The sequence below is a fragment of the Camelus bactrianus genome, chromosome 4 (assembly GCF_048773025.1).
Source record: "Camelus bactrianus isolate YW-2024 breed Bactrian camel chromosome 4, ASM4877302v1, whole genome shotgun sequence".
Taxonomy (NCBI): domain Eukaryota; kingdom Metazoa; phylum Chordata; class Mammalia; order Artiodactyla; family Camelidae; genus Camelus; species Camelus bactrianus.
The window spans coordinates 102,846,584-104,000,016 of NC_133542.1; the positions used below are offsets into that span (position 1 = coordinate 102,846,584).

General features: G+C 36.2%; 3 long non-coding RNA genes, 1 other non-coding gene and 1 pseudogene across 5 annotated transcripts; 2 read left to right on the forward strand and 3 right to left on the reverse strand.

The window, feature by feature from the left end:
• Window positions 1–129,411: 129,411 nt before the first annotated feature.
• LOC141577569 (uncharacterized) lies at window positions 129,412–682,201 on the forward strand. Of its 2 annotated transcripts, XR_012506834.1 has the most exons (5): window positions 129,412–129,546; window positions 236,547–236,636; window positions 483,780–483,905; window positions 659,033–659,067; window positions 674,254–682,201. It is a non-coding gene; the product is annotated as an uncharacterized LOC141577569 (long non-coding RNA). The 2 variants fall into 2 exon arrangements; XR_012506835.1 differs by lacking the exon at window positions 659,033–659,067.
• Window positions 308,484–308,555, reverse strand: TRNAV-CAC (transfer RNA valine (anticodon CAC)). Its single transcript has one exon. It is a non-coding gene; the product is annotated as a tRNA-Val (tRNA).
• On the reverse strand, window positions 659,649–668,908 carry LOC141577568 (uncharacterized). Its single transcript, XR_012506833.1, has 3 exons — window positions 668,438–668,908; window positions 667,889–667,981; window positions 659,649–666,115 (listed from the first exon to the last, which is right to left on the reverse strand). It is a non-coding gene; the product is annotated as an uncharacterized LOC141577568 (long non-coding RNA).
• A 185,629-nt stretch (window positions 682,202–867,830) lies between the features above and the next one.
• Window positions 867,831–900,385, reverse strand: LOC141577570 (uncharacterized). The gene is made up of 2 exons (XR_012506836.1): window positions 895,627–900,385; window positions 867,831–871,526 (listed from the first exon to the last, which is right to left on the reverse strand). It is a non-coding gene; the product is annotated as an uncharacterized LOC141577570 (long non-coding RNA).
• A 153,095-nt stretch (window positions 900,386–1,053,480) lies between these two features.
• Window positions 1,053,481–1,053,828, forward strand: LOC141577404 (eukaryotic translation initiation factor 1 pseudogene; annotated as a pseudogene).
• The last annotated feature ends 99,605 nt before the right edge of the window (window positions 1,053,829–1,153,433 follow it).

Genomic DNA, 1,153,433 nt, shown 5'->3' on the forward strand with positions numbered 1-1,153,433 from the left:
AATACATTTTTTTGTTATTTCATCCAAAGTTTTGACAAATAGCTCCTAATCGATGTTGACAAGTGTCTTTGCATGGTGTTACAGACTTTACTTCCCATATGACCCAGCTTCGTGGGATTTTTGCATATTTCATCCCCAGAAATCACTGGAAAAGTCAATGACCTGAAACTAATCAGAGCCAGTAGAGATATTTAATGAGTGTTCATGGACCAAAAGTGGACAGAGGAGACACAAATTTATAAGACTAGTGGCCTTATTGTTACTTTTAAATTAATAATGAAATATTATTTACTATGTTTACTTTTAGTAACTTAGCAGATCCAGCTTAGCAAATCTGAGTTAGCTCATGAGGAGTAAAGTTGATAACTATCACTGGATTCTGAAGTCTGATTTATTTTAACAAGCCCTGTTTCCAGAATAAGAAGCTTCCATTGCTGTATAGATATTCTGTGGTAGAATGATGTTAATGACCCCAATGTTTCACTCCTCCCTATATAGATGCCCTTTGCTAGATGACCTTAGAGAGTCCTGCTTCTCTAACACTGTATGCAGTCATGGGGCTCTCTGCTCTAAGGGACAATTGTACATATGATACTGTTAGAAGCTACAAGAAGAAGGTTTTTCACATGTCCACTTGCTGTTCTTGATATTTTCCATCTCTAATAGAAGATGATGTCATGTCCAAACTACCTCAATAGAAAAAGAGAATCGTACGGCCCCATTAGCTCTCTTTTCCCAGATGAGAGCAAAGCAAGCACTAGGACGTGAATGATTCCAAACGTGGCCACAAAATTTACCCAACCAAACCTAGGGAAGTTGTCTCCCTACAGCTTAATGGGCTAAACAAAACTGTATTGTTTCATGATTAACAGTTTCTTAGGCAACATTGTTTGCAGAGTGTAATCTGTGTGGGTTACCTTTCAATCACAAATTTGACCATTGTGTGAGTAGGCTGTCTACATCTAAACTGTGAGGCATTAAGAACTTGGGTACTGTAGTGCTTTATAGGACTCCTCTGATTTTAGGCTTTCCCTAGAAAGCTTCATTTATATCTCACTTCTATGTCATACGTTTCTGCTTGAGGTATATTCATACTCCGCAATTTGACAGCATTTTGATTATATGTGTGTGTGTGAGAGAGAGATAGAGAATATGTGTAATTAATGAAGCTTATAAACAATTAGGATAACATAAAAAAATTCTAGGGACAATAAACCCATAGTTTCATCTGTAGCCTCACTACCCAAAGAAACTTTACTGTTACTCTGTTGTTTTATCTTTTCTTATTTTATGAACACATGAAGCTAGATAAATTAATGGGAGGTTTTCTTTTATTAATCTTTGTTTAAAATGTTTAGTAATTCAAGAAATATGTGTTGAGTAGCTACCACATATTAGGCATTGTTGGAGATATGCAATTCAAATGAAATTCTATATATGTATAGTTTTATAACCAGGGTTGTTTTGTTTAACATGATTTCATAAACAATTTTCAAATACAAAAAAATTTTATGCACTTATTATTTTTAAGTCTGCATCATTCATTTATACATGGATATACAGCATGCTTTATTTAACCAAGTATTACCTGAAGGTATTTATTTATATAGTAACTAATTTATATTACATATAATATATATAAATTAATGTATATAATATATAATATGTTTATATATTATATTTAATTCATGTAAATTAAAAGCAAAAACATGCCTATATAGTAGGCTATTATTTACCATGATTTTGTGGATCAGAAATATCTTGTTCCTGGTGCACCTGACCAGGTTGGTCACTGTCATTGTCACTGCTGGACCTGCATTGACACTGGAGCATGAGTTAATTCAGTGGGTTTACTCAAAGCAACCAAGATTGGCTTGAAGCTGAAACAACTGGGAAGCATTCAGTGTAGTAGAGTCAAGAATGGTCTTCATGTCCAAAGGACTTCAAAGACAAAGTCTGAACATTAGAACACAAAGGGAGTAATGCTGGGGTTAAAATGAACAGCATCCTACTAAAGGTCCCATCCGGATATTTAGTGTCCTTCTCTATCTCTGTATTTATCAGAATCTTGTCTCAAATATGTATATGCTCACCAAGGGAACACCCATCCATGTGCTAAAGTTCTCCCTTCTCCCTATGAAATCTGCACAAAATTCAACTAGGCCATTTCTCATTTCTGTCTTGATGAGTGTCCAGTTGATTAGAGTTAATCTAAAGTTGTGATGACCGATTATAGCATTGGCAATCAAATAGGGACTCCTGGATATATTACTTGAAGTAAAAGAATTGATGTTTATTTTGGGGGTTTCCTGGCTAAGGAAAGCAGGTACAAGAAAAATCAACCCTGAAAAAGCTACTGGCACTTAAGACTAGTTTTCCTACTTGGATGCAGAATATTTTGATTGACATAACAGTCAATTCAATCACAAAATAGCTGTCAGCTGTTTTATGTTCCTGTCCGTTCATGTAACTATTTCCCTGTGGCATTTATAGCAAATAGAGTTCTTGAGCATTAGGTTCTTATAATCACTGAGAAGATGGCAATTGGATTTTAGGAATCATTGGTTAACAAAAACTATTACAAACCATTTAGATATACTTTGCTCTTTCTTTGTGTTAAAACTTCTTTTCCTCTGTACTTTATTTAAAAGGGATTGAAGGCAAACCTAATGGCATATTTATGATAGTTTACCTCTATTGGCATTACAAATCCTGCTGTCAGTCTGACAGTAATTCTCCTTAGCCTGAATGATTCAAGGAATTGCTTGGAACTATAATAAATTGCAGTAAGAATATAAACTATAACACTAGCCTGAAATCTTTGTTTTTCTATATGAGTAAGGGCATTTTAAAAGATGGAAATTAATGTGCTGAAGTCTGAGGCAAAATATAAGGGGTAAGGATAGCCCATTACATTTTGAGAAAGGACAAGGTCAGCTTTGTGAATTAACCAGATAGAGATTTATGATGAAACATTAAACTTGGCAGGCAAATAGACTACCTGGAATCTGTGATGGTCAAAAGCAGCACTACTGGGGACTGATTCAAGACTAAAGGTCTTAGTAACTGAATTATTGAATCTAAATCAATTCTGAAAATACCAAAGCATCATATTGTGAAATTACTTTTCTAAGGTTATTGGAGGCAAGTTTCTGTCTGCTCTGTTAAAATTTAAACATAGCTTTCAGAAAAAGAAAATGAAGAATATATCCCAAGCTTAACCTCTTACCTAAGACATGTCTGGAGATCATAATTCTAAATAGTTCAGGATTCTTGAAACTGAACACAAATAATTTTACATTATAATACTACAAAATATTACAGAGTAGTAAAAGACTAATACACTGTACTTGATTGTATTGAGGTGAAAATATTTGTGAATTAGGCAACCACAAAATTATTACAACTATGAATAGTGGAGTATTCAATATTCAAATAGTAACTTAGAGGGTAGGAACATAAAGTGATTCATATGTGTGTTTCAAGTATGAAGACATAGAAAGTGAGCTGTCACTCTCAACTTCTGTACCAACTCCCTCCATGTGTAATGGGAGAGGAGGCAGGTAGTGAACTTCAAGCACCTTGGATCAGCAAGATGCCACAAATGCTACAATTTCACTCAAGTTAAATTTGTGACCTTGAGATTAATTTCCAAATGATAACAATTTAGTAATCTCAGAATTCACCTGACACCCTATTTATTATATCACTGCGATAGGTAATTTTAAATGTCAACTTGGCTGGGCTGAGGCATGCCCCAATAGCTGTTAGGACATTATTTCTGTGTATCTGTGAGGGTGTTTCTGGAAGAGATTAGGATCTGAATCTGTAGACTGAGTGAAAAAGATCATCCTCATGTATGTTGGCGAGTATCACTCAATTCACTGAGAGCCTGAATACAATAGGTGGGGGAAGAGTGAATTCACTCTCACTGGTTGAGCAGGACCATCCATCTCCTCCTGCCCCCAGACATCAGCACTCCTGGTGTTCAGGCCTTTGGACTTGGATTGGGGTTTACACTGTTGGTTTCCCTGGTTCTCTGCTTTCAGAATTAGACTGGAACTACACCAACAGCTTCCTGGGCTCTGCTTTGCAGACAGCAGATCACTGAACTTATTCTCCATAACTGTGTGAGCAGATCCCTTGTGATAAGTCTCTCTCGGTGTTTCTATATGTATGTATGGATATATATCTATATCTATATCTATATATCTATCTCCAATTGTTTCTGTTCTCTGGAGAACCCTGACTAATATAATCACCATCATTTATGCATACTCTGATGCACAGTCATCTCTCTGAGTGATCATTTCTTCAGCCTCCTGTCTTCTCCTTCCATCATAGCCTCATACATGAAAACTTGACATTATCAGTAGCCCCCACCATTACCTAAACCCAACCAGTTATATGAACTTAGGATTTGCTGTCATTGGGCAAACATAATGAAATATTTAATTTGTTTATAATTACATTTTATTGACTACAAAGCACTCATGTGTTCAATATTTTTGGCTTCACTGTTGCTTCACTAATATTAAAAGCTACCTTTCAAAGAGAGTACTACTTCTCTCAGCTCTCTTATATACTTAAGAACAATATTTATCAATTGTTTATCTTATGAGGCCCAGAGAAGCCTCCAGTTAACACTTGGATCCAAACTAATCTTACTTGCTAACCCTTTATAGTATTTCTATTGGGAATTTTTTTTGAGCTGTTAGAACACTTGTTTCATTTATTAAAAACACATGATCTATCACACTAAATTGATGTGGACAGTTTGAATAAGTTGGATTTTACTTTAAATATAATGTGTAAATTTATTTGGATTTGAAGATTTATAAAAGATAAAGGTGCAAAGATATTTTACCTAGTTTTATGTTGGTGTATGTACAAATAACATTGTTTCATTTAGATAACGACTACATCGCTTTTTTAAAATTGAAGTACAGCTGATTTTCAATGTTGTGTTAATTTCTGATGTGTTGCCTGGTGATTCATGTATATATAAATATATTCCTTTTTATATTCTTTTTTATTATAGGCCATTGTGAGATATTGAATATAGTTCCCTGTGCTATAACAGTAGGGCCTTGTTATTTATCTATTTTCTATGAGATTTTTACAGTTATTTCACTGAATTTTGTTAACTAAATATCAAAGATATTAACACATTTTTCATCCTTCATTGGTAAAATTTTTCAAATTTTGTTGAATTTTTTTGCTTAAAATAATTTTGCCTGACTTAAAATTATTAACATATCATTTTAAGTGTTTAGGTCATTACATCTATTTATTTATAATTTTCCATTAATTTTAAGGCCTAACAGCCTTCCCTATACAAAAGTTAATTCTCTTTTCTATTTTTAACTCCTTGTATGCAGTGGTGACTATCACCAATGAATTGTGTGCCTCCTTTTACATCATTTAAGAACTTCCTACATCAAGTAAACTACTTTAAACACAGTTTGCTTAATAAAATTGCTCTTATGTTAAATTTGACTGATCCTGGTATTCTTTCACTATACAGGTTAAATATAACACTAAAAATTAAATAAACATAATGTTAAAAATCCTTTCCAATTCAATGAAAGTGTTAACAGTAAGCATACTTCTGTATAAGAATCTTATATTTCTTACATTTTCTAATAGAAGTGACTAAATAGAATATTTCCACACAGAAAAATAAAAAGTAAAAAAGAATGACTTACTGTTAGAAAAATATGAAAGACTGGGACATTGTGCTGTACACCAGAGATTGACATGTTGCAATTGACTGTACTTCAATTTAAAAAAAAAGAAAATTATATAATTCATAGCAAATTAACAAATTATTAAGGACATTGGTTTCTTAACAAATTATTAAGGTCACTGGTTTCAACTGGGATGTGTTTTACCTATGGATGAATACATATTTATGAAATATTACCTAAAACATGTAGTAAAACAGTGGAGAAAATCATTTGATTTCATTCTCTTAGTTAAAAATGATAAACTACATATTATGAACATAGAATAAAGAAACAGAAAATATCCAAAATTCAAATACCAGGTTAAGAATGGTCTATAAATCCTAATATTTGCAAAATTGTCTTATTTTGGTATATTTCTCTTTATAGCATGTCCTTGGTTTCCTATACATTCTATTTTTATTTAAATAATAAATTTATGAGATTACAAAAAGCCATTTATTGAAGTTGAATGCTCTTATATGATGAAATAATAACATTCTGTCAAACAGCGTTACATATTTATAGCCGCACTGAAGAGACATTACCTGACTCTCATGAGTAATAGCTGGTTATTTTCTGTGAGCAGAAAAGAAAGAATTGCCTATTCAACGTGCTTAACTAAAAAGACTATTTCCTACGTGTTTGTTTTGTAGGCTATGTTTCAATAAATTGATCAAAGTAGTATGCAATTGAAAGCCTCAACTAGATCAGCAAATGAAAAAATGAGATTTCACATACATCATTTTTATTTAATTTTCTCTAGAAATCAGCTCCTGTGTATTCAGGGATCACCATATAAATGATCCACTCCACTCTCCTCCTTCTCAGAAGGTGGTGTTATTCGCTCTTTTAGCAGTAAAGAAAACATAATCAGAAGGGAACTTGACCAGGTTTCCTCTACTACATCCACCTACTGCCTTCACCTGTGTCTTACCTACTGCCTTCTCTTTGGCTGTTATGGGTGAATACTCAGAGCCTCTAGCTAGGGACAGTCCCTAATCTTATTCAATAGAGTTCATGTTCCCTGACAACTCAAAAATATTGCTATAGCATTTCTCCTCTGTGTATTTCATATACCACTGATTTTTCCTTCTCCAATAAAATATTCTTCATAGTATATAATTCCATCTCTTTAAAAAAAAAAAAGGAAAACCCTATCTTGATCCCTCATCTCGATAAAGCCACCACCACTTTTATCTTCTCAGCAAAACTCCTTAAAAGAAGTTATATTTGTTACGCACTGTCAAATACCTCTCCTTCTGCTCTCTCTCACACTCATTTTAGACTTTTGCCTTTACTGTTCTACTCAGAGTGCTCCTGCCAACTTAAAAATGACTTCAGATTGAGAAATTCAGTGAGTTTTTCTTAACCCTCATATCATTTGACCTATAAATAGCATTTTCAGGGCCAACCACTCTTTTCTCCCTTGACATACATGCTAAACCTATGTTTCTAGGTCGAGATTTTGTTCAATTTTTAACTAACGCTGTATCTTGCTTACTTTTCACTTCTGGAATGTCCCAGATTCTGTCTTTGGAGCTGTTCCTTATTTACAGCTGTGATTACGATGATGAATCTCGAACTTATTTATCCACTTAAATCTATCTAGACCCCTGATTCCAACTGTCCAGTCAACATTTTCCTTGCATAATTAACAGAAAGGTGAACTTTTAACTAGTTAAGAAATAAACTCTAGATGTTTTCCTCCAGACCCGCCTCTCTTACATGCTCCATCATTATGAAGTTACATAAGTTTTCTAGTTGTTCAAGCCAAAAACCTCGAGTCAACCTTGACATCTCCCTTTTAAAAAAATTATTTATTTATTTATTTTAGGGGGCAGGTAATTAGGTTTATTTGTTTATTTTAAATGGAGGTACTGAGGATGGAACCCAGGACCTCATGCATGCTAAGCATGCACTCTACCACTGACCCTCCCCCCAAAATCTCCTTTTTAACATATCTCATATTGATCCCTCAGTGAACCTTGTTTTTTGTTACCTTCAAATTATATGCAAAATACAGCAGACTACTACCAAACTGAACCAAGCCATCTTTAATTGTTGATTGTCATAGATTATGTCCTGGACCTACCTGCTTCTGTTTTACTTCTCTGTTAATGTAGACTTAAAACTACACCCCAAGAGATGGGGTACATTTTCACCATTCACATATAATTATTAAAGAAAATGTAAATTGTATAATTCAGAGTCCAGCTAGGAGACAGAAACCACACAGTAAATTAAACAGAATAATTTAATACAAAGAATTTTTAACTATGTCAGAAAGACTAATGAAGTAGTGGTAAATAAGTAGTCCTGATAATTCTGTACAGGAATGACAGGTAGGAAAGATGTGCCACTATTTCTAGGTCTGAGATCAGTCACCCAGCGAAGATTGACCTCCCTGAAATGCAAACCTTGTTGGACGGGCCATGGCTCATTGGATAGTGGAGAATTGTTGAGGTTGGAATGCAAGTGAGGGAAGGATAAAATATCAGTGTAAACTCAAATTCCTCAACATTTCCCTTGAAGATGGTCATTAAGTGTGCAGATCTCTGTTGTGATATATTCTGTCTTATACCAGCTAGTGATGAAATAACTGTTCAGCATTGTTTGATGATGTCAACTTGGTTCTTTGTTTAACTGTGTTAATTGACTTGACCATTATTTTATTATTATTTTATGAATTATTTTATTATCATTTATTTATATTTATATTATTTATTTTTATTATTTATTACTATTTTATTATTTTATAATTATTCTATGAATTAGCTCAGTTGACTAAGTATATAAATTATCAGTGTATTGTTTTGCAGACTCTGACTAAACTTTACCTGTTATTTCTATTGGTTTTCAAAAAGTTGGTGATAATTTGTTTATTCCCAGGGGAAAGAAATCAACAGGCAAATTATTTAATTGGTAAAAATCTAAGCAGAAGAAAAAGAGCCATAAATTGATACAAATAAATATATGTGTATGATTCCCTGGAGTGTATATGCACTTGCATATACATGTGCATAGACATATATAAATATATATAGAAGATGAATGTATGTATAGAAATACATTTATGTAGAAGAAGCCTCCTTTTATAATACTGATACTTTAAGACAGAATTTTTTAAAAATTGGTAATCAAACATGAAAAGAACAATTTAGAAATTTACATGTTAAATTTTACACTCAGTTCCTAACAACAAAAATACTATGTACAAATGTATAATACAAATAAGGAAACAAGTGTACAAAATAATACAGCATCTGAGTGTAGTGACAGACCAGAGTAGTATGGGGGAAGGATTCATTTTATTTGTGTGGTTGGGAAAGAAAGAAAGATGTTTTTTGTAGTGCTATCGGCAAAAATAATTGTAATAAACATGTGTTCAATTTTAAGTGCCAAATTCACTTTATAAATTGTGAAGGAACACATTTATGAATAAGATACTACTGAAATTATCAACCATGAAAATAAGCCCTCCTAAAATAATCACTTTTGTGTATCTTTAAGGTGATTGTCAACATGCTACCTAATCCTTGAAACAAAAAGAAATCAGAAAAATGTATACCTATATATATAACTTTCTATTGTGTAGAATATACTAATACATATTTTAGACAATGTTTTATCAAATAATATGTATCTATGCATATTTTATAATGTGGATTTAAAATTCTAATACATTTTTACAAATATTTAAGTTTTCAAAATTTTAAAGATTATTATTAGCATATTGAGAGCACAACCTGAAATCTAGTTCAAAAACAGCTCAGTTATAAAAGATTATTAAATTTAATAAATAGACATAAAAACCAAAGAGTGCTACTCCAAAAATGTAACAGATAAACAATAAGTTTTTAAAATATTTTAAGATGGAATTCTAAAAGTATCATGAAGAACAAAAAAAAGATATTCTAAGGTCTTGCTTATTATGGCTTTGTAGGCCCCCCAAATTCTTGCTGAGTGATTGCATTTTCCTCCAATTTTGCTTGTAACTTAATTGAGTTGCCTCAAATTCTTACCCAATTTTGTCCCAACAAATGCTGTTCAATGTTATCTTTCAAAGAAGAGGCGAAGGTGGCACATTTCAAATCCCAGATCCTTGGTTTTCTAGCTCTTGCTTGAGGGAAGTGCCTTCATATTACTGGAAACTCATTTGTCTCCGCTCATAAAAAGAGTATAGATAATAATGTACCCTTTGTAGAGCTTTATCAACGTAATATGTGTAGAGCACTTGTTTCATGGCAGGCACTCAATTTGCCTACCATTAATTTTAAAGTTATTTTTGATATGTTACATTTACACACATGTGTATCACATTATATTTCAGATATCAAATTCAACACGGCATTTATTCCTGTTCAGAATTCTGAGCTAATGAAAGGTGCTCCTTGTTGGAAGCTACCTTGCTATAAAACAAAATGAAAAAGAGTTGAATTATGATGGTAAATACATTTCCCAGTGCTTCATCCATCAACAAAGTAATTAATAAATCCAAAATAGTATTTTAGTGCTTATTAAAAACAACCACTAAACCTTATCTAGGTTAGTGATGCTGTGGCAATAGAATATGGTGAGTTCTAGCCAGGAGTTACTGCTATTCTGGACAACATATTTCATATATTTCAAATTTACGGCAATGCTTTTGTGACATAAAATTTGTTTATATCAGTATGACAACATTAGCCAGATAAAATAATAAAGTTTAAATATTTCATACTTTTATCTCCTAGTAACGTACAAATCAAAACATATATGCAGTAGTCAGTTGCTGATAATTAGAGAATGCTTAACAAGTACCAGGTCTTGCTCTAAATTCTTCACCTAGAATATCCTTTTGATGCAATGCACTCTATTCTCATGCCAATTTTATAGCTGATGGAGTAAAGTCAAAGAGAATTTACGAGGCCAAAGTTCACACAGCTAGGAAGCAGCACGTACGGTCTCACACCAGAGTCAACTCATAACCACCCACATCTTTGCCTTTCACACAAGCAAAATGCTAACTCCTCCAAGGCTCACACAGTAGTTCTCATCCTCCTTCTCTTCCTTCTCCTTTTAATTTATTTTTGAATCCCTCAGGCTTTCAATTAAAGTAATGTCTACTTGGCTGGCATTCAAATATTCTTATTCAATTTAATTTGAACTGTGAAAGGGCGGACATAGCTGTGGAATTAGGTAGTATCACTAATGAGTCTATTTGAGAAGCAATTTAACAACCCTTTTCTTTATCTAGTAATATTTATGATAATGTGCCTCATTCTCTATATATTTAGGAGAGAGCACAGCCTAATAAACAGGAAAATGGAATGAGGGTCTTACAGACAACACTCCAGTACAATTTTACGACAAATCTGAGCAAATCATTTTGACTTCCCATTTCTCCAAACACTACATCCGAAAACCCCTTTATATTAATATATTGTTCCATATATATATATATATATATATTTGGTGTAATTTAAATTATGTATCATATGTTTTATCATGTTTAAATTGGAGAAGACTTTCTGTAGTGTATAGTGTGTGGTCCTAATGTCATGAGTACTGGAATAAAATGTTGACTCTGCCAATTATTAGCTGTGTGATCTCGGGCGAGTCTCAGTCCCTCTCAGCCTCAGTTTCTGAGCTGTGAAATTCAGAAATTTTTGTTAAATTTCACAGAATTATTGCATATAATGCATAGGAAATTGCTTTGTAAGTGCATTAGACTATGTTAATATTTGTTACCGTGTTATCATTATTACATGCCCTGAAGCCCAGAGCTGAGGACCATCTAAGGAGTGAAAGTAATCTCATGAGTGCTATCTTATGTATGAAGTCACCTTGAATTACAAGTTATAGATCCCTGTCTTTTAGTGTATTCTTTTATACACACTAGAAAGATTGTATTTTTATTGCAATAGTAAGAAAGAACGTGTGTCAAAGTACAACGTTAATAACTGCTAGTTGCAAAAACTATTCAAGAAATTGCGTTTCTTTTTTTTTTAAGTGATCTTCAGATTGTGTCCCAAAAGACTTATTTTTTTGAAATTGGGAGGAGCTCATGGGGATAGTTGTAAAATACATACTCTACCCACCCAAATATAAATATACAACTTACTAACTTCTGAGTGAAAATTAATAAACATATGAAATCAACAATTTATCATAAAATCAAAATACTGTATTTTTTGTGTATATGTACAAGTAGACTCTAACCATGAAACATAATATATTCTTGTTATGTTTATTAGAAATATACATGTTGAAAGTCAAACATCAGCTTAAATATAAATTATCTATTTATTTGCTTTGGGAAACTTCCCATAGACTACAATTTTGCGATTCAGTATTTCTCCTCTGATTGTAGTTAAGTGCTAATGATAGGCTTCTGTTGGAAAACAAGTATTAGGTAGGAACCACAGCCCTGGAGAAAATGAGAGAACATTTCTGTGCAGTAGTGATAGAAATCTGTTTGGTAGAGATGCTCATTTGACAAGTCTGCAGAAGAAATTATTGCTTCAATATTTATATCTCTATTTTGCTGTGTCTAATTTAATGACTCATTTAACATGCTTGTAATTCCTTAGATAATATTAGAAATCTGATTCATAATTATGCCTCAGTTCTTAGATGGTATTTAAATTCTAGGCCATTTTATATTACTGATCTACTGAGGTTATAGTTTTGAAACTTAACTCCTCATTGACTAAAATGATCTAATGCTGAATGTATATTTATCATATTATAATAAGATATATTTTTTCATTTGGTCAGAGTATAGGATTGCCAGCAGATAATCTCTGTGTAATAAAAACAAAATGGTGATAACAAATACCAACAAATTTTAGAAACAGAGAATTGCCCCTGAAAGCAAGCTCTTGTCTGGAACACACCTTACTAGAAAACTCCATTTCAGAATTCTCTTCGGATGCATGTGTACTTTATTTGATCTAAGGTACCTAAAGTAACATTATCTCCTTGACCCAGAAAGCCAATTAAAAGACAGTGTTAGTTATAATTTCATATTTGCCCTTTGGAATAAGGAGCCAAAGCCTCCCAATTACTCTAAGTACCAGTTTGGCCAGCAGTGTTACACCAAAGGGGGAAAAAATACAATAATATAGTATTTCATGTACTTCAGTATTGCTGCAAAATATTTAAAATATTCTAAATGTGTTATTTACAAGCTACTTTAAAAATTTATGGTTGTCCTCAATTTATGTTCAAATCATTTTTCAGAAGATTAACTTCATAGTATCCTCCAGGTGCTCCATTACCACTTTAAAAATACTTACTCCAGAAGGGCTGCTTAAAACGATCCTCAAATTCCAGGCTCCAGTAGTAAATGAGTTTACCTCAACCCACATTGAACCTTTTCACACAGCCTACTTTCTTATATTTACACACATTTCTGCTTCATCAGAAAAAAAAAAAAAAAACCCTGCATTTAATTAAGCTGTAATGAATGCCAAGGTGTTATAGTACAGAAAGCCACAAAAGAGGCCCTGATTCCTTTGGGAGAAAAGAGTCAGAAGGAGATTGCCTTCAGTTGACCAAGGTATCTGTTAATAGTCTCGTAAAATAAAGTCTGCAGCATTTTTGTTTTTCTCAAGATTAGGGTCTTTTCGGTTTACATTTTGTAGGTGCTCAAGCTTCCTCAAATATCATTCGTGTTTTAAATTGTATTATTTCTAATTAGGAAAATATATTCTGGATGTAGAGATAAGGAGACACAAAGTACCATGGGGTCTTTTCCATCTTGAATTACCATATTTGCTCTTTTTTCCCTTATTCTTTGTTTGCCTCCTTTCCTCCCTCTTTTCTTTCTTTTTTTTCTTTCTTTCCTTCCTTCCTTCCTTCTTACCTTCCTTCCTTCATCTATGCATTATAATTTCATTTATTCTAAAATCAGTTCACCTATTCCATGTAACCTCAGTGATGTAGTCAACCTAAAGTTTTCTTTGGAAATCAGTTTGAAAGTTGCTTTGCAATCTTACAGCGTTAGTGTTCCAAAGGGGGGAAAATATAATTTTTTTATGTGCAACAGAGACAGTTTAAGGACGAAATAACACTGGGCATTGCTGGAGAGGGAACCGTGCAAGGACCTTAAGAATATCTCTATTCAATCATTTCAAGTAAAAGTCCATTTTTGCTCCTAAATGTATTGTTTACACAGGGTTTCATAGTTGCTCATCTAGTCTCAGGGTCATCTCTGTGAAGATGGAACAGGATGAGATCCAGTTCAGAGTTGGTATTTGGTGGGAAAATTTCACAACACATAAGGTGGGTTTACTTTCCGAAACATTGAGACCATGTGGAAAGAGCATACAGTGCAAGGATGGGGAGGTGAAAATTTACTGAACAGTTAATGCTTTACTTGAGTTATAAGTAGTCAAAGGTATAGAAGGATTGGCCATGTTCCTATAAAATAGAAAACATAAAGAAACAATGTGAAGAAAAGCAGAAAAGCAAAACTTCCGAGATTATGAGGTGGTTTTGAGGAATTCCGTGATGGTGACATACAGACATACACAGATATGAAAATGGTGAGAAACGTGACTTAGGGAAAGGTCCTATTTAAGAGTTTATTTTAAAATTGTTTTGTTATTGCTATTATTCATTTTTGTAATGGCATTAGTAACCCCAGGAGGATTTTAAGCTGGGAGTGGGGAATGAATTTGAACTCTCACACTTATTCATAAATGATCAAGTATTGAAATGAAAGATTAAATGAATAAATGGCATTTTAATGCTCTTGAAATTATGTGTCTGTAATTCATACACCTGGAAAATGTGGTTATTTGGCTGCTTAATCATCTAAGAGTGATTAAATCAGGGAAAACTGATGGAAACAAAAAGTATTCATCATTTCAGTACGTTTATAGTTTTAGGAAGGATGCAAGACAATCTCTCTTGATTGAAAATTTGATTTGTTTAGTGAAATATATATATATATATATATATACACATTCACATAATTTCTTGAGAATTATTTTTACTATATTCTATGTTCAAGATTGTTAATTTTTCCAGTTTGCATGTATTTTTAATATAATAATGGAGTAAAACATGCATATAAAATGCAAAGAAAATAATTCTAAGTCCTAATGGATTTTCACACAATGAACACATACAGAAAGGAGAAGAATATTGCAACTAACCCAGAAGCCCGTTTTTGCCTCCTTCTAATCATTAACCCGCAAGAAAGGGTAACCTCTATCTGGATTTCTGATAGCATAGATCTATTTGCCTGATTTGAAACTTAATTACTTAAAGCACACATAGACTCTTTTGTGACAGATTTCCAGTGTTTATGTCTGTGTCATTCATTCATGTTGTCATGAGTGACAACAGTTCATCTCATTTGTATTGTTAATACTATTCCACTGTGTGAATTATAGCTTGCTCATCTAGAATAATTTAAATGGATAATTTCATTCTCTCATTTGGGATTAATATTCATATATTGGTGTATGTCCATTCTCTTCCTATATTAATGAACAAATAAAAGGTCATTTGAACCTCACTGGAAATGGAGAGAATTGTCTTTGGGGATACATATTGTAACAAGCTTATTTCCATCTATGATGGATTGTTTTCGTGACATTTTCAAGACCAGAATTGCATTAGTAACACAGTATTTTACCAAGTATAAGAATATTATCCAGATTTCTTCTTAGCACAATATTTAAAGTACTTCTTTTCATGATGAGGATTTTAGAACTTCCCACAGTCTGACGTGTTTATTAGTATGAGGCCGAACAACATTTTTTACTGTTGTCTAACATTATCTCTTGGTGCATTTAAATGTATTTTGAAAGAAATATGATGGCCAGCATCATTCTGATCTGGACCTTTGCTCCAAGTGTCTTAAATATGACTCATTTAAGTATAACATCTTTCTTGTATTGATAAAAACTACCCCAGGGTTTTGACACAGCTCTCTGTGCTTTTACAGAAATTAGTATATTGACAGTTATTTAGAAAGATCAATATTTCTTTGAGAGCCTCCAGCTGTGTCCATCACATAATGTATTTAATAACACATGATATAATATTTAGCCTCAAGTATATTCTTTTACAAATTCCTTCATAAACACATGAGCAAACTAGATAGATATCAAAGTGAATAATGATTTCATTCCTCAGGCAGTCATCACTTACATACCAATGTTTCATGTGTTTGGATTATATGCTCAGAAATACCTTTAGAGATTTAAGGAAGAAATAAATTATGACAATCTTCCCAGGGGTCCCTTGATTCCCACTCTAATGTATTTTCTGTTGGGGCTCTCACTGATTGGTTGAATAAATCATTCATTTGTTATTTTACATTTATTCAAAAAATAATTTGTGATGTCATATTATGTGTTAGTGCTCTTTGTAGACACTAAAGTTACAAAGATCCTCAAAAGGAAGTATCCATTACTGTAATTAATATTCATTGGAAGTTTAAAATAGTGTTAGGTTATGTGTGATGGTTAAACCAGAACACTAAAGACCTATAAATAATCAGAGATTTATTATGGGGGTTTAACTTTACCCAGTAGTGGAATCTGGTTAGAAAGGCTACATCAGGCTATGGTCCCAAGTTACCAAGAACAGAATTTGGATGCAAACAGGAGAAGCAAGCACAAACTGGAAACTGCAAAACCGCTCTGGAAAGCATAAGGACACACTGGAAACTTTGATGTAATGTCCCCTCTCCCAGGCCTCCCACTTTGTTGCCTACGGTGTTCTGCAGGAGAGGGTGATACGTTGCTGACACTTGGCCCAGAAGTCAGAGAAGCTTACGCTGAAGACATTGTAGGAGTTCGAGGAACTGTGGACCCAGATGCTTTCCTGTGCCAACAAGCAGAGGGGGCCTATATGTTCACAATGGCCTGCGATAGTGCCTTTTACTCTGCATTTTCCTTCCCTCTGTAAAAAGGTGGCTGCAGCTACACTCACTCATTCTTCCAAATCTTCAGAATGAATCCTGTAGGCTGTCAGCACATAAGAAGGGGCATCCTGGTCGGTTAGTTCCAGCTTAGCTGGGTTGACGGAACGAAATACACTAGACGTGTGTTGTATTATGAGCTGTTATTATGAGGATAAGTCATCTATGGCACCTGCTGTCATGGAATTCCATATTATTGGACACCTTTTTCAAAGAAGGAAACCCTTAACTGTCTTCAAGTAGGCAATAATCTAAGAAGATGGCACTGATCTAACTGGTCTCTCCTATAACTAATGTCTTTAATGACAGACTGGCCATACCTCTCTCTCTCCAGGTCTCAGCTCCTTGAATCTTCTGGATAAATTCTAAAGGAATATAGTTCATAGATCTTATTTTTCCATCTATTGGATTATGGTTCCTTTATTTTGTTGATTTTCTTATTTGAATTGGCCTCCACTTGTATAATTCATTCATAAACTTTCTTATTTTCTGAAGGACTCTTTTTAAGTTTTTACCATTGCTTTAAATGCTGTAAACAAAAGTATCTTTACTTTCTATGCCAGCACGATGTGAGAAATGAGAGATAAATATATATTTCAAGTCAGCCAAAGAAATATGATAAATCTTCAATATGTTGGTGTTGTTTATAAATATATTTCCCTCCAATAAAAGGTTAATCTCCAGTTGTTAAAATGGCAGATTGCTAGTTTTTCCAACAGTGTGGTTTTCAGGGATGAAAGCAGAATAAACACAGAGCTATAGGATAACACGTAAATGTCTATGTATGTTTATATACATATGTATGTCATATATTTTGTGAGTGGTGTAAGATGGGGGTCTAGTTTTATTCTTTTAGTATGACTTTCCATTTTTCAGCACTGTTTATTTAAAAGGCAGTCTTTTTTTCCTACATTGAGTATTCTTATCGCCCTTATCAAATACTGCTTGACTGTATACGCATGAGTTTGTTTTTGGACTCTTGATTCTGTTTCATTAGTCTACATGTCCCTTTTTATGCCAGTGCCATATTGTTTTGATTACTATTGCTTTGTAATATAGTTTGAAGTTGGAAAATATGAGCCTCCTACTTTGCTTTTCTTTCTTAGAATTGCTTTGGTTACTAAGGGTCTTTTTTTTTTATTTCAAATGAATTCTAGAATTGTTTTTCAATTAAAAAATGCCTTTGGATATCTTAATAAGGAGTACATTGAATCTATAGAAGGTTTTGGGTAGTATGAACATTTTAACAATATTAAATCTTCTAATCTATAAACATCGGATATGTTTGTCTTCTTCAAGTTCTTCCATTGATGTCTTATAGTTTTCAGTAGAGAGATCTCTTACCTCATTGATTAAATTTATTCCTAAGTAAATTATTGTTTTTGATGCTGTTCTAAATGGATTAGTTTTTGTTTTAAATTATTTTTCAGATACTTTGCTGTTAGTGGATAAAAATGCTACTGATTTTTGTTGATTGTGAATTCTGCAACTGTACCAATTTTTTTTATTACATATCATAGGCTTTTGGTATAATCTTTAGGGTTTTTTATGTATACAATTATGTCAGTTGCAAATAGGGAAAAAATTTATTTCCTTGTTTTCTGATTCTGATGCCTTTTATATATTTTTCTTGCTTAATTGTTCTGGCTAGGCTTCCAGCAATACATTGAAAAAGAGTGGTGGGAGTGAACACCTTTGTCTTGTTCCTCATTTTAAGGCAAAAACTTTCAAACTTTCACCACTGAGTAGGATGTTATTTATGGGCTTGTCATATATGACCTGTGTTATATTGAGGTGCATTCCTTCTATACCCAATTTGTTGAAGTATTTTATTATCAAAGGATGTCAGTTTTTTTCAGATGCTTTTTCTGTGTCTATCCAAAGGGTCATATAAATTTTATCTCTTATTCTATTAATGTGACATATTAAATTTATCAGGTGGCTTATGTTAAGCCATTCTTGCATCCCAGGGACAAATCCAACTTGATCATAATGTAAGATCCTTTTTAATGTGCCATTGAATTCAGTTTGCTAGTATTTTGTTGAGAATTTTTGCATCTTGTTTCTTTCTTCTTTTTGGTAGTGTCTGACTTCATAAAATGAGTTTGGGAGTATTCCCTCCCCTTCATTTTTTTTTTTTTTTTTTTTTTGGAAGAGTTTGAGAAACATTGATGTGAAGCTTGTAGAATTGTTTAATTAAATTCACCATTGAAACCATCTTATTTGGCAAGGAGGCCTTTGATTACTGATTCAGTCTCCTTGATCCTTACTATTGATGTGTTCAAATTTTCTATTCATTATTCAGTCTTGGAGGTTTTATGTTTCTAAGAATTTATCCATTTTTCTGAATTGTCCAATGGTTGGCATGTAGTTGTTCATATTTGTCTCTCTGATGCTTTGTAATTATTTCTGTAATGTCCTTTATAATACCTCCTCTTCCATTTCTAATTTTTTTTTTAAATTTGGATCCTCTCTCTTTGCTTCTTTGGTAAGTCTAGCTAAAAGTCTGTCAGTTTTGTTTATCTTTCCAAAGAACCGTGTCTTAATTTTGTTAACCTTTTCTGTTGTTTTCCTGTTATTTATTTTATAATATTTCTCCTCTCATCTTTATTATTTCCTTTCTTTTATGTTTGGGCTTAGTTTGTTCTTTTTCTAGTTCCATGCGGTGATAGAAAGAATGTTAGGGGTTTTTTTCTTTGATATATGCATTCATTGCTATAAACTTTTTGTTTAGAATTGCTTTCTCAGCATCCTGTAAGTTTTGGTATGTTCTGTTTTCACTTTTGTCTGTCTCAATATTATTTTTTTAATTTATTTTTTGCTATATTGATTGTTCAGGATTATGTTGTTTAATTTCCATGTATCTGTGAATTTTCCAGATTTCCACCTATTATTGACTACTGGTTTCTTATCGTAACTCAAAAAAATGCTTGGTATGATTTCAGTCTTCTTAAATTTGATAGTACTTGTCTTAAAGGCTTAGCATATGATCTGTCCTGGAAAATGTTCTGTCTGTGTTTGAAAATAATATGTATTCTGCTATTGTCAAATGGAATGTTCAGCGTTTGTCTGTTAGGTCAATTTGATCTACAGTGTCATTCAAATCCACTGTTCCTTTATTCTTTGGATGACCTGCTTATTGTTGACAGTGGGATATTAACATCCCTAACTATTATTGTATTGCTGTTTTTCATTTTAGTCCCGTTACTAGTTGCTTTATATACTTAGGTGCTCCAGTGTAGGGTCCATAAATACTTTTAATTGCTCTGTCTTCTTGCTGGACTTACCTCTTTCTCAATATATAATGACCTTTGCTTTTGTTTTTGACCGTGTTGAGCTTAACGTTCTTTTTGTCAGATGTAAGCATAACTACCCCTGCTTTGTTTTGTTTTTCTTTTGTTTGAAATACCCTTTTCCATCCTTTCACTCTCAGTATATGTCGGTCATTAAAGCTAAAGTGAGTCTCTTGTTGGCAGGATATTGTTGAATATTGTTTTTTTCAATCCATTCAGCCATTCTGTCTTTTAATTAGAGAACTCAGTCAATTTATGTTTAATTATTGATTTGTGAGTACTTTGTATTAACATTTTGTTACTTGTGTTCTATTTAGTAGATCCTTTGTTACTTGCTTTTTATCTTGCTGTCTTTTTTGTGATCTGATGATTTTTATAGAGTTAGGCTTTAACTTCATCATCATAATTTTTTTGTTTACCTATTATGAGCTTATCCTTTGTTTTCACCACAAGGCTTACACTAATATCTTACATCTATAGCATTTTGTTTTAAGCTAGTAACATTTTCATATCAATTGAATTAATATTCTCAGTGAGTGTGTCTTAGTAGTATATGATTTAGATAGTCTTCTCCTTTACTCAGGTAAGGGAACGGAGACTCAGAAGGTTAATTTTGTTCATATGCATACATATTGATTAAATCTAAACTTAGTTTCATAACTATCAGTATAGACATCAGGGGCCCTTACTCTGGGCCCTTTGCTTCAGGCAGTGCCAGGTTTTTGAGTGGCTTCTAATTTTCTGAGTGCCCTTTCATGCCTGGAACTGGTACTTAGCTCTAGTAGCAGGATTGCCTTCCACAGTTTTTTCTCAGAGCACTCCTTTGCTTTCTGGGACCAAACTGGAGATGGCAGTAAAAATAGTCAAAGCTGGAAAAGTTTGAGTAACAAGATAATTCAGTGTTGAATTATAAGCCGAAGTATAAAATAATACATGCAACTAGATAATCCTGTCTCTTTGAAGTAGAGCTTCATCTCCCCTCTACACTTTAGGGTGTGTTGGACTTAGAGATTCACCTACAAATAACAGAATACAGGAAGGAAAAACTAGTAATTTTATAGTGGAAAACCTGGAAGACACTAACTTAACTATATGATTAAGGGTAACATAACTAGTGACAAATCATGTTGTTAGTTTGCTCCCCCTGATATGATAGGAAGAGGAAGAAACTTCATTTATGTGATTTTTTTTTCAAACACCTACCACTTTCCTCTAAACATGAGGGGAAAATGTAAGAAACTCAAGTCTAGGGACATGGTTTAAATACCTAACCAGTATTAATCAAAACTGTTAAAGTTATGGAAAACAAAGACAGAAATTTTCATAAACTGGAGAAGACTAGAGGAGACATGAAAACTAACTGCAAAATGGTCTCTTCTATGAGATCCTTTAAGATGAAAAAAGACATTAGTGTAAAACCTGGTAAAATCTGAGTAAAGTCTCGAGTTTAATTAATAATAATGCACTATTTCTTAGTTTTGACTAAGTTACCATAATAATGTAAAATGCTTAACACTAGAGGTTAATGCAAGTATTCTGTAAACCTAAATTTATTCCAAAATAAAAGTGCACTAACAATGCATTTAAAAGGCAACTGCTAAAAAAAAAGTCCTGTAACAGAAAAAAGAAAATAGGCAAAAACTAAAATAAATGAGGCATGCACTTCAGTTAATAATAATGAATTAATATTATAACATAAATTGTAGCTAATGTATCATACTCATATAAGATGTTTATGACAGAGGAACTTGATTGTGATGTATAAAAGACCTTTCTGTATTCCCTTTGAAATTTTTCCCGAGATCTGTTACTGTTCTAAAAGATAGTCTTTATTCAAAAAATACATAAAATCAAGATTATTAATAAAATTAAAATCTTTTCTGGCTTAAAGTGCATATAAATAAACTTTCAGTGCCTGCTTCAGTGAACTTCAACTTGAAAGTGGATGTCTTCTTTTTAATTTGAAATTTTACTAAGTCAAGTAAATAAAATAATTAGGAAATTTAATTACTTCAAGATAATCCTTTGAATTTCTTTTACTTATTTAAAATAAAATGTTTCCTTTTTCAACATTCAAATATGTCTGAAATACTAAAATAAGGTATAACTGACCTGTGTCTTGAATTCTGAATAAGTATATTAGGAGTCGACTGTCACTGGGATTCTTTATTCGGCAAATGTTATTGGGTATGACTAGGTGGAAGCCACCTAAGGAGGTTCTGGAGATACAGTGTGAGTGAGACAAAGTCCCTGACTTCTTGTTGTTACATTCTTATATACTAATTTCCAATCTAAATCAGAAACATGAAACACTGAAACAAAAGACTATTTGAAGGTGACTATTAGTGAATTTACTGGATTATACAATATAATTCTCAGTTGTCAGTTTAAAATATGTTTACTTATATATATATATATTTTTCTTATTAGCTAAAATATAAGGCAGGGAGAAATGAATAACAGGTTAATGCAATAATTTAGAGTTCTTTTGTTGTTGTTGTTGTCATTTGTTTGTTTTTATAAGGGAGGTATAATCGTCTGCACTATTTAACCCGTAGGCATAGTGGTACAGCAGTCACTGATTTTGAATCCATCTTTGAGTTTGCTTCTGTACTAGCAATAGATTCGTTTTGTCAGCTGAGGATTCTTTTATTTTTTTACCTCACTATCCTGGATGTGTTGAAAAAGCATCACATAAAATATATTCTTATTTGGAGAATTACAGTTTCAAAACTTCCCTCAAAGAAATATATTGCAGTTCACTCTCTGGTTAATTAAATGTTGGGTGTGAAAAGTAGGTGCTTCTCATATTAAAGAGCTTGAATCTTGTCTGTTCCTTTTACACACCATGCAGACAAAGCATCCTAAATCTAAGTATGTCCAGCCTTAAAAGAGGCACAACAGTAGTATGTTCCTTGCAGTTAAATAGGATGGAATAACTGAGGGAATGCACACAGGATTCTTACTGCAATGTCTGGAGTGCTATAAATTTCCACTTAAGGCATTTTGAGCCTTGACTTTTACCTCAGTTCATTAATAGTAGCCATTCTTTGGTTGTTCATTCTTTGTACTGACTTATGAATGGAACATCTTTTTTCCCATGAGGAACTAGCTGGAAGGTAATAAGAATCTAACTGTTACTGTCAGAAGCCTGATTTGTAATATTGAATAGTCCCAGCAAAGTTCTGTTAATGGGATAAAAGAGGATGTCTTATTTAATTCATGAGTTTTACATGTCAGATCTTGGAGCACATGGGGAATGTCAATTGGATTTGCTAATATATATGTAAATTGTATCTAGGCACAAAACCTCTTGGGTTTTTAGTTGTTGTTGCTGGTGATGATGTGGGTGATTAATATAACACAATTTATTTTATTTAAAAAAACATATTTCCTTCTAGAAGATAAATCAACTTTAGGGAAACTATTGAATTTTCTATAAGAATGCAGTGCCGTTATTATTCCTAAATATCCTGTATCAAGACTGTACGTCTCCTCCAAAGTTATATTAATCTTTTCAGCCCTGTGAAGCACATATGTTGAAATAAGACCTATTTTGAATTAAATTTAAATCAGCTAGTTCATTTCTGAAGAGTTAGGAGAAGGTCGTAAAATCACTCTACCCTTGAAAACATTAGCCCAGCATTTTCTTATCAAAGAAAAAATTAAGCACTAAAAGAGTTTGTCACCTCCTCCTGCACTATCTTTCTGTGAGAAATCTTTCTCTTTACTAATTTACTGTGATTCAAAAACAACAAGAACAAACAAAAATACCATTTTAAGGATTCCTTATTGAATCTGCAATTTAACTTGCAAATTAACCCTTGCCATTTAACCTGAAAATTAAAAAATAGGCCTAAAATTATGTAAAGATAAAATAAGATAGAGACAGACCTTTCATAAAGTAGCAAACTCCTTTTCAAAACATTTATGACAACTTTTAAAATAAGGCACAAATTATAAAAAATAAATCACAAAGTACTAATGCTAATGACAGAAAAGTGTTTGCTATCATCCTTTTCCACTTTTCTGCATAAAAGGGCTCACATGATACTTGAATTTTCAGGATATACTTCTTAGCTCACTGCAGAATCAGGAAATTTATACAACTGTTTTTGTTGATCTTACTTGAAATGAAGAAGAGACAAAGACAGTAGAAATTAAGAAGGACTATTCCACTAACTGAAAAAAATGTTTAATTCAAGAAACTATAAACACTTGACTCCTATTAAACAAGAGATGCTCCTTGAGGGCTGGTAATAGATTCAGCAGTATATGAAATGCTCTTGGAAATGGTGGTATTATAGTCAATGCACACATCTATGCATTGAGCTAATCCCTGATGGGAGCACAGCATTAGGATATCCCCCTAAGTATTTACATAGACAGAACTACAGTTCTGTAAAAATTAAGTAGTTACTGATTTATAAAACCCATAATTTACATGTATATTAAGTTCTGCTATGCTTATTGCCTCCCAAAATAGTGTTCTCAAGACTTTCTTTCTCACTTAAAAATATGCTGTGGATTAGCTTTGAAATAAAATTGAAACACATTCTAATTGCATGATTGCCCATTGCACTGATAATGGTTAAATTGACTTACTTTTTTTCAATCACATGTAATAGAAGAAATATGTTCTTTATAAAATGGCATCCACTTATTTCAAGTATAACTTTGAGGAGTGAAATCAGAATCTAGATAGGCAATTGTTAATTTTATTCATTATATCCTTAGGGTCATGTATACACAAGGCAGAACAGAAATAATTATGTCAAAGAAAGGCTTTTCCCAATGGACCTGACACAGTGATGGAACATCTGATTTCTTTCCAAAATATCTAGTCCAAGAGGTTTAGTAGGAACTGTTTTGTTAGAAGATTTGAAGGAATGACAGTGTTTAAGACAGGGAGGACAAGTAACTTGGAACTAAATCTTGTATATTTTCATTTGAAGTCCACTTTCCCTGATAAGGTATAGAAATCTGATAAGATGCAAAAGTCCTGCTATTTACAGGCAGGAAAAAACTGAAGAAACTGTAACAGAACATGAAACAAGGTGCATAATTAAAAGTGAAGAGGGGAAAAAAGCACAATGCTTTAAAGAAAAAGTGAATTTACCTTGTAACATGTAGAATAAATAAAGAGAATATAGACTCCTTCACTATAAAGCCAATTAATCTCAATATATCCAATTACAATGTCAGTTTCCGATCTTGAAGCAATAAAGTTGCACATGCACTTGATACAAAATCTAGAATCAAGCTCTAGTGTCCAAAATTAAAATATATGTAGTTTTGAGAACTACATTTTTGCCTCAATTTCTCATGTACAAAATGAGAAGAAAAATATTATCTACTTACACATTGTTGTGACTGAGGTAAAATACTGAATGAAATGTATTATAATATAACATAATAGTTTCTTGCACATAAGTTCAATGAATGCTGTTACCATGTGTAATTATTACCTTTGTGTAATTAAGTGCCAGTATATTTCATTAAATGCTACTAAATCAATGCTTTTTAAATGAGCATAAATAGATTTCCCCATTGGTATTACTCTCTTTTACATTTTTTTCCATTAAAATTGACATATATTAGAAATATTACTTGGCAGAAAACTGTATAGATAGGGAAATAATATACTTATGATGTGTATTTTTATGTGTATACTTTTTTGTGCTCCTCAATCAATGACCTAATTAAAGTTTTCATATTTATATTTACTAGATGGTTAATTTAATTTGTTGATTTATTTTAAAACTTCCTGTCTCCTGTAACAGTATATATGTGCCAAAATATTATGACTCCATGTCACCAAATGATGATTAACAGCTGAACTTCTCCATTAAGTATAAGTCAAACATGAAAACTACATTTATGGATGAAAGATTAATTTCACACAATATCAAGAATAACTCCTCAAATTCTGTGTACACCTATGAGCCACAGAAGAAAATATGAAATCACAGAAGAAAGCACTAGCAGAAAGCAAAGAAGCAAGATGTTATGAACACTTCATTTTACTTGTATCTACTTCAGCACGCATATTGCCAATACAGACACAATGCTTAGTGTTAAAATAGGATCCTAATAATAAGTTGACTCAAATATATTTTGCAAGTGGGGGGAGCTTCATTAAATAAATATAATAAACTATGTTGACAGCAGGGGCTTCTCCATTTCTTAAAATGATCAGCTTAAAGAAAAAGAGAGAGAGAGAGAAATCACCTGATATTCTCTATTGCCTGAGGCTGAATGGAGTTGTGCAGCCTGTTTCAAGGTATATACCCATTTCTGACAAACCCAGTTTTTAATTTTTCTACGTAGGAAAATGCAAAAAAAAATGCAATATATCTTCAATATTGCATACTTGGTATTGCATTGAAATCAAAGATGTGTAACCCCAAACTTGAAACTTAAATAGAAATTAAATTTACAATAAAAATACAAGGCTTAATCATTACACTTCTAGAACTATGACTCAAGTTCAATTCAATGAACATATGCTAAGAAATATTGCATGTGGTATTTTAGAAGCTAGAAATAAAAGTATGAATAAAGTTTATCATCTATTCTCAAGAATCTAGTGGAAGAGACTGGCATTGACATAAAGAAAGTGCATGGTCCACACTCTGGACAGAGCAGTACTGAGAAGGAGCTTGTCATCCTGATCAAAGATGTCATCATGGAAGAGGTGAAGATTACATGGAGTCTGAATGTATGAGAAAGGTCAGAGTGGTCCTGATGATACACATTTGTAAGTCAAAACTCATCACATATATTTGTTATCAGCTCTATCGTTGAACTTTTGTACAGACATGCCTCATTGTATTGCACTTGGCTTTACTGCACTTTGCAGGCACTGTGTTTTACAGAAATTGAATGTTCTTGGCAACCTTACTTCATGCAAGTCTTATCAGCACCATTTTTTTCAACAGCATTTGCTCACTTTAGGTCTCCATGTCATATTTGGATAATTCTTTCAATATTTCAAACATTTTCTTTATCATTGTATTTACTCTGGTGATCTGTGGTCTCTGGTGTTACTACTGTAACTGTGCTGGGGCACCACGACCCATGCTCACAAAAGATGGTGAGCTTCTTACATGCTGTGTGCATTCTGACTACTTCACCAATGCAGTTCTTGTTCCTCCATCTCTCTCCCTCTCCTTGGGGCTCCCTATTTCTTGAGACACAGCAATATTAAATGTAGGCCAGTTGGTAACCCTAAAATTGCCTCTGAGTTTTCAAGTGAAAGGGAGGGTCGCACATCTCTTACTTTAAATCAAAGCTAGAAATGATTAAGCCTAGTGAGGGACAGGCAGAGATAGGCAGAAGCTAGGCCTCTTGTGCCCAAAAGCTAGCCAAGGCGTGCATGCAAAGGAAAAGTTCTAGAGCAAAATTAACAGTGCTCCTCCAGTGAACACAGGAATGATAAGAAAGTACAACAGTCTTATTGGTGATATGGAGAGAGTTTGAGTGGTCTCATTAGAAGATCAAAACAGCCACAACATTCCTGAAGCCAGCGCCTAATCGAGAGCAAGGCCCTTAACTCTCTTCAGTTCTATGAGGGCTGAGAGAGGTGAGGAAGCTGCAGAGGAAAAGTTTGAAGCTAGCAGAGGTTTGTTCATGAGGTTTAAGGGAAGAAGCTGTCTCCAGAACAGCAGGGTGCAAGGTGAACCAGAAATGCTGATGTAGAAGATGCAACAAATTACCCAGAAAACCTAGCTGAGATCATTAATGAATGTGGCTACACTAAACAGATTTTTCAATGTGCTCAAAATAGCCTTATATTGGAAGGAGATGCCATCTAAGACTTTCATGGCTAAAGAGAAGTCGGTGCCTAGCTTCAAAGCTTCAAATTGATAGACTGACTTTCTTGTTAGTAGAAACTGCATCTGGTGACTTTCAGTTGAAACCAGTGCTCATTTACCATTCTAAAAACCTAGGACCCTTAAGAATTATGCTAAATCTACTCTGCTTGTGCTCTATAAATGGAACAACAAAACCTAGATGACAGCATATCTATTTACAGCATGGTTTACTGAATATTTTAAGCCCACTATTGAGACCTACTGTTCAGAAACAAAGATTCCTTTCAAAATCTTACTGCTCATTGACAATGTACCTGGTCGCCTAAGAGCTCTGATGGAGACGCACATAGAAATTAATGTTGTTTTCATGACTGCTAGCATTGCATCCCTTCTGCAGCCCATGGATCAAGGAGTCATGTTGTCTTTCAAGTCTTATTATTTAAGATACATATTTCATAAGGCTACAGCTGCCATTGATAGTGATTCCTTGATGTGTCTGAGCAAAGTCAATTGAAAACATTCTGGAAAGGTTTACCATCCAAATGCTATTAAGAACTTTCATGACTCAAGGAAACAGATCAAAATATCAACATTAACAGGAATTTGGATGAAGTTTATTCCAACCATCATGGGTGACTTTGAGGGGTTCAAGGCTTCAGTGGAGGGAGTGACCCTAAGGTGGAAGAAGTAGCAAGAGAACTAGAATTAGAAGTGGGGTCTGAAGATGTGGCTGAATTGTAGCAATCTCACAATAAAAACTTAGGGAATAAGAAGTTGCTTCTTATGTGTGAGCAGAGAAGGTAGTTTCTTGAGATGGAATCTGTTCCTGGTAAAGATGCTGTGAAGACTGCTGAAATGCCAACAAAGGGTTTAGAATATTGCATGAACTTAGTTGATGAAGCAGCAGCAGGGTTTGAGAAGATTGACTCCAGTTTTGAAAGTAGTTCTACTGTGGTTAAAATGCTATCAAACAGCATTGCAGGCTACAGAGACATTGAGGAAGGAACAGCTAGCTGATGTGACAAACTTCATTGTTGTCGTATTTTAAGAAAGTTCCATAGCCACCTCAACTTTCAGCAGGCACCATCCTCATCAGTTAGCAGCCATAACCGGGGCAAGAAGCTCCACCTGCAAAAAGATTATGATTTTATGATGGCTCAGATGATGGATAGCATTTTTTAGCAATAAAGTATATTAAGTTTTGTTCATTTTTAGACATAATGCTATTATGCAGTTAATAGACTACATTGTAAATAAACTTTATTATGCACTAGATTAAAAAAATTGTAACTCACTTTATTGCTGTATTTGCCTGCAGTGGTGTAGAACCAAACCTGCAGTATCTCCAAGTTATGCCTGTATATAAAGTTCTAATTTCATTGCACATTAATCCATTTTTTGAAAGATACCCATTTTCATTTTTTTTATGTGCTATCTATGGCCATATCACTCTACAACAGCATAGCTGATTAGTTGTTACAGACAGGAAAGGCCTTCAAAGCTCTACAGAAAGTCAGCTAACCTTGCTTTAAAGTCTGTGATTATGAATTTTGACAACTACACTTTCTGTTTCATGTGCTAGAATATTTTTTCTTGTTTTGATTCATTTATGTTTCTTAATTATGGTCTTTATTTACCACAACATTGATCTCTACCAAATGCTGTGTGTGTATTGCAACTGCAAAACAAATTACTTTCTGTTGAAATTAAGCACTTAACTGAATTTGAAATAGCCATTAAAGTAATGTCAGACTTGTCTTTGACTGAAAGGAAAAAGAAAACCCTCCAAACCCTCTACTTACATCCATGTTTTGAATTTAAAAAAATAATGAAATTAACTGATACTCTTTGTGAGTTTCTAAGTACGACAATATAAAATTAGAAGTCATTGAATTTTTTGTGAAGTCCTGTTTTTAATGAAACCAGATTAAAGACGGGCAGAACTTCTTAGTATGTTTATGTTAAATCATGAAATACAGAAAGGGTATAATCAGGTTAAAACTGTCATTTTTGGGATAAGCCCTGTCTGAGAGAGTGATATAGTAATACATCATTGGATGTATGTATGTTTGTCATCAGTACAGCTATTTTTTCAAACATAAACAAACCCAGATAAGGTGAGAATTCATACAGAAAACTAGTGAACAGGATGAGTGCTGCTATCTCAGGAACTGTAAGTGTCTTAGAATCAAACTGAAAAATTCTTATTTTTTAAAGAAAAAAAATAAGGAAGGGGAAGTTGACCAAATGAGAGTGAGTCAGCCAAATGAATAATCAGCATGGTTGACAGGAAATGTGTGTCACCATGGTCAGCTGATTTGGGGATAAGCTCATGAGAGGACACGTTGCTTAGGTCAGTGTTTGCTCAGGCTTGGGGGTTTGAGGGGTGACCTGAAGTTCAGAGACCTGTGGCTGTGAGGGAAACCTGACTTAACTTTGGTCAGTTGTGGACCCCTGGTCAATATTAAAATTGACTAACTGCTTTTTAAATAAGTACTAACAGTTGGTGATCAGATTGTGATTTAGGCTTTTCATCATGATGGGATACACTACCCAGTGGTTGATGATAAATTTTGACAGACATTTTGGAAATAGTACGTATTCATCATCAATTTTCTTTTGAAATAGATATTAATAAATGTTGGAGAGGAAAAAAATTAAAAATGTTCATACTCAGCATAGGCATGTAGGAAAGGCTAAAGTATTCTACTGACACACTATGTACTAAGCTTTTCTATTTTATAAAGAAATCTCAAAAACTAGCCTTTAGCTAAAGACCAATCCTGGCTATTAAGGCACTAGACCAGTGATAAAAAATGAAAATATAAGACAAGTACTTACATAATTTTAAATGTCATATTTCCTTATTAACTGTAGAACTCAATATTGCAAATGTATTAATTCTCTCTCATATTTGAGCTATTGATTCAGGCATTCCCAATCAAAAACTGTAAGTTATTTTTATAGATATTGACAAACTAATTCAAAATTATATGGAAAAGCAAAATACCAACTAGAAGAAGCAAGAAGTCCTGAATATAAAGAATAAAGTTGGAGATTCATAGAAATTGATTTCAGTGTTATCTGAATGTTATATTAATCAAGATTATCATTTTGGCAAAAGAATGAAAAATTAATGGAACAGAATGGAAAGCTCAAAAGTAGATCAACACAAATATTGTCAACTAATTTTTGACAAAGGTTAAGATCAAGAAAGGACTGTCTTTTCAATAAAGTTTTTTGGAATAACTAGATTCCATATGCAAAAGTTATCAACCACAACATACACCTCATAACTTATGATTTGTGTATGTATTTATTTTCATTATGATATATAAATCCAAGATTTAGAATTTTTTGCAAGTGTATTTTTTGTGATCATCCTGGCCTTGAGATTTAAAACAAGTTTTATAAGTCAAGAAATAGAAAACAAAAGATAAAAGAACATACAAATAAAAAATTAAATATACTAACAACAGAATTACCTCTATTTTAAAGTGGCCCTTTTGAAAAATAGTGCAATAAGTGTATGGGAATATTGTTAACACAATCCTAAGTATTAGAATGGCTTTCTTGTGTTCCTTTTCTAAGCAGCATGCTTGTGTATCAATAAAAAAGATTTGGACTTTATATTTGCATTAATATCAAATGTTTCCGTATTGTATCTCAGACATTTTGGTTTTAGTATATTAGAGAAATTTTGGGAAGGTGAAACACATTAGATACATTAATTACTGGACTCATTTAGACACATTTCTGTAGAAAAATATGTGATGTTGTTGTGTACCATTTTCTAAGAGCAGTCACACCTGTTGTGTTTCAGAGCAGCTTCAACTACACAACTCCATTTACTTTTAACCACAATTTAAAAGAAGCCAGTAGGTACTGTGGCCCTACGTACCTCCCTCCTTTCAATGGAGGGAGTCTACTAGCAGCTGGAGAAAAAGCAAGTTAACACAGAAATGCAAGGCCGAGAGGTAGAGTGGGAAAACGTTGAGTCCTTAACTTTCTCTTCTTCTCTGTTGTTCAAGCAATTAAATGCTTTGTCTTCAACTCTCCAGTGCTGAATGCCAATCACTTTCCATAGACTGTAAATAATACTAATTTACAAATTCTAAATAATTACTAATTTTAAAGTTAGCCTCGTAGAAATTCAAGTCTTTCATTTATTCAAATTATGGAAGAATAAATAGTACACATAATAGTATGGGATCCCCAGTCCCACACCCCAATTATTTAGCAACCTAACATAATTTAGGGTGAGAAAAAGCCAGTGGAAGAGCACATAACACTAACCATTGGATTCCATTTTTCCTAGATCCATGTGAATGTTGCAAAAGATTACTGACAGAATATCAGACGAACTAGAGTGGAAGAGGTCAGGGTGTGTGTGTGTAGGGGAGGTCCCTGATTTTCAGTTTTGGTTGTTACTATTCAGGTTAGGTTATACTGGAACAATAATATACATAAATCCTTGGTAGTTTCATCCCTCAGAGCATCACAGTGTTTGCTTATTTCTTATACAGGTCAGCATGTCCTAAGACTGGGACTGCTCCCCCATCTCTGATGTACACTGGCTGTAGCTGAACCTCATAAAACATGTAGTTGCAGGTCACCAGAGCGGGGGAAGAGAAAGCCAAAGGGTCTTAAATATATTGCCTCAAAGGTGCCAAATTCCACTTCTGTTTGCTGACCATTGACTAGAAATAATCATACGGCTCTACTTAACTGCAAGCGAGTTAGGAAATTTGAAGGAATGGATGGATAGTCATGGACCATCATTACATGTATGTATAATCAGTCCTTCCTATCAGAGGGTCCTGCAGTCATGGAGTCAACCAATCACAAGACAAAAATCTTTGAAGAAAAAACAATTTGCAGAAAGTTTCAAAAGGCAGAACTTGAATTTGTTGTGTGAAGGCAACTATTTACATAACATTTATATTGTATTAGGTATTCTGAGTAATCTAGAGATGGTTTAAAGTATTTGAGAAGACATGTGTAGGTTATCCACAAACACTGCCCCATTTTACATAAAAGACTTGCACATCCTTGGACTTTGGCCTCCCCTGGGGTCCTAGAACCCAACCCCCATGGATACCAAGGGACAGCTCTACCCAAAATCTAAACACATATTTTCAGAGTTATAAATGAAGTATCTTTTGTATAATTTAGGGCTCAACTGATATTCTAGTAGCTAAAAAATATGAGTGCCTTGAGAATAAACTTTTTTTTATGTATTTCAAAGGTATTATGCAATTATGTAATTAGAATAATGAACTTAATTATATAATCAGTACACTAATTATATAATTAGCACAATATGAGAATTATGAATTAGCTTAGTATATCAGTGTTCGTACTGTCCATACAAAAAAATTCTTATGCATGTTTCCCTTTCCCTGGAGTGTAAAATATTTCCAATTTTTTCCATGAGCATATAGAGTTACTCCTCCCTGACTCTCATAGATGTCATGTGAGTTTATCATTCCTTTTGAAATATCAAAGGGGAAATCAGAGAAATTCATTATGACAAGAACCTGAGTAGTTAGAAGTTATTTGCAGTCATTGTATGCAGTAATTCTTGGTTATTAAATATAGACATCATGTTAAGTATTCTGATAAATAGTTTATCCATTTCATATGCTCATTCATGATATAAAATTAATTTGAAAATATAAATACTTCAGGATTTGAAACTTAAATATTAAGTATAACATTACTTTTAGAAAGTCAAAAAACTGAAAAGATCAATGGTTCCTGAACATCCCGTCTTAAAAATCGCAGGAAGAAATATAAGTCAATTTTACAGAAATCTGATGACATTGCATCATGGTTAATAATACCAACACAACAAATAATTACTTCCAAATAAAATGACAGTGTGGGCTAATAGTAAGACTGTAAAATATAAGTCTGGCTAACTCATTACCTTTAGCTCTCATAATATGTCACTTATTTTGATGGGAAGTAACCATGTTAGAAGTAATTACTAATTAATAAAAAGGGTTAATCCATTAAATTTATTAGCCATTAATTAACTAAAATTTTGTCTTTTTTATTCTTTTTTCCTTTTCTGCAGAATGGATAAAATAAAATGACTTGTTATCTATGGAATAATGTACAATGACTAAATATAAAAAAAAACAGATTCTTGAGAAGACTAAAACAATGTTAGAGGCAATTGAGAGATTTGGGATTAGAGCACTGCTATTCTCGGTTTATAGGCTCTACAGAAGTTTTTCGAACCTATTATTTTAACATTTATTTTAAATGTCACAATTATTTTAACACAGGAGGATGCAAAGAACTGTAGAGATGTGCTGTATAATATCATTTAAGGGGAACATGCAAATAATATGGCAGAAATAAGTGGTACTCCTCTTACTCTTGGACAGTGATGCTCATAAAAATATAGTGCTATTGTCTGCATTTTAAAATATTACAAAACAACCCTCACTTCCATTCCTACCTTTCTAAGTGAAACAGAATTATTGCTAGGCAGCTTCAAATTCAATCAGCCATCTTAATTTCCATGAAAGCTAATTTCACCATGGCAGTGTTATTTACTGGGACTGCCTACAGAAAGAAAAATTCACTGCATTCATCTGGGGGGAAAAAGCACAGTTGGTATTCAAAAATTATTAGCCATGCAGAAGTAAATGATTTTTATATATAGAAAATGATATAGTGGATTAAATTTTAGTACCTGGTATCATTTTTGAATGAAGTACTAGCAAAAGACAAGCAATAAGATAAAACACTAAAGGTCTGAAGAAATACAGATATATACAAAACCCATTACCAACGACTTCAGGTTTTCAGCAATCTATACAAACATTTAATGGAATGTAAATTAGTGTGTTAAAGTGACTAATATTTATAATAATGTGATTCATTTCAACTTGAGAAAAGCAGAGTTATTCTCTAGAGCTAATTCTGAACATACTCTAGGCCAGAAAACAGTTCTTATTAAATTAAATATATACTTTTGAATATTCTTTTAAAATAATTTTTAAATGCTCTAATGGATTGTTTTTTCTGAATATCATTCCTTCCTTTTTTCCCTCCTTCCTGCTTCCTTTCCTCCCCCCCTCCTTCCCTTCTGTCCAGTCCTTCCCTCCTTCCCTCTTTCCCCCCTTCCTCCCTTCCTTACCTTCTTTCCCTTCCCTCTCTTTCTTCCCTTCCTTCCTTTCCTCTTTTATCCAGTTGTGAATTCACTCTTCAGAAATATATTGTGCATCCATTATGTACCAAGGACTGCGTGAGGTCTTAGGAAGACTTAGATGAAAATATTAGCATCTCTAAGGAACTTACAAGGTAGTTGACTTCATGAATTGCCTTGTAAATCAATTTGATGAATTTTTCAAAGCAGATACATCCATGAAGCAGCACCCAGATCAAGAGACAGTACCAAAGACCCAGAAACTCCTTTCTCTTTCTCATCAATATTCCAGTAGCTTCCAATTTAAGGCTGTTGGGAATAGCACTACTATGGGTTCACTGGTGCATTTTTTTTGCACACATGTAGGCATTTCTGTTGATTATATACCTACCCAGAAATTACCGGTTCATAGGGACGTTTGTGCTCAATGTTCATAGGTGCTATCAAATAACAGAACCAAGCAGGTACACCGTTTTACATTCCCACTAGCTGTGTATTAGTGATTCAGTTCAACACCTTGGCAATACATGGTGATTTCATTTTATTTATTTTTACTCCACTTTTAGTCAGGCTTCTGGAAGTATAATCACCATATGTAACATTCACTGAGTTTTGACAAATATATAAAGTCATATAATCACCACCATAGTATAGATTTTATCCATCACGCCAACACGCTCCTTCAAGTCCCTGGAAGTTAATTCCATCTGCCTCTCCCAGCACTTTATAACTCATCTCCTTTCCATCCCTATTGTCTCCTTTTTCCAGAAAGTCAGATATATTCAATTCTACAGTATACAGCCTTTTGAGTGGAGTTCTATGCACATAGCACAGTGCTTCTGGGATTCATCCGGAACGTGTCAGTAGTACATTCCTATGTGTAATAACATATGCTGTTCCATTTTATGGATATACCATGATATGGTTATCCATTCTCCAAGTAAAGCAGATTTGGGCTGTTTATAGATTAGGGGCAATTATAAATTAAGCTCTATAAATATTCATATGCAGATTTGTGTGAATATATATTTTTTGTTCCCTTGGGTAACTATCTAGGAGTTGGATTGCCGAATCATAAAGCAGTGCATGGTTAACTTTATGAAAAAACTGTTTTCCAAAAAAGCTACTTTTTTTTAATTCACACCAGTGATAATTGACAGTTCATTGATCTGCATTTTTGCTAAAATATGACATTGCTAGTAATTTTAATATTATGTATTCTGATTAATACGTAGTTATGTCTTGTTTTAATTGGATTTCTCTAAAGACAGCATTTTGTGCAACTTTTAATATGTTTATTTGCATCTATATATATTCTTTGGTGAAGTGTCTCTTCAGATCGTTTGTCCCATTTTTATTAGCTTATACACTTTGTTCCACTTTTTAATAATATTCTAGATACAAATCAATTGTCAGATATGTGATTTACAAATACTTTTTTTTACCAGCTTCTGGCTTATCTTTTATTTTATTTAAAATTTTAAAGATGCCCAATTCATCTTCACAAAACCTAAGGTCACATATATTTTCTTTCAAGTGTTCTTCAAAATGTTTTATAATTTTGTATTTTACATGCAGGTTTCTGATTCATTTTGAGTTTGCTTCTGTGTGAAGTGTGAGGTATATGTTGTGGGTCATTATTTTGGCCTGTAGAAATGCAATTATTCCAGCACTGTCTGTTGAGAAGACAACTATTTCTTCAGTGCATTGTCTTTGCAATGTTATGGAAAGTCAACTGACATTTTTGTGTGGGCTTATTTCTTGTCTCTCCATTCTGCTCCATTGATGTAATTGTCTCCACTTTTGTGAATACCATACTTCCTTGATTATTGTAGTTTTATAAGCAAGTCTTGAAATTGAGTAGTGTGAGCCCTCAGACACTGTATTTTCTTCCTCAGAATTGTCTTGGCTATTCTATGTTTCTTTGCTTCTTCATGTAAGTTTTAAAATCAGATGATCAATTACAGAAAAAAACATTTGCTGTTATATTGATTCCATTTACGTTAAATCTGTAAATCAAAGAGCAGAATATTGACATCTTAATATTTAATCCATGAACATGGTTTACCTTTACATGTATTTATATCTTCTTTGACTTCTTTTATTAGTGTTTGTATTTTTCAACATATAATTACTGCATATTTTTTCATTTATACAAAACATTTCATTTTAGGAGTGCTATTGTAAATGATAATTTTCTTTTTTGAATTTTGAAATCCCACTTTTCATAGCTTTTTGTTAAAGTGTGTGATACTTGTAGTTTCTGGTCAATGCTTAGGGTGTCCCAGTATCTCCTCCCTCTTTTTCTGGGCTGCTTAAAGTGGTTTGTTGTTGTTGTTGTTGTTGTTGTTGTTGTTGTTGTTGTTGTTGTTGTTTTTTATGGATTGAGTATAGAACATCCTTTATTTTAAGGCTCATTTTGCCCATCACTTAAGATGTGACTTTTCTGTGGTTTCTATTTAATTCCCAGGTATTCTCAAGTTCTGTCCAGTCTGGATGGTCAGAACTTGGTCTGCTCTTATCCTTGAGTGAACTGTTAAGTACTAGTTTAAACATCTCCATGATATTTCATTACCTGTTAGGCATTCTTTGCCTAGTTTTGTAATACACATATAATACAAATGTACACATGATCTCCTTACTAAACTCTGGTTTCTGTCTCTTTACAATAGGAATGTTGTGGTCTGTGTGGGTGAGGGCCCCACCTTGCACCTTGATCCTGAAAGTTCCTCCAAACAGAGAACCCACCCTTGTTTCTTTCTCATCTCTCAGTCCTGCACTTCCTGCTGTCCAATATCTAAAAACAGATGGATTTGATTTTTTCACATAGTTTGTCCAGTTCTCTAGTTGTTTATGGAAGTAAGATAAGTCTGATTCTATATTTTGATAGATCCTGGGGTAAGAATGCTGTATCTTCTTGATAATTATTTTTACAGTATCTTAAATATACATGCTGAGAGTTATATTGTATGAAATTAATGATAGTTTTCTTCCTTTCAAATAATTTTATTTCCTTACAAGCCTTCTAGTTATCATTTTCACCTCTTATCCCTTCTAAGAAATCCAACATATAATATTAATAACCCACCGTAACATCAATTATTTTTTCACATACTCACTTGCTATTACTTTTTCTGATTATCTTACCTGTGTGTTTACTTTCTCCAACCTAAAAACAGGTTCCCTTTTTTTTGAGTCAGAGACGTGCCAGGTCAAGCCATCTCTCAATGTTTCAAAGCATCAGTATCACTATCTTACTTCTACTGTGATATACATTCCATTTTAGAAGGCATTATAACAAAAATTTAAAAATGTATGTTGTATGTCAGCACCAATGAATTCTTCACAATTCTTTTGAGCACTGTATTAGAAAAAAAAAGATTTTGGAGGCAATGGAAACCAAGACAAAATGCCATGATGCTTTAGCATTATCTGTCATGACTGTGTCAGTAAGGGTGGTTATATATTTGCTGGTCCTACATTTCCAGTGGGTCTATCTCTAGAAAAGGATATACACTTTGGATAACTCATACATCTCTTGATATCATGTTATTTCTTAGAACTTTTCAGCATAGTAGCCACCAGCCACATGTGGCTACTTCAGTTTAAATTTAAATGATTTAATATTAAATAAAAATTTCACCTGCTGAGTTTCACCAACCACATTTCAAATCTTAATAGCCACATGTAACTAGTAGCTTCCTGATTGGTCAAAATAGATATGTAGGCTGTTTCTGTCCTGACAAAGAGTTTTATCACCAAGTAAAGCCTTAAAGAATTAATCTACATCTCAGTTTTATTGATCTGTAATTGGACCCTTAGTTAAAAATACAGTGTTGAGCCAGAAACTTCTTGAGGGTATGTAGTACATATCTGGTTCCCTGTTTACAAAGGTGTTTATTTCATTCTTCCTACCAAGTGACAGGATTTTTGATAGACTCCTCTACCTTCATGCATATTGACTAAATATGAGAAAATTCATCAGATGTTCCTGAAAAGGAAATTGCTAGCAGTTTTCATGTTAAAGTGATAATAATACTCTCATTAGCTTAAATACTGTGCCCTGTGCCATCATCTACAGAAGAAGCTGCCTTTGTGTGTGGGTTTAGCTCTTCAAACAACATGATTGGGAAGTCCTTCCATTATACATGAATATCACTCTGGACAATGAACTTCATTAAAGAGCTTCAGAGTATAATAAAAACCAATCTGACAAAGAAAGTTTTAAAAGTGCTTTATGAATTTATAATATAGTCAATGAAATAATATACAGTATCACAGAAAGGCAATTGGTTTAAGTTGAATTTTATCTGCATACGTTATTTAGAAAAATAACGTTAAATATTTAAATCTTAATGTATTCCTTTTTGACTTGATAAGTATTTCACGATTCCTTATTCTGGCTGCTGGAAAGTCTTTTGTGATGAGCCGGAAAATAGTATTGCATTTAAGTTCTCATATTTCTCTCTTTAGGTTGCTTCATCCTGATAGTATGTGAAAAATTCATTTTTAGCTTGCCAAGATTCAATTTAAATGAATTATCTTGAGGATTTTCAGTATCACTTTTTTACACTTTATGGATGGAAAAAAAAAGAGTAAGAGGGAAGGAAGAAAATCCTGTGCCAGTAACACGTACTTTCCCAGTTAAGGATTCTTGTTCTGTTTGCCTGACTTAATCACTCTAGAGCTTGTAATCAAATCAAATCATTTACTTCAAAATATGTATTGAGCATTTGTTCTGCCAACTTTGTAATAACAGTTATCACATTGTCATATATTAATTTATTTTTTAAAAATTTGTCAAAATGCGTTGATGAAGTAGACACAGTATAATCCTTGCCTTCTCAACATGCCCTTTCATTTCAATCGAATAATGTATGTGTTGCATTGTAATATATAAAAATGGATAGGAGACATTGTTCATACATCTTTAAGAAAAAGTTAAAGTGTCTTAATTGAACAGAATCAGGTCATAAGTGAATTCTGTTTTCAAAATAGGAATAGTTTGAGAATAAGCTTCCAGTAAAAAAAATGTGATACAACAGTTTAGTGCTTTCCACACCCACAGGTTGCTGCCTCCCAACAGAATCAGCTGGGTGGTAAATTACTACATGAAGGAGTAGGAATCACTTGGACCTTAAAACACATCAGAATGGACTTCATTCATTGTTTCAGTCAATTCACAGACATTTTTTTGATATCTGGAAATGGCCAATCATTCTTTCCCCCCCCAAAACAGGCATGTATCATGCTACACACCTGAACTTCTCCTGCTCTGCTTTCTGTCACACATAACATTCGCCTCCGGTCCCCAGTGATCCCTGGTGGCTGGATACGTCTGGCCAATAGCAGGCATTTGTGGAAGATTAAATGGCCAGAGGGGAGAAAAAAGCCAAGTTCCTCTATTACCTGTCTCCACTCACTGTGACATAACAGGCCATGGCCTCAGTCCTCATCTTGTGGCTCTGTTTTGTGTTCTAGCAGTTTCTGCTGTTCCTCCAGCATCTTCAAAGATGATAGGAGCTTCCTGCTGTTGCCAACCTCTGGGTTCCTTTTTAATTCCTTCTAGCACAGAAAACCTGTCATTTGTATTAAATGCCCCGATAATGAAATACTTAGCATGGTTTCTGCCTTCTTTCCTGAATCATTTGTGATATATTTATACATATATATGAATATCTGTTAATATACAATTAATTTGAATATAGTTAATGAGATTTGTTTCTGTCAGCATTCACACAGCATTTGTACAATAACGCTACCCAAATAAAGTTATTTTAATATCATTTAAGTCATATGTGAATATATAAAAGTCTCTGATCCCTTTATTCCTGTGTGATTAAATATAATATACTCCCTGAATATTCATGTTTTGGGGAGTATAATAGATATACAAATGAGTATATGTAATGTATGAATCAAAATTATATATTCTTTTTAACTTGAATCATGAATTTTTGCAAATAGTTCATAATATTTTTATTATGATATCATAATTGTCTGTTGTTTAATTTTATTTTTTATTGAAGTGTAGTTGATTTACAATGTTAGTTTCAGGCACACAGCAAAGTGATTCAGTTACACATATACATAATATTTTCTTTTCAAGTTCTTTCCCATTATATGTCATTACAAGAAATTGAATATAGTTCCCTGTGCTCTCCAGTAGGTCCTTGTTGTTTAAAGGGTACTAAAATATCTCATCTAATTTGCATTGTTAGGTTATTTTATTTTGATGTGAAACTAGACTAAGAAGAAGAAAGAGTAGTGATAAAAATCCAGGTTTACAAATTGAAAAATAGTGATAGATGTGTTGCAATGGATGGATTTGATATCTAATTATAAACATGTTAAACATTATGCATTATATCTTGATTTAAAGAAATTTCTGAGAAAAAGGTGTGTTGTCTTTCATGAGAAATGTACGCGTTATAGGTATTATGTTCATTTAAGTAAGGTCATACTTTTGGCTGTCAGGTTTTCTCGTGCAATGATCTCTCTTTGCTGACCTTATAAAACCTGTGGAATATTAACAAGGCAGAGTGATTTTATTATGACTGGATAAAGACTTTGCATGCTTCTATTTGGGAAAATGAGTTGCCTGCTACACTGTTTATTTTCCCTCTGAAACTGAAACGTCTGAGTGTCTTATTTCAGAGGTCTAGTTTAAATAGGGGGAGGGTATAGCTCAAGTGGTAGAGCGCATGCTTAGCATGCGCAAGGTCCTGGGTTCAATCCCCAGCACCTCCTCTGAAAATAAGTAAGTAAACCAAATTACCTCCCCCATAAAAAAAAATAATAAATAAAAAATAATAAAAACAGGAGCCACATCTCAGGGGTGGTGGCTTTAAAAAAAAGACAAACAAAAAAATAGTCTAGTCAATATTCTGAAACACGTAAATATTGGGATGTTTTTGAGGGTACTATGTATAAGTTTGCTTATAAAGAGTGTGTTGTGTAGATGTATATGTCAGATATTTGGAGCAACTTTTAAGATAAGCAAAGCCAGTTTCTTTAAAAGAAGTGCTTTCTTGAAACGCACGGCCCTCTGTATTATATTTGATCTAGTATTACAGTGTCAGGCTCAAGGGCACCGCTAAGAATTTTTCAGGCAAAGGCACATTTCTGTGCAATGACGCCACATACGTAAATGCTCTTAGTAACGGTCAGGTAGATTTGGGAAGATTGCGTAACTATGTCATAGTCTTAGGGATTGACAATGAGTTAGTAAAAAAGTAGTATTTTCTACCTCAAACTGCATATCAGTAAAACGTACATGCGGTTTTTATGTAAGCCATCTGTTAACTTAGGAAGAGACAACAGAAATCCCTGTTTGTGCCAGAAGCTTCTCATTCTTTTTGGTAGTGGCCAGTATGTAGTTTGGGCCTTTCCCATACATTCACTTTCCTTTGGGTCATTGGGATGATCTATCCATCTGGAAAATCAACCTAAGTCCTCTTCTCAGAACATCCTTTTTCTGTAAAATTAGATGTCTACTGCAGTTTGTAAAATTAGAGCGCTGGAAACAAGCCTAAGTAGTCTTGATTTCTCCAGACCATGGTGATTGCTTCATAGATAGGCAGCCAAGAAGAAAAAATGAGACTTTTCTCCAAATTCGGTGTAAAGACCAATTCGTTTAGCTTTTTCCCATTGAAGAAATGGAGGGATAGAGAAACTGCTGATATTTTAACACAGACAAAAAACCTGAACCTAAACTGGTGCAGCTTTAGTGAGAGACCAGAAATGGAACAAAGGGACGCACGCACGCGCACACACACACACACACACACAAACACATACAGGGCTCTGATGCAATTATTTGGGTCATGAGTCATGGAAACCTAATGCCAGCACAACCTTGAATTTGTCAAGTTCAAAGAGCCAAGAAATATTGTTTCATTCAAGGTCATATAGATTAGGTTGTTTTTACCTTCTTTAAAGCAATGAAAGATTTTAACTGGTAAAATTTCCTTATAATTTTGCATTTTCTTTCCGCCTCCAAATATGAATTTTTATTCTAAGTCCATTTCTTTTAGTTATAGTGTACATTTTATAGAAGACCTTCATAAAAATAAATGTTTTTCAAATTATATATTCATTGTTTTCTACGATATGTTAAGGAAGTAACTTATTTTTATACATTGATTATAATTTGTCTTCTGAATTATAGATATCAATCAAAATGAGATATTTACTTTATATTTCATTAGTTCTCTGCAGGGATGATGATCACTTAAAATGGTTGTAACTAGATTGAAAGCCCAACGACATAATCATTAAGAGATGAATCTTTGCCCTTGGAATTAAGCTCTGGTGTGTATACAGGACATTGACAAAATATACTTCACAACTAAAAATCTGTAAAAACTAAAGGTAATAAAGACAATGTTTTTATATCAAGAGCAGTTTGAGCCTGGGTGTATGGTGCAGGTTTTCAATACGTATTATTTTAAAAGTTGTGTTTAAAATGTAAATTGAAACCCAGAATCAAAGAAAAGTCAGGTTGACTGTAGAAGTCTTTCATTAGAAAAATTAAAATTCTGACAACAAAAATTAACAATTCTTGGGATAATTTATAATTGAAATAATGAGACCAAAAAATACTCAGATAACTTCTTCTAGAATCAAAAATGAGTCTGTAGCTGCTCCTATATACAAAGATGTAAATGCCTGAATGTAACTTCAAAATAATAGAAAAGGAGACAAGGTGAGAAAGGGGGTGTAGGTAAAATATAGCAAATGGGTATTATTCTAATAGTGAGAGGCACAAAGTTAAATAATTAGAGATACGAGAGTTCGGCATTCTCATTTGGTGAAGAATCTTCCATTTACAAGTTACAGACACCTCAAATCTGTGGAATGAGTAAGGTCAGGGAGAGGGTTCTCTGTACACCAAAGTGATTTTGATTAAAGTTTCAATAGTAAGGAGCTCAAATGATTCCACTGAGGCTCTTTCTCTTTCATTTGATGTTTCTGGACTGCTTTATTTTTGACTGTTTTATTCTCTCTTGTTCCTACTTGAGCATTTCCCCCCCCAAATTCAGGTAACATTGTAAGCAAATGTCCAACTTGATACAACGCCAGCCAGCATTTACAGCTGGGGGTGTAGGGAGAGAAGAGCTTCTCTTTCAAGAAATATATACTAATTCCAGTGAAAAATCAGAAGATTGTGTCAGGTCCTGAGTCACGTGGCTCCCCCAGGACCAGTCGTTATATCAGACGTAGCTGGTAATATAAAGAGCATGGCTGGAGTCAAGATTTGCTGATTCTCTGGTGGAGTGGGGTAGGGAGAGGGGGACCTGTGCTTAGTGGAAAAGGCAGAATCAATGGGAAAAGGGAAGACATTTTTCCCAAGAAAAAGCAAAGTGCTAGAAATAGTAAGAGGGGAGGCATACAGAGCAGAGAGGGAAAAAAATGTTCACAATTGGGCTCATGTTGGCCAAGATACTCTTAAGCTAGGACAGGGTTTAGAAGAGAGAAAATGAGAACATGTGGAAATAAACCTTGAAAGAGTTCAACAAGGTGAAACTGTGAGGCTCAGCTGGGCTGTGCTGTGAAGTTTGCAAACACCCGAAGGAGCATTCTGCTGGAGAATTAGCCTTCCAGGGCAGGTGTGGCCTTCATCCCCCTCAACGTCTGTTCTCACACTCTGATGGAGGGGGGGAAGAAAAGGGTTTCAAGTTCACAAAATCCTAAAATGCCAGAAACAAAAACCTAGAAAGATTAAATAGAAACCAGAGATCTCTTTTGTAAAATGTCATTCTGTTTGAACTGAATTCACTGCTATTTCTAGAGGTAATATTTCTTCGAGAAAGAGATGACATTTGAGTTAAAATTAAATATTTATGAGCAAGTTAATACTAAAGAAGCTGTAAGATTAAAAAATTATTTTGGTAAATATGTGCACCTTGCACATCTAATGGCTTTCGAAGAACAGAGGAGGAAAGAAGGAGCACTATGATGTGCAGGTGTGAACATGACTGGTTTCTCAATGAATTATAAAAGTAAGACAATTGGAAAACAGAAATTAAGATCAGAGAAGATGCCTGGTGAATTTTATTTTTCATTATATTTATTTTTTCCTAGGCTAAAACTCATCATATGCCAAGAACTGTTGTGTTTCCAGAATTTATTTCTGTTTTAATTCTACCCCCAAATTTTATGAACCTCTGGAAGTCTTCATAAGCAATTCAAGATATTTATGATTGAAGGGCATAAAACTTAGAAGAAGAAAAGCAGTTGTTAAAAATCTATTTAATATTACTTCTGTATACTAATCAAACTATAGTATGCCATTCAGGCTAGGAAACTTTCTGAGAGATGGCAGTTTTAATTTAAAAAGTCAGAAATATTTTTCTTTGTTAATGATATTAATTTACTACCATTGACACCGTGAGCCAGATATTGATTCTAAGACTCACCAAGTAAGCGTCCTGGGTCAGATCCCATGTTTGCCATTTTCATAATGAAGCCTAAGGGAAATTTGGGCACAATTTTATAAATACAGTACCTTCCCCCTCTTTCCAACAGTAGGAAGAACAGAGATCGCATGGAACATTGGGAAATGAATTTGTGATCTGATGTTCAGAATTCAAAATATCAGAATCAGGAAACTACACAAAACCATTAATGTGGTACTTTTTAATATAATAGAGCTTATCTGAATTTCTATATTTCTTCATTTCCTACTCAACAGTCCATATGTTCAGATCTCTCTTTTGTACTCATAAATCAACTGAAGTTAGCCACACAAAATCACCATTGATCTACATGTCAGTAATGACAACACTCTGTACTTCTTGTGATCAGAGTCTCAGGACTTGCAGGTGAGACAGAGCTCTCTGTCCTTGAAATTCTCTCATCTCTTGCCTTCTGTATCTCCATTCTCTCCTAGCTTCCTCCCTTGTCTTTCCCATTTTTGCCAGCTTATCCTCATGGGCCCTCTCCTTTGGTATCTGTGTTCCTGAGGACTTTGTCCTAACCCCCTCAGCTTTACACACTCTGTATTTTTCTCTGAACAGCCTTACCCATTCTCAGCTTTGTGCCTTCCCTTCCTGAATCAATGGTACCTCAAATGCTAATTTCCTAAAATGGGAAGCTACATCTTCTATGCAAAGCTAACTTTTTTTTTCATGGTTTTTTACTTTAGTAAATAAAATTACTGTTTACCAGTCTTTGATCTAAAATGGAAAAAAATTTAAAAAGTTAGAATTCATCCATGGGTTTCTCATCCCAGGCACTCATCCCATCCCCAGGTAATTTCAAGGTCCTGCTGTCATGAAACCACGTCAACAAAAACTGAGAATGGACAAGGACCCTGTGAATTCAGGAGAGGGCACCTTGTCCCCTATTTCTAAGGTTTGATGTTTAAAAATATTGCGGTTTATTATAAATGCCTGTATGTAATGTAGTAACACTACATATTTTGCATCTGTGTGCCAATTACATTTGTTATTTTAATCTTAATTTTTAGCTCATAATACATCAAGCTGTCTATAATAGTGTAACACATGGTGCTTAGGAACCCAGGGTCTCAAGTCAGACCACCTGAACTCAAAATCTTGTTTTCCTGACTCCTTAGTAGCCTGTGATAATTACACACTTCATCTTTCTGAGAATATTTCCTTATCTACAACATTGGATGCAGTCATAGTACTTATGGTTTATGTTGAAGAGCATACGAATTGCTACTTTAAAAGTTCGCACATTTGGTGAATATTACTTACATTATTCATTGTGTTGGTTATCATTACATTGTGCTGATAGACTTCTCATGTCATAAATTCAGTGATATAGAAAAAGAGTTTTTATCTTTTTTAAAGATAAATGCCTATATTTTGTCCAAAAATAGAACACTGTACTTTGACATATAATATATTCAATAACATCAGGGTTTTCTTAGTTTAAAATTTTCTTACTCATTAAACTTAGTCTGTTTAGAATTTATATTCCCTCTTTTTTCATCTTTAGGAGGTCTCTAAATTCCAGCTGCTGGGGTAGCATTATGGTATTACAGGCAAAGGACAGGAGGAGCTCATCCTCATATCTGACCATCCCTACAGGCTGGTCTTTGCACTTCTAACTGGTCTTTTAATTTATAGACTGTCATACCCCCTTGTATGTGCTTTCATTAAGATATTTTTTTATTTTTATAGAAGTAGAGTTGATGTATAAGTTACAGATATGCAATAGCAAGTAATTCACAATTTTTAAAGATTATATTCTTTTTATAGTTATTAGAAAATATTTGCTGTATCCCCCGTGTTGTACATTATATCCTTGTAGCTTATTTTATACCTAATAGTTTATACCTCTCAATCCCCTACCCCTGTATTGCCCTCCCATCTCCCTTTTCCCTACTGGCAGCCACTAGTTTGTTCTCCACATCACTGAGTTTGCTATGTTATTGTTGTTATAATCACTAGTTTGTTGTATTTTTGAGTTTCCACATATAAGTGGTATCATACAAGGTTTGTCTTTCTCTGACTTACTTCACTTAGCATAATGCCCTCCAAGTCCATCCATGTTGCTGCATGTGGCATAATAGCATTCTTTTTCACAGCTGAATAGTATTCCACTGTATCTGTGTCTATACACTTGTAATATAATATATATGTATATACCACATCTTCTTTATCCATTCCTATGAGGATATTTTCTAATTCTCACTTTTTCATTTTATAAATTTACACCCTGGGAATATATAATGTTAGATCTAACCCTTTGGCCAATCTGGGGCTGTAGGAAAAATGATGGTGTTGTCTTTGGCCCTCTTTGCCTCTGACACTATCATTTTATCATTCTTTGTTCTGCGAACTGAAACCGCAGTGGCTCCAACAATTCCAGTAAGACTCCATCTCCCGTGTATCCATGTGGGGTTGAGATGTAGGTCTACTTGTGGATGCCACTTTTTTGAGAGTCTTACCACTATTCCCACAGAAGCTAATTCCCAGGGGGAGAGAAAATTCAACCCTCTCCTCAAAAATTCTGATACCATGAAATCTGCTAGTTCTCTGCTTTTGTTTTTTATCTTCCCAATGGCCCAAAGAAATATATGTGCTGTTCCTTAGCTGGAAGGAAGGCAATCAGGACAAATTACTTAACAATTTTCTCTTTAACATATTTACCTTATGTTGAGGGAATTATTTTTTAAAGTCTGATATTTGATGGTTATTTTTTATTCTGATTCTCCTCTGACTACTGACTTTTGGGACAAAAGCTTCATTCCAAGTGGCCCAGAGAGAAAAAAAATCACCAGATTAAAGGAGTGTAATGAGAGAAAAAAATGTATATATTGTTTATTATTTCATAATGCCATCACATTACACTCTTGCCACGTCAAATTATATCCTGTGTTACGTACTTTTTATCAATTTAGAATTTATTATTGTTTTTAAGGCCATTATCTGGTTACTACTCTTCTATAAAAAAAAAACTAGTAAGCTATTTTAGACAACCCTTATTTTAAGGATAAATTTAATTTTTTTTGATTGAGATATAATTGACATATGACATCATATTAGTTTTAGGTGTACAATATGATGATTCAATATTTGTGTAGAGGGCTATATTCTTTTTTATTGAAATATAGTTCATTTACAATACTCTGTTAATTTCTAATGTGCAGCATAGTTATTCAGTTATATGTATTTCATATTCTTTTCCTTTATAGTTTATTCCAGGGTGTTGAATGTAGTCCCCTGTGCTATATATTAGGGACTTATTGTTTTCTATTTTATATATAGTAGTTAGTATCTGCAAATGCCAAACTTCCAATTTATCCTTCTCTATCCTCTTACCCATCTGGTAACCATAGTTTGTTTTCCATGTCTGCGTGTCTATCTCTGTTTTATAAATAAGTTCATTGGTGTCCTTTTTTTTTTTTCTTTTAAGATTCCACACATAAGTGGTAGCATATGGTATTTTTTTTTTCTCTTTCTGTCTTACTTCCCTTAGAATGACAATCTCCAGGTCCATCCCATGTTGCTGCAAATGGCATTATTTCATTCTTTTTTATGGCTGAGTAGTATTCCATCGTAGGTATACGTTACATTTTCTTTATCCAGTTATCTCTCAGTGGACACTAGGTTGCTTTCATGTCTTGGCTGTTATAAATAGTGCTGCTGTGAACATTGGGGTGCATGTATCTTTTTGAATTAGAATTTCCTCTAGATATATAGAGGGCTATGTTTTTAATTCAGGGTAAATCATATTGTAGCTGAAATCTATTTTCTTAAGGAATGGGGATAAATATATACAGCTGGTTTAAATTAAAATTCCATCTTATTCAAATTCTCTTTTTTAAAGTATTTTTTCCTTTTCCCCTAATATGCTTATTTATTAAACGAGACTTTGAACCTATATTTTTTTAAAAAGTTTAGAGATTGGAGGAATTTTGTTAGACTATTTGTCAACATTAAATTTGTACAGTCCCTCCCACCCCCGATAAACACATTTCTTCTTTCTAGCTAAGGTTTGACTTTTTGTTTGTCTTCACACAATAGTGATATTTTCCCATCCTTTTCTTTTGTTATTCAACACATATAAACTCAATAGGTCTATATTGGAAACTGTATTTTCTTTCTACAGCTAGGGCAGCATAAAAGAAAGAAAATATTCAAAACATTCAAATAGAGTAAGTCCCATTTGCTCCCAATTGTAGTGTTTTTGACATTCTCCACAAACTGCTTTTCTTTCATAAGTGTCTCGGTGAGAATTTACTTCTGACTTAATATCTGAGTTGATTCTGCATATTCGCCCATGCTTTCTGTGTGATTAGTGATGTGCTACCATGGAGAGACTCCTGGGGTTTTGAAGGGAAAAAGCCTTTGGATAATGTGAAAATGACAAGGGACTTGGTTTGGAAGTTGGAGAAAGACTGCCATGGTCCATTACACCTCCCAGGATGTTCAGACTTGAGACTTCTTCCATTTCCCTGTCCTCAGATGCCATCTCACAATGTGAGGGCAACCTGTCTTCCCACTTTCAACTGGATTTGCTCTGAAATAAGTGGTGAGGACTAAGTACAGAGGTCAGTATGGTCTTGAATAAATGTCATTGTCATACAGGCATTTTAAGAGTCAGTGGATGTTGAATATTTATTTCAAGAGCTGCCAAAAAATATATAGGACTTATTTCCACAGTTCTGCTAGATCTTCTCAGGGACACTAAACTGAGGATGTAGAGGGATAACTCGGCATACTTGCTAATATTCCAGCAGCCAGGGCTTCTTCCCAAAAAGCAGCCAAGATTTTTCCTGAGAAGCTTCAAGTTGCCTCTAATGCTGTCTCTACTCCTGACTTCCTTGTTGAACTATTTTTAAGGTCAAAATGTTGCATTTCTGAATTGCCAATGCCTGGAGAATGTTGTCACATAAAGAACAAAACCCTTACACTCATTAAAGGGAAAGCAGCTTGTCAGCTCAAACAGTAGGACCTAGGACAGAAAAACCTTTCCTTCCTATAAAAACTAAGTACATTCTCCTAGTTGGTTCTTTGGGTTGAACTCACAAATGCCCAAATGTTCAGTGACTGGAAGGTGTAATGTAGTCAAATAGGTCCTCCCAAGTCTGATTTTAATGATAAATCCCAGCTGAGAGTTGTCAAGTCCACTGTATGCCTATTCATGGAACCTTTCAGTTTGATCTAAACATAATGAAACACCTTCCTCCTCTCTGATGTACAGGAGATACAGATGTAGACTACGGTAGGGGAGCAAAACATCCTTCCCTCAGAATGTGTCTTGGGTGTGCAGATTATTTTGAGCTGAAAGCAATGAATGTCCAAAAGATTCTGAAGAAACTTCTACTTTTCCCATAATTGCCTAAAAAAAGTTCAGCTAGAGGGCCTGTTTCTGGAACAGAGCTATCACCAGAGAGACTTGCAAAAAATACGAGCTACATGTTCTGGGGGAGCGGCGTAGAGATCAGAGTCCACTCTGCGCCCCACTGTCTGCAGGGCCCAGCACACCTTTGTTTACCAAACACTTGCTCTTCCACCTCCTTACCAGTTGCCTTCCTCCCCTCTGAAGATGCAAACCGCTATCCCCAACATCCATCGTCTTTTGTCTTTAGCTGAAGATGGTATTTAAGATGAGAGTTTCAGCCATTTGGGCACATTTCTCAGTTTTCCTGGGTCTCTCACATATGCACACACTGTTACCATTTTGTTTGCTTTTTTCTCCTCTTTCTGTCTCATATCATTTTAATTCTTAGACCAGCCAGAAGAGCCTGGAAAGGTACAAGAAATTTTCTTTCTCCCTGACACTAACTTCACTCATCCTCCTTAATCTACAGAATTAACCAGAATGGAAGTGCTTTTTTCCAAAGTAGCATCTCTTTTATTTATACATATATATACATATACACACACACACATATATATAAATTCAAGCTTAATATGCATAATTGTGATTTACTTATAGATTTTATATTTAATAAATATTACTTGTATTGAAAGAGAGTTGTGATGATACATATATATCTTTTTGGCTGTGTTTTCTGATTATCTGATAACAGTTATTTTACATTTTTATCCATATTGTTTTAACATATTTAAAATCAAGTTTTTTTAAGTGCTAGCCTCTTAAGTTATGGTGAAGTTTTTCAGTCCCAGGAAGAACAAGTTCATATTACCATACTTTGTCAGAATTTTATCAGAGTAGGGAAAGCTACACTCAGTGGTGACTGCCGTCGACCACAGCCATAACTCCATCAAAGCAGACTTTCCCTGGCTTGCCCACCTCAGCCATTTTTGTTTTCACATTTTAAAGGTAGTGGGAGGAACCAGGCAAAATGCTGAGTTCAATAGTGACAGCAGTGGAGAGGGGCATGAAAAAGATGATGCAGAAACAAAACAGGAGTTATTTTCTGAATGTCTTAAAATGACATAGGTTTTTGGAAGACTGAGACTAGGTCCAAAGCTTAAAGGCATAACTTTGGCACTGTCTACTGACACTGAGGTCAACCTGATTAAACTCAGGGTCATGTAGGAAATGTTACTCTAAAACGCACACATCAGAATCACTCAGTTGTTGTGAAGAGGCTTACTGACAACATGGAGAATCAATTACCCAGCTTTTAAAGCCAGGTATACAAATTGGACTTCAATGTATATGGCTTGTTAAGGCTTCTTCAAAGGACTGGTGATGTTTCTCAGCGGTTAACTCTACTCAGTGCAGCTTGAGAGTGTTAATTTCTTGAAGAGGAAATTAGGCACTATGATTAATTAAATAATCTCTTTTAAAGAGTAAATAGTTTATCTCAATTTATTTGGCAGGTAGACTTTAAAATAGGTTGGTGATATTTTAAAGGTTACTTTTAAAGAAGTAATAGATTTTATTTAAAAATGTAGCTGAAAACAATTCAATTCTCTATCACAGCTAATTTTAGAGAGAGAAATCCTGTCTCAATACTTAGAGACAATAGCAACAATAGCCGTTAGTTCTTATGTAAAATGGTTTCTGTTAGTGCATTTACTCAATGTTAAGTAGCGTTTTAAAAATTTGATTTCCAAACAGAGCTAATTATGCAGAATAGATTTCACAATAGTTAAAGGTAATGAAAAGAAATAAGTGCCATTATGTCTTATTACTCCAATTTTCTAATTTCACGATGCCTCTCTCTTTCACAAAGTCGTAATTGACTTAAGATGTCCTGCTAGTGTAGTATCAAGGTTAATTATGGCTACTTGCAAATATGACAATATTCTATATAATTACTATTAACACAGTGTATAATTATTTGATTCAGAAAGCAGGTATACCAAGTTCATGAGCATGTCTTTGACTATCATTTGTTGTCTCATTCTCTTTCTGTCCCTTCCTCGCGCCCATCCCCACCCCATCCTCAGACGACTACTGATCCAGCTTTAGTCACTGTATAAGGGTCTGCATTTCCATATAAATGGAATCATGGCATGTGCATGCTCTTTTTATTTATTTATTTATTTTTTTTACTGGTTTTGATCATTCGGCATAATTATTTTGATAGTCAGCTACATTGCTTCATGTATCACTAGCTCTGTCCTTAGTGCCGGGCGCTTGTCCATCACACGCACACACCACGGCGTGTTCACAAACAGCGCTTTCACCTGTCGACGGACATGTGGATTGATTCCAGTTTTTGGCTGTTACAAATAAAACTGCTGTGCACATTCACGTGTAAGCCTTTGAATGGACATTTGCTTATATGCCTTCATTTCCCCTGGAAGTGGAATGGATTCATATATGGTAAGGACATGCTTAATGAAAAATAATTAACTAACTCTTTTCCAAAGTCTTTGCACATTTTACATTCACAGCAGCAGCGTCGAATTCCCTGTTGTTCTACAGGCTCACTGACATTTGATATGGTCAATTTTTTGTTTGTTTTGTTTTTCGGAGTAGGTATACTGATATTTCATTGTGGTTTTAATTTGTATCCCTCTAATGACTAATAATATTAAGCATCTTGCCCTGTACTTACTTGTCATCCATATGTCTTTGCCTATTTTATTAAACTGTTATTATATTTGAGAGTTCTTTATATACCCTTGATATACAAGTATTTTGTCATGTGCCTGATTTGCAAATGTTTATCCAGTCTGTGGCTTGACTTTTTAATTCTCCTACATTTTCTTTAAAAGAACAGAAGCTGTTAACTTTGATGAGCTTCAGTTTATCAATTGTGTTTTGATGTCAAATCTAAGAAATCTTTGCCTTAAATCCAAGTTCACAAAATTGTATCCTATGTTCCTTACAAACATTTTATGTTTTAGATTTTATATTTAGGTGTGTTATCTACTTTGAGTCATTTTGTGTGTATGATGTGATGTCTGGATTGAAGTTTATTTACTTATTTATTTATTTTTGCAACATTCGATTGTTCCAGTAGCATTTGTTGAAAAGGCTACCATCTTGCTACATAAATTTTGAAGATTTGTTATTGGACGCATAAAATGCTTTGGGTCAGTTTGTCTATTTGCTGAATGGACGCCCTAAGCATTATGAGATGACTCTCATCCCTGGTAATATTCTTTGATCTGAAATTTACTTTGATATTAATACAGCTGCTTAGCACTCTTGTGACTACTGTTGACATGGTATCTTTCCCATATTTTACATGTGACCTAATTTTGTTTTTCTACTTAAAGTGGCTCTTTTCTAGGCAGTATATAGTCAATTCTCAATTTTAAATCTAATCTGACAATCTCTGCCTTTTAATTGGGACACTTAAATCATTTACTTTTAATGTAGCTTTTGATATGGTTAGGTTTAATTCTATCAGTTTACCCTTTACATGCTATCTTTCCAGTAAGTTCTTTGTACCTTTATTCCTTTAGTTCTGATTTTTTTTTTTGTTGAGTATTTTTGTGACTCGATTTTACCAGCTTTGTTGGCTTATAAGCTAATAAGCTTTTATTAAAATTTTGATAGTCTCTTTAGGGTTTACAGTATAAACTTTAACTTAGTGCCGCCTTAAGTGATAGTAAACCATTCAACATATAAAAACATGATAACGGTATATGTTTTTTTTTCTCCTCATATTTTTGTGTTGTTGTCACCATACATGTCACTTCTACATATATAGTTTTTATTCTTCTTGAAATAATTATAGTTTAAATATATTTAAATAATAAAAAATGCAATTACATATTTACCTATATAGGTACTGTCTCGTGCTATTTGTTTTCTTATTCAGAGCCGTACATTCATCTGGTATCATTTTTCTACGATATAAGGACTTTTTCAATATTTCTTGAAGTGGTAATGAATTCTTTCAATTTTTCTACACCTGAAATGGTCTTCATTTGGGCTTTATTCAAAAAATAAATTTTTATTATGTATAAAATACTAAATTGACAGTGTTCTTCTTGAACCACTTTAAAGACGTTGCCACATTTTCTTTACACTTCTATTGTTTCTAAGAAACCTACTCTCATCTTTATCTTTGTTCTTCTGTACATTCTGTGCATTTTTCTCTGGCTGACTTTCAGATTGTCTCTTCATCATTGGTTTCGAGCAATTTGATTTTGATGTCTCTTGGTGTAGTATCATTCATGTGTCTTATGGTTAGAGTTTTTTTCTCTCCCTCATATATACTTTCTCAGAGACTCCAGTCACTTGTATATTTTGCAGCTTAAAGTTTGACTACAGTTAACTGAACCTTTCTTCTTTTTATTACCATGAGGGAAGAACCTTATTTTTTGTATTTCTTTTATTTTTGATAATTTTTCTTGCTAGGCACTCAAGATCCCTAATATTTTCCTCTGCAGTGTCTAATCTACTATTTCCTATCATTGTATTTTTCATCATAGACATTGCAGTTTTCATCTGTAGAACTTTGGTTTATGCCATATATATGAATGATATATATATATATTTCCTCTACTTAATGTGTTTGATCTTTCTTCCTTCTAGTTTTTTGAAAAACTGGAATAAAGTTGTAGATTTGTTCTAATGACATCACAGTCCTGGTTTGATATTTCTAAAACCTGTGCTACAGCTGAGTTGATTTTGATGGATTGATTTTTCTCCTTGTTATGAGCTACACTTTTTATTTATTGCAAATCTGGTAATGTTTTATTGGATTTCAGACACTTTAAATTTTACCATTTTGAGTGTTAGAGATTTTTTTATACCCATACATATTCTTGAGCTCTATTCTATAAGGCAGTTAAGTTACTTAGAAAAAGTTTAATCTTTTCAGTTCTTGTTTTTAAAATGTGTTAGTTATGAAAAAGGTTGTGCTTTTTCTAGAGCTAATAATTTCCCATTATTAAAACAAGACCATTTTGAGTCTTGTGGATTATGAATCTTGTGGACTATGGCCTCTAATCCTTGGTGGGTATTTGGTTTCCCAGTCACTGCTGGGTACCACACATGTATGTGTTGATCACCATTCTGTTGAATACTTGAGGGGTTTCTGCCACAGATTTTTCAAGTTATTACTCTGTGCACCTCTCTATTCTCCATTACTCTGCAATTTGATCTCTACTCAAATGTCTCACCAGATTATCAGTTACTTCTCTTTAACTCAGGGAGAACATCAGGCTCCATCAATCCCTGTGCCCCAAAAACACTTCACCACAGCATGAAAACTCTCCAGGCAGTAAGCCAGGGAAGTTGTTCAGCTCAACTTGTTCATTGCTCATGTCTCTGGGGTCACTGGGCTTTGTTGCTTGATGTTCATTGCTTTACAAACCATTGTTTCATATATTCTGCTGGTCATTTTAGTTGTTTCAGGTGTGATGATAAATCTGGTCTCTGTTATTCCATCCTCATTAGAAGCAGACGTCTGACATCAATGAATTCCCATAATCTTTAAAAGTAAGACCTATGATCAAAATACAATTTATAGAGTGAACTAATATAAAGTTCTAGCCAGAACTTTATTTTTATATTCGTGTACACATCTCTGATGATCAGTTTCATATGTCAACCTGACTGGGCTAAGGAATGCTCAGGTAACTAGTAAGCATTATTTCTGGTTATCTCTGTGTAGGTTTTCCTAGAAGGGTTTGAATCAGCCTGAGTAAAGAAGATTACCCACATTAATGAGGGTGGGCACCATCAAATCCCTTGATAATCTGAACAGAACAAAAAGGCAGAAGGGGGCAGTTGTTCTCTGCTTGAGTTCTTCTCTTGCTCTCAGACATCTGTATTCTTAGTTCTTAGGGCTTTTGGACTCAGATTGGAACTTTCACCATCAGCTCCCCTGACTCTCAACCTTCAACTCAGACTGCATTAAATCACCAGTTTTCCTGGTTCTCCAGCTTACAGACAGCAGATCAGGGGACTCCCTGGCTCCCATAGTCACAGGAACTAATTTCTATAATAAATCACCTCATGTATGTCTTTATGTGTGGATATCCTGCTGGTTCTCTTACTCTGGAGAACCCACAGTAATACAACATCTTGATCACACCTTGCTTTTTAAAGAATCAGAATTCAGGAGGAATCTTTAAAGGATGAAAGAATGGATCATGCTGAGGGATTCAGTGTGATAAAAATTACAGGTAAGTTATTGACCAGGAAGCTAAGGAGTGAAGAAACTGGGTGTGATATGAACTAAAATTAAAATACACTGGTGAAAAATCGAACATAAGACACACACACAGAAACTCAGAAAATTATTTCAGATTTTTGAATCTACTAAATCTATTGTCTTTGTTACAAATATTCATGAATACTCTGAAGGAAAGAGAGAGAAAGATACAAAGTCTTTTTCTAAATCTATGGAATTCTTTAGAGGAAAAAAATAGAGTCACTTTTGAAGATTGTATCAGTGTTTAATGGCACATAGTCTCAAGAATGATTGAGTTTGAGAGCTCTTCTGGGAGTGCCCTTTTTAGTGGACACTCTTGTATGTGACATTTTGTGGCCTCAGGTCTCCATAATGTACAAGACTGATGTTAACTAAAATGACCTAAGGAAATAACAGAAAACTTTAATACAATCCATACTAAATTTAAATGATTACTTCTAATGTATAGTCCTGATGTTGGGATGGGATTTTAAAATAATTATTTGAATATTTATTGTTAAAACATTATTTATGTTGAAAGAAATTAATTTGTCAATGCCATGAATTCTCAAAGTATTCATATTTAAGAAATCAACATATGGTATATATAAAAGCAAACAACTACTTTAAAAAATAAAAACTCAATGTTTTATAGAAAAAAATTATGTAAACCATTTAAATTTATTTGTGTGTTTCTCCAGGGATTTCAATATATATTTTAACTTACTGCAGTGACCCAAAATTCATATTGCAACTCATATATAGCGTAAAAGCCTTTCAGGTATACTTTCTATTTCTTCTCTCTCATATTCTTTACTATTTTTATCACACATTATACTGTCAAGTATTATAATCTCCCCAGTACAGAGTCACCATTTTTACTGAGGTAGTCACTTATCTTTAGAATAATGAAAAGGCATGTATTTTTTAATCCTTATTTTCGTCTTTCTTGCACTCGTTTATTTCCTCATGTAGTTTGAATTTCCATTTGTTTCTCTATTCCTTTTGCTGTAAGAATTCCTTTAACACTTATTTTAGTGCAAACCTGTTCACAGTGAACTCTTTCAGTATTTATTTCTCTGAAATGTCTTCATTGTATGGTTATTTTTGAGCTCTGTATTCAGTGGGTATAGAATTCCGGGGTGACTTGTTTCTTTCAGTCCTTTTAAGACTTTATATCACTGGCTCTGACTTGTACATTTGCTGACAGACAGGCCATTGTGACCTTTGTTTTCGCTTCCCTCTAGATAATGTTGCTTTTCTCCTGTGGCTGAATTCAAGATACTTTTTTTAATCTTTGGTTTTCAGCAACTTAACTATCATTATACTTGGTATGTTTAATTATCATAGTAATCCTTCTTGTGGCTCTCTGAGTTTACTGGACACATAGTTTATTTTCTTTCAATAATGTTCAAAATTCTCAGTCATCTCTTCAAATATTTTTTTTTTCTATTCTATTCTCTGTTTTCTCCTTCTGGATTTGAACAAAATCTATTTTATTCTTTTTTATATTATCACCACTTCTTAAAATCTCTGGGCTTGCTTTTTTGTTTGCTTTGTGTTATTTTACTTTTATTCCCTTTATGCTTAGTTTCAGTAAAATGTGTTGACCTATTACAGAATTACTGATTTTTCCCTCAGCTCTGACTAGTTGCTCTGTCTTTGCTGTCACACTTCTATTTATTTCTAGTGTTTGCTTTAGATCTAGTCTTTGTTGTCATCTCTGCAGAAATTCCCTGTTGTTCCATGCATGGTGCCTAATTTTTTACTAGATCCTTTAAGATTTTAATCATTATTATTTTAAAGTAGTGTCATGAGATTTTTAACATCTGGGTTATCCCTGAGCCTAATTCTGTTGATTTCTTTATCTCTGGACAATTTTGTTTTATTTTCACTTGTCTATATAGGAGTCTTATAATTTCTAAAGGAATGCAGAGCGTCAGCTGTAAAAAAAAAAATAGTAGAGATAATTGATAATTATTTATGCCCAGTTCTCACTTTCATCATTATTATTGTTATGTTGTTGTTATCGTTGTCATGCTGCAAGTGTTGAGTGACATCATGTAATCATCCCATCACATTCTTTTTTGTTTGTTTGTTTTTACTGAAGAATCATCAGTTTATGATGTTGTGTCAGTTTCTGGTGTACAGCATCATATTTCAGTCGTGCATATACATACATACATTACTGTTCATATTCTTTTTCATTATAGGTTACTTGGAGATATTAAATACAGTTCCCTGTGCTCTACAGAAGAAACTTGTTTTTCTAGTTTGTATGTAGTAAGTAGTATCTGCAAATCTCCAACTCCCAATTTATCCCTTCCTACCTCCTTCCGCCACAGGTAACCATGTCTGTGAGCCTGTTTCTGTTTTGTAAATAAGTTCATTAGTGTCTTTTTTCCCTTTTTTTTTTAAGATTCCAAATGCAAGTGATAACATATGGTATTTTTTTTTTTTCTCTTTCTGGCTTACTTCACTAAGAATGACGATCTCCAGGTCCATTCTTGCTACTCCTGTAGCCATGGAACACCATTGCTTGTGAACTAGACATAAAATTCACACTGGATACAGAAGGATTACTCCTGGCACTTGTGAGCCAGCCTCAGAGTCAAACTCAGATGCAGGGTATCCTCAGACCTTTCTAAGTCTCACTCCCATGGGAGCCAGACTCTACATTTTATTTACATTAGGTTATGCAAGAAATAATTTCTTGCCCCTGCCCCCTCCTCAGTGGTAACAGGTCTGTGCTCTGGAGCATGGCTGGTGTCCTGTCCCTCATGTGGGGCAGATGATTTTGCCTTTTTCTTTAGGAGCCATATACCTTTGCCTGAGACCTCTGGTTGGAGATTTCCCCACTCTCCACAGCAGTAGTCATCTCTTCATTCATTAGTTCAGGATCACTGGCCCCCAAATATCCCATCCCTCTGATGACACAGATGTATTTTTCTTCCTCACCTCCTCCCAGTAGCAGCAGTCTGCCTGGACTTGGGTTTCTGTAAATGCTGACATGTTTCTACTCCTGTGAAACAGTGGGCTTTTGCCTGAGTTCATGGTACCAGATACTTTTCTGTCCCTCCCTCAGCAACTTACAATTTCCGATTCCTGAGACAGGAGCCAATGTTCATGTGATTGCATAATTTGCTTCTTCATTTTCCTTATTTCAATAATGATGAGTTGAATTGGATCATTATTTTCAATTTAAGCCTCTTGCAACTATGACATTAAGTTATTTTTCTTATTCAGCTTAGCATTTTGGCACTTAAATCAAGTGTACATAGTCATATGTGAACAAAGTGTTTTGATTAAGAATAAAAATGCAGGTGTATTAAAGATATTAACCTTCTTAGCGCCACATGGTGCTGATACAAAATGTAAAATCCTGTCTAGACTTTACAAAAATGGTTCTTCAAACTGTTGTCCCCATTCAACAGCACATCATTTTCAAAGCTTATTACCTCATGCCCAGTTTATTATAATAATTATATCCCTGATCTACCTTATTTCACATTCTCTTCCTTCAAAAACATGTCCTTAAAAATGACTTTGACTGGCTGGTCTCTTTTGAACAATGGTGGACTGTATTTTCCTCACAAACTCATCAGGGTCAATCCTGCCTTTGGATTCTTTCCAACCCTTTCAGATCCCAGTTGAGCTGAAAATTTTCTAATAAATTTGTCTTTTGCTATGGCAAGATCATCTATCATTTTCCTGTCCTTTTTGCTCCAGCTCATTTATGAATTCTGATATTAAAACACTCATGTATAATTTTTTTCAAACTGAGTATAAAATATATCCATCTGAGAATAGTACCCTGTCTTGGAAGCATGTTCTTCTTGGGGGAAAGAGGCTGGGAAGGGATTTACTGGGAGTTTGAGATTTGCAGATACTAACTACTATATATAAAATAAAGAACAAGTTTTTACTGTGTAGCACGGGGAGCTATACTCAGTATCTTGGAACAACCTATAATGAAAAAGAAAATGAGAAGGAATATGTATATGTATATGTGTGACTGAAACACTACGCTGTACACCGGAAACTGACACAGCATTGTAAACTGGCTATACTTCAATAAAAAAAGAAAAAGAAAGAAATACACTCTTCTAGAGATGCTTAAATGTTTTACATAGCTTCTGTGTTCACTTCCAACCTAGCTTGAGGAGAATAACCTGTCATCAATATTATAAGCCAATTTTCCTGCTTGCACTGACAGTGGTAAATATTCACAAGAAATGACTGTATGCCAGTCACTGAGTCATGTGATACACATCACACTGTAAGAACTTAATAACCAGGTACTATTATTATTCCTATTTTACACAGATGATTATTGAGTCTTAGAGATGCAAAGTCATTTGTCCAAGTAGCATGGGGACAATTGGAATTCTGAAAGCCTCACCACGCTGGACATACGATGATAGGAAAACAATTTCTTGCCACACGTACTTAACAAGCCATCAAAGGTGTTAGAAGGCCTCTGAGGTGCTGGGCTCAACTTGAGTGCAACTCTGAGCTTGTGCTTAATGTGGGATAAAGTTTTCTGTATTATGTGCTTCACCTTATATGTTTTAATTAAAATGATATATTGAGATTTCACATCAACCCAAACACTTTAGCAAATTGAATTTCTTTTCCATGAATCTAAGTTAGTGTTGAAGATTTAAGTGTTATGCAGTAGCTCCAATGTTAGATTAACAAAAATAATTCTGTTAGTTATAACAAAAGGGGCCAAATATTTTCTTCTCCCTCTCTCCCTCCACACTCTTCCTCTCTTTCCCTTTCTCTCTCTTTTTTTATGATTATACATTCCTCAGAATCCTATAAGTATGGAATATTTTTGGAGCTCAGAAAATGTATCAGTCCTGAGAATTAAACCAAATAACCAGAGAGACTGCCTTTCTTAGGACAAAATATTGTATTATTGCAGTCTGGGTTTAAAATAGCTAATTACAAGTTATACTTACATGTGGGCACTTGAAGAAGAAAGGGTTCCACTGAGAACCTCTGCTGTGCAGTCAGGAAGCTCAGCCACCTGGACCCACGGGAGCCCTGGGGCCACACCCACAGCCATCTGAAGAGACACTGTGAATGTGCTAGCTTTGTGAAAAATGCCTCGGGCCCTTCAGTGTTTTCCTATTTTCCCCAGATATCTCCCCTCAAAAGGGAATTCTTTGTCATAAAATTTCACTTGAGGAAAACAAATATCAAGATCTTCTTGTTAGTGTTTAAGAGCAAAGCTTTATTCCATGTTTAACTTATTTAGCTAATACTGTAGCTAACATTCCATACCCAACACATGTTGTGTGTGTGTGTGTTATCTTCTGAAGGTAAATCATATGATTTATGGAGAACCAGCTGCCTCCTGGATAGTTTACAAAGAACTTGGAAAGAAATGTCCCTGCAATAAGCCTCTTGATCTTGCAAAATTCTGTCCTTAAATCAAGTTCCCGTAGCATCTCACTAAATGCAAATATAAACAGAGGTTAGATGATTTCTTTGAAGTACTTACTATGAGGTTAAAAAAAAACCTGCTATCGGACAAGGAAGCATTATTTGAATTACATCCTATTTATTTTTGTTTTCATTTCTTTAATGCTTGTGTGGACTCTAGGGTTGATGTTCTAAATGGTGCTTTTGCATGTTTCCATTAGTAGAAATAAGAATACTGGAATCATGATTAACTAAATTGGCTAGTTTTATCATTTATTCTATCAAATCTGCTTGAAAATAGGAACTGTTTGCAGCTTGCTTTCACTCTGTACTCGGAAGCCTGGGATGACCTTACCTGAAATCAGTGCTCTTGAAATTCCAAGTATATGCAAGCATGTAAAATACTATCACCGAACTGTATAAAATATATTCTATTTCTATGCTGGATTTGCATATTTTAAATTCTGGTAAAATGTATGTAATACAAAATTTACTTTTTTAACCATTTTTTAGTGTATAGTTCTGCGGCATTAAGTATATTCACATTATTGTACAACCATCACCACCATCCATCTTCAAAACATTCTTTATTCTCCAAATAAAACTCAGTTGCATATTAAACACTAACTCCACATTTTCCCTCGCCCCCACCTTCTGGTAACCACCATTTTGCTTTCTGTCTCTATGAATTTGACTACACTGAGTAACTCATGTCAGTTACTATCATGTCATATTTGTCCCATGACTGGCTTATTTCACTTAGCATGATGTCTTCAAGTTCCATTCAGGCTTTAGCAGGTGACACAATTTTTTTCTTTTTAAGACTGGATAATATTCCATTGGATGTATAGACCACATTTTCTTTATTTATCTGGCAGTAGACATTTGAGTCACTGCTACCCTTTGACAAGGAACATGAGTACATAAAGATCTGTTGCACAAAAACCCCACATGTGGGCCACGCTATGGTTAGAATGGTCAGAAGGAATCTATTCCCCAGTTTCCTCAGTTGCATGGTGGACACAGAGTTTATCACTCTCTCTTTCCATGATTTAGGTCACAGCTTTCATTTCTTGTGGTGACATGTGTGCCTTTTAAATACAAAGTGAATTATACAATGTTTTAAAAGTACATTAAAATAAAAAGAGCACAGTGTTAGTAAAATATTAGAAAGTAGATTATAGAGGAAAAAAGGAGGATTGAAACAAAAGTCAGTAATCAGTATAAGATAATTTCAAAGGGAGGCAAGAAAGAATAATATTCAGATAGAATTAAAAAGCAGTTAGAGCAACATAGAGATAACGTCCATATGTAGTCATCTATCTGCCTATGAGCTGGTATTTACAGTCTATTATTATTCCAGTTTTCTGCAGCTTGAACATTTTGTAATGCTATGAAATAAACTGAAACATGACTTTGACTTGGTCATATTGTCCTTGAGAGCAAGCTGAGTGGTACTGAGCACAACTGTAACTTAACATGTGACAGCAGAGTCAGTCTACTAAACAGAGAAGAAAAATATGCATAAACTTATTTTTGAGGCTTAATTACATCATCCATTTAAATTATCACATAAAACTGGCAATGCAGAAAAAGCGAAAAAAAATTAAAACAATAACATTTACAATAGTATCAAAATGTGTAGTGCTTAGAGATAAATCTGAAAGAGAGGAAAAACATCCATAGAGTAAAAACCACAAAATATTGCTGAGAGAAACGAAAATGACTTATGTACATGGAGTTCACAGGTCATAAAACTCAATATTAAGATATATCCTCTTCCCAAATCAATTTACAACAATCCTAATCAAAATCCTAGCTGCTTTTTGGTAGGGTTTCTATTTTTTTAAGAAATTGACAAGGTGATTCAAAAATTCACATGAGTATCCAAAGGACCTAGAATATGAAATCACTTTGAAAGAGATCATATTTAAAGAACTAACACTACCTGGTTTCAAGACTTATTATGGAGTTCCAGCCATCAAGATAGTGCAGTACTAGTGTATAGACAGGAAACTGAGGAAAGAAGCAGAGTGGAGAATCCAGAAATAAATACAAGGACACTGACTTTCAGCAAAGTTTCTAAGGCAATTCATGCACAAGGATATTTTGAACAAATGATGCTGAAACAATTAGATATCCATATGCAATTGAATGTGAGAGGATTGAAAAGGGGAACTAAGAAGACATTGGTGTGATGGATATGCCCATCATCTCATTCACGGAGTGATTATTTAATGGGTTTATGCATATATTTCAATTTTTATCCTGTACACTTTATATATTGCAGTGTGTTAGTGTTATATGTTAATTATATATAAATAAATCTATAAAATGTCCTCAAGATATACACTTAATATACATTTTAGTGCATATAAATGAAAAAGTACATAAAACACAATAAAGATATAATTTATAAAGTAAAAAACGTATAAATATAAGCGAAAGATGTTACTAGGATGTTTTTTCAGTGCGAGCTGGACTTATCTTACTATTGAGGGGCATTTGTATGTGTAGAAACAGTGAAAAAGATGAAGATTTTTGTCTGGTAGAGAAGAAATTATTTCTATCCAATAGAATAGATAACTTCCAAAGATGACAGCTTCTGGTACTGTTGAACACTAACCACATTTGTAACTAACCCCAAAATCTTGTATTAACATTGGCTATAAACAGCTTCTTAAATGTTCACTGGGATGTTTTTTAACATGTTCCTGGAACACTCATCACTTAGTGAGTTTAATATTTTTCATATGTGCTTATTTTCATTAAAGTCATAATTTAACCTTTTAGGAAATAATACTTTAACCAATAGAATAACTACATAATACCTGCAATTTGGTCATTTTTAATGTTTCAACTGAAGCGTGACTCCTCACATACATTTAAATTCAGATTTTATGAAGGATACCTAGCATACAATGAATTACATTAATAATAAAGAAAACAATACTCTGGAAAAGTGTTAAAAACTGGACTGGATTTAGGACCTCATGCTGTATTCTTTTTGTGTAAATTATCTAAGCTTTCTTTGAACGTTATTTGAATCTGTAGCATACCAGATAGAATTTTATACTTTAGAAAAAAGTACATCATTAAAACGCACTGTAATAAAAAATATATATGGATTTATTTTTTGTCTCAATTTTGATCAGTATGAGGAATGATAATATTTTTATATTATTCTGTTTTACTCTCAAATCGCAATGCAGTAACATTTACTTTACACTTTTGGAAAACCTATTTCAAATGCCCAGCTTCCAGCAGGCTTTTTGTTACGAGTTCAACCGTAACATCTTGCCAAAAGCCACAGTCCTAACAGTTTATAAAGCATATTTTCTTTTCTTTAGGCAGATTATTTAAAGTGCAAGTAAACTCCACTTTCTCATGTTTTAAACAAGGAACTTTAGCTTTATACATTTACTGCTAAAAGGCAGATGTTAAATTGAATTAAACTATTCTCACATAACACACGATAAAAAAAAACTGTTTACTCCTTTATCCTAGCACTTAGAATTTTTATTCAAGGAGTTTATTTATTCAGGCTAGTGTAGTCTATTGGTTAAGAGTATAAACTATGAAATAAAACTGCATCTGTCAAATATACAACTATTACTACAAAAAAGTCTACAGTTTCCTCAATCTCTAATTTGTATAGTTTATAATAATGGTATCTACCAGATAAATGATGAAAATTAAAATGAATTGATGTAATATGTCTAGTTAGATAACTTGAAAACTATCACAATAAGTGTAAGCAAAATACTGGATTTTATATACTACATTATATGTTTATGTATGTGTATGCTATTTATATTTATAGATATATAAATATATATAGCACATGCACATATGTATGCATGTAGAATACTGTTTGTGTATGTATTGTAACTCGTGATGAAGGTGGTATCAAATTAAAGTGCCTATAGGACCCCCAGTACAAAGTTACAGAAACCCCTGGGGGTAAGCAAGCCTTCTAAGAAATTTTGAGATCTTGGGCTTTTGCTTTCCTGGTTGTTCACAGAACTGAGAACAGGATATTTATAAGATTTTCTCCAAATAAAGGGTTGAATACACACAAAGCTCACACCTTCAATGGAATACCTTTTCACAGGCAAGGGAAAGGAGAAATTGACCTAAATCATGGAAAGAAAGAGCAAGAAACTATGTCTCTGCCATGGAACTGAGGAAACAGGGGGAGAAATTACTCCTGGCCATTCTGGCCATAGGATGGCTCACATGCGGAATTTTTGTGCAATTTCATGCTACATGATCTGGAAAAACCCAAGCAATAAAATATACAGTTTAAGGTGTCTGAGTTTGGTAGTGCTTCCAGAAGAATATTAGAAGCCAATCTTAAGTTCTCTGTGAAGTTCAACTTCTACCCAGAACTAAAAGAATTTCTATGAATAAAGTTTTAAAGACAGTAACAGTTCACAGGTAAAACAACACCACCAGCAATTCAAGATTCACAGGACTGATGGGAGGGTATAGCTAAAATGGTAGAGTGCGTGCTTGGCATGCACAAGGTCCTGGGTTCAATCACCAATATTTACCAGTATCTCCATTAAAAAATAATAATAAAGAAATAAATAGACCTAATGATCTCCCCCCAAAAATTAAAAAGAGAATCATAGGACAAACATTAACAAGAGATATCAGGAAGAGATTTAAAAAAGACTTCAAAAGGACAGATTTCCCAGACACTAAATAAGAAAAAAAAGTGTTTTACGTTCAAGAAATAAAAGAGAAACTTAAAAATATAAGCAGATTCAAGAGTCCATAAAGAATGACCAAGAAGATTTGAAAGTAAGAACTGATTAGAGATTCTTGGAATGAAAAATATAATTATTGTAATTAAAAGTACAATGTAGAATTCTACTTCCAAGTAGGATACAGTATATTGTAGCATTCCAACTGGAACAACTGAAAAAGTGAGCTAAATTTACAAAACTCATATAGTCCTTGGGGAGCTATGACAGCAAGAAATAAATTATTTTTAAATATCAGAGAAGAAAATCTCTTCTAAAATGATCTACAATTTCCATGTATTCCCCACCCCAGCCCCCCTTAGACATTTGCTAATTTCAGGCATCATCTGGATTTCATCTTGATTTAGGAAGAACCCTGGTGGGGTTAAGAGAAACTAGCAAATCTTCTGTTGCTTTCAAGGGACCAGAATATAAATTGTAAAAATATGGCAATTAAGGAATAACTGACTTCCTCACTGGCCACTGGCTGAGTGAGAACTTTCATGGGAGTCGGGAAAGCTGTGTCAAATGTATAGAAAAGGCAGAATGAATCCTGAAGCTTAGATAAGCCAACAGCCACCCAGGGGAGGAGACCTGCTTCAAGCACATAGGTGGTTTTTCACTCCAGAAATCTGTCAGATTTTCAAACTGAGTGGTCAGGAGTCTGGAGAGTTGGACTGAACAATTGAATGGCAAAATGGTATTTCTCACATTTTTAGGGCTGAGGAGAGAGAAATCTGTAAATTTTTAATTAGGACCTAGGAAAATCACACACTAAAAAAGGGGTGAAGCATAAGTTCATTAGTTTTCCCAAAAGTGCCAACAAAGAGCACATCTCAATACTTGACTGTTTTGAGACTCCTCACTCTCTCCAAGCCCCCTTGCTGGTTGATCAGGGATCGTCTATACACAGAGTCCAACATACAGCCTAGCGTGTCTCAACATAAAAAGGCAAGAACCTATTGCTGATAAGTCAGGTAAAATGCAAATAGCTGAAGCAGACCCACAGGTGACTCAGGTTATATGTAGCAGACAAGGATTTTAAAATAATTATAATCAATATGTTCATCAAAATATGTAAAAATGGACAAAAAATGAATACACTGATCAGTTCAAAAGAGAATTTAATTATACAAAAATAATCAAATAGATAATCTTGAAAAGAAGAGGTAAAGAGCAGTGTCTGACAAGGATGAATTAACTAGTATTAAGCTTGACCTCCTTCTCTAAACAACTAGAAAATTGGCGGAAACATGTATTTTCAAACACTGGGCAGATGGAAAGCCAAAGATCCCCTAACTTCTGCCTGGAGGCGGTTTTCAGAATTCAGCTCAAGGAGGGAGAAACTGAGCAGAACAAGGCAATTTCACTGAGTTGAGGAAACAGAGTTTGCAGTTTGGAAAGCCTGAGCTAGCTGGATTTTCAGGAAAGAACACTGAAAGAAGAGAGGGGCATACAGAAAAAAAAATGTTCAGACGTATACATAGGTTCCCCTTGAGAAGCCTACTGAATACAAAGGCATAATGCCTCGGGAGAAACATCACGTAGCTCCTCAAAGGGTGCCTGGGGACCGGTAAACTGAACAATTTGGGAATTGTTTTCAGAGCTGAAAAACTTTTGAGTACTAATTAACACTTAAAATATGCTGGAACTAAGAACTACAAAATCCAAGAGCATTTATTACATAGGACAATTGTGCACATGCTTAATGAGCTGTAGATAATAAAATGGGTAAGGAAGTTTTAAAAAGGTACTTTAAAACAAAGTCCAGTTAAGCTCCCCATTAGAATATGTGGGCCCTATAAACAGGGACTTTGTCTTATTTTCTTGCTGAATCATCAAAAACTTCAATATTGCTTTGTACAAAGTAATCACTTAGAAATTATTTGTTAACGAAGCACAAATAATCGTGCTGTGTTATTTGATTCAGTATATGTATTCAGTGATGTTCGGTAACATGATGGATTTTCCTGGTCTCCATTATCAAATTCCTTAAGAGATTTTCAACTTTATTTTCAGAAAAATTAAGTGATTTACTCAGGTCACACAGATAGTAATTAAAAACCAAGTTTCAAATTCATGCCTCCTGAAATTTTACCCAGAAATGTTTCACCACATTACACTTTCATACAAGATTACAATCTATGTACATTTATCAATCAGCCCAATGCAAACAACTGGTTCACCTAGCAGACACACCCAGACCAAAATGGTATTTTTCAGCCTGTCAGTATATTAATTAAGGAACCCATGAAAACCTGTTCAAAATTAGGCATATGATTGCACGTGATGATGATTGGCTAACACTCTTGCATTTTCCATATATCCTATAGAAATAAACATTAATTTTCTTTTCAACTTGCTTGTATAAATGTGTGTTCCACTATTGAGTTAGCAAAATGTGCTTATGTTTTACTTGATAGGCAGTTACGCATTTTTATGTAGTAAATTATTGTTGACAGTTTCCTCTAATTAGGACATTAGCTGAATTTGTCCATTTGTTATTCATTAAAAAAGCACATGTGATAAACTTAATTTTAAAAATTGAAAAATATGTTCTTTTTTTTCAGCAAATTATTACTGATTATTATTATTATTAATTTATAGTCTGGTGTACCTTGATAAATGGAATTGTCATTTTTCATAGCAAAATTAATTCAAATATTTAAAAATTTATATACCACTTATCAGAAAAAAAAAGCCAAATTACACTTTGATTAACTGCATTTAAACGAATCATATAATCAAAGTTGAGAACCACCATACATATTGCTGCCAAATGACTTTAAGAAAGACACACACATAAGTAAACTAGGGAAAATGGCTCAATGCAGTTGACTTACCAGCTGTCTCTGACCATTGTGGATGGCTCTGTGTCCAAAGAGGCACTGTGTTCTCTTTCCACAATGATACCTTCTCCAGATAACTGCCCTAATGTATCTCAAGACATTCTTTTCTCTCTACTCTTTTTTTTCCCTATTTCTAAAAATATTGTACATATTTAAGATTTCTGTATTGCTCACATGGTTTATTGCAATGAACAGCAACATTATTTGTTTTGCCTTTAATGTTTGATTTAATAATTTACTATCTGTACAACTACTCGAGTTAACTTCTTAACGTTTATACTGTTGTTCCACTGTACACATATTTCAACAGTCTTCCATTTCCTGTAGATGGGAAGTCCAGACTTCTGGGTCACGCAAATCAGATGCGTCAAATGTCACTTCTTGCCTCCTCTCTCTGCTCTGTCTATTCTCCGTTACATTTACTCTACTCTTCCACTACAGTTTTCCTGGATTTCTTAGAATAGATTATTTAATCCTGCAAGATGTAATTTTAGCTAAGCATGAAAACTAGTGACCTGAGGTGCTTGTCTGTATTTCTCTCTACTACCCTAAGAGTTATTCAGGGTTAATGAGATACGTTGTTTATTTATGCCCAGAAATGCGTTTAATGAGCAGTCTACAGGAAGCACTCAGTGAAAGGCTTTTTTCGATTAAGTAATGTGTGAATATATATGCAATAAGTTGAGTATATGTGCATAACAGACGTGATCTAAACTTATTTTCATATAATTTTTAAAATAAAAAAAGCATACAGAGCAAAGTTTAAGCTGAATAAAATCACCAAAGTAAATCCTCTTATTTTAATCACTGTTTTAATGAATTACTTTATAAGACATTGAACTGAAACAATATTAATTTTTCAAATCATCTTACCAATTTACAAGGTCACTAAGTATAGAAAGGTCTTGCAAATCATATTCTTAGGCAATACTGATTTTTCAAAATTTTCACCAAAACAGTGCAGTATTAAATTCTTCACTCTACTGGCATCCTCAACATAGAACACTTTCCTCAGAGCATCATATATTCAGAACCAGTAAACATGCCACCAATTACGCACATAATATGGATGCAAAAAAGCTCATTTTCTTGCATCTTAACAAGTGATTCAGCAAAGGATTGATTATTCCAAGCAATTTCAAGGCTATAGCCAGCCCTAATATCCTTAAAATGAAGTAACTGGAAATTCAGCAACATTTAATTTGGTGATAAGACGATTTAACTTTGAATTCCCTGACTTCCGTGTCTTTAAAATTTCAAGTTTCAATAATGAATTAACAGCATTTGTTTTCTAATAGAGGATAATATTTTTTTAAAAAAGGGAAAAGAAATATCGATACCAATTCAACAGGAGAGAATTTCGATCATGAGTTTCTCGATTCACACAAGTCCTCCGAAATGGAAATTCCCTGTCTTCCTACTTACAAAAGTATTACAAATGCTTAATTTAAATAACATACGTTTACATAGTTGCCCTTTAGAAATGTTCCACCTCATGTCAAATCTTGTCCAGGATTATATAAATGTATACATTTTAAATATAGATACTTCTGGGATCCTCCTCTATAACTCTGCCCTATAGATTTTTAATATTTAATACATATTTTATTTTAGAAAAGTTTTACATTTGCAGGAAATTTACAGGGCTGGTTCAGCCAGTTCTCTTACCCAGACCGAGTCCGAGAACACACTGAGGAGGGCGATGACGGCCTCACCAAGCCTGGTGCTGGTTCTGCTCTTCAGAGTAGGGCTGTGGGTAGGAGAGGGAGTCGGAAGGCTGGGCTTGGTAATAGCAACGGGGGTGACAGATCCCCAAAGTAACAGAGGCTTAACTGCCAGGAGTCGTGGTCCCACATTTATCATCACAAACACAAGGTCACAGGGGCTGCCATGGGGCTGCCCCTGCCGAGAGTTCTGGAGATGGTTGAGAGAACATGGTATTCTGTGTCCAGGGCAAAACACATGAAGCAAATGAAGATGCTGCTTAACATCTGCAAGGAGAAGGAAGCACAAATCTAGGAGCAAACACTTTAGAGCAGTGGCCCTAATAATAAGTCCCAATCCTGTTTTCACTCCCTTAGCTTGGGCCAATATGCAGATTTGGAGTTCATTGACTATGAAGTTAGCCAGCTACCAAGTGGAACAGCATCACCGCACTGCAGCAAGTGTATCTTATAAATACTACGCTGGCTCTGCCCCAAAGAAAGCTACAGTCATTTATTTGGCTGAATTTATTGTGAAGACAGGGAAACACCAGGACGTTAAGAGGCTGTTGCACAAGGGGTCTGAGCTGTTATTGACAAGCAGAGACCTGAAGCATCTGCCTCTTAGAGGAGGAATATCTAGGGGCCAAATAATAAATGGAGCCCCAGATAAAGTCCACTGGTTCGATGACCTACCCACTTGGAAGTTCCCTGGGCCCCAAATATATAATCCTCACGTTGGGTCCTTGGCATGTTGTCTAAGAGCTGTCCTAGTGAGGAAGGCCAAGCAGACGCCTTTGAATCTATTTCTCCCACCAGCCAAGATAGTAAATAAAAACAACATTGCATCCCAGAGTGGAAGGAAATGAAGATGGTGGGCATTAGGTACCACCTTTAAAGATCTGAATGGTGTGAAGATGGTTGTCCTTATCATATTTGCATTTATTGAATGAGTCTGGCTTCTGTAGAAACCAGAAGGATCCAGGAGGATGGCTTCTCAACCAACTGGCCATCCAAATCACAGCTACCCTACTTGGCACAGTACTGTTGCTCACACAGATTAATAGCACCTCTGGTATATGATATGTGCCATCGATATGATAAATGTACTGCTTTCTAATTAGGAGAGAGAATCAGACACAGTTTCCATTGTGTTGAATGGACAAAGATATTGACCCACAGTTTTGAAACGAGGGTTATGCTAAATCTCTTACCCTCTGTCATGCATAATATACTCACAAATGATCTAAACCACTTACATATCCTAAGAAACATTAGAACATAACATTAAAGTAACATACCAATAACATCACGCTTATTGGCTGGGATTAAGCCAGAGGCACCTTAGTGCGCTGGATGCCGAGATGCCAGATGAGGGTATGAACCCTACAAAGTTTCAGGGACTTGCCACATCAGCAAAAATCTTTAGGGGGCAGGTGGTTAGAGGCATAACAGAACAACCCCTCCAAAGTGGAAAAATAAACAACTGCATCCCTAAGTTTCTAAATGTTGAATGACACTTGATACATATTTTTTCACTAAAGACTTAGAAAAAAAATCCTTGCCCTTACAGTTATACCAAAGGCAGAATAAATCTAAATCTGATCTAAAAATGAATATATATGGAATCCACTAGTTCATTTACTTGCTCAATGAGATGTCCTGATTTCGATACCCAAATAAATAGATACTATAATTAACTCGTATAAAATGAACTTGATTTGATTAGGGACATTATTTTCCTGATTTTAAGTTTTATTCCAAAATTAAATTGACCTACTCTGAAGTTTGTTGGCCTGATTGTCATAGAAACTCGTTTTGCAATTTATTTGAATCGCATCGTGTTTGGATATCATCATTTACTGCTTTTCAAATTAATTTAACCAGTGGAACTGGTTTTCCAAGGGAAACATGTTCCGATCATTACAGAAAATTGATGAAAGCAGGTTTGCTCTTATTAAAGTAAGGGTAGAAATTAGTTTTCCCCTGGAGACTTGGGCATCCCTGGGCAATCCTAAAGCTCCTCAGGCACTGGTCAGGTTCAGTGACCCCATTTTTGTTTAAATGAAGAAACCTTCTTCATGAGAGCAACATAATGGATACTGGCATGACTAGGCATGGAGGCTGGATTCTTGCCTTTTAATTCTAGTATTTACATTTTATTAGACTTGTCAGGTACTAAAGACTTCAAGGTGATGAAAGTTTGAGGGGAAAAAAGTCAGTATTTCCAATAAATATTTCAAAATAATTCACTTAAAGTGTATTTATGGCTATAAGTGTCATCCCACACCTGTGATTCTGGTCCCTATAAATACTTTCTAATATAGCAGTCAACCCCATAAAAGTTGTTTCCATTAGTATTTATTTTACTGTGCTGCACTTAACCCTCTACTTTTCCATCATCATCTGTAGTATAAACTTAAACAACATGAAAACTATTACTTCATATTTTACCTAGCATAGAAATTGGGACTTACTTAGAGCACAAATAAGTATTTGTTTAATCCATTAATTAATTGTATAATTTGTCATTTCTTTTTATCTGGTATAAATTGAAGGGATATTGACAAGGAAAGCAATCATTATTTTTTAGTTTTTTGTTTAATTCAATATTTGAAAAATTTGAAAGAATTTTTATTTTATAGAGTCTCAATTTCATAGGGCAGTTAATCTGTCCCTCTATTCCAGCCATATCATGAGCCAAACTCTATATTCAAACATAGTTTACGAGTACAAAGCCTTCCATGTAAAATGCATTTTCTGAATAAATCTGAGCAGCAATGAGGCATAATTATTTTGTATTCACAATGGCTATTGGAAGCTGAACACAAAAGCAGTACATAAAAATATAGTGAATAAGCAGGTTCGATTAAATTTGTTGGCCTAAAGAAAAGATGTAATCTCATTACTGGTTATACACTAAGATGTGGGCATGTGTTTTGTATTTGAGTATGTGTAAATATTAGTTAATGTGTATGAGTAAGACTAGATTAAAATAGTGTTCAGGAGAATATTGAAACAGAAGTAAGAGGGATAAGTAAACTTCCATGTTGGTCAGCATTGATTATCACAGAAAGATGTGGCCAATATTGTCCTAATCATGTCTGGAATCAGAGTACACTCTTCTACAAGGTAGTTCTGTCTCTTGTTCTCCCACAACTTTCTTTGTTCACGATCAGTGAATGTGTGAATTACCTTTGTAATTATATAAATACATTCAAAACTGAGTTCTTTAGTTAGTAGTTCTTGCCAATAAGTCAATTCTGTTTTTATTTACAGCTTTGTTTTTGGTTCTTTTTGGAAAAAAACCCTTTCACTGAAAATTCAAATGCATGAATAATTATAGCATGGATAAAAAATAGTTTTGTATACAATCATGACCTAACCTGTTTCTTGCATTTAGAACAATGGAGTCCCATGGTCTTAAAATGAATATTAGTTTGAGCTAAATAGCACTGTTTCTTTTTTCAAAATACCAGCATTCTTCCAATAAATTTCAATATGCATAGTGAAGTTAACCGTAATAAAGAACCACAGACTGAAGGATTTAAAGAAGATTATTTTCAAACAATTCTAGGCTATAAATCTGAGATCAAAGTGTAAGCAGGGTTGCTTTCTTGAATCTTCTGTCTTTGGTTTATCAGTGGCTGTCTTCTTTGTGTCTCCCCATGGTCTTTCCCCATTGAGCATGTCTGTGTCCTAATATATTTTCTAAGTTGAAGTATAGTTGATTTACAGTATTGTGCTAGTTTCTAGTGTACAGCATAGTAATTAATTTATACATTAATGTATATATTCCTTTCATATTCTTTTTCATTAAAGATCACTACAAGGTGTTGAATATCATTCCCTGTACTATAAAGTAGGACCTTGTTGTTTATCTATTTTATATATAGTAGTTGTGGTATACACACACATACAATGGAATACTACTCAGTCATAAAAAAGAATAAAATGATGCCATTTGCAGCAACAAAGATGGGCCCGAGGATTGTCATACTAAGTGAAGTCAAAAAGAGGAAGAAAAATACCATATAATATTACTTATATGTGAAATCTAAAAAAAAAAAAAAAGACACAAATGAACTTACAAAACAGAAACAGACTATCACAGGCATAGAAAACAAATATGGTTACCCTGAGGAGAAAATGGTTGGGGAGGGATAAATCGGGAGTCCAAGATTTGTACATACCAATTTCTTCTTATAAGGACTCGACTCATATTGAATAAGGGTCTACTCTAAGAACTTCATTTTACCTTTTTAAAGACCTATCTCCAAACACAGACACATTCTAAGGTAGTGAAGGTTAGGAATTGAACATCTGAATTTCCAAGTTGGTTGGGGGCAGGGGAAGAGGGACAATTTCAGTTTATAACAAGAGATCAAATATCTTCAACACCCTGTCAAAGTCAGAAGATGGCAGAGCCACATTGAGCCACAAATCTTTGCAACAGTGCCTCTTGGTGATCACTAAAATATAGGTAGAGGCATTCAAATGAAGAGAAAAATAAGCTATCATTTATTTCCAAGCACATGCACTGGGGATATTTCTTCCAATTAATTAGTAACAGTTTGTGCCTTAGCGTATGCAGTTTCTATTTTTCCACACAGGGAAAAAAAATGCTAAAACAGAAGAAATTTTCTATGCATTCCAAAATAGGCCAGTGCTCCAGAAGACTTGCTCTATTGAATTCTGGCTCTGATGTAGTAATTCAGGTAATTATGCAAATCTCAGTTTGTTGTTCTGCTAAAGCACTTTTTAAAAAATTTTACTATGACAAGTCCATTTGTTTGTTGGTTTTCTTTTTTTTTTACTAAATTTTAAAACTTCATATCTAGATTGAAAATTGTAGCAGGATTTGTACACATTATAATCACATATGTATTTTTGTTTTGGTTTGTTTTTTTTTTCCAAATCTGTTGTCATATTGGGTGTTTTTCATTTTTGTTTTTGTTTTTACCCAGTTGTCTAATTTACCATCACCTGAAAACCACTGAGTATTTCAGGGATTTATATTTGAGTATTTTCAAGAACTGCAAAGAGTGTGAGTTTTTACTTTACTTGTAAGATAACATGTTCACTTATTTCATGAATTGCTGACAAGAGACATGAGATTCCCGGGTGAGAGATAAAGAAAATTACTGCTCACTACACAGCAAGCAGCATTCACCTTGCGTTCACGTGGCTCTCCATGTATCCTTAGTCCCATGGCAGACTCAAGTGGACATATGTGGGAACTGTGCACACAGTGGATTTGTGTCACAACTGAAGAACCTAGTGCAGCTTATGGACTTTGATAACAGGCTTTGATAAATCTGCCTGATCTTTCCCCTGGAGGGAAATACAAGAGAAAACTCAGATCTGCCCTTTGGTCTGGAAAATAACACTATTTCTATCACTCAGGTTTTCACTATTCAATCGTTTCAAAAAATATATAATTTTTTAATATTTTTTTAATTTTTATTTTTTATTGAAGTGCAGTCAGTTACAATGTGTCAATTTCTGGTGTACAGCACAATGTCCCAGTCATGCATGTACATACATATATTCATTTTCATATTCTTTTTCATTAAAGTTTATTACTAGATACTGAACATAGTTCCCTGTGCTATACAAAAGTAACTTTTTTAAATCTATTTTTATATATAGTGTTTAATATTTGTAAATCTCATACTCTCAAATTTATCCCTTCGCACCCTCTTTTCCTGGTATCCATAAGATTATTCACTATGTCTGCGAGTCTGTTTCTGTTTTGTAGATGAGTTCATAGTGCCCTTTTTTTTTTTTAGATTCCACATATGAGTGATATCATATAGTATTCATCTTTCTCTTTCTGGCTTACTTCACTTAGAATGATGATGTCTAGCTCCACCCATGTTGCTGCAAATGGCATTATTTTGTTCTTTTTTATAGCAGAGTAGTTCTTGAAAAGATAGTGTGGAAGGAAAGTGGTCAGTGCCTCTGCTTGCAAGATGTACATCAATGCAAGGAAACCATAGAGAACTGCGGCCCGATATGGAGAAGCTTAAATTAATAAAAGCTATCTTGTAACTGCTCACCAACAGTCATGCATTGGTATTTGTCCATTCTGAGTAAATTTGGTTCATAAATTAAATAACTTGTCCTTCATTTAATGCTTCATTTAGTCCAGTTCAGAATGATTTGAAAACAAGGTCATTTCTGAAGTATTCAGCCAAAGAAGTAATATGTTACAACTCCAGTAATTGTTATAAAAAGGATATTTTATTCATGTACACTCCTATATACAAAGCAAGCAGGAGTTTCTCCATATTTCATTACTTGTGTGTGCAGTTGATGCATCATGTAATTCAACTCTTCATCTGAAAGGCAGTATTTGGATAAGGTCATATGTGAACCATTTCTGCCCAAATGGAGTTTTTACAATTAGTTAGAACACGCTATCAAATCTCCATTTATTGATGATGTGCATCCTTATTTTGCCTATTTAGCAATTGGTTGTCATTTGTAACTAACCAAATATTTGGGAAAGAAAACTACTGTTTTCCCTCTTCTGTATACACATACTCTACTTTCATGTTGATTTCATAATGGGGTGCCTGTATGCCATGCAGTTAGATGCTTTCAACAGACTGGGTTTTTACTTAAAGCTTGTGAGGTCAGCAATGTAATTGCTGTAATTTCGTTGACCAAAGGATCCAACTAATTGAACAACGATGAATGGTGCAATATCCCATTATTGGATGGAATTACTTGAGGCTGGAAAAGTATAGTTTTGGTTTCTGGTTTTCATTTGTTTGTTTGTTTTGGGAGGCCTTATAAAATTCTTGTATAACGATGGGAGAAAATTTGTTAGTATTCACTGCTGGTCTGTAGTAACGTGTGATTTTTTTCAAGTTCTGAAAAAAAAAATCTAGCTGGTTGTAATTAATAGGTCTCAATTCTTTATCTGCCTCCAACTCAACCAGAAGTTAATATTATATGTTGACTGAGCCATATGTCAATGTGCTGCATGGGCAACTCTGTTTTTTTTTTTTTTTTTAATATAAAAGTAGCTGAATCTGCATGAAACTTTGTTCTGTAGGTAACTCAACAGTACTTCCAAATATTTCCTCCCATCCTTCTTACTTTATACAGCAATTTACAGATTGTGGAAGTTTTTTTATTATTACAAACCTATCCTCCTAAATATATTACACATTTGTATTATAGGTCACTTGGCTTTCATAAATTTAAATCCCATAGAGAAGAAAATAAGTAGTTTTAAATTTCCCAATTTCTCTGAAAGTTCAGTTTATATTTTAAATTATTGTGACTCAACCCAATGCTATAACTTTGAGCTCAAATCTGCTGGGTTACCCAGAAGCAGAAATGTTACAATCTTTATGTGTTTTATCACATAGATTTTTATCACTTTAATATGATAATGGGCCATTCTCCACTCAACTGCTGCCAAAGCGTGACATTTTTACAGTCCCCATTACCTCTGCAGTACACTTAAATTTGATTTATAGGTACTGTTTTATGGCATGTTTGTCCTTAGGAGGCACTGAGCAATGAGATAAAGAATATTAATGTGATTGGCTTTCAGAATTAGTAAATATCTTGGTTGTCGTAGTCTGGAGATGCAACACTGACAGCAACAGCCAAAATATCAAGTTGCAAAGCGAGAGAAAACCATCATTTTGCTTATTCAGAAATGTAAAAAATAGAGGCTAACACAGAAACAGCTGGGGAAAAATGAATGAATTATAAGCAACATTTTTAAGGGAAAAAGGAAGAATGTAAAGTGTAATTATATAAATGACAGAATTCATGTATTTGTAATAAATATGATATATATGTGTATGGGAAAAATCAAGAAATGAAAACCATATATGATTTGAAACTATGTAGGGTTTAGAATAATTTGGAGCGACAGTTGCCAGAGAAATGGAAGATGAGATGAGTCCACCGAGGGGGAAAAAGCCACTTTTTTAAGTCAGTGTTTTAGCCCTCGCACCCTCCTTCTTTCATATTCCCCTGCTTTGTATTCATTTCCATGTCTGGTTGCTTATTGGGTTTTATCTTTACATTGCATGTTGGCAGACTTAAGGGTGAGCTGTGTATTACTGTCTGACACTTGAATGAAATGCTTGTGGTTTAGACTTTCATTTTTTCCACATGGATTCTGTACGTAAGCTGCATGTTTCCTGTAGTGAATTGTTAAAGGTTGTTTTTCATTCATTCAACTTGACTGATAATCATTGGTTTCATCTTCCTAGTGAGTATGTTTAGGCATCTAATAGATACTTCTTATTTGTACTATGTCCATTTATTAAATTGTCCACTGTCCTTTAAAGGTGAATAACAATCCAATTATATTTATCAATTCACTGTAACAAGTAAATAGTGTTAAACACAATATTTTATAGAACTCAGTTCCTTCTATTCACAATTGTCAGTTCTTCCCAGAATTTATTTATTTTTATGTATTTCTTATTGAGCTGTATTTAGTTTACAATGGTATCTTAATTTCTGGTGTACAGCATAATGATTCAGTTGTACATATATATGTGTATATATATATATATATATTCATTTTCATATTCTTTTTCATTATAGGCTACTACAAAGTATTGAATATAATTCCCTGTGCTATACAATAGGACTTTGTCATTTATCTATTTTGTATGTAGTAGTTAGTATCTGCAAATCCCAAACTCCCAATTTAACCCACACCCCCACTTCCCCTCTGATAACCATAAATTTGTTTTCTGTGTATGTGAGTCTGTCTCTGTTTTATAAGTAAGTTCATTTGTGTCATTTTTTTAAGATTCCACATATAAGTAATACCACGTGGTATTTTTTTCTTTCTCTTTCTGGCTTACTTCACTCAGTATGACAACCTCCAAGTCCATCTATGTTGCTGCAAATGGCATCATTTTAGTCTTTTTTTGGTGGCTGAGTAGTATCCTTTATGTGTATGTGTGTGTATAAATATATACATACACCACAACTTCTTTATCCAACAGTTACTGGTGAACAATATTTAGAACTCCTGGGAGAATTGAGTCTTTGCATTCAGAGTGTGCATCTTGTTACATTCACCAAGGGTGAGTGACAAAGAAAAGTGAAAGCATAACATGGGTTACAGTAAACTCATGAGCAGTTGATAATTGTTTTCCATTTTAGCAGTGATTTCAACATCAGTTTTTATATTGCTCTTAATCTATAATGAGAAGACATCACATATATCTGAATATCTTTTTGCTAATTTAAAGTATAATTTATAGAGAAGAGCCCCGTCCCTTAAAAAATACAGCATCTATTTAACAAGATGATAGATATAGATATATGTAAATATATATCTATATTACTATATATAAATATATGTACACAGTACTACAGGTCTGTGGCAACATGCTAATATTTCTATATATATAGATACAGACAGACAGATCTGTATCTTTATCTGTAGCTATCTGTATCTATATATAAAAAGAGAGGGTCAAACAGATAGAAAAAGAGAGACAGACATCAATATATAGAGATAGGTAGATTTTGATACATATGGAAATATTTATGTTTTAATTTTAATTATATTTTATCTCTGTGATGGCATAATTAGTTTTCCCAAATAAGACTAACACCATAAATATAAAAACATATCTAATTTGCTTACTACTACATTTAAGTGCTTAGCACATTGCCTCGAATTTATGGACTGTCAACGAACGCCTGATACCTGAGTAAGTGAATGAATGAATGCACATATGTATGATCACTAGTATATGAAATAGCTTTAGAAAAAACAAATCAAAGACAGAGACAGAGAACATGGTTTACTACATCTTTCGGTGCCTCTAAATGGAAAGTCTCATTTAAAAAAATCTGTTTAAGAAATTAGAAATCCATCTATGTAAAGTTTTGTTTCTGGTAAACAGTGTGCATGGATGTGAATAACTGTATGTGTGTGTGTGTGTGTGTGTGTGTGTATTTGTGTGTGTATGTGTGTGTACCCATTGTGTAGCCCTGAAGAATAAATGTCTATTTAAACACAAGATATACATTATAGGTACACAATGTATGTGTGTGTGTGTGTGTGTGTGTGTGTGTGTGTGTGTATTCATTTAACTTTTTGGCTTAATTTCTGCACAACAAAACCAACCATGTCTTGCTCAAAGCAAATTTGAGATTCAAATAGAAAATTTCCACCAGCTTATCTTCTCTATCTGTGTGACCTCCCCTCCTCCGGCCCCAATTCAGGCTCCTTTTCTACCTTTACATCTAGATGCTTACATTTTCTATTTTTCTGTTTATATATGAGGTTATTGTCAGTGGCTTCAAGTCATTTTTTGAAATTGCATCTGGCATACATAAAAAGGGTTAAATATTCAAGCACAACAAATAAAAACTCTCTTGTTGCAGTTACATTTTACCTGCAGTATTATTGGAAATTACCAAGTGAAATATTATGAAATATACACTGTTAGATTGCTAGACCTTTCCTTCTACTCTGAATCTGTTTAACTCCTATTGCCAATAATTCATAACATAAAATAACTGGAAGTACTTTCATACCAACAATTTATATTGTTTTAATTTTAAAGTTTCCTGGAGTTCCTGTCTTTGATTAAAACATAACCTACCCCTCCCCTCTTTGAGTACCACTGAAATGCACTGTCTAGAAACTGTGAGGAGTAAGAGAACCCTTCATACTTAGTGTTTGCACAAGAGACTCTTGAGTTGTGCCTGTTTTCTTGTGATCTTATAAGTAAGTACTTTCTTTCATTGTCAAACGGGATTTGCATTGTCTAATAAATTATATGGTCACGTTATTTATAACAAGTACTAATTATTTCTATCCCAATCTATTCCCCTTGCATTTTCTTGCTGTTACACTCACAGTTTACTTAATTCTTTGTTTTGGGGGGGAGGTGTTTCTAGTCTTGATACACTGGTAAATCTTGGATAGTCAAGATTTATCAAATTGGGAGTGTATCCTTATAAAATAAAAATTCTCACATGGTTTAAACTCCCAGCATCGTGACACCTAGTACGCTAAACACTAATTAGCAAAACACAACAAAATTCTTCTTTCAAGACTATTTTTTTTCTTAAGGACAAATAAGAACATTCATACTTGATTATGCAAGTAAACTTTTTCCTGGAACCATGGATCTATGTCTGCCTCAGGGACTCTGAGGTTAGATTGTAGCCATTGATAGCTCTGCCCTTTCCCAGGTCAGGGAAATGAATTTTTCTTATTATTAAAAAATAATGTTATAATTTGAACTAAAATGATTTAAAAGAAATTACAGTTCCAATAAACTTTGGATTATAAAGAACTCAGAGGGGAATAAGGAGATATTTTATCTATAGTCACATGTTCTTGGTATCCCAACCAATTATCCCAGGTCCAGTGGTCAGTTTAATGCCATGAGCCATAACAGTAAGTGGTAGATATTACGCATTGTCTGTGGAAACATCAAGGGAATATAATACAGTGAGTAGTAGCTGTCACCTCCAGTAACACTTTCTTCTCAGTTCCCTGCCTTATTTACCGTTATACTGTAACATCCTGAATTAACATGTATGTTCTTTGAGGGAAACACTAAGTCCAGTATTCTTTCTATACTCTTTGTCTTGTACAAAGTAGATAATTAATGTGTTTAATTCATTGAACCCAGATTTCTTATATTCCACCCCCAGAGCCCATTGTTCTCTTGTAAGGAGGGAAAACCAGTTACCCAAGTAATACCCAAGTGAGAATGTAGAGGGGTAGTGGAAAATGTATTAATAATTATTAAGAACAAATCGTAGCTATATCTTATAAGTGCTGTATTGTTTTATTGAATAAATGATAATAAAATAAATGAGATTTAGAGTCTGATGACATGGAAATAATTCTAGTCAAATCATTTTAAATTTTTCTCTAATTTTCTCATTGTAAAATTAGGGGCAGTAACAATACTCCCCCTGTGTAAATCTTTAAGTTATTATGAGAAATTGTTCTGTAATAATATTCTTGTTAAGTTGGATTAGACTTACTGTCTGCCTAACAATGTTATTTTCTCCTGGAACATTTGCGTTTTAAAAAGAAGTTACCTGTAGCAGGCATTGCTTAATTGAAAACCACAAATCACTAGACACTTAGTGAAAGACATACACCTTTGTATGTATTTCCATACAGCCAGTATTGTAGCAATGATACCACATCATTTGTCTTGTCACACTCCTGCTTAAAAGCTGCTTAAAAAATAATTATACTTTTCCCTAGATGTAAGCCCTGTTATAACCTTAAAGTGCTCTAAGGCAGTGGGCCTCAAGCCATCAGTTTACTGAGCCACCAAGAGAGAATGTTAAAACTCAAACTGCTGCCCTCATTCACCCTGCAGGGTCTGATTCCATAGCTCTGAATAAGGCCCAGCTATTCTATCTCATTTCCAGCAGTTCTCAGGAGGCGCTGATACTCCTGGTCTGGGAATTACACTTTGAGAATCACTGATCTCAGGTAAATATAATCACCTTGATAAATTAATGAAAGACAAGTATTAATTGCCAGTATTAACATTTTAATACAGTATTTTAAGAATTTTTAGTATATTACATCAGTGAACCTTCATAACATGTTTATGAAATATGCATGTAATGTTCCTACACTTAACTAACTGTCCTAATTTTACCTAGCTAGTAAATGCCAATGCTAATATTGGAACCTGGCCACTCTGGCTCCAGAATCTATTCAGAGCACAAGAACCCATGTGCTTTCTCACAACATTAAGCTGCTTTGCATGCTTCAGAAGGGTCTCTGTGAGTAAACTTCCCACTGAAGCTTTCAGCCATGTGCTATTTCTCTTCTCTCCAATATCTCTAGCTCAGCTTTGCCCCTGGTTTTCAAATTATCCCTAAGAATTGATCTCTTCTCATTCTTTGATTGACTCCACTACCTGCCTAGGGCAGTGGATTTTAAGTCACATATTAAACATGACAGTGATCAGAAAATGATTAATTCCCAAGCATGCCTCTGGTCTTCATTTCTGTCACATTTTATTTCAGTGATTCCCAGTAATACTTCTGACCTCATATTCTGTTGTTCAACTCGATGTCCTTTTTGCTTGTGATTTCAGGACTTCTTCTCCAAAGCACCATGCTGCTTGATGGTCTGTGCTTCCACTTAATCTAACTGATGAACTGCTGCTTTGCTCTATGCTGTAAATCCTGTGTCCTCCCCTCCATAAAGCCTGAGCCTTCTCTCTCAGGCAGTTATTTGCTGCTTCTCTATTCACGTTGCAGATTCTAGAAGCCAAGGACTAATGTCAGAGCAGTGTAGCAGAGAAGTTTCATAGAAGGGACTTGGTATCAAACTGGAAAGTATAAAAACAGACATGATAAAGGGTCTCCAGATTCCATGGCCTTCAACATTTGCTATGTTTCCTTTTATTAAAAATTCTCTTCTCCACTTGCTTTACTTTTGAAACTCCCCCTCACTGCATCCGAACTTTGATAAACCACAAATCTTGCCAAAATTAAATCAATAATTTTTTTCAAGTTCCTGAAGGGACTATTCTGTCACTTATCAGGATGGCATCAGGTGTCAGAGACACCAAGAAGGACGCATAAAATACTGGAATATAGGCCAAACGTCCAAACATTTCAACCACAAGTTTTCCAGCAGTGAAAAATGAAAACTGCCAACTGAGCTGTAAAATCGGAACAGGTACCCCTCCCTTCTCCTCATCCTATAAAAGTCCAACCTTGCTTCCTCTCAGCATTACTTTCTGAGGACATGTATGAGTTACTGGACACTCCTCTCTGTCCCCTTACATAAACACTCAGCACATACACACATAATCATTTAACTTTTAAAAAATGGTGAAGCTACTAATTAGATCATTTTCTTCAAATAAACTCATGCAACTTGTTTCTTGGGAAGAATTGAACATGTCTCAGTTAGCTTTCATCTCTTCCTTTCTGTCTCTTTTAGCAAAGAAACACTTTCCCATAACCAGCACTGATCCTTCCTGTCTTGCCCAGACATGCACAGATTCTTCATTGTCATTGGTTGGAAATTTATCACATGCTAATTTCTAAACCCATCACTGCACAGGCAAACACAAGGAGACGCAGAGGAGCACAGGGTTGTCCAAATAAAACTCGGAAGGAGGCAGCTTTAACAAGCAGGAGGAGGAATCAGACTTGCTGCAACAACACTCATCTGCACTTCCCAGTTCCCCCCAGGACAATCCCATCTCTCCCTGTCTTCAGTGACTGTGAATATCTACGCATTTGAATAATTTCAGAATCTACTTGTGAGGTGGTCATGATCCTCCTGAATTACACATTTCAGTTTCCAATTTGAACACATTATTTTATTGAAGTATAATTGATTTACAGTGCTGTTAGTTTCAGGTATACTGCAAAATGATTATACATATTATATTATTTTCCATTATAGGTTATTACAAGATATTGAATATAGTTCCCTGTGCTATACAGTAGGTCCTTATTGTTTATTGCTTTATGTATAGTAGTGTGTATCTGCTCATCTCAAACTCCTAATTTATCCCTTCCCCACCCTTCCCTGTTGGTAACCATAAGTTTGTCTTCTATGTCTGTGAGTCTGCTTCCAATTTGTAAGTATGTTTATTTGTATCATTTTTTAAGTTCCACATGTAAATGATATTGTATGATGTGTGTCTTTCTCTGTTTGACTTACTTCACTTAAAATGATGACCACCAGGTCCATCCATGTTGTTGCAAATGGTGTTATTTCATTCTTTTTTGTGATTGAGTGGTATTCCATTGTGTACATGTACCAAATCTTTTTTATCCATTCATTTGTCAAGGGACATTTAGTTTGGTTCCATGTCTTGGCTGTTTTCTTTAACGGTTCTGAATCTGTGATTTATTAGATAGCATGGAAATAACAGGTTTAGGTTATTTTACAAAAAGAGCTCAAGCCGCTCTTACACAGCAACTGGGCTTTCTAGGGGCAGAAATTCTTCAGACCACTGCACCAGGACACAAAGGATCTCAGCTACACAAAGTCAGTAAGGAAGGGCCCACAGACCAGTTTTTTGTAAGACAGAAAACAGAGAAATCTGCATACTCAGTAATGTGTCCACAATGACTATAACGCACCCCTTAGGGGATAAGAATGTATTTATAGGAAGCAAACCAAAGCCATTAACATTCAGGTGTGTGTACCTTTTGGAATTAGTTTGCTCCTGATAGATGCGCAGGAGTAGGTTTGCTGGATCGTATTGTAACTCTTCATAGGAACCCGTTCTTCATTGACAGTGCAGCCAAGGGCAGTGAATCAGGAAATATCAAACTTATCATCTCCAAAACTGAACTTAAACATTTCTCTTTCAAGAGTGTTCTTCCTTACAACTTATACTTGTTAAGGGGGTTATTCTAGGGGTCCAGCTAAACCTTGGGTGTCATCATAATTCCCTCTTCACTGTCCCTCAGCCATCAATCCGCCATACTATCTGCATAGACAGTGGGTCCTTCACACATCTCCACTATCATGCTTCAGCCCTTGATCATTTCTGACCTGGCGTCTTACAGGAATCCTTTCATCAGTTTACCTGCTTACATATAAATATAACTTTACCTTTACCCTACTTCTCATTTACTGTAGTGAACGTCCACTCCCCCTCCCTTGGTCCCCTTTGGACATAGCCTGCATTCCGGCCATATTTGTCTCTTTAGGATTCCCTGAGTGTCTTGTGCCCTTTGACAAATTATGCCCATTATGCAGCGTTCCCACTGCTTGGCCTGCTTTACAGTCACATTCTTTGCTGGCAAGATACTAATTACCCTTCAGGACTCGGCGTTAATGTCATCTTTCTCTGAAATCTTTCCTAGTACCCTTGGCAAGATGAGCGTTTTCTTTCCCTGTGTTCTGAGAGTGATCTGTACATACATCTACCATGGAACCTATCAGAACACATCACACTGGCTTGTTTAGGCACCCTCTCCCTGTTTGACTGCTCTGCTATTCTCTGAGGTCCTGCCATGCATAAACTATACACTGTTTGACTTTTTCTCCTCAGGAATAAGCAGATAGCTTCAGATATAGTAAGCTCTAAATTAACGTCTAACATCTTTTCTCAATGCATGAACACAAACATACTTTCTTGTTCCAAATATATTCCAGTGTAGCCAAACAGTGAAACTCTAGAAAATCTGCACACATTTTTTAAACTAAGAAAGTTTTCATATGCTATGCTAAGGTCCAATATTATTTCTCTGAAGGAATATTCCTCTTTATATGTATAATAAATGATCATCTTTCAGATGGAATTATATCAATCTACATTTGTCTACAATGACTTTTCACTTTTCAGACCTCTATATTAATCCATTTTCTGTAATAATATCCCAGATACAGTTTAGAACCTTTTTGTCATACTAAAAGTTTCCATATTAAGTTGTGTTATTAAGGTTACATGGTAAGAAATAAAATTCCACTGGAGAAAAATTAGTTCTTAGAGTTTGATGCATAAAATTATAGAGCTATTTGCCGAGTTAGACTCCATCCCACTGGCAGCCAAAAATAGTTCAAAGGGCACACAGGAGGCAACTTCTATCCTACCACAAATGAAACTCTTTATGTACTTAGATGAGACCAGCTCTGCTGGCTGCAGCTTTCAACATCTACTGTGGACAATTTCTGCTGCTCCTGGATGGGCTGTTTTTTGATAGGCAGGACTACCTCCTATGGTCCTTCACCCTGCAGGTAGATAACATGACATCCACTAAGTATCATTCACCTCAGCCAGGAAGGTTCACCTTTACAGATGTTAAGGGGAAGACTTCTAATTGCCTTGCAGGGCACTGGTTTACCAGACTAGGTACCCTGCATTCCTAGGCACCATCACAAAGGTCAGCTGCCAATGCTGTCTTCCTTTAATGCACCAAGACTCCTGCTGAGGACCAAGAGGTCTACCAGGAACACCTGTGCGTGGGTCCCACTGCACCGTCCTGGGTATCCAAGTGTTCAGTGGGCACAGACACCAGTCTGTTGTAGGCTGCCAGCTTTCACTAGGCATTCCACTGCTGTGCAGGAGTTTTCTAGGTGCTAAGGAGATAATGTTCTCTGGAGTCTTCATTGTCCTGAAGTGGACCTGTGTTCCATAGCGAAGCAGTAAAAACCTAGCAGTGTTTATAGCCTCCTTTATGCCCCAGTGTCACACGGTTCTGTGAATAGTTGAGTAACTTCTGCTCTTTGCTCACTGCTCCATCTTCCTGTTATCTGCACTCAGGCACACGTTCTTACAGGACTCAGTCAACAGACACATTTAATTCTTAAACTTCACGCCATAAAAAGAATCACTCCATCCTCTATTGATCAGGACAGCCGTTCCTGTTCGCTGCGCTGTGACATATTCCTGACCAGATAAATGAGTTGGAATATGGCCTTCTATAGCCTCATCAAGGACTTTTATTTTAATACACACACACACACACACACACACACACACATGCTTTTAGAAACCCTTGTGAAAAGCTGTAGGGGGGATCAGAATGTCTGTTTCATCCATTGCATTGCATACTTTGTTCTCACAGAATGCTGTGTGTGTGTGTGTGTGTGTGTGTGTGTGTGTGTGTGTGTGTGTGTGTGTGTGTGTAGACCTAAGTGTATTGATAGAGTCAGTGTCTGTGGAAACACTAGACTAGGGCTTTTCTTTGGGGCCTTGCTTTCTGGACAATTTGCTCTGCTAAGATCAGTCCCTCATAGGACCACAGTCGATCTGTCCTGGAGAAAGACTTCTGAGACTTCCATCCCACAAAGCTCTTCACCAGTTATTGCCTGAACATGGTTAAAACTTAAGAGCTTAAACACTGAGATTTTCTGTATGAAATTGTATGAATGTATATTCTCTCTATATACGCACACACGTACATGTACATGTATAAATGTATTTGTGTGCATATGTGTATTTATGTGTCCATATATATGTCCCTATGCATATCTTTATTTATATACACATACACATATGCCTATACGTACACACATGCAGTGTATGTAAATATAAGCAAACGATATTTGCTCTTTGGGGAGCCACACAAAACAACAAAAGTGATTTCTTTTTTCCTGTAGTTCACCATTGCTTTAATCCTGCTGAGATGAAGGAAAGGGGGGAAAAATCAAGATTCTAATAGGATTATTTTCCTGTTCAACTCATAGGATTAAGAGATGGCAACTTCAGTCCATTTAAGATCTCCGCCTTTGCTTTATTCTGCCTTTCCTCTGCCAAGTGGCTAATGCATCTTTGGTTAGGCTGTGCTTCCCATCATGGAGGAAGAAGGATGGTAGCTTTGGTTCCATGCCAGCCTGGGAGGCCCAGAGTGCAGCCATTCCACAGATGTCCATTTATAAAGTACATCTGTCCCCACATCTCCACCTGCCAGCTGGCCTTGAGGATGCTCGCTGGCAGCATGCACAGCCTCTGGCTGCTGGCCAGCGGGCTGCAGCCCTAGTGCCCTGGTGTCTCAGCTTTATGGCTCATATCCCTGAGGGACCCAGAAGAACTTGGGAATGTCACAGAAATTTTGGCTCCAGGGAAGTCACTTCCCATCACAGGAATATCAAGAAATATTGCAAGAGTGACATGAATGTTGCCACCGGCACCGGGGACAATTTTACAAAGAGTAATCCAGGCCAGTTGTTGTTAGAAGGTCATTGTGCATGTATCACACTTTATCACAGACAGCATCCTGCCATGACTTTGAGGAAAACATCGAATGCAGATGCTAAACAAGGGAGGCAGACCTGCAACAAGCTTCTGGTGCCTGTCTGACATGGACAGGTGGTGGTTCTCCAGCAAGATTTCGGGATGAGCACCACAGAATGGTTGGCTCAGCGTTCTTAAGTGTGAGCCCTGCTTCATCTTCTGTTTTGCTGAAGAGCCAGAAACTGCTGAACTGGAATAAAGTCCAAGGTTACCTTGACCATCGCATTGACGGAGGCATTCTATTAACCACCTCAGGCAGATGAATATTTATGTCACTACCCAGGTGGATTATATCCTCTTCCTTTACCCTCTCATTTACCAAGGTTACCTAGAGATGGTGTTTAAGAAACCTCACCTGTCTCTCGATCTCCTTGTCACAGGCAGGTTGGTGATTCAGTGAAGCCTGGTTGAATTTTATTCCCTCATTTGTTCGGGATATAGAATGAGCTAACTGCTGCATGACAGCTGGTGGTGGAAGGAGCTGAATGCAAGAAGCTAAATATCAGATCTCAAGATATGAGTCCAATTCACCCTCTACATTTTCTGACCCATTATCAAATATCACAGGAGCCTAATCTTGGTTTAGTATTAGCAACTATGCTTTTTCACTTGAAGTGTTAATTAGCATGATATGCAAATAACAAACATTTTAAGCGGAATCACGTTTTGGCAAGCAATATCTCTTCCTGACACAGACACAGATGTCCTCTAATCCTCTGTCTCCTTTCATTTGGCTCACATACGCCTTTCTTTTCTCAGACTTCCCTAGGGCCACAAGGTGGCTTCCTGTTTTTTTGTTTTTTTTTTCCCTCCCAGTTAGCAGGGACCCTTTATCTCAATGGACAAATATATATTGCTATGTATTCCATTGCAGTTTAGTTTTCCCTTGCCACTGAGATGAGGAAAGACAGATGGACCTACTATTATCAGACAATGGCAATAACTAAGCGTGTCTTTGGGCAAGCTGCGGAGAGAGTCCTGGGAACATTTGAAGGTTTAGACTATGGAAAATTGCATCAGAAAGAATTTAAAATAGTGCCTTAACTTTGAAAGAAAAGTTTTCTGCGTTTCTTTAAAGGGCGGGCACTTGGATTCATGCATCCATCTCTCTGGGCTTCTATGAAGATGACATGTGGAAATTCTTTATAGAGCATTTTTTTTGTTCAGCAAAATCTGATGTATAAAACTGAGAGCTATCTTTTATTTTACATAAGAGGCCTCCAGAAGGAAACTGCCTAATCATATATTTAGTGTTTTCAGTGTAATGGGAAAGAGTATCTTCTAGTCCTAAACCTTTCTTGTTATTCTAATATATATATATGTACACACATAGATAATATATATTCTCTCTCATTAAACATCAGTCTGTACAAGATTGTGTTCCAGCTGCTTCTCCTACTCCTCTCACTCCTCCCTGAGAAGCACAATATAAATCCTAGAAATAATGCAAGAGTGAACCAAAGAAGAAAAGTGGTAAGAATTATGAAAACTGATTTTGGACACCAGGACTGGAGAAGTAACAGAGCAGCAGGGTGCCTTATAAACCCCTACCCAAAAGAAGACAGATACCCTGATCTGGTGTTTCCTGACTGCCAATATAGGAACAAAGGTCAACTCAGATTGGCTTATTTTTCCCCTTTTAGGAACAGGAGTCTCTCTGCCTATATTTATTTAGGCGAGCTGACACCACCTGAAAAGCGGATCAATAGGGAGACCTGCCTGAAAGAAATAATGAAGGAAGCTCTCCTTTCCTCACCAGGCTGGAGGATTCCCTTTTCTACTGCGAGACAAGGAGGCTGGCAGATGGAGAAAGCAAGAAGTACTCAGCCACAGTGGCAGTTGGGTTGGCCTGGATAACCTCTTTGTCGCCATGAGCCTGAGGCTTGTCTCTCATACATGGAGACAGCAGGAGTAAGAAGAACCAGCAAGATGGACTCACCAAAACGAGCATCCAAGCCTGGGCTGTCTCTTAGTCCCTGAGGTTATCATAAGATTACCTAATGCTACCAAGAAACACCTGGTGGCCCAGCCTGTGGGAACCCCGTCTACCCCTGTAGGCAGCACCTGTAGAGATCAGTGGGAGCCCCAGCAGCATCAGGTACCAGGGACACCAAAATAATACCTCAAAGACTGAAAATTAATCTCTAAGTGGAAGCACCACACACACATGTATGCCTGTCTGATAAACTTAATAAGGGTGGCCTTCCTCAAAGTGAAAGATTTAAACAGGAACTAGAGTCTTCTCTAACATAGTAGGGGAAAAAAAGTCTAGTATGCATAGATAATTACTCATTTTGCCAAGAACCAAGAACATCACAACTGGCATGAACTAAGACACTCATGCAAGTGCTGAGATGAATCATATAATGGAATTATCTGACAAGAATTTTAAAGAATCCCTCATAGAAATTTTTGAGTCATTGATTACAAATTGTCTTGAAACACATGAGAAAAAAATAGAACATCTGGACAAAGAAATACACAAAAAAAGCACATGGAAATTATGGAACTAAAAAAAATACACTAACACAAATTTAAAAAACAAACAAACAAAAAACAGATCTTCAGGGACCTGTGGATCAACAAAAGATCTGACATTTATATTATTAAAGTCCCAGAGGAGAGAAGAAAGAGAATGAGGCTAAAAGAATATTGGAAGAAATAATGGCTTAAAACTTCTCAGATTTGTCAAAAGACAAAAGTCTACAGATTTAAGCTGCTGAATGAATCCTAAAGAGGATAAACCCAAAGAAATCCATGACAAGACACATCATAATTACAATTCTGAATACTAAAGACAAGGACAAATTCTTGAAAGCAGATAAAGAGAAACAATGTGTCACTTATAGGCTGACACCAGTTCAGATCACTGTGGATTTCTCATCTGAAACCATGGAGCCCAAAAGGACGTTAGACAGTGTTCTTCAAGCTCTACAAGAAAGTGGATCCTGTATCAACTAAAGCCATGTTTGAAAAATGAAGAAGTAAAGACATTCTTAGCCAAAGGAAAGTAAAAAGATCTATCACTAGCAGAACTATCCTTAAACATTGGCTGAAGAGAGTTCTTCAAGCAAACAGGAAATGATGAGAGAAAGGATCTTGTAACATCGGGCAGAAAGAATAAACATTGGAAGAGAGATATTTGCAGATACAGTTGATGATTCTTTTTCCTCATATATTTTAATAGATTTTATTTCATGAATAAACAATAGCAGAAATATCATTTGATACTCAAAACAACAGTATTTAAAAGTGGGGAAGATACAGGGATCTAAATGGAAGTGTCATTTGCACACTTCCCTTGAAATGGTAAATTGTTGACATCAGTAGACTGCATATAGTATATATGATGAGGTACCCTGGGAAAGTATACAAAACCATACACAGAGATACACTCAAAATTTCTATAAATAAATCATGATCACATACATGGCAGAGGAGAGTGTTAAAGTTAAAGAACAGGGAAAAGGTAACCAAGGAATGAAACAGAAGAAAAATAATGAAAGGGTGGACTTAAGCCCTAACATATTAATAATTGCCTTAAATGCAAATCGTATAATGCATCAATAAAAAGACAGAGATTGGCAGAATGAATGAACACACATGAGCTCTAACTTAGTAGACTTAGCAAAATTTAGAACTGAGCCTTTTATGCAGATCTGTTATTTCAGTCTTTAGCTTTTTCTGCCTTGTATCTACCATAGAAGCCCCCTAAACACTCCTCAAAGACTCATTCTACTGTCCTAGACCCTATAGTTATTGTGAATAAAAGAAACAATGAGTTATCTATATAAAATATCACATGATCTGCAAACAGGGACAGTTTTACCACTTCTCTTCCAATTTGGATAACTTTTATTTATTTTTTGATTGTGCCTGGTTTAGTTGGTTTGGTTTTTTTCCTACTATGGTCATGCCTAGGACCTCCAATACTATGTTGAAGGAAAGTGGTAAGAGTGGGAATTCTTGCCTCTGTCCTGAATTTAGCAGGGAGCCTTTCGGCTTTTCATCATGAGTATTATGTTGGCTGTGGGTTTATTGTAAATGGCTTTTATTATGTTGAGATATGTTCCCTCTGTGCCCACTTTGGTGAGAGTTTTTTTTTTTTTTTTTTTTTTTCATAAATGGAAGTTGAATTTTATCACATTCTTTTTCTGTGTCTATTGATAAGATGGTATTGTGGTTTTTGTCTTTCCTTTGCTGACGTGGTGTATCACATTGATTAATTTGCATATGTTGAACCATCCTTCCAACTCTAGAATGAAATCTGACTTATTCATGGTATGTGATCCTTTTTACATATCATTGGCTTCGATCAGCTAATATTTTGTTGAGGAATTTTTTCATCTATATTTATCAAAGATATTGGCCTTAATTTTTTTTTTGTAGTGTCTTTCTCTGGTTTTGACATCAGGGTAATGGTGGCTTCACAGAATGAATTTGGGAGTGTTCCATCCTCTTCAGTCTTTTGGAAGAATTTGAGAAGAATAGATGTAAGCATAGGAAACTATGTTCAATATCTTGTAATAACCTGTAATAAAAATAATCTTATGTGCACATATACATATATCTGCAAAAAATTCTAGAGAGGAAATAGGAAGCCTGAGTTTGGGGTTGTAATCTACTAGATAAATGTCATTTCAACAGCATTGGTATCTAGACATAATGATTTCCCATAGCTAGGATGTTTGCCCCTGAAAAATAAATTCCCGTAATGTCTTTAAGGAATGAATATCAAGATATTAAAGTGCCGCTTCCCTTTTAGAATTTGGCACAGTAGTGAAATAAACAGATCTCAACAGAGTATTTCTTATTGTTATGCATCTGAAGTAGAATCCAGGTCTATCGAAGACAAGCATAGCTTTCCACTTGTCCCTAAGGGAAATATGCTGAGTGGCAGAAATGGAAATGTGTTTATCCTGCTCTACTACAGGCTGCATCAGGCACATATGTTTGCATAAGTGGTAAATCAGTCCCTGCTTCTGCAGATTCAATGCACAACAGTGTCCACTGTGTTTAACATACAAAGAGATAAGGTTTAGAAGACAAAAATAAGGTGAGGAGAGAGACTAAAGGAAACTAATGGGCTTCCACAATTTTTCATACAAGTGATTTCACAATTTGAAATTTTGCATTCAGAAATACAATAATAATAAAATAAAATAGCATGACCTTATTTGGAATTCCATATCCAAAAGCAAAATGGATGAGTATTTTTTTAAATTTATTATTAATCCAACTCAGCTTACTTGCCTAAAATGACACATCTTTACTTTTAAGTGTTTATTAAATTCTTTCTTCGTCCATTTTTAACCATTAAATTGAAAGGACACGTTGGAAACAAAATATTCTGTTGCACAGAGAAGTTGCTTATCATTTTTCATTAAGTTTCAATTGTTTTATTATCCTGCCATCACTTTTACCACTGGATGGAACAATATATTGAAAGCTCTTTTGGGGCAAAGGAAGCACGACTACTCAAATTGGATTTTAAGATGAGATAGTTTCAATTTACCCCAGATTTCCACTGAAAAGTGAATTGAGTTGCGTAAATGTGAACTTTTAAAGAAAATTTTCAAAGTGGACAGTTATCACTTTTTCTGCCAGAGGCACATGGATTAGCAAGCTGTGGCCATAGTTCACACCACATTCGGTCAAGGACCCAACTATATCTTAAATAACACACGTAACGAGCCCTCATATTGATTCCACAGGAACGGTGTGGTTGCAGTTCTAATTCTTTGCTCTGAATGTGACATCCACCCTCCTTTTCACAGCATGCGTGAAGGTTGCTAATGTTTGAATAAAATAAAAATGAGGGAAAATCACTGCATTCACATATAATGATCCATCTCCACCTGTAATTCTAGATTCACTTCCTGTGCTTTCAGCCTCGCTTTATTTTGTTAGCAGATCGGTCAAGCCTAAGAAAAACTGAGCCATTTTCTTGAGTGAGGCTAAAGTTGTTACTGTTTTGTTTATGAACAAAAAATAATTTAAAAAAATCGTAAACAAAAGAGTAAAATACTAACTTTGGGCAGTAGGATCAACATTCCTGTTTCCACATAGGACAGTCCAAGAATACTGGATTATACCAGCTTCTTGTCCATGTAGGACATGTCACAGTGTCACATTTCCTTAAATGTTTAAAGGAGAGGTGAATATAATCAACTTCTAGTTAAGATTTGTTGAGATCAGTATGGACTCTTGCTTCTCTTCTGCAAAATTTCTTAAGGAAACGTCATTGTCAGCCACAGAAACCAGAAATAAACACTTTCACCACCCGATTAATCTTCCCTCTGTTAACAGTATACATAGTGACAGAACTGTTGCTGACGTATTTGAACAGACAACTAAAGGACTGTGGAAATGCAGGTATTACTTGGAAGACAATTAAATATTTCTCTTCTTTCAAGAAAGCAACAGCAGATTCCTTTCAAAAAGTAGTGTTTTTTGAACCTAGCATGAGTACTGAAACAATGGGTAAAAGAGAACGAATGTCGTGTTTCTGTTAATAGAATAAAGACCTCATTAAGATTTGAGAAGGAACAGTCAGGCCACGGAGGTTCTGGAGTCCTTGCCACTCTGAAGTCCTGAATAATTTATGTGTAGGATGAAGATGTTTGTGTAATATAAGTGGCTTGAACATCTGTGGAATAAACTCCTTACATGTACTTAAATTGTCTTTCATAATGTTAATTCTGTATCCAATCTGAAGCAACATATAAATCAGAGCTGAAGTTAGGGGAAGACAGAGAGAGGACAAGTTTATTCTATGCATTACTGGTTTTAAATACACGACAAAATTGCTGACATTAAATGGCCTGTTGATTTGATTTCTATAGAAGAAATTCTTGTGCTTTCATTGATTAAGTTTTATGTATTGATTTGGATGTTGGGTAATAGTATTCCTGTTCATTAAAGAAGGTTTCATTTAATTACTCCAGGAAAGCCTAAATTCTGTTCTCCAGGTTTATTACCATTCTCAATTACACGCTCTGCACAGCTGCCAGAGTGACCTTTATATAGCACAGAACTAATCATGTCACTCCCTAGCTAAAAATCCTTCCAGAGCTTCCCATAGCCTTCCAAATAAAGTGCAAATTCCATAGCTTGGCCACAAGATAGTTCACGATCTAACGCTTGATGGATGCTCTTTATTGGCTTCATGACCCCTAGGGGTGTGTTGGGAAATCTGCATGCTAGCTCTGTCATTTGCACGCAGCATTCCTCAGTCTTTCCTGGACTGTTCCTATCCTCACACCATCTTCGTTTCTGCTCTGAAGTCTTGCCTTCACTCCCAGGCTCGTTCTGGTTCTGCTTTGGAATATTTGGAGCTTTCAGTGTCCTCTCCTGCATCTTGCACTGTTCTCTCTTTTGCTGTATATTTCCCTCTTGGCTTTTTTCATTGCTGGCTACACCTGTATACCTCTTCTGCCAGCTTCTTGCCTTCAGACCCCACCCCTGATATTCACATAAAGGAGCATTTTGATGCTGTCACTTCAGCCTTATCTTTCTGCCTTCACTCCAAGTTTCAAACATGCAGTAGAGCTCGGTGCTCCTTGAATTTTGAATAGATCTCTTCACTTGTATTTTTCAACATGTGTTAATGCCAGTGTTTTGAAGACTTTTCCTCCCATCTTTGTGCAGCCTGTTTAATATCTACAATAACTTTCTTAAGCAGACACCCATTTTATCATTATTTCAAGAAATATTTATGAAGCATTTGTATGCCATACTCTTTGTTCGGGATACTGCAGCATAGACTATCTTCACTTCTCTGTGTCAGGACATGTAATACAATTGGGATAGAGATTTGGAATGAAGCTAAGTATGTGTAGACTTCATGAAAAGTCTTTCCTGGTGATAGAACCCAAGGTAGTAAAAACCTTGAAATGCTAGGTCATAATTTGCAAGCATGAATGGAAAAAAAAAGCTATTTATTCATGTAAAAACTTGTAAATTGTGCTTATAAAAAGAAGGTTTTGTGACACATTTTAAAAATCAGAGGTTTCACACAAAAAATTGATACCCTGAGTTCATCCCTTTAAGGTGTAGTCTTCCATCATATTAGACATGATAATGGAAGGGACATTATGCAAACAAGACAAAACAAAGCAAAATATATAATTTTCCTTCTATGTACCCTGTTTTCAGAAACCAAGTAGTTCATGTACGTCTGAAATTTTCCTTCAAACTCAATTTATTTCAGTTGAAGTATTTTTCTATGAAGAAATACATAGTTTTTGATAGTAACTGTGTTGCCTTAACTTACTGACAAATTAATGTGAATATATTTACAAACTGTTTTTCAGCATGAAAGCCATAAGGGAACAAGCCCATTTAAAATAATTGAGGCATGAAAAGATCGTTAGAGAGCTTCACTCTCCTGCATCATTCAGCAGGTGCAATCTCTCTGAGATTTCAGCTCAGATAGACGTTACACAGCAAAAGCCTGAGAGCACGGATGGTGTGCCAATATACAATCCTCAAGCAAAGACGGCGTCAAGGGCATAGCAATACCCAAGGAGGACTGAGTCAGCCAGACCTACGTTCAGACCTATTGCATACTTCTTACAACATCTGAGCATATTTGGTTAATTTGTTGCATTTCCAAACATAGATTAATGTAGCAAATAGTAACAACACTTAGCATTGTCAAGATCTATCTAACTGAAGCTCATAGTCTGGCAGGAAAAAAAATATGATTTAAATGACGGAGTATAGTTGTGATGACTATTATGGCAGAGGAATGTAGAATATTCCGATTGAGGATATGACAGGAACTAACAGAGGCAGTGCCCTGACTGTAAAATGTGTTTAATAGATGTATACACCCACTTCCCAGTGTCATATAAGGATTAAATGAAGTAATGTATGTAATGCACAGTATTTCAGCACCTTTCACTTGGTAGACACTTGACAAATTTCCAAATATAGAACAGATACATTATCAGGGATGTGAGAATCAGATTTAGGTAGCAAACTTGAAATCATCAGTTAATGACCAACACTTATGATATGAGGGTGGTTATCTCAATTTGGTAGAGATTTCTGCTGTTCAGTGAAGACTTCCGGTGCCATCACCACTTGCAGAGTTCCAACAGCCTTAACAAGGGAGACTTCTCATTACATGCCTTCATTGAGGCACTTGTCAAAGTTAGTATTCATAGAAAAATCACTTAAATGATTAATAGGAGAATGTAGGATCAATGAGGGAAAAGTTGAGAGGACAGAATATAAAGAATGACTGTAGTTTACAGTAGCTTAGATTTTGTTGTAATATATAAACAACTTCAAAATCTCAGTGACTTAAAATAAGAAAGATTTCATTAAGCTACATATCTATTAAGATTTGGCCATGGCTCTACTCCGTATCTTCAACCTGAGGCCTAAACCGAAGGGAGAAAACATAAGCTGTTGAGAGTTAGACCCAGAGATGAGACATAGCCTCTCCCTTCATATTTCATACCTAAGGCAATTCATATGGTCAATCTTTTGTCCTTTCACATAGAATATAAGATTCTCTCCAAGGGAGAGGAAAAGAATAAGTATAAATGAGAATATTCTCTACCGTGAAATGATGAAATAGAATTTTCAGGAAACAAACTAACCAAATCCAAATTTTTTTCATGAAGTTCAGAATGTGCCTTAATATTATTTCTTCATAATTTTGTTGGTTAGTATTTCTTTATGATTTTAAAGGCGTTCAGAAAAAAAAATAAAACAAATCTCATGCTGTTCTGGATCCACAGAGTGCAAACATTGCATATGGCACCAGAATTGTTGCTTAATGTTTGGTGTATTGGGGAGATTACTAATTGTCACTGGGCATAATGGATACACATGACCTTGAGAAAATATTGTGAGTTTTTTTGCAGAAGGTATAAGAAATATTTTCACATTGATTTCCTATTATTATCTCTTCAAATCAGTAAGGATAAATTATAATCTTATAAATAAACTGAGATTTAAGAACTAGTATATAACACTGTCATATTGAATTCATTTGAGACTATCTACTATAAGACTGTGGGATAAATATATTTAACTGAAATTTAAATTATTTAAAAAAGATAATATAAAGAGACATAATAAAGATACAATAAAAGTATTAACTAGAAAAGGTGTATTTCAAGAGATGTCAAACAAAGTAACATTCCATATTAAATAAAATAAAACTTTCAATACATTTAGTATGCTATGTTTTCAAAGGATCAGGAAGCTTAAGCTAATTAATAAAACCTAATAATAAATTATTTCTAATTCTGCTGTATATGTAATTACTCACTTACTGAAATAGGAATTTCTGCACATTCCTTGACTTCCTCATTTTCATCATTTCCCATGTCTGTTTTTTCTCTCCTGGCTGAGTCCACCTCAGGAGGATGTGTCAGGTGTTCAGAGAGCCAAGGGATGAACATTATTCAGTACTCTAGGATACGTATTTTGTCTGAACTTAATTTTGTCTAAGATGATTCTGTGTTTGAAAATTTACTCAGCCATGTGTATCTGAGTTCTGTATCTCAATCCCAATTCTGTACTTGAATGAATCTCTAAAAATCCCTGAGCCTCAATTTGCTAGTTTAAAAAATGATTAAGATAATTAAAGCTAGGACAAATGTTAACAGGATGTTTTGAGAGTTACTCTAGAATTATTATTCAGTAAGTGCCTGGCAAGTGATAGATAGGTCTTTGTGAAGGAAAAGGTTATCAGAAGACCTTCAATCCATTCTCTTCTTTGAGAGAGTCTTTCTAGGAAGGACAGGGATGTTCTATAAATATGCTGATGACAGATCCCTGGCAAACCCTTCTCATCTATGGAATGCCTTAGCAGCAGTTACCTAGTTTGCCTAGATTGCTTGGAGTAAATAAACCTGAATCTATGGCTTTGTGGCACATGACTCCCTGCAAAATGTTAAGTAAGTTACAGAACTCCATATGAAATAATACTCTTTTGATAAGCTATAACAACATATTTTTACTGAACATAGGCTCCCTGCTCCCCTTTCTTTAAATCAATAAGGGAAGAGGCAATGTTGATCGAAAGGAAAGTTGCTTTTAATTAGAATGCCAGCAATCTGGGGAGATGGTGGACTCAGTGTCTCCCAAAAACCATCTCTAAGATTTTGCTCAGCCCCAAAAGTTTAAAAGGAAAATGGGGAGTAATTTCAGTTAATCATTTAGATGGTGAGTGGTAGGGGTCAGGGTGATCACCATCCCCTACTGAAGGCAAGCTTGTCAATTCCTTGTGAGTTTTTCCTTAGATGCTGTCCTACTCAAACAGTTCCTGAGGTTAACAAGGGGGAAGCTAGGGAAGAGATGTGGTCATCTATTAATTACTTATTCTCCATTTCTTCTTCTTTGATCTAGGAAAGAACCAACATGTTAGACAAGGTATCAAAAGAAAGGCATGAGGGTGACTGGTTTAAGATTAGTGGCAAGAAGAAGTAGCCTCCTGCAGAGAGATCTTTCCTGCCAAAAAACTGCTTACACTATGTCAGCTAGAAATTTCATATTTTAGTCTGAGCCAGAGTACACTGTAATCTGCAAGGAAGCTATAGGGAGACATATTGGGGATCCTAGACTATGTTGTGTTTTGTATGCACCTATAAAATACTTGTCTTTAACTGTTTTAACAAAGCTTGATCTTAGTTTTATATCTGATTCTTGTGAGGCTTATTTCACAATCTGTTTCTCTGTGTTATATCAATATTTACAAAATACTAATTATTCTACTCCACAACTGCTGTGGCCATTAAGTAAAAAAGTGTTGAATTTTGTGCTCTAAAATATAGGAGTTATGTGAATTGTTCTAATTTCTTTCTCAATTCAATTTTCTACATAATTTTAGGACAGAAAAATAAATGTTGGAAAAGCCATTCAGGGGACAATGAGCCAGCAATATATAGCAGAAAGTCTTTATCTTCAGTCAATAAATAAGGAAAAACAAAGAGCAGAAATGTTCAGATTTTTACATCGGGCAAAAGATATATTGAGACAGGAAAGAAGGGGACAGGGAACAGCCATTCAAAAAGTGCCACAGCAGTTAACACAGGTGGTGGAAAATTCAACTCCCAACAGGCCTTGAGGCCCAAGGTGGTGGGAGATATGATTTCCAGTAGACCCTGAGCTTCCTTATTTGCTCATTGTAATATATTAACATGGTAAATGGCTCTCCCACAGGCACCAGGACAGTTCTGAGACTAACAATAAGAGGTCAAAAAGTTGGTGGTGGCCCAGTTACTGGGAATCCCTGCCTCTCCCCCAAAGTACTTGGAGTAATCCTCCCAGTGGTTAGCCTATGAAGTTACACGGTCCATGAACACTAACCGCCCCCGCCTCTCATGGCTGCTTTTCCTTCTTAGCGAGACGGCCCGCACTCTGTCCACGGAGTGTGCATCTACTTTCACTTTAAACTGAGCACCTTACCCCCACATCTCATGGCCTTTCTCTTGCCTTCTGAAACAGCCTGCGCTCTGTCTATGTCGTCTGTATCTCTCTGAATAAATCTACTTTTACTCACTATGTCTCACTCTTGTATTCCTTCCTGCGTGAAGCCAAGGACCCACACTTGGTGGGGTATGTCCCAGGGGTTCAGCTGAGACCTGGGACACAGCCATCCTCTCGCCCCACATACTTTTCTCCTGTATCAATATCACATAAGATTTTGTCATTTCATTTGTTTCTGTTCCTTTAAATATGTTTATAAATTAAAAGAGGGGAGAAAATGTTCTAAATTAAAATTAACCGCTTTATGAATAATGGATGTTTTTGCAGAATCATAGTTATAAAAATAAACATCTTTATTCATATTTACTGACAGGGTTTCTATAAGATACTCATAAAGCATATGCTGTTGATATACAAAATATTACATGAGAAGAACAATATTTAAATTTCTACTTTGCCAATAGAACAAATTATTAACTATTCAAACTGTTTATTTCAGGGAGCTTACTACTATTATTAAAAATCTGACTCCTATCATTTCTTGGACTTTTGGCTAAGATCAAGTGTAAAAATCACACTCCTGTTAATGTTAATATTTTTGATTTATCCAAAACATATGTTAGCTGAACTATGAATGAAAAGATACTTAAGCAATTGCACATTCAGTAAAATAAGTAGTAAAATTGGTTGTTTTTATATCAAGCTAAGATCCAATCAACCAAAAAACCAGCTTAGCCTGCCATTCTATAATAGTATAAAACAATACACAATATGTCTTATTATATGATTAAGTTTTGTAATAACTTGAGAAGTTGCATATGTTACATTTTAAGGATACAAACTTGTACCTAGAAATACTACAAACTAGATGCATGGAAAAATAATGAAATACAAGAAAATGTTTAAAATGCTTCTTTAGTTTATTCATTATTTTCTGTAATTAAAAAAAAGTATGACTTAAAAAGATTAAATCCATCGCGGGTCAGGGGAATACCTCTGTGGTAGAAGGCATGCTTAGCACACACAAGGTCCTGGGTTCAATCCCCAGTCACTCCATTAAAAAAATTAAAAAGAAATAAAAAATAAATTTTAAAAGATTAAAACCATCTACATTGAATACGTGCTAGCACATACAAAGAGTTAACAAGCATATGCTAATACGTAACAGGTGAAGTATGCAAGGTCGTTATGCCAGCAGTTTTAGAATATCCAGGGTTTGTTATCTGGCATGTTATTTGCTGATCCCTGACATCTTCTGCTGCTCATTTCTTGCCCATATTATAAAAAAATTTCTGAGGGGCATATATTTAAATGGAGGAAGCACTGACTTTTGCCTTCAAAGTAGGATCAAGGAGTTAATGGTAAAGAAAGCTGGACAGGCTCACAAAACATCTTAGATTAATAGCAGTTTTCATTTAACCCAAGTATGGTTTTCCTGCAAACCCAAATCTTGACCTAAGGCAATTTGATGTGCCAACCACCTGTTAAACATAAACTGAGACATATTAAAAATTTTAAAAAATGAGAAAAAATTGATTGGAAGAGGGCACTGCCAGTAGAAGTGGTTAGAAGGTCGGTATGTTTAGGAGTCCAGGAGACACTTTTACAGAGAAAAGACTGAAGCAAAGGAATGTATTGATTGGCAAAGTTCCAAGCCTACTTGTCTGCTGTTGGTTGACGTTAGGTTTTGATTTGGTTCCCTTGAAGCATTTACACGCTTAGATGTTGGTTTGTTTGCCTAGGCTGCCAGGGCATTAGACCCATCTCAGTCTAATGGCCTCCTTGTTTAATGAATTTAACACACTTCATGCCAGATTCTTGTTCCAAACGCCCTAAGTGTTCTCATGAAGACAGCTTTCTTCCTAAGGTGGCAAATGCTTTGCGAAGTACAGAGGGAAAAATTTAAAAGTATCTTTTGTATTGTTCTCTGTTTCATTCCTTAGAACTGGAGCTGCTCTTGTAACATGTTTGTCTCCCCAGACTTCTCTCAGATGCTTTCTCCTCCCTCATGTCTACAATCTCTCACCCTTTATACATGCAGAGTAGTAACCTCCTCTCTCCCTCCTTGTCTTTCTGAAAAAAGGTTTGGTTTACTGTTCTGCCCAGAAGACTTTCTTACCATGCAGACAGGAGTGGAATAAGTTACATAGAACAAGGGTGAACTAGGGGTTAGCATCCTTATAATTTAATTACAAATATGAAATGTATAATAATTTGTTTTGTGCTAAGGGAAAAAAATCACAGAAATCATTCCCAAACCTAACTCAGTATGATTTTATCTTGACTTTTGTAATTGATCCTGCCTATTCACTTTGGTTTAGTAGAAACCTGAATTTAAGACTACTTTAATAAGGTAATAAGACATTTATTATTTCTCTTATTAAAACTCTTATTTTGTCACTGCTTTGAATTCATTATATTCAGTTTTATCTTTTATAAACTTTCAAAACTAGTTTACATGAAGTTGGAATAAAGATAAAGCAAATTAATAAAAGCACAAAGGAAAAAAGATAATAAATTAAGGAGTTTTTAAATATATGGAATAAATAATATCTGACATTAAAGTATGTACAATACACTCCAAATGATTCAAAATTCAAATATCAATCACAAAATACTTAGAAGAGCAGCCCTTTGTGTTAGAACCACAGACCTCTAAAGAATCTCTTGAAAGCTCTAATATTCTCCTTAGAAAAAGCATAATGAAATTTACACATCATTCTTAAAAAACCCCCACAAATATCCAGCTATAGCTTCAATTTTGGCTCATAGATTAGCAATTAAGATCCTCAGAAGTGAATGAAGATGTAGGTAAATATCTGATATTGGGGTGGCAAGGGACAATAATATTGAAATGTGTCTCATTAAAAAGCACAGAGCTGGCTACATCTAGCTCTGTGTATCATTTACATGCATCCATATGCACAGTAAGATTAGAAGAGCTGCAAGATTCAGTGTAGTGAACAAAACAATAAATAAATAAATCAGGGGCAATTTGGCCCTCTCCAATACAAACACTGAATTTACCAGGCACAGGGGTTGTGTCACCTTCTTTTTACTATTTCAGAAATTCCAGCTTGTTCTTTTTACTACTTACATCAAGTAGCCTTTAAGGGACACTTGTCATTAAATAATATCTAATATTAAGAAAAAGCAAACGTCTTTGGTTGGCAGTACGCAGTAGTCATAAAATCTGTATAATATGTTGTTTGAAATTTCCACTCGATTTTCCAAGGAATAAAGCATTGATATTACATATATTCTCTATGTGACAAAACAAGGAGAAACTGTTTCATTTCCCATTTATCAAATAAGGAGAATAAATAATGTCGCTATGTTGAATCTTAATCCTCTCCCCCACATCATTCTTTACAGTAGAAGGGGTATCATAATGTTTCTACTCTCCCATGAAACTAATACATTGAAAATAAAGTATTACATTTCATCCAGAGCTACCATTTTTCAGTCAGTGTACTTAATAGAGTCTAGTATATTTGTATAAAAAAGCATAATGTATAAAAAATAACCAAGCTTTCTCTTCTATTTACTTTATTGCTTGAATTCAATGATATCGTATGGCTTCATCTACTTTAGAGAATACACTTAGCAAATACAGGGCCAATTTAGCATTTTCCCACTTCACATCTAGTGCAATATTTAAGAAGATTTCATCTAATTGAACACATGTTGGAACGAATTTCATAAAAGTGTTTTTTGAATGCTTCGATGGCTAGATGGGAGATGAGCTAGACAGGCAGTGAAGTGAGTGTCATTCTGGTTGGGCTCTCCAGGCGGAGAAGTCATTTGCAAGATGTTTTGACTGCTGAGGATGTCGGCCATAATCTGTCTTAGCGATCGAAGGAGGCTGCAAATGGCTGAGGTAATGTTCAAACTCACTGAAAGATGACTAGTCATAATAGGAAGTAATGGGTCTCCCTGCTTGCCTGGAGAGAATTTGGAGACTATTTAGGTCACCAATGGCAAATTTCTACTTTATTTGAGGACTGAGGTCACTGTAGTTATGAAATGCAGTCATCACCCTCCAGATCTGTGTCTCTCTACCTTACACACCTTAGCTTTGGGGAAGAACACATATTCTGTAGAAGCCCACTAAATACAAACTGTCTTGATTCTTAGTAAAAATACAAAAATGATAGGCCTATGTATGCACGCTTTCCCATATATCTTTTAACATCAAAGTTGTGTTACTCCTTTAGTGCTTTATTCAGATTTCTTGTTTAATCAGATAATTCCCTGGAAGCAATAAAAAGCAGTATGTCCACCTTTGAAGGTGTAACAGGGAAAAAACAATGGAGTCTGTCTGCTTCATTAGTATGGAAATGGCAAAGGCCATTCAGAATATAAATAAGTAAGTGAAACACTTAATTTTATTAAGTTCAAGCATTTAAACCCCTACATCTGGACTTGAGTGAAAATGTTTCATAGAAGAGACAGCAATGATTTTAGAATATTACAAAGTTTTGTGTGTGTGTTTTGTAGAGAAGTGATTCTTAAAAATTTCAGTGTGTTCTCTCAAACATTTTAAACTTTTTGTCTGCAAACATTTTAAGTCAACTTACAGAGAAAGATGTAACGTTCAGAATTAATTCAGTAAGTGCACCTTGCGTGAGTACTTGGTGTAAGATACTGTACTGAGAATTGCGGATACAAGGTAATATCTGATCCTGGACAAGAAGCAGGTCAGAGCATGGCCATGGAGTGATTCTCAGCTCTCAGCTGCAGTTTGAGGAGTGATGAATACATATTAATAATCTTATACTATAGAAAACTTTTGGGGTTAGGCACCAGAACCCTCTAGGTAGTTTGCATTCACTTACGCACTTAGGAAATTACTTGAGACAGACAGGTTGGGATATGGAGGTGGGTGGCAGGTGGAGGGGAAAGCGCTAAGTGGTTCCTTATTTTTTCCTCTGCTTCTTTTTCCTCTGAACTGTCTCAATAATCACAGACTCAAGTCATTCTATCTACTGTACCCTTGTCTATAAAAGGACAGAGGGAGCTTTTCTAAAGGAAAGATAACGCAGAAGCACACATTAATAAAAGCTCTTCCAAGAATGACGGGGATCTTCATCAATCTATCTTGGCCTGAGAGATCATATGTTAATGAAACTCAGTAGTAAACATTTTAGTTTGAAAAATTCAGTGTCATTGTTTCCATTTTGTAGTGTCAAAGCCAGTTCAATAATAGTATGTATAAGTCTTACAAGTAAAACTTGCCTAAGGTTCTACTCTCTACAAACTGGAAGGTTATGGGTTCTCTACAAACTGAGTTCTCTACAAACTGAGAAGGAATTCTAGTGACTTGTCATGGCTGTTCAGCAGTAGAGAAAATGTGCTGAACAGCCATGACAAGTCACTAGAATTCCTTCTCACATGAGAATGACTTAACAATGATCTCCTTTAATTTGATGCTATTAAATGTAGACATTCCTCAAAATTTGTGACACTCAGTTTCCTAAATGAATGCAAGATATTTTTTCTCTATACATTTATAATTCTTTGGGCATTTCAGATATTTTTTTTTCTGTTGGAGGATGTGGCAGAGATTGAATTGAGGAAAGAGGACTTCTTTTCTTTGTCTTACTGTATTTATATTTTGGGAGAAGGAGAGGGGGACACTGTGTCTCCAACTGTATGTTATATAGAAATTACAAGCTGTGAAACTTGATGTAATTCAGCTGAAAGCTCTAGCCAAGCAATCTCATCTGTAAAATGGGCTAGAAAACCAAAACTCACAGAGTTAATTGATAACAGTGATTGTGAAAGAACTTTGCAAACTACAGTGTTACTCAAAATGAGACTTTTCTTTCCTCCCTACTGGCTTTATTGATTTCGGAGAAAAAAAGTAGTTAAGAACTGTGAGCCTGTTGTCTAATCAGGTACATGCCTTTGAACAATAAATGCAGGAAAGAGTTGGTAGTGCAGCAATATATGCCAGAAGGAACTGAATTCTGATGTCCTGGAGACCTGATTTCAAATTGTCTTTTGACTGTTGACTAGTTATGTGTCTCTGACAATTAATCTCATACACTTGAACTCTAATAACTCTAAAAGTTCATTCACTTGTAAAACTAGGATAATAATAAACTCCACTAAGTTTCTGAGATGTTTAGGTAATGAATAGAGTACCCCATTGTATATACTCAGCTGTTTGGGTTCGCAGTATGAGCCCAATATTTTGATATTTTAAACAATGAGTATGAAAGTGTGGTCAGATGAAGAATTTAAATCTAGTACAATGGTTTGACAACTAATTTTGCTTTTTTAATCTTGCCTTCAAATTAATCAAACAAAAAATGGCATCAGCCACTTTAAACAGCAGGCCTATTACAGGAAATGCTTATTAATGGAATTCGAATTTCTCAGAAAAAATCTATATGTGTATTTCAAAAGAAATCATACTCCTTCAAGTTTATACTTTAACTTTCCTTTTTTTCCATTTGAAGGTTCAGCAACATATCAATTCAAGTTGAATATGAATGTTGACAACTGCATTTTTACAAATACAATATTTCTACCCAAGAAGAAAGGAGAGAGGAATCAGTTTTAGAATTTAATTATTGCTGTGGGACACAGAAAGACATTTCTGTGGCTGTGGGATTCCATAATGAGTCATTGCAGGAGCTGGTTGAAAAATAATACGTGAACATCCTAAGCAGGAGGAGTGGTTTCAGGGAAGAAAATATCAAAGAATGACCTAAATATTTCACTTCAGGGCTTCTTTTTTACCACTTCTAAGATCTGAGCACACAAAAAGTAAAGAAATTCATGATAAAAAAAATCAAAGCAAAGAGTTCTTTTTTAATGTTAACACTTTATGCAGTATTTACTAGAAAAAATGAACATTTCTATAAAAATCAATTAATCTTTAAGATCAGTTATTTTGGTGTGAGCTCTCTGCTATTACAATTAAACAAAAGCTGTATTTCTTTCCTCTTTCCTCTTTCCTCAGACAATAAAGTAAATGCACAGTTTGGGCAATATTAACATTGCTTATGGAAAATTACACATGATTAACTAGTAAAATGGGTTTGTAAAAAGGACCATGTGGAAAATCAAATTATTTGCATTTTCCAAGGGAATGTTTACTCATTTCTAATTTTAAAAAAGATTTCTTGAAGCTCTATTCTGAGAAACTCTGTTCTCTTTCTTACTCACTCTGTACTCTGTGCCCATGTTGAAAATACAGCTTTCTTGATATTCTGGTCTACTTTCCATCCATAATTCTACACCTTTCTTCTTCTTCTCCTGTATCTGTAATTATGTGTCATGGTCTCTTTCTCTAGTAGATCGTTGACTACTGTATTTCTGAAGTATAAATATATCCAATGATTATACCATCATTCTCTTCTCATCTGTCTTAATTATAGAAGAACTATGTTTCTCAATTATACAAATTATTATAATTTTACACTTGTACTTTCAATTCAGAAAAATTTCAAGAATTTTACAGGAATATATCCATTACTTTGCCTTATATTTAGCAAAACCATTATTTCTATAAAGTCAGTATTTTGGTAATCTTGGTGGTTTAGTAATTTTGTAGTCGATTTTTCAGGAAAAGAGCTACATTTTTAAAAGTTTGAGTTATCTTGTTCCTTAGTCATTCAGTTCATTATTTTGTTTTCTTATCATGAAATCCTTCCTTCTATTCTCTTCTACTGTCTGACTTCTAATATAAATTACATGCTTAGATTATTAATTTTCAGGCTTTTTAAACCTACATATAATTCTGTAAATGCCCTAAATACTATGTCTCCCAAGTTTTGGTATAAACATACCAAGTGTTACCTTGATCTTCTGGTTTAATATAATTTAATGTGATTGTCCTGCAGGCAGATCTGTAGGGTGGACATGGGGAATCCATGTGCTTCAACAGCCACTAAGCTATTATGACGGATAGTGAAGATTAAGAAATAATGCTAAAAACTATTGCCAAATACTTTTAGTTAGTGCTTATACTAATTTATACTCCCTCAAGCAGCACATAAAAGTTACGGTTGCCTCATTTATGATTTTCTATCTTTTTATTACTCTCAAGAGCATGCACTAGTATCAGGTTGTGGTTTTAATTTGCACGTCTCTAAAGATGAATGAAATTGACAATGTTTCATATGTTTATTGGACATTTGGAAATCTTTTATGAAGCATCTGTTCAAGTATTTCATTTTTTTTCCTGTTGGATTATCTCTTTGTTTTTGTTGATTTGTACTTCTTGATATAGTCTGGATGAGCCCCTTGAAGGATATTTGTATTATGAATATTTTCAGAAGATGGCTTTCCTGTGCTCTTATGGTATCTTTTCTTAGATGTGAGTTAATTAACTTTAATAAAGTTTATTTTAAATTAAGAAAAATAAATAATGCTAGATATTAGCAAACATTAGCTAAAAGTTTACCATTTGTCAGTAATTAACATTGTGACCATTCCCTAAGTGATTTTAACATTGCTGAGATTTAGTGTCTTCACCTGCAAAACGAGGTCTTTGGGTTGGGAGTCTCAGTCTTATCAAGTCTAGAGTGTAAGCGTCTGTCCCAACATAAGACAGAAAATTCAATATGGGATAACTCAAGGAAGGGTCATTTTTGAAAGCTATGTAGGAAGGTGTAAGTGTAGGGGAATGATAAATTGGTACTAGTTGATCTGTTGCCTCATCTGGGCTTAAAGGGGGCAAATAATCAGCCACTCTGAACAGAGCAATGCTATTTGGTAACGTTAGGGCTATTTTGCTGCCAAGAAGGTAAAAATAATAAGAAATCTAGAGATCATCTCCTGTGATATAAACCAAATAGAAAACTTCTGGGGCAAAAAGAGTACTGAAGAATGGAGAGTGCATCTGAGGGACACACCATGGTTGTGCTGTGGGGCTGATCTGTGTACTAATATTTTATTTACATATTTTCCATGCAAATATTGAAAACTCTGTGTCTATAGTTCTGTCTTTTTTAATTCTGTCTTTAACTTGGCATTAATTTCACAATATCTTATAGGGATTTCTAAAGGTTTCTGCCATGCAGATGGTACATTTTCAGAAATGACATTGATCTTTCTGTCCATAGTAATTGTTCGGTGTAACTGCTCTCCTTTTCTGAAATATGATCTTTATAGAAATGGCAAATTAGTCAATAAAAATATTGTTATTAATAAACAGTAGGATTTACATTCAGGTAAAGGATGAGTTAAAATTGTGAACCTAGTTCTCCAATTGAAACAATTATAGTATTCCAGAGAAACAGTTAAACATATTTTAGGTCAGGGTTTGTCATTATATTCACTGCTATTTTTAAACCATTGGAAGTTCCAGGAGCTTAAATATTCATTATGCTTTGTAGTTTGCTCAGTTCATTGGTGTCAAGGTACTAAAAAGAAAACCTTTATTAATAGTTAAAATTCTCTAAGGTTCTATTTTTGTGTCTGAAAATTGGGAAATGGGAATCCAGGAACAAAACTAATTGATTTGAGAGACTACAGTCAGGGTAACAATCTATAGGAGAAAGCTCTCAAGAATTGACTTATCACCTGTTGGCTACCACATAAAATCTTAAGTATTTTATATTTGAAAAGAAGATCCCTAATAGGAATACACGGTATTTTCTGAAAGCCCATCTTGAATATTCTGACTCTAATGTATAACGTTTAGGAAGCTGAAAGAAAGGAGTGGAGTCGGCTTTTTCCAGACAACCATAAGTTATCAGAAAGCGGGGTGCTTTGCAGGGAAAACAGAAAAAGAAAGTATAGAGTCTTTTTGGGTGGTAAATTATCGCTTTATATAAAAATTACTAAATGTGGAACTTTCCTTCAGAAATATTTTCTCCTTTAAAATGTAAATTTTTTCTAAGTCATGAACTTTTTGTTTCTTAATCCTTACTTCATATCTGAGATTAGTAGTATGACTGAACATAATTCACCTTTATATTTTTTGTAAATCAGGCAAAGCTTATTTGATATGCAGTATTTAAATTTTGATAAATTTTATGTATAGATATTTTACTTATACTGTCCAATAATGTTATCATATCTAAAAAATCATATGTAATTCTGTGCTCCCGTAACCAATCCTTATTTGGCAAAACATATATACATACATATACACACACACACACACATATATATAATGAACATATGTTTTATGTGTGTATAAAACATACATAAACAAGTGGCAGGTAGAAACTAATAACGCAGTAAGTATCATTAGGCTGTTTGCTAACCCTGATAACATACAGCAATCCCAGAAAATCTAAGAGAATTAGAAATTAAGATTTTTCTACAATAAAGTTGGAATGTGGGACCTTTATTTGGTTACATTTTTAATGATCCCCAAATGCTACACAATGATAAATGTGTACTTGGGAAAAAAAGCTCTGTCCCAAATAATTTTGTGATACAGTATACGGAGATACTGGGAGTCATGTTTAAAAGATTATACAAAGACAAATAATTGAATCACACCTACAACTTAAGGAAAGAGCAGTAAGAACTCTAAGAGTGATGTTCCTCCACTATACACTTATGCATTTGCTTATAATTTTAAGATTGTACTTTCATTACTGCATTGAGGGTGATTAGTTAACATGCCTTTTCTAGTAGGTTGAATATAAATCTATAAATCTATGCTCAAGGTCTTTCCATTTTATTTTATTTTTGTATTTTTTGCTAAAAAATTTCACTTATTAAATGTTAATATATGTGACACGTACATAATTTTGGTAAGCTCATTTTTACTTTTCTTCATTTTTTAAGTGTTCAAACCTAATAGGACACTCCAATATTATCTAACTCTGCTTACTCATATAAGTATTTAACACTTTTTATTATTGCTGCAATTTCAATCTTGAATTTTCAATTATGAATTCTCAAATCCTCATAATTCCACATGCAAATCAAGCAACTGGAGTCAAATATAATAATTATTCTCTAATATTGGCTATTAACTTGAGATGCATTAGCTAAACTGAAGTTTATAAAGATGCACATGTCATTTATTATCAAGTAAAGTTTAATTATTTAACTATTAACTCTTTCACAAAATTACTTTGTCTGTTTTGCATATCCTCAACAGTTACATTTTGCTTGCACACTGTTGAAAAGCAATTCTTAATGGAGTGCTATACCCTTGTACCAACTTTTCTTCAGGACTTTCTTTTCAAAGACGTGTGTGTGTGGGTTTGTGTGTGTGTGTGTGTGGTGCACGCCTGCTGTATTGATCTCCTGCAATTATATTGGTTTGAAAGATAAAGGGTATTTTCTATTAGAGGTGAAGATGCATCTATTAATCTTAAAGTTATCCTATCTCTGCACATCCTTTTCATTAAAACATTAACCCTTAAGAGAAAAGATGATAAAATATTAGGTACATATTCAATGTGAAATGGTTAGGATCATCTTCTGCCTGACCTGCCTGAGTGAGTATCTTCTGCCTGTCTCCTTTATACCTGGCTTTGTAATATCTCCCCTAGTAGGAGTGAAAAGAGATATGGTATTTTCAGGTATGCAGGTTATGAACAGGTAAGAAAATTTTGCTTTGCATCTTCTGTTTGCTAGAACATAAGAATAAAGTTTCTGTAGAATCTTGGATGTAAGAAATGTGTGCCCTTGGAACCAATGAGTGAGGAAAGAAAAGGCAGACCTAATGAATATTCCTAATTGGTTTTCATTGTCACTCCCCCCAACATGCAGAATAATAGCTTATGGAGGTAAGGTCTGAGTGCCAAGGATGTTTTAGTTTAAATGGTCACACTGATGCAAGATGAGGAGGTATGCAAAGAAATAATGTTACCCTCTAGAACAAGTACACCTATATGTGCACCTGCTTTGAATCTGTAATAAGACACCCCAAGGAGGTGAGAGTCTCAGTCTGTGTAAAAGTCAGTGACCAGGAGCGGGCAGAGGGGAAGGGTGCTTCCGGGTTCACAGAAGCACTTAAGATTGCACATCAGTTCAAGTCAAGATTAAAATAGGAAAAAGGAAGTTTTTTAAACCCTGTGTTATTTCCCATCTCTGCTTCCTTGGGCTCCTCTGCTTGCTGTCACTAGACCCAGGGAGACTGCTGCACCTTCAGCCTGTGATTTGACCAAAGGTTCATAACCAGGTTTCTGTTATTGAAGAAGAATATCAAACAAATAATCTGAAGTTGTTTTCATTTTTAGAAAAAAAAAAAAAACTTTCTACATATTTTAAAATTATGGTTTCTGTTTGCTATTCTCTTTCCCAAACAAGTAGTGAGCTTTGTCCCAGAGAGAGCTGTTAAACACATGTTTTTATTTGCAGCTGATACAGAGGCCAGTTTGCTGTATCTCACACTTGCCAGGAACACCATCTGACCTCAGCCTTTGCACCTGCTGCTCACTGTCTCTGGAATGATCTTTCTCAAGATATTTGCTTCGTTCATTGCCTTATATAAAACCCTCCAAGTTTTGTATTCAGCAAAGTCTAAATGTGTTGTTTTATTTATTTCTGTCTCCCTTTAACAGATTATAAATTTCAGGAAATCGAGATTTTTTGTATTTTTATGTTCAAGACTTTGTCCAGAACAAGTTTTGACACATATTGGTAGATAATAATTAAACAATGGTTAATAAATAAATAATGAATGAATAATTTGCATTAAAATTCAATATCCCAATGTTTGATTATAGCAATATGTCTTGTCATCCTTTTTCTCTTTCCATTCTCATTGCTCTTTGATTTTATAGAGATTTCAGACTCCCAACAACAAATTTTCACTAGGGCTCAAATATGCCTTGCTATCGTTAAAACTATCTGCTTGACCATTTAGACCATTTTTTTCCCATCATATCCTCATTTCCTTCCTATCTATGCCCATTTTCTGTGCCAACTCTGCAAATTCCAACCCTATAAATGAGCTTAGAATTAGATGGGTAAGTGCCCTTGGACCAAAACCCACATTATACATGTAGACAAATCATGATCAAGGAACAGGAATAAGAAAGAAAGGGGAAGGCTGACTATTGGAAGGAACACTACCCTGCCCCCCCCCACATACCCATGTAGAATTCTCTTTAGAAAGGTGAGAGTGGGGTGTGGAAATGCTGTTTGCTAGGAACATGGTAGAATGTCTAAGGTGCATGAAATTATCTGTATCCCCACCCTATCCATTCTAATGTGCTCTTGGGGATGGGTACAGAGTGATCTATTTAGTCCCTCACCATTAACTGTCCAGGGCTCTGTTCCTGATTTTCTCCTGAGTAGCTGATTAAAACAAGCATTGGCATTTGAGGCTTAATAAGAGCTTGGTAATGGTTAAATTTTCCTCACGCCGAAGAGATTTCAGAGCACTACCTGAGGGAGGGTCAACAGAAAAAATGAGGCACCTTCCCGGCTGTGAACAACTTGCACCCTTCTAGTTAAAAGAAATTGTAGGGGAAAAAATGACAGTTTTACAGACCACTACCCCCCCAAAAATCCTAAATTATACATTTCTATCTAAAAGTACATGGACTATATAAATGTAAAAGACTTTCTTGCTATTCTCCCCCCACCCCCCACATTCCTTCTCATCCTGTGGAACTCAGTCACAAATAATTGAATTAATTAGAATTCTTGGTGAATGACATTTTCATATCATTTATCTTATTTTATTTAAATAATAATGCAATTCTATTTGAGATGTATTCCTTCAATGTTTATGATGTATGAGGCACAATTCTAAGTGTTTCACAAATACTGTATCATTAAGTCTTTAAAATAATACAGAAGGAAGATACTCCTATACTTACATTTTTAGAAAGGAATCCACTTTAGCGAGATGAATGAACTGCAGGAGGATGTCTAGCTAATTAGCATAAGCACCAGGGCTTGAACCCATAGAATGAGGCTCCTGAGCATAATTTTTAAAGTACATTGCTTCTGAAGGATGGTATTTTAAATGGCCATATTATCTAAAAACTAAACTTATGCATGCCTTTATTTTTACTCCATCATCTTCTCTCTTCTCAACAGTAACCATTATGCAGAATTTCATTTTTTATTATTAACCCCTTTTTAAAACAGATGCATATTCACACTTGGATCTCGGATTTCCAGGCTCTGAAAGTTACATCTGACATAATCTTTTCATTGTCTAAGCTACTTAATTTGCAGTACTTTGCTAAGGAAGCCTAGTAAATGAATACTGAGATATGGCAATAGTGAATACTGTTGCTTTTGTTTCTATGTCTTTATCTACTTATCGCTATCTATCTATGTATATTTCTATCTACCCATCTGTCATTTATCTATCCTATTTATTTGACAAATTATAATGCCCTGGTTACTCTGTTGTTAATTTTATAATGCCAAGTGAATCTAATGAACCATTGTGTTCTACTGTCAATGTCACAGATTTTTTAAATTATAGCCTATTAATTGTTTATCTTAAACAAATTATTTGTTTTGGAATTAAACTGAACATATGCTTTAGAAAGTTATATAATTCTACTGTTGGTAATATTTATTCTTTATAAATAAGCTCAATTTTTTTTCCCTCTTCTCATAAATCAAAGCTGTTCTGTTGTTTGGAAGCATTTTCCTTCATATGATCAGTGATTTTAAAAAGCAATTTCTGTCATTTGAACTGGAGGATACGTAGTAAACTGTCCTTTAGTAATTATAGTATTTACAAATTAAGCAGAAGCTTTTGTCGTTTAGGAATGGTGAAGATGACTCTGTAACTGGCATGATGATGTTTGACTATTACTGATATTTGAGAGAGGGAAAGGCAGGAAAAAGGAAGGTCCATCCAGGACGATTGATACTAACTCCTCCAGTTAACTTTTTCTTCTCCAAAGCCTGTCCACCGTGTTTGCATTCTTTTAGTCAATCAGGAAGTATGGTTTGTTATACAGAAGCAAAAAAGGGGTGTGAACATAATGGATAGGGCCCTAATTTCTGGATCAAAGGGGCTAGTATCAAGTCCTGGTTCCAGTACTCACTTCTTTTGAGGCCTAGAGCAAGTTATTAACATTTCTACACCTCATTTTCTTCAAATGTAGGATGTAGGGTGATGATTAAACTACCGCTTACTTCATACATTGATTGTGGCAAATCTACATCTTAGTGTTTAGCACTTAGAAAAGTGCCTGAAACTAAGTATGTACCATATAAATACTATGGAGTTTCAGAAATATTCTGGAGTCTGGAACATAGAATTGGTTCCTGACTCTTTATAACTCCACTGTCTATTCCCCCAAATCACCTTCAGGACTCTAGCACATCTATGGGAAGCCCAGCCTCAGTGCTGAGGATTTTGGAGCATCCTTCATTTCTGGAACCGTAGATTTGGACTAAATCTGTCACTGGTGGTTTCCTGGCATGCTTATTAAAATAGTTACCTACATTCACTGCCTCTATGTATTTATCAATATGGACTAAAATGTATTTTCCATGCCCATTCTTCCTCTATATTAATGTCATCAACGTATCAAAGTTTTCTCTTCATGCTTGACATTGTTGGTCATCCACCCTCAGTACACATTCTGCCAGTGGCTTCTATAATGCTGTTTTACCATGGGTGGTGGTCTTACCTGGATGCTAATGTGTATTTTGTCAACCACAACTTAAATATTGGTATGTCTATGGATTCTATCTCAGTCCAAGTTTCATATTAATCCATATACTTCCTTTGGGTTATTTAATGGCCTTAGCTGTTTATGATTTCTATCTGCTTCCTAATTCATATCTCTCTCATGAGCACTAACCTAGAATCTAGTTGCTAAATAGATGTAGTTATGATCCACAGACTCCTTAAATTGAACTGTTCAGAGCAGAACTCATAGAATTTCCCCACAGACCTAAACTTTTTCATGTCATTCTATTTCAGAAAACTGTAAAAAATACCAATCTAGTTGAAAAGGGTAGACTCCAAGAAATGAAACTTGATTCTTCACATCATACTCATTTCTGCTACACACTTAATTTTTCATATGGCAAGGAAATAATTTTGAGTTCTATTTATAAACTAAATTCCTTATAAATATTATTTTATTTTTCCATGTACAAGCAATAATGAGGAAGTCAAAATCCTATGTATTTCCCTAACTGCTTAGATTTATAGCTAAATTTAAAGACCTACACAAACAATAACAACAACAAATGTGAAAGAAAATGTAGTTGCCTCTAACTTTTTGTGTAACTCAGTTTAATGTAATTAATCAGCTTTACTTCTGGATACTAGGCCATAATAATTCAGATTTTTGTCATCATGTCTGTAATGAAATTATAAAGGTAATCTACACTTGAAGACTAAAAGGAGGAAAGTAAGTACTTCAAAACAAAAATTTGCTGCTAAAAATATTAATTTCTTGTTAATTTAAAAAGAGCTTTAAAGAAACTATTAATACACTTTTTAAGAACTACGTGTTGTAGCACACAACTACACATGTGGCTGCCAGTGTTTAAAATGCTTCTTAGTGTTATAGATTATATTAAATCTCCTTTAATATTTGGATTATATCATTATGTCTTAAGGGATTTTCAGTGACCATATCTCACTAATTTACTCTTTAAATATCCAAACTAAATGAATTTCTAGGCATATTTTTTATTATTCATGAAAGTAGTAGATGGAGTCTAAATATCTGCATAAACAAGTTAAAAGTTTATTGTCTTTTAGGAAAAAAATCCATTGTTATTCTTCTCTGGATGTTACAACTATAGGGCTTGTATTGTATTTTACATACTTCTTGAAAGAGCAATATTTAAAAATTTACATACAGAGTAACAGTATTTTTGGTTTGTAATTCTAGGCATTATTTTTTTAGACTTATCCATGTTTATTGCTGGTCATGGAAAAAAAAGTCATGAACCATAAATAGAACAGCATTTAGACTCTGAAATTTGTTCTTTAGTTCTACCAAGTCAAAGGCTTGCCTGATGACATTTTATCTGTTTTTCCCTCTACCTTGTGCATTTCAGTCTGCTCCAAATTGGTATTGTTACTCCGTTATCTGATGTATAGGATATGCATTTACCGTAATCTTGGGGTCATATATACAGCTTCTCTCCTGTGTTGGATTTGGGTTTCTGTGTCTCATACTTGTCAATCTTGGTTTGCTTTCTTGTTTTGATGGAGACTAATTTCCAGTTACTTCTTAAGAGAGGCTATATGTGGGCAGTTTTTCAGAACTTGAATATTTGATGATGTCTTTAACTTATCCTGAAACTTGTTTGGATGTTTGGTATAAAATTCTAGGTTATAAAATATGCTTCTGCAGAACTTTCAAGCCATTGTTCCAATGATTCCTTGCTTCCAGTGTTATTACTAACAATTCCAAAGTTAAAATAATTTACAACTCCTTATACATACACTCTTTTTTTTTCCCAATATCTGTCTTTTAATTTGTGAATTTTTTTATCATTTATATTTAATTTAATTATTGATATATTACTACTTAAGTCTGCCATTTTACTTTTTATATTCTTTTTTCTTTTTACTTTGTGGTTTATCTCTTTACATCTATTTTCCCTGAGGAAGATCTACAAATTCTCTAATCTTCTCTTTCTTTCTTTTTTTTTTTTCCCCTCTAGTGTTCTGGATTGACAAGAGGGTCTATTTAATCAGTGTTCTAGGCACAGGGCATGAGGTGGGTCCTTTCTTTCTGGTACCTTTTTACTTTTAATATTGGAAAATTGTCTTGAATAATTTCATTGAAAATTTTCTTTATTCTTTTTTCATTTCTGGAATTACTGAGGTTTGGGGAAAATAATTTCTGGAAATAGGATTTATTTGATTTATTCTCTATTCCTCCTATGCTGCCTTTTTTTTTTTTTTTTTTTTTTTTGCTAAACTGGGTGTTTAAATCAGTTAAAACAGATCAGTTAAATAGATCCATTCCACTTTTCAGTTTTCAAAAGAATACTGTTGTCCTGTTTTTCTCCTTTTCTTGTAGTGCTCTCATTTCAGAAAGCTTTGTGTCTTTTTCTTTTGGTAGACACATCATTACTTTTCTTGTCAAGTATATCTCTATGTATATTCACTTCAGCAGTTTATCAAATAAGAAATATATTTTAAAACTTTAAAAAATAGAACTGCTGGACTTGTTTTTTAGATACTTCTTCACATTATATTTTTTGGTTTGATATTTGGCACTTAATTGTATTTACCACACCGGAAACCATTTATGTTAAAGAAAAGATTATTCTTAATATGAATTTCCAGTATTTCATGAAACACTACCCATTTTCCAATATTTCATGACTACACATTCAGCCAATAATTAAAGTGATGAAGTACAAGTTAGTTTTCCTTTATAGTTCTTAATGATACATTATTTTTCCATTTAGATTATTTTTCTAAAACTTATGTCATCAAAAGTGTAGCAACCATATGATGTAGTTATTTTGGGGAACAATATCTTTTATCCGGATGGAAAAGCTATCGAATAAAAGAATAAGATGAACAAGAATATCTTCACTGTAAGTTTTCAAGACAGGAAGGCAGAGAGTTGATCACATGGGGGAAAAAAGATCTAGAGAGGTAATATGACTTGTCAGAACTCACTTAGCTCGGTGGTTGCAAGCTCCTGTAATAAAACCCATGTAACCCTAGTGCCACATCATCATAGTTATGTTATTTTTTTTTTCTGAGCTTTATACCCCTTACATTCAAGAAGAATTAGATCTGTAGTACATTCTGTGGTCTTATTAGAGGTGCTTTTATTTTAGCTTGGTAATTTTTAGCCCATTGTAGCTTACTAATCAAAAAACAAAAAAAGAGAAAATAGATAATAGGATTAAAGTCAATGTTATTGATTTTCAGTAATTCTGCATCATGGCTTAATATAAATGCAACTAACATAACACAACTTGAAGGAGGGGCAAAGTAATGTTTCCATGAAACAAAAATATCATAATTGGTATTTTTTAATTGAAATCAAAGGTTATGTGATAGATAAAGAAAACATGTTCAAATGATTAAGGATTATTTTTTAATGAAAAGATCCAGTATTCCTCAGGTATAGCATGAATTGTGAATCAAAGGATCATATCTAGTTAAACAACCACATTAGGGCTATTTATGTTGAAAATGGAAAAAAATCTCATTTTCACATTTTTAATTACTTTGAAAACATATTTTAAAATCCTTTTTCTCATACAGACAAAATTAATCTGTAAGTAAAGTACAGTAGTGTAATTATCCCTGTTGACAGTGGGTAGGGATCTAAGATTTAGGAAAGTGAAGTAATTTGACCATTAACATAACTCTAATCACCAGGGCCTGGACTAAATAATAAATAATATGATTTAAGTTTCCTGCTTTTTATAACAATCCCTTTTGAGTAATATTTGTATAAATTATATAAAAAATAAAAATAGCGTGTGCATGTGATGGATAAAAATGTTATTTTTAACTATAAGTGAGGATGCTCTTCCCTCCTTATATCCTAAACCAAATTTTATATGGGATTAACAGGACTAGACACTGTCCACTTTAAAAAGCAATGTCTTGTTAAAAAGGTTATATTTTTCTGGTTTCAGTAGGTCATATTCCAAACATGACAATTGAATCAATCCACTCTCATGATTCTCCTGTCTTTTGTTTAACGCGTATTTGTGAAAAGTTCTCCTGCTGTTGACTAATGAAACTGAATCTAACGTGAGGCCATGGTATCTTTTGTGTATTCCAGGCCTCAGATGAAAATCTTCTAGACTTGCAATATATTGTTTCTAAAAATAAACTTGAGAATATAATTTTTATTTAAAAAATACAATGTAAAGATGCAAGTATATGAAATGTCCTTGCTGAAAAATTTGCTTTATTGAATCATAATAAATAGGCAAGCCTTTTACATTTCTAAAGTCTGTTTTACGAAGGCACCATTTATTGGTGACTTAGAGAGCTGTAATTAGATGATAACTATGTCTCCCTGTGGACCTGAATGATTGTTGACTGTTAAGAGTCTAAACTTGCCGTCCGCAGGGACTTCCTATTTTATCTCTAACTGAGGGAGAGGTAGGCAAGAGACTGTGTACATTTCAAAGTTGTTCTTAGCTGCCTGGATGATAACTCGTCTTGATTTTGACTTACAGAAAACTGCTTCTTTTTCCAAGCATTCTTCCATTTTGTGTATTTATGAAAAAGTAGAAAATATGAAAACATAAATTCAAAACCTGGCTTTTCTCCTGACCTATCTGAACCATCAGTTGCTTTGCCTGTACATGAAGGTCATATTCTTTACTTATAATACATTTTTGAAATCATCATCAGGTCCAAATATTTAATACAAGCATGCTTTGCAAGCCTTAAAATACTCTGAAACACAAAACAATAATAGTCATAATAATGTAGTTTTAAAAATGTGCCAATGATTTTCTTCAGGACTTAAAAAAATCCCACAGACCTAAGGAAAACCAGTCTTCAAAATAAGTATAATAGTAGACTTTCAGGCATAACAGAAACAGAAGCCCCAGAATTTGGCCTAAAGTAAACGACTGCTGATTATAGAGTACTGGGAAATGCATCTTCATGAAATCCCAACCAATGTGCAACTTGTTACTAAATCTCCTTATGTAAGCTGCCTTCATGATTGTTTCATAACCTTGTTCTCTTAAGATTGTGTTGTTCGAAGTTTGGAGATATATTTAACACTATGCTTTGGTTCCTAGAGAGACAAATTATGAGAAAAATGAAAGAAAAGTCACAAAAATACACCAAAAATGCCAGTTGACAAAGGTTATCTACTGTGGCTTCTCACTGTAGCTTATGAAAACTCCTCTGAGCCTCTTCTGCAATAACCAACTTATGTCCACTACAGTGACTGATCATTAGGGAATGGCAGAGATGCTGTCACACGGTGCAAGCTAGGAATAATATGTTTGGTGCCAAGGTGATCCATGATGGTGGGTTTTGTTACCTACCTATCCAATTGTACACTAGATGGACAAGTGCAGCAGTTACAAACATAGAAGGGCAAGGTGACATTTCCGAGGATCTTTGTCTGCATCTGAATCATGGCAAAAGTAAAGCCATCCAGTCTTCCATGGTCTAGCGTAGGTACTGACACAGAGTGAAAGGAATTTATAATGATGACAATATAGAATAATGGAGGGAGAGAGTCTGGTATCAACTGAGACACCAAGACCAGATACAGGGGTAGGGACCCTGATTTATCCACATATTCTTTCTTTTCTAAGTTTACCCAGAAAAAGAGAGCAATGTGGATCCTGGAAGAGTTGTTCCCAGATGGATGACTTTATTATATGCAGCAAGTGGACCCTAAATCAGCCATTGGTAGAATACTGTTCAAGCTGAATTTGTTACTGAGTCCAAGCTCATACTGCTTGGGCAGGACTGGCCAATAAATTGAGAGATGAGTAGTTGGGGTAATAAATAGTGACTTTATCTGGAAAGTCAGTAGCCTGAGAAGATGGTGGGCTAGTGTCCCAAAGAAGCATCTTACCCAAGTTAGAATTTGGGCTTCCTTCATATCAAAAGGGGAGACAGTGTGGCTGTTTGTTGCAAACTTCTTGGTGTCAGAATCCTTTGTTCTTTCCGCTGTCCATGCGGGTCAGATCATGATGTTCCTATAAACCTCCAATAAGACAAATATTATTCTCTGATCTGCAACTTTTTATCTCTGTATGAATAGAAAAGTGCTGTATCTTTAAGGTGAGAACCTTGAGAATGGGCTATCCTGTATATTTCAGACAATGGGCAACATTCCTAACCTGTAGCAGAAACAACAGAATTTAAAGATTAAAATAAAAGAAACAGACCCAATATGGAATCAGATTTGTTCTTCCCTGTTCCATATTTTTCCACACAGATCCCACCTAAGGACAGAAGCGTTTCTCCCAGCTGTCCAAAAGTTACGTTTTATGTTTCACAACTGGGTCCTTATGCTAAAATTGCCCTGCACAGCCTCACTTAAAATAAATCCTCTCCCCAGAAACAGCCCACACTCAACAACCAGTTGTCTGTTTTACTCCCTCATAGGTCCTATTGCCCAGAGCATTCTAAGTAAATTTCCTTTAGGCAAATCACTGTCTCAGAGACCGTTTCCCAGGAGTACAAACTATGGCAAACTGCTTTCCAAAAAAATGCTTGTGGAGCATATTTGGCATGAATACATCTCAAAGTTAGAAATAAATCTCTCTTTCCCCTGCACACATACCAAAAATGATATTCACCATCCTTAGAATTAGACTCCAAAAATCTCTAAACAGTGAAAGTCTCCCTGAATAGTTATAACCTCATTCTATAACTAAGGGCTTGGTTAGGCCTTACCGTTTGCTATATCTGCATCCTTATATGTACTTTTATCTGTCTTCTTGTTTAGTCAATTTATACTTGTCTATTAAGTATCAGCTACACTTTCATCTCTTTAAAGTCTATAATGTTTATTGACTTAGATATCTTGTGTGTACTGAAAAATATTCTGAATACTTCTGTAAAAGCATGTTAAACATCATGGTGCTAACAGATACAGTTGCTACCCTAGTGTGATGTACATTCCTTAAGGCCAGGCACCAAATCAGAGAGAGAGAGAAATAATTATATGGTTGTGGGCTCTGGAATTTAAATGTCTTTCGCTGTTGTGAGGAATAAGAGATTTATTGGCATAAATCTAAATTCATGTGAAATAAATCTATACCTCCAAGACCTAGCTCAGTGCTTCCCAAACAAGTGATTATTTGTTGAACAAATAAATAAGTGAATGACTAAGTGAATGGTTGACTGACTGAAGAAAGGGCAGACTAAATTCAAATAAAACAATAAAGAAATAATAGTTTCCCTTATGGTTATATTTCCGTAAGACTAATGTGTTTATAAAACTATTGTATTTAATGTTTACATTAGATTTTTTTGGTTAGTAATTATTGCCATTTACTAGCTGAGAAAAATGTGTTTATTGGATTTGAGTAATTTTCCACAGTTACAACTCTTAAATGGTACTTAAGACCATAATAAAATTATCTGTCAATTCTAGTTATTTTATAGATAGACAGACATACAGAAAGATAGGTAAATGTGTGTGCATTTTTTTTAAAGAATAGTGAGTTTGAAGTGCAAAACAAGGTATGAATGTTGATTGTTGCAGAGGAAATAGAAAGAATGACATGAATCCAAGTCATATTTTGAAGGAAAACTCAGTCAGCTAGATGTATTGGCTAGTTAGCTATTGGGAGAAAAAAGCTATGGATTAATCAATGCCAATAACAGGTTTTTAGCCTGGGTGAATTGGAGAATGGTGGTTCAATTAACAGAACTATGAGAATCAAAGTTTGGAGTTAGTCAGAGGGGAAATTAAAAATTACTTGTAGAATGCCGACTTTAAGGTCATTTCAGGGCTTCCCAATGGAAATTCAAGAAAGGAGTTCTGGGGAGATAACATGAGGAATCACATTGATGCTATTAATATATTTACATTAGAAGTTTAAAAATGTGTGTTTTGGAAGCTTTATTGACCATAAAATGTGTGAGGCTTTATGTTCGCTTCAAATCAAAGACAGTCAATGTGATGAAAAGAAAGCAGGCTGGAGCCCAGATTGTGACTGTGGGCTCTTTCATTTTAAATTATAATAGATAATACACATGCGGTACATCTATACTGACTTCAAAAACTCATAACAAACAGCCAGCTTCTTCTGTATAGCACAGGGAACTATATTCAATATCTTGTAGTAACATATAATGAAAAAGAATATGAAAACAAATATATATGTATGTATATGTATGACTGAAACATTATGCAGTACACCAGAAATTGACACAACATTGTAAACTGATTATACTACAATTTTTAACAACTACAAAAAACCTCATAATGTAGTGAATTTGGGTGTAAATTTTTTGTAATTTAACAAAAGAGTAAAATAAGTTGTTTTGTCATCTATTACCTTCCGGCATTTTCTAGAATCATGCTTCATGTGACCTGGATCAAAATCATTATTGCGTTGGAATTGCAACAAATAAAGCATAACCAACTTTTCAAAGAAGAAAAATATACTGTGTACAAAATAAATAAGGAAAACTTGCATTTTCCTTATCCCTTTTGGCTTCCTCATAAATCTGGAATTTTATGTTCCATTTTAATAGTATTTTAATAGTAATAAGACATAGAATCAGGATATTCTGCTTTCCTTTTTGAAAAGATTCCCTTGATAAATTTATATCAGCCTTGGGGTTTACTGTAATAGTATATGGTGCAGTGCTCTTTTTATAATTCATTTCATTCACATGACACATATACCCTCGACACATAGAATGTACATAGGCATAGGATAAAACATATCAGTTCTTCAGTGTTTATAACCACATGATGGGTTTTCAGAAAGAGAAAAAATAACCTTCTTTCCTACAAAAATGATGACTTAAAAAAAGTTGGGAGAGCTATTTTTTCAGTAACAGCAGGTTCCAGGGGTGAGCAACAGCAGAATCCAGTGATGACAGTGAGCTGATGGTAGTCATACCCGTGGCCACCATAGGGCAACCCTCCACTCTGACTGAGCTTTACCAGTCAAGCTATGGTGCCTTATACAAATCACACCTAACTCTTTTGATTACATTTTAATTGGCTACATTTTTAGTCAATACATCACTTTCTCTCTATGTTCCTCCAGACAGGCAGATTTATAGTTTGAGATGGTATTGTTTAACGATGAAGAACACAGTTGTTGGTTCCAACCAGATCTGGGTCTTCCACTTACCAGCTTCAAAACCTTGGACTTCTATTACCTTTATCAACCAGAATTTTCAATTAATAAAATAGTAACTATAAATTAGCTGCCTTACAGAGTTGTGGTGATTAAAAGTCACTGCTCCTATAAGCATCTAATTCATGGCTGGGCCCATAGCAGGGGACCAACAAATGTTAATTATTTTTTACTAATGCAATTATAATTACTATTAGAAAGGGTATTTTATTCAAGCAAAAATTATATTGAAAACTTCTGGTGGAATACAAATGGTAATCCAAAAGTTTTCAAAAATGTAGGCTTTCCTGATCTCTGAAAAATTAAGACATTTAATAGACCTAAAATGATGTATATTGCCAGTTTGAAAAAAGTTATATGGCTAACAGAGTACATTAAAATAATAAAAATATAATTTCTAAGGAATACAAATCATAGTTAAACACTAAAAAATAATACATTTCTTTAAGATTAAAAACAAATCTAACTTTATTTACAGTGGCTCATAGCTTTGCATTGTTCATTATAATTTACTGTAGAAATGAATATTAATTGAAAATTCCTATTGAAAATATTAAACATGTCTCTGGAATAATCACTTATTACAGTAAATTTTATTTATATAGCTTTGAATTATTTTTACATTTATTTTGTTGACATAAAATATAATTATCTTATTTAGATAGCACTTTGGGACTTTTTAAAAATCTGAACATCAAATATTCTTTGAAAACATTTTTTTTCCTAAATAAAAAAAATGCCTCTAAAATTTGTATGTGACATAGGATTCTAAAAAGCAAACATAATTTTGAGAGTTATTTCTGGCATAAAATCATACAAATATCTTCTTATTTTTATTTCTTAACCATCTTAGAGAAAAACAGAGTACTTGTAAAGATGTTACAGGTATTGACCATAACAGAAGTAGTAGATTGTACATTTAAGGAAGAACAAGACATACTAAGATTTTGCTAAGGGGAATTCTAGCACATCTGCCCAATTCTAAGCTGCAAATACTAAGCCCTAGATTTTGTGACCTCACATTTGAAAACATATAAAAGTTACCCAATTTTCAGGGACTTCACTTCCACAGATGTCCTTTCATCTTCTACAAGGAGTACCGTGTCAGGAGGATAGTTCTTTTACTCTGTGGTATGTGGTGGTGGTTTTCATTTTTTGTTTCCCCTTATGTCATGATACTTTGTCAGGTGCCAGAAGTTGCACATTGATTTCCACCAGTCATATTTCCCGTGGTTCCTTCTCCCTTTGCCAAAAGTTTTCAATTGCTAGTTCTGAACATTGTCAGTGTGGCTTTGGGGGCATCAGTTGTTTCAGGCAGTCTTAGAACCTTCAGATACACACCTAGACTCATTAACAGCAAATCTTTGATTTTTTTCTATTTCCCTTAGTTACGGCATCTAATTGTTCAACAACGTTGGCAGGGTATTTATCTTGTCTCCGAAGCTCCTCCTGCTTGGCCAAATACTCGAATTCCAGTAATTGGTCCTGATCAATTGTGCACATCTGCTAAGGAGAACATTCTTACACAGGGTAGCAAGCTGGAGCTCTTGCTAGAATCCTGGAGGTCGTACAGTGGACTTCTCCTCCATCTCCAACTCCTCCTCCAGGTTCTCTGCCTCTTGTAGCAGGTTGTTCTCTGAAGAGTCATCTTAGCTGTTGCCTTAAATGAGCTCGCTCCTTGCAGAGTAGCTGCACCTGGGCAGGGCCTGGCCCCGCCCCCACCAAGCCCCTACCCCGCCCCTCCCCTAACTGCCCGAGGCGTTTCCCAGCTCTCCCTGCGCCGCCCCGCCTCCAGGCTGTTAGCTCCGCTCCGAGCGCCTCAGGAGGCCGCTGGGCTTGGCGTCCCGCTTTGGCTAGTCCGGTTCAAAGAGACCACAGACAAGCTATTTGGTTCCAAGAATCCAATTAAAAATAAGTGTTTTGTTTTATTTTGTTTTGTTTATCCTTGCCATGTTTGGGAAGAAATACCCTTGACCTGAATTGTAAGAGCGGAATGAGGTACTGGGAGCCCTGAGGCCTGGATGCTGGGTCACGAGCTCAGGTAAGACTCCCCGTAATGAAACAGAAGTTCCTTACGTGATCAGACTGAGGACGCCAACCATCTATTTTTTTTTTTTTATTATTATTGGTTCATATGACTGAGTATTTTTCTACATCAAATGTTTAAAGTTTATATATAGATAAAAGTTTATATGTATACATATATATTTTTTATACATGTGTATGTTTGTACATTTTATGTTTTAAAAATACCTTGTTCACCTTGGGCAAAATCATGGGTTTCTGAAAACACTGCTATATTGTAGAGTACAACAAACGGCAATTCCTGTGTTAAATTAAAATCGGTTGCTTTTCATGGCTTGTGATGGTAATGTGGATTCCAGTGTGAAAAAGTCTGAAGACATCACATATCCAAAAAGATAATGCTGAGTGGCAGTTCGGTTAGTCTTTCTCATGCAGGAAAAGAAGAAAAGGTGTATTGTTTTAGGCAGAAGTAATTAAGCCTCACTTAGCTTTTCTGTTCAATGTCTGAAAGCGCATGAGTGATATTAGAGGAACAAAAAAAGACTGGTGCTAGGTAGAGACTAAGGCACCTCCAATTTTGTGATTGTTGTAGATGGAAAAATATGTAGCTTGAGCCTCAAATACTGTTTATATATGTGTGTGTATATATATATGTGTGTGTGTGTATATGTGTGTGTGTGTATATATATGTGTGTGTGTATATATATATGTATTGAACTTACTATTGGAATGAAAGACACCTCAGTGACTCAAGTCTGGGAAGATTTCATACCAAACACTTTGATGCTGGGATAGGTTTAAGTCTTGTCCACAGCCAAACACCAATTTTCTTATTCTGCATATTTTCAAAATCAGCTCACTTTCTTTCCCTCCCTTTTCTCTCTCTCTGTCTGTTGTGCTTTATTAGTATATGTCTGTTTTCATATTAGATGATGGGTTATAGACGATAGCTGCCATCTGGCAGATGATAAATTCCTTTGAGGAATGTTATAGTTAAATTTTTAAGGTTTTTAATGTAAAATTCTATTTAAATGATTATAGACCATTATGTTAAGGATAGTACATCTTGAGAATAAAGTGTTTTTTCCTAGTTAACACCAAGTAAGATCCAAAAAAAAAAAAATCAATAACATGGAATGTATTAAGTACTTAAGAAAGTTTTTCTATTAAAAAGAAAGCAACCTTAAGTTGTAATCTATACTGGGATTCAGGTTCATGTTGTGCAGTTCTACATTTATTGGTTTTTCATTGCTGGGTGACAAATTACTCCAAGCTTAGTGGCTTAAAACAACACACATTTATTGTATCATATTTCTGTGTGTCATGAATCTTAAGCACAGGATAGTTAAGGGACCAGTTTCTTAAAACACCGCAGCCAACATCGCAGGTGCAGGTCCTCTTCCAAGCTCATTAGCATCATTTAAATATAAACCAGACTTAAAGAACTATTCAAAGAGAGTATTGTAGTGGGCAGAATACACCAATCTCAGGATCTAACATTGTCTCAGAATAAAACGGGAGAAGGCTTTTTTATAGAGATGGGAGGACAGAGCTGGCAGGAGCTGTGTGGGAGAAAGGAATAGGTGGTGGTGTTAGCCTGGGGCTTTAACAGATGGCGTTGCTTTCGGTGGTTGGCTCATTCCTGAGATGAACTGCTAAGGGGCACAGGCAGTGTTCTGCACCTTAGTGCTTGCCTAGTCTTGGGGGCAAGACAATCTCAGGATTGCTGGAAAGTGTGGACAGACTAAAAGATGGCAAATAAGAACTAAAGAAGGTAGAAAACGGGTAAGACTATTTGTAATGAAAGTGGGATGTGGAAGCTAATAATATTTCATGAGCTTTTTAGAAGTTCCTGCGAAATAGTGATGTGAACTAAGGAAATTATTTAGGGATTTGGGGCCAAACCTAAACATGTAGGTACGAAAAATATACGCTCATGAATAAAGTGCTGTGACTGACATAATTTCACCAGAGGATGGAAATTGGAGATATTAAGAAAACATGAAAAGCTTTGAGGGTTCAGACATTAACTAACGCTGAATTCTAGAATTTGTCATTTTAGCTTTACAACACACCAATCATTATAATGATTTGAACTCTGAAGTATCTTCTCTAAGAATGCAATGATTCATTTGAAATTGTTCTCTTTAAAATTTGTACACTGATAAGCTGTTCACTGACTACGTAAATTCTCTATGGTATAATCTAACTTTCTTCATCTCTTTCCCCCAAATACCTGGATATGGGCTGATTTTAGGAAAGAATTATGAAGCAGTACAATATTGTCTTCGAATCACTCACTAGCTGATTGTCTTTCTTGCTTTTTCAGCAAAACTTGGTAAAAGGTCATTGATTTTAAAAAAACTTAAGGTGGCATGTTATCTATAGTCTCAGTACACACATAAATGGTACCATCTTCTTATTTTACAATATGGCATTTAATGAACATGCACAATCTAATTTTTTCACACATTTAAGTTGACAGCACATCCTGCATACATTGTGTTAGATGATGTTAGTACACTGTTTATTCAAGACAGTGGAGCAAAAATAACTCTTATCTTTATGTTGTAAGCCAAAATGGAAAATTATGGTTTCCAGAATTTAAGAGGCATTTCTCAGTGGAAAAGAAAATTAGGTTTTTTTTTTTTTTTGGTATTGTCAGTTTTTTCAGATAAAAGAATTCATTGAAATTGTCGGCAATCATCTGAGTCATGTATTTTCATAAGCATGTGAACATTAAAGTTTTAATGTACATCTGGAAACTGGAGGGATTGTCTTGGTAAGTGGTGTGATCTGGAGGGATTTACTTCTGAATGAAATGGTGGCAGTTTGGGAAGGAGACAGTCCTATTCCAATTTGCTTCACGTCATCATTTTCCTTAGGCTAGCATGTTGAATTCTGAAAAGAAAAGAAGCATTTCTCAGCACGCATAAACACAGAAGATATTGTACGAGTTCCTTTGGAATACTAATTCAAATGGCAGTCTTTTAGAATGAAGAAAATGGATATAACTTTCTGTTGAGAAAACAAGAAACATAATCTTTAGAGTTCATCACAAACAGGATGAATACATTCTTCCTTGCTGTCCAAGCATATGGAATTCTAATTTTGTTCAAAACTAATGTAGCAATCTCTGGGAAAGATAGCTTTTTTCTTAACACTCCTGAAGGTTGGGGATCATTATTTAACCTACCTATGGCCAATGAAACATACAGGGAAATCCAGTGGGAAAGTTCAGGGATAGCCTTTGGCAAATTCTAACAGAGACAGATGCTAGAGAATTCTTTACTGGCCCCATTCCTTTTCCTTTCTTTCCACCTTGTAACTGATCAATTGTCAGAATTAAAACAGCTATCTTGTGATCCTGAGTTGAAAATCTTATTAATTAAAAAAATCAACAGCTATTATGGTCCAGATGGAAACTGGAAAATGCTTAGTTTCTTGGTAATATTAATAAGTGATTAACCCTCAACCTTCAGACCCCTTAGTAAATATCATCCGTACCGATAATAGCTCTTTTCAGTTGGCTGCTGTTGCTTCCAGCTGAATGTGTGTCACTGATGCAGCAGTTCGAGGGGAACTGGGAAGGAATCCTAACCAACTGGCTGACACAGAGATAAAAGGGCTTTAGCCCATGGACAGGTCAGTAATGAAAAGCAATTAGATGTTGAGAATGAAGGCAGAAGCCTGTGTCCACAAAGGAATGAGTCAAAATGAGAAGTGTGTTCAGGAGATTTTGTGTATCAGGTACAGGAGTTCCAACCTTGAGTAAAATGGAAGTTTATAAGAAACTATCCAATTCTTCAAACATTATTGTTGTCTTTACAGTAGCTGAGAAATTATTTAAAAAAACACATAAATTTCACGTGTGAGCATATATAATCCTGATTTCCTATAAATGAAACTAACTTGGCTGGTGGAATAATTTTGGTAATTCATGGTAAACTCAGGCACATCTCGCTTATACTCACTCTCTCTTGGGTCCCTGGTAAAGGAATCAGCATTCGCATGTTTCAGGGTGACATGTGAGTTGCCAGAAGGCCTGCAGCGCAGCGTGGTGTGAGGGCTGATCTGCGTGCCCGTCTGCGGCTCTGTTCTTCCCTTGCTAGACTTGCTCAGATCTAAGTCATCCTGAAATGCATGGGCAGGTCTTCCTCTGTCCCTGTGGCATTAGCTGCTTATAACCCTCATTTCTGGGCAACATCTAGTGGTTCAGAAACCTGTAAATTATCCTCTTGTGAATGCTGAAGGGTCTTTTTTTCAGTTTTTTTTTCCATCTCTTTATATACCCCTTTTAGTGTTCACAGTTTTCCCTACATTTCTTAAGCAAATGGTTCTAACAGTTGAAATGTAGCTTTTAAGATCTTGTTCCAGCAATTTTCAGGAAGTTTATTGTAGGGTTCAAAAATAAATAATTTATTTTTTTTTTATTTTCCTTGCCTTAAACCTAGTGCTTATATAATTACTGCTTTTTAAATTTTGTTGACAGAGAGGGATAACCTACATTGAAAAAAACACATAGCTTAATATTTACCAGGCACTTCACTCTTCACGGACTACCTCATTGCCCAAATGAGGAACGAAGTTCTTAAACTTGGGCAAAGGGAAGAAAATAAAAATGGCTTTAGTATATATCAAAATAAAAATGTGTAATCATATTCATAAAAATAATCCACTTTACTGAATCTGTCAGCTTAAGGACATATGTCCCCAAACCTTCTGCCTGTGCTTTTATCAATATAGTATGGGCTGAATTCTGTTCCCCCCACAATCATACATGGAAATCCTAACCCTCAGTGTTGCAGTATTTAGAGATGGGGCTTTGGGGAGGCAGTTTAGTTGAGATGAGATCATGAGAGTGGGGCTCTTATGGTGGAATTAGTGCTCTTAGAGGAGACACCAGAGACCAGCTATCCTTCTTCCCTCCCTCTCTCACCCTTCTTCCCTCTCTAAACCTCGCTTTTTCACTCTCTCTGTCATATAAGGGCACAGGAAGGCGGTGGGTATCTGCAAGCTAGAAATCTCCCCAGAAACCAACCTTGCGGCATCCTGATCTCAGGCTTGCAGTGACCGGAGATTTGAGAATGTGAGTGTCCATTTTTGCAGCTGCACGGCCTGTGGTGTTGTGTCCTGGCAGCCCAGGCTCAGTGAGACAGAAGACACCCCCCGCCCCGTGAATGGCGCCCCCTTGTGCCCAGTCAGGCCCTCAGTCACAGGAGCAGGCCTCGCTCTTTTGCACACCAGTTTCACCTCTGCTGGATCATTCTAATCAGAATACAGATTTAAAAGAGCATTCATTTATATCAAACCACTCTTTGGCTTCTGCCCGATTTCTTGAGTCTTATTTGCTATATTTGAAAGCCAAGCTCACTGGAAGACATCTGTATTTGCTCATTCTACCTTCCATTTTCTCCCCAGCCCACTCTAGTCAAGAGTTTGTCTCTACCACTGTTCTGAACAGCTCATAGCAAGTCTGTGGTAACCCACAGATGGCAAGGTCTGATGTTGCTCCACTCCTTAGCAGTGTCTGGAGACAACTGAACACTCCCTGTGTTAAAACAAAGAGACAATTAAAAAAAAATGTTTCTTACCTCAGTTACCAGGATGTCATATGCTCATGTTTTTTCCTCAACTTTTGACCATTCCTCCTCAGTCTCTTTTGCTGGATTCTGTTTTTGTTCTTTCCTTCAAAATGGTGCAGTGCCCCAGACTTCTGCAAATGAAGTATTTTCTCCTCTTAAGTCCAGATCTTCACTGGGTGATCCCTCATAGCTCCACCACTTTAAATATTTCTCCCCTGAGCTAATCATTCATATATCAAGCCATTTATTGCACATCATGACTTGGATCTATAATAAGCAGTCAAAAATTACCATGCATAAAATTCAACTCTTGTTTCTCCCTACAAAGCCCTCTTAGTAAGTGGAGCCACAAGTTTTTCTAGAAAAAATTGCATGATGCTATTTTAAACTCCTTTCTTACTCTCTCTCATAAACTATATCCAATCTGTCATCATATCAGGTCTGCAGTACATTTACAACATATCTGAAACCAACCACGTCTTACATCTTCTTTCAGTACCATCCCATCCTAAACCAACATGTTTGCTTTCCTAGAATGAATCAATAACCTTTTAATTGATCTTCTTGTCTCCACTTTTAGCTTTCTTTGATCTTTTCTCTACAGGCTGTAGAGATCCACTTAAAATCAGTCTGATGCAGAGTCGACCAAAATGTTTTTGTCATGCTAGAAACAATATCCTTATCAAGACCTATGAGTCCCAACATGACCCAATCCATGGGTAATGTGTCTCATTTCATCTTCCATAATTATTTCTTGCTTTATGGTATCCATAACACTGCACTCCCTATTCATTATTGAATGAGTTAAGCTCCTATCCCTGTAACATTCTGTTCCCATCAAACTAGAAACTAACTCATTCCTGACTTCGTTTGTATCACTGCTTGAAAGTCTCCTCAAAAAGGACTTTTCTCTCATCATTTTATCTCAAGCAGCACTTCCTAGACTTTTCAATTCTCTTATCTTTTAAACTCTTCATGTAACTATATGTGGTAGAGTTATATAAAGAATATACATATAATATGTATATAAAATATTCTCTTTGTCCCCTACTTCTCCATTTTTAAGTAAGATACATGAGGACATGAATGTCACCAGTTATTTTACTGGAAAACAATGGCTACACACATTGTACATCTTGATTAATATTGCCAACTTCCTCTATGTATAGGTTGGAACCATTTTATTTGCACTATAAATGCAAGACTGAGCTTTGCAGCCTCCCCTCCTTGATGTTATGGATCACTCTTTGCTAAACTGATAAATGAAAAAAGATCTCTCCTGTGAGTTACATTAAACATTTTCATAGGTTTAAATGTGTTTCTATTTCCTTTCTTTGTCCAAGTTTCAATTTTATTATTGGCCTTTTCCTGTTTGAATGAAAGCCTTTAACTTTTTTAAAAAGCTGTAAATATTTTATTCTTGATGCTTAAAAATTAAATTTTTGGATCAACTACTTAAAGGTGTAATGTATAAAATAAAATTAAATATTGAATGTGTGTAGGTTAGTGAGTTTTAATGAAAGTATACATCTGAGTAACCAAGTCTGTAATCAAAGTATGAAACATTTTTACTACCTCAAAATATAGTTGCTTTAGACAGGTCAGTGTGCTGTAACAAAAATACCATCAACTGGGTAGGTTCAAAAATAAATATCAAGTTCTCACAGTTCTGGAGGCTGGGAAATCTGAGATCAAGATGGGCAGTGTGACTGGGGTCTGGTGAGGACCCTCTTCCTGGTTGCAGACAGCTGTCCTCTCACCGTGTTTCATACATTAAAGAGAGGGCACCTGTCCCCTCCTCTTCTTTTAAGGGCATTAATCCCATAACGGACCCCAGGCTCATGACCTCATGGAAACCAAACCACCTCCCAAAGGCCCACCTCCAAACAACATCATGATTGGGGTTCATGTTTCAAAATAGGAATTTTTTTGGGGACACAAACACTCAGTCCATAACAGTACACTTATGCTACAATCCCAAGAGTGGTCACAGAAGCTTTATTTGTAATATCTAAAAACTAGGGTAAAATACAACTCAAATGTTTAGTATACAAATTGTCAACGAATCCATATATTGATTTTTCCCTTAGCTGTTCATCTCATTTTCCTGCTTACTTGCAAGTTTCTTAATTTTCATTGTGTATGGACCTTGGGTCAAAAATAGTAGATATTGAAACAGTTGATCAGAGTTTATGGTCCAACATTTTGAGCAAATCAGTGTTTAACATTTTCTGATGGATATGTGTGTGGACTGGGGAGTCTGCTATGATTTAAGGCAGTTTTTAGGTCCTAGATGACTAGGGTTGTGTGGATAGTTAGATCTTTCTCTGGTCTCCCTTCTTTGTAGATGCAGAAGGTGCCATAGATATGTGGAGGGTTTATCACACTGAGACAGGACTTTTTTTTTTATATATAAGCCTGTGTCCTCCATTGTCTCATTTTTCTTGCTGGTGGCTTGAATAGATAAAGCATGGGGTTCTCAGCATAAAGTTCCATGACTCACCACGTGGAGAAGAGCCAGTCAGTAGCAGGAGCCAGTAGATGACTGAGAGAAAACTCCTCATCTATTTACTCTCCTCTATTTTTGGCTTCACTTGTTCCATGTCCTAGCCTTTTCTAATACACTTGAAACATATGATGTTGGCAGTTGTTTTAATGTTTCTAATATGAAAGGAGAACAAAGAGAACATGTTTCTCTATTTGCAAATTGATATAGCATGCTTTAGTGTTAGGTATTTATGTTATATGTGGAGACTTTTACATAGAAATTTTTAACTTTATGAAACACTTTACTAGAAAAAAATTGAAACTAACAATATTCTGATAAAAGTAGCATATTGTGTAGTCTCCATGTGTTCATGCTTTTCACATCTTTCTGTAATTGATTCATTGTTTCATACTGTTCTGGTTGAAAAAACTGCTTGCTATGATTTCTGTTCTCTTAAATATGTTGAGACGTTTTTTGTGATCTTACATATGATACCTTCCTGGAGAACATTCCATGTGGACTTGAAAAGAACATGTTTTCTGCTGTTTTTCAGTAGAAAGTCTCATTGATACCCACTAAGTCCAATTGCTTTACTGCATCATTTGAGGTCACTTTAATCACAAAAGTAAAACCGGCTGGGGGGAGATGGAAGAGCAGTCCAGAGGAAGTTGTTGCCTCTGAGATGCGCAGCTAAGTGTCTTGTGACAAGCAGGAGGACACTTTTGCAGGAGGCTCAGCTGTCTGCCAGAAGATCTGTGCACACAGTGGTGGAGATCAAAGATGAGCTTTCATCCGTTAGGCGTTTCTGCATCTGTTAACAGATATAACAAGATCAGCATTCAGAGAGTACTATCTCTTGCTTTTTGTCTGCCTTCCCAATCGGAAACTAGTTATTTTGACCAGTTATAGTTACTTGGGATAGGACAGGGAAGGGAGTTCTGGGAAATGTAGCTCTCATTCAGTTGATAGTAGAATAATTCAGTCTAGAGATTGCTTGTTGTTACATAACACATCATTCAGAATCAGTTTTCTTATTAAACTATGTGCAGATGAATCCTTGTATCAATACTTAATAAATCAAATAAAATCAGCATCTCCAAAGACATCATAGCTGCTAAACTATCCATTAAAATAAAAAGAAATGATAAGAGGGAAGACAGACCTTTTGGAAAGTAAAAATATATTAGCCAAATTACATATAGCAATAATTGCAGTGCTGAAAAATAAAATGAAAGAAATCTTCCTGAAAGCAACACCCAAAACCAGAAGATCAACAATTAGATGAAAGGGTTCAAATAATTTGAGAATAAATTCTGTGTTAATCATAATTTCAACAAGAAAGAAAAAATCAGATAGTAGGAAAGAAAGAAATGAATAATAGGAAACATTATCTAGAATATGAGAAGTTCTTAAGAAGTTTTGATTTCTGTCTCAGTAAAAGAGTAACATAGTAATGAGATTTTTCATGAATGTTAGGAATACAGGAAAAATATTCTAAAATTTTGCATAGAGTTAAAATAAATTGTATACAGTGGAAGAGAATTAACATTCACATCTGTCCTCTAAATAACAATGTTTGTGGATTGTGCCTTTTAAATTCTAAGGGAAAATGAATTTTACTCTAGAAATCCTATTCCAAGCCCCCAATTTTATGACATTTCAAGGTAAAATAGGGATAGTTTCCAACACCTGAGCTCAAAAAGTACCTCCACTTGACTGTTTCTTAGTAGCTGATGTGAGATTTGATTAAGCAAAGTGAGGAGAAAGATAAGAAAGTGCATAGCTATAAGTTCCATGTAAAACTAGACCCAACATGGGAGAAAGGTGGAGGAAGTCCTAAACTTACTGCTTTCCAGACTACAATGACAAAGGTTGCCAAGAGAGAAATATCCAGATTTAGAAGAAAAATAAGTGCTATATATTAAATGTGTTTGGTCTTGGGAGGTATATATGTGAATCTGTTAATATTATTTAATAAATAAATAAGCAGACATTATCCCCCTTGACTGAGCAGTAAAGGATTTAAGTAGGCAGATTAAGCATGACAATGATTAGATTGGAAGTCACTTGTAACATTGTCCACCCCACGTTTCTTTCCAGTAACTGCAGCCTTCTCTCACCCACTGAAAGTTCCATACCATCAGCATTTTCAAATGACATTTCACCCATGTTAAAAAAATATCTTATTTAATCCTATGTTAATACCCTACTCATGCCCTTAAGCTTTCTCTGTATTTTCTCTGTCTTTCTCTGTCTCTGTCTCTTTGTCCCTGTATCTCTTCTCACTTTCAGGATTATGTATTGAAATCAGAATGTCTTCCTTCATGTAATTAATGTGCTACTTGGATGTGACTTGAAATCACCCAGCTTTGTTATGTCACCGGTGACTCCCTTGTTGCCACTTACAATAGAAATATTTCAATCTTGATCTTTCTGTAACATTATAAACTCTTGACTACTCCTTTCCTCAAATGATTCTTTTCCTTGATTTCCATAACAACAACAACAACAAAAAGCCCTGATTTTCCTGGATGTTCAGATTACCAGGGTAGGCCGTGTAGTAAATACTTGGGAGAGGAGGCTCTGAGGCCAAACCAGGTTGGGTCCTGTCTCCATCATTTGCAGCCTGGTGCTGTGTGACTTTAGGGAATTCACTTAATTTCTTTGTTCTTCAATTGCCTCAACAATGTAATGGAGATAATAGTTGTTCCAACCTGGTAGAGAAAGGTTCAACTGATTAATACATGCAAGCTATTTGATCATTTGCACTCAAATAAATGTTAAGGCTTCATTCCTCTGTGTGTGTGGCCTCTGGAGTCTCTGGTTAGTGCCAGCTAGAACAGGTACTTTTCAGCTTGTGGAATGTTAAGTCTAGGAAAGAAAGAATATAGCACCTTACAGTTATCAACTTTTGGATGATTTATTCTCTGATATTCTAAATAGGCCTGATATGATCTGACTCCAGTTCACTGTATCCCAAACATCAAATGTCCTTAGTTTCATATGATTAGGTAAGTATGTAGGTAGACAGATCACATTGTTTTTCCCATTCTTAATGTGAAACACTTCTTCAGAGTAGGGCTGTAAATGCCTACATATTTATAATCACATTTGCTTAATATTTAGATCATTTTTCTGGGATAGAATGAACTGAGGAAGCCATTATACAGAGTCAGGTAATTGAAATTCATATAGCTTTAATTAAAAATTTCTGAGTCAATTTCTAATTCTATTTTGATGTTAGAACTTTGACTGGTTATAGGTGTTCAACCTCAGTAGTCTTATTAGTCTGACTGTAGCTTCCTGATGATGTCTCTGAGATTTCCTTTCTTTCAAACCTGCTCATATCTTTAATAGCAGTTTCCTTTTTCCCTGTGGTGTCTTTTCTCTTGTCAGTCCATTCACTCTGTTAGTTACCATGTTCTCTTCTAAAGGAACTTCAGTTATTAGCTGGCGCTTGGACTGCTGATGGCCTTCCCAATTTGCTGCCCAGTTAAAGACTCAGTTCTTCAAACTCATTACAGTATTTCCATGTCCTACAGTTAGTTTCACAAATTGGATAAGCAGAAGATGAGTATGTGGATTTCAAGGTGCAGCCTTAAAAGAAGTGCCGTGTTCTGATTTCTCCCTCCTGCAATCTGGGACTTGGTGTGATGTATCTCTAGTGCTCTCTTGAAGCACGAGAAAGCCATGATTTACTGAGATGATCATGTGACTTTTATCCTAGTTATATAGCATGTTAGATTAGTTGATATTTGATATGGAGTCAACATTTCACTTCTCTGATAAGTGCCACTTTCTTGTATGTATGTGTGTGTGTATATATATCCATATCCTGTTTTATATGTCATTGGATTTGGTTTGGTGACATTTTATTGAGGTTTTTTTGTGTCTGTATTAATAACAGAATTTAGTCTGTAGTTTTCTTGTGATGTGTTTTTCTGGTTTTAGTACCAGAGTAATACTAGACTCACAGAATGAGTTGGAAAATGATATTTCCTCTTCCTTTATTTATTTATTTATTTTTTTTTTTTGGTAAGAGTGTGTGAAGAACTACTGTTTTGTTTGTTTGTTTTCCTTTAAATGCTTGATAGAATTTACCATTGAAGCCATCTGGACCTGGGCTTTTCTGTGGGAAATATTTTTACTACTAATTCAATCTCTATGTTTGTTATAAGTCTATTCAGATTTTCTATTTCTTCTTGAATCAATTTTGGTAGAGTGTATTTTTCTAGGAACTTATCTATTTCATCAAAGCTATGTAATTTTTTGGCCTACAGTTATTCAAAGTAGTAGTATGTAATCATTTTTGTTTCTCTAAGGTCGAAAATAATGTCTGCTGTTACCAACTTCTGGATTCCTTGAGATGTTTCTTTTTTCTTAATATAAACATTTTGAGCTACAAATTACTGCCTTACTTGCACCCAGTAAGATTGTATCTACTATGTTTTCATTTTTGTTCTCCTGAATGTATTTTTCATTTCCTTTGTGATTTTGTTTTAACCCGTTGTTTATTTAGAAGTGTGTGTTGTTTCATTCCCACCTCATTGTGTATTCCAAAATTTCTTCATTGATTTCTGATTTCACTTAATAATGTTCAGAAGACAAACTTGCAGGATCATATAACTTTCACATTAATTGAAGATTGTCCTGTGGCCTACTAGATGGTCTGTTATATAGAATGTTCCCTGTGAGGGGGATATGTAGTCTGCTGTTGTGAGGTAGAGGCTCTGTGGATGCTTGTTAGTTCTGGCTGTTCTGTGATGTTTTTAAAGTCTTCTGTTTTCTATTTGATCCTTTGACTGATGGTTCTATCCATTATTTAAAGAGGAGTGTTGAAGTCTCTGACTTTATGATTGAATTGAATTATTTCTCCCTTGAGTGCTGTCAGTTTTTGCTTTGTGCCTTCTGAGGCTCTGTTGTTGGGAAACCATGTGTTTATTGAGTTGTATCTTTCTTGGAGATTGACTGTTTTATCATTTGAAAACACTCTCTAACCTGTAATAGAATTTTTAGTTTTAAAGTCTGTTTTATCCGATACGAGTATATCCCCTTGAGCTTTCATATGTTTGCTGTTTGTATGCTATCTCCTTTCCCATTCTTTTACTTTCAACCAATTTGTGACATTGCATTTAAAGTGTGTCTCCAATAAGACACATGGAGATAAGTCTTGTCTTTAATCCTCTCTGACAAATTCTACATTTTGTTTGCATTGTTCAAGCCATTCGCATTTAATAATCCTATTGATGTTAGATTTATGGCTGCCATGTTAATTTTGCTTTCCACATGTCTCATGTTTATCCCATCTCTGATCTTTCTTTACTCATTTCTTTTCCATTATATGAATGTTTTCTAATGTAGCATTTAACTTTGTGAAGGATTTTTTCACTATATTTTTTAAGCTTTTTTCTTTGTGGTTCCTCTATGGCTTACCATATATATCTTATTGTTTAGTGTATGTCAAATTTATACTAACTTAATTCCAGTGTGGTGTAGAAAAGTTATTCTTACACAACTCTTTTACCTCTTCATCCTTTTTATTCTAATATATTATTATACCTATATCTGCTACAAATGCAAATATACGTTTTCATAATATCACTTTATATAATATTATCTTTTTAAAAAGTTGAGAAAATCAAGGAGAGCAAGTGCATAACTTTATTTGCTAAATACATAATTTTCTTTATTCTTGTTGATTCATGCCATCTTGTGTCATCTTCTTACTCCAAGATGACTTTGCCTCCACTGTATTATTTGTGATATATTTTTTCATCAAATATATTACATTTTTGTATATGTTATAGGTTCAACAATACAATTATCCCTTTCTATTTATTTTATTTTATACAGTTACTTTTTAAATCACTCCAGAGAGGAAATAAGAAAAAGTATGCATTTCTATTTCCTTTTATAATGACATAATTACTGTTTCTGGTTATCTTTTTTTAACTATTGTTGCAAATTATTGCCTAAGGTCATGTGTTTTTACCCTAAAGAATATCTTTTAATATTTTTAACAGGTGGGTGTGCTGGCAACAAATTGTATCAGTTTTTGTTTATGTGGGATTGTTTTTACTTCATCCTCATTTTTGAAAGGTAGTTTAACTGATTATGTTTTATAAATAACAAGCTTAAAAAATAGAACTTTTAATATGTTGCCTCATTCTCTTCTCACTTGCATTGTTTCTGAGGGGAAGTCAGCTGTTACTCTTACTGAGGTTTTCTTGTGCAAGGAGAACTGTTTTCCTCTTGCTGCTTTCATGATTTTCACTTTTGCTTTGATTTTCAGCATTTTTACTATAGTGTGGCTAGATATGGATCTCTTTACATTTGTTCTACTTGTGGTTAGTTGAATATCTTTGATACATAGATTAACATTTTTCATCAAATTTTTGAAGTTTTCATTCATTTTTTCTACAAGCATTTCTTCTGCTCCTTTCTCTCCTCTCATTTTGGTATTTCCATTACGCATACTTTGGTGTATTTAATGATGTCACATTTTTCTGGGGCACTGTTCATTTTTTCTTTTTTTGTGTGTGTCTGTTTTCTTTGGAATGTGTCCATTCATCTGTCTTCAAGTTTGTTGATTTCTTGGGGGGGAGGGGCAGGGTAAATCTACTGTTAATCTCCTCTAGTAGACTTTTCATCTCATTTAGTATATTTTTCTAGTTTAATTTTCATTTTTAAATGATATTTGACTTTTTATTGATATTCTCTATTTTATGAGATGGTCATCATACTTTATTTACTTAAGCATGGTTTTCTGTAGTTCTTTGAACATATTTATAATTGATTATTTAAAGTATTTGTCTATTAATTATAACATCAGGGCCTTTTCATAGGCAGCTTCTACTCCTGTTTTTTTTCTCCTGTATATGGATTATAATTTCCTGTTCCTTTGCACATTCTGTTTTTTTTTTTTTTTTGCTGAAAATTAAACATTTAAGATAATATATTGTAGCAATTTTGGATACTGAAACACACACCCCAGTGTTTTTATTGTTTGGTTGGTTGGTTGGTTACTTTAGTGACTTGGCTGGACATTTTTAAGTGAGTTCTGTTTCCTCTGCATTTTGAAGCCTTTGTTGTCTCTCTTCAGAGGATATAGCCATGGCTTGCACACAGTCACCCAAGGATTGCATTGACCTTATCAGGGCTCACATTACTGTCTTTTTTTCCTCAATCTCTATTAAACACTTTGCTGCTGTTGACATTGTACTAAGCTGTTTGTCTCCACTGACTTTCAGCTCATCACTGTGTTTTTCTTTAGTAATCTTGTCCAATTAAATCCAAAATCTTTGCAGGGGCTAGTTTTTGAGTCCATCCTTTGTGGTTTGTTATAATTTTCAGAATGGCTCTTCTTTCTCTTTTTCTCCCAATTTTATTGAGATATTATTTACATATAACTTATGTAAGCTTAAGAGGTATAAACATAATAATATTATATACATATTTATAGTACTGTGAAATGATTACCTTAATAAGATTGGTTAACATCCTTCACCTCACATAATTGCCTTTTTTGTGGTAAACATTTAAAATCTACTCTCTTAACAATGTTTAGATATATAATACTGTACTATTTATTATAGTCATAATGCTGTGCATTCGATATCCAGAATGTATTCATCTTACAGTTGGAAGAATACATTTGTATCTTTCAACCAACATCTCCCCATTTCTCCTACCCCCAGCATCTAGGAACAACCATTCTACTCTGTTTCTGTGAGTTCAGATTTTTCAGATTCCAGAAGAAATGATAACAATAGTATTTGTCTTTCTTTGTCTGATTAATTTCACTTAGCTTAGTGCCCTCAGTGCCCACCCATGTTGCCGCAGAAGACAGGATTTCTTTCTTTTTTATGGCTGAATAATTTGTGTGTGTGTGTGTGTGTGTGTGTGTGTGTGTGTCTGTCTGTCTGTCTGTGTGTGTATTACCATTCCTGAGTACCTTTCTTGAATTATTTTCTCCTGAATGTTTTTGTCTGGTTATTCTCTGGTAAACTGCCTTAATTTAGCCCTTTGCTCTTGTTTGACTAACAGCATCCTCTTGATTACTTGTTACCAACATCTCCATTATTTTGGAGAGCACTCTTAGGTTTCAACTTCCTCTCACTCTTTTCTCCATAAAGTCATTTCCTTTGTGGACAGCACTGGATCTCTCTGTTTTGGTTTTGGTGCAGGTTCTGTTTTGCTGTGTTTTTTTGCTTTGTTCCCTTTGTGTCTGAGCCAAATGCTTGAGTCCCTGCTCTGAAGTTGAGTATGGCATTGGAGGCTTACTTCTGTCAGATGGACACCTCTACTTGATGAGCAGGGTGCTAGTGGGGATAGTAGCCTCTGGTCTTCTTAGACTGTTTTCTCTAAGTGTGAGATCTCTGCCCTATGAGTGAATAGAGCTCATCAATCAAGGCCCCAGACGTCTTGCTGTGCCTGAGGTAAAGCTTCAAACTATGAATGAGTGGCAGGTAGAAGGTGGGAGTTCTAGCATCTCAGTTATAATTACCTGGAATAGAGCTTCTGCAACTCAAGATGAAGAATAATGAGATATGGTAGTAGTTTGTTTCTCCCAAAAAGATACCATAATCCTTGACTGGACCTGAGGAGACTCTAAGCACATCTTCTTGCCAACATGTGCTTTGAATGGAGCTTCTGTTCCACTGGTTGGTGGGGGAAGGGGAGTGGGACCAGCTCATAGCTCAAGTGCCACCGATGCTCACTACTCTCACCGAGACTTCCTAGGCTGTCTTGAATAAATGTGTATTCATTTACTCTATGCCTTTAGGATGCTTTCCAGATCCTTTTAATTTTTTTTCAAATAATGTTCACAGGTTATATCTATTTCACTGGGATTTGGATTTATGGACTTCCTCATTCTGAATTGGTATTTCCATAGATTAATATCTCTACTTTCTGGTATTGTATTTGGTTGCTTCCTAATGATATTTTCATTTCCATAATAGGTTATGCATTTTTGAGGAAATAGCCAGTCTCAAATGACATGAAATATCTCATATAAAAGCTTTATATAATAAATATCTTTGGAGAGAATGAATTCTAAGCAAGTTGCTGATTTCTTTGGAAATTAATACAGAATAAAATGCTAGATGATGTGAATATTTATGTGCATAAAACAAAGAGAAATTAGTATTACTTCAGCCATGTCACAGATCAGCTTTGTGTATGCAAGTACTGGACACTCTAGTATCTCATGGGTACAGTCACTTGTTCTCCAAGTAAGAGGAAATGTGTTCAAGGAATGTTAATTTTCTTCTTATTTTTAGATTGCCTCAGATTCATGAATCAAAACTAGGATATTAAAAAAATAGTATATTGGTATTCATTTCTGTCTCTCAAAAATAATTTCAATTTCATCTAGGATTTTCTCTTATTTAATTTGTAAATCTAGAGCTTCACCATTATTGTAAGTTTAGTCTAGTGATAAGAAATGAGTTACTGGCTATGATCTACTATGCGTATTCTGTTTTGAACCAAATATCTCACTTTTTATAACAACCACATTTGAAATTATTACTAATTTTTGGAAAAGTTATGGGCCTGAGAAATTGACATTATTAAAGATAGCTGGAAATTCTGAAAAAACAAAAAGAAATTAGAATAAAACCATGAAAACACTGTACTTAAACTGAAGTGGCAAGGAATACCAATGAAAATTTTTCAGTGCACCTAGATGTTCAACAATGATAAAATTAATAAATTGTGGTATAAGTGTACAATAGAACACTATGAGTAATTAGAATGAACAAAATAACAGCAACATGCAATAACCTTGGATGACTCTCACAGAAATTTGAGAAAAGGAGTCAAAAGTAAAAATTAATACAGTATGATGTTATTGATGAAACATTCAACAGAAGGCAAAACTAAGCCACGTGATCTAGAAAAACATTCAGAAGCCATTTAAGTAAAAAGAAAACTAAGGGGAAGGTTATGAAATAAAGTGGAATAATGCTCAGTCTACAGAGTATTAGAGGACTATTTTATTACTAAATTTTTACTTTCAGTGTTTTAAATTCTTCTTTGGCTGTATACAGTCTTTCTCTAGATACCACTTTTTCCTGAATATATAAAACATCTGGAAAGCAGGGGAGACATCCCTGACCTTGAAATCTTCTGCAAGAATGCATCCCTGTGAAATTGATGTCTAATGACATTTTGACGCATTAACAGACATTTTTGGAAGCAAACAACGAGAGTGCGAAATCACACTGCTCTCCTACTTGATCTGCACTGTGTGAAATCCTCATTTTATGGCCCCTCATGTATTTGAAAGTGCAATTTTGTTTTTGTGAGTACAGTATTGTCACCATAGTTTTACACCTTTAAGTTAGAAGGTCTGTCCTCAAATGTGTTTTGTTTCCTCAGCAAGGCATCTGTTTTTATGAAATAGTACCACATTAGTAAAGCATACGTAAAATGAGGGCTTAATTAGGCTGTTTAATTTGTGACCATGTTCCTAAAGTGTTCTTGAGAGGATAGAGCAACCTATTAAAAATCTAAGCTTTAAAAACAAAGCAGAGCTATTAGGCATCACGCTTTCTTCATTAAGTCAGGAATTGTGATTTTTCGTTCTGTGTGTGTGTGTGTTTAAATTTAATAGCACAGTGCCTTGATAACTGCAGAGACTTAAGACATGCTGTTTGAATTTAAAATTAAGTATGTATCTTTAGAGACAAAGTGAACAAAAATGCAGAGGGACATTGATGAAGACATCTTAACCTTCCATTCACAATAGTTTTTTTATCTTCTCAACATAGAGATAAGACATTTTGTTGTAGGCCACCATTGCCTAGATCAGTGCTGCCCAATACAAATATAACCTATGCTTATAATTTTAAAAGTTTTAGTAGCTACATTAGAAATGTTAAAAATAGAGGCTCAATTAATTTTAGTAATAGATTTTATTTAGCCAAATATATTAAAATATTTTCACTTTTAATCAATAAAAAAGCTATTAATGAGTGATTTTACGATTATATTCTATACTAAATCTTTCTTATTAATGTGTGCTCTATACTTATATCCCATCTTAATTTGAACACGAAACATTGAACAGAAATACTATTTATATTTTATAAAATTTACATTTGATAAAATAGATTCAGATACTCGTTTCAGACATATATTTTTCAATAACTACATTAAGTAAATAAAATCATTCATCTTTGACATTTGTTACATTTTATAAAAAAGTAGTTTATCATTTTTAGAAAAATAGATTGATCCTTGAAGCAAAATCATACCAGTTACAAAACTATATGTGGATTGTCAATTCCCTGTTATTTTAACTCAATATTGTATTATTGAATAAAAAAGAGTATCGTATGAGTTGAAAAAATTAAATTTATTAATGTAGAATGTATAAAGCATTCTTCATTATTTTTACACTTATAGACAATTTTTATAATTATTTATTACAGTGAACGTTTTTGCAGTTTGGTTTTCTGAATATTGTATAAGATCTTTTGTTGATAATATGGAGTTTTAACGTGAACATAAATCTCTGTATTTTTCTAGCTTGATCACAAACAACATTTCCTTGGAGATTCAAATTTAGGTTGTTCATAAGCAGCGTGATGATAGTGAGAAATATAAACTGCCTTACCATTAGCTTATTTTCTTTCATTTTTAAACATTTCACAAGCATACTTTTGATTTTAAGAAAATTTTAAATTGGATTAACACAGTACAAGAAACTTTTATAAAATTCTTCCACAGCTTATTTTAAAATTGAATATTTTAAAATATTTTAAAGAGAAAGAGAACAAACATTAATGATGTAAAATCTCAAGAGAAAAGTTTTATATATATATATAGGCTGTAACTATGTAGAAAGCAGTCAGATTTAAGCACATCTATTTCAGTGGGATGGTGTTGAGTTTGAGGTGTGTTGAGGAGTGAAGGATGAGAAATAATGGAAGTAGCAGTAGGTAATGTCTAATTGATTTTAAGGGAAGATTGAACAAACGAGTTTGATAAAGAAAACTGGTGCACAGAAAGTTGTATTTTTCTTTTCTTTAAAATTTTTTGTTGTTATGAAATTTTGGTTTCTTGTTAAAAAATAAATTTGCACTGATATTATTTCTCAAAGCCTTTTTTTGAAACTTTTTATAGCAATAAATAAAGGAAGAAATAAAAATGGAAGGAAGGATGGAGTGGAATAATTTTTATCTTTTCATAAACAGGAAAGGAGCTGTCATCCAAAATCATAATATAATTTGTATGTGCCATGTACTGGAGTAGATGTATTAAAATAAAGGAGATACTGAGATGGGACACATAACTCCTCAGATATCAAACAGTAAAGTCAATCATTATACAATAAATGTCAATAAAAAGAAATGTATATATATATATATCCAAAAATTATTGATTAAAACACATCAAGGTGCATGGACTAGACCCAATGCAGAGACTTAGTTCTATGTGAACACATGATAGGGAAGGGGAGATAATACCACGTTTAATGGTCTCTGACTCCGACTTCCAGACTTTCTCAAAGTGAAGAAAGGAGAGAGAGGGCAGCAATGACCATATGACAAAATCAAGTGTTTGTGGGTATGAGAAGCTTTGCCAGAGACACAGTGAATATTTGAATACTAAAAATTGAGTAAAGATGTGCTCCTAGGGCTAAAGGAAATAATATCTGGTGAGAAGTTTTGGGGTACAACAAATGTGAATTGAAACTGTGATTTATCCTCCCTCTCTTCATCGTAATACTTTTGAGGAAAATTGCTCTCATTCAAAAAATGATTAATAATGACAAAAGAACTTTCATGAAATGTATACAATGATGTTAAAGGGAAAAAAAAGGCAAGAACAAACAATTGCAAATGGAAGATGAAAATCATTTTTCACATTATGATTTTCAGTGAAGTAGGAGCAGAGTTCAGAGACAGCGTCTCTAAAATTTTGAAGAAATTCTAGGCTTAATTTTTTTTTTCAAAGAAGGGTAACATGACCTCAAAATGAGATTCTGAGAAAACAGAAGAAGTAGAGGTGTAAATATAAATGTATAGAAAATTTAAATGTTAAGAAGAGTTAAATGGTAAATTAGAAGCAATAAAGCAAATATGACTGTAAATATAGTCAGGAGTATTACAGAAAAGACAGGAAATTTTAAGACTTTAAATGTGGGAGGAGCATTCTGTACAATAATTGTGAGGTAGAAAATAAATGTAGAAAACTACAAATATAAAATTAATACAAAACTGATATTCTGAAGAAGAAAGAAAAAACTGAAAATACGTATATTTAAAGATAAAGAAGAAGGAAATTACTGGGAATGATGGAGTAAGGACCACTAAAACTTCTTAATAAACAAAAAGCAATAAAAATACTGGTAAAAATTGTCATAATCAACTTTTTCAAAACTTGGAAAGTTAACCAAAATGTGCAACAATCCTGGGTACATTTATTCAAAAAAAAAAAAAAAAAAGGTTAAATTTAGGTAGGAATAGTTAGCTTGGTAACTTTGTAACTTTTGTGATAGTGACATTGTAACTCTTCCATTTTAATCCCTGTCTCCTCAGCTCTGGGATAGATTTGAAAACCAACAGCCTGAAATCGTTATGAAAACCTGCAGTTTAGAAACCACTGTGGGGAACAAACAGAACTGGAGCTCCTCCAGAGCCCAGTATACAGAACCTGGTCATTATTGGGCCTGTGTAACAGTTTCCTGGAAAACCCTATCACCAGGCCTTTCCTTATATGACCTTACTTAGAGACGTTCCAGAGCTAACAAATTTAGCCTTTTCTCTGGGTGTATTTTTCAAAAACAATCATCAGTAACTGGTTGACAAGTGATAACAGTTGAGGAAAATATAAGGCTGCTGGTTTCTTAGGAGAAACATACAAATGCACACACACACACACACACACACACACACACACACACACACACAAACAAAAACTATGGAAGACTATATCCAAAGGAGACTTTGAAAAGTTTCAACATACTCCTAGGAATTTAGAAGACCACGTGCATGTGTAGAAGTGTGCATTTCCAGAGATACGTGTATGCTGAGCAAAGAACTGAGTAGACCCTTAGCTCTCTTTTCTGGCTGACCTTGAGTCTCTGTGCAAGCAGAAAGTAAAATCTAGCCAGAGCCATAAACTGCCTGTCTGAGCACTGAAGGTATGTCCTAAAACTCACAAAGTCCCCTGGAAAATGAGAGAAGGCTGATTTGTTTGACCCATTTAGGTAATCTGAGTCCAGTCATTAGCTGACCACTAAGCTAACTCAGCTAAAACTTCAGTAGCTACAGCTGACAAAGAATATGGACTTTACAGAATCAATTCAGAAAAGCATCCAAATAAGTAAACAACAGTGACAGCAAACCCTAGGTAGAGGGGAGAGTCTTAGTTTCAGAGCTGTCACATGTTATTTAAAATTTTAATATTTCAACAAAAGAAAAACATACATTACATGTAAAGAAACAAACTGTGACATATATAACAGGAATAAACAAGTCAATCCGAACTGTCCTGGAGGCAGGCCAGATATTGGACTTAATAAACAAAAATTTAATTCAGCTATTTTAAATACACTCAACTAAAGGAAACAACTTAAGAAGAATGGGAAAATATATGGATAATATCTCAATAATTAAAGTTATCAATAGATATACAGAAATTATAAAGTAGAGCCAAGTAGAAATTATGGAGTTTGAAGGTAAAAAACTAACATTAAAAATTCACTGGGGACTCAACAGCAAATTCTAGCCAATGGAAGGAAGACTAGCTGACCTTGAAGATGGGTCAGTTGATAATACCCAGTCTCAGGACCTGAAAGATAAATGATGGAAAAAAATGGACAGCGCTTCAGACACCTGTGGGACCATAGTGAATATACATACATATGCACAATGGAGCCTCAGAAGGAGAAGAGAGTGAGAAAGGGGCAGAAAGAATTTTTGAAGAAATAAAGCTAAAAAATGCTAAATTTGATTGAAGGTAAAAAGGTAGGAAAATACAAAACATGCAAACATTTTAGAAAAGAGCTGGAGTAATAATACTAGTATTTAGTCAAAAGAGATTTTAAGGCAAATTTGATACTGCATGCTTGGAGGACATTTTTAAATGATAAAAGTGTCAGTCAAGAATATATAACATTTACAATCTATGTAAATCATAGTACCACAATATGTGAAGCAGAATTACAGAACTGGAGAAATAAATAGAAAATTTAAGAGAATTCAGTACTCCACGTTTGATAACAAATAGAATAAATAGGCAGATTAATGGCAAACTAGAAGACTTGAACAACACACCACTATAATATAGTAATACCTAATATATGTATATAGAACATTCCGCACAATGTCAGCAGGGTACACATTCTTGTCAAATGTGCATGCATGGGACTTCCTTCAGGATAGACTATATGTTAGGTCCTAAAACATGTCACAAATATAAAAAGATGGAAATCATTCAGGGTATGTGCTCATATTGCAGTATAAGGAAGTAAGAAAATAACAGAAGGAAATTTGAGAAATACACAATTATGTGGACATTAAATACAACAATCATAAAAACATGGGTCAAAAAAAATCACAAAAAAATTAGAAAATACTTTGAGGTGAATGAAAAAAATAACCCAAAACATATCAAACCGTATTGAATGCACCTAACACAGCACTAGTAAGGAAATTTATGTGTAACAGGCTATATTAAAGAAAATAAATATATCAATAATCTAAAGTCCATGTTAAGAAACTAGAAAAATAAAGGCAAAATGCAACCAAACTAAATAGAAGAAAGGAAATAATAAAGATCAAAACAAAAGAAGTAATAAAATAGAGAGTAGAAATACAATAAAGATAGCAAAAAGCCAAATTTATGTCAAAAATTAAAGTTAACTGATTAATAAACACTTCTGTGTTTAAATAAATGGGATAGTTTGCAGATGTAAGTACAAATATATTTGGTGGTTGAGGGAGTTTGTATCTCACAACTCCAGACATCTGTATATAATACATTGTTAAGTAATGCAGTGCCAGTAAGAGAGACACAGAGATGGGGATCCGGATGAGACACGGAGATTTGGAGAGAATGGCTAAGCGTAACGGCCACTGCATTTTGTAATTCAGGGACCACACAAATGTGGGAGAATTTATGGGCAGGTAGTTTAACGATCATGAATATTTAGCTTCCACTCTTCTGTTCTGTTGTGGGATTGCATCCATCAGTACAAAACAGCCCTAGTATGAGCACGGAAAAATAAGGTATTTGTTGGGTTTTTTTCCCCTTAAATTTCATTTCCTTTAAAAATTTACTTATTTACTAATTTTTGGTCAGACGAAATGACACGAAAGGAATGGTATAGTGTTGAGAAACTGAGACTCAAGGATGTTACGTTGTAGGAGGATATAGCAAGTAAGTGGTAGGTCTGTAATGTGAACGTAGAGCTAGTCTGGCAAAAAGGAAAGCTGTATAATTGCCTCATCACTACCTCTCCTACAGGAAAGCTAACCTGGGTTAACCTGGCAGCTGCTGCTCAGACTTCCTCATCATGTTTCCTTCTCTGTTTCAGAACATAGGCAGCTAGTTGTTTTGACAGGATCTCTCACCCTGTCTGTAGAAACGGTGCCACTGCAGTGATTCACCTATGCTTGTCCAAGGCCACTTGAGAGCCACGATGTAGAACTATAATGCATAAAAGTAATTTTTTGAGCAGCAAAGCAAGGACATATGAATCAATACACCGCATAGGAGTGTCAAAAGGTCAGGGGTAGCGGATGTGCACAACAGACTTACATTAAAACTAACTTTGGAGTTCTCAAGTGTAATGTAGCAGACACAGTGTGTGTCATTTTAAATGAACAACACAAGGAAAACAAACCCTACACCAAAACAGATACATCTTCCAATACAGCAGTTATAAATAACTTTGTATTTTTCATTATTTTCTGTAATAATATTACAGCATTAAAATAATAAGCAATATTAGAAGCTTTGATTCTTGAACAGTCATTTTTATAATGCATATATGAAATACTTAGCTTTTTCAGTTTTATATTTAAATAATCAGCTAGTAATGGAGATTCTCAGTACACTGTCTTCACATAGTGATAGGTACAATGTAAGTATTAAATCAGCTCTTCAAAGCTTTGCTGAACAAAAAAAAAAAGACTAAAAAGTACAGCTTGGCTGTGCAGTTATTTTTGGGTGGTTTGTTTATGTTCCAGCAGAAGAAAATAACAAATCTTTTAGCAGATGTCTGGACCAATTACTATTTTTATCCTCCTGTTTGAACCACAGCCTAGGGCATCTTTTGATTCTAATATTTTGGTACTATTTTTTAAAAACCTGACATGAATATTCACTTTAGATAATTAGAAGTAGACATGGTGAGTTTGGTGCAAAATTTCCTGTGCTCTGTATATATGATCACTTCATATGCTATCTTTCATTTTTCCCAAGATTCAAATTAAATATAGGATAATAGGACTGTGGCAAACTGGAATGGATGAGTAGAATCTAAACAAAAAATAGAGTAAAGGCAATAAAGCATTAGATGCAGGGTGCGTACTCCAAATATTCTAGTGACCTCAGTATGGTAATATGCAAATTTTATATTATAAATACTGTCAAATCTCAGTGTATCATATTTGGAGGGATGGTGCTGTGACGAAATTTTCTCTAATCATCAGCTGTTATTGGTATCATTAAAATAGCAATGTAGCGCTAATACTTTTCCAGGTTTGTTGAGATATAATCACATATAATATTTGTAAGTTTGTTATGTACAACATGTTGATTTGATATTGTGAAATGATTACCAGAGTAGCATTAGCTAACTTTCCCATCACCTCGTATAGTTAACCATTTCTTTTTTCTTGGTGATAACATTTAAGGTCTCTTTTAGAAACTCTCAAATATATAATATAGTATTGTAAATTATAATCACTAATATGCATGTTAGATCCCCAGACTTATTTGTCTTATAATTTGCAGTTTGTACCACTTGATGAACATCTCATTTCTCTTACCTCCCAAACCGTGGTGACCTCCATTCTACTTTCTGATTCTATCGAGTTTGGTTTTTTTTTTTAAAGTTCTATGTTGAAGAACATACAGTATTTGTCCTTCTCTGTCTGACTTACAGTATAATGTGCATATTGTCACAAATGGTGAGATTTCCTTATTTTCATGGCTAATACTCCATTGTGTGTGTGTGTGTGTGTATATATATATATATGTACATATATATATATATATATATCTGACATCATTTTACTCACTCATTTGTAGATGAACATATAAATTATTTCCATATCTTGGCTGTTATAAATAATGTTGCAGTGAACATGGGAATGCAATGTCTCTTTGAGACAGTGATTTTATTTCCTTTTGATAAATACCGAGAAGAAGGACTGCTGAATTATATTGTAGTTCTATTTTTTTAATTTATTTTTTATGTTTTTGAGTATCTCTCAATACTCTTTTCCATAGGAGTTGAAACAATTTCACATTCCCACCAACAGTGCACAAGGGCTTCCTTATCACCACATTATTACCAACACTTGTCTATTTTTTTTTTTTTGATAGGCATTTTAACTGGGGTAAGGTAGTATCTCATTGTGTTTTTTATTGGCATTTCCCTGATGATTAGTGATGTTGAGTATCTCTTTACGTGAATATCAGCCATTTGTATACCTTTAGGAAAATGTCTATTCAGTTTCTCTACCCATTTTTAAAAATGATTGTTTATTTGCTATTGATTTGTATGAGTTCCTTATGTATTTTGGATATTAACCCTTTGTCAGATAGGTGATTTGCCGATATTATCTTCTTTTCTGTAGGTTGCCTTTTCATTTTGTGGATTGCTTTCAATGCTTGTACTTTTGTTGGTTTATCCAAAAAACTGCTGCTAAGATCAATGTCAAGGAGCTTTTGCCGTGTTTTTTAATGGGGGTTTTACAGTTTCAGTTCTTGTGTTGAAGTCTTTAATCCATTTCAAATTAATTTTTGTGAGTGACATGACATGGAGTCTAATTTCATTTTACTGCTATCATTATCCAGTTTTCCTAACACTGGTTATTGAAGATATTATCATTTCCCCATCGAGAATGCTTGACTCCCTTTTCTATTGCTTGTTGACTATGTATGCAGGAGTTTCATTCTGGGCTCTTTCCTGCTCCGTTGGTCAGTGTGTGTACTTCTATGCCAGTGCCATACAGCTTTCATTACTGTAGCTTTGCCAAATGATTTGAAATCAGGAAGTAAGCTGCCTACAGCTTTATTCTTCTTTCTCAGGATTACTTTGGCTATCCAGGGTTTTGTTTTATTTTTCCATACACATTTTAGATTTTGTTTTCAATTCCTATGAACAATGCCATAGGAATTTTGATAGGAGTCACTTTGAATCTGTAGATGGCTTTGGGTAATTTGAACATTTTAATAATGTTAATTATTCTAATCTATGTGTTGGAACTATCTTTCCATTTATTTGTGTCTTCTTCAATTTCTTCCATCTGTCTTAAAGTTTTCACCCCCTTAGTCAAATTTATCAGTATTTTATTTTTTATGCTATTGTGAATGGGATTTTTTTCTTTCTTTTTCAAATACTTATTTGTTGTACAGTGAACTGTTACTGCTCTCCATGTGTTCATTTTATATGCTGCAACTATACTGAATTCATTGGTTAGTTGCAACAGTTTTTTGGTGGATCTCTAGGATTATATGTGTATATATATATATGACCATATCATCTGCAAACAAAAAGAGTTTTACTTATTTTCTTCTGATTTGGGTGGCTTTCATTTTCTTTTCCTTGTCTGATTTCTCTGACTAGGACTTGCAGTACTGTGTTGAATACTAGTGGTAATAATCAGCATCCTTGCCTTATTCCTGATCTTAGGGAAAACTTTCAACTTTTCACCCTCACATATGATGTTAGCTATGGGCTTGTCATATATGGCCTTTATTATATTGAGGTACATTTCTTCTACATTCAATTTGTTGAGAGTTTTTAGTCATGAAAAGATGCTGAATTTTCTCGTGTGTTTTCTTAATTAAGAGGATGACATACAATTTTTATCTTTCATTCTCTTATTATGGTGTATCACATTTATCAGTTTGCTTATGTTGAGCCATCCTTGTATCCCAGGGGTAAATTCCTCTTCATCTTGATGTATGATCTTTTTAATGTGTTGTTAACTTTGTTTTGCCAATAATTTTGATGACTTTTGCATCTATATTCATCTGTAATACTGGCCTGTAGTTTCTTTTCTCATAGAGTCCTTATCTGGCTTTCGTACCAGGATAATACTGGTATTGTAAAACTGGTTTAGGGATTTTCATTTCTCGTCATTTCTCTGAAAGACTTTGAGAACGGTTGATATTAATTCCTTAAGTGTTTGGTTGTATTCACCAGGGAAATGATCTGGTCCTTGGCTTTTCTTTGTTGGGAGATTTTGGATGACTGATTCAGTCACCTTAGTCATTGTTGGTCTGTTCAGATTTTTTATTTCTTCCTCATTCAGTTTTTGTAGATTGTATGTTTCCAGCTATGTAACCATTTATTCTAGGTTATCTAATTTGTTGGACTATAATTATTCATAATAATCTCTTTGATTGTATTTTGTGGTATCAGTTGTAATGTTTCCTCTTCATTTCTCATTTTATTTGAATTTTCTATTTTTTCTTAGTCTAGCTAAAAGTTTATCAATTTTGTTTTTCAAAAGCAACCTTTAGTTTTATTGATCTTTTACATACATTTATTTGATCTCTACTGCATTTACTTCTGCTCTTACTTTTTTTGTCATTTCCTTCTTTTTGCTAGATTTGGGGTTAGTTTATTCTTTTTCTGGTTCATTGAGATGCAATGCTAGGTAGTTTGAGATCTTTTTTGTTTCTTAATGTAGTCAGTTAGTGCTATAATTTTTCCACTTAAAACTGATCTTACTTTATCCCACAGGATTTGTTATGTTGTGTTAACATTTTCATTTGTTTCAACATATTTTTTGATTTCTTTTTTGACATATTGATTGTGAGAAGTGCTTTCTTTAATTTTCACATATTTGGGATTTTTCAGCTTTTCTCTTGTTATTAATATTTAGTTTCACACCATTGTGATTAGAAGAGATATTTGGTATTATTTCAATTTTCTTGAGTTTGCTATTTTTTTTTATTAATGATCTATCTTAGAGAAGATCGTATATATTTAAGAAGAATGTCCTGTTGCTATTGGATAGACTGTTCTGTTTACACGTGGTAGATCTATTATGGTCTAAAATGCAGTTCAAGTTCAACATTTCTTTACTGATTATCTGTCTAGATGATCTATCACTTAATCATGCACTATTGCAGTCCCCTACTATTATTGTATTGTTGTTTATTTCTCCTTTCAGATCTGTTAGTATTTTCTTAGTGTATTTGAGTACTACATGTTATATAGATATATATTTATGATTATTATATCTTCTTGGTGAATTGGCTACTTTGTCCTTATAAAGTAATCTTCTTGGTCTCTTGTTATCATTTTTGACTTAAAGACTTTTTTTGATATAGGTTTATCTACTACTGTTCTGTCTTGGTTTCCACTTGCATAGAGTATCTGTTTCCACTTTGAGCCTATTATGTGTCCTTAAATCTGATGTGAGTTTCTTTTTAGGCAGCATATAGTTGTGTCTTGTTTTGTTGTAATCCATCTATCCACTCTGTGCCTTTTGATTGGAGAATCAAATCTGTTTCCATTTAGAGTAACCTTTGATAGATATGGGTTTACTAATGCCTATATAATTAATTGTTTTCTGGCTATTTTCAATTTCCCTTGTTTATGTCTTCCTTTTTGCTGCCTTTCTGTGTGAATTAATAGTTTTTCACAGTGGTATGCTTTGATTCCTTTCTCTTTATCTTTTGTGAATCTAGTATAAGTTTTTGCTTTGTGGTTATTGTGGCTCTTACATAAAATATTCTATGGTTATAACAGTCTATTTTATGTTGATAAAAACTTAACTTTGACCGCATGCAAAAATTCTATCCCTTTGCTCCCTCTTTTATGTTTTTGATGTCACAATTTACCTATTTTTTATTGTGTGTTCATTAATAAATTATTGTTAGCTATAGTTATTTTCAATATGCCTGTCCCTTATCCTGAACACTAGAGCTTATACTAGAGTTAAGTCATCAACACAGCACACTATATCACAGTATTAGTGTATTCTTAATTTGACTACATGCTTACCTTTACCAGCATGGTATATATTTTCATATTTCATGTTACTAATTAGTGTTCTCTCATTATTGTAAATTGGGTCTAGTAGTGATGAAGTCCATCAGCAATTGTTAGCGGAAGCCTATCTCAACTTCATTTCTGAAGGATACCTTTGCATGTTGTAGTATTCTTTATTGGAAGTTTTCCTCTTTAAGTACCTTGAATATAATGACCTACTCTCTTCCGGCCTGCCTGGTTTGTATTGAGAAATCTATTGATAGCCTATGATGGTTCCTTTGTAAGTTCTAAACTTCTTTCTTTTACTGCTTCTAAGATTTGTGTTTGTTTTAAACAGTTTTATTATAATGTGACTTGGAGAACATCTATTTAAATAAGACCTATGAGCTTCTTGATCTTAGATATTCAAATATCTCCCATATTTGAGAAATTCTCAGCCATTATTTGTTTTTTCCCATTTTTCATTGAAGTATATTCAATTTACAACATTGTGTCAACTTCTGGTATACAGCTTAATGTTTCAGTCAGACACATACATATATTCTTTTTCATACTCTTTTTTATTATAAGTTATTGATTACCAGATACTGAATATAGCTCCCTCTGCTGTACAGTATAAACTTGTTGCTTATCTATCAGCCATTATTTCTTTAAATAAACTTTCTGCCACCTTCTCCTTGTATTCTCCTCCTGAAACTCCAGTCATTCAAAAGTGTTTTGTTTGTTTGGGGGATGGTATTCCATAGATCACATAGACTCTCTTTATTCTCTTTTATTCTGTTTTCTTTGTTCTTTGGATAATTTCAAGGTGCCTGTCTTCTAAGTCATACATTCTTTCTTCTTTTTCATTGATTCTGTTGCTTAATTGCATTTTTCATTTCATTCATTGTGTTGTTAAGCTCTAGAATTTCTGGGTTTTTAACTATTATTCCTGTATCATTGTTAAACTTCTCAATTTGTTGTATATTGTTTTTCTGATTTCACTGAATAGGTTTTCTTGTTGAATTTTTTTGTCTTGTAGCTAATTGAGTTTCCTTAAAACAACTTTTGTGAATTCCTTATCAGGTAAATTACAGATCTTCATGTCTTTGGATTTGGTTGCCAGAAATTATTACTTTGAGGGTGTAATGTGACCTTGATTTTCCATGTTACTTTAAGGTTTGCATTGCGCTCTGTGCATTGAAAGTAGCAGCCACCTCCTCCAGAGTGCAGTAACTGCCCTGGGGAGAGAAGATGCCTTCCATCAGCCCTGCTGTAGATCCTGAGGCTGTCACCTATGGTGCGTCTGCTCCACACTCTTATTCCCGCTTGTGCCAGAGACCTTAAGTGTGTCAGCTTTCTCAAAACCCACTTTCACTGCTGCTGCTTGGAAAGAACCCAGAGACTTCTTGATAGAATCTGCAGTGCATCCCTTTAATGCCTTCTGAGACTTTTCTCTGTCACTCTCCCAGCCTCTTTCTGCTCCCCTTGTGTAGGTAATGTTTCAGTATTTTGGATGGTATGAGAAAGACATGAGCCTATTTGGCAGCATTCCACACAGATGGGAAAGTCTGGTGATCACTCACATTCTCACTTTTCTTCAAAGGAGAAATCACAGGCCAAGGAAATCTCTCTAGGCCCCAAGCTTTGGCATTGTGGGTTAAGGGTGATGCAGATAAAATCACATCTCTCTTACCTTCTCTAATAAACTTTTTTTTTTTTTTGCTATGTTGGAAATTCTTTGCTAGAAATTGGGACTTGTATAAAGGCTCTCTCATTTATGGGTGATTGTCTAAGACAGTTTTTGCCAGGGACTCTCAGACTAAAGCTGAGAGGAACTGGAGTCAATTCCTGGTGCCTGCAGAGTCCACTACCAGGACTGAAGTTTATGTGCCTATTACCCATTACACAGATGGGCAGGACTCCTCCCAGGTACCTTGGCATATTGGTGCTGGATCCCACAGCTCTCACACAGGTTTTGACAATGGATGGATGCCAAGTTTTTGTAGATGAGGTGAGGGACGTGAACAAGGTACATCCTATTCAGTCATGATGCTGATGTCACACTTCACCATTAAGTTTTTTTAAGTAGTAATTATCATGCACTGAATGTTTGTTCCCCCCAAATTCACATGTTGAAACCCTTAATCCCATAGTGATAGTATTAGAAGTGGGACTTTTGAGAGATAATTAGGTTTAGATGAGGTCATACTGCTGGGGCCTTCATGATGGAATTAGTTTTCTACTAGAAGAGGAAGACAGACCAGAGATCTCTCTTTCTGCCGTGTGAGGACACACTGAGAAGGTATCCACCTACAAGCCAGAATGAGGGTCCTCACAAGGAACCTCAACTGCTGAAGCCTTAACCTTGTATTTCCCAAGCTCCAGAGCTATGAAAAGCAAAGTTCTCTTGCTTCAGTTATTCAGTCTATGATACTTTCTTATAGCAGCCTGAGCAAACTAAGATGATAGTTGTTTTTTATAAATAAGCTCTAAAGTATTATAGCTTTAGTCCTCTCTTGTAAGTCAGTAAATCTGAGGATGTTCCAGTTTGTACAAGAACAGGAAGCTACAGTTAACTGAAAATGTGCTGCTAGCATCTCTGGCCCTTGGGAATATTAGGCAATACCCCAACATACTGGGTGAGATTCAGAATTTAAAAGGAAGAATTCTTTTAAAATTTTCACTAAAAGGTACGTACTTTCCTATTCACTGAAGAGGGAAGAAGAAGTTTTCCTACATAACAGATGATAGATCACTATAGGGGAACAACAGAATGATTCTGATTCTGTTTCATATTCATGTATCTCCATAAATCACATGTGCATTTACTGTTTTTTGTATTCAGGTTTTGTATTTAATATTTATTCCTATTAACTTTTTAAATTATTTTATTTTTGAAAGAACACAACATGGGATCTATCTGCTTAAAATTTTTAATGTAAAATATATTATTTTTGACTTATAGGAACAATGTACTACAGCATATCTGTGGAGTTATTCATCTTGCACAACTGAAACTTTGTTCCCAGTGATTAGTAACTTATCGTTGCATAACCTCTTCAGCCCCTTGCAGCCATCATTCCACTCTTTGAGTCTATGAACTTGACTGTTTCAGATCCTTTATATAAGTGGAATCATGTAGTATTTGTCTTTCTGTGACTGTCTTTGTCTTTCTGTCACTAGCTTACTTCACTGGCGTAATGTCCTCATGATTCATGCATGCTGTGATGTATTACAGAATGTTCTTTTTTTTTTTAAAGCTGAATAATATTTCATTATGTGCATATACCACATTTTCTTTATTCATTCATCTGTCAGTGGACTTTTAGGTTGCTTCCACATCTTGACTATTGTGAATAGTGCTGCAGAGAACATTGGCATGCTGATAACTCTTCAAGATCATGATTTAAATTCTTTTAGGTTAATACACAGAAGTGGGATTGCTGGATCATGTGGTAGTTCTGTCTTTAATTTTTCGAGGACCTCCCATACTATTTTCCATGGAGGATGCACCATTTTGTATTCCCATCAATAGTATGTAACGGTTCCAGTTTCTCGATATTCTTGCCAACGCTTGTTATCTTTTGATATTTAAAAAATAGCCATATTGGTAGATAGGAGATGATATCTTATTGTGGCTTTGATTCACATTCCTCTGATAATTAGTGCCATCAACCATTTTTTTCATATGTCTCAGCCATGTGTATGTCTTCTTTGAAGATATGTCCTTTGGCCCATTTTTAATTGTGCTATTGAGTTTTTTGCATTTGTTAGTTTTGTATTTACTAAATAGACATACCTTTTGTATTTCAGAGACAAACCTGTTATCAGATACATGGTTTACAAGCAAATATTTTTTCCCTATGTTGTCTTTTCACTCTGTTAGTAGTTTCCTTTGCTGTGCAGGAGCTTATTTCATTTTGCTAAACTTGAGAATTTTTTTCTGTTTTAGAAACCCAGTTCTGTTTTACAGTTCATCTTTTTATTTTTCATTTGTGACTCACAAATATTTTTAGAATGAATTTTCTGCTGAATTAGTTGTTCCAGTGTTGAAAAGAGTAAGATGAAGAATGTATTTTTATTTAAAATTTCTTTAAAATTATTCTTCCCTGCAAGAAAGCAGATGTTTCTCACAGTGTTTGTTCCCGCCTCCCATTCTGTTCACTGGGCTATTACCAGGGTCAAGTTCTAGCATAACCTAGCTGTGGATATGGTGGAACTGTTAACAGAGGAAGGGAACTCTACTCCAGAGAAGCTGCCGTATGTTGGCAGCATGTACTTTAAAGAACAGCGAGGTACATGCAGGACAGGATTCTGAAGTTGCTTAATCAAAGGAGCCCAAACAGTTTGGGGAGATAATTCTCTGAATACAGGATTTAACAGTCTAGCAGTACTTATGATACGAACTTGCTACTTGGGTAGCTCCTAGAAGATGGAAAAAGTGAGAGCACATTCTGAGTCAGGTTGAAAGACCAAGTTTACTGTGGCAGATGGTAGAGGAAGGAGTGAAAAATGTTGGAGAAGTGGCCATTCTGGAGCATACCAACTGCGTAAGGCTAGAAGACACACTAGATTGCATAGAGGATTCTTCATTCACAAAGGAGACAAAGTGGGTGTTGGTATAAAATTTAATGGTGGCTTTCTTCTCTGTGGCAAGACTTTGGGTAGATGAGGCCATTACAAAATAAGGCTCACTGAGAGCAATGGCAATAATAAAACATAAAATCTTAAAATCATAGATGCCTTGCTATTAACCCAAGAAGTCACATGGATGCAATTTTCATAAATGTTACAGAGTGACAGACAAGGGATCAAGAACTGCAGATTGTTAAGGACATGGTTAAACAAATTCTGCAAATCCCTAGAACCAAAAATGCAGTCATCTCCAAAGGGAACAACTCAACTTTTTCATCAGAATAAATCAAGAATGTATAACCAGGAGGCTTAGAGAAGTCACACCAATAAGAAATGGTGATCCGTAGCCTAGGATCTAGTCCTGAACTTGTCTTCAATCCTAGAACCTCTTTGATCCAGAGGAAGCTGAGTCCTAGGTGGAAGGACTTTATGACATCACAGCAAGTAGACACTGTAATTATACCTCAGTCCATCTCCAAGAGATCTGAAGCTGTGTACTTGTACATGGGTGATACAAAGTTCTCAAACTTGTTGACATTGTGAAACATGGGATCTGAGTTGACACCTGTATTCATTGCCCCTATCAAAGTTGGTGTAAATTAGAGCCAGGTAATATGTGGAGTCCTAGACAAAGTGTGATTTACAGTGGTCTGTTGGGTGTTGAGTTCCTCTGAGTGATTATTTACCCATTTCTGAAAGTATAATTGTGATGTCTGTGCTCAGTTGTTGTCAGCCCATCCACTGGGTCCTTGGCCTGCAGGGAAAGGCTTATTATAGAGGAGAGAACATGTGAAAGCCCCTGAAACTGCCCTCTCTGGTCACTACAGTGAATGAAAAGTAGTATTATCACTTCAGGGGTGGGTGTGAGACTCACTTTTAGAGATCTCAGTGATGCTTGGTGGTTGCCCTCATCATGGCTTCATTTTATTAACTGCTTTGGTCCCTTCAAAATCAGATGAATGCTGGACTATGACAGCAGTTACTCCAAACTCAGCCAGATAACCCCCTCACACACACCTCCCCTGCAGTGGAAGTCACTCTGGTAGATGCATATCTTCATTAGAATAGACTTAAAATGCCTCAGGAGACATGATTTGTGGCCATTAATTTGGCAAATGCATTCTTTTCCATTCAGATCAGAAAAAGGATGAGGAACTTGGCAATCACATTGAGTGGACAAAATAGGCCTTTGCAGTTTGGCCCCAGAGGTGTGTTAGGCATCCAGCTATGATGCTGTAAGGGAACTGGACTGTCTGATCACTGCATGGAACTTGATTTTGACCAACTGCCTTGGCAATGTTGTGCTTATTAGGTTAGACGAACAAGAAGTGGCTAGTACTCTGGAGGACTGGGTAAGACATATATATTTCAGAAACGGAAGATAAAACTCAACAAAGATTCAGTAAGCTGCACATGAGTAAAATTTTTAAGGGTCCTATGCTCAGAGATATGCTAGGACATCCCTTCTGAAGTGTAAGTTAATTTATTGCAACTTGAATTTCCTGTCATGCAGGGAGAAGCAAAATACCAAGTAAGGCTTTTCGGATTGTGGAGGCAACACATCCCGCACACTGAAGTCTACTTTAACTCATACTGGGCATCATGAAAGAGAACCACCCGAGTGGGGCTCACAGCATGAAGAGCTCTACAGCACATCCAGGGTGACGCTGTAGATGCCACTGCTGCTTGGCCCGTGCAACGAGCTATCCGTGGCTAGATAAAAAGTGACCCTTGTGGCAAGTCACAGCCACAGAACCACAGTACCGTCCCCTGAGATTCCATTACAAAACTATGCTTTTGGTAGCCAAAAGATATTCATTTTAAAAAGTATCCATGGTTTGCTACTGAGCCCTAATAGAAACCCTAGGGCACCAAATAACCATGCAGCCAAGTCTGCCTAAATGAGCCAGTTCTGTCAGAAATATCAAATCAGTGTTAAGGTGGAGTCAGGGGCAATTCATTGGACTGTTAACTTTTTAACGGTGGTACTGGGGATTGAACCCAGGACCTTATGCGTGCTAAGCGTGTGCTCTACCACTGAGCTATACTCGCCCCCCACAATTCACTTTAAGGTAGAAGTGGTACATCCAAGATTGAGCATAAGTCTGACTGCGGTTTTCCTTCACGTAAGCTCTGTGAGCAAGTAATCCAAGTTCCTGTGTTATACATACACTTTGAACCTTAATTCATTCCACTAACCACATGGTGGATTCCTTTGGATCAGCTAATAGAGATGAATAAATCCTAAAATTGGTGGATGAATGGATTTGGTCGCTCATTTCACACATCACACCACCCAAACCACCAGCCTGATGGCCTGTACCTGGAATGGCCTGTGAAAGTACCGATGAAATTCTAGCCCAGAAGTGGCATGCTACAAGGATGGCACACCATCCTCTGGGATTCGATGTGAGTGTTGAATCCCGGGCCCTCAATAGAAAGATGTGTGACCTCGGGAGCCAAAGGGAAGGAGCAGTGGAAGAAGTCACCACTTGCTTTCCCATCATTCCCAGTGACCTGCTCAGGTATTTTGTGTTTCCCATGCCCATGAATCTGCCTTCTGAAGGGCTGGATTTTCTGGTCCACCATAGCAGGCACACTTTCTGCAGGGAAACAAAAAGAGTCCCATTGAACTATTAAATACGGCTGCTTCCTGAGTCCTTCAGCCTCCTTGCATCCAGGGTACCGCAGGGAAGCAGAGAATTAAGTATCCCCGCCGGCAGCACTGACCCAGATGGTCAGGATGCGGTGGGGCTGCTATTACACAGTGGGAGCAGGGGGAGGACGTGTGGCATCCAGGTGACCTGCTTAGTATTTCACTGCCTCATTTTCAGTGTGAAGAGACAAGTGCAGCATCCCTGGCCTTTAAAAGGCACGATGACCAGAAGCGCAGGCTCCTCATTCTGGAGAGTCTAAGCTGTGCCACTTTTGGGGCTACAAATACCAGCAAAAGTATTAGCTCCTGACAAGAAGAATCTAGAATGGATAATAGAATAATAAAAGGAAGTTGACCCTGAAGACTAGTTTCAACAATGGGAGCTGTGGCTTTTCTGACCAACCTCTTCTAAGTTTCCCCCAGGAAGCAAGGCTCTAGGCCCTGTGCTCTGAAAGCATGAAAAAATAAATGTGATCAAGGGAAATGGAGGTGGCCTTCCTAGAACTCCTCAGGGGTTTGGCTTAGGGCTTGTCAGGCCTGCATCCCATGTTGGCTACACTTTCCACCCAACCCCACTTCCCTCCTCTCCTTCCAAGGCGTTAATCCCCAGTGAGCACTGTGCATGCCAAGCTTCTCAGTGTCTACTCACAGAGAACTAACTTGTAACACAGTCATGTAAGTGTTCGTCTGGAATAAGGGCTGTTCCCATCACACCTGGAATACTGTGCTTGATTTTAGGCCACCTGTAGCTCATTTAAATGTAGTTATTCAATTAAGTAAAATTAAAGAAAAAGCAAGTTCCCCAGTCACATGTGCCACATCTGAATTGTTCACCAATCGCATAGGACTAGTAACTCTCACAACAGAAAGAGCGTGTGTAGAACGTTTCCATCATCACAGACGTGGAATCTGTTGTGTCGGACGGTGCTGCTATAGTTGGTATAACACTCAGACCCCAACTGAGGCAGGTATCAGCCCACAACAAGATGTCTAAAAGAGCAGATTGTATTCAACCAGAAGAAGATAAGCTTTGGGAGAGGTGGTAACAAAGTACTGTAGGAGGTGAGTTTTCAAGGCATTAATTATTATCATAGATTTTCTTACTGAATTCCTGTGTGTATGTCCATTGTTAAAAATGGTGACTATCCTCCATCCTTCTGAATGCAGGTTCAGGTTAAAGGAGACATGACTCCTATGAGTTGTAACTTACATAGCTTTGGGTATTTCTAATATGAAACTGACAATACTGTAGATAGTTAATAATTTGGAGAAGTATAATATCCTGCCAAAATACATACCATGCATTATCTTCTATGTTTCATTAAATAAGAAATGTGATTTTTGAGGGATTCAGTAAACTGCCAATTACTGATAATCCTATGGACCAAAAATACAGAAGGAATTAGCCAATGAATTATGTCAAAATTACTTATGTAGTTATGAATTTTTATAAAATACAAACCCTTATAATTTACTGAAGTGTACATCAAAGTGAATTTCCATTTTGTGTGCCTAACTGGAAATTTCATAGGGGTGGCCTCTTTAAAATAGGCTATAAATATCGGAAGAAATTTCTTTGATATTTTATTGCTACAAATATGTAGAATAGTCTATTTTTCACAGGTGGGGAACTTAAATGGGGAAAGCCAGGTGAAACAAACACATGTAAGCATGTTACAACTGTATTTTTTTTTCTAAGAATTATCACTACAAAGGGATGTTGGGTTTTGAATAACACATTTCTCACCTACAAAAGGGTAAAATTTACTTAAACAAAAACCAAACAAATCCATCAAATGAAAAGTCAAATTAATAGGCATGGCACTGTTAAATATTGCTTTATAGTTCCACAGAGTATTGAAATCTATTGATTATATTTCACAGTATTTACAGCACAGTAAAGTTTTCAGAGCTTTTCATAGTACTGTATACAAATAAGCTCTATGCCGTTGATCACTTTTCATAAGCAAATTATCTTCTAATGAACAATTAGGGCTCAAACTGACTTACTAAATAGTCCAAGTATTTCAAGATACCGTTAATATCTAAAATATAACAAGAATCTGCAAGCGTATTACTATCTCCTGCTGAAGCCTGATAAACGATGACCTAATTAGGGTCAGGAATATTTTGGAAGCAGTTGTACATTTACAGAATGCAAAACAATAGCATTTGGTGTTTCAAAATTACTGCAAGAAGTGCTTTGCAAATTGGTTTACCCTCTGAAATAATTGTGGGTCAATAAGAAACAGAAAAGCAAAATCTGCATAAATTAATTGAAGGTAAGTAATAATGCTCTTGAAATTTGCAAAGTACTTTTTACTTCTACATGAAAATATAAATAAATCATCAAAGGGTAACACCATTATCTTAATATTAAAGCAGTAAATGACTAAAGCCCTGAGGAACTTACAGCCATGTCAGAATTTCAATTCATGTCAATTTTGATTTTATGTCATATGATACAGTGATACATACTCCATATTTAGTTGTTTTGGGAGATAAAATAATTAAAAAGAATTCCATCTGATATTATAATCTAATAGGAAAAATAAGCATTTTTTTCCCCTCTCTATGCTTTGCCAGAAGCTATAGAAAGACATGTAAGGACAAAAATCATTTTGACTGTGTATAGTGACATTTGAGGAAGTCTTCAACACATATTTTAAACTGTTATGTAGAACATAAGTACACATGGTCCTCTGAGGGGGGAACAAACAACAAATAATTGATCTGTGAAAGAGGAGTTTGAGAAAGGGCTGAAAGGTTGTAAAGATATAAAAATACACGTATAATTTAATAGGAATTCATTATTTGACTTAAGAAAAAGCTTTTAACTTAAAATAATGCTGTACTCATGGTATTTTATTTCCACTTTAAAAGTGATGGACTGTCACACAGAAAGTGTCAGAGCTAGCCAATCCTACCATAGCGTGTATCATTTGTGTTAAGGAACATGCCTTTATGTTAGATTACATATTAGCTTAATATACTTAATAGATTATGTATTTTAGCCCCTTGAAAAATAATTCAGCAGGGTAGTGATGACAATTACATTAGAAGATTAATAATAAAACTACTATTTCATGATGGTGGCAGTTAAGATACAGCCCTAATCTCTGTGAGGAACCCACTTCTATCTCTAAGGTAGAAATATATTTTTGCAGTGGAGCATGTTAAAAGATTAAGTAGGTGAATGCCAAAACTATTTAAAAATGACTTGCATTGATTTGGCTTCTCAGATAGAAGAGTAATCCTCTTTTAACAGAGTTTTAACATTAATATACCCTAACTCGCACCAAGAATTACAGTGCCTTAAAAATTAAATCTACTTTAAATACAATAGATGCATTTCATTCTAGCAGTGAATAGCCCAGTGGTTCTGAGGGATTCAAGGTTTGCCCTTCCCTTATCATAAATGGGCGTAGTGGAGAGATTACCTGTGAATGAAATAGGAGGGAAAGGGGGAAAAAGGCAATTGCTGTTCTCCAGTATTGGAACAGACAGTTGCAATTACCTTTCTAATGAGTCTGGAGAGAGCCTGGGAGGAGATAAGGAGCTGTGCACTATGTATGTGGGTACAGCGTTCTCACAGACAGTTATGCTTAGCCCGAGTTCATTGCTGCTTTCATTATCAAGAGGACTTTCTCTTTCCATTTGCATCAAAATGCTCCCTCCACTCCAGTCACCTGTCCTTGTTCAGCTCGGATTTAATTTTAATGCTTATTTGCCATGGTGTCAAGGAGCTGTGCACATGAAGCTGTGTTATTTTCCTTGCTTCCCAATAATTTAACATCAGAAGTAATTTTAAAGTGGGAAGAAAAGTGCATTTTTAGTACGATTACATTTTCACATGATGCGCTTAGTTACTCAGGACTCTCTTATTCACATTTTCCACGTGTATAAAGGAATAGATGTACTGAATTTGCCGTAGAGGAGACAAACCTCTGAGATAAATTTTGTTCCATATTCTTCTATGAAAAGTACTTGTGGAAATGCAGTAATAGGTTATCTGTGTTATAAGATGTTTTTCAATTAGCACAGACATAGAATTTTGCTTACTGGTTTTATCATCTGCCAGGTTTGGATTTAAGAAAATTTGAGCCAACTTAATCTCTCTAAGAAGAAATCACAAAAAGAGGATACTTTTCATGTCTTTACGTACTGGGGAGATATCAGCTGAAGATTTACAGTATTACAGTTTCCTTCTATTGGAAATAGTTTCTAAACTCCAAAAAGAGGCAGTAGAACAGAAATTTTAAAAAAGTCAAACAAACCAATCCACTAACATTATATGTATCTCATAGTGCTATAGTATGTCCTAGTCTTATATGTTTAATGTGGTTTTTGGTGCTTCTTATTGTATGTTGTGCTTTTAGAATCATTCATGATATTTACATTAAGCTTTAAGGAAATAAAAATGAATAGATTTTATTATAATGGGCAGGGGATAGCTTAAGTTGTTGACTGCATGCTTAGCATGCCTGAGGTCCTGGGTTCAATCCCCAGTGCCTCCTCTAAAAATAAGAAAGAAATAAACCTAATTACCTATCCCCCAACAAAGAAACAAAAAAATAATAAAAAAAAAAACTTGATACTTATTCCCATATGCATCCAGTCCTGAGTATCAAAGTATGACTCTGCAAAACATACTACATACTTCCTTTAATCCCTAATTAATAATATATGGAGCATCAGCAAAACACTTTTATTAATATTTGGACTCAGATTTAATTATGTAAATTTTAAAACATCATAAAAACACATGTTTAGTCAAGGAATTTACTTGACCTCTATAATGAAAACGTTGAATCTGTTAATCGCAAAGGTAGATACCAGCCTTAAATCAGAGTCACATAAAGGATTATCTCAGAAATCTCAGCACAGATTAATGCAAAGGTCATTGATAGGCAGATAATTTCTAAATACAGAAATAATTTTAAAGTGCATATCTGATCAAAGAGGTCAGTTAATTAAACTGTGATTCAGGCACATAATAGATCATAATGCAGATATTAAAATACTAATGACAGAATTTTAAAATACTTTAGTTTTTAAAAATTAATTTAATATTTATATTTTTATGTAAACTTTTAAATAGGGACTTGATAAGGAGGCATAATTTTGAGCAGGCTACAGAAACCTTATATTCCAGGTGATGCACAGTTTACCAACACTTTTTTTTGTGAATAAACACACACAAATACACACCCCCCCACAACTATGCACAAGTAAACATTTGAAATGAAATGCATTGTTTTTTAAGTATTAGAATGAATATCTCTATGTTGTAGGAGTAATTTTTTAAAATTGATTCTTTACTTTTTTCTCTATCTTGTGCCTTTTACCAATGAATATATATTCATTTTGTTTTAAAGAGTAGAAAAAATGAGTTAGTGTATCTCTGAGTTATTTTTTTTTAATAAAAATATTTTGCTTCCATGATAAGCACTTAGAGTCTTACCTTACAAATTAATTTTTAATGAGGGCATTCTTCTGTGCTATTTTAACCATTCCCAGTGCTGATATGATGATAGAAAATAGAGCAGTGGCCCTCATTTCCTATATCTGATTAAATTGTATGCCACACTTAGGCTCAATGTCATGTGTACTTATATCCTTAGGTTATTTCTGATTGCATAAGATTGATACTAATTTAATGTGTATGTGGATCATGATGCCAATAAAATAAAAACTGAAGTGCTATCATATGACTTTTAATAGAATCAACTTTGGAAAGTTACTATTTTATAAACATTACACCCTGTTTTACTTAGAGTGAACGTGTATTGTGAGTAAATATTTATTGAACTATACACCAGGCTGGGTCCTCAGAGCTAGGTACTTAAACATGAATGAGATGTACAACCTCCTAGCAGAGCTAGTTACATCAAGGAGAATCTGATAGATCAGCACATGAATTCCACTTGATAGGACATTATTATATTAATGCACAATTATAGAGGGTATGTGAGATGCAGTAACAAATAGAAAAATAGATGATTTATTCTGAGGAAGGGGATGGTAGCAGCTAAATCTGTAAGGAAATGTCATCAAAATTTCAGTTATCAAAGGTCATTTGGGCAGGTAGGGTAAACCAACATACAATGTAATAAATCATTTAAGAAATGTAAGGATATCAATGTAAAATATTAGGTATATTCCCTATCACTAAACAATTTATGCGTCTATGTTTACATGTATGTGTTCATAAATGTGTGTGTGTGCATCTGTGTTTGAAATTCTATTTATGGACTGTCTCTGCACCCGGAACTGTCAAAAGAAACACTTTATTCACATATAACAGAACTTTTCTTGCATAAATTTATCCATATAATTTGGTCTAAATTGTTATAAGTGATTATAACTTGCAAAGTGAACCCATTCCTGCATTTTTACAATTTCCTTTTCATTGGAAAGAAATGATGTAATTATCCTGCAAATGTGTAAAATTATGACAAGTAAGAGAAAGCAATTTTCATAGGTAAAATTATACTCTCAATTATATGTTAGTGGTTATGCAAAGAACCCTTTGTTAATAACATTCATTTCACAAGAGAGAGTCTCTGGGTTTGTATTATCCATGTTTGGTGCCAAAGTGAACGTGTTAAAATTAGTAACGCTGATGCGTTTGTCATTGAAATAACAGAAGCACAGGACTGCAACTAGAATTTTGTTTTATTTTTTCATTTACTGATAAGACAATGAAACAGACAATGAAAACTGAAATTAGATTATTTCTAAAAAGAAAGTAACTAGGTGCAAACTGATGCATTCTAGTACTAATTTAAAGAAGATAAAAACAATAAAATACAATGATACTTTAAAAAGCCCTATGTTTTTTAAGTAACTCCTCATTTTACCCTTTCCCTGGGCTCTGACAACCACCATTCCTCTCTAGGATGTATGATTTTGACTGTTTTAGATACCTCGTGAAAATGGAGCCATGCAGGATGTGTCTTTCTGTCACTGGCATGTTTCATTTAGCCTGGTTTCTCAGATGTCATTCACATTGTGTCATATTGTAGAATTCCTTCCTTCTTTTTTTAAGTCTGAGAGGTACTGCATTGTGTGTGTGTGTGTGTGTGTGTGTGTGTGTGTGTGTCACATTTTCTTTATCCATTCATCTGTTGATGGACATTTAGGCTGCTTCCACATCCTTGGCTATTGTGAATAGTGCTATAATGAACATGGCAATGCTGACATCTCTTTGAGACCCCTGTCTCAATTCTTTGGGATAAATAACCATAAGTGAGAATGCTGGATCATATGATAGTCCTATTTTTTAATTATTTTAGGAACCTCAGTACTGTTTTCATAGCAGCTGCAACATTTTGCTTAAGATGAATAAGCCCTAGGGCTCTGCTGTGCAGCATTAAACCTGTAGCCAACGGTCATGCATTGTGCACTTTAAACTTTGTCAGGAGAGTTGATCTTTGGTGAAAGGGTAAATATTCAAACCAAAAAAAAAAAAATTATGAAAAACTATAAGTGAGCGATTTGAGAAAAGAAAAGCTACCTGCCATAATCTCAGTAGCCATTAGTTTGAAGGATTAAATTATTATGGTAAAAATCAGAATTGTAATTACTCTTAATGAGCTAATTTACTAATACTTATTTCCTGCATAAGAACATTTGTTCTCTTTCTGTATCTAAGCAGAGTTAATGAGAACAGTTTCAAAAAAAGTCAACATCTAATAATTTGTTGTATTTTTTAATGGAATAAAGGGACTCTTTTTGTTACATTTTTATTAAAGTGTGCTTACAGTGTCCCCAAATAAGTCTGTAAGTTACCCAGGACAATGATGACTTTTGCAAAGTAAATATATGCATATAACCCAGTACCAGCAGCATTCTAGAACATGCATTTATATCCCACCCCCTGCTTCTCCCCACCTCCACCCCACCATAACCACTATCTTAAGTGCCAACAGCTTGAACTCATTTTGTCTATTTAAAAAGAAATATAATTTTAGAAATAGAAAAGTTGGACAAGAATACACTTGGTAGAATTAAGAGATACAGAATCAATTTAGCATTCATCAAGTGCTGTACATTTGGTAAATGTAAAATTATATCTATTACACTTTTGTGTAGATTCTACTCCAAGAAGATAATTCCTTAATTCCCCTATGACAATTCTGCTTCAATTTAAAATGCATAAAACACGTAACACAAACCCCATAGGCAGAGGACAGAAATTGGTTCCCATTCATGCATTAATTTATTCATTAATCAAAACTTAGCTGGAGGCTAATTATATACAAGGGTGTGTGAATTATGAAAACACGACTAACATTCATTTCCTGCCCTCAAGAGGCTCAGAGAGGAGAGGTCCAGAATGACAGGTAAATAAATGTTTGTAATTTAAGGAACTGAATGCCATAATAGTCTAGGGTTATGCAACGGATGCCAGAGCAAAAGAGATAGGTTAGCAGCAAAAGGGAACAATGAAAACCTTTATTATTTTTAAAGATATAATCATTAGGCTAACTTTTAAAATGAAATTATATTATAAGGGATATTATGTATTAAAGTATGTTGTAGATTATTAACTTACATGAGTTTTGAGCTTTAATTTTAAATAAATGCCATATACTTGCATATTATAAAAAATCATAATGTGCAAAATCTCCTTTGTCTTTACCAATTTATATTTTGATATTTAATATTGATGGTATTTGAAAGCCCCTTATTTTTTTTTTCAGCTACACAAAACGGAACTGTAAAATTTAGGGTCAGATAGATTAGTTGGTCCACAGAGGGAAGAAAATAAAGGAATATTTTCCCATACACATTATTTTGATATTAACTACTAAGGAAGAATGAAAAGCATTTTACAGTGGGTGTTCCCAGTTGAGTAACCCTGCTAGATAATTAAATGAAGCAAAACATGTAAGATACTCTTTATGAATTTAAAAAGCATTGTATTTTATTCCTTTAATCTTTTAATTATTAGTAGTTATTCTGTAAATATAAGATTACCTAAAAAACAAAAGAAATAGCTGGGGACAAACCCAAGATTATGTCTTGTATGTTAAAGATAGCTGCATGCCCATGTTTATTGCAGCATTATTTACAGTAACCGACAAGTGAAAGCAACCTAAATGTTCAGCAGTGGAGGAATGGGTATAGTAACTGTGAAATATATGTATACGTGTGTGTGTGTGTGTGTGTGTGTGTGTGTGTGTGTATATAATTCAGCCATAAAAAGAAGGAAATCTTGCCATTTGTGACATGAATAGACTTTGAGGGCATTACTCTTAGTAAAATAAATCAGATAGAGACAGGAAATTATCGTATAATTTTCTTTATGTGTGGAATCTTAAAAAAAATCTTAAAAAAAAAAAAGCAAACCCATAGATAAGCTGAACAGCTTGGTGGTTCCTAGACATAGGGGTAGCGGGTAGGCACAATGGGTGAAGACAGTCAAAACTTACAAACTTCCAGTTATAAAGTAACTAAGTTCCATGTATGTAATTTACAGCTTGGCAATTATAGTTGATAATACTCTGTTGTATATTTGAAAGTTACTGAAAAAATAGGTCTTTAAAGTTCTCATCATGAGAAAAAAATTGTTAGTAGTACATGTGCTGATGGATATTAACTGGAATTATTGTGATCATTTTGCAGTATATATAAATATCAAATCATTATGTTGTACACCTAAAACTAATATAATGGTGTATGTCAATTATGTCCCAATTTTTAAAATATCACATCCTAAAGAGTTTTTGAAAAGTAAATGAAAATTGAATGAAAAGGATAATGAGTTTTTCTGAGTCTAAAGCCACATAGCTCTAGCTGAAAAAGGACAAAAACATATATTAAGATGGAGTTCTATATGGAAAGATTAAATTATTCTTCCCTGAAATAAGAAAAGAAAAGAAAAACAAACCAAAATGATGGAATTCAAAATGGATGGAATCTGTGACATCAGCCGGAAAGGCTCTTACCATGAAATAGGGAGAAGACAACTGATGAATGATGTTTCTGTGTTATTTGTGAACTAACATAAGTCACCTTCTATGTTAGTTTCAGTTAAATGTAAATTTTAATAGAACCTAGTGCAGGGCTCAGCACACACAATAGTTTCTAGATAAATATGATTATCTGAGGGACCTTGGGATAATATGACAACAATTCATCTTAGGAGCATAAGCACAAAAGTGTAGTAAGATTTTCAGCTGACAGTTGTGTGGGCTGCCATCCACTACTATATACCAATGGAGTGGGATGGAAAGAATCAAATAATCAGATAGTAAAATCCTAAAGAAGCAGAAAGCAGGGAATGTTACAAAATGAAGAGTACCAGGGGATGTACACAGATACTGATTTTCATGTAATACTTAATCCCTTATATCCACGGGATGAATGTCCTTATTAAATTTTTTATGTTTCAGTAAACATGGAAATCACTGGGAAGAATGTTTCAATAGTTCATATATTGACATTTTAAAAAATGTATGTTAAGAAAAAAGTCATGCCATGTGTTTTTACTAATTAATAATCTATATTCTTGAATCAAAAATCAAGTACCCCTAATGTGATAACACAGGTACAAAGTGAGACCTGAAAATCAGACAATAAAGTACTATTGTGTGACAAAAACTCGATTCAAGCTTTGGTTTTTTAGAAGATACACATCATCAATGCACATGAATAAAAAGAAGTAATGGCCTTAGAACTATCAATAATTTTATTTACTAGTAATTATCATCTTTATTAATAGTTAATTATTAGTAAAATACTTGTCTACTTTTCTCTGTATTTACCTGTCTACCCATGTCTTCTGCTATAAATCTGTTTATTTTCAGTGAATACCTTGCTGATCTCCTTTTTAGGCAGGCTCAACCCTACTTTCCTTATTAGGTCAGGTCAGTGGGTGGTAGGTTGAGGGAATCATCCATTATGAATTAAAGAGTAATTATTTCCCTATTTCTCTTATCATTGAGAGTTGTTAATATTTCACTAATAGCCTCTGTAGGATATTCTATTGCAAATATATTGATCATATTGAGGCTTGTTTTCTGTGTCTTCATGGCATCTTCTGATGAAAAATTCTGAGCTGAGCAGAGTCTTATTTTTCCCGTTATGGTATCAAACAATAATCATTAATGAGGCTGCAAAGAGCTTTATTTGGAGGTCTTCAGAATTACCATTTGGAGACACAGTTTAAGGTAAAACTGGAAGAGAAAGAGTCAGGAGCTTATAAATGGAAAAGCCACAAGGTCATAGACTGACAAAAAGTAAATATTTGTTCTTAAGGGATAAGCTGTCATGAAAATAAAGGGCCAAAAGTTACAGTTCCATCCAGGCTGAGATGCATGAGTGCATGAGTCAAACTTCCTCAGTGGCCTCCCAGCTCCATTCTGGAGACTTCTCTTAGCCATACCAACTCCATTTTTATTTTCCTTCCACAATGGTACTGCCTTATTTCACCTGTATGAGAAAATTAAGAGCATGATGCTGGTCTTCTAAAGTTTTCTTTTAGAAACTTTACTGATTATGTTATGAATATGGAATCATGGTGCATGGAATAAAATAGAGGTCAAAATTTATGTTTTCCATTTAGAAAATAAGTTTATCACTGGTACTGCAGTGCCATTATTTTTGTCTTGAATGCAGTGAATTTTCTATGTTCTTCGTTTGGTCTGTTGTTTAGTTTTACAAAAATATCACATTGCCTTAATTATGGTAATTTTATGAAAAATCTTGACATATGGTAACCTAAATTTTTTGGATTCTACATTTTCAATATTGCTTTAGCTGTTTTTGTACCATTTTGTTTCCATATGAATTTTAGAATCAGCTTCACAGTTTCTACAAGATACCCACTGATACTTCGACTAAGATTGCATTAAATCTGTAGATTGATTTGGGGAAGACTGTTTAATTAAACTTTTAGTATTTTGTTACTTGTGGCCGTATACACAGTATTTTTTTTAAATGAAGTAAATTAATAGACTAATATTGGTGATAATAATGATTTTGGGAGAGTAAAATGTAAATCAGAAGCTCTCAGTACTGAGTAAGAGGTATAAATTTGAAAAGAAGTAAGTAAAACTACAAACAGCAATTAAAAAAATGGAAATCTGGATTGCTTCTGAATTTGCCATACTCAAGGGAGCTAACACTTTCTGTGTGCAAACATACCGTGTGTTTAAAATACTAACACACACACATACACACACACACACATCCCTTTGCTTTTCTTGTCCAGTTCTTTTCCATCTGGCATTTCCATTCTAATGTATTACTTACTAAAGATTATTATAATATAAAAAGAAGTACTTTACATAATTAAGAATTATTTGGTACTATGAGGCATTAATTCAAATATTCATATTTCTGTTCTACATATAATATGTATTATATATATGTATTTATAACAAGCTATACTTTTTGAAGTGTTATAAATCTGAATGGTCCAGGAGGCTCATTTTCTTTCTTGGAATGGCTTACAGAAAGCTAATTGAGGTGGGTTAAACCAGTCTACTGAGAGGCAGCAAAGCTTTAGAATGATATCCATATTCCTGAGTTGCAAGGTGGATTCCTGGATCCCCCATATGTAAATCTTGGCTCTCAGTATGTAGACTTCCTGTTCAGTTCCTGGTACTGAAAGCCCTTGATAAGTTTGCTGATTCCTGTAGAACCTTGGTGCTGCTTAGCTCCCTCACAGGCTGACCTCTACATTTGTAATACGGTGTTTGGGGGAGGTTTGTTGTCCTTGGCTGTTTTTCAGTCTTGTGTCAAGCATGCCACAGTGGGAGGGCCCTGCCTCCTACAACCTGGGCTGTATGTAGGGAAGATCCATCAATATTTACATTTGCAATGCAAACATGCATTTATGTATATCTTTTTCAGGTGACATTTTAAAACTAAGGCTATTTTTTAAAACTTGTACGAAAATTGAGAGTTAAAAGTTAAGGTATCAGGGGCAGATTATCAACTGGTCATCCCTTCTCTCTGTTGTCTCAAGTATCTGCAACCAATGTAATCACACCAGGCTCAGTCAGTACTCTAAAAGACAAGCATGATCACGTGCTTTATTTCACATACAGAAATATTTCAGTAACAACAGATTCTTTAGAGAAAATGGACACCATGCAATAAAGCAGAATAAGCAGGGACTTTGTAATCAGACCTAACGTCTCAAACTGATTGGAAGGTTAGAACCTGTTTAGAAGCCAAGTGTCCTAGATCAAGTCAGGTAGCCGTAGAGAGTATCAGATTCTTCATCTGTAAATCGAGAAAATAATGCACATCACATAAATTAGAGTAAGAAATATAAAATGCCAGGCATAGCTGTTTGGAATACATAAAGCAGTCATCAGTAAATTATATTCCTTACTTTTTCTGAATAAATATAGGTCCCCCCAGAGAAGTATCAATGTAAAAAATATAAAAATGTCCACCTAGAGTATCTTTGATATACTAATGGATTACATTCTGACCATTTTCAGCTTAATTTACTTAGATAACATCTTTCAATACTCACATTCTAAGAAAATAACAAAACTACACAAAATGATTTACAGGCCCTTTGTTCTTTAATCTTCTTGGAAACTCATCTTTTTATTGCTTATTGATACACAATAGGAAAGCAGTAATTTTTAAAGAAATCCCAACATAAATAGAGAAGAGAGCACATATGGAAGATAGAAATATGACTCTATTTACTTACAAATTTATTTGTAAAATATTTATATTATTCTGCTCTTCCACAGGAAATGGCATCAGTCAGACACCAAAAATAGCTTGGGCTATTGAGTGAGCAGTGTATCCTTATTCGATTTTTTAACGAGGTGGTCCACTGTTTCTTTAGAACACAGAGATCAGCTACTCCAGTCCTTCCTCCAGCAGATTAAATGACCAAGTCTTAGCTCTACCCATGTCAGCTACTGTGGTTGGCAGGATAACAGCCCTACCAAAGATGCGCATCTCCTGTTCTGTGAAGCCTGCAAATAGAGTATATTACATTTTTTTAAAAGGTGAATTAACATTGTGGATGAAATTTAAGTTGCTAGTAAGCTAATCTTGAAATTGGAAGGTTATCCTGAATTACCCAGGTGAGCCCAGTCTAATCATATGAGTCCTTAAAAATGGGAGAAAAGGTAGAAGTGTAGGTCAGAGACATGTGACCAGAGAACTCAACCCTGACTCTGAGGGTTGCTTTTGTTGAAGATGGAGGACAGGAGCCCAAGTCAAGGGATGTGAGTGGGTCTATAAACTGAGAATGGCCCTCAGGTGACAGCCAGTAAGGAAGTGGACATCTTAGTCCTAAAGTGTCAAGGGACTGAATGCAGCTAACAGCCCAAATATGTAAAGAAACAAATTCTGAAACAGGAAACAGGACTGTAAGAAAACAGCCTGGCAAATCCTCACCTATACTAATCACAACACATTAGGAGTCCTAACCTGCAGAAGAGTCTGCACAGGGAAGTTTGGACCTACTTGGAGACTGGTCATCAAACAAAGTAGTACCTTTCATCCAGAGGACTCTAGAATAAGGCCCTGGTTGTTTATTAAAACAATGGTAGCTGGGATTAATCTGCCCTCTACCAACATTTCCCTGTCAAGTTGCCCAACTCTTTAGATCGTGTCTTGATCCCTTGATTACCTTGCATTTGTCCCCAGCCCCTTGAATAGCTATAAATAGGTAGTACAGAGACCGTGGTCGTAACAGGTTAGTTTAGTTCATAATATATAGTCTTCTAAGGGACCAAGGACACATGAAAAGGGTTTCTAGTAGCCAGAAAAACAAACAGAAATCAATTTTTCTTCGGTCTTTCAAAGTCCTCCTTTACTCCTTTAGATGATGTTAATAGCTCTGCTCGCCGGGACAGGATATTTTTGCTCCTTTTCTGTTTGCTTAGTATTTTCTATCTATTTAGCCAGTTCTCTAGGGACTAAATTGACTTCTTTCAAATCCCAGTGGTAAAACATCCTGGGGACAAATTCTGGTCTTTCTCCTTATCTTCCCTTCTCTTGCCTGCGAATGCATTATCTGTTATGACTCATGGGCCTTAAAGAAAATAAGACAATGTTGTCACCAATCTGCATTTACTTGAAAGTGTTTGACTGTCAATTCCACATCATGGGATCTTATACCTAACCCCCAAATAAACTTCACTAATGATTCAAAAGCTACAAGCAGGAAACAGACAGCAGGAAGCATCCCTTTCTGGAGATGTCAAATCTGAAGACACAGCTCCCTAATTGCCCCTTTATCCTGCACTGGGGCTTTTAGTTTAGGTCTAACTGTGGAAAGAACATTTTACTGTGCTTGCAGAACAATTTTCTTAAAGCAAGTTTTGTTTGTTTTGTTTTATAACTGGAGCAGCTTCTTAGTTACATAATAGTTGCCATGGAGGTGGGAAAGTTTTTTTATGAATAATTTCCATTCTCCGTTCAGCTATGCCACGTAAATCCATAAATTCCAAGTTCGTTGTCAAAAGTCACTCACGATAAACCAGCATAGTCTATTCCATTTTTCCCTAAAGACTGCTCATATCTTTCAGAGAGTGAATCCCATTGGCATGTTTTTGAGGAAGTAAGTTTCCGAGAAAGTCTGGTGGAGCGCAAACATTTCCTCCTGCAGCTCCACTGGAAAAGCGGGGGTCCCAGGTCAGCTGTCAGCTTGTTTCTTCCCAGTGTGACAGAGAGGTTAAATGGCTTACCCAATGTCTTATAAATAATAAATGCAGGATGACCTGGGTAATCTTAATTTAGTGCCGGTTCTCTTAACTACTATTTTATGTAGCTTCTGCTCACATTCTACAGCCAGTTTCTTAAGGGAAAATCAAGAATGCCAGGATGTTAAAGGCAGAGGATAGGAGGTGGGGGAAGTCATGTGAAGCAAAGCTGCATGACAAACTATGGCGAACTCACCTGGTTATTGCCTGAACACAGAAGATTTTAGGAAAGAGGCAAACTGTACAATGAGTTTGAATACATAGGGGAGGGCAAGATAATGAGAGACCATGTGTGATGTGCTAATACATTTGGACTTCATTCGGCAAGCAACTTGGAGCTGTGGGGACTAAGGAGTTAAATCTTTGAATCTGCATTTAGAACAATAACGCTGATGGCACTATAAAATATTAATGGAGAGAAAGGAAAAAACAGACAGGGAAATCAAGGAAGAGGGTATTTAAAGAAATATAAAAAAAAAGGAATCTGATGCCATCAGTAAGGGCTAGTGATTTCAGCTTGTCGTTAGGAAATAATAGAATCAATAGAGCATGTGTGAGGAATGCATGTTGAGTTTGAAGGCACTGTGGAGCAGACAAAGATGCTCGATAGTTCCTAGGGTGTGTAAGTATGATACACAGAGAATGGGTTTGAGCGATGGAGATGTTTAACATACCTGAAGGAACAAGTGTTAGTTGAGGTCATGGAAGTGGAAAATAAATTTGTGAAATTATTAGAAAATAAGAGAAAGCCCAAGGCCAGAATGATGAAAGAAACATTCATTTAAGTGTCAGGCAATAGAACAGGAACCATGAAAAAAAGTCAGAAGAGAAGAAGTAATATAAAACATGTCCAGAAATGTCAAAAAAAACTTAAAATTGTCCTTAAGCATCACTAGGGTAGAAATACTGGAAGAACAGTGACATGCTTTACCCTGGAAATAGAATGAATGAATAAACAGAGGTGGGTTATAAACATAGAGCAAGTTGTTATGACTTTGTTCACATTTGTTAAGGAGCACACACTGCTTGATGGTGAGTCAGGATTCAATGACTGGACATAAGAGAAACTGAAATAGAGAAGTTGATTACACTCAGGTCCTGGAGGAAGTACAGAACCTGCCTCAGGGCACCACATGGAGCAGTTAAGACAAAGCGGGAAGAGAGAGAGACAGAGACAGGACCTGGGGCACAGGCCTTTGTTTGTGTCCATGGCTGGAGTACATCGGGGTTCCTGGGCTAAGACTGGATTGGTCAATTCAGACCCAAAACAGTAGGGTTTTGTTAAGTTCCGCAGGGGTCTTTTCAAAGTGGCACACAAGGGGAAGGCACTGGGAAGTAGGGGGACTGTTGATAACAAGGGCTGTTGGGGGAGTCACATCAGGAACTTCCATTTGCTTGTGACTACGGGCTGTTATCTAGAGAATATGCTTGCATAAGGGGACTAGTGTCAGTGTCAGGTTCTTGTGGGCCACTGGGCCAAACAAAATGAATGCCAAGGCAGCAGTACCATGGATGGCTTAGTTAAACTCTGAGCACAAGTCGTAGATAAATTTCAGGGCTGGCTATGCAATTTGTAGAACTCAGTCCAAAATAAAAGTATGGAGCCCCTTTTATTTTAAAATCCAAAAAAAAAAATATATTGTTAGTGGTACTAAAAATAAAGCTTTTTTTCCTTTCTTCCATGGCCTCTCTCTTTGGAACTGTCATGATGCTTTTTACTTGTTATTTAAAGCCATTCTAAGTCATAAGAAATAGCATTTTAAATGATTAGTGTGATTTTACTGTTCATCTTTGTATTGTGCAATTCTAGTTTTAAATGCAAATATAAGAGCATTTCACTTTAGTGTGGAATAGCCAAATTACAGGATTTCTGTTTGTTGTTCATACATGCACATGTACTTTTTTTTTTTCCTCGTTGGAACCATAGAAATGTTCCACAAAGCTTACTCAACAGTTTCTACTTTACTTCTGGACTCTGGTGCATGCTGCCATCACTCTATATTCAGTATGCTGGTGAGTAAGAAAGGATGCAAAGGAAAAGGACCCACCAGTCACTTTTCTGTAGCTGACACCCATTCTGCAGGCATCTCCTCTGCTCATGCTTTTGCTTCAGTGTCCCAGCAGACTTCGTTTACGAAGCATAGTTCAGAGACTAGATGGTTAGGAATTTAAAGGTGGTGAAAGTTGAGCATTGAGTCAAATATGGGACCTTGTGAGTGCAGGCTTGTGCCACTGACTAGGTACATATTTGCGAAACTGTCCCTGATAAGGTTGGAGGGACCACGGAAAGCTGGATGATAGGACTTTTCTGAAATTAAACTGGGCAGGTTACTTTTTCATTTGCTCAAAGATGTTTATATGCAACCATAGTAGATTCTGTATCTTCAGTACATTTTTTTGATTATTCCTGATCTTTGTTCAGCTTCATCTAGATCTCTAAAGTATGTTTTGATTCCAAATTGTCTTTTTTTCCCCCCAATTTGGGCCACTGATTACAGACAGTATATAAATACAATATGAATGATATATTCCTGCTTTTAGATTAATTTGAATTTCCAAATGCTTTCAATCTGGGTGAAGCAAAGAGAGCAAATGTTGATTCTAAGCTAAGTATACCATCTGGATGTTTAAAAGAATCAGCTTTTACTAGTAAATGAATAGATAGTTAACTATGATCTTACTTTCTGAACAAACCTAGTGATGGAGATTCTGTGAGGTAGGTTTTATAATCAATTTCTTGATTGTAGCAGTACTTTTGAACTTCGGTGCCTATTTTACTAAATAGACAGTTGTTTGAAAGCTATGCAACTAATGTAAGATTCATGAACTTACGCTGAAATTTGCAAGATCATATTTATCTATTTTTTATATTTATAGGAAACCTTTATATGTGCTGAGTATAGAAAAAAGGTGGAAAATGAGGCTTGTCCATTTCAAATGGTTGCATTTTACTTATTTCTCTTGTAGTTAGACTAAATTATGATCTAGAAACTTTGGTTGAACTGACTCATATATTTACAACAAAAAGTAACGTTAATGGAAATTCTTCATAGTGAGACACAATGCAAAAGACATTTTTCTTTATTTCTTCCTTTATCTCACTTAGATGTGTTTGGAAACTCAGATGTGTATGTTAGAGTGAGGAATTTATCCTGTAATTTTCTCCTAAATTGTTTATGGTACTCAAAATATTTATAAGATTTCTAAGAACTGAACATTTTTAAGATCTCAAACAATAATTGTGGAAACCAAGGTACTAGGCTTTTTCAACTTAGGGGTTGCTCTTTATCTGATATCAATGAAGAACACAAATCCTTTTGTCCTAGAAAACAGATATGTCCTTACCCATTATATTGTGTTTAGTTTGTTGATTAATAGTGCTTACTAATAATATTCTCCTTTAATCTATATACTTTCTATAATTAAAAAAAGTAGAATTAGAATTAGTATTTTCAAGGAAAGTGTATCCCGGTTTGAATATTTATTTATATATTCTACCTTGCTAATGAAAATATTGTTATTCTATAATGTTATATAAAACCAAAGGGATTATTCTTTTATTGAATATTTTGCTGATGAAGCTTATGATAAGCACTTTACATATATTATCCTGAAAAATATTCTTTATAGGCACAACGTAAGAAGTAAAGGCAATGGAAGAGTTAGGACTTGGTTTCTTTCTGTTATGTAATGTATTGCATTTCTTTCTGATATATGATTTACTAGCATGAAAACATATTAACTCATAATTTTACTGTTTTGTGAACTCATCAAAGTTGGTATACACTTTATACTGTTTATGAAAATATTTTAGCTATCCAAGTCAGAAAGCATGCTGTTTGTGTCTTATTTTTCTGTTTTACACTTTACTTACTCCCAGTTTGTGATCACTTATCTTCTGATGCATGTATTTTAACTGTAACTTCTATATCTACATTATGTGAAACAAATTGAAAATCATTTCCACAAGCTTGTCACTTACAAATTCTTACTCATTTTGAAGCAATTGGAAGTGTTCAGTCTTGGTAATGCTTTTAACAGTTAAGATCTGACTTCTTATTAACATCATGAGAGATTATTTTTTCTTTTCCTCCTATTTCTGCATAGCATTCCCCACCTAGCAGCATTACAAGCACCATTTTGTTCTGTAGATGCAAGAGCACAGCCAGCAGTAGGAGCGTATTCATGACAAGGATATCAAGCAACTTCTTACATGAATCTGACTTTTAATCTATTCTGAATTCCACCATTGATTTAAGCTATACACCATTACTCCCAGTTGAGTTGATATTATTAAAAGAGGCACTTTCAAGTCTACAAGGATGTGTTGTTACATCATTTCTAGAATTTAAGAAGACTGTAAATATGAAGTGAAGGTGGGGGCTGGATTTCAGGATGACTCAAATAAATCCATCACAGTGTGGCTTTATTGTGAATAAATATATCTCCATGTGTATGGACCTCCATTTCTGCAGTATGCCCATGAGCCATCAGCACATGCATCTCAGTGCTCTTCAAGCAGTCCATTTGCTGAGTTTTGGAAAACAGCCAATGTATTTTTCCCCTGTAAGTTAATGAGACAATCATAAAATCATAGAATCATAAAGAACTTTAAAAATGAGCTTAAACACCTAGTTTTACAGAATAGGACACCAAGGTAATGGAATGGATTTTTTAAGTAAAATTTATATGTATATATACACATACAAAACAAGTGTTTTTCTTAAACTGAGTTTGTAAACCTTATTTTAGTCACACCCACAGTGATATTTGAACTTTCAAAAAATAGAATTCTTGTTTTCAGCCACAGAAGAAGAGATAGCATTGACGCACAATTCTGTACAATTTTCTTTAATTTTATAACATGATATAATCACATATGCACATAGATGGAGGGAGTATTGGTGCATAAAACAATCCAGTATGGTTTAGAGCTCTTTACAGTCATTGTGTAAAGACATGGAAATCCACATCAGTGGGAAAACCTAGCCTTTCAGTTAAATGTGAAATAACATACAAAGTTTCATGAAAGTCATCTCAGTACGGCTTTTTTTCTATACAATCCCCAGTGAGACTTTAAGTTTAGCTGGCAACATCTACTATTTTATTTTACTTCTGGTTTGGTCAGATCATAGAATTGCCAGATTCGAATCAAGTGGCAAACTCTGTAACTAAGAAATGCTCATTAATTTTGCATGAACATAAAAATGGTTCATAGCTTTAATGTTGTCTTTGATCTAAGCAATTTTTTTAATGTTGTAATAAAAACCCATAAAAAAGAATGAGCTTGGAAATGGTGTGCTGAAAGGAATATGCATAACATATATGATTGCATTTATAAAATATTAAGTTGTATGAAACTCTTATGTGTCTTTTTATTTTGCATCATATAAGGTGAAATAAGCAAAATATGTATTCTGACTTTAGTAAAAGTATTTTTAGACATAAGAGAAATAGCAACCATTCTAGATTACAAAGTGGCATTTATATAAAATGAAGATAAAATATATGTGGAAACATTAGTTTAACAAAAACCAATATTACAGTACATTACGAATCTGGTGTTAAAAGATTTTTGAGCAACCAGTGATTAAATTATCACTTCACTAGATTTGGAGTGAAAAAAGTACTATTCTGATTTAAGAAGCCACTTCTAAATAAACTATGATGTATATAAATTAAATAAATTACTGCTTAGAGATAAGCCTGAGATTCTGTAGAGCATTTTATAGCTGAAATGATTGGTTAAGTATTTTGTACTTTATGTACTAGCAAACTATCGAATTAGAAGAAGTAAAATAGGCTATCATTTTCAATTTTTTTCATATTTATGTAATATAATGTGACTTGGCTTTGTGATTTAAAAATACATTAAATCTGGATGTCTAATGCATCTGTTAGGAGTTAAAAGACAAATAGTTGAGGGTAGGAGAGTCTGAGTTCCTGTGAATCCCATCACATACAGAAGGAGAGATTTTTAATGGAAGCATCAGCCTTTCAAAATAAGATAGATTTTTAACTGAAACAGGAACATAAACAAAAGGATATGTAAATATAGTAAATTATATTTTTAAGAGAGTGGAATTATGTATTGTCTGTATTATTATGTCTCGCTAGCTAGGAAAATAGAATGAAGAGCATGATATATGAAGCAGAAACACCTAGAGTGAAAGCTTTATGGCCACCAAAGCTCATACATGAGGCGTAACCCTGTGGCCTAAAGAGACAATAGAAAATGTAATGGGGATGTTGGTTCTCATTTGCAGTAGGAAGGCATTATGGATGAGGAATGATACTTGAGGTGGCCCTGAGAGGAGGAGCAGAAGCAAGGAATAGAAGTGCATTTTGTGTGTTGAAGATAATACTAAACAATGGAATGCAATGGGGTGGAAATGTGTCCATGTAGTACTGTTATCAAGGAGAAAAGGGGCATTGTATATACAGTTGAGGGGACTGACAGGAGAGTAGGAGCATTTTAAGATTAGTGTGCTGCTTGTAAAAGTATTGTAGGGTGTAGAGTGTAGACAGAAATGAGAGAGAATAATTAGTATTTTTGTTTTTCCCATCCAAACATAAAGCAATAAAGCTAAAGATGGCGATCTTGATGGAGGAATGAATTGAGATAAAGAGGAAGCTTCAATGAATAGATCTAGTTGAGAAAACATTTAAGGGAAGGAGTGACAAATAAAGATTAGGTGATGAAGCAAAGGAAAACTTAGATCATCTTACTTGCCTAGATGAGGAGATTGGACATCTGACTACAATGGCAGAGACTGGCTTTCTGCTCAAAGCTCTTATTTGATGTCTCTCCAGCTGTAGATACAGTGCACTTAAAAGGTTTTTGCTAAACTGTATAATACAAAATTTTCAGAAAGACTTACTTTTCTTTCCAAATTATTTTAGTAGGGAGAATTCTAAATTGTTCTAGAAGGAGTTATATTTGTTCTATCATTTCAAAACATAATTTGAGTTCAAAGATCAGACCATAGCAATACTTTTGAAACATTCAAAAGAGTGATTTGTCATAGAGTCAACTGAAATGAAATGAATAAACAGTTTAGCAAATAACCATAAGCTGCATATTTGATTCTGTCTCTGGAAAAAGATGTAAAACTTTTGTTTATTTTTCTAATTCTTAATATTACATAAAATATGTGTCTATATGAAATATTGCATGTCATGGATACAGATTATATACATCATCTCTTTCTTCCTTCTGATTGTTTTGGGTTTATTTTTTTTTAAGGTTTTTAAAAACATACATTGTTGATTTGAGATATTTCCTCATTTATGATCTAAGTATTTAATGCTGTATATTTCTCTATCATGACCACTTCAGCTGCATGCGACAAATGTGATATGTTATGTCTTCATTTACATTCAATTCTGTGGATTTTTAAAATTACCTTCAAAAATTCTTTTTTTTTTTTTATCCATTGATTGTTTAGAGGTGTGTTGCTTAATTTGCAAGTGTTTGAAAAATTTCCTGTTGTCTCTCTGATTGATTTCACTTTGGTTGAATTACATGACTTAAGATTTTGATTTTTAAAAATTTGTCAAGATTTATGAACCAGAATATGGTCTATTTTGGTGAGTGACCCATAGCTCCTTAAAAAAAAAAGTATGTATAATTGTTAGCCAGAATATTACAGAAATGTTATTTAAAGTCAGTTGCTTGATGATGTGGTTCTACATAATTGCTAATTTTTTTATGTGCCTAGTAGTTCTGTCAATTATTGTGAGTATATTATTTAATACACTCTTCCAATCTCTGTCTTTTAGTTGGTGTATTTAAAACATTCACATTTAAGTAATTATTGATAGGCTTATGTCCCATATTATATTTTCTGTTTTGCCTGTTTCTTATTTTTCATTCTTTTCTTTCCCTTTTCTTGCTTTCATGGTGGTGGCTCTAGGGATATAATACACATACCTAACATCCCAGCCTACTTTTCTTGACATTTGCCAACTTTTAGTAAGTTTAAGAATCTTATTTCCACTTTATCCTCTTAATTTCTAATTTTTCTTTCTTTATCCCTGTTTCTTAAGTACAGTTGTCTCAGTATATCCTCTGAATCCATTGAACATCACAGTATATATCATTATAATTTGCTTCAACCATCAAGTATGATTTGAAAAGCTCATGAAGAGAATATTATGTTCACCATTGTATTTACCTTTTCTTTTGTTCTTATTTCTTTGCTTTCATCCCAAGCCGCCTTCTCTTATCATTACCTTTCTGACTGGACAGTTACTTTTAGCCATTCTTTAAAGGTAGGTCTGCTAGTGACACATTATTTTAGTTTTTGTTCTTCTGAGATTGAATTTGTCTTTTATTCCTAAAGGACATTTTCACCAAATACATAATTTCTAGATGGCTGTCCTTTTTTGTTTGGCTGTTGAAACTATTGTCCCACCTCCTACAAGCCACCATGGTTTGAGATTAGAAATCTGTTATCCAAATTGATGTGTTCCTGTAGGTAATACGTTCTTTCTTTCTGACAGCTTTTAACATTATTTTCTCTGACTTTAGCCAGAAATTTAATTATGATGTGTATTGGCATGAATTATCTTTGGCTTTATCATATTTGAGATTCTCTCAACTTCCTAAGTTTATGGCTTTTCGTGTTCATCAAATTTGAAGTTTTCAGAAATTATTTCTTCAAATATTTTCTTAGTCTCACATTCTTTCCTCCTGGGACCCCAAGCATAAACGTTAGTCATTACATTCTGCAAGACCCTGAGGTCCTGTTGATTTTTTCAGTCTTTATCTTTCTGTTGTTCAAATTAAGTAATTGATGTTAATTTTGTGATTATCTGTCATAAAGTTCACTGAATTTTCTATCATCTCCACTCTACAACTGAACCTATCTAACTATTTTTATTTTGATGGTTGTATTATTCTGTCCTTTTTTGATTCTATAATACCCATTTGATTCAGTATTTAAACATTTTTTTTTTGTTGAGTCTATTTATTTTTATTTGTTTTGGAAGAATTTACAATTGATTGCTGAAACAATCTTGTAATAGTCCCTTTAAAGTCCTAGACAATTCCAATATCAGGGTCATCTTAGTTCTAGCATTAGTTGATTGTATTTTCTTATTCATGTGGTGATTTTCCTGATTCTTGATATTATGATTGATTTTCAGGTATCCTAGACATTTTGTCTATTATGTTAAGAGATTCTTGGTTCTATTTAAATCTTTTATGTTAGTAGACAATTGGCTTCTTTAAGGTTAACATGTCAGTTTTAACCTAGTTTGGGGGTTGTAGTTCCAGTGACAGTTTAGTTTACTGAATCCCTGTAAGACTCTTAGCACTGGTTTCACTTGAGCTCATGTAAGATTTCTGCTGGTGCACCTTGTGAGAAAGAAGGCACTTTCCTGATCCACGGTGTCCTGAGGTTGAGTGGGGGAGGGGCTATAGGTGCAAGAACTATGTGACAGAGAGTGTCTCCCCTTAGCTTTGCTCTGGGCACCCAGTACCAGTGGTCTCCCCGTTCTGTCTTTACCAGTAGGACTGATACTGTGTAGAGGGAAAAAAAAAACAAGGGTTGGGTGAAACTCTGTTACTGGATGGGATAAAGGAGATGCTGGGAAGAGTTACCTTCTGCCATTGAACAGGTAGTACCTGGCCTGCATCATTATTTTCTCCTGAATAGAGGGCTGGAATTACTGTGTCTGGGTGGCCATTACTCTTGTGTAGAGGATTCGAAGACACTGGTTTGAGTTGCCTTCTGCCACTGGGTGGAAGGCCAGAAGATACTTGCCATCTCTAGTGCTGTAAGAAGAACTTATCTTCTGCCTATGAATATAAGATATGGGTTGGTTAACAGCCCAGTTCCATTCTTGCTGCTGTTGCAAGCACATCTTGGGGCATGGATTGGACCTTGCTCTTCAGACAGAATCAGGACACTGCTGGCACTAGATATAGGTCTTCCCATTAGACATTCTTCAATTCCTCTTTTGTGTTCTTTTGGCCAGAGAGAACAGGCTTTCCCTCTTACTTCCTCTGATCCTTTGTTTCTATGTTCCTTCATTCCTTTATTCTTCCTTTCCTCTGTTCCTCCCTTCCTTTCTTTCTTCTTTCATCCTCCTTGTTCCTTTCTTCTATCCCTTTCTTTTCCACATGTCTGTCACCTATTTTTTTTTTTTTTGGCCTATGTCTATTGACTCTATATAGTTGCACATCTCTGGCACTCAGGTTGAGTTATATATGAGATAAAAAACAAAAAAGCAAACACACAAACAAAAACCCCACAGAACTCATCATAGTGTCATTCTTCAAGTCCTAAAATTTCCTGGATAGTCCGATGTCTTCCTTCCACCTTTCACATTATTTCCACCTTTCCACGTCCTATGATTTCTGAATTGTTCCCAGAGTATTAACTTGTATTAACAGTGGAAGAACAAGGGGAAGTGAGTCTACACCATCTTGTCTCAGAACTGAAAGTGCATCTTATCTTTTATATTTAAAGAAATCAGTATGTATTCTTGATTGTAAAGTTACAAACAATTCTGCATCCACCCCAAATAAATGCTATCAATGTATTACAATTGATCCAGTTATTAATTATCAAAAAATAAAACACTAGTGATAAATGTTAAGTCCTTTATATTACCTTTATCTTCACAGATAAAGATAGAGATATCTTCATTCCTTTTACCTCCCTAGAGGCAATCGCTGTGATGAGTTAGGTACAGAGTTAGCGATTTCATACTTCTATTACAAAAACATGGATGCACATGCATTGTTATTGTTTGAAGTTTTAAAAAGATGAATCAATGGTATCCTACTGTGTGTAATATCAGCCTTACATCTTCTCTCTCTCTCTTCCAAGATACTACCCATGGAATCACAAGAACTCCTAAGGAAATCTGTATCCTCTCAAATAGTGTTAGAGCCTAAAATGGGGCAGGTTGTAATAGCCCTAGACCAAAGCTATCTGAGGGGTGCTTGATTTCTGCTTTACTGGCAGGTGCTGTGCTTGTTAGTCTTCCATTTTCATAAATCTTTAGGCAAATACTAGTCTTCATGCTCAGATGTGTCTCCAGCTCCATTTATGTCCCCAGACTCCAAGAGACAAGACACTCTGTTCCCCACACTATTTCACTTTACTCTGATCTCTCCTCTGAATACAAAATGTTAGCCCTGTAGATTCCACCAAGAAAATATGTTCAACGTGAATCCTCCCACCTTGACCCTCTTTGAATCTTCCACCTCTCCACAGTTTTCTTTTATGGATTGTAATGGAGTGAGTTGCTAATAGCTGGTGGTAATTAGAGTTGGTTCCATTTTAGTAAAAGGAGAGAGAAAAACCCTACCTTAATATTTGGAATCTATCTGTGTAATGTAAATGCACATGTGTAAGGGTAACTTTTGTAGTTCCAGTTTACAGCTTTAAAGATTTGCATTAAAAAAAATCTCTCTGCAGGCACTTCTCTGGTTTAATAGAGTGGTAAGAAGCACAAAGTTCAAATTTTGAAATTCTGAGGTTCTAATGAAGACTTTAACTTTAAAATGACTTGCATTAAAATTAGAGCCATCATGTCTTAGAATTCCACTGGGAGATCTTATCTCATTTTGAATGTCATGATGACTAAAATTCCTCACCTACCTCATGATCCCCACCCTCCACAAAGGTTTTAAAATGAAATTTCCTGTGAATTCTTCAGCTCTTCTGACTTGTAATAGGGGAGATATATTTAGTCATCACCTTATAATTCGAGTGAAATAGCAAACTCATTCCAGGTGAAGAATACATCCTTTGTTCTTTCAGGAAAATGTCCCTTGGCAGCTGTCTGTTGGCACTAAAAAGGTCAACAGGCTTAGAGTCTTGATTGCCAAGAAAAAGGAGTTCCCTAGCAAGATATAGTGTCTCTATACAGAAATCAGTGCCTTTTTCCTACAGTTAGTTCTTTAGGTTCTACATATTTAGAAGTTTAAACAGCTTTCTTAGCCAGAGTGCTCTTACTATTTGAGGTTATTTCTGGTATAAACTCCAAAAGGCTGTGCTCGTGGAAGGGGTGATGTTTTAAAATGAGTTGCTCTGACTTCCTTTTATAGGCTTTGTCTTATATTTTGAAGATTTGTGTTCATGCTCTTCCTAGTTAACTGTAAAATGTGTCATAAAATTGTCCCCACTCTGCCACTGGAAAGGGGTATTTATGCAGCACATTTGTGCACAATTTACAGCACTGTGCACTTCTAAGTCTGGCAAGTACATCAAAGGAAATACCAGTGTTAATGTGACATTTTGACTTTGTGAGTTAGAAGGTCACTTGGGTAATTAGTGCTAGATAAACCCAGAGGACATGCTGTGACAGTGTGATCATTCTAGCAATATTCACTGTGACTAACAAGCACAAAGCTGAAGAAACTTAGTTCTTTTTAAAAATTTTTTGAAACTTATTCCTAAATTATGAAAGTGTTAGCTATTTTAAAATACCTTCAGCTTCCTTAAACTTCAGCAGTCTTTAAGAGAAGGGGCTTTACCTACTTTGATAAATAATACAGTTTACAGAGGATTATGTGCACTGAGACATGATTTGAAGGTAGTTTCAAATATTAATGGTGTGGTTGACACTTAAACCCTCCAAAATAGAGATTTCAATAATGATTTTTAGTTTAAAATAATTTTTCCTCAGCAGTTCTGGGTTTTTTGGTTTGGTTTTGGTTTTTGCCTTGTTTTTAATTCTTTTGGCTTTATGAAAAGTCCAAGAAGAATTAGTGAGCTTTGCAGAAGTAGAACAATTGATCCTAATATTCATATGAAATTACAAGGGACACTGGATAGCTAAAACAATCTTGAACAACAAACAAAATTGGAGGACTCACACTTCTTGATTTGAAAATCATGACAAACATATAGGAATCAAAATAATACATTACTGGCACAAGAATAGACATACAGACCAAAGAACTGTAATTGACAGTCAGAAATTGGGGGAAAATAGTCCCTTCAATAAGTGGTACTGGGGAGACTGGATATCCACGTGTAAGAGAATGAAGTTGAATTGCTATCTCACACCAAATATGAAAATTAATCCAAAATATGTCAAAGATCTAAGTATTAAAGCTAAAACACTAAAATGCTTTTTTAAAAAATCAGTAAATTGTCATGACCTTGAATTTGATAGTGGATCATTGATAGACCCCCAAAGTGCACAGAACAAAAGAAAAAAATAGACAAATTGGACTTCATCAAATTTTAAAACCTTTGTGTTTCAAAGGACATTGTTAAAAAGTAAAAATGCGACCTCAGAATAAGAGAGAATATTTGTGAAATGTATAAAAGTCTAGACTATATAAAGAACTGTTACAACTTGAAAACAACAACAAAACTAAAGAATTAAGTGGGCGAGGGGCTTACATAGATGTTTCTCCAAAGGGGGGAAATATATATGACCAGCAAGCATATGAAAAAATTCTCAATGCCATTAGTCATGAGTGAATTGCAAATCAACACCACAATGAGATAATACTTTATACCCACTAGGATGGCTGTAATCAAAAACAGTAAAAATAACAGGCATTGATGAGTATGTGCAAAAATTATAACCCTTATATTTTGTTGGGAGGCATATAAAATGGTGCAGTTGCTGTAGGAAAGTGTCAACTTCTCAAAGAGATAAACGTAGAATTATCACATTTTCCTGCATTTGAACTCCTAGGTATATACCTCCAAAAAATTTAAAACATGTTAAAACAAAACCTTGAACACAGATATTCGTGGCAGCTCTATTCACAGTAGCTAACAGGAGAACAAGGTAAATGCCCATCAGCTGAGGAACTGATAAACAAAAGTGGTAATATTGGTATAGTGGAATATTATTCAGTGGTTAAAAAGAATGAAGTACTGGTACATGTTTAAACATGCATGAACATTAAAGACATTGTGCTAAGTGAAAGGAGCCAGACACAAAAGAGCACTTATTGTCTGATCCAAATTATATGAAATATCAAGAATAGACAAATACGTAGAGGTAGAAAGCAGATTAGTGCTTCCCATGGGATGGAGAGAGGAGAGAACAAGGAGTGACTTCTTAATGGGTCTGGGTTACTTTTAATGTGATGAAATACTCTAGAACTAGAGAGTGGTGATAATTGCACCGCATTGTGATGTACAAAAAACTACTGGATTGTAGAACTTTCAAATGATTAAAATGGTGAATTTTAAGTTAATTGAATTTTACCTCACCTAACAGGATGTGTGTGTGTGTGTGTGTGTGTGTGTGTGTGTGTGTGTGTGTGTGATGATCTAAGCTAAGTTTTATCTTGTGATTATTTTACCTTTTGTTAAACTTACTCTTGATCACTTAGAGAACCCTGTCCACAAACTGTGCTGATCCAGTCTTTCTCCACAGTGGGGCTCATGAGGAAACAAACAGCACCGCCCCAGCAGAGTGAAGCATGGCAATTAAGGAACGTGAATCCACACCGCTTCTGCCTTCAGCTCCCTGCCTGTGCTGGGAGTGCTGCTCCAACCATGACCTAGTTGCTCAATGTTAGGCTAGATAGGGATCTCTGATTGCCTTAGATACCTGAACCATTCAATGAGTCTGTATTTTGTAAGATTGTGGTAAGGTATTCAATTTACTGATACAAACAAAATCTTAGAATTATTCTTGGCCTATAGTAAGTCTATAGAATTAACTCTTGGTTTTAGTGTCTTGAAGACAGCCCATCATAATTTAACTAGTACTGCATTAGAAACAGATAAAATTTATATGAATGCCTAGTGAGCTGTTCTAAAGTCCCTTAGGTTTACACAGTAAATTTCTTCAGTGCTGCTCTAATTAATGCTCCTTTAATTCTATTAGTAATTATTACACTTTTTATTTTTTGCTTTCACACTAAAAGCATCAAGTGATGTGAATATATCTATGTTCAAGCAATCATGGCCCAAGATGCTGAAGCATGTTTGTTTCTCCTTACCCCTTTTCCTCTTAAATCAGCCTGTGCACACACAGCCTGTGCATGTAGGGAAGCCTACATGCATGTACAGAATTACATGCACACACTCCAGCAGGCAGAGCCCTCCCTCCCTGATTGTACTTTTTGGGGCAGGGCATCGGTTGGGCTTTTTTTATTCTTGTTCTCAGTCCAGGCCATGAGATTTCTGTGTTCATTCATCTTTACTTATTCTATAATGCAATCTTTTAAAATTTGGGAGATGTGCCATTTTCTCTTCCACTGTCTATAGCTTTAAAATATAAGTACATGTGATTCTGAAAGAAGAGACCATTGGGAAGACAGATTCACTGGAAGACATGAGGCCCAGTGTCACCCTCTCTTGAGGAATGTGACAAGACTATTATTAGTAGCTATTCATAGATATCCCTAATTCTCCTTTAGTCGAGGTTCTCTGTTTTGTCCTTTCTGCTAGACTGTGTTAAGCAGGCCACACTGTTGCTGTCATCCAGTGGTTCTCCTGGTTATCTGATCCTATGATTATTTTATTCTGTGATCTTTGCCTTTATAGAACACTAAGGGTACACGTGCTTACAGAATTTTAGGCTGAGTATACATACGCACAGTGGCCAACATCATATCATCATCTAGGCTTTTTCATCTACTAAAATGAAACGTCTACTTCTGTTACCAGGTCCAGGCTTGTGCTGCTCACTGCAAGACAGACCCGCCATCGAGAGACCAGTTATTGAGGGAAGGCATAGAGAGTCTATTCAGAAAGCCAGCAGGCTAAGAAAATGGTGGACTAGTGTCCGAAAGAGCCATCTTCCACAGGTTAGAATTCAGGCCTTTTTAATCCTAAGAAGTGGTTCCAGCCAGACTCCAGAGGGAATGTGTTGATGTCTTTCTGCAGCCTCTCACAGGTGGGGTAGTCAGGATGTTTCCTGTGAGCTAAACTGAAGTGTTTTAGCTTAACACTCATTACCTGCGAGGCAGGGTTCCAAGAGATAGATCACTATGTATAATTTAAACTTATAGACAACATCCCTTTAATGATTAACTAGTAATAAAATACAAATTTTCTTCCCTATTACACTTCTGGCTTTATCTACCAATATTTTACCTGAATTAAGAACACGTCAAAAATGATACTCTTTTTTCATAATGTTTTCCCCCCAAATCATCCCTATCAAAATATCCTCTGCAACTTCTGTATTATGAAAATATGTGACAGTCTATGGAACTCACCAGCCATCTCTATTACAGGTGTCTGTATGTCCTTATCTCAACATACCTGACAGTCAGGTAATACTTGGCAGGTAGTCTGCCTAGAAATGTGAACAGTTCTGCTAAATATTTAAGTTTGTTTATTATCCAAATGAATTGATATTTATTTGAATTTCAAGCAAAAGGGGAAATCCTTTCCAATAGTTCAGAATATAAACAACCACATATTATAAGATAATTCCAGTTATTGTGACTTGAATAGAGAATGTGTGATTTATTTCCCACCATAAATATTTACCAGTGAAATAAGAAAAATAAGTATACTGAGCCTACATCAAAATTTTCTTTAAAAAAAAGTGGTAAAGGATTGATAATGTGCTTTATATACTTCAGTCCCCAGCACCAGTGAAATTATTCTCTTAGACAACTTTCTTGCCAATTCACAGACAGTCACTCTGAGCCAATTCTGAAAATTAGAGGATCTTATTCTTCATACTTAGGAAGAGAAAAGCAGTTAAGCTCTTACTTTGGTGCTTAAATTTCTTTTTTCCTCTACTTTTATGTTTCTAATTTTATGAAATATAGTTTAATTAGAGGAGTAATATATGAATGGATTTTTACATATATAATATGCATATGTGTCTGTATAATGCATATCTGCATGTGTAGATATGAATATGTATGTATGTATTCATATGTGCGTATACACACTCACGTTAGAGCTAAACCATGGGTTCTTTTTGTCACTATAGTTTCTCCATGGCATAGAACATTACAAAAAAAAATGTTTTTCAATAAAGAAACTACCACAGCAGGGATCATGGTATTAATTACTATGAAAGCATTTAGGACAAAGTGTACTGTCAAATTAGCAGGGGTATATTGCACTCTGCGATTTGTAAGCTCTATATCAATTGCACATTTCTTTTTGAAAAATTGTGTTTAAGGATGATGAAATTGGTTTCCAGGTGCTATCAACATGAGTTTGTTTCTGTTGACAATAAATCAATAACTCCATCTGACATGACTCTTATAATAGGAAGAATCCTCACAGTAATGCACTTTCTCAGTGACAGATAGTTGTGTCTTGAATTCTTTGAAAGTAATACTCAGATTAGATGTTGTTCTGGTGAGCATTATTTCCAATGGCCACTCATGTGATGAAGAAAAGCAGTTGTCATTTGGGAAGGGACAAAACAAAGAAGTAAGGACCCTGAAATGCACGCCAAGGTGGAGCAGGAAGAGAACCTGATAGATTTCATTGTAATCAGAGGAGAAAATTCAAATGAGAGCTCAGAACATGGATGATTTTATTACCAGATGAGAATTAGCAACTAAGAAAGGACATCACATGCATGGTCTCTTAGGTCTCTTAACCCTTTTGAGTTGGATTATATTTTGAATACCTACTCTATGAAGTAGATATTATTACCTCAGATTATAAGTGAAGAAACAAGATAAATTAAGATCTCACACCCTGAAAAATGGCAGAATGAGCAATTAAATTTTATGTCTGACAACAAAACCTTTGGCTTTCTAATATGCTGGCAACTTCCATAGTTAAGATAAATTGCTTGCTAATATAGTATAAAAAAAAGTGATTTATTCTGCGCAATTAATAATTTGGTATCCACATGGAAACATTCTGGAAGATATGCTTTTTTACATGTTTGAAGTTTAAGTTATTAACACTTTAGCAGAAATAATTTTATTCATCTTTGTAGGGCATGAGACTTTATTTAATTATTTGACTCTCAAATTTCACAGAATAAAGTAGATTCTTGTTTACTCCACTTTGTGTCAGGGGCTGCTCTGAACAATGTGAATATTCTCTAATAAATTCTGTTTACATGACTTCATTTCATTTATTTTCTTTCTTAGCTTCTGACATTTCAACTCTAATATATCTACAGTATATTTCTGGAAATTTTGTGTAGCTAAAGAATAGAGTCTCTTACGGAAATGTCTAGGGGAGCATATCTGGGGACCAGGAGTCATAGATGTGATTTTAGTTTATTTGTCATCTTTAGAGCTTAATTTCTTGGTAAATATCCTAAATAGGTTTGACTATTTGTGCCTTCCAAGCTTTCGTCCTAGTGTAAAGTCTTTAGAGGAATTCAGTAGTGGCAAAGTCTGGGCTCATTTGGAAAATCTATTTTATTGACTTTGACCACACAGATAGCATGGCTGTTTGCAACTAGTCAACCCAAGGACAGTTCTTACTATTAGCCATAAACATCCATAAAAATGTGTGTAATCTAAGCACTGCCCACATTAAAATCTCCTCTATCTTAGTATCTTTTATCAAACAGCATTTTATAATCTTTTATCAAACCTACATTCTATAATGATCAGAGCTAGCAATTAAAATGGCTCTTGTGTGATGTTACATGTGCTTAAACATTCCGTATTATTTTACAGTAAGGATGAATTTCCTCGGGTGCTGGAGTCTGCACATTAATTGTGTATCTGTCATCATTATGCTAACTTATCATTGGGTATAAAATCCTAACCCTGTTGTTAATGTTAATATCATTCTTCTGCTGGCTTTCTGAATAATCCAGATGCCTTCTGATTTAGAAATGGACATCTCTTTTTTATTTCTCATTGTGCATCCTAGTAAACTCTAACCACTAATGTCAAGTAAAAGCAGACAAGATGCTTGGCAAAAATCATCTTTGCTCTAGTATTCTACACTCAAGCAGTAAAAGCTGTTCCCTGAGTATGAGTGGGACCTGCGAACAGTGCTCACTGTGGGTCCCCAAAGAGAGAGTGGTGACAGGAGTGAACACACAAGGGAAGTTTAACAAATAGTATGTTCAAGTGGGGGCTATGGAAACAGACATTCAAGGTACATGTTTTATAATACTGCTTCTCAGACTTCAGTGTACATACAACTTGCCCTAGACTCTTTTTTAAATGGGAGTTCTGATTCTGTAGATCTGGGGTGGGACTTTTGGATGGCACATTTCTAACAATTTTCCAGGTGATACTGATGCTGCTTGTCCAAGGACCACAATAGACTGAAATGTCCTTCCCATGAGAATGAGGAAATCACACTAAAATTTTCCTTATTGCTTTTTCAATCATATTAGAGAGAAATTTACTTTTGTTACATAACGTGTCTGTCATTTTAAATCTCAGTCCTGTTTTTTTTTTTTTCTGCCTATGTAACTTCCTGTCTCCTTGATCATTTTCAAATCACGCAGAGTTCATGCAGATTTCTGTAGGCTTCCCATGGACTTGAAAATATTTGAGGACAGTGAGTTTGCCCTTAATCTTAGTCTTCTCATATCTTGTTATAATGCCTGAGAGTTGCTCCAGAAATTTTGGTTGAATAAAGGTGAATAAAGCAATAGGTGAAAAGTAAAATGTATATATATGTATGTATACATATATATATATATATAGTCTCTTGTTCTGATATCATTTAATACTGGTTCTTAAAATTAGTACATTTTAAAAATAGCTTTGTAAAGAAGTGGGGACATTCATTATAGAACAAGAAGATAGTATCGTGTAATAAGAAAGGCAGTGTGGCCGTTAATTGAGAGCACAGATTCTGGAGTCAGATTATCTTTGTTTCAATCTTGAGTCCTATCGTTACTGGCAGCATGACCTTAAGTTAGAAATATATAATCAGCTGATATCTCAATTTCTTCATGTATACTGTTAGGATAAAAAAAGCCACTCACACAATTAAACAATTCACACAAAATTCTTGGGAGTGGTCAATAGCACACAATACATAGGTAATTTTTTTTATAGCTAGAATATGAATGCTTACTGTTTTCAAAGATTTGAATTATGTTCAAAGATAAGGAAGTTCAGATTATTAGGTAACTTAAAAACCAATTAATAATTTGTCACCAATCCTACAGAATAATTATTTCTGTTTATAAAATTAAGATTATTTTGAGAGGCATTTCCATTGGCAAAATTATGCTAGGACTTTATTATATAAAATAATAAGGGGGCAAACCACAAAATGGGCATCAGAATTTAGCACAAGTTAAAGACAGATATTTTTAGAAAGCATTCCAAATTGCAGTTACATATCTTAAACCTTAACTTTTGCATGCACATTTAATTGATTCAGTTAAGACACCTAGGTGCATTTGAATTTACATTAGACTATGAATATGACCTTCCTTTATAAACTAATTGCCCAGCATCACTACGATATATTTTTAAGACAGTTCCCTGGTGCTGTAATATAGACTTTCTCTTTCTTGTTGAGCCATTATTATAATTCCACATTAAAGAAGTTTTCCAGTTGATAACTTATTCTCAGTTTAATTTTAGCAAAAGTGTTCTTATGTGTGAGTTATGAAAGAATTATCTAACACTTGCACACTTTTAAAGAAACTAGTCTGGCTTGCAGCTCCTTTTAAAAAGTGATGAGGAAAGGCAATGCCATATATAGATAAGTCTGAAGTAGAAATATGTTTTTTGCATAAATGAAAATTCTCAGAAGTAAGAGAGTGAAGCAAATGGTCATGATGATTAAAGGGCCTAACTGTTATGAAGATCATCTAATTCTGAGCATTGATCATGCTAGCTTTGTATCTTTGGGCAATTTTTATAATCTCTCTGCACCATTTATTTCTTTGTTTGTTTAATTAACATGGTAATGAATTAATTATTCTAGGAGTGCTCTCAGGTCTTTTCCTGAAATAATGTTCACAAGTTAACTTCACCCTATACCTACTCTTCCCAATGAATTCTGTCAGAGAAATATCTGGTTCTCTCTCTAAAAAAAATTCCCAGCCTGAGAGGGGTGGGTATAGCTCAGTGCTTAGAGTGTGTGCTTAGCATGCATGAGGTTCTGGGTTCAATCCCCAGTACCTCCACTAAAAATAAAAATTAAAAAAAATAAGTAAACCTAATTACTCTCCCCCCACCCAAAATCTCAGTCTGACTCCTTTTCTTTTTCACTGTTAAGACTATAGTTCATTTTCACCTTAAGTTATTGCAGTGAGACTCCCAGTCTTCCTCCACCTACCCTTACCCCAGAACAATTATTACCCCACAAAATAGAACCATTTTTATAAAGGTGAAGGATATTCTGTCACTGCCCTGCATAAAACATCCAGTAACTTACCAACACATTTAGAAGATAATCTTATTTCTTATCGTGACTCAGTGTAATATCTCTTCTTGTCCACTTCTGAATTATTTCCTTTTTTTGTCTAACATTCCACTACTCAGCATTTAGTCCCAGCCACCATGGACTTGACCTTGCTAAACCTTTCCTTCTCAGAGGCCTTGGTATGATGTTTGTTTGCATTGAGTACTGTTTCCTGGATCGTTACAAGGTTAGAAGTGCCTTGTCACTAAAGGTCTCATATAAAATGGCACCTGCTTAATGAGGCCTTTCTTAATGATCAAAAGTAAATTAGTGAGAGTTTCAGCCTCAGTTCCAAAGTGTAGAATTTGAAAGTTCTCTTTCCCATCCTTACAGCAATAAAAAGGAGACTTTTGGGGGCCCATCAAGGAACTGAATTTGCAGGGCAAAATATGTGCTACAAAATGTGGAGAAACAAGTAAATCCAGAGAGTCAGAGCTGAGACCTGCTTACCCAGAGCAGAAACTGCTGGAAAAATAAAGTGGTTGGAAAACTTAAATAATAGGTTTAAGCTGAACGTGGACCATTGAGTGAGAAACTCCTGGGGTCTCTAATTATAATTGTTCCACTTAGAGAAGAGATCAAAGGGATTCATAAGCTGCTCCATTAAAATGAGAAGGCAGCAAAACTCTCAGAATGAGTAAAAAATATTTACAAATATGATCGTTGTTAATACAACTGTATTATTAATTTTAATGTAAAGTGTCTAAATATGCCAATTAAAAGATGGACATTATGAGAATGAATCTGTTTGAAAAAGCAGCCAGATCCAATTAGATATTATCTAACCAGAAACTCATTATAAATACAAAGATTCTGAGAAATCACAAATAAAAGTGGGGGGAGTTACACCATGCTAAAACTTTCTAAACAAAACTAAAAGAGCTATCATAATTTCAGACAATTCAGTCTTCAGTAACAGGGAAAATGATCAGAGATATATAAGAGAGTGACATTGTGATAAAGGGGTCAATTCTCCACAAAGACATCACAATCTTAAATACATATATGCTTAAAAATAGAGCATGTAAAAAGCTGAAGCAAAAACTGTTGTAAAGAAATAGACAAATCTGCAATTGTAGTTGAAGAGTGCAGATCCATCCCTGACATCTGTAACTGGTAGGTCAAGCAGGCAGAAAAAATCAGTCAGTGTATAGTTGACCTAAACAGCAGTATCAATCAATGAGATCTATTTGACATTTATAAAATGCTATGTTATAGAGAAGAATACACATTCTTCTCAAGCTCTATTTGGAACATTCATTCATCAAGATAGACCATATATTGGGTCATAAAATACACCTTAATAAATTTAAAATGATGGAAATCAGAGAGCATATGTTCAGACAACAATGGGATTAACCTAAGAATCAATAAAAGAACTATCACTGGAAAAACCCCAAACTTTTGGAAATTATACAGCACACTTATAAAAGACACATAGGTCAATGTAGTCTCAAGTGAAGTTAAAAAAACATTTCAAACTAAATGGAAATAGAACTTAAATTTTGTGAGATGCAGTGAAAACAGTTCTGAGGTAGGAATTTATAACATTAAACACATGTATTGGAAAATAAAGAAGAATTTGAAATCATTAATCTAAGCCAGTTGCCTAATTCCCTCTGTCTTCCCAGAGCCCAGAAAATAGTCTGTCACACTAGCTTGCTCCTGAAGTCATCACACTGGCAGCAAGATACTGTTTTAATTCCCTGTAATAACCCTTAGGAGGACAACACTGTGTCTCGAAGAAAACATACTTTCTAGGGAAGCATTATTGGTTTGCCTCAAAGTGTAAATGAAGGGCATTATACTTGCATATCTGAGAGTGAAGCCATCTACTGAAAGGTATGATTTTATTCGACCGTTTTCCGTATTCACTCTTTGAATAATGCTGAGTCAGGACTGTATTGTAAACTACACAATTGGGTCTGTTTGACATTATTTTAATTACTTAGTATTTATTTATAAATAACTTTCTTCCTTACTTTCACTGGAGCTTTATTATTATTATTATTTCTATTTTCTCCCTGTCCCAGTCTCAATTTGCATTTAGAATGCTTGTTGCATAAATACACAGACAGATTGAAATTTTGCAAGACACATTAAGCGCTGCAGTAGGTTGAAGAAATGAGGCCTTTAGGGAAAAAAGCAGAAGCTCCTCCCTAAAAAAAGCTCTCACTATGATCCTATTGTGAAATCCATCTATTGTATGTGAGGGGCACAAAAAGTTGCTAACTGATCAACAACGTTATTTTGAATGTTCTCCCAGATTTTCAATTTTGGCGCACGACGTAGTGATTTTTAGGATTGACGTATCTCAAGATACAGGCTCCCACCTTTGGCTGAGTAGGCATTAATTTTAAAGAGACAAAGTGAAAAAATGATGTGTACTACCCTAGGTTTTTTTTTTCTTTTTTTCTTTTTTTTCATATTCCATAACCTTCCTCAAATAAGTTCTATAGCTCAAAGAAAGAAATGCAATTCTTTATAGTGTTGTCATAAAAACGTTATTCTAAGTTTCAAGCTGTCACGACTTCTGATCCACAGTATTAGTTTAGAAGAAACTAAAAAAAGGACTCCACCAATAGCTACACGAGAGAAGTTGACAGTATCTGTCTCTTTTTCGGAAATTTTGTTTATAATTTCAAGGGTGATGCATGCTTGCTTAAAAGAGTTCAGCTGTGTAAATTAAAAAGTTAAATTTCTCCTCGCTCAGCTCTGTGCAGTTTTACCTCCCCCTTCAAAGACATCCTAACACCCACCAGTTTGGTTTGTATAATTGATGATTTTTTACTATGCCTCCTTATTTATGTATGTATAGTAAATATATGTGATTTCATGCATTCTATGTTTATTCAATTATTTTAAATAGCTGTAAGTTATTCAATGCAAAAGAAGTAATATAATGTATTTCACTGTTGCTATAAGCCACTGTAATAAATGTATAAGCTTACACACACACACAAGTACATACATGTAATGGTAATGTAATTGCTGTACCAAATTGTGTATGAGTTTATTTATATTAATAGTGACCGAAATTGCTTTAAATGTATACATTGAGGAAAAAACTAATGTCTTTAAAATCATATTGTCTCAACCAGATAATGTTTGTTTCTTTATATTCTTTCATGTCCTGCAGAAATTTTTGTTCCTTTTCTTATAAATATCTTGCATATGTATTTTTAGCTTAATACAAAACATTTTAAAATTATATTGCTATAGGTAGTTTTTCATGGTATGTTCAATTTTGCTGTGAATATTTCACTTTATCACAAATGCAGTTAATAGCTGGTATACCTTAAATATTGCCCATCTTATTTTAGCCAGAAGGATATTTTTCTTTCTAGTTTTTTTAACGTATCTTTTGATAATGTTAATTAGTGTTAGTATATCATTTTCCAGCCATCTACCACTAACCTATACATCTCTTCATTATAAAAGTTAGTACCTTGGGGACACCATAGATATAGGACTTAACTTTTACCCAGAGTTATTTGAATACATATCTTTTTAAAATCTGTCTATTTACAGCAGGACTCAGCAATTATACCTAATGATAAGTTAGCATAATGATGACAGATGCACAATTAATATGAATATGCAAACTTCTCCACCACAGGAAATTGATCCCTCTCTCCAAAGTAACATAGAATGATTGAGCATGGAAGTCATGCAGTGAGATGTTTTAATTGTTAGAGCTGATCATTATAGAATGTAGGTGGATATGTGATGAAATGTACTGATAAGATGGAGGGAATTTTCGTGTTGGCAGTGCATGGAATACACAAAGTCCTCCATGAGCACAGGCCCATTGTCACACTGCATTTGCTGTGAAGTGAGTTCCTTGATCAGAACCAGTGCTGTGTGGAGTAACATAATGCTGGATAAGTTATTTTGTAAGTTCAGTAGATTTGACAGATGTGGTCTGTTCAGGGAAGGCAAATCTGTGTCCAGAGTAAGTACATATTCTGGTAAGAACAAAGCACAATATTGCCCTACTGTGATGGAAGTGTCCAGTATTATCAATCTGCCACCAGGTAGTGGGCTGATTACCCTGGGGAATGGTGCCATATTGGGGACTCATGGTAGGATTCTGCTGCTGGCAGATGGGACAACAAGCAGTGGTCTTAGCTATGTAGATCTTGGTGACTGGAATCCCATGTTGCTGAGTCCATCCATTGATTGCATCCATACCTGCCATCATGATTTCTTTTATTCATGAGCACATTAGGCATGCAGAGGTGACTGGGTAAAGAGGCTGACTGAGATCCACAGAATGGGTCATCTTGTCTACTTGATTATTAAAATCCATATACTTCTTCCCTAAATTTCCATACTGCTGAATTCCAATCATGTTCCTTCCAAGTCTCTAACCATCCAGCCAAATCTTTGGCCACAGCCCATTAATTGGCATATTAATTGCATGTCTGGTCATTTCTTCTTCCAAGCAAAATGAACAACCAGGTGTACTGATGGACGCTCTCTTTACTGGAAGGATTTCTTCTACCACTGTTCTTCAGGGATGTCCTGGAAAGTGACGGGGGTGTTGCAGCTGTCCCCTTTCAAGTGGTGGCTGATTATCATACAGAACCATCTTTAAACCATGTATATACTACTTCCATTTGCTGATGAAATGCTGCTGTGCACACCTAACTTTATGGCTTGTTAGGGTGAATAATGGCCAGTTTATGATGGGAAGCTCAGATTGCCTGGTAAGTAGGTGATCCATGGTTAAGTGTCAGTCTCTACTGAGGCCAGTAGCAGCCAAGAATTGTTCCTCAAAGAGCTCTGGGTCTGTACACTGGCTCAGATCTGACAGGTGATTAGGGTGCTGTCCCTCTCTTGTTTGTTATGATTCAAGTTAGACTTTTGCTCACTGTCCATAGGACCTTTATGCTTATATGTATCAAGTAAGAACTGAATATGCTTCCTCTGTTTCAGTTGTAGGAACAGCATGATCAATTAGCCACCACCATAGGTCTATGTGAGTCAGATGATGCTAATTGCTACTTTGGCTCTGTAGTCCATTATGGTAAACACACCCACCTCGCCTTTGGTGACTGGGTCCTGCCACTTGGCCCCTGTCACCCCAGAATCCAATTACTCCTGTTGCATTTGGGTTTCTCAGTGCACTGGCTGCTATTCCCATTCTAAGGTCTGGCCTACAGAGAAAAGCAATTATAGAACTCTTCACAGATTATGTGGCTCCCCTCACAAGTATATTTGTTTTGGTATTGATGAGATATGTCTTCTGATCCTCCTAGTGAGAGTGAACAAGTCTTAAATGACAAATACCCTCTAACATTCCAGTCTCCTTAAGCCTTTATATCCCTTCCTATACATTGAACCAAAACAGGTCTGACATTTTTCAGTCACTTTTGGTCTATGTTTTAACCAACCAAACACATTGTTAGAGCCCTAACTCCCAGAGTTACAACATTAAATGCAGAATCTCTGCCTAGTGAGTCCAGATCTGTCTACCTATGTCCATCATCTGTCTGTATTATATAAGGAGTATATGTAAGGAATTGGCTCATGTATTGTAGACTTTGAGAAGTTGCACAATGTGACATCTAAAAGCTCGAGGCCCAAGAAAGCTAGTCATGAACTTCAAGTTCAAGCCTAAAGGCCCAAGAACCTGGGGAGCTTAATGTATAAATCTCAGTCCAAATGCAGGAGAAGACCAATGCCCAGCTCATCCAGTGAGACAGAGTGAATTCTTCTTTCCTCTGCCTTTTTATTCAGTTCAGTCCTCAACAGACTGGATGGTGTCCACCCACAACAGGCAATCTTCTTTATTAAGTCTGCAAACTCAAATGCCAGTTGTAATCAGAAACCTGCAGGCACACCCAGAAATAATGTTTAGTCCAATACCTAACTGGGAACTCAGTGGCCTGGTCAAGTGGACAAATAAAATTAGCCATCATATCCTTCAAAGAATTCAAACTAATTTTTTAGCCCAATAACTTCAGCTCTCTGATGGTCTCAAAAAAAACCTGTGGATTTGTAGTTCATCTTTTTTGTTGTTGTTATTTCAGGAGCAGTGCACGTTCTAGATTTTTACAGAATAGGTAGATGAAGAAATCCTGGATTTGTGTTTTTAAAATGTGTATGATAACATGACATGCCCTTGTTTACAATCATCTAATGAATCCTTGTTGTGCTTAATACAAAGTTCAAATTATTACCATGATCTTGAATAATTTTTTAACCTGCCTTCTCCTAGGTCTTTTTTTTTTTTACCATTTTTTTTCACTCTTACTCAGCTCTAACACACTGTACTATCTGCAGTCTACCATCAGTTTTCTAAATATGCTAATACGTGTGTCACCTGGTGGCTTTTGTCTATATGGTTCTCTCTCAAATTCTTCCTCTCAGATTTTAAAATGTTTATTAATTTCCAATACTTCAGGTGAGTTCCTGGTTTAAATATCATCCTAAAAGATGTAAGAGACTTGGTGTCCATGCCATTTTGTTTCCTTTGGAGGACAGTTTCTAACACCAAACTTACAAAGAAGAACTCATACCAGTCCTTCTCAAACTCTTCCAGAAGATTGAAAGGAGGGAATACTCCCAAACTCATTCTATGAAGCCACCATCACCCTGATAGCAAAACCAGGCAAAGACACCACCAAAAAAGAGAATTACAGACCGATATCACTGATGAACATAGATGCAAAAATCCTTAACAAAATATTAGCAAATAGAATCCAACAGCACATAAAAAGATGATACATCATGATCAAGTGGGGTTCATCCCATGGACACAAAGGTGGCTCAGCATATGCAAATCAATCAGTGTAATAATACTTGTATTTCTTTTGATTGTGGATACTTCAAGTCTTTGTTTTCGCAAGGGGAGCATCTTGGGAATTGATATCAGATCCATTTTCCTCTACACTAAGATTTCAAGTTCCTGAAGAGTTTTCCGTGCATAAAAGGACATTTACAAATACTTATTTTTCACTTTGGTTAGCAGGGACCTTGTTGTTTTAGCAGTTCTAATTGTATACTCATGAGTTTCATCGGAGTCAAGCCTGGTCTTGAAGAAAATAACTTTGCTACAGGGTGATTCAGCATAAAGATTAACTTAAAATACCAAACAACATGGGGTGTAGCTTTTGTTTTCTTTTACCCTGCACGTAGTATTTTGTTTCCCACGTACTTAGAGCTGTTAATTATCCCATGTCTTACTTCACTGTGTCTGCTGTGTGTGTTTATACTGCATGGATTCTCTCAGGAAAACACGAACAGGCCAGGTGTGAATGTTAATATAATACGTACACCATACGAGAAATGGTTAGGTATACTACAATGTAGATTACATGGAAAGTTACTTCTATGCTAATATCATATATTCATCAAATTCATCTTTTAAGACAAGCCCGATGAATTAATTTTACATTTATTTAAGCCACATTCTCCAGTGGTGTATTGATTTTAATGACATTTAAATGAGGCAGAATTTCTGTAACAGTGTTATCTGTTGTATTGTTTGATATTGGTTACTTTGCATTAGGTGATTCCTAAGGATTCAGGAGGAATGTAGATTGAGGCAGGATTTTTAAAACCCTTTGCTCTTATTTAAACTGCTTTATCATCATCTAAAACATTTCCAACCAGCGGTTAAAAGAGTGCATATCTTTTATACAGACCGTATCCAAAGTTTTGTTTCAAGTCCTGATACTGATCGTAAATTCCACATCCTGCAGTTTGACCCAAAAAGACTTGAAGACTTTGACTGAAACCTTATTTTCCTTTCTAAATACTTTTTTTCTTGTTACTCATTTCATATAATACTACTTTATTTTCCCAGCCTTCTCCACTCTCCAAAAAGCAAGAATTTGTGTATTTATTCAGATTTATTTCTCCCTTTTGAATCACCCTTCATTTTTATATTGAATCCTAGTGGTTCTGATCCTGTATCAACATTACTGATAAGCACCTGTATCTCTCCAGCTCCACTACTGGAGAATATAAGGTGCTCGTCTAGACTTATATTAGTCTCCTCAATGGCTTCACTTCCTCAAAGTTATTTTACTTTCAGTATATTTAAAAATTCTCCCTGATAAGTCTGAACTGTTTGAAAATGTCCCTCAAGTTTTCCTTTAGTCTGCGAAGTAAATATAAACATCCTCAGCTTTGCTTTCAGTGCCCATATCTATCATAATGTACATTAAGAGATTTATCTCACTGGTATGTTTTATGCTTCTTCTCTTAAAAACTCTTAAAATTCAACCATCTTGATCATAAAGGGGGAGATTATGAATCAAAAATGTAGTCTAGTATTAGTGAATTGCAACTCAGTCCTTTGAAAAGTCCCAGTTTGGATAACTAGTGTCTACTTAATTTTTCTTATAAAATGATAACTGAACTGTTAGATGCTTTCCACACTGTAATGATGTGTGAGGTTACACTGACAATTAAGATTCATGGAGCCCATGGTGCACAAACTCTATTCTAATGTGCGAAGTACTTTCCATCACTATATCATTCAATTCTAACAGGAATTCTGTAGAGTTAGGGACTATTACTTTTTCCACTTTACAGATGAAACCACAGTTTGCAGAGTTTATTTCAACTCTTATTTAGCTAATATGAAGCTTTAAATTCAGGTCTTCCTTACCCTAAATCAAATAAAATAATGGTAGTGAATACTTGCTATGTACTAGGGAACTTGCTCAGAAGTCTTCAGAATGTCGTTTTAGCTAAACTTGACAATGAGACTGTGCAAGTTGGGAGATGTAAAGGACTTGCTGAAGGTTATACAGGAATAAGGTGTCAGAGGTGAAACTCAAGCACGGGTCTTGGGAGTCCCAAGACCATAGACTATATCCACTCCACTCTATAGTAATGGCTATATTCAGACAGGTCTAGGCCTTTTCTTCTCTACCTTTTCCCACTAGCTTGGAAGAATTCACAAGTATACAACTTCTTTTAGTGGTACACTGAAGGTAGCTCAAAAGGCTCTAATGATGAAAAGCTGGGAAAAAATTATGTGGGAGAAAAGCGTTGACTTCCTTTTCTCCTAACTATTGCACCTGAAGTTTGTTTATAAACCTCAGTTTTTCCTGAATTTCAAAATTTTACTGTCTGATATAATTCACTTGAAATCTTTGCCTATTCTCTCAGTGACACTTATATTTTCATAAGAAAGTGACAATTCCACAACAGGGAAATATTTGAAGAACCCTCAGGGAGAAGCCGTTATCAGATTTGGGGAAGAATTGTATTTAAACTAGGGTTCTTACACCGAGCCTCCCAAGATGAATTAAGTTGATTTCTCGGTTGGCACATGCGTGCATTTAACCAATGTTGGATTTTCAAGAGCAGATGCCAATTGGTTGACATCCTATGAGCACCTTAAAGAAGGGCGTGGAGATGATTAAAGTAGTTCTGAGAAGAATTCATCCTTAAGGCTGTAGAAGAATGGACTTTAAATGGTGAATTCTCAGATAAATAGCTTACTTTTTAATACATGACCCAGGTACATTTTGAGGTTAGCCTTTAACTCAAAATAATTCTTTTGATGTTCATCTAAGTTGTATCTGTCAATCATTTCTTTATTTTTATTGCTGAGTGGTGTTACCTGGTAAGGATGTAGCACAGTTTGTAACCTTTCACCCACTGGAGGATTTCAGGGTTATTTCTGGTTTGAGGCTATTACAACATATGAACATTTGTGTACAGCCTTTCTCTTGTGCACAGGTTTTCATTTCTGTCTCATAAATGCTCGAGTGTGTTTCATTGTGTGTAGTTCCTATTGATTTTTTCCAGGCTTACTAATCTTTTCTCCTACAGTATGCAATCATCTGTTAATCCCATCCAGTGTATTTTTCATTTTAGACATATTTTTTCCATCTCTAAATGATTGATTTGGGTCTTTTACAAATATCTTTCCTGTTCCTGCTTAATATTCTCAATATTTTCCCTACCCTTCCTCTGTAAGATGCACAATAATAATAATTATTTTAATATCTTTATCAGAAAATTCTGTCATCTCTTTTTTCTTGCTCTGTTTCTGTTGATTGATTTGTTCTGCATCATACATCTGGTAATTTTTTCTTTTCATTGAGTGACAAAATTGTGAATTTGATCTTGCTGGGTGCTAGATATTTTTATATTCCTGTAAATATACTTGAGGTTTGTTCTCTGGTGCAGTTAAACATCTTGGTGACAGCTTGAAAAGTAGGAGAACAGGTAAGTTGAAAGACAGATCTAGACATAGGAAATGAAGGAACTGGCTTATTCAATCATGGGGGCTGGTTAAGGGGTTTGTACAAGGCCATTTATGTATCTAACATGGGAGATCAACGTCCACAGGTAGGCAGTCTGATGAGGGGCTTAGGAGCAGCCTGAAACCCCATGAACTGGAACCTCACAAGGACTAATTAAAATTCTTGTCCTTTTTTCTTGCCTCTTAGTTGAGAAAGATATCCTGCATAGGTCAGGGCCCTCCATGCAACTCAACACCCCTGGCCCAGGAGTCAGAGAAACTGAATGAAGGTCCAGAGAGAAGAGTGGGCAACCACAGGCCCAGAGCTGCTCTGGGTCAAGGAAGTGAGTCAGCAGATCGACAGCAAAACATGTGTCTGTGACAGAATGGCTGCTCCCTCCTTGATCCTGCCATCTCTCACAGGAGAATTGCCCTGGGAGCTTACCCCAACAGGAAACATACTAGAAAGGACACCCTGAGAAATTCTGTTAGAATTTCCAGAACATCCCTGAGTCAAGTCTCATTTTGTTTCACTCCTGAAGCAATTTCTCTCTGAGTACTCTTCCCAATGTTCCATGAATTCCAAGGTTTTTGACTCTTGGTGGGAGGAGCACAAATTATTCTTAAACCTGTAGAGCCCCAGGGGTAGGTCCCTGTCTTCCTTTCTGATGATGTTGGGTAGTTGCCTCACACAAGTACCACTTACTACTCTACTGATGACTCGAGGGCACCCTCTGCAGATATCTGGGGCTTCTCTCCCTACCCTCTCTTTTCCTCCACAATTCTATCCTCTCTAGTAGCCTGCCTGGACAATTTTAGCTCCTTGGGCTCTCTGAAATCGTAACTCAAGTCTTAGCAACTCAGCCAGATTCCACCTGGCTTTCCCATTCCCGTGTATATTCCTAGAAAGTCTCTGCTCAGTGAGTGGTGGTGACTGTAGGCTCACCTCATTTGCTTCCCATCTGTCAGGAGTGTTGACCTGGTTGGCTGATATCCAAACATGTTTGTTTCATGTATTTTGTCAACTTGTGTTAGTTGTTTTTGAGAAGAGGGAATCAGGTTCTTATTACTCCAGCTGGGCTGGAAGGAGTATTCTCTCTTAGATTTTAATATTATTCTGATTCAGTCTTTCTGGAGGGCATAATCTTCTGGAGACTTTTTTAGGCAAGAGACTATTTTATGCATGCTGTCCTCTCCTATTGATGGATCCTGAACTCTAAACTTTGTTTCCAGAGCCCAGTAAAATTTCAGATAATACCACTGTACTTTTCAGAGGTTTTTTTGTCATTGTTGTTGTGTTTTTTTTTCCCTCTCACCTTGCACTGCTATAGAATTGATCTTTCCTGAGGAGAATTATGATGAAGTTTGTTGCTGAAATCTCCAGTGTTATCTCTTCTCTGTGAAGTCATCAGAGTCACAGCTGGTTTCCCATCCAATTACAGTCACCCTCTTTCTTTGCAGAACATTTCAGCTTCTTGTCTTTTCCCTTCATCTGCACATGGCCCGGGAGAAGAAGGACCTGTTAATCATAAATCACCTCTCTGAAGTGTTATCTCTATATAGTTATAGTCCTTTTGTCTTTGTTGGCCCATCAGTTTTTGAAAAAATTTAAAATATTTTAAATACAAACTGAAGTGTTCTTAATAGTAGCTCTTTTCTACCACAACTACTCCATTTACCCAAAAGTAGAAGCCAACTGTTATTTTTTAAATTATATTTTTATAAATGTGTATGTGTGAACATTTTTGGTTATACTTATGTTTTGATAGTTATTCTGTTACAACATAGTTTTAACCAACATAAAAAATTGCTGCTACTGGGTCATCTATGCATATCTTGTAGTGCCTTCATAATAAAAATTCTTAAATAAACTTTTAAACTTTATATCTAATCAGTTTATAGCATATTTTTAAAAAATAGTGTTATTCTCCTTTCTTAGTATATGGTAATTAAGACACTTACTAAGAAACTACCAAGTTCTAGAAGCTTAACTTTTGGCCATGTTATGGAACATAAAGCATAACTTTGGGCTGTATTATAGAACAAATTAGTCAATGATATCTCTCACTCTGATATGAAATGGACATTATTTTCAAATTTGAAAGGAACTGGAAAAATACTCTTCTGATCCTGAACTGTATAGACCATATGCAAAAAGATATGAGATGGTTTAGGCTGAAAACATACATTTTGATACCCCAATTTAGATGAGTATTGCAAATTCAGTATAGAAGGAATTTACTCTTTAAGAGGTAAAGTTGGATAATAGATGAACAAATGCACCAGAAGCATGAGGAGGTAGGAAAATTGGATTTGTCTCTAGTATTCATTATTGTGTGGTAGGGAGGTCTGTTAGCTTCTTTGAGCATTTGTAATAACCATAAGATGATTCTGCTCCAAGCCTTGTCTGACTCACAAGCTGTTGTGACAAGTAAATGGGATAGAGTATATGAAATCAATATATAAACATGAAAATCTGAAAATATATGTGATTATACTTATTCAGGAAACTGAGTTTTCCAGACTTACTCTTCATTTTGTTACAGAAATGACAGGCCAGCCAAGAAACAAGCACCACTCAGAGGGTTGGAGTGCTCAGATTTATTACGCTGGTGGGCTCAGAGGGCTTCTGCTCCGAAGATCTGAGCATCTCCAAGATGTGTGTATGAGGTTTTATAGGGTTAATTACAAGTTTGGGGTATTCAGCCAATAGGCATGGAACAGCTTTAGCAGCATCATTAATACAAAAGTAGAGGCAGGGAGGCAGCAAAGCAACATTTCAAGGCCAGATATGTCTCTGAATATCCAGCTGGCTAGCAATAAAAAAACATGAACAGGGAATCAGCAAACCGACACTAATTAACTTAGATTTATGAGTTAGCCCAGCAGAACTCAGATCAGTAATCTGACACTTGTTACACTTAGATTTGTGAGTTACCCTGTTAGCCCAGCCCAGCTTTTCCTTCACAATTTAAGTATAGTGCTTTCTAAAGTTTCCATTAAGATAAGAGTTCTGGGAGTAGACTGCTCTGTTGCTTAATATATTTGTTGGGGAAAGGACTGATAGAAATCAGCTTTTTTCCAGACTGAGTAGTTGAGAAAAATTAAGTATTCATATTTCTACATGAAAATTAGCAAGTTTCTTTGTTCATGTTAAACCTCCAATTGTGCTAATACCACAGTTCTTGAAGTGTGCATGTAACCAGCTTTGCTTTAGAGCCATTCAGAGTGAGACTGACCATGAGGAAGGCCTGGGCACACATCTGTATTTTGAGTAGTCATCAGGAGGGAAAAGTGTACATTGGTGCTTTTCTCCAAGACAAAGATTTCAGTTGGCTAATGATGGATAGGAGAAAACCCCCAAACCCTCAAAACTCTATTTCCTTAGTTTGTTATGGATTTGTGTGTCATATAGCCTGAAAGATCCTGATATAGCATGAATGTACTTTTTCCCTGCTGGATACTATGACTTGAAGCTCATAAGGTAGGAATAATAACATGATTGCTTCTCAATACCCTTGATCCCATTTGATAAAAGACAAATCTTGAGGTTCCCATATTTCTAATAATGGAGCTGACTCTGCACCAGAGATTCAGAAATCCCAAATCTCAGACAAGGAGGGAAAAGCTCTCTGGCAGACTCACCTGGTAGATCAGGGCTCAGAGGAAAGGGATGTATGAAAGCAACAGAGCTTACCCAGTTTACTTCAGTTCAAAAACTTAGATAAATATTGTAACATGAAAGAACTAAAACTCTCGCTGAGACCACATTTTTAAAAGATACTGATTTTCTCCTTTAGCATCCTGTTTTCCTGCTCTGTCTACCTACATTGTGGACCAGCTGTATCTATGGATAGTATATAAAGCTGATTAAGAGTTGAAGTTCTTGTGCCAACAAATGTGGCCCATAACTAGGCTCCACCAACTATTAGGGTAGATATCTTAAACTAAGTTAAACTGGCTCAGTTTCTGTATGTGCTAAAGGGTGGAAAATAATGATGTCTCCCTCACAGAGTTAGTTATCATTGAGACTGTTTCTAAAGTGCTTTACTTGGTGCGTGGCCTGAGGCACCTCACTGATGGATGTTGTTAATGATTATATGTCTTATATGTGATAATATTAATCGTTAAAAAGACACACGATCTATTATTGGCTCACCATTGAGTGACACTAACAAATACATTTAGCTTATTTGAAGGTTGATGAGGGATTATAATGAATTGGACAGGATGTGCAGGGCAAAAGCTTTTTACCATTTTGAGTCTCATTCAGAGAGACTCCAGATATTCTGTTGAAAAGAAGGCCCCATTGCACGAGGAATCTCCCAAATTGTCATGGTGATGCACACAGTCACCAAAATGTGAGGAAAATTAACCGATGATCTCAGCATTTGAAAAGCTAAGGTACTAGCTTCAAATGAAAGGTTTTGAGTTAAAATGCCTTAAGTGGACGATGCTCATTGTTCAGATCCGTCTTGCTTTTTACCTCTCTGTTAAATTTCCCCAAATAACACGTAGTATTCTCAGAGCAAACTAAATAGACCTCTGTATAATTGAACCCCATACTCAGGTTAAACTCTAAGGGGGAAAAAACAGTCATACCCTAATACTAATATTTTTATTCTCTGCCTCTTGGTTGAAAAATGAAATGACAGCCCAAGAAATTTATAAGAAGTTTCCTTTGTATAAACGTGAGATGGCCCTTACTCAAATCCATTCTTTAAGAATGGCAAAGAAAAACTTCATTTGTCAAGGTTACTGACTGGAAGGAAAATACAGATTGTAGAATGAAGATGAGTTTAAATTCTACATCTGTTAAGTACTAGCTAAATGATCACAGTGTTAAATATTTACCAAATTATACATGTGCCCAGTTTCCTTTTCTCAAAAGATAAAAGATACCTTTATCTTATAGGTGTGTTGAATGGAATAACTAAAATAGCATTAATGGTCATTAAAATGCAAGTTGTATAAACAGACCTCTTGGATTGTTTATTATGTTCCTGGCACTATGCTTATTCATTGAATCTGTTACTTTATTTATCTATGAATGACTTAAACGGTGCCTGGAAATAAGGACTCTAGTAAATTTGTGTTACTCTCTGTGTAAAGTCATAAATTATTTCATATATACATGGCTCTATGACAGGGAACTGTAATGCAGTATGATTATCTGCTTTTTCTTTTCTCCACTCTTAGACGATGAGCACTCAAAGTAGGAAAGAGGTTGTTTGATTTTTGAATTTTCAAGGGACATTTTGGCAGAATTATATTATGTCCTCAATAATGTTTGTTTAATGAATGAATACAAATCAGCAAACTGTGTATTGATAAATTCCAGGCAGTAGGTTTAGTAAAAAAAAAAAAAAAAATAGGTGTGTTAAAATTCAAGGAGCACTGTAAGGAAACAGTCACATTGATTTAAACAGTCACATTAAATGCCACACAATTGGCGGAGGAAAATTATGAATTCACAGAAGGAAAGCATGATCATGAGTCACAATGAGATCTGAGAAAAGCTCTCCAAGTAGGACTTGGAGATATGAAATAGAGAAGAAGTCTATTGCAAGACAGGAGAAGGCATGGGTCAAGGCACAAAGAACTGACTGACTGTGACATCTTCACAGCATCGGAACAGACAGCTGTGTGTTCCTAAATATCCGTGTAGATGAGAATGGGGAGACGGGGTTGAATGGAAACATTGATCTGGTTTCACCTTATTAATAGGCATATGTTGAGGTTTAAGCAAGAGTTTTCTACAAAAATTGCATTCACGTAACTCTTCAGTTACGTGTAAAACAGAGAGGGAAGTAATACAGGAACCTATGACTCTACAATCCCATTACAATTCTGTATTTATGACAAAAAACATCTAGGCTTAGGTGATAATATTGAGAACACAAAGGAAAGCACAGCTGTAGGAGGTAATGAAATGAGGACACAGGAAGAGGTATTAAGCTCAAAAAGCTACAAATACACTTCTAACTAGAATCCACTAGTAAATCCTCTAATAATTTTGATGATTTATTTGATTGCCTAAAGTTTCCCAAGTGTTTCTGTCAAATACAATTATAGACAGATAATAATAGTTGTTCTATGAACAAAAGACACATATATGGTCAATTAGTTTAAAAAGCTGAAAGTTTGAAAAATAAAACTAATTTCTTAAACCCAGTGATCACTATAATGTGTAAGATATTAATATAGCAATTGGAATTCTGTAACACAGTGTTAACAATTTAGTCACCAAAGGAAAATGAATCACTGGTACTGATACCCGCTTCTCCATATCAATAGATGAATAACTTCTAGCTGTTATACCTTTAAAAATCTTTAATATGTTCCATCTCTGTTACCCTTGCTTGTACTATTCCAATCACTCTTTGTGAATAATTGTCATACTTCACATTGCAACTTGTTTTGCAGTTGTGCTTTATTATTCCTGCTAATATTATCCATAGATATCCCCCTTTATTACTTTCTACATGCATAACTATATGTTTTCCATCATTCATTTGAAAATATTAATTGGCTTTATCATGATTGTATGCCTGACAATATTGTGAAAATAAATTCACTATGTTTATTGAATGTATATTTTGGGGGGAGCACCAAGAACAGCTGTTCACTTACAAGTAAGATGGTTTCAGACAGTGATAGTGATACTGGCAAACGCTATGGTGAAATTAAACCTGGGTGATGGGATAAAGATTTTGGTAAATGTGATGAATACAAGGCTTTGTCACAAGAAGGTCAAAGAAGGCTTCCACAAGAAGGTGATTTTTGACCTGAAACCCACATAATGAAGGAGAATTTTTCAAAGGTGTTGGTGAAGAATGTTCTAGTAGAAAAATAGATATTAGAAAGGCCCCGAGACAGAATGAAGTTGGCATATTTGAAGAGCAGAGAGAGAAGTGAGGGGTCCAGAGGACGGTGGGAGGTGTGGAGATTGAGGACGTCAGGCAGTGGCAGAGCCTGCATGCTTCCATTCTTTAAAGACCAAGTATGTAGTTCACATCTTGTTATAAATGTAGCAGTAAGTAAGCCTTTGCATTGTGTATTTCTAAGCTATGGTAATATATGTTTGACTTATGCTTTATAAGAATTACCTAGGTGTATGGGAAAAGAACCAAATGGGATTTGGAGAACACATAGGAAGGATGTGGTATAAATAAATTGACGTGATTCTTTAAGATTTTATAGTCATTTCCTAAATTAACTCAGCAAGCATTTAGAGAACTTTTACCATTAATAGAGAGATGAAAGGTTGGCACTCCTACCCTCAGGACAGTCAGACACTGATGGCGGAGCGCGCCCTTGAGACCTGCATAGACCTCCATGTGACAGCAGTCAGGCAGTGAAGCATCGCTTTTCAGAGGACAAAGTGTTTGAGCTCAGTTGTGAAGTTTTGCATAAGTAGAACTACAGTAAAGACTTATCAGGAAGGGCATTTGAAAAATCATATGGATGTGAAAAAGAAAAGTACATTCAAAGAACCACACATCCATGTATTTACAGTGATGTACAGCTAAGGGCCCCAGAGGTCAATTACCCACGGTCCAGTTCTGCGTCCTCCAGTTCCTTGCTGTGTAGACTCTGGTCACGTACTAAACTGATACACTTTGGCTTTGTCTGTGAAATTAAGGTACTGTATTCACTAAGTGATAAACTCCTTTTGAGGGTGATATGTTGGTAAAATCCTTAGTACACTCTCTGACAAAAAGGAGGCAATCAGTAAGTGGTAGGTATTTATTATTATGGCTGGTGCAGTGAGGTGTGTCTCTGGCAGAAGATGGTTTGAAGAAGTTGAGGGGGTCAAACTGATGCCAGGAAGTTTGGCAGGTGATGGCTATGTTTATTTGTACATAGTGATGGCATTATAATATGCATATGTCTGAATACGTCAAATTGTATACATTAAACATGTACAATATTTTGGATATCAATTATGCACCAGTAAAGCTACATAAAGCTTGAAGTATAATAAATAAGGTTGATAATATAAGTATATAGCAAACTGTAAGCCGTAATAATGAAAAATTAAATCTTTAAGAGATGAAAGGAAAAACCAGGGAGCGTCAAAGTAGGAATGGTTGTATTTGCTATGTTAGTAAGTATCGACTTCATCATGAAAACAACTGGCTGTTAGATGCAATTTCTGTGCAAGACTTATATAATCAGACCGATGTCTCAGAAAAATCATGTGAATCACTTTGTGGGGAATGAGTTGCAGGGCAGGTCAACGCTGATCAAGCTGCCTGGTTGGAAATCTGCTCTATCTCAGGTGTGAAAGGCTGAGAGTCTCCACCAAGTCACGGACTATGGGGGCAAGAAGGGGATTTGCAGAGAAATATTTAGGAGGCATACTTTACAGTCCTTGGAGTTTGACTGAATTGCTGGAGTTTGTAAGAAACTAGGAAAAATAGGTATTTTTCAGTATAATAATTTCTATCATTTTCTTCTTCAGAAATGACTGTGTGGCAGCTTGTTTTCATGCCCAGCAGCCAGGTCTCTTGATTATTTTCTCAGGCAAGTTTTATCACCATGTTATGCTTGAGAGCATAGAGGCTAAGTACGGTTAATAACTGTACGTGAACACAGAATTGGAAACTGCTAGAACCTGAGTTTGATGCAGGATTTCTCAGATTTCAGAGCTCATCCTGTTTCCACTAAATGAGTCTGTCTAAGTGGGGGCTAATGAAACGGGTGAACAGAGGTACATTTCATCAGGTTTGGAAAGCATCAAGGAGGTGCACATTTTGGCAGGAAATATGGTAGGTTAAATTTTGGCCGTATTCATTGCAGTTGCTATTGGGACATGAAAATGAAGAACTGGAATATGTGTTCTAAGTATGAGATGACTGAAATTCCACGTGGTTAAATAGCAGGTAAAAATTCAGAAAAATAGATGAGCAAGGATTTCATTTTGATCTGACTCTAGGTCCAAGTTCATTGCCTGGTTCTTTTCCCCACCCGTCAGCTTGGCCCCGAATCTCCCTGGGGGGCAGTGCTTGTCTTCACCCCTTGATTCAGCCAGATAATTACTTTTTCTATTATCTCAGCAATTTGTACAAGCTGCCACTAAAGCTTTTATCTCATTATGTTTCAACTATTTGTTTAGGTTTTTTTCCCCTAAATAGTTTGTAAATGTCTAGAAGTTAGGGGCAATCATATTTATTTTAAGAAACACGCTGCAGTCTCCCTGTATCACTTTATGCAATAAATTGACTGATGAAAGAGTTAAAAATAGCATGATGAGTAACCAGGAAATTTTATATTTTATAAAATCCTTTCTAAAATGGCCCCATTATGTCTTCCCCTTCTAAGGACATGTTGACGTATCTGAATTCACAGCTCTGCCCTCATGTATGTAAGCTTTGCCCTGTAGAAGGAAAGTATCTGATGCCTTTAGAAGGCTGTGAAGTTCAGCCTCTGCCATTCAGCATCACAGCAGGAATATCATAGCCCATCAGTTCTAAAAGTTAATGTACCATCCTTCACAAGATCCTCTCTAGACTAATATTGCCAAAGGTTAAATGACATTAATACAGAAGTTCATGGCTGCATAATGTAGTTTGTAATCCTGAGGACATACTTTAACAGCAATAACCATTCTTCTCATATTTTCATTGTCTTCTAGGTATAAAAATTGCTCTTGTGGAAAATTGTCATTTCCCAGAGATACAGTTGTTGGTGATGGGGCTACATGGGGCACAGAACAGCTGAAACCTGTGTAAGGAACAAAACAATAGACAAAGAAAGCAGCTGCAATTGAAGAACAGCTAAATGTTAACAGTTGGCTTTCTTATGCCCTGTTTCCTCTGCAAATAGAGAATGCAGAGATCTATGTATTATTTTCTGTGTGTTCCTATGAGTGCATCCTGTGTTTGAGTGTGCTTACGTTTGTGTATGATGTCTTGTTGTTTGTCTGGTTATTATCTTCCATTTTAGTGATGTTAGCAGATATTAAGTATCTCCTAAAGGATGTCAAGTGACTCTATGACTTTGTTGATACTTAACATTTTAGAGAGAGATATATGAGGTGCCCAATACTCGGCATTTCATGACTGGGACATTTGTTTAAGTTCCCATGTACTTGCCTACCATAAGGAGTGAGACTAGACATCTGATGTCTTCAAGCAGACTCTATAGCACTGCTTGTAAATCCCAGACTGCAGTCAGGATTAAGGGATTCTTTGGGATCCATTCCTCTGGGTGTCACTTGGTCTTGTAGTAGGGAGGGTATTTTATTGCTAAATACCCATTTTACCAATCAAACAGTAGATGAGAAAACAGAACCTTTTTGCTTAAAAACAAATAATTTCACTCTTCCTCACAACAGCATTAGATTTCAGAATAGTGGCCCTAGTTAGGGTCCTTAATAACACCATTTCACACTTTAAAAGATGAACAGCATATGCCAAGTTGCACTTAGAACATGTCTCTCCCAAATCTCTCTGTTTATGTCCATTTGTATAATTCAGGAATCATGACTGCCAATTCACATCATCTTCAGTGGTTATAAATGATTAGAAACAATTGAAAAACAAATATAATTCAAGGAAGTTTTTTAAAAAATAAAGTATCAAGCTGCTTAAATATTTTAGAAACATTCTAACTATTTTCTCATGACAAACTTTCCTCATGTATTTATTCAAATGAAATCACATAGAATTCTATTATGTCAAGAGGACTTAAAGGGAATTCTTAGAATCATGTTACTTTAGAGTTACCAGGTCAAATGACTTTTAGAAACTCTTCATTAAATAAAGTTATAGAGATAACCTTTGATGGTTTAACAGCATGTTCATGATCCTTTGCTGTCCTTCCCTTTAAGGGGTAGGGCTTAAAGCCCATCAGTATGGGCTGGACTTAGTGACTGGCTTCTAATGAAGAGGATATAGAAAGAATGTGCAAATTCCTAGACTAGGTTGTAAAAGGCATCGTGGCTTCCTTCTTGCTTCCCTCTCTCAGACTGCATGCTTTGGGGGAATCCAACTACCATGTCATGAGGACACTTAAGCATCTCTGTGGAGAGGTCCATATGACTGGTCCCTGAGTTCTGCTGTCTGTAATCTGCACTGATTTGTTGGGGAAGTGAGCAAGCCACCTTGAATCGGATCCTACAGCTTCGGTCAAGCCTTCAGTCAACATGCTGCCTACAACCTCACAACACTCTGAGCCAGAACCAGCCAGTTACACTGCTCCCAGCTTCCTGATCCAGAGAACCTGTGGGAGATCTTACATGTTTACTGTTTTTTTGATGCTACACTTTGAGGGCATTTGCTATGCAGCAATAGATAACAAATGCAGATTCATTTACTCCAGGACTTCTCAGAGCTTTAATAGGTTGATATGATTTAATTCTAAAGAAAAGACCTATGATACATCATGTAGTACAAATATATTTAATCATAGTACTGATTTTGCAAGTGCATTTCTTGGATTATACTTTTGCAGAACAAGCATATACATAGAAAAGTATATGTAAAAAAACAAACAAACAAACAAAAGTAGTGATTTTGGCAGCTAAAGTGTACCAGTAATTTTCTACATGTAATGTTATTTAATTCCCATCGAAATGTTATAATGTATTATTTATACCATTTAGCATTTAATAGTGATAAAGATAAAAGAGAAAATAATTTTCTCCTTGATAAACCATTGTTATTTTTCATGCATTAGGGTATAAACCAGAAGTTTAGCTAATTTAATGACACAGGGAACAGAAGAGGTGGATTTTTAAGTGATTAACTTTGGACATCGATTTTTAAAGTTAAATAGAGGTGGCTGGAATTGTTGATAGGAACCCTCTTTCTAAGCACCTAATTTCTATAATAGCACTATATGAACTGAAAATCAGAAAGACTACTTTCAATGAACATTTCATTTCAATAGACATAAATATTAAATTTTTAAATAATTTCAGATTTTGCAATGGCAAGAGCTCACTAATTTGAATCACAAGTCATAGTTTTAAATTACTATTTTTATTTAAATTACTAATTTTAAATTACTAAATGACCATCCAACATTTACTAGCTACATCAGATGTTTCCATTGGCAGGTAAAAGGAATCCTGGTGACATATTAAGAATGCCTATTTAAAAAGAAATCTGGAGGTAAGCTGTTACAAGGAAAGTTGATACGGTAACTCAGTAATACAAGGATTTTATCAATTTCTGTGTAATTCTCTTGACCTGTCTTTTATTTGCTACTTGGGTACAGTTACTCCCAGCATCATGTCCTAATGTAAACACGTACAAAGCCTGGAAGGTTGTCTTTAACTTTGTTGTTTATAAGGGCAGGATAAACATTCCCGAGAGTCTCACTTCTATCTTATTAGTTTAGCTTATGTCGTCTCAGTGCTGCCTGATCAGAGGAACAGAATTATCAAGATTGTTCTAGAGTAATGAACATTTAAACCCTTAGTCTCTGGAGGGATCCACGAAAGATTTATCTTCCAATAACTGGACAAAGTTAGAGTTGTATATTTTAAGCAAGAACTTTGGCAACAGGAACTTACAGGATAGGCAACCAATGTCTGCTGAAACAGTGATGCAACATTGATCATTGCACAATTTAAATATTCTCCTTTCTTCAATCCCCTTACATGGTAAATGAGAATAATGCCTGCATTAAAAGACTATTATTATTATTACATAGGTTAATTTTTTTTAATATGGGTAATATATTTTTTAATATGCCTCCAAAGGACTTATAAGTGTAGAAAGAACTGACATATATGTAGGCATGAATAAATAAATTTGGATTTTTTTATTAATAGGGTCTGGCTTTCCCTTCAGTCATCCTAAATTGGTAAAAAATGGGCTCTATTGGAGATATTAGGGCATTACAAGCTATACAGTAATTTTCTGACTGTATTTCTTCAATTTGCATTTTCTTCAATTTGCGTAATATCCTCCAGGTCCTCAAAATATACCTGAAATCAGGGACATTTATCTACTTGCCAAATCCTACCCATGTCCTTTACTTCCATTTGTAACAACTGTGATGTGGAAGCACAGGTTGCTGCCTTGCTGCAGAAGTTCGCTGAAGCACAGTTTGATTATTCTCTATGAGGACAAGTGGTTGGAAAGTACTCTGGCGCTGCTGTACACTCAGGAGGACCCTCAGTGAATGCTCCCTCGTGTACACAAACTGCACAAAGATCAGTGCCAACATCAGAAAGTGGCTGCTGTTGCTATTAGAAACATAATTGCAAATTCCTGCCTGGAATAATAGAATTGCTGTTGTAAATCTAGTACATTTTATGAGAAGTCATACATTGAATGTATTTCATTTAGGGAAGAAAAAAAAAAAGTCCATGACCTTGATAGTATCAGATCTTAAGGGATTTTGTGAAGGATTTCTGGAGTCACAGGGAGAGATCATTAGAATGTCATTCTGTCATGTATTTGATTTGTTGTCTTCCCAATTGAGAAAGCGAGATTGCTTTCAATCTCATTGGTTCTGTTTTGCTTTCAATACTCTTACTTAGTAATACCTAGAGGTATTATTTAAATTCAGGAATTTAAGGACATAAGTATAATTGGTTTAGGGGAATTAAACTGGTATGAGCTAAATATGACTTGGGAAGCCAATTTAAGAGCATATAAGTATGTAGCCAATTAAACATAATTGGAAACCACTGAGTATTTAAGCTGGTTTACTCTACCCGTCCTTCTTTTAATACCATTTTCTTCAAATCCAGAGGCATGAGTGACTATAAGATTATAGGTTCGAAGTGTGTAGGACTTTTAATTCTACAAATGTTTTGTGACGTGAAAAGGTCTCTGTCATTAAGGACATTTGGCCAGAACTGCGTACTGTAAACTCCAGGGAAATGCACAACACTCGTTCATTAGAAGGTCTGTTTAAGCTTATTCAAAATTGACATGTTCAATATTAACAGTATTGCTCAAACTTGCCTGACAAATTAATACTTTTCATTCATATCACCTTTAACTCCCTGAAAGAGCCATTTATATGCCCACTCTCTGTAACGAAGCCATCAGATCTGTTTTTTTAAAATTACCGATGACCTTCAAGTTATTAGACCTAATGGGTAGTTCCACAATATAATCTTAAATGACATCTAAGCCATATTTGATACACTCATCACTCCTTCCTCTATGGGAGGGGAGGGTGCTTCTCGTGGCCTCTGGGACCCACTCTTCTGATTTTCTTCTGACCTAGTTGGTAGCTCCTTCTCAGTCTCCTTTGCAGGTTCTAGATTTCCCAGACCTCATAAAGTTGAAGTGCCCCAGGGCTCAGTAAATATTCCTTTTCTCTTATTTAGTTATGATCATTAAAAGTTCCATCTATATATTGATTGTTCATAGGTTTTTATATTATCTCCAGCCTAAAATCAAGCCAGGTTTGTTGAACCATAGTCTCCCCTTGTTTGTCTGTTTAGTGTCTCTAATGTAGCACGTCTAGATGAACCCCAAATATTGTCCCCATAAAGCTGCTCCACCTAAGAATTCCTTCCTTAGTTGTTGGCAACTTCGTCAAACCCTTAACATCTCTCTGTCTCCCCGACCCCTTCACCCAACTCCTAAGCAAGCCCTATTTGCTGTCTTGGTCCAAGCTACTGTTACCTCTTACTTCTTGGCTAGTTTAGTACCTTGCTAATGGTTCTCAGCATATCAGCTCACTCTAGGTCAGATCCTTGCTTCCTGCAATAGTTCCCCTTTTTACTCAGGTTGCAGGCCTGCATATAGGACTGGCTGTATATGGTCTGGCCTCTTCCCACCTTTATGAATTCACACCTTACATTTCTCCCTTTTATGTGCTCTACCCAGCCACACTGGCTTCCTGACTGTTCTCTGAACAATACATGCACACTCTACATTACGGCCTTTGCACTGGCCAAGTTTTCTGCCTACGAAAGTTCTTCCATCTTTTAATTTCTTCCTCTCAAGACTTTGCTAAAATTTCACTTTCTCATTGTACTCTGCCTTCACCACTCTATTTTAAATTATAATCTGTATCTTTACAAACAGTGCTTTCACTTCCAAAATGCTGCTTTGTTTTTCCTTGTTTCTATAACACATCCTTTCATAATATGCTGTGTATTTTATTCATTTTTTCTTCTGAGCCCCATCAGAATCTAAGTTTCACGAAGGCAGAAAACTTGGGTTCACTGATACTGTTTCATATGCTTATAAACATTTCCCAGTGTGCGAGAGGTAGTCAATACATTTTTGCTGAATAAAATAATCAAAATTTATTCATTTATTTAATCACTTAATGAAACTTTCTGAGAAAAATAAACATTCTTTTTACAAAATAATGATAATATATATAACATAGTCTATGATAACACTTCTCATACCATAAATGAAATTGATTAAACTTCCATTGTTATTAACACTGTGATTTTTTCCCAATAGAGTAAGACACAGCAGAGAAATGTTATATATAATTATTATAAACTTTAATCTTAGATAAATATGAATGAAGACTTTAAAATTTACAAGATGTTTATTAAAATATGTGAGTAAATAGAGGAACTCAGTAAATATTCTAGAATATTATTACATTTTTCCAGCTTTATTGATACATAATTGACATGTAACATTGTATAAGTTTAAAGTGTACAGCATAATGATATATGTATATATGTGGGTGAAATGATGACCACAGTAAGATTAAGATTAACATCTGTCACCTCACATCGTTAGAAATTTTTTTCTTGTGATAAGAACATTTAAGATTCATTCTCTTACCAACTTGCAAATATATAATACAGATTGTTAACTATAGTCACCATGATGTAAATTACATCCCCAGAATTCATCTTGTAACTGGAAGTTTATACTTTTTAACCACCTCCACTCATTTGCATCAGCCCACACCCCCTGCCTCTGGAAACCACCAATCTGTTCCCTGTTACTTTGAGTTCATTTTTTAATATTCCATGTATATATGAGGTCATAACAATATTTATTTTTCTCTGACTTAGCATAATACTCCCAAGGTGTATTCATGGTGTCACAGGTGGCAGGATTTCCTGAAAAAATGGCTGGAAAATGTGCATTATATATGTGTGTATTAATATACATGTTCATCCATCAGTGGACACTTAGGTTGTCTTTATGTCTTGGCTATTGTAAATGATGCTGCAGTGAACATGGGGGTGCAGATACCTCTTTGAGATAGAGATGTTATTTATTTCAGATAGCTGCCCAGAAGTGAAATTGCTGGATCATATGGTAGTTTTATTTTTAATTTTTGGAGGAAACTCCATACTGTTTTCCATAGTGGCTGTAAAAGTTAACATTCTCACCAATAGTGAACAAGGGTTCCCTTTACTCAGCATCTTTGCTGACAGTTGTTACTTATGATCTTTTTGATGATAGCCATTCTGACAGGTGTGATACAATATTTCATTGTGATTTTGATTCACATTTCCCCAGTGATTAGTGATCTTGAGCACCTTTTCATGTACCTGTTGGCCATTTGTATGTCTTCTTTGGAAAAATACCTTTTCTGATCTCTTGCACATTTTTAATTGTATTAGTTGGGTTTCTTTGCTGTTGAGTTGTATGAGTTGTTTATTTTGGATATTAACTACCTATCAGATATGTGGCTTGCAAGTGTTTACTCCAGTTCCATAGGCTGCTTTTTCATTTTGTTGATTGTTTCTTTTGCTGTGCTGAAGCTTATTTGTTTGCTGTAGTGCCGCTTATTTATTTTTTATTTTGTTGCTTATGCTTTAGGTACCATAACCTAAAAGTCATTACCAAGGTCACCATTAAGCAACTTTTCTTCTAGGAGTTTTATGGTTTCAGGTCTTATATTTAAATCTGTAACCCATTTACGGGTAATTTTTGTGAGTGCTATAAGGTAGAGGTCTAGTTTCATTCTTTTTCATGTGAATATCCAATTTTCTCACCCCTATTTATGAAAGAAACTATCATTTCTTCATAGTGTGTTCTTGGCTCCCTTGTTATATGTTAGTTGACCATGTATGCATGGGTGTATTTCTCTATCCTTTATTCTATTCCATTGATCTATATGTCTATTTTTATGCCAGTACCATACTTTTTTGATTACTGTAACTTTGTACTGTAATGCTTAATGATAACATTAATGCAAAATATAACTAACTTCATATACATTAATGAATCCATGTGAAAGAAAACAGTAACTTATTTTTACATGCATTTTTTAACTTTTTTTATTGAGTTAAAATCATTTTACAATGTTGTGTCAAATTCCAGTGTAGAGCACAATTTTTCATTTACACATGAGCATATATATATTCATTGTCACATTTTATTCTCTGTGAAAACAGTAATATATTTTAGAAGAAGACCATCAGCAAAAGAATTGCCTCACAAGGAAATCATAAAAGAAAAAGTTTTTTGTTTGTGTGTAATCTGGTTCTGAGGAAGTCCTTGGGGCCTCACTTTCCTCATCTTTAATGGGAGAATAGAAACACATCAGTGGTTTAAATGCTATCTAGCAAAGTCTTACTGATGACTTAGAAGCACCTTAGAGCCCCAAGAGCAGTGAAGTGAACAGTAGCACAAATAGGAGAGGGCTGGCTTCCTCTTCCATAACTTCACCCAGAGATGTTCTGCTTCTTTTTTGGTTACAAGTTAGATTCAGTGTGAAATTTTGTTTTAAGGAGGCTTCTACTGCTAAATTCTAAGGTTTGGACACCACTGGATTTTTAAAACCTAAAATACCTTGTGACTCAGATATTTTTCAGTAATTTAATTTACTGAGAGTCCTCAGTGAACAGTAAATTAGGCTCAATGAAGTAGAAAGAAATAAAGACATAGGAGTGGATTTCTTCAAAGAACTTATAACCTTTTCATGACATTAAAAGTAGAGGGTATTTACTTATATTTTCATTGAAGGGTATAGAGAGAAGCAATCATAATTTATTGCCTGAAAGAAAAGCTGTATTGTGTTAGCAATCAGTCTTTTCCTAAGAAGAGAGGAAAAGCAAAGAGCTAATCTTATACAGAGTTTAAAGAAGCGGGACTCTGAAGGATTGGCCGACTTTGAGAAGTGGTAATGTTTAGGGATTGGTTGAACTTCAGCCATGCAAGCGTGTTATTAAGTGATCTTTCTGATTGGCTGACTTTTACAAGTCTAGAGGGTGGGAAAAGGCTGTTGCTGCTTGACTGGTTCTATGAAGTTTGCTGCTGAAGGAAGTTGTCATGGATCAAATATGATGGCCTTAAAACTGACTCAGATGGCCAAAAGTGATCAGTCTTTTCTTACTGCTTATGCTATGCTTACTTACTGCTATGGCCAAAAGTGATCAGTCTTTTCCTAGGAAGACAAGAACTTATTATTCTCAAGAGAAATAGAAAACATGTATTTCCCTCTCCATTCAGCAGTGTACCCAAGTCATGTTTCCTCACACTTTCTCTTTTTATTAAAACCCAAGACTAAAAAGCTAGTAGAATTCTAGACAAAAGAGAAGTACATTTAATGTATGAATTGAGAAAAGGAGTTAGTATGGTGCTGGTTAGCAGATTATTTTGCTTTCTCAGATATGGGGGCTATGAATGGAGCAGTCCAAGGAAAAAAGAGGTCATGCCAATAAGAATGATCACATTTTTCTAAAAATAATCAATTTGAAAACATGATATAGCTTTGGTGCTTGTCATAATATAAAGCTTTGGTTGTGAGTGTCAGAAATGTTCAAAGAAAGAAAAATAACATGGAAAGGATAATAAAACTGAGATTTTATTCTGGATATTATAGCAGTTTTAACAATGGCCCAACTATGTTGGGGAAATAAATTAAGAATTACATTGCCTCACCATAACCTCAGAATGGCTTTAGGGCATAGATAAAAATGTAAACGTGCATAGCATTCATTAGTAATTCATTAGGGAGTGGAGATATCTTTAGAGAAATTAATGATACTGAATTTCATCATGTGGGTCTAGTTAACCAAATGTTACTGATGTCACTTTTGATTCCTTCACAGAGGATTCCAGAGTCTTGATTTATTGACTAACACATTCCTATTACAATTTGTTTGTCTAGCAATGTAGATAATTCCCTTCAAGACCAGTTCACAAGAAATAACTTTTAGACTATGTTTGTTTTGTGTTAGTGTTTTTGAAACCATTCCTTGCTATTTGTATGATATAGGACTCTTTATTATTTTGGTAAATCAAAAGGTCTGCCAGAATGCACACACACACACATATACACATACATACAAATATATATGTGTCTCTCTCTATATATATATGCACACATATATGTTTTCTATATATATATATGTGAGAAAAATTTGCTTAGAAAAGATAGGTTTTCTGGAGTTATGTATTTATTTTACAGGTTTTACCAGTTTGGGACACATCAAATATTACACCAAACCTATCTATATATGTTCTTCTAGTTTTCTAATAAATTTTAACTTTTTTTATTACATGATATTATGCACCTTTCTTATATAAAAGGTTCTATAATAATTATTTTATTGTCTCCATTATAATTATAAAATAAGATTAGACTTGTTTTCTTATTATAAAAATATGATAATTATAAATCAATAAAGTGAGCAAATACATATTTATATTAAAGGGAACCACTGAAGCAAGGTACTTAATCATATGAGCTCTGCAGTCAGGCTACTTGGCTTAAAATCTCAGCTTCACACTCATTTGCTGTAATGTATTGAACAAGTCACTTTGTATTTCTAAACGTTTGTTTCCTCAATTATACAATAAAGATGATGCATGTTAAATGGGAAGATTAATGTAAAACTCTTACAAACCAGTTGAACATAGCAAGCAATCGATAAATCATGTCTGGTTTAAAAAAAAAACTATAAAGATACAATTGATTTTACTCACAATTTAATTAAACAAAAATTAAACTAATAATGAATTGTAGTTTTCCACCTATCCACTGGGCAGCAACCTAGAAGACTGAGAAGTGTGCTGGGAGGAAACCATCGTACATTGTTGGTGAGAGTATGAGGGGGTGGGTATAGCTCAAGCGGCTCAAGTGGTAGAGCGCCTGCTTGGCATGCACGAGGTCCTGGGTTCAATCCCCAAAACCTCCTCCAAGGATAAATAAATAAACAAAGCTAATTACCTACTCCCACCAAAAAAAAAAAAAAAGAAAGAAAAAAGTATAAATTGGTTGAATGCAATATAATTCATTCTGCACAAACAGCAGAAAATAATTTATTGAGAGTTTACTGGATATCTCACTAAATTGCTGAAAATGTTGAGAGTAGTTTAAAGGCAACTCAAAATCAGAACCATGAGCAGAACATGCCATGGATTTACCCTAACAAGGACATCACTGCTCAGATCTCTGAGCACTGGATTCAGCTGTCTCCACATTAGGGACACTAGACATTTCATCTCTGTTCGAATTGTGACAGCACTGCAAACCAAACTGGATGGGCATAATGTTGTCCTGTAGCCTGCCTGTTGCTATGACTCCCATTTTTTCAGTATTCTCTGCCTTTTTGCTTTCCTCATTCCTACTTCAAAGCCCACGATAGATCACAAAGCCTCATTCTAGTCTCATGGGAAGCTCAAAAGTGAACATTGATTTCCTTGAATGGGAGTTTCATTAAGTTGCACCAAACATTGACTATCATCCTCGTCACCTCAGCAAATTTGCTTATCTTTAAGCAACAGAGAGCAGACAGGCCAAGAAAAAGGAGAAGCCTAGGGCTTAATGGTATCATAGGGTTAGAACACAACCTTGAAGTTCAGGGCTTCAGAGAAAAGCTAAAGCTGAGGGGTCCAGGTTCGGAAGAAGAGAAAAGAGAACAACAAAGAAGGTAGCTCAATATTCTATACCTCTTATCTCTCAAGGTATTTTCTTTTTCTTTTCTTTTTTTTTTTTTCTCTTTTTATTTGCAGGGACCAAGAGACAGGAAGGCAAACATAAACATGAAGCTAAGAGTCCTGAAAACTAAGCAGAATCTTTTTTGTCTTACAGTATTTGAGTTTTAAAAGATAGAGTACAGGGCATGCCTAGATGGGTAACTAGTAAATATTCCAGGTTTGTTATTGAGTTCCCTAAAAAGCTATGTAATTCAAAAACAATAAAACAAAGAACAAAACATTCAGACCTATAAAGTCTAAATCCCAGACTCGAGTACACATATTACAATTGTCAGATGAAAATGAAGTCCTTTCTAGAGGAAGATAAAAGCTACATGTCTAACTTTTTTTTCTTATACAGTGACTACCATTACATCTAAAACTACCAGACACATCTAAATACAGTACTAAATTATTTAAAACCAACACAAAAAATTCAACATACCATCCACATATGATTAAGACTTTGGAGTTAAAAACGTTAAGACAACTGTAACTAATTATACCTAACAAGATGAAACTTTCGTAGGAGAATTCAAGCAGAGGAAATAATAATTTGTATAATCAAAAAATAAGAAAATAAAATAGAGTAATTACTAACTCAGTAAGTGGTTTTAACAGCAGAGTGAATGAGCGAAAAGAATCAGTAAATTATAATAAAAGGTCAGTACAATCTGAAGGGAAAATGAATGGATTGAAAAAAGAGCATAAGAAACATTTGAGACCCAAATGAAAGTGTCAGTTATCCTAACTGAATTGTTGGGAGAGAAGACAGAGTGGAGTGAGTCAGGGCAAAGGGAAGAAAGTTATCCAGGATTCACTAGTACCTACAACCCCAAATAGGATGAATACCAAGAAAACCATGCCTAGGAAAATCATTTTAAATTACTAAAAAAATCAGAAGATAACATCTGGAAAGCAGCCAGAGAAAAAATAACTTAAACTTCAAATGGACAATAAGTTTAACAGATATATTTTCACAAGAAACACCTGAAGTTATTATATCCTTGTTATATTTCATTTAGAATCAGCTTATTAGGTATGAATTACCATATTCCTTAAGGTTTATTTATTTAAGGCAATACCATATGTATTTAAGGTAACATTTCTTTTAGCAGTGCCTTGGTCTTGAGGTGCAATCCATTAATCCCTCTTCAGAAATAAATATGTTGTTAGCCCAGCTGATGCAGCTACTGCCTGCATCCAGCACTCAGCTGTCCTCCCTTATGATCACAAAGGTGATGACCCCATCCCTGATTGGTCTTCAACCAGTGATTGCTCAGCGCATGAGTGGAAATACCCTGCTTTCTCATCCCATCTTGGCGCAGCTCTGCTGGGTCATCTCCTCTCAGTACTGCCTGCAGAGATGGCAGAGTGGTTCTGCTGAAATTGCCTTGAAGCTTGACTTCTTCCTCTGACTGATTCACCCCTCTTTTTCCTCATCCACAGCCACTGACCCCAGGAGACCTTCTTAACAAACTTCCTCCTCTCTGCTTTCTGCTTCAGAGTCTACTGCTCAAAGAAACCATCCTGGGACAGGTAAGTTCCATGTTTTTTTTCTTTCCTCTAATTGGGGCAGAACTTTATTCGGTTCATTTGAAATAAAGTTTGCATTAAGTTTCCTCTCTCCAGCTATTTATGATATTTGTGTAGAAACTGGAATAACATTTCTATAGCAAGGTGATAATGTTAAGTCAAAAAGGAATAAAAGAAAGTATTAGAGGAACAAAGATAAAAGCTGCAAATTGGAATCTGCTCACCTGTCTCAGCCTGGTGCAGGTGCACGTCATTTGGTGAAAGAGGAAAGCCTGGTGCAGGTGCACGTCATTTGATGTTAGAGTATCTGCATGAACGCTTTCAGGAGCTTTGACTGTCACTGAGGAATGCTGTATTTGAACTTTTGAAAGTTCAGAAATAACAGGAGTAAAACCAGTGAATCACCAAGAAGTAGCAATTAATAAGGTCTATTGTGCAAAAAGATGGTTTGTGAAGCAGGCGTGCTCGAAACAACATGCAGTGAGGCTCAGAGGTATATGATTATAAAGCAGCTTATGAGGAGGCATGACTGTTCTTTCACAGTGATTGGTTATAATATTAGGACTTTCTTAAATGATATGAAATTGGTTAGTAGTTACATCACTTCTAGAAAACAGTTTTAAGTTTTGCTTATGATTTCTAGATGCACAAACAGAAAGTGACCCAGGTCAAGTTAATCTTGCAAAAGAAGCTAAATTAAGCTTTGCTTCTATGACTAAAGTGGTTTTATCTGCTCCAGGAATTTTTTTTAAGACTGGTCTCCATTTGTTTTTGATTTTAACATGCTACTGATGTCACAGGCATTGAGCAAGTTAAGAAACACCTCTAAGTATTTTAGAATGTATTTACCTTTAATAGTGGTGCTGGCATGATTTTTTCTTCTTTAGTTAGCATTTGAGAAATACGATGTTGAATATTTTTTTCAATGAATTATGTATTACTTGACTTTTAAATCTTTTTTTGAGATATAATCCACATACCGTACAATTCACACATTTGAAGCTTGCAATTCAATTTTTTTTAGTATATTCATAGGTATGTGCAACTACCTACATACAGTCAATTAGAAAACATTTTCATCTCCTCAAAAAGAAATGCCGTACCTTGTGACTAGCCTTTTATCCCTTCAACTTCTACACCCATCCCTAAACAATTACCTGTCTTTCACTATCTATATATTTTTCTGTTTTAGTCATTTTATGTGAATGCAATCATATAAAAGGTGGTATTTTTTGACTTAACTACTTTAACTTACCAAATGTTCTCAAGATACTTCTTGAATGTATCAGTACTTCACTGCTTTAATGTCTGAATATTCTGTTGTATGGGCATGCCATAAGTTGTTGATTCATTCTGCCATTGATGGGTATATGAACTGTTTCCACCTTTTTGGTTATATGTAGAATACTGTTATTAATATTCATGTACAAGTTTTTGTGTGGACAAAAGTATTCATTTCTCTTGGGTATATACATAGAAGTAGAATTAGTGGGTCTTATGGAAACTCCAACTTTAATCATTAAAAAAACTACTAGAGAGTTTTTCAAAGTGGCTGGAATATTGTACATTCCCACCAGCAGCAAATCAATATTCCAGTTTCTCTGTTTTCTCACCAGCGCTTATTGTTATTTTCCTGTAAGACTCTAACCGTCCTAATTTGTAGAAAGTAGTATCTCATTGTGTTCTGGGTTTGTACTTCCATGATGACTGAGGATGTCAAACATCTTTTCATGTGCTTACTGGCCATTTGTATTCTTCATGGAAGAAATATCTACTCATATCTTTTGCTCTTCTTTCAATTGGGTTGTTTGTGTTTTTATTATTGATTTGTAAAAGTTCTTTATATATTCTAAATACAAGTCCCTTATCAGATGTATGACTTGCAAATATGTTTCCTATTCTGTTTTTACTTTTCACTTTCTTGATTGTATCTTTGAAGCAGTTACTTTTTAATATTGATCCAATTTTTTGTTGTTACTGTCCATGTTTTTGTGTCATTTCTAAGAATCCTTTGCCAAATCTAAGGTAAAAGATATTTGCCATTATGTTTTCTTTTAAGGGTTTTATAGCTTTAGCTTCTACGTTTAAGTCTGTGGTCAATTTTGACTTAATTTTCACCCCAGGTGTAAGGTAAGGGAATGATTTGATTTTTTGCAAGCAGCTATTTATCTGTCCCAACATCATTTGTTGAAAAGAATCTTCTTTTCTCTTTGGATGGTCTTGGCATGTTGTAGAAAATTATTTGGCCATATGTTTGTTAGTGTTTTGGATTTTCAGTTCTATTTCATTGATTTTTATCTATGTTTCTATGACAGCACACTTTTTTGATTACCATTGCTTTGTAGTAAGCTTTGAAATGAGGAAGTGTGAAGTCTTACACTGTGTTTTGTTTTTCAAGATTGTTTTGGATATTCTGGGTCCCTTATAATTTGACATGAATTTTAGAATCAGCTCATCCACTTCTATGATAAAGTCAGCTGACATTGTAATGAGGAATGTGTTAAACCTGTAGCTAAGTTTGGGAAGTATTGCCATTTTAACAAGGTTAAGTGTTTCAATCATGAGCACAGATTGGTTTCCCAGTTATTTATATGTGGCTTAATTTCTGTCAATATTTTGGACTTTTTCAAATTATAAAAGTTTTTACTTCCTTTGTTAAATGTATACCTAGTGGGGTTTTTTTTATGTTACTGTGAAAGGGATGTTTTTCTTAATTCCATTTAAGAATATTCACTGCAAGTCTGTAGAAAGATTATACAAATGTATAGAAAAATTATGCGAGATGATTATTTTTGCCTGATTAAATATTTTGTATGAGGCAGACAGACAAAGTCATCAGTATTTTGGGTAATGTATACCTTTTCTTGAGAAAAAGAATGAAACCAGAGTGGACAAAATAAGACTTTAAAGCTGGATGAGATACTGGTTAAAAATATCTTTACAGAGAAATATGAATTTAATGATTAGAAGATGCTTTGTGAAATGCATTAAGTATATTTTCTACTTATTTCTTTGCTCATTCACTCAAAGTATTTAAATATTGACTAGATGGCATAATTGTAATGGTCACCAGGAATACAGTTGTGAGCCAGTTTCCTGCCCTCATGTCCACACGTGTTTAATTTTCTTTATCATTTACTAGATTATAAACTGTGTGAGGTCAGTGATTGTCTTGTTCACTCTTGGATAATAAGCACAACTAAGAATGAATGCTAATGCATAGGAGCAGCATGTAACTGTGATAAGGATCTTTGGGGAAGAATTTACCTTGAATCTGAAAACTTAATAAGTGTGGTAGGCAAGATAATGGGTCCATAAAGATGTCTCACCCTAATCCTGGGACTCTATGTTCGTGTCATCTTACATGGAAAAGGGAGTTTTCAGATACGATTAAGCAATTTGAAACTGAAAGATTAGCCTGGTCTATTTGGGTGGGCCTAGCTCATTACAAAGGCTCTAAGAAGTAAAAGAGGGAAACAGGTGATTCAGTGTCAGAATGAAGTGATGTGAAAAAGGCTGGAGCAGCCATTTCTGCTTTGATGATAGTGTGACAAGCTCAGGACTGCAGGCAGTCCCAGGAAGCTCCAAGGAGGCAGGGAAATGGATTCTGTCCCGCAGCCTTCAACAGCGGTGTAGCCCTGCCGACAGCATGAGTGTAACCCTACTAGACCCTTTTCAATCTTCTGCCATGCAGAGCCGTAAATCAAAAATTTTGTATCATTTAAACCACTAGGTTATAGACAATTATTTTTTTGCAGTAGAAATAGAAAAGCAATACAATAAATAAGGGACAAGAAGGTCTTGCACTGGTAGGGAAGTTGTCATATGTCAAAGAATACAGAGAAAGAACATGCCATATTCCAGTTGTAAAAGTAGTGAAAGACAGTTGGAGCATGTAATTTAAGTCAGGACAAGAAGTAAATTGAATGCAGAAACTAGATTACAAAGAATATTGCAAATCTTGTAAGGAACTAAACATTTATTAACGACAAGGAGAGCTTTTGAAAGCATTTAAAACAGGAGATAACTTGATCTGATTTTTGTTTGAGGAAGGTCATTCTGAATCCATTGTGGCTTCATAGTAGGCAGACTTAACATTGAGCTGTTATCATTCAGTCCACAAGTGTTAATGACCAAAACTAGGATAGTTGCTCTTGTCATAAAGAGGATGAGAAAGATTAATGCAATAAGTGGGAGTTAGAATTAGCTAAATGGTGATAGACAGAGAAGTCAATGTTGATATCATGATTTCCTCCTTGGGTAAATGGGTGGGCAGTAGAATTGTTGAATGGTGTATTAATGCTGAATGAGTAGGTTTAGGAGAACAGAAGTTCAATGATGGAAATATCAATTAATAGATTATTCCCAGTTGAAAAATCAGTTGGCTTTATGGTTCTGAATAACAGATGAAGATTCAGGGTTGAATACATATAAGGTAATTGAAGTGGTGAAGAAAATGTTTGTATACTTTTCCCAAAAGACAGCAAAAAAGAGATGGATCTAGGACATTACCCTGGGAATGCTAACATTTAAGAGTTTATTTATTTTTTTAAACATGAAACTTTAACCTGATTGTGTTACTTTTGCTCTGCTGCATTGCAGGCTGCGGAGTTGGAGAATGGAATATAAACCAGGCTTCCACATTAATAGGTCAAATTGTTTACATACTTTGAAACTGTTTCCCTATTTTCCATTGGGTATAATAGTTTCAAATTTGAAGCTTGTGTAAGGAAAAAATAGGATATAGTATTGTAATGCCTAGCAAAATGACCGAGTTATAAAATGAATGAGAGATATAGTGACCATTTTGTTATGGTCACTAAACAGTGGCTGTTATTTGATCACTTATTAATAATTTCTAATATGATTTAATATATTTCATTGATACATTAAATGCAGTTTTCTTGTTCTTAGATAATGAAATGGCAAAATCCTATGTAAAAAAAAGTTTGACTCAGTGGTTCCACAACACCTAATCTACAAACTATGGAAAAAGTATTCCATAAAAATAGAAACATGAGCAATAAATAACTCAACATCTATCCATTGTTAGAATAAATTAATATTTTATATTGGTTTTGGCTCAGGACATGTTCAAATGAATGCAATATTTGAGATTAATAAAGCATTTTGAAATTTGTTATTAAAAACACTGTAATTGATGCAGGAGCTAAAGAAAGCAAGCCTAACACGGCAGGATTCTTCCTCTGCTCCTTGTGTTGGTGTGTGCTTGTTAAACGTGTAATTATCACACCTTCTCTAAAGGGTATTGGAGGTTACAAAGTGTAAATATATTAGCGTTTCTTCTCCCCAAATATCAAAGTTTCAAAACTCTCGTATAACCATTTACCAATGATTGTAGTCCAGGAGTCTGGTAACTCCCCGTTCCTAGTTACTGTTAAAATTTTTGTTAGACTGCAGTTCATAATTGAACTACTACGTATCCTTGTTTGTTTTCAGCTAAATTGTAAGACCTTTGGCTGTATCAGTTATGCTTTATAATTGTGTTATCTTTTAGAGTAGTAAGAACAATGCTAGGTACATAATTGATAGGTTTTGATTGATGAAGAAGTAAGCATAATCTCAGTTATTTTATTTGAACACTTATATAGATATATTGACTTATTTTTTCCTTTTCTCATTTGATATATTCAGTTTTGCAATAGTTGTATGAAGCAGAGATTATAACAGCATTTAAAATCACCAGGAGTGTTTCACAAGAAAAGTAGCAAAAAAAAAACCAAAACAAACAAACAAAAAAAACCCTGTAAAAAACAGCATTGGAATAAATGCATTAATAACCAAGCAAATTAAAGTCTATAAGAACTGATGAGTTGTATGGAACTAAAATTTATAGTGAATATACATATGCACACACACACATACACACACACACATCCTTCCACGCATGCTCTTAAACCTTCACACACACTTGAACACACATACATGTATTTTTTTTTATCCTACATGGCATCCAATTGGAGACAAAGAATTGAAACCTTGATCAGCATTTATACATATATATATGTATATATATACATTTTTTCTTAAATTGGTTGCTATACAAGTTGGCAATTAAAATTTGTTCTCATAGACTCTTTCAAACTATAGAATATCTTCAGATCTAGAATTGTTAGTTAAGAAATAATTTTTATGAGGCCCAGAAAAATATTCCTTGCAGTAAATTCAGGAGTATAAATAGTGCTTTCTATTACTGTAATTTTTTTTTATTAAAAATGCATACTGTATTCATCAGCCCAGGCTGCTATAACAAAATACTGCAGACCAGCTGTAAAATATGTCCAAAAGAAAAGGAAATACCAACACCTGGATGCAAAAACAGTCTACAAATATGCAAAGTAAATGAGCAATTCATAAAATAAATTGACAGAATAATATGTTGGGTAATAAAATACCAGTACTTCTTGAGAACCAAAATATTTGTCAGGAAAATTTAAAAAGAAAACGAAATCCTTAATTTTTCCCCCTAATGTGTGGAAATTAACAGTTTAGCATGCTTTTAGCCCAGTGTGTCTCTGTTAGTAGTCAATTTTTCACTGAACATTTAAAAAAAAATCAAAGGAATTTCCAAGAGCTATTATGACTTCCGCTTAAAGATTAAAGTTGCTGTTTTCTATAAGGCTGGTTGTTGTCTGTATCTTCGTCATCTCGTATTGAAATGAAGACATTTTAGTTCTTGTCTTCATGTTTGCAATGTGGTGTGTAAGGCATTAGAGCATACTATTATTAAATTGTAGTTTTCCCATCCACACTATTCTTGTCTCTTCTCTTTTGCTGTCATTTCTTACCTTCCATCTTGGATTTATATGTATTTGTATTTTTCTCAAGATGAAAGGAAGTTTTCCTCAGCAGGTGTGCAGTATTATTTTTGTCATGTCACCAGTGTATTATAAAAATTGCTCGTTTAATGAGGATTGACAGCACATACAGAGAATGTGTTCTAGAAAATCAATTTCAAGGATCACTTTTCATTTATTATCTGATTGTAAAACAGTATAATGGTATTACGCATCCTGTCAGAATTATGGTAAGCAATTCAAATAGCTCAGGACAACTTTAAGCCTGTTCTTTACTCCTTAGTATGATGTTAAAAACTAAAAGTCGGCTGCTGTGAAAAGTGTCCAGTGTTCAAGCTTAAAGGTGAACTAGCATATTGCCACGTGTATGGTATTCTTATGCCAGAAGTACCTGAAAGTATGTGCATTTCCAATACTATCACCTTTTAAAACCCCACACTTGGATAGATTTAAATTAACCACACTCTTGAATTGGGGCGCTGAATGAAAGGTGTGTCTCTGAATGAAAATACTTAGGTTTAAAACTAATCTTAACCTGGGCCAATGATGGGCAGTTTTCTGACTGCCTTCTCTCTGACTTGAGAGAAAAAGAGAAAAACTAGGACAATGGAATCCCCTGGTGGTGAAGCTTTCTCACGTTAGTTTTTACATTTTGTGGGACGTAGTTGTCTATAAACCTTTCTTATCCTTCAGTCTGTTCACACTAATAGCGTTTTTAAACTATATCTTTTAAAGACCACTCACATTTGTGGTTTTTAAAATTCTGCACTCTTTGCAAGAAGTGCCAGTATTTCAGGGTGTCGGATTAAAGAGCGATGTTCTGTTGAAGGGGCTTCGAAAAATGTTATCATTAAATGATGTTAAACAGTTTGAATCAAACTTCATAACCAAAATCTGAATTATACTACTAGATGGAGTTTTGGGTTTTGGGTTGGAGTGTTTGATACATGCTATAGAATTTCAGAGAAAATTACTTTATATGCTTACTGTAAATACCTGCAGGTGTTCACCTGCATACTTCAGTGGCTTTCTCTGAGTTATTATTAGGATCTGTAATAAAATTTAATTTTAACTTGTACTTAAAAAAGTGTCCTATACTAGGGATTAGAATAACACTTGCAAATCAGAGCATTACATTAATCTCAGAAAGGTAACATTAAACAAGATTTGTGAAACAGTGCAGGAACCTGTCGAGTTTACAGACAGGCAAGCTAAAGCTTATACTCTGGGATGACACTTGCCTTTAATTCATGGTTGTTTGAGTGACCACTGAACTCAGGATTGAAAAAGCAGTTTCATCTGGTCAGTCACAGTTATCAGCAGCTAACACATGGGCCGTATATGTGCTGGTTTTTTTTTTAACTTTTTTTGATTTATAATAATTTTACTATGTTGTGTCAAATTCCAGTGTAGAGCACAATTTTTCAGTTATACATGAACATATATGTTATGTCATATTTTTTTCTTTGTGAGCTACTATAAGAACTTGTATATATTTCCCTGTGCTATACAGTATAATCTTGTTTATCTATTCTACATTTTGAAATCCCTGTCTATCCCTTCCCACCTCTTGCCCCCTTTGCCAACCACAAATTTGTATTCTATGTCTATGAGTCTGTTTCTGTTTTGTTGTTTGTTTGATTTAGAGTCTACAAATGAGTGATCTCATATGGTATTTTTCTTTCTCTCTCTGTCTTAGTTCACTTAGAATGACATTCTCCAGGAGCATCCATGTTGCTGCAAATGGCGTTATGTTGTTGGTTTTTATGGCTGAATAGTATTCCATTGTATAAACATACCACTTCTTCTTTATCCAGTCATCTGTTGATGGATGTTTAGGCTGTTTCCATGTCTTGTCTATTGTAAATAGTGCTGCTATGAACATTGGGGTGCAGGTGACATTTTGAAGTAGGGTTCCTTCTGGATATTTGCCCAGGAGTGGAATTCCTGGGTCATAGGGTAAGTCTATTCCTAGTCTTTTGAGGAATCTCCATACTGTTTTCCACAGTGGCTGCACCAAACTGCATTCCCACCAGCAGTGTAGGAGGGTTCCCCTTTCTTCACAGCCTCTCCAGCATTTGTCATTTGTGGATTCTTGAATGATGGCCATTCTGACCGGTATGAGGTGATACCTCATTGTAGTTTTGGGTTTTTGTTTTTTTATAATTATTTTATTTATTTATTTTTAACATTTTTAATTGATTTATAATCATTTTACAATGTTGTGTCAAATTCCAGTGTAGAGCACAATTTTTCAGTTATACAACTCATTGTAGTTTTGATTTGCATTTCTCTGATAATTAGTGATACTGAGCATTTTTTCATGTGCCTATTGATCATTTGTATGTCTTCCTTGGAGAATTGCTTGTTTAGGTCTTTTGCCCATTTTTGGATTGGGTTGCTTGTTTTTTTCTTATTAAGTCATATGAACTGCTTATATATTCTGGAGATCAAGCCTTTGTCGGTTTCATTTGCAAAAATTTTCTCCCATTCTGTAGGCTGTCTTTTTGTTTTACTTATGGTTTCCTTTGCTGTGCAGAAGCTTGTAAGTTTCATCAGGTCCCATTTGTTTATTCTTGCTTTTATTTCTATTGCTTGAGTAGACTGTTCTAGGAGAACATTTTTGAGATGTATGTCAGATAATGTTTTGCCTATATTTTCTTCTAGGGGGTTTATTGTTCTTGTCTTATGTTTAAGTCTTTGACCCATTTTGAGTTTATTTTTGTGTGTGGTGTAAGGGAGTGTTCTTATGTGTGCTATTGACAGGAACCAGTAACTCATACTAGTTCCCTTTTCCCCTAGAAATTGATTAAACCACACTCTATAGCATAGAACTTCAGGAAAGTAGATGTTAGTAGAACTCTTAACATATCTAGGATTCTTACTGGATGGTCATATATCTGTGTGATTATGCAAAAAAAAAGTCAATACTGGCTAAGATGACAGGCAAGAATACCTCCATGTATTAACAAACTCTCCTTAAATTGCAGAACATAAACAGGAAAGTGTAAGTGGAATTTAAGGTTAAAAGATGCTTTTTATAAGTCAGTCTAGTACTGAAAATTTCATAGACCTATAAATTTTCAAAATTTTTGTGTTGAACTTAATCGCTAATTTAAGGAGGCTTCTTAAATAATTGACTAAGGTAGGTGGAAACAGTCCCTTCCCCAAAGAGTGAATAGGCGATAGGATCCATTGAAATGGAAACTTACTTGGAAATCAACATCCTAGTGAAATGAGAAACAAATTCATACATGTTCTCCATTTTAATAAAACCCTTATTTTTATACTTATTTCATACATTTAATGCTTAAGTAGTAATTCTAGGATTGTTTGTGGGGCAGGTTAACAATTCAGGTGTCTCTTGTGTTTTCTTCACAGTTAGAAAACAGAGTCTGGAAAGAAAGTTAAAAGCTAGCTAATCTGTTTCCTATCAAGAGAGGGCAAAAGGGATTATAACCACCTGTGGCAAGTGCCTACCAGTTCATCTCTGCTTGAAATGACCTATCTTATGAATTTGCTGAGTTCCTCTCTCTCAGAGAGAAGGTTACTGATAACTTGAAGAATGTCGAGATTGTACCATGCCTAGAGTAGACTGAAGTAACATATCAGTTGATACATTGTAATGCAAATGAAAGACACATGAATTCTGGGCCAACATTTATCTGGGCATTCCTCCTCTAGTCAGTTCTTAATTGTTCTGTGTTCTATACTCTGAGGTACAGATTCAGTTCAATCTATTATCTTTGGCCAAGAATTTGTCAAAAAGCCAAAATGTCACATTAAATATCACTCAACCTTTAAAAGAACAAAATGAAAAATTGTAAGTATGTATTTTAAAACCATGGAAATCTTCCTGTACTTGTCTTAGTCTACTTTTCTATCTTGTTTTGGGATAGATATTCCAAAATATTGATTTAGCAAAATAAAAAAAAAATACTTATTTATTGATGCATAATTAGTATCTTCAGGAAAATAATATAGTGGATCATGTAACTTGGGACATTTATATTCAAACCATGAATTTCTGGGCATTTCTCATGTATAGTTTCAAGAAGAACATCAATTCCTGAAATTTATTTCCTTCCTGTAAATTGCCTCCTTAGGATGAAAGCAAATGAAAACGCTGCTTCGTTTTGAAGACAGTGACTTTAAAATGCTCTAGGTAGGATGCAAATAAGGATTTATTTAGAATGAATATCAAGAATATACATATTAAAAGTACATAATTTTTTACAACTTTGACTTCAAATACCTCATGAAAAAATAGACATCAGAGCTGAAACTTTAGATGAAAATAATTACTGTTGAAGCATCTCAATTTCAATGTATGTATGAATAGCATGGTTAAAAGATTTGAAGTTATGACTAAAGTATACAAAAGCAACCAATGCCAATATGATTGTAAGCATCATATTTTAATAACAGAATGAATAAATATCCATTTCAAAACTGGTTTAAAGTTCTCTGGAGGACAGCCCTTAAAAAAGCATTTCTCAAAATTTCAACCAAAATTCTTTTGAAAACAAAAGAAAACATATCAGGAGTGAATGTCAAATTATTGCTCGAATTAGATAGAAATTTTCATTAATTAGATGATGTGGTGTCTACATAGTGTCTACCAAGTTATTCCACTTACAAAAATGCACATCTGAAATAAGTAGAAAGAAATAAGCTTCTAGTTTATAGTCAATTATTTGGTCAATTCTATGCAAAATTTTTGAGAAGCTAGATTAATGGACAATTTTATAAGAAATTAATTATATGAAATGATTTCATGGTGATGAGGGATAATTAGATAAATAATTTTCAAAAAACTAAAAATGCAGCAAAGGCAACCCAACTAATACCATTAAATCCATTAAATTTTTAGAGCAGCATTAATAAATCTCCATTTCAGACTTTGGTTCAAAATGCTCTGGATAACAGCTCAACATTCCCCAGATTTGTATAGTTTTGAACAGGAGAGATTATATTAAAACTTCTAAGAAGCATTGAATTCTAGTATTTTGGAAAGTTTTGTAGGTAAACATTGTAATTAAATTTTTCTAAATTCTTTTTTGAAATCAGAAAACAATAGTGCTTTCATAAGCTTAACACAATGAGAGAATACTAACACCAATTTCATATTAATACTTATGTAAAAATTATTGCTAAAAATTCAGATTTAATATAAGAATGTAAACATGATTCAATATTAGTAAATATATTAATACAGTACTTCATACTAATAGGTCAGCAAAAATTTCATATGATTTCCTTGAAAATTTATTTGATTAAGTTCAAAAATCATTTAAAAGCCTTTAATTAAATAAAAAATAATGGATCTATAAACATAATGTTAATTCACAATCCAGAATCATGCATAGTACAGTAACATAGGAATTACCATTAAACTCAGGAAGACTAATGAGGGTGTGTGTTACTAATAGTCCTTGAGTATTCTACATAGAAGTCCAATCAATTCAATTAGAGGAAAGAAAGAATATAGAGATTTATCAATTGATACACAAAAATTAACTTTAAATATACTGACAATGAGTTAGAATAAAGAAATGAAAGAATAGACTCTTTGTAGCAGAAGATAAAAATGGAAGCACTTTTAAAATGTTTACAGTGGGCATGTATGACCCAAGTTTAAAGTTAAACACTTTTTATAAAAAAAAATACAGTAGGTAAAGGGAATTAAGAGGCACAAACTTATAGTGATAAAACAAGTAAGTTGTGGGGATGTAATACAAAGAATAGAGAATATAGTCAGTAATAGTGTAATAACTTCAAAAGCTGACAGGTAGTAACTTGACTTATCATGATCACATCAGCGTACATAGACATTGAATCACTGTTGTACACCAGAAACTAATAAAAATATATGTCAATTATCCATCAGTAATTTTAAAAAGACAATAGCTTTGGAAGTGAAAAACGTATGATTGATGGTGACAAAATTTAAATACACATTAAATATTTCAGCAAGAAATCTGAAATCGATAGTTAACAATTTGTAAATCTATAGAAACTTTATTAAGAAAGCATAAAAATGGACTTCCCTAAATAAATGGAATGGCATAACAAGTGTCTGGGAAAAAGCACTCCTTATGGTAAAGATACTCATTCTCTCTAAATCAATCTGTAAACAAAATAAAAATTCTAAAATCTTAAAAAAAATAAAAAAAGTGAAACCTGGAAACCTGACTGTAAAATTTATCCTCTCTATCAAATACACACACATGATATAAAAGTAAGTCACTAAATAGAAAATTATTCATCTAGTAACTGACAACTAGAACAACAGGGAAAAAAACTTTCTATAAAGAGAATTGATGAAGAGGGCTCATTATGTAATTCAATTTTACTACTAAACTAGTACAAATCTATTTAAAGTATAAACTCAAGGTTAAGTTTGCACCTAAGAGGATGTGGCACACTTCTGATTCGTGTACCTACTTTTATGTCATGTTGGGATGCCCTTGAGTTTACCTGTGTCTGCCAGCCTTGTCCAGGCTTCCTGCATCCAGGTTCTGAAGGGGTCCAGTTGTGGGGTGAGCAGGGAAACACCTGTCGGGAGAATGGATGGGTGTCTGAATGGCCCTTACCTGACTCCAGAATCTCTAGGAACTGTTTGGATCTCTGGGTCCTTTACAGGAATAGTGAAGCCATAGCCATTTGAGCCTGGGTCAGGCAAGAGCTGCCAAGGCACCTGACAATGACTGGGGCAGCCAACTTTGCATCTTTCAGAGCCAGTGCACAGACCTGGAACCACGGACAGATCCAACTTAGTTGTGGCCACTCTGAAAGAATCACTTGGATCCAGCAGATACAAAAGGCTGTCCCCACAGAGGGGTATAAAATTCTATCCACCTATCCCCCTAAAGCATGCTTTTATTCCTATTTCCATGCAGGTCCTTAATGGACCCTGGATGCAAAGCCCAGACACCCTGAGCCGGTCTGGCTTAGAAAACCAATATGGGAACTTCCTTGAATCCAGACAACCAGGCAGACTAACCCAGTTGAGCCTGGGGATGGATGGGAGTTCCAAGTCCATCAGTCCAAGCTCTGGCTGGTTGCTGCCACTACTCCTAAATGGTTCCTTGCTAGGGTTCCTCCAGGGGTTTCCAGCTTGGTCTGCTTTGAAATGAGATGTTTCTGAAGGAATTCCTAGATCCAAAAGGCACTGAGGAAGACCCCACAGACCCTAGGTACAGACCCGTTATTCTAAACTACCAGGACCATCCCAGGCACTCTTCATGCCTGTTGACTTCTAGGGCTGGGTATAGTCAGTCTTGACTCTGGAAATGACACTAGTGTGGATCTTCATCTCTGGCTCTGGGATTTAAGACCTTTTCATTGCTGATATGGGTGGAAATCGACAACAGAGAGTTGCTGTTGGTGGTCAAGCAGGTAGTTAACTAGGTGGCAGTGGCATTGGAATTGGTGTCAGAGATAGGTTCTGCCTCTGGGAGTCTATACTCAACATGATGAATAAAATATATATTCCACTGTAATTACTGGTGAAAAAGAGTGATATGCTAAAGTTCAAAGTATTAATTCTAAGGCTTGAAATTTAGTTAATGGAGACAGAATCATCATAAGACATTATTGAATCTAATTCATTTAAGATATTATATCTATTCAGATAAATAATGGTGAAATTAAATTTGCTATTAAAATGTAGCTTGTTTTTAATATCAAATATAAAAGGTAATACAGGCTTATTATAGAGAAACTACAATACAAGGTTATGGTAGTGAGAGCAATTACCTTTCCTAATCCTTGGAGAGAAATTCATTTTTTGAGATTGTTTCTTATCTTAGTGTCTATGATTTATTTTGGATGATTTGGTATATATAAAATTGTTTCATTAGCCTGCAGCTTTTTAAAAATATCTATTTTAAAATAATATTAATTTTAAAAATACATGTTAATTTAAAAATTAAAAAATAGAACATTAATAAAAAATAAAATCATGCACATATAAATTACTTAGGGATTTTTTTTCCACATAAATTTTTAGATAGATAAGATGATTCTATGTGTAGTAACTTTTAAGCACACTGAACACAAATATATTTTCAGGTACTAGTAAGAAGGAAATAGGGAGATATTTCTAACAGTGTTAAATATGTGTCTGGTGATTTACAAGTCTGTTAATTGTGTCAAAAACATACATAATTTAAGACTAGGTCATCAGAAATCCAGACCAATGAAAACGACTTTGTTGAAGTTTTATTTTGTTCTCTGCAGCAATGATGTTTTTGTAAAGGAGTGCAAGTTACAGTGGTTTAGCCCCTAAACAGGGGATTCTAGAAGAAAGACACCCATTACCATGTGAAGCAGTCACAAAGTACGTTAGAGATTTCATTTACACCACACAACAAAGATATGTGTATTGGATCACACTTCTTGGGAAGAGCAAAGAAACAGAAGCAGATGAGAAAGAACAGACAGGGTCAAACATTCTTCTGGAAAAGCCTCTTGTGTTACCAAGAACATCACCGCACATATTAGATCTAACCTTTACTCACAGGGATGTGACAATTTCTCCTACTTTCAGAAACACTTCTTGTGTAATTGGCATCCCTTTGCATGCATTTTATAATTAAACAGAACACACTTGACTCTAGACCATTTTAGTGTCTTCCTTTCTGGTTCCATAGGACACTTAGTTCTAGCTCTGCAAGAAACATGAAATTGGCGTTATTCCTCCAACAGTGAGTGAGCGTTTTACCAATAAAAATCCTGACTGTTCTGTTTCCAGATGTTATATATAATGTGATATTTATGGAAAACTATATCCAAACTATATTATATATATGTATATAAAATCATACAGTATATAGTTTGATCATATATATATCACATATATAGTTTGATCATATTTATATCATATATATTGTTTTATTAAACAACTGGGGAAGGCATGTGTACACTATTTTAGAATTCTGCATCTCAGACATACAGTACACACACATACCCCCTACACACTTGCGTATCACTTCTATTTTTGTTGTATTTGTAATTTTCTAACATATATTTTATTCTCTGATTTATTATCTCTTAGAATTTATGGTCCATGAGGCAGAAATGTTCTGTTTGGTTGCTTCCTGCTGTATCCTCTGTTGCTTGGTTATGGCTGGCTCATAGGATGTATACAGTGAATATTGATTGAGTTAACAAATGAGGGCCATATAATTCCCAGTTTATGGTTGAGGAAACTGAAGCTATTTAGTAACTTTTTCAGTGTCACAGAAATAAGAGTAGAGCTAGACATTGAATCCAAGTCAATCTGAAGTTTCTGATTTACCCTTTAAACCAAGATTAGTGCCTGCAAATGTGAAATTTCCCTGGATTTCAACTCCCCATGGGCCTGTATTGAGTCTACAAATAGGAAGTGGGTATATGCGCAAGCCACATCCAACAAAACATGAGTATTTCCTGCTGGTTCTACAGTGTTGTTAATTGGTAATACAGTTTACTATTCAGTGTTTCAGAGGACCACTGCTCCTAAATTCCTCCAAAATCTTCTTTATATTTATCCATTTGAGATCATTAACAAGTCCTGTTTCTTATATCTATATCCATTAACAGGAAATGAAATATACATTGATACTAACTAACTGTGCCATCTTGTCAAAACTCTTTCATTGCTGTTATTTTTTATTGTACAATTATCATATACTTAAGATGTTGAAGAGACACAGAACAGATTTAATGTGGTGTCTCCCTCTACAGAATCTTAACCAGCACACGGGATTTTCTTTGGAAAAGGAGATACAAGATTGCAACCATTAAGAAGCCATGAAAAAAAAAGGAAAAAGAATTTAACAAACATTAAGATTCCTCCACAAAGCATTTCATCTTTGTCAGAATTTAATTTAAGACATTTCTGACATTCAATTACTCACTGTAGACAGACTCTGAATCAGATCATCTGCTGCCAAAGCTAAATTATCAAATAGAGAGATATAAACCTGAGTGTTTTCTGCATAATGACAGCCCATAATGATAAAAAATTCTTCCTAAAGACATCATGTACTGTAGATATTAAGAAAGAATCTAAGAAGGAAATGGAGACTTACACAAATATGTTCTCATACTCCTGAACATAGAAATACCTTGAGAAATACCACTGAAACTCTTAGATTTTAATTGGATCTAAGCTTGATTTAGTAAATTTTACATCGTTATTTTGCCGGTGTCATACGTTTATTAACACCCTTGCAGATTGTCTTCTTATTTATTTGCATTTTATCTTGTTGACATGTTTTAATGAATATTCAAATTGATGGATTAAAATAGATGAATAACTGAATATAACAGTGCTGCCACATACTTAAGGCAGCATTACCAGGCATCGAAGTGGAATGTCTGTTAACCGCATGTGGCTTATACATATCACAGAGGACTCAAAAGTCACACAGAAGTGTTTCCTGAATCACAATCAGATATTTTACTCATCCAGAGCCTTCCCTTTATATGTGTTTCATTCCCATGGTCTAGCTGCCTGTAACATTTAGGTACAAGATGGCACAGTCCTAATCTCTCAATGTTTGAAATCCTTTGGGCACTTGATTTCATTTTGAATATCTTGGTTAGAGTTAGCCATCTGCAGATAAAATGCTAATTGGGGTGAGTTATGCAACTTGTTACATCCAGGGGAACCCTCGTAAAACTGTCAGCAGATTTTTTCATGAAAACTTTGCTGGCCAGAAAGGAGTGCTTCTGTAACCAATTGCCACAAATGTGTGTCATAAGCAACACCGATGGAGTCTTACGGCTCCATGTTTCAGTGGCCCTCACTCTCTAAAATCAGGGATTAGCTGCTTTAGAGTGTATCCATTTCCTTGCTCATTCAGGGTAGTGGCAGAATTTTGTTCCTTTTGGTCATATAACAGAAAACAGAATAGAAACCACTGAGTCTTACAGTTTAAAAGAGTGTACAATATTACGTGTGATTTATCCTTCAATAGATGTATCAAAAGAAAGTTGCTCGGCTACTTACTTACATGCTCATAGTAATCCATTTTGGCAGGTACTTATGTTCCAAGGATCCTTTGGTGATGGAGTTACTACTCACGGCGTTTGCTCCCTATATTAGCATCGTTGTCTAACCGCTCATGTAATCACTCAAAAGTGACATAATTTTCACCTGCAACTACAGCACTGCTCAGCGTAGTATATGACAGTGGTCATATGAGAATGACTGGCCACAGGAGCTCAAAAGACTGTGCTGCTTCCTGATCAGATGGTTAATGAAAGCCACTTAAAAGGATGTAATGGCCTCTCACCAGAGGAAATGCTAAAACTCCTAGAGGATACACAGAACACTTTTTGACATAAATCATAGCAATGTTTTTTGACCTGTTTCCTAAAGCGGAGGAAATAAAAGCCAAAATAAATAAATGGGACCTAATTAAACTTATAAACTTTGCACAACAAAGGAAACGATGGATAAAATAAAACCTACTGAATGGGAGAAAATATTTTTAAATGATATGACCTATAAGGGGATAATATCCAAAATGTATAAACAGCTCATACAACTCAACATCAAAAAAGCAAACAATCTGATTAAAATATGGGCAGAAAACCTGAATAGACATTTTTTCCAAAGAAGAGATTTGCATGTCCAACAGGCACATGAAAAGATGCTCAGAAGCATTAATCATTAGGGAAATGAAAATCAAAATACTGTGAGAAACCACCTCATACCTGTCAAAATGGCTATCATCAAAAAGAACACAAAAAACAAATGTTGGCGAAGATGCGGGGAAAAGGGAACCCTTGTACACTGTTGATGAGAATGTAAATGGGTGTAGGCACTATGGAAAACAGTATAGAGGTTTCTTAAAAAAACTAAAAACAAACCTACCATATGACCCAGCAGTTCTACTTTTGGATATATATCTGAATAAAACAAAACAAAAAAAATTAATTTAAAAAGTTAATGCACCCCAATGTTCACAGCACTACTGTTTACAGTAGTCAAGACATGGAAGCAACCTAAGTGTCCATCAACAGGTGAATTGATAAAGTAGATGTTTAATGGCCAAAAACATGAATGAATTTTTGCCATTTGCAACAATATGGATGGACTTAGAAATTAAGTGAAATTAAGTCAGAGAAAGACAAATAGTATATGATATCACTTATGTGAAATCTAAAAAATAAAATTAGGGAATATAACAAAAAGAAGCTCAAAGATACAGAAAACAAACTAGTGGTTATCAGTGGGGAGAGGGAAGAGGGGAGGAACAAGATAGATGTAGGGGATTAAGAGGTACCAACTGTTATGTATAAAATAAATAAAATATGAGGTTATATTGTACAACACAGGGAATGTAGCCAATGTTTTATAACTGTAAACTTTTAGAAATCATGAATCACTATGTTGTACACCTGTAACTCATATTTTACAGCAACCATAGGTTTATTAAAAATGTGGAGGAAAAAAGCCTTGTTGTGATACTTTGCAAACTGAAGAGCTATAATTTATGTAAGGTATTGTGATGGTTAGAATGACAACAGTGGTAATAATGAAAATAGTAAAATAGTATCTTAGAAGTAGGATGAACTGGAAACATCACCCTTGGGCTTCTATGTATGAAGGTAAAAAGAATGTAATTAGGCTGGCAGCTTAAAAATGCAAAAATGAGTCATGCCTTATAGGGACATCATGAAGATATTATTGGCAGCTTGATCTCTCAAAAATCAATTTCTCTTCCTCCATTAAAGATTCAAGGAATAAATTGTACTATTGGCATAAAATCCTGCATTGTGTCCGATAAATTAGACCCTATGAATGTATGCACTGTTATAAATCACACAAGAAAAAAAAAAAGCTTGATCATTCGAATGTTATGACCTAGTTATGTGACTTAAATTTTTCTTCGAGCAAAATACGAGTTTTAAAATACTACATGACTTTCAGAAGGCCAAAGGGAAAAAGGCCACGGTCTGAGAAAGCAGTTACACTTGTTTTTCCTTAGTTGTGCATAACTGATCCTCTCTGCACCCTTCATGTTATAATATGCAGCATTCTACCTTGTAACCCACAAACCATTTGCAAAGCTTAGAATGTATTTCCTGGCTCAGAGTATAGGCACAGAACTCTGACATGTCACCTGCAGGGCGCCTGAAACAAAGAGGGACTGGATTTAAAAGGACTGAATAAAAGGGTATGAAGAGATATTGGTATGCACTAAAAAATTATATACTGAAAATATATGTTCCAGGAAAATTACTGTTGACTTGAGCATGAGTGGCAGGGATTTTTTTTTAAGATGAATGTTTTAGGTTGAAACTCATATTTGAAATGGTATTTAAAATGGAAGAGACGTTGAATACTTTTGACTAGGCAGTTCCTGGTGGCCAAGAACAGTCAGAACGGGTCAGTTTGACAGCTAGACTTTCCAAGGATCAGTGAAAGAAACAGATGAAAATGTAACTGGTGATAATTGAGCCTGCATAGCAATTGACTATAACCAGGAGTTCTGAAGTATATAAAAGGAATGTCTGTGGAATGGTCTAAAAATGTCAAAATTTATCAAAAAGGAGTGATGTCCTTTGGAACCTCTCCAATTCATACTATATTCTTGCTTTTCCCAAATTTTTGTTTTCCCACTAAAAGTATCATAATTGTTTTGCTTTATTCTTCCTTTTTTAAAGCAACACTTTGAACAAAGGGACATGCTTAGCATGTTATCCTGTAACCTCTGTGCAGCTAGTGTTTCTCTGTTTTTAAATTTATTTTTAGTGTAATTTCGGAAATGTCCATCTCAAGACACTCTGACTTTAAGTTTCATTTGTGCCATCGTCCTAAAGCTTGATTTGGCTCATTACCCCAATCTTAAATTTAAACAAATCATTTAACTTCCATGAACCTCAGTTCCCCCAGTGAGAGATTATATTTAATATGATTATAAATGTAATTCATATTATCCCATGATTGAAACATATATTACCTACTTCATGGCAAGTCCCATCTAGATTCCTTGTCATTGTCATAATGTCTTGGTACAAAACCTCTTACAAGTGTACAGTGCAGTCCATATTTGGACAGCCCTGACTTTAGCAAACCTTTTACACTGATGAATATAATACATTAATATTTGACCATAACTGATAAATAATGCATTGATCTATTAATTGGAAATTGATGATTTATACTGATAGAGGATAACGTAAAAGTATTCAAGTTTAATTTCTGTTCTAAAGAAAAGATGTTTATGTAATATATATAAAGTAAATACTATTGAAATGCAATGTATTATATTTAAGTTCACTTATGCCAAAATTACGTTAAAATGTCAGACTGACTTCAGACTGTATACCTTATTAGCCAGTCCGCACATTTAAAACCACATCAGTTTTCTTAAGGTATAACTTTTAAGAATTTGCTAAGCCTTTTCTTTCTTTTTTTTTTTTTTCCTGACTCACTAACTCCCAGGACCAGAATATTCCATGTGATTCCCTCTGTTTATCTAAGTTCTATTCCTCTGTCAATGACTATATCATTACATGCCTCTCTGCTTATTTTTTTGCTTAAATCTGAAGAAATATCTTTTATCTTAAAATAATCACCAGTTTACTACCAAACTATAAATACTCTGCTTAGGATACTAATTGACATTTGTACAACCTAGCATGGACTTCCTTTTAAAGAAGTCAGAGTGAAGGTATTCTTGCTTCATTCTCCCTGATAACATTTGGATAAAAGGGAAAAAATAAATGCACCTTTGGAAAAAATCAGAAAACATTCAGATGTTAAAAAGCAATACGAAAAGAAGGGCTGTTGAAATCTAGAAAAATTAAACTTTGCTAAGGGAAGGTGGATGCCTTTGTAGATCATCGGAAGCATGAAGATTTCTCTTAAAAAGTAAAAGAAATCATCTTTGGAGAGTCACCTTGATGACGCAGTATCTGGATATCTCTGCCCGCATGTCAGAGTAGGCTGCCAAAACAGACAAGATTCCTTACTGAAAACAGAGGAGGGAAGACAGCAGAGCTAGCGGAGGGCGGTTCACATGCTTTCTTTTGTGTACATAGTCAGGTTTGGAAAGGCAAGGGAGAAAATGTAGCAATAACTAGTACATCTGGATCTTTGTCATAGGATACAAAACAAGTGCTGAATCACTATGTGAAGGATTCTTGACACACACGAGTGAACAGTTTGTAAGAAAGTGCCTTAGATGTCTTATTGAAATCTAAATTGTTAACTTCTCTCTCCTTTCCACCACACTCTGATTCAACATACAGTTCTCCCCCAAGTGATGCTCTCATTTAAAAATAATGCTCCTATTTACAACATGCTCTTAAGGGAAGAAACATGAGACACAAAGAAAAATTTGAGGTGGGATGCTATTTTCAGACAAATATTTTGCCATGAAAAAGGAAACTGAAATAAAGCCTCTTAAAAACATACCTAAAAAGGGGTGAGGGGGGAAGAATCCAACAAGAGAGGTTGAGACAGAAAGCAGAGAGAAAAACTAAACTGTAGAGCTGAAGAAAATGTGAAGGAGGATAAATACAAAAATAAACACAAGACTAAGGCCTCAAAATGGAGAAAAGGGAGTCATGAGACATAAAAATCACACAGTGCAGGCTCCAGGAAAGCCCAATTAAATGAAAAGGAAAAGGTTTTAGGATTACAAAAAATAAAGAAGGTAGGTAAGAATCCATGTATATGTAATTGGTATACCCAGAGAATAGAAAGAATTGAAGTCAAATATCAAAGCAAAACAGAAAAAAAAAAATTTTCCCTTGAATAAAAGATCTGAATCTACAGATTTAAAGTATATAGCATTAATGAAATTTTGTGGAAAAGCATGAATGTTACAAACCATTCACATACTTAGTTTATGAATTTGGAAGTTAGTGTATTACTAAAAGAGTCATCAGAGTCAGGGAAGAAATAACATAATTTCAGGAAGGATACATTTTGGGTTTTTCTCAAGCCCCACCTCTTGGGTTTTTTCCCCCCTACATAGAAAAGTTATTGCTTATAAGCAAGTTCCAGAAAGTTATCAAAGAAGACAAATGAGAGAAAATAAATTTTGATTCAGGCTTTTTAGCTGGCTGAGCTGCCAATCTGTCAATCAGACCACACAAATTATATTTCTTAATCTGCACAGTCAGGAGGACTTGATTACAGGTACACGTCTCAGGAAAAATGCTCTTGAAGGTGAACTTCAGTCCACTAAGTTATGAAAGAAGTTTTTCCTGGAAAAAAGGTATCATTGTTAAAATATAGATCAAAAGTTAACTCTATGTATTTCATCACTGAACAAAATATAAGTAAAATTATTAATATGTATTATAGTAGAAATAATGGATTGGTGATTAGATAACTATTAGTATTGCATGGCTATTTAAAATTTTCTCCTTTCTCTTACAAAAGATTGAGTTTGTTACCTTGTCTTCCATGAGGCCATGTCTAGCTGATCTTCATAGTTAGCAATGATGAATTTCAAAAGTAAAAGAGGAAAAAAGAAAAAAGACAAACAAAAACCCAAGAGACGTGGAAATTTATGGAGAAGTAAAAAACAGGCACATATATGTGGCCTTGGAGAGAAATTGTGTTTTAGAAAGAAAAACAACAACAAAAAAAAATGCCAAAAGTAATTGTGGACAAAAGAGGAGAGGATCAGGGAGTTTTGCAGAATGAGGTGCTAAAATAGATGTGGAGTGTGATAAAAGTTCATGGTGGATGAAGGGAAATTCAGAGACCTGCCACTATAGCCAATGAAATTATATTTAGTTTAAGCTGTTTGAAAAATGCAAATAAAAAAGAATTTCTGGAAAATTCTTTTCCACATCCTGAGCCACGCTGTTCTCCTTGTTGTTTTAAATGTGGAAGAAGCACGAATAGACTAGACAACTTGAATCGTGGCTTTAATTCAACAGCATAATTAAAACTAACATAAGAATGTAATTAAATGTGGCAGGACATTGCTGGAGTAACATACAAGACCTGAATTTTCTCATCTCCTGTTTCTAGAGGGTCAATCAGTTAAATTAAAATTCATAAATTAAGTAATAGAACTTTAGGTACATTGTTTAAAGGTGAAGCTGTAATCACTAGGACTATCAAAATAATTACAGAAAGAATCAAATTAGGTTTTAGATTGAGAAGGCTTAATTAGAATTATACAATTCATTTGCAGCAGTGTGGTTGTGTTAGTTGTTCATTGATGTTAATGTGACTTACTAATCTTATGGCTCTTGCCAGTCCAGCTACCCTGGCAGCTCCCACTTCCCCACGTACATCCATGATCTGAATTGGAAGGACAGCCTGCTGCATGGTTGCAGAACACATCCTTCGTCCTCACTGCTCAGTGCCTGGGCCATGACAGTTGTAAAGGTTTTAAATAGTACGGCTGAGCTTAACTTAAAAATACTGATTTCCTCATTTTCAGAAAAGAAAATCTATAAATATTTTCTAAAGTTGATCAGTTAAAAATAGAGGTTTAGGAAGTAAACACACTGTGAGTCACCTACATTATTATGATGAAAACAGGCTGTTATAATTTGCAGAGCATTTTCACATGTATTGTCTTACGTAATTCTCAGCACAAACTTTTGGAAACAGTCAAAATGCATTAATAGAGCTGAGATTAGAGTCCAGATCTACTGTCCATTAAATCTGTAACATACTTAATCTGTAGAATACTGCTTTATTTATAAAAGGGTTTAAGATGGTTTCAATTAAAGAAAGGGGAAAGCTGAAGATGAGATGTAAAGAACACTTAATATGGGTGGAAAATATTTCCTGGTGTCTTTTATCTTTTAATGCAACAATCCTAGTGCTTGAGATTAGGTACCACGTGTCTTACTCTTTGATATTCTCAACAGTAAGTAACTCAGTAGATATTCAAATGTGTGTTGATCATTTAAAATTCTGCTTCATTTCTAGAATGATAGCTTATTTTAGCTATCATTTAAGAGAAAGCCAGCAGTAAAATCAGTGGCTTCTTGTAGACACACACAGACACAGACCTGTTTGCCTGTTAATTGATTTAAAGCCCCCTGTAAAATATGTTGGCTGTTTGCATTAACTTGATTAACTTTTGATGTTAAAATGTATTCATCATGTGTTTTTCTGTGCTAAAACTCCAAACATATAAAAAAAAAACTTTGATGTAGTCTTTCTTAGAACATTTTGTTGAAATTAAGAATATAGGAGAATACTTCTAAATTTAAGTTATTAAAGCCACAGTAATTTTCTAGTCATTTTGGGGGGAAATTTTTTTCTGCTTTTAGTAACATAAATCTGCTTTGAAGTTCTGTAGGCATTTATTATATCATTTTTATTTATATTTGATGTCCATTGTTGATGGTAGTTGTCTTTGTGTAGTAGACTGATAACAGCTTTCAACTGTTAACAAAATTAAACTTTAAAAAATAAACTTGATGGAACAGATGGTATGGATTTAGTGAATTTGGCTAAATGTTATTACAGGGCATCAGAATTAACAGTAATAGCATACCAGTGATGAAGGTGGGACCCCTGACCTCAAAGAATGTATAACCCAGGAACAGAAAGGATAGAAATAAAAGAAGAATGCAGGCAACTAAACAATATAACAGAATGCAGGCAGCCCCTGTAATCTGGGAGATACTTTAACTAAAGGAATCTTTATGCTATTAGGGAATGAGGGATAAGAGCATAATTTAACAAAGGAGACAACATGCCCTGGAGCTATGTGGGGGCTGTCTAAGACCAGGAAGACTAGGACACCATGGATGGCAGTGAGAGTGGTGCTAGATTTCACTTCACATGCTGCTTCTGACATGCTGGTGTTTTTGACCTTGTGGGCATACTCTACTGACAGGAGTCAGTGAAGTAGTGCTGCTATTGGTTATTTCACTGACGTCTAGGAATGAGTGATGGTTATTTTCTTGCTATTCCATAATAGGACACATATTGGGTCCCCAGTTGACCCATTTAACTAAAGAGATAAGACTCTGAGTAATTAAACTGGGAAGGCTGGGCAGTGTTCACAAGAAAGCAGAATTACTGATAATTTCAAAGATAATTTGCTCTTCCAGCTCTGTGGCTCTGCTCCCAGAGGCATCTCCCGTGTGTTCTGTCTCTGAATTCCCAGTGACTGACCGGGTCTGACTTGCTGAATTGCTTCTGTTTGGACAGCACCCCCTCCTTTCCAAGTCTTCCCTATAAGATTATGCCAAGTAGACTTCCATTCAAAGTATGTATGCAGCAGCAATTCAAAACTGTAAAACATTGTGAAGGGACTATATTGATAACACAGTTACCTCACCAGTTAGCTATTCGCTTTATGACTATTACGAGACTACAAATGTGCAGAGAATAGGTGTCAATCACTTTATAGGTCCATTGCCTTTACAAAATGAGTCATACAGAGTCTCGGACACATTGTGGATTTCCATAAATGCTGAAAGAACATAAAACACACCTTGAGTATTCAGTGAGAACTCAACATTATTGCAAAATTCATCTAAATTATCCATTTAACAGTGAGATCAGAATCATCACTGTCAAAAGAAAGGATCCCTTTGGGATACAAGCCTCTTCACCTCCATTTCCCACATCCTTGGGTGTCTCTTCAAAGCAAAAACTCGGTGCACCATATTGGGAAATGGAAAACGGAGACCTCTTAGAAGTAATAGCAAAATAGCATGGTACTTTCTTTTAAGTAAGGTATTTCAAACACTCACTTCACTTAAAGTGGTAAGATACACCTTGATCTAATTATGGGTTTTTGTAAGCACGTTGTTATGTCAAAAGAAGAGAGGAAAATTAAAAGCAAATATATCCTAGAAGCATTAGAAACTTTTAAAGCATATTGTAGACATCTAAGTCAAAGATCTGCAATTAAGAAAAATGAGAGTCCCTGTTTGGGCCACCTGCCTTTTATGGGGAATCAGCAGACATTCTGAGCCTCTGATGGAGATGCTCGTGATTATAAAGTGGGATTTGAGTATGTGGAGGTACCATATGAAATGACGTGCATTGATTCTTCACAACCTCAGAGACTCTGCTTTCCTGCCTTCACCTTATAATGGGGTTATTAAAGCCATAGTTTTTTTTTAAAGGAAATACATAGCTAGCTGAACAGTTCCTGTTTATAGCAAATTTATTTTAAAATAACAGGGATAGAATGTTCTTCAAAATGGTTTTTCGTGTCAACTCAGTATTCCAAAGAAAGCTTAAATTATTTGAGATAAAAAAAACTTTTAATGTGACTATTAGTAAGCTGGCTTAGCTTTAATTAAGGTAGTTATTAACTCCATTGTAATTACTGTCTCACTATCATAACACATTAACTATTGCTAAAGCCAGATAGCCAACCAAGTGAGGAGGAGGCTGATGACAGCTAGAATCTCTATTAAATCCCCCATTGTACACTGTTGTTCCTTTAATATTTCATAGGCCTATATGTAGCTGTTAAATTATTCAAGCCACCTCCTCTTCTTGAACATCATATCTTTTTTTATGTGGGTTTTGTCAAAGGGCCTGAAATGTGGCTGTCTACAGGAAACCTGATGCTGCATTAGGATGCACGAGCTGATCTCAGGAAGAACTGACGGCCTTTTTCAGAGCATTAAACTGGCATTCTCTTTGCATACCTTTGCTAAGAAAGAGGAAACCAGCATGGGGAAAGAGATCATGTCCGATGAAGTATTGCTTTTCTCACAGTAAATTAGTAAAGCCTTTGCTGATAAAATCCATACAGATATTTGTGTCTTCAGTATTTCCTCCAAAATCTTTCATTTATTTTAGTCTAAATTATTAAATAGAAAGATATGTCTCCTGTGGCTGTGTATGTGTCTCCAGCAGTTTTGGAGGGTTACTCAGGGCTCATAAACAAATAACATTGAACTATGTTGCCTGCTGTAATTCTATATATTTAACTAGAACTTAACTAAAATCAACTGGAAATTTGAATCCTGAGGGTAATCAAAGAAAGTGTATTAAAGAAGATGTGATCTGAACTCAAATTGAGTAAGTTCTTAATAAGAGTGTGCTGCACACTCAAATAGATATTATGGTGATTTATTTGTCAAAACTGTATTAAGAAAGAGGGCTGTATAAAATAGTGACTTTATAGATGAAGAAACTGAGTAAATCCTTGTTTAACAGGCACACACCATTATATATTAAATAATCACATATACCTAATTTATCTGTCCCCGCTTCTTTTCCCTTTGGTAACCGTAAGTTTCTTTTTTATGTCTGTGAGTTTCTGTTTTAAAATAAGTTCATCTGTATTATTTTTTAGATTCTGCATATAAGTGATACCACATGATATTTGTCTTTCTCTGTCTGACTTACTTAATATGGTAATCTCTGTGTTCGTCCATGTTGCTGCAAATGGCAATATTTCATTCTTTTTGTACCAGACTAATATTCCATTATATACATACAATGTACATTATACATATAATGCACATGTATATATGTATAAACCTCATCTTTATCCATTCATCTGTTGATGAGCACTTAGGTTGCTTCCATGTCTTGGCTGTTGTAAATAGTGCTGCTATGAACATTGGGGTGCATGCATTTTCAAATTAGAGTTTTTGTATTTTCTGGATATAGGCTCTGGAGTGGGTTACTGGATCATGTGGTAATTCTATTTTTAGTTTTTTAAGGAACATCCATCTTTTTCTCCACAGTGGCTGCACCAGTTTACATTCCCACCAACAGTGTAAAAGGTTTTCCTTTTCTCTACATTCTCTCCAGAATTTGTTATTTGTAGAATTTTGAATGACTAGTGTGAGGTGATACCTTACTGTAATTTGGGTTTGCATTTGTCTAATAATTAGTGATGTTGAGCATCTTTTCATGTGCCTTTTGGCCACTGAATGTCTTCTTTGGAGAAATGTCTGTTTGGGTCTTCTGTCCATTTTTTTGATTGGGGTGTTTGTTTGATACTGAGTTATAAAAGCTGTATTTATATTTTGGAAACTAAGCCCTTGTCAGTTGCATCATTTGCAAATATTTTCACCCAGTCTTTAGACTATCTTTTCATTTTATTTATGGTTTCCTTTGCTGTGCAAAAGCTTTTAAGTTTAATTAGGTGTCATTTGTTTATTTTTGCTTTTATTTCTTCTGTCTTAGGAGACTGAATTAAGAAAATATTGCTAAAATTTTTGTTAGAGAGTATTTTGCCTATGTTCTCTTCTAGGAGTTTTACAGTGTCATGTTTTAAACTGTTTTGAGTTTATTTTTGCTGATGGTATAAGAGAGTGTTCTAACTTTATTGATTTACATAAAGCTGCCCAACTTTGTCAACACTACTTGCTGAAAAGAGTGTCTTTTCTCCATTGTATATTCTTGCCTCCTTTGACAAAGATTAATTGACTGTAAGTGTATGGGTTTATTTCTGGCCTCTGTATTCTCTTTCTTTGATCTATACGTCTTTTTATGCCAATACCATGCTATTTTGATTATGGTAGCTCTGTAGTATTGTCAGAAGTCTGGGAGGTTTATGCCTCCTGCTTTGTTCCTTTTCCTTGAAATTGATTTGGCAATTCTGGGTCTTCTGTGGTTCCATATAAATTTTAGGACTATTTGTTTTACTTCTGTGGAAAATGTCATGGGTAATTTGATTGGGATCACATTAAATCTATAAATTACTTTGGGCATGGCCATTTCAACAATATTGATTCTTCTAATTTAAGAGTGCAGGGTATCTTTGCAGTTCTTTGCAACATGTATAATGTCTTTACCAATGTTTCATATTCTTAGTGTGTAGGGCTTTCACCTCCTTGTTTAGATTTATTCCAAGATATTTTATTTTTGACATGATTTTAAATGGAATTATTTCTTTTTGCTTTCCCTTTCTGATACTGTATTGTTAGTGTAAAGAAATGCCACTGATTTATGTTAATTCATTTATTAGTTTTAATAATTTTTGTGTGGAGTCTTTGTAATTTTCTCTATGCAGTATCATGTCATCTGTATATAATAACAAATTTACCTACTCCCATCCAATTTAGATACGTATTATTTCTTTATTGTCTGACTGCTGTAGCTAGAACTTCTAATACAATGTTGAAGTCATGAGAGTGGGCGTCCTTCTCCTGTTCCAGACTTCAGTGGGTGAGGCTTTCAGCCTTTCACCATTAAATATTCTGTTGACTCTGTGTTTGTCATAAATGGTTTATGTTCCCTCTATACCCACTTTTGTGAGAGTTTTTATTGTGGATGGATGTTGAATTTTATCAAATGTTTTTTTCTGTGGCTATTGAGATGATCACATGGCTTTTGTTGCTGTAGTGTATCACATTGATTGGTTTGCATATATTGAACCATTCTTAAATCCAACTTGATGATGATATATAATTCTTTTTATGGGTTGCTGGATTTGGCTTGCTAATATTTTGTGGAGGATTTTTGCATCTATATTCACTATCAACTTGAATTTTTTTTTTTCTATAGTGACTTTGGTTTTGTTTTCACAATGATGCTGGCTTCATAGAATGTCTGTGGGAGTTTTTTCTCTCCTTCAGTCTTTTGGAAGATTTTGGGAAGGACTGTTATAAGTTGTTCTCTGTATGTTTGGTGGAATTCCCTGGGGAAGCCATCCAGACCTTGACTACTGCTTGCAAGGAGTTTGTTTTGTTGTTGTTTTTGTTTTTATTACAGATTCTATTTCATTTCTAGTGATCAGTCAGTTCAAATGCTCTTTCTTCTGGACTCAGTCTTTGCAGGCTATATCTAAAACTTTGGCCATTTCTTCTAGTTTTTGCAATTTGTTGCCATATAACTGTTGATAGCATTTTCTTATGATATTTTGCATTTCTGCAGTATCAGTTGTTACTTCTCTTTAATTTCTTGTTTATTCAAATCCCCTCTCTATTCTTTTTGGTGAGCCTGGCCAGAGGTATGTAGATTTTATCTCTTTAAAAAAAAAAAAAAAAAGCTCTTGAATTTATTGATTTTTTTCTGTTGTTTTTTTAATCTCTATTTCTTACCTGATCATTATTATTTCCTTCCTTCTGCTAGCCTTCAGTTTTGTTTGTTCTTCTTTTTCAAATTCTTTCATGCAGTAGGTAAGGATGTTTGAGATTTTTCTTGTTTTTTGAGGCAGGCCTGTATTGTATGAGCTTCCATATTAAGACTGCTCTTGCCGCATCTCATGGATTTTCTGTGGCTGTGTTTTCATTGTCATATATCTCAGATTATTTTCTGATTTCTTTTTGATTACATAATTGTAACAAATACATCATTTTAGAGAGAAATATTGATAATGTGGAAGGATATACATGCCTGGGGCTAAGAGGTATATGAGAAACCTGTACTTTCTTCTCAATTTTTCTGTAAATCTAAAACTGCTCTAAAAAATAGTCAATAATTTTTTCAGTTAAAAAATAAGTGTTTTCTATTTATCTTTGAAGAAATAACTATGGACTTGAGGTCAGAACTCTTTGACTTATGTTCTGACATTGTACATTATAAAAGTTACTTTCTTAGTTATTCTAATACAAGTGTTCTGAGAATTCATGCACTCAGCCAGTTACTTATCCATATATTCATTCATTGACAGTGACTTTCACTTATTAACAGCTATGATGCTATGATGCTATTTTCTGGGAATACAAAAATCAATTAGACATCACAGTTTAAGAAGAACAGATTCATATGCCAACATGCTTCTTGTTGTCATCACCAGTGTGGGACAGTAAGTCCCATTGTAGGGATCAGGTGAGACAATAATTAGGAAATCACTTTCTAAACTATAAAGAGCCTTTGCATTTAATGTGTATGAATTATGAAATGATGCATTTATACAATTTGAGTTCCATCAACCTTGCTTTGAATAAAAATGCAAGTAAAAATAACAAGTTCCAAGCACAGAGAAACTATGTTTAAGGTATATAATCAATGAAAGTTTGATTGTATAACTTAAACATAGTTTATATAATATTTACAACTAGTAATATGAATAAAAGCCTTAATAAAGAAACATAAATAAAAGATATATGCCTATGTATATATGATAAGATTTAGAGATAAATAAGGAACAGATAAGAAACAAAACTTATATATATATGTATATATATACACACACACATATAGAATTAAAGCACCAATTCTTAAAAAATATAAATACTTCTAAGGCAATTTTATAAAAAATAAACAACTTACATTTTAAAATACTATTCACAATTTTATTTTCATTGTTTTCATTCATTCAGCATATATTTTGAGGGTCAATTATGAGCCACCTTTTAGGCTTTGGACATAGACATTTGAACAAAAATTGGCAAGACATCTGTTGTCATGAAAATTGCATTATGTCCATTGTGTTGGTGGTAAATAGGCAGTAATCAAATGGCAAGTCAATAAGGAGACCTTCAGATTGTAATATGTGCTATTGGGTGAAATGAACCTGTATGCTGTTGGGAAGGGGATTACTGGAGGCGCGTACACGGGAAAATTATCTCACATAATGTGATCAGGAGAAGCTTCACTGATTGCTTTGTAGGCATAACTGAAGGGACTGAAGGAGCATATTATGTGGCCACCTGGGCAAGTACTGTTCCAGACCGAGGAACCAATAAATGCAAAAGCCCTGCTGCTGGAGCCTACTTTCCTGAGCAAGGCAGTAGGAACAGTGTAACTGAAGCTGATAAGGGAAGTGGAGACCTTGTTAAACTCGGCAAGTTTCCATTTGGAATTTATAAACATGGAATGCCCCTTATTCACAGGAGACTTTAGAGCAGTGAAGTGCTAATTATTATTTAGTAAACAGTTCCCTGGGAGGGGGAGAAGGGGAGGGGTTCTGACTGATACCATCTGCCAGTTCCTACATTGTAAATATGATTACTATGGTGATTTTAAGCTGTCAGTATGATAGCACTGACTGTCGAGTTGGGAAGAGACATACCTAGTCAGCTCTAAAAAGCCAGTATGAGCCAGCTCCAACACACCATTACTTTTATGTCCCTGTATCTATAATAAACATCTATAAATGCAGAGGAATATATTGCCCAATTCTGTGTACAAAATTAAGTAATTATTGACATTTTGAATAAATGAACTGTTGGATAAATCCTGTAATTGTTAGTGACAAACGGCTGAGATTGTAAATACTTATTAAGTGTAGGGCACTGAATCAGGAAGAAAGATGCGGTATTCAGGATGCATCTTTAGTCTTGTCACTTTTGTGGGAACTGACAAGGAAAGATATTAGGACTCTAAAGTTATTATCTTCACTGAATGACATCAAGTATACTTCACTTTAATGGTCACAATATGACATGGATCAACTTTAATGAGTAAATTTTATAGCAAAAACTGGCTGAAGATGTGAATAGTAATTCTGTTGATGAATAGATGTAAATGATTGTGACAGCAGTGGTGATTTTTCTAGCCTCAATCACTCATTTTGCTTGAACTCATCAAATGTGTCTAGTTGTAAAGAAAAGTAACAAAAATATGACAAAACATAAGAAATGCTTCATGGCCAAAAATACCTAAAGAGGCAAAATATTTTGAAGGAAGAGAAGGGACTTTATGTTTCCATTTAGCTTGAGAATCTGCTTCAGGAAGGGAATATTCTAAAATAATGTCAGTGGAATAGGGTATTTTAAAATATTTTCAGGTTTGGAAATTTTAAAACAGAATTGCCAGATGCTCTTTATCCTCATATTTACATATATATACATATATATATTCATGATCAAATATATATGTGTATTATATATGTATTATGTTATCTATAAATACACTGATACATACTTAGACATGGATATGTGATTCTATGTGTATACATAAACACATCTATATAAATTTCTGCCTATATATCTATTTATATTAAACAAATAAGTTCACAATTATACTTCCAATTCCAATTGAACATGATAAGGCTTATTCTAACCTTCTGCCTTTCCATGTGTATAATTCCCTTCTCCAATGGTGAGAATCCTTGCTCTCATTATCCAAAATATACTTAGTTCTGGAATACAGAGTATTTCTGAACTGTTCCATAGGACTGAATATATAGTTGAAACGATATGTTTAAAATTTACCTAGATAATTTCTCCCTTTCTACAGTTAGTTGCATTTCTTTTTTTCATTTGTATTCAATTTTGTTGGATCCATACTGTCCTTATTAATTGTTCTTCTCTTTTGGTTAAATAGGAGATTACCATGATTCTAAAAGTCAGAAGTATACAAAAAGTTACATTCCAGGCATAATCCTTCCATTCCATTCCTCCCCCCAGCCCACCCATCCTTTCAATGCCATGTCTTTTCACTTCTTACATGTACCAACTTCATTATGTTTTTATTCACTGTTTCTGTGTTTCTGGCACAAATGAACAAATACTATTTATTTTTTTAAATTTGCTTTTGTACTTTGGGAAAAATAGCAAATCATATATATACTTTAATTTTTATGTACTAAGACCACATAGTTACTATTGTCAGTATCCAAATATGAATTATATGTTAGCAACAGTATTGTTTCAGTGTTAATTGTTTCTTATGGAACTTTGTGGTTATATAAAAGAAAATACTCATTTTTAATTGGAAATATATACTCGATGGTCAGGTAGTAAATGGGCATATGCCTATAGTTTACTTCATTCAGAAAATAACATATCAATATAATTTATACATTTGGACAAAAATAGAAAGAAACTACAAAAACAGTAATTGAGGGAGTTTGATAATTGCAGATACTACTATATATATAATAGATAAACAACTAATTTACTCTATATAGCACAGGGAACTATATTCAATATTTTGTAGTAACCTATAATAAAAAATATGAAAATGGATATATGTTATTTCCGTCTCCATCTTAACAGTATGTGTGTTCAGGTATGACTGAAGCACTATGCTATAAACTAGAAATTGACTGAACATTGTCAACTGACTGTACTTCAAAAAAAAAAAAAGAAAAAAACTCAGCCACCATTCTCCCTCCTAATCTATAACTATAATGTATGATATAAAAAAGCTAAATAAAATGGATCACATGATTATTTCAATAGATTCAAACATATGTTTGATAATTTTACCCTTTTAATAAATATATTAAAATAAATATTAAATAGCTCATGGTGAAAAAGAATATGAAAATGAATATATATATATATTCATGTATGAAACATTATGGTGTACACCAGAAATTGACACAACATTGTAAACTGATTGTACTATAATAAAAAATATTAAAAAAAATTTTTAAAAAATAATTATTGAAAATGACAAGCATGACTCACAAACAGAGGAATTTATAACAGAAGTTTACTGTGCGCAATTCTAGCCAGAAAGCACATTTAAAAAAAAAAAAAAAGATTAAACTCTCCAAGCTTTACCTCTGTAGAGACAGAGAAATCTAACATGGCCAAATCCCATGCTAAAAAGAGACACTACTAAGTAGATTTACAAAATCTAAATAAAAATAATACTGTTGTAGAAATCAGGGTTTTTTTTTTTTTTTTTTAATTGTACTCAAGAGAAAGCACCAAGCTCAGATAATTTTGCAGGAGAATTTTTAAAGATAAGATCATCATAATGCTACTTAAACTATTTCAGAGCATAGAAATGGAATGAAAATTTTCACATTTGTTTTATGAAGTTAGTGCATATTGATCCTAAAATATGAAAAGATTATGCCATAAAAGGAAAATACAAGCCCAAACTCACATGAATATTGATGCAAAATCTCATGAAAATATTTAAAAACAGACCAAGAAGATACTAAAAAGTTTGCATACCATGACTAAGTGAGATTAATTCCAGGAAAGCAAGTTTGCCTCAATATAAGAAAGTATTCTTATAATCCATTCCACTATTAAAGATAAGGAAAAATATCAAAAATATCTTCAGTTACCTTTCAGGTGTTTAACGTCCAATGTCCAGAAATGTTGGAAGAAACTTTGAAGAAATAAGAAATTGATAGAATTTTTTAACATATGCATAATACTTACATGCAGGCATACACTCATAGCAGCTTATGGGCCAGCATGTTTCTTAACTAGGAGCCACTAGAGGTTTTCCACTCAAGTCAGACACAAACCAGGATTTCAACTGTCCCCAATTCTGCATAGCATTGTGTTGTGGAAATTGACCAGTATTATTAGATAACAGAACACATCCCATCCAGTATCTCCAAACCTTCACTATCTCCCTAACGCTTAAAAATGCATTGTCACTGTGCTTCTGGCAATTTCCATGGTCTGCTTTTGATCTGCTTGGATTTCCAGCCAAATTTTAAATTACTTTCTTTCACCTTCCCCAAACAGTGAGTGATATGTTAACATCTTGAACATTTTGACCATATCTCTACATTGGTTCATACTGTTTTCTGTATGAAAATACTTCTTCAGTTTTAGTGTTTATTTGATGAAACCCTTCCAGTATGGCAAGGTCCAATTTTCTACATCAGAGAGGAGGGGCTTTTTTAAAATACCCTAGTTTCTGTCTTTATTCTTTATATGCTTGTTTTCTGTAGTACTGTTCATTTCATGTTTCTGTTTTCTTTTACTCACTAGATTTAAAGTTCTTCTCTGGGAGAGTGACACCAATCGATTACTCTGAGCAGACATCTTTGACTTTATATGTATAGTAATTGGGAGTTTCACAGTAGTAGGTAAACCTCACTAAATGTTGGGTAATTCCAAGTAACTTGTATTACTCTTGTGTGTTGAGACAACATCATTTTTCACTGGAACCACTGCCCACTGATTACATTATGTCTTCAGCAACAGTAGAGAGCACACTGAATCATTGCTTTCATTCTTGGGAAAACTGGTTTCTCAATAATCACCAGTCATATTTTGAGTATAGAAATATATTAATAAATATGGTATTTATTAAAATATTTTAGTATAGTATTAAACATAGTTATTCATTTAAAACAGACTTTTAACCTCAGAAATATTAATCTGAGAAAAGAAGGCAGCCACAAAAGAGTACATATTACATGATAAAATTTTTTTGAAATTCTAGAGGAGACATTAATTTATCATAGCATAAACCAGATCAGTGGTAGGCTAGAGTTGATTGATTACAAAGGGGCTAAGGAGATAGTCTAAAGAGAGTTTGGAGTTGTAGTAAACAGATGAATACATTTGTTATAACTTACTGCCTTGAGTATGTAAAATGGGTACACTTTATTATATGTAAGTTATACTTGAAAAAAGTTTGTTTAAAAATATATCAAAGCAAATTACCTTGTTTTCATTCTTGAAGACAAGGAGTTGCTATGATGAAATAATTAGTAAGTAATAGTTACCTTTAAAGTAGGTCTTTTAAAGGAAACATTCTATATCTAACCTCAAATTACATGAAAAATGTGTAAAATAGTTTATGTCTTAATTCAGAAAGAGACAGATATTTAAATATAGTAAATTAACATGAGAAATGTATGAAATTGGTATAAAAATAAACTTTATTTCAAAAATATCTTAGAAATACAGTTATAAAATTAACATTGTTGTGTTATTCTTGGATATATTTAATTTAATACCATATCATCTGTGGGATATTTATAGCCTATGTTAATATTGCTTCAGAATGTCATCCTATACATTACTTTGTTGGCAGGCAATAGAAGCTGGGTGTCCTTAGAACAGTGCAATTATCAGTTCTAACTTCACAGATTTATAGTCTATAAAATATTTAAGAGATGCATCAAATTATTCAATAATAAAACCCAGTAGGTAGTAAACTTTTATGTGATTATATCAGATACTGGCTGGAATCTTAACGTGGGATAATCTTACCTATCTGGAAACATAAAAATAACCCTTCCATCGTACTTTCTAGAATGCATTAGATTTCTAAGAATGGGATATTTCACATAAGAAAAAAAATTTGCAAGTGAGTCAAATGAGACTGATATTATATTTACTAGATATCAAGTTAAGGTGTTATTAGCAAATCTACAGCCATCTAAACTATTTTATGATTTGGTAAAATAACTAACAGGTGGTTCTACTGCTGTGCAAATCAGGGATATGAAAAAAGATGAATAAACTGAACACAAATCCTTTTTATTATCACAAAAAACATTTAGCTAAATTGGGATAGATCCAATTTTAGCATTAGTTGAAGAGCATCAGAACCAAAACAAAACAACAGCAAAATTCATATTGTATCCAATATGGCAACTGGTATTAAGAGCCTAACTTAAAAGATAATTTATGAAGATGAGAAAGAAAAACTACCAGTCCATCATACCTGCAGTGAAAGCAGGGGAAGTATTATTTATACATGAATATGTTACATGTGAACATCTTTAATGTGAGATACATCTGAATAGAAGATCTGAAATATTAAAAAATGGGTATTTCAGATATATACAGAGAAAAAAAATTGAGGACCTCTCTTCCTGGCCATGGTGAACTAGGTTTTATCAAATTAATTGTTTTACAAGTATAAATAGAAAAGATGGACATATGGTTAAGAAATAAAAATGTTTCATGATACACCAAATTTTAAGGGAGAAGGAGGTGCCTGAAGGTAACATAGATGACTTTAGCATTTGACACCACATCTTCCCTATAAAACAATGTCCACTTTTACAGTCCTGTTATGAGACCTTGAACAGGTGATTCTGCACTTCTGTACAGGTGAGGAAACAAATGCTGAAGTACATAATGTGTCAAATAGCTGTTAAATTATGGTGCATTTTTTGCAAGGGCCTGGAAGAGGAATGTTGTAAAAGTAACTGTGAAATAGACCATTTCTTAGAATAATTGAAACCCAGCTTAGAATCATTTCAATCCTTGATTGATTTAAGGTGATTTTCACCTAGTCTAATTTCATAAGTATATTTTTCATAAATATAAAAGAGTATCCTTCCATGACCTAAAATGCTGTAAAAAATCTTCATATACTATATTCAACAAGCAGTCAAAAAATCATGAGACCCCCAAGAGGACTTAAATAGAAATCAAGAAAATTATAGTAATTAGAGACTCAAAGGAAATAAAGCTAATGGAGTTGGGGGATGCATGTTTTAAAATAATGTGATCAAGGAAATAAAATCGATGGAGTATTTCAGGAGTGAAATGGAAAGTATAAAGATAAATCAAATGGAAACTTGAGACCTAAAAAGTAACTTTATGTAAAATGTATTTAATAGATTTTTGGCACAGCTAGAGAGACAATTATCCTTCTGAAAAATATGTTGGAGGAAAATATTAATGTTCAAGCAAATAGAGACAAAAATATGGAAATACAGACAATAATGTAAGAGGGAAAAGTTAATGTGTTTCATTCTTTTCCTTCAAATCTTCTAGAGAAGTTAAGAAAAGCCAGCCAAATCTGTAATCCTGACAATTACTTTTGGCCTTAAATCTGTAAATGCCAGAACTTCTACATCACATATATTTGCTGTTCCACTTGGCATTCATCACTGCACCCCAAGGTGAATGTCTTAATGATAGTCTTGTGACAGGATGCCAGGTGGTGTTGTCACCCTGACTTCAACCAGCAAGGTGGCTTTTGTTACCACTTGATTATCACAACTCCAGAATCAAATATCCAGGTCCTTTTTCAAAGGCAAATTCCAGAGCTGGCTGCTCCAGTCTTGATTCCTTCCAAACCAGACACACAGACAGTGACTTGCATGAGGTAGATTACTGATGACACACAAAGGTGAAAATGTGAGAGGGAAGAAAGCAAAATGAATAGAATTTAGAACTTCTGAGTATATGTGTCACAGCTCAGAACAGTCCTTCAGGAAGACAAGAAAACTGGGGCATTTACCTGATAGCTTCTGTTCCCCATGGGCTGAAATTTGCCCCAGCAGCGTGAATTGCCGTCCTTCTGGGGTTATGTCTGCACATAGCTGTGCAGGGTCCCTCAGTGGCACAGAAAGCCCTCTGGTAGAGAAGAAATGCAGATTTTAGATGCTCAAGCTAAGGAGCCTTTTGCAAGGCAGAGACTCTTCACAGACACAGGCAAACTCAGCTGGCCTGAGAGGAAATAGGGTAGGCATATACTGTTCAACAGCTTAAATGTCCATCAATAAAAAAGTGAGAAATAAATTATGAAACATTTGTATAGTGGAAAACTCTACAGAAGTGAAAATTATCTATGCTACCTGCAAAAAATATCGATGAATCTCACAAATGTATTATTAAGCAATAGAAGCTAAACGTCAAATAGTATACATGCTTCTTTTTAATTTATATGAAGTTCAGAAATGGGCAAAACAAATCCTGGCATTGAAAGTCCAGAGAGTGGTTAAATTTTGAGGGGAAAAAAAAAAGACTGGTAATGATAAGGCGTGGATACAAGAGGAGCTCTCTGTTTTTACTGGTGACATTATAATTCTTTAACTGGGTAATTGATTTATGTATGTGTTCACTTTCGGGTAACTTACTAAGCTGCACACTTAGAACTTTTGTAGTGTTCTGTATGTAGGTTATGCTTCAACAAAAATTTTCATACATATATGTGTCCAGCTTTTAAATTTGTCCTTAATCTCTTTCAGCCTAATATCTAGCTTGTCAGAATAGAGATGTCACCCTTTTTGAAGTTCACGAACAGCCTAAAAATTGCTAAATTCAGTATAGATTCCTCCATATCTCTCCCACTGAATTATCAAATGCATTTTGTTGCTTATAATTTCTCCTCTCCTGATGTCTATCATGTTTTACTGATTTACTTCTGATCACATCTTTATTACTGATAAAATGTCTATTTTTAAAACCTTCTACAAAAAAAAAAGAATATATGCAAGCCTTCCACAGAACCCTTCCTCCATTTCTCCACAGAGAGTATTCCTTATTCTCTCCTGTTATTGTAAGATTAGTTATTTGGATACTTTCTGAGTAATGAAAAATAATAGGTTAATTCTTAATGGAATGAAGCTGCATGTATCTAGTATATAAGCTGCATGCATAATTACATAAATACATAAATACATACTTAAACTCGACCCTTGAACAATATGGGTTTTAACTGGCTGGGTTGACTTACAAATGGTTTATTTGTTTGTTTTTCAATAGTAAATAATATAGCACTACACAATCAGCAGTTGGTTGAATCCTTGGGTATATAACTGGATACGAAGTAACCTCGAATGTGGAGGGTCCAGTATAATTTATACACAAATTTTAAGCTGTGCTTAGGGTTGGAGCATCTAACCCCTGCATTGTTGAAGGGTCAACTGTATGATGACTGTTCTATAAGGCGATACTGACTATTTCCCAATCTCTGATCAGATATTGCCAAGAAGAGTTGTTCAAGTTCAAATACCTCCTTAGATGTTAATGAAAGACTTTATTTCATTAGGCAATCATATAAGGCAGTACTCATGAAATTACTGAATTATCAAATAAAACTTTCATTTTTAAATATATTTTTATTGAAGTATAGTCAATTTACAATGTTGTGTCAATTTCTGGTGTACAGTACTTCAGTCATATGGGAACATACATATATTCGTTTTCATATTCTTTTTCACCATAGGTTACTACTAGTTACTGAATATAGTTCCCTGCGCTATACAGTATAAACTTGTTTATCTATTTCATGTGGATTAGTTTCTGCAAAACTTTCATTTTGAAGTGAATGGTCTGTATATAGTCAATAATTCCTACACTGTTACATATTACTACTTTATTATGTTGCAATGAAAATTCTGCATTTTTTTATACTTCGAACTAGTACCTTAGTTTAGATCTAGATAATTATATTTATGGAGACAAACTTTGTATAGTTTTAAGAGTGTTAAGTGAAATTTAACAGAAATATAAGAGAAATGGATGAAGGGAGTCAAAAGGTAAAGAGAAAAAATGTTGATATATTTTACACATTTACATAATCATCAGCTTTAATAATAACATTTATAATATATAATTATATTTGCAACATATATAAATCTTATTAAATTACTCAATGCAATACAGATTTAAAAAGAGAAACATGATGTAGATGTAACATAGCCAGTTATATGTAAAGATATCTGTAGGTACATATAGAAAAAGTAATGTCAGTGTTCCACACCTGCTAGTCAGCTAAAAAGCAGAGCAAAACTATTACAATGAATTATTAATTTTCACCTTTCTCTGTGAAAATATTGATAATACCTGAAGTTGTCATCAGTGTGGAAGTGGTGCCCTTTCTTGTGCTATTAGTAGGCGTATAGGAGGTTTAAGCTGTTCTATGGATATTTTTCAATCTATCTGATTGTAAGTGCATTTTCTTTTCTTACTAAGCTGAGTGGCTTCTAGGTGTCCATTACTAGTTTCCAGAGCTCATACTTAGCAGATGTCATGCATGTGAAAAAGAGAAATATCCATAATCCTCTTCTGGCTTAACAAAGAAAATTTGCAACTAAGGATAAGTTCAGTAAACAGAGATGCCAATTTAAATATTATTACCATGGCAACACATTAGTGGGAATTACAGACTTTTGGAGATTAAAGGTTATTTTGATAGAACATAATCATTTCTTCAGGCTGATGTCTTATAATACTCCCTGTTCATCATTTTTTTTTCTAAGAACAATTTTATTCTGAAGAACAGTATCTACTTTTCAGCACTATCATGAAATAGAGAATTTTTTCAACTTCTTTTCTTGCTAATACTTCTCAACCATATAGTAGAAGGCCTTGCAATTTTAAGACTAAGTATTGAAAAAGGATCACTTAGAGAAAGAACTAGACTTACGAAGCCCTGAATTTCTATACAGAAAGTAAAGTGCAAAAAGAACATTTGAACAAATAGAATGTGGATCATGTACACTGTCCTGCTGTGATGTGCACATAAGTACAGACATTGATAGAGATTCAGGCTTAGGGATAGATGCTGACATAGACACATGTCTATCACACACACACACACACACACACACACACACATACACATTAGTTCATTGTAACATGTGAATTTAGATGAGCCACATCTAAATGTCCATCAATAGAGGGTTGCTTACATAAATTATGGTTTGTCACTGTGCAGTCAAAACAACAAAGCCTTTTTCATATGCATGATGCATTTTGGAAAAAATGAAAATACATTGCAGAACACCAAGAACATTTTGTTTCATTCAACCTATTACACCTCTAACAATACCGATCATCTTATCTCTGTATTGTCAACCTAACATTTCAGTCATATCTCAACACACTTGTTTCCTCCAGTACAAAAATTCTCACATCTGCTAGAATTCTGGCTTACAGACATACTTCAACAATTCTTAACTGTTTGGTCTTCTTGCTTTCAAATTTGCTAGCTATCAGCATCATGACATAGTATGTATGATTTAGGACATGAGAAGAGAAAGCCTGTAAGACTGTACGCTATATATTTATCTCATAATCTTCTTGCTTTGACTAAGGAAAAGATTGTTATACTACATACACTATCTATCTATCTATCAAAATTTAAACCTGAAAGAAAAGAAAAAAATGGGGAACTGGATCCCTTAAATAAAATAAGAAGCACTATTGTAGATGGAAAGACAATTATCTTTCCAGAACAGGCAAAACTGGTGTGCTAGTTAGAAACCATTGGTTGAAAAGACTTTAAAGTGTAGGTCTATAGTGTTATAATATATGTCTGTTCATGTATAACTGAAAAATTGCAGTTTACACTGGAATTTGACACAACATTGTAAAATGACTATAACTCAATAAAAATGTTTAAAAAATATAGTGTTATAATAGATACATTTCATATACAGCTTTTCTTTTCAAACTACTTATGATACATATATATATACACACACAGTACCAACTTATATGTGATAGTTTATCTCTGTTACTGCACATGTATTTTATGTGTGTAATATAAATATTTAGTATCAAATTTAAAAGAATCCAAAAGTATTTGAACTCTGCTTAGTGAATTAAACATTCCAACATTTTCTAAAGTTTTAATTTTCTTCATGAGGCAAATAGTTTTAAATTATGCATTATTTTGAATAAGTGATAATGGCATTATTCAATGTTCTACTTAGGCATTTAATTACAAAAAAATTTGCAAACACTCCTGCCTGGCTCATTAAGGATCCTGGCTCTTCCACTTCAGCTATTTACTCACCAGCTCAAATTGATTCCCATGAGATTTGGCTGAGCTGCCCTTGGGAAATATGCACATTCCTAGTTGACTTAGCTGTCATGGCAGATTCATATCAAACAAAAAAATGACCATTAGCTATAAATATTGGAGGCTGGGCAGGTTGAAGTTGAGCTTAGCGATGATAAACCACTTACATAGTTCTACTGCCTTAGATTTATCTATATTCTTAATAGTCATATTGTCAACTGGATTTTCAAGAGAAGAATGAATGAAATATTCTTTTGACTATGTTTTCCATTATTATTCATGAAACAGAAGATGTAATGAAAGGTGAAGAGAAATGCTTTATGTCTCAAGTGTTAAATCTTACTGGAGTTTATAAAACAGTGTAGTATATCCAATTGAGATTTCATGTTTGCATTTGTAAGGACACAATTTTTACAACATTTTCCAAAGACATGTTGTAGGAATTAAGGGAACAAAGCAAGCCAACATTGTCTTTTTAAATGAGGAATGTATACAAGTAGATTAACATTAAATATTGTTAAGTTCAGAATGGACCAGAAGAGGTATTCGGTTAATGTCAGTTGATTGATTAAAAGGTTATAGTCTACTGTTGTAATTCTCACCTGATACAGTATAAAATATGTTACCAGGAAAACTGTTAAAATAGAAAACAAGCTGGAAATTTTTTGAACAGCTAATAACTTTAGCCATTTTGAAAGCTGATGGTTAAAAAAAGTATGCACCAGTTACTATGTGAATTTTTTAAAAACGATGTTGATGTTAATCAGATGGTTTCTGTTTCTAATAAAGTGAACAAAATGTAAACTACATTGAAATTTTGTGGAGCACTAGTGTATAATCTTAACAAGAATACCTTGAATCCAGTATGTACACATGATAAGGAAAGTAAGAGGCTAGAGCAGAATTGTTTTCTAAAACCAGAAGGTCAAAAATGTGACTGCTTATGGTGTGGGTTGGCAAAAGGTAGTGTGAATTTGAAAGAATCAGTATTTGAAAATGTTGAAAGCAAGAGTTTTGGCTGAGAAAAAATACTGAAAGGTGGAATTTATTCTGTTTCATTGGGTCTTAATTTTATCCCACATCTGAGCATTCGCAATGACTTTGAAGTCTTCTAAATCTCTTCACACAGGACTGGGTCCTGTCCTCTGTATTTAGCTTTTGCTGGGAGAAGGGCATGGTGTGTGGCTGAAGGTGGGGAGGAAGACATCAAGCTAAGATATACATGATGACTTGGTTCAAATTTGGAACAAAGAGGAGTGTAAGAGTGCACAGTGTTGGTGTTGGTGAAGCATGGGGTGAAATGAAAAACTAGCAACCAATATGATAGCTGTTGCCAGAAGATCAGCCCCCATCCCTGATGAGCCAAATAACCCAGAGACAAGGTCTTGGAGCTTAGAAGAAAAGAGGCGGCTTTATTGCTTTGCCGGGAAAAGGGGACTCGAAGAAGGCTAGTGCCTTCAAAACTTTGGGCCCAACTTGGGGATGGGGTGGGGTGGTTATATAGCCAGAGCTCAAACAATAAAGCATGGATAACAATCAATAGAAGTATTTTCTCATCAGAAGACTCAGCGTGGCGTCATGGTGTCTCCAGGTGACCAAGTTTGTAGAGGCTAGTTGATGTCCCTCTTTCGATCTCTTTATCTTTTAAGTGCCCAGTTGTGGTCATCTTGGTAATTTAGGCTATTTTGTAAGGTTACAGTCCCGTGACCTTCTCCGCAGAGAACGACTCAGAGACTGAGCATGATTGTTACTTTTGATTACTGGAATAAAGCAGAAACAGTAAAATCAATAGCTTTAGATTTAACGATGGGCGGGGAGCTGTGAGTGGTAACCGGTTGGTCAGGTTTGTTGACCGTTCTAAGGGCAAGCATAAGAATAAGCAATCTGTAAGCCTAAGGGAGGCCATTTTATTAATTCTCCTTCATAGCCATGCTGAAAAAGATTAAATGGGGGAAAACTAACAAATGTTTATTTGGGGAGTAAAGAAATTTTCATCTTCAAATTTCAATTTACATAAGCAAGGCTTATGGAAATACTAACTTTATAGTTTGAGAATTGAATGACTTTCATTAAATTAAAAGCATAAATCTAAAATAACATGACATATCCAAATGTGGTTTTCAGAGATTGAAAAGTTAAATCAAATGCCAATCAGAATTGTTTAAACTTATTTTATTATTGAAGTATAGTCAGTTTACAATGTTGTGTTAATTTCTGGTGCACAGCATGATGTTCCACTCATACGTATACATACATATGTTCCTTTTCATATTTTTCTTCATTATAGGTTACTACAAGGTATTGAATACAGTTCCCTGTGCTATACAGAAGAAACTTGTTGTTTATCTATTTCATATATAGCAGTATCTGCAAATCTTTACTCCCAATTTACTCCTTCCCTCTTCTTTCCATTCCTCCATAATCATGTTTATTTTCTGTGTCTTTGAGTCTGTTTCTGTTTTGTAAATAAGTTCATCTGTGCTGTTTTGTTTTGTTTTGTTTTTTGTTTTTTTTTGGAGATTCCACATGTGAGTTGATACCATATGGTATTTTTTTCTTCTCTTTCTGACTTACTTCACTTAGAATGGTGAACCCAGGTCCTTGCATGTTGCTGCAAATGGCATTATTTTATTCTTTTTTATGGCAGAGTATTATTCCATTGTATCTTTATCCAATCAACTGCCAGTGGACATTAGGCTGTTTCCATGTCTTGACTACTATAAATAGTACTGCTGTGAACATTGGGGTACATGTATCTTTTCGAATTAGAGTTCCCTCTGGATATATGCCCAGAAGTGGGATTGCTGGATCATATGGTAGGTTTATTTTTAGTTTTCTGAGAAATCTCCATACTGTTTTCCATGGTGGCTGCATTAAGTTGCATTCCCACCAACAGTGTAGGAGAGTTCCCTTTTGTCCACACCCTCTCCAGCATTTATCATTTCCAGTCAGAATTTGAACCAGGCCTTTCATACTCCTTGGAATACTATATATTTCACTAATTTGTCAATAAAAATGAATTCCATATCACCCAATGACTAGAAGCCATCACTGTAAACTCAAATTTCCTCTTAATGATACTGTATGGATTTTGTTTTTTAACATTATAGTTTACTTTCCTTTGATGAGAAAAATGAAAAATTGAAAAAAAAAAAAGCATTAACATGTCCAAAATTGATTCCCTGCACACTAGCCTCCAAAGGGGAAGGAGAGTATTTGAAGAGCAAGATCATTTGAGAACTAAACATTGGCTTCATGGAAATGGGCTAGAGATGAGTGCTTGAAAGAATAATCTTTGGTGAATGCTGAACTGGTGAATCAGAGATGATCATCACTAGTTTGACAAGTCGTAGGGCTAGTATTGGAAAGCTTGGACCCCAGCCCAAGCTAGGAGAGAGACTGATGTTCCACTAAATATTAATGCTGAAGAGGAGATGCAAGGGTGTAGGACAAGACTGGGACCACCTTACAGCAGAACTGTAGAAGTAGTCTTGGAAGCCAGCTTGCAATCACACTGGGGAAAGGAATGATGTTTCCCAAATCATTTATCTTGTTAACCCCACAGCCCAGGGTTAAGGGCTCAACTCACAGCATCTGACATTTAGTTCTACTCAGTATTAACATCATGCTACCCCTTCCACAAAGTGTAATGGCAATAATTCACCACCTCCTGTTCCCACCTCTGCAAAGTTCTCTTAATAAACAATGTTTTCAATCTTTTACTTCTTACTTTTCAGGGTTTTCTAACACTTAAGTCTTCAAATTCCTAGACTCTATGAACGTATTTTCATAGTAGCTTTGAAACTAGTCATTCTTCTCCTGAGCTCATCTATTTATTTTACAACCCTGTCAAAAGGCTAAAAATCACCCATGCACATTAAAACTTCATCCTGACTACTTTGCCAGAAGATGCCAAATCTACAGTCTTGAGGCTTACTTCCTAAGTTGTCACAGGCAATGATTTTTCCAAATATTTGCAACTCAAAGACATGTATCATCAACATTATAGCCTCTAAACTCAAGTTTCTTGTTGCCCAATAGTCCCAAATCCCTACACTTGATTTTTTGTTACACCAGAATTCCAATTACTTTACCAATTTCTATATTATTTAAGGTATATAATGTTAGCTGCTGCAACAAACACTCAAATTGCAGTGGCAAAACCCAACAAAGCATCATTCTTTAGTCCTTTTACTGACCATCCAAAATGGGACAGCATATATGTTGTAGGTGTTAAGGGCATCTCCTGCAAACATTAATTCAGGGCCCCATGTTCTCTCAAACTTCGACCTGCAATTTCAAGTTTAACCGAGAATTATACAGTCAGTAAATAAGCCATGAGACAATGGAAAAGATGTCTGTCTTTGGTCATTTTAACCTGGAAATGATACTTCATTTCTATTCTTACTGCATGGCAACATTTTGTCACATAGATCAATACAGAAGCAAAGAAGCTGGGAGAAATGGTCTAGCTAGTGATCAAGATGAAAAGGAAGCAGGGCTGAAAATATCTTTCCTTCCTGAGTTTACTAAAGTAGTTGGGTTGCTAGCAATTAGATGCCATAAAGCATTGCAAACTAGACTTCAGAGAGTTGTCAGCTTCTGCTTACTGGCAGTCTCCCTTTGGAGATACCTGATTGGCCATGTATGGAGTTTTACTGTGTGACAGGGATGATCGTAGGCAGACACCGCATATAACATCATTCAGAGATAGAGGCCCTTCACCTACTTGGAGGGAGACCAAGAGAGACTGAGGCACAGACACTGAAGCTTCCTTTACCAGCTTCCCAGTGACTCAAGCCCCAGAAGCCATCTGACTACAACCAGTTAAGAGACCTCAAACAAAATAGCCAACTTAGCTAAGTCCAGTCGATATACAAAACCATAAGGATAATAAAAGATTTGTTGTTTCAATACACAGCTTTGGTGGTGGTTTGCAGCAGTAAATAACCAAAACAGTAAGATGTAAAATTAAAATGTTACTATATAAAATAAGAAGTCTTACTATTTTGAGGCTAATGGAATCACCAAGCTTACTCTAGCTGCAAAACTAGCTGGCCAGAAATTCAGGAATCTGGATGCCAATCACAAATAGAATTGTACATGAGTATTCACTGTCACAAAATCTTACTCTTCTTAATATAGAAACAAATGAAAGCAGCAGGGAATATTGAAATAGGTGATGTGCAGTCTCTCAAAGCAGCATGGAAGCTGTTTTGCTATAGTCACACATCCCAAGACTAGGACATTATCTTCCAACTCAGAGTCCAGTCATTGTCTATTATATCTTACTAATGTTTGAACTCCCAACATTTCTTAGCACATTGCTTTATTTACTTCAAATGAAGAGTGATAAATTTTGATCCTTAAGGAATAATAACTTAATTAAAGTCACCCACATTGATTAATGTTGTTTGAATATATATTTCCAATGGGATCAGATTTGGGAATGGAGATTAATTTCACTTGGACTAAGCAAGAACCTTCTCAGTGTAGTTTCTCATTACTGTTTTCTGATACATATTTATTTAAATTGCTGGTAACTAATGGATCTGTGACAAAAGCAAAATTAAGCCACATCCTATATCCTCATTAAAAAACATAAAGAATATAAAAAACAACCAGCTTAGTCTTGATTACTGCATGCTCTCTACCCATCCCAGAATTCTTTGATTCTGTGATTTATAGTATAGTTGTTAGATCTTTGGAGTTCATCCAGCTAAGTGTGAGGCATTTGTTTTGAACTGAAGCACCTCTGGTTCTTCAAAACCTGATCTTTTCTTTTCATACCTATTAGTGCAGAAAGCTAGTCTCTAACAATTATTAGATGCAATTATCCCTTCCCCAGCAAAAAAGGGTGCTGTTCTGAGACAAACATCAAAAGGATAAGGCCAAGGTGTCCATCTATTCAACTTCATGCTTTATTATTGACATAATTTGCTTTATACTGCTGACCTCTAAGGTCCTCCACTTTGTTTAAAGATCAGATTAAATTAATTTGCACTTGATTTCTTATTTTCTCTTTGTACAAATTATGTTAGTAGGCATTCTTCTGACATTAAACCAGGGAACTAACACAACTGATGCTTCACCAACATCTATGAAGGATTTTACCCACTCAGAACATACCAACCCCTGTACTACTGTCACTTAACCATTCCTATGAAAGTTGTATCGATGGCTTATTTTGTGGTAGACATCAGAAAGATAGACTTTTCCTTTAGTGCCCACATCTAACACATCGTCACAAAAGCAAGATGTAGTTGCAAATTTTGAAACTTTCTGACTTCCATCTTAAAAAGTTTCACTAGACCATAGAATTAATCAATTTTAATTTGTTAGTATCTTTTAAGTTACTGCACACCATCTATTTGAGAACTGTTTAATAGCTGGATTTAAATTGATGTTTATTCCTTCTGATTAATTTTTCCAGGGTATATATGTGGAAATTTTCTAAAAAGATAAATCTATAAATATTATTTCATATTTAAATACTAATCTTATATAACAGAAACTTTGTGAAATGACAGAACAGATGGTTTTTAAAATTATATTTTATGTTCTTGTGTGTTGAAATGAACCCCTCTCCTGTTCAACAGCTCTAGATTATCTAATCACTTTTATTTTTTCAGTAAGAACAAATATATTTCCAAATAATGAAATATGATATTCTTTCATATATTGCCAGTATCATGTGTACTTTATCAGCTCTCCTGTTAAATTATTACTTCTTGTGTTTTTCTTTAAGATATATGGGAGAATTTACCAGATATTTTAGTCAATTTTAGTGATCACTTTTTTTTCATTTTCCAGTGATTTTTTTTTATAATTTACCATTTTTAAGTTTTTATCTTTTATTTTTATATACCTTTAGATGCACTTTTTGTACAAAAGTATCTCTTCCTTTCTTATTAAGAGAACATAGATGTCAATACATTTTCCTTTCAATGACGCTTTTGGTCATTTGGATTTAAGGATTTGGATTGTACTGTATTCTCTGATTACTGGGGAGCTGGCTCTTATGTAGTAGACCATTTTCAAATTCCTTTCTGCACTAATTGGTATGTTACTGCATTTAATTCAGAAATAAAACCTTCTGATGCTACGGAACAAGAGAGTGATGGTGAGCAGTTTGGGATATGGAGTTGGTTACACCAGGTTCTCTGTTTCTGCCTCTAGCTAGCTCGAAGGCTTACTCAAGTTACTATAAAAAATGGAAAAGTGATATGTATTTTGTCACTTGCTGTAACAATTTAAGGACATATGTAAAATATACCTGTGTGCCTGGCAAAGAATTAATATCAAGTAATGGGAGTTCTCATTCTTTTTGAAATCACTGGTAAGGCTACAAAGATGATATACATGGAGAGCAATGTTATTAAGAAGAGTATTCTCCGTTACCTTAATTTATCCAACTTCACAAACTGTTAAGCTTCTCATAAATGGAATAATTTAAGTAAATATTATATTTTTACTTTCTGTGATTGATATAAACTGATAATAGGACTAATTACCTTTGTATCTAATAACATGTGTACCTAATTTGGGTTTTGTGGGAGATTTTGTTGACTTCATTTTTTTAAAGCAGTTTTAGATTCACAGCAAAATAGAGGTGAAGGTCCCGGGATTTCCCGTTCCGCACTTCCACTGTCTTCCCCACTGTTAACATCCCCCACCAGAGTGGTACATTTGCTACAGTCGATGAACCAACATTGTCAAATCCTAGTCACCCAAAGCATATAGCTTACATTAGCATTCATTATTGATGTTGTACATTGTCTAAGTTTGGGAAAATGTATAATGACATGTATCCATCATTCTAATACCTTACAGGGACTATTTGCACTCTGTGACTACTTCTAGTAGTCTCACTGCTCTAGAAAGCTTGTGTGATCTGCCTGTTCACCCTCCTCTTGTCCGTCTAGCCACTGATGACCACTGATCTTTTCACTGTCACCATAGTGACATGACCTTTCCCAGAATGTATACCCGTCCTACCTGGAATCACACGGTAGCAGCCTTTTCAGATTGGCTTCTTCACTTGGTATTATTCATTGAAGATGTCCCTGTTCTTTTCATGGGTTGATGGTTCTTTGTATTTTTAGAGATGAATAATATTTCATTCTCTGGATGTACCAGTTTATTTATTCATTGATCTACTGAAGGACATCTTGGTTGCTTTCATGTTTTGACAGTTATAAATAAAGTTACTGTAAAGACCCATGTGTAGGTTTTTTGTGTGTAAGTTTTTGATTCCTTTGGATAAATAGGTGTACAATTGCTGGATTGTTTGTTAAGAGTATGTTCAGGGTTTTTTTTTTTTTGAGTTTTCTTTTTTAGCTTTTAATTTTTTATTGAAGTACAGTCAGTTATCATGTGTCAATTTCTGGCACAATGTCCCAGTCATAAATATGCATACATATATTCATTTTTATATTCTTTTTCATTAAAGGTTATAACAAGATATTGAACATAGTTCCCTGTGCTATACAGAAGAAAATTTTAAAAATCAATTTTTATATATAGTGGCTAATATTTGCAAATCTCAAACTCCCAAATTTATCCCTTCCCACCCCATTTCCACGTTAACCATAAGATTATTTACTATGGCTGTGAGTCTCTTTCTGTTTTTCTGTTTTGTAGATGAGTTCATTAGTGTCTTTTTTTTTTTTTTAGATTCAACATATGAGTGATATGTGGCTTATTTCACTTAGAATGATGATCTCTAGGTCCATCCATGTTGCTGCAAAAGGCATTATTTTATTCTTTTTTATGGCAGAGTATTATTCCATTTGTGTGTGTGCGTGTGCATGTGTGTGTATACCACAATTTCTTTATCCAGTCATCAGCTGATGGATATTTAGTTTGCTTCCATGTCTTGGCTATTGTTATATAGTGTTTCTATGAACATTGGGTTGCATGTATCTTTTTGAATTAGAGTTCCCTCTGGATATATGCACAGAAGTGGGATTGCTGGATCATATTGTAACTCTATTTTTAGTTTTTTTGAGGAATCTCCATACTGTTTTCCATAGTGGCTGCATCAAACTATATTCCTACCAGCAGTGTAGGAGGATTCCCTTTTGTCCACATCCTCTCCAGCAATTATTATTTGTGGATTTTTGAATGATTGGCATTCTGCATGGTGTGAGGTGCTACCTCATTGCAGTTTTGATTTGCATTTCTCTGATAATTAGCGATATTTTGCTTGTTTTCATGTGCCTATTGGCCATTTGTATGTCTTCATTAGAGAATTGCTTGTTTAGATCTTTTGCCCATTTTTTGATAGGGTTATTTGTTTTTTGTTATTACGTTATATGAACTGTTTAATATTCTAGAAATTAAGCCCTTGTCAGTCATGTCAGTTGCAAATATTTTCTCCCATTCCGTAGGTTGTCATTTTGTTTTACTTATGGTTTCTTTTGCTGTGCAAAAGCTTATAAGTTTAATTAGGTCCCATTTGTTTATTTTTGCTTTTATTTCTATTGCCTGAGTAGATTGCCCTAGGAGAACATTGTTAAGATTTTTGTCAGAAAATGTTTTGCCTATGTTTTCTTCTAGGAGGTTTATTGTGTTTTCTCTTATATTTAAGTCATTAAGCCATTTTGAGTTTATTTTTGTGTATGGTGTAAGGGAGTGTTCTAACTTCAGAGATTTACATGGTGCAAACCAGTTTTCCCAGCACCATTTGCTGAAGAGACAGACTTAAGAGTATGTTCAGTTTTTAAGAACCTGTCAGACTCTTTCAGAGAGGCTGTACCATTTTGAATTCCCATTGGCAACTTATAAGAGTTCATGCTGCTCCAAATCCTCCCCAGAATTTGGTATGTCGGTGTTCCAGATTTTTGCCATTTTAATAGATATATGTGTCATATTTCATTGATTTAATTTGCATTTCCTGATAATATATGCTTAGGCATATTCTTTAATATACATATTTGCCAACTTGCATTTATCTTCTTAGTAAGGTGTCTGGTAAGGTATTTGGCATATTTTTATTCAAGTTGTTTGTTTATTTAGTTGAGAGATATAGAGTGATGATTTGATATGCATATATATTGTGAAATAATTATAACAGTAATGTTAAGGTTAGTTAACCCATTCATCACCTCCCATAACTACATTTTTTTGGTATGATGAGAACGTTTTAATCCATTCTCTTAGTTACTTTACAGGTGATAATACTCATTACTACAGTTTACCATGCTGAATACCTCCAGAACTTATCTTAAAACTGGATGTTCATACCTGAATGAAATCATTTCCTTAATTTTCGAGGGCATTTTGTCTTTTATACCTTGTTATGTTTCCTAAATTAGTATTTTTGTGAATTAAATAAAAAAAAAAGAAATGAGGGAAAATGGCTGCTTTAATTCCCTGAGAAATTCCCTTGTAAGCATGATCTCTTTTTTCTCTTAGGTATTTCCAAAAAAAAAAAAAAAAAAAAAAAAAACAGAGAGAAAATATATTCTAGTCTCCTAGTGTGATAAATTACATATTATTTCTAGTATATTTAAATCTTGAGCATATTTAGTTTTTTATTTTGACATCTACATTTTATTCTTATGCATAAAAGGAGTTTTCTGTTTAGTATCCACTCTTAATTTCTTGATTGATTGTCTATTAATTAAATCTTTCTATTATCTATAGGTTAATTTTCCTAAGTCATAATGTTTTGTATTATTGCAGTTTTTCCCTTTCTTCTAATTTTTACCTTTGATAAAACTGTAAGCCAGATATTTACATATCAGTGATATCTATATTTTGTGCATTATTAATAATTCATTATTACCTTTATGGTTAGTTGTACTAAACTTTTTATACTGATACTCATCTAATTTCATTGAATTTTATTTTCCCCATAGTTTCATCTGAGATCGTTCTGGGTGTTCTATTAATTGTGCATAATATTTCCTGTCCTCTTACTCTGCTCCCAGGCAGAAGTGGTTGAATATTTGTTTCTGACGCTGCTGGGGAGGATGTAGTTGAGGTTAGATGTTTCACAAATATGTTTTCTGAATTCTTTAAGCACTTTTTAAATATGCAAAGCCTACATATTTATTCTTGTTGCTCCCCTTTTAGATGAATTCATTTTAGAATTTAGTTTATTATTTTAAATTTTTCTGAATATTTCATAGGTTTTCAGTGTTTCACTTAAGGGGTTTAGGCATATTTTCAGAAACCTTCACAACTGTCTGATTCATCGAGAGTCCTCAGTTTCATTGTGACAGTGCTCTTATTGCTTTTAGCAAAAGCAATGGAAAAGAGCTGAAATGCCTCCTGACCATTCTCTAAACTGATTTATCTAAAAGCCACACCAATGAACACCTTTCCTAGAGAAATCAAGTTTCTTATAAGAGACATCTGGCACTGACGTATTATTCAATAAAACTAAGTACTTCCCAAGGCAACCTGTCCAGAGCATTCCTCAAAAGGAGTATGTTACAACTGCTGAGAGAGCCCTTCTCAAAGTGAGCAAATCCACAAAACAGAATAGCAGTGGGATCGTGTCTCTTGGCAACTTGTTTTCATGTTAAGATTAAATGTAAAACATTATTTTCAAAAATTACAAGTATATATTTATGTGTTTGAGTGCATATGGTATTATAAATTAGTTCCAGTTACCTGTGACTAATTTAGGAATGTAAACATCTTCCTTGTATTTATTTTTTTAACATTTTTCCCTAATACAATATATTTGTTTCATATGCTCATCCATTTTTCTGTCAAAAATTAAGAATGTAATTTACAGTAAGTAAATAGCTTTCTAGTAAATGTTTAAAATTATTATGTTTTGGAAGAATGAAAGCTGGTTTTCTTCTTACCATGTTTTAAAAATAATACAGTGTCCAGTATTTGTAGTCCACTTTACAAATTAAGAAGAAAATGCCACCCTAAATACAAAACAGTGCTTTGAATTTAATTAAGGATATGAATATGCACATATATAATATAGACAGAGAATGGAGACAGAAAGGAAGAAAAAATTGCTTAACCGAAACCTGATGCATGGTATTTGATTGCTAATTTTTTTTGTAATTGAGTTGCAAGTGTACTAAACTATGAAATTATTTCTCAATACTATGATTGATAAAGTGAAATATTTCCTAGAATATTAATGACAAACTGTGTTTTCTCCCAAGAATCTATAATTACATACTACAGGAATTTGAATGTTTAATAGAAATTAAAGTGCTTCTCATCTTTAACATGCAATTAGTAGCATTTGATTTTTGTGAATGCCTGCTTCTTATATAAAATATAATATATTGAGAACTCAAGAACCCATACAGTTCGTTCGTTCGTTCTTTCTTTCTTTCTTTCTTTCACTTTTTTCTTTCACTTTCTTTTTTTCTTTCTTTCTTTTTCTTTCTTTCTCTTTCTTTCTTTCTTTCTTTCTTTCTTTCTTTCTTTCTTTCCTTCCTTCCTTCCTTCCTTCCTTCCTTCCTTCCTTCCTTCCTTCTTTCCTTCCTTCTTTCTTTCCTTCTTTCTTTCCTTCCTTCTTTCTTTCCTTCTTTCCTTCCTTCCTTCCTTTCTCCCTCCTTCCTTTCTTTTCTTTCTTTTGTTTTCTTTCTTTTCTTTCTTTTCCTACCTGGTTACATGGAGATTCCTCTTGTAGCTTCACTTGTATAAGATCTTCTGCCAGATTGCAGTAGGTGTTGTGTTACAATTGTTCCACATGTAGATGCATTTTTAATATATTTGTGGAAGAGGTTGAGCTCTGATTCCTTCTGTGTAGATTAAAGAACTGAGGTGAGAGAAAGCTGTAAAGAATCAGCTTTTGGGGGATTGCTGAGGAAGCATTTCGAATGGCTGTGTAACAAAAGCCATTGCTCCAACAGTGTCTTCTGTCTCCCAGACCAACAAGACCCTTGTCTGTACAACCAGAGGAAGGAGAAGGAACCTTTAGTATCATAAGTTATCAATATAATGGAAAGACAAAGAACTGAATTTCTCTTGTCTCTCCACTTGCTGTAAGTTAGGAGAATGTCTTTCTTTCTCTCCAAACCATCTGAAATGGACCTATTCCAAGGAAAATTTTGGTGCAGCTGGGGGAGGGGTAACCTCAGGAGAGGAAAGGCTGACCTCTGCTCAGGCAGTGGGGGTGAGCAGGCTGGAGCCAGGACAGGCATATAAAGGTCTTGATATTTCTTCCCTATTGTCTTTCAAGTTAACCTGTTCTTTCTTCCTAACTCCATCCACATTGGCATTTACATTGGGATCGTCACTTCTGACTTAACAGAAACCATGTGAATAGGACCCGGATTAAAGCACTGGAGGAAACGTACTTGTGTATTACAGCTGAAGTGCACCAGACCATCTCATTGTGTAAAACAGATACAAATTAACAGCGCTGCTGAAGTTGAGACTTCTTCTCTCTGCTCATCTACTTGTTTCATTTTCTGTCTTCAGAAACATATTGTCTGGAACACATACATCTAGAGTCAATGCTCAGTATTATTTGAACAGAAATATCAAGTGAGAATTTCACTACCGAGAGGATTTGTCACCCAGTCGATTTGGGATTCTCACTAATCTAGGACCTTAACTGTGACCAACTATGATATTTCCTAGTAAAACACTGCTAAGAAGCATATTTTGAAACAATAATGTCCTAGCTTTCAGACCCTTTGACATTAAAGGGAGAAAAAAGGTATCTTTTTTATCCTATTTTTCTATTCCATTTTTTTTTCCTGAGTGCACACTGTATAGTCTTTCTCACTTCTAAGGTATTGAATGAATGGAAAAAATGTTTTCCTCTAATGATGAGTTGAAATAAATTAATTTTGCACTTTTAATATGTCAATCTTGATCTTTTACTTTTGAGAGTCCTTTTCTTTCCCTCTCAATTTCAGGAACATATATCTTGATATCTGTAGTCATTGGTAAATATGCACAACAGAAGAAATAGTTTCCTTTGAATTCTGTCTCACACATCTTGGCTACAGTGAGAGAGCTTAGCTCTTCCCAGCAGTTTGACTTTTCCATTGTCCCTGTTGCAATCAATATGAGAAATGGCATGATTCTTGCAGTGTTTGCCCTTATTTTTGTGGTGTTTTTCAATAATATTTTATGTAATGAAACCTGAGGGAAAACTCTGCATTTTTTCTGTTTTATGTAACACTGAGTGTGCTTTAAAACCTCAGTAGATAATTTTTATTAACTCCTGTAAGATGGAGTCCCTCATGTGGAAATAAGCAGCTAATCAGGGTTGTACATGGTGTATGTTACCACCAAAGTTGTGAAGTTGCATCTGTTTTAAATTAACGATTATGATGCATTAGACTTCTAAGTTTAAAAATGGACTTAAACCAAAAAATAGATTGAGAGATAGAAAGTAATGGAGAAACAGAAAGAGCTGTAACCTAGAGTGTCTAATAAGTTGTGTTTATATTTCAGAAGGAACATTCAGGTTAAGACCTAGATACAAACACACCTTTCATGAGACTATCTTTCCTCCAACTTTACACAATAACAGGATCGCTGGATGGGAATCTCCTCAGCTCTGTCCTCCATCTGTAACCGTGTCTGCACTTCTACTTACTATTTTCTCTCTCCCCTCATTTATGGTGGAGTGGAGGTTCTCACACCTGCCCAAAGCGGCTTCGTCCACGTGTGTTGTCTGCTCAACCTCTAGGCGAGATTCTTCTCTGGAGCCTCAGCTTCCCTCCTGTGTAGTACTCATCTTTCTCTCTCTAAAATAAATCTCTCATGTGGTCATTTAAACATACTCAGCCCTCTCTCAACCTTGAAGGACTTCTTTAAACACCCTCCTGTTCACAGCTGCTGCACTGGCTAGCACCTCTTCCTCACAGCCAGCATGCTTTCATACTGACGGTATTTGCTGTTGCTAAGTCTTCACCTCTCACTTTCCTCTGCAGCTGTTAGAAGTGGATCGGTGGTACTTAACTCAAATTGCTCTAAGACCGTCAGTGCCCTCTTGACTAGTACATCCAAGAAACTTTTCTCACTAGTTCTCTGATCTGATCTGTCTAGCTTCAAATACCGATTACCATTTCTTCATCAAAAATGTCCTTCTCACTGGTAGAACTGATCCTGTAATTCTGGCTGTCAGTTTGTGGTTTTGGTTTCTTCTCTTTCAGTGAACTTTTACAGACTCCATTTCCCAAATATCTGTGTTAAGTGTCCATCTTCAGTGTCCTTTGCAAGGTTTAGTTTCATCTTACGTGATCTGGGTGCAGTCAGTCCTTGTCATGGTGGCTGCAGTAATTATCTGTACTCTGATGACTTCAGATCAGACTGTAAGCATCAGCTAGATGTTCAGACACACAACTTTAGCAGCTCGCTGCCAGGTGCAGGTGTGGGTTATACAAACTGTGAATCATGATTACAAAAATGAAGTTTCCCTTTGCAAAGGTGCTCCTATCATTAAGTACCATCTTTCTGTCACTTCCATTCACACCAGGTTTTTCCCTCACCACTCATACCAGCAAGTCACAAAGCCCCACTTTCTCATCTCCCATATATTTTTTTCTGAAAACATAGGATACTCATTTAGGTCCCTGCATTAATTCAACAACATTCTAAATAATCCCACCATCTCTGGTTTTTCTTCCCTCTAATGCACACTTCACACTGAGATCAGAATCATCTTTGTAAATGCAAATGTAACCATGTCACTCTGCTCCAGGAGACTTTTGAAATGACTCCCCACTGTGCTAAGGTAAAAAGCACAAATTCTGATGATCGTTTGTAAGGTTTTCTGTACACATATCTTTTCAGTTTACCTCTCATCACTATCTCCTTTACAAATGGAATCATACTAAATGTTCTTTAGATCTCTAAATGCATCCCACTTTCTTTCAAGTCTGTCCCATTACTTGTAAGTTACTCTTGTTGAAAAAGCTATGTCCCTTCCTTTTACAGGGTCTACCCGCCATGCGTTATCCTAGTTCTCTGTTGACCCTCCACCTCAGCGTGCAGTGCACCATAATGTGATTACTGCTTCATCTGTTAACTCTAAAATATTCTATTAACTTCATGATTTCAGGGCCATGATTTTCTTGTTGTTTATTTCTTCCCCCCAAACTATTGTGGTGTCTGGCAACAGTAACTGCTAAGTAAATACTTTTTGAATAAGAGAAAGAAAAATACTTGATCTTTGCAGCAGAGGTTGGGTAATTGAAAGTTACATTTGTTTTTCTCTTTTAGATTGTTCAGGGTGTGATGGAATGAGTTCTGTGTGTTGGGAAATGAGTCTGTATGGCATCTGCTCTTTGGAGTACCACCACATTCTGTTGTTATCTCTCCTGGGAACCAAATAAGACCGCTTGATTGTCGCTCTTCTTTTTAGGTCAAGTGTGGTGTGGTCTCTGAGCTCTAGCTAAAAGGTTTCCCTCTTTCCTGTGGGTAGTATGAATGGTCAATATCTCAGTCTGAAATGAAGAGTATTTTTGTGTAACTGTTGTCAGGTCAAAAAAAGCTCTTTGTTCAAAGTTTCTCCTAGAAAATTTTACTAACTTTCTTTTTGATGGTAAATTAAGGAAAAACCTGCAGATAAACACCTGAAAAATATAAATAAATGTGTGTGTGTGTGTGTGTGTGTGTGTGTGTGTGTCTTTAATTAAATGCCTTTAATTTCCAACCTGAGGGGAGAATAAAACATGTTAGCAATCAGCCCCTGAGCTAGCCTCCAGCCCTGGTCCCTAACAATAATATCTGATGTCACCTTGTTCCAAATAACAGCTGAGATATTTTCTGTGCCCTCATCATTGAGTAAACTGTGCCAAATCCAAAATGTTCAGAGGTTCCCACCTCAACCAAAAGAAAGAGTGAGATGGAATAAGGAAGAGTGTAAACTTGATTAATCTCATTCTCTTGCTATATCACTGTTTGTTTTCTTCAGTAGAAGTTTTTTTAAAAAATCAAAATTTATTCTGACCCAGAAACAAGAGAGAGACCCAGTTTCATCATACTCCAAAGTGGGAGTGCAAATCTCTTCTTTTGCCAGAAAGTCTTTTAGATATGTTATTTTTATTCCATGATAATTTTCACAGATATTTTATTAAAGAATGAGGGTAAGAGACATTCCTCATTTTTTGCTCTCACTCCCAAAAAATAGAATATCTGTCCTCCCACCCAGTTTTAACCATGGAAAGCCCAGAATATGGCAAATGCAGTAATTTAATAATGCAAAAGGTTAGCTCTTTGATAATACTAAATTCCAGTCACAGTGTTGGATCTTTGTGTTACTGATATAAACAGACTCTTCTGTTTGCCATTATGGGGTTTCTAGCACAGAGGGAGATTTTAGTGGAAGAAAGCAAATTGCAGAATTACAGCTTTAAAAATGTCAAGAAATACTATAGTAATGATTATAGGTGACTTGTTGAACTCTAATGAGGCATATTATTGGGGAGGTAAAAAGCTGTGCTATCAGCTTTCAGTTTCAAATTGTGGCAAGAAGTTGATGTTTTATAAAAGTACTAAATATTTGGTTGCATTATCACTTTGAATTCACAGCCAGAGAAATATGCTTAAAGAGGATAAGTGGTGTGTTCAGTATCTTGCAGAATGGCAAAGCAGAATTCTAGCCTAGGAAGACTTAACATAGATCATCTATTCATCTAAACCACTTTAAATACTTAATCATCTTAAATTACTCAATTAATGTTCATCAGATAGCTTTTTTGGTAACAGTTTGGAAGAATTTTACCTCAAGTTCTGAACTTTCTTTACTCTTTCATCATTAAATGTCTTTAACATAGCAAAAACATGACTGTATTGTATTTGTCTGCTAACAGAGATGACTTCATCTAAATTGTGAGTTACCAGACAGAATTACATGTAATTTATTTTGACAAGGCAACCTCACATGGCATCCGATATAAAAAGGCTTCTCAATAAATGCCTGGTGGAGTGGATCAGAGACTCATTCCCCATTCCCTTGCTTGACACCCTGCAATAAAATCCTAACCTTCCTGCAGAAGGAAAAAAAAAAAAAAGAACTCTAATGATTGCTCAAAATGCAGTTTGTGCTTCTTAATCAGCCCTAGACATATAAGAGCCAGGACCTCCTTGTGAGGATGGGTGGTGTCAAAGGGGAATGGGAGGAATGAGATGAAGATAACATCATGAAACAGTTTCATTCCTTTACTTCCTTTGAGCCCATAATGTGTTTTTAAGCTTCTTACACAGTTTACATGTCACATCCTTTTTCTTCTGTTGTCCCCAAGTTAGACAAAAGCATGACCCACAGAGGGACCACAGTAGTCTTCCTGGTAAAACATGAAATAGTCTATTTTTAAGCTGTTTATTATTACTTAATAATAGGAGTGCTGTATTTAATAACTTACCTAACAGGATGTCAGTTAACCAAGCAGAAATGTTTTCCTAGTCCAGCCACAATGACCAAAGTATAAGAAGGTGGTTTGGAACTAAGCAAATAGCTCATCAACTCAATTGTATGTAATTTTTAAACAAAATATTCTGTTATTTTCCTCACCATTACGTTAGCCTGTACATTTCTGGAGACAGAACAGTATTAGTGTGATCTCATTAAATATCTGGAGCAATTCATCATGTTGTCTTTGGAAAATTTGGAGCTTTACTCTATCCATGGCACCCTAGAAACATTATGAATATATTCTCTTTTTACACATCTCCTGTCATAAGCCATTTTTTATTGATCAACCAGGTTATGGTTTTAAATTAATATAAACATTAAAAAGTTGATTGATTTTAAATACAAATATTAAAAATGCATCACATTTCTTATTTCTCCCTTCATAATATAAATCAGATCTTTGTAGGACAGAATATTGAGTTGCCAGTGTTAATTTTATTATACCGTTTACCCCCATTTGGCATTATTTTCTCTTTATAATTATTTTAGAAGTTTCATTTTGTGAATATCTACATTTTGGCACATAACCTTCACATCTGGTATAAAATCCATTCAATATTTTAATAGGTAAGAAAACCCAAAGTGTTTGTGATTAAAGAATTATATTCTGGTCTGTTGGTGATTCCCAGTACATCATTCATGCTTAACCTTTGTTTGGAAGAGAACAGTATTTGTTTATTAATGAATCAATTAATTTAAGATGATTATTTTCAAATTCAATCATGTTCTTGTTGTAGGGAATCAATGGTACATCGGGGACTGGGGATTCCTTTTGTATCTATGCAGAACCTGCATTTCCTCCAAATGTGCACTTGTGAGAATTTTCGACTGATGCAAATACTGGGGTTTAGCAATGAGTAGAGCTGGTTCAATTACTCAATTAACTATGCTTCTGAAGGTTTCTAATGCACTGTTCTGGAGATTTGAGACCATCAGTCTGAAAAAGAACCACCTGTTTTAACTAGAACTCAGCAGAGAATCCATACTATTACAAATTAAAGAAACAACCATAAAGAGCGAGAGAATGACATATAGTTGACATTGTAAAAGACACATAACTGAAGAGTTATAGAAAATGAAACATAAATATGTATGGTGCTAATTTGACCTGCCATCACAGGAAAGAAATTGAAGCACGTATGAAGTAGTCACTAACAATGACTTTAGCGAAGCATCCTTACTAAGATGGGAATACCCATTAACATAGTAAGTAAAAGGAAACACAGAAAGAAACATCGTGTGGGATAAAAGACTAATGAAAACTGAGAAATGCATTAATGGCTGTCAAGTAACTCAGTAGTTGAAAGACACATATTCCAAATTTAATCCTAGAGCCATAATTCAAAATGTTGCTAAGTAAACATATAAATCATTTTTAAGGAAAATAGGATTAAATATATGACTGAAAGTTTTAATTTCAGTTTTAATTGCAAAAGTAATTGAAAGCCCAAAGTAATATGTACAATTTCCAGTTAAAATAGTCAAATAACAACAGTATTGTTTTACAGTAATGCAATTAAATGCATACAAATAATTAAAAACCCAGCAAAATCTTCAACAACCAAAGATGATAGAGGCACAATCTTAAATAATAATTTTCTAAAACTAGAAGAAAAGGAAATCTGCTGCTTGAGTCAGCTTCTAATCCTGTCCCCAACATCCTCCATGTGTCCCCTGAAATGGATATATTCCTTAAGTGGCAAAATCCTGAAAATTAATGGGTATATATTTCTATTTGTAGAGAAACAGAATGAGAGATAAGAAAGTAGCACAGTATGAAAATAATAAATATCCAAAGAGTAGCTTCTCTCATCTAGTTTAGAATCTATTCATGTTAATGCCATTTGGACCAATTAAAAGTGCAAGGAAAACTGACAAGAAATTCACACTATTCATAGCAATAAAGAAAACCTAGGCAGTATGACCCAATGGGAGAAAATGGGAGAATGTCTTAAAGGAAGTAGGAATTTAGGGGAAAAAAAGGACATCGAAATCTCCCTCCTCCTTCAATGATAAACAAAGTCAGAAACTCAAAACTCCAGTTATTAATTTCATATTCTTGTTTTGAGTTTGAGTGAGAATGACTGCTGATGTACAAAAGTTATTTAAAGTTCAGGAAACAGTTGCTGAAGCTGACATGTTCCCGGTCTTCAAAGTATATGGGCTTCCCTAGAAGAATAAAAAGTACTTCTTTTAGGGTGAGTAAACCCTAGATTCCCATTTAATAAAATCTGAGCTTAAAGAATACATAGCAAGTCTACCAACCAAGATTGATCATTGCTTTAGCTGAGTTTGCCTTTCCTTCAGACGACCTAGCAATAAATACGGTATATACTCTTCAACGTTTAAGCAGCAGTTCTGTGAAGATAACTAGCTCTCACAGTAGCGGGAAAGTCACCCAAAGTCAAAGAAAGTCACCCCAAATGAGGTAATACTTGACAGAATTCCCTTCTTGAGCAAAATGGAGGCAGAAAAATAAAAAAGAAATACAGCAACATTGAAAGATATATTCTGTGTAATAAAGGAAAGAATATAAGAAAGGGAAACCTACGTAGCAACAGTGAAAATTAACTGTTGAATTAAATTATCACAATAGGAAATGTACATATGGCTACCCCCAGGCTGTTGCTGAAAATAATAAGAACGTGAATGTATTGAGCATGTGTGTATAATCAGTGTGTAGCAATCAGTGTTTACTACCAATCATACATACACTCTAGGACACATATTCAGTGGCTAAAAACAGTAATCTTGTATTTCTTATCTGTTTTTAGATCATGTGCAGTGTCTGCTGATATAAACTGACATTGGTTAGATCATTCTAGGTTAAGTTCAGATCCGCTCCCCAATGTCTTTTCTACTTCCTGACCTAGCAGGTGAGCCAGGGCCTGCTTGTTTCATGGCAGTGGCAGGAACAAAAGAGAGCAAGCCCAAATGTGCAAGCAGATCTCTAACCCTTCCCTGGCATCACACCTATTAAGAGACCATTTGAAGAATCAAGTCACATGATCAAAAATATCAAGATGTTTGGAGGTGTGTGTCTATGAGATACACAGCAAAGTCATATAAGACAAAGGGCTTGGGTGGAAGGAAGGAATTGTGGATAATAATGTATCAAAGTAACAAAGATGTTAAATCAAGATTATGAGAGCTCAGGTAATTGACATAGGCAAAAACAAATCATTACACAACTAAAATATCCTTCTGGAATAGCATGAAATCAAATGGAAGACTGAAAACTAAATTGTACATGCAAACATATTTTAAGATACAGTGGAATCCAAGTAAAAGGACAGTTGAAATCATTGGGCAAGATTCTATGGAGAATGAAGATTATCCATTAGCTATAAACAGTGTTGATAAAGAGGTAAATTAATATATAGTATTGAGAATGTAAGCAAAATTTATAATGGAAGGAAAAAAATCCATTTAATTAGTTAGTAAGAGAATAACAAATCCTGCAGATTTTAAAGCACCATTGTACAGAAGAAATTGATAATGAATAATAATTAATGATGAATAACAAGTTATCATTTAGTTATGAAACTTCAAAGGTAAAGAGATACTTGTGTAGAGGATTTTTTTTTTAAATCTTTACATTGGTAACAAAGAAAGAGGGTTGCTTCAGATAGCTCAATAATGACATGAAATTCCAGAACTTAAAGAAATAACACTTGTAATTGATGTCTCATTTTAGTGTTTATACTTTCTCACTGTGTAGTTGTATATTTTCTATTAAAATTAAACAGGATTGTTTTTAGATGATAATGAAAGAGCATTTTTATTCTAATTTTTTTCTAAATTATAGTACAAAATGTGACAATGAATGTATATATGTTCATGTATAACTGAAAAATTGTGCTCTACACTGGAATTTGACACAACATTGTAAAATGACTATTACTCAATAAAAGAAAGTTTAAAAAAATTATAGTACATTCCCAGAATATATACTTGTTTGTTTGTTTTTAATTTTTTATTGAAGTGTAGTTGATTTACAATGTTAGTTTCAGGTGTACAGCAAAGTGATTCAGTTATACATATACATACATATATAGATTTTTTTCTTTTCAGATTATTTTCCATTATATGTTATTATAACAAATTGAATAGAGCTCTCTATGTTATGATCTATGTCCTAAACAAGGACTTTTATTTCTGATTATGGTAAGATGATTGGTATCAGATCAACCACTTTGATGAAGTCAAAATTACAGTCTGTGGTTTCCAATTCTGAGTAGGTTGTAGAAAGACACAAGGGACCTTCACTCCTAAACTAACAACAAGCACAAACTGGATAAGCCACAAAACAGTAATTTTAAAACCTGTACCCATCCGAGAGCTGAAATCACAAAGAAACCTAAGTCAGCAAAATCCTTGAGGTACGAAGCCAGGAAATGACGAGGAAAACCAGTAACAAAGAAATAGATCAGGTCACTGAAACTCTATGATACATAGTATTTTCATCTGTTAAATGAAAGATTGAACTTTATTAGGGCTCTAAAACCTCAAAAATATATTTCAAAATTGTTTTCATAGTTAGCAAATGGACAATGTTTTCCTCATTTATCAAGTCATATAGGCATGCACTCTAATGTGTTTTTCTTTATGTGCTGAAATACACAAACTCTTATGAAAGAAAGAGTTCACATAACTTCATATTTTGACAGATGTGTGTGTTATATTTCATTGCTGTCATCTTAAAAGTGTAATTTTTCAGAACAGGAAATGATTGAATAAAGACTTTGCAGAAACGACCACGTTAAGATGTAAAAATTTCACTTCAATAATCTAAACATACAGAAACTTAGGAGGCTAACTAAAATTTAATAAAGTGTATTTCTGGTTGAAGCATCATCAGTCTTGTCAAGTGAAATGGAATTAATTAAGTGAATCCAGTCTTCCACTTCTGTAACTTAAAGTGAATTACTACATTAAAGTTGCTTAAGTTAATAATTTGCTTCATGTTTTGCTCAGAATAGAATATAACTTATCTCATATGGTTCTACCATATCTCATGAAATTAGGGAAACATTAGGTGCTTAATGAAATACCTACCTTTGTCAAGTTTAACGATCATTAACTTTTGGGTGAAACTACAATTTTAATGGCATAGACATTAGCTCATCTGTCATACACTTGACATTTGAACATGTTCATTACACTGAAATATCATTACGCATAAAACAGCAGGGTTTTTTTTAAAGGCTTGTTCACCAAGTTTCAGTTAAAATGCTATTTTTTTTGTTTTAGATAGCTTTGATATGTATATAACTAGATCTATATCTATATCTATATATATCTATATATATGTAAAACTTGCTTATTTCCCATCCAATGATTGTGTTCCAAGCATCTTAACAATAAATATTTATTTTTCTTTATGTGAACTAATTGAGATTTATAGAATCAGGTTCACCAGTTAGTTCCTTCATCAAGTATTGTTATTGAAAGCTTACGGAATGATCTCAGAAACCTTGTTATAAAAGAATATGAATTAATGAAGGCCAATTTAATTATTTCTGCCCCACATGTTTTAAAATGACATTATGGAGTCAACCATGAATAGTTTAATTTTCTGACTGATAAAATGTATTTTATACTATTTTTTCTCTTTGTTACTTTAAGTCATAGGCAATTACCATTGTTATAATTCAAAACTGCTGAATATCAACATTTTTTTATGGTTCAGCCTGATATCTTTTACTATGTCAATTCTTATACTGTAAAACATAAACAGTGTATATGATATGCATAAAAATGGGAAGGTAATAGTATGAGCATTAGCAATGACTGTATCATATCGTAAAATGAAGGCTAACTTAAAAAATTCCTTTCTGTAATACCCATGTTTCTAAAATGAATGCATATTACTTTTGTAATCAGAATATCTTCACTTTTTACTTATAAAACATACTCCTCAATATGAAGCAAATAATGAAAAATATCATGTATAGATGCTCCTTTTATCCAGTGCATCATTGAACTCATAATCATTCCAGAACTTAATGTGAGTTTGAACATACATTATTTAGCATTTTGTGTGTATAAAAGTTCCACATCATGTTCCCAAACCACACTTAGCAGTCTGTGAGCTGTTTACCTTTACCATTGTGGTGAAGGCTGCTGTTCATCACAAAACCATATTTCTTCTTCCTGACCGTGGGCAGAGACTACAGTTCCTAGTCTCAGAATCAGATGATTATAAATCTGTGAAGGATGATAAAGCCATATGAAGAAAGAAGCCTCGGTAAATACATTACTATATAGAGAAGGGCCACCTGCCAATGAGAAACACCTAACTTAGTTAAATAATCGAAAAAACAAACTGTCATTGTTATTACAGCCTAGCCTACCCTTTCTAATACAATCGTTTATCTAATGTGTACCGAGGAAGGAAAAGATCTCTTCAGGAAAAAAATATCAGTTATGAAGTGATAAAAAATGCAAGATGTTTTTTTAAATATTGGAAAAGTTAATATAACAAATTATAAAACCGTAAGTGAAATGTCTTTTGAGTTAGTAACTGTGCTAATTATGGACACAATATTATCCTGTTGTTACCACTATGATACCTCACGTGACATCAGGATGCTTTCCTTTAGCATTTTTAGCAGTAGTGAAGCTCTAATGTTAAAAAAAAAAAAGACTTCTTTTTCTTTTGAAATTTCTAAGATGCCTTGCATAGTTTCTGAAGATAACTGGACTGTCATTCTTTATTCCTATATACACATTCTTTATTCCTATATACACAATGTGACTTTTTTTTTCCTGGCTAGTTTTCAGAATTTGTTAATTTTTTTTTTTTAATAATTTCTATTTAGGTTGTGCCTTGGTGCAGTTTTCTTTATTCTGCTTAGTTTTGTTGAGCTTCTTGGACATACAGATTACTATTTTAATGAATGTCAATTATTTTTTATAATTTTTTTTAACATATTGTATCCTTGGACATTTGAAATTCTCTGTTGATGTGGGTCTGGAATTTTTTCTCTCCCTCTACGCAGTACTTGAAGGGCAGTTTAGATACTGCATTCTTTAAAAGCTTTTTATACTTTGTAAGGATGGGTTCATAGTAGTTTGACTCTTAGAGCTCCTTTATCCCTACAACCAGGGCTTGACTTTGCTTGGTTCTCTGTTGGATGCCTCAACTGTGCAACAAGGTCGCTTGACTCTGCTGATTGGAACCCAACATCTGTCTGGTTTGCATGAGCTTTAGAAAATATTTAGATATACAAATCTCAAGAAACTTTTTTTTTGGCCTGGTCAAGTGGAGTTAAATCCTATCTGTGTGCCCCTTAAGATGTATCCAAATACTTGAGGGACCCCTGTGCATATTTCTGGAGTGTTAGTTACATAGATTTTTTTCCATTACTTTGCTCCTAAAATTCCATCTAGTTTGATCTCTCCAAACTTCAGTATCTGTCTCCTCAGTTCAGCAAGGCTGCTATGTTGTTCTGCTTGGGTATCTACTGCCTGTGTCATAATCAAACAAGGCAGCTTTTTTTTTGGTGGGGGAGGGTATAGCTCAGTAGTCGAATGTGTGCTTAGCATGCATGAGGTCCTGGGTTCAGTCCCCAGTATCTCCATTAAATAAATAAATAAATAAACTTAAATACCTCCCCCAAAAAAACAAAATTTGTTTTAAAATTAATAAATAAATAAATATATGAAATTTAAAAGGCAGGTCTTACATTTTTAGGCAGAAAACCAGAGAATTGTAGTCTCATCTTTATTATTTCCTCTCTCTCAAAGATCATAATACTGCCATGCCTGTCGTCAAATATCTGAAAAACAGTTCTTACATATTTTGTCACATTACTAACTGTTCATGTTAGGAGGACAAGTCAGGTACCTGATACTCTGTCATGTTTTAAGTTTTCTGTAACTGTTAGCGGATAGAGCGACCCCTAATTGGAAAGCGCGCCAAATGTGTGGGCAAGATCCTCTCCTTAAATGTGTGGGTCCTTGCCCCCTAGCTGAGAAAGAATTCTCAGTGGAGGCAGAGAGACAAAGTGAAAAAAGGAGCTGCTTTACTGCTCAGAGAGAGGAAGTTTTAAAAAAAGCTAAAAGAAAACACTCAAGAGGGAAGTGTTCAGCCAGGGAGCAGATTAGGACGGCTCCAGCCCCTGTCAGGCTGGGGTGTCCCTTAATTGGACGCCTCTGCCATCCTTACCTTCATTCCAGTGGTGCCAGTCTTCTGTTACTGGCTCTTTCCTCCCATGAAATTCAGCCCTGAAACAGAAACTTTGGCTGGAGAAAGGGAACAAAGAAAGAGATACTGGGGCGTGTTCGTGGGAATCAGTGCTGCACATGTGGGACACAAAATGTCTCGTATGGCTGTGTCCTTGGAACCAAGGAGCCAGCTGAGGGATGAGAGAGACAATCTGTTTTTTAGCAGCCTGGCATTTCCCTTCCCTCATTAACCAGCCAGGGTCAGTAAGCCTTCCTCATCACTCCTCTCACAATAAGGTTTTTTTTTTTTTTTTTTTTTTTTTTTTTTTCCCAACGTGAAGTCCATTAGCCTCAAGATGCATTTATAAATTTGGATGAAATAATGGGTACATTTAAACTTGCATTTTTCTAGGAAGAAAGTCTGTAGCTTTCATCTTTCTCAGAGATCCCAGCCTGTATGAGTGTGCAGTAGTGGTTTTGCGATCTCTGCCCTATTCTGGGTTGGTGAATATACAAAATGCTAAAAAGGGGGATTAATTGAGTGAAAGTACTGTTGAGTGATAGTGAATAGATGCTCCAGTGGCACTTAGCAGGTGAATTGCAAACCTTTACAGCATAAGCCTATAAGCTAATGGAATGTAGTGGTGTGTGTAAGTGGGGTGTATAATAGAATAACTTGTTCATAGTTCTGAAAAGAAAGTAAATGTTCGGTAAGTACAAAACAAACATATATTGAACTTTGTACAGAAGATGCTGGTGGAAGTAGTGGGAACAAACACAAATGTTGAAAATTGGTGGCACTTCCTCTCCAGTGATCACAGACCACATTTGATTGATGTTGTTTGCCCTGTTTTAATTACCTTTGGCTATATGTAGAAATATCAGTATGACATATAATTTGCTCTTCTTTCATATGTTCTACTTTATGTATATAGCCCACAGATCCTAGAAACATTTATCGTAAATACAATTGTTAGAGTTTTGATGAAAATAATTTTAGTTGAGTCACATTAGGGACACCTCTTTCCTAAGATAAGCTTAAAGATGATGGTAACTTAAGATTTTACCATTTATTTGTGTATTTACTGATAAATGAATGAATAGAGAATATGATTAGTATTAGCAAAAAATATTTAAAATCAGATTTTATAGATATTTAGCAATATAAATACTTCTTTTTAAGTCTCAAATTTTAAAGAGTAGCTTTTTTATCTCAGCTTTGTTAGAGATAAATATTTAGAGAATAGAGTTTATGCTTGTATGATTTAAATATTTATTAGTTTGAGGATTGATAAACCTACGGATATTATCTGCTCTTATATTGTGTTGTTGTTTATTCTGACATCACCAATCTTTAAGCCATGTCCATTGGGAATGTAAATTAACAGTATTTTGAAGTCAGTAGGCAAAAATGATAAACATGAGAATTTGGGGGGGTGTAGGTAATTAGGTTTCTTCATTAATTTATTTTTTAATGCAGGTACTGGGGATTGAACCCAGGACCTCATGCATGTGAGGCATGCACTTCACCACTGAGCTATACCCTCCCCCTAACAGACAAAAATGAAATCTGACTCTTCAAACTCATCTGTTTAAGATCTAGATTTTTTAATTTATATTTTATAGAAATCGGAGGACAGTTGTTCCTAGTGAATTTAAGGAAATGGCTCCACTTACTGCAAAATTTTGCTGTGTTCAGAATGAAGAAATTTAGGAGAAAGTTTTAAACTCCCAATTTTTAAATATAAAAGGTTATAATTTCAATTTCCAGTGTTCTTAAATAAAATGTTAGCATACTTTAGCTTACACCTACCTCCTCCACCTTATGTTCATTCTACCAATATGAATACTTAACTTCTTGATATTTTAATTGAGTTGCTTATGAGGCATTTGGCTTTGCAGATATGTAGATCAATTACAGCATCTTACTAGCTTTAGGGGGCCCAGCACCATAGAAATCCCATTCATTTAAAGAAATATAACATTAGCAATAAAAGTTATATATGAAGGATATTGAAATCACAAATTTCATAGCTCTCTACAATAAGGGCTGACTCTACTCATTCCCATATCTGTAAGCTCTGCTGAAACAGCAAAACAGCAGGATTTTGGAACTGGCTGTGAAATTAGATTTTTTCCAACATGAGCAATGAGAACTGTTGTAAGTCTGATCTGTAAAGGAAAAGAAAATCCAAAACTGTGTTATCATGGTATATTTCTATCTCCCCTGAATATTTTCTCTGATCATAATATGCAAACAGTTGTGTACAGACTGAAGTTGAAATTTTGGGAATTTAGATGTTTTTAGTAAGATTTGAGTTCTAAAATTCCTTTCCTCTGACAACACTTTATGAAATATATGCCTAATAAAAAATGTGTAGATGAGTCTTAGATAAAAACTAAAAACTTCCCCTGTGTTCTCAAAACACTTTACATTTCCCCCAAAGAATTACTATTTTGTTATTGATAGAATTAACTATTATGGAGCTTTCTAGACTGTGCATTTTCTGATTAGCCACAATAATTTAAAAGCATTCTCCTCACTGTGTGTCTTTTGTTGTATCAGTGTTCAATATTAGTACAAGCTCATCACTTACATATGTAAATTAGAGTTGAGCTCTTGACGTTAGACAAAAATTGAGTTCAAAATTTGACTTTGTGTCACATATTTTGTTACTGGGCAGGTTATATAAAGTCCAAAATCACTGCATTTGCTTCTTTAAAACAGAGATAATTATACTTCCTTGCTGTTAGGATTGTTATGAAGATTAAATAAAATGGTTTAGGTGTGCTCGTTAGAAGAGTACTAGGTATGGGCTTTGTAGTTACTCATTGTTTCTGCATTTCTTTTTATCCCTTTTGGTGGACTAACCAGGACTCCTGGGCTCTGGCTGCTCAGAGGACGAGAGCAGATATTCTTAGGCACATCTGGACCTGGTTCACACTAAATAAACAATCCTGGAGTGTCTGAAGAGTGACATCAACCTCACAATAGAACTTGTATCTTAGAAATAATCCAAAGAACCAAATGGGTAAGAGCTCCTAGGACAGGTTTTTTAATTATATTTGTCTCAAAACAATTGGCATAGACTTTCTCAACTTGTCACTAAAATAATTATAGAGCCATATGTAAGAGTGTGAAATCAGAGAAAAATAGAGGAATGCTAACAGAAATCCCAGAATCTGGATAAAACATTCTCTAGCTATAAAACTGATAGAATGTCTTTACAAAGAGCAACCGTTATACAGGCATTACCAAAACAGAGTGGGACAGTCAACAGAGAAGGACAAGAAAGTTGCTTGGCTCCCACCCCAAAGTCCTCTTTCTTTGTTTCAGAAATGCAGTGAGTAGCAGGTGCTCTTACCATGGGGCTGCTTTATTTGGTGGAGGAGCAAACTGCTGCCCATCACTTCTCATCCTATTATTTCCTTTCCTTCTAGATCTATTCTGTTACTGAGACCACCAGAAATGAACCAAGGGAAACCATTTAGTGTGCAGATTTAACATGCAGAATATAGTCAAGGAAAAAAAATCAAAAGTGATCCACATCTTGTTAGAGTCTAGACTCTAGAGATATATTTTCAAGTTAGAGTATAAGAAAGTTTCCCTGCCACCAGACAGAGAGGGGAAAAGAGAGAGAAGTTGAGTGAGAGGGGTTAACAGTAGGGAGAGAAAAAGAAGGCCTCTCCTAGGCATCCTTGCAATACTAAATACTGGACGAAATAGAGAAAGTTATATTTAGTTTTGAGGATAATAACGATAATTTGGCAATGAGATCAGCTGTCTTACATGTTTGAAACAATGGAAATATTTTCTACTTTAAATTGGAAAAAATTAACTTTACTATAATAAAGCTTTCAGGGGACTGTATTTTGTGAATTTACGCAAAATATCAAATCACAGTTGCTATATAAATTTGGTTTACTCTCTGTTTTGTCGTGTTAATGTATTTCTTACCGATTTTCAGGCGACAGACTCTGTAATATGATTACTTATCCTGATTTTACAGTGATATTGGCAATATTAACTCCTGATTATAAATCTGAAGAGAGCAAGGGTTCACAGGTCACACAAGTATGAATCCACCTTTAACCACTATGCCTGGGTGTTCATTCCTTGTGCTGACATCTGATAGCATTTATTGTCTGTGTGATGGGATTAGTGGTTAGAGGTGTTAGCTCTGAAGTCAGATTACTTGGATTCAGATTCAATATTCATATTCACCAGTTGCAGGGTATCATAAAAGTTGTATATTTTTTCTGGACTTTGCTTCCCTTTTCTGAAAGAGAAAAATATGGCTGACATCATTGAAATAATAGAGTAAAGTGCTAGGAATACTGTCCAGAACATAGTGAGGATTCAGTTAACTAGATATTGTATATGTGTTTATAAATGTAGTATCTTTGTATGTAATTAACTATTAACATAATGGTCAGGAGAGAGTAAATGTTCAGAGAATGATAGTATTTATCATTACTGCCTCCTTTGATACCAAAGAAGGCTATATTTCTTCATATTTTTGTGTGTATATGACAAAATTGCAGTCACATGATAAAAGACTTGAAAGCAAGGATCTTTTTTTTTTGTCCTCAACACTTAAATTGTAGGTAATTATTAAATCATGTGATGTGCTAGATTCATCTTGTGCCATTATCATGGGTGACTGAGCACATCTCTTCTCATCCTCAGCTTCTTGTTCAGTGACATCATCCTGTTGGCTTGAAATTAGCCATGGCAGGGCTAGTTACATCATAGAAATTGACAGAATCCCACAAATTAGGGTCTCCTCCTATGCCTGAGAGGAGTTTGTGAACCATTTATTAGCACATCTCTGATTAATATCCATATTGATGTGAAACCAAGGCTCCATACCCATCTTGGTGACTCTTGGCCAAGTTCACGTATGAGGGTTATCTGTATTTTTTTAATCTTGTTTTGTTTTGTAGCGAGTACCTCAGCCAGTTTTGTATCATTGTGGAGCCATGGTTGGTACTGACCTAATTCAGAAAAACTCCAACTGATTCCCACAGGAGATGCTGTAATTATGCATTAAACACTATGTTGCATCAATCTAGGGCACTGAGATTAAGCACATCAATAATACTTTTCACATGGATATATCTATATTTATATTTTAAGACATTTTTTATTGAGTTATACTCATTTTACAATGTATCAAGTTCCAGTGTAGAGCAAAATTTTTCAGTTATACATGAACACACATATATTCATTGTCACATTTTTTTCTCTGTGAGCTACCACAAGATCTTGTATATATTTCCCTGTGCTATACAGTATAATCTTGTTTATATTTATATTTTTTATCTATCTCCACACATAATAAAATGTATGAGGTTATTGATTTCTACTTGCACACTTATGAAACTCCCGCTAATCAATACTGGGTTGAGATCACCGACTCTTACTGTGAGCGTACGAGCATGTTCTTAATCGTTTTGGAGCTGAAAACTGAAATACCTACAACAGCATTTCCCCCACTACTTTGTTTACAAAGAGTCATGTAGGATGCCTGTAACAGTTCAGAGTCCGCTTTTATTCTAGATCTGTTGAGTGAGCATCTCTCAAGGGTGAGCTGGGATCTACATTTTCAGTCAAGAGTCTCGATGGTTTTTCTGACCTGGCAATTTTGGGAACCCATAGCTGATAGAGACTAAGTAGGTGGCTTAAGTGGGTGAAGCAGGGTGAGGGAGGCATGTGAGGGTCTGAGAGGACGCCTTGGCTGCATGGTGTCATGCCAGCTACCTTCACATTTTCAAGATAAGCTAGAAATATGTAGTTACATAAAATACTCTGATTTTTAAATATTGACAAATTACTCATTGTCTTTGTACTGTTACCATCCAGGCCGACTTAAACCTTTTAACATACTAGTGGTTTAAAAAACATATTTACCATCCCTCAAAATACTGAGAAAAGGTAGCAGTGCCTGAGAAAAGTCAACTGTGGTCCCACCTCCTCTCTGTCTTTTTTCATCCTCTGCCAATCCCCTCCACACTGCTCTCCACTGTTTCCTGTTCATAGTAAAGGAACATTCTGCAGTACCAGGAAAGGACACTTGTATCTTTCTCCTATCCCTGGCACACAGTAGGTGCTCAAGTGATAGTTGCTGAATTCTCCTGAAAGTTTTAAAGAAATATTTAGGCATTCTCTATAGAGAAATGATTTTCTTATATAAGTTTTTAAATAGTGATTCTACTATTTGGGTATAAAAAGTGACGGGTATAAATAGGATCATTTCGTGTAAAAGGGTGGAGTCAATGGGAAGCAGTTAAGACATTGACTTCTTGGTGATAGAAGAAAGAGTCTTAATATCTACCTACCTTTTTATCTATTGCTTCTTCTTTTTTTCCTTACATTCCTCCCCAAAGATGCAGTGTAATAATCAGATGCAGAAATTACCTGTAGTTTATAAGCTCCAAGAGACAGAGAACATGTCAGTCTTTGTTTTCATCGTACCCCTAGTGTCTAACATAGTGCAAAGAATGTAAGATTCCCTCCATAAACACGTGTGAAGTGGGAGAAGGAATAAATGAACCAAGTGGTGAAGCCCTTCTCACACTTGCTCCTGTTAATCAGGCTGTTGTCATATCAGTTTCATTAAGCACATATAGACAGACTTCTCTGATAGGCTCTGCTGTGCTTTATAGAGTTACTACAGACTGGCCTTATGCCCGAGTTATTACAGACCATGTGCAAATTCATATGATGGTTCTTGGAAAAAACACATGTACACATGATTACTGAAATGGAACTCATCCTTTGCATCATGGTTAGTGTGGCTTGTCTGACAGTCAGGGAAGCTACTTGGCTCATAGGGGACTACTACTCTGTTGGGAGTTTAAAAAAAATTATCAACTCTTTCTTTGTATAATCCCTGGAAAGAGAGATAGAGTGAGTATTGGGGAATTTAAGGAATATATATTATATGAGGAAAGAGTAGAAAGTGTCCTGTTTAGATAGGTTCAAGGATGCCTTCTGGGTGCAAACCCCAGTCCTGCTTCTTGGTAAGAGACTGAAACTGGCATGTTAAAGTGGCCATATATTTGTATTGCTTTTACTCAGCAATCTGATTTTACTAAAAAACATATCTATTTTTGTATGTAAAATTAAAATATATAATATATTTTTAAAATTTTCTGGTCCAGTTCCCAGATTGAGTCATACATTTTTGTAATAAACTATTATTTTTAAGGTGTAGAGTTGTTTCCATTTTCCCTTTATAGCTGTGTAAACTCACTATTATTAGAGTTTTCTATGGTTCTGAAGTATTTCAAAAGCCATCGTATACGATAAATGACTCGTTTCATCCAGCAAGATATGGGATAGAAAATATTAGCCTTGCCATAATGGAGATTAGTTTAATATTTTAGGCTATTTCCACATGATCTCATTTCAGTGATATTATGTATAGAAAATTACTTTTCAAGTATTCTGATATTTTCATTGGTTCCTATTGTATCACTATAATAATGACAACACTGTCTAAATCATAGATATTAAATGTCTTGAGAGTGTTTACTCTCAAGAAAGTAACAGAAGGCCTTGCCTTTGAACTGCAAAATTGTGGAACACCATATAAAGTGAATGTATTAGATTTGCTAAGGGAAGCATTAAAAGGCAATGGATATAATTTGAAAAACATGACTATTTCACTCTACTGAAACCAACACATAAATTGATATGTTTTTCAAATAAAACTATAAATGACATTGTAATAGAACTTACAAAGGAGCCATCAAACATATGCACGTATCAAAATGAGCTTAAGCAGCAGCATTGATATGGGAAAGAAAGGGAAGCAGAGGCAAAGGGAACAGTTTGTGAAATACAGCTGGTTAAGGACTGCAGCAGAACATTCAGGTTATCATGCTATCTGGGTTGTATCTGTCTTTTGCTCCCTCTTTGTATCATTCTTTCACATTCTAAATCCATATGATTCGTAGGAACAATTGAGCCCATTGGGAGTTTCCCTAGCTTAGTAGAATGCTATGTTGGTGCCTCTAAAAATATTGCTTGAATGTCTTATTATCTTCAACTGAAATTGTAAAAATATCTAAGTTACAACAAATAGTAAAAATAGCAAAACAGCAAAGCTGCTTTTCTTAAAAGTGGGAAATGTGATTTTGCTTTGTTTTTGTAACTGTGTAGTAACTAAAACTTGAAGACATATCCTGATAGGTTTCTCCATCTTCGTTCTTTATGGTTTGGCTTTTCTTCTCACTGCTACTCAGTGTTGCAGCAGTTGACAGTGGGCTTGAGTACTGCCTGGTTTTCATATCCTGCCACTTACCAGTCATGTGACTTTGGCTTAGTCACTTAACTTTTTTGAGGCTCTATTTTCTCAGATATTAAAGGAACTTAATAGTGTATCCCTAATAGGACTGGTATAAAAAGTAAAGAAGTTTTTTGAAATGGATCAAATACTTAAATAGTAAGACTTGAAACCATAGAACTCCTAGAAGAAAACATAGGGAAAAGTTCCTTAACATTGGTCTTGGCAGTCAGTGTTTGTGGATATGATACCACAAGCACAGGCAATAAAAACAAAAACTAATAAATGTGAGTCCAAACTAAACATCTTCTGTACGGCCAAAGAAGCAATCAACAAAATGAAACAGTAACTTAAGGAGTGGGAGAAAACCCTTGCAAATCAATGGGTGCAGTGAATGTTGATAAAATTTAACACCCATTCATCATAAAAATTCTTACCAAAGTGAGTATAGAGGGAACGCATCAACATAAAGTTATTTATGAAAAACCCACAGCCAACATCACACTCAACAGTGAAAAGCTGACAGCCTGCCTGCTAAAACCTGGAACAAGACAAGGATGCCCACTCTCACTGCTTCTATTCAAGTGGTGGAAGTCCCAGCCACAGCAATCAGAGAAGAAAAAGGAATAAAATGCATCCAAATTGGGAGGAAAGAGGTAAAACCATCACTATCTATAGATGACATGATACTATATATAGAAAACCCTGGAGATTCCACACAAAAACTACTAGAAGTGATAAATGAATACAGAAAGGTAGCAGAATACAAAATTAACCTACAGGGATCTGTTATATGTCCTTACACTGACAATGAGATATCAGAAAAGGAAAGCAAAAAAAAAAAAAAATTCCTTTAAAAACTCATCAAAAAAAAAAATAAAATACTTAGGAATAAACCTGACCAAGGCAGTGAAGGACCTATGTGCTGAGAATTGTAAAACACTGATAATGGAAATTAAAGATGATTCAGAGAAATAGATATCTTCTGCTCTTGGAATGAAAGAATTAACATTTCTCAAATGGCCATACTGCCCAAGGCAATATACAGATTTAATTCAATCCCTTTCAAATTACCCAGTACATTTTTCACAGAACTAAAATAAATAATCCTAAAGTATATATGGAAGCACAAAAAAAAAAAAACCAAAAAACAGAATTGCCAAAGTAGACCTGAGGAAAAAGAGCAAAACTGGAGGCTTAACCCTGTCTGACTTCATATAATACTACAAAGCTACAATAATCAAAACAGCATGGTATTGGCACAAAAACAGACATGTAGATCAATGGAACAAAAAAGGGAGCCCAGTTATTTATTTATTTATTTATTTACACACGTACACACATACACACACACACACACATACACATATATTTACATCACTTTACTGTATACCAGAAACCAGTATAACTTTGTAAATCAACTATACTTCAATAAAAAAAGAAAATGTGGATATTCTAGCTACTGTTACTATGATGAGTGGTAAACTGTCCTTTATCTCTGACTCAGGATTTTTGTGCCATCTGCCAACACCAATAAAATTGTAGCAGGCTATCATTGTACCTTGAAAATGAGGTAAAATCTCAAATATTTACTTAACAACTGTTAGTAAATGTATTTATCCATTATAAGTTATATGTGTTATTGCCCTTTCATATTTTCTGTGTAGGGAACACATTAAGTTCAATTTTATTCAAATTTATAACATTTACTATGTTTGGGGGACTACTGGGCAGGCATCAAAACTCAATGCATTTGTTCAAGGAATGGGTTAATCATTTAATAACAATGTGACTATAAGTCTGAAAGCAAACATTCAGTTCTCAAAGATGTATGGCTATAGGTGCTTTTGGTGACCTATATGGTGGAAAGGAACATGTTAGTAATAACTTTTAACTATAAGGAACTCTTTTAGATTAATTTAATAAACATGGACATTTCTTGTCTACATAGTTTGCTCACAGTGCCCCTGCTACTTCAGCTGCCTTCCCTACCTTTACAATTTCCATCCATCTTTCTTGGTCTATCCTCTGTAAATGATTCCCAGATTATTCAATCACATGAAATCTCACATCCCTTTGTTTAAGTTGCTCTTGTCTGTAGCTCAATTACATCACTTACTAACACTGGCCTTGCTTTACATGCTTTTCTTGTCTCAGTAGATTGAGTTCTGGACAATACAGTTATGTCTGATTGATCTTTGGATCACCCACTGTGCCAGGCACTGTGTGTGTAATTGGAGGTCAATAAATATCAATGTAATTAAATGGAATGAGGCGTTATACTGTACTGCTAACTGATTCTCATTTCTTTTGCCACTTTCTTCCTGATCTCTTCCCCTTTACTTGTTTTCAATTCCATTGGTCCTGAAGTGTGTTAAAGCCAGCAAATTCTTTCCAGAAATTATTTCTTACAGGCATCTAGACATCTGGGGGTGCCACATTTGTTGTATTTGAGAAAAACAAAAAAGGGGAAATACAACTTAGTAGCATTTTAATATCTGTGAGAACAATGACGTCCAACAGCTTTTCAACCAGTTTGAACGTGCACATGGTAAAAAGAGTGAAAGCCAGATCTTCTCAGTGCCCACAGATGGAAACACTAGCTGTTGAGAACTGCTGGGAGTTGACAGTTACATCTCTTTAGGAAAGTGGGAAAGAAAAATGAAAATAGAAAACCTTATCAATTGAAATTGCTTCAGATCAGCATTCAGTGTGAAGATTTATTATAAAATGTGATTATTTGAGTGACAATAATTGATTTTTTTTAGTGCCACCAAAGCTATGCCAGATAAGACTTTATTAAAAATGAAATATTTTGATGTAGGAATTCCACTTGTGTCCATTTCTGTTCAATACATATGTTGATTAACCTGAACTTGCCTGTTTACTTATAACTGAGAGGCTGAAATTTCAATATTTGGACTGATTAGAATGGCAGCTGTCACATCAAGTGTAATTTTAGATTACAAATTTAGAAAGCAGTTACTGAAGATTGTTGAGGATAGAGTACACATGATTTATAAATTAGGTTAGTAACCATCATTTCTTTCATTTCTATTTATAGAATCAACCAAACATCCCTAATACAAATTTAAGAAAACTTTGTGCTCTTTTGACATCCATTAGATGAGGAAGAGTTGGCAAAAACAAAATCAAACAGCTAGAGATGACTGTTTCCAGGGAAAGAGATGTACCCATACCTAGTCCTCTGGGCCTGCCATCAAGGAAAGCTGCCTTAGTTCACATTCTTAGTAAATCTACTTGTGCTGTAACTGAGCAGCATTTCAGGTAATTCTGTTACATTGTGCACTTTTAGATGTGCTGAGTGCCACTGTCTTATATAAGGAAAGTTGTAGCGGAGAACAGCTTTCTCTAATTTGTGAAATCTCAAATGAGAAGAGGCAACATCAAAGTTTTGGATAATTTTTAATAAAATGCTATGAAATACCTTTTAAAATCTAAGAAAAATATAAGCTAATGAAATAGCCATTAGTTGTATAGTGATCATTAATATTAAATTAAATGGATTTATCTCATTTTAGAACATCTTAAAGACACTGATTTCGTGGGTTGTTTGTACAGAAGATACTTTGCATTCTTTTCTAGCATTTAAATTAATGGACTTTCTCTTTTAGAGTAGTTTTAGGTTTACAGAAAAGTAAGTGGAAATAACAGAGACTTCCCATATACCTCCCCAGCCCAACCTCAGTCAGTTTCCACTCTTATGAACATCTTGATTCATTTCAGCCTGTCTCATTTGTTACAAGATAGGATGAGCTTTGATTTTTAACTAGTAGAATTTGGGGAGGTCCTAACACTATATCCAGTGGTAGACATGATTGTAAAATACTGCAACTAAGTAGGGTGGTTATTAACATTATGTAGAAAATAATTTCTAGTAACCACATTTTTCTGCTTCTTCCATTTGTTTTGTTTTTAATCATAAAAGAGGATCTTTTACTCCTTTGAATTCCATTTTAATTTCTCTTATAGGCTTTAGATGACATTATGAGCCTCTGTCTCCATTCCCCATGCCCTCGTACCTCACTGAGGAAGAACGTTGGTAGCAAAACACAGGGGAAAAAATTAGAAAACAACAATTATGAAAAGATCTAAGGCTAAATACTGACCAAGCCAAACTGTCACTGGCAGTGAGAAGCAGGAAATTGGTATAAAAATAAGGCCTGCTTAGAAATACTACCCACATTTTATGTTATGTATATTTTGAACAAGTGCATATTGAAAAAGAGTTTCTGCAAATTAGTTATAAAAGCCTTCATAGAAGAAACATAGTTCACATCGTACAGATGAGGAAATGAGTGTAAGACAAATCCTAATCTGACCAGAAAGGATGCAATTCCTTATTCACTCCTAGCTGGAGGCCGTACTATTTCTAGAACAGAAGAACTGGAAGCTTATAAAATAAGTTTTACCGCCTATTATCTGTAGATTTATATGTAAAATTGTGCATGCCGACTATTTAGTAAGCACATATAGCTACTATTCTATCATGTTTATTTGAACTTTCTCAATAAATCGTTTGAATTATCATCATAAATTTCTAAAATAAAGAATTACCATGGGTAGGTATAGTCATAAGTGGATATCGATGCAGGTAGAATCCTGTTGAACCTTGCAGATTCGATTCTGTCTCCCTGGGAGGCACACTATGTTAAATTCTGCTTCAAAATATTATCCTTATTTGGGTATAATAGAAATTACATGTGTACCACAAGATCACATTTCCCTTCTTTGAATTTTTTAGTCTGATAATTGAAGAGCACTGTAATGTTCTAAACAACAATAATTTCTCAACAAACAGCTAATTCTTATGACTCCCAATATCCTAATGTTGCTGTAAGCTGAGGTCTTCATTTATTTGTAAATGTTACTAATGCCCATTAGAAGTTTTGAATTAAGATTGTCTCAGAGACTGTAATGACTTTTTTTCATTGAACTCAATTTATATTGACTTTACCCTTCTAAAAGTCCCCTTTCCGAGTTCATACAGTACAATTGGTTGCAAATAATGAACTAACGGCATTATTCAGCATGTAAATATGGTTAGTAATTGGATCTTTTTATTGTATTGTGTTCCAAGAATTGCAATTACCCTGTACTCATACAGGATTTTTTATTCCTTGTTTAATTTCCTAACAATATCTATTAGACCTAAAATTGAATTTAAAATTCCAATTAATTTGGAGACTGGATGGCAGTCATTTTTGACGGCAAAATTTACTTTGTAAGTCTTCCTCGCTCCATTTCCTTTACTTATTCTTATATTGATGTACATCTTTAAGAACACATGAATTTCACTTATGCCATTTCCCTCACTCACCTTTATTTGTGCCTATGGTAAACTGCTGGGAAGACCTTTCCCAATTCTGTGCAAGTTCGGATTCCTGAAATACGTTACATAAAACAATTATAAAAAAAATCTTTTATGAGTATTTTTCAGCAAGCTGTAGACTAACAGTATCAGTGAAGAGGACTCAAGTCTCAGGAAGTCCATGGCTAACTAACTAGCAATGATTACTTCTTACACGAAAGAAAAGAACATTGTTAAATCAGATCCCAAGCCAATAAACTAGTTAGTGAACTTTCGACTCTGGTTACTAATAAATGAGTAATATGTTAATTCTAAATGAGACAGGTAGAATCTAGGTAACACATTACCATTTGCATTGCAATGCTTGTACTGCTTGTTACACGTGCGATCATATACCTCTGTCCATTTATGCCCTCATCCATTTTTTATAAAAAGACAGAAAAGAAAACAACAATAACTCCCCTGTGTGAGTCATAGGAAGAAAAATAAGATTCTCTTGAGAAACCTAAAACACTATAGAGCATAAGATGATCATTGACTTTTCAATCAATTGATCAGATTGCTCACAAATGAGTGTGATTGACAAAAATGAGGTATCTGTGACGTTAAACTGACTGTCAGATGACTACCTGTTACTTAGGCGTAAGTCATCAGGGCTTATGTTAATCCTTCTACAGACACCAATTTTTCAAAGTTCTAATCACTGACGGAGCCTACTAGAGAACTACTAAGTCTAGCATTCTCGCAGTATGAAAACAGAGAAACCACATTCTTCTTATATGCTGACAGTAATTTCCTTCATGCTCTTCCTGTTCGGCATAGGACATAGTTTACTCTAGGCAACCAGGATGGACATCTGTGGGTACAGGGAACAATTCCTTTAGCTAATGAGCACTGGTGCCTTCGTGACAAACAGATGATGTCTGCTGATGGTTTGTCCCCTCCAACTGCCTTGGCTGTTCAATTCTCCCAGATTTCTGTACAAATATACTCCATTTTAACACACTTCATCACAAATTTCTCATATTTTCAGAAATGCCTCACCTAAAACTGCTTTTCCCCATTACTTCAAAAAGCCTTTGGCATTTAAATATTTCTTTTGACAGAGGTGTAATTAGGATGGAGGGGGTGTGTGATTGTGTGGTGTTTGCTACATAGACTGATATAGTTAATACATTCAGCCCCACTTTCCCTCTAAGATTACATTAAATATTGCTATCCTTTTGGCTTATTTTGGTGTAAATATAACCAAAAAATGAAAATGACAATCATTTGTACCTTTCACAAGAACCTTCTGGATTCTCAAGAATAGTTCACATATACATGCTGAAGAATAATGAATCAGAGGTTATTAAAAAGGGGGAAAACCTTTTTCTGGATTTCAAATGTTTTCTTTGAAACCTGTTATGGAATACCCATCCATTGTATACTGGCAAATGCTAATTTACTGAACTGTCTTAGAAACCAGGCCCTTTCTGCTTCTTTCTTACATTAAAAAAGAGTAAATAATAGCCAGTAAGCTGACATTTTTCATGGTTACTAGAAAACATGACATTCTCTTTGTTTTAACTTTTAAGTTGCTTCAAAGTACAATATTTGCTTCCTGTCAAGCTGAATATGTCTAATACATTTGCTGTATCACTGCTGCTGATGCACAGTACCTTGAATCTCCCTGAAACAAAAGGTTATGTTCATGTCAATCACTCATTTTTCCTGTCTGACACAAGATAAAATCAGATTTACTAATAACAGATGCACAACTCCTTGGCAAGCTGTCATGGAACCAGAAAAAAAAATGGAAGGCAAAAATATGTCAGTGAAATCAAGTGGAGGTTAAATGAGTTGCCCCGTGCAGTGTCTGGTACCCCAATTACTGACGTGAGCCCTATAATGATTCCTGATATTATGAGAGATGTTGCAGTTGGCCAATGTTCTACTGTGGCCAGCTTTGTTGACCAGAAGAATCATTCAGTTTTGAAGTTCTATATACACATTGAAAATTAACCTTAGACATTTTCAGGGAAAAAAACAATATGAGGTCTACATTTTTTTCTTAGAAAATTTTATTTTTTGGTAAAAGATGTTAACTTTTATCTTTGTTAAGCTTCATTATACTTTCAGCATACGGGTTTGCTTATTTTTGGCATAGGCTAGTGCATTCTACTGTTTGTCACTGAATATATAAACTTTCAGTTTCCCTGCCATATTTATTATTGCCTCTAATAGATGGGGTGAATCTAGCCTTCCAAATGTCTGTAGTTTTTGCAGTGCTTCCAACTCATGATGCAGAAGCCTCAGTTCAAAAAGACGGATGGATGGATGGATAGATAGACAGATGACTAAACTAGAGTCATCTTCTCTATTTCCATATTTTCCCTATCTTAGACTTGCTGTTGTATTTTTCTTCACTCATGAAAATTTCTTCAAGAGTTTATTTTCCCTTTCACTTCAGTACAGTAGTCTCATTCTAAAATCTAAATTGAGCTGAAAATTCTGCTGCAGATCTAAGCAAATAATCCTCCTTTCTTTAGTGCATAGAATTTATTGCCAAATCTAAACAACTAAACTTTCCTTCATCTTGAGCTTCTAGCTTATGGTAAACTGTATTCATGTGGTAATAATCAGAAGAACTTACTATATTCCAACTGAAAATTAATTTTAAATAAGAAAAGGGAACAAAAACATTCTGATGGACTCCAGTGGCTGCTCCAACTTAATCTTATTAGAGTAAAAAATTTAACCCATTTCAATTATGGTAGATAAGCTATCAAAACAATGTGAGATATCTATTTAAAGCTCAGATAAAGTATTATGTGGGTATTTGGATATGCATTTCTGGCATTTAGGGGAGAAAACTGGGCTGAAAATGTAAATTGAGTAGTTTCCATCTTCTGTGAGGTAATTTAAAAACTGGCAATTGGAGGATGTAGTGAAAGAGTGAGTATAGACTGAAAGGGTGTCTAAGACATGATCTTCAGAAATCCTCACGAATCAGCATTTATTATGGCTTTTTCAGTAGATGAGTAATTGGTCAATTGCCTAATCACTTTGTATCAAAAATTAAATACTAAAAGAATATGTTTTAGACTAGCTAATTTACTCAGTAATCTTTTTTTTTTTTTTTTTTTACCAGTTGGCAAATGGTTCAGAAGGGACTACAAAGGTAATTACAGGTATGAGAAAAAAACTTGTGGAAGAGATAAATGGACTTCGTTCAAGTGACTCCTTTTATCAGGTCCACCAATCATCATTAACTTTGCATTTACCATTTCATACAACTGATTAGTCCCTCTTCCTCAATGTATTCTCTTTATTTGATGTCCAAGATACCAAAATCTTATGGTTATACTGCTACCAAGCTGGCCCCTTTCCATTCCTTTTCTTACTCTTCTCTTTCCTCCATTCTCCTAAACTTGTAGAATCCAAAACTCAATCTTTGGATCTCTGAGTATACTCAGTCAACTCCATTGGTCATCTCTGCTAGTCTCTTGACTGTAAATACCTCAGATAAGCTTAAAAATACAGAAATTATATCTTAAGCCCAGGTTTCTCTTTTAGATAAACAATAGACTTGGATATCTAAATGCTCACTCACATCTTTACTTGAATTCAAATAGATGTCTCAAACTTAACATCTAGACCTTCCTCGAACACTTGATCCAAGGGAAAACTTTTTCCCTTTCTCAGTTAATGGTAACTTTATTCTTCTGCTTGTTCAAAACAAATATATTTTAATCATGCTTGATGCTTTATTTTTCTCTCATATTCCACATTTTTCTGTAAGAAAATTCCCTGGGTTCTCCCCCATCTGAATAAAGCCTGACTCATCACCTTCACTGCTACAAGCCTGCTACAGGTCCAACTGCAAACATTTCCAACATAGTTTTAGCACTGCTTTCCTAACTAGACTCACAGATGACAAACTTCAAACTCTCTCTCCCTTCCCACTCTCTCTAAGAAAACCTTGTGTATCCTCAACCCAGCAGCTAGAGAAATCCTTTCAAAATATAACTTACTTCTCTACACAAATGTTACTTCTTAAATGAGAATAAGCATTTATAAGGAAATTCAAAGAATTCCCCCCAACATTTTTTACTATTCTTACCCCAATGTAGTTTTTCTCTAGTGCTTATGTTCTAGTATAATATATAATATACCTATATGTTGTTAGTACTATTTAGTTGTGTCTCTACTCAATAGAACTTAAGCTCCAGATAGACAGATGTTATAATAATTTATTCATTGTTGTATAATAAATGCATACTTATTCAATCTTTGTTGAATGAATAGATGAGTCAATCACTCAGTCCATGTCTTGAAGGATGTGCAGTGTCTTTTTGGGAGCCATTCACCTGCTAATGGTTAGTCTGACATTTTGCCAACTTGATCTGCAATGACCATCTTCATGAAAGCACAGTCTCTATCAATTAGGCAAAAATGTTAGGTGACAACATGAAAGTGATGGTCCAACTAGTTCTCAGGAAATTAGAGCAGGGGTTCAGGAAATGCCAACTTTGGTAACAATCGGTTGCAAGGAATGTTGAGAAAAGCCTCTGGTTGAAATTAGATCAATATATAAAGTTTCAAAGTTTTGTCAAGTGAACGTTTCTCCAAATGGCTGAACGGCTACCTTGAATGAGCTAGGCATTTACAGTAGTTATGCTGCATGCCTCCTGGTAGCGACATAATAGGGCAAACTTCGCAATTCTCTGATGATTCTATGCAATAATATAATCAATCAAAAGTGTCTGTTCCTACATTCCTTGTAATATGTACATAGTTTAGCATTGTTATTCAGTAACTAGGATAAATGAACTTGTGTAGAAGCATGAATTCATTCAGTTTAAGAAACTTTCAGGGTTTTATACATGTAAAATGGTTATCTAGTGCACTTCACAAAAGCATTAAAGTTTTATAAAATATAAATTATTTGAAGTTTTATAATATAGCATAGAGCTTTATCATTTAAAATTCCAATTAGATATATAATATATTTTTGTTAATCACAAGGTTTCATTATGAAACAGTTCTTTAAAAGTGACTAATTAATATTGCTGCTTTGTGTTTATACCATCCTTTTCTGGTAACAGTAAAAGGCTATTCCGTCAAAGACTGAAAAATTATACATGGATTCATTTTTATTTAACTACATTTAGTATGGCAAGTAAAATGAAATTTTATTTTAATACATAAAACTTAGATATTTCTTCTCTGTATAAATTTTATGAATGTTTTTAGAACCCACCCAGATAATCCAGGATAATCTTCCCATAACAAATTCCTTAAATTAATCACATCTGCAAACTTCCTTTTCCCATACAAGGTAACGTTAACAGGCTCCAGGATCTAGCCATCTTTGGGACAAACATCCCAAAAGAAAAACTTGATAACCTCAACAAAACAAACTTGTAATTATGTTCTTATTTAACCTTGCCTATAGCAGAGATGATGATTACTTTAATTTGATAGAATATTTTTAATCTTGTGTTATTTGTGAAAATACCTCAACTAAAATTTATAAGTTTATTACTGACTTTGCCTCAAATGGAACATAAAACTCTTCAAGATTAATTTAAATATATATTTCATTTCAAAAAGTATGATTTATTATGTTGTATAAAATACTCAAAAATAGCTGGGCATAAATCAATACACAATGTCTCATACTAATATAAGTTGCTATGAGATTTAATTTGGCCACAATCTCCAGAACTCTCAATAATAAATTTCTTTTTTTTTTTCTGCTTAGTACAAAGATTGGATATTACATGCACACATATTTTTAGCCCATATCTATATCTTTTAGAAAGTCTGGTTTGCTCTGGGAGAAAAAAATATCCAATTTTAAAACCATCTGGTATTTTGATTTTTGTTGTAAATTTAAGATTTTAATTCCTTACCTCTGCCTGCAGTTAAACAAATAAAAGAAAGCACAGGTTTTCAATTGAGCTTCAGCCTTTGTATTGTTCTTTTCAATCAAAAAAACAAAAGAAAGACAGAAAGAAAAAGAAAAGGAAACCATCTGCCTTTGCCAGCTGCTGGGATGCAGAGAAGATAATGGGATTCCTACATATGATATCTTTTTGTTTTTCTGGTTGAAGTTGTGACATTTTCAACTGCTTCAGGATACATCTGCTTCTCTAAGAGAACTGAAGCCCATAGATGGTAAAAGGGTTGTCAACCTTGTATTAACACACACCTTTGAAAGCCTTCCATGGACATGCATAGCTGTATTTAAAAGTCTTTACACTATTTTATACTTTACATTTTAAATGCTATAGAAAAGAAATAGAAAATTACATAAAAGTGATTCATTTTATTTTAATGTCGCTGCCATAAGCCGTGCTCATTTAGTAAGCAAACATTTGTAAATACATTTACAGAACAATTTTCTTCATACCATAATTTTAGGGGGAGGATCTCAGAACCCTCAGAAGTTGTCTCCAAAACATGTTGACGTTTTCTGCATTTTTAAAATTTCTTTTTCATTTTTTATGGATGGAGAAAATTGTTATTCTGAAATTGTTCAAAACCATAAAATAAAGTTTTGTTTGAAGGTGTGGCACTCTGATTACATAATTTTGAAACCTGATTGTTAAAATGGTACCACCCATAAATCAAATTTGTATATATTTTTTCATCTTTAGCATAGAAGTTGCCTATTATTTCACAATAGAGTCATGAAAAAAATTACCTTGATGCAGAACTTCCTTGTTCTTTTAAAGTTGCTCCTGGAGAGTTTTTCTCATTGTTCTGTGTACTGCTAATAGTTTCAAAATATCTTACTTCCTTTTGGATGGCAACTTTTTGTTACAAGGAAGAAAAGGAAATGGAAGTTCTTGGTCCTGATGGTTCTGGGTCCTTCTAGAGATGGATTACTCTTAGAAATGTCTTTGAACATGAGAAGTGATGGCTAATTCTGTGGCATCAAGGATATTAGGACATAAAACCCTCTGAACCCAACCAAACACTGAGGGCATCCACTTGAATAATGCTGCTGAATGACTGTCTTCCTCATTCCATAATTGTAATCTGAGTAAGAGACTGGGCCATCACCATTAAGCACTGGAACAAAATTTAGGGAAAAATTTCCTTTGTATAAGTGACTCCCAGGTTTCCTTCCATTGCAGAAATTAGAATATACAGGAAGAGCACAGCAGTGCTTTGCCCCAGAGTCGTCAGGTATAAGAAACAGAACATCAGCATGGAGGAACTTTCTCTGAAATGAAGAAAGAGTTAAAAATCAGCAAAGCTCTCAAACATTACAGGTAAATAGAAACACCACCACCAAAGAATAAGGGGAAATCATTACCTTTTCAGAAACATATGCATTGTGAAAAAACAGAAAGAAAGAAAAAAAATTTCTATTTAGAATTACAGATTCAAATGTTCAATTTAATCAAGAGTACATTAGACTTACAGAAGTAGAGACATGATGGCAAATATCAAGATAATTTGTATGAAGAGAAAAATACTACTGAACTCAAGATTCTCCCGGAGGCAATAAAAACATTCCAGATACTTAGTGAAGAGGAAGCCTGATTTGGGAACTAGACATAGGAGCAAAAGGATAAAACAATCCCCATCAAAGTGTGCAAAGAGAAAAGATAGACATATATAGTAAGAGGATAAAGATATATGGTCAGAACGTATATAAAGAAAGATTTAATTAACATAATTTAAAAAAATAATATTCAGGTCTTCCTGGTAGCTCTTGTTATTTCCTTCAAAAACTACAGAACAATCAAACAAGTAAATTTGAATTAACTCAGTATAACTTAATGTCATATGAGGCTCAAATATAAAAATACTTGAAAGTAAATAAAATAACACCAAATCCTAGCAGTCCAAGCCTCTGTGGTAAGCAGAGGCACACTGAGAAACACTGCAAGGAACAGAGAATTGGAGATCTAGCAATAGATTGTAAGATTAGAAGAAAAAATGCACTCCTGTGTGTTTCTCCTTTATTCACACATTCATAATACTTCAGATGCCAAAATGTGTGGGTATTTTCCAAACAGTTTTGTGCAAGACCAGCAAGGTATCCTACTCTCAACTCAATTCTGACAATATCTACCTGGAAATAATGTCAGCTACTGCAGGTTAAGTGCTCAGTATCACGAGAATGCCTACCTCCCATACACACACACAACTCAGAGGTCAATCATAAATCCAGTTACCTCCTAAATTGCTGGCTTACCAGCTATACATGGGGTTCTCATGACCCTTCCTTGGTTTCTTATTTGCCAGATAGGCTCCTAGAACTCAGGGAAACACTTAAGTTTACCAGTTTATTATGAAAGAGTATATTTGAAGGTATGAACTGGACACACAGATGGAAGAGGTGCATAGGTGTGAGGATGTCAGGTGTGAAGGAAGGGGTGCAGAGCCTCTGTGCCTTCACCAGATATAACACCGTTTCAGTACCACCATGTGTTCAGCCCAGAAGCCTTCTGAAGTCTGCACTTCTGCAATTTTATGGAAGCATCATCATGTAGGTGTAATTGATCATCAACTCAGTCTTCCGTCTCTCTCCCCTTTCCAGAGGTGGTGGGATGGGTAGAAAGTCCCACACTACTAAGAATGGCTGGTCTTTCTGGTGACCAGCCCCCATCATGAGGCTATATTGGAGTGCTCACCCATATAGAAAGCTCACCTCATTAGATCAGAAGACACACCCAGGAAATCCCAATGGATGTAGAAGCTCTGTGCCAAGAACTGGGGGCACAGACCAATACTTATATCTGTTATTTCACAGAACCTCACTGAAGGGATTGTGGGGGTGGGGAGTGTTAACCTAAGTATCTTTGAAATAAATGAAAACTGTAAATCTAAATAAGCTGTACCAGTGCCCTTTCCTGTACTTTGTAAAGCTTTTTCTCATGAAGGTATGAGCTAAAAATTCTGAAATTATTGTATATGTATAGTGGGATGGAACTATTACAAAAATTGCTCGCAGATGGCAGAAGCCAGGTTTCTCACCATTGGATCAGGAAGTAATAGTTAAACAAGATGGAAAGCCTAGAATAAACCAAATCACATTGGAAGATGTAGATATAGTATGAACTCATGTTTAGTGTAATACAGTAATTTCATTGTTATAGTAAATTATGTAATGTAATTTTATATGGTGAAATTTAAAAATAATATGCAACTTTAAAACCAGAAGATATAATCTCCTACTTCCTATAACTTTTATTCTAGTCAGAGGAGACCACAAATCATTGGATTAGATTTTTCCTTAAATGAGCCTTCAGGTAGATAAGATTATTGTTACGCTCATGTAACCAGTGACACAAAGCATACCTTGATACATTCAATGATTTCTCTAGATCCTTACAAGTGTATCTTTTCTCTTCACACAAGAGAGTGATTTAAAATAAAGAAATCTTTAGCAGCAATCTAGTTAAACTTACCCAGATGAACAAATGAAAGTCCAAAGGAACTACAAGTATGACTTGTCCTTGGATAAACTGATCAGTGTGCTAAGTCATCCAGACTTTATTTCCTCATCTGTAAACTGGGAATAATATTAACCCTTAGCATTTATGGAAGCTGTGAGGATTACTTAAGTGGCATAATTAAAGTGTCAAGAACATTACCTGCTACAAGTTAATGCCAAATAATCTGTTTATTGTCTTTCTTCTTCCATTCCCAAAGCCCTTAATGTAACAGGCTAAAAATAATACTTCTTCAATGACCAATATAGTGTATCTTCACAGAGAGATTACAACCACTGAATCTCCAATGAAAAAATTTTAAAAGAAAATAACAAAAAAGATTGTATTTCATTATCATTGCAATAATGTTTGCAAAAATAATACTATGGTTATATAATACATGGAATGTAATAATGAACACAATGTCTTTTATCCATGGCAGTAAAGATGATTATTTTCTTCCTGAATGTGAGCACTAAGTCTGGTTCCTAGACTCGAGCTCACCCATCATGTTTTATCTTAGCAATTGATACTTGGATATTTTTAGACTGTTTTGAAAAGTACTAGAAGACAGTATGCAGTAGAATCAAGATTAGAAGTTGTCTGTCAGTATAAGTAGATGTCAGTTCAGTGGATAAAATGGAACATAGTCCCCTAAACTTGAGAGCAATAATTCAGAATTATGTGGAGTCTGGAGAGATTTACCCAGACCATTATGCCTTTAAATACTCTAAGAGCAGAAGATTGCCATTTTATTTTTTGATCTTTCAGTTGTCATGACTTTCTTTGCTGTTAGCTTTTACTGGGGCTTATAAGAGGGTGAGTATTAACTGCTGACTGGGTTGCTGCTTTCTATTGATTGTTTCAATCTGTGACTCTTCCCTGTGTTGAACCAACAAGGAATGCAGCATTAGGATTCCATGTTTACCAAAATTGTTTCTCAGCAGTTTAAGACCCTGGTTTGAAAAAGTCTGGTAAGAAAACTGACCTTCTTAAGTCTGGCACTGTCCAAAGACTATCACAGGCAGCTCTTTAACAGGGAAGAGGAATAAGATTGATTCTTCTATTAAAGAAAAAGGATCTCTGGTATCTTAAATCCAATATATTGTACATTGATGATATAGCAGATTTCATTTCTACTAATTTTAACTTCATCGAAAAAGAAGAAAGCTAAATTCTTTCCAAAGTAAATGAAACTGAGTCCTCTTTAAAAGTATCATAGAAAAGTTTAGGTTGTTTTAATATAGCACAATGGAACATCAGATTCAGTAGTCCTGACGCAGGGAAAAAGTGTAAAAGAACTACTTATTGAATTAAAATGCTTTTGGTCCATGGCCTCACAGAACTCAGGAATTAGCTTGGACTTGTATGACATTTTATGGTATATAAAAGAATAGTCGGAATATGTACATTTGATTTTCATATTTGCAATCGAGATTTTTTTTGTTACTTTTTTTCAAGTTTTAGTTCCTTCATCTGTAAAATTGAGATAGCAACATCTACTTCATCATTTTGACTTAGAGACTGAATGTGACACTGAATATTTGAGTAAACTAGTTTACAGAAAGCACTATATATTTGTGGAATCTGAATCTGAAAACGGTGAACTTTTCATGGCTCTTTGTGGATATCTAATATTAAGCAGATTCATAAGTCCATATGCTATGATCCTTTTATTTCATGTTCAGTAAAACTGTTGATTCCTTGCACATTGATAATTGCATGCAGTGAATGTGGTATGTTGACAACTTGCTCTCCAAGCATAGTCTCTCCTCTCACATACAGTATTTATGAACTTATGAGATTGCTGATTAGATATCTTATCAATAGTTATATAAAATACTCTTTAATTAAATTAGAACTCTGCAGTTTAGGAAAATGTATATTATTCTAGAATCCAAGAATCCATATTTGTATTTTAGGTAATACCTTATACAAATCATGAACCTCTCTAAGGTTCAGTATCCTCACCAATCAATTGGAAATAACATCTAACTTAGTACCTTCACAGGTCTGTTGATAGGATACAATGTTATGTTGTATATCAAAGGAAATGGTGAATTATAAAAGAATACACAAATACTTGGGTTATTATCATGATATAAAATTTAAAACTCTGTCTCAATGTAGATTTTTTTTTAAACTTTGTAAGATGGTAATTTGGGGCATGGATTTATGTATAGAATTCCTAGTGAAGGCTTCCAACAGTGTGTCTTGACAAAATTAAAAATTGACATTTAAAATGGTCCAAGAAAAGTGCTAGCCATTTAATCAGCACCAGAACACATTAGGGAAATAAAAATTTCAACTTCTATGAGAATGGTATTTATAAGACAGAGCAGCTCACACTTGCCAACAGGATCAGTGATGTTGAGGAATTACTGTGTTCCTGCTGCAGAAGAGTATTGCAGATCCGCTACCATGTAAGGTGATGTTGGCGGTTCAGGGAAGTAAAAGATTAAAATTTGCACTGGATTATAAAGCAGCCAAGGAGTGGCCCCCAAATTAGCCTGGGGCAAGAAAAAGGCAAATAGGGTCATTGATGGGAAAGAAGAAAGAGAATGGTAGTTAAAAGGAGTTGTTGAATCCAGTAAGAATCATTATTAAAGTTGCCCCTTGAACACTGAGTTTGAACTGGTGGGTTCACTTACACATGGATATTTTTTTCAGTAGTAAATGCTACAGTAATACAAGGGCTGTGGTCAGTTGAATCTGTGGATAAAGAGATCACACCTCAGATTTGGAGGGTGGACTATAAGTTATATGTGGATTAACCCCTGACGTTTTTCAAGGGTCAACTGTGTTATCATCATTATAATCATTACTTTAATAAGGAAGAGATTGAGCATGTGCCTGGATAGAAGGGAGAAAAGGTAGAGATAAGGATACCCATGAGGAATCAGGAGGCCAGTTACAAAAATAATCAAAAAAGGCAAATGCTGGGTTTCCAGAACTTGACCACCTGGAAGTGGCGATGTAGAAACAGAAACCTTGAGAGTCACACACCCAGTACAAAATCTGATTGCTGAGAAAGGAGGTGGGATGGAAAGTATCACTGATCCTTGTGGGCCACAGGGAAATAATAGCCCCATGGGAAAGCCTGGTTCCTGTTCTGTCAGGAAGGAGCATCATGCATCATCTGGTGGGTCAGAAGAGGTGGGCACATCCCTAGACAGTGAACTTGGATTTCCAGAGGACACAGTTCAGAAATACAAGAAGAGAATGGGTTAGCTAGCAGAGTGGGACCAAGATATAACTGCACGTTTCTGTTTGGATGATGCCACAGAAGCGCACAGAAGGAAGAGCATGTGAAGATCTCAGGAGAAGACAGCCCAATATGGTGGTCATCTGCTTGTTCCTCTGTTTTCTAATCTTAGGAATCCTTTTTAGATATAAATTACTTTTGATTTATTTATATATCTATATCTTTATATTGTGCTAGAAACTAGATGCATTTTATAGTAGTGTCTTGTCATTTGAGTTTAATCTAGCATTTGTCCTCTATGAATTCTCTTTTATATATTTAATGTTAGATATGTCTATTTAGTTCGTTTTCCTCCTTCATTTGTTCTTTGTTAATATCTGACAGTTATATTTGTAACTTATTTTTGCTTTCTTGATGATATTATTTTTTATCACTGATAATGTTTTTTTAATCATATTTTAGAATCTTTGAAGTTTGCCCACTTATTTTCCTTTCCTCATGGGCAAATCATTATTGAATGAGTTGTGTGTTTGTTATGATGTTTTGTTTCCTTGTTTTAGAAAATTCTAGCTACTACCTGTCACTCATTACAGAAAGACATGGGCCATCAAAAAGTCCACATGAAGGAATAAGAATAAATATAATGAAATCACAATAGAAACAGAACAGTAAAAGTACATGATATCAGTGTGTTTGTTTTGTATTGCTTTGTAACAAATTACCATAAAATTAGCAGCTTGAAACAGCACACATTTGTTGGCTTGCATTTCTCTAAGTCATAAATCCACTTGAAGTGGCTGAGTTCTCTGGTCAGGGGACCACAGGTCCAAAGTCAAGATGGTAGCTGGGTGGAATTCTTATCTGGAGGCTCTGTGGAAAAGTTTGTTTCCAAGCTCTTTATTGGCAGATTTGTGCTCTTTGGGGCTGTAGGGCCAAGATCTGTTTCCTGGATGACTGTCAGCCAAGCGCTGCTCGTAGACTCCAAAGACTACCTGAATTCTTTGCTGTATGTTCTCTCTATCTTCAAGTCAACAAAGGCACATTTCAATGGTTTGTGGCATTGAGTATGGCACACCTAGATAATTTTCCTATTTTAAGGTCAACTGAATTGCAGCCTTAATTACATCTGTAAAAATGACTTTATATCAATACCTAGGTTTGTATTTGATTGAATAACTGGTAGAATTTGTGTTAGCAATTTTGGGGACCATCCTATCTGCCATAATTAAATAAAAAGATAAAAATCTTCAACTGTACTTGTGATACATACCCACTTCTGTTCCCCCACCAAAACCACACAGCCAGCCTGCAAGCAATGACAACTTGGCTGCAGGAAACTTCTCAGGAAACTATCAACCCAAATTCTATAGTGAGTTTAATTATTACTTAAATTTCAGGGCATATAAAGATATTTCCAATCCTATAATAATTAATGGAAGGCTTAGACTTAAGATAAAACTGAATTTCCTGTGGAAACTTTGCATTCCCTAATTAACCTCAAATGTATGCATCCACATTATGGATACATAGCAAAATTAAATACAGTGTTCTTATGTTTAAAAAGAAGAAACAAGATAAAAATGCAAAATGGAACACACATTCACTTTTTTTGCATCCTGAAACTCCAACATGATAATGGGGTGGCATTTTTTTTAATGCATTACACCACTAAGACTTTGAGAACAAGAAAATTGATGACAGTGGCATTATGGAAACTACAAAGCAGATGGACTAAGAGGATTCATAAACAAAATCTGTATCTGGCAGAGGGGAAAACAAAGAAGGAGCTTAATTTGTATCTCAGAATGCTTGTAAATAGTAAGAACCTGGCATCTGAGGTTGAGGATAGGAAGTAAAGAGCTAGAAAACAGAAAGGGTGTTTAATTCTTGTTCAGAATAGGTTAAACCTATAACAGGTCAGGCTCCCTAGTAAATAAAAATTGACAATAATGTGTCTGAGTTGGTTCATCAGTTGTACCAAATATGGCACACTGATGAGGGATGTTGAGGATAGGGGAGTATATATGTGGGGGTGGGGAGGGCTATGTGGGAACTCTGTATTTTCTGCTCAATTCTACTGTGAACCTGAAACTGCTCTAAAAGAATAAAGTCTACTAATGAAAAAAAAGAACCTGAGATAAAAATTTAGGTGCTGTTGATCTGTTGAGGGATTACAGCAGAATAGCAAAAGGAAAAGACTAGGACAAAATTGTGTTCTCAGGTAAAGTTTAACACAGACTGCTTCAGAGTTATTCTCCATTGAGGCAAGGGTGCCCACCTTTCATGCCTCTAAACAGTACCTGACACAGATCCATAGTTAATCAAATAGAGACTTCACTCTTAACGAAATTCAAATCATTATTGGGCAGACAAGAGCAGAGGAGTGTTCCAGAAAGAAACAACAACATGTGCAAAAGAGCAAAGGTTAAAACGCCTGTAGTGAATTTGGGAGAGTGTAGAAATTGCCTCAAAGATGTTACAAAGCAATATGAGATACAAATTATATTTCTAGTTGCATAACATTCACTTTTAATTGCTTTGAGAATTGCTATGTACTTAAATAATATTTAAATGTAAAACAATCCAGAAATTTATTTAACACTTCCACTTGGCAAATATTTTTCTTTAAAGTCTTATTTTCAAAGAAGTTATAGAAGTCTCATGAATGAAAAACATACTTTTTTGTCTATGCTGCAGTGTTTAACAATGCTTAACTTGAAAAGAGCAGAAAAAATATACTTAAAAATATAGATATCTAAAGGTTAGCTAAAGGCCATGCTGACATATAGAATGTTCTTATTCTGCCATTTTGACTCCACACTTTGGATTATACTATCTTGGGGAGATACTTCTCTCTTTCATTGCTGATTTTTGTAGAAATCAAGTGAACTTTAGCAACATCACTGTATACCAGTTCCTGAACCCATTTCTGTTTTAACATTTATTATTGATTTATAATCATTTTACAATGTTGTGTCAAAGTCCAGTGTAGAGCACAATTTTCCAGTTATACATGAATGTACATATATTCATTGTCACATTTTTTTCTCTGTGAGCTACCATAAGATCTTGTATATATTTCCCTGTGCTGTACAGTATAATCTTGTTTATCTATTCTACAATTTTGAAATCCCAGTCTATCTCTTCCCATCTCCTGCCCCCTTGGCAACCACAAGTTTGTATTCTAGTCTGTGAGTCTATTTCTGTTTTGTATTTATGCTTTGGTTATTTTTTTGTTTTTTTTTTAGATTCCACATATGAGCGATCTCATATGGTATTTTTCTTTCTCTTTCTGGCTTACTTCTGTAACTTAGAATGACATTCTCCAGGAGCATCCATGTTGCTGCAAATGGCATTTTGTTTTTGGTTTTTATGGCTGAGTAGTATTCCATTGTATAAATATACCACATCTTCTTTATCCAGTCATCCATTGATGGACATTTAGGCTGTTTCCATGTCTTGGCTATTGTAAATAATGCTGCTATGAACATTGGGGTGCAGGCGTCATCTTGAAGCCGGGTTCCCTGAACCCATTTTTAACTCATCTGATTATCACATTAATGGTTTTAGTTGCCAAATAGTGTTTTCCCAAAATTTCTTCAGTGTAAGTACACGTGTATGTCTTTGTGCTAACTTTGAACAAAATATAAAAAGAGCTTCCCATGTTCAATAAACTCAGAAAATTTTACTGTGTGATTAACATCAAATTACAAAACTGAACTCTAGATCAGCAAGTTAAAATAAAAGCATGTTTAAGGAATTTCCTTTCCCTTTGCATTCTATACTTTTATCTTTCTTGGATACATTTAGAAATTTATGAGCCTGTTTTCAGGAAGTCCAAGCATTTATAATAATGGAGAATTGAGTTCAGTTTAAATCATAAACACTGTTGAGTATCTTGTTCATAATTACATGCATAGTAGTGACCATATTGGTGTGTATGGAGTATTTGATTTATTGATCAACACATAGCAATTTATTAATATTTTGTATATGCTGGTACAATCATTCCAATTAAAATGAGAATATGAATTAAAAATTCCTTATAATTTATGTAGTGAGTATCAAATTGTTTTCTGTAGAACTTTGGCATATTTTAGAGGTATAGCAAATATCTGAAGGCTGATAATGAAAAAGCACTCAAAATATTACTTAAAGAAAGTGACTTCATGAGGTATAATGGAAGAGCTGCAGAAGTCTATCAAGCCCTGTGCCACAAATTCTGTACTAACCATCTCTAGGGAGTGAACTGTGTGTCCCCCTCCTGCCCAAATTCATACATTGAAGCCCTAATTTTCAATATGATGACACTTGCAAAAGGGGTCTTTGAAGATAATTAGGTTTAGATGAGATGATAGGATGGCATCCTCATGGTGGAATTAGTGCCCTTTTAAAGATATCAGATATCAGAGCATTTGCCATCTTTTTCTCTTTCCTCATAACATGAGGACACCGTGAAAAGGCAGCAACCTACAAACCCAGGAAGAAAACCCTCACCAGAAGCCAACCGTGGTGGCATCTCGATCCTGGGCTTCTGGCTTATTGAACTGTGAGAAAAATGCATTTATGCTATTTAAGCTGCTGAGTCAAAGCTCCTTTGATAGGGCAGCCTGAGCAGACAAAGACAACCATGTTTAATGAGGTTCCTGAAGTTAGAGCCTGAGCTGACATATTATCCATCCAATGGTGAGTTGGTTCAAATATCAAGATAACGTATCTTTTCTGTTCAACTATGTGAATCTTGAGGTTCTCTACTTCATATTTTTCATAAGGCAGTTGCAAATATGGAACATAAAATTGTTTTCTTAATAAAACACTTGCTACATAAACAGGAAACAAAAGAGATGTGTTTAGTCCATTAAAAAAAGTACACTACCCTACAGATTGACAAAGTAGAATGTGTTCCTGACAGTATTAATGTAAAGTAAGAAAAAAAATGTGTAAAGGTGTTGTATAAATGAATTCAAATAATCAGAGATATAATCTTTATATGTTCAGGATTCAGTTATTTGAAATACTACACCTAGAGAATATAGAATTTTACTTTTGACAGCAAATGGTCCTGAGCTGATACAAATACATCTGTTAAAGAAACTCCACTTGTTAAATATCTCTCCAATATAATTTAATTTGGCAAATTTCTTGAAATTGCTTATGTCTTTAACAAGCCAGCAATGCAAGCTGACACTGTTACTATATCACAACTTTAGATAAAATTCAGATTTAGTTTTATGCCTGAGTTAGAGCATGAAAAATAACTTGTATTGAATTATTAAAAACTCTGATTTTTAAAATGACATGTTCAAACATTTCTTAATATTATACGTTGATTGATCCTGTTCTGCCATGTGCTTGCAGACAGTCCACAGTGTTTACATAGCTCTTAAAGCCTCAGTTTCCTCACTTATAAAACAGGACACTAATGTGGGCTTTAATTTTCAAGTTTGTGGGTGAGTGTAAGTTTGTGTGTGTGTGTGAACACCTCCTAGATCAAGACATAAAATGATCCCAACAACTGCAAGGACTTTTATGTGCCTTTTCCCTCCACCCAGAAGTACTCACTACTTTATCTCCTATCAGTATCCATTACTTTTTGCCCTTTTTTGAACCTCATATAGACAGAATTATATTTGCATTCCTTCATTTATCATTACACATATAAGATCATCTGTGTTGTATAAAACCATGGTTTTCCTTTTTTATAGTTGAGTAATATTTCATTGTACAGATATACATCAGTTTTTTTTTTCTATTTTCATATTGACAGAATTTTAAATTTTTTCTGTTTTGGCAATTCTCAATGAAACTCTTAGGAACCCTCTCATACATGTGTGTTGGTGGACATTGTCATTCATTCCTCTTGGGTATATGTTTAGGAGGGCATTTGCTACACCTTGTGTAGGTGTATGTTTTATTTGAGTGGTTGAATGGTTGAATCAATTTGTATTTCCACATCATGCAACAAATCGCATCTCAGGCTAAGTCTGACCCAGAGTGAGATTTTCACATATATTGAATTAGTGTCAATTTTTTTAAAATCTCATGTTCTCCAATGAATTAGAAAATTCAACCCATTCATCTAGGTAGAAGGAGGGACTAGACATGTAAATAAAGAATTTTTGTTCTGGATAACTACCCTATAGGTTCTACCTTCACACATTGATATGTGGGGTCTCTGATTTAATATTGTCCTTTCAGATTATCATGGGATGCTAGATCATGCCTTTAAAAATCTAAACTTTAGGTTTTATGAAGAAAATATCAGAAAACACATATTACTCAGTTTTCCCAGCAATAGTCCTATTTACAAAGGACTTCTACTTTGTTCAGACTCTAAAGAATATTTTGTTTTAACTGAGGTCAAATCTGTTATGTTGACAAATGATGATGTTAATTTCATCCTGCCTTCCAGTGATCCTTTGTCATGAGTGGGAGGGGAAGCCACATATACATACGCTCCCTTTTATCTGAGCTTGTTAGTTCTATTCTGGAATTAACATCCATAAGTGAGACTAGTCAGTGCAGGGTGTTCAGTTCAAGAAATGCTGAAGGTCATCTAATTCACAGTCTCACCACTCACCGGGTTTCTCGAAGGAAGAACAACATTTTTCTATTGTAGATTTCTGTCTCAGAATATAGTAAAATAGTGACTTTTTCTTATGCCGTAGAATGCTGTCTGCTATTTTGTTCGGTGTAAAAATTAGCCAGAAAAACAAATGCTTCATCATTATGTTGTTCCAAAACTTTTTAAAATCTGTTTCTTCAAAGTTTGTATTACTTGAGTTTTCAAAGTTATTATAATATTTATCGTATTAAAAATAATACGTAGTCATTACGTACCCCTGGACACAGTAATTTTATGCTCTTCTACCTATGTAAATATGGTAATTTTTCACTGCACTAGAAATTCATCTAGAGGCTTAAGCACACAGTTTACAGTAAAAGGTAGGTGTACTTAAAAAAAAAAATCAGTTCTAAGTAGATTCACAAGACAAGACTTCCAACATCGGGAATCAACAATATGCTTGGAAATAGAACTTGATGATAAAGGATTAACGTCATCACAAGACACATTTTTAAGCAAGCCCTTTAAGGATAGTTTGAAGTCTTCAAGTTTGGAATGTTTCTTAGAAGAGCAAAGGTGAATACCTATGGAGACTTAAAGAAAAGCAGTTTTCTTGATAAGTGATAGTGTTAAATACATCATGTTATGATATATACAGGATTAAGATGTATCATGATGGGCAGTATCTAAACAGATGTAACAAGTGCTTTGTAAACCCAGTGTTTCCATCTCTTTGACACTTAATACATGGGTAAGATTGAGTGAAAACCCAGTGGCAGAAGGGCAGATGGACCCATTCATTTCTGCCCCAAGTTTCTTCATTGGCTTCTGCCTGCCTGTTCTGGATGCATTTTCCTGTTCTGTTTTTGAGGAGATTCCTTTTCCTCTGAGATAAATAAAAACATGGAAAACAACCCACAGTCTTAATTTATAATACAAGCAAAAAAAGAGAAAACTTTCAAAACACACACACAAGGATTTTGTTTGAGTAACAGAATTTGCTTAAAGCTTTTACTTAAAGCAAAGCTTATAAGAGGAATTTTTGGTTATATTAAAACCTTACAAGAAATCTATTAATATTATTAGATACTCATGCTTTTAGATTTTCTTTGGGAATTCTGCTGTGTTGTTTAGCTACCCTCTCTCTCTTCTTTCTCCCTTGAGAAATGAAATTTGATGGCCTTGCTTTTTCATCTCCTTCATTTTTTATCCCCATGTAACCCTAAATTCTTATTAATATAAGTAAATACATATACACACATATCTGTATATGTATTTCTCTAGCAACTCATAATTCATGCCATCATCACAGCATCATTTATTCCAAGAAATGTTCTTTTTGTTTTTCTAAAAATTTTTTTCTGTGAGATTGTCTACCAGATATTGAAATACTTTTTCTTATGCTGCTAGAATCGTATTTCTTATTAGATAGTAAAACTTAAAATTAAGATAATGTTTGAGTTCAGAAAAATTTTAAAAGATTAAAATGAAGAGAAAACATACATGACTGAGAATTTCCATGCCAATTGCCAATTATTTATAGGAAAAATGGAATGACCTACATCTCCAATCAGATAGATGTGGATTATCCTGTTTTTCCAATAAAGTAGTGGCACAGAAGCCTCGGTCATGTGTTCAGTTTTAACTCTCTTCACCATTTCTTTGTATTTGCTATGTCGTGTCAGCAATGCATGTATGTTCTTACCTGTGGACAAATGGCAAAATGAAGAGGATATCATTTTGTAGTTTCTGTTGCAATATGGCGTTTTCTATTCTTAAGACTCCCCACAAGCTATTTGCGAGAAGGCAGCAGTGTGAACAGACAATTCTCAAACCATCAGTTAGTCTGCACTAAAAGGTACATGTGAAACGAGTTCAGCTATTAACTTTGTCACAACATGACACAGACAAGTTTTAAATGGATCAGGAAAACATGTCTGGAATATTTTAAATGCTATTCAGGCACTCTGCCTAACTCTCCTGGCACATGTCTTCCAGGAGATAATAAATGTTAGTGAGTTACGGTGATCAGTGGACTTTTAGAAATGTAGAGCATGCTTACAGTTAACCATACACTCTGTGAGTTAGTTTCTGTTTTTAGGATGGCCTCTTCATTTTAGTTTCATACTGACATCATGAGCAATGACCCTTTTAAGAAGTGAATTAAAAGAGCATTAAAGGTAGGAAGCTGTTTAACTTGGAATTTCTATCTAAGCAAATAATGATTTGCCTGGTGAAATGGTTTCAAGTCATGGTAGCAGCAAAGCTAACAGGAGCTTCAGGGACCTCTAACAATCTGAATTTTTGTCTGTAGGTATACGAAACCATGAGACAGTCACATTTAAGTAGTCTTGTCTCCTTAGGCTAATCTAGGCTTTGACAGATTCTTGAACTCGACTTGATTTTGGCGACCTTGATGGTTTTGAGTAGTGCACTGGTCAGATATTTTGCAGAATGTCCTTTCACAGGGACATATTTAATGCTTTTCTGATGATTATTATTTAGAAATTGTCTGGTTCCAAACAGAGGATTTATCTTTCCTCTATTATTCGTCTGTTTATGCAATCATTTATTACCAAAGTAGAAATAATGAAAATTTATTTTATATTTTGGGTTCTAGTTAGATAAAGCTATATTTTATCACTACAGTTGTTTTAGTTTGGGCCATTGAGTGTTCTTTCAATTTGTTCCCAAGTTCCTTTGCTATACCTCAATCATTGGGGACATTTTTTCATTGTTGATTTTTAATCTTTATTAATTTACTATTTTATTGATAATGACTTACTTTATATGTAGCAACATCATGTTATCTTGTGCTTAAAGCTCCCTAAATCATGTTTCAAATAAGGCAACCTACTTTGATCTATGTATTAGAAACCCTAGTTAGTTTTTGTAAAAATTCATTCTAATAAGAAGACAACATGATACCAAATTTTCAAATATATAATATGGTATTATTAACAATAGGGACAATGTTGCACAGTAGATATGTAGAATGTATTCACTTTGCATAATTAAGACTTCATGCCCATTAGTTAGAAACTCACCATTTCCTCCAGCCTCAGCCCCTGGCAAACACCACTACTTCTGATTTTATGATTTCGGCTATTTCAGATACCTCATGTAAGTAGAATCATGCATTGTTTATCCTACCTTGACTGGCTTATTTCACTGAGCATAATATATTCAAGATCCATCCATGTTGTTGCATATTGCAGGATTCCTTCTTTTTTGAGGTTGAATAATACTCAGTTGCATGTCTATAAAATATTTTCTTTAATATTTGTCTGCCAATAAGACTTAGATTGTTTTCATATCTTGGTTATCGTGAAAAGTGTTGCAGTGAACTTTGGAGTACTGATATCTCTTCAAGATTCGGATTTCAAGCCTTTTGCATCAGTAACCAGAAGTGAGATTCTTTTGTATTTGGATGTCCATTTTCTTCAGCATCATTTATTGAGGAGACTATTCTCTATGCATTGTTTGTTACTGACAGCCTCATCAAAGATCAGTTATCCAGAAATGGGTAGATTTATTTCCGGGTGGCTGTCTACTGGTAGATCTGTCTGCCTTTATGTCAGTATCATTTGTTTTAATTACTGTAGCTTTGTAACATATTTTGAATTTAGGCAGTAAGATACTTCCTGCTTTTATCCTCTTCTTGAAGTTTGTTTTAGCTGTTTATGGTTTTTTGTAGTTCCGTATGATTTTTTGTATTTTTTTTAATTCTGTATAAGGCTGAGGTTGTTCATTATTGGAAAATTTTTTTGTTTTTGTTTTTGTTTTAAGAATTTCCTTATTTTCTGGCAGTTCAAAATGTTTCAGGCCTATTTGTATAATTCCTGTCCCCCATTAGAACTGGCCATTGCTCCATGAAATAATGGTTTATTTTGTAGGATTATGATACTAGAAACCGAGATCTCCATGCTGGATGTGCTAACTTCTCCTGGGATGATTTTGCCTCCAGGTCTTCTCAATGACAGAGCATGGAAATATATTTGAGTATACTAACCTGTATATATACTTACATTTGTATTTATTTCTGTGTGTTAATTTTAAGCTAAACATGAGCTCACACTGATTTCTTCAACTCTGATCGATTACCACATGAATCATTCTATCTTCTCCTTGTTCTTCTGTAATCTTCCATGCCACTGGTTTAGACATTTAGCTTTGATCATTCATTTCTTTGGTTCTTTGATTTTTCATTTCCAGAGTGTATTTGAATTTTTATTCTGTATCCACAGGTGGGAAAAAAGCATACTAGAGTATAATGCTTATGTACTGTTATATTTCTTTTAGTTTTATACATTCCACTCATTTAAAAAGTTACTTATGTCAGTACCTTTTCCCCTACTTTCTACAGTGACGTTCTGTCATAGATTCATAATATAGATTGTCTTGTCACATTATACATTCCATTTTAGGGTTTTTCCAGGTTTAATTTGCATACATTAAGGTTCCCTTTCTGTTCTTGTGCTGTATTCTTAAGGTTTAGACAAACCTGTTGTGACATACATCCATCTTTACAATGTCATACAGTTTTTTCACTGCCGTAAAAATCCTCTGTGCTCCACCTGTTCAGCCCTCTCACATCCCCAACCTCTGGCAACCACTGTTTTTGGGTTTGTTTTTTTTTTTATTTTCTTAGTTTTGGTTTTTCTAGGATGTTATATAGTTGGAGTCACATAGTATGTACCCTTTTCATATTGGCTTCTTTCGCTTAGGAATATGCATTTAAAGTTCCTCCGTGCCTTTCTATGGATTGATAGCTCATTTCTTTTCAACACTGAGTAATATACCATTGTCTGGATATACTATAGTTTATGTATCCAGTCTCCTACTGGAGGACAGCTTGGATGCTTCCAAGTTTTGATAATTATGAATAAAGCTGCTATCAACATCTTTGTGCAGGTTTCATGTGGGCATAACTTTCAGTTCCTTTGGGTAAATACCAGAGTGTGATTCCTACATTGCATGATAAGAGATGTTGAGTTTTTAAGAAACTTCCAACTGCCTCCCAAAGTGACTGTATGTTTTTCATTCCCACCAGCAATGAATGAGAGTTCCTCTTGCTCCACATCCATGATGGCACTTGGCGTTAGTAGTGTTCTAGGATTTGGCCAGTGCAGTATGTATGTAGCAATATCTCATTGATGTTTAATATTCATTTCCTTGATGATGGATAATATGGATTTTCTTTTTGTATGTTTGTTTGCCACCTGGAAGTCTTTGATGAGGTATATATTAGGATCCATGGCATATTTTTTAATCAGTTCATTTCCTTGCTGAGTTTAACAGTTCTTTGTATATCTTGATAACTGTCTTTTATCAGATGTGTCTTGAAAATATTCTTCCTAGTCTTTGGCTTATCCTCTTATTCCCTTGACATTGTATTTTTTCTAATCTGTGCATTCAGTGCTATAAATTTCTTTCTAAACAGTTTTCTCTGTATCCCATACATTTTCATAAGTTGTATTTCCATTTCTATTTCGTTCAAAATATTTTTAAATTTATCTTGGGATTTCTACTTTGACCCATCTGTTATTTACAAGTGTGTTATTTAATCTCCACATTTTGGAGGTATTTTCCAGTCATCTTTCTGTGACTGATTTCTGTTTCATTCCATTGTGGTATAAGCACAGGTTTTGCATGATTTCTCTAATTTTAAATGTGTTAACTTGTGTGTTATGACCCAGACTCTGGTCTGTCTTGGTGAATGTGCCACGTGAGCTTGAGAAATACATGGCTTCTGCTTTGTTGGGTGAAGTAGTCTATAGGTATTAATTATAAACAGTTGACTGATGGTGTTAAGTTCCACTGTGTCCTTACTGATTTTCTGCCTGTTGGGCCTGACCTTTTCTGATAGAAAGGTGATGCACTATTGACAGTGGGTTAATCTATTGCTCTTTGCAATTCTATTAGTTTTTGCATCACATAGTTTTATACTCTGTTATTAAATACATTCACATTAAAATTGTTATTTTGTCTTGAAAATTGGCCCCTTTATCAGATTGTAATGCTCTTATTTAACACTGTTAACTTTTCTTGCTTTAAAGTTGGCTCTGAGTAAAATGAACATAGCTCTTTCCACTTTCTTTTGAATGATATTATCACCATATATTTTTCTTGATCCATTTACTTTTAATCTATGTGTGGCTTCATATTTAAAGTGGGTTTTTGTAAACAACATAATGTTGGGTCTTTTTCTTTATTGAATCCAATATTCTCTTTTAATTGGTAATTTTAAACTACTTATATTCAAAAATTATTGATATTGTTGGTTTAATAGCTGTAATTTTTTTTACTGTTTTCTATCTTTTGCCTGTCTCCTTTGTTCCTATGTTTGTCTTCCATGCTTTGCTTTTTGTGGTTTTAATTGAACATTTTATGTGATTCTATTTTCTCTCTTTTTTAAAGTATATTAGTTCTCTTACTTTAGGGAAAAAAAAACTAGGGGGTAGGATATAGCTCAGTGGTGGAGTGCATGCCTAGCATTCTCAAGGTCCTGGGTTCAACCCCTAATACCTCTATTAAGAAAATAAGTAAACATAAGACAAGATACAATAAACCTCCTAGAAGAAAATAAAAGCAAAACATTATCTCATATACATCTCAAAAATGTTCTCCTAGAACAGTCTACCCAAGCAATAGAAATAAAAGCAAGAATAAACAAATGGGACATAATTAAACTTACAAGCTTCTGCATAGCAAAGGAAACCATATGCAAAACAAAACAACAACCTACAGAATGGGAGAAAATTTTTGCAGATGAACCGGCAAAGGCTTTATCTCCAAAATAGATAATCATCTCACATGACTTAATAAGAAATAGACAAACAACCCAATCCAAAAATGGGCAGAAGACCTAAACAAGCAATTCTCCAAGGAAGAAATACAAATGGCCAATAGGCACATGAAAAAATGCTCAATATCACTAATCATCAGAGAAATGCAAATCAAAACTACAATGAGGTATCCCCTCACACCAGTCGGAGTGGCCATCATTCAAAAGTCCACAAATGACAAATGCTGGAGAGACTGGAGAAAGGGGAACCCTCCTATACTGCTGGTGGGAATGCAGTTTGGTGCAGCCACTGTGGAAAACAGTATGGAAATTCCTCAAAAGACTAGGAATAGACTTACCGTATGACCCAGGAATCCCACTCCTGGGCATATATCCAGAAGGAACCCTACTTAAAAATGACACCTGCACCCCAATGTTCATAGCAGCACTATTTACAATATCCAAGTCATGGAAACAGCCTAAATGTCCATCAACAGATGACTGGATAGAGAAAAGATGGTATATTTATACAACAGAATACTATTCAGCCATAAAAAGTGACAACATAACACCATTTTCAGCAACATGAATGTCCCTGTAGAATCATTCTAAGTGAAGTAAGCCAGAAAGAGAAAGAAAAATACCACATAAGATTGCTCATATGTGAAATCTAAAAAGAAGAACATAAACAGAAAACAGAAACAGACTCATAGACATAGGATATAAACTTGTGTTTGCCAAAGATGGTGGGACAGGAAGGGACAGACTGGGAGTTAGACATTTGTACGTACTGACAGGCATAGGTAGAATAGATAAACAAGATTATACTGTATAGCACAGGGAAATATATACAAGATCTTGTGGTAGCTCACAGTGAAAAAAATGTGACAATGAATATATGTATGTTCATGTATAACTGGAAAATTGTGCTCTACACTGGAAATTGACACAACATTATAAAATGAATATAACTCAATAAAAAATGTTAAAAAAAAGGAAAAGATGTAAATAAATAAACCTAATTTCCTCCCAACAGAAAAAAAAAAAAAGAAAAAAGAACTTTTCTTAGTAGTTGCCCTAGACTTTTCAATATACATTTAGTTAATCCAGGTCCACTTTCAGATAACAGTGTACCATTTCACAGGTAGCTGAGAACCTTTAAAGAACAAAATAATCCCAATTCCTCCCTCCCACCTTTTGTATTATCACTGGCATTTGTTTTACTTAAAATATCCATACATAGACATATGTATGTATGTGTTTACAACTATATACACATATATTTTATGTATATATGTTATATATACATTATATAGGCATACACATTCAGATAAATCATTGGTATTAATAGATTGAATAAACTGTTGTCTATTAGATCAATTATGAATGAGAAAAATGAAAGTTTTGGTTTAATCTTCACTTATTTCTTCTTCAGTGCTCTTCCTTTCTTTATGTACGTCTACTGGCAGTAAATTCTCTTGTTTCTTATTTTCCTTTACTTCTCCTTCACTTTTGAAGGATAATTTTCCAGGCTAAAGAATTCTGTTTTTTACTTTTTTCTCTCAACTCTTTAAAAATGTTAATTCACTCTTTTCTTACTTGCACACTTTCCTATGAGAAGTCAGGTGTATTTCTTATCATTGTTTTTCTGCAGGTAAGATGTGTTTTCCCCTCTGGCTTCTTTCAAGGTACTTTCCTATGAGTGATTTTTCTATTATTTGAAAATGGTACTCCTAGGAATAGTTTTTTTTTTTTTTTTTTGATATTTTTCCTACTTGGTGTTCCCTGTGCTTCCTGATCTGATATTAATTGGGGAAATTCTCAATCATTATTGCTTCCAATATTTCTTCTGTTTCTTTCTGTTTTCTTCTCCTGATATTTCCATTACATGTATATTGTATCTCTCGTAGTTGCCCCACAGTCCTTGGTTACTGTTCTGTTCTGTGTTGTTTTTTTTTCAGTCTTTGTACTCTTTGTTTTTCAGATTTGGAGATGTATATTAATATATTCTCTACCTACGGGGTCCTTTCCTCAGCCATGTCCAGTCTACTAATAAGCTTACCAAAGGCACTATTCATTTACATTTCAGTGATTTTTATCTTGAGTGTTTCTTTCTTAGCATTTATATCTCTTTGCTTACAGTAATTCTCTGTTCTTGAATGCTGTTGACTTTATCCATTGCAGTTCTTAGAATATTAATCATAGTTATTTTAAATTCCCAGTCTGATGATTCCAGCATTTCTAGCATATCTGGTTCTGATGCTTGCTTGTTCCCTTCATGTTATGCTTTTGCCTTTCTGCATGCCTTGGGATTGTGTTGTTGTTGTTGGTAATGGGCATGATGTACAGGGTAAAAGGAAAAGCTGTGAATAGGACTTTATTAACATAATGGTCAGGAATGTGGGCACAGGAAGTGCTATATAATCCTATGATTAGGTCTCAGTCTTGCAGTGAGCTTATGTTTCTGGACTCTGAACTTCACAAGAGTTTATCAGCATTTTTCTCCTCGCTTAGGTGGGACAGGATGGCTAGAGTGGGCTGGGGGTTCTGTTTGCCTTCTCCCAGATCAGTTAGATTCTGATAATACCTCAGCAGGTCAGGCTTTGGCAGACTTGTTAAGAACAGAGTAGGCTTCGTATTTCAACATGGTTCATTTTCCCTTTTCCCTGCTGGAAGCACAAGGGACTTCTCTAATATTTATTGTGAGAACTTGGTAGAGTTCCTGGAGATAAATCTCACAAAATTATGGGAGGCCACCTGTGGCTGGGTCCCCCTGCAGTTCTTAACTCTCAGAGGTTTTCACATTGAGCTCCCAGAAATTCATCAACCATGGTTCAGATTTCCTGACTCCAGCGCTGGATTCTGTGGCAGTTTCTGCTTCTGAGTCTCTTTCTGGGGTAAACAGTGCCTCCTTGAATTTGCCTGTGTGTCTGTCCTATCTTGGGGGCAGTGGTGTGCCCTGTGCCCTTGCTCTTTTGGGATCCAAAAAGAGGTGTTGATTTTTCAGTTTTATCAGCTTTATACTTGCTTAAAGTACATAGTGGCAAATTCGAAGCTCCCTACATACAGAACCGGAAACTGGAAGTCTATTTTTCTTTGATTGCAGAACAATATTCCATTGTAAGTAGGCACACTAGTTTGCTTATGTATTCATCTGTTGAAGGATATCTTGGTTATTTCTAGTTTTTGGTGGTGATGAATCAAGCTTCTATTAATATTACATGCAGGTTTCAGCACATACATACATTTTTAAATCAGTTGCACACCTACATAGGCGTGTAATTGTTGGGTTACATGGTAAGACTATTAAGAAACATGGTAAAACCGTGTTCAGTTTTGTAAGAAGCTTCCAAACCATCTTCCGAAGAACTATACCATCGTGCATGCCAGCAGCATAAATGAGAGTTCTTTGTGTTCTATATCCACTCTGGGAATGGCTTATTATCAGTTTTTTTAATTTAGTCATTCTAATAGGTATGTAGTGGTACTTCATTGTCTATGCTTTCATAATCACCTTTTAATGCATTAAAATATAAAACAAATTTACTTCCTGAAATGATTCTGGATGTTTTCCCTTTGTACTCCAATGACAAATTTTGGAGCAAAGTGATTGGAACAAAAACGAATATAATTACTTGTCCTTATTTTAGACTGTCTCAGGACTGGACGTACATTTCTGTTTCTGTGCTCAGTAACCCTGAGAAAGCATATTAGGTCTTTTTCCAGGACATACTTATTCCCAAAGATTAGACTATGAATTAACTATACTAGCTATTTTTTGAAAATGAACTTATTACTCATCAAAACTCACTACTAGACCCTCACCTTTTTGTTCCCTTCGGTACAAGGTGTTATGTGATCAATTCTGCACAATCTCAACCTAATCTCCTTCCTACAGCACCCATCATAAACTGAATCAGCTCAGCTCCTAAAAATCCTATAAACAACCTCTCCTGTCTTCCCCCTTCTTAGACACTATGAAAACTCTATCAAGATGTGTTATTTCTGACAGTGGTAGCAAAAATGGCACTGTCTTTGATATTTCAGCATGTTTTTCTGGTGATCTTTTGGAGAGTCATTAGTGATCAGTGATATGCTCCACTGGGGATGAAACATTTCTGGCCTTTCAGGATCCAAACGATCATATCAAGTCTACCCCTTTGTTGGCTGGTATTAAAGTATGAGGGCTACTTTTTTTAAGAGTCTCAAATGACTTTATTACAAAAAGTAAGCCACTTACTGATTATTCACTTTCTCAAAAAACACAAATGTGAGAATGCAACAAACGCACCGAGGATTCATTAGCCCTTGCAAGATAGGAAGAAACCCTGGACAGAGAACATGCAATTTTTTTTCCCTTTACCTAAACTTACATTTCCTCATGTATTCCAGGCTCCCATGTTTTGACACCCTTTACAGGGTAAAGGAAACTGAAGCTACAAGAGTCCTTTATAGGAGGGTCACAAGCATCTTAAAGCTACTTGATGCTAATGGCGTGTACCCTCTAGTTTGCAACTTTGAGAAATAATATTAAATAACCATTGCCAAATATTTACTTCTGGCCAAACTTTATTGTCATTCTTTGACATTGCATCTTTGGTACTGATTCTATTTTTTCATTGTGGCTTTTGCTCATCCCCAAGCACAAACCCTAAAATCCATATGCAGTCTCCATGTTCAAGTATAAAGGTTTTAGGACACCCCCAAGTTGATGTAGTGTTTCTTAATGTATCTGTAGTGTCTACCGGGTGTCATCCCCTTGGGCAGGCTAGCCAGTTCGCAGCACATTGTGGGTGCAGGGCACATGGTCAACTTTCCTACTGCCACAATTGCTCCCTGTTCTATCTGGACACCCCCCCACACACACACACAGAATCAAGGTTGAGTCTTGAAATCAGTGATGACCGTGGACCGTCTTCATTCTGAAACTGTGTTCTTATGTAACCAGCGTTAGTTCAGTGAGCTTCCAAAATGTCAGGCACAGTCTTAGGAAGCATTATTGGATGGAGCAGAAGGGTCCTGGCTTTTGGACTCTGATGGGGCACTGGCACAGCTTCTTTTTTCTGGGCCACCAGGAACTCATGGATTGCTCATTCTATCTGTGACCTGAAGATGTGGTTTAGTTTGGGTTCCACCTGAAAAATAATTCTGTCCACTTCAGTTTCCAACATCCCTGACTGAACCACACTCTGCCTCACACCATTTCACAGTTTGGCTTTTGTTCATCGTGGGATTCCCTTCCTGCTTGTCCAGATGTGTTGACACAAATTTATCCACTTTCTACCTCAAGTTTTGGTAAGCTGGTTTGGTGTCCACATCGGCCAGGTGGTCTCAGGGGAAGCTGTCAAACAGGCCTCAGTTCTTGAGATGCTCTGGATGAAAGCAATGAGCTGTGGGCTGCCAGAAGGCAGCGAGGCCAGATTCATGGAGCCCCTGCTCCCTCTGGCCTTATCACACCCACCACCCCTGACATTGTCTGCCATGGCTGTACCCCTGGTGCACAAAGGAGACTGAATAGGGCTTCCTCTCAGGGTCAGCATGCCTGGGTTAGATGGAGGCAGAGGAGGAGGAGGAAGAAGGGACAGCAGCAGAGGCATTTTCCTAGGCAGCAGTGGAGGTGGTGGTCATGAGGGTCACTTTTGAGTTAATTCCTTTCCAACTTTTGATCTCACTGGAATTTAATATCTATTAAATATCTAGGGAAGATATATACATATATATATATGGGGGGTGTATATACACATATATATGTACACATTTGTAGAGATTTTCTAAGACTGTTCTAACCATTCCTCTGAGTGCTGAAAATTTACCTGTAATAAACTTATAGCAACTCTTGGTTTGAATCTATTATTGTCCTTTTAGTAAGTTGATCTGTTCTACTGTGAATTGTTTTTTGGTGTCAGCTTATTGCCTGAGACGTGAGTTTCTTATAAATTATGGCCCTCTGAAACTCATCACTATATGTACGCAATGCTGTTTACCACATTACAATATATTCTCTATGAGGATAAGTGTATGAAATAGCTCTCTGCCTTATTTCCAGAATAAATCTCAGTTCTCAGGAGTGATTGCTTTTACTTTTAGTGTATGGATGCAGAATTGGAAGTTGAAAGCTTTTTTCTTTTTTATGCTAGTAGGCTAATTAATATGTCTTCCACCAATAGTCAGTAAAAAGGATTTCACACCCTGAATTTTTTGCTATAATCATACTCTTGATTTTGCCTTACTTTTTGGCCTGTTTTATATTCTGTCTTGTAATCTATGGGTTATTTGACAATATTGCATGTATCTGTTGCACTTAGCTGCCTCGTAGTTCTCCAAGATATGACTCTATGCACCCCCAGTAATGGCTGACTGTTTGCCTCCTTCTTCCTGCTGCCATGAAAAATACTGTACCATGAATGGGTTTATGCATTCTTGCTTCTGGAACAATGAAAAACTTATTTGTGCTGTGTACCCAAGTGTGGGATTGTTGGTTTGTAGCACATTAATATACTTCAGTTGATTAACTAAGTGGTGTTGGCTTCTTTTCCAGAGTAGCTGCCACCCACAGGGTGTGTGGGTGTCTATCCATCACCATCAGTGGTTGCTGCTGTGTATCTTCTAAGTTGTAATGATCTAGTGGGTGTTGCCTGACGGTTAATTTTTCTTTCAGTTTCCATTTCTCTCATTAATAAAGAATTTTGATCATCTCTTTTTTAAGTTTTTGGGATTCCTTCTTCATAAGCTAATTATTCATCTCTCTTTTGAGGCTGCTATCTTATTGGTGATTTGTGTAAGTTGCTTGCACACTGTAGATAGTAATGAGTCCCTTGGTGGCTTTATACCCTGTAAATACTTTCTCCATTTCTGTAATCTCCTTAATTTTACCCATGGTGTTCCTCACTATAGATGTGGCCAAAGTTATTTCTCATTCTTGGTTATTGCTATAAGTTCCTATATTGCTTACTATTAAACTTTTTAATTTTACTTTTCACTTACAGTTCATGTTATTATAGTCCACGTTTGCATATGAGATCCTGTTTCATACTATTTTCCTATAATGATTCAATATCCCATTATTATCTACTAAAGAACCCATCATTTTCCTGTTAATTTATAATGTCAAGTTCATTTTTTTATTAAATTTTCATGCACATGTAAATCTGCTTCTAAAGCTTTTACCCTGTTCCATATGTCTGTTTTCCTGTGCTTGTCCAATTTCAGCATTATTTCTGTTCCTACGGCTTTACATCGTATCTTGATACCTGTGAGCAAGCCAACTACTATCCTACTACCTACTTTCATTTTATATTCTATTTTTAAGGTTGACTTAGTTATTTGTCTTCCTTTCTGTCTTGATAAAAACATGCTAGCTATATTTTGCTAATGCTAAGGTTTATTTTAATTACTAATATGAGTATCTATCTTAGTATATTTTTTCAATATTGCCATGATTTATGCTTGTCAGTGTGAATATATAAATATGTATTTATATACACACCTATCTAGTTCTACATATTTTATATGTATATATGTATACATATATACATATACATATATCCGTTGCTAATTTATAACATTACAGAAAAGATGCCATCACTCTGTAATGGGAAACAGTGACGTATTGAATGTCCCAATGTACCTTTGTTTTCAGTCCTTATTTTTAATACTTTACCTTAGCCTGTCTTTTGCTCATCCTTTGTATGCTGATATCAGCACTGCATACAAAGGTGGTCCTGGTGGTCAACTACTGTGAGAAAGGTGATGATTGTCTCAGGGCCCTGAATAGAAGGCAATAATAAGATCTAAAAAGTGTTTTTCAAAGGCTCACTGCTTCCCTTTGGCTACTGTCTTCCCCAGGCTAAAGCTACTAACTCACCTCATGGACTGTAAGCCTGTATAGCTCACAAAGAAGCTTCTCACAGCTTGCCCCCCATTTTATTGAGATATGATTGACATATAGCAGCATGTCAGTTTAAATTACAAACCATGTTAATTCAATACACATGTAGTGCAGTATGATTACTACTGTGGCATTACCTAACACGCCCGTCACATAACATAATTAACATTTCTTTTTTTGTGTGAAGAACATTTAAGATCTACTCTCTTAGTAGTTTCCAAGTATACAGTACCATTCTTTAATTATGGCCATAGTGCCATGAATGAGGTCTCCAGAACTGTCTCAACTTCTAACTGGAAGTTTGTTCCTCCTGACCAACGTCTCCCCAGTGCCTTAACCTCCAAGCTCCTAGCAATCACCACTCCAAACACCGTAAGTTCAGCTCATTTATGATTTATTTGTTCTTTTCTATATGAGTTTCACTTAGCTTGATGACCTCAAAGTCCATCTGTGTAGTCACCAATGGCAGAATTTCCTTCCTTCTCAATGGCTGAATAATACTCCATCGTATGCGTATCCCACCTCCTCTTTACCCATTTATCTGTTGGACACTTAGGTGTTTCCATATCCTGACTGATGCAGCAGTCTCACTTCTACTTATATGTCAAGAAAGGCACAATCACAGTATCAAAAAGATGTCTGAACTCCCATGTTTATTGTAGTATTACTTACAGTACTTAAATCTTTTGTTAAATGTTTGTTTATGTTTGTGGTTTGTCTTTTTGTTTTGGTTTGCTTCATTCATTGTTGTGGCTTGGTTAGTTCCTAGAATCGTTGTATAAGTCTTAATTCTATAATTTTCCCATGAATGGATTATTAAGGGCACCCTCCCTTGCTCATAGTGTCTTGCCAGGCTCCCCCTTTATCTAAGAAAAATCAATTCAGTTCTGTGATATTGAGCATAAGCCATTTCATCAAGCTTCAGATCATTTATCTGAACAATTTATTTTTTTATTCTCTGCCTTCATAGGTGGGCCATTCATATTTTCTCCCAAATGACTTCTTTATGCTTCCTGTTTCTTAAAGAGAAGCACGTGATTTTTAACTGTTTATTTTGCTCAAATGTCCCATGCTCAAATCCCATCTCCTTGTCTCATGTAGTCAAACTTCCAAGTTGCCAGAGAAATTTCAGTGGTGACAAAAAGATGATAATGGAGCCTAAATAGTAAAACTATGGCTTCCAAGAGGTAAATCGATTTTAATTTTCTTCCATCTATAAAGCAACATATTTCATGTCAGGAAAAGCTGTAAGAAGTCAGAGGATCACTTGTGTTTGTATTGTGCCCAGTGATAGCAGTGAAACCACAAACCTAGATGGATTGCTCATTGTCTTCTCATTTTTCTCATCCAAGATTGAAGGCTAAAAAGATGTCTTTAATTCTGAACAGATAAAATTTCCCAGAGACACTTGCATTATCAGGAAAAGAACAGAAAAATTTACTGAAACATAGATCGTCTTTTCTTTGCATGAATGTCTATTTAGCTGACATTCTGACAGATACTTAATTTTCATCTGCAGATGGCAAATGAGTATGTTTCTCAGAGGTTTTCAGAAGGAAGTTAAAATAATGTGAACTCCATGTGATGGGCATGTGAAAGGACTGCTTTCTATCCCATCATAAAATCAGACAACTTTGTATGTACAATCACATAGGTTTACAGATCTTTATTTCCAAGTGGTTTTTTCTTATACAAATTAAATGAGCTCTCACCTAGACAACCTAGAATTTTTTAGTTAAATATTAAAAACTGAAAATAAATATTAATTCATTCTAGTAAAAATATGAGTTATCTGGATCTAAAGGCTAGAAATATCCCAAGAATTATAACTGATCCCACATAATATACATATATTCTATCTTACATCTATGCCAAAATGGGCTAAATAATTTATGAAACAGGTAAATATTTGTTGATGTTTTGTGGTTTTAAAATATCATATAGCATTTATCTTTAAACACTTATTGTACATTTATTCTTTCCCTGTATATTTCCCATGAATTCTAGATATTGGTATTTTATCGATTTAATTTCTTTATGTCAAAGTGATTTATTTAGTATCATTTGAGATTTGTTGTTAAGGTAAGGCTGTCAACTTCTCTGTGCAGGAGAATCCACTGTGACTCACCTGTGATGAGTCGGTCAGTCAGACACTGTTAACAGCAAGAGCATAGCTTAGGCAGAGGTTCAGATAGTGGCAGCTCCAAAGACTGAATGAGAGTCCCCACTGGGACTTGAATGGAGATGCTCGAGTGTACACTAGACCTCAGCCTGGAGTGAGGGCTGCGGGACTGTGGGGCCAGCGGACCTCATGTCTAACTCTCAATTTAAAGCTGGCTTCTACAGATTAATAGGGCAAAGGGAATACTTAAGTTAGCTGAGACATATAGAAATATTAGTCTATAAATCAGTACATGGTAAAAGTTATATAGGTAGCCTGGAAAAAATCATAATGGGGGTTTTATCAGTGCTTGACATAAAAAAGTTCAATAGAAGACGTGCATTTTGAAGGATTGGTAGGATTTTGGCAGGTGGGGCTGGACAGGAGATAATGTGGTGGCTGTTTTTATGCCTCCCTCTCATCCATTCAGTACCGGATGATTAGTCTATTGTCTTCAATCTCCCTTGTTAATAAATGGATTGGAAAAGAGAGTTAGTCTCAGTTATGGCCAGATTCAAGGAAAGGGAAATCTACTGATGGGGTGGAGTCGAGCTGTTTTTGAGTATGATTACTTCCTTCTAATAAAAAATGATAGGAGGAGCTGTTTCATCCCATTACTTTGAACAACTCCATGTCTGGGTGTGTTGCCCAGAACTACTGAAGCGCTCTCTCTACCATCCTAAAGACAAGGCCATTGCCAAGGTATGCTGAGTGAAGGTGTAGACTTCACTGCATAACCAATTTAAATGATTCTGGAGCTCAGGCCATCTTTGGAATTATTATACATGTAACTTTATAAAGAAAAATGTGATATGAATTGTTAAATTCAGGTTATCAGTAGAATATCAATTCTGGCATAAGGTAGAAATATCTGTTACTTGGAGATGCTGAAATGCAGAACGTAAGCCAGGGTTAATACCAGAAATTTGAGTTCTGTAGTCTTACAGGTAAGTCTAGGGATCAAAATATCTTTAAGGTAGTATTTAAAGTGAACATGCAATTAAAAAAAAGAAGCAATAGATAATGCCTATATTTATTTAACAAGAAGCAAAAAAGCATTTCCACAAAAAGGAATTTACAAGTGGTCAGAAGAGACCTAGAACTTTCCAGTGTTGCAAAAAACAAGGAAGTAAAGTATTAATAGAGGTATATGACTGCCAGAAATATCCAAAGAGTGAGATGGACAAAATAGTGATAAATATGTTTTTCCAAGGGCTATTAGGGACCTTTAAAATAACTTCAAATTTCTCATCCATTATATCCTCATAGAGCAATGCAAGAAGGGAAACATACTAGGAGACACATAAAGAACATATGATTACCTAGGAATTTTTTCTCAGTCTTCGAGGGAAATCATGGCCACTTGAATTCTAAATCAGTAAGAACTTTTCTCAGTGTCGTGTCTTAAATAGTACCATCACCTGTTATACGTTTCTTCTCAGGCTGGGAGACTATAGAAATCATGGTTGACCCGTTTGAAGGACGTTTCACCATTTCCCACTCAAAATTACTTTCTGAATTTAGGTTTCCCTTCTGTTGTAACAGACATTAGGTAAGGACTTGCACTGCTGCGAGCAGCAGTGTGTGTTTTACCTTAACAGATGGTTGCTGTTGAGGCAGATTGAAATCAGCAATGTGCACTTGCTTTAGCATGTTATTTTCATTTTAATTGTACACCAGAAACCTGATAAACAAAAATCCCCTCAGGCTAAACCTCTATGTGTGTGTATGTGTGTGTGTGTGTGTGTGTGTGTGTGTGCACGCCTTAAGATTTTCTGGTGCCACAAACTCTGGAGACCAATACCAAATATGAATGATGATAATGTAACGGTATGAACTCTACACAAGGTGTGTCTGACACCAAGAATAACTTTTGATTAAGAGGAAATGCAAAGCAGGAAAGAAGTGCAGGGAAGACACAAGACATAGCTTTCATAAGAGTCCTCCAGCTTATTTTGTACGTGGGAAAATCAGACACACACATGCATGGGTGAAATAGATAGAAGAAGGAGATGAAGAAGAAATGATGGTGTTAGGTCTCTAGCTGTTGAGGACTTCCTTTGTTGCCTAGCCCCCCATGCATTTATGTGAATGTTTAGACTGTTAGTAGCATAGAGTCCTTCAGCTAAATGAGATGATAGAGACAATCTGAGTTAAAGCTCTGTCTACTGCCCCAGTCCTTTGCTCAGTAAAGTGTAGAACAGGGCCAGGAACCCAAAGGGGAATGTGTAAGAAACACGTGTCCTTTCTAGTACAATCCATGATCTACTCTTCTAAGTCTATATTTGAAAATATGAATAAATCAACTTGCTAAGAATGGGAAAGGATATAAGGAATCTTCCTAATACTTATCTGAGATATTATTTAAATAGGAATCAGTGTTACAGAACTGGAAAAACTCAAGAGATGTTTTTCCTAATTTTATGACTGGGCAAACAAGAATGGGAAGTTCATGGACTGGATTTCTAGTCTGACCTTGGTTTAGTCCCAGCTCTATTACATGTGTACTTGGGAAAATTAGTTAAATCCTTCACATTTTTGTTTCTTCAGCTGTAAATTTGTAGTGAAAATAACATGCCTTGCAGGGTTATTGGAATCAGAACAAAGCAAAACATGCAAAGAACCTAGTTTAGCACTGACCATTGAATAGTTCCTCTATAAATATTAGTTCTTTTTTCTTTCTTAACTATCTGCAAATATTTAGTAGTTAACTTGATTCCATATTCTTGTCTATAAATTTTCAGATTGCTTTTAAATAAAAATAACATGTACCAGTGTCTTGATGTCAGAGGCCCTTCTAATTCAGGAATAATAATCATAGAGTTACCATACTTGGTTAATAAATGTTTTCATACAAAAATAGATGAAAACCGAATTTCTTTTGTATAGCACAGGGAACTATATTCATCTTGCAAGAACCTTCAATGAAAAAGAATATATGTATGTGTATATATATATATATATATATACGACTGGGACATTGTGCTGTACACCAAAAACTGACACATTGTAACTGACTATATGCCAATATAAATGAATGAATGATTGAATGAATGAATGAGTAAATGACAATAAAAACAAATGAAATCAAGAGACCCCATTCAAATAGGTCACACTTCCCTATTCCTTTATCTCTGCTACAGAGGCAGGCATTACCAGCATTATACTGTGCCCTCTTCTGATCTCTGAGATGGTTTTTAAAAGATGCCTTCATCCATGGAGAACACAAAAAGTAGACAGCTTCCAACTTAATACCAGTCCTCTCCAAGCATGCCCTAGTGACTGGGAGAGGGGATAAAAGGAAGTCTGAGCAATTCCTCACCCTCCTTTTTTTTTCTTTCAGTTTTTCTTGGCTTACAAATTGAAGATCCCTTGATATCCAATTTGAACATATTTCAATATAATTTGTGGCTTGACAAATAAAGTTCTTCCTAATCAAGTGGTCTCAATTTCGCCATTTACCTTTTCTCTTTTTCTCTTTAGATGGATAGATGGATGGATTGAATGGATAGATTGATAGATAGACATATAGATGGCAAACAAGCTAGTTGCCAGACAGACATAGCTGTAGATTTTTTTGGGGAAAAAAGATAATCCTAGATTGTTTATTCTGTCCACTCTATATTAAAGGGAAGAATTATTACATGGTCTTTTCAAGGGAGTCTCTGACTCTGTGTCTATTTTAGATTGCTTTGTAAATATAAAAGATCTCAAAGCATACATTTCAGTAAGTTCTTTGAGGACCAAGACATATTTATATCCTATTTTGCATTTTCTGTTCCTAGTATAGAGACTGACACATAATTAAAATTCAATCATAAGTAACAGGTTTGTGTAAATCATTATACTGTGGCCTCATTGGAAGTAACTTGAAATATACTTTTAAAAGATAAATTTTACTTTTATTGTAGCCCCAAATAAAGGCATGCCTCTGCTTAAGAAATTTGAGGAAATAAATCCCTTTTCTGGGTCATGCAGCAAACCAGCTGTATTTTGTACTGATAGTATTAGAGACAAGTCTTACAGGTTTAATTTTTTAAAAGAGCAATACAGTTTCAATTTTGTTCCTGAGACATTTATCAAATAATAACGACTCAGCTACTTCAAGTGTCCCCAAAACTATTTTTCATTAATTTTATAGAGACCTTTAAGCGGGGGTCACAAATGCAAATACTTCCAGATGCCAAGCACATAATAAAAGGAATGAAATAATTGGATTTAAGGCAATTGGGAGCAGGTAGAGCTTTGAGGGGCTGGAGTCCATATGCTTATTATAGACATTTTAAAAATTTATAACACTATACACATAAAAAGGTCAGTAGAAGAAATTTTTCAGGCAATCTGCTTGCCAGTTTTCAAACTCTCTTAAGAAATTGTGTTCCACATGGCAGACATTTATCTCATATTCAGTAATCCCATCCTCTTTACTTTAGTTTGTGTTTCTTCAGTTACATTAAAATTAATTTAATATTTTATAAAGTTAATCTTAAGAGTTTTGTTTCATTTTCCTAACTGCTTTCTATCTAAATGGATTTTTTAACAATTGTTTTTATACATAGGTATCTAAAAAAGATACTTTCTAAAGGTTAGTTATGAAAATTTTCCCAGTGAGAGATTTAAGACAACTCTTTTCTACTTATTTCTCCATAGTTTTCTGTATTGATTAAATTTTACAGTATATGCTTTTATTTATTTACATGACACATGCTTATTATTTACTATTTGTTAATGTGATGATCACTATGGATAGAGTAGTGAACATAGCATGAAAAAATTTCTGTATCTATGAAGCTTGTAAGCTGGTAGTAGGAGACATAAGAAAAAGTATGAAGGAGAAAATACACTGTCATCTAGTGTTTTGAAGAAAAATGTATTAGGACAGATAAAGGGAGTATGAGAATTTGAGGGAACAAACTTTTAATTAGGTTGTATATTAGCCAAAGTCTGGTCAAGAGACATAATGATATCAGTTATTATAATACAGAGATAATTAACTATAAAGAATTGTTAATGGGCTGTTAAAGATCTTTAAAGGTAAAAATTATACACTAAGGCATTACAACAGTAACAAGTGCAGAAATTAGCTATTCCCTTAGGACTGCAGGGACAAAGAGAAGAGATGGGAATTATTAAAATTTAGAATGTTTTTAGAAGGGGAACCAGAAAACTGGAACTTGGTCCTAAGAGAAGGAGAAGCTGCCCCCTTCGTACTGATGTCTTTGAGATTGGAGGAGGCTCCCAGGGGCCTGGCAGTGTGTGTTGGTCCAGTTCTGTGAATCCTGGAAAAATTGCAAGTGGACAAATGTTCACATTGGACACCAGGAAGCTTTGCTGCAGTGACTCTGATGGAACAGGAATCATAAGGAGAAACTGGGAGCTAAAACATAAAAGGCAGCAAACAGGAAAAGTCTGTCCCACGACCCCTACCCCCAACGTCACTATTCCTCTCCTGCCCCCTACTGGTAGAGGCTATAAAACGTTAGCTGGCCATGAAGCGTGTTTTTGCAGAGTTGTCTTCTCTACGCACAGAGCACAATGAAAAAAATGTGGGTTTGAACTTAAGAAATGATAGACTGGGATTTCAAAATTGTAGAAGAGACTACACTGCATAGCACAGGGAAATATACACAAAATGTTATGATAACTCACAGAGAAAAAAATGTGACAATGAGTGTGTATATGTCCATGAATAACTGAAAAATTGTGCTGAACACTGGAATTTGACACAACATTGTAAAATGATTATAAATCAATAAAAAACGTTAAAAAAAGAAACAATACCTTGATTCTCCCCCATTGTTAAAATTTTAGTTTTTTAAGTTTTTATGGATTAGTTCATGTAGGTTCCCTTATAATCTATTAATACGCAGTTTGAGAGGAAAGGGAAGGTGGACTCAAGGGGGTCAGTCTGTAGATTCTGCCACATCCTTCTCTGAATACAATACACTGATATATTAAATATATTATATTCATATATATGATATTATATTAACAACATCCTTCTTATATCAGTTTGCTGTACCCTGGGCAGTTGCAGGGAAGATATTCAAAGAATATATAATGATATATTGATATGCTTAACTTTTTTGATTTTCCATTATAAAGGGTCTTCTTGAAACTCTCTTTTAGTTAGGAGGCCTCATGACAGACAGCATATAATGTCATTCCAAACTGGTGAATTAAGTCTCTGAAATGCTGTGTCCTGACTTTCCAGTGGTCTGGCATCATGGCATCATGGCATGATTCAGGCATCATGGCAACAGTCAGAGTACCATTGGATTTGCCTTTTGAAATAAATCAGTTGATGTGTAGAAAACCCCAACATTACTTAGAATCTGAAGTGGTTCGGTCAGTTTACCTCACTCCTTTCTGTTTAGGCTTTACAGTATTTGGCAACTGTACTTCATAGATTTTTGCATTTGTCTAGTATCAGTAAAAATTATGTATTTTTCCTTCTAATTTTGGGTGTGTGTGTATGTTCAGGGAGTTCAATAAAATAATTTATTCAACCAATTTTTAGCTGACTTTTTCTTTCTAAGTTATACAAGGAAAAATGTTTCCCTCAGTTAAAGCATTCCAACTTTAAAAGATGTGATTCTTCCCAGTGTGGAAACAGTGTTTAGAGAAATAATATCCTTTTTATGCCTGACACTTCCAATATAAATCTTAACCCCCCAAATCTTGGATATTTAGACAGTGTGATAGTCATTGGAAAGAAGGAAAGATGGGAGTGAAGGAAATGAGAAAAGCAAAGAGGGAAAGAAGGAAAGAGAAAGAAAAGGATAGAGGGAGGGAGGTAGAGAGGACAGAAGGAGAGTATAGTCCTCTTAGGATGGTGTAGAAATGGTTTTATTAATCTTGAAATCACTAGAACATACCAGCTGTGATGCTTAAGATATCTAAAGTATGTAAAATGAGACAATATGCTCTTTTTTTAAATTAATAGTCAGTTACAATGTGTGAATTTCTGGTGTAGAGCATATCGTCCGTGTCATGCATATGTATACATATTTGTTTTCATATTATTTTTCATTAAAGGTTCTTACGAGATATTGAACACAGTTCCCTGTGCTATATAGAAGAAATTTGTTTTGTATCTATGTTTATATATAGTGGTTTTCATTTGCAAATCTCAAACTCCCAAATTTATCCCTTCCCACCCCCTTTCCCAGGATAACCATAAAATTGTTTACTATGTCTGTGAGTCAGCTTCTGTTTTGTAAATGAGTTCATTAGTGTACTTTTTTCTTTTTTTTTTCGGATTCCATATATGAGTGGTATCATATTGTATTTTTCTTCCTTTTTCTGGCTTCACTTAAAATGGCAATCTCCTGGTCCATCCATATTGCTACAAATTATTCTTCTTTATGGCTGAGTAGTATTCCATTGTATAAATATAACATAACTTGTTTATCCAGTCACCTGTTGATGGATATTTAAGTCATTTCCATGTCTTGGCTATCATAAATATTGCTGCTGTGAACACTGGGGTGCATGTATCTTTTCAAATTAGAGTTTCCTCTGGGTATACACCCAGGAGTGGGATTGCTAGATCATATAGTAAGTCTATTTTTAGTTTTTTTGAGGAATCTCCACACTGTTTTCCATAATGGCTGCACCAAACTACATTCCCACCAGCAGTGTAGGAGGGTTCCCTTTCCTCCACACCCTTTCCAGCATTTATCATCTGTGAACTTTTCGATGATAGCCATTCTGACTGATGTGAAGTGATACCTCATTTTAATATGCTCTGTAATTTATTTTTTCTTTCTTGAAGTAGCCATGAAATACTCGATTTTACTTCATCTATTTAAATAAATATATAACTTTAAGCATAGCATAAATACAACTAATTATATTTAATTTAGTTTATCTGTCCTTCCTGTTTCACTTCTCACTTCACTTGGTTCAGAGGGAAGATTGGTCATCTTTATCTCATGCCTACCTAAGTATGTTCTTAGTCATAGACTATGAATATGAAGATTTCGGTTGAAAAAATTTCACAATTAGAAACCTGAGGTTTTAAAAAAAAATTTTGTACCTCCATAATGCTACTCTTATCAAAATAAAATAAATAAAATATATAATTTAAATTCTAAAATAAATGTTATAGCAAATAGATATGTAACTTAAGTCTGTTAGCGCTATTTTTTTTTTTTAATGTCTAAGGAGGGCGTTTTTCCACAGTAAGAAATAGTTTCTATTACTTTTGTTTTAATTAATATGCCAATTATTGTAGTTAAAATTTTTAAATTAGTTTTTGAAACTCTAAGATTTTTTAAATTTGATAATTATCTATAAATAAAATTAGTCATTTACTTGGTTTCAGTTTATATTCAGCTAACTCATACATTTGCAAGGTTAAAAATCTGTTTAAACATTTACCTCTATTTACATACTTAATTAAATAGATTCCCTTAGACATTAAGCTACAGTCAAAAATTTATCTGATTATCTTAATCACTTTGAACATCTAAAAAGGCAAATATATGAATTTTATGAGCAAAATATTCCTGGGAACTTAGGCAATGCTTTTAAGTGTAAATGCTCCTAAGTGTAATAAGCCAGTATTATAAATTTCATAACAGATTAATTTAACCATTCAAGTAAAATTTAAACAAGTATATGTACACAGTGCAATGACTCCAAAAATCCATTACTATACTTATTTTACTAGCATAAAGTAAATAAAATTTCCAGTAATACACTCATGTCTTCTTCCCAGGGTCACAAATGCATTACCTTAATGAAAGGAAACCTAGTGGCCATTTCGTATTTGCTGTGACAGCTTTGGTCGTGTGCTGCAGCTAACAGCCTTGGGTTATCTTCTGGATTTCAGTGTAGCTTCCGAGAAGATTCACCTAGACTTGATTTTATTATTTCTCACATAGTGCAACTTTCCAAGGAGTGAGTTTTCTTTCAGACTGTATAATCTCATATTTCCTTATTGTATCTTAAATTTTCCCCTTGTCTCTTGCTAAATGTGTGTGTGTTTGTGTGTGTGTGTGTGTATGTGAAAGAGAGATAGAAGTTCACTGTGTGTGTCTATAGAGTGGGTACTTGAACCAACATTTATCTAGTCTAATTCAGAATTATACAAGTGGAAAAAAGTTCATCAAGTAAAATTTAAACCTTAAAGATGTCAGTTTTCTAATGTGGAACCAGTAATTGGAGAAACGTATTTCCATGGGTTTAACAAATTCAGTGTAAATCTTTACACATCCTCAATATTTTTGTTGACTGATTTCACCTACCTAGACTTCTGCTACCCCATCTAGATGTGAGAACTAATCACTTACTGTCGAGTAAGTATGTTGAGTTAACTTGCTGACTACAATGACATAAGCACATATCTTGGATATGCTCATATTCAGCAATGTCTGTAAACACTTGAAATGCATTTTTATATGCCTACTCTTTCATGTATTTTTGAATATCATCATAGATTCATGGTTTTTCAAAGAACTATTATTTTCTTATTTAATTCTTAGCTTGTTTAGGGAAGCTCCTTTATGCTGACTCCTTTTCACCCCTGAAAATGGTCTTAACTGTCTGGAAACAACTCAGTTTTCTTGTCCTCTCTATTTTCCCTGGCTCAAGACACACACAGCTCCTAAGAACCCTGTCTTGCTTTAGTGAGAATAAGGTTAGCACTGGGGCATTGTAGATGAATACAAGATTGCAGCAGTGGGTAACTCTACTTATTGGGACACTTTAGTGTGAGAACTAGAAAATATTATTTATAAAGTAAAGAGTTTTCATTGATTATTTCAAATCTATTTCTTACAGACAGTGTTTACTTGAATGTGAAATGTTTTCAACTTCCTGTCTTTCTTTTCCTACCTTCCTTCTTCTCTATTATATAGCCCCTCATCAAATTTATTATGTGAAATATGTGTGTAAATTATAGTATTGTATACTTGCTTCATGTAGGATATATACCTACTTAAGTCTCAGAATGAACGTCAGGGATTTGATTGCCCTCTTCTGCTTTTCTGTGATGTTAGCATATTTCATTGTCCATCATTCTGTGGTCACTCATTGACACTTCCTGAGCTCTGTAGGAAAGACACATAGTGTAAATTTCAACTCGCCACATGTAGTTTCCATCATGTAATAACCAATGCATTCTAATTAATTTCTTAGCTTATGATTGTTGTTTTAGAGGTTTGAGGGGATTCAATACTCAGTTCTCATTAAGCCTTTTAATTTGTCATCATTATTCATCAGTTGTGGTGCCATTTGCCATGTAGTGTGTTTCTTCATCTGGGTTTCTGCTGGGATAGGTTGATTGGCTGCAACATGTTATTTTTTGGCTGCTAGAAATTGATTTTCTGAATGAATATTCATGGATACAAAGAATTATAAAGACTTTTCACCAAACTGTGTTGAAATCATGTAGTTCTGTGGACAGATTGCCTAGTATATTTATCACAGAGAATATATTTAGGTGAATAAAATAGGCTGTTTACCTAAAATTCTTCAATTATTTCAGTTGCCTTAATCCAATCTTCCTTTTTTTTATCCAATTAACAACAAATTAATAACAAAAAATACAGATAGTAAAGTCTCAAAATACAATTAAAACATTTATAGATCTGAGGTCCTAGAAAATCAGAAGAGCAAGGCATGCAAAAATATGATTAATAGAGCATTGGCATTACCAAAATAGAAGAAAAAATCGAGGAAGACCTTTCATTGGTTACAAAATATGAAATATAAGGAAACGTTTTTATCTCTTAGATTGAGACCTGAGACTGTATGCTCAGGGCTACCAGTCAGTCACCTCTAATTATTCTCAAGTGAACGGGAATGATGGCAGACTTCCTTTGTTCCCCTTCTTAACATTGTGTAGGCTGGAAAGCAGTGGCCAAATAAACATAATCACAGTGATCATACAAGATTAAAATAAAATTACAAGAAAATATAGAACACAAACTTTTTTTTTTTTTTGGCTTGCCTAATTTTATGTTTTTTAAAACAAAAATACTATAGTAGTATTTTCAACTAATTTTAAGTGATATTTTTCAAGGCTTAAGAAGGTGAGACATCTGAAGGATCACATTTACTTATCTCAAGTCAACCTAGAAAAGAAATGAATGTAATATATAGTATGACCAGTTTCTCCTTTTTCTTGTATTCATTATAAATAGAACTAATTTTTGTTAGAGGAAGAGTTTAAGAGCAAATATTTACTACAGCTGTAGAAATGTCAACTTGAGAAATTTGACAGTGATGAAAAATAAGTAGAGGGAATTGAAAAAGATATAAGACATATTATGTAAAAATAATGAGAAAGGGGGAGGGTATAGCTCAGTGGTAGAGTGGGTGCCTAGCAAGCACAAGGTCCTGGGCTCAAACCTCAGTACCTGTATTAAAATAAGTCAATAAATAAACCTAATTACCTCCCCCTAAACAATAGTAATTAGAAGAAGTAGAAAAAGGAGGAAGAGGAGGAGGAGGAAGAAGAGGAAGAAGAAGAAAGTATCAGAAAAAAGTTATGGAAAAAATAAGTATTTTCTGTTAAAATTTGAAAGAGAATATTCCGAGGTGTAACTCAGAATATCTGCATTTGCAAATAAAGAGTACATTAAAATCATCATTATAATCAACATCTATTTAACACGTACTAAGTGTCAGAAACGTCTCTGTCCTTTACACTGTCTCCTTTAGTCTCCAGGTAATCCCATGAGTTTTTTTGATGAGGACATTTTTTCCTATGATTGCAGATAAAGAAGCTAAACTTTAGAAAGGTTGACTACTAACATTAGAGTCTATGAAAAAATTGAAATTTAAAATCATATCTGTTTAGGTTGAAGACTGAGTAGGGGTGGGAGAATCAACCAAAATGGCAACAGATGAGGCTCCGGAATGTCGCTCCTCCCGGGAGAGCGCCACAAGTACAGCTGCACTTGGAGCAGTTCCCTCAGGGAAATCCAGAGACTAGGTGGCCAACTGCTGCATACTGGGTAAATTAAAAAAAAAACACATTAAAATGGTAGGAAAGGCTGAGATACTCTCACCTTAAACCCCACCCCACAGCAGTGCCCTACAATAAAAAGAGAACCCCCAGTTTCCCACTTTTTCCCTGAAGAGCAAGGGGTTTAGACTCCAATCCGGTGCTCCAGCTATTAAGACTCCCAACCAAGTGATGACCCGCCAAAAGATACAGCTCTGAAAGCCTCCAGCTGTACAAACAAGTAATTCCTGATGGCCCAAGAGCATGCACCATGGCTGTTCCCCACAAGAGCTCACCGCAGAGGGAACAGGCAAAAATGCCCATCTCCCATTCTCTCCTTGCAAGTGTCCTAGCTGCGTATCCTCAAAGCTGCTGCTGGAAGGTCCAGCTTCTAATTTTAGCACATAGCTAGGAGCTGCCTGTGATACTTCCCAGAGACCAAGAAAGCTGGTGGGTACTCCCACTGCCTTCTCCTTCGGATCCATTCTAGCAAGTCACCAGTATCTCCCTGGAGAGAGCATTTCATCTGTCTTGCACCCCAGCTTTTGCCTTGGCCCATGAGGGCCAGTATGGAAAACAGTGTGGAGGTCCCTCAAGAAATAAAATAATTAATAATAATAATAATAATAATAATAATAATAATAATAATAATAATAATAATAATAATAAAAACATCCGTATGATCCAACAATCCCTCTTCTGGGTACACATCCAAAGGAAACAAAGTCATTCCCTTGAAGAGATATATGTTTTCCCATGTTAACTGCTGCATTATTCACTACGGCTGAGATACGGAAACAACCTAAGTATCTGTCAGTGGATGAATGGATAAACAAAATGAGATACACACACACACACACACACACACACACACACACACACACACACACACACACACACACACAATGGACTACTATTCAGCCTTGAGAAAGAGGGAAATCCTACCACTTGAGACAACACAGTTGAACCTGGAGGACATTATGCCAAATAAAATAAGCCAGTCAAAGACAAACACTTCGTGTTATCGCTTATATGTGGAATCATTTTTTACAAGTCAGACTCTTGGAAACAAAGAGTGGAAAAGCTGTTTCCAGGGACTGGGAAGTGGGGAAGTAGCGACAGAGTGGTAAAAGGGTACAAACTGTCTGTTAGAAGATGAGTAAGGTCCTAGGATCCAACATATAACCTGAAGACTATAGTTCATAACAGCTGAAATTTGCTAAGAAAGTAGAACTTCTGTGTTTTCACCAAAGGGGGAAAAAAGGTAGATATGTGATGTGATTAATGTGTCACTTAATTAACTGGGTGGAACCTTTTCACAGAGTATGTGTATATCAAGTTATCATGTTGTATGCCTATAATATCTTACCGTTTTATTAATTAAACTGAATCAAGCTGAAAAAAATCATGTCTTCTTAATCCTGGGGGCTTTAGCCTTCACTGTACCAATTTCCACGACTAATTTTTATGCAGTTCTTATCATTGTTCTGGCATAATTTTTACATATAGTTTTTATGGGAAAATTCTATAAAATTGTAAGGGAGAAAAGTGTCCTTCCATGAAATGTGGTCCTTCACCTAATATCTGACTTGTTCTTAGTCAAGCCACACATTATCCTATCATACATATTCTTAATTCTTCTTGAAATTTCCAGTTCTAAGACTCTTGTACTTTCCCAGCTTGCTTTATTGATGAATAAATACTAAGTTTATGTAAGAATACTATGACTGTGTTTGAGCACTTGAAAAATATATTGACTTGAAGCTTTGATATTAACAAAGTAATATGATCATATTTCTCCCAGTCAATGGGAAATGTGATTGAGGAAACATGCAAGAGATAGAGGAAAAATCATGACTTCTAACATTCGGCACAAGGACCTACCTCTGCACTAACCTTGGCTCAGGGGGCCAATACCCAGGACTCTGCCTTTCAAATCCAGAAATTTTGGACCAGATTCTATAATTCTGATCCTACTACTCATTCTCCAGATGTCTCATTTCTAGCTCTGTGCACATCGATGTTGTGCTTCATTGGTAACCATGTAATCACCAGTCTCTTTACTTCCTTCCTTCCTTGGAATGTTTTATATGTTATATTTTCCTGATTATCTTCAACTTGTGACTCAAGGCAGGTATCAACACCTGTGATCCCAAGACTTAGTAAAAACCCTTTTTGTCTGTGCACACACAATTTATCAATACCAATCGGCATCTTATTTTATTGGAATTGTTAGTTTAATTTTGATTTGACTCTCCTGTCAGAATGAACTCTTTGAAAGCATATGGCCTCTTAAAATCACTTCTGTTGTTTTTCTGCCTTGTTTGGGTCTCGGGTCTAAATAAGTCTCCCATAAATATGAATTGAATTGTTACTGAGCAACAATATTTGATAAATCATAATTTTAGAAATGTTCCTTGAGTAAGTATATAGTAATTATATTCAAGCCACCATTGTAGATGTGGAATCCTTAGTTTCAATCTGTAAGCAGTCTTTAAGGAACTCAAAACCCATTCTCTATCCTGAAGGAATTTATGGCACAAGAAGAAAAGGTATAAATTCAAATAATTCTAAGGGGAAAAAAAAAGAGAGAGAGAGAAGATGCCAGTGTTTAAATATGAGCCAGCCTATAAAAGACATCCAGAATTTGAAGGTGGAACTTGGGATAAGGTGGCTATAAAAGCAAAATAGGGATTGACAAGGGCAGATGTATGGAGGTATAAATAGGTAAAGGTCAAAAGCAAAACAATGTGACTGACAGTTTTGCCAAAGTTGGTCTACAACTAGGAGAGTTACGGAAGTTTTATCATGACAGGGAACTAAAAGTCTCCCTGCTGCAGGCAGGTAGATTTTGAAAGCAGAAGTGATGAAATTAAAGAGGTGTTATAAAACAAGTAATGTTCAGAACCAGTTGAAAGAAAAAGAGGCAGGCAGCTAGAATAATTTAGTTGCAAAGTGTGAACAAATAAATTCTTTGCAAGGGATGCAGCAGTGGAAATGGAACCACAGGGATAAAGCAAACCATTATCAGTTCCTTCTTAGATGTGGTAATTCACAGCGAACCTATAGAAATTCTCAGTTTTAACTGGGTTGAACTAAAATAAAAGCAATTCATCTCCCTTCTGAAGGAAACATATTTCCAAGTCAGATGTTATATTTATTTTAAAACATTTTTATTGACTTTATTTCTTTTTTTTTGGAGCTGTTTAAAGTTCACAGAAAAATTGAGGGGAAATAGAGGTTTCCCATATAACCCCAGCCCCCACACATTCAGAACTTCCTCAGTTATCAAGATCCCCTACCAGAGTGGAACATTTGTTGCAACTGATAACCCTTCATGGACACATCTTAATCACCCAAAGTCCATCATGTACATTATGGTTCACTCTTGAGGTTGTACATTTTACAAGTTTTAACAGATGTATGATGACATCAGTTGGTATCATACCAAGTATTTTTATCACTCTAAAACTTATGTGCTCTATTCATCTTTTGCCCCATCCCTCTGCCTGGAAACCACAGACCTTTTTACTATTTCTATCATTTTTCCTTTTCTAGAATGACATGTAATTGGAGTCACAGTGTGTAGCATTTTCAAACAGCCTCCTTTCACTTAGTAATATGCTTTTAATTTTACTCCATGTCTTTTCATGGCTTGATAGCTCCATTATTTTTAGCCCTGAATACTTTTTCATTGTCTGAATGGACCACAGTTTATTTATCCATTCACCTACTGGAGGACATCTTGGTTGTTTCCAACTCTTGGTAATTATAAAAGAGCCACTGTAAACATCCGTGCATAGGTTTTGGTGTGGATGTAAGTTTTCAACTACTTGGGTAAATACTACAGAGTCTGATTGCTGGATCCTGTGGTATGAGGATGCAGATTTGCAAGAAACCACCAAACTGCCCCTCAAATGACTGCATCACTTTGAATTTCCATAGCAATGAGTGCTTGCAGCAATTGGCGGTGTCACTGTTCTGGATGTTGGCCATAGGTGGGTAATTGCACCTCACTGATGTTTCACTTTGCAATTCCCTAATGATATATGATGTGGGTCATCGTTTCATATGCTTATTTGCCATCGGTTGATCTTCTTTAGTGAGGTGTCTCTTAAGGTCTTTGGCCCATTGTTTCCTTGTTGTTGAGTTTTAAGAATTCTGTATTTTGGATAACTGTCCTTTATTATATGTTTCTTTTGCAATTATTTTATCCCAGTCTATGGCTTATTTACTCTCTTTTTGCTGTTTTACATAGGGCAGAGTTTTTAATTTTAACATTCAGCTTATCAATTATTTCTCTTGTGGACTGTGCTTTTTTTATTGAAGTATAGTTGATGTACATTGTTCCATTAGTTTCTGGTGTACAGCAAAGTGATTCAGTTATATACATACATTTATACATATATATATACACACACACATATATCTATATATGTTTTTTCAGATTCTCTTCCATGATAATTTATTACAAGATATGAAATGTCATTCCCTGTGCTCTACAGTAGGACCTTGTTGTTTATGTTTTATATATAGTAATTTGTATCTGCTAATCCCCAACTCTTGATTATCTCTCCCTTCCCCCCCTTAGTAATCATAAGTTTGTTTTCTGTGTCTGTCTGTTTCTGTTTTGTAAATAGGTTAATTTGTAGCATTTCTTTTAGAATCCACATACAATTGATATCATATGATATTTGTCTCTCTCTGCTGACTTACTTCACTTAGTATGATAATCTCTAGGTCCAACCATGTTGCTACAAATGGCATTATTTCATTATTTTTATGACTGAGTAGTATTGCATCCCACATGTATACCACATGTCCTTTATTCATTCCTCTGTTGATGGACACTTAGGTTGCTTCCATGTCTTGGCTATTGTAAATAGTGCTGCTGTGAGCATTTGAGTGCATGTATCTTTTCTAATTAAAGTTTTCTCCAGATATATGCCCAGGAGTGAAATTACTGGTTCATATGGTAACTTATTTCAGTTTTTTAAGGAACTATGTTCTCGATAGTGTCTGCACCAATGTACATTCCCACCAGCAGTGTAGGAGGGTTCCTTTTTCTTCACGTCCTCTCCAGCATTTATTGTTGGTAGACATTTTGATGATGGCCATTCTGACCAGTGTGAGGTGATACCTTATTGTAGTTTTGATTTACATTTCTCTAATAATTAGTGATGTTGAGCATCTTTTCATGTGCAAATTGGCCTTCTGGATGTCCTCTTTGGAGAAATGTCTACTTTGGTCTTCTGCTCATTTTTTTTTTTATTGGGTGTTTTCTTTTTTTTTTTCTTTTTTTTGATATTGAGCTGTATGATCTGCTTGTATATTTTGGAAATTAATATTTGTGCAAACATTTTAACCATATGCAAACATTTTCTTCCATTCTGCAAGTTTCCTTTTTTGTTTTGTTTATGTTTCCCTTTACTGTACAAAAGCTTTTAAGTTTGATTAGGTTCCATTTGTTTATTTTTGCTTTTATTTCTGTTGCCTTGGGAGAATGCCCTAAGAAAACATTGCTATAATTTATATCAAAGGATACTTGCCTGTGTTTTCTTCTAGTTTTATGGTGTCATGTCATATATTTAAGTCTTTAAGTGATTTTATTTTTGTGTATGGTGTGGGGCAATGCTCTTACTTTATTGATTTATATGCGGCTATCCGTGATTTCCCAACACCACTTGCCGAAAAGACTGTCTTTTCTCCATTGTATATTCTAGCATCCTTTGCCAAAGATTAATTGACCGTAGGTATATGAGTCTATTTCTGGGCTCTAATCAGTTCCATTGATCCATTTCTGTTTTTGTGCCAATATGTGGATTATGCTTTTGATGCTATATCTAAAAACGTTGCCACACCCAAGGTTGTCTTGGTTTTCTTCTATATAACCTTATAAAAAGTTTATGCTTTTAATTTCTCAGTTATATCTGTGATCCATTTATATTTATTTCTGTGAAGGTGTTAAGGTCTGTGTCCAGATAATTTTTCTTTGCAAGTTGATGTCCAACTGAGTAACAGGTGTATTCTTACCTAAACTTCAGTAGGCTAATTATATAGCAGTTTTTACTCTTGCATAATCTCAACTAGTTTTCTCAAGGAAAGTATCTTTATAATGCCAAAATCTCAGTTTTAATGAATAAACATTCATAGAAGATCAGTCATTCCTAAACATCCCTAGATGGGCAAATGGATAAAGAACATGTATCTACATATAATGGAATATTATTCAGCCTTAGCAAAGGATGAAACCCTGCCATATCTGACAAACTAGATGAACCTGGACAATGTTATGGTAAGTAAAATAAACCACAGAAAGACAAATGTGCATGATCCCATTTAAAAAGATATCTAAAATAACCAAACTCATAGAAAGACAGTAGAGTGGTAGTTGCTAGTGGCCACAGGGAAAGGGAAATGGAGAGCTTGGAGTTCAACAGGTATATGATTTGTTATGCAAATGAGTAAGCTCTAGAGATCTTCTGTACAGTATTGTGCCTGTGGTTAATACTGTGATGTGTATATAAATATTTAATAGAGTAAGTCTCCCATTCAGTGTTCATATCAAACATACAGAAATCATCTAAAAGACAGCCATGATTATAAATGTTTCAAAAGAGTATGATAAAATTACATGTTTATTTTAAAGAATGTACTTTTGTAAATTTGATCATGAGTAAGAACATACAAGTAAGTGTTCCTTTAGAAGGTTGGCATGCTATTTTAGCAATCCAAGTAAAAGATGAAGGAATGAAATCAAAATTATACCTTACTCTGAAATAATAACCAAAATTTGGGTGACAGATATCATGGTATTCATTGAATGCTAGTATTATTGTCCTTAACAGTAAACTTTTAAATTATAAAATATTAGCCATAGTTACAGTTTGAATTTTTAATTATTTTAAATTAAAATATTTTAGTTTGAGCAGTACAGTAAACATTAAAATGATTTACTAGAATTTATAAAGTAAGACATTAGGATCTGACTATTTCTCTGCTACACAAATTAATTGGCATGCAGGGAAACTGGAAAGTATTCAGAAAAGAGCTCAGTGGTAATTAATGGACTGAAAATGAACATATATTGGGGAAAGCTGAAGGATGTAAAACTGTCTTAACTAAAGTAGAAAATTAGACAATGACTAAATAGTAATCAATAAGAATGTAAAAATGCAAAATGATGATTAGGAAAATTAAATCTCTAACAAGAAAGTTATTTATACATTTGCTTTGGGTTTTTAAGAAAGAATTTTTCCTTAAGAGAACTTTGAAATATTGAATAAGCTTGTTTAAAGTAGGAAGTTACTGCAGTGCTTTTTTAGAGAATTATATTAAAAAAATGGAATACATTCTTATTTTTCTGGGGGCAGTTTATAGATGCAGGGGACAGAATGAGTGCCATCTCCAGGGCTCTTTCCATTCCTGAATTTCTGTGGTGTTCAATTTATTCAACTATGGTGAGGCTGGAAAGTTCATTTCACTTCTGTATCATCAACTGGGGAAATAACTGTATTAACTGATAGATTTTTGTTGTGGTTGTTTCCCAAGTGATTCTCCAATTTCATCCAATATTGCTCTCTGAACCACTGCAAGAAACTGGCAGATATATGGCCAATTGATTACTTTATATGTTGACTTTAATATGCCCAAGAAATACTTAATTTTAGGAAGAAAAGTCAAAGTACACTTCAGCCTGCTTCTTTTAATAATCTTATTAATGTATGTTTTAACATAACATTATTATAATTGCTTATTTTAATGAAAATTTTTGTATTTGAAATTTTACATATTTGCACTATAAAAACTTCTAAATATCATTTGACTGTTAAATAATATTTGTTTTATGAAGCATAGCATGTTTTAAGCCAATTCCCTTATATAGAATATTCAAAAATTTTTACATGAACCCTTTTACAATGCATTTTTTATACATTAACCATTTTTCTGCCTTGTTCCACTATTTTGAATTATGTTCCTATACAGAATCTATAAGAGATTTTTTGGGGTCAAAACTTCTTAATTCTTTCCAATTCTTAGGGAATATTCACAAAATGTTTTCTAGAAATTTGGGTCAATTGCCTAACAATATAATTACATTTCCAATGTGTATAATTTCCTTCAAATGTATAGAGTATCTCATTAAAATATTATGGCTTTTTTCTTTATGAACAAAAATTGCTAATTTGAAAAGAAAATTATTATATTGTTACATTTTAGGACACTAGTGAAAGACAACTTGTTGACAATTAACTATTTTTTAAAGAGTACTATCACCATTGCGGAACACCATAATTTCAAAACTAATTGGTAAATTAAGTATTTGACCATATATTAGTGCAAGATGGTATCTGGAAGTAACCAAGTGAGTTTCCAAAAGCTGTAAGAAGGGCTTCCTCTAAACAGTTGTCTTAGATATATATCAAGATTGTAATGTAATGTTATAATGTAATGACATGAAGTAATGTGACAGTTACCGTAGGCATATTGAAAAGAAAAGCACTTCAATGCAAAAGGAAGGAAAGACCTAAATAAAACACAACAAAGCAAAGATGGTCTTTGAAATATAAGAGAATGGACCATCCATTGGAGACTGCCATTCTTCCATACTTTTCAGATACATGTGAACATCTCCGCATGTTCACAGGTTTTCTTTCAAGCGTTTAATTTCCACTAGTTGTCCTTCTTTCCTAGCTTCCTTTACCTTTTAAGAAAAATTTCAGAATGGAAGTTATTCTCAAAATTCTGATATGAAAATGTAGAAGCGTGTTAACCTTCAAATCGAGAGGCAGAACTCCCATTTGAACTAGATCGAGTGAAAACAGAGAATGTTCTGAAGCAAATAGCCAAATGACAGAAGAGATAAGAGTGGAGATAGGCTTTGTGATAAATCAGCCTTTGAGAGTTACAGCATTAAAATCTCTTTTCTCTCTTACAGATACATATTTCCAGGTGTTTTTTTCCTTTTCTTTTTTTTCTTTTTTTTCTGGTTATTCTTAACATCTTGTTTTATTGGTTCTGAGCATTAAATGATAACTCATGTTTCCTTGAAAAGCTAGCTCTTTTTCTTAACTCTTATATTAAGAATATAACCATTATTATATTTTAATAACACCAAAATTATTTATTTAAATATGTCCCCTTGGTCACTTCAAGACTTTTGTATTTTCATCAATAGATCTTTAATAACTGGAACAGTGTGATACATAGTAGGTGCTTAATAAATATTTTCAAATGATTGAACAAATTTAAAAACCACTTCTCCAAATGATGCAATCTTAAAAAAAAAAAAAATCAGACATCTTTAGATTTTCCTTCACTCCTGATAGAAAACTCAAATCTAACAGATCATATAGCATCCAAATCGTTCAGGTTTCTTTCATCTATTCCTTTTCTTCTCCGCTTCTTCTCATTAATTCATACAAATGGTGATTTATGTGGAGTTGTGCAAAATGCTTCACTTTTCTCTCTGCAGACTCTGTAGTACTCTAGGCTGTCCTGTATGTCACCGTGAGAGCAAACTGTGAGAAGTCAGTCTAGTCAGATCGCTCCTCTTGGTGGCCTTCCGATTGCTTACCAAATTTAAGGCAGTGTCTCCCCTCCCATAACATGCCCTCAATTACCTTCTTAGCCTAATATCTCATACAGGGAGACATACCCCAGGTGCTCCAGGCAAACAGGAATGTACAGAATTTCTCACAGAGCAGCCACATCTCCCTGCCTCTGTGGAGCCTCCCAAGCTGTTCTCTCTGCTTGGAATACTTCTTCCATGGAAAATGTGTATGAATGTAAGTGACACCAACCCAAAGAAGCCTTTTTAATAATCCCAATGAAATGTGCTTTTATTCCTTTCCTGTATTTTCCAGAAAACCTTCCATCTTCATTAAGGTACTATTGTTTAATGATTGAGGTAGCTGAATCTGAAACCAGCTGCCTGGGTTTCATTCATGGCACCTTTAATTAGTAGCTATGACACGTTGGGCAAGTTATTAAGAAGTTTATTTTTCATTATGTTCATTAGTAAGTGATTGATATGAATAGTATCTACCTCATTACATTGTTGCAAAAAACAGATGAGTTAATACAAGCAAAATACTTAGACTAACACATTGCATATTTGTAATACATAATGTTTTAAAATATTTTTATGTTATCCTTTCATAAACCTCAAAACTTTTCTTACATCATTTGCATTATCAGCCACCCAATTTCTCCTGTGTTCCATAATACACACATATGCCTGCACACAATACATATGCCTGCAAACACAATTAAATAAGTGAATTAAAACGTGGATATAGTCTTTTTTCTGTTGGTCCTTAATACTTAAAGAGACTTGCTTTTATACATAATATTTGATTAGTATATTTGAAGAATTATCTTGCATATGCAATGCCTCTTTAAGGAATTTTTAAAAGTTCCTTGAGACAAATGACAAAACACAACCATACCAAATTTATGGGTTGTAGCAAAATCAATTTTTAGACAGAAGTTCATAGCAATACAAGCCTTCCTCAAAAAAGAAAAACTCTAAAAATCTTTTTCACTAAAATAAGAAAAAAGAAAAATGTTTCTTTCCGGTATCATTTAACATAAAAAGGGTCTTCAAACAAGTTAAGTCTGAAACCTTCTTCATTCACTTAACAAACATCTAAGGACTCATTCTATGCCAGAATTTCTTTCTAAGCCTGGGGAATACATTACATGAAAAGTGTGTTACGTCAAATAGTGGACGCCAAAAATATCCATTCTCTAATGTCTGGAATTTGTGAGTATGTTACTTTATATGGTTTGCATATGTGATTAAATTAAAGATCTTATGGTGAGGCGAATGTTCTGAATTATCTGGATGGACACAATGTGATTAAAAGGATGCTCATAAGAGCAGAAGGAGGGTGAAAGTCAGAAGGCAAGACGTGATGCTAGGAGTAGAGGCTGGAGTGATGGAAGGAGTTGTAAGCCAGTGACTGCAGGCAGCCCCTAGAAGCTGCAAGAGGCAAAGACACAGTCTTCCCTGGGAATGGATTCTTCCTCCAGAAGGAATGCAGGCCTCTGACCCGTTGATTGGAGCCCTCTAAAACTCATTTTGGATGTCTAGAGATGTATAATTTTTGTGTTGTTTTAAACCCACTAAGTTTGTGATAAGTTATTGCACAATAGGAAACTAATAAAATAGTTACAGTAATGCTAACATTAAATTCTGTATGCGTGAATCCATGCCCTTTCATAATGCCCTTCCACAAAGTTAATAGGCTTGACTACGGAGTTTAGTTTGGTCAGTGATACATTAACAAACATATTAGAACCAGAAACTTGTATATGATATATTGAGACTTGTACCCCTTGCTGCTGGATAACTTTCTGCCACCCTGTGGAAAGTGCCAAGCTAGCCCCCTTAAGGATAAAAGGATACAAACGGAGAGAGGTGTCAGCTATCCCAGATGTCCCAGGCCTGCCAGCCATAACAGTGATGCCCCAAATTCATGAAAAAGCTCAGAAATCCCAAAAGCCTTGAGATGGGATCTTCTGCAGTTTGAACTATTTGGATGGAACTGAATAAGGAAAGAACAAGAAGCAGCAAATGAGATCACATGAATAGCATGGCCAGAGAAGTCATGGTGTGTACATGGATTATGCTTTAAAAGATAAAATAACCCCCCCAAAATGGACAGAAGATCTAAACAAGCAATTATCTGATGAAGACATACAAATGGTCAAAAGGCACATGAAAAAATGCTCAACATCTCTAATTATCAGAAAAATGCAAATCAAAAGTACAATGAGGTTATCACCTCACACCAGTCAGAATGGCCATCATTTAAAAGTCCACAAATGATAAATGCTGGAGAGGCTGTGGAGAAAAGTGAACCCTCCTGCACCCTTGGTGGGAATGTAGTTTGATGCAGCCATTATGGAAAACAGTATGGAGATTCCTTAAAAAACTGACAATAGACTTACCCTATGATCCAGCAATCCCACTCCTGGGCGTGTATCTGGAAGGAACTCTAACTTGAAAAGATACATGCACCCCAGTGTTCATTAGCAGCACTATTTGCAATAGCCAAGACATGGAAGGAAACTAAATGTCCATCAACAGATGACTGGATAAAGATGTGGTGTGTGTATGTTTGTGTGTGTGTTCATCATGGAATAGTGCTCACCTATAAGAAAAGAATGAAATAATGCCACTTGCTACAGCATGGGTGGACTTGGGGATTGTCATTCTAAGAGAAGTAAGCCAGAAAAAAAAACATACCATATGATATTACTTATATATGGAATTTAAAAGCGAGACAAATGAACTTATTTACAAAACTGAAACAGACTCACAGAGAAAACAAATTTATGTATACCAGGGGGAAGGAGGTGGGAAGGGATAAATTGGGAGCTTGGGGTTTGTGGATACTAACTACTATGTATAAAATACATAAACAAAGAGGCCCTACTCTGTAGCACAGGGAACTATATTCAGTATCTCGTAATAGCCTATGATGAAAAAGAATATGAAAAGGAACATATGCATGTATGTATAACTGAAACACTATGCTGCTCACCAGAAATTAACACACTGTAAACTGACTATACTTCACTTAAAAGTTTTTTTAATATAATGGAAGCCACTAAGGGGGATCATCTGAATTACATTTTAAGATAATTACTCTTGTGCTAAAGAGAGAATAGACTGTAGCTGGACAAGGATAAAAATAAGAAGTTGAATTAGGAAACACTGCCCTGATTCAGGTGAAAGATAATGGCTGTTTGAACCATGATGAAAACAGTAAAGTCTGTGCACATGTGTGAGGTTCAAGGATGTTTTGAAAGTTGAAGTGGCAGGATTTGTTAATGGATTGCACATGAGTTGAAGAGAATATGGTTTGGCTTATTTGCTGATGTACAGTAATTTGGGGAAACAGCAGATGGTTTGGGGAGCAGGTAAATTGGATCTCAGTTTTGAATATGTGATGTCAGTAATGCTCATCAGACATTTCAGAGGAGCTGCCGCTGTTTTATCAGCAAAGCCAGAGTTCAAGGAAGAGACATGTCTAGGTTGGAAATGAGCTTTTCTACGAAGGAAGTGAAGAAAAGAAAGAGGAAAACCCTGCAGCTGAATCCTGGGGCTTCCCAAAGCCCAGACCAGGGGAGGAGGAGAAGGAACTAGTGCTTTTGGAAGAGGCTGTAACCAGATTTTATCTACCACTATGTTCTATGTGATTTCCACAAAAGAAATCTCATTCAATTTCCTATTTTACAAATGGGAATAACCAAGGTGTGGGGAAGTTAAACAACTTGCCCAGCATCCTAAGTGGGGTAAATAGGATGAATTCCCACATTTGTTAAATTCCTAAGTCTCAAGTTTTAAACACATATCCAGTGATATGTAAAGAATTGAGGCATGTAGCTGTCATTTCCTGTTCTTCTTGTATAGAATTAGTCACCGCAAATTACTGAAGTTTCAGCTGTCATACGCAGTATTATTTGAGATTAGAAATCTCTGGTTTCTCCCTATTTTACTAACCACCAATCCGCTCACAGCTGGGATATGACCCATTGTTACTTATTCACTGCTATATAAGATAGTTTATCCAGAGCATTAAAAGAAGTGAATAAGGCTGTTGGAAGAGAACAGGTGCATTCCTGCAATTCAGCTGGGTTATTGCCACATCACTTCTCCCCTGTTGGTTATAGCCTCTCAATTGTCGAGCATTAGCGTACACTTTAAACGTCCTTTATATTTGGAGGGACTGGAGAACATTTCATTAAAATTATCATAAAACCAACAACTAATGTTAGCTATAAATAATTTCACTGTGTAAGCCAGTAGGATATAAATATCTCCTACTCTAATATAAAAAGGTGAATAGGATGCATGGGGAGTCTTATTGAATCCAGAAGCTCAGTTTTATTCTGTCTTCTTTTTTTTTTTTTCCCAATTCAGCAGTTAGAGAGTGAGAGAGAGTGCAGACACAGAGAGGTGTTGCTTCTAAAGCAGCCTTTATTACCTTTGGTTTACCTTAATTTAAGCTCCATGGCAAGCAGAATTTATGATGAAGGGAATGCTTATATTGTCAGAAAATTTTGAAAACATTTAAAAGTCATCAGTGTACCAACATCATCTAAAGTCAGGGGCCCAAAGTGGCTCAGTGTGGGGCTACTTCTACGGCTGATGTCTGGGGCTTCTATCAGATAATACCAGTATCCACAGTTGTGTTCCATTAGCATTTTGTGTGTCTGTCCATCTTATTTCTTATTAACTTCCTACTCAGAACACAGATCACAAAGTAGAAGCATCATAACCTGAGGGCTTGTTAGAAATGAGAATCTCAGTCCCCACCCCAAAGTTACTGAATCAGAATTGATTATTAGCAAGATCCCAAGTTGATGCTTATGCACATTAAAGTTTGAGAAATATTTCTTTTCACATTTCACAGTAGCTTTTTTTTTTTTTTTAAGTTCTGTCTGTCTCTCTTTTGGTAAAAAAACAAAGAATGTCTCCTGAACTGAGACTGAGTCTTAGAGGACATTATTTCCTCAGCTTTTAGCACAAAGTCAAGTACATAAGTATCACTATAAATGCCTTAAACTAGAAATACACTTATAAAAGCATTCTTGCTACTACGAAGAAAGCAGAAATAAAACGTAAACATATAAAGAAAAGAGAATAAAAAGATTAACACAAAACAGGAATAAAGAATTATGTGGAAAAATATGATAGAAACAAATCCATTAAGAGGCTTCATTTTCAGATGGAATCAATTTCAAACGATTCATTTCCTTTTGTATTGTAGAAACCTCGTACCAGCAATACTTAGTATTGCGTGGATAACATAAAATTCTGTAGCCTGTTACACCACAAATTTCAGTGTCAAAAAGGTGTCCTACTCTATTACAAATAGCACAAACCATTACCATGGAAACATTAGTCATCTGTTTACAGAAGTGATTTTAAAACAACTTCGTGCAAGTCACTTAAAAATCCTGAATGTGAGTTCAGCTGCCTTGAAAATCCTGAGTGAGGCGTCCTGGGATGCGGCTGGGTGTCTGCATAGATATCTTACTCAGAAGATTCTGATTCATGTGAACTCATGAAATAGCACTTGGCTGAACATGTAGTTGTTATTTGTTATGGGTTGTATTCTGTTTCCCGCACCCCCAAAATATGTTTAATTCCCAGGACCTGAGAATGTGACTTCAATTAGAAGTAGGGCAGTTATGGATGTAATTAGTTAAAATGAGGTAATATTGGAGTAGGGTGAGCCCTTAAACCAGTACACCTGATTCTTGTAAGAGGCACGGGAGGGACCTGGGGAGAATGCCAGGTGAAGGCAAGAGGCAGAGATTGAAGTGCTGTGCTCAGAAGCCAACAAACGCCACGGCTTGCTGGCTTCCTCCAGAAACTCGGAGAGAGGCTTGCAGCAGGTTGTCCCTCAGAGCCCTCAAAAGGAACTACGCCGGGAGTTTGGATTTCAAAACTCCAGAACGGTGAGAAGGTACGTTTTCTGTACTTTTTTCCCTGGGTTTGTAGTATTTTTTAACCCCAGCCCTAAAAACCGTACAGTATACATTTATGTCTTGAATCGGCTGGAGTGCCACCCTTGTTTTCGCTCTCCCAGAGAACAGGAGTTCTCAAACGTCAGGGAGTGCACCATGATCTCGTGGACTTGTTTGAGTTTCCTGAAGCCTGTATCAACAGAATCTCTTAGGGCTTGTTGCGGGGCGTCGGCTCCCTTCCTTTACAGCTCACTTGCAGATGGCTTTTGAAGGCTGGAGTTTGTTACACTTAGTATATTTCAATGATGTTTAATGGGTGATTCAATCCATAGTGTACTATTAAATTGCATCTCTAATTTTAAACATCACAGAAATGAAGGAAACGAGAAAAGGTTTTGTATCCAGATTTTCCTAATTTCAGAGTCTGTACTTTCTTCACTGTGGCAGAACTTTATGTTGAAGGCTATTTGGCAGAGAAGCTGTGCAGAGTGGGGGAAGGGGGTGGTCATCCGGGGAAGTGTTAGTTTCCCAGGTTTGTAAATGGGGAATCTGAATTATGTAGACACTTTTCTTGTGGAGAGAATGTATGTTTGTTGTTAAAGTTTTGGAAAGTGGCTGCAAGAGACGGTGAGCAGAGGAGAACAGGTGAAGTAAATGGCATCTTTTGTGAAGCATTGCTGCGTTTGGCGGGTACATGCAGCAGGGGAAGGGGACAAGGCTTTTCTCTCCTGTGCACAGATTCCAGCAGCACCGTGTCAAGCTGTACAGTGTGGTGGTATTTGAAAGTGTCTGGAGGCGGCATCCTCAGCAATACTATCAAGGGCCTAAAAGAAATGAACACCAGCCCAATTTTCATCATTAAGATCTGAGCTCAATTATGCCTTCATCAGAGAGGCCTTTATTGTTTGCTCTTTTGGATCTTGCAACCCTTGCCCAGTTAGTCTGGCAGAGTATTCCAATTAAATTTCTTCACAGCTCTTATCTCTCTCTGAAATTAAAATCTGTGTTCATTTGTTGGCTTTAATTGTAGAGTTTTCTTTTACTTAGGTAGAAGTTCTTTGAGGACTGGATTGATCACAGCTGAATCTTCAGTCTAGAAAGATAATCGGAGTATTCAAGGGCTCATAAGTATTTGTGGAATAATTGAAGAAATAATTGGGAGCTGGATCGAAAGAGGATAAATGGGGCGGTAGTGTCAAATAAATCAGTGGGTAGACTGGCTTGGGAATTTTTGTAGGACCCCCATTTTGAAGCTATTAGAAATCATTAAGAGTATTTGGGGTTGACAGAATGTTTTGTGTCCCGGTAATCATGCTGATAATGTCTCATACATAAAATTGAATTCGAATGTATGTCACAAAAGTATGTACTTAAATGTCTAAATCTATATTATTTGAATTTCTCTCTCATAGACACACATATGCACAATTTAAGTTAATGAAAGCTAAGAAAAAATAAGGAATATTGATCCCCGAAGTAATTGATATCATATGTGGAAAAGCACTTCAAACTACTAGAACCAGCACTAATTTATTTTTTCCCTAATTTCCCTACACTTTATTTTTTTTTTTATTGAAGTATAGTCAGTTTACAATGTTGTGTCAATTTCTGGTGTACAGCACAGTGCTTCAGTCATATAGGAGCATACATATATTTGTTTTCATATTCTTTTTCACCATAGGTTACTATAAGATATTGAATATAGTTCCCTTGGCTATATAATACAAACTTCTTGTTTATCCACTTTATGTATATTAGTTAGTATCTATAAAGCTAGAACTCCCAATTTATCCTTTCCCACTCCCTTCCCCCCAGTAACTATAAGATTTTCTGTCTGTGAGTCTGTTTCTGTTTTGTTAAATAAGTTCATTTGTCCTTTTTTTTTTTTTTTTTAAGAGTCTCATGCTCTACCAACTGAGCTAGCTGGGCTGCATATGTCTTTTTTTTTAGATTCCACATATAACTGATATATGGTATTTATTTTTCCCTTTTTGTGACTTACTTCACTTAGAATGACATACTCCTGGTTCATCCATGTCACTGCAAATAGCATTATTGTATTAATTGTTTATGGCTAAGTAGTATTCCATTGTATAAATATACCACAACTTTATCCAGTCATCTGTTGATGGACATTTAGATTGTTTCCATGTCTTGGCTATTGTTAATACTGCTGCTATGAACATTGGGGTGCAGGTGTCTTTTTGAATTAAGGTTCCCTCTGGATATATGCCCAGGAGCAGGATTTATTTTAAGAAACTTTAGTATTCAACCCATTACACATTGAGGATACACTAATATATGAGATAAACAGTCACTGCTTTCATGAGATCCTGTTTGGAAATTCAAACTTGGAAAAAGTCTGCGAAATGCAATAGTTCAGTGCTATGATGGAGGAAATAGAATACGCTGTAGAAAGTGCACAGATATGTAACTAAACGTGATACAGAAGGAATGGGAGGAACAAAACCTTCCAAAAATGGTGATTTTTTTATACTGTGACACAAGATGGGTAAAAACTGTATAAGTGAAGGGTGTGTGAGTTTGCATGAGTGCATTTTATGGTTACATCAAGGGTGGGGATCAAGGGTGGGGATGGGGCAGAGCTGGAGCTAATAATATGAGATGTTCCATCTCATTCATGATTAGTAAAAAAATAAAGATTATGGTAAAAATAGTATTTTTCATCCATTTAGTTGGGCAAAGATTCAAGAGTTTGACAATATCAAGTATGGCAGGAAATGTGAATCAAGAGTATTTGTTTATAGATTGCTGGTAGGGATGTAAATTGTGCAGCCATTACAGAAGATGGAAATTACTTTGTAATTTAACATACTCAGACACTGTAACCCAGTAATTCTAATTTTAGTTACATACACTCCACTAAAAATACAAAAATTCTTGTATATATGCCCTGGTAGACAAATACATATATTTTTATAGCAGTAATTTTCATATGTAAAAAACAATAAGAGTGTGCCTTAAAAAAGAGGATTATTATTCATGTAATTGTGTAGAACTGAGTCCAGTGAAAGAGGAAGTTATGCAGGGACTTGTAATCATGATAAGTAGATTGTGTTAGCTGCGCTGATCTTCTTGACTGAAACAGAAGCAGAAGGAGTGGAGCTGAGGGGAAAGCCAGGGGGTGTAGTTAACAGGTACCACTGATAGGATTTGTTGACCAGTTGTCCAAAGTGAGAAGGGACGATTCTGAAGGCTTTAACGGGCCAACTCAGTTCATGGTAGTGCCAATTATTAAGATATTAAATATAGGAAAGGACACCAATTAAGGGGAAGAAAGATACTGATTAAAACCTTAAAGTTAGCTACTCTGAAGTATTGCACAGTCATTTGCAGAGGACTGGGTATTAAGTTCCTTCTTTGGATATCTTGTAGTTACATATATTGGAAAAAAATATACTGGAATGTTTGGGTGTTTTGTTTCTACATTCTGCTTAAAAACATGAGACATAGACATTTATCATGTTATCTCTTGCATCACCACTCAATATTTTTTAAGCATAAACATAGATTGTCTATCCATTTATTTCAAAATAAGAATAGGAGGTTTTCTGTTGTTTGTGCCATCGTATATCCATAGATCATTTTTAAAGCTCTCTTATCATTCCTGACACTTCAAAGAGGATATTATCCCAGGCTGGCACTTAGTTTCATCTGCATGTGGTTTGTTTTTCTCTTGTTGATCCTTGAAGACTTTCATTTGTCTCTCCCATATGGCAAAAATGGGTACATATTTTGTGAGCATCTGTACCACAACATTTAATACCCTCACATTCTGAAGAAATTATGTTCAGGCTGACACATGTTTTCACAAGGAGTGCAGTTAAAATGTGTAATGTCACACTGCCTGAACAGAATGAGCATCTATTGTCGGTTTTGCTGAACATAAAGAATGTTATCTGATACTCTGTTACTTTGAACAAAACTGAATATCAGTTAATTGATTTAACCATTCAAAGTGTATCTTTTTTTGATTGCTATGTTTTTTTTCTATTTGATTCAAATGTTCATCAGTAAAAAATAGAACCAAGATGAAAGTTAATATACAAAGTGATAGAATATTGCAGATGACAGCATGGACTCCATGTTTACATGCCTTGTTCATTCTAGATGTGACTAAATTCTTGGATGTTGCAACTTAGAGATTTTTTAATCTTAGAAACAGAAATTCAATCCCTTGATGCTTCTTTTGTGTAAAACCTTTTTAACACTCCTTTTGTAGTTGTCTTCAGAGTCAGATTATAGGCCACATAAGGAAATAACTATCATTGCTTCAAATTTTTAAACCACAACTATATTGCTGATTGTCAGACTCATTATGCAGACACTTTACCTCTGAAAAAGACTTGAGCTGCTTCCAAAATTTAAATCCACCATTAAAGGGCAAATGTCTTCTCACCACTGAGAAGATATAAATAGGCATGCCACAAGAGACAGCACTCAGTTAGATGCATAACTTCCTCAATACTTTTTACAAAATCTGTTGCATCACTTTAAATTTGTATTTTCTATACCAAGCTGAGTATGATACACATGAAGTTTCCCCCAGGAAGTTTTCTAAATAGTGCAGAGATTCCTAAACACTGCTGCTAAATTCTCTGTTTTATCCTCTAAGGGTCAGCACACTTTTTCTGTAAAGGGCCAGAAAGTAAATATTTAGATTCTTCAGGCCATATTGTTTCTATAGCAACTGCTGAACTCTCCGTGGTACCCAGAAAGCACGTCTAGACAATGAGTAAACAAACAGTATGACTATGTCCCAATAAAACTTTATTTACAAAAACAGGCAGCATGGTCCCTGGACCATAGTTTGCCAACCTACACTCTAATCAATCTAATTTTTCTGATAAGTAGACAACACAAGGTTTTGTTTAAGAAATAATCAATAGGTGATAGAAAGAAATGCAATGAGCATGTGTGGTATGTGTGAAAAGCAGACTGTCAGTGATGGAGTTATGAAAACATCCTCTGTGTATTGAAAACATCTATTTGTTCATCTCACCAATACTCACTAAGTGAATTACATAAATCAACCTTTTTGTTAGGACGGGAGAAACAGTGATGTAAAAATAGATATCGTCTCATCCTAAGGAAATCTGCATTGGATGCTTTGCAGAACATACCTGTGTGTTTTGGAATTGCAGCCCCTGCTGCAAGAGGTAAAAGAGCTGAATAAAAATCGCTTAGATTTTTTTAATTTCTTTTTTTTCCACCTCAGATCTCCAAGTCTTTCCATGTCCTAAGTAGCAGACTTCGCTATCTATGGCAGGAATAAATAAGATAGAGATGAGAGAACAAAATACCGCTGTATGCATAATGGAGTTGCAGCATGGAGAGCTTATAGAAGTTGATCAAAGTCGTGTCTCAAGGGATGATGGAAATGGTGCAAATTCACATTATAGCATCATTTCCCAATCTATTTCAATACATTTTTTCTAGAAGAAGTTAGAAATAATATGAGTGAAATTAATAATTTGGGAGCATCTATTATTTACTAAAGGCACCCTAAGGTGCTCCATATAGGTTATCACCTCAATCCTATATACCAACAACCTTAGGAGTTTAAAATTATTATCCACATTTGCCACATACTAAAACTAAAATGTTAAAAAAAAAATGCTGAAGCCAAATGAAATCAAATTAGAATTCAGTTCTTTCTACCTCAAAAAAAAAAAAAAAAAAGAAAGAAAAATACTATGCTGCTTACTATACAACTCAATTGTGCACAAGAAAGAAATAAGCACATTGAAATTATTATAAGTACTATTATAAATAGCAAACTTTCTCACTTAGTAAAATCTTGAGTTATGATAAACAGTGAACATCATGCTTCTTTTCTCAGGTTTTGAATTTGTTTTCAAGAAAGTGACTCTATAGGTGTGACTTATCATTCTTTGCAAAGAGTTTTAATAACTGCTCAATCACAACAGTAGAATATATAGTTAATATAAGATGTTATCCATACAAAGTAGTGTTTACAATCTGTTTTTCACATCAAATAAGTCAGATACTTTCGCTGACACTCCAGAGATGACAGTCTGCCTACTACCAGAGCAAAACCCAGCTGTAAGGATTTGTGGAGAAATTTTGTATTAATCTCTGACACAGCACCTCTAATGCATTTTGTAGAGAAATTTGACTTTATGGAATTTTCACCTAGTTGCAAACTAATCAGTGTGGAAAAAATAATTCCATTCTACCCATGATGCCCGCCTCATAGAATACTGATTAGAATTCGGAGGGAAAATGTTTGTACCATACTCACAACAGTACCAAATATTTAATGTCCTCAAATACTAGGTTCAGCTGAGGAAAACATTGTAAGCTACTGCTAAGTTAAGTGCATGCTGTTGCTATTTGCAAGAAAATTAGAAGGAACTAATAGTCTTCATGTATCCTTCACCTTAAAAATGTAATCGTTTGATAATTCTTTGTAGTGAAAATTCTATTGTACCTACATAACCTGCCATGTTTAATGCTTCTTATCGCTTTCAGCTCTAGCCCCAAAGTCATATAGCACAAGATTATTTTGATCAAATGACATCACTTTTTATATTTTAGTTAGCTAAGACATTATTATTATTTAGATAGTTGTCTTATTAAAATATTATTTGCCTAGAGCAAATGTGTTATTTAAATTATTTTAGTATAAATTACATAAACAGAAGTCTCCTTGAATTATGCTCTTCACAGCTCTGATATGTACAAGATGTTCATGTTTTAAAAGTACCTTTATTTGGAGTCAAGAATGATACATCAGAGGGAATGTATAGCTCAAGTGGTAGAGTGCATTATTCTTAGCAAACGTAAGGTCCTGAGTTCAATCCCCAGTACCTCTTCTAAAAATAAATAAGTAAACCCAATTACCTTCCCTGCCAAAAAAAAAAAAAATTAAAAATTAAAAACAAATAGTACGTTATTCTGATATCCTTATCTTCTTAATGCTTAGGATAACTTATTATACACACACACACACACACACACACACACACACTTTTCATCTGTTTTAATGTGTGACCCACTTAGAAACTAAATTCTTTTTGTTGAGTTTTCCAACACAAGCATGAGCCTCAGGTTTGCATGAGAATATTATAACTGAACTAGTATTTCAAGATCCTTTTCCAAGAATAATGACTATCTTTCTTTCTTTTTTGGTGAATAATGAAGCATAATTTTTTTTCAAATTCTTTTCCATTTTATGTTACAAGAAATTGAATACACTTCACTGTGCTATACAGTAGGCCCTTGTTGTTTACTTTATGTATAATAATGTGTGTCTAGTAATCCTCAACCCCTAATAATGACCATTTTTCCATTCCAAAGTATTTTGCAATATATAACCCAGAGGAAAGAGTTTATCTTCAGTGCTTCTATCAGTTTTAACTGTGACTATGAATGACAGTGATATATTTTCAAGGTTTGGCAAACACCACAATCTGCCTTTATGTAAGAGATCTGTTACTTAGCTCTTCTCTTTGACTGTTTGGTTCCCAGGGAACTGGTTCAAAAAGAATGTTTAACCATCTATATATGTATAAAGGTGATAATGTAACCAAAGATTTATTCCCCTTATAGGAAGATTTCCACTGTAGAAACATCTCATCGTCTTTTAGGCTAGATAATCTAAGGATGACTGAAGGTCTGATTGGTCATGGCTTGGTAAAGGGTAATTATAGACCATTTAATAAGATCATCCTGCAATGGTGCATTTGATAACAGAATATTTTTATTTCTTTTTTGAAAGATGGAAGAGATTACCGTATCTTTATTTTAGAGAAGTAGATTTTTAATCCCCTTTGTTGAAGAGTTCATTCATTTTCTTACTTGCTCTATTTTTCTTTCCTTCCCTAATTCATATAACATAAGAAAACCTCAGACTTGCATTGCAAATAGGAGAGATATGATTTGCCAAGGTAAGTCAGGATCAACCTGCCTTCTATCTTTCTGTTCTGTGGCTCCCCTCAAAGTGGAAAGTAACCTTTAAAATTACCAGGTACCTACATTACTCCCAAATGGCTCTTATTTTATTCTTACAAGGCCCCAAAATTATGGGTTTATAACACTACCCTCTGCTCCCCCAAAATCCCCAGTTGTTTCCTGAGCTGCATATTTTCCCTGAAAAAAGTATAGATTACCATCTGCTACACATTAATCTGTGTATTTCTGTATTTGTAAGTAATATACTCCATCCAAAGTATGGCACGAGGTGTCCATCTGTCATACACTCCCCTTTTCAAAGCAAGTCTGAGGCATTTCCTTATTGTCTAAACTAGTTATCTAGAAAATTGCTATTATTTCAGAAAAGTGCCATTTTTTCAAATTACATATGGATTATGTGCTCTTAAGTGTACTTTGAAAATGACTGGTTTTCCAAAGAGAGTCTTAAAAGCATTTATGGGAGGATAAAAAAAAAAAAAAAAGTAATTTCAGTAAGAGGGGAAAACACTTTGATTCTGTTAAATAGATCACCGAAATCATTCTCTTGAGAAGTCTTATTTTTGGATTTTATTTTTTTTTTCATTTCCATTCCCTTAATTGTCCTTCCTAAGATTATTATATAAAATGTAATTTTGATTACATTAGTGAACTAGTCTATGGGAAAGAAAAGTAATTTAAAGAAAGGAGACCAACTGGAAAACTACCTATTAGCAGGTTTGCGAGTAGCAGGCTAGCTCTAGAATTTGCATTTATGATTAAATCATCGTTGCAGTTTACTCACTAGAAGCATCTGGAAGATGAAGGCATAGCCTCAAAGCTGACTGTTGGTCTTCACAAAATATATTCTGCAATTTATGGAAATACTAACACATTTTGTTTAGCCTTCTGTTAAAATCCTGGGGATGTGAAAATAGGCTATCAGATCCACAATTTCATTTTTTCATAAATAATCAGTGGAATTCAGAAGTCCTTGGAGTCACTATGAGAGTTTTGTCTATGAGAGACCACTTTGGTTTCAATCCTTTAGTCTGTATATTTTTTGAACAAAGCATATAAAATATCTTTGGAACATGATCGCAATGTAGTGTCACTTACATGGAGATTAAAACAGAAGTTTTAACATAACAGTAAATGCCCCGTGTGTATTAATTTTCTAGCTATGATGTTCTTCCAGCCTTTCTTACCTACAGGACACAGTCATAGTTCAACTGTCATCTTTTCTATAAAACTTCTCTTCATTGGCAGCTTTCTTTAAGCCCCCTTGATACCCAATGTGGCAACTGAAATATTCACTTTTGGACATTTCTCTTATTCTGGTATCTGCAACCTACAAAAGTATTTTGTGTGATTCTCAGAAGAAGGAACTATACTTGACTTGTCTTCTTATATCCAGTGTAGATAATATGTTATTTTTTAAGTTGAGGTACAGGTGGTGTAAAATATTGTTCAAGTTATAGGTTTACAAACAGTGATTCAAAATCTTTGACAGTTATGCTCCATTTATAATTATTATAGAATAGTGACTGTATTCCCTTGAACAATATCTTTGTAGCTAATTTTATACACAGTAATTTGTATTCAACTCTTAATCCATTACCCCATATTGCTCCCCACTTCCATCTCCCCTGTAACCACAAGTTTGTTCTCTATTATCTGTGAATCTGTTTCTTTTTTGTTATATTCACTAGTTTATTTTATTTTTGACATTCCAAATCTAAGTGATATCATGCAGTATTTGTTTCTCTGTCTGACTTATTTCACTTACTATAATATACTCCATGTCCATCCATGTTGTAGCAAATGTCAGAGTTTTATTCTTTATGACTGAGTAGTATTCCATTGTGTGTGTGTATGTGTGTATATAAATACACACCATATTTTCTCTATCAGTTCATCTGTTGATGGAAACTTAGTTTGCTTCCATATCTTGGCAACTGTAAATAATGCAGCTGTGAACATTGGAGTGCACGTAGCTTTCTGAATTAGTGACTTCATTACTTCTGGATATATACCCAGGAGTGGAATTGCTGCCATGTGGTAGCTCTGTTTAATTCTTTGAGAAAACTCCATACTGTTTTCTATAGCGGCTGCACCCACTTTCATTACCACCAACAATGTATGAGAGTTCCTTTTTCTTCACACATTCACCAACATTTGTTATTTCTGTTCTTCTTGACGATGGCCATCCTTACAGGTGTGAGATAGTGTCTCACTGTGGTCTTGATTTACATTTCCCTGATGATTAGCAGTGTTGAACATCTCTTCATGTGCCTGTTGGCCATCTGTATGACTTCTTCGGAAAAATGTCTTTTCAGGGGTTCTGCCCATTTTTTAATCAGTTTGTTTGCTTTTGAGGTTGTTTTATGTGTTTTTTATGTATTTTGGATTTTAACCCCTTATTTGTCATATAATTTGCAAGTATTTTCTTCTGTTCTGTAAGTTGTCTTTTCATCTTGTTGATGGTTACTTTTATCCTGCAGGTGGTTTTAAGTTTAATTACGTCTGATTTGTTGATTTTTGCTTTTATTTCATTTGCTTTAGGAAACAGATTTTTAAAAATACTGCTACAATTTATGTCAAAGGTTGTTCTGCCTGTTTTTCTTGAGGAGTTTTATGGTTTCTGTTCTTAAATTTAGGTCCTTATTCCATTTTTAGTTGATTTTTGTATATGATGTTAGTGAATGTTCTAATTTCATTCTTTCACATGTAGGTATCCGGTTTTCCCAGCACCACTTGTTCAAGAGACTTTCTTTTCTCCGTTATGTATTCTGCCTCCTTTATCATAGACTAATTGACCTTAAGAGTGTAGGTTTATTTCTGGGCTCTCTCTTCTGCTCCATTGATCTGTTTGTTTGTTTGTTTGTTTGTACCATGTTGTTTTGACTGCTATAGCTTTGTCATATCTTCTGAAGTCAGGAAGCATGAGTCTTACAGTTCTGTTCTTCTTTCTCAAGATTGTTTTGGCTATTTGGGATCTTTTTTGTTTATATAAAACTTTTAAAAATCATTTGTTAGAGTTACTTGAGAAATGCTGCTGGTATTTTAATAGAGATTGCTTAGACTCTGTAAATTGCCTTGGTACTATGGCCATTTTAACAATATTGATTCCTCTAATCCAAGATCATATATCCTTTCATCTATTTGTGCCTTCCACTGCTTTGTCTTCCAGCTCACTGATCTGTTCATTCTTCTGTATCATTTAGTCTACTATTGGTTCCTTCTAGTGTATTTTTCATTTCAATTATTTCATTCTTCATCTCTGGTGGTTCTTTATATTTTCTAACTCTGTTAAAATCATCCAACTTCTCTTTCTGTGCATCCATTCCTCTCCTGAGTTCTTTGATCATCTTTACGATCACCATGCTGAACTCTTTCTCAGGCAGATTGCTTATCAATCTCAGTCTTCCTACTCTGCCATCTGGACTGAGCTCCAGTAGATTCTCCCCTGTTTCCTTCCCTGTTTCCTTCCTCCCTTCAAGCCTCCTTCCTTGCCTCCCTTCCTCCCTATTTAAGTATAGGAAATTGACAATGTTCTGTTAATTTTTTGTGCGTAGCACAATGTTTGAGCTATAAAAACATATATATATATACACATTCCTTTTCATATTCTTTTTCATTGTATGTTACTGCAAGATATTGAATGTAGTTACCAGTATTATACAGTAGGACCTTGTTTATCTATTTTGTATATAGTAGTCAGTATCTGCAAATCCTGAATTCCCAATGTTTCCCTCTCCACCCCCTTTCTCCACTGGTAACCATACATTTATTTTCTATGTCTGTGAATCTGCCTTTGCTTTTTAAATGTTTATTTGTGTCTTTTTTTTTTTCTTTTAGACTCCACATATAACTGATAACATGGTATTCTTCTTTCTCTTTCTGGCTTACTTTACTTTGTATGACAATCTTTGGGACCATCTATGTTGGTACAAATTGCATTGTTTTATTCTTTTTTGTGGCTGAGTAGTATTCCATTTTATAAATATACCACAGCTTCTTTATCCACTCATCTGTTGATGAACATACGTTGTTTCCATGTCTTGGTTATTGTAAATAATGTTGCTGTGAACATTGTCTCCCATGTACTTTAAATCATCTCTAGATTACTTATAATATGTAATATTATAATACTATAATGTCAACAATATAATGTTATGTAAATAGATGCCAGCTTATAGGAAATTCAAGTTCTGCATTTTGGAACTTTCTGGAAATTTTTCCTGCATATTTTTGATCTGGTTGGTTGAATCTGTGAATGCAGAACCTGTGGGTGTGGAGCCCATGGATATGCAGGCCCACTGTGCTGGATATTATTTGATTATTTGATTTTTTTCTCAGTGCATAGCTTTTTTCCCCTTCCTTTTTTAATGTAACCCACATGGTACAATTCTGTATAGAGACTTGTATATATTTGTATTTGTACATATACGAGTGTATGAGAATAACAGATGTGTGCTTATGAAAATTAGAAAGGTAATTTATTTTCATTCATGATTAAGGAAAATGTTGGAAAAGAAACACCTGTTAGGTAGTGGCCCAGTAGAGTTAAAATATCAGAGGCTAACTAAATGTTTGTGATATATAAATTTATATAGCTGAATTTTGCCTGCTTTGCCTCAGGATCAATTTAATAGTTGTGGCCTAAATTGGTATTTTCCATTTAAGTTAGAACAGTAAAGTCTTGCAGATATCTGTGTGCACTGAGAATGCAAATACAGATTAGTCGTTATATGCTAATGCCTCAGAAAATCCTATACAACATACATGTGTTCTGGACAATGATAAAAAAGGCTAAAAAATCTTAAAGAAGTGTGAAACAAATATGAAAAAAAAAAACTAAGAAAATACCAAACACAAAATAAGACATGGTTTATATATAAGGGGATGGAGAAATAAAATACTATGATACAGGGATAAGAAGGCCTGTTTCACTTCCTTGCAAATCCTGCCATTTATGGCTTCACTGTGGAAGACTTGTAGGATCCAGTATAGTCAAATAGTCATGGTGGTGTGAAGAGAGCCTGTCTTACATCCAGAATCTCTGTGTTAAATCCTAATTTTGTGCATCTTTGTGTGGGAACGTTACCTGTTGGATTGAGCAGAGCAGTGAGAGGAAGAGACAGAAGGTGCATTTCTGATCTTCTGTGACCTTTGAATCCCCAAAAGGCCTCTTTGCTGTTCTAGCCTGGCTTTCAAGGGTACTTAATATATCGGTGCTGCCCAGGTTTTGGGAGAAGCTAGGATCAAGAACTCCAGGGTTTCTCTTGTGCTTCTCAGTGAGGATAAGGGACTGTCAGAATGAGCAACATTTAAAGAGCACAGGTGTGTTCAGCCGAAGAGCAAGGATCACGTATATTTCACTTGCATTGCTACTGAGAAACTATGACCCTATGAACTGCACCATTCTTTGCATTCCTCGCATCTGTATTTAACAAATGGATATGATAATACTGTTTATTCTCAAAAATTCCATTTCTGAATAAATAAATCTGTATAAGTATACACATTTATAAATAATGAGTATGTATATGTCATACATGCAGTAACCAATTTTAAAATCAATTTAATGGAATTTGTTTTTGATAAAGCATGTACACATTCTAACTGAAGCATATTGTTGCTTTTTTGTTATGTTAGAATAACTTTAAAAAGTTAATAGACTATATATCTTTGAAAACAATTTTCATGTTTAAGATTTTAAATAACTCTTTAGTTTAATTCACAGAGGCTCTTATCAAGAGAATACCCCTTGTAGATTGATCTCCTGATAGTTTAAAAGTAAATTTTTCTGTTATGCTTTGCAGTGTCTGCTTAGCTAAAAAAGATTCTGAAAATTTTTTTTTTAACTTTTCCAAAAATTTAGATATGGGTGCAAATGGATTACTTGAATAATCTGTCATCTGTGCCAGCTTTAAGAAAAGAAATTATTTTTAAAGAAGAAAACCTTGTAGGCTTAATTTTTAACATAAGAACTGAGAAGACTAGCATGAAGCAAAGATTCATAAAGAAGACAATTTTTCATTTTGCACACTGTAATCAAATTTCCAATTTTTACTGTATTTTATGTATAATACTTATTGTTGCCTTATTTTTTCCTCGCTGAACTGAATCAATAAATTATTAGGATAGTGTACTATATCAAAATATTAATACTTTATAGTTAGTGAAGTTAAATTTCTTGGACAATCTACCAGTGAATCCTTTTAGGAAGTGATGAAACCCCATGGTGTAGAATAGCTTTGGAGAAGGAAATAGCTGGGTTTCTCTCTTGGCTCAGCCATTCTAAATGAATATTAGATGAGTTAAAGTTGGCCTTTTAGTCAAGGCTAGGAGAATACTTAAGTAACCATCTTTCCTTTCCCTTCAAGGTCCACACCCAAATCCCTATCCTCAGCACATTGCACCTTAGATGCTAGGAGAGGCAAAGCGAAAAAAAAAATAGTTGAAAAACAAAGAAATAACATTTCCTCTAAATATTTAGAGAAAAACACTGTTAAATGCCATTCATATTTGTGTAAGATGGTAAACCTCTCAAAATAACCAAGCAGAGACTGCCAGTGTTCAAAATATAATCCACTGTAACCAACACATTTATTAATGTGTACTGATAGTAGTGAATATTGTTTGAAAATTCTCATGTTCATTAACAACTAACAATTATTGTTTAATGTTTTAAATATAGCTATTAAAATCCATGAGTAAACAACTGTATGTTTGGATTTCCACAAATAATAATTTCATACTTCTTATGTTTACATGAGGAAATCTGTGTGTACCAACACAATGTCTGGTGTTTTATTTAAAATAGCAGTAACACTTTCCATTATATAGGGCTTAATAGAAGCCTTAAAGGTACATTTTCTCCTTTCAAAATACTGCAACAGGCAGATGCTGTCCTTATAATAAAAAAGAAAGTGTTATAGTGGTTAAGTGACTTGAAAAATATTACATAATTAATGTGGAAATTGGACTTGGAAAATGAGAGGGGTTTTGAGTCCAATCTGATCCTTTTTTAGGACAGTTATTCACAATATTTTAAATTTTTCTCTGTATTTTAAAATTTTGACTGTATTATATAAACATAGTAAATTAGTCACTGAAGTAATTTCAGACTGTTGCTATTAAGTGTAAAGCTATTGATTCATACACTTGTTTAATTCAGAGACTTAATTCTTGCCGCCTTTCAACTACCTTCATATTAAGCATAATTACATTCATACACAGTGAAGAGATAAAAATTAAAATCGAATTAAATATGAAACAGTGATATAAGTTATCAGATTGGCTAATATTTTGCTAAAGCCACTGCCTTTCTTTAATTAATACCCAAGTTCTGTACTTATTACTAAATAGTTAAATCACCTCTCCAAGCCTAAAAGAAGGTCTTCATCCTACTTCTTTGGCTGATGATATTCCTAGAAACTTTCAGATTTCTACAACTTATAAGTTAATGACAAAGTATATTTCCCATCTTTCATAGTGCTAGAAAGTTCTGAGGGAGGTATACTGGTCAGCAGTAGGTAACATAGGCCTTAGCGTTGGCACAAGTACTAAAAAGGTGAGTTAAAAAACCCTCAAAGCCTCAGTTTCTTCATGTAAAAAGAAAGCTGTAATGCATCACGCATAATGGTGGCTGTGAGGATTAAGTGAGATTGACACAGTAAAAATCACGGCATGTGTTAGAGAAGTTTCGCTGAACTTCCCCATTTCACACACTGAAAACTGGGATTTTCCAATAGTCAGAAATAAAAATATTTTTATTCCTCTGCTCTACTTAAGCCAAAAATTACTCATCTGAAAAACCAGAGATCAAGTTACATGAACTTTAGATAAAGTGCTGCTCAGGCTGAACACTAAACCTTGATCTGTGATCTTCAGGATTAATCTCGAGAGGTTCCTTTGCCCTGTCAAAGTAGAAAAGACTCAGACTCATTTTCAAAAATAATAATAATAATAATGGTCTTTAAAATGTACATATACATTTCAAAAGCATAGTCCCTTGGCTTTCATCCAAAACCTGGATTTTTCAAAAGGTCTCTTTGAAAGCATTGATAATGGTGATTCTGTCCTATTAATAAAAGCATTGTAATGCTGTTAGGAGCCAGGGTAGCTTAGTCATTTGACGTACTTCTTTGGACGTGGTCGCCAAATTCAGGGACACCCAAACAGTGAGGCACAAGTCGGTCTCTTGGAACTTAATGAAAAAGGGTTACTTAGTGGTAGTTGTGTTTTTAAAAAGGCTAATCCTCGCTGGAACTGGCACAGCATATGTACCCCTGTTTCTGAGTTCTAGGGAAAAGCGATTTCTCTTTGTTAATAGTAAAATCAACTGTGATGGTAATTTACAAATCTAAAGGAGTGATGCGTATTTTTTCTCTAAGAGATTGTGAATTACTGTGAATGGGTGGAGAGAGGGCTATCTGAAATTGGATGGAGGTGTGTAACATCAAATGTGCATAGGTGTCACACATAACAGGTAAAGTTAATTTTAAAAGTGGACAGATATCCTAAATGAGTAGAGTTTGTGTATTCCCACCCAGCTTGGGTCAGTTGAGCACAGGACACTGTGTCCCTTTTGGGTTTCTTGGGATAAAATTGAACATAAACAGACTTGAAATTTGACTTGTACTCAAAATGTTTCCTAATATATCAGAAGAAATCAAGATTTTTCTTGTCCTGCAAGTTCTATTCCAACAAAAAGAAAGGAAAATGCATTCATGATGGAATTTATTAAAACACTGAAAATTTTTATCCATCTGGAGTTTGTGGAGAAAAAATGCTTGCATTTTGAGGTTGTGGATTAAAAAAAAAAGTATAAGAAGAATTCTTTAAAGAACGTAAACCTGGAATTACAAGTCTGTGTGATTGTGTAACTCTTCTATTAAATCAGTGGCTATTACACAATAATGGTCCTCGTGAGGATTTGGTTAATGAAATATTAAACGTAGGGCATTAATGCTCAGCTTGGTCCAGCCAGTTATGTGAAATGATGCATAAGACTATTAAGGCACAGCAAAGGTTTACGTTTCTAATGGCTTTGCTTTCTAAGGTGGGTAGAATGGATTACAGAGTCATCCTAAAAGTTTCATATTCTTTGATAGGCTGAGAAGCTATCTGTTGTCAGAGATAGGAGCTTCTGTGTTTTTAATTCAAAACTGTCCCAAACTTAATCAGAATTATTGACCGTCTATGTCAATTTGAGTTAAGAACAATCTTCCCTCTTTTTTCTGAGAAGTTAATTTTTATGAACTCGTGACTTTCTGCATTGTGGTTTATTTGTGAAGGTTACTAAGACTCCAGACCAAAACGTTGTTGCATATCACATCCTACAAAACAGACCGTATTTTCATTTGGCTGCAGAAAGATTCTGCAGATTGTTTTGTCTGTGTATGTCTACCGTGCAGTTGTTAAAATACACATTTGCTTTTAACCCACCACTTAAGATAAAGAACTGGAGCTGCAGAATCCCTGAGAGTGCATAATTTTAAACAAGAAAGCCTTTATTCCTTCCTGAAGCAAAATAGCCAATTACAATTATCTTTTTATAATGGTGACTGTAAGTATTAAGGATGGCGTATTGGAGACACTGTTGGAGATTTATCTGTGTTTGCTTCTTCTCTGGGACTAGCTGAATCATACGGACAGTTTTACCATCAAAGAGGGAAAACGGGCAGGTAAAGTGGAAGATAGTTGTGCATGATGTTGAGATCAAAGAATTCTGTTTTCTCCACATTAGCTGGCTTCTGTGATGTCTGTGGGAATGAGCGTGAACGTGTGATGAAAATATTGGGCTTTAGGTGCTGGAAGGGACATGCCTATCTGTGTCTGGCTTGCCTGGCATCTCATCACCTCACATTACTTAAATCTGAGGTCATGGCTTTTTATATTTCTCTCTTGTATGTAGTGGGAAAGCCTCATATACAAATGAGCTCAGTCAAGATTTGAAGTGAAGCTTCGTGTGTCAGTTAACAAGGCACTGAAAGTTGAGTTAATCCTCTAGTTCAGCCCACTGTCTGACCACACATTCTTTGTTAGTGTTCCCTACGTTACAATTCTGCATCTGCGCTAAGATCTCTAATCTCCCCACCAAGGGAATGGCTTGTGTCATACAGAGAAAGGCAACCTCAAACTTCACGGATTTTTCTGCAAGTTGGATAAGATTCTTTCATCATGTGAGTGTGGAGTATCTTCTAAGGAAACATGGTGTCTTGTTTCAAGGAAGGATTAATAAATTGATGAAATATTCCAAATGTGAGGAGGTTCTTTATGTAATAGGATAATAGATACTGTTAAGCACTTATTTAAATCTCAGATGAAAGTTCTGAAGTTCTGGAGAATTCTAACAGGGGGGAGAATTTAAACTGCAATGCTTGAGTTCAAAACCATGAATTTAGATAACAATACCCAATTGTTAGATGAAAAAAACAAACTAATGCAAATGACTATTAGTCCAACCATCATAAAATTGCCAGAGAAATTTCTGAAACATGTTGAATATTGGGCATATAAATACAGAGATTTAAGAATCTAGTGTTTATGTAGTAGTCCTGGTAAAGGTAAGTTTTGAACACATTAAAATTGCTTGATAGCTTAAAAATAGCTACATATTTTCTCTCTGATCTTTTCATTGTGTGAAATATAATGGAAGTGTAACATTCAGTTTTATATAAGATCATGAAAATGCAAACATATTTTAACCAATGTGACTTTGTAAAAGATTTACCACTTGTAAATCTGAGGCAATGCTGCATGTAGACGAAGTTATTCTATATAAACTATCTCAAAATGTTTATGGCATCTCACAGGTAAGTTTTACTGTGATTATAATGCCCTGTAATTATAAGTCCCAAATGATTTTAGAACTTTAGGCTAAAACTGCGTAGAGACAGTAAGTGAGTCATTTTAGTTGCCTGAAGTCTTCAGTTACCTATACAATTTCTATAGAGATTATAATTAGGAAGAAAATTTAAAAATAACCAAATCTAATTTCATAGGTACATATTTATGTAATGAACAGTATCTTTTCACAACTTACTACCCTTATTACATTTAGGCTCCACATTCAATAATAAAACTGTTGAGATGGCTTTTATGTGAAAACCATGTTTAGTGTTTCCCAGACGGCCACAAAATAGCTCCAAGGATTATTCACTCCCTTATAAAAGGAGAATCAGTAGAAATAAGCATGTGTGGGTGTTCTTCAGATATTAATTAACTAATGCTTTTGTAAAAATTACCCTGTTTACCAAATTCACAAAAGCTGCCAGTTTTAAAAAAAGAAGCCAAAACTCTCCAAGCTGAGTTGTGTACAAATGAAATGTTATTGATGTTAGTAGGTTTCAGAAGAATGCTTCTGTCTACGTGTTTCATTAGAGACAGAAGCAGACTCATGGTATTGTGTAATTTACTAATTTTCAATAAGTCAGTATTTAAAAAGTTGTATTCCTAGATTAGGATATCCTTGTCATTTTGGGCAGTTAACACATACTTCGCTGTGTAAATGAAAGAGCCTAGAGTTTTGTCAGTGTCTATTCACTGTCCATAATGGGTTATTGCCTAAGGATAATCTTTACTTAATCCTTGTGAAATAGTTACATGTCATATATCAAAAAGAGGATTCCCTTTTCCTCCATCCTGACACTGACTGCTGCAATAAATTATTTAGAGCCACCCAGTCTTATCAAAAAGGGGCTTCTCTTTTTCCCCTGGCTAGTCGGAAGCTCTCTTCTAAAAGCTACAGGATAGAGGAAAGAAGAAGTAAAAGAACAGTAATTTCAGTGAAGGATTTTACTTCTTCCTGACCATTGTTAATGCAAGAAATAGAATTCATGAGTGGATCATTCCCAGTGAAAGCCAATCTCAGTGTCAGAAACAGACTCCTTCAGAATATTTAACTGAACTGAGTCAGGATTTTCAGGACCTTTTTAGTCCATAGCTGATGGCACAGTGAAAAGATCAAAGATTATTGAAATGAGTGTAATTATGTAGAATTAAAAGAAACTTGCAAAGACAATACTATTGTGGCTGTTTAAATATTTTTGATAATATATTTGACATTTTAATTTAAGACATGAGCAAAAAAAAACTTTATTTCTGAAATATGGACCAAATTATTTGGGCTAAAATCTACATGCTACAGCTTAAAGCTGACCAAAAGGCAGCTGTAAAAAATTAGAACTGATTTTAATTTTCATCTTAACCTAATTCCTCAGTCTGACATGGAACATGTCACATATCACATATGGCCCTAAATAGATAAATGTTTATGAAGATTCATATTTAAAAAGTGATAGTTCTGTAATGCATGCCTTATTTTAAAACTGTCTACCTTGTAAAAAAAAAAACTCTTTGGCCACTTTTTAAAAAAAATCAGGTCCTTCATATATGTGTTCTCAAATGTTATCTAACTATAATTTAATTTGAACTGAACACTGTCATATATAATGTGAATGATTCACGCTGCCTTATTTTTTCATTTTTTTTATAGTTACGACATGAATAAACCAGACTATGCATCATGCCCTGTCAGGGAACATAAAAAAAGTACAAAGTCCAGAAGTGTCTATGGATTTTTCTCTAAGCACATACTGTTCCATTCAGTTTTCTATACAATTTCACCTTTGCATAGGTCAGTCCCCTGGAACTCAATCATGAATCATACCCTCTGTATCTCACTAAACAAAATTACCTAACTTACATAAATTTTCTGATTTTTATCTCTTCACCCCCCAAAAAAGGGAGAATAATAATACACACCTCCTAGGAAATTTTGAGTTTTAAACCAAACATCACAGATGTGAATGTTAGCACATTTATAAGGTTTGGAGGAAATGCTTGAAGTCTAGCTGCCGGGGTTTAATTGGCATTGAATTACATATGACTTGGACTTGATTACATGCTTTCCCTGCTTTAATTTTATCATCTCTAAAATGATGATACGATGATACCTACCCGTGAAGTGTTCAGAGGATTAATGGAGATGGTGCTTGAAATCACTTAGACGATCATAGAACGCAGAGCTGAGACCTGAGATTCAGGCAGCACCTTCCCTTCCAGGCATTTTGGTTGTTTATTGCCAGTATCTTTTCTGATTGGTTGATGGCCAAATGTTTATGTGTGTGTTGGAAAAAAAAAAATCTTAATGTAAGAGCTGACAGAATTTCCTTTAAAAAGAGGTGATTTTTACAGAAGTTTTGTGTCACTGTTGTCATGACATTTAGAGCATGGAAAATATAAGAAATGAAGAAAATGTAAATTTCCCAACAGAATAAAAAAATCTTTTTGCCGATTAAAAGTTCATGGAGAAAAACTGACACAACCAGAAACACTGACCCAATAATCCAGATAAAGTGGCAAGAATAGACATAGGTTTTAGAGAAAATGGCCTAAGGAATGTGGTGGGTACTGACCCTCAAAGGAAAAATGACCACTGGGAATTTCTGAGAGCAAGATATGGCCTTGGTCATCTCAACATGTGTCTAATATTCAAATTATATTTTAGATTGTTCTGTATGTTATTCTACATACTATAAAACTGGCATATGTTATTCTACAATCATGTATCAGTGCCTTCACAAAAAAATGTGACTACATACAGAATTGGTACATGTGGTCTTTTTCTTAGAAAAAAATTACAGAAAAGGGGCTCTTGCTCCATACCTAAAAAGCCCAGGATAGAGAGAAAAAGATGAGAGAGTAATCACTCAAGAAAAAATAAGTACGTAGCTGAGGTGAGTAGGGGAAGTGTATAAGCCCCAAGAATTTCCAGTAAGTGGGAGGAAGTCTGAGTGTTAACAATACCTGGCATCTGGGTTCAAGCCATTTTTAAATAGTATGGGTGAGGGAACTCCAGAAGGCTGGAGGATCTGTGGAACTGGCAGCTAAAATTTTGGTCGTGTAAATACTATTCAATGTCTTTATATTTTTTAACTAACAAACATTTATATATATATACATATATAATTCAAATATGTATATATATATTTGAAAATGCACAGGCTTTAACATCATGTATTTTTTTTAACTAATACTATAGGAAGAGTTAAGAAACTTATGGTATCTGTCACACAGTTATTAACAGTTACATTTTTAAAGACTAAGTTCAAGGCTAATTCTTATGATATAATTTTATGCTGCTACATTAATGTCAAAAGCACTGTATATTCAAAGTGCCAAACATAGTTAGAAGCACCTCTCTGTGCTTGAATCAGGGACATGGGCCACAAAGAAGTTTGACCCTGGAGCTGAGACATGAAGGATGCATTTATTTTTTCCGAGTTCATAAGACAAGGGTGAATACATTCATAAACAGTGGAACAGTGCACGCAAAACATAGAAAAATGGAAGATCATGATATAACCATGCATTATTACCTATTGATATTGTAGTGTGAATGAATTCACTTTCCCCCTCCCAGCTCATTTTTCTTCGGGCAGCATTACGACACTAATCTGTAAAATAAAGAAAACATAAAAGGAAGCAAAGGGACATGTTTCTCCCTTTTCCACCTGTGATTTGGGCTATCCTTGCTTGCAAAGTAGAAAGATGCTCTTTAGATATGATTGGCACATAATGGTACCACAGACACTTAAGTCTTAGCTTTCAGAAATGCATCTTACTTTTAAATTTCTGAGGTATTTTCTTGTGAACTGAATGGATAAGAAAAAATAAGAAGAGTTTCAACAGCTGTTAGAACACTTCAGCAACATATCCACAATCAACTGACTTTTCTTCCCTACTCTAAGTAGAGGCAATGCTACCTTCCTATTTCATATAATTGAACCTAGGTGCCTCTTAAATTTGTAAAGGCGATAAGAGAAAAGATATAGACAACTCATTAACAGCATATAAGGCTTTTGGATCAGGGTGGCTCTTGGTAATTCCATTTTCTGCTGAAGGCATCGCATGGCAGACTAACTGTTGGCTAGAAAGGTTGTGCTCGTGCTCGGTATGCTCCACTTAGCAACCCCTGGGGAACAATGCCATTTTGCCAGCCACCACGCAGCCTTATACTGATTTGAAAAAAAAAAAAAGTACAATTGATTTGTACAAGTTCTGTAGTGTCTTTCCTTTTTATACTCTCCACCTCTCTAGACTCTCAATGTGTGTTTTATGCCTTATTCTTGAATTAAGTCACTATCCTGTGGACTCCCGGATAAGCTCAGTCTCACTGCGTGATGCCTAGTTGTCTGAAGGCGGTCTCAGCAATGGAGAGGAGAGAACAGGTTGTATTTAACTGTAGTCACTTGCTTCCAGGGGAAAGACATCTGAACTCTTAGGGCCAAAACATTAATCTGGACCTTCCTCCTACAGAGGTAGTGTTGGACCGTTAAAAAAAAAAAAAAAACAGGATGAGCTACATAAGCCGTTATCCCTTGAGAGGGGAGAAAGCTGAATCAATTCATTGTTGAATGAAGAGAGTGTGCCCTCGGTTTTCATGTTATCTGAGAAAACCCTCTGAGAGTTGACCGTGTGTCAAGTATAGCAAATATTAATTACAATGACACATAGCAACATTCATTTTGTTACACAATCCATACTTACTAAAGAATATCAATTCTGTATAATTTCTAGCATTGGGATAGCAATGTAGCACTTTTCATCTTCATATTTTTAAGTCAGAGGAGAGAGTTTAGAAATTTAATATATAGAGATTTCTGAGAGACAATAATGCAAGCTCTCTTCCTCAGAGAAAAGCACGTAGCACCGACTCTCAGAAGAGAAAATGATCATTCTGTCCTTTCCTAGACAGTGATAAAAACCTGGGTACATGGTGAGTCATTGATCAGGAAGCTGGTTTTCCTCACAGCCTGCAGCTAGACAGCTTCCTGTTCTGCTCTGACACGTAGTTTACAAAGCCACACTTCCAGAACGTTCCATCACCACTTGCCAGAAATAATGAGCTGGGAAAATTCAGTGTTGTCAATCATTCTTCAGTTCATTGAACAAATATATATGGTGCTCAGTTCCTAGAGTGAAGAAATAAAAGTATCCTGCCTTGGAGAATCTCAGCCTCCTTTGGAATAAAACAGATACAAAATAAATCCCTTACATTGATACATGTCATATGAAGCATGGATGCGATGAAGGAGACAGGGCTTACAGGAGGGGTCTGCTAATCAGGGGTCTAGGCAGGAGACAGGTACAACTCCAGTTATTTTAACAAGGTATTTTAGTAAGAACAGTTGTTAACATTGTGAGAGAACTTTTAGGACAAACAGAGCAACATTAAAGCATTATGGTGGTAGTGAGTATAATTAACACCCCTTAGGCTGAACTAACAGGGAAGATGTTGAAATTAAGATAAAAGTTTAAAAGCCCAGTTGGGGAAAGGGCTTTACGGAGCTGAAACTCTGACTTGGCAGGCGGGGTTCTGCACACATGATAAAGACATCCCAGGACCTCAGAGGAAGGACTGTGTGGAGCAGGGACTCAGACCTTGGAGGCTGCCAGGGGATGGTTTTGATATTTCTAAGGGGTCACAATGAGGGTGGTTTTGGGAGTGTTGAAAAACCTAGACACTGAGATCAATTGCTATTGTCAAGAGAATTGCTGCCGCCCAGAGCAAATGCACTGCCATGGTGATGCTGACAGGAACCGAAAACAAGCCTGAAGCTGGAAGCACAACAAAAAGATCGAAAACCTTTCTCCCTCCTCTGACTTTCTGTCTCCTTCCCATGCCTCCAGTGGCAGAAGCGGACAGGGATCCGGCTAGCAGTGCTGACACGTGGTTGACAGAGTCCTTGCAGAGCATAGGAGAGTGGGTGTAACCCAAGAAACAATAGTCTGTCCACTGGTGCAGCAGGAAGATGCAGGAAAGTGAAGGGCAGGAAGATAAGCCAACACTTGATGAGAGAGGGAACCCAGAGCTGACGATGAGACAGCAGTTTCCGAGGGTCAGGTGCAAAATCTGGCGTGAGCCAGGATAGCGAATCAGGAAGAACAGCCTGAGTCAGCCGGCCCTGCCCAGGGATGGGAAGGACCCAGGCACCTGGGGGAAAGCCCTGAATGGACCAAACAGTAATCCAGGGAGAGAACAGGCAGAAAATGGCAGAACGCTTCAGAGGTACTAGAAGGTGCATATCAAGGGAAAGCAGACTCCACGAAGGGCTGTCCCCTCAGCTCCTTTTTGGAAACACTCAGGGGAGATGTGCAATCCAATGGTCCATTTTTCATGACTGCTCAGTAGGCTTCTACAGATGTTAGAGGTCAGATTTGGGGAAAGGAGGGTAACTTATTGAAGTACAGTTGATTTACAATGTCGTATTATTTTCAGGTATGCAGCAAAGTAATTCAGATATACATGTGTATATATGTACACACATATTTTCTCAGAAGAAGGTACAAGTGAAGGAGGATACCATTGCTGAAGTCAACATGTGAGACAGGACTTGGGGAAAGGAGATGCAGCAGAAGAAATCAGAGGCCACAGTAGGGGTCCTGGGGGTTTCATTTGTTCCCAAAGGGAACAGAATGTCTACAGGCATTTTTAGTTGAGGAAACTGGATGTGGGTGGATGAGGAGGGGCAGTGTGCTCCTGGTACCAGCTGAAAGGCCAGAGGTGCTGCCAGTAGGTCTACACTGCAAGAGACAGCCCCTCACCGCAGAGAGCTTCCCAGTGCAGGATGCCCAAAGTTGAGAGTCCTTGCCTTTCAGCCATGAGGAGCCTGAAGGCTCTAAGCAGGGCAGTGAAATGGTTAGAGGTGTGCTCTTAGGGCCTCTGACTATTTTGGAGAAGTTAGAAAGCTGTTTTTTTGTGGGGTTTTTTTTTCCACTGGGAATATGGTTGAGAGCTAGCAGCTGGAGTCCGGGAGCTCAAGGCCTGGGCTGGTGACAGTTGTCCCCGGAGGGAGCGTGGAGCTGTGGGAAATTCTGAACCAGGTGTCAGAGATCCTGGCTTACCCTTAGCTCCCCCATCCATAAGTTGGGTGACCTTGGGCAGGCATGAGAACTCCCTGAGCCTCTCTTTTCTCGTCTATAAAATGGGGCACAAGAACTTGACTTATTCCTGTCTTGCTGTGTTGATCAAATGCAGCACTGTTTATGAAGGAGTTCTGTAAAGTGAAAAGAGATGTAGATGAAATGCATTGTACTATAAAGACATACTTTGTTATACTACAGATTCCAGTGTATAAAGGGCATCTTTTTAATAATTACGCAGTTGTTTCTTGCTCATTATACTCAAGTAGAAAGTATAGTTGAGCCAAAAGATGAAAATAAATTTCATAAATAAATCACCGATCATTTTACTATTCAGAAATAACACTATTAATATTGAGGTGTATATCTTCAGCTTTCCACACCTGCATGTGTATGTGTGTGTGTGTGTGTGTGTGTGTGTGTCATTTTTTCAGCAAAAAAATGGATTCATGCTTTTTTTTTTAAATGGGTTCATGCTTTACCCACCAATATTACAAAAAGCATCTCATAGCAATAAAATATTTCTGTGATACTATTTTTTAAATAATGACCTGCAGATATTGTGCAGATTCAAATCTAAACAACATTTTCCTACTCTTAACATTAGACACCATCACAACGTGACGTGTCTGGCTGTGATGATGACATGACTCAGGTGAATTCCGCCCCCATGCTAACACCCACGGGCACTGTGAAGCGTGCATGGGCTAGGATGCTCTATGCTGCTGCTTACATTGATAAACTTTGAGAGCTCATTCATTTCCAGTTAGTCTCTTAAAAGGAATCAGTGAGGTTCTCCTTAAATAACTGGCAAGTAACAAGAATGTGCGTGGCAATCAAGAGCCTCATGACTGCACTGTTCTTTCAGCTCTTGACCTACCTGATCAAACAAAATACGATCTCTCTCCAGGACGTGCGTGTCATTAACCACCAACTGCAATGCTGTTGAAAATGACCATGAAGCATAGTACCCCTACGCTAATAGGATCTGAAAGTTTTATTTCATTACATGCCTTCTGTCAAACTGAATTAACATCCTATCACAATTAGCTGTTGTTTACCCTAATAAGAAAGAGTATGTTGGAATTAGATCTCTGTCTTGTATTTATAAAAAACAGATATAATTTGAAATAGATTAACTACTGTAAAATGACAAAATGACTACAGCAGAAGGTTCTCAGGGTAATTTCTTCTAATCACATTTTTTTCTCTTTGTGTGTGTATGTGTGTGTGTAATATATATACCTCCTTATTTTTTTATATCATGTCCTTATCAGATGTGAGATAAATAGATACAGCATTTCTCTATCTTGATCTATGCATATACGCATACAAACATGCATTTATACACGTCCTTACTGCATCTGAATAGAGGTATGTGTGTCCACACACATACGAACATATATATATAATTTATACCTTTCATGATTCAAGAAAGAATTAAGCCATATTGGAGGCTTCATAAAATATACATATGGCATAGCCAAACTTCAAATTAGATATTTTAAGTTTTTCTTTTTGTCTTCAAGAATTCATATTTTAAAACTGATGTACCATATTCATAAAGTGTACTTGAGACATAGCTTTGTCATCTTTGAAAACCATTCCAGGTGTGAGTTTTCCTTGTGATTTAATTGACTACCCAGTCTTGGGAAGCACAACTTGATTATTATATTTTTATGATATTTTTAAATATTTTTATTGATTTATAATCATTTTACAGTGTGTCAAATTCCAGTGTAGAGCACAATTTTTCAGTTATACATGAACATATATATATTCATTGTCAAATTTTTTCTCTGTGAGCTACCATAAGATCTTGTGTATATTTCCCTGTGCTATACAGTATAATCTTGTTTATCTATTCTACAATTTTGAAATCCCAGTCTATCCCTTCCTATCCTCCGCCCCCTTGGCAACCACAAGTTTGTATTCTACGTCCATGAGTCTATTTCTGTTTTGTATTTATGCTTTGTTTGTTTGTTTAGATTCCATATATGAGTGATCTCATATGGTATTTTTCTTTCTCTTTCTGGCTTACTTCACTTAGAATGACACTCTCCAGGAGCGTCCATGTTGCTGCAAATGGCATTATGTTGTCAGTTTTTATGGCTGAGCAGTATTCCATTGTATAAATATACCACAACTTCTTTACCCAGTAATCTGTTTATGGACATTTAGGCTGTTTCCATGTCTTGGCTATTGTAAATAATGCTGCTATGAACATTGGGGTGCAGGTGTCATCTTGAAGTAGGGTGCCTTCTGGATTATGTTTTTATGATTTTTATATTTTACTTCTTTGAAGTTTTGAGCTTGTGTATTGTTTAATTATGTTGTGTTCTATTCATTCTGATGATCAGAGAGATACTTATTGCATGTGATAGTATGTATAATTAACTGAAAAACCTACATGTTTGGTAGGCTATATTTTATAACATATTTTTTCACATATGTTACATTGTATCTTTGTCACATCTCTTACCAGAAACTTGTTTTTTGCTTGTTAAAGCCCTACCACTGGACTGAGCTATGGTACAAGCTAAGCACAGAGAAAAAATAAATGTAGTGATTGGATAGAGAATGGGGAGAGTGTTGAAGGTGGTAATGACTGATCATTGCATCTCTTTCTGTCTAAGATGAACAGCCTTCAGGAAGTGTATTGCATCAGTGAATCAAAAAAGACATAGGTGATAGCCAGCACATACTAATTTGCTACTCACTGACTAGGACATGTCCACATTCACATGGTATTCAACTGTTCTGTGATTCATGAGATGCTGGCCATTATTTTATTTATGTCATCTGTTACCCGAGCAATACGACAGAATTCATACCTTTAAATAGACTTGATGTTTCTAAACTGTCTTGGGTTCCATCTTGGTTCCTCCTGCTGCAATTGCAACTGTATCTTTAACCTGGTTTTTTACCTACTTCTGATATTGAGACAGGATATGTCTCCACTAATCCTTTAATTCCCTGGAAAAAAAGATGCTAATTTTTCAAGATTGCCTGTAGATAGAAGTTCCATCTCATTTTGGATAAATAAAAGATTATGTATAGGTTATTTATTATACCAATTATCCCGGTATGTATAGCTCATGATTATACTACAGTGAATGGAAAATTAATCTATAGCAATGGACCCAAATAGACAAGAGGCTGCAATATGAAGCATTGCCTCCTAAAAAAGGAAAAAAGAAAAACATGCAATGGCAGCTGTAAGGAACACTAAGAGAAAGTGGTATTCCGAATGAAAAGAGAATTATGCCCCACCTTCCCTGCTTGCTTGCTTGTTTTGTTCTTTACTGACAATTGGAATACTCAAGGAATATGTTTCACAAAAAATAAGGCTTGCAGTATTAAGGAACTTCTTTTTCTCTTCTATCCAAAAACCTATTTTTCCCCATTATTTTTTCCAGTGATGAATACTCAGTATTCTATGGAACTCTTTTATGCATAAAGTATTGTACTAAGTTTTTCTGCCTTCTGTGGGTATCGTATAAATACAATAATTTTAACTACCTCCCATATACTTTCTGTTAAATATTTGTCTATATAAAAATAGATCACTTTATTTATACACTATTGTTATAAGGATTATTATATATGGTTACATATAGTTATATTTCATACAATTGTACTTAGAAAGTGAGTATACATACAAAATCATAGTTCATTAAATCCTTATAATAATCAATATATCTTTGTCTCATTTAAAGATAAGAAAATTGAAGTTCAGAGAAAGTGCCTTGCCCAAGATAACACAACACGTAAGACATGAAGATGAGATTCAAACACAAACCTCCACAGTTTCACTTTCCATGTTTTTAACTGTCATTCATGTTGGACTCTTTAAAGTGACCTTTAAAGTGAATAGTTTTTTTTTTCTCCAGCCTAATTCTGAATACACTGAGATACAAAACAAGGAATAGATGATGATGGTTAGCTTATTACCTTTACCAGAGAAAAAGGCAAGGTTGGAAGATGCAGTGTATTGTAATAATCACTGTACCCGCTAAGTGAAGCCCAACATGAGGTTAACTGAAATGCCCAGCCTGGGCAGTGCAGGACCAAGGCAGCGCCTTCCCACACTCCACTGGGAAAGTAGAGTGCCCCCTGGAGGAGCAGCAGAGACACCAGTCCATGCTAAGCTGATTAAGGGTTTCTCTGAGATAAGCTCCTTCTCAGGAGCAGAGCATGTCGGAAAAAGCCCTGAGGGTGCATAGAAAAAACCTCTCTTGATTGAAATCAGTCTTGAGGAAAAGGTGGCCTATCTAACACTCTACAAAGGTAATTTGTCATGGAAGAAATCTACTTCTTATCAAGGAAATATTTGTTCCTAAAACTCTGTAAGAGGATATCTTCTATGAAAGGAATATAAACTCTACAGAGTTAAGCCTTCTTAAATGATGGTCCCCATGCACATTGATGGGAAAAAAAATATATTTTTTTATTCACAGAAACTATTCAAAATAAGAGCAATAAAAAGAAAATGAACCAAATTACTTGCTTAGAGAACTGTGACATTTTTATCAGCCAGGTATTACATTTTTATATTTGTTTAGATAAAATGAAATTACTTTCCTTTTAAAAGTCATAAAAACCTTAAAACTAATGAACCTCTGCCACCTTTCTCAGAGGCAGTGTAAATTTCTGACTTACTATAGTCTTAAAAGTTATATCAACATAAATGTATATAAATATTAAGAAATACAAATGAATCTATAATGAAGTTTATTGGTTTCACCACTGCTATTAATATTATTTTCCTTCATTCAACCCCAACAATTTGACTATTTCCAAATAATGATTTGGATATTTGTTATTATGTTTAACATGTTCTTGTAAACTTTTTTTTAAGTTTCTCTTTGATAAGATCTTCAACTTTGGTTCTACTTTTCAACAAAAATTTAAAAATAAAGGATCAAATATAAAATCAAAAAGATTATAGGACACAGCATCATAACCCAAAAATTATACTTAGGGCTCTTCAAAATAATCCTTGGGTGCCATCAAAACTTAAAATACTTTTTTTCTGGAAAGCAATTTGCATTCTTTCATTCATTTCTATATATTTAGAAGGAAATAAGTTTTTTCTGTAAGTTATGTAGTATTGAATATATATCAATAATTTTAAATTAATGTAATCTTTGCTACAGGCTTTTCTTCATATTCTTACTCATCAGGTAAATTACCTGGAGATTCACCCAGACACAAATGATTTTCACGAGAGGTGGAGTTGAAGGTCCATCACACAGGTCAATAAGATACAACTCATGAAGGGATGGGGGCCAGGACCGAGCTCTGCTTCCTACTATCTGCTGCTGGGGCTTCCCCACCACACAGGAACACCTGCAGAAAGACAATGACATCATTTTGCCCCCTTTTCCTAGATACTCAGAGTTATCATGCTAATAGTCACTAGATTTGTATTCTAACTTATTTGTATTGCAGGTTAATTCAACTCATCCCAAGGTCCCCGCTTGTATAATTAGCATTGTCCTTCCCACAGAGATAATGAAACACTTCTGAACAAAAAGGTGAAGTCAGTTGCCCCATGAACACGCAATCATTCTCTTGTGACTAATTTGATGAACATCAGTTGACTTTATTTAGCCAGTATGTGCATCATACTTTAATTGGAACAAGAAATCTTTATTTCACTTATATTTAATAGTGTGTTAAATAATAGTTTTACTCGACTTCTTTATAGCTACCATCCTCAGTGCCAAAACTCAGTGAAGACTCAGCAAGGTATGAAATATTATACTTTCATTAGATTTGACAATAGGCTCTTTATTTCTGACAAGTCACTAGTTCCGAGTACAGAGAAGAGCACTGACATGGCTTATTTCTTTCTTCCCACCTACTGGCAATGATTCTAGTACATAGTAAGCAAAAGCAATTAATTATTTATTAATAAACAATTAGAAATTTTGACTTCATAAATGTCATCTTCAAAGTGGAGGGCTTCCATGTTTAGTACCAAAATGGCCATTTGATTTCAATTAAAATGATACAATATCAAAGTTTGTGAGAGACAGACACAGATTCTTGGTGGATAATTGGAGGAAGAGTCATTAAGTCAGTTAGTTTAGTGAAGAATGAAAGTTAAGTGTTCTTAGAAATTTAAGGAACATTTAATATAGCTAATATTAATTAACACATTTTAACTACCTTTTTCATGTAAACAGTTTCATCTCATCAGCAAATGTAAGAACTATGCTGAATGGATGTCCCAAATTGATACAGTATGGAACAACCTTATAAATGTAAATAATATGAATTCTCCTATAAATTATGACATTCTTTATATTTACTTATCTATATCTGTCTTTATTTATAATAGTCTTAAATAAAATGTTATTAACATTTTTAACATTAAGCCACAATTTTTGAAACTTATTTAAATGAGAGGGTAAAGAATGTATAAAAAAACAGAACATGTAAGCCTTCCCTGGATTCATGTCTCTTTTCCCTTAGTAGCAGTTTTTTCCATGTATATTTACCACCTATTTATGTGCCTGTAAACATTAAATGGATGTTGTTTTCTGGTGATTAAAATTTAGATAAATTGCATTATATAATAATTGAAAATTTTAATATTTAAGTACACATAAAGGATGTCTACCATTTCTTAATTTTCATTCTTTATGTGTACTTAAATAATAAATTTTATCTCTTATACAAAAAAATAGTAGAAAGCATTTAAACTACTTACAGTCACTTTAATACTAACATATTTGAGATAGGAGTGCATGTAGCTCAACGGAAGAGTATGTGCTTAGCGTGCACAAGGTCCTGGGTTCTAATCCCCAGTACCTCCATTAAAAATATACTGAGTTCAAGTTTAACATGTTATTGTGTGCTTTATACATATTTTTTCTGTTTTATATTTTTCCTCATGTCTCTTCTTTATAGTCTATTTTTCATCAACCAATATTTGTCTTGACCAACTCAACATATCCAGTCTATTATTACTATTTTTGCAATACTTACCTTCCAAATTACAACATGCATCTTTAAGTTAGCTAAAATTAGTAAATATCAGAAAACAATAAAAGAACCTAGAACACATTGATTTCATTTTCATCTTCTCAAATTGTATGATACTAGTAATATATTGGTATACAGATAAATACATGTGACTATATCTGTCTGTATATTTGAGACCACAAAACATTATATGTATACAGTTAATTTTTAAAGAAATACACACACACACATACCCCACAAATTCCTTCATCCCCTCTGTAATTTTCCATTGGAGAATTTTTCTTTTTGACTGAAGTACATTCTTAGATTTTCTTTATTGTGCATCAGTTGATGGTATCTGATTGATTTTTGTTCATCTGATTCTTAATTCTTCATAAGATACACTTTTTGCTGAGTTTCGACTTACTAGACTTTTTTTTTTTTTTGTCTCGGTTTACTAAAGTTTTTGGTATAGGGGACCACATTTCATTGTCTGGTTTTGTGTAGTCAATATAATTCAGAGTCACCACTTTACATGAAGCGCCTGTACTACCATTTACCCTGGAGAAGCTGAACTCCTGCCTGCATAACTTCTTTGCATCTCGAGCTCAGTAAGCCTGCAGCTGCACCCTGGCTCGTTTTTGCATGTTTTTACTCTATTTCTGGCACAGAGAGATTTTTTTTTTTTTAATTTGGTATCTGAGTCCGGCAGTGCCTGTTAAGTTTTCTTCTTTAATATTTTATCATGCATTAGTACATGTTTAGAACAGAGGGGGTGATCAAAGCATGAATTCCATGCTCCAACTTGACCTGAATGCCAGTGGCATTCATTTTTACAAACCTGTGGCCCTGCCCCACAGACTGTTGGACCTACCAGTCCTTCAAGCAGATCATATTGACCACAACCATGAAGGCACAATTATGAACTATACAGCTTGCAGAGAAGATAGTAGAAACATAATGCCTCTATCAATGAAAATATTTTTATGTGGTATTGAGTTTGACTTTCCCAAGGTATTCAGCTTAATTGCCAGATGCAACTCAGCTTTGCTATTTTACCTATAGACTTAGCTGCTGCTTTTATTTTTCATAAATTCACATCTGTGCTGATGTTTCAAAGTGTCCCTCTCTGACTTCTCCCACTGCTACAACAGTTTTTCACATTACCATTTTTTTTTAAGTAAAAACTTCTCAGATTATTTATTTAATTTTTATTCTGGACACACTGCGTCTATTTAATAATTGAAAGCAAGGAGCAAAGCCTTAGATCTATCAAAATAGTTAGTTTTTTCTTTTTTTACTGTTTTTGTTAGATTTTGAATTTTTTCTTTATGTATTATATTTTTTCCTTGCAGTATTTATCAGATTCATATTGATGAACATTGATTAAAGCAGAGCCACTTTTAGATTACACAGAGTAATACAATTTCAGTATTGGCTTTTTCCTTTAAGATAATTTTGGTCAATGACCCCTAAGTTTGGGGGAAATGAGTATTTTAACTCCTTACAATTTATACTGGGTTATCTTTGAATAAACTTCCCCGTACCAATAGCTGCACTAGACAATGTGTGTATATTTTTTGTATAAATGCATTAACTGAGTGCTATTATTTTGTAATGTCATCATGATGCTGAATTGTCCATTTAATAAGGCTTGGAATTTAATGTACTCTTGAACACTGTTTATCACAGCCTGGTTTTGGTCCCCAGGAGAATTACTTAAATATACATTTTGGCTGCATTTTAAAGCTATGACTAAAGAGGTAAGGTACCAGAAATCAAAGTATTAAGCCCTAAGGGAAAGTTAAACTGCAGGAGATTTCATATCAAGCTGATCAAATAGACTTGAAGAATCTCCTCCAATGTTAAACCTGTTTTTGTAAGAGATCAGTGAAATAGGATAATAAATTTTATAAGTTTTATGATAAAATGTATTTGGCCAGACCCTGTCCATTGGAATTTTTTAAATGCCGTTCCCTTAATCTAGTAAACTGTGAAATTCAGAGTTAAACTTGGGGGATAGAGGACAGTTTATTTGAGCAGCTTTCCCAAATGTGAACCAGAAATAAATAATGAATAATAAAATCAGATTAAAGAAAATGTAAGACTACATAACAAATCAACTAGTAAAAAATTCAGGATAAGTTTTTTTTTTTCTACATATAAATACATGCCTTATCCTAGTCATGTGATAGAAGTGGGTACAAAATTGTGAGCATCACTAAGATAAAACATGTTATCTGTTACTTTATTTACAGAGTCTCCAGGTTTAAAAAAAAAGTATTCAGGTGAGGTAAATACAGGTCTCCATTCTGCTGATTCCTGAGAAAGATTTTTCCATAAATACTCTTAATGATGAAATGCTTTCATCACTTTGAGATGAAGTGATAGCAAATTTTTTAAAAAATTGTCCCTTACCAAATTATTTTCTGTAAATGATCAAAATAAATATTTACATTTTCTTCTGGTTGTTAGTAAATAACCTAAGACTATCAGAATAAATGATTACAAACTTTTATTTCCAATGAAATATACTGAAGCATTGCTTTTTGATGAATAAGATAGCAGAGGAAATAATTATGGAATATCTGAGGTTGTATTGATTCTGCTCTTCCCTTTAGTGAGTTTTTTTTTTTTTTCTCAAAGTGAAGGATTAATTTCCTAGAGATCCACCATAAGTCTTCTTGGAAAGGGGTTGAGGAATTATCTGTAAACATGGCCAAAATTCGCTTTATGAATGTAATCTAGGTATGTTCTAATAAATATAATTTTACAAGGACATAAATACTATGATGCAAATAATTTTAGCCTAAATAATTTTTGATTTTGATGATACTAACCAACTGAAAGTTACATTGTAAGCTGATGGTAAATTTTCTAAGTTCATTAATTTTCCTTACGTAATAGAATGATTTTACCAGATGTATTCATTTTCTATTGCTTTTATAGTATTCTGTCAACAAACACATTACCTTTAAAAAAAATACCCATTTTTTTCATCTTGGATTTAACAAGTGTTGTTTTTCTTTTGTGTGTGTGTGTGTGTGTGAAGTATAGTCAGTTTATAATGTTGTGTCAATTTCTAGTGTACAGCATAATGTTTCAGTCATAATTTACATACACATATTCCTCTTCATATTCTTTTTCATTATCATCTTACAATTCTGTGTTATCACAAGTTCAGGCGGAGAGTGACTCAGCTTCTGCTCAAGACCTCAGTAGGCTGGAATCAAGGTGATGACTGGACTTGATTCTTATTTTATTCTTAGCATTGTTTTATATCATGTTCATTGATGAGCTCTAGCAGTTTCCTGGTACTGTCTTTAGGATTTTCTGTGTGCAGTATCATGTTGTCTACAGTGACCATTTTACTTCTTTTCCAGTTTGGATCCCTTTTATATCTTTTTCTTCCCTGATGGCTGTGAACAGAACTTCCAGAGCTATGTTGAATGAAAGTGAGAGTGTGCATCCCTTTCTTGTTCCTAATTTGAGAGGAAATGGTTTCTGCTTGTCACTGTCAAGTACAATGTTAGATGTCAGTTTGCTTTTATGGACTTTATTATGTTGAGGTATGTTCCTTCTATGCCCACTTTCTGGAGAATTTTTATCATAAATGGATGTTGAATTTTATCAGAAGCTTTTTCTGCATCTTTTGGGATGATCATGTGTTTTTTATTCTTCATTGTGTTAAGGTGGTATATCACATTCATTGATTTATGGATAGTGAAATATCCTGACATTCCTGGGGTAAATCCCACTTGATCATGGTGTATGATCCTTTTAAAGTACTTCTGGAGTCATTTTTGCTGGTATTTTGTTGAGGATTTTTGCATCTATGTTAGGTAGTGCCGTTGGCCTGCAGCTGTCTTTTTGTGTGATACCTTTGTCTGGTTCTACTATTAGGGTGATGATGGCTTCATAGAATGCATTTGAAAGTGTTTCTCCCTCTGCAAGTTTTTGGACCACTTTTGAGTAAGGGCTGTGTCTCTTTTGTGTAAGCTCAACAACATAGAGCTGTGCTTGTGACTAAATATAAAGACAAATGTACACTGAAGGCAAAATGCCAAGGAGAAAATGATAAAGTTTAAATTAAAGTGAAATAAATACATTTGAAATAAAAGTAAAATGAGAGGAAAGTGCAGCTTTATCATAATATGATTTAGTGAAAATCTTGAATGAACAGTCTATGTGGCTCTCATCTCTGCTATTTTCCACATTGAATTATCAGTGCCATCTTGGTTTTGTCCTTGAAACAATAAAAAGACAGGACTACAGCTTTTCAAAAGTAGCCTCAGGAAACTCAATTATAGAAGCAAGCATTTTTTGATATTTTTATTGCAGTACCCTTTAACATCCTTGAAACTTAGCATCTTACTCATCTTCCATTTGTGATTATTCATATAGCTTGCTGTTATATCAACATTGCCTTATTTCTGTTAGGGTAATTTTTATGAAGATTTGACTAGTAAAATTCAAGAACAGAAGCTATAAAGAAGAGCACTTAAATAACCTTCTAGTTTATGTTGGGTTCAAAATAGTTTTGTCTTTTCATGGCTTGAATATATTGAAATTCTTTTTTTTAATAATAGTAAATTCAAGTTACTGTCTTTTCAGCCATGATGCTATTTACACTACATTTTTGTAGATTTTAGAATTTTAACTCTTTTCTAATACAATATTTAGATATGTCTTCTATATATAAATTGTTATTTTAAACATTTCAGCTTTATAAAGAATTAGTTTGCTGTGATCACTTTGACCTTCAATAGAGGGCTCAAGACATACCACCATTTACACTATCACCAAGAAAAAAATAAATTCTTAGATGTGAAGACAACAAAATATGGACAGGATCTATATGAGGAAAGCTATAAAACTCTGATGAAAGAAATCAAAGAAAATCAAAATAAATGGAAAGGAATCCATGGTCATGGACATTAGGGTTCAATATTGTTAAGATGTCAGTTCTTCCCAACTTTATCTAGGTCACACTCAATTCCACACAAAATCCTGATGGTTCACTTTTTGGAGAGGAACAAACTTTTCTAAAGGTAAAGCTATAGAAACATTCAAAAATACCAGTGGTTGCCAGGATTTTGTTTTGGGGAGCTGAACAGGTGGAGCTCAGGGCATGTTAGGATTGTGAAACGGTTCTATATTATAATGTAGTGGTGGGATATGGCATTACACTGTTGAAAACCATTGAACTATACCATATGAGGAGTGAACCCTGATGGGAACTAGACTTCAGTTAATAATAATGCATCAGAATCAGTTCATCAATTATAATCCATGTAACATTAATAGTAGGGAAAATGTGTGTGTGGGAATGTGGCTATATGGAAACTCTTTCTGAGCAATTTTTCTGATTCAAAAAGCTCTAGGAATCTGTTGAAGAATACCTCTTTAGTGAAATGAATACACAAGCAATGAATGGGAGAAAATATTCATAATATATGTGACTAGTTCTATGTGTATTATATACACAACTCTTAAAAAGGGATATTAATGAGACAAATTACACAAAGGTGGGCAAAATGATTGAATAGACATTTCACACAGGAGAATACACAAATAGCTAATAATTTCATGAATACTTATTATCATCACTCATCAAGGAAATTAAAACTAAAATTATAATGAGATACTAATACACACCTAATAGAGTGGTTAAAATAAAAAAGAGTGATGATACCAAGTATTGACAAAGACACAGAAATCTAAATACTGTATCAGGAATTTGTTTGACAATTTCAGTAGGAATTCAGAATACACCTATCCTGTGAACCAGCCATTTTATTTTTTAATATTGCCCAAGAGATATGAACATGTATGTATATAAAAAGACATACATGAACACTCATAGATGCTTTATTCATAATAACCACTTACTGGAAACAACTGAAAGGTCTGTCAACCACAATATGGATTAAAATACTGTAATTTATTCATACAGTAGACTATTATTCAGTAATAAAAATCATCCTATAGGTACAAACAACATGGATGATCCTCTAAAACATAGTTTTAAGCAAGAGAAACTAGACAAAAATAGTACACATTTTTTATGTCATTTAAATCAGGCTCCTGAACAGGAAAAATTATCTACAGGGAAAGATAAAATAACAGTGGTTGACTCACAGACTTGGCAGTGGAGGATAGGAAGGAAGGGTCTGGGGCGTGTCATAAGGAATATTTCTTGGTTGATGGAAATACTCTGTCTTGACAGAAGTGTGGGTTTATTTTGTGTGTGTGTTTTAGACTTGCAGGCAGTATCTGTACACTTCACTACATGTACTTTATCCATCAGTGGAGAATAATTTTTAAAAGTGCAAGGGAGGAATTAAAATGTGTAAGAGTGGCAATAATGAGTAATTTTCTATACTAATCAGAGCTGAGGATTATAGAGCTTGGCTCCCCATAGAGTTCTGGTTACTCAGAAATTATATAAACAGGATCCAACTCCGAGCCCACACCTAGGAATATAGATCCAGGCAGGACGCATTCTCAGCAGTTTGCCTCTTACTAATTGTGGGATCTTGGGAAATAACGTAATGCATCTAATCACCAATTTCCATGTTTATAAAATAGAAATAATGCCAGGAATTTGAGCATTTATTGAGATTATATAGCTAGTGTGCTTAGCTCGGATTTGTACATAGTTAATGCTCAGGAGAGGCGTCAAGCGCTGTTACTACTGCCGTGCAGGCGGGGTATCGAGGTTCCCTAGTTACAAAGGTGATGTTAGCGTGCCTCTCATGCACTCATTTGCAACTACAATTGTCATATACAGTATGAATGCAATAAAAATTGTAGACTATTTTGTCCTGTAAGTATTCCTATTATGTGACAGCATCATTAAAATTGAAAAGAGAGGGGGAAAAGTTGTTTTCCTGTACAACTATTCAAAAACCTGCTGTCACAACAATGATAAAGTAGAACTTATTAAAAAGCCTCCGTTACTGAGACAACGTGAGGAAAACAAAGTGAAGATATTCATTATTGGAGTCATAAAATTGCAAAATTAAGAATGTATTTGTAACTTTGGCAAATGAGGTGTTTACAAGTTTGTCATTAGAAATGACGCTTTAATGAATGGGTAAAATTGCTGGCAATTATCACATTAGCCTTTTGACTAAATGATTATATGAGATTTCCTGTAAGATGATTTAAACATAGCCTCACTGACCCTATGTTTCTGTTCTAATTTTGGTGTTTCCTTAGAATTCATCTTTAAAATTTGTTTAAGGGTTAACTTCAGTTTTTCTTAGACTTTACTCAAAGTATATAAATAGACAGAAAAAGTTTTCTGCTAAGTGTCAGGTGTGCAAATGCTCACATTCAGCCTAAAAGAGGTTTAACTCTAACACGGTTCCAAATTTCATAATCAGGAGAGAGTGGTGATGTTTCTTGTCTTCAGATTTTTTTTTTATGGCTGAAGAAAGTTTAAGAGGTCAGTTATGATTTCTTTGTGAAGTAGACACACACACACACACACACACACACACACATTCTGATGGCAATTCCATTTCCCAGATATGGCAGATATTTGAAAGAAAGGTTTGTTTAGAAATCACAATCCAGGTATCACCCCCACAAACACTGTCTCATTCTACCAAAAACTTTGTTGCATGTGTGCTCCAGTGATGCTCTCCACTTTACCTAAATTAAGTTTTCTTTCCATGCCATCCAATCCATTCTTCAGCTAACTTAAATTCTCCTTCCATGAATTCTTATGTTCTCTCATCCTTCACCAAAAAAAAAAAAAATGTGTATATATATATATATATATATATATATATATATATATATATATTTCTTATCTCTGTCTTCCCATTTTCAGTTACTTCGTGTCTTTCCTGTTTCACTTGTTTTATACCTCATGTGTCACTTTTCAAGTACGACCTTACACTATGACTGTTTCTGTATATATTTTCATTTGTTTTTTGTTGTTGTTTAGGGTTTTTATCTATTTTTATATATAGTGGCTAACATTTGAAAATCTCAAACTCCCAAATTTATCCCTTTCCATCCCCTTTCCCTGGTAACCATAAGATTGTTTAGTATGTCTGCAAGTCTGTTTCATTTGTAGGTAAGTTCATTAATGTCCTCCTTTTTCCTTTTTCTTTTTTTTTTTTTTAAGATTCCACATATGAGTGATATATGGTAATTTTCTTTCTCTTTCTGACTTACTTCACTTAGAATGACAATCTCCAGGTCCATCTGTATTGCTGCAAATGGCACTTTTTATTATTTTTTATGGCTGAGTAGTATTCCATTGTATAAATATAACACATCTTCTTTATCCAGGCATCTGTCTGTGGACATATAGGTTGCTTCCATGTCTTGGCTATTGTAAATAGTGGTGTATGAACATGTATCATTTTGAATTAGAATTCACTCTGCATATGTGCCCAGGAGTGGGATTGCTGGATCATATGATAGGTTTCCTATGTTTTTAAGAGGTATGTTCTCAGTACATCTCTATTGGTTAAATTGTAGACTCATACACATAAAACTGCAGCTATTTCTACTTCAATATAAAGTACCACTCTGCTTCATCACTTGAAACCCATTTTAATTCATCCTTCATATATTTCTTTTATGTTCCCTACTTAAGCCATTTTTAAACTAAATGATATTAAAACAAAATACCATGTATATTTTATTCACAGAAAGTCCATTTATTATATAAGTGGAAATAACTACAGAAAGAAAACAAAATTTGAAATGTCAAAAGTTTAATGTTCTTTTTTCCTTGACCTAGAGGTCTCAACCCTGTTCTCCAAGTGGGAAAGCATTTTACAAAGTTAATTTGTACCAAGAACTAGAGGTCATTTTCAAGGAACCCCAGAGAATTAGTACTAAATAAGTTATATGGATTTCTGTGATTGCCAACAAGAAAAGTCAATTTCCAGTGCTAATATCTCAGAATTTAATTTGATCACTCTTGTTAGTATAATTAGAAGTAATATTCCTTGGAGGCAAACAGCTTAATCTGTGAAGAATGAAGAGAAATTTAAATCCACATAAATGTGCTTAACAATATTCTACAAGAATGCCATACCTTGTATTTTTTCCTGAGGTTACAGATAATCATGAAAACATGAATCAGATATCCATGCCTCCAAACTCAAGAAATAATAAAGAGAAGGGGTGGGGAGTTAGGGTCTTGCTGGGTGATCCAACATTATAGGAGTGCTTGAATTGGTTCATATACTCAGATGATAGACATATGATGTAAGAGAAGGAATAAATCAATTGGAGGAAGAAAAAAGAAATTTACCTATGAACAGGTGATGTGTAGCAAATTGTTCATCCCCTCTAAGTCTTGATTTCCTTATCTGTAAAATGGGAGCATCCATGGTTTTACTCACTGTAGATGTAGGGGATGATTTAGCCACTGCCTTCTGCCTCAAAAACTGGAAATGAGTCAGAAGAATGTCTAACTTTGGGTAAATATCTAACTTCTGACTAGCTTTATTCAAATTTTCAGAGATCAAAGTGATGGGAGACTGAAATGTGTATCAGACTCCATTGCTCTTAACTGTCAATGTCATGTATCAAGTAATTATTGCTTGAGCTCACCTGCTATTTGCTCCTTGATAAATAATTCCCAGCTCAGTCCATCATGCAGGGAAGAGAAAGTTAGGTATCTGTATGAGGAGAACAGATTGCTGGGGTTTGAGTCATTTCTCTACCGGTGACTGTCTAGCGATCATGAGACTTTTCTCTGTTTCAGTAGCTAATGCTGTATATTTAAAGCATGTAGAATAGGACCTGATAAGTAGCCATTAATATACTTAATATAAAAATAGTCACCAGTATATTGGTTCACTGGGAAGCCCTTCTGTTCTGAGCTGGCCTGGCTGATCAGCACAGTCAGCTGGTGAGCGGTGGGGGCTCGGTTGTCGAGGATGTCCTCAGTTACACTGAGTCTGGTTGGTCCCTGGGGCCCAAGGTGGTGAGGCTTGTTTCCGTTCCGTGTGTTCTCATCCTCCAGCAGGCTAGCTCAGGCTTCTTCATAGGATGGTAGAAAGATTCCCAGTACAAGAAGGAATCTTAGCGTGAAAGTGCTTCAAGATTCTGCTTGCATCGTGCTTGTTACTTTCGCTGTTGGCCTAAGTGAATCTTAATAGCCCTGATCCAAGTGAGTGGCAAAAGAGTCTACTTGAAAGAAGGTGAAGCATTGTGTCTGATTTTACAACCTACCACACTCTATATGCACTCATACATCCATGCACACATATAGATCTCATATATACATATATCACACTCACTCAGCATATTTAAATTAATGAATATATGTGTTAATTCATTCCTTCATTCATTCATATATATGCATATATAATGTACATATTTACTTATTCATAAATATGCATGAGTTATAAGTAAAATATAAACAGGTGCCCTTCCAGGACAATAGAAAAAGCAGTTGATATTTATAGACATATCAGAAATTAAATATATGTGTGTATAAATGGAGAAAAATAAATCAAGGTATGGTGTGCTACTGCATAACTTATATTAACAAGTCACATTGCTGTTTGCCATTGGTGAGATTTAAGAACTCCATGATATGGTAGTGTTTTTTATTCAGTTGTGTAATAAATTGTCACCAATGTAATGTGTAGCCAGACTGCTCTGTGTATACAGAGTCCTACTCTTGGCATTGAAGATTGAAAATAACAAAAAAAAATTTAAGGTTAAGTAATTTAAAAATCTAGCTGACGTAAACCTGCAGATACATATTTGAAATTAGCCTAAGCAAATTCTAAATAAGTTGGTGCAATTATTGGCATTGATCTTGAGTGGAAATAAATGAGTAAAATTAGCTGGAGGGACTCAGGGAGGAAGCTATCTGGGGGACCTGTGTGATAAGTTTCTATGTCAAGAAGAGTGCATAGCTGAGTGGAAGAACTGAGTGGGGGAATAGTGAGAGGTAAGTTTGGTGAAGAAAACAGGAAGCACATAGAAAAAGAGCACCTGCGACATTGAGTAAGGGAGTTTTCATTTAATGTCATAAGCAAAGGCGAGTTACTGAGTATTCTTAGGAAAGACAGAGTCCAGTATGATGTTCACACTGTGCGGGTGACTTCTCTAATTAGCAAGCCTCTTAAACAGTTCAGGAATATAAACTTGAACATTTAATTCACCTTATTTTAGTATGTTTAAATGAACCTAATTTAATAATTTTAAACTGGTACAAACATATCACCAGATATTTAAATATAAATGTCTAGTTTCCTTTCTCAGTAATACATGCTCTAAGTAACTTAAGAAATAATTTAGACATGATTGCTAAAAAAAAAAAAGTACTTCACCAAAGATAAAATAGATAAAAATTATCATTGAAGTAATAAAATTGGACACTGATCTTACTTTTCTTTAGTTTTTCCATAACCTCTTTAGACGTGTAGAATTAGAATTAAGTTTCAGTGCCTCTTTAAGAATTGTTTCTTAGTAACACAAGGTCAAGTGTAAGTTTTCCTATTGTGTTGGAGTTCCTGTGCCTTGGGGCTGGCGGTGAGCAAGAAGACCAGCTAGGTGCGAGATCATAAACAGAACATGGTAAGATTCTGCAAAACTAGTTATTTGTCCAACTCTTACCTAAATGAAGGAAGAAGAGAGTGATAGTAAAAAGAACTACAGATTGGGAATTTATTTGGGGAGATAATTGCTCATTCTCCTTCCTGCCAGCAAGACATGTGAAGGGATGATCAGAGACCCACTTTAAGATGTTAGGGCTTTTTCACTTTTGTTTGTTTGTTTTTATTTTTAAGGATATGAGAAGCATTTTCTGATTTCAAGCCAAAAAAAAAGACTAAGTTTTGTTGTGGGCACAAAAGCAGCAGGCTGGTAATGTGGGTTGGTAGAAAAATTTCCAGAGACCTAGGAGAGTTGAGGGAAGTTTAACAGGGACACTGCTGTAGGCAACAGCTGGCCACACAGGCAAGAGGGTGCAGAGGCCAAGAGCGGGGTCTTTTTTGGGGGGAGGAGCTGTGCACATGAGGAGGAGGAGGCTGCGTGATCAGTTCTTGAACAGGGACGTGATTGGTTGTAAGAAGGCAGGGACTTCTCTGAACTATAGGATTTATGACATTGATAAAGGCAGGATGTGAGGCCTGTCTGCCTGGGGTATTGAGACTGGTTATCTCCTGGGGTAATGGGTTTTGTTAGGGTAAACACACATCAAGAGATTTTTTTTTAAATTCTGCAGAAATGCAGGTAAGTGGAGTGGTGCTGCCTTGGGGAGTCGGGGTTAAGATGTCAGTGTCTCCAGGCACACAGAGAACCCAAGAGTGGGGGTTTCATGACTCCAGAAAGTGCCACCTGGCTCTACGGGTTTGAATGGCCTGTGGCAGCAGAGGGAAGCAAACTGCTTGGACACTGGACAGACCTTAAATGCCATAAAGCAGTTTGCTATGGGCCAGAATTGGGCCTTGTGGAAGGGAGTGTGGGCCAAGAGAGAGGGCTGTGTGGAGAGACAGCTGGAAGTTAGATGCTGACAGAGCAAGTCTTAAAAGCCTAATTGAAAGAAACCTCATCTTCATCAGGGAAATACCAGAAAAGTGGTCTCTAATGATGGTTATGTGGAAAGAAACCTGAAACTACCCTTTGGTAAACACAACTACTATGATTTCGGCATTCGACACACACGTTGTCCAGATGTTAAACTGCAGTTATCCTGGCCGCAGAACATGTGTATTTTCTAGAACCTGTTACCCTTCCTCTAAGTCTGGGAATAGATTCAAACATCAAGTAGCTTATAGAAGAAAGAGGTAAAGCCAGCAGGAGAGAGAAGCAGAACTTGAATTACATGAAGGCTTATTTGCTAGTTCAGGTCAAAGCTGCCTAGAAGGGGAATAGCTGTGATTCAAATGAGAGAATAAAGTTTTGTCATTAGACCATACAGGATTTGTAAATACTACAATGTGATTATAAAAGCTTTGGGATTTACTCAATGTTTTATACAAGGATGGGGAAGAACAACATAGCAGTTTGAAGGTGTAAGATGACAGCGTGTGAAATTGCTTTTTGTGTGAACTCACTAAGTCTGGCTCCTTTAACAAACCACACCCTAGTTCATTTAATAGTAGGTGTGTAAATTTTAATCTTCTCAAGATACAGAAACTATGTTGATGGCCTGGGGTGAAATATGTTGATAGGATATAATGACCTAAGCCATTAAAAAAAAACTGACAAATAGTAAAATGTAGTGATATCAGAGCTGAAATATCATTTCAATGAGGGGGGGATCCGTTAGGCTTTGAATTCTGCCGAGAAGTAGATTAAGACAACTGTGAGATTTATTATTTTAAATGCAAGCTGTCTTTTTTTTTGTCAAGGAAGATTGTCTTTAGATATGATCCCAACATGTTTAGAAATACGAACTCTAGCAAAGGTCAGCCAAGTCATACTTAATGGACAATTACTATTATCAGGAAAGCCAGCCCCCTGTGCCAAATATAGCTTAAAACTTGGAACACGTTTTTTTGAAACACTGGGAAAGGTATTCCTGTTCTAAACATAGATCAGAAGTCAACAGTTCTAACGATGTTTTAAAATGTTTAAATTTGTAGGAAGAAAGTTCTTTGCCTCCTTTGATATTCAGACTCAGGCAGAACCTGAACTTCATTGCGACAAGTTGCAGAACATGTGAAGTTTAACTAAAAATGTGTGGTAATAGACAGGTGTACATGCACTCATTTCCTTCCTTATCTTTCTAAACAAAGGCTAATAGCCAGCCTAGAGGTCAACGTTATCAAAGCACTTACACCACCACTTTATTTACTTTAAGTTTCCCTCTAGGTTTTTTTCATTAACCAAAGATTGACATCTTTGGCTTTAAGTTACAGCCATGATTTTTAATCAAGTCCAAATTAAATCTACCCAGGATACACAATTTTATTTCACAAATGATCTGTTTTTCTGCAGCAATATTAAACCAGTCAGCGGCTGACACAGAGTTGGAAGATAGTTGTTTTTTCACCATAATCAAGGTATTCTCAGGCTAGTGTAACAGGAGGGGGGAAATCATGAAGACTAAGGGAGTGTAAAGGCACTGATATAATGAAGACCTGTTGAATAGTAGCTGTGCGGGTAAGAAATGAGCACTGTGGTGGATGACAGTAGATGGATTAGAGCTACAGCCATTTTAAGAAATGTTTTAACAGGAGTGTTATGGTAGATGAATTGGAAGATGAGTGGTTACATGACTGGGTTCTGGTCACATGGTGTTCTGAACAACTTAGGGCTCTTTGGATCCCACAGATGTCTTGGTCAAATGGGTGTTCTGGCCACGTTAGGGAAGTGAACATATGTTGGGGCTGGTTATATGAAAGTATGCTTTGCACAATGAGACTTGTAGACTGAAATAAAATGCACAGCCTAGATGTGGAGAGTTACATTTTATTCAGCGGACATTTCAGAAGATTTGAACCCCTTTGAGACAGCCTTCCAGATTGCTCTGAGGGACTGCTCTGAAGAGGTAGAGGAGGAGCCAGGATATATAGAAGTTTTACAAGAAAGCCAGGTAGTTGGAACATTAAAGATTACCGTTAAAGAAAACCAGACATCTCAAGTTAAAGAATTTAGTGCTTTTCTATGTATAGGAAGGTGTGCAGAAGTCTGGGCTCACTGAAATAATTCCTTTGACAAGCACCTGGCTATGTAAAGCCAGTATATCCTGTCCTTTCTTATTCTGAGTCCCCTCAGAGTACACTAATGTGGGTGCTGCACAGGCCGGGTTACGGGCTTGTCTGCACCCTGAGTTGACTGTGGGGAGTGGTGGCAGCGGCTGATGACTTGGTGGCTTCAGCATTCTTTGTTTATTGATGTGGCTTGCAGTATTTTTCATTCACAGACTGAATGTTCCCTATGACCCAAATCAAGATAATAGTTGTTTCCCTCAGTCTTATCTTCACCTTTCATAATTTATCCTGGTTACCTTATGTAGTAGCACAAAGTTTGGAGGTACCATCACCTGTGGTAACATGGAAAATGAAATCTGTATCTAAGAAATGAGTTGAATTTGCTAAGTTTTGTTCTCCCATTTGAGGCTTCAGACATCATGGAGCAGAGAGGAACCACCTCAATTATAGCCGATCTGAATTTCCCACTCACAGAATTCATAAACTTAATGAAGTCAGTGTTGTAGGATGGAGGTTGAACTGTTAGTAGCATAGCAACTGATAACGAAAGCACTGGGAGGTTACCATTGATTTTTTTCAACATTTTTAATGACTCAACCACAAAGGAAGTTGGACTTGACAGAAATACAGTTGAACCCCAGGAATACACAGATGAAGAGCAGAGAGGGGCAGTGCGAGCTGACTTCCAGTGTGTGCAGGGCTGTCGCGTGGAGGACAGCTTACACTTGTACTAGGGAACGCTAGCGAGCAGGACTAACACCTCACACTGCTAGGTCAAGGAAGCAGATTCGACACCTAGTAAGAGGAAGTATATTTCTATAATCAGAGCAATAAAACTGTGGACTGGTTTTTGAGGTAGAGAACTTCTGTACTTTTCTTGGAGGAAAGCCTGGATATGTCCGTGGTGGTAATTTTCTAGGGAAGATTCTTGTTTTAGGTAGAACAGTGATTGAAGTAGTTCTAAGATATTCCAACCATAAGGTTGTATAGCAGTGTATAATATACCCCATATCTTAATACTAGTCTATTTCAAAATTTAGGTTTGTGGGAATGAAGACAAAGGAAATTGTTATATACAGGTTTTCAGTGATTTGCAGTTTTGAGCCTGACAAATACCTAGTACTACTCAATCTTCAATAACAAATATTAAAAAAAGTATTGAATTGATTAATGAAACATCTGCTTTACCTATGTGTGAAGGCATAGTTGCTACATAGGGTAATAGGAAGTGATCAAAAGAAAAATTGTATGATAATTATCATCATCATCGTCACATCATTATTTCTATTATTATCTTTGAAGTAGTGATTATCTACTGATTATTTATTCTTTTTGCTTTTTAATTAAAGTGTAGTCAGTTACAATCTGTCAATTTCAGGTGTACAGCATAATGTCCCAGTCATGCATATATACACATATATTTGTTTTCATACTCTTTTTCATTAAGGGTTATTCCAAGATACTGAGTATAGTACCCTGTGCTATACAGAAGAAATTTGGTTTTTATCTATTTTTATATATAGTGGCTAACATTTACAAATTTCAAACTCCCAGATTTATCCCTCCCCACCCCCATTCCCCTGATAACCATAAGATTGTTTACTATATCTGTTTCTTTTGTAGATAAGTTCATTAGTGTCCTCTTTTTTTCTTTTTTCTTTTTTTTTTTTTTAGATTCTACATATGAGTGATATCATATGGTATTTTTCTCTTTCTTACTTCACTTAGAATGACAATATCCAGGTCCATCCATGTTGCTGAAAATGGCATTATTTTATTCTTTTTTGTGGCTAAGTAGTATTCCATTGTATAAATATACCACAACTTCCTTATCCAGTCATCTGTCAGTGGACATTTGGTTGCTTTCATGTCTTGACTATTGTAGATAGTGCTGCTATGAACATTGAGGTGCATGTACATTTTCAAATTAGAGTTCCCTCCAGTTTGGTCATTTATTCTTGCATCACAATTCTAAGCATATAGTCTCCTGTATCTCATTGTATCTTCCACTGATTTTACAAAGAAGAAAACTAAGGTCTAGAGAAAAATATGACATACTTAAGGCTACCCAGTTAAATGGATTAATTGGGAATTGAACCTAGCTTTTCTATAGTGAGTGAGGTCAGGTTATTACATTATACAGTCTCATGATGTAGATTATATCTGTACTTTTCATAGTGGAGGATTTAGTCATAAAAAGGAGATGGATGTTTTATCTAATAGAAGGTCTCCAAATAGCTTCCCTACTCCAGTTCACATTTTCTGAAATCCCAGTTAGGTACTTCCATTTAGTTCTTGATTCAATAAAGTATGCAAGTATTCTTCACTTCACAAATGACATTGAGAGGGATTAACTATGTTCTGCTAATAGATTAAATGTAAACCTGACAGAATTTAGGGAGCAGGGAATGGGTGGGTACTGTGGAGTTGTCAAAAAGGATAAGAAGTCATGAAATTGGAGGAAGGAGAGGCTGCCAAGGACAGACGTCACTCATTTAATATAATATTCCACATAAAGGACATGCAGTATATCTTTCAGGGAGGAGAGGAATGTAGTATTGGACATTTTCATTTTGAAAACATTCATCTTTGGGACTAGCAAGTTGTCAACACATGTTGTACACAGTAGGTAGGTCAGTTTGCATCCCAGTGGAAGCTGGATACTGTTGAAAAATCAAGGAGACAAATATAGCCAACACTGAGTTAGATAAATATTTTTGAACTTGTAGAGAGTCTAGGTAAGTAACGAGAAGTTTTCTAAATTTCAGTTGTGAACTGATCGTCTTCCTCACACTCTTTCAGTGAGGACTGAGGAGAATGTGCAGACATTTAGGTAGGAGGTAACAAAGTCAGATGGGGATGCTGGAGGTGGACAAGGAAATAAATCATCTGTAATATTTTGCCTTTGCTTGAGAGTTTTCTGAAATGTATTATACTGTCCACAACAAAATTCGCCTAGTGGGAAAGAAATGAGAGTAAATTATACCCTTTTGTTAGTCTGGTGTGACCCTACTAATACCAGAAATTTTCTGTTTGGATGCTAAATGACAGTTTGTATAAAGGCTAAGATGCATGAGGTTCAAGCTGTTAGATTTAGTTGGAAATGATATGTGGAGGGAAGGTGTTTATGGGATTTGCCTAGTACATTGAGTTCAAATTCAGCTTTCTATTTGAGGTTCAAATAATATAACATATTTACATTTTGGATAGTTTTCATAATCTAGGCAAAGAATCCCTCACATGCAAATTAAAATTACTATGAAATACATAATAGTTAACAAATTTAAAGAACTAAGTGATGAAAATTTCTCTACTTAAGAAAGGAACTGAGACTGAAAAGCATTTTTAAAAAACTAAACATAAAAAGTTCTGAACCAAGAGAATTCAGTTGCGAGAGTGCTCCATTTTCAGGTAAAATGCAACCTCACATTAAGCCTGATACTGTGTGCTTTGAAATTTCCATGAACGATGATTCAGAATCTGCAAGCTGTGTATTTAGACAAAATTAATATTTCCCAAGCTGACAGTGGCTATAATGGAAAAAATAAATGCACCATTTCCAAATATGCTGGCACTGTATCAGCGGGAGTTGAGGCCGAATAAAACTGCTTCTTGTCACATCCTTGATGAAGAAAAATGCTCACAACTTCAAAACAGTCATTTTATTCTGTTTTTTGTAAATATGCCCCAAATGTATCTAATTTTTTTTCAGATGTAGAGAAATATGGAATAAAAAAAACAAACAAAAAAAAAAAAAAAACCTTGAATGGGGATTAGATTTCTTAGACCATGATGGAGAAATAGGTACTAATAAATTAGCATCAAGTAATTCTTTTTTGTATGTTAAGTTTTAGAATAAAAATTGTTCCTAGGCCAAGTACTTCAGGGGAATTTAGGTCAATTAAGCTCTGAAGAGAGTTTCCTAAAACTATATATCCCACACAGATTTCAATAGGCTTGAAAAGAGTGGCAATTAAAATTTTTCCCCTACATTTATTTTTCATCTCCTTCAAGCATATAAATGTACTACATAAAAATCACATTTTGTAAAAAGCTAAACAGAGTAAACAAAACCTCACACATTACATTAGTGCTTATATAATTTATCTTGAAACATTTATTCCTTTAAGTTTTTAAGGCAATGTTCAAATTAGTATTGCTTTGATTTTTACCTAGAGGCAAAGTAACTATTTACATTATATTAATTTTATATACACATGTTATACAAGGTTTAGATTAATTCTTGAGTTGTGTATGTGTGTAGAATATTCAAATCCAGCATTAAACCTTGGAGATCACTCTGGTGCTCTTGTATTTCTATATTTCAACTAAGTACGTTGAAAAGGTTGCCCACTTGTCTTCATAATAGCACTTACATTATTTCCTTGTCTCATGGTCATCTGGCTTCTTTCCCTAGAAATCTATTGAATTGGTTATATACATTAATTTCTCATTGACTAGATCGGATTGCCTAATTTCAGTTCTCATCTCTTGTGGAATCATCCATCAAGTGCCCTTGTGAAACTGGACTCCAGGAACCTCCACACCACTGCACAGTTCTGTTTCCCTTCCTGTCTCTTTCTTCCCTGGTTTGCTTCTCCATACTCCTTCAGTGATGCTATTTCCACTATTTAAATTTTAGCCACTTTTCTTTTAACTTACACATATTTTGGGGAGTGTCAGGCTCTTTCATGGTTTCAGGAAACATTTATGTGCCTCTGATCCTCACATAGCCGCTCCCATCACCCTGCTATGTCCTTATCTAAGTGTCCATTGCCCCCGATCTACTTGGACACCAGCTGGACCTCTAAACATCTCTGGCCATTCAGCCTACACCACAGAAAGTATAGGAAAATTGGAGTTGGAAAAGACAGTGTTTTTAAATGACACTGGTTAAATATTTTGGTATTGACAATTTTATATAAGCGCATGATCACATGTACAAGTGTGCCATAGTCCGCGTCTAGAAAGAGTCCTATGGGAACAAGAATCCAGAAACATAAGTTTAATTCACTTCATTATGTATCTGCCTCTCCCTCTTCTCTTCTAATCTGTGCTCCACCCATCATCCACAACATCCTGCGTAGGTAAACTTCTCTTTATTCCCACAATTCAAATAACAATGAAGCACAGCAGACAGAGCCTTTAAAATTATATTTCAATTTTTTTTTCAAATTTTGTCACAATCCAGACAAGAATCCCCCACTAAATTGTGAAAATTAAGGAAATTGTTCATGACCAGCTACAGCTTAGCCTCAGGATAGGGCCGGATTTGCTCACACTGCTTTGTGACAGCTGATTGTGTTGACTCTATTTCTAGCTTCAGGTTCAGTGGCCGCATGAGGGTATCAGCAAACATTACAAATCAAGACGTAATTTTGGAGATCTGGCTGTGAAATACATATACCAGTATAGTGCTGTATAGTCTCATTTGAGAACACATGTGAATTATGAAATTATCATCATGCAGAGGGCAACACCAGCCACATGTTGCTTAAGCAGAGAACAAGTTTCTTACAACATGTTGATACACATTTCCAGAGCCCATCTTGAGGTACTGTTCGATATAGCATTCCTTTGGTATGTGTGGGTTGTGTGTTGCCTTTGTTCATTTCCTTTTTCAGTTTTCTGGATATTGGCTCTTTTGTCAGTTAGGGTGTCTCCTTTTTGTCTAAAGGTGATTATCAAACAGTTCATATTTATGTATTTCCAAAGGAAAGGGGAAACTCTTTACGGTGATTATTTCTTGGGCTTCACTCAAGTTTGAATTCATTTAGTTCAAGTGAATGAATTGCTCTGGCCATGAGGGTGGGATTCTACTGATTAAATGATGTCTGTGTCCTATTGCCTGCCTTTCGGTGTAGTAGAAATCAGTTTCCATCAAAAGACAGACCTTTTAGAAAAAGGCAGTTTCCAAATGAATAAACTCAACTACATTGAATATAATAATTATATTCATGTAGTTTCTACTCTGGTGAGGGTTTCAAGTGATAAAAAAAATGTAACAAAACTAGAAACAAAGAAACATTAAGCAAAGCATTAAACAAAGTGATGTTACAGGGGTGGCAATTAAGATGAGAACCAGAGGGAAAAATGAAACAGTACTGACCATCTCAACACCAAGAACATTCTAGGAGACTTCATATAATGTATTGTATAGTAGCTCTGTTAAGCTAACTACAAGTGTGTATTCTAGGATTATATTGTTATCTGTGCTTCACTTCTGCAATATTATTAGGACTTTATTGGGTGTACTTTTAACATCTCCATCATATTTAGTGTGAAATAATTTTGCTTGCCAATATTAGAAGTCAAGTGGACACTGCTACTCAGAAGGAAAACTCGGGAAAAGTATATAATGTCCTTTGAATTATCTTAAATTGTATAGTCCTTGACCCAGATTTGAACTTAAAGGAAATGGCTGAGACACTCAGTTTCAACAATCTGCATTAGAATGAGGTGCAGAATGAAGGAAAGAGTCAGGTTCAAGACACATTGAAAAATCATTCCAAATTGTAATATCATTGTGAGTTACAGATGTGATAAAATTCATTTGTGCAACTTTTAAAATGTCACAGAGAGCTCTATAGCTTTTTGGACTGTCAGGTCATTAAAAATTTCTAAAAAAAATGGCCTCACAATCCCACATTTGTATTGTATGCTGCACATCATTTGAAGATGAATCTATTTAAATGTAAATGTACAGTCACAAAGCAGTGAAACCAAATTATATGTAAACAAAGGTAGTTGAAGAAATTGAGTAGTTAGGCATTCTCAATCAAATTTAAAGGCAGATTTGTTTCCTTTCAAAAACATGGCTTAGCAAAGTTTAAACACGTCTTTTCCAGATTTGTTATTGCATTACGCCATCTAATATGCTGATAGAAATATAGCAATATTTTGAACAAGTTCCCACACTTTTGTCAAGTTTACATTCCAGATTCATTCTCTAACAGTACAAAGAATTTATTCATGTAATTTTTAAATAATAGTGAAAAAGAAGTAATTCTGGGAAGTAAAAGGGATGCCAAGTGACATGTATAGATATGTAATTTTCAGAGAAGTGCATTATTTTGCCCAATGGTATATAGTACATTAAATGAGACAAAAAATCATGTCACTGAAAAAAAAAAAAGGCAAGACCATATTTAGAATTATGAGGAGATAAGGATATGGTATAAAATGGAGCTGTAATATTGCAAATGATTGAGGTTAATATGATCTGAAGCATATTAAATGAATAAGAATTACAGTTACTTTCTTTGAGCCGACAATGGTAAGGAAGATATTTGATAAAATCATGATAGCCTTAAAAAAAATATTGACTGGTTAGGTAGAGCCTAGTTGTCTGTGAGTTGTCTCTGAATTCAAGTATACTACGTAAATATTTATGGAATAATTGAATGAAAAGTTAATAAGTGATGACAACTAATATTTATTATGAAATATGTGCAACAGGGAAATTCACAGGAAATCTTAAAATGAATAACTTAAATGTGGGGCTATTCAGGTGAATTATCTCCTTGAATGAGTTTGGCAGCTGCTGTCTTTCAGGGAATTTGTCCATTTCATGTAAGCTGTAAAACATACTGGCATGAAGTACATCCTCGTACTCTCTTGATATACTTTTAACACCTAGGGAAACTGTTGCAATGTCCCATCATTTTTTGTGAATACTTGTAATTTGTGTCTTCTATCTTACTTTCTTGACCTTTTCAAAATACTAGTTTTTCATTTCCTTCATTTTCTTTATTGTGGTTCTGTTTTCAATTTCATTTATTTTTAATCTTGTCTTATATCTATCTTTCTACTAGATGTGGATTTAATTTAGTTTTTGTTTTGTTTATCTTTTTGTTTGTTTAGGCAGAAACTTATTCATTTGAGACTTACCTTCTAAGTGTTTAATAGGATAATTTCCTTCTAATAACTATTTAAGCCCCATGCCATAAATATTGATATGCTGTATTTTCATTCTGTTTAGTTAGATATAATTTCTCATATAACTTGTGATTTCTCTTCATGATTTCTTCTTTGATTAATATCTTCTTCACAGTATGCTGTTTAATTTCCAAATATACAGGGATTTTCAGATATCTTTCTGTTACAGATATTTCCAATTTAATTTCATATAGTCAAATTATAAGTGTTATTTCAATCTTTTAAATTTATTGAAACTGATACCATGGCCCAGAATATGCTCTCTTTTTCCACAGTTCTGTGAGCATTTGAAAATAATATATATCCTGTTATTGTTTGTAAAGTGTTGTAAAATATCAGGTCAAGATTATTAATAATTTCAAGTCTTCTATACTCTTATTTCCATTCTCTGTTACTGAAATAGGCTTTTTAAAATATAACTCTGTAAGTGCTGATTTTCCCATTTCTTCTTTACATATCAGTTTTTGCATCAATTGTTTTGAAGCTCAGTTGTTAATTTAACACTTACATAGAATTTTTATGAACAGCAAATACTTGGGGGAAAAAAGGAAATAGGAAAAGAAACCATACAGATCAATATTCCTTAGGAACTCAGGCAAAATATCTTAAACAAAATTTTAGCAAATTGAATCCAACAATATAGAAAAAGCCTACTACTCTATGAAATAGTTGGATTTATCTCAGAGATGTAAGGTTAACCTATAAAAATTAATGTTATTAACTGTATTCTTCATTCTATAAAAACAAAATCATTGTATTATTATCTCAATATATAAAGAAAAAGTCTTGACAAACTTCAGTCTCCTTACTTCATTGAACACTTGCAGCAAACTAGGAATAAAAGAGATAGCCTAACCAGATAAAGGACAGCTGCAAAATACTTACTACTAAAATTATGGTGGGATAATGGTGGGATACTGAACATTTTAAGCACAATCTCAAAAAAGCAAGGATTTCCACTATCAACACTTTCTTTCAGCATTGTACCAGACATCCTAGACCTCAGTCAGGCAAAGACATAATTTAAAAGGCATAGATATTGGAAATAAAGAAGTGTTTATTTGCAAGATAGCAGTTTTTCCTATATACATAATCCTAAGGAATTTAAAAAGCTACTCCAAGCAATAAATTGGTTTAGCAAGGTTTCAAGATACAGGCAAATTAAGAATTTAATTGTCCTTTTAAAGAAAAATTGGGGATTGAAATTTAAAAAACCAGTACCATATATATAATATCATCAAATATATGAAATATTTAGGAAAATATTTAACAGCGTATGTGCAAGATCTGTACACTGAAAACTGTAATACAATGCTGAGACACATTTAAAACACTTAAAGAGATATTTTTATGAACCAGAAGACTTAATGTTGTTCAGATGTCAATCCTCCACAAGTTAATCTATGGACTCAATACAACCCTCACCAAATCCTAGCTGGCATTTTCGTTAAAATTAACAAGACAATTCTGAAATTTATATAGAAATGAAAAAAGCCTAGACAATTCTGAAAAGCAGACAAACTTGAAGATATCTATTCAGCTTCAAGATTTAAATAAATCTACTTTAATCAAGACACTGTGGTGTGGGTAAAAGGATGGAAAAAACAGGGTCTAGAAATAGCCCCCCACATGTTGATTCAGTCAATTTTTTAACAAAGATGTGAAGGAAATTCAATAAATGTTACTATTTTCAGATATGGTGCTGGAAAAGTTGAACATTGATACATAAAAAATGAAACTTTTGCCCCATAAACCAGTAGTAACTAGAAATGCATCATAGTCCTAAATGTAAGAGCTAAAACTATAAAACTGATTGTATATGTCATACGAAAAAATATTTGTGCCACTTGTTAGGAAAGTTTCTTCAGATGGGATACAAAAAACACCATGATCCATAAAAGAAAAAAAAAAATGACAGTTTTTATTCTCTAAAAGACACTGGTAACCACAGACTATAAGAAATGTTCAAAGTATATTAATGTAATAAAAGACTTGCTTCCTGTATATTTAAAGAACAGTTACAACTCAATAATAAAACAGCCCAATAAAATGGGCAAATAGTTTATGGATGAATTACATAAATATTATGGAATATAAAAGAAGTCAGATACAAAAGAAAACTGTAATTCTAAAGAAGACATAAATAAAATGGCAGAAAGCAGATCAGTGATTGTCAAAGCTTTGGGGCGAGAGAGGGGAGTGACTAAAAAGCAACACGAGGATAATTTAGATAAAAATGTTCTGTATCATGATCACATGGTATTGATCATGTGGTAGTTACTCAACTTTGTTAAAAGTTAACATAGTGTATGCTTAACATTTATTCTGAAAATTCATGAGAAAGAATTGGCTTGGTCAATCCAATATAGATAGTAGACTCAGATTATGTAAAAATGTGTGAGTTTGAAGTCAGCTCTTTGGTGGTGTTGGGATAGGAAGGTAGGGGACACTTGCCTCTACAAAGCTGTAGGAACATTTTTATGACTACTAGATTTATACATTTGCACAATTACTGGGTCACCAATGCTGGGAATTAAGGGTAAGGAACCAGAACACTCCAGTAACAACCACAAACCCCTGAACCCATAGATATATGTGACAGGTTTTGTAGACTACCTTTAAAAAAGAGCCATGATTTAGTTTAGATAGTCACCTCTCTGAGAATTTGACCCTTTCCCAGCTTTGAGAAAATTCTCATTAGTCTAAGGTCCCATAATAATTCTATTTCTTCTGTCAGTTTCTAGTTTAGTCTTGCCACGTAACCCAGCTATGTCTAATAAGACTTAATGGAGATTTACCTTAGAGTAGAGAAAGTCTGAAAAATAGAGCCTTATTCTTCCACAGAAGAAATATACTTTCGATCTCTCTGACCATTGCTATGTTGGACTTGATGCTTGGAAATGTTTTAGCCAGATTGCAAAGAGCAGTAAGGCCACTATAAGGATGATAAGTTGAAAAAAGCAGTAGGGTGGGTTGCTGATAACCTCACTGAATCACTCAATTAATCATTCTCAAAGCTAGAACACCTTGGGTTTAATGTTACATGAGACAAGAAATTTATTTACTATTTAAGGCTTTTTAAAATGGGTTACCTGGTACTGGTTGAATAAAGCATGCTACCTGATACAGCACCAAAAATAACAATGAGATAATAACTACATATTAATTTTCATATAGCATTTGCATATGATAAAAATTTCACATGCAATATTTAACTTTAACCTCACAATAAGCCTGAGGATTGCTGTTACAAAAATTAAAGATGTTAATTAAAAATTTAAAGATGGTATCATCTTGCTTAGGGCTCTGAGCAAGGAAAGGAATCATGGTTTGATGGTCCAGTCTAGTGGATTTATTTTCCCCACTCCTGTGTTGTACTAATTTAGGTTACTCAATCACTGACTTTTCTAAAGCAGTCCTTCTGATTTGTTGCATATGATTAACATGGATCTTATTATGTCTAATTTTGGGTTTGCTATATTTGCTTTCTAGACTGTATAATAAGACTTTGTGTAAAAGTAACCTGTAAAACATACAAAAATGAACAGTATTTTCCACCTTGAATATTTTACTTAATTTATCATACTTGGTGCTAAACTGGGTCTTACTGTTTGCACAAACCAAACCCATCCACAGTGGATAAAAATTTTCTATCAGTTATATAATTTTTAAGAAATGTTCAATGGACTCTAGGCAATTTTAGCAGAAGAATTTAAAAGTTTTCAGCTAAATTCAATATTGTTTTGCTATCTACTTACAGATGAATAAACTGAAGTGGAGAAAATTAATAGTGTTTTAATTTTCCACACATTTAGTAGAAAATTGGGTCACAGGTCTTGGGTTGTAAACAGGCTTTAATTTGACTAATCAGATTGGCCATGTGAAAAATGTCTACTCATTCTATGTAGCCAATTTTAACAGTTCATTTCTTCCATTTCCCAGCATTGGTTTGTACCCTGTACAATTTAATAAAGAAAGCAAAGACATTTTTCACCAGGAATGTCAGTACATCTGAAACCAGAGTGACCAGTCCAGGAGCACTCAAAGCTATTTTGTGTGTCTTAGGTGGCTTCTGCTGTGCTTTGAGACCCAGCTCCATTTCTACCACATTCATGATACCACCCCTAAATGTAAACTTGACAATGGAGTCTTTCTTCATTGTCACATGAAGGGAAACAAGTGCATTGAATCTTGGGATTACTAGCCCAGAGCCTTTTAGTGGGAAACAGTAGCAACAAATCCCAACCAAGAATGATTTTTGAACTTCATACGTGGTAATATTAAGAGGTACCATAGATAGAACATGTTATTTAATGATTCCAATTATTGTCTGCATCATCCAATGAAAACATTTTCAGAATCTTATGACAGTTGAATTAACAGGGATTTGGAATGCATCTAGTTCCACTCTCTTATTTGCATATAAGAAATGAAAAACAGTAAACATGTCTTGCTTATGGACTTCTACATTGTGTTTTGACATAAGTTTCCTATATTAGCATAGTGGAATAAACACAGATTTAGAAGTCAAGATAACATGGAATGGGAACCTTCACCCTATTATTTAGCCAATGAAACATGCATGGAATCTTTTATTTCCCTAAGACTTTTTCCTCATTTATGAAATTGAAATAATAATGACAACCCACACATACTTTGTCAGTATTAAATGAGCTATTTGAAGAAGCTTAAAATTCCTGGAAAACAGTAAAATAATAGATAATAAATGGTTGCTGATGGCTTGTTTTTGAATTGGCGTGTGTATGTGTGTGTGAGAGGGACAGAGGCGGAGACAGAGCCAGAGAACAGGAGGCTGATAGCCCCATTTAGATAATTATCTCTTGTGGACATCGCTGTGCAACTTTTACCATATGAAACATCTGGTAAGCATTCTCCTTTGTTGGTGCCCATGTGTGTGTTGGAATACCTGAGATTCTGATATAATTGGCTTTTCAGCTCTGATAGTATACCTGCCAAGAAATGAAGAAAGATCAGTATTAAAATAATCTATTTTAGTACTATTTGAGTCCAAGAATTCTGCTGGTCCTCTGTAAGGTACATTCTGTTTCGCTTCCAAAGTTGGTTGAGTGCCATCAGCATCATCTCAAAAAAGAAAAAACAAAAAACAAGTAATACTGATTTCCTGGATCTTGTCAAGAGATGATTACTTCATTGGTCTAAGAAAATTAAGAGCTCATTTTTGGTTAGATTCCAAATAAATACTGGTTTTGCTGATAAATGTTTCCAATAATTTGGGATTTAAAAAAAAAATCCTGAAAACATGGAAAAATGCTAGAGTTACACTAGATCAGTGTTATAAATATATCTCTGTCATTTGAACATTCTTAGTACCAAAGAAAGGGGTCCCCATGGAGAAACAATCTTCAAACTCTTTCCATGGCTACGTTCTTAGAAACATACCTTTCCCCAGCCGTGCTGACTATAATTTCTCATGTGTGCCAAAAATCAGGCTTTTGATGTCTATAGCCCCTGGTCCTCATGATAAAACTGTCAACATGCATGTCAACGCTAGTTGGAATGTGGACACCTATTCACTAGGAACTGGACTGAAACCACCAGCTAATTTCACATAGGCCATTGAACAGTAATGACTTCCCATCACTTACAACCAGAGCTGCTTTCAAACCAGTGACCCAGAAATGAAAGGCTGTGTATCCCATTATCATTTCCCTGGAAAACATTGTTCCCTTGAGTTCACTTTCTCCTAAACAGTTCTAAAAGGATTTATTGACTTTAACAGGTGTATTAATGAGGCAGAGAAATCAGATTGTCATTAAAGATTGTTTTTAAAACTTTTAGAATGCAATAGCCTAAATTTCTTTGGGTGATGATAGAAATAATAAAAAGTAAATTCTCCTCTGACATACAAGAGACAGCAATACTGTCAACCTTAATTCTCAAAAGCTTAATTCTCAAATACTAACACAAAAGTGTTAGTAGACACCCTAACACTTTGAATGAAATATCCATTTCAAATTAGACAACGTGATATAAAATGAGAACAATCATAAGGAGGTAATTAACAGCTACTTCTGATGATTTTATGTGTGTGTTTATATATATACACATACACATGTATGCATAAATGACTTCATTTTAAAATTTTTTTTCTTGTGATGAGAACTTTTAAGATCTAAATGTGTGCATTTTATTTTATTACACCTTCTATGACCTCATAGAAGAGAAATGAATTTATAGTGAATTCTAGTCTACTTATGACCAAAAAAAATTCTTAAGTTACAGAGTATATTTGGAATTATTATTACACTATTCCTGATTTCATAAGATCTATTGATCAGTTATATCTGGATTTATCCTAAAATTTACTTGAAAGCTGTACCAATTGTAAGCCAACATGGCAATAGTGAGTATCTCTATACCTCAACAGCATATGATCTGAGGCTCTCTACTCATTAATTCTATGACTAAAATTAATTGAGTCTGTTTTCCTAATAAGTTAATATTGGAATCATTTAAATGTCAGAGTGATGAGATACTTGCCATGATATACTGGGAAGATCCTCAGCTTTGCAGTCAGGGAGACATGGATTAGAAGTCTGGCTCCTCCTTTCACTAGCTGTATAATCTGAAAAAAAACCTTACTTAATTTGTCTGTATTTCAGTTTTCCTATCTGGGAAAAAGGGTAATATCTTTCTTTTCCAATTTTATAAGGATTAAAAATCATATTTGTGATTATGGATAAGTGTAAGTATTCAGTACATCATAACTAATATTACAAAGTGGAAGAACATCTCAGAGAATGGAAATCAAACTTTGTGATACCTGTCCTGAAACATTGGTTGGAATAATGTTTCCTTAACTCTCAGTAGGATGTGTTTAGCTTCAGTAACAGAGTAATTACCCAAATAGTTGTATTAATGGGATCAGTTTCACCTAGGAGGTAAACCCATTGGCTCAACAATGTCAAGAAATAGAGCTTCTTAGTTGCATCTCCAGTTCCTCAGCTTGGTCACCTTGGTAAAGTATGTGCTGAAGCACCAAGCTTCACACCCTTAGTCTTGAACATCCCAGCAGAAAAGAAGAGGGCTGTAGCAAAAACTTTAACGATGTAAAATTGTGGTTATGCTAAAGAGGGAGGAGGGACCATGGCTTTTGAATAGGCAACAACGGTGTTGTTCCCTTTTCTCCTGTGATACCATGTATCTCTCTTCCAATACTTCTCAGAGTTTACAGTTCTGGATAGATTTGCATGGTTGTCCATGCAAATTAATGTGTATTTTCTCCTCTGGATGCTTAGCTTCTACAGAATTAATTGTTCTCTATTGAATCCCCATTTCCCGAATGGCTACCAGAGGTCAACAAATACTGGCTGAATGAAACTTCTGTCAAAATGCTGAAGCTTGTATTTTATTGATTTCTCACAGCTTAAGTGATACCAGTTTGTGACAGATTACTATTTTGTATGTGCGCAAATATATGAGTTATCTTCCCATTTTGTGTAATTTCCTTCCTTGACTATGTCCCATACTCATTTCTGTTTTTTTTTAATTGAAGTATAGTTGATTCACAATGTTGTGTTAGTTTCTGGTGTACACCACAGTGATTAGGCTTATATGTCTTTGTGTGTGTGTGTATGTATTTTTCATATTTTTTCATTATAGATTATTACAAAGTATTGAATATAGTTCCCTGTGCTATACAGTAGGACCTTGTTGTTTATCTGTTTCATATGTAGTAGTTTGTGTGTGTTAATCCCAAACTCCTAATTTATCCCTCTCCCAACCCTTTCCCCTTTGGTAACCATGTTTGTTTTCTGTATCTGTGAGTCTGTTATGTTTTATAAATAAGTTCATTTGTATCATTTTTTTAGATGCCACATATAAATGATATCATATAATATTGTCTTTGAATTACTTCACTTAGTATGATAATCTCTGGGTTCATCCATGTTGCTGCAAATGGCATTATTTCATTCTTTTTATGACTGAGTAGTATTTCATTGTATGTATATGTATGTGTCTGTCTGTCTGTCTATCTATAGCTATATACCACATATTCTTTATCCTTTAATCTGTTGATGGACACTTAGTTTCCTTCTGTATCTTGACTATTGTAGACACAGGAATTCCTACTTACCAAAAAAAAAAAAAAATTCACCTGGCTTCAGGAAGATGATTCATTAGGAAGGAACATTCCTTTCTTAATCCTGTAAGGGGTCACTATGACCCATTACTCACCTCGTTGAAGTATGTAAATTGTCAGTATGTTACTTGGATATATAATCATTTGTCTCAAAAGCTCAATACGACTGTGCTTTGACCTTTATTAGGCTGAATACTCCTCAGAGCTTTCTGAAAGACTGTCTTTGTGGTCATAATCCTCAGGTTGGCTCGAGTAACTCTAGTTAATGTATAATGCAGATGCACAATGCACACTAAAGGGGAGGGAGCGGTGGCTCAAACAGCAGAGAAAATTTTCTGTTACATTTTTCTTGTCATGCCTTACAGATATTTTCATTTCATCAGTGCATATAGAATATTATACAGTAGTAAAGGAGGTAATTACTTCTGACAGGAGGTTTCAATAAGACTTCACAGTGGATATGACCTTATATTGATCTTAAAGGATGCAGTGGACCTTCCCAGATAATAAAACCTAGGAGAAAAATGATTGAAAAGAGCTTTCCTATTGGAGGAATCTCTCTTAAAAATGTTAGAAGTCTGGTTTGTTTTCACCTCCTGTTCTGTCCCTATCATGCACCAAGAAGTTTCAACATTTTTGGAAGTTTGTGTTTAAGGAAGAAGCTGTTAGAGTCCAGCTACTCCAATCTAATCACAAATGACAAAGGCAACCTGCAGAATAAGCTGCTCAGCATTAGTCCTTGGATTCCCTGAGGTTTCCTCCAGGCAGCAATGTTGCTAAATGGAACAGGTGGTTCATCATAATATATGCATCTACACAACCTATTCCCTGCATGGACTTAAATAAATGCAGTAGGAGAAGCCATTACCTATGGGAGCTTCAAATTATTGTGAGGTGGACGATTCAAATTAACCTCTTCCTACAAAACTAACATTATTTTTTCATAGCACTTATTTGAGACATAGTTTTCTTTCAAAGTTCTGTGCAGATCTTTCTCCAAGTAGTGGATGATGTAGCTTTGATACTTTTTATGGTTTACGTAATTTCTTTATGATTTTTTCCCCCACACCCTAAGGAGATGATCCTGTAGAGCAGGAGGGCTGTAGCCAGCTCAACTGGAGGAGGGAGGAGTACATGCGTGCAGTCTTCATTGATTACTTATGCCTCCTTAGTTAAAACTTCCCATCCTTGGTGATCCTCATGTTTACGGTGATCAAGAATGAAGATAATTTGTCTCTTCTTGTTCCTTTTTTTTTGTCCCATTTATTTTTCCACAAATTCTTTATAATCACTTCTCCTGACTTTTTAACTGAAATCCTGACTATGCTTCAACTGCATGTCTTCCTGTAGTCTATGAGACTCTGTAGAGACTGAATATCCTTGAATCTCCCTTTGATCAATGCTGCCTTTTCACTAATGTGTTTAAAAAATGCTAGGTAAAGTATCGTAGTTGAATCTGAATTTATACACTAGGCAGTAAGAGTCTAAATCAAATTCTGAGAAGGAAAGTGACAGAAATAATATATATATAAAATATATATATATATCATTTCTGAAAAATTTGATTTAAACCCTTATTGCCTGGTACGTAAAATCAGATTAAACTGGGGTACTTTACCTAGTGTTTTAAACACACCAGTGAAAAGGCAGGATTGATATATATATATATATTATATATACATAATATATATATATATACATTTAATATTTACTATATAGTTAACTAATTCCTTTAGAAATGTTACTGGGAGAAGTGGGAAAAAGTCAATTTGTTTCTTCGTCCCCTGAGGAAAATGAATTTTAATGAGACAGAGAGTGTGATATAAACAGAAGATTTTATATAATACAGCCCTTAGAATTAGGGGGAGGCCGACCCAAGAGAGGAAAACATGGTGCCACTCCTTTATTTTTTCAGTTTTTTCATATCCTGGATTAGGGGGTGTTTTTATGATTTACTGATTGACATCTCAGGTTCCTTGTGCTCAGGAGCTCCCATCCCTTTTACACATGTTCCTACGCATGATGCACACAGAGAAACCTATGAGAGGGGTCTTGCACTGCAATGTTAATTACATTACAATAAGCATTAGATCAAGTTAAGCGGGTCCTTCTCTCTGCTGTGCAGCTGCAGTGTGCAATTCTAGCCTGCTTCTTTGCTAGCTTTCATTTAAAGAAAGCAAACATTTTTGGAGCCCCTAATCATGAGCACAGGCGTACTGTTACTCTGCGTTGCCCTCTCCCCTTGCCCAGTGCTCATTTCTATCTAACTGCCTAACAAAAACAGGATGGATTTTACATTGAATTTAGTAGAGGCAAAGAGCGGGGAGGGTATAGCTCAGTGGCAGGGTGTCTGCCTAGCAAATGCAAGGTGCTGTGTTTAATCCCCAGTAACTATATTAAATAACCAAACAAACCTAATTACCTCCCCCCCAAAAATACAGTGCTATATGCCAATCATATCTCAATAAAACTAGAAGGAATTTTTTTTTTTTTAAATAGAGACAAAGAGACAGGAGGTTATTGAAATATATCACCATGGGATGATAAGCACAATTAAGGATTAATCAAAACAACATAGAAAATAAATATACAAGGAATATGAAACTATCGTATTAGGCCATAAGGAGAAAAGAAAAACATATGCAACTAAAAAATACAGAGTGAATGAATGAATGAGTGAATGAATCAACAGCTTCTCTTTAACAGATGCATTTGTTCCTTGGGAATTTAACCTTAAATGACAAGGAGCTTCCTTCACAGTTTGTCTCCAGAGGACATCTGGGAATCAGAAGGTCCACTAACTCAAGCAGTTACTCCCCATTGCCTCCTCCCCCCGCCCCTGGGCAACCAATAATCTGCCTTCTGTCACTATGGTTTTGCCTCTTCTGTTTATTTCATATGAATGGAATCATATAATATGTGGACTTTTGTGTCTGGCTTTCTCCCCCACTTTTTGAACATTTTTATTTTGCACTAGTCCCCACAAATTCTATGGCCAGATTCACATTGAGATAAGAAAGATCAAAACTCACAATGGATGTGCCATTAATAAGGCATATTATTATTGATATCAAGGAGGAATTAGGTCACTGGATGGCACCCCTTCGATAGAAGAGAAAAAGAAAATCTCTGAAATTACCGTTAGGATGCTGTATGGGGCACCCAAGGGGGATCCAGAGAAGATGCCCTTTGTAGACCAAAGTAAATCTTCAGCTGGAGAGGATAAGTAACTAAACGTATGTGCATAAAGATGGGGGAAAATGTAAGGCAAGATGAGCTGAGTTTGGATGGACTCAAAGGAACAATAATAGGGCAGGAGATTAGAACTCTGAGAAAATCTCAGGCTATTGATTGGGCTAACAGGCTTTGGAAGACAAGAGTGTCTAATATTCAGTTTTATTTTTTATTGACTTATTGCATTATTTCCAATCTTGCTTCACCTGGCTGTACATACTAATATTTTGAGAGAATAAAAGAAAAAGTCTGCTAGTCACATAGAAGCTGAGATAAGAGCAGGATCAAGTTTTCAGAGAAAGCAGTGAGTCACAACAAGAAATAAACAAATACCCCACCAGAAATTTAAAGAAATCTTGACAGAAACGTTGTTTTTCATTAGGAAGTATTCATATTTTAAATATCAGGGGACGATGTAGGTGTATATAGACTTCTCTTCAGTCTCTATTTTTAACTCTAAATTTTTGTTTTCACATGAATGGTTTTTGTGATGAGGGTAGATGCTTGCTTGTTTGTTTCATAGGTGAGAAAAACTTTGACCTTCTCTTCTAGATTTTTTGGCGAACTTAATAATTAAATTAATGGATTAATGGAAGACAGATTAATGGGAGAAAAAGAAATTTAATTATGTGTGTATAGGATCCCCAAAGACATGAGAGGCCCCCTGACAGGCAGGCAGCTGGGGTTTATATGCCATTCTGAGCTAAGGGGCAGGTGTAAGTATCTGGGGCTTAAAAGGAGAGGGAGACAGTTCAAAGGAGGATACTGCCTGATAGACAAGTGTTTTCAGTGCCACGTGGAGAAGTCCTATGCTAGAAAAGTTATAGTTGATTATAGCTCTCTTCCTCCTGTAGGCTCCCTATCTAAATTATTTTAGACAGTTAAGGGGGACTCTTTAGCCTTTTAGACCTTAATTATCTTCAGCTTAAAGTAATCTGCATGTCAGTTGACATATTTTGGGCAAACTGCCCTGAACCCCTTCGATTTTATGCTTATTTAAATTTAAACCAGAGTAGTATACAATATATCCTAATTTATGTCCTTTTCTTGTAGGATACTAGTTATCATATTAATAACTTATTATTTTTACTAGCATATTATTGTATTTCTTTATAGTGTGTAAATGTTATAGGTTGATAATATTAACAAGAATGAATATTAATTGGAGATTATTCTATGGCTGGCTCTGTAAATTCTTTCCATGAATTCTTTCAGCAAATCCTCAGAGTATATGGAATACTGAGAGTAATGGTTAAAATGTGGAATTTGGAGTTAGACTATCTGATTTTGAATCACGGCTCTGAAATTTCCCCTCTGTGAAACCTGGACCAAATTACTTAATGTGTCTTTGTCTTAGCTCATTCATTTGTAAAATGAGAATTTTTAGAATTGTTGTCTTACAGTAAGTTAATCCTTTTCAGTTGAGGACAGTGCAAGGCACATGGTAAAATTTGTATAATTAGTTCTTCATATTAGCCTCATTCAGCAATGAAAGCAGGCAAGCCTAGAGAAGCTAATTACACAAGTGATGCCTTCCCATTACATGCTCTTCTGGCTTTAAATTTATAAGTTACTTGCTCTGTTGAATTAGTGATTCAGTAAAATTTGTTCTGATGGCTGGGCAAAAGAAAAAAAAGTTTCAGATTATTGAATCAGATTTCTTTTTCTTTTTTCTTCACGTCACCTGTACTCATTTAGTGAATACTAACTTGAAGCTTGAAAACAGCTTTGAATTAAATGAACTTCAAAGGAATTATCTTTGCAAACATTCTCAGCATTGAAATCTTACTACAGTAATGATGCTTTATCAGTTGCTTTCAGGAATCTAGTGGGCTTGTAAAAGATATATTCCTTTCACTGTAGGAATCTTAAGTGTTCAGAAAAACTGATGTCATTTAATAAAAATTCTGAATTTAAAAGTTTTGGATTAGAACTCTATCCCAACAACTGGGAGGTTCTTGATCTTAAGCAATGATAGTTTCTCAGATTCAGTGTATTTTCAGTACTGAAATGAATGTTTTAATTTATCTACTGAAAATTTGTATAAGAGTAATAAGGAACTGATGAGAAAATGGTTTATACACCACAAAGGATGAAATTAAATTTGCTTTGGAATTACTAATCATTGTAGACTGACAGATCCCGGAATCATTTTAGCCAAATCCTGCCAATTTACCTGTCAGAGAGAGTAAATGAGGATTAGTGTTTAGTAGGTAATTGGCCAAATATTTGCAGTTAATTGATAGTCAATATAATGTTCTCTTCATGGACACTTTACTGAAGTTTAATATATTTTATATATTACTGTAGTTTTATGTTTTGTTTTATTCATTTCAAGGATACTTATCCTTGAAATAACTCAGCACTGTGCTTTCATAGTATTTTCTAACAATAAAAAAATCCTGTTATATCACTTACTAATGCAATTAACATGTCAGACAACATTAAAATGATTTTGTCAGTTTTGATCATACAGTATTTTGTTACTTTACCATCGCTACATGTAACTTTCCTATCAATCCTTTATTTCTCCATCTAGAAATTTGAGATTTTAAAAATTTACTATTAATTCATCCAAATGGTTCTCCAAATTATAGAGAGTTATATTATTCTGTTGGGATAAGAGAGAAAATTCTGAAATCAGTAGTATCTGGTGACAATCAAATTCTTAATTTATTAAATCCTTCCTATCTGTGAAGTGCTGTGCCAAGCATGAACTATGTGGAAATTACAGGGTAAAGGAAATTGCTCTTTGGTTGTGCTTCTTCCCTGTTTTTGAAGTGTAGCTGGTGTGCAGTGCTAAATATCCTCACCAGTACCCTGGTTCTTACCAGAAATGTGTTTGCGTTTATTGTGGTAGTGATTAGTTTTGGCAAAGAAAACTCAACTTTATGACAAAACTTTTAAAGAGCTGCCTCCATGAGCATCCCGTCGATTACAAGGAGCTGTGAGCTGTTCCACTTGCTTAAGACAGAAGACTCAAGTCACATACTAAGGGACAAATCGCACAGGGAGCCACAACTTGGGAAGCCATCAGTAACCAGTGTTGTTTCTTAAAATGTACCTGCTCCACTGCTATCTTTCTTCAGACCCCACATTTTGTGCTTCTTTGGGAACAAGGTGGAAGGGGGACATGGTAGCTTTATACAGCCAAAAGTTTAAGTGCCTATAGACTTAAGACCAACTAATAGAGAAGATTTTTTTTTGCTTAGTGTTCATTTTGGTCCAATCAGATCTAACACCAGAATATGGTTTATAAAAAACAAGAACAAAAGCAAAAATAATAAAAACATGGTTTCATGGCCCACTTCCTGGATGGGGTGTTATTCTCAGAGACATCCTTGGGATGAGAAAAAGACTCATTTTCTAACACAAGTGACTACTGCAAACTCCAAAAAAGGCCACCAGGAAAAAAAGAATCTAGATTTTTGATTTCCAAAAGAAGGCCACTTCACATTGCCATACTAGTGTCTCAAAACTGGAAATTAAGTGTAGGGTATTCTTGAGATTTTAAGAACTGGGTTAGATAACTTTAAAGTGGGTTCTACTCAACAGAAAACTAGCTCTGTCTGGACAGACTGTATGACATAATAACTTTGGTTTTGCAAAGGAAGATGAGCATGTTCTGAAATGACTCTTGACAAGAAAGCTGCTTGGGCATAGAGCAGCTCTGAGCTGACTCCCATAGTCTTATCTTCTGGGAGCAGATACTTAGAGAAAGCAGCTGAGGCATTTGGGCTTCTCCCACTATAGGGAGAATAGGAAGGGAGAGGAATATATATCTGGATCCTGTGTTGTTTAAGACAGGGTCAGGGAAGTGCTTATGGTCCCAGTATTGTTGAACGCAAGAACAAAGAACTATGTGTGCTTAATTTAAGAGGAATATTGTAGTTCTGTTGGTCCTCCATATCCACGGGTTCTTCATCCACAGATTCAACCAACCACTAATTGAAATTTTTTTTTTAAATTCCAGAAAGTTCAAAAAGTAAAACTTGAATTGGCCATATGCCAACTATTTACATCGCACTTACTTTGTACGTTTGACACTTGCACTAAAAGGGAGTCAGGGGCACTGACCCCATGACGTTGAATAGCCAAGTAAAACTTTGCAGTCAGCCCTCTGTACCCGTAGTTCCACATCTGGATATTCATCCAACTGCCAGTTGTGTTGTACCGTAGTATGTATTTAGGGACAACATGCCTCCTATAAGTGCACCCACGCAGTTCAAAACTGTGTTGTTCGAGGGCTACCTGGATCAGTTATTACTGGGAATATGGAGGTGATTTAAAGCATATGGGAGAATGCGTGTAGGTTGTGTGAAAATACTGCATCATTTCATATAAGGGACTTGAGCATCCTCAGATTTCAAGAGAGAACCAATCTCTCTTGAAGGCAGAAGGATGACTGTCCTCCAAGTCATTGGAAACAGGAAGGAATATATTGAGATAGGATTCCTGGTGGGTTTCATTTGTCATCATTCAAATCATAGTATTTGGAAAAATACTCCCCTGCCTAGTCCATGGCTGCCTCTATAAGCAATGTTTTTATCTAAAAAATGGCTCCTAAATGGCGCTTTTATTTTGTACTTAGTTGTGGGACTTACTACATGTTTCTCTGTTTAGGACTCCCTAAATAAAATTAATGAACCGCATGGTGTTTGAACGAGTACTTTTAAATAATTGACTCTCTAAATTTTACAGCAAGATTGAAAAATGTACACGCTAACACCTACAATATATGGTGTCACTTTGTACGAATGCCCTTACGTCTAAGAGGTATTCAAAATCTAGAAATGAAAGTACTGCTTTTATGTGAAAACACGGAACAATTAGTAGAGGAGAGGAGTATCTTCCTCTACTACTTTGTTTTTCTCACAAAGAATCTGCATCTGAAACAGGGGAACCGTTCTGATGTTCACAGAATTACCTTCTTGAACCTATGTCCTGCCCTTGCCTTTCTGCTTTGAAAACTTCTCTGCATCTGTTAGACTAAGTTAACTAATGTTATCTTATTTTCTTCATCTTTAACCCCCAAAACTGAATTTTCTTCAATTCAACATGAAGGTCTAAGATGAAATCATCAATAGAGGATTCCTTGATAAAAATAGAAATAGAATATATATGTATATATATTTAATGTAATGGTTACATACATAAATATATTCATCTTTCTACACACATGTATTTCTAATAATGTTGGTACATCTGTTAATCCTTGTAAAAAATCTACCACCTCTGTATTTTAACATTTTAAAAATGACACTGTGTACCATTCTTTCCAATTGATCAAGATTAATGTGCACAAAAGAAATGACGTCACAGAGTAAAGAGATTTTTTAAAAACATTTAATTTTATCAATTTCTATTTCTATAGCATTTTCTTCATTTAACTTGATTTTTCAAAGTCAGTAAGAAAAATTTCCTGGCACCTACTGGTAACAGTGCGGTTACTAGCTAGAGTAGGTTTTACTTCATTGGTTTCTTCACTGTATTCCAATAGTTTGGCTCTATGACACCCAGAATGTCACAAAATCACATACAGAGTATATAAATGCTTCCATCTTCTCAGCAACAGGACATCTTTTGCTGTTGAACACAGTACCACCACTGTGGTGTCCAAATATCCCCAAACTATTTATGATTCTCAGTTTGTAAAGAATTAGTTACAGGAATTCAGCATTAGCTGAGTGTATTAATCAAGGTAACTAATTTGTTTAATACTTGAATCTCTAAATTTCAGCAGTTTAATAGAGTAGATGTTCACTTTCTGTTTATATGAAGTTGAATACTGGTGATCCTTATCTGTAAGTGGCTTTCTACAGGGACATTCAGGGATCTGGACTTTCTCCCATTAACACGGAATGCCTATTTCTAGGGCATCAGATTTCTCTGCATGTACCAGGTATATTGGAAATGGGAAACCATGGTGAACGTTATCCACTCCTTAATCACTGTGATCTGGAACTGATACACATCTCCTCTGTTGGCAATGCACTAGTAAGGGCTATTTGTGTGATATTACCTGGATGCAGAAAGAGGCTCAACAGAGACCAGCATGTCACTGCTGAGGATATCTCTCCTCTGTGGTAGGAACTCACAAAATTCTGATGGGCATCTGGTCATCTCTCATATGAATGGCTGTATACCTGCCGTCAGTCATCTCAACGACTCGGCACACATTTAAGTATGCTTGTGCTAAGCAATTATGCTTTAGTCCTCCATTGACAGGTGAAGAAAACATACATTCAAAGGCTGTTCAAGTCTTTTATCTTGTGAGGAACATGCACACAGTACAGAATTTGGGCTCTCAAAATTCATAGAACAAAAGCACCTTTTTAATTGAAGTATAGTTGATTTATAGTTTCAGGTGTACAGCAAAGTGATTCAGTTACTTATTTTTTCAGATTCGTTTCCATTATAGGTTATTACAAGATAGCGAATATATTTCCCTGTGCTATACAGTAAATCTTTGTTATCTATTTTATATATAGTAATGTGTATCTGTTAATCCCATACTCCTAATTTATCCCCGATTTCCCCTTTGGTAACCTTTGTTTTCTATGACTGTGAGTCTATTTCTGTATTATAAATAAATTAATTCCAGTTATCTTTTAGATGCCACATGTAAGTGATATCATAAAATACTTGTTTTTCTCTGTCAGATTTATTTCACTCAGTATGATAATCTCTAGGTCCATCCATGTATTTCACTCTTTTTATGGCTAAGTAATATTCTTATATATATGTGTGTGTGTGTGTAAATATTTTTTTGTCAATTCACATGGTGATGGAAACTTAGGTTGACAAAAGCACCTCCTAAAAATGTATTTTACCAGCTTGATTTCCTTAGATTATACACCAAAAATAGTGACTTTTGGAGAAACGATACTTGGAAATTCAGGTTTCAGAAGTAGAGTCCCTCTAACAGTTAGTAGGGATTCAGCAAAGTCACTGAGACAGCTTCTTCATTTGTAAACTGTGCAAAAAAAAAAGATAGTATACTTTGCAGAATTTTGTGAGGAACTGCCCATGCCAATAAATTGCATGCCTTCATATGCTTTTGTTCATATATTTCTTACTCCAGTAAGTACTCCATTTTCCTGTCCCATGCACAACCAAACATTTCAAAAAAAATTCTACTTCCTCATTGGATCCACTTACTTCATGTGTCACATTTGGGCTTTTAATCCAGCCACCCGACTCTTAACACCCTTGTAATCCACTTCTTGGCAATCCCAGTGGTCCATTCTCTGTCTTCATCCTCTGTGACTTCTGAGCAGCCCTTGACATAGTTTTCTGCTCCCTTCTTTACTGAAGCCTTTCTCAGAGATCTCTGAAAGTGTCTCTGAAGGAGGCTTTCACTGTCCTAATGGGAATTTACAGTTTCCTTTCCTGGGTTCTGTTTTGTTGCGTACTTCTAAATGTTGGAATATCCTAGAGAGCAGTCCCTGTTGATCTGGTCCATTCACCTTTTCCCCAAAGTGATATAACTAAATTGCAAAGTTTACAGAAACCAATTTATAGCATCCAAATGTATGCCTCCTCTCAGTCGCCACTCCTGAGTGTGAGGATTATGTGTCTAGATGATTACTCCACATCTCCCTGAGACGCATGATTGATAACTTCAATTTCACATGGCCAAAACACAGGAATTGATTTCCCACTCCAAATCTTTGTCAATACCCACATAGACTTTTAGTCTACAAATCAAAGACTCAACATTTACTCATCTCTTTCAAAATCTATATCCAGTCTTTCAATAAGGTCTTCTTTGTGCTAGCTCCAAAATGTACCCAGAACTGGATAATTTTCCCCCATGTACCTCCACTCCTGTAATCCTGTTCAGCGGTGCTCTGTATTCAATAGAACAGCCATCTATGTATTAATCTTTTAAAATTTTAATCAGAGATATAATGTCCTTTCTTAAAATCTCCCACATCATTTTATTGCACTTAAAATAAAAGTGCATAAAAATAAAATGCTTAAAATAAAGTAAAAGTGCATTAAAAAGTGCAAAAAATTAAAACAAACAAACAAAAAAACAACTTAAAATCTCTGGGAATCAGTTTTCTAAAATGATTAGTAACCTCCATGAATCACTAAGGATTTTTCTAGTCCAAATGTTCTGTCACTTTATGTATTTCACTTTTCTAGGAAGTCTGGAACATAATGTATAAAATTTAAAGACTTAAACTAAGATAAACACATTTTTAACCTTAGGAGCCCAGTTTATAATGAGGCAGCATAAGATTAGGGGCACTGCACCAAGGAGTAGGTGCTCGGTGATATTGGGAATCAAACAATGCAATTTTTGTTGTAATAATTTCAGAATCTTTCCCAAGGATATCAACTATGGATATTCTCAACATTTTAGAAAATATAAATATTTTTTACTGAACTGAGATAAGACCATAAATCCTGACTAAATTATTATCTTTTTTATTTCATAAATCACAGAAGTTACTTTATTTACTAAAAATATACTTTTTTTTTACAAGTGGTTTTGGAAAAAAATAAGTCAATATCCACTCCGTCTGTCTTAGGAGTGGTATGCAGCTACATTGGACATCATTTGAAAAATTCTGAGTCACCATTCAAATTTGTCCCATTCTCCAATGGTTCCTGAAATAGGTCACAGTGTGAGTCTCAGAAATTGTTTGTTTTACTTTTAGATAGAGATCATGTTTTAGATTTCAGTTAATGGCAGAGATTAATTACAAGACTCTTTCTTATATAGTTTTTAGATATAAATGAGAAAAATAGGTTTTTATTTTATTTTTACATTATTTTGATTATTTTAAAAATAGGTGACCTGAAACCTACTATTTATCCATGTTGAGTGTACAGTTCAGTGGCCTTAAGAGCAGTCACAAGGTTGAGTAATTATCACCACTACCTAGTTCCAGAGCTTTTTCTTTCACCCTCAAGGAAACCTAGTATCCACCAAGCAGCACTCTCCCCTTGGCCACTGGCAGCCAAAGATCTGTTCTGTCTTTCTGCATTTGTCTGTTCTAGATAGTTCGTATAAATGGAATTAAACAATATGTGGCCTTTTGTGTCTGGCTTCTTTAACTTAATATAATGTTTTCAAAGTTCGTAAACGTTGTAGCATATATCAGTACTTCTTTCCTTTTTTATGACTGAATAATATTCTGTTACATAGCTATAGCATATTTTGTTTCTCTGTGCATTTCACCCTTTGATTATTGTAAACCATGCTGCTATGAACATTCATGTACAAGTATTTGTTTGGGTGTCCATTTTCAGTCCTTTGGAGTATATACTGCTAGGTAAAATGGTAATTCGATATTTCACTTACTGGGAATTGCCAAACTGTTTTCCAAAGTGATGGTCCCATTTTAATTTTATGAGGGTTCCAATTTCTCCACATTCTCATCAACACTTGTTTGTAATCTGTTTTTTGGTTATGCCCTCCTGGCGGATGTGCAGTGATAGCTCTTTGTGGTTTGGATTTAAATTTGCCTAATGACTAATGACTTTGATCATCATTTCACGTGCTTATCAGACATTTTTCTATCTATTTTGAGATACGTCTGTTCAGATCCTGTGCCAGTTTTTTAATTGAATTGCTTGTCTTTTCATTGTGAAGTTGTAAGTGTTCTTTATATTTCATGGATATTAGATAGTTATAAGATGCATTATTTGAAAATAGTTTCTTCCATCCTGTGGGTTTTCTTTTCACTCTGTTGATAGTATTTGATGCCCAAACTTTGAATGACAAAAGTTTTTAGTTTGGAGAAAGTCTAACATTTGTAGTTGTCTTTGTTGCTTGTGTTTTTCATATCATAATTAAGAAACAATTACCAAATTCAAAACCATGTACTTTTACTCATACTTTCTTCAAAAAGTTTTATAGCTTTTGCTCTTACATTTAGGTCTTTGATCTATGTTGAATTTATCTTTGTTGTGTGATATGTTAGGGGTCAACTTGTAAACAAGGCATGTGTGTGTGCGTGTTCATGTGGGTGCACGTGCTAAGTTGATCCAGCACCACTTGTTGAAAAACTTTTTCTTTCCCTGTTGAAATTTCTTGGCTTCTTTGTCAAAAATCAACTGACCTTAAATATGAGTATGTGTTCCTGGATGGTTGATTCTCTTTGATCTGTATGTCTATCTTAGGCTAATACTACATTTTTATTACTGTCACTTTGTAGTTAAGTTTTGAGATCACGTTTGAGAAATGTGCATCCTTCTATTTTGTCCTTCATTTTTAGGATTATTCTGGATTCAGGGTTCCTTATATTCCCTCTAAATTTCAGAATTGGCTTTTCTATTTCTGGAAAAAAAAAAAAAAAAACCACCACTGGGATTTGGTACAAAATGCTCTGAATTCGTAGATCAATTTGGGTAGTATTGCCATCTTAAAAATATTTAGTCTTCCAATTCGTAAACACAGAATGACAGAATGTCTTTGTATTTATTTGTTCTTATGAGGTTGATTCTGATCTTTGTTGTCAGGTTTTTCAGTGTTTCTGGGGCAGGGCAAGCCATTAGAGACCCCTCCTCTACCATTTTTGCCTACATCACTGCTGTCACTGGTTCTTGATCTGAAATGTAAAACCAGTTGAAAATCAAATATTTTGCTATATACACATACACACACACACACACACACACACCCCGATACATAAATACATACATACATATACATATACATATACATATACATACACATATATACATGCTGCTTTCTTACCTGGAACAAAAAGTGTTGCATATGAAGTTGTACCACAATACGTGTTTTAAAATATTACCTTAAATTTACTGTGTATCAGGAGATTATTGTATCTCTACTGTGTACCTGTTGCTATACTCAGTGTGGAATTGAATATATCAGAAGTCACTTTACCTGACCTTAGAGTCCTCAGTATAGGCAGGAGAGGCAGACCAGTAAGCAGACAACTGCTTAGATGATAAAAGTTAGGGATTGATGCTTATGTATTTATTCCTTATTTCATTTATTCATTCAGTGGGAAACAAATGCCAGCTTCCTGTCCAGTTAATCACCTCTGGTTTTCTCTGAAGAATGGTACACAAAGTAAGCAAGAAGCATGGATAAAAGGGCCACATGCATAACTGCAAACATTTCATACCTCAAAAGCAGAGATTTATAGCTTGGAACTAAAGATCTAGAAGCCACATTTCACTCTTCTATTTCTTTATAAGTCAAAATAAAAAACATAATTTCTGTCTGTAGATCCACAGAAAAGAAAGCCCACAAACTCATCTTAGGGTTCAGGTGAGCACCTGAAAAGACCGTATTAGGGTCACCATTATTAGGATGCCTCTGGACAAGGTATTCAGCCAGACACCTAAAAGACAGGACTAGGGGGAAAAAAGCAGAGATGGCTATAAAATCCTTTAGGTAATTTGGAAATACAACATAATTCAAGCCAATATTGCACTATCTCTAGTAGTCCTTAGAACCAAGAGAGCATATCTTTGAAATCCACTGATCTAGAGAAGGGATAACTATCTTATTGCACATTTTGTGGCAACATTTACTATATCTCTTAGAAAGTAGTATCACCTCAACACACACACACACACACACACACACACACACACACACACACACACACACACACACACATTCCTGATGAAATAGTAGGAAAGTATTATTTCAGAAGAGTGGAACATGATTTTGATGAAGCCTAAGACATCACTCCTGTGTTTTTATAAGGATAGTTTACTTGGCACTCACCTGGATCCATCACAGATGAGATTTGCCTTTACTGTGAAGAGGATCATTAAAGATTACGAACTGAAACATGAAGGCAATAAAAACTAAAGTAACTGTGAAAGTGTGAGTCAAGTTCTCACTAGACCTGCTGCAGTGACATTAGCAACAGTATGCTGTGAGGCACGAGAAGAGCATCACTGTGCTCTGAGATGTGCAAGTGTCTGGGCATATAAAGACCTACAGTTAAGAACGGATTCTGTTGATACTAAATATCCAGAGCAGGTAACATATAAAGGTGGGAAGCTGACTGATTGCTGCCAGGGTTTGGTAGAAGAGTGAAATGGCAGGTGACTGTCTAATGGGTACAGGGATTTCTTTTCAGGTGCTGAAAATGTTTTGGAATTAGACAGAAGGGGTTGTGACAGTATTATGAATGTACCAGTGAATTGCACAACTTAAATGGCTTAATTTTATGTTATGTAAATTTCACCTCAATGAAAATAATTAAGAATAAACCTTTTTTTTGAAAAGCTAGGTTGAAGCAGAGGCTGCTTTTAGTTTATATAAAAAATATATATATTATTTTTGATGTCCTCTTAAGTCACAGACACATATGTGTGTGCCTCTAAAACCTTGTAGTCAGCCTATTAATCTTGTGATGGCTATATTTTATTCCTCATTAATTCTAATCACCCAGTAAATTTCAAGCCGTGTTGAGCCTGACAATATACCAGTGGTAGGATGTTTATTCTTAAATTTAACATCCCCTAAGTCTGAATTAGTTTCCCTCAATGTAGGTTAATGTGGGTAGTGAACTTGAGGTGAGAGAGGAGGACCATCCTGCATGGCCTTTCTATCCTCAGGCTCCGTCATCCTTGTCTTTGCCTACACCGACCCCACACCTGTCTGGTGATCTTATAATGACAATATGATGTTGCAGCATATGATGCAGAAAGGGGTTAAAACAAAGCAAATACTATCCTCAAAGTATCTTTTTCTCATAATTGAGCTTATAACAATCCACAGGAAAGAGATAACCTTTAATCTAGCACAGTTTTTTACCTCGTATGTGTAAAATTCATACAAAAGTGTCTTCCAGATGTTAAGAACATTTATTAGCTGAAACAAAGCCACAGATTTTGTTCTCTCTTAAGAATTTACCAATGGAGGAGGAGATCAAGATGGTAGAGTAAGAGGATGTGAAGCTCACTTCCCCTACCATGAACCCATCCAAAATACATCTACATTTGAAATACTTCTTACTGACACTAACTGAAAACTGACAGAAGAACTCATGTACAACCAAGACTGTAAGAAATACACACATGTAATCAGGTAGGGAAGGTAGAAAAACAATCCGGTTAGGACCTGTGTCCCTGGGAGGGGGCTCAGAGGGAAAGGGAGATTGCTTTGGCAGACACCTGTCCTGGAGAAGGAGTAAGCTGAGCCACAGATCGGGCATCCCACTCATGGGAAAGAAAAATCTCAAGTAACCTAACCTACCAACAAAAAGAGTTAGAAAAAGAGAACATGCAAAGCTTGAAGTCAGCAGAAGGAAGGAACTAATAAAGATCAGAGGAGAAATAAAGAGAATAGAGATAAAAATAGAAAAGAACAGTGAAACCAAGAGCTGGTTTGGGGGAAAAAATAAACAAAATTGATTAAAAAAAAAACTATTAGCCAGATTTACCAAGAAGAAAAGGACAGGAATCAAATAAAATAAGAAATGAAAGAGGAGAAATAACAGTCAATGTCACAGAGGTATAAAAAATTATGAGATTATGAACAGTTGAATGCTAAGAAATTGCACAACCTAGAATAAGTAGACAAATCTCTAGAAATATAAAACCTGCCAAAACTGAGTCAAGAAGAAAAATATCAGTTGAACAGACCAATCACTAGTGGTGAAATTGAATTTGTAAAAACAAACAAACAAACAAAAAATAATTCCCAGCAACCAAATTCCAAGACCAGACAGCATCCCAGGGGAATTCTACTAAACATGTAGGGAACTAATAGCTGTACTTCTCAAACTGTTGCAGAAATTTAAGAGGATGGAAAACCCCCAAATTTATTCTATGTGGCCACTGTCACCCTTGTACCAAAATCAAGGCACTACCAAGAAAGAAAATTCTAGGCCAGGATTTTTGATGAATATAGATGCAAATATGCTCCACCGAATAGCAAGCCAAATCCAACAATATGTAAAAAGTGTCAGAAACCATGACCCATTTGGGTTTATTCCAGGCTCACAAGGATGTTCAACTTATGTAAATCAATCCACGTGATATACCACATTAACGGAAGTAAGGGTAAACATCACCAGAACATCTCCACCAGAGCACAGACACACACAAAAAAAACCATTTGACTGAATTCAACATCCATTCATGGTAAAAAAAAAAAAAAAAAAACTTGTCACAATTTGGGTACAGAGGGAACACATCTAAACATAATAAAGGCCATTTCTGACAAACTCAAAGCTAACATCACACTCAACAGTGAAAACCTGAAAGCCTTCCCTGTAAAGGCATGAGCACAAGGATGCCTCCTCTCACCACTTGACTTGAACACAGAGCTGAAAGTCCTGGCCACAGCCATCAATGAAAAGAAACAAAAGCAACCAAACTGGAAGGGAAGAGGAAAAACTATTTGCAGATGACATGACACTTTGTACAGAAAACTCTAAAGCCTCCACCAAAAAAACATTAGATCTAATAAATGAATTCAGCAAAGTTGCAGGGTAAAAAGTTAATATACAGAAATCTGTTTCATTTCTATACACTAATAGTTTAAGACCAGAAAGAGAAAAAAGCAATCCTGTTTAAAATTGCATCCAATAGAATAAAATACCTATGAGTAAATTTAACCAAGAAAGTGAAAGACGTACCTTCTGACAACTGAAAATTAAAGCACTGAAGATAATTGATGGTGATATGAAGAAATGATAACATATCCTATGCCCTTGAAATAGAAGAATTAATGTTGTTAAAATGACCATACTGCCCAAAGCAATTTAATGCAATCCCTATAAATATACCAAGGACATTTTTCACGGAACTATAACTAATAATCCTAAAATGTATCTGGAAACACAAAAGATCGCAGAAATAAACCCATGCAACTATGTTCAATTAAGCTGTGATAAAGGAGACAAGAATATACAATGGAGAGAAGACAATCTCTTCAGTAAGTGGTTCTGGGAAAACTGGACAGCTATGTGTAAAGTAATAAAACTAGAATATTACATCACATCGTATACAAAAAGTAAACTCAAAATGGATTAAAGACCTAAATATAAGGCTGGAAACCATAGAACTCCTAGTAGAAAACATAGGCAGAACACTGACAGAAATTGTAGCAATATTTTTTTTTTCAGATCTGTCTCCTAAGGCAAGAGAAATAAAAGTAAAAATAAACAACAGGAACTTAAATAAATTTTAAATCTTTTGCACACCTGTGGAAACCAAAACTGTCAACAAAACTGAAAGACAACCTACTGAATGGGAGAAAATATTTGCAAACAATATGATCTATAAGGGATTAATATCTAAAATATATCCACAGCTCATACTAAATGTTGAAAAGCAATCAACCCTATCAAAAAGTGAGCAGAAGACCTGAATAGGCACTTTCCCGAAGAAGACATACAGATGGCTGAAAGATATATGGGAAGATGGGCAACACTGCTCATTGTTAGAGAAATGCAAATCAAAACAACAAGTAGATATCACTTCACACCTGTCAGCACGGCTATCATCAAACATCTACAAATAACATGTTAGTGGAGAACAGGGAACCCTGCACACTGGTGGGGGGAATGTCAATTGCCACTATGAAAACAATATGGAGCTGCCTCAAAAAACTAAAAATAGAAGTACCATATGATCCAGCAAGTCCACTCTTGGGTATATATCTGGAAAAAAATAAAAACACTAATTGAAAAAGATACGTGCACCCAGTGTTCTTAGCAGCCCTGTTTTCAATAGCCAAGTTGTGGAAGCAACATAAATGCTCATTAACAGGTGAACAGATAAAGAAATGGAAGATATAGATGTGTATATATACAATGAAATATTTATTAGTCATTAAAAAGAATGAAATTCTGCCATTTGCAGCAATGTGGATGGGCCTAGAGGATATTATGCTTAGTGAATAAGTCAGAGAAAGACAAATACTGCATAATACCACTTACATGTGGAATCTAAAAAAAAAAAAAAAAATGAAGAAATGTATATGCAAAACAGGAACAGACTCACAGATACAGAAAACAAAGTTATGGTTACCAAAGAGGAGAGGGAAGGGAAGAGGGCTAATCAGTGATATGGGACTAAGAGAGACACACTACTATGGATAAAATGAATAAGCAACAAGGATCTACTGTATAACACGTTACTAAGTATAGCCATTTTCTTATAATAACTTTTATTGAAGTATAATCTGTATAAATACTGAATCAATATACTATCTACCTGGAATTAATATAATACTGTAAATCAACTCTCCTTCAATAAGAAAGAACATACGAATGAATACATGTGGAAATTAAATCAATGAGTGAATCAATGCTATGATAAATTTCATAGAATGATAGAGCTGATGAGACTTGAGAAAACTATTATAACCAAAACTAATCCTCAAATCTTCTAAGACATTTAGCTCTTTGGTGGTAAAATGGATAAATCAAAACCATCCTATTCTTATTTGGGTAGAGCTGGTCACTTATCTGAATAATAATTTATTACAGCTTTGTAGGGCTGAATGGTCTGCAATGTTACCTACTAACTTAGACATCTTTGGAGTCTATAACAACTTCTGTGATGGTCGTTACCTGTATTGTAAAGATGAAGAAAGTGGAGCCAATTAGTCGGCTGTCTCCATGCTTGATTTTTTGAGCATTAACAAATGAATGAAGCTCAGAGAAACTAAGTTACTTGCCCTACATTATAGAACTATTAAAAGGTATAAATTTGAATTCAGGTTTTCTGCCTCTAGCTTGTGTTTGTTTTGTAACACCATCAACACAATTCTTACATTCTCAGATTCTTTCAGGTGAACATTTTATGGCAGTGGTAAGGTTTCTGTTGAATATTTTCTGTTTAATCTCATCACTTTAATATAAGACCTAAATCTGACTTTACCTTCGGCAGCACTGAATAATTAATTAAAAGTTAGAATTCAGCTAGAACTTTTTTGGTTAATTACTTTCAATATGTGAATTTATTAGAAGATGAATAATGCTTGTCTGTGCCAAGATAAGTAGCTAGCAGTAACTCTTTGCCAGTAAGTTATGATATATTTTAATGATAAGGAACATGAGGAGTATTTAACCCCCATTTTACAAATGAGGAAGCTGAGTCTCCTGGCTTTGTTATGATGGCTAATAATTTGTACAAAACTGCTTATCATATGATCGGGCACATGATGGAGCTTGGCTAGTATTAGTAACATGTACTTTAAGTGGATGTTCTCATGATAGGATTCATGATAGAGCAGAATTTGTATCTATTTTAATCAACATTCTTAGGCTATTGTTCACCAAAGGCAAAGGCCAAAATTCTTAATTTTCATGATTGAAATCTTGAAAATGTAGTTGGTTTATAAAAATCTATACTCAGATAATTAAATTCACTAATAAATATATGAAAGAGAAGTAGGAAAAAACAAAATGAGAACAGAGTAAGTTATACTAACCAATGCATTTTATTTCATTTCAAACAGTCTGAAAAATGTGTTGTATAAAATTCTTAGAAAAATGAAAACAAATATTTTCAACAGCAACAAATTTGAAATTTTTGCAATTTGGAAATAGTAATACAAAACTCTCCCCAAAGCTACTATTTAAGCTAAGAAAGACTATAAAATAATTAAAAACTGAAAACAAGTAATGCCAAAAAAGAACATGTGTTCTACAATTTTTCATGAATTTCTACTTGAAATTCTCACATTACATGAGTCTTATGGGTAAGATTATTCATAAGATACATCATATGCTCCTTAGTAGACAGAATTTGGTTTTTAATTTTTGTAATAGTTGTCGACTGAAATAAACGCACAGCCTAAAAGTTAAGAGTTACATTTTATTTGGCGGGAGGACTCGAGCCGGGGTGACAACCTCTCAGATTGCTCTGAGGAACTGCTCCAAAGAGGTGGGGGAGGAGCCAAGATATATAGGAGCTTTACAACAAAGACCAGGTAGTTGGAACAATAAAAGATTGCTTGTTATCTAAAGACAACCAGGCATCTCAAGTTAAAGAATTAAGTGATTTTCTATGTATGAGAGGAAGCAAACATTTGGGCTCACTGATGTCATTCCTTTGACAAGCACCTATCTAGGGCCAGTATCCTGTCCTTTCTTATTCTGAGTCCGCTCAGAGTGCACCATTGTGAGTGGCTGCAGGCCTGTCCCCACTGGGGGGTGGCAGCAGCCACTGATGACTTGGTTTCAGAATTCTTTGTTTACTGATATGATTGCAGTATCTTCATTCACATCACAGTATTTTTGTTCACACAGGTAAGAAAAGTAAGACCTAGCCTGTTCTCCTCCATCCCCAGTTCCCCTCAGGGTGTACCAGAGGTGGAAGCTGCAGTGGCTGATGGCTTGATGGAGGGCAACATTCTTTGTTTACTGGAAAGGCAGGTAACAATTTTTTGTCTGCAGAGATAAAACATATTTAGAATTTGGTCCTAGTGATGCAGGAAAAACAGATGTGGGGCATGAGAAGGGCTGTGTCCCAGGCTTTGGTTGAGCCCCTGGGACGTGCCCCACCAAGTATGGGTCCTTGGCTTCACACAGGAAAGAATTCAAGTTGAGTAAAGGTAGATTTATTCAGAGGGATACATTGAAAGGCAAGAGAAAGGCCACGAGGTGTGGGGGTTGGGTGCTCAGATTAAAAGCAGATACACACTCCATAGACAGAGTGCGGGCTGTCTCTGAATGGAGAGAGAGAGGCAGCAGCTACAAGGCACCATGTTGCCATTTTTATGGGCTTTGGTAGCTTCATATGCTAATAATTGGAAGGACTGGTCTAAGTAGCCTGGGGAAGGGGCTGTGATTCCCAGGAAATTGGCCATTTCCCATTCTTTGACCTTTTGTGGCTAGCCTTGGGACTGTGGGCCTGTGGGCATGTTATTCACCATGTTAATATATTACAGTGAGCGTATAATGAAGCTTAAGATCTGCTAGAAGTCAAATCTCCTGCCATCTTGAGCCTCAAGGCCTCCTGAGGGTTGAATCTTCACCATTTTGATGTTAATGGCTGTACATTCCTTGAATGGCTGTGCCCTGCCCCCTTCCTGTCTCACTGGTAGCTTGCAAGACATTCTATTCTTTTTTTTTTCCCCTCAGACAGATAAATATAACCCAATTCACATCCTCAGAAACACATTACAGTTTATTCATTACCTTCTCTCAGTCTCTTCTGTGAATATTAGTAAAGTTCAGTTTCCAGTTACCTAATCACCATCGCCATACCTGGTCCAAACAACAGATACTTTGCTAATGTGCTTTTTATACAGCTTCTTGATAAGATACAATTATAATTTACCATTTCACTTTTGTTACTTATCATGTGAAGTCTGAGGAAAATAAACAAAAAGAAAGTCCATTTTTTTGAAAAACATTAATCTTGCAAACATTTGATGTGATAAAAAAGAGACTAAACAAAATGTATTTTCTTTCACTAATAGAAATGTGAAACATCACTATGTTTTTATATCATGATTGACCCAAACAGTGTTATTTTGATCAGAGACAAGGATTTGATCTTGGGTTTCTTATCTCATTTGCAGTGTTATATTCAGACCCTAACAAAGTGTCTAAAATAAACTCTTTAGGGCCAAATGCCCAGCAAAACCTGCTACTTGATTACAGTGTTATTTCTATTTATGTTATTTTCAAGGACTAGATAGGAGAGGACATAGATATATAGAACTTGACTCAAAATTTCACTGCCTTACAAACACAAACAGATGACCCCTTCTGAACTGAATTGCTTGAGCCTTAACAATCAGGAGGCAATGAAGCCCCTTGTCCTGTAGGCTGTAACTCATCATTCACCCTTAAGACACTTAGGAACATGTTTAGTTTAATAGATTCTAAATATTTAGTGCCCATCAATTGTGGTGCTCTTGGCAGCAAGGTTTATAAATTTTCCTCAAAAGTTTTAGAGTTAATATGCTTCACTAAGAAGCTAAATTGTTATCAAATAGCAAAATAATAGGGCCCACTAATTAGAAACTCATTTTACTGCTAAACTGGTGTTTTTAGAGATTACAATGTAATTTTCCCATTAAAGGCTCTTTGATATGCTTGAAAGAGGGTTTATTTGAAGTTTCCTTTCTGCTAAGGATGGAGAACTCTGCTCTTTGCAGTATTGTCTTTGTTACAGGGTTTTTGAAATGTAAAAGGAATTGCTTAAGCATTGATGGTGTGCATTGGTTGCATATGAATCACTGTACTTCAATTATTCCTATTTCAGGAGCAAAGAACCAATTAACCACCAATGCTGTTGTCTTCTAACTTAGTAAAGAAAAATTTCAGAAGGTTGCAATCCAAGCAAGAAGTACTGCTCCAAATGGAGCATCAGAGTCCCAGTTAAGAAAGAAAAAAAAAAAAAAAAAAGAAAAGGAAAGACAGACAGACACATGCAGACAAGAACATTCTGAAGCCCCTTTTTTAAAATTCCTGGCCTATGTTGACAAAAAATTAATCAATCAAAGTAAGAAAGAAGTGGAAAATTTTATTTGGGCCAAATGGACTATTGTTACCCAGAAACAGCATATCAGAAAACTCCAAGATCTGTTCTGCCAGTTAGAAGTCAAAGCATAGTTACATATGTTGTTGAGACAGAGGACTATACATTAAATGATGTGTTATTGACAGTTTACACAATCTGGCACAAAGCAGTGGGTCATGGATCACTGGGGTTCCTTACAAGATTAAGAAGGAATGTTATCTCTTAAGTATTGTTGGTGATGGGAAAATGCTCCTCTTTATGTTTGAGCAGGTATTTTGCCCACGAGGAAGTTGTTCAGTGCGTCATGTAGGTACACAGTGCACAGCAGAGGGGAGGGAGGAGTCCAAGGTGCAGATAACATTTTTTATGTTTGAATTTTTCTTGTCTTGCCATAAAATGTGAATGTATTTTATACCTGTTATGTAAAAATATTGAGGATGAATTATTGATTGAAAGAATAAGAAAAGTCAGGTCATATAGTCTCTAATTTTCGTAGGTCCATGAAACAATCCTGAAATAGAAGAATTGTTAGGGAAATTATAATGTTTAATCCAATTAGAGATGAGCAGCATTTTATTTAAATGTTGAGGGACATGTAATGCCTGCTGGTTCATCCAGTTGTGTAATGAACTGGGAATTAATACCTGCTTTTGTGAACAAAGATTGCAGGTTAAGATCTCAGAAGTGATTTCTGCCTGCCTGAGGTGATGCACTGACACACTGCAATATGCCAATTCCTTATGAAAAACAGTAAGGTGAATAAGCTCCTGTGAGTAAAACTGGCCCAAATTTCACAAGCAGCTACAGAATGTTGAGAGTTGCAGTTGTTTAAAGGCCAAAAGTCACATACCAAGAAAAGTCTCTTGTTTAATAGACATTACCAGTTGGATAGAAAATTTGGACAAATGCTAGAGAGGTATTTTACTATCATTTATTATGCTAATGTAGCTATCAATGAAAACTCAACTCATAATCAAATTAACATTATAATTAGAAGCTAATAGGTCATCTTTGGCTAGATCAAAGTTCTCAGTATATATTAGAAACACCTGGGGAGATTAAAAATACAAAATTTCCATTTCTGATAATTTTGAGTTAACCAGTGCTGAGCTAATCCTCTTGGCAAAAACAATTAGAAAGTCTAAATATAAAAAACAAATGTCTGGAAGTACTTCCGTGTGAGCAGAAGCAGGACAAACGTGGAAGGGAGCCTAGGAAAGCATAATGTTTAGGCTACCTTTCCCATTCTCGGTGTTCTGTTGTGTTCAGTGCTACTAAAGTCTAGCCACACAGGGAGGAGCTGCTTTCCTAGTCACTACTGTTACCAAACTAAACGTGGATCTGCTCACCTACAGCATTGCAAAGCCAGTTTACTGACATCAGGTTGTGGTGAAGGAAAAGTACAGCTTTTATTTGCAGGGTGCCCAGCAAGGAGTATGGGCAGCTCATGCTCAAGAGACCCAAACTCCCAGATGCCTTTCAGAGAGGTGCTTTTGAAGGTAGCATTTGGGGGTTAGGGGCTGCAGGGTGCATGGCTTTCTTCTGATTGGTTGACGGTGAGCGGACAGTGTGGTGTTTCAGGACTCTCAATCATTAATCTGCTTTCAACCAGCCTAGGGTCTAGTGTTTGTGCTCAGCACATAATCACCATTCTCCACTGTGTGTGTGTGTGTTGGGGGTGGTGGTGTCTTTGTAGGGGGAGGATCTGAATTCCTGAAGAACAACTGAAAGTCACCTGTCAGACTGTTCTGTGCATCCCTTGAGGAGGAACTAGGACTCTGTTTCATTGCTGGTTTCTTGTTATTTCTTTTCTGATTTGACTGCTTTTCCTTTGTTTCTGCATTCCCTCACTTCCCTAATGAGTAACTGCCCATGTCTGCTCTTTGGAACTCAGGAAAGTTCTAGAAGACTAAAGCCTTTTACTAGAAAAAAGAAATGGGGGACGCATAGGAGCTTTGGTACTTGGGAGGGCCCTGCAGGGTCCTGCTTATTGTCACTATGTCTACTATTTACCATAGTGGATGCCACTATGGTATGCGGGTAGACTGCAGTTTACCCTGCTTGTCCCCTTAGCAAAAGCTTGTTGCATGAGATGCATTAAATACAAAGTTGTATATCTGCATCTATTTACCTATGCACATATATTGTAGGTGGGTTTTAAACTGAAGTAGCTAAGAATTCTAAGGATGAGTTAATTAAAAAACAAACAAACATGAATCTCTATACTTCTTTGACACTCAGGTAAGACCCGCCTCCCACAGAAACATTCTTCCTTGATAAAACTCAATTTTGAAGCATTGCCTAACATTAACATGACATATTGTAGATGACAGTATAGTGCAGAGCAAGAAATGGAAGTAAACAGCACCTCACTTCACTTGAGTATTTCCTATTTCCTTGTTGACTTTAACTAATCAATCAATGGGAGAAAGGCTGCTATAAAATTAATTTAGGCACATAAATGCATTGTCTCATTATCCTCCCCAGACTCCAATAGGAGGCAGACGGACATTTAACTCAGCTGGAGCGCTCTGCTGGAAGGAAAAGCCCGCAAAGCAAACGTTTGATCCTAGATTCACCGTGTCTCGTTTCCAGAGCCCTTTGGCAGGCTGTTTTTGTGCAGCATCTCCTTCCACTAGGAGGAGAGGCTTTTAATTTCATATTTAGAAACTACTAAAGAGAAGCCATTGAAGAGCATTTTCCTGCCCCTAATTAACACTCTGAGCATTCCCTCTGACTTCCTAGCAGTTTTCCAGCCTGGGAGAAAAAAAAAAGTAAGCGAGAGAAAAACCGTGTCAGAGTGACATGTTGGGGTTCCGCCTGATTTTTGCCTCTCGGCAGGGAATCCCACAGCTGCTCTGCCCTCACTCTCTTCACTCTCAGAGCTGTAGAAATGTGCAGCATGATTGTCTTTTTGGTGACCTCTGCAGGTTTCCTGGACTCGGTAGTCAGGCATCATAATTTCTTCCCCATAAAACATAGATAATAAACCTCATTATATACAGGAAAAAAACATGGATCTAAAAATATACACAGTGTTTTCTTCAAGTTTACTTATTGAAGGAACAAATGTCTCAATTTTTTTTTGTAATTTCTATTATATCCTTAGTACATTTTTAAATACTTTTTTTTCCTTGGAATCCTATATAATCCTCCTAATGTGGCCCACCTTAACATGATGTCTTGGTGTAGTATAATACAGGTTCATTTGTATGTGACAGTGATTCAAAATATTACTAATTTCACAAGGAGAGAAGATTTTTATTTCTTTTCTCTCAAACTCTACCCATGGATCATTTGAAGAAAGAAAATGAATCTGGAAAGGTGTCTGGAAACTTTCCATTGGTACCTTTTGGTACAATGGTTCAAGTACCAGCATCAAAACTTGTAAAATGAGAGTCTGTGTCTTGGAGGAGCCTCCTGAGGATGGTGGTCAGGCATTCTTTTAAGAAAGGTCACCTCATTAATGTTCTTGACGGTACAGGTGGTAGGACATAGGGAAGCTGAGTCAAGTGATTTCAAACAATCACAGTGAATAAGTGGCAGTTTCAGAATATCTCGGCTAGCTTTGCATGTGTTTTTGTTGCCAAGAGTGATATAACATTTTTATCTAATCTAAAATATTTTAAATCAGTACAATTTTTAAAAAGTCAGATTAGGACGTATTATAATTCAGTTGCCAGCATTTCTTATTTGTTAGTGCCACATAATGGCATCTTCCAATCAGTTTAGTCTTAGATTCAATAACATGTAGCACGTCTCCTGATCTTGGAGCTCATTTCAAATTGGGATACAATCTTTGCTCTCCCCCTCCCCGATCTCAGTACACCAGCCCTCTCTGCCCTGCTGTCTACTCTGGAAGGCTCCTTTGCCCTCTGGCTTCCTATTGGGTTTGACCAGTGGGCGCACACTCAGAAGGTCTTCGAGCGGGAGGTAAGGAGATCTGGAGACGGTTATTCCCACATCTCCTTTTAAACGTGGCTGCAGACCTGGCGAAGCGTGCATTTCTTTCTGGCCCTAAGGTTTATCTAGTGGTCTGTGGCCCTAGTTTTTACCAGACTTCGTTAAATCGGGATCCCACCTCCCTTGTCCCTTTAAGATTACATGTAATGTTATTTCCTTGTATCTCTGTGAGATCGCCTACCCCTTTGCCACTGTTGTTCATTCCCTAGGAGTTGCACTATCCATATTAATCTCTTAACTCTGCTCAAACCTTTGTAAACAGTGCCTTCACTGAACTGTTTTCAATTAATCCATTTTAAGTGTATCCTCTCTTTCCTGGTACAACCCCTGCCGATACACAGCCCAGCTCTTTCAATTTTATTTTTTTTAATGTCAGCTGGAATGAATCCATTCATGTTAAATTTGTGTGTGTGTGTGTGTGTGTGTATTTGTGTGTAAATACTCAGAGATAAGACTGGCTGGTAATTTTCATTTGGTACTTTGTGATGTTTATGTTATGAGGGTTATGCTGCAGTTAAAAAGTTGAACATGCTCTTCCTTTTTCTGTGCTATGGAACAATTTAGTTATCATGTGATAACATTATTAGTATGTGTTGTGTTATGTTCAATTTCAAAAATAATGACTTGTGGAAACATGGGGCCCCGGAGTACTGACTAACTGGGCCTTAATATTCTTCTTAGTTTAACTAGACTTAGATAGAATCCTTCTGACTCTAGCCACCTGACCTCCCTTTTCTTAGACCACTTACTTTAGGAAGTTTGTAACTGCAAGTTCATACCCTGCTCCTTGAGCTATAACTCATTTAAAAGTCTGTTGCCGGTTTTAAAACCCAGGATTGTGATTCTTAAGGGCCGGGACCCATCCCAGTGAAACATCATCACCAAGGATGAAAGCAGCCTGTCTCACAGTCCCTGTGGAAGTGTAAGGGCCTGATTCCAAGTTACAAAACTGCCTCCAATCACAAAGATCGGGGAATATTTACTTTTCCTGCCAAGACGCGGCTGACACAGAGAGGCAGCCTAAAATCCTCTCCACTTCATCTCTTAACAGCAGAACTGAGTCTGGAACCCATTCTCTTCCTCATTTGAACAGCCTTGGACTAGGTCACTCTAGACGGTTCAACTATAGCCAGTGCAGTTTTCACATTGACAGAATCTTTTTCATATTTCTGTTTTTATACCACTGTTAGGTTATACTTTTTCAAGAATCTCTCCGTAGATGTATCAGAGTTCTCGTGTACTTTTATTTTTCATTGAAAAATTTCTATTTCTAATGAATTCTAATCTTTGTAACTTTTTAAATTTTTTTGTTCTGTATGTCATCAAATTGAATATCGCCTTTATTATTTTCGTTCTTTCCTTTTGTGAGTAATGATGAGTTTTAAGGTGGTTAATTTCCTCTCTGTACACTTGTCATATCTTGTAGATTTAATTATTTGGCAATTGAATTTTGATTACTTCTTTTATCAAGGTATTGCTTAGTTAATTGAGTAAACTGCCACATTGTTAGATTTTTTTCATTTCTACCTTTGCAATTTCTTTATAGTTTTTAATGTGGTATAATTAGAGAGTAATTCTATACAATTTCTATATTTCAGTTTTACAATTTCTAAGACTTTCTATGAGGTACATACGAGTTCAGCGTTGGTTTTGATTTTGGGAGGACTCTTAATGAATAATGTTTGTTTTTCACCAATAAAAAAGCAAAGGGCAACCATCATTTGATGTTTGCCATGAAGCCAGTTTCCATCTGCCCATTTGTATGGGTGCCAAAGCACAAAAAAATTAATTTTTGAAAGGATTTCATAAAGGACAATCTGGAATTACAATGGTCACTTTGAGGAACTTTTGACATAAACAAAATTTTTCATTTTGGAGACAATTTAGCACAAAAAGGAAGAGAGAGTCTAGATTCTTTGTCCGAAAGATAGAACATTTATGAAAGTTCACTTTATTTAAATGATTTATAAAAGCTCGTGTGCGTGTGTCTCAGAAGACTTCTGCATCTAATATTTCTTTCCTTCATGCAGAAGGCCGATACATAGCTTTTGACAATAATAATTTCCCACATCGATGAAACTGGCTTCTTCAAATTCTCCTTTTTATTTTATTTTTTTCTCTTTTACTTTATCCCCTCTATCGGGAACTTTTGGAAATGAATTGATCAAGAAAATTATTATATGTTCACTATAAAAATATCTAGTCTAATACACAGCAATTGCCATCTATAAAAAGAAACTAAAGAAAAATTACTAAACTGAATTTATTTTGCTTAAGATATATGAGCTTATATATACAAAAAAGAAAAATAAAACCTGCAACTTGGGAAAGTAATTTAGTAATGGCCTTGCTCAATGTAAAAGGGAAAAGATGACCTTTAGTTCCACGAAATGAAGAAGAAAGCATAAATATGATTTAAGAAGTCTTTAAAATTCAGTTTTATAAACACATAAGCTTATAAAGTGTATTAAAATAAGAACACGTAGTAGTCCTATTAAGTATGTGAATAACACAAGTTAACTAATGCATATGTCTTCTTCCAAGTATTACTTTGTAAATTAATGCCAAGAAAATATTCTATGCAAGATTATTTCTAAGCATCTCGTGATTTAAACTTTTAGAAATAAACATTGGTTTATGAGTCAAAGAAGCTATCACTGTTCCCACAAATGTTTCAGATTTCAAATATATAAAATGGCACTTAAGTTAGATTGTAATTATTAGGTTATCTCAAAACATTAAAACCCATAAATTCTAATAATTCTAGGAATAATGAGGGATTAATATATTGACTTTAATTACAATTTCCAAGTTCCAAAGTAAATTTTAGACCTTAGACTAATATTAAAATGTGTTAATAAATAATCTTTGGTTTCCTGGGAATTTCAAAGCAAGCAAAAATAGAAGCTTTGATCATTAAACATAATTTTAATTTACCTTTTTTTTTTTTCCATATAGAATGTGAAAATGCTTCTGTATGCTGTTATGTTTTGGTGCCTTTTTTTTTGACAGTAGAATTTCTGAAGTTTATATGAAATATCTGCTCATAAAGATGAAGAGTTTATGGATCTGTGATTAGTTTTCACTGTGTCTGTGTTTGTATTAAGCAAAAGTTAGTTACTTGGGTTAAGATGAAAGTTAACGTAAATGAGTGAGGTTACATTATCTATAATAATAATAATATGAATGTGAACTTTGCTGGAATGACCCAGTTAACACAAATTGTATTCTATCTCCTTATAAAAAGAAAGATTAAAAATTGTTCATGTGAGGAATGAAGCTTGTATGAATTCTCCAAGTTGTAATCAACTCATAATTGTGAGAATTGTTTTCCAAACCTATACAGTTTCATTGTCATAATTTATATGCATAAGTAGCCTTCTCATGTGAGGATTTATGCTGAAACCCAAAGACTAGGTACTATTTACCAATTAATTCTTGTTTGCAGATTTTAGTACACCTGTCAGTCCAGTATAATTCATGATATATCAATTTATAATACATGCCATATCATTTGATTGATTTATAGTATTAATCAAAAGCCTTGGAGATTTTTTACAATTCTCTTTGTGTATTTTTTCATTCAGGAATAATCATTTACATTCTTATAAATTAATTGAATGTCATTCCTAAAATGAGGATTCTACCTTCAGTTTCATAAAATTTGAAGATTCTTTTGATGGTGGGCACAACATACTGACACTCAAGATAGATGAAAGGCTGAGTGAGAGAAGGCCTTCACTGAGGGCCTTACAAAGGTCGACCTGGGGATAAGATAACAGCAAGTTGGAATTCAGGGGACAGCTTATATGTGCCAAGTAGGGTGACATTAGCTAGATTTCATGGGTTCCCTGGGGATTGGCTCATTAAATAATTTGGATGGCTCTCAGGCAAATTGACTATCATTCATTTTATGGTATTTAATCCAAGGAAGGTATACTGTGGCCTGAAGTATGAGAACCCAGTAAGGTGAATGGTTGGGGAATGTGAACTTAGTTAGAAAGGGAAACTGAGCCAGGACCTCAAAACTGGCCCATAGCAGTATTAAATAAACTCTCTTATACCTGCTTCCAGTGTGATCAAATCACCCAACATAATTAATTGGCCCAAACTTTTCAGTTTTTCCCATAACAGAAATTTGGCTGCAATCTTAAATCAGTATTTGTTGGACAATTTTGCTCAAAATTCCTGAGGCTGTCTCTAGTACATGTCCTGTCTGCCAACCTCATAATTCTGGCAAATATCTATGAAAGTGGGACATAGGTGTTTGAACACCAGCAAATGGAATTTATGCATTTGTACCATTTAAATGAACATGTACACATTCTTATTATTGTTTGTCTGTTTTTTGGATGGCTAGCAGCTTTGCTCAATGAAAAGATGATTATGTAAACATAACTTAAAAGATAAACTCACAACTTTAATACCGTGTGTCCAATTTGTGTTATCTAACTTAAATATCCAATACCAATGGGGAGTCCTAGCAGGACCTTGCGGGGCACCCTCCCAAACCTCTGCCTCTTGTTTGTAGAAAAGATGAAATTTCCCAGGCCTCTCTGAGTCATAAAAGAGCAGGCTCAAGCAGTTGATAATTAGGACAATAAAGTCACAGATTCATTATCAGATGCACATTCCTGAGATGTTTTACAGACACTATACTTGCTACCAGAGGAAAAAAGGTATACTGTGTGATGACCAGATCTCTTCCTTAGCCTCCCCTTCAGTAGTCTCTTGAATTTCTCTGTTAGAAATTCAAGGCTATTGCCCCCAGGATCATACCTCTGTCCCTCCCTTGAGTAGAAACCAATTACTCCTATCTAAGTCACAGGAGGAAGCTGCAAAGAGAAAAAACAAAAACTGGTGAGAACCAATTAGGCCCAAGATGGCAGAGGATTTGACTTCCAGTAGACTTTGAGCCTCATTATAATTCATTAGCATACTAAATGACACACCCACCAGCACCAGGAGAGTTGACAGTTGCCATGACAACAGCCAGAATATCCTGCATAAGGACTGGGAAAAGTGATTGACTCCAACACACCTGGAAGGAGGACATGAGGGCAGAAGTCTCCAGGAAAAGCCCCTGTGCCCCTACCTGGAGATGTAGCTCTCATCCTGCCACCTGGGCTAACAGTTCCCCACTGGAGCACTTCTCTTCTCTTTTCCCCCACTCAAACACTTTCTTTCCCTTCTCTCTTTTGAGCAATAAAGGTGTCTTTCACTTTGTCTTTCTGCTTCTGCTGAGAATTCCTCCTCAACTGGTGGGCAATGACCCACACTTTTGGTGAGCTGTCTAATTTGGGAATCTCTCTATCTGCTAAAAAAGGCATTCACTTTATGATTTTATATTTTATAAAAAGCTTTGCAAGACACTGGGAAAGTAGTCCTCCTTGGATTTTTCAGTGTTCCTGCAGGGTTCTGGCCTCCTGAACAATGGAAATTGACATGCTAAAAATAGACACTGTGTCCTTTTGTCCTCTGGAAGCATTTGCTCTTTCACGTTTTCAGTGTACTTTGCACAGAGGTGTGGGTTTGCATTTCACAGGGGCTGGATCCCTGGGCTGTTCCTTTACATTCACATTCAAAATGGTTGTAAACTAGGGACCTTCTTCTTCTTGCCTCGGAGATTTGTTTTCATTAAGGAGGTACAGTTTCTCTCTCTCTCAAGTGGGAGAGGAGTGTAACTGTATATCAGTCACTTTGTAAACACATAATTTCAGATTCCTCTCCTGTAGTATAAGAAAACCACTTTTTGTATGGGTGGCTAACCATCGGCCTCTCATTGCATCTTTCTGAGAGTGAGGTATGGAAAACTGATGTGGTCATTGCTGTAATTAATAATAGTCTGATTCTAATCTGGAACCCTTATGTTTGCTTTCAGAATAACATAAATAACTATCAGTGTCAATGCTTTATCCGATGCTGCTCACCATCTACAAACATCTTTGTCCTTATCATCCATCATCAGCAATGAAAACTGAGAGAACAAAGACACTTCAAAGCTTTCACAATCATCTAATATATTATTATAAAGTCTTAAGTCACTGAAGCCAGATTTATTACTAACAAGTACAAAAAGTTATTCTCAAGGATAAAGTATGGACTCCTTGTGTGACCTTTAGCTAAAAATTGGAAGTAACTGATTTAAGACTCCTTTTTTTATCTTACTGGAAAGAGCCTCATCAGATCCTGTTAACACAAACTCTGCACTAAAAATCTGAGGAACTGACACTTAAGTTCATGTCTCTTGCTAAAAAGTATTGACTCCTGGGCCCATGAATCTTGGTTAAAAAGATATTATGTTTGTACTTCCAGAACTTCAGTGCTGGCAAGGGAACCTGATAACAAAGAATCTTGAATCAAGTAGCATAATGTTAAATATTCTAGGACCAGCACCATGCAAATGTCAGAAGCCAATGATTGCCACACCTTAAACAAACAAAAAACCCATTCTCTCTTTTTTTCCATAATTCTGTTTTCCCTCTCTATTAATTTCAAATTCATTTTATCTTGAGTTGTTTACATGTTGCAACATTCAGACAAAAGGGTATGACTTAATGGCCTTTTGTGAGTTTCACTCCTTCCATATTAGCAAATTCACCTTCAAACTAGAAAGTCTCTTCCATACTGTTTTTGGGATCACATAAATATGTTAAGAAGTAACACTTTATTTTTTGTTTCTCCACATATTTCTAATATATTTTTTGCATGAGAACTTTAATTTCTATATTAGCTTCCTAAGAGCTATATATTAAATAGATCACAAGGGATTTCCATCCTCTCCATTTCTTTGGGCAGACAATATGTGTCTTGAACAGGAGATATGAAAAGAACAGAAAATTATGATTTTTAAAGAGTTTTGGTTATCTCAGTAACAGTGTATTAACTTGAAAACATGTGTAAGTTTAATCTTACTGCAGAGTGATTTAACAGGGGCATTATACCGATTAATATTTGCAGCAGAGAGAGTTTTATTTTTTTAATTTTTTTTATTGTAGTATAGTCACTTTACAGTGTTGTGTCAATTTCCAGTGTACAGCATAATGCTTCAGTCATACATGAACATATATATTTTCATTTTCATATTTTTCAACATAAGTTACTATAATATATTGAATATCTTTCCCTGTGCTATACAGTAGGAACTTGTTGTTTATCTATTTTATGTGTATTAGTACCTGCAAATCTCGAACTCCCAATTTTTCCCTTCCCACCCCATTACACCTCTGGTAACCATAAGTTTGTTTTCTATGTCTGTGAGTCTGTTTCTGTTTTGTGAATAAGTTTGTCTTTTTTTTTTTCTTTAAAGATCCCAAGTGTAAGTGATATCATATGGTATTTTTCTTTCTCTTTCTGGCTTGTTTGTCTTAGAATGACAATCTCCAGGTCCATCCATGTTGCTGCAAATGGCATTATTTTATCATTTTTTATGGCTGAGTAGTATTCCATTGTATAAATATACCACAACTTCTTTATCCAGTCATCTGTTGAGGACATTTAGGTTGTTCAGAGATAGTTTTAAAAAATGCAATGTTCCCTGAAGACAGAAAGTCTGTGCCAATGCATGAAACTCCAAAGAGATCTGTATATAAGCTGTGTTATAACACATTCCTTTATTTCATTTTCATCAATGGAAAATTAGAAAACATTGACAGAAAATGATTAATTCTTCCAGTTTGTGCATTTGTTTGTTTGTTTTAGAGTTAGAATTTAAAGAAAATGCTGTTACTCTCAATCAATTTCTTAGTAGAGGATCAGAATTCATTAATAGTATAACTAATTAAGGTATCTAATTATTTTAACTGGTGGGTCCATGTTAATTTTGGAGCATAAAAATCATTATCAAAGTTCTATTGACATAAACTCTGACATTCTTTGTTAAATTTTGCCCTTATTTTAAATGGTAATTCCACATGGATGCAGATTTTTTAGACTGTGAATATATACAGCATTTATTCTACTCTTTTTAGAAAGTGTTATTTTTTATATCATGAAAATCTGAAACAGTATGAACATGGTCAGTCTGATTTGATGATTCTTACATAAATAGGCCTCTACAATGTATATCAAATTTTATTAAGAATAAATGTAAGCAGAATAATCAATTGTGTCTGTTAATTTATTATTCAAATAGCATTTATTAGATGCTTGTTACATATTAGATACAAAGAGTATTTTAAAATGAATAGTATTTGATTACTACCAATTATCTCATTCACAGAAGTGTCCAGTGAGGTTATAAAATAGGAAAATGGGTCAAGGATCAAATGATTAGTTTCTAAACTTTTACCTTTGGTTTATATTGATATATCTCAGCTATCTGTAACAAACCAGTTACGTATTGGATGTTTTCCTTAGAATCTGTGAGTAATATTGTTACTTTGGTTGAGAACTGACCTATAAACTCCTTTATAGAGTTATAAATATTTTGTTATTTTGCAGGATGGACCTCCCCCCAACCCCAATCTGCATTCAGATGTTGAAGCTGATGACACATCACCCACCAAGAGAATCTGACAGAAGGTCCTCATACCAGGGACACCTGGGGAAATCAGTTTGTGCAAACAGGTAAGAGGTGGCTTGGGCAAAGCAGAGGGGATGATGGGTTTATAGCTATTAAAAGGTGTAACCAGGGGAATGTTCTGACACCCAGTCAGGAGGTGTGTGAGATTTAAATTTCCCACCTGCTCCAAAGGAGAAGGTGTGTGCTGGCTCTTGCATCAGCTTGTCCAGAGTGGGACCAAAGGGAAAAAAGACTAAGAGTTAAAAAGAAGTCAACAAACATCATAAATGTGGTCATCTGTAAAATGTATGTGATGAATCGTCTTTAGGCTAAATGATTTTTAGCCTATTTTTGGAAAGTACTATAGCATCTCAAAAAGAATGTAAGCTTTAGGATAAAGCAGAACTAGGATTTGATTTCATTCTCTGCTTTAAAGTATCATGTGGTTTTCACTAAGTCATTTTACACTTGTTGGATTCAGAATTTTTTTTGTTTGTTTTGTTTTGAAACTGAGTTAATTCTTAATCTGTATTGTGGCTTTAACCCTCATGGTAAAGACAAGGTAGTACACATCAAGCAGTTTGACAAATATTTTACTTTGTGTTTTATTTTCTTGAAATAATATGAGTAACTACAATTCTTGATGCGTGTTTCCAAAGAAGACCCTTTGTAGGAATTCAGTGAAGCTAAGTATTTCATGAGTTATACTATGTGGGTTTCCCACTCTATACGTTAATGGGACTTCCTGAATGAAACCAATCTGTTTGGGTAGATGGTGCAGGAAGTTAACTTTGTCTTATTAGATATGTCTAGGTAGGGATAAAGAGAAAGGCTGGAAAATGTGAGGGCTGCAGAGGAAAATGTTAATACTGAATTCTTAGACCCTAGAACTTCCGTGAATAGGTTTTGAGAATAACCAGGAAATATTAGATTTTAGATGTTGCAAGATCAAATCTTTTTAATTATTAGTATAGGAATGTATCTTGAGTAAAGAGTTTTAATATATGAGTTTTTAATGAAATTTTTTAAGGAGACATTTAATGTGCTTTTTGGTAAAAGTATATTACTTTCTCTTTATAAATTACAAAATGTTATTTAGCAGACACAATTGTCATTGTGAATATATTCAAGTAAAATGATACTAGAAAAATGAGGATTTTTCATTCCAAAATTTATTTAAATATTTTTCTCTTTTGTACGTTGTTCTAAAGGTTATTCCTAAAGTCATTTCAAAGACTTCTTTCTAATATCTGTCATGCACTAGGATATAAATAGTATTCAACAAAGCAGCACAGTTAAAACACAAATATTTAATATCAGGGAAACCAAAGTACAAAATACATGTTGTATTTCAGCACATATTCAGGGAACATCTTGTATTCAGATAATAAATTTCACATTTAAAATTATTTACTATGGAAATTAGAGGTATAGTGTAAATAGCTTTCTTCCCTTTAATTAATGGTTTAAGCATTTCTTGAAAATGTTATAGGCTTTTAAAAATTTAATGACTTTTTCCACTTTATATTAAAAATCAACTTCAATATTGCAAAGATGTTAGTGAGTCAAATATGCATGTAAATTATATAAAATTGGACAGCTAGTCTGTGTAAAGAAGTTAATGATTGCTAATATTTGAGCTATAAAGACTTTAAATGATCAGCACAGTTGCCGTATAATTAACTGAAATTACTTTAATAAAACCAGTAATTGATTTTGAAACTAGAGCAGTATATTTAAAAATCTACATGGTATTCAGTGTATGTACTATTATTATATTAAAATCAAGACTTTGTTGGAGAGGTCTTGATAGGGAAAAATCATGAAAAAAATATATGTATGTGACAAATAAAATACTTTTAATGGTCTACATATAAGGACAATTTGATATTCTCTCAGGATAGGAAACTCTTATTTTAAGATATTGTCAATAGATGCAACTGGTGTTCCAGGTTCTTATCCTATCCCAGAAAGAATTCAGACACAAGACTTAGAGGTTAAAAAAGGTAAAGTGAGGATTTATTAAAGGATGGATAGTACACTCTCAGGGGAGAGCGGGCAGGCTCAGGTGAGCGGCTGCCCCGAGTTTCTTTAGCAAGTTAGTTACATAGGGTGTAAAAATGAATGGGTGGAATATTCATAGGGGAGGAATGGGTTTGAGGGTAGTATTCCCTGATTATCATCCCAACTCCACCTTCCCATAGGGAAGAGGGATTTTTGTCCTTATTTAGTCTGGATTGAAAGTGTCATGGCAACAGTGCATGATGGGTACTTCTGATATGCAAGGCTAATTTTATTGAAATGAGGGCATAATGAGCAAAAGGTTACATTAGGACACTAGAAATTCTTGCCTTTTCTCACCTTTGTTCTTCTCCAGGCCACTTGTCATCCCAAAAGGCATGATCCCTTACCAGCCCCAATGTTCCTGCTTTTATTTCTCTGCCCAAGGACCCCTGCTGCTCACATGATGTGTGGTTTCCTGCATTTGGCCTGTGCCCCTCCTTTCTGCCCAATTCCTGCCATTTGGTCTGTGTCCCCCATTCTCTACTCATATCTAGCTATCTGCCTGCTCTAGCAAAACTAATCATTGTGCATTTCCTTTCTGAGAAACTAAAATACCAAAGAGAAACGTAAATACTTTTTCTTGCAAGATTTAGTCAATGCAAGTGTCTTATTACCTATATTTACTCAGGCTTTGATTATGCAACACTCCTCACCTGTGTTCAGCTTAGGCCAGCATCTAAGCCTCTCTCCGTGCCAGCCCTTTGTATCTGGCATCCCGGCTTGGGCTCAGGGAGGCAGGGAGGACACAGTAGCCAAGAGCATAGTTCTTACTGCAGGAAAGAGCAGACAGCTAAGCTGATCACCCAAGGATCCTTCACCCCAACCCAGGCTCACACAATGTGTAAAACAAATTTCTGTATAAAATTATTTTAGGTGGGAAAAAAATATCTGGAAGAATTTTATTTCAAACTATTAAACTTAACTGTCTCGGGAAGTGAGGAGCTTGAAGGGGACTATTGATGAATTTTACTTTCTCCTTTATATAGGTTTTATGTTAAAAATTACAATGATTATAATATGTATTATTTTCATCCTTCAAAAACAAAGAATAGAAACATAGTTTTGAAAGGTCAGAATAATCCCAGTAGAATTGTATACAGGATGCCATCGTCTCTCACATAGAATTTCTGCACCACGTACATTACAGTTCCTGGGCTTTGATATGATGACAAGGCTGAGTACAAAGAAGTCTATGAAAGAGGCTGTTCTTGAAAAACTCACAGTATAAATTAGAGAATATACAAATATGATATTTTTCTTATACCTCCAAGTAAGGAGATTGAGTATTCCAATTAAAACTCAAAGAAATATGAAGAGTAATTAAGATAGAAGAGGAAAGAGTAAGAATGTGATAGAAGAATTATGACCCTGTGGATACAGACCACGTGAAGTGGCAGAATTACAGGGGGCTCGTAAAGTAGTTATTAGGTCAGAATGAACCAGAGGAGTAAAATGCATCTAGGAAAAAGTAGACTCAGAGAAAGCAATAACAATTCAGGTCTATTTTATTTAAAAGAAACAGAATTCAAGGTTTTCGTAAATGTTGTCTTCTTTGGTTCTAAGAAAGAAATCTCATCTGTGGGTTTTGCATGTATATATTTGTACAGATTAAATATGTATCTATATCTCTTTCACTGTATAATGTTTATCATAATCAAATAGAATACTGAATGTATAAATATATTAATGTGAAAACAACCAAGAATTTTATATTTATAAACAGCATAAAGGTGTGTAATCCTGATTTATGGTCTCTCGTATTATAATAAAGTCTTGAATTATGCAAGGATACTTTAGCACACTGAACTATGTAAGTATAATAAAAGAGTAAAATTTTAAAAGAAGCATGGATAAAGAAATCTGTCAGTTAATCATTTATAGAGAATAAAAGTTGCTATGTCTCTATAAGTAACTCACTGTAAAAACTTCTAACCAGGCCAGTTTTGAGTTTAAGACATTGAGGAGAAAATTGAGCCGTTCAAAAAAGTTAAAATAATTTACTCAACTTTGTATGATAGACAAATGGAATCTGTGTCTCGGTTAAGTTTCAAATAGAAAGAACTCATACCGATCTTTCTCAAACTCTACCAAAAGACTGAAGAAGAGGGAACTCTCCCAAACTCATTCTCTGAAGCCACCATTACTTGACACCAAAACCAAAGATACTGCCAAAAAAGAAAATTACAGGCCAATATGGTGATGAACATAGATGCAAAACTTCTCAACAAAATATTAGTAAACAAAATCCAACAACACGTGTAAAAGATCATACACGATGATCAAGTTGGATTCATCCCAGGGACACAAGGATGTTTCAACATATGCAAATCAATCAATGTGATACACCATATCCACCAAAGAAAGGACAAAAGTCACATGATCAAATAAGCATGTATGCTGGAAGCTGTCATTAAGATGAGAATATTGAAAAAATATTCCATTTGCTGTTAGCTGAAGATATGTTGATGATCATATAGCCATTGTTAAAAATGTATAGCTTAGAAAATACACAGCATGTGGGTGCTCACTAAGAAGACATAAACTAGTTTGAAATTAAAATATGCACATTATTTAGCAAACACCATGTGTAGCGAGTATTAAGCATGATTTTCCCACTAAAACTTTAATATGGTTATTTTTAGGAATGCATCGGCTTTCGTAGTATCTGCATTCTGGTGGCAGTAGCAATTTATCCTGCTTGTGTCAGTTCTCTTGCTTTAGTAAAATGTACATTTACTGATTCTATTAATGTTTAATTATTACAAATGTTATGTTTTATCTTTTAATAACTAAATAGATCACTCAATCAACTATATTTATTTAGAACATACCGTGCACAAATACTCTACGCTTTACATAGCAATGAATGAAATATAGATGGTACCTGCTCCTGCTTGCTTCCTATTTTAACTAAAACAGCTCCATTTAAAGTGACGTGCAATTGTATAATGTCAGGTTCATTGATTCTATGTTAGAATTTCACCATTTACACAAATTTGCAGTGTTGTAGAACATATAAAAATTGGAAGTGATGATAAAATTATTTAAAGTCTTAGATAATGATAACGTGGAGTGCCTCTGAGGTGTGCTGTATTACAACATACTGATCTCTGGGGTTCACAGATAAAGTTGTTCTATGGTCATATATGACTTCCAGCAAGCCAGCTTTAACTGATAAGATACCTTTTATATTTTTCCTAAACAGTAGGCAAAGGAGAACAAGCATTTATTAATATCCTCTTTTTTCCTGGGTGAGATGATATAAAAGAATACTGAGTGCTTGCTAGGAGAGACAGCTGTGAGAAAGAGGAAGTATTAAGTTGGGCAGAGTTTGATGAAAATAGTAATTTAAATTCATTGAGCATTACAGAGTGCCAAGAAACACTGTAAAAAACCTTTAATCTCTATCTGCATCTCTATGACTCAATTAACTTGTCCAAAATCACAGAGACATCAATTCAGAGCCAGGATTTAAACATCAGCAATATGGCCATCAAGTTTTCTTTTCATATAGTCTTATTATGGCCCTCAGATTGGAAACTGTTTCTTGGATCCCAGAAAGATGGCCAGAGAGAACATCCTTAGGGTATTTGCTTGCAGGCGAACAGTCAATAAATGGTAAATGATGCATCACATCATACAAGGACTAGATTTGCTGACCTCTAAAATTCCTTCCAATTGCAGCATTAGATGATTCCATAAAGGTTGAGTTCATGAATTTCACGTGACTGCTCAGCCCAGACCCAAGATACATTGAAAAGTTGCAATGTGGAAAGAGACCAGTAGTGCCTGCTCTACAGAGAACAAAACAGGTTTGAGGGAGTCCATTTCCAGCAGAAGAGTCCAAGGGCTGAGAAGCACACCTGCAGACACTTAGCTGTCAGTGGAACCCACGTAATAGATTACCTTCTACTGCTTGGTCTCTGTTCTCCGAATCCAGTTTTCCTGACCTGCTACCCACATGAGTGGCCATGGCAACTTTTCTTTTCATCTAATCAATTTAATATATTTTGCATGCTTTAGGTGACAAAGTCCCAGAGGAGCTGTTTGCATGATGTTGTGACCCATTGCTAAATCTAGGACAGGGATTAATTTGGTAACTTTGTATTGCAAACCCATATTTAGGTAACAGGATGACATATAAATACTTCTAAGAGAATAGTTATGTCATTGTGTATATATGCACACATATACATGTCTATAATATACACATATGTAAGTTATGTTTTCTTTAGTCGACATTTCTGAGGATTTATGCCTGGGCTGATGGCTTCTCAGAGCTTTCTGAGGGACTGCTCCAAAGTGGCAAGGGAGAAACCAAGATATACGAGTTTTTGCAACAAAGACCAGGTAGTTGGAACATCGAAAGATAACTGTTAATTAACATAAACCAGGTATCTCAAGTTAAGGAATTTAGTGCTTTTCTACGTACAGGAAGGTGCAAAGCTCTGGGCTCACTGAAAGCATCCCTTTCATGTGCACCTTAGCCATCTAGAGCCAGCTTCCTGCTCTTTCCCATCCTGAGTTCCCTCTGGGGGGCACCTTTGTGGGTGGCGGCAGAGGCTGGACGGCCCGTCTTTCTGCATCCTCATTTCCTTCTGCTCACTGGGAGGGCGGGGGGAGGGCATGGAAGTAGCAGCTGATGACTTGATGGCCACAGCATTCTTTGTTTACTGATATGACTGGCAATATTTTTTGTTCACACTGGTGACTTCATCTTAGTATCACATTTCAGGACCTTCAAAAACATTTGCAACTATTAAAAGGAATAGTATCAAAGCAGACAAGTACCCACAAGCCTTCCTGTTCAGCAGGTACTGATTAGCATCCAGTTGGGATGATTGGAAAAAAAAAAAGGTAGCTTATATATGTTATCTCCAAAACTCACTGTGAACATGCCTCTCTTGCCTGCATCACATTACTCTACCCATCTCTGTTTTTAATCTGCTCATCTTGAACTGCTGTTGTGCAAATTTAAGCACCCTGCATCTTCCAGCAGGCTACCCTTGCAAAAACTGGCTGGATTTGGCCATACGAGTTGCCTAGAAATACAGAGGTGAAGATGCCCCTGGGAGGCAGTCCTCAAACAATGGGTAACAGGGGCTTTGCATAAGAATTTCAGCATCTTTAATTTTAAATGGACCATTCTGAGAGGTGTTCTGACTCTTCAAATGTCCAGAGGGAATTTAGAGTTAAAGCCTACAGCAATGAACTTGATAATGCACCCTTGTATGAGCTTTTACTCCTTCCTTTTTTCTCATGTCATGTTTTCTTACAACTGTACCTGAGTACTTGTTTCTGGGTCCATTTTAAGGGATTCCTAGCTAAGATACTCACTGTAGTTTTTCAATACAATAAAAACTAATCATTCAGTGGCGGTTTTAAGAATCAGTCCAGAGGCTATGTCTCAAAATCTTTGCAAATAAGTTCATCTCATCTCTGCTATGTAATTCACAATTTCGTGAGCTCAACTTGCATGCGTACTGAAACAGAATTACAGCTGTTAGAAAAGGCTTGGCACTCCCTGCAAAATTAGGAGCCAAACATTTAGATTCTTCAAAAAAAAAAAAAATTGGTGGTATCACCTGCACCATGTGACTTTGTTTTCAATCAATTAATAAGGAATCTCTACTTCAGGTCATTAGCAAACATGTCAGTTTCAAAATTTTGTCATAACTTAACCCTAAAAAATTTGACTAATGCAATTGATGTAAGGAATATTAGTGCTGAAAGACATGTTAATCATTCGCAGTCCTACGTAACTGAATTTTATGTCAGATCCATTATTTATCCTGAATTCATTTTCCATTTAACTTGGGAATGGAAAACTAGAAAGTTCTTGCCTCAGATATATTTTTGTACAACTTAGAAATAGCTTCCATAAACCATGAGTTGACATGACTAACTTTATCTTTGTGATTCATACAAAAAATTAGAAAATAAATAAGTCTTCGTCTTTTGTAAAATGGTTATGAAAGATTGTCCTTCATATTATCCAATAGTCCTTATAAAAACTTCTCCCAGATAAATTGGCTAAGAATTGAGTGTGAATAAAAATTTGAAGAACTATCTTCATAAACTAATAAGCAACTTTTCATTCATGAATGAAATTTTAGTAGACTTTCTTTCTCTTTTTATATTTCCAGTTAGGCAGCCAGAAGTAAATTTTATTCTTAGTGGTAATTTTTTCAGTATTAAGTGTTCAGTGTAAGTGCTTTCTACTCACAGTGCGGAAGTGTTTTTTTTTACTTTACTTTAATGATGTATTTTTAATGTAACATTAAACAATTATTGGAATAATAGCTAGTTGGGATCAGAACAAAAATGTGTTCAGTTTTATTCCTCCATCACATCAGCAAAACATAAGATTTGAAGAGTGTTTCTTTGCTTCCTTCCCTCACATTTATATTAAGAAAACACAATTCTCCAAGGATATAATGAATTTGGACTTTCCCAGTTGAAATTTCATTTTTTATAAAAATCAACAAGTATGTTCCCTCCCTCCTCCCCATTTTGCACATTATTGTAATTTCACATCTAAATTTTAGACAGTCTCTTAAAAGCCCTTCGTTTAAATCAGTTGATAAAGTGATAGAGATTTACTGCTACCATTTTCTTTTTCTGCTACCCATTTAATAATTTCTCCTATTCATCTTCTATTTTATTAGATTGTTAGGGAAAATATAAAATCTAAAACAACATGGTCTGTCATACTTTCTTTTATCTACTGACCCTAGATTCAGGTTCCTTGCGTGTTTAGGGAATACAGAACGGCTGCCCATAGCGATAGAATCCATGATAACGATACTGAATGTTGCTTTTGATGTGCATTTGGGAGGAAGCTTGTAATTTTTAATGAAAATATCAATCCTACGTTGGCAAGACTGAAAAGCAAAAAACTCTAAGAAAGGAACAGTAATATCTTTGCTCATCTACAGAGTATGATCTCCAGGCAGGCAAATGCTATTCTTTTACTTTTATCCTATTTTCACTCTTGGTGTTATAATGGATATAATATAGGAGTCAATGGACTTCCCTTTTCTTTGTAGGAGAAAATTTTTATTACTGATTTAATTGTGCCAAAACGCACTCATGTCATAAGCTCAGTTTTTTGTTTTTTTTTTAAATGGGTGTTTGTTCTTTTGAAAGGAGATACACTGGAGGAGGAAAAAAACTTTTTTAAATGTTTCTCACACTGCTTGAGTCAGGAAGTAAAACAAGACTACAATAATAGTTGGAAAAGAGTATTTTGGTTGTTTACCTTAGCTCTTCCGTAGAAATTCCATTTCTCCTCTGAATCCTGGAGTCATTACAGAATTCCTCATCTACTGCAGATCATCCGATGGCTTTCTTATCTCCTTCTCTAACCTGCCAGAGGTGTATCTTTATCAGTTGTAGAGGCAAAAATTTAAAACCATGCTGTTGTCACAACTTACACCTGAGTACAATAACTGCTCTTACCTGTACTGCTACTGAAAGTCTTAGACCCATTTCTGAGACTACTGACACTGCCACCAAGTAGTCCCCAGGCATTACAGAGAAATAGCTTGTATTGTTCTTACTAACTCTTATTTCATCCCTGTTTCTAAATACATCCCTAAGGATGAGGTCAGAGGTCTAAGGGAAATTGATAACCCTTTGCTCTGTCAGAATTATACTTCACTTCTAACACGTTGTTGAACCAAAATCTGTATGTGATTCCCCTTCCTCCATTAAATCTCCTTAAGATGCTTCTCTATTCATTGTGAAAATAAAATTACTTGTTAAATGTAGAAACTAAGTTCTCTGTGCTTGATCTTCTGATCGTCTATCTAGATTAAAAATTTTGCGTTGTTCAGTGAACAAAACTTTGGCTCAAAAAGAGACTGCTTTCTCTTCTTTAATATCTTGTGACATGGAAGATTGGAATTTAAGCTCATAGTTCTTGACCTGAGGTGATCATAAAACTGAATTGAAGTTCCAGTAGAAAGAAGTCACTGAAGAGCTTTAAAGTCTTTGTTCTGCTCTCTCCGATTCTTACTCAGATTCCCCACAGGTGCTTTTCTACAGGGTTTTCTCTACGAAATTGTGAATTTAATGAGAATTTTCATGACAGATTCTTATTCACCACTGAATTTCCAAAAGCCTAGGACAGTGCTTGATCCATCTACATATGAAATAAATATGAGTTGAATAAATGTATAGCAGTGTTATAATGGGACCTCTGCTTTGTACTTATAATTATCAATAGCAAGATTTCTCAACCATGTCACAATTGTTTTGTGTTGTGAGGGGATGCTCTGTGATTTGCAGAATATATAGTAGCCTTCCTGAACTCTACCTAACTGATAAACATCTCCCAGGAGATAAAGTCACCCTAAGTTGAGAATCACTAATCTGTACATAGAGTTACATCAACGTCTCTATTTATCTACCATGTGCCTAGTCCATTTACACAGCCAGGAGTTTACAACTGTAATGACTTTTACTGCTGTTAGTGTTATCTTTCTCTTGATGAAAGATTTATTGTCTTTCAGAAATTTTTGTTCGTTCTATTTGAAGACATTTTGGCGATGATTGAAAACAAGTTGCATAGTGTTTCTTTGTAACAATCCATTTCATAAATTGCTGTATTTCAGAAACAACTCTCTTTGGAAAAAACAAAATTAGAATTATTCTCTTACTAAAAAAAACATTAACAGCAATTATAAAATAGTAATGTGAGCGAGAGCGAGTATCACATAGGGGATTAGTATACTCAATAATCAGATTATGTCCCTGTTAATCTTTAGACTAAATATTTAGTCTATATTGGACTCTCCCTCTGTTATTCTCTAAATAAAGACTGTTTATTTCAGTTAACAATACAAAAATCTTCCTTACAAACTTACAGTTTTTAAGGGGCATGATTTTCTGTTTTGTATAACTTCAAAGAATTGAGAACCAGATTATAGGTTTTGCTTCTTCACTGGTTTAAAATTTTGTCAATTGTTAAATTCCTGGGGCAGCTGATCTACTATCAGTAACATACAGTGATTAAATAATTTGCAGGCTACCTTTTATTTTGAACACTTAAATTACATGAGCTGTAGAGTTCCACTTCTGGAATTGGGCATGAAGATCTCTGTGGCCCACTCTCCAGCAAAACAAGTATAATGAGTGAGAAGTATTTTATAAAGTAAAAAATTATTTGGAAATCGTCCCCAGGACATACAGCAAATGAAGAAGCATTTACTCAGGAAATTCTACTACACCTCAGTATGAATTGCAAGAGACAGTAGCGTTTGAATTGCAAATTTCTCTCTCTCTCCCCCAACTCTCCCCACCTTGCACACAGTGTGACAGAAAATCCAATCCAGACAGGAGCAGCCAAGAACACAGAGCTCCCTCTCCTCATAGTCAAGGGCTACAGTATCTCCCCAGGAGGGGCAGTCTGCCCGTACTTCTCATCTCTCCAGAGGAGGCTAAATTCCAGATGAGTATATCTGAGAGTTGGGGGACTCTGTCTTGCAACCAGCCTCCAGTTACAGGACAGTTTTTATCTCAAGTGCATCATGCTGAGAATACTAGGGCCAATCACCCTTGCCACAGCTTGTTTATATGGAGGGAATTGGGTGTTGAGATCACATGGCAAAAACAGTTTTTTTCTCTAGTTTTTTTTTTTTTTTTTTAAATTTTCTTCACCTTATTAAAAATGAGATTGGTCCTAAAACATTATGTTCAAATACTTCTTCTGCAAATCACTCCTTTAATTTCACTTTATTTTTTGAGCTGATCTCAAGCTCTTCACTTATACTTGTATTTGCATTCAGACAGACCATGCATGCTAACACAGAGATGGACAGCTGCATTCACAGTACCACAGCACAGTGCAGATCTGGTTGGTTTCTGCTAAAATAGCTTAATGTGTATAATCAATTCCACATATAGTTTCCTTTGCGATGACATCTGATTTAGATTCAAATGTAGATTTAAATGTGTTTTTTCTAATGTTATTTAAAAAACTGAAAGGTGACCATAAATAGATCATAAATTACAAATATCATTTTTTTTGCAAGTAGGGAAAGCTGATGACTCCATGCCTGCAAAACAGTTGAGAAAGCAGGAAAATAATAAAGAATCTATTGATGGACTCTAAATTTTTCATGCAAGGAAACATCACTCTAGAGCACAATGAAAGGAAATTCAAAATTCTCTTATTTGAGTCCATAGGTCTTTTTTTTCTTTTTAAGTAAAAAGCAGAATGTATTCCTCAACAATTGAAAATTAGGAGATAGCTAAACAGATATATATTTATTTTAAGGTGAAAGTCTATCACAATATTAGAACATGGAGATAAAATAGTTTTAATGAATCTGAAAAGCATTTTCAGTGTGAAAATTGTACAGCATCAGAAATTTGCTGAATATTAGGAAAGCAGTGTTTAGAAGGGATGGATTTCCAGTATAATCAACATTAAAGGAAACTAGCATTTTTAACCTATATCTGCCCCAATTTTGTTTTCTTTTTAATATAATTGCATTTCTTGTCTCTCCCAGTTGCTTTTCACTTTCTTCCTCCACCTATTTTATTTCCATATACACATTGAAGGGCCTGCATTTTTTTTTTTCCTTCTTGGCTTAGTGATTTTAACAACACATATAAAGGTTGTGTGTTCATTTTGTGAATTTTACCTGTATAGAGTAGCTGCTTAATATCTCTGGGGAGGCAGAGAGAAGGCCAAGTGAGGGAAAGGGGAGGGAAGGAGAAAGAGAGAGGTTTGTTTGACTAGAGCTCAGTGATTATATCATGGTGCTAAATCCTTATTTCAATACAGCTTTCTGTAATTGGAGTCAAAAATTCATCTGCTCTGAGCATCTTTACCACTAAGCATTTGTGGGTATTGTTTCTAGGATAACAATGTTCTTTACAATGCTGGGTCCATATAAGGCAGAGTTATGGGAGAATGTCTTCAGTGAAGGAGGCTTTCTGCACATATAAAGAGGAAGGCTTCAACTGGAGAGCACTTCCAAAAATATATGTCGTGGATCAGCATCCTGTTTATTTTCTTTCCAACTAGCTTGCCCCCCTTCCCATGATCCACAAAACACGGACAAAATTCCTTTTGATATGGTGTTCCCTGGGAAGTTGTTTCTGCTGATTTTCATGAATGCTTGGGGACATGAACACTGAACATTTTTATTAAGTTCAGAAGTTTACTTGTCGTTATTATTGATACAGATATTTAAAATGTTATTTTGAGAAGATCCAATTCAGCAAATGGTACAGAAACATATAAAATAGATTCCATGGGCCGATTAGCCTTTAATGAAGCCCAGCTAAGCCGAATAAGTTGTAACAACATTTCCCTGTAGCCATATTTCGAAGGGTGGGGAGAAGGAGCAGCGATCAACACAAAACAATACAGCAGATTCAGAGTCACAGTAACTGCCTTAGGAATATTTCTCCTGGGAAAAATACTCCTGGCCACTGCTAATTGCAACATTCCTTTTGATCTCTTTTCAATAGTAGTGTGATCAGGTTCACGAACTCTTGATTTTAAGTACAGTGTTGCACACCTCACTTGCAATTTATCATTCTCAGTATTTGCTATCATTTGTCTAATTTGGTCTCATCCAAATAATAATCCTGCTCATTCAGAGAATTCAAAGCAAATTATTCTCATTTGGATAAATTTCTCTTATTTAATTAAAAGATCATGTTTTTTTATTTTGAATTTTCACGTGGAATAAAAATTAAAATGAGCAATAATGAAAACACTGACGTTAAAAACTCAATTCTGTACATAGTGAAAACACAGTCTGAGGTCACACAAGGTGTATAACAGGATGCAAAAAAGTGCAAGTATTAGGGTCAGACTTACCTGAAGTTTAAATGTCCATTTTTATCTATATGGAGAACTGGAAAAAGTTACTTAACATCTTCCATATGTGAGTTTCTTAATTTAAATTGTGCTGAAGATATTTACACTACTGGCTTGTTGTGAGGATTTGTTTATACAATACATATTTATTAAGAGTCTATTATATGCCTAGTACAGGTCTAGCTAGTGGGCATATAAAAGCAAATACACATAAGTTCTCAAAGAGCTTACAGTCTAGAGCAGCGAGAAACACAAATGCAAACAAATCCATAGACTAACGTGAGAAGAGCAGCTGTGCTTGAAATACACACGGGGTTCAGTAGATTGATGAAGGAAGGTTCATTAGGTCTAAAAGAGCTCTCAGAATAAATGACGTATCTTCCAGCAGACAAAGATTAAACGGGCCACAATTAGAAACCTGCTGAATCTGAGTTGTACTTGAAAATGGCAGTTAGCATTCATAGCGCACAACTTCACAGCGTGGCCAGGAGATGGAGTTGGGATAACTTACAGATTTTAGTGTTAGCAGTCAGCCCCCAGCGTGGGATGGGGTGGCGCAAGCAGCAAAGAGGACTTGACGCCAAGACTTGTGTGAGAACGATCAGGGACAAAGAGAACTTCAGAGACTTCCCATATCCCAAAGCAAAGGTGGTGAGAAAGGAGGAGTATGCAAGTGAAGGGTTGATGAGTAAGAACAAATACCAAGGTTCAGAGCATGGACCCCCACCCCCAACCCTGTGCCATGCACATGCCCTTGAAATACTACTAAAGTGGAAAGAGGGTAAGCATGTGGAGGGGCAGCAACCATGTACTTACGGAAAATTATTTCCACCATAAACCTCCCATAAGCAGGTGGGTGTCAGTCATGCCTCTGATAAAGATCCCAGATCCTTTTTTTTTTAATAAATGGAAACTTTGGACCGTCCTACAGTGAAATGTCGTTATATTTCATATCATGCCCCTTTCAATTAAACAGGCCTTTTGGATTATCCCAGATCAGTTGGGAAGAGTGCAGAGAGACCGCCAGGACTTTTTTCATTTAGCATTTTTATGTATTATGCTAACAAGTCTGAATCATTTCCCCTGCTAAGAGAAGTAAACATCTCAGTTTTCAAATAACCTAGCAAAAGGATTTTTATGTAAATGAGTAATTATCTTTCCAAAGCCTGCGAGCAGAGTAAGAGGTCAATGAGAAAACCTGCTGTAATTTAGATTCCCACCTTGCTTTTCAGAAGCCACATGTGTAACTGATGATTCCTGTGGGAAAGGACAGAAAGACCGAGTCCATAACTCTGCGTCCGGAGCCCAGACTTTGGAAATGACTGTTTAATTTGTTTCAGGCTTAAAAATAGTTTTGACATTTTGGATAAACTATCAAGCAAAAATTTTATAACATTTACCTTTTACTCTAATGTTAAACAAATAGATCTAAAGCAGTTTTAAGAAGTTTAAAGTCGCAGAATTACCTAGCAAATCTAAGTCATGTAAGTAGATTCTAATAAAAATAAGATTGAAGAGTTACAGATTAAACAAAGGGCAGATATAGGTATGCATGTATATATTTATATGTTACACATACACTTTTTTTTCACCCCAAAACAAGGCTGGGTTCACAGGTATTCTGTGCTGGTGCAGGCAGTTCAGTCACCTCTTCGCAGTGGACTGGTCGGTCATTGGCTCACATAAAACTGTAACACTTGAGCAAAAATTGGACACAGTTTTCCTCATTTAATCTCCAAATGTTTGTGTGTGTTGTCACTGCACTGGTGTGATATTTGCTCTTTTAGGCAGAAATGTAGGTGAGTTACACAGTGGCTGTTTCCCTTCAGATAATGTGATTTGAGGGTATTTTTGTTTTCCTACTTTGATGGCTTATGCATAGCATTTGGAATGAAGTGTTTTAGGAGCCATCTATCTGCGGTTTGATTTTCTTTTGTATTTATTGTTAGGAGGTTTTAATGAAGCCCTCATACCTCATCCTTCCCCCACAAAACAACTTAGCTATAAATGGGACCTTTTGTTGATAACTCCATGCAGACCTTAGCTACATAATTCTTTTGTTGGATTACTTTGTACAAAATTAATGTTGTTATTTAACTTCATGCTGTAATTATGGTTATTTAAAAAATTTCTGCTTTTCTCTGACTGACAGCACCAAAAGAGATGTAAAAATCATCAACCTGTGACTCCTTTATTGAGTTTTAGAAGCAATAAAGGCTTTAAATCTGGGAAGTAGTGGTAAAAGCTGCAATGATTCTGCTTTTATGAAGAAATTCTTCCCTTAGCCCTGCTAGTATAATAGAAAATAAATGACCTTCCTTCCTTCCTTCCTTTCTATTTATCTTTTTCTTTTTTTTTTTCTTTTTGTGAGTCTCTTCTCTTTAAAATCTTCTTTGAGGAATTCAGCCTCTATCATTAGTTTCTGGCTCTTAAATTACTTTGAGATACTCAAAAGATTTCCAGCATCAGCATTGACAAAACTGAAGTATTTTGAAGTTGGACCCTAGACATGACATGTGAATGCTGAGAACCCTACTGAAGGGGAAAAGAATGAATGAAAATAAAGTTACTTTGTTTGCTTCATTTATATTTATATTTATATTTAAAATTAAACATTAGGGTCCCTTTTTTCTTACACTTGGCGTAATATTCTATAGTTAAATTTGGCACTCAGTATAGGACTGCTAAAGACATGTGTCATCTGAAATCTCTGTCCTCTGAAAACCTATGGTTTCTTTTCCAATAATGAAGCTTAGATTTTATTTATGTGAGAATAATCTTTTGATTTTAATGAATATTCTTTATGATAAAAGCATTTGATAAATGATAAATTAGCTAAAAACTTAATGTAAGTTGTAATTTCAGTTGCTGTCCTATTTTCATGCCAGTTTATCCCCAATTAATTTGGACAGATAATTTTTTTTCATTTAAGAAATATAGAACATTAGGCTTCATGTTTCTTAGAAGACCCATGCTCCTTGGCCCACCAGCTTTGACTGCTCAGTGCTCTGTTCTTCCTATTTGACCTAAAACATCATCTTTAGCATAAATTATAATTATTGGTAGTTGAAGGTGGGTAGCCAGGGAAAAAAATTCTAGGTCCCAGGCCCACAATCAGCCCAGTCATAGTCACTAGGGATGGATGAGTGAGCACAAATTCCTGCCCAAGGAGGCCAGTGCATCTCTTCTTTCTGCTGGAACCTCCAGGTCTCAGAGCAAGGATGGTGGCTCTGTGGGACTGATAGTGCTGGAGCTATAAAGGGATATTTTCAGGCCTCCTTGGTTACAAAACACTCTTGAGCCTTGAATGAAATTATTTTTAGCTTGGCATAATTGTCCCAAAAGAACATTGTGAATGTGGAGAGATGGTTTTGAAATGTCCTTAGTTTTGAGGACTCGTATACTTCTCAGCAAGTCTCACAGGATGCCCCAGTTATCTGAGGAACTCCATCGCTTTGCCCCATTGAAACCTCACTTCCTTTCAGAAGCAGTCATTTGGATTTGTTCCTCTCCTGTGAGGACAGTCCTGGCTGATGTCTAGCTGCATGGGACTCTTGCTTGGTATTTCATATGGAGATTTCAGTGCAAAGAGATCAGGCTGGTAAGAGAAAATGAGAAGATATATTTGTTCAGTGAGACATTAGATGCCTTTCTTACTATTTGTGTAACTGTCTAGTGTGCCTCTTATTTCTGTCCAGAGAATAAACCAAACGCCATACTTGCACCAGTAAGAGTTGCACACAATGAGAAAATAAGCCATCTTATGCCTCTATTGGTAATTGACTCCTCCACCATCCTCTTGTAGAACAACAAAATTGCTGCTGCCAGCCTACCTTTTCGCAGGTAGAGGGCTCCCTCCTGTGGGCAAGTAGCTGAAGCAGTATCCATGGCAACAGACAACTCCAAGCCCTGACATCAAACACTGGCTGAGAAACTCTCAAAATCATGTTAGAAAAAAATAGAAAATGGAAGAAAATCTAGGAAAGAGAAAAGTGAACCTGGAAAAGAATGGTGATAGGGATTCAAAAAATCAATAGAATAACTGCTAGAAGGAAGGAGGAAACAGATAGGACCAGATACATGTATTGATGTATGTACATCATTTATTGATCAATTAATAATTGATTATGTACATCAACTAGATAATGGAAAAGGAATGGAAGGGGAGGAGAAGGGAAGAGTGCGGTGACATGTTAGAATAATATATCGTAAAATCTATAACCATGACACACTCAGTCATCCAAACACATGATGAAAAGGATTTTTAAAAAAGTGATGGTTAGTGCAGTGAATACATTAAATATTTAATAACTGCCAGCATTTGTATAGTGCTCTCCAGGTTATGGACCACTGTCTCATGCTAACCACTCATATTCCTCACGTAAACTCAGAAATATTCTCACATTTAACATTGGTGTTACAGTCATTGCACATATTTACTGACAAGACTGAGGCACTGAGAATAATTGCAGCTTCTATTTTAAAATGTCATAACAAGTGATAATTATTATGATCTTATCAGGAACTGTGTTCCAGATTTACTAGATTATCTATTTAAATCCTTTGGAAAAGCTAATAAAATATAGCAAATGGAAAGAGTCATAATGGAGGAGGATGTGCGGCATGTGTGATATCCAGCAAGGAGGTCTGTCACGAGGAGAGATTAGATGTGTAGCGGGAAAATTAAGGTAGAGAAAAAACAAGGGCTTAAAACAAGGAGGGCATTATGGGCCATTGTAAATTCTTCCCTTCGCTCTAAGCAACTGTAAAATCTTTGAAGGGTTATGTGAAGAGTAGTGACATGACATGATGCACATTTGAAAAAGAATCTTTCTTCTGCTACATGAAACATAGATCATAGGTGTCAAGTCTAGACACCTGGGTACCACGTTGAAGGAAGGATACTGAAAAATCCCGGTGAATGGTAACGGCAGCTCTGGCAGGAGCACCTGTGGTGTAGCACAGAGGGGATCATTTTCTAGATGTGTTTTGAAGGTACAGACAGCAGGATTTGCTAATGGATTAAATGTAGAATATGAGAAGAGGAGAGAGGAAAAGGATTACTTAAAATTGGTGAGCTTGAAGCCCTTAAAACGGAGTTTCCATTTACTGAGACAGGGAAACAATCCAGACAGTGGTTTTTAGGAAATCAATAGTTCCTCTTTTTCTTTTGGCATATTAACTAGTTCTTTATTACACATATGTCTTAGTGTGGGATACTCAAAAATCAGAGCCTGAAGCAGACTTTTGCCTGTGAACATGTTTTTAGGGAGTATGATGATTGAGAAGCAAATATGAGGTGAAGAGAAAGACAGGAAGGAACAAGAGCAAGTATCAGGCGCACAGCTGAGGTGGCTGCTTACTGGATGGAGCACAAAAAATAGCTCAGTTGCACAGGATTTCCAGCAGGTCATATAAAGTAAAGCACCAGAGACAGGAAGTCCAGGAGGAGGAAAGGAAAGGGGATTTATCAATCAGCTCCCCAGTTCTCATCAGATTCACCTTGAGGACAGTAACTGTTCCACATGTTCACATTTGGTGTTTGTGCACACTGAGACCACGTTGGCTTACGCCTCAGTGGTAGTGTGGAGGTCCTTTAGATACACAAACTTGGGAAGACAGGCCTAGATATATAAATTCAAGTCAGAGTTCATAAATGAAAAAGCTGATAGATTTGACTACATACACCCAGTCATTTCTGTGGCTAACACAAAGGCAGAAAACCAAGAAAAGAGGTTGAGAAAAATATTTGCAGCACAAAATACCAAGTTTTAATTACCTTCATCCATAAAGAGTTCATGTGAATTAATTAAAAATTGAAAATGCCCCTCAATAGAAAAAAAGAAGAAAATAAAAAGTAAATACAAATTGAAAAATTAGTATATGAAAAAAGATTCTATTTGTACCCACCTGGGCATGTATCATGTCGTCAGCCTCAGCATTAGAACCAGATGTCATGGATTACTTAAATGTTAGATTTTGGATGAAGGAAATTATATGCTTTCATATTTTAAGTAGTTGATAAAATATCACATAAAAATGAATTATGATAAATTACTGGGCATGTGGGAAGTTATTTTCTTAAAAATATCAAATAAAAAAACTTCATAGTTCTTTAATGTATTTTTAAATAATTGCATGTGTAGCCTTAATAATAGGGTATGTGTGTTTTGTTTTTCATCACTGAATTCTCAGAAAGGCTTTTTAATTGTGACCTTCAGAGATTTGACTTTGAAAGACTGCTGGATAAGGCACTTTACATTGCCAATTCATTTTTCTCTTTGTTTCAAACTAAAATATATGTAACTTGGTCAAAACCCCATTTTAAAATTGTGAACATAGTGCAATTAACTCAGTTTAGTTCAGTATTTATTGAGCACATGATGTTTTTGCTTTAAAATATTTTCAAAAGCATTGCTGCCAAGAATATTATTTTAACTTTGGCCTTTGCTACCAGCCCGGACATGAGATAGTAAACCACTTCACTTTCTGTACTTCAGTTTCCTCACCCAAAAACTGGAAATAATAACACTACCTAACTCAGGACTTGGCATTTGGCACAGAATAAATAGTATGAACTCTTATATCTTCAGAATATTTAATAATGTGCATACTCTAAGCCTAGCCCATAAAAGATGCTCATAAAAAGTAACTTACTCTGGTTTTCTGACTTGGAAATGGACCAAGATGTAATTATAACTATTTCATTGGCACACAAAGTAGGGCTACCTGCAATTTCTGCCCTTGGAGTAGTTTCAACATCTCAAATTTCTAAAACCCTGTATCCATCCAGAAACAGAATTGATAAGGGTGATATCACACAGTGTCTGTGTTAAAACATACTCTAATATTTAACAGGCGTTTCTTATAGTGAAGTAAACTTCTTCCTTTCCTTCTCCCTCCAAGATGTATTCTCATATTGGAAAGAATACTGTCTCTTATAATATATTTCCGAAAATTCGGCCATTGGCTTCAGGTAGACCAGTCCTGGCCCACTCATTTTATTTAGGCAGTGGGGAAATAGAAAACAGTTGAGCACTTGATTCTGCAGAGCTGTGTACTCATTATAAATACTGACCCAGCAAGGGCTTGCCAGGACTAACTCAGTGTATAGGATGATTCATCTTTGGACATTTTTTGTTTTTTGCTGCTTTGAGTTTCTTCAGGAGAAAGAGCTCTTCTTAAAGTAAAAGAGAGTCAAAGTGTCAGAAAATATGAGGGGATTAGTTTGAGTGCATCGTGGTATGTGATTTAAATATTCTCACTTTTCTCCTGATTTTCAGAGCCCAATTAAATAGAAATAATTTCAAAAATGGAGGGAGGATATCCTTGTATTCTGATATGCCAGTGGGAGGACATGGAAACCAAGAATTAGATGAGGATATAGGATTATATGTGGGTTGCATGTGCAGGAAGAAGCAGACTATATTCATATGGTCAGTATAAGGCACTGGAGATGATTTTAGATCTTGAACCATGCAGCCTGTTTTGCACTAATGAGAAATGTTAAAGCACCAATTTGAGAGAGTCTTCCATTCTGGGAATAGAAAAAATAGCACAGAAGGGCACTTTGCAGGGATTTGTAAGGATTATTGTATAGAAATCTAGCAGAGAGATTGAGGTGGGAGGAATCCCCTTTCTATGACTTTCTAAAAGAATCAAGAAGGATTTCAGAGAAAATAATCTTTTTTTTTTTTTTTTAACTGAAGTACAGTCAGTTACAAAGAGAGTGGGAAGGGATAAATTTGGGTGTTTTAGATTTGCAAATGTTAGACACTATATATAAAAATAGATTAAAAATCAAGTTTTTTCTATATAGCACAGGGAGCTATATTCAATACCTTAGTATAGCCTTTAATGAAAAATAATGTAAGAATGAATATGTTCTTATCACTTTGTGAGTAGGGCCAGTAAAGTACCATTTCTTACTGTTGCTACGTCTCTACTGAAATTGAAGTTTGGAGCTCCCCAGTAAGTGTGAATTACTTTAAAAATTTATGAATTCTCTCATCTTTAGGCATTTTACCTTTCTATTTTTATTTTTAAGTAGTAAGGTAGTATTCTTTCTGAATTATTAGACAGGAAAATAAAGCTGACTCTGGGGATGGAAAAAATGAGGGGTCTTCCTCTTATGGGTATATCAACCAAGAATCATTATTTTGGTCAAAAAAAAAAATGTTACCAGACAAATTTTTAAATTTTGCTAAAAACAGTTCACCCTTTCCTTGGGTCGTAGAGGAGGGGAGAAAAATGTTGCATTGGAAGTTCAGAGAGTTTAGAACTTAAATACCAGCTGGTTGTGGTCATCCTTTCCTCTTCAAAACCTTCTCTTGTGAGTTAGAATGGTTAGCCAAGTGAATGGGTACCCCAGGTTTGGGTTCCTGATCAACTGTAATGAGTCAAAAAGTAACGACCAGGTGCATAGACACATGCATACAACACGATGTCCAGTAACTCATTCTTCAAAGACATTTACTCAAAGGCTGCAGGGCCACTTTATCTCAGAAGAGCCCTTTAAGAAGTGCTCCTGCTTTCTCTTTCATGGTGAGAGAGAAGTTGTTGTGCAAACCACATGCATTTCAAAATACAATCGCTTTCTGAAATATTCATTGTTTAGTATCAGAAAGATCAGCTTTTATGAGTGGTCACATTTAGAAGAGTATTTAATACATCATTATCCAATCCTGTTTCTACATTGGTGCCAAGAAGTGTATGATCTTGGGTTTCAGACAGATGCACAAAGTGACTTCAGTGGAAGGATGAATAGCATTTCTTTACATAATACACTGAAAGGAGTTTTACATCTTAGGGACTTAAGGGAAAGGATAGATGTGTGAAATAGAAGGAATCCTGTGTGGCAGCCAGGGTTCTCTAGAGAAACAGAAGTGTGTGAGATAAATATAAAAATAAATATTATGGAAATATTAAGGAGTTGGCTCATGTGATTATAAGGCCTAGTGGGTCCAAAATCTGCAGGGTAGGCTGACAGGCTGGAGACCCAGGAAGAAGCTGCAGTTTCAGTCCAGAGGCCATCTGCTGGCTGAATTCTTCCTTCCTCAGGGAGGTCAGTCTTTTTCTTAAGGTTCTTAAGGTCCACCCACATGATGGGAGGTTGACCTGATTTACTCATAATCTGCTGATTTAAATGCTAATCTCATCTAAAACACACGTCCACAGCAGCATCCACACATGTTTGACCATGTGTCTGAGACCGTTGTGTAGCCAAGTTAGCACGTTAAATTAACTATCACCAGTGGCATTTGTATGGAACATAAAGAGTTCTGTTAATTAAGCTCACTCAGTGGACAGCAAGAAACATACTGACCATAGTTTTTTTAATGGTATTTCTCTCCTGGGATGCAGAAATTTCAGAACCAATTCTTTTATGAAGATAATCCTGGAGGGTCAAGAATCGTGACTCAGCAATATTTTTGGTCTAGCTGTGTCATCATTAAGTCAAAAGTGGATATTTGGCCAATCCTGACTTCATCAAATTTAATAAAATGCTGATTAGACACAAAAGTCAAAATATTGTGATTATAGCATTGGAGAAAACCATGTTATAGTCTTTGGTGTTTATTTAAGCATTATAAACTATTTTAACATTCAGTTCCCCTACTAATTCTGTTGTTTCCTAGTCTTGGAGGTATATAGCAGGGTTCCTCACAGAATATTCCATTAACATCTACATTGAAAAGGTGTTAATAGGAATCAAGTGGAAAGAGGTTCTGTAGTCAAATAAGTTTGGGAAACACTGACTAAAAACTATAACTCCTTTCTTGCTTTATTCCTCTATGCAGTGTTAATGTGCATTGAGATTTTTCAAAGTTTTAATAAAAGGGAGTTACAGTAGATGCCATCCCATGCTGGTTTGAGTGCTAAGCTTTATTGTGAAATACATCAGTGAATTAGTGTAGCAAGAATATATTGTGAAAAATTCTTTCTACTTTAAAACTGCAGTCATCTTATTAAAAATTGCTTTGTGTATTCGCAAGCATTTGCATATCCAAATATATTTTACAGTCATTTTTTGTTTCCTTCAGGAATGGCTGTTTATGTTTTGATTGAGATTGCATGAAATTAATACAGAAATTCAACCTTTGAAGGCCAGAATTTGCACATTTTTGTGTCTAATTTACTTATTTATGTGTTAAAGTTTGTATCTATATATATATATATAAATATGCATAAGTGTGTGTGTGTGCGTGTTTGTGTTTGTGTCTACATGGTAGCTGGAATCAAAAGGTCATCTCCTGCTGAATTTCCTCTTACCCTGGCCTTCAAATGAATAGAAATAAATGAAATATATAATTTATACATGCTACCTGTAACTAGCTTTTTAATTTTTTCATTCTCCATTTGCTTGTGACCAGTATATAGAAGTACACTTGACTTTAGGTGTTGATTTTTTATCTTGCCACTTTGCTTAATTCCTTGTTAGTTTACTACCAGAATACTACTAATACTAATTAATACTACAAGAATTCAGATACATTTTGTAGATCCCTTAGGATTTTATGCTAGACAATCAGATTGCCTTTGATTAGAAACAGTTTTACTTTCTCATTTTCTCCATACACACACACACACACACACACACACAAGCACACACTAATACACACATGGGTAGATAGATGGATAGATAGATAAACTGATTGATGGATGAATAGATAGATTTATATGAATTATATAAATGATAGCCTTCCCTCCTGGCCTAGGTGAACCTTCCCTACTATTCGAGGACCTGAAGTGCTCAAATGGGTCTTTCATGTTCAACCTGCTGAACCCTTATTTTCTGAGTGAGCACTTTATGAAGGCCTGAGGGAAAGTGATGATGGGTGAATGCAAACCCTTTTCAGCTTCAGATTCCTCTAGAATCTACACACTCATCCTAGTCTACTCTCAACTTTATACAATTGTGAAAACATTCAGCTGCTTTCTCCCAGTTCCTAAGGGTGTCAGCTTCCTACTTTCCACTCTCCTGCCAAGAAAAAAAGCAACCATGGGTCTCTTTTCTACTACAAGAGGGTCATGCCTGGATTTTTAATTCATTTCAGTTTGCTTAGATTTTCAGAGCTCTTATAGATTTAAATAAGTCTATAATTTTAGGGGTTATCTGCCTGGTTCTTCTTACTAGGGTGTAAGAAAAATTCTTTTGCAACTTACTACATTCAAAGCAGAATTAAAAACATCCTTATTTGCAGGTATCAGTTTGGTCTGTCAAAGATCTTTATAGGCAGGTTATGTTTGTACATTAAGCTCTTTGAGTCTCCTTAATTTTTACCAGTGATTTCCTTTTTTGGTGCAATTATATATCATGATAAAATATATTTATATTATTATAAAGTAATAAATATTTCAGTGATAAGTGGGATGATATGTTTGATATTAAATTGTATTTGTTATTCCTCATTAATCTGTGATGTGCTTCCAAAAGTATCATCTTATTGATAAAAGAATAGCTATATCAACACAACTTAATAGCAGATTTAGAGATAGTACCATCATCTACCAGAAATTAATACATTACAAATTTGTTCATTTAGGTTTTTAAGAAACTGTGTAGTGTTTAATTATTATGCTGCCCCCCCAAAAAAAACCCAAAACAAAAAACTGGAACCCTGAATGTGGGAGCCAAGCATAGAAGAAAAAGGACAAAGGAAGAGAAAACACTGTAAAAATTGACTAAATGGGGTAAGATGATAATTTTGTCTTTGCTTGAAATCTCATGAGTTTGTTCATGTACTAAAATTATCCTAACTACATGAGAATAAGAGCTCTGGAACTGAAAATAAAGGTGTGAGGGTGAAAGGGAGGGCAGATACCAGGGAAAGTCACTTTCACAGGTGCCAAAATGGGATCTACATGTGTTAGAAGAAAGCTTAGAAAACAGAACAAATATTTGGCAAATCCAGATTCTCGACAGGATTCTGTGGTCTCAGACTTTATTCTGTTTCCATCACCCTGTTCTGTTTGGCGCTAATTGTGGAGTGGCTCCTGTAGATCTTTACCTGCCTGGGACAGTGACCTGGATCACCCGGAATTTCTGAGGTGTGAAGATCGCCGCTCGTAAAGCTGCTTCTTTTCAGCTTCTTGGTGATCTCCTCCTTATCCAAGAATTACATCCTCCCGGACTGAGGTCGTTAAGCTCTCATTTCTAAGTATACTTGGCTGGAGAAAAAGGAAGGGAATTTAATCACACTTAAATTCCTGCCAGGTGGTAGCTCAAAAATTCAAAAAGGAGCGTGTGTGTGTGTGTGTGTGTGTGTGTGTGTGTGTGTGTGTGTGTGTGTGTGTGTGTGTGTGTGTGTGTGTGTGTGATGGGAGGTGATAGTCTTTCCACAGTTAGGAATATTAAAAAAAAAACAAAACTGTTTTTTCTTTGGCAGAACAAGGGGCCACAAAGGAATCTCGGTATAAATTCCCAGGGGTACAGTCGAGGTTAAAAGAGAATGAGGCAGAAAGAAGGAGATAAACTTTTAAAGAAATGAACAATTCTCGTCTGTTCAGGTAAAGAGTACGTTAGAACAGGCTACTGTCGGATGGGCAGAAGCGAATGTGTAGCGCTATTAATCACAAAGCAAGACAGCTCTGATCTGGAAACGTTTAACACTATTTAATCTGTGTCAAGCAGTTGCCTACTTGTATACTCTCCTCCAACAGAACATATTTTATTTCACCAAAAAATACTGTATTGCCGTAGATTTACTACTGATGAGGGGCGTGTGCGATTAGAAGCCTTCATTTGTGAAGTCCCAAGTCCGCTCCCCAAAACTCTAAGGCTTCCACTAAAGGTGAACATAGCATAGACTTAATTTCATCTCCTTGTCGTTTCTGTTTGGTTTTATGTTTGTTGTTGTCACTCACTCAGAAAAGAAGATGAAAAACATCGCAGACAGAGGCTAGTGCTCATTCATCCTGACTTAAGATTCTCCTTCTCAGGACAGTTGAGGGCAACTCAATGTGCTTACATACGTTTGTGCTGAGTGTACCGGAAATGTAAGCTACTCTTTGGCCATTGCACTTTCAACGCAATGCCTTCTTGACTTAAGTCAGTACTAAAAGACTCTAGTAGAAAAAATACTTTCAATTAAAGTAACAAAAGAATTATTAAGACAGCATTTAGGTACTCAATGTGTTGATTTAAACCATATTATTTTGTTTTGAAATTTTAGCCCAAACAGGAGGCATTGTAATGAATAAATTTACATTTAGAATTCATACAAAATATATAACTGGCAGTACTTGCCCGCAGTGACACATTGTATGTGGAGACAAATCTTCCAGCAAAACAACTCTTTTGCAAGAGAAAGAAAACAATAGTCAAGCCAGGAAAACATTCAGAGTTAATGGTATAGAAACGCAGTGAGTGTTTAAGGCAGCAGCAGTTTACAGTGTCGATGACTGGGCTTCATTCATAAGCATGTAGCAGAATCAGGCTGAACAGATGGAGCCCCATCTGCAGGGTGTCTGTGTCTGTGTAGTGATGTTCTATTATATGCTGATACATAAAAACTATAAATAGAAAGTTCTGCAATTAAGTTCCCCTTTTACACATTTTAACTATTTGAAAATCTTAAAAACCTCAGCTAATTGGTAAAAGAAAAAGCATGTCTATTCACTTCTATGGTCTTTTCTGAGAGCAATATCAACATTTTTACCATGATTTCTACCAAAGGTTAGTCTATGAAGTTAAGAAGAAAAAGAAAGGGAAGGGAAATGGAAAAAAAGTCAGATACTTCAAAGCACTTAGTGTCAACAAGGTCAGAGTGTCTTCTATTTGGAGGAAAAAAATCAGCTGCAATTTTTAGTTTATTTAGATGGCAAAATGATGTTGACTTTTGGTTTTAAAAAATAAAATTTTTCCACCAATTTATGTCATTTGTATTAAAGTGGATTAAAAAATCTATTTTCTCAGTGCATGAAGAATTTATCTTCACACTGTAACTATCAGAAATTCAATAATCAAAAATATATTTTCTGTAAAAGAGAGCTCCAATTTCATACAGAGATAATCTTTAGTGATTGTAATTTTTTTTCCTATGGGAAGCAAAAGAAGATGGCTAAGACATTATAGAAAATTTTACAATGAAAAAGTTTTCTTTTATCTTCTATAATTATAAATATTACTGTGTGACCTTGAACAATTTACTTAAGCTCTCTGGGTCTCAGATTCCTCAAATGCAAAAAGGAGATTATGATTACACTTACTCTAATCTCATAGAATTTCTATGAGAATTACGTGAGTCCACACATGGAAAGTACTTAGAACTGCACCTAACATAGAGTAAGTGTTAAGTGAGTATCAGATATTACAATATATTCAGTATTCTTTGTTGCCTAGACATTAGCCAAAATCTTCCCTGAATGGCACCCCAGGATGGAACTAGGCAGACATTTGTTACTCCCCAAAAAACCATTTATTCTATTTAAATATTTTTCTCTAAATATAATGTTCTTACTGTAAAACAAAGTACCATGGGCACCTGAAGTTAAGAATTTGCAGAGCAGCTTTGACAATGGTCTTAGAATCTACCCAGTTAGATTTCTGCTATGATCTTGGCTTTCCTTATTACTTGGGTTAAGGGAATGAGGACCATTTATGGTGCTTCCTGTGGTTTTGGTCTTTTAAAAGAAAATACTATCTTCTCAAAATTAGGCTTTCTTTCCCCAGATCTTGACATCATCCAGTCTTTCATGAATTTGCTAATTTAACCAAATCTATTTCTTCTGTCTACTCTTGATGCCTTCCCTTTGCTCTTAGACAACAGATTCTTCCCATGATCAGCGCTTTCCAAGTAAAAGGCACACTTATTCCTATTTAAGGATGAGAAAAATGTGACTTGGGAGAGGTCAAGTGTACTTGTAAGTTTGTTTCAACATTGCTAAGGCTGTCAGTATATGACTATGAAAGGCACTGCTATTCTAACTCCATTGTAAATGGAAAAGTAAAGGAATAGAGTTAGCTTTTTTTCCAGGTATGTTATGTCCCAAATCCCTCATTCCTTAAAGCCTTTGTAGAGAATCCCACCCGTTTTTACCTACACAATGATACTGAAACTCACATTCATAAATATAACATTTTATCCTCTTTGTGTATGATGGGAAAGGTAACTGATTCAAATTGTTCAGAGGATCAATACTTGAAAATCAATTGGGGATGCATATATTCAAATGGTAGTTCATATTTTAATAAAATTGTAGAACTCTTTTAGGACAGCCAGCCATAATTTTCAGTTTGTCCTAGACAGATAAAGAGTATGTGGAAAGGAGAGAAATACTTTCTATCAATCATTAAACTTGAATAAAACAGAAAAATATACATCCTAATTTCTATATTCTGTAAGAAGTTACAGTAACCCTAAAAATTAAGAATTAGGAGGAAATCATACATCATAAGAATTGAACTGTTTCATCCTAGAAATAGTTACAAACACTTCTGAAAAGAAGGAACTCTGGTAATAAATAAGCATTTTCATAGAATCTCTTCTCAAACTGTATTGTACATTGAATTTTTTGTTAGAGCTTTCTAAAATCACAAGTACTTGGACCATACTCCAAGTCTACTAAATTAGAACTCTCATTTTGAAATAATTACTGTGTGCAAACAGCCTTTTGAATAGCTGCTATAGACTATGACTTCCTGCTGTTTTTAGAAATACAAAAAAATTTTTTTGATGCATTTATTTTACAATTTGAAGAATAGGATTATAAAATAAATGAAAACAATTACAAAAGCTTTGTCATGATATATTATTACCATATTACAAAAAAGCGGTATATTTTTAAAGTAAATGTTGGGGAGGTTGGGATGAATGAAATCAAGTGAACCTCAAAACTTATGGACTGGACTGCTTTAAGTATATCATTCAAAAATTTGAATAAATATCGAGGAATGAACAGTAATATATATCTGAGTCAAAAGTGATATTTGGATTATTAAAAAATATTCCATTTTACTTGGCAAAGCTTTGATTTGCTCTAATTTCAAATATCATAGATTTTTACATTATGCATTAATTGGGCAGTTTCAAGTTTGATTTCTATAACACTAGTTAATTTCCCGGACCCTGGCTTAAGTGACTAGGTCATAGTCTTATGACAAGAGAAAATTTTGCATTTCTAAAATCTCATTTGTTTGGACTTGTCTCTAATGTTTCATTTACATTTTGTATGAGGCTTGGCTAAAGCCTCACTGAACTTTGCTAGTGAATTTCTTATGCCATTATTGAATATTTCATGAAAAGAATATTGTGACACAAAATCTCCCTTAGATAATAATCAGACTTACTAATTTTAGAAGCAAACATTTATGTGATAAACATGATACATTCATTGTCATTATTGATCAAAGCAAGTCAAAGGAAGCTGGTAAAGCTTGGTCACAAGTTTTCATTCCTATGAAATTCTTCTGACTTTTTTTGTATAGTTAAATATAACCTACACATAGGAATGTTCATAAAACAAACAGCAAAATTGTTCCACAAAACAAGGACTCAGGTAACTGCCACCTGGGACAATAAGTGAAACATTTGTCAGTATCTTATTTTGTACAATTGCCCCAGCCTAGTAATAACACTCCTCTTTAAAGGTAATCACTATTCTGTCATTAAGTAACCACTTCTTTATATATATAGATATATATATGTGTGTGTGTGTATATATATATATATATTTTAATAACCTATAGATATTTTGATAAACAATATGGTTTACTTTTGGCTTATTGACCTAAAACAAATAGACTACTAGACATTTCTCCAGCAATTATGTATTCTCATAGGTTACAAAAATACCTCTGAGTAATCTCTTTTTCAGCATTCTGAATGTTTGCAATAATAGCAGAAACCAGGAGGGTTCTGTTTTTGTTTAGGGGCCTTCATTTGCTGGAGTTGAAGATTAAAAATCGTGGTGGTCTTCTTGGAAGTACTCATCTGTAGTGTGACAGGTCTGGTTTGCCAGGTGAACTAAATCTGGAATGGACATAATTTCTCATGCCATCCTTGTCCATTTTACTAGAAGGGGAAGGTCCCAGGTTAGCCCATTAATAAATGTAGAGTTAAAAGCTACCCAGGTGAAATCAACATCTGGAGGAAAACCAAAATTTCCTTTAAAAATTATCTGAAATCATTTGTAACTGTCATGAGCAGGCTCATTTGGCTTTGTGTGGAAACCTAAATTTTGTTCCAATCAACAGGTTTTGGATGATCCCTGGGAATTGCTTGATGAAGTTGCCTAGTGATTTTCCAATCCTGATTTTATGATAAGTTACCAGGTTGATCTCCTGGTTGTAATTCTAGAGAAAGTTCAGGATTTTCCCAGTTCGTGGTTTTTGTCTGATGATGAGCGTGACCTTCACCAGCAGGTGTGTGAACTACCTGATAAAAGTCAGAGAAACCAGGTTGATAAGTTTGAATGGTTTTATTAAATTCCGCTTTAAGTCTGTGAGGATCTTCAGCTGCTCTGGGAAAATCTTTGACTATGGCTTACAATTCAGCTTTAGTTCAGAGAATGTAAGAAATTAAAGGTTTAACCTTTGCATTGTCAGAGGACTTACTTGTAAAGAGATAGGCTCTGGTAAGTTGAGAAGAGAAGAGAGTGGTGAGACTTCCAGAGACAAAGGGAAGTTTGGTAACAGAAATAGTATGGGGTGATTGAGGGCATAGAGAAGGCAGAGGCAGCCTAGAAGGGAAGGGGGACAATGGTGCTGGAGGAGGAGTCTGGCTATGAGGAAGAGAGACAGGGTGGAGCCAGAGCCAGAGCCTGAGATAAGCCAAGGAAGAAAGTCTAAGGCTTCAGAAGCCATTTTATCTTTCTTTAACCATTTGTTTCCCTCAGTTAATCTTAAATGATTATTTTGCATTGAGGCAATTTAGACTCCTGATAATACTGGGAAACCTTAAAATATCAGTCAAAATAAGCATTGCACACTCTTCTGTAAGTTTTTGAGTTATTGTAGTCCAATTCAATTTTAAAGAAACTAATTTCAGGGATTTAAAAATTTCCCCATAATAGCCATTGATATTCTAAATTGCCTTTGGTCACATCAGTCCATTTGGTTAAAAGTGCACATGAGGAAGGAACATAAAATCAGCTAAAGTACCTGTAGGTGGGGCACCCTCAAAATAGTGCAATAACTGGGATCCCATTTCTTAGATGTTTATCACTACAGAGTAAAAAAGAGTGCAAACAGCTCAGTTCAAACTGCTTGCAAGCTAGTAACAGCTAATGCTATGGAAATAGCTCGATCCTGGAGAAATTAAGCCAAAGGCTTTTCAGCCAAATTCAATAGAACAGCCCCTACTTCAAAGGAATGAGCCAATAACTGAAAAACTGGCAGTTCCAGTGAAGTAGTCCCTGTTCCTGAAGGAATGGGCCAGCAGCTTCTCAGCCATTTGCAGTTGAAACAGTCTAATCTTGAAATCAGACCAGAGTGCCTAAGGAGTACTTGCACACAGAACAAGGTTTAACCAGAAAGGAACTTTAGGGTAGATTCTGAGTAAAGCCTAGAGATGTTCGGCTGCAAAGAGGGACGTGTTCAGATCCAGGAGAAACACATACCTTCAAACTCCAGCGTCCATGGGAAAAGCGGAGGGTTTATTTTGCAGATACTGCACCTATTTGTTCACCAGCCCTGGAACATTTCAAGGTCATTTATGGTCCCCATATGGGCCACCAAAGCATTGTCCTAAAACAAATAGACTGCCAGGTATTTCTCTAGTAAAGATGGGTTTATTTGGTGTCAGCTGAGGGGGGCAGACATGGGGTTCTAGAAGGTGAGAGGCCCAAATGAAAAAATACACAAGGAGTTGCCATACTGCTGGACAGACTGCAGCAGGAGACACCACGGGGTTAACAGCATTTTATTCCATTGCCACAGGGCGGTGCGTGCACCTGTGATGTGCCTGTCCTGCTCATTTCTGTTCTCTGCCAGCACGTGTGCAATGTGAATTCCTTTGTTCGTAGACTTACAGGATGTCTCTAGCAAATGTGTCCTTCTATGTTCTTTGTTCTGAATCTTATATAATTGATGCATGCATACAGTCATCATTTACTGAATACTACAAACATGCTCTGATCATGGCCTTGGGTCCACGGCCTTAACTCATCTCAAGGCCAGCTCACATTTGGTATCAGCAAAGAGTTAGGATTTAAGGTCTACATCCATGACGAGGCATGTGCAAGTCCCCACATAGCAAGGGAAGGAGAACGCTTTTATAGAGGAGAAAAGGAAGTTGGGAGGGCTATGATAATGAGCCCATGGCTTTTCATTTGCTGAGTCCTGTGAGGAAGGAAGAGGAGCCTTTCTTCTTTCTGTTGTGCTCTGCTGTGGTCATGAGGTGTGAGCGCTCCCCTTTTTGGTCTCCTGACTCTGTTTTTTGAGATTTCTGTTTATTACTTTTCTGCAGACTTTATTTGTATTAGACATAAAGAGAATTGCAATATTGTGTGTATTACTTTGTTATAAGCTTCTGTCATTCAAAATTATGTCTTCAAGACTCAACCACATTTTTGCATGTAATTGTAATTCATTAATTTTCATTGCCTGTATTCCTTTAATGAATATAAAGCATTTTACAGTTTGTCATGCCAATAAGCAGTGGGGTTTACACAGATATTTACTTCACGAATAATGCTTCTAAGAATACATGTCTTCTGATCCATACACAGATGCATTTCTCTAGGGAATATACCTAAGCATATAACTGCTAGATCATGGTATATGCTTACTGTATGGCAATACAGTTTTGACTCTAACAACTGAAGTTAGTGCAAACCTTATTTGCTAAGGGCGTGGAACTCAATTAGAGTGTCAGCCACATGTTCAGGGTTCCCAAGGCTTCCCACATTCCTGACCAACTGGCTACAAGTCCAGAAGAGTTTCCATAACCTCACTGAGGTTTGAAAATTTGCTAAACAACTCACAGAACTCAGGGAAGTGGTATACTTAGAGTTGCAGCTTGTAGTAATGGATACAAATCAGAATCAAATGAAAAGATATATAGGACAAGACATGGGGTTTCTCAAATACAGAGCTGCTGTGCCTTCTCCCCATAGAATCAGATTGCATCACCCTCCCAGCACACAGATGGGTTCACCAAATAGGAAGTTCCACTAAACATCAGTGTTCAGAGTTTTTGTCTTGGGCTTTACATGGACATCATTGATTAAATCATTGGCCACATGACTGAACTCATTCTCCTCCCCTCCTCCTCTTGCTGAAGGCTGGTCTGGCTCAAAGCCTCAACCCTCTAAATATATAGTTGGTTTTTCTGGTCACTAGCCCCATCCTGAATTGTCTGATTATCATAAGCTCAGATATGGTCCAAGGGAGTTCATGAATAATAGAGTCACTCCTATCATTTGGAAATTTTCCAGGATTTTAGAAGCTATGCCAGGAACTCAGAACAAGGACTAATTTTTTTCATTATTTAACATTTATTTTGTAAATAATATCAAATTGTTATTGAAATTAATTAACCAAAGCACCCTGTCATGAGGTTTTTATGAGTCCCTATCCCTTCATATACCAAAACTTGTTCTTTTCTTTTCTTTAACTTTCTTAAAATTGCACCTCTTTATTCCTAGAGATATCAATTGTGGTTTTATTTTGTTGTTATTGTTCTTGCCTTATTTATTGCACATAATTTTACTTCTGTTCACACAGCTGGAGACTGTATTTGCTTTTTAACTCTTGCATACATCTCACTGTGGGTCATACTGACCTTGTTAACTAAAATTTCTGGTTCTCATCAGAAATTTCCCTCCCTCTATTTGTGCCAGTGACATTTTACACCAGGCTTAGGGAAGCTGAGTCTTTTCTCTCTTGATCTCCTATCTTTTCTTTACCTCCCTTGTGCTCTCTTCAGTGTTTATTTGTTTGTTCTCAATCCTCAGAATTTTACCTCTTTTTTATGCTGGTTGATTACATTATGTTCTCTTTCTTTTTTTCCTTAATTTGTTTCTTTATTGAAGTAGAGTTGATTTACAGTGTTGTGTTAGTTTCAGGTGTACAGCATAGTGATTCAGTATTTTTGCAGATTACTTTCCATTATAGGTTAACACAAGATAGTGTGCATGGTTCCCTGTGCTATACAGCAAATCCTTGTTGCTTATCTATTTTATATATAGTTGTTTGTTAATCCCACACACCAGTTTGTCCCTTCTTCCTTCCCTTTCACCGTTGGTAACCACGAGTGTGTTTTCTGTTTGTGAGTCTGCTTCTGTCTTGTATATAGGTTAATTTGTATTTTTTTTTTTTAGACTCTGCATATAAGTGATACCATATAGTATTTGTCTTTCTCTGACTTATTTCACTAAGCATAATATTCTCTAGGTCCATCTATGTTGCTGCAAATGGCAGTATTTCATTCTTTTTTATGGCTAATTAACATTTCATCATATATGTGTGTGTGTGTGTGTGTGAGTGTGTGTCTATCTTCTTTATCCATTTGCCTCTTGATGGACATTTAGGTTGCTTCCATGTCTTAGCTATTGTAAATAGTGCTGCAGTGAATATTGGGGTGCATATATCTTTTCAGATTAGTGTTTTTTATTTTTCCAGATACATACCCAGGAATGAGATTGCTGGATCATACGGTTCTATTTTTAGTTTTTTTAAGGCACCCCCATAGTGTTTTCTATAGTGGCTGCAATAATTAACATTCCTACCAACAGTTTACAAAGGGTTACCTTTACTCCACATCCTCTGCAATATTTTTTAATTATAGACTTTTTGATGATAGCCATTTGAAGAAGTGTGAGGTGACACTTCACTGTGGTTTTAATTTGTGTTTCTCTAATTATTAGTGGTTCTAAACATCTTTTCATATACCTTTTAGACATCTCTATATCTTTTTGGAAAACTGTATATTCAAGTCTTCTGCCAATTTTTTAATTGAATTGTTTGTTTTTATAGTATTTAGTTATATGAGCTGTTTGTATATTTTGGATATTAATCCTGTGTTGATTATATCATGTGCAAATATATTCTCCCATTCTGTATGTTTTATTTGTTTTATAGATGGTTTCCTTTGCTGTGCAAAAAGCTTTTAAGTTTAATTAGGTTTGCTTATTTTTATTTTTTTTTAGTCTGGGGGACTGATCCAAGAAAATATGATTGCTACAACTTATGTGAAAGAGTTGCTATGATTGCTATGATTTATGTGAAAGAGTGCTTTGCTTAAGTCCTCTTGTAGGAGTTATGATTTTATACCTTACATTTAGGTCTTTAAACCACTTTTAGTTTATTTATATTTATGGTGTGAGGGAAGTTTCAAGTTTCATTGTTTGACATGTGACTGTCCAGTTTTCCCAGCACCACTTGTTAACTGTATTTTCATCCTTGTATATTCTTGTGTCTTTTTGTCGTAGATTAATTGTAGATGCATGGGTTGATTTCTGGGCTCCTTATTCTGTTCCATTGATCTGTGTGTCTGTTTCTGTGCCAATGCTATGCTGTTTCAATTGCTGTGCTTTTGTAATATAGTCTGAAGTCTGGGAGGGTTATAACCCCAGCTTTGTTCTTTTGTTACAGTATTGTTTGGACAATGCAGGGTCTTTGGTGGTTCCATATAAATTTTAGCATAACTCCCTATAGTCTTGTGAAAAATGTTCTAGGTATTTTTTTATAGGCATTGCATTAAATCTGTAGATTCCTTTGGGTACTATGTCCATTTTAATAACATTAATTCTTTTAATTCAAGAGCATGTATTATCTTTCCATTTCTTTTAATCATCTTCAGTTTCCTTCATCAATATTTTATAGTTTTCAGCATATAGTTCTTTCACCCCCTTTGTTGAGTTTATTCCTAGGTATGTAAGTTTTTTGATCTAACTTTAAATGTGATATTTTTCTTTCTCTTTCTGATATTTCACTCAGTGTATAAAAATATAACAGATTTCTATACATTATATTATACCCTGTTGAATTCATTTCTTAGTTCTACTAGTTTGGGGGTAGACAATTTGGGGTTCTCTATATAGAGAATCATGTTATCTACAAATATTGGCAGTTTCATGCCTTCCCTTTGAATTTGGATACTTTTTATTTCTTTTTCTTGTCTGATTCCTGTTGCTGGGACGTCAGATAATATGTTACATAGAAGTGTTGCAGGCCGTCATCATTGTCTTGTTGCTGAGTTCAGCAGGAAGGCTTGCAGCTTCTCACTGTTGAGTGTTACATGGGTTGTGGGTTTGCATTAAACGACCTCTATGTGTTGAGGTATGCTTTCTCTATACCCACTTTGATGAAATGTTTTTATCACGAATAAATGTTAAATATTGTCAAATAATTTTTTACCTTCTACTGACATGATCATGTGATCATGCGTTTTTTGTTTTTCCTTTTATTAATGTGGTGTATCACTCTGATTTGTATATGTTGAACCCTTCTTGGGACCCTGGAATAAATCCAGCTTTACCATGGTATATGATCCTTTTTATGTGTTGTTGGATTCAGTTTGCTAATATTTTGTTGAGGATTTTCACATCTATATTCATCAGATACTAGTCTGTATTTTCTCTCTCTTTTTTTGTGCTGCCTTTGATTTTCCAATTGGGATAACAGTGGCCTTATAAAATGAATTTGGGTGTGTTCCCTCCTCTTCAATTTCTTGGAATAGTTTGAGAAAAATAGATGTAAGTTATTTATACATTTGGTAGAATGCCCCAGTGAAGCTATCCAGTGCTGGCCTTTTGTCTGCAGAGAGGTTTTCTATTACAGGTACTATTTCACTTATGATGATTCACCTGTTCAGTTTGTTTGTTTCTTCTTGACTCAATCCTGGCAGACTGTATTTTTCTAGAAATATGTCCGTTTCTTCTATGGTCTCCAATTTGTTGGCATAAAACTGTTCATAGTATTATCTTATGATTTTTTATATCCCTTTCATATTGGATGTTATTTCTCCTCTTTCATTTTTTATTTTATTTGCATCCTCTCTCTTTTATTCTTGGTGAGCCTGGCTAGATGTTTATCAGTTTTGTTTAACCTTTACAAAAGCACCAGCTATTGCTTTCATAGAGCTTTTCTATTTTTTTAATCTGTTTTATTTATATTCTCTCTGTTCTTTATTATCTTCTTCTGCTGAATTTAGGTTTTGTTTGTTCTTCTTTTTCTAATTCTTTTAGCTGTTTGCTTAGGTTGTTTACTTGAGATTTTTCTTATTTCTTGAGGAAGACTTTTATCACTATAAACTTGCTGCTTAGAACTGCTTTTGCTGCTTCCGATAGATTTTTTAAGTCGCTGTTTTTATTTTCAGCTTGTCTTTAGGTATTTTCTAATTTCTTACTTGATGTCATCATTGACCCCCCCTTTTTTTTGTAGCGTGTTTAGTCTCCATGTGTTTATTTTTTCCCATTTTTCATTTCTATGGTTGATTTCTAGTTTCATACCATGATGGTCAGAAAAGATGCTTCAAATAATTTCCATCCTCTTAAATTTGTTGAGGCTTGCTTTGTGACTTAGTATGTCACACTGATGGGGAGTGTGGTTGATGCTGGAGCTGCAAAAGTCTGCATGAGACACAGCTTCCCATCTGCTCTATGACTGTTGCTTGCCTGTCAGTGAGGGGTCTGCCCCCTGGTTATTGGAGTGTAATTCCTCTATGTTGGGCTTGAGTAGACTCTGTTTCCTTTAAGTGTGTGTTTTTTCTCCTCCTCACACTTTGCCCCAGAGGAGGAGAGTGCTGAAGTAAGTGAGACTTGTGTGCTCACAGAGGTCTAAAGCCCCGCCTGTGAAGGCAGCTGTGGCTCCACTCAGACACAGCCCGAGTTCACATCCTTTCCCCTGCTGTGGTCATCCCAGATCCAGTGCAAGTTTGTGGCATGGAGTGGGCAGAGTCACTGTTCACTCTGCTGGGAGTATGGTTCACGGCTTGTTGGTCATGGGAGCTCCATTGGCCATGTTGCCATCAGAGGTCCTTGCTGCCTTTGTGGTGTTTTTGAGTTGTTGCCAGCAATGGCCACAGTGACCCCACCAAAGCCATACCTCAGGCCCCTTTGCCACCCCTGCTTTTGTAGATTGAGTCTTTTTCCAGGGTCCAGCTGCCCTAGATTGTACACCAAACTCTGTCATGGAATGAGTGGGGCCAGGGTGTTTCCCCAGCTTAGATTGAGGAATGTGGTGAGGTAGCAGCCTCTCATGCAGAACTTTCTCCATCCTGTCTGTTGGCTCGCCAACACCCATGTACTTCCTGTGGGTGGAGCCTAGGCTTCTTCAGCACTTCTATCTGTCCCAGTGATTCTCCCAGCAACCTAGGGGGCTTGTCTACTCTGAGTAGGACCCCAGGACTGGGAAACCCAGTCTGTGGCTTGACCTATTCATTCCCCAGGGTGAGTGTCTGCCCATGCAGTCTTCTTTCTTAGACCCCTCACAGCGGCACCGATCCTGAATGAAAACCTGATGGGTTTTCTTCTTCTTTTTTTTCCATCCCACCCAGTTAGATGGGAATCTTTCCTACAGCTTTGATTATATAGGAGTTCTGCCAGTTTCCAGTTAGTTTTCTGTGAGAATTGTTTGATGTGTAAATGTATTTTTGATATGTTTGTTGGGGAGGTGAACTCTACATCATCTTACTCTGTCATCTTGATCTCCCTCTTGCTTTCCTATTACTAAGGAATTTGCATACCTTTACATATATTTAATGTCTCTTTGGTTATTTTCTTTCATCTTCTGTAGAACATTGCTCAAGTCTTTGGCCATAATTCTTCCAGGGTTCGTATCTTTTTAAACATTGATTCATAAGCTTTATCTATGGATTATATATTGTATGATTTGTATATGCTGGCTATAAATTCTTTGTAAGTTTTATGTGTTCCAAATGTATTTGCCAATACTGAAGATGAATTTACCACTATCTTTAGTTGAACAGAAGTTCTAATTTCAATATAGTCAATTTTTTTTATTTTGAGCTTTTTGTGGATTTTTTAAAGATAAAAGTTCCTATACTTCATAAAGTTAATCTCTTATATTTTTATCTACAAACTTTTTGTTTTACCTTTTACATTAGAATAGCAATTCATATAGCAATAATTTATCCATTATAGACATGGTCAAGATATTTTGGGTGTGGAAAAAAAGTTACCAGTTCAATCATGAAAAGACTCTGCTCTTCATGTTTATGCAGTATCAAGCTTTATGATAGGTCAAGTATCATGCGTGGATGACAAAGTGGATTTGTTTCTGGGCACTATTTTCTGTTCCACTGATTAATTTATTGACACTTTGGCCAATGTATTATGTCTTTTGTTTTTTTTTTTTTTACATTTTGTACATTGTGTTTGGCTCTTTTGACTTCTTACATTTCAATATAAATTTTAGAATTAGCATATGTATATTTTCACATACAGCATTTTGAGTTCTTAAGGAATTGAGGGGGAAATTGACAACTTTACATTAATTCTTCTGAATATGAAAATGGGGTATCTTTCTGTTCTTGAAATAATCTTCACTACCTCATTCCTCACTGAAAATTTGAGGTATTTAAAGGATTTAAATTTTTTCAAGCTTTTGTCAATGTTTTCAGCAGGAGGATTATCCTGAATTATCTAAACTTGTATTATTTGTAACAAGAGTTACAATCTGGTGTTATAAAATTGTTCAGTTTTTAAATATACTTTATACATTTTGCACTCCATTTTTAAAATTTCATGTTGTTAAATAAAAACAAATCTGTACTTAGATGAGGAGAGAATTTGCTTAAACCTAAGACTATTACAATAGGGAGAATGCTCTATCAGAAATATGCAAGTGTCTCAAAATCAAACCAGAAAGGCTTTTTTTGAATAGGTATGAAGAGGTAGGCAGTACTTCAGCAGAAAGTTTAAGGAGAGTTGGATAAGCAAGGGAAAATGATCAGCAGGGCCCGAGAGGGAAAGTGTCCCCCTCTGGTTAGTCACCTAGAATAAGTTGATAAGGGGGCATATTCTGCTTTCAGTGCTTGCCCAGGGCTTGCAGGGAAAGCAGGGTTCACTGAACTGTTGTGCAGTGAAAAGTCCTGACTTAGGTTTAGTGAAGACAGAGCAGAAGATAAGAAATAGGCCATTGTGAACACCTGATTGGTGTCTCTCTTTTTAACCCTTCTTGAAAACATTTTATAGCCATTCTGCCTTTATGGCATACTAACTTACTTCCTATTATGCATTCGTAAGAACATTCTCACTAATGCAGTTGAGAAAATATCCTGGGAGTAGTGGAAGGTAGGAGTAGACAGAGTCTTCTTTATTGCAAAGGGCTTTCTGTTTTGCTGGGAGAATACATCTGAATATATCCAGGGTGGAAAATGGGGAAAGAGACTTAACCAGAAGTTCTGTAAATGGCCCCAGAGAACACCTGCACAAGGTGTATTTATTATTACTTAGAAATAATTATGTCTTAGCTGCTCACATGTTTGAAGCCATCATTCTATCAGTAGACATATAAGCTATAAAGTCATGAAGGAAGGAAAAACAATTGAGTTCAATGCTCTTTGGTAACAAAGAATTCACATTAAGTGGAGTATCAACAAAAAATGGGCTTTCCATGTGTGATGAGAAGGTAATTTACACATTTCTTCCCATTGCTCTTTGCAAGTACTTTCTTAAATTTAATTCAATCCATATGTTATAAATTACCATAGTTCCATATATGTTGGTTGTCTTATCTTCATCTTTCTATAACAAAATAATAGATTAGTCTTCAAATAAACATTATTTAAAATAGCTAAAGTGAAATAGATTTTAACATATTTTTATGAATTGGGATTCTGATGAATTGTGATACTAGAAAATAATTCTCTGGCAGTATTAAATGACTGTGTCTTCCTAGTTAATTACCAACTTGCTAGGTGTAGAAATTTACTGAAAAGAAATAATAGGTCCGTGTTTATGGATTGAGAAACTGTATGATTGATGGTGTTACCAGCCAGGAGAGAACACTGATGAAACACTGTTTTGGAAAGGCTAATAGGATCTTGCAAGTATAGATTTAGAACTCAAAAGTGTAGAAAGGAAGTTAAATAATGGATGAGATGAAATTGGCCAGGGAGCATAAGTAGTAAAAAGTATACAAACATAAGAAGAAAAAGAGACTAAATCTCTGGGAAGCACTCAAATGTCAGGACACTGAAGATCTTGAAAGAAAATGAGCAAAAGTGCAAGTCAGGGTGAAAACCAACAATGCTTTTTTGATTAAAATAGACCCAAAGAAGATGAGAGTATCAGTGATTAAAAAAAAAAAAAAAGCAAAGACAAGAAAAATAAGGATCATTATTGTTAAGTTCTATAATGTTCAGATTCTAAAAGAAGGAAGGATTCTGTTTTCCATTTGTGGCCATAATATTATAAAGATTATCTGTAATTTTAAGATATTTTTCACCCACTTTTGTTAGCATCCTGATTGTATATGAGATTAACATAAAAGTGCTTAAAGAAAATAAATCTAAAAACAGATGAGTTAATTTTTATTGAATGATTGTATATTGACCTAGTTTTAGGTCAGTTTGAGTATCTGAGTCAATCTAAAACATAAAAGTACTTTGACTATTCAGTAGGTCATTTAGTACTGTTTCATCGGTCTTTCATGAGATTGTATATATTCAAGGATTGTCCTGGATGACATATATCTGTCTCTGTACCAAATAGCATAAAATGTAGCAATAGTAATACTTTTTCCGTGATTTTTGTGAATCACGTATTTTTTCTTACTGAAGTAATAAAAGACAAAAGCATTCAAATAAAATCCATCCTCCAATTAAAATCAGATAATAAATATGAACTTCATATCCTATTATGGGTGGTAAATTGGAGGAAAAAATTTAAGGCTAGGTCTTCACTTTTTCAAACATGATGGGCTAATCTCAATCGTCAGTGTTCCTTTGAGTATAATTAATATGTTTCTGATCAGAATCAGGAATGTGGGAAGGAGATGGCTAGATAAAATAAGTTGTAGTTAAATAATGATCTATGCCCATTGAGATTATGTTTTTCAGAGTTGCTTTTGAAAGTGAAATCCATATTTTTCTTGGAGTTACTGGTAACTAAGTTCACTGCCTTTGGATAAAGAGACACCCCGTGTGTATAGCACAGTCATTGAGGTTTCATCTCTAACTTCAGATGTCTGTAATACAGATCAAGGAAGCATCACATGTGAGGTCACAGGGTGTTATGACAACACAAAGCCCAAAATAGATCTTAGTCAGAAATCTTGTCATCAATTTCACATGGTATTTCTAATGAAGACAGAACACTTACTGATTCACTTGTGAGGCTTCTTAAACACTCCTTCTCTGATAGGAGGCTCTGGCAGACAGTGGGGCAGGATTGAAACCCCTTCATGTCTGCTACAATATATTATTCAAATGTGTCAAATCTGTTTTGCTATTCCTACGACCTAAATGACTCAGAATGAACTGCTTACATGTATATACAGAATCACTCCTGAATAATTTTTTTAAATGAGGCGCTGTGACAATGCCCATAAGGAAAGGGACTGTCTTCACGCACTGTTGTTTTTCTTCCCATCCTACCTTTTCTTGTTCATATTATCATAGTTCTGTGGGTGCATATTTTCACTTCCATCCTGCAATTTGAAATAAAATGAAATGGCTTAATAAATAATGAAAGTAGCATTAGCTAATTTTTTTTTTATCTCAAAAGAGATTTGTTCTCTTTTTCAATCAATGTAACAGTACAAACTCATAAGAGATTGTGCGGTTATTATTAAAAGGGAGAGAAACCTGCTATTGCTATGTTTGCCATCAGGGTCCCGTCTGGTGATCCTGCTCACTTCTTGTAAGACGTTGGACTCTTGTGATATATAGGATTAACTCACTTGCTCTAAGAATATCCCAGAAGTATCCCTCAGCGCCATCTTCATGAAGAGGATGTCAACTACATTCGTAAATACTGTCTCCATTGTCCGCTTATTGTAATCATTTTATAAATACTACATTTCCCAGCTCAGATATTTTACAAAATCCCTGTAATAAATATCTAAGCCAATCTAAAACATGAGAGTCCTCTGATAGTTGAGTAGATCATTTAGTAATGTTTCCTCTGTCTTCCATGAGGTTGTGTATATTTCAAAGATTGTCCTGGATTACATCCATCTGTTGGTGCACGAAACTGTAATAAAATGTAGCAATAATAATACTTTTTCTAAGATTTTAATAAATCACTTTTATTTGTAATAAACAGAAGTCTAAGAATTTTTTGAAATGTGAGGCAAGTCTCACATGTTTCCTGAAGCTGTTATTACTTGAGTTTTCACGTTAGGTCAGTGATTCATCTAAACAAAATATTTTTGTGTTGTAGGAGGTGCAGGTTGGGATTCAGCTTTTTTTTTTCCACTCAATTATCTAATTTTTTCTTTTCAGTTACTTGAAAGATAATTCTTTCCTTAAGTGATCTTGGTGGCCTTGTTAGAAAATTTATTGACCATGTACATTAGATCTACTTGCAAACTTTCTATTCTGTTCTAGATGTCTATCTCTATATCACTACCATATTGCCTTAATTTGTGTTGCCTTATACTCTTGAAATCAGATAATTTAAGTCCTCTTAGTACATTCTTTTTAAAATACTGTGTTGGTCATTCTGTATGCATTCTAAAATTATCTTGTTTTCTGGGATTTTAATTGGCTTTGCCTTTATGCATTCTAAAATTACCTTGTTTTCTGGGATTTTAATTGGCTTTGCCTTTAATGAATAGATCAATAAAGTGGACAATTAACATCTTAATGTTGGGACTTCATATCCATGACAGTAGTATATATCTACACATATCTTGGTATCTTTCCAAATGTTTCCCTCTAATCCTTTGAAGTTTTTGGAACAAAATTCTTGCACATTTTTCTTTGAGTTTACCCTTAAATATTTTACAAAGCTATTGTGAAAGATACTCTTTAAATGTCATTTTCCAGTTTACACTTGATTGCAGTATAATAAACTTTTATTTTACCACTTTGAGAAACTCAATAAATGTAGTAGAGTTTTTATATAGATACTTAAGATTTTCTACATGAGCAGCCATTTCGTCTTCAAATAAGGCATTTGTTTCTACATGTCTAACATTTTACCATTTATTCTTTTATCATGCTTTATTGCACTGGCTAGGTCTGAAGATACAATACAAATCAAGTGTGAGCAAATAACCTATTCTGTGTGTATAATTATTTGTTAATCCATTATTTCTGATGCTTTTAAAAAAAAAAAACTGCATTAAAGCAACGTAGCTTCCCTGTTAATCCCACATCACTCTTCCCACTTTAAATATTTCACCTAATAGTCACTGACTGCCTGTTATGCCTTGAGTGTCTCCAGTGTGAACAGTGTTGCTAATTAACAGTGAAAAAATACCATATTGCTTACTCTAGATCTGTTCATTGTAGGTGTCTATGCCTGGGGTTTACCATGATGTGCTCTCTGCTTGTTGGCTTGTATGATTTTTCCCAAGTGTGTGCGAGTCCTTGAGCAGGTATTGTATATATCTGAGCATCATCCATGTTTTCACAAGAGAGCTTTTGGAAAATGTTGAATAAAGGTGGATTTTTAAAAAAAATTAAAAATCTTTTTCTTTTTGAAAAAAGAAAATCACAAAAATTGTAAATTCATAAAATTTCCAAGTCATGCGATAAAGGAATATCTATTTATCTCTTTGGAAATACTTTTATAACTGAGTCCAGTTGTTCGGCCTTTTTTTTGGTAATATAAGGATATGCAATTGATAGTTAAATGAAAGCTTTAGAAATTCTTACTTTACTTCTCCTTATTCCAGTTGCTTTTGGTAAAGTCAAACTTTTTGGCTTTTTGTTTTTACCAAGCACTGAATTGTGTCCTTCTCTTTCACTGTTGCTCTGTAGTCCCTGTAACTCTTTAGTACTTGGAAGTGATCATGTTTATTCTCAGCCATTTGTCCCACCTTCTGTCATCATTAATTTGAAAACAACTTCTTTTGATCTGAGAAAACTGAAATTCTCACCAGTATTTTGTAACATAGGTCCTTTTGTATTTTTCTTCTTGTAATTCACATATGCCAATCTCCAGTTTTATTTTTCACAGTTAATTGTATCTCAGCAGTTTTCAAGAGCTGGATCCAACTGAATCATATGTTATATTATTAATCATATGGAATTAGGATACTCTAAAATAATAGTGCACTATTAATCATTATAAATAACTGCCTCACATAATCTGTTCTCCAGTCTCAAAGCGAGTCTATTTGCAGAGGGTCACTGTTTCAAAAATAAAATCAATAGATGAAGTCACAGTAAAACGTGTTACATATAGTCTGGAGCTGGCTTGTGAAGCAACTAATGGACTGTTTTTCACTCGGTGTCAGGATCAGTTTGAGAATTCACAAGTGATCTAATGATTCTGTATAGAAGTTGATGTTCATCTTTATTATCAAAAATATATGTATTTAAAGAAAATTCTAGGCAAGTGGCAATATTATTATTTGTATTTTCCTCTGATTTATCTTTTTAGAACAGTAAGAGAATTTAGGAAACAGATCTGGAACCACTGCTATGCATTAGACTCCTTTAGGTTTTTCTTCTATCAAAATATACATGTCCAGGTCCTTTCTAGCCCAAATGTAACAACAACAAATTGCTTGCTCAGTTATATATATATATATATTATATGTATATATATATATACATACACACATATTATTTATAATTCTATGTGAGATTTTAAATATTTATGCTCCCAGTATCATCAGATGTTGGTCTCTTTGTAATAGACTCAGTTACACACATTTTCCTAAGTATTACTTATTTTAGTTTATTTGATTAAGAAATGATGCCATCAAAACCTATCTTACAGTTATGGCTTCCATATTAATTTAATTTCTGGCAATTAATTTACTTTTGTTAGTGACTCCTAACAATTTCTTAATATTCTGGGCCCAGAAAATCTGACCATGTTACTGTCTACCCCTTCTCATCTCTTAAGTCAATAAATTCACTAAATTGTGTCAATCATTTTGTCACAATGCCTCCTAAATACTTCTCAGTTCTTTCTTTCATATATTTATGCCAACTTGGGCTCTGATAACCACAGACAGTGTATCCTAACTCCTCATCTCTAAATTCTTCCCATGGTAATTTTCACCATATTCCCACAGAGATGAATCTTTAAAGTAAAATTTTATTTTCATGATGCTATTTACTCTCTAGATGTAAAAGCTTCAGTGGCTCCCAAATGTTCACTCATGACAGAGCACATTTCTTAATCTTCATGACCTAAGCTTTACCTAATTTTCAAGTTTGTTCTCTGCTTTTCTGCAGTCTTAACCTCCTAGTCCAGCTGCTTTAATCCACCTGCTTGCTCCTCCTTAATTTCCTTCATCAGGTATTTCCTCCAGACCTCTATTCATTTTTCTCTCTTTCCACCTCCCACATTTCCTTAATTTCCCTATTCATTGCTGTCACAATTAACGATTATTGTGTGCAGTTCACAATTGCCCAAATTAAGAACTGTGATGTCTTTCTTGAAAATAGACATTTTTGAGAAATTTACATTTCTTTGTACTATTGTTTTGGAATTCAATAAATCTCTTCGCTTCTGTCAAAGCATGCTGGCTGGAAATTCAATTTCAGTCCTTAAAGGGGTGATGGGGGGTGCTGTAAAGTTTGAATCTCCATAGTGTCTGACAAAATGCTATTTATACTGATTCCCCAAAATAGGAAAAGACATTCTGTAGCCATCCCTTCATAGCATCCATTGATATCTTCTTGACTGAATGCACATGTCCCTTGAACTCTATAATGCCGAACTTGAGTGCCATTCCCAGGGGGTGAAAATTAAAAGGGAGGCCAGATGGAAATTACAAGGCTAAGGACCCGTCATAGTCTAATATTCCACCCCCAAAATTCTAGCCATCTTGGCCTCCAGAAATTCTAACTTTTAGTTTTCAACTCAGTGAGATCCTTGGTTTCTCACTGGGTTTCCCCTCCTTCTGCTGTGGTCTGAAAACTGTCTTCAACCAGTAAGCTCTGGCAATCACAGGATTTACCATCTCCCAACTGTATTTTGGTTTTGTTGTGATTGTTATGAAAATTCAGAGATCACAGTCCCCTTGATGCCTCTTTTGTAATATCTAAAAAGCATTCTTTCACATGTATGTTTTATATATTAGTTAGGGACACTTTTCAATAGAATGTAGTAAACTATCTACCAATGGCTTATTTAAATAAAGCAGAAGCCAGGCAGATCTGTTCTGTATGCAAGTTTCTCTCATTTCAAAGAAGAAATTCTTACTATGTCTTTTAAGACTTCCTGTTTTAAAGTAAAGAAATACTTCATTGTAAGACTTCCTATTATGTTTTAATTATCAAATCTGGGACACATGCCCTTTCCTGGAGTTTGGGAGGAGAGTGCTAGAAATTTACCTTTCCTAAGCTTAAACAAATACAATAAACACAGGTTATTTTAGCCAAGATAAAATGGGAAAATGGCAACTATAGCACTTAATGATTAAGCTACTTTGTCCAGAATTCTTCTTAGTTGTGTGAGTAGAAAGTATTTTCTTATTGACTCTTCTTTTACAAACTAAATACATATATTATTTTTCCAAAAAGGTAAAAATAAGTGAGGGTTAATTGTAGCTCTGTTTGAAAACACAGTCCTGAGAACCTTGTTAAACCCCACAGCATAGAGCTGATTAGAGTGTAAAATGGAAATATATGCAATAAGTTACTACATAAGCCTTTCAAAACATGAAAGGAATGTTCTTTGACTTCTGAGCTAATATTTCTAACTTGTCAGTAACTACCACAAAATTCTCAAGTCTTTATTTAAATTTCTGAGTTATCTATGTAGTTATTTTATATACAGTTTGTCATAAAAACTATATATTTGCAATGAATAAATGAATGGTTAGGTTTGGTCCTCTAGTTTTCAACATCTCTTTGACTTGCTAACACAAAATCAAAATATTTGTCACTATAATAGTTTACATTGGTCAACAATTCTGTGTTAAGGTAAATATAGATTCTTTAAGAAACATGGAAACAAAAATATTTTAGGAGTAAAATTTGCTTACTTTAAGCAGACTAACCATGGATTTCTCCTATTTGACTTGAAATCTATACATATTAAAAAATACACTTACACGGAAACTATATACAACATAATTTTTTGTAAATTTGATATAGAAGATCTCAGAAATGAAAAAGAATTAAAGTATTGTTGGTGATTGTTTTTCACATTGGTTTTATGTGTTGTTTACTGCTTCAAGGAGATAATAATGTTTTATTTCATATCCCCAGAATAGTAAATAAGGTAATGATATATGCCACAAAATGATTTTTGTGAATGTAACTTGATTTAAATTAGGGAGTACAGGAAATGTAAGATTCAACATGAAAGCAAAAACAGAAAAACAGATAGGATTTATGACTAGCTGTTCTGTATATAAGAATAAATTGATCTGTTCAAACTGTACAGGATATTTTTCATATAAATGATATCAGCGTGAGTAAGTAATGGTTTTCTTAGTAACTTAGGCTTTGTATTGCAAATAGCCTGTATTTATAGTGATTGTGTATCAAGGGGAATGAAACAGTACATGCACTGTTGGCAAATGTGTGCAATTTATTAGTTTGGGCATGAATTGAATTTATTTGTCATATTGACTCACCAGAATATGCTTGGTTTATGCAAAGGCTTTATTATTCTGGAGACGAAGCAGAGTAGCTACGTTCTTCAGAATTTAAGTTTAGAATTAAAACCTTCTTCTGTTTTGATCATTTGTATCCAATAATGAAATATAAAACTTTCATTCTTTTTGAATTGTTTTAACTTATTCTTTATTTTTTATTTTTTTTTTTACTGGAGGCACTGGGGAATGAATCCAGGACCTCATGAATGCTCAGCACGTGCTTTGCCACTGAGCTATGTCCCACCCCCCAAAAAACTTTTATTCTTATATTGTTTCCCTCACCATGAAAACCAGAAATAACCTAATATAAAATAATCAGAATTTATTTTGTGAGGGATGATGGTAGACTCATACGTGTAACTTACATAACATTTGTTAATCAATAAAAATTTCTTTTAAAATGTGCTTCTTTTCCTCTTTTCTTTCTTCTAGTATATGTAGCTTTATTCACTATTATTTTTAAGTAATTTTAAAATGTAATCCCTTGTAAGAATGGGCCATATCAAGAGGTGCCTCAGAAGAATTCAAATCCCACTCCTATTCAAATGAAAGAATACTTTGAAGCCTTTTAAATATTTTATACAGAGTAGATTACAAATGAAGCAGATCATAAATCACTTAAATTACAACTCTGAACATTATCTTTTAATTAATGTTCTAGAAATTAGTTTATAAAGAATATTTTGTTTGAAAAATAATCTCTTAAAGTCTATCAGCAGAGTGTGGGAGGATTGGAATATGAAGACTAATATATTCCATATAATTAAAAATAAGCTTTTAATTCAATTATAGATATTAATTGTAGATAACAAACCTTCATCTGAATTTCAAATATTATCTGAAAATTTTGCTTCTGGTTTCACTGAGTGGCTCCTATCAGAACAACCTTTCCAAAGATAGCAACTGAAAATTTGGTGACGGGGGACCTCCTTGAAAGCATCAAGAGAGTCAAAAGAGAAAAAAGAAAAAAACTAGAAGGGAGTTAACTTCTGAAAGAAGAGAATGGCACTGGGTACTGGGAAAATTTATTTTTCATTTTTTTATGCCTGTTACCTGGGAGCAGGCCCAAGTCTGCACCATTCGGGGCACTCTGGTGGCCAGTCCATAGTCACACTGGCATGAAGAACCAGGGGAGGGAGTTTTAGAGCAACTACAGTGATAAGAAAATTAAGGGGAAATCTCAGAAACATGAATGCCAGAGAGCAAGAGCAACACGTCCTGTTCACAGTCGCTGCCCGGATGTCCGACTTAGCGCTGGACCACGTGTAAGTGAAACTAACATCACAGCCCAGAAAAACAGAACTCAGTTGAAACTGGAGCTGCCACCCATCACAGAGGAGAAGAGCTTTGTAGTCTGAAATCAGCCTGCTTTAAAAATGAATATTCTTGGAAAGACTGTGATATAGTCTAAATTGTCTCCAGTGTATCATTTCTAATATCCAAGCTACTATTCAAAACTACTCAAAATATAGGGGAAAAAATTCTGGGACCATGGCCCATTCTCAAGAGAAAAGACAGTAGAGACCAACTTTTCAGTCACCTAGATGTTAGAATAAGTTGACAAGGATTTTCAAGCAGCTGCTATAACTGTGCTCAGTGTTGTAAAGGGAAATAAGCTTGTAACATGAAAATATAGGAAATCTCACCAGAGCAACAAAAAACTATTAAAAATAGAAATTCTAGAACTGAAAAATACAGTATCTGAGATATCAGTTAAGTCAGAAAACACAAAAAACCCATTAGAGCACATGAGGCATATTTTTCCTTTTAGTAACTTTACAGTTGTTCATATGGTCCAAGTTAGAGCTTATTAACTTGGTGAGCTTATTCTAAAGCTGCTTTATGGAAATAATAATGCAACTGGCATAAAAAAATGAAATTAAATCTGTACCCAATCCCCCTTCCCCATTTAGGACAATGAAGAAAGACAAACTTCTTTCATATATCTGCTTATCAATTATCTGTTCAAGTTACATTCATGTGGCAAAAAGCGTAGTCAATTTATTAAGTCATCTTTGCAGTAGGAAAGAAATTGGAGCAGATTCCCTCGCCAAGTATTTCTCCCTCTTGGTATATGTAGGCAGCTGATTAGCTGTGTTTCTGCTCCAGGGCATGGTGGGGCTCCCCACGTCTTCTCATCTTAGGACATAGCCTAAACAAAATTCCAAAAAATGTTTAAAATTTCAAGTAAAATAAAATGTGAGACTGTATGATTGAGGGAGAATATAGCAGATATTTGAACTGAAAGAGAAGAGTAGAGAGAACTCCCAGGATTTGGAGAGGAAAGTGCACCACCAAATACATGAACAAAGATCATCAGCTCAGTGATGATATGAATATCCATACACTTAGGGAAACAGGAAACTTGCAGTTATCCTCTAGGTCAGTAGGTTACATATATTTGGTAGCGCATTGAAATGGGTTGCTGATTACCATAACTGCTTATGAGCTTCAAGTTTATTGTGGTGGTGAGATTGACTTTGTAAAATGGAAGGTTTGCTATGTTGTTATTTCTTTGTGCTGGACTTGAAAACCTGTGTCACAAGGCAAATGGAACACTCAGCTAGGCAAACTGGCCTTTGTCTTCAAAATATCTCCAACAACTGCCAAACAAAAGCTAGGGCTGTGTTGGGTAGTATGTTGCTTGGAAAGGTCGCAGAAACCTCCCAGATAAGAAGTTTATAAGCCTTGGCTGCATCACAGAAGAGGTGTCTCTTTTAAAGAACATCTCCCCTAGATCACAAGCTAATGCAGGGCTTCCCCACATGAAAGGAGAGAAACATGATGTATGGAGGTCTAGGAAATTTCTTCTGCACATTTCAGATGTGTTTCCCCAGGGCTATTAAGCCCTTCTCACATATTTGACCACAACATCCTTTCTCTCCACTGAGAAATGATTACCTGTATCACCTGCTTATACCTTCTGTATATTTCTTTAATTATTTTTACAGTCCCTTTCACAAAACTAGTGTAGAAGCAACTCAAGGGAATAGAATCTTTAATGATTTTCATACCCAGTTAGTTGTAAACATATTTTGTTCAAAGCAGGTTAATAATGTTACGTATATTTTTATGAAGTTTAATATATAAAATTAAATATATAATTGTATAAAATATATAAAATCTAATTATATAAATAATTAGGTTACATTATATTTTACAAATAAATGTATTTATATACATACATAACAATATAATAATGTGGTATATCTTGAACTTTCCACCATGCTTTGTATATAACATTTGTTTTCACTTTATGTACCACCTGGGCTTACTAATTTGCACGTGAGGCAATGTGAGGTTAAGTCACTTATGCAAAGTCTCAGAGCTTCTCTAGTACAGGAGCGAATGGGTAATACATGTAAAGGGATTAACACTGTGCTTGATACATAGCAGTTACAAACTACAACGTAGTTCATTACTATGACTTATCATCGTGATGATGGTGATGATGGTGGTGGTGATTTAAACTGAAGCATTTGCAGTGGGACTGAAGTGCAAATTGTACATCAGGCTGCAACTTAGAGGGTTTTGTTGAAAAACTTTGAAAAGCCTGGCACTCTCTTAAATTTTTGAAATAACAGAGGATGTACCTTCACTGTTTGCAGTACTTTGTAAGAAAATCTGGAAATGCCTTGCCCCTCCCTTGAAATGCTAAAATAAGCAGATGGGAGACAGTTTGGATCATGTGTTCTGTTCTGGGCTTTGCTTTTATCTTGGGAAAATCCCAGAACTTTGTTGGCTCTGGGTTTCTTCATCTGTAGAATGAGAGAACTAGGTCTCTAGATAATGTCCTGTCTCTTTGGCTTTTAATTTTTTTTAATTTCCAAGATTGTTTTGAATACCAGTATTCCTGGGATAGAAAGAACACTAAGCCACCTCTTGCCCATGGCTGGTGGAATGTCAGAAAATATCAGACCTTTGGGAACCTAGGCCATGGATGACCTGGAAGGGAAGCGTTGACAGGAGGAGGAAGTGCAGTGGGGGAAAGACAATCCCCAAGAAGCACTTGCTTCAGAGACTTTCCAATGCTGTGATGCTTCAGGGATCCTGGGTATAGAGCAGAATTGCTCCAGCCTGGGAGACCATGTTAGTGAATTGTACAGGGGAATGTTTGCATGAAACTGTGTGACTACACAGGTCACATGCCCGTGAAGTCAGCCTTTCTGGAAGAGAGCACAGGACGTTGCCATCTAACCTTCTCACTTTGCTGATGAAAAAGTGAGATCCAAAGAGAACTGCTTTACTAATGATGATGCTGATAGCACAGCTCAAGGAAAGATCTAGAACCCAGAAATATAGGGGCCTTTATATAACTTGACTTCAAGTTATGTAATTTTTAGGCAGTGGATCGTAAAGCTATGGCTTGGGAGAAAGGCCAGGAACACTGTAAAACATCCCACAAGGCATCCCAAATCAAAATGGAACCTTAGGTGAGCCAAGAGCAGTGACTTGCTCTGCAAACTTGTCGTCTTGACAAATGTCCTATTCCACTCATTTCCAAATGTATTATGCCTCTATGACATGACTTCATGGAAGAGGGTCAGTGGATTTTTTTTCTCTCTCTCTATGGGGTCAAATAGGAAATATTTTCAGCTTTGGGAGCCATGTGTTCTCTGTTGCAAATACTCAGCTCTGCTGTTGTAGCATGAAAGCAGCAGTAAACAATTTGTACATGAACGGGAATGGCTGTGTTCCAATAAAACTTTACTGAAATAGGCAGCAGAGCAGATTTGGCCCACAGGCAGTAGTTTGTCATTACAAATAGATTTTCTAAAAGTTACATAAAATCAATAACCTAATATAACTCATAAACTCATAATCAGCTTATACAAGTACAGGCATAACCAATTTGATTGCAGTTAGCAGATACTGTGTTTTGTTACAAATTGAAAGTTTGTTGCTATCCTGCATTGAGCAAGTTTTCCCAACAGTATTATCTCACTTTATTATGTTTTAGTCATTCTCACAATATTTTAAACTTTCTCACTATTATATTTGTTATAGTGATCACTGACTTTTTTTAAACTTTTTTTATTGAGTTATTGTCATTTTAGAATCTTGTGTCAAATTCCAGTGTACAGCACAATTTTTCAGTTGTACATGAACATACGTATATTCATTGTCACATTTTTTTCGCTGTGAGCTACCACAAGTTCTTGTATATATTTCCCTGTGCTATACAGTATAATCTTGTTTATCTATTCTACATATGCCTGTCAGTATCTATAAATTTTGAAATCCCAGTCTGTCCCTTCCCACACCCTGCCCTTGACAACCACAAGTTTGTATTCTATGTCTATGAGTCTGTTTCTGTTTTGTATTTACATTCTTTTTTTTTTTTTTTTTTAGATTCCACATATGAACAATCTCATATGGTATTTTTCTTTCTCTTTCTGGCTTACTTCACTTAGAATGACATTGTCCAGGAACATCCCCATGTTGCTACAAATGGCATTATTTTGTTGGTTTTTATGGCTGAATAGTATTCCATTGTATAAATATACCACCTCTTCTTTATCCAGTCACCTGTTGATGGACATTTAGGCTGTTTCCATGTCTTGGCTATTGTAAATAGTGCTGCTATGAACATTGGGGTGCAGGTGTCATTTTGAAGTAGGGTTCCTTCTGGATAGATGCCCAGGAGTGGGATTCCTGGGTCATGCAATAAGTCTTTTCCTAGTCTTTTGAGGAATCTCCATACTGTTTTCCACAGTGGCTGCACCAAACTGCATTCCCACCAGCAGTGTAGGAGGTTTCCCCTTTCTCCACAGCCTCTCCAGAATTTGTCATTTGTGGACTTTTGAATGATGGTGATCAGTGACTTTTGATGTTACTATTGTAGCTGTTTTAGGGCACCACTAACTGCACCCTATAAGATAATGAACATAATTGATAAATTTTGTGTGTGTACTGACTGATCCACCGATGGTAGTTCCCTTGTTTCTCCCCCTCTCTTTGGGTCTCCCTATCCCCTGGAACAAAACAGTAGTGACATTAGACCTATTGACAACTCCACAATGGCTACTAAGTATTCAAGTGAAAGAAAGAGTCACGTATCTCTCACTTCAAATCAAAAGCAAGAAAAGATTAAGATTACTGAGAAAGGCATGTCAAAAACCAGCATAGGATGAAAGCTAAGCCTCTTGCCCCAAACAGCCAAATTGTGAATGCAAAAGAAAAGTTCTTGAAAGAAATTAAAAGTGCCACTCTGGTGAACACAGGAATGATAAGAAAGTGAAACCGTCTTATTGCTGATATGGAGAAAATTTTAGTGGTCTGGATAGAAGTTCAAAATAGCTACAATGTTCTCTTAAACCAAAGCCTAATCTAGAGCCAGACCCTCACTCCCTTCAATTCTCTGAAGGCTCAGAGAGGTAAGGAAGATGTGGAAGAAAAGTTTGAAGCTAACAGAGGTTTGGTTCATGAGGTTTAAGGAAAGAAACCATCTCCATGACATAAAAAGGCAAGATTAAACAGCAATTCTGATGTAGAAGCTGCAGCAAGGTATCCAGAAGATCTGGCTCAGATCATTAATGAAGGTGGCTCCGCTTAACAGCAGATTTTCACTGTAGGCAAAATAGATTGGAAGAAGATGTGATCTAGGACTCTCAGAGCTAAAGAGGAGAAGCCAACCACTGGCTTTAATGTTCAAAGGGACAGGCTGACTCTCATTGTTAGGGGCTAAAGCAGTGACTTGAAGTTGAAGCCAGTGCTCATTTACCATCCTGAAAACACCAGGGCTCTTAAGGATTATGCTAATTCTACTCTGCCTGTGCTCTACAAATGGAACAATAAAGCCTGGAAGACAGTACATCTGTTTACAACATGATTTTTTGGATATTTTAAGTCCACTGTTGAGAGCTATTGCTCAGGGGGAAAAAAAAATAATTCCTTTCAAAGTATTACTGCTCATTGACAGTGCACTTGGTCACCCAGGAGCTCTGATGGAGATGGACAGTGAGATGTATGTTCTCATATCTGCTAACACAAAGTCCATTCTGCAGCCTGTGGATTAAAGAGTGATTTTTGACTTTCTAGTCTTATTATCTAAGAAGCACATTTTGTAATGCTGTAACTGCCATAAATAGTGATTCCTCTGATGGACCTGGACTGAGGCAGTTGAAAAGTTTCTGGAAAGAATTCACCATTTTAGATGTCATTAAGAACATCTGTGAGTCATGGACGAGGTCAAATAATCAATGTTAACAAGAGTTAAGAAGAAGTCGATCCTAGCCCACCTGGATGGCCTTGAGGGATCTAAGACTTCAGTGGAGGAAGTCACTGCAGATGTGGATGAAATAGCCAGAGAACTAGAATTAGAAGTAGAGTCTGAAGATGGGACTGAATTGCTGCAGTCTCATGATAAAACTTTTAACAAAGGAGGAGTTGCTTCTTATGGATGAGCCAGGAAGGTGATTTCTTGAGTTGGAAACTACTCCTGGTGAAGATGTTGTGCAAATTGTTGAAACAACAAGAAAGGATTTAGAACATCACAGAAGCTTGGTTGATAGAGCAGTAGCAGAGTTTGAGAGGACTGACTCCAAGTTTAAAATAATTTCTGTTGTGGGAAAAATGCTAGCAAACTGCATTGCAGGCTACATTGAAATCCTCATGGAAGGAAGAGTCAAGTCAGTGAAGCAAACTTCATTGTTGTCTATTTTAAGAAATGGCCGGTCACCCCAGCTGTCAGTAACCACCACCCTGATCAGTCAGAAGCCATCAACATTAAGGCAAGACCCTCTACTCGCTGAAGGATCAGATGGTGCTTAGCATTGGTTAGCAATACAGTACTTTTAATTAAGGTATGTACATTGTTTTTTAGACATAATGCTATTGCACACTTAGCAGACTACAGTATGGTGTAAACATACTTTATATATGCACTGGGAAAGCAAAAATTTTGTGACTTTGCGATATTCACTTTCTCATTGTGATCTGGAACTGAATGCACCATATCTCTGTGGTGTGCCTGTAATCTTGAAGAAGTGTCACCTACTTAGTGTATTTTACTACTCATTCATTTATATACACATACAAACATATACCAAATATATTTTCTTTAACAGCTCTCATGTTACACATGGGAAATATTTTTTAAAATCATACAACCTATTGTTTCAATGTGTTTAACATCAAATGGCTATGTTGTTTGTATAAACAAACCAGGAAATAATGCAATGCAGTGTGTTCTAGTGGAAGGGAATGCCTACCTGATATCACGTGAAAGATTGGATAAGGCTTAGCAGTTGAGCTAGAGTCTGACGTTCGAATAGGAATTTCTCCTAATAACTAAGCATGAAGGTGTTTTTCAGGGATAGATATCATCATCTGTAAATGAAGAAACCTTTGTTACCATAAACCATGTCATTCTCCAAGCTGATTTGTCAAACCAAGTTGTGTCATTTTCCTTGGCCCTACTGGTTAAATTTCATCTTTCTTCTCAGTTTTTGCCAAACTTGAGTCTCATCTTAAGTTTCCCATGACATTCATCTATTCATCATTTCAGAATTAATTGGAACCAAGTGTAGTAGGAAATCCCCTCTTAATGGCAATCTAAGTTTAGAAATACTCTTGGACTAAGCCTTTTGGGTGAGATAAGAATCATTGATACTGATGCCAGGGCCAGAAAGCTCTTTTCTGCTTCTACCTTACCTACTTACAATGTATGTAAACATCAGTCTGCGTAGCAATGGGTAGCTGAACCTGCTCTTCTCGCATGATCCCAGCAATCTTCATTGCACTGTACTTTGTCTTATTTCCTATGTTTCATCTTAGGTGATTTCTTTGGATGGGTAAGAGAAAATAGGTTTCATATCATATGTTACACCTGACTGGTAGCAGCCATATGGTTTACTGCCTTAAAATTCCTCTAAGCTTTAGGCTCAGAGATAAAGGGTGATTTGTTAGTAACATTTACAGCAGATACAGGAAGGAAGAAGTGGCAGCAGAGGTGTCACACATTTGCAAGCTGTCGTTTCCATGCAGCCTGGTTCTGCATGGGTTGTATTTTCTATTTTATATTTTTACCCTCTCTTTGATAACAAGCAACCAACCATGGCACAGAAATTCTATGTTTTCATGTGGCTGCATAATTTGGGTGCTCAAAAAATAAGATACTTGCTGATAACACACAGTTCTACAAATTCAAACATAGAGTTCCAGGATATTTGTGTTTATGTTAATTATGTATTGGCTTATATGCTAATCTATTTAAATTCATAGTAAGTGAATACTTCTATATTTGTTGCTCTTCATAAAATCTCTAGCAAATTAGTTTTGGAATATTGTTTAAAAAGAAGGTTCCAAATCAGGGAGAAAAAAAAAAAAACCTGGCATTTGGAGTCAATATCTTGACACCTGCCAAAGGAACGCCTGTAGGCAGCCGCTCTCTCTGAGGTGGTAAGTGGAGATAACCTATGCCATGTGGGTGTCCCAACGGGAAGATTGAATGGAGGCATAGGCTGTCCCTCTCCTTTAGGTAGGGATGCTATCTTAGGTTAAATTTTTTTATGTTCTATTTTATTGGACCTTTGAATGTCCCCAGTAGTTCATTTTGAATTTATCTGGCTGCCCCAAGATTTACAGTGCAGAATGAAGCAAAGTCAGCAAATTCATCTAAGTAAATCATGTTCAATCTTATTTCAGCTGCTAAAAGAGGAAAATGAGGATCTATGAAAACTTACCCCATAGTCGTAAATCATTCAATGAGGAAGATTTTAGCTTTCAATAAAGGGCTCATTTTAAGTGTGGGCATTCAAGAGAAAGGCAAAAATGCATAAAGCAAGAAAATACTAGAAACAAATTGGAATTTTTTCAGGGTTTACCATAATGCTGAAGTGTTTCAAGGACAGTGAGAATGAGTTATCAGTAATCTTCATTATACTAACACGTAAATAAGTTAAACCTGTGATGTTTTTCTGTATGTCTGCCCTAAGTTCTCAGGGTAGAGTCTCATATATCTTTTATCATTTTTAAGCCTATATGATAATGCTAGTGTATTTTCCTTTCAAGGCATAATTATAACATTTTAGAATCTTAGAGAAATAATTTTAGACATTTTATAGTCTCTCTAAATACGTGCACAATGTTAAATATATTTTATCATCATGAATATAATGAGCTTATTTTGGGATGCATAGTTTAAGTCCTTAAAACTGCTCTAGGGTGGCATTATTTTCTGTTATTGGGTCACAGTATCTGAGGAACATCTATAGAAAAGACAGTTTTCTTTTTTGTTTTGATATGAGCAGTGTTAGTATAGAACTTTCTTACTGATCTATCAAGTAACTTAAACAATCAAAAACTCTGTTTAAGGCAGATTTAAGGCAGAAATTTATGGCAGAAACAGGTGTTTTTTGTTTGTTTTTTTTGTTTGTTTGTTTTTTTGTTTTTTTGTTTTTTTGGTGGTGGTGGTGGTGTTTAACGCATTAACACAGAACACAGTATGTGGTTGCCTGACATAAAACATATACCAATAGAGTTTTTTGAAAATGCATCCCATATAAACACTTGCCTCTTATTTTAAAGATAAAGGAATTCAGGCCCAGAGAAATTAAGTTACCCTAAGTAACCCTACACAACGATTCTGAATTAGTTTGAAGAAAAAAAATTAAGATTTGTTTTACTGATTCTTACCTCTATAGTATATTTGACTTAGAAAAATAAATTATTTGAATTAAATATTTCTAGTTAATATATCTTTATAGGACATTTTGGCTTTTTTTTCCCCTTCTAATAGACATAAGCTGTATACCAGATATTATGGCTGTGATCATGAGATAATGTTATTTTCTAAATCTCATAACATTTTTCAGTAATAGACCTGTAACTGGGAAAACTGATTAACTGTGTAGACTTGCCTGAAGAAAGATATTTGAGATATTCTATTGATACATACAAATTTAACAGAGCCTTAATCTAAAAAATGCAATTTTCCCAGGAGTTTAAGTCTATGCTTCAGTGTATGACAAGCTGTGCATGTCCTTTTGATTCCCCTCTCTTATCTATCTGTTAATGATACTGCCTAAGACGTCCTTTTGTAAAAACACCTATTTTCCTCTTAAGTGAGCTAATCTTGAGCAAATCTATTAGGTATATTTTCAGTGATTTTTCTTTCTTACTGGTGATTTTGCTGCTAAGTTAACCCACTCAATAGATTGCACTATTCCATTCAAATTATTATTCATAGCTTTTAAAATTTATCCCTTGGCCTCTGCAGTTTTTCATTTTCCTTTCCCACATGGGGTAGGTACTGGTCTATAATTGCATTAGCAACCTGGGTGCTCAAGTAATTCTATTAACTGATAATAGTTTAGGAATTTCTGTGATTTTTAAAGCATTTATTTCTATATACTGAATAGCACTCATATTTAAAAACATTAAAAGACCTGTCTCATCTTCACTTTACAAGAGCAAGACTAAAAATACAAGTGTGGCTGCTATGAATATTTGGTCCTACTGACAGAAAATTTGAGTATTAAATGATGTGTTATATGGCAGGTCATTCATTTTAGTGGAGTGAAGACATTGTATGTTATCAGAGAATTGTCAAATGATTAATAGTACAGATTTGACATTGCATCACCGCAACTCTGAGAAAGAGAGTTAGATTGACTACCTGGGAGGGAATTTGCATATGTAATTTCTCTAGAGATAGTGTGATGGGAAGAGCTAAAAGGGAGTATATTAAATACTATATTTGTTGTTCATCACACACATTCACCTTGACCAAAGGAGTCCTCCATGGCTCAGCCAGAGAGATAAAGCATGACTTTAGAGTAATGATGACCTAGATTAAAAACTGGGTTCATCAACAGGTTGAATAAATAACTGTGGACACCTGTTTTATTTCATGAGACTCAGTTTAATTGTATGTTAGATTGGGATAAATTTTCCAGTTTATAGAATTGTTGCCAGAATTGAGATACTCCACATATATAGGATTTAATTTCTGACAAGTGACTTTACTTTTTGTTTTTAACCTGGAGAAGTTTCACATAAAGGACAACTGAACTCTGATAAAGGAGTGACTGTAAGACACAAAGGTAGTCTATATGTTAGCCTAGTACTTAGGGAGAGTACCAGAGAAAGGAAGGACAAACTCCAAAGGATCCCGTCTCAAGACGAGGGTTCCAGTCTCCCTGCAGAAGGTATAGCTCACCCCCTTGGATAGCACGGACATTTGCTGGTTTGCCCCAGTTAGAGCTGGCTTGCTGTCACAAGTAAGCAGAAAGCAGCCATCTGAAAGTCACATAGGATACAAGAACTGGTGGCTTGGGTGTTCAGAGAGTGAAGGCTCAGAAGGAACCATCCACATGGGCCGGCAGAGAAAGGACTTTAGGATGCTGGTCTCCAAGTCAAGAGAGCTATGGGAAGGTGACTGTGAGGCCAGACAGAGGTCTAGGCATGAAACAGGGGTCAGTGTTCCATTAGATGCCTCACACCACCCCACGGACCCAGTGTCCAGCAGGAGCCCTTCCTCCTGCCATGTCCCTGCAGTGTGCCATCTTGAGAAAGCTGACCACCATGCTCACTGTGAAACAGAGATGCTTAAAGGACTGCAGTCCATTAAGGCAGAGCATATATGGAAGGTGAGCCTGGAGCTAAGAGGCAGGACACTGATAACCCCGACCCTAGGAAGTTAGGGCTCATGTTGTCCCTTTGGATAGAGGAGTGCTTTTAGAATGGATTATTCAACCCTGTACCACTGAAATTGTATCAGCTTTAAAGTCAAATCATAATTTGTATCAGTGGTTTCAATATCTCCTAAGTGTTTAAGATTCTTGAGGGTACTAATTTTCCCCTTTCTACTGCTTCTCCCCCCTTAGTCTCTCCTCCTTCCTCAGAGTCATCCTCTTTTACCTTCTCTTTAGAGTACTTTCTAAGCTGTTTAAGATGCCAGAGGCATTTACACTTTTAGGTGATTTTCTTAGAAATTCCCCCAAGATAATGAAAGCTGAACTGTGCCCCTTGAGGCTTCTAAGAGTGTGTATACAAATTTACATGCACAGGCTGAGAGAATATTGTAGAACTTGAGGAAAGTATCCCATTTGGTAAATTAAAATAAATGAGCATTGAAAATAGCTACTATAACTCAATAAAAATAAAATTAAAGACAAAAATAAAAATAGCTACTAAAGGAACAAATAGTTTATTTCTTATGCAGCAAATAAAAATGTAATTATTTAGAAGTGTGTTTGCGGAGTTTCTGGTGATACTCATTTTCTGCTGATCATCTCGTTCTGGTAACTCAGCTGTAACTCTGGCTATCACACGCGGAGGGAGACAAGGAGACAAAAACACATTCAGAGGACATTGACCAGAATGATGAGTGGGTCATGAAACTGTACAGAAATTTACTTTTTGGAAATACATGCCAAAATATTGACTGATACAATGATATTATGTCTGGAATTTGCTTCATAAAAAAATCAAAGTTGTTTGGAGTTGGTGGCCATGATATTGATGAAACAACTTAGTTCATGCTTTATTAATTCTTGAAGCTAGCTGCTTGGGCGTCAATCCGTTATTCTCTTTTCTTTTCCATGTGTTTGAATAGTACTGTAATTAATAAAATTGAGAAGATAAAAGATATAATTCAAGAAGAGAATAAAGAATTGGGAAGATCAGCATAGAAAAGAGGTGATTCTCAGCTAATGTTGACAGATCTACAGAGGGATATCTTTAAATTATTTGAATAGTTGTCATGGACCAAATATTAAATAAAACAAATTAAAATAAATAATTAGATTAGACTTTGAAGGTCACAAGGTAATGTCTAAGATAAATGAAACTAAGTTGTAAGGAAGTAGATTTCAGTTTAATATCGGCTGTATCTTTACACTTATTTATTTGTTAGTCAGTTATTGGGTTGGAAGAGTTTTACTCTGAGAAAAATAGTGTCAGATTTATTTGTGAATCAGAGGTGATAGAAAATGTATTCATAATAAAGTTAGGATTTGACAACATTTTTGAAAAACAGGTAAATATTCATGATACCAACAAGTTTAGGTTTTATTTCCTTTGCAGTGTGATCTCAAGAGGTTTAAGTCAGGGAGAGATGGGATCAGAATCACATTTTATTTCCTTCTGTTTAGACGTTAAAGAGAAGTTTGGGGGAGCTATGAGGCTGGAGAGCAATCAACTTTTTAAGATACTATTTCACTTGACCAAGTCAAATGCGATGTGTCCCTAACTGCAGCGGGAACAGATAGGCTGGGGAGAGGGTATAAATACGAACATGCTGACAAAGCCACAAACTAGGCACTTAGTTACTGAATGAATTGAAAAAGTAAAGTCATCGGAATTTCTGTTTTGAATGATTGCATAGATGTTGTCATGATTTACCAAGACAGGAACCAAAGAATGAAAACAGATTTTTTAAAAGAATAAAAGGTTACTTTGGGATATACTCACTTTAAGACACCTTTGAGACTACCTGAACAAAAACAGACAGACACGTAAGCCTTAGAAGGAGATTTCCTGGAGTCACGGTATAGTGCTTAGGACAGAAAGGGTAAGTTAGCTTTTAATCTTCATTCTTTCATCCATTCATTCATTTTTCCTTCCAGAAACATGACTCCATGTTTGAGTATCCACTGGGGCCATATGCATGCAGAGATGCAGAAATATACAGGTTACAGTAGTTAAACCAAGGAAGTGCATTGCTAATCCCCATCAGAAGGGGACTCCCCAAAGTCCTGCCTGGTCTTGGTCTGGAATTTGCCCCATCTAGAATCTGCTTCTGGTGTAGAAATTTAGCAAGGACAGTCACAAGTGGGATTTCTGTGACCTCTTGTAAACCCATCCCTTCAGGTTTTAAAAACCCTAACAAGCTTGGAGTTTGTACTGTTTTCTAAAGTTGGAGATAATGGTTACATCTCACAGTATTTTACACCTGAGATGTGTGGTCTGGCCCCTGTCAATGCTGCATTTGTGGAAGGATCAAAGCAGTGAGGATGGGCCCTGAAGCTAGAGGTAGATAAATACTTACAGTGCTCAGGCTAAATGTGACACTTGCCCACTGTTGAAATGCTGATGCTAACACCTTTTTTTTTTTTTTTTTGCTACACCCACCTCAGTAGTTATAAACCTAGAAATCTTAGGGAGAATAAAAGAAAATACTGTATTAGACCTAGATGCTAAAAGAACATGTGGCACTTTATATTTTCCTCAACTATCTCATTGAAAGAGAAATTAATAATACATTTTGGGGCACTTCAAATGTTTCCCCCTCGGGGTAGGGTTTAACAAGATGGGAGAACTCCATGTACCTGAAATCCAGAAGCAAGGCTGTCTGCAAAAAGATAGACTTCAGTGGGTGGACCAGTGGCCTCAATCTTTATTTAAAGAAGATGGGGCAGAAAGGAGGCACCTACATAAATCAGGAAACCATTCTAAGCTACAAAAGTTTTGTTCAAATATGAAATATTTATTTTCTTTGGAATTTACCCATGTTGTTAAATGATCCCTTGGATGCTAGACTTTCTATTAAGAATTTCACATATTCTTGTTGGAAAATTTAAGTAGCTGCCAAGTAGTGACATACATAATATATGATAGTTGAGAAAATATGTTCTTAATAGTGTAATTGAAAGTATCTCTGTATCATATTACTTTTCTTTCAAGTCATAAAAAAGCATTTTAAAATTCAAATGGAAGGAACTTAGGCTTTAATTCAAAGTTATATTACAAAGGTTTCTGCTAAAAAATAAAATAACATTTCCACCCATAATCCCATAGCAATGTCCCTTTAAACTTGATCATTTGTTTGTAACATCAAGCTTCCTGATTTATGGGAAAATTGGAAAAGGAAAGAAAGTGGAGGGCAGGAGGGTGGGAGGCAGATAATAAAGACTTCAATCCTGGGGTGTTTTTTGTTCTTCTGGCTTAAGGATTTGACAGGGCAGTGGGATAGAAAGGATCATTTCACTTGGTTCCCTGTATCTGCACGTGCACCATTTATATGCCTTATATTACCTAGTAACGGACTGGAAAAATGAGACGTGAAAGCAGAAGAAAAAAAATGTTCTCTTTTAATCAGACTTTACCTTTAGAGGCAGGAAGACAGAGTTTGTTTTTTCTTTCACTTTCTCTTGAAGAGACTCCTTATTTGGAATCTTGTTATCATTGGATGCAATATGCTGAAATGAAAACATGACGACAAAGCAGATGAGCAGATTATGTGAATGGGAGACCAGGTGGGCACTGAAATGCTTTTAAATTTCCTTGGCTGTATCAAAATTTTTTTTGAGATTTAAATATACTACAGGTTGACAGGATCATAAGACTCTAAGGAGAACCCAGTAAATGATGTAGCAAACTTGAAACAACTAAGAGTCTGTCTTTCTTGCCAATGAAGCATGTGATATATCAATATATTTTGTCTTCAACTAACTGTTGTTACTCCAGTTATCTCATGTAATCAAAAAGACACATCCTAATTTATAACCACTATAGGGGTGAAAAATGCCAGCTTTCCCTATCTCTTCTCACCTAAGAGCAGGTACATGGCCTAGTTGTGGCCAATGAAATATAAAGAGAAATAAATCACTTGGGGTTGGGAAAGACAGATCTTCAGCTACTGTCTCCAACGTCCTCTTTGTTCCTGATTTGTTCCATCGCCTTGGTGACATAATAGGATATTTACAGAGATATTGCTATCAAACTGAATGTGATTTAGCAAAAGGATCAGAGAATATTGGGCCCATCCTGGTCTTCTCAAGCCATTGAACAAAACTTTGGACCACCTGCCTGCCAGTGTTCTGAGTCATAAAAGTCCTTACGGTTTGATTCAATTTTAGTATGATTTTCAATTACTAGCTACTGAAAAGCACCCAATATGACTCAAGTGGTAAATGAATTACTCAGAGAACCTATCATGTATCTTCTTGTTGTAGCTAATCTTGTACTTAGGAGTCTGAGGTTGGAATCCAAATGTAATCATCTTAGTCCTTTTGGTGAATTAGACCTCATCTGTTTTCAAACTCAGGTTTTTACTATTTCATTCTTTTTTCAGAAAGATAGCCTTTTTAAAATTATTTTGTCAGAAAATTCAACATGCATGTGGAAACAGCCTTGTCATGTGTACATGAAAAGATTTTTTTTTTTAATCTGAATACCTTTTCTTTATGCGCTTCATCTCTATTGTGCTGACTTTTAAAAGCAAAGTGTATTTCCTTAACTCCTATTTCTCCTCTGGTTCTTTTCCTTGGGAAAAAAGAAATGAGACCAATTGTTAATCTGCATTACAAAAAAATGCTGGAGGGTAGACAGTAAATTCTGCTTATGCTTTAAAGATCTGAGTCAGTACCCATGTATGCATCTGTTCACAGTGTAATGAGAGAGAAGCTACTTAAGAAGAAAGAAAAAAAATTACTCAAAAATCTCCTGCACCACTGAGAATTGCTGAGCGTATTAGCTGCTCCTTTTCACCCCTAGTTACTTGTGAAGTCATAAGAAACTTAAAAAGGGATTTGATTTTTCTCATATTAACAAGTCCTCTCATGCTGTTTCATGGGTTAAATAGATCTGGACTAGAGGGTAACATGTGTTAGAATGATGGTCTGAAACACACACCTAGTTTTATATATATCTATGCACATATATATTTATATATATATTCACATATAAACACAAATTAATGGATAATTTTTTATTAATTTTAATCAAGTTTTAAACATAATTTGGAGTAGATCCTATGTGCTGCATTAGCTTATTTAATCCTTGTATCTACCATGTGCAGTATTATAATTACCACTTTAGAGATGAAGGGACTGAAGTTTAGAGAGAAATTCTCCCGAGCTAGCAAGTAGTGGGAACACAGTTTGATTCCATTGAGTCTGACTTGCTAACTCACCCTCTTAATTATTGTGTTTATAGAGGTGGAATACTTTTCCCTTCTTCTTTTCTAGGTTCTTTGGCTGGTCCTATAATTACATTGACATAAGATAGATTAAAGGGAGAAAAACAAATTTTGTACATTCGAGAGCCCCAAAGACATGAGACCCAAAGACTTTCAGGCAGTTGAGGCTGACAGTCCATCCTGAGCTGAGCAGAAGTGGGTAGGGATTTGGGGCTTCACCAGGGAAGAAATAACTTACAGGAGAAAGAGAAGAACAGATGTTTGGTAAACAAATATTTGTCATGCCATGCAGATACGTCTTTCTGACAGAAAGAATTATCTTTGGAATTAGCTCTCTTCCTGGTCCAGGCCCTCTGTCAAAATTCTTTAGGCAGTTAAGAGGAAGGCAGACAGCCTTCTTGAGTTCATTGCACTTTTATTATCTTCAGCTCATAATAACTCACCTGCGAAAGTTGCATATTTGGGGGCGGCACAGTCTACTCCGACACATTATACACACTGACATGTATATACATCGTGGGGTGTTTATAATGGGTTATGACATTGAAATGCCGGAAATGGCATTGCGGTTCCCATTAACATTCCATAACGGGAAAATAACTACCCCAAGGTAATCAGCGGTGTGGCAGCTAATTAAGTGTCTCCCTTTGATCACCTGGAACCATGTGTTCAACAAGCACAAGGCTTTGGGTGACTAACTACTGTCACAGTACAGCCCAGAAAGGTCAAATAATTCTGCAAGCACAGGGAAGGATAGTTGTTTCTGACAATATTCGCTATTTTAAAAGCAAAAGAATGACAAATCTTCAGATTCTTGCTCCAAGGCATGGGCTGAATTTGGGGCCTTTTTGTGACTGCACTGAAAAAAATCACTTCTCTCTTCTGCCACAGAGCTGAGATCACCAAAATAATCTTAGACATTAATTCTGTAATTTGCTCTATTATAAATCTGTTGAATTCACAACCTTTTCTGTTTTCTTTTGTAAGTTCAAGCACTGCTCTAGAACTAATATATCCCCAATAATCGGGAACAATTAGAGGATAGTATATGGGAGAATAAGACTAGCTGGAGAACCTAGATCCCTCAAATCCTTGTAAAACATCCTTTTATGGAAAGAATCCATGTTTCTCATGCAAGAGAAAACAGTCCCTGTATTGTTGAGAGACTACTGGCCATAAACATGAATATATACAGAGATTGAAACGCTGAATTAGAATAGTGAAGCTAAAAGTTAGTCCCAGGAGGATTTATAGGAATTTGCTAATATGCATAGTCAAAGCCTATAAACTTTGTAAGATTGGATTTTGAAAACACTTAGCCAAGGAGGGGGCTGGGGAACATAAGTTTGGATCAGGCTGGACTCATCAAAATAGTTACTCTCAACAGAGATCCTACATTACTGAGCTAGCCTAAGTAGACAGCTGCTGCCTGGTTTAGTCAGAGCAAACCTGAATCCAATTTGCTCGCTGACATTGAAAGACTAAAAGCCCCTGTCCATATCTAGAAGAAATACTGTCACAGACTTTGAGATATTGGAAAGCAGGACTGGATCTTTTATGTGCATCCGTTCACTCATTGTGATTATAACACTGAGCACAGTGGATTGAAAGGTAACTAGAACACGTGGCAAGTCATGGTCTGTGTGTACATCAGACAGGAAGCCAGGGGGCTCCTAGGAATGAACCCAGTTGCTGTGGGGTCTCAAAGAGGAAACTGTGTACATGTTGTACAACCACAGATAGATACTATCTTTCATAGCTCTCTACAAAGAGATCTGGATTAATATTCACAACAACTTTATACTGGATGATAAGAAAGAAGTGAAAATTTTGGAAAGCATTGGGTATAAAATGTTGATTACTACTGTAACCTGCTGGAAAGAGTGGGGGCTCGTAGGGTTCATGGGATAGAAGAGGCCTGATTTTGACGTCAAACCCATCCTGTTATTTTGTTTTATTTTTATTTTCACATATACTGAGAGTAAGAATCTGAATAGATAATTCTTGGAAAATGAAAGCATCCTCCACTGACTATATTGTAAGGGTCATTGCTGAAGGAATGGTCAAGAGAAAGCTGTTGGAGGCTCTTCTTCCTCCAAAAGTAATGATATCCTTGAGAAACCCAAAGATAACTAGTCACCATCAAAGACCTAAAAATTAGAAACAGTTAAAAATCAGGGGTGGAAATTTCTATGCCATTCTCCTTCAAATGTTTCATTTGACCTGTGAAATTTCCTGATAATTCTCAGAAATTTATGAGATTATTGAAGCTTAATTTAAAAAAAAAACAAAAAAAACAACAACAAAAAAACTCCAACGGTGTACGCTGTCCTCAATGTTGAAGTCTTACTGGGATAAAGTAATGCAGCTCTTGGCTCATGTTATCAGCTATTGAAGTAGTTTTCTTTTTTTTTTTCCCAGTAAAATCAATAGTACCTTTTTACTATTTGTATTAGTTCTCTACTGCTGTAATGGATTGCTGCAAAGTTAGTGGCTTAAAACATCAAAAATATATTTTCTTCTAGTCCTTTAGTACCTGAAAGCAACAAAAATATGTTATCTGAAGTCTACAATGTGTAAGCAGGACTGTGTTCCTTTCTGGGGAGAATCTGTTTCCTTGCCTTTGCACCTTCCAGAGATGGCTTGAATTCCTTGGCTAATGCCACGAATTTGCTCCACCTCTGTTTCTCTCATCACACTTCCCTGTCTGAGATTGACTTTCCTGTGTCTTTCTTATAGGGACCCTTGTGATTCCATTGGGCCCAACTGGATAATTTCCTATCTAAAATTCATTGATTTAATCACCCCTGCAAAGACTTTTGGCCATGTACAGAAATACGTTCCCAGGTGCTGGGGACTGGGATGTGGACATACTAGGGGCCATTACTCAGCCTACCACACTCTTGTATTCTTGCTTTGTGTCACAATTTAACTCATGCTAATAGTTAACTCACTGTCACAGTGACTGTTGTATGACAAGGAGAATATTGTGATGTTTATGTCTGGAGAGTAAGTTTGTGCTGTTTATAGATGTTTAAACAATCGTATCATAGAATGTTAGTACAACAAAATAGATTTTATCTATACTTCAGGAAAGCTTCTGGGATTTGTATAGCCTGGAGGCCTATCAGGATATTACCTCTAAAGTAAATTAAATATGGCTCATTTTTGTCCTGCTACCATTAGGAAGGACAAACAACATTTGGATGGCTACCCTACAAAGAACTTTGGAAATATTCAGGTGTCTTTCTGTGGCCCATTTATCAGGTGAAATAAATTGTGAAATTTGTGTGAATCCCAGAGCAAGAGAGAGCAATACCAGCCTATATTGCTGGTGGGTCTTTCAACTAATTTGAAGATGCAGTACTTCCCAAGGTGCCTATTACAGATGGATGGAGCTTTTGACAAGCATTATGTTCATAATTGGAGAGTAGGATCCTGAGGTGAGGGAGAAAAATCATGATCCTTTTGGTAGTCAACTTCAGAGAAGCAACTCTTGGCATGCTACCAGGCTCTGATAAAATGTAGTAAATGACCATGTGACAAGACACTGCCAATACCATTTGCTTAAGAGTGCTGTCACAGAGGATGTGCTATATTCTGTAAACCATTTGTCTATATAGTGCTGTTTCTCTTAGAGCTACAATACCTAAGCCCAGGAATCAAGAAGCAAATATGGGAGTGGTGACTCAATAAAGTATATTATTTGATCATCTCGAAAATAAATCTCATTTTTGCCATTCTAGGTTCATCTTCTATCAGGGCATACAAAAATGGTTACTTAGCTTTGGAAGTTGATAAGGTCTTACTAACTTTCAGGCATTTTATGCCACTATCTCTATAGACAAAAAATAATTCAGATCATTGGCAAGTAGGTTTTCTGTTAGACAAAGGAAGTGAAGAATGTAAGATCTTTGTTGGTGGGCATTATTTAAAGGAATATAGCAATTGTAAATTTTAAAAGAAGACTATTAAAGTGTTCCCTAGGAAGGATCACCAGAAAATCAGATTTGTTAAAATTAAGATTTTAACCAAGTATTCCAATTAGCTAAGTTGGTTAAGTGAAAAAAACGGGAAAATAGGAGCAGAAACACCATAAATGTAAGTTACAGATTTAGACAATTACAGAAGCAAACATTATGAAGTTTGCTTATTAGGTTACACTAAAAAAATCATATTTTCCTCTTCTTTATTCATACTATTTAAAGGGTGCGCTGATTATGATCATACTTGGCATACATTATAAGATACCTAGAAAGAAAAAAGCCAGGATGAAGAGAAAATACAAGTCATTCAGAGATCATGAAGCTGCTGCAGTTAACGGGTTAGAATTGCCTCTCTTTTGAGGAGACAGATGTTATATAGTAAACATATATTATGCATTTATTATATGTCTGATATATATGATAGTAAAGAATACTGTGTGAATATATTGAACTTTTAGTATGAAATAAAATGATGTGTTTCTAATGAGAAACCAAGGAATGCAATGGATGAGTAAGTGTTCTTTTTGAAAGCACACATTTTATCCCATGCCCCTTCCATCAAAATGCCTCTTAGTAAACTGCCCTCCCCGTTCTATGTGGGGCTCCTCATCACTCTTCCAGGCCCCATGACTCAAGTTAATCAAATTAGACTCTTTCTCTTGCAAAAGTTTATCTTTATGAGAAATATACAATGCTATAAAATATTTGAAAGCCATTCCAAAGACTAGCTAAGGAGACAGAATGAAGAAAGTAGTTGTGAATACTTTTACAAAAATCATCAGTCTCCTCAGTTTTCTGCCTCTTCTAAGATTTTAATTATAATTTGCTCAGCTACTTACCTGCCTTCAAATAAATTTATGTTGAATTTAGCCAGAAATATTTTTCTGTTGTTGAAAAGAAAAATAGCTCTAGCTTATACATGCATTACAACTTCCCAGATTATAAAAATAAATGACTTATTCATGAAATAAAGTTTATAAAACATCTCAATTTGGATGAATTTGAGATTTTTTCCTTTTGGACAAAGCAATTCTAACTAAATTGAGCTATGAGTGTAGTCATTTTCTTTTCCTTTCTGACTAATTAAACATAACATGGAACCAAGCATTTTTTTAAGCATTTTTATAATTTATGTATTTTTTTTCTGTAGCTTTCCTTCTTCCAATAAAGTTCCAAATGGCCATTCATCATTTAAGGCCAAACTGCCTTCTCTTTTTTCTAAGCAGAATTCATTATTCCCTTGCTTGTATTCTTATATGCAGAATATGCATGTAAGATTTTATTAGAATTGTATATGTGCACATTTGTCTTGCTCACTGGACTTAGAGTCCCCGAGGACTTTATGAGCATATATATATATATATTTTTTTAAATTTCTAGTTCTTAACATATGTGTCACACAGAGGAAATTGTCAATAACTGTGTATTTAGCCAAATATTGAGAATTGACCTATTTCTCATCAAAATGGGAAGCCAGAATTATTTTCTAAATATGTAGTTGTAGAGAGGTTTATAAAAATTGCATAGCAACCAAAGAAGGCAGAAAAGGAGGAAAAAGAATGATTTAACCTCTATTCATCAATATTTTTCATCTCCTAGCAAGAAAGAAAAATGGAGGAAAAAGATAAATTTGCCTATGTAATTTATTCATAGTAGATAAGAAAGAGCTAAAGATGAATTACTTTTCATCTCCAATTGCTAGATTTCAAAGCAAGTTGGCGTATTTTAATGTATGTTCATTTTTCTCTTGCTGTATACCGTAGGGGGAGCATTTTCAAAATCAGAGACGAGAAAGCTACATGGAGACAAAATTTCTTTTATTGTTCTTTGATTTGCTGTTTGCAGGAAGCTAGATTTTTTTTCCAACCAGTTAAGTTTGTGAAGGCAGAAGGGTTAGCACAATCAGAAGAAGAGAAGAAAGATGCAGACATTGGAGTCATGACCTTGTGACAAGGAGGTCAAGAGGGCCATTTCAGAGCAGTGGTCTCCAGCATTAGGAATCAGTACATTCTAGGGGCTTTGGGAGGTCATCCATTGAAATGAAGAAAGAATATACAGTGGTAATTTCTGTATACTATATCTATAAGTATTAAAGAAGTTAAGTTCCATTTATAATTAATGGAAGAGTTGCCTCTGTGGCTTTGTCGGGTGGCCCTGTGTCAAATATGTCAACACATGGGAGGCAGTCTGAGTAAAGAAAGAGAAATCAACAACTCAGGGCTCAGAGGTTCATAGTCTTTAGTTCTTTCAGTTTATCAGGACACTGCAATTTATATATCCTACATTAAGAAGACTTACAGTTAATGTTATCTAATTTCAACTATATTTACCCTCACAAAAATGGTTTTAAATTATTCATTGAAAGACCTATAGAATAGATAGAAAACTAAACTAATACAGATATTAACAAATAATAATACAAGAGCGGAACTGACAAGTTTACTTCTGTCTCCAACTATGCTATCACGAGTATAATGAAATAAAATGTTTGTCAATTATGATCCAATCCGATATGAGAAGTTGGGCTAAAAAAGAATTAGCAAAAATTAGTGGAGTGTTACACACATATACACATGCACAGATGATACTCATATATGCAGTTATTTTACTGATAGAAAAGTACTTTCCAAAAACTGTGGAAATCATTGGCTTGGAGGACTGAGGAGACTGAGACCAGTTATGGAGGAAGAAGTGGCCAAAGAAGATAGACTGGTGCAGACAGATGTAGCTTTTAGAGAAAAAATTAAACCAAGAGGAAGAAATGAAACATGATAAGAGAGAGAAGTGGAAAACAGAGTTAATGGTGCCCTGAGATCAGAAGAAACCACGGAATCAAGAATTGGAGCTGAGCAATGTGTTTTGTATTTAATGTCGCAGATAGCAGACCTTGCAATAGGACTGTACATTGCAGCGTGTGTCTGTTATCTCCTGAAAAACATATAAGAAAACCAGTTAGGCAAAATTTGAAAACACTGAGGTCCAACATTAGGCCTAAGATTTTTATTTGTTTATTCATAGCTAATGTATTTTTAACAGAAGCCTGGTGAGAAAAGATTCAGGGTATGTAATCAGAATCAAATCAGTCCTTTTATCCGTGTTCTTATTGGAAGAGTGTGCTTTACTTATTTAGTAGATATGCATGTACGACCATCCAATAATACAATTTGATTGATTTCAGGTGTATTATTTGATCAGTTTCAATGTATCAGATCTGAATTTCTAATGAAAAGAACCCTATTTTGAGGAAGACTAATTGAATCATTTTCATGTAGGAGACTGAGTGGAACGTTGTGAACTACAGTTAATGGCATCTTATGTGGTGCCCCACGACAAAGACCATCTTTTCTCATTTCTTTATTTTGAGCAAGAAATATTGAATGATTACCAGGAATTCCATTATTTAGTTGGTTCCAGAATAAAGGTATGTCTTAGAAGTGTTTAGAGGAATGGAATGGCCCTGTTAGAGCCTGTTATATTCTTTAACTGTAAGTGACATTGTTTTTCAAGTTTTAATGTCTAAAATCAAGCTGCATCTTACTATTTGGCATACTGTAGTCACTGTTGGTCTGGTGACACTGGGATGCAGTTGTGCTCTGTGCGTGCATAAGCCTGGATACTGTTCCTCATCATCCAATCAGACAAATGCAACCACTCCATGTTTCAGTCCAAAAAGAAAAAAAAAAAGTTGTGGAAGCTATGGGAGTTTTGCTTGCTCTTTGATAGCCTATTGGCATCTCTTAGTGAAGAAAACAAAGCAGCATCAACATATAAATAATTTCTAGCAACTTAGGAGAAAATAACAAAGACAAGAGTCAGCCTTCTTTGAAAAAGCTGCATTACCAATTCTCTTGGTGTCCAAGGAGACAATACTATGAAGAAAATATAGACTTTTTTACATCAAGTCACGGAATAGTTCAGAAAACTTGGATTGGGAATAAGTTTTAGGAATCGTCTGATCAATTATTTTTTCTTTTATTCTTACATATACCTCACCAAGATGTATACTTGATAAATACCTTTATTAGACTATGTATAAAAAGTTTTTCTAATAATTATAAAATGAAATTTCCAAGTGGTAAGAATGTGTTGAGTCAGTCAGTTTGGTGATGATGACTCTTACAATTGATGGCATCTTAGATAAGATAATACACAAAATTCTACTTCTTTGCATTAGGTATGATGCAGAGACATCTCTTATAAGTTCATCAGCTGTTTTATAACATAGCAGTATCTAAATGACATCTTGAGAATCTTCCTCGAATTCTCATTCACCCTGCATTGCTCAACAGGATTTTCAATCTCCATCCTCTTGTGTGCTTGACTCCTGGCCCAACTGCTTTACATTCCTCCTTTTCATTGTAGTTTTCTCTGTTTTGATGCAGGAGCTCTCAGTATAAATGTGAGGTACCATATAAACATGATTGGGCAAGTGCATCAGAAAGGTTGAATTCCAGTAGAAGGAAGAATCACATGCATTCAAGTAGTAAATTTTAAATATAAGATCTGAAAAAATTAAATTTTCCAGAAAAATATGTGTGGAGCTACTAAAAATATATATTAAAAGTGTCTAACAACATGAGCAAAAACTTCTACAGGTGGTATCTTCCAACATACCTTTCATTAGGGGTTGGTATTATAATTTATTTAATTTCTCTCCACTGTCTAAGAACCTATATTGTCTACCAATAGGATACACTAAGCTTTAGCACATCTTACCAAAATTTCCATTTCAGTATGCCCTATGGTAATATAATAATTCTTATAAAATTGGAAAGAATTTATGCTCAATGTACCCAAAGCCATTTCACAACATCAACTGAAATTAAAATATGAGCAGAATATCTCAGGCTTCTGTTCTCTCTTGAGGATAACACCTCTAGTAATTTCCATATGTCACCTAGTTAATATGACAACAAAGAAAGTTGAGGATCTCAGGCACAATAAGAGAAGTGAAAGATTTTGAGTGACTGGTACATTATAACTCTTATTACATACTGTGGACCCAGGATGTTATAATAATTAGCCTGTCAAGTCAATTGTTACTATTCATTAAAAAGTAATATATGAGAGCAATTAATCTCACAACTTTAGCTTCATTAGAACATTTTATTTTTGCAGCTGGGTGAAGTTCAGTGTCTCCCTCTGAAGGATGTATTAGTTTTTAATAGAAGGTTTCACCTTCATTGTTTTGATTGCATATTTGAATAGCAAAATGTAAGCTTATGTAATAACTGGGTGAAATTCTGAGTTATTTTTAATTTGCCTTTTGAAATTCATGACAGATACAAGAGATTTGCCCTGCTTCCTTTTCTTCACCTTTGCATTATGAGGCTGTGGACTCAGAAATTCACACTTCTTGAAAGTGATTCTATCCTCTGTGAATCATGTCTCTGAAAATGCTGACCCCCACAAAAATAGACAAGGCTCAAGGACTTTGCTACAAGAACAAAACACATTAGGAAAAAAATGTGAAATCAGAGTAGAGTTTTTCTTACATAGTAAAGGTTAGATGAACGATAATACAAAATTGCCTGTTGGTAATCAGATTTCAACTTAGACTCTGGACTGATTGCTCATAGTGGTTGAAAACTGGCAGTTGAAAGTTACAGCACAGATCACAGGGAAGGTGCTGGTTCTGCCCTCTGCATTCTAATGAAATAAAGACAAGAAATAATAAAAGTTGAAAATCAGCATCTTGCTTTATTCACCAACAAGTAACCCCATATGCTGGAAAATGTAAGGCCGAAATCTATATGACAACAGACGTTAGAGGGGAACGTTGAACCATACACGAGCAATATAGGAATGAACTCTGAACGGTGGGCTGCTTCGTCAGTCTTTTCATCCTTACTCAAAATCCACATGCACAACTCTGTATTTGAAATGTCATGATCTCCCTTGAGAATATTTTAAAAATCTCACTGTTAGCAGAGTCTTACTTATAATAACGTGATGATATTACTGCTGCTGCTATGGGAGCCAACATGGTGTAATGCAAAAAAAATTTACTTAGATTAACCTATCTATGTTTGGTTCATATTCTCACTTCTTTTTGCATTGGTAGACCTTGGGCAAACTACATGCCCTCTGAGCTTTATTTACCATAGGTATTGGTTTGTTAGGACTTTGTAAGCAATCTGGCTTGAACAATCCTTTTTTCCACTGTAGGGACTGGAGGTCCAAGATTAAGGTGTTACCAGGTTTGGTTTCTTCTGAGGCCTCTCTCCTTGGCTTGCAGATAGCTGTCTTCTTATTCTGAATTCTTCTCTCTTCATGTGCATCCTGATGTTCAAGTTTCCTCTGATTATAAAGACAACAGTCAGATTGGATTAGGGCTCCTCCTAATAGCCTCATTTTAAGTTAATCATGTCTTTAAAGGCCCCATCTTTAAGTATACTTACATTCAGAAGTATTGTGGGCTACAGCTTCAACATAGGTGTTTTAGGGGGCACATTTCCACCCATAATAACCATATTTACATAATTGCAATAATAATATTCAAACTCAGAGTTTTCCTGTGCATTAAATAAACTAAAACATATAATATATCAACTAAAATGTCTCTTACACATGGTAGACATTCAACAAAACTTACTGTATGCCCTTCCTCTTAAGCTATAGATCATCTAAGTCTTAAATATCTCAGGTTAAGTCTTGTTCTTTAGTAAGAAAGTGGTCCAACAATCAGAATCTAGCAATTGAAGTTGGTGGTTAAAAAATGCAATTGAGCTAGTTCCCTAGGGATATACGGTGTACTCTAAAATTTGTGAACCTCTGGAGTGGATCCAGCAGGAAAAAAAGGGGGCATTTGGGGAGGCAGAAGATGAAAGGAATCAGAAGAATTTATTAGGTCAGAGGAAGACATACTAGTCCTTCAAAGAAGTTCATCAAGGGATAAAGGGCAACTGCATTGGATAAGGTAGACGTAGTTGCTGGGACAACCCAGGAACACCGTAACCAGCGTGCTGGACCAGCAGGTTGTCAGGGACAGTCAGTCACAAGAGTTAGGACAATCCGGGATTCAAGAACAGAATTCCTGGTACTTAGACCTGCTTATTCAGGTAAAATGACCCAGATAAAATATAAGTGCACAGAAGTGATGGTTGTAATGGGGTAAATAAATTTGTAAGCGAGTTAATGAATTAAAAAAGGCAATCACCACTGTGCTGATCTTTTCAGATGCATCTGCTCACTCATTGACAGCACAATTTTAGGTGTGGACTACAAGTTCCACCTTACAGATGAGAAAACATTAGTTTAGAAACCCAAGCTTCATGAGGCCAGAATCCATAACTAGCTTGCTCATTAAGTCTGTTCCAGAACCCAGCAAAAGGCCTGACACATGGTGGCTCCTTGGTGAATAATTATTCATTGACTGAATCAACAGACTGTCAATGAACTTATACTTGAATGACTAAACTAGAAATTAAACCAAAGTCATGGTTTAAGTCAACACAGCAGAAACAAAGTAAAATAAAGGAGAATGGCTAATTAGACGTGTATGAGAAATAAAAATAAAAACACCAATAGCAATATTAAGCATGCTGTCTCCCACATTTTCAGTTCTGTTACTGGAAAAACACAGCAATGTATGCAGAGAGCCAGAGTTTATCTTGAGCCATCTCTTATTAATTGATAGCACTTGATTAATCCTCTCTGAGAATTGATTGTTCATCCAACTGTCAATAAACTTATTTCACCATCCAGTCCGTATTTTTCCCTTTTTGCTCTAACAGATGTTTTTATGTCTGTCATACAGCCTGCTGAGGTCAAAGTCTAATAATAGTTGGCAGCACAACAAAGTGGAGTGATACTGAGCATTGGAGTCCGTGTTTTAGTACCTGCCAGCTCTGTTACCTTGGGCAAATGATTTAATGGCTCTGAGCTTCAGTTTGCTTTCTCCAAGCAAAGGGACTTTGTGTAACTTGAAGTGAAGATGCAACTAGACAACTCATGTAATGTGCCACCACCACAAAGTAGGTGGCTGGCTAATGCGGTAACCCAACAAGCAAGTGCAATGAGTCTCTTGCCAGAATTAATTTTTATATGGTGTTGTTGCTGGAAGATGGGCCCCCATCCCTGATGAGCCAAAGAATTCAGAGACTGGGTCTTGGAGGTTAGAAGAAGAGAGGCAGCTTTATTCCTTTGCTGGGCAAAGGGGACTGCTGGCAGACTAGTGCCTTCACAACTGGGAACCCGTCTTAGGGTTCGGGCTTAGTGATTATATAGTGAACAAACTGGAGAGTAAAAGGGGATATCGATCAACAAGAGTCTCTGGTGAAGCTTCCTCCTGAATCTTGGCGGGTCTGTCCAGCATCATGGGACCATGCAGTGGTCTGGAGGGTCATCAGCCCGTGACCTTCTTTATCTGATCAGACTCGTTAGGTGCCAGGAGGGACTTCGGTGGGTCTGGTCATTCTCCTGAGGTTGTCGTCCGGTGACTCCATTCCTAGGGGAATGACTCAGAATCCAAACATGATTGTAAATGTCAGTTGCCAGAGTAAGGTGAAATGGACAGAGACATTACTAGCTCTGACTCTAACCCTAATTGTAACAGTGGGCCTGGGGCTGGGGGCAGTGTCTGGTCAGTCAGATGTGCTGACCGTTGTAGAAGCAAATGGCAAGCATAAGGCCAGGAATTAGTTAGCCTAAGTGCAGCCATTTTGTTATTTCTCTTTTAGTATTGTCATTTTCTCCCATGAAGTGCATCCCTTAACATCAACTTTACAGAATTAAATTTAAAATAGTTGTTTCTTCAATTGTCCTACTGCATTTGACACTGTAGTTCACCCTTCATTTCTGAAAACCCATTGTCCCTGGGCTTTCACATGGGATTCTTACAGTTTTTTGATGTATCAAGTGTTTATTTTTCCTTTACCAAAGATATGCACGTATGTATCCATAGTATCATGAACTTTAGTTGAGTTTTCTGGCTGTTTAAAAATAATACATTCCATGTTTTGGTACATTTCTTACAGTATGAGTTATGTATCCCTAAGGAAAGAGGCAGAAAACTTCGTCTTGGCTTTCCTTGAAGCTAAAATGGGGTAGGCTTGGAAATTGGACTCTGCCAATCAAGTGCATCAGTGTGAGACTTTAACTAGGAAGGATGAGGATACAGATGGGAGCATCTAGCTCCCAAGCACAAGACGAGGGTCTCCTCATCCACGGCAGGTGCCAGTAATGCCAGTTGCAGTATCAGGTTTTTTCTGGTTCATTCCCATGATGTAGTCAGGAACCTTTTGGCTGCATAGTCTCTCAGCTTGAGTCTTTAAAAAATCTTCATTTTCTTTGAGCTACCTCTTGCCTTTAATTTCTTTTCTGCTTAAGCTAGCTACAGTGCTTTCTATTAGCAACAAACATTAGTGACTGACACAGAGTCCATCAAAGGTTACCCAAGAGCTATGCTTTTTCTTCTATGCTCCAGTCCTAAGTCAAACCTTTTCACAATTTCAGCTGAAACCTGGAAGTTAATAACCACCAACTATTTATTTCTGTCTTTGACATCAGACATTTGAGTGCCACATTTTTTTCACTCATTTACTAAACATCTCCACATGGTTATGTACCAAATGTACTCAAACTAAATATATTCAAAACTGTACTATGCAACACCCAAAGTCAGATGTATTTTATTGACCAAGTCAGCAAGTTTTTTGTTCTATTGGTTCTTGTATGAGCTTCTAGATGTGACTGAGTTTACTATGAATCTTCTATAACTGTCCTGTCTAGTAGAAAGTTTTGCAATGATGGAAATGTTCTCGGTCTTTGCTACCTAAAATGGTAACCACTAACCACGTGTAGCTACTGAGCATTAGAAATACAGCTGGTGCAACTGAGGAACTGAATTTTAATTGTGTTAAATTTTATTAATTTTAAATTTAAGTTTAATATCCATACGTGGCCAGTACCTGCCATATTAACAATGTGGTGATCTGTGTTATATCCTTCAGTGTTGGATTAATTTGCAGATAGCACAAATTGCATTTTTATCTACATCCACTGAGAAATTTTTACAATAGGCTTGAGGCTTTTTCTTTTGAAATAACTTTTATTAAATTCTTCAGGCCATCATTTTACACTGAAAATTCTCTGGGTTTTAACCATTAACCAGTTATAGAACCACCTAAGTGTAGTGTGTGGAATGATTATCCCGACCTACTGATGTGCAGCACGTAAAATGGAATCAGCCAATATAGGTAACTATACGGTCATTAAAATGTAAAGCCTGATGTACTAGTAAACAATGTATAGTCTCTGTCTAATCATTGTAAGCCTATGTCTTTGCATTCCTAATTTATAGGTATTTGCTGTTAATGACTTCTGTTCTCAGGACCATTATTCTCTCGTTTTATAGTTTTCAGAGCTAATTCATTTTAAAATCATGTTGAGGTTATTCTGTGAGTCTGATGTATCCCAATGGCTCTAAAATGTTGGTGCCTTTCCTAGTTTTCTCAGGAGGTTTGGAGATTCAGTTGGTGGGGTCTAATTCTTTGGGAAGATTTTCTTGTGCACTGTTCCCCTCCATCTTTGTACTGAATCTTCTCCTCTCCGTAGGTTTTGTGAGCATTCTCAGCGGGCTCCTAGTCCAAACTCAGGTGTCCTCTCAGTGGCTCATAGTCTGGCTCACAGTCTTATTGTTGCTACTCTAGGTCTAGTTATTGGACCAGAGACCAGAGGCTGACTTGACTCAAGCTCCTTCTGCAGCGACTTCTCCTGCAACCACAAGAACACTGATCGCTATCAGCTCCAGCCCTGGGCAGCACATTCTGCACTTATTTTCAGCCTCCTTGGGTCAAGCAGTCTGGAGTCACACGTCTTCCACTCTTAAGTTTTTCAACCACTGCTATCCAAGTGCCCCGCCGCTCCATCTTTAGTTTACTTCTGTGCATTTATAGTCCATGGGAAACTTTATTTTTGTTGGGGCTGTGTTTTACTTTATAGTATCACACTTTATCTGAATATTTTTTACTTGAATTATCATCATTTCATTGTATGGAGGGAGAATTTCCTAGTATTAAGTTCACATTCCTCACCTTGATGCAAAGCCCTTAATGAGTTTTCCAAAACTTTTCAGACTCGCGGGCATAGTTTTTCTCTTTGAGCTGCATCCTTTTTCAGATCGGCAGAAGTTCTCCTGAGTAGCTTGACTGTGGTTTCTCAGCAAAAGTTGGAGCCTTCTGGTCTACACGGCAGACGTGATGACTTGAACTGTTCTTGTATCAATATCTGTCATAAGCACCATGAACTTGGCATACATTGTTGGCGAGTTCTCTTCTGTCGTCACATTGGGCATGAAGAAGATATGAATCTACCCTGCCTTTTTAAATCAATTTTAAAATAATGATAGACCTACGGGTTGTATAGAAATGTATGGAGTTGTCTGCCTTCTTTGTAAACATAATACAGAACTAGAATTTCTTGGGGTTTTTTTTGTTTGTTTGTTTGTTTGTTTTTTTGCTGCTATCTTCCACATTCTCTTCTAAATATTTGACATACATTTGTACACAAATATAGCTGGGTTCTTAACATACTTGCTTTTAACTTCAAACTGACTCCTTGGAAGTTTCCTCTAAGGGATCAAATTGGATTTTTTGGTGATGCAAAACTAAAATTAGCAGGAGTTCTGAAACAGTTACCATATAATGATATTGTTGCTATACTTAGATAAGTGAAATTAAACTTTATTTTCATACACACACCTAAGCACACACATACATACACATACCCACAAATTCTTTGGAATTTTCATAGGCCAAAAGTATATTACAGCAGAGAGTTTCTCAAAATAGGAATTACAAATGACCCTTGACCCACTGTGCAGGACCACTTACACATGGGTTTTTTTCAGTAGTAAATACTGCAGTATTGCATGATTCATGTTTGGATGAGTCTGTGGTTGGTTGAATATCAGGATATGGAGCCGCCGTACATGGAGGGCTGAATATAAATTATATGTAAATTTTTGACTGTGCGATGTGTCAGTGCCCCTATCCTCCTATTGTTCAAAGGCTGACTGTACTGTCTTACAGAGGATTTGAGGAATGAGAACACCACCTCCCTTCTGTGAGCTATTGAATATATAAAAAAAAACAAACCCAAGATCCTTTGCATTCTTTTTATCCTGGCCATGGCTCACTCCCTTAATATTGTTTGTCCTGTTTCTATATTTTTTCTCTGTCATTACTGTCTCTAACCTCTTTCCCAGTATTCATTGTCAAGTCAATTACTCTGCTTTTCTCTCTTCATAGTATAATTCCCCTCTTCCCCAACATTTGCTTGCTGCATACCTAAAATATCATTTATTTATTCAGTTCATTAGAGAATACAGCATCAGTCCTGTCAATTAGTAAGTACTGTGAGTGTCACTAAGTCCCATATTAGTCCAGGGAAAAATCATTGGGGATATGACCTGGGTATCAGCAGTAGCTCTCATGCGCAAACTTCAAAAAGAGAATGAAAAAATAATCTTCCTATTCAAGAATTTTAACATCCAAAATAATGAAATCTGTCTCCTCTCAGAATGTATATGCCTTCTAAATTCCTTTTGAGTTGAGAGGTTTTGCTTAATTATCAACTTTAGCCACTTATGGAAAGTTTGGTAGTTGTTATGGCCAATTTTGTTTCAAAGGGTGTTTGTCTCTTCCTTCACTACATTTTCTGCCAATCTTGTGTAATAAAAAAATGGAAAAGAAGCTAAAAAGAAAGATAAACTTACACTGTAATTTGAGACAACATTGTAAAATGATTATAAATGAATTTAAAAAGTGTTAAGAAAAGAAGAAAGATAAACTAGAAGGAAAGGCAGTTGATTATTTTTAAAATGAAGAAAGGTTAGAATAACTGGCTTTGCTCACAATTCTACTCCTCGGCATAAAAATCTAATTAAATTCTTTGTTTCTAAATTGTGGCTAATAATAGGTGCTGTTTTACATTGTTCTTAGACTTACAAACTTTTAGAAGCTGTTTTAAAATTATAGCAAAACCTTAAAGTGGTACACAATTACTCAAAAATATATTTGAAAATGTGCTTCAAAAGTTGCTTTACAAAAATCCTCTTAAAGATAAATATGAAGCATCTCCTAAACTTCTAATGCACATGAAATATTTCCCTTTTTCTTTTTCTTTTTTGTTCCTGCAATCTTTATTTTCTATGGTATCAGCAAAGAAAATATTTGCAATAAGGCCTTGTCCCTGTAAAGAAAGAAACTGCCAATGTTTATTACAATTAATAAACACTGCTCTTCTTGTATGTAATGCTTAAGTTACCACATGATGTTAATGCACAGAGAAAACACAACTGTGGTTGTATTTATTTGTTTAATTATTTATTTATTTCTCTTCTGATCAGCTGCTTCTCTTTCTTCTGAACTCGTGTGAATTTTTGGTCTCAGAACTGCGCAAAGGAAATCTTCCTGCTGTAAGTGTATTTATAAGGAAAGGGTTTTTTTTTTTAATTTTTAAAAATAATACTGCCTTGGAAAAAATATGTAGGTGTACTTACAGATTTTTGCAGTGGCCTTGGAGTTTATATAACACAGACACACACATACATGATTAAAAACCTCGTAAGATTGACCCAGTTCTCTGGGAACATGAAAAGATGTGTAAGATAGTCTAGATGCATTTTAGCAGGACATAGTTGTTGCAACAGTGAACATCTCAGCGACGTCCTCTGCTGAGATGGAAAATACCAGAGGCTAGCATACCTCATATCAATATACACTGATAACATTCTGTACTTTAAAGACACCCTAAAAAGAACACAAGGAGGTGGAAAATAGGCCCTCAGGTCAATGTTCTTATACCTGTGCTTTCATCTGCACCCCAAACTAGCCACAGTCTGCAGTGCGTGGACACTCTAGCCAGTATTTAATTACCTATTCTCTTTGACTTGTATCCTAAGCCAAAATGGATAGCTGAATGATGAAGGACCCAGTTTTTCTGAGACTCTTCGAACATTTGCTATTTATAAGCACAGCCCTGTCAGCTGCCTTCAGCTGATCGCTGTGGTAAAAGGGGTGTGTTACCTAATGACCACATGTAAGGAATGAAAAAGGGCAGGGAATGCTGTTCAGAAGGTATATAAGATGTATCTTCCCTCTCCAAGGCCTGTGCTTCCCACCTGCTGTGAGCTAATAAGTTTTTTTTTTTTGAAATATCTTTACCACAGTATTCCTTCTCCTCTCTGCAACTGGGGTAACCTTTTTCTTCCTCTTCTTTCTTCTCTCCTCTTCCTGCATCTCCTTCTCTTTCTCCTTCTTCATTTGAATTGCTATACATTGATCCAGGAAGTCATTCTAGAATTCCAAGCCTGATCAACTGTAATGGACTTTAAAAAATTACTTTATACAATGCCATACTACCCATTTTTTTAAAAAAAGAAAACTTATATACAATTGTTCCAAGTTTGTTCTCAAGAAATTAATTAAAATAGTCAAAGAATGTCTTTCATTTCAAAGAGCAGAATGATTAATGTGCTCCCAAATGTGAGGGGAAAGAAAATAGGCAGAAAGCATGCATGAAACATAGAAGAGAACATGAACATTATATGAGTTCATATAATCTTGGGAAGTGTCAGGGGATTCGGCTTTTTATTTGTGGTAAGTTATGTCCAGCAATAGGACAAGCTGGAGACCTGCTGTTATCCGAGGAATGCATTTAAACCTGACTGACCCGAGATTCAGCTGGACACGGGCAACATCCCTCCCATTGTGGGTGAGATGATTGGAGATTGCCCAACATCCAAAAAGCAACAGCTGAAATTTAGAGTGATCCCTGGTGCCCAGGTGTAACTGAGATTCAGGAGCAATATTCTGAAACTTTAGGAGGTAAAATAGGTCAGGTGACAGGAAGGATATTGTGGCAGTGGGTAAACCACTCAAATAGTAGCTCAGAAAGGGATCGCCAGAGAGGTTTAGTCCTGACTACAGATTTGGACACTGTGGAACTTGGGGCTCAAAGTTCACAGTATATTAGCACCACACTTTCCGGAGAATCTGCATGATTGAGGACTCATCAGTAAAAGAGAAATTCACTTTGGACTGATGGTTGAAATCCAATGCTAAGTACTAGGTGTAAGGATGCAGCCAAGGGTAAGGAATAAAAAAAGAAATTTTGAATCTGGGGACCAGCATAAAACCCAGCAGATCCCTGCACCATTGCACCACTCCCACCCCAAGTCAGCATAGTTTAATGTTCCTCTCAACTTTTGAGGAGGCTGACGTTGCCTTCATTTTTTGCTTTTGTGAATCCTGTTTGGCCTGGGAATCAGTGATACTGAGTCTGCAGGATAGGAGTTCAGTAGGATTGAGTGTGAGGAACTGGGAATGGCAGAGTCAGGTGCTGAGAGGGTTTCTTCAATGGGAGGACGTTCCCGGGGCTCCTTCGGCCTCTATGGGGCTCTTCCTGCTGACCATGCATGTACATAACTCGTGCACTTGTTGTACGGGTACAAATTACAAGTTCCATTAAATGGCAATTAGTTTTTTTGGTGCAATATTACATGAATATTTTAGTTGTGTATTTTTTGAACTTTTGCACTTTTACTGTCTTTATTTTGCTATTTTGTAATTGACACTCTCTTCTGTTTTCAGCTATTTTATGGTGATTTTATAGGCCCTTGAAATCTCAGGGGAGTCAACACTGTGCTGATGATGTCTAATGATGAAATAACCCAGAGTAAATGATTGAGAATCCACAGCACATTATCCTTGTGCACATTATATCTCCCCCTTCCCCTTTTCTACACCCATCCTGTGATAGGAAGCCCATGTGTGTTCAGCTGCATTTTCTGTAGCTGATAAAATTTCTCACAGGTTATGGAAATAAATGGCCTACTTATCTAATTTTTTAAAAAATGTTTGCTTTGTGCTCTCACATTTTTTGTGCCTGCACATTTTAAGGGGAAGTTGGTAGGGGATTACCATGAGTTGCTGACCCAGTGCTTTATTAAAAATAATTTTTTTCACTCATTCATCATTGCTACAAAGGCAGTCCAATAAGCCTAATAGTGCTTGAGAAGCTCCCAGTCTATAGGTTTTTTCCGATTTGTATAGCACAGATTTTTTTATTCCTTCCTGCCTTAGTTGCAAAAATCTTAGTAACAGATCTCAGGTACAGATTTGAGAGAGCTAGAGAAATTATATATATGAATAAATGCTAAAACCTGTGGTTAATAGCATAGTGTTAAACTTTCCTATCATTGGGTGATAAAACAATTACAAATCTAGTGACTCAGTTAGTAGTTTAAATCAACGCTGTGTGCATGATCAATCACGATATCTTGTTTTACTTTGAAAAGACTGAAAGACTGGAGTCAAGTATATAATTGTCAGAGCCTTTGTTGTCTGTTCACCAAAGCTCACCTCCCAATGTGATTAGATTTAAATTTACAGTTATAACAAACCGTGCTGAGTAGTCTGAAAGCAAAACAAGCGGGTTTATTTGATTTTTTTCTGTTATTTTTCTAACTTTTATTTATTTATTTGGCATAATTTATCTATTAAAATAATTTATCATATTTAACAGATTTCCTCTGGTGCCTGAACTTGGCTGCTGTTAATGGCACTGATCCAGAAAGATGAAAAATGCAGACAGATCTCTAAAACTCTGAAACTACAAGCTTGTATGTATTGTTTTGGGGTCTAGCAAAAAAAAAAAAAAAAAAAAAGAGAGAGACTAGAATCCTTGCCTTCTCACCATCGATAGAAAACTGAAACCACAGGCATGGAGAAGAAAATCCCAAAGTCAACAGACTTCTAAACGTGTCTTATTTATAACAATACATACACATTAGGCAAAGCCTACCCAATTTTTTGTGACTTAATTGCTTCTCTCTTTGCATTTATAGCACCAATCTACTTTCTCTCTTTCCACATACACTTTCAAGGAAAGGAAATAGAAAATTAAGCACATCATTCAGTAGGATTTCATTGTGCACTGAGAGTAAAAAAGCAGACATATATAAATGGAAACGCATTTGAAAACCTTCCCCCACTGAAATCTGGCAGGAGGTAAAGCACTTTATTAGGATTTGTAACCTCGGTGGCAGACTGCTTCACATGAAGCGCTACATTTGCGAATAAGGCACAAAATTGACTGTCAAGGAGATGTAAGACCAGCGCAGATTGCAATCCATTTTACACAAAGTACTCTATGGGAATACTGTACCTCTGTGACTGCAGGATTTAGGTTTCATAAACCGTGGGTAGAGAATCACCACTGAATCTTCATTTGGTTCTGAAATGAAGCCTCTTTGTGATGACACTAAAGGGCACAGCTACATCTGAGAAGTCAGTGGGTATTTTATTGATATGCTCAGAGAATAACACACAAAAATTCATCCATCTTCCCTAAATTTTAAATAGGGACAGTGACATACCTAATGGTATAATGATCATAATTATATGTCAGTTGGCAAAATGTGTGGTCAAAGTTGCTTTTTAGGATTCAGGGTCAGACACAAAGGGAAGCCTTTGATCTTCTGCTCGTATCAACTTCCATTATTGACAAGCTCATTAGCAGGTAAAAAGCATGTCTACTTGCTGAGCTACACACGCTTGTAAGCATCTTTAAAACAGATCCCGCTCTTCAGTAGTTAACTGTCTCTTTACCATCCCCTCCCTCCCAGCCACTGTTCATCCTCCCCGCGAGATTTTTTTCCTGGGTAAATGTCAAAACCATCAGGACGACCCTGTTTTATATTTATAAACACTACATATGCCATTTAATATTCTCAATATGAAAAAAAAAAACTATGAATTTAATTCCTTGCAGTGCCCAGGGTGAAATAAAGATCAGCTCCATAGGACCTTAGTTTCCCCCTCCTTCTATGAACTGTATATGACGTGGTTTTTTTTTTTTTGGTTTTGGGGGGAGGTTTTTTTGCCTTAAATTTAAGAAACCAAGATACAGTTACCATGCTGACACGTATTTTGGATCATATACCATGGCATGAGATTCTTAGTACTTCTAATTTTCCTTTTTTTGATGGATTTTGTCTCAATTTTCACCTTTTAGTTATGTTAATTTAGTTTAGTTAAGACTTAAAATGTCTTTTTTTTTTTTAAGGGAAAGCTATATTTTTTTGTTGTGTGGAATTAAAGAGCTTCAAAGTTCAAACGGCTTGGATGTTACTTGAGATGATGATACAGCACCATTGTTATTTCTAGATAGTTTCAGCTTGGGCCTAGTTTTGAGTTGTCCTGTGATTTCAAAACTTCCTTGCCGGTAAGAATCACCTTAGATACTTGCCAGAGATACAGATCCTACAATATCAGAATATGTAGCAGAGAAGTTTGCTAATCTTAGATCTAACCCATAGGGGCAACTGTTGAATGGTGCTTAAAAAGAAACAATGAGATGTGCTAGGAAAGAAGAAACTGATGTGAAAGTATCAGGAATTGAGGAAGAAATGAAAGTTACCAAAGAAGCAGCTGGAAGCTGCTGCTTTGAGCAGAGTCAATGGTCTGTATTCCTGGGAGTTTTCATTAGAAGAAGAAGCTGCCAGACTTTCAAATCCTCCACTGACCAGGGTACCACTAGAAGCAGATGCAGTTCCAATCTGGGAAAACAGTATCATTTAAAAGTCCTTTTTTCTTTCTGTGTCATTGTAAACCACTCCTAAAATTTAATATGAGAATGACTGAAAGGACAGGGCTTTGAAGAAAACAGCCATAACCTGACCAGCACATCGGGAATGTCACAGGCCAAATATTTAGCAAGTACATAACTCAATCTGGGAGCTTCAACCAACATAACGGTCTTAAAAAACACCTAAGAGGTATGACTATCAGTGACACTCATCGAATCCAATTTGCTTTTTCCCTTTTATGGTTTCATAAACTATACACTCCCTCTTTTATTTTATCACGTCTGTCTACTCAATGTTTCTCCATCTCTCACATGTTAAAACATTCTCTTTAACTATTTTTGTCTTTCTCCTGAGTCTTTAAAATTGAAACAGGATAGTCTTTCTTTTCACATTGTCCCATTTCTGAGTCAATAAACCACTGTTGTTATAACTGATACATGTTGGAGGACTTCATCCTTTTTATAATATTCACTGGTGCCTGTGAATGGATGAAGTCGTACTTGGTAAGGTTCTCAGGGGAGAGGGAGAGAATAGAGAAGAGTGCTGAGCCCAGGAGAGGCAGGGATGAGCAAGGGGCAGTTCCTGTTTTGCTTAGTGTCTTGTAGGTTAGGCAGAGAAATAAATAAGCAATTACTATATTATCTTCATAGTACTATTGATGGGATAATATAGGGAGTTACAGAGCTGTAAAAGAGACCAAAAAAAAAAAACCTCATTTATGGAAAGTGCTTTGTTGGTTATGTGTTGCTACCTAGCAGAATATCCCAAACCAAAGTAGATGAAACAACAGAGCTTCCAAAATGCACACAGTGTGTAGCTGGATCCTCTGAGTCAGAATTTCTCCCAAGGTTGCATATGAGGTGTAAGCAAAGGTTATAATCTCAAGGTTCAGCTGGGGGAGGATTCATGCCCAAGCTCAATCACAGGGTTGTTGGCAGGAATGCACCCTTTGCAGGGTGTTGGTCTGAGAGCCTCAGGCCCTTGTGGCTGATGGCTGGAGGCTTGCCTGAGTCCCTTCCCACCTGGGTCTGTCTCCACAGGTCAAGTTGTAACATGTTGACTGCATTCCATCAAAGTCAACAAGTAAGAGAGCAGGAGAGGACCAGTGAGACGGAAGCCAGAGTCTTTTGTAACCTAATCTTGGAAGTGACATCCATTCTCTTTTGCCCTATTCTAATGTTTAGAAAGTGAGTCACACTCTCTTCTAAACTCACACAGAAGGGGACGGACTATGCAAGGTCATACATACCAGAAAGCAGGAGACACAAGGGGCCATTTTTGAGGCTGCCTACCACAGTTGAGGATGATATATTTCTAAGAACAACAAAACAATAAAAGCTGTAAGTTTTGATGCAGAATCAGGTGTAATGATACCTGCTAAATATCAGTTGTAATGATAGGAGCTGGGGGGGTACTCATGATACAGTAGCAACACGAGCAATAACAGAGACAGCGGGTCCCACGGTGATGATAGTAGTAATCAAAGAGAAAGGGAAAAAATACTATTTCAATAGTATAATATCTACTGTTTCCATATTCTAGATACAGCAACTGGGCTCATGTCAGAGGTAGATGACTTTGATATTTTGGAAGAAAATGATTGATATTTTTTGTTGTGAGAGGTGAAGGCTTGGGGGAGCATGATCTGAAAGTTGTTTTACACACTGAATGCCAAAACTCATTAGTATATTATGAAATCAATTACGTGGATTGAGACTAGAATGTGGAAGAGAGGCTGAAAAAGTTATTTGTTTAGCATTAAAAAAAAAAAAGGATGTGAAATCTTACCTAGAAAAGGAAAGTCATAAGGGAGAAATCTTGCAAGGAAAATTGACCTAAGGCCGGGAAGAAGCTTAGAATTTGGTTCTGATATTTTTTTCACTATTTAAAATTTCTCCAAATTCCCCATGTATTTTATCCAAATATTCTGTACACAGTGGCTTGTGTGAGTGGTACATAGAGAACATGAAGGAAGATGGGTGTGGGATGAGTAATACAGAGAGACATCAGCATCATGGAAGCCAAGACAAAGAATAAGAAGTGGGCAGGAAAGCAGGCTGCTGGGGGAACAGCTCAGATTTAGACGTGAGACCCAGTCAGGCTGCCTTCAGCATCCAAAGGATGAGACAGAAATTCACATCCAGTGTTATCTTGGTGCCTTCCATCACTTTACTCAGTGCCATGCTGCTTGGGTTGGGAGTAGGAGACTACATCCTGTGATTGAAAATGGGACTTAAAACGCAGGATGAAAGTTAAAGTTAGTGTAATTGGACACAAAAGCTTAGTACATGGAGGGGAGGATGAGACAGCTCTCATGTGACTGGCTTTGGAAGCGAGGCTGCCAGTACTGGCTGTGCTTACCACCATCCTCCTTTGACGTGGAAGAATTATGCCCCTTAGTAACATCTCCTTAGGGCTTCATCACAGTCTTACATATATGTGTCAGAAAGTGCTTGGAGCTCTTCGCCTTCTGCTCACTATCCATGCCACTTTAAAAACAAATAAAAAACATCCCAAAACCCTACAAAACTGCAAGTTTTACCAACCTTGTTGGTTACCATTCCCAGCTCTGTCCCCTCTACTTTTATGGAGATATTTTCAATCTTAAACGCTTTCAGTCATTACTTTTTTTTTTTTCTTATCATAACTACTTCAGTATCTATTATTAATGTTTAAGGAAATTCAAATTACATGTTCTCTTGAAAATCATGTACAATTCTTTTTAAAATGCCCTTTATATACTTAAATTATTCTATGGATATTTTTAGGAATAGCTTTAGTTAAATTTTCAGAAGAGGTGGTTTATAACTACAGTATAGTTTATTCTTCTTTCCATATTCATTTTTTGTGATTCATTGTATAATACATGTTCTTTTATACATTTGAATTTTGAGATGTTTGATATAAAAATGATTCCTAAAAAGAATAGGAACTTGAGGGATATTAGCTCCCACCTCTTGGCTGAAGCAATAATTGGTGAAATGAACTCAGGCACAGTTAGTGATTTCAAGATGCTGAAGAAAACTAATAGAGGACAGTGTATAATGATATCAGAATTGGCTGTGTTTCTGGGTCTTTTTTCCTGCCGAGGGAAGGTTTTAGTCGCTCTGTACAACAGGGACATAAAATAGTCTCATATACAAATGAAAGTTCTAATAATGTGTTTTTGGATTAACAGTTAAGCAAGCATAAACATTTATCAAACTGAAGAAAAGGAGACCAACAAACAATGAAAAATAATACTAATTTCAATGCAAGGTTAGAAACGATGAATAGACAATGAATATGGAAAGACTTGCACTTTCCTATAAAGGAAAGAATAAGAGAAACAATGTACTTAATTTACTAGTGAGGGAATTATGCAAATATGCACTCAGTTGTCTTTGTAAGACTTACAATTAGATACAGATTATAAAATACCGTCAACAATCCCACTAGGCTGGCATCTGGGAACTGAGACCCATAGTTATAACACAGTTGTATTAGTTTTCTATTGCCATGTAACAAATTATCACATCTGTAAGTGTTTCATACAACTTCCATTTATTATCTCACAGTTGCAGCAGGTCAGAAGTTCAGGTCCTGGTGAGCTAAAGCTTTTGCTCAGATTTCACTAGGCTGAAGTCAAGGTGGTAGCTCAGGTTCCGTTCCTTTTTGGAGGTTAGGCTTCTCTTCCAAACTCATGTGGTTATTGGTAGAATTCAGTTCCTTGCACCTTTAGGTCTGGTGTTCCCATTTTCTTTGAAGCTGTCAGCTAGGTACCAGTCCAGCTCATAGAGCCATCCATCCCTCAGAACCCAGCCACACAGTCCTCTCCATAGGCAGTTCACAACATTGTTATTTCCTTTCTTTTAGACCAGTAAAAGAGTTCTTCTTTTAAAAACTCATCTGATTAGGTCAACTCCACAAGGACCACCACCTTCAAAGTCAACTAATTACAGACCTTAATTCCATGTGAAAATCCCTTTACTTTGCCAAGTAACCTAATCATGAGAGCAGTAGTTCAGCAGGTCCACAGATTCTGTCTACACTCAGGAAGGGGGTAATACTACATATATAGTGTGTATCTATCTGTCTATCTGTCTATCTATCTCAGGTGACAGGAATCTTGAGAGCTATGTAGAATTTTGTCTACCACAGTCTGCTCCCCTGACCCTCAAGGATTCACTTACTTCCCAAATGCAAAATATATCCACTGTCTATCAAAATTCCTGACTCTCATTCTATCATGCCATTGGCTTAAAATCCAAAATCTTGTCATCTAAATCTAATTCTCATAATTTCAACTCAAAGTCCAAAATCTAAGCTAAATGTCACGAAAGTCCAATCTCATCACCATCTAAATCTAAATCAGAAGGAGTTGTAGCTCCTGGGTGTAATCTTTCAGAGTGCTAGCTCCTTGGGCACAATTTTTCTCCATCTGTTTTCTTCAACCTGGTCCCATTCATAAGCCTCTTAAAAAATGGAGATTTGCTTCATCTCCCATCTTTTCCCCCCAACTTTACTGAGGTGAAATTGGAAATAAATTGTATGTATTTAAAGTGTACACTATGTTGATTTAATATACATGTATGTTGTGAAACAATTACCACAATCAAGTTAACACATCTGTCACCTCACATAGTTACTTGTGTGTGTGTGTGTGTGTGTGTGTGTGTGTTTGAGTGATGAGAAGACAGAAGATGTACTCTCTTAGCAAATTTCAAGTGTATAATACAGTATTATTAACTGTGGTCTCCATGCTATACATTAGATCCCTAGAACATATTTATTTTATAACTGATAGGTTGTACCCTTGACCAGTATCTTCCCTTTCCACCCCCACAACCCCCAGATTCCAGTAACCACTATTCTACTCTCTATTTCAATGACTTTGACCTTTTTATTTTTTTTTCAAACTCCACATATGAGTAGGATCAAACAGTATTTATCTTTCCCTTTTTGGCTTATTTCACTTAGCATAATATCTTCCCATTTTATCCATGTTTTCACAAATGGCAGGATTTCCCTCTTTTTTATGGCTGGATAATATTCCATTGTGTGTGTGTGTGTGTGTGTATGTATATATAGTGATTTCAAAATACTGAGGAAAACTAATAGAGGACAATTGTATAATAAAATCAGAAATGGCTGTTTCTAGATCTTTTTCCTGCTGAGGGAATGTAGTTAGCTGCTGTATACAACAAGGAAGATATATATAGATAGATAGATAGATATCTCATATTTACTTTCTCCATTCATTGCTTCAAGGCCAGCATAAGAGCACTTCTCTGAAATCTCTCCCTGTTAAAGGGCACTCCTGACTAGGTCAGGCCTGCCTAGGATAATATCACTTTTATTAAATTAGAGTCACCTAGTTAGGGATCTTAACTACATCGAAAGAATTTATTTATCCATATAACGTAATCATGCGAGTGATAATTCTTTTTATTCACAGGTTGAGCTCACACTGAAAGGGATGAATGATATATGTATGTGTGTATCAGGAGATGGAAATCTTAGAGGTCATTTTAGAATTTTGCCTCCTACAATAGGCTATAAAAATTAAGGCCATTTACCTATAGTTATGTTAAACTTGAAGTCTGTAGGCAGGGAACAAAATGACATGTCTTATTTTAGGTGGTTCAAATGTAATTCCAAATATTGTCAATAATGACTCACTCCCCAGGGCAGGTTTCCAGAGCCCATGTCTGCCTTGTGTGGGCCTTCCCTTGTGGCAGAGAACATGTGACTGAGGGCAACAGGATTATCTTCCCCAGCATTTTAAACTTTGAACAAGGAGAGACCAAAAGTCCTGGAGCATTCTAGGCAGCCTTCTAGAGCAAAAGTGGATGGAGTAAGGTTCACAGGTCAATCCAGCCTGCTGCTGGTTTTTGTGTGATCAGCAGGCAAGGATGGTTTTTGCATGTGTTTTTAAACCATTGTGGGGAAAAGTCAAAAGAAGAATGCTATTTCCTGGCATGTGAAAATTCTATGGCATTCACATTCCAGAGTATATAAATAAAGTTTTATTTGAGCACAACATGCTCATTCATCTCTGCACTGCATACAGCTGCTTTCACACTGCAGTGGTAGTTCTGAGTCGTGTAACAGGGGCTGAGTAGCCCAGAAAGATGAATTGTTTTCTATCTGGCTCTTTGTGGAAAAAAAAGGGAAAAAAAAATGTTTACCTAGAGGTGAGAACCATGATTATTTAAATCTGTCCTGTTTCAATCCCTTTTTAAGTCTTGTTGGCCCAAATGTTCCTTTGATGACATAAACTATTTCAATGTCTTGCCATTAAGCTTCCTCTTTTGTTCAAGCTAAGAGAATCAGCTTTCATCACTTGCAACCAAAAGAACATTAACTAATATAATCATCTAATGATTTAGTCAAAGAAACCCATTAGCTTTGCATAATTATAGAGCTGGCTTGATCATTTCAAGTAAGTTTACTGGTGAATTAGTGAAAACAAACAAGCAAAATACTCATTTAAAGAATAGCCAACACAGTGACAAAATTTTTGCTTCAATTTGTCTTAAAAGGGCCGCTCAAATTGTTAACGGAATTTCCATATAATGAATGGGTTGCTGTGAGCTCTGAAATTATTGTTGCTATTCTGAAAAAAAATCAGTGACTTCTGGGGGATCGGGATTGGAATGGAAAACCTATGGCTCCGATGTGAATTCTGTCAGGACCACTCAGGGGGATAGGTGGATACAATATGTGATGTCCATGCTTCTCTTTAAACTGTGCTAGAGCTGAAAGCTACTTTATCAGCCTTGCTTGATTTGGGGCAAGAACCTTAGTGCCTCTTCAGTCCACCCTACTGAAATTCTTCTTTTTTAACTTTTTTTCCCCCTATGTGATTTTTCCACAACCAACCAATGGCCAATAGGTTCTTCTCAGCCTATACATAACTGCTTTCTTGGGTCCCAACCTCTTTTCCCTCCCTGCCTACCTTATGTTCTCAAAAGGAGACCATGGTGTTTCTCACTTAATTTCTAACAAGTCACATCAGTGGTGCATTTGCTAGCTCCAGGGATGGGCTCCCTCATTCTCACAACTGGTTTTCCAATTCCCTGCCCAGGGTCAATCATGTCTTCTACTTCTTCACTTTGACTGCTTCTAAAGGCAGAATAAAGGACAAACAAAACATGCAGTTCCCAAAGGTACCAGTGGATACAGAGTGCAAAAGCACAACTCAATCCTTCATGGGATCCTAAATGTGATTAAATTAAAAAAAAAAAAAAAGGAAGAATTACCATAAGTCTCAGAGAATGTCATATGTGTTTTTGGATGGATTTCTCATTATCTTATGATGGACCTGAGACCCCCCAGAATATAAACTGAATTGTTTTCATAGATAGTGCAGTTGTTTAATGTAGGCTGTTGCTTCCACTTCTCCCCACAAGTGGATCCAACCCTCCTAGGCTGTGGCAAAACAGAGAAAATGATGAAAAGTAGCAAGTTGTCTTTTTCCAAGAATCCTTCCAAGATCAAGAATGCCATTGTCAGGTGTTTTCCAGTTTATGATGCTGGGTTTCCTTTTAAGAAGTGATGCTAAACAAATTAATAGATGAAATGTTGCTGTTTGAACACAAAACTAAATACTTTGTTAACCTGACCATGAGAAGTGATAGATTGCAATATATAAGAATTCTGACATATAATAATTTGGATTTACATTTATAGAGAGAAATTTAAATTCTACCTTTGTAAATTTTTTTTTTATTTGTCTTACCCAGTCTAAGTCCACAGCTAGACTTCCCCTTGGGATGGTTTAAGCTTGTTTAAGTGATATTAGGTCTTTCTTCCTTTCTAATTTTCCTTAACTTCTTTTCATATAAAAGCTAAGCCTTTCCTTCTCATTTTCTCTCATTAGTGGCAGTTGGCATTAAAGTTTTTGTTTGGGTACAGACATAATTGAATTAGATTAATTTGTACATGTCAATTTGTCTAAAAAAATATGAGGTCAATTTTTAAATTTTTCAATGTTACTCTCAGTCTCGGGGCTTTTATTTTATTGAGTGGGGTATCAATTGTGCAGGTTGCAAATGGAGGGTCCCCCAGAGGCCTCCTTCTCAACTCCTTCCCCAAAAGGACTGCACCCCTTCTGAAGGGAATTCTGACCAGAGCCCTATCAAACATTATTAGGAATCTTGCTATACCAGAAGAATCAAATTAATAACCAGCCTTTCCCAGCTTCATGTGGAGAGCTGGCCTGGTCCTCAGGTTATCACCTTGTTTATTACTTCACTAAAATAACTAATAATGATTTCTGTTTCCTAATCACCCTGCCCCTCCCCCCAAATTTTGTCTTCACTTCTCCAACCTCTATTCTGTATGTAAGGAAGATATCCCCCTCCTTTTATCCAAAGGCAAAATGTTTACTTTGTCTTTGTCTCTGTCCAATCTCACTTTCTAGTAGCTTATTCCATTTGTTAAAATCACCTACTGTTGGCCTCAAATCCAGCCTCTTTACTAACTCCATTGCATCAGTCCAAAAATTGCAATATATCTTTAACCTGGATCCTAGAACATCTTATTTTTCCAACATATATGCTGCTTTTCAAGTTCAAAACACTTTTAGTCAATACCATATAGTCAACTGAATCAAAAGCATCATTGATGATAAGGGACACCAATATGTGTGTTCCACTATGAAGTTAAAAAACATAATAATAAATTATGACATGCCAATGATTGTTAAGGCACATTCTCATTTTAGAGATGTTAAATTATTTAAAATGTGCATTTTAAAATTGATGAATTATACATATGCACAACACGGAGGTGTACCCAAGATACAGAAATGACTAGCATGATGTGAGAGCTCCTGGAAAACTCATGGGCCTCTACCTGACAGGCTAAAGGCTTGCTCACCAAATGAAGAAAATTGAGAAATGATGTTGCAGTCAGTTTCTGATTGTGTGTTTGCCTTATATATGAGTTTTACTGAGCAGTTTTGATCAGTTGCTCCAGACTATACAGAACAATTTGATCTGTGCTTATTATTTATAATAATCATGAGCCACATTTGTAAAGCATTCTATTCTGTGCAGAGAATGATCCTTTTTTATATGTAAGCAAAATGTGATATTCACTTAACCAAAAATAATGAGTAAAGTAAATATGTTACAAATAATTTTAAAAAGCATTCCAGTTGCATGCATATATAACAGTCAAGACTTTGACTTATATTTATTACACAAGGATAATAAAGGGACAGATGTGTTGGAGGTGGCTGATTCTAAGGTTTGTGACTATAGAGCTGATGACTTAGATTTTGGTTTGGGAAAGATGGGATTTATTCCATATGCTGGAAGTTGTCAGCTTATACTGTGCCCTGTGCTGACACTGACTCTAGCTTCAGTTGGAGAGAAAATATTCATATAGATGTAATGATTAATTGCACTTCATGAGTTAAAAAAAGATTAGAAATTCCTATTGCTTTTGCCTTTCTCCCCACCATCATGGACACGTGCACAAAAATCAACTGCATCTTTATATTGCTCAATTCCATTGAAATTGGATTGGTCACAGGCCAGTTGTGCTTCTATTAATCCCTTTTCTGATACCGATAAGTACATGAATCCTTTTTGATTACTGCTATTTGTGACAATCCTAGGCTAAAGCAGAAAATTTACCGAGAAGGAAGGAATGGATACCCATGAGTAAAGTCCGGAAATCAGAGGAGGAGATTAGCAATGGCTGAGATAACCCCTTGTAGAGCCTCCTTCATTTTCTTGGCCCCAAAGTGAAACTAAGAAGAGTTTTGGAAATGGTTTAGAGCAAGAAATTATTATGGAACAGGAACAAGCCAAATATTATGGGGTTTTGTTACATTTGAGCAAGTCAGGAAAAGCCTGGACCAATTTAAAATTTAAATTTGAATATAGAGTATCTCAAACTAAAGGTAAAATTTCTTCTATACTTACTTTTCATAGGGTGTATATTTCTCACTGATACCAATGGCAGGTGCATGTATTCAAGAGGAGGATCTGTTTTTCTATATTTCCATATAAGTGTATGGTTGTACAAGGTTCAGTTTTAATTCCACTGAGAACAATCAATCAGATATTAGCAAAAGTGAATGTCTATGATGAAACTACTGCTGTAATTGATTAGCTTGAAGACTGGTTACTAGAGAAATTCACGAAGTCAGAATAACTTATCAAATCATGACTTGTAAAACTGAAGGACCTTTTAAAATAGTACGTGGCTTTTTCCTACAACACAGAATGTTGCATTTATATGACTTAACTTTTAAAATATGGAATGGCTTTTACATAATATTATTATTAAAATAAAAATCTACTTTAATTTTCTGGCACTAGACAAGTTGATGGATATCATCTCTGACCTTTTATGATAAATTCTATTTGCTGCTTTTACTTTTTCTTGCTACCGATATATTTAGGGCAGCATCTGTGGGCCTCTTCTTGAGACTGCATTAACTCAGAGAAAACACAAAGAATTGATTATCAGCTAGAAATCTATTCTCAGGGCTGAATTAAAGAGCAACCAACAGTCCTTTAGGAAACATGATATATATCAACTCTTCTTTCTTTTCTTGCTCAGCTGAGTTTTCTTGTAAGGGGATAGCAGGTATCTACAAATAACCACAGGACACTTATTTGCTCTTAATGTAAATATTTTCACTTTGATGTAAAGGTGATGACCACTTTCAAGTCCCCAAATGAAGCTACCTAAATAGAAAAATTATGTTGATTCAAAAAACTACCTATCTTGCTTCTGGGTGATGGTGTCTGCTGGGCATTTCTAAGACCTGAACTGTACACATACCCTAAAGGAAACCACTTCTATTGCAGATGATCAGGTCTAGAAGGAAATCCATTGTTCTTTCCCTGATACTTCTGTTCGCTTTACTGAAATCATCCCTTAAAACTTTGTAGTTCTCTGTTTATAGTCATTTGCACAGTATTTTTATAATAAGCCACCTGAATACTCTTTTTAAAAAGAACGTTTCAATAACAAAACGAAATGTTGTCCCTTAACCCAGGACTTTTAAAATCTTTCTATTGATGTACCTCTGTAAACAAAGGAAGTGCCTACTCTGACCATTTAAAGGTGTAGTTTAAAGCTTCTGCTTCAATAAAGAACTTTGAACACTGTTTTATTTTAGAAAATGCAAATGAATTTTGCATCTTCATGCCATATTAGATATCATTAAGATGAACAAGATGAACTGTTTCAGTTATTTTATCTTCTCAAGGAGAATGGGACAGTGTACACGTTTATTGTTTTGGTATCCAGTCCTCCTAGGATGCTACCAAGAACACATGTTAGGACTACAATCTGAGACTCACTGTCTTAGGCACTGTGGGCAGAAAGAAAAAAATAATTGTGTTGAAAATGACTAGACCCAAAATAGGCTTCAAGCCTCATGATTTTGCTTACTGTTTGCAAGTGATAGTTTGATAGGCAGAAATGAATGGAGTCACGTATGGTATATTTTTAATAATAATATGGCATTTTAAAAAACGGGGAAACATCTGGAAACACACTGCATTCCTGCCTACATTACATGATAAAGACAGAAGGTGATGTAAACAGTATTTACAACCTTTACAATAATTTGTTTGACATATCACCAAATTTATTTTGATTCTTACTGGAAAAGCAGTTCAAGTAGGTTTCCCTTAACCATGAGTCATAAGTATTATTATTGTACATGAGACATGCACAGTGTGGAACACTGCACAGCTGATGGCCTTATTATGCCATTAGCAAAAAATACTGAGATGAGAGCATCACTCACTCTCTGTCCAAAGAGATCTGACTCATCAAGCATCCATTTTAGCTCCTGTTGGTGTGTTAGGAAAGTTCACTAATTCTTTCATGTCTCTATACTGTCTATCATTTTCTGGAGGGTAGAAGTGGGCAGATATAGAAAATATTGAAAGGAATTCACATCAATTCAAAAATTAATGTATTGAACTTCAACGTGGGGCAGTATAGTAGGCTAGACATTTTGAATAGTCTTTCTAGTGCAAAACACCCAGATGTTAGGTAAATGAAAACAACCTTTTAAATGCATTGCTGAAATGTAGTCTCAGTAATTTTTCCCTCTTTATCATTTCCACTTGAAGTCAAATTATTCATATATTTGTTTTGACTATACCACAAGTCACTGAGTCTCTTTGTATTTTTTTAACCTTCTTACTCTCTGTTCTTCAGACTGGAGGACTTTATACTGGTATGTCTTCAAGTTCACTAAAAGTTTCTTTTGCCATCTTCATTGCTGTTAGGTCTAGTAAATGAAATTTTCAGTTCAGTTCTAGATTTTTGTTTTGTTTCATTTTAATTTCTCCATTTGAATTCCACTTTGCTTACTAATTATGATCAACTTTTCTCCTACATTTCTGAAGACATTTATCAGGTGATTCAAATTCAGTGCCTCCTAATTTACAGATCTGAGGAAACTCTTCATCTTTTCTATAAACTGCTGCTATACGGTATCCATTTCAAGGTGCCTGGATTAAGTCTTCTTGCTTTGAGGTGTGTCAAGATGTATTCTCGCTGGTCATTAAATTGCCAGGAGATCCTTTTGCTCCTCTCAGATGGATCTGATTCTTTGTTAGAGCAAGTGCGCAGTGATTTGAGGCTTAGTCCTAGGAAGTGATCCTCACTCTAGGGTGTACTCCGCACGATTAGGCATGCCTTGATTTGAGGGCTTAATCTGAATGTCCTGGGTGATCAGCGAGGATTCCACTTCTACAGGGCCAGAATTCCAATTCCGTTCCTCAGTGATGCATAACCTCTGTCATCATCAGTAAGTTCTCAGTCCAGAAGTGAGTGATTTCAGTGGGTCTCCTGGAGTCTTTGCTGGCATTTGAGAAACACAGCCTTCACTGAGGTAATTGTGGTAAATTCCCATGCAAATCCTGTCCGCTGCTACCACGCACTGTTTTACCTTTCCGTGGAATCCTATCATATTAGTAGGATGGGGCTCTAATTTCTGCCTACTTAGCTCAGTCAGTTTACTCCTTAACTCATCTCAGAAAAGCAGCTCATACAGGAGGTTAACAGGATGCATGTGAGGCTCACCTCTTGTGTTCTTCCTTTTGCAAGAACCATAGTCCTGTGCTGCCTGCTGTTCATTGCCTAAAGGCAGTTGCCTCAAATATGTTGTCTAGCATTATAGTTGTTTGTTTGGTTTTTTGGAAAAACAAACCTGGTACCAGTTACTATGTCATAACTGAAGGAGAAGACTTCTGGAGATTTTTCTAGCTAAAATTACATAGTGATGGTAGAGAATAACACCTTGTATGCCTTTGCTCTATAAAACTGTCTTGGCATCAGAATTCTCCAGCAAATAGCCTCCATCCATAATAGCTTACATTTTTTGACTAAACTGGCTAGACATTACTCCTGTTTTTCTATATTGTTTCAACAATATATTATTTAAATGTTTATGAAAAGAATAGAAGCTAAAGAATAGGATCACAGTTTAAATGTTTATATTTGGAGACATAATGTTGTCTCAATTTGATTCATTACAAAAATAGAATAAAATTTTTTCTATAAGAAAAAATAAAATGTTTTTTGCTGCTTTTAGTCACAGTCCATCAAGACGTCTTTACTGCTTCATGCAGTGGAAAATGTTAATAGTTGGAATAGGTCATTTCATTTTCTTTGAAATGACCCATGAACCCAAATTGGATCTAAATGATTCCTCACTTGAAAATAATCAATCCAAGGTGATCTTTAGAAGATCATTTTTAAGGGGCCTCTAGATTACTTATTTTGAAGAGTTGCTTTGATTTTTTTGTGTGACTAGTTACATCAGTTTAGATAAAATAAATCCATGTAAGATACAAATACAGACACTTTGCCAACATTCACCAACATTCATAGGTTTTTTTAACGACTGCTTTTCATGATAAAACAAAACTACTTGAAGCTGGTTATATCACTTTGTATTTAATATTAACTCTGACTTGGCAATTATTACAAGTAGGCTATTTTATGTCTTCAAAACTGAAGTGCTCTAAGTCAAATTCAGGTAAGATGCTGGTTATTGGGAACATATGACAACTCTTTAAACTGATTTTATGCTAGTTTATGAAAACAAACTTGTATAATCAAGATGTAGGTGTATCAGAGTTCAGAGAGGTGGCCAATAGAAGGTAACATAAGTTATTGCAAGAAATTGGCTTGAGAATTTGTGAGGGCTGGCTAGGTAAGCCTGAAATCCATAGGGGCAGATCCCAGGACTGGCAGGCTAGATCTTTCGAATGTGGGCTGAAACTGTATTCCACAGGTGGAATTTATTCTTTGGGGGGAAGCATCAGCTCTGCTTTTAAGGCCTTCCAGCTGATGTGATGACCATCAAGATTAACTAGGATAATCTTCCTTATTTAAATCAGCTGATTATGGACTTGAATTTCATCTATAAAATACCTCTATAGCAATAGCTAGAAAAAAATTCGATTGAGTAACTGGGGGCTGCATGTCATGGTCTGAATGTATTTCCCTTAAATGCATATATTGAAGGAGTGTTAGCCCCCAAGGCAAGGGTGGTATTAGGAGGTGGGGGGCCTTTAGGAGATGATTACATCATGAGGGTGGTACCCTGACCAGTGGGATTACTGTGCCTGTGAGAGAAGCCTGGTAAACCTCCCTGGCCTGCTTCCACCATGTGAGCATAAAAAAAGAAGTCTGCATCCAAGAAGATGACTTACCTGACCATGTGTATCCTGATCTCAGCCTCCAGAACTGTGAGAAATAAATTTTTGTTGTTTATCAGCTACCCATTCTGAGGCATTTTGTTGTAGCAGCCCAAACAGCCTAAGGCAGTAGCCTCGATCGTCCCTGGGAGTCCATCCTGCCTTTGATGGCAGCCTGACCTATGAATTTCAGCCTTGCCACGTCATCCCCACAGTTGTGTGTGCCAATATTTATGGGAAATATTTTAACATGTATCACCGTTGGTTCTGTTTCTCTAGTTGAGTCCTGACTGATCAGATTTCAGTACCTGGAGATTAATGCTGCTATAACAAATGCCTGAAAATGTGTAAGTGGTTTTGCAATGGAGCAATTGGCAGAGGCTGAAGGATTTTTGAGAAGTGTAGTAGAAAAAGCCTAGGTTGCCTTAAGCAAACTGTTAAATACAAATGATAAAGATTCTGCTGGATTCAGAAGGAAATGAGGAACATGTTACTGAAGCTGGAGGAAAGGGTATCCTTGCTGTATAGTGATAGATGGCTTAGTTGAATTGTGTCTTGTAGTTGTGAGGGGATCAAAACTTGAAAGCAATAAACTTGGTTATTTAGCTCAGGAGATTTCTGAGTCAAGTGTTCAAAGTGTGGCCTGGAGTGGTCTTGCTTCTTACAGTAAAATGCAAGAGGAAAGAAAAAAATCAAGGGAAGGAATGTTAAGCCGAAAGGAACCAGAACTTGATAATTAGGGAAGCTTTCAGTCTATGTAGGTTGCAAAAGATAATGTAATTAGGAGATTTGCTGACAGAAAATACCGTCTTAAAAGAAAGCCACAGGTGTAGTTTTTATTAGTGCTTTGGAAGAATCAAATAATCAGGGCCACAGGAGCTTTTTGAAGAGACTGAGCATAACTGTTGGGTCCCCTCCAGCATCTCAGCAAAGCCCAGGGTTAGGGATTGGATTACCCATAAAAGGTCTGTAGAGAGTCTCTTATTAAGTGAACTGAATCCCAGGATATCCGCAGACAATGTTCTTGAGACTGTAATACCAGAAGAAACTAAAGGAGGAAGAGAGATGGCAGCATGGTAATGGAGGCAGGGAAGAGAACATGATGTGAATAGAAAGGTCACATTGAAGTGGGATCACAGGGAATGTGGGAAGTCTCTAGAATATGAAAAAGACAAGGAAACAAATTCTTCTTTACAGCATCTTGAAGGAGCCAGTTGACACCTCCATTTTAGCCCTTTAGTCATGTTGGATTCATGTTCTCCAGAGCTCTTAGATAATGTGTTGCAAGTCACCAAGTTTATTTTAATTTATTATAGCAGCAACAGGAAACTGACATATCAGAAATCTTTCATTAGTCATTTTCTTTGAGGTTTTTCCCTGCTGTGTCTATTGAGAGGATCATATAATTTGTTCTATTGACGTGCTATGTTACATTAATTTTTCAGATGTTAAACCAACCTGTATTCCAAGAATAAATAATATTTGTATAATTATTTTTTATAAGTTGCTAGATTCACTTTGCTAGTACTTTGTTAAGGATTTGTGACCATATTCATAAGATAATGGTTTGTAGTTTTCATTTCTCGTGATACCTTTGTATGGTTTTGGTATCAGGGTAACACCTAAAGATTGAGTTGGGAATTGTTGCCTCCTCTTCTATTTTTTGAAAGAATTTGTTAATAATTGGTATAAATTATTCTTTCATGTTTGGTAGATTACAGCAGTGAAGCCTTCTGCATTTGGGCTTTTCTTTGTGTGTAGTTTTAGTAGTAGTAGTAGTAATAATAATAATAATAATAATAATAATAATAATAATAATAATAATAATAATAAAATATCTTCACTTGTTATATGCTTTTTTAGTTTATGGCTTTTGGAAAAATTTCTGGTGGTTGGTGTCTTTGTTAAAAACATGATCCACTCCATGTAAATTACCTGATTTATTGGTATACAATTGTTTATAATATCTCCTCCTAATCTTTTATTTCTATATGTTCAGAGGTAATGTTCTCTCTTTCATTACTAATTATAGTCGTTTGAGTCTTCTCTTTTCTTCTTGATCAATCTACCTGAAAGGTTTTCAATTTTTTTTAATCTTTTCAAAAAATAAGATTTTGGTCTCTGATTTTTCTTTATTGTTCTTCTATTCTCTTCTTAATACTTTTGCCAATCTTCATTATTTCCTTCCTTATGCTTTACATTTAGGTTTCTTATTTTCCCAATGTCCTTAACTGGAAGATTAGATTATTAATTAAATTTTTTAAACTCAATAACATAAAAAGAATTTGATTAAGAAATGAGCAGAGGAGATATACAAATGAAGAGCAGCTACGTGAAATGGTGATCAAACCAGTGTTCATTAGGGGGAAGCAAATCAATACTAACTCAAAGATACCTGCATCCTAATGTTTATTGAAATATTTGTTTCCATGTTTAATTGGGTTGCTTAATTTTTTATGTGTATGTCTATTTTTTATACTTGTAGATAGGTGTAATGTACCCCTCGACTTGTACTTTCAATGTTAAAAATTCTAGACCCTTAAATTTTGTTATTTTTCTGAAATGTAAAAATTTTGAGTATACTACAGTTATATGCCTAATTTTCCAAAACAAAATATTCTTATGAGATTTGATATTGATTATAGCCACATATACAGTTAAAAAATGCCTTCAAATCATCTTTTCATGGTGGTTAAGTACAAGGTTAAGTATGAGAGACATGGGTCCCATGGGTTGTTTATTTTTTGATACTGAGTTGTATGAGCTGTTTATATATTTGTATATTACCCTCGTATAGGTCATACTGTTTGTAAACATTTTCTCCTATACAGTAGGTTGTCTTCTTTTTGAGGATGGTTTCCTTTGCTAGGAAGAGCTTTTAATTATATCCCATTTGTTTATTTTTGCTTTTGTTTGTTTCACCTTAGAACACACCCCAAAAGTTATTGCTACAACTTATGTCAAAGAATATTTTAAGTTTTTCTTGGAGATTTAAGTTTTCCAGGCTTATATTTAGGTCTCTCATCCATTTTAAGTTTATTTTTGTAAACAGTGTGAGAAAATATTCTAATTTAATTTTTTTAATTTAATTCTTTGTTTTTCCAGCATCACATTACTGTCTTTTCCTCTTTATATATTCTTGCCTCCTTTGTCATAGATTAATTGACCATAATTGTCTTACTGACTCCTAATTTCATGCCATTGTGATCTGAGATCATACTTTGTTTTTAATGTTATTGACATTTGTTTTATGACCAAAGATGTGGTCAATCCTGGAGAATGCTCTCTGTGCACTTGAGAAGAATATACATTTTGTAGTTGTTCACTAGACTGTTCTGTAGTTAGATGCCTGTCAGGTCTGTTTGGTTTATAGTGTTGCTTAAATCTTATATTTCATATGTTGATATTTTTGCCTAGTTGTTCTATTCATCTTTGAATGTAGAACACTGAAGTGTGCAACTATTATTTTTGAGTTTTCAATTTCTCCCTTGATTTCTATCAATTTTATTCATGAAAATTGATGCCGTATTGTATTATAGGTTAGTCATATATATGTATATGTATATATAGAGAGAGACAGAGACAATTATTACCTTTTTTTAATGGATTTCCTCTATTTACCCTTTTATCATTATAAAATGCCTCTTTTAATCTCTAGTATCATACTTTGTTTTAACATCTGTTTGCATCACATTTGTGTAGCCACTTCACATTTCTTGTGATTGCTATTTTTACAATATATCTTTATCCATTCTTTTATTTTCAATAGAAAGCATACAGTAGGATTTTTTTATTTTATCTGATCTTGTGATCCCTGTCTTTTGACTAGATTTTCATCCATTTATAGTTAGTAACATTGATACCACTAATTTTATGTATTCTATTTTACTTTTTATTTTCTATGTGTCACATTTTTGTTTTGTTCCTCTATCCTACTCTTACTGCTTTATTTACACTGTGAATATTTTTCCATAAAATATTTTACCTTAATAATAATAATTTTTTCACCATTTTTAGTCATTTTTAGTGGCAGATTTAGGGCTTACCATATATATTTTAATTCATATCTATCTTTGGTATCAGATTTATATTAGCTTAATTTCAGTGCAATAAAAAATGTAATTCTGTTACTTTATCCTTCTTTTATGGTATTTTGTTATATATATTATGTCTGTTAATATTACAAGCCCAACAATACATTCTTATAATTATTACCATACCATTTGTAGTCATTTCTTTAACTTTGCTCCCATCTACATCCTTTGTGGTGTCATTGGTAAATATATTAAAATACATTACAGTTCTGTATGTTACAGATCCAATGATACATGATATACATATGTTTACACAGTTGATTTTTAACTTAGGTAAAGAGTTTGCATTTATGCTGTATTTTATAATTATGTAATTAATTTCACTAGTGCTCTTCATATATTTGTGTGGATTCAAATTAATGTCTTGAGTTACTTGCTCTTAGCCTGAAGGACTTTTTTTTAATATTGCTTGTAAATTAGATATACTAGCCAATTCTCTGTTTTTGTTTACTTGGATATATGTTAATTTGGCCTTCACCTTTGAAAAGATGTTTTTGCTAGCTGACAGTTTTTTCTTTGACCTTTTTGAATAGGTTATCGTACATCCTCTGATCTACGTTGTTTCTGAGAAATGAGCTGTTATTTTTATTTACAGTTCCCCTTGTTAGTGATAAGACTTTCATCACTAGCTGCTTTCAAGAATTTCTCCTTGTCTTTGACTTTCAGTGTATTTATTATGAGATGTCTGTGGATCTCTGCATTTATCCTACTTAGAGTTCATTAAGCTTTTTGGATGTGTAGATTGTTCAATGTATTTTGAAAAGTTTTCAGCTTTATTTATTCAAATATTTTTTGTGCTCCCATCTTTCTCTACTGTTCTCTGGTACTCTTACTGTGTATATGTTGGTGCATTTAATAGTGCCCTATATTTCTCTAAATCTGTGTTGATTTTTCTTCATTATGTTTTCTCTCTGTTCTTCAAATTGCATAACACCTATGGATCTATCTTCAAGTTCATTAAGTCATTCTTCCACAAGGTGTTAGGTGTTTCATCTGACCCCATGAAGGCTCTTCCCAAGTGCCTTCTGGCAGTTCTTTCTTGGAAATTACTCAGCCCAGAGTTTATCCAGTAACCTCAGCAAGTCTAAGAATCCCCTCCCAGTTGCCTTTCACCTCAACCTCCAGTGTTTTCTGCGTATCCTTACTCTTGAACTTCTCCAGGTCCTGTTGGCTATTAAGTTGGTTGCTTTGGGGAAGAGATTAGTATCTGTTTTATATCCTGTTTCTCACCCCAGGTGAAATCTCAGAGCCAAAGCCAGGGATCTAGAAACAATGGTGCACTTTTCTCTGAGTAATAATGCCTCTTTAAATTTTAATCTTTCAGTGGGGAGAGGAGTCTGGACAATAGCTTAAGGTCTTCTTGGTGCTTTTGTATGTTTTTGTTTGTTAATTTTGGAGGGGGGTTGTTTGTTTTTTGCTATGGAACCAGCCTTATAATCCAGGGCAAAGCTACTTAGGGGTCCAGCTTTCTCATGGTGCTATGAGTAAGGTAGAGTTTCTATTTTGTAAGTGGAAGCTTGACAGAAGGAGAGAGCTCCATGTTTCAACTACACAAAACCAGAACTGACCTCACCAATAGGTAACAGAGCAGAATGAGAAATTTTGATGTCTCAGTCATCCCAGGAATAAAGTGCTTCGTTGGGAGCTGGCAGGGGAGGAAGCCCTGTGTTCCTGGATATACTGGTCTGGAGTCTGGAGCTTTCATTTCATCTTGCTGAGCTGGGAGGTGGCAGGAGGGAGCAGTCTTGGTTTAAATACTATAGATTCTTAAATTTTTTGCTGAATTTTTATAAACTTTCTTGAATAGATGTTTCTTCATTTTTCTCTTTTCTTTAGAATCATTTCTAGAGACTTTGAGTCACTTTCCTTAAAAAATATTGTCACTTCACTGGGAAGCTGGTGTACAGCTGGTGTACTATCGTGTTGTAAATTGATCTAGGTATAAATATTTGAACCTCATTTCTGAGATCATAGCACTCTAAAAACACAGGACAAGCATGCTTACATGAGTATCTGCATCTGTTCATGAAAAGGCTTGAAACTTCATATTATTATTGGAGGGGAAACATTGCACATTTTTTGACCCAGGGATCATTTTCCAGCCAGGAGACACATTTCTCCATTATTTTTTTGTCTGTGGTTTTATTTCCTTATTGACATTTACATTTCTATTAAGCACTTACTAAGACAAATACTTGTATTAAAAGAAAATGAGAGAGTATGGAAATGACTCTAATCAAATTGATGGAGGTTTTCCTCTTTCCAATTATAAACCACTTCAACTTTGTACCATTTTTTAAAATAAAGTAGGAAATAAGTCATTCCATTTACCCTCCTTAATTTTTTGAGAAATAATTCCATAATGAAAAAGAAATTTAATGTATCAGGTTCACTATGTCAAGAATGAGTCCAGTCTATATTTTAAAGATGTGGAAGAGGTCTGTATTACAGATAGGCTGAAAACATCAGAATTCATGTAAACTACTTTTTTCCCCCTTCCTCTGAGCTCCAGCTCCAATGTACCCACTAACAAAATCATAATCTTCAGGGAAAATATATTTTATAATGACAGCCAGTTTTCAGTTTGAATACTAAATGCAAGACAACTCAAAATTGGTCTCACTTTCCAAGACTTCCAAATGCAAAATGTTTTAAAATAACAAACACGAAGTAAATATTGTAAGGGTCCAGAGTAATTGTCTTTGTTTTGTTGTTATTTTTTTTTTTTGCTTTTAAAAAAATCACGTTATACAATTCCAAATACTTTTTCCGAAACAGCAAGTATTTTATACTTCCTCCAATAAAGACTTAATCTGAGTCTTTGGTTGAAAACAAGTTTAATCAATATGTTTGAGAAAAGCCATTGGACTGAGCCACCAAAATAGAGAAATTGCAAACGCTTTGCTTTTTCATACAATAATTGAGAAGCATGGAGCTTTTCTTTTTCTTTTACTTGCTTTTGTACTTAAAACTGTCAGTCGATAGGTGTAAAATGGTCAAAACATCATGCAACTTTGGATAAAAAGGAACAGAGTCACAAAAGTGGGAGAAGTAAAAGCAGCATTTTTTCTTCATCAAATTGTGGATAATGCCGTATCATGATTATGCTTTTGTTTTTGAAAGAATTCTAAACTTAGAGAAATTTTGTCAGAATAATAACTCCCAGATACCCTTTATCCAGGTTTATCAGCTTTTAATATTTTGCTTGATTCTCTCCCCGTTCCCCACCCTCCAATCCCCACCACCTCGTGTTTGAGTGTACATTGTACGTGTTACCTCTTTTTCACCCACAATGCATGAGAATGGCAATCCCAGGAATCAGGATATTCTCGTCTGCAGCCTCACTACAACTACTGAATTCAACAAGTTAACATTGATAAGATTCTCTCAACTATCATTCATATTCCAATTTAGTCAATTGTTCCAATAATGTCCTTTATTCTTCCTCCATTCCAGAATTATTTAGCCTTTCTTTTCCTCTCATGGTATTGTTGTATTGCCACATTATTTTTTTAAGGTTTGGTTATGAGAAGTCCAACTAAGCATTTGAAGATTTAGTAATTACCAAGTCTGAATAAATAGATTCTAATTAACATCACTTAGCCAAGCATATGTTGACTAAACTATCCTTGGTCATGCCTTGCCTTAACTGAATGTGTTTTTTTCCATCACAAACCCTGGAGATACTAAGGAAATTTAGACAACAAAAAAATGAAAGCCTCTACTCAAATTAGGTTTATCCCTATTATGTAAATGTTGGAATGAATACAATTCATACTGTATAAAGTTACTGAAGCTACAATGAGAGAATATACAAAAAGATTATAAAGACAAAACTTTTCTACAAGCAATATTACCATTACTTACATAAGCTAATTTTACCCCCAAACACTTTTTTGCGATAGCAGAATCAAAATTTCTCTGTGGGTTTCTCCTAGAAGAAATAAAAGCAAGAATAAACAAATGGGACCTAATGAAACTTACAAGCTTCTGCACAGATAAGGAAACCAGAAGTAAAACAAGAAGAAAACCTACAGAATGGGAGAAAATTTTTGCAAGTGAAACCGACAAAGGCTTGATCTCCAGAATATATAAGCAGCTCTTATGACTCAATAAGAAAAAAATAAACAACCCAATCCAAAAATGGGCAGAAGACCTAAACAAGCAATTCTCCAAGGAAGACATACAAATGATCAAAAGGCACATGAAAAAATGCTAAATATCACTAATTATCAGAGAAATGAAAATCAAAACTACAATGAGGTATCACCTCACACCAGTCAGAATGGCCGTCATTCAAAAGTCCACAAATGACAAATGCTGGAGAGGCTGTGGAGAAAGGGGAACCATCCTACACTGCTGGTGGGAATGCAGTTTGGTGCAGCCACTATGGAAAACAGTGTGGAGATTCCTCAAAAGACTAGGAATAAACTTACCGTATGACCCAGGAATCCCACTCCTGGGCTTGTATCCAGAAGGAACCCTACTTCAGGATGACACCTGCACCCCAATGTTCATAGCAGCACTATTTACAATAGCCAAAACATGGAAACAGCCTAAATGCCCATCAACAGGTGACTGGATAAAGAAGAAGTTGTATATTTATACAATGGAATACTACTCAGCCATAAAAACTGAAAACATAATGCCATTTGCAGCAACATGGATGCTCCTGGAGAATGTCATTCTAAGTGAAGTAAGCCAGAAAAAGAAAGAAAAGTACCATATGAGATTGCTCATATGTGGAATCTAAAAAACAAAAACAAAAACAAACAAACAAAAACAAAGCATAAATACAGGACAGAAATAGACTCACAGACAGAGAATACAGACTTCTGGTTACAAGTGGGGTGGAGGGTGGGAAGGGATAGACTGGGATTTCAAAATTGTAGAATAGATAAACAAGATTACACTGTATATCGCAGGGAAAGATACACAAAATGTTATGACAACTCACAGAAAAAAAAAATGTGACAGTGAGTGTTTATATGTCCATGAATGACTGAAAAATTGTGCTGAACACTGGAATTTGACACAACATTGTAAAATGATTATAAATCAATAAAAAATGTTAAAAAAAGGGACAATGTACTTAAGGAAAAATTAAATTAAAATTTAAAAATTAAAAATTAAAAAAAAAATTTCTCTGTGGGAGAAATTCATTTCCAACTTCCCAAGACCAGATTCTGAGGCAACAGTCTTTTGCAGAGGAAAAAGGCTTTACTGAAGGGCAGACAATCCAAGGAACAGGAGGCAAAGCTCCTATCTGCTGTTGAGTAGGATATTAATCGTGGAAGCAAGGAGTTAAGCAAGGGAATGGCAGGGGGCGGTGCTCAGCAATGATCAGAAATGTGTAAGTTTTGAGAGTTCCCTGCTCAGGCGCCTTTGGTCTTCATGTCTCTTCAAGGGTCCTGTGCAAATTGGGAGCAGGGGTCCATATGTAACAAGGTGTGGAAATTCAGACTGTGATATCAAAGGGTTGCCCATTGGACAAGCAAATTTATTCCATGCAGACTCAAATCAGATATATTGATTCCAACCTGTTTCAGTCAAATTTGTCATGTAACAAGCAGAGATTTCAAAAAGCTGCTTTCTTACCTGACATTCTGTAAGACAAGCTCAAGAGTTTGTGTTAGTTACCACTTCCTTTAACCCCAGGGGGGCACAGTTTCAATGCACCATTGTAAAGCAAGTAGATGTTATTTAACATGGATTTTATTTTATATATGAAAGGTAGACACCTGCTTTTATAAACAACCTATATGAGATTAAAAAACATTGTTGATTAAAAATATTGTTTAGTACTTAGTATCACATAGTATTTCATCTCTCTAGTGTGTAATTCACTGTTTTATACTTTGACTTATCCCTAATAGGTTTAATTTTAATTAGCCTAAGTTGATTTTACTTTTTATTCCTTTTTCTCCAGTGTTCCCCTTATGACTATCCTTATTTTGTTTCTTCAACATGCTCTGCTTAATCTAATATCTACAGTTTATCACAAGCCACTCTTATCTATCCCACCCTTCCACTCATCTTGGGAAGTGGAAAATTGTTTCTAAGTTTAAATTTAGACATTCCTTCTAGAAAGCATATCCCAATATATCCAGTTGGGCATAATCTTTCCCCCAATTCTTTTACAATAACTGCATTTGTAAGGTAGCTTTGATCTACCTTGCAGTAGATTTGTTGCTATAAACATAGTTCTGAAATTGCACATATTTAAGAATATATGAATGATTTGTGAGTTTGTTTTTCCCCTCTGGGTTTGTTTCTTAAGAGGAGGGACTTTATCTTCCATGATATGGCTCAAAATGTAATACACAGTAGGCACTAAATAAATATATATTTGTTGAATTTTATTCCATGGGGTTTTACAAGCACAGGAAGAGGAGACTGCAATGTTTGCCTCCCTGGAGAGTTTCGGCTTTACTTATGGACATATTAGGCAGTGATGTGTTTTTAGGAATATTGAAATGGGCGTTTTTGTTTGCTAGTCTGCCGTGCAAGACTTTTGTCCTCAGCTTTTAGTTGGCTGCCTTCTCCTTGTTCTTCACATTGTCTTCTTACAAGTGTCAGTTGAAAAAAGAAAATTTCACAATGTGAGAGTTGTGAGTTAAGGTGGGGCAAGGTGAGGACTGTACTCCAGGAGACAGCATCTCCCCCCCAAGAGGCAGGAGGGAAGATCAGTATTACGTATGGTTTTAATGAAGTGGGAGATGGACAGTCAAGCACACATTTTGGCAGAGGGTTGCTGCTAGTCACGAGAAGGTTGCTGCTACTCACGAGGAGCAGATGCCTCCATTAATGATTTTAGTGTTTTTCTGTATATGAGGAGATGCAAGAATTGGGGCTCATAAAATTTTCTCCTGAAAATACCTGAGGGCCAATTCTGTGAGTTTTCCCAGAGCACAGGGTGCCTCATTCAAGATCTTCACCCTGAACTCCCTTCAGGATGTGTTGAATGTCAGCGACCACAGTGGCAAGTGACTTAATCCTTATAGAGGCAGATGGCAAGAGCCAGTTTTTAGCTGATACAGGTCACCAGTGATAGTAGATTTGGGCCCACCCTAATGATCTCATATAAAGATCATCACCAAATATAATCATAGTGAGGTACAGGGGGTTGGAACTTAAACATACACATTTAAGAGGTGAGGGAAAGAGTTTAGCCTGTAATAGTGCTGGTACAAAAAAAAATCTGTTATGTGCACATGCATGACTGTAGATATTTTTATGAAGATGGATATTTATATTACAGTTAGCGGTTAAAAGCCACTGGAACGATCAGTACACTGACTTTATACATACATGACTGTTAAGAGATGCTACTATATTTGATAATATGTACAAGGAAAAGGGAAAAGTAGATGTAAGAAAAAAACAAAACATGGACTCTAAATTCCTGGAAGAAAAGTGTTTGATGCAATGTGCAAAATATCAAAGAACATAAAAATCAGAGATAAGAGCACTTAAAATAACTTAATGCTCACATTTTCATAGCGATGACCCAGGCTCAGTTGTTACACCCTCCCATGTTCTTATATATTCTAATTGTTATAAAGCAAAAATAGACTTGCCCAAAATTATGACACATTTTGGGATATGTTAATAGGAAACTGAGTCTTGAAACTCCCTGGGCGAAACACTAGCATTGTTTCTGCCAGGATGAAACCTGTTTTCTCTTGAGGGGTAATGTCAATGATGGCCAAGCTCAAAAAAATTTCTAAAAAATAAGACTCAGGCCACTTAATCCTATGTATATATAATTCCAAGTGAAGCACAAAATTCTGGATTTTACATTGGAATAAACAGCATCTTTTATTTAGGAACAGATTACTCTGTTGATAAATATTTCAAGCCAGTCTGACCCCAGCTTCCTCCCTCCCGAGGCTTGTCTTTAGCACCAATTTGTTGCTCATTAGCACCTCTGTCAAAGGGTAAATACAGGAAATAAAAGAAGATGAAACAATCAATTCAGTCCTTGTTATGGACTCATAAAAAATATTTAATGAAAGACAATGATGAATTTTACAGGATGGATAAAAGTAAATGGTGGTTTTCCAAAAATCACTACCTTTAAAATTGTAATGAGTGGCTTATTTTTTTTTAAGTATTACAAGAAAAAGTTATGAGGGGAAAAAAAGGTTAGATCCCACTATGTTCATCACACAAGCAATAGTGTTAATGACACTTTTGAAGATACATAAAGTCATATATTATTATTGAGATTACTACTTATAAAATGCAGTGGCAATTACAAATTAATTAATGGGACCTCTTTCTAAAGTGATAGAAATAATATAAAGCTGTCTGTTACCTTATTTTCAAAATTTTAAGGAATTTTGGCCGTGTCAAAACCCACAGAAGTATCCCTCTATAAATTGTGTCCACCAATACAAATATTTTATTAGCCAAGAACCTTTCTTTGGAGAATTGCATACTTCTGAAATGAATTACTATGTGAATTTCTACGATAGCAATCAGTTGTTTTTCCAAACTTGCCTTCTCTGAAAGTATTTTTGTCATTTTTTTCCTCAAGATGACAAATTGACTTACAAAACAGACTCATGGAGACTCCTATCCACAGTGAATTAAAGAGAAATCAAATTCTGTTGTAAAGTCCTTTTGAAATAAAGAGTAAACTTTAAAACATACATTTGAAAGTTGAAATGAAGCACTGCTCAGCGTATTTTGACAAGTATTTTGGAAGCTAAGGCACATTACTAAAAGAAAAAAAGAAAAGAAAAGCTTATTATAAATTGATGAAGGCTACTTTGAAGATAAAACTTTGTCGATACTACTGAGATGATGATCCAACTTTTAATGGTTCTTTGCTCTCCTTGCACCCATAGGCAGTTAATCCTACCACTAACCTCTACTGCTAAAAGCAGTTTTGTTTGAATAGTAGTAGTAACTGTGAAGAGTTCTATAGTGCTGTCATGTTCTAGAAATTGTTCTAAGGGTGGTACTTGTATAAACTTGTCACTCTTCTCAACAAGGAGGGTGCCATTATTTTAAACATGAGGAGACAAAGGCAGAGAGCTAAGTAACATGCCTAATAGTGCCATGAGAGAGACTGAAGGTCCCCACCCTTGTTTTGTGGTAAGATACACAAAACAAAAACTTCACCATCTTAACCATTTTAAAGTATGCAGTTCAGTAGTATTAGGTACATTCTCATTGTTGACATCCAATCTTCAGAAGTCTTGCCATCTTAAAAAAACTAAAGCTCTATTCCCATTAAATAACTCCTTGTTCCTTCCTCCCCACAGTCCCTGGCAATAATGATTCCACTTGCTGTCTCTATGAATTTGACTGCTCTGGGTACATAAGTAGAATTTGTCTTCTTGTGACTGGCTAATCCAATTAGCATTAAGTCTTCCAGGTTCATCCATATCATAATGCACATCAGAATTTATGTCCTTTCTAAGGCTGAATGATGTTCCGTTGTATTTGTATGCCACTTTTTATTTATCTTCTCATCCATAAGTGAATACTTGGTTTGCCGCCACCTTTGGGCACTCGTGAATAATGCTGCTGTGATCATAGGTGTAGGGGGCTCTTCAAGACTCAGCTTTCAATTCGTTTAGGTATATAGGTGATGCAGGGAAATGGGGCTTGTGGGGATGGCCACATCCCAGGTGCCAGGCGAGACTGTCTCAGGAGGACAGAGAGGCCAGGAGGCATGGGGGTGGTTAAGGTAAAAGTAGATACACACTCCAGAGCCAGAGTGCTGGTTGTCTCAGAAGGCAGGAGAGAGCAACCATGAGATGCAGGGTGGTTAGTTTTTATGGGTTTAGTAATTCCATATGCAGACAAGTGGGGGGATTATTCCAATTACTTTGGGGAAGGAGCAAGGAGTCCCAGGAATTGGGCCACTGCCCACTGTTTGACTTTTATGATCAGAGCCTCATAACTGTCATGGCACTTGTGGGGGTGCCGTTTACCATGCTAATGTATTACAGTGAGTATATAATGAAGTGCAAGTTCTACTGGAAATTAAGTCTCTTGCTATCTTGGGCCTCAAGGTCTACTGCAAGTTGAATCTACTGCCATCTTGGTACCACTTGTTGTGTTGTTTTTTTAATGGTTCTGCCCTGCCCCCTTCCCTCCTGTCTCATATGTACCCAGATGTGGAATTGCTTAATCATATGGAATGCTATCACTAATTTTTTGAGTAACCACCATACTGCTTTCCACAGCAGCCATATCATTTTACATCGCCATCAACAGTGCATAGGAGTTCTAATTTCTCCATATCCTCACCAATACTTCATATTTTCTACTGGTGGAATCTGACTGCAGTTGTGACTTGCATTTTCCTGACAAGTGATGTTGAGCATTTTATGTGCTTGTTGGCCATTTGTATATGTTTTTGGAGAAATGTCTATTCAAGCACTTTGCCTAATTTTTTATCAGGCTGTTTGGTTATTGTTGAGTTGTTGCAATTCTTTATATATTCTGGATATTAGTCCCTTATCAGACATGTGAACTGCAAATATTTTCTCTCATTCTGTATTTTGCCTTTTCACTCTGTTACTTATGTCCTTTGTTATACAGGAGTTTTCAAGTTTGATATAGTCCATTGTATCTATTTTTCTTTTGTGGCCTGTGTCTCCCCACTCATTCATGTGTATCTTTGGCCACTAAATCACCTTCTATTTATTACTGATAAAATTTTAAATACCCAAATACTGTGCATCGTGTAACTGCATTATGCATCAACCTTATCTCCCCAGTCGGCAGAAAACCTGCTCAACCATAAAGAGCAACATCCTCCTAGCATCAACAAGGCAAGTCCTTAAAAGATAACATTCCTTCTTGATCTTGTAAAGGGCCATTATGTTATTTAAATCTGGTTTGTGTAAACTGTTAATAATACATCTTTTAATGTATAGTCTTCTGTCTCAAAAAACATACATAACTGAGCCTTGACTTCTAACAGGCAGCAGTTCTCAGAGCTTTCTGAGATGGTCTCTCTGGGTTAGAATACTCAAATTTGGCTTGAATGAAAATCTCCACATCTTTCTTAGATCAACTGATTAAGTTTTTGTGGGCACACTGTACCCACTGCAGCTTCATCTGTAATCAGCATTGAAAAAAATTATTGAATGTATTACCTGCAAAACCTAATACTTACAAAAAGTATATAAAGATGCAACTAGATTCTTTAATTTCTATCTACAGCAAATATTAAGTTAAAACCATCATTTAATTCAAAAAAGAATTTTCATTAAAACATATTATTTTATTTTATATTATTTTTATTACAAGATACTGAATATAATTCCCTGTGCCATACAGAAGACATTTTTTTAATCTATTTTATATACAGTAGTTAATATTTGCAAATCTCAAACTCCTGAACTTACTTCTTCCCTCCCCATTTACCCCTGGTAACCATTACACTGTTTACTATGTCTGTGAGTCTGTTTTGTGGATGAGTTCTTTAATGTCTTTCTTTTTTCTTTTTTTAGTTTCCACATATAAGTGATATCATACAGTATTTTTCTTTCTCTTTCTGGCTTATTTCACTTACAGTGACAACCTCCAGATCTATCCATGTTGCTGCAAATTGCATCATTTTATTCTTTTTAATGGCTGAGTAGTATTCCATTGTATAAAAAACACAGCATCGTTATACCTTACGTTCCTTAACTCATGTCCCCTCTCTCCAATGTTGAAAGCCAGCAGTATAGCTTCTTGCTTCAATAGTTGTACTGTCTTCTGTACCAGCTCTCCTTCTGCCTGCCTGTTTTTAGGACTGTAGAGGTACAAAATTTGCCACCTCAGAATGTCTCTTCTGCACTCAGATTATTTTGAGCAGAAAATAATAAAGGCCTAAAAGACTCAGAAAACGCCTGCAACGTTTCCCCCTGCTGCCTAAAAGATTTTAGATAGAGGGCCTGTTCCTGGATAAAGCTACCACCCAAGATACCTACAAAGAATATGGGGCAGACTTGGCAGAACCTGGGGAGAAACTCGACAGAACAAGGGAGTCCATTCTGTGTCCCATTATCTCTACAAGGCCCAGCAAACCTTTGTTTGCCAAACATTTGCTTTTCCACCTCCACATTAATTGCCTTCCTCCCCTTCAAAATCTCAAACCTTCAACATTCTCTTTTATCTTTAGCTAACGATGATATTTAAGGTGAGGGTTTCAGTCATTTTGACAAGTTACTCAGTTTTTCTGGGTTTATCTCATATAGTTTTATTATTAAATTGCTTGATTTTTCCCTGTTAATCTGTCTTACATCAATTTAATTCTTTTCAGTTTAATTTAGACCTAGCAAGAAGAACTTAGAGGGGTAGAAGAAAATTTTTCTCCTCCCTAAGAGAACCCTTGTGATTTTTTTGAACTCACATGGCTAATACAGGAAAGTCTCCCCATTTCAAGATCCTAGTCACATCTTCAAAATATATTCTGCCAAATAATGTAATATTCACTGGTTCTGATGATTAGGACATAGGTATCTTGTGAGGGGGGCATTGTTGAGCCTACCACATTCTGAGTCCATCACACTGTGCTGTAAATACCTGTCAATCTTCCCCGTTGTTTTTCATTAATGTATTTCCTGCAGTTAGCATACTATCAAATACTTAAGAAGTACTTGAAGTGCTTTGACATTTTGAAGCTATGTGTGTATTCCTTCTGTTGTAAGGCATTTTCTCATATCCTTGGCACAATCCAAATTGCTAAAGACAAAAAAAGCAATGAAAATATCACTTTCATAATAATACTTCTACTCTAAATATTCAAGCCTCAATGACTTCTATAAGAATTTGCTTCATTTGCTTATTTGTTAAGAAGTATATAAAGTAAAATCAATGTGTTAGAGTCAAATCAGTAATAAAATAACAGGATCAACATCAATGTTGTATCTCAATCCCATTGTTGGTTTTTCAAATGCTAGTTTTCCAACATTTTAACTGCCTGATCACAATAAACTTGAAAGATATAAAAATGTTTCAAAGTTGAAGAAATTGAGAGAGAAGATTACTCATTTATTATGGAGATTCTACAACTAGAGTTAAATTTTTATCTATATTGATGGCCAGTGAAGGGCACTCTTTAAATCTGTCACAGTGACAACATAATGAAGAAGACACATTCCCACTGGGATTAGCTGTGATGTATTCCATAATTCATTCTAAAAGAAGTGACTAAAATTCTCTTCGAAGATGGTTACTTCTCTTACATAATTTTTAATCTTATGATTTTGGGTCTGAAAACATCATTTATGAATTCCTTTATTGCTAGTGTCAGAAATGGTACAATAACATCACAATAATAATATTGAAATAGTATAATATCACAATAATAATAGAACCATTTAATCTGGGGAGAATTTACACTGTTTAGAACAACTGTATTCACCTTCATTGAAGTCTTATGTGGTAAATTCTATTATAATTCCCATTTGATTGAGGAGAATATAAAGGCTAATAAGTTACTTATCTAAATTACCATCAACTATCTTGTTAGAGGTGAAGATTTATTTTAAACACAGGCAGTACTACAAAGCCAAATACTTAAACTGTACACAATATTGCCTGAAATTATTTTCTTTTTCTAGGTTATGAAAATGTTTTGTTTTTTATTTATCAGACCATATTTTTGTCTGTATATTAAATAAAGGCAATATTTATAGACAGTATGTCAATTTAATTCACAGGCATTTAGTGATAAAATTTTATTCCCTGGAAAATTATTTTAGCCCATTGAATACATAAAATTTACTTAGCATGTATATGATATAATTAGATATCATTTAATTCAATTTATAAGAAAATCTAATATCCTTTCAACTAGGAAATCCTTCTAACAGTTGCCTTCAAACAGGTGCCATGGTGCTAATATAAAAACAGTAATGCTTTAATAGTTTTGTTTTGACTCATAAATATTATATCAGTAAACTCTAACATGATGAGCTAACATGAAGTAATTTTTAATAGTCTTGATAATCCTCACAGTAGTCTGAGTTTACAGAGTAAAATGGTCCTAGTGAGTGATCTTGAGACTCTTTTGGTTCCAGAGGCCAGTAAGTACATAATTCTATTCTGTTATTATGGAATACTCTACAAATGTACCACATGCTAGGCCATAAAGCATATATTCATAAATTTAATAGTAGTAAAAACATAGAATACCTGTTCTTTGACAGAAAAGGAGTTAGTAGAAATCAACAGAACTACACTTGAGAAATGAACAAATGCTTGAAAACAAAAATATTATAAACAAAATTTATTGTTTAGAAATTTAAACAAGTCCAAAGCCATGAGTCAAAAATGTACAAGGGAAATTAGAAAATAAGATTTGGAAGATAATAAAACTGTAACAGATTTTATGTGATGCAGCTTAACTGATGCTTAGAGGGAATTTATAGGTTGGAAAGCCTTTGTGAGAAAAGAAGTAAAATCTCAAATATAAGAATTTACATTTAGGATCTAGAAGAATAGGGGCCATCAAATTGAAGGAAGCAGAAAGAAGGGAATGATAAAGATTTGAGTGGGAATTTCTGTAACAGAAAATAGAAAAATGGTAGAAAAAATCAATGAGACTGACCACTCAGTTCTAAGTATTATAAGTAATACACATATGATAAGAAAACAATAAGCAAAATATTTTGCCAAAAATTTCAGTAACTTAGATGAAATGGCCAAATCCCAAGATGTTTCATATTATCAAAACTAACTAGCCCAACCAATTAAGCAAGAAAAATTAGTTTATCAAATTGTATAGAAAGAAGTAAACTTGTCAGAATGAACAGATAACAAAATATTATATAGAGAAAATTCTAATGAATACACACATACACATACCTAAACAAACAAGAATTAGAATAAATAAACAGGAGAACAAGGTCACAGGATTTAAGATCAATATACAAAATTGTTTCTATATATGAGCAGTGACAATCCCAAACTGAAATCAAGGATACAATTCTATTTAAAAATGATAAATTTGTTTTTAAATCATTTTATTTTCTAATGAAAACACCTGAACTCTGAAAATGATAAAATTTTGCTAAAAGAAATTGAAATTCTAAGTCGTTGTCATCTCATTGAGGTTTTTTGTTTGATTTTTGTTGTTTTTTAAGCTTTATTGACATATAATTGACAAACTGTAGAATATTAAAATATACATCAATATTTTGATATACATTATGAAAGGCTTTTTCTATCTAGTTAATCCAACCATCACATATATACATAAGTGTGTGTGTGTGTATATATATTTCGTGTTTGTGTATATATAAAATTTGGGGGAGTGAGAACATGTAAGCTCTACTCTCCTAGCAAATTTTAATTATAAAATACAGTGTTATCTACCATAGTCACCATGTTATACATTAGATCCTCAGTTCTTAATTCATCTTATAGCTGAAAGTTTGTGCCCTTTAGGTGACTCTCCCTATTTTCCCCACCTCCAACCCCTGACAACAACTTTTCTACAGTTTATATGAATTACATTATTTTTTTTCAGATTCCATGTATAAGTCATATCATATAGTATTTACCTTTCACTGTCTGACTTATTTCACTTAGCATAATACCCTCAGGCTCCATCCGTGCTGTTGCAGATGGTAAGATTTCCTTTTTCTGTTGGCTGCATAACATTCCTGTGTGTGTGTGCATGTGTGTATGTGTGTGTATAAAATATATACCATGTCATCTTTATCCTTGTATTCATTCTCATTTAGGTTATACACATACCTTGGCTATTGTAAATAGAGCCACAGTAAACATGGGAGTGCAGATATCTTTTTTGAAGTTTGCATGAAGATTGACATACATTTTATCATACACAATATTTACACTTTTAAGTGGATTGTACAAATGTAAGGTTTTAATTACAACAGAAAAAAATCACATAGGAATCTCTTTTAAAAATACTGTCTACTAGTCAGGTAGTACCTATAGTTTATCACAAAACCCAACCCAGCAAAGCTGGGTTACAGTGTGGGGTTTAAAAGAAAGATAAACTGCAGACAGAAAGACAAGCACAGTAAACAGGATGTGAAACAGTAAGGTATGGTGGTGACAGTGGGAAGTAAAAGTCATAGAGAATATGAGAATAATTGGGAAGGAAGAAAGGCAGATATCTTTCTGATACCCTGTTTTTATTTCCTTTGGCTATATATCCAGAAATGTGATTTCTGGATCATATGATAGTAACTTTTTGAAGAATCTCATTATATAGGGGCTGAACCAGTTTACATTTCCACCAGCAGTGCACAGAGGTTTCCTTTTTTCCACATCTTTGCCAACACTTGTTATCTCTTGTCTTCTTGATGATAGGTATTCTACTGGGTATGTAGTGATATCTCATTGAAATTTTGATTTGCATTTCTCTGATGATTAGTGATATTGGGCATCTTTTCATATACTTCTTGGCCATTTGTATGTCTTCTTGGTAAAAATGTATATTCAGGTTCTCTGCCTTAAAATTAGATTATTTTTGTTGAGTTATAGTTTTAATTGGGATATGAATCTTTTAAACAGTATAAAGTTGGCAAATATTTTCCTTCCATTCTGTAGGTTGCCTATGTGTTTGTTTCATTTAATGAAAGCTTTTAAGTTTGATCTAATGTCACTTGTAGATCTTTGCTTTTCTTGCTTGTGCTTTTGGTGTCTTATGAAAAAACTCACTTCAAACACTGATGTTAAGGAGCTTCTTCCCTATATTTTCTTCTAAGAATTTTACACTTTTACATCTTCCATTTGAGTCTTTAATATTTTTCAAGTTATTTTTGTCAGTGGTGTTAGATAGTAGACCAATTTCATTCTCTTGCATGTGACTTTTGCATCACCATTTATGAAGAGACTATCCTTTCTCTGTTGTATTTTCTTGACTCTTTGGTTAAAAATTAATTGACCAGATATGCATAGATTTATTTCTGGACACTCTGTTCTGCTCCAATGATCATTGTGTGTGTTTTGTGCTAGTACCATCCTGTTTTAATTACTATAGCTTTGTTATATAATTGGAAATCAGGAAGTGTGATGACTCCGGCTTTGTTATTCTTCCTCAGGATTATTTGGCAACATTTTGGTGCCATACAAAACTTAGAATTGTTTTTCTATTTCTGTTAAAAAATGCCATTGAAATTTGATAGGGATAGCATTGTATCTGTAGATAGATAGCTTCTGGTAATATGGACATTTTAACAACAATATTAATTCTTTGATTTCATGAGCATGGCATATATATCTATTTATTTGTATCTTCCATAATTTATTTAATCAAATGTCTTAGGGTTTTTTGTGTACAGATCTTTCCTCCCTCCTTCACTAAATTCATTCCTAATATTTTACTTTTTTGATGCAACTACATATGGGAGTATTATTTAATTTTGTGATAGTTCCTTGTTAGTGTATAAAAATGCAACTGATTTTTGTAGATTGATTTTTGTGTCTTGCAACATTGCTGATTTTATTTATTCATTCTAACAGTTTTGAGTGGAGTCTTTAGGGTTTTCTATATATATTATCATGCCATTTGCAAATAGAGCTTTGCATCTTTCTTTATGATTTGCATGCCTTTTTTCTTGCATAACTGTCAGCTAGCAATTCCAGTATTATGTTGAATAAAATTGGTGAGAATAGGCATCCTTGTCCTGTTCCTGATTTTAGATGAAATGTTTTCAGTTTATCACCTTTCAGTATAATGTTAGCTGTGGGCTTGTTATATCTGGTGTTTATTATGTTCCTTCTATACCTAATATTTTAGGAGTTATTATCATGAATGGATATTGAATTTTGTCAAGTGCTTGTTCTGCATCATTTGAGATAATCATACTGCTTTTTCATTCATTTTGTTGATGTGGTGTATCACATTGACTGACTTCAGAATGTTGATACATCCCTTTGTCACTGGTATTAATCGTATTTAATCATGGTATATGTTTCTTTTAATATATTGTTCAATTTGCTTTGCCAATACTTTGAGGACTTTTGCATCTGTATTCATCAAATATGTTGGGCTGTAATTTTCATGCAGTGACATTGTCTGATTTTGGAATCAGGTATGTTGGCCTTCTACAGTGAGTTTGGAATTATTCTTAACTAATTTTGGAAGAGCTTTGTGAAGTATTAGGATTAATTGTTCTTTAAATTTTTTCTAGAATTCATCATTGAAGCCATCTGTAGACTTTTCTTTGGTGGGGGGTTGATTACTTATTCAGTCTCCCTACTATTAGTATGTATGTTCACATTTTCTGTTTCATGATTTATTCTTTGTAGATTGTGAGTTTCTAGAAATTTATCCATTTCTACCAGATTGTACAATTTGTTGGTGTATAATTTTTTAATGTAGTATCTTAAGATCCTTTTTTTTTTTGGTGTGGTATCTGTTGTAATGTCTTCTCTGTCAATTATAATTTTGAGAACCTTTTTTTAAAGTTATATTTTGTTTATCTTCTTAAGAAAATACCACTCATTGATTTTTTCTATTGTTTTTTAGCCTCTATTTGTCCTCTTTTTATTTCCTTTCTTCTCCTCATTTTGGGCTTAATCTGTTATTCTTTTTATAGTTCCTTGAAGTGTGAAATTAGGTTGCTTAGATCTTTCTATTTTTCCTGTAGGCATTTATCACTGTATGGCAAACTACCTTTGCTGAATCCCATAAATTTTGGTATATTATATGTCCATTTTCAAAGCTTTCTATTTTGTTCCATTGGTAAATTTATCTGTTTTTACCAATAACATATGTTTTAATTATTATGGCTTTGTAGTATACTGTTGACTGTTGAACAACATGAGTTTGAAATGTATAGGCCCACCTATATGTGGATTTTTTCCAATAAATATGTATTACAGTATTACATGATCCACAGTTGGTTGACTTTGCAGATGTAGAGCCATGGGTACAGAGGGCCAATTATATAGTTGTATGTGGTTTTTTGACTGCCCGGTGGAGTTGTTGTCACTAACCCCCGTGTTGTTCAAAGGTCAGCTGTAGTTCGAAATTAGGAAGTGTGATCTCTCTGGCTTTGTTCATCTTCCTCTGGATTGCTTTGGCTCTTCAGAGTCTTTTGTGGTCCTATACAAGTTTTAGATTGTTTTTCTATTTCTGTGAGAAATGCTGTTGGAATTTTTATAGAGATTGTATTAAATCTATAGATGGTTTTGGGTAGTTTGGACATTTTAAGAATACTAATTCTTCAGAACCTTGAACAGGGTTAACTTTCCATTTGTTGGTGTCTTCTTCAATTTCTTTCATTATAGTCTTGTAGTTTTCATTGTATGCATCTTTTACTTCCTTGGTTAAATTTATTCCTAAGGATTTTGTGCTTTGATGTTATTGTGAATGTGATAGTTCTATTTTCTTCCAGCGTTTCATTTTAGTGTATAGAAATGCCACTGATTTCTGATGTTGATTTTATATCCTGCAATATTATTGAATTCATTGATTAATTCCAGCAGGGTTTTTTTTGTTGAGTCTTCAGGATTTTCTATATATAAGATCATATCATTTGCAAATAATGGCAGTTTTACTTCTTTCTGATTTGGATCCTGTATTACAAACTTCAAAGTTGCTAAGAAACTATGTCTTAATTTTTCCTACCACAAAAAAGAAATGATGATTATGTGACAGAGGTGTTAGCTTAAAGTATAGTGGTAATTGTATTGCAGTATATAAATGTATAAATCAGCATGCTGTACACCTTAAGCTTACACATTGTTATTACACTTCATTTTAAAAAAAACAGAAATCAATAGAACCAGTCCAGTATAGGTCTACACTTGCATAGTCAATTAATTTTTATTGTTTGAGGCTGTTTCTAAGAAATTCAGTAGGCAAAAACTTTTTTTAACAAATTATATTGGAATAGCTGGATAATTTATAGTGAACAAACATACCAGAAACCATATTTCACAAGGTACATGAATACTAACTTATTTTAGACATTAATCATAATTTTAAATGTAAGATCTATAAAACTTCTGAAATAAAACATAGGAAAGTTATTTGTGACTAGATAGGAAACATACAACAATGATATGATGATAAATTGAAATCTTTTTTTAATTAAAATATATTGACATACATTACTAGTTTTAGATGTACAACATAATGAATTGATATATGCATTTACTGAGAAATGATCACCACAGTAAGTCTAGTTAAAACCCATCACCACGCATAGTTACAAATTTTTGTCCTGGTGGTAGAACTTTTAAGATCTACTCTCTTAGCAACATTCAAATGTACATAATGTTATTATTAACTACAGGCACCATTCTGTACATTATATCTCCAGGATTTAAGTTTATAACTGGAAATTTGTGCCTTGTGACCTTCATTCATTTTTCTCCCCCTTCTGTCTATTCTCTGTATCTGTAAGTTAATTGTGTGTGTGTTTTAGATTTCACTTATAAGTGAGATTATACAGTATTTGTATTTATCTTGTTGTCTTATCTCATTTAGCATAATGCATTCCCCATCCATCTATGTTGTTGCAAATGGCAGAATTTTCTTCTTTGAATAAAATTAAATGAATATAGAATGAAATAAATAATATTTCATTGTGTTTGTGTATGTAGGTGTATATATTATATATATTATATTATATATATTTCACATATATATTATATATATACAGATGTAAATAAATATATACATATATATACACACTATATTTTTTTGTCCATTCATTTATCCATGGACACAGATTGTTTTCATGTGTTGGCTATTGCAAATAATGCTGCAGTGAACACTGGGGTGCAGATATCTCTTTGAGTTAGAGTTTCTGTTTCCTTTGGATAAAATCTCAGAAGTAGAATTGTTGTAACATATGGTAGTTCTATTTTTAATCTATTTTGTAAAGATCCTCCATGTGATTTTTCCTTAGTGTTTGCACCAATTTACATTCCCATTGGCAGTGTACAAGAATTCCCTTTTCATAAGAAACAACCAAAGAACCCAATTCAAAAATGGTCAAAAGAACTAAACAAGCAATTCTCCAAGGAAGACATACAAATGATCAATAGGCACATGAAAAAATGCTCGGTATCACTAATTATCAGAGAAGTGCAAATCAAAACTACAATGAGATATCATTTCATACCAGTCAGAATGGCCATCATTCAAAAATCCACAAATGACAAATGCTGGAGAGGCTGAGGAGAAAGGGAAACCCTCCTACACTGTTGGGGGGAATGCAGTTTGGTGCAGCCACCATGGAAAACAGTATGGAGATTCCTCAAAAGACTATGAATAGACTTACTGTATGACCTAGGAATCCCGCTCCTGGGCATATATCCAGAAGGAACCCTGCTTCAGGATGACACCTGCACCGCAATGTTCATAGCAGAACTATTTACAATAGCCAAGGCATAGAGACAGCCTGAATGTCCATCAACAGATGACTGGATAAAGAAGAGGTGGTATATTTACACAATGGAATACTACTCAGCCATAAAAACCAACAACATAATGCCATTTGCAGCAACATGGATGCTCCTAGAGAATGTCATTCTAAGTGAAGTAAGCCAGAAAGAGAAAGAAAAATGCCATATGAGATCACTCATATGAGGAATCTAAAAAAAAAAAAAAAACATGAATACAAAACAGAAACAGACTCATAGACATAGGATACAAACTTGTGGTTGCCAAGGGGGTGGGGGGTGGGAAGGGACAGACTGGGATTTTAAAATGCACAATAGATAAACAAGATTATACAGTATACCACAGGGAAATATATATAAGATCTTGTGGTAGCTCATAGTGGAAAATAAATGTGACAATGAATATATATATATGTTCATGTATAGCTGAAAAATCGTGCTCTACACTGGAATTTGGCACAACATTGTAAAATGATTATAAATCAATAAAAAATGTTAAAAAAAGAAAAAAAAAGAATTCCCTTTCTCCACATCCTTACCAACACTTTCTGTTATCTTTTTGATAACAGCCATTAGATGGGAGGTGATAGTCCATTGTGGTTTTGGTTTGCATTTCCCTGATGGTTAGTAATGGTGAGAACCTTTTAATATACCTGTTGGCCATTATATGTCTTTTAAATTATAATCTCAAAAGAAACAATTAAGAAAATGCAATCTACAAAGTATTTGTATCATGTATTAATAATAACACTTCTAACTCCATAATAAATGACAAATAATCCATTAAAATAAGACAAATACTTAGAACAAAAATATACTAATTAAGTTATTTAAATGGCCAATAAGCATATGAAAAGTTGCATAACATCATTAATCATTAGGGTGGTCAAATTTAAGCCACAAGGTGTCACTTCACATACATTTAAAATACTGAACCATACCATGTATAAGGATGTGTAGCAACTGGATCTCTCATGAATTGCTAGTGGAATTGTGTAACATCGGGACCACTTAGGAAAGGCACTTGGCAACTTCTTAAAAACTGAAGCATATACTATATAAAATATGTGGAGAAATAGTAAAGTGAGAATAAAGAATGGTTTCTTTTCATCAGAAGTGAGGAAGTTCTCATAAAGTCAGTCATCTGAGAATTTTCTTTCTCTGAAGACTAAATTCTTCATTATAAAATGTTTTTTTAATACTGAGCAAATATTTATTAAATGTGTACTGTAGGAGACACTACTCCACTCATAATCTCATTTAATTCTTGTACTCTCTCTAAGAATTAGTTATTATATCACTCTTTAAAGCAAATGGAAAGCTGATTTCAGGGTCAAATAAGAGGGTCAAAAAAATAGTCCAGAGTTGGCAAGTGGTTGATTACAAGACCAGTCATGATTCTACCACCTCCTAGGCCATGTGCAATTCAATGTTGTAAAAGAATGTGGTCTTCCATTTTGACCCACAGAAGCTCTCTATGTTTCATGTCAGCTAGCTGGTTCTTGCTTATAAGAGGAAAGGAACCAGAATCAAACTTTTATGAAGTGACTTGGAGATGTGAATTTAAAGTCTGTTACACATTTTTTCAATGCTTTAACAATGAGGAAGGTTTATATCATATTATTTGTGAGTCATAATACAGGATTTTTTCCACAATGAACCAACCTAGAGTTTCCTTCCAAATTCCAGCTCAAATATTACTGACTTCTCTTTAACCATTAGCATAAAATGTAGAGGATAAATCATACTAAATTATTGAGTACCTACTGTGAATTCCTCACCAGAATATAGCCTAATCATCACTCTAGCTTTTATTCATTCTGTATAGCACTCTGCACTCTTAGGTATGCCTAATATATGTTAAAGAATAAAAATAATAAATACGGAAGAAGAGCAATTCATGCTTTGTTGTATCTTCTCTCTGAAGTGTTTATTAATAAACCATTAAAAGCAAGGTACAGGGCACAGTTCATTTTAATGCTCTTATAAATACGGATTTTCTCTTTAATTTTTTAAAACAACATTTTAACTTTCAGATACCAGTGTCTTACCAATATGAAAAATAACCCAAATAGAAGAGCAGATGCATTAAATAAATGTAATGTTTTTAAAATTCTGAGTCTGTTTACATAGTGCTTTCCATTTTTTCTAAGTTCTGATGATAATTTAAATTTTATAGGTTTTTAAGGTGTTTTTATTGTTTTTGTTATATTTATTATTATTATTATCATTATTGATTACCCCTACGTCAGAGTGTGGAGTCTTAAAAAGGGGAGATTCATCCTTATCTAAAATTTTTCTTACCAAAAGAAGCTCAGCAATAGTATAGAAAATTCAAAACAATACACAGTTAAAAATGGAATGCTTCATTTGTAGATCAACCATTTCCATAAATATGCATGTAGTATTAAACATAATGATGATCTCTTCTTTGACTATTTAGGCAAGGACCTGTAATGAAAGGTCTTGCTGTAGCCCACACAACCAAGCAGTACCATGAAGAAGCCTTTTGGAATGTAATACATTCCTCTAAGTTCCATTTAGTTTTCCTAGAATGTTTAGACATGTGTGGTTGAAGAAATCCAAGTCAGACAAAATAATAGAAAACAACCAACCAAGAATAACAGAGTTACTGATGTTAAGTAAATGCTAGCATCCACTGAAATAAGTCAAAATATATGGGATTCAAATTCTGGCTTTGTCACTCACTAGCTGCTGGTCGCTGGGTAGTTACGTTAACCTCTCTGAACTGCTCTTTCACCATCCAAAACAGACGAGCAATTTGAAACCGATGACAAGGGCTGTTTAGAGAATTAAATAAGGTGATATTTTAAAACATCTATGAAAGCATCAGAATATCATAAGGCAAAAGGCATTTAATGTGAAATTGAATTAAGTATTTAATTCAGTGTTTCTGTCATTCATTTTCTGTTTACTTATGTGAACTGCTCTGCTGTAACAGGATCTGGTTTTTCTTTGCATAAGAATTCTTTCATCTATGTGTCTACACATGTCCCGTTCACTACCCTTTGAGTAACTTCTCCTCCTTTCTTTACCTATTTCAATCTCAACCTGTTGGCAAAAGTGTACCTCAGTATATACTCCTGCACAAAGCCATCGAAGTCCATGGAAACCCATAGTGGTGTATCTGTTTTTTAAATTAATAGCACTTACTTGAGCCCCTTCATTTAACTCTTACAAGATATAGCCATGCCTTTTTCTTCTAAATAGTTAACCCTTACAGACATGACTCCAGTTAGACCTAAAATAATAATTTATCATATGAAACGTGTTATTGGCCAACCCTAGTATATCATCTTCTCATATGATTTTGTCCCATGATCACTAATGAATAGGTAGTGGACCACATGGCACTAGGCTCTGACACAAGCAATGAGGAAGGACTGAGGTAGAAGATAGTTCCAAGTGAGCCAATCAGGAATCCGTACATTCAAGTGGACCAAATAAAGTAATCTTGAGAGGAAAAGAATGAAATGACATACAAAAATAACAAAAGAAAAAAATTAAAACTGCCATCAAGAGGAAGAATGGGGAAAGGGAGGGATTACTGTTTTGGGGAAGTGTTCTGTGCAATCCTTATTCATACATTCAATATACTCTCCCATATGCTTTCAACATACCCCTCCAATATTGCTCACTTAGTTTAATTGCCCAGAGCCAAATAACAAATATCTAAGACACTTATGAAATGCATTCTTTAAGTAAACTAAGTGTGTAAATGCGTATCTCAGACAGCATTCATTATTTTGTCAAAGATTATCAAGGAAGAAAAGTAGTATCTGAGGTATGGCTGTCAATCATCATTTGTTCATTTATTCTTCCTTAAAAAAATAGGTACATGCCCAAGTATGTTCCCAGCCTCCTTTGTCATCAGGTGTGACAAAAAGGTTAAGTGATAAAGGTTTGGGAGGTGGAATATGAACAGAAGCACTGAGTACCATTTCTCTGTCAGCACTTTAAACAGTGAACACCCTTTTCCTGCTCATCCCACTCCCAGAAGCTGATACATAGAGATGCCCAGGATAAAGCTTCAGTCATGCAGACAAGTATGATTCCTCAGGGGTTGACAGAGAAGTCAGATGGAAGGAACCCAAAGCCTAAATGATGTGAGGGATGGAGCCATCCAGACTCGGAAGGCTCACTTCGCTCTTTCAGATCTTACTGTCTTGTTCACAGGCAGCCAAATTGTCCTCTACTAATACAAAAATCATGGTGTTACTGCCATGGAAATATGATGGTTTTCATAAATTCACAGCATTCCTTCTAAATAGTCTATCATAGTAGGAGGCAACATGCAAGATGTAGAGGGATTGATGCTGGAGACATGTGCCATGATGGAACAGAGCCCCAATAGTTCAGGGGCTGCCAAGTATCAGAACTTCCTCTTCCCCAATTTCCTGCATATGTTACAAGTTCTGTTATGCCAGCCTCGCCCAGACGTTCTGATTGCTTCCTCTCCCCAGCTATGAGTTTATGAACAATTTCATAGACATTAACCCATTTGTTCCTCATATTAATCTCTTAAGTTGCTCTGAATACAGGATATGTTGGCTCTTCTCTATTCTTCCTTCCTCTGATCCATTCTTGACTTCTCTTTGTGTTCTGGAAGCCAAAGGGAAGCAATAGCAAGAGCTTGGTTCAGGGAAAAAAGGTAGCAGTCAGGATACTTTTTTTTCCCAAGTCCATTCCTGCTTAGCCATTGTTATCTCTTAGATGCATCGTTCCTTAAAATCAGCTTCTGCTTCATGACCCAAATTTATCATTCCATTTTCACTGGTCTCTAACTATATCATTTGTCTCCCTTGTCCCTTCAGTCATAGTGATGGTAACAGCTTTGCTCTGTGGTTGTTTTTTTGTGCCTCACAATCTCATTTTTGTGTTTTTCTTTTAACCCTAAATATACCTCTGCAAATAGCCCCTTTGCTAATGTCACTTTAGCTGAATCTTCTGTTTCTAGCTGCTATAATATATTGCCCCCATTTTACAGATGAGAAAACATAAGCGCAGAAAGACCCACATCCCAAGTTTACTTAATAAATGATGTAATAAGGTTTAGAAACCAGGCAGTGTGAGGTAGTGTGTGTGTGTGAACCTGAATGCTAGGCAACAGTGCATGTATCAGTGCATGGAGATGGCATAAATTGCTCAGAAAGACCTTAGAAATGAAATAAATATATGACATTCTGAGAGTTAAACTTTAAATCATCACCAAGTGAGTCAGAAAAAGAGTTTGGAACATTTTAAATGACCAGATACAATGTTCTGATTTTAACTGGAAACTAATGTAAACAATCTTTTAAAAATACCAAAAAAAAAAAAAATCTAAAGTAGGATTGTGTACTCTACCTAGGAGGAAAGAAAAGGAAGTTAAATAAAGGAAATGATGACAGTGTCCACTCCTGCTTGTTCAGAGTATTTTAAAATGTAGCCCCATTGTTAAGGTCATTCCAAATGTGTAGGTCAAAAGAGGCTACCCTTATTCTGGTGCCACTAGACGTTTAATACACCGCATAAAACCTTTTATCCTTATTATATGCTCATCCAACAGCTTTATGGTTCTGATTTGTGTTTGTTATCCTGTGTATAGGAGAGGAATGTACTAGTTTGTGCATAGTAAATGCATGCTATTCCTGTAGATGTATTTGCAGTTTAAAACGCACATAGTATTCTGAATGATACGTCAGTCCTCTGAGTTGGTTAACGGTTATTTGGCCCTGCAGTGTTGAGCTGCTTTCAAGGAACTAAGGGAATTTTATTTTTAAACCTGTAAGACAGAATGACAAGTATTACATTTGAGAGAACAAATCTGTTTTTCAGTTTGAATGGAAGGAGTAATAGAAAGGCAGTGTTCTCAACAATTAGCTAAGAATCACATAAAAATAAGAAATACTTCTTAGGAAATATCAGTTATCAGCACCATCTCAAAAAATCACTTGCGTTGCAACTATCTGTTTACCAGTGTCTTCCAGTCACTTAAGTTAACAAACAGTTCTCAAAGGATTCAGACTTTATAGCCTACCATAGAATTTGTCATAAAAAATATACACAAACAAACAAACATGAGTATTGAAACCAGCTTGACAGTAATATTTCTCAGGGTGAAATCGTAAATAGTCATTCTGTTCTATAACCAAGTCTCTTGTGAGTTTTATTTTATCAAATCATCCCTGAGGGAGCTGACTTGATCCACGTTTTTCCTAGTCCTGAAAAGCTGAAACCCAGATCTTCTTGGACCCAATAAGGCATAGATTCCCAGAGAGAATCAATGCAGCTACTTCAGCTCACATGACTCTGATGCCAGGGACTTGCAAGTAGTTCTTAAGAGCCCAGACTTTGTAAATCAGACCAACCTGGGTTTGACTTTGAGTCTTGTCACTTCCGCCTTGTGTGATACTGGGGATGTCTTAGTATGTAAAAGGGGGATGCTAATGTCTGTACATAAGGGTTGTGTTAAAGATGAGACAAAATGGTAGGAACCTGCCTTGTAAACCACACATAGGAGCTATTATTATTATGGACACTAGAACTCTGATAAACACAATTTAAGCCTGTCTTTGATTCTCAGAAGTTACCTCAGAATCTTGTAGAGTCTTGAGTTAGCACTGCAGATACTAATCATTATTTTACTACAGATGAGTAGATGAACTGCATGGAGAGCTACATTCATAAATACTAGGAAAAGCAGCTTTTACAAGATAGATTTCCATGCCTTTATGAAATCTAGACTGGTGAGATAATTGTTACTAATATATTTTAATCACCAGATAATGGACAGATACTCAAATTAAATGCATAGTTCAAAAATATTTCATTTTGAAAGTAGGTCTAAGATCTGAGTCAGGAAAATTTCTTAAAACGATAGCAGACATATTTGAGCTATTTTGATTGCAAAGAGTTAGATTTTAGTAGGAGGTTTGTAAGAAGTCATTTTCTTATTGAAAGAATATGTTGTTGTTATTAGATACTAAATTACATCTAGATATGGGTGCAGAGATGAATATGAGAAAAACTATCTATTTTTAAGGAGCTTACATTGAAGTACATTTAATCTGTAACATTGGTTATTTCCTTGAATTACTATGGATAAGTTATGCATAATTACTCATATAAAATTAAATGGGGAAAGCCGATTTTAAACAAGTAGAGATTTAATTACAAGGGCAGTGATATATTTATTTATCAATGTACTTATGTTTCTATTCTAACCTATTATAATAATGCAAGAAAATCACATAAATAACTCTGCTAAAATGATTTACTAGAGGTGGATGTGAATTGCACAGGCAGTGTGCTCGTGATAAGTGAGGGAAGGAGGTCAAAAAAGATTGCATGCGAGGTAAAACGCTCGGCCTAGAGAACGCATGGCCTATTTGAAGGATTGAAAGATATATTGGACACAAAATAACAGTGTGTAACCTGAATCTGGGGACATGGGTGGGGTTGATCATAGGTACTATAATGAAGAATAGGCTCAATGAGACAATACTTGCTATGGGAAGGCAAGGTCATGGTCTAGGCAGGCTTCTGTTGATGGCCTGATGCAATGTGTTAAAGAACTTATATGAATGAATTTGAGAATACAGAAAGGGGACAGATTTGAGGAATAAAATATTTTTCGTTGGAAACCGTGTTTATTAATGCTTCTGACTTACAAATGAGATTATTTTTAACATTTTTTATTGATTTATAATCATTTTACAATGTTGTGTCAAATTCCAGTGTTCAGCACAATTTTTCAGTTATTCATGGACATATACACACTCACTGTCACATTTTTTTCTCTGTGAGTTATCATAACATTTTGTGTATCTTTCCCTGTGATATACAGTGTAATCTTGTTTATCTATTCTACAATTTTGAAATCTCAGTCTATCCCTTCCCACCCTCCACCCCACTTGTAACCAGAAGTCTGTATTCTCTGTCTGTGAGTCTATTTCTGTCCTGTATTTATGCTTTGTTTTTGTTTGTTTGTTTGTTTTTGTTTTTGTTTTTTAGATTCCACATATGAGCGATCTCATATGGTATTTTTGTTTCTTTTTCTGGCTTACTTCACTTAGAATGACATTCTCCAGGAGCATCCATGTTGCTGCAAATGGCATTATGTTGTTGGTTTTTATGGCTGAGTAGTATTCCATTGTATAAATATACCACTTCTTCTTTATCCAGTCACCTGTTGATGGACATTTAGGCTGTTTCCATGTTTTGGCTATTGTAAATAGTGCTACTATGAACATTGGGGTGCAGGTGTCATCCTGAAGTAGATTTCCTTCTGGATACAAGCCCAGGAGTGGGATTCCTGGGTCATATGGTAAGTCTATTCCTAGTCTTTTGAGGAATCTCCACACTGTTTTCCATAGTGGCTTCACCAAACTGCATTCCCACCAGCAGTGTAGGAGGGTTCCCCTTTCTCCACAGCCTCTCCAGCATTTGTCATTTGTGGATTTTTGAATGACGGCCATTCTGACTGGTGTGAGGTGATACCTCATTGTAGTTTTGATTTTCATTTCTCTGATAATTAGTGATATTGAGCCCAGCTATCACTCACGTAAATTGTAAAAACAAAAATCAAAGACATTTATTTTTTGATCTCTTGGGAAACACCAAGTCTTTAGAGCACATGGTTGAGTTGGTATATTTGAAAATACTACAAAAAAAAAAAAAAAAAGAAAAGAGAATCCTGAAAATGTAGGAAAGAGTGTCACCAAAAATCATCCTTTGCAGGAACCAGAGGAAGAGCACATAGAAGCATTTGGCGTCTTTAGTAGAATTTAAGAAGTCAGTGGCTCTATGTAACAGGCTAGGAATCATTCTAAGAGGACAGTCATGGGAGAAACTGGAGGATGTATGAAGACATCAGTTGCATGTCCCTCTATGACTAAAGTTGACAGTGGGAAAAAATGAAAATGGGAATTGATGGTGCCAAACACTGAATTGGAAATATGTCTCAGTGACTTACAGATTTGATGAAAAATCTATATTTGTTTATTAAATTATAAGTATGACTGGAAGTGCAATAAACCATAGTGCCCCTATATTCTTGCAAAGAGAGAAATCCCAGTATGACCTTCAAAACCAGCCTCCGACTAAAGTAGAGCTTTATTCTGGTAATCAGCACCATCTTACTTTTCCTATTGTAAGAAAGACAAAAGTCTCTTCAGTTATCCAATATTTTAAAAGTCCATATAAATGACTTGATTATATGTCTTATAAATGCTAACATATGTCTTGAACTGGACTTAATCTTCAAACCTACCAGACAGGCTATCACAGATTTTGAATGTTTGCAAATGCTAGTAATCGACATTTTATAGAACTTACCAAGTCTTTTACTACAAGGGAGGAAAACCGGTCCAGAGTAGTTCTTTAAAAATGAGTGCTCTGGTTCACTCACTCACAGTAAACCCTAAATGGCCACGGTCCAAACATCATCTGAGAAAAGTTAAGTTTGCCTGTAATGACACAGCTACATCGAACTATATGAATCTACCTTTAAAGTGATTGACCACTAAGGAGATCAATGAGTTTAGTCAATAACTAAGTGTTTAAATCACATACCCACAGATACAATATACATTGATTTGGGTATACACATGGTAACTAAATGTGTTTAGAGAAAATTCTCAGAAATGATCACAAGATTATCTGAACTGAAAATCCCCAGCAGTCCCTGAATTACTAGAAATCACAAGAAAATGTGTTTAAGACCTTTTTAAAGTAATTCATAGTATCTTTGAAGTAAAAATCTGCTATTGAATTTCAGATGAATAATCATCTATGGCCTCAACTCACATGGTGTTCAGCAGAGTGCCATGACAGCCATAAAGTCTCCTAATTAGTTACATGTGAGACCAGTCTCTCCATTTTCTTACTTCAGGACCTGAATGCTCCAAACTGCTTGGGACATAGATGACCTGAAATAGAGAGAGACAAAGAGAGACAGACAGAATATAGCAACAAGAGCACATCTTCTAACATACATAGTGAAGAAGAGCGTATGAAGGACATTTCAAATCCCCCATGCCACCATTTCTCCACCACCATACCTTCTTCCTTTGAGCAACTAACTTTGATCAATTTTGACTTTCAGGTCCTATGATGCTTCCTTCCATGTTCCTAAATATTTTGAAATCTTAGACATTAACTGTTTTCTTCCTAATTCAAAAGAAGTTAACTTTTACTGCTTTGTTCTTCAGTCATCTCTCTTTCATCACGATTCTAATAGTTATTCTTTTGAGCCATTCTTTGGACTATAATTTTCATGTGAGACGATATTCTTAAAGTATCCACTTTTCACAGGGACAAGGCAGCATCCTTGAGCTGACTGTCTACTCCTTCACCTAAACCGTGGGAACAAAAACAAGTCCCCAGCGATTTATTCCATGAGTAAAATGGAGGCAGGGATTTCCAGAAAATTCCCAGTTAAGATGTAAGTGACCAGGATGAGAGGGCCCTCCAAACCTCTGAGAATTCTGCCAGTAGCTGTGGTGGTGCGGCAGGTTCCACGAGGGGACTGGCAGGGCTCAAGTATTCCTAGAGAGCCCAGCATGGCTAGGACTTCCACCCCCTCAGGGTGGGAGCCCCCCAACCCATCCCCAGGAGAAGCTGATGTAATCATCTCTGAGGCCAGCAAGTAGCAAAGGAGTTTCTGAAAATGGCTAAAGGGAAGAAGTGTGATAAGGTGCAGAAAAACACGTGAGAACGTTGTGTTAAAGAAACTGCATGTCATGTGAGCAACAGAAGTTCTTGATCTGTTTAAACTTCTCCCCTTCTCCTCCAGAGGGTCCGGGAAAGTCCCAAACATGTCAATTGAATTATTTAAATATGAATACAGATTTAAAACACATCCATGATCACAGAAGGATATTTTTTAAAGATTAAAAATAAATTTGGAGAGTTTCATCAAGAAGAAAAAAAAAATCACCAGAAAAGAGCCAAACCAAAGCAGAGAAAAATAACATACCAAGTTTAATTTAAATATGTATGCATTGAAACTGTGAAAGGATAACAGGAAACTAACACAAAGGAATTCAGAGAAGAACTCAGACACCCAGAATGTCCATTTTTTAACATACTCTTTGTTTATGTGACAAAGGTATTTTCAGTAAACAGTAATAAAAATAATGCTCAGAAAAGAAATTCAATCAGAAGTTTTTGAAGTTCACATGATCATGCTAGTAAAAAATAAAAATATAAAATATTAAAAGTAATGAATTAGTTCTAAAATACAGTAATGGTTTTATCTTAATTAAAAAGTAAAAAACATATATTTTGATCTGTCACAGTATAGTGACATAATTCCTGTTTTCAGGACTTAACTTCTGTAAATTTTTCAATGATCTTCACATATTCATGTTTATTAGAAAATATAGTTTACATGTTATTGCATCTTCACTCATAGTTTATCAAAGAACAATTTGAAATAATTTTTACTATTGAATTTTTGATGTAAAGCAACAGATATGCAAGTAAATAGGAAAATAATATATAAATGAGTTTGGTAGAAATCGTTTAAATTTCCTTTTCATAATAAATTCTAGAAATTGCTAGCAATAGTCCTGTCTTGGTCTCAGTTGCTGTCTTTGCTTCTTCTGGATTTATTCTCTTGGTTTTTATATATCCTCATAGTCCAACATATTCTATTGTAATATCTCAAAGATTAAAAAAAATTTTTTTGAAACTGTTCTTTCTCTGGGAAAAAAAGGCCAGAGGGAATGACTAAATGATAGTAAATGTTGAGATCACTTGATTTGTTGCTTTAAAATGAATATCTAGTTCTGGAAGTTTACGACAAGCTTCTTTCCTAGATTCTCTGGTATCCTTATTGGAAATTTGACTCTTCCTTTGTATATGTAAATGTCACTTTCTCTGTGATGTGCTTATTGTTATTGAAAAATTAATGGTCTTCTACACAATTTCTGCTTTTCAGTCTTCAAGGAGCAACTTTAAAACTTGACATCTTACTTTAAAAGGCTCATTTGACTCCTTGCAAATGTTATAAAACTCTATCCCAGGAGAAAATAGTAACTCAGAAAAGCAAAATGACATATAGCAAATAGAAAAATAGGAGCAGATTCTTTCATATCCATATATTCTTCTGGGTAACGCAGGACTTCAGAGGTTGAGATGAACTTCCCCAGACTTCTCTTTACTGCATTCATAGCTTGACAGTGAGCAACACATCAGCTTTTATGGGGAAGTCTTTTTCCTTTGACACCAGTCGTCCACAACACGCTCACACTGCAGAACAGAACTAGAGTATTTCATGTTGTGCATCTTTGGCTTCACGATCGCTGCACTCATTGCTCACCTCGGTTTGTTGTTTACAGAAAAGGATATGTGGTACCACCGAGATTAGAGACACAGACTGAATCAGAGGACAGTGGAATGATTTTGAAATATTACAGGGTTACTCTCGAAAGGATCGCATGTAGCTGAGCCTGCACATTTCCAGGCTAGCTGTATAACAGAGTAACTTCCAAGTATAAAACATTTACTAAAGATGAGTAATATATTTGCTGCTGTGAAGCATATTTTTCTGTGTGCAGTGAAAACAATATGGTAATTGTTTAGAAAGTTAGAAAAAGAAAAGATATGGGATAATTAAACTCTTGCTAGCAATACTGAAATTGCTGGCACCTCATGATAATAAAAGGTAGACTAAGTGTTAGTAAAGTAAATGTTGTTGTTGATTTAAAATCCTCAAAAGAGCATCCCTTTATTGCCTACACCCAGATTTGACTACTTCTACCACACTGCCCTTGGAATTTGAACGAGTGGAATAGATTCTAGGACATAAAAGAACATAGAGGAATTTTAAACTTCACTTGGTACATTTGTTGTTTGTACTGATGTCAGCATTTTTATTTTAAAAGTGTTTTTATGAGGGAGAATAAAGCAATTATCTTAATTATGTTATGAATAATTAGATTCAATGTAAAAGAGATGCAAATATAAAATCAAGTAGATTAAGTGAAAATACCATAATGTTAGAATTAAACTGAAAACATTATGAAATATTGATCTCTGTGTACTAAACATATATACTCTTATAGGAATGTCTGCTCAGTGACAGTAAACACTGCTAGCCATACCATACTTAAGTCTTTATGAGAGTTGTCCTCTAAATGGAAGCTGGACTTCTTAGAAATGCCTGATTTGATTCCAGATCCTGATACAAGCCTGAACAGCAGAAAGAGGGAAGCATTAAAAAGTAATATCATGAAAAAAGTCACAGATATCAGCTTGAATTCATGCCTACTAACCAAAATTATGACAGTGTCAACAGTAGAAAAGAAATAATATTTCAATAATTTCAACCCATGTAATCAATGAAAATAAAGGAGTACGAAGTATATTTATCTAAGAAAGCAAGCCAGAAGAAAATTCTTTGTAAGCATTGGGGGGCTCAATTGAACCCATTACTTTTTGAAATTTGAAAGACAAACACATACTGAGCTTTTTCTGACAGAAGAAATTGATCCGTTTACTCTAAAATAATCAATTCAAATAGAACGTTACTTTTTTGCCACCAGTTGGTTGGACTTATTTAGGCAAAGGTTACCAGGTGGTGTTAAGAGCATTAGACAGACGGTTAAAGGAAAGAGACGTTCACATGATACCAAAATAATGCTATATAAATTGTAGAAATTCTTTTCAGTCATAAATTACAAAATAAAACTAATGAAGGGATTAGAATGTCATAATTACAATACAATGACCTGTCTCAGCATCATTAACAAATGGTCAGCCAAACAACCATGTCTCATGCCATGATGCAGTTTGAACTATAAAACAGCCCTAATTGCACACTAAGACTTATAAGACATTTGAGCCATATTTAATATATGGACACATCAAACTTTTACAACAATTTCTAGTATACATGAGAAGAAGGAAATACAGATAAAGCTGTATCCCACCATAATATTTTCTTCTGTAACATTCATCACACTTTAAAGTTATCTCTCTCCAGTTTTCCCCAGTAGATGACCCAATTCATAAAAAGCAGTTATGTGTTTGTTTTATTCAGTTTCTGACCTCCAGAAATCACAAGTCTAGCCTATAGTAAATTCTCAACACTTAGCGATGACGTGGATAAAATCCTTAACCTATATACATGCTTTTCATGTTTGAGAGAGAAATGTGCAAAACAAGTATTCCCATAAAGGAAATTCTTCATAGGAGTAATCCTTTACAAGGGATGGACGGATGATACCAAGTTCAAGTGCAAAAAGCATAATCTTATTTTGAATATTGTAACCTCTGCTTATTTTGCCTGCAAGCAAATCCCTCATCATTACTCACTGGCAAACAGATAATAATGATACTTTATTTCACAAGATTTTGGGAACATCACAGGCCAAATACAATGTCTGGCTTATCTGTCAGGCACATTCTAACTCTTATTCACTCAACCATACCTGCAAAGCTCTAGAATTTTGAAGCAAGTTCTCTCAGAATTTACAACCATTCTAAACAAAAATGTGGATTATCCACAAGCTATCTCCATCTGTGGATGATCTCAATTTAATCTACTATTACAACCAGTGATAGATTTTATCTTTGGCCAACATTCTAGTTAAAATTATCATCAAGTTGTGATGATAAGAGTAAGTCACTTAGAAAAGTATAGCCTAACCATAATCAGAAAACTATGCACACAAATTTAAATATTTATAGTTAGAATTTAAAAGATACAAACTAAGCATTCATTTCAGCAAAATATAAAAATTAACAAATAAATGGAAAGAAAGATAGGAGCAGATGAGAAAAAAATGATGAAAGTGTTAAAATAAAGAACTAACTTTTGGAAGCAAAAACCTAAGTTCTGTGGAAAAGAGAATCAACAAAACACAAGCGCATCACTCGTTAGCCAATCAAGGAAGAGCAGAGCTGGCAACATTTGCAAATCATATAATTCATCTATGTAGAAAAATAGAATCAAGAAAAGCACTTTATAACTAACAATATAGTTTACACATGTTGAAAAATCACTTGATATTTTTAATATCTGTAATAAACAGCTGGAAATTTGCATTTAACAGAACCTGAGGGATGTCTGCAAGTTGGTGGAATAAGATGTCTCCAGGCCTTAAACCCCTACAAAAGCAATGGCTTGGCAGTCATTCACGGACAAAGACTCCAGGGTACTTCACAAATGAGAGATAAAGACTTAACCAGACAAAAAATTGAGAGATTTCCTGGCCAGTAAACCTGCCTTATAAGAAGTGCTAAAAGGAGTTCTTCAAGTTGAAACAAAAAGACAGTATACAGAAGCACGAAAGCTTATCAAAAGTATAAATCCACTGCTATTGTAAATACAGTATGAAGACAGAATATTATCATTCATAATAGTGGCATAAAATCACTTTTAACACTAGCATATAAGTTAAAAGACAGAAGCAGTAAGAATAACTATAAGCACAGAATTTGTTGATGGAAGCACAGTATAGAAGTAAAATCTGTCATCAGTTACATAAAATACGTACAAGGAGGTGCAAAGTTTAGAGTCTGTGTATTACAAAAGTTATCAGTTTAAAAGAGGTTGCAATAACTATGAAGTGTTCAATGTAAATCCCTGGTAACTACAAAAACAAATAAAGTAAACACATACACAAAAAAAGAGAGAAATCAAAACTCATACCTACAAAATAAATCAAACCACAAACAGCAGTTAGAGAACTACAAAACAAAAACATAACAATGAACATAATGGCAATAGTAAGTCCTTACATATCAAAAATTAATTTAAATGTAAACGGACTTGAGAAAGGAGAAATAGGAATATGGTGATACTACCAAGAGTTTTTTTTATCATGAGTTGGTATTGAATTTTATCACATGCTTTTTCTGCATTGTTTTATGCAATCATGTGAGTTTTGCTCTTCAGCATGCTAAAGATATATATATTGGATTCCATTTTTTGATTTTAAAATATCAAATGAAACTTACTTCCCTGGAATTCATCCCCACTTGGCCGTAGTGTATAATTATTTTTATGTATTGCTGAATTCTATTTGATAATATTTTATTAAGAAATGTTGCTTCTATACTCATTAGGGGCATTGGTCTATAATTTTATTTTTTTGCAGGTGCTTGAGTTTTTGTACAGGGAAATAATTAATTTTGGACAATAAATTGGGAGTTGTTCCTGTATCTCATTTTTCAGAAGAGATTGTGTAGAAATGGTGTTAATTCTTCTGTATGTTTGGCAGAATTCTTCAGCAAAACCATGTGGACCTTCAGATTTCTTCATTGGGCATTTTAAAAGCATGCATTCAATGCCCTTATTTGTTATAAGTTATAAAACAATTCAAATTATCTATTTTGTACTCCATGAGTTGTGGTAGTTGGTGTTTTTTGAGGAATAGGTCTATTTCATGTAAATTTTCAAATTGATGCATTTAGAGTTGTTCATAACATTCTCTTTTTACTCTTCAGATGCCTACAAAATGCAGGGTAATAGCTCATGTTTCATTCCTAACATTGATATTTGTGTCATTTTTTTTCTTTTTGTTAGTCTTGCCAGAGCTTTGTCAATTGTATTGATATTGTTCAAAGAGCGTTTTGTTGCTGTTGTTGCAATAGTTTTCTCTGTTGCTTTTTTTTGTTTTTGATGTTGCTGACTTCTGCTCTTACCTCCATTATTTCCTTTCCTCTACTGTGTGGAAGTCCTTTTGCTCTTCATTTCCTAAATTCTCAATGTGGAAGCTATTCTGTTGAATTCTTTCATATTTGTACTGATTCTCCGTCTAGTTGGTCTGTCAGTTGCTGAGAGAGATGTGCTATACAGTCTCCAGCTGTAATGGTGGGTTGGTTTATTTCTCAGTTATTCATTTATTTGTTGGCACTTCCAAGTTGTCAGCTTCCTCAGGTCCAAGTCTAAGTTATATGTGGCAAAAACAGAACCTAAGGAACTCATTATTATTTTATTTCCTGGAACCTGTTGACCCAAGCCAATCTTCTTTTCTCCACCTTTCAGAGACTTCTTACGTTTGTCTTATATATTATGTCCATAATAGGAAAAAATATGTCTATGTCATCTTCCTGGAAGTGGTAGTCCATCATTTTATTTTTACTTTCCAGCTCTGATGTACAACAATCCCATTAAAAAAAAAAAAGAATAACAACCAAAAAACACTTCCCTGTCATTTTAAAGTAGCACTTCTCAACTTGGGGACAAGTTAGAATTACGTGAAAATCTTAAAGCTTTGGTAATATCTTGATAATACCTCTAAATATTCTGCTTATAGTTTTGAGTCATTGGCTGAATATTGGGATGTATAAAAGTTCTCCCTATAACTCAAATGGGAAAGAAAGGTGGAGGGTCATTATTTTAAATAATTTGTGAAGCATAGAAATGTTAATAACCTGACATGATCCAACCAGCTGAATCTCTCTCTTCCATAAGATTCTAGGTCAGGAGCTTGAACCCCCAGAATATCACTGCTCAGTGGCCTGAGCCACTGAGAGATGGGTACATGTTGGTATTACTGTATATCATTTTCCCTCCTAATTAAAAAATGTATATATTTTTATAAAAATCCGTACTAGAAACATCAGTAAGATGGTAGAATGAGAAACTACTGACTTTCCCTGCTCCATGGACACACCAGATATACAGCTACTTGTAGATCACTACCTCTGTGAGAAAGCCAGAAACTAGTTTTGTGAATCCTAAACAGAGGGAAACAGAAAATACACACATCAAAATGGGCAGGAAAACTTAGACACTCTCAGGCCATAAATGCCACCCCAGGACAGTGCCTGACAGTCAGGAGGGCATCTCTAACCCTCAGCATCTCTGACACATCTAGCCCCTGACTTTGAAGACTGCCACCCAAGGGACCAGCTCCTGAATGCCTCATCCTGAAGACCCAGTGGAGCTTGGCATTTATGAATCCCTAAGGACCACGGAAAACAAATAGGCTCTTTTCGAACAGTGATTTTTTTTCAAAGAATTCACATAATTTCCAACAGTTTTATGAAAAGATGTTCAACATCATTAATTACCAGGGAAACGTAAATCAAAAGCAAAATGGGGACTCTCCTCATACCTGTTAAGATGGCTATTATCAACAGGTAAGAGATAATAAATGTTGATAAGGGCATGGATCAAAGGGAATCCTGATGTACTATTATTAGGAATGTAAGTTGGTACAACCATTATGGAAAAGAGTATGGAGGTTTCTCAAGAAACTGAAAATAGAATTACCATATGATCCAGCAGTTTCATTTCTGGGTGTTTATCCAAAGGAAGTGAAAATGCTGACTTGAAGATATATCTGTACCTCCACGTTCTTTGCAGCCTTATTCACAGTAGCCAAGATATAGTAACATCCTAATGTCCTTTGATGAATGAATGGGTAAACAAAATGGTATATATATTGGAATATTATTCAACTTTTAAAAAGATGCAAATCCTGCCATTTCCGGCAACGTGGATGAATGGGAGGATATTAAGCTAAGTGAAATAAGCTAGACACAGAAAGATAAATTTGCATAATCATGCAGATGTGTGGAATATTAAAAAATTAAGTACAGTAAAGTCAAAATCACAGTAACAGAGCAGAATATTGATTACCAGAAGCTTGAGTATAGAATTAAGAAGAGATTTTAAAAAATAGTAAGAAAGAAAGAAAGAAAGTAGAATGGTGTTTGCCAGGGCTGGGAGGAGGAAGTCATGGGAATTTATTTATTGTTTTGGAGTTACTGTTTTGCAAGATGAATATAGTTCTGAAGAAGGATGATGGTGATCCTGGTTAATAGTTGCACAACAATGCAGATATCCTCAATACCATTGAACTCTACACTTAAAAATGGTTCACATAGTAAGTTGTATGTTTTATGTATTATAGCACAATAATACATATATATACACATATTTCTTTATTATTATTTGATACTTAGTTCGGTAACTATGATTCTCTTAACATGTATCATAATTGCATTTAATTGGGGGAGTTAAATCAATAAATTTCTGACAATATGGGCTATTTAAAAACATAAAATATCAATCAAATGAAAACTTCTGTGTTTCAGTCATCTCTCTCTTTCACGTATCTGCTCAGTGGCTAAATATTCACTGCTCCTGACACTCCCATGCCTTTGGTTACCCAAAGGTCTTTTGAAGTTAAAATTTTAGCAGCGAGACTTTGATCCTATAATCAGGGGGGAAATGTCATATAAATGTAATGCTCCTGGGCGCTGAGCTTTGGCATGTATAATGTAAATCAGCGGGTAATCTTTTCTTCTGAATTATGTTTTGCTGATATTTGTGCAGAAAGAGGCAACACAGTGAATACCTTCCTCTTTACAGTGAATGCCTAGTCTATGCCTTTGTATAAGCTGTCCATATGGCTAAACTAAGTTTTTTCTCTTCCTTTCCAACTGGAGAACAATTAGTAACATTGATTATTCAGATCCTTATCAGTTAAGCTAAAGCTAATAATGTAACGGATAAACTTTGAAAGCAGTGCTTTACAAAGAAATTGAAGTTTATTTCTCCCCCAGTGAAATTTCAGTTTTTGACTCTGAACAAGGCAGTCATTCAGGCACATAACCTGACAAGATTTGCCACTTTCAATGGGGTTTCACTGCACCAGTTGAAAGGAGAGGAAAAGTGGAGTATTATGCCAGAAATTTTGTTTAACGAGCTGAATTTAGGAGAGTGTACATTTCCCAAGCACATCCAATTGCTTCAAAAGCCTAATTACATGTCCACACCTAAATAAAAGAAATGCATTAATTTGCAGCTAGTCAGTCTGTACCTTCCCTTGTCCTGTTACATATATTGTCGGATTTATATTTACAACAATCCAATCAAATTAAATTTTATGGATGAGAAAACTGAGGCTTTAAGAGATTAAGCAGGTACTCTAATGTCATCAAACAAGTAAGTGGTAGTTAGAAATGGGAGCCCCAAATTTTCTAACTCTAAAACTCATACCATTGCGGATGCAAAATTAAATTCCATTTACTAAGCACTTAACCCCTAGAAAAATGAGGAGAGCCAAAAGAAGCTGTGTTCCTTTGTGTGTGTGTGTGATAGGGGAGCAGGGGCGGGGGGCAAGAATTCATGTCATATTTTAAGGCCTTTTAGTTTAATCAGTCTGCTCAGGATTAAACATTGAGCTGAGCTTAAATGACAATAAGAGATTGAAGGGAAGGAGAACAAATAAAATATATGTCAGTAAAGAACTTCATTTCCATAGTACTCTCGGTGGAAAATGAGGCCAAGCCAAGACCTTAATGCTTTCACAGGAAAGGAAAGAAGTTATGTAGTCTGAACATTAGCCGTCTTTTTAGAATTCTCATTGGCAAGGAAGGTCCTTACATTGCACCTACTCCGTAACTTGCACGATGTCTTGATTAATGTGCGTATTGAAATTGTTAGAAGTGAAACATCATAAAAATACCTTATAAAAGAATCCTTCTTCATGCATGTATAAATAGTTTGAGATCAGTGGTAGAAAGAAGGCTAGGTAACATTTTAGCAAAGACAACCATAACCTAATTCTCAACTAGTATTATGGCGAGCACAAATTCAAATGCCTCCTTGTGGCTCCTAGATTGAAGAAGACTAAAATTTTAAATATTTATTTAAAAGGGAAAAATGAATATGTGTCTGCCATTTCATTTCCTTTGATTCTTGTTATTCATGAAGATGTTTTTACTCTCATATGAAATAAGTTTTTAAAAAGATATGGAAAGAATGCATGTTACCGCAGAGACAAACTTGGCCATTATTCTCACTGTTCTCTTATCACTAATCTATTCAGTAAATAATGTTTCAAGGCACATTTTGACCCACTTGTCTTAAGTCAAGGCCATGTCAAAGTTTTTAAAACTGATTATATTAAAAATAATTAAGTGCTCTAAATTTCTAAACTGGCTTTGAAAGTGCTAATGTTTCAATGATCTATTTTGGAACTGGGGCTCTAATATACTTATAGATTTGTTAACCAGATATTTACTTAACTTCCCTGACTCCCAGGATGTTTGATTATTTTTAATAGTCTAATTGATAAATACAATTGAAAGGTTGACCAATTGCATTAATCAAACAATTAAACTGGCTGGGGTATATATATATATAATTTTTCCAAAAATATTAAATGAGTATTATGTACTCTCATATATATGTTGCTAGGATTCATTTCAGACAGCAGTCATTTTAAACACAAGGAGCAGCACATTACTTCTCTATTATTTATTATGGTATTGTGAAATAATAGTAACTGTTAATTGAAATTATAATTGAATGCAAATATATGGAAATCTTACCAGAATTTAGAAAAAATTTTTCCAAAATAAAATATGCAATATGTATAGCATATTGACAATGAAAAAACTTAAAATTATCTAAGATAATTTTGATATTAATAATGATAAACCTATTAAAATTAGCAGAGATTTTCCCAAAGAGAATAAATGGGTACCAGCATTTCATCACTGATAGAAATTTAATGGTCTGGCCTCCAAATATCAAATCTCATGCCCTTTGCATCAAGAAAACAAGTGAACCCCTGGGACATGGTGAAAACAGAATATTGCTTCATAATTAGTATCAAAAACCCCAAGCAATTGTTTAGGGTAATATAGTTGCTATCTCAATTGTACCAATAAAGGATCACTATATTAATCTTTTTCACTTTTTGCATAAATAATAAATTTTAGAATCAGTTTTCTTGGAATATTCATTTTCATATTTCTAAGTTGCTTAACTTTCTAGGATTATGTGGCTAATAACTTCAATTTTAACTAATTTTGAATGACTCAGAAAATTTCTTAGATACTATGAACGTTGTCTAGCTTTGGTCTTAAAACCAAGAGCAAAGTGAAAATAGACAAATTTTTTAAAGTAACATAAAACCAACAAAAACAAAGGAATACATGAAGGTGCCTACTATAGCAAAGACATAATTGTTGTGAGTCGAATTTCTCTCCAGCTTCAAAAATACGAGTTATATGCTGCAGTGGGTAATTGATACCATTTTAAGACTAAAGAAGCATGAAGCACATTTGCAACCAATAAAGTAAATATTTTTTAAAAAACACAGTAACATAATATTTGAAAATAACTGAATGACTGAATCACCAATCATAACCGCAAGGAGTGACATGATTATTAATACGGCTTCATGGTGAAAGTGGCAACTGCTGCATCAGGAAGAATGACAAACGGCGCATCAGCCGTTTACTCTAAGCAGGTTGGTTAATTTATAGAAACACCAAGTGATAACTGAACCACCTGTAGATGGGGAAGTTTTTTTTCTTTTTTAAGTGCATTCTGACAACACTTACTGGATGTGAAACAAAATGACCGCCCACCACTCTGTCCTATCACCTCATCTGTGCCATGTATTCATCTGTCCTTGTTACTTCCTTGACTTTATCAGCATGCAGCTTACAGTGAAAACAATAGTGAGGACCCCTTAAAGGTGGGAAAAAGAGTTATTTAAATTTTGTCCTTTACTCATTGTTACATTTTCTAAAAGATTCGTATGTTCTCATTGAAATCAGGAAAATAAAAACTTCACATCTTATTTCTAAAACCGTAAGAGGAAAAAAGTCCCTTGAGTACTAAAAGAACTTGTAGCAGAGTGGACCGTGATGTAGTTTTGCCTTCCTGGGCCTTTTCCCAAGATGGGAATCTTAACCACACATGACCACTCTGAAGCTGAAATAATAAAAATGTAGTTAATCTTTGCTTCCTATACTACTCTCTGTAGAGCAGCGATACATATGTGAAAAGCAAATAAAAGGGATAAATAAACAAAGGTTCTGGTTTGAGCAGACATGTGTCAGAAAGATGTTAGAGGGTTTTGTTTCTACCATAAGAAATCTCTCTGATTAATAAGATTGGTACAACAGCAACTGAAACACATTTCAGTGTTTAGAAGGTAAATAAGAGGTGAGGCTCCAAGTTACCCTTTTCAGTTATAAGAACAAGTTTGGCCATGTTAGCTGTTAATATCAAATAGAATTAATTATCGAGGAGAGAGTTCTGGAAGCCCAGTTATTTTGTGCTTTAAGTACCAACATTTGTGATCCCTAATCAGACCCTTTTAGTCGTTGAAAATAATTATTTCCCTCTTAGACTACTTATTATTTAAACTTTTTCTCATTCCAATATGCAAAATTTCTCCTATAGACCTTATAAAGATATAAAATATATGGAATTATATTGGAGTCCCGTTACTAATTTTAGTCAGATAGTATCTACATGTATATAAGAGGTATTTGAAATGCAATCTGTTTCTTTTTAAAATTTATTTATGTCATAAAAATATATTGACAATATTTTAATATTAAGGAAACATCAACATAAAATTTTATTAGTTTTAGATGTGTCATAATGACTTGATATGTGTAAACACTGCAAAATGATTACCAGAATAAGTTAACATCCATTACCACACAGTTATAATTCTTTTTTCTTGTGATGAGAACGTTTAGATCTACTCTCTGAGGGACTTTCATATTTGCAATATGTTATTAACTATAACCACTGTGCTGTCCATTACATCCCTAGGACTTATTTATCTTATGAGGAAGTTTATAACTTTTGGCCACCTTCCTCCATTCCTGGCCTCTGTTCTGGCAACCACAGTGTGTTATCTGCATCTATGATTTTGGCATTTTTAAAAGAGTTGATATATGAGTTAGATCATACAGTATTTGTGTTTCTCTGCCTTATTTCATAAAGCATGATATCCTCAAGACTGACCCATGTTCTTGCAAATGACAGAATTTTCTTCTTTTTATAGCTGATTAATATCCCATTGTATATATATGACACTTTTCTTCATTCTCTGCTGATGGACACTTAGATTTCTATGTCTTGACTTTTCTAAATAATGCCACAGTGAACAAAGGGATGCAAGACACTGCTTCAACATAGTGATTTTGTTTCCTTCAGATAAATACCTGGAAATGGAATTGCTGGATCATATGATAGTTATACTTTTAATTTTTTGAGGGCCCTCCATACTGCTTTCCATAGTAGGCACAACTAATTTGCATTCCCACCAACAGTGCGTGAGGGTTCTCTTTCCTTCATCTCCTGCCCAATACATGTTATTTCTTGTCTTCTGAATAATAGTCATTCTAACAGGTGTGAGGTTATATCTCATTGTGGTTTTGATTTGTTTCCCTGATCATTAGTGATGTTTAGCACCTTTTCATGACCAAATCAGATAAATGATTTGTAACTGTTGTCTCCCATTCTTTAGGTTTCATTTTCATTTTCTTGAGGTTTGCTTCACCGGACAGAAACTTTTTATTTGATATAGTTCCACTTGTTTATTTTTGTTTTTATTGTCTTTGATTTCGGTCAAATCCAAAAACAAACCAAAAAAATGAGTGCCTGTATCTCCCTGATTGATTTGAGAATGTTGAACCACTTTGCATCCCTGAAATAAATCCCACTTCATTATGGTGTATGATTTTTTAAATGCAGTTTTGAATTCAACTTGCTAATATTTTGTGAAAGATCTTTGCATCTGTGTTCTTCAAGGATACTGGTGTGTAATTCCCTTTCTTGTGGCACACTTGTCTGGTTTTGGTATCAGATATTTGTGACCTTCTAAAATGTGTCCTGAAGTGTTACCTCTCCTTTTATTTGTTGGAGGAATTTGAGAAGAATTGGTATTAGTTCTTCTTTAAATGTTTGGCAGAATTCACCAGTAAAGCCATCTGGTCCTGGACTTTCAGTCTCCTTACTAGTCATAGATCTTTTCAGATAGTTTTGTATTTCTTTATGATTCAGTTTTGATAAGTTGTTTTTTTCTGGCAAATGATCCACTTCTTCTAATTGTCCAATATGGTTTATATTTTTTATAGTATTTTATGATGCCTTGCATATCTGGGGTATTGGCTTTAATATCTTTTCTTTCATTTCTAATCTTATTTATTTGATTTCTCTCTCTTTTCTTGATGATCTAAAGTTTTGTTTATTTTGTTTATCTTGTCAAAACACCAGCTCTTACTTTCATTGGTGGTGGTGGTTTGTTTGTTTGTTTGACCATATTTCTATCCCTATTTTACTTATTTCTTCTCTGATATTTATTTCTTTCCATCTACTGGTTTTGAGCTTAATTTTTTTTTTCAGTTCTTTAAGGTTTAAAGTTAGGTTGCCTGAGATATTTCTTTTTCTTAATGTTGGCTTTTATGGCTGTGGACTTCCTTCTTAGAACTACTTTGGCTGCATCCCATAAGTTTTGATATTATGTGTTTCCATTTTCATTTGTCTCTTGATAATTTTTTATTACTCTTTTGAGTTCTCATTTGGCACATTGGTCGTTCAGTAGCATGTTGTATAATTTTTATGTATTTGTGAATTTTCCACTTTTCTTCTTGTACTTGGTTTCTAGTTTCTCACCATTGTGGTTGGGAAAGAGGATTGATATGATTTCAGTTTAAGTTTATTAAGACTTCCTTTGTGGCTTAACATATGATCTATCCTAGGGAATGTTATGTATGCTTGAGAAGAATGTGTAGTCTGCTGTTTTAGGATGGAATTTTCTATAAATAACTGTTAATTTCATCTGTTCTAACATGTAATTTAAGACAATGTTTCCTTATTGATTTCTGTCTGGATGATCTATCTATTGATGAAATTATGGTATTGGATTCCCCCACCATTATCACATTGACATCTATTTTTCCCCTTTGGTCTGTTAATATCAACTTTATAAATTTAGGTGATCCTTTGTTGGGTGCATAAACGTGTGCAGTGTACAGTCTCTTGTTGTATAGACTCCTTTATCCTTATTTACAGACATAATTTTGTTTCTTGTTACAGTCTTGGGCTTAAACCCTACTTTTTTCCTGCATAGCTACCCGGATTCATTTTGGCTTCTATTTACATGCAATGTCTGTTTCTACCCCCTCCCTGTCAGTCTGTGTGCATCCTTAGAGCTGAAGTGAGTCTCTTGTAGGCAGCATATACTTAGATCTTGAATGTTTAAAAAATTTATTGAGCCACTCTCTATCTTTTGATTGGAGAACTTAGTTCATTTAAATTTGAAGTAATCATTGGTAGGTAGGGACTTTCTGCCATTTTAAAAACATTGTTTTCTGGCTATTTTTCTAATTCTTTTGTTTCCTTCTTATTCCTGTTCTCTTTCACTGTGATTTGGTAACTTTTAACGTAATATCTTTAGATTCCTTTCTCTTTATCTTTAATATATCTAAAATATGTTTTTGCTTTGTGATTTCATGAGGCTTGCATAAAACAGAGCTGTAACAGTCTGTTTTAAGCTGTTAAAAACTTAAGTGTGTATGCATTCTAAAGCTCTATAATTTTAGTCCCTCTTCATGTTTTATGTTTTTGATGTCACAATTTACATCTTTTTATTTTGTGTATTCATTAAAAAGTTTTTGTATTATAGTCATTTTACTACTTTTGTCTTTTAACTTTTATACTAGATTTATAAATGAGTCATCCATCACCATTATAATAGTAGATCATTCTGAGTTTAACAGTACACTTGACTTTTGAACAACACAAGGGCTGGGGGCTTTACCCTCCTCACAGTCTAAAATCTGTATAAAATTTTATAGCTAGACCTCCATCTCTGCAGTTTGGTGTACATGGATTCGGCCAACCACAGATCATGCAGTACTGTAGCACATATGTTTTTTAAAATGAATGTATAAGTCAGTGTACAGAGTTCAAACCCATGTTCATAGGTCAACTGTATATTTACATTTTCTACTGATACTTATACTGTTTTGCTATTACTAATTAGCACCCTTTCTTTTCAATGAAAAGAAGTCCCTTTAATATTTTTTTGTATGGCTGATCTAATGATGAATTACTTGAGCTTTTACTTGTCTGGAAAACTCTGATCTCTCCTTCAGTGCTGAAGGGCAGCTTTGCTGGGTAAAGTACTCTTAGCTGGCAGGGTTTGGGGTTGGTTCCCTTCTTCCTTCCTCCCTTCCTTCCTTCCTTCCCCCCCTCACCCCTGGACTTTGAATATACTATGCCACTTCTTTCTGGCCTGCTAGAAAAACCTGCAGGTAGCCGTCTGGGGGTTTACATGTATATAACAGTTAGTTTTTGTCTTTCTGCTTTTAAGATTCTCTCCTTGTCTTTAACTTTTGACACTTTAATGATCATGTGTTTTACTCTGAGTCTCATTGGTTTTACCTTCTTTGGAATCTAGGGGCTTCCTGGTTTTGGAATTCTGTTTCTTTTCCCAGGTTCAGAAAGTTTTCAGACATTATTTCTTTTAATAAGTTCTCTACCTCTTTCTCCCACTCTTCGTCTTCCAGAATTCCCATAATGGGAATATCTTCCATATGTTTATGTCCCATAAGTCCCTTAAGCTGTCTTTACCTTCTTTTAATCTTTTTTTTTTTCTTTTTGCTCTTCTGTATGAATTCCACTGTCCTATCTTTGAACTTTGGATCCTTTCTTCTACTTCACCTCATCTTCTGTTGAACTCTTATTGAATTTTTCAGTTTTGTTACTCCATTTTTGATCTTTTTGATTTTTGTTTGGTACTTTCTTATATTTTCTGTCCCTTTGTTGAAATTCTTACTTTGTTTGTACATTGTTCTCAGGAGAAAGTAAGAATTTGTGGGCATTTTTATGACCATATTTTGAACATTTTTTCAGGTAAATCACTTATCCCCATTTCCTTAAGGTCTTTTTCTGTGATTTTATTTTATTTTTTAGTTGGAAACATATTCCTCTCTTCCTTCATTTCCTTTGATCCTTGCTGTGTTTGTTTTCTATAGATAAAACACCACTTCTAGGCTTGAAGGGAGTGGTCTTGGATAGGAGATGAAACTTACCATCCAGCCCTGCCCTAGCTCTTGCTCGTCTCTCAAACTTTTGTGAATGTCCAAGCAGCCTTCTCTGTCCTTAGTGGTACCCAGTAGTTGAGGATGTGCCAAGACCACTCAGTGTGCCAAACAGCAGGATCTCTGTCAGCCCCTAGATGGAGGCTGATTGGAAGCTGGACCCTCAGGTAGCAGGTTTAAAGTGTGTAAATATACCTCTTTCTGGGTGTTTCTGTCTGATCCCTCTGTACTTAGCCAGTTAAGAACTATTTCTGGGTGAGGGATTAGCTCAGTGGCAGAGCACATGCTTAGCATGCAAGAGGCCTTGGGTTCAATCCCCAGTACCTCCATTAACAAAAAAATAAAAAATAATAGGAGGAGGGGAGAAGAACTGTTTTGTTGCCTCTGTCCTCTTAATCCTGTGAACACAAGCCCTTCTAGCAATGGAGCCAGGCTGTCAAGGGATGTGTCCTTGGTATGGGATGCGTATACAAGCATCTTGTACCAGTGACCGGGTGCAGGGCAGAGAAAGAGCACAAAGGCAGCACCCACTGGCCTGCCTGGTTTTTGGAGAGAATGCAGTTGGATCCTAATTGTGTGTTAAATTGGAAGTCTGACCCTCTGTGTACAGTTTTTAAGTTAAGCAAATAGGTCTCTTTCATGGAACTACTGGGCAGGTTTGTCTTCTGCCTCTGTACTGGGCTTGTGGGGATAGCCCCAGTGAGTCCTCACATGCCCCTTGAGACTTTCTCAGTCTGCTATACCCTTGTGAGTCTCATGGAGGCAATTCCCACTGGCCTTCAGAGCTAGATGTTTTGGGGACCCATCTGTCAGGTGAAAGTCTTAAAAGTTGGGTTGTCAGATGTGGAGTCCAAACCTTCTGCTCCTCAGGGAGAATCTGGAGTTGTGAGTTCCCTCCTGATGGTGTGTTACCATGCCGGGGGTGTAGTGACGACAAGATTGTGTCTCACCCTCTACTACACTTTACGATGTGGCGATTTTCTTATCGTTCCGTTGTGCAGGCATCACTGAGCTACTTTCTGAGTTCTTTTTCAGAGGGAATTGTTCCATGTGCAGCCATAGATTCATTGTGCCCATGGGAGCAGGGGAGCTTGGGAGACTTCTATGTCACCATTTTCTATTCCTTTTTATTTGATGACTTATGTCAAGAACTGCCTATAATTGTAGCACATGTGTAAGTTTTAGACTATCTTATGACAGAATTCAGAAATGCTGAGTAATCCCTCTTGTTTTTATCTGGTATCTCTTCCTGGAATGTTCCATAAACAAATAAAAATAGAAACATACATACACACAGTGGGAAGAGTTGGAACGGAAAGACTGATTCATACGTCTGTACTTGCGTATAGACGTAATTGCCTCTGACTTGATGGGAAGGAACATGGAGCCTTCATTGAGTTAATTGAACCCTAGCTTTTGGGCTCCCATCTCTCAGAAGTTACTGTTTTCAAAGTCAATATGCTATTGTACTTTGGGGAAGTAATGACTTTTCTTCATATAAGTTTTTCTCTTTTTTCTTTTGGTTTTCAACTTTTGGGAAAAGTGAAGTGGTGAGTTGGATTTTAAAGATTTAGTACGTAAGGGAGCAGTGGTAGTTTAATCATTCTGTGTAGAAAATCAATCTCAATATTGGTAGGCTCCAACCTTGCTAACCCTATTGGTTTTGTGCTTACTCTGATTTCCTCCGACAATGTCATCATTATGTGATTGTATGGAAAACACCAAACGTTTAAAGTTATATGTGCTCCATAAAAGCACCTCAGTTTTTATTTCTAAGATGAAAAGTTCAAACCATCCAGCTTTTCATCCCAGCTATTATTCTGTCTGTTTCTGTAATGAGGCATTGAAAGAAATAAAACTGTGCCAACTGAATGAAGTGCAAACACAGGGTACCTCAAGGACCCTGTGAGGCTGGAGCCGTGACTATTGGGAAAGGTGAGCGTGGGGTTCATCCAGAAGGTACTGCTGCCGTGTTGGGTGCTCCGTCCACATCTGGTGGTGACATCGATGCATGACATTTCATTTAGGTTCAAAAGTTATATTTACACTTGATTCCTTGTTTGGTCCTATGAAGAGGTGAAATTATAAAAAATAAAGTATGAAGAATTTTTTTTTCTAAAATGATTATTGAAATCAGTAATGATTCCCTCAGCCTCTATAGAAGGCACGTGAAATCAGTTTAAAATGTGCTGCTGAAAAAATTCCTCTTTTAAAAATCATCCTTCTCCTGAGGAAGATGTTAAATAATTTTCTTGACATGTCACATCTTCTCTTTTCATTCTGTCTGATATCGGATTCTTCATACTCATCCCCTCTGAGGTCTACTCAACTCTTCATATTTCTCACTCATTTTTTCCTTTTTTCATGAGTTTAGGAATTAGGTTCCTATTAAGAATTGACTCAAACTTATAATTCTTTTCTTTCATATCTTTGTATTCTTTACTCCTGCCCATTTTATTTGACATCTTTTTGGTGACATTTCCACACTCAAGATAAATCCCCAGTTTGTCTATGTCACGGTGAACCACCATCTATTTTCTATGGTAATTTTGCTTATTCTGAAGTGATCTCATTCTTATTGCCTTGACACTGCTTTATTTAAACTTGTTCAGAATCATAGGTTCTTGTTTTTACCCCCCTTTTCCGATTCTTTTTGACTGCTCCCTAATTGTTCTCTGGACTGCTATTTCCTGGGACTGTTTCTCTTTATTTTTCTCTTTCCCATTGAGATGACGTCTGTTTACAAGTAGGTGAAAGCATAAGCTTTAGTAAGAGTTGTAGTTTCAAATCTGGTACAATTGGATGTCAGCTTCCACCAAACTCTATTTTGGGAAACTAATATAATAGAATATAGGGTCAGTTCTAGAACATGGTCAGTTACTGGTCAAGTATTGTGACTAAGGTTGTTAGATCTTCAAAATCAGAGTAAAGTATCTGAAAAGAACACTCAGTTACAGGATATTCCTGAATCTCTTGCTCCATTCTTTAAGTCATCAGTAACCCCTCATCACTTTTATTCCTCAATATGGAAATACCCACTGACAGAGAAAAACAGCTGTTAGATATGTAGCAGTTCAGTGTTGAAAGAAAGCATGCTCGGTGTCATCTTCGTACAGACTCCAGACTACTTGTGGTGGCTGCATGGATCATGTTAGGAGGGAGTCTGAAGTAAGAGTTAGTATCAGCCCAAAAGACTACTGAGATTAATCAGTGATACCAGTGGTACTTGCCTCAGTCCTGGGGACTGAGAATGATACTGAGACTGTCTTCATCATCCTTCATCCAAGAAGAAAACAACTGAGGTCTTTGTTAGGGGAAACTGTGAATAATGGCACATATGAATGAAATTGTCAGTGATGTGGAAAATTACTTGGAAAGAGAGTTTTGAAGGCAGATAGCAGGGAACTAGTAATGAGTCTGTTGCCATAGGGAAAACCTAAAAAGAAAGCATAAATTAAAATGATCAGTGGAGATGAAGAGGGAATGATGGTTCAGAGAGTTTACTCACTATTAGAATGGGTTTGAATTAATCCTAGATTAGATGTGGAGGATGAAGAAGAAAGGAGTTAAGGAAGACACTTAGATTTATTGCTAAAATGATAGTGTGGACTGTTATATCACTGGGAATATATATGAAAACAAAGGGCCTTTAGAGATAAGGCAGATACTCTGTTCTGAATATCCCTACTCCACATTTTGGTTGCTGTTCATTATACTTTATTATTTGTGCTAATTTTTAATGACACCAATACACACAGACTCTTTGTTAAAAAAGTAAAATTAAATAATGGCTAAAGTCCCTTTAATCATTTGTTGTATATATATTTTTATTGAAGTATAGTCAGTTTACAGTGTGTCAATTTCTGGTGTACAGCTTAATGCTTCAGTCATACATGAACATACATACATTCATTTTCATATTCTTTTTAACCATAAGTTACTAAAAGATATTGAATATAGTTTCCTGTGCTATACAGTATGAACTTGTTGTCAATTTTATATGTAGTAGTTAGTATATGCAAATCTCAATCTCCCAGTTTATCCCTTCCCACTCCCTGGTAACCATAAATTTGTTTTCTATGTCTGTGACTCTATTTTGTAGATAAGTTTTTCTTTCCTTTTTTTTTCTTTTTGATTCCCCATAGAACTGATATCATATGGTATTTTTCTTTCTCTTTCTGGCTTACTTACCTTAGAATGACAATCTCCAGGTCCAACCACATTGCTGCAAATGGCATTATTCTGTTCTTTTTTATGGCTGAGTAGTATTCCATTGTATAAATATACCACAACTTCTTTATCCAGTCATTTGTTGATGGACATTTAGGTTGTTTCCATGTCTTGGCTATTGTATTATAGTGCTGCTATGAACATTGGAGTACATGTATCTTTTTGAATTAAGATTCCCTCCAGATATATGCCCAGGAGTGGGATTGCTGGATCATATGGTAAGTCTATTTTTAGTTTTTTGAGGAATCTCCATACTGTTTTCCATAATGGTTGCACCAAGCTACATTCCCACCAACAGTGTAGGAGGATCCTCTTTTCTCCATAGACTCTCCAACATTTATTCTTTGTGGACTTTTGAATGATGGCCATTCTGAGTGGTGTGAGGTGATACCTCATTGTAGTTTTGATTTTCATTTCTCTGATAGTTAGTGATAATGAACATATTTACATGTGCCTATTGGCCATTAGTATGTCTTCATCGGAGAATTGTTGGTTTAGGTATTCTGCCCATTGTTGGATTGGGTTTGTTGTTTTTTTCTTTTTAAGTTATATGAGCTGTTTATATATTCTGGAGATTAAGCCCTTGTCAGTCTCATGTTTTGCAAATATTTTCTCCCATTCTGCAGGTTGTCTTTTTGTTTTGTTTATGGTTTCCTTTCCTGTGCAAAAGCTTATAAGTTTAATTAGGTCTTATGTATATTTTTAATTTTTTTGAATTTTTATTGAGTTATTTTACAAAGTTGTGTCAAATTCCAGTGTAGAGCACAATTTTTCAGTTATAATGAACATACATATATTCATTGTCACATTTTTTTCACTGTGAGCTATATAGAAATATATATATATATTTCCCTGTGTTATACAGTATAATCTTGTTTATCTACTTGTTTATTTTTGCTTTTATTTCTATTGCCTGGGTAGATAGCCCTAAGACAATATTGCTGAGATTTATGTTGGGTAATGTTTTGCCTGTTTTCTTCTAAGAGGTTTATAGTGTCTTGTATTATGTTTCAGTCTTTCAGCCATTTTGAATATTTTTTTATGTATAGTGTGAGCATTCTAACTTCACTGATTTACATGCTGCTGTCCAGTTTTCCCAATGCCATTTGCTAAAGAGACTTGGTCTTTACTCCATTTTATGTTCTTGCCTCCTTTGTCAAAGATTAACTAACCAAAAGTCTGTGGGTTTATTTCTGGACTCTATTCTGCTCCATGGATCCACATGTCTGTTTTTGTACCAATAGCAAGCTGTTTTGATTACTGTAGCTCTGTAGTATTGTCTGAAGTCTGGAGGGTTATTCCTCCAGCTTCATTCTTTTTCTTCAGTAATGCTTTGGCAATTCTCGGTCTTCTGTGAATCCATATAAAATTTAGGATTATTTGTTCTAATTCTGTGAAAAACATCCTGGTTAATTTGATAGAGATCACGTTAATTCTGTAGATTGCTTTGGGTAGTATGGTCATTTTAATAATATTAATTCTTCCAATCCAAGAACATGGGTTATCTTTCCATTTCTTTATGTCATCTTTAATTTCCTTAGTCAGTGCTTTGTAGTTCTCTGCATATAAGTCTTTCACTTCCTTGGTTAGATTTATTGCTAAGTATTTTATTTTTTTGGATGCAATTTTAAAAGGTATGTTTTTCTTTGCTTTTCTTTCCTGATATTTCATTGTTTGTGTAAAGAAATGCCACTGTCATTAATCATCATTCTTAAATCAAGTCCTTTTCTCTCATCCCCAGAGATAATTATAGTTATGAACTACTCATCTTTCATGTATTCACATATACTAGGGTTTCTTAATTCCATCACTATTGATATCTGTTGTTGGAGGCTGTACTGTGCATTGTAAGATATTTAACAGCATGCTTTGCCTCTGCTGCCTAGGTATCAGTTCTGAACCCCCAGAGAGACAGTCAAAGATGATGTGTGTCCAAATGTCCCCAAGGGGCAAAATTACCCCCAGTTGAGGAGAATTACACATATGAATATACACATATGAATCCATAGAAAAGGGATTTTAAGGGAATTTCAGTTAAACACAAACATGAAAGATATTTTATAAAAGCTCACTCAACTCCAGCCCAATTCCCTTTTAATGTTCCTTACTGCATGTTAGTGCATGGAAACCTAAAACCCGTATTTCCAAGACTCATTACAGTTCAGATTCTGCAAGTTATCTACATTAAACCAAGCCAAGGCAGCAACATTTGATAGTAAAGGCAAAGAAAATATCAAGCAGATATGTAATTCCTCTGGCAAGCATGATTATAATGATATTTGGGGTGTGTGTGTGTGTGTGTATGAGTGTGAGCTGCATCAGAAATCCAAAGTCAGGAGCTTAGTTTCCTGGCTATGGAGAGACATGGGGCAAAGATCTTTTGGCCCAGTTCATGGCAGACATAGCATGGCTCTGGAGTCAGCAATAATGATGGTCGTTTCTTAATTCTGTAGCATCCCAAACATCACAGAGTCAGTGGCTGCCTTAGTGGTCTAGTTCAGCTGTGTTGTTCAGGGAATTTTTCAAGAGATGCTTATCTGGCCTCTTCAGTGATTTTGTGAGAAGCATAATAATGAATGATAAATAACAAATCCTCCTCTCGTCACACTATCCAAGGGGCAACAGCTAAATCCAGACTCATTCTCTGCTGCCTTCTGAAACTTTAAGAAAAAACAAAAGACATTAGTTGTACACTATGATTACAAAGAGAACAGGAGTGGGGACTACAGTGAGTAAAAGATGTTAACAAATTTTTAATGAAGGGATGTGGATGAAGCATTAGCAGATTCAGAAGGTTGTTGTCAGTTCCTGGCAGAAGACATTGCCAATGGAAAGCCCAGTGATTCATCCTGCAGAGCCCTGAGTAGACCTGAGAATCAGAGGCACTGATGTTATTGGGTGAGATGACGAGTGGGAGTGAGGCCTGTGTATTACATGTGGGGCTAAGATCAGGGAAATCTTTAAAAAGCACAATATGGAACAGGTACCTGCCCCATGTAACTTTATTATTCCATGCATCCTAGTGACTGCTTGTCCCCAACACTGCAAAATGGTACTAGAGAAGCATCAGACTCAGGGACATGGGTCACTGTAGACTGACAGAGAGCTGCCTTCCAAAAACCAGAAGTGTTAAGGGAAAACCAACACATGGAGTGGTGGGACTTCCTGTCCTCTGATAGATAATTAAACTTCTTAGAATGCTGATAGCCAGATCTACACACTCCAGGTATGAGCTGAGCAAATCCTCCTACAGAGACACTGAATAAACCAACAGAACAGATTTTTAGATACTGATACTTTGGAGTCTGACTGCTAAATATATGGTTGCCCAGCCTGTCCATCTGGTATTTCTATTAGGAAAATCAGTAGTTGACAGTTTTCTTCCTCCACCCAACATAGAGCATCTATCAGTATTTGATTGTCCCGAACTTAAACATGAATGATAACATAAAATATCAGATATGTGTGTGTGTGTGTGTGTATGAGTGTTGTAGTGAAGGAGGGCAGATTTGAGAGTATCCAACAACATGAAAGAGAGTAAAAAATAATTAGAGGAAAAAGGAACTCCAAGAGAAAAGAGAGTGTGTGTATATACGTATGTCTGTCTATGGAGACAGAGGAATGTTATCAGTGTGTATAAACATATGATATTTAAATAAATAACACACACACACACACACACACACACACACACACATGCACAGAAGCTCTCCAAATGAGCCAGCCCAAGTTCTCCCCTTTTAGAACTTGCCTGCCTGCTTTTATGACCCATGGGCTTGCTTTGCCCCTTTAACAACCTCATGTAACAGGATGTGTGACCCACAGCAAATCTTTGAAACTCCATGGACCTCAGTTGTTTCATTAGTAAAAAGGAAGAGCTTGAACTTGATCTCTGAAGATCTTTCAAGCACTAACATTAAATTTTTTTTTCTCTCTTTTGATCTCTTTTTCCTATTAATATATTTACTTGCAGGGGCACATAAACAGTAATTTTGCAAAACACTTCCTTTTTGTTTCCAAAAGACATTAATTAAACCCACATAAAGCAGCAGGTGTACAGTCATTTCTGTGCCTTTTAGTCTTCACTTGTTGAGAAAGCAAGCCTTTAGGTGAGCAATGATGCCCCCATTGGTGGGGCACGGGTGGGGGTTTGCAGTGACTTGGCATCTTCTGGCACATTTTTGCCTTAGACTAAGTTAAGGTGCTAAGCCTAAAACAATATTCCTTTGCAAGGTTTAGCATGGAAAGAATTATTGAAACCACAGGGTAGAAATTAATGATTAGCTTGAGGTGCTATTAGCATATCAGGAGAAAGGACTAAATGAGCTATGATCTGAATTAAAATATGTCATCCTGGAAATTGCAAGTGATAGGCTGGAGAAACAGTACTGGGTAATAGGGGAGAAGGAATGAGCTATTAGACTGAGAAGCAAGGAGACAAGCATTTAAATTAAGAGGACAGGACAATGAGACAGCGTGCGTTAACGTGCACACTCCCAGACTGAAAGACACTGTGGTTAGTCTTTGTAGACAGGAAGCGATCCATCAGCTGGGCTAGAATGCAGCTCTAAGGGGACCAGGCAAGGAAAAGGATGCAAAGTACTTTTCTGCTTGTATAAAGCAAGCAGATATAAATTCATCCCAAGCACTTCTCCCTTAAGCGACATCATTAAGTGCTGCCATGAGCAAAAGGCTCACTAATCAGAAAGTTACTTAGGAGGAAAAAAAAAAAAAACAGATTGAGGAGCTATAAAAAGCCTGATGAGTCAATGTTTAAGAAAAAATACAATGAAAAGTGAGTCACTTTGCACTGTTTTGGCAAAGGTGGGCATCAAAATACAATATTTATATTTGTAATTATATTTAAGAGGTAAGGGAGAGAGAGAGACAGGCTGAGAGAACAAGAGAGAGGAAACTAATAAAATCACATCCCCATTGGAATGAGCCGTCTGTTATAAATCTCTCCACGCTTGTGCTTACTGACAGATCACCTCATCAAGAGCTGGTTTCTTTGTTTGGTAAAGTCAGGTGTGAGTTTGCCATGTAGCATTGTTACTTTCAGCATGGTGTGCAAGCTTTGCTTCTAGAGTGTCGGTCCACCCAGTGTGTCTGGCTCGAGGAAATCTGAGTAGGGCAGAGACAGAAATATCATGAGCCTGTAGCAGCTGCACTACAAACAGGCCAGCAGAAGTGATTATAAGGTTGTTTTTTTTAATATTTTGTTTGATTGAGAATAATTAATGAAACTAGGTAAGACATTAGATTAGCCCCTTTGAACACCAGGAAGCATTTTTGCCCTGCTGTCAAACACAAAGCTATAGGCATGGATAAGGAACCATTATTTAAGAACCCATAAATTTCCAGGTTCAAAGTTCAGTGACTGATTTTGGCAAGCCCTATTTAATAAACACCAACCCTAAACCCAAAAAATCAGATTTGTAATCTCAGCATCTCTGTTTCCAGATAGTTGTTTTTTTAACTGAAGTTTATTTTTGCTGTGTGCTTAAAAGTTGAGAATAACAGTTTTATGTATAGCTTTTTATTGTAAGCAAAAAGGAATGAAAGCCTTCATAAAATTATCATGTTATGATTTTTTAAAGCAAGTTCTCATCTTGTCAATAGCATTTCCAAACCTTTTTTTTTTTCTTTAATTACCAGTTTCTTTTTTTTAAGTTTTATTTCTGGGGACTAGTGCTACATAGGTGAGGGGGATGCATTCTATTTCCTCACATGATAACAGTCTACTATGGAAGTCAGCATTTTACAGTGAATTAGCTGAGTGAGAAAATGCTGCAGTATCAATTCATATTACAAACCATGAGGAGGCTAAGGTGGCATTATCAGCTTTCTTACATGATAGAACAGTTCTTCACATAGAAGATGCTTGAGCTGGAATCAGAATGAGAAAGGTTTGCCAATTTGTTATCATCTGGGGCTGACATTAGCAGCTATATGGGCTTGTTAGTGGATAAGGGAACTGTTAATTTTTCTATATGGCTGGGGTTTAAGGAGTGAAGAAATAGTCAGTGAGTGGTAGGTAAGGGTTTAACCAATATTATAATAGTTGAACAACATCAAGATAAAATACTATTACCTGCCCTGCTGAATTCACCATCAGATTAATACTATGAGTTGGAGCTTTATTGTATCATAAGACTTTGTGACTTGCTTGTTCTGCCTGATTTGATCTTGGTGATCAATAATAATATACACTGCTGTCAAGCAAGTCAAATTTGTCATCACAGACTACTTTCATCTATTGATTTGCTTTTTACCAATTCAGCTAGTTCCACTGAATGATGCAGAAAGGGCAACAGAAGTAGATACTATTTCGTATTCAACAGAGATGTCTAGAAATGGTGTCAGTTTATAATTGGGCAAATCATAGTTCTTTCCTCCTTCCTGTTTTTAGAATTAACCAGTTTCTCAGCCTTTCAAATGCCTTCTTCATTAATTGGTGAAAATAATGATTCAGACAGATGGCTTCTTTAAGGGAAGTAGTTACTATTATATCCCTTGGGGAAGAGCCATCTGCTCCGATGTGGGTGGGGGGCTTCCAGATGTTGCCATTTCCCTATCACCTGTGGGGTCTTTGTAACCCACTATTTCAACTATGATACAGGACTCTTTAAGGAGTAACAGTGTTTACATGATCATTTCCATTAACACATGTAAAATATCTAGGAATAGCCAAGTGTATTGGATTGAGGCCAGAGTCCTTTCTCACATCTCTTCTGTCCCTTCTCCAGCTTCATATTTTAATTCAAAGTTTAAATCCTCCATTATTAAAACTATTGTAAAGGGGGGAAATCCTAATTAGAATGGGCAAAGTATCTTGATTGAGCAGATACTTTTCCAAAGAAGATATGCAAGTGGCTGATAACCACATGAAAAGTTACTCAGCATCACTAATAATTAGGGGCATGCAAATCAAAACCACAGTGAGATACTGTCTCACACCTACAAGGATGGCTAGTGTTAAAACAAATGAACAGAAAATAACAATTGTGGGATATTGGCAAGAAACACGCAGAAAATAACGAGTGTTAGATATTGGCAAAATTATATATCCAAAAGAAATAAAAGCAGGGTCTGCGATATCTGTACACACATGTTCATAGCAGCATTATTCACATTAGCTAAAAGGTAGAAGCAACTCAAGTGTCCCTATATGGGTGAACAGATAAACAAAATGTGGTATACATTCAATTAAATATTTAGCTTTAAAAAGGAAGGTAGTTCTGACACATGCTGTACCATGAATGAATTTTTAAAACATGCTAAGGGAGATAAGCCAATAATCAAAAGAAAAATATTGTATTATTCTAGGCACCTAGATTAATCAAATTAATAGAAAATATAATGATGGGTGCCAGAGGCTGGGAGCAGGGAAGGCTGGGAGTTATTGTTTAATGGATAGAGTTACAATTTGGGAAAATCAACAGTCCTGGAGATAGATGGTGACAACATTTGCATGATAATGAATGTATTTAGTGCCACTGAAGTGTACCCTTAAATATTTTAAATCGCAACTTTCATGTCATGTATATTTTGACATGATCACAATAACACTGTGGAATTAGTTTGTTTTTTTCTGTTTCAAAACTAGCAGCATGTGTTCTAACTTAGAGGTTGTGCTTCACTCTTCCTTCCCAGCTTGGGGAAATTGCAGAGAAAGCCCATAGCATCTCCTCTATTTTCTTAACCTTTCATCTTTTCTCTTTCTAAGAAATTGATAACTATGTTATTCTCCAATACAAGCAACATATCTAATTCTTATACCCGTAGACTAAATTTTCCCTCCTGGATCAAGGATGGCAACATGTTATAATAGCTGAACAAGAAAATAAGACATGAGAGCAGGCTACAAAGGAAGGACACTAATGGGGTCACAATGAACCTGAGATCACAAAAGTAAGCAAAGTTCAGGGAACATAAAATTGCAGTTTAGAGTATAGTGAGAGGTCTGTGTGGATACTCAAAAGCCAGAAATCTGCACAGCCTCAAGATCAAGATGAATGGCCCGGGCAAAGCAGTCGCTGGTCAAATTCCAAAGAACTCATAGAAAATTTGCACTGTGCTAACCCTGGAAAATGAGGGACACTGTGATAGGCTTTTCCACATAACGTAAAAGATCTCATCTGCTCTGTATTCTTACGCACCATCACCAGTGGCAACCTACACTAAAGGAGGCTAATAGAATGATAGTAAAATCTCTGGCAAAGTTACTTTTTCCCTATAGTATCATGCCAGAATGAATAACTAATAATGAGAAGTAACATTTACATAGCACTTGTCATGCTTCATATAACTAAACAGTGGTGGTTGTACATGGTCTGCACCAGGGTTGTAATCCTGTACTGGAAGGAAGGATCATGCCAATAACCTTGCTTTGTCTGGCACTGACGAGAGAGTACTTCTGATAATAACATCAAGAAAATCAAGTGCTTTAAGATACATGTATTCAGATATCTAAAAAGTAGCAGGTAAAAATAATAAAAATCTAGAAAGAGGGTCAATTTTTAACTATTGAGTTTACAAAAAAAAACTACAGACATTGATACAGAATTCTTTATAAAAGGAATAATCTAAGTTAAGGAAAAAAGCAATGCAAACAATGCAACACACATGGCTTACAATAGTTAAAAAAAAAGGGAATAAACTAAAATGCTCCAATGAGGAGAGGTAATTATCATTTTAAGTATATTGTACCAACATGAAAAAGCCATAAACAGTAATGTGCGAAAATGGAAAATAAAAATGATACACTAAGATCACAACCATGTTAAAATATATAACCATAAAACTTAAAATGATAACACATACGTTTTGGTACATTAAAATGGATGTGATTTTTCTCTTCTTTTAAACTTTATGTAATGATACAATGATAAGAAATCTATGGCTTTAAAGAGACATGAGATTAATAGCTCTTATTTGTAGTGTTTACATGACTTCAGTAATATCTTGAGAAATCTACAAGGTAAGTATTATTGCCACTAAAAAAGAAGGAGGAGAATTAGCGGTAGTAGTGATAATGGTGGTGGTGGTGGTAGTGGTAGTAATGGTAGTAGTGGTAGTAGTAGTGGTAGAGGTAGTAATGGTAGTGATAGTGGTAGTGGAAGTAATGTAGTAGTGATGGTAGTAGTACTGGTAGTGATAGTAGTGATGGTAGTAGTGATAGCAGTGGTAGTAATGGTAGTAATAGTAGTAGTGGTAGTGGTAATATTAGTACTGGTAGTGGTGACAGTAGTCATAGTAGCCATGGTAGTTGTGGTAGTAGTAGTACTGGCCATGGTGGTAGTCGTAACTTATGGTTAAACTGGTCACACAGTTACCAGGTAGAATATTCAGGACTTGACAGATGATTGGTCTGCCTCTGAAACTTACGGTCTTTAACGTATGCTCTCTCTGTGTTTGAACCCATGCTGAATCCGTGTAATTGTTGTGGAAAAACGTGTTACAACTCAGTTGTGACAGCAACCTGGATCCGGGCGAGAGACCAAGTAGCACTTAGAGAGTTGGAGAACTCAGGTTTATTACGCCAGTGGGCCAGAGGAGTTAACACTTCAAGCTCTGGACCCCATCTGTAGGTTTACACAAGCATTTTATAGGCTGCCAGTCTTACACTTTGCAACATCATATGCAAATAAAGTACAACAGAAGTTGACCAACCAGGAACAAGCTTTGTAGAAATAGACCAATCAGGAGTGAGCTCCATGCAAATGAAGTACTACAAATGGACCAATCAGAAGTGAGAAAAATAACCAATCAGAAGCGAGAGTAATAACCAATCAGGAGTGAAGGAAATAACCAATCAGAAGTGAGCTCAGGGAACCAATAGAAGTCTAGATGTAAGTTAGCCACTACAGAGGCAAAAAGTGAGATAGAGCCTCTGGGCCAGGGAACCAGTCGTTGCTGGGAGGAGAGCAGCAGCCCTGCCTAGGGGGTCCTGCTGCTCTTTTTATGGGGCTTCCCACCTCATTCTCCTCTTTTAATGCTCTCTTTAACATCTGTAGGGAGCATCAACCTTAGAGTGGTGTCCCTTATTCATCATTGGTTCTTCCTGGTCCAGGGGCCTGTACTGAGTAATTACTAGCTGTAGTCTCAGTGACTCTATTCGTGAGCTAATGAAATGGGTAATGAGATTAAGGATGCAGGGACCAAACAGCAGTGCTTGAAGGATCACAAGGAGGGGGCCTGCTAGGGGGAGGAGCCAGGAGGCCCAACTCCAGAGGTTATTCCATTGTGCCCAGGAGTTTGCTAATTCCTGGTTTTTGCGTTCAGCTTGATCTCATAATTTTTGGACCGTATTTCTGACAATTCCTGATTGATTTACATAGAAACAGCATTCTTCATTTAGGAAGAGACAGAGTCCCCCCTTTTTGGCAGTGAGCAAGTCTAAACGCCTCATGTTCTGTATGACTACTGCTGCTAGGAACCCCACCTTCCATTTCTGAGGAAGAATGATAAGTATACATACCCTTGAATGAAAAACCCTCAAACCTTCCCATTTTTTTCCTCACCCACTCTCCTTGTAGGCCTCATTTTCTTTCTCATGGAAACATGTGTATTTCCTGATAGAATTAAAGAGCAGCCTCCAAATCTAGTCTTTTTCTGTCAGTGAAATTTTAAAAGTTCGATGGAGAAGGTGTATTCCCTCAGACTCTGCCTTTTCTTCTCAAATGATTAAAAATTTTTTTTGATTTTGAAATGTTAGACTTACAAGCGGCAGAGATTCCTGTAGCTATCCCATCAGCTTCTGCAAAGGTAAGTATAGCATGGTAAAATTGTCAATACTAGCAAACCAACATTGTTATAATATTATTTATTAAACTGCAGACCATATTCAGATTTCACCAGTTTTTCCACTAATGTCCTCTTTTTGTTTCAGGATCCAGTTCTGGATCTGACATTGCACTTTTTTTTCCCTAAGTCTCTTTCAATTTGCAACAGTTCTTTAGTCTTTCCTTATTTTTTTTTTTTTATGATCTTGACACTTCTGAATAGTATAATTGATTAATTATATTCCAGAATGTCCTTCAATTTGAATTTTTCTGATGTTTCCTCATGATTGGTCTAAGGTTAAGAATATGTCCTTCTTCAACACTTGGTATCAAAAACAATGTCAATATATTTTACCGCTGATGCTAACTGTGATTACTTGGTTAAATAGTGTTTGCTGTGTTACTATCTTTCCATTTATAGTTAATAAATATCTTGGGGTAGATATTTTGAAAGTATGATAATATCTTGTTTCTTCTGAAAGTTTCACCTGCTACTCAGTAACCTCTGGTTGGCCTTGTCTAGAACAATAATGTCTGTGGTGTTTGCTTACTGCTGGTTTTCTACTGTAGTGTAATTGGAATCTGTAGCAAGTAAAGAGCACATACATGGCACAAGAAACAAGTTTTTTCCTTCCTCAGATCCTCAATATAACCTGGAGGATGTGAAAATATATCTCTTAATATTGTCTTTTCCCTTAATCAGTACTGGATTCCATGGAAAATTCTAATTACCTTCAGTTAATAATGGTGTGTCATTGTTCTCAGTCACCTAATTTACTTTGGAACTAGAGTAGAAAGAGTGAAAAATAAGATTCCACTGTACCATATGATGATATGAGTCTACTTCCTGCATAAATTCCAATGATAGGGGAAAACGTTGGCAGTATTCCTTTCAATATGAAAGATGTCAACAACCAAAGAAACCTCATTGACTTTATTAGGTATCCCCTAGTTTGTGCCTTTAATGAAACAGATTTGATGACATGTAAGAAAATATCTCTTCAGGTTCCATTTGTTTCAGTATTGTCTAGCCCTTCTGAGCCTAAGTTGTTTTTCAAAGGAATCATATAATAGACTGACATATCATATTTCCATAAAACTAAAGGAAAATTTTCCCTCAAGGAAAACGTGGAAAATTAAGTGACTCGAAGATCTCCCATCTTCCCATTCCATTCAGACAAGGGACTCAGAGAAGTGACTTAAGAAGCAGGCTTGGTTGTGCCTGTATGTGTATATGTGTCCAAGGACAAGTCTTCCTTTGATTTCAGTTTCTCTGAAACTAAAGACAGACAAGTGCTAAGATCTCACATTTCATGGAAAATTTAAAATACTATTTACTCAAACTGAATAGGCAGAGCGTAAATTAGACAGTTAAGTAACAGCATGGTTTTCCTGAATATACTTTTATGTATTTTATTTATGAATAATGCTACTTGTTATTCCACTTGCCTCCTTGTTGCAAATTAACTCTGACAAGTAAGACATAGTTTAAAAACATTAATCCTTATAGTGTATATATGAATAGGTTTATTTCTATCATTTGTATATTATTGAAATATGCAGTATTTTATAGATTATATCAAGACATGAAAAGAAACATGTTCATTATTTTCTCTTATATATAGAGTATTCATAATGAATGTTTTTCAACTTTAATTGCTAGAAGTTAAGGGTTTTGTTTTTTTATTATTTTTTACAGTTTTTAAAAATTGAATGAAAGAGTGTTTAAATTCTACAGTGCTTTACAATTTTCAAGAGTTTCACACACATGATTTCATATAATCCCATAATAATCCCTATTTTTTTATCCTCTTACTCCTATGTTGCCCCTTCCCCATTCCCTCTCCACACTGGTAACCACTAATTTGTTTTCTATATCTGTGAATCAGTTTTTTGTTTTGTTTTGTTTTGTTTTACTCACCAAAATAAAATTAAAACTTTTTCGATTCCACATGTAAGTGATATCATACAGTATTTGTCTTTCTCTGACTTGTTTCATTTAGCATAAGGCCCTCTAAACCTCTAATTTTGCAGATGGCAAAATTTCATTCTTTTTATGGCTGAGTAGTATTCCACTGTGTGTGTATCACACCTTCTTTAACCATTTATCTGTTGATGGACACTTAGGTTGCTTTCATACCTTGGCAATTGTAAATAACATGGCTGTGAACATTGGGGTGCATGTATCTTTTTGAATTTGTGTTTTTTTCAGATATATATCCAGGAGTGGGATTGCTGGATCATATGGTAAGTCTATTTTTAGTGTTTTGAGAAATCTCCATACTGTTTTCCACAGTGGCTGCACCACACTACATTCCCACCAACGGTGTACAAGGGTAACCTTTTCTTCATGTCCTCGCCAACATTTGTTATTTGTGTTCTTTCTGATGATAGACATTCAGACAGTGTGAACTGGTATCTCATTGTGGTTTGGATTTGCATTTCCATGATCATTAGCAATGTTGAGCATCTTTTCGTGTGTCTGTTGGCCATCTGCCTTTCCTCTTTGGAAAAATGGCTATTCGGTTCTTCTGCTAATTTACATGTTTGTCAGTTTACCTATACCAGTACAATCTTAGGCAAAACTGAATGGCAAGTAAATTTAGTCTTTGCTTTCACTGATTTTCCTTCTTTACTAAATTCTGCATACAAAAGTGTGAATCCGTTGAAAATAGGATCTTTGTCTTAGCCATTTCTGTATTTTCATTGCTTTAATAGTACTCTCACATTATAGACATTCAGAGTACATTTTGCTGAATTCAATGGAATTGATTGAAATGGAAGGGAATTCAAGATTATCTCTGGTTAAGAATGAGAGATCTGGATATGGAGATAGAGAATCTGAAGGTTAAATTATAGCTCTGTCACTCAGAAACTATGACATAGAGACATTTAGTTTCTTGGCTGATTTTTTAAAATTTCCTTATAGAGTTGCTGTGCAGATTAACTGATGAATGGCATCCTGAATTTCCACTCCTATGATAGAACACATCTCCATAATATGAAGAGGTGCCACTAGTGAGCCAAAAAATTAAAGAATTCCTGGGATATAGAAGGCAAATGAGATTAGATAGAAAGCAGAGTAAAAGAATCAGAGCCCCCACACATACAACACAAGGTGGAGCACATGTCAGCAAGAAGAAAAGAAATTTTCAGACATACCAAGTTCTAAGTAAAAAATACCCTTTTTCCTAAAAGCTCCATCTAATTTACTATCCCATGAACATTGTCTTTCTAAAGCGAGCCTCAGTTCTGACCAGAAGAAGGGCCCATGTGTAGGTATTAGGATTTGAGGGAAAAGTAAGCATAGCTGGGCTTTCTAAATAATGAAAAAGAGAACAAAAAGGTTCTACATATGAAATGATTTTACCTTCTTATTTTGGAGATTGGTGGGTGCCTAGTTTTTCTGCTACATAACATGCTAGAGCAAAACCTGTCAGTCGGCATGTATGGCAAACTTAACACAAACCAGTTTAATAAAGTCTGCTGTTTATGCTCGTCCAGGGGAGGGAAATATTGGGGAAACAGGCCTACATACCCGCAGAGAAAACACCTACCAGGTATCTATTAAGCAGCCTGATTTCCCACTTAAAAACACGACAAGCCATCCCAACCACCTGCAATTTAGGGAAAGAAAAAAAAAAAACTATTTGGATAAAAGAGCTAAATATGCAAATAGAGAAACAGACCCAGGGGACATAAAATAAAAATTTAAAAAAAACTCTAGTCATATTCTTAGAAAGATGTGAATAGTCATTATCTCTAGGAAATAAGTAGTAAAGAAGCACAACAAAAATGTATTGAGAATGTAAAATAAAATTACAAAATACAACTTTATTAGGATAGGTAAACAATAGGATGGATGCAGGTATCTACCTATTTAGTAATCACAGATTTTTTTGGGGGGGAGGAGGAAATCCTGAATCCAAGATAAGAAGACAATGGAAAATAGGAAAACATTAAGAGACGTGGAGTATTAATCCACATACTGGGAGGGCTGAAAGGAGAGAATGAAGCATTTATTAATGTGATGAGGGGCTGGTATAACTTAAGTGGTAGAGCACAATTTAGTTTACAAAAGGTCCTGGGTTCAATCCCAGAACCTCCTCTAAAAATGAATAAACAAATCTAACTACGTCCCCCACCAGTAAAAATAAATCAATAAAAATATATAAAAGAAATTTTAAAAAATTTTAAAACATTATGCTAGAGGAGAATTTTTCTGATCTAAAACATCTTAGTAATTTTAGGCTTTCAAAATGAAAACGAGTTTGCTTCATTATAAACAGAAGGAATGTTAAATAATAGGTACCTATATATTTCACAACTCCATTGATGATGATATTACCTTCAGGAAGATGAAATTGGTTACCTACAAATGAATGCAAGCCATTGGCATAACTTCTATCAGTAATATAAGACGATACAAAATAATGTTAAATTTCCATTAAAATTCTGAGAAAATTAATTCATTCTGAGAATTCTATATCTAGCCAAACCAACAATCAGAAATTGTATATACACAGGCACACATGTGTGCTCAGATAAGTGAATCCATACATATTGTCTGTATTTGAAAAAATTGCAGAAGATCATATGGTGAACAACTGGAAAAGCAAAAGAAAGAAAAAGGTTGACCTGAAATATTACAGGAAAAAATTAGAGTTGAGTCTGGCTCATGAGACAGCAATAAATCATGGAAGGGATTACAGGAAATTTCATTTCACCTTAAAGATTAGAAAATTATCCTTCAAACAGCATATGTTTACTTACTTTTCTAAAGATAAAAGCACACTGCTTATTCTGCATTTCTATTTACATGATGCGTTAAAACTGTCTTATAAACTCGATGTCTGTATGAAACATTGCCAGCAATCTGGATTATGTATAAATTCTGTAACTGTTTCAAATTTACTTGTTAATTCTGCCTGTTTAGTTACTTCAGAACAATTAAGTTTGCAACAGTGAAACCCTACCCTCCATAAGCATTCTCCCCAACACCCCCTAAAATGTGACATTGTTCTTTCTGGAGAACAGATCTGTCAGCATTTTCACAGTGTAAGTGTTTTTCAGTCAAATCAGATGAGATTAAAGAAGTGGTTTCTTTTGAATTCAGTGAAAAGAAAAAAAATATAATTACAGTCAATAAAGTACCTGTTATTATGAAAAGTAAAAGCTAAAGCCATCCATGCTCCATATAAAAAGAAAAATATAAAATAATGAAAGTGAATAAAAATTCCTTGTCGTACAAAGAAGCACCCCAAATTTCATGGGAATAATTTAGATCAAAAGTGAAAAGGAACATTTGTAACATATATATGTCAGGTTTCAATTTAGGATTATATATATATAAACATTAATTTACAATTTCATAAATCTTGATTTTTTTTGGATTCCAACAACTATTATAGAGAAGATATTTCAAAGGAGACACCATATTGACTCCTAAATCTTCATTAGCACATTTCAATTGCCATACTTAAGCCTTTAATTCCTCTCATTGTTGTCCCAAATACTATACTGGGTGATAGTTATAAATGTTGTATTATCTTTCTCGTTGCTATAAAAATTATACAAAATTCATGGTTTAAAAAATGCGAATTTATTATCCTACAGTTCTGTAGGTGAGAAATTCTACATGGGTGTCAGTGGGCTAAAATCAGTGTGGGAGACAAAATTTAAAAAAAAATAAAAAATTTAAAAAAAAATCAGTGTGGGAGGAAGGCTGTGTTTCTTCCTAGAGGCACTAGCAAAGAATCCATTTTCTTCTCTTTCTTAGCTTCCAGTGGCCACATACATTCCCTGGCTCTGTGCCCATTTCCTTCCTGGCCTTGCATCTCTCTACCATTCTTTTGACATCGACTCTCTCTCTGAGCCTGACCTCAGCCAGCAAAGTTTCTTTTATGGAATGATATGATTAGATTGGACCTCTTTAGATAATCTAATCTAGGATACTCTCCCATCTCAAGATCCTTAACCTTAATTATATCTGCAGAATCCATTTATCCATGTGAGATAACATGATAACACATTCCAGTGATAAGAATGTGGACGTATGTAGGGGGTCATTATTCTGTTTACATTACATGTTTATATTCCCATATAAAAAGTATATTCAACCCATCACAACAGTATAAAAAGTCTCAAGACTTTAAGTCTCATCTAAATCTCATTAGCCCAAAAGCCTAAAATCTCATCGTCTAAATCATCTAAATGAGACATGGGAGCTTCCCTGGTAACAATCCCTGCTGGGCATCCTCTCCATCTATGGACACATGGAACTTGAGAAACAAGTTACCTGTTCCTAAAGCACTATGGTGAGACAGGCACAGGACAACAGTTCCCAGAATTCGGGCTCAAGGTAGTCAAAGATGGAAGGAGGACAAGTTACGGGTCCCAGGCAAATTCAAAGTCTAGGCAGGGAAGCTCTGTTTTAAGCGCTGGGAGTAACCCTAAGGGGCTCAGTTATCTGGGCTCGTAGCTCCGCCCTGGTCAGCAGCCTCCATTTTTAATAAATGGTGGTGCATGCTTTGCAGCTAGATAGTTGTAGCGGCCTGTTTCCTGCCTGTAGAAATGGGTGGTTCCGCCAGCCTTCGTTAATTTTTTACTCTCCCTACCCCTTTCATTCCCAGCTAGCAGTGTTTCTGTTGTCTGGAATTCTGGAGACTCTTGGGGCTCTCCCGTGTATGTCATGGTGTCCCCTCCATTGGACAAGATCTTTCCTAGAGTACCCAGTTTCTGTGTTTGGTTTTTGTTGGGATGGCTGAGAGCTCATGCCGTATGGTTTCCCAAGATGCCAGTTAGATTAAAGTGACCTGTTAGAATTTAATCTCCTCCAAGAGCCATATGTGCAAAGGAACATTATGATCTTTTGATTCTTCTGAGGTATTAGCAAAAAGGAGTGTAGCCTCATACTTGACTTTTCCTCTAGATCATGATTTCCAGGTGGTGAACCTCTCCATTATAGTGATTTTTTTCCCCCACAATCTGAATAGGCTGACAACTTGCAAAATCATGCAGTACTGGGGTGTTTTTTGCTTTTTTTTTTTTTAACTCACTTTTGTGTTGTTTTAACAGTTCTTCCATTGTTAATCTCCTTCCTCTAACATTTTACTATAAGCAGCAAGAAGAAACCAGGCTGCACCTTCAACACTCTGCTTAGACGTCTCCCCAGGAAATGTACAGCTTTGTCCTTCACCAGTTCTGCTGTCCACGTAACTGAAGGACACGGTTCTGCTGCGCATTCCACCGCTATGCAGCAACGATGTTATTTCCTCTCATTTCCAATAACGTGTTCTTCATTTCCTTCTCAGCTTTTACCAGCTGTTCTTTTAAAGTCCATATTTTCCTAACAGTCTGTTCACAGTGATATTGGATTCTGTGAGATGATTTATGTTTTCTCAGTCCTGCTCCACGCTTCTTTCTGAGTCCTTATGAAGAATAGTTCCCATCAATATTTCGACTAACAATTTCCCCAAAGACATCTAGTTGTTTCTTTTTTTTTTTTAGCATGATCTACAAAATTCTTCCTGTCTCTGCCTGTTGCCCAATTCCAAAGCCATTTATACATTTTTAGATATTTGTTATAGCAGCACGTCACCCCTGATACCAAATATAGATTAGTTTACTATTGGTGCTGTAAGAAATAGTCCAAAGAAGTATTTTAAACAATGCAAATATATTATCTTATAGATCTGTAAGTTTGAATTGAAGAAAAAAAAAGCCTTATTGGGCTAAAATTAAGATACCAATAGTCTGTCTTTATATTTTGGGGTTTTTTTTGTGTGTGTTTTGTTGTCGTCATTTTGTGTGGAGTCTCTAGGGCAGAATGTTTCCTTGCCTTTCCCAGCTTTTAATGGTAACCATATTTCTTGGCTTTTGCCCCTGTTCCTTTACGTTCAATCCAGTGATACTGCATCACTTTCACCATTCTCACAACTCCTTTTCTGATGACAGTTAGGAAAGGCTTTCTGCATTTAAGGATGTCTATGATTAGACTGGGCTCCCTGGGTATCCAGCACGGTCTCCCCATTTCAAGATCCTTAACATTAATCACACTGGCAAAGTCCCTTTTGTCATGTAAGATAATGTACTCATTGGCTGTGGAGATTATGATGCAGACAACTTTGGGAGCCATTTTTCTTCCTACTTGGCCTCATCCAAACAGACTCAGCCACTGTCCAGTGTATCCCCTTTCCTTTTCCCTTCTTTGAGTACTTTCTGTCCCACATCTGTGTGTTTTTAACCTTTTGAATGAGTGTGACCATTTGCCTCATCATTTGATCAGTGTTGCTTGCTCAAGGAGCCCTTGGTGTCTGACAGTCGATGTGGACTCAGATTATTGTAGGCCTCCTTGAAGCTTGGGTTCCCCAGAAAACAGAGTGTGAGGTGGAGCATATATTTTAGGGACTTGGTAAGAGAGGACTTTGGAGATCATCATCACTGTAGAAGAGGAAGGACAAAGCAGCAGGGTTGGGCAGAGGGAAAGCTCTGGATGCAAGGTTGTCTCAAAGAACACCTCAGGTGACCAGACATTAAGGAAGGAATTTCTGAGGCCAGATGGACCCCTTACATTAGTCCGTGTTACAGTGAGAGAACCAGGTCTTTATGCTATGGAAGCTACCAGCCAACGAACGTAGGCTGCCCACAGAGAGAGATGTAAGGCAGTCCCTCCAACCCAGGACAGCTTCCAGGGAGGGCTGGCAGTTGAGAGCCATCAGCCAGCAACAGCCACAGCAGATGGGGAAGCAGCTCTTCAGTCTTGAAGGGGCATCTGGAAAGCACATCACAGCATCCGCTACTCCTGCAGATTCTGATTTCTTAACTTAGATCTGATCTTTGCTAAAATATGTGTGTTATCTGTTTCTCTGTTGATGGTGTCTGCCCAAGGCACACATTCTGCCATCACCCAAAACTGGCATAAAAACTGAACATTTGCCTGTTTGTTTATATATACCTTTTCCAACTCCATTCAGTTCCTCCTGCTGCTAAATCATTCCTTTCTCATTTGAGGCCCCAGTGTACTAGAATAAATTGGGTGGAACTAAAGAATGTAATATCCCTTTTGCACGGCTGGTTGTTTTCCACAATAATTTAACTTCCAGTTTAGTCTATAGAATTGGATAGTGTGAAGGTGTAAAATACTGGCTTCTCTTTTACCTAAGTTACCTGCAGATGAGAACTAGAATTGAGAATTCCTGCTCCCTCCTTCAGTATTCTGTGCAGTGTGACACGGGTGGACTTGGAGTCAGAGCTGTGATAAACTTCAAGACCCACCACTTACTGGCTTTGTGACCTACGGCAAACAAAAACAAAAACAAAAACCTTCACTACATTGATCCTTGGTTTCCTCATTTGCAAATTTTAAATAATATTATCCACATCAGAGTGTTGCCTATGTGCTGAACATACTGATATAAAACCTCTAGCATGGTAGGTGGTGTAAATTATTGTTCAGAATGCATTTGCTTCTTCTTTTAGCTGATTTTTAGATCTTTAATAAAATAACCTTTCATCTCTTCCCCTCACCTGCAACTTTCCACAGGCCACCATCCTCATTATGTACTTAGTATATTGTATGTCTATTATCACAAGCCTAGAAATATAGTATTTAGATAAATTGAATTCATGACATGCTGTTGTTTTATGAAGATGTAAACTCTTTTAGGCAAACTGAAATGTAGAATAAGCTTTATTCACACCTTTATAAGTGTAAATATACTTTCATTTTTAGGAACATAAATAAATTTTGTATGTAACCTGATTAGAACTTAAATTTAAGTTGGGAACACAGAAGCAATTATTTTTGGTATATCTATTTGTGGAATAGAGAGATATATAATCTTATTTGTTAATTTCAAATTTCAAAGTGTACCTGTTCTAAAGCTATGTCTATAATAATTAAATTTTTTTCTAGGATACGTTTGTCTCTGGAGCATTTTGAAAAACATATTTTCATAAACAGATGAACGCCAAAATACGTTTCCCAAGAAAATGTGCATAGAGAGAATTTGGAAGACCATTTTTTGGGGCACGTGAAACAAGGGAAGTAGAAACATAAATTATCATACTGCAGCTATCAAAATTTTACATACCCGTCCATAGTATAAATACGGTTTAACAACTTTGGACATGCACACTCTTGTGTGCCAAAGGGAATAAAACGTTCATGAGACAACATCTTACACTATATATCTACTTTTAGTTCTGCACTCTGATTTTTACTGTTTTGTTCTATCCTATCCTATTTTATTTAAAAAATTGTTGCCTCACCCCTAACTTGCTCTCATGACCCACTATTCCATCATAATCCGTAAGTAGGTCAAGTCACAGTTTGAAAAATACTGCTGTAAGGCTCCTAGGTTTCCATATTAAAAAGTAATGCTTGGAGGTTTAGGTAAAAATACATCCAGAAGCTTCTGTGAAAGAAAGAATTAGATAGATCTTGGTTGTGTTCAGTTTATGATTCCTAAAAAACATGGGGGAAAAGTAGAAACCATCACCATTAAACAGAAGTCAATCAGACAGTCCATTGACATGTCTGTCTGTCTGTCTATATGGAGAGAATTATATTTACCAAGTTTGAGAAATTTCTGAAAGCATTTTGGGATATGGTGTATTAAAAAAACCCAAGGGATACATATTTCTGAAGTAGAAGGTCATCTGAGTTCAGTTGCTGAGCTATTCTGTTAGCATATATTTATTTTGAGGGCTTAAATTATCTTCTCAGGCTTAGAAAGAATTAAAAGACATGTATGAATTAAAACCAATTTATTTGTACCAGTAGTTTCTTAATTTTATGTTTCAAAACACAGCAGTTTCATTCCCTTGCTTCATAACAGAAGGAATGAAAGGTGTGTAAGAGGCAGAGTCAGCATTCCTCTTGCTGCCGGGCATCAGGACATCTGTGTGTCACAGAACTGCTGATGGCATTTCTAGCTCACACCTGAAAGAGGTTGCAGATATGGGTCCTTGGGAAGTGACTTTATATAACCCAGTGCAGGGGCACTGCTAGTGTCATAATTAAATCTCAAGCCATAAGATTCAAAACAAGGCTAATACCACTCACCTTTCACGTGTCTTCCTCTCCGTTAGACTCCAGGTGTAAGCAGCACGTTAACTAAGGCTCAACTGTGTTACTTCTGTGTTCTAACACCGTGTTCTATTTTAAGCAGAAATGTACAATGTATTTTTTTCTAAATTAATATGCACACTTAGAAAGGGCTAGCACATCAATGGATATATAATTCAGATCAATAATTACATAAATATTCCAAATGTAGAGAGTTTTATCAGTTCTGGAATGACCATTTAAAAAGCTCAGTAATTAATGACTTTGTAGGGGCAAGTTCCAAGCAGAACCGTCACTCAGAGTTACCCATTTCTCTCAGAGCATCCACTTGTGTTTTGCCCCCTGTAAACTGTTACTAGAAAAGTTACTTAATAGATTATATTTATCTCAGTTGTGAGGGATTGATGCCATGTTAATGTTTGCTCCACCTTTTAGAGGTTTATAGATTTAAAAAAAAGTATATCCGAATACAGCAACTTTAAATATGCATACTTTGTCTCTATTATTACTGTGGCATGTTCACTCACTATGAGTTTGCAATCCTACCTCTTGCAATATATCATGGTCCATTCTAAGTAGTAGTAGTTCTTCTTCTTCCTCTCCTTCCTCCCCTTCCTCTCCCTTCTCTTCTTCTTCATCATCATCATCATCAAGCATCTGCATAACAGCCCTAGAAGGTCAGCACTGTGATTATTAGTCACCTGTCCGATGTCATATGGCAATTAAACAGCCAAGCCTGATGCAGCGTGTGGCAGTTTTTACCAGCAGGCAGTCTTAGACATAAATCGGCATCAGTTTTAGCAGCTGAACATTCCTAGCTCTGACGTGTCAGTCTGTGGAATTCGTCCTTTCTCAGAAACACAGACACCAACCAAAAAATAATTATAACTTTTTTTGTATGTTGTGGCATAGACAATCAAAACCACTGTTGGTTAAGGATATCAGTGGCCCAGTTTTTATCAAAGGTGAGTCTTTCAGGGCTTGAGATATCTCTTTAGGAGTATCTGAGTCCATGCAAGTAATGAAGATAAATATTTGTAGTGAGTGACCCATTTGCTGAATAACAAGATATGAGTGTGGACATATCCAGATTTGACCACATACAGGATGGGAATGTGGCGCATTTGATCGTGCCCTGTCCTGGCCACAGCTGGTGGAATTATAGCAAGTTTTTTTCCCCTCTTCACTATTCATCTACTACTCCAAACACTCCACTTTTCTAATTTTTCTAAGGAAAATAATGTGGCTGAAGTTATTCTGCAGGATCCTTGTGAAGCCGTTCACAACTCCATGAATTCTCTTCCAAGAGGTAACAAAATTCCCAAGGAATGTGGTTCATCTGGTTGCTAGGAACAGTCATCATTCTCATGGTACATGCAACAAAACGTATGGCAGAAAATACTTTAAACCAGGAACTCCAAAAATAAGAGCCTGGTCAAATAAAAGCCTGAAACGTGTTGCATGCTAAAACTCCTTCTGAGTAATAATAATTTTCAAAGATTCTAAAAACTTCTGCAATCAATATAACTAATTAATTCAGCAAATCTGGAAATATTTGATTATAAAATCTCCCTCTATGTTTGGTAATAGCTCAATTAATATCGTATACATATTACTTAAAACTAGAAATGTAATCATTAATGTTTGAAGCATCTGTGATTTTTAGTAAGTTTAACATCCTTGTTAAGTAAAGATTTTCACACAGTTACTTGATAGTGATGATTAAACAGGAGCACCTCTGCAAAGTGCTTGACAGGAAGTCCTTCATGCCAAAGCGGGTGGCCTACAGATACTATTTTGGACCTGAAGTCAGATGGCTTGATATCATCATCTTCTCTAATTACTAGGTGTACTAACTTAGGGTTTGGAATATAGCATCATTAAGGGTAAGTTTCCTTTTCTGAAACTGTGGTTATTAACAGCACCTATCTCAGAGAATTATCGTGAATATCTAATGATATTATTCATGGAAAGCACTGAGAAGTTTGCCAGCACAAAGTACATGTTCAATTAATGTTAGCTATCCTAATTGTTCTTTCCTTGCCCCTACCTCTTTCCTCCTCCTTCCAGGGCGGTTCCAGTGGTGCAGTATGCAGATGTGTACCCCAAAGAAGGAGAATAACATTTAATCTTACCTGCTTTCTTTCACATTTTACATCCAATTCTGTCAGCTCCCCTTTCAGAATACATCCAGAACCTGAGCATCCTGGTTCAGTAGGGTTATTGCGATGACCTTCTGACTGTTGTCCACCCCCCCGCCCCTGTCCCACTGCCATGGGCGCGCGAAGCCAGCAGCTGGGAGGTCTTCACACCCGTTCATTGGGGGCCTCGCTGACTCAGCTTTTACTTCCCTCCCCGCTGCCACTGAGGCTCATTATCCTATGAACACGACAAGAATATAATACTTGGCACAGGATTTACATTTGCTGTTACTTCTGCCTGCAAATTTCTTTACTCAGGGTTCACAAACTCTGTTTTCATGTCAATGCTAAATACAGTTTTATCAGAAGAGTCTTCCCCAAGAAGACAATCAAAATAAAGTATCATTCTCTCTTCTCATTACCTACCTTGTTTTTCTTCTTCAAACTTACCACATCTGATCATTTCAGTTTCATCTCCCTAAAATGTAAGTTCCATGAAGGGAGTCGGTTATCTCTTTTTTTCTCCCATGGATGCATTCTTAGAACCTGTAAAAGTATTTGACACACATTGCTGCTTCATCAATATTTGATGAATGGATTACTTTGTTGAATAATAAATGCTTAGGTCTCACCAGTTTTTATCAATGGAAGAAGTTAGTGTGATATTTCTTGAAGCTTTTAACTACCTTGCAACAAAAGAGCACAGATGGGGAGAAAAACTTACTAAATGCACTGTTACAGGCACAGAAGAAGTCACGAGATCTACTGAAGATAACACAGACGGAAAGGAAGAACGAATGTTCTTTTATTCAGATTAGCCTATTTTTGTTTTATGAATGTGAACTTTTGTTGAATTTTTGACAATATAAGCTAGATACGTTTTTTCCATTTTCTATTTTCTTGGAAGTTGGTTTCTTTGTTTATTTGACTGTTTTCTCTAGTTTCCCTGTCTTCATTGTCCTCACATGTCTACTGAGAATTCATTGTCCATTCATATAAAGCATAGGGATCAGTAATAATGAGTGGTAGTAAATGATCAATATTCAAAACTAATGAGTTTCCTTATAGAGATCACTGTTCTGTAGCAAGAAATGCAGGTGTGAATGGAAAAGCCCTCACTGTGATAAAAGGGTAAGGTTTTCCTCAGTCTGTGAACTGTATACACCATGTGGGAAAGACTAAAGTGACCCCAAATACTGTCTTGGGTATCTTGGTAGCCCTACCATACTTTCTAGGGAAGTACATACACTGATTCTACATTTTGCTTGGACAGCTGGTCTTTCTAACTATATTGAACCTACGAACAAACCACAGATACTACTGTTTTGGTATGGATGGGAGAGGACTGGCCAGTGACTTATCCTTTAGGACACGATAGAGCAGATTCCAGCCAATGGCTTGTAGGAGTTGCCCAGGGCAGCTGTAACTCATTTCTTCCGTAGTTCTGCTGTGTCTGCTTGCTAATTCCTCTGGCTGTATTTAGTTGTGTTGTTGATTTGAACAAAAGAGCTCCTTAATTTCCATAATCCTTCAATGTAACTGGTTGACTTTTCTAGTTATTTGAGAAGCTATATATTTATTTAAATTTCATCTTTGTAGTGTATCTTCTCATGACAATTCATGCATTGCATCGCACCCAATCCTTTCAATCACTTATGTCAAATACGTGTTGGGTTTTGAATGGTTTCTTTGCATGTACATGAATACAAGTAAAGGGTTCATGGGCCAGGTTGGCCCAGCGGAGGAGACAGAAGAGATAACAGATAACGTAGTGGACTGAGTGCCATTGAAGCGGTAAACTTGAGATAACATATGTCACAAACACAAAGAGTTTGGGACTGTTTATAGAAGAGCTGATACTTACGCTGGGTACTGACGAATAGGACTTAAACAGGCAAAGCGGGCTAGGGGAACAAAGCCCAGAAATGGAAGCTTCGGAAAGAATATTCTAGGTGGAGAAGCTATAACTGGATATGATATAACATAATACAATATAATAAGAAGTAACCTATAAACAATTTTCACCTTCAACACTTCATTGCTACAACTAGAATAAAATATTTATTGGCAGAAGGAAACGGAGGTTTATAAACTGGTCTCCAGACATGTCTTTCTTTCTTTCTCAATATTGTTTTTCATAATACAATATCTTTTTTAAAGAAACCAAGTTGTTAAGTCAGAGCGATGCTGTGATGTATCTAAAACATCGCAATGTCAGTGTCCAGATAAGCACAGAGCCCCTGTGCTTTTGAAAGTCATTCCGCCTTATGATGAAAACTCACAATTAATTTTTTGTACTTATGTTTTTCATTTTATGACACTCAAGATATTTCCTTTTCCTTTGTTGAAACACTATACACACTGCAAACCATAAACATACTGGTTTTCCAGTGTGCAATTAAAACTGCTCAAACTCTAGGAACCAGGAGCAATATTTGACCTTGTGTGGGCTATAGTTATAATATTAACCAACCAAATTACAATAAAACAAATAAGAGGTTAATGAAATTGCTTTGCTTCTTTTAAATTCACAACAAAACATAGTGCTAATTAAAATGTTTATTTCTACTTCTTTCTGTCTTTCCCATTCTGTTTTCATTTTGCCCTACATTTACATAGTCCTTTTAAAGATTGATCCAAAAATTTTCAATTCCTTTGGATTATTTACTTCCGTGTGTGTGTGTGTGTGTGTGTGTGTGTGTGTGTGTTTATTCTGATAGAAAACTATCATGTTCTCTAGTTTTTCACCAATGTATATTTAACACTAATTACATTACTAGGACCTTGCATGCCAAGATTAGGTCTGAATAATCTTTCTTAAGTATCATTTTTAAATAGTTTTGACATAGGTTGCACACATTTAATGCATATAATTTTATAGGTTTTGATACATGCATGTGCCCAAGATGCTTTTGCCAAAATCTTTATAAACGTATTTATCATTATTAAAAATGTGTACATGTTCCTTTGTAATCTCTCTCTCTCCCTCCCCTTTATGACCAATTAACTTCCTTCCCCATCCCCAGAGAAACCATAGATGAGTTGTCTACAATCTTTCCATAGATTCATTTGCATTTTCTAACTCTACTACTTTATATAAATGAAATCATAAATTGTACACTTAATCCACTTAACCATAATTATTTTAAAATTCACCGATGTAGGGATAATTACCAATAGTTTCTTCATTGTTGTTGTTAAATAGTATTCAACTTTATAGATATAACATATTTGTTTACAAGTTTATTCATTGATTAATATTTGGGTTGCATCCAACATCCAGCCATTACAATGAAAGTTGTTATGAGCACTTACGTACAGGTCTTAATATATGCATGTGTGTGCTCCCATTTATCTTGAGTAAGTCTTAGGAGTGGGAAGTCTAGATCATGCAGAAGGTGTCCAGTTAACTTTAAAAGAAACGGCCACATCTTTCCCAAAGTGACTGTATAATTTTACATTCTTGCCATCAGTGTATGAGAAGTACAGTTCCACCTTATCCTTGCCAAAATTTTAATAGTCAATCTCTTTAATTCTTGCCATTCTAATATATGTGAAATGGAATCTCATTGTGGTTACACTTTTCATTTTCTAATGATTATTCATGTTGAGTATCTTTTCATATGTTTAATGACTCATCATCTTTGGTAAAGGATTTTTTCATAAATTTTGCCCATTTGTTTTAAACTGGGTAATTTTGAGAGTTCTAGGTACAAGTCCTTTATCAGAAATATGGTTTATATATATTTTCTTCCAGTCTGTAACTGGTTTATTGATTCTTTTTACATTGACTTTCAAAGGAAAGAAGCTTTTAATTTTAATGAAGTCCAATATATTGGTTTGTTCTTTTATGGGCTTTGTTTTTGGTATCAAATCTTAAAATGTGCTTGTATAAACACAAGGTCATATGCATTTTTCCTATGAATTTTAATTGAATTTTATCACTGTAAGTGTTACATTTGAGTTAGTTGTTGTACATTGTATGAATCTAAGGGGTTTATTTTGTTTGTTTTGCATAAGGTTATCAATTGTTCCACCTACTGAAGTGCTATTTTCCCCTTTTTGTTAAAAATGAGTTGCCCATGTTCTTTTTCATTACGCTGATCTATTGTTTTTGGTCTGCATGTCAATTATACACAGCCTTGATTACTGCACCATTATAATAATTATTGAAATCAGGTAGTTTTGTTCATCTTTGACAAAATGTTTTGGCTATTCTAGGTTCTTTACATCTCTAAGTATATGACTGGGAAAGAGAAGCAAGATGGTGGAGTAGAAGGACGCTTGTAGCTCACCGTCTCCCACATAGGCACCAAAACTCACATCTATGGACCCACTCAGCCACCCAGAGCACCTGCTGAACTCTGACAGAACATCGCCGCCTTCAAAAGACAAAGGTGCCAAAAATCTGGTAGGAGAAAAGGAAAAAAGAAAGAAGAAAAAGCAAAACAGTGCGGGACCAATCCGACAGGGAGGGAGTGGCAAAGGAGGACTGGTGCTCATTTGCTGGGTCCCCCCCTCCAACGGAGAGGCCAGTGGGACAGAAGGGGAGCCTCCGAGGTTTAGATCTGCCCTGAGCACCCCTTGACAGACAGAACTGAGTTAAATGGGCACAAAGAGTCCCCGTGACACCCAGCCTGAGACGCAAGCCAGCAGCTGGGGCTGGGACAGGCCTCCTGAGTCGGGCGGAGGACTGGGGCGGCTGCACTGAGGCAGCCCCAGGGGACTGCAGGTGGTTGCGCGCCATGGCTGGGAAGGTGGACAGAGCAGAACAACCTCAGTCCCCTATAAATTGTGAAAAAAGCAAAGCAACACAGCTGGTGTGCCCTGGGGGGAGGGGCGCCGTAGCCTTTGTCTCCTCAGACCTGCACTGCCATTACTGATGCTTCTCACGAGAAGAGAGGCGGAGCGCAGCCACAGCCACCATCTCCTCCTGTGCGCAGCGCCCGGGTTGGGGAGGGGCCGAGACCTGACTCCACACCCCGGGGCTCCACAACCTCATAGGCAGGACTGAGACTTGTCTACAGCCCGAAACAGATAGGATCTTTCTGCCCTGGCACCTCAGAGTACTCGTGCCACCAAGACAAATAAGGAGCTGAGATTTGGCATGGAGCAGGGGCAGCCATTCTGCGGTCTTCCCCAAGCCCACCTTCAGAGCGCTGACCCGAGGTGGAGTGGGCAGCTGCACAGAGCAGCGGAGCGACCGGTGCTGGGAGAGGGCGGGCGGCTACTACTGTTCCTGGCAGGAATGCAGCACCTGACCACAGTGCCGGGAGGGGGCACGATCCACCCACCTCCCTCGCCCTACAGCAGCAGCTGAGTGCAGCATCTGGAAGGGGAGTGATCCGCCTGCCCACTGAGTAAAAGCTCAGCACCTGACCCAGTGTTGGGAGGGGGCACATTCCGCTAGCCGACAGCCACTGGGAGCAGCACAGGTGAGGGCACCAACAGAGGGCCTCTGGAAACAACAAGCTGAGTTCACAAAACAGGGTGAAGACACAAAGACCTCTCGATAAAATCATTAAGAGCACACCATCTCCAGGAGAACTAGATAACTGATACTCCTTAAGCCACTGTGCCAAAGAGATATGAGCAATATGAAGAAGCAGAGGAACCACTCCCAATTAAAAGATCAAGAGAAATCCCCTGAAAGCACAATCAAGGAAATAATACACACTGATGGCCTACTAGATCAAGATTTCAAAGAAGGAGTGAAAGTACTGAAGGAACTAAAAGAAATAGTGTTTAGAGATATAAAATATGTCAAAAATGAAATAGAAGGTATAAAGAAGAACCAAGTAGAATTAGTAAACTCATTTGCTGAGATGAGAGCTGACCTAAAGACTGTACAAAGCAGGCTAGATAATGCAGAGGAACGAATATGTGACCTAGAAGACAGGGCAACAGAAAGCACCCAATCAGAAGAGCTGAGAGAAAAACAAATAAAAAACAACAAAAACAATATTAGGGACCTATGGGATAATATAAAGCATGCCAATCTACGCATATTATGGGTTCCAGAAGGGGAAGAAAAAACAAAGGGGATTGAAAATGTATTTGAAGAAATCATGACTGAAAACTTCCCAAACCTAAAGGAATCAGATATCCAAGTAAGGAGGCTCAGAGGGTCCCAAACAGGAAAAATCCAGACAGACCCACACTAAGACATATCATAGTCAAGATGGCCAGAGTCAAGGATAAAGAAATGATTCTAAAGGCAGCAAGAGAAAAGCAAAGAGTGAGTTACAAGGGAACCCCCATAAGGCTCTCAGCTGATTTCTCTACACGAACACTACAGGCCAGAAGGGAGTGGGCAAGATATATGCAAAGTCCTGAATGAAAAAAGGATGCAGCCAAGGATACGCTATCCAGCAAGGTTATCCTTTAGAATAGAGGGAGAGATAAAGAACTTGATAGACAAGCAAAATCTAAAAGAGTTTAGCAACACTAATCCATGCTAAAAGAAATATTCACAGGTCTACTCTAAATAGAAAAGAAGCAGGATGCTACAAAAATGAGAAACTCATAACTGGAGAGGAGATAACTGCCATGAATTACAAAAAGAATAAACACAAATTTGTAAAAGAAGACATCTAAATCATTAAGAGTGGGAGAGGGAAGCAAGGAAAGCCACTGTGGAAAACAGCATGGATAGTCCTCAAAAGACTAGGAATAGACTTACCATGTGACCCAGGAATCCTGCTTCTGGGCATCTATCCAGAAGGAACCCTACTTCAAAATGACACCTGCACCCCAATATTCATAGCAGCACTATTTACAATAGACAAGACATGGAAGCAGACTAGATGTCCTTCAACAGATGACTGACCAAAGAAGCTGTGGTATATTTATACAATGGAACACTATTCAGCCACAAAAACCAACAACATAACGCCATTTGCAGCAACATGGATGTCCCTGGAGAATGTCATTCTAAGTGAAGTAAGCCAGAAAGAGAAAGAAAAATACCATATGAGATCACTTATCTAAATCTAAACAAACAAACATAAATACAAAACAGAAACAAACTCATAGACATAGAATACAAACTTGTGGTTGCCAAGGGGGCAGGGGGTGGGAAGGGACAGACTGGGATTTTAAAATGCAGAATAGATAAACAAGACTATATTGTATAGCACAGGGAAATATAAACAAGATCTTGTGGTAGCTCATAGCGAAAAAAAATGTGACAATGAACATATACATGTTCACGTATGAGTGAAAAATTGTTCTCTACAGTAGAATTTGACACATTGTAAAATAACAAAAATGTAAAAAAAAAATATGATTAATTTTTAAATTAATAATGAGTGAAGATGAACTATGCATAATATTCATCTAATTACCCAGGAACATTCTAAGTAAAAAATAAAATGTAAACATAGGGGATCATCTAACTTATGCCTTTTCTTTGACTTGATTAAAATATTTCAAATTAGTTACAGCTGGTAAGTTGATACAGTAAACATTAAATTGGCTCCTTGTATCTAAAATGTACATGTACTTTAATTAATCTAATCTAAAATGAAGATTTTCCCTTCTAGAGAGTTGTAACATCTCAGACCTTGGAAGAATGATCTAGTTCAACTGTCTCCTGGGGCTCACAGAAGGCAAGAGTTTGTAGAAGATTAAAACACTACCATTTAAAATAGGCGAAGTTAAGAGTCATAGCAGGTGGGCCCTGGCCAGTATGTTCTACATTATACTCATCTCTGTCTTCAAACTTCACTTAGTAATATTGGCTGGACTCCTGGGAGCGGTCCTCTCAGAGCTACTGAGACTCTGTTTGCTGGGCTATCATCGTCAGTAAACAAACTCACAGGTAGGTAGGTAGACAGATCAATCTTCATTTCTAAGGAAATAAACAAGCTATCACTACTGGTATAGTTTACTTTATGCAGTGTAAATATATCCATATCTTTGCTGTTACTATATAATGGAAAGCCAGTGTGCTTTATCTTCTTTGATAATGTGCATATTTCTTTATCATCCACATCATCTTAATGAACTTAATTTTACCTTAAAATTCTGATAGATTTTTCTCAATGTCCCTTGCTAGACTCTGTCCAAGTCTGTGAATGTTCCCAAATGATTTTAGTAAGGATATCTTAATTTCCCTATCTAAAAATGACAGCTTTAGATATGAAGGTACATATGAGGACCCCCCCAGCTGTTAAACTGTAGTATCTGTTGGATATTTGAAAGCAATGGATGTGTAGGGTCAGTCAGCATGTTAACAAATAGATATACTGAAGACACTGAAACTCTGGCTCAGAAATAATTCAGGAATGGCTGTGCAAATGGAAGAGTGGCTGTTATCAAGATGAGTGAGACTAGCACTTACCCCTGAAGTACCTGTAATTCCTGTTTCAAGTTCTACATGCCAGAGAATAATAGAGATATTGCTATTGAGAATTCTTCTGCATTAGAAACAAAATTCCCAACCTAGGATGCAAGCAATCAACCACAGAAAGGACTGATTAAAGTACACTTGCTCTGAGATTAAGACCTCATTCTCATTCACCAGTGGTTTGTTAACGAACTGTAGACTCCATTTTTCATTCATTTGTATTTATTAATCTTCATAGAAGGCCGTTGCTTCTTTAAAGAATATTTCAAGTGTCCTATGAAAATGATACTTTAAAAAGTAAGCATCCACTTTATACTATCTGACTATGCTACTAACATTGGCAGGAGAAGGTTAATGACATTCACTTCAACCTCCAAGCATCCTTAATCATTAACTCAGTAGTGATAGACATTGTCTCTGGTCCAAAGCTACTCTCCTGTTATCTATGAGCGTTCCTCCTAAAGCCCTTCAAATGACCTTCAGGAGTCCTGTTACAGCACTTCCCAATTTATTCTCTAATTTATGATATCTAGGGGGCATTTGTCACATTCCTGAGAAATTTGGTAGCAAGAAGTATATTGTTCTGAGTAGGAAGCTCAGTAAGACTAAAATGGTAACAGAATATCAATGCTTCCATCTCTAGATGGTCATGTTTCTATTAACATGAGGAAGAGTTCACTGTTTGCAAAACATTGTGATAAAATTCTATGTTTTCATTGATGTCACATAAGAAGTTAATAAAAATAATATATATGATAGATTTAATTGCTGAACAATGGCTTTCCAACTTGTAAGTGGATAATAGCTCAAAATGTAAAAAAAAGAAAAATTTATATTTCTGAGCAACTTTTTTTTTAACTGTCTTTATAATTAATTAGGCTATTTTAAAAAGTTCTCAATTCCTCAGACGAATAAGCCAGGGCAATAACATAGCTTTCTTCAAAATTTTAGAATTCTTTACATATTGAAGCACAAAATGGATTGCCCATATAGCAGCAATTCTTAAAATATGTTTTTCACGCTTATGCTGTTACAACTTTGTGACTAGCATCAAGGAGCCTTTTAAAGATACAGGTAAACCTAAATCATCCAGAGACCTCAGACTTATGAGTCGCCCACAAAACATATTCACACTTAGAATAAAGCCTTGCTATCTGAAGCAAATAAAGGTGTAATTGTGTTGTCTCCTGATTTTTTTCCCATAATTATATTGTAAAGAGAATAATTCTGAAAATTTTCACTTCCCACAAGTATGCTAAGTTGATTGGACTCTGTAACTATCTTTATATGAGTAAATATTTGAAGCACGTAATTAAATCTTTCATAAGAAAATGTATAGTCATTTTATTCTTAAAATTCCAGTATTTAAGAGTAAAATATTGTAGTGTTACTTTAACTCAACATGGCCTTATTAGCTTTTTAAGTTTCTGGGAAGAAAAACAATTCCATTGAAACTTCAGGGAGGAAAGTAGGTGGGCAGAGATAATGACAGCTGGAATGTCTCCAGAACACTGGGGCTAACATCCTGATTATTAAAGCAGCATCTTTCACAGCCACAAATTATTTCAGATGAACCTAATCTATCAGTTCCTACTTCCCTGAAAGGCCTCTTCTAATTCCTGCTGGAGCAACGGCCACCTGGAGAGAAAGGTGATACATTTTCTTTTCGGTACACTTCAGATTTGAAAATCTCCATGAAGCTGTTTCTCTGAATTCTTCGGCATTCTAAAATCGTTGCCAATATGAGAATATTCGATCCTGGTTTCCGAGGACTGCCCAGGACCGTTACCCACACCCAGAAGGTAACGGTCCTAGGCTGATCATTCATTTAGCTTCCGTTTATTGAATTGTGCCTTTACTATGTAAAAGCTGCTATTAGTGTAGGCATTAAAACGTGCGAACCCGGAAGACAGAATGAAGGAACTATTGAAACAAGAGGCATAAAAGCATCTGTAGACCTCTCCCCAGCATGTTATAAAGCGATCACTAAGAATTTAGGGGGATGAAGCCTATGAATTGAACTGTGACATGGGAATCTTAGTTTTCAGGACATTATGCTAGTATACGGTTCTTTCAGAGAGACAGAATACAGACATTAAGGATCACTGAAGTTGTTGGAATATTACTAAGTTTCATAGAGAAGTTTAGGTAAAAATATGAGAATATGTCATCAGGTTATTTGCCTAATTTGTAAACATTTAGAGCTGAGTGATCAGAATGATTACATGTAACAATTAGGAGGACTTGGTAAAAGGGGTCAACGACTTCACACTGACAACATGAATGAATGAGTGAATCATGTCTAGATATACCTGATCTACCTGTAAAGGAATAAAGTCCCCCCAAATATCTACTCCTCTCAGATTCCTGCCTGGAAGATGACAGATTTAACAGAGTTTCCAAAAATCACTTCATCCTCAAAAGCAAGAAAGATAGGGTTCACTTTCCAATTTACACTTGTCTTACTAAATTGTTTTTTTCTTGTTAGTTCTGAATATATCAGATGGATTCTGTCCTCAGACAAGTCAGTCAGCCACAGGGGACACCCCTTCACTTTTACCTATGTGTGAAGGAGAAATGTAAATGTGCTGATATAAAATTATAACAAATATGTACATCCAAGCAACCATACAGTTGCAAATGATTATAGGACTTCACCAGGAAAGACTGATTGGCAGTAGTATAGACTGTTCAAATTTCAAAGCATGTATCTTTATTTCATGAAACCAGAAAGCTGCTGGTGCCATGTAGCTTACCAAGAACATTTGACATCAAACAGACCTGGGATTAAATACAAGAGTTCTATCACTTGTGTAAAAAAAAAACAAAAACAAAAACAAAAAAAAACTTCCAAGTTTTTATTAACTTTCTCTGGTATTTCATTTCATTTCATTTCGTTATTTTATTTTATTTATTCTATTTTAACCTAAATAATACAGGATGAGTTTTGTAATGAGAAACAGGGAAAATATCAAAACTTGGGGTTGTTAGGAAAATTGTACAATATAATGAAATAATACAGCAGAATTAAATAGAATAGATAAATATTCAGACATGAATTCCTACATCATTATGACCTTTGCCTCACCAGTACCAGCTTTAGTAATATCAAGAATTCAAAAATATGTATTTCTAGAAATTAATGTACTAATATACAATTAAAAACTGGAGGCTGGAGTCCCTCCCACCCAATAGCTTATCTGGGAAGTCAATCTAAGGAATACAATGAGGAAAAAGAATGTAGGATCTACTTTTTATTAAAGATTGCCAGGTTATAGATTAACCTTTTAGAATTAACTGACTATACCTCTTTGTGTCCTTGAGTTCCATTTTCAACAAAGATTAGAAAAGGAACCATCAAAAGCGACATATTAATCAAAAAAATTAAAGGGTTGTAGTGTTCCTTTTTTCTCCTTTTCTCAAGCAGAATTTCACAAGAGATCATGTAGGTGATAACCGGGTTGTCTTTGAATTAACTGCCATAGTGGTTCAGTATACTATTATTTCCAAGTGATGAATTTAGTATCCAGGACTGGAATAAGACCAAAGAGTAATCATCATAAAAGCAAGAGGTTTCCTTTTCTTATAACATTTACCATATTTTAAGTACTTGTGCAGTGGTCTTTTTTTTCTGGGTAGTTTTAAAATATTTTTGAGGTTAGGAACCAGAGTTTTCTATTCACATTACTTATTTTTGTGCCTAGTACAATGACATGTAGAAAACACAAGAACAATACATTAAATTGAATTGAAAGGTTAAAAATGAACATAAGAGGACATAGAGGAGGCTGACTGTCTCCCTCACAGCAAAGTAGCTGAATTCAGATCCATTTGGCTTATGGTTGTAGAATTTGGAGGGCTTGTCTGAAGTACAAGCTAATAAATTACCCTAAAAGAAGCTACACGGTGACCATGCTACACAAGTAATACAGTGTAGCCTCATGGCCTTGTCTAATAAAGAATCTTCTAGAGTTCTTACTGCTTGAAATGGATGAAAATGAGAAAACTATTTCTCCATTTGACATGGCTTTGGAACAAAAACTAAAATGATGAAATATTGTAATAACAGCTATGCTTCAGCGTTTCCAACTTGGATAGAAACACAGAGTGAAGATACTTTGCAGTCTTTGTCTTGGATGTATTTGAGATACAACAGATTTTAGTGTTTGGTTAAAAAACCCAAGTTTTTATGATTATCAACATGGAATATCGTAATATTTTACGGGCACTCAACAGTATAAAGGAAAAAGTTGAGAAAACCACATGGCCACCTAATGATGACTAAGTACCTCATTCTATGGGTAGAATGCTTTTTTATTCCCTCCAGTTTTATTGAGATATAATGGACATTCAAAACTGTGTAATTTTGTGGTATAGAGCATAGTGGCATCACATATGTATTGTGAAAGGATTACCACAATAAGTGTAGTTGACATCCATCACCTCATATAGTTACAAAAAGGGCCTTTTTTCCCATAAAGAGAACTTTTAGGATCTACTTTCTTACCCACTTTTGAATGTACCACAGAGCAGTGTTAACCATCATCATGTCATACATTACATCCCCTAGTACTTAGTTCCCTTATAACAGGAAGTTTGTGCCTTTGACCACCTTCACCCAATTCCCTGACTCCTCATCCATTGATCAACTCAGGAAATGAAATCTGAACTTTTTTTCTATGAGTTAGATTTCTTTAGATTCCACATCTAAGTGAGATCATACCGTATTTGCCTTCCTTACATAATGCCCTCAAGGTCCACCCATGTTGTCACAAGTAACATGATTTCCCTGTTTTTTTATGGCTTAATGGTATTCAATTGTGTGTATATATAGATAGACACACACACACACACACACACACAATTTTCTATATATACAATTTTCTTCTCCTTCCATCTGTCCGTGGACACTTAGGGTGCTTCCATGTCTTGGCTATTGTGATCAATGCTGCAATGAGCATGGAAATGCAGATGTCTCTATGACATACTGATTTCAATTTCTTTGGCCATATATCCAGAAGTGGAATTGCTGGATCATATGGTAGTTCCATTTTTAATTTCTTGAGGAACCTCCATACTGTTTTCCATAATGGTTGTACCAACTAACGTTCTCATCAACAGTGCCCAAGAATTCCCTTTTCTCTACATCCTCACCAGCATTTGTAATCTCTTGTGTCTTACTGACAGCCATTCTAACAGGCATGAACTAATGTCTCATTATGTTTTTCATTTGTATGTTACTAATGATCAGTGATGTTGAGTACCTTTTTCATGTTCCTGTTGGCCATTTTTATGTCTTCTTTGGAAAAATATCTATTTAGGTCCTTTGCTCATTTTTTGATTATTATTTTTTTGCCATTCATTTTTATGAGTCTTATAATATAGTTTGGATATCAATCCACTACCAGGTATGATTTGTACATATTTTCTCTGATTTCATAAGCTCCTTTTCCATTGTGTTGTTTCTTTTCTTTTGCTGGGCAGAATCATTTTAGTTTGATACATCCCCATTTGTTGATTTTAGATTTTGCTGCTTGGGTTTTAGGTGTTATATTAAAAAATTGTTGCCAAGAACTCTGTCAAGGAACTTTTCCTCTATATTTTCTTCTAGGAGTCTTATGGTTTTGGTCTTACATTTAAATCTTTAATCCATTTTGAGTTAATTTTTGTGAGTGAGGAAAGATAGCAGTCTAGTTTCATTTTTTTACAAGTGAATATCCAGGTTTACCAGCACAGTTTATAGAAGACATTGTCATTTCTCATTGGGTATTCTTGGATCCCTTGTCAAATGTTAGTTGACTGTATGTGCATGGGTTTATTTCTGGGCTCTTGATTCTGCTTCATTGAGGTAGGTGTCTTTATTTTTATGCAACACTATATTGTTTGGATTGTTACAGCATTGTAATATAATTTGAAATCAGGAAGTCTAATACTGCTTGATTCTTCTTTTTCAGGGTTACTTTGGCTATTTGAAGTGTTTTATGATTTCATGTGACTTTTAGGACTTTTTTTTCTACTTGTGTAAAAAAAATGCCACTGGAATTCTGATACAGATTATAGCAAATTTATGGTTGGCTTTAGGTGATACAGGCCCTTTAACAATATTAACTCTCCCAATCTATGACTACAAGATATCTTTCCATTTTTGTGTTCTTCAGTGTCTTTTATCAATGTCATAGTTTTCAGTGTAGAGGTCTTTCATTTCCTTGGTTGAATTTACTTCTAACTATTCTCTTGATGCTGTTGTAAATGAGGTACTTTTCTTTACTTCTTGTAGAGATCATTTGTGTTTGTGTATAGAAATGCTATTGATTTTTGTATGTTGCTTTTATGTGCTGCAACTGTACTAAATTTGTTTAATAGTTCCAGCAGTTTCTTTTTTTATTTTGTGGTGGAGCCTTTAGAAGTGTCCATATATAAAATCATGTCATCTGCAGATAGAGACATTTTTACTTCCTTCTCTCAAATTCTAAAGTCTTCTATTTCCTTTTTCTTGCCTGATTTTTCTGACATGACTTCCATACTGAATTGAATCAGAGTGGTAAGAGTAGACACTTTTAACACCAGAAATTGACACAACATTATAATCTGACAATAACTCACTAAAAAAAAAAAAAAAAAAAAAAAAAAAAGAGTAGACACATTTATCTTGTTCTTGATCTTAAAGACTTTCAAACTTTTCCCACTGAGTAGGATGTTAGCTGTGGGCTTGAATTTTATGGCCATTTTTATGTTGAGGTACCTTTCTTCTGTATCTAATTGGTTGAGAGTTTTTATTATGAATGGGTATTGAATTTTATGAAATATTTTGTATACATTGAGATGAACATATGAATGTTATATTTCTTTCTGTCAGTATGTTGTATCACATTCATTGACTTGCTTCTGTTGAATCATCCTTGCATCCCAAGATTGAATCCCACTTGAATGATTCCTTTCCTGTGTATGATTCCTTTCATGTGCTGCTGAATTCAGTATGCTAATATTCTGTAGAAAAGTTTTGCATCTATCTTTATTAAGAATATTGGCCTTAGTTTTCTTTTCTTGTGATGTCTTATTTGGCATTTGTATCAGGGTATTTCACATTATTATTATAGTTTACATATTTTTACATTATGTATACAATAATACATTATTGCAGTTATAATTATTGCAATATGCTTGTTTTTTTCAACTTTTAACCCAGAGTTATGTGTATTATGCATCACCATTACTGTATTAGAAACCTTAATTTATTTCATTACCAGTGAGTTTTATTCTATCTACATAGGTTTTTATAATGTTAACTGACCTCCTCTTAGTTCCACTTGAATAACTCCCTTTAGCATTTTCTGCAAGACAGATCTAGTGTTGATAGCCTCACTCAGCTTTTGTTTGTTAGGGAAAGTCTTATCTTTCCTTCATTTCTGAAGAACAGCTTGGCTGGGTATAGTATTCCTGGTTGACATTTTTGTTTCTTTCAGTAATTTGAATATACCATTCATTTCTCTCCTGGACTAGTTCATTGCCCAAGCAAGGCTGCAGGCTAGCCTCCACAGTTGCCTGGATTCTCTGGTCAGCTTTCCTAAATGGTCAAGACTGGGTACTGTCCTCACCAGAAGAGGAAGCTATGAATTAGCTTCCCTGTCCTAGCAGGGCTACAGAATGTGCCCCAGGGTGGCCAGCATGGCTCATGGCTTAGGGTCCTGATTCACACAAGACTGTGCACTGAATCCTCTGGCCAGAAGGGGACCCCTGGTTTTGATGTGTTGTCTGGTCAAATGCCACTGTAAGTGGGGCTATAGGCTGGTCTGTGCACCTGCCAACATGCTCTGGTTAGGTTCATTGATTGGGTGGCTGAAGGCCGCACTCAGGGATACAGAGGAGCTTCCCTACATGGCCAGAGTGGTTAGCACTCTGGGGACTTGCAGACACCTAAAAGTTCTCTTCACAGAAAAACAAAAGCCCTTTTTTGTAACTGTATGGGGTGATGGATCTACATCGGGCAGATTCCTTGATGCAGGAGGTGTTTCCCTTCACCCCCGTGTTTTTAGATTTTCACAATGGTGTCTTGCAGATGAATAGTTGTTAGTAGGCCTTCTTGTGAGGGGGAGCGCAGTCGGGAATGGCTTGCTACCATTTTAGTGATGTCACACCACAGTGTTAAAGTTTATTTTAATAAGTGAATTTTTTAAAATGCATCTTACAGTTAACTGTTGAAGGATGGGATTCAGAATTTTTATTTATGTATATTTTGAATATGATACTGTAGGCAGATGCTGAAGTAAGGATACATAGGTACCTGTGTATGGGCAATTGTCTGTGTATGTTTGTGTACCTGTCTGTAACAGCCACATGGATGAAATCTTAATCTAAAATTTCCATTCCAGTCCTTCATTTTCCTTATGATGTTTATCTGTTTAAGATATTAGGCCATTTATTCTAGAATTTCTCAGAGTCTGGATTTTGCTCATTGTATAGTCATGGTGCATGGCAGCAATTTAGTCCCTCCTCTGTAATTACTGCAAATTGGCCTCTGGATGCCAAGGCACGATCGGAATCAGGCACAGTCCCTTTGGCAATGGTATAGATTCACGTGTGTTCCTGCCTTAGGAGGAGGCATATGTTTAGGTTTTCAGTCCCTTTTGATGTTAAAATACATAGGGGCTCAATGCCTAGACTCAGTAACTCAGGGAGTTTTCAAGATGGCTCTAGTTTCATCCTGTTATTTTGTAAAGATTCACTATAATGCTTTGAATACAGTGATATTCTTCCTCAATTATAATTTGAGTATCCACCAGATGGAAAAAAGCCACATAAAAATGTTTGATTTTTACATCCTGTGTACCTGCTGTATGTAAAAATTAATTTCTGCCATCCTCAAAAGATGACTAATTATGATTTTTAAGTACAGTTACAAAGAGATGTAAACACTTTATGGGGTGCCATCCATGGCCATTCTTATCATTCATGAAGTGTAACATGTCCCCTCTTTGGACAGTGGTAGGTTTCCCAAATCGCTTCCTGTGCCCTTTTGGTTCTTTGGACATGGTGTTAATATTTGTTGATAGGTAACTTACAACTTGGTATGACAAGTTGTTCTGGGCTTATCTTAAACAAGGAATCAGCCCATTCTGTATGAGCCCTGGATTCCTTCAAAGAGGAATGGTAATTGAAGAAAACAATATGGATGCTCATTGCTACTAAGTTTAAAGGTAGTTTATAGAATATATGTCTATAGAGAATATATATGTATACACAGTCATCAGAAAATGTGATATGTATCGCCTATATGTGGAGGAGAGGAAAAGACAGGGAGAAGCGGACCATAAAAAGGTGTAAACATGTAGGTGAAAGGAACAGGAAACTTCATGAGCGCCTACTCAAACCATGTTATGGAGTCCAAATTCATCGTGCTTGCCATACAACAGGATGATAAGTCAAGAAACGAGGTACTGGCATGAGGAACAGCATGGATATTCTGAAAGCCAGAAGACTGAGAAGATGGGGAACTAATGACCATCTTCCTCAAGCGAGAATTCAGGTTCTTTTATAGTAAGAAGGGGACAGGGTGCGGTTGGTTGTTGCAAACTTCTTGGTGTCAGAATCCTTTGTTCTCGCAACTGTTCGCTTAGGTCAGAGCACGATGTTCCTGTAAACCCCCGACAAGACAAATGTTACTCTGTGTTCTGCAACGTTTATGTTTACATGAATGGGAAAGTGGTTACAACTGTAAAGGTCAGAGCCTTGAGAACGGGCTAACTTGTGCATTTCAGGCTGTGGGCAACATTCGTTTACAAAACATGCAGAACCAGCGTGACTGAGAACAGGAAACAGCACAGTGTTAGAGCTGCAGGCGCAGATCTAAGATGGACTGAAGTCTGTCCTTCCTTGTTAAAGCTGTTGATACTCCTGGTTCTAATGTGTCAGTAGTTCTAGGGGGCTTTCATTTAATCTAGTCTATATTATATTTGCATTGTCTCTGTAGATACCTTCTTTCTTCCTCATGAAGATCTTGGTTCTAAAGAACACAGAAGGTGGTACGATTACACTAGTCCATGGTTACTCAGTTTGCTATATAGCATAGCACATACGAACAGAACCAGAATAACACAATGGGAATAGTGTCCAAATCAATTATGGTGACTGAAAAGAGTTTAATTATTATTTTTTTTTTTGCATACAATTTCTCCACACCCTCTCCAAACTTTCATGTTTACACTAGTCTACAATGGCAGATAACACAGCCGTTACATGCTATAAGTTTTAGATCTCAATTTAGTTTCATAGGTAAGTATGTGTATCACTGCTATCAGCAGTCCTTAAGTCACTATATTTCTAGTCTTTGATTGCCTGAACCGTATTCACAGGGAGACAACTGAGTAAAATCTCATGGGAACAATCTTATTAATATTGATAAATTAATAACAATTGATAGTCTGTAGAAATAAAGCTCAATTTTGCTGAGCAGGAAATCCTTGGCTCACATTTTCTATTCTTGGGTACCTGAAATGTTACCTCATTTTACTGTAGCTGAAGGTGTAGCAGTTAAGCAGCTCCTGATAATCTATTTGCTTTCTTACATAAATCTCATACTCTTTGGCATGAATGGCTAAAGTTTTTTCTTAAGTTCAACCATTTTACTAGAACGTGTTGTCATTCTGGATTAAAAGTGTCAGGTATTTTGTTTTCTGTTTTTAAAAGGACATTGGGAAATTTCTTACTGTAGTTCTTTGAATTACGGTGTTCACATTATTATTAATGTATTCCATCTCCTGGATCAGATGTTCATCTTCAGGTATTAGTTTTATCCATACATTTTCTTTACTTGTGCTAGCCCTCAATAACTGCTACTTTCCCCAATGTTTTCTGTCTTTTTTAATGTATAAAATTTCCTCAGTTTGTATCATCAGCTGCTATTATGGTATTATTTACATATTTATTTGTTGCTGTACAACTTCTAAAATATTAAGATTTTTTAAAAAATGTATAATTCTTAACTTCTGTCATCCCATTTTTGCATTTTTATTTACGATGCTATTTCATGCCTTGCATAAGTATCTAATATACTGAGCTTACTTTGAAATGTACCTTCTTGTTTTCTGGCATGCATACTGTTTCTGAAAGAAAACTCTGCTTTTTAGTCCATTTTTTAAAATTTTCTTCTAACTTATATTGGTATCTGGCCTTAATAGTTTCTGTGTTGCCCATTTTTACATGAATGGAATTTCCTTTTACAAGAAAGTACATTTTATAGTAGCCTGTGCAACTTTAGAAGGCTCCCCTTTCTGTTGTTTTTGTGCTTTGTGTAAAATATGGCATCTACCTTGATTTTGGAGATTGACTGGCTTTCTTTTCCCTTCCACTTTCATCTAGAATTTTCCTCTGTATTGTCTCTGTCCTAGACAATTTGGGTTCCATTCCCCGAAATGCCGCCTCAGAGTGGAGCTCTCCCTGAAGAGACATCCTCGTGGGTAACTAGGGAAATTTCAAATGGACTTGGCTTTTCCAGCCTGATGAAGACATCCAGTGCACTGAGAAACGCAGTCGGGAAAGCCGCCGCCGCCTTCTTTTTCTATGTAGGAACCATAAGGAAAGCCGAAAGTGTTTTACACTGAGTATGATGTTTTCTGTTGATTTTTAGGGTGCTTTTTTTACATAGTGAACTAGATCAGAGTTGCACAGGATTTCAGGAGTTGTTCTAGACCATTGTTTTCATGGCCCTACACTTCCTTGGCATAAGTTTGTATGGAATCAATGTATCTTCTTTGCCCAGGTGACCATTCAGATGTTTCCGATTTGGAATCAGGAAAATGGAATTTATATTGTTTATATTTTTTGAGATTAATTTTTGAGACAGGTATTATCAACTCTTTCAATTCCAAATAGGCTTAAGTGTGAATGGACAGCTGGACAGGGAAGATACAGAGAAACCATACGAAATTATTCCAAGGACAGGGAAGGCCTGATTCCCCCATCTTTGACTGAGTTGAGCCATCTAGATACACTGTGGTTTTGTTCCACACAAAACCTAGGTCGACTGGCTCTTTACCTGTGAATAATGTATTGCGGTTAAGGTAGGGACTAAGTTACAGTGTTTGGGCAGAATGAATGTTTTAACCATTGTCATTCTTTGATGCCATGAGGACATGAAATTTGCATCTATGTTTTTGTCCTTTTCAATGGATTATCTAGATGTGTAAGATTTCAGTGTGCATGTGTTCCACTCTCCTGTGTATACAGATTCCTTCCTAATTTTTTACTTTGCCTGTAATTGTACATAGGATGGCTTTTTTTCCTTCTGTATTTCTTGTTTATTTCTTTCTTTGTGTCTCTTTCTCGCTTTCTTCTTTCTGTCACTGTTGATTGTTGTTGATGTTTATCTGCAGTGTTAAAAATGCAATTGATGTTTGTGTATTTATTGTGCAACTATTCAGCATTCATTTGTAATGTTATCTACGGTTTTGTTGGAAAATTATGGAAAAGTGAATTTCTAAATATGGCACTATTGTAACCACACCAAGTTGTTATCTGCATCAAATAAAATGGCTCATGATTATAATCTTTCCAAAGTGTCTCTCCAGTTTTTGTGGGGAGGAGTGGGAACTTGTTGGGGCTTGGGCATTATGTGCACTTGTTTATTAAATCATTCCACTTCTGACACAGTATTGACATAGCATTTTAAAAAGGAATTTATTTTCTATTCAGTTGAGTCATACAATAAGCTTTACCTCCATAAAAATTATTGCATCTTGCTGTCATATGTTCCTGGGGAGTAATGTTGATGTTAGTGGAACTGCAATGGGTTTCATTAATTCATTGACAGAGAGTTGATTATATATATATGTGTGAAAACAAAATGAATTTTCATGAAAGATTCTTCTGTACCATAACTTTGCAGCATTTGCTGAGCAGAGCAAATAATATTATTTGATTAGTAATAGTTTCACATACAAGCAAACATACTTTGAATTCTGTCAATAGACACCATTTTCATGTCTCAGATGGAAAGTGGATTCCTCTTATTTCTTGCCTGAAGTCTGTGCAGGAAAATTCCTGTCTACTGTTGGGGCACAGAAGGGCAGACCAAGTTGCCTTCTTTTTATGTTTAGAGATTATTAGTAAATCTGAGATTGTTTTATGTCGAGGAGAATGTTTCATGACTTTGTGAGTGGAGTACAGTCTTTATTCAGTCTACAGGTGGCAAATTCTGTGTGTTTCTTTGAAAATGTCTCTATTTTGCCTTTATTCTAAAATTAACTTTCCAAAGAAGGTAAAGGCAAACAATGCAATCCAGAAATGGGCAGAAGACTTAAGCAAGCTATTCTCCAACGATGACATACACATGGCCGATAGGGCCATGAAGAACTGCTCAATATAACTAATTGTCAGAAAAATGAAAATGAAAACTACAATAAGATGTCACCTCATGCTCTTCAGAATGGCCGTCAATCAGAAGTCCACAAAGGATCAGTGCTGGAGAGGGTGTGAAGGAAAGGGAACCCTCCTGCACTCTTGGTTGGAATGTATTTAGGTGCACCCGTTATGGAAAACAGCAGGACAGTTCCTCAGAAGTCTAATCGTGGACTTACTTATACTGTGATCCACCAATCCCACTCCTGGTCATGTATCCAGATGGAACTGTAATTAAAAAAGACACATGCACCCAAGTGTTCACAGTGGCGCTGTTTCCAGGGGACAAGACATGGAAAAAACTTCACCCACGAATTGACAGAGGACTGTTTAAAGAAGATATGGTACATTTAGAGAACAGAATACAACGCAGCTGTAAAAAATAATGAAATAATGCCATTTGCTTGCAGTGACATGGATGGACCTGGAGAATGTCATTTAAGTCAAATAAGCCAGAAAGGGAGGGAAAATACCATATGAAATCACTTATATGTGGAACAAAAAAAGAAAAACAAGACACCAAGTTGTTTCCAAACCAGAAAGAGACTCATAAACACAGGAAACAAACTTATGGTTACTGGACCCAGGGTAGGGTGGGCAGGGGTTAGGAAGGGATAGATTGGCAGTTTGAGATTTGTGGATAGATACCAACTCATGTCTATGTAAAGGAGATAAACAGCAAGTTTATACTGTATACCACAGGTAAGTCTATATCCAATAGCTAGTAGTAAATTATGGTGAAAAAAGTATGAAAATGAATATGTATGCTCCGAGATGCCTGAAGCTGTGTGTTGCTGACCAGAAATTTTCACAAGTTTGTAAACTGAGTGTATTTAAAGATAATATAGAAAATTAAATAAACAAATATAGGAATTTATTTTCCTAAGTGTATATAGAATATATATATATGTATATCATATATACATATCCTATATATATCACATATATAGATATGATACGGTTCAAGGTATCTTAGCTAGTGGTTTTTTTTTCCTTTTTTTTTTCTAATACATCTTATTTGTGGATTTGGGGGTGTTCTAGCAGTCATTGTTAGTTTAGCAGGACCCAGAAATTTGCAGTGTCAATTGTTCCTTCAGGGCCTTGTGGCAATTAGTCCATTGTCTTCTATGTCTGTTTTTGCCAATCACAATATCTGCTTGAGTAAACAAGACATGGATGCAAAGACAGAATCTTACAAGCCACTGGGAAGCATTTAGATAGAGAGGTGAAGTACAGGGTGCATGTGAAGAGGTTTTGTGCCAGACATGAAATAATTAAATTTATGCTAGGGACAAGGCATAATAGTCAAGAAGGAAGAAGTCAAGTCAGCATCAGTCATAACTCTCCCTCCATGTGCTGATGATAACAACGGTCTTTTCGCTCTGGGGCTTACCATTTCTGATAAATGGGACAAATCCAAAGGATGAGTGTATCCAGTTCAAAGAAAACTGTTGAGGAATTGAGAGACCTAAATCAGACACTTTGGGAAATTTCAGAAGCATATGTAGCAACAGACAAAGAAATGTATGCAGGCACCTAAGGATATTAGCTCTAAATTTGATCTGGTATTTTTGGAGGAACCTGGAACCCAGCATACTGCCTGAGTTGAAGAGATAAAGGTGAGTATGGAGGTAAGTCAGGTAGCTAGAGAAAGGATGTAGGGTAGGGGTAGAGCATAGGGCTAGCAGGCAGGAGGTTGTAGGTTCGATTCCAGGCAGGGAGGCAGGGAGAGTAGGAGAGTAGGAGAGTAGGAGAGTAGGAGAGTAGGAGAGTAGGAGAGTAGGAGAGTAGGAGAGTAGGAGAGTAGGAGAGTAGGAGAGTAGGAGAGTAGGAGAGTAGGAGAGTAGGAGAGTAGGAGAGTAGGAGAGTAGGAGAGTAGGAGAGTAGGAGAGTAGGAGAGTAGGAGAGTAGGAGAGTAGGAGAGTAGGAGAGTAGGAGAGTAGGAGAGTAGGAGAGTAGGAGAGTAGGAGAGTAGGAGAGTAGGAGAGTAGGAGAGTAGGAGAGTAGGAGAGTAGGAGAGTAGGAGAGTAGGAGAGTAGGAGAGTAGGAGAGTAGGAGAGTAGGAGAGTAGGAGAGTAGGAGAGTAGGAGAGTAGGAGAGTAGGAGAGTAGGAGAGTAGGAGAGTAGGAGAGTAGGAGAGTAGGAGAGTAGGAGAGTAGGAGAGTAGGAGAGTAGGAGAGTAGGAGAGTAGGAGAGTAGGAGAGTAGGAGAGTAGGAGAGTAGGAGAGTAGGAGAGTAGGAGAGTAGGAGAGTAGGAGAGTAGGAGAGTAGGAGAGTAGGAGAGTAGGAGAGTAGGAGAGTAGGAGAGTAGGAGAGTAGGAGAGTAGGAGAGTAGGAGAGTAGGAGAGTAGGAGAGTAGGAGAGTAGGAGAGTAGGAGAGTAGGAGAGTAGGAGAGTAGGAGAGTAGGAGAGTAGGAGAGTAGGAGAGTAGGAGAGTAGGAGAGTAGGAGAGTAGGAGAGTAGGAGAGTAGGAGAGTAGGAGAGTAGGAGAGTAGGAGAGTAGGAGAGTAGGAGAGTAGGAGAGTAGGAGAGTAGGAGAGTAGGAGAGTAGGAGAGTAGGAGAGTAGGAGAGTAGGAGAGTAGGAGAGTAGGAGAGTAGGAGAGTAGGAGAGTAGGAGAGTAGGAGAGTAGGAGAGTAGGAGAGTAGGAGAGTAGGAGAGTAGGAGAGTAGGAGAGTAGGAGAGTAGGAGAGTAGGAGAGTAGGAGAGTAGGAGAGTAGGAGAGTAGGAGAGTAGGAGAGTAGGAGAGTAGGAGAGTAGGAGAGTAGGAGAGTAGGAGAGTAGGAGAGTAGGAGAGTAGGAGAGTAGGAGAGTAGGAGAGTAGGAGAGTAGGAGAGTAGGAGAGTAGGAGAGTAGGAGAGTAGGAGAGTAGGAGAGTAGGAGAGTAGGAGAGTAGGAGAGTAGGAGAGTAGGAGAGTAGGAGAGTAGGAGAGTAGGAGAGTAGGAGAGTAGGAGAGTAGGAGAGTAGGAGAGTAGGAGAGTAGGAGAGTAGGAGAGTAGGAGAGTAGGAGAGTAGGAGAGTAGGAGAGTAGGAGAGTAGGAGAGTAGGAGAGTAGGAGAGTAGGAGAGTAGGAGAGTAGGAGAGTAGGAGAGTAGGAGAGTAGGAGAGTAGGAGAGTAGGAGAGTAGGAGAGTAGGAGAGTAGGAGAGTAGGAGAGTAGGAGAGTAGGAGAGTAGGAGAGTAGGAGAGTAGGAGAGTAGGAGAGTAGGAGAGTAGGAGAGTAGGAGAGTAGGAGAGTAGGAGAGTAGGAGAGTAGGAGAGTAGGAGAGTAGGAGAGTAGGAGAGTAGGAGAGTAGGAGAGTAGGAGAGTAGGAGAGTAGGAGAGTAGGAGAGTAGGAGAGTAGGAGAGTAGGAGAGTAGGAGAGTAGGAGAGTAGGAGAGTAGGAGAGTAGGAGAGTAGGAGAGTAGGAGAGTAGGAGAGTAGGAGAGTAGGAGAGTAGGAGAGTAGGAGAGTAGGAGAGTAGGAGAGTAGGAGAGTAGGAGAGTAGGAGAGTAGGAGAGTAGGAGAGTAGGAGAGTAGGAGAGTAGGAGAGTAGGAGAGTAGGAGAGTAGGAGAGTAGGAGAGTAGGAGAGTAGGAGAGTAGGAGAGTAGGAGAGTAGGAGAGTAGGAGAGTAGGAGAGTAGGAGAGTAGGAGAGTAGGAGAGTAGGAGAGTAGGAGAGTAGGAGAGTAGGAGAGTAGGAGAGTAGGAGAGTAGGAGAGTAGGAGAGTAGGAGGAGAGTAGGAGAGTAGGAGAGTAGGAGAGAGAGTAGGAGAGTAGGAGAGTAGGAGAGTAGGAGAGTAGGAGAGTAGGAGAGTAGGAGAGTAGGAGAGTAGGAGAGTAGGAGAGTAGGAGAGTAGGAGAGTAGGAGAGTAGGAGAGTAGGAGAGTAGGAGAGTAGGAGAGTAGGAGAGTAGGAGAGTAGGAGAGTAGGAGAGTAGGAGAGTAGGAGAGTAGGAGAGTAGGAGAGTAGGAGAGTAGGAGAGTAGGAGAGTAGGAGATTAGGAGAGTAGGAGAGTAGGAGAGTAGGAGAGTAGGAGAGTAGGAGAGTAGGAGAGTAGGAGAGTAGGAGAGTAGGAGAGTAGGAGAGTAGGAGAGTAGGAGAGTAGGAGAGTAGGAGAGTAGGAGAGTAGGAGAGTAGGAGAGTAGGAGAGTAGGAGAGTAGGAGAGTAGGAGAGTAGGAGAGTAGGAGAGTAGGAGAGTAGGAGAGTAGGAGAGTAGGAGAGTAGGAGAGTAGGAGAGTAGGAGAGTAGGAGAGTAGGAGAGTAGGAGAGTAGGAGAGTAGGGAGAGTAGGAGAGTAGGAGAGTAGGAGAGTAGGAGAGTAGGAGAGTAGGAGAGTAGGAGAGTAGGAGAGTAGGAGAGTAGGAGAGTAGGAGAGTAGGAGAGTAGGAGAGTAGGAGAGTAGGAGAGTAGGAGAGTAGGAGAGTAGGAGAGTAGGAGAGTAGGAGAGTAGGAGAGTAGGAGAGTAGGAGAGTAGGAGAGTAGGAGAGTAGGAGAGTAGGAGAGTAGGAGAGTAGGAGAGTAGGAGAGTAGGAGAGTAGGAGAGTAGGAGAGTAGGAGAGTAGGAGAGTAGGAGAGTAGGAGAGTAGGAGAGTAGGAGAGTAGGAGAGTAGGAGAGTAGGAGAGTAGGAGAGTAGGAGAGTAGGAGAGTAGGAGAGTAGGAGAGTAGGAGAGTAGGAGAGTAGGAGAGTAGGAGAGTAGGAGAGTAGGAGAGTAGGAGAGTAGGAGAGTAGGAGAGTAGGAGAGTAGGAGAGTAGGAGAGTAGGAGAGTAGGAGAGTAGGAGAGTAGGAGAGTAGGAGAGTAGGAGAGTAGGAGAGTAGGAGAGTAGGAGAGTAGGAGAGTAGGAGAGTAGGAGAGTAGGAGAGTAGGAGAGTAGGAGAGTAGGAGAGTAGGAGAGTAGGAGAGTAGGAGAGTAGGAGAGTAGGAGAGTAGGAGAGTAGGAGAGTAGGAGAGTAGGAGAGTAGGAGAGTAGGAGAGTAGGAGAGTAGGAGAGTAGGAGAGTAGGAGAGTAGGAGAGTAGGAGAGTAGGAGAGTAGGAGAGTAGGAGAGTAGGAGAGTAGGAGAGTAGGAGAGTAGGAGAGTAGGAGAGTAGGAGAGTAGGAGAGTAGGAGAGTAGGAGAGTAGGAGAGTAGGAGAGTAGGAGAGTAGGAGAGTAGGAGAGTAGGAGAGTAGGAGAGTAGGAGAGTAGGAGAGTAGGAGAGTAGGAGAGTAGGAGAGTAGGAGAGTAGGAGAGTAGGAGAGTAGGAGAGTAGGAGAGTAGGAGAGTAGGAGAGTAGGAGAGTAGGAGAGTAGGAGAGTAGGAGAGTAGGAGAGTAGGAGAGTAGGAGAGTAGGAGAGTAGGAGAGTAGGAGAGTAGGAGAGTAGGAGAGTAGGAGAGTAGGAGAGTAGGAGAGTAGGAGAGTAGGAGAGTAGGAGAGTAGGAGAGTAGGAGAGTAGGAGAGTAGGAGAGTAGGAGAGTAGGAGAGTAGGAGAGTAGGAGAGTAGGAGAGTAGGAGAGTAGGAGAGTAGGAGAGTAGGAGAGTAGGAGAGTAGGAGAGTAGGAGAGTAGGAGAGTAGGAGAGTAGGAGAGTAGGAGAGTAGGAGAGTAGGAGAGTAGGAGAGTAGGAGAGTAGGAGAGTAGGAGAGTAGGAGAGTAGGAGAGTAGGAGAGTAGGAGAGTAGGAGAGTAGGAGAGTAGGAGAGTAGGAGAGTAGGAGAGTAGGAGAGTAGGAGAGTAGGAGAGTAGGAGAGTAGGAGAGTAGGAGAGTAGGAGAGTAGGAGAGTAGGAGAGTAGGAGAGTAGGAGAGTAGGAGAGTAGGAGAGTAGGAGAGTAGGAGAGTAGGAGAGTAGGAGAGTAGGAGAGTAGGAGAGTAGGAGAGTAGGAGAGTAGGAGAGTAGGAGAGTAGGAGAGTAGGAGAGTAGGAGAGTAGGAGAGTAGGAGAGTAGGAGAGTAGGAGAGTAGGAGAGTAGGAGAGTAGGAGAGTAGGAGAGTAGGAGAGTAGGAGAGTAGGAGAGTAGGAGAGTAGGAGAGTAGGAGAGTAGGAGAGTAGGAGAGTAGGAGAGTAGGAGAGTAGGAGAGTAGGAGAGTAGGAGAGTAGGAGAGTAGGAGAGTAGGAGAGTAGGAGAGTAGGAGAGTAGGAGAGTAGGAGAGTAGGAGAGTAGGAGAGTAGGAGAGTAGGAGAGTAGGAGAGTAGGAGAGTAGTGAGAGTAGGAGAGTAGGAGAGTAGGAGAGTAGGAGAGTAGGAGAGTAGGAGAGTAGGAGAGTAGGAGAGTAGGAGAGTAGGAGAGTAGGAGAGTAGGAGAGTAGGAGAGTAGGAGAGTAGGAGAGTAGGAGAGTAGGAGAGTAGGAGAGTAGGAGAGTAGGAGAGTAGGAGAGTAGGAGAGTAGGAGAGTAGGAGAGTAGGAGAGTAGGAGAGTAGGAGAGTAGGAGAGTAGGAGAGTAGGAGAGTAGGAGAGTAGGAGAGTAGGAGAGTAGGAGAGTAGGAGAGTAGGAGAGTAGGAGAGTAGGAGAGTAGGAGAGTAGGAGAGTAGGAGAGTAGGAGAGTAGGAGTGTAGGAGAGTAGGAGAGTAGGAGAGTAGGAGAGTAGGAGAGTAGGAGAGTAGGAGAGTAGGAGAGTAGGAGAGTAGGAGAGTAGGAGAGTAGGAGAGTAGGAGAGTAGGAGAGTAGGAGAGTAGGAGAGTAGGAGAGTAGGAGAGTAGGAGAGTAGGAGAGTAGGAGAGTAGGAGAGTAGGAGAGTAGGAGAGTAGGAGAGTAGGAGAGTAGGAGAGTAGGAGAGTAGGAGAGTAGGAGAGTAGGAGAGTAGGAGAGTAGGAGAGTAGGAGAGTAGGAGAGTAGGAGAGTAGGAGAGTAGGAGAGTAGGAGAGTAGGAGAGTAGGAGAGTAGGAGAGTAGGAGAGTAGGAGAGTAGGAGAGTAGGAGAGTAGGAGAGTAGGAGAGTAGGAGAGTAGGAGAGTAGGAGAGTAGGAGAGTAGGAGAGTAGGAGAGTAGGAGAGTAGGAGAGTAGGAGAGTAGGAGAGTAGGAGAGTAGGAGAGTAGGAGAGTAGGAGAGTAGGAGAGTAGGAGAGTAGGAGAGTAGAGAGTAGGAGAGTAGGAGAGTAGGAGAGTAGGAGAGTAGGAGAGTAGGAGAGTAGGAGAGTAGGAGAGTAGGAGAGTAGGAGAGTAGGAGAGTAGGAGAGTAGGAGAGTAGGAGAGTAGGAGAGTAGGAGAGTAGGAGAGTAGGAGAGTAGGAGAGTAGGAGAGTAGGAGAGTAGGAGAGTAGGAGAGTAGGAGAGTAGGAGAGTAGGAGAGTAGGAGAGTAGGAGAGTAGGAGAGTAGGAGAGTAGGAGAGTAGGAGAGTAGGAGAGTAGGAGAGTAGGAGAGTAGGAGAGTAGGAGAGTAGGAGAGTAGGAGAGTAGGAGAGTAGGAGAGTAGGAGAGTAGGAGAGTAGGAGAGTAGGAGAGTAGGAGAGTAGGAGAGTAGGAGAGTAGGAGAGTAGGAGAGTAGGAGAGTAGGAGAGTAGGAGAGTAGGAGGTAGGAGAGTAGGAGAGTAGGAGAGTAGGAGAGTAGGAGAGTAGGAGAGTAGGAGAGTAGGAGAGTAGGAGAGTAGGAGAGTGGAGAGTAGGAGAGTAGGAGAGTAGGAGAGTAGGAGAGTAGGAGAGTAGGAGAGTAGGAGAGTAGGAGAGTAGGAGAGTAGGAGAGTAGGAGAGTAGGAGAGTAGGAGAGTAGGAGAGTAGGAGAGTAGGAGAGTAGGAGAGTAGGAGAGTAGGAGAGTAGGAGAGTAGGAGAGTAGGAGAGTAGGAGAGTAGGAGAGTAGGAGAGTAGGAGAGTAGGAGAGTAGGAGAGTAGGAGAGTAGGAGAGTAGGAGAGTAGGAGAGTAGGAGAGTAGGAGAGTAGGAGAGTAGGAGAGTAGGAGAGTAGGAGAGTAGGAGAGTAGGAGAGTAGGAGAGTAGGAGAGTAGGAGAGTAGGAGAGTAGGAGAGTAGGAGAGTAGGAGAGTAGGAGAGTAGGAGAGTAGGAGAGTAGGAGAGTAGGAGAGTAGGAGAGTAGGAGAGTAGGAGAGTAGGAGAGTAGGAGAGTAGGAGAGTAGGAGGTAGGAGAGTGGTGAGTAGGAGAGTAGGAGAGTAGGAGAGTAGGGAGAGTAGGAGAGTAGGAGAGTAGGAGAGTAGGAGAGTAGGAGAGTAGGAGAGTAGGAGAGTAGGAGAGTAGGAGAGTAGGAGAGTAGGAGAGTAGGAGAGTAGGAGCGTAGGAGAGTAGGAGAGTAGGAGAGTAGGAGAGTAGGAGAGTAGGAGTGTAGGAGAGTAGGAGAGTAGGAGAGTAGGAGAGTAGGAGAGTAGGTAGAGTAGGGAGAGTAGGAGAGTAGGAGAGTAGGAGAGTGAGGTTAGGAGAGTAGGAGAGTAGGAGAGTAGGAGAGTAGGAGAGTAGGAGAGTAGGAGAGTAGGAGAGTAGGAGAGTAGGAGAGTAGGAGAGTAGGAGAGTAGGAGAGTAGGGAGTAGGAGAGTAGGAGAGTAGGAGAGTAGGAGAGTAGGTGAGTAGGAGAGTATGGAGAAGTAGGAGAGTAGGAGAGTAGGAGAGTAGGAGAGTAGGAGAGTAGGAGAGTAGGAGAGTAGGAGAGTAGGAGAGTAGGTGAGAGTAGGAGAGTAGGAGAGTAGGGAGTAGGAGAGTAGGTGAGTTAGGAGGTAGGAGAGTAGGAGAGTAGGAGAGTAGGAGAGTAGGAGAGTAGGAGAGTGGAGTTGGAGAGTAGGAGAGTAGGAGAGTAGGAGAGTAGGAGAGTAGGAGAGTAGGAGAGTAGGAGAGTAGGAGGTGGTGAGTGGTAGGAGTAGGAGAGTAGGAGAGTAGGAGAGTTGGAGAGTAGGAGAGTAGGAGAGTAGGAGAGTAGGAGAGTAGGAGAGTAGGAGAGTAGGTGTGTAGAGAGTAGGAGAGTAGGAGAGTAGGAGAGTAGGAGAGTAGGAGAGTAGGAGAGTAGGAGGAGTAGGAGAGTAGGAGAGTAGGAGAGTAGGAGAGTAGGAGAGTAGGAGAGTAGGAGAGTAGGAGAGTAGGAGAGTAGGAGAGTAGGAGAGTAGGAGAGTAGGAGAGTAGGAGAGTAGGAGAGTAGGAGAGTAGGAGAGTAGGAGAGTAGGAGAGTAGGAGAGTAGGAGTTGGTGAGTGGGTGTAGGAGAGTAGGAGAGTAGGAGAGTAGGAGAGTAGGAGAGTAGGAGAGTAGGAGAGTAGGAGAGTAGGAGAGTAGGAGAGTAGGAGAGTTGGAGAGTAGGAGAGTAGGTGAGTAGGTGAGTAGGAGAGTAGGAGTGTAGGAGGTAGGGAGTAGGTGAGTAGGAGAGTAGGAGAGTAGGTGAGTGGAGAGTTAGAGTGAGTAGGAGAGTGGTGAGTGGTGTGTAGGGAGTAGGTGTGTAGGTGAGTAGGTGAGTAGGAGAGTAGGAGAGTTGGAGAGTAGGAGAGTAGGAGAGTAGGAGAGTAGGAGAGTAGGAGAGTAGGAGAGTAGGGAGTAGGAGAGTAGGAGTGTAGGAGGTAGGTGGAGTGTAGGAGAGTTGGAGAGTAGTGAGAGTAGGTGGAGTGGAGAGTAGGAGTGTTGGTGAGTAGGAGAGTAGGGAGTTGGTGTGTTGGTGTGTAGGTGAGTTGGAGAGTAGGTGAGTAGGAGGTAGGTGAGTAGGAGAGTAGGTGAGTGTGTGTAGGAGTGTAGGAGAGTAGGAGAGTAGGAGAGTAGGTGAGTAGGAGAGTAGTAGAGTGGAGTGTTGGAGAGTAGGAGGTTGGAGAGTAGGAGAGTAGGAGAGTAGGAGTGTAGGAGAGTTGAGTTGGAGAGTAGGAGAGTGGAGAGTAGGTGAGTAGGAGGTAGGAGTGTAGGAGAGTAGGAGAGTAGGAGAGTAGGAGAGTAGGAGAGTAGGAGGTAGGAGAGTAGGAGAGTAGGTGAGTGGAGTGAGGAGAGTAGGAGAGTAGGAGAGTAGGAGAGTGGAGAGTAGGAGAGTAGGAGAGTAGGAGAGTAGGAGGTAGGATGTGGTGTGTAGGAGAGTAGGAGAGTTGGAGTGTAGGAGAGTAGGAGTGTAGGAGAGTAGGTGAGTAGGAGGTAGGTGTGTAGGTGAGTAGGAGAGTAGGAGAGTAGGAGAGTAGGAGAGTAGGAGTGTAGGAGAGTAGGAGAGTAGGAGAGTAGGAGAGTAGGAGAGTAGGAGAGTAGGAGAGTGTGAGAGTAGGAGAGTAGGAGAGTAGGAGAGTAGGAGAGTAGGAGAGTTGGTGAGTGGAGTAGGAGAGTAGGAGAGTAGGAGAGTAGGAGGTAGGAGAGTAGGAGAGTAGGAGAGTAGGAGAGTAGGAGAGTAGGAGAGTAGGAGAGTAGGTGAGTAGGAGTGTAGGAGAGTAGGAGAGTAGGAGAGTAGGGAGAGTAGGAGAGTAGGAGGTAGGAGTGTAGGAGAGTAGGAGAGTAGGAGAGTAGGAGAGTAGGAGAGTAGAGAGTAGGAGAGTAGGAGAGTAGAGAGAGTAGGAGAGTAGGAGAGTTGGAGTAGTGTGGTAGGTGAGTAGGAGAGTAGGAGAGTAGGAGAGTAGGAGTGTAGGAGAGTAGGAGAGTTGGAGAGTAGGAGAGTAGGAGAGTAGGAGAGTAGGAGGTAGGAGAGTAGGAGAGTAGGAGAGTTGGAGAGTAGGAGAGTAGGAGAGTAGGAGTGTAGGTGAGTAGGAGAGTAGGTGAGTAGGTGAGTAGGTGTGTAGGAGTGTAGGTTGAGTAGGAGAGTAGGAGAGTAGGAGAGTAGGAGAGTAGGAGAGTAGGAGAGTAGGAGAGTAGGAGAGTAGGAGAGTAGGTGGAGTAGGAGTGTTGGAGAGTAGAGAGTAGGAGAGTAGGAGAGTAGGAGAGTAGGAGAGTAGGAGAGTAGGTGAGTAGGAGAGTGGTGAGTAGGTGGAGTTGGAGTGTAGGAGAGTAGGAGAGTAGGAGAGTAGGAGAGTAGGTGAGTAGGAGAGTAGGAGAGTAGGAGAGTAGGTGTGTAGTGAGGTGGAGGTAGGAGAGTAGGAGAGTAGGAGAGTAGGAGAGTAGGAGAGTAGGAGGTGTGGAGTGTAGGAGTGTAGGTGAGTAGGAGTGTTGGTGTGTTGGAGAGTAGGAGAGTAGGAGGTAGGAGGTTGGAGAGTAGGAGAGTAGGAGAGTAGGAGGTAGGAGAGTAGGAGGTGGTGTGTAGGAGGTTGTAGGTGGTGGTGAGTGGTGAGTAGGAGAGTAGGAGAGTAGGAGAGTAGGAGAGTAGGAGAGTAGGAGAGTAGGAGAGTAGGAGAGTAGGAGAGTAGGAGAGTAGGAGAGTAGGAGAGTAGGAGAGTAGAGGAGAGTAGGAGAGTAGGTAGAGTAGGAGAGTTAGGAGAGTAGGAGAGTAGGAGAGTAGGAGAGTAGGAGTGTAGGAGAGTAGGTGAGTAGGAGTGTAGGAGAGTTGGAGTGTAGGATGAGTAGGTGAGTAGGAGAGTAGGTGAGTAGGAGAGTAGGAGAGTTGGAGAGTTGGAGAGTAGGAGTGTAGGAGAGTTGAGTGTAGGTGTGTAGGTGTGGTAGGAGTGTAGGTGGAGAGTAGGTGAGTAGGAGTGTAGGAGAGTAGGAGTGTGGTGTGTTGGAGAGTTGGAGAGTAGGAGAGTAGGAGGTGAGTGAGAGTTGGTGAGGTAGGGTGTTGGAGTGTTGGTGTGTTGGAGAGTAGGGAGAGGTAGGAGAGTAGGAGAGTAGGAGAGTAGGAGAGTAGGAGAGTAGGAGAGTAGGAGAGTAGGAGAGTAGGAGAGTAGGAGAGTAGGAGAGTAGGAGAGTAGGAGAGTAGGAGAGTAGGAGAGTAGGAGAGTAGGAGAGTAGGAGAGTAGGAGAGTAGGAGAGTAGGAGAGTAGGAGAGTAGGAGAGTAGGAGAGAAATTTCTTTCTTCCTTTGTTCCTTTCTTTGTTTCTTTCTTTCATTCTTTCTTTCTTGTAGGAGAGTAGGAGTGTAGGAGAGTAGGAGAGTAGGAGAGTAGGAGAGTAGGAGAGTAGGAGAGTAGGAGAGTAGGAGAGTAGGAGAGTAGGAGAGTAGGAGAGTAGGAGAGTAGGAGAGTAGGAGAGTAGGAGAGTAGGAGAGTAGGAGAGTAGGAGAGTAGGAGAGTAGGAGAGTAGGAGAGTAGGAGAGTAGGAGAGTAGGAGAGTAGGAGAGTAGGAGAGTAGGAGAGTAGGAGAGTAGGAGAGTAGGAGAGTAGGAGAGTAGGAGAGTAGGAGAGTAGGAGAGTAGGAGAGTAGGAGAGTAGGAGAGTAGGAGAGTAGGAGAGTAGGAGAGTAGGAGAGTAGGAGAGTAGGAGAGTAGGAGAGTAGGAGAGTAGGAGAGTAGGAGAGTAGGAGAGTAGGAGAGTAGGAGAGTAGGAGAGTAGGAGAGTAGGAGAGTAGGAGAGTAGGAGAGTAGGAGAGTAGGAGAGTAGGAGAGTAGGAGAGTAGGAGAGTAGGAGAGTAGGAGAGTAGGAGAGTAGGAGAGTAGGAGAGTAGGAGAGTAGGAGAGTAGGAGAGTAGGAGAGTAGGAGAGTAGGAGAGTAGGAGAGAAATTTCTTTCTTCCTTTGTTCCTTTCTTTGTTTCTTTCTTTCATTCTTTCTTTCTTGTAGGAGAGTAGGAGTGTAGGAGAGTAGGAGAGTAGGAGAGTAGGAGAGTAGGAGAGTAGGAGAGTAGGAGAGTAGGAGAGTAGGAGAGTAGGAGAGTAGGAGAGTAGGAGAGTAGGAGAGTAGGAGAGTAGGAGAGAAATTTCTTTCTTCCTTTGTTCCTTTCTTTGTTTCTTTCTTTCATTCTTTCTTTCTTGTAGGAGAGTAGGAGTGTAGGAGAGTAGGAGAGTAGGAGAGTAGGAGAGTAGGAGAGTAGGAGAGTAGGAGAGTAGGAGAGTAGGAGAGTAGGAGAGTAGGAGAGTAGGAGAGTAGGAGAGTAGGAGAGTAGGAGAGTAGGAGAGTAGGAGAGTAGGAGAGTAGGAGAGTAGGAGAGTAGGAGAGTAGGAGAGTAGGAGAGTAGGAGAGTAGGAGAGTAGGAGAGTAGGAGAGTAGGAGAGTAGGAGAGTAGGAGAGTAGGAGAGTAGGAGAGTAGGAGAGTAGGAGAGTAGGAGAGAAATTTCTTTCTTCCTTTGTTCCTTTCTTTGTTTCTTTCTTTCATTCTTTCTTTCTTGTAGGAGAGTAGGAGTGTAGGAGAGTAGGAGAGTAGGAGAGTAGGAGAGTAGGAGAGTAGGAGAGTAGGAGAGTAGGAGAGTAGGAGAGTAGGAGAGTAGGAGAGTAGGAGAGTAGGAGAGTAGGAGAGTAGGAGAGTAGGAGAGTAGGAGAGTAGGAGAGTAGGAGAGTAGGAGAGTAGGAGAGTAGGAGAGTAGGAGAGTAGGAGAGTAGGAGAGTAGGAGAGTAGGAGAGTAGGAGAGTAGGAGAGTAGGAGAGTAGGAGAGTAGGAGAGTAGGAGAGTAGGAGAGTAGGAGAGTAGGAGAGTAGGAGAGTAGGAGAGTAGGAGAGTAGGAGAGTAGGAGAGTAGGAGAGTAGGAGAGTAGGAGAGTAGGAGAGTAGGAGAGTAGGAGAGTAGGAGAGTAGGAGAGTAGGAGAGTAGGAGAGTAGGAGAGTAGGAGAGTAGGAGAGTAGGAGAGTAGGAGAGTAGGAGAGTAGGAGAGTAGGAGAGTAGGAGAGTAGGAGAGTAGGAGAGTAGGAGAGTAGGAGAGTAGGAGAGTAGGAGAGTAGGAGAGTAGGAGAGTAGGAGAGTAGGAGAGTAGGAGAGTAGGAGAGTAGGAGAGTAGGAGAGTAGGAGAGTAGGAGAGTAGGAGAGAAATTTCTTTCTTCCTTTGTTCCTTTCTTTGTTTCTTTCTTTCATTCTTTCTTTCTTGTAGGAGAGTAGGAGTGTAGGAGAGTAGGAGAGTAGGAGAGTAGGAGAGTAGGAGAGTAGGAGAGTAGGAGAGTAGGAGAGTAGGAGAGTAGGAGAGTAGGAGAGTAGGAGAGTAGGAGAGTAGGAGAGTAGGAGAGAAATTTCTTTCTTCCTTTGTTCCTTTCTTTGTTTCTTTCTTTCATTCTTTCTTTCTTGTAGGAGAGTAGGAGAGTAGGAGTGTAGGAGAGTAGGAGAGTAGGAGAGTAGGAGAGTAGGAGAGTAGGAGAGTAGGAGAGTAGGAGAGTAGGAGAGTAGGAGAGTAGGAGAGTAGGAGAGTAGGAGAGTAGGAGAGTAGGAGAGTAGGAGAGTAGGAGAGTAGGAGAGTAGGAGAGTAGGAGAGTAGGAGAGTAGGAGAGTAGGAGAGTAGGAGAGTAGGAGAGTAGGAGAGTAGGAGAGTAGGAGAGTAGGAGAGTAGGAGAGTAGGAGAGTAGGAGAGTAGGAGAGTAGGAGAGTAGGAGAGTAGGAGAGTAGGAGAGTAGGAGAGTAGGAGAGTAGGAGAGTAGGAGAGTAGGAGAGTAGGAGAGTAGGAGAGTAGGAGAGTAGGAGAGTAGGAGAGTAGGAGAGTAGGAGAGTAGGAGAGTAGGAGAGTAGGAGAGTAGGAGAGTAGGAGAGTAGGAGAGTAGGAGAGTAGGAGAGTAGGAGAGTAGGAGAGTAGGAGAGTAGGAGAGTAGGAGAGTAGGAGAGTAGGAGAGTAGGAGAGTAGGAGAGTAGGAGAGTAGGAGAGTAGGAGAGTAGGAGAGTAGGAGAGTAGGAGAGTAGGAGAGTAGGAGAGTAGGAGAGTAGGAGAGTAGGAGAGTAGGAGAGTAGGAGAGTAGGAGAGTAGGAGAGTAGGAGAGTAGGAGAGTAGGAGAGTAGGAGAGTAGGAGAGTAGGAGAGTAGGAGAGTAGGAGAGTAGGAGAGTAGGAGAGTAGGAGAGTAGGAGAGTAGGAGAGTAGGAGAGTAGGAGAGTAGGAGAGTAGGAGAGTAGGAGAGTAGGAGAGTAGGAGAGTAGGAGAGTAGGAGAGTAGGAGAGTAGGAGAGTAGGAGAGTAGGAGAGTAGGAGAGTAGGAGAGTAGGAGAGTAGGAGAGTAGGAGAGTAGGAGAGTAGGAGAGTAGGAGAGTAGGAGAGTAGGAGAGTAGGAGAGTAGGAGAGTAGGAGAGTAGGAGAGTAGGAGAGTAGGAGAGTAGGAGAGTAGGAGAGTAGGAGAGTAGGAGAGTAGGAGAGTAGGAGAGTAGGAGAGTAGGAGAGTAGGAGAGTAGGAGAGTAGGAGAGTAGGAGAGTAGGAGAGTAGGAGAGTAGGAGAGTAGGAGAGTAGGAGAGTAGGAGAGTAGGAGAGTAGGAGAGTAGGAGAGTAGGAGAGTAGGAGAGTAGGAGAGTAGGAGAGTAGGAGAGTAGGAGAGTAGGAGAGTAGGAGAGTAGGAGAGTAGGAGAGTAGGAGAGTAGGAGAGTAGGAGAGTAGGAGAGTAGGAGAGTAGGAGAGTAGGAGAGTAGGAGAGTAGGAGAGTAGGAGAGTAGGAGAGTAGGAGAGTAGGAGAGTAGGAGAGTAGGAGAGTAGGAGAGTAGGAGAGTAGGAGAGTAGGAGAGTAGGAGAGTAGGAGAGTAGGAGAGTAGGAGAGTAGGAGAGTAGGAGAGTAGGAGAGTAGGAGAGTAGGAGAGTAGGAGAGTAGGAGAGTAGGAGAGTAGGAGAGTAGGAGAGTAGGAGAGTAGGAGAGTAGGAGAGTAGGAGAGTAGGAGAGTAGGAGAGTAGGAGAGTAGGAGAGTAGGAGAGTAGGAGAGTAGGAGAGTAGGAGAGTAGGAGAGTAGGAGAGTAGGAGAGTAGGAGAGTAGGAGAGTAGGAGAGTAGGAGAGTAGGAGAGTAGGAGAGAAATTTCTTTCTTCCTTTGTTCCTTTCTTTGTTTCTTTCTTTCATTCTTTCTTTCTTGTAGGAGAGTAGGAGTGTAGGAGAGTAGGAGAGTAGGAGAGTAGGAGAGTAGGAGAGTAGGAGAGTAGGAGAGTAGGAGAGTAGGAGAGTAGGAGAGTAGGAGAGTAGGAGAGTAGGAGAGTAGGAGAGTAGGAGAGTAGGAGAGTAGGAGAGAAATTTCTTTCTTCCTTTGTTCCTTTCTTTGTTTCTTTCTTTCATTCTTTCTTTCTTGTAGGAGAGTAGGAGTGTAGGAGAGTAGGAGAGTAGGAGAGTAGGAGAGTAGGAGAGTAGGAGAGTAGGAGAGTAGGAGAGTAGGAGAGTAGGAGAGTAGGAGAGTAGGAGAGTAGGAGAGAAATTTCTTTCTTCCTTTGTTCCTTTCTTTGTTTCTTTCTTTCATTCTTTCTTTCTTGTAGGAGAGTAGGAGTGTAGGAGAGTAGGAGAGTAGGAGAGTAGGAGAGTAGGAGAGTTGGAGAGTAGGAGAGTAGGAGAGTAGGAGAGTAGGAGAGTAGGAGAGTACTTTCTTTCTTTCTTTTCTTTCTTTCCTCTCTCTCTCTCTCTTTTTCTCTTTTCTCCTCTCCTTCCTGTCCTTACTTTGTTACTTCTTTATTGGATTTCTTTTTACCCCATCCTTGCTCTAATATCTACCTGCCCAGCAGTCAGGCCTGTTTTCATGCCTCTTATAAATTACTACATGCTGTCTGAGCTGGAACTATATTCATCAGTGGATACGTTTTGCCATTGATTGGCCTTAAAATCATTTCAAGGCACCTTGCAACCCTCATTTATCCTGCCCGATGTGCTTGCTGGGAGGGACACATTTTACCACACTGGGAATCCCACTAGCTCCTCGTTTCCACCTCTGTACACAACCTCCTGACAGCAACAGAGATAGGAAAATGGAGTCGGGGAGTTATGTATTGTCTCATAGGGTAGTGGGTTTTCAGTGACTGCTCCTTATACTCTTGGGTAAAGTCTATATTTAAATACTAAACTACCACTTAGGAAACATGGTTCTATCTGATACACGGATGAACCATGTATTTCAGATATCAAATAGAATGTCTACGATTACGACGCACTTCAGAGATCAAACCTACAGCTCCCTTTGGTTTCCAAGTTCAGAGAAATAAAGAAAAAGAAACAGTATCCACCTTGTATGGAGGTATCAGTATGTGATGTGTGATAGCAACCCTGATATCTGAAATGTCTGGGACCGGTCATGAAAGGAACCAAGTGGCAAATATGCGTGATGTCTTTTTACTTAAAATACAGGTAAAAATCATTTCCTGTTGGAGAGACCACAGAGGTATAAAGAGATAGTGTGGTCACTAGCTAAGGCAAGGCTTGACCTACATATTTGATAGGTGTTTATTTGTTTGTTTTCTCTTTAAGCGAGTCCTTTTTGGGAGATGGCGTAACATTTTCCTTCTCATGTAGTAATGACTTTCTTAATGTGAAAATCTACAAATTCTGTTACATTCCTTTCCCTTTGGTGAAAATTAGTCAGCAGAACGGATGGCATGACTAATGTGTTGATTCTGCCTTTTCTCACACAGTAGCAACAAGCATCACTAACACACGGAGGAGTTAGGAAGAAGGGGCCACCCACATATCTTACTTGAGGCAGTGGATTCACCAATGAACATGATGGCATTGTTCAGCGCAAAGAATAAGAACTTGCTATCAGAAGGCAGGGTTTAAATTATACTTCTAACAATCACTAGTTTAGTAACATTTGTCCAGATACTTAAACCCTTCTCCACACCTGGTAAAGTGGTAGGGCTAAACATAATCAGGTTTTTTTCCCTTTTTTGTTTTCAACTCTTAAATTAGAAATTACACAGCTTTTCCTAAAATTAGACATGAAAAGCCAAAATTCCTTCAAATGAGCTATAGCACTGAAATGTAACACATTATTCCACAACATCATCACACACTCTTATAAGAGTAAAAACCAACAAATGTTTATTAAGTGCCTAATCTGTACCAAGAACAAGGTACACTCTTATTTTCATTTTTATCAACTTTATCTGACAATCAAGTTAGAGAATGATCAATATCCACTTCTCAAGTATAAGAAACCTAAAAAAAAGAGCATTTAAATAATTTTCTCAGTCATATAAATATTTAAGAAGAACATAGTAGTTTACACTTTTGAGTATTTCAGTGTACCAACCACTGAGTTTCCACAATCTATTGCAAAGAACCAGCCTAGCCTTGGTGAATTGTCAGTTTTACATTTCCATATTCCTCTGGTCTCTTCACCTCTCCTCTGCCTATACCTTTGTATAATTTGTGACTTGAATTCCTTTGATCTCCATGAGGAGATCAAATTCAAGTCATTCCCATCAAGATAACTACAATAGACAACAAAGTTCAGGATTAAGCATTTAGCCAATCAAGTTATTTTTGCTTCAGCACAATAAAGCATGTTGCTCAGCCTCCTGCATGTTACGGCCATTTCATAATGATTCTTGCCTGTTTGCAGACATAAGTACAGTAGGATGCAGTTAAAGTCCTCATTGATACACTTCATTATTCTTTGACTACACTGAAACCTAAAGTCAGTCCTAGTATGAACCATTTAAGTCTGTGTCTATAATACATAATTAAGAGTGCTTAGAAGACAGAACACTTCCAAAGTTACCCAGACTACTCATCAGAAATAAACCTAGTTCTTTAAAAAAGCAGCCAACCCTACATTTCTATAATTGGAAGATTTGTCTTTTTTATTTTTAATAAATTATCTAGATAACTGCTTCAACATTATTTTTTCTTTCTTCATAAAGATGCAAACTAAATGAAAGTCTGACTCACCAATCCCATTTGTGGTTATCCTGCATATTTCTAAACATTCTTCCTAATTCTCACCTTAAAAGACTACGCATTTGTTACTATAATTTTGAAAGCTATATTGTGTAATTATGACATTGCATTGGACAGTAAATATATCTAGTTGGATTCACATAATATCCTTTACATTGAGAAAAAATATATCTAGATTTTTTGAGGTTTTAAGTTTTTTCATCATTTCCTATAGTTTTCAATAGTGCTTTATTTTATTCTTCACTATATTTCCCCTTATTTTCCATGATTCTGACCTCAGAGACCAAGAATGAGGGTATATTATATTATAAATACAAGACTATCACAAAAGACTTTGTTGGAACTTGGTTTGGATCAAGGCTAAGCAGCCCAAAACAGAATTCATGATGTTACAGATTTGTCCAATCACATTATTTCACATTTTCAATAATTACAATTTGAGGCTACAATAAAGGAAAATATCTCTGCAAATATAAATATGTTTAAATATTTATATTCATTTACTCAGTGATGAATTCTTGACCATTAACAGCCTGCCATCTCCATCAAAACAGGGACATAGGAGAACCCAGCCTCTATCCCCCTACAAAACTCAAGAATACCCAGCAAAGCTACCCATTATTGCCTAACAAACAACAGCCAAGGGAGTTCACCACCACTAAATGTACCTTATAAGAAATTCTGAAAGGAGTGTGTCAAGGGGAAATGACCGCAGAAGATAATAAGTACATGAAAACATATGAAAAGACCCCATACACTGGTAAAGGTAAGCATACAGTCAGATTCACAATACACTAATACTGTGATGCAGGCTTGTGTTAAATACCTCAGTACAAATGTTACAGAAATGTATAACATATAGCTATAGCTACAGTAATTTGTTAAGGGCTACACAATATTAAAATATGTGAATTGTGACACCAAAAATATAAAAGGGAGGAAGTAAAAGAGGAGATTCACAAAAGATGAAGAGGAGGCAATCAAAGCAAATCATAACAAAAAAAAAATCAATCCACAAAGGAAGGCATCAAGAGAAAAAGGAAGGAACAAAGGAACTCTAAAGCCAGGACACAGGTCATAATATGGCAGTCATAAGTCCTTACCAACTAGTAATTACTCCAAGGATATGCAGATTGAATTATCTAATCAAAAGATATACAGTGGTTAGATATGTTAAAAAAAAATGAACCAACTATATACTGTCTACAACAGATTCACTTAAGCTTTAAGGATACATGTTGGTGCAAAGTGAAGAGATGGAACAAAGATACACCGTGAAAGTAGGAACCAAACTTCTATCAAGAAAAAATTGGACTGTAAACCTAAAAAATGTAACAGGAGACAAAGAAAGCTATTATAAAATGATGTGAAGGTCAATCTATCAAGAAGAACAATACTCATAAACATATATGCACCCAATATTGGAGCACCTAAGTATGTTAGGCAAATACTAACATCTAAAGGGAGAAGCAGACAATAAAACAGTAGTAGGAAACTTCAATAACCTACTTTCAACAGTGAAGAGATCATCCAAACAAGAAATCAACACACTTTAGATCAAACGGACCTAACACAAAAACAGAGCATTCCATTCGACAGCAACAGAATACACATTCTTTCAAGTACACACAAAATATTCTCCAGGATAGATCATATGACAGGTCACAAAACAGGGCTTCACAAAATCATAAAACATATCATCTCCAATCGCGATGGTATGAAACTAGAAATCATTTACAGAAAGAAAGCTGGAAAACTCACAAATATGTGAAAATCAACCAACATGCTCTTGAATAAGCAGTGAATCAAAAGTGAGATAAAGATACGAAATAAAAATGGAAGCACAATGTATCCAAATCGATGGAGTGATGCAAAAATAGTTCTAAGGGAAAAGTTTGTAGTGATAATTACATGAGGAAAAAAAGAAAGATCTTAAAAACAACCTAACTTTATACCTCAAAGACCTAGGAAAAAATGAACAAACTAATCCCATAGCTAGTAGAAGGAAGGAAATAAAAAAGATTAGAACAGAAATAGAGACCAAAAAAATGGAAATAGTCAATAAAACTCAGAATTTTGAAAAGATTAAATTAACAACCCTTTAGCTAAACTAAGAAAAAAGGAAAAGATGCAAAAACTTGAAATCAGAAATAAAAGAGAAAACATTATAACTGATACCACAGAAATATACAGGCTACAATGAACTACTCTATGCCACTAAATTGGATAACTTAGAAAAATTGACAAATCCCTAGAAACATAGAACTTATTAAGACTGAACCATGAAAAAAAAATAACAGAAAATCTGAATAGATCAATAGTGAATAAAGAGATTGAAACTGTCATCAAAAACCTCCCAACCAGAAAAGCTCAGGACCGGATGGTTTCACTGGTGAATTCTAAGAAACTTTAAGAGGAATTAATGCTAGCCCTTAAAAAATTGGGAGGTGGGAATATGGCAAAGCTCTTTGTATGAGGCCAGCATTACCCTAATACCAAAGCCAAATAAGGAACCTGCAAGAGAACTACCGATCAGTATCCGTGATGCCTGATAAACATAGATGGAAAAATCTCAACAAACTATTAGATATCAAATTTAACATCACATTAACAGTATAATATACCATAATCTAGTGATGATACTTATGGTTTTAGTTAGTGAGTAGTCACTGCTGTACAATTTTAAAAGTCAGAGGAGATGAATAAATCAAGCCACTTTTGAAATCTTCACAACACAAGGTGTATTTTACCTACATTTAAAATTAACTTAAAATACCTTGTGGGTCCTTTTGCTATGGTATTTGTGCTTAGACATTTTCAACCTATTCAGATCTCTTCATTCTGTATGTCTGACCCATTTTACTAGGAAAGCTAGCAAAAAAAAAAAAAAAAAAAAAGGATAAATGAGTATTAAAATGTTTTCTACCTAGGTTATTTTTAAAGTCAAGCACTTTATGTGAGGGTGGGAAAATCTCATCTAGCTTGAATGTTTCAGGAAATGAATGTTCACTTTAATATGACTATCTGGAGAAGAACATACATTTGTTAACTAAGTTATGCAAAAAAAAAACACTTTAAAAATAAATGCAGAAAATCTTTCTAAAATATAAGAGTCACCAGTACTTGTCTGCATTTTGGAATGTATTCATATTTGAAATGTATTTTCATACTACCTGCATAACTCTGTGTGGTGACTGCCTTTAGAAGCATCATTCTCCCCGCTAGCTCTCATTCTAGAGAAAGTCAGTTTCAGGCAGTGTAATAGACAAGAGTGAAGGAGCGAAAATTCCCGGTTGTTCCCTAGGGGATGCCTAACATACCTTAAATTCCCTATAGTAGTGTGCTGTTGCATGACTTCCCTATTTTTTCCAAAGTGAAAGAATATTTTTATTGTATATAAATTTTATAATCAATCAAATACCATATAATGTTCACACATTTCTTTTATTTTAAATATTCTATATCAGATAAAAATTTATAACATTTGCATGAATTTTCCATAATTTCTTAGATCCTAATTGTACTTCTTTAGTTGATGATAGCACATTAATTATATCTAAATATTAAATCTAGAAATAATCCTAAATATTATTTCTATGATCTATTTTTAGATGAGGGCTAGGAATCAGGCAGTGTGTCTCCTGAGTATAAGATCAGTACACTTTTCATAAAGCTTTACTGCATCTACTACCTTAACTGATTCAGAAATAATAACCTACTAAGAATATTTGAGGCAAGGAATAAAAGTGTCTTTGGTAAGTTTTGTTGTTTATGTACACAGCATGAAACTAGAAAAATAAAGAAGAGTATAAAGACACAACATACACAGAAATTTCTCAAGGGCCCACCCTCCAGAGATAACCACTCACAGCCTCTTGGGAGTATTTCTTTCCATTGTTTTTTTTTCTGCATGTATATATATATCTATACCTTTATAATGAAGATCATGTTGCAGGTAAAACTGATTTTACTCATATTCACTATAGATCAGAATTTCACTCAGTTTTGTATCATGTTTATTGCTTTATGATATGAGCATTTCTTGAAGATGACTGCATTCATAGCTATGTAATATTCTACATACAGATGTATCATAATTCACTTAAATAGTTCTATAATAAGAAACATTTATGTTTCAAATTTTTCTATTAAATTTAATGACAGAATAGAACAAAATATAGTATAGCCTTTTTATTAGCTTTTATTTGTAATGATACATTTTAATAGAGATTTGAATTAAAATTTATTTTAGAAGCATTAAAAGCTTCCCATAGATTGTAAAGGAGTTGCCATTAAGAAGGTGTAATTGATTGTTTCATATCGAAAATTAAATATATATCTTGTCTCAGAAGATAAATTATATACATGATTATCTTTCGGGGAGTTTAGATAAAAGGAAGGAAAATTTAACAAGCTCATATATAATTGATTAGCCTGCCATAGTGAATTTATCTGTGTGACTCTATACAAGTTATTTAACCTGTCAACGCTTCCCTTTCTTCATCACTTAATGGAGCTAATAATAGCACACATTCATAGAGCTGTGTATGGCACAAAGTGAGTGATAGCTAGAAAGACAGATAGATAGATAGACAGAGAAAAAGAAAGACATTTAGTTATTGCTATCAAAGTTGCTTGAGGTATTGTTGTACATTATGTTTTGATGAGAGAAAAATACCATGTCACATATTGTCTTCACCAATTGTAAGAATTATAGAGAACAAGTTAAACAAGAATAATATTTTTAAAGCCATGAAAAGTATTTTTAAAGGACAGTTCTTCCTAAGAACTTTTGCTTGGTTTGAGGCCTACGATCCCCAGGATTGTAAGAGAAGTGAATGGTTCCCTCTTAGCAAATACACAGCATTTATGGTTTCTACTCAAGGGCTTCCCCAGTTGTCTTCTTTCTGCTGATGTCTAATAAAATTGACGGAACAAATCTCTCTCTAATGCTGAGCCTGAGATAAATGCTTTATAGCTCTCAGTTTGAACAGCAGATAGAATACATGCTCTGGCATTTCCTTTATTAGCACAATAATAAGATATAAATGCCTTTTGCACTGAGGGCCTTCCTTGAGGGAACAAAAGAATGGTCAAGGAAATGGAATCTTCCTTCCTTTTCGGACTCTGTGATTTTTAACTATAGCAGTCCTCCCTTATCCGTGGTTTCACTTTCTGTGGTTTCAATTACCTGTGGCCAACCGCAGTCCAAAAACAGTACATGGAAAATTCTAGAATTCAACAATGCCTAAGTTTTACATTGGGCGCCATTCTGAGTAGCGTGGTGAAGTCTCACGCGGTACTGCTCTGCCCCTTTCAGAACACGAACCGTCCCTTTGCTCAGCATATCCCACTCATTATTCGCTTAGCGTAGCCCTCTCTGTCATCAGATCGACTGTGAAGGTATTAAAGTGCTTGTGTTCAAAGAACCCTCAGTTTACTTAACGAAGGCCCCAAAGTGCAAGGGTAGTGGTGTTGGCAATTTAGATACTCTCTTACTGTCTGATTTATAAATTAAACTTCATCACAGGTATGTAAGTATAGGAGAAAACCTAGTACACGTACGGATCGATACCATCTACACTTTCAAGCATTCACGGGGATCCTGAGCATGCCCCCTGCAGATAAGGGGGAGCTACTACTTATATAATAAGCCTGACTACAGGAAAGCACACATTGTTCCAAGATACTGTTACCTCAACACACCCAAAAGCCTGGTTCTTACAGTAATAAAATGTTGCAGCTGCCAGTATTTTCACTTGCCCAATTATTTGCTTAGAAAAATCATCTTACTCTGTCCACCATCAAAATACACTACACTTACTGTGAAGACCTCCTAAGGCAAAACTGGGAAAACACAGAAGAAAAGAGTAAATGAGAATGATGCTTTGGGGTTCTAGATAGAAAGCTCTCTTAATTTGAAGGCCAAAGCATTGGATTCTGCCACCATACTGCTAGCTACAGGATCTGTGACAAGCTACTGGAGTTTCATCTGGTATGTATGCAGGCATACCTCATTTACTGTGCTTTGCAGATACTGCATTTTGTACAAATCGAAGGTTTCTGGCAACCCTACGTGAAGCAAGTCTAATGGCACCATTTTTCCAACAGCATTTGCTCACTTCATCTCTCTGTGTCACATTTTGCTAATTTGTGTGGCATTTCAAACGTCTCCAATATTATTATACTTGTTATGTTGCTCTGTAATCGGTGATTTTTTCCTGTTACTGTTGCAAAAATGTTACAACTTACCGAAGGCTCGGATTTTGCTTAGATTTTTTTTTTAGTAATAAAGCACTTTTTAATTAAGATATGCACATTACCTTTTAGACATAATGCTACAGCACACTTAGTAGACTACAGCATGATGTGCACGTAACTTTTACATGTACTAGGAAGCCAAAAATTCCATGTGACTCGCTTTAGTGTGATATTCACTGTATTGCAGTGGTCCTGAACTGAACTTGCAGCATCTCCAAAATATGCCTGTAATCCCAGTAATATGAAAGAGGCCACCGTGACAGAAGTGGAAGCAAAAGAGTTGTGAAAAGTGTATCTTTCAGAAATTATCCTGGTGGATTAACACTGAACATGGTAACCACAATCATGACACACACTGCGAAAGTTGACACTGGTGACCACCTGAACTTATCTCCCTCTCTTGACTTCTTTGATGGTCCTTCCCCATCTGTCTAATGTGCTTTGTGTACTTCTTTTGTTCATCTCCCCCCACGTTTTAGTAAGGGAACTTATAAGTTATCTCATTCAACCTCCTCCTCATCAGAGCTCGACCCATCAAGGTGATCACCAAGCGAAATGAACATAACAGCTCTGAAGGAAACACCAAAAAGGCTATTTTAATATGCTAAGGCATGTGTCTAGAAGAGTAATGACAAGAAAATCAGAAACATAGATTTGAGTTCCAGACCACTTTTAGAAACAATTAAGTTATATAAGGAGATTTGGAGTTAAGACATAGAGACACAGATGGCAAATTCTGACAATATTCTTCTGAGGATGAGCTACTGTCATGAGAGAAAAGTGATATTCAATAATTTAATCAACATGGAAATGATTACTTGCTTGGCAATTCAAATTATTAAATATAAGGATTTATTTGTTTTATTTATGTCAATTTAGTATATTGATCATCACCGCAGATACGCTTGGTAATTACATTAAATCTTCCAAAGAAAGCTTGTGATTTATTTTGCAGTGTCAAAAATATATTCAATTTAGGGTTTTAAATATATGACCTAATTAGATTACTGAACAGTTGCCTAAGACTGTCAATAGCATACGCTTACATAACCAGACTACCAAAACAACAAATCAGTTGTGGTTATCTCAATGAATACATTAGTAAAAAATTAATGGTTATGCTTATGTAACAACTACCTATTAAAGAACCCACAGTGGGGAAAAAGAATTTTCATAGAACAAATAGTTGAATTATATTAAACTATAATATTTCAATTTCAATATGCCCCACTGATGAAATCAGAAAAAAAAAAAGAAAGCATTTGTTCATAGAAAATTTACCTATAATATTACCAAATTACTACCAGATAATGCCAAATTTCCATTTGGCTCTTTCTAATACAGAGTCATTCTTGGCACACCTATGGGGCCCATGGAAGTTAAACAGAATATCAAAATTTCAGATAATCAGGTTTAACAGAAAACACTAAAATACAAAAGCATTCACTATGTAAAAAAGGCCATCTAAAAAGAGCCTGTAAATGTAGGACTCATTATTTGAGTGGAAATCAGTTTACTGTCATCTCCACTTCCATGTTGGTTGCAAGATCAATACATAATCCTGAATTTTGGAAAGATTTATTAATATATTTGGCTGAACATGACAAAGAACAGTTGGAGAAAGAGATTAAAACGAGTGATTTACTATAATTCCAGATGTAAAATCTCTAGAATTTCAACAATGAGAACAACTAGATAAGTTGTGACTAACAGTATTTTGTTGTCATTGTCTGATCATTATTCTGAGAGTTAGTAAGTACAGTTGAGCCTTGAACAACATGGGTTTGAACTGAGGGGGTCCACTTATACTTAAATTTTTTTCAGTAAATGTGATCTATAGTATTACAAGGCCTGTGGCTGGTTAAATCCATAGATGTAGAACCACAGATACCAAGGGCCAACAGGAAAGTTGTACACATATATGCAGAGTTTTGTTTGAGCAGAAGCTCAGTGCCTCAAACCACTAGCATTGTTCAAAGGTTGACTGTGTATTCCAAACTGCTCTTTGCAGCACACTTACTGGAAACATTATTCTGTTGTTCCTTAAAAAAAAAAAAAAAGACCGAAAATATTTTGGAATTATCCATGCTATGCAAACTAGCAATGTATATTAACATACTGAAGACTGAGTTGTTCTACAGTGTGGAAATTTCAAACTGGTAACTCAAACATTGTCTAATGTGATGATTAATTTCATGTTTCAGCTGACAGGGTGCCCAGGACTTGGGCCAAAGGTTAATCTGGATGTGTATGTACCGGTGTTCTGGATGACATGATGACATTAACATCTGAATAGGTAGACCGAGTAAAGCTGATTTCCCTCAGAACAGTGAGTGGCTCCCATGCAGCTGGTGGAAGGCCTGCGAGAAACAACAAAGCTGACCCGCCAGTAAGTGTGAGGAAACTCCTCCTGCCCGACCACCTTGAGTAAAGGCGCCAGTGTTTTCTGCCTTCAGATTTGCCCTGAAACATCAGGTCCTCCTGGGTCTTGAGGCCACCAGGCTTCCAAATGGAACAACACTACAACTCTCCTGGGTCTGCAGCCTGCCAACTGCAGCTCTGGGGACTTATAAATCTCCCTAATCACCAATTCCATATAATAAATCTTTCTCTCTAGAGTGAGAGACAAAGAGAGAGAGAGATCCTATTGGTTGCATTTCTGTGGAAATCCTGACTAATAATCCTCGTAATAAAAAAATAATTTGACACACAGTTTTCCTTTTCCTTTGGGAGAACACTAATAACATCCTGCAGAGGAAAAGCATTTAAAAATATAGTGATGGGAAAAACAAGTTAAACAACATTCAACAATTTGCTAAAGATATTAATTTTTTAAAGTATGATTTTTTAAAATTTTTCTTAACTGACAAAGCTTTCTAAGGAGTTTGAAAACTACATTTCAGCCTTTTATGATATGCTTACACATACCCAAAATGCATAGAAAAAAATCAAACTGTATTTTAATAAATATCAGCCTGTAGTGTTCTTTTAAAATTCTGATACTTAGGCTTGAAGTAGAAATGTTTTATAAATGATACTGATGAAAATTTTTTTATCAATCAGATTAAGGGACAGAATTAAAACAAAAGCAAACATAAGAAAACTAAGTATATATGAACTAACAAAGGCAGATTATGACACTGATGATCTTGCAAGTAATCATCTCATTTTATGAGAGGCAATGCACATGCACCAAATATATCTCAGACTTGTGTGAGTTTTTATTTATATCTTTAATTTAGCTTATACATTCTGTACAAGTGCTGTGGGAAAGAAATAAAACTAAAAATTAAAACCTGACGTACTAGTATAATAAAGTAGACAGTATACTTGTTGACTGATCCTATTAATGTTGCATATATATAAATGTATTTGTCAATGAAGAGCTCGAACTTTAATTTTTTATTCTAAAATTCTAAATCATGCAGGAAAAATTTACAGAAAGTGAAACATGAGGGAAAGAGCTAGCATTGTTTGAAATATGTAAAATTGTCAGACTATAAGGTATAAAAGGACTAGTTCAATGAATACAATGGTGAACTAAACTGTCTGAATAGTGAGGAGAGGTCAAGATGGCAGAGTAGGAGGATACAGAGCTCAACTCTACCTATGAACACACTAAAAATACATCCATATGTGGAGCAATCCTCACTAGAAACAAACTGGACACTGGCAGAAAGACTCATCTACAGCCAAGGCTGTAATAAATATGCACACAAGATCAAGTAGGAAGGGAAGAGAAGTCAGGTCAGGACCTGTGCCTCTAGGAGGGGACATAGAAGAGGAGAGGGATTACATGGGTTTGGTGTTCCTCCCTGGGGAGTGAGCAGTTTGAACCCCATATTGGGAACCCCAGCACTGTGGTTCAACACCGGGAGGATGGGTCCCCTTAGCTGGTTTGAAAATCAGTGGGACTGACAGTGGGGCTGTAAGAAACCTAGACTTCACTCATGAGGAGTGCACACATGCTTGCTTACTCCTGAAAAAAGGTGGAGAAAGAAGATTGACACTGCCTGGGATTCTGGCCAATTTCCCATGAACACAGCAGCCTGAGCCAAGCACCCACTCTTACCCGTCTTGCTCAGCAGGGCAGCTCTATGCTAGGTCAAAGAATGCCATGACCAAGGAGAGTGCACAGTTGTGGGGATCAGAGCAGGATCAGATGTGGCAAAGCATCTGAAGAGAGCAAGAGCAGCCATCACTGGTGCTCACAGAGGTGGCAGAGCAGAAGCAGTCCAGAACTCTGACTGCTGTCCCAGGACCACCCTGGCCAGCACCCCAGCCCACACAGGAGGCCTGCTTCAGCTCCTCTTGCTCCAGCACTATTCCCATCTGGGGTGAACACACACTTAGAGGGAACTGAACCAGCTCAGACCCAAACTTCAGGGCTTCTGCTCCAGCAACTTGGGACACACTCCCACCTCTGATAGGGTGGTATCGGCCACCGAGCAGGGAAAAGGCACTGGCTCACACCTGACTCAGCCTCTAGCCAATCCATCTCCAGCCCCAACCCCAACCAAGCTGATAGCTGCCAGCACACCCTGAGAAAAGATGTGACTCATGCTCGTGTCAGATCCAGCTCTCTCACCAAGGCCACTGGGCACATGCACACTGTATAGGGATGTTTCCACACAAACATAACTCTTCAAAACTAGCATACATAACTGTTTCAACTAATTTCATAGAGAGAGAGAAAGTTAAGCAAAATGAGAAGACAGAGGCTTTTTTTCAAATGAAAGAAAAAGAAAAAAACTCTGAAAAAATTCTAATGAAACAGAGACAATTTACCAGATAAAGAAGTTCAAAGCTTAGTAATAAGAATAATAAGAATGCTAAATTAACTACGGAAAAGAATAATGAACAGAGTGAAATTTTTAGCAAGAAACTAAAAAATCTAAGAAGAACCAAGCAGAACTGGTGATTGCAATAACTGAAATGAAAAACACACTAGAAAAAATTAATAACAGACTAGGTGATACAGAAGAATCCATAAGTGATCAGAAAGAAAAATGGAAACCAGCCAATCAGAAAAGCCAAAAGAAAAACAAATTTTAAAAAATGAGAACAGTTTAAGAGACTCTAGGATAATATCAAGTGTACTAACATTCACATTATAGGGGTTGCAGAAGGAGAAGAGGGAGAGAAAATGGTTGAACATGTATTTGATAAAATTATAGCTGAAAACCTCCTGAACCTGAAGAAGGGAACAGATATCCAGGTACAGAAAGCACAAGAGAGTTCTAGAGAAGCCAATCAAAGAGACCCACACCAAGACATATCATAATCAAAAATGGCAAAATTAGAAAGAGAATTCTAAATGCAGCAAGAAAAAAAACAAAGAATCATATACAAGGCAACCTCCTCAGAGTTATCAGCTCATTTTTCTGCCAAAACTTTGCAGACCATAAGAAAGTGGCATGCTATTTAAAAGTCCTAAAAGGGAACAACCTACAAACTCAGGAGGATTATCATTCAGAATTGAAGCAGAGAAAAAGAACTTCTCAGACAAGCAAAAAAAAAAAAAAAAAAAGAGTTCATCATTTCTAAACTCACTCTAAAAGAAAAATTGAAAGGTCTTGGCTAAGTGGAAAACAAATACCTATAACAAGAAGAAAGAAGCTATTGGAAAGGAAAAACCCCACTAGTAAAGGCAAATATATAGTAAAAGCTGTGGATCAGCTACTTAAATAAGCTAGTATTATGCCTGAGAGACAAAAATTGTAAAATCTACTATAACTACAATAAACAGTTAAGGGATAGACAAAGATGTAAAATAAGACACTATAAATACATAACATAGATTAAGAAAATATCGATCTTTTAGAATGTGTTTGAGCCTCAATGACTACCAGTTTAAAACAAGTAAATATAGTCATAAGTCAAATTATGAACATCATGCTAACTACAAATGAAAAATCTACACAAAAGCTAGGGACAGAAACACAAGATACCACTAAAGGAAATCATAAAACCGTAAGAGAAGAAACTAAAAGAAAAAAGAACAAAGAACTATAAAAACAAAAATAAAATAAAACAAAACAGAAGTAACAAAATTGCCAGTAAGCACATACGTATTTATAATTACTTTAAATGTTAACTGACTAAGTCTTCCAGTCAAAAGACATAGGGTGGCTGATTGGATTAAAAAAAATACCCATCTATGGAATGTTTACAAGAGACTTACCTCAGAACTATAGACGCACACACAGACTGAAAGTGAGGAGATGGAAAAACGATATTTCATGCAAATAGAAACAATAAGAAAGTGAGGGTAGTGATAATCATATCAGACAAAATAGGCTTTAAAATAAAGTTCTATAACAAAAGACAAAGACAGGCATTATATAATGATAAAGTGATCAGTACAAGAATAGGATACAACATTAGTTAATACATTTGTAACTCATACACGAGTTTTATATATGTAGTTAAATACATAAAGCAAACATTAACAGACATAAAGGGAGAAATTGACAACAATATAAAATGATAGAAGGGGATTTTAACACCCCACTTACATCAATGGGCACATCATCCAGAAAGAAAATGAATATCTTTACTCTTAACAGTAATCTTAAATCACACATTAGACCAGTTCTCCTTAATAGATACCTACAGGACATTCCACTCTAAAGCAGCAGCATGTACATTCTTTTCAAGTGTACATGAAAAATTCTCCAGGACAGATCACATGCTAGGCCATACAACAAGCCTCAACAAATTTAAGAGGATAAAAATTATATCAAGCATTTTTATCTGATCACAATGGTATGAAACTAGAAATCAATTACAGTTAGAAAAATGGGGGAAAAAAACCACATGCTACTGAAAAAACAAAGGGTCAATGGAGAAATCAAAAAGGAAACCAGAAAATACCTTGAGACAAGTGAAAATTAAAACACAGCTCTTAAAAATCTGTAAGACATAGCAAAAGTAGTTCTAAGAGAAAAGTTTATAGTAATGCAGAACTAAGTCAGAAAATCAGAGAAAGCTCAAACAATCTATTATCTAAAGGATTAAGGAAAGGAATAAACAAAGCCCAAAGTCAGCAGAAGGAAGGAAATAATAAAGATCAGAGAAGAAATAAATAAAATGCAGGCCAAAAAAAGAAAAAATAGAAAAGATCTGTAAAACCAAGAGCTGGTTTTTTAAAAGGATTAACCAAATTGACAAGCCTTTAGCTAGGCACATCATGAAAAAAGAGAGAGGACCCAAATAAAATAAGAAAAGAAGAGAAATTACAACCAATAACACAGACATATAAAAAACCATAAAAGAATACTACAAACAGGTACACTAACAAATTTGACCACCTAGAATAAATGGATAAATTCCTAGAAACCTACAATCTTGTGCTCGCTTTGGCAACACATATAGTAAAACAGAAACCTACAATCTTCCGTGACTGACTCAGGAAGTAGGATAGAATCAGGAAGGATATATAATTGGAATAGACTGATCACTAGTAGTGACACTGAATCTGTACTAAAACAATTTTTTAAAAATTCCCAGCAAACAAAAATCCAGGATCAGAAGGCGTCACAGAGAAATTCTCTGTAACATAAAATAACTTATATCTATCTTTCTTAATCTATTCTAAAAAACTGAAGAGGACAGAATACTCCCAAATTCTTTCTACAAAGTCATCATTACCCTGACACCAAAACCAGACAAAGGTGCTACAAAAGAAAGAAAATACAGGCCAATATCCTTGATGAATATAGATGCAAAAATCCTCAACAAAATATTAGCAAACTGAATCCAATAATGTATAAAAAGGATCATACACTATGATCACGTTTGATTTATTCTAGGGTCACAAAGATGATTCAACATATGCAAATCAGTCAATGAGATAGAATCACTTAATGAAAAGAAAGACAAAAACCACACAATCATCTCAATAGATGCAATAAAAGCATTTGACACAACTCCATGTTTATTCACAATAAAAATTCTCATCAAAGTGTGCATAGAGGGAATATAGCTTAACATAAATAAGGGCATTTATGATAAACCAACAGCTATCATACTTAACAGTGAAAAGCTAACCATTTTTTCTCTAAAATCAGGAACAAGACAAGGATGCCCACTCTTATCTCTGCTATTTAATATAGTACTGGAAGTTCCAGTCACAGCTATCAGACAAGGAAAACAAAAGGCAGACAAGGAAAACAAATAAAAGGCAACCAAGTTTGAAGTGAATAGGTAAAGCTGTCAGTGTTTATGGATGGCATGCTACTATACATTAAAAAAAAGCCCTAAAGTCTCAACCAAAACTATTAAAATTAATAAATTAATTCAGTAATGTTGCAGGATAGAATATTAATATGTAGAATTCTGTTGCTTTTCTATATGCTAATAATGAACTATCAGAAACAGAAAGCAAGAGAACAATCCTGTTTAAAGTTGTGTCTAACAGAATAAAATACCTAGGAACAAACTTAACCAAGGGGGTGAGAGACCTGTCCTCAGAAATCTATAAAACACTGATAAAGGAAATCAAAGATGATACAAACAAATGGAAAGATACCCTGTGTTCATGGATTGGTAGAATTAATATTTTTAAATGACCCTACTACCCAAAGCAATGTATAGGTTTAATGCAATCCTCATTATAAGAATATTCATGACATTTTTCACAAAACTAGACCAAATAATCCTAAATTTTATATGAACCCACACACACAAAAAAAATTGATTAGCCAAAGCAATCTGGAGGGAAAAAAAAAGAAAAAAGCTGGAGGTGTCACACTCCCTGACTTCATACTATACTACAAAGCTACAGTTATCAAAACAGTAAGGTACTGGCCTAAAAACAGAAACAGATCAATGAGCAAATGTAGCTCGACACATTCCATTTAAAATGCATTTGAGAATATGAAAATAATTGAGAGTGATTAAAACAGAAAGGATTGTTTCTTGGTGGGGTTTGGGGATGGCTTTGAATTAACAGGAAGTGAACTAGTGTGATATTTCTGGGTAACGGATATATTCTACGTGTTTATTAGCATGGTGGTTGCAAGGGATCAATTCTTAGAACACGTGAAGTTGAATGCTTAAGTGTACATTTTATCATCTGTAAATAATTTCTCAATAAAAAATAAGGTTAATAGGTAAAAAGCTCTCCTACGATATCATTTATAACAATGTTTGGAAACGACGGAGACTATCGGTAGATGACATATCAAGGCAGCACGGGCAGCCATGTGCTCCATCAAGAAGGAATGTTGTATCACTAATACTGTTTAGAATTATTGGTGTGTGCTCATTTAAAAAAGGCAAATTGACTACTAGTTAATTCTGTTGTTGTTATATCTATACAGACAATGCCCTCTTTTATTTCCGGTACCTGGGTTCAAGTATAATACAGATTGGAACTTGCCAACTATTTAGTGCATAAGACTCAAGCTTGAGTGGAAATAGTTACAATAGAGCAGAAGCTAAGTCAAAACGTACAAGAACAGAAGAGATGCCCAAAAAACTAACAGAGTCTAAAAATCCAAACTGGTGTTTACTGAAAAAGTCTATCAAGTTCTGTCATTGCTTGAGTGGCAGAAACACTGGCCACCAGTGGTAGAAATTAAGTCAAGCAAATAAGAAAATAGAAATGTTTGGATCACCATTTACCATAAATACCAGATACACTCCAAAATGATGGATTATCAAATATTTCCAGAAAATTTTCCTTTATACCCAAACCTGTTTTAAGGCCAATAGACTTTGGTGACATGTTATTCTCCCCATCAAAGGCATACCAACACTAATTACAGCTCCTAGGAGTGGTCTTGAATTCTGGCTGCTCTAAGTGGAAAGGGAAAATACTGAAGTACAGACTTGGTTCAGCTACTTAGAGAGATTTCTGGATTTCCTTTCTTCTTATACATACTTATTAAATCCCTTTCATCTTTGGTTTCCTGATTGATTTCTCTTTCCTTGCAACTTGAAAGGGCCTAAGAAAAATCTAATTACTAGATTTCGGAGGATGGGAATTGACATATAGCGTAGGAGAGCAGGAGACAGTTCAGGAATATGCTTTTCTTATTGTCCCAAGTTTACATCTATTTTGCCAAGTCTGAGAAAATACAGACCTATCCAAAACACTTCTCCATAAGCCCCATTTTCTTTCAGGGAATTTCTCTTCCTAGCAGCTATTCTTGTGCTCTTAGGTATTTTTAACCACAACATAAGCTGCTTGTTGGAATGGGATCAATTTTACTTCTCTTTTGCTTATCCTTCCTCAAGCTTCGCATCTCAATCAAAATTTGGAAAAAAAAAAAAAAAGGAAAAAAAAACTGTAAAAGACTGTGGAAAGAGAAGATAGGAGAATGGAGGCTAACAGAGCCCAGATTCATTGTTCTCCTCAGGAGAAATAAAGCAGTTGAGTTTTCAAAAAGGGGAAATGAAACACCCCAGGAATTCTGAACCTAAACAATGCCTATTACTACATTTTTTCTAAGAACAGAATACAGGTTCTACAACAGGGGACAAAAAAAAATTTACTCCAAATATTTACTATTTTCCTAAACACACAAAAAGTTACAGATTCATTCCACCATCTTATTCTAAACAAACCTTATTTTTTCCTGCTGTTAAAGATGGAATAATTATCAATAATGTTGTATTATTTTATGGAAGCTTTTGTAATAAATTACCACAAACATAAATTTATTCTCTCATGTTATGGAGGCCAGATGTCTAAATTCAATTTCACTGGACCAAAGTCAAGATGTTGGCCAACTCATACTCCCTCTGGAAGCTCTAGGGGAGAATGTCTTCCTCACCTCCTCCAGCTTTCCTTGGTCACAATGACTTCTGTCTGTGTCAGATTTCAGTTTCCCTGGTCACAATGACTTCTGTCTATGTCAAATCACTGTGTCTCCTCTTATAAAGATACTTGTGATTGCAATTAGGGTCCACCTGGATAAATTAAAGTGATCTTCCCATCTCAAGATCCTTCACTCAATCCCATCTTTTACCATATAAGTTAAACATTCATGGCTTACAGGAATTAGGACATGAACATCTCTTGGGGAGTTATTACTCAGCCTAGCACAACCTTCTTTTTTAATGTTCACATTGATAAAAACAAATTGTAGTAAAGGAGACAAATGGATTCAAGTACAATAAATGACATTTTAGCCACAAAATTGAACTACTCAAATACCTAAAAAGAAAATAGTACGTCTTGTTTTCACTTGAATGAATTATTATAAGGAATAAAAGTGATTAAAAACTTTCCCCCACTTTGTTCAATGATAAATGTAGAATTTTAGTTAATTAATAACATCACATGCAAAATCTTCATTCTGAAAATAAGCCTTATTATCTTCAAATTGAGAATTAGAAGTGGGAAAATTCTGTTAGATATTATTTTGTTTTAACAATTCAGCCAAACAATTAGTAAATCATTAAAATTAAATCAATCCAGTCTTCAGCTAAAGATATAGCAACACTGCTTTTTTTTTTTTTTTTTTTTTTTTTTAGTAAAAGCTTTAATATAAAAATTACTCAGTGTGGATTAGACTGAGAAGATAATGCAACTCTGAATCTGGATGGAGCATCGCAGCTAAATACCGGCAATATTCCCAATCCATTTAAAAGAGATTTTCAAGTAGCCCGTAGGCTATAATTTTCATCTCAGGAGAAATACTTTCTTCCTATTTTTTAATCTTAGATGTTTATAAAGTGAAATAGTCAGAAATATTATGTAGAATTTTAGAATATAATGTGGGGTTTTACATCTTAAAACTCACTAAGGTTTCTTTGTATCATATTTTATAGGCTTGTTGGAGTCATCATCTTCCATTTCTAGTGAATACTAGGGGAAGGTAATGGATGAGGGTTATAGCCTGCCTATGTAATCATCATATTTTATAGTTAAATGGTAAAGGAAAAGCTGCTAGAAATTAGCTACTTTGGATAGCTTTTATTTAAAAGCCCACTTTGTTAGCAATTTTTTTCTATATCATATATTTAGAATTGGATAAAATCTATACGATTCGACCCTTATGAGGTTTAGAACCAGAAACTAGACTTTTCTTTTTCCTTTAAAAAACACATTTCTCAAAGGCAGTTTTATTTTAAAATTAGGTATAAAATTTCTAGTACCAGCTTTTTCACTGTTGAAAATGGCAACTAATTAGATTTAAATGTATATTATATGTTAAGAATTTTTAAAGAGACACACATGGAAATCAATTATCTTACTGGAAGTTATAGCATAATTAACTTAAAAGAATGGATGTATATTCATAATATCCAAGTTTAAGAGATACCATTTCCTTTTAAACAGATGAGCAACTTCTATATCCAAAAGCTAGACATTTTTCTTTACCTTTTTTTTTTTCAACAAATACTGATTGGTTGCTGCTGGAAATACAAAACTCTGTATAACCACTGCCTTCAAAAAGTTGATGGAATACAGAGAAGGTAAACACAAAGCATCAGCAGGTAGCTACAATACAAAGTAACTGTGACGATTCTGAATGGAGATCGTTCTTTCAGAGTTAGAAGAAGGTAGGAATTTTTTTTGGTCAAGGAAAAGCAAAGGTTTACCCTCTTTTGGGCTCTTATATCTCCTTGTGATTATTTTTAGCGTTTTTTACAACTCTCCCTTTCTGCAGCTCCCTCCTTTCTGCTCCACAAATCCCAGCCTCTTCAGCCATTCTCTCTCTCTTCACTTCAGTGAGACCGCGATGCTTTGCTTGATTTGCTCTTCCCTTAACCAGGCAGAACAGTGGGTGATCAGAAGGTCTCACTCTCAATTGTAAACTGTAGCCATTTAGGAGATAAACAGAGTAATTAATGAACCTTGTTGCTTTGGCTAATGAGATTTCACTTAGAGATTTTCAACTGTTAGCTGCCTATGATAGCGTATGGTACAAGAGAGATGAATTAAAGAAGAAATTGATTGGTCTTTAAGAAGACTAAAGCAAACATAAAGAAAAAGAATAGGTCACAGTAAAAGGGATCAGAAAGGATAGCCATGAGGCGGTGAAACAGAGGTAGAGGGCATGGGTTACACAATTAATTAGAGGAGTTAAGGAAAATCTATCAATAAAGGTGAGAACTGAGCAAAGCTTGAAGATAGTTAGAGATTCAGCCAAGAACATATCTGGGGAAAAGGAACTGCAGACATAAGCCTGAAGCAACGTCACTGGGGCAAGAGTGTACTTGGAGTGTTAGAGAATCTTCCACCATCAGAGTTAAGTGAACATGGTAAAGGGTGGAAGATGATGCCTAGAGGTAATGAGAGAAGCCATGCAATTCTTTCTTGATGATGTAAGGATTCTGGCTTTACCGTGAATGAAGTGGAGAGCCACTTAATATGGTGTTTTGATCAGAATTGAGTGGTATGGTCTAAGTTATGTCTTACAATATTTATTCTAGCTGCTCCTATGTAAGGATAGCAGACAATAGAATTTCAAAGTAAATATGGGGTGAAGGTTAAAAACAAGAAAACTACCTATAAGCCTTTTGCAATAGTTTAGAAGAAAGTTAATAGTTTAAAGAAATATTTAAAGAATATTTTAAATAGTTTAAAGAAAGTAGCTCTGATCTGGCAGCAGTACAAATACTGAAAATTCAGGTTGGCAACATATTTTTAAAATAAAGTAACCATAATTTCCTGAAGGCATGGATGATGAGTGTGAGAGAGAAGAATGAAGGACAAGTCCAGGTGATGCAGCCTGACAACTGGAAGGATGGAATTGTCTTTAACTGAGACGGAGAAGGTGGTAGATGGAGCATGTTGAGGTTAGCAGGGTAATGTCAATAGAAGGAGTGCAGATTTGAAAATATCAATTTTGAGATGACTATTAGAATTTCAAGTGAGTATTTTAATATATGATGATCCATAACAGTGATTGATTATCTACTGCAGCACCTAATCACTAGATTGTGTGTTGCTTATAAAGGGACCAGGGCATGTTTATTTTTAATTTTCCATGGTTCCTAGCACAGGGAAGAATGTATTACCAAATCCAATGCGTCCTATTCTAATTATTCACTGCATTCCTAGGGTAGTCTAGCAAATGACTGTAGTTTTAAACAAGTCACAAGGATTGTTTTAAGTGCCTATAATATACATTGTTAAAAAAATAGAAAAAACATCCTGAAAGCACACAACACATAAGAAAATATACAGCAGGCGTGTCTATGAATAAGTGGCTATATTCACTGTATTTTACTGAATTAGGGCGTATGTGTAACAATACAAAAACACACCTCTTTTGAAGCTTTCTGCTTTCTGAAGTTTCTTCTCTATCCTTTGTTGTTTTAAATATAGCTCTGTAACCATGTCACAGAATATTTTCTCTTGAATTTCTCAGAATCTATAGGCTATATATTACTGAAGCATATTCACATGGGGACTAAGGAAGGAGATAAAGCATATTTCTATGTAAATTACATTAGTAGTTTGTTTCCCTTCATGTGGCTCATGGTGTGGACACTGTAATCCTGAATATGGAAATGGAGTGTTCAGACAATTCATGAACAAGGAATCAGTGGGAACTGCAGTGTGGAGTAAATGTTAACATTTTAAAATATGAGCCTTTATGTGTTTATCAAAATCCTCCCTAGTAATTTTTTCTCACTAGGATTCTTTCTCACTCACAGAGAAATTCTATCACAATATATATTATTCTCTTCTGATTACACTGTCTCTTGGCTTGAAATTTTAAAAGTCCTGAGGCAAAAATGACAACAATTTTTAAATCAATCTGATCAAGTGTTGATTAAAAATATTGTTTTGTCACAGTAATAAAACTATAATTTGCTCTTAATAATGCAGATTTAAAATCAATTATCTATAATGATGCCTATATCAAATAATGGTATATATGTTTTTGAAGGGGGATTTCATATATATATATATATATATATATATATATATATATATATATATATCAGAATTTCACACTTAGGCTTTTCTATTTAATAGCTCTTTTCTATACAACTCACATTATAGGAACCAACTTGAGTGACATCTTCTATGGTTCTACATTAGAAGATAAGTCTTGTCAATGCCTGTCTATGTTTTTTACTGTATAAGACTCAATAATTTCAGTCATTTATTCCTAATTTATAACAATACTTAGCCTAACTTATGGGATCACTTTAGTTTAACTATGAAATATTGATAAGAGAATATTGGGGGAGAAAAGGGACCACATCAACAAAGAATTTTCCTAAGTTACATTACTTTTTTATATACAGTCAAAAATAGATATTTGTAAAAAAAAAAAAAGCAATTCACATTCATACTATGTAGTGATTAAAAACTTATGATTTGGGAATTTCAAAATAAGTGAAAAGAAACGCAAGACAAAAGATCTGAAGTGACATCTCACCGAAGGAGATGTATAGATGATGATTAAGTATATGCAAAGGTGCTTGAAATCAGATGTCATTAAAGGATTTCAAATTAAATCGAGATACTACTACGCATCTGTTAGACTGGCTAAAATCCAAAATACTGACAACACCAAAACCAAATGAGATGAGGAGTAAGACTGAGTCTTATTCATGTTGACAGGAATACAGAATATTACATCCACTTTGGAAGACACCACGATTTGACCCAGCAGCAATCATGCTCATAGGCATTTGCCAAAAGGAGTTGAAAACTATGAACGTGTAAAATCCTGCATGTGGATATTTGGAGGAGCTTTATTTATAATTACCAAAACTTAGAAGCAACCAAAGATGTCCCGCAATAAGTTAACGAACATACAAACTGTGGCTCATCCAGAGAGTGTAATAATATTCAGCAATAAAAAGAAATGAGCTAGCAAGTCACAGAAGACAATGGAGGAATCTTACATGTATATTAATAAGTGAAAGAAGCAAGTCTGAAAAGGCTGCATACCATATGATTCCAATTATATGACAGCTGAAAAAGGCAGGACTAGAGAGACAGGAAAAAGATCAGCAGTGGCCAGGGGTTAGAGCACAGAATTTTAAAGCAGTGAAACTATTCTGTATGATAATATATTTGTGGATACATTACACTATATATTTGTCAAACCCAAAGAAATGTAATACACCAAGAATGACCCCTGATAAAAACTGTGGACTTCAGTTAATAATAATCTATCAATATTGGTTCATTAATTTTAATAAATGTACTAAATCAGTGAAAGATGTTAATAATAGACAAAGACTCGGTGGATGAAACATGGGAGTGGGCTGAGGGGCAGGGATGAGGACCCGTACTTTGTGCAAACTTAATGCTGCTCTAAGAAGTGAGTCAATTAATTAAAAACTAAATAAAAACAAATTTTACAATACAATCATCCTGTTTTTATTGAGAAAAAAGTATATTTTGTACATAAGAAAATGAAAATTCTACAAGAAATGTCAGCAAATGTATTTTCTCTGAGCTGTAGGCTTTTGGATGACATTAGTACTTATTTATTTGTACTTATTTATATTTTATTTTATACCATATTAATTTTATAATTGAAAATAAAAATGAGGAAATTACATGTAGCCAAATTAATTCATGTTTTCACGCATATCTACATACCTAATATTCTGAAACAAAACGAAAGTATATGCTAATTCCTAAAATAAATTGTTTTCTGTGTCACAATTAAGTGTCAGTCACTGCACCAACATATACATATAAACAGTAATAAGAGCTCACAAGACCAAACTCACACTCTCCCTGTGAAACAAGATCTATGAACTCACTTAACACAATATCACAGAAGACTGTTGGGGGCAGGGTTAGATGCAGCATAGCACTGATGAGACAGGGTTATTTAATTCTGGTCAGTGACACGGAGGAGTCTTTTGACATGTGATTTTGTGCAAGAGTGATTCACAGCATTCTAGATGAAGGACCTACAGAGACCGTGGGAAATAAGTACTATCTATGGGAATGTTGAGATGTTTAATGTGATTAGACTTCAACATCAGAGTAATTTTTTAAATGCAGATTCCTGGGGCCATTCAAGAACAAATAAATCGAATTTCATAGATAGGTTTTGGGAATCTGCATTCTAATGAAATCTGCAGTAATTCACTCAGTATACAAGTATCATGGAACCATCAAAGTTTTAATCAAAAAGCACCAGAATCCTGTCCTTATACATGTTAAAGGTGGCTCTCTGACCTTGGTAGCCTAGTAATCAAACCAAAACCTAAGCCAGAATTAATGTCTCCAATCCAAGAAAATGAGACTTAAGAACAGCCGATCACAAACAGCCAACTAAGCTTTCTCAAATAAGGCAAGTGCTTAAGCAATAGCCGATAAAATAACATCCTTGCTTTACTTCCAAGTGTTCTCTATAAAAAACCTTCTCCCCTAGCTCTTATTGGTGGAACATTTTTAATAAACTCTTGAAAGTTTTAATGTGCCTCAGTTTATCTTTTAACTAAATATGTATGTATGTATGTGTGCATACGTCTATGTGTAGTGTGTATGTATGACATTTAAATAAATGTCAGGTGAATTCAAAAACAATATGACAAGGAAAGATTGGAGTTTGGAATTCCAGTTAAGTATCTTCAAAATAGTCTGGGTAAGCATTAATGAGAATCAGCATTGGACTGGCAAACACACTCACCACATCACAATTTCTGAGAGCTATGCTAAACCCTGTTCTGATGAGGTAACATTTGAGTCCAATAAAATACAAGCATATACTGTGTAATAAAATATCAGCATTTCTTTTTGATTTTTCTCAAATGTAAAACAAAGGATGCACTGCTTACATTAAGAACAGTGGGGGGAAAAGTGGGTTAATAAATAAAGAAGGATGGAAGGGAGCAAAGAAGAGAGGAAGGAAAGGAAAGACAGAAAAACAGAAAAAGGAAAGAAGGAAGCAAAGAATAAGTAAATCAATAAAAAAGCAACATGATAGAGAAGAAAACAAGCTGGATTAAGCTGTATTCATTGAAAGTAAGGGTGTTTCCCCAAAATATAAGACCTCAGTTGATAGTATTTGAGCTCAAAGCACTGTCTACATATCCAGGCCACTTAGAACTCGGCAAGTGGTATATTGTCTTTCCTTATATTTGCCTATTCTCTCTCTCTCTCACACACACATACACACACACACACACACACACACACACACACCTAGCTCTCTTTCTCTCACTTCCTCTCTCCCCTCGTTCCCAAAAGCACACCAAGTCCCATCTTGGAGCAGGTCCAATATATTGACTCAAAACTCTTCCCCTTTTTCTCTCCTGTCTCCACCCCTCCCTGCACACACAATAGTGTTCCATCCAAACAGAAATAGGGAGGAAAAAGATTGACGTGGAAGCAATGGAGTCATAGTAGAGGTAAAAGGAAGCCATGAGTAATTTAACAGACTTTGGCAAGGAGATGGGGAAACACTGTTAATAAAATATATATCAGCAGATGCAGTTGAGCACTGCATGTATAATGAGCAGGGAGATACACTGAGCCTTTAAGTACTCTCTGAAGTGCTTTCAAGAGCTTGGGAAAACTTGTATGTTATGCAAATCAAAGCTGTCGATTTAAAATGCATCACCCTCTTAATTTTCACAAATATTAAAGCAAAAGTCATAGTGAAGAAAGCACATTGTCTCTAGGGGAAAAGGGGAGGAACAGTAATAATAGCGTCCTAGTTTATTTTAGGTACAAATGACATTATAAGGTTCTTCATGTTGGTTTTTGAGAAAAGGGGTGGCCATAAGTATAATGCATATAAAGGTGAAAATCAGTCTGAAGGAACTGAATAGCTTGCCTATTTCTCTAAAGAGAATTAAGCTGCATTTATTTAGTGGGTAAACATGGATACTTTTTTGCAGGTGACTGCTTCTTTCCAAATGTACAAGGCTTCCCAGGGGCCTTTATGTGAGAACAGAGAAATCCGCTTTAAAATTCCCTTACAAAAGTTTGAAAAGGAGTATCTGACAACACATATAGCAAATAAATGTACATGTATATCTAGTGCTATTCATGCTAAAAAGCAACAGATAATTTAATGTCAACACTGTACAGGTTCTCACTAGTTTAATGAGTCTAACTCACTGAGTCATGCATGCATGTACTCATCTATCCATTTATCCATTTATTCATTCATCCATCCATTCATCTATCCATCAATCTATTCAACATTTGTTAAATGCCTGTTATTTCCAGGTCCTACAGAAATGCATCTCAATGCCAAAGACAGAAATGATTAAACTATTTCAGCAGATACTATACAGCGCCATTTTGAAATGCAATATTATCCTCAATCAGTAATACATATATATTTATATATATTTTTATTAGCAAAATGTATATCAAGTCCATCCACTTATTTCCATTCCTACTATGACTACTCTAGGTAAAATTACCAACAGCTGTTTCCTATAATAGCCTGACAACTTGTCTATGAATCATTTTCAGGCTTCTCCCTCCACATCCATCCAGTCACTACATTTTTAAACTAACTCTCTGCAAAGCAGCCAGAGCAATAAACATAAGATCTAATTCTGATCATGTCACTTCTCGATGTAAAGCCATTCACTTTCTTCCTATTGTATGTTTTTTGTACTTAAAACACCCATGATACAATCTTCTCGTGTCAAACTCTCATGATTAGGAACTTACAAACTTTATGAAGGTAACAACTTCTACTTGCTTGGTCATCTCAACTAGGTCCTTGATTAGTGTTACATTTATTTTAAATAATTAGTCCATATGTTTTGACTGAATGAATGGAATATGTAAGAGCAATATTATTATTTTCAAATCAAGATGCTAAAAACGTATGCCTGCAGAAAGATAATGGCAGAGTGAGGATTAAAAATCCAAAGTTTATGGGTTGACTAACAGGGTGGGTTGAAAAGGAAAGAAGACATAAAGATATGATAAGATGGTAGCACCATTCAGTCAATGTGGAAGATTAGAAGAAAAAAATGGGCGGAAATAAAATTAAAAGTTCAGGTTTATATGTTTGTAAGATATTTAAGTGAAGATGTCAAGTAGTTTCTTGAATGCACAAACAAAGCTGGTAAGAGAGATCTCCGCCATATATATATAAAACACAAAGATCCATACTAATGTTATTTGACATCATCAAAGTATAGGAGGGAGTTTGCCTAGGAATAAAATACAGAAAAAGAAGGAAGGAGACCTAAACCCAAAACTACACTACTACACCATATAGATGTTAGTGAGAAATGGAGGAGTTATAGTGAAGATTTAGTACAAGTGTTCAGAAAAATAAGAAGGAAATCTAACAGAAAGAAGTAGTAGGAGGAGAGTTTAGAGAATAGTCAATTATGTCCAGTGTTGATGAATATCACTCAGATAACACAACATGTCTCTTATTGATCTGACAGAATGAAGTTATCAATGGTCTTAACCTGAACAGCTTCATTAGTTAGAAGGAGGAAAACATCCTTGTTTAAATGAAAGATATAATGGCTTGTGATTTGGAGTGGTGTGAATGAAGCAGAGAGATTACTGATGCCATAGAGTTGAAGTAACCAAAGAATGAAGCCCTTTGGTAATAAAGATTAGATGTAAGTGCATTAGCTAGAATATACCAGATGCTCAATGTATGATAGCTCTCAATCTTGTTATCAGAATGGATAAATATTATTGCAGTAAGTGTTAAATGTGTATTGTTTTTGGTAAAATGAAATACTCTTTTCATTATGTTTTTGCTTACCCAAATCATAACAAAATACATGTGACAACTGAATCTCAGATCATGATAGTTGAAAAATAAAATACCATTTCACTGACACTCTCCCAACATTTCTAACCAGAGTCTGTTCTGCTACATGTTTTTCCTAAATTTTTCTAGAAATCACAGACAGATGCTTCATGACATGTCCAAGGACTAACTAATTGTCTTGGATATCAGATGGTGTCTATTTTTCTTCTCTGTTATTTCAGAGGTGTCTCTAATCAACACTACATCCAAAATAGTGAACCGTGTGGCCAAAGTTGCCACCTACTGAGAGCACCACTAACACCCCAGAAGCAATGACCAGGGAGTGTTAATCTCTGGTCCCAGTGCCTAACACTGAACACAATCAGGGGGGCACAGCTGGTATACCTAACATTGCCAACTACCACTGTAATCACTGCATCCATCATTGCTCATCTTGATACCATACTTGCCAGTGCCTTTTCCAATAACCCCAGTAATATTCCCAATGTGCCTTGCACTCAGTGTCTGAGGATTGTTGTAGAGAAGCATTTATCTAGCTTCTATTTGTCCTTTCATTAACAACTTCTTGCTCTAGTATTCAATTTTGAGTTCAGTGACACTGGTGCTAGTGATGCTGACAATGTCCCATTCTCACAAGTATCAATCTTTTCCAAGTGCTCACTTTCTATCACTTACTTTTACTCACTCTTTTTTTTTTTTTTTTTTGGTTGGGGAGCACTGGAGATGATCACTTTGTGATACAAATGAGTCTGTTTCTAGACTAAACCATTCTTATCAGGATTTTCCTAGCATGGGCACAAAATGGGGCCTTGACATACTAATTTATTTTGCAAAACCATCTGGTGGCAAGGCTAGACTTCTCACATATAATTTAAGGGAAAGGGGGAGGGATCACATATCCTTTCTGTATACAAATATAAAATATCACTACATTAAGTTATACAGGCTACCCAGAGTCTAAGTCTATTTCTAAAATAACCCATGAAATCCTAATAAAGCTTCCCCCAAGTCCAACGTCAGAAAAGCAGTATGAAATTCAGGTATGCCCTGGCTCACATTTCCTAATTTACTCAATTTTTAAGGTGTTTCCTCTGTTTTGGTCCTTCTTTGAAGTCATGCTGGAGTGTTAGCACAGGCCTAGTAATCATAGATAGTCAAGTACTTACTTTCCAAAGAGATTGTTTTGACATGTCAGTTGGCAAAGATCCCACATAACGGTGATGACCAGGATAATGGTGCTGCACCTAGCACATATTAGGAGCCACATGTTTAGGAATTGGTATGTGAATGAATGATAATCATTTACATTTGTGTGGAGTACTACAAAGGGTTCTATTATATATTAACTGGTTTGATTCATAAAACAATCCTGTGAAATGAGTAGGAATTATCAATCCCATTTAATGATGAAGCCTAGAGTGGTTTAAGAATTTTCTCAATGACCCACAACTAACAAAATGATTAAACTTGACACTTTCTGGCCCTTTCTCTTTGCCTTTCTATTATCTAATTCTTTCCTAAAGCAGTTTTTACCTTTTTATTATTTAAATGTATATTTTTTAAGATAACTTTTGTAGCTTTCCCATTGGACTTCGGTGACCCATCCCCATCAATTCTGACTTAAAGCTCTCCTCGCTTGACTACCCAGACTCTTCTCAAGATGTACTTGCCCTTCAGAAACTGGTCAAGTAAAGTGAATCTGGATTTCTTTCCCAAGAGGATTTTTTCAGTGTTTTGACTGACAAGTATCAACTTTGCTACTTTGACAAGTACCACTCTTGACAAATCAGTTCTTCTTAAACTGTTGTTTACTGTCAACAGGTTGTTTCAATAGGTAGTTTTTATTGCACTAAAAAAGAACAGAGGGGAAAAGCTCAGTGCATGTAAGACTATTAGGAAACAGTGGTTAAATCTATTTTTTCATGCACAGAAAACCAAAGATCCCTGGAGCATATAATATACTTGGTGAATATGTCACTTAGACATAAACTTCTAAAAAAATCTTCACCTCAATCACAGGAAGAAGCATGGTAGTTTTCTTAAAACACCAGTCAGTAAGAATGAAAATGTATTTGGTGCTTCAAGTCAAAGACAGGATATACCAAAAAATGCAAGGAATATATTATCCTCACTAAAGGACCTTGTTAAAATGCAGAATCTCAGGTATCACAATTAAATCTCTCCCATTAGAATCTGTATTTTAACAAGACTCCCCATGCAATTTTGCACAACAATGTGAGAAATAAGAATCTGGATTCCAGATTCTGGGAAGAAACCTCAGAAATCATCAGTAGGTAATCCATTCTTTGTAACACAAGGTTTTAAAATCAATTATTCATTTTATTAATTTATCCTTTCAAATACATTTCAGTTCTTATTTATGCTGATTACAAACGTTTATAGTCATATTCTTACTGAACTTTCAAAAAATGGGGTACACAGAACTTGAAGAAAAAAATAAATAAATGTTTCAAAAGAGAAAATACAGCAAGCTATGAAAGTTATAAAACTGCACTAGAGAAGTGATTCTGAAATTTGATCATATCTACTAGCCACCCAGAGAGCTTATTAAAGCACAGATTTACATGCTTCAGCCCCACCCCCCACACTCCCAGACCTTGTGATTCAGCACATCTAGGTTACTAAGAATTTGCATTTCTATCAAGCTTATCAGTAATGCAGCTGCTGCCAATCCAATGACAATGCTTTGCATATAAGGGATAAGGAGTATAACAGTCATTGTTACTAAAGTAAACTTTGAGTGGATGGGAAGCTAAGAAAGTAACTAGGTGAATAGTGTAGTAATGAGAAGCGGAGAGATTTAACAAACCTGAGGACTCTGAGGTAAAAGAGGCAAGGGAAAGAAAAAGTAAGAAGAAACCACTAAAGAGAGAAGTAGGGTGGAGTAAGAAAGCCTGATGTAAGAAAGTAAAATGAGGCAATTGCACGTGGAATATAGAGACCTAAAGAAAGAGATTTAACAAGTTGCAGCAGACAGGAACTCAACCATGAAGGGTCTTGTAATCTATTGGGCTGAATTTGGTCTTTAGTATAAGGGCCTGTGTGAAACTCTAACGTGTTCTAAGCATAACAATTAAAGAATCAAGTTTGTAGGTTTTAGTCTTTAGACTCTCCTGGTGGAGAATGCATTGACTGGAGCCAAATATGCATACGAGATGACCTATAAAGGGAACATGGCTGTCTCCTGGGAAGAGGTAAGAGTCCTCTAGTTTAAAGTGGGTGGCCCTGATGAGAAACCGCTGAAACTCAGTTGCAGAGCGTTGTGTAGTTTCAGTTTACCCTTATCACACAACCCTCCCAGGTACATGGCAGTCCTGAAGACAGTGGTCTGAATCTCTGGTGTGGGTTCTTGGTTCTGGGGGAAGCAAAGTAGACCTTATGCCACAGTAATTGTGTTTGTCTGCTCTGATCTACCTGGGGACTCCCTGAAAGATTGACGACAAGGAGCTTGACATTGTTTTGCCTAAAAGGGAACTCTTTTAGGGTGGAAAAGTAACTTTAGGGAGGAAGTTCTTCAAAACAATTCAAAGGCAAGCCTCTGCCACCTGGGGAAAGAGATAAAAGTTGGAACAAATAATAGGAAGGCTGAAAGCCTTGGGGGAAATACTGAGGAGTAAAATACTTTGCAGAATAAGAGCTCTGCAAAGTTCCTGGATATACCAGGAAATTTGGGGAGCCACACACATTCAAAGAGTAGAATGTATGTTTGACAAAGACGTGAAAGATTGTAATGTTTCAACTGAAATTTAGTTTTAGCACAAGCAGGAAGTAAAAAGGCTGAGGCAGAGTTACAAATGACCTGGCTTAGCATTGGAGCAGTGTCCCCAAATAGAGCCAGTTAGCAAAGACACATTTTTGTTTCTTGGGTCCAGAAGCTTAAGAAAATCTGTTAAACATGCACTAAAACTGTGACCACTAGCTAAGTTGACCATAACTTCTGCAATCACACAACAAGTAATATGGTTGTTACAAAAGTAGTTTAGAAAACAAAAACAACTCAGGACAAATAATAGCACCTGGGTGTAGGGAGAGTCTGATTTCCATAGATACCACATCATACTATCAAAAATATCCAATTTCAACAAAAAATTATGAACTATTCAAGAAACAAGAAAATACGGTCTTTTCAAAGGGACAAAGAGGAATAAAGATGTAAAGGAGTAGATTTTTTCTCTGTTTTTGAAGTGAGGTTCGTATCAATACAAAATACATTATTGTAAATTTATGAGGTGAATTGTAGCCTGCAAGATAATCAAGAAGAAAATAAATTTTAAATGTACAGAAAAGAAAATGATAAGGGAATTAAAAGTGTACACTATCAAAAATCAATTGAACACAGAGTCAGTAGTGAAAGAATTGAGGAACTAAAAAGATATGCAACATACAAAAACAAATAGTAAAATGGCAGAAGTAAATTATTTCTTATTTGTAATTACTTTAAATATAAATGTACTAAAATCTCTCATTAAAATACACAGCTTGGCAGAATAGAAAAATTATAGGATCCATATACACATGTTTGTCAAGAGACTCATGTTTTACTCAGAGACACAAAAACTCTGGCAGTGAAGGATGAAAAAGGTATTCCATGAAAATAGTAACCAAAAGAAAGCTTAGATGACTATATTAATATCAAGTCTATGAGAATTTAGGTTGATTATTGCTCAAAGTCAAAGAAGCACATTGTAATTGCAAAAAAAGTCAATCCATTCCAAATATATAACAACTATGAATGTATACCAGCCTAACACACAATCCATTTTGCCTAAGCAAAAATGGATAGAATTGAAGGAAGAAACAGACAGTTCAACAATAATGGTTGGAGACTTCAATAGCCCGTTTTCAATAACTGACAGAACAACTAGAGGGAAGAATAATAAGGAAATGAAGATTTGCACAACACTATAAACCAATTAGAACTAACAGATACAGAACACTCCACCCAAACACAGAAGAATACATGTTCTCATCAAGTGCATGTGGAGCTTTCCCCAGGATGGACCATATGTTAAGACATGTAAGTCTCAATAAAATTAAATAGATAAAAATCATACAAAGTATCTTTTCTGACTAGAGTGAAATGAAACTAGAAACACTGGAAATTTCCAAAATGCAGAAATTAAGCAACACTCTTAAATAATAAATGGGTCACAGAAGAAATTACAAGAGATATTAGAAAATATTTTGAAATGAATGAACAGTAATAAATAATATACCAAAATGTACAGGTTAGCATGAAAACCATTCTCAGAGGGAAATTTATAGTTACATATGCCTACATTAAAAAAAGAAGTCAAATCAATAACATACATTGCATATTAACGAGCTAGAAAATGAAGAGCAAACTATACCCAAAGCTAGAGGAAGAAAGAACATTTGACTCCCAAACAACATGAGAGTTAGGGCACTCACTCGGTGCAGTCCAAATTCTGCATGTAACTGTACAGTCAGCCCTTCACATCTGCAGATTTAACCAACCATGCATCATGTAATACTGCAGTATGTATTTAGAGAAAGAAACCCACATATCAGTGGGCCGATGCAGTTCAAACTAGTGTTCAAGAATCCACTGTAAATTATCAAGATTAGAGTGGAACCAAATGAAACAGAGGATATAAATACAATAGAGAATGTCAATAAAACCAAAAGTTGATTCTTTGAAAGAGGTGAATGTACGGACAATTCTTCATCTACATTGACTAAGAAAAAAGGAGAGAAGACTCAAATTACTAAAATTATAAATAAATATATGTATACTGCTACCAAATATGCACACAAAAAAGAATTAAGGGAATATTTTGAACAATTATACATCAACAAAATTGATAACCTAGAGAAATGAACAAATTCTGAGAAACATACAAAGTACCTAAGCTTTGAATCAAAAAGAAATTAAAATATATGAAGAGACTTAAAACAAGTAAAGAGAATAGATCCATAATAAAAACACTTCCAACAAGAAAATTCCAGGACCAAATGGCTTAACTGGTAAATTCTATAAAACATTTAAAGAAAATTAAACCAGTTTTTCCCAAACCCTTTTTTAAATGTAGAAAATGGCACCCTTTCTAACTCATTCTATAATGCTAGAAATACCCTGATACCATAGCCAGACAATGATATCACAGGAAAACTATAGATCCACTACCTTATGTGTATAGATGCAAAAATTCTCAACAAAATACTACTAAAACAAATCTAGCAACTTATAACAATATTTATAAATCATAATGAAATGAAATTTATACAAAAATGCAAGAATGGTTCAACATATGAAAATCAAGGGCACATACCACATGTATAGAAAAATAGCTAATTATTAATATTAATTATTAATCAGCTAATAATAGCTGATTATTTCAAGTGGTACAGAAAGTATCTGACAAAATTTAAAACTGTTTCCTGATTTAAAAATAAATATTTTAGAAATACAGGGGAATCATGTCATCTTGATTAAGGGCTTAAAAAAATGCACAGCTAACATCATCCTCAATGGTTAAAGACTGGAGGCTTTCAGCCTAAAATAACTAGTAAGACATGACGCCTTTTGCCACTGCTATTACACATTTGAAGTCTCAGCCAGAGGAATTACACAAAATAAGATATAAAAGTCAATACAAATTGGTAGGGAAAAAGTAAAACTTTTTCTATTCTTAGATGGTAGGTAGTACAATCTTATGTAGATCTTATATAAATATTTCTTGGCCTTTTGGCTAAGATCAAGTGTAGAAAATCCTAAAGAATGCACACACATAAAAAGAATAGACCTAATAAAGATTTCTTCAAATTTGCAAGATATAGTAAAAATACACAAAAAGCAGTTATGTTTCTCTACATTAACAATAAACAATTTGAAGAGGATATTAAGTGGACAGATCCAACAGATGGAAAATCAGTAAGAACACAGTAGAACTCAATAACATCATCAATCTGCTAGATTTAATTGACACCTATGGACGGCTTCTTCGACAATAGCAGAATATACATTCTCCTCAAACTCATTTGGAACATTCACCAATATAGGCCACATTCTGAGCCATAAAATAGTACCACATTCTGAGCCATAAAATAATGAGTAATTAACAAATTACTCATTCTGTTGGGGGAAGCTGATAATGGTAGAGGCTACACATTTGTGTGGCAAGGACATTTATAGGAAATCTCTGTACCTTTTCCTCAATTTTTTTGTGGACCTAAAACTGCTCTAAAAATTTAAGGCTTCATAAAATAAAAATTGACTAAGGAAATTAAGAAATAATTCCATTTACAATAGCATCAAAAATAAAAGCACTTAGAAATATGTTCAGCTAAGGAAGTGTAGGAATTTTATGCTGAAAACTACAAACCACTGCAGAAAGAAATTAAAGAAGGTCTAAGTAAATGGTAAGACATCACGTGTTCATGCATTGGATGGCTTAAAATTGTTAAGACCTCAATACTCCCCCAAAGCATTGTAAAGATTCAATGCAACTCTTATCAAAACCCCAATGACCTATTTTGGTATTTAACTATTTTAAAACTTACTACAAAGTTATCATGATCAAAACTGTGTGGTGCTGTCCTAAGTATGAACAAAGAGACTAGCGGAATGAAATTGAGATTCCAGAAATAAACTATACATCTATGGTCTACTGATTTTCAACAAAGGTACCAAGGCTGTTCAATAGGGAAAGAATGTCATTTTCAACAAATAATGTTTGGACAAATAGATATCCACATGCAAAAGGATAAATTTGGACCCTCAGCTCACACTATTTACAAAAATGAACTCAAAATAAATCAAATATCTAAATTTAATAACTAAACTTATGAAACTCTTCGGTGAAAACATATGGACATTTTTTATAGTCTTTCATTTGATAGTGGTTTACTAGATATGACAGCAAATGCATGAGCAACAAATATAAAACAAAATGGACTTCATCAAAATTAAAATTTTGTATCTCAAAGGACACTATAAAAAGGGTTTAAAAAAAAAAAAAAACTACCCATAGAATGGGAGAACATATTTTCAAATCATGTATCTCAAAAGAGCCTAATCTCTAAAATATATTAAAAACTCTTAGAGCTCAATAAAATGTTATATTTGAAATTTTAAGACTGAGACTTTTATAAAACAAAGTACACATGACAAGTAACTATTTGGACATGAAGATTTGCAGCTGAGGTGTCAGATCTGGACAAGAAATGTTGTTTAGGGAATTACAAATGGTAAATGAAGACATAAGAGTGAATGAGATCATTGAGGAATTACAGAGCCCTAAGAACTTCATCATTCAAGTATTAGAGAATACACGACAGAATTATTTGTGCAGACATACCTACTGCAAAGGAAAACGAGGAGCTTAATTTAAGCTTGACTTCAAGGAGAGACAGTAATTCGATGAAAGAAAATAGTCAAAAGTATTGACCGCTGATTAGATCTCAGGTATGGCCTAAGAAGTGCATCATGCCTTCTGGATTTAGCAATACGGAGTCACTGTTGATCTACTTTTGAAAGAGAGCAGGGATTGGAAATCTGACTTAAACGATACGCTGAGTTTAGAGCAAAATATGGAGATAGCTGTAATGCACAACTCAACTGGGAACTTCCATTAAGATAGGTGAGATTACAATTGCAACTGTGGTAAACAAATTTGAACATTCTTAGGGTTTCTCTGTTTGTTTTTGAATGGAGACAATTAAATATATTAAAAGTAATTAATCAGCTGATCATTGAAAAAAATTGTCATGAAGTTAATGCCTCTTAGATGTTGTCAAGTGAAGACAGAGGGATTGTATGAAACACACTAAAAGGGCTATAGACCAGTATCTCAATAGTCTTATGAACTTACTATTTCAGGAACACAAAGCTATTCTTCTGGGAATACAAAATGTACTATTTCATAATTATATAAAAGCTAGCAGAGGTCTCATACTATATATTGAATTAGAATGACCTCATTTCGCTGATGGAAAAATTATAAATCTGTTAACTCTCCACTTTCTTTTCCTCCCTAGAATGAATCATTGGTATTAGTAAATCTATCAGCATCTACTTACATTCACTTTTCAGAAATCAGTAACTATGTTCATTGCCTTTTTACTCAAATCACTCTGTGCTCAGAGACATCATCTAAAATCCTTTTTCTGAAACCTAAACTGTAGCAATGCTTCTGAAGTATATTCCTGCTGATGTGTTTCATGAATATTTTGATTTTATGGTGCTAAACTTGGAATTTTTATATTAAACATGATCATCTATGTATTCCAGGTATTATGAATGAGAAGGAAAAATAACAAAGCATAACAAAAAGGAAGTAACTGCACTGCTTAAGATATAGTTTGGGTACATAATTAAAAATAAAAACACAACCATGAGGTTAATTTGACGCATAATGTGATACCATCTGCGAGAAAGACAGCAAAGGATGATTAGCATGCATTCTTCACTGCCACGAGGGCTCTGTTTCCTAGTGCGCTCTGATACATTTGGCTTTGTAAAATGTTTAAAACACTTTATAAATGCTTAAACATTAGATCCACTGAATTATATTCCATGTTAGATGTCATTTTTATTACTAGTTGAAGTTAAAGAATAACTAGTTTTCAAACCACCAAAATATATTAAATTAGTTTATATGTTTTTCAAGATTAAGTATTCTGAAGAAGAAATAAACTGTGTACTCCAAGACAATTTAACCTTCTTTAGGTGCCAGGACAGAGCTGTAAAATGCAGTGGTTCACAGCATAGTCACACAGACCCGAGCTCAGGGTCATGGCTCTACACACTAAATGGTTGACATTGGGGAAGTAATATCACCACTTAAATCCCTTTCCTAATCTATAAAATGGGTCAGTAATAATAGTACCTACTTTACTCGTTTCCTTGAGAATGATAGAGATAAATATTTAGCATGGTGCATAGAAAATTAAAAGTTGTACTTTGTTATTTTTTATCAGAATACTCAGTGTTTGCCTATAATTAGGTACTTCTGTTATTTTAAAGACAACAGCACATAAACTGGTAGGAAAAAATCGAGAAAGAAAATTATCGGTGGTAATCACCACACAATAAGTCCCATATGCAGAAAGATGGAAAGTAAAAATGACCCATTCAGCTATTCCTTCTAACACACCCAACAGTAAGGATGATAATTACACTGGCTTTCTTCAGACCTCCTTGCCTTCATTTGCTGTCAGCCAAACTATAGATATTTACGTAACTAACCAGAAACTCAGAATGCAGTATGTTCCCTTCTCCCTTCTCTGCCTATTATTTGTATTATTTTAAATAAATACTTCAGAGTAATATACCTTTTCCTAAAAGTTAAATATCTCTACTGCAACTCTCTTGCCTAAAATTTGTCAAATTTTTCCCCGTTGTGTGTATGATGCATAAGAACCTAGCAGGTGTGGGTATAGCTCAGTGGTAGAGAGTGTGCATAACATGCACAGGGTTCTGGGTTCAATCCCCAGTACCTCTATCAAAAAAAAAAGAAAAACTTAGCAGGACAAGATCAAGTTTGGGGACCTGTGTCTCTGTAAAACCTCCCACATCCCACTGCATCCCACTTATCCTTAAATCCAGCCAGGCTAAATTCTTATTTAACACAGTGTTTTACCCTTTCTCTCTCTCTGTTTTTACAAATGTCACAGGGATTGGTGTACAAATGTATTAAAAAAATTTTTAATGAATTTTGAAGTGACAGCAGAAGACTATTATAAAAAGGCAAATATAAACAACAGTGATAGAAATGGCACTGTAAAGGAAAGAATAAGTTTGAGATACCGCTAAATAATTGTGTGAGATGTGAGGGAGAAAGGATAGTAATAACTCAAATATTCAAGCTTGAATTACTGAAATAACCAGGATAAAATAAAATTATTTACTATGACATAGTGAGCTCATCATGACAGGCTTTTCTATAGATTCATTTCTGCTCACTGCCCAGCATGAACTTACTGGCTCAGTCACAGCGAACCATTTGCAGGTTCCAGAATACGCCATCATATCAGCTACATGTAGCTTAAAAGATTCCTCAAAACACTCCTAAAAGGCCCTTTCTCATTCTCATGCATGACTTTTACATCCAACAATGTTTATTACACATCCGATATGTTCTAGGTCCCTTGCTAGATATTGTGGGATAAAATACAACATGATAACAGACCAAATCTTTGCTTCAATTAACTATTCCAGATTGTATGATTACAAATGTATGTGTTGAGGCAAAGGCTATGATAAAGCGACATGAAGCATTGGGAGCTTTGAAGAGAGAAACTACTTCCCTCAACGAGAAATGACTAAGAAAAGATCTGCAGGATGAACATAAGTTCACTAGAAGATGTGGCACAACGGCAGGTATCTCCTGTTCAGAAGGAAAAACATATAAAATGACCCTATGGAGGTGAGTTAAAGGCAATCTTGGGCTATGGAAGGAGGGCCAACATGGCTAAAGAAGAGAGAATAATGAGGCAAAAGGAAGAACTTATGATAGGACAAGCCTGTGGAGACCAGATCAGGAAGAGCACTGAAGGCCAGCTAGAGAATTTTGTTCTTTTCCCAAAAATAAGTTGGGAATAGCTGAAAATCAATTAGTGCAATACAAGAGAATAAAAGACAAAAACCACATGATCATCTTAAAAGACTCTATGAAAGCATTTGACAAATGACTACCATACATAGTTAATGTTGAAAGATGGAATGGTCCTCCTATCTTAAGATCAGGAACAAATCAAGGATGTCCACTATCACCAATGCTCTTCAACTTTATCCTGGAGGTCCTGGCAATTTAATAAAGTAAGAAAATGAATTAAAATGCATTGTGTTTATAAAAGAAGAAGTAAAATTTTATTGACAGTATGATTTTGTATATAAAAATGTTTACAGAATTTACATGGCCACAGTGTCTCAGAGCACAATATCAATTTTAAAAATGTGGTTCTGTATATGAACAATGAACAAAACACAACTGAAATGATTTCCATAACAATAGTATTAAAAGAATGAAGCATCTAGGAATAAATTTAACAAAGAAGTTTAAGAGTTAAATATAAATGTCTATAAAGCATTGTTGAAAGAAATTATGAAATGCTAAATAAACGAAGAAATACATTCATGGATTGGAGGATGCAATATTCGAGGTGAGATACTGACTCCACAAATTTATCTATTGATTCAGCACAATTCCTACCAAAATCCCAAAGCTGCCCTGAAATTCATACAAAATTCCAAAGGATCCCAAATAGCAAACACAATCTAGATAAAGAATAAATCTGGAAAATTATACTATCCAATTTCAAAAATGTATACATTGCAATAATCAAGTATAATTCTGGCACTAGTATAAATGCATATTAATGCTACAGAATTGGATTCCAGAAATAAAAAAATCTATGGTCAATTTACTTTGCCAAATGTGCCAAGGCAATTTATAGGGAAGGATTGTATCTTCAACAAATATTTCTGAAAGAGTTGGATATCCATATGCAACAAGATTAATTTAGAACCCTACCTCACACCATGCCCCAAAATGAACTCAAAATGGATACTGTACAGAAAAAATTAACACAGCCGACCGGAGGCTGCTATCATTAGAAAGGCATGCATGCAAGATGGACCCTTGACTGGTGTCTGGGAAGGGATTTCAGGATGATTCTCACCATTCCCGAAATGATAAGGGTGTCTTAACATGCCTACATGATTTACACAAATGTTATAGCTTATGTGGAATACTTGCATTCCTTCTGGCAGTCTGGAGTTTGGTACATGTTAAGCAGAAGTTGCCTACATGACTAACCCCCAGTAAAAAACCATGGTCAATTAATCTCTAATGAGCTCCCCTAATAAACAATGTCTTGCATGTCTTGTGGCAATTAGGTACTGGAGGAATTGACTGCCTAGAGAAATGGACCAATTCCTTAGAAGACACAAGCTGCCAAAACACACAGGAGAAGAAATAAATGATCTGAATAGGGCTATATCTATTAAAGAAATACAACCAATAATTATCTCCTCTCTTTGTGTGTGTACTTGAAGATTTAATTTCATTTATAATATAACTAGCTTATCACAGTCACATTCAAGCCACTCCACATAGACCATAAGCACTTTAAAACATCACACTTAGATTTCTTTCCTCTTGAACTTTGTCCTGTATGGTCAATGATTTTAGGTTTACATATGTTAGTAATCACACACTACATTATTACTTTTATTGAAACTATTCTTTTAAAAATTTACTTAAGAATGTAGAGCTCAACTCTACCTGCTTTAGGATCTCTCGACTCTAATACCTTTACCCTCAATCTACTTCATTTCCTGCGTCCCGCATCCTTGTACCAGACCATGGCACCTCTCAGTAGGCACTCAGTGGGGTAACAGTAGGCTCAAATGATTTGTATCCCTTTTCTGAGCGATCATTGTCCTCCACTGTCTGATGTACAATGTTTTCTGAACTGTAGTTGTATATATTTTGTCCTGTTTATTTCTCCCCCACTCCTTGTCTTTTTCTTGACTTGGAAGGATAAATTTAGTCCCTGTTACTTTTTCATGTGTGCCAGAAACAGAAGTCCACCAAATGTCAAGCTTTTGAAATTTCCTTATTGAAAGACTTTAGTTGATAGTCTGTTAGTCTCTATTAGTCTCTTTTTCTTTCTTTTCCTATTTATTTTGTATTATTTGACTATTGTAATGGCTGAATTTTATGTCCACAATTACCTTATTCAGTCAAACACTGATTTTTTTTTTTTAGTGTTGCTCTAATGAAGTTCTGTCCAATGGAAATAAAATGGATCCTGATAGACAATTTTTAATACTCTGATATTTACACTAAAAATAATAAAAAGAAAGATGTGAAATTAATTTTAATAATATATTTTATGTAACTCAGTCAAGATATCTTTTCAAATCATTTAAACACTTTTCAACAACTTCAATTCACATAAAATCATTAATAAGATTTTCATAATTTTCATTCTAAGTCATTGAAATGTGGTGTCAATTTTACCCCTATGGCACATCTCTATTTGAACGCTGAAATGTAATTGCAAATGCACAGTTTGTATTTCTATTTCATAACATTTTCAGTTGAAATGTAGCTGAACAGAACCAAGCTTTTCTAAATATATGTAAAGATTCTTGAATAACTGAACTGAATACAAAAAGTATTTTCCTTTAATACCCACATCCATATACATAAAACTAGTTTATCTAATTTTATAAGAATTGACTTGACTTTGTAGAAGAGCACAGGAGCTTGAAAATATGACTGTACAAGCTAAATAAATTCATTAATTTTCATGTCAACTCGGTATTGCTATCATATTTAAAGAAGTATTGGCATATATTAAAAAAGTCTGAATCTATCATGACCAAAAATTCTTCATTTTGTAGATTTTGCACCATATGCACATGTGTGGTTAACACTGTAAATTGCAAATAAATCATCAGTATGTTGATTCATATTAGAAAATTATGATTCATTCTCATTTTGAAAAGTTTAAATACCAACATACATTCCATATCTGTCTATTAAATAAGCTTCTTTCTTTCCTTGAGCTTCAAATTGAGCTTATTTATATGCAGTGTGATATTCTGTGAGAAAACATAAATCACACTGCCATTTTTTTGTCTTTGATTATTAAATTTTTGGCAGACATTCCTTGGTTTCAAGAAAATCTGCAATTGGAATTAACAGTACAATAAATCTTTAAAAAAAAGAAAGAAAAACTCTTCCCTGTTGAGCCAGAGTGAATTGGCATGAACACAAGATAATTCAACTCATTGTCTTCTATTTCTTCTGCAAACTCCATAAAGAGTTAATGATTCATAGCACCTGTCATGTAGACTGAACAATTTTCACAACAGTATCCATGACAATTTTAGTAGCCTGCTTCAGAAACCAAGCAGGACTATTTTCATTATGTATGAAACAGTGGAATAAATAAGAAAAACATGTAAGCCCCTTTTATTAACATTCTAATAATTGTTTCTAATTTTTGACCTAATATGTCTGTAGCACCATTTGTCAAGATAAAACTAACCCTCTCATATCTAGCTCAAATTCTATTTAACAGAAGTGAAAATGTAAAAGCTAATTTAATTCTTTAGACTGTAAAATGACAAAAAATCCTTCAGTGTTGGAAGTCCTTTGATGAAAAATTTCCTCAGAAGGATGGTTCACAGTGTCTATTACATTAACTAGTTCATCTAAAGCTACAGGAAGTGTCTACTTTTTCATTTTGAATCTTTTCACCTTTAGGTCTTTTCACAAAGGACTCGTATTCTATGCATAACTGTTTGGTGGCAAAGATCAATCAGTTTTTTGTAAAGTTTCTCTTTAGTATTTTCTCATAATTTTCTAGCAAAATCTAAATAACTGAAATAAAAACTCATTTTATTTTTCCTGTAAGAATATTAGACATTTTATGCCTCACTGGAAGGGGGATCTCAGCAGACACGGAATCTGCAGGCCCATTTTTCTTGTACTTCCCAGCTTTCAGAAATGTGAGAAATAAAGTTTGTCATTTAAGTCACCTGGTCTAAGGTATCGTGTCATAGTGGTCCAAACAGACTTCGACTATTTCAATTTATTTCACTTCTAGGAACACCATAATCAACTAGCCAACATCATAGGTCTGTGCGAGTTAGACTGTTCCAATTGTTGCCTTGACTCTGTTGTCTGTTGTGGAAACCATACCCACCTTGCTCTTGGCAGTTGAGTATAGCCACTTGGCCCCTGCCACCCTGAGCTCTAATTACTCTCATTGTATTTAGATTTTCCAGTTCAGTGACTGTGGTTCACACTATGAGGTCTAGCCTACAGAAAAGAACAATCACAGAGTTCTTCAAGGATGCTGGAGCTCCATTCACAAACTTATTTTTTGCAGTAGTGGTTAAAAGGATGTCTTCTGGACCCTTTCAATATGGAAAACCCACTCTGACATTCCAGCCTCCAAAGCACTCGAACCATTGTTTCTACATCTAACCAAGGCAAAGCCAGTATTTCCAGTTACCACACTGTGGGCCACCTTTTGCTCCGTGTTTCAGTTAACCAACTAATCAAACTGTTAAAGCCCTTCCGAAGTCCCCAAGCTATGACAGTGAATCCAGCATTTCTGCTAACTGAGCCCATATCAACAACTTTGACCTAATGCAACTTTATGTTCCTTCCAACATTATCCCATGCTCTTAAGATCTATCTTCACACATATTCCCTACATTTCTGTTTGGATAAATTAGAAAATTCAAGTAGTTCTTTTGGAATGTAACAGGCTTCCTCATGAATCACACTTTGTACCTCACCTTTAGGGATCTGCTGTGACTTGAACCTGGTTATAATTCTAGAAGCAAAGAATGGTGGTATGTGTGGGCCCTGAGGAGAATCAGCATTGTGTTCATGGCAACCATCTTGGGGGGAGTCCATTACAGTGTTCTCAGGCAATGCGAATTAAACCCTTTAGATGGAGGTGGAGAGGATGAAAGTGGGGAAGCCACAGCCCCCGGGAATGAGGAGTGTACACGTGCTTGGGGTGGGAAGACCTCTTCCACCGGCAAAGCTGACTCATCAGACTTTGGGGGCTCAATATCTCCAGCCTCACCAGCATTTTCCCACGTGAACTTATTTCACTTACAAGATCCCATTCTTTCCCAATAGACGCCCTCACTTTAACAGTAGATGCCATGGGAGGCTTAGAGTTTCAACTTGCATTGTAATTCAGCTAGCCACGGAATAAGATTCTGCATATGATTTTCAGCACTGTCAGCCCTGGGGCTACCGGAGATACAGGGCCCCCTTCAGGATACAGTGGAAAACTCTGAGGTTATTCATGTCATTCCTGAGCTGGGAATTTGAATCACTGAGCACATCCTTGTACTACCATGTCCAGAGACATTAGGAACAATGAGCCAATCTCATTATATTTGTTAGTTTTCCAAAAATGTATGAAAGACATATACAGTCACCCAGCTCCATAATTCTGTGAATTGGTTGATGAGGAATATACAGTTGTGATATTTTATGTATCTCTATTGCCAGATAACACCATGAGCTATCACTGTTCTTGCCTCTGCTGGAAATAGAGTCATTACCATCTTTAATCAAATTAGAGATTCAATACCAGAAACTCCAGAACCAATTCAGAAAGCTCATCATTATTCTGTTCCTCTACAAACCCTCTCAATACCAAAATCTCTGCTAGCCAGGGTATCTCTCTACCTATCTATTGAATAAGGAATTGACTCATGTGATTATACAAGCTGCAAAGTACAGAGATCTGCCACCTGAAGGACTGAGAACCAGAACAGCCTGCTTTTTCTTCCAGATTTTTTTCTCCCATCTGTTTTTGTTTCTGGAAATATATTAATAGTCATATAAGTTCCCCCTGTGTCTTTTTATTCCCTCTGGATGCTTTTAAGTTCTGTTCATTTATTATGATTTCTATCTATTTGATTATAACTAGATTTTTTTAAATGTAACTTACTTTGTGCCTAGTGATCTATTGGTTGATGCCATATTGGTGGATGCACTGGAAACCTCTCTGCCATCATATTATCAAATATTTTATATATCCCATTTTCTTTTTCTATTCTCCTTGGAGTTTAATGATAAGTGTATTAAATCACTTTGTATTCTCCAAAATACTTCTGATGTTTTGTTCTTTAAAAACCAATTTCTCTTCTTGTACTTCAATTTTATCATTTTCTATTGACCTGCATTTAGTTTTCTATTAGGCCTATTATTTTCACTATTGTATTATCATGTTGAGCAATTTCTTTAGGATATTTGTCTTCATATATATGTCTACTTGAATACAATCTCCTTAATCCACATTGCTGATGCAGTGCACTAGATTTCTTAACATTTTACCCTGGGTGTTTTTAAGTCTATGACTGATAATGCTGACATCTAGAATTGCTTTGTGTTTACTTCTACTGACTATTTCCTTTCTCAGAGGCTTCACAAGTTCTTGATTTTTCATGGGTTTTTATTTTGTGCCATGCATTTCTATAAAAGCCCAATAGAGTCTGAATTGAGTTATATTTATCTCCAGAAATAGGTACACTCCTGTTCCTGTCACTGCCTCATTAGAGAGCCTGGAATCCCTGGAGAGTTCCTCTCACTTTTTCTTCCCTGTTTCTGATTTTATGGTACAACCCCCAGCACTCTGTAGAGGCTGGTGGGAAATAGCTTTAAAGTAGCACAGTTTTGTTCTGTGTCTGGGGATCCTCTGACCCTAATCTGTCATATCAGCTAACACATGAAAAATAAAAGCTTTTTTGAAAATTAGGCTGATTTTCCTTCTCCTGATTTATTGCAAATATCCTATCTTCTCTGTTTCAGTCACAGATGAGAACATCCAGGGATCCTTTCGTTCTTCACGCTCTGGAGTTCATTTAGTTCAACTTTTATTTACTTATATCCTCTATGATGGGGAGAAAATAATAACAATTTGAGTATGTGGTTGGTCTGGCTTGCTTTTGTTGTTAGGATAAGAGCAACATTCTTGTACAACTTTCTACTTTGAACCAGAAGCATACACATTTCCTATTTAATTTCGATTCTCATTTCCAAACTTGTATTTTGAAAAGTTCCGTATTATTATGTTTAAAATATCCCTACTCATTTTCAGTCTTGTGTTGCTCATTCATTGTGCTATTCTGTTGATCCTAATATGTTGAAATCTTGAGAGTCAAAATTGTGGATTGTTCCTACAGAGATAATTTAGTTTGCTCTCCAAAAGGGGCTGGAGGGCACTATTTACCCCTTTTAATATTTTGGCTAAATTTCAGAATTTTATGTTCCTTCTCCTACCTTACAGTTGATACAAAGCTCAGTCTTTTAATTCTCGGCTGGACACTGGTGTTTCTACCTAGGACAACCCAAGTTTTCTTTCTGTTTATGCCTCACATGTTCGTTCTGAAGTAGCCGTTTTCTCTTTATTATGCTTTTACTTTTTTGTCTCTTAGAAAAGTCCTCTAGCCACTTGAACATCCATATATGTAATTCGAATAAATTTTGTGACAATTTAGTCAGAAGCTTTTTATTTTATAGCACCTGTAATAAAATGTTTAGTCATTGCTGATTCATAGAATTTGTCACTGAGTTTCTTGACACACAGAATCACATTCAGAACACATTCAAAAAGTGCTAATTGAATTGAAGAGTTAACATACGCATTAAGTAGCATATGTGCCTAAGGGGAAAATATGAATGACTAGATCTATTATAATCACTTGCACAGAAATATCATTAGATAAATTAGATTTCAATAAAACTTCATTTCTAGGTGTATTTTGATTCATGATATATAGCAGGGAAGCAAAAAGGAAATAATGAACAAGTCGTTTGAATAAATTGGATGGAATTTGGTAGAAAAAGCAGGATTAATAGTAAAGATTCCTGGACCAATGAATGCATTATCAAATCTGTGAGAAGGGCTATGCTTTCCAAGATAGAGTAGTGATTTCAGGTCCTTAAAAAATGTTAAATACTGAGGCCAAAATACCAAAAGAGAGGGGTGCAAGGAAGGTCAGGCCAGGAGGGTGTCACAGAAGACAAAGAAAAAGGCATTTACTTACAGCCACCGTGCTTGTAACTTTGAAACATCATGACACTTATTCGAGCTGTTCTTCCCTTTATAAGTTCAACTGTTCTTTTAAGTGAGTTCATTATCTTTAACAAACTATTTTGATATAATGATGCCATCTGCCCCATTTTAGCCTTCTCTCAAATCACAGCAAAGCAATCAGAGTTAATAGAACTTTAAATTATGAATGACCAAGTTCATCCACAATTTGGAAGAGTTATTCCATTCCATTTGGGATGGAAATGTAGATTGTTGATCAACAATGCCATTCTTAAACTGTTAAACTGAGCTGTTTAGTATCATTATTACATTCTATAGGGAAAATGATTTTAACATTTTGAACAAAAGTGTAGCTTCTTGCTTTATATCCATGAGTAAAACCTAGAAATGGAAAGATTTGCATTATAAGCACAAGAAGAGCAAATACAACAATCCCCTTTGCAAAAAAGCTCTTTCTTTGGCTCTTAGGGAGAAACTGGCTTTATTTCTGGAGGCTTGAAAGCATTCTTAAAACAGTATTCATCCCCAGTCATAGTAAACTTCCCTCCTTGCCCATTAGGACTTTCTCGGAGAATAATCTGAGATGAAAATATAGGGCACACCTTGTTTTCATTATCTTCTCTCCTATCTGTGCCTCACTTCTGAAATGCTACGGAAGCCTTAACGTCTTCCCTCCTACCTATCAGGAACCTGCCACGGGGAACAGAACTTGAAAGACTGAGGAGGCAGCCCTTGTAGATGTGAATACACAACAAAAGGCTTGTCTCTTTCCAGAACGCAAAAAGAGCTGACCCATTTGGGGTTTTCAGCTCGAATATATTGGCTCCCAAACTAATAGTTCAATTCAGTAGATCAGTCTTAATGCAGATATGGTAAAGAGTTTGGTCCTTTATAATAGGTGATTAACTGCCATGGCCGTTTGGATCTCAGACAGCAATAAGTACTCAGTGACTGAGCTGGAAATGTCTCATCTAAAAGAAAAATCAAGCCATTCATTAATTTATGCCCTTTTAAACCCACAAATGTTTTGTAATTTCTAGATTTTAGGGAAGTTTTAAAAGTCTGGTCTAAAATGCCACAGGCGCATTAGCAGCAACATTTAAAGCCGTTAGAGGCTTCCAGCAGATTGTATTATTTATCATGTGCGGGCTCTAGAGGCTAAGAGCAGCTGAAAGGATGGAATTGCCAACAGCTGAGAATGAAGATTCTCTAAATAAAGGGCCAGTTGCCATTTAGCCTGATGTGCAAAGAACTGAAAATGTAGTGGGACTCCTGTGAAAACAGAAATGAGTCCTTCTATCCTTGTGTAACTGAAAGTAGAAATGTTTGTACATTATTTCATCAAAGGGTATAATTAAAAATGTATGCTTTCCTCTCCTCAGGAATAAAAAAAAACTGATGAATAAGGAACTGAAGAAATATGAAAGCACATTTTAGATTACAGAGCATTCTGCAAAAAGTAGGTTTTTATTATCATTATTAATAACATCATATAAAATAAATGACATTCATATTTATTGAGTGCCAATGAATTCCATAAATTTTTAGCAAGTTTCTAGACATTTATTTTCAAAGATGGAAAACTGTTTTTAGTTTCTGTAAACCCTTACTTCACTCTGAGGTATGAAGCAGTGTGTTGAGTATTATGGCACAAAGGCGCATGAAAGAAATAACGAAAATATGGTTCCCAGTTAGCACAATGCTGTTTGTCTAGACACACATGTAAAAGTTGGGAAATATGAGTTGTTGACCTGCACTGACACTTCTCCACCAATATGATTATATTTGGTGAACCAGAGGAATAAAATGAATTAAAACCATGAAAAGGTTTATTTTCCATCTCTCCTTTTCCATCTCTGGAGGATGGCCCTGACACACTTGTTCTCTGTGAATTTACATTTTCCAGTGTAACTTTAATAACAAATGTCTAGATTTACGATTAGGGTATAGATGAGACCCACATGTTTGAATGCCCCACCTTTTCAGGTTAACGGAAAGTGTAATCTAGCTCCACTACCTTTGGGAATTCTTATGGTCTTGAAAGTGGGTGTGCAATTGGGTGTGTGCTGGTGGGTGGGTGTCTGGAGAAGAAAGGTGGGTATTCCAGCTGGGCAGGAAGACAGGGAAGGGGGTCAGGGTGGCTGGCAGGAGCAATCCTACTTATTCCAGAATATCTGTGAGAGCAGACCTCAGATGAATGCCACGTGAAGTTCGAACACGCCACAGCTGCTATCTTCTGAGGGCTCCAGTGTGGCCGCTCTGTGAAGCGAGTCTGGAAGGACAACTTTCTTCCTGTTCCTCCCCAGTTTTCAGGGGATTCTTTAAGGGAGAACCAACACACCACCCAGTGTAGCATCAAGTCAAGGGAGTTCCACGGCCACTAGGATCTGAGTTCTGTGTATGGTTACAGGCTTTGATTCCCACTGCAGCGCTGGAATGATGAAGAACTGGGGAATTTTCCAGCAAGATATTAGCACTTACGCTTCACTAACTTAACACAGGTTTCTGGGTTTGAGGATGCTTCTATTTTTTTTTCAATCTTTTTTTTTAAATTTTAATAACTCTTGTCACTTTCTTGAAATATTTACTGATACATACTTGATATTCCATTCCTTACAGGGGATCGCCAAAATGGGAGTAATATTATCTTTAAATAGAGGGAGTGATCAAAGGCAATAAAGACAAACTGCACTCTCTCAGAAGGATATGACTGCTCATGTGCCTGGGGCTAAATCCCACATTCCTGTGCTTTGTCTCCTACCTAGTTGCTCCACAGACTCCTGCCTCAGCCATAAATTTTCTTCAAGGAGCAGAAATTAATACTTTGTTTGCTCAGTAATAAGAACTCATGAGACATTGGCCGAGGCCACATTCAGATTCACTCACACAACCTCTAGTAGGACATTTGATCAAATTTCACCCATCTTTGTAAATCCTGGATTACTGGTCTCTTTTTAGTTTTAAGTTTGGGGGGGTTGTTTGTTTTTTTCTTTTGTTTGTTTGTTTGTTTCTGGCTGTGTCCTGGGGTTTCCTGGAAGGATGCCTTCAGAGATGAAAATGCACAGTACATTTCAAAGTACAGACTGAATGTCCAGGGAAACCAGGTCTGCCCCAGAGACCTGGTTTCCCCCAAATTACAAAAGTTTGTCTGATTATATGAATGTAACAACACTGAAGCAGAGGCAAGGAAGTAATTCTGGAAACTATTACTTAACTGTTCATCAAAAGCACAGGGTTTCCTAAAGGAACACAGTCTAAATTTCTCAGATTAAACCCAGTCAGCAGAAAGACATAGGCTGGACCACCAAGCATTGGTCCCTGGTGGAACCACAGTCATGTAACTGTGCTGTGGGGTGTAAGGAATAAGATAAGGAATATTGCCAATAGGATGGCTATTGTTGGGGATGTTGTTCATTGATTAAAGTTGGATATTCTTCCTGAGGACAACAGGGAAAAACTCTTCCTAGTCTTATTATGAGCCATAGTGTGACTCCTTAGAAATAAACTGTTAATTTCTATCACATGAATTAGCAAGCAACATGAAAGACCATTTTGCTCTGTTTGTAGTAACTCCCACTAGGAGGCAAATTCACTGCTCACTCTCACAGGATATACTTGGTATTTCATAATGGGAATTTGTGTACTGATTCTACTCTTGTATCCATTTGTTTTCACTTTGTGTCTTCATTCTTAATTTTTTAAAATGTTGTCTTATTTCTTGTAAGCCAGAGTAAAGACATTTTGAGAAAAAGTAAAGTTAGAAATAAATATATCCACTTACATTCCAAAATAAACAAGTAACAGTATAGTATGAAGAAAGCTATACAAAGTCCTAAGCAAGATAAAACAGGACAATGACCCACAGAGGACACGGCCAAATAGAGAGGAAATAAAATGTGTGCCTGGTCTAAAGGTTTATTTATGTAGCACTTTATAAGCAATAATCTTTTGGCTCTAATAAAGAATATAATAGCAGTGTAATCTAGATTGGAAAAGGAAGACATATGCACATTAAGAGCACACCACCCAATAAAGGATTAAAGCCATAAGGTTTTAACTAGGCTAATATAAGTTACTCTGGAAAGGTAAATTTATATCATAGATTTTTCAAAAGAAATGAACAGACAGTATCTGATTTCCTCTTTATTTGATAATGGTTTGTCCTATTTATTGGTCATTCACAATATACCAAGTATTTTGGAGGTCACCCTGGGGCAGTGATGAGCCGAATACACACGACCCTTGTCCTCATGGGGTTTGAAGAACAGAGAGACAGAGAGTGAGACAGAAAGATCAGATAATCACACAGATTCATCAGTGTGCCTTAACTCTGCAAGGGGTGGCTTCTAAGTGCTGGTTACTAAGTGTAAATTCTGGGGATGCAGTAATGAACAAGAGACACAATATCCTGTTCTCAAGGGGCTCACATTGTAATGGGACAGGTAGGAAATACACACATCTGATAGGGAATAAATAAGTACAGTAAAGAAACTGAATCAAGATTAGAGGAAAGAGAAGACAGGGGAGGACATTCTATCTTAGATATGATCATGAAAGAATATCTATTTCCTCTACTAGTTTAGAAATTTCTTGATCTTAGCCTATTTACTGACTTCCTTTAGCACACTGTGTCATGAATGAATGAATCCTACTGCTGAAATGAGGCAAGATGGGTGTGAGAAATGGATGGGAATTGCTATGATTTTCATTTAAATTTTTAGAAAGTATAATTTAAGTCATCTTCATAAAAATGGCATTTATAGATATGTAGGAAGAGATAATTATAAATATTTGAAGGATTTAAACCAAAATGCTGATAGAGATTATTCTTACAAAATTTTGAACCCAATATAGTTACAAACATGGAGTCTCGCACATAAAAGATACTGAACAAAATGTATTGAATAAACTAAGAACTAAGAATTGGCACTTTCATACTACTGCAATTTTTAAACTGTTTTAAATAGACCTCAGCTCTGGAGAATTGGATTATTCATAATCTTTGCCTTGACCACTATCATCATTGATCTGAGAACAGCCCTCTTTTAGTCAGTTTTATAATTTGCCTAGTTATAGCTATAGTTAACAAAATCACATGTACAATTTCAAACTAACTTTTTGAGAAACACGTATTATTTCTAATATCAGACATAATAATAGACTTCAATGCACCAACTGAATAAAGCTACCCAGCTAGGAAAGGCCACAGCCTGGCCCATTTCTAAAACCTGTGTTCCTTCTACTACATTACAATGTCTTTCATAATCCATTCCCAGGTTTTAGAGAGATGCTGGGAGGTGACTGATGTGTACGGAATATTGTGAACAATGCAATTGTAATCCACATTTAGATAGGTTGCCAGAAGAGATTATAAAACCAGAAAGTAAAAATGGTGACAGGCTGAAGAAAACAAAATAAAATACAGACATATAAGGGAGAAAGTGTATAGAGCTGGAAAGAGAGATTTGGAGAGAATGGGCAGATGGGAGATGTGGACGCTGGTGGGTGACTAGAGGATGGCAGTGAAGCTCTCTCAGAAACAGCACCTGAAAGCCTGGAGCAGACAGCCTCCCCCAGCCCAGGGGGCAGAGGTGTCCTCTGGGAGAAGGTCAGGATTCAGCTAAGGTGAAGAGCTGGAAAGTACATGAGAGCAAATGATGAGCACAGGCAAGACTGTCAACCACAGAATTTCTTGAAGACTTGTGAGTCTGGCAAACATCTAAACTGTTCAGGAATTCCACGGTACTTCAAAAGAAAGTTGGCTTTAAGTGGATGCTACCAAGCTGAATCGTTTTCGTGCAAGATGAAATGAAGTCAATAAATTCAAGGAGATAGCTCTAAGGATAAAAAAACTTTGAAATAATCTTGGTACCCATAACATAGGTACCCAGCAGAAGAGCAAGTGAAATGGAACTGACCTGTTTCTTACCTGGAGAAAAATTACAGCTGGTTATGGACCTAAATGAAAGTAGGCATCAAATGAATCCAAAATATCCCTTTCTGGCTATCCATACTGATCTTTTGAATGAAAATATTTCCTGAATAGGAATGCTAATGTTGGAGTTCTATCTCTACTTCAACTTCATTGCTTTCCTAAGCTTTCCTGTGTGGTACAGAAACACTGTAGTCAGAGAATATGTTTTCTTTTTTCAAATCTTTATATCTCTTTTACATATAATGCCTTCAGGAAGAGAAAAAAATGGGAAATTTTCATTCACTGGACAATCTCTAGATGTCCATGGCATAGACATTATTTCATTCATATATTAAACTATTCAAACTTAAGTCTTCTCAATTATAAAATGTAGACAGTAAACTATATTAAATCCATAATTTATTGTGGTGATCACATAAAATAACATGTATAAAATAATTAAATAAATGTCTGACCCACAGAAATTAACCATATACATTTTTAATGAATTTCATTTAATATTATGCCTTATAGCACAGACTCTGGAAACTGGTGGCCCAGGTTCAAATCCTTGCTCTGTCATTTACTGGCTGTGTGGTACCTGGCACATTACTAAGCCTCTGTGACTCAATTCTCTCATCTATAATGTGGAAATAAAATTAGAGCCTAATTTCTAAGACTGTTGAGACTATTAAATCTGTTATTACACATAGAAAACTTAAACCAGTATTTATTACAAATTAAGTGCCCAATAAATGTCAACTCTTTTTATTAGCCGTCTGAAAGATAATGCTGATTGCAGACAGAAGCATTGATTTTTTCTTTTTTTTATTAACAGACTTTATTTTTTTAGATAAGTTTCAGGTTCACAGTAGAACTGAGCAGAAAATACAGAGAGTTCACACATAGTCCTCCCCACTCACACATATATACTCCCCTACCCTCAACATCCCCCATCAGTGTGGCGTAATTGGTACAAATAATGAACCAACATGGAACATTGTTATCAACCAGTGTCCATAGTTTACATTAGGGTTCACTCTTGATGTCGTATATTCTATGGGTTTTGACAAATGCATAATGACATGTAGTCACCACTGTTGTATCATACAGAACTATTTCATTGCCCTAAAAACCTCTTGAGAAGCACTGATTCTTAATTTCTTGTTTGTTATAAAATGCCCTCTGCTAAGCTGACAAACTCTAGGAATTCTTTCCCAGGAAACAGGAAAATAATAGAAATTATATTTATAAGTAGATTCACACAAATATTGTCATGTAATTTAAGCAGTCATGAGCCCTTTGGAACCCATCTGTGGCCTGCAGGTTGGGAAACCCAGCATAAGACTTGGCATAAACTATTCCATAAATGCAGGAATACAAAGAGCAAGTATGCTTTACTTATACTATATATCATAGAATATGGAAATATTTTACTTGCTTTTTAAGACATATATTTGGGGCGCCAAAATAAATAAGCATATGATCATCTGGGAAGGTTTGCAATTGATATTACTTACAAAAAAAATCTCTCAGAAGTTCTCAGTTGCTATGTTTGTTGAACTTAGTTTTGCTGAGGAAAAGAAAAGAATGGCTCAGCATGACAAAAATAATACACAAACTCTATTCCTCAAAACATTCAGTACCTGCCAAAGAAAGTAACATGCATACTGGGAGTTTGCCAGCATTACATTATTTATAATGGTGCACAATTCTCTATAAGAGTCTCCTAATATTTAGGTAGGAGAATTTTAACATCAATATTAGATTGAAGAACATTTTTTATCTCATTTCCAGAGAAATAAGGATTAAATTTATTTTCAATGTTATCATGTGAACAAGTAACAGTCATTTATTTCATTATTTAAAACCTCAATACATTATGATTTGGTTATAGTTCAAAATACACATTATAATTTTTACCTTAAATTGTACTCTGTTTTTGAAAACAGTGTGAATTCTGGAGAAGACAATGAAATTTCCAGCTAGTTTTTAAGGCTGACACTTCCTTACATAAGTTACACAGCAAATAGAAAACCCAGTTCTCTTTTGACAAGTGAGAAACCAAAATATTTGCTCTATGAAAAAATTCCTACTGAGTGAGAATCATCTCTGAAATCAAGGGGAATGCTGACTCTGGATCTGCTGAAGGTCACATCTTGACACATTTGGGCTTGAATTTAACTTGTAATTAAACCTAAATTGTGAGGGCAGTTGAAATGGTTCTAGACTCATGAAGAAGGGATGTCTGTTTTCCCATGTTATCCATTTCTCATTTCTGGCTCCCTCATCCTCCATCTGGAAGCCCTTCTGTATCTGAGAGATAATTCCATCCCCTGCTCCCAGCAGCACTGCTCCCAGTCCTGTGTTGGCCAGGAATCCCCACCTTCCCCCAGATTATTCTGTACTTGCCAAAATACTCGACTATCTTTGGTACTTAATCTAATTCTTATTAAACTACTAATAGGCAACAGCATTAGTAATTACTACTCTCACAAACCTACTAAAAAGTAAATAATTTTGTGTATATATTGATGTATAGTTAAGATAGTACTAAAGTACCTTGCAGAGTTATTGTTGTAAATTAGTTACTATACTTACAACACTTAGAACAAAGAAGAGATTCTCAGTAAGTATTAGCCATTATCATTATTGTATATAATGGATGCTATGGAAGAAAGCCATGGAGGGCATGGTTTAAAAGCTCCCTCTAATCAGGGTAGAACAAGTTATATTTCAAACTGATGATTGCCTCAATATCTTATCCATTGATCCTTATTATATTCATACATACCACCTTGGATATGTATGACCATGAGCAATGAAACATAATCAAGTGCTAATCATCTAATATGCCCTATCTTTAGAACAGTAATATTAAAGAGAAAAGTTTTGATTGAAAAATAATTGGCATTGTAACAGTCTGTGCTGTCTGAAAGTAAAATGAGCTGCTGATGATGCAGGAGGGCCCTATCTGTACAGATAGGCAAGCAGAAGTTAGATAATAGGTTGTAAATGACAGTAGACTACCTCTAAACTTTTCTCCTGCTGTATGTCTAACATGCACTTATATCTGAAACATACATCATCAATTGGGTCAATAGATACTTATCGGGGGTCTCCTGCATGCCAGGCACTGGGCAGGACAATGGGGGTTGAAATGACGAGCCAGACTGGTTGGTTCCATGTCTCATATGGCACTAAGTTATACAATCATAACTTAATTTGTTAAGTGTATACATTTATTAAATTATTATAATGGTACAATGCACTAAACTAGGTTTAGAAGATGGCATTCCAGGGAAGGCAGTCTATAAGCTGGATGGCATTAGCTTTTGAAGGATAGAATTGGAATTGGAGACAGTCTTGTTTCACAGGAAACTGTGCAAAGCCCTGGAGTAAAAAGAAACCAGGGTTTCCTAAGAATTGGTAGTGAGGTAGGGGGTCTCTAGCAAAGCTAGAACTGAGAAAGTTGGGGAAAAAAGAGACTGAAAGAGGCAGGAACTGTGATCTGATCATAGAGAACTGTATCGCCATGTGATCAACTTCATGTGTCATAGAACTAAGTCATGGAAGACCATCACAAGAGAATAATGTAATAAGATGTACATTTTTGACATAGACTTTATATAGGAAGGTCTCATGGATTTAAATGTTTTAATGTATACAAAACATCTATGATTCCTGTCAACCTGCAGTATGTCAAAGTGAAACAGGATTAAGTAAAAGTTAGATCACATATCAAAAGGATTCAAGCTTTTCTGATTGGAGAATGCACCTTAGTTTTAGAATAGGTCTCTTAGCTAATAAAATATTAAAATATTCCTATTAGGCCAACTTACATGTACAGAAACCAAAAGAGTAGTATCATAACTTAGAAGGCAACAAAACATTTGGAGGGGCTGAAAACAGGGCCGAGTCAAAGAAAAAAGTATACATTGAAAATATAGTTCAAAAATTACAATGGTGATGGAGATGCCTCATGTAAGTCTCTAATAAATTCTTCTGACACGTCAATTAAAATAGACCACACCCTTTCTCCATAGCACCCCTCTGCTCCTTTCTCACACACACACACACACAAGCAGATACCTTCTGATAAATTTATACCAGGAAACTAAAGTCAAAGCCTGTAAGAGTCATTATCTTAAGGTGACTTCTTGCATAATGACCATAAGGAAAACCCACAGGATAACAATGAAAGAGCTTTAGAGCAAACGGGGTACGTTAGCTGAATTCTCAAAGCTGTGTTGATAAAACACGACATTTTCAAGTTAGAAACGAATTGGAGATACAAACCATGTTCTAAGACATGACCTTGCCTTTATCTCTTTTTTTTCTGAAGTTTAATGTATTTGTTTCCAATTACATGTGGATGAAAAATGTAACCAAGCTCCCAAAAATTGACTTTTGGCCTTTATCTATTTATTTTTGGTTTCTATATCCAAAATGCTCAATAAATTAGAAATAAAATAATCCAATTACCATTTCTTGGATTTTGCAATATTAAATTCCTTTTAATTCAAGATTTCAAAGGACATTTAAAACATTAATTAAGCTTCAGATCATTCAGTATCTCTACAACACACATTTCACAGACAGTTTAGCCATATTACTGAGATGGTAAAAGAGTTTTGGAAGGAGTCTGTAAATTGCAAAAGTAGAAAAAAAATTCTAATTTGTGTATATACTAACTGCTCACACTCTGAAAAGTAGCCATACAAGCCAAAAGCGATTTGCTTTTCTTCCATTTCTTTGTGGCATAACTTGAGGTATTATTTTATGCCTGGGAGAGAACTTGGGGAATAGGGTTAATATCACATCTACTGACCATAAACACAATAAAATAACTACTTTATAAATAAATATTAAAATCGTTTCTACATATTGACTACTGAAGTTATTACAGAAAAATCACAGTTTTTATTATTATTTTTTTTTTGGTTCTAATAGGAAGAGAATGATATTGGTTTCCCTTAGCACGTTCCAAATTGGTAAAATACAGTACACAGTGTTTGGTTTGTTGAACATTTGCCAAAGATAATTGCAAGAGAGGAATTTCAAAGAATTCCACACTTTGAAAAAGCATATGTCCTACACCTGTATCAGTTAAAAATGATGTAGATCTCTTTTAAATCTGAAAATAGGGTATCATTGTAAACTGATTACAGTTGTTTAGAGACAATTTTAAATCTTCTAACAGAAAATAAGTAAATGAACTAATGGGCAAATCAGCAAAGGAAAATGCAAATAGCCAATAAGAACATGAAAAAATGATAATTCAAAGTAAGACAGTAGTGAGATTCATTTTGCCTATTAAGTTAATGAAATAAATATCTATGTATCATTGTACATATATAGAATATAACTTTTATCAAAAAATATACATCTTAACACTAATAATGTCCAGTGTTTTTGAATATCTGAGTATGTATGTGCGACAATTTATATATTCTTGGTGGGACTATAAATTGGTACAAAGACCTGAGAGCAATTTTGCAAGGTACTTCCAAAAAACATTAGAAATATGCCCAAGTTTTTACCCAGAATTTCTATGTCTTGAAGTGTATCCTAGTAAATAATATGGGTTTATGTAAAGAAAATTCTGAATGCTTATTACACCTCTGCTTGTCATATTAAAAATAGAAACATAATTAAATATCCAACAATAATTTATTTAGAAGTTATGAAGTTTCCACATATTTTCCTTTTACATAAACATTTTAAAGGACATTGTGGAAGTCTATTTAATGATATGGTAAAATGCTCACACTGTATATTTTTAAAAGCATATTACAAATCAGTATTTATTACATTCACGAAAAGAAAGAAAAATGTGTACTAGATATTAAGAGCAGCTAAACCTATGTGAGAATTTATCATACTTTTTGTATCTTTGGGGAGTTTGTTTGTTTTCTTAATTCTCTACAATGTTCTTATGTGACTTTTTAAAAGTTTTTAATAAGCCATATTTATTATTTTTCTTTAATATTATTTTTCAGAATTGAAGTACATTCTCAGGAAACCCTGAACTTTGTTCATTTTCACATTTTTTTCAACTTTATCTCTTGAAATTATTATATGTACTCATCTTTCTGTGTGTGTGTAGCTCTATGCAATTTTATCACATTGGATTTTGCATAATTACAACCACTAATAAGATACGTAACTGTACCACCACCACAATTCATGCTACTCTTTTACAACCACACAACCCCTCTGTCCCCATCACTTGGCAATTACTCATCAGTATCCATTTATATACTTACACTATTTGACAAATACAGTGAATATACTTTTGAGACTAACATTTTTCACTAAATTTCTTCGATGTTCATCCAAGTCGTTGCATGTTATCAACAGTTCATACTCTTGTATTGCTGAGTAGTGTTTGTGGATACACCACAGTTTGTTTCGCCACTGAAGGACAGATGAGTAACTACCAGTTTAAGGCTACTACAAATAAAACTGCTCTGAACATGTGTTTAAGTTTCTGCATGAGAGCAGGTTTTAATTTCTCTGGGATAAATGTCTCACAATTGCTAGATTTTATGCCAAACTATTAACTCCAGTGCTTATATCGCTGAACACCCCTCCTCATCCCCTGGCAAACTATGACCATTAAAGTTTCTCCAACTTTGAAAAAAAGAACAAAGTTGGAGGACTTAAAAATATCTGATTTCAAAACTCACTTTAAAAGTACAGAGGTCAAGACATTATGGAATAGCATAAGGACACGCATAAAGATAAATGGAAAAAAAAGTGATAGTTCAGAAATTAAACCTTACATTTTTGGTCATTTGGTTTTCAATAAAAATACCAAGGTATTTCATAGGTAAAGGATAGTCCTTTCTCTAAATAGTTCCAAGACAACCGAACAGCCAAATTAAAACAAGAATAACAGGCTCATGCTCTTTATTCATACCGCACAAAAAAATGAACCCAAAATAGATCATAAACATAAATATAAGAACTAAAACTATAAAACTTCTGAACAACAACAACTAAATGTGAAAGTCTTCATTACCTTGAGTTAGGCAAAGAATTCTCTTACAGAACTACTAAAGCATTAGTCATTTTAAAAATGGAAACTTGGACTTTCCTAGAATTATAAACCTTTTATTTCAAAATACACCATTTAATCTAAAACTACAGTCCACAGGCTAGATGATCACGTTTGCAAATAATATATCAAAATACTTAAAGAATAAGACAAACAACTCAAAAATGAAAATGGACAAAAGACATGAATAGGCATTTCACCAAAGAACACATATAAATAGCCGATAAGCATATGAAGAAAAGTGCTCTATATTATTTTTCAGTAGGGAAATACAAATTAAACCATAATGTGATAATAGAATATTTGTAATCAAAAGACCATCCATACCAATTACTGGCAAGAATGTGAAGAAATCGGAGCCTTTATATATTGCAGGGAGGAAAATAAGATTGTTTAGTTACTTTGGAAAACATTTTGTCTGTTACTCAAAAAGTTAAACATAAAGCTACCATATGATCCAGCAATTCCACTCCTAGGATTCCATCCAAGAGAAGTGAAAACATCTGTCCACACAAGACTTGTATGTAAATATTCTCAGCAGCATCATTCATGATAGCCCAAATGTGGAAAAAATCCAAATGTCTATCAGCTGATGAATGCAAAAACCAACTGTTGTATGATATACAACAGGATACTCTTCAGCAATAAAAAGCATGAAACACTGAGTAATATATGCTAAATATGTATGAGCATCAAAAATATGCTAGATGCAAAATATTTTATATTGTATGATTCCAATTATATAAAACATGAGAAAAGGCAGGTTGTTTATATTATATTATTTACAAAGACTGGAAAGCAGATCAGAACAGCCTGAGGCTAGGGGAGAATTAGGAGCTCATTACAAATGTGCTCAAGAGAATTTTTTTCAAAGTGATGGACATACTCAAAAGCTGGATTGTGGTGATGATGGTACAATTTTACTAAAATTATCAAATTGGACAGATACACTGGTTGAATCTTATGCTATGTAAACTATACCTCTTTAGAGATATCATTTTTAATTTTTAAAAGTGTTTTGTGCTATTTCATGCCAGGAACTATCATCAGGAGGAAGAAAGCACTGGAATGGTCGAATATGAGGCTGGAGGGACAGGTCAGAGATAGATTTTTAATGCCGAGGTACTATCTTTTAAAAATTCTGAATGCTATAGGAGATACTTAAAAATTAAAGGGTAATAAATAGCATGATCAGGTTTGTGTTGTAGGAAGCTCTTTCAGTGATATGGAGAATGAACAAGGCTTGGCCTACGAAACGCAGTGAGGAAAGTGTAGTGACATCAAAGTTAGAAATGATGAGAATCTGACATAAGGGGGAAATGTGGGCACATTCGCAAGAAAGCATAAGCAACAGGCCTGGGTGAGTAACTCAATACCAAAGAATGGAGACCAGCATCGAGGAACATTACCACTCACTTAGGAAACTAAGTGGGTGGTCGTAATATTAGGTAACACTGGGTATAGAGGTATCACTTGGATACAGATATTTAAAGGAAAAGGAGCTACCTGAGCACCCTCTAAATGGAAAATTTTTCTAGGTAGTTATACGAATGAGTCTGGTACACACCACATATTTGAAGACAAGAGATTAAGGTGTCATCAACTTATGCGTGGGAGCAGTTTCTCTAAGGAGATCCAGGAAAATGAATAGAATAGGGACAGAAGGCCAAGGAAAGAGCCCTCAGCTACACAGAAGACTGAACAGAAATGGCTAGAAAGGAGGACAGCAGTGTCTGGAAATGATCCGCTTTGTGGGCTACAGGTTTTTAGTAATGTAACGGAGAAGGGACTTCTGGATTTGGGCAAGTAGTCATTTCTGAAGCAGTTTGCTTTGAAGGAATTTTTGAGATTTTCAAAGGTCTTTATTGCTTACTTATCATCTTATTCATAAAATAAAATGAAATTTGAGGCCTGGAGATCTTAACAGGGACCCATAAGTCTAGTTTTGAAGCTACTTAGGTAAGATCTCTCTCTGCTTCATTTTTTTCTCTCAAAATCAAATGTGTTTCCTATTAAATAAAACATCATTTATTTTTACTTACCCAAGTTATACACTCGATGGGAAAAAAGAAAAACAATAAAAAGTTCAGATGAAACATAGGATATCTTGACACAACCCTATTCCCTCCCCTAGGATAAACACTACTGAAACACTATTAGGCAACTGGTATGTTTATAAGTATATATAGTATAAATACATAAATAACATGTGAGTTTTCTTCTGTAAAGATGATATCACAAATTAAGTATCACTCTACAACTGGCTTTTTTTTTTTTTTTGGCTGATGGGTAGTCATTAAAATTTTTCCCATGTCCATACACTGAGAACTTCCCTATTTTTTTCACTGCTACGTATAATCACAGTATTGAAAAAAATAACTGTGAATTAACTTAAAAAATGTTGTATACCTCCCTCAACTCCATCCTAGCCTCCTATTTTGCAATTCTTGTTTCATTTGTTTTGAGAAGTAAAACCTATTTACTGCAGAGATCACTTGTGAATATCTTTGAGGTCCCATTCTCTTCCACAGAGGTACCCACTCTCCAAATTTGCTATTCAATTGTCAATGCAAGTTTTTGTTCTACTATTATATGTGTAAATATTTAAATAAATATACACCTATAAAATTATTCTTCCTGTTTACACACTTGATATGTCTCACACAGTTGGCTCATTCTGAAACAGTTTTTTGTTATTGTAAAGATTTTGCCTTTAGAATTTATTCATGTTGCTGCTGAAGCTCTTGTACCTGCATTTTAGCAAGAAAATTTCAAAGTACAGACACGGCATCCTTTATTTTTCATTGGTACATATTTATGTTGATTTCAGGATTCCATGACAACAAAAATGCTGTTATAAATCTTGTAATATTTTCTTTAAGAATGCCTATGATTTTTATATGGTAAAAAAGTGGAATTTCTGAGTCAAACACTGCATCGTTTGGCATTTGCTTTGTAACAAACCATAATAATTGGGTTGTTGGTTTTCTTAGTGTTGAGTGCATAAAGCCTGTGTCAGATATTTGCTTTGCAAACATTTTATCCCAGTCAGTGGCTTGTCTTTTCATTCTCTTACCACTGTCTTTTGAAGACACCAGTTTTTAATTTTAGTGATGTTCCACTTATTTTTCTTCTTCTTTCATGGATGATGTTTCTGATGTTATATATAAAAACTCATTACCAAATCTAAGGTCACTGAGATTTTTTCCTACATAATCTAGAAGTTTGACAGTTTTGCACTTGACATTTAGGTCTATCAATGATTTTGAGTTAATTTTTTAAAAACTTGTCGTGTGTCTAGATTCACCTCCACACATGTGGAGGTCCAATTGTTTCAACAGCACCTGTTGGAAAGTCTCATCTTTTTCCCTGCCGCCTTTGCTCCTTTGTCAGGAAGTAGTTGACTATCTGTGTTGGTCTGTTTCTGGACTCTCTATGCTGTTCTGTTTATTTGTCTGTTCTTTCACAAATACCACACTGTCTTGATAAATGTAGTTTTACAGTATGTCTTTCTGGAAAGTTTTTTTCCTTTTTAAGTTTTTTTTGGGGGGTAGGGATTAGGTTTATTTATTTATTTTTAGTGGAGGGACTGGGGACTGAACCCAGGACCTCCTGTTTGCTAAGCATGCACTCTACCACTTGAGCTATACCCTCCCACCCTTACAGTATGTCTTGAAATCAGGTAGTTATCAGTCTTCTTTTTTCCCTTAAGTATTGTGTTAGCTATTGTGGGTCTTTTGCCTTTCCATGTGAACTTCAGAATTAGTGTTTCCATATCCCCCCAAATTTGGTTCAAACTGCACTGAATCTATAAATCAAGGTGGGAAGAATTGGCATCTTAACAAGAGTGAATCTTCTGATTGTGAACATGGAATATTTCCTCAATTTATTTAGCTCTCCCCTCACCACAGCTGTGTAGTATTTCTCATATAGATCTTATTCATATTTTGTTAGATTTATACTTAAGTATTTCTTTTTTTCTCTTGGGTGCTAATGTAAATGATGTTGTGCTTTTAATTTACAGTCCTAACTGTTTATTGCTGGTACAGAGGAAAGCAATTGACTTTTTAAAATCACCCTGTATCCTGTAAATTTACTCTGATCACTTATTAGTTCCAGAAGACTTTTTGTTGTTCTAGATTCTTTGGGAAAATCATGTCACCTGCTAACAAACAGTTTCTTTTTTTCCCTTTCCCATGGTATAACTTTATTTCCTATTTTAGTCTTATTACATTAACTAGGATTTCCAGTATGCTGTTGTTGAAAAGGAGTGGTGAGAGGGTACATATTTTTCCTTGTTCCCAATCTAGGAAGAAAGAATTTCGTTTCTCACCATTCAGTATTCTCTACAGGTTTTTCAAAGACAGTCTTAATCAAGTTGAGAAAGTTCCTGTCTATTAGTTTGCAGGAAGTTTTACTATAAATCGGTATTAGATTTTGTCAAATGCTCTTTATGTGTCTATTGGTATCATTTTACTTCTTCAGCCTACTGATGAAAAGGATGACATCAACTGATTCTTTTGGGGGGGAGGCAATTAGGTTTACATATTTATTTATTTTCTTTAGAGGAGGTACTGGGAATTGAAGTCAGGACTTTGTGCATGCTAAATATGCGCTCTATCAGTTGAGTTATACCCTCCCAACTACATCAATTGATTTTTGAACACTGAACCAGACTGGGAATTTATATCCTACTGACGGTGATTATATAAATGCTTTTATACAATACTGGATTTGATTTTATAAATATTCTGTTGAGGATTTTCATCTATTATGATGAATATTAGACTATAGTTTCCCTTCTTGTAATGTCTTTGTTCAGATTTTGTATTAGCATAACACTGGCCTCACAGAATGAATTAGAAAATATTCTCTCTGCTTTTATTTTCTGGAAGAGTTTATAGTGAATTGGTGTCATATATTCCTTAAATGGTTCATGAGTGAAACCATCTTGGCCTGGTGCTTTCTGCTTCAGAAGGTTATTAGTTATTGAATCACTATGCTGTATGCCTGAAACTAATACAATATTGTAAATCAACTATACTTCAATTTTAAACGTTAAAAATTTTTCAATTAATTTCTGTAATAGATAATGACCTATTCAGACTGTTTTTTCATGTGTGAGATTGGGCAGATGTGTCTTTCAAGAAATTGGTCTATTTCATCTAAGTTATCAAATTCATGGGCAGAGATTTTATAATGTTATTTATTGTTATTTAATGTTTAAATAATCAGTAATGATGGGTTCTCATTTATTATTTTAGTAATTTATTCTGTTTTTTCCCTTAGTTGATTTTATTTTTAAAACAATCTATTTACCATTGTGTATTTACTTCAAAGTTCTATATAGCTTTATCTGCAAATTTTCAATATAGAATATCAGCTCTAAATACATTGGTATTTGCATGTAACATTAACTCTAAGGGGTTTTCCTTCACTTTAAATTGTGAGGCAAAACATGTATGTACAATATATAAGTGTAAAGCCAAATTAATTATCAAAATGGGCAAGATATACAACACAACTTATAATTCATATAATTTATAGTCTGTGATTTATCTCATCAATAGTTGAAGGATTTGAGGGTTATTTCAAGTTTGGTCTATTGGGAATAATGCTATTCTAAACATCCTCATACATGCCTCTTGATGTACATGTAGACATTTTTCTGCCTTGTGTACACGTTTAGGAATCTTCTTTTGATAATTTTTGTATGTATTGTAAGGTAGGAGTCAAATTTCTACTATTACTATATGGACATCCAATTAACCCAGTATCCACTGAAAATATTATTGTCCTATTTTCTGAAGTATCACCTTTGTGATAAATCAAATGCTTGTATATATTTGACCTGTGTTCTGGGCATTCTATTCCTTTTTGTTGTTGTTGTTCTCTTTGTCTATCATTACACCAATATCATATTTTCTTAATTACTGTATCTTTAAATACACAATTGTATTTGATAGTGTAGACATTTCCATCTTGTTCTTTTTTAATAGTGTCTGGGATATTTTTGTTCCTCTAGATTTACATGTAAAATGTGGGATTTGCTTTTTAAATTCCACTAAAAAAAATCCTGTTATTATTTTTATTGAAATTACTTTGAATCTCTAAAGCAATATGGGCAAACTGACCTTATCACAGTACTGCATCTTACATGAATGTGGCTTATCCCTTCAGTTTATTTAAGTCATCTCTAACTTCCTCCAATTGTGTGTTATATGGCACAGACTTCTGGAACATTGTTTTTTTACATCTATTCCTTTTTTTTTTAATGTTTTAAAGCTTTTTTAAATTGTATTTTTTTAAAGAAATTGTAACAGTTTGTGGTTGATATTTAAAAATAAAGCCAGTTTTGTCTGTTTCTTCCAAATGTTTAACTTACTGGTACTTTTTATATTTACTTCTGATTTTTCTTGCCTTCAAGTTCTGCAGTGATAGTCTTTTTTTTTTCTTCTTAAAAGTTTGCGCAGAGGCTTATCAATTTTATTAGCCTTTTCCAGGCAAAGCTTCTACCTCAGTAATCCTCTATGTTGTGTATGTTCTCTATTTTATTAACTTTTACAGTTAAGTCTTCATGATTTCATTCACTTTTTTGAGTTCTATTTTTTCCTTTTTAAATAACTTTTTGGGCTGGGTGTCTACATTATTAACTTTCAGGTCATTCTTTAAACACATATATGTGTATCATTTCTCCCAAGCAGAAAGTTAGCTTTACTTTACAAGCTGTAATATGTCACAATTTAGTAATAATTCAATCCCAAATACTCTAAAATTTACAATGTGATCTCTTATTGACCTATAAGTTACTTAAAATTATGTTTTCTAACATTTAAACATACAGGCATTTTCTACTTATCTTCCTGGAATTTAGCCTCCAGCTTATTTTTACACTGTAGTCGGAGAACATACTCATATGATTCCAACCTCTGAAACATCTTCAGATTTACTTTATGCCCCAGCATATTGTTCATGTTTGGAAATGTTCTAGGTGCACTTGAAAATGTGAAAAGGAACTCAGAGATTTAGGCACAGTGTTCTTTATCTGCCATAAAGCTTAATTTAGGTAACCATAATGTTCCTTGTGTTTAAAAATATTCTGTAGAAAAAAAAGCAAATTAAAGCAAAACTAAACACTGTGACTCTCCAACTATATTTAACCTCTAGCTAGCCTCTGCCTAGAATGCCTTCTTCTACCCACATTTATTGACATTCTCCTAATTTTTACAGGCCTAACTCATACACCATCTTCTCTAGAAGGCTTTTTTGTTTGTTTACCCAAAGGATTTTTTTCATTTTCTAAAATCTGTAGTGTTTAATTGCTATCATTATCTAATATTGCAAACATCTCTGTATATTTTATCCACCTATCAGGTTATTGTTTTCTGGAAATCTGGAGTGAGTGGAATTCATGTTTAAGTCCCAGAAATCTTTATCTTGAGTTTGCCTCAGAAAGCTTTCTATGGTTGAGGGAATGAATAAAATAACAAAGGCTCAAGGTCTAAAATGAAGATCCGTGATACTACTTGTAAGTTTTAGCTTATTTTTATAGTCTATTCTTTTTCTTTTTACTTCTTTTCTTTTTTTATTGAAGCATAGTCAGTTTACAATATTGTGTCAATTTCTGGTGTGCAGCATAATGTTTTAGTCATACATACACATACATATATTTGTTTTCTTATTCTTTTTCATCACAGGTTACAAGATACTGAATATAGTTCCCTGCACTATACAGCAGAAACTTACTGTTTTTCTATTTTATATACACTAGTTAGTACCTGTAAATCTCAAATTTCTGATTTATCCCCTCCCATGCCCTTCCACCCCTGGTAATGTTTGCAAGTCTTTTTCTGTTTTGTAAATAAGTTCCTTGGTCTTTTTTTTTTTTAGATTCCACATATAAATGATATCATATGGTATTTTTCTTTCTCTTTCTGGCTTACTTCACTTAGAATGACAATAGGTGAAGGACACACACAGACTGAAATTGAGAGGATAGATAAAGATATTCCATGCAAATAGAAATGACAAGAAAGCAGGAGTAGCAATACTCAGACAAGATAGAATTTAAGACAAAGGCCATAAAGAAAGATAAAGAAGGACACTATATAACGATCAAAGGAGCAATACAAGATGAGGATATTACACTCTTTAACACATATGTACCCAATACAGGTGCATCTAAATATATAAAACAAATACTAACAGACATAAAGGGAGAAATTGATGGGAATACAATAATCGTGAGACTTTAACACCCCACTAAGATCACTGGACAGGTATTCCAGACAGAAAATCATTAAGGCAATGGAGATACTAAATGACACTATAAGAACAGTTGGACTTGACTGATATTTTTAGGACATTACATCCCCCAAACAGAATATGCATTCTTTTCAAGTGCTCATGGAACATTCTCTAGGATAGACCATGCATTCAGGCACAGAAGAAGCCTCAACAAATTTAAGAGGATAGAAATTACTTCAAGCATCTTTCCTGACCACAATGGCATGAAGTAGAAACCAACCACAGAAAAACAAATGAGAAAAAAAAAATGACTGCATGGAGACTAAACAACATACTACTTTTTATCTTGAATAATTTTTTATCTTTATCATTTAGGAACTAGACTTACTCTTTGAATTTCTCTCCTGCCTTAATAAAACCATGTGTGTATAACTCAAAACCTGAAGCTACAAGATTCTTTCAAAACCATTCTGTGTATAACAAAGAATTGCCAGCAAAATGAACTGAAGAATACTGAAAAGGTCACACAGCTTTAGCATATACACATCATGAAGGAAAGCTCTCAATACTCTAGTATTTTATTACTTAATTTAAAGATCTAGTGAAAAATGAACAAATGAATGTATTACCATGATGAAGTTTGTGAATGCAATAGAGATCTGTGGAGCAGAGGAAGATAGCTTAATAATGGAATTCACACCTGAGATTTTGATTTAAGAAATATTTTAGATGAAAAGCCTCACTATCTACAATTAGATAAAACCAGTGCTTGAAAAATAGAACATATTAGTAAAAATGCTAACATTGAAATCTGCCCTTTTCAAGTTTTTTGAATCACTGAGAAATACTAAATGAAAATTGTTCTGCATGTAAGTAAAGTGCACATTAACTCAATAATTCATTTCATAATTAATTTACTGAAGTAGTTAGGAACAAAGTTCTTATTTCATTCCATTATTCTTTCACATCTCCTAGAATTTCAATAGGTACAGTAAAATGTTGAATTCCACACAACTTTCTGGCTAGAAGTGTTATAAACTGTGTTTAGGATTCCAATTATGCATTGGAATTTTTATAGCACTACACACCATATTCTGTCATTAACTCTGTGTGGTATAAAAGTACAACCTAGGGTGCTTTTTAACTGTGGAAAGTGTAGAAGAGCAGACAAAGTTGTAGCCAACCCAGATTTAACCTTGCCTCACCAAAGCACAACTCCATTGGAGTTGAACAAAGAAAACTTTAGTCAAGGTTGAGATGTTAACATTTCAGTGTCCCAAGTCTGAGAATTTAAATGAGAAAACCTGCAGAATAAAGTTGATCAAACAAAAGATAACAATGAGAAATGAATAGCTTAAGAAAGATAGCAGTAGATGGGGACAGACTGTTACTCCAGGACACAATGAACCAAATGCATATAAATAGGCACTGCTTCTCCAAAAACCCAAATTAACAAGTGGAGAAGAGGAAAATGTCATATAAGTTAACCAACTGCATCAATTGTTGAAAAGAGTAAAAGTAAAGCTCAGTATATGTGTGTGTGTTGTGCAAATCAAAAATGACCTTTTTTCCTTAAAGTAAGTAATAACATTAGTTATTATGTGTACTGACCAGTGATGAGCAAATGTTTCACTCAGTTACTCAACCAGAAAATATTAAAATTTATTTAATACTTCTTATGTATCTGATATTGCCCTTGTTTCTGTAACTGGATATTAAAAAAGTTTAAAATATAGGCTGTCTTTTAGTATTGTGAAAAACAGATATTTTAACAGAGAACTATAATACTATAATGTGGACACTTTAAATTCTTTTTTAAAAAAATATTGGTTCTGGATCTACATGCTTATCTATGTGTAAATTATTTTTTGTTTGTTTAATTGCACAATGATGGTGTCTTCTGGGTTATTAAGTACAGAATCTACAAGAAAGAATTATATAAAAATAATCAGTATACTTTTTCAAAATATTTGCTTCCAATCTATGACTGACATTCTCCTATCACTATCTTTGTGAACAATATCACATGAGAAATTTATTTTTTAACCACGTGCTTCAAAAATATTTTCTCAATAATTATATTCACCTCATTGCTTTGTCTAAGGGAAAACTATGGGCTCAGTTAGAGTCTCGACCATCCAAATTACCGTCCCAGCTGGAGTTTTCTCCTTATCAGAGTTCTTTTCTTCATATTAATGACTTTCACCTTTGCTTTAGGATATCTTCAAATCTGTTAAAATTCATCTCATTTTGTGAAACAAGATAGGCAACTATTTAGAAAATTCAAAAGTATCTGAAAGTTGTGAAAGGGGTGGTGTGAGAGCCTGGAACCCCGTGATGCCCATTCCCTCCCAGCTGACAAGGATCTGGAAATACTATAATGTATTTAGGTAAGTCAGTAATTGGGCAAGAGCTTTAAAAGGTAAGAGTAGAAATGGAAGATGTTCTCAGAATCACTGTTATGAATGCTAAGAAAATTATGTAAAAGCAATAGTCTGCCTTTAGATGAAAGGTAAAAGATGATGTGATACTAATTAATGCACATGTGGGGACATTTCAAATTGAACAGTGCAGCAGAGATACCATACAGTTTCAGGGCCATATCCAAAAATAAAAAAAAGTGGAATATTTGATGTTTTTCATAATTTATTTTAATAAATCAAGATTATGTTTAATTTATAAAAATGCATTCTATGATTTATAACATCATTACTAATAATAAAGTTTTAAAATTTTATTATTTCACCCCACACCAAATAAATATTCCATTTGTATTGTGTGTTGGATTATTCCATTATGGAAACCCTACTTATTTAAGTTTGTCATAAGTTTTTAGCTAATTAAAACAAGGCAGCTATAGTTGTCATCACTAGTCAACAGAGTGGCAATTGAATGCTTTAATGATGGTTAAATGACTTCTGTCATATCTGAACCAAGTTTGTGATAGTTAACAGCTAATTAAAACAATGCAGCTATAATTGTCATTACTAATAAACAAAGTAGAAACCAAATGCTTTAATGATGGTTAAGTGATTTCTGTCTTATATGAGAACCTAGCCAAAATCTGTTTGCTGCAAATTTGAATAAGATATAGTATTTATTATCCTTCCTCCCATAGTTGAATTTGTAGTATATAATGAGCAATGTGAGTAAAAACTCCATCATTCAAAATTCATATAATCAGAAAACTCAAACCCTTTAAAAGATTGACAGATACAATTGATTCAGGTGTAGATCCATAAGATAATGTTAAGGCCATATTATTGATTTTAGAAAATTTGCACACTAATCTAAAGATAGACATATGCTGACTCACACCCAGAGTGATGACCAGTGTTCACATCAGTACACTTGCTCTCAAAGATCCTTCTGAATCATCACAGCAGTCTAGAATTATTTTAGGATGCTGCAGTGCAGAAGGATGAATATAAGTCTTCAGTTGATTGTTTGAGTTGAGACCACACAACTGGCTCTATATCCTGGAATAATTGTTCATCCTTCTAAATCTCAGATTTACATTTATAAAACCAGAATAACAAATTAGAGACAATTAACATAAAATATTTGGCACAGAACACTCTATTATTAATAAGTTTTACTTTTATATTTAATATTGTATTGTATACTAATTTTAATGAATAAACAAAATTCAGTTAAACATATTCAAAATATGCTAAAACATGCTCAAATATATTAAAAAACATATTATTTAATATAAGATAACTAAAGGAACAGATAAACTATTTTCTTAAGTCATGAGCTTTGGAAATTTATTTCTTGCTCAGAAAAATTCTGAGTATTCATGACCGGCAGGTGACTCTCTTCCTAGGAAATACCCATGGACTCAGCATCCCTACATTTTATGGCTTTGCCATTCTCTAAGATTGCTGGAATTAAAAAAAGAGTGTGAAGGCCTGAAAGCAGACAACATCATTTCATTTTCCATTGAGTAAAATATGGTTATATGACCCTACCTAACTGCAAGAAAATCTGAAAAAACTGGGAAAATTTACCTGGCCCAGGAAGAAGTAGAAAATGATTTAGCAAAAAGCTACCATATGCTACTAAATTACTGAATATCTAATAGATACATTTTAGGCATTTGCTAACAATGAAGTTGTGAAGATCAGTGAAATTGTCCTATGCTAAAGTTGGTTGGAAAAGAATGACATACAATGAGACAGGTACCTACTGGTGTATAAATTTAGTTATACAGCACACAGAAAGGACTCACTAAATCCAAGTAGAGATGTTTACACTATGAATGAAGCAATCATTCTAACTGATTTTTAAAGCTTAAAAATGATTTACAAATAGCTAAATATAAAGAGAAGAAGAAGATATTTTGGGAATACATCAGGTTCAAAACCATTGGGTACTTTTGAGTACAACTTTTGGCATAAACTAATTTCCAAATTTGAAAGAAGTAAAGGACAAGGAATAGATCATGATGGCTCATTCTTGCTATGATAATGGGATTTTACTTTATACTATGTAAAAGTAATGCAGCTCAATGAATTTCAAAAAGAAAGGGACATGATCAAGAGTCTCAGAAACACATTTCAGCAGTCATCAGAGGAAATTTAGAGCAGTTGGACAAATTAAAAGTCACACAAGTGGTTGACTTGTCAGGGAATAGGGCCTAAATTATGTGACTGACAGTAGAAGTAAAATCAAAAGGAGGGTTCAAGATACAGTAAAGTGTTAAAATTAACAGTTTTAGTGTTAAAAGGGGGATTATTGAGGAAATTTCCCAGACAACTTTCAGTTGATCAAATTGATTAACTTATGAAAAAAGCACCTTCTTTAACTAGTGTGGACAAAGGAAAATTACTATTTATCTTTTCAAATAACTCATACTCTATGTTATTGACTCTTATTTTGATTCATTATGAAACTTATGTTGCTTTTACAAGCTATTTGTTAAGTCTTAGACTTAGAGTTAACATGTTTCCCTGAAAATATAAAGGTAATTTTTAGTTCTATTTTTTATTCTTTGCTAGAAGTACATTTTTCAGATAAGTCAGATTTAATACTGAAATAACTGTCTCTTTCTTAGTATCAAAACATAAGCATAAAATTTTCTTTAAAAATATTACTTTCATTGTAGGATTTTAAGCATCTAGTTTTTTTTATCACTACATAATTCCCTATTTTACTGAATTTGCTATATGGTAACAACATGAATAAATATAGTTTGTTTTTAAGGGTTCAGTCTGGAATTGCATTTCCTTTTTTGAATTTTTTGTTGTTATGCTGATACTTTAAAATACTAGTTCACACTCTTCTTTTGTACCAAGAAATCAGAAGCCAAGGAACAAGCTTAAACAATCTGAGGAAATGGTATCAGATAAGACATTTTATATAAACATCACATGTTTATATTTACCTAAACTACTAATGGTCTAATTTTATAACATGTGAGCAAAAACTTAATAAATAGACCTGAATGATAATATTTTAAAATCTAGAATATTGAGTCATACCCATCCACCACCACATCACCTCTGAATGAGAAGGAAACTTGATTTTCCCCAACAACAGCATGCCTCAGTCCTTGGGTGACTGCTGTAGGGTTTTTCAATTGATTCCTGGTTACATATGATTGAGAAATGCTAGCTACTATAATCGCTTCATATTAGCAATATAGCTCATTCTTCCAGAAATTCTAAGGAGTCACTTAGTTTTGTTTTACCATAAATTTCTAAACATAAATGACTATATACTTGGTTTAATGCAAAACACATAAAGAATACTCTGGGAAACACTGACATAGCAAGCTACAAATGTTTAGTTTAATTTATACAAGGAACTTGTTCTGACTCTTCTTTTGTCCTCTCTAATTCTACTCTGACATTTCAATGTCTGAATTCACTACAACTCTATCCTTTTTTCTCACCTTTTCTATTCTCTTTCCAACACACATCTGATTTAATAGCTTACAGTTAGGGTTAAGTAGGAAACACTTTCCTGTGCATTAAGTTTTCTATATTTATTTATTCATTTAGTCAGAAAAAGGGAAAAGAAGGACAGAAGGAGGAGGAAGACAAGGAGGAGAAGGAAGAGGAGAAAAGGAAAGGAAGAGAAGTGGAGAGAGTAGCAAAGAGAAAAAAGAGGAGGAGGAGGAGGAAGAAAAGGAAGAATTTGAAAGTATTCAAAGAAACAGGCACTATCAAAAGTGAAGAAAAGCAAATCCCTAATTTTGAGAATAATGTGATCACAAGGAGACATAAAATTATGTGCTAGCTATAATAGATATGAAGAGAGACATCAGGTTATGGTAAAGCCAGGGGGAGGACCTGAAAGACTGATGGTTTCTCATGTGATAAAAGAAAAGTATTATGGAAAGATGTAAAATTATTGCAGATGCTATGTCAATAAACAAATGCTACAGGACTTAGCAGTTTGATTCTCAGAAGGTCACTAAATACTTTGGTAAGAACAGTTCCAGTAACAAAATACCCGCAATACAAATGCAGAAATATAATTATATAAAAAGAAGTATGTAACACGATAAAGTAGGACTTATCCAAGGAATACAAAGTTGGTTTAACAGTCAGAAGTCAGTAAATGTAATGCATAATAGCAGTAGATTAAAGGATAAAAAACCATAATCATGTCAATAGATAAAGAAAAGATGTTTTAGATAATTCAAGACTACTTTATGATTTAAAACAAAAAAAATATCAAAAAATGAGAATAAAAGAGAATCTCTTCAACCTTATAAAGGGCATCTATGAAAACTCACTTAGCTGTAAAAGACTATATATTTAACCTTAAAGTAAGAGCAAGACAAGGATGTCTGCTACTGCTGGTTCTACACAATATTTTACTGGAGGTTCTAGTCAAAGCAGTTGGCAAGAAAATTAAAAGGCATCTAGATTGGAAATAAAGGGGTATAATTTTCTCTAATGGTAAATTACATGATCTTGCACATAGAAAATCCTAAGAAATGTGCACACACAAAGATTAGAATAAACAAGTTCAACAAGTTAGCAGGACACAAAGTCAATATGTCAGATCCTTGTATCTAGAATGTATAAAGGGCTTTCAAAGCTCAACAATTAAAAACAATCCAATTAGAAAATGGACAGAGACATGAAGAGAAAGTCCACTGAAGAATGTATGTAGATGGCAAAAAGGCACCTGAAATGATATTCTATATTATTATCCTTCAGAGGATACTATTCAGCCATAAAGAAGGAAATACTCCCCTTTGCTATAACATGGATGAACTTTGAGGGCATTATGCTAAGTTAAAGAAGTCAGAGAAAGACAAATACTATATGTTGTCACATATGGAAAATCTAAAAAAAGAAACAAACTCATAGAACAAAAGATCCTATTTGTGGTTACCAAAGGCAGGGGATAGAGTGTGAGGGAATTGGATGAAGGTAGTCAAAAGGTAAAAACTTCTAATTATAAGATAAATAAATACTAGGGATACAATGTACAACATGATGACTATAGTTAACACTGCGCTCATTTTGTATTTGTATGTTGCCAAGAGACTAAATCCTAAAAGTTCTTATCACATGATGAAAAATTATAACCAACATATATATAAGTAAATAAATGCACCTTCCTCTATAGAACATCTTTCTGCCCATCAACAGAGTCAAATACAACTTGCCTTGGTAGCAGTACAGATTAACAAAGAGCAAGGACCTGTAGTGAGCCAGGCCTGGGTACCAGCCCTAGCTCCATCTCTGATTATTTGGATAAGACAATCACCCTGAGTTGCAAATTCTTCATCTATAATAATGGAGATAATGACTGCTTTTCATTCTTAGGGTTATTGAAAAGACTAAACTAAGGTAAATTATATAAATTGCTGAGAAAAATGTCTGACAAACAGCACTTATTGATCATAACTATTTTTTATCACAGATAAAGCTCTGGCAAATGCATACATTGAACCCTTGTAGACCCACATTTAGGTTTATGACAATAAAGCCGTATGTCATACTGGAGAGTACTGAAAATCTGGTTTCAGGTAAAAGGGCATACATCTAATTCACTCAAGAACATCGCTGCATTTTTTTAAATAAAAGGTGCAGAATGCACCCTTGCTGTTTGTTATCTGATGTCTAATAACTACTCTTTACAGACCTGACTCAAACTGTTTTTAGCAGGCAGATTAGATGACACACTCTTTGCCTAGTGTTTCAAAATGCCATGTACTCTTTACAACCTGTTATCTGATCAAAGCTACTATAGATGACTCCACTCCAGGTCTACGACTCCTCTCATTAAAAAGGTACTTTCCACTATTTCTCACAGTGGAAAGCAGGATGACGGCAAAGACTAACAGCTTTCATATCATGGGCTTTTTGGTTTTGTTTTGGCAAATTTCTCTTCTTGCCTTCCAGATAGCCCAGTAACTGTTGGAACACATGCAGTTTTCACATGGTTTTTCCCCAACCAATGCTAAAAAAGCTTTTACATCTCTTTTACCAAACAGAAGCAGTCAGGATGCCTAACAAATAAATCCATTCTGTATAGATCTCTTCACCACATTGATATGTCAACAGAATTGGAGCAGATCAAGTGAACCACAAAAAGTTGTGAATTCTTTGCCTGATCCAGCTATACCCCAGATGTTCCCAGTGATCACCCCTAGGCTCAGTCCTCCTTAGCTGTGGAGTGGGTGATAGTCTGCAGACCTCCCTGCTATCAGGGACATCTGGTAATCTTCTAGTCCATAACTGCCTGGTAGAAGTTTCCGATAGATAATTTTAGGTAAACAAAGCCAAGGCATTATATTTTATTATCCAGTCTCAATATCAATCTTTCATATAATGCCATAGCCCCCACCTTTCAGACTGTATCAAGAGGGTTCCTAGATTTACTAAGAGCCCCTGGCCTCAATACTCACCCACCCCTACCTGTCCACCAATAAGGAAAGAATTCGGAGCCCTCATTCTAACTCAGGTTTCTCTGCTTTATATTGTCAGAAATATTTTTAGATTTCAGATACATGTTTTAGGATAAGACTTGTATTTCTGCTTGGTTATTGTACACATTTATTTATATCACTGATACCAATTCCCCCAGAAAGCTTCATTCCTAGTTTCATAGTAAACGACATTCAATTGCTTTTAGTACTTAATTTTGTCAATATTAGATACAGAGTTTCTCTTTACATTACTCATTTTCTTTTTCTTATTGATATGCTGCAACTATTCGGAATGCTGTTCAATATCTGAAAAAAATAGTTCTTCTGTAAGAACTTACAACTCTGGAAGTTATTAATATTCAGAGACATGATGTTTCTTTCTGTTTGGTTTTTGGGATATTTTCAAGAGTGATTTCTTCATAAGGGGACTACTATGCTTTTTCATATTGTGAAACTGCTAAGATTCTCAGCATCTTAAAAAGACACTGCAGTCTGGGAATAAATAGATTTTAAACAAAAGAATGTTTATTGCACTGTCATGTGACCACTGGATACTCATTAAGTATTAGTTCATGTTCAAAAAATTAAGTAGGATGTAATTACTCACTGCATAAGAAACTGCAGAGAAGTTCGGCCATGCTTGAGACTAAAAGAGGAAATTTCAAAAATGAAGAATAAAGGCCTTCCTCATAATATTTAAACTGGTATCCTGTGATACCATAAAACACCACAGAGTGTAATTATGATTGTGGCACAATATCAAAATATTTTATATAGAAAGTGGATGACAAATAGAGGACTTGTTCCAAACTGGAAATTATTTATAATATTCTTATGACTCAATTTTATAATAATTATTTGGGGTAGGGGTAAGATTACCAATAATTACTGATCTATATAGATTCTGCAAAATTATGTTCGCAAGTTTTTACTGTAGTTGAATCTTAGTTCCAGAGAGACAGTTAAAGTGACTTGTTTCTGTCATGATTTATCTCAGAGACTGATCATTGAAACTTACTAATCATTGGGACGACGGTCATGCCCTCATTTTTTCCAAGAAATATAGTAACTACCACAATATACACTAATTACATATAAAGTACAATTATATCTATTTATATACTATTGATACTTACATAACTATTAGTCTAATGTAATGTATCCCCATGGAGTACTAGGAATTTTTTGACATCTGTTATTCCATTTGGTATTTACAAGGAAAGGAGTACCTGGAAATGACTCTAAGAATTAAGAGAGGCAGCCACAGCTCTGCAAACATTGCACATTTTTGTGATGAATGGATATTTTCTCCCTGTTGGTTATGAGGTTCTATATTTGCTACTTACATCACACTTGTTTGCTGTGTTGTATGAGCCATCTATATCCTTCCTAATTTTAGTGGTGTGTGTTATAGTACTGTTGATGGTACTCTGGACACATCTTCTTGATCTACTATTGGTTTATGTTCACTTTTCAAGCCTTATTGTCCAGATAGCCTCCCAGTTTTCTCTACTGCTTGCAACTGAGATGATTTCTCCTGATTTCCAATATGAACCTGTCTGTTTCAGCCTTTGGAATATTGTAGACAGGAGAGTTGGATTAAAATGAATTAAAATATGTATTTGATTATCTGCTTCTACTGCTAACTGCAATGAAAATCCCATTATCATTAATGGATGGACATCTGGTTGGCCCACAATAGTTATGTATTAACAAATTAAATTGTTCCCTATGATAACCATGATTACAGAGCTGATTGTAAACAAGTTTGGGAGATCCTTGCTCTTCCAATCACATGATGGGCAAAAGTAATTCAAGAAATGCAGCACAGGGGAACTTTTTCTAAGGGCAGTAGATAATTTAAAGGAAAAGAATGATACAGTCAAATCCTTAAAATTGTTTTTATTTCATTTCTTGAAACAAGGGACACTACATTCCTTTAAAAAAAATCTGTTATTTTCAGCAACATCAGTGATAAGGCAGCTAATAATTAACACAAAAGTGTATTTTATAGGTTGCCAAACTGCAGTGACAATTTAATTCATTGACTCTCCAGGTCCCTTATGTGAAAGTCAGCAGGTGGATTGTATGAGTAAGGGCTCTGCAGAGTGAAACACAGGTATATGGGGAATTTCAAAACTCACAGTTCCCTTCAAAACTCAGCCCCCCCTGAGCTTCCCCTGCCAACTGAATTGGCCTCTTCTTCATCTATTTGCTGTTTCTTTTTTCCTTCTTTTTAATGCTTCACAGCACACTCAAGTGAAGTACTTACCTTTTAAGATAAAGCCAATTTTTTCATACTCAACTGCCCAATAACAGAATCATAATAAATGAATATTCTACCTTGTGCCACAGATAAATTATAAAGTAAAGCCTGGGAAGAGAGGCTTAAATTTTTTTTTAAAAAACACAACTTTGAAAATCATATCAACATAACAAGCATAAACCCGTGGAATTTATGTGGCTGTGGATTTGAGAGTGATTTTTTTAAAAACAAAAACCTAATATTAGGTAAGGCTGAATATGTCAATCGTCAACATATCAATGTTCATTCACATATTCTGGATATAATGTGCTACCTCGAGCAGCTAAGGTCAGTTTTAATCACATAGTTATTTAAAAAAAAAAAACAAACTATAATGGCTGGTGGGTTTTCTTTTTGAAACTAAGATGTCAAAATTTTCATACAAATGCTTTAAATATTTCAAGAGATGGAAATTCAGGCATGTCTCTGACTACAAACCACAAGACAGCTGAGATTATCTGTCCTTCAACAAGTCTTTGAAACACAGAGGGGAGAGGCACATTAGTATTTCTGGAAAGTTCCTCTGAGGCCGTTCACTTTAGGGCAAGTCATGCTGTGGTCAGGAGACACTGCAAGTGAAGTCAGGGTGGGCGTATAATAGGTGGACCTAAACAAGAAATGCTCCTTAAGTTACAGAAATAAGAGCAAGGCCGGCTTGGCTGACACAACAGGGTACAGGGACAAGCACATTACACAGTGTGATATGAGTCTTGAGAAATAACCTCTTTACTGAGTATTATTTGTTCAAGGGACACCCAAGACTAACTATGTATGTATCTCATTGATGTTTTGTATTCCAATTCCCAGACCTGAGTCAATTCTATAGTGATTATATATACATACACATGTATATAATTCTATAGCCCCCTTGAACAAAGCAGAAGTTTGATATACTTAAGGAAAAACACATAGCATCCATATTCTGTGTATTTTTATCCTAGTCTTTACCAAAGATATTTGCAGCCATATTTTAAGGTACTTACAGATTAGACTATCAGATGCTTGCCAAAGTAAACATTATGACCTGGGCACCTACATTCCCTATTAGTCACTGGTGTATAATAGAATTTAAGTAGATCGGGTGATCAACAGAAACTTGACATGAACCTACCTCACCATGCCTGTAGTGGTACATCCAAAATATCAACCATTTATTGATATTTGCAGCATATACTAAAATAGCAATCATTAGCAGCTGAGAACATCATCACATTGGATTCTAATACTTGGAATAGTGGTGTACTATGGTAGGAAAGGCCATGTAGAAATCTTTGACTCTCCTCTTCCCTAACCTTTCCCTAGTACATCAAATGCTAACCCATAACTAGGAGAGAATTTAAGAAATTAATGCCATGAACAAAGACTTGAAATGTACATGGAAAATTGCTGTAATGTTATCTAACATTTCCCATTCTACTCACCATCTTATTGGAGACTGAAAACATATCGTATGTAGCTATTGATCTGGGCAATGTTTTTCACCTATTCCAACAGAAAACACCAGAGGCTGTTTCATTTAATTGAGCAGAAGTTGTGAAAAGATATTTACCATCTTGCTTCTAGGCTATGTCAGTTCTCTATCTTTGTGCCATACTGTAGACTAAGGGGCCCTGACTGTCTTACTATCCAGGGAACATTTTGCTAGTCTTCTAGATTGATGACCCTGTGCTAAGAAGCCTGAATGCTAAATACTCTAGATGTCTTGATCAGACATATGTCTACTGAAGATGGGGAGACATAGCTTTCAAAACCAATAAGGCATTTGGGTAACAAAAGACATAATGAGAAGAATATATTATAGGTCATAGAACAAAATAAGAATTCATGAGTCCAAACAGATATAAGTGTTGGAGAAGGGAAACCTCTTTCTTACCACAGATTCCAAAGTGATGCAAAAAGGGAAATGATGGAATTAGAATACCACAATTTGGCATCCATCTTATTATTTCAGGGAAGAATAACCATAAACTAAAATTAGCAGGCAAAAATATGATGAGAAGCAAAATGTTTATAAAATATCTCCATCAGACACTTAAGGATTACCATAGGAAATACAGTAGAGAAACCTGGCCAACAACATTACAATCTAGTGATCAAAATATGATCACAATTAATGGGAAAAGTTGACATCAGGTGCCTCCATAATGATTTCTACTAAAATGCACACCTAGATTCTAATCATGATAAAAATTGGGCAAACACAGATTAAGGAATAGTTTAGAAAATGAATAGCCAGAACTCTTCAAAAATGTTAGTATCATAGAAAACAAAGAATTTAAAGAACTAAGTTCATCATGTAACCCTGGATTGGATCCCAGAAAAGAATTTTTTATGTGTGTGAAAATAAACAATTAATGAGACAATAGGAAAAATTTGCATAAATTCTGAAGTTTCAATAATAATCATTAGCATTAATTCCCCAATTTTGATAATCTTACTTTGATTATGTAAGTAAATATCCTTATTTTTAGGCAATATACTCTGAAGTATGTAGGGGTAAATTTACTTCTAATTTACTGTTTTTACTGCTATATATAAGTAAACATAAATTTATGTCAAATTTGTATATCTGCAAATTTACTTCAAACTTTTGAAAGAAAAATATATAGACAATATGTACTCCTATGGTTTCAGTATGTGTGTGTGTGTGTGTTTCAATATGTTTAGAGAGAGAAACAAAGAAAGGAAGGGAAGAATAAAAATTGTATGTAAAATATATTAACGTTTAGGGAATTTGGTTAAAAGTTTAAGAGAATTTATTGTACTATTGTGGGCAACTTTATAATTCTCAAATAATCTCATAATAAAAAGGAAAAAAAAAAACCAGGTGGACTGCAATCTCATGAAACATTAAGAAATCCAATGCTTCATTCTAAAGAGTTCACTCTTAAAAGACATTTTACTGAACATTATCACTAACAAAGAAGCACGTTTTATTCTGATTGCTTGAAATTAAGGATACCAACTGATAAAGCAATCTAGAGAAAACAACTAAAGACCAGATGCGACTAGAAAAAGAAGCAATGAAGAAAACCAGTCAGCAAAATAGTGGTCTCCTGCACATGCCTTTAGAGAACGTCTACAAATACCACCGGCTGTATACCAGTATAATCTCAAATTATTACCCTTCATGGAACTCTGAAATCTCTTATTCATTTGGATTTATTATACAACTAATATATGCCAATCACTGTATTAAGTCTTAACATACCCATGAACAAAAGAGAATACTTCTTGCTATAAATACATAGTCTCATGGGGAACACTAACAATAAATAAATAATTATAGAAATGATTATTTAATATTGCTGTGATGAATACTATGAAGTGGATGAAAAGACACAGGATAGTGAGAGGGTTTAGTAGAGGAATCTGTTATCTCAGGAGACAGAAGATTTTAGTGAGAAAGTGACTTCAATTTGAGACTTCATAAATAAAGCTAGTCTTTTTGCAGACTCTATTCTGATGCATTATTCTATTTGATTACCCTTTCACCAACACCACATTCACTTGATTACTAGAGCTTTAAAGTGTCTTGAAATCAAGCAGTATAAATCCCTCAACTTTTGTTCTTTTATAATGCCTTAGTGATTTTCAGATTTTGCATTTCTGCATAAATTTTAGAATCAGATTTTCAATTCTTACCACAACATCTTTGAAACAGACTAGCAGACATAGTAAACAATTTTATGGTTACTGGGGGAAAGGGGGTGGGAAGGGATAAATTTGGGAGTTTGAGATTTGCAAAGGTTAACCACTATATATAAAAATAGATAAAAAAACAAATTTCTTCTGTATAGCACAGAAAACTATATTTAATATCTTGTAATAACCTTTAATGAAATAGAATATGAAAATGAATATATGTATTATATATCTATGCAGGACTGCGACATTAGCTGTACACCAGAAGTTGACACATTGTAACTGACTATACTTCAATTAAAAAAAAATCTTTACAATTTGGTTTGGGATTGCATTTGGATCACATTGCAGAGTGGAAATTCTACAAATATTGAGCTTTCAAAAAAGAAAGATGGTATATCTAGCAATCTGTTTGTGTATTCTTTAATTTCTCTCAGCAATATTTTGTTTTCATTGTAAAGCTAGTATATATTTTGTTAAATATATCCCTCACAGATCATAATGTGAGACTACTAATGATGACTGTTTATTAATTTTCATTTTCCAGTGATCAGTTATTATTATTTAAAAACACAATTAATTAGACTTCCACTTCTGCTTAAGATGAAGAAAATTTCAGAAACATATCAATTCCACCATAATGATGAGATCAAGTCCTGGAGTGTACAAAATCGTAATTTTTTAGGTTATCAAAGAATTGACATTGCAAAGTACCTGGCAAACTGAAATCCAAAGGGTTCAAATTCTCTCCAAAGAGAGACAGGAAGATAAATTATTTCACTTACTGCAAAACAGTAGGTAAACTAGGTCATCACCACAAAAGTAGATAAGAAGAAAACAGCTGAAATTAAAATGAATTTTTCAAGGCCAAATGTGCTACTATGCCAATTTAGAATCCCAGGGAGCCCAGATACAGTGAGAGTTTGCACCATTTATCAAATCTCACATTTCTGGGCACAAATACTATTTACTTTATTCTCTGGTGTTTTGTGAAAAATTTCTGACTTTCAACAAAAATTATAAAGTGCAGAAAACATCAGGTAAACATCATACATTACCAAAAGATAAACAAGTCATCAGAAAAAATTCAGATGTGGCAGAGATACTGGAATTATCAGATGAGGACTTTAAAATGATCAGATAGGGACGTTGCATAGTTATAATATTAAATATAGGTAACATGATGAACAGATGGACAATTTCAACAGAGAAATGAACTATAAAAAGAGCCTAAAAGAAATAATAGGAAAAAAAATGAGATAAGGCTTTTAAAAGACATCAGAACAAACTCAACTGGGGAAAGGATCAGATAAACAGAAGGCACTCCAATAGAAATTCACCAAATAATATTAAAAAATAGTGAAAAAACTGAGTAAATATCTGACATCTATGGGACAATATGAAACAATATGCCTGCAAGCTGAATTTCTGATGAAGAGGAAAAAGAATGGATAAGAAGTATGCTTAAATTGGTAATGGCCATAATTTTTCTTAAAAATGACCAACACAAATCCACATATCCTAGAAGTTCACAGAGAATCCCACACAGAACAAATAAAAAGAAAAACCCCAAGCAGAATAAAACAAAGTAAAACAAAACATAGGTAAATGTTAGTCAATGTGCTAAAAATCAAAAATTAAACAAGAATCCTGGAGGCAACTAGTGAAACAAGAAACATTACATACAGGTAAATACTAATAATAAGTACATCTTACTTTCTTTGAAAAAGAATGGGAGTCAGAGTCAACTGAATGGCATATTTTGAAGTGTTGAAAGAGAAGGTACACTTGGTCAAAGCATCCTTTAAAAATAAAGTTGCGGTCCTTTCTGTCTTCTGTTTAGGATGTTAGAAAGCTGGTAAGAGCATTACTCCCATGTAGCTAACAGCAACAACACAGAAACTTAATGCACTATCTGCAAAGTCACAGCTTTTCTTGAGCCCATCAGAGTTGTGGTTGCAGTACAGCCAACTACCCCAAAATCTAAGGGAGACAAGTACAGCCAAGGAGAGGCAAGACCTATGTGGTTGTGTCTCTGGGGCAGATGACAGATTGCATACAAACTTCTAAGAATTCAAGTAAATGTTTACTAAATTGCTAAAGGCTGAGTGTGAGCTAATAAGGAAAGAGAACCCCTAGGACCCACAGACACAAGGGATATTCTCAGTCATTTGCAGAATCTTCTTCACAGACCTCACCCAACACACAAAAGGAAGATCAGAGCCAGGATGAGAGATCTGAGAAAGCCCCCCTCGTGGGGCAGGATTCTGGGCCAGGAACAGCAACTACAGCTGGAAAGACACAACACCTCACCTGAATCTGTCTCTCCATCTCTCCAGAAAATAAAAGGCGTAAGGTCCTGGGGGGAATATATAAAGTAAAATGAAATAAAATAAAATTACCTCTATTTCCCCAGAGGTACAAATGAAGACCCATAAAAACTGGGAACAACCAGTATGTCCCTCAACTGGGTAATGGATAAACTGCAGTACAGGCGTATAATGGCATATTCCTCTGCATTAAAGAGGAACCAAGAATTGATATGGTAACAATGTGAATAAATCTGAAATGCATTATGCTAAGTGACACAAGCCAGACTTAAAAAGCCACATACTGCATGATTCAATGTATTCGACATTCTTAAAAAGGCAAAGCAATAGGACAGAAAAAAGTGGTTACCAGAGACTGTGGGGGGCAGGACAGGTGACCACAATTGGGCACAGGGTAATTTTGCAGGGTGATGAAATGGTTCTGTATCTTGAATGTGGTGGCGGTGGTTATAGAACTGTAAGCATTTGTCAAAAATACAGAACTACGTAATGAATAGGGTGAATTTTGTTTATACAAATTATGCTATATTGTAAGAGCAGAAAAAAGAAAGTATTAAATGGTAAAGGTAAAATGAATACTTTTTAGATAGGAGAAAAGTAAAATAATTCATCTTGTCAATCTGCACTAAAAGAAATGATAAAACAATTTCTGTAGGTTAAAGGGATATATAACCTTTTATTTGTCTATTTTGTTTTGTTTTTTTGTGTGTATTGATGAGGAATCCTTTAACTTGGCTAAATTCACTTAACTAATTCTAGCAATTTTATTTTTGTAGAATGCTGAAAATTTCTTATATGAACAAGCCCATCAAAAGTAAATATGAAGAGAGCCTTTTAATTTTCTTAGGGATATTAAATTAACACCTAGAATGAGTGCTAGCATCCACTAGGCTTTAAAAATCATTTTGAGAATTAAGAGAAATAAAAATTATTATTCTGAAGTGAACAGCGTCACACTTCTCAAGTTGTAGTACCATTTTGTAAATCAAATTAGCATTATCTAAGTGAAGTAAGCCAAAAATAGAAAGAAAAATACCATATGATATCACCTATATGTGTAATCTAAAAAAGAAGACAAATGAACTTATTTACAAAAGAGAAACAGACTCACAGACATAGAAAACAAACTTATGGTTACCAGAGGGAGAAATGGGGTGGGAAGGGATAAACTGGGAGTTCGAGATTTGCAGATACTAATACATATAAAATAATAACAGCTTTCTCCTGTATAGCCCAGGGAACTATATTCAATACCTTGTAAGAACTTATGGTGAAAAGAATATGAAAATAAATATATATATATTCACGTATGACTGAAGCACTGTGCTGTAAACCAGAAACTGACATAACATTGTAAACTGACTATACCTCAATTTAAAAAAATACAGCTGAATTTAACTGAGCTCTGTTGCTGTGAATACAGCTCACACACAGGTGTGGATGAACAATTTATACATTTTAAGTATTCACTAAGTACTATCTTATATACACATATACACTAAACTTAAAAAAATTTTTCAAATTTAAAAAGATGATCCCCAGATATACTTCACTTTTGGTGATCTTTTGGAAGAGGTCATCTAAAGAGAAGAACGTATGGTTCTGACTCATGAATCATGTGATGAACCCAGCCTAGACTCTGTTGGACACCAAGTCTCCTCTACTCCTCTTCAGACATCAGATAGGTCTTGGGTACTTGTTAGGAAAGTACTAAACATACTGACAGACACACTAACTGAACAAAGAAAGGATGTCACTGATTAGGCCTAGTGACTTTTTCATTTTGCTTTCTGTCTTTTAACCAAAGCCATGGTACTCCCCATTCAGTTAATATTTGTATGTATTAGGAATTCTAAGGATCAACCTCAGCCCTTTTCCAAATCCCTGTCTCTCACATAAAGTCTATGGTTGTTACTTACACTTTAAAATAATATGTTGTGTAATTAAGGACAAATTCACAATCTTCATTCTCAACAGCTTGATTCCAAAGCTAGTTACCCACTTTCAATGGGTAACCTCAGCTTTTTACCTCTTGTTGCTCACAGGATAAAAATGTTAGATTCAGTTTATAATGGGATAGAATTATCTGAAAGGAAAAATGGTGATGTTAAAAGCGGGTCTAGGATGGGAAACTTGGGGGCCTCCCACAAACACACACAGAGTTCTCTGACCAAGGCCACCAAGAATCCCAAGCATGGTCCCAGACGACTTCTTCATCCTGCCCTCACTCTGCTCATGTTCTGGCTTTCATGACTGAGCACTGATAAAGACCCCACATGACACAAGTTACCTGGAACATGAAACTTTATAAATGAAACCTCCACTCTAATATCAGTAAGTCATTAATAAACAGGAGAAAAATGTAAGGGGGAGGGAGGGAGAGATGACAAAGTAGAATTAATTCTCTGGAGTCATTAGGATGAATCAATGGTAGTGTAGCTCCAAAAACAGCCCCCTAGAACCCTCGGGTCCTAAATGTTCTTCCTGCCCCCATGCCTTCAGAGAAACACTCTTGAGAAGAAATCTAAGCTCTGTTGCTGTTAATCTTGTTATAAATTTTCCGATACAATTTTCATCTGGTTGACAATGTCTGAATAGTTTCAATGTCTCCTTAATGTCTTACTATTAATGCTCCCAGAAAACATGCAAAGATCTCATAGGATAAGTTTTCATGGTTTTTTTTTTAAGAATAAGTTTGTTTTCAGCATTTCATAATCTACATACAAATTTAGGCTTAATTTTCCATAAAGTTGTTCATTATACTGGGGCATCTGTTGTCAGGTAAGAAATAGTCCATCTTGAGGAAATGTTCTAACTGATTAGGGCCCCTTATTTTCTTTCTACTAAAGTATTATAATTAAAATAATAAAAAACAAAGCTAGCTTTTATGCAACTATTGCATCTCTCCTCAGAGGCCACTTAAAGTAACAGGCTGAGCTGCTTCCTCAGCCCTCTTCTCACACACTGGACTGGTCCGGAAACTCCAAGGCTCCCAGGGAACACAGTAACTTCATAAGGAGTCAAATGTGTTGTTACATTAGCAGTCCTATCCAACTTTCCATCTTTCTCTTCACCCTCAAATAGAAGATCTGAGAATTGGATCTGGACAATTGTCCACTCCACATCTCCTCTGTCCACCATCTTTGCTCTAGAGCAGGGTGGCAAGTTCTGCGGTCTATAGGCCAAATCCAGCCATCACCTTGTTTCACCGAAAAAAAAAAAATTCTGATCATGATCTCTCCCGTTCACATATGTACTGTCTGCGGCTGCTTTCTCAATAAAAGGAGAGAGTTGGATTGTTGTGACAGTGACCACGTGGTCTGCAAACCTGAAATACTTACTATCTGGCCCTTTAAAGAAAAGGTCTATGATCCCTGGCCTAGAGGCTTTCTGAAGAATTTTACATCTTTTTCCTCATCATATTGATTTCCAGACAACATGGTACTTCTCACTGTCCAGGCTGACAAAGCTTTCTCTGCTCTCAGATCGCTCCAGAGATCCAGCCAACTTGTGTTTTTTGACCTCTGGAATCTAACCAGTTGCCATGAGCAGGAACTACTCACATTCTAATATGTCAGTCTTATTAAAGGAATCTCAAATAATAACATCAATCAGTCTACTATGTATCCTCAAATCCTTTAGATCTCTGGTTTTCTCGTATTTCGTATCGCTTAGAAATACCAAGATGTCATGTCCTCGTTCAGATTTCTCTGACATACTTTAAACATTATGCTTCTCAAAACAGGTTTACTGAGAGAAAATTCACAGGCCAAAAAAATTTACTCATTTAAACTAACAATTCAATAATGTTTAGCACATTCCCAGATCTGTGCATCATTGCAATCTAATTTTACAACATTCTCACCATCCCCGAAAAGAAACGCTACACCCATTAGCAGTTGCTCCCAAACACCTCACACCACCTTAAGCCCTAGGCAAACACCAATCTACTCTCTGTCTCTAATGATGGCCTATTCTGGAGCTTTCATATTACGGTAATCACACAATTGAGGTCTTTTGTGACTACATTTGTTCACTTAACATAATATTTTCGTCATTCATCCATGTTGTTGCATGCACTGTACTTCTTTCCTTTTTATGGATGGCTGAGAAAATGTTTCACTGTAGGGATTTCTACATTTTTAAATCCATCCTTCAGTTAGTGGGCATTTGGGTTGTTTCCCCTTATAAAAAAGGATGCAATGAACATCCATGTACAGACTTTGATGTGCACATAAATTTTCAGTTTTCTTGTGACTATACCCAGAAGGAGAATTGCTAGGTCATCCAGTAATATTATAATTAACATTTGGAGGAACAGCCAAACTGGTTTCCAAGGCCACTACACCATTTTACATTCCCATTAGCAACGCAGGAATGTTCCAGGTTCTCCAAATCCTCGCCAGCACTCACTGTCTTTCCCACTTCAGCCTTTTAATGATGTAAAGCGGCACTCCGTTGTGCTTTGGATTTTTATTTCTAATGATTAATGGTGCTGAGTATGTTCATTCTGTGCTTACTGATCATTTGTATTTCTTCTCTAGAGAAGTATCTATTGAGGTCATTTGCCTATTTTTAGTTGGGTTACCTTATTATGGGGTTATAAGGGTTCTTTTCTTATGATATAAATCCATCACCAGATATATGATTTACAAATATTTTCTTTCATTTCGTTAATTGTCTTTCCACTTTCTTGATGGTATCGTCCTCTGAGGGTACAAAGCTTTAAATTTTTTAAAATTTTTTTTATTGAGTTATAGTAATTTTACAATGTTGTGTCAATTTCCAGTGCAGAGCACAATATTTCAGTTAGACATGAACATATATATATTCATTGTCATATATTTTTGCTGTGAGCTACCACAAGATCTTGTATATATTTCCCTGTGCTATACAGTATAGTCTTGTTTATCTTTTCTACATACACCTGTCAGTATCTACAAATTTCAAACTCCCAGTCTGTGCCTTCCCACCCCCTCTCCCTTGGCAACCACAAGTTTGTATTCTATGTCTATGAGTCTGTTTCTGTTTTGTATTTATGTTCTTTTTTTTTTTTTTTTTTTTTTTTTTTAGATTCCACATATGAGCATTCTCATGTGGTATTTTTCTTTCCCTTCCTGGCTTACTTCACTTAGAATGACATTCTCCAGGAACATCCATGTTGCTGCTGATGGTGTTATGTTGTCATTTTTATGGCTGAATAGTATTCCATTGTATAAATATACCACTTCTTTATCCAGTCATCTGTTGATGGACATTTAGGCTTTCTCCATGTCTTGGCTATTGTAAATAGTGCTGCTATGAACACTGGGGTGCAGGTATCTTTTTGAAGTAGAGTTCCATCTGGATATATGCCCAGGAGCAGGATTCCTGGGTCATATGGTAAGTCTATTCCTAGGGTTTTGAGGAATCTCCATACTGTTTTCCATAGTGGCTGCACCAAACTGCATTCCCACCGGCAGTGTAGGAGGGTTCCCTCTTCTCCACAGCCCCTCCAGCATTTGTCATTTGTAGATTTATGAAAGATGGCCATTCTGACTGGTGTGAGGTGATACCTCATTGTAGTTTTGATTTTCATTTCTCTGATAATTAGTGATACTGAACATTTTTTCATGTGCCTATTGATCATTTGTATGTCTTCCTTGGAGAATTGCTTGTTTAGGTCTTCTGCCCATTTTTGGATTGGGTTGTTTGTTTTTTCCTTATTAAGTTGTATGAGCTGCTTATGTATTCTGGAGATCAAGCTTTTGTCAATTTCATCTTTTGCAAAACTTTTCTCCCATTCTGTAGGTTGTCTTTTTGTTTTACTTATAGTTTCTTTTGCTGTGTAAAAGCTTGTAAGTTTCATTAGGTCCCATCTGTTTATTCTTGCTTTTATTTCTATTACCTGGGTAGACTGCACTAGGAGAACAATTTTGAGATGTATGTGAGATAATGTTTAGACTATATTTTCTTCTAGGGGGCTTATTATATCTTGTCTTATGTTTAAATCTTTAAATTTTGATAATGTCAATTTATCTATTTTTCTTTGGTTGCTCGTGCTTTCAATATCATGTCTAAGTAATCACTGCCTCACCCAAGGTGGTGAAGATTCACTTCTATATTCTCTTTTAAAAGTTTAATATTTTTTATTGAAGTATAGTCCATTTACAATGCTATGTTAATTTCTGGTGTACAGCATAGTGATTCAGTTACACATCTACATACTCTTTTTAGATTATTACAAGGTATCCAATATATCCCTGTGCTGAGTTTAACATTTTCAACCCATATTTAGGTATTTGATCTATTTTGAGGTAACTTTTGTGTACAGTGAGTTAAAGTTCCAACTTGATTCTTTTATATATGGATATCTATTTGTGCCAGCACCAATTGTGGAAAAGACTACTCCTTCTCAATCAAATTATCTTGGTACTCTTTTTCATAATACATTGACTTGAAATGTAAAGGTTATTTCTGGACACTAAATTCTACTTCATTTGTCCATAGTATGTCTGGGGTATAAATTCTCCAACTTTGTTCTTTTTCAAGATGGTTTGGCTATTCCACATTCTGTGTATTTCCATATGAACTTTTGAATCAGCTTGTCAATTTCTGCAAAAGAACCAGCTTGGATTTGATAGCTGAACATTCCTTTATATGTTCTGTATGAAACTTGAGATAACCTGCTGACATCATAAATATCATAGACTGGATAACCGATGGGGATTAGCTCCAGTAAGTAGAAAATATTGTTTGGGGAAAGAAATTTGGGAAGGGAAACACAGAAGCTTCTGAGCACTAGAGAGAGATTACTGCCACCTAAACTTCCAGGGAATATAACTCTGGCATCACTCCATTATTCTAGGAAAATCTCATTTCAACCTAATCAATTTCTCATGAGGAGTTCCTCTATTCTCTCCCCAGCATCTCACATCGTTAATCCACTGCATTGCAGTACAACCAATGTCATCGGATACCAAGTGTAGTGACACTTATTACTCAAAACACATCATTAACACAATGTATTCAATGCTGACAACCAACTTAACAGGCAAATAATATTTGTTGTATTGTACAGATGAAGACTTAAAGGGTGAGTGGATAACTGCTTTGTATGTTTAGGTAGAAAATGCTAGAGATGGGATTTGGACTAAATCCATGTCATGTTTAAACTTTTATTAATCAGTATTTAAAATTCCTTCCCATAAAGTATCCAATTAATAAATGTCCTTGGAATCAGTTAATTATTGAAAACCATATCAAACTTCAGCAGGGCCAACAATTTGTACCTTCCTAAGCACTTTGAGTGAGCATGAAACAGACTGTAAATCCTTGACTTTCATGTAGAGACTCAAAGAAGCCCACCTACCACTTTAGAGAAGGCTGCCTCCCATTTCACAAGAGCACCTGGCAGGCTTTTCTACAGTGAAATTACAGGATGTCTCAGTTGTGCTTCAAAATAATCTACAGAGAGTGAAATGAAGAAAGGATGTAGATAAAAATAAAAGTATGTTGAAGATTGTGGAGGACAGTGATTGATATACCAGGTCCATCATCCTATTCTACCTGCTTTTGAAAACCATGACCATGTCCACAATAAAAATTTGTTTTCTTTAAGAAGCAGTTTTGTAAGTTTTTATCCCAACTGTATTTGGTTCATAATGTCTCTTTAACAGAATCAGTACCCCTCAGGAAAAAATAAGATAAAACAGGATAAAATAATACATGAAGCAAGGTAAATACCTAAATAAACAATAACTACATAAAGCAACAAAATTATTTCTTTGAGAACATTTTAAAATTGATGGTCCTAGCATTCCGGTCATGTGAAAGGCTCCAGTTTTCTCCGTTCTCCCTGTGTCTAGGTCACGGCTGCCCCTGGGCTACCTGACCAGTACAAAACTGCCTCAGTCATGCCCGAGATTTGGATTTATTTGCCTCTGCAGTTCTCCCAAGATACTCAACAACCTCTGACTAATATAATTACTTTATTGGTCAGACAGAACTTGTGTGGCTCAAGCTTCAATTTTTTTCCTGACACTTCCTTCACCCATGCTCTGACAAACTCCTTTACTTCCTCTTAACTACAAAATTGGCCTTAGAGTATTTCTTGTAGACTTTCAACTGCAGGGAACATATTGGATCCAGAACCCCATGTCCTATGCTCTGAAATCTATTATCTTTTTTTTTTTTGAAGCATAGTCAGTTTACAATGTTGTGTCAATTTCTTGTGTACAGCGTAATAGTTCAGTCATAAATATACATACATATATTCATTGTCATATTCTTTTTCAGTATAGGTTACTACAAGATATTGAATAGAGTTCCCTGTGCTATACAGTATAAACATGTTGTTTATCTATTTTATATACAGTAGTTAGTATCTGCAAATCTCTAACTCCCAATGTATATGGTATTTAATGTTTATCTCTTCCCTTCCCCCAGATGTCTGCCAGAGAAACTGGAAGAGTGAGGGGTTGGACCTCTATTCTTAGGATGCTTTTAGAGCCCCTTTTTAGTGTTGCCCTTTCTTTGACTAAATATTGACTATAGCTCAATGATCTCTGTGTTACAAATGTGGATTAGGTACTGGTGGGCTCCTTGAAGGACTTCATCAGAGACACCCCCCACTCCTACCTGTGGTGGGAAGGGAGAGCTAGTTCTAGTTTAATTTATTTCCACTCTTTGCACAGCTTGAGTCTCTGTTAGCAGAACCATTCACACAGAAAGCAACCTTCTTGAGTGGGGTCCCTACAGGGCAGCTCAAGCCCACCTCCTTCCAGTGTCCACAAACCCCCACACATCCCTGCTACACCACGAGGGGTGGGAGGCTGACTGCTACCTGGCTGCTCTCTTTCCTCCCCCAGCCCTTTCTCCACACTGTCCTCCTTTTCCAATTACCTTTCTGCTCTACTCAAAAAGGCACTGATATCATATTAGCAAATCATTTCATAAGAACACTTCCAAAAGGGAAATGAAATCCCAGAATCTTCTTCTCTCCCAGACATCCGTCGTCTCACAAATTATTCTCTTTGAACCACATTCACTCAGATTGTGGCTTAGGGACACACACCTCTTACTCTGCAGGAAAGGGCTGCATAAGCTGTGTCATTCTCTTCTAGGCTTTTGCATAGGACTTCAGAGTTCTTTGAAATATCTACCCTTCCTGTAGTGGCGTTACATAAATGGAACAGAGGAAAGGGGTGGACAGCTTGAGTAGTAGAACTCATTGAACCATGGCTGACTAAGTCTTAGGAAGATGTTGGACCCCAATTATTCTGGACTTCCTTTAGGATATAAGGAGGTTGAAAGGTTTGAAATGTTTTTGTCATCAGTTTAAGGTTCCCCGAATCAATTCCAGTTCATAGGGAAGTTTCATGGAATATTCTGTGATAATAATTTTCTCTCCTATTAAACCCAGATTCAACCCTTTCAGATACTGCACTTCCTTGTGATGCTGTGGACACTTAGCCTTGTTATCTCTGGCTTTTAATTCACCTAGGTGCAGTTCACTAGGGTCGTCTTTAATCGTGTGTTTTCTGGACCAGCCACCTGCCTAGTTGAACCTAGTAAGTGGATGGAGAAAACTTAGATATTTACCTGCATGAACATACTCCTCTAATAGTTTTTTTTAATGAGATTTGAGTGATTATTAGTTCATCATCTTCTAACCATCTTGTTTGCCTTGTATTTCATCAAAGTTTGACAGCAGAAAGGTCACCAAATTCAGACATCTGTGCCTTTTGAAACTCATAAGATATCTTAAAACATCAGTTCCAGTAGCTTAACTAGTGGTTTTGTATTCTGAGTTATTCTGGGTTCCCCAAGTACTGCTTTGGGACTATTTTCTTGGTGGAGAAGATATCTTCCAAGTTGCGTGATTCTAGTATTAAAGGATGCTTCCCTCTCCTTTTCCTAAGCACCATTTCTCAATCATCAACATTTTCTGAAAGATCTCTGTATCTGCTGTGTCTGGGATGTTTGCTTCAAGGGCCAAATGTACACACAACAGACAAAGCAAAAGGCCTCACTTTGCCTCACTGTTTATCAAGACCCACTACACAGGGCTCCAGGGATTCCTGATTCCCTTTATATTCCATGTGGTCTCATATATATCCTCCATATTGCTGGTCTTTCTCAAATGAGTCATTATTTTGCCTTTGTATGATTATTCAGAAATAGTAGAATCCAAGAACCTACAAATTTACTTTTACTCTTCCAAACCTGGATTCCTAACCTGTATATAAAATATTACAGGACAGCTGGAAGCCTTAAAGGGGAAATGGAGAGACAGACTTTCCAATACAGTTAAAGAGCACCATTCTTGCCACTCATTGGTCATTCCATTTTTGTCATCCTTCCCATTTCAAGATATTTTCTTCCCATTGAACTCACAAGCACCCCATATAAGCCCAACTTAGATATTAAGCCTCATAGAGAGTAATTTTCACAAGTAGAAAACTCAAAATAAAAGAGGAAGAGATTTCATAGCTGCAGATTCAATAGTGATACTCGTGGTTTTATGAACATTTGAAAATAGAAATGTTACTTCCTTAGTCCAAAATTCTATCTCAATAAAAACCTTAGGATAATTTTCAGTTACCAGATTTAGTCCCTGACTGATAATTTTCTTTCTTTCTAATGCAATCTTGACAGGTGGCATTTGGAGTCTCATTCATGGTTGATGCATGAAAATATTCATACCACAGGTTTATTCTTTTTACTGATTCTCTGACATGTCCTGCAAGACCTTACTGGTGGCCCCACCTATTTGCCCCTGTGACACAGCTCATTCTAGATCAGCCTTTTTCCTTTCTGGCACATTCCACATAAAGGACCAGAAGTTGACTTTAATGCTGTAGTATTCCTTAGTCACCAATATGTCTATTTCTCTCCACAGGCATTCTGGAGACTTTATTAAATTCTCCTTCATGTACCACCTGCCATTACTTAATTTTCATCATTAAAAGAATACAAGCTGGGGATGAATGAAAAACATAAACTTATTTTTAAAAACACACAGAAAAAGATTAATCAGAGAAAAAGAAAGTAGGAGGGGGAGAAAGAGAAAGAGCTAAGAGAAAGATAAAGGACATGTAGAGACATTCAGTTACAACGATGAAAAAAACTGCAGAGCTGGAGTAGTAAATAACCAGTCTGATCTAGGAAGAGACCCACTCTCCCTTTTGATGCTCCAGAGACAGTGGTTCCGGGACATCCATCACGGTGCATTCGGCCCAGGAGCCTCATGTTGGTGACAGTACACCTGCAACTTAAGTTAAGTTTCATCCCTCTCTCTTTCTCTCAATAGCCACATTTCTGTGCACGCTGGGAGCGAAGGGGAAGATTACCAGCTCAATATTCCCAGAATAAACTACAATCCACTTACTATGAGAAAGTACTGCCCTTTCACACGGACTTGAAATATAATGACCGGTTTCTACTTGCCTAATTGGCTCAATGTCAACACAGTATTCACTGTATTTTTTTCAAGCACATCATTTTAGGAATCATGTGTACTAAATATGGCACAGCGCAATTTTCTTCATATTTCACTTCTGACAGGGGAACTTAATTTTCAATGGAAAGGATCTTATTCTTGGAAAGAGTTTATGAGTTTCATATTTCACTCACTCATGAGGAACTCCTCTGCATCTCCCCAGGATCTCTGCTCTCTTTATGGAGTAGAATAAAAAATGACTACAGCTACATCTATTGAGCCCATGCTGAGTCACAGGTACTCTAAGTAGTTTACAAGCATCATCTCTTTCAACCTGCAAAGTAACTTTATGAAGGAGATAGGTCATTACATTTCAGAGATTGCAAAACCAAAGCCCAGGTTAAAAAAAGTTACAAAGCTATAACTTTTCAGAGTTTCCTACGTTTTTTCTTAATTCTCCATTTATTTTTTTAATTCATAAACTTACTCCTAAAAGCCATTTCCCTAAATTTGTCTTTCCTTTCTTTAGAAGATGTCAAAAAGTTCACCTAACCTTAAACATATTCCCCAAATATCTGGTCTAACTCATATTAGGCTACTTTTGTTCTTCTGTGAGCTAAGAAATTCTAAAGTGTAGTAAAGTGCCTATGCACATTTATCATGTCCACATCTTGAGGATTTCACTTGAAATCTTGTCCCCTAAATGGATGTCCCCATCTTCAAAACTCAAAATCACTAATGGCCACAGCACACAGCACCAAGTATTGGTACAGACAACAGACAGGGCCATCTATTTCCATCATTGTGGAAATAAGAGCAGGTCAGAGCACAGAGGAGACCTCCCTTCCAGTACAGGGTCACCTCTGGTCGCCCAACCCACAGAGGGACTGGAATCTGTTTCCCAGTCCCTTTCTTTCTGCTCTCTCCCTACATCAAACCCTGAAATTCCTGATTAATCCCAATAATAACTCTACCAGACACACTTTGATCATAATTATACAGTCACTCGGAGTTATCATGCAACTACCATAAACTGAACAAGGACAGTTATCGCAAATATGGAAAAATGTAAGAGCAAGAGTGAAAAACATAAAGAATACACAAATGATTAATACTGAGAACAGTTCTTGTTCTAAACAGAAAAAGAAAAACAGCAGAACCGTGATCTAATTTCTGAACTACATTCTTCCCTGTTCCTTCCAGGAAGAAACATGTCAGGGTGTAAAACAGCTCAGTTGCATCAGAGACAAGCACCTTCTGTTTACCATCAGAAAATATATTCCTATGGACACCTCCTACCCACCCACCAATAAGGCTTCTACACATCTCAGATCTTTCTGCAACATCTTGCCATTTCTTAGTAGGTATGTTTTCTCTTAGAGGAGGCCTATTATGAAAATCCATTACTATAAGTCTATTAATATTTTATAGCACAATGGAAAAGTTTGTGCTCATCATTCAAAATAATATGACACTATAAAGTGTGATGGAAAAAATAGTCACACATCAACTATCCTTTCTGTGTTCCCCTTTCTCTGGCTTGTATTATAAGTAAAAGTTGTTTGCCAGGGCCAAGACATACAGCTCTAGCAGGAGGCTAAACTGCATTCCTCCGTCGTTTTAACAAATGAGTCTGCGTATCTGTATGATGAGGTGTAGATGGGTTTCCCGGTTTCCATACTTAACAAGTATTTGTCTTCTTTCCACGATGTCCCTCAAATGTACAGAGTTCAAATTTGTTATTAATATTTGCTTATAAAAACTGAAGTTTGAAAGCTCAGAAATGTATTGTTCTCTCCAGTAAAACTTAAACATCTTTTTTGCTCTGGAATAAGGCTCATTAATAAGATACCTCTTAATGCTCAAATATCCTATTCACAATGCAGAGCTTAAGACCAGAAGAGGGGTCCAATACTCATATGTAGAAAACAATAGAACAAAACATCTACAGAGGACAGTGGAGAGGTTATCTGTACATCAGAGAAAAATTCTTGCACACAGGTCTCTAGAGAACACTCCCCGCTGAGGCTGAAAAGCAGTTACTAAGCTTCCTTCCCACACTCCTAACCCATGGAGCTTTCTTTCAGAATAATTCCTGGTGACTCTTAGACAATGGAAAATCTAAGTGGGAAGCCAGGATATTCAAACACACTATTTTCAAAATCAACATAATTAGAAAACAATGGAGAGATTAACAGAGAGAAGTAAACAAGTTAGTGCTGCTGTTCTCAGGAGCTGTTGCCACCATAGCCTCATCCCGGGATCTCTTGCTTTGCAGAATAGACTCCACTGATTATTGCTACTGGAATATAACCCATTAATAGTTCATAAGGATTTTGTATCATTTTGAAAAGCCACTTCCTCTTTTCTGGAATTTCATGCCAGGTTACCATATCTAATATTTCTGGGCCTCGTGGAGAACAGAGTCACTGCCGCTGACTAAAATCCATGAAGAAGGCAGGTCTCTGCACGTCATGATGCTAAAGCACATTCAGGTTGATGGGAGGGTTGAGGACTCCTAGCTGCCTTACCCACGAGGCTTCTCCAGAGAGAAAATATATGTGGCTATGTGTGCTATGTTGGGGAAGCAGGGCAGGGCGGTGGGGGTAGGGATAGTGGAGGGAGAAAGAGGGGGAGAGAGGGAGAGGGAGGGAGGGAGATTATGTTGGTTGAGTGTCAACTCAAGCCCTCCGTGCTCAGCCTATGCACACTTAAATAAGTATAGTGTCATCTTCTTCAACTATTTGCTAGCATCACAACATTTTGCTCTTTATTTTCTAGCTTCTTTGGATGGAAACATATCATCGATTTTGAAAGCTGTCTTCTTTTCCAATATACAGATTTTAAGCCATGCATTTCTCTTGCTTAGCAGTATCCCACAAATGTCATGTTTTTAAAACTCATCATTAATTTGAAATACATTCTAAACCTCCTTGTCACTTCATTGACATAGTGGTTATTTTGGATATGTTGTCTCCTTTCCAAACATTTGGGGATTTTTCAGAATACCTGACTGTTATAATTTTTAAATTCATTTCGTTGTGGTCAGAAAGCATACTCCGTGATTTCAGTCCTTTGCCATTTTATGGCTCAGCATAGTGTCTATCTTAATATTCCATTTGCATTTGAAAAGAGTATGATTCTAACATTGTTGGGTTTAGAGCCCCACAATGTCTAACAGATCATGTTGGTTGACAGTGTTACTCAAACCTTTCATGCTCTTACTACTATTTTTGCTATTCTTTCAATTACTGGGTAGGAATGTTAAAATCTCCAAATATAATTGTAGTTATATCTGTTTCTTCTTTTATACTTGCATGATATTCCTCATTTTTACTTAATATTTCCCTGTAACTTTTTAACATAGTTAAAATGTTTGTTTTAAAGGCCCTTGTATGTTGGATCCAATAATTGATTATACCTGGGGAGCCTTCTAATAACTGGATTTTCTGTTGATCTGGGGGGTCATACTTTTCTGTTTATCTACACTGTTTAGAGTAGTGTAGATATTATTGTAAAATTCTAGAGATAGAAGTATATCGTTTTGTTATGCCATTTATTACAAGACAACCCATGTCTCACTGAGGTTCTTCCTTCCATCAAGTTGAGTGACATTTGGACCAGTTTTAAATTAGGCTGAATTCACCTGTGATTAGCTCAAGCCAAAATCTCCTGTGACTGTGCTTTTCATTGATCTTGTCATTATTTGAACTTGGAGGGGATGGGGCTGACAATTTGTATAATTTGAGATCATGCTTAGATTTAACTCAGGCACAGCCCTGTAATCTAAGTACCATGAGAAATCTCAAGAACACATTATTTCTTTCCATTCTCCAGTCTCTTCACTGCTGCTCCCTGTACAAAAGTCAGAAGTGAAGGTGCCCTGAGAATTATTAAGCCCAGTGAGTTACTTTTACATTTGGGGATCTTCAGAATTTCAACATTATGCATCTAAATCACAAGTCATTCAATACTCAGCTTATACTGTCTTGTCCCTCTCAGTTCTGTCCTTCTGTGGTAAGCCCATGTCTCCCTCTGCTCATTTCTAGAAACTGCACTGCAACTCTGCTGCCCTATGAAGGGTTCTGCTTTTCTCCAGAATTCAGTTCATCAAGGCTTCCTTGGCATCACTGTTCTTCATTAGCCCTATAGAAAAATCATCATTTTTTTTCCAGTTTTTTTCTTGCTTTTACCAAGGGAATGAGAATATTGTGAATTTTTTAACACACTAAACTAAAACAGAAGTTCTCTGTCCACATCCTTTCAAAATTTATTTTAAGCATTTCTCACTGTTTCATAGTCATTCCATCAATTTTAGCTTCTTCATTGATTTTAGCATCAGAGCTTTCTGATGCTCAAAAATACCTGCCATGGAACGAATATATAATTATAATAAACAGATTTGATGACAATGTTTCAAGCTCTACAAAAAACTTCACATTTTTATCATCATTAATGTAAAACATTATTTGATATATTCTAATCGGTCTTGAGCATATCTCCAATTCCCTGGGTTTCCTTGAATTAATAAGGTCCTCAACCTCTATTCATATGAACTTAGAAATTCTAGAATTTAATAGACACTCTTAATTAAATCTTGATAGATTTCTTTTTTTGGATTTTCTTTCTGGATTGCAGTTATTCAGAGAATAGCCTCTCTTCTATGGTTCAAGTATTCCATACACAGGACAAAGATATTAGTCTGAATAAGGCTATCTGATGGTAAAATAATTTCCTGGTGTGAGAGTATTTGTGCAGTAAGGGTATTCATGGAGTCCCCTGTCCACTGAAGACAGCAATCCAGTCCCTAAGGTCATGGTTGACCTTTCTAAATCTTTCACAGACGCCATCTTGCTGCCCTCACCCTTACTCCATGAATATTCTCTCTGGTCAATTCTTACTGGTGGCATCCATGCTCAGGCTCAGCTTACATATGCTAACGGTGGGATGAGCATGTGTCTGATATGTATGGCTGAATGGAAAATGCAAACAATGAGAAGAATGAGGTAGAAAAGTCGCAGAGAGATAGACAGCCTCAAGTTAAATCTTAATAACAGTCATGTTAAGAGCCTTTCACCACTAAACAACCACTAAATGCCACAGGCACTCGATGGGTATTTACACACCACAGGCTTTTTCTCTTGATTTGCATTTTTCCTGCTCTGAACATTTCATTTAATAACCTAAGACCATTCCTTGGGTTTTTTTATTAGAAGAGTATTTTTTTTTTAAATAATTTCAACTGGGATGTTGACTATCTCCAAATTTAAAGGGTGCCTTTAACTCACTCCCCATGCCCCTTGTCCCAGTCCTGTGGCCTGGCATGCATCTCATCACGTTTACCACCTGTTGGCAGAGACACCTCTACTCACACTATGTGCTTCTCCAAGATGTCAATAGTCCTTCTTATAACTAGATTGCTAAGTACAAACTCATCACTGTGAGTTTGGAGATTTCCTGATCATCAGTGTTCCTCCAGAGTCCTGTTGAAGAGGAACTATTGTTCACTTATTACTAAGCACTCAGACAGATTGGGGATGACACCTGTGAGCTCCCTAGCTGCCTCGAACTCCCTGCATTCCTATTTCAGATGTGAGCCTTCTTGGACAATCCCACATATTACACCAAACACATGGGCAGCAAAATAAAGAGAAAAAGAACCAGTGGTCATGAGCAGAAAGAGAAGAAAAAACAGGGGCAGTGGGGAGTACCTAGAGACATGTCAGGACTAGGGGTAGCGGATTTCTAAGAGTGTCTCTATCCATATTCATGTATTCAAAGATGGACAGTCTGAAAACATGACTAACCGTTCTTGGCTACATTCTCTCACACCAGCTGAGATATTCCACAGAGTAGCTCTAGACAATTAGATTTAAAAAACACTCCAAACACACCAACAGCAACTTCCAGAGAATAAGCACACAAGAAATAGTTTAATAGAAATAAACAGAGGTAGAATGAGACTGGAGAATAATTTCATAGCCTTAGAGTCAACAGTGTCATTTTTGACATTTTAAAAATTTTGCCACAGTAATTTCTGTTACCCCAAATCTTTTACTCTTATGAGATACATTAAGAATATTCACAACAGTGAGGTTTGTGACCTTGACCTGTGACGTCCCTATTCGCAGTCACCCTAGATGACACTTGCCTTGTAACAGACTTCCAGTGTTGAAGAGCAGATTTTATTACTATTGACCTCTGCCTTGTTCTTTGCTGTTTTCATCTAAGTTGTTTAAAAAATGTGCAGCAAATGTGGCCCCTAGCAATACATAATCTTTTCTTTCAATACTGTGGCCAGTGGGCCTCCATAATTGAGGACTGGACGGCTAACCACATTCAAACCAAGCTGTGATGGGTAAGCTCTCCTCTAGTATGGCCCTAAAGGGAATTAAGTAGAGCTATGTTAGAAATCTGAATGCCAATTAAAGGCATTTTCCCCAGTTAATTTCCTCAGAGACACCCCATGGCAAGATTGCAGGACTCTGACTTCATGGGGTTTGCCTTTTTGTTTTGTTTTTAGGTGTGGGAATCAGCCTAATCTCTAATACTTTGAATTCCATCCATAAGTTATCCTTTTTTTTAAATATTTATCCTTGACTCAATTAATATTCCAAAAATTCACCTGTCTGTAGAATCGGCCACCAAATCAGTAGTAATGAAAAAATAAAGAGGGAGACAGAGAGTGAGAGCTAGAGACAGACAGGCAGACAGCCACAGAGAATGCACAGCCCAGAGCAGGAATGGCCACCTGGCACAAGAGAAACACGCTTTTTGCTGATTCAGAGTCTTGCTGTGGTGACCAGCTAACACGTGACTCCATGCATGAATGATCCCTTCCTCGGCCTTCCCTGTGGTGACCTTCAAGAGAAAGGTTTCAGTTCGTGCTATCCAATGTGACCACACAGCTTATCCAGCCAAGATTTCCCTTTACTGCACAGACTTCCAAAACACCCACTTTTTCTTCTCCATGTTGATTTAACTGCCACATGACATATTCACATAATCCTTTGTATTGAATATGTGTTCTTTTCACCTTGCATGGTTTAATAGTTCGCATTCAACTTGAAGATTTAGGCTTAACTCTCACTGGACACAATAGTCTTTGGAGATATTTTTGAGCCCCAACTATGGCTACTCCAAGAGTAGTCCTCTGGTCTCCCTCGAACATCCCTACTCTCTTAGTGGTGACAGAAAATACTGCTACATATTCTGAGCTCACTTTGTGCCAGAAACCTTTCTCAGCTGATATACAATGTGTCCCCTAAGCCCCTCAACATGATATGTGAGAGCTATGATTCACTCCTTTTTATGGATGTTGAAACTGAGATGCAGGAGTTAACTGGTCCAAGTTTTTTGAAGATGAACTAAGTGTAAGAGTCGTGATTTGAAGCCTGCTTTGTCAGACTTCAAAACTGAGGATCTTAAGCATGACACACTCCTGATAGGCCCAGAGCAGTTTGCCAATTAATGTCTGTTGGTTGAATGAATGGCTCCATCAATCAATCGAACAATGAGTCTCCCAGAAAGAGTGACCTGAGCATCCTCTCCAGTCACATCAATGTCTCCACAACAAAGAAGTTTCTCTTTACCAGCTTGGCCATGTGAAAATTTCACAGCGGGAAGCTGTATGCAAATAGGTTTTCCCCCCTAGAAAGCAGGTTGCACAAATTACTCCAAATGGGCCATCACACACTGGTAAATACTTCCAATTTTGAAAAGCTCTTACTTCATTACTAATGGCCTGTCCTCATCCCCTGGTGTGTCCTGCAACTGCTCTCCTTGTCAATCAGTCCTGGAATACTGGCCACAGAGCTGGCTCTTTTGCTGAAGCAGCCTGGTTATCAATAAGCTTGTTAGTATACATTCTGGGCTGTCAATCACAGATGTTTCAACTGGAGACTGGGTGTTTCCTTCATACTATACCAAGCAGTGCATGATAAATGCATAAGTTTGTATATATTTTCATTTCAAGTGTCAATTCAAGCCAGGTGACCTACTGGCTAATACAAAAACCTCAGTGATTCTCACCAAAGCTCTCCCTCACATTATCATCAATATGTCTCTTCATTTTGGAGTTTGCCTTTTCTGTTAGGCAGGTTCATATGTGCTAGATTGTTAGTTACTCCCTGCTCAGCCTAGGCAGTTCAAATTTCTCTGGATAATCTAGGATTCTCAGTGGCATCTCCCGGTTACCAAGCTCAGCCATGTTCCCTGGCTATCCTGAATAAAAAGTCCACGGACTCTCCCTGTATCCTTCCCATGTCTCTAACCTAGTCATTGTGCCTACTACTCTCCAGTGGCTCTCCAGAAGACTTTTGGTGCTTTCTCCTCACCACAATGTAATTTTTCATTTATTCTACAAATGTTAAGTATTTACTTTGTGCCAAGTATTCTTTTTTTTTATTGAGGTATAGTCAGTTTATAATGTGTCAATTTTTGGTGTACAGCACAATTCTTCAGTCATACATGAATATACATATATTCATTTTCATATTCTTTTTCACCATGAGCTACTTCAAGATATTAAATATATTTCCATGTGCTATACAGTATAAACTTGTTTATCTGTTTTATATATACCAGTCAGTATCTGCAAATCTCAAACTCCCAGTTTATCTTTAGTTGTGGAGAAGGCAGCCTTGAACAAAAGAGAAGCATATCACCATCCTCATAGGGGCTGATGTTTCAAGGAGTAAGAGGAGACTTGGGATAATAAGATAATAAAGTAAAATATCCATCCTAGTAGACAGTGATAAGTGATAGGGAAAAATAAAACAGACAAGGGGGACAGAAGTGCATGGGTGCAGGAATACATTGTAATTTTAAATAGTGTGGCTGGGGAAGACCTTATTATTAAAAAGCAAACATTTTAAGAAATTACTGATGGAGAAATGAGAGTGAGTCATGAGGGTACCTATGGAAAAGCAGATTCCAGGCAGAGAGGACGAGATTCTTTTGCCTCAGACCTTTAACTCGATACCTATGCTTTTTATAAGTTTAAGTAAATTTGTTTTTGAAGTACACGATGGAATATGTTAAATTTTTATAACATATAATGAGAGACAACTATTACTGGAATAACAATAACTTTACTTATCTGAGGATTTTATCCATTTGACTTTGAAAAATATGGTATAACAAAATGTATTCTACTCACATTTAAACAATGACTTTCACATTCTACACAGTTGACATTTGTGGGCCTTGTGGGGTGGAAGTGGGGCCCATACACTAGTAAGAGGCTTAGCAGCATCCCTGACCTCCCCTCCTAGATGCCAGTAGCGTTCATGTCCACATTTATGACAAGAAAAATATCTCCAGATACTGACAAACGTTCCCAGGGGAGCAAGGACTGCCCTCCCCATCAGGAATAACTGGGTTAAATGGGCAAGAATCAGTATCCCTACCACTGCTGTTGTTCAGAATTCAATATCAGTATTGCAATAAGATACAAGCTTCACCCTTAGAGGAAAAAAAAAAAAACATATAAACAGGCACAATCAGTAAGCTGCATAGTTTAGAGAGGCTTGAAAAGTCATCAAAGGAGGCTTCCCCCAAATCATTGCTTACACGTTATCCCCTCGTCACTAAGAGGATTCTACCCCCCAGGCAGTGCAACAGTGTAAGCTCTGAGATAAGTGAGGTGGGGTGGGGGTGGCGCCTTTATGGTTAAAGGTACAAAAAGGGCTGGTGTGAATGCAAGCAAGTTCTAAGGGAGTTTTATTAAAAAACAGTGTAATGAAAGTGGAGAATTTGGAAAGGGATTCCCTCAGAACTGTCCATGTTGCAGATCCCACGTTTATCCTCTGATCTATTTTCTGATAGCTTTATTTTCCTTGACAGGTGCTTCTTCAGTCATTTCAAAACTCTTCTTCCTATCAGTGTCGTCCAGGCAAGCTAACCCTTGACTCAAACTGGACCATGAGAGCTTTTTATGGATTGGATTCATTACCTCCCACAGAGTTCTCCCACAGGTTCCTGGGACTCATTGTCTTCGACGGCATGCCAGCCTCAGACAGCCCTTGAACTAGGATTTCTCAAAAGTATTCCTTCTGAGCTTGGGAGTTCTTTTGAAACTATTGTCTCTGCTGACTGTGTCAAACATTTCTCAAATCTCTGATTTTTCTCAAATTCATAAAAACTCACAGCTTTGTTTTCCTTCCATCAGATCTTAGAATTCAACTTTAGGCATCCATTTCAATTCAGTATCCTCAGCTCCCTGGAACTTCACATAAAAGATACACATCAACTCCCCCACAAAAAAGGGCACCCAGCATACAGCAGAAGAAGAGACCCGTCAAACACCCTATGGGTAGAACATACTGGTGCTGGAGGATAGGTTGTGTGAGGCACCAAAGCCCAGGCACCAGAGGAGCTGTGTCCACAGCCACACTCCACACCCTAATTTCCAGTCCCACGGGGTTTTGCTTCCTCACCAATAGGATCTAACCCAACTGTGACCAACCTTGGGAATTTCCTACTTCATTTGTACTCAACAGAGAAAAATGTTACACATATTAAGGCAAGAAAATCAGAAATAGGGCATAGAGGGGACAGGGTGAGGGAGGGAGGGAAGAGAGAAAAAGTGAACATCCTGAACCTCAGAAGAAGAGCAGTCAAGCGCGTGAACCAAAGGCCTCCATTTACAGTTCCATGTATTCTAGTCAGCGTTTCCACATGACACCCCACTGGGCGCTGTCTAAGCTGTAACTTGTTTCGGGAATTCCTGTCTCTGCTTCAAACCAACAGAAGCATCTATGAAAGAAGGGCTGAAGTCAGTTTCTTCACAGCCCACCCCCCTTGGCCAAGTCCCCCAAAGATCTCTCTGCTTCCAGCCTGAAAAGGTCCCACTGCAGCACCTTCCTGTCTCACTGGCTCCTTCTCCCCCTAGTTTTCTTCTAATTTGTTTTCATTATCTATTTCTAAATGTCAAGTCTCCATAATCTTCAAATTACTCAATTCAAAGACTTCAGAGACTTGGAAAAGTCCATTTTATCTTTCCAGTGCCCGTGTTTGTGACATTTGTATGGGAACATGCCTCATCCTTATGGGCCTCAGCCAGGACCCATATTCTGAGCCAGGTGTCACTGCCCATCTCACTCTCTGCTTCCTTTCATCTCGGATCAGAGGACTGTAGCCCTACATATTAGAGTCTGCTCTGGGAAATGGAACAGTTTTCTGTCTCTGGTACTGACTCAGAGCTCCTACCCTAGATCATGCTCATTTTGATGATATGCTTTCTGCCCATCTCCAGAAAACCCAGTACCCTGTCAAAACTGCTGACCGAACAGACCATCCCTTTAACTAAATCCTCTTATGTAGCTCCACCCTCAGACACTAGAATGCAGATTTTTACATGCATCATCACTCAACATATTATTCTCTTAATTTCTTCTTGGATCATCCCTTAAGCTACAGGACTTACCAGTTTCTCTCTCTATAGGCATGCACACTGCCTTGATTGTCATGGCATTATTCAATCTTCAAAGCCTAAAAAGTTGGCCTAAACAGCTAAAACTCTGCCTCACCTTCATTTACACTCACTGGGCTTGTTCTGTGACTTGCAAATTACCTGTCATGAGTCTCTCTCCATCCCATACACATTGCTCTTCATTTCTTTCCCTAAAGAACAAATTCTAAACATTCTGTGAGGAACCACAGTAGATTCAAAAATGTTTTCAACTCAGAAAATGGGCCTTTCTTACACTCAAAATCTGTCCTCTGTTCTTCGGTGAGGTCTGCGGGAACACCATGTATGTGACGCCTGGGACACGGGCATCAAGGATAAACATCCTCCACCATCAGCAGATGGAGGTGCTTTGCAGTGTCCTGATTATCTGTATACAAAACTGGCTCCTAACCCTCACCATACAGACATGGGAATTCAAATAAGCAGCCTCTTTTTGTGACACTTGTGTATGTTACCCAGGTGCTGTCTATGGATTTCTAGGTTTTCAGAATCTATTCACATTTCCCTACTTCTGAGGTCAAAGATGGTTGGTATTTGTAAACAATGGGTCTCTTCACCTTCACTGCCTTTCCTGCTAAATATATCCTTCCCACAGCAGTAGAAGTGAACTAAATAATGGATGGGGCCATATGACTGAGTGTAAAAGACTGGTTTGGGGAAACAAATCTAGGAAGGAAGAGAAGGAAGCTCTAGAAAACCTGTCAGTCTGTTGTGAACCAGAGCCATGGAAAAACAGCACTCACTCTGGCCTCTCTTCAGATGTCTCCTCCCTGCTTGCTTTATGTCCTGGCCACATACAATGCCACTACTGATGGCTACTTTTACACTTGCAGCCAATAGTTACATTTCATCAAACACATTTACAGTGGCATTTACAAAACAAGTAAAGCAAAATACAGAGCTTGCAAAGTTAAAAGAATAGAGATTTTAGAGCCTAGACAGAGAATGGTTGTTCCTGACATTGGAGAACCTCCCGTAATGCCCTAGACAGCAACCATGGACCACATTATGGACCCTCAAGGACAGCTTTCCATTGACCCCTGAAAGGCAATGTCATTTATGAAAGTGCTTTTCTTCCGGCTCTCTCTGATACTGACATGGATTGGGGGGCAAGGGACGGACAGGAAACTAACCTCTGTCACTTTCTCCCTCCTTCCAGGAAACTTCAGACTTCCACTACTGCTTCTCTCTATACAAGCCCTGAGTATGCTCAGCATCCTTCCAGCATCCTGTTATACCTTCACTTTGCAAGCCTCTTTCAAGAATCCCACAGAGGGAAGATTCTGAATATTTCATAGCATAGGGGAGAATTTAGGCTGAACTCTACTCAGACATATCCATTACTTAAGGGTAATCTGGTATGTGCCCAAACCATAATCACTGGTGGAGAGCTTCTGTATGCTTTCCTTGTGTCCCTTACTGAACAATAAATATTCAGAATTGGTTATGTGTCCTAAGTAAGTGGCCTGTATTCATATGGCCTCTTGTTCACCAGATTATGCTAATATAAATGGAGAAGCTCCATTTTTTTTACATCTCTGTCTGGGAAAATCTTAGGCTGTAAGAGATGACCAGTTATATAAATTATTGAACAATTGTAAAGTAGAATTACATGGAGTCATTTCTGGAATTTTATTTTTCCTATGTTTTTATTTTTATGAAGATACAATTGAGATAACATTGTCTAAGTTTAAGGTGTACAATGTGTTGATTTAACACATTTATGTATTACAAGATGATACTAATATAGAATCAGCTAACACCTCCATCATATATAATTATCATTTCCTTTTTGTGGTGGCAACATTTAATCTAATCTAATCTAATCTAGATATTAAATGTTGCCACCACAAAAAAAGAAATTATAATTACATGATGTGATGGAGGTGTTAGCTGATGCTACAGTAGTATCATCCTGTAATAAATATTAATTCAAATGTTAAATCAACACATTGTACACCTTAAACTTAGACAATGTTACGTCAATTGTATCTTCATAAAAACATAAGAAAAATAAAATTTAAAAATGACTCCATGTTTCCATGTCTTGGCTATTGTAAATAGTGCTGCTATGAACACAGGTGTCATCCTGAAGTAGGGTTCCTTCTGGATAGATGCCCAGGAGTGGGATTCCTGGGTCATATGGTAAGTCTATTCCTAGTCTTTTGAGGAATCTCCATACTGTTTTCCACAGTGGCTGCACCAATCTGCATTCCCACCAGCAGTGTAGGAGGGTTCCCTTTTCTCCACAGCCTCTCCAGCATTTGTCACTTGTGGATTTTTGAATGATGGCCATTCTGACTGGTGTGCAATGATACCTCATTGTAGTTTTGATTTGCATTTCTCTGATGATTAGTGATACTGAGCATTTTATGTCCATAAACAGATTACTGGATAAAGAAGATGTAGTATATTTATACAATTGAATACTACTCAGCCATAAAAACTGACAACATAACGCCATTTGCAGCCACATGGATGCTCCTGGAGAATGTCATTCTAAGTGAAGTAAGCCAGAAAGAGAAAGAAAAATACCATATGAGATCACTCACATGTGGAATCTAAAAAAAAAAAAAAAAAAAAGTATAAATACAGAACAGAAATAGACTCATAGATATAGAATACAAACTTGTTGCCAAGGGGGCAGAGGGTGGGAAGGGATAGATGGGATTTCAAAATTGTAGAATAGATAAAAAAGATTATACTGTATAGCAAAGGGAAATATACACAAGATCTTATGGTAGCTCACAGAGGAAAAAATGTGACAATGAATATATATATGTTCACGTATAACTAAAAAACTGTGGTCTACACTGGAATTTGACACAACATTGTAAAATGATTGTGAATCAATCACAAATGTTAAAAAAAAATGAGTCCATGTTACTCTATTTTACAATAGAAAGCCCTAAATTCTCCACACAAAAACTACTAGAACTGATACAAGAATTCAGTAAGGTAGCAGGATAAAAGATTAACACAAAGAAATCAATTGAATTTTTTATACTAACAATGAAATATAACAAAAGGAAACTAAAGAAACAATCCCATTTAAAATTGCATCTAACTGATGAAAATATTTAGGAATAAATCTGATGAAGGAAGTGAAAGAATTATATGCAGAGAACTACAAAACATTGACTAAGGAAATTAAAGATGACATAAATAAATGGGAAGATACCCCATGTTCTTGGATTGCAAGAAATAATATTGTTTTAATGGCCATACTACCCAAAGCAATGTACAAATTTTATACAAACACTATCAAATTACCCAGGACATTTTTCACAGAACTAGAAAAAATAATCCTAAAATTTATATGGAATCAAAAAAGAACCAGAATTGCCAAAGCAATACTGAAGAAAAAGAATTAAGCTGGAGGAATAACCCTCCCAGATTTCAGACAATACTACAGAGCTACTGTAATCAAAACTGCATGATACTGGTACAAAAACAGACATATGATCAATGGAACATAAAAGAGAGCACAAATAAATCCACAAACTTTTGGTCAATTAATCTTTGACAAAGGAGACGAGTACATACAATGGAGCAAAGACAGTCTCTTCAGCAAATGGTGTTGGGATAACTGGACAGCTGCATGTAAATCACTGAAGTTAGAATACTCCCTCACCCCATACACAAAAATAAACTCAAAATGCCTCAGAGAATTAAGCATAAGACAAGACACTATAAAACTCTTAGAAGAAAATATAGGCAAAACATTATCCAACATAAATCTCAGCAATGTTCTCCTAGGGCAGTCTACCCAGACAATAGAAATAAAAGCAAAAATAAACAAATGGGGCCTAACTAAACTTGTAAGCTTTTGCACAGCAAAGGAAACCATAAGCAAAAAGACAACTTATGGAATGGGAGAAAATATTTGCAAAAGATGAGACTGAAAAGGGCTTAATTTCCAGAATATATAAACAGCTCATACAACTTAATAATAAAAAAAACAAACAACCCAATTCAAAAATGGGCAGAAGTCCTAAACAAGCAATTCTCCAATGAAGACATACTAATAGCCAATAGGCATGTGAAAAAATGCTCAATATCGCTAATAATCAGAGAAATGCAAATCAAAACTACAATGAAGTATCACCTCTCACCAGTCTGAATGGTCATCACTCAAAAGTTCACAAACAATAAATGCTGGAGAAGGTGTGGAGAAAAGGGAACCCTCCTACACTGTTGGTGGGAATATAATTTGGTGCAGCCATTATGGAAAACAGTATGGATATTCCTCAAAAGACTAAAAATAGACTTGTCATATGATCCAGCAATCCCACTCTTGGGCATATATCCAAAGGGAAACTTAATTCAAAAAGATACATGCACCCCAATGTTCATAGTGGCCCTATTTACAATAGCCAAGACATGGAAGCAACCTAAATGTCCATTGACAGAAGACTGGATAAAGAAGCTGTGGTGTATTTATACAATGGATTACTTCTCAGCCATAAAAAAAGAATAGAATAATGTCATTTGCAGCAATGCAGTTGGATCTGGAGATTGTCATTCTAAGGTAAGTAAGCCAAAAAGAGAAAGAAAAATACTGTATCATATCACTTATATGTGGCATCTAACAAAGAGACAAATGAACATTATTGAAACAGAAAAAAACAGTCATAGACATAGAAAACAAACTTTTGATTACCAGGGGGAAAGGGAGTGGGAAGGGATAAATTGGGACTTTGAGATTTGCAGGTACTAATATATATAAAATAGATAAACAACAAGTTCATACTGTACGGCACAGGGAACTGTATTCAATATCTTGTAGTAACTTACAGTGAAAAAGAATATGGAAATGAATTTATGTATGTTCATGTATGGCTGAAGCATTATGCTGTACACCAGAAACTGACACAACACTGCAAACTGACTATACTTCAATTAAAAAAAAACATATATTTTAAAAATCTAGTCTATTAGCAACTTCAAAGTATGTAATACCATATCATTGGTTGTAATCACAATGCCATGTATTAGGTCTCCAGAACTTATTCATCTTCTAGTTTGTATCCTTTAACCAACATCTCTCTTACTGTCCCACCATCCAGCCCCTTCATAATCACCATCCTATTCTCTATTGCTACAACTTTTGGCTTTCTTAGATTCTACATATAATTGATACCATACAATGTTAGTCTTCCTCTATCTGACTCACCTTGTTTAGCATAATGCCCTCAAGATCCATCCATGTTTTCCCAAATGGCAGTATTTCCTTCTTTCTCAATATAGAATAATATTCCATTCTATATATCACATCTTTACCAATTCAACTGTTGAGAGTTTGTCATATCTTAACTACTGTGAATAATGCTGCAATGAACTTAAAAGTGCAGGTATCTTTTTGAGATCCTCTTTTCATGTCATTTGGATGTGTCCCCAGAAGTGGGATTGATAGATTATATGGTAGTTCTATTTTTAAATTTTTTGAGGAACCTCCATCTGTTTTCCACAGTGGCTGTACCAGTTTATATTTCCACCAGCAGTGCACAAACGTTCCCTGTTCTCCACATCCTAACCAACATTGGTCTTCTCTCGTCTTATTTATCAGAGTCATTCTAACAGGTGTGAGGTGATACTGTGATTTTGATTTGCATTTTCTTGATGATTAGTGATGCTGAGCATCCTTCTCATTTAACTATTAGCCATTTGTATGTGTTCTTTGGAAAAATGTCTGTTCAGTTCCTCTGTCCATTTTTAAACAGATTGATTAAAAATCAATAGATTGCCTTTTCAGTTTAATTGTTGTTTTTTCCTCTGTGTAAGCTTTTTAGTTTGATTTAGTCCCAACGGTTCATATTTGCTTTTGATGCATGTGCTTTTGGTGTCATATCCAAAAATATTGTTGCCAAGACTAATGTCAAAGGTGTTTTTCTACATTTTTTTTTGGGGAGTCTTATGGGTTCAGTTCCAATGTTTAAATTAAGTTTTAATCCACTTTGAGCTAATTTTAATGAGTACTGTAAGATAGGAAACTAATTTCATTTTTCTGCGTGTGGTCATTTAGTTATCCCATAATTTCTTAAAGAGACCATCCTTTCCCCACTGAATATTCTTGCTTCCCTTGTTAAATATTAGTTGACCATATATACAAGAGTTTATCTGGGCTCTCTATTTGGTTCCATTGTTCTGTGTATCTATGCTTATAACTCATTTTCTTTTAAAAAAAGACTACATAATATCTATATGTACAATTATATCAAGTATTTTATCAAGTCAAAAAGCAAGGTGCAGGAAATGTCTGTTTAAATGTGTGTGTGTCTGTCTGCATGTTTGTATGTGTGTATATACACTTAAAGAGAAAACAGATTACAGATTAAAAGAGGATGAGCTGGGAAAGTTAGTAGACACAAGAATATAAAAACCCTTGTATGCTCCCATAAGGAGATTGTACTTGATTCTACAGGTATACTATAGGGGACCAGAACTGAACAGCAGTGGGAAGAAAACAATTTCATTGCTGTCTTCTCAGCATTCAATTATTTTTCAATGCATGTACACTTGTGCAAACAATAAAGAAATTAAGTTCAAAAGTACTATATGACAATTGGGTTTACATTCTGGTTTCTAAAAGTACTGATTTTTACAAACTCATCTGTAGTAACAGCTTTTAGAATTAACAGCCATCTATTATATATGTAAGTAATTAAACTGAGAATAGTACCTTTAATTTGGGCATAATATGCCCATTGTTTATTGATCTGGGTCATATGTACAAAATAATCTCTTTATAATTGACTACAAGAAAAAAATGTATATATTAACATATCCTTTAATTCTTATCTTCTGTATTATGTTTATTTTTAGAGTCAGGAATGGTTTCAAAGCCATCCAGACAACTACCTTAATTTTAGGTTTTTCATCTTTAAAGTCAGGCATAGATGAAACATTCTTATTATCCTTTTAACCATACATAGATAATGGTCACTTCTGAATGCCTACCCAAACTCTTACTATAATTTAAGGTTTTTCCTATCCTGTCTCCTCAAGAAGGAAAAAAACTAATCATCACCTTTAGAGATAGCTGCAGAGGGTTAACACCATTCTCATCTCTAAACTGATCCATACAAACTCATTTTCTCTTTCCTCATAATAATCTAGCTATTAGCCCTTTAAGTACTTTGGCTATGCTTTCTGATGTATTCAAATATTTCATAAAAATCAATTATCAAAATTGCAAAGCTAGGTTGATCGTTGCACTCATATAAGACTCAAATCCAACTCTGTTGATGAAACAAATGTCAAGATGATTTTAAATTATTTCATGTTGGAGCCATATTATATAATCCCAACTCTGTGATGGGATCAATCAATATTTCTTTATCCAATCAACATGTACTCAAAGTCTACTGTGTGCCAAACAACATAAATGTAAAGTTCTATTTAAGAGTTTAAGAGACACTGATGTAAAGGGTTATACACAGCATGAGAAGCACTTCCGTACAGGAGTACACATGTGGCCATAAGCAGCAAAAGGACAAAACATCTCATTTTCTCATCAGGTGGAGAGAGAGAGGTGGAAGAGGGTCCCAGAGGAAACACCACTTTGGTTTGATAATTTGAAAGACAAAGAAAATGTCAGCTAGGTGATAAGAAAGAAAGGCATTCAAAAGTAAGGGCTTGTCAAATTTTAAAAGACAAATTTAAGTAGCCACAATTAAAGGCAGTATGTATGGGGCTAGATCAATGCTGGAACATTATGGCTGTAAAGGAAGCAAGAGACTAGACTGCAATGAATTGCTGAATGAAATCAGCAGGCATAGAGCTATGACGTCCAATAGATTTAAAAATTATGTGTGCAGCAGACTCAACAGGATTAGCTAATTGTTTTTGACTGAGGTGGAAAAAATACACATAAACACAGAGAAAAGTTAAATAATTGGTGTGGTTTTTAAACTACTTTATTAAGGTGTGATTGACATACAGAAAGCAGTACATATTTAATGTACACAACTTGATGAGTTTGGAGCTAAATATGAACCTGTGAAACCAACACCACAGTTTATGTCATAAACTTATCGACCATCTCTGTTCATAACAGCACTATTTATGTAGCCAGGACATGGAAACAACCCAAATGTCCATCAACAGATGACGGGATAAAGAAGATGTGGTACATATATACAATGGAGCACTACTCAGCCGTAAAAAAGAATAAAATAATGTCATTTGCAGCAATATGGATGGACCTGAACATTCTTATTCTAAATGAAGTGGGCTGGAAAGAGAAAGAAAAATGCCATATGATATCATTTATATGAGGAATCTAAAAAACAATAACTTAAAGACACAAATGAACTAATTAATATTTTAATTTCTTGAAAATATGTAAGCACATTTGACTGTCTTTATGGGTTGGATTACCACATTCTGTTGATTCTTATTTTGTAGTTGGCTTTATTCCTTTGATAACTATGTAAGTTTAAAAAGCTAAAGATCTAATCTGTTCTTAGAAACAATAATTAGTACATATAAGTAATGTAAAATAAGTGTAGTATACTGTATATATGTATTTACATGCAATATAATGTGTATGTGCAGTCAAAATATTAAAAAAAAAAAAGGAAAGAAAAATCCCTTCCCCTCAACCCATTCATAATAGAGGATATTTTGCTGGAGGGCTAGAATGTTCTTTTGTGGGTGGAAAGTTTTAGGGTTACTCCTACTTTTCTGTATCTTGAATCCAAGCATGCCAATAGCTATTATCACATAACTTGTAATAACCAGGGGACCATATGTAAAAAGGAAGAATGTTTGGGGGAAGGCATAAAGACTTTGGACAAATTTGATTCTGGAATCCAGCATTTAATGTTAGGAATCTTCTTATAGGAAAAAAAAAAAAATTTGTGGTCTGTGGACCCAACATCCTATCATGTACCCAAGTGATCAAATAAACTTTGGAAAGAAAAAAAAAAAGAATACAACATAAGACTTACCATCTTAGCAAAATTTTAATTGTACAATACAGTATTGTTAACTCTAAGGCACTATGCCATACAGTAGACCTCTAGCATTTATTCTTCTGATATAATTGAAACTTTACACATTTTGACTAATACTTTCCCATATCCTCCTCCCCAATTCCTGAAAACCACAAATCTACTTTGTTTCCATGAGTTTGACTGTTTTAGATTCCTCATGTAAGTGACACCATTGGTGTAACTGCTGTGGAAATATCCAAGGCATGGATAAAGAAAATGTGGTATATACATAAAATGGAATAATGTTCAGCCATAAAAAGAGGGAAATCTTGTAATCTGTACCTGGATGGACCTGGATAACATTATGCTAAGTGAAATAAGCCAGACACTGAAGGGTTAAGTTTCTACAGTTTTAAAACTGGTAATATCAGAGCTGAAATCTGAATGTCTATCTAATTAAGAGTATGCTTTATGGCTTATAACATGCTACCACTGATCCTAACTGCATATGGATCCTCCCCACTTTATTATAACCTTACTTTAAGATTTCTATTTCCTTAAGACCATTTTAAACTCACCTTGTCTTTGCTGCACCATTTCCAGTTACTTCTGTTACCTACAGAATAAAGTGCACCACAGAATGAATTCATAGCCTGCTATCCGTGACTCTCCATAATCTATCCAAAAAGTCGTACTACTAATATTTTACTTCATTGTTGATATAATCAAATTTGTCTTTGTAGCTAACCTGCTCCAAAAGTTCCTTCCCATCTCCATGCCCTTTTATTAATGCTGTTCTTTCTACTCTGAATGTCCTGACTTTTATCAATGCCTATTAGAAATCCTTCCCAGTTACCAAGGAATTCAACTCTAAAGCACCCATTTTTATTAAATCTTTCTGATTAAATTTATTTAAAGTGACCTATTCCATGCCTTTGTGTGTGTGTACATACGCATTATATATTAATGAAAATACACTGTGTTTTTAAATGAATAAACTATATTTTTAATTACATCAAATTATTTTCTAATGTCCAGGACTTTCTAAATTCCATTGCTTTTTATTTTTTTTTTTCAATTTTAGGAAACTATACTACAATAAGCCCTTTTTTTTTTTTTTACATTGGTAATAGAACAGAAAATTTGTTCTGAAAGAACACATTCCCTAAACAACCAGCTATTAGAAAGTGATTCAGAAATGACAGAGTAACGACTATTTTTGCATTTTTGGAAGATTCAAACAGAACTGTTTCTTAATGCTCCAAAAATGGGTAATGGTAAATTTAAAAACTATGTATTTGCAGATATGTATTAGAAATTGACCACTAACACGTTAGTAGATAAATTGAAAATATCTTTAAAAATGCAGCCTTTTTGTTAATCATTTGACAACTACTAGTTGCTAAGGTTTGTACCATCCATATGGAAAACTGTAATTTAATATGAATGATGAATTATTGAGGAAGTTCCTTATATTCATTGATAAAGAGTAGCTTTCCACATGTGAGAATGTAACCATAGTAGATATAATTGGATGCTTATCCTCAAGGGTTTATGAAATCTTCTGTGCTGTCTAAATCCTAAAATTTTCTGTATCTCTCCAATGTGACCTGGATAAATACTGATTTGCCTAAGCCTGTGTTTCAGTTCCTTTCCCAGTGACTGAATCACAGAAAACCACGGGACCTTCCAGAGGGCTTCCAAGATAGGTTCCTTTATGCTATAAACACACTAAAAAACTGCTTTTCCATTCTTGTCTCTGCACTTTGGTGTAGAAGGATATGATATTTAAGGTTCCATTTCATGATGAGGAATATTCTCATGCAATACACCAAGTATAGCTGAGGAAATACACTGATGACAGCAGAGGAAAATATGGAGGGACAACTCTGCAACTTTATGACTTGTTCCAGCATTTAATTGCCTAATTTTTGATCCATCGATCTTTGAGACTTTTCATTTAAGTCATTTCCATTTGGGCTTTCTGTGTCTTATAGCAAAAGTTTCCCTCTTGACAACAGAATCTGCTTTTAACATGTGTGAAGTGCAGGACATTTGATTCTACACACTTCTGCTTCCTCCAAATGAAAAAGAAAAACAAAAGACAGGGAGAAAGATGGGGAGAGGAGAGAGAGTGAAATAACAGAGTGGGGAGTTCTGCCTGTTATTTCCCAGTTATGGCCTGGAATGAGTCTGAAATGAGAGATATGAATCCATTTTTCTTTCCATTAGGTCTCAGTGTCTTTGTGTCAGTTTTCCTGTTGGCAGCCAGCTCCTCTGAATGTGATTTTAATGTCTGGGGCTTATTTTTTCATACTGCAGGGCCCTTAAGTGTAAGTCAACCACTTCATTTGGTGTTTCTGAAATAAAACAGTTTTCTCCAACACTGGAGAAAAACTTGGCTTCCCTGGACTTACTGAAATACACACTCTCCCCTTCCACCTAGGGAAGCACTCTGACTGGTCTGAGTCTGATACAACTGTGTGTTGGCTTATCTACAAAGCTTCCCACTGTGTTCAGAGGATTGCTGACGGCAGAGAGTCATCGTTGTTACAAAATTCTTCCAGCACAAATATATGACCAGCACTGTGCTAACTGCTTTACTTAGATCATCCCATTTAAGTTTCACAGCCATCCTAGTGGGTGTAGTTAGTAACCCAGCCTTATAAACGGAGTGACCAGCTAAACTGAAGAGTCTGAATTTCTGAGAGACTAGACAATATGTTGAGGTTTTCATAGTTACTAAGTAGTTAGCTATAAGTAAGGATACAACTTACATTTCTCAATAGTTAGGGATAAAAGTTGAAGTAAGAAAGCCAACCATTGACTGGCTTTCAGATAGGATTGTTTTCTGCAGTTCAACTTTGCTTTCATTCAGCTGATTTTATGTCATCCTAAAACCAGAGAGGCAAAAGGAGAAACATACTCTGATGTTGGGCTATTGTTATCATGGCCTTAAACCTAATATTTCACTGGCTGTTAGACAATAATATGCTTAACCTGTCATTATTATAAATATCAAATTATTAAGGCAAAAATGTAGATATGCAAAAATAGGCACTGGAAAGAAAAATAGCAAATTTTGTGTGCCTGTGTAGGTATATATGCCCGCTTATTTATGTGCTGACTGTATTAATATTTACAATATTTTTAGATGATTACTACAGATCCCCAATATTTTCCACTACAAAACAAAATTTTACATGAAAAAGGACATTTTGCTTCCCTAGGCTGTACCTACAAAAAACCAACATATTGGCTGCTTTTGCCAGATTTTTTTCGGGTGTCTCAAATGGCACAATCAATCAAATTGACTATACAATGATCCATCCAGAACAGCCATTAAGAAACAACCTTGAGGTGAAATGCTTTGACCTTTATGAAACTTTAAAGATTGGCTTCCCTAAGGATCAATTTCTGACCCTACATTTTACCTTTGAAAGTTGACCCCCCGAGGTGCTCTATCAATGTAAAATTTCATTGAGGAATTCACTGTCCTAAGAGTTGGATGCAACACCATTTATCATTTTCTTTCAGTGGAAAATCACCTCACTACAAACATCCTCGAAATCTATGAGAATTAATTCCACTATAATTCCATTTACAAAAGAAAATTGGGTAAAAGTTATGCATTTAGAGTTTTTAAAACAAAGAACAACATGGCAGCTCTCCCTTAGCTAATATCATTCATAAGCATAACTCTTATTTCAGGCAAAAACAAACTGCATTAGACTTGAAGAATAACATTAGAACACAAACAAATGCTTAATACCCATGCACAATTGGAGCAAACTGGTTACTCAGTTTTCTTTGGAAACTGTAATAAACACATGATGTTGCTATATAAAAGAGATCATTCTCCATGGCCCTGTAAGAATATCACCAGAGGACTGAGGTTGCAAAGAGCAGACATTGATTCTGAATAGGCCCAAGAGAAATCAGTTGTAAAGGACTCTGGTAGATTACAGAATTCAGAGAAAATCTACAAAATCAACCTGTGTCAGGATCCAAAAAGTGCTAGTCTCCATCAGTCTGCTGCCCAGGAGCAATCTCAAGGTGCTGCCCCTGACGACACCATGTCCATCACTGGTCATCTCTGGAACCAGTGTAGACACTATGTACTCTCAGTACTTTTAAAGGCACATGTAGACTATCCACTCAGGTAAAACCACAGACAAAATCACAATCTGAGTCTGACCTTTGTTTCACCCCCTCAAGAAGTAAAGTACAGGACATATGAATCCCATTCACTATGTCTGGATCATGTACCAGGTGCTAGATCAAAGAGGGAGAGGAAAGGGAATATATAAGACATAAACTTGGATCCTACGGTGGAAGGGGCTACTAAGATTACTTGGGTTCATTAAAACCAAAACTGAGGTAAAGATATACCCCATATGGTTATTTACAAACTAAGTTAAAGTAAATGGAATGGTACAAGTCAACAACAGACATTTTTCACAAGGGCCCAGAGTAAAGATTCCGTTTGAGCTGGTAGAAGGATAAAAAGATATATTAGATGGTATTAGGTATTAACTTTGAAGAAGTTTAATTCAAACATTAAATAAAAAATAATACCAGTCAAATATTTTCAGGAAATAGAGAACACTCTTCAATCTATTCTGCGAGGCAAGTATAAGCCTCTCACCAAAACATTATGAATGTACTAAAAGCAAAAATTAGAGGCTAATATTCCTTGAGAGTATAATCATAAAAAAAATTAATAAAATATTAATAAATTTAACCAAACAATATAAAATTATGTTACATCATGACCAGTTGGATCTCCTCTCCAGAATACAAGGTTAGTTTAGCATTTGAAAAGCAAGCAAAGGAATTCATGGCATTAACAGAGTAAAGGGATAAAAACCATATGCTCACCTCAACAGATACATAAAAAGCATTTGACAAATTCAATGCGCATTGATGGTTTTAAAGAAAATATTCTCAGAAAACTAAGATATAAGAGAATCTCCCCAGTCTGGTAAATATCAGTAACAAAACAGCAACAAGTAATATATACTTACTGGTGAAACACTGAACACTTTCCCAAAGATCAAAATCAAGCCAAGGATATCAGTTACTTACCCCTATTTAACACTGGACTACAAGATAATTAACTGAAAGGCATAGAGATTAAAAGGAAAAGTCAAACTATGCCTATGTGCAAATGACATTGTGTAAAAGAAAAGGCTATTCAAACTACAAAACATATGCTAGAAATAATAAGGTCAATATGCAAAAACTCAATTGTTTTTCTATATATTAGATGAGACAAGTAGAAATGAAATAGAGCAATATCACGTATAAAATTATCAAATAACATCAAATATCTAAGAATAAATCTAACAAAAATTATTGCAAAATACCAAAATACAAACCTTGATATGAGACCTTAAAGAAGGCTTAAGAAAAAGATAAGACATGTTAATGTGTTGGAAGACTAATATTAAGATATCCATTCTCCCCAGATTGACCTATACTAGATTCAATGTAGTTTTGCTCAAAATCACAGCAGACTATAGTATGGAAATCAACACGCTGATTTTGTATTAGAGGCATACAAAAATTAAAGTTGCCTAAGTCGTCTTGATAAACAGGAGCAATGTTAGAGAACTTGAACTGCCTGATTTCGAGACATACTGTAAAGCTACAGTCATCAAGACAGTGCCATATGGGTCTAAAAACTGAATAATTCAACAGATGAGTGGTCACATATTGATTCACACGTGCATGTGTAATTTTCAACTAAGGTGGCAAGTTAATTCAGTGGGTAAAGTATTTTCGTATTACAAAATAATGAAATTTAAATGAGAAGGAAAAAGAACCTCAACCAGTCACTCCATATAAACGTTAAGGGCACATCACAGACCTAAACATTAAATCTTGAACCATAACATTCCTGGAAGATGACATAGGGCAATGAATTTACAATACTGAAGTCAAATCATCCTCAGAGAGTTAAGAATTTATGAGCATCATTAGAGACTTGAAAGATATGTACTTGTGGGATATACAGAAAATGAATAATATTTACCTATTATGTCAACAAATATTGTTAAGAATCTAGTTATGTACTAAGTGTCTAGAATGGAGCACTGAAGAATACAGAAGAGATCACTGCTCTCACTGCATTGGAATAAAGGAAGAAAGAAGGAAGGGAGGGAGGAGGAATAGAATAAGAAAGAAATTGGCAAGTATTACAGATAAAGAGACATCAGTTTTAACTGTTTAATTTATTAAAACTCTCCCTGGAAATAGTACAGGAGCTGGAATGAAAAAATAAAAGTAGATAATGATAGGAGAGTGACATCACTCAAATGGCAGTGTACAACACCCTGTCTGTCCTCCCAAGAGAGCAACAATTAGGCAGCTATCCACAAACAAAAATAGCTCTGGGAGAGCTCTGGAATACTTGAGAAATTTCGGCAACACAGTGGAACTAAAAAACCTGAGAATAACTGCATAACACGCAAGACAGCTTCATTGTGCCTGCCTCGCTCCAACCCCCAAGCCGGCACTGCTGTGCGGAGGGAACGCCCCAGCGAGGAAGAGCGCCCCTCACTAGGAAAGGAAGAGCGAGGTGAGCAAGCAGCCTTCTCCGCCATCTGGGGCATCGTAAGAAAGTCCTGCTTCAGTTTCACTTCACCCGGAGAGGCAAAGCTGAGGGGGCTAGAAAAAAGGAAGAGAAGCAGGGGCTACCCATGGTGGCCCCATGGCAGGAGCAGCTACAGTTCACAGTGACCTGTTCTGCAGACAAACACAGCAGCTTTCACCACCGAATAAACCAAAGGCCAGCACAGTGTCTCTGGATCCTGCACATTTTACCAGCTTTAGCCCCGCAGATATTTGTGTTCACTGCCAGCGTGCCTGCAGTTTGCTCCAGCCCTTGCTGCCTGCCCTGCCCCTGCCACTACGTGTGTGTATGTCTGTAACCAGCCCCTGCTACTACACAGGGACCTGCAGCTGGCTTCTGCAGCATGGCACGTGCACAGCGGTGGCTCCGGCCACCACCGTTCTGTGCCCTGGTCCCTAGCCACTGGACCTGGAAGTGCCGCTGTGGAAACCAACAGCCTTTGCAGTCAGTATGGATGCCCAGACGCTCTCCAAGACCCACACAGTTGTCAGTGCCATGGAGCCCAGTGACCTGAGCCAGAAGACGTAATGCTTCCCTGGACCCGATGTCACCACAGGCCTATACACTTGTACCCTACATGACTAGACAGGATGATGAAACATTAGGTCAATATTCCTTATGAATTGAGATGTAAAAATTCTCAAGAAAATATTAGCAAATCAAATTTAACAGCATACTAAAAGAATCATAATCATGGCCAAACTGGATTTATTCCCAGTAGGTAAGACTGCTTTAACATATGTAAATCAATAAATGAGATATGCCACATTAACATAATGAAAAATGAACTCACATGATAAACTCAAAACCAGAAAAAACTTATGACAAAATTCAACACCTTTTCATGATGAAAATTCTCAAAAAATTAGGTATAAAAGGAATGAACATCAACATAATAGCAGCTGTGTATGAAAAGTGCATAGATAGGAAGGAAGAAAGGAAGGGAGGGAGGAAGCAGGCAGGGAGGGAGGGAAGGAAGAAAAAAGAAAAGCTATCCCCAATGGATGGAACAAGTAAAATCGCCATTTTTCAGACTATATGATCTTAATACATAATAACTCTTAAGAGACTGCACCACAATTACTGTTAGAATTAATCAACAAGTTTAGTAAAGTTGCTGGATACAAAGTCAACATTCATATTAGTTGTGTTTCTGTACAATAACAATGAAATATCTGGAAAAAATTTGAAACAATCTCATTCACAATGGCAGTGAAAAGAATTAAATTCTTAGGAATAAATCTAACCAAGGAGATGAAAGATCTGTATGCTGAAAAGTAGAAGACTCTGATAAAAAAAAAATTGAAGAGGCCACAAACAAATTGAAAGTTTTCCATGTTCATGAGTCAGAAGCATTAATATTGTTAAAATGTCTGTACTAATCAAAGTGATCTATAAATTCAATACAATTCCTATCAAAATTCCATTTACAGAAAAAGAAAAAAAATCCTAAAATTGGCATTGAAATGCAAAGACCATGAACAATCAAAGTCATCCTGAGAGAAAAGAACAAGGCTGGAGGTATCATTTGAAATTAAACTACAAAGTTATAGTAATCAAAACAGAATGGCCAGCACAGGGAAATAGATACAAGATCTTGCCATAGCTCACAGAGAGAAGGTGACAATGAATATATGTATGTTCATATATAACTGAATAATTGTGTGCTACACTGGAATTTGACACAACATTGTAAAATGACTATAACTCAATAAAAAAATAGGATGGCACTGGCATAAAAAGAGGCACAGGCACACAGAAGATAATAAAAATAAACTGGCATATGTGTCCAACTAATATTTGAACAGGGAGGCAAAATACTCAATGAAGAAAGGACAGTCTCTTCGGTAAATGGTGCTCAGAAAACTGAATGGCTACATGCAGAAAAATGAAATCAGACCCCTATCACACAACACACAAAAATTAACTCAATGTGGATTAAAGACTTAAACACTGTAATTAAAACCATAAAACTCCCAGAAGAAAACAGAGGACAACACTACCTGACACTGATCTTGGCAACAATTTTTCTGGATATGACACCAAAAGTACAGGCAACAAAAGCAAAAATCAACCAGTGGACCTACGTCAAACTAAAAGTCTTTTACTCCACAAAGGAAACAAACAACAAAGTGAAAAGCCAACCTCCAAGATGGGAGAAAATATCTGCAAAACATATCTAATAGAGGACTAATATTCAAAATATTTTTTAATTCAAACAACTCAATAATAAAAAATCCAATTAAAGAATTGGCAGAGGAACTGAATAGACATCTTTCCAAGAAAGACATATAAATGGCCAACAGCATATGAAAAAGTATTCAAAAAAAAAAAAAAGAAAAAGTATTCAACCTCATTAATCATAAAAAAAAAAAAAAAAAAAGCACAATGAGATATCACCTATTAAAATAGCAAAAATCAAAAAGAGACAAGTGTTAGTAAGGACATGGAGAAAAAGGAATCCCTGGGCATTGTTGGTGGGAATGTAAATCAGTACAGCAACTATGGAAAACAGTATGGAAATTCCTTAATAATTAAAACAGAACTACCATACGATCCAGCAAGCCCACTTCTTTGTATACAAAGTAAATGAAAATGGGATATTGAAAAGGTATCTGCAATCCCATGTTCACTGCAACATTATGCACAATAGCCAGGATATGGAATCAAACTATGTGATTATCAATGGGTATATGGACAAAGATGTGGTGTGTGTGTGTATTCCACATAATGGAATATTATTAATCTGTAAACAAGGAGGAAATTCTGCTATTATTTTTAAAAATTTTATAGTGTTAATGAGTTGAAACACCAAAAATTTTATTTCCTACATGTTAGCATATTTTGACACGATGATGTAGTACATTTGAATGACTACAGAATTTGGAATTCAACTCCTAGTTCCCTGACTAATTATACATTGTTGAGTAGCTCACTTAATCTCCCCAAATCTGTTTATAAGAAAGGATATAAAAAAACATATTTCTTATTGCAAAGGATTATTTTGGAGATTAAGATAATGAACCAAAAAACATCGTAGTATCTGCAATACAATTCAATAGAATTAACAGGCATGGAGGAGAGATTTGGAAGCCCTGTGACAGGTATCAGATTCCACGGCATAAATGTGCTCCTCATTGCTTTGGTGTCTTTTACCTGAGCTTTCACAGTATTTGAAAAACTTCAGGAACATCAAGAGCTCTGTGTGCACTTTGGTACAAGTTATACTTTACAAAGGACACAATTTATGGGCTAATCTAAAAAAAAAAGGCAAGAGAAGACTGAACTATGAAAGGCCAAGGTTATCCTAGCTTTGCTGTTCACACTCGTTCATACATTTTACCCATAGTTAGTCAATGTCCGTTTTATGTCAGTCACTAATCTAGCTGCTCCTGTTTAAGAATTGAATTGTTAAAGGAAAGAATAAAATCAGTTTTCAGAGAGGAAAAAAAGATGTATGTAGATACATAACACACATTAACACGTATATGTACAACGTGTATATAAAATAGGTGTATATAATGTGTGTATATAAACGTGTGTATGTTCATATTTCTGAAAGTTTAGGAAATTCTGAGTTTTATAAAGAAAACATGGTAGAAAAGAGGATAGGGAATGATATGTGTTGAGGAGAAATCTGGCTCTTTTCAACAAGGGGGCCAGGAAAACAGTCTTTGTGGAAGCGAGACTTACGCTCACACGTAAGCGAGGTGAGAACCCTTGGGACTAACAAGTAGAAGAGCTTTCCAGTCGGAGGACTGGGAGAGTGAGGGAACTGTCCCTGGGATACAGTGGAACCCTTTGAGGAATGGTCAGAAAAGACACTTAAAAAAGTCCAACAGGCAAGAAGGGTCCAGACTGTGAAGGCTTCACCTATGCCTGGAAGCTAACAGAAGATTTTAAGAAGTTTCATTGTTCAAAGATAGCTCTGCAAGATTTATGGAGAAACCAATTCCTATGAAATATTTCAAGCTAACACCACACAAGCCTTGAAAGAGAAAGTTGGCTGTGGCATTGAGGCATCAAATGGAGTGGCAGAAGGAGAGATGAGGAGTGTTCACAGTCAGGATTCATTCTGATTGTAGATACTACAAGCTTGGATGTGGGTGGTGAGAGAGATTAAGGGTAGCTTCCAGATTGTTGTATTTTAACTTTTTTTGAGCTGTCTTATAGATTTTGCACATTTTAAAAATTCCTTTTTTGTCTTTTTTTGGGGGGGAGGAGGAGGTAATTAGGCTTATTGATTTCTGATGGCAGTGCTGGGGATTAAACCCAGGACTTTGTGCATGCTGAGCAGGGTTCTGCCACTGAACTCCACCCTCCCCCTTTCAGTGGGTTGTATTTTAATGAGATAGGCAAAAGAGAGACAAGGGAGATAGGACCATCGTGTAACCCAAGAGTCAGAGGGTATGTGTCTTCTACCCTGTTTGTATTTTATCCTGAATTTTTTAGCTTATCCCAAAGCTTTCTTTTGGTTCTCACAGTGTATTTTATATTAATTTAATAAACCAAATGCTTAAAGCATTTTAAGTTGGCCTTTGAGCATTTCACTTCTATGACCTCTGGGAGATCTTGCCTAGTGGTGTCCTTGGAAGCTACCATTGCCTCCAGGTAATTTCCCATATGATAGAGGAACAGAGAAATGAGCCAAGAGCTAGAGGGACTTGGAGATTTTAAAGAGGACGTTTGAGAGGAGAATATAGAAATATTATTTACTATTGGCAATGTCTCATTAATAGGTGAAATTATGGTACAAGTTAGAGAGGAACTTATGTTCACATCAGAACCTTACAGAGATAATTATAGCAGCTTTATTCATAATAGCCCCAAACTAGAACCAACCTAAATGTCTATTAAAGAGTGAATAGTTAAACTATGTTATATATATATATACCTTAGAATATTTATCAACCAAAAAAGGGAACAGGTTATTAATACATCCAACAACTTGTATCAAAAGAAATATGCTTAATGAGAAAAAGTCAATTCCAGAAGGTAACTTATTGTATGATTCCACTGATACAACATTCTGGAAATGACAAACTGGTAACAGGGAGGACAGATTAGTGGTTTTCAGGGGTTAAGGAAGAAGGAAAAGAGGCAGCTGTTTCCATAAAAGGGCAGCATGAGGGATGATGGAGCCAATCTGTGCCTTCACTGTGGTTGTCTCCACATGCATCTACACACGTCATGTGAGTGCACAGAACTATATATACGTGACCCTTGAACAATGTGGGTTTAAACAGCCCAAGTCCGTTTATTCTTGAATTTTTTGTAATAGTAAGCACTACAGTACCATACCATCTGAGGTTGGTTGAACTGTGAATGAGGAACTAAGGATTCTGAGGGCCAACTATAAGTTATACTTTGATTTTTGATGAAGCAGAGGGTTGCTTCCTCTAACCCCTATGCTGTTCAATGGTCAACTATACACATATACACACAATGAGTTCATGAAAGAATTTATAAAATCTGAATAAGATCAGTGATTGTAACAATCTCAATCTCTTGGTTGCAACATTATAATACAGTTTTACAAGGTATTGCCATTAAAGTGAATGAAGGATATACAGGATCTTTCTGCATTATCCCTTACAACCTCTTGTGAATGTACATTTATCTTAAAATTTCATTTTTTAAATATTTCATTTATAAGTTTATGTTTAAAGTCTTATAATTTAAATATAAATTTGTAATTATAGATAAATCAAGAGCAAATGGAACAGGTAAGTATAGTCCAATGTCTATTTGAAAATATTTAATCAGTAAATGAAAACTTTCCCACAAAGAAAGCTCAAAACTTGAATGACTTCAGAGAATTTTCCCAGCCACTTACGAAGGAAGAACAACAATCTGTAATCTTCTCCTCCAGAGAAAAAAAAGGAAACCTCTGATCACACATACGCTGAAGTATCTACGGTGAAGTATACTTATGATTGCAATTTAACTCAAAATGCCTCATATAAAAGACAAACAGAAAGATTAACGCAGAGACAAGATAGATATGGTAAAGAAAAGATAGTAAAAGACTAACTGAAAAAACTAGATTATGTGTACACATTATTTCACTGTACAGTCCTTTCAAACTCTCTCTGTGCTTGAATATTTTCTTTAAAAAATGTTGATAAATGGAAAGGAAAAAAAATCAGAGGCCATGAATAGAGACACCATCTAGTCAGAATTTTGCCGCAAAGGGGTCTTGAGCAGGCAAGGGAGGGTAGTTTTAGAAACTAGCTTTAGATGACAATATAGTTTATATATGATGCTGTGAAAACAGGACATCAAAAATTAGTCAATACAATTCAAAACATTAGAAAACAATGAAAAGTTATAATTATCTGATTATTTTTAAAGTTTTTTTTTTTTTTTTTTTTTTGCAAGGGAGGTAATTAGGTTTATTTGTTAATTTGCTTGTTTAATGGACGTACTGGGGATTGAACCCAGGACCTCGTGCATGCTAAGCACACACTCTACCCCTGAGCCATACCCTCCCTCCAATTATCTTATTAAATGCAGAAAAATCATTTGATAAATGTGAACAATCCTTCATTGTTAAATCACTTAGCAAAGTAGGAATAAGGGAACTACATCAACTACCTCAATTCTAACAAATAGATTTACAGAACATTGACTGCTAACAACTTACTTAATGATGAAATATTGAATATTCTTCCCTGAGATTGGGAGTAACATAAAGATGATCCAGTATCATTTTTTTTCTATTGATCATTGGACTGGAAGACTTAGCTAGTACATTAGGGTATATATATATTTTTTTCTTTAACAATGATTCAGGCACTTCTTATTCAATAAAAAAAAAATACTTCTGTTTAGCTTACAATAAATGTTATTATACACAAATATATTAATTTAAGCTGTGTACTTTACAAAACTAAATAAAAATATACTTAATATATTATATATTAAGTATGTCATTATTAATTAATATTACTTGCATATTATTAATTATATATGATAATTTACATTAAGCCAGTGTAAAAGTATAAAAATGCAAATTATTTTTTCAATCTTTATCCACATTTACAATATGGTGAAGATCTGATGATCCTTTACTAGATACTCAGATCTGGATATATATCATTAAATTGGTAAGCAATTGAAATCACAGACAAGCCAGCACCAAGTAAATGCTATAAATAGCTAACAATTTTCCTCATCATTAGAAAGCAGACAGACATCCCCTGAATTCTTCTCTTTCCTGGCAAAACAAAAGGTAAAAGCAAATCAGAGAAGTCAGCTTGACTTCCATGAAGCCTCACAGATTAAGATCAAGTCAGCTCAGACTCCAGTCCTTATTCAGGATGATAATATCTAACCTTCCCATAAATACAAGCTGTGGAAATTTGACATATTGCAACTATAAGAGTCTCCTGGAACCCGGCCAAGTATGCTACAGCCTGGAAGTGATGCTCATTATAAATGTCTGGACAATTTAAAGGACTCATTGTCAGTAGGAGATCCTAGCCGCTGCTGATTAGTGGTTCAGATCTCCGGCACTGCAAGTGAACATCATATAAGGACGTGCTAGAGACCAACAGAAAAGCTTTATGGAATTACTGACATTTAGGGCTAAAAAGGATCCTAGAAGTCAGTCCATTTTTCTTTTTATTGAACAGATGAAGACCAAGATGGGGCACATTTCTTGCTCAGAGTCAGAAACAAAGTGATAACTGAGGCAAAATCAGGTTTTCTCAAGCCCAGTTCAAATTTCTGCCCTCAAAAGCACAGTATCAACAACTATCTTGCAGAAATCCATGCAGAGGTGTCTATCAATATATCAGAAAGTATTCTGGCACGTGCAAGTGGTAGTTACTGTGTCTTCATTCATGAGTTTTCTGTTTCATAAAATATTGAAGAGGGACCAGGTGCTGCATTCAGATAAAGATTTGAGCAACATACTGTGGCAGAATCACATCATCACAGACCATCCAGTCTGGAAGGGTAAAGAGGAGAACTCGTGCTGTCTTGAATGAGTAACTGACTGATGACACAGGACCACACAGAATGGCAACTGTCACCAGAATGCAGCAAAGAACAGTGTTTGGCCTCCAATGGAAACATAAGGGGCATAGTCACATCATAGCTGCCACTTCAGCTTGAAGGAAATTAGAACTCATTCAATGAATGATTGATAAATTGGCTGAAATTTATTTTTGGAATGTCCAGAATCTAAAATGCCTCATATTAAACCATTGCAGGCAATGTATTTTTTTTCTCTCCCCACCTCTTTCATTATGTTTATAGACTGAAGTGAGCAGGGACATGTTAAGACTTTCACGGGCCCAATGTACTTCAGCCTTCATAGGCCCCTTTCTCCATAAAAATATTAAAATTACATTTGTCAAGTGCATTGGTATAAAATACACTTTCATTACATACTAAAACATTTTATTTCACCTAAAATTTTTTTCCTAATGAAATTTTTAAAAATTTGAACATTTTAGTGAGCCCCTAAAATGATTTTGAATGTGAGGCACTGCGTCTACTATGTTTAACAGGTAACTTGGCCCTTAGATATCAGACACCTTTCCTCAGAAGTTACAGAAATCCCTTGCATTTCACAAGTCACCAAAGTCAGAAATGCCAGCACTTGCTTAAATGTCTTCAATTTGTCATCAGTAGGAACAGGTGACTCATTTTAAAGGCCATTTTTCATCCCAAAGTGGATTCTTAATCACTTTACTATATTCAGAGCTTAGAAATGACTGAAGAAAACAGAGGGGTTAGGTCTGTAGTTAGATGTCCTTCCACAGAAAGTCACACTCACGTGCATTAGCTCTTGGCATAATGGTTTCCCTCTTTTTCTCAGTAAAGTCCACCTTATTTTGAGCATGAGAAAACAGTTGAAACCACCAAAGTTAGATTTAAGCAGTAACAAAATCCACAGTCCTCTGAAATAAACATGCTAATATATGTTTTAAACATTATCTTGCCTCTAATGGTGACATTTTATTTTATTCCATGGTACTCATGGAGGCAGGAAAGAAAAATACTCTTCATGTGAGGGTTTGGAAAGAGAGCTAAACTGGTTTTGTGTCCCTAGAGCATCCATCAGCCACATACTTTGAGCAATTCTTTGGTCATGTCAAGATTAACTGCGATAGAAATTAGATCTTAGTAGACTAAAGGAGAAACATGGAAGATACAGAAGAGTGATGTGATGTCCTTGTTGTCTGTAATTGTTGGTGCTTGATATTAATAACTGAGGCTCACATTTGACTGTCCTTTATGATTGGATTATTGCATTCTGTTGATTCTTATTTTGTAGTTGGCTTTATTCCTTTGATAACTATGTAAGTTTAAAAAAACTAAAGGTCTAATCTGTTCTTAGAAACAATAATCAGTACATATATGTAAACTTTTTAAAAGTACAGTATACTGTATATATGGATTTACATGCAATATAATGTGTATGTGCAATCAAACTGTAATAATTCTACCTAATAAAACTGAAAAAGGAAAAAATATAAAGACAGGAAACATTAAAAAAATAATAACTGAGGGTCTTATTGTGTTCATTTATGTGAATTTTTCAGTTTCACTTATCTCTAAAAATAATAAATATCAAAAATCACTCCTTGAATATGTTCATATACTAACAGGTATGCATGTGAAATACAGAAAAATTTGCCTAAGTTGTTTTTCTTCTGTCATTAGATTTCCCTGTGTCTGAGGATGGTCACACAACTAAAATATAATATGGCAGTAACTGTTTGCTTTTATTTTTCTATTATTATTTTCTAGATTACAATACTTTTATAGTCCTTGATAGCATTTTCAGTTGTACAGGGTGACATGATATTGCATAAAATGATCTCTGGAGGTGTTCTGGCTTTTACTCTTATGATAGTGGCTTCAAATTTCCCCAGTGGTGGGTCTCATAAAAAATTTATCTGGAATCAGGTGCAGTAATAAGTTGAACTTCTGGCTGAATGACACACAGTGATTCAATACAGAATCAAATCATACTCATTTCATTAAACCGGAGAATGCTTTTTCATCTCTCAAAGTCCATAATATAAATCCAGAGGGCAGACACTCTAAACTCAGCTGTTTCTTTGACCTTATCTTGTTTGTCTGTTTTAAGACTCAGTCTGATTGGTTTATATGTGATTATGTCCCATTTTGGCAATAGACTAATGGAAAACAGGTCAGCAAGTGAAGAATAAAATTCAAGTAGGGAATTTTGGAATAAAGTAAGTAAAAATTCCATCTCTCTCTGATGAAACACCATTTAACACAATTCAAAAACTTCTATTTTGCTTTGTTTTCCCATCCCTTGGGTGTAATGTTTCCAATATCATTACAATATAGCTCTTATTAAGAAGACAGGTTTTGCTTCCCATTACTTCATCCATGACAAATATTTTTGTATACAATTTTGAAATTCCAATACTGTGAAAGGTACAATTCCATGCCATGCTTGCAACATGAGGTAGCTTTTCACCATCATCACCATGTATCATTCAAGCAGCGTAACTGAATAGCTTTGGCCTTTAAGTTACAGTGTGTGTGTATAAAATGTATGCTATTATGAGGAAAAGAGAAATGATAATTATTTAAAATGAAAGATGACAGAAAAATATTAGTCCTGCCACCATGTCAGGTTAAATTTGTATGTCCGATCTTCTTATGGAGAGGGAAAATGTGAATTCTTATTCAGTGCTAAATATTCCTCCCTTGTTCTAGGGGTGCTTTCCCTCTGACTTATTCCACAGTAAACTTGGTTTTCATCAACAGATACCTATTCTATCCCTAAAGTTTTTTTTTATTTTTGTTTGTTCTAATTTTCCAGTTTGTGCCCCTAAAAAGAAATGGGGAGGGGGTTCATCCTCAGAATCTGGACTGTGAAAGCAACAGGAAAGTACGTACAATCTCATGGGAACAGCAAAATGCCTATTGGATTTCTTTTCCATTGCTCATCTCCTCAGAGAATAGCTACAGTCATTTCTTAGATTGCCTTTCTCTGGGTTTGAAGTCAATTACCAGTGTTAAGCTGAGGAACTCCTTGAATATTATCCTCCAGAGTAATGGTGGGCTTGAATAGCTGACATTCCCCCCAAAAAGACTGTGTTTGCATTGTTTTTTGGAGCATATATCCTTACATTTCTATTTAGTTTTGATACTCTGCTTCTGATTAGAATTAGGATGGACTATTTCTGTGTCTCAAATTTTCACACTGGCCAAATTAGACCCAATTGGATAATCCTAGATATTGCAGCCATATGGTCCAGTTTACTGCCATGAGTCAACACTGCCGTCACTACCCAGTCAGTAAGTATATAGGCTCTGCTTGTGTAATCAACCTGACAATGAGCACAGTTCCATCTTAATGGTTGAACACGAACACCTCGGTGATAAGAGCTAGGCAGATGCCTAACCACCCACTCTTCTTCCATCACTGCCACTGTGGAATATCCAAAAGACTGAAGTTGAGGCTTTCAAATGATAGAGAAAGAGACAGGAATAAAAGAGAAAGAATTTTTTTTTTTTTTAAAAAGCTATACTGTCTTCTCTCTCTCTGGAAAGACAGGGAATATACTTTAGAAAGGGATACTGAAAGATATAAATATTCCTATATTAGGTGAGCATATGTATACATAAGGCCCAAACTAAGAGCAGGTCTCAGGAATGAAATGAGAATTTGATGTATTTTAAGTGCCTTAATACAAAAAAGTATTCATTACAGAAAATGGAGAAAAAAGTAGTATTAAACAGTGGAAGAAGAGGACTGTTAGACTGCACAGAATTGGAAAATTTCAAAAATTATAAAAAGAGGACACAGACAAAGGATGTACCCCAAAGTCTAAGATGATTAAATTGAACATCAAAATTGGAATTTTTTGTATATTATATATAAAATATATATACTATATGTAATATATGTATCATATATATTTTTATTGAAGTATAGTCAGTTTACAATGTTGTGCCAATTTCTGGTATACAGCATAATGTTTCAGTCATGACATAGAAGCAAACTAAATGTCCAACGACAGGTGAATGTATAAAGAAGTTGTGGTATATTTATACAATGAAATACTACTCAGCCAGAAAAAAATAATAAAAGAATGCCATTTGCAGCAACATAGATGGACCTGGAGAATGTCATTCTAACTGAAGTAAGCCAGAAAGAGAAAGAAAAGTACCGTATGATACCACATATATATGGAATAAAAAAAAAGATAAATGAACTTATTTACAAAACAGAAAGACTCATAGACCAAACTGGAATTTAATATCAGCCTAATTTTATTATTTAGTAACTAATATTAGTATTTGTGTTCACATACTGTGTATGTACATGCATGATATGTTTGTATGTTTAAACTTAAACTCTAGAAATGTCACATGTCTTATTCATTGAAATATTTTATTAAACAGTTTGTTGTATTTTTAGATTTCTGAGATAAATATCCAATTTTGGAGCTCTCTGATCTGGACAGTCCTCGACTGACACTTTGGTCAAAGTTCTGGTACCCTGAGTTCATATCACTCAAAGAGTGCCCCTTCAAAACAATATGTCTTACTACAGCTATGTCCTTCCTTGAATTTTTAAAGGGATTAGGAAACTTATTGCCCCTGTGGTACCCCTTCCACGTTGGATAGACTCTCATTGATATCTACATTTCACTAAAATTCAAGGACTAGGCAAAATTATCAGAGAGCAACTTCTGAGAATAAGGGGCAAATTCAGGACATTCTCCCAGAACAACAACAACAACAAAATAGGACTCAATGTTTCCATCATTATTTTGAATTAGCTGCAAGCTACCAAAATACATCTAAAACTCAGAAGACTGGCAAAGATTCTTAAAGAATCTTTATATTGTGCAAAGAGGAGAAAGATATAGAAGATTAAGATGCTTAGGTGTATCCATTACAAAGGCCGGATCACCATAAAGTGTTGTATTTATATCCTAGAGTGTATCCATGAGGTATTTGTGGGCATACAGAGAACATGCCATGAATAATTAGAGACTGTCTGGGGTTCTTGTTGACTTCAGCTGGATTTGTCTTGTGAATCCTGATCAGCTTCCCTCCTGGGGCATCAGGCTGTTACACACTTCACTGGGCAGCTGGATACCTTAGCATCTCCGCCTTGTTACAATGAGTAATCATAGAAATATAAAGAGGAACAGAATTGTATTCCTCTAACCTATTCTTGTGCATAGTGCAAAAAAATTATTTTAAATAATATTGGAAAATGGTGATCCAGTTTTACCTTAATCACTTTCGTGACAGGGAGCTCACATCTGAGGCAACATAGTCCATCACAGGGGATTCCTGATTTTCTTGATGTTAGATGGAATCATGTTTCCGTATTAATTCCATATATTCGAACTTCAGGAACTAGACATGATAATCATTCAGATGTCTAAAGGCGGCTATCGGTTTCCTTTCCACGTCATCTCTCTCTTTGCTTTTCCAATTCTTTCAGCAATTGTACATGTGGTAGGTTCTGGTGTCCCTTTACTATATTTCCTCCTCTAGATAAGCTGTCATTAGTAACTTGGTTACAAAAAAAAAAAAAACTCCTGCAAGTTTAGAAACATCTCACAACCTATTAGTGGGCAGATAATTTCTGCACTACCCAAAAATGAATATATATATTCTTTTATATGTATATGTAAGTTTAGGTACATGCAAACAAGGAAGTGAATTTTCATTTTGTCTCTGCTATTCACAATGCATTTGACTTTAGGAAAACTCCATATTATCCCAAGGATGCTAGGGAATTATTAAATTTATGATAAGGTATTATATTAAAGCTCTTTGACACTCAGGAATAAATCATGTCAAACAGTTACAAAGTAATGGTGGTAAGGTAACGATTTCTATTCAGCTTTTGAAAGAAGAATTTAAAACAGTGTCAGCAAGTTGATATCACTGCTCCTTTCAAGTACTGAGAAATTGTTGCCAAAATTTAAGGAGCTCTGCTTTATAAATTTCTTGTCTAGGAGCCTAGCATATATGGAGATTCTGAATGATGCTTTCATTGATTGCCGTTTTAAATGTTAATTTCACTTGCTTTGCATTTCACATTTCTACCTCTTTTCACCAATGTGTGGCAAGTAATAACACTGAACTCATCTACAACTTATTGTTAACTTCATTAAAATTCCATGAAATGACAGTATAGTTAAGCCACGGAGACAACTTAGTTTGCTGGAGTTTCACATGTTCTTATCAGGTGAACTCCCTCTGTGGAAATTCGTTACACTAGACACTTAACACAGTGAGTAAATATAATGCAGACTTCTGCTGCTTCAACTAATATCTGTGTTGTTGTGCAGTATCTGAGGACAATCTCGTATGAGCTCTAATCTCATTGAATTAAGATAAAATTAGGAAAAGCCAACTAAGATTAATACAAGCCACTCCTACTCCACCAATCACACATCCTTCACAGTGCAGTGATAGTGACATTTCTGAATTACACACTTAGTTATAGAAGTCCTTTGTGCAAACCTCTAAAGAACAATGTTTAAAGTCGTATCTGGGTATTTCACCTTCAGAGATGAAAGAGGAGACCAGATGACAGCCTGCGTGCTGAAAATTTCAGCAAAATTACTGTTTCCCCCGGCAAAAGGCAAAAGATAAGTGAAAGTCGAACTGAACTTCTTTCACTTTGAACGATTTAATTACAGTAAAATCTGTTCTGCACAAGAATGTTTGCAACTTTGATATTAACGGCTATCCCAGCAAGATAGAACAGATGAGTCCACTGGAACTGACACGTACTTTTCTGAATCTTCAGAAAAAAAAACAAAAACCAATGAGAATTTAACACCGGCCTTTTCAATACAATGATCTCAAAGGACACACACACAAAAAGAACTGAAGCATGGATCTGGCTTGTTTGAAGAAGAGCAGGAAAATTAGACACTATTAAACATACGCTGTGCACATTTTGTATGTTTGGAATCTTTGAAATAATTCCCATTTTCAAGTGGCAACAAAAGTTGGGACACAAAAAATATAAGACAAGGGACATGGGAGTAACTAAAAGAATACCCAGGATCTTCCACATCAATCTAGGGCATAAATAGATCATTGTATTTTTCTACTTTTGAGTCCAGCTTTGGGCACAGGGTTGGAAGACTCAGGGGGACAGGCAAATTGTGCCACTACACACAACTGCAGAAGTTTTGCTTACGCACCTAACATTAAGCAAACTCAATTTCAACCTTTGATTCTTTTAGATGTCTTCATAGGTATCCACAATAAATGTTTATGAATAGTTCCCATGCAGCACATGTCCATATCCTAATTCCTAGAACCTGTAAATATGCTACCTTTCACAGCAAAAGGGTTTTCACCAGTGTAATTAAGTTAAGAAACTTGAGGGGATTATCCTGGTTCCTATAAGTAAGAGAAAGGGAGGAGGGTAAGATACACCTGAAGATGCTACAATCTTAGCTTTGAAAATGGAGGAAGGGATTAGCCACTGAGGAATTCAGGCAGTCTCTTGAAGTTGGAAAAACCAAAAGGAGAGGATCTTTCTATAGCCACCAGAAAAAAAAAAAATACACATACAGCCCTGCAGACATTTTAATTGCAACTCAGTGAAGCCCATTTCAGACTTCCGACCTACAGAATTGTAAGATAATAAATCTGTGTTATTTTAAGCCATTAAGCCTATGATAATTTGTTACCCTGGCAAAATAAAACATAATGCTATAACACGACTAGAAAAATAAAATCGAAACATTCTACAAAAAACTTCAAGTCTCTCCAGACCCCCAACAAACCAATTTCTTTATTCATATTTTCCAATACCCTCCTAGAAGCTCTTACTCTCTAATAATATTAACCTACTTGTACTTCCTAGGTTTTATTTTGTTAATTAAACTTTATATTTTGAATTGTGTCCTAACTGATTCAAGTTATATCATTGCTTTAACCTACCTTTCTAGTGCAAATAAATACAAACATTATATTTTATAAAAACAATAAAGTTTAGAAATGCTTGTTAGTGACCCCAACTTATCTATTAGAAGTGAGGTCACAAAACAAATCATTGCCACCAAAATTGGAGACACCAACAGATGAATACAAAAATGGAAACTTACCAGAGCAGAGATCCACAAGTTGAAATCTGTGCAGGAATCCGTGCCAGGCAGGAAAACCAGAGCTAAAACTGATTAACTACAGGAGGCTCAGTGTAGACAGTTCTGAGAGTGAAAAACTCCAGAGACTCATTCATGGGAAGGACCACACTTTTGTGGGTTTTACTTTCTAAACTTGTATCAGTTTCTCACAAAGAACACTGGAGAAGTCCCCAGCTGCTTACCGCAAAAGGGGAAAAGCAACCAGTTTGAAATACACCAGATCATTCTATTCTTAACAAGGTCTGCCCTCAGGAAAAACCATTTAAACAGCGCCCAACCTGCAGGTGTTTTATCAGAGCCTCATTGACTTAGGGACTGGAAATACCCAACCACACCTGACTCTCATCTTCCACGTGGATAAAGGGAAATAGCTGACTCCAGACCCAGCTAGCCTTCCACTTGGGAGAAGGAAAATACTCAGTATCAATCCACTCTGGCCATCCTGTCCCACCTAAGGTGCTGGTGGGGGAACTGAGAAAAGCACTAGTGAAGTTTATAGTCTAAGGGAAAGTGTCCTGAAAGACTGAGACCTACTCATAGGACTGTAGGATGCCTCACGTCCCCAAACATCTTACCACTGTGAGGCAGTTAGATAGAAATGAGCACCAGGGAAGGGGAGAGAAGGGGGAGGGAGCAACCCAAAAATTAACAGCACTCCTGTGCTCAGGACAAGGGGCCCCAAACTTACTTTCTCTAAATGAAGGCCAGCAACGAAGCCGGCTAGATTGGAAAGCTGCGGCTGCCCAGTAGAGAGAAGGACACGGCTTAATTTGACCCAATGCTCACTATGATATAATTAATACAGCAGTTTGAGCCCCATCCCAGCCCGTAGGTTTCTCCGTGTGCATCATGGGTAAGAATATGCGCAGAAGAGACGGGCGTGCCTGAGCACAAGGCACGTGAGCTGTCAATCAGCCTGAGCCCTCAAAGAACCTGAGCAGTGACTCAACCAATCACGAAAATGCCCCCTAAGCCAGGATATAAAACAGGAAAAACAAAGCAGCGGCACCACTTTTCCTCTTGGAGTGGCCTGCCCCCAGGTCTCGGGGTTGGAATACGTTTTACTATCTTTTTACTTCACTAATAAAATCTTCTGTTTTATATCACACTTTCTGTCTCCTGTGAGAATTTCTTTTTTTTCAGGTGACTGAGAACCAAGGTAACTTTGATTCCCCCCCCTGCAGGTAACACCACCACGTCACTATAGCCTTTTTACAACAATTCCCTTTCCTTGGTGTATCATGTTCCACTACCAGAAAAATGACAGGGTATCAAGACACACTAAAAACACAGTTTGAGGAGACAAAACAAACCTCATAAAATTAAGTTAGGACAGGGCTGTTGAAATTATCTGACTGGGGATAATCACTGAGAATAATCACCTAGAGCTCTAAGGTCGGTAAAATAGACAGCATGCCAAAGCAGATGGGCAGTGTAAGCAGACAAATGGAAATTCTAAGAAAGAAAAAGAAATGCTCGAGGTCAGACATACTGTTAAAGAAAGGAAGAATGCCTTAATTGGGCTTGTTATGTGGGACACAGCTGACGAAAGAATTGCTGAGTTTGACAGGATTTCAGTAGAAATCTGCAAAATTAAATGTAAACAGAAAAAAGAATAAGTCTGAAATAAAAAACCACAAGAACCGGGGGACAACTACAAAATATTTTAATATATGCATAATGGGAAGAACAGAAGGAGAAAAAGGAAAGAATAGAAGCAATATTTGAAACAATTATACCTGAGAATTTCCCCCAAATTAATGTCAGGCCGCAAACCACAAATCCAGGAAACTCAGAGAACTCCAAGCAGGACACATGCACCTACTCATATTAATTTCATACCACAGAAAATCAAAGATGAAGGGGGAAAAAAAACGTGAAAGAAGGCCGAATTTTAAAAGTACCTTACCTTGAAGAGGAACAAAGGTAAAAAGGACATCAGTTTCTCAGAAAACACAAAAGCAGGAAAAAGGTGGAGTGAAATATTTAGTGTTGAGAGAGAAAATCACCAGCCTAGAATTCTGTACCCTGAAAAATTATCTTTCAAAACTGAAGGGGAAATAAAGAATTTCTCAGACTAACGAAAATTAAGGGAATTTGTTGCCAGTTTACCTGCTGGACAAACAATATTAAAAGAAGTTATTCAGAGACAAGGAAAATGGTATAGGTCAGAAATCCAGTTCAAATAAAGGAAGAGCATCAGAAAAGGTTAAGTGAAGGAAAAATAAAATTTTTATTTTTCTTGTTCTTAATTGCTCTAACTGGTAACATTTTGTTTAAAATAATAATAGCCAATTTTGTAATTTTAGGCACACAGATTATGTACATGTGTTATTCCATTTATACTTAAGTATTTCATTTTATTTTGAGCAAGTACAATTTTTTCTTTTTTGTTTCTACCTGTTTACTTTGATTTTTGCAAGATGATATTACAATCATACTCAACTCATTAATTAATTGTAGAATTTTTATAAGTTCTTTGAGGTTTTCTATGTAGGCAGTCATTTCATCTACAAATAGGTCAGCTTTATTTATTCATTTCTGATCAGTGTTTCTGTTATTCCCTTTCCTTACCTTACTGTACTGACAACAACTTGCAGCAATTGTTGGATAAGGGTAGTGAGAGTGGACGTTTTTGCTTTATTCCGGATCTTAGGTGAAAAGCATTCAGTCATTCACGATTGAGGGTTTTGTTAGTTGCTGGTTTTTGGTAGATGTTCTTCAAGTAGAGGAAGTCCCTTCCTCCACCCCATTCCTAATTGGCTGAGAGTGTTTATCATGAATAGTTGTTGTATGTTGTCAAATGTTATTTCTGAATTAGTTGATAAGATCATGTGACTTTTCTTCTTTATCCTGTTGGCATAGTGAATTGCATTCACTGATATTTGATTGTTGAACCAGACTTGCATACCTAGAACAAATTCCAGTTGATCAGAGTCAGTGATTATTTTTATTCATTGCCCGATTAGATTTGCTAAAATTTTGTGGGGATTTTTTGCATCTAAGTTTACCACATGTAGGATTCATCGCTGACCTTTCTTTTCTCTCAGTGCTGGAAGAACGGTCTCCACAGTCAGATGAGAAATCTGAGTCAGTTAACTTGAATAATCATCCTACCTATACATCTATTTAGGCATTAAGGAGACGAGATGGAAACACCACCCGAAATTGAGATTTGGAGGCTGATAGTGCCACAATGCGCCAAGAAGGTAAGAAAAGGTTTATTCCTCTCATAATGACATTTTCTGGAAACACCATAGCAGGTTCCCAAGCAAATCCAAGTATCACTTGCGATAGCAAGAAAAGCAGACTGGCTTGGATTTTGTTGTGTTTAGGGACATCAACCTTGGTGCCAAGTCCTGCGTGTAGGGCTGGAATTGACAATTAGCCCCTTGTAGATAGCACCCCAACCCCCACACACATACATCACAGTTAAGGGAAAGCAGAATGCCAACTAGCCCCATCTTTCACTGCATCGTTTCTCCTTACTGACGGCAGCAAAAGACGCAGAGTGAGCTCCTCACTGGACCTCACTCTCACGCTGGGAACTGGGAGGAGACGTGGGAGACAGAACACTAGCAATACCTCACACCCTGGATTGCCTTTTTTCATGCAGTTTCCTCTGTCAGAAATCTCTCTCCCTTTATATTCACCTGGTCCACTTTACTTATTCCCACCAGTAAGTCTTTGTGGAATTTGCAAGTTGAGAAAATTAATGTCTCATAGCATTTGTAGCTTAGGATTTTTTTTTTCCCTTTGTGCTTGTTCTTCCATAGACTATAAAGTCCTCAAGAGCAACTTCTCCAGCATAGCTCATGCTAAGTCCTCATACTGAACTGAACTGAGTGGTTTTCTTAGGTTTTAAACATTATATAAAGTTTGCTATTTCTTTTTATGGTTTGTAGTAAAATAGTCATAGGTTTATGTAAATTAGAAAAACTAAGATGTGGGGTAAAAATAGGCAGTCATAACATAACCATTTCTCATTAACGACTTTATCCCTGAAGGTGAACCAGTTATCAGCAGGTAAGAAGATTCTTGCTTGTCCCTTTTTCAGAAGAGCAAATGCAGGATGGTATAGCCTGCAGCAGATTATGAACATTATTTTAGTGCAGACTTGAGAGGAAATGAAGGAAGTGATGGGAATAAAAATCAAAGGAGGTGTATTTTTGGTAGTTGTCTCTAGGGATGGAGAATTAAGCATATTTTTTTATAAATATTTTATAAAGCATCATTTTTCAGTTAAATTGTTCTTCCGTGACTCCTGAAATCCACTCCTCTGCAACTATTTTTATTCCTAACCCCAAAAAGTCTTATGTGACTAAAAGAATTTGGTGTCAACCTATCGACAGAGTCAGATCATTACAATCCTTTTACACAGAGGGATTCATGCTGCTGCCAGCTGCTTGGATCTGAGATTCAAAGGCAGAAATATAAAACTCTGCTGCATTTGATTGGATTACAAAATAAGCAGCACAGTTAACCTGGATGTCAGAAAGAAACTTTCAATTGCTGGAGGGAAAAAAAGGCATTCCTTCAGGGGTTGCTCCGGGAACTTAGACTGGGATCGGCCGAGCATCAGCAACAGAAAGCACTTGTGCTTGGCAGTTCCAGGGAAATTATAGGGAAAGTCTCAAATCCTGACTCCACTGCTTACTAGTGTGGAGTCGATCATGATATTTAAATTCTCAGCCTCAATATCCTCCTTTATGAATAACAATAACATGAACTTACCAGGGTTATTCAGAAGCTAAAGTGAAACAATGTGAGCAAGATACTTTGTCCCAAAATTGGCACATAAGAAAATCCCAAGAACATTAGTTAGTATCCTTTTCATAAAACTTTCCCAAAGACCATACAGAGGGGAGCATTGAATTCCTCATCAGAACATAGAAGCAACACGAAAGATAAGAACAATGGGAAATCCCAAGTCTAGGTGGAAACCCATCTCTTTAAGAAATAAGCCAAATAATTTACAGAAGACTAAAAACCTTCAGTTTTGTGAATCTTATGCTGAGATCATAATGAGACAATGGCAAAGCAGAAACCCCTGATAGTGATCATTCGTATAATGAGGGTGATCACCAGCTTGGCAAATGATATTTTCAATGAGAATACTGGAGCTTGGAAAATGGAGACATGGGAAGTTGCATGATTACTTTATAGCATCCTTTGAACTTCCCAGAGGCACAGAGCTGAAATCACAGCCAACTAGAGCAGCAACAACCGCCCAGTGCTGTTGTGGGAAAGCCTGTTACATGCTCTCTCTTTGCTCCTATTACAACCACAGATGCTTCCACGTCTGTGACATCAAAATACATCTCCGATGTGACTACTACCCTATTCTAAGCACCATGACCTCTCCTGGACCTGAATGATTGCCTTCTAACTGGTTTGCCAGCTCTGACGTTTGCCCAGTCCTTCACAAAGCAGCAAAAGTGGTGCTTCAAGAAAGTCAGCTCCTGACATCCCCCTGCTCAAAATCGGAAATCTTCCCATCATGTAAAATAAAACACAACTCGTTCCCACAGCCTATGGAGACTCACATAAACCAGCAGCTTCCTGCATCTCTAAACCCTTATCCTCAGACCTGTCTGCTTCCCTCATCCGGTGCTAACCACACTGTCTTCCTGACATCCCGCAGACACAGCAGTCCCACCTCGTGGCTCTAGAGGCTTGGCTGCCCACAGGACTACCGGTCTGGGGCTTCTCTCCCTCCATTTGTGTCTCTGGTCAGACATCTGCTAGCCACCTCATGTAAAATGGCCACGTTTTACCCCTGCCACATCCATCCACTTTGACAGCTACAGTTTTCTTCAAAGCATCTATAGCTACATACTATTTATGTCGGACATCCATTTATATCTTTGCATTTCATTGTCTGTCTCTTCTGCTAGACTGTACTGGCTGTGCGGGTAAGACTTTGCATCTCCTGTTGACCGCTACAAACACAGAGCCTACAAGTGTGACTGAACTATAGAATGATGAAGTTGTCAATGGCCACCTCTCCACCTCTTGGTTTGATGTAGTTTGGTTTCTTGGCTCCCCTTTCTGGAAACAGCCATGATATTAGCTTAGCTGCTGGGAAGAGCTTGATTTTAGACCCACATATATCTCTCTGACAGTTCTGAACAGGCCACTTTCAAAGTGTGTGAACTTGGGCAAAAGTGTTAAATTTACTGAGCTCTGGATCTCTTACAAGTAAATTAAGGAAAATAATACTTACCTCAAAGACTTGTTGCAAACATTACAGTAACTTCCTTTTAAACTGTCCAGCCCAGTTCTTGGCTTATGGTATTTATTCAGTAAAACTGCACTGCCTTGCTCACTACCTTCCCCATCACCTTTATACTGAACTATATCTGCTCTGATCTCTTAGCTGGTCCCCGCCCTTCCTGCCTCCCGAGATACTCTTCACCATGTGAGGACACCTGCCTCCTACCTCAAACTCATGTTATAAACTCCGTGTTTCATTCTTGAATCTTCTGGCCAGACCCAATGGGATATGTATATGCATGTAGTGAGTTTCAGGGGCTACCACACACACAGGACTGGGAGGGTACTTTGCTGCTTAGCAGAGCTCCTGTGCCTGCAGCTAATATCTACAGGACATGACTTAAATTTTCTTTAATCAAGTTATTTGTGTTCATTTATGCATTATGAATATATACTACTTAGCAATATACATTTTTATTTTGTGTTTTTGCTTTGTTTGTATGAAAATATATTTATGTATGTAATAAACATTTTTTTATTATCTTACCTCTTTCTCTGAAATAGTGTATTTCTACATCTATTTGAGAACACAGTGGACACCCTGTCTACAAAGCATGATGGTTTTGTTTGGTTAATTAGAATATTTGTAGTTTCTTATCTTCTCTGTTGTTTGCTGCCTCAGATAAAGAAGGAAAAACTAAAAGATATTTCATTTCTTAAGCTCAGCAGCTTGCAGTGCCATTGGTAACAATTAAATACATCTAATAGTAAATCCCAATAGTAAATTTGAAACTAGAGTCTCCAGAAACCATTCTTTTAAATTTAACATGCCAACTATTTAAATTTCACAAGTAAATCAAGTATACTTGATATAATTTTTATATTTTGAGTCTAACAAAATGACTAGATCTACAAAGGAATTAAGATATGTTACCCTATTCATTTCCACTCAGTTCTGTGAAAATGCAATTTCTCCACAAATTCAGAATTTCCACCTGTGCTGGAGATTAAACCCTGAAGTGAGCCCTGTGTTTGGAGAGACTCATCAGCAACTTGCTGTGTTGGTGGGTGTCGGCACTGGATTTCAGGGGACACCACACCCCCAGGATTGGGAGGGAGCTTCGCCTTCTTGCCGCGTGCCTACATCTGCAGCTAGTATCTACAGGGTTTGACTTCAGCATCATTTAATCAAGTTATTTGCATTCATTTATGCATTACGAACACATACTGCTTTGTAATGTACTCTTTTTGTTTTGCGCGTTTGCTTTACTTGTGTGAGAGGTCTAGTCTCTAGAAATTATGAAGAAATAGGTGCTAAATATACTTTATTGGTGCTTCTCTTAAGAGCAATTGTATGGCAAGTTAAAGTTGTATCAATATAGATGAATATACTAAATGCATATTTGAAACTTGTCTTCACTGTACTACACACAGAGGGAGAAATATAATGTCATATGCATTAAACTTATATAATGTTAAAAACAAATGTTACACCAATAAAAATAAATTTTAAAAACCTGAGGTACTGAAATGATGAGCAAAGGTAGAATAATATTTTTTTTAAAAACAGAGTGACTGGACAACTTGGGAGAAGTCTTGTAAAGTTTAACCTGAGATACATACTGAGATATACAGCATAAAGATTTTTTCAGACAGGAAGCTATCAGCTAGGACACTGAGGTGACAAAGAAACTAACAAAGATGAAGAAACTAAAAGAAAGCCCAGGTGGCCAGAACACATATGGAAGAGAGAGTAGAAACAAATGTGAAAGGTGTGAACTGGCCAGATTATCTACACTCTGATAGACCACGGTAAGGAATTGGTATTTGTAATTGGGTGACAGCATGTCAAGCAAGTAGAACAAAGTTTTGTTTTCTTTTTTTTTTTTAAGGCAAATAATACTATCCAATTCATAATCTAAAAAGATTCCTCTGATGCTATGTTTAAAACAAAGGGTTCAAGTGAGGGCAAGATTTAAAGATGAGACTGGCTGGGACCAAAGATACAATTTAAGTAGTTTGGATTCAAATAATCATAGCATAGATAGAGGAAAAGAGAATAAGCATGAATACATTTGAAAAACAGAAACACTAGGAGTTGCAGATGCATTGACTAGGGAGACGGAGGAAGACAGTAAGTTTCCAGCGTGAGCATCGTGGTGGGTGGTTTTAACAGTTACTGAAAGCAGGAAATCTCAGAAGAGGATCGGGTTTGTTGGATAAAATCAAGAGTTCCTTTCAGAAATACTGTTTGATGTATCTATGAAGCATCCATTTGGAAATGTCAAGTAGTCCAGTAACTATATGAGTCTAAAGGTCAAGAGAGAACTGTACAGCTACAAAGATATTATGAGTTATACCACGAACAGAAGTTGATGCAACCTCAGTTCTGCCCACTCCTGGCAGAGAAGCCTTCAAAAGTCAAATCTGAAATGTATGAATTTTCCATGTGTTGGTTGAACAAAAGTCAGAAGGCATTGTGAGCACCCCTGCCCAAGATAATCACAATAGATTTCCCTCAGGTGTTATGCCCTCAATATGTTCTCAAGTTAGGAGTCTGTTCTAATATCTTAATGCTTTCTAAACTAACAGTTGCATTCACAGAATGAAATAACTAATAGCAAATTCAAAGACGGTAACAACTCTGGTCAACATCTCTATTTATTAGCTACATTGACTTTAGAGTAATGTAAAGTCACATGCAACGCTAAATTTAATGTAAGCCTAATTCTTAGGTCAATATCTACCGTATTTAGTCACCAGCTAAGAGAGTCATATTACATGTTTACAGGAAAGACGTCCCTTACCTTTAGCCTGTCTTGCCAAATAACTAAGAGTGAGACCCTATTTCACATAAAATAGTTACAATACATTTGAAACATCTGAGTTAGTAGTATCACTGGTTTGATTATTCTCACATTAGCTATATTCTACCTTCAGAAACTTGTACAGTGACTGCCACATAGTAGCACATCATTGCTGAATGACTGCATCGGCGCCCTAAAATCATGCATAGAAAAAGTCAGGAGAACCTGAAATCAACAAGTTAACCAGCAACTTTGTATTGCTACACATTTGCTTCTACGTTTTCTTCTTTTTTTTCCTTCTTGTTCTCTCTTGATTTGAATAAAAACTACTACCCTCATAGATCTTTGCTTGTGTTTTTGCAAAAGCACACTTACTGGTTTCTACAGAAATATAAAAATTAGCCTCCATGTGTTTGTGTTTTCTTTCCCAGTTTTCTTCTTGTAACTGATTTCTAATTTCATACTATTGTGGTTGGAAAAGATGCTTGATAATGATTTCAATTTTCTGAAATGTTTTGAGGTTTGTTTTGCTGCCTAACGTGTGATTTATCCTGGAGACTGTTCTCCGTGCACTTGAAAAGAATGTTTATTCTGCTGTTTTGGAGTGGAATGTTCTGTATGTATGCTAAGTGAAACAAGCCAGACAAAGACAAATACCAAATAATTTCACTTACATGTGGGATCTAAAAAAAATAAATGAACAAATAAAACAAAACAGAAACAGACTCACAGATATAGAGAATTGGTAGTTACCAGAGAGGAGGGAGGTAGGGGAATGGATAAAATAGCTGGAGGGGGGTTAAAATGTAAACTTTTCAGTCATAAAATAAATGTCATGGGTCATGGGGATATAATATATAGATAGCATAAAGAATATAGCCAACAGTATTGTCATAACTTTATATGGTAAAAGATGGTTACTATAGTTATAGTGGTGATAAAGTTGTAATGTATATAAATGTTGTATCACTGTGATGTACACCTGAAATGAATATAATGTATATAATACTGTATGTCAATGATACTTCAAAAAAAGGAAAAAGAAATAATAGAAAAATTACCATGTGTCAGACATTGCTCTGATGACTTTAATTGTACTGTATAATTTCTTCTACAGTCCTTGGAGGTAGTTGTCATGATTATCCACATCTTACCCAGCACAAGTCACATAGGTAACAAATCTGTAGAGCTAGGATGACAATATCTCCTATTTCTTCTTTTCTTAGGTCTCTACAGGGTTTTTGTTCTTAACTTTTAAGCTTCGTTTCTTAGGGCTCACCCCAGCATCTCCATAGCTTAATGGTCAGCCAGTGAGTTTGGCAGACTCTGTGCTCAAAAATCTTGAACTTCCTCTTTCTGATGATCAGTCTGCGTGTGGACTGGTGAGGGCATTCAAAGACCAGCCAATTCCCAAATCTCCCTTTATATTCACTAGCCACTTAGCTGACTCAAACGTATAGTTTCCAAGACAGTCAGGGAGGCAGAGATCGTTCATCTGACTAGTCCATGTCTCTTATTCCCAGAATCTTCCAATAAAGTTTCAGCTGCTCCATCGTTCACCCCAACCAGGATCACAACCTCAGGCTATCAGAAATGTTGTCCTCCGTGTTTCCTACTGCATTCACCACGTTCATCTGCAAAGTCTTGTGTTTTCACGTTATACACAAAACGGAGCCCACATCCTCTGGCAGCACAGCTGTGCGTTTATGCAGACAGCTTCCAGCTGATAAGTGAACACTTCTCACCAGCCAACAGTGGGAGTAAGTGAGGAATGGAGCGACAAAAGGCAAAAAGACTAAAGATTTCCATTTTTCTTAACTGAAACTATAGCGGTTTTTCAAGAACTAATGATTCTCAGTTTCTCTTTTGCCTTTGATCATTTTCTCAGAGTCAAGATATTTTTTTCAGAATTCTGTATATTGGGGGTGTGTGTGTGTGTGTGTGTGTGTGTGTACAGAATCACCAACCTACTCTCTGCATAGTTGGAAGTCCTACTTTGGTACTTACTGTTTTTTAAATATGCCTGAAAGATCCACGTAGTATCTTTACATAAAGCACTCTGCATTTCCTCTCAAAGTAAAAGTACTGTACTAGCATAGTTTTTAAAAATTCTCATTTCAAATGAGTAAAAATTCTCCCAAGGGAAATACACTGCATGTTTTGATCAATTTAGCAAAAAACAAAACAGATTTGTCATATTTGGACCATATTTTTAGTCATCTTTCTAGTCAGTGCTATTAAACACAGCTACTAAATTATTATCTATTCTGACAGTTTTTCCATAGTTGTACAATGTTATTCACTCTCTCAGACAATAAGATTTAAATACAATAAATTTATTCTTACAAAAAAAGGTTATAATTTGACAATTTTGAATTAAATTCAACATCATTCATTCTAATTCCACTAATTCTATATTTGTGACCAAGTTAAGGCTATCTAGCTATAAATATACATTATCAGCTTAATAAAGAGTATTTTTAATCAGAAGGGAAATGTTTTACTCCATAAAAGAACAAATTAGTTGAGTCTCATGAATACCTTAAAAGCAGTTAATGACATATACTTCATATGTTGATTATAATCTTTAGTGATCCATTAAAGCAGTTGGTTTTTAGGCATCTTAATGGGCCCCATTTTGTTACCCCAACATATTACTTTTTTGGAACTGAATACAATAAGCTATTTTATTATAGACTATACCTACACAAAAAAAGAATTACTAGATTTATTGTTAATATTTACAAAATGTATATAATAAAAGACAATCACTGAGTCATCAAAACACTATGTCAATTCTAAGCAGACTGGTGTTCAAAACGGACTATCTAGCCACTGAGGGCGGGTTTGGTGGGCAATCTCCATGTTCCCGGGATCTCTAGATATGCGTCTCATAATTAACCATATCTAATGTGTAACAGTGCCAGAACCTAGAAAGCATTCAATAATTACTAAATGGATGAATACAACTCTCTAAACTTTTCTTATCCATCTTCAAAATGGATATAATGTCAACTTGAATACTTAGTGCAGTTACTCTTGAGTATTTTGGTATTGAAATTAAGAAATTTAATGAGTCATATGCACACTGTCAGTTGGCCCTGGACTAGGTATAAATTCTCATTAAATCTTCATAATAATCTTATGAAACACCTATCATTTACCTCTTTTATACTGTAAGTTTAAATATTCACCTTTGACACAGAGCTAACGTATCCCAAAGCCAAATATTTTAATCTGTTTGCTAGATTCCAATACCTGTCAACTTTGTGCGATGTTCATTTCTACTCCTGGAAAACAGCATGACAAATCACTTAGAAAAGTCAAGTGCTTATTTATTTTTTATTTAATATAATTTACTATATCTTGACAAGAATCATGAAATCCTAAGAAATCCAAGATTTACCCATAATGGGTCTGCTGTACTATCATAATTTCCTACTTTGATAATTTTCACTAGCTTGACAAAGCACCTGGACTCGTGAATAAAGTATTTATATATGTTAAGATGTTTTGTGAAATATGAATTGGGTAATATTATTAGATGAATTCATAAATGCCTTTGTAACCATACATAGTGTTGAATAAGACATTGATTTCAACCTTGGGATAAATCTCCAGTGGACCATTATAAAATTGTGGCTTGTCCTCACCTATCATTTTTAAAAGGATACTTATCATATTTTCAGGAGACAACAATGTAGGTAGAAAGCAAACAATATAGGGACAAAACCAAGATTTGATATGACAGTGAGGAACTAAATTTCTAGATTAACATGAAGACAACAAAATGTACACTTATGCTTCTTAGCTCAAAATAACCAACATAAGTTTATGGAGGAAGGAAAAATACTTGACATGAGTTAATGTGAAAGCTATCTGTGACTGCAAGTTTCCTAATGAGCTAGAAGTGAGAGATGGTTGCTTATAATAGCTAGCCAGTCTTAGTTTAAATATAGGAATAATCTCCCTACTGTGGAACAAGGCAACCAACTTTACTCTGCACTACACAAACCAACCCTAATATTATGTCCAACTCAACATCATTTAAATACATTGATAAGCCAGAGTAAATTAAAAGAAAGAAGAAAAAATGAGACATGAAGTAGGTAAGAGACTTGAAAACATCTCAAATAGGCATTAAGTGTAGAAACTTCTGAACAGATTAGAAAAGAGTTAGATAAAAGAGGAGGTGTGCAAGTTATTTTTCAAATATCCAAAGGATTTTCTCATGAAAGATAGATTAGTCTTCCTCTATTGTGGCTCCAAAAAGCAGAACTATAAACAGAAGTGGAAATATGAGAAGCAGATTTTGAATTAAGCTTAGAAGAGTAAGAGGCAAGTTAGAGCTGGGAAAGAACAGAATATGTTGCCTGTAGAGACAGGGACCTCTGTCCCATCGCAGCAGAAAGAACGTGTGTGAAAGGTAAAGGGGAGCTGGAATTACTAAACATATTTTATTGAACTTTTTAAAATGGTAAATAGCAATAATGGCATTGATAATGAATTATTCCTTACCGTACTTAGGATTGATCTGGTCTTCTGTTGTTTGAAATCCATGCACACGACTTCCATAAACATGCAATCAGAGGTAAGTGACTAGCATGCTCGAGTCTCTCCCATGTCACGGAAACCCTCTCTCCTAGATCTTGTATCTTCCTCTTGTTTTCACTCTGTCATTTTCCTCCTCTTCTGCATCAAGCTTCTTGAAAATAGTTCACTCTCACTGACTCTAGACATCTTCCATTCACTCCTCACTCCCTGAAATCTGTTTCTGTCTCCATCAATATATTGAAGCTACTCAAACAAAAATCACCCTTGTTTCCACATGAATGCATTTCAGTTTTTGTCTCACTGAACCAATCTATTGACTTGGGAACTGCTAAGTGCTCATTCCTAAAATCGCTTATTCTCTTGGATTCTCTGAGACAAGAGATAAGCTTTGCCATCCAAACTCCCACTGGCTGAACTTAAGAACCAAGGAGATTCAGATGATGAATATATTTTTCTTTTTCTGATTTTGTCTATACTCCTCTGACTCATTCTTCATTTTTTCATGCTTTCATCCACCTCTCTTTCAATTTTCCAGGGTTTCCTCTTACTCTACTCTTATTTTCAAGACTTCAGCTATTTTTATGATGTCAAATATCACCTGCATAATAACAAACCCCCAAACTCTATTCCTAGTATTGGCCTTTCCACTGAGCTTCTGTCTTATGTGTACGACTCACTACTACTTGTCCCGTGGGACATCCCCAAAAGTTTCACACTCACCATGTCCAAAATTGAACACATTCACCTCTCTTCTCCAAATCTACTCCTGGGTTTTCTTCTTTGTCATGGGTCTCATCATCAATCTCGACACCCAAACCATACAACTGATTGCCATTGCAGGCTCCTCGCTTTCCCTCACATCTAACAAATACTGAAATTTGCTCAATATAAGCAAGTTCTATTTAAGCCTCACATTGTGATTAGAGGGAGCCTGTTTCTCACTCTCATTCTGAACTTGCTGTGAATCCAGCTGAATTTCCCACTCTGCCCACCTGCTTAAATGTCATGCCACAGATTAAAATACTGTAATTAGTTCTCTTAGATGTAGATAACCAATGTCAAAAGTAAAGCTAGCAAAGTTAAATGTCTACTTGGGTCAGATGAAAATACAGCTAGACAGGTGAAATGCGTATGTAAGCTTTGTGTGAGAAGTGGCCAGAATGGCACAACAGGGAATGCATCCCTTGAGTAGAAGCCTTCTCACCTCCAGGGATTACTGCCAAAAGAAAATGAAGAATTTGTTCTGCCATAAAAGCACTAGCAAAAGAAGTCAAATATCTGACTTTAATATAAAATCTCTCATGTTTAATATTGATTCAATGTGGCCCAAAAAAGACTATTTGTAGAATTTGTTTGACACTTCATCTGCAGAATCTGTTTCCTGTTCTGTTCAATCTTCTTATTTCTGCATACAAGGTCTTTTTTCTGCATACAAGGTCTTTTATATCCTAACTTCTATCAATTCCAGCCCCTATCTCCTACTTCAGACACTAGCAATAACCAATTTCTGTCATTTCTTTATACATACTATGCTGGTTTATGTCTTTACAACTCTGCTCATGGCGCCTCCATTGCCTAGAAATCTTAACCAACTCCTGGTTAACTTCATACATCCTATCAAAACAAAATTTATTTTCATATCCACAGAAATTCATCCAAGGTCCTCAAACCAGAACAAGTCCTCTTCTCTTTTCCTGTGTTCCATTGTTCTCACTTCTAGTAGAGAACATAAATTGGGATTTTCAGTGTGTTGACCTGAGTATCTGTCTCACAGGGTGGTGATCTCCATCAAGACAACAATCAGTTCTTAGTCATGTTACATTCCTATCACCTGAAATAATAATAAGGTAAAGGATAGGAACATAATAAATATTTGTCAAACTCTTGAGCTGATTCTCAGATCTTTGATCTGTCCAAATTCCAACTGTTTTCACATTTTTTTTTAATAAAAATTAGGTTCTGGTCCTCATACTTGGCTTTTCTTTGCTTTGGTAAAACTTCATAAAGATTAGAAGGCTGTATGTGTGCTGAAGTTGGTTCAAAACCTCAAGGCAAAGTCATTCCACTTGTCAGCTCTGAGGAAAGGGCAGAACTGACTCACCAATTGGCTGTCTTAATATATCTTTTTTCTCATCTCTTATCTCTTCCTTCCCTCTTCACCACATTTTTTTTTTTTAGTTTTTGATTTCTAATTATTTTTCACATGGAATAACTTTTCCCCTGTTTCTCTGAAGAATTACCTCCTTTGCCATCTTCAAATGACTCCCCAAGGTTCAGTTCCTACATCAAGCTCTCTTTGAATCATCACTGTGCATCTTTAAAGGCTAATGTTTATGCTGCTGTCTGTTTAGACTTCCCGAGTTTCTGCTCTACATGCTTGTGCACAATACCAACTTTATCTTGTGTGATAATGGGAAGAGTAAGCCTAACTCATTTAATGATAGCACGTAGCACGTCACTGGCCCACAGTGAATGCTCAATATGACATTATTTACTTGAACTTCCCAGAAAGGAGAAACACATATACTGCAGATTTATGAAGCCCAATCATGCTTTGACTGTTATTGTATATTTTTTAGTTGTTTTAACTATGTGTTGAAAAGCTATTAGAATTGTTTTCTGACCTTCTCCTAGCCAGTTTTATTTTTACTATATTATTGCAATTATTATTATTCCTGAAGTAGTTGAACCAAATTGAAAAACAATGTGTGCTTTGAATATTGTATCTACTTGTCCCCGTGTATGTTTCAAAGTTGTTTTGGTAAGTCAGTTGAGTAGGGGAGAAGGAAGATCAAAATAACTTATTTTGTTTTTACTATTCTCAAGGTAATGTTCTCTCTTTCTTACTTAATTGCATGTTAAAGCTGAAAATTTGACATGAATTCATTTTACACCTGAATAAAAAGATGCTGAGAATGACTGAATAATTCACCGAAGGCTATACAACAAGCAAATGGTCCAATCAGGATTCTAAAACCAATGCTGTTCCACTATATTTATTAAAAAAAAATAAACAAAAATTTAAACACCCATCATCAGCGCAGAAGGACCTGCGAGGCACCCATGCAGCACACATCTGGGTGCAATATCAGAGACGAGGAAGGAGAAGAGTAACCACAAAGGAAAGCAAAGAAGAGATATCTTCCCTGGAAGTAACTTTGGAAGGCATGACCTTGAACGAACAATGCCTCTTTACTCTCAGTTTTGCATGGAAAATGTGTTTATTGGCAAGTGGTTGAGCCAGGCTTTTGGATAACTTGCTGTAGGAAGAAAGAGATGCACAATGAATGAAACAGCCTAGAAACCCTGGAGAGTAGGCAGAACCTGTATCTGAGGAAACAAATTGTTCCCCAATTCCAATCTCTTGAATTGACAGAGCGCTTCTGATGGGGGCAGTACCTCACCATCAGCAATGCCATAACGTTCTAGTACCAAGCACACTGTATCCTCATTATGTGCCTACAAATTAGCTTTTCCCCTTTGTACTGTGAGAATATCAAAAGTAGAGCTATTCTACAAATATCTTCAAAGCTTAGTTCGTGCTTATCACATAGCAAGAATAAATGAATATGTAAATAAATAAAAGAAGGAAGAATTTATTCATTTAATTTCATTATCTGTCTTCCCCACTTTGGAAGTCACTAAGAAATTCAAGTATCCTAATCAGGAGAACTCAGAATTCAGTAGCTGTTCATTGAAGTAAGATAAGCTTTAAAACAGAAGCACAAAACAGATAAAGATCAGTCTTACCAGTGCCATGGAGAGAAGAGAACAGGTATCAGAGCACATCCAAGAATAAAACAATATTAAAGACTTTCAAAAATATAAACTCCCACTGTCTAAACACTATTTGCCTTTCAGTCAAAAAAGAGGACCAACTCTTCTTGTTACTCCTAATAGTTCTTGGTATTCCTGCTGCTAACTCTCGATTGATTCTGTATAGTTTACAAAAACTATCAGATGTAGAATATTCAATTAAAATTAAAAGAAAATAAAACTTTCTATAGGCCAAAAGGATGGGACTACTGAGGGAGTCTCTGGAATTCATTGAGAGAAGATGGTTAGTGAGAGGAGCATTCAGCAAGAGAGTACTTAGCAGTAAGTAAGCATCATAGAATACTGAGAACCAGGCAACAGATGAGACACGGAAGCAGAAAGGACCCATCAGGAACGTATCCTGGTACATAGAAAGACAGACAGTAGAAGAGGGATGCCTTTGACATTTTTGGAATGATGGAAAATAAATGAAAATGTTCAAGTTCCTTGAGAAACACGAGTGGAAGCAGGTAGACTATCAAGATAAAATTGAGTGGGGGCGGGTATAGCTCAAGTGGTAGACCAGAATGCTTAGCATGCACAAAGTCCCAGGTTCAATCCCCAGTACCTCCTCTAAAAATAAATAAACTAAATTACCTCATTCTGTTGTGGAAAAATGTGTTACAGCTCAGCTGTGACAGCAACCTGGAACCGGGCGAGAGACCAAACAGCATTCAGAGAGTCGGAGAACTCAGGTTTATTACACCAGCGGGCCCAGAGGAGTTAACACTTCAAGCTCTAGACCCCATCTGTAGGTTTACACAGGCCTTTTATAGGCTGCCAGTCTTACACTTTGCAACATCATATGCAAATAAAGTACAACAGAAGTTGACCAACCAGGAACAAGCTTTATAGAAATAGGCCATTCAGGAGTGAGCTCCATGCAAATGAAGTACTACAAATTGACCAATCAGAAATTAGGGAAGTGGACCAATCAGAAGTGAGAGTAATAACCAATCAGGAGTGAAGGAAATAACCAATCAGAAGTGAGCTCAGGGAACCAATAGAATTCTAGGTGTAAGTTAGCCGCTTTAGAGGCAAAAGGTGAGATAGATCCTCTATGCCAGGGAACCAGACGGTGCTGGGAGGAGAGCAGCAGCCCTGCCTACGGGTCCTGCCGGTCTTTTTATGGGGCTTCCCACCTCATTTCCACCAAAAAAAAAAAAAACAAATAAAATAAAATAAAATTGAGTAGAAAATACTAAGACTTACGTTCTGGACAGAAATACTAGATAATGTCCTCAGAAGCAGAAGGCCGGTTCCAACACATGAGTATAAAATCTGTGCAGGACAGCTGACAAGGTATCTGTCACAGGGAGTTTACCAATCTAATATAATCTTATCTCCTAACCAGATCTCCAACCCTTGGAGGTAAGTACCAGCTTTGCTCCCAGGCTGGAGACAGAGCTGAGATTTATATTTGAGGATTAAGTAACCTGAACATTAGGAGTTGGAAGAAAACTGGGACAGGAAACAGAACAAATTATTTTCCAGAGGCCTCCTCCCTCACAGACAATTCTTAAACAATATGGTGATACCTATGCATATATACCAATTTGGCTACCTCAGGTGGATGAGCAATGACAAAGTCATTCAATTAAAAAAGCAATGTGAGTTTCTTTTTCTGAAACTTCATTTAGAAGTTAAACTTAATTATTGAAATAGTCAGATTTTATTTTGTGTGTAGATAGAGAGTAAGGATGTCACTCAATACACTATTCATTGAATTTTTAAATTGTATTTTAAATCAGGATATTAAAACAATATAAAAATAAATACTTCCATAGTCTTTTCATTTAAAATGTCATTTTGAATCAATTTTATCAACTTTTTTTTCATTACATTGTATTTGTTGATAGACCCCCATTTTTAAAGCGGCCTGAAAATGTTAACGGAATTTACAATGAGTTATTTCTTCAAAGAAATCTGCTCCCCCAAAGGATGTGGCCCATTGCTTTTTGGCAATCATGTAAGATGGCATCTGATAGATAAGAAGTTTGCACTTTGATGATTTCACTTACTTTTAGTGGGTCCTACTAGCCCAAGAAGTTTTGAAGGAAATGCTAAACAAAGCAAATATTTTTCATCCCTTCAGACACTTACACCTAGAAGAAATCATTCATTTTTTAAAGAAAGATGAGACTAGTAATATCTTAAGCCACAGAAAAATATTTGTTACCAGCCAATAATTTTCTGAAACGATTACTACCATGTATTTATATTAACATTCATAATATAAACCTGTGTTTGAATTTTTAAATGCCAACAGTCTTGACTGTTGAAGCAGGGGGAAAAAAAGGCCATGGAAAACAATATTAGGGAATAAGGCCTTTCCTCTTGATTTTTTAAAAAGTTTAACTTTCTTAATACGAAATTCAAAAAAAAATATTATTTGTTTACTCTTTATGCATGTGAATGATTCAGATGACTTACTCTTTTCATGTGCTAAAAATATGTATCTTAAATTATCAAAGAAATATATCCTCAGGGTGAGTAGTGGACCAACGCAAAAATATGTACATTAATAATATCTCCCCCAACCCCTTCCATGCCTAAACTCTACAGGTACAAGTCACAGAAGCTTGGTGTGTACCCACGCGCATGTAAATCTATGCATGCTTATTTTTGATAGACATTGGCTGGGGAGGACAAACACTGTGTTGTTTGCTTTTACAAGTATCGGTTCAGGCCATATGCATTAATCTGCACTTTCTTCCCACTTAACACCTGAGGATTAACACTATGTCACAGAATTACTTCTTCCCAGATTTGCTCTTTATTTTAAATCCATCTATATTAAATGGTAAATAACCCCCCACATTTATTTACTTTTCTGAAAATCAACTGAAATCCAGTTGATCTTTTTATAACACAGGAGTTAGGGGTGCGGGCCCTAACTCCCAGTTGAAAATCTGCCTTTAACTTTACAGAGGAAAGAATTTACTGAGAAAAATTCGCATATGAATAGACCAGCACAGTTCCAATCTGTGTTGTTCAAGGGGTTAACTGTAGAAGAAAACATATCCCCCAAAACAGCCTCCTCACTGTCCCCACAAGTAGCCACAAGGAAAAAAAAAAAGCATTTCAGAAAAATAATGCAGGATCAAAGCACTATATAGATGAGTAATCTTTATTACTACTATTTTTATTAATATTATTAATATTAAATTTTACTAAGTTATTTCAATAAACCTATCACTACCCTTACCCACTTACATGCATATTCTCATTTAATAGATCTCATAATGATTCTAATATTTAAGAAATATATAAGGTCTATTATAGAGACAGATTAGGAATTTGCCCACATGATCTCAAAACTATAATGCAACAAAGACCTATATTGAAAGCAAAATAATGCCCTGCCCCCCAAAATTTCCCAGTAAGAAATGGCAAGAACTTAGAACCATGGAAGTAGGGAGGGCGAAAGAAGGGAAAGAGGAAAATTCTTAAGGGACCCTCATCTTTTATCACTCTTCTATGTCCTTATGTGCATTTGTTGATAAAAATTATTTATAGCATTTTCATATTTTGGTGTATTTAGAAACTCTTTCACTCTAAAACAATTTACAGACTATTATATCATAACTGTACTAGATCTTCCTTTTCAGAAGCCCATGGAATTCATCTGTGAAACAACAGAAGATCTTTTTCATTGACCTCTATTTAAGCAACTGGCCAGAAACTTGACAGTATCAGCCCACAATATACTAAAAGTGCATAAAGGGAGCAAGCTAATTTCAGGTAGTGGCATCTTAATTTATTAAGTTGGAGGCTATGCAAACTGATAAAATATGAATGGAGCCATCCTCTAAAAATGGGTGATGACTCCTGAATATGTTAAAATTTGAGGGTGTATTTATTTATATTTAAGTTAAAATATGTAAAAAGTGCTTGTTTCTTATTTTACTGATTTCCTGCTTTGACAGACTTTTTGATTAACCAGTCATCTATTGGTCCAGATCACATCAGATAAGAAGGCTTCTACAGAAATATATTTAGCCACTACAAGAGAGGTAGTGATGTGGTCAAGGTAGGTAGCTTTCTATATGGTATTCCAAATACCTGTTGAAACACAATTTTATTTCTGTTAACAGAAATCAGAAAAAAGGTGTTAATATAAGAAGAGTGACAATAGACCCAAAGATCCTGTGAGTTGATGCCTGCCATCAACTACTACGTTTGTCTTTTTCTTGGCTATATGAGATGAAGGTCTCTCTCAATGGTCCAGAGTATCTGTGGCTTGTTCACCATATTCTGAGTTGATGGTTGGATGACATGCATCACATTTTCTGCCTTTGGCTTACTGATGACACTAGGTCCAAACCAACCAATTCCCAGGTCTTATAATCAGTATTATTTCAATAACATTAAAATGCTAAAAAAAAAAAAATGGTGTAAATTAGTGAATGCTCTTACACCTGCATCCCATTTCAATTCACTCCAGAGAAAATTCTTAATAATTGTGATGCAAAAACATTTCAGATATTATCATTACTGAGGGCCAGCAATCAAATTATCGTGGTTATTTGGTCAGCCAGTTGTCCGATTACAGAAAAATATCTTTAGGACCTGCTTACTAGGAAAAATCTGTCTTTGTGGGAGTTTCCAAGTAAGCTGAACTTGAGAAATATATTCAAGTGCAATTAGGTTGTTTGGAAAGTAAGTCCAGGAGACACAGGTAGGAGATTGAGGAAATGAGACAGGGAAGGGGAGACAGTCAAGACAGCATGTGCATAAATCAAGTTACCACTTAGAGAAAGAATAGTTTAATCCTGCTCATTGTGGTTTGCACACTGGCCCCCAAACTGGCAAGGAGAGACCAAAGAAAGAGGCAGACCTCTCCAGATTGGTAGGTGACAGGTTTAAAAAGCAAGGAAACTTACATAGGAGACTTGTCTTGGGTGGCCACAAGAGAAGTAGACCTCTGCACTTGCCCACTAGAATCTCAAAAGTTTATATAGAGGTCTTAACAGGGTTCAGTCATTTACAATGTGCAGATGGTCTCAACCACACATGGCTCTCTCAAGGCTACATCTTTGAAAACAGTTCCCACTGTGGGACTAGGGGGCAGAATGTACATTGTAAGGGGTGGGGTGAAGAACATACAGTTGCCTGGGTCCAACTCACGGGTCAGCCAGAAGTCACATGCTATGGGGGACCTCCTCCAACAAAAGGGGAGCTCTGGGGACCACTATGCTCCATTCACTTCAGAGTTAGCCCATCAGAGAGGAGAGAGAACTGGTATATCTATATACCAACAACCAAACATTAGCTGAGGACCCCAGGAAGAAGAGGAGGCATTAATTCCCTGACCCTGCCAGCCTTCTGGTGGGGTGAGAAGGCTCCAATGGCTAGACAAATCTGAAAAAACAAACAAACAAACAAACAAACAAAAAAAACAGGTGCTAGCAGTTCGAAATTCAGCCTCTGTGCACTGATGTGGAAAGGGCAGCAGTAAAACCTGCTCTTGTGTGCTGTATCTTCCAGGTTATCCCCTGACAGATGTTAACCAGGCAGTTCTTCCCTTCAGTAGCCTCAATTTACAGATTTTTCTTACTCAAAGTTACATAACCTAACCCTTCTAATAGTCATCTTAAGTATTAGTGTTGCTTAATATTGTAATAGAGAAGAACAAATCTGACTCTATATTAGATCTGTTCCTTTAGTTTTAACCATGGTGCCCTGTTTTCTAGGCTTAGTCTTGCTAGCTCTGCACCTTTTGCAAAACAATATCACCATGAGCCTGAAATATACAGGAGAGCCTGTCCTCGGGGCTCTGATCTTTAAGGATGTTAGCACTTCTGCACTTATGTAGAGATGGCAAGTTGCAAAATAGAGAGTAACTTTTGTTTTGTTGGACGTTTACAAGGACACCATGGCCTGACCCACATGGACGGCTGTAAGAACAAAGAATGCCTGCAGCAAGGAGTTTGCAACAACCACACCCCCCCCTTTTTTTGTATAAAAGGAGCCTGTATTCTGACTGGAGTAGGATGGTTCTCCAAGACATTAGTCTGCCATCCTCTTGGCCTGCCGGCTTTCCAAATAAAGTCTTTATTCCTTGCCCCAACACCTCATCTCCCAATTTATTGGCCTGTCATGCAGCGAGCAGAACAAATTTGGACTAGGTAACACTATCATCAACCATAATTTCAGCAGCATCAGAATGAGCGCCCTACTCACTAATTTCACACGTTTTATAGGAAATGTGTTTTTATCTTTAATTATGCTGTTCTATGAAGTGTTTCATGTAATCTAGTATGAATTTTGATTACATGGTATCTCAAGGGACAGACAAAATGAAATATATATGGAGAGGTATACATTACAATTAGAGCACTTCATTTGCAAGTTCAATGTGAAGAAATACAAAATGCAGGAACTTTATTACCAACCACAGCAACAAAAAAAAGAACATTGGACCTGCATACACAAGCCAAATATTGTCTCTGGACTCTAGCTCAAATTTGAAACAAGGACACCATGTATTGGAGCAGTGATAGATAAGTTGAATGTTTTAACCACAAAAATAATTGAAAAAGTAATTACAATCTTCCTGTAAACAAAATGTAAAACCAGATAATGTTCTCAGAACAGATAAATCTAAGCTTACACAAAATTTTCCAGAGCATAGAAAAGGAGGGAAAATACTCCGTTATATTTTATGATGCTGCTATCCTAGCCTTTAAAAAAGCAGAAACAGATGAAGAAAGGTAAGGGAGGGAAAAGTACAATATATCTGCAAATTATACGCTTATGAGCGCAGATGAAAAAAGTCTGAGGTATTATTGTTACAGAAACCTGAATCCCATGGAGAGACCAAGCGACACTCGGAGGGGTGGAGAACTCAGGTTTATTGTGCCGGCGGCCCAGAGGAGTTAACACTCCAAGCTCCAGACTCAGATTGTAGGTTCACACAGGCTTTTATAGGGTTTTAGGAACAAAAAATCATGTGGTCTTAGGTTTACACACTGGGCAGGTTCCGTGCCTGTGGGGTGGGGAGGGGTTAGTTTCAGTCTCCTAGAAGCAAGCTGTTTCACAGAAGCGCAAAAGCGATAAGCCATGTCTGTGCCTGGGAGGCCTTGCTGGTCCTTGTGGGCCTTTTCTACTCCATTATCAGACAAAATATATCATAAAATTATCCCAATGGATGCCAGATAATATCTATCTAAAACAAAGCCTATGGGCATCATTCCTAGCAGACTAGCAAGACTAGCAATGGAAGGGAATACCGAAGTGATCAAGCAGGATTTACTTCTAGGATGCAAGGATGGTTTCTAGGTTCATATTATTGTGGTTGGAAAAGATGCTTGATATAATTGTAGTCTTCTTAAATATCAAATGACTTGCTTTGTGACCTAACATATGAGATAGTCTGGAGAAGGTTCCATGTGCACTTGAGAAGAACATGTATTCTATTGCTAGAATACTTGTAACAGAAAAGAACAAATCTGGCTCCATATAGGATCTGTTTCTTTGGCTCTAACCCTGAGCCCTGTTGTCTAGGCTTAGTCTTGCTAGCTCTGCACCTTTTGTAAAAGAATGTTGCCTTTAGTCTGAAATACAGGAGAGCCTATTCTCAAGGATCTGACCTTTAAGGATATTAACACTTTTGCACTTATACGAAGATAAAAAGGTGCAGAATAAAAAATAACATTTGTTTTATTAGGTTTTACAGGGGTACCATGACCTGACCCACGTGGACAGCTACAAGAACAAAGAATTCCTACACCAAGAAGTTTGCAACAACCAATCACACCCCTCCCCTTTTTAGTATAAAAGGAGTCTGAATTCTTACTTGAGTAAGATGGTTCTTCTTCTCGGTCTGCCAGCTTTCCAAAAAAGTCGCTATTCCTTGCCCCAACACCTTGTCTCCTGATTATTGGCCTGTCATGCAGTGAGCAGAACGAGTTTGAACTCAGCAAAATATTCTGTATCTGTTTGTTGGTCAAATTAGCCCAATGCGTAATTTAAGTCCAACGTTTCCATATTGATTTTCTGTCTGTATCATCTATTCATCGTTGAAAATGGGATATTGAAATCCCCTACTATTACTATAATGCTCTCTACTTCTACCTTCAGAGCTTTTAATATTTGCTTTATATATTTAGATGCTCTGATGTTGGGTGTATGAATATTTACAGTTGTTAAATGATGAATCAAACCCTTTATCCCTTACTGTGTAATTTTATAATTATGTAGTAATCTTTATCTCAATACAATTTTTGGCTTAAAGTTTACTTTATCCGATATAAGCATAGCTAACACGGATTTCTTTTAGTTTCCATTTACATGAAATATTTTTCCGTTTCTTCATAACAAAGGAATTTTTAACTAAACACAAATAGTGCAAAATATAAAGAAAAGATTGATAAAATAAATCATCTTTGAGAATTTCTCTTTGTAATCAGAACCGCAATGAATCACCTCATGTCAGTCAGAATGGCCTTCATTAAAAAGTCTATGAATAATAAATGCCAAAGTAGGTGTGAAGAAAACTACACTGTTGGTGGAAATGTAACTCAGCTCAGCCACTATGGAGGACAGTATGGAGGTTCCTTAAAAAAGTAAAAATAGACTTACTCCATGAGCCAGTAATCCCACTCCGGGGCATATATCCAGAGGAAACTATGATTTGAAAAGACACATGCACCCCAATGTTCACAGCTGTACTATTTACAACAGCCAAGACATGGAAACAAACTAAATGTCCATACACAGATGAATGGATAAAGAAGCTGTGGTTTATATATATACAGTGTACACACCACATAAGAAAGAATGAAATATCATTTGCAGCAACATGGATGAATCTAGAGATTATCATATTAAGTGAAGTCAGTCAGACTAAGAAAGACAAATATCATATGATATCACTTATATGTGGAATATAAAAAAATGACACAAATTTATTTACAAACTAGAAATAAACTCACAGACATAGAAAACAAACTATGGTTACCAAAGGGGAAAAAGAGGGATATACTAGGAGTTTGCGATTAGCAGATACACGTTACTATATATTAAATAAACAACAAAGACCTACTGTATAGCACAGGGAACTACATTCAAATTCTTGTAATAAGCTATAATGCAGTTGTTCCTGCCTACATGTCTGACCAGCGGACCCCAGGGTCTTCACTGTCAACGTGACCCTACCCTCCGTACCACAGTTCCAGCAGTGCCCCTATTCTCAAGCCTTTCCTGCTTCCCTCTCCCTTCCCCCAAGCTGAATTGAGAGTTGAGTTGCACATTTGTTGAGTTTTATTCACTTGCTTAGGTGCCAGTCTTCCCACTGGAGTCTGATCACCTGCCGGGTCAGGATGGTGGGTATGTTTTCCTGGGTATGTTCCCTGAGAAAGTGCCTGGCAACAAGGAGAGGCTCAGGCCATAGCTTGCGTGGGTGCTTGTAGCTTTCTTCTACTGACATATAAAGAAAACTTCCAGAAATGGAAATAGGAGCCTGGCTTATGTCTCCAGTTCCTAGAACAGTAAGGTTATCTTCCACTTTATAAGCACTCACTAAATTTTGGATAAATGTATGTACTACCATACTCTGAGTTGGTTGAGCTCTGGAAATTCATCAGGGTGACTTTTCAGGAGCAGGTGCTGTTATAAGCATAGCATCCTTTGGGCCGACTCCCCACTGTTTCATGGAAATATTTATGTTGGCTGCTTTTGTTAGAAAGTCACTAAACAGATTGCCAAGCATTGATGTTGCCCAAGCGTGAGCTAGCAAACAAGAAGATAGGGATATAACTGAATATATGAATGAAGGAACAGGAGAGAGAAGGAGGAAAGGGCTAATGACATTGCCTTCTTTCTGCCTCTGAAACACAGGATCCAGTGTTTCTTAGCTCCCTGTTGTATCAGTGGCCTAGGAAAGCCTGGAGGATGGATGGAGTATTAGAATGGAAGTAATAGAGTTTGCAAAAAAAAGAAAAAAAAATATATATTTTTAAGCAAACCTTACACAAGGGCCTTCAAAGGAACTAGTAACACTCTATTTCTTAATTTTGTACACAGATGTTCCCTTCATTTATTTTACCTTACATGTATACAATAAATGCAATTTTTATTTTAATATTTATTAAATCATTTAAAAATAAAGCCAAAATATTATAGTATTTCTTCTTTAATAAATATATAAAGAATAAATATAATTTGTGTTTACTTTTTAAAACATACATTTTATAATTAAGTGCTGTGAAATCAATGATATCAACATACAGCCTTGAGGTCAAGGTTTTTTTTTTCTTTAATATTATTACAAGTTTACCTTCCTACATAAAAAAGCGAAAGTGACTGCCAATTAATATTACGAGTTCAGTAACTCCCTTATTAGTATCTGAAAGTTAAAATCATCTGTGATTTTTGCCCTACTGAAAAAATATTTATCTCTAACTATTCGATGAAAGAAAGGTAGTATATTCAGTGACCTAAAAGGGTAGTCTCAGATCTCCAGTTATCTCTAGTGCAGTGATGTATTGAAAACAAAGGCACACTTAAAACCACCATAATATATTGTTCCTTGGACCTAAAATCTTTAAAAGCATTGTAGAACCTTAGACTAATATAACGTTACTTTCTAAAGAAATGAAGTACAGCCAAGAATAGAAAGAACCTTGAGAGGTCATACAAGCATACAGTCTAATGCCACCGAAACACTTAACTTCAATTTTCTTCAGAATTATTTGATATAATGAATAATCTAACTTCATGTTCTAGAATTTTATATTTTATAGCCAGAGGGTCATCTTTTTTAAATCTTTATTACAGAATATTTCAAACTTATACAGCAGTAAAGAAAACATTATTTTGAGTCTCCATGTACCCATTGCCCACTTTCAACAATTATCAAAGTATGACCAGTCCAATTTTCTTCATAACTTCACATGTTCACCCACCATCCAATGATTTTGTAATGAATCTCACACATTATTTCATCTATAAACATTTTGGTATATATGTATGTTGGACCGCACCCTGCAGGCTTGCAAGCCCTGTGGTTGCCCAGCTTTGAGACCAAAGAAGAAGCCCAGAAACAGAGACATCAATGGTTTATTGGATAGGGAATCCCACTAGACTGAAGCACAAGGTCCTGCAGTGACAGCCACTGTGCAGGGACAAGGGCAGCCAGGACATGGTAGCATCTTCCCTACTCCTGGGAAAAGGAGTCCCATCAGTTACCAGGGAAACCAGTGGCTGGGGCAGAGAGCAAGCCCATAGGCACTGACTGGCTAAGCCTTATAATAGAGGATTGGACAGTCCTGAGTGAAGCAGGGACTAGTGGAGCAGAGGATGTACAGAGAGCAAGAGAACAGCCATCTTGAGTGGCCTGAACGCACAACGTATAAAACACAACAGATAAATGTAAAAACAGGACAATGTTTTGTGAAGAAATATCTTCATCACACCCTCCTCCAATGAACAATTTTTCTGTCACCAAATAAGTAGGCAATATACACATTTTATTGATCATCCTACAATTGCTCTCTTTCTTTTTACAGTATGTTTGATCAAATTGAGATCCAAACAACAGTTATACATTTTGACTGCTAATTTGTCTCTGAAGTCTTGTCATTTAGGTATCCTGATTTAGATACCTGTTTTATCTTCATATGGTTTACTTCAAAGGATTCAGGGTCTTGTGGTTTTCTGTTTCTTTGTTTTTGTCCGGTGGCTTTCCCATTACCTGGGTGTGCTGCTTGCATTGTCTTGGCATCATTCAACACGTTCAACTCGTTCCTACATTTATTACACATCCACCGTTAGATCTCACATATGTGGGACTGTTTCACAGGAAGCACTTTGCACTTCCTTCAGGATGTAACTAATGCCACCGTTGCCTCTTTTGATAATGTCAGCAGCAATTAATGATCAGTGTTCAGATCTCTATTTCATTAGGTATTGTGAATGTTTATATTTTGATTAAATTATTTATTTTCTCATGTACAAGCTGGGATATTTTTACAAAGATGAACTCTCTTCTACTATTTTGTTGCCGTGAGGTCCTGATTTTAAAAGAAAGGCAAAATTAATGTTGGTTGTTTTTTGACAAGTTTTCAAAGTGAATTCATTCCTTGTACTAGCCTCTAATAATGATCAATTAAGTAGGGTTTTCTTTTTAGTATCATAATGAATTCATGTGTTTAAATGCATTTGATGTGCTTTGATTTACTATAGTTATTTCTACAAATTCTCAATTGTTCCATCTTTTACCAGTAGGATCCTCTTTAAGTTGGTGGCTTGAAATTGATTATGAGAATGTTTACATGACACAAATCAGCAAACACAGAACAGGGCTTTTTCCTCCCAGAAAACCAGGCAACAACACCTGCCACCTTACTTACTACTGGCATCACATCCTATTCTGTCTCTTTCGTCACCATCATATAATTTTGGTTCTGTGGGTAAATATACATTTAATGGCCACTTCTAATCCTCACATACATGATTTTTTAAAGTTGTTTCGATGGTCTTTAGGACATTTTCTATTAAATTGAGAAGTGCTAATAGAAAAAATACAAGCTTAGTTCTTGTGTGTTCATGATCATTTGTCTGTGGTCCTTACATTTGAAAATTATAGACTTGCTGGATATGAAATTCTTGGATGATCTTTTATTTATTTGAACATCTTAAGTAACATTCTTTTTTTTCCCCTTGCATTCCAGGCTTTCCAAGAGGTTTCCACTGTTACTGGAGGTAGAGGAGTTCTACTTCTTGCTGACGGGGATGAAATCCTGGCTCTTACTTGGCTCCTTCTGACACCAACTGGTCGGCTTGAGAACTTCTGGTGCCCACTTCCAGCATGACGCTGGTGGAAGTCTGGGCTTCACACCTGGTCTTGGCTGGTGGGGGCAGGGCACGTGGGAGGAGGGTCACAGATTTTTCTGTGGCGCTTGGCTGGAGTTGAGTAGTTGTTGTTTAAAAGTGTTCTGTGTTGCAAGGTTGCCCCTGTCCTAACTCATTTCCTGGGGAGAGCAGGCATTTGTTGAGGCTTTTTTTGTAAGTATTTGTTGGCATTTCTGAGTTGCCACCTTCTTTAGCTCCACATCTGGGATATTTAAGGCAAAAAGAAAACCCTGAGAACTCACCACTAAGTCATCCTTTGGATCCTGAGGTCCCAGCCAGTCTACCTTGCTCTCTCCATCTTTCAAAGTCTACTTATGTTTGTTTTATACAATAACCAAGGGTTTTAGTTTTATTGAATAGAAGAAATATAGCTCTCTCTTCCTAAAAGTGGAACTATAAGTTCCATTTTAACTTAATTATTTTCCAAAAGAGCTTGTGGGCCACGTTTGAGAATGTCCACCTATGCCCTTCACCTTCAAATGAAAATTGTGTCATACTTTCAGAATTCTGTATATATTTGTTGAATGTTTTCATCAGGAAAACCATTTTTCCTATGTTCATTTCTACTTGTCATGTTTATCTCTTAATCTGTTTAACTATTTGTTCTTGACTCATATCTATGATTAAGGTTATCTCTTACTTTGCTTTCTTTTTAATAAACCAACTTGAAGCAGTGTCTATTTTCTTGAATTCTTTTTAAATTTAATGTTTACATGTCCTCTGTTTTTTTAAGGTGAGCAATATTTGTTTCCTATAATTTGCATTGGCTTTCTATTTCTGCTCTAGCAAATCACCACAAACTTATGGGCTTTAAAATACAAAAATTTACTTTCTTACAATTCTGTAAGAAGTTTAAGTGGGTCAGGAGACTGCATTCCTTTGGGAAGCAGTAGTGAAAGATGTCTCCTTACATTTTCCAACTTCTAGAGGCCACCTGCATTCCTTCGTTTGTTGTTCCCTCCATCTTCAAAGATGGTTGCATAGCATCTTCCAGTCCCTCTCTCTAACTATGATTCTCCTAACACTCTCTTTCCATTATAAAGACCTTTGTGATTATATCTGGCCCACCCAGATAACCCAGGATTTCTTTTACTCAAACTCCTTAATTTTAATCCTATCTATAAAATTTCTTTTGGCATATCAATTAACATATTCACAAATTCTAGAGATCAGGACACAGACATCATTCAGGGGCCATTATTTTTTCTCATATGTCACAAAATTGTTTTATCTCCTTTCCTTAGTTTTGAGGTCATGTTTCACAGATTTTGTGTTTTTATTTAGTTGCACTGTATCAGTAAGTGATTGGGAAAGCTTTATTTTCTGGATTGAGTTGTTTTCTTCTGTATAAAAACATTGGTCATTGAATAGCTTTATCTTTTTGTTTTTCTCTCTGAATTATGCTCTTTCTATATTTTTCATAATGTGCAGCTGTCTCTCCCTATGAATCTTGTTGGATCTCTACTTATATGAATTTTGTTTTTTCTTCAGACATAAAGTTTGAGAACTCTAGATGATTTCTGCTCTTCAGCTATTCTATACCCTGGGGGAATTGTAGAGGAAGAAACAGCAGGAAACTGAGGTTGCAGTTTGAAAACCTAAAGTCCTACTATTCTGCTAAATGTCCTTATAAGAACTCAGTACCTTAGCCGGAGGAACCGCAGCCATCTTTTTTACTCCCCCTTCAGGAAAGGAAACAATAAATGTGATCTACCCAGTTTTTCTCTCTCAGTGACAATGTGCAGAGTTTTGTCAATGTTTCATCACAGCTACTACTGGGAAAGGAGCAAGAATTAATCTGTGCAGCTCCTTCCTCTCTGTTTCAGATGCTTCTTAATTTTTCCTTTTATGCAAAAGCAACAGTTCTTTTTATAGCTTATTATATTTGTTTGTATGCTCCTTACATTGTGTTGTAACAAAGAGGGCAGGACCAGCTTGGGATTATTTATTGATGAATAAAAGCCATGAGATAGTGAGAGGTCAGTAACATATATTTCAACCTCTTGCAACTTTTTTCCCCCATTATCAGGGATTGTATGTTAATTTTAATTATCTCACTAGAGCAGAATGCAAATAGGGGCTAAATTATATTTTTAATAGTTTTCCCAATTGGATTGAAAGTATAATTGAGTATAAATCACTTCCTTTTTAAAGATTTTATTTGAATATAAGTCAGGGATAATACTTGTCATTATTTGCAGGTGAGCTGAATCTTTCATAAAATTACAGGCATTCTAACTTAAAGAGATTCTAAAAGGCATATAAACCTAGTCATCTTTGAAATTGTAGAATATTCTATAAAATTTTTGCCAAGTGGTCCTCGAAATGTGGGTTAGATCCCTCAGCACCCCTGAGGCAGCCCTTACTGTCTTTTGCCTGGTTTTGATAAAAGCCTCATATACTCATCTGAACTCTTTCTCATATTGACCCGCACTTTGTGAATCCTCCACTGGGGAACTTAGGTAATTCTTCTACACAATAGCCCTATCAATATGCGGGGGAAACACTCACAATATTCTTCTTCAAGCTACCAGCCGGGGTACTAACTCTTATTGAAAAGTTGTGAGCATCTTCACCATTCTAGTATTTCTGACTAGAACACATCTGGCAGGAATAAAACCTTGTTAGAGTGAAGCACTAAGTACAAACAATACTTAAATTATGTCTTCACAGCAAAACAATATCACAGTCTCACTCTAGACTAAAGTGTGTGGGGCTTTTTTCCCCTTAATTTCCCTGTAATCACTGCAGGCTCGGGTGTTTAGCACTTCAGTGGGCATTTCATATTGTTGACTGAAATTATAGTCACTACGGACTAAAACACTGCTGCTGAGAGCCTTTTACTCTCTTCCTACGTTTTCTGCAGTTAGCATCATGTTCTAGTTTGCCTTCTCACATCTGAAACTGTTGAATTTCATTTTTAAAAAATTTAGACCACCAGGATAGAATCGGAGCCCTATTTTGTGATTCGGTGCATTTATTATTTCCCCAAACTTTATGTTATACTAGATTCAAAGCATCAGTAATCGTGTGTCAGTTAAGTCCTTCACAGCCAGAGGAGAGACAAGGAGGGAGAAAAAAAAAGAAAGAAACATAGTAGGAAATTGCAAAGGGAAGGAAGGGGAAGAGAAAGGAGAAAAAAGAAAAGAAAGGGAAGGAAATAGATTGTCAAGTATACAGGGGCTTTATACTTCATTCTCTTTTTCTGCAAGGATTCAGAATTCATGATTTAGCAAATCTGAAACTAGTGAAAGATGCAACGTAATTAAAATGACTATAATCCAACCTCTTCGCCTTTGTTTGGAAGAAGCTACAAAGTATAAATAAATAAATACATAAATATGTTGTTGCCTCTGTATTTTCTTTGCATGTTTCCTCAAATTGCTCAAAGTGCTTATCACACATCTTATTTATTATCCTCACCCAAACACATGCACTAGAAGGAGGAAATGATTTTTATATACATTATTTTTTTCTTAATCACATCAGGCTACATCCTAGAATTCTATTTTATTAAAGATGACATGTGATAGAAGATTGATGGGAGATGACGGAATTAAAAGTAATTAAAATATGATGTAGAAACATATGGATAATAGGTCAGAGGTGAGCAAAAGAGACTGTGTGAAAAATCTAATTTAAATTAAAGTAGGATAGTGGGAGGATAGTTAGGGCATAAATGGGCAATTTGCATCTTTTGAAATTCTTTCAGAAACATTACTAAGGTGATAAGTTAACTTCAAGAATCTCAAGATACCTTGTTTAAGGATACAAACTTGGAACTAGTAGAAAAATAAGTCTAGAGAGCTGATGCACAGCAGAGTGATTATGGTCCATAACTCTGTATTAGGAACTGCAAAGTTGCTAAGAGCCTAGATCTTAATTATTCCCACCACCAAAAATAATAATAATAACAATAATTACATAATGTGATAGAGCTATAAGTTAATGCTATGACAGTAATCACACTGTAATATAAAAATGTAGCAAATCAACAAGTTGTACAACTTAGACTTACACAGTTACATGTATATTTTACTTCATTAAAAAAACAAATAAAAGTGGGTGAAGACAAACTAACAACAACTAAACTACCTGCTTAACATCAGAAACTGTATAAGAGAAAGTAAAGGGAAAACAAAGGTCCTAGTGACAAACCTTAGATCCAGAAAACCCCAAATCATTATCAGGTACTCTCTGCAAAGCTTCTTAGTCCCTCTCAAAAAAAGGAAGCAAAAGCTGGAGGGTCACGTGGGAACCACCAAATTGGATGAGAGTCCACCGAACCATGTGAACATCTGAAAATGGTAAGGTTATCTGGGGGTCTGTACCCTGTGAAATCTAGAAACCAACCCACTGAAGCCCCCTTTTGATATTGAAGAGATAGTGCTGATATAGAATCCAAACTGATCAGGTCAGGGCGCATAGGGGCAGAGGACAGAGAAGAGTCAGATAAGGGGAGGCAGGGCTGAAGCCGGGGGGGAGCTGTGGAGGAGGTTCTCAGCAAGTAGAGGCCTTATTTTTGATTAGCTGGTGAAAACAACAGAAGAGGGGGCTCTAGCAGGGTGAAACTGCAGTAAATATCCTTGTTTGCCTCCAGTCCCTAAAACTGCAATATGATCATTTTTTAACAGAAAAGAACAAATCTGTGTCCATATTAGGTCTGTTTCTTTGGCTTTCACCCTGTGCCCTGTTTTCTAGGCTTAGTCTTGCTAGCTCTGCACCTTTTGTAAAAGAATGTTGCCTTTAACTTGAAATATACAGGACAGCCTATTCTCAAGGCTCTGACCTTTAAGGGTATTAACACTTTTGCACATATATAAAGATAACAAGATGCAGAATAGAAAATAACATTTGTTTTGTTAGAGGTTTTACAGGGGCACCATGACCTGACCCACGTGGACAGCAGCAAGAACAAAGAATTCCTACACCTAGAAGTTTGCAACAACCAACCACACCTCCTCCCCTTTTCAGTATAAAAGGAGGCTTAATTCTGACTGGAGTAAGATGGTTCTCCAAGATATTAGTCTGCCATCTTCTCAGTCTGCCAGCTTTCCAAATAAAGTCACTGTTCCTTGCCCCAACATCTCATCTCCCGATTTACTGGCCTGTCGTGCGGCAAGCAGAATGAGTCTGGACTCGGTAACAGTTTCTCCTACAGATGTGTCACAGAAAAGGTATGAAACAGAATCTCATGCAAAGCTGTTATAATTTAAAAAAAGAAAAGAAGGAGAGGAATTATATCCCTTTACATAAGGAAAGCATGCCATTAACATCTACCTATATAGCAGGTTAAAAATTACTAAGTTAATGTTTCAAAATAAGCTATGAGAAAATGAGAAAAATTATAGAAATTTCAAAGAATAAAACAAATCAGCAAGCTATAAAATGTTAAATGATAGAAATTTAAAATAATGAAAAATCTAAAAGAGAAAATTTAAAAAATAAAGTAGTTAGTGAAAATAATATTTGAAAGTATAATAATTTTATAGTCCAAAGTATAAACTAAATATCCATGAGTCCATACTAAGTAAATGATTAAATAAATGAGGCAAACAGACAAATCTGTGCAGAAGTCCAAATAATTTATGTAAATGATCTGCCCTAAATTTGGTGAAGCATAACTTCCCATTCCGTAAGTGGGAGTTGTTCACAGTAACTCCTTTCCAGATAGTCTAGTAAGGAAAGGGTGGAGGATGGGGAAAAGAGTAACTAATGTTACTTGAGAAAACTGGCAAACATTATCTCAGCCAGATGGTCAAGCTCAACATCTACAGCAAAGTCATGTTTAGTGTATGTACTTTTGATTTGTTATGAAGAAAATGACACATAACCTTTGTAGTCTGCTTCTTCCCCAAAACTTATAACCCTGTCTGAGGATAAGAATGTCCAAAAAAGGGGACATTCTACAAAAGACCTGACCAGTGCCCTTTAAAACTGTCAAGTTCATCCAAAAAAGGAAAGTCTGAGAAACTGTCATACCCAAGAGGAACCTAAGGAGACATGATGATTAAATGTAATCTTGGAGGGGATCATGGAACAGAAAAAGGACACTAGAACAAAATATGGACTTGACTTCATAATAATGTTACAACATCGGTCCATTCATTAAACAATTGCACCACATAATATAAGATGCTAATAATAGGCAAAACTAAGTGTGGGCCATATGGAAACTGTGCTATCTTTTTAATTTTTCTAAAATTAAGTTCTAAAATTAGTAAGTCTAAAGGTCTTCTAGAAAAAAATTTCTTTTTCACAAAAGTAAAAATCATTTAAGTGTGAAATCTAAACTAAGATGAAAAGAACAAATATAGAAAATAAATAGACCTTAAAGGAATAAAAGATGCAGAGAAAAAAATTTAAATCAAAAAGCAATGAAGACAACAATGAGATAACACTACACATATATTAAAATGGACAAAATCCAGAATATTGACAACACCAAATGCTGACAAGAATGCAGAGCAAAAGGAATTTTTATTCATTAATAATGGGGATGCACACTTGGAAGACAGTTTGGGGGTTTCTTACAAAACCAAGCATACAGTTATCATATATTTCAGCAATAGTCCTCCTTGGTATTTAACCAAAGGAGTTGAAAATGTACATCCCCAGAAAAACCTAGCCGTGGGAGTGTGTAACATCTTTACTCATAATTGCCAAAACCTGAGGTAACCAAGATGTCCTTTAGTAGGTGAGTGAATAAATAAAATGTAGTACATTTCAGACAATGGAATATTATTCAGTGCTAAAAAGGAAGTGAGCTATCAAGGCATGAAAAGACATGGAGGAACTTTAAATGTGTATTAGTAAATCAAAGAAGCTAATCTAAAAATGCTATATACTATATTATCAAAACTATATAATATTCTGGACAAGCAAAACTATGGAGTCAGTAAAAAAATTCAGTGGTTGCCAGCGGTTGGAGAGAAGGGATGAATAGGTGGAGCACAGAGGATTTTGGGGGATGATGAACCTGCTCTTTATAATACCATTAGGATCAATACAAGTCATTAAATAATGTTCAAGCACATAGAACGTAAAACACCAGGAGTGAACCCTAATGTAAATTATGGACTTTGGGAGATTATGACATGTCAATGTAGGTTCATCATCTGCAACAAATGTGCCACTCTGGTGGGGGCTGTTTATAACAGGGGAGGCTTTGCATTGTAGGAACAAGAAGTATATGGCAAATCTCTGGACTTTCCTTTCAAATTTACTGTGAACCTAAAACAATTTTTGTCTAAGAAAATTATCTTTAAAAACAAAAAGATATGAACGGATCCAAATGATACTAAAGAAAATGATAGAGAAGTTAGACATACATGTATAAGAGTGGTACTCAGTAAGTATCAGTAGGAAAAAAAGAAAGCAATGAAACAGAATAAATACTTAAAAACCATAGCATTCCATCCACCCCCAAATCACCTCTAGAACTTACATATTGAAATTTCACATTAAGTACCAGAGAAAATTTCTCAGAAAGAGTGCCCCAGAGATTTGTTCTAGTAAAATTCTTAAGGTGGAAAAAAATATTTGAGGCATTAACACTTTATATTAGAAAACAGAAGGCAGTAACAGGGCACCCACTCCCATCGACATGGTGATAGTAACAGAGGTGGCTTGGTGGAAACTAAGGAATGTCACCACCACTCAGCACTAACCAAGACACTCTGGCCCCATTGTATCAGTCAGTTGAGACCATGTGAGGAGCAGTAACCAGGCACTCCTACCCTTCCCAGCCATAGAAGTATTATGGAAGCCCCTTGGGAAGCCAAAACTTCTTCCCACGCTGAGCAGCAACAAGGAATATCCTTGGGTGTCAAGGAAGGCCAAGTAGGAAGCCTGGATTTCTACCCACTTCTTGCAGTAAAAGCCCACTCTTTCCCTGTTAAAGCAATTTTAGAGGAAGCCAGCTAAAATACAAAGTTGAAATAAGACCCAGAGTTTAACATAATACCCCAAATACCCATGATTCAATTTTTTTAAAGTTATAATACCAAGAACCAGAAAAATTTCAAACAAGATGAATAGAGAACAATAAGATGTCACCACTAATATGACAGAGGTGTTAAAATTATCTGACAAATGTTTTAAAGCAGCCATCATAAAATACCTCAACATAGTGAGGAATATATTTCAAACATGTGAAAAACTAGAAAGTCTCAGCAAAGAAATAGAAAGTCTCAGAAAGGCAATACAAAGCATAAAGAAGAACCAAATGAAAATTTTAGACCTTAAAATACAATAGCTGAACTAAAAATGCAATAGATGCACTAAACATCAGAGTGGAGGGAACAAAAATCAAGCCAATTAAGCAGAATAGAGAACAATAAAATTACCCAATTGAATGACAGATGAAAGACTGATTAACAAGAAATAACAGAGCCTCAGGGAACGATGGAACAGTAACAGAATATTTAAAATTCTTGGTATCAGTCTCAGAGGGAGGAGAAAGAAAATGGGGCTTAAAAAGTATGCAAAGAAATAACTGCTGAAAACTTCCCAGATTTTCAAAAGACATACACCAACTTATTTTCAAAAGCTGAACAAGCCCCAGGTCTGAGGTAAAACTGTGTAGAACCTACAAGCAGACACACACATGAGTACAAGTAAAACTGGGGGAATCAAAATACCATTGACGGCATGTATCAATGTCAATATCCTAGTTGTGGTATTATATTACAGTCCTTAAAACAATTTTTTGTCACATTGGGGGAAACTGGACAAAGTATACAGGATCTCCCTGTATTATGTTGACAATTGCATGTACATCTACAAATATGTCCTTAAAATTTTCCATTAAAAATCTTTTTTGCCTCCCAGTCCCAGTTTAGCCCGCCTCTCTGCTCTCATCATCCTGTAATTTAAAGAGCCTACAAGTTAGTCGGGAGGAGGAGTAATTTGACATTTCTTATATTCTTGAAAGGACGTTATTATAGAAACAGAGAGAAGATTGTGGTTGCCACAGTTAAGGAGGGGTGGGGTCAGAGGAAACTGGTTGTGGCTATAAAAAGGCAACGTGAGGCACTCTTGTGGTGATGGAAATTCTCTGTATCTTGACTGTATCATATCATCCTAGTGGTGATATTATACTACGTTCTATAAAACACTACTATTGGGGGACATTGGGGAAAGGGTACTTGAGATCATTCTGCATTATTTACTGAAAGTGCATGTGAACCTACAGTTACCTCAAAATTTAAAGTTTTATTAAAAAATAGAATTCAGCTGATTAAAATTCATGTTTAGGAACTCTATAAATGACCAGGGATGAATACTGAATCCGTTAAAAATAGAACTAATCTTATTACCAAATAAATAAGGAAATTATGATTTTCAGAATATTATAAATGTAAACCTGTAAGAAAACAAAAATTTGGAAGTTATAGGAAGGCCATGAGAGGGATTTTAAAAATCTAGGTCACCACCTTTTACAGAAAGGAGAAAATTTATGAGTTGTCACTGGTTAGTATCATATAACTTAAAAGTATGTCATTAATATTTTAATAGTTCTTCTTATATTTTAATGTTACAGATATCTCTTAGACTATTTCTCCCAGAGAGAAAATATTTATTTGAATATCAGAAGTTTCACTTTAGATTATTTTTGTTGCATTACATTTAAACACAATTAAATGTAATACATCTAATAAGCCAGTGTAGTGCCTAATATAGTAATAATGTTTCTGGAGTTAGAAAAGAAAGGAAAGGAGTTAATATGGTGTAGTGGAAGAGTTAATATATATTTTGGAACAGCAAAGAATTGAATTTGCATCTTTGATTTTGTATTTACTGGTCAGAGTCCTAGAGCAGGTAGTGACATCATCTGAAACTCAGCTTCACTTTCTCTAAATTGGGCCAATACTGCTCATCTTACAAGATTTTTATCAGGACTGAATGAGGAAATGTAGGAACAACTTGGAACACAGAGCCTGGCACAGACTCTGCTCTCTGCCTTGAAGTTAAAAATGGATTAAATTTCTCAATAACTATTAATTCTTCTCTTCCCTTCAATATTATGTTCCATTATATTCAGAAAATCTTGATTAAGTTCACAGGGAATTGTGGAGTGAATTTAGAATCACTTCTATTTAAAGTGGGTAAGTGTTAAGAAAAGAATCAGATTCCATTGTCATCTTCTACTATACAGAAACCTCTCAGAGACCTTCAAGCACACAGGCTTTACTAAACATAAATTACAATTTATTTCTTATTGGGCATTTTGGGAAACAGCTGAGGCTTACCAGGGACAATTTTCTTGTTGAAAAACATATTGAAAATCCCTGAGATAGGTGAACAAAAGATAAGGTTGGAAACAAAAATATCAGTTCTGACATGACATACCGATTTGCTTTTCATGGGTGGACATTAGGTTGTTGGCAGGGATTAGCCAAACAATTTATATATTTAATTTATATATTTCTCCCTTCCAGTCAGGCAGCATCTGGTTTGCAATGGAAGACTGAACATTTGCCTGCTCTTCTCTACCCCCAACTATCCTCCCCATATGTACTCACAGAAGTAAAGAAAACTTCTAAATCAAATGAATAAAATGACAGACCATTAGGCAAAATATGGTACACTTTCTCTCATTAACCAGGGGTTCAAGTGGAAACAAATCTGCTTCCAGCTCGAGTTATGGTGTAGGTAAAAGAGCATCACACAGGTTTGCTGGCTGGCTCCACAACTTCACGTAACTTTGGTTCACTGTTCTGCTCTGACACTCACTGAGGGCAAACTGGTAAACTTGTTCTGCATCCAGGGACTTGTTTCCCAGCAGGGGATCCTCCTGACATTACCTGATGAGGTCATTGTGAAAATCATCTGATCCGGAGAATTTTAAAAGATAAGCAGATAGTCACACCGTGATCAAGTGCTGTCAACTTATGAACCACCTGCTTTCTCAGAAAAAGTACCCTGGACAGAGGTAGGACACCCCTCTCAGCAAGTACATCTGTACAACAGCTATCAGCCAGCAACTAATCTGTGCAACAGTTGACTGGCTGGCACCACGAGGGGCACATCATCTACTGATCACAATTCAGGTATGTGTTTCCACGAGTCCGTGACCCCGACTCCTGAAACTGTACACAAAATTTGGTCAACCTATTATGTAAGATAGGACTTTCTAAAATTTAGACAATTTAAACACTACCATTTAACTTGACCTAATTGGTATTTATAGAACACTGTACCCAACAAATGCACTAAACACATTTTTTCAAGGATTTTAACAAAGGAGCATAATGAGGGGGCTATAAAATAATTCTCAACAACCGTCAAAATTGCTCATTCTAACAAGGTATTTTGTCTGAACACAGTGGAATTAAATGAGAAATCCATAAAACAGAAATGTGTTCTGTTATGAAGAAAGTCACATTCACAAGTGAAACAATTCTTTTCCAAATATCACATAGGTCAACAAACAGATCACAAGAAAAATTGAAAATAGGTTAAAGTAAATGATAATGAAAATACAACAGGCCAAAATTTGTGGGATGCAGCTTAAACACTGGTTAGAGGGAAATTTACAGCATTATATGCTTAGGGAAGATGAAAGTGTTAATACTAATTATCTACATTTCTACCTCAAGAAGATAATGCAAGAAGAGCAAAATAAACTCAAAGTGAGTATAAGGAAGAACATTCAATAAAGTTAATAAGTCAAGTAGCAAATAGAAAAATAGTAGAAAGGATCAACAAAGACAAAACGTGTTTCCTAGAGAGTAGAAATTGACAAGGCCTTTATATGTCTGGGAAAGAAACAAATTAACATTATCAGGAATAAAAGAGAGAACATTATTACAGATCCTGCAGAATTTAAAAAGTATAGTGAGGTAAATTCAAACAATAAATTCAACAAATTAAATGAAATGGACAAATCATTTAGAAATCATAACTTACCATAATGGATACAAGGAAAACTACAAAATCTTTTTAAGAAATTAAATCCAGAATCAATAAATTTCTCACAAAGAAAATCCCAGTACAAAATTGTTTCACAGAGGAAATAATCCCAACCTTAAACAAATGCTTCAAAAAATATGAAAGGAGAGATCAAATAACTCATTTTATAGGGCCAACAGAGCACTGAAAACAAAACATCAAATCACATAATCAGTTTACAAGTGGCCATCCCTCATGACCATAAACAAAGATACCCTCCATAAAATATTAGCAATGGAATCTAACAATTTATACAGCAAATAATATGTCATAATAAAGCTGTCCCAGGAGTCAAAGGATAATTTATTGTTTGAAAATCAGTCATTGCAATTCACCCTATTAACAAATTAAAAGAGAAAATGAAAGAGATCAATCATAGGAAAAAATTATGAGAACATTCATTCTTGGTAGTAAGAAAATTAAGAAAAGAAGGAAGCTACATATGATAAAGAGCATCTACAGAAAACCTAGAGGTAACATCACTCACTTCTTATGGTAAAAAAAAAAAGCTTTTCCCCAAAGATTGTAAAAAAAGCAAGGATGTTTGCTCTCACCAATTCTATTCAATATCCTATTAGAGGGCCTAGACTTTGAACAAAGCTAGAAAACAAAATGCCTAAAGTTTGGAAGGTAAAGAAGTAGAAGTGTCAACTCATGCATAACAAGTTTGTTCATATAGAGTGATACTCCTCTCTCCTCCCTCCTCTCTCCACATAACCATGGGACAGAATAGAAGCTTAGTAGTTGACCCAAATATATACAATTAAGGTTTTCTTTACAAAGGTGCCAAGCTGCTTCAGTGGGGAAAGGAAAGTTTTTCACAAATGTTCCTGGCATTGCTAGATACACATATGGAATGAAATGACTCATGACAGCTACTTTTCAAAGAATAAACAAATAAAAATAATTCAAGTTGGGATGTACAACTAAATGTGAAATCTAAAAGACCCTAGAAGAAATCATTGGAGAATGGACTCTAAATTTAAATAGCAAAATATTTTTTAGACAGAGAAAGTTCATAAGAATCACTAACCATAAAAAATAAATTGATAACCTGGACTACATCAAAATACTGAATTTCTCCTGTTCAAACAATATAATTGAGAAAATGATTAGGCAACCACAGAATAGAAGAGAATGCTCACAGTTGATAAACATACCAAAGGACTTCTGTTCAGAATATATCAATATCTGATATATCAGATTTTAACAATGTCTGATAAAAATCAATAATAAAAACCAAACAACCCCAATGGAAAAGATAAGCAGAAGACTTGAACACTTTATATATATTTAGATATTTACCTATTTATATATATATATTTATATATGTTATACTTTATATTATTATTTATTATATTTTATTTGTTGTATGTCTGATATATTTATGTTATATTAATTATTATGTATTACATTTATAAGTATATTTTTATACTTATATATTTATATATAAATAAATGTTATAAATATGTAAGTATATTTTTATAATTATATGTATATATCTTTATCTGTATATATATACACATATATGTATATATTTTATGTATATATTTTATATATTCATATATGTATATATACTTACATGTATGTCCAATAAACACATGAAAAGGCTCAGCATTAGTCAACAGGAAAATGATCATTAATGTCACAATGTGAGATACAACTTCACGTCCACAGAAATGGCTACAATTAAAATGACTGAGAACATAAAATGCTGAGCAGATGTAGAGCAACAGGAACTCTCACACATCGCTGGTGAGAGTGTAAAGTGTACAATAATTTTGAAAAACTGCAAGTATCTTAGAAATTTAAACAGACACTTAATGCTATGACTGTGGCAGGAGGTCAACTAGAGGATGTGACTGTAGGTTGATCCCTGAGCTGGACCCAGGCAATTGGATATTACTCACACTGTTCCTTGAACTTAGAAAATACTTTCTGTCCACCATTTCCCGTTTTCAAGGACACCGCCTTAAGAGAGTAATGTGTTGCTGAGACCATCTGGAAGATATATGTGTCTGAACCCAGTTAAAGCCTCTATACAAACTTTTGAGATGCTGGCAGGTGGGTGCAGAGATTTAATCCTCTTGTGGCCACCCAAGACAAGCATCGTATGTAAGTTCCATAGCTTATAAAACTTGCTACCTATCAATCTGGAGTGCTCTGGCTCTTTCTTTGGTTTGTCCCTGTCCTATTTGTATGGGGCCAGTTTCAGATTTCCCCCAGGAAGCTCCCAAAGTTTCAAACCAACAAAGACATTCCTATGCATTTATCCAAGAGAATAAATATATGTATCAACGAAAAGACTAGTATGAGATATTTAGAGAAGTTTTACTTAGAATGGGACAAAGCTAAAGAAAAAAAAAATCCCCAAATCCTATTCCAGAAGAGTGAATGAACAAATTTTAACATATTTCTTCAAAGGAATACAATTATTCCCATAAGAAGAATAGGAACCAGCCAACAAAAACATGAGCTACTAATGCATGTGTCTACATAGATGAGATAAGTAAGAGAAGCCAAAGAAAACCCCTCAAGAATCTTGGGGGCAACCTGGAGCAATAATATGGAGGAACAAAGTAATAATATTTTGCATTCACTGTCCTAAACCCATTACATATATGATTTCATTTAATTCTAACTATATATAGTAGGTTTCATGGTTCTCATTTTATAAACAATACATTATAGGACTATAAGTCATTAAGTATCATGCTCCACATAACAGAGGATTAAGCCACAGATTCAGTATATCAGCCCAGTTCTGTCTCAATTTTAATCCCTACACATTGAAGACTATTGCACTGACCTACAATTCATTTCTACTGTTGAACCAGTTTTCTAATCAAACATGCCACCTCATGTCTTTCTATTCTAAGAGAAGCCAACTTTCAGTTAATCTCTTCTTGACTGAAACAGTGAGAAGAGATTGTCACTCTTTCTTTGCCTATAAACATTAAGGACCATCTTTTTATTATACTGACGTTTTTAATATACAATAGTATGTATAATAATATAAAAATACCCGTGAATACAAAACTGAGAGGTAGCAAATGTTGTTTGTGCTAATATACTTAAAACTGATTTTGTAATAAAGAAATAAAGCAATAAATGGTAGTAAACTAACATTTGCCGCAATTCCAGAAACTCCTTGGAGGCAATCACTATAATGAATTACATGTGTATATTATCAGTCTATGTTCATGCTTTTGTATCCTATATAAGTGACAATAAATATTATATGATATTTATATGAGTGTTTTGATGAATGGAAGTGCCCTGATAGAATTACTGTAACAGAAAAGAACAAACCTGACTCCATATTAAATCTGTTTCTTTGGCTTTAACCCTGTGCCCTGTTTTCTAGGTTTAGTCTTGCTAGCTCTGCACCTTTTGTAAAAGAATGTTGCCTTTAGCCTGAAATATATAGGAGAGCCTTTTCTCGGGGCTCTGACCTGTAAGGATATTAATACTTTTGCACATATATAAAGATAACAAGGTCCAGAATAGAAAATAACATTTGTTTTGTTAGAGGTTTTACAGGGGCACCATGACCTGACCCAAGATGACAGTTACAAGAACAAAGAATTCCTACATCAAGAAGTTTGCAACAACCAATCACACCCCTCCCCTTTTTTCTGTATAAAAGGAGCCTGAATTCTTACTTGAGTAAGAAGGTTCTCCAAGACATTAGTCTGCCATCTTCTCAGTCTGCCACATTTCTGAAAAAGTCACTATTCCTTGCCCCAGCACCTCATCTCCGATTCATTGGCCTGTTGTGTGGAGAGCAGAACGAGTTTGGACACGGTAACATTATGAGGGCAATATCTTGGCTTTTCCAGAATACAAGGGTATTTAGGATCCTGCTAACTGTACTCTTTATATAAACACATAAAAAGTTTGCATAAAAATCTAAAAATTTATCAAATATTAAATATTAATCTTTCTACAGTAAGTATAAGGCAAAACACAATTTTTTCAGACATAGAGACTTTTTTTGCAGACTCAGAAATGTTTACTATACTCTGTTACAACTTAAAAATCAAGAAACAGTGGAGTTTTAAAATTTAGAATTTAGAATTCTAATTAGAAATTAGAATTACTTAGAAGATAGAATTACTTATAAAAAATGATTACATCTATTTCTAAATTATACATTTACAAGCAATGAAAATTGCACTAAGGCACTGTAACCCAAATTTAAACTGCTATTAATCAATACTATTTGTAGTTCCACAATTCTAAAACACATTTTTCACATTTTAATAATTTTTTTTATTCTGGAGCTTCATAAAATTGATATGTATGTTAAATGTACTTACTTACTGTTTCTTTTCTTATCTTTTCCTCTGGAAAAAAGTGATGTTGGTAAATGCATGGGGTATTATACTCTTGATGGAATTTTGTACTTAGGGTATATAATCAATTTGTTTTAAGTTTTAATTTTTGTCATAAAACAAAATATCATTAGCTACTTTCACCATATTCAGGGTGCTCAATGATGCCAAACTTTATGCTTACTTTGTTAAAAGGATCTGGATGCCTTTCTCCAATTAAATTTGCTCCAGAATTCCATTGGGAATGACTACCACTGTTTGTTGTTTGCATTTATTTCACATAAAAAGATAAATCAGAGTAATCTAGGGACCTTATATACCCTTTGTAATTTTTTTCTACTTCAACATTGGGTTTTTAAATTTGTTTTTTAGAAATGTTTCCCTAAAGGAAAAATAACTTTTACATCCTCACACTTTTCACTTTTATGCTTTCTTAAAAATTCAGAAGTAAAAAAAAATTTTTTTAAGTGCCCCAAACTCAGGAATGGCACTGTGATTAAAAGCAGAAGCTCTCAATCCAGCTACCTTCATCCAAATCCCGAATGCGCCTGCCAAACTGGGCGGCCTCAGGTAAATTTTTTACCTTCTGAACTTTAGTTTTCTCACTTGTCATAGAGGGATTATACAACTTCCATTATATTCTGAGATATATAACATATTAATCATGCAAAGCATATAGCACGTAGGTTGACACTTCATCAACAATGAAAGTTAGATGTTTTATTATGGTTAAGTCAAAAGAATTCTTTGAGGTACAAATTTTCATGATATTTTACACTTTTTCTTCATACTTGAAGACATAATATTTACTAGAGAATTATTAATTAACCAGTTTAAGAAACATATATTTTTGAAATCTAATCTCTATAATCACTATGTAATTATGTTATTGAGATCAAATTTTAATAAAATCATTTTTTTAAATGCACATATCTGCGCTCCTTCTACTTCTAATTTTTACTTATTTACACTTCCTCTCTTTTGTCCTTAATTTGATCTGCCAGGACTTTTCTATTTTGTTTTTCTAAAATAAGTTCAAGGACATGTTGACAATATATTCCCTTTTCTATGTTCAAATGCATTCGTTTATACTTTTATCTTTATTATTTCCTATTTTTGCCTTTCCTTGAGTATATTTTATAGTTCTTTTTTGATTGAGTTGAGTTCATTTAATTGTATAATAGGGTAAGCCCTTCAGAAATACACAGCTGTGTCATTTCTTTTTTCAGTTCTGATTTTTTTTAAATGACATTGATTTCCACTTCTCTTCCGAATGTTCTTATTCATTATTCAGAGCCACCTATAAATGTTGGAATGGGTTTGCATTATTTGCACTCTGTATCAATTACCTTCAGTAGGAGAATGAATTATGGGTCTTAGTCTTTCACTCTTCCTTATAGTCACACCCTTAACCATAACTTTATTGTTCTAGAGTGTATTTCTCTGCCCCTTGGCCTTTGGGCACATCCATGGGAATTTCTTAGACCAGAGGTGATTGGCAATGATACAACTAGAGACCTTCATGTGCTTGTGCAGCTGCACTTGCATTTTTATGTTTCTGCTATCCATCACAAGAAGATGTCTTGGAGAACCTACTGAACCAAGCCCAGCGTAGTCTAGTGGAAAAACTCAGCCAAAATCTGTCAATCTCTCAATCTTATCTCACTTATAGATTCTGCACCAAGAATATGTCAATGCTGTTTCAAGCTACTGAATTTCATGTAATTAGTCAGGATTGTTATGACAATAGTTGATAAACTCAGAGAGATTGGTAACTAGAAATGAGGTCTTGTGGTAATAAAATTCTCAAACGTGTGACAAAGGATTTGACACCAAGTGGTAGGCACTGAAGAAACAGTTAAAGCAACTATAAAAATGGTGACCTATATGAGTGGGAAAACACTTAGTAAAAACCATTGCCTGTGATAACATGGAAGGAATAAAACCTACCTAATGACCTTAAAAGGGTAGGAAGAGGTAATTTTAAGAAGATTCTGAAAATGTGTGCTGTTATTGGATGCATTTGATAAGGTACTAAAAAGAAAGAATTGAGCTCAGAAAGAAAGTGGCCAGTTGGGAACAGAATTTGAAGAGAATATAGTTGAGCTGGGAAGCCCCATGAAAAAGATAGGCAGGACCCTCAGGCAGGGCCACTACTCTCCTGCCAGCACCATCCAGTTCCCTGGCCCAGTGGCATTATCACGCTTTTTGCATCTAAAACGGCTTGCTTCTAGGAAAGCAGAACTTAACCCTAAGATTCCATTGGTTCCCTGAGCTAACTCCTGATTGGTCCATTTATAGCACTTCATTTGCATGGAGCTCACTCCTGATTGGTCCATTTCTGTCACTTCTGATTGGTCCATTTCTATCACTCCTGACTAGTCCAGTTCTACAAAGCTCATTCCTAATGAGTCAACTTTTGTTACATCTTATTTGCATATGATGTTGCAAAGTCTTGACCAGCAGCCTATAAAAGCCTATGTAAACCTACAGACAGGGTCCAGAGCTTGGAGTAATAACTCCTTTGGGCCCACTGGCGTAATAAACCTGAGTTCTCCAACCCTCCAAGTACTGTTTGGTCTCACCTGGATCCAGGTTGCTGTCACAGTTAAGCTGTAACACTGAGCTGTAACACTCTTTGCTGCAACATAGTCAGGCCAGAAATTAAAGGGATGGAAAATAAAACTATTTCTCACAAAATCAACTTCAGGAAAGAAACCAAATATGGAAGAGGGGGTAGGGATAGGTCCAGGAAAACATGGCCTCAGGCAAAAGACAAAAACAAGATTATAACTGGAAAGCCCATTTCTAAAAAACTCTGAAAGAATTAATATGAGCACCTCAGATACGCTCAGCCAAAGAAGGTTCTAGGATGGTTAAAGGTGTGGTTACACAGAAGTCTGATGCACCCTGCACCTCTAGAAGTGATATAAAATAACAGCTACAGAGTTTTTGAAAATGTTGAATTGGCTAATGCCCTGGCAGCCTGGATGAAAGAAAACTGAAACCACTTCAAGAGAGAAAAACTCTCAGGGCTTCTAAATTCCTACAGGCAGACAGCACACTGGGAAAGCTGACCAGGCACCAAAAGCTTCCCCCCTAGCTTTAGGGCAGAGGTGGGCCCATTTTTCCTGTAAAGGAATGGATAGTAAATAGTTCAGGCTTGCTGGCCACCTGTGGTCTCTGCATATTTTTCTTTGCTTTCATTTTGTTTTTAACAACTCTTTTAAACTTAAAAGCCTTCCTCATTTCCCAGATCATAAAAAAGACAATGAGTGGCAGGATCTAGCTTGATGGGCCAACCTGTGGAGATCCTGCTCTAGGCTACATGGACCTGACAACATTTGCCCAGGAGAAATTCAGAACTCTACAGGACCAGTGACTGCTCTGTCAGACAGACATGTAAGACTTCATTCAAAGTTATTGCTGTGGGAGAGAGAGGCCTGAGTTCAGGCTGAACTCAATTCACCGAAGCAAAGTGTGGCAGAGGATCTCATAGCTGTGATTAGAGGAATCCTGGCCCATCTGTGTTTGCTGAGTTTTTCCAAAGGAGAAGTAAGCGTTCTTCTATTTCTATGATGGACGGTAGTTTTGCAACTTGGACCAAGGTGCCCCTGAAGTTGGGGTCCACAGGGACTGGAAAATAGTGCCCTCTCTTCCTTGAAAATTCCTTTCCAAAGGGAGGGGCTCTCAGGTCTTTGAGAAACACATTCCTGGGCTGTTCAACTGGCAAGAGGATGTCTAAAAGAATGACAACTCAAGAGGCAAAGAAAGGATTTGCAAGCATGCGTTTTCTTAAATAAATGCTGTAAGATAAGGGAGGGGAAAGACAACTATGTTTGGGCCACCTGGCTGGGGTGAGGGGGTGAGAGAGAGGTCAGGGCCCGAGACACAGGAGGAAGTCTGCTAAAGTTTAATGAAGCTGAGAGAAACGTTAAGGCTATTCTGATTTGAAATAATTAGCATTATATTAAAAGTATATATATATATATACATATATATATATACACACACACACACACATATATAACATATATATATAACATATACATATATACATATATAAAAAACATGTCAATAATTTATAACTCACCAAATCTGCTCCGAGTATACATCCTGGAGATATTCTCATATACGTGCAAGTGTAGCTTTCTTAATGCAGGGAGTAAAATTCTAAAGTAAATTTTTCAGGAAGCAAAATTATGCTTGTCTTCTTGTCCCTTTCATTTGGTCTTCTGGGCTGGCTCATTCCCTGCCCAACGATGAAGATAACCCCATAAATTTCTGATCACTTTTTGACAATATAAAATATTCTCAAATCATGTTTAGTTGCACAATCCAGTCTTAATCTTGTTATTATAATGCCCTGACCCGTGTAATAGTCAAAACTTTAATAATGACTTAATATTAGAACTTCCCTCTTTCCCCTGGTTGGGAGAGGAGATTATCATTGGTCTTTCCTCTCTAGCTTCAGAAAAATATACAAAGGAAAAGAGGAATGAAGTCGAATGAGTTAAGAACTTTCTCACTGATTGGTAATGTGGAAATTTGGCTTCAGTTCTCTTTGCAAGTGACATATGATTAAAGCTGTCTCTTCCTCTTACGGATACCTCCATTGGCTTTGGGGGATCACCAGTATTCCTGCTCCTTTTCCCATTCCCACTGCCTTCTGGATGCACAGCCATTTGGCAGTAGCCCCTTGGCTGAAAATGAGGTCTCCTCTCTTCAAAAGGACTAACATGTTACTCTGGAGTTGAAATTTTTAAAAAAATTCTCTATGTACCTCAGCCTTCTAGACCAATGGGGAAAAGAAACAATAATAAGGATACTTCATTTAGCTACATTATATGTGATTACATTTTAAGAGAAAACAGTGAAAGAGGAGAGCAGTATGGGGGATGCATACAGGAAGAGAAGACCAGAGACACAGAAACAGAGAGAGAAATAGAAGGAGACGGAGGTTCATCAGATCGTGGAGTACATGTTAATTAGTTTTTAAGTCTCCCTCTGCTAGTTCCTCAGCTGTCACAAAATATTTAGCACCTCAAAATACTCCTCTTTGAAGCTGCTAACCAATCAATTAACCACCATTCACAACTCTTTAGCTCCTAGTTACATGCTAGAAAGTAATTTTTCTAGAAGAGCTTCTATCTTTCTTTCATTTTCACTGAATCCTTGTACCCGCTACAATGTCTGGCATATGGTAGGCAGATATTTAATACAACAATTTTGAATTGATAAATGGAGAAATGTACCCTTCAGCCTACAGGGAAGGGGGTTACACTCAAATCACCCTGGTGGGACTACAGTAATAACACCAGATGAAGTAAGTTAGAGGTAATATCTTACCCACAGGTTAAAAGTATGTTCATTTTTCCTTTTAATCCCCTAAACTTGTATTGTGCACCCATTAAGCAACCTTGAATTTCAAAATCCAACTTTGCCTTGAGGGGAAAATTTGTATCATGGTAGTACGCCCACGAAGTACTGGAATTCTAGTGGTTTTAAAAAACACAAGTCTAAAAAATACAGAGCCAAACTGCCTTGCTTCTAATCCCAGCTCTGTCTGATATCAAGTGATCTTGCACAAGGTACGAAATATCCAGTCATTCTTATTGGAGAAAATGGGAAAATCATTTCAGCACCTACTTCCTAGGATTATTGTAACATTAAGTGTTAAGAACTTAGCCTAGTGTTGAGGACATGCTAGGTATTCCACATGCATTAGCTATAAACATTTTTTCAATATACTCTCTGCAGAGTCCCTAAGGATTGTTTCTTGTGTTTGCAAAAACACAATCCTCACAAGCACAAAATGAGCTCTATCCTTTACTTCCATTTCTTCTGTATGCGTGTATTAAATTTCAGTTTAAGTTTGTTTAGGTTTTCATTGCCCCAAATGTCCCTGAAATACCATCACTGCTGGCTAACGTGTACACCAAGACTGCCAGTATCCAATGTTTGCTTATGTCAATATTGGTACTAATGACTTTCACTTATAAAACTCAAACCTTATAATCATTGGGAAGAAGTCTAGCACAGTTCCCCTTCAGAGCAGAAGCCATAGGCATCGATGCTATTCATATATTACACAACTTTTTCTCCCAAGGGAATACAAACATAGGAAATTCAATGTTCTTGTTCTCTTTTTATAGTCCTTTATCCTAGAGTTCAAAAATAAATTTATGACTCATGATCAGAGGATATTTGAGAAAGTGGTATTATTCTATGCCCAGTTACCCCATTGGCTGGATTTCATCCATTGACTTTGAATCAGACTTATGTTTCAGTTCTTTCTTCCATTAGGAAGTGTTCCACTATGCCCACACGTCCCAGAGTTCTGCTCAACAACACATGTAGATGACTACTTTAAAGCCCCACAACCATCACTAGTCCTCCAGATACAGTAAAACATGCCAAAACTCTAGGGTATGCACAGCTTAGTCTCAATAATGTCAGAACAGGATGAGAGACTAGCTGAGGGGAACTGCAGGCTGGCGATAGTGGTGAGAAAGGATGAAGGAACCTGGGAGAACTCACGAGTGCTATTAGAACTTTTCAGAATTCATGTCATTACTTACGAACATCAAGAGAAGTGAGGAAAAATAAAATAAGGATCTGTTCTTCATGGATGGCTGACACTACTTGCTGTTATGTCCTAAGTGTAGAACCAAGGTTTGTAACATATAAACCACTCACATTTCAGAGCAAAGAGTGGTTATCAATCAACTGGTGAGGTGGGGTTGAGCCTCAGAAAGACTACATGTTTTAAGCTGCATCCTGGCTCATAAATTCCCCATAGAAACTGCTACCCCAACAAATGTCTTGATTTCTAAGTCAGACAGATGTAAATGACCTCAAAAAGGATGGCTTTGAGCCAGTGACTAGACAGTCCATCTCTCTGAAGTTTTCCAATAATAAAGGTCATACACAAGTAGCCAAGATTCCTACAAAGAAACAAAGTTTGACAAATTTTTTCATACTATACTCCTATACTCTCAAGGAAAAGATTCACTCCCTGGGAAGGTAACTAGAACACAAATGCAATTTTTAGGAAATTACTTTGCAGTAGATATGGATATAAATTTACACTTTTGAGTAATATTTATCTACTCTCATCTTTAAAACTGGTCATGATGCTGCCTGTCAACATTGTAAGATATAAAGCTATTAAAAGGCATTAATATTTATTCCTCATGATGCTTCTAGGGGAATTTTAAATAATCCTTTGGAGGCTGTTTTTATACCTAGGGTTTATTTGTTTGATTCATAGATGGATACACTTATAGAGCCTCAGGCTCTACAACACTCACATCATTGGATATAAACCCACAGAAAAATACAGCATCAATGACAGCAGCATAAGGTACAATTTTAGGTTTTACAATGATCTGCCCATTAAGGGGCATTCATTTATAAGCAACAGAAAACCTGTCTCAAAGTGGCTTAAAAAGATAAAGGGCATTAATTGGCTTTAATAAGTAGAAGCAAAGAGAGACCAGCCTTTGGAGCTGATTTGATTCAGGTGTAATGGAATGTCAATCAAGACACAGATTTTCTCCATCTTTCTTCTTTACTTTCAGCAGTGTTAACTTCATCCCCAAACGGCCACACTCATCCTAGTAACAATTTTAAGGGCTCTACACTTCTTTCTTCACATCAATGGAGGGACAGAGACTCACTGACAGAAAATTTCTGATAAGACAGGAGAAGCTTATTTTGCATTGAATCATAACACACATTTTATCCAGTCTTTTTGGACCTAAGTCAGAGATGACAATTTTCCCCATATTTTTAAATTATTGTCATACTGAAAATATTTTATAAACGATTATGAGTTTATTTCCACTTTAACATCTTCACGTAAGAATTTCACAGTGCCAGAATATAATGACCTCATAATAGGAAGACAGCATTTTGATTATAAAGCAGAATATTTTTTTCTACCCCCTCCTTTAAAATATTGCCACATTCACTAACTTCTCAGATTATAAGAAGGACATAGAATCAATTTCCTCTCCTTAAATATATTTTTATATCCACAATGCATGAATCAGATACTGATCGATGTAGTAACTTGTGGAGTTTTTGAAATATTAAACTTTTCAGTTAGTACAGTGATTTAAATCAACTAGGAGAACGTGCCCTCAAAATATTGTTTTATGTAATTTTCTAGCTATTACCATAATAGCAAAGTAAAAACGGTTAAACTTTACAAAGAAACTAAAAGAAAATATTTTACTTTTGCTGCTTCTTTGAAAATGCCATTATTAGTGTTCAAATAAAGAGAGCAAACTTGTAATTTGGGTGAGGGTGAAATCCCTTAGACATAAAGTTATCAATTTTATCACAGTTTTACAATAACTTATTTAGAGAATAAAGAGGTTACTTTATTTTAAAGCATTACAAAATATTTTATGTTGCAAGCAAAGTGAAATTTAAAGTTAAACATATTAGCAAATTGAACTAACATAAATCACTCACCAATGTAGTTTACTGTTTAACAAATCCATAATTATGGAACTTAGGAAAGATGTCCTTTTTTGCCAAAATTGGTCAGATTAGCTTTGAATCACTAGGCAAACTCTACAAGTCTCTGAGTCTTATGATCTTCATCTATAAAATTAGAGATCTACACTAAATGAACTTTAATATCCCTCCCAACCTAAACATTGATGTAGCATTGTTCTCTTAAGTAATCCTTTGAGGAATGAGAGTTTCTAGATACATAAAGCTCCCCTTTAAGTTGTAAAGCTTTACTTTTACGATAAATGCATTATATCCTTCCATTCACCCTAAAATAACATGAGATAACTGATAATGCAACCTCCTAAATTCTGCTTCTCAAATTTGGGATCTGATTGACTGGATCAGCATGCAGGGATTTCTGTGCCATGGCTCCAATTCTCTGCAATCCTGGAAAGAACTCTGAGTCTCAAAATGAGAATACCAGACACTTCCCTGTCTCTCTCTCAGTTTTGAAGACAAAAGAGATTCTATTTATCAAAGTATATTTAAACAACAAATCACCATACCAATGCAAAGAATTATTATTTTGGTGACCAGTTTTGACTTGTTCTTGATTAAAATAGCTGGATTTACTATAATTTGTAAATTACATAGAATATATACATTTCTTAGAACTTGTACAATTATGATTCAAATTGTTCAATTAACTTGACTATTTTGTAGTCATTTTGCTTTGTTTTTAATTTGCTGCTTTATCTCCTAATTAGTAGGACATGATCCTCAGTTTGCTTCTCCCAGAGTCTAGAATTTTGACCTCTGAATACACAAGAATGAATACCTAAAGATCTCTCTGTTACTCTGGCAAATCTGGTATCACCACCCGTTTTAAAACAATGGCTCCCTAAACTGGGAAGGGCTTTTTTTTTTTTTATGATTCTGAGGCCTTACAGTGTGTTATTTAATATGTCTGGGGCAGGACATAGGAGAGCTGTTTCTCAAAATCCCCCCCTGGCAATTCTAGAAACTGCTATTTTGGGAAAAACTACTTAGCTCTCAATTTTAATAGCTGTTGCTTATGTTTTATAACAAATAAAAATTTTTCCTCTGACATTGATCATAAGCACATTCAAAGAAAATGTATAAATATCCATAGAGAACTACCTATAAGAATCTTCTACAAGAAAGCCTTAAAACATTATGTTACTGGTAGAGCTAAGACACAGCAAGTAGATGGTGAGAAGTGAGTGGTGTTACCCTTAGGAGCCAATTGTTTCTGCTTTGTTTATAGTCATCCACTGATCAACAGAGACAATCTCATAACAGCTGTCATTACAAAATAAAACAGGGAAGATCTCTAAACGACAAAAACTTGGCTAAGTAGCTAATCAGCATTTCTGAGAAAATATTTCTCGCAGGCCTAAATGAAAAGTGTAAAATAAACTGCACAGTTTCCTGTAGAAATTTAAAGATCCCCATGCCTCTGGAGTTTACCACAAATAGGACAAAAAAGTTAAACAAAATTACTATTGTTGACAAATAAACTAACTGCAAAAATATGTGTAAAATAGATGCAAATTCAACCTTTAGGAAGTTTAAAGCATGTATAGATTTTACATTCTATTCATTCTACACAGAAGACTTAATTATGACAATGAGACATACAACTTTTGGGGGTGGGAGGGTATACCTCAGTGGTAGAGCACTTGCTTGGCATGCATCAAGGTTCTGGGTTCAATCCCCAGCACCTGCACCATAAAGAAAGAAAGAAAGAAAGAAAGAAAGAAAGAAAGAAAGAAACAAACAAACAAACAAACAAACAAACAAACAAACATAATTACCACAAATAAAATAAAATGAAATAAAACATTTGGTTCCAAGAATCAACACCATTCCTTGGAAACTTAATACAAAACCACATGTGGTTTTTCCAGGAGCCCTGGAGTCTGTAGCCACTGCAGAATGTCTTCATGTGCTTTGGCTGTCTTCTTGGTATAAACCTAAAATGAGCATGCTGTTGGTGCCGTCATGCTTCAAGGCAGCTGTGTTATACGCTGGGAAGTCTTATTTAGATAAATATAACTGTCCCATTACATTCTAGGGAACATAGCTTAAGTTCTCCTTGAAATGTTGGATGAGACATCGTATGGGCTGTCTGTAATCCAAATCCACCAGGGTGTGACTCCAAATATTGCCACAGGAGGCTGGAATGTAAATACACATAGTTGAAGAATCTATCGCTTTTCATCAGAGGAACAGCATATTCACAATCACTTTGTCTGTCAAGTCCTAATTACTTAATTTGACATGAACTTGAAAACAGGGGTCAGCTACCTTTGTCAGTATGGAGTTTCATGACCGGTCACATGCATTCCTGAAAAGTTCAAACCCCCTGGGAGAGGGATGGATGATACAGAAGGCACTCGTATTGGCTGTTCTGGTGATTTTGGGTTTGGTCACAGTTTCTTTCAGGAGAGGTAATATAATACAAATCACACAGATTCTAGCAGTTTCATAGCCATCTTTAATAACTTGAACTATTTTGCAATGTGCATTAAAGCTTCCACTTTAAAGAGATGGAATGATTTCGCTTTTGCCACCCTCCAGTTAAGAGTAGCGAACTGAGTAGCATTCAAATTAAAATGCAATTCATGCAAAAATATCCAAAATATACTGGCTAGAGATGGGAACCTTCCTGAAGCTCTCCTTGTATTTGCTCACACTCTGAGCCATGCTTACTTCCTGCTCTCTCTTCTAGATCCTTCTCACCTTGCCTGTTAAACAGTGTTTGCCTCCAGCATTTTCATCCTTAAAAAGCAAGCAATTCCTGAAGACGCGACTACAGTAGTTCTGTAACTGTTGAGCTGACGGTGTCCTGAGATTACCTGAAAGAAGACATTTCTGTCATTACATACTCCAATCTCTCTGCCAGCCCTTGCCTCAGAAATGGGAATGTGATCTCACCTTTCATGAATCCAGAGGTCAGAGAAGAAGCAGGTGTACAAGTCCAATGGGCTGGATCGGATGTTGGGTGCAGGGCCAGAAGGACAAGTCTCACGTACTGGGGCCATCGCTGGGGCAGCGGGACTCAGAAGCACAGCCAGGCGTTGCCTCCAAGATCCCTGCAGCTGCGCTGTCAGTGCTGAAACCTGCCCCTGGAGCCCAAGACCCAGACGTTCAATCACTGTCATTTTGAACTAATAATGTGTCCAGGACATGAGCTTATGCTGAAGTCTCTTGGCCTGAGCCATAGGCCTTATTTGGAGAGACAGGGAAGGAGTTTATTTCCTCCAAATCATGAGTTCTTAGCAAAGAAAATCCTAAAATGACAACCAGAACTCTTAAAAGACAAGGGAATAAATGAGAGGATAAAACGATTTATGCCAAAATGAGGGACTGACTTATGACTGGGCTGGATATAGGTTAGGGTAGAAACAGAAAGCAGTTTTATTTTTCTCCCACCAGGGGCTGCAAACACACTTGGCAGTATCCAGCTTACCTACCTCTGGAGTGCATCCTGACCCGACCTCCGTCTACTGTTACTATATCCAGGGCTCTCCAAGGCCAAGATTCAACTTCAGTCTAACTTCCTGCTCCTCCCCTCCTGCTCTGCTCAGGCCTGATGGATGGCATGTAGACTTGCCTGTGGGAGAGAGAGGCATGATCTTGATTTTATTTTTTATCCAGTTAAGTTTCTATTTCTTCCACCGCCCCTCTTATGCTTTTGACTGTCTAGGATTGGGAGCATAAGAAGGACTTGGAAAAAGAAATACAAATGCTTTATGTGTCAAGTTTTTGTTTACTCATTTTTTTGTTTGTTTGTTTTAATGTGGCTCTTGGGTGCCCTCTGTCATGGGCACCATCAAAAAGTTGACTTTCTATCTCAAGGTCCATTTTCATGTTCCTTAGAATATCCTCCTTCCCTGCTCCCCTGCAGGGTGTCCTCTTCCCTGATATTTAATGTATTTCCCTGTCTGGCTACTCACACCCTCTTCCATCTCTTGTCGGTAGCAGAAAACTCCCAGCATCCTTCTGCTAAAGCCCCTCCCATCACTGGCCAGCCCTTTTGGGTGAGTTGCTTTTAAGACTGCTAGGGCTCTGATACTATTTAGCCTTTGCTGACTTTTTGCCTTATCCGGCCATAAGCGGGTAACTCCAGCCAATCTTCTACCTTCAAAATTATGCAGGCAAGAGACAGCCATCAACTTCTTGGTTGGCTTAAAACTAAAATTGCTGGGGATTAAGAACTCTTTTGCATTCCTCTCCAGGAGCAGCCTGATAAGGACTAGGATTTGTAGCTCAACAAGCACCCAGTCCAGAAATAGGATGCCTGCTTCCTTTCCTGTAAGCAGCCCACGTTTTTGGAATGATTCTCTCAGGATCCCTTCACTCCGCAGTAGTTGATGGGAGGAGAGGAGCCTCTCCCACCAGCCGGAAGGATGGAAAAAATCCTACAACTTCTTATTCCTGTAAGATTATTTGAAAGAAGGCTTTCTCAGTGAATCTCCAGTCTACTCTAAATATTGTTCGAAGATGGGTGGTGATAGCGCCTGCAGTGGTTGTAGCAATCTTTAGAATGCAGAGGTTCATACCACACATCCTTAGTTTAAGAGTTTTGGGCTAAATTCTGAAACAATAACAGTTTAAATAAGAAATAAAAGTAGAACTAGGGATACATTTTCTGATTTATTCTGCCACCCACCTAGTAGTACAGCAGCCAAGCTCGAGAGCTTAGTGCTCTTTTCCCCACCATGCCCATGTTTCTATTGGCAGATTTAAAAATATAGTGGACAGAGAGGAGAGAAGGCTAAAAGGGATGGGAGCACTCAATATACTGCTCCTGTTATCCTGCCTTTGAGATTCAAGACTCTTGGTTCATGAAAGGTTAACCACATTCTGTGACAGCACTATAGAATACATGTGATTCCTTTTTATCTAAAAATAGAGCTTTCTGAAAAATACAGAACTATATTATTATTTTAATATGTAAGCTTGTGCTCAGTGAAGTTCTAAAATCCTGAAAACTTTCTCGACACAGGAAACATAAATCAAGGGCCTATATTTAATATCACACAAAGCTGAAATAATCCTACACATAAAAAAAAAAACAAAAAGGAAAGAGGAGAGAAAGCACTTTTATAGCTGTAGTACATTAAGCAGATATACATGGTATTTATCTTCAGTTGGAGCCGTTGAACAGGTGGGAACCATGATTTAATACGCTTTGTTTTAAATCAACATCAGATAGAAGGCACCAAAAGCAAATGTGTAATCTTATCAAGCACAGCAACTGAATTTGAGCTTATCCATTTGCCACTAGAGGCACTGAAGCTCATAGAATACAATTCAATTTTGATTATGTGCACAGATAAAACCAATGCAAAACTCTCTTCAATTTATACAGATAAAATAGATTTTCTTATAAGTGGAGCTCATTCCAATGTTGAAATAATGTTTAAAAAAAGAGAGAGAGAATGAAAGATTTAAATACTATTATATCTAAATAGAGGAACTAAATGTAATATAATAAATTGTTTATTAATAAGAAACTGGTAATTAAAATAAACATTCCAAACTAGATTTGTTATTTAAGTATTATCTGTTTTTAAAAATAATGTGTTTCCTGCGAATATGGCATTCAGATACTTTTAATATTCATTTACACTTTAAAATCATTGACTATTATGACAAAAAATATGTTTCCCACTACAGTGTTTATGAAAATTAAAAATATAGTGATTACTGGAAAACATCCTTTGTTTTTATGGAGAAATTCATTATCCCCTAATGCATCTGAAATGCAAAAAAAATTAACAAAGCTTTTTATTTTTAATTAATTAAATTGCGGTTTGGAATTATTTTACTTTGCTCAGTTTGTACAGGTGGGATAAGGCTCTTAAATTAATTGTCCCCAGAAATAGAAGAAAAATTGAATTATCAGATAATCATAAAAACAAGCTCCAAAAAGAGATTGTACAGTTAATAGACTAATTATTTTGATGAAGAGTGCACTTAATTATTAACCACCTCTCCACAGTAATGACAGCTAGTAGAAAAGCAATTACAGTGTTAGAATTATTCTTACACCTGCTGAGTCTGACCCTTTATATTTCTATAGGGAACCCAATAGGGTTTGTGATGAATTGAGATGAGATAATACATTTTTTTGAAGCTGATTGTGTCGCCACATTTACCAGCATCTAGCATAATAATTATCTGACCAAGCATTCTTTGTTATAAGCAATATGTACAAAATGTGAGAAATCAATAATAAATAGAAAATGGAGCTGGCAAAAAGAAATCATTACACATGAGTTGGAGTTACACTCAATTGCATAATAAAATGTTCTTCTACAAGAAGACTTGTGTTAGCCCAAAATTCTCTACAAACATGGAGTTGTACGCTAGTGATAACATTTCAGAAAATCAGAAGAAAATGTATCATTCTTGTTTAATGTTAAGTAATAAAGTAATCATCCACATGTAACCATATGAGCCTTCAAACACATGTGGAGTCAATTTCTCCTCAACATTGTGTATAACATTTCTTGAATAGTAACTTTTCCTAAAGATGTCCTCATAAGTCAGAAAGTGAAAAATCATTTGACCATCTATATGGAAGAAAAAAGACTAACTTGCATGCTCTCTCCTTTTTCTGCATTACTGGGGGATTTGAGTAAGAATGAGAGTATCTGTGAAGCTTGGAAATGAAGAGGGGGTTTTCCATAAACCTGGCTGACTCCATGTTAGAATAGTAGGTGGGGGCTTTTGTAATAAATTAAAAGTAGGCAGGATAAAGTGATACTTTGTTAGCATAAGAATATAAACAGTCAGCCCAAACAATGTCATCAGGCAATGCGAAAGTCTCATTATTTGGGGGATAGTTGACCCTAAGACAGACCAACATGCAAGACCAAGGCAGCATGGGAAGAAAAAAATGATTGGAAAGAGGGTAATTTGGGTGTGGTGTCAACAATGGTGACTATAAATCTGTCACGCCCACTGAGGAACCACTGGTATGAGAACTAGGATATGGTTCCCACATTCTTCATATATTCTACCCAGAGTTGATTCTTTTTACACTGCAGAAAGCAATGTGAAACTGAAATAATGAATAGTGAATGAATACTAAATGTAGAATAATGTATTTTTCTAGAATCCAATGGATATATTAAGAACTCTCACATTAAAGGATTGCCTGTAATTGGAAACATAATTTATTCTTTCTCTTCTTTGTATCCTTACAAAAGTAGCTGAAAGTTGGTCTTGCTGGGATTCTTAGGACCAGGGTGTGTGTGTGTGTGTATGTGTGTGTGCCTGTTGTGTGTGTGTGTGAAGAGAGACAGGATTCCATAAGCTATTGTCAATTCATTTCACATGAATTATTCTCAGGCCATTCTTTCTCTCAGAAACCCACTGACTAGAGACTGTGCACAGCCTTTATTTACACACTTAATGTTGTGAGGAAAATCACCCTCCAGGAGCTGAACTAAAACCTAGTGAAACATCTGGGGGCTGGGGTGTTGAATTAACTTCCTATTTTCTAGTTCAGAACATTTCCTGTAATTCCATGTGGCCAGCTCCAAAAGGCACATCAAATACCATACTTTGTTCTTACTTTAGCTTAGAAACCATTTTTTGTCCATTACTAGTCCATCAGTTCTTTGTGCAATTGTTGGGTTAATATTCTGATGACTTAACACAAAATTCATTGACTTTTTATGAATGGAGAAGGGAAAAAATAACCTTACTCAACAAAGGTTACATCAGAGTTTTTTATTGATTAACTTCCACATTGCAGAAGTTAACTAGCATCCTTCTTGAGTTATACCAAAAAAAAAAAAAAAAAAAAAGGAGTGGGTTATTTTGTATTGGAGTCTCATTCTTTTGTTAAAATGTTAAAAACTCTCAACATTAATTCATAATGCATATGAATCTATTATTGGTGAATACTTGAACAGTCTCAGAGTATAAGACACAGCTAGCTCTGTCTCTGAAGAATCAGTTACCTGTGGTTAAGACAAGTATCCTGGGGTCAAGTGAACCTGGACTCAAGTGAAAGCTTCACCATTAACTTGAAGTACAATGTTGGGTGAACTCTAATCCTCATTTTTTCCACCATTTATAAAATAACATTAACCTCATCAGGATGTTATAAAGACAAAATGAAATCTTTTAATTAATTTCTCTGATAACATTTGCAAGGTCAACTGCTCTCATTCCTACTGACTCTGAGCTCAAAACATTGTAAATAGAAAATGTCCCCTGAAGAGTGCATATGAAGGGAAGTAAATTCACTCTTTGAACTTGAGAAGCTGGTGTTGGAATATTTTTATCTGTTTGCATCATCAGTTCTTTGGAGTATCTTTCTTCATGAAAAGAGTTTCATTTCCATTATGTCTTAAGAGAATTGCCTTAGAATTTTTAAACTACCCTTGGCACCCTTTGCTAGCACCTAGCGCTTTTATAAATGTATTCATTTCTTCCCTTATTTTCCTAATTTTTGTGGAAATTTGAGAAAGGAAGAGGGGTATATGAGCGATATTACTCTGTTATGTTGAGCTACAAGTCTCAATGTATTTTTCTAATTTACATGACATATACATGGATTTTGAGGATAGTTGTACTTTCAACTGTTCCCTGTCCTTGAAAGCTCTCAGAGTTTGCAAACAAGATGACAAGGCTTCACAGAGAAGACCCCCTTTGGTAGGCCCACGAGTTTCATGAAACTTCTGCATCCTTCTGGAAATAACCTGTTGGAATATAATCCATATATAAGGATATATTCTAGCAGTTAAACCGTCAATTGATAAAATATGGATATTTGATCATTAAGAGTTTTTAATATGTGTATACATATTTATATATAGATAAAATACATACATATCTATATATGTATATATACATATTTGGGGGTAGAGGAAAGAGGGTCATGTAAACCTAAACAGTCATCACGTTACCCCACAGGAGCCTGACATTAACAAAGAAGATAATAAATAACTTCTGGGGGATAAGTGACAACATAGGTGCAGCAAGAAGGGACAGAACACACGTATAACTATTAAATACACTTCTATATTTGTTTGGCTGAGTTCAGGCTGGCCCCAGGCTTCTGCACTTGCCAGAGAAGTAAGCTGATGATACTCAAAAAAAATGTGTTTTTTTTAATTCAAGCAGAGCTCCATACCACTTACAACATGAAAATACAAAAAATTCATCAAAGAAAGAAAACTGTCAAACTCCACTTCCAGCAAAACTTAGGTAGCACTGCTTTCTCTGCATTCAATGCTTTATGTGATTCTAGTACATGTTCCAAAAACAACTGCTCACTTGACTGACAGGTGCATATGTTGATGGATAAACTCAACATGAATGCAACAGGTCCATGCAACAGGTCAATGAGCAAGAAGTGAAGAAAATAAGGGTTTCAGATAAATTAGTTCAAAAGGGGTTTTTTAACAAGACTACAAATGCTCTTGGCTGGCCTTAGCTCTCCAAAAGATTTAAACTGGCTGGGAAACAATGCAATGTGGTTACCAGTTAACACTGTTATTCAATTCTGTATAAACCTTTTAAAATAATTATTACAGCCTAAAGTCAACCAGGTAACAGCACTACAACACAGTACAGACCTGCCCTGAAAAACAATAATATGCCCAACTCACATCTGGCCCTGTATCATTTCATAATGGTAATTCACCCCACCTGTCCCATCCCCACCTCCCCATGCTACATCCTCCCCTCCCCCCAAAAATCTAATTTGTGCAAGAAATGTCAGGCTTATTCTATCTGAGAGCTTCAAAAAAAAAGATACACAACATGTAACCAGGTTCAAATATTTTGGGCAAACCCCCCTCAGAAAAAAGGAATAACCAAAATAACCAAAAAGTAAAGAAAGTGCCTAAAACATATGCAGACATGCACACCAAGAGAGGATCTACCAGGTCAAGAGAAAGTCTTTAAAAATAATAATAACAATAATAGTATCAGTAGCCTTAATAGTCCTTTCTTTTAGTACTGGAATTCTATCCTTTCAGATTCTATTAAGTAATCAACATAACAACAGTCCAGATCAGTTCAAATTTACATTAATTTATTTAGTATCTCACATGTCTAAGCCATTGTGCTAGACAATATGAAGAATATAAAGAGGAAAGGGTGTAGTTCTTGTGTGGATGTGGAGTTAGCACAGTCACAGAGCTGGGTATACAAATACAATAGTTCTTAAAAGGAGGATTTAATAAATACTGAATGTATATTTAATCCCAAAGTTGCTGATCTGTATTTCACTGAAGTGAATACAGGGGAAGATATGAGCCAAGGGTTCATGGAAAATGGGCCAAATGAAATAGGCAGAGATGCAAGACACAGAAGTGGGTAGAGAAATAAGCTATATAAATGTACCCAGGGAGGGAGGAATTCTTCAGAACATTATAGAATGAGAGGCACACCTGCCGACTGTAAGACAACTGGGCTTCTCTCCTGCTGTTTCTAACTTTTAACTTCCCTCCACATGAAAGAGAACACACACTCTTTAGAAGATCAATGTTACATCTTGAATATACATATATGTAGCATTTGAGCTCTAGGAATAATGAAGTGTGCCATTTTCTGCTGGAAGAGCCGTAAAGGTTTTGAACTTGACTCAGAGGTGAAAAGTCTCTCCAGAGAAGCTTTCAAATGTTCAGAATTCAGGACATAGTTTTCCTCTAAATGTGAAAAGAAATCCCAAAGGAGAAAAACCAAAATAAATCAATCAATAGGAGGGTGGGAAAAAGAGTGGACCAGCTAGTACGATGGTGTTAGAAACTTGGTAGTTTGATAAATTCAATTTTCTGGGCATACACAGTACAGAGGAAGAACAAATGGGGCAGGCCAAGGAGAGCAAACTTGCTAAGCTATTATACAAAATATACATGCAGAGGAGTGTTTATTATAAAACTGTAAGATTAATTTTAAAGTTTCTTTATTTCTACTGTTTCCTTCCAGGGTCCTGGGAGAGGCTCTAACAATGTGTTTATATGATCATACATCTTGAAAAATTTGCAAAATAAGTTTGTTAACCGAAGTTAGTTAAGATAACAAACTTACGGTTATGGGGGCGGGGCAAGGGGGTGGGAAGAGATAAATTGGAAGTTCGAAATCTGCAGATACTAACTACTATATATAAAATAGATAAACAACAAGTTTACACTGCATAGCACAGGGAACTTTATTCAATATCTTGTAGTAACTTATGGTTAAAAAGTATATGAATACAAATAGATATATGTTCCTATATGTCTGAAATATTTTGCTGTACACCAGAAGTTGACAGTACACTGTATACTGACTTCAGTCCATTAAAAAATTTACTCTAAAAAATTTTTTTAATAAAATAAAAAAATGAGACTTAAGGAAGGAAAAAAAATCACTGTCTCTTTCCTCTCCAAGTTACCCTCTGTGACAAGTCTCTTCCTGTCAAATCAGGCAGCTTTTTGGTATGACCTCAGTCATTACTGGGATCTAGCCAGAAGGAGGTTGAGTTGCGGACCGGTTTTAGAATGATGGTATCTGTGATTCCCAGTTACTTCTTCATAACCAGTTAACTTATTTCTAGCTCTTTCAGGGTGGCAATTACATCTGATATATTTATCTACCTACTCAGTTTTGCATCCAATTTTGTATTTATAATTTTATTTTATTTTGCTTGAAAAGGTCCCCAGCAATGTATAAGCTTCATGACCCACAAAACCCTGGATGAAACATAATTTCTGGAATGGAGAAGTCGATCACTGACTTGAAGGCAAGGAACACAGATTCCAAATCAATATGGTATAAAAACTGAGACAACATGACAGCATTAATAACTCAATGAGGAATGAGAAGACCTAATTTCTTACCCCAGAACTGTTTAATAGTCATAATAATTTCATCTCTTTTGCATTATCTGTAAAAATGGAAAGGTTAATCCAACTCATGATTCCCAAACACCAGTTCTGAACTGGTGTTCATTCATAACAAAGTTTGAAAGACAATTCATTCCTTCACACATGACTAGAATATTCATTCAACAACTACTATATGTCAGAAACTGCTAGGCACCAAGGTTACATGGACTCTGCCTTCCTGCAGCTGAGAGCCAAGTTTTTTGTTTCGTTTTGTTTTGTCGGTAGGGCTGGAGTGTAGAAACGTTAAGCAAATATCACAGAAATGAACACAGAATTGCATATTGCATCTAAGTACTATGAAGATAAAGGAAAAAGAGCCACTGGAGAATACAGTAATTAACTTCTGAAGGAGACAGATAAGGCTTCTCAAAGAAAGTGCCATTTAAACTGAGATACGGATAAGCCCAACGTAAGAAATGATGATGAGGGATTAAAAAAGGCTGAGAGCCTATCAGGCAAGTGGCAAAGTACGAACAACGTCCTGAAGTGGGGCAGAAACACAGCTCACAAGAGCAGTGGTCTCCACATTTTATTTTGATCATGTATAATTGGATAAAAATATTGACCAGACTACAATGTTTGTTTGTTGTTTGTGTATTTATTCATAAATAGTATATATACACTGTTTTATTTATATTATGTGTATAGTACAAAAATAACAAAAATATAAATGTTTAAATGTTAACGTGAATGGTACAGGAGACTTTCCACTCTCTCAAAAAATTAGCACTATTAATTTGTAATTTAATTCAGCACTGTTTTTTTTTCTTTTTAACATTTTTTATTGATTTATAACCATTTTACAATTTTGTGTCAAATTCCAGTGTTCAGCACAAATTTTCAGTCATACATGGACATATACACACTCATTGCCACATTTTTTTCTCTGTGAGCTACCATAACATTTTGTGTATATTTCCCTGTGCTATACAGTACAATCTTGCTTACCTATTCTACAATTTTGAAATCCCAGTCTATCCCTTCCCACCCTCTGCCCTCCTGGCAACCACAAGTCTGTATTCTCTATAAGTCTATTTCTGTCCCGTATTTACACTTTTTTTTTGTTTGTTTTTTTTTGGTTTTGGTTTCTAGAGTCACATATGAGTGATCTCATATGGTATTTTTCTTTCTCTTTCTGACTTACTTCACTTAGAATGACATTCTCCAGGAGCATCCATGTTGCTGCAAATGGCATTATGTTGTCGGTTTTTATGGCTGAGTAGTATTCCATTGTATAAATATACCACTTCTTCTTCATCCAGTCATCTGTTGATGGACATTTAGGCTGTTTCCATGTTTTGGCTATTGTAAATAGTGCTGCTATGAACACTGAGGTGCAGGTGTCATCCTGAAGTAGGGTTCCTTCTGGATACAAGCCCAGGAATGGGATTCCTGGGTCACATGGTAAGTCTATTCCTAGTCTTTTGAGGAATCCCCACACTGTTTTCCATAGTGGCTCCATAAAACTGCATTCCCACCGGCAGTGTAGGAGGGTTCCCCTTTCTCCACAGCCTCTCCAGCATTTGTCATTTGTGGATTTTTGAATGACGGCCATTCTGACTGATGTGAGGTGATACCTCATTGTAGTTTTGATTTGCATTCCTTTGATAATTAGTGATATTGAACATTTTTTTCATGTGCCTTTTAATCATTTGTATGTCTTCCTTGGAGAATTGCTTGTTTAGGTCTTCTGCCCATTTTTGGATTGGGTTGTTTATTTTTTTTTCCTTATTGAGTCGTATGAGCTGCTTATATATTCTGGAGATCAAGCCTTTGTTGGTTTCATTTGCAAAAATGTTCTCCCATTCCGTAGGTTGTCTTCTTGTTTTACTTATGGTTTCCTTTGCTGTGCAGAAGCTTGTAAGTTTCATTAGGTCCCATTTGTTTATTCTTGCTTTTATTTCCTCTAGGAAAAATTTTTGAGATGTATGTCAGATAATGTTTTGCCTATGTTTTCCTCTAGGAGGTTTATTGTATCTTCTCTTATGTTTAAATCTTTGATTAATTTTGAGTTGATTTTTGTATATGGTGTAAGGGAGTGTTCTAGCTTCATTGTTTTACATGCTGCTGTCCTGTTTTCCCAACACCATTTGCTGAAGAGACTGTCTTTATTCCATTGTATATTCTTGCCTCCTTTGTCAAAGATGAGTTGACCAAAAGTTTGTGGGTTCACTTCTGGGCTCTCTATTCTGTTCCATTGGTCTATATGTCTGTTTTTGTACCAATACCATGCTGTCTTGATGACTGTAGCTCTTATAGTATTGTCTGAAGTCCAGGAGAGTTATTCCTCCAGCCTCTTTCTCTCTCTTCAGTAAAGCTTTGTCAATTCTAGGTCTTTGATGGTTGCATATAAAGTTTATTATGATTTGTTCTAGTTCTGTGAAATATGTCCTGGGTAATTTGATAGGGATTGCATTAAATCTGTAGATTACCTTGGGCAGTGTGACCATTTTTACAATATTGATTCCCCCAATCCAAGAGCATGGGATATCTTTCCATTTTTTAAAGTCTTCTTTAATTTCCTTCATCAATGGTTTGTAGTTTTCTGTGTATAATTTTTTCACCTCCTTGGTTAGATTTATTCCCAGATATTTTATTACTTTGGGTGCTATTTTAAAGGGGATTTTTCTTTACTTTCTTTTTCTGTTGACTCATCATTAGTATAAAGAAACACAACTGATTTTTGAACGTTAATTTTGTAACCTGCTACCTTGCTGAATTCTTCAATCAGCTCTAGTAGTTTTTGCGTGGACCTTTTAGGGTTTTCTACATATAGTGACATGTCATCAGCATATAGTGACACTTTTACCTCTTCTTTTCCAATTTGGATCCCTTTTATTTCTCTCTCTTGCCTGATTGCTGTGGCTAGGACTTTCAGGACTATGTTGAATAGGAGTGGATATAGTGGGCATCCTTGTCTTGTCCCAGATTTTAGTGGGAAGCTTTTGAGTTTTTCACCATTGAGTACTATGCTGGCTGTAGGTTTGTCATATATAGCTTTTATTATGTTGAGTTATGTTCCCTCTATACCCACTTTGGCAAGAGTTTTTTTTTTATCATAAATGGGTTTTGAATTTTATCAAATCCTTTTTCTGCATCGATTGAGATGATCATGTGGTTTTTGTCCTTTCTCTTGTTGATGTGATGTATTACGCTGATTGATTTGCGTATGTTGAACCACCCTTGTGTCCCTGGGATGAATACCACTTGGTCATGATGTATAATCTTTTTTATGTGATGTTGGATTCAATTTGCTAAAATTTTGGTGAGGATTTTGGCGTCTATGTTCATCAGTGATATTGGACTATAATTCTTTTTTGGTAGTGTCTTTGCCTGGTTTTGGTATCAGGATGATGGTAGCTTCATAGAATGAGTTTGGGAGTATTCCCTCCTTTTCAATTGTCTGGAAGAGTTTCAGAAGGACTGGTATGAGTTCTTCTTTGTATGTTTGGTAGAATTCCCCAGTGAAGCTGTCCGGTCCTGGACTTTTATTTGTAGGGAGGTTTTTAATTGCTATTTCTATTTCCTTTCTAGTGATCGGACTGTTCAAGTGTTCAGATTCTTCTTGATTCAGTTTTGGTGGACAGTATGTTTCCAGAAACTTGTCCATCTCCTCTAGGTTATCCAGTTTGGTTCCATATAGTTTTTCATAATATTCTCATATGATATTCTGTTTTTCTATTTTATTTGTTGTAATTTCTCCATTTTCCTTTCTTATTTTGCTAATTTGTGCTGTCTCTTTTTTCTTGTTTGTGAGTTCGGCCAGAGGTTTGTCGATTTTATTTACTTTTTCAAAGAACCAGCTTTTGGTTTGGTTGATTTTTTTCTATGGCCTTGTTACTCTCTATTGTATTTAATTCCTCTCTGATTTTATTATTTCCTTCTTTCAGCTGCTTTTTGGGGCTTTTTGTTCTTATTTTTCCAATTCATTCAGGTGGTGGGTAAAATTGTTTAATTGAGATTGTTCTTTTTTGAGGAAGGCCTGTATCGGTATAAACTTCCCTCTTGGCCCTGCCTTTGATGTGTCCCATAGATTTTGAGTGGTTTTGCTTTCATTGTCATTTGTCTCAAGATATATTTTAATTTCAGCTTTGATTTCCTCATTGATCCATTGTTTTTTCAATAACATATTGTTTAATCTCCATGCTTTCCTTTTTTTCTCCTTTGTTACTCTGTTGTTGATTTCCAGTTTCAAGTAAAGATGCTTCAGATAATTTCTATCTCCTTGAAATTGTTGAGGTTTCTTTTGTGCCCAAGTACATGATCAATCCTAGAAAATGTTCCATGTGCACTTGAAAAGAATGTATATCCTATTTTTGGGGGGTGTAATGCTCTGAATATATCCACTAAATCTAGTTTTTCTAATGTATTATTTAATTTCTCTGTTGCCTTGTTTATTTTTTGTCTGGAAGATCTGTCTAGTGATGTTAATGCAGTGTTAAAATCTCCAACTATGATTGTATTCCCATCAATATCCCCCTTTATCTCTGTTAGTAATTGTTCTATGTACTTAGGTGCTCCTATATTGGGTGCATATATATTAATGGGTGTAATATCCTCATCTTGTATCACTCCTTTAATCATTATAAAATGTCCTTTTTGTCTTTCTTTATGGTCTTTGTTTTAAAGTCTATTTTGTCTGAAATCAGTACTGCAACACCTGCTTTTTTGGCTTTTCCATTTGCATGGAATATCCTTTTCCATCCTTTCTCTCTCAATCTATATGTGTCCTTCTCCCTAAAGTGGGTCTCTTGTATGCAGTATATTCAAGGTTCTTGCTTTATTATCCATTCTGCCACTCTATGTCTTTTGACTGGAGCATTCAGTCCATTAACATTTACAGTAATTAATGATAGATGTGTGTTTATTGCCATTTTGAACTTATCTTTGCAGTTGAATTGGTATATCCTATTTGTTCCCTTTTGATCTTTCTTCCCCTTCTGCGACCCCTATTATGTGAAGATTGGGATGCTTTATATTATCCCATAGGTCCCTTATGCTATTTTCATTATTTTTTATTTGTTTATCTTGTAGCTCTTCTGAATGGGTGCTTTCTATTGTCCTATCTTCTAAGCCACTAATTTGTTCCTCTGCATTATCTAGTCAGCTTGCACAGCTATTAGATCATTCCTCATCCTGTCAATGAGTTTACCCATTCTACTTGGCTCTTCTGTGTAGCTTCAATTTAATTTTTGACATATTTTATATCTCTAAACACTATCTCTTTTAATTCCTTCAGCACTTTGATCACTCCTTTTTTGAAATCTTCATCTAGTAGGCTATTGATATCTATTTCATTGATCTTTCTTTCAGGGGATTTCTCTTGTTCTTTTAATTGGGAAAGGTTTCTCTGCTTCTTCATCTTGCTCATTCCTCTCTGGCACTGTGGTTTATGGAGTACCAGTTATCTATTTTGGTCCTTAAGGAGTTTATTAATCTAATGCCTATTTAGAAATAAGACAGGGAAAAAAGAAAAAATAAGAGAGAGTAAGAAGGAATTTTAAAAGAAGGGAGAAAGAAGGTTTGAAAACAGTGTATAATGAATAATAGAAGAGCGAGTTGAAGCAGACTATCAATCGGGTTGAGACGTCCTTTTAAAACCTTTAAAAAAAGGGGAAAAGATGAAAAGATGTATTTGAAACCTGTGTCTAATCAATAACAGGACATCAAAACCCAAGAGAAATAGAAATGAATTAAGAAGTAAAAATTAAGAGGGTAGTAGAAAACAGAATAGGTAAAAACAGATTTAAAAAAAAGGGGGGAGGGGTGTCGGTGTTCTCCTGGAGTCTGTGTGCTTTTAATGTGAAGTCTTTCTGTCTTCGTCCTGTTTTGGAACTTCAGTTTGCTGTTTCCAGAGGCCCTCCGTTGGCGCCCTCTTCTGTGCTGCTCCCAGTACCTGTCGGCAAGCAGATAGCGCCTCCTCCCAACACTGGGTCAGGTGCAGCTCTCCTTTGCTGTGGGTGAGCGGGTCAGTGCCCCTCCTGATGCCACAGTCAGATGTTGCAGAATGGTCAGGTTGGAGGGCGGGTCGCGCCCCCTCCCAGCACCGCGGTCAGGGGCTGTATTCCTGCCCGAAAGGCGGGGGGCCGCTCTCCCTCTCCTGGCGCCAGTAGCTCCTATGCTCTGTGCTGCTGCATGCTCTGCCCTGGTCGGCGCTCCGCAGGTGGGCTCGGGGAAGACTGAGGGCAGCCTTGTCCCTGCTCCGGGCCAAAATTCAGCTCCTTGTTTGTCTTTGTGAAGCAAGTTCTCTGAGGGACCTGGATGGAAGGATCCTATCTGCTTCGGGCTGTAGACAAGTCTCAGTCTGGCCTTTGATGCTGCTAAGCCCTTCGGTGTGGTTACAGGTTTTGCCCCTGACTGGATGCTCAGTGCTGGAGGATATGGCGGCTGTGCCTGAGCCCCTCCTCTCTTCCCCCAAAAACTTTCTGCGGTTTTCAGAGATGGGGGTATGCACTTTTCCCCCCAGGGCACATCAACCGTGTTGTTTTATGGAGGGCCCAGGTTGTTCTGTCCTGTACACCCACAGGCATGGCGCGTAGCCCCTTGCAGTCCCCCGGGGCTGCCTCAGTGCAGCCACCTCCATCCTCTGCCCGGCTCGGGCAGCCTGGCCCTGCCTGCAGCTGCCGCCCTGAGTCTCAGGCTGGGTTTCGGGGGGACCCTCTGTGCCCATTTAACTTAGTTCTGTCAGTGAATGGCTGCTCCATATAGATCCTAGCCTCGGAGGCTCCCCCTCCATCCCGCTGGCCTCTCAGTTGGAGAGAGGAGACCCAGCGAATGAGCGCTGCCAATCCTCCTTTGCCGCTCCCTCCCTGCAGGACCCGTCCCACTCTGCTTTGCCTTTTGTTCTTTCTTTTTTCCTTTTCTCCTACCAGATTATTGGAATCTTTATCTTTTGAAGAGGGCAATGTTCTGTCAGAGTTCCGCAGGTGCTCTGGTTGGCTGAGTGGGTCTGTGGATGTGAGTCTTGGTGCATTGTGGGAGAGGGTGATCTGCGAGCGTCCTTCTACTCCGCCATCTTCTCTCTTCCTCCAGTAACAGAGTTTTACTAGTATAGAGTTGAGTTATGTTTTCATAAAGAGCAGTTGTCTTTTCTCTGTTCCCCTCTACAGAAGTTTAATAAGTATTTCTCAAAGTGTGGTCCTCCAAACACCTGTATCAAAATTTCCTCAATTTGATGCTAAAAAGGAGAATGGGGGTTCCAGAATCTCCGTGTTTAACAAGCAGCCCAGGTGATTTTCATTCTAAATGTCCCCAACCCCTTATTCCAGTTCATTCTTCCAGATATTATACTGAGTGCCTAAGAGGCACGAGACACTTTTCTGGGTTCTAGAAATACAGCAGTACACAAAACAGACAAAAATAGCTCTCTGATACTTGTGGTCACTCAAATTCATCCTCCTGGATGTAATGGTATCAGAGTAAATCATAATACGTGCCATAGGACAGCGTATGTGGACTACGAATGCAGAACACTCAACCCAACCGAGAACGCCCAAACCATCAATCATAGTGGTGTGGGAGTCCATGCTCACAAAGCATTCTGGGTAATAGTATCCATCCTGATCAAATATCACTCTTGCCAAATACTCCAGACTCACCTGGTGGATGACTCCTGAGCCAGGGGGAATAATCCGCATGTTGCAAAAGTCCTGAGAACCCCACTAGAACTGAAAAATAGGAAGAATGCTATGAGTACCAGACACACCTTATGCAGCTTACCTCCTAGGCACCTCTCCCTGACATGGGACACACAAAGATTCAACTATTGGAACAAAACTCCACCCATACCTTTAAAAATTCAAATTGTTCTCTGTTTCTTTCAAATTCCAAGTCTTGATTCTTCTGTAAACTGTCTGCCTTGTGAAAGAGAAAAACTAAATGTATAAATTTTATGGCTTAGAGTGTTACTGGTCAAATTTATTAGTGATAATAAACAAAATGGCAATTTCATCTGCAGGCTTGCTGAGTAGTATATGCCCTCACTCACATGGGAAAGAAAGGTAGTTAAAGAAAGTAAAAAGAATAAGCATTATTTGGTTCAAGTGATTCTTAAGATGCCTGTAAACATGGTGGGTAGAAAACATTAAGTGCATTTAAGTTAAAACTATTCTGATCTTAAAGTCTGGCTCTTAGGAACAGACTCAAGCCATTTATAATGACAACAGTAGCTTAAATATTTAAAGAAACCCTTCTATATTCCTTTCTCATCTGTGACCTTGTTACAGTACCTCTCTGAGCTGAGCCATGTCCAGGCTGGTATTTTCATCTGTTTGTATTGGGAGAAAGGGAACCAGTGATGCCAGGAGGCACAGGAATTTATAGAAACACAGTCTCCTACCTTTCAAACAGAGGTTTATATGAAGGGTGGTGCCACCCAAGAGCATCTGTAACGCCCAGGTTATACGCTAAGGTTTGCTTAAAGTCATTCCGTCCATCAGGACTGACACGGACAATGCAGGGCATGAGGAAGCTTCCCCAGAATTTTTATAATCAAACTACACTGTTTTGAGTCAAGGTAGAATAAGTCATAGTTGCAACTTTGCATGATTAGCACACAGGAAATGCTTATAAACTGTGTCATGGATTGAGTGAATACAGAAAAGGACAGTAAAATTAATAGTTGGGACCCAAGTCTGACTTCACTAATTGATAGTTACACTGGCTGACACTATTAGGAATAGGCCACTATTTAAAATGCTTTACATGTATTTTCTCATTTAGTTGCCAAAATATCCCATTGAGATAGGTGCAACTAATATCCACATTTTTTTTCAAGAGGAAACTGAGACACAGAGAGGGTAAGAAACTTGCTCAGGACCACACAGCTAGTAAATGGAACTGGAACTGAAACCCAGGCAGTCTGATTCCAGAGTCGACACTCTAAATCTCTGTACCATACTGCTCCATGTCGCAGTAGTCACAGAAGCTGTAGCAGGAACGGCCGCAGTGGTAATAACAGCAGCTATCATGATAATAACAGCAGGAGCTGAAGTGTGGGATTGCTAGATACGTCGTAGGCTCCAAGTGCTTTATAGCCAGGAGCTCATTTTGTCACAGTGACAACCCCTCACGTAGGTACTGCTGTTACCCCAAAGTACAGAAGAGGAAGCTGAGGCACAGACTTAGATAACTTCTCCAGGGTCAGATGCTTGTAGATTACAGAGCTGTCACCTGAACCCAGGTCTGACTAGTCCTGGAGCCTCTGTCTTAACCAGTATACACACCTTCTTCCTTCCCTTATTAATGAGCTACAGAGCTGACCTCTGCCACATGATGGGCACATGATGGTGCAGAAGTGGCATATGCACTGCCCAGCTGGGGCTCAGAGCCTGGTGAGAGGTGCAGACGGCAACCAGGCAACTGTACGAGAGTGGCTATCCACGTCATGATGCGGGCAGTACAGGGAGCCATGGGAGCCGTCAGAAAGAGCCGTGCACAAGACCAGGGAGCCAGGGTTGCCTTCTGGGAGGAAGTGACATCAATGTAGTCTGAAGGGCGAGGGGAAGTCTGCCAGATAACAGTGGGTAGGCACTCCTTGAGAAGAAAAGGGCTGGAGGCTGTTGTCTACCCTACAAGAATACATTCAGTTATCACGCTGATTTTTGTCTTTTCTCTTGATGTGTTAGTTGCTACTGAGAGAACCTTAGAGCAGGGGTCCACAAACTATGGCTTTAGTTATATAGTTATACGCATATAATCTTTTTCATTATAGGCTATATAACATATTGAATGTTGTGCACTGTGCTATACATTAGGACCTTGTTGTCTATCTATTTTACTTATAGTAGTTTGTATCTGCTAATCCCAAATTTATCCTTCCTCCTCTTTGGTAACCATTTCTTTTCTGTCTTTGAGTCTCTTACTTATTTGTAAATAAGTTCATTTGTATCATTTTGTTTTAGAGTCCACATATAAGTGATATATGATATTTGTCTTTCTGTCTGACTTACTTCACTTAGTATGATAACTTCTAGGTCCATTCATGTTGCTGCAAATTACATTCTTTCATTCTTTTTTATGGCTGAATAGTATTTCATTGTATATCCAGTCATGTGTTGATGGACATTTAGGTTGTTTCCATGTCTTGGCTATTGTAAATAGTGCTGCTATGGACATTGGGGTGCATATGTCTTTTCTAATTAGAGTTTTTTCTGGGTATATGCCCAGGAGTAGGATTGCTGGATCATATGGTAATTCCATTTTTAGTTTTTTAAGGAACCTCCATACTATCCTCCATAGTGGCTGCACCAATTTACATTCCCACCAACAGTGTAGGAAAGTTCTCTTTTCTCCACACTCTCTCCAGCATTTATTATCTGTAGAATTTATAATGATGGCCATTCAGATAGGTGTGAGGTGATACTTCATTGTAGTCGGGATTTGGGTTTCTCTAATAATTAGTGATATTGAGCATCTTATCATGTGCCTATGGTCATTTGTATGTCTTCTTTGGAGAAATGTCTATTTAGGTCTTCTGCCCATTTTTTGATTGGGTTTTGTTGTTGTTGTTGTTGTTGTTGTTGTTGTTATTGAGTTGTATGAGCTGTTTGTATATTCAGGAAATTGAGCCCTTGTCAGTTGAATCATTTGATTCAGTTTCATTCTGAATAGCTAAATAGCCTTTCTGTGCCTCAGTTTCCCAGTTTCTAACATAAGGTTAGTTGATGATCTAAAAAGTTCCTTCTAAGTGAAAAAATTGTATGATTTTTTCATTCATTTATTCAACACGTAATTATGTTAACAGTCTAATATGTGTTGGGAGCTGTTTTAGGCACTAGGGATGTGCCCTAGGATAAAACTGATAAAGCCCCCTCATGGTGCTTCCATTTCACTGGAGGGAGATTGACTAAACAAGCATGGAAACAGAATGTCAGACTGTGACCAGTTCTGTGGATAAAGCAGGACAAGGGCAGTGAGGAATGTCGGGGAGTGAAGGGTATCAGGAGATCAAAGGCCTCACTGAGATGGAGTCAACTGAGCACATCCTTGAAAGAAGTGAAGGGGCAAACTATGGCAATCTGGAGGAGGTGTCATATCATGTGCAAAAGCCCTGAGATAGGTCTGAGGGAAAGCAAGGGGGCCACAGCAGGGTGAGTGAGGGTAGAAAATGAAAAGATAATGTGGGGAGTAGCACTCTAGTGACTCTGACTAAGGACAAACTACAGAGCACTCTCTTAACTTTACATTTGGTTTAAATTGTGTATTTCCAACATCAGAATTTAGGATTGGTAAGAAATTAACTCATAATGTGACAATATTAGATCACCATTTAATAAAGTATCTACTTCCTGAAATCTAGTCCTTCTTTTGCCCTGAACTTCATTAAGTAACACTGGAAATTTTCAGGCTGTATCACAAAAATGATCATGACTCACTCAGCAGATGTGCATAGCCACCACCAAACCCAATGGTCAGGATTTTGGGCATGGGGGCCATGGCCATGGCACTGTCTGATCGAGCAGCCCCTGCCTCTTTAAGGCTCCCCTATTCCAGGCTCAGTGGCCAAGAAGGCACAGTATCATATGCAGTTACCTGACACATCCTTTAAGCTCATTTGTAAGCAGTAGCACAAACTCCACAGAGCATAAATAGTCTTTTTATTTTTTGATATCACTGTGGGCTAATACAAACAGAATTTCAAAAGTCTTGGTGGACTTCAGATTTATAATTCCGGAGATGCACTGAGAAAACAATGTCACTGTGGGGTCAAGAAACATCAGTCCAGAAAGTAAAGGGAGAAGCGGGGCAGGACCCCTTCAGAACCAGGTGTCCTCACCAGCCCTTTGCTCCTGACCTCATCCTTTCCTCTTAAAGGTCAGTCCTCAGCTCCTTCTTGGAATGGGGGTCCCCTACCCTGCAGCAACCCACCGTCACCAGTGGGGCTTCACAAATGACACCTGTAGAGACCCCAGCCAAATCCTACTTCATCTAAGTCCTGGGAGCAGGGGAGTGGAGGGGTGGCAACTGTAGTGGTTATAAGCATACGGAGCAGGCCTGGTGCACAGTCACTCTTTAAGAAAGCAACATGATTTCCTCAAGCTCCCGAATTCATTTAGTAGATCCGTTGTAATGAACTTTTCTAACTCAGATTTTAGGAATTAGAGCATCACCACGAAAGGCTGGATGTCAGGCTGCCAGAGGTCTCCTAGGGCAGCATCTCTCTCCATGAACCCACCACGTTTCTGAGGTCATCTACCCCGCCCACTTCCAGCACTGCTTGGACTCAAGAATGATGACTCATGTAATCAAGTTCCTAGAAGCGAGAGATATAAACCCACACTTTTCTTGGTTTTCTAGAAGAAAGGCAACTGCTAGCATATTTTCTGACCAGCACGTTCTTTCCCTGCAGTGGTACAGCCATGAGTTTAGGAGCTAGAAAGCCACAGCCAGACTGTTTGAGAGGGAACTCAAATGCCAGTCCATCTGACTTTAAGCCCAGCTCTTAGGGAACGATGCTCTACTCCCATCTCAGGGACGAACACAGCAGCATGGCACCTACAGGCAATGGCCATTTCATTGGGTCAAAGATGTCACAAGTAATAGAGCAGCATTTGACCATGACACATCTGGTACTTGGGGCTCTCTGGATTGTCTAAGAGAAGGGACTGACGTAGATTCATTCATACATCTCACATTGATAGACACTGGTCTGACATTGATTTGACATTGATGGGATTAAGGGTTAAGAATCCCCCTTGCTCTTCAGTCACACAGAGGCAGGGTGTCAGGGAAAGAATATTCTGGGCAGAGAATATTGTACAGCATGGAATTCTGACCCTGTGGGACTCATAAAGCAGTTCCACGTGGATGAAGGACAGGGTTCAGGATGGGCAGGGCTAAGATGAGAGGAAAAGGCAGGGGTAGGGCCCACATCATGAGGGACCTTGCAGAAAGGCGTAGATTTATCCTGAAGACAAGGAGGAATCATTAATGGATTCTTGGCTGGATTCTTCAAGATCTGCCTTGATTTTCAGAAATCACTCTGGTAGTAGTGGGAGCTGACTTGGGGGAAGGATGCCAGATTGGTGTCAGGGAGGTAGGTTATGGTGCCATTACAGTCATCAAGTCAGAAAAAGGGGGCTGGGGCAAGGGATCCCAGGGAGAGTGAAGGGAGCAGAACGGACTGAGGATGGGTGAGGAAGAGAGGTCTGGGAGAGCTCCGTGCTCCTCATTTGGGCAAACTGGCAGAGCCAGTGATGGCGATGAGAACCTGGATGTTGGTTTTAGATGTTGTGAATTTTGGATGAAGACGTTCAGCAGGCAGCAGCATCTGTGGGCCTGGAGCCCAGGAGGTCTGTGCTGAGACAGAAGTTGGGACAGGCGCTGCGCCCGAGCACTCCATCACTGCGCAGGCGCTGCTGCTGCGGCGTGCTGAGTGCCTGATTGACACCTACTTGCTTAGTGGGGTGTGCGGACTCTAAATTTGTAGCCTGTTTCTTTTACTGCAGATTTAAACCTACATCTTAAAACACAATGGGGATTACAAATTATTGTCAGAGCCACTCTTATCTACTGAGGGAAAAAAAGCATTGTAAAATCAGAGAAGACCCCAAAAGCTCCAGATAGATGTGAAAAAAATCACAACAGACCATAAAGAAATATTTTCCTCTAAAAGAGTTGCCTTTTAATAGTTTCAAATTAAAGCTTATTTTTGTCACAGTTCTTTCAAAGCTTTAAAACTCTTGCAAGTGAGATAAAATATTCTTCGTCCTAGGCAATATCTGAAATTTTTCCTTTGAACATGATGCATTTCTTTTATAATCAAAAATTTCCTCCACTGAACTTAATCGACATAACTTAATTTAGCATCTGTTTCTTGGGCATCTTCTTTGCATTAAACATTGTTAAACACTACAGGGGAAAGGCAGATAAGGAAAACCTAGTTTTACATAAACATTACGTAGATTACAATCTGACAGGGAGACTCAGATAAGCAAGCAAAGAACTGTAATATGCTAAGGTTTGTAAGAGAGGTCACAGGAAAGAGGCGGCTGTAACTAGGGAGATTGGCTGTAATTAGGGGGATGCAGAAAGGCTTAACAGAGAACTGGGAGAAGGCAAGCTGGAGGACCGGAAGGCAGGAGGAGAGCAAACGTGGGAGCAGAGAAACAGGACCACATGGCAGGTGTTCAGAGCCCACTCAGGAGTTCAGTTGTGCTGACATTAACGTAGAAGAGATTTTGCTACAGTAGTCAGTACACGCTTGTTGCTAAAAAGACACAACAAAATACTTTTTTTTGTTAGCTTATACAGTTGGAAATGAAGATGCTAACTTCTAGAAGAGGGAAAAAAGAACTGAGTTTGAGGACAGGTCTAGATGAAACAAGATTGGCCAAATGCTAATTTTCATAATTGAAGCTGATTTATACTCTCCACTTCTTTGGTCTGCAATTTTCCACTGAAAGTGGCTAAAAAAAGATAAATTACAAGGGCCTACTGTATAGCACAGGGAACTGTATTCAATTGTTTGTAGTAACCTGTAATGAAAAAGAATATGAAAAAGAATATATATAACCGAGTCCCTATGCTGTACACCAGACACTAACAGGACACTAAATCAAATATACTTCAATTAAAAAAAATGCTAACAATGAATGAAGGCCAGTCAGTCTGGGGAGATGGTCAGCTGATGGCTTCTCAGGTGATGGTGCTAATCCAATAAGAACTTTCTAACCTCTGGATCAGCTGCAGGGAGAGGGCAGGGCTGAGGCTGGAGCTGACTCCACAGGGGAAAGGAGACGCTGCACAGTGTGACTGAGGTCTGTGGGTCACCGTTCTCAGTTCCCCATGCCTCTCGCTCCATACTTGTTTCCCCACTTTCCACTGGGAGAGAGGGAGCAGCTGGCATCTGCTACTGGCAAGTTGGTGGTAAATCACTCTAAGAAAAAAGGCAACAGTGTGGTCCGCAACGTACAAGTAACTAAGGGTTATTTTTGGTTGTATCAAGTTTAATACTTGTTAGAAAATTTAAAAATCAGCTGTACCCTACTACCAAGAGAAAACCACTCAGCTTTTGGCACATCTGTTGCCTCTGTCCATGCATGTGTGCGCCTGGACATACACACATGCTTTCCTCATAAAAGCAGGAACACAGGGAAGTCTTGGGTAATATGTTTTTAAATTTAAAAATTGTACTTCAAGGTATTTCATGAAACAGCATTTTGCAACATCAGTTAAGGGCTGCATGATAGTCCATTAAAGAAGATTCTCTGATCTGGTGCTTCTAACCTTGGACAGGGGCTTACATCAAACAATGCTATTCAGTAAAATGTTTTGATCTGAGAGGGCTCTCTCTCTCAATATTATTTTGAATTTATAGATACTAGTATCATATATACTAGTTCAGAAACGTGATGTGACAATTAATTTGTTTTACTGGAGCTGAGGGAGTGGTTAACCACCATTCTTCCCAGAGAAATAATCCTATCTTCCTTTACAAAGTATAGGTTTTTGGGATTTTAGTTTGTCTGTTTTCAGGTTGTAAAAGCAACGAAGGAATGCTGCAGGCCAGGCAGAAATACGGTATTACAAAGAACAAGTACAAATTCCCTGCCTGCCTGCCTTCCACCAGACTCCACTGCCCAGAACTGGCTGCTGTTAATAGTTTGGTATGTCTGTCTTGCAAACCTTCATCAGGTTATGTTTGTATGTCATTTCTAGCTGGGACTTGTGTTGACAGAACAAGAAGCGAAGGAAACGATACAGTGAGGGATCCCACCTACCAGACACCAGCATGCGGGACACTGGGTTCTGGCAGGGGCTGAGGAAGGGCCATTCACAGGGACACACCCCTCTGAAAGTGGAAAGGGAAAGAGCCCCAAGACTGGGGAGTCCTAGTCCAATAAACTCAAGGCTGCACAACCGCAAACAGAAATGAACATGGACGAGACGAAGGCCAAAACATGCCTCCCAGTTCTTCTGGAAATCGCTTCTCCACCACTTGGAAATGCTCCTACAACAACCCTCCCCCCTGCCCCTGCTCTGAACCCCCCCAAGGCATGGGCTCCCCACGGGCATCTCTCTGAACACACAGGTCCTGTGTGCCACATCACTGCTGCGACCTGGGTGCACACACAGCTCAGCTATGCAGGCACGAAAACAACCAAAGGCATATGAGAGCCTTGCTGGTTTTCAAGAGGCCAGCAGGGCTCACCATCTCTTAAATGGGACCTATCACTTGGTTTCCAGAGTGAGGTCAAGCTTGCTCATAACTACTAGATGTTAAAACCACCGGTGCATGGGGTGGTTCACATTCACAGGAAAAATCACAAACAAGAAATAGGCCCAGTCACTTAAGCCTCTGAAGCATTTCCCACAACAGTGGTTCTCAAAGTGTGGGACAGGGGACTCTAGAGACCCACAAGGTCAAAACCAGTTTCATAATGGCAAGGTGCTCTTTGCCATTTTCACTCTCACGTTTTCAGAGGTATACGGTAGAGTTTTTCAGAGGCTGTCTGACATGTAATACTGCAACAGACTGAATGCAGAAGCAGATACGAGAATCTAGCTGCTGTCTATTAAACCTGACATTAAAAGAGATCTGCAAAAAATAGAATACAGTGCCAGTCAGTAACATTCTGTTTTGAAAAGTATGGTTATTTTCACAAAAATATGTTAATGTATAATAGGTCCACCATTATTTTTAAGTGAATTACTACATACAGAAAAAAACTTCTGAGTTTTAGTTATACACGGTAAATATTCAAACAGATAATCCCCCCTACACATACACAAAAAGCTCCTTAGTGTACTAACTTTTAAGAGCATAAAGGGATTCCTGAGGCTTCTCAAAAGTTTGTCCCCGACTCCTAACCCCCATCCCCGCAACACACAAACACACACACACACACACACACACACACACACACACTCTCCCTCCCCCCTCCCCACACACAACACACACACACACACACACACACAGGTGAGGAGTGTTACGTATGCTGCAGGAGAGAAGTGCCCTTCTGATGTGCTGGCTGAGTGAGGAAAGGCAGCGCGTGCTCCTTCCTGATCTCTGAATCTATTAGTATGGGCTCTGTGCCCAAACCTCCTACCCAGGGTCCCTTCCCCCTCACCCCATTTTCCCCTTGCCACTTGCTGTGGATTCCCGATCTGTCCCCACCACTGAGGATTTCTCTTATCTGGCCACACCCGGGCCGGCGAGGACTCCCGGGTGAGGCCCGCACGCCCTCCTCGGGGTGAGGACTCCCAGGTCAGCCGCCCCGAACAGCCTCAGGGAGGGCTGCCCCGGCGGCCGGCACAGGCTCGGCAAAGGAGAGCCGTTTCCAGTCCCCGGACCCTGTCCTCGGCGCAGCACAGACTGGAGACAGGGCGGAGGATTCGGTTCTCGGAAACTAGTCCCCGACTCTCCCCTCGGCCTTCCCTGGACGCCCCCTCCGCCCGGTCCCGGGCTGTCCTGTGCACGGAAGCCCGGCTCCAGGAAGGTGCCGGGGGGGAGCGGCGGACTGGCACCCACCCCGCCGGGGCCTGGGCGGTCGACCATCCGGCCCGGGGACGTCGGCCGGGCCGCGTCGTACTCACCGCGGACTGCACGGCGGGCTCTGACCGGAGGCCGGGAAGCAGGCTGCGGGGCGCGCTCCCGTGCGCTGCTCGGCTCCAGCCGCCGCCTCCGGGCTCCTCCCACACTGTCGCCCTGGGGTCCACCGGCCGAGGGGCGGAGCCGGGGTGGGGCCGGGCGGGGGGCGGGGGCGCTGGGCCCGAGCCGCCAGGGGCCGCGGCCGAGGGGGCGGGGCGAGGTCTGCGGGCGGGAGGGAGCAGCTCGGGGTCAGCCGCCGGAAGCCGCCCGACGCCGCCTTGGGCCGGTCCTCCCCGCGGCCCGGGGCCTGCGACGCGCTCCCTCTGTGGCGTGGAAGGTGACCGCTCAGCTCGCGCTCTAGGAAATGAGCCGGAGGGGCGGGGAAGAAATGCTGCTTGTAAAAGTGACTGGCCCGTCACGGTGGAGGCTTCACTATCTGACACCCCGGTACGTGCGGCCACCTCCCCTGCCTCCCCGCTGCCCCCTAATTCCCTGTGAGGAGAGCCGAGCGAGCTGACCGGACCCCACCGCTCCCACGGTTACGAGTGCAGAGTTCACGTGTTTAATTTTTTTTTTTAACGTGTAACAACACTTCCTATTGAAGACTGTTCACCCGTCAGAAGTCAGAAATGGCCGAGTTGGCACTGAGTAGGCCTTCATCTCACCTGCTTTTGATAGGTTGTTTGGAGTTGTGCCCGCTCAAGCAAATGTGAGTGCTGAGACCTTTCTAGATGAAAGGTGAGTTTTCCTGCCCAATTCAGATGGCGAGTTATTGTAGTTTTCTGTCTCGAGTATCTGAATAAGCAGCTTATAAGACAAATAACTAATAGCTAATACTGATACCGACTGCTGCCAGTTACCACAGCCCTGCTCTGTTCAGAGCCCTCTGGATCTTTATATAAATTATTTAGTTCAGCTCTTCCAGTTGCCCCATGAAGTGAGGGAGATGATCCTATTTTGCAGGCATGAAATATTGCTAACAAGGCTTCCAATTTTAGGCTTGTCTGATTCCCAAGCCCACGCTTTTCTCATCATACTACACTGTAGGCCACCTTAGTTATATTTAATGTTTAAATATAAACGGTTATATTTAGTTTTGAAGAAGCTATTTACTACACTTGCAATGTAGGAGAAGACTTTCTTTCCACCCACTTCCTAAAGTCCTTCCACTCACATTCAGTGAACAAACTCCTTGAGTGCCCCCACTGCCAGAGGGTCACCACAAACCCTGAAAAATAGTAACACTGGGGTCCCCTGAGAAGTTAGGGGGAGTGCAGGGAAGGCTGAGGGGTAGAGAGAAAACACATCCAGCTAAATTTTGATTCTTCTGAGGCAGCCCTTCGGAAAGCAGAATTTCTTAGTGTTGAGTGATAACATATATATAAAATGAGAAGTGATAATCCTTGACAGAAAAGAATTAAATCCAAGCTATAAAAGGAATTGATTTATTGGTAAACACTCTGGCCAGAAGCATGAAGGAAATAGTTCCCACATCACTCTGCTCTTTTGCTCTTGGAAATATCACCAGTGATTTGCACATCCAGTGTCCTCTCTTCTGTTCTTGCCCTTGCTCACTGCTCTGTGGTATTTGGCACTGGCGACAAATCTTTCGTTGAAATTTTAACCTCCTTTTGGCTTTTGAGCCCTCCGCTCTCATGATTCGCCTCTTGTCTCTTTGATCCCTCTTTCTTAGGCTTTTTCACTGTACTTTTCCTCCTCTCATCTTACACGTAACTCCACACACGCATGGGTTCTTCTTTGTTTATTTTTTCTCTACATGAACCCCTTGCCACCTGCAGCTGAAGCCCGCTCTGTCTCTGTCCTTGACCTTAACACTCTCAGATCTCCACACCGTTGGTGACAGCCGCTCCTGGGGCATCACCACCTGGGTGTTCCCAAGGCACTGGACATTCTTCAGGTGTACGGTGGCAGTGCAGATCTACTCTAGCCATCTGTCTGCCCTACCAACCCATCGTTGGTTCCTCATCCTGAATCCCACATCCTGAGTTTGGATTTCATGGTGTATTGAGAGAGCTAAACATTTAAGGAGGTTTGAACGGTATCACTTTGCTCATACAAGGTTCACCTGATACATAGTTCTGTCATGATCAAAAGATTCTGCAAGTGGTCCAGAAGAGTGGGTAGACTTTAAGGCCCTTCTGAGAGGAAGCCACCCAGGGGTGGTAACTGCTCAGGCACCGTGGGTCTGCTGCAGGGGCCAGTGGCAGGAGGAAGGGCCTTCAGAGAGGTAATAGTACTGTTCTATTAGCCTTAACTGCCAGAAGCTTCTGTGACTATAAAAGGAATCATGAGGATTTGGTCGGAGACATGTTAAGCTCTGAGCAATGCCTCATTATGCTCCACACTGACTTCAGTTACTTGTATAAACTGGGCCATCCTAAAAACTAGAGCCCATGAACTTTGTATCATGCTTTATAATTCATAATGCACTTGCATACATAATATCTAATAGAAAGGAAGAAGTGTAAGAGAAGGGCAGCCTAGCATAGCGGTTCTCAAGCCTCGAGGTTCACTGAAGACACACATTCCTATACAGCACTCTTAGAGACGCTGAGTGTGAGGGTCTCACCACGCATTGAGAAACACCGGTGGTGGTTCCCAAACTGGGTGTTTCTTAGAATCACTAGAGGGCACTTATTAAAAATACAGTCTCCTGAGTCCCCACTTCCTAGAATGTCTGATTCAGTAGGTCAGGGGTGGGATCTGTGCTTAGAGTCCAAGGAATCTAAATACTACAGGAGATGCTGCCTGAGCATGTCCACAGATTGCCATCAGGGAGCTGCTCCTGAAAATACTTACTCCATGAACCGGGTACCATGTCAGTTTGTTCATCACCCCTAACTCAGAGCCTGGAGCCCAGAAGGTGCTCAGTACATCTGTTGATTAACTTACTGTGTGTTTCTTTCTGTCCCCTACTTTGCTGGCCTGCGTGCTGTTTAGTGTTCTCTAGCGTGACCCAGAGGGGAGATAACTGTATGACAATGAATGAAGTAAAGGTGGTCCCTCCTGAACTTCCTGTTGGAGAGGACTCTGGAATGCCTAAGTGCATCACTGGCTGTACATCTTCCTCATGGCAGAGGAAGTTTGAAATAAATGTTTTCTGTTCCTCTTTTTGAAAATGCTCCATTCGTAACAAGGAAAGGCAGTTTTTAGGCTTATCTTGGCCTCGCACAAATATCCAACTGCCACCCCCTTCCCTGCCTGTCTTAATTTTTTGCACTCTGTCTTATCACCTAAGTGCCTGAATTCCTGAGCTGCCTCCCCAGGAACCAGGATCCTCTAGAAACCTGCTTTACAATTAAGCAGTGTTCCCCATAACAACTCAACCTGATGAAATGTCCCATTGAATCTTCACAACAACACTTCCAGACTGATGATGTTGTTGCCATTTCACTGATAAGGAGACTGAGAGTCAGAGTGTTTATATACCTTGCTTCAGATCATGTAACTCATAAATGGTGATGCTGGGGCTTGAGCAAAGGCTGGTCCAGCTCCAGAGCTGGGGGCTTACACTCTATGCCATCAAGTATAATTTTATCTAAGTGAAATCTTTGGATACTCTGAGGTTAGAAGTCATTGATTCTTTGCAGAAAAGAGCAACTTAAATGTTCAGGGTGGGAGCTTTATTACTAGATGGTCTAGAATACCTATTCACTTATTTTCAGGGCCCTATTCACCCTAGCATGTCCACAGATTGGTGAACACCTGTTCATTTATTTTATTCTCCCTGATATTAGATCTTTGCTGCAGCCATGTACTTGAAGTGCACACAGACAAAGATGCTCCCCATCCTGGAGATGGAGGTGCTGGAAATCGGGAGCAGAACTGTCACCGTTCCGAGGTTGCTGCTACTGAGTTAACATCGTTTTTTTCCAGAAAATGATTTGATAATGAGTATTTTTTACTGACTCTTGGGGTATTGCCAATGATTCAGCTGCCTGGTCTGCTATTTGATTTGCTACTTGGAAGACTACAGACTCATACGTTAAACAACCCTGGCACCTGAGGTGGGGACACTTTAGACCCAAGATATACAAGGGTGGAGGCGATTAATAGTCTCTTTGTCGCCTAGGTCCAACACTGCCACTGGAGTCAAATGGCAACTGCAGCTGACATTCTGTGGACATGTCTGACCCTGAATTGTTCTCCTGTACCTGATGCCATCAATAGCAGCCCTCGACATGGACCCCCTTTAAACAGGTATGAACCTCATTTCATTCTGACATATATTTACATGCTTCTGTGGTGCTTGAGAGGTCTTGATTTATGCCATGTATGGAAAAGGGGGCTACAACCACTCAGTGACACTGACCGTGTGACTTAGCCAAACCAATGTAAGGCTGATCCAAATCAAATTTAATGAGAAATCCTGGTAGGAATTACCTGTGCCTGTTTGGGTTTTATGTTTGCGTGTGGCTGGAAGTGGGCCATAGAATCTCTCTCCATTGGGGATGGAGGTGGTTTTCTGGCCCATCTGTTGCTTTCTGTAATTATCAGCACCGACACCAAAGACCAGCAGGTCAGTGTAAACTCCCTTGCGTGGGTGGTAATGGATAATGGACTGGCCTTAGACTAGGCCACATCCTGACTGGCTGGCATATTTGAAGTCAGTACTGCACGTTACCTTCATCTTGTTATTTGGAGTCCAGTTGGTAGTAGCCTTAATTAAATGCTGTATAAGACCAATTGAACAGATTCAGTTCTAGCCTTCGTTGTTCAAATGAATCAGAGTGGCCAGCAGAGTGGCATATTTCTGCAAAAGTTTGCCGGAAGCCAGGACGTGGGGACAACAGATGGAGTGATGGGGAAGGTGACTGCCATCTGCCCTGAGCATCCCTGCACACTCTTGCTGGGTGTGGCAGGAACGCAAGCTCCTGAATGCACTTTACCCACTCCATTCCTCAGGCTGCTGTTTACAGTGAGCAGCTTTGAGTGTTGAGTTATAGAAAGTGAGACGTTGGCTTCAAAATTATTGGGTGGGGTGGAGGGAATTGAGTGAGGAAACAATATCGTCTAAGAATTAAAAATTGTCAAGTCTGAGTCATGGGTGCAGGTAGGTTCAAAGTGCAGGCTTTCTTACTTACGTTTCCCATAAACATGGTAGATCCCCATACTCAGTGTTCCTTGTTTGCAGCACAAACTCAGTATGTGTATTACATCCTTCTGAGCCCCTCCATGTCACTCTATAATTATAAATACTTGGGCAGTATTCTTTCTTCTATATCCTCACTCAGTTCTTCCTCACGCCTGATAATTGTGAAGCAAATACCTGATTTTGTACAATTTCATGTATTACAGATTTTGTTTTAAAAATGTAAATGCAGTATCATCACACAACAAAGTTAAAAATAATTCCCAAATATAAAATATCCCTTCTGTGCTCAGATTTTCCGAACAGTCTTCCAACGTTTTTAAAATAACTTGTTTGTTTAAATCAGGTGCATAATCTTTTCTTTGTTAATTTACAGATGTACACTCTATTTTTTTCCTTATAGTTTGTTGAGGAAATAATTGTTTGTGTTCTACCATCTGGATTTTGCTAATTGCATCTCCATGATGTCATTTAATACGTTCTTCTGTCCCCTGCAAATAGACCCATGTATCTTGAAGCTTGATTAGATTATGCTTCCATGTTTTGCATGAGAATACTTCATCGATGATGTGCACTTTTATCAGGAGATACATCATATCTGATTGTCACTTTTTCTGGGTGAATGTGAGCAGGCATTGATGATCAGAGCCTAGACTGATTAATCACTAGGGTTTGCAAATGAAGATATTCTAATAGAATCTCTTCAAGTGGACTCCTGAGTCCTTTTGACATAATCCAGCCATCCTGGGTTGTAGCCTTGCTTTCCAGTCTAACGAGGGGTTCCTTACTCAATTTGTATATTTTCTTCTCGAGATCTAGAATCTGCCATTTCTCAAAAAAGCCCTGATCCCCATTAGTGGGAAATGGTACCCAGAGGCATCGTCTGGGCACTAGGGGTCCTCATTGCTGTTGCATTGGTCTTTGTAGAAACAGTGCCTTTTCAGTGGATAGAGTCTTTGTTTGTTTATAAAATACATCATTTAAAAAACTTTAATTTTATTTATGATTATGGAAATTATTTTTATGGTTTCAAAGTTGTGATACTGTGATATGTAGTAAGAAATATATATTTGGTCTTTGTTTCTGGCAGAGCTCCTAATACCCTTGGAATTTCCTGAGGATGAGAGCTTAAAAGTGTCTTTTGTTTTGTTAATGAGGTGGCTCCTGGAGAGTACCCAAGGATGGGGACTGGTTGCCAGAGGAGCCCACCTTGTGATTATAGTTGGAGCTTTCAGTCCCACCCCTGATCTCTAGGGAGTGGTGAGTGGCTGGAGGTTGAATCTGTCACAGCCAGTGATTTAGTCAATCCTGTGTATATAATGAAGCCTCCATAAAACCCCAGAAGGTCAGGGTTTGAAGAGCTTCCAGGCTGGTGAACACGTGGAGATTTGGGCAGAGTGGTGTGCCTGGAAAGGGGAATGGAAGCTCCATGCCCTTTCCCAGTGCCCTTTCCTGTGCATCATTTCCATCCGGCTGCTCCTGAGTTACAACTTTGCATTATAAACTGGTGATCTAGTAAGTAAAATGTTCCTCTGAGTTCTGTGAGCTGCTGTAGCAAATTAATTGAACCCAAAGAAGGGATTGTTGGAACCTCCAATCTATTGCTGGTTTTTCAGAATTATAGGTGATAACCTGGCCTTGTGATGGTGTCTGAAGCTGGGGGAGGCAGTATTGTAGCCCTTAATCTGTGGGGTCTGATGCAGTGTCTGGATAGAGTCTGAGTTCAGTTGATTTGTAGGACACCCAGCTGGTGTTGAAGAACTGCTTGTGCGTGTGGTGACCCCCACCCCACACACACACCCAAATGTTGGAATTGTTCACCAAAACCTTTAAAAAGTCAAATCTGTAAAGCAAAGTATGGCCAGAGAAGTCTAGCTTCTATTTCAGTCTTCTTCAACCTATTCCTTCCTACCTCCAATAGGTACTCTGTATTTTTTAGTTTTGTTATTAATCAATTGAATTTAACAAAAGTGAGTATATGACTATGTTCTTATTCTTCTCTTTCTTAGACAAATAGCATCATTCAACACATTTTTCTTCCTCTTGATTTTTATTTTTTTGCCTAACCACATATCATGGAGATCACTGCATAGCAGTTAGTATACAATGCGTTTTACCATTCCTTTATATGAGTTTATAATACCCTATTATGTGTGTGTATCGTTGGTAGACATTTTTTTCTCTAGTATTCATTATAAGTAGCACTTCAAACTCTTAGACCATATATCTTTTTGCATAGATTACTGGAAGTGGTATTGATGGGTCAAAGGATAAATCCATGTCATTTTTATTAGATATTGCCAAATTCTTTTCTGTATCAGTTAGGTTCTGCAATGGACTGAATGTTAGTGTCCTCACCCCAAATTGCTGTGTTGAAATCTTTACCCGTCCCCATGTGATGGTGTTTGAAGTGGGGGGGAGGGGGTGTCTTTGGGAGATGATTAGGTCATGAAGGTGGAGCCCTCATGAAAGGGAGTAGTGCCCTTATAGGAAGAGACCAGAGAGCTAGCTAGGTTTCTTTTTGCCTTGTGAAGATACAGTATTAGCCCATGTAACTTCTTCTGCAACCCAGAAGAGGACTCTCACCAGAACCCGAACACGCTAGCACCTTCATCTTGGACTTTTAGCCTCCAGAACTGAGAAATAAATGTTTGTTGTTTCAGGCATTCCATCTATGGTAACTTGTAATAGCAGCCCAAACTGACTAAGACAAGGTCAAATTTGGAAACAGAAAGCACACTAGTTTTTTGAACCAAAAGAATTTAATATATGACTTGTCGGCTAGATGTAGTGCTATCAGTTGCTGAAGATAAAAAGAGAACTTTAAGGTATCAAAAGGTAGCAGTTGTGGGAAGATGCTTCCAGCCCTCAGCTGAGGACACATAGCAGAGAGGACCTATGGAGCCGCAACTCAGACCTCTTAGGAGGTGCTGCTGCTGGACTGGTGGGTGCTTCTGAGTTTGAAATGGGGAGTCCTGTGGGCCTGGGACCCAGACCTTGAAGGAGGAGAGAGCCAGCTGATCCTGCTGTCTCTGTGGGAGACAGGGGTTTCCACGTGTGGAGGACACTGAAGACTGAATTTGGCTGGTGCCCTGGACAGATACTTCTCCCGCAGGGTGAAGCGCTGCAGGGCTGACTCCCGGGAGCTGCAAGCAGGCAGGAAGCCCCCAGGAAACAGACAGGAAGGAGCATGTCCTTTTGTCCTCCCTCTGGTGCCCCTAGTAACACATCCCAACTTAGAACCACCCGACCAAGCAGAAAGGTGGTCTGAGAGTCCCCACCCCATCATCAAAACACAGTGCAAAAAGGATGGATTTGGAGCTGAGAGGAAGCAATTAAAAAACCCCGCAGGTAGCATCTCCGTAGGTGTGGTAGAACTGTGAAGCATCTCCACCACCAAGTGCCTTTTCACCATGGCACCAGCAACAGGATATTTTGTCAGACTTGTAGATTTTTACCATCAGCTGGTTCTTTTAAACAATGGATAATTATCATGCTTTATAAACTATTGTAAAGTATAGGAAAAGATGGAAGATATAATAGTTCTTACTGCTTTTAGGCTTATTATACATAATGGCTTTAATGATTCTTGTAAAACACTTCACAACTCTACAGAAACATAACTGATGTCACAGACTAATGGATAGCTCTGTGACCAAGGATAAAATGATTATGCAAGATGGCCTGTAGGCAAAAGTGAACAGTGGAATCTTCTGTATTTTTATCCCTTGGAAATTTAAAATTTTTCCTGCTCAGATTTAAGCCTAGAACAGCTTTTGCTGTAAAATAAGGATCTTTGTTAAAAAAAGGTTTTTTCCTTGCTTATTTTAAGATTAGCTATATAAAAGTGAACATCTAGAAAATAGCCTTGTAGGTTGTTTTCATTTCACATGTAATTTCAACATTCATATATATTTTTATGAAAATCAACTAATCATTTAAAAATTTTGTATCTTTGCTGATGAAAATAATTGTTTCTTGACTTCTCTCTAGCTAGGTGTCCCAGTCATTTAAGTATATCGTAGATCTAAATATGCTCCCTACTGGGGAAAATCACTCAGAGATACATCCTCTTACGTTCTAGACATATTCTCCGCTGAGTTTTGAAATCTTTGATTGAAATCTGTAAAGGTTAAGTCACCATATAAATAGCAGGGCTATTAACAATCACAAAATTAATGAGAATAATAATGAGCTCAAGCATGTAAAATGCCAGTGTTAGCATAAACATTGTAATGCCTCCGTGTATGACATTTTTGTTTTGCCATAGGGAAAAGTTCTGTGAGCTGGTTCCCTAAGTGGAGCCAATATGTTATTACTGCAGATAAACTGCTCATTATCTAAGTTGTTTTTGCAGCTTTTGGAGAAAGCAAAATGAGGTATTCTTGAAGAAGATATTTATGGCTGTGCAGTAAAATAAAAAAGTGATTTTAGACAGAGGTGAAATTAAGAACATTTCTGTACATTACTTTAATTATCATTATAAAAGTAAAACACGTTCACTGCAGAAAACTGAAAATATACCCATGTGCACATGTATGCGTGCACACACACACACACACACTCCATAAAAACTGCCCATAATCTCCACCACCCATGAATAACTTATCACTGTTAATGTATTTTGTTCTGTTGGTCTCTGTCTTATCTCAATAAGCGGGCAACACATAGCAGGAAGTTTTATGTATTGCATTTTTGTCAAAACACAATGACAAAAAATTTTCTAGGGCCATTAAAAGTTAATTGAAAACATGATTTTTGTACTCCTGCATAATAGTGCATCACACAAATAGATTGTATTTTATTTAACAATTGAGCATCCCCCATCTTTAGCTATGTAATAATTTCCTTATTTTCCTTTTATAAAGATGAACATTTTTATGCATAAAATTTTTTTTAATAGAGATACTGGGGTTGAACCCAGGACCTTGTGCATGCTAAGCATGCACTCTACTACTGAGCTATATCCCCCTTATGCATAAAATTTTGACTACATTTCTAATGATTTCCTTTGCACAAATTCCTAGAAGAATAGTTGGGCTGAAGGGTATACACATTCTTAAAATTTAAAAAATATGTTTCCATATTATCCTCTGGAAAACTTGTATTAGTTTAAATTTCCACCTTTTGAGGCAGAATAACTGTCTTTTGATCCTTCACAATGCTTGATGTTATCATTTTTGTGTGTGTGTTAACTTGATGGGAGAAATTGATAATCAGTATTTGTTAAAAATGTATATTTCTTAAATATTAATTTGTAAACGTAATTATAAGACCAAAATATTCCTGATATAGCTTTGATCAAAATTATAGTTGAAACCAGAAGCCACACATTTCAATAGCAGGAATCTTGGGGAGAAAAATAATTGTTGACATGGGTGATTTGAAAATGTAAAGCACTGAGATGGTTGTTTTATGCTATTAAGGAGATGAGGGCAAAGCTAAACACTTGATATTTTCAAAGTGTAATATTAGCCAGTACCATACTGTTTAGATTACTATGGCTTTGTAATATAGTTTGAAATCAGGAAATATGATACCTCCAGCATTGTTCTTTCTCAAGATTGCTTTGGCTATTTGGAGTTTTTTGTGGTTCCATGTTAATTTTAGAATTGCTTTTTCCATTTCTGTGAAAAATGCCATTGGAATTTTGATGAGGATTGTATTGAATCTATGGCTTACTTTTGGTAGTACGGACATTTTAACAGTATTAATTCTTCCAATACATAGATGTGGGATATTTTCCCATTTATTTATGTCTTCTTTAGTTTGTTTAATCAATGTCTTATTGTTTTATTTGCTAAGAGAGTAGGTCTTAAGTGTTTTCACCACACAAAAAAAAGAGTAACTACGTGGTGTTAGATGTGTTAATTAACTTGATTGTGGTAATAATGGTAATAATTTCTCTATATACATATGTCAGAATATCTCACTGTATAACTTAAATAGATACAATTTTTATTTGTCAATTATACCTTGATACAGCTAGAAAACATTATTTAGCTCTTTGAGAAAAAAATATAAATATTAATAAGGGTTGGAGAATTTATTTTTTGTCATCATGAATTTGGATCTGACTAGTTCATCAGGAAGATGTTCTCCAGTGACCCACTGATCTCAACCCTTGAGATTATTTTTAAAAACCATTTTGGAGTAGAAAATTTTATTTATTTAACACCAATTATAGACATTTATATTTGAATTTTATACTATTTCACTAACTGATTATGTGTTTATTGACCTTGCTATAATTAAACAAACCATATAAAAGATTCTCTTGGAAATAAATGGGGCTGCATGGTATAAATATATGGCATTTAAAGCAGAAACATTTAAAATCCAACCATATTTTAAAAATACAGACAATAACAAGTATTGATGAGGATGTGGAGAAATTGGAACCTTCATACATTGCTGGTGGGAGTATACAGTAGTGCAAACACCTTGAAAACAGTTTGGAAATTTCTCAAAATATTAGACATACTTACCATTATGACCCAGTAGTTTTGCTGCAAGGTATATACTCAAGAGATATGAAATGAAAACATATGTCTATATAAAAATTTACACATGAATGTTTATGGAAGCATTATTTATGGTGGCCAAAAGTAGAAACAACACAAATGTCCATCAACTGATTAATGTATAAACAAAAAATGATATATCCATTTAATGGGATATTGTTTGGAATATAAAAAGGAATGAAGTATTGATACGTGTTATACTGTGGATGAATCTCGAAAACGTCATGCTAAATGAAAGAAGCCAGTGACAAAAGACCACATATTGTGTGATTCCATTTGTATGAAATGTTCAGAACAGGTAAATCCTCAACAAAATATTAGTCAGTCAAATTTATCAATATATAAAAAGGATTGTATATCCTGAAAAAAAGATATTTATCTTAGAAAAGCAAGGGTGGTCAACATTTGAAGATTAACCGCTGTAATTCACTGTATCAACAGACTGAGAAAAACTATATTTGCCTCAATAGATGGAGAAAAATCATCTGAAAAAATTCAACATCCATTCATAATAAAAACTTCAGCAAACTAGGAACAGAAGGGAACTTCCTCAGCCTGATAAAGGGCAGGTTCAACAAACCTACAGCTAACATCATGCTTAATGATAAAAGACTGCTTTCCCTGTAAGAACAGAAACAAGACAAGGATGTCTACTGTCATTACTTCTATTCAGTTTTGTTACAGATCCAAGCCAGTGAAATAAGCCAGGAAAGAGGCATGCAATCTGGAAAGAAATAGCTGTATTCTATTTGTAGGTGACATGAATGACTATGAGGAGAATCCTAAAGAATTTACAAAAAGATTAGTAGAACTAACAAATAAGTTTAGCAGGATTTTAGGATACCAGGTCAATATATAAAATTCAGTTTTATTTTTACATATTAGCAACAAACAATTGGGAATTAAAGTTAAAGATCAGTACAACTTATAATAGCACAAAATTATGTAATACTTAGGCATATATCTCAAAAAATACATGTGGGATCTGTATGCTGAAAACTACAAAACACTGATGAATGAAATCAAGGCGTAACTCAGTAAATGGAGAGCCATACAGTGTTCATGGATTTGAGGTCTCAATATAACCGGTTAGGATGTCAGTTCTTTCCAATTTGAACTGCAGATTTGATGCAGTACCAATCAAATCCAGCAGGAATTTTGTTTTGTAGAAGTTGATAAGCTGATTCTAAAATTTTCTATGATGAAAAAGCAAATGAAATAGAATATCTATAACATTTTGAAAAAGAAGAATCAAGCTGAAGCATTCACTGTGCCTGATTTCAAGATTTATTCTGAAACTATTTTAATTAAGATAATGTAGTACTGGCAAAAGAACAGACACGTAAATCAGTGCAAGAGACTAGAGAGTCTGGAAATAGATATGCATATACATATATTTATGTATCTTTTTTCAAAGACAATTGATTTTCAACAAAGATGCAAGTGCAATTTAGTGGAAAAAAGGTAAGAATAATTAGATATCCATATATAAGAAAATCAACTTCAAACCATACCTCAAATCATAGTAAAAATTACTCAAAATAGATCATATCCTTAAATCTAAAAAGACTATAAAAGTTTCAGAGGAAAACATAGGAGAAAATATTTATGTGGGTTAGGCATAGATTTCATAGACATGACACTAAAAGCACAAAGCAAGAAAGAAAAAAACTGAGATTCCCCCCACCTGTCACATTCTGTCACATCCCTCTTTACTTCCTTGACAGCACATAATACATATGAAAGTATCTTTTATATTTTATTATTACCTGTCAGAGAAACTACCAGGAACTTAAAAAGAAATGAACACTTTATTTTTTAGAGCCACTTTAGGTACACAGCAAAATTGAGTGGGAGGTACAGAGTTCCTAGGTACCCTCTGTACTCACTGTTTCACTAACTAATTTGTATTTAAGATTCTTCCATGTCTTCTCATGGTTCTAAAGCTCATTTCTTTTTTGTGCTGAGTAACATTCTATTGTCCGGAATACCATAGTTTATTTAAGGATAACTTGGTTACTTCTAAGTTTTGGCAGTAACGACTAAAGCTGCTTTAAACATCTGCATGCAAGTTTTTGTGTGGACATAAGTTTTTAATTCATTTGGGTAAATATCAAGAAGTGCAGTTGCTGAATTGTGTGATAATATGTTTAGTTTTGTAAGAAATTGCCAATTGGCTTCCAAAGTGGCTGTAGCATTTTGCAATCCTACCCACGGTCGATAGGAGTTTCTATTGCTCCACATCCTCTCCAGCATTTGATGTTGTTTGTCTTCTAGATTTTAGTCATTTTAAAAGGTATATAGTGGTATCTCATTTTTTGTTAAGTTTGCAAATCCCTAGTGACCTATGATATTGAACATCTTTTCATGTGTTTACTTGCCATTTGTATATCTTCTTTGGTGATGTGTCTGTTCAGGGCTTTTGCCCATTTTTAATCAGATTGTTTCTTATTGTTTTCTTATTGTTGAGTTTTAAGTATTCGTTGTGTATTTTGGATTACAGTCCTTTGTCAGATGTGTCTTTTGCAAATATTTTCTCTTAGTGTGTGGCTTGTCTTCTCATTTTCTTGACATTAACTTTTACAGAGCAAAAGTTTTTAATTTTAATGAAGTCCAGCTTCTCAATACTTTCTTTCATGGATCAGGCCTTTAGTGTTGTATGTAAAAAGTCATTGCCATGCTTAAGGTCATCTAGGTTTTCTCCTATGTTATCTTCTAGGAGTTTTATAGCTTTTATTTAACATTTAGGTCTGTGATCCATTTTGAATTAATTTTTGTGAAGGGTCTGTGCTTAGATTTTTTTTTTCTGCTTTTGAATATCTAGCTGTTTCAGCACCATTTGTTGAAAGACTATCTTTGCTCTACTGTATTGCCTTTGTTCCTTTGTCAAATATCAATTGACTATATTTATATGGGTCTATTTCTGGGTTCTCTGTTCTGTTCAATTGATCTATTTGTCTATTCTTTCACTACTACCATACTGTCTTGATTACTGTAGTTTCATAGCAAGTCTTGAAGTCGAGTAGTCAAGTAGTCAGTCCTTTAATACTGAATTGGCTATTATTGAGTCTTTTGTCCCTCTGTATTAACTTTAAAATCAGCTTCTTGATAGCCACAAAATGTCTTGCTAAGATTTTGACTGGGATTGTGTTGAATCTATAGATCAAGTTGGGAAAGATTGACACTTTGACAATATTGAATCTTACTATCCATGAACATGGAATATCTCTCCATTTATTTTGTTCTTCTTTAATTTCTCTCATCACTGTTCATATTTTGTTAGATTTACACCTAGGCATTTCATTTTTTTGGGTGTTAATGTAAATAGTAATTTGTTTTAAATTTCAAATTCCACTTGTTCATTGCTGGTATATAGGGAATTGATTGACTTCTATATTTTAGTTTTGTTTCCTGCAACTTTGCTGTTATGGCTTATTAGTGTTAGAATTTCTTTTGTTGTTGTTGGTTCTTTTGGGTTTTCTGCATAGACAGTCCTGTCTTCAGCAAACAGAGAGTTTTACTTCTTCCTTCCCAATCTGTATGCCTTTTATTTCCTTTCCTTGTCTTATTGAATTAGCTAAAACTTCCAATAAGGTGTTAAAAGCAGTGGAGGGGGGACATCCTTACCTTTTTCCTAATCTTAGGGGGAAATCTTTGAGTTTTTCATTATTAAGTTTTAGGTTAGCTATAAGCTTTTCTGTAGATGCTCTTCATCAACTTGAGGAAGTTCCTGTCTGTTCCTTATTTGCTAAGAGTTTTTATCCTGAATGAGTGTTGGACTTTGCTTTGTGAAAAAATGCTTTGTTTTCATATGTTGATATGCTCATGTGATTTTTCTTCTTTAGTCTGTTGATGTGATGGGTTGCATTCACTGATTTTCAAATGCTGAACGAGCTGTGCATACCTGGGGTAGTTCTTACTTGGTTGTGGTGTACCAATTCTTTTTCTTTCATGCATTGTTGAGTTTCTTTTGCTAATATTTTGTTGAGGATTTTTGCATCTATATTCATGAGAGATATTGATCTGTAGTTTTCTTGAATGTCTTTGTCTGGTTTTCTTTTAGGATAATGCTGGCCTTGTAGAATGAGTTAGGAAGTATTTCCTCTGCTTTTATCTTGTGAAAGAGATTGTAGACAATTGGGAAAATTTCTTCCTTAAGTGTTCAGTGGAATTCACCAGTGAACGCATCTGAGTCTTACGCTTTCTGTTTTGGAAGGTTATTAATTATGTGTTTACTTTCCTTTGTAGGCATGTTCAGGTTGTCTACTTCTTTTTGTGTGAGTTTTGGCAGATATTGTCATTTGCAGAATTGGTTTGTATCACGTAGGTTATCAAATTTGTGGACATAGAGGTTCATAGTATTCCTTTATTATGTTTTCAGTGTCCATGAGAGCTATAGTGACGTCCCCTCTTTCATTTCTGATATTAGTAATTTATGTCTTCTCTCCTTTTTGCTTAGTTAGTCTGGTTAGAGGCTTATCAAAATTTTATTGATTTTTTTTCCAGAGGACCAACTTTGCGTTTTGTTGATTTTCCCTATTGACTTACTATTTTCAATTTCATTGACTTCTGTTCGAATCCTTATTATTTTTTCTTTTGATCCCATTTTCTTCTTTCTGTCTGAAATTTAAGAGGTTTCATTAAGTGTCTTATTTCTTGTTGTTTATGAACCTTTCTGCTTTTAGGTCCTCTTAAAATCTTTCTTCAGACCAGAGATTAAATTTCTGAAGGATTGGGAGGTGAAGGGACTGAAGGGAAAAACCTAACAAAGCTTTTTTTTTTCTACAACAATTATAACTATTACTAAAATCTACTATTTATTGTATTTTTTACTGAGTTCTAGGTATTTGAAAAATATTTTATTAAATCCTCACAATAGTCCTACAAGGTAATTAGTATTATTTTCATGTATACATGAGGAAAGAGGGTTCCAAAGGTAAAGTAACTTGCTCAAGGCTGCACAACTTATATAAGTGGAAGGGTTGGCTTTTAAGCTCAGATCTACAGAGTAATAATATAAGAGATGTACCTACAAATAAATTCAGTGCAGCTGTATAGTCATATAGGGATTGCAACATCACAGGCATTTTGAAAACATCTTATGTTTAAAAAATTTAAGGATGATGTATTTTATTTATGAGAAAGTGGGATTGCTTTGTTAGCTTCAGGGAATGACATTTGAAGTTGGAGATTTGTTGGTGGGTGAGGAATGGTAAGACTGGTTCTGTCTCAATATTCAGGATTAGTTTATGATACATACTTATAAAATTCACTGACCCTTTTGGATGTCCATGTGTTTTGTCACTTACAATCTGTAACAAATGGTGGGAGCAGGCAGGGTATAGCTCAGTGGTAGAGTGCGTGCTCAGCATGCATGAGGTCCTGGGTTTGATCCCCAGTACCTCCACTAAAAAATAAACCTAATTACCTGCTTCTGCAAGAGAAAAACTAACAAACAAATGAGGATTGAAATGTTGTCATGTCCAGTATTTCACTGTCTTTAAATACATTTTAAAAATAATTATCACATCCTAAGTTGGTTTAGATTAAGTCTATATATAATACTTCTTCATTCTTTTATATCTTATTCTGGAAAATTTAGCTTGACTTCCTTTAGGAGATAGGGATTGTGGTCCAGGAAGCCTCTCAGCCCAGTGATAGTGCCATAAATTTAATTTCCATGGGTTTATTAGCTCCTAAAGGCAAAGAGCTTAAAACAGGGGAGATGCATTTAATTACTGACAGTGGCAACTTTTTGAGATTCTTAGTGGGGGAAAAATTTCCATAGGATAACAAGGGAATATTTGATTTTGAGATACTATTTCCAATGTTAAATTGTGCCAATAGATGGAGAAGTTGTTCCATATAAATTAGAATGCTTGGTTCCTCCAGGAGGACTAAAGAAATACAGGTTTCTGGGAAGTTGAAAATGGATTTCCTCAATAAAAATGTGAAACAGGAAAAGTCGGTTACTTATAAATTTTAATAAGACATAATTTTAACAGAGGACAGTTTTATCTACATGAAAGAAAGCCTTAGTACCTGCACCATTTTTATAATTAGGCTGTAGCACTTTTAGATCTGTACATATAAATGTGTGTATGTATGTGTTTATACCTGATCTTGTACACAAAGGATTTTAAACAATATACACAATTTTGTAGGATAAAAAAGATAAAACATAACTAATTTCAAAAGTGAGTCAAGGAAGAATGAAGTGAAGTGAGGGTAATAGCATGTCTTGAGTTGGGTCACAAATCTGGCCTGGAGCTTCCTAGCAGCCAGTGCTAGTAAGGAAACAGTATCAGTTGCATAATCTAGTGTCTACAACATAACACATGCCAAGTGCTAGGAGAGCCATAATAATTCTTAGTTATAATGGCACTAAGGTCAGGAATTATGTCACCTGAGGACTCACGAAGAGGATACTGTGTAATGTAATAGGTATTATTCTTACATTAAGCACAATGATACTTTTCACATGACTGTGTCATTCAGTGTCAGCTGGTGGGTGGTACCACAGTGCTGTTCAGTTAGAGCTGGAGGTAGAGAAGGGTGGGAAAGCATCATGTAACTCCAGACATTCCTTGTAGTATAGCTCCCTCATTGTCTAGTTTAATTGACATATACAATTTACAATCTACCAATCCTCCATAAATACTATTTCTCTAACTGAAAGGTTTGATAAGGATGGAGAGTTGCTGTGAAGAGTAAATAATGTGTTACATGCACAACACTAGCTCTGAGTTGAGAGAGTGAGGCCTTGATAAAAGCCATTCATGACCTGCCTGGACCATGCACCACCCTCAGCCAAAGGGCACACGCTACTTGCTGTGTCTGGCTCGTGTGGTTATCTTTGTGGTCTTTTACATGCAGCGGTGTATTTTTCAAAAGTCATTTGAACTGGGATAGCTTTGACATCCCCTTCCAAAAGGATTCACTTCAGCCTCACGTTTGCTCATTCATCTGGATCCAAACCTCTCATACAAAGTTCCTGGGTCCTGTCTGAGTTTCTGGACACTCTCTTGACATCTTCCTTAGCTTGATCCTTCTCTTGCTCTGGCTGTGATGTTCCAAAGGACATTGCTGCTCTAGACCCTGAAACCCAGACCAGACTCCCACTATCCCAACCTTTCTAACACATTGCTGCCCATTTCAGATTTTCCTCTTTCCAGGAAGGAAAATTAGACCACAGCCATTAGCTTTTATGGCTTCATTCTCGGTCAACTTACTATAATTTCTCTGAGTCTGTGACATATTTCTAATATTTTCAGAGCAGCTTCTGGGACTAGAAGCTGATTTGAGAAAATTTCTTCTGGTCCATCCAGTCACCACTTGCTTTATTCCCATCCATCCTTTCTGCCTTCAGATATTGAATCATTGCAGCCTCAGGCTGAAAGTGACCAGAGGTCATTTAGTTCCCCTGCCAAATCACACAAATGTCCCCCAACATCTGGCCTCCCTCTGTTCTCCATTGTATTGATGGCAAATTCTACTAAATAGAATGTTGCAACAATTTTACATTCTATTAGCTGACGATATGCTAAGGGTGTATTTTTGCTTATATTTCTACATGCTGGTTGGGAGAATGTGCTCTGAATTCTGTTTTGTTTCCATTAACCTTTTTTCTGAGAAATTACTGACCCTGAATATTGAAATCCACAAATGGATTCTTTTAACAACTATCCTGTCAGGATGCAACCTCTGTGTATTATGTGGCTTTTCGTCTGCAAATGCTTCCTCTTAATGCATCGATTACCTTAAGAAGTATTTATTTGAGTGACTTTCCCTTCATTTGGATTTTAGGAATATTTCTATCTCGGCTGTTTTATGAAACCTCCAGTCAGAAGAATTTACAGTTCACTTATTTTTATAGCTGGTGGCAGCTATTTAAAACTGTGATTCTCACTCCTACCTGCTTGAGATCATCCCAAATCAATGATTCTTCTCATTTTTCCATAGACTTTTGTCTTAATCCTGTGCACTCTGTCTTAAGTAAGATATGTGTATCCTGACATATTTTTGCATGCTTCTGTCATCCCTGAGAAAATCTCACCAGCTCTTTCCTAGCTCAGTGCAAAGCAGAGTTGCACCCCTGCCATTTAGCTTCCAGTGAGAGACTGAGTTGAGATAAAGCAGCCACACGCTTTTGATCTTACGCTGTTCAAACGGGAGCCCCTTTACTCCTGAGTGCAACACCTTTGTCTGTGCTATAGCCCTCCAGTGTTACCCTTAGAGGATGGGTCAGGATTGGCTCTGCTTCTAGAAAGCACACCCAGCGGGTAGCCACAGCACAAAGTCTGGGTTCGTTCATTGTTTTCAGGTGGTGCTGCCAACAACTTGGGACCCTAAAGCAGCCACCCTGTGGGGACCAGTCTCATCAGGGCTGCCCTGCCCAGTCCTCTGAGGAGATGTTCAGTGATCAGGTCTCAGCAGATATGTAGGGTTTGTCCTCATGATATGTGCCACCTATCTTTAATTCTCTTCTTTATTTTCTATTATGGTAAAAATGACAAATACACAGAAAGACTTGTTATAATCAGCACTTAATTCCTATCAGTGAGTACGTTTCAAAAACCTTGGAATCTTGGGTGTCTATTTTCATGTGTGTGTGTCTCTGTGTGCAAACTAGGGGGTCAGCAGGGTGCAGAGAAGAAAAAGGAGGTGCTGGAGACACTGGAGGGATATGGGAATATAATCAGACTGCAAAAAAATGCTTCCTTAAAGTCTTACTGGAGAGCCAGCCCAGAAGCAAAATGAATTGAATTTCAGACTGCTCCTCTCTCCCACCTCACCCTAAAATGCTTGCAGTATTCTGACTCCTAACCCTGACTTATTGGTGACAAGTGATATTAAGCAGCCTGGTTTCTAGGTAGCAGGTTGGATTGCAGTGAAATGTCTCCGGAACACCTCGGCCTTTGTCAGAAAGCTAAGAGGGCTGCCTTCAGGTGGTACCTGTAGCATTAGCAACATCATGGAGGTTTTGGTTGTATGAGGAACTGTGGGAGCTGGAAATCACCAAGGAAGAGTGCAGAGAAACACAAAGTGCTTGTGTGTGGCAGCAGCTAGGTATGGGATGAGATGGTTTCTGTCTCTTTATTATATGAAGCTGGGATTTGTCAATTTTGGTGCCATTGACTCCTTCGTGTGCCAGAAGCAGCCTTGAATGATCATGCTAGACCCAGGGGAAAAGGAAGGGAAGCTTCTCTACCAGCATGATATCTACAGAAAGTGAAGCCCAGAACCCACGTGTTAGTGGATGAGACCTGGTTGGGGTGTGGGAGAGGTGCATTGAACAAAGGGAACAAGAGAAGAACGGAGAACAAATACTGTCTTGCAAAGACAGAAGCAGTAACTAAAACAGTGTGAAAAATAATTCAAAACAAGAGACAAAAAGCAGGAGAGAACAAGATTCAATCACTTGTTTATTAAGAGGTGGTACAAACAAGAGAAGATATGGTGAATGTGATTTCTGGTCCTGGCAAGGGCATGAACTCTGGCTTCAAAATGATACAGAGGGAACACTGCACAGAAAATGGTACCCTGTGTCTCCCAAATTCATAATAAAACTGAGTCCTGGTCCAACCCAGGGTGGAAGCAGGGCAGGAAAGTGTCAGGGGGCAGAAGTTGGTAGCCCGAGGTCTGTGTGGCAGACTTACCTGCTCTGCACTGGCAGAGATGGCCTTGGAAGACCTTTGTGGTGACCTGTTGTTTCTGGTCTGGTCTAGCTGGTGTTCAGAGAGTTGAGAAGGCACCTGGAAACTGTCTTTTCACTGTTGCTGTGAGGATGGTATAGCGGAGGAGGAGGAGCTGATGGGGCATCAGAGCTTATCTCTACATCTCTGTTTCCTCTTTTATAAAAGGGTGAAATGTAGTATATCTAACTCAGAGAGCCCTTGTGAAGAGTAAGTGAATACTAATTTAATTAAAGAAGGAGGCCATTCGGCTGACCTGGTTCTTATGCCATTGTGCCTATGTAAGAAAATCAAAGTCTAAGCCTGTAAATGCCTCAAAGTTATGAAATCAAAATGCTAAGGGAAACTAGTCACAGATAGCCAGCTAGGCTGTAAGCTTCAGCCAATCAATAATTTTCTTACTTCGCTTCAGCACTTTATTTGCTTCTGCCCGAGCTCCTGTCAGTGGAGCGCTAATAACTACTTTCAGGTTGGCGCTACAGAATTTGAATAGACTTTTGTTCAACTCTTAAAATGTCTATTGTGCCTCAGTTTACCTTTAATGCAGTAAGATTCCTGGCTCAATAAATGTTAGCTGTTTTTTAGTACTCATACATGTGACCTTTAAAAAATGTACACAAATATTCATATAACAATTTTATAAGTAAAAATGTCAGTTACAAAATAGTACTCACAACAAAAAACATACACACACTAACGTGGAATGGAGGAATAGCACTAAAATCTTAACAGTGCTTATTTTTGGAAAGTGGATTACTGCTAATTTACCTTTCTTGCCATGCTTGTCTCTATTTCTACAGTGAACACTGATTACTTTTGTAATGAGAACCGCATCATTCTTTAAACAGCTATAAGAATCAATCCCAGCAAGGTCTGTTACCAGTCCTCTTTCTCATGCCTCCTCAAATACGGGCTCAAGCGGCTGTAACGTCTGTCCTTGCTCCCACCCTCCTCCTACTGTGGACTTATGTTAATTGGGAGCTTTATGGCCACTCCAGGGATGCTTTCTGGGTCAGAGGGAGAAGCACGTTTGCATCCTGGTAAGAGCTAGGACAAGTTACTCTGTCCCATGTTTCTTACCTGTGCTTTAAGAAAGGCACTTGAAATTTATAACAGAAGACCTTATTTGCTCGCACCTGGGCTGGTGAAGGAGCCAAGTTTGCAGACGGGCTTGGATCAGGCATGACTTCCCAAGATCTGGAATAGGAAGGCTGATTATTTGGAGGACTGTCTCTTTGCACATGTTTTATTAATCTGTGGGCACTGCCATAGAAAATTGGCTTTCAGACGAGGCAACCTTCTCGGTGGGAGTTTCAGTGGAGCAGCTGCTCTAGACTGGAAAGTGCCACTTTCCAACTGGGTTGCATATGAACCACCTCGGGATCGTGGGGAGTGACTGACGGTGGAACGATGCTTTCCCTGGGCTCTGTTTGGAAATGGAAGATACCCTGTGGTGTTTGCATTGCCTCTCTGCTAGAATCCAATGACTAGCATTGTGTGATGTAGTAGAATCTGGTGATTCTAGGTGTTGATAATGGCTTTGAGGAGCAGGGAGGAGAGGGTGGTGATGTGGCATCCAATTAGATTGCTACAGTCCAATTGAAAATTAGCCGTAGAAGCAAAGGAAGAGTTAAGTTAGATGTCTGTACCTGTGAATTGCTCTTCACCTCGACTTAAGCACTGCTTCGTATTTTGATCTGCTCTGGCACATTTTGATTTTGGGCAGGGATTAAACCTCGTCCATGGTGCCAGAGGCTGTGTGTGTGTAATAGAGACATCACATACAGTGACAGGCTTGTAGAAAAAGCAGTCTGTACAGATACAGATCAAATAGGAGCATTTCCATTGAAAAGTGCAGTGCAGCTTGCTTTTTGCATCCCAGTGGTAATATGGCTACTCAGGGTCACATTCAGCAGTGTCCAGGTGTGTATGACACCCAGTGATGCTGATGGGTGTTGGACCCAGCCACCTCTGTTAGCCTGGTTCTTAGGTAGAGAGGCTGTATGGGGAAGCTTCCTGAGCAGGGGGTCCAGGACTGGGAATACAGAGCCCTGGGAACAGGCATCCCAGGTTGTTCAAGCCTTGGGCACGACTCTGACCCTTTGTCAGAATCTGACAGTGTGTAACAACTGAAAGTTGAAGTGCAGGGATTATTCGCTCCCTTCATTCTTCATTCTTCTTCTGGCTATTGCCAGCTGGCTCTCAAGGCGTCCAGAAGGCAGAGGCAGGAGGGGAGGAAAGATGGGGCATGATTTCTCCTCTTTATTAGTAGTTCTGTTAAGAGGTATTGTGGTGAAACCAGTCATAGGAACAAACAAATGTTGGATAATTTGGGGTTTCAAATGCTCTCGCAGCTTCCATTTCTGCAGTGAATTATTGCTAGTACAAGGGAACCCCTTTCTGGAATGAGGGTGTGGCCTATAGCCTTGAATTATATACTTGGGGGAAAATTTGCATTAGTCTATTTTCATGTCCAATTCGACTGATGAGCAGTTTGACCACTCCATGTTATTCCACTTTGATTTTGCTGAGGCCCTTTAAATGTGCACTTGTTGACTGACTGAGAAATCCATATAAAACGTTCACTGCATGCCTACCATGCACCAAACCCTGAGCAGAGATACAGGGTGACCCAGCCATGTGCAGTTCTGTCTTTGTGGAATTTAATCCAATTAGGGGGACAGACAATTAAGCAAATAATTAGGAGACAGTGTAGTAAGTGCTCTAATAAGGGAGGTCATGTGTGTCTGGGAGCATGTAGTAGGGACCTTGGAAGGATCAAAGAAGTTGTTCTGGTGGAACTGACTTCTAAGTTGAGACCTAAAGATAAGTGGAGTTAGGAAAGGGGAGTGGGGAGAGACCAGTGTTGTAAGCAGGGGGACCAGTCTGAGGACCAGTCTGAGGACCACTTCATAATTCCTTTCTGCTGTGCAGATATATATGTATTAGGTGAGAAAGTGCTTCTCTGTAATAATCAGATGATTATTAACAGGTCTCTTACCAGGTAGACCTTCATTCATCTCCCTCTTATGGCCGTGACCACTTGACTTGGTATTATGACTAACGTGCATCGCAGGCTCTGGAAAGCCTTCCGTTTCCTTGTGTTGCTCACATAGGGGTTTTGTAAGTGAGCCTGTTGAATGTTGAATCAAAGAATAAACTGAATCAAACAATAAGCATTGGAAATCAAGTCTATATCCTGCAGCCAGAAGGGAAGGAAGTGAATCCTAATGTGTGACCTTGACTCTTCAGTGCTGCCTGGACTTGCCAGTGGCCAAGTTGGACCTGACTTTCCTAGTTCTGGTTCTTGGCCACTCTCCTCAGATCTGCTATCCTGCCTTCTTCTGTCAGGCTGACTGGGCTTAGGCTAGGATGGGCACGTTGGCCTACTCTCTTAAATATCTCACTTTTGCTACATTCAAGTTGTTACAATTGTAGGCCTGTGCATACATCACTCATTTAACAAATATTTCAGTTCCTCTTATTTCAACACAAGTGAGAGCTTCCTCTGCCCGGGCTCTGTGGTATGTGCTGACAATACAAGAATGCATAAGACAGGACCTCTGCCCTAGGCTACTAGAAAGTATCACCTGCCAAGGTTCAGCTGAGCCAGAGATGGTGGGGGTAGGGAGGAGTGGATGGATGGGAAGTCCCAGCATTAAAATTTTTGGGAGCAGTTCTCCATGACATCAGAGGGGAATATTGTTGCCAAAAGATCGGCCCCTGTCCCTGAGGAGCCAAATAACCCAGAGACAAGATCTTGGAGCTTAGAAGAAAAGAGGCAGCTTTATTCCTTTGCCAGGCAAAGGGGACTGCTGGCAGACTAGTGCCTTCAAAGCTGAGAGCCCATCTTAGGGTTGGGGCTTAGTGATTATATAGTGAACAAACTGGAGAGTAAAAGGGGATATTGATCAACAAGAGTCTCTGGTGAAGCTTCCTCCTGAATCTTGGTGGGTCTGTCCGGTGTCATGGGGCCATCCAGTGGTCTGGAGGGTCATCAGCCCACAACCTTCTTTATCAGTGCAACCTTCTTTATCTGATCAGACTCGTTAGGTGCCAGGAGGGACTTCGGAGGGTCTGGTCATTCTCCTGAGGTTGTCGTCCGGTGACTCCATTCCTAGGGGAATGACTCAGAATCCAAACATGATTGTAAATTTCAATTGCCAGAGTAAGGTAAAACAGACAGGGAAATTACGAACTCTGACTCTAACCCTAATTGTAACAGTGGGCCTGGGGCTGGGGGCAGTGTCCGGTCAGTCATGATTCAGGAGCTTTTAAGATAACTTCCACAGGAAATAGGACCTGGTCCCTTAGGACATAATAAACTTTTTACCAACTTTCTTTCTTGCTCGTGGGTATGAAGCTGTTTATATTCTTCTAGACTGACTTCTCTTTTGGGCCTGAACTGAATGGGGCTGAAGTCATTGGGAGATTCACACCCACCAGATGTAGACTGGTTCTCTTCATGGCTTGAAAGAATTGATGAGCCTTTGTGATATTGTGATATAGGAAGAAATATGTATTTGGCCTTTGTCCTCAGTTCTAGAGCTCCCAACTCTCTTGTTGTTTCCTGAGTGATAGAGATGATAGGAGCATCTTTTGTTTTAACATTTGGCCTTAGTCCTTAGTTCTTGACACAAGAGCCTCTAAGACCCTTGGACTCTCTGGTGTGATTGGGTATGTTTTGTATGCTGATGAGATTGTTGGTGGCTGGGGGCACTTAGATAGCTCCAGGATGAGGCTGGCTGCTGGAAAGACCAGTGCATGACTAAGAGGGTTGGAACATTCATCCTCAGCCTCTGACCTCTGGGAAGGGCTTGAGATTGAGTTAATCATCAATAGCTGAGGATTTAATCATGCTTATTTAATGAACCCTCCATAAAAAGTCCTAAAGATGGGGTTTGGAGAGCTTCTGGGCAGTGAACACTTAAAAGTGCTGGGAGGTGGCCTGCTTGGAGAGGGTATGGAAACTCTGTGCTCCTGACCCTGTAACTTGCCCTACGTATCTTCTCCATTTGGCTGTTTCTGAGTTGTATTTTTTTGGGAGAGGGGAGGTAATTAGGTTTATTTATTTACTTACTTTTTTTTAGAGGAGGTACTGGGGATCTAACCCAGGACCTCGTGCATGCTAAGCATGTGCTCTACCACTTAGAGCTATACCTTCCCCATCTGAGTTGTATTTTTAAGAATAAACCACTAATAGTAAGTAAACCTTTCCTGAGTTCTGTGAGTCATTCTAGCAAATCATCAAATCTGAGGAGGCCATCATGAGAACCCAGATTTATAGGTGGTCAGTCAGAAGTTTGAGAGGCCATGGCTTGTTGTTGGCATCTGAAGTGGGAGTAGTCTTGTGGGACGGAGCTCTTAGCCTGTGGGGTCTGTTGAACTCTGGGCAGTTAGTGTCAGGATTGAATTGTAGACACCCAATTGTCTTTGGAGAAGTTGGAGAATTGGTTGGTGTGGGGAAAACCCCCCACATATTTGGTGTCAGAAGCTTTGTGAGTAAAAACAGTTTAGAACCTCCAGAAAGAACACTCAGATAATGCTGTAATATCACTTTCAAGTAAATATGTTTTTAAGAAATTTGGAGTCTATCAATTTGGAATTTGTGATTTTTTTGGAAAATTTAGGATAATTTGTATTTTCACATTATCTAAAAAAAAAGGAGGCTTGGACACAGGATAATACTGAAAATGCATAAATGATTAATAAACTGTCTTTAGCAACTCTAAAAGCAGGCAAAATTGACATACTAATTAAAAACGGTACTTATCTTTTCATGGGCTCTTCAAATTGAAGTCATGCTATTTTATCTATGGTTAAAACATTCTGGTGCCAACTTTTGGCAAAGGGAGACTTGAGATGACTAGTGCTGATTTCCAAGCTACAAATCACCTATGTGTTTTATACAAAGAGACAAATTAACAATGACATAAATCTAATGGGTTGTTTGTTTCCAGGGGGTATTGAAAGCTAGAAAACCATGGCAACCAATGTAGTCAGAGATGATGTGAAAGGAACTTATACTCTTGGTAAAAATGAATTGGAAAAAAAAAGGCGTGAAAAGTCCTGAAACACTCACTAACAGTTCTAGGCAATTTAACTTTTCTTTTTTCATTCTGATGGCAGAGTTACATGCCAGCAGGAGTGGTAGTTACAGTGAAGGGTGTTGTTGCTTCCCCTACAACTCTTATTTTCTAATTCTAAGCTTAGTGGCAGAGGCCCAGTTAAAAGATCATGGACATGTTTTATAGTGAAGGTAGTGATAATGGTAGCATATCAAAACTAAATGTGTGCCATGTACCCAAATCTTTCAGAGTCTCTCCTTATTAAAGTCATCTCTTATGGTCCACATGAACTCTAGTAGGCTGTGAGAACAATTACTGTGTCCATTCACTTACTGGTGAAAACCTCACGTGGCCAAAAATGGATTTATGAATGGTGAAATTGCTTTGTTATTACTGTGTATACTCAGCCTTATTATAAATTGATTGATGCTTAATCAACCAGAGCAAACTACATCTATTCAACAAATAATGGTACAGACTTTCTGATTCAAAACAAAATGGTAATAGGACAAGTTCAAATGTCAGAAAGCTTGCCATTTTTAACTGAGATTCAGCCACTTTTCTTAAATAAACACTCCTTGGATCATTGCATGCCTTGAGTTAATTCATAGAATTCTGAAAAAGTTAATTTTGACTCTTTTCTTTGCCAGTGTTCTGGTTGCTTTTATGGAGGAATAGGTTTTCGGAGGTTCTAGTACCTAACTGAACTCAGGTTCACTTGCCCGACACACAGCAAAGCCAATCTCCTGACACTGGGTTGTGATGAAGGAAAGTACACTGTTTATTTTCAGATAGACAGGCAAGGAGACTGGGCAACTGATGCTCAAAAGAGCTGGAACTCCTCAGTGGCTTTTAGGGAAGGGTTTTTCTTTTCTTTTTTTCTGTTTACTTTTTTCCATTCTTAAATTTGAATATAGTCAGTTTAAAATGTGTCAATTTCTGATGTACAGCAAGTTTCAGTCATATACATACATTCATTTTCATATTCTTTTTCATTATACATTACTACAAGATATTGAATATAGTTCCCTGTGCTATACAGAAGAAACTTGTTATTTACATATTTTATATATAGTAGTTAGAATCTGCGAATCTCGAACTCCCAATTTATCCCTTACCACCCCCTTTCCCCCCAGTAACCATAAGTTTGTTTTCTATGTCTGTGAATCTGTTTCTGTTTTGTAAACAATTTCATTTGTGTCTTTTTTTTTTTTTTTTTTTTTTAGATTCCACATGTAAGTCATATTATATGGTATCTTTCTTTCTCTTTCTGGCTTACTTCACTTAGAGTGATGCTCTCAAGGTCCATCCATTGTTGCTTCAAATGACATTACTTTATTATTTTTATGGCTGAATAGTATTCCACTGTATAAATATACCAAAACTTCTTTATCTAGTCATCTGTCAGTGGACATTTCGATTGTTTCCATGTCTTAGCTATTGTAAATTGTGCTGCTATGAACACTGAGGTGCATGTATCTTTTCAAATTAAGTTCCCTCCTAATATATTTCCAGGAGTGGGATTGATGGATCATATGGTAAGTCTGTTTTTAGTCTTTTGAGGAATCTCTATACTGTTTTCCATAATGGTTGCACCAGACCATCTTACCAACTGTATAAGAGGGTTCTCTTTTCTCCACAGCCTCTCCAGCATTTATTGTTTGTGAAGTTTTGAATGATGGCCATTCTGACTGGTGTGAAGTGATACCTCATAGTAGTTTTGATTTGCATTTCTCTGATAATTAGTGATATTGAGCATTTTTTATGTGCCTATTGGCCATTTGTATGTCCATATTAGAGAATTGCTTTTTTAGGTCTTCTGCCCATTTTTGGATTGGGTTCTTTGATTTTTTGTATTAAATTATATGAGCTGTTTATATATTATGAAAATTGCTATTTATATATTCTGCAAATTAAGCCATTGTCAGTTGCAGCTTTTGCAAAGATTTTCTCCCATTCTCTAGGTTGTCTTTTTGTTTTGTGTATAGTTTCCTTTGCTGTGCAAAAGCTTGTAAGTTTAATTATGTCCCCTTTGTTTATTTTTGCTTTTATTTCTATTCCCTGGGTAGATTGCCCTAGGGGAACATTGCTAAGATTTATGTCAGAGAATGTTATGCCTATGTTTTCTTCTAGGAGGTTTATAGTGTCTTGTCTTTTATTTAAGTCTTTAAATCTTTTTGAGTTTATTTTTGTATATGGTGTGAGGAAGTATTCTAACTTCATTGATTTACACATAGCTGTCCATTTTTCCCAACACTGCTTGCTAAAGAGACCATCTTTCTCCTTGGTATATTCTTTAGCAAGGGTTTTTAAAGGCAACATTAGGAGTAGGGCCATTGGGTGTGTAATCACCTTGTGGACACTCTTCTGATTGATTTGTGGTGAGGTAACAGGGTGATGTTCTGGGAATTTTAATCATTAATCTTCTGGTTTCAACCAGTCTGGGATCCATATGCTTGTGATCAGCATGTAATCAACAACTTCCACTGGGTGGGGGTTTTTGTTTCTGCAAAATGACTCAAAGATATGCATTAGATTGTTACCTACAACCCTTGAGGAGGAGCTGGGAGGCCTTTGACTTTGTTTTATCCCTGAATTGTTGTTCAAACCAGTATTACTTTATTTGCTTGACTGCTTTTCCTTTTTTTCTGCATTTTCTCCCTTCTCTAATCATTAACTGTTCGAGTCTGCTCTTTGGAACTCGAGGAGGGCCTAGGAGACTGAAGTTTTTTACAAACAAGGAGCAGGTTACACGGAAGGGCTTGTAGCCAGGAAGGTCCCGCAAGGTCCTGCTAAGTTTCAGTTCTTACTTGACCATTCTGGAAATGCTTCTTTCCAGTCCCTTCATTTTCACTTTGTACATTTATCAGCATTAAGATCAGTGAGATTAAACAGACTCCTGTGTATTCACACAACTCTGCACACGTGGGACAGTGATCCTGGGTGGCTGGCTGGCATGAATGACCTACAGCAGTGAGTGTCTGAGTGGCTGCTATTTCAGCTGGAATTTTTCTTAACTTGGAGAGGAGCAAATGGTTAAAACATGGAAGGAGAGCAAAGGGAACACCACTAAACAGCGTGGTTGTGTGCATAAAGTTTCTGGTTAAGTGTTGAATGAAGTACCTTAATTTTATGACATTTCAAAAAACTCCATTGTTACAGCTCATTTTTATTTCATTGCACATTAGAAAAATATATCAGGCTGGTAAAATCCTTTCCCAGACTTTGACTTTAAAAGTAAATTCGGATGCTTATGCTTAGTGCTGGATTATACACTTATGCTCCCCCAAGTTTTTCCCCAGGGGCTGCTCTCTTCTTTGCCCTCCTCTTCACTGGCAATGGCTGAGGCTCAACCAGTGATCTCTGCCCCATGCTTCTCTTTTAGAGGACTGGAGTCTGGAGTAGAGAATTCAGACTGTATCACGTGAGCTGGGAAATACTTGCATAGACGACTAGTTTTTGCATTTACTAACTTCAAAGGATCAAATGAGAGGATCTAGACTGAAGGATAGTAGCTGTATAAGAAGGCTAGTTTGAGTTCAACATAGGGGGTTATTTCAGACAACAAAAGCTCTAAATCTGGCTTGATCCTCCGTCTCCGTCATTTTCTCTTTTTTCCTCATTTTGCCTGGTGGAGTTGGTTTTCCCTTCTGTGGCACTTATCATATTTCTGCCTTCCATCACGATCTCATTTCATTTTGGTATCTGTTTCATTTCATTATTTGCATTTGTTTTCATGTGTATTTAGTCTACTGGTTCTTACCCAGGGGAAATTTTGTCTCCCAAGGGACATTTGGCAATGTTTGGAAATACTTTTGGTTGGCACAGCTGGGGTGGGGATGCTACTGGCATCCAGAAAGGAGAGGCTACGGATATTACCAAATCCTGCACTGCACAGGAAGACTCTCCACAATAAAGAATTATCCTTCCCCAAATGTCAATAATGATGAGTTTGAGAAACCCTGCTCTAGTCCATGAGATTTGAGGGCAGGGGGCCTGTAGCTAGGTACATGAGACATAGTAAGTGATAAACCAAACAGTTGGTTAAAGAACAAAGTCTGTTTTTTTCTTATCACTTTTTACCATTGCAACCAGTGGTATGAGGGCTTGAAATTATGTATTTCTTTTTTTTTCTTTTCTTGTTTAGTCACTGAAAGAAAAATCCAGAAACATCAAACAATTTATTCCTATGAATAAACATCAAAAAACATGAAAAAAGCCAACCTGAGGGGTGCTAGGGGCAAGCCAGAAAATGAAATTCATGTAACATTTCTTTAGAAAGGCGTCATTCAGTCTTAGCTGATGGGACTGGCAGTCCTCACTCATCAGAATAGGCACGGTCTCTTATCTGAGTTTGTTTTACCCTTTCGTGTGACTTTGGGATGAGGACTTGATTTGCTGCTCTCTGTTATGGACAGTCTTGAGGTAGCACAGTATGGAGAGAAACAGAGAGCCAGGCAGCCAGTGCACAGAGGGCAGAGGGATGGGAGGGAAGCTGTGAAAGGGAAGAGAAAGTTTCTGCATCCCTTTTATTCCCGTGTGAAAAGAAGCCATGCTTTTGCTGTTTTCAGAGAAAAAATAAAGAGCACTGAGGAAGAGACAGCTTGATTCCCTGGGTCCCTGGGCCTCGCTCCCTAGCAGGCGTCTCTGTGAAAGCAAACCGCAGTGGCCGGCATGCTCTTTCAGGTAGGGCTTTTGCAGAGAACGGGAGCAGAGGCCTGATGACTCACCCGCACCCTCCCTCTGTCAATGTCCTGCTGGCTGTGTGTGTCCACAAAGCAAAAGCACAGAACTCAGAAATATCTGTTGAAGGGAGCTGGGCATAAAGGAATTAATGCACAAGTGATGCAGGGAGAGATGTGGGCTCTTATAACAATCCAAGTAGTTACTATATATTAAGCATTTAGTCTTTGCCAGAACTTTTGTTAATTATTGGTTTCATTTAATCCTCATATCATTCCTGTGAGTTAAGAAGGTTATTTTTTCCCCCTACAGATGATGTAATTGAAGTTCAGAGAGGTCAGCTAACTTGCTTAAGGTTTCGGATCTTGTGTGGTGGAGTTAGGATTTGAGCCTAGGTCCTTGCTGCACTGCTTCAAGGGGAGGGCTTCAGTTCCTATGAAACCCAGGAACACAAGACAGAAGAGGAGGTAGAATTGAGTAAAGGGCTGCTTCAGCAAGCACCCTGTGTCCGCTCTTCCCAGCAAAAACACCCTGGAAGGTGTTTTTTAGCTGCTTTTTTAAAAAAAATTGAAGTACAGTTGATTTACAATATTGTGTTAGTTTCAGGTGTAGAGCAAAGTGATTCAGTTATGCTTATACATGTATATATATATATATATAAATCATATATGTATTCTTTTTCAGATTCTTTTCCATTATACATAATTACAAGATGTTGAATATAGTTCCCTGTGCTGTACAGTCTTCGATTTTTATCTTAGCTCATTTTTAAATGAAGACAACAAAAGGATCAGATGGCAGTGACAGAGTCCATTCTCTGTAATAAGTACTGTCACCACTTTACATATATGGTTTGTGACTCTTCAGGCCACAAACCGTGGTGAGGTCCCAATCGCTGCTGCCATCCACGTCAGAGACTGGTCCTCACTGGCTAATGAGAAAACCCAGCCTCCCTGTCAAATTCTCCAAGATTCTCTGTGATTCTTGGGATTTTTGGACAGATCCTTATGCACATGGGGGCAGCTTCCTTGCAGCAGCCCGCATTTCCTTCCTCTGTCTTTGCTCTGACCATTGTCCAGTTCTGTCAGTATGGTGCCATCCTGAAGAGTGTAGACCCTGGAGTCAGACTCCCACAGGTCATGTCCTGCCTCTGCCACTAACTCACTGAGAACCTGGACAGTTTGTTTGCGTCTACTTTCCTCATCTGTAAAATGACAGTAATGATTGTGCCTGCATCACAAAGTTGTAAGGATTAAATGAAACAATTCATTCGGAGTGCTTAGCATGGTATCTTGTAAACAGCCCTCCTTGAAGCTTAGCTATTTTAAGCTCCACCACATCTTCAGGCGTGGTACCTGCAGCAGTGTTTGGAATCCGCCCTGGGTAGAGCGCTCTTTAGAGAGCTATCTAGGGACACAGGAGGTTTCTGGATGTGGAGAGAAAGTAAGGGAAGATGGTGACTTCCAGCAAAATGGTCAGGGCTCCTCTCACCTTCTCTTGAAATCCAATTTTATTGGCCTAAAACTATGGGTTAAGTGTTTTTAATTAAACATTTCATGACAATGTTATATCTGCTTGTCTAAACATATAATTTGTGTTCTATGCCTGGGGTTTTCTGTTAAACTTTTTAACGTATGTTTTTGGGGAGGGCCCTTTTTTGTGATATTAATGAAAAAAAGTTAGGTTCTCAAAAATTTAAGCACAATTGGAAATATAAACTCCTGATCTTTATCCCTAGAGATTCTGATTAAAGAGGTCGGGCAAGGCAGAGATAATTTTATTTTAACCAATTTTAACAAATATTTCAGGCATCTTGGAGGTGGGTGGTCCAGAAATTACTAAAACAGTATATAAAGTAAAGTTGGAAGAATTACTTATTTGGGAGAGGTTATCAAAATGTACATAATGGATAATCGTCATGGTTCCTGTGTTTCTCTTCAGAGGAATTTTTCAGTTTCTTTGGTGAAGTGAGACATGGCACAGCTGAGTGGAGGTATTACCTTCACTCTCCCCTGGTCTTTTTAGGACTCTCATTCGATGCTTCATTGGGTGATACAGCCACAGCCTTCCTACATCTTGAGCTGCAGAGTAATCAGTTTTGAAGTTGTTTCTGTCCACCACTCCTATCAATGGGGAGCAATAGGATTGAATGAACCTGAATTTTCACCCCAATGGGGGAAAATCGTTAACTCTAAAGACAGATTTAATGGAAACAGTATTTAATTCTGCTTACAATTATGTATCTCTGCCTCAGGCAGAATCGACTAGGGCTCTTATTTGCAAATAAGATAATGCATTCTATTCAATCCAAATGCAAAAGGGATTTATTAAAGAATATAAAGAAGTTCACAGAACCTCCGGGTGGGCTTGGAGGCCCTGAAGTCAGGAACAGTGCTCAAAAACACCTCAGTCTGCTCCAGGGAGGACCCTGTCACCGTTGCTGTGGTGCCAAACATAGCAGCCCATGCTGCAGGTGCTACCATGGGGCACCAGGACCACCGTGTCTTCCACACTCCGAAATAGGGTGCTTCTCCTGCCACACTGCAAAAAGACAGATTCCTTATGGAGCTTGCTTCCTAATATGTTTCTCTTCTCTTTTCAAAACTGAAGTTTCATGCAGGTGCATCTCATTATGGAATATGAGTCACACGTCTGCCTAGTGGGATGTTGAAGCTGGCTCAAGCCAGCTCTGAGCAGTGACAGTTAAGTTTCATGGACTTTATAGGCCAGTTTTTAAACTGTTGGTAACTTGAAGTAGGCCACAGTAGGGGGGTTTACGCCATGGAAGTTGGCAAGTGATACAAAGTAATGGAATTGAGAAATATTTGCCATCACGTCATTGCAAAGGATGCTGGGTAGATTGATCTCACAGTTCCTTTGGGAAGGTGGACCTCATAGTGGGTGCAATTCTCTAGATAGGGGAATGCTATTTAAAATATGCCATATAGCAAGGTTTCCTCCAAGTGATTCCCTTGTCAGGGTATCTTTTGATGTCTGGTAATGTGGAGTGAAGTAGATCTGAGAGTGTGCTTCAGGTTAGAGCCAAAATTTTCATGTTTGTCTGCCCCACTGGGCACCCTGCCAAGCAACTGTGTTTCCCTGAAATTGCTCAGACTGTTTATTAAAGGGCAGAAGGGAACCATGTGGCCTAAGGAAACATCACTCTGAGGCCCTGGGCTATGACCATCCTGAGCATGGTAGTCTTCTAGTTTTGGGACTCTGGGAATTATTTCTAGGAGGGATGTCAAGAGGATAGACTCCAAGATAAAAATGATGATAGAAATGGCCACAGAGCAATGATGAGACAGATGTAGCGTAGGGCACCTCCATGCCTAAAAAAAAAAAAAGCAAAAAAAAAAAAAGAGGAGGGACTTCGTTGGCAGATTTAGAAGTGAGAAATCCTATAGATTAAGATGAAGACTCTCCATTGGGAATAAGGGAAATTGGGTTGGCAAGGGTGTGAACATTGAACTATAGTCGTCCCTCGGTTACTGCAGGGTATTGGTCCCGTGCCCCTCCCAGGATACCAAAATCCGAGGATGCTCAAGTCCCTTATATGAAATGATGTAGTGTTTGCATATAACCTACACACATCCTTCTGTATACTTTAAATCAGCTCCTGATTACATATAATACGTAATACAATGTAAATACTATGTAAATAGTTGCTGGTGTGCAGCACATCCAAGTTTTGCTTTTTGGAACTTTCTGGAAATTTTTTTTCCAAATACTTTTGATCCATGGTTTGTTGAATCTGCAGATGCAGAACCTGCCTATATGGAGGGCCAACTGTACATCTAGTCTTTAGTGAAGGGTGAGAAGGTGTAGGTCCCATGCCCTTTTCCCTCCCACATCCTTATCTTCTCCAGGCACCAGGAAAACACCTGGGGTTTCAGGGAATTCAGGAGAAACAGCTCTAGCCCTGCCCGGGACAGAGAGCTCATCCTGACAGGCCAGACTTGCAGCAAGGCTGCCCCTCATTGAGATCTTCTCAGACACAAGCATTCCGGGGTCATTAGCCCTGCTGTGGACACGGAGAGTAGTGGCCAGGCTGCGGTGATGCCCTGCTTGGGATGGCCGAGATGTCTCTGGAGCCCGTGGGTAGAGACACGGCTGTAGGCTCAAGCAGAATGTTTGAAGGAGACTTTTGTGAAGAACACAAACCCTTCTCTTAGCCACAAAGGACCCTTAGTGACAGCACTGACAGCAGCTGCTGTGAGGTGTGCAGGGCAGGGCAGGCCACCCCGCCCAGCTGGTGCTGGAAGGTGACCCAGGGCACTGGTGGGGAGCCCCTGGTGGGTAACAGCCACTTCACCCACTGCCTATTAAACTAAAATAAATATGTCCCTGAGTATACAAGTAATATGTGTTTTTGTAGAACATTTAAAATACTAAGAAGTATAAAGAAAAAAGTTTTAAAATTAGTATTATCTCCCACCACCCACTTTAATAATTTTCCTTTTCCTTTTAGCCTTTTTGTCTTTTCCTTTCAGTCTTTTTTCCCTGTGTGTTTCTGTTTTACATGTTGTTAATCTTATACTGTATGTTCTTAAGCTATATTTTAACTGTATCACAAGTATTTCTCCATATTATATTTTTAATAGTCATCAGTTTAAATGATTGCATGATACCACATGTATGTACATATATGTATACACGTATCTATCTATTTTTCTATCTATTCCAATATAAATAAGGCTGGAATAAACATTCTTTGTACACATTTCTGATTGTTCCCTTAAGGTAGATTTCTAGAATAGAAATAAAATTAATAACTGTTTTAAAGACTGTTGATATGGCTTCCTCAACTAACTTCTTGAGTTACCATCTAGTTGAATATGTTGGTTACAGGCTAATATTGTGGTTAAGCACAGGCTTTAAAGTCAGAAAGAGGTGGATTTGGGCTCTAACCCTACCACTTCCCATCTGTCTCACCTTGGGCCTCTAACCCTCATTCCCTCTTCTGCCACATGGGGATAGCAATGCTTGCCTTACAGTGTTGTTGTGTGGCTTAAATAAAATAATGCATGTAAAACCCTCAGCCCAGGAACTGGCCCATCTCAGCCACACTGGAGGCCTCCCGGACCAAACATACTTGTGGTCTTGCCTCTGATGGTTACTCATGGTAGCCAGTCCTGCCCAAGCCCTGCCTGCTTGGTGCAGGTGTACCCTGACAGGTCCTTGCTGTCCTCACTTCCTACCCAGGGCTCTCTGACACCTGCAGTGGGCACTCCTGTGTATGCAGCTCAGAAGGGTGAGAGATTTAATGTCCTGCAGGCCATCCCTTGACAACTGCGGGAATCCCGGGCCCTTTCTTCCCTGGGTGGATGGTCCTGAGGAGTGTCTCCTAGAGCTTCTCAGGAGGTCCTGTGAGATCAAGTGAGCAGTGGCCCCTGGTAGTTGCCAGTTCTACCCTGCAGCCTGGGATTGGCTTCCCCTGCTCCCAAGCCCCTCCTCTCTTCCACAGTCCTGCTCCCTCTGGCCCCATTCCCAAATAAACCACCAGCTGGTGAACCTCAGGCTCTGCTGATGGGGAAACTCCAGCTAAGACAGTAAACATCAGTAAATGTTGGCTTTGGTTAATCTTGTAAAATAATATAATTTTGTATTTCCCTTGTGTAGCACGTTCTGCAGGAAATTCAGTTGCCTACCAAATATTTCTGAGACTTCCTAGAAATCCTCAGGTGCCCCAGCTTTTGTTATTTCTGCTGCTCCTCTTGCCTTCTCTACATCACTGCTCTGTCCTCCTCCTGCCTTCTCTGGTGGGCTTCTTCCCAAACTATGAACACACAGACTCCCCTGCCCCAGCCCCACCCCATCTTTTTTGTTCCCCACGTGCCCTTACCCGAGAGCTTTGTGGATAACAGACAGGCATATGAAAGACCCATGGGGATCCTCTGACTTCATTCAATTAGGATATTTCCCTTTTTCTTGGAAAAGAGAATTAACAAACTATGGCTGTTAAGGAAATGATGCTAAAATCAGTGTGTCCTTTCCCAGAAGAGACTTCATGCATATTTTAATAAAGGGTGAGAAGGAATAACAGTTTCTGGAGGCAAAGGAGATAGTTGATTTATTTTTCCCCTTAGAGAGGATAGCTCAAGAGACCAGGCTTTTGTTCTCATTTTCACAGAAGTAACCACAGATCCATCCTCCACGTTCCTATCACTCCCCTGGGCTTTTGTTCTAACTTCATTTCCTGAGAGGCTGACTGGAACCATGTTATAACTACTCTTTCCTTCCCCAGAGTTGCCCTCCGAAAACACAAATACGATAATTGCAGTCTGTGGCTTAAAACCTGTCGAGGGGTCCTTACAGTCCTGATAGTGAATGGTCTCTCCGTCGACCCCAGGGTTCCTTACGATCCAGCGTCTGCCTTTTCCCAGCACATCTCCCTCCGCTTCCACTCCTTACTCTGCACATAAGCCTCAGGTTCTCAGCATCAGCATCACTTGTGAACTTGGTAGAAATGCAAATTCGTGTGCCCATATCAGACCTATCCAGTCAGAAGCTCTGGGGTGAGGCACAGCAATCTGTGTTTTAATAAACTCTCCAGGTGACTCCGTGCGTGCTCAAGGCTGAGAACTACCCACCTAAGCAGATAACCCCTAAGGTATCTGGAAATTCCTGTCCTTCAAGAGTCAATTTATCATCACCTCTTCCATGAAGCCTTTCTGCCTTCATCTGACGGCATCAACCACTCCTTCCTTGGCGCCCACACGACACTTCCATTGTGAAGTGTCATACGATGTTTTCTAATTATTACAATTTACTTGTTCATTTCCCTGATTAGACTGTGAGATGCTTGCAAGAATAGACACTCTCTAAAAGCTTGCTGTAACTTTGATCCTCTCTGTCTCTACACACGTGTATACACAAACAGAGACACACACACATACACACATTATCAATTCTAAAAGAAGGATATTGCAGGATAGAATAGGAAGCTGCTGGCCAAGTTCCTTGGCCATTTGCACCAACTGGGATCTGGGATCTTTTTTGACTGCCTCTCCCTGTACACCACCATGAGGTGGTAGAGCCAGTTTTGCCCCAGGTATTGAAGGAACAGATCCACCCTCAGCTCTTGAGAAAGGGGGCCTGTTGTCAGAAAATGGTACGTATAGATGAGTAATTCCCTGTTTGCTCTGTGACCCTGTCTTTTTTTTTTTTTTTTAATATCTTGTAGTTGATTTTCTTTTCTCTTCAGTCTTAAGGCTACAAAGACACCTTAATTAGTAAAACTTAAGTTACTTAAAGAAACCTTGAAGTTGCCTGTTTTGGGACACTAGTCTGTGTGTAGTCTAGGAGCAGACCCTGCCTCTCCTTTGTTCGCTGAGAGTCAGTCTTGTCTAGAGACAGTTCTGCTGTGGACTCAGGAAAAGGGAGAGCCAGGGCAGATGGAGGGGCGAAGGCCCTGCCTTTACCTTCCTCTCCTGATGTCTCCACAGCTATAAAGATGTCAGGTAGGGGCTTCCAGTGTTGCTGGCAACCTGGAGGGAAGTCTGCTGCGTCTGTCTGGAGAGACAGATGTGTCTCAGATGGGAAGCAATTGCAGAGACATCCCACCTGGCTAATGGGCCAGGTCTCACTCTGTTTTCTTTCTCTAGATATGCCCCATGCTCAATATACAGGATATTTGAAATGACTCATGGCTGAAGTTTTACAATTGTGAATTCCAGGGTTTGTGGGTACTACACCACACAAATTCATTTACCTTTTTTCTGCAGTTTGGATTGAATGCTAGACTTCCTTGAAAAGTCTTAATTTAAAAAGAGCAGTGAGCAGCCTGCAGCTGTATTACAGTTTTCCTCTAGGCCAGAAGCTTTCCTATAAACCATTTGATGAAGTAGCAGATGGCAAAGTTACAACCTTTGTCGCTCTAAGACTTAATAGAAACCACGATCAACTATGGTAATGGACTGCCTTGTAACCCAAATTGATGCTTTTATTGTACTCTGATGGGCTTGTCACTTGTTCTGCCTCTTTGTTAATTATGAAAAAATCCCTATAATTATACGTTTTCAACAATGAATCTTTGACCAGTATCCTTTAGATATAATTTGTGTAACTGAATACCCTTTTCTGAGTATTGCTTTAAGAACTAAAAGGAGGAAATAAATGACTCTGACAAATCCAGGGCAGTTCTGAGTAAGTGTGAATTGGATTTTAATAGGCTGCAGTGAAAGAGCCTGAATATACTGGAATGCTTTATATTCAGCAGCGCTCACCCGGGTCCTGGCAGTCAGGAATTCTGGGACACAGACTGTCTCCAGTAAAACTCTGAGTTTATGCCTGTTGTGGGCCGATTAAGGGTTGATATGTTTATCATCCTATTAATGGAGTGATGTGATTATCACCTCAGCTTCTCCAGGCTGAAGTGATAGATCCCAAGAGTCACCTATTCCGTTTCTGTGGGACGCTGCCTGGATGCGGGCCCTGCACAGGTACGACCAGTGAATAAATGCCACTCTGGTGGAAGGGAGCTGAGATTAATAGAAAAGCCTACCTTTTGTCAGATATTATAATCAGGAAGATGAAACTTTCAACTGTAATACAGTTTTTGCTTCTAATTCCTGGATGCTGCAATTATCAGCCTGGACAGAGGATGGGGACATGAATAATGGAGCTGCCCAGGTTAGCACAACACTCCATTCATCACGGCTGAAGGGCACAGTGTAACCCTCAGAACAGTCCGGGGAAGAGGGAGAGGGAGGGCAGTGCAGGTGCCTTGGGCCTGTGATTTACCAACTCGGGGAGGAAGTGAGCGCCTCCACATTAGAAGGGGCCATACTTTTTCACCTTTAACGTCTGTAATGATATTTATAATGTGACCATTGTGTGGAGCTGATTCATCACACGATTGACATGTAGATGTATTCTAGGCAGGCATTTGATTTCAGATATATGTGCTCCTTGTTCCGGGGCCATCTCTACCCCCAGCATTGAGTAGAAACTGACTCAGACTCATGATTCACAGTAAACTAGTTTCCCCTTTATTACACATACACCATTCCCTCTTTCAATGATGACATGATTACATTACATCATTGGTTTGAGGTTTGTAGAGAAAGGCTGTGAATCTGTTTTTATTATTTCCTAGTCAGTGCACAATATTCTGAAGAAGAATAGAGGAATGGAAACCTTTGGTTCAGGTCAGAATAAGTGCAAAAAGCTTAACTTTGGAAAAGGTAAAGACAATTAAACTTAAACTATGTCCCCAGCCAGGGACAGGGAGATGTAATAGTAACCAGTCTCCCTGATCTTTGTGCCCTAATCAGACTTCCCTGAGCTCAGGTGGCCCTAGGGAGCAGTGGGAGTTTAAGGCAGGGAAATGAAGGCAGTTCTGTTCCACGGTCTGGATCAACACTACAAGGGAGGGGATGGGGCCAGGTGTGGGGGGTGGTGGGTTGACAAAAAGAACACCTGTGACTTGGAGTCTACCAGATGGCACAGGGCAGAGCCCAGATCCCAAGACCATGGGCAACAGTATCAGGTCCAGGCACCACCACCCTGAAATCTGAAGCTGCTGTTGTAATGCCTGTCACTGCCACACTGGACCTGGGCTGTACGTGGGTCGTCGGGTATTCCTGTTGGGAAGGGATGGGGAAGGCAAAATCAGAAGAACAAGGCAGGAACTGATCTTTTGTGAAGTTTTTCTTGAAAGACTGTCATCGACTAATGCCCTAAAAAACCAGCTGACCATGGATTAAAAAGACATATAGGGCAGTACGGGCAGTGATGGGTGGAGGACGGAAAACTGCAGAGAGTGGGTTCTCCAGCCCATCGAGCGATCACACGGCAAGACACACCCTCAGATAGGCGAGCTTCTCCCGCTGGCTGTTGCTGTGTCTCGGGTGATCGGGTGACCTGGCGCAGCTGAGACTCAGCTCTGTCCCGGTTCCTGGGCTCTCCAGCTCCTCAGAGGTGCGCTCGCCTGACTTGTGTCTCAGGCTGTCTTCTGTGCCAGCCCAGGAGACTGTAGAAGGTAGTTACCAAACAGGCCATTTTGAGGGGTTTATTTGTCTAGCGGACTTAACGACTGCCAGTTTATTTTGGTTCCCTTGAGCTGAGAGGGTTCAGGTGGTGAGAAAGTGCAGCAGGGTAGCACTCTGCAGGTAGATTAGGAATAGAAAAAGCCTCATTTTCTGTCTCCAGGAAGGACTCTTTCCTTTTTGTTGTCCGCTGAGGCCTAGAAGCTCCTCTTTTCAATGAGAATGGAGTCTTTTTTGTTTCTGTTGGTTTCTGTGCTCTGTGACTCAGCCCTGGTTGGAGCTGGAACTTGACATAAAGCCACAGTAGGCTGAGTCACATATGCCTAAGTCACATACCTTAGGCTTCCCCTGATGGTACCTTGTTTGGTGAGAATTATAACTGAAACGGAAACATAGTCCCCCAGGCCAGAAACGCAGCTTAGAAATGCTCATTTGGGGAGGCTCTTTTTTGTTTGCCATTTAAATAAATCCACTGATATAGATCAGTATTTGTGAGCATTAGGGAAGACCAAGTAAACAGAGCCCTAAATATTTATTGTAAACAGAACCACTCTTGAGGTTTCCTGGTGGGACTGAGGAGTGGAGAGGGGTCATCATTTCCTGCACAGAGGAAATGGAGTGTTTCATTAGTTTTGATACAGACACATTTTTCTTTTAAAAATAGTGCTTAATCTTGCCAAATTTGTGCCTCTTACTAGGTATATGAAGCATCAAGAATATTAGGTACAAATAACAGCATTGAGATTAACTCTCACTCCACCCCCACCATCTGGTTAAAACGATGGTAAAGGAGGGAAGCAGCTGCTGACCTTTGGGAGCTGGCAGGACACTCACAACTGGGCCACATGTTCTGCTGTTGGACATTAACAATCTCATAGGGCACTGACGTCAGACGAGGGTGTTCTGTTACCACAGTGAAGTGACAGAAAAAACAAATGAGAGAACCTGATAACTTTGTCTACACACAGATACAGACAAACAACACAAATACCAGACATCCTTCTGTCTTGGCTACTGTGAGTGACTTTCACAGCTTTGGCCTCACAGATAAGATTTATTAGGAATTCAGTCTAGAATTGCTCTGCTCTCCTGATGGTATCCAATCCATAGCAGCATCCTGCTTCCTCTAAGCCTCCCCTGATCACTAACCCATGCCTAACTTCTGGAATGAATCCTTTCTCACTTTTACCGAGGTGCCCTGCAGTCCCGGTGCTGTGTGTCTCGCTCCCTGCTATGAGCACCAGACCCAGCTAGCTCACCTAGAGGTGTGTTCCTGGTGGTCTTCAGATGGAGGCCGTTGGTACTATTCACTGGTTTCTCAATAGCCAGTGCTTCCATCCCTTCTTTGCTGAAAACAAAACCATGATGTTTGGTTAGGAAACCCTCTTGTTCTTCAGGAAGGTCAGCCTCACTTCCAACCCAGAACACCTCATGGTTGGTCTTTGCAAATGTTAGGTTTAGGGGTGGGCATGGGAACCAAATCTGGTCATTGTTACCTGAGGGAAAATGGATTTATTGTGCTGTCTTCAAGCAGATATACATAAAAATTTTTTAATGACATTTACTGTTTCCTTTCCAGTTTTACAAGCAATACAGGGCAAAATGTTCATTACAGACAACTAGAAATACAGAAAGGCATAAAATAAAAATTAATAATCACCCATAATCTCCACCCCCCAGAGATAACCATCGTTAGCATTTTGATGTATTTATTCCCAGTGTCTACATATGTTTTCTTAACTGAAGTGTGATTTACCCACCTGACTATGTTAGTTCCAGTTGCACAACATAGTGATTTAATGTTTCTGTACATTACAAATTGATCACCATGATATGTCTAGTTACCTCTGTCACCATACAAAGATATTACAATATAATTGACTGTATTCCCCACATTTTTCATTTCATCCCCATGACTTATTTCTTCTGTAATTGGAAGTTTGTACCTCTTAATTTCCCTCACCTATTTTACTCATCCTCCAACCCCTTCCCCTCTGGTAACCACCTATTTGCTCTCTGTATCTGAGTCTGTTCTGTTTTGTTTTGTTTGTTCATTTGTCTTTGTCTTTTAGATTCCACACATAAGTGAAATCATACAGTGATAGTTTTCCTCTGACTTATTAATGCCCTCTAGGTCCATCCTTGTTTTCACAAATATTAAGATTTCATTCCTTTTTATGGCTGCAGAAATACATATTTCTAATGAATATATAACATTTAGCTGTGTGAAAGTCCTCAAAAAATTTAAAACATTTCACTTATGGCAGAGCCTAAAAGCTAAGAAACTTAGTGTCCTTTTACTTCTCATATCATTAATGATATCTTAAGATATTAAAACATAGTATTTTAGATCCATATTATTATTATTGGTTATGTCCTATTGCCTTTTTTAAAGGATTATTTTTGATATGTGTTCCATTTTATTGAACATATTCAAAACAATTTATCTTCCTCTTTCCCTTCCTTCCTCACTTCTTACTTTCTCCATTCCTCTTTTTTTCCTCTTTCTCTCCTCCTTCCCTTTCTTTCCTCCTTCTCCTAATCCCCCTTCTTGTTACATGGCTTACCAGCATTTATTTAATGCTTTACTTTTTTTCCCTTTCACATGAACAGTAATTCTGGGTCACAATATTCTTTCCTTGAAACTCTGTTCATGTTGCTTCTATATTTTTTGAATTATTGTTTTGGGAAAGACGTGTCATGCTAATCTGATATGTTTTTCTTTGAATGTACATCTTAATCTCCAAAAATATGTAAAAATTCTCTTTGAAAATCAGTTTGCTTCTTGAATAAATTGTAGAGTCAGTTGAACTACTCATGAAACTTCCAAAAAAAGATAGCAAAATATATTTCAAATGCTACATAATTAAAAGTATAATCCTTTCCAACGCTTGGTATTGTCAGCTCTTAAAATTTTAGCTATTCTGATGGGTATGTAGTGGTATCTCATTGTGATTTTAATTTGTGGGGTTTTTGGTGACTTGTGATGTTGAGCATCTTTTCATATGCTCATTGAACATTCCTGTCCTTTCTCTTTTGAAATAATTGTTTAACTGTTTTGCTTACTTTTTGTTGGCTTGCTTTTCTTCTTCTTATTGAGTTGTAAGAGTTATTTTTTATTTAGATACAGTCTTAGCAGATATCTGCTTCACTTTAAGAAATTGAGTTGGAAATTGTAACCAAACATATGGGTATGCATTGATAAGAAAGGACTTTATGTAACTGCAATCTGTGGCATACGTTCGTATGTAACACATGTGCATTTTGTTCCTATTGCTGTGACAGATTGCCAACACAGTGGTTGAAAACAGCACAAATTTATTATCTTACAAGGTCTATAGGTCACAAGTCTGAGAAGGATCTTACTGGGCTAAAATCAGAGTGTTAGCAGGGGCACTTATCTTCTGAAGTCTCTAGGAGATAATCCATTTCTTTGCCTTTTCTATCTTTTGGAGGGCTCCCAAACCCCTTGGCCATGGCTTTGTTCCTCCATCTTCTAAGACAGCGACATCAGGTGGAATCCTTCTCATGCTGTCATCTCTCTGATGGTTCCTCCTTTGCCATCCTCTTCTGCTTTTAAAGACCTTTGTGATTACATTGGGCCCTCCAGGATAATCTTCCTATGTTAAGAGCATCTGATTAACAACCTTAATTTCTCTTTGCCAGTGTAACATAACATACTCACGAGCTCTGGGATTTAGGGTGTGGACATCTTTGTGAAGCTGTTGTTTGCTTACCACAGTAAGTATTATTAATTCTTAATATTCCTCCATATTTCTGTTTTTTTTTAACCCATGAACTTCTGGCTTCAATTGCATCAGTAAGAGGCCTTCTACAGTGTCTGAGGAAATTTGACTGTGCAATAGAGGTGAATCTGAAATACCTTTGAGTTAGGGGGTTTACCCCATGTGAGTGAACAACTTGGGGTGGAGAGAAATTATTGCCCAACATCACTCTCTTGATTGGCTGTTATGAGAAAATGCCAGCTGCAAAGAAACCCCTCAAACCTTGAAGAAATTATTGTAGTGTTCAGTTAGTAATACTGAGCTGTTTGTTTTTCACATTAAAGTCTATTGTCAAGAGCTCACTGAACCAGAGCACATAGAGCTGACACGTGGTTAAAGGGTTAGCGTAAGAGCAACAAAAGCTCTCGGACACAATTTCTGAGTGCCAGGGAGGCTGTCCCTTCTGAGCTTTCATTCTGTCACTTGGAATCAGTGCTGCAGTCTGTACTCTGAAATTTCCCAGAGCCTGACAGGCAGCGTCCTCCTTGTGCTCAGGAGTCCAGTGGCAAATGGGAGGTGTGTGCACCGTATTCCCTCGTCCACTTCTCAGGTTTGTTTAGGTGCCGTTCAAAACTTCCTTCTTTCATCAGTCAAAAGAAAACAGCAACAGCAAAACTCACCTGTAAACTGATTCAGGAAAATTACTTCCCTTTGGCCTCCCATTATTTTCCCAGACGTGTGGATCTCATTGTGGGCCCATTTGTTATTAATAAAACAGTCATCATACTCGCATGCATATGGATTTCTTATCACTTTGGTTTACTATTGAAACAAAAGGCTACCCTTGAATGAGAGACTTCTAATGAAATATGAAAACCGTATTAGTGACTGTTCCCTGAATCACTTTCGTGTAAGTGAGATTGGTGTTTGGTTTGGTAAATGTTGAGGGTACTAGTTACGGTGATTTTGAATGACCTCAGTGACTCTCTGAATTTGGGTAGGAACCCATCTGGTCCTTTGAAAAGTTCAGCATATGTGTCATTGCATATTCAGTAATTACTTGATAGATTCAAACTGTGACTAGCATTCACACCACTCAGTGGCCCTGATTTTCTGTTAGTTCTTTGCAGTTGGCAGTAGGTCTCAGAGCAGATGTTTTTTTTCTTTGGCCTTGGTGCGTGTGAGGTAGGAGGAGTGGGGGAAATCTGATTATCTATGTGAATCTTCATGGTTTTTAATCCAAAAGGAAAAGACCAAATACTTATGGAAAGCAGTACAGAATCCTCACAGTATACAGTTCATTTGAGTGAGTGAAAAATGAACTTGTAAGCTATTACATCAAAACTAAAATGAAAAAGATGATATAATTCTCAGCAGAGCAAAGTTGATATTTTGGAAACTTTTATTTTTGTTTCAGTTGGAGTAACTAGAAGGTTCATTGGCATGCACACATAGGACTGTATCACTCACATGCCATTCTCTGGATCTGGTATCTCTTGATGCCTAAACCACATAGAATGCTTTTAAGATGGAGTCTAAAAAATACAGATACTAACTGACCTGTAATTAACAATGAAGTGTTACTTTTTTTGAGAGTCTCTCAATGCTATGACACAAGGCTCTCCTTATGTCTGCAGTCACTTATGTTAAACTAGTTTCTCATCTTATTTAAAAGTTGACAATCTTCATGAATATATATTTTGTTTAGCTCTTCCAATAATTCTGTGGGAGAGAGGGCAGATGGCTCCATTCTTCTATGGTAAATTAGGGGTCTGTTATGACCTGTGAAGATTCAGATTTTACCCTACCTGTAAGCTGACAAACTAGCCTGTTTATGTTCTCTGGATGCTGACAGCAGAAGTAAGACTCCCAGGTCAGAGGTAAAGGCCACACAGCAAACAGCATGAGAGTGGTGGTATCACGTCCGTTTCTTCATGCCCTCTGAGTCCCATGGGATGACACAGATCGACCTGGCTGGATGCTGCCTTTGCAGCGGGTTGTGTCACAGAAGAGGAACGTACTGTTTTTATAGCGAGCGCTAAGCAAACCTGCTCTTCGTCTGCGTGGAGACATTACCTTATCCTTCAAAGTTGCTTGTTGCAAAAACAGCCCTGAGAAGTGGCCCAGATAAAGAGCTCCCAGGGCCTTCTGTTCTTGGCACACTCAGAAAGGATGTGCAAGGGTGTTCAGGGCCCATGGGTATTGTCTGCTCAACAGAGTCAGCGTTGAGCTGATGCTCAAATCTAGGTTTTCTGATGCTGGCTTCAGTACTTTTTCATTAATGTTAATTAATGTCAGTGTTAATAACACTAATATTAATACCTATACCAAAATGAATTCTAAATATCAATACCAACAATTTATGGAAAGTGTTAACCCTACACCAGAGACTGTGGGTGCTAATTTATATGCATTATCACTGAATCTTGTCATATGTCTGGAGATACGTTTTGTGTCCTCCTTTAAAAATTAGAAAACAGGCCCAATTAACTACATTTCCTATGTTCACACAGCTAGAAAATTGTAGACTCCAAAATGCATACTATTTTTAGAAGCCCAGACTGTCTCCTTTGTGGATATAAATTTAGTGTCAACAGAAATTCTCTCGATCCAATTGTTTCCATCACAGCCTTGCGAGTCCTTGAAACCCTCACTGTTAGAGATTTGGTCTTTTGCTTTAAGAATCTATTTCTTGTCAAAATTCCAGATTCCTTGGGAGAGGCAACAGTGTCACATCAGTCATTGTATCTTTTAGAGTGAACAACTGGAGAAGGTCCTTTCAATTTTGTAAGTGCTGGTGGAGTCGGGGGCAGACAGAACGTGAGGATGTAGGTGTTGCTTTGGGAAGGGAAGGTGACAACTAAGGGAGAGGTCAAGGCCTGAGAGAAGGCTGGGCTATAAATGGGAGCACTCTCCACCTCAGCTTGTGGTCAGTGTGCTTCGGCTTCAGTTCAGCTGATTCTGACAGCCTCCAATCTCTATTCAGGCAGAGGCAGTTCTGTAGCCTCAAGGGTTTGGGCTCTGGGGCCAGAGTGTAATCCTAACTCATCTAATTCTCAGCTGTGTGATCTTGTATATTTTCCTAAACATGGTGCCCCAATTTCTTCATTTGTGAAATGGGGATGATAATAGTGTTGTTATGAAGATTAAATAACTTCTAGGGTTAAAGCACTTAGAAGAAACCTTGACATTTAGTAAGCATGTGACATAAGTAAACGCTATTATTGTATGTTCTTATTTAAGCCACATAAAGACTTTGTTTGGAATGAGACATAATATAGAAAATAAGAGTATTTTAAAAACATAACCTCCTTTAATTTATTATAATGTCATGTTAATAGTGTCTTCTTTATGATTTTTGACTTGCATGAAAATCCAGAAATAACTGAGAAATGATCAGTTAGGTTCAATGGATTGTTAATGCCATTTACATAAAAATAATTATTTCCTGAATAAATCACAGCTAATTTGAGAATAAAATCAGTTGCAATTTCTTTGGTTACAAAAGCATTGCTTTATTGATTTGACATCTGGGAATTCCTATTTTGTATCAGTCCTGGGCTGATAGGGAGAGCACCCCTGTGAAGATAATGTCACCCCTCTACAAGGAGCCTAGTCTAGTAGAAAATATCAAGAGATGAACAGATTAGTACTTTTAAAAATAAGAAAATTGTAAGAGACATAAAAACATAAAGAAGGATGGAAAAAAATCACATATAATCTCACTTCCCAGAAGTAATTCACTCTTTACAGTTTTGATTTTTTAAGTCTTTCCTTATATATTTTAACATATAAACTGAATATATGATTTGTATAAGGCTTTTTTCCTAACATTATATTGCATTCATTTTTTCATATGATTAAATAATTTTAGGAAACGTGATTTTAATGGCTGGGCTTACCTCATATGCACAGATCACAGTTCATTTCAGTATCACTCTCCTTGTTGTAAATTTAGGTTTCTAGTTTTTCACTAGACCATAGCTAAAACATGAGAACTACCTTCTATGAGTCTTTGTGTGAATCTCTGATGTTTTCTGTGGCATAATAACTCCTTAAAACAAATACAAATGATCCATAAACATCAAGAAGGGGGATTACTACTTTAAAAATTTGAAATAGATGTTGACAAATTCCTTGTAGAAAATTTTATCAATTTATACTATCATTAGTATAATCAAAAGTAAATTATTCTGCATTCTCAATAATACTGGTTTCATTTTATTTTGACCAATTCTTAAGGAAAAATCATAGTTTTCATTTCTTTGGTCATTAAGGTGAGTATTTTATGTCCATTTGTGTTTTTATCTTAGTTAATTTTTGAATAAAATTGAGGTTTTCATTCCTTTTTGACCCTTTAAATTTCCTTTTTTTCTAAACTGCACATTAATGTTCTTTGTCAAGTTTTTCATTGCCATATTCATTTTTAATTGAAATTTATGTAATAAGAACTTTAAAACTTTGCCATATTTGTAGAGAAGTTTCCTTCCATTTCATTTTTTTGTTTGTTTGTTTGTTTGTTTTTGTCTAGTCTGCAGAGGGAAGAAAAGAACAAACTTACAGAGAAGCAATTGTGAGACTGTGCAGGTCCTGAGAGAGAGTAAAGACAGCCTGTAAGGTAGGTGTAATTATTTCCCTTCTTACACAGATGAGGGAAAAGATGCTTAGAGAATCTGAGAATTTGTCAGTATGAGAGGCAGCCAGTAAGTCTGTGGGTTGCAGATCTCTCATGCCCACAATAACAATGTGGATAGGAATTGTAGAGGAGTGGGTCTGACATGATTACATTTACCTTTATTTATCATTGTATTATATTATTTCACTGGTTATAATTAACAAGTATTTATTATGTTTTCTCTTTGGAAAAAGGTAATTAAAAGAAGTGTAGTGGATGTAGTAAATGCTTCAGTGCATGTTTGTATCCTTATTTACTTGAAAAAAATGTGTATTCTGCTGTAGATGTGTAGTGTTTTACACACATCAGTTAGATTCTGTTAGCTGATGGGGCTGTTAGATTCTTCTGTGTCCTTACTGATTGTGAAGACTACTGTTTAGTAGTTCTGTCAGTTGTTGAGACAAGAGTGTTAAAGTCTCCAGTTACAGTTGTGAATTTGTCTACTTTTCCTTTCAGTTCTCTCAGTTCTTGTTACACTGATTTTGCAGCTGTTTTTTGGGTGTATTCATGTTTAGGATTGCTCTATCTCTTTGGTGGATCTACCCTTTTATCATTGTGTGATATTCCACTTTGTTCTAGGTAATTTTCTTTTTTCTAAAGCCTACTTTTTCTGTTATTAATGTAGACACTCTTGCTTTCTTTTTTGATTAATGCTTGATATATCTTTTCCCATCATTTTATATTCAATTAGTTATAACTGAAGTGAATTTTTCTAAGATAGCAGAGGACTTGGGTCATTTTTGTTTTTATCCATTCTTTCAATCTTTGTCTTTTAATTATATATTTAGACTGTTTACATTTAATGTAATTTTTAATATGTTAGTGCTTAACCTTGCCATTTAAATATTTGCTTTCTGTTTTTCATTTCTCTATTTTCCTTTCCCTGCCTGCCTTTTTTGTGAGTCACGTGAACATATTGTAGAATTTTTGAATTTGATTCCATTTTGATTCAGGTATAGTGTTTTTGAGTGGACCTTTTTGTATCGATCTTTTTCTTTTAGTGATTGTAGTTATGCATACAGAAATTATTCACAATCTATTGGTGTCAACATTTTTGTAGTTCAAGTAAGTTTAGAAAATTTACCTCCATTTAGGTCTCTTTAACCTCCATTCCTATAATATAATATAGTGTTTTATAATATAATATAGTCTTAAAATATAGGAAACTTAAATATGATATATTTAAAATTTTAAAATGTAAGAAACTTAAAATATAGTATAATCTGAAAAAATAAGAAAAAAGACTCTGAAAGGTGGAGAGAAAAAGACAAGGCTATTTAGGGATCTTGGGACCCAAGGAATGAGACAGTGGTGAGTTTCCTGAGATTCCTTTTTGGCTCCCATATATTCCAGTTTGGGTGTTGGAGAAACCTGCACCCTGGAAAAGATCAGTGGCTTCAGATTAAAAGCCCAAAGAAAAGCCTCCTCTCTCTAGGTGGGAAAAAAGCTACTTAGCAAGACAGAAAGTTTTATGACAGTAACAAGCTTTCCAACCAAATATCATGGAAAAACACAGGTCCCCTGCTACCCTAGTCAGCAAGGACTGAGTGGAGAACCAAAATTTCCACTCTCATTTGGTAATAATAAGACTTTATATTAAATTTATATTATATATAATATATATAGTATTCTGATATTATAATATGATTTCTATTCTAAATTTTTTGAACTTTGTTTCATGTCTCAGAATATAACCTCTCTTGGTGACTGTTCTATGGGGACATGAAATTAAATTTTACTGTTGAGTGGAGTGTTCTGTATGTTATTCAAGTTTAGCTGTTTGATAGTGTTGTTTAGTTCTTCTGTAATCTTTAATGATATTGTGTTTACTTGTTTTATCAATTACTGAGGGCAATATTGAAATGTTAATCTGTAATTATGGATTTTTTGAATTTCTTTTAGCTCCTTTGGTTTTTGGCTCATGTATTTGAAGCTCTGTTGTTAGGTACAAGCCTTCCTGGAGTGTCGACTTTATTATCATTATGTAGTGTCCCTAATTATCCCCAATATTGCTTTTTCTCCTGAGGCTTACTTTGATATTAATATAGTTCCTCCAGCTTTCATTTGTATGTTTGCATGGTACATCTTTCTCTATCCTTTTCCTTCTTACCTATACGTCTTTAAGCGTAAAGTAGATTTCTTGTTGATAGCACATATTTGAATCTTGCTTTTTAAAATCCAATTTGAAAATTGTTTTGAAAATTAAATTTACATTTGATGTTATTATTTGTATGATTGTATTAAAACTTACTGTTTTTTTTCCTAGCTGTTTGCCATTTCTTCTATCTGTTCTTTACTCCTCACTTTTCTCCCTAGAGCATTTTGCAATGTTTCTGTTATCTTCTCTACCAACTGATTATTTATACTTCTATTAAAATCTGTTTTAGTGGTTAACCTAGGGCTTATAATATGCATGTTTAACTAACAGTATTTTCAAATGATATAATACTGCTTTATGTGTGCTGAAAGGGCCTTCACATGTATATTCTCAATTCCTTCTTCCCATCCTTGTGCTATTGTCATACTTTTTATGTTTTCAAGTGCTATTAACATAGAATGCATTACTACATTACTATAATTTTTGCTTAAGAGTAATTGAAAAATAAGAAAAATTAAATTTAATTTTATCTTCATTTATTCCATTTTCTTTCTTTCTTTTCTTTTCTTTTTTTTTTTTTGGTAGATACAGTTTTCAGTCTGATACATTATTTCTGCTTGAAGAAGTTTAACATTTCTTCTTAGATTTGTTGGCAATAAATTTCCTTAGTTTTTGTCTGAAAGGTGTTTTTTCTTCATTTTTGACAGATATTTTTGTTGGATAAAGAATTCTGGGTTGACAGTTTTTCTTTTACCATTTAAATGATATTATCTTCTAGCTTGGATGTTTCTGATAAGAAGTTTTCTGTAATTCTTGTCTTTATTCCTCAGTATGTAATGTTTCTTTTATCTCTGACTGTTTTCAAGAATTTCTCATTGCCTTTGTTCTTAGTAGTTCAAATATGATAGGTCTAGAATTAAAAAATGTTTATCATGCTTGCTGTTCTCTGGACTTGGATCTGTTTGCTTCATAACTATCACTAATTTGGAAAACTCTTGTCCTTTATCTCTTCAAATACATTCTTCTGGACCTTTCTTTCTTTCTCATCCTCTGCAATATTGTTCAGAATCTCTTGGATGTTCTTTTAAAAAAATTTTTCTTTCCTTTTTTCTTGTTGAATTTCAGTTTGGGTAATTGTTGTTGACTTTTTTTCAAGTCTGTTTTTTCTTTCAAGTATAAGTCTACTGATGAGCAGTTGAAGGTGTTCTTTATCTCTGTTGCTGTTTTATTCATTTCCAGCATCTCTGTGGTGAAATTACCCCTCTGATCTTGGATGTCTTCTACCTTTTAAATTAGAAACTTTAACTTGTTAATCAAAAGTATTTTAAATTCTCTGCCAAATAGTTTCTTCTGCCTGGGGCAGAAGCTGGATTTTCATAGGGTTTTCAGTTGTGCTCAGAGTTGCTTATTCCTAAGTGAGTTTATAGAGAACCATCACAGACCAGCATGCTTAGCTGGCCAGCTTGTTGGGAGTGAAACTGAGATAATAGTAGAAACACTCTGGCAATCTCTTCATTAGGATTTTATTCTCACTAGAACACTTAAACCTGGTAAACCTAATTCCACAACTCTAAATTCATAAGCTCTTCATCACAAGAGCTTTATTCCTCCTTTAGCTCTTAAATAAATGCTCTGAGCATTAATTTAAGTGTAACTTTTTAAGGAGTATATTATAGGTTCTTTTTGTCCTAATTTGTTAAGAATGTTTCTTTTTTTCCATCATAATATTCCCTCACTAATTTCTACAGGCAGTATGTCTTTAGAAAATGCCCCTAAGTCTCCAGCACACGGCCAGACAACTAATACCAAGATTTTTTCAAAATACAGTAGTATTTGGACATAGGAATTAAGCTATGGTTACCAAAGGAGAAAGGGTGGGAGAAGAATAAATTAGGAGTTTGGGACTAACATATACACATTACTATATATAAAATAGATGAACAGGATTAACAGTAAGGACCTACTGTGTAGCACAGGAAAGTATATTCAGTTTCTTGTAATAACGTATAATGCAAAAGAATCTGAAAAAAATATGTATGTATATGTATGAATCACTGCTGTGCATTTGAAACTAACATTGTAAATCAACTACACTTCAATAAAAATAAAATTTAAAAAAGACAAAATTACAGTGGTGTTTTTGGTTGCTGAAGAGTCAGCTGCAAAAATTCTGTGGGTGGCTTTGAAGCATAAACAGATACACACACAAATAATGTGACAGTTCTTTTAAAAAAGACCTTTAAAAGAATATTTTATTCATCTTGATATTGGGGAGTATGTTCTTATCAGCGACTATTTTGACATGTGAATAATATAAGCTTTATTTCACAAGCTATTCACCCAGCTACCTGGCTGTCCGCCCATTTATCCACTCATCCATTACTTTAGTCAACAAACATCTTCTGAATGCCCATCTGCCAAACACTTCATGAATACGACAAAGATGCTTCTTGCAGGGAGCTTATCATTTACCAGGGGAGATAAGATGTAATAATAAGGAACAATAGTATATAATAAAGTGTGACATTGTTACTGCTCCCTGGAAGCAGAGCCTTTGTGGAACACCTGTTTGGCCTTTCAATTGCTAACTAATTTCCTGTCTGCCTTCTCACCTGCGCTCCAGTGCATGACACATCCTCACTCAGAATGAGACTGCTGGTGTTCCTTTCATGTTCTCTGGGGTTAAAAATCTCTCCCTGATGTACACGTACAATCCCAATAATATTTATGGGAGTTACTAGTACCAGCAGGAGGCTTTGCCCCTGAAGCTGTTGGAAGGCATTTGAACAGCTTTTCAGTGAAGATTAATGGTTACAGAAAAGAGAAAAAAAAAATCTTGGTCTGTCAGCTGGAAGTTAACTTGAAGGGATATAACAGAAGAAAGCCAGCAAGGATACTTCACAAGCGAGGTGTGTTCGAGGAGCTTATGTTGGAACTGAAGCTTTGATGAATTGCATGTATAATGCTACTGATGGGAAGATGTCAAAGTTTGTGGATAACAAACAGAGAAAATAATGAAGGTTACTATTTCAGAGTGCCAAAGCACACCAACAATCTGTTTGTCCAAGAGAATAGTAAGCGAATGCATTTCTTCGGGTTAAATTCATTTGCCAAGACTGACTTAGAAAGAAAGCTGCCCACGTGGAACTGTGCTGATGTGAAGGAGATGCAGATTATCTTTCCAGTAATGACTCAGGCTTTCCGACTTCCATAAGCACAGCAACCTGCAGTTAGAGGCGCACTTTCTCTGTTTTTGGTCCTCCCCGTCTCTCCGGGTGAGAATCTAGATAGACAAACACAGTGAAGAATGAAGTACATAGAGCCTTGGTTTGGGAATTTTATTTCCCAGACACATTGTGTTTTGATCATTCCTCAAAAACACTGAGACAGATTTCACTAATGTCTCAATGAGAAGCTTATGCCTTCTTTGGCATAGGATCCTGTAAGGCATTCTGTAAACTTTGATTCAACAACTTGGTGCTGTAGGCAGGATCCCTCTTTACCTCCCTCATCCTAGTGGTCTCGAATCTCAGACATCCTGCTGACTTCCACATGACGGCAATCCGCAGAGAGGAGCCAGGCAGGATGTCATTATCTTTATGATTAAAACAGAGCTCTCTGTTACTTGCCCAGATATCAGTATCGTCTACCTAGGAAAGCCATCACCCTAGACAGAGTCTGTAGCCAGAGGTCCTCATCCTTCTGGCACAGGCTGTCCTACTCCGCTGTCCTGGAGGGAAGGCAGTGTCAGCGTGGGTCTAAGCAGACTGTACCTGCCCCTCTGAGATGGCCTGATGTCTGTGGTTTTTGACACATTTTTTTTTTTAAATTTTAAATTCAGAGCAAAAAATCATTCCCGAGTAATACATTTGAAAAGTAAATGTTTCTGAAGCCTGGAAATCTGCATTTTCATTTGCACTTCATGAACCTTATTGAGGTTAATACACTTAAAGACAGGAATAAGAAATATTAGGTAGGCTTCGAATATCACATGCTATTAGAAACTAACTGCATGTGAGGAGAGAATTATACTTTTCGAGGTTTGTATTTGGGCAAAGCAAGATCTTGAATGATTGTATTTCCCTGGATATTTCAACAAGTAGTTGCTGTGACATATAAGAAGACTAGAAATTGTTTTGTAAGCATAATAAGCAAATAGTCATAACAACAATGATTATTTTGTACTACAATGATGTACAAATGTACAATGTAACAACAGTGATAATATTGTACTATATACTAAGACTTTTTAACATGCATTATCTCATTTAATTTTCACAACCCTTGAGTAAGTATTATTTTGGTGATACACATTTTATAGGCTTAAAAAACCACTAAGTGATTTGCCAAAATCACAGAATGTTGGAATTTAAAGCAAAGATGTATCCTCTTAGAGTCTCATTAAATATCCCTTGGCATCTATATTTTGCAATTTGTTGCTTGAACAATGGCCCAGAGCAGGATCAATCACACACAAGTACTTCCAGATGCTGGGAGGAATTGCAGAGTGTGGCAAGCATGCATTGCTTTGGGTACAATGAGTTCTTTCTCTTTGTTCAGAAGGTCATCTATGTCTGAGGTTAATATATCTTCAACTGAGGGCATATTAACAGAACAGCTAAAAGGCTGACAGTAAAATTGGTGGTAAATGATAGGTCAAAGGATTATAATAGGGTAAATTAACTGCAAAATGAGAGAACAAGAAAGGTTAATTTTGCATTTTGGCATTGTTTTAAATTCCTTTCTATTCAATTTAGTTCCGCTCTGTTTTCTTTGAACGTTTTTGGCTACATTTGCTGCTCTCTACTTGAGAGCCTTGCTGATTGTAACTTCATGCCTTTCATCAACTTACACTGAAATTTTGTATTTGTATTCCTGAGGTGCATTGAAATTTCAGATATTAATTTGCCTGCATTATTTCCACGTTACTTATCTTTTTCTTGGTTTTAGAAGACTTACAAAAATGGTAGTACCATTTACCAAAAAATGTTCAGCAAGTCCTTCTAACTGTTTAAAGGATGACTCTGAAAAGAATTTCCTTTTTCTTGTGGCTGAATAATATTCCATTGTGTGTGTGTGTGTCTAAATGTTTTTTTTTGTTTGTTTTTTTGTTATATTCACTAGTTTATTTTTTTAGATTCCACATATAAGTGATAACAATCTGTTTTTGTCTTTCTCTGTCTCACTTATTTCACCAAGCATAATGCCATCCAGGTCCATTCATGTTGTTGCAAATGGCAAAACTTCATTCTTTTTGTGGCTGAGTAATATTTCATTGTGTATATACACTAGATATTCTTTGTCCATTCATCTGTTGATGGACATTTATGTTGTTTCCATGTCTTGGCTATTGAAAATAATGATTCTATGAAAATTGGGGTCCATGTATCTTTTCAAATTAGTGTTTTTGTTCTCTTCAGATATATACCCAGGAGTGGATTGCTGGGTCATATGGTAGTTCTATTTTTAGTTTAGTTTTTTTTTTTAGGACTTTCCATACTGTTTTCCATAGTGGCTGCACCAATTTACATTCCCACCAACAGCATACAAGGGATCTCTTTTAACTACATCCTCATGAACATTTGTTTGTGGTCTTTTTGGTGATAGCCATTCTTTTTTTTTTTTTAACATTTTTTATTGATTTATAATCATTTTACAATGTTGTGTCAAATTCCAGTGTAGGTGATAGCCATTCTGACAGGTTTGAGGTGATACCTCATTGTGATTTTATTTTACATTTCTCTAATAATTAGTGATGTTGAACATCTTTTTATGTGCCTGTTGGCTATCTGTATGTCTTCTTTGGAAAAATGTCTATTTAGGTCTTCTGCGCATTTTTTAATCAGATTATTTGCTTTCTTGATATTGAGTTGTATGCACTGTTTATATATTTTGGGTATTAACCTCTTATTAGTCATGTCATTTGCAGATATCTTCTCCATTCAGTAGATTGTCCTTTTGTTTTGTTGATGGTTTCCTTTGCTGTACGAAGGCTTTTAAATTTAGGTTCCATTTGTTTATTTTTGCTTTTGTTTCTTTTGCCTTAGCAGACAAATCAAAAAAATATTGCTATAGTTTATGTCAAAGAGTATTCTATGTTTTCATATAGGAGTTGTATGGTTTCTGTTCTGGAATCCATTTTGAGTTTACTTTATATATGATGTAAAAAATTGTTCTAACTTTTTTCTTTTACACGTAGCTGTTCAGTTTTCCCAGCACAATTTATTCAGGAGACTGTCTTTTCTCCATTGTGTATTTTTGCCTCCTTTGTCATAGATTAATTGACCGTAACTGAATGAGTTTAGTTCTGGGCTATCCATTCTGTTCCATTGATCTGTGTGTCTGTTTTTGTGCTAGTAGTGTACTGTTTTGAATACTTTGTAGTATAGTTTGAAGTCAGGAAGCATGATACCTCCAGCTCTCCTCTTCTTTCTCAGGATGGTTTTGGCTATTCAGGATCTTCTGTGTTTCCATAGAAATTAAAAAAAAAAATTTCTAATTCTGTAAAGAATGTCATAGGTATTTTGATAGGGATTGCATTGAATCTGTAGATTGCCTTGAGTGGTATGATCATTTTAAAAATAGTCTTCGAATCCAGGAACACGATATATCTTTCCATCTGTTCATGTCATCTGTAATTTCTTTTATCAGTGTTGTAGTTCCAAATACATGTCTTTTACCTTCTTAGGTGGGTTTATTCCGAGGTATTTTATTCTTTTTGATGCGATGGTAAATATCTCCTTAATTTGACTTTCGGATAATTCATTGTTAGTGTATAGAAATGCAACAGATTTCTGTATATTAATTTTGTATCCTGCAACTTTACTGAATATATTGATGAGCTCTAGTAGTTTTCTGGTGGTGACTTTAGGATTTTCCATGTATGGTATCATGTCATCTGCAAACAGTTACAGTTTTACTTTTTCCTTTCCTATAATATAGATTTATTTCTTTGTCTTGTCTGATTGGTGAGGCTGGATTTCCAATATTATGTTGAATGAAAGTGAAAAAAGTGGGCATCCTTGTCTTGTTCCTGATCTTAGAGGAAATACTTTCAGCTTTTCACCATTGAATGTGATGTTAGCTGTGGGCTTATCATATATGGCCTTTATCATGTTGAGGTATGTTCCTTCTATACCTACTTTGTTGAGAGTTTTTATCACAAATGAATGTTGAATTTTGCCAAAAGCCTTTTCTGTATCTATTGAGGTGATTATGTGGTTTTATTCTTCAATTTGTTAATGTGGTTTTACCACACTGATTCATTTGTGGATATTGAATCATCCTTATGTCCCTGGGATAAATCCCACTTGATCATGGTGTATGATCCTTTCAGTGTATTGTTGGATTCAGTTTGTTAATATTTTGTTGAGGATTTTTGCATCTCTGCTCATCAGTGATATTGGTCTGTAATTTTCTTTTTTGTGATATCTTTGTCTGATTTTGACATCAGAGTGATGCTGGTCTTTTACAAAAAATACTTTTTGGTGGGGGAAGTAATAAGGTTTTTTTTTTGTTTGTTTGTATATTTATTTTAATGGAGGTACTGGGAATTGAACCCAGGATCTCATGCATGCTAAGCATATGCTCTACCACTTAGCTATGCCCTCCCCCTGATGCTGGCCTTTTAGAATGAGTTCAGAAACATTTCTTCCTCTGCAATTTTTTGGAATATTTTGAGAAGGATAGGTGTTAACTTTTCTCTAAGTGTTTGGTAGAATTCACCTGTGAATTCTGTGATGGTCCTGGATTTTTGTTTGTTGGGAGTTTTTAAATTACTCATTCAGTTCCAATACTGGTAATTGGTCAGTTCATATTTTCTGTGTTTTCCTAGTTTAGTCTGGAGATTGTATGCTTATAGAAATTTGCCCATTTCTTCTAGGTTGTCCATTTATTGGAATATAGTTGTTTGTGGTCATCTCTTATGAGCCTTTGTATTTCTGTGGTATTGATTTAACTTCTTTTTCACTTTGATTTTTATTGATTTGGGCCCTCTCTCTTTTTTCTTGATGAGTCTGGCTAAAGGCTTATCTCTTTTATTTATTTTTTCAAAGAACCAGCTCTTAGTTTCATTATCTTTTCTTTTTTCTTTCTTTCTTTCTTTTTTTTTCTTTTTTTTTGGTCTCTGTTTCATTTATTTCTACTTTGATTATTATGATTTCTTTCCTTCAATTAACTTTTTTTTTAAAATTCTTTTTCTAGTTCCTTTAGGTGTGAGATTAAGTTGTTTATTTGAGGTTTTTCTTCATTTGGAGGTGAGTTTGTATTGCTAAAATTTCCCTGTTAAAACTGCTTTTGCTGAGTCCCATAGATTTTGGATCATTGTGTTTTCATTTTCTGTGGTCTCTAGGTATTTTTCTGATTTCCTCTTTGAGTTTTTCAGTGATCCATTGGTTGTTTAGTAGCATATTGTTTAGTCTCCATGTGTTTCTGTTTTTTGCAGTTTTTTTTCTTGTGGTTGATTTCTACTTTCATAGTCTTGTGGTTGGAAAAGATGCTTAATATGATTTCAATTTACTTAAATTTATCAAGGCTTTATTTGTGTGTGTCCTAGCATGTGATGTATTCGGGAGAATATTCTATGTGCACTTGAGAAGAATGTATAGTGTACTGCTTTTGGGTGGATGTGTATGTATATTTTTAATGGCTGATTAATATTTCTATGCATGTGTTATATATTTATCATATTTTCTCTATACATTCATTCATTGAAGGACATTTAGGTTGTTTCTATATCTTGGCTGTTGTGAATAATGCTATAATAAACATGGGAGTATAGATATCTCTTCAAGATATTTAATTTATTGATAGAAATATTTTTGCAAATCGAATATTGGCAAGTATGTGAGAAAATGAATGCTTTTTTATTCTTCTGACGGGAATGGCTATAGGCATGAACTTTATGGAGGGAACCTGATAATGTGTGACAAAGTCCTTAACAGGTTCCTCAAAACCTGTAGGAGTTTATCCCATGAGAATGCAACAGATATTTGATCAAAGATTTGTGATCTTTGACATAAGACATTTATCACATTATTTATAATAGTTAAAAATTGAAAGAAACCAAAACATCTAATACATGATAACATGCAAGTATTAAAAGTGATATTTTTGAAGATATTTAATAGGATATTAATGATATTAAAATTAAAACTACATATATAATTGGATAATTTTGAATTTATAGAAATGTTTCATATACACAAGTATACTATTTGAAGAAAGATGAGAACAAATACAGTGAAGTGTTTAAAGAGGTGGAAACAGTGTGTGTGATTTTAACGGTCTTTTTTTATTATGCTTGCTGTTCGTTCACTCCAGAATTGTTTGCAATGAGTATATAATATTTCATGATTAGTTAAATGTGTTATATTAAAAATAGCTTCATAAGAATAGCAGTCTAATATTACTGTATAGAAAGTATTTCTCCCAGGCACATTGAACTTTGAATAATGGTATATATAATTTAGAAAGCCAAGATGGGATTTTAAAATTTCTTTGGACTATTTGTTGGTCACTCAACTATAGAACATCCAACAGAACAAGTGTGTCTCTAAAACCATACTAAAGTCCATGCATCTTCCTTGTTGTCTCTTTCCAGCAGTGTAAGATAATTCTATTTGTGATTGCAAATAATTGTTTCATTAAAGTATCAGCCAGCCTTATATTCTTGAATAAATCAAAATTTTCAACACGAAGAGAGGTTAGTTCAGTCAAGTTATGCATCATACAGACATTGATGCCACAGGACCTGAGCATCTGTCTATACCAGGGTCTGGTAGCTTTCATGAAGAGCAGGTTTGTTTGCAGCAATACATGATTCATTTAAGGAAATGTGGTGTTTTTAGACACACCCTCACAGACCGCGTGAATGACATTTTCAGTGCTGTCAGTGCATAACCTGAATAACCATCGACAGCAGCTTTGAATGCTCAGGAATTTCATTGTCAAACCTGAAATGGGACAACAACTCATGAGCACAGGTTTTAAAAAAACGGAAAGTATGTAACTGAAAATGGCCACAAATGAATTCGAAACATCTTTAGATTCTCAATTAAAGAACACATCACTTAAATTTTCTTTATGGTACTTAAGGATAGAGAGATGGATATAATTGTATGAATAGATCTGTATTCCTTTTCATTTACATTAAATTTATTGTCTACATTAAAATATAATTGACTGCACTTTAGAATGAAAAGATGGTAATAGCTGGCACTTAATCATTAAAATATTATTTCTTCATTTTGATAGTGAGTAAACTGAGCCTCAGAAATGCTGATTAACTTGTTGAAGGTCACACAGCTCCCAAGCCTAGATTCTAATTCAGCTTCGTCTGCAAGCTACAGGCTTACCCTATGAACACTACATCCCTTTGAGGGAACATGACTCTTTAAAGGGCACAGAATTGGGTCTTCAACCTGCCCAAATAGCCCTGCTTCTCCAAGGATGAGTTCAAGACCAAGGTCACCCAGGGGGAAGCAGGGATAATAGTCTTGATTCTGCCACCTGTGGCTGCGAGAAATTTTCCAGGGAAAAGTTGGGTCAGATTTTCTGGTTTGATTGAGTCAGTAGAGACTGTGCTAGGGGCAAAGGGGAGCCATCTTCATTTCCATGTTTGCAGCCTGGCCTCCCAGTTAGGACCTTTCTGCTCATGGAGGGAGATCTTGCCAGATCATGAAGGCTTCATCTGGGAAGGAAATTATCTAGGGTTCTTGAATTTACTCTGTTCCTTGGGTCAGTGGTGCTGAACTGGTTGGACTTAGATTTCGTGTATTAGGGACACAGAGTTTTCCTGGTGACACGTGAAAATATTAAGACTATGCCACTTCTCTGTTCCCGTGTTCACTGGTAAGTGTGACAGGCACACTGTAACCCTGCAGCCTGGGAAGGGTCACTGTGTACCCGGTATTTCTCCTAATCATCACCCCGTTGCTCACGTCCTGCTATTTTCCTGCCAATGTTACTTGCCAGGGATTATCTGCTGGCTCTCTGCCCTGATGCCTTCCAGTGCCCGGTGCTGCGTATGCCGAGGGGTCTGCTCTTGCAGCAGTGGGAGGCCAGGATGCGCCTCTGCCAAGGCCACATAAAGAGGTCCAGGGACATGCAGAGCAAGAAGCAAGCCAGCCAGGGATCCTGCACGCAGCACAGCTGAGCACCCTGGCTAAAGCCTGGGGCCTGCGCTGATCTCACTCAAGAGTTAAAAATCCAGTAAAAAGGGGTTTTGGTACTCCTTCCTCCTTCCTCTCCCTTCTCAACAAGTAGATTGATTTGTAGGACATGAAACATGCTAGTTGAAAATTACCACTTTGGGTGACATCAGGAGTCTTCCCTTAATTTGTGAAACCCTTGTTTCCAGAAATAAGGCATGTTTTGTGGTCAGTAATGGCTTTCAAATAGCTGAATAAATCAGAACCTGTATTGTTTCTTCTTTATTAAAAAGCTTACCTTAGCAAGAACCAATTTGATTATGACCACAGTGGTGCAGAGGAAAATTAACCCCTATTTTACATTGAAAGAACTCCAATATATAAGTTCAGCCATATTATGTGATTCTCATTGTTTAGAGAGATCAAAATAGTGATTCATTTGTGGATTATTCCTTGGTTGATAGGAAGCTATCTTGCAGGCATTTTTAAAAATAATATATTCAAGGGAAAAAATTGGCTGTTATATACTATCTACTAATAAGGAAAGGATGATAGATTAAACAAGAGTTACTTTCCCAGGGAAACTGTTAAATATTTATGTAGGACACAGCAAACAAGCACAATAAGAATGAGTTTTGGCAAGTTAACAGCACAATTTGTCTTTAAAGTGCTTTATAAAAATAAGCTAATTAATCCTCCCACCCTCTGTATAATAAAGTGGAAAAATTGTTACCCTTCCTTTTTTGTTGTTCATCAGCTTAGTTTAATTTGAATAACTTTCAATTTGAATGTGGTTTTCATCCTCCTTGGTGTCTTCCTCAGTGATAGATTTATTACTGCCTCCTGGAGACCCAAAGATGAGACTGAGTCAGATGGAGCTGGCCAGTCGCTGCTTGAGATCTTATCTGTGACTTTCTGAAGGTGTAAGTGAGTCGGAGCTTCCCGGAGTACCGTGGCTCCAGGCAGGCAGACAGTCCCTATGGTACGTTTCTCACTGCAGGGAAAGGTGAAAGTTAGATTCAATACAAGTGACTTCCATGATTGCAGTAAACCGTTCAAGCATTCTCCTGGCGACGGCCTGCCTTACATTTACATAAACTGACTGTGGCCATTTATCAACTTAACAACTTTATCAACTCTTTCTCGCAGTTTTATTGAGATGTAACTGACATATAACATTGTATTAGTTTAAGGTATACAACATGATGGCTTGATATATGTATGTATTAAAAATGAATAATTATAGTTTCTCCTTGTGATGAGAACTTTTAAGATTTACTGTTTTAGCAACTTTCAGATACATAGTATTGTTAACAATAGTCAGCAGGCTGTACATTAAATCCACAGGACTCTTTTATTTTATAAATGGAGGTTTGTACTTTTCGATTACCTTTCTACATATCTCTTGCCTCCCCAACCCCTGGCAACCCCTGACATTTGGCAACCATGGCAACCGTGAATCTCTTCTATGATTTGATGTTTTAGATTCAGCGTGTATAATGAGATCTTATAGTATTTATCTTTAGCTGTCTGACTTATTTCACTTCGTATAATGACCTTATGGTCCATCCATATTGTTGTAAATGGCAGAAATTCCTTGTTTGTAATGGCTGTATAATATTCCTCTGTGTGTGTGTGTGTGTGTGTGTGTGTGTGTGACACATAGAAAGAGAGAGAGAGAGAGGTTTTCTTTATCCATTCACCCATCACGGGACACTTCACTTGTTTCCATGCCTTGGCCACTGTAAATAACGTTGCAGTGAATATGGGAATACAGATATTTCTTTGAGATAGTGATTTCATTTCCTTTGGATATATACCCAGGAGTGGGATTGCTGGATTATGTGGTGGTCCTATTTTAAATTTTTCCATATGGGGTAACTTTTCATATTTATATAATTTTAAATATACCTGGAAGAATCACAAGAACAGTATAAAGAATGCCTCTAGATTCTCTACTTCAGTTATGCCAGTTGTTTGTATTTTACCCCATTTGCTTTATCATATTCTCTCCTCTCTATTGCTCTTGTTCTCTTTCCTTTTTTTTCTGAATGTGGGAAATGGATAAGACATAACCTGATTTTCTCAGAGTTCTGAGTATGTAAGTGCTCAATATTTAGAAGATTGGTATATCCTGAAAATAATAGTATTGGCTTGTTTTAAAGACAAGTCTTTAAATAGCAGTAATGTTTAATAGAGCCAAATAATTCAAGAATAAAAAAGCGTGCATTTTGCATTTGAAATAAATCTCTTATATTTAGGGCTAATTCTGCCACATAGTAGGTATTTAAGTATTCAGTGAATAAATGATTATAAATTATTTAAAAGCATAAATATTGCAAAATTGTATTTCTTCTTAACACACGTTCTTTCTGCAACAAGGAGATGGATGAGAGTAACTTTTATTCTGTCATTTAGAACATGAGTGTTTAACCCTCCAAACTTGCTTAATAATGCAAGCCACAAACTATAAGTTATCTTTACATTAGTGAATTAAAATGTGTTTTTATTAGCTTCTGCTTAAGCTTAATTCTGCAAAAAGTCATCACAACTGTGGTAAGTCTTAAGATAACTTCTATTATTTTGGATTTGGAATCAGGGAATGCATGTGTCTTTAAGAAAGAAGAATACTATGACATAAAAAGTCTAAAATCTTAAGATAAATCTGAAAGGATCTGAATCAAGAATTTTCTTGTCATTACATCATCATTTTTGGTGAGGAAAATGGGATGGGGTTACTTGTGCTAATGTCTTTTTTGAGAGAAATCTGTAATCAGCTGGATTGTAGAGACAGTTTGGGGTCAAGGCGCCTATTTGGCATTCTACTTTCCTTCCAAATAGATAGCAATATTTTATTGTTGACATAATTCATCTATATTGTCATAAGAAGTTAAAATATCATTAGATGAACATTCTGATTATGTCTATATGATCAGATACAAGAAGACACTGTGTTATTTGTGGTGGAGACATCTGTAATGATTAATTTTATTTGTCACCTTGGCTGGGCCACGGGGTGCCCAAACATTTGGCCAAACAGTGTTCTGAGTGAGTCTATGAGGGTGTTTCTGGAGAGACTAACATCTAAATTGGTAGACTGAGTAGAACAGATTGCCTTCCCTAATGTTGGTGTGCCTCATCCAATCGAATAGAATAAGAAAGTTGGATAAGAGGGAACTTTACCTCCTGACTGTTGAGGTGGATATTGGTCTCCTGCCCTCGAACTGGAATGTACATTAGTTCTCCTGGTTCTCAGGCCTTCAGACTGGAACTATGGCATTGGCTCTTCCGAGCCTCCAGCATGGTGACTGTAGGTCCTGAGACTTCTCAGCCTCCATAATTGTGCAAGCCAGTTCCTTATAACATACAGCTATCTATCTATCTATCTATCTATCTATCTATCTATCTATCTATCTGCCTATCAATCAATCTATCAACCAATCAGTCATCACCTGGAATCAATATCCTATTGATTTGGCTTCTCTGCAGAACCCGGACCAGCTTTAACATCCTTTAGGGCACCTTCTCATTTCACATTCACTCCTTCTTCTTTGGCATCTGCCTTCCAACCTGCATTGATGGGTCCTATAGCCATTTTCTCCTATTTGACTCCACCTCACAGACACAGTTCAGTAGCCCAGAGGTGGACATCTGGCTCCAGGTGGGCCTTTCAGATGATTTATCTCAAGAATTTGAAATTAGTTCTAAGAAGGAGGGAGAAAGCATAGTTTCCTACTTGGCCAGCATGTGACATTTAGACTTGGGAGCTGTGGGTGGCTGTTTTCTGGCATGTGGTGGAGAAGCAGAGAAAGCTATTCTGCAAAGAGAACAGAAAGTGTCACTGCTGAAGAGCAACGAAGGGGCCCTGACCTTCTGAATGAACTTCTCATTCCTCTTCCCATCACTTCCTCAAGCCTGGATGCTTCTTGCCTTTGGTTTCTTGTAACACCCCTGTATCAGACCCCTTCCCCTCCACCATGTATTTTATCTTTTACTTATGTTAGTTGAAGTTATTTTTATGTACTTGCATTGGTAGGCTAACTAATACACTGGCCTGGCCCATTTTTTTACTTCTGCTTGCTTGTTAACTAGAGCTGGTGAGAAAGTCAAGGAAAAGGTGGGGTGGGGATCTGTTCAGGTGTAGCTCACTGAGAAGCAGCCACAAAACAGTCAGTTCTAATTGGAAACCTGCATTTTCATGAAACAACCTAAAGAGTAGCATTAGTTTCTACATTAAGAAAATAATGCTCAAGCCAGAATGTATTACTTATTTTTGAAATGTTGATTTGATACTGTCAGAAGAGACAACAACTACACTGCAAGAATGAACCTTCTCTGTAAATCATTTGGCATCATGAATTCAGGGTTAAGGTTTGTTTCTTTGTCAAAGGACTACTCAGTAATTGTGAACATGTACAGACATCCTTCTAAGGTGTTAGGACAACAATGCAAAATTCGCTGTGAGAAGTACCTGCAGTCCTCACCGTGGGATTAAATAAGATACGTGCTCAGCACCTGGCACATAGTGAAGATTCTGTAAATGTCAGCTATTATCTTCAGATTTAGAAGAAAGCAGCTCAAGTGTTCACTCACTTATCTTTGCAATCCCATGTGATTCTTCCCACATGCAATTTAAGCCTTTATTTTACTCTGAACCTGTCTGTATGGAGAAGTACCATAATGGGTGTGAAGTAAAGCACAGGGCTTCTTGTCAGTATCTAAACAATGGCATTCCTGCTGCAGGATCTCCAGAGCAGGGCAGTTGAAGACAAGGACATAGCATCATTACTTTCAGTAGCAAAATGAGAGTAGGATTTTGGTGTCCAACTCCAACATCCTAGAACATCAGGACCCGCAAATGCTGTACTTAGTCCTTGCCAATTCCTCCTTCCACTGGTTCATTATTGATGGTTATGAATGAAGCTGCCAAAGAGAGGAGGGAACGGAAAAGTGGGCAGAATTCTTGTTAAGGTATTTCTGTTTCTGGCAAATCACTCCTTGGTTATGTAGAGCAACACATTTATCTGGAGGCCTTTTTAAAAAAAGTGAATGTTGCCTTATAATGAATACTAAATAAAACCAATAGATTCCAGATTAATTTTTAATGAGTAGCGGTTGTGTTCTGCATGTAATAATATTGAATTTAATACATAATTAAAGTAGATTTGTACAGAATAGTTCACTTGAGAGTTGAGTAGTGGAGAACAAAATTGAACATCTCTGAAGGCAACCCACAACTCTGTATCCAGATTTTTCAGACACAGAGAGAGGTTAGTGTTTCCTTGAGGCAAAGTCACACTTCCCAGAGGCAGTGGAGATTGTCGAGAACTTTGGCCAGGGCTAAAACCTTCCAAGTTAGTTCATAGCATGTGGCACTGGACACTAATTAGGACCAAATTGGCATATGTCACAGCCTTGCCCAGAGATCTGTCAACCTCACAGTGATTTTTTCTTCTATAGTTTCACTGGCTAATGATTTTCACCTTTCTTAAGGAAGGTTGTTGGGTCAGACCTTGTCATTTGGAAGAAGTAAGCAAGTAGTGCTGCCAATCCACATAGCTTTCAATGTAATTTGAGCTTATTATATTGTAGATATCATATTGGGATAATGGACACTCCCCAAATGACAGGGAAATACACTGGGGTTCCAACTCCTTGCCCTGCAGCTCCACTGCAGTTGCGTTCATGAAAGCTGTTACCCCTCTGGCCCAGGAAAGTGAGGAAGAGGAGGAACTAGGAGGACGTGAAGCTGGCAAAGTTAACAATCCAGCTGTCCCACTTTCCTGCAGAGCCTGCTTAGAGAAGAGTCCTCCAGGGCAGATCCTCTTAAATTTTAAGGGGGTATGCAAATTACCTGAGGATATTGTTAAAAAGGGAGACTACATTCTCTTTCTAACTTACTTCACTTCAAATGACTATCTCCGGGTCCATCCATGTTGCTGCAAATGGCATTATTTTATTCTTTTCTATGGCTGAGTAGTATTCCATTGTATAAATATACCACAACTTCTTTATCCAGTCACCTGGAGACTGTCATTCTTAGTGAAGTAAGTCAGAAAGAGAAAGAAAAATACCATATGATATTGTTTATATGTGGAATCTAAAAAAAAAAAAAAGGACGCAAATGAATTTATCTAAAAAACAGAAACAAACTCACAGACATAGAGAACAAACTCATGGTTACCAGGGAGTAAAAGAGGTGGGAAGGAATAAATTGGAAATTCAAAATTTGCACCTCTTGGGGAGTGATGGAAATGTTAGTTATCTTGATTGTGATGGTGGTTTCATTGCTGTATAGATCTATCAAAATTCATCAAATTGTACATCTGAAGTATGTGTAGTTTACTGTACAGGAATCATAGCACAATAGAGGTGTTTTAAAAATGGGAGATTACGATTCAGTAGTTCCAGGGTGTGGCATGTGATTCTGCATTTCTAACTGGCTTCCAGGATGTGCTGCTCCAAGGACCACACTCTGAGTTGCACGGGGCTGACATGGTCTCTGCCTTCCACTTCGTCTGTGCTCCAATCTAGAGTCTAGACCGAGACCCCAGACTGATGGTGGAATTCACAGGGACTCTGCGGGAGAGAATTTCCTTTACTCTTTTACTCCTCTCTTGGCAAAGCTGTTGAGCTAGACAGGGTTTTTGCCTAGGGTTCATGGATTACGCTGTGGATGAAATGTCTAAAACTATTTCCCATTTCTTGATGACAAATCACTTATTTTTTAAAAAATCATTTATTTTTGTTCTGAAATAATTTACATAACTTACTTATCTAGCTCTAAAATAAAAAAAAATTCCTACTTTCATTTTTGCTGTCAAAGTTTCCCCAGAAGACAGAACTCTTTTATATAGTCAAAAGCTAGTTTTGCCTTCACCAAACTGAGAATACAGTATCTTTTCTCCACCTACCCACCTCCTCCCCAGGGATACTGTGAACATCCATATAGATTTTCCAGACCAACCACTGACTGGTCCTGGAGGAAACTAAACCTGTATTATAGTTTCAGAGAAATGGGTCAAAGGTCTGTTCTTTATTTAATAAAAACATCAATTCTGAGCCCACAAGTTGATTTTGCCTTTCTCCCTAAAAAGGACAAGACAAGTATGATGATAGGCAGAATTCCATATCAGTACTGAAATCAGGGAGGGGAAAGTAAACATAAAAACATAAAAAAACAGATGGAGGAGGGCTGAAGATAAACAGGTGCTTCCCATAAGCACAAAGGAGGAGCCACTGCAGAAGTGACCAGGTGATCCTAGTCTCAAGCTCTGAAGTGACTGTGGGAGTTGGTCAGTTTGTTGGGGGGCATAGGGTTGCACGCTAGAATGTAGGCTGTTTCTGTCCATCTACAGAGATATTTTCACAGATTATGCTAAACTAGAAGTCTAGGGCAAGTGAAGGCTTTACAAAATATGTGAGATGCTGGTGTAGTTTAATGTAACTGTGATTAGGAAGGATTCTGAAGAATGATTGGAAGGGAAGGGAAAGACATCGAGACAGACGAATAGGTAAACATGGAGCGATGAGTGGGGTGTGCGTGTCTGTGTCTGGTGGGGTGTGTGTGTGTTTAAGATCACTGACAGTTTCTCAGAAAGAAGGTTAAAAAGAGACAATGCCATAATAATTAGACTTCAGGAGTCTGGCTCTTCTTAGAGTTATTAGAATAAGATACAAGCTTGATCAGTATTCCTACTGGGCCTTTTGCTTAGCTTCCAGTGAAGGGTTTTATTTTCCTGAAATATGATTCCAATATGATGATCATAAACCTTGGTTAATTTTAAGACATTTCTCTTCACTTATGAAAAAGGGCTCATCAGCAGTCCCTGCCAAAAATTCATTAAAATACCTTTTAAGCTCCCCTTTAAGGTCATTTTCAGTATTCTTTGCACTGTTAATTAGAAAACTGCAGTTTCCTTTTTTGCTACCAGAAACTCTCTCCAGTAGCATCTTTGACTCCGGCATTTTGCTGACTGCCTTGTTTCCCTGAATTTGACTCTAACAGAATAAATGGCTCTGTTTTTGCTTTGCTGTATATTCTTTAGCTATTGGTTTTGCAGCCTCGATCGCTGATAATCCTGAAGCTGTCATTTATTAATTTATTGAGATGCTCTTCACATTCTCCACAGAGTCAGAGAAGATGCCAATTAAATTTGTTACTGCAAAAGTGAGATCACAGAAAATGCATTTATATGTTCACAGTACTAACTTCCATCACATTGGATCCCAGTTTCCTGAAAGTACAAAGTGTCTTACATGTAAATTCCATATATACTTATTGCTGCATCTTTGCTGACATTCAGCAAATAACATTCAGTTATTGCCTTCAAGAAAACGTGTAGATGAAAAATGTAAACTTTATGTTGTATGTATGAGAGAGATTTCCCGAAGAGGACTCAGGAAACCTAGCGTCTAGTCCCAGTAATGGGCTTTGTTTCCACAGCAAGTCAGGGGCAAACACTAAGCCTGAGCTTACGAAACCTGGCCATGCCTCAAAATTACCTGGGGACTCTAAAAATACTGCTTCCTGGACCTGACTCAAAACCTAGCTAATCAGCCTCTCTAGTGTTGGGGCCCAGGAATCTCTATGTATGTAAATCTCCCTAGAGATTCTGATACCATTATTCCTCTGAACACTGTTTGACAGTCAGTATCTTATCCGGGGAATATACAGAAATATTAAAGTATTGTTTAATATAGGCAAAGGTGCTGGTCTAACCAGGACCAGTCCCTTGAGTCTGAGGTGGATGGAGGTGGAACACCTTTTCACCTGTGGATGAGGGATGTGAATTCAGTAGATAGAGGCTGAGGATTCTATCTGGGAAAATGATTAGATTTCAACTGGAATAAAGTCCAAAGCTGGTAATAGAGAAGCAGTGAAGGGTGGGAACAGTGCTGCCATGCTGTATAACTTCAGTTGCAGTTGTATTAGTTATCCATTGCTGTGTAACAAATCACCCCCCACTTAGCAGCTTAAAGCAACAGATAACTATTTTATCACAGTTTCTGTGGGTCAGACATCTGAGTCTCTCATGTGGTTGCTTTCAAGCTGTTGATTGGGGCTGGAGTCATCTTAAAGCTTTATCTGCTTCTAGGCTCATTTTTGGTGCCTGTTGGCAGGCCTCAGAAAGTCTCCTTCCAAGCTCACTCACATGATTGCTGGCAGGCCTTGGTTCTGGGCCATTAGGTGTGGCAGTTGGCTTTTCCACAGCCAGTGACTATAGAGAGAGAGGAGAGAAGAGAGAGTAGGAGGAGCGAGGGGGAATAAAGAGGAGAGAGAGAGAAAGAAAGAGAGAGAGAGAGGGAATATCCTTCAGATAGAAGCTGTAAAAGTCTTATTCTAACCTAATCTTTGAAGTGACATCCTGTCACTTCTGTGTGTTCTGCTATCATAAGTGCATCGCTAAGTCCCACCCGTACCCAAGAGCGGGGGACTTAAGTACTTTAAGAGAAGAGTAGCAGTGAATTTGTAAACCTTTCTTTAAAACCTCCACAATAGACTGTTTCCTCCCTCCCCTAGTTGTGCAGTGCACAGCTTACACAGCTGCACATGGAAGTCCTGGATGAAAACAGAAAGATCAAGAACTAGGAGTAGAAGATGAGAAAAACCTGAGATTACTCAGAGAAATTCTGGCTAAGAAGCAGGGATGTATGTGAAGCAGTGGAGCACAGTGGGTAAGGGCTTCATGTTCAGCTTACCTGGTGTGATTCACAGAGCTTCCACTCTCTAGCTCTTACCAGTAAGTCTCCTCAACCTCTGTTTTATTGGGATGTAATTGACAGTAATTTAACATCTTAAGTTTCAGGGTTTTTTAAAAAAATCTGTATAAAAGGGTAATAAATGGGCAATAAATTTGCCAGCCCCCTAAGGTCACTTTTCATATTTAATTTTTCCATGAGCTCTTTTAGTGCCACCACTACATCATGTCTCAGATCAACCCACTTTTCTGCATCCCGCTGCCACCTCCCTAGGCCAAGCCTCTTCCATCTCTGACCTGGGTGGCAGTAATGGCCTCCTCGCCAGTTTCCCTACTTCCACTCTTGCTTTTCTAAGGTTCATTCCCCACACAGAAATCAGAATCATCTTTAAAGGGTACAAGTCAGATCATGCCATACCTCTGCTTAAAACATTCAGTGCTTTCATGTGTTTTTAAAACAGATCAAAATTCCTTGCCATGAATAACAAGGCTCTGCATCATCTGACTGCTGCCTAGCTTTCTAGACTCACTGTGGACCACTCTATCTCTGGTGTCTTTTCTGCTCATCTAGCAAGCAGGCTGTTTCCTACCTCAGGGCCTTTGCACTTGTTCTCTCTGTCTAGGACCTTCCATGGCCATATCCTTCATGTTCTTCAGGCCTCAGCTTGGACGTCACCACCCCAGAACATCTCCCCTGATCATGCTCTCTAATGTGGACATTCCCTTCTCGAGGCACTTTTCTCTCTTTAATTATTTTCCTTCCTGGTACCATCATTATCTGCAATCATCTTGGTATTTTTTTTCTTATTTATTGCTGTCTCTACCCACCTGAAAAGTACACTCCATGAGGAAAGTGCTCTATTTGGTTTGCTTTTTGTTGTATCCTTAGGGGTTAATCCCATTCCTGGATTATAATAAACTCTCAATAAACAGTTATTGGATGAATGAATAAAAGAGAAAACATATTAAATGTTTAGCACAGTGCCTGGCACATAATAGATGCCAATCTATGTTAGATAATCACATATTGGATATATTATCTATTTCACAGCTCTGGTGGAGCGATCAGTTGCAGTAATATGTGAAAGGCACCAGCTGCAGCTCCTGGTGCACTGAGTCGTCAGCCACCCTATGTGGGATGCCTAGTGTTGTGTTCATGTAATGGGGACGGAAAAGGATTGACATTTGGCTATTCAACATCTATTTATTTGGGAGCCTGTAGATATTTGACTTTTCTGATAACTGGGTCTTCAAACATTCACACTACTGTTATTCAAATTTTAAAATCCAAAGCTACCAAGCATTGTGCTCAATGTAGAGAAGTGTGAGACAGGTGAGCATATTGTTCTGGGCACAGTTTTTTCCATGAAGTAGGTTTAACTAAATAGACCTTATTGTTGGAAGCGTCATTAACTCAGTATTGCCTTAGCTTGCCCTCCCTACACTTGACAAAATCAATCTTGTCTGTGCTAGAATATCTGTTCTCTTGTAACAGTGATGAAACAGGATGATAAAGGTTTTAGATAATGTCAGAAAAACTATCAGCTGAAAAAAAAATTCCTGAACTCTAAGGGCCGCTACTGGCAGGACATTCATCCTGGGAGAGTCACCCCACCGCGGCACCCTGGCGCCACATCTTTCAGACCCTCTCTTGGCAAAGAGCCTGGCATGTGGACAATGCTTGTAAATGTTACAATAAAGGAAAAGTGAGTTAAGGTCTGGGCCCCCATCTTATGCACAGTCTGGGGGGAAGGAATATGTGATCGAAGGCTTTGAGTGTGTTCAGGCTCCAAATCACTATCCTGAGTAACCTAAGACAAGTTACTTAGTGCCCCTGAGGTTGGATTCTGAATCTGTAACGTGGGAAAATGCTGTTAATTTTGTGGGACTGGTCAACAACTGGGAGATGATGGTGCTAGTTGATTGCAGCTGATTGGCTGGCCTCAGAAAATTAGCCTGCTTTTCCATCTTTTCCAATCTTTTGAGGCACTCTACAGCTAAAGGAGACCCACAAGCAATAGAGCGGCCTACAATCTCTACACGCTCTGTTTCCCAGAAGATAAATCCCAGGCTTTTTGATTGTATGCATTTTAATATTATTCAAAATATGAAGCAAAAATAGGAGGTGGCTTATACAATAAATGTAGTCCCTGCTAAACATTTTGTAATTCCCTTCTGCAAAATTAAGTAGAGTCCCTCTTAGGTTCCCAGCCTGTGCCCTGGTAATGTGGGAAGGGCTCATCCAGCCTGCTGTCCTTCCAGCTTCTTCCTTCTAGAAGGGACCTCCTTCAGCATTTACGATGAGACAACGTGGATGAGTAGGTGCTTCTTCCTTGTCTCAAGTGAGCAATGTGTATCTCTGAGGGTGTTTAGCCTGGGTGATTTCTACTTTAACCGAGTCTCTGCATCACCCAGGAGTACTTACCTCAAACATCCCTCATGCTGGATAACGATGTGGTCAGCAAGGGTGGCCTTTGAATGAAGAAGACTTCTGCTGGGGTTTCAGACTATGCTGATAGTTCCCAGCAGTCTTCTGTACTTGAAAGAAAACAAATTTGACTTGTAAATTGTTTTTTAAATTTCAATTCTGAAACTAGTTTGTAATTGAATTTATTCCATCAATTCACAAACATTTGTGGAGTCCTTCCATGTGCCAGGCCTTGTGCTAGGATCTTGGGACTAAAGAGGTGAAAGGACCTGCTCCCAGCCTTGAAAGCTTCAGCCAGGAAGGAAGAGGCCAGCTCATGTAAGACAATCTCCGACAGAGTCAGAGGAGAGGACACAGTTAGAAAGCAGAGGGGAGGTAATTCTTCCTAGGCAGGTAGGTACTAGGAACTGAGCGTGAAGAGTTGCTGTGTTAATTATCTACCACCAAACTTGTGGCTTCCAACATTTATCATAGTTTCTGTGGGTCAGGAGTCTGGGCATGATATACCGTGTGGTTCTTGCTCAGAGTTTGCCACGAGGCTGCAGTCGACGCGTCCGCTGGGGCTGCAGTCATCCTGAGTGCTTGGCTGGGGAGGGCCCTGCCCCCACGCTCACCCGTGGGGTTGTTGGAAAGGTTCAGTTCCTTTCAGGCTGTTGGACGGAGGGCCTCGTCAAGGCAGACTTGATGGCGGAAGAGGAGAGGCATGTCCGAGGAAGAGGGACCCAGATGAACTCAGCCATGACAGCACGAGCAAGGCCTGATGGGGAACCTCGGCATTTGGGTGGAGCACAGGGTGTAGGGGTAGGATAGATGAGGGGATGGTCGTGGATGAGAGTGAGGCTGCAAAGACAGGGAAAATACAGGTTATGGAGGGCTTTGTATAGAGAAATGGAGGAGCTTGAACTTTACCCCAAGGTGCTGGGAAACCAGTTAGGGTTTTTAAGGAGAGTCAAGGTTTCCTAGTTACTGTGGGAAGATGACTCTTTTGGCAGTGTTGATAAAGGGCTCATTTATTCCACTTACAACTGATCCCATTAGGCTCTCATAATCAACGTGCATCTCAGCTTTTCTGGTCGTGCAGAAGCAAGCAGTTTGAGGCTATCCAATGAGCCATTAATCATCTGTCCCTAGATTATGGGGCCCGGGTGTGGTGCAGGTCGAGAGATGGTGGAAGACTGGGTGGCTGATCTCTTTTTCTTACCCAGGAAAACTGGGAAAACTTAGATCAGGAGTAGTCGCTGGTTCATCCCCTAGGGGGATAAAATGCAGTTAGCTTTTACAGCTTGCTCACTTCCGCCCCGCTGATTCAGAACCTTCCCGCTGACCCTGTTTTGAAGCTTACTGTGCTGTAGTTGGAAAGTTTTGAAAAGCCATTAGCAAAGGTCTAAAAGACAATAAATATGGGTGTACTCTGGTGGCCTTTTAGAGGTTTAGTTTTTGAAACAGAACACAGTAAAGCATCATGCCTCAGTTTCTTGTTTGTAAAGCAAGTCTTGAACATGGTGAGTTTCATGTTCTGATCTTTTCTCTAAGAGATACAATTACTTAGAAATCTGCTTGTTTACTTCTGAGATGAATCTTAGGGCAGGCTCTGTTCTTCCCATTTCAGCCTTACATGAATTTTTTGATGCTTTGGGGTCATATCATTGTGGAGAAAGGCTTTTTCTTCTTGTATCATTGCAAAATGTGTAGAGAAGCAGTTGCTCAGATAACATGGGAACTTGTAAATGCATTTACTTCCCACTGTACTACCAAGAGGCTGAAGGAACTTTTTTCATTTTCCAGGAGAGACATTGCCATTTCCAACAGGGAGTATATAATGCATGAAACCAGGAAGAGCTTTGAGTAACAGAGCAGCCTGTCCCACTGTTGTCAGTCAGCTGAGAGGTGAGAAGAGGCCGTGCTGGCACTGAGTTTGCTTGGAGTCAGCTCTGCCCCCTTGAGCTGCTCCCGGCACAGGGCGGTGCTGAGGCTGCGCAGTGCGGTGGCCAGTCCACGTGTGAACTTCTAAACTTAGAGGTGGCCTGTGTGGTTCAAGGGACTCTCTATATTTACCATGACCCACGGGGGTTTCTTGAACTTGTCACATGAAGAAGGCAGAAGAATTTGTAGGGAAGGATTAAGACTTATTCTGCAAAGAGAACTACATATAATTTGTCATACATCTGTATTCACAAAAGGAAAATGTGGGCTTTGGAGATGCTGCGGGTCCTCCTCAGTAGGAAGGTGATGAGGGTCTCCAACCGGTGCAAAAGGTAAATCGAGGGGGTCTCGCATGTATTTTTAATGATTTATTTTTAAGCTGGGTGATTAATATACAGGTGTTCACTATATTATTTTCTTATACTTTTTTTTGGCAAAAAGAAAGTTGGCAATGGAATATTTAAATAGGTTTATTGAGGTTGATATACATAACTGTACACATTTAGAGTATACAGTCTGAAAAGTTTGACACATGTGTACACCTGTGAAACCAGCACCGCAATCAAGAAAATGAGTATGTCCACCATCCTTAAGAATTTCTTTATGCGCCTCTGTAATCTGCCTCTTCTGACCCTCCACACTGTTTCCACCCTTCCCAACCGTTGATTCCCTTTCTGTCACTATAGATTAGTTTGCAATTCCGAGAATTTTCTATAAGTGGAACCATATGGTATGTACTCCATGTTGGTTCATTTCTTTCACTCAGCATATTTATTTTAAGATTCATCAATGCTGTTGCATGAAGCAGTAGTTACCTCTTTGCTGAGTAGGATTCCCTTGTATGGATACACCATGATTTGTTTACTCATTCACCTGCTGATGGATATTAGGTTGCTTCCAGGTTTTGGTTACCATAAATCAAGCTGCTATCAATATTCTTGTACAAGTTTATGCTTTTGTGTATGTGTACATATGCTTCCATTTCTCTTGAGTAAATACCTAGGAATGGAATGACTGGATCATCTGGTAGTGTATATTTAGTTTTTTTAAGAAAATACCAAACTGTTTTCCAAAGTAGTTGTACTATTTTACATTCCCACCAAGAGGGTTTGGGAGTTCTGTTTCCTCCACATCCTCTCTAATGCTTTGTATGGTCAGGCTTTTTACTTTTAGCCATTCTAATAGGTGTATAGTAATATCACTGTGGTTTTAATATGCATTTCCTCCATGAGCAGTGACGTTGAGCACCTTTTCGTGTACTTGTCATCTATCTATCTATCTATCTATCTATCTATCTATCTATCTATCTAATTTGTAAAAGTGCGTGTTCAAATCTTTTCCCCATTTAAAAAGTTGGGCTGTTTGTTTTCTTGTTTGGTTTTAATAGTTCTTTGTATTTTCTAGATGTAAGTTCTTTATCAGGTATATAATTTGCAGAACCTTCCTTCCAGCTAATGACTTGCCATTTTATTCTCTTTACAGTGTCTTCTGAGGAGTAGAAGTTTTAATTTAATTTAATTTAATGTTATTTTTGGAGGTTGGATTTATCTTTATTTTATTTTTAAAAATTATAGTTGATTTACAATATTATATTAGTTTCACATGTACAACATAGTGATTCAGTATTTTTATAGATTACACTTCACTTGAAGTTATTATAAAATACTGGCTATATTCCCTGTGCTGCATAATATATCTTTGTAGCTTGTTTATGTTATACATAGTAGTTTGTACCTCTTAATCCCCTACCCCTATTTTGCCCCTCCCCTTCCATCTCTCCACTGATAATCATTAGTTGGTTTTCTATGAGTCTGTTTGTTTTGTTATATTCATTTGTTTTATTTTTTATATATCTCATATAAGTGATAACATGTGGTATTTATCTTTCTCTGACTTATTTCACTAAGCATAATACCTTTCAGGTCCATCCATGTTGTTGGAAAAGGCAAAATTCCATTCTTTTTAATGGCAGAGTAATATTCCATTGTATGTATATACCACTTCTTCTTTATCCATTTATCTGCTGATGGATACTTATGCTGCTTCTATATCTTGGCTATTGTATATAATGCTGCTATGAACAATGGGATACATGTATCTTTTCAAATTAGTGTTTTCATTTTCTTTGGGTATATGCTCAGGAATGGAATTGCCAGATCATATGGTAGTTCTATTTTTAGTTTCTTTAGGAACCTCCATACTGTTTTCCATAGTGGCTGCACCAATTTATATTCCCACCAGCAGTGTACAAGGGTTCCCTTTTCTCCACATCCTTGCCACCATTTGTTATTTGTAGTTTTTTGATGATAGCCATTCTGACAGATATTAGGTGAAATTAAAACATTTTCTCACATCATATACAAAGAGTAAACTCAAATGGATTAAAGACCTAAATGTAAGACCAGAAACCATAAAACTCCTAGAAGAAACCATAGGCAGAACACTCTTTGACATAAATCATAGCAGTATTTTTTTGGATCTGTCTCCTCAGGCAAAAGAAACAAAAGCAAAAATAAAGAAATGATACCTAATTAAACTTAAAAGCTTTTGCACAGTAAAGGAAACCATTGACAAAATGAAAAGAAAGCCTACCAAATGGGAGAAAATATTTTCAAATGATATGACTGATAAGGGGTTAATATCCAAAATCTATAAACAGCTCATACAACTCAATACCAAAAAACAAAACAATTCAATTGAAAAATGGGCAAAAGACATGAATAGACATTTTCCAAAGAAGATGTACAAAGGGCTCACAGGTACATGAAAAGATGCTGAATATTGCTAATTATTATGAAAATGCAAATTAATAGTAAAGACTTTAGATGTGAAGTCCAGTTTATGAATTTGTTCTTTTACGTGTAATGATTTTGGTAATGTAGCTAAGAAATCTTTGCCAAACCCAAGGTCTCAGTGATTTTTTTTTCTATGTCTTTGTGTCTAGAAGTTTTATAGCTTTTAGTCTTTATCTTTAGATCTGTGGTCCATTTTGAGTTTTTTATGTGATATGAAGTATAGCTCCAGGTTCAATTAAAAAAATTTTTTTTCACATTTGTTGAAAAGTTCATTCATTGCCACCTACGTGATTTCAAATTTTTCTTTCCCTATGTGGCATGTCTATTTTTCCTCTTAATGTTATCTTTTACAGTACAATAGTTATCAATTTTGATGCAGTCACATTTGCCAATTTTGTGTTTTATGGTTTGTAATTTTGGAGTTGTATTTAAGAAATCTTTGCTGCTTAAAAATTTCTTGTCTAGGATTGAATTTCCATCTTTAATTTTCTGTCCACTGTATGATAATCAAATATGTAAACATGTATGAAATATTCTTAGTGTATGGAATATACAAATATAATGAAGAAAATATATATTATTTCAGAAATTTAAGAGAGCTGCGAGTGGCAAATTAGTGACAGAAGGAATTTTAAAACTTTTGAAACTTTCCTGGGAAGAGGGAAGAAAAGAAGAAAAAATTGCCATGGAATTTTGTTTTTGTTTTTTTTGAGAACAGAAGAATAGTGGTAGAGATGGGATAAAGCTTAGCATCAGGTGCTAAGCACGTGGTGTGTATAATTGGACTTGAAAGATCAACCATAAATTCTCGGTGATCATCACCTTATTCTGTGAAAAATTACTGGGGATTATTTTGGGTATAGAAAATAACCCCTCATAATCCTCCTCCTACAGCTACCCAGCAAATACCCAGTTTGGGACCCGTGGGACTGTTTAGCTCCCCTCCTCTTACGTGCAGGGGACTCTCGGTCAGTGCTTTTACTGCTTCAAATCATCACTGCTTTCCTTAGGCTCTCTCACTAACCCGCCCATCTCCTTGGGTTTCAACAGCTACCTCACTTTCTGCTTAATAGAAGCCATCAAATGTGCTCCTGTCTCCTGAACCTAAACACGTATCTATATTCACAGCTATCCCCCCATCTTTTCCTCCAGTTCCAGAAAAAATGAATAATTTCTTCTCTCGTTCCAGGTCACTCCCCACCTCCCTTTGCCCTTGACACCCCTTTGCCTTGATTCCAAGATGACCTTCCTTTGACATTCCCTCTGTCTCGTGTCCTCAGTGCTGCGTGTCCACTGGGCCGTTCTTGCAGTGAATAAACATGTTCCTGGCTCTCTTACCCTAAAAATATTTCTCCATTGGACCCTGAGTTTCCATTCATTTTTATTTTGCTTCCTATATTATCCATGTTTGCTGAAAGGGTAGTATTGCTATCCCTGCTTCTCGTATTCCAGCTTCCTCTTCCCTCTACTGTGCCTTGAGCACGCTACTGAGACTGCTCTCCCTAAGGCCGTATCTAATGGACATTTTTTCAGGACTATTTTACTGGACTTCTCTGTTGCATTTACTTCTTTTTAAAAACTCTACACCCTTCGGTACCGCTGAAATTTTACTTTCTTGTGTCCTAATCTACTTCTCAGACTATTTCTAGATTGCATAATAAATTTTGTCTTTTTTTTTAATGTGACTCATCTAAATTGAATGATAAATATATGCACACTGTAACTATTTTTTGTTTCTTTGTTAAACTTTTAGATTGGGTACTCAAATGAAAATCTTATTGTTAACTTTGGTTTTTTATTTTAGTAGGTGTTATGTTCTAATTTCATTCAATTAACTTTTTAGTTAACATTAGCCTAGCTGAGAAAGTATCCTTTTGAATCTGTTTACCTGTTTTCTTTGCAAGAATCTGGATGGTCGTTAAATCTGTGCACTGAAACAGCGAATTCAGAGTATTCAACTTATAGGATAGAAATATATAGTGCTGTGCTTTAAAATTATGCAAACCTTAGAAATCTGTAAATGAGAATTGAATTTGGAGCCTGGAGGTAGAAAATGTGATTAAAGAGAATATGAGAGCTTCTGAGGGTTTTGTTTTCTGGGCAGGAGTTAAAAATAAAAGACAAATCTTACTTGCTTTTTTCTCTACCACATTAAAAGGCATCACAAAGGCTTAGAAATACAGAGTTGCTTTTGGCATTTAAATAATTCTTGGTGTATAGTATACTAATCCTTGTTTAAGTCAGCAAAGGAGTGTGGAGGCACAAAATTAAGGATAAATTCTTCATATATATGATTTTTCTGCTTTGTTTGATAGAACAGAGAGAAAATATTAAATATGAACATATTTTTTTCCATCAGTATACTTTTTTTTTTTTTTTTTTTTACCAGATACAATGAACCTCTTAAAAATCTAGTCTAATTTAAACCACCTTTGGTCATTTAAAAAAATGTCAGAGGTCATTTCATTTATTCAAAAATTTCAAATATATATACTTTTTTTTGTTTTAAAGAAACCTATCTAAATGACTTAACAAGAAGTCTGTGAAGATTTATGCAGGATGAAGGAATCGTGTTTATATTTATTCTTTATTTTATCACCAGAGATTTTGTTTCCTTTCACTCGCTCACATGAAGTATGGCTGGATGATGCCCCATAAAGAGGGCTAGCCTTCAGCAACTGAGAGGAGAGTGGCAGCCTGCCTGTCTAATGGTCGGTTAAAGTCTCTGATGCACAGGGATCAAATTAAATAAGGCTCTGTGTTGTCAAGATTTAGAATCTACTGATGCACCAACATTTATTCATCTGCTTTTTATTTAGCTTTGAAGGCCTGCAGGTCAGCTGCCTCTGATTCTTTTGGTGGCCTTCCAGGGCAAGGGAGGCTGAAGGGACAGGCTCAGTACAGTGTCCCTAGGTGGCAGTCTTGGATGGATAAACCCCCTCTCTCAGTTGTAAGCACCAGTTGTTTTTTTATTCCTTTCTCTCTCTCTGTCTCTCCCCCTCTTCTGTTCTCTTTCTCTCTTTCCCTTTTTCTTTCTAACCAGCCATTCCCAAGAAACATTTTATTTATGTCTTTATGAACATATATATTATTAAACACTTTATTTCCAGCCCAGGAGTTGTGGGGAGGTTTCTGAATGCTGTAGCAGCAGGAGCGATGATTCCCCTAAACACTTCATAAATGTACATAAAAGGTGATGAATTTAAAAAATCAAACACAAGGCCCCCACCAAAAAGAAAATTACTTAAAATAACCAAAGACCCAAGGTGAGTATAGCCCATCCTGCACTCCCTAGGGAAAAAGTGATTGGCAAAACTGACTGCTTTTGCTTCCTCACTGGTCAAGAGGGGAATGTTCCCTGTTGCTGGAGCAGACAGCTCAGGCTGAGATCTGAAAACCTCCCCTTGGCTGTTTTGCTTTTAACCTAGGAGGAGCGTGCCATTGTTAGCCTTGCTGATGGTGTTACGGACGGGGCATGAGGACGAAGGAGCCCTGCCTGCTCTTCCAGGGCCGCGTGGCTAAGGCCAGGAGGGAGAGTCGCCCTAATCAGTAAACATGGTTGTGCTAACCCTGGAGGCTGGATGCAAGTGGGGGCTGACCGGGGCCAGTGCATCGTTTACTCAGTCCTCAGAATTGTGCTGCAATTTATAGATGCGTCACGAGTTCCAGTAACTTGCCAAGGCTGTGTAGCTTGCGGTCATCAGAGAAAAGACTCAGATCCAAGTCTATTTCATGCCTAGACCTAAATGCCTTCTAGGCTGCCTCCAGGTTAATTGCCTCAGACTTTGCGCCTGGTTCCTTTTCTTTCCTCCCATTGATTCCATTCTCCACAGTTTACGTCTCATTTCCCTATTCTTGCACCTCATTTCACATCTCCCGGATCTTTACCAGGTTCCCATTTCACCACTGCCATGACCCTGGATATTATCGACCTGAAAGTTGTTTTAATTTTCATGGCTTTGGTTATTAGTGAGGAGAGCGCTGAGAAAAGAAACATCACCTTTTTTGTGAGCAGCCTGCTCAGGTGCTCTCCCTATTTTTCCGCCCATTGGGAAGTCCTCTTTGTTAATTTCTGTAAGTTTTTTTTAATATATATTAAGTACATTATCTCTTTGTCACATATGTTTCAAGTCTTTTATAAAATAATTGTCATTATTCTTTTTTAGTTTGTTTATGGAAGCTATTTTTCCACGTGGAAGATTTAAATCTTTATAAACTTGAACCTGTTTCTGCTATGATTCCTCGCTTTGTTGTCTGCCTTCCACAGGCTTCTTCACTTCAGGATCATAAAATATATTTTAGTATATTTTTTCCTTTTCTTTTCAAGACCACTTTATTGAGGTATAATTGACATACAAAAAGCTGCACATATTTAATGTATAAAACAATGAGTTTGGAGATAAGTATTTACATGTGAAACTGTCGTCGTAATCTCTGTCATAAACATATCCATCCCCTCCAAAAGTTTTCTCTTACCTTCTTGATTTATTATTATTCTTATTACTTTCTGGTGATAAGAGCACAACACAAGATCTTAGCAGATTATTAAGTATATAATACAGCCTTGTTTACTAACGGCGCTGCCCTGTGCAGCACCTCTCTAGAATTTATTCATCTTGTGTAACTGAAACTTTGTATCCTTTGCATGGAATTTTCTTCTTCATTGTTAACTTAAAAATTTTTAATCCAATTATTATTATTTTTTGGTATGAGGTAAGAAGGAAATGTAACCTCATTCCATTTTGAGAATAATACATCTTTTGAAATAATAAACATGAATGCAATAAGTACCAGGCACATAGTAACAGGCTATGAGTAGGCACTGTTTTTATTCCCATTTTTCAGCAGAAGAAACTGATGCACAGAAAGTCACAGAAATATTATGTGATTTACCCAATTTTAAGTAATAGTATTTGGCTTTACGAATCATGGAAGTCAGTCTCTTTCAGCAGATAATCTGACCGGAGAGACCGGCTGAAGATTTAGAACTTTATGCTAAGTGATTTAAGTAGGATAACATTTTCCTCATAATTATATTTTTTATCTTTGTTTTCCCTTATAAACATTTAAACAATAGGACAAAACTATGTACTATCAGATGGAATTATGAAAGAAATAAAGATGTTAAAAGTTAAAGTCTAAAGACAATCATTAAATACAAATATAAGTGTACAAATATAAATCTGTCTTCCCAGCAAACCTACTACATCTGAGAGTGCTCCACCCATCCCTATAAAGCATGGATCTGTGATATTTTGGAAGCCCTACTCATCCATTTTTGGAGCCCTTCTTGCAGGGTGAGGTGAGGGTGCCGACCACTGACTCTCTTACCCCTGCTCCGTCTGTGACAAACAGCCTAGATCTCCTGGTGTTTGGGATGCAGTGTGTTGCTTCGGAGCCTGCCTAAGCTCACTCCCCTAAACTAATCTCACATGTTTCAGGCTCATTAACTCTATACTCTAACAAGTTAAGTTCATCTGAGTTACATTTGTTAATTTGCTCTGTTACGGAATGGCTCACACTGTGTGTGTGACTCCCCCCTGGCGGCCTGAGAGAATGCTTGTAGTTTATCATCTGTGAGTCTTTTCACCGAGGGGAAGGATTTGTCTTCTTGAGTTTTACCCATAACACCGGACTTCATCTTTCTGTACTTGACTTCCTGCATCCAGAAGGAACTTTTGAATAAAATGAAACCATCAAAGCAGTAGAGAAAACCAGTGCACTCTGGGGGACCTGGTGCTAACATACGGATTTTACTGGTTGAAATTATGAAGTAACTTGTTTTGAACAAAAGCAATAGTCAAGTCAGCATCTCTTGTGATTCAAACAGAATTATTTCAAGTTCTGCAGGACTTTGTGTTTTAAGAATCAGGTATTTCACAAAAAGGAAGCCGAGACACATATAAAGTAAAATAATATTTTACGACTACTTCAGTAATGCGTATGTTTGCTGGAGTGAGTTCTGAAAGTGGTCTGGCTTTTGTTTGATGGCCAAACCTAAATTCCATGTTAAAATCTGGTCTCCTATTGAATTTGAGTTCTGGTCCTGGAGCTGATATTGGGCGTGGCCTGAGATCAGACAGACTCTTGTTTTAAGCTATAGAATCTGGTAATTGTTCCTTCATAGCTTTCTCTGTGCTGCATCTCTCTCTCACTCCCCTACACACACATACACACACACACACACACACACACACACACAGCCACAGAGTGAAGTGAGGTAACAGGACCAAATTCTAAGGTAACCGTCTTGGGTGTCCTGCAGGAAAAAAACCCACTTTGGAGAAAAATCAAACATTCCTTAGTTTTCAGCAATGCCCAAGGCTGAATAGAAGTTTTTAGGGAAGAGACAGAAGTGTAGTAGATAAAGACATTTGACGGAAACTCTGAACCTTGCCCGACTTGGGAATTCTCTGTGAGGACTTTAGAAGCCTGGGTGTATCAGAGATCCAGCAAGCATGGGAGATGAAACAGCTGGACTCAGGGATTCATGCAATCAGAGAAAGTTACAGACTCAGGAAGGGGAGAAATAAGGAGGATTGGGACCAGGGCAACAGAGAGCTATTTTCATTATCTCTACTTAACTAAGAGTTTTTCCTAGTTTTTAAGCGAGGAAAAGATAGAAGCCAACACCCAAACCACACTACCTATTCCATGTAGTTAACTGTGCTTGAGTTAACTGGTAAATTGTCAGGTTTAAGCCACTGTTTGGGGGGGGTGTCACTTAACACCTTATACTTTCTTTAGTGGCTATAAAATTCTTAGTAGAGTAATTCTCTCTATATTGTTGAAGAGACATGTAGAACGTGGTAAAATCTCTGCTGATAATGTTATGCAAGATTCTCGAGGACAGAGCAGGTCAGCATCCAGAGGATGGCGCCTACTTAAGGCTCGTTCCTTGGTTTAGTTTAGAAGGAGAAAGAGTTGTATGGCATTACGGGCAGTGAAGAGACTTTAGCTCTCATATCTAACCAAACCTTTGAATATTAAGGAATTTAAGGTCAGGACAGTAAATGACTCGTCCAAGGCCACCAAGGCAACAGAGCAGGGCCAGGACCTGTATGTAAATCTCCAGGCCCTACTCCCTGGTTCTTCACCATCTGCTTTGTGATTTCACTGAATTTGCTTGTTCAGGCAAGGCAGAAAATCTCTCTTAATCTGCTTCCGAAATAAAATTTTCTCTGCCATTTGCAACACTCCAGAGAATAGAAACATAACAAAATCATTGTTTTGCATTAATACTTCCATTTTCAGCCATCCCGGCAATCAATCAGAACTTTTATCTTCTTGCCTGAAGAGACAAGGACATTTAATTCACAGCAATTTCCTTCCTCCTTTCTCTCAGCGACTCTGTTAAATAAAACATGATGGATCACACTCTGCATTTGCATGCCAGCTCAAACAGGGATGGAGCTCTGCTGGAACGGACAGGATGCCACCCTTGCCGAAACCTGGCAGAGGGGTCATGGAGGTTAGTGCTGGGAAGTGCTCAAATTCTGCACAAGTGAACATTTTTCACTCAAGGAAACGGGCCCAGTTCACAGCCAGAATGAGAACTGGAAGCTGTGCTAAAAATTAATAAATAAACTCTTATTTATGATCAACAAAGATCATAGTCCTACCTAATAAAAGCTTTTTTTGGGGGGAGGGGGATAACACTTGAATCTTAGAGAACTGAGCTGGGGCATAATCTGGCCAAGTATTCACATTGCTATACTGGCCATTTCAGTTAATTCCCTCTTTCCCATAACAATTAGAACAGAATTTTTTTGAATCTCTGCATTTATAGAGACTCTTCATCTTTCCTCTTCTTCAGAGTGCCCAGGGATAATTCCCTTGTATGTGTTTTAGAGCAACCCAGTGCACCTTGCCATCTTTTGCATATGGAGCTATTGATCAGTGTTGACAGGACCAGAAGGGTGTTGTCCAATCCAGCCTGCTGGTTTTGTGCAGACAGAGGATAACTTCTATATTATTTTCTACAGGGAGTTTATGGTTTGCTTATACTCAAGGTTAAATGATGAGGCGTTGACTTGAATGCAGGTCTCCTGCCACTAAGTGACAAAGCTGTTTTTATTCATTCATTTATTCATTTAAGAGATCTTATTCTGTGCTGGGACTGTAAAGATGAACAAGATGTAGTAGCCCCCACAAGAAATTTACAGGCTGGTGAGGGATTATAGATCAGTTAACAATGATCATATGCAGTGTGCTAAGTACCATTGTGGAAGGAATATGAGATTCTTTGGGAGCACATAGGGGAGGTTCATAATGTAATTTGAAGGATTTAGGGAAATTGTTAATCTCCTTAATCCTTCCATAATGCAATTTAAAGAAAGTGTTCCAGAGAAAGTAAAATCTAAACTGCAATGTGAAGGATGGAGTGGAGTTAGCTTACTTAATGAGTTGGGGGTCTAGGCAGGGGGGATAATCTGAGGTGAAGAAGCCTGGCTCATTCATGGAAAAACATGCCATTTCTGTACAGGATGACTGTATATTGACAATGGTGAGAGAAGACACAGGGAAGAGAAATTGTTTAGGCTTCATAAACCACGTTAAAGGTTTTGAACTTGCTTTTTATTGCAATGGGAAAGTGTTGAAAAATTACCAGAACATGAATGACAAATACATTTAGGCTGCAGAGCAATTAGGCAAGTACGGATGATAGATTAGATAAAATCAAGGGAACAGACACCACCGCTATCACAGCCTAGAATCTGTCTACAAAGTCTTTAGTCACAATTGATCAGAAAGAAACTTATTTAGGAAATGAGCAAATGTGGAATTTCTACTGACTTGGTCACCAAATTTCATAGTCTTTCCTGGTTCCAAAAGTAGGATTCCCCAGTGTTAACTTCCTGAGAGGGGTTAGGTTGTGCCCGTCACTGTGGCCTCTTTGTTACATCGAGACTCGTAGCTGCTTCACTTCTTACACCAGGCAGCCTGCAGCTCTTCCTGGGTCTCCAGTTCCCCCTGCATGCTGGCTGGTGGTTACAGTTTTGGTAGCAGTGCTAACAGCTCGAGCAATAAGATTCCTCATCCAGGGTTCCCTGAGAAGACGCTGTCTTTCACAGTCTTAGTTTATAAGTTCTTGGATATTCAGAGATTCATCTGCAGTTCATCTAGCACAGTACTTTCCCCCTCTCTTGACATTCCCTATTATTGTTTCTTACTCATGATCTTTGATTTTAACTCCCTGGTCACTTAGGGCAGTAGGCTGTATGTGATCCCAGGCCTGTGGGCCCGCCAGTGACTTTGCAAAGATCGGTCATCATTTTCCAGGGGTGCCTGGCTCTTTACCGTGGGGTCCTCCAGTCCACTTTAGCAGGCGTTACGCTGACTGAGTGTATCTGGAAGAGAAACAGTCTCCATTCACTTCTCTGAGTAACAAAGGGAAAGTAGGAAACAGTTATCTTGGTGGCTTGCTCCTTTCTGCCCGTGACAGGCCCACCGTCTTGCCACGTCTAGTCCAGGCCTCACGGTGGCAGAGACCAGCACTGCTCTCAGGAATTATCCTCACACGAACCAAGTCAGGGGGCTGTCTGGCCCCACTCACTTCCAATCCAGTGTGAGTTTGAATTTAGAGGCCAATTAGAGCATTTCTAAAGTCAAGAGACAGTGGCTTATACATATTCCAGGAGGAGCTTCAAGAGTAAGCTGCCCAGGAGTGGGTGCTGGCGGGGCTGAGGAAGGCTTTGGAACTGCTGGGACCTCCTTCTCCCATGACTTCTTTCATTTCAGGCAATTTTCGGTATTGAACAGGAAGTGTTAACTCCTTCCTTCCATCGTAGGTGTTCACGCTGTACCTCGAGGTTATCAGATCTCAGAACTCACACCACTTGCCATGGTACTGTCTCACAAAATCATTAATCCAGCGTTTATTGACCTAGGTCCCAGAAACACCCCAGAACATGCCCTGCTGTCCCCAAGGAAGTCTTCAGGCAAAGCCATCCTGGGGTCCCACGCCTGTTTTCCCAGAATCTGTGATGTTTGTTTGGCTAACATTTCCTGAGTTGTGTTAAGCTGCCAAAGAAGTGAATGGCTCAGAAATCTTCCCTTGCAGTTTGTGCCTTGCAGTGTCCCAGTGCTGGTACAGTGTTGTGGGTGGGTAGGGAGGAAACCTGCCACTTGGAGACCAGAGGTGGCACCAAGCACTCGGCTGGCAGGGGCCTATCAAGGTGAAGGTGATGGATGGGTTTGCATAAGGGAGGTGGTGATTTTAATAAGGATTATCTGAGTTAGCTCAGAATAACCAGCTGCCTATCTCCACAAGGAGCACCATTTACATTAATGAAGACAAGGACAATGATCGAGTCTGAAAGAGAGTTAATTGAAAAGGAGTAGCGTGCTCTGATCTGCAGATTGAGCTCCTTAGGAGGATTCCGGTAAGCCAGAGAGAGTCAAATGATTTCACATGCAGCAGTGTCCCTGGGAGATGCAGATGCCATAACTTGATTGACCTCGAATCGGGAAAAGGCCAACATCACAGCAGCTCAAAGGGTGTTATTTTCCTGGGGATGCACCTCTTAATTGCAGTGTTCATTAAAATGGTGCTTTGTTTCCCCCCTTTGAGAGCTAGACACACTTTTAAAAAACTATCAAAGGAAAGGAGAATGAAAAATGAGATGTTCGGTATTTGACCCTTTTTCATCTTCCAGCCAAATATCTCAGCCTTTGGATTGAAAGATAAAGAAGTTTGGCTGAGGACCTGTTTCTCTATTAATTCTCCTGGGAACCAAGAATTAATAAGCATCTGTCTGAGCTAAGCCAGGATTGATTTGGTCTTGATGATTATGAGCTACATACCATATATTCTCTTTTATGTAACTCAAATCTCTGCTCAAGTATCATCTCTTCAGACAGGCTGTGCATGACCACCACCCCATCCACATTAGTGCCCCCATCATTTTCTATCCATCATGTCCCCGATGCACTTCTCTTTATGCTATTTAATATGCTGTAATTATATTACATACTTACTTGTTTTTCTTTCTACCCTGGATGGCTGTGACCTGCATGAAGGCAGGGACTTTGTTTAATTTACTACTGTGTCTTCAGTGCCTATAATAGTGCTTGGCACTGTTAAAATGAATGACCAAGTACCCTGGGCAAGAATTTTCATGTTTATTTCTAGTATGCTATATTCACTTTTTTCCTTGTTTGGAAAGCCATGTTATCATAGATTTTAAAGTCATTTTATGATGAAACAATAATAACAAAGGGATAAAAGTACCACTGGCAATGAACACCAGAAATGCTAGTCATAATGGGTGAGAGAAACACCAAAACTTAACAGCTGAAGAAATAGAGTGTCACAGAAATGAGCAGCCTAAATATAAATATACCACAAAAATGATTTAGGTGGAGTGAACTATGTAGGAGCTGTAGCATTAAATTTCATCATACAGTTGGTATGTATGATTCTGTTAGAGTGATCAACTCTGATGAATGAACTCAGTGACTAGCCATGACTTTTTTTTAATTGAGATCTTTATTGAGATAATTACAGACTCACATGCAGTGGTAAGAATGAGTATAGAAAGATCCTGGGAGCCTTAATGCCAGCAGAGCTGGTCAAGTACCCTGTGTCTTTAAGGGCAGAGCCACACTGTTAATTTTTAAGAAATGAAAAGGGGAGAGTTCTGATCCAAGATGGCCTAAGAGGAGGCTCCTGAGCTCTCCTCCTCCCATGCACACAAAATCTACAGCTACCCAAGGAGCAGTTCCCTCTAAAAGAAAGCCAGAAACCAGTTGAGCAACTTCTACATGTCATAAATGAGAAAATACCCATGTTGAAAAGGGCAGGAAAGGCTGAGATGCACTCTCACTCAAAACCCCACCCCAGGCACAGGGACCCACAACTTGGTGGGAATTTGTAACTCCCAGGTTCTCCCTGAGGAGTGAAGGGTTTGGACCCAACGTGTAGCATCCCAGCTTTTAAGACTGCCACCTTGAGGCTTGTTTCCCAGCTCAGAAAGCCAACAGGACCTGGCATCTCAGAGACTCACAAGACCATAACAAACTAAGAAAGTTTTTAAAGGTGTCACTGTAACTGTCTACCCTCCCCACCACCCCTCCAGAACTCAGCACAGATGGATCAGACCAAAAACCCTACCTCTGTCTTTCCCTGAAAGAGGCCTTTTCATACCTTGGAAGCTACTGCCTGCAGATCAGGCTGCTAATTCGGCACACAAGTAGGTGCTGACTGAGCTCCTCCCCTAGACTGGGAGCCTGGAGGGTGAGCACCATCTCTGAGTGAGCTCTCTGGCCCACTCTAGGACGCTGCTGTCTCCACCATGTTTGCCAATAGTGACTGCTATTTTTAAAATATGATCATTGGTCATTTTGTTTTTTGTCTCTTTGTTTTAGACCAGTGTTTCTCAGCTCTGGCTGCCTATAACAGTTGAGTCCCTGATTGAATGACTCATTCCCCAGGCAGTTCTGATGTTCAGCCATGGTTGACAGCCACTGTTTGGGGTAGGATGGTAGCTGACGCAGGAACAATCTGCTAAGTTACTGATTTGGTTCAGGAGCTCATAGTAAAGGATGACATCAAATCAGAACAACCACCCAAATAGCCAAATCAGCTGACAAGTATTACTTAATGAGCCTTGCAGAAAATCAAGGCTCACTGTATTTCCCATGTCATTATTTCAAAGCTATGTCTGTCAGAGTGCTGGTGAGTCTGGACAATGCAGCTTGGGTGCGAAGTCCTGAGTCCCTGTTTAGAGTCACAAGCTTAATGTGCATCTGAGTTGTCAGCAATAGATGCATAGCTTCTTGGCAAACTAGGCATATTGTGTGTGTGTGTGTGTGTGTGTGTGTGTGTGTGTGTGTGTGTGTGTGTGTGTGAGAATTACACCTTTGGTTTTGAGATAACTGTAGATTCCCATGCAGTCGTAAGAAACAGTATAAATGGATCTTCTATATCCTTTACCCAAGCTATAGGACAATGTTATAACCAGGATCTGGGCACTGATGCAGGTGAGGTGCAGAACATTTCCATCGTCAAAGGGAATCCCGCACGTTGCTCTCTTTTATTCACACCCGCTTCCCTTCCACGGCAATGCCTTCCTTAACGCCTGGCCACCACTGAACTGGTCTTCATTTCTGTAATTTTGTCACTTCCAGAATGTCACCTAAGTGGAATCATATAGTATGTAACTATTTGGAAACTTTTTTCCCACTCAGCACAATTCTCTTTTGATTCATTTGGTGTGTTTTATGTATCAATGGCTTATTCCTTTTTATTTCTGAGTAGCATTTCATAGTATGGATGCATCATAGTTTGACCATTCACCCACTGAAGAACACCTGGGTTGGTTGCAGTTTTTGCAAAGGAAGCTGTGATAACATTCATGTATATATATTGTTTGTGAGCATACCTCCATTTCTCTGCGATAGGAGTGCTATTGTTGGGTGATTTGAAAGTTTAATTTAGGATTTTTTTTTGCAAAACTGACAAACTGTTTTCCAGAAGGGCTGTAGCATTTTACATTCACACCAGCAACATATAAATGACTCTGTCTACATCCTCCCCTGCACTGGGTGTGGCCACTGTTTTTTGTTTTAGCTATTCTGATAGACATGTAGTGATAACTCAACATGGTTTTAACTTCATTTCCCTAATGGCTAGTGATGAATATCTTTTCATGTGCTGATCTGCTATCTGTATATTTTTGTTGAAATGTCTGCTTATACTTTTGCCCATTTCTGATTGGATTGTTTTCTTTTTTTTTTTTTTTACCGTTGAAATTTGTGAATTCATTATACGCTTGTCCTTTGTGGTTTGGACATATTTTCTCCTGGTCTGTAGCTTGTCTTTTCATTCTCTGAACACGGTCTTTTGCAGAGCAAACTTTTTTTTTTTTTTTAATGTTAATGATGTCCACCCTATCAAGTTTCCTTTCATAGATCATGCTTTTGGTATCAAGTCAATTTACTCTTTGCCTAGACCTGTATTCCAATGATTTTCTCCTGTTTTTTTTCCTAAAACTATGAAGCTTTACAATTTATGTTTGAGTCTGTGATCCATTTTGAGTTAATTTTTATGTTTCTTTTTCTTTTTTTTAGCTGACAGATGTTCAATTGTTTTAGTATTATTTATTTAAAAGGCAATCCATCCTCTATTGAACTGCTTTTGTACCTTTGTCAAAAATCAGTTGGGCATATTTGCGTGAGTCTGTTTCTGGGCTCTCTGTTTTGTCTGATTGGTCTTTGTGTTTATTCCTTTGGTGATATCATCGTCCTGAGTACTGCAGCTAAATGATAAATCTTGAAATTAGCTAGATCGATTCTTCATACTGTATTTATTTATTTATTTTTAACATTTTTATTGATTTATAATCATTTTACAATGTTGTGTCAAATTCCAGTGACAATTTTTCAGTTATACATGAATATATATATATATTCATTGTCACATTTTTTTCTCTGAGAGCTACCATAAGATCGTGTATGTATTTCCCTGTGCTATACAGTATAATCTTGTTTATCTATTCTACAATTTTGAAATCGCAGTCTATCCCTTCCCACCCCCCGCCCCCTTGGCAACCACAATTTTGTATTCTATGTCTATGAATCGATTTCTGTTTTGTATTTATGCTTTGTTTTTTTTTTTTTTTTTAGATTCCACATATGAGCAATCTCATATGGTATTTTTCTTTCTCTTTCTGGCTTATTTCACTTAGAATGACATTCTCTAGGAGCATCGATGTTGCTGCAAATGGTGTTATGTTGTCGGTTTTTATGGCTGAGTAGTATTCCATTGTATAAATACACCACATCTTCTTTATCCAGTCATCCATTGGTGGACATTTAGGCTGTTTCCATGTCTTGGCTATTGTAAATAATGCTGCTATGAACATTGGGGTGCAGGTGTCATCCTGAAATAGGGTTCCTTCTGGATATAAGCCCAGGAGCGGGATTCCTGGGTCATACGGTAAGTCTATCCCTAGTCTTTTGAGGAATCTCCATACTGTATTCCACAATGGCTGCACCAAACTGTATTCCCATCAGTGTAGGAGAGTTCCCTCTTCTCCACAGCCTCTCCAGCATTTGTCATTTGTGGACTTTTGAATGATGGCCATTCTGACTGGTGTGAGGTGATATCTCATTGTAGTTTTGATTTGCATTTCTCTGATAATTAGTGATATTGAGTATTTTTTCTTGTGTCTATTGATCATTTGTATGTCTTCCTTGGAGAATTGCTTGTTTAGGTCTTCTGCCCATTTTTGGATTGGGTTGTTTCTTTCTTGTTAAGTCGTATGAGCTGCTTATATATTCTGGAGATCAAGCCTTTGTCGGTTTCATTTGCAAAAATTTTCTCCTGTTCTGTAGGTTGTCTTTTTGTTTTACTTCTGGTTTCCTTTGCTGTGCAGAAACTTGTAAGTTTCATGAGGTCCCATTTGTTTATTCTTGCTTTTATTTCTATTGCTTGAGTAGACTGTTCTAGGAGAACATTTTTGAGATGAATGTAAGATAATGTTTTGCCTATATTTTCTTCTAGGAGGTTTATTGTATCTTGTCTTATGTTTAAGTCTTTAATCCATTTTGAGTTGATTTTTGTGTGTGGTGTAAGGGAGTGTTCTAGCTTCATTGATTTACATGCTGCTGTCCAGCTCTCCCAGCACCATTTGCTGAAGAGACTGTCTTTATTTCATTGTATTTTCTTGCCTCCTTTGTCGAAAATGAGTTGACCAAAAGTTTGTGAGTTCATTTCTGGGCTCTCTATTCTGTTCCATTGGTTTATATGTCTGTTTTTTGTACCAAAACCATACTGTCTTGATGACTGTAGCTCTGTAGTATTGTCTGAAGTCTGGGAGAGTTTCCTCCAGCCTCTCTCTTTCTCTTCAGTAATGCTTTGGCAATTCTAGGTCTTTGATGGTTCCATATAAATTTTATTATGATTTGTTGTAGTTCTGTGAAATATGTCCTGGGGAATTTGATAGGGATTGCATTAAATCTGTAGATTGCCTTGGGCAGTGTGACCATTTTAACAGTATTGATTCTTCCAATCCAAGAGCATGGGATATCTTTCCATTTTTTAAAGTCTTCTTTAATTTCCTTCATCAATAGTTTATAGTTTCCTGTTTATAATTCTTTCACCTCCTTGGTTAGATTTATTCCCCGATATTTTATTACTTTGGGTGCTATTTTATTTTATTTTTTTAACATTTTTTATTGATTTATGGGTGCTATTTTAAAGAGGATTGTTTCTTTACTTTCTTTTTCTGTTGATTCATCATTATTGTAAAGAAATGCAACTGATTTTTGAACATTAATTTTGTAACCTGATACCTTGCTGAATTCTTTGATCAGCCCTAGTAGCTTTTGTGTGGACCTTTTAGAGTTTTCTCTATATAGTAACATGTCATCAGCATATAGTGACACTTTTACCTCTTCTTTTCCAATTTGGATCCCTTTTATTTCTCTCTCTTGCCTGACTGCTGTGGCTAGGACTTCCAGGACTATGTTGAATAGGAGTGGTAATAGTGGGCATCCTTGTCTTCTCCCAGACTTTAGTGGGAAGCTTTTGAGTTTCTCACCATTGAGTACTGTGCTGGCTGTAGGTTTGTCATATATAGCTTTTATGATGTTGAGATATGTTCCCTCTATACCCACTTTGGTGAAAGTTTTTATCATAAATGGGTGTTGAATTTTATCAAATGCTTTTCCTGCATCGATTGAGATGATCATGTGGTTTTTGTCCTTTCTCTTGTTGATGTGATGTATTACATTTTTTGATTTGCATATGTTGAACCACCCTTGTTTCCCTGGGATGAACTCCACTTGGTCATGATGTATAATCTTTTTTTATGTGTTGTTGGATTCTATTTTCTAATATTTTGGTGAGGATTTTGGCATCTATGTTCATCAGTGATATTGGCTATAATTCTCTGTTTTGGTGGTGTCTTTGCCTGGTTTTGGTATCATACTTTATTTTTTTGTTTTCAAAATTGTTTTACTCATCTAGATCTTTTGTCTTTCTATATAAATTTTGAATAATCCTGTCTGTATCTACAAAAGATATTGCCAGAATTTTGATAGAAATTTTGTTAAACCTATATATTAATTTGGGGGAAGTTGACAACTTTATTATGTTTAGTCTTCTAATCCATGAATACAGTTTGTCTCTCCATTTATTCAAATCTGTCTTCCTTTCCCTCCCTTCCTTCCTTCTTTCCTCCTTTTGTTTCTTCTCTTCTTTCTCTTTTTTTTTTTTTTTCCATCAGTGGTGTATGGTTTTCAGCATGCATATCCTGCACATGTTTTGTTAGAGTTACATATAAGTATTTCATTTTTTGAACAACTGGAAATGGCAGTGAAATTTTAGTTTCAGGTCTACACACTCATTGCTAACATATAAAAATATAATAGTTCTTTGTTTGTTTTCTTGTATTTTGTGACCTTTCTGAACTCATTTATTCTATGATTTTTTCTTTTGTAGATTCCTTGGCATTTTCTATGTATAGAATCATGTGATCTGCAAACACTTTCATTTCTTCCTGTCTGATCTGCATGCCTTTTACTTATTTTTCTTGCCTCTGGCTAGAATTTCTACTGTATGAAATACCAGTGATAAGAGTAGACGTCCTTGAATTGTTCTCAGTCTTCTGAAGAAAGCGTTCAGTCTTTACCATAAAGTATATTGTTAGCTGCACGTTTTTGGGCAGATGCCTTTCATCAAGTTCCTAGATTTCTAAAAAGTTTTTTAAAAAATTATAAATGTGTGTTGAATTTTTCAGTTGGTTTTTCTGCATCATTGATATGACTATGTGATTTTTTTCATCTTTAGTTTGCTAATATGGTAGATTACATTGACTGAATTTCAAATATTGAAACTTATAGGTTGAGGTGGTGATGGAGGTGTTGTGTCCTCATTACCAGGCAGCAGGGATGAAACGCCCAGCTTCCTCCTTGGCCTTCTCTAACATCACCCTGGTGGGGTGTCAGGTCCCCTGGTGGAAGCCTCCCAAGGGTGAGAGTGTTAACTCTCCACTCAGATTTTGCTGGTGTGACTGGAGGTGGGGCCACAGTTTTGTTTTTGTTTTTGTGTTTTTTGTGGTGTTTGGCTGTAACAGAGTGGTTATCTAACACTCCTTGTACGCTGCCCCTGATCTGATCCTTTGGCTGAGAGAGCAGGCTTCTTACTATTACTTCTTTGTACTTGTTGATGTTTCTGGGTCGCCAGCTTCTTCAGCTTGGGATGCTTGAGGCAAAAAGAAGATCCAGGGAACTCACACCACGTTCTTCCCTCGTTCAGTTGAGCCTAATTGGTCTTTCTTCTCTCCACTTTTCAGAGTCGGCTTGATTCTGTTGTATATATGATGTCCAGAGTCTTTTAGTTGTACTTAGCAGGAGGAATAGGGAAAAGCACATTTACTCCATCTTCTCAGAAGTAGAAGCATATATTTTTAGATGTTGTTGTGTTGGAGGCATTGGACTGAAGTAGTCAGATTGAGACATGTACATATATACCGTGACTCCCCTTCCTCATTGTTCTAGATGACGGAAGTACTGTTTGCCCGCTTTAGTAAATGAAATCTTGATGAAATATTTTTTATTCCCAAAAATATTGAGTATTTTGTTTCACATGTTTCAAATGAAACAAGTAATCTCTCTCTAGAATTATCTCTTATTACTTGTTATTTTGTTACTTTTCCATGTGACCCCAAATTGGGGCTTTTGTGTGGCAAGAGTGAAGGTTTTAGGGAAGGCATAGCTCTTTTTGTGGGAATTTTCCTTGGGGATGGATCTTAGAGAAAAGATAGGGAAGGGGGAAGGAGACAGGCATTCTGTAGACTTTACATGTTAGGTGCCTGGAACAGGTTATCTCATTTAATCTTCCAGCTGTATTGTTATCATTTCTAGTTTTCAGCTGGGACCGTGGCTTAGAGGGTTTAAGATGATTTAAGTAGATGTGTCAGGGTTGGTATCTAAGCCTGTGTCCTGACAACAACTTTAGCTCTTCTCCCAACCTGCCTTCACCAGGTCATGAGATCATCACACATTTATATTGGAATTTACGTCGTGCCTGTTCCGAAGGATACACTGTAGATAAGACTGTGTCAGTGAAATGAGATCTGTGGTCACACTGCCTGCGGACTTCAGTGACTGTCATGTGCACTTTGGAAAGTGACATCCAGCCAATGGAATATGACATTTCTCTTTCCTAATATTTTAGCTTAGGCAACTGGATTCATGGAAAAACTTCCAAGGAGGATTATGGGCTGAGGATTTTTGGGAGAAAGAAAAATTATCAAAAGATGACAATGAAAGAATAAGGATAGAGAACTCTGTGTCTCAGTAAAGCGCCACTAGCAGTTCAGCCGAAGAAACCTTTTAGTCGCTAAAAATGAGAGAGTATTTTGATACAGTCAAGTGTCTCCCAAAGATAATTGTGGCAAATAATGGAAATGGATAAATTAGGTAATATACTTTTGGTTCAAAATAGAAGTATCTATATAAAATACAAAAATTATATGATATGGGACTCAGTAATGTAGGCTAAGATACTGTAGATTCAAGAATTAATATTAACGTCCTTATTTTGGAGATGCCTGCCGAAGTATTTTGATGTTAAATGACATGATGTCTGCAACTGACCTTCAGTTGTTCAGCAAAAAAAGCCACTTGGCATATTTTATTCTCATGTTCATTTTACTTTGTTGCCATCTTCTCTGTTGGGCACAGTGCCTAGGGCCCAAAATACTCTTAAGGATCCACAAAAATATTTTTAAAATGTTCTTTAAAATCAAAACACAAAAAATGAATTTCTTGATCAAAGAAGTATTTTAACATGTAATATTAAAAATTCACCTTTATGCCAACACAGCCATAAAGTATAGTGTTTAATCTGTCTTCGTGGAGGAAGAGGCACACACCTGGGGCCCATGAAAGCCATCAAGTGGCCATAGATGCCGCCGTTAGAATGTAAACTCCGTGAGGGCAGAGATCAATGGTCTTGGCCCCTTGGGCCTCGTGGGCAGTCAGCGCAGTGCCTGGTGTGGGCGTAGTCTCAGTTAGAATTTGTTGGTTGAGTGAAAGGATCACTTTGCCTCGAGTTCTGTGAACGTTGGATGTAGTCTTCTGTTAAAGAGTGTTAAACACTCTTCTAATTAGCCGAGTATACACTATTTTTGGATTATCAAACATTTTGAATTGTCAACATCTCTTTCCCTCTTTATTACTATGGAATTTTGAGAACTGACTGCATAGGAGGAAGGAATGATCAGTGATTGAGAAATCATCTGTTAAGCACTCACTGTCTGGTAGTCAGTGATCGACATTTTGGGCATTCTTTTTACAGGCTTTGAACCCAGTATATCTGCCTGTAGGAGGAAAAGACATGGCGGTTTTACTAATATTGTTCTGTAGATAATTTGCATACAGTAGTAGCAGCCAGAAGCATTTGTTGGCACTTATGTGCCAAATAATGTACTCAGAAACGCTTTATGGGAATGACCTCAGATTATCCTTATACAAGATCTCAGATATAAAAGCTAACAGTACCTCCCTTTATAGATGAGCAGACGGGGGACCACGAGGTTCAGCAACTCCCCAATATCACATGGTGGGTGACAAACTGGCCAGGCGGGGACTTGAAGCCAGGTCACCTGATTTAGAAGCACTTTGTCTTACCTGCCTCCCTCTGTTCTGTCTCCCATGTGTGTCTCAGCTGCTAGTGTCTCGAGCAAGCTACCTTTGCAAGCCTGGGGATTTGCACTTGTGTGCATGCCCAGTTCTGGATTAACAGTAGTCACACCTGGAACTGAGGTATCTGAGACCACCTTGCGATTCTAGGAAAGAGAAATGGATGTGGAGGAGAAAGCTGTATAGACATTTTTGCCACAATCCGATGCCCTGGAGTCTGTGCCCTGATGGGGAGACCGTGATGCCATGCAGGTTGTGCTGTGATGACCCCCTCCCACGGAACTGTTGGCCCAGCTGCAGCAGGCAGCGAGAGAGCCCAACTCACGTTCCATCAGGCTTAACCTGCTTTCCAGCTTTTATGTCCCTAGGACAGGGCAGAGCCCCAAATTTCAGTCTTCTAACATGAAGTCTTTGTGTAGGAGGTAGACAAGAGCTGCCTTTGACAGTAAGGTACCCTAAGGCCGACTGGGGCTGTGGCTGTGAGAGGCCTGAGTGCACCGACTGTGGGAAAAAACTAGGGGGTATCCATGAACCACGGGTGGCCTGGAAGCCCTCATCTGCTAAGAGAATGCACAGAACAGTCGTATTAAGGGAGATGGACAGAACAGCTACTGCATGGTGTCCCCGCATGGGCCTTCTGAGGAACGGTTTGTTTTATCATCTAAGAGATGGGTAGACATGCGGGGCCTGTATTTAGGCCATGAGTGGACACAGAATGAGAGAGTGAGTGAAAAAGTCTTTCCCTCTGGGGGATTGCTCTTCTCCCCTAGGGGCTCTGTCGCTCTTTATCTTTCCTTCTCTGACCTCTTGTGTTTGCTGGCTTTGTTACAGACTGCAGAGCCCTGAGAGAGCTCATGGCCCAACCAGGGCAGCAGAACAAGTGTGCAGCTTGTTAGAGTGGAGGGCCATAAGGCTGGCAGCAGGGCTGTGAAGCAGGGTTACGGGAGCAGGATCGGGACAGTAACTGACTTACCCAGGGTGCAAGCTGAGGATAAGGATCTTGAGAAAGAGATTGTTTGAGCTTGTCTTTAAAGGAGTATGAGTTCACTGGCTGACTGCAGGGCAGAGCATTCCAGGGAGAAGGTGGACACACGTGAGGTTGCTGACTAGGGGAGAAGTGTGTCCGCCACTGGAAACTGCAGGAAGTTCCAAATGGTGGCATTGTAGGCCGCACAGGAAGATGGGTGGTGAGGCAGGAAAGGTGGAAGCAGGCCAATGAGGAAGCAGTGTATGTAGAGATTTGCTGTCAATTCCATAAAGCTGAAGAGCCACTGAAGAACTTTCAGCAGAGCTGCGTCTGACTTTTGGGAAGATCCCGGGGACAGATGAGTGTGGAGTAAGACAGAGGGAAGGAATCTGCTGGACACCGTTGCAGGAGCTGCTGCAACACTCCAAGATTTTGAGGGGCTGGAAAGCTACTCTAGGGGGAGTCCTGTTGTGCCAGTCTCAGATGGGGGAATAAAGAATGTCCCAGGCAGAGGAGGCAACATGATGGAAGGGCTCCACACTCAAGGGAACACTGGGCAGAGCAGGCAGTCCAGTGTGTATGAGGCACTGGAGATGTCAAGGAATTAATGGGAGACGAGGCTGGAAATGTAGGTTGGAGGAAAATAGGTGAAATGCAGAAGGCTTTTAACGACTAATAAGAGCTAGTGCAGGGCAGGCAGGAAAGGGCAGCATTCCAGGTAACGGTCAGCTATTCTAACGAAGTGGCATCATCAGATCTGTGTCATGGAACAGTGGATCTCTAAAATGCATGGGGAGAAGCTGCAGTTAGATGGAGAAGGAGGAGGAGGAGGAGGGAGAAGAGGAGGAGGAGGAAGGATTCTACTGCAGTAACTTAGGAGATGATGAGGCCCCACACCGGGGCTCTGTCTGTAAGGATCATTTTCATGGGACAAATGTTCGATACTTTATGTGGCAACGTAATACCTCAGTGATGCCTCTTCAGCAGAAGCTTTCTTCCCAGAGGCAGAGTTTAAGGACACGTGGGCATGGATTATAGGAATTAGAAGGGAGTTTGCTCATTGTGTCTGTTTGTAGTTCTGGTATCCGAGATGGAAAAATGATCGTTAGCATCCATATCCATCAAAATAGCAAAATCTCAAACTTCATTGCATAGAAATGAGAAATCAACTTTCAATTCATAGATTTCTGTTTCAGTTTGTTTGTTTGTTTGTTTATTTTTAAACAGAACATGTGACTGGTCCAGTTTGATGTGCCTCTTGGAATTGAAAGGAGTTAGGATCCAAAACCTCTCCTTTCATTCTTTCACTCTTCTGCATTTGTATGGCCTTGCATGTGTGTATGTGAGTTTGGGGGGGGTATCTGTTCCCCAGGAGGTGGCTACATGGGAGTGGATGATGTAGTGATTTGTTCCTGGAAGAACACATGTCGATGGATGTGAACACAGCTCCCAGCGCTGAACGTGCTCTTTGTTTACCAGAGCGCTTTGCACGCAGGCTTGGATTTTATAGGCAATTTTGTTTAAGTAGGAGAATAAAATATCACAAGATATGCCTCCAACTGACTTTTGCCAGAAATTCACCTCTATTTGAACTGTGCAATCTTCCTTAAAATTCCAGGAGATATTTTAGTACAGAGTAACTCTAAGTTATGACATGACACAACCACAGTACACAGGACATCCAGACATTCGCTCATGGGTTCTTCAGGCTTAAAGACTGCTTCTTAGCCTTTTTACATAGAAGTAGCAGCAGGAGTCAGGTCAGTATTTCTCTGTTCCCAAGGGCCCCCTTTTTTATTTTTTTTTGGCCCTGATATGCATTAGGAATACAAACTTGCTTCACAAAATAGAATATGAAATAGTGTGGGAGATTAGGTGAATGTTCCCATTTCTTCACACCCTCCCTTCACTCCTTCACCCATCCTTTGTTGTGTGACTCACAGAACGTCTCACCAGAGAGTGTGGTAACCTTCCCCATTCCTTGGCTTGTGATAATGTCCACTTCTGAGAAGAGGCCTTAAAAGATATTGTGTGGTTCTTCTCCCATCACTTACACTTCTGTCATTGTTTCCGAGCAGAACACATTCCAGGTAGTGATTGGTCCAAGGGGAAGGCAAGATGCTGGGAACTGACCTGTACCCACCCTGTATCCTGAAGCAGAGCTTTCCTGGCCTGCTTTCAGCTCTGTGAGAAAAACAAATAAACATTTGTTGTTGTAAGCCACTACAATTTTTAGAATTTCTGAACATCCTCTACTGGCCTCATTGTGGGTCTGCACAAGCAGAATTATACCAAGTGTTACCTCTAATCTGTGTGCCTGGACTTCAGTGTCTACTTGCTGGTTAAGTCACCACAACTCTCAATCAAATCCACTGACTATTCCAAAGTACAATAATTTGTAAGTATTCATGATTTGAACTTTCAAAGCTAAATTCAAGCCTAAAATATATAAAATTTTCTATAACTTGGAGAAATATCAAATGACTGTTATAGGGAAAAGAAACTCTGGAGTGGTCCAGGAGCCCACAATCTTTGAGTTTTATTCACCTTGGTCTAGTGGTGGGCGTCTCAGATTGTGTGGCAGAGACATCGTACAGGAGGAGAATGCGATGTCAGAAGTCCAGTTCTAGTCTAGCCTACTTGCTGAGACATCTTGGCATTTAACTTCTTTGAGTCAGTTTCTTCATTTGAAAAATATGTTTGCTCCAGGGACCACAGAGTATTATTATGTGATCACATCAGATGGAGGCCCTTGAAAGCTCTCGAGTGTAGTACAAATGTCAGATACACTAGTTCTCGTTATCATATATTCTCAGAGGGGGTTTTGCTGTTAAGAAATGTCCTGCCTGTGTTGTGAATGTTGTGGCTGTCACTCATCCCAATGTGCATTTCCAGATCAGGAGCTCTGCTTCCTGCGTTCTGCTTCCCAGTTATTTTCTAAGTATGAGTGTGTTTTTTGTCCTTTGTTCCACCTGGCATGTTGCTTGATTGATCTTATAGAATCTTTTTTTCACTTTCTCATCTCTTTCAGAGCGAGAAGAACCAAGCTTGCGTTTTCCAATCATGGACAAAAAAGGTTTCAACCTGTCAATTAGTTGATATTTTTAGAATAGGTGGAAACATTTCTAAAGTAAAGAGTGCAGAACATTAGGAGATTTTTGATTATTGGAAAGGATTTCAGTGTTAGAGAGTCTCATCTCAGTTTTCACAAATCTCTAACCTTGTCATCATTTATGGGTACGTGTTAATTTTCTTGTCTTTATCTCCATATGCTGCCTGCTTATAGGGTGAGCCCTGTCCCATTCCCTACTTAGGACATTACTACTCTGACATCAACTTATATGTTTGCTTGTGTACTCCTGCCTATCATTAATAATAGTGACAACAACAACAATAAGTAACTTAGTGATTAAAAGTACAAGCTTTGCAATCAGATTGCTTTTCTTCAAATTAAAGCTTTGCTTCTTAGCAGCTGTGTGAGCTCAATATCTTGGTGCCTCAGTTTCACCATCTGTAAAATAGTAGTAATGATAGTGTATCTACCTTACAAGATTGTTTTAAGGAGTACACGAGCTAATACATGTAACATGTGTGTAGTTTGTTTTTCCATCAGCTGTCCATTAAAATGAAAGACGATCAAACATATGAGATATTGAGCTGAGTCCCCAGAAAGGGATTGGCTCAGCAGTAGGGCAAAATGTACACTAAAGGCATTTTGTGTTCACAATAAGAAAATAAAAATCAACTTCAAAGAATCAAACTAATTCCCAGTAATGTAACTGCACTTCTGAACAAAGTCCCTAAATATTGAAAATTACACAAACTACAACAACAAAAAACCCCAAACCATCCAAGCCAGCAGCATGTAACTCAAAATGTGTGGAATCCTGTCTGCAATCCAATAAAAAACTACCAGCTGTGCAAATAAACAGGAGAATTTTATCCATAGCCAGAAGAAAAATTATTCTATAGAAATATATCTATAAATGCCAAGAATGAAGATTGATGGAAGTAGTAGACAAGGTGTTAAAATATTTATTATAAATATATATGTTTAAGAAAGAAAAGAAAAACATGAGCAAGTCAAAGGGAGATGTGGAAGAAATAGAGAAGACTCAAGTTGAACTTCTAAAGGTGGAGTATACATTGTCTAAAGTGAAAATTAACACTGGATAGGTTAATTGAAGATAAGACATTGCAGAAGAAGAGATTAGTGAATTTGAAAATACACTAGTAGAAATTATTCAAAGTGCTAAATTCCCAGGGGAATTTACTACATTGGTTCTCATGTCAAGGATGTTGAGTAACTAGGGAAATTTCTCAATATGTGTACTTCCAAATATTCCAAAGTAAAAGGTGAAAGTGTGATACTGACTGTAACTAGCAAGCTCCTTTTGAGGAGGTTAAGCTAGGATATACTATTTCTGGAACTCCAAACTGATACAGTTGCAGAACTTAGAAAATCCCCATGGTGAGGAGTTAGTATGTCCTGTAAGGAGTCTTTTGGTCCTGGGCTAGTCTCTGTAAAATTGTGCTTCTTGAATAAGCCTTTAGGTAGATGTTGGGTGGTAGTGGGCTACTCAAAACTTGTTTTATTGAGGACAAGGAAGAGGAAGTGATCTGTGTAGGAGTGGGTAGATGTGGAATTATTACCCAAGTCTGACTGTACTGCCCCACAGCCACCTACCAAATGCACCTATTTGATAAAATAAAGGAAGCCACTTTTCAAACCTTCAGTGGCAAGTGCATTTGGCAGAATGATTAAATTTTTCATTTAAAATCCTTTGTTCCCTGGAAATACATACTTTCTAGAAACACTAGTTTTTCCATTGCTGCTGTTTTGCCAAGATTCCTTCCTGACTGCTTTGGCACTTTTCCAGAGACTTTGCTTCCATAATTCAAAAATCCATCTTAATTCATAGCCTTTTATCATTAGTAAGATCTGCTTCTCTTCAGGTTATGTTTGTCGGTATTTCCTTTTGCCTGTGTTGCTGCTCTCTCCTGGTTCATATTCTTCTTTGGTCGGGCAGTCAGTTTGCCTCTGATTATTCTATATGGATCTCTTCCCTTCACCAGCACTATTTCCTCTCATATCTTTCTTCATTGGAATTTAAATAAATGTATCCCAATTACAGAGAGAGTAATCTTCATTCTCAAATCAAAACTTATTAAATCCAAGTGATCCATTCAGCCAAGTTTCAACAACAGATAGAAAAAGGTTTATAATCCAGATGATTATTATGATGCATAACTTACATATCATGTGTATCAGAAATGTAATTAAATTGCATGTTATTTACTGACTTCATCGTTATAGCTGCATGAACGAGGATTAATCACTCAGTCACTTTTAACCACATTTAATTTATAAACTGTCATGCCCCAAAATTTACTTCCATGCTTCAATTTCTGTAAAATGATGCTAAAACCCCAGAGGAAGGAAAAGATGATAAATCCTGCATCTGTGATTACAGGATTATTTACAGGGTGAGTCTGGGTTTCTGGTACTTCTGACTTCAAAGTTGTATAGATTATGTAACAGCATTACTATTTTTTTTTTTTTTTGGTAGGAGAAGGTAATTTCATTGATTGATTGACTTATTTTTAAATATTTTTTTAAATGGAGGGACTGGAGTTTGAACCTTGGACCTCGTGTGTGCTAAGCACTCACTCTGCCACTGAGCTATCCCCTCCTGCCAACAGCAATACTCTTAATCACTCTCTCTGAGGCCACTGGAGAATTGCCTTTGAGCTCAGTGCTTGTGCTAATTATTGTAAATCTTCTCTTGTGAGAAATAGAAACAATCATTATTTGAATTTCTTAGGAATTTGGTGAATATCACCCAAAATCAGAAGAAAGGGGTAGAAATAGCAAGCTCTAAGGCTGTGGCATGACAGCACTGGAACGGCCTTAGGGAGTGTTGGACTGATGCTACTGATGCCCACTCTTTCTCCTCTTTTTGTAGGTGGGTAAGCTGTGAAATTCCAGAGAGCTGTGTTGATGCCTCCCAAAGTCCACTGGAGGCATGTTAAGTCATGAGAAGTTCGTTTTATTACCTGATGCAACAAGGGAGACTGACCTGATGGGCATGCATGGACCTCAGAATAAGAGGGTGGAGGATGATTTGTTAGAGTTTGGCTTTATGTTGGATGACTTGAAGGAAGGTTCAAGGAGGCAGGAGTTTCCTGTGGATAGGATAGGTACTATCAGGGAGTGGGGGTAATTCTATTTGTTGCACCTCAGCTGCAGGAGGAATAGAGTGGGCATAAAGCTGCAATTGATAGAAAAGCATTGGGCGCTCATGATAGCTGGGGAAGATGTTTGGATATATCAATGGTTTGCATGTTGTTCTTATGCTTCTCTGGGAGCAGATGTGATTACAAAGTGCTCTTGTGTTTTTCTCACTCCATCACAGTCCTAGAATGACCTCAGCTGATGTTGATGCTCTGTGACATGTTTCATGTTCAGTTGGAGAACACCACTGTCTCACTGTGTCAGGCCAGCTCTCAGCTGACAGCTATCAAGGCTTCTGTATTGTTTCTCATGAAGACACCCAAAATGGGAAGACGGAGTGGCAGTGTCCAGGCTTGAATGTAGATCTGTTGACTTCTAGCACAGAAGCCTTTTCGTTAATGCATGCCAGACCACAGAAATCTGTAATGTGGGAAAATAGTAAAGTGGACAGTACACAGAGTTTGGAATTCAATAGAATCAGGTCCAGATCCTGGCTCTGCCACTTACCTGATGTCTCTGAATTTCTCTTTCCTCAGCGAGGCCACTGAGTATCTTTAGATGAGTGCTGTTTTGCAATTCTGTGTTGTTAATTTTTCAAGAGGATCCGAAAAATAAGAATTTTCTTCAGGAAAAAAAATACAACATATGCTGACCTATTCTGCAGGCTTTTAATTTAAAGTAGATTTAGATATTTTTAATCCTGTAGCTTTTGAAATCTTAAATCAGTACTGGTAAATAGCTGATATTATCAGTCCTTGGAATGTAATGAGATAATTTCCTGAATGTTGAGTGTAGGGGGAAAAAAACACACAGTGTATTTTTCCTCTTGCCCAGTTTTAAGGCAATTATCAGGAGATAATACCTAAGGTTAGTAAAGTTGTACTTTTCCTATTAAGCTTTAATTGGGAGTATTTATCTGTCCTTTGCGACACTCAAGTAAAAAATCTTGAGGATGATCTCCCTAATCTCCCTTGTTTCGTGTTTCACTTCAACTCTTGAAAATTGATCGTGAGATTTACATTTCTATAAGGTGTTTACAAAGGCTATTTTGGGTTTCTTGAAAGGACACAATCTTAGGGAAAGGAAAACAATAGCAACGAATACATAAATGAAATAAGGTTAGAAAGCAATATGTCTTTCTAACATGTTGTTTTCTAACAATTGTTTCTAACAATTGTTTTCAAATAAAATGTTCCTGTAAGTTAATATGAAGAAAACCATACACATTTTCCAGAAGCCTTAGTTTCACTGTAACATTTCTTATCCTGGGATGAAATGTGGAAAAAGATTTCAAATTTCAGAAGAAAAACTAAATTGTATAAATAAGGAAAATTGTATTCAAACAGATAAAACTGGCAAGTGAAATTTCTAGAAGTTTTAAGTTACAAATAGAAAGTCTCTCCCCTTTACATTACAATCAAAGGATTGTCATGTGGACACAGGGGTTGGTTGGCTCAGAGAGTTTGGAGGAAGGATTTGGAAGCAGTCACTAGGAAATGGAAGCCAAGGACACACCCCCACAGCTCTTCCAAACACAGAAATGCTGAGTGAAATGTACAAGCACAGGAAACATTAAGATAGTGTCAGTCTCAAAGGTGAGGAAGAGAAATTCTGTTTCCACACACTGAGAAGAACTCAAGCCAGAACAGTGAGCTAAAAACTAAAGTGTAATGCACCGTGGGGCTGTGGGGGAAAGACCCGGGGAGGTAAATGTGGAACTCCTTATGAGGTTTTCTCTTATGAGTAAAAAACTCCCACTAAAGATGTCAAAAATTGTCAAGAATTGTTTTGAGGAAACAAGTCATTCTACGAAAGCCAATACAGTTAACAAATGGATGTATAAACAGCCCAAGAATTTCCAATAATGAGCAATCTAGGTAATATTCTAAAATAAGTATTTTAAAGGAATGTTCAGAGATGAAAGATAGAAACTATAATGTAAGAACAGGACATTATGAAAAAAGAAAAAGTTTACTTAAAAGAACTGTTACTGAACTCGGGTTCAGCTGCTCCCTGGTCAAAAGCCAATGATTCAAGAAGCAAGTGTCAGTATATAGAAAAGTAGCTTTAGTCAGAAAAGCTGACAATCTGGGGAAGTAGTGGACTCATGTCCAGAAACTGTCTCCAAAGATTCTGCTCAGCCCTACAGTTTTTAAAGGAAAAAATGGGGGGAAGAATCTCAGTGACTCTCAGAGGCACAGGTTGGCTTCTGCACCATTCTCCGTCAGGGGCAGACTGGCTGACTCACTTTGCAGATGTTATGTTGCCCCGTGATCTGCCTGCAGGACTGCTAACGGGGCTCTAGTGGGTAGAGAGTGAACTATTCTTTACCTGATAGTTCTTCATTATTCTTTGTATCTAGGGAAAGAATCAACAGTGTAGGCAAGGCATGGTGTGCACCCAGGGGAGCTTATGGTGGGGGTTAATTTCAGTTGCTTAGTGATCTCATTCCTATAATTAGGTTCTTTTAAGGTTAGAGGGGGAAAGAAACGGGTGAACAGGAAAGGGACAAAAGAGCTGATTCAGAAGCAAGCAGGGATTATCAAAATAAAAGATAAATGAATAGGACTTTAAGTTTGAAGGTAACAACAACAATACCAATAACAGCAACAACATATTTGGGAGTTTAAAAGCAAGGTGGGACTAAAATACAGATGCTCCTAACGGTGAGTTCTCCTATATCGTAATCACGATGAGACATAAGTAAACAAACTCAACAACTGTCATTTGCATGAAAGAACAGATTGTGTTGTATTTATACAATGGCATACTTAAATGGTGTGGTTAAAAACGAGTGAGATCAATATGTGGTAATATGGACAGAATTCTTTTTTGGAAAAAGCATCAGTGGGAGTGAAAAGAAGTTGCAAACCATTGCATATGGCATGATGCCTTTCATGCCAATTTGATAAATCCATAATTTAAGACAATATGCTTATGGATAGATAATAAGGAGTTAAAATACAACAACATGGAGGGAGAGAATTCACACAAGCGGTTTAAACAGTGAACCAGGTGCTTGGGGGAAAGATGGAGAGAAACTGAACTTGGGCCATTTTCCATTGGAACTCTGTGTCTGCAGTGTTTTATTTATTTATATTAAAAACGGAAGCAAAAATAACAGTGGTTATGTTCCTAGAAGAGGGGTATTTTTTTAATGATACTTCCTGTACTTTTTGATGTGTTTAAAATTTTTCCACAATTAAAACTATAGGGAAAAATTAAAAAATATGAAAAAATGAACAATTTTCAGATGAACATGGGGTTTATCAAATATGATAGTCTCTGTGCTTCCCTAAATATGGGAGTGAATCTAAGCGAGAAGCACATTTTTGAAGACCAGTGAGGTTGCCAAATAGATAAAAGTTCTTCTGGCGAATTCATGCAGCCTGAGTATGTGGTAAGAAGAGATTATCTTCTAATTTTTTTCTCTGGTTTCTTTGATATACAATTGACATGCGGCACTATGAAGTTTAAGACGTACAGCACAGTGATTTGACTTACGACCATCATGAAACGATGATCACATTAAGCTTAGTGAACATTCATCATCTCATATAGATACAAAATTAAAGAAATAGAAAAAATATTTCCCCTATGATGAGAACCCTTAGGATTTAATCTCTTAAGAGCTTTCATATGTAATATACTGTAGTGTTAATTATAATTACATTTATCATGTGGTACCCCTGGTATCACTAGTACTTATTTATATTATAGCTGGGAGTTTGAACATCTGGACCACCTTCATCCAGTTCCCCTCACCCCCATCTCTGGTAACCACCAATCTGATCTTAGAAGAGATTACCTTTAAATGTAATGTTTCTCTGTCTGTACCCTGTCACCTCCTCACCCTTCTTAGCCTTGTTGACAAGTCTTTTCCAACATAAATAGAAATACGAGTGAGAGGAAAATGTAAGTGGTAACATCTGAGAGGCAGGGTGCTCCTGTAAAGTTCTTTTAGTTCTCATAGAGAACAGAGCTTTCTCTTGGCCTCTGGTTTTCGGTACAAGGTGGTAATGACAACAGGTAAAAGCTAAGGAAGAGCCGATTAGAGCTGTGTGGATTCTGATCATAGTAGAATGAAGCCATTTGAAGGATCTATTGTTATTCAGCGTCAGTAGAGGAAAAACTTCAAAATTCATTGACCAAAGAAGAACAGTGTGTGACACCCAGGAAGGATGTTTCTATACTAAGAGAAAATAGAGAATTGTAATTAAATAATATTAGTCAATAATTTAAGAGACAAGTTTAACACATCCTTTGCTTTAGATGTTAACTAGAGTTTAACGTTTTAATTGCCCCAGTTGGATGTGAAATGATGCAAATTTAATCCTGCAACTGTTCTTTCCAGTTTTCTTTACCTGATAAGTCTTTCATTGGTCTCCAGCATGAGGTTTTCTTTTTGAAATATTTATGATTGTGCCAAATATGTGTAGATTTCTTTAAAAAAATCTCATTTTTCAAAGTGATTGAAAGTTAGAATAGGCCCCATTAAAATTCGGGAATAAAACTCGTCATTAAGTGTAGTGATCTGTGTGCTGAATACCAAAGGACGCAGCAGTTCCACGCTGATGGCTTGGAGCCTAGGCTTAGGCAGAGTAACAAGGCTTCTGTGACTGAAACACGAGTTAAGCTGCAGTTATAGAAAGTCAAAGGGAATATCACTTGCATGTATGAGAAATAGAATGAGGCAGTTTTTTTTAAAAATCCTTTCAGATTCAGGTTGATCCAATGAATATAAAAAAGAAAACAAAGTGCTTGGGTCTTAGAATGGAGAATAATAGAGTATACAATAACACAAAGAGATGATTTGGGCATACATACATTTCATAGGATAAAGTCTTCATTTCTTCCTGGATGGGTGTTGCGTAGTGAAGGTGTTCTAAGCAGAGTAGAATGGAAGGGGGATTTACACTGTAGAGGAGCAAAATTTGCCACCCCAAAGTTTTTCCCTTTGGCATGAGGATTAATCTAGGCTATTTTTAAAGCCTTTAAAGTCAGGAAGAACCTTTGTCCTTCCCCCTAATTGCCTGAAAGAATGCAAACAGTGGACCTGTTCCAGGAAGGGAGCCATCACCTTAGGTAACTATAGTGTGAACTAGATGTGTGGACAGGGAAGAACCTAGCAAAGTCTGTTGAAATTCCTCTCTCTGTCCCACTGTCTCTGCATGGCCCAGCAAATGTTTGTTTACCAAACTTTTGCTTTTCCATCTCCATGTGCATTGCCTTCCTCCGCTTTGAAGTCCCAAACCACCACCTCCAACATCCTCTTTTGTCTTTAGCTGAAGATGAAATTTAAAGTGAGGGTTTTGGCCATTTTGGCGAGTGACTCAGTTCTCCTGGGTTTCTCCCATGTATACATGTTGTTAAAATTTTGTTTGATTTAATTCTGTTGACCTGTCTCCTACCAATTTAACTGTTATACCTGCTGGAAGAACCTAGGAAGGGAGAGGGAAATTTCTTCCTCCCTGACAGTAGCTCCTCTGGAATTAGGCTTGAAGTAGCCAGAATTGATGTACTGAATGCCCTTTGATATTCTTGACCAATGCCTGGAAAAATGATGTAGAGAACGATCTTGAACAGGCAGAATTTAGTTACACATTGGCTTTTAAGGAATCTACACATAAACATCCCTTGTCGTCTCTCACGTTTCTCTCACGATACCCAACCTTTTTAAAATGCGCTTAAGGGCGGCCCTGAGATACTATCTGCGGGTTCTTTGTTCCATGCTGCTGTGACCTCTGTTATAACAACTTTGTCATTTAAATTCTAGAAAGAGAATCTGGGGTCCTAATTATTGTGGGAGCTGGGCGGATTGGGTAGAGCTTGGGTATAAAAATGCTTATATGTAAACCAGTTCTAAAGAGAGGATGTGAGGGGATGTCTCATTTTGGGAATCAAATCTATAATAAAATTCACTGTCTAACTGAGGAGAAATTGTCCAGAGGAGATATTTTTGTGTAAACTTTCTACAATTAGCTATTATTCCTGCCCCTGGTTTCATTGCTGGTGAGCTGGGTGGCTGTCAGTCTGAGTTCCAGGGCCCGAAAGCTATTCATGCTCCTTTCCTTGGACTCACCCTGACCTTGGCATCTAAAGAGAATATGAAAATGAATATATGTACGTATATGCATGACTAAGGACATGGTGCTGTACACCAGAGATGGACACACTGTTACTGTACTTCAATAAAAGAAAGAAATGAAGAGAGATGGTGAACAGAAGCCACCACAAACTGCCAATCAAGTGTAGGGAGAAACCAGCTCCAGCTTGACGGGGGACGCCCCTCCCCTCTCCCCTCAGAGACTCATCCCTTAGTCAGATGCGAAGGGGCGAATGTTGGTTACTGATGTACGAAGACTCTTATCCTGACATCAGGGTGAAAAGGTGGGGAAAAACCAACATTACTCCTCATTTCACAGATGTTGATGGAAGCACTACATTGTGTAAGGCAATGTGCGAGGCCCTGTTGCCAGGAGAAGAAATTACAATCTAGTAAAGACTAGAGAATATTGAGGTTTTCAGAAGGTCGATACTTTATAAGCCATTTCTCAAATCAAGTTCTGAACCAATGAAGACAGATTAAAAAAACTGCGGAGATAAGATGAAAATACCAGCATTGGTATGATGGAGTTGTTGAAGAAGGTGGCTTTGAGGTGAAGCACCAATGGGATTCCTAGTAACAATCTCAGAATTAGACAGAGGTGCCCTCCTGCCCAGCCTCCTCCATTTTCTGTGAGGATGGGGCCCCTGTGAGCCCACAGTGTAGACGGGTAGCTCTCAGCCTGTGCCTCCTGCAGGACTGCATCTCAAGAAGGGAGCTACGCACGTCCAACTCTACCCACCAGATAAATGCTTTCTCTTCCCATAGAGGCATATATTATCAAGAAGTATCTTTTTAATTTAATCTTTCAGGTGTTGTTTTGTAGTGTCTCCCAAATAAGATACATGAAATCAATGTTTTGGATCTGCCAAAAATTTTTATTGCTTAATATCTTTTTTTTGCCTGTCATCCTCTCATTTGTGCCGACCCCCCAGGTGGAGTTCTTCCATCAGTTCAGCGTCTAACCCGGGACTTGATGCTCCCGTCATTGTGCTTCATGTCTTCCACGTAATATGCCTCACGTTTAGAATCTTCCTTCCATGAAATTTCAGGTCATGGTCCCAATTCTGTCATTCCACCCGCAGTAATAGTCTTTAATTGCAGTTCATGTGGGAAGACTCTGAGTGTCTTATGTGGCTGATCTTACAGGTTCTCCTGTGGCTTTCAGGGGTGCTGCTCAGGAGTTCCCTGGTTCCTCATTCCCTCTGCAGGGATCATTTCAGTCTGCTCTCTGACATCTTTCCTCTCTTCCTTTGCTCGATTTTGTTCAGCGCCAGGTGCTCTTTCTAATTTAGTAACGTCAAAACAATTAAACACACACAGGGAACTATATTCAGTATCTTGTAGTAACCTATAATGAAAATATATGAAAATGAACAAATGTATGTAAATGTACGACTGAAGTATTATGCTGTACACCAGAAATCGACACATTGTAAACTGACTATACTTACTGACTGTACATCAAAAAAAACCCCAGACAATTAACAGTTCCCTGTTTAAACATTATTTCTGAGTCTTGTCTGCCTATTGGCACCATCCAGGAGCTTTAAAAACACTGATGTGAAATCCCACTCACCCACAGCGATTCTGATTTATTTATTCTGGGGTGCGGTCCTCCAGTAATTCTAAGGACAGCAATGTTTGTGAGTCACTAAACTAGAATGTGTTCCCCTTTCTCTAATACTTTCTTTAGGAGCAGTTTAAATCTTTTGCAGTCTGTATGCCTCTACTCTGACATTTTGGTTCTGATTTCTTCCTTCTCTATTTAGTTTGTCTTCCATAACATCTCAACCATAACCACCCCCTTCAGTAATTCTCTCTCTTGCTGTGGCTTAACCAGTATGCTTTTCTTTATTTGATTTTCATTCTTCAGTTGTTCCTATTCTAATAGGAAGACTGGAGCAATCCAAGAAGTTGCTGTATTTTCTTTATCATAAGGATCCCATGTCTCTTCACTTGGTAGTGAACAAAATCTTCTCTTCTTCAGGTGAAGCTTAATTTGGATCCACAATCTAAAGCCAGTTTCTACCCAAATGTTTGGGTGGTTCTTAGGCCTCTGGGCAAATTTCATGAATTAAGATTATTTTCCCTGTAGTCTTCTTCTGATTCCTGAATGAGATATGGATTTAGGACTGTAGGCCACTCCCTGTCTACCCAGACCTGGTACTAACATTCTAGCTGGACCCTTACTAGTGCCCTGTAGAATGCTGGTGCCCGACACATCTGTCTGCGAAATGGTAAAATAAAATACTTTTGCCTATCCGTCAGTGCTTTAGGGAGGCTCACCCTACTACAACATGGTACTCAACAGGAAGCCAAGCCACGCATGGGGAATTCAAGGTCAGACTGCAGTGGCCTCCATGTGAGGCCCCCATGGCCGAGCTCTGGGCTTGTTGCTACGGCCTGGTGCCTGCAGCGTGGCCCATGTGGAAGACCCACCTGCCTGTGGTTGGAGCCATCATGAGCTTGATGACCTGACAGGGTCCCAGCACTGCGTGATGATCAAGTGCTAAAGGCTAAATTTTAAAGCCAGCAGTTCAGAATGTATCAGCAGGAAACAAACAAAAAACCGAGCAAAACAGAGTAAACCAAAACCCCCCAAAACAAACAAACACCCCTCCAAGTCCCATGTCACAGTGTGGGCTGTGAAACCAGGTGTCTAGAAATAATTTCTCAGGCCACAGCATATGCCTCACTCTCCAGGTATTATTTTACTCTCCGAGTTGCACTTTCTGTCTGTTTCTCCTGGTCCTTGAACTAGGGCATTAGAAGGATATCTAACATTTCCTTTGTCCACTCAGTTAGAGACAAAGGAATGAGACAGAAAATATCAAAACACCAACTCATTACTAATAGGGCTTTTGGAAAATTTGAGTTATTTGTATGACAGTCATGTTCTTTTTAATGCTGCATCCCAGAATTGATAGGTTCATCTAATCACAGACAACTTAAAAAAGGCACAGGGAACTCTTGACGAGCGAAGCAGTCGGCTTCTGCAAAACAGAAGAGCAGACCACACCCTGTGCTTCCCGAAGCCTGGCTGGCTCAACTTAATTTTTATCCCAAATTCATCAATTATGTTGTCACTATTTCAAGGATAGTTCACTAACATAAGTCCCTCAATATGAGAACAATAAACCAGCGGGGAGGAGGCTCCCCGCAACAGAGGAGATCACAGTGGACACAAATGCCCATTACACCAGCAAGGGTGAGGGACAACATGAAAACAAACTCTGCTGCCTTGGTTCTGAGGAAGAAAGAAGGACTCGTGATTATTACCATGAAAAAGACAACTCTTGCATTAGATCTTAGAGGGTAAGAGACACAGCACAAAACAGGGGAGTTGTAGAGGCTTCCATGGCAGAAACATTGCAAAAGAGTAGGACAGAAAAGTTGAAGATGAAGTGAGTCATCTCAGTTCTGTCATCACTGCTTTCCTTCATGGAACAATGTGCATCCCTGTGTTCACCACATACCTCTGAAAAGAAGCACAAATTACCTTTAATGAACACATGTTAAACGGTGTAAACATGTAATTGGGAAAAACACCATCATCGCATGGCTCTTCAATGATATTAAAATCCTTTAGACTGCACACACTCAAAGATAGTACAATGGTAGCCCTCCTTACAATCTTTAGTTAGCTAGCTGTCAGAAAAATAAAGAAATCTATTTATTATGCAAGTTTAATTCATTAAAAATTCATCTCAAGTGACAGTCAGGATTGAGCACAGTAGAATGCTAATAATCTTTAAAGGTAATACCTTCGGATAATGACTGTCACTGTCAGGTCTGGCCTGGATGTTGGGCTCCACTGCCCTGCACTTCCCATAACCAAAACATCTGGCTGCAGCCTGTGGGATATCACTTACACCAAATCTCTGTGACTTAAAACGGAGGTGGCCACGTGGGTAATGAGACCTGGATGGTTCCCATTCTGATAACTGAGCTTTTGCCTGTCAGTCTCAAAATCTGGCCTCCACATAGGACCCGGGCTTCTGAGAGGAGGGGCCTGCTTTCCACCTGTGCATCTTCTCCCCAGGAGCAAGTCACAGTACCTCCGTCAGCCCCATCATTGGTACTATTTTAAACATGAGAAAACCTCCCTCTCAGGGACTGTGGTGAAGATTAAATGAGATGTAATGCACTAGGTAAACCCCTACTGTCCTTCCTCCTCTTCCTAGGCATTTACTGGAGAAGGCCAAATATTATATTTATCATCCCAAGGATGTAGGTCACTTGGTGACAGATCTGTTCAGCCATCTGTTATAGCATTTAGAAGCTCCAAATAAACAACCAATGCAGGGCACATCCCAGGCAAATGCACTACAGCTCTCACGTGATGTTGGATGACCCTCTGAATGGTAACAAGATTCCCCAAGAGGATTTAAGAGCATGCAGACATTTCTGTGGAGCTAGTTACAAAAATGTCTATATGAACCACAGATTTGCCTTATCTGGCTGTTTTGTACTATTTTACTCCACTGTATACACACCCAGTGGCTAATTATGTAAACTCTGGTGCCTATTAACTGACGGAGTGACCTTTAGCAAGTTACTTATTCTCTCTGAATCTCAGGCAGCTCATTTGAAAATACAATTATAGCCTATATCTCAAAGAATGTTTGAAGACAAAATGAGATGATGGATCTAAAGCAGCAGTTCTCAAGCATTTTTGGCCCCAAACTCCTTTAACCCTTAAAAATTACTGGGAATCGTATCGTATGTCCGCTGTCCAGAAACTCCACTCTTTCGACCCCTTTGCTGATGCAAGTAAGGGTGATGTTGTCTTCCTGCTGGCACTGAGGATTATATCCATATAAAAATTCAACAGAGAAATGGCAGGAAAACCCTTACTGTTGTCTAAGGGATCTCTGGTGATTACGATAAAAAGAAACTAATGAAGGCGTTTAAGAAGAAATTTGCCAGCAATGGTACTGTAATCGAGCACCCAGAATACGGAGAAGTGATTCAGCTACAGGGTGACCAGCGCAGGAACATAGGTCAGTTCCTGCTAGAGACTGGACTGGCTAAGGTCGACCAGCTGAAGGTTCATGGATTTTAAGTGCTTTTGGCTCAATGAAACTTAAGTGAGGATTTCCTTGCAATGAGTGGAATTTCCCTTCTGTCCCTTGTCACAAGCTTAAAAACCTCAGAGCTTGTATCATGTAACCATTTGGGGTCTGCTTTTAACTTGGACTGGTGTAACTCCTTCATGCAATAAACTGAAAAGAGCCAAGAAAATAAGCAATAATAAACCCACTACATGTTAACACAAATGATACATTTTAATTAAAATAAGTCTATTAAAAAAAGTTTAGAGAGTAGGATTGTATATTTCACTGATGTCTTTGATGCCTCAAAGACAGCTGGATTCTCTTGTATACCTCTGTGTGTGATCTGTTGACATGTGGGTGAAGTACGTGAAGGGAAGTTAGCCCCACACAGATACGTAGTTGGAAAAGAGAAGAATGCTCTTAAAGTCTTTTCTAAAGGTTATTATGGGTATGTTCTTTTGATATTCCACCCAAGCTCAACAAGTGGTAGTTTATGAGAAGACCAGTTGCAGTCAGGAATCTTAAACCACATCAGTGAGCATTCTGTACTGTGTGATACTCAGGGTCATTGTCTGCCTTGCACTTGGAACGCATCATTCACCTGGTGAGGACTTTAAGCATCGTGTGTGAGTTGGCTGGAAAATTTTGGCTTACTGAGTTGTGCAGGTCTTCCAAATACTGACACATTCTGTCATAGGATATCCAACAGCAAACAAACAAAATCGCATTTGTTGTACGCACACCTATTGGATAGGAAGTCTTTAAGTGTCAGAAAGCTGTCAAGCTCATGATGGCAAACACAAGTCTTCAGTATTCTAATTTTCACTTGAAAGTTCAGTTTTCATCAGTGGCCACAAATACCGTTAGTTGTTTTTCTTAAAGTGACAGGTTCACTTTGTTCATTTTGAAGAGAGTATCTGCCACATACCCACTCCTGAAAACCATTGTTTGTGTTCTGGCTATTCACTCAGGTAAAAATGTCCTGTGAAAGAGGTGGCACATACAACTTGCACCTCAAATAACCACACGAGTGCTTTTCCTTGAGACAGCTGTAATCCGGAATTCGGTAGATGGCAGATGGACTTTATGTGTACTTCCCATTTAATCATATAGTATATTAAAAAGATGGGCGCTCAAGAGGTAAAATTTAAGAAACCTAATCATGTGTACTGCTTCATTACAAACAATCTTAAGTGAGGCTGGCTTTTATTTGTAACTTTTTTCTTACAAGTGCATGGCTGTGAAGAGTAATGTTATTAGGGTACATTTTTATTTTGGAGCCAGTGCCTTGATTCATGCTAAGGTTCCATCCGTTTTTCCCTGAGTAACCTTTTTTTTTTTTTTTAAATTGAAGCACAGTCAGTTATAATGTGTCAGTTTCTGGTATACAGCGCAATGTCCCAGTCATGCATATACATACATACATTCCTTTTCATATTCTTTTTCATTAAAGGTTATTATGAGATATTGAATATAATTCCCTGTGCTATACAGAAGAAAATTTTTAAATCTATTTTTATATATGTTGGCTATCCCTGATTAATCTTACACCATCAGTACAAATGCCAGCACAATAAAGAAGAACATGTAACTTAGCATTATTATGAAAGTAGTTTTGACTTTGTAGAATCCTTGAAACTATCTTGAGGCTCCTAGAGGTCCTTGTACCAGACTTTAAACAGCTAATACCTGCTTTAGATATTATTACCTGGCCTAATACAGAGTAGGCCCTCAGTAAGGAACATCAATTCCATTAAAAAGTAAATATTTTGTGAAGTGAGTATGTGTGTGTGCCTGTGTGTCAGCCTGTGGTGTGGAGGGTTGAGCTCATGGCATACTCTCATCACGGGTCTAGGTGAAAGGCCCTCTCTCCAAGCTTCTGTGTTTCAGTAACTTTAACCTCTTCCTTTTGTTCCCCTGGCCCTAGGACTGGTAGTTGCTCCCTGTAGTTACACTTTTTGTGGTAACAAAACTACTCCCTTTGTGCCTTTTCAGGTAACCTGCTCTTGGTGTGAAAATAAACAAAAATTTCCCAGATGAGAACAAATGGAGGCTATTTACTCAATCATCCACTGTCACTTGCATTTTACAGCGTCTTGAAGACAGAAAGGTGAGTAGGAAAGCATTACAGTGAAAAACAAAAGGAGGGCTTTGGGCGTGCTGTGATTGGAGGTTGTCTGCACGAAGAAGCTGGAAGTGGGCCAGCTAGAAGTAGGGATCTTATGTGGTTGATTTTGAGGGCAATTTCCCTTTCTCTGGTTGGTCCTGAGTTGGAAGCAGGGCCAAAAGTATGGAAGCTGGTTGTCACTGAACAACCCCTGACTATACTTGGTTGATTGCTGTAGAAGTTGTGGCATCAGTTTCATTGTCATATATGGTTTGGCTGTTGTCTCCTTGTGTATTCAACTGCTCACTGGTTAACAATTCTTTATATTAAGTTCTCTCTTTTAAAATAACTGCTATGTTCACTGTTGCCTACTTGGACACTGGTAAAATTACTAAGCTGTGTGTCCAAAGTTAATGAGTCTACATATAGTTAACCTTAAAAAGTTGCTTACAATATAGTAAAATGACTGAGTAAACTGCTGGATAACTATTTAAATGATTAAAATCCACCATAAAGTTCTCCATAAAGATAAAATTGTTAGAAAAGATGAAGGAAGGTACAATGCTAGGGTGATAGAAAAGAGCAAGAATGTCCACTCCAAAACGCATCTTTTTGGCATGAGGATTAATGTAGGCTGATTATTTTTAAGAAACAGAAGAGTCAGGAAGTTTTTCTTGTTACCTTCCCCTTACTGCCCAAAAGAGTTTAGGTAAGAGGTCTGTTCTGGAAATAGAGCTATCACCAGACACATATCCAAAGTATCCTGGCTAGGTCTGGTGGGGGAGACTTGGCCGGGCCTGGAGAGCAGAGTGTTGTGTGCCCCACTGTCTCTGCAGGGCTCAGCAAACATTTGTTTAACAAACATTTACTTTTCCATCTCTGTGTGCATTGCCTTCCTCCCCTTTGTAGTTCCAGACCACTACCCACAACATCCTCTTTTGTCTTTAGATGAAGATGTATTTAAGGTGAGGGTCTCAGCCATTGTGACAAGTTACTCAGCGTTCCTGGGTCTCTCATGTGCTATTGAACTTGTTTGTTTTTCTCCTATTAATCCATCTCCTGCCGGTTTAATTCACGACCAGCCAGAAGAACCTAGAAGGGGAGAGGAAAATTTCTTTCTCCCTGACAGTGGCCAATTCAGGTTTGCCAGGGAGTAAGGAGTTTCTGGAGTGCATGATGTCCAGTGCTAACACTGGGACAGTCCAAGTGAACTGGGGCAACTGGCTGCCCAACGACAGTGCTCAAAGCTGTGCTTCATTAACAAACATTCCTCATTTTCCCCCGCCCAAACAAGACAATATACTCCAACCAGTAAGAGCAGCATTCTGTTTCTGATTCACTGTGGGTGGGGAAAATCAAACCCCTGTGAAAAATTAATAAACAGAAATCCCAATTAAAGAGTTGGGGAACCAGAGGGGTAGCTCTCACACCCTATGAGGTTAGCAGAGCCCAACAGGAAGAAGAAAAACTCTTCTTCTTTCCTGACAAGGACTCAGCCAATGAAAAGTCAGGGGCTCTTTGTTTACTAGAGCCCTCCCAGCCTCCATTCCCTCTCTGTAAAAGTGTTTCCTTCCCTTGTGATGGGGGACTTGGATGTCGCTTGCCATCATGGTTGCAGACTCCAAATTTCAGCTGTCTGCTGATCCCCAATTAGCCTATACTTGCCGGAGAAGTATTTGGCAGTCTATTTATTTTGGGTCAATGTACCAAACTTGGCTGAGTGAGAGACCATGAGTAGTTTCATAGTCTACCCTCCACTGAGAGTGTCCCTCTTTTCCCAGGTAAACAGGGATCGGAGTTTGGAGGAGATAAATTATTTTCTTAATCCAGTCAGTCATTACAGGTATTATTTAAACAGCCTGTGCCTCTTCTGCACTGCGTATGATTCAATTTACCAAAATAATTAAAAAGAAAAAGCTTTCAGGAACACAATACTAGTTTTAGAAATAGGAAATGCTCCCCGCCCCTACTCCTTTTCATAATGCTGCCTGAGGACGATTACAAACATTCACAGGTGATATTCAATTAGGCGAGAATCTGTATTTGTTCCAAAACAATTGAACAGAGGAAATGGAGACAAACACAAAGAGGACATTTTCTCTAGCTTCGTAACAGAGGGCAATTTAATTCTGAAAGCTTGCATGTATTGATTGAAGTGCTGGCCTCTAGATACTTACCAGATGAATGAAACCAATGAAAAGGGCACTCACTGTTCACATGTCCCAGTATGAGAGAACAAGTATTAATAAAGGGAGAGAGCTAACGTTAGGAAATGATACTTCCCCCTGAAGACTGCATTTACTGAAAATGTTTTATAACATAGGGTTGTAGGTTATTAGCCTTAAACAATACATGGCTTAGAAGAGAGTGAGGTCAGAGGGAGCTGCTTGCAGGGGAGAGCGCCTCCAGATGCTGCTTTGGAGAGAGACGTCAGCTCAGCTGCCTGCAGCAGAACTGGGTCCTACGGGGGCTTCTAACCTGGGGAGAGGCTCTCGTAGGGCTGTGGATGTGTGTAGATGTCAGCTTGTCAGTTTGAGGTCTCCCACTACTTCTCTTCAGTCTCCACTTTTCTAGGTGATAGGGCTTTTCAGCTGTTCCAGGTGGTGGTCTACCTACAGATGACCAAATGGTGCCTGCATGCAGGCCTGCCTTGAGTAATGGGAGTTTATATCCGAAATTCATACATGGAAAGAAAAGAAAAAAGAATACCTGAAGATCATGTGCAGTCTCTTAAAAGAAGTGTCTGTCTCTGACATATAGCATATAAGACCACTGTCTCACCTTGCAGTGTGTTAAGTGACCAGCTAAGGAGATGAGTTAGAAAGAAGAGGCATTAATAGTTTTTTAGATTGTCAGTTTCTTTGGGTGGTACACTAGGTTTTACAGACATTAGTGATTTTAGTCTTTACAATATTCTTATGATAATATCTGTGATTAAAAGGGTGAGTAGACCGAGGCTTAGAGAGGGTAACTTGTCCAAGGCTGTTCAGATTGCTGTGGATCGGCTTTGTCCATTCGGTCTGTCTTAACAATTAGGTTCTTTCTGATAAATCATGGTAGTTACGGTCAAAGAAAAAATTGCATGGGACAAAACAGGCAAGGAAGATATTATTCAAGGCTTTTACGATAGTTGTGGGAAACCACAACTATGTCTAAGCTCAACTCTGAGGCAACAGAGAGCTAGAGTAGGAGGATAGGTCATCTGTGTTTGCTAATTGGCTTTATCCAAAGGAAAAATAAACTTTTTTTGTGTCTTCATGACAGGAGGTAATTTTGCAACTTGGAGTGAGCTGCCTGCCAAAGTTAGGTTCATACCCTCCTACACAGACTGGGAGATGGGGGCTCTAGACTTCTCAGTGACTGCATTTCAGGAGGGTGGCTCCCAGGTCTCTGAGAAAGCTATTCCTGGGTTGTATAACTGGCAAGAAGCTTTTGAAAAGATTTACATATCAAAAATAAAGGGGAAGAATATACAATGGCAGGGTTTTGGCTGGCTTTCTTTACTTCCATATTCTCATGAGAAACCATTTCTAGAGTCGTTTGCTATTTATGAGCTGTTAGTATTATCAACAAAAAATCCATTTCTAACATTCATTAAGCCAGTTGGCTGAGTTTCTTGTGTAGCAGGAGATAAAGATGACTCAGGCAGTTGTAGCTGTGTTTTAGAATGTGGTGTTTCTGATTAAATGGTAGCAGATGATATCAAGAGTATGAGTTGATCGAGGAAACTGATTTCCTTCACCGTCTTAAGTCCTTTGTTTCCTTTAATCTCCTTGGCAAACCATCAGCAAAGCCTGTTGGATCTACCTGTAAAACCTAGCCCAGTTCCTTCTAGTTATTTCCATCTTCCACTGTTACTGTCCAGTCCAGGTATCATCCTGGCTTGCTTGGACTAAAGCAATCACCTCTCAACTGGCTGTTCCTCATTCTGTTGGCCCTTGCATCTAATCTCCACAGAGGAGCCAGAGGAATCTGAAAAATGTGTATTAATCATGTCAGTCTTATTTAAAACCCTCCAGTGCCTTCCCTTTCCATTTAGAACAAAAATACAGATATTTTTGCCTTCCTCCCCCTTCTTAGAGAAGCTACCCCGGCCTCTCTCTCTGATCTCTCTGATTTTATTCTATCCTCTCCTTCCCACAATAGGCCAAAGCCTTACTGTCCATTCTGTTTCTTAAACATGTCACTTTTCCCCCCAAACACTTACATTTGCTCATGAGGCAAAAATCCTCAGAATCATCGCTGACTTTTCTCTTTCTGCTGTACCTCACTTCCATTCTATCAATACATTTTGTCACCTTTACTCTGAAAGTTGGTTCATCCTCTAAGCACTTTTTACACCTTCTATCCTAGCATCCTGGTCCAAGCCATCATTATCTTTTGCCTTGGTCATTGTCATAGCTTCTTACCAGGTCTCATACTCTACAGTATAATCAGCAGAATGGCCAGAGTCAGTCTGTTACACACATCTCCTGTTGCATCATCCTCTGCTCCAAACCTTCCCTTCTCACCCACAGTGAGAAGGGTAATGCCCCATGAGAACCAACGTTCCCCTCCACCCTAATATTATGGCCCCTCATTCTGCCTGTCATCCACTTGCACTCCAGTTAAATGAACCTAATTGTGGTTCCTTTATTATTTCTGTCACCTCTCTCTCAGGGCCTCTGCACCTTCTCCCTGAAGTGTTCTTCCCCAAAATATTCACACAGTTTTCCCCCTATTTCTTTCAAATCCTTGTTCAGATGTCAACAGATAAGTGAGAAGTCTGACCAATCCTGTTTAAAATAGAAAACAGTTGCCTGATCACCTTTTACCCAGTACATATACCCAGTAACTCCTGGTTCTCTAATATGACTTTTATCCCTTATTCTGCTTAATTTTTCCTCTTAGAATGTCTACTATTTGACATATTATATATTTACCTATTTGTTTCGGTTTATACTTTATTCCCTTTCAGTGAGGTAGACGTTCAGTGAATACATGGACTTTCCCTGTTTTGCTTATGCTTTATGTCCTTTACCTACAACATCACCCAAACCTAGTAGGCACTCAGTGTTTACTTGTTCAATGAATGAATATACCACTGGACTTTTCAAATATGTGAACCTTTTGCTTGGTTAAATCAATCTAAATTGCATTTTTATCCTTTACAATAAGGTTCCTCAACGTGGCACTATCGACATTTTAGGCCATATAATTCTTTGTTGTGGGGGGCTGCCTTGTGCATTGCATGGTGTTGCATGGTGTGTCTTCCCTCTACTCACTAGATGTCAGTAGCAAGCCCCCAGTTGTGACAACTAAAAATGCCTCCAGACATTGTCAAATACCCATTGGGGAGCAAATCTGCTTTCCTTGTTGAGACTCAATTCAAATATGATCTCCATCAAGGTTTGATGGATTTTCTCTCAATCTGAATTAGGGACCTTTTATCTGTACTTTCATAGAAATTTGTGTTTATGTCCATCTGTGTGTGTGTACTTGGATGTTTGTATGTGCTTGTGATTGTTTTGTGTATGTCTGTATAGTAATCTTCTCCTTAATTGTCTAGACCAATTGAGTAACACCCTTGAATGCAAGAATTGTGGCCTTTAACCTCTGTATCTCGTGTATTTAACATTATTCTAGTACATGAATAAATGTTCTTGAATGACTGAGTGAATGAATGGCACTCACTTTCCCGGCTAGTAAAGCCACTGAACACAGATTTGATATAGGCCTCCCCATTCTGGTAGTCAAGAAATCAACTAAGGCTTTGACAATCCTGTGATAAATAAACAGAACTATGGAGGAGAAAATTCTGAGAAATGAAGGGCAGTGAAGATTAGAGCTGAATGCCCACTCTAAGGAAGTAACTTGTATCAAAGAGAATCATTCAGAAGTCAGTGCAAGCATGGGTACTGTGGGTTATTTGAATAATTTAGGCATTTCTTCATCTAATGCACCAGGGGTGGGCAATTTTCTGCTCTGTTTTTCCAGAACATGAGATGAAGCTATCACTGACATTATTTCTACTTCCAAAAATGTTCCTGAAAGGGAAATCTGAGATAAGTGATACAAAAACAAGCTTGTGACTCATTTGTTTTAGATATTGCTGAGCTATTTAAATGAGAATAACAGCAATTTGATTCTCTCATTTGGACTATTTCACTGAAGTAGGATGTGAAATTTTGTATTTTGTTTTTGAAACTCTTATGGTTTTTCTGGTTTGATATTCTTTCCTGTTTTGCAAAAAATAAATAAATAAAGTTTGCCTACCTTATTCTGCATTATTTTTTCAAATGTCCAAATAGATTTAGGATTGTGATAATAACTGGAGCAAAAATTAAATTGAACTAATTTTAAAATCACATAGCAAGCTTTCTAATATTTTCATCTAGAGAGATGTAAGTATGCATATTATCAGGCAAAAGAGGAATCTGCTGTGTATGTACAATATATTTCTGGTGATAAACATTGATGGGAGTAGAACATGTAAGCCTTCCTTTAACCTTGAACTCAAATACTTCACATACATTCTATGGGAAAGCTGAGTGGAAGAGGATTAAAAAATGCCTGCAAAATATGCGGAGTAGTTTTTGCTCATCAAGAATGAAGAGCTTAACCTCATATCCTTCCCACCCCTGGAAATGTCAGGGAGCATTTTCACATGTCTATCATCACTTTATCCTTAGAAAAGCCTGTGGCAGAGACAAGACATACTGTTGTCCCTATTTTATAGTAAAGGAAAGTGATGTCCAGTTATTAAATGTCTTCAATAAAGCCATGGCTCTGGTAAGGATGTATCCCTTTAGCAGAAAGCAGCTATCTAGTCCTGCTTTTTGAGGAAGACTGAGTTTACCTGTTGCCCAAATTCATCTACAAGGGGAGTGATCTTCTCTGCAGAACCCTCAGGAGGGTCATTGATGTTCATAACCAGATTTCATGAGGTGCAGAGAAATTATGAGAGAGGATCACAATGGCAGAGGTCCGTACACATGCAAAGAATCTGTTATTTACAATTGCCAAAACATGGAAGCAACCTAAATGTCCATTGACAGATGACTGGATAAAGAAGATGTGGTATATTTATACAATGGAATATTACTCAGCCATAAAAAAAGAATTAAATACTGTCATTTGCAGCAACATAGATGGATCTGGGGATCATCATTCTAAGTGAAATAAGCCAGAAAGAGAAAGAAAAATACCATATGATGTCACTTATATGTGGAATCTAAAATAATGATACAAATGAACTTATTTACAAACCAGAGACTCACAGACATAGAAAAACTATGGTTACCAAAGGGGAAAGAGGGGAGGAATAAATTAGGAGTTTGGGATTAACATATACACACTATGATATATAAAATAGATAGTCAACAAGGACCTACTGTATAGCACAGGGAACTCTATTCAATATCTTGTAATAACCTATGATAGAAAAGAATCTGAAAAAGAATATATACTAGCACAACATTGTAAATCAACTGTGCTTCCAAAAAAAAAAAAAAAAAAAAGAAGGATCTCCTGGAAAGATGAGTGGTGAATCATTGTCGATTGCCTCTTCTAAACTTTGTGCTTTAGAATGTGCCTTTGAAGGAGAAGAGATTGGATGACTCATTTCTTTTGATGATGAGTGTATTCTCCTTTAGTGAATTAAAGTCTAATGGCTTAAGTTTAGTGTAACATCAAGCTACCATCTCCAGATGGAATCAGGAACGACAGCCCAAGAATCATGATTCTGTTTTTGGTTCCCCCACCACCTTCTATATATTTCTATGCAGTAACTTACTGCAAAGTTCTTCAAATGAAAATCGCTGCATGGAGCTGGGATGCTGAAAACACTAGGCTGACTTGAAAGAAGAAAGAAAAGTAGTTTGGCTCTCTACTGACTCCTGCTGCAAAGAAAAGAAAATCTGGTGAGCCAGCCCCAACCTACAGAATGCTTGGGAACAAGAGTGAGCACAGAGGAGCTTGAGCACTCCCAGCTGTCATCAGCAAGTTCCGACCTGAGTATTTCTTCCTTCAGGTTCTGCTGTGAATTCAGCTGGAGAAGTGGTACCAAGGGGCCTGCACTCTCCTGCCTCCTCTAGTTACTCCCAATTCTATCCTGAAACAAGCTGAACCTTTCAGAGGTGAACTATTTGGAAAACTTTCGTTAAGCTCCTTATTACGTAGTTTTACCATGTTTTAATGTTATCTCTCATACTTTATCAAATGCCAACAACAGCAGCAAAAACAACGAGAACTCAAAGTACCCAAGTGAAACTTGTGACCACTGTTGCTGTAAAGTGATAAGGTATACTATTTCCATCATTTACTCCTGGCATTTCTTTACTATCTTAGGCAGTGATGAGCAGATAGTAACTGCTTAGTAAATATTTGTTGAATGAAAGAATAAATGGGTTAGTAGCAGAGTCTCCTGATATTTCAGACACTGCCTTGTGTCCTGGGGTGTTTTCGTAAGGGAAACACACAAGGCCTGTCCCTTGGAGAACTTTGGAGTCTAGGATACACCCATTGATGATCATACACGTATAATTCATGATTAGAACTGTGAAGGAAAATTACCTCCTTGAGAAAGTTTTCTGTATTCTTAAGAAATAGGAAAGGTTTTGTTGCCTTGAAGAATTGATTTGATTCTCCTTATACAATTGATCAAAATTGATCAATTTCCTCTTTTCTTTGTTTGTCAAGAAACTCAGAACTAATTTGAGTCTAATTTCAGAATTTATGTTTTAAGTGTTCTCATTTTTATTGATCTGCATATTCTAGTCATTCATTTATTCATTCCATAAATGCTTACCGAATACCTACTAATGTACCTGCCTGCATGTGTATGCCAGGCGGACAGTATTAAACAGAACAAACATGGTCCTTGCCCCTGTAGAGGTTACTATACAGATGGAAGAAAGGAAATTAAATAGTAATTACCTTAAAAAGTACAGTAACCACATGTGAAAAGCCTTATGGGGCTGGGTGGTTAGAAGCACAGTGCTGTGGGAGAGAGGAACAGAGCAGGAGAAGGAAGACTTTCTCTCTCCAAGGAACTGACATTTAAAGGGAGAACTGAAAAAAGAAGTATGTAGATGATGAGAAGGGGTGTGTGGGTGTGTGTAGGGGAGGTGGCTTGAGAGTTGGGAGAGTGGAGGGCCCCATAAACCAGTGGAGGCAAAGGAAGCATAAAGTCTCTTGCTGTGGGAAGATCTACTCTAATAACTAAAAGGAAGCCCAGTGGGTTAATGCATTTTGAGCTAAAAAGGAGAGAGGGGCACTAGATGGCATAGGAGCTTGTGCAAATCTTGGAAGCCTACTTCAAGGATTTGATTTTTATCTTAAGATCATTAAAAAGCTATTAAAGTTTTTCATGTGAAAAGTGACATGATTAAAATGCATTTTATTATGTTTACTCTCTCAGCTGCCTGTGAAGTAGATTAGAAAAAAACAAGTGGGGAATAAAAAAACAATTGTATTAAAAATATTGATATCAACCATTCTTGTGTTTGTTTAAGACTTTCACTAGTGTGTATAATGTAGCCTTTTTGTTTAAATTTATACTTTTTATTACCATAAGGATCATTCTCTCATCCTCTTTTAGTTGTTTTAAATAGGCCATTTAAACAGGTCATTGGATGTTGTCAGGGATTTTTCTGAGAGACTTTGAAGGTAGATGACTGAAAGGAGGGAAGAGTAATGGGAAATAAGAAATGGTGTGGGGAAAAAAGAGGCTGAAAGCACCAAAAGGATTTTTCTATACGTTTGTTAGTGGCTGGCCTCACATACCTGAGCTTGACTGGGGATGTCCTCCTTCTCATGTTTGTTCTCCTGGGTGTACGAAAGCCTCATTAGTGGTAGGACATCAAAGTATGTTTGTATAATTAATTAGCTAATTAAGACATTCTTACCTTTTCCAAAAGTCGGTGCACCCATAAAGGAAGCCGTATCGGAAGCTTTTTCTTCTTTCCTTTCCCCCTGACTTCTCTCCCCGTTAGAGAAGAGATGACTGTGAGTGTGTGATGCCATGGATCTCATCATCTGCTTTGGTGGAAAGGGCAGTAAAGCAATTAATACAGCTGTATGTCCTTTTCCTTTTCCCGTCATGGAATTGATTGTGTTTCTGTCGGTTCATTTTTGGTGTAACTTCACAGAGGCTCCTAGCTTGAAAAGAAGCCATCTCTGAAGTTGGCAATGCTGAAATTCCATGATGGTTTCCTTAAGAAGACTGACATAGAGGGTGCCTGCACATGGATTCCTGTTTGCAGCAAAGGCAGAAGAGAATGTCGTCTACACTTCAGTCATGCTGTCACTTCGGTGGCTCAGTTGCTCTGATAATAGCTCTAACTGGCTGATTAGTCCCTCGCACGTATTTGTCTCTCAGTGAAGCCATTCCCTTCTCGTTGGGGCCATGCGCAGGGGTGGACAAGAAGTGCCCCAGGCTGTCTTTCAATGTTCGATCACAGCCTGAGCATCCAGCAAAAACCTTTACAAATGCACTGCATCTACTTCACACATAAAGTGCCAGCAGCTTAATTAAGATGCTAATGACTGTGCTGATGACTCCAGCGTAAAGATGCTGGACTGCTGCTAAGAAGGATATGTTTCTCCACTGCCAGATCTGTTTAGAGTAGTTCAAGGAGCTGGACATTTTGTTTCTCTTGCTCAATACAGAAAGACATTTTATTTTTATTTTATTCGTTTATTTTTTATTCAAGTATAGTTGATCTACAATATTGTGGTAGTTTCTGATGTACAGCAAAAAGGTTAAGTTATATATATATATAAAACATATATATATATATACACACACAGATATATATATATACATATAACATATATATATATATACACACACACACACACATACACACACACACATATTCTTTTTTGTATTCTTTTCCATTATGGTTTATAACAGGATACTGAGTATGGTTCCCTGTGCTATACAGTAGGACCTTGTTGTTTATCTGTTTTATGTATAGTAATGTGTATCTGCTAATCCCAAAATCCTAGTTTATTCTTTCTCCTCCCCTTTCACCTTTGGTAACCATAAGTTTGTTTTCTATGTCTATGAATCTATTTCTGCAGAAAGCCAAATTCTGTTTTTTCAGCACTGAAGGCTGTAATAGCTGTGATGGGTCAGATATGGAAATGGAGTGTTCTGAATGCCATCTCAATGTCTTTGCTACAGCTGCATGAAGGAGCTGCTCCTGACCTCCTGCCTCATCCCAAGTTCTCTGAGAGAGGACGTTCAGGAATCTTTTCTAGATCCCAGGCCTTCTTATTGGCCATTCCTTTCTGCTCTCTTATTACTCAGATCCTCTCTAGTGGCTCATTTGTTTCCAGGAAGCTGTGCCTTACTCCAAAATATGTTCCTTCAATGGCACAATAAATTTTTCAATAGAAAGTTTTATTGATATAAGTTTATTATGAAGTTCCCATCCTCATATTCTAATCTTCCCATCCTCACCCCACACCTGCTCCTTCACCAGTCTTCAGTGGTGCCTGCATCCACCATCAAGGCAGAAACAGGCATGCCATCCTCGACGCCTCTCTTTTCCACTCCTCATATCTGACCATCAAATCTTGTTAAGTGTAATTTTAATATATCTCTTAAATCTGAGCTTTTCTTTGTTTCCATGGTTACTACTCTATTTCAAGACCCTTTCTTCCAGTTGGACTAATATAGTGGCTTCCTCATGGGTTAATGTCTGTATCTAATAATTTGGAGTTTGCCAAGACAATTATAACACCAGTAAATAGGTAGGAAATATAGTTTAAAATATTCCCAGGAATAAACTTAATGACAGATGTTCATATTTTTGCATAAATTAAACCTCAAAGCCTTATTGGAATATTGAAAATGTGTAAGAAATATTGAGTCTGTGCAGACCTGTGGCATTCTCTTAGATGTGCTAGGCATCTAGTCTCTCTCTGTTTTATAGTTCTAGCTCAATCCCAATTAAAATGCCATGATGACCCAGTTTTAGATTACACAATAAGTATGTCAAATTGGACACAAACAGCTCTACACGCAAGCAAGTGCTAGTGAAAATAAGCCAAAGACAAGCAAATGCTGCTGAAAATAAACCAAAGAATTTCTGGAAATACTGCTAAGCTCAAAAACGAGAGAAATCACCATGAGACAAAAATGAAGAAAACACGTGACATCAGAGCTGTGAGAAAGGGCTTCTGCCACTGTCTCCATGGGGTTATCAAAAATGTATTGCAGTCTTAACAGCTTGGCTCTGTGTTTTAGATACACACAAAAGGAGGAATTTTTAACTATAACTCTTACATGCCTCAGGAACTAGTACTAAGCTTCTTGCCTAAAGCCAGAATCATCAAGAACTGCCTCATCCCTGAAATAAACACCAGAAAAGCTCCATCCTCAGCCTCTAGGAAGTAGCAAGAACATTTATCTTCCATTAGCTTGTCCATGGGGGAAATGCCCTTGAAAAATGAGAACTTTGGGATTGTATCAGATGCATGTGAGGGGTCAAGAAATTAAGAGCTAGTGACATACCTGTGACGTGCAGTGCTGAGCAAGAAACTGCCATGTCAGACATTTTCTCAGTCCAGAACATAATTGACTTCCCAGAAAAGGAATACAGAATGACAGGATGAAGATGAGCTCCTGGTGAAAGTGTTTGAATCACACAGACTAAACTACGGTAGGAGAGAGTCACAGATCCAGTAAGTGAAGAATTTAGATGCTTAGAACTAGAAATAACAAAACAGTCTGAAAAAGATTCACAGTGTTTATTTAAACTATTCAAAGAAATAAAGAGCAGTAGTCATAAGATAGGAACCAGAAAAGTGTGAAAGAATTAGGAAGTTTAAAAGGGTCTATAATATAAAAATATTCTGAATGCAAAGACTGAATGGTAAACTGGACAGCTGAAAAGAGAATGCATGAACTGGACAGTAAGTCTGAGGAAATCACTTGGACTGCACCACTGGGAGAGAAAATGATGGAAAACATGAAAATACTAGTTACAGAATGTGGAAGCCAGAATGAGAGCCAATATGTGTCTAAAGGGTGATATTTTAATTAGTCATGGTTAGGTTTTCTAAAGCTGAAGAAAACCATAAATTCTCAAATTGAAAGAGTACTTTGAGTTTCAGGCAAGAAAAAAATGAAAACAAATTTCACACAAAGAAATCTTGGTAAAATGGCATGATTTCAAAAACAAAATTCTTATAAAAGCTATCAGAAAGAAAAGATTACTTACAAGAATTCACTTTAAATTGACAACACACTTCTCATCAGTAATAGCAGATCTCAAAATATAATGGGTTTATAGCCTCAAAATGCTGAAGGAAAATACCGTTGAATGATAATTTTGATTTTTAAATTAAATGTGTGTGATTTGGTTAAAATCAAGTCTGAATAGTCTAGGTTATTCTGTGGATTTAAAAGAGGTCTCTGTCGTCTAACACAATGAAAGTTTATTTCTCCTGTGTCACTGTCAACCATCTCAAATAGTTAGAGAAAGCACCAGGCAAGCAGTATGGGGTGAAGACCAAGGCCAGGAAAACTTTCCTCCTGGAAGAGCTGATTGAATACAGGGAGACTAGTTCTGGACCAGGCCATTTGTAAAACCACAGAGCCAGTGTGATTATCAGCACTGTGACAGAGGTGTTACTGTGTTATATATGAAGAGTAAATTTGAAGTATTGGAGTATTAACAATGCAAAATAATCTTTCAACAGAGGAACCTGATACAGTGTGACTTGTATCACCACTTAGGGTAATAACGTACCTCTAAAAATTTTATAGATTCAAGTCTCCTGAAATATACTCATGCAAGTTTATCTCCCAACTCAAGCCCTGCCCCACCTTAATACAAAATATTCCAGGACTGGTTTTCTGTTATAGTGCATAGCATCCATGTGCTGGGGGCTTATAGCCCTCATACCACGGCCTGGTTGGAGGCAGAGAGGAAAGAGAGGGGGGTGCATACTAAAGACCAGTCAGGGTCTGAGCTGTATTCATATTTCATTTGTGGTTGCTTAGACCCAAAGTGCAAAAGGAGAATCAAACTCTGTATTATTTGATTCAAAAATAGAAGTGTTTCTGACAGAGGAAGGGAAATAGAATGTGTACCCTGAGCTATTGTTAATGCTAGGATGAATAAAATATTTGCATTTCTGCCTAACTCATCTTTAAGTCATACTTTTCCTACCGAATTTAAAGCTGTTGTCAATAAGTAAAAATAGATCCACGGCTTTCTGCTGTCTATGGTGAACAAGGAATCTTCAGGGTTGTCCTGAATATAATCAGATCTATGTAAGCTAGTGTCATTAATGCACAGCCATCCTCAGCACAGCTGGATTCCATGCAACACATTATGCCATTGGCCCTGTGGTTTTACAGATGGCCTGGCCCGGAGCTAGCCTTGTATTCAATCATCATGGTGAGGAGTTACATTTGCCTAGGCTTTGCCTTCCCCATCCACTGCCTGTCTGGGGGAATAAGTCACCCCCTTCCCCTTACAAATCTAATGGGAGAATGTCAACCCTGATATGAAGTCAAGAATCAGTATAGATTCACATTAGGACATTGTGTCTTGCCAGGATGCATAAAAGCCCATTGTATTTTTTAGTTCCTAATGCAGATCTCGAAAATGAATAAAATTGTTGAGAATATTGGATTCACAGAAATCTCTGAATCAGGTTTATGGATGCCAGCATTGTGATTATGGTGTCATCACTTGACAGTCACAGAGATGACTTTTAAGAATTGCCACCAGAGCATATTGCACATTACAGTTTTTTTTTCCTATTATCTTGAATCATCTCAGAAAGCTTGTTAATTTCTTAAGCTACCCCAAGCTTGTTTGGATAGAAAATTACCTGAAACCTATTAGCTCATCCCTCTCTCAGCATGGCCAGTTATTCAGACTCAGTATCAGTTCCAGAAAAGTTATTTTTTAGGATGTCATTCAATATTTCATCAGTTCCCAGCAAACTTGGTGCCTTGGAAATATCCTCCATAATCTTTCTCCCCGCTGAAGTGTGTGTAAACAAAACTAATTCCTTGTTAGATGCTGATTGCAACTACCATATGACTGTGCCTCTGAAACTTTCTGACAACATGACCCATGTGTCAAGGTCTTTCCTTAACTGTCTGGTTATCCTAACGGGAGGATTATTTTTTCCTTCTTCCTGCCGACAGCACCCAGTGCATTTTGTAAGCTAAACACCTGCTATAAAAATGTCTTCAGTATTACTGAAGATGACCAGCAATGGTCCAGCGATAATAGTTGTAACACGTAGCCCTGCAGAAGCGTCATCAGTATTGGTTTTGTGAGGCTGGAAATTCTCCCTCACCTTTGGTATATTTCTGAATTATCTCATTTTACATGGGTTAAATCAGAAATACACCAGAGTTGAAAAACCTTCTGGAAAAGAAACAAACCCAAGTGACGTTGATTAATGTTTATACTCATATGAATATCTCTGAAAGCCTTGGGGTATGTGCAAGAGGTAAATGCAAAAGTTCAAGGAAGAACTTTAAGCATTGTTGAGAGAGAATGCAGACTGAGAAGGAGATTGGTTCTAAGCTGAACTCACGTCTTTAGGATTGTTGGAGAATAATGGTTCTGCATGCAGTGTTGGGGCTCTTAATTTACCCTGACCCAGGGTAATGGACACTGAGGTGTGCTGCTGAGGCCCTTCACTGCAAGACCACCCCCTAAGTGACAAAATATTGATGACTAAGGACTCACAGCTGAGTCTGCTTCCTAGCTCTACTCTTGGCACCAAATACCCTGTTGCATCCCACTATGGAAATTGCCCTCAGCAGAGGGGGCCTGCCTCGGTCAAGGCTATACTCTGGTCCCTGTGGGACTGGCTGAGGCTTCTGTTGAAATACACCTTAGTTCATTTTCTCTCTTTGTGCAATCCGATTTCCTTCACCTCCCTGTAGGTGATAAGGGACCAGGAGATCACAGTCCCCAGTAGACGTCCTGTACCAAATCTCTGGACCTGAATTAGGTGCATCATGCTGCTAATCTGGAGTTGTACGGATAATATTTTTATAGCAGATAATTTAGTCATGTACTCAGGCAACTCTTACACTTGGGAAAGGGGAACATTCAGATATTTCAAGAGCTGTTGGACATAGAGTCTCAGCTGATGTTGATACTGGACACCCAGTGTCATCACAATCCCCCATTTAGAATCAGAGCAGAGGTGGGCCAGGTAATAAATAAATAATGTTCTGGCCCAAGTTTGTCAAAAATTGTGTCCACTAGGGGCCATGGACCAGTGGTTATTACCCACTCCCTAGATGTAAAGTTGGAATGGATGTACTTGGTATTTGGCAGAACAACAACTTTAGTTTCTTGGCCTGCATAAGACCAGCTTCCTCCTCTGCCTAGTCTTGGTTTACCCTCCTCTCTGTCGGGCACTGGTGTGCTGGTAACTGTTCAACAATGGAAGCTCCTGGTTGGGGAGGGTGGTAATCGGGAAGGAGGGACACCCTTCTTTGTTGCATCTGTCAGTTTCCAAGATATAGATTCCCACCATGGCCAATTTTAAACTACCAACTTGACATCATTGAACACAGCTGGAAGCGATGCACAAATTTTCTTCTTGCAGGTTGGTACAGGTTGGTTCCAGCACACCCCTGCTGGTGTTGCTTCTGAGTATGCTCAATAAGCTCCCAGTATGAAAGTGTCTGTCTCAGAGTCTGTTTCTGAAAAAAACCTATCCAAAGCATCCAGCAGCTTTTCATTATGTATACAATCTGGTGGAATATATAGAAATCCAATACATCTCGGAGTCCAAGCAACCATACTTTGGGATCTGGCCTTCAGGAGCTCCATGCAAGGCAGGGATATTCATTTCCAGACCCATTTCAGTGGAGTGACAGGTGGTGATTCCAAATGAAGCATCTGTGACATTGGTGTGTGGACTGTGTGGAGAAATGTGCCAGGCATGGCATGTGTCCTGGTAAAGTAGTAGGTGATGAGTGTGGTGCAAGTGTGGGTTTGTGGCCTGAGCCAGCAATGGGACATTAGAGCTGCCAGATGTTCAAAGATGGTGTGATGTTACAGGCAACAGCATGTGATACTGGCTGGAAAAATTTAGTGCTGAGATTTGGGGATTTTGTATTCTCCCTTGGTAATAGTAACTATGTTCCAGATTTTGTGCTATGCTTTTTATATACATATAAATACATACTGTAATATATTTATTACATAATCTATGATACATATACCACAATCCTGAGAACAAACCTGAAGTGTGGGTGGAACCATTGCCATTTTATAGATATAGAAACAAAGATTGAAGGAAGTTAAGTGATGTTAAGTCAAGTGAGCTATGTATTCCCTAAAATAATAAAGGAAGAAAAAACAGAATGACTAAAGAAAAGCAAGTTTAAATGTCTGAAATTTCTTTGATTATTATTTAATTCTTTATAAAAGTTATATTTAGAAAAATATATTTTAATACATAAGTAAAAGCCATTTTGCTGTGCTACACCGGGTCTGAGGAGGGCGGCAGTGGGAAAACTAGTCCTTGTCAAGGCCCTAAACAGTCCTGAGTTCAGTTTCTCATTGATTTACCTTCCTAAGATCACCAGGGTGGCATTTTGTTTTGGGAGAGTAGTTAATATGTGTTAATCAAATTGCTAATAGGTGTCTTTACGGAATAGAATATAAATAGATTGATTACTATTTTGGAGAAATAACAGCTAGAATGCACGTCTGTGGATCACTGCATTCTCTTTGCCTTAGGAGCAAATATTTGAGAAACAAAATCAACTTCAGATGATAGTATTTGGTAAGTAGAGGGTCAAAATAAATATAGCAGGGTGGTTTTATTTCACTTTATATGCTATAAATTATAATTCATGTAATTATAATGAACTAGAATTATCTTATCAGCCAGAGAACTTCTCCCCTGATCAATCTGTTTGGAGCAAATTCTTCAGTATCCACATGCAAATACCCTTTTAATTACCCAAGTCATTGGCATTATCACATCCAGCATTATAGCTTATGTTTCATTAATTACTCTTTGAATTGACAATTCCCCCACTGCATTAGAAGTTAGTATAACCTCATTAGCATTATATTTACAAGTCATATTTAAATGAGGTTTCCTTATGGGAAGATAGATTCTTATGGATGGTCCTATACATGTGTAGACATCTTGTGGTCTTCTAATAAAAGATTAAAAAGGTGATTTGAAAACATGAGGCATTGTGTAAATACAATATGCCACTCATTCACCCCTCTATTCTATAATCTAAGAATGTTGTAGACTGAATCTTGTGTTTATTTGAAAGATTTCTTTTCCCCTTTACTCTAAAGTCTTTTTATTTGCTCTGTTAAATATCACCATGAAATCAATAATAAATATAATGAAGAATGTTAACAAAGCAAGATGTGCAGTGCCTCGTATGACTTGGAAAGTACTTACTTGTTGATCTTTACTAACTGACGTTTCAATGGATCACCCTGTTCTGTGGAAGTAGTTTTCTATGGTATGACATCTACAAAAATGGGTCCTATTTTCCTTGCACAGAAAAAAAGAGATGATTATTACCTAGATTTTCACAGCAGAAAATAACATTGAATTTGAAATTTCACTAGCTACTGTAAAAGCCTATATCTCTGACATTCATGATTGAAATGGTAGGTTGTTTTTCCCTTGAATTGTTAATTATGACAACATGCTTTTCCACGTGTGTGTTTTGCTATGAAAGTAACATATTGTCCAAAGAGTACCATGCAGTGATGTGTTCTACTCATTTCACCTTTGTGCCCCACCATACCCTCTTTAAGAAAACCAGTATAACAGTTTTTGAGTTTATAAATAGATGAATTAAGAAATAAATTTATAAAGTGAATTATGAGGTAATCTATAGCACTTACAACCTAAATTGATTCATAAAATTTAATTTCTACTAGTTTTCCATACACTCAGGCATGCCACCAGATGACACAGGACTAAAGGGAAAAAAAGATAAAAGTCTAGTGAGAAAAATTGAAAGTATAACCAAATATAGATGAGTAGCTTCACTGATTGAGATGAGGAGAGTTATTTCTCTATGTGAAAAGGTATTTCCACTAGTTTGCCATTGTGAAAAATGATGTAGTTGTATAATTACATGCTCTTCACTTAAACACATGCAAAAATAGAAAAAAAAATGTTTTCTGCATTATTAATTAATAATGTCAATTGGACATACCCTTTTGTTATGTGAACATCCATTTTTGTGGAAATATTATGGACATAGAAAAACATGATTACTCATTACATGTCAATTAGGCAGTAGGTATTGGAAATATTATTCATAATAAGAAACAAAATAGATTAAAAATGCATCTTATGATTGATTTTTGGTTTTAGTTGGATTGTTTCTAAAACTTAGTATATTAGGTAGGATTTAAAAAAATTGTCCATTTTTAGTGATCAGCAGACTGAAACTTTCGGGTCTTAAAGGACTTGCCGTAGGATCCACAGCCCATAATAGTAGAGGCTTTCCTTCACTTTATGCTGCCTCCAACTGTAAAGAATGCTGAGAGTGTAAGCAGCTTGCCTTTGCCAAGTTTACAGAGCGGAGTGGTGGCATAAAGTCATAAAACTTTGAGTATTTAGAAAAAGAAATTCATAAGACTTAGACCATTTAGAAAACATTTTCTAGCAAAACTCCTTGTATAGGCATAATCCACGTCTGTAGTCTGTTCACAACAGAGTCCCGAAATACTCATTTTAAGTTCTGTGGCTTCATCCTTCTGTGCCTAACACAGAACTCTAAGAATATCATCCTTTTCTCCTGAGGCCAAATTCAGCCTTGGGTGCTTTGCTGGCGTGTTCTGCACTCCCATCATTGGAGTGTAGTTGGCATAAAATGATGCGTTTGAGAAGCAGCCACTGTGCCTCTTCGCCTTCCTCTGACGGTGTTTCCCTGCAGCACCTCCTTCTGGGCACTGCACACTGCACATTGTGGAAGCTCAACACATGAGCAAGTTGCCTCAGCTGAATCTAAACACCAGACTGTTTGACTGTGGAAACTATACGCCAAGGATGCCTGAGCCTGTAAAGTGATAGACGGCTGGCTTTAAAAAATAGATTTCTATTCTCACCAGGCACTATTTAAGTCAACTTGGTAGTATTTGATGGCTGGGCTGATTTTGGCATTTTAGTCATTCAAAAAGTGTCAGCTTCTTGACTTGTGGCTTTGGAGTTTAGAATTTACGTATATAATTTTTAGATTTTAAGATGAGAATTTGTTCTTTTTACATTCTTATAAAACCACATTAAATTACCCCAATATTTTAGATAATAATTTTGGAAACATTGATAATAAACTACTAAATTTAAGATAGAATGCTCTTATTTATTTTTAGGAATGCTTCTAGATTTTAAGAATCTAAAATAAATTCTTAAAAAAAATTTTTATCAGGTATTCTTTAAATTTTGTAATGCTTTGCAATTTTAAAATTTTGCACATATCATATAATCCTATAATAACCCCTTTTTTTATCCCCTACCCCTGTATTGCCCCTCCCTGCTTCCCTTTCCCCACTGGTAACCACTAGTTTGTTCTCTATATCTGTGAGCCTGCTTCTTTTTTGTTTAATTCACTAGTTTGTTGTATTTTTTAGATTCCACATGTAAGTGGTATCATAAAGTATTTGTCTTTCTCTAACTTATTTTACTTAGCATAACGCTCTCCAAGTCTATCCATGATGTTGCCAGTGGCAAAATCTCAGGAATATTTCTATTTAGCAAGCATCCAATCTAACATTCTAATAATCGCCCCATGTTGATTATAATCCTGGAACAATATGCTGTTGGCAGTTTGGAGGAATAAAATATGAAACCAAATGTGATTGGAAGTTAACTGACCATCTTCATCTTGGGTGTAGGAAAATCATTAATCAGCTATTATCTTAAAGACACATTAGTGGTTTAAGTGAGAAACAATTTTTATATTTAACGGTCCCTGTTAGCAATCTGCAGTTACAGTCTAGTTAGTCTGTGCCGGGTGATACTTTCTTCATTACTGTTTTGTTTTTTGCATGGAAATTGCTTTTCCCAGTGTATAGCTTGACTATAGGAAGTAATGTGGCATCACTTAAGATTTGAATCTTCATAATTTCTTCTTTTCTCAGTCAAACCTGACTTTCTTTTTGATTGTTGTTTTTCTTTGAATACAGAATCAAAGCATGTTTATATTTAAAAATTTGTAATTGCAGAAAAACTAAAAATAAAAGTGAAAATAAATGCCCCAATTTGCTACCAACCATTCAAAGGTAATCATTGAAATACTATGATATTTGTCATCTGGTAATGTCTTTTATGGAACATTTTATTTTTTAACAAAAATGGATCTTAGCATATTAACTTTTAGGGCATCTTTTTTTTTCTCAGTTTATTGTCAAACTTTTTAGAATCAGTGGATATACTTCAACTTGGTTAATTTTAATGGCTGAAAATTTGGCCATACTGTGGAAATTCAAGCAAAAACTGGATGTGGTAAGCATTATGGACATAAAAGAAAGGAAGATATAAGGAAGGAACAACAACAAAAAACCCCAGAGATCGTGGCTATACATGTATCCGAGCAGGACCCTGTGGGGCCTTCATGGGACACACCTGTCCTCCACATTCTCAGCTGTAGCTCCTATCCAAAGTATCTAGATAACAATATCTGATGAACAATTCCTGATTCATTTCACAGATACTAAAACCGCCACCAAATAGAAGAAATTAACTGCTTGATGATCATGAGCCCCCAGACTTATGGGCAACTAACGGCTGATAATGTTAATCCCCCGTTATCTCAACATCAGTTAGTCAGAGAACTGTGCACGAGCTGATCACCTGCACATACACCCCCACACCCCCCGGCTTTTAAAAATGCTTTGCTGAAACCTTTCAGGGAGTTCGGGGAGTTACGAGCACGAGCCACCTGTTCTCCGTGCTCGGCCTGGCAGGACACCTTCCTCTGCTCCAAATTCTGACATTTTGGCTTGTTTGGCCTCACTGTGTCTCCAGCACAGGAACTTGTGTTTGGTAACATGCATAGGGATCTGGGTGTAGAGGACATAGTTCTAGCTCAGCAAGTGCTGGAATTTCTGAGCCTTCAAAGTTTTCTCCTTACGTTTGTATGCTGTCTGGTTATAGCATAGCTGTAATCTCTCTTGGAGTCCTGTCGCACGCAGCTAGAGGGATGCTGTCAGCATTTCACCTAGACACCTCCTTACTCAAGTTCGTGAACTCATCAGGTACATTCTTTATCTTCCAAGTTATTATAGGTAGTATTTTAAAACAAGCTTTTGTCTCTACATAACATGCTTTGTCATTTACTAGCTTCCTCTAACAGTTTTCTCGTTATTTTTCATTGTCTTCATTCTCCTTTGATGTGTTTGCTAATTTCCACTCAGCCCCAAAGGCAGAGCTACATGTTATAGGCTATACTTTTTTTCTTATTAATATCTGTACAAGCAGCCATTTCCACAGTAATACTGCATGAAACACAAGCACAACATTTTAGTAACATTTAGTAAAAATATTTTTTTCCCTCATATGATTGGCTATTCCAGGTTTTTTGCATTTCTATGTAAATTTTAGCACTAGCTTGCCAGTTTTGACAAAAAGCTTTATAGGATTTTGATTGGGATTGCATTGACTCTATAGACCAATTTAGGGAAAATTGAATATCTTAATAATACTGAGTCTTCTCATTCATTAACATGGTATAGCTTTCCATTTATTTAGTCTTCTTTAATTTCTCTCAGTAATGTTGTATAATTTTCAGTGTAGGATTCCTGCTCATGTTTTGTTAAAATTTTTATTTTGAAGATGCTATTATAGCTAGTATTTTAAAATTTCATTTTTAAATTATTAGTTCATAATCTGTAGAAATGCAATTAATTTTGTATATTCATTTTTTTGTCCAGTGAATCGGAAAATTCACTTATTAATTTAATAAGTTTTTGTCAGAATCTATCAGTATTTTTAATTGCATGCTAGTGTAATTTGTGGATAAAGATATTACTTCTTCTTTTAGATCTTTATTGAAGACTGTGAGTATAGTGCTGTTCATGTAAGTATAATTATGAGAACTCTCTGAGTTTTCACCAGCCCCCAGATTCCCTACTAATACTATCATCTGATTTTTCTCTAGGATTTGTAGTCTCATTTTGAATTTAGGAAAATGGAAGTAGGGCATGGGTGAGTTTACATCCCTTTGGCACCTGACAGGCACAGAAGAACAGTTACATGATTTTCTGATTGACACAATCCCTTGTTTTCTGGGTCAGAAACAGAGTTTGAAGGAACAGATACGTTCCTGCCTGTATTTTTAGGTTGTCTTTTTATTTTCCCATAAATTGAAGCCAGTGTATGTCATTCACTGAATTCTGAATTGTTTTTCCAAACCTAGCTCTGTCAGCCTTGCAGTTATTTTCAGGCCCTCCAAGATTATAGTGTTAGATGGTCTGATAGTTATGCTTTTCTTTTTGGTTGTGGCTATTTATTTATTTTTTCTGTCTTTGAGTATTTTAGTGAAAAGTTGAAAGGAGCTGCATTGGAAATTGCTGAGCCAGTTGCCAGAATGAACTAGAAATACTACTTTTTTTTTCCATTGAAAATGAAATCCCCAGGGCCAATTAATTCACCAATATGTTCTAGTCCATTTGTGTTTCAAGATGAGACAATATTAACTTTTGCATCAGATGTTTTATTTCTAACAACTTTCCTGTTGTTAAAAGACTGAGTACCTTGTGGCAGCCCAGAGCAGGCAGCCCCCAAATGTGCCTCACTGGCATATTGATTACTTTAAGTTAAAGTTACTTAAGAAACAGCAGATGCAAGAGGGACACTCTCACCTTCCTCTCTGTCTCCCTGAAAGCAGGAAATAAATCTCTCATGTGGAAGGTGCCCTCCCTGCATCTGAAGTTGGAAGGACACCCTTATCTCCAGAGACAGGGAACTCTGGCCAAGAAGCCTGTACGAATAAACCTTGACACTTCTTTCATTTACTGCCCCAAGCCCAAGCTCTATTTAGATCATTTCCTAATTAAGCACTCAAAGCCTAAGTTTCCTTGTTCTGTCAGTTCCTCACAAATTGATTGCTCTTGGTCTAGGAAGCATAAAGCTATTTTCTTTGGCCACTTCTTTCTTCTTCTCATTTTGTAGAAATAAGACCTCCATGCTTGAATTAAAATTGGTTTGTTTTTCTCCTGTTAATTTGCCTTCGTCATTTTTTTTTTTATGAATCCAGCCACAAGAACTCAAGAGTTGTAGAGGGGGAAATCCCGCCCCCACCCACCCCCCTCCTTTTTCCTTATTGTGTGTTACAGTTGTGCTTCTTACAGAAGTAGAAGCACTTTGCTGGTATAGTACGAGCTGGGGTTTGAATTGTGCATGTATTCCGTAAGTCTTCCAAGAGCCTCAGGGGCTTCCTGGGAGTGGAAGGGTGGAGCATGTTGGCAACAATATTGTACGCAATTACTGTTTCTTCACATCTTGCTCTGGGCAGGATATTTGAGGAAATATATCTTACAGAGAACTTTAAAAAATACTTTTTATTATAAGATTATGTTACAAATCTAATTCAGAAAATTGATGCAATATTCTTAATTTTGTAATGTCATATGATGCTAGAGAATTCTGCTAAAGCTCTTTTTTTGGTTATCTGGATATTCTCTAATGTACTGCAGTTTCTTGGCAGTAGGGGGTTGAGAAATGAGGGAGTGGGGGCAGGAAGAGGAGAAAGTGTGAGTGGTCCTGCTCCCAGAGTCCTCTGCAATCTTGTCAGCCATGTACTCTGACTCTGCCACTGCTTCACCTGGGACTCTGTGTCCCAAGGAACTGAGTGTGCAAGAACCCTTTATTTTTATTTTTATTTATTTATTCTTTTTCATTTGAATATCATATTTTATTTGTATGCCCAGTTTTAAAAACTACCTGTCCAAATCCTTTTGCCCATTTTTCATTGGCTTGTCAGTCTTTTTTTTTTTTAATATTTTTTATTGATTTATAATCATTTTACAATGTGTCAAATTCCAGTGTTCAGCACAATTTTTCAGTCATTCATGGACATATACACACTCATTGTCATATTTTTTTCTCTGTGAGTTATCATAAAATTTTGTGTATATTTCCCTGTGCTATACACTGTAATCTTGTTTATCTATTCTACAATTTTGAAATCCCGGGCTATCGCTTCCCACCCTCCACCCCCCGGTATCCACAAGTCTGTATTCTCTGTCTGTGAGTCTATTTCTATCCTGTATTTACACTTTGTTTTTGTTTGTTTGTTTTGGTTTTGTTTCTTAGATTCCACATATGAGTGATCACATATGGTATTTTTCTTTCTCATTCTGGCTTACTTCACTTAGAATGACATTCTCCAGGAGCATCCATGTTGCTGCAAATGGCATTATGTTGTCGGTTTTTATGGCTGAGTAGTATTCCATTGTATAAATATACCACTTCTTATTTATCCAGTCACCTGTTGATGGACATTTAGGCTGTTTCCATGTTTTGGCTATTGTAAATAGTGTTGCTATGAACATTGGGGTGCAGGTGTCATCCTGAAATAGATTTCCTTCTGGATACAAGCCCAGGAGTGGGATTCCTGGGTCATATGGTAAGTCTATTCCTAGTCTTTTGAGGAATCTCCACACTGTTTTCCATAGTGGCAGCACCAAACTGCATTCCCACCAGCAGTGTAGGAGGGTTCCCCTTTCTCCACAGCCTCTCCAGCATTTGTCATTTGTGGATTTTTGAATGAGGGCCATTCTGACTGGTGTGAGGTGATACCTCACTGTAGTTTTGATTTGCATTTCTCTGATAATTAGTGATATTGAGCATTTTTTCATGTGCCTTTTGATCATTTGTATGTATTCCTTGGAGAATTGCTTGTTTAGGTCTTCTGCCCATTTTTGGATTGGGTTGTTTATTTTTTTCTTATTGAGTCATATGAGCTGCTTATATATTCTGGAGATCAAGCCTTTGTCGGTTTCACTTGCAAAAATGTTCTCCCATTCCGTAGGTTTTCTTCTTGTTTTACTTCTGGTTTCCTTTGCTGTGCAGAAGCTTGTAAGTTTCATTAGGTACCATTTGTTTATTCTTGCTTTTATTTCTTCTAGGAGAAAATTTTTGAGATGTATGTCAGATAATGTTTTGCCTATGTTTTCCTCTAGGAGGTTTATTGTATCTTGTCTTATGTTTAAGTCTTTAATCCATTTTGAGTTGATTTTTGTATATGGTGTAAGGGAGTGTTCTACCTTCATTGTTTTACATGCTGCTGTCCAGTTTCCCCAACACCATTTGCTGAAGAGACTGTCTTTATTCCATTGTATATTCTTGCCTCCTTTGTCAAAGATGAGTTGACCAAAAGTTTGTGGGTTCATTTCTGGGCTCTCTATTCTGTTCCATTGGTCTATATGTCTGTTTTGTTACCAATACTATGCTGTCTTGATGACTGTAGCTCTATAGTATTGTCTGAAGTCCAGGAGAGTTATTCCTCCAGCCTCTTTCTTTCTCTTCAGTAATGCTTTGTCAATTCTAGGTCTTTGATGGTTCCATATAAATTTTGTTATGATTTGTTCTAGTTCTGTGAAATATGTCCTGGGTAATTGGATAGGGATTACATTAAATCTGTAGATTGCCTTGGGCAGTGTGACAATTTTAACAATATTGATTCTTCCAATCCAAGAGCATGGAATATCTTTCCATTTTTTAAAGTCTTCTTTAATTTCCTTCATCAATGGTTTATAGTTTTCTGTGTATAATTCTTTCACCTCCTTGGTTAGATTTATTCCCCGATATTTTATTACTTTGGGTGCTATTTTAAAGGGGATTGTTTCTTTACTTTCTTTTTCTGTTGATTCATCATTAGTGTAAAGAAATGCAACTTACTTTTGAACGTTAATTTTGTAACCTGCTACCTTGCTGAATTCTTCAATCAGCTCTAGTAGCTTTTGTATGGACCTTTTAGGGTTTTCTATATATAGTAACATGTCATCAGCATATAATGGCACTTTTACCACTTCTTTTCCAATTTAGATCCCTTTTATTTCTTTCTCTTTCCTGCCTGCTGTGGCTAGGACTTCCAGGACTATGTTGAATAGGAGTGGTGATAATGGGCATCCTTGTCTTTTCCCAGATTTTAGTGGGAAGCTTTTGAGTTTTTCACCGTTGAGTAGTATGCTGGCTGTAGGTTTGTCATATATACCTTTTATTATGTTGAGATATGTTCCCACTATACCCACTTTGGCAAGAAGTTTTATCATAAATGGGTGTTGAATTTCATCAAATGCTTTTTCTGCATCGATTGAGATGATCATGTGGTTTTTGTCTTTTCTCTTGTTGATATGATGTATTACACTGATTGATTTCCGTATGTTGAACCAGCCTTGTGTCCCTGGGATGAACCCCCAATTGGTCATGATGTATAATCTTTTTTATGTGTTGTTGGATTCTATTTGCTAAAATTTTGGTGAGGATTTTGGTGTCTATGTTCATCAGTGATATTGGCCTATAATTCTCTTTTTTTGTAGTGTCTTTGCCTGGTTTTGGTATCAGGGTGATGGTGGCTTCATAGAATGAGTTTGGGAGTATTCCCTCCTTTTCAATCTTCTGGAAGAGTTTGAGAAGGACTGGTATGAGTTCTTCTTTGTATGTTTGGTAGAATTCCCTGGTGAAGCCATCCGGTCCTGGACTTTTATTTGTAGGGAGGTTTTTAATTGCTATTTCTATTTCCTTTCTAGTGATCAGATTTTTCAAGTGTTCAGATTCTTCTTGATTCAGTTTTGGTGGACAGTATGTTTCCAGAAACTTGTCCATCTCCTCTAGGTTATCCAGTTTGGTTCCATATAGTTTTTCATAATATTCTCGTATGATATTCTGTATTTCTATTTTGTTTGTTGTAATTTCTCCATTTTCCTTTCTTATTTTGCTAATTTGTGCTCTCTCTTTTTTCTTCTTTGTGAGTTTGGCCAGAGGTTCATCGATTTTATTTACTTTTTTAAAACCAGCTTTTGGTTTGTTTGATTTTTTCTATGGTCTTGTTAATCTCTATTGTATTTAATTCCTCTCTGATCTTTATTATTTCCTTCCTTCTGCTGCTTTTTGGGGCTTTTGTTCTTCTTTTTCTAATTCTTTCAAGTGGTGGGTTAAATTGTTTATTTGAGATTGTTCTTCTTTTTTGAGGAAGGCCTTTATCGCTATAAACTTCCCTCTTAGCACTGCCTTTGCTGTGTCCCATAGGTTTTGAATGGTTGTGCTTTCATTGTCATTTGTCTCAAGGTATTTTTTAATTTCAGCTTTGATTTCCTCATTGATCCATTGTTTTTTCAATAACATATTGTTTAATCTCCATGCTTTCCTTTTTTCTCCTTTGTTTCTCTGTTGTTGATTTCCAGTTTCATGGCATTGTGGTCAGTAAAGATGCTTGAGATAATTTCTATCTTCTTAAAATTGTTGAGGTTTCTTTTGTGCCCAAGTACATGATCGATCCTGGAAAATGTTCCATGTGCACTTGAAAAGAATGTATATCCTATTTTTTGGGGATGTAATACACTGAGACTATCCACCAAATCTAGTTTTTCTACTGTAGTATTTAATTTCTCTGTTGCCTTGTTTATTTTGTGTGTGGAAGATCTGTCTAGTGATGTTAATGCAGTGTTAAAATCTCCAACTATGATTGTACTTCCATCAATATCCCCCTTTATCTCTGTTAGTAATTCTTGTATGTACTTAGGTGCTCCTATATTGGGTGCATATATATTAACGAGTGTAATATCCTCATCTTGTATCACTCCTTTAATCATTATAAAATTTCCTTCTTTATCTTTCTTTATGGCCTTTGTTTTAAAGTCTATTTTGTCTGAAGTCAGTACTGCAACGCCTGCTTTTTTGGCTTTTCCATTTGCATGGAATATCCTTTTCCATCCTTTCACTCTCAATCCATATGTGTCCTTCTCCCTAAAGTGGGTCTCTTGTATGCAGCATATTGAAGGTTCTTGCTTTATTATCCAGTCTGCCACTCTATGTCTTTTGACTGGAGCATTAAGTCCATTAACATTTACAGTAATTAATGATAGGTGTGTGTTTATTGCCATTTTGAACTTATTTTTGCAGTTGAATTGGTATATCCTCTTTGTTCCTTTCTTCTTCCTTTTGTGGCTTGGTAATTTTCCTTTGTATTTTCATGGATTTTATTTAATTTTTGTGACTCCTTTTTTATATTTTTGACTTGTGGTTACCCTTTTTTGTAAATCTATTAACCCATTACTATAACTGTTTTTATTAAACTGATAGTAACATGATCTCAAACCCATCCTACTGTTAAAAAAATTTAAAAAAGAAAGAAAAAGTTATTCTATATTTCCCTGCCTCCCTCTCCCACTCTCAGTGATTTGTATGTCTTCTTTTATAATTTCATGTTTACTTTATTTGTAATTCATGAGTTATCACCTTTCCAGTTGTGAGTTTCTCATTTCTGTAGCATCCTGCTGCTTTTCTATTTAGAATAGCCCTTTCAATATTTCTTTTAGCATGGGCTTAGAGCTGCTAAACTCCTGCAGCTTTTTTTTTTTTTTGTCTGTGAAACTCTTTATTTCTCCTTCTATCCTAAAGGATAGTCTTGCTGGATAAAGGATCCTAGGCTGCATCATTTTTTCATTCATGGCTTTGAATATATCTTGCCACTCCCTTCTGGCCTGTAGTGTTTGTGTAGAGAAATCAGCTGAGAGCCTTATGGGGGTTCCCTTGTAACTTACTCTTTGCTTTTCTCTTGCTGCCTTTAGAATCCTTTCTTTATCCTTGAATCTGGCCATCTTGATTATGATATGTCTTAGTGTGGGTCTATTTGGGTTCTTCCTGTTTGGGACCCTCTGAGTTTCTTGTACTTGGATATCTGATTCCTTCTTTAAGTTTGGGAAGTTTTCAGTCATGATTTCTTCAAAAACCTTTTCAATCCCCTTTGATCTTTCTTCTCCTTCTGGGACCCCTATTATGCGAAGATTGGGACACTTTATGTTATCCCATAGGTCCCTTATGCTATTTTCATTATTTTTTATTTGCTTATCTTGTAGTTCTTCTGAATGGGTGCTTTCTATTGCTCTGTCTTCTAGATACTAATTTGTTCCTCTGCATTATCTAGTCGGCTTTGCACAGCTATTAGATCATTCCTCATCTCTGTCAATGGGTTTACCCATTCTACTTGGCTCTTCTTTATAGCTTCAATTTCATTTTTGACATATTTTATATCTCTAAACACTATCTCTTTTAATTCCTTCAGCAATTTGATCACTCCTTTTTTGAAATCTTGATCTAGTAGGCTATCGATGTCTATTTCATTGATCTTTCTTTCAGGGGATTTCTCTTGTTCTTTTAATTGGGAAAGGTTTTTCTGCTTCTTCATCTTGCTCATACCTCTCTGGCACTGTGGTTTATGAAGTATCAGTTGTTTATTTTGGTCCTTAAGTATTTTATCTATCTAATACCTATTTAGGAATAAAACTTAGGAAAAAAAGAAAAAAAAATAAGAGAGAGAGAAAGAATTTTAAAAGAAGGGAGAAAGAGGGTTTGAAAACAGTGTATAATGAATAATAGAAGGGCGAGTTGAAGCAGAGTATTAATCAGGTTGAGACGTCGTTTTAAAACCTTTACAAAAAAAAAGGGTTGGGAGATGAATAGATGTATTTGAAACCTGTGTCTAATCAATAACAGGACATCAAAACCCAAGAGAAATAGAAATGAATTAAGAATTAAAAATTAAAAGAGTAACAGAAAACAGAACAGGTAAAAACAGATTTAAAAAAAACAAAAACGGGGGGTGGGTTTGTCGGTGTTCTCCTGGAGTCTGTGTGCTTTTAATGTGAAGTCTTTCTGTCTTCGTCCTGTTTTGGAAGCTCAGCTTGCTGTTTTCAGAGGCCCTCCGTTGGCGCCCTCTTCTGTGCTTCTCCCAGCACCTGTCGGCAAGCAGATCAGGCCTCCTCCTAACACTGGGTCTGGTGCAGCTCTCTGCTCTTGGCGGGCGGGTGGCTGCCCCTCCAGATGCCGGATGCCGCAGTCAGATGTTGCAGACTGGCCGGGTAGGAGGGCGGGTCGTGCCCACTCCCAGCACCTCATTCAGGGGCTGTGTTCCTGCCCGAAAGGCGGGGGGCCGCTCTCGCTCTACCTGCGCTGCAGGTAGCTCCGCTGCTCTGTGCTGCTGCATGCTCCGCCCTGGTCGGCGCTCCGCAGGTGGGCTGGGGGAAAACCGATTGACAGCCTTGTCCCTGCTCCGAGCCAGAACCCAGCTGCTTCTTTGTCATTGTGGAGGAAGTTCTCTGAGGGACCAAGATGGAAAGATCCTTCCTGCCCCAGGCTGCAGGCCAGTCTTAGTGTGGCCTTTGCGGCTGCTAAGCCCTTTGGTGCGGATGCAGGTTTCATCCCCGTCCCCTCCACCGCCCCCGCCCCCACCCCCGCCTGGGTGCTCAGCACCGAAGGATATGGCAGCTGTGCCTGATCCCCGCCTCTCTTCCCCCAAAAACTTTCCGCGGGTTTTCAGAGATGGGGGTGTGCACCCTTCCCCCAAGAGCACATCAACCTTGCTGTTTTATGGAGTGCCCAGGTTGTTCTGCCCTGTGCACCCACAGCCACGGCATGCAGCCCCTTGCGTTCCCCCTGGGCTGCCTCCATTCAGCCACTTCCATCCTCCACCCGGCTTGTGCAGCCTGGCCCTGCCCGCCACTGCTGGCCCGCATCTCAGGCTGGGTGTCGGGGGGACGCTCTGTGCCCATTTAACTTAGTTCTGTCATTCAAGGGCTGCTCTGTACAGATCCGAGCCTCGGAGGCTCCCCCTCCATCCCGCTGGCCTCTCAGTTGGAGAGGGGAGACCCAGCGAGCGAGCTCCAGTCCTCCTTTGTTGCTCCCTCCCCATGGGACCCTTCCCACGCTGCTTTGCCTTTTGTTCTTTCTTTTTTCCTTTTCTCCTACCCGATTTTTGTCGTCTTTATCTTTTGAAGAGGGCGATGTTCTGTCGGAGTTCCACAGGTGCTCTGGTTGGCTGAGTGGGTCTGTAGATGTGGGTCTTGGTGTATTTGTGGGAGAGGGTGACCTGTGAGCGTCCTTCTACTCCGCCATCTTCTCCATCTCTCTAAGAACCCTTTAGTTGCATGTTTTTATGCATGTGTTTTCTCCTAAATATTGCCCCTAGCATTATCTCTTAAAAATAGACGACATCTTCTATAGTATTTAGAAGGAATGTGACTCTTGTTCTCATTAGTAACCAGCTAAAAGTGGAAATATCTGAAAGAGGCAATCACAGAAGGTTGATGTTCAAGGCACTGAGATGTTGAATGGCACACTTCATTTATACGCCGCAATGTTATGTGTGAAACCTAATCAAAATGGCAACATGTCAAGGCAGGATTGCAGCATTATTTAGTGATCTATCATCATTTTTAATTTCTGATTAGCTTAACAAACTCAGTATAAAATATTCTTTTAATGGTATTCTGCTTCTGTAAGCAATTATTTCCAAGGTAGTGAAACTTTAGTCATGATGAACTGCACCCACAGGAAGTAATGTGCTCAGGGAAGTTGCATTTGCTAGATACTTGAAAGGTGATCTGCCCCTGCAGCTCAGTCACACTGTCTCTCTTGCTGTTCCTCTCACATTTCAATCTGCCTGTCTGCAGTAGAGATTGTGCATTGTCTGTTCCCTCTTCCTGGACACAATTTCCCTAGAACATCACCACAATCATCACTGTGTCACTTCATCCAGGTCTCTGCCCAGCTGGCGCTGGTACTGAAACCAGGTTCATTTACCCAATGCACAGCAAAACAAATGCTCAGATGCCAAGATTTGCATCAGGGAGAAGGTTTATTCACAAGGCAGCCAAGCTAGGAGATGGGAGAACAGATCTGAAGTCCACCTCCTCAAAGATAGGGTTTAAAGATATCTATGGGATGAAGAGGAAGGGAAAGGTGATTGGAGGTAAAGAAAAGTGAGGTATTCAGTGGTCTGTACAAGCATCATCTGGCTTCATGGCTCTTCATAAGGTACATGTTCAGAAAATGATGGTGTTATCATGTTTTGAAGATGGAGATTTTGCCCTTTGACATCAAAAGGTCATCTATCAGAAGGTCACTCATGCAGGTCTGGTTGAATGGTCAGTGTTCTCAACTGTTCTGAACTGTGCAAGAACTAGTTCCAAGTTCCTGAAAAATAATTTAAGCAACTGCTACTGTAGTGACCCATATGCCAGAGATGTTACCTATGAGGAAGCTAGTGGGAGTTTAAAATCAACTAAAAGCAAGTGAGTTAAAGCAGGAAAGGCAGATTAGGATTGGCAGCCTCATCAGGTTAACCCTCCATTTCAGCACCGCTACCTCGGACAGGTCTTCCTTGGCAACCCTATTTCACATTATACCCCATCTTCCTCTCTTTCCTCTTCTAAGGGTCTGATTTTCTTTGCAGCATTATTAGTGCTTATATTTTTGCCCATTTATTGATGGATCATTTGCCTGTTTTATGCACTAAAATGTAAGCTCTCTGAAGACAAGAACTTTGTTTTGTTCACTGTGCAGGCTGAACGCCTAGAACAGTGCCTGGCACATCACAGGCAGGAGGGAGTTTTTTGTTTTTTTTTAATAATAACTGAATGAATGACATCTTCCTTGATTTTTCTATCTTGGTCAGCATCTTCATTTCCATGTTTTGTAGAATTTATTACAGTCATAAAATGCATATTAATGGTAATCTCTCTGTTTCCATGTATATGTATACACACACACACACACACACACACACACTTCCCCTATTTTGTGTAATATGTACTTCAAATAACAGAGTTCTAAGCAAGACGGAAGCTTTTTCTCTCTCATGTAATAGTGTGTAAGTCAGCAGTCCTGGGGCTGGCAGAGCTGTCTTGATCCACGAGGTCATCCAGGGACACACAGCTCCTTCTGTCTTGTTACTTGACCATATGGGTGCATAGCCCTGCTGTGCCCTTCAGGTAATCATCATGTACACATGCCTACCTGCAGGAAGGGGGAAGAAATAAGGGAAGGGCAAACCCTCTTCTCCTTCTATAATAGTGTGAAAATTTCCAGCTGCAAGGGGATCTGGGAAATAATAGTGTTTATTCTGCCCAGATAAAAACTCATTTTCATGGAAGATGAAAGAGATGATATTGGAGGACAGGGAGCAGGCCATGCTATTTTCCTTTTGTGTAATAATTTAGTTAATGTTCCTCTCTCCCACTGACCTGTGAGCACTGGTGATTTTTCTCTCCTTTTTATCCTTGGCTTCTCCTAGCACAGTGCCATATGTAGTGTCACTCAGTGACTATAGACTTAAATGATGATATTATCACTCACCATCTATGTAGTTAAGTAATTGTTTTCTTGATGATGCAGTTCTCAGCCAGGTATGCCTGTTTATCCCCAGAAAGAACTTTTTCAGGAGGAGGAAGGTAGGAAGATGACTCCATTACTCTAGGTGGGAGGAGAGGGAGTAATCTAAAAAAAGACAAATGAACTTGTTTACAAAAAAAAACACAGACTCACAGACGTAGAAAACAAATTCATGGTTACCAGGGGGGAAAGAAGGTGAGAAAGGATAAATTAGGAGTTCAAGATTTGCAGATACTATCTACTATATATAAAATAGAGATAAATAACAAGTTTATACTGTATGGCACAGGTTACTATATTCAATATCTTGTAGTAATTTATGAAATTATGAAAAAGAATATGAAAATGAATGTGTGTATATTCATGTATGACTGAAGCATTATGCCATACACCAGAAACTGACACAACTTTATAAACTGACCACATGTCAATAAAAAAAACCCCAAAACAGCAGACATAGGAAAAGCTCTGAAAACTGAGTAGAAGTTACCCTTTTATAAGATACATTTATATTTATAAGGATATTTGTAAGGGTGACTCCCTGTCTGTACTTGGAAGAGGATGCTGTCTAAAATCTCTAGAAACTCTTAGAGTGGAGAAGGCAGTGACCTAAATTTGCATAACAACCATACCTATGATCAACTTTATTTTCCTGATAGCCTCCCCTAATCTCCCCACTCCTTAACAATTTCTTTTATCTTTAGCTGGAGATGGTATTGAAGGTGGTGACTTAGGCCATTTTAAGGCATTACTCAGTCTTCTGGGTATCTCCCCTATATACAGGAGGTTTACATATTATTAAACTTCTGTTTGTTTTTATTACAGAGATGGTTCAGCCAAGAACCTAGAAGGGTAGAGGGAAAATTGTTTTTCCTCCCCTACATTAAAAAAGCCAATATTTTTGAGGACTTTATATACTGAAAATAATAACAGGAGTGAGCATTGATCTTTAAAAGAAAAAAGAAAAAAAAACAGAATCTTTTAAAAATGGTGGTGTTAACTTGAACAGGAAAAAAAATGACAAAGACAAAGGGCACTTTAACTATCAGGCCTTCATCATCATAATAAGATTCATTTGGCTTTGCCTAAGATGAAAGCAATTTTGCCTCTTACTTTGAGTCTCACGGTAAATAACTGCAATGTGAAAAGATCACGTTCACAACAGATGTACCAAGGATGAAAAGTGAACAACAGTAATGCTGTATTGTTTTGCTAAAGTCTTCTGTGAATTGAAAGTAGCAAAATTTGTGACCAAATGTGTGCTTTGCCATGTCAGAATAATATCAATAGATGAATCTGAAAATCCTAAAAAAAAAAAAAAAAAAAAGGTTGGATTCTATTTAAGTTGAAATATATTTTACCAAATTCTAATATATTGCAGGATCCACTTTTATGCTTCTCCCCTTACTTAAGCAACATACTTATTTTATGGGTTAAAATTTATTCTGGGACAGATGGGCATTATATGATAGGCTAACTACTTGGGAAATTTGTTTGGAAGGAAATGATAAACCATGTAAGAGTCCAGAGGAGTCAAATAGTAAGAGTTTGGTTTCAAAAAAGTTGCTCTGAGAAATTAGGGAGATATATGTGAGGGAGGCAGGTGGTAGGGAGTGAGATTTATGGCAGGGGTATTTGACATTTGAAATCAGGTGTTCGTTCTCCCTATATTAATGTGTTTGTTAAACTGCTCATAATGTTTGACCTCCTCCTCTTCCTTCTTGCTCTTTTGTTTTCAAATTGCAATTGTCCTTCTAAGAGGGATTATTTTTTCTTAAAACCTTTGCTCTGCTGGTGACAGAGCTTCTAAGGATCAGGACTAAGGACAGATTTGAGTCACTACCACTGTGTCGGGATCAAAATCCTTGTTCCTCACCAACAACTAGAACTTTGTATTGGATTAAACTCCTTGTGCCAGGCCCTTCTTACATAGGTTGGGGTTTTTTTTTTTGTTTTGTTTTGTTTTGTTTTTTTTTTTTGGCAAAGAGCTTTCAGGTTCCTGCTTACAGACCCATCAGTTTGCCAAACCTGCTCAGATATGTCTGAACCCCAGGAACTGATACAGCTCTAAGGCTTTCTCAGGGGGTCCTGGGCCCTGAAAATAGGATTCTGACAGATCTATCTTATCAGTTTGCTAAACATGCCTGAGCCTGTCTGAATCGCAGCAGTGAGCATGAGTGTCTCAAACTGAGTTCTTTGCTATATTCAGCAGAGGTGGTTAAAATAAAATAAAAAAACAAAATTGATCATTTTTGTATCAAATTTAGTACCAGTTGATCGGTTTTTCACATAATTGACCTTCAGAAGAACATTGACAGGTACACACATTTCTTATGAAGGCATGTCTTATCCTCCTATTTCAAAGCCAAAAAAATAGTAGGACATGGGAAGTAACTGAGAGACAAGGATAGAAATCAGCTTTCTGATCATCAAAAGAAAAGGTAATAGGATTTTGTCACTGCAGAAATAAGGGGAGATGTATGTGAAAAGATATGGAGGTAATTGAGAACCGAAGGGACTGAGGAGCAGAAGAGGAAACCCTACTGGAATCCAGGATTGATATGAGGTTTCCGGGGATAGAAATACAACAAAACAGCATAGTTCTGAATTTTTTTCCAACACAAATTAGAGAAAAAAATCCCAAACCCAAGTGCGTAAAGATTATTAAGTCAAAACATATATCTGTTACATTGGACTGATTTGGAGAACTCTAGTGTTTTGTTAATACTTAAGGTAACCCTCTATATGACACTGTAGTGAATGTAAGATACATCATTGTTTTATGCATCATTAAATTTTTTAAAATGCTGCCAATTAAATATAGCAAGTTAGCAATCATAACATGCATCTTAATTTCAGAAGTGATACAATATTTAAAAATACAAATCTCAGAAGAATTGAATGTCATGAATTATACCCTCCAAATATATTTTTCTGTGGCTGATAAAATCTGTGCCCACTCGCTGATGAAGTTCATTGTACAGAGGAAAATCTTACCTATCTGATTAAGGATCTTGATCACTTGCTATGTGACAATCTGGGAAAAGTATGAAATTTATAATCTGTCACAAGGAAAGCATGGTACTTTAATAGTTGGGGTATTTCACTCCCAAGAAATATTTTATGTAAGTTACATCAAGGGAAATATCCCAAGTATGTAGTTTAAAAAATTTTTTTACTAATGTTTCCTAATAATTTTGCATGCCTGCTTCCTTGCAATATTCTATTAAAGAGTAGAAGAAACATGTTTACAAGTACTCTGATGAGAAAGGAGATGTTTTTATTGGATAATATCTCATAAAAGAGAAACTCAATTACTAAGTCATGTACAGGAACTTAACAAAGAAAGAACCTCTCTTTGGGTTTTCCCTTGAAATTAGGAATGGTCTCTAGTCTGCTTGGATATATTTAAAAATTCAAAGTCAAGACATGGAAACAGCCTAAATGTCCATCAACAGATGACTGGATAAAGAAGATGTGGTATATTTATACAATGGAATACTATTCAGCCATAAAAACTGACAACATAATGCCATTTTGCAGGAACATGGATGCTCTGGGAGAATGTCATTCTAAGTGAAGTAAGCCAGAAAGAGAAAGAATACCATATGAGATCGTTCATATGTGGAATCTAAAAAAAAAAAAAAAAACATTAATACAAAACAGAAACAGACTCATAGACATAGAATACAAAATTGTGGTTGCCAAGGGGGAGGGGGGTGGGAAGGGATAGACTGGGAGTTCAAAAATTGTAGATACTGACAGGCATATGCAGAATAGATAAAAAAGATTATACTGTATAGCACAGGGAAATATATACAAGATCTTGTGTTAGCTCACAGTGAAAAAGAATGTGACAATGAATGTATGTATGTTCATGTATAACTGAAAAATTGTGCTCTACACTGGAATTTGACACAACATTGTAAAATAACTATAACTCAATAAAAAAATGTTAAAACAATTCAAGGAAAATAACAAAACCAGCAAAAGTCTGAGAAACTAATGTGGGAATAATCCTTGATTAAAATTTAATGCTAATGTTGATAGAAAGTAAGATCAAGTCAGTAACACACACGTCTGATCCATGTTTCATAATGAACAACTCACTGTCTTGTTTAATTAACTTTGTAAGAAGAAAAAAGTATACACGACTCTGGCTAAGAAACCTTCCAGAACAAGTGAGGATTGTACTTTACTAGGAATCTCAAGACCTATGTTCCAGTTGTAGATCTGCTGATAAGTAATTATATGACACACAAAATTCAACTTAATTTAGACTTTAGTTTCTTCTGTAAAATGAACAAAGGAAGTGACATGATGTGTTAAAAAAAATCCCTTTCTACTCAAATAATTAAAAACATAAAGAGGCAGTAAAGAAATGATCCTATTATCAGACTGACTAAATTTTGTAACATGAAGTTAGTATAAAATATGCATAATATGTTTTGAAACAAATATCTGATAACTCTCGCTTCTCAGCAATCCCACCCCATCATCCCCTCCATCATTTTCTACTTACAGAGTAGAAGGATTTTGTTGAAAACACATGAGAAATCAGGGAGATTTCCCCTTTCCAGTGTGGTGGAGGACCTGGCAGCCTGTACAGTCTTCCTGTGAGGGAAAAATAGTTGAACTCAAAAAAAAAAAAATCTGTTTGAAGGGATCCATGAACTACAAAGAAAAAGGAGCTAAAATCCTGGAGAAATGGAAACTGAGGAATGTGGGCATGACATTCTGCGCTGCTTTAATTCTAAAATGGAGAGAGGAAGAGGCAGAGAATCCAAGTAGGAAGCCACGCAAGGAACAGTGGGTAAGCAGAATTTTCAGTGGTCTTACAAGATTGGGAAGACAAGGATGAGAGATCGTGACTACCATCATGCCATCCAAACCAAGATTCTAGAAAAAAATGAAAGTGCCTAGAAGCTGGCCCAACCTCAACACTGCTTTTCACCTGGAGGTATTTGGTGATTAGTATGTGACCTATGTCTGTGATAAGGCAGGTGGAAGGCTCAGGTAAGAGGCTGAGAAACTGGGTAGAGCCTTAAGGTCTCATGTACGGGGGAGATGAAAAATAGGCCTTAGGAACTCCAAGGACTAGGGACCCATGCAAATCCCAGGACCAATTTACAGGTAAGTCTAAATGAGTTTTACCTGTGAAGAATAATAAAAATAAGGTAACACTGGGTTACATATGTGTGTTAAATATATAATTAAATATATAACCTATATTATATATGTTTCTTGTGTCACTAAAATATATGACAGCAATAACCCAAGATATGAGAGATGTATGGAGTTATAGTTCTCAAGTCATAGCATTGTTAGGCAGGTGACATAAGTCCTAATGTGGATTAGATCATAATAAGTCAAGGAAGCTCATTTTAATCTCTAAGATATCATTAAATAATAGATAAACAAACTAATCAAGGAGAAAATTGGCATAGAAAAATATTTGATTATGTTCAAAGGAGAAAAGAAAAGAGTAAAAAGAATCCGAGAACCTATAAAATAACTGTAACTGGTAGATTTAAGTCCAAATAATATGATAATTATTTTAAATGCCAGAAGACTAAATGTTCCCATTGAATGCACTCAACCTTGTTGTTTTTTAGGGAAGCAAAAGGTAAAACGTTAATGTCACAATTAGATACAATTACAACACACTAGAATGACTGAAATGAAAGACTGGTGATACTAAGAGCTGGTGAAGATGGGGAGTCACTGGAGCTGGTGGAGATTTAAGATGGTAGAACCACTTGGAAAATTGTTTAGCAGTATCTAATAGATGTGGTTATACTCTTACTATTCAATCCAACAATTTCACCCCAAAGTATACACCCAAGAGGAACAGAAGCACGCATATGTGCAAGAAAAACATGTACAAGAGTTTTCACAGCAGCATATGTTAATAGCCTCATACTGGAAATACCTAAAGGTCATTTAACAGTAAAGTAGACATATGAAAGTTGATACATTGAGACAACGAAATAAATACACAGCATTGAGAACATATGAGTTACTGCTTGATAACATGATTGACTCTCAGAAAGCTTAATGTTGAAAGAAGAAAGCCAATGAATACATGATGCACAATGATATTTATAAGGCATTAATAATACACAAAGTTACTGTATGATGATGGAAGTTAAGATAATGATGACTTCTGGTAGCAATGTTAATGACTTGGACTCTAAGAAGGTGGGCTTCTTGGCTGCTAGTAATAGTCTATGTTTAGATCTTGGTGGTAATTACATGGATGTGTTCACTTTGTCTCTTATACTTGGATAAAATATTTAAAAGCCTCATTAGAGTCTAGCTAACAAGGTGACAGAATTTATCTTTATATCCTCAAAGGAAATGTCAAATAGAAACTGAAGATTCATAAAGGAAATATTAGCTGCCTCCAGTTTTACCTTTAAATAAAATAGATGAAATGTCTTTGAATGTGAGACAATAAATTAGATTAAAAGATACAGTCAAGTTGCAATTAAAATCTGAAGATTAACCACCTATGTACAGTATAAATCAAGGTAGAGAGTTTGATTATTTGACAAGAAATAGTCTAGATATAATGAACTTTGAGATAGTAAAGTGTCAGAAATGACTACAGACCTTGATATAGACGTCTGCAAGGTATGTGGAGTGAGACATTTTCTTTTATTCCAAGTGGAGGGAAAAATTGCTTAGTTTCTTTATTAGTATGAAATATATGGTGCACTTAGATTTTTTTCAAACCACACTTGAGAGATGTGTTAAATATATTTCTGTTCAAACTGATTTCTGAATAGTAATCTAGCAAAATACTCCCCCCTCATGTGTGTGTGGGAGATGTGCAGAATATCAAAACCCTTTCCTATAAACCTAAAGCAGTGTCCTGGGTGATGTCTTTCAGCTCTTGGGTGGGGGGCGTGATTGGTTTCTGGGTGATGGCCTTTGGTCATGTCACCAGCATACAAGGCTGAACTGTATCATGGCAACAATTATTGATTAACCAGTTATGCTGGCATTCATTGAAAAATGAATGATGTCAGGTATTTTACCAACAGCATCCACTGAAGTGTTAAAGTTACAAATACCATAGAGAAATCAAACAAGGGAAAAAATTTTGATTTCCTGCAAATGTAAATGTAAATACCAATAGTTCTTAATAGTCTTTAAAAATGTTATGTAGTTGATGAAAATAGTCTTTTGGTGATTTGTAATTATGAGAAGCTACAAACGAATGTCTATTTCTGAAGGAGAATATAATAGAGATAGACAGACAGACGGACTCAATCTCATGGAAGAATTTAAAGTGGAAAACTGGAAACATTTTATTTCCCTCCATATTCTGGTAAAGTGTTACGCATTTGTGTGCATGTATCATTTATTTTCTCTTTCAGGGGGGAAAATGTAAAGGCAATTATTTTCTACTCTTATCTGAATGGCTTTAAAAATACGAGAGAAAGATGAGAGGAGAAAACCCATCTTTTCAGACTATGAAAAGTGAATGTCATTTGTTCTGAGCGCTTGTCCGATCATCCCTTTTGCCATGCGTGTCGAATCTCCCACTTCTTCCTCATCTTCACGTCCACCTTTCTGGCAAACCGCCATAAGCTCCCACCTCAGATCTTGCCAGAATCTTCTAAAAATTTTGTCCAGTTGGCTTTACCCCTCCTTAATCCTTTCTCTACTCTAGGGCACAAGTAATCATTTTACTGCCAAAGGGCATCCTGGAATTCTCTTGCTTAATACTCTTAACTGGAGTCGCATTGCGATGAGGATGGAAACCACATTCACGGTGCGCCCTCCACAGGCCCGGGTGGTGTGGTCCCTGCCTCCTCCTCCAGCTTCACCTCCTAGAGCCCTCCCCTCCTCAGGCTGCTCCAGCCACAGCCACCTTCTTCCAGGTTTTCATGTGCTTGGGACTCTTTCTTGCCCCAGGGAGTTTGGTCATACTTGGGACAGTCTACCTCCTATTCTTTTCTCATCTGCCAGTGCAAGTCTGGTCTCTCTACAAACTACTTTTTCATTGTAACACATAGTATATGCATTCCTATGTTTATTCCTTTCAAATCTACCTGTTCTTCTAATAGCACATTCCATGAGGGAAAAAGGAGCATGATTATTTTGATTTTTCATTATGTTTGCAGTGTCTAAGACAATGCCAGGCAGATAGCAAGTTTTCAATAGGTATTAGTTAAATAAATGAATAAATCTGATACAAAAATATCAATCAGAAAGCAAAATGACTAGTTTTATCTTGTTATCTATTCACTTAGTGTTTTAATTCAGATTTATTTCTAATACATGTAAAAATACTTCCTGTTTCTTCTCCATTTAACTCCAGTAGTTTAGAATTTTGAAAGTAGAAGGGAGGTAAATATTGTTAAATTTAAATTTCCCATTTTATAGATAAGGGAAACACTGACCTACTTGGACCTATCCCATACCAATAACTTTATGGAATTTATTGTGTTATTTATCCATGTTATCCCCACTTGAGTTTTTGTGGAGGATTAGGGCAATTGCAGTATGACTTTTCCATATTATAGCATGATATTTATTCTATAGGATGCAACGTATTTAGGGAACAGATTGACTTCTGTGTATTCAGACATAAGACAAAGCATCATGCCTTAAAAACAGTGTTTCACAACAGACAAACGATTAGAATGTAAACACTTTTCCAGATCATACATATCAAGGCTTTTAGGCATAATCTGTTTTCATTAATTCATGCTGAACTGTCTCAATTAAATCAGACAGTTCCTTTCCAGGTGTTTTCCAAGTTGTCTTTGATTGATGTTTTGATTATACCTTTTTCCAATTTCCCTAATACTTAGGCAGTGTTTGTACATTTCCTTTAAAATGCATCATTTTCATGGTAGAGCTTCAGAGCTGCTGTGCATAGAATAGGATTGTTCTTTGAAACTCTGGGCTGCTCACATGAGGGTTTCTGGACAAGAAATTGGTGGGGGGGCTCGGGTTCTTCCCCTTCCACCCAAGGGTTTAGCATATCATCTCAGCATTCTTCAGAACCTGTGGCTTTTTCCCCATTATGAAATCCCATAACATCCCATGCTCTCTCTTCACCTGTGCACAGGCTGCTTTTGCTGTCAGTATATCACCTCCATCTGCTCCATTGTTCAGAGCTAAATCTTAACTCTGCTTTGGGTCAGGACATACTGTCCTGATGACTGGGAGGCCAGATTAGATGCCCCTCAAACACATTTTCAGAGCTCTCATACCATCTCCATCACAGTATCTAAGTGTACTGTGATGTCAGTCACTTTTCTGCACGTCCCAAGTTGTACTGAGGACGTGGTCTGAGTCTGTTACTCACCCAATACTTAATACAGTGCCTATCATGTTGCTCAGTAAACATTTGTTGTGTGAAGAAATTGAAGATTAACAACATAATTGAAAAAGAGCATGTAAAAATACCAAAATTCAGCCTACATTTTATAGAAATAAATGTCCTGCAGAGAAGCATGAAGTGAGCCTTCTTTTTTGAGTTTAAAATAATGTTAAAAGGGCAGCAGCCGTAACAAAATTCACTAATATCTCTTGTTAGGACTTAATGACTCACAGGATTTATATTTGACACCAAAGTCAATCTAAAAGTCATAAGTTAAAGTAAAACGTATTCTTTTAGATCAGACTGATAGAAGTATAAGACCAGAATAGAAATTATTTTTAGGTTCTCATCAGTCTGATATTCTTTAACTTTTATGTTTCCCAACCTAGAGAAAAACCTGGAAAGCAAGAATTCACTAGCATTTTAATAATCATTTTTCACTCTCTTGTCCACAGTTGGTACAGGGTGGACCTTACTATCACTTCTTTTTGTGTCTGTGATGGTGTGTTAGAGCTAGGCTGACCATGTATTCCAGTTTTCCCCTGTTATCCTGAACTAATTTTTGACAATGTACCCTTTTTAATCTCAAAAGTGTCCTTAATTGGGTGACAAAATACATAGTCATTTCAGTTACAAAATCAGAACTAAAAAAATTGGCTGAATTTTTTCCCTTTATTCTTCCTACATGATCTTTTGCTGATAGGGAGGGGAGGTGGATCAGTAGAAGGGCTGGTGAGCGGTATCTCGCTCTGCCAATAGTATGAGCTCTTTGATGCATTAAGTACTTTAAGGAGAGGCAGGGATGGACGAGAGAGCTGGTGGCTTGCTCCAGACTTTGCCTGTGTCTGTCTAGGCTGGATGGTAAGTGACCGTGGTCTCACACAACACTCGTTTGGCATCTTTCATGTGCAGGAGAGAGTGTGTGGAAGATTGAGAAGAAAGAACTTTTATTGATCGCGTGATATGCTCTGTGCCAGTCATTCACCATGGACTGGGTCTTTTGCATTCAATACCTCATTCAGTTTTCTGAACAGCTCTCTGAGATAGAAATGTTTGTGCTAGGTTTACGGATGAGGAAACTAAGGTTTAGCCAAGTGAGGCAAATTTCCAATGGCCACGTGCATTAGTAAACTAGTATTTGAACACAAGTTTTCTCACCTTGGGACCTGCATGTGCAGAGATGGGTGGTACTAAGTGTAAGTGACTCATGTAAAGGTATTTGCCAAGTTTCCTTCTAGCAGAACAAAGTGTGCTAGGCACAAAATGGTACTTTAGTTTTACCTTTGTTTAAATTTCTGTTAATTTCCCTGAGAATGAGGATTTTTCCCTAGGAGGCACAATGTGGCCTTGGAGGCCTGAGCTGCCTGGCCACCACCTCCCGCTCTAGACTAATCTCACTCCAAACACACACTTCACTCTGTGTTCCAGCCACAACAGGAGTCTCTCCATCCTGGGACCAAACTTGTTCTCTGTCTATTCCATGTGAGTGTGCACAGTGTTCCTTTCACCAGAAAGTCTCTGTTGCTGCCAGGCTCTCCCTGAGTTATTGCTTCCCCAGCAGGGTCTCTTCTGGGTTCTCAGACCCAGTAGTCCTTCTGTCACTGAGGTGCATCACTCCTGCAATTTCTTATCAGATTTTCAGCAGCAAAGGTGACAGGGTTTGTACAAGACTCCACCATATTGGTAGTACTCAGCACAGATCCTGCACATTGAATGCACACATGTAAAAGCCAGGATTAAATATCAGTATTCCACCTGCTTGAATATGGTTTCCAGTTACTGTGTGACAATACATTCATGTCTGAAGTGTAACCAAACACCTTTTGTAAAAATTTTAAGCATTAAACATGTTTATGAAAACAAACAGAACCAAAAAGATTTAGCTGCATATGTTGGAAAGACGTTGCACTTATTTGGGTCCCTGAAGATAGAAAGAAATGCATAATAAGCCACTCTGTTACTATGGAATTGTTTTATTTGCAATTTGGTTCACCAAAAGCTTAATTAGTGCTCTTTAGAGCAAAGAAGTAATGCCTGGTATAGCTCGCTATCTATCCATAGCAAAATTAAAAAGAAAACCATAAGGTGTGAAGACTTGGAGACACTTAGAGTGTATCAATTATTTATATTAACATTGGTTATCTGATTAAAAGGCACGGTAAGGGCTTTGGGGGAATTGTAGGTTTCATGTAATTTCTCCCTAATTATTCTAATTTACTGTAATTAAGACACTGAAATAGTCCTGAGAGAAAGCAGTAATGTCTTTTAATATCAACTGAGGTGGGGGGAGAGTTATCTTTAATTTTTAGCTTTATTTACTGTGACTTTTCAATATGACACAAAGACTGATCCTGACTTGTAAGTTTTTTAAATGATGGCTTTTAGGACTCCTAACATGGAACTGGATAAATCACAATCCAAAGTTATAACATTTAAGTTAAAGTATTTACACATTCTGAAAATCTGTCTCATCATTACTACACGTGAACTCTATCAATATCATGACTTACAGAAAAAGGGCACCTTTAGTATGCATTTTCATTATGTCAAGAGTGGAGAAAATACAAAGAAATACGTATGAATTAGCTGTCTTCTCTGTGGAGGTCATTCCCAGGTGGTGATAAGGCTTTAGAAGGTAGAAATCACAATAGATATAAAAAAGTATGATATTTATTATTTAACAGCCCCGCCAGAACTATCAAAGTAATGCCATGCTACGTTTCTGTCATGTAGTTATTACAGGTAGGATGTCTTCAATTGAAAGAAGCACAGTTTAAAATGCAAGTCCACACCATTATTACTAAATGCAGGTTATGTTCCCACTCAACTCACTGCCTCCAGGACTTGGGAGTCTCGGAAGCCAAAAGAACTTCAGGGCACCTGTCAGTGGTGTAGGCACAGCATGGAAATATGACCCATCTATGATTATTCAAAGACCTTTCAGAGAAAGGTAATTTGAGGCTTTAAATTCATGAGGTATTTTTACAACTTCTGCTTGTCTGAGTAGTGTTAATTCCCTGCAAGTCAGAGAAAAGCTATGTTTTTAATCTTTCCTTTCCCAGAACATCCAAAGCAACATCAGGTAGAATGTTTATCTTTTGAATCTTTTTTCACTGGGAGACATAAGCTGTAGAGAGAGGGTATGAAACATAAATGCACGTTGTAAAGAATAATACTGGACAGTTAACACCAATATAAGCACCACCCAGTGCTTCTGAAACCTTCCATCAGCTCCTTCAATCCTCCTCTCCTCTCTGGATAATTATTGTCTAGGATTTTGTGTATTCATTCATTTACTTTTCTTTATCTGTTCACCAGAAATGTAGGGAAGCCTGGGATAATATTGTGCAGGTTTAATGATTTTGAACTTCAGAAGAATGGAAATGTAATATGTATACAGTAATTTGCTTTTTTTCACCCACTCAACATTGTGTTTTTGAGATCAATCCATCCTGATATGTGTAGCTTAATTATTTCATTTCACTACAACATATTATGTGAATACGCAAAATCCATTGTGTGAATTATTCAAATTCAATTGCATACATTTTATTGTATGAATATACCACAGTTTATTTGTCCATTTTACTGTTGCTGAACATTTGAGCTGTTTCTAGTTTTCCTTTTAGAACAAGGCAACTATAACCACTCAGATCATTTCTGTACACACCCCTGGTGCACACGTGAGGGTTTTCAGGATCGGGACTTTAATAGCTAAGAGTGGAACTTCTGAGTTGCTGGGAATATGCTTGTTCAGCTTTACTTTGGAGTGTCCAGTAGTTCTCTAAATTTGCTTTTACCAATTCCCACATTAATTAGCACTGCACAACTGTTTCCATTGTTTCATACACTCGGTAAACAATATTTATTCTCATTTTTCCAGTGGACTGAAACTTATCCAAGAGAGATAAAATTTACATATAGTGTTGTCAGGGATGAATTCAAATTAGCGCTGTATATTTTGCAAGAACAATCTCTATTTTTGAATTCAGAAGTACATCTGCACTTGATTATAAAAGTGCTCTCTGCTCATGGCATCAGGGTGAGTCTATAAATAAACTGTTCACTGAGTAAACAGAAGAAAAGTGAGTTAAGATATATTACACACCAAGACACCAAAATCTTCCTGTGTACAGTTAAATCCAAAAATTATAGACACTTGCTGGGGGAGAACTCACACTTTATATGTCAGAAATATGTAATTAAGTAGCAAGATATTTTTAACAGGAAATGTGTTTCAGTAGGTTGATTTTGTTCATGTAGCTACTGAGAAGGAAGGACACACAAGAAAAGTGTTATTTATGAGCTGCAGTCCATAAGTTGATGCTTCAGTCTTTGTAGTCTTTACATGTGTGTAAATTTGTATGTCTGTCTGTGTATATGTATGTATGTATATATTTTGTCAGATGGAGGAAAAATACCAGCAGTGATGCTTTATATCAAGTCGATGAGGCATGTAATTTATTTACCGAATCTGTAACAGGGAAATTGATAATATGTAATTTATCATCTGCTAATTTGGCACTCTGAATAACTTCAGTGTTAGCCCTAAACATGGGTCTAAGTCTTCCAGTTGTGAGATAGAGAGTATAATTAGCAGTTATCTAATAGCTATGATCTCTATGTCTAGCTCAGTATATGGGCGCATTCTGTTACGGCATATGAATAATCTGTAACTCAACAGCAAAAGCACAAACAGTCTGATTAAAAAGTGGGCAGAGGGTCTGAATAGACATTTTTTCCAAAGAAGATGTACAGATGGCCAACAGGTACGTGAGAAGGTTTTTAACATCACTAATCATCAGGGAAGTGCAAATCAAAATGACAATGATCTCACATTACATCTGTTAGAATGGCTATTATCAAAAAGATAAGAAAGAACAAGAGATGATACTTGTTTTTTTATTTTATGCAAAAGCTTTATTTTAAAAAGTTCAGTGATCTCATAAATAGAGACACAAAGTGGAAGTTTCACTCATAAATCTCCTTAGTTGCTGCCTTCATAAGATGTGGGGAAAGAGAACCCTTGTGTACTGTTGATGGGAATGTAGTTGGTGCAGACACTATGGAGGTTTCTCAAAAAATTAAAAATAGAACTATCATATGATCTGGCAGATTCACCTCTGAGTATTTATCTGATGGAAATGAAAGTACTAACTCAGAAAGATACATGCACCCCCATGTTCTCTGCAGCATTATTTACAGTAGCCAGGACATGGAAACAACCTAAGTGCCCATCAGTGGATGAATGGATGAAGGAAAGGTAGTAGATACATATATACAATGGAATTTACATAGCTATAAAAAGAAGGAAATCTTGCCATTTGTAACAACATGAATAATTTTGAGGACATTATACTAAGTGAAATAATTCAGACAGAAAGACAAACACCAGACAATCTCATTTATATATGGAATCTAAAAACAGACAAACAAACAAAAAATTGGTCATTGTCAGAGGTGGGTGGTGGTGGTGGTGAGGTAGGTGAAATGGGTAAAGGGGGTCAAAATGTACAAACTTCAAATTATAAAATAAGTCATGGGGATGTAATGTACAGCATGATGACTATAGTTAATAATATTGTATTGTGTATTTGAAAGTTGCTAAGAAAGTAGATCTTAAAAGTTCTCATCACATGAAAAAAATATTGTTTACTATGTGTGGTGAGCAATGTTAACTAGACTTATTGTGGCAGTGAATTTGCAATATATACAAATGTTGAGTCATTATGTTGTATACCTTATATTATTTGTTGTATAACATATAACGTGTTATATGTCAATTACACCTCAATTAAAAAAAGAATACTATTGTGACACTTGACAAACTTTGAATGAGGTCTGATGGCAATAATGCATTAAGGTTAATTTTCTGATTTTGTTGTTTGTATTGTTGGCATAGATAAGAATGTCTTTATTTGTAGGAAATGCACATCAAAGTTTTCATGGTACTAGGGAATGAGATGGGTATTCTATTCTCAAATGATTAAGGAAAAATAGTTACTTCTGCCATACTTGTAACTTTTTTTGAACTTTCTGATTATTTTCAAAAATATTAAAAAGAAAGTATACTACTAAAAAAAGCTCACTACCAGAAAAGAGATAAAATATTCATATTACATCTTCCTGTTAATTCACTAAATGTATTTTAATGAGTATAGTATCTATTTAAACATATGTTGATTGAACTATTTATGAGAGTACTTTTAACAGTAAGAAAATTACCAAAGCTCCCCAGAGACCAAAGTGGTATTTCTTTCTCTTCACATCTGTTAGGTGTAAAATTCTCAAAATACCAAGCTGCATTTTGGCAAGCCTTGCAATGAGAAAGGCACGCCACTACAGTTTATGCCTGCTATGGTTGAGAGCAGTTTATTATATTCCTTTTAATTGAGGGGTTTCCAAATGTTAGATTGCAACCCACTCTAGATGTTGAAGTTTTATTTTTATACTTTTAAGTGTCTTTCTCTGGCTGTACTTCACATTTTGCCCTATTCGTCTCTACAGCTTCGGCTGGATTCCCAGGCATGGGGGGTGGGGTAGCGGCGGCGGCAATACAGTGCGGCAGTGCCCTTTCCCGTAATTCGCTGCACACTTAATGAGAACCTGCTCTTCCCCCAGCCTCTTGAATCCCAAGCCTGATGGAAAATGAAAATTTGTTTCCTGTCAACACAGCAAAAGCTCATTCACCTTTAAAGGCTTGTCACTAATGTTAGCCTCTTCCAAGGCTTTCTAAGAGTCACTCCACTTGCCCCCACCCCCGCACTCACAATCATGCCCCATCTCTTCCCGAGGCTTCCATTGGCGTGGATCCTCCCTTCTTCTGAGCCTACGTCATAGATTTCAGTTTCTCTACTTCAGCGCTTGGCTCAACCCACTCTACTGCCTGAGTCATTGTGAGGAATTTGCATATTGAAGGGAGGAGAGAGCATGGTTGTTGTTTAAGGAAATTCTCTGGCTCCTGGGGCAGGTCAAAGGAAGGCAGTTACCTCAGGGCAGTCACTCCTCTCAAGTGTCCAGTCCTCAGCTTTGCAGGTGCAGAGTTCCATGTCGTCATGGTCCCAGGTGGATTTGTCCCTCATAGGTGACTTGTGGTAACCAGATGGTCACAAAGGGAGCACTGTTAATTCATTATTTCTCAGTGAAAACTAACAAAGTCATCAAGATCAGAATGTTTCCAACAGCAGGGAGGGTATAGCTCAGTGGTAGAGCACATGCTTAGCTGTGTTCAATCCCCAGTACCTCCATTTAAAAATTAAAATAAATAAATAAATAAACTAAATTACCTCCCCCCACTTAAAAAAAGAAAGAATGTTTCCAACAATATTAAGGGCACACTTCTCCCTCTATTAAGGTTCCAAGAACTATAGTCAGTGGCTTGTTGACATTGAGTTGAACACCTTGGCAGCTAATGGCCCCAGAAAATGATAATTGAATGTATCCACCTCCACTGTGGGGCTGGATCTGACTCAGGATCACATTCTTGCCCTTGCTGGATTAGTCTCTTTCCTCCAGGGCAGGACGGGATGGATATCACCAAGTTCTACCTCACTGATCTAATTCTCTCATGGTTCCATACTAAATAAATCCTTTCTGTTGATTTTTTCTTCTTTAAATTCTTTTCCTTTTGTTAATTAATTTTAAGACATTACGTTCAACTAGAATTTAGTCCTGCTTTACCTGAATTAAACCTAGAAATTTTGTCTAGAGGCTATTTCTGCTTGTAGGCGATCTCCCTCAAGAATGGATTTTAAATATTTCTTTCTTGGTTCTGAGATTACCACACCCTTAACCTTTCTCAAAAATTACATACAGTTGGCCCTCCATATCTGCAGGCTCCACATCCACAGAGGCAACCAACTTCAGACAGGAAATAATAAAAAAAAAAAATTCCTGAATGTTTCAAAAAGTTGAATTTGCTGTGCTCCATCCATTATGCAACTATTTACATAGCATTTACATAATATTTACAGCTATTTACATAGTATTTGCCTGGTATTGGATACAATTAGTAATCTGGAGATGACTTAAAGTGTATGTCCAGGAGGATGTGCCTAGGTTATGTGCAGATACTACACCGTTTTATAAGGGACTTTAATGCAAAGTCTGATTATCTGAAAAAGGTTCTGGAACCAATCAATCCCCCATGGATTCCAAAGGACGACTGTATATCCATTTTTCACTAATTACATTAAAAGTTCCATAGGCAGAAATTACTTACTTACTTATTTCTTTATTTAGGAATTGCATTTTAAATGCTACCTGTGCCTTGCTGCATACGCTTAACCAAATGACTTGCATGTGGTAGGTGCTGAAAATTAATTTTAAAAGTTTTTACTAGTCAGATCTCAGTGAAAACAATGACTGCTAAATGAAAACAAAACAAATTAGAAATAATAATATCCAGAATACTGTTCTTTCTGAAACAAATAATTCTTATATTTCTAGGTTCCTGTCTGTTTATTGTCTATTTGAATAGCTGTTTTACAAAACTAAAATAATAAGAGTAGGTACAATTTTGTGCTCTTATTTCTGCTTTTTTTCCTCATTCAGTTACATCAAAAATATTTCTGAAGTGCCATACATTTTTATAATTATTTTAATAGTTGCATTATATTCCATGGAGTGGAAATGTCATAATTTGCATAACTATTATTACATTTTTAAACAGTAAAATTGTTTCCAGCTTTCATTATTGTAAAGAACACTGTAACAAATATCTTCATATCCATAGATATTTATTTTTAGGTTATTACTTTGGGATGTATATACGCAAAATTATAAGTTTCCATGCAATTGAATTATGAAAAAATTAAGAAAGTTGCTGTAAATGAGCTGAGAGCTGGTTTCTGTTTTTAAAAAATGTTTTTATTGAGGTATAGTCAATTTACAATGTTGTGTTAATTGAGAGTAGGTTTCCCATAGGCAGAAATTGCATGTGTGTTAGGCCCTGGCAAGTCTGCTGCGGAAAAAGAGAGATGTTCATCCACCCTTGAAGGAACCTCCCTCAGTTTCTCAGCTTAAGTTAAAGGCAGTAAGGCCTCTGAACTGGCTGGTTCCTTGCTCTCTGAGATGCTATCTCACCACCAAACTTTAGTCTTGCTTACATGAAAAACCACAAAGACAAGAAATCTGCGTGGACTCTCTCACTTGTATCTTTAAATTCCGACTAATCATTTCACCACGTGTTTGCTGCTTTGAAAATAAATCCCGGTGAACTCAGCGTGAGGGAGGCTAAGACATGTTTCCCACAGTCTTGAATGTGGAGCAGGCTCTGTGCCTGGCCCAGCTCAGGGTACTGTTTTATGACAGCAGGATGACATTGTAACAGCGTTGGGAGACTGAATGCTCTATTAAACCTCAGCTACCCTTCCCGCAAGTTTCCTAAGAGAGGGAGAGAGATGTACAAAGATGCAAAGAAAGCAGCATGCAGTGGGAGATTTGTCTCTAAACTCAAAATCAGAGGTCTGGTAATCCAGGTGGGGTTGGCGAATGGCTTCATAAGAAATCTCAGGACTACTGCTCCAGTCTGAGGAGACATGAAGCCCTGTTTATTATTACTTAAGCTGAATGAGATTACAAAATAAAGTAAGTGTCTGCCAATGTGTCACACATTTTTCTCTGTTATCTTTCTCTCCCTTTGAAAAATAGAAGCACTAATTATACCAATCTTTGGAATTCAGATGGTATCTACATTTATATCATCTATATCTATGTCTACATGTGTATCTATATTTATATATTCAAAGTGAATCATAATGGACTTTCTATTTAATATCATCTTCTTTCCATAATTAATTGTAGAACTTTTCCCATTACAATTGATAAGGTTGTTTTTCTTTTCTACTGAGAACTATGCTATTTTTATTTTGATTTATCTTATTTTCCCAGGGTAATCCTTCAAGAAATATTTTCAAAAAGTAGAGTGAGTGTTATATTTTCTGAATCCTGATATGTCTGAATATGCCTTTTTTTTTTTTTTGCCCATGGACATGAATAAATCTCTCTGGGTACAACCCCATAATCACAATTCTTTTTATCCAGAACTCCGTAACATTGCTACATTGTTTTCTAGCATTAATCTTTTAGATGAGATTATAAAGACAGCCTAATTTTCTTTCTCTTGTAGACAACCTGTTTTGCTTTTCTTTATGCAGGCTTGTGGGATTTCTTTCATTGTTGCAGTTCATAGTTTTCCCTGGGATATATCTAAGTGTACACTTTCTATCAATATTTATACTCTGCCCTCAGAGGGGGCCCTTTCTACCTAAAGATCCAAGCTCAGGCACATTTCCTTTTATTACTTTATTTATGATTGCTTCTCCTTTAAATACGAGGTTTCTCCTTTGCCTTCTCATTCTGGAAATGCTCTTTTAGGACCACGGGAGAGATGGTCAGTGTTACTGCTAGTGTTGTTATGGAAGGAGTTTCCATGCTCTTTTAATGGACTTTCTAAACTTGGATGTGCCCCATCCTCTGAGTTCCAGAGCTTTCATGCTCATAGAGAGTTGGAGAGGATTTTTTTTTATTCAAGTATAGTTGATTTACACTGTTGTGTTAGTTTCAGTTGTACAGCAAAGTCATTTAATTATACATATACATATATATATATATATATTCTTTTTCAGATTTTTCCATTGTATTTTATAGGTAATTATAAGGTATTTAATGTATTTCCCTGTGCTATAAAGTAGGTCCTTGTTTATCTATTTTATATATGGTAGTGTGTATATGTTAATCCCAAATTCCCAGTTTATCCCTCTCTCCAACCCTGTTCCCCTTTGGTAACCATAGCTTGTTTCCTGTGTCTGTGAGTCTATTTCTATTTTATAAATGAGCTCATTTGTGTCATTTTTTTAGATTCCACATATAAGAGGTATCATACAATATTTGTCTTTCTGCCTGACTTACTTCACCTACTGTGATAATCGCTAGGTTGGTACATGTTGTTGTAAATGTCATTATTTCCTTCTTTTTTATGGCTGAGTAATATTCCATTATGATATTCCATGAATTTATCCAGTCATCTGTCAGTAGACATTTAGGTTGCCTCCATGTCTTGGCTATTGTAAATAGTGCTGCTGTGGATATTGGGGTGCATGTCTCTTTTCAGTTATAGTTTTCTCTGCATATATGCCCTGGGGGACCTGCTGGATCATATGGTAATTGTATTTTTAGTTTTTTAAGGAGCCTCCATATTGTTCTCCACAGTGGCTGCACCAATTTACATTCCAACCAACAGTGTAGGAGGGTTCCTTTTTCTCATCACTCTTTCCAGCATTTATTATTTGTAGACTTTTTAATGATGGCCATTCTCACTGGTGTGAGGTGATACCTCATTGTAGTTTTAGTTTACATTGAAGAGAATTTCAAAAATATCTGTATATTGAATACCAGAAATTTCTTAGAAAAAATTTTAATTTACTGTATTATTATTATTATTTGACTAGATATGAGCTAAAAGGAACCAGTCACTAATCATAACTGGTGTCTTTTCCCTCCCTTTGGTATAATCGTCTCTTGAGTCAGTAATATCTAGGAAATGGAACTTCACTAGGAATCTTCGTGAGAGTGGCATTTCATGTGTAATAACTTTGATAAATAAATCTGCCTTGATGAAAAATGTTTGTATTCCTAACATCCTGTAGTGATCAGATCATATCAATCTTCTATATTAATAGCAATAATGTATATATACATATATATATATATAAATTTATTCTAGATAAGCTAATATGTTCTTAGAAAGTTATCTTCCTTGAACCACTTTTTTTTTTGCCTTTGCTATTGAAAAGAACACATTTCTAAATAACCTACATAGTAGTATTATACAGATTGTTTCTACACACCTTAGGTTAGTGATTCTCAAACTTGTTTGTTTATTAGACTCACTGGAGCACTTTAAAAATTACCATCATTTGTGCCATATCCCAGAGCAGTTAAACCTCTGGAGCTGGGAGCTGAGCTTCACCATGTTACACAAGTGCTTCAGATTATTTTAATATACACCTTTTTGTTAAGAACCACTGCTTTAGTAAAACAGGAAAAGCATTGATTAGGCATTTGTTTGTCTGATTACTTGGTCTTATGCATGGGACAGTTATGGTGGCCACACATAGGAAGCACATGGGAAACAAGATCACTAGTGCCCTGGGCTCTAGAACAAACTACTTCCAAAGGTTTGCAGCAGCCATGCAGAGCCACTCAGAGTGATGTAAAGCCAGGCAAATCCATGCAGACCAATGGCCATGCATGCATGTCAGATGGACCTACATATTTGAATGTAAGCCTATCACTCAGGAAAAATGGCACATGGGAAATTGAATATTATACCTAGTGTTTATTCACACGTGAAGATGACTTTATTCTAGGAAACACCTATGAAACATAACATGGGCTGTTAACTCCAAAGGATCAGTTGTAATTATAAACTCTGCTTCAAAGTTTCACATCATAGTTGGCTCATCCTGAGATTTTTGGCACCTAAAATATTTCAGATCAAAACTGAGGACAACAGAGACTCGGAGAAGATAGCGGAGTAGAAGGATGCTCGCAGCTCACCCTCTCCCACAAATGCACCAAGACCCACATCCACAGACCCACTCAGCCAACAAGAGCACCTGTGGAACTCCGACAGAACATTACCCTCTTCAAAAGATAAAGACCCCAAAAACCTGGTAGGAGAAAAGGAAAAAAGAAAGAACAAAAGGCAAAGCAGAGCAGGATGGGTCCTGTGGGGAGGGAGCAGCAAAGGAGGACTGACGCTCATTTGCTGGGTCTCCCCTCTCCAACTGAGGCCAGCAGGACAGAGGGGGAGCCTCCGAGGCTCGGATCTATACAGAGCAGCCCTTGACTGACAGAACTAAGTTAAACGGGCACAGAGGATCCCCTGACACCCAGCCTGAGACGCGGCTGGCAGCGGCGGGCAGGGCCAGGCTGCCCGAGCCGGGCGGAGGACGGGGGCGGCTGCAAAGAGGCAGCCCCAGGGGAACGCAAGGGGCTGTGCACCGTGCTGTGGGTGTACAGGGCAGAACAATCTGGGCCCTCCATAAAAGAGCAATTTAATGTGCTCTTGGGGGAAGGGTGCATACCCCCATCTCTGAAAACCCGTGGAAAGTTTTCAGAGGAAGAGAGGCGGGGCTCAGGCACAGCGACCATATCCTTCAGCGCTTAGCACCCATGTGGGGCCTGGGGCGAAACCTGCATCCGCACTGAAGGGCTTAGCAGCCTCAAAGGCCAGAGTGAGACTTGCCTACAGCCCGAGGCAGATAGGATCCTTCCATCCTGGTCCCTCAGAGAACTTGCTCCACAAAGACAAAGAAGGAGCTGAGATTTGGCTGGGAGCAGGGACAAGGCTGTACCTCGGTCTTCCCCAAGCCCACCTGCGGAGCGCCGACCAGAGGCTGAGCACGCAGCTGCACAGAGCAGTGGAGCTACCAGCGCCGGGAGAGGGAGGGTGGCCCCCTCGCCTTCTGGGCAGGAACACAGCCACTGACCGTGGTGCTGGGAGGGGGCTTAACCCGCCCTCCTACCTGGCCAGCCTGCAACATATGACTGCGGCATCGGGAGGGGCAGTGGGCAGCCCGCCCACAGCAGAGGACAGCTGCACCTGACCCCGTGTTAGGAGGAGGCACGATCTGCTTTGCCGACAGGTGCTGGGAGCAGCACAGAAGAGGGCCAATGGAGGGCCTCTGAAAACAGCAAGCTGAGCTTCCAAAACAGGATGAAAACAAAAAGACTTCACATTAAAAGCACACAGACTCCAGGAGAACACCGACAAACCCACCCCCCGTTTTTGTTTTTTTTAAATCTGTTTTTACCTGTTCTGTTTTCTGTTACTCTTTTAATTTTTAATTCTTAATTCATTTCTATTTCTCTTGGGTTTTGATGTCCTGTTATTGATTAGACACAGGAATCAAATACATCTAATCATCTTCCCCTGTCCTTTTTTTTTTTAAAGATTTTAAAAGGACGTCTCAAACCGATTAATACTCTGCTTCAATTCGTTCTTCTATTATTCATTATACACTGTTTTCAAACCTTCTTTCTCCCTTCTTTTAAAATTCCTTCTCACTCTCTCTTATTTTTTTTCTTTTTTTCCTAAGTTCTATTCCTAAATAGGCATTAGATAGATAAACTCCTTAAGGAACAAAATACACAACTGATATTCCATAAACCACAGTGCCAGAGAGGTATGAGCAAGATGAAGAAGCCGAGAAACCTTTCCCAATTAAAACAACAAGAGAAATCCCCTGAAAGAAAGATCAATGAAATAGATATTGATAGCCTACTAGATCAAGATTTCAAAAAAGGAGTGATCAAATTGCTGAAGGAATTAAAAGAGATAGTGTTTAGAGATATAAAATATGTCAAAAATGAAATTGAAGCTATAAAGAAGAGCCAAGTAGAATGGGTAAATTCTTTGACAGAGAGGAGGAATGATCTAATAGCTGTGCAAAGCCGACTAGATAATGCAGAGGAACGAATTAGTGATCTAGAAGACAGGACAATAGAAAGCACCCATTCAGAAGAACTACAAGATAAACAAATAAACAATAATGAAAATAGCATAAGGGATCTATGGGATAATATAAAGCATCCCAATCTTTGCATAATAGGGGGTCCCAGAAAGGGAAAGAAAGATCAAAGGGGATTGAAAAGGTTTTTGAAGAAATCAAGACTGAAAACTTCCCAAACTTAAAGAAGGAATCAGATATCCAAATACAGGGAGCTCAGAGGGTCCTAAACAGGAAGAACCCAAACAGACCCACACCAAGACATATCATAATCAAGATGGCCAGAGTCAAGGATAAAATGATTCTAAGGCAGCAAGAGAAAAGCAAAGAGTAAGTTACAAGGGAACCCCCATAAGGCTCTCAGCTGATTTCTCTACACAAACACTACAGGCCAGAAGGGAGTGGCAAGATATATTCAAAGCCCTGAATGAAAAAAAGATGCAGCCTAGGATACTTTATCCCACAAGGCTATCCTTTAGGATAGAAGGAGAAATAAAGAGTTTCACAGACAAAAAAAAACTGCAGGAGTTTAGCAACACTAAACCCATACTAAAAGAAATATTGAAAGGTCTATTCTAAATAGAAAAGCAGCAGGATGCTACAGAAATGAGAAACTCACAACTGGAAAGGTGAAAACTCATGAATTACAAATAAAGTGAACACAAAATTATAAAAGAAGATATACAAATCACTGAGAGTGGGAGAGGGAGGCAGGGAAATATAGAATATATTTTTTTTTCTTTCTTTTTTAGATTTTTTTAACAGTAGGATGGGTTTGAGATCATGTTACTATCAGTTTAATAAAAACAGTTATAGTAATGGGCTAATAGATTTACAAAAAAGGGTAACCACAAGCCAAAAACTTACAAGGGGGTCACAAAAATTAAACAAAATCCATGATAATACAAAGGAAAATTACCAAGCCACAAAAGGAAGAAGAAAGGAACAAAGAGGATATACCAATTCAACTGCAAAAATAAGTTCAAAATGGCAATAAGCACACATCTATCATTAGTGTAAATGATAATGGACTAAATGCTCCAGTCAAAAGACATAGAGTGGCAGACTGGATAATAAAGCAAGAACTTTCAATATGCTGCATACAAGAGACCCACTTTAGGGAGAAGGACACATATGGATTGAGAGTGAAAGGATGGAAAATGATATTCCATGCAAATGGAAAAGCCAAAAAAGCAGGTGTTGCAGTACTGATTTCAGACAAAATAGACTTTAAAATAAAGGCCATAAAGAAAGATAAAGAAGGACATTTTATAATGATTAAAGGAGTGATAAAAGATGAGGATATTACTCTCGTTAATAAATATGCACCCAATATAGGAGCACCTAAGTACATACAAGAATTACTAACAGAGGTAAAGGGGGATATTGATGGGAGTACAATCATAGTTGGAGATTTTAACAGTGCATTAACATCACTAGACAGATCTTCCAGACAGAAAATAAACAAGACAAGAGAGAAATTAAATAATACAAAAGAAAAACTAGATTTGGTGGATATTTTCAGAGCATTACACCCCCCAAAAATCGGATATACATTGTTTTCAAGTGCACATGGAACATTTTCCAGGATCGATCATGTACTTGGGCACAAGAGAAACCTCAACAATTTTAAGAAGATAGAAATTATCTCAAGCATCTTTACTGACCACAGTGCCACGAAACTGGAAGTCAACAACAGAGAAACAAAGGAGAAAAAAAGGAAAGCATGGAGATTAAACAATATGTTATTGAAAAAACAATGGGTCATTGAGGAAATCAAAGCTGAAATTAAAAATACCTTGAGACAAATGATAATGAAAGCACAACCATTCAAAACCTATGGGACACAGCAAAGGCAGTGCTAAGAGGGAAGTTTATAGCGATACAGGCCTTCCTCAAAAAAGAACAATCTCAAATAAACAATTTAACCCACCACCTGAATGAATTAGAAAAAGAAGAACAAAAAGCCCCAAAAAGCAGCAGAAGGAAGAAAATAATAAAGATCAGAGAGGAATTAAATACAATAGAGATTAACAAGACCATAGAAAAAAATCAACCAAACAAGAAGCTGGTTTTTTGAAAAACTAAATAAAATCGAAAAACCTCTGGCCAAATTCACAAAGAAGAAAAGAAAGAGCAAAAATTAGCAAAATAAGAAAGGAAAATGGAGAAATTGCAAGAAACAAAATAGAAACACAGAATATCATATGAGAATATTATGAAAAACTATATGAAATAAAACTGGATAACCTAGAGGAGATGGACAAGTTTCCGGAAACATACTGTCCACCATGACTGAATCAAGAAGAATCTGAACACTTGAACAATCCGATCACTAGAAAGGAAATAGAAATAGCAATTAAAAACCTACCTACAAATAAAAGTCCAGGACCGGACAGCTTCACCAGGGAATTCTACCAAACATACAAAGAAGAACTCATACCAGTCCTTCTCAGACTCTTCCAGAAGATTGAAAAGGAGGGAATACTCCCAAACTCATTCTATGAAGCCATCTTCCTGATACCAAAACCAGGCAAAGACACTACCAAAAAAGAGAATTATAGGCCAATAACACTGATTAACATAGACGCCAACATCCTCACCAAAATTTTAGCAAATAGAATCCAACAACACATAAAAAAGATTATACATCATGACGAAGTAGGGTTCATCCCAGGGACACAAGGCTGGATCAACATACGCAAATCAATCAATGCAATACATCACATCAACAAGAGAAAGGACAAAAACCACATGATCATCTCAATAGATGCAGAAAAAGCATTTGATGAAATTCAACTCCCATTTATGATAAAACCTCTTGCCAAAGTGGGTATAGAGGGAACATATCTCAACATAATAAAAGGTATATATGACAAACCTACAGCCAGCATACTACTCAACAGTGAAATACTCAAAAGCTTCCCACTAAAATCTGGGACAAGACAAGGATGCCCACTATCACCACTCCTATTTAACATAGTCCTGGAAGTCCTAGCCACAGCAGGCAGGAAAGAGAAAGAAATAAAAGGGATCCAAATTGGAAAAGAAGAGATAAAAGTGTTACTATATGCTGACGACATGTTACTATATATAGAAAATCCTAAAAGGTCCACACAAAAGCTACTAGAGTTGATTGAAGTATTCAGCAAGCTATCAGGTTACAAAATTAATGTTCAAAAATCAGTTGCATTTCTTTACACTAATGATGAATCAACAGAAAAAGAAAATAAAGAAACAATCCCCTTTAAAATAGCACCCAAATAATAAAATATCGGGGAATAAATCTAACCAAGGAGGTGAAAGAATTATACACAGAAAACTATAAACCATTGATGAAGGAAATTAAAGAAGACTTTAAAAAATGGGAAGATATTCCATGCTCTTGGATTGGAAGAAACAATATTGTTAAAATGGTCACACTGCCCAAGGCAATCTACAGATTTAATGCAATCTCTACCAAATTACCCAGGACAGATTTCACAGAACTAGAACAAATCATAATAGAATTTATATGGAACCATCAAAGACCTAGAATTGCCTCAGCAGTACTGAAGAGAAAGAAAGAGAATGGAGGAATAACTCTCCCAGACTTCAGACAATATTATAGAGCTACAGTCATGAAGACAGCATGGTATTGGTACCAAAACAGACATACAGACCGATGGAACAGAATAGAGAGCCCAGAAATGAACCCACAAACTTTTGGTCAACTCATCTTCAACAAAGGAGGCAAGAATATACAATGGAATAAAGACAGTCTCTTCAGCAAATGGTGTTGGGAAAACTGGACAGCAGCATGTAAAACAATGAAGCTAGAACACTCCCTTATAACCGTATACAAAAATCAACTCAAAATGGATCAAAGACTTAAACATAAGACAAGATACAATAAACCTCCTAGAGGAAAATATAGGCAAAACATTACCTGACATACATTTCAAAAGTTTTCTCCTAGAAGAAATAAAAGCAAGAATAAACAAATGGGACCTAATGAAACTTACAAGCTTCTGCACAGCAAAGGAAACCATAAGTAAAACAAGACAACCTACAGAATGGGAGAATATCTTTGCAAATGAAACTGACAAAGGGTTGATCTCCAGAATATATAAGCAGCTCATACGACTCAATAAGTAAAAATAAACAACCCAATCCAAAAATGGTCAGAAGACCTAAACAAGCAATTCTTCAAGGAAGTCATACAAGTGATCAAAAGGCACATGAAAAAATGCTCAATATCACTAATTATCAGGGAAATGCAAATCAAAACTACAATGAAGTATCACCTCACACCAGTCAGAATGGCCGTCATTCAAAAATCCACAAATGACAAATGCTGGAGAGGCTGTGAAGAAAGGGGAACCCTCCTACACTGCTGGTGGGAATGCAGTTTGGTGCTGCCACTATGGAAAACAGTGTGGAGATTCCTCAAAAGACTAGGAATAGACTTACCATATGACCCAGGAATACCACTCCTGGGCTTGTATCCAGAAGGAACCCTACTTCAGGATGACACGTGCACCCCAATGTTCATAGCAGCACTATTTACAATAGCAAAAACATGGAAACAGCCTAAATGTCCATCAACAGGTGACTGGATAAAGAAGAAGTGGTATATTTATACAATGGAATACTACTCAGCCACAAAAACCGGCAACATAATGCCATTTGCAGCAACATGGATGCTCCTGGAGAATGTCATCCTAAGTGAAGTAAGCCAGAAAGAGAAAGAAAAGTACCATTTGTGATCACTCATATGTGGAATCTAAAAAACAAAACCAAAAACAAACAAACAAACAAATAAAAACAAATCATAAATACAGGACAGAAATGGACTCATAGGCAGAGAATACAGACTTGTGGTTGCCAGGGTGGTGGAGGGTGGGAAGGGATAGAGTGGGATTTCAAAATTGTAGAATAGATAAACAAGATTACACTGTATAACACAGGGAAATATACACAAAATTTTATGATAACTCACAGAGAAAGAAATTTGACAATGAGTGTGTGTATGTCCATGAATGATGGAAAAATTGTGCGGAACACTGGAATTTGACACATCATTTTAAAATGATTGTAAATAATAAAAAATGTTAAAAAAAAGAATTTAGTATACAGAATGTAGAATATAGAATACAGAATACAGAACATAGAATATAGAATACAGAACACAGAACACAGAATACAGAATATAGAATACAGAATAGAATATTGAATACAGAATATAGAATACAGAATGTAGAATACAGAACACAGAACATAGAATACAGAATACAGAACATGGAATATAGAATACAGATTACAGAATATAGATTATAGAATTCAGAATATAGAATACAGAATATAGAATATAGAATACAGAATACAGAGCATAAAATATAGACTACAGAATATAGAAAACAGAATACAGAACATAGAATGTAGAATACAGAACACAGAATATAGAATACAGAACATAATATAGAATATAGAATGCAGAATACAGAATACAGAACACAGAATATAGAATAAAGAATACAGAATATAGAATACAGAATACGGAACATAGAATATAGAATACAGATTATAGAATACAGAATACAGAATTCAGAACACAGAATACGGAATATAGAATACAGAACACAGAATATAGAATACAGAATACAAAATTCAGAACACAGAATATAGAATATAGAATACAGAACACAGAATATAGAATATAGAATACAGAACACAGAATATAGAATATAGAATACAGAACACAGAATATAGAATATAGAATACAGAACACAGAATAGAGATCAGAGATTATAGAATATAGAATAGGGCAGAATACAGAACATAGAATACACAATACACAATATAGAATATAGAATACAGAATGTAGAATACAGAACATAGAATATAGAACACAGAACACATATCACAGAATATAGAATACAGAATACAGAACATAGAGTATAGAATACAGAATGCAGAATATAGAATACAGAACACAGAATATAGAATACAGAATACAGAATATAGAATATAGAATACAGAATACAGAACACAGAACACAGATCACAAAACATAGAATACAGAATATAGAATACAGAATACAGAACATAGAATACAGAATACAGAACATAGAATATACAATACATAATACAGAATTAAGAATATAGATTACAGAATATAGAATATAGAATACAGAATAGAGAATACAGAACATAGAATATAGAATATAAAATTAGAATATAGAATACAGAATACAGAATATAGAATATAGAATACAGAATATAGAATACAGAATTCAGAACACAGAATATAGAATACAGAACACAGAATATAGAATATAGAATACAGAATACAGAATATGGAATATAGAATACAGAATAGAGAATACAGATTATATAATATAGAATACAGAATACAGAATAGAGAATACAGAACACAGAACACAGAATACAGAATATAGAATGGAATATAGAATACAGAATGTAGAATACAAAATACAGAATGTAGAATACAGAATACAGAACACAGAATATAAAATACAGAATATAGAATATAGAATGCAGAATACAGAACATAGAATATTGAATACAGAACACAGAATATAGAATACAAAACTGAGGACAGTATAGAATATAGTTTTCTTTATCATATCAATAGGAATATATATATATATATATTTTCCCTAGACATACCAGGCATATAATTCCTGGACATATTGGTCTAACTGAATATTTTAGCTTTTTGAAATTTTTAACTAGTAAAACAGCACTATGATGCTTGTGACACATAAATGTATATATAATGATATCTGCCTATTATGTTATAATATATATTTATAGCTGAAATTTGCTCAGTAATACCATTACTACTACTGCTACTGTTACTAACGACAAAAATAATAAGAGCAGACACTTAGGTAGCACATACTATTTGCCAGGCGTTATTCTAAGCACTTTCACGTATTAATTCTGTTAATCCCCCAGTGGTCCTCTGTGGATGGTATGACTATGATCCTCATTTTACAGATAAGGAAACAGAGGCATAGAGAGCTCAATGACTTTGCAAGGATGAGCGCAGGAGTCAGGATTCAAACCTGTGCTCTTCACTGCTGTGTGCTCCATGTAAGTTATAGTTAAGTAGGTAACTATATCCTAATTAGGAACATAAAATAAGATTTAAAGAGCTTGGAAAAGAGAGTAGAAAAATGTACCAGGAGAAAGGATCTCAAAGAAAATAAATGAAAGAATGACTGCCTTGGGATGTGTGGATTTGAGTTTCAAGGAACTAAATCAGATTACAACTGAATTCGATATTAAGACCTGGGAAGTAGGACAATGAAACACTTCATTTATTGGCCTACAGATTGTAATGAAGCAACTGGCTATTCAAGTGAACCAGTTTTTGATTCGAAAGCAATGTGTTTGGGCTTGTTAATTGCAGTTGTTTTATGAGCTATTGAATTATGTATAATAGTATAAATTTTTACAAGAGTGGAATAAATTCAGAGTGTAAACAAGTATTGAAGTCTTGACAAAATATTCCTTGTTTCTGTCATAACATTTCCCCATATCTTCTATTTAATCTACAGGTATCAAAGTGCATCTCTCTCTTTTTTTTCCTTGCTTTTTTGGGGGGTGTGGATAATTAGGTTTATTTATTTATTTAAATGGAGGCACCAGGGACTGAACCCAGGACCTCATGCATGCTAAGCACTGCACCCTACCACTGAGCTCTACCCTCCCCCTGGTCTCTCTTTATTATTAAGTTGATCTCACTTTGTTTAAGTACAATAATTTTGTCTACATCTTTGCTGAGTGTACATTTAAGTTATTACATATGACAGCTATAAAAAAGATATATGATGAATTCAGTGATTAATTAAGATGACAAATCAAATACCTGTGTACCCTCTACCAATTTGAAGGAAAAGGGTATCACTAATACAATTGTAACCCCTTCTGTGCTGTTTCTTGCCCTCCTGCTTCCCTGCTACTCCCAAGGGTAAATACTATTCTGAATTTTATGTCTATCACACTCTTGATTTTGCAAGTGTGTGTGTGTCTATGTGTGTGTGTGAATACAATATATATAATATATAGTATAAACATTATATTGTTAATTTTTGTTGAGTTATGTAATACGGGTAAATGGTTCCATGCTATCATACTATATGAATTCTGCACTTTGCCTTTTCCAATCTACCATATATTTTTTTGAGATATTTCCATGTTCATATGTCAAACACATATTTTAATTTTTACTCTTTTATGCTATTCTAACCCATGAATATATAAATATAAATAATTTACTCATTTTCCTTTTCATGACTAATAAGCTTGGTTCTAGTTTTTCTCTGTCACTTATGATGCTGTTATTATCTTTCCTGTTCATGTGAAAAAATTTCTAGGGGTTGAATTAATGGGCAGTAGCAAAGGCACATTGTGAAACTTTACACAATAACTCCCATTTGCTTAACAGAGTTATTGAAATGATTAGCATTCACACCATGATGAAAAATTCCCTTTATTCCACATCATTAACAGTAGGCAGCAGTGTCCGAATTTTAATCTTTGCCAGTCTACCCAAAATCAAACTTTAACTTATTTTGATTTTTGGTTGCTTACTTAGATATTAATAGTATGTTTACTGGTCACTTGTGTTTCTTTTTTGTTGAAGCATCTTTTCTTGTCTTTTGCCTCTATTTCTGATGTCTTTTTCTTATTATTTTGTAGGAGTTCTTTATATATTCTAGAAATATAGTATTTGTCTATTTTAAGGTTTTTAAATATTTTGTTTCATTTTTCACCTCTTTATGTTGTCATTTGAAGAAGAGAAATTTTCAATTTTATGATAGTCAAATTTGTCAATCATTGTAGTTTATAATTTTATGCCACAATATTTTATGCTATAATATTTTTTATAATATTTCTAATTTTAAAATGCAATGCATGTGCAATATTGGAGATATGGGAAGTGAACAAAAGCACAAAGAAGGAAGAAGAAGGAAGAAAAGATGAGGAATAGGAAAAGAGTAAGGCATGAACATTTAAATTTTATTTATAATAAATAGGGAACTTTATGTTTTTACAGGTATAGTGATATTTCAACTCAGATTTCTCACAAAAGTCTTTGAAACACTTTAATACTGAACAGTTAAGATTTTTCTAAATTATTGATTTGAATTCTGTGTTTTTTTTAAGGCTATTTACCTTTTGCCCATCAAATTTAAATCATGTTTTCCTATTTGCTTTAATTCTCTGGTGGTTTATGATATAAAGATGTTTAAATTTTTAGAATTCAGAATTCAAATTTATGAGTCACTTTTGTTGTAAATGGATTTTCAAATTTAGAAGGTTCTATGATGTCTCAGGGCCAGTTAATGATTGTTTATCCTTTATTCTACACTTGCTACACTATACCATGCATGCACACACACACATGCACACACATACTCTTTTAATGCAACTAAAAATTTAGTGTGTTCTGTTATTTAACTTGAAGTTTGACCCCCCCAAACACTTACTGAATAAACTATAACACTTTCCAAGATTATATTTTTTACACAATCAAGTTCCTATATGTCCTATGATTTGCTTTAGGTTTGTCTAACTCATGCATGTGTTTGATATTTTTGGCTTTTGACTAAAAGACTACACCCATATTTTAATTGTTGAATTTCATTATATGTTTCACTTATTCAGTTTCCTAAGCTTATGGTGATGTAGCTTTTCATATATTTAAGATCCTTAAAATTTGAAACAAATATCTAAGGGAAAAAGACACTTGCTTCACTGACTTGATATATAAATTATATTATTATTTGATTTTAGTCTATTGATTCAAATGTTAATCTCATCCAAAAACAACCTCATAGCCCCACCCAGAAAAATGATTGAATGAATATCTGAGCATCCCATGGCCCAGTGAAATTGACACTTAAAATTATTTTAACCATCACAAGAATTTATCATTTCCCCACTTTGTACCTGCTGCAAGAAGGTTACATAAAACCTCATGGATGGTCAGCTTTCTTAGTTTATTCTGACATTTCAAATTATGATTCAAACTCAAAAATATATTGATCAGATAATTCAAAACCATTAAATTGGTTTGCTACAAGGAATTCCTACTTCAGAGCAATTGTCTGTCCCTGAATTCTTGGATATTCTGGAGCAAAAGGAGATATAAACTGCAGCACTACAGATCAGCTAGAAGCAATAGGGCTGTCAAACCTTTTGAAAAAGTATGGTGGGGAACTGGAAATGTCAAAGAAGAAAAGAGAAAACAATGTTTCTGCTAGAGTAGTTGACACTTTGAAACCTATATGTCTACTTGGGGAAGTCCCCATGGCTTCTAATTATAGTCAAAATTGTTCTGAGTGAGGGAATGGAAGGAAGGTGAAGAAATGAGGTATTAAAACCTTTGTCAACTCAGTCTCAAGTGAGTGATGCTCATAGAGCAACTGGAGAACAGATACTTTGAAAGTCTGCTACATTTTACATGCTTATGTAATACATCATATGTTTTCCCCCAAGCAATTTAATTTGAATAGTTGAAATCAAAGCCTTTTGGAGAAAGGCAAATGTGAGAATGTTAAAATTCATCTCAGATATATCAGTCTAATTAAAGAGGAAATCAAGACTCAAATTCATTTAATTTCATTCACCTATTCAACAAACATTTATTTCCAACATGAATAACATTGTTTTATGCCCACCCAATCTGTGGGATGAAAGAGAGAGAGGAAAAGAGAGAAAGAGTAAGGATGTGGAAGCGAGATGTAGAAGTATACAAAAATACGATAAATTGCTAGCAAAAAATTGTTATAATGGTTGTTTTGTTGGGGAACAAGAGTAAGAGAATCAGAGAGGTCATCTTACTGTTCACTTAAATAATAGTGTGTCTGTTTGTTTGTTTGTTTGTTTGTTTATTTATTATTTACTATGTGTGAGGCACTGTGCTGGGTACCAGGAGAGCCAATGGTAAATAAGACAGCCATGTTTTATGACATCATGGGGTTGAGATAGCAACTAATTTTATTAAACTGTGAGATGGTTTTACTGCATGCTGTGATCCTAATTGAATGCTATCTATCTTTTGCTTTTATGATCATACCAATATTAAGAACATTTAGATTTTCTTAGTACTCTTCAGATATAAAAATGTAGAAAATCAGCATTAGTGGGAAGTACGTAATTTCTAAGAAATATTTTAGGAAAAAATTTTCACAATGATTTATGATGTAGTAAATACTCATCTACATTAGTGATACACAAGTCCCATGATTCTCCATTTATCTTTTGTCTGATGCATTTTGGATAAGACAGAACATTTTCAAATTCTTTCATTGGAGTATTTCATGCTATTTTTCTTCTCAGTTGTTTAATTCACTCCACTCAATCACTAACTTACTCATTGATTCAATACAGGTTGATTGATTGGTACATGTGTATGGTTCCTTAATAGGAGCTGCAGAAAAGAGGAATCAAACATTAATAAGACATAAATCCAATCTTATGAAACTTATTGACCAGTCATGTAATGAAAAGACATGTACTCAAGATACAATTATGAAAGAAGGGTTAAAGGCCATAAAAGAAGAATGGGTAGAGTTCTATTCCTGTTCCTGCAACTTCAGGGAATGTGGCTTTTGACATAGTACCTGAAGGCTAGTCACTGTTTCGGCAAATGGAGGAGAGGAGGAGAGCCCTCTTCGTGGAGAGAACAATGAAAACCAAAAAAGGGTGTTGTGGCGAGCAGCAGTCAGCTTGTCAGCTTTGTAATGCATTCAGTCATTAATGGCATAAATCAGAGAGAAGACTGGTAAAACTGGGGACAGACTTGAAGGCCTTAAATAATATCTCAAGGAGCTTTTTGTTTATTTTCAGTGGGAAGCTGGTGAAGGTTTTTTGTTGTTTTTTGTTTGTTTGTTTGTTTGTTTTTTTAACAACAGCATCTTTAGCCTGAATGACTAAAGAGATATTGCTGCCATTACCCGAAGTAGTGGGTACAGGGGATGTACCCATTTGGGAAGCTGTGTACATGTTGAGGAATGGATTCTGGTGAGTGTTTCTTGGAGTGTTCTATTCAGGCAGGTGGAGATGCAACACCAGAATTCATAAGAGAGGCAAGAGCTGTGGCAGTAAGCACTAGAGTCACTATCACTAACACAGATGTGTGAATGAAAAATGTTGCCTGCCATATCAGTGAATACAGGATGTTGCAGCCATCAAGTCACAACAGCTGCCCCGATGATGTGCCCTGAGGTGTGGGAACTCAGATGGAGACAATCAGGCTGCCCACTGCCAAGCCCTCAGCCACTGCAGCCACCCGTAGTGGTGCCCCCTGAGGGGACACAGGATGGGAAGCAGAGGACACTGGCCCTAGGGTAGCTAAGGTGCATGTCAAAGGAGTGATTTCAAGGAGCCCAGACTCTTGCATCTTCCCATGCATAAAAAGTGCTAAATTCATTAACTTGAGATATCTGGGCTTCTTTAATTAACAGTAATCTTTTGATATTCCGACTACCTGGTCTTTATTGCAAAAACCCCTATGTATCCAGGTGCCTCCCTTCCCTCTTTGGAGCAGCCCCTCAGAGCTATTCTGAGAGGCTGCCTCCTGAGCTTGAGGTCCTCAGAAAGTCCACCAGATAAAACCTAATTCCCAACTTACACATTGTGTTTTTTTTTCTTCATTTGGCAGGTTTTAGTGTTGAAATGATGAAATTAGATGAGATTTCCGAAGAACAAAGTGAGTTTAGATGGGGAAGGTGAAAGTGTCTAGGGTATAAATCTGAAGTAGGAAGGCAATAAAATAATGATCTACAATTAGAAAATGGGAGGAGAAAAACAGACCCCAGGAAACAGAGCAGTCATTGCATTGTTAGAAAGAGAAACAGAAAAGTAGAGAAGCATTATTTCATGGAAGGTAAGAAAGGAAAAATGTGATGAAAAAGGAACGGTCACATGCATCAAAGAGATCAAGGTGAAGCAGCACCAAGGCAATATTTATATATGAACTTGTAGATGAGCATTTTTACTAATGAATTACACACAAACTTAAGTCGCAGATGTTAAAAAATGTTACTCTTAAAGTGCAACAATCTATACTCCACTCACAGAAAGAACAGTGGCTGTCTGGGTGGAGGATGTAATATTTATTTAACTCTGCACTTGGATCCTATTGTGACTAAAATTAATTCAAAGTTATATGCTCTGTCTGGTTGAATGAAGTATTTGGAATAAATAGCCAGTGCTTTGGTAGGACAAGAGAAAGGGCCATGTTTGGTGTATGTTGGACATACGAGTGAGTGTGGGGTGGAGAGTGTGTTTCATTGGTTTGGGCACAGGCTCCTCTTTCCATTCCCTTCTACGTGTCCTTTCTCAAGCTAAGAAGTAAAGAACTAACTGTAACATTTGCAAATGACAGTAGGCAACTGAGGTGCCATTGAAACACTTTTTATGTTAACAAAATTTCACTCTTTCAGGATATCTATTTTTCATAATTTTTATATTTTACCATAAATAGTGGCACAAAATTAAACAAAATGTGGTGAAAAATGGAAATCAGGTACACTTAGCAGTGAACAAAATTGACTGAATCAAATACAACGTTGAAAATAAGTTTAATAGATTATGACCTAAAATAATAAATACCATTTTTTCAATTTTTCTAGTCCTTAATTATATTTTCTTTGATTGACAGCTTAAGTATTTTTCCTCTTGCTTGACACTTGTGAAGTAGAACTCTACCCTGCTGAGTTTTCCAAAATTGAGACTGAAGGTAAAAGGGCTGTATTCTCCCACTTACAACCTTTCAAGTGCCCACCTGCTTATCTTGGATTTGCTCCAGATGCCAAATTAAGGTCCTCCCATAACAATGGTATAAACAAAGTAGAAACTTACTTCTCTATAAGAATAGTCCAGAAGTGGGAAGTCAACATCAGGTTGTACAAGATCCAGTCTATCAGAAAACTAAGATCTTTCTATTTTATTCCCCAAGTCACATGACTTGTATTCTCAAGTCACTTTCTAGGACCTGTGGCTGCTTGAGGGTCACTTTATTAGTATTCCTGGCAGCAGAAAGGGGGGAGGGGGGAGAAGATGCACCCTTCCTTTTAAGAAGAAGTTCGAGAAATATTCACAACATTTCTCTTCCTTTTAAGAAGAAGTTTGAGAAGTATTCACAACATTTCCTAAATTTTCTTGGCCAGAACTTGGGCACATGTCCACACTTGGCTTTAAAAGAAGCTGGAAAATACAGTCTTTTAGGTGTGTGGCAATCTCTCTTTAAACTACAGCCAGAGAAGTCATGTTGTTTTCCTACACAAAATCTTTATCATAGACTTCCCTTTAATAATGAATCAATTGTAATCCCTCACTTTGATGTTTAAACTCTTCTTTTTTATATTATTATTATTTTTAATACATATTTTTATTGAAGTTAGTCAGTTTACAATGTTGTGTCAATTTCTGTTGTACAGCATAATGCTTCAGTCATACATGAACATACATATATTCATTTTCATATTTTTTTACTGTAAGTTACTATAAGATATTGAATATAGTTCCCTGTGCTGTACAGTATGAACTTGTTAATAAACCCAAACATCTAGTTCCAAATTCATTTTGCATAGCTCTTACACACACATTTCAACCATATTAAACTCAAGAATGTTTTATAAATACATCTTCTGTTTTCTGTATTTTGTACTATTTTCTTTGTGTTTTTTTCTCACCTAGAGTTGTCTCTTTCTGTCATTGCTTGCTGAAATCCTACTTGTCTAGTAAGGCCAATGAGAAATACCACATCTTTAAAATTTCTCTCCTAATTCCTGAATAGTATGGAGGTTTTACTCCTTTGATTTCTCATAGCATTTGATTTGTGTCTCTTTCATGACATTTTATATAGTTTACCACTTATATTCCATTTGGACTTCCCTTAAGTTCCCTGTAGACAGTAAGCTCCTTGGACTGTCAAAGATGTATCTCATCTCATTTATTTCCATACATACTCTCTGAAGCACCTAGTTTATGATCTCTGCATCAGAAGTACACAGAATAGAGTCTTAATATTTAATGGAAATTAAATTTCCACAGAAGTTTATGCCTATTTCTTAAGCACTATGGAAAAGAGCACAATTTTACAGAGAACAATTTCCAGAATTAAGATCATGACATGTTTGAAGTATGCATTTGGGAAATAGAGCAGAGGACCAAGCATGTCCTGATGAGAGCGGGTAAGGGCCACAGCAGAGCTGACTGTGCTTATCCTTAGGAGACAGAAAGGACTGTCTTTGCGTGTGGAACCCAAAATTTCAGGGAAGGTATTCCAGTGTGTTGGTTGGAGAACCTAGCCTGTCTCTCATCACTTCATTTAGAAAGTGGTCTTCCCTGACCCGACATGATTATTACAGGATATGAGCTCAGAATATGACACTTGGAGCCCTGTGAAGTGCCTTGTGAATTCCCAAGAGAAAGTGTTATTAGAGCAGACCCACCCTAGTTTTCCTGTAGATTTGATATTTCATATAATAGTCACTTAAGAGAATTGTGCTCTCTATTTACAACGGGAGATAAAACTTTATTCTACTTGTGGTACAGATTACTGTAAAAGAGAATTCTGGCTCAAATGTTTCTTGTGTGGGAAAGAATGGCAGCCAGTTTCCTGCAGGAGAACCGGCTTTTTCTGTCAGCGCAGTAGGTGATGGGTATAGATTTAAGTCTCTGCTCTACCACTTGGTGAGCTTGGGAAAGTTGCTTAAATCTTTGCGGTCTAAATGATATGTGCTGTTACATACCACCTGGCATTATAATAGGTTTAGTTATTTATAAATATTGGGTGCTGTGGATTAAAACCAAAACTGTATCACAGAATTGCTGACCTAAGTTGTTTGGAAGGCCAGAGGGACAGTTTCTAAGAGAACTGACAAAATAAAAGATCTTTGGTGGATTCAGATGCTATTGGACCAGCTGTCTGTACTATCCACTCCCCAGAAACAGGAACTCTTTTCCATGGACATAGGCAGCACTGTGGAGCAGACATCCTCTCTCCTGGCAGGAAACTCTTAGGAAAGAAAGAGAGGAGGCGCTGAGGCTAATTTACCTTGTTTATTCTTTCCTTACTTATCATTTGTGATAGAGGGGCCATGAGAGACCAGGAGTGTCACCATAATTCTGCTCCCTTGATGAGAAGCTTTTCATTCTAATATTCCCCCAACATTGTATTCTTTTAACCCATTGGACTTAGTCACCCAATGATACAATTAAGCAGAGTGTGGTTATTAGACAACTCAATCCCAGGGGTGGGCAATCCTCATTCCCAGCACAGTTCTCTTCCCAACTTCATGGGCTCCCTCCCTCAGGACCCACCACTGCTCCCTTGGATCCTTACTGCCGAGACCACTGGTGGGCATTATACACTTTTCTGCAGTGATTCAGACCTCTCCAGAGTGGTTCAGGAGAATATGTTATTAATTCAACACCATGATTTACAGGATGAAATTTCATACCCTATTCTATATCTCATCCAAAGTATATGTAGCCATACTGTCCAATGTATCATATAAAAAGTTCTGCATTGAGGATGAGTGCTATCATGAAACACACAAACACACAAATACCTTTTGCCAACAGAATGCCACTTACACAAGTCAACCCAAATTTGTCCTCTGCACTTATTAAATTCCCTGGAAGAAATTAAAGCTCAAAAATAGAATCCTTTTACAATTGAGGTCAAAGATTATAATTTCAAAAATATCTAATCTGAAATAAAATTGTATTGTCTCATAAATCTAAAGGCCAGAATTTTACCTGAGATTAAAATCCTACATCATTCTCTCTACTCTGTTATTTTGTTCATTCTTAGCTAGAGTTTCTCCATGCCTGGAAAAACTTTGGAATCTGTCAGCAGCTACAGTCTAGAATATATCATTGGAATAGACATTGTGTTAGGGCCTCAGCAATTGTGTTAACACAATGGATTCAACGTTAGTCCTGCCAGTTTGTTTCACGGCTTTGGATAAAGTTTGTCAGTGCAACTCTGATGGGCTTGATCAATAACAGAAAAACTTGAACCTCATTAGTGCCTGGTAGAGAGGTGGGAATCAGTTACCTGGCTTTTCAAGGTAGCAAATACTGTCCCATGCTCTAAGACACAGTAGATCTGTAGTCACCTGTTCCCTGTAGTTGAATCTTCTCATGGGGATCAGTTCTGTACTTCGTTCTCATTTCTGTTCAGAGGTCACCTCTTCAGAGAGAGAGATTCTGTCTCCATCTCAAATCACCCTGAACCCATCGCTTTCTTTTTAGCACATGTCATTGTCTGAGATTATATGTATATCTCTGCCTGTCTTACTTGCTACTAGAATATAAATAAGGGGATGGACATTGTTGTCTTACCCTTGGTGCATCCCCAGTGATGAGAGAAACTCTCTGGGCCTAAGAGTCAACCAATCAGTGTTTGTGAAATAAACAAATAGACTAAAAGCACAAGTGTCCTGAGACCCTCCCACTCAGCTCTGTTCAGAAAAAACTGCCTCTAAATTCTGGTTTTAATTTTTCTGGTGATTATTTGAATTTCTCAATATATGAACTTAGGGAATGATTTTGATTCCTTCATCTAAGTAACTAGGAGTTTTAGCTCAGTTTTGCTGTGCACCCATCTCCTGAGTGTTATTAGTAATAGTACTTTGAAGACTTCGTATTATGTACTAAAAACTATTTTCCTCATTATGGCAGATCGTATTAAGTGACTCCCTTAATACCCATTTTCTCTTCAGCCTTGGCTGTGCCCTCTTCGTCTGTCTGGAATATGAACATAAATATGGGGTGTGGGTGTGGGGCAGCAGGCATTCTGTGACCCTGTTAGAGAAGAAAGGCAGAAGGGTCCCAGCTCGTCATGAAATTGTTGACCAGATGTACCAGCCCAGGACTGAGGCAGACACACTCACATGTGTTCTCCTTTCTCTGAATCCTTGTTTTCCTGTAACTTATAGTTGAATACATTATTATTGATAAATTGTTTAGTCAACTTTGGGCCATAATTCTTGACACTCCATTATGCAAAATGAGTAAAAAAAAGGTTCCTCCATTACTCTCCTGCCTTCTCCTTTGCTAGCTTCTCTCAGCTTTGTCATTATTTTGCTATCAGAGTTTATAACTCTTACATGCTGTTCTATTATGTTAATTAATTCTCCTAGGATGTGCTTTCAGAGTTAATCTAAAATTTGATAATAATGAACAGCAATATAATTATGTAAATATCAGTCACAATTAGAAACTCATATTATGATTGGACTCAGAGATGAACAAAAATTTATAAGCCACAAAACCTGTATAGCTCAAAGAAGAATCTTTAATTATAGTCAGATGTAGTCTTAAAATTCACTAAATCATGTTTTATTTGGTTTGTTTCATATTCGGGCTTTCTTTTATGGATATTTTTCCTAAAGTTTTTGTCTTTTCTTGTTATCATTTAAAATACTTTATCATATCATTATTTTTTAACCCAGTTTCTTAAATCAAACTCCTTATTGGATATGTTTTTAAAATTATTTCCAAACTTACCCATAGAAATATACAAGTTCATTCTCCCAAGACTAGTACCCAACACTGCCCTTTCTCTCCTCATCTCCCACCAGGGATTTTAAAAAAAAATTTGTCTAATTGATATATGTAAAAAATATTTCAAAATTGAATTGACTTGATTACCAGTAATTCTAAACATTTTTCTTGTTGTTTCATTTATTCTTTCTTTTATGAATTCTGTGTTCCTGGCCTGTGTGCATTTTGCTGTTAAGATAGCCATGCTTTTCCTGCCATATTTATAGTTCTTTTATTTTGATTTTGGTATATGAACATTATCATTTTATTACAAATTACTTTCTCAGTTTGCTCTTTGTTTTCTGTTTTTATGGTGGATTTGTTTTACTGTGTTAAAGATGTTATTTATACAACAGTTTTTAGGTAGAAGTTGGTTAAATAAAGAAAAACTCTTCCCTCTGTGACCTCTGTCTCGATGTCATTCTAGGTGAACTTGAAAGTTAACTCTGTTAGGTTATGTACTAATGTTACTTAAGTGATTTATCACACAAGTATTAATTGTGCTTCAGTTATGTGCTGAACAGCATTTTCACATAGAAAATAAAGAGGTATAAGCCAATGTATCATTGCTCTCATGAAGCATACAGTCAAAATTAAATTTAAAATTAAATTTAAATTTCTTATTCAAAGGTTTCAAGTTTGTTTATGAACATCTGTCTTTCTAGGTAATAGAAACAGGTACTTGAGTTTAGGCTTAAGATCATTAAACATATGGAAAAAATATTACCCTCCAGCTGTCTCCTGTATCAATTTCTGTCAGCTGTTTTGATCCACAGTTATGAGTGTTAACTAATCCTGCAAATACTTTCTTAGGGCAATCAGGTGTCCAAACTGTAAAGGTTATATATATTTAAAGGTTATGTATAATATATTTTCATTTCTATTCTCCACAGTTAAAAAAAATCATGCAGAAATGTATGTATATATCCTTGTACTCTTACAACACTGTTTTATTTCACATTCTGTAAAATAATTTTCCATGTTATAGTGTGTATATTTGGTATCCTTTTGCTTTGTTTAAAGAAGTTAAATTTTAGTGGAAAAATACCTTCTGTCTTAATAAAGAACTATGTAATGTCTATTAGTTTTTTGCTTCTTATACTTTAAAGTTTTTTTGGTTAGTTTGAGATTATAAATGCTTATATCAGGAAATACATTATATAAATGTCTCTAAAATACGATTGGCAGGCACTGTAATGTAGAAGGGGCACAAATGGTTTTAGAATCAAATACGTAGGTGTGTTTCTGCCTTGAGGTCTCCATGACTTGCTTGATGAGCTAATTTCCTTAATGTGTTGCCTATAAAATACAGGTAATAGTAATAACTGTCGTATAAACATTATGTAAAGGCTAAATAAGAAAAGGCATCAAGAGTTTAGGACAAAGCCTAGAAAATATGCAGTAGCATAAATACATTTATTATTTGTATTATTAATTTTAATAAGTGTATAGTTGTGAAATAGGTCTCATTATGATTTACCTTTATTAACTCCAAATTCTTCATGAACATAATATCCAGGAAAAAGTCACCTTATGGCTCTAATATATGATTTCACTAACTTAAAAAGCAAATATTTTATTTGGACAAAAAATGGGAGAAAGCTTTAATCTGAAAATGCACCAAATATGTTTTCTCCCTACATGCATATTTTATTAAAACTGGTCATTCCTATGGATTTTTATTATGAACCCAAATAAAGTAAACATTCCACCATTGCAAACAAATTTATCATTACATTGCCCTGTAATGTATGAAATGGTGTGATGACTTTGAACAGTTAGTAACTAAGTTTTTCTTTCAGTAGTTTTCTCAGAGGTAAACATAAGATAAATGCTTTCTATTTTGTAAAGGATATGTTTCCTTCTTGTAAAATATTTTTGACTAGTAAATTTCACAAAAGTAATGAAGTTACTGAACCACTGTATAGAGTAACTGTCTTAATTTTCTTATTTACATTTTCACAGTATACTTCATACTTTCTTTGATTGCCAATTTTTCATTGTATTTCTCCTAGTAACTAAAAGATATGCTCAAACAAAAAATTTTAGTGGAACTGGCACTAATGTAGCAAGAAACTTGGTCCATGATGGTAGCCCAGATCATTTGAGGGGAGATTCAAATTTTAAAGACAAAATTGAATGAATTCAGATACCAAAAAGCTTGTTAGGATTTTAAAGTTAGTAATTTCTTCCATGAGCTACTATTAAAAAAATGAATGTTTGAAATATAATTTGTGGATTGAGGAAACAGTCTTATGTTAAGTGATGAATTAAGAATGTGTTATACAAGCAGGAAGACTTGACTTGGAATTTAACAAATGCAGGTATCACTGAATCTCTGCTTGGAAGTGATATTCCAGGCCTTTCTCTGAGCTGGGAAAAACCTGTTTTGAGAGAGCACGAATACTTGAGAGTTGTAATGATTAATGAGACTGAATAATAAGTTGATGAGATAATTTTTGCTCTGGAAATGTTATGGACACTTGTTTCAGTCATGTAAATGTCTAATAGGGTTGTGGCACTTGGAAGGAAAGAGTGTGGAAATATATGAAGAGTAAATTCCCGTTACTTTGTGACTTTAGCAGACAGGTAAGACCAGAAAGCAATCAAAGAATGTAAAAACGAAATGAGAAGTAGCATGTTGTGTTAGTTGAGGGGAGAGTATTCTGGTGACGATTTCTGTGGGACAGATTACTCCAAAAATAAGTAACGTATGACAATGACCATTTTTTTATGCACAGATTCTGTGAATCAGCAATTTGGACAGGGTCCAACAGGATAGCTTTATTCTGCCCTTGGGGTCTCAAATCTGGAGGCTGGAATCACCAGAAGGCTCATTCACTCACAAGTCTGGTTCTTGGTCTGGGATGACTGGAAGATTAGGACTGCCAACTTTAAAGTCTGCACTTTGCCTCTCCACGTGTCTTGGCTTCCTCACAGTGTGGCAGCTCTAGGTAGTCACACTTTCCACACATTGGCTCAGAGCTCCAAGTGCGAGCATGTCAGGGAATGAGACAGAAGCTACAACACATTTGATGACATAACATCAGAGTCACACAGTGTCACTTCTTCTGTGCTCAGTTGACCAAAGCAGTGACAAGTTTTCCTGAATTCAAGTGTAGAAGACAAAGCACTTTTCAGTGGGAGGAATGGCAAAGGTGTATAGAAGAGACCAGGAGATGGGAAATGTTGATGTCATATTTAAAATACCTTTATGTTTTAGAAAGCTTTAGACATTCAAAAATTTTAATGCTATTTTTGATCCTAGAACAGAAGATTAAATTTTATAATAATTAATATATAAATATAAATATATATTTATATTAAAAATATATATTTTTCCTAAACAGGAAGTGTTACTATCAGAGTAGCAAGCAGCTGTTTGGCTTCTCCACCAAGAAACACGTGAAAAAGTGAAGTTAAACGTTAGATGACTGACAATGTTCTGACACTAAGAGCTGCTGGGCTTTGGGGTGGGGGGCTGAAAGAGTCTGCAGAGCCAGAAGCACAGCCTGAAGAACGGGTCTTTTCCCATTCTTTAACTGCTTTACGGGGGAAGAGAAAACACGTCATCTGTCTCGTGCTGCATCCCTCGCATTGGCGTTACTAAATGGTAAGAAAAAGCATCGTTTCACGTTTGTGCCTAAAAGAAGAAACGCATTTTTCTGTATTTTTTCTAAATTAGTAGATAGTGATTTTTAAAGAACTTACCACTTTTTTTTTTTTTGGAACAGCTAATTATCACCTGGTAAGAAAACACAGACTATTGTCCCTCCAAGGCTCCAGTTTCACTTATCTTTGCAAGGTGAGGCAGTTAATGCATGCAAAGAAGAAACCAGACTGCCTGCAGTTTTCATGTAGCGAGACCTTAGTTTATAGTGGCAAAGTCAAGTGCTTTCTAAGGTGAAGCTCTGGTGACTTCTGGGGATGAGGTGGAGACCTGAGTTTTTCTGGGGGAAGTCTTGGGTGGGATGTGGAATAGGGCTAGGAGCATGCCAGTGGGACCACTCCTGGGACATACTGAGGGGCACTGCTCTTAATTTTGAGATTAAAAAGCTTGGGGAAATCAAAGCCCTCTTAAAGCACTTGTCTTGGGTTTTCCCTCCTATGACAAAGACTGATCCCAGGACTCTGGGATCTCCTAAAGAAACAAAACCTTGTGGGAAGTCCATTTTATTTGGTGGTGAAGGAAACACCTGCCCATCCTTGAGCCTCAGGATGGGGAGGGAGAGGGCACGGGCTTATTCTTTCTGTGTCAGTTTTTGTATTCGTATAAACCATGTGGAAACTGTACAGCCATTACTCTTACTAACACTTTTGTCAGTAGAGTTGACCATTTATTTATTGAAATTAGTCTGTGAAGATATTTGAGCAAAAATTGAAATGTATGGAGTAGGAGAAAATGGTTTGTGTGTTGGATAGACTTACATTGGAATTCTCATTTGCCACCTACTCACTGTGTAGCTGAGCAATGCACTTAACCTCCCTGACCCTCTGTTTCCTTTTCTGTAAATATCACAGAAGTTTGTAATATGGATTAAAATGAAAAGTATGAAAAGGGCTTGGCTTATAATAATAGAAACTTAATAATGCATATTACTTGCCTTATTCTTTCAGATATTAGTGCTTGTATACTAATTTTTAAAAACAATCACAGAGTTGGGTAACTATTACAGATAAAGAGATAAGTGTGAACCTTAATAATTAAAACAAAGCCATTCTGAGTCAGATTCTTTAATGCCTCAAAAAAGAGTTAATTGTTTTAAATTATATCAACATTTTATTTTTGTTTTCTGAGGTTTCCATTCACTTTCAGGGCCTTGACATAATCCATCATTGACAGACAGTTTTATTTCCAATATTTAACAAGTGTAAATTAATAACAGAAATGAGTCATGATGCTTTCACATATCATTTTGGCAATGTTCTTACTCTAATTATAAATGAATAGATATTTTTGCTCTTCATCTATTAGAAGTAAAACACTTTCCTTTTCATCTTACTTAATTGTTTTGGAGGGAGGATGAGTATCAAACATTCATATTTTTACCATTTTTCATTGTTTTTAGGATGATGTTAACTAGATGAGAAATTTTCTTCTCATTGCAATGCACTGAGGATCCTAGAAACAAAATGAAAAGAATCAGCCATGACATTGTGAGATATCTTCAGAAATTCTGTCTAGCAAAGTTGTGTGGCTTATTAATTTGTCTTTCATGAATATAGACCATGATTTAAATTTCCATTGCTTTTCTTGAATTGTTCTATTGACCAGCATGGTTTGAACACTTATATTCAGATTTTTTTTTTCAATAAATACTGTAGTACTGCATGATCTGCAGTTGGTTGAATCTGCAGATGTAGAACTGCAGATTCAGAGGGCTGACTGTGAAACTTCAGCATTTGCAGATTTTGGTGTCCTTGGTGTGTCCTGGAGCCAATCTCCCATAGGTACTGAGGGATGACTATATATAACAATGAAAATTAAAATATTAAAAGAGAAACAACCATAAATGGACTAGTTTGCAAAAGCAAATCATCTAGGTGTAAACTCTCCAAGGCACATCAATTTGAAATTTCAAACACTTTAGATGAAGAGAAGTTTCTTAACTTCCAGGGATGAAAAAAGTAGGTGACACATAGAGGAAAATGAATCAGAATAGCTTTGTCCTTCCCAATAAGACCCCTGGAAGGTACTTAGGCAGTTAGGTTTCAGCCTTGTGAAGGGAGTTTATTTCTCACTACAATTCTATATGCAGCCAAACTGTCAGTGCAGTCAGTAGGTAGAGTAAAAACATGAAGCTCCTAGAGGACAAGAGTGAGATAAGAGAGAGGAACACATAGGACATAAGAAACAATGTCTGCAACACAGGAGAGAAGTCAAGATGGTCATGATGGAGGGGACAGCATGATAGCTTGTGTTAGGACTAGGGAGAGATGAGTTCTGATTACAGCACCAAAAGACCCTCTGGAATAGACCCAGGACACTGAAACTGATAGAATACTAATGTATTTCACTCTCTTGAGGGAAAATTAGACAGCTAAAAGATGAAATGTCAAAAAAAAATCAAAATATCAAAAAGATGAATATCAAAAAAAAAAAGAAAGAAAATGAAAAAAAAAGGAGGGGTGATGGAGAGAGAGCAGCGATTATCTCATCTGCAGGAAAGAAAGGTAGCCGTGGCTGACTGCAGTTAGTAAAAGCACTTACATGTCATACTCATACTAACACTCAAAATTGGTAAGACCAATGCTGGCAATTTGGGAGGTTACAAAGGGAAGGAATACTAGTTCTCTGTTACTGAGTAACAAAATACTCAAATTTAGTCTTCAAACAATGCACTTGTACTAGCTCACAGTTCCCGTGGGTCAGGAGTGCAGGCAGAACTTAGCTGGCTGCTTTGATTGGGGGTCTCACAAGGCTTCAGTCAAGGCTGAAGTTCCATCAAGACTGGGCTGTATTGTCATCTGGGGAAAGACCGGGTTCTAAGCTCCCTCAGGTAGTTGGAAGAGTTCATTTCTTGCACCTGTAGATCTCATGGTGCTTGCTTCTTTTAAGGTCAGTAAGAAAACGTCTCTGACCTTTGGGAGTGCCCCAGTCCCTCTCTCAAAGGATTTTACCCAATTAAGTCAAGCCTACTCAGGACATTCTTCCTTTTGATGAACTCAAATTCTACTAATTTGAGGCTTTAATCACATCAGTAAAAATCCTTCAGCTTTGCCGTATTCTGTGGACTTGAAGCAGGTCATAAGTTCTGCCTGCACTTGGGGAGGGGTTGTTTAGGGTTTATGACTCATAGGGGGTCACCTTAGGGTGTGTTTGCCACAAAAGGGTTTGTATATGGGTGTGTGAGGAATGCAGAGGGAAGAAAGAAGGCTTAGTCACCCTCTATGGTGACAAGTCAATATTGATAATGCTTAAAACTGAAGAAATCAGTTAGCAATATTAAGAGATCTAGAAAGTACCATAATGTGCTAAAAGAGGGGAGGGTGGTTTGTTTGAAAAGATGGGTATGGAGGGCAGTGAACTGCTACTTCTCACAGGAAAATATACATAATCCTACGACTCTTTTAAAGTAGTGACATAAGTTTGATAAAAATAAAAACATGAAGGAAGAGAGTAAGAGACTTTTCAGGAGTTCAGGAAAGACCCAAGTTCTTACCGAAAACGTGCCCTTCAAGTTACAGGCAGAATAAATGTTCAACAAGACTTTTTAGTGCAGCTGCAGAATACCATAAAAGTACAGAAGTTTCTTATATGGATTAAGACAAAAATTATGAAAAATACTTGGAAGATAAAAGTAGACACTTAATATCAATGGTGATGAAGAAATCTTTAAAGTTATCACACAGAAAATCTGTAAAGAGATGGCAAGTAGAGTAGGTCTCTCCATAAAATAAGTGTCAAAAGAAAATGGAGAAGCATGTGAAACATGTCTGAAACTGTCAGTCTATCATTTTATAATTATATAAACTAGAATACAAGACTTTCTTCAGGTTTTTCTTATCAGATTCAAGTTCATATACCTTGAGAATTTATTTTAGCTTATAAAATTCTGATGCTCTGATCAGCCAAACAGACATTTTCGTGCATGCATTTCACAGTAAGATTGTGATTTATTTAGTTCTCATGAGGATCTTAAGCTTTTACATTCTCTAATATGTTGTGTGTGTGTGTGTGTGTTTGACCTTGATGTGACCGAGTTCTTTAGCTTCAGTGTCTCTCAGTTAATTAGTGTATATATTTAAATAGGTAGCCTGACCTCAGCTATTGCCTGGCATTTTTATGTATTACATAGTAGATTCATTTAGAGTTTTATATAACCATTTCCTTTTGGCAATTCAGAAATGTATAACATGTTTCCTGTTTCTCTACTTTCAGGGCTTAAGGAGCTTCTACTTAGAGATCAAAGAGATGGACTACACTGATGAGCAGGAGGAGAGGGGATACGAAGTCAGCAATTAAGACGGATTTCTCAGAAACGAGTAAGTGTGACTCCATTACTTTTAGGAGTCTGTGTTTGTTTGATAAAGGAAAACTAAGTCATGACTTTTTTCTGTAGATTAGAATTCTTCTCTAAATTTTTTGTTGTAGAAATTGATAACTATATGTAAAATTTGGATCTACTTTCAATGTCTAAGCACATTTTATTTTTTATTTTTTTAAACATTTATTGATTTATAATCATTTTACAATTTTGTGTCAAATTCCAGGGTTCAGCACAATTTTTCAGTTATTCATGGACATATACACACTCATTGTCACGTTTTTTTCTCTGTGAGTTATCATAACATTTTGTGTATATTTCCCTGTGCTATACAGTGTAGTCTATTCTACAATTTTGAAATCCCAGTCTATCCCTTCCCACCCTCCACCCCCCTGGTAACCACAAGTCTGTATTCTCTGTCTGTGAGTCTATTTCTGTTCTTTATTTATGCTTTGTTTTTGTTTGTTTGTTTGTTTTTGTTTTTTAGATTCCACATATGAACAATTTCATATGGTATTTTTCTTTCTCTTTCTGGCTTACTTCACTTAGAATGACATTCTCCAGGAGCATCCATGTTGCTGCAAATGGCATTATGTTGTTGGTTTTTATGGCTGAGTAGTATTCTATTGTATAAATACACCACAGCTTCTTTATCCAGTCACCTGTTGATGGACATTTAGGCTGTTTCCATGTTTTGGCTATTGTAAATAGTAAATAGAACATTGGGGTGCAGGTGTCATCCTTAAGTAGATTTCCTTCTGGATACAAGCCCAGGAGTGGGATTCCTGGGTCATATGGTAAGTCTATTCCTAGTCTTTTGAGGAATCTCCACACTGTTTTCCATAGTGGCAGCACCAAACTGCATTCCCACCAGCAGTGTAGGAGGGTTCCCCTTTCTTCACAGCCTCTCCAGCATTTGTCATTTGTGGATTTTTGAATGACGGCCATTCTGACTGGTGTGAGGTGATACCTCATTGTAGTTTTGATTTGCATTTCTCTGATAATTAGTGATACTGAGCATTTTTTCATGTGCTTTTTGATCATTTGTATGTCTTCCTTGGAGAATTGCTTGTTTAGGTCTTCTGCCCATTTTTGGATTGGGTTGTTTACTTTTTTCTTATTGAGTCATATGAGCTGCTTATATATTCTGGAGATCAACCCTTTGTCGGTTTCACTTGCAAAAATTTTCTCCCATTCTGTAGGTTTTCTTCTTGTTTTATTTCTGGTTTCCTTTGCTGTGCAGAAGCTTGTAAGTTTCATTAGGTCCCACTTGTTTATTCTCGACAAACCCCCCCCTTTTTTTTTAAATCTGTTTTTACCTGTTCTATTTTCTATTACTCTCTTAATCTTTACTTCTTAATTCATTTCTATTTCTCTTGGGTTTTGATGTCCTGCTATTGATTAGACACAGGTTTCAAAAACATCTATTCATCTCCCCCCCTTTTTTTGTAAAGGTTTCAAAAGGACATCTCAACTTGATTAATACTCTGCTTCAACTCACTCTTCTATTATTCATTATACACTGTTTTCAAACCCTCTTTCTCCCTTCTTTTAAAATTCTTTCTCTCTCTCTCTCTCTCTTATTTTTTTTCTTTTTTTCCTAAGTTCTATTCCTAAATAGGTATCAGATAGATAAAATCCTTAAGGACAATTATGTAATCTCTATGTTCTTTAATATTGTGCATATGGGAAAAGCAAAGCAGAAGGGATTTTACTTGAACCTAAATACCATGTTTAAATTTTATTTACAAACCAGAAATTCTCACAGACATAGAAAACAAACTGTGGTTACTGGAGGGGAGGAGAGGGGAGGGATAGATTAGGTGTTTGCGATTAACAGATACACGTTGCTGTAGCTAAACAACAAGGACCCACTGTATAGCACAGGGAACTATGTTCAGTTTCTTGTAGCAAGCTCTAATGGAAAAGAAACTGAAAAAAATATTTATATATAACTGAATTTGTTTGCTGTATACCTGAAACTAACACCTAAATTGACTGCACTTTAATAATAAAAAAATTAAAAGAAACATGGTTAGATCTTCATCACTCTTATATTTCTAAATTGAAATAACTTAGTTTATTTAAGCAGACTTTATAATGCAGCACTTTGAAGATAATTAAATGTGATCTTGCCAAGAGGAGGCAAAATGATTTGCTAAATAGAGACAGACTAAAGGGCCAGTCACTGCGACTTGTTTCTGACTTGCCTACTGAGAGACTGTATGTCTCCAAAGCATGCGATAATGTTTGAAGCATTGGGACACATTTTTCCTTATTAATTCTCCTTTGTATTAACACCCACATCAGATGCACTTTCCTACAGTTTGCTGTTAGCTGTACATTCTGAATTTAAATAGCTAAGGGCCTGCCACACTTCCAGAGGATACTGTACTCACAGCTACTAACTGAAGTTGAATAATGAGGGCAGACTTTCCTTCTCCTGCTACATGGTGCTTAAATATCTGACTATCCTTAATCAATAGGCTGCATTGTTACATGGGCTGCTCCACCTCGTAATCACAAATAGCCAGGTGCAGGGAAGGGTACGTGGGTTGTTGATCTAAGTGCAGGAGTAAAACCAATTGAAAATGAAACACTGCAGCACTCGCAAGATTTCACATATTTTATCATATGAAAATGCTTGGGGGAAAAGAAGGGTTCTGTCCATTTTTGTTTTCATTCATTCATTAAGCGAATACTAACTGAGCACCTACTCTGTGTTGGTACAGCTGTAGGCACTGGGAAAACATCAGGGAAGCAAAGAGAACAGTTTTCATCCCCAGGGAGCTTACATTAAAGTAAATACATTAGATATTTAAGTTGACATACAATATAAAGTATATTAGACGGTAGAAATAGAATAGGAAATAATTTTTTCTAACGAGAAAAGCAAGTCAGGACTTGATGCGAATACTGGTGTAAATTAGATAGGTGGCCAGGAAAGGCCTTGCAGAGAGGGGGATGTCTGAGTAAAAGGTGAAGTGAATCACAAGGAATATTGGAGGCAGAGAGCTCACGCTGAAGGAAGAAAACTAGAGAGGCCCTGAAGCAGGTGTGTGCCTGGAATGGCCGAGAAACCACAAGGAGAGTGGTGCAACTCAAGAAAGTTGCACAAGAGAGCAGTAAGAAAAGGCCCTCACAGGAAGAGGGGCTCTGGCGGCGGGGCCTCGGAGACGTCTACGCTGATGGATAGAAACTCACCAGGAGCTCGGGCAGTCGTCTGACAAGGTCTGCCTCATGTCTTTAACAAAACCTACCAGGCTGTGTGTTTAAAAAAAGAAAAAAAAAGGAGCAAGTGCAGGAGCAAGGGAGAATAATGGTGATCACTCCCCACCCTTCTCTTCCTGCTTTGTGCCCCGCAGGAGTGACTTGTTACATATGTTAACTCCTGAGTGGCTTCTTTGAGGCTGACTTGCATTGGGCTCAACTGATGAGAGACACTCACAGGAGATTCTGGGAGATGAGTGAAATTTATATCTTTATTACCCCTTCTCCTGCTGGTACATGTCGCCGCTGGCTGGCTGTGTCCATCCATCGGGGCCCAGTTCTGCCAATGGCCCTGCACATTTAGCTACTTTACTGCTTTCCTGTAACAATTCCTCAGCCTGAAGGTAGTAACGTCTTCCTCCTAGTGCTGGCACTGGGGTGTCACGTGATCCTTTGTTTTTCTTCTTCTCCCTGCTCACACCTTTGTCAGTAGTTCCTTTATTAAGTCCTTTTTAATGACTCATATTTGCCATCTTTTTTCCACCTGGAATTGCCTGATGTACCAGACAGGAAATCATACCATATTCTGAGGAGATGGGATGGTGACTTGGTCCAGGGTGAGAGCAGTGGAGATGGTGAGAAGTGGTTGAATTATGGACATGTTTTGAAATTGGAACCTCCCAGATTTACTGATGAATGCCGTGTAGGGTGATGTGTGGAAACATCCAGGTGATGCCTGGATATTTGGCCTGAGAAATTTGAAAATGGAGCTGACTTTGGACATACTCCCAAAGTTCACTGGGGAGAGCGGAGCTAGAGATACAGAGCTGGAGCTCCTACGTGTAGAGATGGTCTTTATGCCTTGACGTGGGGTGAGATCAGTAAGGGACCGAGTCTAGACAGGAAAGAGAACAGATTCAAAGACTTGGCCCCGGAGCAGCCTGATACTTGGAGTAAGTGAGGAGAAGTCTGAAAAGGTGAGTAAGAAGGAATTATGCAGGAGGTGAAAGGCGTCCCCCCAAAATTGTGAGACTCAGGAGTCCAAGTGAAGACAATGAATAGACTAGTTGCTCATAAGCTTCTGAGAAACTAATGCTGGCTGACTTTCAGTGAAGAGTATTACACTTAAAAATAAAGGTATATATATTTTTTGATGTAAATCACAGAGGTATATTAAAATGTCTTATAAATAATAGCATTTCAATTACATGTATCACATCTGTCTTCAGTCACCTGAGACTCATTGAGACAATCTCGCAAGACAGCTTCTATTTAAGAACCAGACACATTTGCATCCTCACAGCTTAACATCTTGAACAGTGTCCATCTCTTATATTCCCCTGAGAGTTCGAGTGTCAGGAAGGAAAGTTAAAAGCTATTTACCCCAAGGAAATGTTAGCTTTTGCATTAGGAAAACACAGCTGAAGGAAATGAATTCAGTGACTTCTACAGGAAAAACTCAGGAATTTTATGGCATAGAAGGAGGGAGGTGTGCCTGTCAGCCCATCCCAAACAACCTGAAAAGTATGGCTTGACTCAGAAAGCTAATAGGGATGTCGCAGTGCATAAAAGGACATTTATATTTACTGTATGTTACTAGTTTTAATAAGTTACACACACATGCTAAGTTGACTAATCAAAAACCTGATGTTTACAGTCCCGTGTGAAAGTTTTGATTCTACTCATTTCAGATGTTAAGGATGCAATTTTCTAGGATTAGCACTTTGTGTTTCATTTTACTGTGAAATATGAATGAAGATCTGAGATTCTCTGATTGTCCTCTTCATATCTTTTATGTTCTACACAGCACCCAGTTCTCCATAGAATTAGCTTTCACAAGCACACTAAGATTTAGAAGATCTCTCTTACTGGCAAAATTTGCATTGGTCCTTCTCACAGTCACTTTTTACTAGCTTTTTCTTTATTAATCTCTTTAAAAATATATTTGATATGCTTCCATTTATTTAAGAAGGTAGAGGGTTAAATAAATGTGGATAGTAATTACAATGGGCTGAACACATCAAATGTGAAAATCCATGATTTCATAATGTTGCACATTCTAAAAAAAAACACATTGTTCTGAACACAGGTGAAAAGAGGGAAAGGACCCAGGATTTGCCCTGCCTTTCTAAATGAACTGTACCTCCCCATGGTCAGAGTTGATGAGGGGAGGTTTGCCTTCAAAAAGATAAATGAGGCTAAGCAATGTTAAGACTGCTGTTTAAAGGTCCCGGGCTTTCTGATGTTACCTGTTTTTCTGTAGATTTTTATCTAGTAGGTAAGTAAATAGTTTTTGTTCAGTGGAAAAGAAAAGCCCTAAAGTACGATACCAACCAGTCTGGTATATAACCTAGCAAACGTGACTCTAACATTACTAAATTGAAAATAAATCCATAGCACCTCAAACATGTACTTTGAACTGCTCTTTACCTAACTCTTCTCTTCCTTAATGAGTTGAGTAAAATCCTAGACGTGTTTATGCTAAATTTACATGAGAGTTACAATGTTACATTTTTGAAAACTGTATTTTAGCAGCAATAAGTAATAGTACATGAGGAAGGAATGATAGAATATCATCCTGCTTTGCAACTCCTGGTGAATTAACAGCTTAGACAATAATCATCCATTGTCAGAGGGCATCACACACAAAAATAATCAGGCAATATATAATTTATGATGGATATACACAATACTGCCTATGAAGGAGTTGTGCCAGAAATACTGAACCTGGATCTGAAGATAGAGGACAAGGATTAAACTAGGTTTTTAGAACAAATTACACTGTACTATTAATGATAATAAAAAGACAGCCTCTTTTATCCTCTCTGTCCTTTTCAGTCAAGCTGGCAGTGTTCTGATGGCTTACATTCTCAAGGACTTAATAGATGTCTCATGGATGTCTTGGAATTCACTTCCCTGGGCCAGAGGTTCCTCCTCCACAGATCTTCCCTGGATATTCCCATCTCTGTTCCTGGCTTCTTAGCTTGCTGAGGGCATTATGAATTGCATGCTTAACCTTTTATGTACCTGAATACTCTGACCTTTTTTTCCTGAGTTATTAGTGAAACTCTATTCAGTAACATTCTCTAGAGCACAATTTCCTGAGCGGGACCTCTTTATTTCAGCATCTTTTGCAATCTGAATAGGCTAAGAATTTCCCAAAGTATCGAGTCCTGTTTCGTTATGTGTAACAGTTCTTCCTTGAATTTATTGTCTCTTTCTTCTCATATTTTATGAGGAACAGCAACAAGAAAGCTGTTTAGATTTCAGCACCTTGCTTGGAATCTCCTCAGTGAAATGTCCATGTTTATCACTTACAGCTGCTACATGACTACAGAACAAAATTCTGCTGAATTATCTGCCACTGTGTCACAAGGATTCTCTTTCCTGGACATATGAGGAAAGTCTGCAAAGTAATGAATGTTGTTACAAGATAAAAACACAACCACACAAAAGCTCTGGGATGCAGCAGAAGCAATCCTAGGAGGGAAGTTCATAGCGATTCAGGCCTTCCTCAGAAACCAACAATCTCAAATAGACAACCTAACCTACCATCTAAAAGAATTAGAAAAGCAGTGAATGTTGTTACAAGATAAACAAATAGAAAAAGTGACCATGGAGGAAACAATTAAACCACCTCTCTTCCTCCCCTACCCTCTTTTTAATTAACAACTTAGAAAAATTCAGGAATACATGAATACCATGGTATTCTACTCATAGAATGACACTGTATGCATGAAATTCTGCACATGAAAAGGAAGACTAACAGAGCTGCTAGTACGTTGCTTATTTCCTTCCAAGCTTTTGCTAGCAGCACCTTTCATGTCTACAGTATTTCTCCCAGCAGGCTGATTTAGGCATTCCCAAAATGACGATTTGTCTGCCAGGCTCCTCAATTCCTTCTGATGAGTCCCTCCTGGGAAAATCAGTATTACCCATTTTTCTACTAATGGTCAATTCAAATTGCTCTAGGCTTTTTCCATCATGTGCCTCAAAATTCTTGCAGCCTCTGCCCACTACCCAATTCTAAAGCCACTTCCATATTTTTCTGTGTGTTACAGTAGCACTCGACTTGCATTACCAACATCTGTATTAGTTTTCTACTGCTGCTGAATCAAACTACCACAAAGTTGGTGATTTAGAATAACCCAAACGTATTATTTTACAGGACTGGAGGTTAGAAATCCAACAGGGGTCTCAGTGGGACAGAATCAAGGTGTCAGAAGAGCTGTGTTCAATTTTCAATGGATCAGATTTTCATTAGAGTGCTGACAAAGTGGGGTGGAAAACACTCCCTGAAGGATGGAATTTTAAGCTAAACTTCTAGAGCTGAAGGGAGACACATGTTTCCCTCTACATAAGGTAGTCCCTGTACATGGAAAAAGGTCTAAACATCGACGTCACTGAGAAATTTCAGGAAGTCAAATGTAGAGAATTCTAAAGCTTTCTTAAGAGAAAGTAACATACATGACAAGACACAGCTAGTCTGGGCGTGTCGTCAGTACCACGGCTGTTACTATGGAGCAATGCTTTTAAAGTTCTAAGTGAAAAAGTCTTTAAACCTAGAATACTTAGGCCAGCCATATTATTAATCAGGAGTGAATGCAAAACTAAAGCTGCCATACCTTGAAGGACTCAGAGAGTTTACCTCCACACACTCTTCTTAGATATTGAATCTTGCTAAAATGAGGAGTGAATCTCCAAGTGAGAAAGACATAAGCCTGAGTAAACAGTGGATCAACTAAGCAGAGCAATGAGAAGAAGACTCAGAGAAGCAGCTGTGCTCAGGCCTGGGGTCCCAGCTGAAGCTGAAGATGGAAGCCTCCGGGCTGTGTCTGTGACTGTGGAGGGGGTGGGAGAAAATGATTAATTTCCAGACTGAAGCTTTCACGTTACTGTATTAGTAGATGAATTTTCTACCTAGGGCTTAAAAGAAACAACAAAAAAAGTTGGTGTCTGCCATCTGAAGTGAGGCAAAGCACCCCCGCAGGCCCCTGAAAGTCTGTCACATCAGATGCCTGCCCCTCAGGGTGATGCTCCCAGACAAGCAGATGAGCCCCTCCCACTCCAGCCCCGGGCGTCCGTCCCTCCCCCACTCCTCCCTGCTGGGGCTGGGGCTGGTGAGCCTGAGCACCAGGCCTGTCAGGGCCATTTCTCACATCTCGATGTGATGATGACACAATTTCGGGGGCCTGCCTGAGTGCATTGTGGGTCTTGTTGGCACAGGTCCTGTTGGTTTTCAAAGCTAGATGGTTGGGGGCTCCTCCCTCTTGTAAAAGTCTAAAAAATTGGGGTGCCTAATGTGAGATCCAAACCCTTTGCACCCTAGGGAGAAGCTCCAGGATTTTTGTTCCCTCCAGAGGTGAGTCACTGCCTCAGGGAGTGGGGTTGATCCTGAGACTGCCTCAGCCTCTCCTACCTTCCATGAGGGCCAGAGGCCTAGGAGCTGCTCAGCATGGTTTTTTTTGGGGTTTTTTATTTGTTTTTTTTTTTGTTTGTTTGTTTTTCAGAGGAGGTTGTTCCATGTGTAGCTGTAGATTCTGTGTGCTCATGGGAGGAGGTGAGTTAGGATCCTCTTTTGTCGCCATCTTGAATTTGAACCTGACTTTTGTGCTTAGGGATAAATTAAGGAAAAAATGATAAAGCTGAAAGCAAAGGATCAATTTTCCTTGTATTGTCAATCAATACATGGATGTTTTCTATCTTATGGTGCCTATAGCTTTAAAGTCTCTGGAATAAGAACTGAAGGTTAGAATTAATTAGTGGACTAAGGCTCTTCATCACTTTAGTTCTTAAGCTAAAAACTAGCATAAGTATAAATGCTTCTTCAGTGTTACCTGTAAAATGAGTATTCTATAAACTAAAATGTATGCCTATAATTAAAGCCTCCATATGGACAACATTTAGACAGCAAGATGAACGACTGAATTCCCAGAAGTAAACATCTAGCTGTATGTTCTTGATGACCTTATTTGAGTAGTGAGCAGTGCACAGATCGCAGGAGTAGACATTCAGGAGCTAGCAAAAGACCACACATTTGCTGTGCATAGTTAGATCAACATGTTGAAATTGCCAAAGTTTTTTTAAATTTCATGCATGTGTACTGTACGTCCAGAGTCAATATTTAAGTTCACAAACTTTGTCTGACTTGATAATTTCTCTGAATATGCCTATTGATGGCAAAGTAGATTTGTTTTCACAATAATAAATGTTGGGAGAAATGGGGACAGTTAAGTGGAAATGCTTCATGTGAATGGAACTTGAGAACTTCAGAATCTTTTTAAATTCTGAGATTGTCAGCGACTATCTACATATTACCACTCAGAACAAAGTTGTTAAGGATAGAAAATTATGAATGACCACTGTTTTACTGTAAAAAGGGGAACTGTAAAAATTGGGATTACATACTGGTAACTAAACATTAAAATCAGCCCAGGATTTATTTATCACAATTTGACATCAAATTTATTTTTGATTAAGAAGGAGGATGGTGATATTCTTGCAAATACTTCATTCAGTCTTGAAGGAAAAAAGTACTCTTTTTAATCCTTCTCTGCTATTTCTATCCTGGAAGATAGTGTAAAAGACGGCCATGGTTGGCAGACACTTCTGCTCCACAGAAGACTTTGTCAACCTAGAGTGTGAATTTGGTTCATGGACTTCAACAGCCAGTTCAGCAATGGCAGGAAAGGGATTGGCTGCATGACACCTGGATATAGTAACAGTGTCATTTCTAATAACAGACTCTGAGAGCGCATAGTCAAGAGTCTCATATGTAAATATGATCAGCTTTCAAACAATTATTTAACACGGAGTAAGGGAAAATGATTTTTTTATGACTGTGCAATTGAAACTTAACACTTGCTTGAAAGAGAAGGTTAAATGTGGATACAGCAAATTGGTGTTAAGTGAATGCATATATACTATCTAGAATTAAGGAATATATCATGCAATTTGGAGTCACTGTCAAAGACTCAATTATAGTGGCTTATAAAGCTTGCTAAAAGGTGAATATTATGAAAGGAAAAGGCAAAGATTTGAATAAAATAGCAACTGAGAGTCTAGGAATCTATATGATAGCATGTGTGGGAGAAATATTGATAAGAAAAAGAATAAAGAGAATGAGGTTAAGGAAACTTACAAACTTTCAAACTGGTTGATTCTGATTGGGGTAGAGAAAATCTATGAAAAGGGGGAAAGGACAAAAATATTCCCTTCAATTAAAGTTATATATTTATACCATTAAAGCATATAACTGTTTATTATTATTTTAGGAACTATAAAGATAATGTGAATATCAAAAATATTTTTAATATAATTTGAAGAATGAATTTGGTTAATACCACATATCCTTTTCAGAAACAAATATTCTTCCCAGTTCTCCTGTTTCCCATTTTGATCTGTAAAAATTATAACATCTTCACCTGGTGATTTTCTTTTCTTATATTTAATTAATCTACAGAGTTAGATTTTGTTAGTATCTGAAATGTATACATTGTCTTGTGGAAAGTGAAAGTCAGAGTATTGGAGACAGTCTAATGTGCAATGTTTCTTTATTGATATTTTTTAGGGTTTTTTATGTAATTACAATGAGGCATGTGACATTTTACAAAGTGGAGAATTACTAAAAATTTTTTGGAATGTAGTTTTCTGTTACAGTGGGTGAATATTACCAGGCATTGTGCATAATTAGATTGGAGGCTTCTAAAAAGAAGTGCAATTCTCTGTGTAAGAAAATTGCTAAGACTGTTGTCCCTTACATTTTATAGTAGAAAAATTTAAACATATACAAAGCAAACAGGATATTGCACCCACTACCTGGCTTAAATAATTTTTTAGTGTTTTTGTTGTTCTTGTTTTGTCTCTACTACTGTCTCCACTGTATTATTTTTTATAGTTTTTTTAGGCAAAATTTACATACATTGAAATGTACAGATATAACCCACACTCTATTAAGATATAAAATATGTTCATCATCCTAGAAAGTTCCCTGGTCACTCAATCACCCCAACTCCTGCCAAAGATTAATTTTGTCTGTTCTAGAACTCCAGGTGAGTGTAATCATACAGTTTGCAGTTATTTGCACTGGTTTATTTCATGCAGTGTAATGTTTTTGAGATTCATCTATGTCATAGTATATTTTAGTGGTTTGTTCCTTTTTATAGTTGAATAATATTCCTTGGCAAGAATATACCACTATTTGTGTATTCACTCTCCTACTGGTGACATTTGAGTTACTTCCCATTTGAGGGATTATGAATAGGTCTGCTACAAACATTCTTGTATAAATCTTTTCATGGGCATATGTTTTCATTTCTTTTATTTATATGCCTGAGAGTAGAATTGCTGAGTCAGTAGATAAGAGTCTATTTAATGCGATAAGAAATTGCCAGACTCTTCCTCAGACTGGTGGTACCATTTCACATTTCCACCAGAGATGGACGAGCTCTCCGCTGGTGACACATCCTTGCCGAAGTTGAGTGTGGGCAGTGTATTTAATTTAAGCCATTCTAGTGGGTGTGTATTGGCATCTTGTCTTGATTTGCATTTCCCACGTATGACTAATGTTGTGCACTTCTAATGTTGTGCAGTTCCCTCACTGGCTATTCAGACACCTTCACATGTGAACTCTTGGTTTAGTGTGTTGCCCATCCTGAAAGTGGGTTATCGGTCTTCTCTATTTGTAGGAGTTATTTATACCTTCAGGATAGAAGTCATTTGCCAGCTATATGTTTCACAGGCATTTCCTCCCAATCTTTGCCTTGCCTTTCATTTATAAACAATATTTTTTTCCATTGGCAGAAGTTTTTAATTTTGATAAAAATATTAAGTTTTTACTTTTTGTGATCTGAGGCACGTTTTCCTTTCCGTGGTTATGAACATAGCCTTCTCTGATTTCTTTAAAAGCTTCACAGCTTGAACTATTGCATTCAGATCTATATTCCTTCTTGGAGTAATTATGACGTATGGTATGAAGTAGAGGTTAAGACTCATCTTTTTCCACACGGGTATTCAGTTGTTCCTCCCCATTTGTTGTAAAGACTTTGCTGTCCCCAATGAATTGCTTTGTTGTCTTTGCTGAAGAACAATTATTAATATAAATTCGTGCCTGCTTTTCGACTCTCCATCATGGTCCCTTTATCTGTTTGTCTGTCTTTATGCCACTGCCACACTATCATCGTTACTGTTTATCATGTTTTAAAGTCCAGTAAGATAAATCGTCCACATTTGATGTTCATTTTCAAAATTTGTAGGATATGGTTAAACATAGTTTGCATGTAGCTAGTTTCCTTTCTGGTATTTACATATCTCTCTGTATCTTAAAAAAGAATCTAAATTTGTAGGTATTTATTTTAGAAAGTTTGGGTTATACAGATGAACAGAAGGAAATTTTAAAAATTACTCCTAATTCCTCAGTCGGCTTGGACATATCTAGGGCACACGCACAAGCATTATGAATTAGAGCAAGAGTTGGCAAGTGAGTGATATTGTCAATT